Consider the following 1,051,155-nt stretch of genomic DNA (forward strand, 5'->3'; position numbering starts at 1 on the left):
GAAAATCCCTCCGCAGCCCCGTCTCAGGTCCTCCAGAATCTTCCCCACCCACTAAGAGATCTGTAAATAAGTATGCACAAAGCATCTTCACATAAAAATAAACTAATTGCCTACCTATGAGCTAAGTGGGCATGAAAGCCATTTTTGAAGGAAGTCTTGTTTGAACTTTACCTACCACCACGCCTCACCTCTGGGAAGGTAAAGGTTAAGACAGATGCGATATTTAGGGCCCCCAGGAAAGCAGAAATTCAGGAAATTGGCAGGATGAGCCAGAAAAGATCTGTGGGAGGGCAGATGCCATTCCCTCCTTCCCCAGGTCGTCTGAAGTGTTTTCTGCTGTGAAGATCGAGAGACTGAAGGAGAGGGCGGATGCTCAGCAAAGAACGGTTTATTCTCATGCCTTTGCATGAAAAGTTTCTTTTAAGGGATGGATGCACAGCTCACCTGCACCCTTGAGCACTTGCTGCAGCTGGTTAAAGTGGAAAAAGCCGAGATGCGCAAGAGTAGTCCCTCAATCCGGAAGCAGTTCTGCGCAGGCGCACTGCCTAGCTGCGACCCGCCTTAGAGTGCGGAGTGCACAGAGCTGAGTCCTCTCTGGAGCTGGTTCGTGCGTTGTAGAATCCTGGATCCCAAGTTCTTCTACTGTCCCCGGCCTGGGAGCGGGGTGCAGCTCTGGGCCAGCAGAGGCCAAGACCCTGGGAAGTGAAGTCGCTTCCCCGACCGGCAGTGTAGGCCTCGAGAGCGCAGGGTTGGAGTCTGCTTCCCCCTGCCGGCCGGGATGATGCTTGCAGAGGCACTCCTCGGCTTAGCTAGGATCCCCCTAAGTCATAAGAATTTTAGGAAGGTAAACAACACATACATAGTCTACAAATTGTTTCCACTTTCAGTGGAGGTGGGGACGTTCCAGAATGCGAAGGTCTCCAGAATCAGTGAAAGTTAACCTGATTTCAAGGCATGAATGCGGGTACACCTCACTACCTAGGTAGATAAGGGCATAGCCTCCTGATCCTGCTTTTACTCTGTGGGATCAAGGTATCCAGGTTTAGATGATCAGGAGGTGTGGCACATAACGCCACAGTTGGAAAGCATTTTGAGTCCTGCAAGGCCAGGGGAATCCGTTTCCAGAAAATATCCTTACACTGACATTAAATTGTGTCTCTTGGTAGATTCTCATGTGACTCCAGTTGGGCTTTCTAGGCTGGAAATAGTAATTAGGATGAACACTGTGCCCTCAGTTATACAACAGCAATCAAGGTATTCAGGAAAGCTCCAGAATTCTCGGAGGTGAGGAGTAATAGAATTCCCTCAAAGACATATACATTAATTATATACATTAAACAGGTGGCATTTGTTTGTTGATCCTACACACCACACCACACCACACCACACCACACCACACCACACCACACCACACCACACCACACCACACCACACACATTTGGAGAAGTAATGTGACTGCTTTTGAGAACTGGGAAATCTATACTGCTCCTAGAGAATTAATTAAACCCTGGAAGTGTCGCAGGGGCGCTGACATAGGGCTATGGAGTGACACGGGGCTATGGAGTTAGTCCCATCCTAAAGTTTGCTTTCAGGTTCTCCTGGTTCTTTCTCCTTCCCACATCCGGATTGTGCACACGTGGCCTAGCTATTTTTGTCTCTGTCTCTGTCTCTCTCAGTCTGTCTCCCCCAGCTCCTCCTCAGACTCAGAACTCTTTCCTACTCAAAGTCTAAAAATAATATGAAAACCCTCTTGGAAAGCTTTATTATTTCCATGGCATGCTTGGGTAAATGATGGCTCCTTTCATCTCAGAATGGATTTAGAGTTTGGTCTTTGTTGTTGTTCTGTTGGTCTGAAAGTTGGAACACAGTCTCTCTTGTGCAGTCTGTAGCACTTAAACACCCCTCACACACACACACACACAAACCTCCATCAGCCCCAGCAGCAGGTTAAGATATGGCTCAGAGTAGATACTCAGAGATTCTCCTACTAAAGTACCAGAAGATGGAAGCAGCCACAACACGCTCCTATTCAGTGATTCTAACTGAACCCCAGAGAACATCTCTCTGTAGGGAATTTGGGATTCCACACTGTCAGATATGTGGAACAGGACTGCTTTTAGCTAGAGGGAACTTGTCACCTGAGCTCAAGCCATCAGCTGCCACCTGCTCTAGTGGAAGCCAAGGGTGGAGCCCAGGATGAGGGTGCTGTGAAACCTTCGGCCTTTGCCAACCTGTAAGACTGTCTAGCTATGATCCTCAGCGACAGAGACACAATTCTGTGTGGCCTCAGCACCTCTGCCAACTTGTAAGACTGTGTGATAGTTTGAGTGAAAATGGCCCCTAAATACTCATAGCAGTGGCACTATTAGGAGGTGTCCCCTTGTTTCATGAAGTATGTCACCGGGAGTGGGCTTTTGGCCTTGAGATGCTCAAGCCAGGCCCAATGTCACTCTCTCTTCCTGATGTCTGTACTTCCTAATGTATAACCCTCAGATCCCCAGGTGTCTGCCTTCATGCCACTATTTTTCCTGACATGATGACGATAGGCTAAATCATGGAACCATAAGCCAGCCCCAATTAAACGTTTTTCTTTATAAGAGTTGCTGTGGTCATGTCTCATCGTGGCAATAAAAACCCTAACTAAGACAGACTTTCTGTTCATATTTCGTAGTAACAGAGATGCACAATTCAGTATGGCCTAGAGCCTTTGGCCTGCTGGAGAAATACATAAGATCTCAAAGGAATCTCGGTTAATAAATATCCTGAAGAGTAAATGTTCTTTAGTTGTGTCTATCAGCATAATTTCAGAATTGTGTCACATGTAAGTACTGTCTTAAACTGTCTGTAATGGGACTGTGTGTGGTCCCCCATGATAGGAGACACATAGTAGTGCTACTGTGGATTGATGTGTATGCCCTAATGCAAGCAGTGAGATTGAATTAGAGGTTAGTGGAAACAGAAAATTCTTTACTCTGCCTGACATTTGCATCTGCTTCCAATCCTTAGAGTTTTGAGAATTGCAGATCCCAGAGGAAAGCTGTTAGCTCTGTAGTAATGGGTGTTTCCATAGGTGGAGGACAGGAGGAAATGGTGGAAGGGAGAGGCAGGCCACCAGTCCATTTGTCCAGCTCACTGTCTAGTCAGTCAGGACTTTCTGAGTTATTCTCACTGGGTCCTAAGCCTGATACTCAAGAACCACTGAGAAAGTCAGTGTGTCTCGGGTCTTCCAAGTGTACACTGCAAAGAGTCTTCACTCTTTCCTTTCTGACCCATATGACAACTTTACTTATACTCCTCAGACAGAGGTGTTGAATAAGCATGTGTGCATACAGGATATAGAATATTAATATTTACTTAATGTTTGAGACAGAATCTCACTCTGTAACCCACATTGGTCTGGAATTCCCTATGTAGCCCAGGATGGACTCAAAACCACAGTGATCCTTTTAGCCTCAGCCTTCCAAGGGCTGAATTATAGATGTGAACCACCAAGTCTGAGTTATAACCTATTTTAAAATTACCATATGTTGCTCTGCTAACACTGTAAAGGTTAATGTACATGTGTACAATAAAATGGAATGTAAAGGGGGAGTACAAATAGTATAGGATTAATTAATAACCCCTTCCTATATTCAGTTGTTAAAAAGTGACACATTTCCATGACACAACAATCTTTTCATTTGGTGATGGTGGTGTACACCTTTAATCTCAGCACTTGAGAGACAAAGCCAGGTGGACCTGTGAATTTGAGACCAGCCTTGTCTACTGAGTGACTTCCAGTACAGAAAGGACTACACAAAACAACCCTGTCTCTTAAAACCAGAAGGAGAAAGAAAGGAGAGTGTTTTCATGCTCTTTTTTTCAGCGATACTTCTAACAAGTGCCTCTAACACTGAGGACATTCATTTTCAGAGGTATTAGAAGTGAGTAAGTCGAAGCCAGGCGTGGTGGCACACATCTTTAATCCCATATCTTTAATCCGGAGGCAGAGGCAGGCAGATTTCTGAGTTCCAGGCCAGCCTGGTCTACAAAGTGAGTTCCAGGACAGCCAGGGCTACACAGAGAAACCCTGTCTCAAAAAACAAAAACAAACAAACAAACAAAAAGTGATTAAGTCTCAGGTAGAATTCATTCTGCCCTGAAGCTCTGCTCTCCTCAAGCCAGTATTACACAAGTCCTCTGTCAGTACAGTGTGCTGGCATCAAGCTATTTATCCTGCCTACGAAAGCTTTTGAGCTAGAATACTCATGACCTTACCTCTGAGAAACGGCAAGGTTTTAGATTCCATTCCCCACACACACACCCTAACCTCATGCAGTGACCTACATTGAATCTGCAGGCTTGTCTGATAGACCGGCTGTGTGTCAGCCAGGTCATTTGCACCACTAAGCTTATCACAGAGGCTCTCCACTTCTCAAATGCCCTTCACTGTGAAACTCTCCCAAAGCCCACCAGATGTCACCTCTCATCATCTCTTAGAGGACTTGGTGACTGCCTCTGCTGAGTGAATCTTGACTTCGAGTGGGAAACAGAACAGTTGGCAGTTTGTTTGCTTGTTTGCTGCCTAGCTAAGCCGTCTTGGAGTTTAGTCTTAAATAGACACAATGATCTTCCAAGGGTGGTGCCCAGACCCATGTGAGCACCACTTGAGAGAGTATTAGAAGAGCAGCTTCTCAGGCCCTACTCCAAAGCCAGTAACCTGGAAGCCTGGAGGCTGGGCTCCGTGCTCGTGTGCCCAGCAGCTCTAGTGCAGGAAGCTTGAGACTCTGTGCTACACCTGATGCTACACCACAGACACATTTCAGGACTCTTCTTCCAAAGTTGCTTCTAAGACTCGGTGCAATCTCTAAACTATGAGCCCCAGTGATACAAGACAATGAAGTACAGCCTCCCAGTGTGTCACAGCACAGACTAAAGACTCTCATTACCAAAGAGAGGATCGAGGGTAGACAGCAAGGAGTGACAGGACCAAATCCACACTGAGAGCCAGCAGGGAAACGGCAACCCTGCCATCTCCATGTTTGGCATTGTCTGGGCTCCAATGAGCTTTGGCAGCCTTGACTTGTCAGCTCTTGCCACCCACAGCATGTCACCTCACACTTGGGCCAGCTTTGCTCGGTGCCTGACATGTCCCACGCCTTGAGGGCTTGCTGACCATCAGAGTTCATGCGGTTACCTCCAGGGACGTTCTGCAGAGATACGATCAGCCACACAGGGCCTGGCTTCAGCAGACTTTCTGATGATAGTGAGAGGGAACAAAAATCTATAAGACTGCATCTCAGTCTGAACTCAGGGGTTTAGGGTTGTGTAAGACGTCTCCAGAAAATACTATTCTCCACAGCTTGCAGGGTGGGGCATGTTCAGGAACTAAGTGAATAAATACCCCTCTGCTCAACCTATACTCTGTCCCTACTCCAGTCCTAAGTGGGGGCTCTTTAAATGCAGTGGCAGCTGTGGAACCTCGAAAGGAAAGCCCCTTAAGGCACAGACATTGCTCTGCCTCCAACATCAGAGGCCATTTGGACTCCAGAGCTGTTGTGTTTGCTGCCCCTTAAGTCGCAGTAAATCATTTCCCTATGGAGGACAGCAGGGAGAGTACAAGACAGCTCTTTAAAGTGGTGGTGTTTTTATCCTTTCCTCTTCCAGCAGGGGGCGCCAGCAGCATTGGCAGGGCTTATGGGTTGGCCATCACCTCCCATTACATGACCTAAGATCCCAGACCTTGAGTCTATGCCTGATGATAGAGGAAAACATAGAAACAACAGAAGGCAGAACAGTTGTGTCTGTCTGGCATGCCAGCCACAGTCATGTGTGATCACAGTCACTATGACCTAGTAAAGGGCTGTGTCTTGAGACCTAGTCTGTATTTGAAAGACTCTGAGAGGAGCCCCTCACTCAGGTCTGGGGACAATAGCAGACACCCAAGAACTTACAAGAGACCAAGCTTGATGCAAACCATATGAGGCTTTATTCGGGGAAAGCCAGTGTTCTGAAAGCCAGTGCTCTGGGGACGACTCATATCCCACACAGGGGTAGAGGAGTCAAATACGAGGGGAAAGGGGTCCCAGTTTTTATAGGCCCTCAGGAGGGAAAGGAGAAGGGGGAAGTAAGGGATTTCCAGATCTAAACAATGTCTATTCTCAAGAAATGGGTATGGGAGGGGCACAAGGAAAGACTCTGGTGCAGGTGTAGGAACTCCAGATTGGCCGGGCTGTGGTTGCTGGGGAGATTTTCCGACTCTTTCTCAGCAACCAATATCACAAACACCTGGCAGTGAGGTGCATCAGTGGGCACACACCTGGGTTCAAGGAACCGTCAAAACATTGGCAGACACACGGGTTCAAGGAGTGGCCAGAGCATTGTGCACCTCTATTTTTCTAAATGAGTGAAGCTACTTCTACTAACAGTGAAATCTATTTTGCCAATTTGAGGGCTTCTGTGACCTTTTACCTTCTGTCAGGATCTTTCATGTTCTTACAGCGGGCAGTCAGCTGCAGCCCTTCCAGGACACACAGGCAGCTAATTTTGATAAGCTTTACTTGCTCCATGGCTAGGCATTTCTAAACCTCCCTGCCGCTAGTGCATACTTCCCTCTGGGATTCCTGAGTTAACAGCTTTTAAAATCTACATTTCTTCTCTGCTACCCCAGACACAATCAGAGGAGTGGGATCGGGGAATCTGGGCTGCTTTCCCAGAGTCTTACATGTTGGTGGGCCTTCAGTCTGCTTTCTCTGCTTCCTCATCATGGCAATTCTGTCCTTCTTCCCCTTTGGTCCCTTGCCTTCACAGTCTAAAAGTCTCACCTCCATCTCTGTGTCAGGCATTGGCTGAATCGCAGTTCTATATTAACAGTCAAAGCCAGCTGGGGGCTGGGACCCTAAGTGTCTGGAAGCAGGGCTTTTGGGATCCGAATTAAGAGAAAGCAGTAGAACCAATTCTCAACATTTCCTGATCTTGAGTAATGCATAAACATCACCTAGTTTGTCCTGGTAGCTCACTGCTGTTTGTAAAGTTGGTAAGCTGATTTCTTGCATTGCAGAGGTCACCAAACACACATTGATGATGCCCCAGGTTCTGGGAATGCAGACCCCTGTGTCCTGGTCCTGAGTGCCCATCTCTGACAGAGCAATAAATCTTTGCATTCTGAATTTCTTTTTTTTTTTTTATGGTTTTTAGAGACAAAGTTTCTTTGTATAGCTCTGGCTGTCCTGGAACTCACTTTGTAGACCAGGCTGGCCTTGAACTCAGAAATCCACCTGCCTCTACCTCCGGAGTACTGGGATTAAAGGCGTGTGTCACCAAGCCCGGCTGCATTCTGAATTTCTTGTCCTCAACATTTCCCTCTCTAAAATGGAGATAACAATACCTGCTAAGTGGAAAAGGCACAGATTTCTCTGTTAACTTGAAAGCAAAGAACACGATAAAGAACCTTGCTCTGTTGATTATGAAGAACGAATGACTCTCTGTGTGTTAAGCTTGGCACAAGGAGCATTTAGCAAGTGTTCCATAAGCACTAATGCTTTTCTTACCACTGCATAGAAACAGACAGTGAGTCTTCCCAGGAAACCTGGCCTTCCGTTCTAGATCTGACAAAAACTCTTCTTGCCAGTTTCGGTTTCCTCATAGGTCTAACACAGACACACTGTAGGGCCTCTGGCTACTGAGTTGAGGAACCCTCATCAAATGGTAACTATGTGGCAGGTGTTGTAAAATATAAGGTAGTGTCAGGGGCTACCTAGAAGCCTATGCCAAGGGGTCCCCCTGAGAAGTCACACAATGTAACAGACCTGGCATAAAGGGGGAGGGGAGTGAGGTCCTCGGGAAGGGGTATAGGCAGGCAGACTGGAGTAGAGCCATGAGGGCAGAGAAGTGGGGGACAGAGAGGACAGAAGAAAGGACAGGAAGCAGGACAGAGAAGATGGTCAGGAATTTGAGGGAGGGTGGGGGGGAGAGAGACAGAGACAGAGACAGAGTGAATGCTCAAGCAGACCTTGTTTTTCTTTTTCTTTTTTAAATTATTCATTTAACATCTGGCTCACTGCCCCTCAGAGACTGAACCACCAACCAAAGGACATACACGGGCTGGACCGAGGCCGTCACACACATGTGTAGCAGATGTGCAGCTTGGTCTTCCGGTGGGTCCTGGACAACTGGAGCAGGGCCTGTCCCAAAACCTGTTGAATGCAGTCCTCTTAAACATGGGCCAGGTCACACGGGACAGGTCATGGTGGCAAGTCAAGGTGGCAGCTGGTAACATAAGCTGTTGCTACATCCCTGGTAGGAGCGGGAGATGGAATTGCCTGAACAGTAAGATTTTTTTTTTTTTTGTACTAAGTTATTTAACCTTTGCTTCATCCCTGTTTTGTGCAGGAGAGAACTGAAACACAGGGATCAGGGGTTAAATCACCTCAGAGAAGTGATTTGAGAATGTCACCTGGATGGATCATTGAGGAGTTAAGAGTTTACTCTTAAAAAATAATACTATGTTCTTGCCCTTGTTACTGTGAAGACAGTAATACAAAGATTCTGGTTGTGTGAGGAGACTAGGAGCAGTGCATTTACAAGACAGACTGTGACTCCTTCCTCAGCCTCTTGTCATTTGTTCTCCAGCATCTGGGGGACTGGCCTGGCATAGCAATAGAAGGTCCTTCCTCAGTGATGGGATCTTGAGTTAGAGGTGCTAGAGGAGGAGAAAGGTAGAAAGGATAAAAGCTGGGGGTGGGGGGAAGGTCTTGCTGAAGCATTATCTTATGCCTAGAACACTTATTAATGAGTACAGCACCATATTACTGTTTTCAGGGCAGAAATGGGACAGTCAGCAGACTCCATCATACAATGGGACAAAGTTGGAAGTGGGAGGCCAAGCAAGCCATGTTCCACAAAAGGAACCCAGGGTATCTCAAGAGCTGTTCTAGCACCCAGCAGCCTTGGCCTGAGAGCTTCAGTCTCTTCAGGGGCTGAATTAATTCCTTCAAGGCCCACACAGCTCAACTCCAGACTGCCCTTGCCAAGTCTGCTCCTGAGCAAGGACACAGAGCTAGGCTTTCCTCAGGGCCTCCAAGAAAGACTTGGGTGGGGCAGGATAAATGGATTTTGGTATTTATCCCATTTGAATTCTTTCCCCTCTTTCTGACCTCTCCGGAATCTTACTCAAACTTTTATTGCACTATAGCAAGATATTTTTAATAATTAATTTTGTTTCATTTCTTTGTTATTTAGAAAGTGTTTCACTGCATAGCCCTGGATGGCCTGGAATTCACTATGTAGAGCAGGCTAACCTTGAACTCACATTGTTTTGACAGCTTCTTCCTCCTGAGTGCAGGGATTAAAGGTGTGCACCACCACACCCAGCCTCAATTTCAGAGGACTTAAAAAATTAATTATAGGCAGATATAGTTTGCTTATGGAGTATTCTAGATATGACTGTGTGGACTATAGGAAAGAATATAGCTTGCATCTCTAGGACAGGAACTCTGAATTTATCTGTAAATCTATTTCATCATTGGTGAAGTTTAAGTCTGAAGTATCTTGGTTAGTGTGGAGGGCTGAATGATCCATCTAAAGATAAGGGTGCCATTAAAGACAACCACCGCGATTGTAGCCAGACCTACCTGGTCTTTTACAATAGCATAAATTTTTTATGCAACTGCTAACTCGAATTTTGGTATGTGTACATATTTATAATTGCTATGACTTCGCTATGTATTGTTCTCTTATTATAGTGGCCTTCTTTATAGCTTAAAATCTTTGTTTAAGGTTAATTATGTTCACTATCAAAGTCCTGTTCCAGTTTGCTTGGGGATCTGGTATGCAAGATAAATTACTACCAACATTTGACGACATTTTATGATGTCTTCACCAATGCAGTGTGTTCCTTTATTTTTTCCTTTTTCCTTTTTCTCATTTCTTTTTGAGACAGTTTCTCCTTGGAGTCTTAAATGCCCTGGGGCTCTCTGTGTAGAACCGGCTGGCCTCAGACTTTCAGAGATCCCCATGCCTCTGCCCTCTGAAGGCTGGGATTAGAGGATTACACCACCACTTGGCCTAGTTCTTCTACATTGGTGGTGTTGTTTGACTGATTGCGCTATTGACTATTCTTTTCTGTCATCCCTGATAGTATGAGGGTTGCTAGTGTGCTGTTGGAGTGATAGACTCTACCCTAGTTCTCCTGGGCTTACAGGGTTGGAGGAGACCACAAGAGGGAGATGGTGGGAGAGGAGGAAGCCACTATGGATTAGGTGAGGCATGGAAGCATGGTCATGTGGGTCGGCTACCTGGAGTTAAGAGCAGCCCAGAGGAAACATGGCAAATGACATAATGGGATTATTGGATTGGAAATAGACATAATCGCATGGAGGATAGATAGCTGCCTAGCACTTGTGCTGAATAAGGCTTATTGCAAGCTTATTGCAAGACACACAAGCAGTGGGTCTCTTATCCGGGACCTAAATGGTCAAAGGCAGGGTAGAAAATCCGGGTTGGGATTAAATGTTTCCAACAACAGAATCCTTCCTCTTTCTCCTTTATTCATCTCCTACCGTGAAGGTCACCTTTGCTGTGCCTTTGCAACTGAGGCACCTTCTTGCTCTATAATTGACAGATTCTGCCCCCCTCTCTAGACTGCCTCTGAAGATCACACCTGGTTACTGCCCCCCAGGACACAAGAAGGTAGAAAGGGACTCCTCTCTATTACTGTCTGTCTGAGTGAAGAATTAGTGTCCCACCAAAACCTTCAACTAACTGTGCTTGCGATTTGAGGACACTGGGCTTTTCCTGGGGCTGCCCAGCTTAGGCTCTGGGCGAGGCTTCTGTTTCCTTTCACTGCTCCTAGGGACCATGTGTCTAGAGTTGTATTAGCTTCTCAGTTCTTTTCAGTGTGTCTCCTGTCTTTACCTTTGCATCTTTGTGAGTTTTCAAAGCCCTTCCTTGTTCTCTATGGAATAGAGTCTATTTTTTCCCCTATTCTGACAGATTTCCTTTAGTCAGTCTCACAGAAGTGGCCTCTCTTGTCTGCCATCTTACCCAGGATATACTTATTTTGAGGTAAAGTTGGTAAAATATATAGTATCAAATGAAGTATAGAGAAAATATTTCTAATTCCTCCTGGAAGCTACCCTTATATGTTGAAAGCCACAAACATTACACCCTTTGGTACACATTTTTGTTTTCCAGAAATTATCCCCCAAAAAGAAGTACGCAAACCCTAAATGCTCACTATGGCTGTATTTCTAATAGAAAATTTGATACGCTGATAATAGAAAATATAATAAACTAAAACTACCTTGAAATTCACCAGAAAAGAAGTGTAAATATTTTATCTATCTAATACAATATTGAGCAGGCATTTGCATAAGTATATCATGCTTTAAAAGACATGGAAATTAATAAAGTCATAATAAAATACAAATCAGGATTAAAACACACCAAATACAGGTTGACCCAATGTTTAAAGATATGTACGGCAAAGAAAAAAAAAGGGACAGGTTAGAAATGCTTCAAGCCTCCTAAATAGTTTTATGATCTTTTGTTGATTATGAACTTTCTAGAGTGGCTCCGTTTTTATGTAGTGTGGTGATTTTTATTTGTGTGGAGGAGTGCCAAAGACAACTTTGCAGCTCTGTCCCTGACTTAAGGTGATTTTTGATACCAAGAAGGATCACAAGTAGTAACTAATGATGAAGATTGGAGCTTGAGTTACGTGTCATTTATTATTATAAACACCTGCCATGGGTGCAGGAACTGAACTCTGGTCCTCTGGAAGAGCAGCAAGCTCCTAACTGCTGAGCCAGCTCTCCAGCACCTTGACTAGGCCTTCCCCGTGGCTCATCTTCAGTAGCCTTTTGAAGTTGACCTTTCTTCCTGACCTATCTCCCTTAAGCCCTCATCTGACCCTTTCAGAAACAGAAGGTTTGGTTTCTCTCATCTATTCAGGGAATATTTTCAAGTTGCATCTGGGAAGTTGGAACACAGAAAAAATGAGTCCCCCTTGCTTCCTCTGAGAAGGGCTGTGACAGAGCCCTCAGAGCCCACAGCACAGGGACATGACAGGGCAGCACACAGCAGGCCTGTCCATCAGCGTGACTGTCCCTCTGTCTTCCTCTTCTTTTGACTCAGCCTCATGATGATCCTGAGACTTGTCCTGCTGTTGCTTTAGCATCTAGAGAAGCTGAGAGCCCAACTCCCAGCATGCTACTGTGCCTGGCATGGCAGGTTCTTTTTTTTTAACCCTAATATTAAAAATCTTTTTTTTAACTTAAAGCACAAATTTGAGATGTTTCTGTTTGCTGGTCCTGCTCTATGATGACATGGGACCTGCTCATTCGCTTTGTCTCAGGCTTACATGGGTCTTAGGGCTTGGTGCTTTCCAGTTTTGTCAATTCTAAACACTTATGACTCAAATAAGTTTAAAATAACTTGCAATCTGTCAGACAATGGGATTCCTGGCATGGGCCACAGGGAGTGTTAATGAATTATAAGTCACTTTGTACAGTACATTAGGGTTTTTTTTGTATTATTGGGGGTGGGGCAGTTTGCATAGAAGGAATTCTATTCTCAGCATATCAGCGTCCTGACAGAATGCACTCAGTGTTGAAATAAAATGCATCTTATTCTAAGCCTTCTCATTCATTTCTATGTCTTTTCTAGAAACTCAATCACTCAATCGTTTTGGCTTTAACATGTTCATTAGTAGTGAAAAGGATGTCAGGGAGGGTTGTTTACAATAGATCTCCATACTTCTCAGGAGCATCTCCCTGTCCCCCACGCCCCTGTGAGGCCACCATGCCATGTGAAGACCAGTTATAACTTTAATGTCCAAGGCAGTTTAGGGACCAGAAGAACCATCTGGAGACCCCTGCCTATTTTCAATGTCTGCTATGGTCTCTGGGAAACCTGACCCTCTCTGGGAGACTCAGTTTCTCATCCCTATGGGGGTGAATATTAATGGCTAGCTTGCCCTCCAAGGTACCAGGCTCACAGTTTCGGTCCTTCAGACTGTGTGTGGCCTTTGTTGACAAGGAAGGGGTGGAGAACTGCATCTGCTGGCCTGGTAGGCAGGAGCACTTACCCTCTTGTAAGTGCAAGTGGGATGCTAAGCTTTCAGCCAAGAGGAACTGAGGAGGGGGCAAGCAAAGGCATTAGTGAAATCAAGTAGGAAACCCATACAAACTTTGTTAGTGTGCTTTCAATGATGCCCTTCTAAAAAGCACAGACAAATCCCTCTGATTCCAGCAATGCTAATCACATGGCTTCCATAAGCTGGACTAGAAATGGCAGGTAACGGTTTGCTTCCTTGACAACAGGCAAGGTTGACTGGGCTCACTCTGTGATTGACACTGAAACCAGGGTGAGTTGTGCGGTTGGTTGTAGAAACACTTGCTGTATCTGGAAGATACCCCAGTGATGGAGACTTTTAGAAGCTGTTGGGCCGGGCGTGGTGGCGCACTCCTTTAATCCCTGCACTCGGGAGGCAGAGGCAGGCGGATTTCTGAGTTCGAGGCCAGCCTGGTCTACAAAGTGAGTGCCAGGACAGCCAGGGCTACACAGAGAAACCCTGTCCCGAAAAACCAAAAAAAAAAAAAAAAAAAAAAAAAAAAAGAAGCTGTTGGAAGCTATGCTGCATCCTGGACTTTCACCAAAAGGCAGTGAAAGTGAGTGATTGTGTGTGATTGTGTGTGTGTGTGTGTCTGATGAGTTTTGTTTTTTAGCCTTTGAGGGTGAGCAAGATGGTTCCGCCAGTGAGGTTGCTTGCTGCTAAACCTGATAACCTGAGTTCAATCCCCAGAGCTCACAGGGTATGAGGAGAGTTGTTCTCTGATCTCCACCCATGTACCACAGCAAACACAAGTGTACACACACACACACACACACACACACAAATGTAATAAAAAGTTCTTGACTTTCACTTGGTACATATAAGTTAATTCTAGGATCATACAGAAGGCCGAGGACTCCTTGGATTTTCTGTATTCAGTCTTGGCAGCCTGTCTTACTTCAAACAGGAGTTGGTTCTTGTAGTTTATTGATAAGTTTCTAATAGTTTTTCTCTTACACATTTAATATTTTCATTACTAACATTCTAACATTGCTAACATACTAAGATTCCTAACGTTTATTACTAACTTCCAGATATTTCTCTGGTCATTGATAGAAATGCAGTGCAAAGTTACCCCATATATTTAGTGAGTGTCTGTGTTATGAATGCAGTGTGAAGTTACTCAGTACACTTACTGAGTAACTCCAGCCTCTGTAGCTGCTAATACTCAGCTACTATATTGCTCATGCTTTTAAGAAACAGTCCTCGTTCAAATTTGAATATGTCCTTTGCAGTCCCAAGGGATTGCTCATCCAACGGAGGCTTCCTCTGGCTTCCAGGTTGGAGGAAGCTGTTAATTGTAGGGATTTGGCTGATTCTCACCTTGAAGTCCTACAATGTAAAAGACCATGATCCATTAAAAGAGAATGCAGCAAAATAAAGCGAAAGGAGGTATGTTGTTACAAATGAAAAACTGTGTAGAGATTTGTGTTCGCTGGAGATGTGGCTCAGTGGTTAAGAGAGCGTCCCATTCTTCCAGAGCACCTGAGTTTAGTTACCATCACCAGGTGACTCACAAGTCACTGTATCTCCTGCTCAGAAGGATGTGAGCCCTGTCCTGACCTCTTCCAGGACCTATACTCATGTGTGTGTGTGTGTGTGTGTGTGTGTAAGCTGTATATGAATGTGTGTATGTGTGAGCATGTTTATATGTGTATGTGGGTATATGAGTATTTGTGTGTATATGTGAGTGTCTGTGTGTATGAGAGTATATGTAAGTGTGTATGTGAGTGTGTGTGAGTGTGCAAACTTTAAGAGAAGCACATAATGAAATTTGAATTCTGCACTGTGAGAAAGAGGAAAGATAATGGTGCTAACGTTGTATGTTATTGCCAAGTGGTAGTAGGTTGGATGTTATTGACAAAACAAGTCACTGTAACCGTAAGCTGTAACCAGCTCATCTCATTACAAGAATCATATCCTAAGACCTTAAACGTGTAAAAGCCCATACCTGTCATGATGCTGTTGATGTACAAGTTATAAAAGCAAACCTCAGAGCATCACAGTAAGGTCCACAATAAGAGGAGTTTTCATTTTCTTAGGCCACTTAGGCCTATTTCTTAAGCTTATTTTCTTAGTGTTTTCCGTACGTGAATAACAGCTTTAGGGGCTGCGTACACTTCTACAGTGGAAGCTTCTTTGCTTGTGAAGTTATTTCTCAGGTGTCAGATGCTTCTGGCTTTCACTAATTAAAGGAAGCACAATAACCAACACGCGGTCAGGATTTTTTTTTTTTTTCAGAAATATACAATAGGCAACATTTTAAAAAACTGAAGTGATCCAGATAGCAATTCTAAAGAAGTTAATACAGGAATATAAACTGGAAAAAATGTGGCTTCAGAATTGGAATAAGTCTCAACTATTTTAAGTTTACTTTTGCAAAGATAAAGTTTGAGAGTTCGGCTGTGTAAATCAGATAAAGTTCGAGTCCCTGTCTTTGCACCACTCACGATGGAGAGTTTCCTAACTCCCTGAGGCCTGTTTTTGTGTTTGTTTTTGGTTTTGTTTTGTTTTTTGGAGACACAGTTTCTCTGTGTAGCCCTGGCTGTCCTGGAACTCACTCTGTAGAGCAGGCTGGCCTTGAACTCAGAAATCTGCCTGCCTCTGCCTCCCAAGTACTGGGATTAAAGGTGTGCACCACCACCGCCCTGCACGAGTCCTATCTCTTTACTTTGAGGATGAGCTGGTGAATGGGTGTGTTTGGTTCTTGGTGCTATGGGAGACATTCGGTTAGCTTCATCAATGGGCACTGTCGTTATTAAGTAAGGGGTATGCATGACAGTGTCTTAAGTGCCTGCCCCAAGAGAAGAAAGCAACTCTTTAGTCTGTTCTAGAAAAGGGGGGTTGGTCATCACTGGGAAGAGAGGCCCCTTGGTCTAGCAAACTTTATATGCCTCAGTACAGGGGAACGCCAGGGCCAAGAAGTGGGAGTGTGTGGGTAGGGGAGTGGGGGCGGGGGAGGGTATAGGGGACTTTTGGGATAGCATTTGAAAGGTAAATGAAGAAAATATCTAATAAAAAATATGGGAAAAATAAAGTATAATGTGCTGCACCTTTGTGAGGTGCACAATCTAAAAAAGAAAAGAAAAGAAAATTAGTTTCTAAGGGCCAAAGGAAAAAAAAAGGAAAAGAAAAAGAAAAAGAAAAAGAAAAGAAAAGAAAAGGGGGGTCCTGTTATATAGCCTGCACTGGCTTTAAACCAAGATCCTCCTGCCTCAGTGTCTACAGAGCTACAACTGCAGGTATGCACGTATGCACCACCGCATCATCAGGTGTGCACTGCCGCGTCAGCTTAGGAAGCGGCTTTATTAAGGTTCTGCTACATCTCAGACAAAGTCCTGAAGATTCAGTTCCACCAAGAAGCCTCATTCTGTTCCCTGAGAGCAGTCCGGATGGCACAACCTGCTTTCCCATATATATATTTTTTAATTTAATTTTTAGACATTTTCTTTTTTCTTTTTTTTTTTTTTTTAAGATTTATTTATTATATGTAAGTACACTGTAACTGTCTTCAGACACTCCAGAAGAGGGATTCAGATCTCATTACGGATGGTTGTGAGTCACCATGTGGTTGCTGGGATTTGAAATCTGGACCTTCGGAAGAGCAGTCGGGTGCTCTTACCCACTGAGCCATCTCACCAGCCCCAATATTTTCTTTATATACATTTCAAATGCAATTCTGAAAATTCCCTATATTCTCCCTCTGCCCTGTTCCCCTACATACCCACTCCTGCTTCTTGGCCCTGACATTCCTCTGTATTGGGGCATATAAAGTTTGCAATACCAAGGGGCCTCTCTTCCCAGTGATGACCAATTAGGCCATCTTCTGTTACATATACAGTTAGAGATATGATCTCTGGGGTACTGGTTAGTTCATATTGTTGTTCCACCTATAGAGTTGCAGACCCCTTCAGCTCCTTGGGTGCTTTCTCTAGGTTTCCCATGGGGGGGGGTCCTGTGTTCCATCTTATAGACGACTATGTTTTCCCATATTTTTAACTTAGCACAATTTATGCCTGTGTGACTGTTTTCTGGACTAGATGTGTTTAGTGGTGGCGTCTTTATATATTCTAGCACAGGTTGTGGCATTAAGATGAAAGTGACTTGTTAAATAATAAATATGACCGAGTGAAGGAATAAATAAATAGCACGTGCTCATTCTCTGAAGTCCACAGGAGCTGTTAGATAGGATTACCTGTAGCAGAGGGAAACCCGAGAGAACACTGGCTTTGCATTCTTCAGCCATTAAGATGACTTCAAGGAGCTGGACATCAGCCCAGCTCAGCCGATTGCCCACAAGAAAGTCTTGCCCATGGTCTCTTAGGGCCTGCGTGGTGGTTGGAATGGAGGAGGCAGAAGGTGAGGGTCATTTTCAACATATATAGTAAAGTGCTGTTCAGTAGAAAAATCTTTAAGAAGTTAGACCTTAGTTGTTGTTCTGTTCTTTGCCTCCAGCTAGTGTCCTGAGTTTAAGCCCTGTCCTGTGTGTCTTGGGCTTCCTACTTAGTTTAAACAATTGACTCAGCACAGGAAATCCTTGCACCTACCTTGTGAGTTAAGCAGCATCCTGTCTGGTGGCTGTTCTTGACTTGTAGCAATACTCTGTCCTCACCCCATGTGTGGACCTCAGGCATGCCCTCTTTAGAAAGTTCTCCGTGTATAAGGAGAGTGTCCTCAGAGGGACAGAAATCCATTTTTTCAGAAGGGTTTTCTAATACAGCTGTAAATTATATGTCAGGTTGCTTTAAAATTAATGAATGAAAAATGAAAAAAATGGAATAGACTAGCTAGAATAATATATATTCTGGCCCCAAAGTTTATGTTCTTTATTATAGACTTGGATGTGTGATCAATATTTGCAGATCTGAGAATGCAAGTGTTAACTCTTATCAGTTATATGCCATTGGCCAAGTTCTTCTAAGTTATGATTTCTCATCTATAAGTGGAATGATAATAGCACCACTTTCTTGGAATTAATGAGTCTTAAAAGACAGTGCTTGTAAAAATGGATACGGCCCCATCCATGGTCCTCAATATAGATGATTCTCATTGTTACTAATGTCGTTAGAAAATATTGATGTTGTTACTACTTTCAGCCATGAGAGAAGCCTCTGTGCTTCATGGTATTATAGGGGATGGGGAATTGAAATAGCAGTGTCCTAGGATATAGCATTGCCTGAATGAAGCCCTGGGTGTTACCCCCATCACTGCCACAAAAAGAAACACACACACACACACACACACACACACACACACACACACACAAAAGGGCTGTGGAAATATTGGTGTTAAACTATGCTATTGATACTATTTTTAAAATTAGAAAACAAAATACCTTAAATTATGCACTAATTAGAGATGAATATACTTTAAATACCTTTGAAAGAAATTTGTATGGAGACAGTCTGCAGTATATAGTATTTATAGTTCAATATCTTTTGAAACAAAAATGCCAAAAACTTCCTAAGTGTAACTAAGAAAGAAGATAATTTAAGAAGGTAGGGTCCCTGTAATTCATGATAAGTGCACAGTAACAAATACATGCTCACGGCCAATACAACTAATCTTTCAATTCTAAGATGTCCTATAGCACAGAAAAGATAACAAAGCCAGTATTGCAGGTGAGTTTGGGAAATGCAACTGGCTTTTTCTTCAAAGGATGAGTCACGTTTTCATCATCTTCCCCCTACCTCTGTACTTATGACAATGAATACGCCTGGGAGATCACATGTCACCAAAGAACCACCCAACCCCAGAGTCAGGGATATCATCTTTAAATGTGCGTTTACAGCACAGGATTTCCAGGAATCATTTTGCAGATGTGAAAAATTGGAAACAGTACACAGCATTACTTTTTAATTCATCACAGAACTCAGGAGTCCTGCTTCCTGAAGCTCTGGTGCTGTCCAAGGCTCTTGAGAGATAACTTTCATCCTATTACTCCAGTGTGGGAGGCCCTGGGTGTCTTAATTAGAAGGTATTATTTGACTTCAAACTTAAATAAGGTAACTGACTACACCAGGACCACGAATAGTACTGGAGTTACACTTAAAGTCCTTAAAAAGAAAATAGAATCCAGGAGAGTTCAGTAGGGAGGGGTGGAAAGATGGCTCAGAAGGCAAGAGTGCTTCCCCTTGATGACTGGAGATGGGATCTATTGTAGTAATTGTTAATTATAAATTTTTAATCCCAATCAGGGGTTTCTACCCCACCTTGATCATTTAGTTTCTGGAGAAAATACACACAAAATATATTATTTACAATAAACTTTAAACAGCACAAGGCAGATATCTACCTACTGTGTTGTTAGAACCTACTTTCCTATGGAACCATGAGTTATTACTTACTATGTTTCATCTGGGCTACTTTTAACTCCAACTGGCCAGCCCTCAGGGCCACATTTTCATGACTCACCTAACCCATGGTGGCTAATCTTCTCTATTCACCTTCTTCCTCTGGACTAGTGGTTCTCCTCCAACCCCAAATCCAGGAATCCTAAACTACACTTATATCTCTTCTGCCCAGCGATTGGCTGTCAACGTCTTTATTCAGCAATCAGAAAAATTTTAGGTGCAAGGTCACACAATGTCACTTGTGTCTATGTGAGCAACTGGGCCTTAAGGAACCAGTATTAGTGTTAGAATACAAGCAGCATCAGGCCAACTCACTACAGCGGTCCCAACACCTGTAAGCCCAACTTTGACATTGAAGCTTGCTGGATTCCAGCTTGACTGTGAAAGGAAGTCATCTACGTTCAGGGATGATGCCCTGCCTCAAAAGACTAAGCAGAGAGTGATAGAGGAGGATGCTTGTTGTCCTTGTCTGTGTGCATGCATACGTGAGCTCATACATGGACACATGTATGCGGGCGCGCGCGTGCGTGCGCACACACACACACACACACACACACGCACAAAAGAGAAGGAGAACTAAGAAAGGAAGGATAGAAAGAAAAAGGAAGGAAGGAAGGAAGGAAGGAAGGAAGAAAGAAAGGAGAGAAAGAACAGGATGAAGGAAGGAAAAAGAAAGGACAGAAGAGAAAAGGAAGAAATGTAGGAAGGAAAACAGAGAGAAAAAGAGAGGAAGGGAGGAAGAACTAAGGAAGGGAAAGGAGGGTGAAACCCCAGAGAAAGGAAGACAAGTAGGTTTGTTTCATACAAGTGAGGGAGAATGTTCAAGCTCTCACACTGTGTTTGCAATCTTTCATCCATCAAAGAATTTCTGCTCTCAGTTCCATTAGATGCTCTCTCTCTCTCTCTCTCTCTCTCTCTCTCTCTCTCTCTCTCTCTCTCTCTCTCTTTGATGAGAGCCATGCAACAGCCAAAGGTCTTTGCTCACCTTCTCATAAACGGGGAAGAATCTTGTGGTAGCTCGGTGGAGGATGTATTCAAGGTTCATTTCCTTCTCTTCCGGCAGAGAGAGTGGAAAGTACATTATCATGTCGCTCAGGTCTCTTAAGCCCTCTACATACATATCAATCCTAAAGAAAGGATGGCCATTTTAAAGAATCACTCAAGACAGGGAAGAACATTGCATGGACCAGTGACACATTTTACATAGTGCCTTCATCTCATCTGCCTGGTTATCGGGGTCCCCACAGGATATCCTCTTATGAACTCCACTCAAGTATTTATACCAGCAAACCATTCCTTGAGGGTGTTAACAAAGATCAACCTGAAACCTGGTGTGGTGATACAAGCCTGGAATAGCAGTCTTCAGAGGACTGAGTGCAGGGAGGGAAGATCCTGGGCTATGTAGCAAAACCTCGTCCCTCCCAGATTAAGAATTATCACATCAAGATGTGTGAGCAGTTACACGCATGTTTATATAAATTATGCAGCGCCACTATTAATAAAATGCAATATGCTCATACAGAGTCTTAAAGTAACAGTAAAGTAGTGCATAGTGTAAATGTGTTGTTTATGGTATTTGTTCAAAGACAGCACATCTCAGGTCCATGAGGGAGAAGAGGTATCTAGGGTCTTCAGTCCAGCCCAAAACCTCTCTGCAAGAGTTCAAGATTCTCAGCTACTCAGAACAGCATCTTAAAGCACATAGAGTTTGCTCCACAAGACCCCATTCGCTGACCCACAACTCTGACAGAATGAATGGAAAAACGGGCTCCAAGGCCCAGTGGAGAAACTCCTGAGCTTCCTCATGGTATGTCTCTAACCTGATCTAAAATGAATCTCTGATCTTTTCAGGCAACAGGTCCTGAAGATTCACCCTGAGGGAGCACCTAGTGTCCGGAGATGGTCTTGAATTCTTGTTGCTTCTGCCTCAGAAGAGATTTAGCACAGACTATGAAAGGTGGGTGCTTACAATGAATTCTTAAGCTAAAATCACTCTAAAAATTAGCTCTTTATCATTTTTTTGGACTTTTTTTTGTGGTTTTTTGAGACAGGGTTTCTCTGTTTAGCCTTGGCTGTCCTGGAACTCACTTTGTAGACCAGGTTGGCCTCTCGAGTGCTGGGATTAAAGGTGTGTGCCACCACGCCCAGCTTTTTTTTTTTTTTTTTTTTTTGGACATTTTTTAAAAAAATGCATTTTTAGATACAATGAAGCATTCAAATTCCACACAGGAATGTCCAGCTCAGAGTTGCTGCTTTAACTTTCAGGTAGGAGACAAGCATGGAGTTTAGAGGTAGGGCTGCCAATCATGCCAGGCCTAATACATGCTCAAAAGATTTAGATTTTCTCAGAGGCTGAGGTGGGCAGCTGGTTTAAGTAGAGACCTTTTTTGTATATGCTTGGCACTATTTGGAGGTGTGGCCTTGTTGGATGGAATAGGTGTGCCACTGTGGGTGTGGCCTTTAATGCCCTTGTCCTAGTTGCCTGGAAGTCAAGATTTCTCCTAGCAGCCTCCAGATGAAGATGTAGAACTCTCAGCTCCTCCTGCACCACGTCTACCTGGATGCTGCCATGCTCCTGCCTTGATGATAGTGAATGGAACCTCTGAACATGTAAGTCAGCCCCAATTAAATGCTGTCCTGATAAGAGTTCCCTAACTAAGACAGACATTGTGCACAGTTTCCTATAAAAACTACCAGCCTTGGGTTTAAAAGTGAGCCCCTTCCCCGAAATAGATATATGAGTCAACGTTCTTGTGACTTATTCTTGTCTACAATTCCCACCTGGCAGAGGCAAACATGGCATTGTGAGAAAACAGCTAACTCCCTCTACTAATGGAAAGCCAAAAATGCAACTACAAAAAAATAAAATAAAATAAAATAAAAAAACCTATAGTAGTTTCCCAAATGATTGATTGCTGAGGTAACGTTGTGGAATGGCTTCTATAACGATAGTCTTTCCCTCTAGCACTTGTTATAACAGATTCTTCCAGTCAAGAGCAAAGTATGCTTTGTATCAATCTATCAACAACTATACTAAGAATGTGGCCTCTAATGATGCTAAGTGTTAGTATTCTGGTTTGGGGCGGGATTCGTTCTGCTTTGGCTTTGGCTCTAAATAACAAAGTGCCCTTGTACCAGGCTTGTTCCTCCAGGTTCCTTCCATACAAGTCATATTTTGCAGCTACATATCTTAAGATGGCTCTGGTCTGCACCAAAGTCATTCCATCGATTTCCACCATGGGCACTTGCTCATACATCAGGGTTCCACCTTGAAATACACAAAAGTACATGAGATTATATGTTTGTCTTCAGAGAAGTAACTATAATTTCTTTCATTCTAAAGGCTCTAGAAAATAGGACCACATGGCTCATTTGTCTTTTAGATACAAACAGGAGAAATATGTATACATTTATCCACAAAATTTATACCGTATACAATATGATATTTGACACTTTGAATCAATTCTTTTGGATATTTTGGGACATTTTGGATACATGTGGACACATTTGGATACAAAGTGTTCCTTCTGAATAGTCTTTTCTCTTCTACTTCCTTACTGTCTTTCCCTATGGCTATGCCATTCATTCAGACACCCTTTGGCCTTTGAACTGTGATAGCACCCTCCACTGTAATCCGGAGTCCAGTTGGGCTTCTTACCTACCCCTCATCCCTCTGGTCTCTTCCTGAAGTCCTACACCACTGCCTATGTCTTTATATCTCTCACCATTGCTTGCCAGAGGGCACATAACTGGTGACTCTCACTCTGAATTCAAAGTCTCTCTTGAAATTTGCTTTTCATATACCTCTACAGGTGAGTTCTCCTCTGGTGAGTGTTATTTACTTTGGGCTTATTACTTCAGCTTTCCCAAGATGCTCTGTAGCAAAGCAAACCAACTAAGAAATCACATGGAGATAAGGAATGCAGGATGGCTATGATCATTTAATTAGAAAGAAATTTGTCTCTTTCTGTCTATCTCTCTCTGTCTCTGTTTCTTTCTCCCTTCCTCCCTCTCCTCACTCTTTCATGAAAGTGACAGTGAAACTTATCCTACACTTTTCCATTTATAACCTTTCAAGTTGGGTGAGTTAGGCTAGTCTGTCCTCATTCAGTATCTAACAGGGAAGCTGAACCACACAAGTGGCTTTAGCAGAGAGAGTTCAATATAAAGACATTAGCTGTGTATGGTAACATACAGGCATAATCCCAACATCCAGATGAAGGTAGGAAAAATGGGGGTTCAAGGTCATACTCAGCTACACAATGAGTAGTTCCTGTGGCCTAGGTTATGAAAGCTTGTATGTATATGTACACACACACACACACACACACACACACACACACATGGCAGTGCCATGAGGCAGCTGCAGAAAATATCACCTTAAATTAGGGGGAAAGTTGGGAATGGGCTCCGCCTACTTGCAAGATTCAAGTGCTGCCCTTCTTACATAGAACTAGGATCCTTGTAGTTACTGTCCAAGTGACTTCCACTGCCCTCTTGGAATACTAGAAAGAGAAGCAGAAGGGGGCTTCCGCAGTAGCAAATGACCATCTCAATTTGGTCTCCAGCAACACTGAGAGCGAACAGGGTTTTCTCTTACCTTGGATTAACTTGTCAAACTCTTCACGGGTTTCAAAAAGTTCTTCCTCAAACTAAACAAGGATACAAAGAACAAGGATGTGTTGCTTTTAGCAGGTCCATTGTCATTGCTGTTGAAGGCACGGGGAAGCTGAAGAGGATTAAGAGGCCTAAAAGCTTCATAGGCCGTGAGTTTATGGACACCGGGACATGACTCCTTGCTTCGCATTTCTGAGTACCTGGACTGTTAAACTGAAGTGTAAGGTCACCCTTATTTATATATTTACACTAGTTATAGAATACATTGTAGAAAACTATATCTTAAAATACTCACTGCTCCCTAAAGCAATGTGACTGGTTTAGATGATAAGTATTGCACTCACTCTATCTCCTATGTGTATGCCTTATGTAGTTTCATATTGTAAAGAACAAATCCACCAAAATGAGGTTTAAAAAGTATTGTCGAAGTGTTATTGACCCATCTGTTTCACATACAGACATACCCTCCATCTCTCTTTAACTATCTGCAACTCTATCCTTCTAGATCAGGTTGGGGAGACAGATAAAAGGCTGCTTTGACTGTACAGATTTATGCTCACTAGTGGTGGTCCAACTGCATGCAAAGGAATGTATATCCTATTACACAGACACTTCCATGTGCATACATGTGTTTCTTTATTGCCATAGAGTAAGAAGGGAGTAATGGGTCTCTTCATAGTAGCTAAGAAGTCAAGCCAACCTAATAACTGCCAACCTAATAACTGAGAAGTGGATAAGAAAGATGTGTTGCACACACACAATTGACTCTTACTCGGCTGAGGGGCAACAATATGAACTAACCAGTACCCCCAGAGCTCCCAGGGAATAAACCACCAACGAAAGAGTACACATGGAGGGACCCGTGGCTCCAGCCGCATATGTAGCAGAGGATGGCCTTGTTGGTTATTAATGGAAGGAGAGGCTCTTGGTTCTGCGAAGGCTTGATGGCCCAATGTAGGGGAATGCCAGGGCAGTGAGGTGAGTGGAATAGGGGGAGGGAGGATGAGATAGGGGGGGGGGGGTTTGGAGGGGAAACCAGGAAAGGGGATAACATTTGAAATGTAAATAATGAAAAAACTTTACCTAAAAAAAAAAAAAGAAAGAAAAGAAAAAAGAAAAAATGGAAGCCAAAGATAAAAAGAAAAAAGAAAAATGCGATTGTGAGATTTGTAAGTGGTCAAGAGCCATTTGCCTACTTCTTTGAAGCAGATGGAGAAAGAGAGCAAGAAAGCAAGTAAGAGGGAGGGAAAGAGGAGAGAGAGAGAGAGAGAAAGAGAGAGAGAGAGAGAGACTGCCTGCCTGCCAGGCACAGTCAAGGGAAGTCTGTGTCTGTTGGCAGATTTCCTAGCCTGCTAGATATGGAACAATAGGAAGTGGCTTGAAACTTGAGGCTCAAGGCAAGGGGTTGAAAGTTCTATTGATCTTGGTGGAAGGAAATTCCAACATAGACCCAGAAAGTATCCTCCAGGCTCTGCCCAGTACTGAGGAGCTATTGGCGACCAATAGCTGCAGGTGGAGGGAGAATCACTCTTTTTAGAAGCCTTCTGAGAAGGGGCAGATTTCCCCATACTTCAGTGTCTGACCCCACACCCATGCATGTATAAACAGTACTAATGGTGAGATACAAGGAGGGGAGAGGAAGGGGAAGAGAGGGAGGAGGAGGGGGAGGAGGAAGAGAGAGAAAAGTGGAGGGAAGAAAGAAGAGAACATGAAGTTGGGAGGGAGGTATGGTTAGGATGAGGATGTTGGAGGGAGGGTATGATCATTTTACATTGTGTACATGCATGAAATTCTGAATAATACAGGAAAATTATTAGTACTTTAAGAAAGAGAAAGATGGGCATTAGTTAGGGAAGCAGAAACCGGCCTGAGTAGGGCCACAGGCCTCATCCGGCCAGATCAGCACCAGGGGAGCTAGAGCACAGGGTCGGCTGACACCCGCCAGCTACCCACGACCCCCGCCACAGGATTTTGAGACTGCTGGTGAGTGGAACACAGCTTCTGCTCCAGTCCAATCACGCGGGACCTGAGACTGCTCTGGTTGGGGAGGCAGAAATCCGGCCTACATAGGGCCACAAGCCTCTTCCGGTCAGAAAAGCACCTGGGTAGCTAGGGCGCAGGGTCGGCTGACACTCGCCAGCTACCCACAACACCCGCCACAGGATCTTAAGACTTCTAGTGAGTGGAACACAGCTTCTGCTCCAATCCAATTGCGCGAGGGACCTGAGACTGCATTAGTTAGTGAAGCAGAAAACCGGCCTGAGTAGGACCACAGGCCTCTTCCGGCTGGACCAGCACCGGGGTACCGCCAGCTACCCACGACCCCCACCACAGGATTTTGAGACTGCTGGTGAGTGGAACACAGCTTCTGCTCCAATCTTTAAACAGTGACAATGACAACAACTAACCCCAGAGATTACCAGATGGCGAAAGGTAAACGTAATAGTCTTACTAACAGAAACCAAGACCACTCACCATCATCAGAATCCAGCACTCCCACTTCGCCCAGTCCAGGGCACCCCAACACACCAGAAAAGCTAGACATGGATCTAAAAGCATATCTCCTGATGATGGTAGAGGACTTCAAGAAGGACTTTAATAACACACTTAAAGAAATACAAAGGAACACTGGTAAACAGGTAGAGGACAGTAAAGAGGAAGCACAAAAATCCCTTAAAGAATTGCAGGAGAACACTGCTAAAGAGTTACAAATCCTTAAAGAAAAACAGGATAACCTAATCAAAGAGGTAGAAGTCCTTAATGAAAAACAGGAAAACACATCCAAACAGATGATGGAAATGAACAAAACTATACTAGACCTAAAAAGGGAAGTAGACACAATAAAGAAAACCCAAAATGAGGCAACACTGGAGATAGAAACCCTAGGAAAGAAATCTGGAACCATAGATACCAGCATCGGCAACAGAATACAAGAGATGGAAGAGAGAATCTCAGGTGCAGAAGATTCCATAGAGAACATCGGCACAACAATCAAGGAAAATGTAAAATGCAAAAAAATCCTAACTCAAAACATCCAAGAAATACAGGACACAATGAGAAGAGCAAACCTACGGATAATAGGAGTGGATGAGAATGAAGATTTTCAACTCAAAGGACCAGCAAACATCTTCAACAAAATTATAGAAGAAAACTTCCCAAATCTAAAGAAAGAGATGCCCATGAACATACAAGAAGCCTACAGAACTCCAAATAGACTGGACCAGAAAAGAAATACCTCCCGACACATAATAATCAGAACAACAAATGCTCTAAATAAAGATAGAATACTAAAAGCAGTAAGAGAAAAAGGCCAAGTAACATATAAAGGCAAGCCTATCAGAATTACACCAGATTTTTCACCAGAGACTATGAGAGCCAGAAGATCCTGGACGGATGTTATACAGACACTAAAAGAACACAAATTCCAGCCCAGGCTACTATACCCAGCCAAACTCTCAATTAACATAGATGGAGAAACCAAAGTATTCCAGGACAAAACCAAATTCACACATTATCTCTCCACGAATCCAGCCCTTCAAAGGATAATAACAGAAAAAAACCAATACAAGGACAGGAACCACGCCCTAGAAACAACAAGAAGGTAATCCCTCAACAAACCTAAAAGAAGATAGCCACAAGAACAGAATGCCAACTTTAACAACAAAAATAACAGGAAACAACAATTACTTTTCCTTAATATCTCTTAATATCAATGGACTCAACTCCCCGATAAAAAGACATAGACTAACAAACTGGCTACACAAACAAGACCCAACATTTTTCTGTTTACAGGAAACTCATCTCAGAGAAAAAGATAGACACTACCTCAGAATGAAAGGCTGGAAAACAATTTTCCAAGCAAATGGTATGAAGAAACAAGCTGGAGTAGCCATTCTAATATCTGATAAGATTGACTTCCAACCCAAAGTCATTAAAAAAGACAGGGAGGGACACTTCATACTCATCAAAGGTAAAATCCTCCAAGAGGAACTATCAATCCTGAATATCTATGCTTCAAATACAAAGGCAGCCACATTCATTAAAGAAACTTTAGTAAATCTCAAAGCACACATTGCACCTCATACAATAATAGTGGGAGACTTCAACACACCACTTTCACCAATGGACAGATCATGGAAACAGAAACTAAACAGGGACACAGAGAAACTAAGAGAAATTATGAATCAAATGGATCTGGCAGATATCTACAGAACATTCTATCCTAAAACAAAAGGATATACCTTCTTCTCAGCACCTCATGGTACCTTCTCCAAAATTGACCACATAATTGGTCACAAAGCAGGCCTCAACAGATATAAAAATATTGAAATTGTCCCATGCATCCTATCAGATCACCATGGCCTAAGGCTGATCTTCAATAACAAAATAAATAATAGAAAGCCAACCTTCATGTGGAAACTGAACAACACTCTTCTCAATGATACCTTGGTCAAGGAAGGAATAAAGAAAGAAATTAAGGACTTTTTAGAGTTCAATGAAAATGAAGCCACAACATACCCAAACTTATGGGACGCAATGAAAGCATTTCTAAGAGGAAAACTCATAGCTCTGAGTGCCTCCAAAAGGAAACTAGAGAGAGCACACATTAGCAGCTTGACAACACACCTAAAAGCACTAGAACAAAAGGAAGCAAATTCACCCAAGAGGAGTAGACGGCAGCAAATAATCAAACTCAGGGGTGAAATCAACCAAGTGGAAACAAGAAAAACTATTCAAAGAATCAACCAATCAAGGAGCTGGTTCTTTGAGAAAATCAACAAGATAGATAAACCCTTAGCCAGACTCACTAGAGGGCACAGGGAAAGCATCCTAATTAACAAAATCAGAAATGAAAAAGGAGACATAACAACAGATCCTGAAGACATCCAAAACACCATCAGATCCTTCTACCAAAGGCTATACTCAACAAAACTGGAGAACCTGGATGAAATGGAGAAGTTCCTAGACAGATACCAGGTACCAAAGTTGAATCAAGATCAGGTTAATGATCTAAACAGCCCTATATCCCCCAAAGAAATAGAAGCAGTCATTAATAGTCTCCCAACCAAAAAAAGCCCAGGACCAGATGGGTTTAGTGCAGAGTTCTATCAGACCTTCAAAGAAGATCTAATCCCAGTTCTTCACAAACTATTCCACAAAATAGAAACAGAAGGTACTCTACCCAACTCATTCTATGAAGCCACAATTACTCTGATACCTAAACCACAAAAAGACCCAACAAAGATAGAAAACTTCAGACCAATATCCCTTATGAATATTGATGCAAAAATCCTCAATAAAGTTCTTGCTAACCGAATCCAAGAACACATCAAAACAATCATCCATCCTGACCAAGTAGGTTTCATCCCAAGGATGCAGGGATGGTTCAATATACGGAAATCCATCAACGTAATCCAGTATATAAACAAACTCAAAGAAAAAACCACATGGTCATCTCGTTAGATGCGGAAAAAGCATTTGACAAGATCCAACACCCATTCATGATAAAAGTCTTGGAAAGATCAGGAATTCAAGGCCCATACCTAAACATGATAAAAGCAATCTACAGCAAACCAGTAGCCAACATCAAAGTAAATGGTGAGAAGCTTGAAGCAATCCCTCTAAAATCAGGGACTAGACAAGGCTGTCCACTTTCTCCATACCTATTCAACATTGTACTTGAAGTCCTAGCCAGAGCAATTCGACAACAAAAGGAGATCAAAGGGATACAAATTGGAAAAGATGAAGTCAAAATATCACTTTTTGCAGATGATATGATAGTATATATAAGTGACCCTAAAAATTCCACCAGAGAACTCCTAAGCCTGATAAACAGCTTCGGTGAAGTAGCTGGATATAAAATTAACTCAAACAAATCAATGGCCTTTCTCTACACAAAGAATAAACAGGCTGAGAAAGAAATTAGGGAAACAACACCCTTCTCAATAGTCACAAATAATATAAAATATCTTGGCGTGACTCTAACTAAGGAAGTGAAAGATCTGTATAATAAAAACTTCAAGTCTCTGAAGAAAGAAATTATAGAAGATCTCAGAAGATGGAAAGATCTCCCATGCTCATGGATTGGCAGGATCAACATTGTAAAAATGGCTATCTTGCCAAAAGCAATCTACAGATTCCATGCAATCCCCATCAAAATTCCAAATCAATTCTTCAACGAATTAGAAAGTGCAATCTGCAAATTCATCTGGAATAACAAAAAACCTAGGATAGCAAAAACTCTTCTCAAGGATAAAAGAACCTCTGGTGGAATCACCATGCCGGACCTAAAGCTCTACTACAGAGCAATTGTGATAAAAACTGCATGGTACTGGTATAGTGACAGACAAATAGACCAATGGAATAGAAATGAAGACCCAGAAATGAACCCACACACCTATGGTCACTTGATCTTCGACAAGGGAGCTAAAAACATCCAGTGGAAGAAAGACAGCATTTTCAACAAATGGTGCTGGCACAACTGGTTGTTAACATGTAGAAGAATGCGAATCGATCCATTCCTATCTCCTTGTACTAAGGTCAAGTCTAAGTGGATCAAGGAACTTCACATAAAACCAGAGACACTGAAACTTATAGAGGAGAAAGTGGGGAAAAGCCTTGAAGATATGGGCACAGGGGAAAAATTCCTGAATAGAACAGTAATGGCTTGTGCTGTAAGATCGAGAATTGACAAGTGGGACCTCATGAAACTACAAAGCTTCTGCAAGGCTAAAGACACCATCAATAAGACAAAAAAACCACCAACAGATTTGGAAAGGATCTTCACCTATCCTAAATCAGATAAGGGACTAATATCCAATATATATAAAGAACTCAAGAAGGTGGACTCCAGAAAGTCAAATAACCCCATTAAAAAATGGGGCTCAGAACTGAACAAAGAATTCTCACCTGAGGAATACCGAATGGCAGAGAAGCACCTGAAAAAATGTTCAACATCCTTAATCATCAGGGAAATGCAAATCAAAACAACCCTGAGATTCCACCTCACACCAGTCAGAATGGCTAAGATCAAAAATTCAGGTGACAGCAGATGCTGGCGAGGATGTGGAGAAAGAGGAACACTCCTCCATTGTTGGTGGGATTGCAAGCTTGTACAACCACTCTGGAAATCAGTTTGGCGGTTCCTCAGAAAATTGGACATAGTACTACCGGAGGATCCAGCAATACCTCTCCTGGGCATATATCCAGAAGATGTCCCAACCGGTAAAAAGGACACATGCTCCACTATGTTCATAGCAGCCCTATTTATAATAGCCAGAAGCTGGAAAGAACCCAGATGTCCCTCAACAGAGGAATGGATACAGAAATTATGGTACATTTACACAATGGAGTACTACTCAGCTATTAAAAAGAATGAATTTATGAAATTCATAGCCAAATGGATGGACCTGGAGGGCATCATCTTGAGTGAAGTAACACAATCACAAAAGAACTCACACAATATGTATTCACTGATAAGTGGATATTAGCCCAAAACTTAGGATACCCAAGATATAAGATACAATTTGCTAAACGCATGAAACTCAAGAAGAATGAAGACCAAAGTGTGGACACTGTGCACCTTCTTAGAATTGGGAACAAAGCACCCAGGGAAGGAGTTACAGAGACAAAGTTCGTAGCTGTGATGAAAGAATGGACCATTTAGAGACTGCCGTATCCAGGGATCCATCCCATAATCAGCTTCTAAACGCTGACACCATTGCATACACTAGCAAGATTTTGCTGAAAGGACCCAAATATAGCTGTCTCTTGTGAGACGATGCCGGGGCCTAGCAAACACAGGAGTGGATGTTCACAGTCAGCTATTGGATGTATCACAGGGCTCCCAATGGAGAAGCTAGAGAAAGTACCCAAGGAGCTAAAGGGATCTGCAACCCTATTGTTGGAACAACATGATGTACTAACCAGAACCCCGGAGCTCTTGTCTCTAGCTGCATATGTATCGAAAGATGGCCTAGTCGGCCATCAATGGAAAGAGAGGCCCATTGGACTTGCAAACTTTATATGCCCCAATATAGGGGAATGCCAGGGCCAAAAGAATGGGAATGGGTGGGTAGGGAAGTGGGGGGTGCTATGGGGGACTTTTGGGATAGCATTGGAAATGTAATTGAGGAAAATATGTAATAAACATATTAAAAATTATAAGAAAAATATAAAAAAGCCAAATATCAGTGAAGATGCAGATAGGCACTTGTTTACAAATCTGTCCTCTGCACAGCTGTAGCTATGAAGAGAAAACACAAAGATGGTCGTGGAGAACAGAAGGGAATGTTAACATTCCCCCAGAGACAAAAAAAAAAAAAAAAAAAAAAAAGAAAGAGAAAGATGAAGATCAGTCTGGATGACGTCATGACTTCCAAGGCAGTCTGAACTACATAGAGAAAAGCTGTTTCAAAAGAGAGAGAGAAAGGGGGGGGGGAGAGAGAGAGAGAGAGAGGAGAGAAAGAGGAGAGAGAGAGAGAGAGGAAAAAGAAACAAAATATGTGAAAACAAAATGTTTAGTAATTTTAAATTTCATTAAATTATTTGACAGTGACAATTTTAGTAGCAAATGATATGTTTTTATATCAGGCTGTTCTGTTTGCTTGGGTTTTTTTGTTTGTTGGTTTGGTTTTTGTTTTTGTTTGAGTCAAGTTCTTATGTAGGCTAGGTTGTCTTTGAACATGCAATGTAAGAGAGAAAGACCTAAAATCCCCCTTTCCCCTCCTACTAATTGTAGAGGTTACAGGTGTGTGCTGCTATACCTGGTTCCTATGAGATGTTCTGAGGCCAGCAAGGTGACTCAGTGGGGAAAGGTGCTTGCTTCCAAGGATCCACATGATGGAAGAAGGAAACAAAACTCTCAGAAGTTGTCATCTGACCTCCAGATATGTGTGTCACATGTCCCCCCATACATATACACAAATTATAATAAATATATAAAATAAGTATTTCTCTCTCTCTCTCTTTTGTTTTTTTGTGTTTTTTTGTTTGCTTTGTTTGTTTGTTTGTTTGTTGTTTGTTTGTTTGTTTGTTTTTAGACAGGGTTTCTCTGTGTAACCCTGGCTGCTCTGGAACTCACTCTGTAGACCAAGCTAGCCTCAAACTGAGAAATCCACCTGCCTCTGCCTCCCAAGTGCTGGGATTAAAGGCGTGTGCCACCACTGCACTGCAGTATTTGTCTCTTAATGCTCTTGAGGCAAATATAAGTAGATGATAGTCTCGCTAGGTTGATAAGAATTAGCTGAAACTATGAGTCAAAATGATCCCCCTTCCTTCTTTTCCTTTCTTCTTTCCTTCCCCTCCTTCTTATCTTTCTTTCTCTTATTAATTATTGTAACACACTGTCTACACTACCTTTAAATGAGCTTAATATCCATAACTGGTCCCCATAGAATTTGAGCACCCATTTTAAAAAAACTAACTCACCTGCAGCCCAATATTTAAGGAGTATTTTTCAAAAGCTTCATTTTGTTTGAAAAGAATAAAAAGTTTTCTATGATTTTTAGCCAAGTAAGTATTCAATGAATGACCTGGCCGTAACATAATAAACTAACAGGTCTATCAGGCATCTTACCTCTACTCCAGCTGCAGCCAGGAGCCACCGAATGGACTCCATTCTTCCTCTTCCATTGAAGTAATGAAGTACAGGCTTCCCAGTCATGCTGCAATATTCCTGACACAGAGAGTCTGAGACAGAGACAGAGACAGAGAAGCACAGAGAGACAGACACACAGACACACAGGAAGAGTCTCAGAGAATGTGTTTACAGGGTCTAAACACAAGGCTAAAAAAGCTTTGACTTGGAATTTGGTGATAACAGGAAGTTGGGATGGTGGTGTGTTTGAGAGGGGAAGCAGATGGAGTTGCAAGGAAGGAGGGAAGGAGAGAAGGAGTGGGGAGTGAGCATGGCCAAGATACTTGCACATAAAATGAAATTAAATGGTCATCACTGTCTAAAATGGTTTTAGTATTTAATTAGAGAGAGGTAGCAATAGATAAGGAAGTAGAAGAAAGAGAAGAAGTGGAGGGAGGTATTTGGTTCAAAGAAGGAGACTAGCAGAAGTGAGAGGGCAAGAAAGGGCAGCAAAATATATGGTCAAAGTATAGAGATGCTTAGTTGAAAGTATCTTAATGAACTCAGTTAAGTTCAATTGATTATACTCAATTTTTCTATAGCAGAAAAAATGGTTGTATATATTCATGTATGTTTATTGGCAGGGGGTAATTCTCTTAACAAGAGCCAACCACATGCAGTTGTGCTAGATTTGTAGTTATAATTGTCTAAAGGATTTAAAGGTCCGGTGACAGGTCTGGCATGCTTACTTTTATACAAGGAGTTTCCCCAAAAACTAGATTGTATGTGGTTATGAGGTCCATTGCACTGGTCTATCTCCTGATAAGACAGAATACAGTGAACAAAAAGGTCAATGATGAAGGCATGGGGTTTGACTGTAAACATAGCTCATAACATTAACCAAAATGTCAGGCAACAGAGGGGAGAACCTCTTCTCTTCCTCCTCTATTTAATTCTCTTCATTCTTGTGGCTTGCCTCAGCATCACAATTCACAATTGCACACTGGTTTCTTCTATTCTAAAAAGTAACTCTAGCGTAAGTCTCCTGGACTTGATTTGAGTTTGTCTAGGCTGTTTCCATCTTTCTTTTCTCCTTGTGAAGTTAGTTTGCCTCTGAGCATTCAATTCTTATAGCATACTTTTCTAAATCCTTCCTTTTTACATCTCTGCAACAATGTATCTAGCAGAAATAGAATCAATGATTCTTAGACTGTCCTTGAAGGACGTATACCAAGTCTGCATAACTGCATAATGTAAGCATAAAAGAGATGCTTGCTGTGCTAAAGTATCTTCTAGGTACTTAAGATGTGTGTGTGTGTGAGAGAGAGAGAGAGAGACACACAGAGAGAGAGACAGAGACAGAGACAGAGAGAGACAGAGACAGAGAGAGACAGAGAGACAGAGAGAGAAATAGAGAGACAGAGAGAGACATAGGAAAATTGATGATTCAGTAATTGATGTTAAAAAGCTGTTCCCTTTACGTTCCACAACACGCTAAGAGTTCCTGATATTTTTAAAGCTATTTATTCCACCTGAATAAGCCCTTAGTAGTTAAGAGGAGACAGTCCCGTAAAGGAAAAGTTGCTCCCACAGTGTCCAGAGGCCAGAAGTTTCTATGAGAGACTAGAAGAAAAATGCCAAGTCATGCCTGAGTTGATGAACAATTAGTTAATGTGTTTCATCTCCAGTGCTGCCAGCCCAAAGCTGGAAGTCTTTCATCAAATTTAACCCTTTGGGAGGCAGTGTAGATGGGATTTTCCAGGAAACTTCCTGTGAGGTTTCATGGGTGGCAGGCAAGGGCTAAGGAAAGTGGGGAGTCCCTGTCGACTAAGCTGGGAGATGCTACAAAGAGCATGTAGATGCCAGTAGGGAGAACTTCTGTTGCCTGGCCTCTGTGGGGAGGTGCTTATGCTAAAAAGAGATGTTTTCCTTGAACTTCACATTGACAAGGCTGCCCTGGATTTTACCTTCTCCCCAAAAGGCCTTTGCATGTGCTCTGTGTTCAGTTAGACTCCTCCACTCTCGGCTACTATTTCATTTTCTCAATTATTGTGTCTTGAATTATTTTCACTTGTGTTTTATTTTTTTTATATAACATGAACATGATATGTTCAATATGATTATTGGATTTTTTTATGTGTCAAGTCCCTGAAAACAAGCACAAAATATGCCCTTAGTACGTACTCAGTGAATTAAAGTACAATGTTTATAACAATTTTGACAGAAAGTGAAATAGTATTTAAAAAACCCAAATTATCCATTTCACTCATCAATTGCCACTTTTCATCAACTATACTGTAGAGTAAGTTATCATGTGTCCCTTTCAAAGTATATACTCATGTCCAAATCCCAGGATATTGTAAATATGAATTGAATTTGAAAGGGCTTTTTTGCAGATAGGTATATTTAATAGGTGATGAGTCAGTCTCTAATAATCTTCATAAAACTTTCAATCTGGTCGTAGGCATCTCCACAGAAGCAGAAGGAAGTATGAACAAGGTGAGCAGGTGGAGAAGAGAGAAAGAGCTCACTGCCATTTTCTACCAACATCTTCCCTGAATTCATTATACATAGGTGTTTTGTCTGAAGGCATCCTTGGTGCCCACATAAGCAAGAAGAGGTCATCAGATCCCCTTGGCCTGGCATTTTCGATGGCTGTGAACTGCCACATGGGTGGTGGGAATCAAACACTTACACTGAACCATCTCTCTAGTACCCACAAAGATACCTTAAAGACATTAATTTCCAATAACTCCTGTTTCTGTGTTATGACATTAGACTCTTATTTTTCTGAGTCATGGTCTCTCTGTGTAGCCCTGATCATCCTGGAATTAGCTCTGTGGACCAGGCTGGCCTTTCACTCACAGAGATTCACCTGCCTCTGCTTCCTGAGTGCTGGGATTAAAGGCATGCACCAACAACACTAAGTCTTAATATTTTGGTCTTATACCTTCTAAGGGATGATGGGGTGTGAGATGCCAATTCACAGGGATCTCTTAAGTAGATAAATAAGATGAAATCATGCACATGGACGTGAGGTAGGAATGCCTATAGCCTGACCATGGCCATCATGGCCAATTCCCACAGATAAAGCTGGGGAACTAAGGAGGGGAAGGCATGTGCATATAGGGTCTGCACAGAGAACAGCAGTGTGTCTCACAGTAACAGCCTGGGCTGAGAGATGGAGAGAGGACGGATACAGAGTTCAAGACCAAGGAAGATATGGGATGAAGGTGTGAGATACAGAAAGGATCTGTGCTCTCATCCACTCTCCTTCCCTTGTAATATAATAACCAAAAGGAAGTTCTTCCACATGAATATGTATATATCACACACATGTTACTCTTTCCATTCTTATAACACTGTTCAAAATTCCTTCCCTTTAATATGTGAAAGACATTAGATAGGGTCACTTTTAGGACTAACTTAAGCTGTCCCGACAGAGTCCACTTCTAAAGTAGATTCAGCCAAGCATGACCAGATGCACTTCATTCTGCCCTGCCAGTAGCAACAGTCCCCCGACTTGCTTACAACCAGGCAGCCACATGTCACAAGGCACGGTTAAGCAGTGCTGACTGTACTGAAGCACTCTGGGTCTTCTTTATGGTAGGTTCTCAGACATTTCTGGAATGTCTTCTTTGGTACAAACCTTTTAGTAGCCACTCTGAGATTTGAGCAAACAAGCCTCAGGCATCCCTGGGATGAGACATGGCTGTGCTTGGCAGGTTCTCAGGTGAGAGGTTGTAGTAATAACAGATATATGAGGATTAGTGTGATGAGAAAGAACTGAAGAAGCAATATTTATTTTAAAACTTGTAATGATGCCCCTCAATGCTAGTCTATGGCTTCTTGTATTTCTCATTAGTCTATGTAGAATGCTAGCGAGCCATTGGCATGCATCACTGAAGATGAAGACAACTGCTGAGAAGTTTTCCTTTTCTTCATCGTATAAACATCATGGAGTATACCTAAGCGGAGGCGGTCAGAGATTGCATAGGGCCTCTTGATATGAACAATGGAGATATAGTTAACTGAAGATGTCTGAGGCACCTGCTGGCAAACCCACTGTCTTAGTCAGGGTTTCTATTCCTGCACAAACATCAAGACAAAGAAACAAGTTGGGGAGGAAAGGGTTTATTCGGCTTACACTTCCATACTGCTGTTCATCACCAAGGAAGTCAGGACTGGAACTCAAGCAGGTCAGAAAGCAGGAGCTGAAGCAGAAGCCATGGAGGGATGTTCTTTACTGGCTTGCTTCCCCTGGTTTTCTCAGCCTCCTCTCTTATAAAACCAAAACTACAAGCCCAGAGATGGTCCCACCCACAAGGGGCCTTTCCCCCTTGATCACTAACTGAGAAAATGCCTTACAGTTGGATCTCATGGACGCATTTCCTCAACTAAAGCTCCTTTCTCTGTGATAGCTCCAGCTGTGTCAAGTTGACACAAAACTAGCCAATATACCCACCATAATCAGCCTTTATTTCTTTTTACAAGCAGAATGACACTTTTAATAATAGCAAACAGTATATTCTCACAAATATACAAACCAAAGTCAGTTGCTCACTGTCTTATCAAAAGTTAGGAATTGGGTCTAGAGACAAAGGTCAGCAGTTAGTTCAGAGCACATTCTATCCTTAGGACCTGAGTTTGGTTCCCAGCACCTACATACAGCAGCTTACAACCACCTGTGATTCCAGCTGCAGGAGCGTCTGACAGCTCAGGTCCCTGCAGGCTCCAGCACTCACATGTACATAACCACACACAATGATGCATAGGTAACATAATAAGACATAATAAAAACAACACAGTCTTTTGAGATTCATATGGAGGCTCAGCCATTAAGAACATTAGATGCTCTTTCAGAAGATACAGGTTCAGTGCCCAACACCTACATGGCAACTCATAACTTTATCACCAATTTCAGAGGCTTTGACATCTATTTCTGTCTTCTGTGAATACCAGAAACAAGGGTGGGATCCAAACACACAAGCAGGCAAAACACTCAAACACACATAAACTCAAAACAAATCTTAACGAGTAAGTGTTAAGGATTGTATATAACTGCATACTCTGTATCATTCTTGGTGCAACTGTTTATACTAAAATTACCACAAACCTGTGCCCAGTGTACTGTATTTTGATATACATTGGCTGTGCTGTATTATCTGATCAAAACTGTCCACCTCCACTCTAATCATACAGTACCACTATCAATCATGAGGCTTATCATGGGTTGATAGGGTGCATGGCCATATTTGTTGCTACCTCGATCTTACAGCTAATGGAACTATGTAAAGCGAGGCAAGAGTCAAAGTCTTCCCTTATAGGCCGGCTACTTATGGACATGAGAATTCACACCGAGTGTGCAGGAGTAAAACAAAGGCAGATTTGGGAGTCACAGAGGCTTGTCCCTGGGATCCAGAGGCTACCACTGATGGCAGAGATGAGGATGGGGGGACAGCATCCACTCTGTAGCTCCTTGGCTGTTAAGGCACATTGGAGTCAAAGTAGACCTCAGACTGGGTTCAATGCAGTTTAGAGTTTCACATTCTATGCCTAGCTGCTAATTTTCTGCTCATGCCAGAAATCTGTGTGCTGCCTGTGGAGGCTGTATTTTGCTTTGTGGTTTGGGAAAAGGGGGGGATGTTCTTGTATTCACTTCCTAGCAGTGCAGATGAATGGGATGAAGAAAACATTTGGTAGGTATCAGTCATACACTAGTCAAAGTCAGGAATTTGCCTTCAATTTACCCTAGAAGTATTAGTGAAAGTACTGACTTGCCTAACGCGTGAGCTGTGCTAGCAGCTCTAACCACAAGAGGAATCCAATGCCCAGGTAATGACTGTGCCTGCGGTTCTCACCCTGTAGGTCATGACCTCTTTGTAGTTGCCTATCAGATATTCACATTATATTTCATAACAGAAGCAAAATGACAGATAAGAAGTAGCAACAAAATAATTTTATGGTTAGGGGGTCACTTCATTTGAGGAGCTGTATTAAAGAGTCAAAGAATTAGCAAGTGTTGGAACACTGACCAAAGCAGAGCTTAGCATACAATATGCTGGGTCAGTAGGAAATGAGACAAGGAGTACCTGTAGGCAGGGGTCTCACCTATGTTCTTCATTCACAGTCAGTACTCAGGAGCGATTTTCTGAGGTGACTCTCCTCCCCACAAGGAAGGTGTCATGTGCATTCAATTGATTTGTTTGGCTTAATGAGTTCTCCACACTTAGAAAGCTGAAGATGACCTTGGTGTATAGTGAGATTGCAGCATACCCTGGAAGGCAACCTCCTGCCACTCAACTGCAAGAAAAAACGCACCTCCCTCATGATGGAAGGTCCTCTCTTGTCCTCTGCTTGCTCTGCGTGGCTTCCTTTCTCTGTTTAAAATACATACACACTGCTTGTGCCGAGGGCCAGAGCTTTATGACCTTTGTGCTTCAGACTGGTGTCTTACATACGCTACAATCAGAGGCAGGAAGACCTACAAACCTAGTTTTTAAAATAGTTTTATTCTATGTGTATGAGTCTCCTTTATGTAGGTCTGTGTACCATATGGGAGCCTGGTGCTCAAGGAACCCAGAAGAGGATATTGGGTCTCCCAGAACTGAACATACAGATTGTATCACATGGGGCTGCTGGGTCCTCTGGAAGGGCAGTCAGTGACCTTGCTGACCCATCTCTCAAGCCTTTAAAACACTGGTTTTGCTGGATATTTGCTGGTTTGTTTGTTTTGTTTTGGGGGTTTTTTGTTTGTTTGTTTGGTTTTTTGTTTTTACGAGACAGGGTTTCTCTGTATAGCCCTGGCTGTCCTGGAACTCACTTTGTAGACCAGGCTGGCCTCGAACTCAGAAATTCGCCTGTCTCTGCCTCCCGAGTGCTGGGATTAAAGGCGTGTGCCACCACGCCCGGCATATGGATTTTTTTTGTAAGCTGTACTTTAGTTTTATTTGTGTCATGCATGTAAGCGTGTGGGTGTGGACTGATGTGAAGGGCTTCGTGATGGATAGAAACATGTTCTTTAATATCAATCAAGGGAATCCGATCGGTGCTCTGTCTTCACAGTGGGGAAAGTGTGAACCTGACACAAAGAACCTGACAATGAAAACCAAAGGCTCTGGGATACTTGCAGCTTGAAGAGAAACACAAGGAGATAATTGGACTCAGCTACAAATGATTACATAATTTCCCACACTGTTACATAATGGCCCAAAGTACAGAGTGTGCTTAGAAAACATTCATAAATTGTCTTCAAAAGGGACATTGTGCAGAGCTCTAATTTTTTTTTTTTATAAATGCCCAAATTCCTTTTTTAAAAAAATCAAATTCATTCTTTCCTTTGGAGGCTCAATGCCCCAACTTAGGGCAATGCTAGGGCAATAAGGTGGGAGTGGGTGCATGGTTGGGTGAACACCCTCATAGGAGCAGAGGGGAGGGGGGATGGAATAGGGGGTTTGTAGAGGGGAAATCAGGAAGGGGATAACGTTAGAAATACAAATAAAGAAAAGAACCAGTAAAAGAAAAGAAAAAGAAAATTCCATACATGTGTATATAGCATTGTTTGCTCTCATTCCTACCCTTTAATAAAACCTCCCTCTCATCCCTATCATCCGCCCATCCTTCCTCCCTACAAGCCCATTTCCACACCCATGCTTTTTGTTTTGTTTTGGGACCCACCTATTTCTTCCAGGACCAGCAGTATGGCCATGGGTTTGGAGCTGTCCCTTGGAACCTGCTGTGCTCACCACTACAGCTTTTAAAGACAACTGAGGTCAATACAATCCCATCCTCAAGATTCGTCTGTTGCTACTAGTTCAGCCCCCTGAATCCCTTCATAATCCTTGATGTATGATTAGCCATTTACAGGCCCAGTTTTGTGCCAGATTTGTGCAGGTGCCGCAGACCCTCTGGGTCCCTGTGTCTGCGTGGAACGGGGCCTCTCGTCGCAGGTGGGCAAAGCATGGATGAGCGAGTGACAAACAGACACACACAGGAGAGTTTGTGTGTAGAATCTGAATGTAATTTTACAATTCGACCTTCAGACTTTTTATACAGAAGACAATAAAGAAGTTGGATGACATACCCGCAAGGTACAAATGAGGTAACCGGATGCTTAATGATTCTTACACAGAACAGAGGAATGAAAACACAAAGATCAGAAGGAACTGGGCAGTAAAATAACTGAGACAAAGTCAGCTCTATCTAAGGTCAGCTATAGTCATAGAAGCCAGGTGTGAGAACTTTTCACTCCTAGGGCAAGGGCTTTCACACCCAAGTCATGGTTCTAAGTAGGGAGTTCCATTCTAGCTAACCATCTCATGAATAATGCAATACTCTAAAACCACAGCCCGATCTGCTTCCTAAACCATAGTAAATTCCTGTAAATAGGTGTAACTCAGCTGTAATACTAAGCATCTATTCTGGTTTCCCCTACGGTCAGAAACTTCTTTCTTCCTAGGTGATGGTAGATTCCTGTGAAGGGCAGTGACCTAACTTTTAGTGTAATACCAGGGGCAGTACTGAAATCCAAGCCCAAGGTCTTGCTAAGGACGAACTAGGACTGTTGGAACACTGGTTTAGCTATGTCAGAATTCAATCTTAAAAGGCACTTATGATAGGAAAATATTGAAAGAGAGCACGTGGATCCATACACTAGACTAACTCGGGAATGGAACTCGGGAATGAAAAATTACTGTATGGGTAGGGAACGCTAGACTCCAGGAGGAGAGCTTCTTTGAAACTCTTTTGCTTCATGAGTGACTTTTAAGCCTCTCGGCTTGTCCAGTTGACTCGACCAGAGAGCGTAGCATGCAGGCAACTGCAACTGCTGTGAGACCATGCTTGCAAATGCAGTTTTTGATAAGATATATATCTGTATAACCAAAACAATTTCTAAAACCAAAGATGTGTCACCGTGTCATAAGTATCTGTATTTCTAGATCATGGACTCATAGTTTACTTTTTTTAAGAAGACATAGAGCAGTACACTTTGCTTGTTTATCTTGTAACTGGATATTCCGTACACAGTACTGGAGACCAGTCCACTGTTCTTTCTGGCCAAGGAGGTGGAAGAGGGCAAGACCGAGTGAAGTTGATTCTAACAGGCGAGGTGTGTGACTGTTAGGACTGAAACTGAAAGAACCTAGTGGGGAAACCCCCACTCAATTCCTGATTCGGGCGCACACCCAAGAATCACGAACAGATTCTTGATGTAAAAGCATGAGGTAGTTTAATGACGGAGCTCTGGGCCGACACATATCTCCCGCAGGAGACAGAGGTGTTGACCACATGGTGGAGCCATAATGGTGGAGCTCCGGTTCGAAAGGTATTTCACACAGGAGACAGTGGTTTCAACCCCGAGGCTTGGAAGCTAGGGACTTTTATAGAAAAGGGGTGGGGCCAGGGGAGGAATTGGCGCGGTTTCACATGATTGGTCCATTTAAACATCAACAGACTGTCAGAAGGCGGAAGATAGGGAGGCACCAGGCCAGTCAGGACGTGTAACAACGGGCCTGCCCGGGCATGTCCTGCTATGTTCTCAGCCCCAGGTTTTAAAGCTCACAAACAACTCTTTGGGCTATTTGACATAAATTACACGAATCACAGGTCTCAAGTTTTATTTCCTTTCAAAACTAGGACTACAGCAGCTTTCTGTTGTTAGTGACTAGGGGGCTATGTTACAAAGGATGTGAAATAACACCCACTCACATGATATTTTATTGCAAAGCTCTTCATTAGAAAGCACTTTCTCGTACTTATTATAAGAGGATTCCAAACCTGGGTCATGACTCGGGGAAAAACTGAGTATGGTTTCCAGGATCAATAGAAAATGAGACCAAGTGGGATTAATTGACAGTCTCACCCATGTTCCTCCTTCATGCTTAGTACACAGGAGTGGCTGTCCTCTCCATAACCACCATAAGAATTGGTCCTTGTATCCTCAGAGGGAACCCACTCACCCACACTCACACACTGAGTGTCAGGTATATGATTGTCCCTGGCTTCAGGTCAGCTCTCCAGTCCTCTACCAGCCTTTCTCATCTTGAAACCAGCTCCAGAATTTCCCCATCAGAAAACCTATACTTGCCCAAGCCGAGTACAGGTTGGAATGGAAGGGAATGGGAACATTCCATTCATCTTTATTCAGGTGTCCCTCTTTATTACTGTTATCTTAAACTTCATCTTGTTGGGACAGGATCTCACTAAGTAGTCCTGGCTGACTAGGGAATCACTACATAGGCCAGTGTGACCTTGAACTTAGAAAGATCCACTTAACTGCCTCTCCAATGTTGAGATTAAAGGGATATTCCACTATATCCGATACATTGGGGTCCTCTTTATGGGACTAACAGTTCGGGGATTTTTATGGGAATAGAAAATTAGTACACTTCAGCTTGGGTTTCCATTGTTAACCAACAAAGCTGATTGAATTGAGGGCATGTATCTATTTGATAAGATAATCGGATTGTTTTAAAATCATCATGAACTCAGTCAATTCTAACTGGAAGTTCAAAAAATTCCATTTTTGAAGTTATATTCAAAACTCCCAACTCTTAGCACAAAGAGCTGTGTGAAGTTGGAAAAGTTAAAGAAGTTCAGATCTCTATATCCTTTCTTGAAAACAAAGAGAAATAAGTTCTCATTGAAGGACTCCTGTGTAAGTGGACGAGATATCTAATAAGGGTCTCAACAAATGGACAGTCTCTGCTGCCCCAGGACCTGAGCCCAGTATTAAACCTACTTTTTACTCTTTTATGTCCCCTTTGAATTGTGAGGGTTCAGAGGGCAGATTTTCCAGGGTAAGCACAATATGTTGCACACAGTAACACTGATATTTTAAAAGTTAGACTAGCAGTGCAAAATTCAAACGAGGTCACACAGGAATATGGTTTTTGTTCTTGAGAATGAATACAAAGAAATGTTACATATAAATCCTATTTATCAGAGACTATTTTCAGTTTACATAGAATTAAAAAGATACCTTGACCCGTTCTAGTAAACAGACATTGAAACACTAGGCATAGAAATTTGGGGTTTGGGGGATTGGGAAAGAGTCTCTGCAACATCTAATGTGTATTTCAAAATGAAGCTTCCTGGACCAAATTTGAGAGCAGTACTAATCTGAAGCATAAAAATATTTAGAAGGTGTGATGGTTTGTATATACTTTGCCCAGTGAGTAGCACTATTAGGAGGTGTAGCCTTATTGTAGTAGGTGTGTCATTGTGGGAATAGACTTTAAGACCTTCATCCTAGTTGTCTGGAAGCCAGTCTTCTTCAATTGAACTTTTTTTGTTTGTTTGGGGTTTTTTTTGTTTTTTTGTTTTTGTTTTTGTTTTTGTTTTTGTTTGTTTGTTTGATTTGGTTTTTTTCGAGACAGGGATTCTCTGTATAGCCATGGATGTCCTGGAACTCACTCTGTAGACCAGGCTGGCCTTGAACTCAGAAATCCACCTGCCTCTGCCTCCCGAGTTCTGGGATTAAAGGTGTGTGCCACCATGTTTTTAATTTTTTTAAAAAAAGATTTATTTATTAATTATATGTAAGTACACTGTAGCTGTCTTCAGACACCCCAGAAGAGGGCACCATATCTCACTATGGATGGTTGTGGGCCACCATGTGGTTGCTGGGATTTGAACTCAGGATCTTCAGAAGAGCAGTAAATGCTCTTAACCGCTGAGCCATCTCTCCAGCCCCTCTATTGACCTTCAAATGAAGATGTAGAACTTTCATTTCCTCCTGCACCATGCCTGCCTGAATGATGCCATGCTCCTGCCTTGATGATAATGGACTGAACTTCAGAACCTTGAAGCCAGTCACAATTAAATATCGCCCTTATCAGAGTTGCCTTGGTCATGGTGCCTGTTCACAGCAGTAAAACCCTAACTAAAACAGAAGGTGCTTCATGACAACAAATTCATTTACCAAAACAGTAGTTTGCGTCACTAACACCTACGACCTCCACAGCCATGACAACCATTTTTCACAGTGGTCAGCCCTGAATTCACCCATTAGAGTGTGTCTCAAATGCCGTTGGTTATGCTTATAACAGTCATATCATTACTGATCAGTGAGTACAGCTTGCCTGGAACATCATATCAGTTGTGTAGCATGTGGGGGTACCAGCTGGTAAAGTCCTGTGGTGCCATTTGTCCTGCCCTGGTCTACTAGTACTTGCCAGCACTATGAAAGCTAACCAGAAAGGAGGAAGCATCTATCTAGCTTCCTTCCACCTTGATTGTTCTATGTCTTGCAGTCAAAGCATGAGATGTCTTGAGAAATGGTGCCTCAGCATCTAGTTCTAGTGGACAACAAAGAGTTGTGGCAATAGGATTTTTGCTTTGGGGGCCTCAGAAGCTTCCCTGAGCAAGAACTCCTAGGGAGGTATCCTACTTTGGGCATTGGGAATTACAATAACATCTGGCTTCTGGGACAAACATAATTCACCTGTGCGGGGAACCTCTATTTAAACTCCAGCTCTTTAAAATTTTTAGATTATTTATTTTTTGTTTTGTTTTGTTTTGTTTTTCGAGACAGGGTTTCTCTGTATAGCCCTGGCTGTCCTGGCACTCACTTTGTAGACCAGGCTGGCCTCAAACTCAGAAATCTGCCTGCCTCTGCCTCCCGAGTGCTGGGATTAAAGGCGTGCGCCACCACGCCCAGCAGATTATGTATTTTTAATCATTTTACAAAGCAGTCTGTTTCCATATAACTCCAGAACATTGTAAAGTGGGGTAGAGAATGAGAGAATCGGTGCTGAGCTTGTGAAAGGCTGTCTCCCTCTTGTGTCCACAGTTCAATAGGCTATTCTGATTGTTTTATAAAAAACATTGGCTCATTTAAATATCCATCAGCCAATAAAGGAGGCAGAACCCAATCAAAGAAATGCACAGATTTCAGGGGATGGTAAATGTTCATTCTACATTAAAAGACAGATGGCAGGTATTTTCATAAAGCAATGGGATTAAATATTCCTTCTCATAATTTCTGGTTGGATGTGTTTAAAAACTATAGGAGAATGGATTCTTGAAGAAATTTCCCATGGTGTTTATATGAGTTTTATGAGTGTGAAACCAGCTAGAGGAAACAGTATACAAGAAGTTGATGCTGCATCATAACATAAGGTTGTAACTTAGTTCTGTTGACCACTGCTGTGGTAAAATACCCTGACAAAAGCAACTTTAAGAGAATGTTGGTTCAGCTCACAATTCCATCACTGTGGAGGACATCAAGCAGGAGCTTGAAGCAGCTAGTCACATTCACAGTCAGGGGCAGAGACAGAAGGATTGATCCTATGTTTACTACATTTTCTCCACTCTTGAATACAGTCCAGAATCCAAACCTAGGGAAGGGCACCACCCACAGTGGTCTGGATCTTCTTACAGCATTAACATAGGCAAGACAAATCTACACAGACATGACCACTGGCTAACCTGATTTAGACAATCTCTCATTGAGACTCCCTTCTCAGGTGAATCTAGATTGTGTTGAGTTGATAATTAAAACTAAGAAAAAGAAAAGAAAAAAGAAAGAAAAAAAAAAACAAACAAAAAAGATAATCAAAGATAACCCTTGTGGCTGGAGAAATGGCTCAGTATTTAAGAGCATTTGTTGTTCTTGCAGAGGACCTGGGTTCAGTTCCCAGTATCCACATGGTAGCTCACAGCCATCTGTAGCTCTAAGTCTAGAGGATCTGATACCCTCTTCTGGCCTCTGAGTATCAGAGACAAACATGGTACATAAACATACATGTAGGTTTAACACTTACACACATAAGGTCAAAGTAAAGAAATTATAAACAAATATACAAATGAAAGCAAACTCTAACCATCTTAGATCACTAAATATTACTGAAGGTTTTCAGGGAAGTAGCTAATAAAAACTAAACTTTTTAAAATTCAAAATAAGTTGTCAGACCTTGTAGTGGTGCACAAGATTAATCCCACCTTACGAAGCAGAAGCAGGGGCAGACAGATCGCTGTGAGTTCCAGGCCAGCCTGGTCTACATGACATCCAGGGCTATATAGAGACCCTGTCTTGAAAAACAAAACAAAACATTACTAACAAAACAAACAAAACAAAAATGTTTTCTTGGCTAGGTATTATGGTGTACATCTTTAACTCCAGCACTCTAAAGGTAGAGATATGTTGGGGTACATTGTGTGAAGATGTGTTTCTATATATTTAATGGTTAACTCAATACTGCCAGAGAGTTAAATGCTGACAAGACCTTGGTATTGTTATTTCTATGGCCCATCATCGGCCTCATATTTTGTAAATATTCATCCTTCCTTACTAGCCTAGAGGCAATCTTGTATCTGATTGGCTGTAATAAAGAGGTGACAGCCAATAGCTGAGCATGAAGTGGAAGGCAGAATGTGTGTGTGTGTGTACAGTGTGTGTGTGTGTGTGTGTGTGAGAGAGAGAGAGAGAGAGAGAGATTGAGATTGAAAGAGAGAGGGGAGAGGAGAGGAGAGGGGGGAGAGGGAGAGAGAAGGGAGGGAGGGGAGTAGGGAGGGGGAAGGAAAGAAGGGAAGGGAGAGAGAGGGGGAGGAAGGGGGAGAGAGGAGAGGGAGAGAGTGGGAGAAATGAAACATGGGAGACTCCCCAGCAGACATGGGGTGAATGGACAGACAAAAGCAGAGCTGAGAGGTAGAGCTAGCCACATACAGACATAGTGCCAGATTTCGTCAGGTTAAGCTAGATAGCCAGCTGAGAGACTGCCGTAGGCAAAAGGCCCAAGCTTTAAAATATTAAAAACTTATGTGTCATTATTTATATCACTTGCAAGTCCAAGAAGGTCCCACTATAGAATTAGGTAGTTCTCTGTGAGTTTAAGGCCACCCTAGTGTACATAGAACACGCCTTTTCAAAGACAGGAACGTAACGATTTGTCGTCTTCGCTTTCATCAGTGCAGTATTTGCTTCTTTGTCCCCAGGTGGGTCAAAGGGTAGAGAATAAACATCTCATTCAAATCTGCCAACCCTTCCGAATACATACATATCCACCCCGAAAGACAACAACCACACAACTCTCAATGTAGCCTGCCTGACAGTTCTTAGTTTGAAAACCTTTGAGAATATCAGTAGATACCAGCCCTACCTCCTCCTGCTTCTTCCCCTAGTGAGGACCTGGTATGTGTTAGACATTATGCTAGGATTTCTATAGTTACATATTAATATTGATTTTTTTTTTGGGGGGGGGATCTGTAAGGTTAGAGTTGTTGAGAGTTTCTGGTGGCATGTTTTATCTTGTTTCTTCATGCTTCCAGTATCCCCATGTGGGGATTGATACATTTGATGGTTTGGTTACTTCTCCCACTTTTATGTTAAAAGTGGCTTCCATAAACACTTCCTGCAGGTTATCTTAAGGGTTGGTCGGATAGATAGCATTGGTTTTTAAATGTTTAGCAGGCACTTCCGTGTTCAGGTGTGCTGCCTAAATACTTCCAGGGATACAGATACCGCTTTTTAACTTTTTTTTTTTTTTTTGGGGGGGGGGGGGTTTCGAGGCAGGGTTTCTCTGTATAGCCCTGGCTGTCCTGGAACTCACTTTGTAGACCAGGCTGGCCTCGAACTCAGAAATCCGCCTGCCTCTGCCTCTCAAGTGTTGGGATTAAAGGCGTGCGCCACCACGCCCGGCGCTTTTTAACTTTTATTTTAGCTTTTTATGTAGAGAAGGAGGCAAGATGGTTCTTGCTAATACTGAATTTGACTGTTTGGGGAATTGCTAGTATTTTATACTAGATCTCACTTTAATGTTTTAGAGGGTTATATGTGTGTTTGCAGGGGTATAGTGGGTATACCTGTCCATATATGTGCACGTGGATGCCAGAGGTCAATGCTAGTTATATTCCAACATTCCCTTCCATCTTAAAAAGACAGACTCTTTAATAAACTTGGAGCTCAAATGTTTCTGCTAGCACTGGCTGCAAGCACCTAGAATCCCTGGATCTCTACCTCTCAGAACTGGGTTTACTGCTGCACCGAGCTTTGATGTGGGTGTTGGATATCACAACTCTAATGTGTATGCTTGGAAAGAAAGTACTTTACTGAATGAGCCACCACCCCCCTCCAGAGTTTACTAAGTTTCAATGGAGCAGTTCGACCACAACTGGGAGGCAACCTGCCAACTCTGCTGGTCCTGACTCAGTCTGACTGCTTTGATTCGACATGACATAAGCCAAGGGACTCTAGAATCTTAGGCACCTAGGTTTTATTAACCTGTAAGCATTGGACTAAATCTACATAATTAGCTAGTAGCTTAATTTCCTGGTCCTGAACATGATCATTTCTTAAAATTAAAAGATGGCAGACAAAATTCATCTATGGTCTCTCCTTCATTTCTAGACATTTCATGTTATCAAGCCTCTGTCCCTAGGTTGTGTCTGAGAACATCAATATCCTTGTCTGTCATTACAGTCACCAGGATTCCCACCCAAACCACTCATAGCTCACCTTCATAAGACTCTGCCATACTTGAATCCAATATAAATACCAAGACAGGCCTGGTGATCCTGACTCCTCCCACAGATCCGATCATTCATTGCAGAACTGAAATCCTCCCCATGATAACCACTGTACAGGGCTCTCTCCTTAGAGGTTGTGTTTACTGGAAAAATAGTTCATAATGGCTCTGGTCGGCACCAGCTTCACCCCATCAACCTCCACCATGGACACTTGCTGAAACCTCAGGACTCCATCTTTTGAAAAAAGAAAAAAAAATTATAGGATGAAAAGTGCTCAGATGACTAAAAATCTAAAGGAAATAAGATTATTGCCTGGTAACTTAACATTTGTAATTACATGCAGTTGCTTTGTTTTAAACCTCCCATACTTCTCCCTACCCCCTAGTCCTAATTAATTAGCTTGCTATGTTAGCTTCATTTCTGTCTTTTTTCCCCATCCAGATACATGTAAGGGAATTTCTTCATTTGTCTTCTGTTCATAGCCATATATAGGAAATTGAGAGAGAAAAGAACAAGGTGGCCATGTGACATCAAGGTTGGTTCAGAGAAGAATTTCTATCTAGGTTTGTGCCCTCTTCTAATTAGAGTACCACATAGTGGGTCCCAGGAAGGCTTCAGTTCCCTGGCCTTGTAGCTGGTATCCATTCCTGTTTCTTTACTTCTCCACACTCTAGTATGAACTTTCAATACTTTAGCACTATCACACAATAGATCCTTAAGTATTGCCAGGAATCATCTAGCCAAGTCATCAGACTGAAGAACTGAACAGGAGTGCTGGATTTCTTTCTCTTCTTTTACCTCATGCAGTGGGTAAATGGCATTGGATCCTGAGCTGTCTATTAGCTCAAGAAAACTGTACAAAGTACAGGAAAACGAGGGAAGTCACTGGGAATGTTTCATTAGCAAATACTCAGCAGCCTGGTCCTTGCAACATTAAATGAGTCTCAAGTGTGCTCAAAGAATCCTTGTCTTTTATATTTTAATTTCTCTATGCATCTCTAGCATCCTCATGAACCACAACACACACACACACACACACACACACACACACACAACTCAGGGTTTAACTCTTCTGGAAGACACTCCTATCAGGGGTCTTCAGATAATTGGGCTCACTACTTCTTAACTTCTCTAAGTCTTCATTAGTGTGTATAAACTTCTCTTCATACTAGAAAGAAGAAACAGCAAAGGAATTATTTTTCTTTAGTATTGTAGGTTTCTTAATTTGAATATATTCTCTTTGACACATGGTGTGAGTGAGGTAATACTTTGAAGTTTGATAATATATGCAACAACATACTTACAGCTGCTTGGAAATGTATATCTGACCTGTCAAGAAGAGAGTGCAACTCACAGCATGCAGCTGCTCATCCTAAATGTAACCTCATTCCCACCCTCTTCTCCACCAAGAACTATGGCAACTACACAGTTAAGGAGGGAATGCACAAAGAACGTCCTGCAATGTTTTCTAACTGTGAAGCTCTAAGATCTCAGGAGAGTCGGCATCTCCAGGAGAGATTGTTGGGTCTGCAGTACAAGGTATTACATGGACCAAAAGTCTCTGTTCTAGCTAGCTTTAACTGTCAACTTGGCACAGCCCATAGTTACCTCAAATAGGAGATCTCCTTGATCAGACTGCCCATGGACATGTTTCCTTGGCACTTTCTTCATTATTAATTCAGGTAGGAGGGCCCAGTCCACCAAGCGTAGTGCCATCCTTAGGCAGCTGGGCCTAGACTACAAAAAGAAGTGAGCTAAGAAAGCCAGGAAAGCAAGCCAGTAAGCAGCATTGCTCCATGGTCTCTACCTGAGTTCCTGTCTCAGTTCCCTTCAATTGTTGGCTGTGAGATGTAAGCTAAATAAACCCTTTACTTCCAAAACAAGTTTGGGGCATTGTTTTATTTTTAAATATATATTTAAAATGATGTAAATGACATGAGTCCTGGTGTCATATAGCATGGTTCAACTCTTCTTAGCTAGAATTTTCTCTTCTGGAATATATGGAAATTCATGGTCGAATTCTCAGTTGAAAGAAAAGTATATATATATATATATATATATATATATATATATATATATATATATTAGGTATATGGGTATTTTACCAGAATGTGTGCCTGGGTACACTTACATGCCTGGTGCTTTCAGAGACCAGAGCTGGTATTAGATTCTCTAGAACTGAAGATACAAATAGATGTAGAACACCATGTGGATGTTAGAAATCAGACATGGGTTCTCTGAAAGAGCAACAGGTCTTAACAATTGGATCATCTCTCCAGCCCCTATTCAATGTTTTGTCATAGAAACAGAAAGCAAACCAGGACAGCCTCATACTTTTACAATGTGGCTTCTGCTTAGTTTATAATTTACATCACTGCTGCAGATGACCTGAGTCCTGGATGTCATATAGCATAGTATCAATTCTTCTTAGCTAGAATTTCCTCTCCTGAAATATAGGGAACTTTATGGTAAAATTCTTCATTTAAGGAAAGGTTCATACTTCTCACAGTAAAATAATAACAAAAAGGATGACTATGATGTGTGATTTGTTGCATATTTCCACAAAATATTTAACTGAGGTCGACAAGATGGCTTAGTTGGTAAAGACATTTGCTGGCACTTCAGAAAAATATGAGTTTGATCCTTGTAGCACAGAAGGTAGCAGAGTACAATAAATTCCTGTAAGTTATCCTCTGGCATGTGCATCTATGTATGCATACACATGAAACACACACACAAAATAAAATTGTAAAAAGTATTAAGCAAAAAGTTAGGATTCTGAAAATTGGGAAAGTTCACTGAAACACTTTAATTTTTGTGTATTTATCTGACCTTTAAATCCTTGTTAATTCTCAGTTTCAATGTTCAAATCTATGTGTACAGTTATATTGACCTATGTTTTGCTTTGTTGCAAGAAATAATTCAATGAGCAATTCAAACCACTTAGAACTCTTCAGAGGTATGTGTGAGTGTGGTGGTGGTGGTGGTGGTGGTGGTGGTGGTGGTGGTGTGTGTGTGTGTGTGTCTATGAGAGAGAGAGAGAGAGAGAGAGAGAGAGAGAGAGAGAGAGAGAGAGAGAGAGAGAGAGAGAGAATTTTTCCAGACAGATGTTTCATAATTCTAATGGATTCCTTGCTATTTCATCACACTCTTTTTTTCATTCCCCTTTCCTTTAAAGCAGCTGAATACTGGTGATCATCCACTCTGCTCTTTAGCTGCCATTAGAGATTAAAGTTTATCCTGAGGGACATCACTTTGCTAAGATAGGCAGCTCAAGACAGGGCTGTCATGCCGGGCGTGGTGGCACACGCCTTTAATCCCAGCACTCGGGAGGCAGAGGCAGGTGGATTTCTGAGTTCGAGGCCAGCCTGGTCTACAAAGTGAGTTCCAGGACAGCCAGGGCTATACAGAGAAACCCTGTCTCGAAAAACCAAAAAAAAAAAAAACCAAGACAGGGCTGTCAGAAACTTATCTGATGCTCCAAACAGTTGCCAGTATTCGCTACAGAGGAAACAATCATATTAGCCAGATAGCCAGACATGGTGGCACTTGCCTATGCAATGGCAGCATTCTGGAAATGAAACAGGAGGATGACAAATTCATGGCTAGTCTGGAATGTACAGCAACAGTGGTATAAAAACCCTCTATTCAGGAGCTAGAGAAATGGCTCAGTGGTTTAGAAGACTGGCTGCACTCCCAGATGATCCTGGTCCAATGTATAGCACCAACATCATCATTCACAACTGTCTTTAACATTAGTTTCAGGGGATCTGATACCCACTTCTGACCTTCATGGGCACCAGGCATGTTTGTGGTTCAGACATACATGCAAGCAAAACATCCATGCACATAAAATAAAAAATTTAAAACCTCAAATCAGTTTTATAACATTTATTAAATCAATCATACTACAATTGATAGAATCCATTAAAATAAAGTCATTAGAAAAGAAAAAGTATTTCTGTATTTTGATGCTCATGTGATTTATGATCTATAGCTCATAAATGTGTGTCTATGACTTGAGCAAAGTCATTTAATATCTCACAGCATATCATCTCTCTCCCCATTTGTAATATGGAGAACATTTTTATTCATCTATTTTTTTTAATGTGAGACATAATGTTGCACAAGCTAGGCTCAAATAATTCTCCTTCAACTACAATCTACTGAGTAACTGGGGCTGTAAGCACACATGACTATACCCAGGCTGGTGAGCACTTCCTTAGAAAAATATGGAGTTTTCAAAATATAGAGTACAGGGCTTGGCCCACATAAAATTGGACAATAAGTAATAACTAGCTGTGGCGAATTATTAGAGTTCTAAGTAGTTACAGGAATATTTTCATTTCTGGCATGTTTGGTGAAATGCTCGGTTGTAGATATACACTATCACATTGCATTACACCATAGAGACAGTGAGGTGTTGCATGCCACCACTTAGCAAAGCATCGATTCAGAAAGCACATAGGGGATGAGCAGTTCTTGGGAGAGGGTCACCAAGGCTGCATGGGGTTGGTGAGTTTGATGGCTACAGTGGGGATGATGGGATGCATGGGCCTGTCATGATCACTCTTGGGGTACAAAAGACCAGGGAGATCTGAGCAAAGGTCTGAGGGCTCAGCTCCCTCTTGAGTCTCCCTCAAGGGTGGTCAAGAGGAAGCCTGGATATTGAGTCCATTGCTTCTACTCCACCCTTCTGTTTAGAACTCAATCTTCCAGAGGCTTAATCATAAGGTGGACATCTGCCTGATGGAAAAACATACTCTTGATAGAAAGAACACAAGTGGAAACTGCTCATTTGTATCTGTGTGCTGTTTTCTTTGAAACTGAAAAGGGTCAAGCTCAAGTTCCATGTATGTTAGCTGTATCAATGTAAGCACCGTTTCTAAAACTTTCAAAGCCCTGGTAATGTATTGACTATCAGTGTACAGATTAAAGGGACAGGTATCCATCTCATAAAATATAGCTACAACAGCTATCTAAGCTCTAGAACTTGATCTGAAGCTGAGGGAGTAAACATTTCTTTCTTTTTTCTTCTTCTTTTTTTTTTTTTTTGGTTTTTCGAGACAGGGTTTCTCCGTATAGCCCTGGCTGTTCTGGAACTCAATTTGTAGACCAGGCTGGCCTCGAACTCAGAAATCCACCTGCTCCTGCCTCCCAAGTGCTGGGATTAAAGGCCTGTGCCACCACCAACCGACTGAGTAAAAATTTTTTATGTTTTACCGTGAATCATATAAGCTACACTGCCGTTAGAGGATCAATCTGTAAAATTACCTGAAATCTGGGAATGGGTGTCTGCCTCATTATTTTAGGGAATTTTAATGCATGCATATTCATAAACTGCAATAGCTTATATTTAGGATAATGATTATCTATGACTCCAGCATATTGTGCAAAAGCAATGGCCCATGCAATCATATTTTGAAATAACCAATCAACTTGGTATTTTGTAAAAGGCACTCCAATCGATGAGGGCTCTGCTCCAAAATTTTTTTTTTTTTTTTTTTTTTTTTTGGTTTTTCAAGACAGGATTTCTCTGTATAGCCCTGGCTGTCCTAGAACCCACTTTGTAGACCAGACTGGCCTCGAACTCTGAAATCCGACTGCCTCAGCCTCCTGAGTGCTGGGATTAAAGGCGTGTGCCACCACGCCCAGCTTCCAAAATACTTTTTAAGATTCCTCTTGAGTCACCTGTACTAGACAAGCAGCAGCTTCATAGTAAGGCAGCAATACTCTAGCACGGGAAATGGGTAGATATAACCAAAGTAATGACATATTACTGCAGTAGGTGTACAGGGAGTAGCAAAAACATAAGCAGCCTATCCTTCTGCATAGTCTATATACTGCACACACTTTTACTCAATAGCTTGCTCTACCTTGTGTAGAGCCTCTCTACAAGCTGTTAATTCTCTTTCAGAAGTAGGATTAAGGTCACCCCACAAAATATCAAAGAGTTTTTAGCTCCCTTGTAGAAAATTTCAAGTAAGGTCTAAGCCAATTTATATCTCCCAGTAATTTTTGAAAATCACTTAACGTTTTCAATCCATCCTTCCTGATTTGGAATTTTTGAGGCATGAAAATGTTGGGATACAATTTATGTCCCAAATAAGAGTAAGGTGGTTCAGTCTGCACCTTTTCAGGTGCTGTTACCAAGCCCTGTTCTTTCAAGGCCTTTTGTAAATGAGCATAAGGTGCTAATAGCAATCCTTCTTGTTTATTGGCTAATAAAATATCATCCATATAATGAATTATACAGACTTCAGTATGTGCTTGTCTAGCTTTAATAACAGCTTGGTGATGTGGAAACTTAAGGGTTTTTTGGAAAGTCAGTTGTGTTAAATGGTGTTTTGCTGGGGCAAACACATGAAAGAATATTTTGCTGAAGCAGACACAGGTGAAAGGATGTTCTGCTAAAGCAAGTATGTGAAAGGACACATAATGAAGAATTCTTCATTAATGACACACATGTATTAGTTCACCTTACATTGCATAGTTGAGCTCCATTTGTTGAGACTCCATAGATAGAAATTCACTAAAAACTTCTGGTGGTGTGTTTCAGCTTCTTGCCACTTCTGTGGACTTGGGCTGATTGGCAGAGTGATGTCAGCCGAGACAGACCTATGTCGGACACATGATGCCTGGAGGGCATATAAATAGGACTCAATGAACTGAGAACAGCTTCAGGCTTCCTGATAGAGCTAGCTGTGCAACACTTGTTGGCCTCACATTTTTGCTGATCTTCGCTTTGGTGAGAGAGACACAGCCCAAGAACTTCTCCTGGTGTCCCTGCTGGTCTGAATCCCTCCTGCTGACTCCTACCAATGTGACTGAGGCATGGCTGTCTCTGCTAGGTCATGTGACTACGCTGATTTGTGTTTACTATTCTGACTCTGCTGAGCTGAACTGCTGGTATATTTGTGAAGTGTTTGAACTACCACTAACCTATAAACTGAACTGCTGATTTCCTGAAAAAGCAGATGGGATTTGTTCCAAAGAACCATTTCTAAACAGGTTCACTTCCCCTGCATCCTTTCTTTCTCACTACCTCTGGTGGGTGGTTGGCTAGAAGGGAGGTTAAAGCCTTTTAGAACCATCATTAAAAGTAGGTTTTGAAAAAAATTAAAGCTACAGCTTGGGCCACAAACTTTTGAAACACTTTGGGGTTGTTTGCCATGGCTTGGGGTAAAACCTTACAATGAAATCTTTTCATGGGTTCTTGAAAATGTATGGAGGGCATGCCAAAAGCAAATTTCTTACAATCCTTTGGAGCAAGAGATATAGTACAAAACAGTTGTTCAAATCGAATGTTAAAAGTATCTTTGGGTATGGCAGAAGGGGTAGGCAACCCTGGCTGTAGTGTTCCCATTAATTCCATAGTCTCATTAACTCTCTGGAGATCTTGCAACAGTCTTCATTTTCCTGATTACTTTTTAAATCACAAAAATGGGAGAATTCTAAGGGGAACTAGAATTCTATGTGTCTTCTATGAAGCTGTTCCTGTGCTGACTGTTTTGTGGCTTTTATTTATTTATTTTTTTCCTATGTAAGAGGCCAGTAAATCCACCCATATTACTCTTCCAAGCATGGAGCAGAGCTTGGCCAGTAACCTCTATCAAAAATACTCTAACCCAGCCCTATAAGGTCTTTCAGTAGGTATTACCAATTTCTGGACTCCCTGCCCCTTAATTCCCAAGCCTTGGTTTGGCAAAATTTCTTGATTCAACATCTGTCTTGTTACTTCTTTGTTAGGACTATAAAGTTAACCCCCATTTTGCTCATCACATCTTGTCCCCATAGATTAACTGGTAGGCCTTGTACAATGTATAGTTGGAAAATACCTTCATTGTCCTCCTCATCCTTCCAGAATAAAATATCAGTACTTTGTTCTGGACATTAACATTGACCAATTCCTTGTAGTAGTGTAACTGTGGGTTGTTTTAGCCAAGCCTGAAGCCATTGATCTGCTATGGACACTGAGACATCAGCCCTTGTGTCCAGTAGTCCCTGAAACTCTCTTCAATTAATTCTTAGCATGAACTCTAGGCTCTGAGCCCCTCTTGCTTGTACCCAATAAGCCTCTGAGGATCCAAAACCTGCATTTCCTCTTTTATCCTCTTTTAGAGTATTCTTAATTTGAACTTAAGGGAGCAATAATAACATGCCAAACGTTGGCCTGACTGAGTAACTGAAATCCCAATAGCGGAATGTGTTATAATTTTGATTTCTCCAGTATAATCATTATCAATAACACCTGGCTCCAACATAATACCCTTCATGGTAACACTACTTCTTCCAAGGAGCAGATCTATGGTACCTAGTGGTAAAGGACCATACACTCCTGTAGGTAGGGTTTGTAACACCATTTCAGGTATTAATGTTGGTGGAGAGACTGCTTTCTAATCCTGTGCTGCCTGGGGTTGCTCAGAAGAGGTCCTGAATAGATTTCTTTACTGAGAAAAGAAGTAGTGCCCCATAATATTGCTGCTTCGGGCCTGGTGCTGGCCCCTCCTCCAGTTACTCTGAGAGAGAGGATTTCCCCTATCATCTCTCTTGGACTTGCATTCATTAGCTCAATGTTTTCCTCTCTTACATCTAGGACATAAATCTGGCTGTTGGCCATCCTGGGAAAACCACTGAGGCCTAGTTCTGTTTTTATTGTGACACTATTTGACTTATGTCCTATTTGCCCACACCCATAACAACTTCCAGCAGGAACAACTACTCTACTTTTATTTGATTTTTCTGTGTTGAAACAATAGCTCCTTTACTATCTTTCCTTGCAGAGCAGCTGCCATAGCAACACCTTACGTGTATGATGGACCTATGTTAGAATACAATCTGATATAATCTGGCAAATTTTCCTTTTCCCTAAAAGGCTGTAAATACTGTCTGACATACAGTATTAATATTCTCATAGGCAAGCTGCTTCTCCAGTAATAAACTTGCCTCAGAATCCCCCATAAGTCTTCTTGCTGTCTGCAACAACCTGGCCACATCTTGGAACAACTCATCTGGACCCTGCCTAATTTTAGATAAATCCTCAGTCTGCCTCCCTGTAGAAGGTAGTTTATACCAGGCTTTCTTAGCTGCAGTATTAACCTAGGCATAAACAGCTGGATTAAAATTTAACTGTTGAGCAGTCACAGGGTATTTATTGCTCCTCTCCTGCTAGCGTCTCAAACATAATAGATATCTGCTGTGCTCAATTGATCAGAGTATTTTGAAGTTTCTCAGCAAATTCTGATTTCCATAATAATAATAAAAAATCTCCTCCTGACAAGCATGCCCTTGCCAATTGCTTCCAGTCTCCAGGAGGGAGGGGGGGTCTCTGTGGCCAATGATTTGAGCACAGCCTGAGTAAATAGGGCTGTCAGCCCATACTGTGAGCAAACAGTTTCTTTTATTCCTTTAACTGTTTAAATGGGAGAGGCTGATAATCTCTGACTATATTACCTTGAGGATCAATCTGCTCTGAAACTAGAAATGGAAAATGAAACCCCTGAACATCATGTCCTCTCTTGGTAGCCTCTTTCAATTTCACCTGTAAGGGGGATAAAAGCCTCTTTGGACCAGTCAAAGGCTGTGTCCCAGATGGTTTCTGTACTACTACTATGACTGGTGGCTCTGCTCCTGGAAGTGGATCCAGCTCAGCTATGAGGATTTAGATTTTACTAGCTCTCAGTCTTAGAAATCCACTCTGATGGTCCCAAGACCTCCTCTTGATCTGGCTGAGCCTACAGGCTACTGCATTGCATAGACAATGAAGTGCACTGGCTGTACTTCCTTTGTAACTCAACTATCCTTGGAAGGAATTTACGGTTCCACCAACGGTATGTGGTGAAGAATTCACCTCCTATGATATTTAGTGGCTTCCTTTTTCAGCTGCTAAGCATTTCCCACATCTAGGGTCTCTTCTTCTTTCTTATAAGGTGGCAGCTCAAAAACTGGATCAGTTATGCTTGATTGTAGGAGTAGATGGCTTAGTTTCACTTTTCCCCTCCATGGTTGAAGCATCCCCAGACAGGGGCTGCTTCTCCAAAACCTGCTTCTCCTCCTCATGTCTAGGATCTAATCCATTGCTAACCAAAGTCAAAAGTCTACAAGTATCTACAGGTACTTTACCTGGTCCATGCGCATCATAGTAGTCTTGAAGTCTTTCCCCAACCTTCTTCCAGGTAACTAAATTTACTGTACCTTCCTCAGGTAACCAAGGACAACGCTTCTCTACAAAAATCTTTAAAATTCTGTAATTGCTATTGCCTTACTTTAGCCCTGTGAGCATGAAGCATATTCTTTTTTTTAATGTTTTTTTTAAAATTAGGTATTTTCTTCATTTACATTTCCAATGCTATCCCAAAAGTCCCCCATGCCCTCCCCCCCACACTCCCCTACCCACCCACTCCCACTTCTTGGCCCTGGCATTCCCCTGTACTGAGGCATATAAAGTTTACAAGACCAATGAAAAAGCATGCGACTGTTTCCATTTCCGATTTTGTCTTTTTCTCCACCCTTACCTTTTCTGAGCTCACTTTTCCGAGGCATCCTTCACTTGATCCCTAATTCTCAGGTCCCTGTTGGGGTGACACCATACCCGAGCCTGCTGGCACAAGCTCAACAGTACCTCTGGGGGAAAGTGATGATTAAAAAAGACAGAGATCAGCCGGGCGTGGTGGCACACGCCTTTAATCCCAGCACTCGGGAGGCAGAGGCAGGCGGATTTCTGAGTTCGAGGCCAGCCTGGTCTACAAAGTGAGTTCCAGGACAGCCAGGGCTACACAGAGAAACCCTGTCTCGAAAAACCAAAAAAAAAAAAAAAAAAGACAGAGATCATTTTAGGAGGACTGTCAGTGTATACTGCAGCCCCAAGTTTACTGAGTATGGCCTTTTTATATCCCACAGAGCCAAGGGAAGCAAAACCAGAAACTAGCAGAAACAATTGGTGACATTTACACAGGATATCTGTTATTAACAGAGCCCTTCTGTTCTTTCCACCAAGGTATAGGTTCAGCTCCTTGTCTTGAGCCTCAAGTGGACCTCTTCCTAATGATCCATGCATCCATGGATCAGGAAATATGGCTGCCTGCAAAACATCCTGCTAGGCCAGCAGACCCTGACTGGCAGGCAGACTTCTACACTACTTCAGTGGCAGGCAAATGGCTCTGGATACTATAGCCAAAACCTAATTCATCCTGTCCCCTGCAGAAGGGGAACCATTTTGTTTGTTTTATTTGTTTTGTTTTTCGAGGCAGGGTTTCTCTGTATAGTTCTGACTGTCCTGGAACTCACTTTGTAGACCAGGCTGGCCTCGAACTCAGAAATATGCCTGCCTCTGCCTCTCTGCCTCTCTGCCTCTCTGCCTCTCTGCCTCTCTGCCCCTCTGCCCCTCTGCCTCCCAAGTGCTGGGATTAAAGGTGTGCGCCACCACGCCAGGCTTTTATTTACATTTCATATGTTATCCCCTTTCCTGGTTTCCCCTCCAAAACCCCTCTATCCCCTCCCCCTCCCTCTGCTCACCAACCCACCCACTCCCGCTTTCTGGCCCTGGCATGGCATTCTTGCTGAAAGCAATCTACAGATTCAATGCAATCCCCATTAAAATTCCAACTCAATTCTTAGTCACTGAGTTAGAAAGAGAAAGTTGCAAATTCTTCTGGAACAACCACAACAACAACAAAAACATCTAGGATACTTAAAACTGAAAGACCTCCTAAAGGAGACCCTCACTCAAGTCTTAGGATAGCTGCGGACCCTCGAGGACTCATGAGTGACCAAGCTTGATGCAAACCACACGAGGCTTTATTCGGGGAAAGCCAGAGCTCTGGGAATGACTTGTTTCCCATGAAGGGGTAGAGGAGTCAACCCAGAAGTGAAATCACAAGAAATGGGTATGGGAGGGGTAAAAGGAAGGAGTCATGCCCAGGTGCAGGGGTGATGCAACTCTATTGGCTATCGACTGATATGTGGGGCAACTCAGGATTGGCTCTATCTGAAGTTGCTGAGGAAATTTTCTGATTTCAGCCCAGCAACCAGATTACAATCACTTGGCAGAGGGCTACAGCAGTTGGCAAATACACGGGTTCAAAGTACGGTCAGAACATTGGCATACACACGAGTTCAAAGAATGGTCAGAACATTGTGCACAAACATTTTCTAAGTCAATGGAGCAAGTTAAACTTTTTTTTTTTGTATTTTGTTTTTGTTTTTGTTGTTTGAGACTGGATTTCTCTATGTAGCCCTGGATGTCCTGGAACTCACTTTGTAGACCAGGCTGGCCTGGAACTCAGAAATCTGCCTGCCTCTGCCTTCCAAGTGCTGGGATTAAAGGCATGTGCCACCACGCCCAGCTAAATTTTTACTTTCTTGTCAATAGTGAGGTCCATGTTGGATGCCAGTCTAGAGGCTTTCATGAATATTTTCATTCTGTCAGGTTCTTTCAAAACTAGTCTCAACAACAAAAGAACCTCTGGTAGAATCACCATCCCTGACCTCAAGCTGTACTACAGAGCAATTGTGATTAAAAACTGCATGGTATTGGTACAGTGACAGGCAGGTAGGTCAATGGAATAGAATTGAAGACCCAGAAATGAATCCACACACATATGGTCATTTGATCTTTGACAAAGGAACTAAAACCATCCAGTGGAAAAAAAGACAGCATTTTCAACAAATGGTGCTGGCTCAACTTGTGGTTAGCATGTAGAAGAATGCAAATTGATCCATTTTTATCTCCTTGTACAAAGCTCAAGTCCAAGTGACCTCCACATAAAACCAGATACACTGAAACTAATAGAAGAGAAAGTAGGGAAGAGCCTCGAGCATATGGGCACAGGGAAAAATTTCCAGAACAGAGAACACCAATAGCTTATGCTCTAAGATCAAGAATTGACAAAACAAACAAACAAACAAACAAAAATCCGGGCGTGGAGGCACACGCCTTTAATCCCAGCACTTGGGAGGCAGAAGCAGGTGGGTTTCTGAGTTCGAGGCCAGCCTGGTCTACAGAGTGAGTTCCAGGACAGCCAGGGCTACACAGAGAAACCCTGTCTAGAAAAAACAAAAACAAAAAACAAAAAAACTGAACAAACAAACAAACAAACAAAAAATGGTTGCCAAAGTAGGAAATCCAGGTCTTCTTGCTTCACTATCCTAAATTCTTTTACCTTTCCATTTTATTGCCCTTTTCAGACTTTAAACCCTGTTCATCTTTGGACTCCTCATTATTGAAGCAGCTGGGAATGGGAAGGAGGAGGAAGACATAGTAAGAGAAAAGAGAACCCAGGGAAGTAAACAAGTCCATCTGGAGGAGGAGGAGGAGGAGGAGGAGGAGGAGGAGGAGGAGGAGGAGGACATAAAAGTATAGGCATGAGAGATGGCTTAACTGGTATTTGCCCTGGAAGCCCAAAGACCAAAATTCCACCCTCAGATCCTATGGTGGTGTTAGTTAGACCTGAGGGAATGTCTGGTTAAAGCATGCTGTATTTCGAAGTGCACCAGGGACTGGACACAAGACTGCCTCCCCTAAGCTGGGCTTTCAGAGAGCAATCCCTCACTGGCCTTTGAGTTCCCTTTTATGGGGAAGAGTTAGGGTTGATAGAAAACAGTCTGATAGATAATTGGCTGATAGCTCCTGGATAGAAGAACAGGGAACTCAGGGTTCAAGGCTGCTTGAGATGTAGATAAGTACAAGGATATATAATGTGAAAGGAGTGTCATCACCAGCTACCCAGGACAAAGCAGTCCTCTAACCATGTATGTGAGGTGGCTCCTGGGAGCCTGCACTTACACACATCATAGGAAAAGCAGCATGTGTAGTAAACAACTGAACTGACTGCAGCCTAGTCCACAGATGAGCCAATTGATTGCAGCCTGGCTAGCTAATTGTTTATAAATAATCATTGTTGGGTTTTTAAGATGTAATTTAGTTTTTTACTTATTCGCTTCAAATTCCACTCATAGCTCCCCTCCCAGTCACCCCCCTTACAATCCTTCCTTCCCTTCTCTGAGCAGGTGAGGGGCTCCCAGGGTACCCTGACCCTCAACCCTGCACTTCAGGTCTCTGCTAGACTAGGTGCTTCCCCTCTCACTGAGGCCACATTGTTGTTTTTCTGGGAAGAAAATAAATTTCTACTTTGCCCAATCTTAAGGTAGCTAACCTGAACATTGAACATTTCATGTGAACGCAACATGAAGTCCGTATTAAGATTCTGCCTGGCAGATACACTTCAGGCCGAGAATGCACAGGATAAACTTGCATTTTCTGATAACTAGTGATCCTGTTCACTCTCATCAACTGTGATGGTTTGTGTATGTTCAGCCCAGGGAGGATGTGGCACTATTTGAAGGTGTGGCCCTGTTGGAGTAGATATGTCACTCTGGGTGTGAGCTATAAGACCCTCACCCTAGCTGCCTTGAAGCCGCCTTCAGATGAAGATATAGAACTCTCAGCTTGTCCTGCACCATGCCTGCATGGATGTTGCCATGCTCCTGTCTTGATGATAATGGACTGGACTTCTGAATCTGTAAGCCAGCCTCAGTTAAATGTTGTCCTTATAAGGGTTGCCTTGGTTGCAGTAAAACCCTAACTAAGGCATCAACCCATCAAATTTTCTGCTCCTGGTTTCTTGTTTTTCTTTAAAAACTAACAAAGGAAATCTAAAGTCACATGCACTCCACACAGGCTAATAAATACAATTAATTTTTTTTCAGATTTATTTTATTTTATATATATATGAGTACACTGTAGCTGTATAGATGGTTTTAAGCCACCATGTGGTTGTGGGAATTTGAACTCAGCACCTTCGGAAGAGCAGTTAGTACTCTTAACCACTGAGCCATCTCTCCAGCCCTACAATTACTCTTTAAAAAAAAAAAAAAACTAATAAAAAATGCACATGGGGAAGGCAGTGATTTGTGTGAAATGCTACACTTTTTTCTCATGATGAGACTAGATAAGTTAGGGTTTGAAGACAAAGGCTACACAGCTCCCCCAATTTCTTAAGCCATGAAGCAAACAAGCTGAGCTGAGGGGGTACCTGCTTTTAATCCTTAGCCCACGCAGACACAGGCTGATCTCTGTGAGTTCGAGGCCAGCCTAGTCTACAGAGTAAATTCTAGGACAGTTAGGACTACCCAGACCAACCCTGTCTCAAAAAACAACCCCCCTCAAAGGAATGCTAAAACCAAGGGCCTGTGAGCTATCTCAGTAGGTAAAGGTATTGGTTGCCAAGCCTCTTGAGGTTGAGCGTAGAGATTCACATTGTAGAAAGAGAGAACTAACTTCAGAGAGTGTCCTCTGACCAGCACACACCTCCTACATGCCACCCTCCTAATTAATTAATTAATTAATTAAAGTTTAAAAACAGACTCAGAAGGAAACTTAAGGGATCACTTCATTGGAGTCTGAGAAAAACAACAGGGCGGGCAATGTGGGACTCTGAGAAGCTGCAAGTGGAGGGAGATAAGAAAGAAGTCATGGTTTCAGAGTTAGGGGTCAGGAAGGTAGATAAGACTCAGAATGCAAGTCTCTCAGCATCGTTGGTGTGAGTTTGTGTGCAAGGGATGGGGATCGCTCCTCAGAACCAGAGAGAATGCCCAGAGGGAAGCAGGCATCGGGCTTGGGCAAGCATTCAAAGTGGGAGCTAGAAACTGGGAAGATGGCTGAAGAAGGTGCTTCATGCGCTCACATGTTAGAATTTGAGCGAAGATGTCTACAGGGGAGTATGGGCAAGGCTGGAGCTGGCGCATGGGTTTGGTGAGCTTTAAGAACATGGCTGTGGACTTCGTCTTGAAAAGAAAACCTTTACTGGATTCTTCTAGGAAGAATCTATACGAAATGAGATACAGGAAACTGGTAGGAATCTCACACATGACCCTGGCTCATGTGTACCCGAACTCAAACACATATACACATATTAGTAATAAAATAAAGAGGATTTAGCAGTTAGAGGCACTTGCTACTAAGCCCAATGACCTAAGTTCAATTCCCAGTATCCACAAAGTGGAGAGAGAGAACTCCTGCCCCTTATCCTCTGATTTTTCATGCATGTATGTCAGAGTGCTCTCCCCACCAACACCCCCATAGGCACACATACTCAAGAACTGTAGCTTTAAGAAAAGAGAAGACAGGGGATGGAGAGGTGGCACATTGCTTAAGAACACTGGCTGCTCAATTCCCAGCACATGTATGGCAGCTCACAACTGTCTATGAATCCAGGCCCAGAGGATCTGACACCCTCATTGAGTAGGCAAAAACACCAAAGCACATAAAATAAAAACTTGAAAAAACCTGTTACGTAAAAAAAGAAAGAAAAGCCGGGCAGTGGTGTTGAACGTCTTTAATCCCAGCACTTGGGAGGCAGAGACAGGTGGATTTCTGAGTTGGAGGCCAGCCTGGTCTACAGAGTGAGTTCCAGGATAGCCAGGGCTACACAGAGAAATCCTGTCTCAAAAAAGCCAAAAAACAAAAAACAAAAATAAACAAAAAAAAAAAAAAAAGAAAGAAAGAAAGAAAGAAAAGGAAGGAAGGGAGGGACAGAAAGGGAAGCAAGGAAAGAAGGAAGGGTGTATGTGTTATTTTTCTTTTTTTTTTTTAAAGATTTATTTATTATTATACATAAGTACACTGTAGCTGTCTTCAGACACTCCAGAAGAGGGCGTCTGATCTCATTACGGATGATTGTGAGCCACCATGTGGTTTCTGGGATTTGAACTCAGGACCTTCGGAAGAGCAATCCGTGCTCTTACCCGCTGAGCCATCTTGCCAGCCCCTGTGTTATTTTCCTGAAGTAGGACTGAAAAGGTGGAAAGGTTTACCAATAAGGAGACATGAACACCTGCATAGGTGATGGTGTTCTAGAGTCTATAAACAACACATCTCAGTAGGGGAGAGCCGTTGGTCTCTTAGCATGTCTTCAGGTGTTGTGGTAAATCTCCAACCCAAATAAACCCAGGCAATGAAAACACAACTCAATTAATATGAATACATGCTGTGTGCCTAGATTGGGCAGATCTACCACTACACTGCCATCTTCCCCATATAAGAGACCCCTTAGAACTTGCGGCTAGGTGCTTCTGCTCCACTTTCCTTCTGCCTCCTCTGTTATCCTCTCCCTCCCAACCCCCCTCCCTCCCAAAACCTTCAACTCTACCTTCCTCTCTTTCTCTGCCCAACCACCGGCTCTAGCCTTTATTTATAAATTAAGGCGGGAAGATTTACAGGAAATTACCTGAATGCTAACTCATTCCTCATTTTCAGCCCCTCACCGGAGAACAGAATTAACATCAAATACAATTAGCCCCAGGGCTATCCACAACAAGATAGGACTATCCTATCTCAGTAGGAGAGAGCTATTGGTTTCTTAGCATGTCTTCGGGTATATCGTACTTCTTGATATTCCCCCTCTTGGGTGATGTGATCCATTTGGCTAAATCTATTTTGTTTTGTTTTGAGACAGAGTTTATCTGTGTAGCCCTGGCTATTCTGGAACTCACTCTGTAGACCAGGCTGGCCTCCAACCCAGAGATCCGCCTGCTTCTGCATCCCGAATGCTGTGTGCTACCATCATCCAGACATGAATTTTCTAATATTAGCTCTCTGGTCCTGAGAGAGGCAGAACAACTGGATATATTTTTCTGGGTGACTGAATCTAGGGACTTACTTATACTAGGTCAAGGGTTGTGTCACTGAGCACCCTAGCCCTTACATATATATCTTAATTGAGTTCTTTTTTTGTTTTTGTTTTTGTTTTTTCTGAGCAAGTGTTTAGAAATTAAAATAATAAAAATTTACTTTTTTTTTCTTTCATGATGTTATACAATAAAATATTAGTTATCTACAGTTCATTCTTTTTTTCGAAAAAAGTTGGGGGCTGGAGAGATGGCTCAGCAGTTAAGGCCACAAGCTGCTCTCCTCAAGGACCCTGGTTTGATTCCCAGCACCCACGTCGCAGCTCACAAACATCTGTGACTCCAGCACCAGGAGACCCAATGCCCTCTTCTGGCTTCCTGGAGCACTGTAATATGGGGTAACAGACATACACTCAAGCAAAACACACATATGGATACTGTGGTATTAGTATTTTAATAAATCCCGGTGAGGGGTTACTACCCACCTCAATGATTAATGTTCCTGGATGAAAGACACACACACACACACACACAGCCTTTATTTTTAACATGCCTTAAGTTGCACAATAGCTAACCTCCAGTTGTTAGAATCTTCTTTCTACCCATAACCCATTGTTTCTTACTAATGTCTATGTTCCATCTTGGCTGCTTTTAACCCAATTAAGCAGCCTTCTGGGCCACGTTTTCTTGTCTCATAGCCCAGGGTGCTCTCCTTGCTTTTCTATCCCATGGCAGCTCTCGACTCTACCCTGCACACTCCTAAGGCAGGGCATCTCTCTCCTTCTCTCCTGCTTCCTAGCAGCCCCAAGATCCCAAGCCCAGGAACCCTAAGTCCTCGCTCTCTCTCCTCCCCAACTATTGGCAGCTGGTATCTTTATTTACCAATCAGAATTAACTGTGGGCAGGTTCGTAGAAGCTATGTGCAGACTCTCCCGTTGTAAACAATTTTGGGGTGGGGGTGGGGCGAAATTATCATCAAAATACAGGCAGCTACAGCATACAATACAAATAAATCTTAAGAAAATTAACAGTTTGGTAAAACTATGTCCCGACCCGCAGGACTTAGTTATTCCTTGGGGGGGGGGGGGGGGTTCCGAGGGGGACCATGCCTGAAAGAGAACCGGGCGAGAAAGAAGGAGCAAGACTAAGCATTGATTGTCAAGGTCTGTTTATTGTGAGCAAGGTTACAGAATAAAAGCGGTAAGAAGGAGGAAGTAAAGAGGGAGAAACTTGCGGGAGCCTCAGCCCCGGGGCGGGGGTGGTTCTGCATAACTGCCCCGGAGCACACTATCTACTCTTAGCTCAGGGAACATTCTGTGGTTTTTCTCGAAAGTTTGCAGAGACTATTATCTGATCTTGATGTTCTGTCAGCTGTCATTTCAAAAGGTCAGAAGTTTCTCAAGAAGGGAGGGGAACTTTGGCTCACAGTACAATATCTATCCCCAACAAAACTAGTTATAAAAATAAGAAGAAAGCCGGGCGTGGTGGCGCACGCCTTTAATCCCAGCACTTGGGAGGCAGAAGCAGGCGAATTTCTGAGTTCCAGGCTAGCCTGGTCTACAAAGTGAGTTCCGGGATAGCCAGGGCTACACAGAGAAACCCTGTCTGGAAAAAAAAAAAGTAAAAATAAGAAGTATGTAAAGGAGACAAAAATCAAGTGTGCTTAAACTTCAAGTACCAGGAAACCCTGGTCACACTAGGCATACAAGAGGTCCAGGCACAACTTGTCAAGGGCTCAAGTTCAATCTCTGTATGTCTCCTCCCTCTTCAGTCTGGTAACACAATTTGACTCGTGCTGCTGCCCAAATCATACTGGGTCCTAACCCCCAGGAGAAGAGTTGAGATTCGTTCCCGGTTCTCTTCTCAGAAGGGAGAAAAAACATTTTCTAGAAATGCCCAAAATCTCCTTAATTGTTAAACTGATGCCATTTCTTTAACCAATAACTGGCAAGAATGATGGGATTGTCTGTCAGTGTACACCAATCAGCTGGAGTCGTGTTAGCCAAGACCCACTAGGTTCTTGCCTTCTACAAGGTTCTTGCCTTCTGTAGTTGGAGGTCTTCTGGGTATTTTTAACTTCCAAATGTCAGTCAGTACCTGGCGACAGTGGTGTAGTTCTCCAATTGTTTATTTGTTAGGGAATAAGAGTCTGCAGACTCTAATGTAGAGTACAATAGAAACTATATTCTCATACAAATTGGCTTCCCTATTTTCTGGTAGCAGAAAATTACTGACACGTTTGGTCTCAGGTTGGTTGTTAAGAAATTGGCAATCACGCCAGGTGTGGTGGCGCACGCCTTTAATCCCAGCACTTGGAAGGCAGAAGCAGGCGGATTTCTGAGTTCAAGGGCAGCCTGGTCTACAGAGTGAGTTCCAGGATAGCCAGGGCTATACAAAGAAACCCTGTCTCGTAAAACCAAAAAGAAAAAAAGAACTGGGCAATCCAAAGTGTATCAGAGGTCCTTATACTTCCCATCCTTCTTGTGTGAGTACACACTCATGTGGGTAGCTTACATTAAAACAACCCTTGGCTCCATTTGTCTCATTTGCAGCCCTTACCTTTCCCAAAACACAAGGTAGCAAAAGCTGTGAGCTAGCATTAGCTACCACACTGCCTCCACTATCTTTGACCCTGTGTTTCTGAGCCTATTGTGGTACTCTCCATAATACTAGTACCATAACTACACACTGGTGTATTTGATTGTAGTCACTGAACCTGGTATGGGGGAATTTCTTCTAGCTTTAACACCAAAGTTAAATAGTTGCAATTTCCTCAAAGGGATAATACTTGAGAAAGAGATCATAAAGCTGTGTAGAGGGTTCGCTTTCTGAAAGGAGAAATTCACACCTCCTGGTCCTGCATATGTATGTGTGTGTGTGTGTGTGTGTGTGTGTGAGAGAGAGAGAGAGAGAGATGTATAAATGTTTTTGAAATTCTACTACCCCTCTTTCTAATATAAGGCCACACAAGGAAACTTAGAAAAGTATGAACTTTTATAGTTCCTGTTTTTACTCAAGAAACAAAGAAACACTCAAAATTCGGCTATTAACCTGATACCAAATAGCCCCACAGGATAAGAGGAAAGAGGAAGTCAGATGTTTGGCATTCAAAAGCAACAGCACTCAAGTAGTTCAAGGTGGGCTACATTGTTGGTTAAGTTTTGTCCATTTGAAAGAATGAGGTTGGAGATCAAGTCAAGCTTGGGGTTGCTGGCCATGTCTTGTCTTGTTTTGTTTTTGACAGTTGCTTTAATCCCACAAGGATGATCAGGAACTCCTGATCTTCATGTCTCTATATCCAAGGGCTGTGATGAGGCTTCTGCCACCATGATAGCTCTAGATTCCCTGTTTCTAAGAGTAGACAATGCCGATTGAAATGAGAGTGGAGGGATGGCTGTTGTTCTTGTCTGCTTTTTTTTTTTTTTTGGTTTTTCGAGACAGGGTTTCTCTGTATAGCCCTGGCTGTCCTGGAGCTCACTTTGTAGACCAGGCTGGCCTCGAACTCAGAAATCCGCCTGCCTCTGCCTCCCGAGTGCTGGGATTAAAGGTGTGTGCCACCACGCCCGGCTCTTGTCTGCTCTTGCAGGTCCTCTTCCAATCTTCTTCACTCCAAATTCTTCATGGACCAATTTCCCCAGAGGTTGTTTACTCTTTTGTTTCTAATCTCTTCTGTTCTCCTCCTAAGAGATGGGATTATAGGACTGAGCCATCACGCCTTGCATATGTGGTGCTGGGACTGGAACCAAGGATTTTTAGATATGCTGTGCACCCTTAATGGAGCTGCACCCCTGGCCCTGCCCATGTCTTTTGATCTTTTCCTTTTTCCAAGCAGTGGAAACAGTTAGATTGATACCTGGGAAACACCAAGGAAGGTTGTCTGTGAGCTGCTCCCAGAATTCTAGATAAAAGGGAGAGCATAAACCGGGCGTGGTTGCACACGCCTTTAATCCCAGCAGAGGTGGGCGGATTTCTGAGTTCGAGGCCAGCCTGGTCTACAAAGTGAGTTCCAGGACAGCCAGGGCTATACAGAGAAACCCTGTCTCAAAAAACCAAAAAAAAAAAAAAAAAAAAAAAAAAAGGGGGGGGGGAGAGCATAGCCAGAGGCAGGGACAATTGGGAGAGTCTTGAGTGAGCACGACCCTGAGCTGGGTCAGGTGAGGAGAGTTGGAGAAGTGAGTGGGGAACTAGACCAAGAGGCCAGGAAGGTAAAAGGTAGACCAAAGGAGCCAAAAGGACCATAATAATGAAATGGACTATACAAGGAAGGGCAGCTGGAGGAACTGGCAGCCTAGTGTCTTGTCTGGAGGAGTTTAGAGTAGGGGGTAGGGCATGTGAGTCAGGAGGGCCCTATAACTGATAGGGACTGAAGGATTCTGAGAGAACCTGGTGACCATGTCTACTTTGATATATTAATTGGCATCTTAGCCATTTGTCCCAGGTTTGAGAGCCTTTTTGTTGATAATACACTTCCCCCTCCCCTAATAATTAGCTCCCGTGTATCTGAACAATGCTATCTACTACCAAAGAGTCTTTATCTTGTCATAGGCTTCATTGTCTCATTTTGTATCAAAGGCCCATGAACAGACTATATTTTCTGAGTCCCCTTGTGGCTAATGAACTCTGACAGTAGGATGGTTCTGAGCATTGCAGATGGAAGTCCTAAGGGGTGATTTTATGTTCCTTTGTTCAAATAAAGAGTCTGAAAACTGAAAACTATGAGCTTTCATCTGGAACTTTCAGCTTTCACCAGACTGCCTTCTAATCTCCCTTAATAAACCTTTGTAAAGCTGGCCTGGTGCTGCATGCCTGAAATGCCAGCACTTGGTAGGCTGAGTCAGGAGGGTTACTTGAGTTTGTGACCATTCAGAGCTACAAAGTGAGTTCTGGTTCAGCATGTGTCAGAACAAAACAATGTGACAGAATCAGAAAATTACCCAACAAAATGGGACAACCCTGTCCTCAAGAAAACATATCAAATAATATAATAATTCATGAATAACAGCTCAGTGACCCAACATCATAGTAACGGAAGCAGATGTGGAAATGTCACTCAGAAACTATTTGAAACGAAATTGGCATAGGATGGCATTTGGCCTAAAGGGTTGGAAGGCAGTGGAGTGGTATGTTCTTTACCTAGTATGCACAAGGCACCAAATTAGAGCCCAAGCACCAGATGAACAAGCAGATAAAACAACAAAAAGTAAAGGAAGATAAATGTTGTAATTAAATACTGTGACCAAAAGCAACCTGAGAGAAACACTGTCTACACAGCTATCTCCTGACTCCTCCCACCCTAGTCCAGTCAGTAAACTCTTCCAGAATTCTTTGCCACTACAGAGTATGAAATTTTGGGTTCTACTGAAAGACTCCCTGAGAGGAGCCCCTCACTCAGGCCTCGGGGACAATAGTGGACACCCAAGAACTCTTGAGAGACCAAGCTTGATGCAAACCGCATGAGGCTTTATTCGAAGAAAGCCAGAGCTCTAGGGATGACTCATATCCCATGCAGGGGTAGAGGAGTCGACCTTGAGGGGAAAGGGATCCCAGTTTTTATAGGCCCTCAGGGGGGAAATTCACCCAAGAGGAGTATATGGCAGGAAATAATGAAACTCAGGGGCGAAATCAACCAAGTGGAAACAAGAACTATTCAAAGAATCAACCAAATGAAGAACTGGTTCTTTGAGAAAATCATCAAGATAGATAAACCCTTAGCCAGACTCACTAGAGGGCACAGGGAAAGCATCCTAATTAACAAAATCAGAAATGAAAAGAAAGACATAACAACAGATCCTGAAGAAATCCAAACACCATCAGATCCTTCTATAAAAGGCTATACTCAACAAAACTGGAAAATCAGGATAAAATGGACAATTTTCTAGACAGATACCAAATACCAAAGTTAAATCAGGATCAGATAATCCATCTAAATTTTCCCATAACTCCTAAAGAAATAGAAGCAGTCATTAAAAGTCTCCCAACCAAAAGGAGCCCAGGACCAGATGGTTTTAGTGTAGAATTCTATCAAACCTTCAAAGAAGACCTAAAGCCAGGCAGTAGTGGTACACACCTTTAATTCCAGAACTTGGGAGGCAGAAGCAGGTAGATCTCTGAGTTTGAGGCCAGCCTGGTCTACAGAGTGAGTTCCAGGACAGCCAGGGCTACATAGAGAAACCCTATCTCAAAAAAACAAAACAAAACAAAACAAAAACAAAAAACAAAAAATTCAAACCAAACAAAAAACAAAACAAACAACAAAAAACAAAACAAAACAAAACAAAGAAGACCTAATACCAATACTCCTCAAACTATTCCACAAAATAGAAACAGAAGGAACCCTATCCAATTTGTTTGATGAGGCCACAATTACACTCATACCTAAACCACACAAAGACCCAACAAAGGAAGAGAACTTCAGACCAATTTCCCTTATGAATATCAATGCAAAAATAGTCAAAAAAATTCTCCCAAATTGAATCCAAGAACACATCAAAATGATCATCCATCATGATTAAGAAGGCTTTATCGCAGGGATAGTTCAAAATATGGAAATCCATCAATGTAATCTACTATATAAACAAACTCAAAGGCAAAAACCACATGATCATTTCTCTAGATGCTCAGAAAGCATTTGACAAAATTCAGTACCCCTTCATGATAAAAGCCTTGGAAAGGTGAGGAATTCAAGGCCCATGCCTAAACATAGTAAAAGCAATATAGAGCAAATCAGTAGCCAACATCAAACTAAGTGGAGAGAAACTTGAAGCAATCCCACTAAAATCAAGGACTAGACAGGCTGCCCACTCTCTCCCTACCTATTCAATATAATACTCAGAAGTCCTAGCCAGAGAAATTAGATGACAAAGGAGGTCAAAAGGATACAAATTGGAAAGGAAGAAGTCAAAATATCACTATGTGCAGATGATATGATTGTATATTTAAGTGACCCCAAAAATTCCACCATAGAACTCCTAAAGCTGATAAACAACTTTAGCAAAGTGGCTGGATATAAAATTAACTCAAACAAATCAGTGGCCTTCCTCTACTCAAAGAACAAACAGGCTGAGAAAGAAATTAGGGAAATGACGTCTTTCACAATAGTCACAAATAATATAAAATACCTTGGTGTGCTTCTAACCAAGCAAGTGAAAGATCTGTATGACAAGAACTTCAAGACTCTGAAGAAAGAAGTGGAAGAAAATCTCAGAAGATGGAAAGATCTCCCATGCTAGTGGATTGGCAGGATTAATATTGTAAAAGTGGTCATTGTACCCAAGGTACAATTCACAGACCACATGAAGCTCAAGAAGAAGAAGAAGGAAGACCAAAGTGTGGGTGTTTTAGTCCTTCTTAGAAGGGGGAACAAAATACCCATGGGAGGACATACAGAGAAAAAGTGTGGAGCGGAGAAGGAAGAAAAGTGTGGAGCAGAGACTGCCCAACCTGGGATACATCCCATATACAGTTACCAAAGCCAGACACTATTGTGGATGCTAATAAGTGCTTGCTGAGAGGAGCCTAATATAACTGTCTCCTCAGAGGCTCTGTCAGAGCCTGACAAATACAGAGATGGATGCTCACAGCCAACCATTGGACTGAACACAGGGTCCCCAATACAGGAGTTAGAGAAAGGACTGAAGGAGCTGAAGAGATTTGCAGCCCCATAGGAGGGACTGCAATATCAACCAACCAGACCCTACAGAGCTCCCAGGGACTAAATCAACAACCAAAGAGTACACATGGAAAGACCCATGCCTCCTATCATATGTGGCAGAGGATGGCCTTTTTGGCCATCAATGGGAGGAGAGGCCCTTGGCCCTGTGAAGGCTGGATCCCCAGTGTAGGGGAATCCCAGGACAAAAAAGTGGGAGTAGGTGGGTGTGGGGAGGAACACCCTCATAGAAGCAGAGGGGTGGGTGGATGGGATAGGGGGGTTTTGGAGGGGAAACCAGGAAAGGGGATGATATTTGAAATGTAAGTAAAGAAAATATCTAATAAAAAATATTAAACATGGCCCTCAGGGCTGGCCAATTGGGGTTGAAAGAAGCCAGGCAAAACATTGTAATATTTATAAATATTAAATAGTAACTCAAGGTTATTGATAGTAAAGTAGATTCTAATAACAGATTCTACTAGATTCTAGTAGGTATTTGCCCAGTAGGTATATGTGTTGTTTAAGGCTTATTGTAAATATAAAGGCTGTGTGGCTCTTTTATGCGGGAACTAAAGGGTTAAAGGCAGGGTAGAAACCCCAGGTAGGGATTAAATACATTCTACAACACTCTGTGGCATTATTGAAAGCTGGAGGGTTGAGACAGTCCAGTGGTATTTGGACTGGACCCATCTTTGCATTGTGTCATGGCAGTTGTTTGGACTTGCCATGTTCTGAAGCAAGTAGGAGTTCCTACATCTCCATAGGAGATGGAAATGAGTGCCTCTCAGCAAGAAAGCATGATCATTGCCTGAAAAACTTAGTGTTGCCTGCTGTCCTATGTGGATGAAGACCACCAGGAGGAATATATACTTGGTGGAGATCCCTTGTCCTCATCTTTCTCTCTCATTTTACTTTCCAATCTTTTTCCTCTTCTGTCTGTCCCTACTGCCCTATAACCTCAAGGCTACCCATCTACCCAGCAAGTGCTGGTGGTCTACCTGTGTCCTCCCACCTCTTCTGTTCATGGGCCATAAAAGTACACACTTTAACTGCATCAAAGTGCAATGCCACACTTTCATTCAGTTGGAGAAGGGGTTCTCAGCTTTTGGCCATGTTGGGGGTGGGTCTGGTGGTGCTTGTACTCATATGATAAATTCTGTACCTCAAAGTCTGGTTGCCCCAATATGAGCAAGTTCTCATGTTCAACAGCCTTTGTTTTGCAGATCTCACCCCCCCCTCCCAATTTAAAACCAGAGAGAGAAAGAGAGAGGACAGAGAGAGGAGGTCTACATTAGTCAGGACCAGAGCACATGCCTCAATGAAATGCCTCTCTAGGACACTACACTGCTGGAGTAGAAATAACCCAGGAAGATTCAAAGTGTTTGGAGGAAATAGCCAGTCTAGTGTTAGAGAATTAGACTAGGGTTAATTCCTCAGTAATTACACAGTTAAGTCACTGTTGTGGTGACTACTTATGTATGTCAAGGCAGTGTGCTACCACCAGGACTTTTATCATTAGACTGGAAGTGCATTTAGGTTTCCTTGATTGACTTGTGAGGATTTGGTACTCAATATAGTGGAATCTTGTACCCACATACTCTTTGGAATTCATATGAAGAGGGGGAGCCTAAAATGATGGAGATTCTTTAAGATATTTATTTATTTATTTATTCATTCATTCATTCATTCATTCATTCAATGTAAGTACACTGTAGCTGTCTTCAGACACTCCAGAAGAGAGCATCAGATTTCGTTATGGATGGTTGTGAGCCACCATGTGGTTACTGGGATTTGAACTCGGGACCTTTGGAAGAGCAGTTGGTGCTCTTAACCACTGAGCCATCTCACCAGCCCCAATGGAGATTTTCTTATGGCATGAATTCACCAGGGAAGTAGAAAGGAAAAGGGAGAAATTTAGAGGTTGTGTTGGAGGATTTGAGCTGGAATGACCCTCTTTATCACAATGTCCCCATGAAGACACTCTTCCAGTGACATAATGTTGTACTCATCATGACCACACATCCCTCCGCAAGCCATGTGATGCTACAGTGGAAACAGAGCCAGCCCCGGACCAAGACCAACCTGGCCATCTTTATCAGGATGCAGTTAGAGGTCTGGACCTGTTCCTATGTAGATTAGGTTGGTCTGGGACTCATGGGAAGCCACCTGCCTCTGTCTTCCAAGTGCTGGAGTTAAAGGCATGAGCCACCATGCCCAATAAATTTCCTGAATTCTCATTCAGAATATTCTGCAATGCCAGATCTAAATTGATGTCTCTGCCCCAGATTACAGCAGGCTAAGCCCCTCCTGATGTGAACTTCCCCTCTTCATTGTCTACTGTGTGTTTCCCACAATGAAACCATTGTCCTATTGTAGGGATGAGACATGGCAATGGGGGCCAGTGTAGAATGTGTCAAGAAACAATTTTCAAAACACTCCCTCTTCTATTGTACAGACACAGACACTGTAAGTATCAAAAAGTTAGCTTTTCCTGGTGTGGGGGTAGAACTCAGAACTGACAGGTAGCAAGTGATGCCATTGTTGTTGAATAAGCTGTAGTGCTGATATGTAGTGCAGGCTGTGAAATTTGGTGTTGCTAGCTTCTTCATAGCCGGGAATCTGGACTGTGAGTTTCTTGGAAGAGATTAAGTCAGAGGCAAAACAAGCTTTGTTCATTAAGAAAGGAATTATTTGGAACCAGCAGATAAGGTATAATGATCACCCTGAATATAATGATATTTAGAACCCGACATTTTCAGATAAGGAAGCTGATGACTCTGAGCTTGGTCAAGAGACCAAGCAAGCAAGATTTTATAGCCTGTTCCCTATAAAACAGGGTGGCACTCCTTAGCATGCTTTGCTGCCCTCTAGAGGCCAACCAAAGTTTCAAGACGGGTTCAGAAATCTTCCTTCACCTTCCATAGCATTGCTCTGGTTTCCAAAGAAATGCAAACCTTTGCTATGTGCACCTGAAAGACCCACAACGTGAGGACTCCCCCACGTTCTGACTCAGGAGAGGCGACACCCCAAATCACTCATGAGAAACGGTCTTGCTGCAAACTGCAAGAGGACTTTTAATTCAAGAGCACTCTCAGGCCCGCGGTCATACACCACTCAGGGGTAGAGGACCGTGGAGCCCCGAATAGCTGGGTAAGGGGGTATTTAAAGGAAGAAACCACAACTCAAGGAAGTGGGGAGGGCCTTGTTGGAAAATAACAAAGATAGCAGTTAAGAGTCACAAGGAAGTGCAAAGTCACAAGAGTCACAAGGAATACCTGGTAATTGTTCAGGTTATCTCTCAAGACAGGTTCTAAGAACCCCTAACAATAGCACATTCTTTGAATGAACACTCTTTGAACCCAGGAAGCGGGTGGGTGGAGGAATGTTGCTATCTGTTTTATGATTAGCATACCTTAGAGCATTGAGTCACAGAGATTACATTCCCAAGCCTGGGCCTAAAGGCCTAGAATTTTGCTTTTATATTTTTTCACATGCAGCTACAGTTTTTCTTCATTTTTATTTTGTTTTGATACAGGATATTGCTTGTATTGTTCAGGTTGACACCCATATCATAATTTATCTTAGAAGAGCAATATTAAATGAATGTGGTTTGGATCTATAACACCCAAAATTAACCTGTAAGGCCCACCTGCCCAAGGACCAGGTAACTTTAGCTACTGGGGACTCTCTGAATGAACCATGCAGAGCTGGGATTGATGCAAAAGCAAGAGGAATTTATTGTTCCAGCTTGTTGGGGTTGTCCTGTACCCAAAGGAGAAGCTGCAACCTGGTTGTCCAGTTCAGCAACTTTTGTATACAGTTTCCAGGGGCAGAATAGAGCATCAGCAACTAGGCACAATATGATTATAGGAACAGTGTGCCCTTTAAACTGATTGGTAATGAGGTAGTAGGGGCTTACTCAGCCTCTCCCTTCCAGCCTATGTGCTCAGCCGACCTCTTCCCTCTGGGAGGAAAGGGGCCCAGTGGAATTGTCCAACAGTCTTTAGTTAGCTGACCTCTTCAGCTGGGAGTTGTAGTTTTTGGAAAATAGCAAAGCCTGGGGGGGGGGGGGAGAAAGAGTATTGTAGCTGATAAGTTTGTCCTTATAAATTCCTGCAACACATGGCTGGGACCATTCTACCTGGGAAATACAGGGAATGGCCTTGACCAAAGTCCATTTCTTGGTCAGTATTTAATATTTAATAAAGCTTGCATTAAATTTGACTCAAAATGGAGGAACCGTTCCTCCCCACCTCTCAATACCTGGTGAATCACAAGATTAACAATCCTATTGCCTCCGCCTCTGGAACACTGGGAACAGAGACACCTATTACTACGAGGGTGTATCCCCTCCCCTCCCCTCCCCTCCCCTCCCCTCCTCTCTTTCTCTCTCTTTTTCCTTTTCAAAAGCTATTGGCAGGTGATAGCTGCTGGGAGAGGACAATACTTTTATTCTAGATATGGCCACTGGTGGGCTGCCCTGCTCCAGTGAATGGCCCTCACATATGGATCAGAGAGACTAAGGAAGAAAAGAGAAAATATGAAATGGGAGAAGAAGGGGTAAGTGTGTGTTCAGGGGAAAAAGGAATGGGGAGATGAGAAATCAACAAGCTCAAAACACATTGTATATATATCTGAAGTTCACAAGGAATAAATAAAAATATTAAAATAAATAAGGGTCTTCTTAAATGAATAATCTTTGTACAAAGAAGTGGATGCCATAAAGACCTCAGTATATCAGGTGTGTATATAAAGTTGACCTCATTTATGTCCCCACTTACCCTCTCCTGTTGGCCTTCCCTTCTCATCCTGGTCATCTTTCTTGTTCTGAATTATCCCCATTCTGTGGACACATTTTGAGCTTGTGTGGATGATGCGTGTGTGTGTGTGTGTGTGTGTGTGTGTGTGTGTGTGTGTGTGATGGAGCATATGCTTGTATGTGTGCTTGAGAGTAAGTACTATTCAATCTTCCCATCCTCCAGTGCTGAGACCCAAGACTTGAACCAGGGTGACCTGCTATAGTGACAATTTTCTAAATAAAATCAAACCATGGGCAGTTTTCAATTGCCACATGATTTAATGAACACTGACTTAATAGCTGTTCATTTGAGACTTTTACATAGCAAATTGTCATACAGGAATTCTTACTGATACTTGTAGTTTCCTGAAGATTAATCTGTTACTACTTGTTCGAATGAAGATACAGGTGGGCACATGATTCTGAGCCTTGGTTTTGTACTCTAGACTCTGATCTCTTAGATTATTTATAGTACTAAGAATAAGTGTTTGTGGCAGGGCCTGGTACTCTATGACTCTAATTCCAGGACTGTGAAAGGTAAGAGAGCTTTGTGAGTTTCAGACAGTTCTGAGCTATACAATGAGATGTAGGCCAGCAAGGGACCACATGACACACAAGCAAAGGAAAAGTAGGTTTTTCAAATAATGAGCTGAATCATATTTAAGCACTGTCTCATATTGTCTGCAGTGACAGTCTCTCTAGATGCTTCATTATGTCCTTTGGAGTAAGAAGGTCTCTTGGACTCTGACTCTGAGTTGCTGCAGGTTTATCAATCTCCAAGAAACTTTGATCATTTGATTCTGACAGCGGTGTGTGTTTTAGTCAGGATTGTTTTCAGACTCCCAGGTAAGATGTGCTGAGGTGGATCTCAGGTGATCAGGTCCTGTCAGGATGCCAGCCTCTTGTGGCTACAGAAGATCCAGTGTGGTAAAGACGGAGAAGGAATCTCACAGAATTCCTTACATGCACAGAGGGGAGTAGTCTCAGAGTTTGGAGGAAACTAGTCGGAGTTTTGCAGATGAATAAGGGTCCAGAGAGGGCTTAGGGATGAGTTTGTTTTCAGACAAGGGTATCCCTATGCAATCCTGGTAATCCTTAAACTATAAAGACCTGGATGGCTTGTGAACTCAGAGATCTGTCAGCCTCTGCCCCCTGGGTGCTGGGATTAAAGCTATGAGCCACCACACTCACCCACTTTTAAAGTAGAAATTTAAAAGTCCCATTATTGAGCTGGCTAGATGGCTCAGTGGGTAAGAGCACTGACTGCTTTTCTAAAGGTCCTAAGTTCAAATCCCAGCAAACACATGGTGGCTCACAACCACTCCTAATGAGATTTGATGCCCTCTTCTAGTGCCTCTGAAGTCAGCTACAGTGTACTTATGTATATTGATGACTAAATCTTTGGGCCTGAGCAAGCAGGGACTGAGCAAGTTGAGTTGACAGGAGCCAGAGGGCTGACCACAGTGACCAGAGCGAGCAGAGGTCCTAAAAATTCAATTCCCAACAACCACATGAAGGCTCACAATTATCTGTACAGCTACAGTGTACTCACATAAATACATACATACATACATACATACATACATAAATAAATCTAAAAAAAAAGTCCTAAACTCCTCAGAACTTCTGTGGATCAAAACCATGCGCTTGTAAAGCCTGAGAGCTCACTGGACCCAAAAGGGAACTCTGAAGGAAAAGAAAAAGAAAAAATATTGAAAGAGAAGAAAGAAGGAAAAGAGACAGAGAAAGCAAAAAAACAAACAACAACGTGAACGAAGGCCAAAGGAATAAAATCCTAAGAGCTAACAGCTGTAGGCTGATAAGAAACCATTAATCTTTCCTCTTAAATGTAAATAACTCTTCAAAGACTGGGATAGTGGCCCACACCTTTAATCCCAGCACCAGGGAGGCAGAGGCAGGTGGATCTCTTAATTTGAAGCCAGCCTCATCTACTGAGTGAGGACCAGGACAGCCAGGGCTACACAGAGAAATCCTGCCTCCAATAAACAAACAAACAAAAAACAAAACCAATTTTCTTCTAAAGCAGGATGGAGAGGCACACATCTCTAATCCTAGTTCTCAGAAGACTGAGTCAGACATGAAGAAGGCAGCCCTAGTCTGTGCTATCTAAAGAGTTCTAGAGCAGCCTGAGCCATTAAGAACCCCACCTCCACACAATAAAACAAATGAACAAAGACCAACCAAGTCTCCTGTGACGTTTCTTAATCAGTCAAGATCATAAAAACTTTTCAAAATTAGTCATCGTGAAACAGATAATCCTAATGGCTGGGAAGTATTTTAGAATTAAAGGGTCTGGGCTCCAGACTGGTGCCAAACAAAACCATAACAAACAAGAACAACAAAAACCTCAAAACAACAAAAACCAAACCAAACCAAACCAAACCAACAAACCCAAAGAAGCTAATGTCATCTTGCTGCCATGGTGACAAGTTGACAATTAGCTGTACAGCCTCAGAAAGGAAGGTGACAAATTTGAGTACAGCCTGGCTATTTAGTGAAACCCAGATTAAAGAAAAATGAACAAACAAGCAAACAAAAGCCCCAAATAAATCAAGGGAATCTCTGAAATTACCAAAGGGAGCCTGAGGCAACTGTGTTCAGCTTGCCCAGGGCACTGCAATGATTCAATGAAGCCTGATTTCCTTGAGTATACTCTCTTGGCTCCTAGCTTTCTGTCAGCTCTTTTCAGGAAGTAGGAGTGTTTTTTTTGTTTTTGTTTTTTTGGGGGTGGGGGTGGGGTGGCACTCACCTTTCATCTCAGCACCTGGAGAGATCCAGCAGCCTGGTCTACTTAAGAGAGATTCTGGTCAACCACAGCTACATGAGGTCCTGTCTTAAGGTGGGAAAAACATGTAGAGATCTTCCTCCTCCAGCTTATTCATTCCTCACCAGCCTCCAACGACTCCTCTACTTCATGGTCTGTAGATCTGCTCCAGAATTTTTGATATTATAAAGAAGAAAATTTTAGGTGTTTGGACATTCAAGTGAAGACTAAACATATTATCTAAGAGTAATCACAGGGAGTTTCGAAGGGAGAAGCTAGAGGCATTTGAGTCTCCTCCCTAAGGTGGGTCAAAGCTTGCTCCTTGGGAGTGAGCATATATATATATAGCTCCTAAAGCCAGAATTGCCTTTCTACGGAGCAACCAGGTATCTGGAATTGCTTTGTTCTAAGGCAAGTAGGACCCTTCAGAAGACAGGAATGAGTGACCTCCGCAGGAAGGGATGGTGGAATGTGCCTGACTACTTCCACAGCCCACTGGTGTTTTACATGAAAGAGGACCAGGAAGATTACATATTTGGTAGGTGGCTGTCACTTTCATCTTAATTTCCTTCTATCACCTTAGATAGAATCTAAACTTCAAGGCCTCCTGTTTACCCACCCCCAACCCAGCGCTGCTGTTTGACCTGTGCTATTACCTCTTCTGTGAACAGGCCCTGATGATGAATACCTTCACACCCTGGAGGTCCACAGCAACACCCTCATCCAGCTGGAGAGATGGTTCACACCCGCAGGCCAAACCCGAGTCACTGTGGTGGGGCCACTTAAGGCAAGGCTGTGGGTGATGGACATGATCAGAAAAGTGGGGAGTAAGAACACTTTGGAGAAAATTAAAGGTAGGCATCCCTGACAGGATCTTGGTGGAGGCCTTGGTGCCTCTTTGTTTGAAGATTTACTTACTTTTTGTATATGAGTTCTCTATGTGCATGTACAGCTGCCTGCGAGTAGAGGGCATCTGATCTCATGAGCCACCAAGTAGTTGCTGGGAATTGAAATCTGGACTTTTGGAGGAAATCCAGTGCTTTGATGCCTCTTTAGGAGTAGCTGTAAAGCACCACACCTCCTGACAGGCCTCTGGGTCATCTGGTAAACCAGAGATAACACAGAGTGCAGTATCAACAGGGAAAGCATAAAGTCATAGGTTCATGGCATGATGTCAGCAAGGGTGTGGGAAGGCAGGATGGATTATATGGGGGGATTTGGGTGGGATGATACCCCCTCCCCACTGCAATGTCCTCCTGAATGTCTTGTTCCTCTTACATTCTCTTCTTAGGCAAGATGATGCTACTACAGATCCGGGATCATCCTCTGAGGGAGCGAGACCTGGAGCTTCATCCGGAATCAGGGAGAAGTCTTTGGATTACCACAATGAATGATATGACTTTTGTGGAAATTCCTCACTTCTCGAGGTTTCCGTTGACAGTCGCTTGGTTGTTTTGTGGTTTTGTTAGAATTCTTGGTATTCATAACTTTGCAGACCTCCAATGGTAAATGCTTTGGAAAAGCAGCAGTTTGGAAAAGCAGTGTTGTTGTTGGTGGTGGGTGGGTGGGGGACAGGTGTTTCATCGGCCTTTAAAAATTAATAAAAGATAGTCAAGGAACTTTGAATTGTGGACCATATTGGCAATCTCTAGCAATGTAAGGCATAAGATTACACACTTGCTGGTGTAAGATTCTGGCAAAGGTATCTGTGACAGGCAATACCTTTGATGTTGGTCTCTTTTGTCTACACTAATCCAACCTAGTGGTAGAATTTCTGGGCAAGGCAGATTCCAAGGTCTGGGAAGGATACAATTTCTCCCAAGAATTACAATCTGGGAGGTGGGCGTGGAAACAAGATGTAAATTGCTTCTCTCACATCAAAACACCTTAGGCTGTGTTACTGGGAGTGTCTGATTAAAGCAAATTGTATTTAAAAGTGCTGGAGGGCCTGGCTAGACTACTGCCAGGGTGACCTGCCATAGTTAGTTTTTAAATAAAACTGGTTCATGGTAGTATTTACTTGGCACCTAATTTTTTTTTTTCAAAGTCAACACATTTATTGTATGCACTTAACAAAGGGGGACAATCTTCTCATGGAAGGGTGCCCCTATTATCACACACTCAAACTACAATAGAACTACAGAAGAAAAGAGTGCTTGCCACTTTTTGCAGATGCAACATCCATTGCTCAGAGGAAGATCTTGCCTTCCAATGTGTCTCAGACATTTAGCTGCTTGACATATCCATTTTCCTATCAGCAATGGATATTGACTACGATTTTGTCCATCTCTAATACTCAATTTCATTTCTTTGTTCCACAATCAATCTTCCAGTGGTTCTCTCTGGTATAGGCAACGCTGGGTCTCCAGATCATAAATGTAGGACCCACAACAGTTTAAACATTTGGATGTAGCAAATGTGACTCTGTTGGGCTGCCTATTGGCCCAGATGATGTCCAGAAGACAGAATTTCAACTGACTCAGATTTAATAGGTGTTCATTTAAGTCCTTTACAGAGAAAGTTGTCTTCTAGGAATTCTTGCTGATACTTGTAGCTCCTGGAGATTAATCTGTTACTATTTGTTCTAATAAAGATGCAGGTGGGCACATGATACTGAGCCTTGGTTTTGTTTTCTAGACCCTGATCTCTTAGATTATTTATAGTACTAAGAATAAGTGTTTGTGGCAGGGCCTGGTGCACTATGACTCTAATTCCAGGCCTGTGAAAGGAAAGGGAGGGGGAGGTTTGTGAGTTTCAGACAGTTCTGAGCTATACAATGTGATGTAGGCCAGCAAGGGACCACATGACACACAAGCAAAGGAAAAGTAGGTTTTTTAAATAATGAGCTGAAGCCAGGTGTGGTGGCACACCCCTTTAATCCCAGCACTTGGGAGGCCCAGGCAAGGCAGACTTCTGAGTTCAAGGCCAGCCTGGTCTACAAAGTCCAGGACAGCCAGGATTATACAGAGAAACCCTGTCTCCAAAACAAAACAAGCAAACAAAACAAAACAAAATTCACCATTCAAATAATGAGCTGAATCACATTTAAGCACTGTCTCATATTGTCTGCAGTGACAATATGATGTCTTCATTATCTCTTTGGAGTAAGAAGGTCTCTTAGAACCTGACTCTGTGTTGCTGCAGGTATCAATCTCCAAGAACCTTTGATCATTTGATTCTGACAGCAGTGTGTGTTTTAAATAGTCAAGATCTTTTTTTTTTTTTTTTTTTTTTTTTTTAGGCTCCCAGGTAAGATGTGCTGATCTCAGGTGATCTTAGGTGATCTCAGGTGATCAGGGTTCCAGCCTGTTGCTGCAACCTTGATGAGGATTTAGCAGGAACCTCACAGAATTCCTTACAGGCATAGAGGTTAGTAGTCTCCTAGTTTAAAGGAAACTAGTCTGAGTTTAGCAGATGAATAAGGGAACCAGAAAGGATTTAGGCATGAATTTGTTTGTTTTCAAATAGGGTATCCCTATGCAATCCTGGTAATCCTTAAACTATAAAGACCTGGGTGGCTGTGAATTTACAGAGATCTGTCAGCCTCTGTCCTCTGGGTGCTGGGATTAAAGCTGTAAGCCACCTCACAAGGCCACTAAGGGAGGAATTTAAAAGTCCTATTATCATTCCAACTTTACCCAGACACTGTTTCACACTCTTGGGAACTTCTGTGATCTTACAGGGTGATTAATACCGTGTGCTTGACAAGCCTGATGGCTCACTGTGTATGCCAAGGATCCAAAAGGGAACTCTGAAGGAAAAGAGGAAGGAAGGAAGAGAGAGAGAAACAGAGAAGTGGGAACATCAAAAAAAGGTCAAAAGAAATAAAAATTAAAGAGCTAACAGCAGTTAGGTGGTTAAAACATTGATCATTCTTATTAAATATAAATATCTCTTCAAAGACAGGTGTGGTAGCCCACACCTTTAATCCCAGCACTAGGGAGGCAGAGGCAGGTGGATCTCCATGGTCTGAAGATCTCCAGAATTTTTGATATTATAAAGAAGAAAATTTTAGGTATTTACACATTCAAGTGAAGCCTAAATATATCATCTAATAGTAATCACAGAGAGTATTTAAATGGGTGTTGAAGGGAGAAGGTAGAGACATTAGTACCTCCTTCCTCAGGTCAGTCAAATTGGCCATTTGGGAGTGAGTATACATATATAACTCCTAAGACTAGAACTGCCTTTGTACTGAGCAACCACGTGTCTGGAATCGCTCTGTTCTAAAGCAAGTAGGAGTCTACAGGAGTGACCCACGCAGGAACACGCAGTGGAATGAGAAGGACTACTTCCCCGCCCACTGATGTTTGATGTGTAAGAGAACCAGGCAGACTACATATCTGGTAGGTGGCTTTCATCTTCATCTTTTGTTTGTTTGTTTGTTTATTTTTTATTTTATTTTATTTTTTTTTGGGTTTTCGAGACAGGGTTTCTCTGTATAGCCCTGGCTGTCCTGGAGCTCACTTTGTAGACCAGGCTGGCCTCGAACTCAGAAATCCACCTGCCTCTGCCTCCCGAGTAGTGGGATTAAAGGCGTGGGCCACCATGCTCGGCTCATCTTCATCTTAATTTTCTTCTATCATCTTAGGCATCAACCTTCAAGGACTCCTTAGGCATCAACCTTCAAGGACTCCTGTCAGAAAGTAGGAGTGTCTTGGGGGTTGGGGGAGGTTAGCACTCACCTTTAATCTCAGCACCTGGAGTGATCCAGCAGCCTGGTCTACTTAATGAGGTTCTGGGCAGCCATGGCTACATGAGGTCCTGTCTTAAGGAGGGAAAACCATGTAGAGATCTTCCTCCTCTGGCTCATTCATTCCTCACCAGCCTTCAATGATTTCTCTACTCCATGGTCTGTAGATCTGCTCCAGAATTTTTGATATTATAAAGAAGAAAATTTTAGGTGTTTGGACATTCAAGTGAAGACTAAACATACTATCTAAGAGTAATCACAGGGAGTTTTGAAGGGAGAAGCTAGAGACATTTGAGTCTCCTACCTAAGGTGGGTCAAAGCTCGCTCCTTGGGAGTGAGTATACATATATAGCTCCTAAGACTGGAACTCCCTTTGTGCCCAGCAACCAGCTGTCTGGAATCTCTGTTCTAAAGCAGGTAGGCATCTACAGGAGTCAGGAATGAGTGACCCCCACAGCAAGGAATGGTGGAATGTGCCTGACTACTTCCACAGCCCACTGGTGTTTTACATGAAAGAGGACCAGGAAGATTACATATTTGGTAGGTGGCTGTCATCTTCATCTTAATTTCCTTCTATCACCTTAGATAGAATCTAAACTTCAAGGCCTCCTGTTTACCCACCCCACCCCCAACCAAGTGCTGCTGTTTGACCTGTGCTATTACCTCTTCTGTGAACAGGCCCTGATGATGAATACCTTCACACCCTGGAGGTCCACAGCAACACCCTCATCCAGCTGGAGAGATGGTTCACACCCGCAGGCCAAACCCGAGTCACTGTGGTGGGGCCACTTAAGGCAAGGCTGTGGGTGATGGACATGATCAGAAAAGTGGGGAGTAAGAACACTTTGGAGAAAATTAAAGGTAGGCATCCCTGACAGGATCTTGGTGGAGGCCTTGGTGCCTGTTTATTTGAAGATTTATTTACTTTATGTATATGAGTCCTCTATCTGCATGTACAGCTACCTGCGAGTAGAGGGCATCTGATCTCATGAGCCACCAAGTGGTTGCTGGGAATTGAAATCTGGACTTCTGGAGGGAATCTAGTGCTTTGATGTCTCTTTAGGAGCAGCTGTAAAGCACCATACCTCCTGACAGGCCTCTGGGTCATCTGGTAAACCAGAGATAACACAGAGTGCAGTATCGATGGGGAAAGCATAAAGTCCTATAGGCTCATGGGATGAAGTCAGTGAGGTAATGGGAAGGCATGAATGGATTATGGGGTTTGGGGGACCTGGGTGGGATGATTTTTTCCCCTGCATTATCCTCCTGAAAGTCTTGTTCCTCTTACATTCTCTTCTCAGGCAAGATGATGCTACTCCATATCCGGACTTATCCTCTTTCGGCTCAAGACCTGCAGATTCATCTGATACCAGGGAGCCGTGGTTGGTTCCCTGCTTGAGTGATTGGACTTCTGTGGTAGTTCCTAGTTACTTGACGTTTCCTTTGACAGTTGTTTGGGGTTTCGGTTAGAATTTCTTTTATTCATAAGTTCACAGATCTTCTTTGGTAATTTGTGGGAAATCAGCCAGTGGGGTAGGGGAAGGTGGTTCTTTATTATCCTTTGAAAAAACAAGTGTAAGATAGGTAAGTTTGATTTGGAGGACCATAGTGGCAATTTCAGGCAGTGTAAGATTACACACTTCTAGGTGTAAGATTCTGGCAAAGGTATCTAATGAAACACATTGCTCTGACATGTAATGCCTTTGATGTTGGTCTCTTTTCTTTGTCTACACTAATCCAAAGGAGCAGTGGAATTTCTGGGCAAGGCAGTCTCCAAGGGCTGGGAAGTCTACATTGTCTCCCGAGAGTTATAATCAGGGAGGTTGGAGTGGAAACAAGATATAAATTGCTTCTCTCACATCAACAGCACCTTTTGCTATGTTAGACCAGTAGGGTCTGATTAAAGCAAATTGTATTAAAAGTGCAGGGGTGCCTAACTAGACTACTGACCCCCAACCTCCAGCCACTTTAGGGTTTTCAGAGAACAGTCTCTTACTGGTTTTGAGGTTTCTTATTGGAAAGGGTTAGGGTTGATAGAATACAGCTGTGGAGATTATTGGCTGTTAGCACCTGGGTAGAAGAGTGGGGGAATCTGGTCTCAAGGATGCCTGTGGGGTAGATAAGTGGAAAAAGAGTTATCACCTGTGTTTTGGAGTTTAGCAAGGCAAAGAGGAAGGTGTACATCAGTGGGCTACAAGTTTTGCATATTCTGGAAACTGTAATTTATATTATACATTAGGCTCTGGAAACAAACTTATTCTTGTAAGGTATCGAGATCTAATGACAATGAATGATATGTGGATCCTGATTTGGTCTCTCAACTGATCTGAGTGAAAACATTGGTTCTGCAGAGAACTTCTCAGGAGACTTAAGATTATCCTAGTCTTAAAACACTGACCAGTGAGAGGTGAGAGAAGATTCAGGGTCCTGTTGGAGACAAGTTTTAAGTGGGCAGGAAGGTCACCTGGTAAGCATGACCATGAGCCTCCAGCACTGTCCCTGAAGCCTGAAGTTGGGGGAGGGTTAAAACATGCTTTCTGAGATCTATAAGTTGACCGTCAAGGGTATTGGAATTCTTTAAACATGTTCTCTTCACAGGGCTCTTCAGCCACTTGTCTTACTAGGACACCATTTCCCTATTCTAGGAGAGGGAGCAGTGTCCTGAGCAGAGTATAACCACAGGGAGGTGTGCTGAGATGGTTGATATACACTGGCCTGAAGCTACCAACATAGTTACCTACTTTCCTTGATCAGTAATTAAATAATTTGATTGGTTTCAGAATAGCAACCGAACCTGACACACTCCATTGTTGTATGTTGATTGTTTGGTTTCTTTCTCTCTTTGGAACATTAAAGTTTGTTTTATTTATCCTTGCTTTATTTGCATTGGTGTTTTGCCTGCATGTATGTCTGTATGAGGATGTCAGATTCCCAGGAATTTGCTTTAATCAGACCCTACTGGTCTAACATAGCAAAAGGTGCTGTTGATGTGAGTTGTGAGCTATGTGTGGGTGCTAGGAATTGAACATGGATCCTGTGGAAAAGTAGCCAGTGTTCCTAAGGACTGAAACATCTCTACTGCTCCCCCCCCCCCTTTTTAAAAAGAGTCTCACCCTGAAACTGGGGCAATTCATGAATTCAGTATGTAGTCCTGGTTGGTCTGGAACCCCCAGAGATCAGCCTGCCTCTGTCTTTCACGTGCTGAAATTAAAGGCATGCATTACCACACACAAACTATCTTCCTAAGAATAGTGTTTGTAGGGTGGGTTTATGTGCCCTTCCCCCAGCCTCAAATAGGCTAAACAAACCTCTGATGGTTTTACAACCTGGCTGGATCTCTGTGCTTTGCCTTGCCACATTTGCATTTCCTGTGAAGCCTTGTGGCAGACTGCCTATTGAGCTTACTTTCCAACTCAATCCAGCTGAAACAAAGCAACAGAACCCAGCCAAAACAAAGGATGGGTCTGTGGGTTTTGCCTATATAAACACAGAGCTGAAAACTAAACTTTGAACCAGGATCAGAGAAACTTTTATCTTGTCTTCATTCTTCTCTTGCCTCATGTCCTATTTCATTCTCAGCCTCCCTTTCAGGTGTACCCAGTTCTCCATGGCTGGCTGCTGAACAGCTACAGGTCTAATCTACTATCCCAGATTCAGGCTTGAATGGGCATGATTTTGACCATTCTGATCACACACTGTGATATCAATACTTCAGGAATTGTGCATTTGACTTGCATTGGTTTAATGAAGTGTTGGAAAAATACATTTCTTCTGTATTTGGCAGAAGTGTTTCCTGTCCCCTTCCTGTGTCCCAGTGTAATTGAATGTGTTGATTCTCTCTGGCCACTGTCTTGTGGACAGTAAGGAGATACTGTGCACACTAAGCAGTGTGGTCTTGAAAGGGTCCCAGCAGAGTGTGACAGAGCCTGAGAGCTTGAGGATAGAGTCAAGGAGTTGATGCTTTCTCCGGGTCAAGAGACCATAGACCATCACCTTCTGCATGTAGAGGGAAAGGGCCTCAGAGTTCAGTCGATTAGTGAAGGCACTACATTGGCTATCAGTCAATAATTTAAGAAATTATATTCTCCCACCCTACCCTACCTTACCTGCTATGAGTTTAGGATAGAATATAAGGTGTGATTTGCTCCCTCCTTGGGGACAGCGTCTGTGTCTGGACACTGAATGCTGACCTCTTATGTCTCTGGTCCAAAGAAGCCTTAGCAGGATAAAAAAGGGAGCAGCACATGAAGATGAACAAGGGGAACAAAATCCCCACAGGGCTTTTCGTGCTTAAGCAAAACTCACAGGACAGGTGGCTTACTTAGCCTTTATCATAAACACACAGACTTTGCTTGAAGGGCTGAATGTTGAAGGAAGCACACCTTTAATCCTAGCACTCAGGAGGATCCCTGTGAGTCTCAGGACAGTCAGGGCTTCATAAAGATAACTGGTCTCAAATAAAACAAGAGGAAAGAGGAAGGAAAAGAAAATACAAACAAGCCTAAGGGAGTTTAAGACAAAGAGAAAAAAAAATGATCCTGGTCAAGGTGGTTACCAATACTAAATTGTACCTCATATGTCTATGCAATAAGAGAGAAATGATTTAGGGCTGGAGATTGGGTCAGTGTTTAAGAGCACTGGTAGGTCCATTCCATAGGACCCAGGTTCAATTCCCAGCAAACACATGGTTGTTCAAAACTCTCTGTAGCTCCAGTTCCAGGGGATCTGACACCTCCACACAATCATATTGCATTCAAAATACCAATAAATGTAAAATAAAAATAAAAACACATATACAATGAAAAAGAAAAGAAAGAAAAAGGAAGGAAGAAAGAAGTACCTTGCTAGAGATGACCAAGCATCAGGACACAGTACAGTATAAGCAGGCCATCTTTACATCGCTGCTTCAAACATCCGTGCACTAGGCACATAGAACACTCAGACTGGGATTCTGAGACCTGCACTGCAGCCTGGACAAGAATGTTGATTTGCTGATGGTTGCTGTGAAACGTCATTGGAGGAGAAAATACCCTTTCTGCGTTTTGGAACTCTCTAGGCTGGCCTCAATCTCAGAGACCTGCCTGCCTCTTCCTTCCCAGGGCTAGGATTAAAGGCATACACCACTAAGCCTGGCTTTATTTCTTTTACTTTTGAGATTATGATATAATTGCATCATTTAACTCTTTCCCTCCTCTCCAAAACCTCTCATATGCCCCTCCTTGATCTCTTTCAAATTCATGGCCTTTTGCCATTAATAATCCTTAAATGCATACACGTATATACATATATATTCCTAAAAAAATCAGTTCAGTCTGTTTTTCCTCTACCGCTTAAGCCCTAAAATATGAAACTATCAAGTAAATAATAAGTGCCACCAGCCTGTTGGAGCCTGGGATGCAGAGTAGACTGATCCACAAACACTGATCTCATAAGAAAGGCAGGGAGGGTGCTGGCTTGGTGGCACAGGCCTTTAATCCCAGCACTGGGGAGGTTGAAGAGGGTTGCTTTCTGAGCTGGAGGCCTGCCTGATTTACATAGGAAGTTCTAGGACAGCCAGAACCGTGTAGAGAGACCCCAAATCTAAAACAAAACAAAAGAAAATCCCCAAACAAGCAAGCAGATAGATGTAGGACCTAACCGGATGTTCCAGCTCCTGTGAATTTATTCATCCCTGGTCTACTTTTTTAGACCATGCTCAGTAGAGTTCCTCGAGAATCTTATGTGATTATTTAGAATCAAATTTGCATTTCTGGGCACTAAAGATTATCTAATTGCCATGGAAGACTAAGCCAACATCAGATTGGTTGGATTAACTGGGGAATCTCTGGACATGGGTCCCTTGCTGTAAGGTGTATCAAGGGCTGGGTTTTGGGTGTGAGTATATAAAGCAGGGCTTGGGCCCGCCTTCACACCATTCTGCAATCAGTTGCCTGAACTTTCCTTATTTTGAAGTCAAGGCAGTTTCTGAGCTGGGAATGGATGCGGCCAGAGAGAGTGCCTGGTGGATGATCCCTGCAAACTGTGAGGCCCCATTTGTTTCATTTATAGATGGGGACCAGCAGCAGTGCCTTTGCTTATACCTTCTCCCTCATGATTTCCAACCTTTTCCTTGTTCCCCTGTCTGTTCTAGGTTCCAAGTTGTTGTGTGACATTATTTCTGGGGAGGTATGAGCAAATAACAACTCACCCCGGATGGAGACTCCTCCCCCCACTCCAAAAACAAAACAAAACAAAACAAAACTCGAAAGGTCAAAACAAAACAAAGAAAAAGAGCCAAGTAAGGAATCCATGAAGTATCAGTAGAACTTGGTGGACCACTTAGGAATTTTTGGGCTTCTGAACTGTTAAGGATAGGAGTGAGGGGTAGGGAGAGGAAGGGAGCAGAAAAGACAGCTCCATCATTACAGTGCACTCTGAGTCTCAAAAGCTGGGGACTTAGAGCATACTGACCAAGCCTGCAGGCAGCTCAGTAGGTTGGAGGGTGTTCCTGCCCAGTGGCTTAGTTGGTCTGAGCCTCTTCAGGCAACTCAGTTGATCTTCGCTTTTCCATGATCCTGGGAACTGGGTTTCTTAGGAGCTCTGGCTGAGAGTGATTTCTGGCAGTCTTTACTGCTGACATACTTTTTGTTTTGTTTTGGTGTTTTAGATACTGTGTAGTGCTTCTGTGGATAGCCTTAGCTGTCCTGGCACTGGCTCTGTAACCAGACTGGCCCTAAAGTCACATCTTCCTGTCTCTGCCTCCTGTGTGCTGGCATTAAAGGCATGTGCCACCACTGCCCAGCTTGCTTACATAATCTTGGGGAGGTAAGAGTCTAGTGAATCCAGTTAGTTTTGAAGGATTTCTAGTAATTGTTTCCTTTTGTCTTAGGGACTTTCATGCAGGATGGATTGTTTAACTGCCCTTGTCTGTGAACCCCCCCCCCACGTTGTTGTTGTTTATTTTTTGGTTTATTTATTTATTTTGAGGTGGTGTCACTCTATGTAGCCCTGCCTGTTAAAGTTAAAAGGATTTGCCTGTCTCTGCTTGATTAATGCCGGGATTAAAAGAGGGCTCCACAATGACTGGCACTCTTCCTTAATGTCCTGTGTCATTATTTCTTCACTCCAAAAGGAACTTTTTTGTCTTGAAGAAAACCACTACACAGTACCACTCTCACTATTGATGCCTGATCATACAGCAAATGCTGGTGACTTATATATCCTGCTGCCATTTCTTCTGTGCACAGGTCATGGAGACATACACCTCCGAAGCATTGAGGAACACAGCAACACCCTCATTCAGCTGGAGGGATGGTTCTTACCCTCAGGTCAGCCTCGAGTCACTTTGATGGGAACATACAGAGCAAAGCTGAGGTTTATCCGTATTATTTTTAGTATGTATGACCTGGAAGCTTACCACCACCAGACCTGCGGTACGTGACCTTGGCCCCATTGCCATTGTTGGGGATTGACTAGCAGCCCGATAATAGTTGACTGGCTATAAATGCTCACTGAGCTCACAGGAGTATCAGGATCCAGATGTTCCTCAAAATCCATTCAAAGAGAAACAGCTTTAAGCTACAGCCCTTTTTATTGCACGAAGTCCTTAACGTCATGGGGAGTATGAATAGATTACCTGGCAAGGCCAGGATTTGGCTGATGTACCTCTCTACTGTGTTTCCAAGGGAGTCTTGGTTCCCTGTCTTGAGCCTCACTTTGCCATTGGTTTATGTTTTGCCCCCAGGCCAAGAGATGTTGGATCATGTTTGGAATCAGCATCTGACCAGAGCTGACTTGGATCCCTCTCTCTGAGTGCAGGCATACAGCTGAGGCCTGTCTCCTGCTGTCAGGATGAAAGGCACCACCTGGAACTGATCTCCCCTGGTAAACTAGGATGTGAGAGTTTTCACCAGGAACTTGACATGGTGCACTGTCTGTCACTAAGGTGTTCTGTCACATAAAGCAGTTCTGTGATGGCAAGCATCGAATAAAGCAAGTTACCTAATGTCAAATGCCTTGTATGTGGTAATCTGTCTCCTTGGGAGAAACTTATCCAATCCAGTATCTCTGTCAAGTGTTCCTAGGTTTGGGCTAATGATACTGTCTCCTAGGAGCCTAACAAGATACAAATGGCTTTTTTTTTTTTTTTTCATATGCTGAAAACACAGGTTCTGCAGACCACCAACCTCAGAAGGCTTGGGAGTCTCTTAACTCTCTTAACTTGAAAATACAGTAGAGAAGAGTTGGGTGTAGAGTACAGATGGAGAAGTATGTTTGGAAGTAGGCGGGGGGGGGGGGGGGTCAGTCAGTACATAGAGCCTGGTTAAAACCAAAACTAAAACAAACAAAAAAACAGGAGCAGCCTGTTATCCCTGACTGTCAATCATTTTGGGGGTGCTCCTGGAAAGTGAATTTGGGGATCCACAAATAAGTTAGTGACAAGAATTTCCTAGTTCTATTCAGAATAGCACTATCCTTCTATTGATCTCCACCCAAATGCAGGCCGAGCATTTTTTTTTTTTTTTTTTATTAATTGTAGGCATATTGCCCCACAGGAGCCTTTATCGTACAAGGACTCTACCGCTTTAAACTAGGAAAGAGGCTTCATGTCTTGGACCAGAATGCAATGGAAGAAATTTCAGAAAATGGTTGAACGTGGTACATCCTCTGGAGCTCATCACGTTGATTTTACACTGCCAACTGCTGAACAGAGATTAGATCAGTTTCATAGAAGATAGACACTTGGGAATCTGACAAGAAGAAAGCAACCTAGCTACTCTCAAAGGGGAACATCATTGATTTTTTTATTTGATAATTCCACATTTTAGGGGGTCCACGGATAAATTAGTGACAAAAGTTTCCGAATTCCGTTCAGAATCAGAAGTAGAGGGAAAACAGCTGGCTATTTAGGAGTGCCTGCGTGCGTGTGTAAGAACAGTCAATGAAACAAGAGGCCATAGATTTGAAAGAGATCATGGAGGGCTTTATAGGAGGGTTTGGAAAGAGGGAAGGGATAAAATAATATTATGTTAATTATATTATAATCTCAAAAGATAAAAGAAAAAACCAGGTAAAATAAAAATAAAAATAAAATAAAATAAAATAAAAATAAAAATAAAACCTTTAACCCTAGCTAGCAGAGAGAAAGCAAAGGCAGGCTGGTCTCAGAGTTTGAGGAGAGCCCAGAGATTTCCGGGCCAGGGCTACACAAAAGGCAAGTTAGAGTTAAAGGGATCTACCTGCCTCTGCTCCCGAGTGTAGGGATTAAAGAAGGGCTCTGCCATGACTAATACAACCTATTTTATCTCTTCCTTAACATTCTTTGTCTTTATGGCTTCGGTCCAAACAGAAGACCCCCACCCACATCCCAAAAGTATAAAAGCTATTTTTTTTTTTCTCAAATGAAGTTTCACACCAACCATTGCCAAATCAACATTTCCTTCAGGCTGCAAGGCAGGTTTCTAGTTCGAATTGTCTGTGCTGTGTCAGTGCCTACGTGCGTTAATCCCTGAGGCGACAAAGCCGAGACGGTCTGATAAGACTGCATCTTTTTCTGATGCTAGGACATCTCTGACAGATACTGAATTCTCAGTGAATAGGTTTTATGATCTCCAAAATAGCAGTGAGAATAGAAACAACCTTGGGCAGTTTAATTTTTTTTTCTTCTTTCTCTTTTACCTTTTTGTTGTTATTTTGAGACCGGGACTCTATGCAGCCCTGGCTGTCCTGGAACTCATACGGATCTGCCTGCCTCTCCCTTCTGAGTAGTGAGATTAAAAGCGAGCGGCACCACCCTGGCCCCCTTACTGCCTTTCTCTGGCTGGGTTTTCCCTACATCCCTAACTCTGTTGGTTGAGGCGTCAGCCAATCAGATTGCATAATCTGTGATGGCTGCCCTAGGAATTTACATTTGACTGGTGTTGGTTTCATTAGGTGCCAGGGAAGCATTTTTATTCATTTGGGAAGAGGAGATCGTGTCTCCTTCCTGTGTTAGAAGTAATTAAAGATACATGCAGCTGTCATGAGGACTGTAAGAGGAGGCACCAACAGTATCCAAGTGGGGAAAGGAGAGGCAGGAAGAGCGTGGGAGCCTGATGAGTGCGCAGAGGACACTTTGCCTTTATCGTTAGCTTTGTGCGATGGGCTTGGAAGTTTCTACATTTGATTGGTTTGCTGCTTTTGACTTTCTGTGACAGGGTTTCTTTGTGTGGCCCTGCCTATCCTGGAACTTACTCTGTTGACCAGGCTGGCCTCTAACTCAGAGACCCTCTTTCCGTTGCCTCCCAAGGACTGGGATTTAGAGGGTGTACCATCTCTCTTGGCTTCACTAGTGTTTTCCTAAACACTGTATCCCTGTTCTTCTTTCAGCAAAGGTGTTAATATATTTTACTCCAAATGTTCCATTACTTTTTGTAATATAGTTGATATAATATTGGGCAATTTTTTTGTTTTGTTTTTGTTTTTTGTTTTTTTTGAAATCGTATGTAAAATTTCACTATGAGCTTACAGTAGTGTTCCAGTTTGCCTTTTATTGCTTTCATAAGGACCATGACCGAAAGCAAAATACACATACCAAAAGAATAAGTTTTTCAAAAACACAATAGGGCTGGAGAGATGGCTCAGTGTTAAGAGTACCCTTTATTCTTCCAGAGATCCTGAGTTCAATTCCCAGCACCCATATGGTGGCTCACAACCATCTATACTGTGATCTGGTGCCCTCTTGTGGCATGCAGGTATACATGGAGAAAGAGCACTCATAAATAAATAAATAAAACAAAAACCAAAACCAAACAAAAAAACCACATAATTTAGAATTAGATGAGTTATAAGGGGAATTTTTTACAATTAATATAAAATTTAAAAATGTTCCAAGATGTACTTGTATCAGACTTGAAGCATTTGAAACCAGGGAAATAATACTGATACTTCAAGTCCAACACCCACCACCCCCATTTTTTTTTTATAATGTGGTTAAGACAGAATTATATATTTTTATTTTAAGTGGTAGGTTTGAGGTACTGTGAAAGTAGTTCCAGAAATGCATCTTTTAAATTTCTTTAGTTAAAAAAAAATGTGTATAGGTGTTTTGCCAGCATGCTCAGTGTGGGCCTAGTCCTCCTAGAGTCCAGAAGATGTTATCTGATCTCAGAATTGGGAGTTTCAGATGGTTGTGAATTGCCCTGAGCATGCTGGGAACCGAATCTGGATCCTCTTCAAGAACAGTCAGTGTTATGTATATATGCTTGTTTGTTTTAAGATGGGGTCTCATTGGCTGGCCTGGAGCTTGCTATGTAGACCCAGGTGGCCCAGAGATTTGCCTCACCAGTGCTGGGATTAAAGGTGTGCTATCACACCCAGTTAGTCAGTGCTCCTAACTGCTAGAGCCATCTCTCTAAGCCACTAGAAGCAGTCTTATCTCAAAAGATGACAGAGCAACCGTGGCCCTCACATGTGATGGTTAGTGTCCTCACTTTGATAAGAATCACCAATGAAGTCAAGCCTCTAGGTACATCAGTGAGAGATTATTTAATATTTGGACCTGTCTCTGAGGAATTATGTTGATTACCTTAATTGAGGCAAAAATATCTATCTATCTATATATATATATATAAAGGTGGGTTACACTGCTCCCTAGACTTGGGTCCTGGGCCAAATAAGAAAGATAAAGCAGGCTGAGTCACAGATTCCCTGCTCTCAACCTTCATGATTTTGTATGTGACTTGACTGGCCACTTCAGGCATCTGCCATCTTCAGTTCTCCACCATGGTCAACTCAAAGAACTGTCACCAACCCTTCAGTTTCATTGCTTGGCAGGCTGTAGAAGATCCTACACAGTTTTGGAAGTTTGCAGTTGAGAAAAGCCATGGGCCTTAGGACCTAGGTAAAATATTAAGGCCTAAATGGAATGTTAATAAGGCCTAGGTAACTGTTACCTACCTGGCTAGCCTGCCATTATGAGAAAACCTTCTCATATGTTTCTGCTGTTACTAGGAAGGTTTCTACTGTCAAGATTGATTACATATTCTGTTATGTTCTGTGCCCGTGGAAACCAATCGTGATAGAAGTCAGTAGAACTGTTTTGTACAGTTACGCACTATAAGCTTGGACCCAAACAAGCTACCCAACGGCACTTCTTGCACCTATGTATAAGCTTTTATGGTATGTGCCTCTATAAGCTGCCCCTGGGATGGATCCCCAACTGCACCAATAGAAGAAACTATTTGGAATAAGACTTCCATTTTGAGTAGTGGTCGAGAAACTTTTAAGTTCCCAAGACCTTTCTGGGAACATCCTACTCAGCAGAAAGAGATGTGTATGTGGGTAACTGACATCCTGGTTGGCAGGTTAAGATGTGAATGCTAGACAAGTCCCATCCTGGTAGATAAGTTAAAACATGAATATTAATTAACAAGGCAAGTCCCCTGCCACAGTTGAATACCCTAACCAATGGGAGCAGGATAAGTGTACAACACAGACATGTTCCTAAGGAAATCCTCCTGTCCCTAAGTCCTGATTGGTGAAGTAACTTGGCACAGATGTTTAAGAATCTTTATTCTTACCGATAGTTTTGTTGTAGTTGTTGGGTTTTTGTTTGCTTGTTTGTGTTTAGACCAAGAGTCTCACTATGTAGCTAGCTTCCACCTCTTGTCTTAATTCTTCAAATAGCTAGAACTGCAGGCATGACTACCATGGCTGACTTTTTATGTTTTTGGTTTTGTTTGTGGATTTTGGACTTAAAAACCCTGTAGAATCTTAACTCAGGGTTCAGTTCCTGAGTCTGGGTCATGGCCTCGGTCAAGTCTAAGGATGTATGCTCAATAACCTATCCCTGTCTGACTGAGATAGGTGTTTGTGTGGCCTGTGAGTCGATTCCTGGACCCTTACATAAGGATGCCTCCCTAAGGATTTTATGCCTCTGTATTTCGAAGTTGCAAGATTCTGATTTCCTTGAAAATAGTTGAACTAATAAACAGAGTTTCCAGTAGTTAAAAGTAATGGGAATCTTTACTCTTACCGATAGTTTTGTTGTAGTTGTTGGGTTTTTGTTTGCTTGTTTGTGTTTAGACCAAGAGTCTCACTATGTAGCTAGCTTCCACCTCTTGTCTTAATTCTTCAAATAGCTAGAACTGCAGGCATGACTACCATGGCTGACTTTTAATGTTTTTGGTTTTGTTTTGTTTTTTAAAAGATTTATTTGTTTTTAATTTTTTTTTGTTTTTGTTTTTTGTTTTTTGAGACAGGGTTTCTCTGTATAGCCCTGGCTGTCCTGGAACTCACTTTGTAGTCCAGGCTGGCCTTGAACTCAGAAATCTGCCTGCCTCTGCCTCCCGAGTGCTGGGATTAAAGGTGTGCACCACCATGCCTGGCTGTTCTTAAATTTTATGTGTATATTCCTCCCTGAGTTTATGTATGCCAAATGTGTGCAGTGCCCTTGGAGGCCAAAAGAATGTATCAGACTGTGGAACTAGGGATACAGCAAGTTGTGAGCCGCTTGCTCATTGGTGGGTTCTGGGGAATGATGTTGGGCTCTCTGTAGGAGCAGTAAGCACTCCCATTGCTCCAGCCTCTAATGGAGTACCTCCTGGAACAAAGCCTACTGTCTGTTTGAGGTAGAAACATTTTCCTGGTAAGGCCGAGCTGTGTGCATGCACCCATATAGTCCTGGATAACTATATGGCTTCCATTTCTTGGTGTCTCCTTTAGCAAACCCTTTTGTTATACTGGCTGAGTATCTATCTCAAAGGCTGAATCCCCAAAGGCTACCAAATCTAGAAGCTTTTTAATGTTGACATGATCACCATAAATAGAAAATTCCATAAAATGTTCTTCCATGGCACACATTATTAACAAATTATAAGTGTCTGGGGTGAGCTCCGTGGTCAAGTACTTGCCTAGCATTTGTAAGGTTTTAGATTTGAGTGTATGTGACATAGCAAATTTTGTGTGTAGACTTGGATCCCATCTCTAAAGTGTATTATGGCACACGCCTTTAATCCTAGCACTTGGGAGGCAGAGACAGGAGGATTTCTGAGTTCGAGGCCTGCCTGGTCTACAAAGTGAGTTCCAGGACAGCCAGGACTATACAGAGAAACATTGTCTCAAAGAAAACCAAAACCAAAACCAAACCAAACCAAACCAAACAAAAAAGTGTATTATGTATTTTCAAATATCCTAAAGTCAACATTAATCTGTAATCTATAAAACTTTTGCTTCAGGAAGTGTGGGTAAGGGCTATTCAGAATTGTACTCAACAGAAGAACCAATAACTCGGACTTATTGTGATGATCCATATCAAATTAGGTTTTGTTTGGTCTAGGGCTTACATGGCCAGGAACCTTAGTTGAATCCTCAGCAATCAAAAAAATTATAGTTTTCTTAATTTTATCCTTGAGAACATATGCAAATCTCTTCCATTCCCCAAACGCAACAGTTTTTTTACCACGACCACAGACATATATCTCTACAAAATCTGTACAGTTGAGTTACTTGGGTCAGTCAGCCAATTCCGGAGAAGTCTATCAACAGATCTCATCGCAGACATTTAAGACAGATCCAACCAGTTCATTCCAGATAAAAGCAGTCACACTAGCTGTTTATAGACATCTTTTTAATGTTTTAGTTTAAAACATATCATCTTGGTAAAAGAGCAAAGGAAATTACATTTTAATGATAGCTTGAAATGGGTGTGCTATTCCTGATTTAGTTGTTTTTCAGGAAACAGACAATTGCATTGTTTTCATACATGACTTTTGGAACTGCTCAGTTAAATGCACATAATTAAATTAAATTAAATTTTCCTTACAAAAACACAACCATGTCATTTAAGGCAAAAAAAAAAAAAATGGGTTCTGGGGAATTAGCATCTGTGATAGCATCTGACTGGATGATCTGTTTGCCTGGGTTTCATCATTCTTTATAGTTCTTCTCTGGAAATAGGTATGATATATACCTAGTGTGTGCCTCAACTCCTCTATTAGGCTTTTTTGATTTTCATATTAAGAACCTTCCAGAAAAAAACAAAATACTAAAAGGCTGAGCCAATGGCAGGTCAGAAAAGCACCTAAGAACCCAAATTAAGTACTTAGAAAACCCAATAAAGCTCTTAAATTAAATGAATTTGCCATCTACAGATATTAATTTGGCTCAACAAGATGCAATCATTTAGATTAGACGTGGCAAACATGATTTAGGTAACTTCCTGCATGGGATGATTGCTCTTCTATATGAGCTCCACCAACCCTGTGGTTTGCGAAGGGCAGATGGGTTTGGGCTGAGAAAGCACAGGGTTATTCAGTGTGCTCCCCTTCCATCACCCCTGCCACTCTTTGGGGTGGAGCAATGGGTCTCTGCTAAGTGTAAATGGGAGACCCCTCCTCCGTTCCCCCAGAGCATGACATAATAGACATACCTCTGAAATGTACACACCCAAAACCTACCAACATCCAGGTGGTTTTGTGCTAGAATAAAGCAGACACAAATGGCTTCAATGTGCAGACATCATTCTCAATGTCATTCTTCACATTTTTGCTGTGCTTAAGACCGTAGGGACACGTTTAGGCTTTGTCTCTGAATCTTCAGCTTTCAGCTATGTTAGATGAACTGTACTGTGTTTGAGGCCCGAGGATGCCTAAGAAGAAGGGGTCCCTGATACATTCACAATTCTTGCTGCCAGTGGGGTTCAACCTGAGACAGTATCAGTGCTGTCTGGAAGCTGTCAGCTCCCTTCTCTTCCTCAGCCAGTATTTGGAGTGAGCCTTGTTCAGTGCCAGGCAGGTATCTCTGGCTTTTGTTCAATGGTGAGGGATGTGTTGTGGGTATACACACATGTGTATAATGTCCTTTGGAGGGTACATCATTCAGGTTGGTTGGAGACATACGTAAATAAAGTCATATAATAATTTAGTAGCATTCTGTTTGTAAAATGAGAAGAATAGCTTGAAAGGCTGAAGAACATTCCAATTTCAATGGAGTGTAAAATTCAGACTTTAAAGATGTTCTCATAGGTCAGAAGATCCTGAATGCTACACTCTAAGAGACCATATTAAGAGTCCAAGAAAGTTTTTGTTTGTCTTTTTTCAGACACTTCCCCCCTGCCCCCCCCCCCAACTTTTTTTTGAGACAGGGTCTCTCTGTTACCCTGGCTGGCCTGGAACACACCTTGTAGACCAGACTGGCCTTGAACTCACAAAGATCCACCCAACTTTCCTCTCAAATCCTGGGATTAGAGGTGTGCGACCACACCCTGCATGCGTCCTTGGGGGGGAGGAGGGAGAGAGAGAGAGAGAGAGAGAGAGAGAGAGAGAGAGAGAGAGAGAGAGAGAGAGAGAGAGGAAGACTTTAAATGACAAAGTTACTTAAAGGTTGGGAAGAAACAAAGGAAGAGAGAATTGGTTTGCTTGAGGGTGGAGGCTGGCTGAAACCTGGTGAAGTTTTAAAGCAAAATTGTGGTGTAGAGTTACCAGTTAGGGGAAAGAAAAGTAAGGGCGATGGTTCAGGGACAGCATTCTGTTGTGGGAGAGGCTGGTGGGTTTATAGGCTTCCTTGCTTCCATCAACCACTTGACATCCCTAGATTCTGCCCAGCTAAAAAGGTTGAAAAGGCCCCTACTCTCCCAACCCAGAACCCCCAGTACAAAAAGAAAAAAAAATCTTCTTTCAGGAATCTTTTTTTTTTTTTTTTTTTGGTTTTTCGAGACAGGGTTTCTCTGTGTAGCCCTGGCTGTCCTGGCACTCACTTTGTAGACCAGGCTGGCCTCGAACTCAGAAATCTGCCTGCCTCTGCCTCCCGAGTGCTGGGATTAAAGGCGTGCGCCACCACGCCTGGCTTCAGGAATCTTTTAGTTAAAGCTTATATAATTTAAATGGCAGTTATAGATCTTTCGTTAGCACCCCTCTCCTCCACTCTCTTTACACAGTCTTGCTGTATGAGCCAGGCTAGCCTTGAACTCATGATCCTCTATCTTCAGTTCCCCATCTCTATGATTACAGGTATGGGGTTGAATTCTAACAAGCATCCAGCATTACTTGCCTTTTGGGAAATACATTTTTAATAAATATACTTTTTTATTTGTTTCTTTTCCATCATGATACATGACTAACGAGTTCTGATCTGCAGACCCATCCAGTGCTATCTGGTTTGCAGTTATAAATATTCATAACCTGGAAACTGAGCCGGTAGTTTCTTATTTGGGATAACTTTGTTGGGAAGAATAGAAAAATGTTCACTATAGTATAAAAGTAAAGGAAGTTTCATTTTAGCCTTTCATATGCAAAATGTGCTACTTAATAGCAAAAGACACTCAGGGCATATTAAAAATAAATAGCTTGCAAAATTCTCTGCTATATAAGAATAAGGGATGTTTAGGTAGTTGGATTTTCTAGCAATATTTATTTTTCTAAGAAAATCTAGTTATTTCAAATTTTGGGCTCCTCTCCTCCTTGCCCATGGGGGTGGGGTGGGGATGGGGATGGGGATGTACTTCCTTTAATGTCACCCACCTGTGGTAACTGTGGAGTCTTTCCAAGTTGTTTTCCCCCAACCTCAAGTAGGAAACCCCTTCCCCAGGCCCTATACCTCTATGTCCACTACATGGGAATTGCTAGTAACCCTGGCCATTTGAGGGGACAGGGTGGGCAATCCTGTGGTTGTATCCTCACAGAGAGACCAGCCCCGTTGCACAGGCTGTTAAATCCACCAGTACTTCATATGCTTGTAGAGAGGTTGACCATTTTCAGAGTTGACTCCTCCATTAGAGACTATGTTGTCACAAAGTGGAAGATGCCGTAGGAAGGGGAGTCTCCTCCCCCACTGGCCCTCAATAACATTATCTGGCCATATTCTAATTGGAAAACATTCGCAGCATAAAGGACAACATGAAAACAATGTGCGAAACTGCTTGCCACATCGCTAAGTCACCAGAAGCACACAGATTGACATTCAAATTACATTGATGAAATGACTTAGGAGGAACGGGTTGGCAAAGGTTTCTTGAAATAAGCAGCCATTTCGGTTATATTCCAAATTCTGCTTTACTTTTGTTATTAGCAGCTGTTGATAGCCATTGTGTCTAAACATACATTATGGCCTAATTTTGAAAATGTACTTTGTATCTAGTCATAAAGCAGAAATGCCTGAAATTTGAAGGCGTTTACTTTCACAATTTCAAAACACAGCGTCAACTCTTGCAATTGAACTAATATCCCGGCATCTTCACACACCCCATAGCATCAGCAGCGACTGTTGGCTTGGGATTTTAGACTCAAGGTACGTTATTAAATGCATGGATTAATGTCGATGTACCTTGGAATTTCTGCCACCCCTAAACATGCATTTTCATGCAATTAAAAGATAACAGGCTTATAAATGGCCTTTCGCGTTCTTCCTGACTCTTGTGCGATTTCAACTCTATAGACGGGCTTCCAGAGAACTTCATGCAGTGATATGTATGGCTAAAAGAACAGCTATGCTTAGAAAGGAAACAAAGAGCTTAGTTCAGTTTGACGTGAGGCAAACTGAGGGCGTCTGTACTGTCTCCTGTCTTACAAATGTTCTGAGATGACCGTGACCTTCCAGTCCTTAGAGAGTCTGATGAGAAAGCAGCTTCCCCCGCAGGCGGTGGGGTGCCGTCAAAAGTATCTGTCTCTGTCTCTTCGGCACCGACCTCCTCATCAGTTATAAACAATTTGGATTCTCTCCACTTGGGATAAAAATCTTGGCTGCCTCGAGAGCCACTTGACTCGCTGCCTGAAAACTGTAAGTTCAGTTCTTCTGTCGACCTGATCAGGTTTTGTACAGACAGAGATTTGCCCAAGTCCTTGGGCACCATGGGGCGGACAGACAACAGACTTTCTCCTCCCATGTCGAAACTTTTCCTCAGGGAACGGTCCTTGGTCAGGTTTGACTGTGCAAACTGAACACTTTCCTTGGAGGCAACAAGGCAGGTGGTGACATCAGAAATACTCTCTTGTAAGCCGGTGGGGTTTGAGAGCAGAGGTTCTGGCCTGGACAAGTGCTTGATGGCCGAGAGAGGAGGTGGGATCTGTAAAGTTGTTGGGGCTGCTGGCTTGGGTGCGGCGCTTATTTGGTTTGCAATGTTATTGGTGGCCACCACGGAGGAGCCGTCGTTTTGACTCATGGGCACCTGGGTAGCTTGGCTGTGCATAGTAGGGCTAAGCGCATAGAAAGTCTGAGCACTGAACTCATTTGGCGTTAGGATGAACTGCAGGCCTCTTGAGATGTTGGCACTGGCTGACCTCGTTAAACAGCCGCTGTTTTGTGCTGAGCCAGACAGGTCTTTGCTATCCACAGGACTTTGATAGTCAGAGGTCTGTTCACATTCAAAAGGCGGGATCTGAAAGGATGCCAGAGTGAGGGCGGAGGCAGAGCCTTTCCGGAGGACCTGTTGATAGATATCCAGCAGGCAGTCCAGCTTGGATTCGATGGACTGGACCTGGAAGCGGAGAGAATAGTTAGACACCAGTACACACTCTTATGAGGAACTGACTTGACTTTTTGGTGCTGAAAGGTGAAATAAAATTGGATTGACAGAGTAAAATAACTACTATGAAGGCCGCTCCAGTTGTAACTCTTACGGAGTGTCGTGCTCGCTGGTTGTGACAGTGCCACAGGAGGAAAAGGAGGGCGTTACTTTGGCATTTATGGGACCCTCTGTGCACCCTCCTCTCTTCTCTTTAAAACTTTAAATAGAGTTTTTACATTTATTTATTTATTTATTTATTTATTTATTTATTTATTAAATCAATTTAGTACCATTGAAATGCAACCTCAAGATGATTTTCAATCATCGAGACTTTCTTTGCGTTACTGCTTGCTTTCCTTTCTGGGATGCTAGTGAAGTTTAGTGAAACCTTAGACTATCATGAAATCAGGAAACTTAAGGATCAATCAAATTTAAAGTGAAAGCCAGACTTGGTGGTGCACATCCTTAATCCTAGCACTTGAGAGACAGGAGCAGGTGGGTAGCTAAGTGGTCAAGGCCTGCCTGATCTGTGTAGTGACTTCCAGCCAGAGGTGTATAGTGAGACCTTGTCCCCCCAAGCCCCGAAATAAAGAAAATAAATAAAATGAATTCCATTGAGAAGACTCTTTGAGAAGATACAGTATCAGGGTTAACAAATAACCAATGTTTGCCACAGTTATGGTGGAGATTTTAAAATCTTGTTTTAAATGAAGGAAACTAAAGGAGACACCATGAAAATAAAATATGGCTGACTTTTGCTTTTTTAACCTTTGAAATTCTTTAGTTGCTTTCAGATAAGTATTAACTGACAAGATAAAAGATTCTTTTTTTTCTTTTTCTCTTTCTTTCTTTCTTTCTTTCTTTCTTTCTTTCTTTCTTTCTTTCTTTCTTTCTTTCTTTCTTTCTTTCTTTCTTTCCTTCCTTCTTTTCGAGACAGTGTTTTTTATGTATAGCCCTGGCTGTCCTGGAACTCACTTTGTAGACCAGGCTGGCCTTGAACTCAGAAATCTGCCTGCCTCTGCCTCCCAAGCGCTGGGATTAAAGGCATGAGTCACTATCGCCCGGCTAAGATAAAAGTTTCTTTTGTTTTCTTTTTTTTAGAAACTTTGCTCCCTCTGGTCCACTCTGCTCACTCTGTCCCGAAGATTTATTTATTATTATACATAAGTACACTGTAGCTGAGTTCAGATGCACCAGAAGAGGGAGTCTAATCTCATTATGGGTGGTTGCTGTGATTTGAACTCAGGACCTTTGGAAGAGCAGTCAGTGCTCTTAACCGCTGAGCCATCTCGCCAGCCCAAGATAAAAGTGGCAATCCAAAGGTGTTTTAAAGAACACTGTCTATTCATAAGGCAATTAGATACTCTCCATTTCATTCTTAAAACATATACTGATCATTAGGAGGCCAGGCATGGTGACACAGGCCTTTAATACCAGCATTGGGGAGGCAGAGGCAGGCGAATCTCTGTTAGTTCAAGGCCAGCCTAGCCTAGAGTGAGTTCCAGGATAGCCAGAGCTCTGTAGAGAGACTCTGTCTCAAAAAACAAACAAGAATTAAGTTCAGGAGGTGGAGAGAGAGCTCAGGTTAAGGGCACTGATAAGGACCAGGAGTGTGATACCCAGCACCCACAGCTGGGCATGGCCGCTCACACCATTCACAACTCCAGTTCTAGGAGATCCAACAGCTTCTTCTGACCTTGGGCACTAAAGTTCAAGCACAGACATATATGCAGACCAAACACTCACACACATAAGATAAAATTTAAAACGATTAGCGTGAATATTAACACTGAAGTTGCATATACTCTGCTGTGATGAATGAATCCCAGCTGAAAGTGGGGCTGAGCCCTACCTGCTTTTCAACCTTCACAACCCGGGCGAGCATGCTGGGGTCATCTGTTGTCTCGTGTTCTGCTGTTATTTTCTCTCGGCTCTTCTTATCTGACGTCATTTGTCCTTTTCCAAGAATTTGATCAACACTGCCAGACAAAGAAGATTTCTGGTTATAGGCACTAAATGTGTGTGTGTGTGTGTGTGTGTGTGTATGTGTGTGTGTGTGTTTGTGTGTGTGTGTGTGTCTGCTACTTGTGTGCGGGTCCCTTTGGAGGAGTCAGATTCTCTGAGAGCTGGGGTTCCATGCAGTTGTGGACCACCTAACATTGGTGCTGGGATTTGAACTCAGGTCCTCTGGAAGAGCAGCAAGTGTTCTTAGCTAAGGCACCTCTCCAGCCCCTGATGGTTCTCTTAACACAGCATTACATATGATCACATATGAAGTCACGTAGGAAGGAGTGTCTAGAGGAAAACTGTCCAAACAAAATAACGTCTCCCTTGGACCAGTTAGTTCTGAGTTCTACCATAAAAGCCATGAAATCGTAATTCTGATTATTTTACACTGATAGAACAGGTTCAGTGAGGATTTGTTTGATACCTGATATGTGGATAATAAGCAGGTAAGGAAGCTATGTTTTTTTTGTAAAGTGTTCTACTGAGCTGCCGCGTTAGCCTATCATTAACATTGACTGATTAGCCAGTGCCAAGGATACTACGTGTTACAAACTATACTGACTAGTCAATAGTCAGGTCAACCCTACAAGGTACCACTAACATTCTCTCCATTTACGAAAAGAAGAATACAATCTATGTTAAAAGGCAACCATCCTGTGGCCTACCGAAAAAGAATCAGAACTACAGAATTGAAAGGTTTTGTGTATTGTAGGAAATACCAGATAGTTTCCATGCCCATTGCTTACCGTGTCTGAAGGCTTTTTATTCTACAAAGCATGTCCAGGTGACCAGCAGAGTATTGTTCAATGACATCTTTTACGTCATATGGGCGTAATGTTTCCTTAAACTTCCGCTTTGCAACATGAAACTTCATAATTCTGTATCAATACATATTGAATATTATTTCCCACAACTTTGTCAAAATAAGTTACTATACATTTGTCAGCAAACACAACAACAAAAATAAATCTCCTAGTGTACAGACCCACAATCCCACTTACTCTAGAGGCCAAGGCAGAAAGACTGCGAGCTCAGAACCTGCCTTGCTTACATGGCCAGCTTGGAAAACTTAGCAACATCCTGTCTCAGGATGAAAAAAGACCAAAGATACAACTCAGTGTTAGGAGATTTGCTTAGCATATGCAACGCTGCCCTAGGTTGTTAAATATATACACATATGAAACTCCTGGAAGCAAAAATCATGTATTAAATTATTTTATGCTCCTACAGTAATGCAGTACAAAAGCCAGAGTTTAAAGAGGGCATTATTAAGAATATTTCATGTGAGACACACAGCACAGCAACACACACTATGAAAGAAACTAAATATTAAGTGTTACATCTGTTTAATACCCATTGAAATCTCCAATTAAAACTATAGTCAAATGCAATTCTTTGTTGTGGCCTCCCTTCTCCCTTCTCCGCCCCTAAGAGCAAACAGGTGGTACTGCTAATCTCCCTCCCAAGGACATCCCAGCATGTGGCTTTTCAGTCTAAGATAAGATTTAGATTTACCAGGAGAGCTAGGGAAGTAGAAATTTCATATATATTTACAGAGATTAGTTCTTATTTTGATAGAGATGGGCTTAGTCCCTTAGCTGGCCTCTGGCTTTTCACCCTTGCTGTTACTGCAAGGTGTCCTTAGTTCCTCAGGCTACTGGGAATAACAGGTATGAAGAGGAAAGACCTTCAGCTCCTATTTTAACCAAAATTAATGGTGTTAATACTGACATAATTCTTGTCTAGGCCTTGCTAAATCTGAGGTTGACAAGTCTCATAGAGACCGCGCATAACTCAGAAATGCGCTACTGATTCATAATCATATGAATACAGTATGGGTACCGCTTGGCGCAGGAGATTACTGCGGAGGGAAGGTCCAGCTTGACCATTTCTGAGTTCCCTGTGCAACACACCTGATTTGAAAGAGGTTGGTATCTGACTCCAGCTAAAAACCAAAAATACTTAAGGCTCTGCCTCCCCTCCCCAAAAGATACCAAGAGCCACAGATGTGAGTTGTTATAATGCTCACGGGAGGAATCAGGTCAATGTCCACCCAAGTCAAGGTTAAAGGCCCACTCATCTATGGATGAAAAAAATCATTTGATCACCTCTGTTAAGCATTGCCTATTTAAACTTAATTAATAGGGGGGAGAGAGGTTGGAGACCTTGCTGTCGTAAGGGCAGGCCCTTCACTGCCTCCCACCCAAATAAAAAGCCAACTGGCCTTGTACTAAAGAGCTGGTCTTACCCCCTTCTCACTGTTTCCCCTGCCTGTCACCCAAAATTGCGGAGGATTATCAGCTCAGTGTTATTCTAAATTTGTTTAGTTAAACTCAGCCAGGGTTCCAACGCCCTACTTAAAATGCAAACAGGTAGCTACCTATTCAGCACTAATTAGCATTATAAAGTCAGAGCCTACAGCCCAGCGCTGCTATTCCGTCAGTGCTTTTAAGACAGTCTTAGCCAGATACAGTTTACCATTAGAAAAGTTAGGGAATCCCACGGAAACAGGTTTTTTCTTTAGCCCTAAGAACTCAGGCAGACCAGCACTCGGGAGGCAGAGGCAGGCGGATTTCTGAGTTCGAGGCCAGCCTGGTCTACAAAGTGAGCTCCAGGACAGCCAGGGCTATACAGAGAAACCCTGTCTCGAAAAACCAAAAAAAAAAAAAAAAAAAAAAAGAACTCAGGCAGAACTATTGAACATAGATAATTTTTCTGCCTCAGGCCACCCCCTTTTTTATTTTTGTTTTGTTAACTAATGGGAGGAAATGTGGCCTCCCTTCCCCCAGCCTGGAACCTGCTTGCTCAAGGGTGGAGCTACCGGCTCATTCGTCCTGCCACGCCCACTGCTGGAACCTGCCTTTGCTGCCTGGAGGCACACACGTGTTCGTCCTGCTACTGGACCCTGAGTTACTTGGCGGGATATTGGGTTCCCTCCCCCTTCCTTTATAACTGAGTGTCTGGAAATAGTAAAATTGAGCTTTGATCAGGATGTTGTCTTAGCTCCATTGTTTCTTCCGCCCCGTCTAGATTCCTCTCTTTTCAGCCTGAACTGCCATTCTCAGTTGAACCGTTCGTGTTGTGGACTGCGGGCAGGCCGCAACACTTTGTGACCATGGACATTCAAGATACGTTAAGATCAAAATATAAGATCTTAAAACTAGAGCATCCTGGAGAGATGATGCATTTATGAAAACTGTTTGCCATACAAGGATGAGAAAACCTGGGTTTGGATCTCTGGCATTCATGTAAAGATACTGGTTCTGGTGGTATACACCTGTAGTCTCAATGCTGGGGGAGTGGAGGCGGCTGGATTCCTGGGGCTGACTTACCGGCCAGCATAGCTAGATTGGCAAGAGTCAGGATTAGTGAGAGATTCTATCTCAAAAGATAGGGTGGAAGTTGAGGAAAGCATTTGATCTGAACTTTATGTGCACTCACATGCACATCTGTACACACACATACATGCCCACATAGGTACATACACACAGTGAGACAAACACACACACACACACACACACACACACACACACACACACACACCACTCTCAAGCAAGCCTTCCTCCATAAACAGAATAGTTGTCCAAGTGGTCTTTTATGAAATTACATCTTCCTTCCTCCCTTCCTTCTCTCCCTCCCTTCTTCCCTTCCTTCCCCCACTCTCTCCTTCTTTCTATTTTTCTTTCTTTCTGCATACATATATGCCACAATCACACGTGGAGTTAGAACACAACCTAAAGCAGTCCATTCTCTCTTCCAATCATGTGGATCCCAGGGGTCAAATTTAGGTTGTCAGGCTAGGTTGCAAGCATCTTTATCTGCTCCTTGTATGCATTATTGAGATGCAAGTATGTTTGCAAATCTCAAAATAATGCATACTAGTTTTGAATTTGTAAAAATTTCCGTAAACTATTTCTGCATACAGTTTTGGATTCCCTAGCCACTTTTTCTTTTTAAGCACAATTATCAATGAAACTTGGATGTAAACATTTTTTTAAGGGATATGAGTTCATTCATTACAAAGCTCAAATTAGCACGAGCCCCAGATTTTAAAGTAGTATTTCACCAGTCACTTTCATGATGCCATCAAGTAGCTCATTTGGTTTGGTAATTAGTGACTGCAATAGTGTCATAAAGCGCCTGCTAAAGGCAAAGGAGTGTGACATTTTAATTAATCTGTGCAGCCTCATAGGTGGTAAATGTTAAACCTGATGGTGTTTTTCAACTATTAAATAGCTCACTGATCTCTATTACAAAAGTCATGGATTCCAGACAGGGAACTGGGCTCTGTTCTAAAAACTAAAATTTATGATTCTTTGGTCAAAAGTGGAAAGATTAGAATTTAGAGAGAAAATATCTATTACCTATCTGAAGTGATAGGTTAGCTGACTGAATCCAATTTGTTTAGTAGTTTAAAAAAACCCCAACTCTATCTTCTAATTGTATCTTTAACCTCAAATTATTTATATCCTAATCACTCATCCACAACATCCCAGCTCTTTACCATATTTTTCAACATCAATATTCTTATTCAGAAAAGGGATTCTGTGTTTGTTTCTTTTCCTCCTCCTCCTCTTCCTTCCTTCTCCTCTGCTTCCACCTTTTATCTTTTTAAATTTTATTTATTTATTTATTTGCTTGTTTGTTTGTCTTTTCATAACACAACTTCTCTGTAAAAGCCCTGGGTGCCCTGGAACTCACTTTGAAAACCAGGCTGGTCTTGAACTCACAGAGATCAGCATGCCTTCAGCCTCCAGAGTGCTGGGATTAAAGGCGTGTGCTCTATCATACTCAGTAATCTGTTTGTTTGTTTATTTTCTTAAAACCATTTAGGCAAGATTTTTCAGTAAAAAGTAAAGAACGTCTGGCGCTGGGAAACCCTGGTTTTGAAGGTCTGAGTCTAGATGCCTAGTATTCACATACAAACTGAGGCACAGCTGGGGTTCCAGGTTCAGTGAGAGATCCTGCCTCAAAAAGCAAATCAGTAGAGGAAGCCATCAAATGTCAATCTCTGACCTCCACCTACACATACCCCTCTATGTAGCCACTCACATGAACATGTATACATACACGTGTATGCATAATGCATTCATTATGCCTTAGCTTCAACAGGATTGGAAGAGCTGGTCTGTATTTTGTGAAGCAGAAATACAAAGATCTTAGACTGACTTCCTCACCTCCCCCAAATAAGCAACCAGTACACAGCAAAGCACGATCCCACTCAGGTTTTCCTGGTTCCTGCCTTATACCTTAACCTCCCATGCTGACAGTGATGATCACTGGGGTGTTCCAAACTGTGTCTGTATCTCCATTGCAGTGACCTGGATGTGAGCATTCAATATGATCTCCTGGATGCTCAGCTGGATGGTAAGGGTACAAGGTTGAACAAGACATAGACAGCTCTTGCCCTCTTCGATGGCTCTCTAATAGTCCCACCTTTCTAGATGTCTCACAAGGCGCTAAGCAGTTTTATCTGCACCACACCACTTCAAAACTAACAACTCCCCACCTCGCTCTTGGAGTCAGGGGAGAGCTAGAGTTGGAGTAACCCAGTCCAAGGTCATTCACCTGTTAAGTGGTAAGTTATTGTGGATGCCAAGGCTCACGGTCTAGCAATCCAGAGAGCTCCCTCACAGGGAGGATCGGAGGCAAGCAGCTTCATAACTGCAACGCAGATAGTCAAGGCTAGTCATGTGACCTCTGACACTCACACAAGTGAATCTACAGCAACATCCACAGCTTCATCCATCTTCATCTCAAAAATTTCCTTCTTTCCCTAACCCTACTGATTGCAATATTTTCCTTTTAAACAAATGCAGGGGTTGCCCACTTATTTATATCTCCATTTTAGTATACACACAATATTCTTGATGTGGTCTGACATTTTACTTTTTACTTTGAAATGTATTATCTCCCAGAGAGCAGAGATTAGGCCATTTTCTGGTTACCTGGGGGATCAAATGAAGTTCAAGGCTTAATAATTTAAACCATAGGAAGAAATGAGATTGTTGAAAATTAAGGGAATAACTTTTTTTTTTTTTTTTTTTGGTGTTCCCTGGTAACCCTGCCTGTCCTGGAACTCACTCTGTAGAGCATGCTGACCTGGAACTCACAGAGATCTGCCTACCTTTGCCTCCTGAGTGCTGGGATTAAAGGCATGTGCCACCACATCTACCTTGAGGGAAATGTCTTAAGAAAAGCTATTCAACCAGCACTCGGGAGGCAGAGGCAGGCGGATTTCTGAGTTCGAGGCCAGCCTGGTCTACAAAGTGAGTGCCAGGACAGCCAGGGCTACACAGAGAAACCCTGTCTCGAAAAACCAAAAAAAAAAAAAAAAAAAAAGAAAAGCTATTCAATTATGAATTTGAGAGGTCTTTCCATTATTCACTGACTTGCCTTTCCAAGAGCATTGTATTTAAGATACGAAGATGACTTTTATCTGTCAGAATAAGAGAAGGAAGAGAGATCTGGAGTTTGTGAAGTTCTGGGTTGGTGGGTAGAGGGTGAAAGCTGATTTTGTGTCTGGGGCTAGCCTGCAAATTCTGTCTTAACTCTCTCTACATAGGTGGGTGTAAATACAGAGAAACTTAAAAACCCAGATAAAGGGCAAGAAGTAATTCTAGGTGAAAGGGTAGCAGGTGAAAGTCATGTGTCCTGCAGGTCCTATGGTTTCTGTCCGAAACACAAACTCCTGGAGAAAACAGACAGACATGCAGCTATGACCCAGTGACCCTGAATTTGCACCAAATGAACTTGGGGTTAGAGTTTTGACTTAGCTGTTGTTTCCCATCCCTGCTTTAGATAGGAACTATGAGGGATGGCCAAGAAACCAGGAATAAATGGACATCTATGAAATGGGTTGTCAAAGAGGTCAAAGACTTTGGGGGCCTCTTCCTTGTTTACCAAAAGAAGTGGTGATAGTTTGTGCATTATCTAGGGGTGGGGGAAATGTTTGGGGACATTGCCCCAGGGTAAAATTAGAGCCTTTAAAATATATTTAATAATTAGGGTGATGATAGTATTAGACTGTACTTCTTAATACACTCGGAGAGAGGTGTATAATTGTTTTGCAGATAAGGACCCGTAGTACAAAGAGAGGCCAAGTCGCTTGGCCCATACTTAAAGAACTATCAAGCATGGGATAGAAAATGAGTCAGCTTGACTCCAGAGTTAAGCCCTTAATTATTATAGTCTCCTACTGTCTTAATACTTTGGTACTTTGATGTACTAGGGCCTTTTTCAGTCACATAACAGGCTTAATAAACCTTTGCCAAGTGAATGGCCTATTCTTAATTGCAATTCCCGGCAGGCCTTTGGGGACAAAGAAAAGGCTGAGAAGTCAGTTATACTTAGTGGAGACTCTTCACACGGATGAGCTGTATCACAGGGCTAATGCAACACACCAGATTCCTCAGGTCAGTCTCTTTGGATGCTGTTGGTAATCAAAGGAGTGGAAAAATGATCCTGTTGAACAAAACTGATGTACTCCAGTACTACCACTAGAGGGTGCTGAAGATTCACATCAGATTCTGAATTGGCACCTCCTCCAGAAACTGGAGAAGCCTGCTCACACATTTTCTGAGAACTAAGGAACTACAGCAAAGTTAAACTCTGGGTAGAATATGTCTATAAATACACACAAACACATGTGTGCTTCTGAGGATCTAAGGAAATGTGGGTGCATTTGTTGTGTTGCCACAAGTTATAAAATCTCACAAGAGTCTCCTTCCAGTAGCTCTAAATCAGGGTGAAGATATGAATATGCAGCGAGAAGAATCCTGGGAAAACAGAAGCAGCAGTGACTATTGCTGCCACCAACAGATGGATGGCCCGGCCAGCAGCCAAACCGTGTGTGGGGCAGAGAGGGCCCAACTGACTGTGAACTGAAGAGGCGTTTGATTGACTGTGAAGAGAGCACTATTACCCAAGCTTGGCTGCTCTTCGGAATCACCCAGGGAGCTTGGGCTCTGACTCTAATTCTGATTTAATTGGTCTGGGATACGACCCAGAGATTTTTGAATCTTTCTCCTCTTATTTTGAGACAGAGTTTCACCATGTTGCCCATGCTGGATTTAAATTCTGAGACTCAAGTGGCCTGAGTACCTGGAAATACAGGCTGTGTAGCTGCCACACTAGACTAGGCATCAATACATACATATGCACACACACACACACACACACACACACACTTTACTTTGTAGTGCTATGGATTAAATCCAAGGATTTATGAATACCAGGAAATTGCTTTTTAGAGCTACACTCTAAGCCTCAGAGATTTCATGACAACCTTGGTCTTGTTTGCCTGCTGTTGTGATAAACACCTGCTTGGATAGGAAATGGATAATTTCACCTTCTAGTCCAGCACTGAAGGAAGCCAGTGTAAGACACAAGCCCCTTCAGCCACAGCACTTTCGGACTAGAAAGGCAGCTGGCAAGCAGACAGAAGGCGGTAGCTGGCAAGCAGACAGGAGGCAGCTGGGAGCACAGGTCAATATGAGAGTGCAGAGATGGAGTGTTGAGCTAGACTGCAGAAAACAGTAGCACATGGTTTCTGGAGGTAACAGCCTGTCACAGGGATCCTGTATGTCCACCTCTAAGGCATCTGATCATATATTCCACTGTCTCTAAAATACATGTGCGGTTCCTCTCTGGATATTCTTCCTAATTTGTCTTGGATTCCTGAGGTCCTATGCTCAGCTCTTTTGTATGTCACAGCCTTTCTTCTGAGTTCAGAAAACTCCATTTTCTGATGTTTCAGTTGCCATGAGAAATGCAGCCTCTAATAACTTTAAAATCAAGGATCCAGGGTGGTCGTGGCATATGCTTGTAGGCAAGCAGATCTCTGTGAGTTCAAGGTCATCCTGGTCTACAATGTTCCAGGATAGCCAGGCCTACACAATGAAACCCTGTCTCGATAATAAAATAAATACAAAGAAAGAAGTCGCAAGGACCCCATCCTGGTGTGGTGATGCTTAATCCTTGAGTGATAGAGACAATGGGTTGACAACCCAAGCCTACCCCAAGCTCTCAATCTTTAGACCTTAACTCAAGTTTGGTAGTATTCATGGAGCACACCGAATAGGCAACCAGGTCAGCATGATTTGGTAATTTTTGCTCTTCTTGTAAGCATATGTGTTGTTATTCATTATGGTATTTAGTGATATTGTTTTTCTGTTAATGTATAGACATAATCAACAATATATACTTGTATTTGTAGGCTAAGTATTTGATTTTTTTGAAGGTCCTGTAAAACAAATTATAGAAAGATTCCCCTAAGACTTCCCTACTCTTCTTTCATCTCAGGCTGGGGTTCTAGTTACTAGGGAAGGCTCAGAGACCTTAGATGGCCTGACTCAGTCTGTCTGCCTTTCTCTTTCTTTTTAGCTTTTGAAAAATATATTTAATGTATGTAAACATTTTGCCAGAATGTATGCATGTGTACTTTGTGTATGCCTGGGGCCTGTGGGAGGTTAGAAGAGGTTACCAGTCTCTCTGGAATTGGAGTTATGGGTAGTTATGAGCCACCACGTAGCTGCTGGATACTGAACATAAGTCTTCTGCAAAGAAGGCTCTTAGCCAACAAGTAATCTCTCGAGTCCCACTTTTTAGTAGAGATATACAAACTGGCTTCACTTGTATATAGTCTGTTTAGTGTTCTCAGTAGAGGGTGTAAGCAGGTTGTGGTGGTTCAAATATGCTTGGCCCATGGGAAGTGGCACTATTGGGAGGTGTGGCCTTGTTAGAGGATGTGTGTCACTGTGGGATTGGGACTTTGAGGTCTCATATAAGTGTGCAAGTCTAGCCAGTGGATCCAGAGTTTCCTTCTGGCTGACTACAGAAGACGGTCTCCTCCTGGCTGCCTGTGGATCAGGATGTAGAACTCTCCACTCCTCCAGTACCATGTCTGTCTGCACGCTGCCATTCTTTCTGCGATGATGATAATGGACTAAACCTTTGAAACTGTAAGTTAGCCCCAATTAATATTTGCCTCTCAGTAGGAGAGGATGCACCTAGCCCTGCAGAGACTTGATGTGGCAGGGTAGGAGCTATTCTCAGAGGAGAAGGGATGGGTAATGGAGGAAAGAATTGTACTGGGAGGGGGCCTAATGATGAAGATATAAAATGAATAAATAAATTAATGGAATGAAAGAATTGCCTTAGTCATGGTGTCTCTTAAAAGCAATGAAACCTTAACTAATGCACAAGTATACCAGTTGGCTGGCTTAGAACATGTTTCCATTTCTGTCAAAAGAGTCCTCCTTTGTTTTTTTTTTAGGGAGGGTATCTTTGTGTATCTCTTGACATCCTGGAACTCACTATGTAGACCAGGTTAGCCTTGAGCTCATAGAGATCTGCCTACCTCTATCTCCTGGGCACTGGGATTAAAGGCAAGTGCCACCATGCCTGGCCTAAATTATTATTGTTCTCTAGCTGAAAGTCTACAGAGAATGCTCTGAAGGCTTGGTGAATTTTCTTAAGAAAGGTAGTAAAACTCAAGAAAAATCTTGTAGATCTAATAGTTAACTTGCATTACAAGGTCTGCTTAACCTTGGTATGGTATCTAAATATGGGGACTTGTCTTTCTAGGAGAATACAATTCTGCATAAACTTTAAAACGTGAAAAGACTAAGTAAAAACGTGCTCACACACTCTATTGTCCTTAAATCACTTTGTTCCAGCAACAAAAAGAGGCTCAGTTTAAATTATAACCAAATAAAATGTTAAAAAAAATCTCTGCATGCTATCACACTGTGCCTCCATTAGGAGCAGTAGTTTAATTCGGCCTCAATAAAAATTTGGCCACAAGTAATTATCTTCAAAACAAAACCAAAGAATATCCTAGGGAATACATTAGCTGATTTTAAAAACATGTGCTAAATGATCCTTACAACATTCTTCTGGCAGCACCCTTTACTGGAGAATGGCTGTCAAGAATGTCTTAATAGAGACTGAGAAACAATGAGCCACTACCTCTGTTAAAATAACAGAGAAAAGAAAACATCAGCAAGATTAACAGCTCATGATGATTAAACAGCCTGTAGACTTACAAACAACATCAACAAGCACAAAGACAAGTAGAGCCTTTTCTCTGTGGAGTATTTGTATCTGAAATACAAAGTGCGACTTCAGAAGGACCCGCAGTCTAGATTGCATTAGAGGAAGGGGCATGTATGTCTCTTTGCACAGGTCGAGCAGAAAGAAGACTAGAAGACTGTCATGTCATCTAGGGTGACAGTGGGGTCTGATTTGCATATCCACTTCAGAAAGTTTGACAGGCCATCACAGGCCTTCAGTGGCTGCTCAGATGTGAGCTATTTTAGAGGAGCTGAGTCTTCGCTAGTCACAAAGAATTTCTTGACACCCTTGTTCATATTAGAGTCAGAGATTCCAATATTGTGTTTTAAGAAGTGCTTTGCTTGCTATCTGACTTCAAACCTTTTCCTCTATATTCCCCACTCCAGGGTCTTAACGCCGATGGACACTTTCCAAGGACCTTCTTCCTTCATCTTTCTGAGCTCATTTAGTGCATTTGACCTCTGTCTTCTGCTCAAGCTAGTTCCCCCAGGTCATCTTCGGCTACACCTCCATCTGTCTGTCAGTATCTGCCTGTCCACTTGGAGCTTTTCCCTTTTATTCTTTGAGGCTCCCTGAATGATTTCAAGCATTGGAATCTATGTAGACCATTTTATTTATTTTTTTACTTCCTGGGATAAGACATCAGTAAGACAGTTGTCACTCTGCTGATGGGTACCATGTTTGTCTCCATTCCTTTTGTTTTGTTTTGTTTTGTTTTGTTTTGTTTTGTTTTGTTTTGTTTTGCTTTGCTTTGCTTACTATTCCACAGATCCAGAGAGAGAGTCACTCTGCTCCTGAGCTCCACTGGCACTTTAAATTCAATAGTTGCTTCTCTTAAGCCAAGCATACTGTGATGTTTAATATGCTAGGCCCAGGGAATGGCACTATTAGAAGGTTTGGCCCTGTTAGTGTGGCTTTGTTGGAGTAGGTGTGGCACTGTGGGTGTGGGCTTTAAGACCCTCATCGGAGCTGCCTGGAAGCCAGTATTCTGCTAGCAGCCTTCAGATGAAGATGTAGAACTCTCAGTTCCTCCTGTACCATGCTTGCCTGGATGCTGCCATGTTCCTGCCTTGATGATACTGGACTGAAATTCTGAACCTGTAAGCCAGCCCCAATTAAATGTTGTCTTTCTAAGAGTTGCCTTGGTCATGGTGTCTGTTCACAGCAGTAAAACCCTGACTAAGACAGTCACCATTCTCCATTCTTCCTATTTCTCACCCATCCTTCCCTACATTCTGTAACTTATATTCTTTTTGTTTTTTTTTTTTTTTGTTTTGTTTGTTTGTTTGTTTGTTTTTGATTTTTTTTGAGACAGGGTTTCTCTGTATAGCCCTGGCTGTCCTGGAACTCACTTTGTAGACCAGGCTGGCCTCGAACTCAGAAATCTGCCTGCCTCTGCCTCCCAAGCTGGGATTAACGGCGTGCACCACCATGCCCGGCTTGTAACTTATATTCTTTTGTTTGGTTTTAATACACAGTTTGACTATCTAACCCTAACTGTCTCTGACCTGATTCTCTTGAGTGCTAGGATTTCCCAGCGTGTATATGATACTTGACAAGTACTAACACTCGCGTGCATGATTCATTGTGCATGTGTAAGGAAGCCAGAGGTTGGAGTTGGGGATGATCCTTGATCCTGCTACATTTTTATTGAGGCAAGGTCACTGCTTGAACTCAAGGTTCAGTGATCCAGTTGGTTTAATTAGCAGATGTGTCCTGAGTTGTGTCCCCTGTTTCTGCCTTTTGAGCATAAAGATTATAGGTGGCTTGACCCTCCTGCCTGGTTTTTAATATAGGTTCTTGGTTTTTAATGTGCTGTGATGTTAATGTATGTATATATAAAATAAAATATTATATTAATATAATATATATTATATATTAATAATAAATGTATGATTATATGTATGTATATGTATGTATATACATATGTGTATAAAAGCATTATAGGATCTTTTCAAACTTCAGAATAAAGCACCCATCAGATGAACTTGCTTCTGTATTTAAAAACTCCTCACATTTCCTACTCTTTAAAATAGTTCAGGCTCCATCTTCAGTTTTAATGAACTTTCCTGGTTTGCCCCCCTCTATTAACACATACCCTTTCTAATGCCGCTTCTGCATTTTCTCACAATTGCAGCTCACCAGTGTTCAATATCCTTCCCCTTAAATAACCTTGTACCTACAGATCATCTAGCTTTCTTTGTTGCACCCTTCTCTGATTGCCATAGCCTGTAGACTTGTAGATTTATGCAAGATCCAACTATCCTGCTCAACATCATGAGTGACTGCATTTTTCTTGTTGGACCTCATGACTGTAAGCAGGGATCTGTCTCCCTTGTTAATGTTTATCCCTGTGCCTGGGGCACAGTAGTAGCTCAGCTCATATTTTTAGAGTGTAAATACCAACTCCTTGGGAAGAAATACAAAGAGTCAGTAACTAGACCTCTGCAAAAGAGAGAGAAGCCACTGCTAATCCTTATCTCTGCTTCTTCTTTCTCTTCTCCCTCTCCTTCTTCTGCTCTTCTCCCCTCTCTTCTTTCTTCTTATTTTCCTCTTCCATATAATCCAGATCGACACTGAAACTGCTGTTTTTCTTCTTTAGCCTCCTGAATGCTGGAGTTGCAGGCCACTACACCTAACTTTATACTTCTTTTGTTGTTGTTGTTTTTAGATTTTTAAAAAGATGTATTAATTATATTTATATGAGTACATTGTAGCTGTTTTCATACACACCAGAAGAGGGCACCAGATCTCATTATGGGTGGTTGTGAGCCACCAAGTGGTTGCTGGGCATTGAACTCAGGACCTCTGGAAGAGCAGTCAGTGTTCTTAACCACTAAACCATCTCTCCAGCCCAACTTTATATTATATTTCTCTCTCTCTCTCTCTCTCTCTCTCTCTCTCTCTCTCTCTCTCTCTCTCTCTCTCTCTCTCTCTCTCTCCCTCTCTCCCTCTCTTTCTCTCTCTCTCTGTGATAAGGCTGGATATAGGCTGCCCTATCCCCTTAAATTTCTCTAGCAGCCAGCCTGGTAGGGCAATGATGTTGGATGGATGATCTATTATGCTGCCTGAATACAGTCAGCTAAAGAATTCTTTGAGGGGCTAGAGGTGTAGTTCAATGGTAGAGGGCTTGCTTGTCTGACTATGCACATGGCCTTGGGTTGCAGCCTGAGTATTGCAAAAGAATATACAAAAAGAGAGTTTTTTTCAGTTTCCCCTCTTGATTTGATTATTCCACTTGATTCTTTAAACAACTGGCTTGACTTGGGATATAGAAGGTTGCCTGTAGGGAAACCTAACAGGCACAGTAACTCTTGCATATAAATATTAGGAGAAATCAGGAACATAGTAAAATTTGTAGCTTCTCTTGCAGTTTTTCACAATAATGAGCATTTGGATTGGCTTTAATTATCTTTAGTAGGAAAAAATGTTGAACAGTAGTCTCATTCAGACTTTGCTTTGTGGTCCTGGGGATCAGTTCCAGGAGGTTCGAACATGTTAGGCGGGCACTCTGCCACTGAGATAATTATGTGAAAAGACACAAACTTTCTGCATATATAAAACCAGCTTATGCACGAACGATGGTCACTGAGGATCTCATTAAGAGCTACTCTCACGCTAGATGTAGTAATTCTATGACAAGCACAACAGTAAGAAGCATAAAAACACCACATTGCCTAGTGAGTAAAGCATGCTCCCAAATGCATGATTCTTCAAATAATACTGCACGTTGCCTTGGTGTGTATATCTGAGCAATAACCTAGTCTAGTGCAAGTGCACGCAAATAAGCTATACAACTTCTCCCCCCTGCCCAGGCTTTAGAGCTTTATTGTAGAAAGGCAGGGAGAAAGAGAGAAGGTAGAAAGAGAGAGAGGCCAGCCATCACCATGTGGAGAGAGAGAGAGAGAGAGAGAGAGAGAGAGAGAGAGAGAGAGAGAGAGAGAGAGAGAGAGAGGAGAGGAGAGACAGAGAAAGGAGAGAGAGAGAGACAGAGAGAGACAGAGAGAGAGAAAAAGGAGAGAGAGAGAGAAGGGAAAGAGAAAAGAGAGAGAGAAAGGAGAGGGGGGAGAGAGAGTGAGAGAGCTAGAGAGGAGAGTAAGAAAGGTGAGAGCTTAAAGAGTGCTATACAACTTCTTTTGCATCTTAATAGGTTATGACTCTGAGACTTTAAAATAAACATCTATTGCAGTGATAAAACTTTCAAACATTTGTTAAAACAAATATAAACCATCCATTCATTTTCTTGTGTGAATCTGCCAAATATTCATGACTTTTTAAAAAAATGAGTATTATTAGTCTCTGTGTGGATATGTACATGTGTGCTCATGGAGGCCACCGGAGGGCATTAGATCTCCTTGAGCTGACCTGATAATTAGTTGTGCACCACTTAATTTGGGTGTTCAAAGCTGAATGTGGGTCCTTCGTAAGAGCAGGAAGGCTCTTAACCACAGAGACATGTCACTGGGCCCTGATTCATACTTCTATAGTGATTGCAATACCAATACAAGCATGAGATATAACTGTAACTTGACTTAAGAAACTCCTGAATGGGCTGGAGAGATGGCTCAGCAGTTAACAGCACTGACTGCTCTTCTGAAGGTCCTGAGTTAAAATCCCAGCAACCACAAGGTGGCTCCCAACCATCCTTAGTGAGATCTGATGCCATCTTCTGGTGTGTCTGAAGACAGCTACAGTGTACTTACATATAATAAATAGATGAATCTCTTTTTTTAAAAAAAGAAACTCCTGAATGATCAGATTCTCTGCATGTTGGAAGACAATGTCAAGGGCATTTATTCACAGTTTTTTCCTTTTGTTTCATTAATAAATCAATCATAAAATAACTGGTTCCATTGAGACAGGGTTTCTCTGTGTAGCTCTGGCTGTCCTGGAACTCTCTACGTAGACCAGGCTGGCCTCAAACTTAGAGATCTGCCTAGCTCTAACTCCTGAGTGCTTAAAGATGTGTGCCACCACTGCCTGGCCTAAACTTGTCTTTTAGGAAAAACTAAGAGTTTCTGGGATACAAAAGAGTATTTATATTAAATATTCTAACATATAAGAATTTTTGATAAGGAAAATGTCAAGGCAACGTTGTTTAGAGATAGATAATGGTTGGCGCATGCTCAGAGTTAGTAGTAATAAACACATAAAACACCATTTCAGGTGAGTTGAAAGATGTGGGAATATTTGGCAGACTTCTTAGCCAGCTGATATTGAACTTATTTATGCAATTAATACTTCACCAGAAAAGTACCTTTGCATAAGATTTAGGGACAAAGATCTGCAAATTTCTTTTCAGAAATAGTAGTATTGAGTGGTCTTCAAATTATGTGTCTTACAAAAATAGTTTTATTTTAAACTGTGTGTGTGCACACACGTGCACCCTTGCATGTGCAGTGCCATGGAGTCCAGAGGAGAGTGTCAGACCCCTTGGAGCTAGAGTTATCGGCCATTGCAAGTCACCTGACGTGCTAGGAAATGAACCTGGCTTCTCTGTAAGAATAGTCTGTTCGCTCAACTGCTAAGCATTTCTTCAGCTCCTAAATCAAGTATCCTTAACTTACAGGCTTCATGGATGGATAATTTCATGTTAAACCTGTACTCTCCTCTCTCCCAGCCTGAAACCTGCTTGCTCAGGGGTGGAGCTTCCCGCTCAATCTTTCTGCCACGCCCACTGCTGGAACCTGCCGCTTTGCTGTTCCGAAGCCATCACGTGATCACCCTGCTACTGGACCCCAAGATTATTTAGCGGGAATTGGACCCCTCCCTCTTCCTTCATAACGGAGTGCCAAAATAGTAAAAATTGAACCTTGAGCAAAGACCTTTGTCTTGGTTCCTTCCTTATCTCGCGCAGCCCAGCCCCTCTTCTCTTCCAGGTTTCCAAAATGCCTTTCCAGGCTAAAACCCAGGTTGTAATCTATTGGCCAGACACAACAAAACCCTTCAGTGTCATGGCTTTTAACTTCTTATATTATTTAATTATTTTAAATGGAACTTAGGAATGATTTCAACAACTCTAGGCAGAATCAGAAAACAGGGAAGAAAAATATCCCCCATTTATCCTCACCAAGAGCCTCAAAATACACACACAGACACACAGACAGACAGACAGACAGACAGACACACAGTAGACACCTAAATCATGAAGTTCAGCTAAAAATAAGGGCTTAGCACAGAGGAGATGGTTCAGTAGGTAAGAATGGTTGCCCAAGCCGAGGACCAGAGTTCGGATCCCAGCAGCTACGCTGGGTGTTTCTGCAACAGCAGGAGGTAGGTTGAAGGTAAAGCCATGAGAACTGCTGGGGTCTGTTGACCAGATAGTCTAACAACAATGGGATGAGCTCCAGATTTAATAAGAGACCCTGTCTCAGCCGGGCGTGGTGGCGCACGCCTTTAATCCCAGCACCCGGGAGACAGAGGCAGGCGAATTTCTGAGTTTGAGGCCAGCCTGGTCTACAAAGTGAGTTTCAGGACAGCCAGGGTTATACAGAGACATGAAACTCTGTCGGAAAAAAAAAAAAAAAAAGAGAGAGAGAGAGACCCTGTCTCACGGTAGTGACAGAGCAGGACACATGACATCTTTCCCCTGGCTTTTGTACATGCGTACTGGTGTGCACAGATTCCGTCTTACGTCTTACAGTTACATACAAGCCACCCCCATGTACAAATAAGAACCAAGCTAGGTGTGGTGGCAAACACTTGAAATGTCAGACGTAGGGAGTTAGAAGCAGAAGGATCAGGCGTTTAAGACTAGCCTTGGCTACATAGTATGTTTGGCTTTGGGACCATCCTGAGCTACATGAGATCTTGTCCTACAAAAAACAAACAAAACCCAAACAAAAATACAAAATCCTAGGCTGGAGAGATGGGTCAGTGGTTAAGAACATTGGCTGCTCTTCCAGAGGTCCTGAGTTCAATTCTCAGCAACCACACAGTGACTGGCTCAAAACCATACATAATGGGAGCTGATGCCTGCTTGCAGCATGCAAGCATATAAGCAGATGGAAAATTCATATACATAAAAATACATAAGCAAATTAAAAAATATAAAACCCTGACCAAACAGTCAACAGAAAGAAAACAGGGAGTGGGAGCAGGGGGATGGGGAGAGACTGAGAAAGAGCTCTGAAAAACAACGGAATTCTGCAAAAGACTTTACGAACGTCAGCTGATTTCCGGAAAGGCAAAGTAAGTCTCAAACTTGCTAAACTGCTTAAGACAGCAGAATAGACCTATCTCGTTCCCATTCTTGCAGCCCACGATCCTTTTATTACAGGCTGTGAAGCAGACGGGGAGAGCTTCAGAAGGTCTGTGGAAATGCCGCAAACTGTATTAAGGATGACGGATCTGCCTCTACTAGATAAGATTTAATGCACGTGTTACAAGTCAGATGGATTTGTGGACTAACTCTCCTACCGTTATGTTAGGGCCTATGACGGAAATGCAAGTAAAGAATCTAAAGGTGGCTTACAGAGCAGTACTGTTCAGTTCAGCTTCCCGTGATGATAGAATGTTGCTGGCTCTTTTTTTTTTTTTGGTTTGAAGTTTGTATTGTGTAACTGAGCCAGCTGAGCAACCTGAATTTTAAATTGTCTTCTATATTTTAATTAATTCAAATTTAAATATTCTTTTAAAAACAAGTAGTTACAGTATTGGACAGTGGTGTGTTGTCTTATAGTCAAGGTTTGTGTGCTTGCGCAAAACATCATGACCAAGAAGCATGTTGGGGAGGGAAGGGTTTATTCAGCTTACACTTCCACTTTGCTGTTCACCACCAAAGGAAGTCAGTACTGGAACTCAAGCAGGTCAGAAAGCAGGAGCTGATGCAGAGACCATGGAGGGATGTTACTTACTGGCTTGCTTCCCCTGGCTTGCTCAGTTTTTTTTTTTTTTTTTTTTTCTTATAGAACCCAGGGCTACCAGCCCAGGCATGGCACTACCCACAATGGGCTGGGCCCTCCCACCCTTGATCACTAATTGAGAAAATGCCTTACAGCTGGATCTCATGGAGGCATTTCCTAAAGGGAGGCTCCTTCCTCTGTGATAACTCCAGCTTGTGTCAAGTTGACACACAAAACCAGCCAGTACATGTGTAGGTGCTTTGCCTGCGTGTTTTTCTGTGCTGTATATAAGTGCCTTGTGCCTGAGTGGAGAGGCTAGAAGATGGCATTGGACCCATTGTAACTGAAATTACAGTGAGCAGCTATGTGGGTACTGAGAATCAAATGGGTCCCCTGGAAGAGTAGCCAGTGTTTTTAACCTCAATGGGTAGCCCCTTTAATTGACTTAGATATATATGTAGGTCTCTCTCTCTCTCTCTCTCCCTCTCCTGCAGAGTTTTCCTATGTAGTCCAGGCTGATCTCAGATTCACAATCTCCCTAGATTGTCCATGGATATATGGTGACTATTTAACTGGTTGCTCAAACTGGTACCCACTGAGGAAGTCTGAAGGTACTTTCTACAGTTACAACATGATGTGAGGCATAACCTATGACCATCCAGGACCAATAGGAATCTCCCTTTTGTAGGGCAATTCACCTTTACTGCACTTAGTATCAACTGGGGATACATATCATTTAAGCATCTTCTGAAAGCACTTATATTTTCTTTTTTTTTTTTTTTTTTTTTTTTTTTTTTTTTTTTTTTTTTTTTTTTTTTTTTTTTTTTTTTTTTTTTTAATATTTTTATTACATAATTTCCTCAATTACATTTCCAATACTATCCCAAAAGTCCCCCATAGCGCCCCCCACTTCCCTACCCACCCATTCCCATTCTTTTGGCCCTGGCATTCCCCTATATTGGGGCATATAAAGTTTGCAAGTCCAATGGGCCTCTCTTTCCATTGATGGCCGACTAGACCATCTTTCGATACATATGCAGCTAGAGACAAGAGCTCCAGGGTTCCGGTTAGTACATCATGTTGTTCCAACAATAGGGTTGCAGATCCCTTTAGCTCCTTGGGTACTTTCTCTAGCTTCTCCATTGGGAGCCCTGTGATACATCCAATAGCTGACTGTGAACATCCACTCCTGTGTTTGCTAGGCCCCGGCATCGTCTCACAAGAGACAGCTATATTTGGGTCCTTTCAGCAAGATCTTGCTAGTGTATGCAATGGTGTCAGCGTTTCGAAGCTGATTATGGGACGGATCCCTGGATACAGCAGTCTCTAAATGGTCCATCCTTTCATCACAGCTACGAACTTTGTCTCTGTAGCTCCTTCCCTGGGTGTTTTGTTCCCAATTCTAAGAAGGTGCACAGTGTCCACACTTTGGTCTTCATTCTTCTTGAGTTTCATGCGTTTAGCAAATTGTATCTTATATCTTGGGTATCCTAAGTTTTGGGCTAATATCCACTTATCAATGAATACATATTGTGTGAGTTCTTTTGTGATTGTGTTACTTCACTCAAGATGATGCCCTCCAGGTCCATCCATTTGGCTAGGAATTTCATAAATTCATTCTTTTTAATAGCTGAGTAGTACTCCATTGTGTAAATGTACCATAATTTCTGTATCCATTCCTCTGTTGAGGGACATCTGGGTTCTTTCCAGCTTCTGGCTATTATAAATAGGGCTGCTATGAACATAGTGGAGCATGTGTCCTTTTTACCAGTTGGGACATCTTCTGGATATATGCCCAGGAGAGGTATTGCTGGATCCTCCGGTAGTACTATGTCCAATTTTCTGAGGAACCGCCAGACTGATTTCCAGAGTGGTTGTACAAGCTTGCAATCCCACCAACAATGGAGGAGTGTTCCTCTTTCTCCACATCCTCGCCAGCATCTGCTGTCACCTGAATTTTTGATCTTAGCCATTCTGACTGGTGTGAGGTGGAATCTCAGGGTTGTTTTGATTTGCATTTCCCTGATGATTAAGGATGTTGAACATTTTTTCAGGTGCTTCTCTGCCATTCGGTATTCCTCAGGTGAGAATTCTTTGTTCAGTTCTGAGCCCCATTTTTTAATGGGGTTATTTGACTTTCTGGAGTCCACCTTCTTGAGTTCTTTATATATATTGGATATTAGTCCCTTATCTGATTTAGGATAGGTGAAGATCCTTTCCCAATCTGTTGGTGGTTTTTTTGTCTTATTGATGGTGTCTTTAGCCTTGCAGAAGCTTTGTAGTTTCATGAGGTCCCACTTGTCAATTCTCGATCTTACAGCACAAGCCATTACTGTTCTATTCAGGAATTTTTCCCCTGTGCCCATATCTTCAAGGCTTTTCCCCACTTTCTCCTCTATAAGTTTCAGTGTCTCTGGTTTTATGTGAAGTTCCTTGATCCACTTAGACTTGACCTTAGTACAAGGAGATAGGAATGGATCGATTCGCATTCTTCTACATGTTAACAACCAGTTGTGCCAGCACCATTTGTTGAAAATGCTGTCTTTCTTCCACTGGATGTTTTTAGCTCCCTTGTCGAAGATCAAGTGACCATAGGTGTGTGGGTTCATTTCTGGGTCTTCAATTCTATTCCATTGGTCTATTTGTCTGTCACTATACCAGTACCATGCAGTTTTTATCACAATTGCTCTGTAGTAGAGCTTTAGGTCCGGCATGGTGATTCCACCAGAGGTTCTTTTATCCTTGAGAAGAGTTTTTGCTATCCTAGGTTTTTTGTTATTCCAGATGAATTTGCAGATTGCACTTTCTAATTCGTTGAAGAATTGATTTGGAATTTTGATGGGGATTGCATTGAATCTGTAGATTGCTTTTGGCAAGATAGCCATTTTTACAATGTTGATCCTGCCAATCCATGAGCATGGGAGATCTTTCCATCTTCTGAGATCTTCTATAATTTCTTTCTTCAGAGACTTGAAGTTTTTATTATACAGATCTTTCACTTCCTTAGTTAGAGTCACGCCAAGATATTTTATATTATTTGTGACTATTGAGAAGGGTGTTGTTTCCCTAATTTCTTTCTCAGCCTGTTTATTTTTTGTGTAGAGAAAGGCCATTGATTTGTTTGAGTTAATTTTATATCCAGCTACTTCACCGAAGCTGTTTATCAGGCTTAGGAGTTCTCTGGTGGAATTTTTAGGGTCACTTATATATACTATCATATCATCTGCAAAAAGTGATATTTTGACTTCATCTTTTCCAATTTGTATCCCTTTGATCTCCTTTTGTTGTCGAATTGCTCTGGCTAGGACTTCTAGTACAATGTTGAATAGGTATGGAGAAAGTGGACAGCCTTGTCTAGTCCCTGATTTTAGAGGGATTGCTTCAAGCTTCTCACCATTTACTTTGATGTTGGCTACTGGTTTGCTGTAGATTGCTTTTATCATGTTTAGGTATGGGCCTTGAATTCCTGATCTTTCCAAGACTTTTATCATGAATGGGTGTTGGATCTTGTCAAATGCTTTTTCCGCATCTAAGGAGATGACCATGTGGTTTTTATCTTTGAGTTTGTTTATATACTGGATTACGTTGATGGATTTCCGTATATTGAACCATCCCTGCATCCCTGGGATGAAACCTACTTGGTCAGGATGGATGATTGTTTTGATGTGTTCTTGGATTCGGTTAGCAAGAACTTTATTGAGGATTTTTGCATCAATATTCATAAGGGATATTGGTCTGAAGTTTTCTATCTTTGTTGGGTCTTTTTGTGGTTTAGGTATCAGAGTAATTGTGGCTTCATAGAATGAGTTGGGTAGAGTACCTTCTGTTTCTATTTTGTGGAATAGTTTGTGAAGAACTGGGATTAGATCTTCTTTGAAGGTCTGATAGAACTCTGCACTAAACCCATCTGGTCCTGGGCTTTTTTTAGTTGGGAGACTGTTAATGACTGCTTCTATTTCTTTGGGGGATATAGGGCTGTTTAGATCATTAACCTGATCTTGATTCAACTTTGGTACCTGGTATCTGTCTAGGAACTTGTCCATTTCATCCAGGTTCTCCAGTTTTGTTGAGTATAGCCTTTGGTAGAAGGATCTGATGGTGTTTTGGATGTCTTCAGGATCTGTTGTTATGTCTCCTTTTTCATTTCTGATTTTGTTAATTAGGATGCTTTCCCTGTGCCCTCTAGTGAGTCTGGCTAAGGGTTTATCTATCTTGTTGATTTTCTCAAAGAACCAGCTCCTTGATTGGTTGATTCTTTGAATAGTTTTTCTTGTTTCCACTTGGTTGATTTCACCCCTGAGTTTGATTATTTCCTGCCGTCTACTCCTCTTGGGTGAATTTGCTTCCTTTTGTTCTAGTGCTTTTAGGTGTGTTGTCAAGCTGCTAATGTGTGCTCTCTCTAGTTTCCTTTTGGAGGCACTCAGAGCTATGAGTTTTCCTCTTAAAAATGCTTTCATTGCGTCCCATAAGTTTGGGTATGTTGTGGCTTCATTTTCATTGAACTCTAAAAAGTCCTTAATTTCTTTCTTTATTCCTTCCTTGACCAAGGTATCATTGAGAAGAGTGTTGTTCAGTTTCCACGTGAAGGTTGGCTTTCTATTATTTATTTTGTTATTGAAGATCAGCCTTAGTCCATGGTGATCTGATAGGATGCATGGGACAATTTCAATATTTTTATATCTGTTGAGGCCTGTTTTGTGACCAATTATGTGGTCAATTTTGGAGAAGGTACCATGAGGTGCTGAGAAGAAGGTATATCCTTTTGTTTTAGGATAGAATGTTCTGTAGATATCTGCCAGATCCATTTGATTCATAATTTCTCTTAGTTTCACTGTGTCCCTGTTTAGTTTCTGTTTCCATGATCTGTCCATTGGTGAAAGTGGTGTGTTGAAGTCTCCCACTATTATTGTATGAGGTGCAATGTGTGCTTTGAGATTTACTAAAGTTTCTTTAATGAATGTGGCTGCCTTTGTATTTGGAGCATAGATATTCAGGATTGATAGTTCCTCTTGGAGGATTTTACCTTTGATGAGTATGAAGTGTCCCTCCCTGTCTTTTTTAATGACTTTGGGTTGGAAGTCAATCTTATCAGATATTAGAATGGCTACTCCAGCTTGTTTCTTCATGCCATTTGCTTGGAGAATTGTTTTCCAGCCTTTCATTCTGAGGTAGTGTCTATCCTTTTCTCTGAGATGAGTTTCCTGTAAGCAGCAAAATGTTGGGTCTTGTTTGTGTAGCCAGTTTGTTAGTCTATGTCTTTTTATCGGGGAGTTGAGTCCATTGATATTAAGAGATATTAAGGAAAAGAAATTGGTGTTTCCTGTTATTTTTGATGTTAAAGTTGGCATTTTGTTCTTGTGGCTGTCTTCTTTTAGGTTTGTTGAGGGATTACCTTCTTGTTGATTCTAGGGCGTGGTTCCTGTCCTTGTATTGGTTTTTTTCTGTTATTATCCTTTGAAGGGCTGGATTCGTGGAGAGATAATGTGTGAATTTGGTTTTGTCGTGGAATACTTTGGTTTCTCCATCTATGTTAATTGAGAGTTTGGCTGGGTATAGTAGCCTGGGCTGGAATTTGTGTTCTTTTAGTGTCTGTATAACATCTGTCCAGGATCTTCTGGCTTTCATAGTCTCTGGTGAAAAATCTGGTGTAATTCTGATAGGCTTGCCTTTATATGTTACTTGGCCTTTTTCTCTTACTGCTTTTAGTATTCTATCTTTATTTAGAGCATTTGTTGCTCTGATTATTATGTGTCGGGTGGTATTTCTTTTCTGATCCAGTCTATTTGGAGTTCTGTAGGCTTCTTGTATGTTCATGGGCATCTCTTTCTTTAGATTTGGGAAGTTTTCTTCTATAATTTTGTTGAAGATGTTTGCTGGTCCTTTGAGTTGAAAATCTTCATTCTCATCCACTCCTATTATCCGTAGGTTTGGTCTTCTCATTATGTCCTGTATTTCTTGGATGTTTTGAGTTAGGATCTTTTTGCATTTTCCATTTTCCTTGATTGTTGTGCCGATGTTCTCTATGGAATCTTCTGCACCTGAGATTCTCTCTTCCATCTCTTGTATTCTGTTGCTGATGCTTGCATCTATGGTTCCAGATTTCTTTCCAAGGGTTTCTATCTCCAGTGTTGCCTCATTTTGGGTTTTCTTTATTGTGTCTACTTCCCTTTTTAGGTCTAGTATGGTTTTGTTCATTTCCATCATCTGTTTGGATGTGTTTTCCTGTTTTTCTGTAAGGACTTCTACCTGTTTGATTATGTTATCATGTTTTTCTTTAAGGATTTGTAACTCTTTAGCAGTGTTCTCCTGCAATTCTTTAAGGGATTTTTGTGCTTCCTCTTTATTGTCTTCTTCCTTTTTAGCAGTGTTCTCCTGCATTTCTTTAAGTGTGTTATTAACGTCCTTCTTGAAGTCCTCTATCATCATCAGGAGATATGCTTTTAAATCCGTGTCTAGCTTTTCCGGTGTGTTGGGGTGCCCTGGACTGGGTGAAGTGGGGGTGCTGGGTTCTGATGATGGTGACTGGTCTTGGTTTCTGTTAGTAAGATTATTACGTTTACCTTTCGCCATCTGGTAATCTCTGGGGTTAGTTGTTATCGTTGTCACTATTTAAAGATTGGAGCAGAAGCTTTGTTCCACTCACCAGCAGTCCCAAAATCCTGCGGCGGGGGTCGTGGGTAGCTGGCAGGTGTCAGGCAACCCTGCGCTCCCGCTACCCTGGCGCTGATCCGGCCGGGTGAGGCCTGTGGCCCTACTCAGGCTGGTTTCTGCTTCCCTAACTAATGCAGTCTCAGGTCCCGCGCAATTGGATTGGAGCAGAAGCTGTGCTCCCCTCACCAGAAGTCTTAAGATCCTGTGGCGGGTGTTGTGGGCAGTTGGCGAGTGTCAGCAGACCCTGCGCCCCAGCTGCTCAGGTGCTTTTCTGACCGGAAGAGGCTTGTGGCCCTGTGTGGGCCGGATTTCTCTCTCCCCAACCAGAGCAGTCTCAGGTCCCGCGTGATTGGACTGGAGCAGAAGCTGTGTTCCACTCACCAGCAGTCCCAAAATCCTGCGGCGGGGGTCGTGGGTAGCTGGCGGGTGTCAGGCAACCCTGCGCTCCCGCTACCCTGGCGCTGATCCGGCCGGGTGAGGCCTGTGGCCCTACTCAGGCTGGTTTCTGCTTCCCTAACTAATGCAGTCTCAGGTCCCGCGCAATTGGATTGGAGCAGAAGCTGTGCTCCCCTCACCAGAAGTCTTAAGATCCTGTGGCGGGTGTTGTGGGCAGTTGGCGAGTGTCAGCAGACCCTGCGCCCCAGCTGCTCAGGTGCTTTTCTGACCGGAAGAGGCTTGTGGCCCTGTGTGGGCCGGATTTCTCTCTCCCCAACCAGAGCAGTCTCAGGTCCCGCGTGATTGGACTGGAGCAGAAGCTGTATTCCACTCACCAGCAGTCCCAAAATCCTGCGGCGGGGGTCGTGGGTAGCTGGCGGGTGTCAGGCAACCCTGCGCTCCCGCTACCCTGGCGCTGATCCGGCCGGGTGAGGCCTGTGGCCCTACTCAGGCTGGTTTCTGCTTCCCTAACTAATGCAGTCTCAGGTCCCGCGCAATTGGATTGGAGCAGAAGCTGTGCTCCCCTCACCAGAAGTCTTAAGATCCTGTGGCGGGTGTTGTGGGCAGTTGGCGAGTGTCAGCAGACCCTGCGCCCCAGCTGCTCAGGTGCTTTTCTGACCGGAAGAGGCTTGTGGCCCTGTGTGGGCCGGATTTCTCTCTCCCCAACCAGAGCAGTCTCAGGTCCCGCGTGATTGGACTGGAGCAGAAGCTGTATTCCACTCACCAGCAGTCCCAAAATCCTGCGGCGGGGGTCGTGGGTAGCTGGCGGGTGTCAGGCAACCCTGCGCTCCCGCTACCCTGGCGCTGATCCGGCCGGGTGAGGCCTGTGGCCCTACTCAGGCCGGTTTCTGCTTCCCTAACTAATGCAGTCTCAGGTCCCGCGCAATTGGATTCGCACTTATATTTTCATAACATTTTATGGTTTTCTTTATCACCGCAAGCATTTACTGGTAACTAATTTCTGCTTGCCCAATATTTCCCAATGAAATCACAAAGGCACATGCTAAATGACCAACTTAGACTATAAGCAAGCAATTAATGGCACTGATATGAGCTGGAGTTGTTAGGGGTTCTCTCTTAGCTCTTTGCCATTGCACGGGGACCAGATTAAGAGTCCCTGTGTATGAGCAATTACTTTTCAGAATGGGAAGAGTCACTGCACAGCACCTCAGGTTTCCCATAGTCAGAGCTCAGCCTTATTTCAAATAGCCTAGAGGGGTTTTCTTTTGGTACTAAATATGGAACATATATTATTGAATAAAAGGCATAAAATAATTAAGAAAAATATAGTTCTAGTTGCATCAATAAACCAAATGTCTCTAAAGCGACAAATATGACAGTACACTCACTCTTACGCAATTTCTCTGGTTGCTTAGCTTTTCAAATCCCACCTACCTTTTAACATATTTCATGTTGCATGCAGTACAGTTCCTTATGAAGAAAAAAATTACTTAGTGAGTTAAGAGGTGTGTGGGTGAACACACCAAGGGTGTGTTATTCCAGGAATCTTAGTTGGTTGGAAAAAAAAGAGAGAGAAAACCAAACAGCTCCACAGTAATTCAAAGAATCAGAGATAAGCCAGACGCACAGTTTTGTTCACAGGTTTTACCCACCTGATTGCTCGGATGACGGTTTTAAGTGGTGGGGTGAGGTCCTCCACAGACACATCACACTGGCATCCTTTCTCATCATACACATCATCAATGCCAAGGGCTGTGTCAGCTGCAAGAGACAAACACCACCAGCTTCTGGTTAGGACATACTGGGTTGTTTGTCTCACCCTGGAGAGGCGGGGGCACTTGCAGACTGAGCATTTAATCAGCTGATGAGGTAGAAACCCAGCCATTGATGTTGCCAAATCCTTCTACAAATTCATCCCTGTCCTTGATGATTTGACAGGAACATTTTCCCCGAGTTGTTCTCCACCTGGAGGATGGTGGTGACAAATTTGTGTTGATCTGCTTGTACTTTTTGCACTGGTCATTGAAAGCTAATAGGTGTTATTTAAATTGCAGTTGTTTAGAGTTGAGGAAACTGTCTTTGGATGCTTAAGTTCATTAGTCTGCCTGTACAGAGCTGAACTCCCACGACACTGACCTCATTAGCTCTGTTGCTGAACCAGTTACTTAAGCAGCAGACCAGAGAGGGCTGACTACTTATTGCTTGCTGGCCTGGCAATGGTGGGGTGGTGAGAGCGCTTGCTTAAGCAGATACAACCACAGCCAAGGGAAGAGCGGTTTGCATATGAAAATCAGTTCCATATAAACCAATTAGATTAAGTTTTGGGTTAATTGTAACATTTGGGAATGTGCGTCTATTATTACCCCTGGCTGTTCACAGTGTGGGAGTAAGGCACAGAAGGCTATGAAACTTTTCTAAGGACATATGAAGACTAAAGCGATAAATCCAGAGCTGTTCTTCGGACCTCTTCCCATGTGTCCCCTTTGCCTGCTCTCTTGGCCTCTGGCTTCCCTTCTGTAGTACTATTCCTTTCATATGACTATGTGCACAGACCGCATTGACATGAAGATTCAGCTTGGAGCAGTCTAGTTACCTTGACTGTGTGCTGCAGTACTTTATATCTTATAGGAGCTCTGGATGCGTATATATGAGGGAGCTTCTAGGAAGAGTATACAAGGGAAAGAGAAGACAGACAGGTAACACATATAAACTGACTGACTGACGGCTGAGACCAGCATCCTGTGAGCTGCACAGATACTAGCTCCTCAGAGGCAGTATCAGATCACACTCCTTAGGGCTTCCAGTATAGAATTTTTGGGAGCATTTGTTACTCTGCTTCAAAATTGAGGCATGTGACTGCTTTGTCTCATCTGAACTCTAGTGAGGGGTACTACGCTTCAGAAAACCATGGACATAGGAGAGGACATAGGGAGGGTAGCTATAACAATTTCCATATTGATGACCTCTTGAAAAGGTAGACCAGCTTTATATTAAACAGCATAGGTTGCAGGGTCATTTGTTTGTAAATAAAAATGCTATTATTTGAGAACATTTTTACAGACATTAGATGTGTTTTGGTCAAATATGATATTTCTTCTATCCTAATATCAAATATACTATTTCTTCTATCCCAATTTTTCCTTGATTCACTATTTTGCCACTCCCTGCCACCTTCCAACTGCATGTTGTTTTTCCCCATTGAGACCACTCAGTGATCCCAGAATATATGTGAGTAGAATAGGCCATCTCCTGGAGCCCCTTGGGGACTGCATTCTTGATTTCCCCCTCCTGGAACAGTACATGGGAATTGTCCCAGAACAGTGCATGGGGATTGTCACAGTTACCACAAAGTGCAGATAATGAAACCAGTGCTCACGGCTGACTCAAGATGGAACTGACACTCCATCAAGCAATCAAATGACAGTGATCTTTTGGGTTACTGCTGTACTTTCTCAACCCTAGCCTAGATATCAAGAAGATACATGGTCAAACTACCTTGGTGGGAAGAAGTCTAGACTGAAAAGAGAGTCAGACACCAACAGTGTTTATATTCAGGTGTGTCTTACTGGGCAGATTTATCATACCATTTTATAACTCAAAGATTCAGGTACAAATTCAACAATCATTTCTGCTTTGTAGATTACATTTATTTAGTGAGTGTCTGTGTGTACATGTATGTGCCACAACATGTATGTGAAGTCCAGAGGACAAACTGTGGGAGTTGATTCTTTCATTCTGTTATGAGGGTTTTGGGGATCAAACTCGGGTGATAAGTTTGGCAGTAAGCAATCTTTATTGGTGTAGCTACCTTATCAGCCCTCATTTCTGCTCTTTTGGTAGGTTTTGTTAGAGCAAATAAACACCCAACATATCTCTGCTGGTGAGTGTGGGGCTAGGGTGCTAACTAAGATGTTATTCTCATCCTTATTCCAAAGCCCCCCCAAATAAGAAAGACAACATTATTTTGCTTCATTCATATCTTGGGACATCAAGTTTCTTTCTAGTATTGTTAATAATTCATTATAACTCTTATGGTTCCCAACAACTTAGAACCCTCTATGACTATTGAGCAGCTGGGGATGGATGATCGTCAGTGGAGGCTGGATCTCTGCTCTCCCCTCACGGGCTAGGCTGTGAAATTTTGGTAGATTCATGAGATTCTCAAACATATCTGGACAAAGCCTAGCCATGGTATCCAAATGTCAGTCAAATAAGGTGCTCCAAGTGCCTCTTGCTTTGGACAATCTTCCCATCTTGTGCTGTTCATCTCTGGCACAGAAAAAGGAGTATAAAATACAACTGTTTTCATTTGTGCAATGCTTTTCTGTTTTTTTTTCTTTTCTCCTTAACATTCCTTCTCTTCTCTCCCTCCCTCCCTCCCTCCCTCCTGCCCTCCTGCCCTCCCTTTCTTTTTTGGTGTTCTGTGTTTTGTTATTGGTGGGCCAGGACCTTGATCATACCAGGTGGGCATTCTGTCTCTGAACTGTATCCTTAGTCCCATTTCTTATTAATTTGATAATTAGAATTGATATATTCTGAAGTTGTTACCCTCCATTTAGATTTAGAAAAACCTAGAATAAACATTTGGGGAAAAAAATCTCATAGGGCAGCGGTGGTGCATGCCTTTACTCTCAGCATCTGGGAGGCAGAGACAGGCCTCTGTGAGTTCCAGGTCAGCCTGGAGTACAGCGTGAGTTCCAGAACAGCCAGAAAAATGCTGCCTGGAAAAACCAAAATTCAATCCAAACCAAATCACTCATTAAAATTGTTACCTTTTATAGCATTTGGTAAGGATAACTTTTCTCTAGGTAATAAAGAAAGTAGATGGCATAGAAGGAATTCTGGAAACATCTAAAATCATTTTCCCCCTCTTATGAAAATCTAATACCAAGATGCAGGTGTTGATGAAAGGGCAGGCAGTTTCTATTTCTTTCTCTTAGTAAGCTGCCTTTTAAGATTCAGTCCCTCTTGGCGATTTTGAAGAGACACAGTTGGTTTCAGTCTTGGCTGCATTTTAGAACGTGTCAGAATCACCTGGAGAGTAGGAAAAAAACCCCAACTTCCAGGCTACACAAAGATCAACACTGGAACTGAAGGTAGAAGGCAGGCAGCAGAAATGGTACACGGGCTGGCCATAGAGCAGTTGCCCTAATTCTAATCTAGTACACCCAGACCACCACCACTAGAACCAGACATCAGAAAACACAGCTGCTTTTCAGATTGTAGAGAAATCCAAGTGCAGCTGGCTGCAAGAAGCACTGACCATGGCTGGGCTAACGACAGGGACTCTCTGAACCACAGCTGCTGAAGAGGGTGTTTTTAATGATTCTCTGTTCACTGTGCGTGGAGTCGTGCATGCATGCATGCATGCATGCATGCGTGTGTGTGTGTTTGCTGTGGATATGTCTTATGGAGTTACAATTTGAGACAATATAAGTGCTCACAAGACAGCAGGAAATGCTCACATTTAGAAAACACATCCTCAGATGAATCAGTGAGAAGGTTTTGTGCTACTACGAAATACTAATTATTGTGTAGTTCAGCCTGAAGGTGTCAGCCTTCAATGGAATTCCAGTTCCTATCTCCGGTCCCCAGTGCTGCCTAACCTGACTCCTGAAGAGTTCATATTATCCCTCATAAAGAAGCACCTGCTGTCTACACACAGGAAAGTTACATCTTCAGATGTAGAGACCAGCATCAGATGAAATCCTTGGAAACCTAGCAGAACACATTTATTTTCTTTCTGTGGCAGAAGAATTGTGTCAGCAGTTTGGGGAAATAGAAAATTATAATGGAGAGAGTCACAGCTTTGATCATGAAGACAGAAAGTAAGTAAATCATAATAACACCAGAAATGTTTGAATTGGAAAGCCTGAAAATTCAAGCAATATTTATGTATCTACTAGGCTTAGGGCATTTAATTGTGATATCCATATAAATGAGCAAATAATTTTTTCAACAGGTGACTTGGGCTGGGGATATAGTTTAGGTGCAGAGTGTGGCTAGCAAGCTCAAGGTTCTGAGTTTAATTCTCCAGCCTTCAAATGATATATAGAAGTACTAAAACTATTCAGTTACTACAAATAAAAATCCACAAATTAAAATCATAGACTTTAATCTATGTAATTTGTTCAAGTGATTAGTAATGACAAGATCAGATGGGTTTAGGACCCTTTAGCATTGGTAGTAAAAGCATAACTCGGAACAAGTTTTTATAGCTATTAAAACTTAAGATCAGGCCAGGGAAGATGGCAACAGCGTTGTGAGGAGCTGAGTGTGTATCTCGAGAACTCATACAGAATTCCAGTGCTCCCACTGAGAGGTAAGGGGTAGAGACAGGAGAATCCCTAGAAGTTACCATGCCAGATGGCCAGACACACAGTGTAATAGTACCCACACTGCTTGATTCGAAAAACCTGCAAAATACAAACAACATCTATATGTCTATCATACTTAGGACACTTAATTGTGTTATTCATATAAATGGGCAAAGAAAGTATTTAATAGAGGTGATTTGGGCTAGGGATATAGTTCAGTGGTGGAGAGTAGGGAGGTCCAAGAACAAGAGACTGTCTCGAACAAAGTTCAGGGTTGACCCCTGTGGCTGTCCTCTGACTTCTACATGCACCAGTACCACTTTTGGGTATGTGGATTCACTCTCTCTCTCTCTCTCTCTCTCTCTCTCTCACACACACACACACACACACACACACACACTTATCAGTTCCTTAAGAAATTAAAAGATGTTTTTTTTTTTCTTTTTGAGACAGGGTTTCTCTGGATAATCCTGGCTGTCCTGGAACTCACTATGTAGACCAGGCTGGCCTCGAACTCAGAAATCCGCCTGCCTCTGCCTCCCGAGTGCTGGGATTAAAGGCGTGCGCCACCACGCCCGGCTAAGATGTTTTTCCTAACTCCTAAAATTGACATTTTTTGGGGAAAGGAAAGTTAGAGAATGAACTAAAGTTTTGCTGGCCACTAATAACATATAGCTTTTGACATACAGAGCATTCAAAAAACAAAGGTGAGTTAGAATGAAGGAAATAATTTTTTTCAAAGATTCAAAATGTCAAAGCAACCAGGATTGTGGTACATTTGTTACAGTAAGAGTGTGAGAGATCCCAGTGCACATATAGAAAGGAAACATACAAAGCCATCTGTCATTGGGCCACAGGGAACACACATTGAAATAGCCACCATTAATGATAGTGACGACCAATTTGTTACATTCTGTCATGAGTCATGGTATATTCTCCAAAGGTTCCTTCCTTTGCTGTTTATTAGATTAAAGTTGCCCTGTCACCCACTAGCATCTCACAGCACCTTAAATATCTTCCTAAATTTAGAAGGTTCATGTTAGACATGTGCTAAGCCAAGGATAATTTCTTTGATCTGAGTAGAGTTCAGAGTGACATATTGGGCCCTGGAGCAGTAACATAATCCTATTTCTCTATGTCCTTGACTTGGCCCCTTTTTCAGTCCTGTGCTAGCTGCTTCGAAGTTACCAACAGATTGTCTGGGTCCCTTAGGCACAAACAAATAGCCAACCCAGGAAACAGATCATATAATGTTTGGCCTAGACTTATCTCTTTTCAAACACTATTTTTAACTCTACCTTTCTCCCATAATAACATTAACACATGCTTGTTAACATTTATCCTTTATCAATTTCATTCTTTGCCTGACCACATAATATTGGTATGCGTTAGGGAGGTACAACATGACGTTTTTGGTCTCCGTTATTGAGTCAACATCCTGTTATGTTGCATACCTACATGTGAGTTCTTGATCTTCCTGCCTCAACCATGCACACCACAGCCAGCATGATATGATTTTGTATTCATGTACATGATGGAACATGATCAAATCAGAGAATTCAGCATCATCACCTGAAGCTTTCTACCTCTTCTCTCTCTCTCTCTCTCTCTCTCTCTCTCTCTCTCTCTCTCTCTCTCTCTCTCTCTCTCTCTCTCCAGGTTTCTCTGTGTAGCCCTTGCTGTCTGTGAACTCAGAGATTTGCTACCACTGTCTAGCTTACATTTTTCCCCCAGAACTAATTTTTTTAAATCAACTACTGATGGCATACAAAAGAATAAAAGTACACCTAATTTAAATAATCAGTGCTTCGTGAAATGATAATATACACTACATCACAATGTTAAGCCTAACTGTCAAGATGCACCTCTTTGGTGTTTCAAAGAGAAGTTAGGGCACGATCAAAATTAGAGCTCACAGTTTGGGCTCATTTGGATGGTAAAAGATGATTTTGTAGTTATATCGGCAGGGTGTGATGATGAAAAATTCATCCATTAGACAGTATAGTGAATAGTAAAAAAAATATAACCAGAAGGGAAAGAATGGGGTGGATTTGATTAAAAAATTATACACATGTACAGAATTCTTAAATGACAAAAGTTAAGAAAAGACAGGTGTATATTTGAGTTAATGCCTGACAAGAAATGATGTCATGGGTTGGTGAGGTAGGCCAGTGGGTTAAGGTACTTGCTGCCAGGCTGGATGACCTGAGTTCCATTCCTGGAACCCACGTGGAAGAAAGAGAGAATGACTCTTACAAGTTGTCCTCTGACCTTTACACACACGTCATGGCATCTGTGCAATGTCCTCCATAAAACAAATACAAGAATAAATGTGGTGGAAATGTAAATAAATGTCTGAAAGTAAATGACATCCATCAAATTTCAAAACAAATCTTTCTTATTTTTCTCCCTCCCTCCCTCCCTCCCTCCCTCCCTCCCTCCCTCCCTCCCTCCCTCCCTCCCTTCCTTCCTTCCCCTTCTTTCCTTCTTTCCTTTTAATTTTTTTGAGAAAGGGTGTCTCTGTGTAACAGCCCTGGCTGTTCTGGAACTTGCTTTGCAGACCAGGTTGGCCTTAAAAGAGATTCATATGCCTAGACATGTGCCACTATGCCAAGTCTCGCAACAGATTTCATTGAGGACTAATTATTTATTTTTTTAATGTTAATTTTAATTTTTATTATATATTTTCTTTATTTATACTTCAAATGTTATCCCCTTTCCTGGTGTCCCCTCTGAAAGCCTTCTATCCTCCCCACCCCCACTCACTAACCCACCCACTCCCACTTCCTGGTCCTGGCATTCCCCTTCCGGGAGCATAGAGCCTTACAGGACCAAGGGCCTCTCCTCCTATTGATGACTGACAAGGGCATCCTTTGATACATATGCAGCTCGAGCCATGAGTCCCTCCATGTGTACTCTTTGGTTGGTGGTTTAGTCCCTGGGAGTTCTGGGGGTACTGGCTGGTTCATATTGTTGTTCCTCCTATGGGGCTGCAAACCCCTTCAGCTCCTTGGGACTTTTCTCTAGTTCCTCCATTGGGGACCCTGTGCTCAGTCCAATGGTTGGCTGAGAGCATCCACCTCTGTATTTGTCAGGCACTGGTAGAGCCCCTCAGAAGGCAGCTATATCAGGCTCCTCTCAGCAAGCACTTGCTGGCATCCTCAATAGTGTCTGGGTTTGGTGACTGTATATGTGATAGATCCCCAGATGGGGCAGTCTCTGGATGGCCTTTCTTTCAGTCTCTGCTCTACACTTTGTCTCTGTATCTCCTCACATGGGTATTTTGTTCCCCCTTCTAAGAAGGACCGAAGTATCCACACTTTTGTCTTCCTTCTTCTTGAGCTTCAGGTGGTCTGTGAATATTGGGTATTCTGAACTTTTTGGCTAATATCCACTTATCAGTGAGTGCACACCATGTGAGGACTAATTTTTTTAAAACACTGGTTCATGAAAACATTTCAAAACATTAAATTAAATGTTCATTGTGATGAGTAATTTGGAGACAGGCTAAGTTCTGTGCTCTGTACAAATTAAAGGCTTTATGCTTTATTACAGGCGAAGTTCAATATTCTAATTGTCTTAGAAAAAATATACACTTCACAATTTAAACAGAACTTACAGTACTACAGTTTGTAGACTATCTTTCCATCTTCCTTCCTTCCTCCTTCCCACTCCCTCCCTCCCATTTTCTTCCCTTTCTGTTCTTAGACTATGTTTCATATATTCCCCTATGTCCTTGAACTTGCTATTGTAGATGAATATGACCTTAACTTTCTCATCTCTTGCTTTTATCTCCCTAATGACTACTAGGATTAAAGGCATGAGCTACAGTATCTGGGTTATGTAGTGCTGGTGATAGAACCCAGGGTTTCCTGTGTGCTAAGAATGTACTGAGTGGACATCTCCAGCCTCCACAAACCTTTCTTGCAAAAAAAAGAGACAGATTTGGATGTTCAAAATGTAAAAAAAAAAATTGTTTTGTGCATCAAGTTGTAGCAATTGTTTTTGCTATCCAATAAAGAAAAAAGAAAGAAAAAAATAAGAAAGAAAGAAAGAAAGAAAGAAAAAGAGAGAGAGAGAGAGAGAGAGAGAGAGAGAGAGAGAGAGGGAGGGAGGGAGGGAGGGAGGGAGGGAGGGAGGGAGGAAGGAAGGAAGGAAGGAAGGAAGGAAGGAAGGAAGAAAGAAAGAAAGAAAGAAAGAAAGAAAGAAAGAAAGAAAGAAAGAAAGAAAGGAAGGAAGGAATAAAGAAAGGGCAGTAATTCAGCAAAACTACCCTGGAAGTAATTATTCTAGACTTTGAACAACAGAGATTACACTGTTAGTAAACACTGAAGAACAACCCATAACAAAGCACCCTGTGCAGCAGGAGTGACAGATGACAGAACAATCATGGCAGCTGTGGAATGTGGGTGTCGGAGTATGCCAGTCTATCTCAGCCATAGCTTGTCCATCACATGCTACAACAACTGCCGGCCTCAGACCCACGTCAATGTGTTCCCTCTTGAATACGCAGGTCACAGAGAATTATTTAAGAGCATTTCCCTCTTCCACCTCAGTAGTGCCCTGGGCATCACAGTAATCCTTAGAAAATGGGAAACCCAGATGCTCCAGATTTAGCTATAGCTCCCACTTAAATAGAATTTGAAGTCCATGTTTAAGCACTAAGTCAAATATAATTTTGCATGACAACAGGTAGATTTTATGTAAGACTTGCATTTAATGTTTATGTCCCATCCAGAAGAATATAATTCTTATTTTATTTATAATTTCTTGGTTATATAGGATATGTGAAGTAATGTCAACATCTAATTAGTAAGCAGTTCCAGCTTTGGTTTCTGTAGATGTGTCAAAAATATCCAACTTGATAGGGACTGACAGAGTATGTCCATTGATCATATAACATGAGCATACCTGTGTAAGAAGGAGTTCGTCTGGCCTATATCCTGGCTTCCAGTCGTTACACCAAATTTTGCTACACCTTATTTGCAGTAAGCCTCCAAGTTCATTGTCACATATTGTAGGCATGAATAAATATCAACTCTAATACTTCACAGTTCCATATACTTCCTCAACATTTTGTGGAGGCATATTCAACCCTATACAGAAGGTACAACAGGGTTAAGTTTCCAAATCACTGATGCTGCCCTTGTGCTCTGTACCAAGAGTTTCTCTCATGGTCCATCTGGAATTTCATGTAGGCATAATCTCCATCACAGCACTGGTTTTAACTATTTCCCTGTAATCCTTGGGTTACAGTGCCTTCATAGGAACCATATTCACTAGATCGAGCCCTGAATCACCAGAACTCATTCGTCCCATCTAGTGTTAGCACTCTACCTGTTAGACAATAACATCTTCCCAGTTTTCTTCCCTGCATTTTAAATTAAATCATAAAGTATAAGAAAAAATTTGGTCCAAAACCTTTGAGGCAAATCTTATTAAAATTTGGCATATTCCGCTCTAATCACATTTCTTCTGCATCAGCTGGTGCTTTCTGTCAAAGTCAATTTCTTAACAGATTGAAATTAAGCATCTCTGGTTGCCATGTAAGAGAAATTTATTCTGAGAGCTCTGGCTTTACCTTATTGTTTTATGGTCTTTCCATGCTATGCTCTAGATATACCAGATGACCCAGTTCCGCCAGGTGCTGTATAGACATCACCTATGGATACTCTTCGAGGTGTGCTATACACATACCCAATCCATCATCTCTTTTCTCCCCCTTTCTTACTTGGCTGGTGGTTTCTGCATGCTTCATTTCCAGTGGGAACTTTGTAAAGTGCAGAGAGTACCAACAAAGGCAGGGAATGCTCAAATGAGGTGAACCTCAGAAGAAGCAGAAGAAACTGTTTAAGGTTCAGCACACATGCAACTTGTGCCACTTGGAAAACTGTAATTGTGTTTTGCAATCTAGCAGTTATTTTTATTTTCAGTTGTCCTAAGCAAACAGCATGGGGTGTGGAGAGAATCTGCTGCAAGTTCAGAGCCTCAGATACAGATCTGCAGTGGCAAGCCCTTCAGGCACCTGCTACCCCTAGGAAATACACTGGGGATTCATGGAACGGCTTAACCACGTTCTTCCTTTACTGGCTACACATACTTCTTGCTGGGTGTTTTTTGTCTTTGCATTGTGTAGTTTCTGGGTGAACCAAGACCTAGCACATATCAGGTAAGTGCTCTACCATTGCAACTACACCCTTAGTGTAGTGATTGCTACATCGTATTATTTCTGGTTGTTTAGAAGTCCTTTTATTTAATACATAGTGAACTTCATGACAGCAGGACTTCTTATCCATTTAGCTGATTTCTTGATATTATTTTTATGGTTTCATCATCTATTGTGCTATCTCTATCTATCTATCTATCTATCTATCTATCTATCTATCTATCTATCTATCTATCTATCATCTATCTATCTATCTATCTATCTATCTATCTATCTATCTATCTATCTATCTATCTATCTATCATCTTCCTAAATACCTAACTACTTATCTACCATCAACCTATTTACATTCATGATTAAGTAAACCTCAAAACCCTGATATGAGAGTAAATAGCTTATATGCAGAGTTAGGAAACCATCTCATGAGTTTCTATAGAGTAAGACAGTGACAAGGAAGAATGTGCTGCAACTGGGACTATATATTCATAAAATGTAAAGACTGTAGGACTAAAAAATAATCCAATATTGAAAAAAATTGAAAAAGAAGAGAAATTATTTTATTTGAAAATAAGTCCAATTATTCTTATATACAGAATATATTACTTTCAAAATCAAATAACCTTTTGAGTTTTTAAAGAATAATTTTAATTAAAGCTCTGCCTTTAACATTTTGAACAGCATGTATGAACCTTTACATACATGCATATATAATGTCCAAAGCAGATACACCATACTTGGCAAATGTAAGCACAATAGAACACTACAGATTCATGGAGTTGGCATTACCTACAGTATGTGTTGCCTAGTTTATATTTTAGGGTTATAAACTTCTTTTTTTTTTTTTTTAAAGATTTATTTATTATATGTAAGTACACTGTAGCTGTCTTCAGACACTCCAGAAGAGGGCACCAGATCTCATTACTGATGGTTGTTAGCCACCATGTGGTTGCTGGGATTTGAACTCTGGACCTTTGGAAGAGCAGTCGGGTGCTCTTACCCACTGAGCCATCTCACCAGCCCGGGTTATAAACTTCTTAATGCAAATGAAAAACTTAGAACTCAGGATAAACAGTGCAGTACTGAAGACAATAAAATGAAGCAACACATCTAAACATAAGAGAAAATGCAGTTTACCTTTCTCCCCCTGCACCAAATCTAGAATTTTCTGTGAATGCCCCTCTCAATTCTACAAAGGAATTTTTAGATTAAGGAAAAATATGATTAGCAGCTGGCTAGACTTGTTTTTTTTTTTTTAAACTTGTTCTATAGTACTTTTCAGATTTTTTGAGTTCTATCCATACAAAGAAATGCATTTTATATTGTGATCTAACACACACACACACACACACACATACACACACAGAGAAAGAGAGAGAGAGAGAGAGAGAGAGAGAGAGAGAGAGAGAGATACACACACATTAGAGAGATAAGGTGACAGAATGAATATACATATCTAGCCCTGTTCCCTCTGAGAACTCACAAAGACACAGTGATGAGATAATTTTAAAAAGATAAACTATAAAAAGAGAGAATTTGAGAAAAGGCAGCAGAAACATAATTGTGGAGGTGGGAAGCAGATTGACAAGCTAGGTAACTAAGTCACTGACACCAGAAAGAGAACCCTGGATCAGCCCGCAACAGGAAAAATGGAGGGGCCAAGGTTTACACTTCAGAGAGCTCAAGGCTGTCAGGACTTGGCAGCACTGGGCTCTCCTAGATGCATGAACAAATGGGAACTTGTTAACACGAGAAAGACTGAATATAATCAGCACTACACTTGGCCTCACAGTCCTCTCTTACTCTGTGCTCGCCCATGGATAGGATCAGTTGTTTTAAGTTTCTACTTCTTTGACTTCGTGGCAGTGATGGGTGGGCTTTAATCTGGAACCCTGAGTTTAAATAAATCCCTGTCTACCCTACATTTCATGTGTCAGAACATTTTAAACATAGCTGCAGATGAAACTAAAATACTGTTGTAGTGATGACAGCACAGGCTATATCCATTGTGTAGGGGCTTGGAAAAGTAAGTGATCCCTGGCAAAACTAAGCTGAAGATACTAATATACTGAACATGCTAGGGGCTGGAGAGATGGCTCAGCGGTTAAGAGCACTGACTGCTCTTCCAAAGGTCCTGAGTTCAATTCCCAGCAACACATAATGGTTCACAACCATCTGTAATGGGATTGATCTGATGCCCTCTTCTGCTGTGTCTGAAGACAGTGACGGTATACTCACATAAAATAAATAAATCTAAAAAAAAAAAGAGAAAGATTAAAACAAGAACATGCTAAATTTTGACACATTAAAATGATTGTAATTTGTATTAGAAGCATGGGAGTGTCCCGAGAAGGGAACAAAGAACAAAAAACAGCTAAATTGTCATTGGCAAGAGGAAAATAACCCTCAGACTGATTGGGAAAACAGAGATGTAAATGTCATAAGAAACCTGTGGGTAGGATGCGACAGATAAGAAAGAATGCCATCATATTTCCTTGTGAAGGGTTCATAGCATTTGACTTTTTCTTTATCTTACTGGTTTATTTTACTTATTTCTAAGAATTTGAGAGATAACACTGTTGTGATTCATTGCTCACAACATAGTATTTTGGGGATATATCCACACTGTTGGGTGGTTAAGTCTGGCTAACTGGCAAATTGTTAGATCACTTGGGATAACTCTCTAGACAGGAGTGGCCACACCTTTCATCCTATCTGTTCCTAAGCTGCCAATCTCCTAGTTTGGAATCGTCCTAATCTAGGATACTACAATAAAGTTCTAAAATCACTGCCTGCATCTTATCTAGTGCCTTCACTAATCTATTAAGCTTTGAGACCCTTCCCCTCTAAGTTCAGAGGTCCCTTTCCTCCAAGGTCAGAACATGTAAGAATTTCCTTTAGTTCTGCAGCTTGCTGGTGGCTCTCTTATTCCATCGTCTCCTGTGTGTCACTAAAAATCAGATTGCCTAAAACCTAAGACCTGGAAAGAATCTTTGTCCATTAAAACACACGTATAATTATCATTCTGTATTGAGAGCACATGATGCCCAATTTCCCCATGGCTGGATACGTAGACTGTTTTGATAATTGGCTATTTTGAATAATATTGCAAAAAGCAGAGGAATCAGGTAACTTCTCACATACTGACTTCATTTCCCAGCCTTCTATTTTTAGTTAGAAATGTTGATTGATTGATTGATTGATTGATTGATTGTGCTAGAATGCTTGTCCTCTTGTGTGCACGTGCACCACCTCTATATCTGGTACTTGTGCAAAAGGGCATCAGACACTCTAGAACTGGACTGACAGATGGCCTGCAGCTGCCACATGGATGCTACAAACTGGACCTGGGTTCTCTGCAAGAACATCGAGTGCTTCTAACTGCTGAGCCATCTCCCTATCCGCTATTTTTAATTTTTAAAGTGATGTTCATACTGGTTTCCATAGTGGCCGTGATAATTTTCATTCTCACCACAGCACTGTTTGCTTTTTTTTTACTTTCTCATCGATACTTGCTATCTTTTGTCCTTTTGATACCAGCCAGGTAGACAGGAGAGAGGTGCTACCTGACAGTGGTTCTGATTTGCATTTCATTGATTAGTAGTGATGGTACTTCTTATTGTGTTTGTTCTCAGGCTGGCTAATTAGCAACATCCAGAATTACTAATTTACACTAATGAGTGTAAGAACTAATTTACACGGCCCTATTATGTAAGATGCTGCTGCATTTGAGCACTTTCTTTTAAAGATCAAAGATGCCATTGGTGAATAATTCATACGTCCTCAGCACCTTAAATTATGTTAATTATGATATGAGTTTCTCTAAAATCCTCTATTAAAGATTGTCAATTAACATTACTGGCTAGTAGAAATGCTGGCAAAATTTCATGGAATAGTTCTTGACACTTAATTAAAGGAGTCTTTTTGCTTTGAGTGATGATATGAAGCACTAGAGAGTTTTGAAAAACAATTAATATAGTCTGTACCACTAAACCTGCTGATCACAGCATGATAATAGCTTAGCCACTGCCAATGAGGGAAAAGGGAAAAACAGAAAAAGCATTTTCTTTAAAATTGTACTGTATTTTTTATTTATACTTTTTACACATCTTTAAAATTTATTTCAGGGGCTACAGAGATGGCTAAACAGTTAAACATTAGGAGTGCTTGTTGCTCTTCCAAAGGACCAGAGTTTGGGTTCCTTTATCCGCATTGGGTGGCTTAACCTACCTGTAACTCTAGCTCCAGAGCATCCAGTGTCCCTTTCTAGCCTCTTCAGGTATTAACTGCCTGTGCATGCATACACAAAAGAACAAATAGAAATTTTTTTTTTTTTTTTTTTTTTTTTTTTTTGGTTTTTCGAGACAGGGTTTCTCTGTGTAGCCCTGGCTGTCCTGGAGCTCACTTTGTAGACCAGGCTGGCCTCAAACTCAGAAATCTGTCTGCCTCTGCTTCCCGGGTGCTGGGATTAAAGGCGTGTGCCACCACGCCTGGTTACAAATATAAATCTTTAATAAAAGGAAAAACTATTGAAACTTAAACCAAGGCAGGAGTTCCATTAAGAAGTTGAAACCTCTCTGATCCCTATCTATTGCACCCAGTAATGACAGTTTTAGTTATAATACAGCCTTTGTTTCAGGGTATATTGCATTTGTCTGTGGTCCCCAAAGACAGTTTTTAATCAATAGGTTTAGTTAATTGGATCCAAAAGTAATACTGAATCAGTTACTTGTTCATAATCTGTTGACTACTCACTCATTTCAACTAAATATTTTCTTTCTGATTATATTTACTGAGTTATTATTTTTGAGACATCTCATAAAGCTTAGGCTCAGCTGGAACTCCATACGTATCAAAGGATGACATTGAATTTCTGTTTTCTTCTTCTTTTTCTTTTTTCTTTTTCTTTCCCTTTTTTGGTTTGATTTTTGGTGTCTGTTTTTTTTTTTTTTTGAGACACAGTTTCTCTGTGTAGCCTGGCTGTCCTAGAACTTACTTTGTAGACCAGGCTGGCCTCGAACTAAAAAATCTGCCTGCCTCTGCCTCCCAAGTGCTGGGATTAAAGGCATGTACCACCACTGCCTGGCTGACCTTGAACTTCTGATTCTCCTGCCTTTACCTCCTGAGTGCTAAGATTACAAGCATGCAACACCATACCTGGTTTATGCAATGCTGGGGAATTGAACCTGGGCTCATGCATGCTTGGTAAGTGTTCTACCAACTGAGCTGCATTCTCAGCCACCAAATAAATATTTCTAAGTAGCGTTATGTGTTATGTATTGTGTTGTCAAATTGTAAGGCAAGGCATCTCTCCCAAAGCAATTATCTATGCCATCTTTAATAAAGTTCCTGAGGTGTAGTCATAGCGTGAGATATAATAAGGACAATGCCATTCTTTCTGTCTTTCTATGAATTATTCAGTGTGAGGACCTTAAACTTTCCATTTCCCCTGACAGGAACTTCGTCAAGTACTGGAAGAAGGAAAAAGGAAGACATTCAAATTAATAATACTAAAACTTCAATTCTTCAACATCAATGTAGAAATTGGTACTAGGCAATTATTAAGTAATGACTATTCAATTTTTGAAGACTTATACTGTGCTAGGCATTGATCAGTAATTTTTCATATATTATATTTTATTAGTATTCATATGACCCTATTAAACTTGTATGATGCTTAGATCCTTGGAGCAAGAAAGAAAGATGGAGAGGAGAAAAAGGGTAGGGAGGGAAGGAGAGAGGGAAGGAGGAGGGAGAGACCGAGAAAGAGAGAGGGAGGGCGAGAGAATATGAATACAGAGTGTCTGTCAATTGTCTCATTTTATTTAATCTAGTTGGGGTACTAGGATTAAAGAAAATTTTATTTGGATCCAAAGACATGACCCTACACTGTATGAAATTAATTAAAATTTCATAAAAAATTTCTCAGAACCTACCTTCACCATCCTCTTCTCTATGTTGTTCCAATGAAAAGTAAAAGCACAGAATCTTCTAGCTCCTGAAACTTTTTTGTTCACATGTACAAAAATCATTTTTCACAGATTTTTTTAAATGGTCTTCTAGCAGATAAACAAGGAATTGGAAACAAAAGTGTGGCGAATTTCTAGAGTAGAAAGACTGTGCCCAATAGAATAAATACGGAGGCAATTCTAGCCAATCAAGTGACAAACTATATTCAGATCTCAGTCACTGCTCCACACTGGATAGCATCGACTCAGGTACCCCCCTCACAGGGCCACATAACCAAACAAGTTCATATTAGGAGAGGCACTATCCTTTTGTACATAAACATCCTGGAATGTGTCTGAGATAAAGGTGAGATGACTTAGAAGACCTTATTCCATCCCATCTCTAAAGGGATGTGATTTGTTTCCTTTGAACCATATTTAGGGATTTCCAACCTTAATAAAAGATTTGGGGCTTTATAATGGTTGAGCAAACTACAGATTGAAAATTATATTATTCTCTCATATCAAATACACTGGCAAACTGTAAACATGGACATACACGCAGTGATCACTTGAACGCAATCTTCTTCTTAAGAACTTCGTGTTACCAGGTGACCCAGCCCACCTAGTGGAAGGTGAGAGAGCCTGTGGGTCAGAGGGGAGTAATCTCAGTTGAGGCTGCTTCTCAGCCTGCAGCCAACCCAGCAGGATCTTTGCAGAGTATAAATCCAAGATCTGAAGAATTGCCTAACAGAATCACAGGCTAAATAAATGGCTGGTGTTTTCAAACACTGATCTGAGAGAGGTTACTTTTGCAATGGTAGACAACGGATGCAGAAGTAAGAAACTACCCATTCAGGACACTTGTCAACCCAAACACAAAATAGAGCAATACAAGTTTGAAATAATCTTGGCCATGAGAAGTCACCAAGTTCAGCAGAGTGGTATGGCACACCAGCTGCGGTTGGGCTGGATTAATAAGAGATGTAACTTTCTCTCTCTCTCTCTCTCTCTCTCTCTCTCTCTCTCTCTCTCTCTCTCTCTCTCTCTCTCTCTCTCTCTCTCTCTCTCTCTCTCTCTCTTTTGATTTTTGGAGACAGGGTTTCTCTGTATAACCCTGGCTGTCCTGGAACTCCCTTTGTAGACCAGGCTGGCCTCGAACTCAGAAATCCGCCTGCCTCTGCTTCCCGAGTGCTGGGATTAAAGGCGTGTGCCACCAGGCCCGGTGAGATGTAACTTTCTCATGAGTGGGGTTTTAAAGGTTTTGGGTGCAAATGGTGATCTGTAACTGGGGAACAATGATCTCCTGAGGCCTTGTAATCTTTGCAGTACATGAACAGTGGTTAGGCACAGTATATGCAATGGAGGAAAGCTCTGGAGGGAAGAAAGATTTGGGAAGGCTGGATGTTAAAAGTAAAATAAAGGGAATTTGTGGGGGGGATGTAAGAAAGTACCAGGCTGCCGCAGACCGCGGAAAGCAGGACCAAGTAGCTTGTCCCCTTCCTCTGCCAGCCGTCCTTGACAGAGAAAGAATCCTGGACTCTATCTAACCTTTTATTCTTTCCTTACCAAGTAGAACACACCATGAACACTATTAAATATAATTTTAAAATTGTGTCATGTTGGTTTCTTTTTGTTCAGCAGGCGACTAAGTATGCCTTTGAAGAAAATAATTGGGATAGATAGATGAAAAAAGGGGGGGGGGGGAAGAATCTCCATGAGCAGAAAAGTACTTCTCCTAAATACAGGCTAAATTCTGTGATTTGGGTCATGGTTAAGTTTGTGTTTATTTTGTGCAAATTTCAAGGGTGACAGAGGTTATTCTTTAAAAAGTAAGTTATCTTGAGAATGAAGGCGATGCTTTTGTTCATCCCTGTGCAAATCAGTACTAAACTGAGGAGGGGTGGTAGTAAAACTTACCAATGTCACCTGTTTTCATAGCCCCTCACTCTAAAACCCAAGACAACGTTAGCTCTGAGGAGCACCTCTCAAATACCTTTCTGGGATTGGAATCTATCAAGTGAGGGCTTATTTAAATTTTGTGATGCCCCACTGTGTGCAATATGTATTCTTCGCAGTGGTACATGGGGCTGATCAGATAATTCTCAGAACATGAAGAACCATCTCTGGTCCTGGAGGAAAATTGGAAACACTGTGACGGGAGAGAGATGGGGGTGAGTGTGAGGTCGTGGGGAGAAGTGTCAAAGGAACATGAAGCCCAGGCAATGATAATTTATCTCTAGCATCTTTGAGCCAATACTTCCTTCCCTCCTCTGTTGCTCAGTATGGCTAATGGGCAAGGATGTTACTTCCCATCAGGATAGCAGAGCAGGTTTTAGAAACTCAGGCTTAGAACGTTTCTTAAAGGATGTCTGATTGATCTCCTTTAGGGTCCAGATGTCCCCTGCTGCAGATCTTCCAAGCTTGGCTTTAATGTGTCCAATTGAGGAATCAACTCTATTGGTCTAGAATGTTTAAACAGCTGGGCTTAAGCTTTTATTATATTGAGCTAAAAATTGTATTTCTTATCTCTTTGCTCTGATTCTGCTCTTTGAAGTGACCAAGAATATGTTTGACATCTTGTGATAGGGTTGAAAAGGGGCTGGCTATACATTGTACAAGAAAGTGTGCTAGCCTGCATGTCAGAAACATTGGTTGGCAAATGACGACAAGCTGATTTACTTTCCACATTTTATTTTACTTATTGTTTGTTTCATTAATAGTATGATAAAGCTTTTGATAATACTGCTTTTGAAAAGTTGTGTTAAATAGAATATAATTCATTAGCTATATAATCAAGGAGTGATTTAATACACACATAAACCTATATATATATATATATATATATATATATATATATATATATATACCCTATATATATCATAGGAAGGGTATGATGAGACCCTTGATTATACTAAATGTCACAAACCCAAATACTCTCAAAGATAAGTAGGTAATGGAAATATTGTAATGTCAAAGAGAACTAGATAGTAAAGACATGACAAAGACAAAAGGTAATGGTAAAACTATGTAGCCTGAGACTAAATAGATGGCAAGAAATTCGTGACATCTAGCTTTTTATATAGTTACCAATAACCTTCAACTCCTGGTGTTTCTCTCTTGATTGGCCAGTGTAATCATTAGCATATTGCAGGAAAGATACCTATCATCTGAGGATAGTTATAAAACACTGTAGATTCTGACTAGCTATGATACTTTGTATATGCTTGGCTCAGGGAGTGGCACTATTCAGAGGTGTGTCCTTGTTGGAGTAGGTTTGTCACTGTGGGTGTGGGTTTTAATACTCTATTAATAGCTGACTGGAATCCAGTCTTCTCTAGGCGCCTTCAGATGAAGATGGAGAACCCTCAGTTCCTCCTGCACCATGCCTGCCTGGATGCTGCCATGTTCCCACCTTGATGATAATGGACTGAACCTCTAAACCTGTAAGCCAGCCCAATTAAATGTTGTCCTTATAAGAGTTGCCTTGGTCATGGTGTCTGTTCACAGCAGTAAAACCCTAACTAAGACAAGAGGCATATTATGTTTTGTGGACAGACATTCAATCTATGAATTGGACCATGTGGTACACACTTGAACGAACTTAGAATCTCTTATTTTCAGCCTTGAATTGACAAGCACTTCTTGTCAGGTACTAGATTGTAACCTCATTAGAGGATGAGCAATAACAGCCAGCTAGGATCCTCCTGGGTTAACAACCATAGAAAATGTGAACATCATGTGTATGCATGTCTTAAAGCACTGTGCTAGGAATTTGCTGCAGCAGGTAGGTGACATCCTTTCTCAGCATATAAATATCTATGAATATATAAACAATTAAAGAGATGGAGGTTAAGAATTTGAGAGAGTAAAGGAATGCATGTGAATGAAGGGTTGGAGGAAGAAAAGGGAAGGGACACAATGTCGTAATTATATTTTAATGAAAAGAAAGTGAGGCCTTTGGGAGGTGAATAGACCTTCAGAGCACAGTCCTCATGGGTGGAATTAAGGTTTTTATCAAACAGACCTAGGAGGTTGCTTGCCCTTCAGTGATGGGGAAGTGGGATCTCATCACCATGGAAACATGATGAATTTAGTCTTTTAGCCTCCCGAACAGTGAGGAATAAATATTTACTACCTATAAGCTCTCTAGTTCCTGGTGTGATGGTTATAGTATGCAAACTATTTAAGATACAACCATTCTCAGGATTAAGATGCTGTTACTTGGAGACACTAGACCAGAGAGACACTGGACTAGATCTTAGGAGGCAAAGGCAGTGTAGGAGACATAGAAGAAGAATAGGGAATATGCATGAATAAAGAACACAGGGAAGAAGAAGAAAAAAAGACACCTAAGGAACAAATATGAAACAATGTATCCAGGAACTAGTTTTGACTAATAATAGTAAAGGACTGAAAGTGTCTCTTAGAAGCCTGACTACTCTCTGTAGACTTCTTCATAGAATAACAGTTAAGCTGAATAGGAAACAGAAAGAAATGTGGAGTGTGAATTTCCAGGCTTTAGATCTGCTCACTCTAACCAAATCCTTTTGTTTTTGTTATTAATGTAAACCCCCAGGTATTGTTACAGAGTCTACAGGCATGCATAAAATTCTCAGTCAGAATCATAAGTTAGACATACATAACAACTAGCTATGTAGAAGTTCTACTAGAAGGTTTCCATAAAAATAATGATTTCAGAGATGGGTATGGTGGTCTATGCCATTAATCAGAGAGGCAGGCAGAGCTCTGTGAGTTCAGAGCCAGCCTGGTCTACATAATGAGCCCTAGGGCAGCCAGAGTTACATATTCACAGATGTTTTAAAGCATCAAGAAATAATTTTATCACAGGGCAGAGCTATAATCAGTTAATTTCACATAGTGCCAAGCAATACCATCTGCAGTAGAATATTATAGTCAAGGTCAGCACGAATTCATTATGTGGAAAGTCATGGGAAATGCAAGCTGCATTGAAGTAGTTGGCATTTTGTGGAAACACCAAAATGTCAGCGGGGAAGTCTGAGAAAAACACAAGCAAAAAGAAGGTGCCATTGGGAAACTAGTGTAAAAAGCAGAGTGACCTTGAAGGCCATGTGTATGAAACAGTCACAGGTAAAGTGATGAGACTGTGTGATTTCTACTGCTTGGAAGAAAATTTCCCCCTAGTTAAATAGGGGGAGTGCAGGTTGAGGATGTAGTAATTGTCACAATCATTGTGTCAAAAAGGCTTCAGGGTCCTCAGTCATTTCAAATCAGTGTTTCCCAGAAGGCTTATAGTTGACCAGTGAGTCCTGGACCCAGACTGAGGTTAAAGAAGAGATAAAGAGAATAAACTCCTTTCAGAAGGGTTTGAGGGTTTTGCCACTCACTTTGCATTGGGTTTTTCATTGCAAGGTCCTGTGTGTGCTCGGGAAGTGCTCACAACCGAGATATATTTCTGTACCTTTTAGGTGCAGTCCAGCCAATCATAATCTGTAATGTCACAAGGAAGAATTACTAAGGGAAGTAGCTTGAGGAGTGGCGTGTCCTGGGGTTGCTTATGGGGTGGAGAGGAAGTCAGCTGAGCCAGTTTCCCAGTGATGGGGGAGATAGTAAACATGCACTGGCTATATATGAGGAGGGGCACAGTTGACATTGTTATCATTTATTTAACTTATTTCTGGTGTTTTGAGATAGGTCCTTGCTATATATCTCATGCTGGTTTCTGATTGGCAATCTTCCTGCATGTCTGTCTCCAGTAGACAGATTACAAATGCACTCATGCCTCTCTTCAATCTTAGGTTGTTCTAGTCTCTCCCTTACCTACTTCGTCCCTTTCAAATTCAAGGAGATAGGAAAGTTTGGGTTTTCTGTCCCCTAGAAACCCCCTAACAGAAGAGAACAGAAGGGAAGCCCTCCCCAATTCTATATCTGGCTCTTGCATTAAACCAAAGCCAAAGTCAAGGGCAACACTAATTCATGACAGAGATGTCTTCACTGCTGCTTTATTTATGAGACAAAGGCAATAAAATTAGTTCACATTAATTGGTGAATGGATAGTAGAAACTCAGGACATATATACAGTGGTAGTTTATGTATGTATACAAAGAGTGAAATTGTAAAATTTGCAAAGGAATAGTGTGGTGGTTAGAATACTTGGCCTAGTGAGTGTCATTATTTGGAGGTGTGGCCTTGTTGAAGTAGGTGTGACCTTGTTGGGGTAGGTGTGGCCTTGTTGGGGTAGGTGTGGCCTTGTTGAAGTAGGTGTGACCTTGTTGGGGTAGGTGTGGCCTTGGAGGAAGTGTGTCACTGTGGGATGGGGCTCTGAGAGCTTCCTCCTAGCTGCCTGAGGATTGGAGTCTTCTCCTTGGGGCCTTCAGATGAAGATGTAGAACCTACATTCTCTAACACCATGCCTGCCTGGATGCTGTCATGTTCCCACCTTGATGATAATGGATTGAATCTCTGAACCTGTAAGCCAGCTCCAATACATGCTGTCGTTATAAGGTTGCCTTGGTCATGGTGTCTGTTCACAGCAGTAAAACCCTAAGACAAATTGTTAGAATTGGAAAAGATACTGAATGATATAATTCTGGCCCAGAGAGACAAACACCATTCTCCCTCATATGTGGGTTCTAGCTTCAGAGGTTTAGATTTCTGCATTTTAAGCTAAGGGACTGTTTGTGGAGGCAGAAAAGCAAGAAAGGAGTCAAGGGATGGGGGAAATAATTCAGAGGGAAAGATCATAAAAGACAAGGTCTATGAAAGTAGAGGGCAGGGAATGATGGTGTAAAAAACTGTAAATAAAGACAGATCTGGAGAATGGGGAAACGGTGGGAGTGGAACAGAGGGATAACAAGAACAAATAATGTATGAAGGGGCCATATGGAAGCCTCCTACTTTGTATGCTAACTAAAAAAGTAGCATGAAAAAAATGAGCTTTGAACAAAAGTACACTACATGTGTGGAAAATGTTGCTTCCAAAATTCATGACTTTTTAAACTAAAAGCTCACTGTCAAGTTAAGGACACCTTTTTATGAGTTGTTGGCTAGACATGTCCCAGAACCTCTCAAAACAATACAGGCTATTGCCAATGATTGCTCTTAACTGCCTTCCAGAATTAGATGGTAAGATACTACTGCTGAAGGCACCACCCACTTTGGTAAGAGGACAGAGAAATCAAGCTGGAAGCTGCTGTCTTGCTGGCTGGTGTTCCCAGTGCTAGCATCTGCTGTCTAGGCTACTGAAGGAGAAAGTTTATCATCAGTTTCCAGGCACGGGATACTTACAGGGGCCATCACTTTTTTTTTTTATGATAGTTGTGGCAAAAGCAGCAAGGGTTGTTGTTGGTAACTAATTGCTTTCTGACCAAAAGAAATTGTGTTGAAGCCTACTACTGTTGTTTTGACTAATGACGTTCTATAAAAATATCTTCTAAATATTTATGTTTATAACCTTAGACCAGAGCTTTTAACCTTGGGCAGAGATATTCTCTCATTTTTTTCTCTCTCTCTTTCTCTCTTCCTTTCTCTCTCAGCATAAAGGTTAATCCAGAGACTTACAAACTGGTCAATTTACTGACTGATACGAGGCTGATATGAGATCATATGTAAATGGGACATCCATATCATCTTCTCCAAGACCCAGGGAATGTTGCAGTGGAAGGACTGGGGAGAACCTAAGAGACAGATGATGGGGATGGAGCAATGCTAGGAAAACCACCACCAAGATGTGACAGAGCCATTGAACACAGAGCACCTATGCATATCCAAATAGGTTCTGTACTTGACTGGACTCTTCAACATTCTACCATGGACAGGGTCACCACCAAAGAGTCCCCATCCCTTTCTGAGGGATTACTGAAAATTAATGATTGCCATGGGGAAAGGGTGCCATTTTCTTCAGTTTTGTCCATCACTGAGTTGCCCAATCTCAAGCAAATTAACCCCTAGATATGCCATGCAAGCGGTTTTAAATGTATGTTATTGGCTCATATTTTTTATATTTATATGGCTCAAAATATATTTATATGGCTCAAAAAATCATGAAAGTAACAAAGGGACCAATGGAGCAGACGAAAGTGTTCAGAGGTAGTAGGAAGGGGGCTAAACAGTGTAATGGGAGGTACATGTACTTTTAACATATCTGTATGGCAAATCTAAAACTTAGGAGGACTAGTCATGGAGATGAACAAAATATACATGGTTAGAATACATAGGATAAAATCCTATTTCTCACCTGAAGTTAAAAACATTTTCTTGACAAAATCAGACATTGTCCTATGTTGCTTTTCCAATATCCAATCCTTAGACCCTAAGTTTCAAATCAAATCGATCCAGGTATCTCTCCTCCTAATTGATCGTATGTCTTAGGAAAGTCTGATCTCAATCAAGGTCCTGACTCATGCCTACCAATAATGATCCTACTCCCCCAAATATTAAACATTGTAAAAAAAAGAGATGTGAATGGATAAGTTACAGTACATCTGGAAGAAGTACAGATATAAGGTGGTCATTTGTGACTGTCTTTAGAAACCCTGAAAATTGCTTGGTTCTTCTTTGTCCATTTTGCTTCTACCCTGAAGAAGAAGTGAATGGTGAGGGCTAGGCATTGGTATTGCAACATATTCAGATGAAAGGAGTCAAAACTACGGCTTTGAAGTGTGCCATGGGTTGTAGCTCCACCCTCAGTAACAAAGAGCTGGATCCACCACTGAAGAAAACTGTGGAGTCTGAAATCTTGGATCAATAAAAACTTGTCTCTGGCTCACCTATTTGCTGTGGATTTACTTGTCTCTGGGACTGAGAACTCTAAAGCTCCATCTAAATACTTGGCGTCCAGAGTCTCGGCCTTCAAGTAGAGATTTCAATGCTGTACAGGCTTTGAAAGCATGGAGACAGATCTGCCTATATAGTTCTCAATGTTGTTGTTTGATTTGCCTTTATAAGAAAAATCACCAACCACTCAGGGTGTGTGAACTCAGGAGTCTTGAGAGCATAAAAAGAAGCTATAACTCAATAGAAAATCTCATCAACTGCTAAAAGAGCCCACAGGCTGCAAAGGTAAGTGCAGCCAGCAGAGGCTCCTGGTAGACAAGAAGGGAAGCTTCCAAAGGAAAGAGTTCTGGCAGACACATGACACTTGACTGTTGACTCAGCAGTGGTTTAAATAGACTGCCTCTGGGGACTTGCTTTTGGAAGTCAGCCCTGGATGTCAGCTTCATAGATCATTAAAATACATTGTATTAACAAAACAAACCCAAACAAGGACTTAGTCCTAACAGGAACATGAGAAGTATGAAAAATCAAGGCACTACAACTGACTCAAAACTCAGCAGTACTACTGTAATGGATTCCAAGTAGATAAAATCCCCCCAAATTCAAAAAGTGTGGTTATAATGCTGCTCAATCTAATCAAAAAGGATTTGAATAAACTCTTAAGTTAATTCAAAGATTGCATAAACAGTTGAATAAAATGGAAGATACTTTCTTTCACAAGAACGATTGAAGAAAGAGGTAGAAACACTGAAACAAAAACTTTTGGAGCAAATATCTCAGCACGCTGAACAACTCAGGAGAAATCCTCAACAGAGAAGATAAACAGAGACACAATGTGAAGATAAGGTAGATAAACAGAGACACAGTGTGAAGATAAGGTAGATGAACTAGGAAAGTCATGTACACTAAAGAAAGAAACAAAATGTGGGGAGCACAGGTAAGATTTTGGGACATCATTAAAAGTCAAGGCTTATCAAGCATGGAGCATGAAGAAGTATGTTAAAGGCATATAAAACATATTCAACAATACAGAAGAAATTGTCTCAAACTTTGCTAAAGAGATGGTTGTCCAGGTCCTAGAAGGCATTCAGAACATCAAACAGATGAAAGAAAGAAAAGATACTTCTCACACCATATTATATTTAAAACACTATGATATTTATATATTTTATATATTAAATATAATACTATATTCATACATTATATATCTTATATATTAAGTATATTTATCCATATGTTTATATATTTTATACATTAAATATAGTATATTATATATTAAATATAATATATTATATTTAAAGCACCAAATACACAGAGCAAAGAAACTGAAACTACAAGAGAAGTGTCTATTCATATAATATAAACACATCACATTAATAGCAGGTGTCTCAGTAGGAAGTCCAAAATCTGTGAGGGCATAGAATGGTGTATCAAGCCTTGAAAGAAAACAACTGCTAATCCAGATTATCATATCCAGCAAAACTGTTCTTAAAGGTAAAATAGCTTTCCAAAATGAACACAAACTATGGGAATTCATGGTCCACTAATGGCAGCATCACAGAAGGGAACACTCTATCAAGAGGATATAAAAACTAAAGCCATATATGCCTGGGCATTAGCATAACCAATTTTAAAAGCAAACACTACTGGGGCATAAAGGCACGAATCAACTTTGACAAATCCATAATGGATGACATGGATGTTGTAGTCTGATTCATAGGTAATTGGGATTTAAAATATCAACAAAGAGATTCTTCTCCATAAAAGAGTCCCAAATAGGTTATTCAATCCCAAGTGGTTAGCACTAAGTCCATACACATATGAACAATGCTAAATAGACTCAGCACTCAGCAGGTTGTATTTACACACACACACACACACACACACACACACACACACACACACACACCCCAATAATAAAGATGAAGGTCATGAGTTTTAGAGGGGATGGAGGATGTGCAGGGAGAGTTGGAGATGAAGAGGAAACCTGGCAAAGCATCATGTAATTGCAGCACTTATGCATTAAGTTATCAACAACAACAGCAGCAGCACTAATAATAACAACAAGTTAAATGACTCTATAGGTCACAGGGCATGCATAGAACACCTGCTCCTACAGAACAGTCTATATGAAAGAATAGACATTTTCTTAGCAGCTTCTAGAACCTTCACCAGTATAGACGACATGCTATCTTTCTTTGATTTAATGCCCAAAAGCAAGTTTTTTTTGTGCGTGTTGGATTCGTGAAAAATACTGGAATTACTGGTAATGGCAAAGTGTTATTGTGAATGAAATTAATGTAAAAAAGAATCACATACCTGAACATTGATAAAGTGGGTCATTTTATGTTATTTATCACTTATCATTATAAAAAATTCAAAATTAAAAAAATGTTTCTGCATTATTATGAACTAACCAGTACCCCAGAGCTCTTGACTCTAGCTGCATTTGTATCAAAAGATGGCCTAGTCGGCCATCACTGGAAAGAGAGGCCCATTGGACTTGCCAACTTTATATGCCCCAGTACAGGGGAATGCCAGGGCCAAGGGGGTGGGGGTGGGTGGGTGGGGGACTGGGAGGGGAGTGTATTGGGGACTTTTTGGATAGCATTGGAAATGTAATTGAGGAAAATACCTAATAAAAAAAAGGAAAAAAATGTTTCTGTAAGTGTTCAAAATCTGAATATAGATTGACAACATACATTCATTGAATTATATGTATAACATGAATTATGGCAGTTTGGGCACATTTGCTTGAATAAAAACTGAATTGTGTATTTTTAAAAAACATGTATAGGTTTCCCTTTTCAGCAATACTTGAAGAAAACAATATGGATTAGAAGATTGCAGCTAACTAAAGTCAAAATTTTAGGTTTTTAGTTGAATTTTCAGTATAATAGTTACTAATCCAAAGTACTAAATTTGAATGAAAATAAAACTCGATTTATTTATTTTATTTATATGAGTCCACTATAGCAGTCTTCAGACACACCAGAAGGCATCACAACCCTTACAGATGGTTGTGAGCCACCATGTGGTTGCTGGGAATTGAACTCAGGACGTCTGGAAGAGCAGTCAGTGCTCTTAACCCCTGACCCATCTCTCCAGCCTCCGAAAGCAAGTCTTACCAAACAATAAAATGAGTAACAAAAAATGTGTGTATTCTATTTCATCACAAGAGGAGATCTAGCAATTAGCTGCAAGGGAAAGAGCAGAAACTGGAAGTTAAAGATATTGAACAATGCATTGATATTTAGTAGGGCGCTGAATAAGTTAGGAGGGAAAACATAAAATCCTGGAATCAGATGAAAACAGAAACACAGCATTTCAGAATCTGTACAATGAAAATGGCCCCGAGTGGGAAAATTATAGCTTCAGGCATATTTAAAAAAATCAGAGAGATCTTAAACAGAGAACCTAGTACGTAACTCAAGGACGTTCAAAAACAACACCAAACTGAATTCCAGATTAGCAGAAAAAGAAGTAACAACAGTCAGGTCAGGCTGCACCTCCCTCTCCATCCTAACCACAGCAAACAGCAAGCAATGCTAAGGGTATTAAAAACATTGCATCCTTGAGACATAGCTGGAAGATAAAGTGTTTTCCAGGAAAGGTTACTACTGTCCATCCCATGGGATAAAACTGTCCATGGTGGAAAACAGAAGCTGAAAGCTCATCTGGGAAGAGGAAGTTCCCCAGGGAGCCTCACTGATTGCCTCAGTTTCCCTGTTTGCTTTTCTGTTGGTAAGCCCTGGATTTAATAAAGTTACATTTGGTTGTTCTCTCCGTCAGGCTACCCCAGTCATCTCTGCTCAGTGCTGTAAATTGATCTATATGAAAACATATACCATCTACTTACTATTCCTATCTACTACTTGTGGCTTGTCTCCCCCGCCCCCCTTTGTTTGCTAGGTAATAAACCCATCCATTTGAAACTGCAAGCACAGGTATTATAGATCAGTCTCCTACAGAACACAGTACATATTTTCTCTCATGTGCATAGTGTAGACTTAATGAGACAGATATATGAACCCAGAAGCAGAACTATTTGGGAAAATGGAGATTAGTGGTAGTTGAAGGTGATAGGGAATGTATAGAAGTTAAACAAATTGCATGCTATACTTGAATGGAAATTTCTTTCTTTGCTTTAAACAATTATTTATTTAGCTGGGTGTTGTAGCATATGCCTTTAATCCCAGCACAAAGGAAAACAGAGGCAGGTGTTTCTCTATGAGTTCAAGGCAAGCCTGGAACTTAGGCTTACACATAAGGAGTTCCAGGTAAGGTACACCATGAGATGGTGAGACTCTATCTCCAAATGTTAATTAATTAATTAACAAGACAATTAATAATTAAATGTTTGCGTGTCTAAGTATATGTGTATATACCTTATACATACAGTGCATGAAGCTTGAAGAGGGGCTCAGATCCTCTGGAACTAGAGTTAGAGATTGCTGTGAGCCACCATGTGGATACTGGGAGCAGAACCTGGGTCTTCTGCAAGTGCTTTTTACCAATAACCCTTTCCTCCAGGTCACATCTTCTTCCCTTCCTCCGTCTTTTGAGTTAGGGTCTCTGGATCTCATATAGTCCAGCCTGGTCTCTAACATACTGCATAGCTGAGGCTAGCCCAAAAACCTGACTGTCCTGCTTCCATCACAGAAAAGTACCCCCAGACCAGGAAATGAGAAATTCTTGCACAGTGCATCACTTGGTGAAACAGATTTACACAAAAGAAACACTTTTTAAAAAGAAAGGTAACCGTTTTCTTATTCCAAATCACATTATCTTTTAAGGTATTCTGATATGCTTGATTTGTGCCTACAAACAGATGTACATATGATGGTACCTTAACCAAGGAGAGAGAGGATCATGAAGAGAAGAGAGGAGAGATATCAGTTGTGGCAGGAACAAAGAGACAGTACTCAAGGAAATGCACCATTTAGAAGGCACTCAACATTTGACTCCACTTCCCTGCATCTTGAGAGTATCAGTCTTTCACAAACATCTGGTGATGGTCAAGTACCATCCCTGGCAGTCAGCAGTGTGCACAGCAGGATAGCATTTTGTATTTTCTCCTTAAGCAGGAGTGAAGCTGGGCATGTTGAAACCTGCGTGCTGGCCTCATGTTTGTGGCAGCTGGGACTCTGAGGAAGAGAGGATGAGACAGTGACAAGAAAATATGACTTGGTGGCAAGGGTAATCTGGCCTGGAGGAAAATAGATGAATGAAACCACGGGCCAGCTAAGAGTGGAAGCAGAAAGGGATGCAAGGTGCACAAGGAAGAATTAGCATCTCTACATGGAGCCCACCTCAGCTATGTGTGTACAAGAAAACTGTGAGCTTGGGTTGCCTGCTTGTGTGCTACAGTGCTGTGCCTTATACTTGTGAGATCGCAGGCTAGTTACTTGTTTTTAAGCCTCCATTTTCTCATTGAAGAAACGGCGACAATAATGTAAACCACTTCACAACACAGGGATTCTACCCATTTGTAAAGATAAAGCAGTTAGAACAATATATGTCACAGAAGATTTGACAGGAGTTACCTCTGTCATTGTAATTTTATGTTCTTTTAATGATAAAGATATCATTTCCATGGCTACCTGAGCTCTAAAATTATATGGAGGCACAAATGCTACTAAAGTATTAAACTGGGGGCACTTCTGCCAGTTATTGTAGGCATGCATAGATTAAAAGATAGCATTCAAGTCATCTTGATTAAAATATATGTACTGTGATAATATATAGTAAATATCCTTAGAATTGATTTTTCCCCCTCAGCCATTTGTACATTTCTAGCTTTAATATTTGCCAGCTGCTTGTCACTTCCTTTCCTTTCTTTTTCTTTTTCCTTTTGAGACAGGGTTTCTCTATGTAGCCTTGGCTGTCTTGGAAGTCCCTCTGTAGACCTGGCTGTCCTTGAACTCATATCTGCCTGGCTCTGTCTCCCAAGTGCTGGGATTAAAGGGGTGCACCACCACTACTACCTGGAGTGACTTTCTTAAGTATTACATATTAATCTTATGAAGACCATAACAAAGAAAACCAAGTGGATATTTAATAAGTTCGCATATGAGTCATTACACTATACCTGATTCAGAAGAAAATGTTCACACTTAGAGATTAACCACGAACTTTCTGTTTTTCATTTGTAGCCGATATTCAGAAAAGGCTGGTTTTTTTTTTTTGTTTTTTTTTTTTTGTTGTTGTTGTTTTTTCGAGACAGGGTTTCTCTGTATAGCCCTGGCTGTCCTGGAACTCACTTTGTAGACCAGGCTGGCCTCGAACTGAGAAATCCGCCTGCCTCTGCCTCCCAAGTGCTGGGATTAAAGGCGTGCGCCACCACGCCCGGCTTTTTTTTTTTTTTTTTTTTAATGTAGCTTTTAGTTATTAAGTCACAGGCATATCTGGATTCCTATTATTCTTCCTTCTTTTCATGCAGGCTCCTTGAGAATGCTGATGCGTAATGAAATGTAAAGGACCAGCTGACAAAGGCTCCAGAAGCAAACAAATGAGTGGACCAGGGATGACTGGGAGTCGGCTCTAGCGTTATTACACATTATATTCTACGGGCAATAAGTGGCATGCTCCTAACCTGGAGAGACACCGAAGATAATGTATACACCTAATTGAAGGCCACATTTACTTGATGGCTACTTTATTTTTTTTTTTCTGTAAAAAATGTAATTGAAAATTTCCAAGACCCAATTTCAAGTTAAATCATAAGTAAAGACCTTTGGCTATTGGATTGAATGAGAAGTCAGGAGCTACCATCTCCTGCCAGTGAGGAGCCCTCAGAGCTTCTTCAACAGGGCAGCAATCAGCCCTGTCCCCACTTGGGGAGTTCAGAATCGATTGAGAAGGGCCTCAGCCAGGGAAAAGCAATTCTTTTCTAAGCAAACAGAATTGCACTTGTATGAAATGATCTAGCATGTATGACCTTTCCAATCTGTGACTTGGTAAAACAGGATTTTTAATTTTTTTTTTTAATATCTGACTTCTGAGATACCTTTGGAGAAACAGAAAATGCTAGGCTAGGTAGAGGTGATTCTACTTAGTCTTTGGAATTTTCTTTCCTTCAGGCTAAACAGCACAATATAGAATTTATAATCTAGTATCTAGTATCTATGGATTTTATAATTAAACGTGCTCAGCCAACCAAAATGACCTCACAGCAAGGAGACAAACAAAAGTTTCAAATTTCATGTTATCACAATAAGGGTCCATAGCAATGTGTAATAATTGTAGACTTAGTATAGTGTGAACCCAGGGTCGAGGATGAAGCCAGGGACACCCTTCAACCAGCCAGGGAGCCTGTTTTAGAAGCAGAAGTCTTGCCAGCTGCTGAACTGGGTTTGCCTTTTCCAGTTCATGTGTTGCAATCCTTATGCCCAGAATCCCTCTAAATGCTACTGTATTTGAAGACAGAGTATTTAAGGAAGTGATTAGCTTAAAAACGAAGTTACTAAGGTATGTCTAAATCGAGTATGGTTCATGTTCCATACCCCCAAAAATCACACATACAGCTAGAGAAAAACAGACTATGTGAAGACAGAAGGACCATGAAGAAAGATGTCCTAGGTAGGCATCACCTATGCCAGCACCTTCAGCTGAGACTTTTCTTCCAAGACAGCGAGACAGTCAATTTCTGTTGCTTAAATTTTCCAGTGTGGGTCAGACTGTCCTTGAATCCATGATTTTCTGCCTCAGCTACCTAAGTATTCAGATTACAGGCATGCATCAGGCTATCTGGCCTGTGATCACTCCCCTTTCATATCAGTTAGAATCATTTTCAACATCTGATACTGTTTCTTATATCTGGAGATGGTGCTGTTACGTAATTGTGTCTAATTTTTGGCAAATGCTATGGCTTTGCTATCTATGTGCCAAACCATTTTACAGAAGGGATGTATCCATTTTTATTAGTGAGTCATTTTCAAGTGCACCGGATACTCTAGACTTAGCTGCCCCAAAGCTATCTGAGAATTTCCTTCTGGGGAATCAAAGTATAGAAACAGGACCCTGACAACCTGTGGTAGACTCAGGGCGCTGCAGATGCCTGGGTGAGGCGTACCCAACAATGGAGGACAAGGCGTTTCCCAGCTTAGCGGAGCAACAGGTGAAAGCAAAGCATAGCAGGATCAGTATGTCCCTGCCTCTGAGATGGGAGCCATCATCTCTGCCAGGTAGGGCCACATCAGGTCAGCATCTAGAAGTCTATTTGGAGATCTTGACACCAGGAGGGGCATGGAGAGTGAAGAAGTGTGAAGGACGGACTTGTATTGCTCACTTGAGAGTGGAAGGGAGGTCCCTGAGGCCCTCTGAGGAAGCTGGGAGGGGCTGTCAGCCTAAGGTTCCAGGGGTTCACCACAGGGACCCATGATCACTGCAGCCATGACCTCTGCTTGTTTGCCTTATCCCTGGAGCTTTGAGGGCCTGGGAAAACACAGGTTGTGCCAGGGAACGAGAGTATAAGGCCTAGTGGCCTTTACAGTTTGTATGCGTTAATGGAAGATGCTCGTTGATTCTGGTTTTTTGCCCAGTGTGAGGGATCCTGGGGGTGGGGCGGGATGGTGGCACACTTAAAAGGAAAACTACGCTAGTTTTTAAATGAAAAAAAAAAAAGAGAATTTCATAAACATGAAATTATGTGTCAGTCAATAAAAGGTTGGCAGGAAACCTTCTACCAGGTTTAGGTGGTAAAGAAAATAGGTTAATTCCTCTTGAGAAAGAGAGCTTTAACCATCTTTAGAAGACTGCTGAGCTTGGCATGGTTGAGCTCTATGACAAACAGCAGCCTCTGAGTGTGTGGGAGATGGATTGTGGGTGGGACAAGGGAGAAGACCATTTTCCTTTTGCCTAGAAGGATACCTGTCTCACATACATTTCAGGTTATTTTCAAGGAGCCTGCTAGTCTTTCTAGTTTGGGGCTTGGTTGGCCACCCACAGCACACATACCATCAAGGAGGTCACAGTGATCTTGAAATAAATGTAGATAAGAGGGAAGAATTAACAAAATGGTTCCCTCCCTCCCTCCCTCCCTCCCTCCCTCCCTCCCTCCCTCCCTCCCTCCCTCCCTCCCTCCCTCCCTCCCTTCCTTCCTGACTCTCTTTCTTTCTCTCTCTTTTTAAAATGTGCCACCAGTCATAAAGATCCAGGTCTTGCACATGCTAAGCCCTCACCTTATTCTGTATTTCCAGGCATTTGCCTTCACAGAGATAGAGATTTAGCTGCCCAAGTTGTTTCTCAAAACTAACACAGAGCAGCAAATAAATTTCCAATAAGAATAAACAATTTCTTTCCCTGGCATGCTACCTTCAATGGTGCAGTGGAGAACGAGTCATTTCCTAATCGTACAGCAGCCTAAAAATTGTCTCGAAAAATCAAAAAAAAAAAAAATTGTCACGAAGGCCAGACTTACCGTCTATCACTGGCTTTGGCTGGGAACTCTTGAGACGTAGTGAGGGCCTGAAGCGGGTTCGGTCGTTGAAGCTCCAGCTCTTCTGGACTTTGGTGGGGCTGCCCTCGGCAGTGATGTCAGTGCTTGGGGATCTCCTGTCACCTACTGATGCTTGTCTGCTCTTAATGCTCTGGCCCCTTGGGCTAGCCATGCGCACTCGCTCCTTAAAGCTCAGCTTCTGACTGTGGAAAACAGAGCCACTGTTATTCCATCGCAACAAGCATCTCTGATTCCACAGGGGCGAATGCTTGGATGAAACTATAAGGCCATTTACAGATCAATAGGCAAGAGCGTGTGCAGCAAGGAGGAGCCAGAAATAGATTTTTTTATTGAAAAAATAAAAAGAGCTACATTTAATCATGGTGTTTGTATTCATTTGAGGTCAGTCTCTCTCTTGTGAGTACATGCATGCTCCTTGGATTTATGTAGGAAAGAAAACGACCAGGTAGAACACTTTGTGCCCAATTTCACTGAAGATAACCAAAAATGAGTTTGGAATTCACTTTAAAAATCGTTGGGTGGTTGTAGCTTTCCCCTCCATTGTTATGTTCCTCTTGTTTGTTTGTTTGGGAGATCTTTCTTTGGAACTCCTAAGCATCGCTACAGGTAAACAGGGATGATGGTTGCATATGTACCTACATCCAGCATGCATTGTATACCCCAGGCAAGATTATGATATCCATACATTCATGCAATCTCAAAGCAATTGACAGCACTGCACACATATATTAAACACATGACACTTGACATTATGTTCTTCATTCTTGGGAAAAGAAACCAAACATGGGGTTTGGTTTGGAGGCAGCCTCGACATGTAATGAATGAGGTGATAGACAGAAAGAAATGCAATGTTCAGTTTTCTGCTATGAAAGCAAGCTACCAGGAAGATCACTTTTAATCTAAACATTCCATTCTGTGGTACTAGATGGGATCAAGCTGCCGTGGGATGATCAAGGATGTACTAGCAACAGAATCCAAAATGAATCTTTACCCTTCCATGGTTAAGATGTGTGTCTTTTGTGTTGTGCTAGGAGGAGCAGGTAGGAATTATGGAGACAGGTCTCTGACTCATGAGAAAACGGGAGTAACATAGCTATCTTTTTAAATATATACATATATATTTATAGGAATCAAATGAACTGTGGAAAGTATTCTATGCCCCAACATGGTTTTATTTCACTTATAAAGCGCTGTGCTATTCATTAGAAAGCAACAGACAGTTATCGATGCGAAGGGCCCAGTGCTCTTCAGAGACTGAAGTAATAATGGGGCAATGGGTCTGAGGGTGAGTCGCTTAGCACAGCTCTTGTGAGTCATGCTGCAGCCTTTGTGGGGGATGAAGGCAGCGTGCTCATGGATAAGAACTGTCTGAGACCAAGTGAAGGCCTTGTCTTTTCCACTTACCGCAGTGTCCACGGTCCCCAGCTGCAGCATGCCAACAGCAAATGTGTTTAGTGGGTGTGTGTCTGGCAGCTAACAAGAGATAGTAACATTTGTTTTTCCATGCCTAGCTGCTTAACCTCTGCGGGTCTAAAGAGGTACCATGTCTGATGTGAAGTTGTGTACATGGAAACAAATCATATCATGAACAATGGTGGTCTGACAGTCTGGTTAGCACTAAAGGAGTTGACCATGCAGCTGACACCTCCTGGCCCCAAATGCAGACACAGCCACTTCCAGCACAACTAGCTGAAGGCACATGCAGGCTGGGCAGTTTTGTGGTGAGGTCACGTGAGGTCAAGAGTTCTGTCCAACAGCCCTGTCGGTCACAGGCTTTATCTTGACAAATGTATGATTAAATGATAGATTACATCAAACGACAGCAACAGAAAACAGCTAACGAGCACTTTGTTTTATATTCAGTCTAGGTTCTCCATATCACCCCATCCCCTTAAATTACTAAGAGAAACCTGCCGAAGAGATAGATGAAAAATGTCTACTTTCCCTTAAAAAGATTTTAATTATAAAAATTTCCAATCTTTAAAAAAAAAATTCAGCTTGTCTGTACCACAACTTAAATTTTTGATGATGTAGTTCAGCAAACATATGTTCGTTTCTGCACCTTCATTTCGATAAATGGCTGACTCAAGTAGACACAGCTAAATGAGAACCCCAAGTGTTCTCACTGTGTTTGACCTTGTCTCTTACCTTTCTGGAATTAATGCTAATTGCATGGAAGGTTAAGATTAAATGCTGGAAAGCTACATCTCTTTCCTAATCCAACTGAATAAACAAGAAACAGGTAAAATATAATCACAAAGATATTAATATAAATTCTATTTTATTCTTTTTTTTTAAGAATTACAATTTTAAAAAAGCTTAAAATTTTTCCAAAATAAAACAGCTTCAGATATCCCATGATTTATTAATGATGACAAAATATTTGAGAATCACCCCTGTAACATATCATTACATCATTACCTCTACAAATTGATGAAACATATTTTAAATCTACACACATTAAAAATTGACATGTTAATTCTGGGTACCATTTCCTTTGCGGTTTTCTTTTAAATTTATTTTATTTTATTTTGCATGTGCAGGCATTCTGTCTGTCTGTCTGTCTGTCTGTCTGTCTGTCTGTCTGTGTGCCCTGTGCATGGCTGGTGGTCAGAGGCCAGTAAAAGACACCAGATCCCCTGGAAATAGAGCTATAAATAGTTGTGAGCCACCAGATGGGTATTAGGAATCCAACCTGGGTATTGAGGAAGAACAGCTAATGGTCTTAATTTGTGGGCCATCTCTAACGTCTAATATTAAAAAACAAAAACAAAAAACTAAGCTATGTATGGTAGGTAGCTCATGCCTTTAATCCCAGCACCTGGGAGGCAGAGACAGGCCGATCTCTGTGAGTTTAAGGCTAGCTCATTTACATAGCAAATGCCAACCCAACCAGGGTTGTAAAGGGTGATGTTGTCTCAAAGACAAAAGCCAAACTAGACCAAACCAAATCCAAACAGAAATTAAATTCAATAAATTACATGCTAAAATAGAGAAAATGTAATGCTTTCTTTTCTCTTTTGACACAAAAGTATGAAAGTTTAGAGTGGCATCTTAACACAGAATGAGTATTTCCAAAGAAAACGTTCTGTTTGTGTGCCCTCTAATGGAAAGTTTTCTTTCATTGGTTTGTCTACATCATCTCTCCTTTGGAAATCAACAGAATATCTTGATTAGATGTCTAGTAAACAGATTAGGTGGCTGTTATCGAAAGCACACATCAATTAAAATTATAGTCACTTCACTGGTACATAAAAGTTTCCATTACTTTCTTGGGTTTTTTTTTTTTTTTTTTTTTTGACATTTAAAAAAATGACTTTGAGGAAGATTTTTCTGTCACAGCATTTTTCAGAAAGCTTGCCAAGGATGATCCCCAGGAGAGCAAGTGAGTCTCGATCTGGAGAAAGCAACCAAAAGGTCACAGTGGTCATTGATTGGAGCCTCTCAGTACGCAATCCCATGTTCCCAGCTGAGCACCATGCTCCAGGGAGCCTGCGGAACTCTGCAAGGGGATTCATCGTTCTCTAGAAGCAGCTGTCCAAATCACTCTGATGGCCCGGCATGCACTCAACTGTTAGATGCTCCCTGCCAGGGAATCTTGCGGCTTCATAACTCCGCAGTAATCCACGAGGGCTTACACTGCTGCCGCTATTGTTATACATAATTAGTGTTTTAGCCCTTTATAGGATAAGCACCCTACAAACTGTCGCCTCAGGCACAATATGGCAACCCAGCCACTACCAAACCAGCGCGTGCAACAGCTTAGCAGTTGAGCAGCCACCAGGAGGCGCCAACAGGCTGACTGCCAGTACTATGCCTGCTTTTCATTTTATTTTATTTATTTATTTTTGTCCCAGTGATAAGAGTTTCGAAGCAGGCAACAGGCAACAAGGAAAATTACAAGCGCGCTGAGGACCTCATTCAAGAAGTCCCTAGGAGAGTGAGTCTAAAAAGAGGGCCCAGGTGTAGTGGCGGCGTAACCTGATCATGCACCTGAGGTTAGTTGGCATTCTCAAATCTCATGTCAACAGCTGGGATGCTGGGTACCTCTGCTTCCGTGAGGTGTACATTCTGAAGAACTTCTGCTTATTACTACAGAACTTACTAGGAGTGAGGGAGATAGAGCAGTGTATTATTAAGCATTTCTCCACCAGTGTAGAGCTGAAGGCTTTCTTTTTTCTAACGACAAGTGGTTTGACTTGACTTTATATGAGAAGACAATACATAAGCAGCGCGTGCTCTGCAAGTCAGTAGTGCTGCCTGAGATACAGCCAGTGCCCTTGTGGTTAGGCACTGGCAATTAGATTGGAAATAATAAGCACTATGAGCGATGAGAATATGTGTCAGGATCTGTTTCGTATGAAACGGGGAAAATAAACTCTAATAAATATCAATGAATAGAGTATAAGTAATGGTGAGCCAAATTTTTAGAAAATTTATGAATGAATATTTTTATAAATCAACAAAGTAGATAACAGTTGCTTTGAAGTTAAACACACACACACACACACACACACACACACACACACTTGATTTGTGTGGAACTAAAGTTATAGTTAGTATATAGGTAAATAGTTGTCAGGTTGAATACCTGTTTAAAAGTTAACAGAGAAAGGATTCTATATTAGTACTTTATAAAGATTAAAACAATCACATACTTATTAAGTCCTCGGCTGTTTATAAAAGAGTAAACCCCTCCCTTCTATAAATAATGTGAACAGATGGAAAGAGTCTTTTTAAACAATTTAATATTTGCCAGTAAGGGCCAGAGCTGATTATGTGGGGAGGAAAGTCAAGTCTGGTCTCACTGAATTTAGTTTAATGATACATGCAGATCATTCACTACACACAGAAGAAAAAAACAGTAGTAAAAAAATAAAAGCAGAAGAAACGGACAAACACAGTTTCTTCTATAAGCATTCTAGAGTTCTTTCCCAGGAGCCACAGAATTGGACCAGAACACACTGGAGTGGTTTGGACAAAGCACTTAATGGACCACAGAATGATGTCCTGAGATACCTGTGCCTTAACACACATGACATGCATTTTAAATCAGCCTCACTGATGCTTGCTAAAGCAATCTTAGATAGTCAGCTGTGTTAGAAGGCTGAGGCAGTGTTAGGGATGCTTGGTAGGTGGAAAAATAAGGCCCTGTAACTGAAGCAGGTACACAGTCAGCCATCGCTCACTCAGAAGACAGGAAGGAGGCAGTGAGATTCACAGTTAATCCCTTAGTCTCTGTGGATACCATCTGCTTTTGTTGGGATAAAAACTTAGGAAGAAATAGAACCTTATATCAGTGCAGTGCTTGCTGGCTGTTCTCTGATGACTTAGTCAAGGAGGAAGGGAGGAAAGATAGGAATTCCAGGTCAAAAGACTGTGGTAGGATGGCCAGATGGGTTCACACATAAACTCTTCTCTGAAAATGACAGTGTACTCCATTCCGAGAAGTACTGTCCCACTTAAAAATGAGCTGGAGATGTTACTTAAGGGAGACTTAATTAGAATGGAATTAATAAACACATCAACATGCATTTTCGATTAAAACTATCCCAATGGGAAGATAGGGCAAAAGAAGAGTAACAGAATAATAACACTAAGGAAGATGGAATTATGGTCTCAAAATAGCCAAGGAAACATTATTTCCAACATTATACACTTGAGCAGTAGCTATAAAAAAACTTCTCCATCTTTTAGTTTACAGTTTTAAATTAAAAAAAAAAGTATCAGTCCCAGTGTTTCTTAGCGTGGGGTGTGAGAAACTGTTTAAAGCACATCCCAACTTCATAGAAAGTAAGATCTCTTTTCTTAATGAGAACACCGCGAAATAGTGAACATAATTAATCAGGGGTGATGTATGCTTGCCCTCCATCCATTTACATTCTGTGGTGTCATCTGTGGACAGGGCTCTTATTCAGTGATGGGGCCAGCTGCCTGTGAGAAAGGTAATGCCTGCAGTGGTGCGCTGATCTGAGGGTTTTAACAGAAAGGCCAAGAGTTTCCAGACTCTGAGGTATCCAAAGGATTAAAAGAAAATCAGCTCTTGCTGGTGCTCACACTTGTCTGTTTTGTCTAAACCATATCAATAACCAAATGGCCAACCACGAGGTCAGCAGAAGGCTCTGCGATGGGGTAGTACCAATTAATTCACTCATTCGAAATGAGGTCAAACATTAATTAATATCATTCCTAACCTAGAATTGCTCCTCTCCAAGTGTATAAGCACGTTTTCTCTTGTGGATACTTTGCTTCAGTAAGGGCAGATTTATTACATTTTGTGATGCTGCTGTTGTTATTGTCTTTCTGCATTCATTATTGCAATATTATAAACTGTCTTGTCTACAGAGCACATTGGAGAATCTAAGGCAATAATACAAAGGGAGTTTCAATGCATATCAATTTTTAATAGCATGTTTCAATTTAAAAGAAAAAAAAGAAGAAGCAGCATCCAGCTTATTTCCTATGGTTCTTGCAGTGTCTTGTTTTCAATGATTTATTTTTGACTATGGATATATGTGTGTGCATGTGCCGGTGTGTAAACTACTTTAGTGCAGTGACTAAAGAGGCCAGAAAAGAATGTGGAGGATCCCTTGGGCTGCAGTTACAGGTGGGCGCTCCCTGACACGGGTGCCTGGGAATGAATGTGTGTCCTCTGCAAGAGGAGTGCATGCTCATGACTTCTGAGCACATCCATTTTGTTGGTTGTGTTTTCAAAAAGTACTTGGAGTCAGGGAAAATTTATTCTTCCAGTCAAGAATAATGTATTGAGCACATTTTCTGTTATCACCTTACATAGGAGATGTAGTAATAATTGGGGAGTGGGTCCCCAATAACAATAGGAGCAGGGACCGCCTCTGACTCTGTTGCTTGCTGTTGGATCCTCTTCACCTAGCTGGACTGACTGGTCTAGTCAGGCCTGAGTGGGAGAGGATGTGCTTAGTCCTGCTTAGACTTCATGTCCCAGGGCAGGTGGGTACCAAAGCAGGACTTACCCTTCTCTCAGAAGGAGAGGAGATAATGAGGGGAGGGACTTGTGAGTGTGGGGCTGGGAGGAGAGGGGAAGGGGGGGGTGGTACCAGGTATAAAATGAATAAGTAAATAAATTAAGAGGGGGGTGGAGGTAGAGAAACTGAGTGGTGATATAGGACTGGTTTCAAGGTTGTTCAATGTTCAATGCCTGCAGAGAAGCAAAGAATTTCACCATGTCATTCTTCAAGTCATGAACCTAGCTGGGTGGTTTTGCACACATTCAGATCTATAAGTGAACTAACTTTAACAACATTAGTCACAAGTCTGTTGAACAGATTTTAACATTTTAGACAGACGTGGTAAATTTTTTGATGTACTAACCTTAGGAAATGTGTCTTCTGTTGTTGTTACTACTGGCCCAAGGTGACTCCTGTCTCAGGATTGCTAAAGGGGCCATGTTTATTCAAGCACCTAGACATTACCTATAATTTCCTCTTCTCTTGTCAAAGTTTCATTTTGGAGGATGAAACTAAGACAGGTGACCCTCTCCACTAGTTCTGCAACCTGTGCTATTAGACCCTGGAGACAAATTACCCTCTGGATAAATTGTAGATAGGTCATTCTGAGACCAAGCCTCTGAAATATCACTAAAGAGTAAACACAACTCTGAGATGTCTATGCAAAGATGGTGCTTGACCCAAAGACTGAATTTCTCTTTTGTTAGGTCTTCTGAAAATAACAACTCATTGGTTAGCTAATACTTCCTGTAATCATTGCTCATGGACATCCAGCATCCTTTGCTTCAAGTCTTTTCCTTCTGACATAAGAGAGACTTCTGAATTCATTGGCTCATCTGCACAGAGGGAGAACTTGAGGCAGGGTCTCATACTGTATTCAGCACCTGCCAGCATAGACATCTTGGTCTGGAAAATTTTTTTTTAAGTATTAATGCAGAAATGGCTAACACAGCCTTGTCACTCCAGAGGAAGTTTCAGAACTAGTCAAGTAATATATAAATATTTTCCAGTTGATGTTACCATAAACTCTTACTAGAAGCTAGCTCAGGGCATGAGAACACCTTGCTTTCTCTTTACTGAAGCAAATGGCAATGAAAGGAAAAATACAGACATCTCCTGTTTCTTGTTGCTTCTGCCTGTTACTACTTGTATTTCATTGTGGGGCTCTACAGCCTTGCCTTTCAGGCTTTGCTCCCCCTTCCAGACCTTTCCTGAGACTTCTTACTTATGATGCTTGTCTGCTATTCCCTCGGGGTCTTTCTAGGAGGAGCAGCCATGAGGCATCTGGGGAAATTGTGGGAGGGGTCTTCTTCCTGAAGACCAGATCTTCTCTGTGAAACTCATAACCCAAGTCAACTTGATTGCTCCCTGGGCTGGAGATATCCCACACAGGTGGTTCTTGCCTCTCGTCTTTACTGTACCTCTAGCCAAATTAAAAAAAAAAAAAAAAGAAAAAATTCTTATCTCAAGAAATGCACTCTAATAGAGTAAAGACTATCCTAGACTACTGTGCATTCTTTCTCCTACTAGGCCATTAGATAACTCTATTTGAATACTTGGGAAGGACTTCTGTTTGGGACAGAGGGAGACAAGAATAATCTTGGACCATGATTATTTTGCCCCTGAACATTCCAGGCCTTACAGATTGTTAAAAGGCACTGAGTGGGTTAGGAAAAAAAAAATACTTCTATTCCCGAGGAGGGATTAAAAAAAAAAAAAAAAAGAATCGATCAAACCCAGTAAATGGTGCAGGCAATCTTGTGAAAGGTCACTTTTAATCATCTTGCATTTGTTGATCGATTTTACTCATGAGGCACATTTAAAACACTGGTTAGGCATCTGATTTATAAACAAACATGTAGCAGAAGAGAGCTCACAAACCTGCTTGATGCCTCCCCTTGTTCTTTCCTTCAGGTGCGTGCAGACAGAAGAGAAATGATATTAAGCCAGTGAGTACATTTATAGCATTTGATAATGGCCCAGATGGGAGATGGGGTAATCAGGTCCCTTTCAGTTACCCCCTTTAAAGTACTGTCCATAGAAGCAATGCTATTTATAATAACTGTGCACAGCTTTCAAACATATGTTATTTGTGGCAGATCTGAGACAGCACAACATTACTTGGCAAATCTAATCCTGCCCCCACACAGCAGAAAGCCACATACTGTTTGGTTAAGAAACTATGGTTCAGGTTGAAGAAGCTTTAGCAAAGGCTCCCGGAGTGTTGCTGATTCCAATATGGCTGTGGTCCCTGTGTCTTGGGCAGACTTTTGGGAACAAGCCCTGGAGGCATTAATCGATGACTGTTGTCTTGTTCTTCAGTCACTTACTGAGGTAGATCATTTTTCTCTTATATGAAGAATGAATTTTCTTGCAGTAAATAAAGTGCACAGAAAATCTATCTGAAAATCTCTCTTCTTGTGTGTCTCTGCGTTACAGCTAAATGGGAAGACATTATATCAGATAGTGTCTAAATTGTGACTTCTCTTTTATTTTATTTTAATTAGGTATTTTCTTCATTTACAGTTCCAATGCTATCCCAAAAGTACCCCATACCTTCCCCCCTCCCCACCCACTCCAATTTCTTGGCCCTGGCGTTCCTCTGTACTGAGGCATATAAAGTTTGCAAGACCAATGGGCCTCTCTTTCCACTGATGGCCGACTAGGCCATCTTCTGATACATACGCAGCTAGAGACACGAGCTCCTGGGGGGGTACTGGTTAGTTCATATTTTTGTTCCACCTATAGGGTTGCAGACCCATTTAGCTCCTTGGGTACTTTCTCTAGTTCCTCCATTGGGGGCCCTGTGATCCATCCAATAGCTGACTGTGAGCATCCACTTCTGTGTTTGCTAGGCCCCAGCATAGCCTCACAAGAGACAGCTATATCAGGGTCCTTTCAGCAAAATCTTGCTACTGTGTGCAATGGTGTCAGCGTTTGGAGGCAGATTATGACTTCTCAATGTAACCCATAACATCTCCTCAGCTTGATAATTGCCCACAACTTCTTAAAATATCCAAATCACCCTTTTAAAAAGCTTTGAAAGAGAGATAACTGATATTGTTCATGTAGAGTGTACATAAGAGGAAAGCCATGGCCTGGAAAGAGAAAGAAACATCTCCTTTATAACCTTGGCAGGTGTGAAGAGGGTTCAGGGGGCCAATTCTCTCTGCATCTCCAAGACTCAAAGAGTGGTTTCTTAGACCCATCTTTCACCCTACTCTTTGATATGAGAATGGGGAGTAAGATCAACTAAACACATCCCCAGATCAATGGGGGAACCAGGGCACATGTGTGCTGTTATTTAGCAACAATAATGTCATTGTTAGCAGTGCTGCTGGTAGAGCTGACAATGATAATTTCTTTAACCCTGATAAGCCCTAAGTTGCTTTCCTATCAACATTTCTCTTTAAAGCTTCTGTGCATTTCATAATATTTGCTTTTACTGTCTATTCTTGGCATCTTTGGGTGTCTAGTTCCTGAGCCATGAAACCAACTTACTCTGGTTTTCCCTGATTGCTTTCTGCTTAGCCTTGGAAACAAAACCTTGGGTACAATCAGTGTTTAATGAGCACTCACAGAATGGCTACACAGATGAATGGATGCACTCTCTCTCAGAATTACTGCAATATGAACACTAAGGAGAAACCTACCATGTAGATGTAAAGAAGTTTCAGTCTTTTGCATTGCATCAGCTTGCATTCAAAAACCTAGTTAGTTTTAAGTAAAGCCATTCTGTAGGTTATTGTAAATTATTCTTCTCATTAACAGAAACTTGACTGAAGTAGGTTTTCTTTCTAAAGCAAAGGTTCTAAACTTGGCTTCAGGGAATATAAGAGTGTATTAAATTTGTTGGCATAGTTCTGATTGTGTGTGTGTGTGTGTGTGTAGTGGATATTATCCTTGGTAAAAGGGCATGATTTCTGTCACATTTCATTGATTTATAAAAGAGCAACAATAATAACTGCAATGATTATGAACCTCAAGGACCATGAGGTGTCTCAGGGGTGGTTTGTGTTTGGTGCCCAGGTTCAATGCATGGTACCAGTGCCTGCTGAGTCCTTTGGCTGACTCACTGTTTTTCAGTAAGTGAGGCTGGAACAGAAGGTTGTGGGGAGAAGTGAGGGAAGGCATGGCTGATGGGCTCAAGGGAACAGGATGGGGGCAGTTGTTTGAATCAATCCTCTTTGCCTCTGCCCCCACTTAACGTGGGGAAGAGGAGTAGTATATGAACAACATTCTAAGGGAGGCACTTAGAGAAACTGACTCATTAGTACGTTTCTCCAGACCTCAGAATGACTTTTAATTCAAAACTGTAGTTAAGAGGGAAGGCAGATAATCACGTGTAGTAGACCACTGCCTTCTGCCACTAGAGACCCTTCAATAGTTTTCCAAATACTCTTCCTTCTTTACATAGATCCAGAAAATTTCCCAGAGATGAGAACTATGATGTATGTGTGTGCACGTGCGTGTATATGAGTGAGTTAGTGTGTGCATGCTTGTGCATGCGCATGTTTGTGTTTGTGTGTGTATTTTGTGTGTGTAGATTCCAAGCAATCTCCCTGTAAAATTAGGTGATGGGTCAAGTGATCTTTGTTTTTCAAGACCTGTTGCTTCATAAGAAGAGACATTAGAAAACTACCATATCTCTGTATAACTCATATTCTTTAAGACTTTGGTCATGGCCTATGGTTGTTAAGGAACGATGCCAATTCCATGTGGTTTTACGGTTGAGTTGCTGTTAAATAGTTTAAACTTCTTTAAAAACAACAGAGAGAATAAAACAAGTCCCAGAGTGAGACTTCTGTACACATATGGTTTGTTTAACAAACTAGAAAAGACTCAACTCCAGCACCAGCTGTCCCACTGATACCTACTTGGTAGGGCTGCAGGTGTGCAAGGCCTTCAGATGTGGCTTCCAGGTTGCAATGGAAACAGATTTTTCATCAGCTGCATAACTTCGCCAGACACACTGCATGCGGCACCCAGGAGCACAAGAAAGAGCAGGAAACAGAATAGAAAGAAAAGGACAATTATTTAGTTACTATAGGCTACGAATCTTTTCCCCCTTAAGTATAGCCCTGACACGTGTGCAGAGGAAGAAGCAGACACGCAGGTTACTTTGCCATTTTCAGTGGGTAGTTATACACGTCTGAATGTCTTTCAAAACAAAAGTGTTCGACAATGAGACAAGACAAATTTAGAAATGGTGAGGGGGAAAATGGTGTGTTATCTGATACAAAATCAGGGATGGTTAATTGGCAACATGCATACTAATGTTCTAGATACTGGTTCAACTGTCTGACCATAAATGTGCATTTCAGGGACTTCTGTTTAGTTGTCTTATTTGACAGGACAGAGGCAAAGAAATCACCATGAAAACCAGTGAACTAATAAACCAACAACATCTAGAAAGTGGTGGTGATTTAATTAATTTGCTTTCTTGTGCTCTTTCTTGTGTTCCTGTAAGTTGAATTACACAAGACTTCTAAGGTTTAACCTGCTCAGAGGAGAAAGGAAGGGGAGATGGCAGAAGGATTATGGGAGGGGGTGACCGGGAGGTAGGTAGTGCATGGGATGTAAAGTGAATAAGTAAAAAATAAAATAAATTTAAAAAGTGATATTGATCACAAAAAATTTCCCAAACAAGATACAGGGAAAAATATTCTCTCAGATTATAACTGAAAAAGTAAGCAAGGAGTTAATATTATCATCCAAAAAATGTTTCTATGCCTTTGATGTAAAACATAGGCTTGTCTACATTACATAATCATTCCTGGCATATAAAATGGTCCTTACAACCAAGGTGTGAATTCAGAGGCGTGTTTTGTAGATGAGACAAGGAGTGTCGGTAAAGAGCTTCAGTCTCGGTTGGGAAGGTTGAGATAGTGTCTTTAGTTGATAGACTCTTAGTCAGAACCCACACCATCCACTGGAGCTTGTTTTTTTCTGACTGCTTGACGGTTGGGCTTGGAGGAACTTCTGATTCGCATTGAGAAGTCACCTGCACTGCCTTTCCTATGCTGGGTATGGAAAATTTACTTATTCTGCATTGAGCCTGCAAATAACTCAAAATAAAAGGCTGAGCATTTGCTCCAATTTCTTTGGAGAAACCCTGTGTTGTGATGCGTTACTTAGAGCTTTCTGTCTGCTGAGGCAAACTCATCTGAATGGGGCCACATTCCTACTCTATAACCATCACATTTTGAAACACAGTGAAGAAAAAAAGCAATCTAACTACATTCTATTTTCTAAGAATATCATTGAGTTGAACGACAACAACAAAAAATTGGAAAACTGCCAGGTGATATGACCGAATTTAAAGGTATGAGTCCATTATGATATGGATAATCATCCTCAGGCAACCACAGTAGGTATGCTTAAATATGTTCACCAAAAGATATGCAATATATTTGGCTATTTAACTACAGCTGGAAATTCCCACACATCTACCAATAGTTGTGTAAGTAGAAACCTTGTAATAAGGTCACGTGGTACAATGTGTCTACATAGCAACAGTTCACTGTAACTATGTTCGACAGTATGGATGGATTTCCTATGAGTAATTTTATGTGCTATAAACAGGACACAGAGGAGCACTTTCTATAAAGTTGGGAAAATGAGAAAATACTCTATTCTGTTTAGAGGTAGCATGGCAGTTTCCCCTGGTGGGATAGCGATGGAGAGAGGGTATTCAAGAAGTTGTTTTCTGTCTCTCTGAGTGCGGGTTAATTGAGACTGCTCAGTTCTCTTAGGAAATGGACTCATTTTTATCTGCACATTATACTTCAGTGAAATATTCAGGAAGTGAGATGAAAAAGTAGAGACACAGTAGAACCTGAGATATGAAGTTTTCTTTTCATCTTTTCTTACATATTTTTTCAAGCAGGATTTTTTTTACCTGAATGCTTACCCACATGGCTTCTGTTGATTTAACCCATACATCTGCGGAAATTTGTGCTAAGCATCTTGACATCTTATAGACAGTAAGGCAACTGCCATCTTACTGTCCTGAAATTCTAGTGTTTGGAGTTGTTGACATAAAGTTTTTAGAATGACTAAAATAACCAACAAAAACACAGACATCTTGTTATTATTAGCAGTTTTGATTGTGGGAGACAAAGTTTCACCATTACACCACAAGCTGGTTTTGAATGTGTGGTGATTGCCAGCATCAACCTCTTAAGTGCTGCGGTTATAGGGTGGACTTACTAAAGTTGTGAGGTCCAGTGATCCTCAGCTGATGGCAAAGTATACTTGGCTATGCTAATTGAACAGTTTCCATAGAGGCATGGTGCATCTGTGAGATCAGATCTGAAAGTAAGACCTTTGTACAACTAGATATAATGGACACGCTGAGTCCATTCAACACTAGTGGGGAAAAAAAAACCTACAACAAAAATACACTAAAAGTGGGGGGGGGGGGGCAGGGAGGGGTCAGAGAGTACCTGTTAAACGTCATAAACCATTGAGGGAATGGAAAATTGAAGACTTGCTTTTACAATACGACTTAGTTTTTTGATCTTTTTCTATCAAATTGAGCTTAATGTCTGAGCTCTTGGTCCCATATTCTCTTGTAAAAGATGCCTTGTAAGTAAGACACAGAGAAGGGCCAGGGGACATCTGTTCCAGAACTGAGATTAGTTAATGATCAACACGGAGATAGAGAGGGTCAGTTGTACTACTGCCATGTTTGTTTTATTATGCCTTTAGTTTTAGGGATGATGATCACAGCATTTCCCCCTTTCCTTTCCTTTTTCTTTTCCTCTCTTCTCCTCTCTTCTCCTCTCTTCTCCTCTCGTCTCCTCTCGTCTCCTCTCGTCTCCTCTCGTCTCCTCTCTTCTCCTCTCTTCTCCTCTCTTCTCCTCTCTTCTCCTCTCTTCTCCTCTCTTCTCCTCTCCTCTCCTCTCCTCTCCTCTCCTCTCCTCTCCTCTCCTCTCCTCTCCTCTCCTCTCCTCTCCTCTCCTCTCCTCTCCTCTCCTCTCCTCTCCTCCCCTCCCCTCCCCTCCCCTCCCCTCCCCTCCCCTCCCCACCCCTCCTCTCCTCTCCTTTCATTTCCTTTTCCCTCCCCTCCTCTCTGCATATACATATATGTATATATAAAAATATGTATATATGTATATAAATAAATGCATATATGTGTATGTATGTATACATATGTATATATGCATTATATATGTATATACATAATGCATATATATGCATATGATATATATATATACATATATTTCCTTTTTATTAATCATTTTATTTGTTTAAATTTCAAGTGATATCTCCCTTCTCAGTTTCCCCTCCACAAATCCCCCATCTCTTCTCCCCTCCACTTGTATTTGCAGACACCAAACCCAGACAAGATTGTTGATGCCAAGTAGTGCTTGCTGACAGGAGTTGGTATGGCTGTCCCGAGAGGTTCTACCAGCACTTGACCAATACAGATGTGGATGCTCACAGTCAACCATTGGACTGAACATGGGGATCCCAGTGGGAGAGATAGGGAAAGGACTGAAGGAGCTGAAGGGGATGGCAACCCCATAGGAAGAACAACACATTTATTTCCTAAATAGAGCCTGCTCAGTCTGTTAATGTTACTTATATGTGTTTTCCACATAATCCTGTGCTCTCAATAACTTTCTCCTGCCCTTGACTTCCACTAATTGCTTCTAGCAATTGAAATTCAAGTCCCCATTCATATGACCAGTACCCGATGTTCCTGTATTTAAAGTCCAAATCATAGAGTATAAAATAAAATAGTCCCTTCCAGGGATCCCTGTGGATCTAAATTAACCAATTCACATAGCATATGTAACTGTGAAGGACAAGTTAATAGAGTGCAAATAAAAACCAAACTTACGATGTATTGGGCAATTGTGGTACCGTAGGCAGGCAAACAAATCTGAACTTTAGAGTACAAAACCTACAGAGTTCTCTGTGTGGGGGCTACTCCGTTTGTATTCTTTAGACCAGTACAAGTATAACTCCTTTGACTCTTTCTAAAAGTAGTCCAGAAAATTTCAGCTGACCATCCAAAGGTAGACTAATACTGAACTTACAGTTTTCAAAGTGCATGTTTTAAAATAGCAGTCCTGAAAGCAATCATTTCTCCATCCATGCTCTTTAATTCTTGCATAATTTCTATTTTAGTAATGGATGTACTGAATAAGACTTTGTGTTATGGCATCTTCATGTGTGCATGTGAAGTGCTTGGCTCCTGTTCAGCCTTCCAGGATGCTCTTTTGTTCCCTCTCGCCCATCCCATGACTCCCTGCTTCCCTTTAGTGGTCCTCTTTATTTCTTTACATTCATGATATACATATATTTATTGATTCATTTGTTTAAATATAGGCTCTGTTTGCAGTACAGCTTGTGCTTAGCTGGATGATTTCTAGACTCATCCCTTTTCCTACAAATGATATAATTTTGATTTCATAGCTGAACAAAACACTGTATATATGTGTCACATTTTTCTTATTCATTCATCTGTTGGTGGATACTAGATTGGCTTTGTATCTTGGTTACTGTAAATAGTGCTGCAACAAACATGGATGTGTGCAAACATCTCTGTGGTGTGTTGATTTAGGTTCCTTCTAATATATACTCATGGGTGGGTCACTGGATCATATGCTAATTCTCCTTTCCACCTTTAAGAATCCCTGCTTTTAAGATCTATGCTCCTATTTCAATGTTAGGTGGTATTAACCATTTTTCAATTAAGGAATACAAATAAATAGACTGCTCATGTCTCATGTTTGCTTTTGAATTTTTGATTTGCTATTATTAACTATTACAAAGTTATAGCATTCCCAGTCTTTCCAAAAGAATCAGAAAATCCCAGGGGTCAAAGGCATCATGGAATCTGTCCATTCCACTTCAATTGCTCTACCCTTTCAGTACTGTCTATGAGCCTGCTCAGCCCACGCTCATTCTGCTGACACCCCTCCCCCTCACTTGAGACGGGGCTCCATTAGATCACATGCAGACCAGTGTGCAGGGAATTTTCTTGACTAATGATTGCTATGAAGTGTTCAGCCCACTGTGGGAGATGCTATCCCTGGGCAGGTGGTCCTAGGAAGCATTATAAAGCAGGATGAGCAAGCTATGGGGAGAAATCTAGTAGTTGGCATTCCATCATGGCCTCTATTTCAGTTCTCAACTCCAGGTTCCTGTCCTGACTTCTCTAGATGGTGGACTGTGACAGGAACATATGGATAAAATAAAACCTTTCTTCTTCAAGTTGCTTTTGGTCATGATGTTCAATCACAGCAAAAGAAAGTAAACTAGGACAATAGGTAAATTTTGGGGCTCTTGAATGCTTTTAAACATCTTTGTATTGTTCTCATACTCCATGAATGGGTTGGCTTGATGTAGAATGCCAGGTTGCAAGTACTTTTTCTTCCTAATCAATTTGTTACCATGAGTTTTACGTGTTGGGTTTCTTGTGAAATATCCAGTGTCTGTTGATATTCACCCTTTGGATATGCTCAGTTCAGAAAGCATATAAGATGCCTGATTGATACAAGCATTCTGGTGTCTCTTTGTGATAATCTTGGTATACAGGCTTTGGTTTATTGTGCAGAAATTTTTGGGACATTTACAGTGGCTACTTCTGCCCCCCAGTTCTAGAAAATCATAGTATACTATTTCCATGCTGAAACCCTCTCCTTAGTTTTTCTATACTCTGGTTGAGATACCCGTGTTAGTTGGGTCTTAGAACTCAAGAAATGGTTCTTCTTTTGAATTATGTTCCTTCCTTCCTTCCTTCCTTCCTTCCTTCCTTCCTTCCTTCCTTCCTTCCTTCCTTCCTTCCTTCCTTCCTTCCTTCCTTCCCTCCCTCCCTCCCTCCCTCCCTCCCTCCCTCCCTCCCTCTCTCTCTCTCTCTCTCTTTCTTTCTTTCCTATCTTTCTATTTCACTTTCCGAGATGCTGTTACAACCTGGTGTTTCTTTTCTGCTCTCATACTTTTCTATCTATCCCATATCTGAATCTGCTCTCTGTGACTGAAGCATGAGACAAGGCATCAGCGTGAATAATCGGCATGGATAGACATCATGAATTGGACTCAGTGGGGTGTAGAAAAGCAAGTTGAGAGGTAGATGTGTTGGTGGGGGGCAGGGTGAGTAGAAAGAAAGTTGGGGTGAATCTGATCAAGGTACTTTGTATACAGTATGAAAATTTCTAAAATTGGATTTGAATTCAAAAGTCAGGATTTAGACCTAGCTCTGACTGGGCTGTCTTGATGATTAAGTGGAATAATGTGTTGGAAGCACTCTACAAACTAAAAAAATACTCAGTGAGTCTTAGGCATTATTAATAAAAGTTGTAACATTTGGGCAGGTATTCAGAATGTTACTGAGAGCTGATTTCTTTTCCCAGACTGCTCCACTTGAAAAGTTAATTTAAATGAATCCCACAAAGGTATTGACAGAGCTAAATTTGCTTCAAGCTTCTAGGATTTTAAACTTTTTTTTCCCTCTAAATCCCTGAGATGCTGGTTAATTTAGTTCTTTCACAACCAAATGACAAGGCAATTTGAACATCTCACTTGCTGGTGGCAAGAGTGTGGCTCAGACAAGACAAATGATATTGCCTTTGGTCTTTCTGCTTTATATATTCAGCCAGGTTTATGGAGTAAGCAATGAAAGGATCAGTGAATGAAGCTTGATTTCTACTCTGCTCTATCATTCAAAAATTCATATCTCAATTAAAAAATAGATTTCTACAATATCTAACTAAACCCCTGGATTCTGTTCAGGGAGATGCAATGATGAAATAAATATTACATTATTCTTATGCAGCTTAAATAAATCCATTTCATTAGAATGAGTGGGCAGCCACTTCCTAAAGCAGCAATTTCAATTCTTGAATCCTGAAACTAAATCACAGATTTTAAGGTATTCTTAAACATTTTAAGTCTTATAGTTTGTGCTCAAACGATGTGAACTTTAAGTAAAATTAATGATCCCCTTTATTATTACTTTCATTTTTACAAGTTCACTTCCTAATCACAAAATATGTTATATACTCAAGTTACCAACAGTGGAGCTCAAGGCCCCTGACCTAACTATTCCATTGAGATCCACACGTACATGGGTTGTCTTGCTTTGGCAATAGACATAAAAGTTCCACCTCTCTAAGGATTTGCTACAGGGAAAACAATTTGTTTTGAAGTGCAGTTGGAAACTGTTCCTCATGAGTCAGTAACTGATAAGGATGCAGTCATTGAGACAAGTCCCTGTTGTGGTTCTTGGAAATTCATCCTATGCACCATAGCAGCGAACAGCCATTTAAAGGTACTGAACACTTAATATCTGTTAGTCTCACCATAGAAGTCAGATTTTAAATCTTTAATTCACTTAGCTTTAAATGGTGATATGGAGATAATGGTTATTGTATTGACAGCTCAGCTCTGGGTTGTCACAGTTGATGTGCACAGGAGACTTTTGCATGGTTTTGCTTTCCAATAGAGCAGCTCACATTCTAGGAGATTAAATATCTGGGAGAGGTTTTTTTTATTTAAAAAAAAAGATTTATTTATTTTTTATTTATATGAGTACACTGCAGCTGTCTTCAGACACACACTAGAAGAGGGCATCAGATCCCATTACAGATGGTTGTGATCCACCATGTGGTTGCTGGGAATTGAACTCAGGACCTCTGGAAGGGCAATCAGTGTTCTTAACCACTGAGCCATGTCTTCAGCCCTCTAGGGCATGTTTTATTGGTTCTATACATTAATAGGGTTTGTTGCCCTATTACAAACAAAAAGATAACTACAAATCTGTAAGTATCCTGGAGATTTGACCAAGGGCCTTATACAGGTCACAGAAGCACTTGTTGATCCCTTGTCATTGAAATACATTTCTAGTTCCTGGCAAAAGAGCTTAAGCTTCTATTAACTTAGGGACTTTTTCTGCAAGAAAGCAGTTTTACTTACTCATTTGTGATCTTTTGTTTTGTTTTTTTGTTTTGGTTGGTTTTTCGAGACAGAGTTTCTCTGCGTAGCCCTGGCTGTCCTGAAACTTACTCTGTAGACCAGGCTGGCCTTGAACTCAGAAATCTGCCTGCTTCTGCCTCCCAAGTGCTGGGATTAAAGGCGTGCGCCACCACCGCCCGGCTATTTGTGATCTTTTAAGAACAGTTTTGTTTATTTATTTTCATGTGTATGAGTGTTTTGGTTGTATGTATATCTGTGTACCATGTGAGTGCCTGGTGCCTGCAGAGGCCAGAGGGAGCTAGAATTACAGATAGACATGAATCATCATGTGGGTGCTGGGAACTGAACCAGGATCCTCTGGAATAACAACCAGCAATTCTCTGCTCAGCCATATTCCAACCCTCATTTATTTATCTTCTGTCTTGGTTTTGTTATTTTCTGAGATAGGGTTTCTCCATGTAGCCCTAGCTGTCCTGGAACTAGATATTTAGATCAAGCTGGCCTTGGACTCACAGAGGTCTGCCTGCCCCTGTGTCCTGGGATTAAAGTCATGTACTACCACCAACTGGCCTTTATTTATTTTTTAAACCCTTGTAAAAATAGTGACTGTCAATGGTTTGCCTTGGAACTCATGTCCAATGGTCCATTGCTTATAAACAGCTTTAAAATAATGTTTAAAACTAGTGCCCTCATTTAGTCTTTAGACACAGATTTCCCTCAGGTTATGATTAAGCTACACAGTTTCCTCTCTAGCTTCGTTTCTGCTGGATGTACCGCATGCCAGAGACAGAGGCAAAAGCTAGTGGAACAGTTCACAGTGGTTGCAACTGAGTAGTTCAGTCACTCCAATCAGATCTAAATTAAAGCAATGTGCTTGGTATATCTCTATGGAAACAGCTCCCCTAGTGTCTCATATATGCATCCCAGCATCCTCAGGTGCAAACCCTCGAGGTTCAACTACTTGTCAGGCAGAGAGATAACCTTCGGTTGTAGGACTATTGTGCTCTTTGTACAATAATAACTTCATATCATTGATGTAGAAAAGAAGTACCTTGTTATTCTTAACCTAGTTCCATTCCCAAAAGACATGGGAGATAGCCATACCTCTACTGTATTGCTAGTGCAGATTCAAACCAAAACCAAAACTAAAACCCCCAAACAAAACAACCCCCAACAAACAAAACCATCAACCACCAAAACAAAGCAAAACCACAAGGAAACAAAACAAAACAAAACAAAGCAAACAAAAATGAATGGCAAAATAGAAATATTTTAGAAAAAATGTTAACACAAATCCCAAGTTGTTGAAAAAAATTGAAATGCTAACACAAAACTCATGTATTGTACACTAGCTTCAAACAATATGCTTATTATCTAATTCCCAAAAGACATGGGAGATAGCCATACCTCTATTGTACCGCTAGTGCAGACATTAATGCACTTCAGGACATCTTCCTGCATAGCATTAAAAGCAATTCTACAGACACCAAGCCTCAGCATTCTATACATGTCTATTCTTCACAACAGTAATATATAACAGGCTAGAGAAAGTCACAGGGTGCCAGGGTTGATACTGCACTCTGTTCCATCACTTAATGACCAATTTAGCTTCATACAGTGATTCATAAAATGCACTAGGTCCTTCCAAGAGTGACAGGACCGTGCTGGTGGTGCTGGTTAATGACTCAATAATGCATAGAACATTATCCGGGAACCATGCTCTGTGGCTTTTATTTGGGAAAGGGACAACACCTGCCCAAATTCAAGACAGTTCATTAAAGTTTGACTTTTTTTTTAAAAGGCCAAATAGGGAACAGCTCTAGGATGCAATGAAGCACGACAATTGGAAAATGACCCAAGAAGCAGTTCTGCAGGCAGATGTTGCCTTCTGCCTCCCACGCTGACATGGATGTACCTGGATGAGGTTGGCAGCTGGGTTCCTTCTTTTCTCAAAATGCTTCTGGCGGTGCTGTTCCTGTACTTTTAATGCAAAACCTGAGCCAAGAATGCCCTGGAACAAAATACAAAATAGTAGCATTTTAAAGAACTAATATCTTAAACACTTTTACAATGAATTGGAAAAAGAAAGAGAAACAACAGTATGTAATTCATTGATAATGTATTGCTTATTAAACCCCCCCCACTATTTATCTTCGTTACAATACTGCCAGGTAATGGCGAGCTGTTGGTTAATACTGCCCAAAGATAATGACCCTTGTTCTGTAGTAGATCAACTGGGAATTAATTATCATTAATCAATTTCAGGTATCAGAAAAAGCATCACACTTAGAGACAGAAATGATTATTAAATTCAAGCAAGTGGTCTTAAATGATAGAACTTAGGAGCATGAACTCTGCTTTGGACTGGGCTGGGTTTGAATATAGGAGATTTAAAGTCTTGCTCTTGTAGATATTGGGTTACTTTTAACACTGATGAGACTCGGGGATTGTACATCATCTGTCATGAACAAAATCTGGAAAAACTTGGAGGGGAGTGTGTGGGTTTAGATCTATCGCAGCTGTAGCCATTAAAGAGAGGCTGTCAGGTTTGGAGCTGAACATTTGGCTTGTCTGTATGAAAAATAAAAAACAACCCCCTAAAACAACAACAACAATACTACCATCACCACCACCAAGAGCATGACTCACTAACAAATCCATCCCTGTTTTCCTCACTTTTAACCCGGCCCTTTCAGCATGTTTTACCTATACTGGTTTTGGCTTGCCTATTTGGAATGTGGAGTTAAAAAGATTAATATATCCTCCTTCATTTACGTCATTTTTAAGTTTATTTTTTTTCTTTTATAGGTTTATTTTAGTTTAAATTATGTGCATATGTGTATGCATGTATGTGACCAGGGAAGAGGATTCCTGGGGATAGATAGATTCAGATCCCTGGGAACTGGAGATAAGGGCGATCGAATGCTGTTCAATGTGGGTGCTAGAAATTGAGCCCAGGCTTTCTTCTACAAGAGTGGGCATGCACTCAACTGCTGAGCCATCTCTAGTCCTGGATGCTTTGTTACTGCTGCTAGGTTGATTTCCTTTTGATTTATCATCTTGAACTGCAAAAAATCTGGTTCTTTGAGGCTTACCTCTCTTTTTAGTTTGTTTAGGGCTGGCGTCTGTGAAATCAAGATGCCTTTTGTCTCAACCTTGGGTTCACATTCAGAGCTTGCTAAATCCAGTCTCTGGGCTTTTCCTGTGTTCTTGACTTCATTAGTATGATGCTGGGAGCTCTAGTGCTTTCAAGTCTGTGGATTTCACTTGCTAGCTATAAATTATTTGCCTTTTATTAAACTTCAAGGAGTCTAACCCTTGGGTTAGAGTTGGGTATCTTCTTAGTTCTAAGTCAGTATCTTCTGCAGGCAAGAAATGCCCAACCATCTTTATCTCTTGGAGAAGTGGTGGGTTTAAAAAAAATATTTTATTTTATTTTATCGATAGAGGGTACTACGTCTCAGCTGTGTGACAACTTGACTAAGATATTTTTGGGCCCTAGATAATCCTTGACCTTCCATCTTACCTTGAGATTTCACAATTCTGAGCACTTTGGTAATAATAACCAAACAGCAGGTAGTGTGGTCATGTTTAAAATACGGAATTGTAAGATAATACCATTTCCTACTAGTATGCACTGCCCTCGCTACTATTAATTAGGATGAATGACTGTGCCCTGAAACGAGCAATTAAATCATGAGTTCTGCGTTCTCTCTCTTTCAGTGCAGGCCTCATACTGCCCAGTATCTGCACCTCATATGGGCTGTGATTACATAAGCTAAGCTTTGTAAAAGCTGCTTTGTATACTCTGGTTTGTAGATTTAAATAATATTTCTTCACTTGGAATCACAAATACACTCTCTCTACTCCAAATCCAGATCAACTCTAGTCGTTTGAAACTGTTGTGTTTGTTTGTTAAATGAGACTATTTGGGAAATAACAGCCGATTCTTCTCCTAACTTTATTTCCCATTAAGTATAAACATGTAGGAGAGAACACACAATAGCTTTATAACATATATCTTTACTTGAGTTTAATTTTGTATTATTTGCTCTGATCATAATTTAGACTTTTAAAATAAACATTGGGTTAAAAGCAATAGACATCATTTTGAGCATTAAATATATGCATAAGGGGCTTCAGAGTTAATCTCCCTTTGAAAACAGACAGAGGCCCTACATAGAATAATTTAGTATCTACTAAGCAACAGAAAATGACACAAAAAAAATCCCATGGTATTACTTTGAAGCATATTTTAGTAGCTGGCAACTGCTTACTACAAGTCCCCTGTGCCAGACCGCACATTACAGCAGTTATTAAGCAGGTCTGCTCCCTGTCTCATTATTCTCTATCTCAACTTTTCCCTGACTCTATTCACATACAGTCAGCATCTCTACACAGACGCCTGTTATGTTGTAAACACAGATGCAACATGGCTTCATCTCATATGTTTGCCATCTCTTCCAATCCTGGTAATAGAAGCAAATTCCTTCAGATTGATTTTCATTAATTTTCTAGGATAACAGACATTAAAATTTTAGGTTTTAAGATTTGATTCTAGGCCAATAAATGCCAAGTGGGAAGAAATACCTTGACAAAAATTTTAAATGTTTACCCCTTCCTTATCATTCAACTTCAAGGAGCCCAGTTCTCACCCTCAACATTGCAACCACCCATGTGCTGACTTTTAACTCTTGTTTAGATTTTAATCTATTATTATTATTATATTTGTTAATATTTTTTAATGATTGGAGATAGTATATAACATGTGTTTGTATAATAGTTAATATTTCAAATCAAACAGAACTACTTGTTGTCTTGAACTTTTAAGCCAGTTGGATATATAAAGGGATTCAATTTCTATAAATTCCAATTTCTTCATAATAAAAGCAACTTATAGCTAGGGGATGCAGCAGGAGGAGTGAGCAAGACTGGCTTGCAAGGCTACTGTAGGGAAGTCTGGTCAGCCTGCAGGAGCTCAGCAGCCTAGGTCTGAGGGGAACTGGAGGAGGTAGCCTACATTGGATTTTCTTTTGGCCTGTTGATCCTGTGAGGTGCAACAGAGGTCTTCTGCTGTCACAGTAAGATAGGACACCATGGCCATTGAGTTTCCTGGGTTGTGGGAACCCCAGAGAAGAGAGGTGCACAATCCTCTTCACCTTTCTGTGTTGATTTGAATAAGAATGGTCCCCATGGGCTTGTGTATTTGAATGCTTTTGTCATTAGGGAGTGACAGTATTTCAGAAAGATTAGGAGGTGTGGCCTTGTTGGAGGAAATGTATCATTGGGGTGAACTTTGAGCATTAAACTGCTCATGGCAGGCACAGATTCCTTCTCTGCTTGTGGATCAGGATGTAGCTCTTAGTGACGGATTCAGTGACACACTTGCCCCTGTGTCTCCTGCCACAATGATGATACTGGATTGACCCCTGAAACTGTAAGCAAACATCCCATTAAATGCTTTCTTTTATAAGAGTTGCCTTGGTCATAGTGTCACTTCAAAGCAATAGAACAGCGACTAAGACAGAAGTTGGTTCCTGAATAGTGAGGTATTTCTGTGATACGATTGTTCTGGGATTGTGCAAGGACTTTGAATCTTTGGGCTAGAAAAGCCATTGAGTGTTCATTAAGAGCTCAGTGAGCTGTTTTGCAGAGCTTGAAAGATAAGAATGTTGAGAGCAATGCAGAAGATGATAGAGGCCTGGCTTGTGAAGTTTCAGAGGGAAGCAAAGACAGTACCGGCTTTTTGTGTAAAGATCTGTGGTTTCTGGTCAGTTGGAGCTGTAGAACCAACTGTGATTTGAAGAGACCAGTATTACTGAGGTGAAGTCTTCTGGGAAATGTTTCCTCAGAGTCAGTGCCCAGGAGCTGTTTTCCAGAGGCAGCCAAGGTTGCACCTCCTGCTGGCAGCTGAGGTAGTACTGGTTTTGAAGGCATGAAGGGATCAAGGAGAACAGCTGAGGCTTGGTGCTGTGTGGCAAGGATGGAGTACCTAAAGATAGCCCAATTAAGGCTACTGATGGGTGAAAGTGCAGCCCAGTTGTGGCAAGGGACCTCAGCAGTATAGAGATGGCCAGTAATATGGGATGACCACCAGGAACAGCAGTAGCTGTGGAGTGGAGCCCTGGGAACCTAGAATACAAGCTGTGTGTGCTTCAGAGGGCAGAGTTAGAGAAGCGACCCATGTCCTTCGGAGAAGTCCTTTGGAGTTAGAGAAGTGACCCATGTCCTCCAAGAAGATCAGAAGCTCACGGATCCCAGACACTGGGTATTGAATTATTTACATAGTTGGAGTTTGGTTTAGCTTTGTTCTGATTGTGACTATGACCTGGTTCTTTTCTCTTGAAGTAAGAAAGAATTTAGTTTATTTTTGACTTTATAGGAGCCTTCAGTTGAGAGACTTTGGATTTTAGCAAAGACTTTGTTTTTGTTTTGTTTTTTGTTTTTTTGAGACTGAAGTTTTAAAGTGTTTGAATTTTCAAGACTGTGGAACTTTTAAGTTTGAAAATACTTTAAATTGTAATATCAATATTAATGTGCAATCTTTGGGATGAACCACAAAGGTAAAGTGGCTTAGCAGTGATTTGTTTGTGTGGCAAGGTGGCAAGAGGTCAACTGTGCTGAAGCGTTTTTTTGTCAACTTGACACAAGGAAGAAGGAACCTCAGTTAATTATGCTTCCATAACACGGGGTTGTAGGGAAGCCTGTATGGCATTTTCTTTCTTTTTTTTTTTTAATTTTTAATATTTTTATTACATATTTTCCTCAATTACATTTCCAATGCTATCCCAAAAGTCCCCCATAGCGCCCCCCACTTCCCTACCCACCCATTCCCATTCTTTTGGCCCTGGCATTCCCCTATATTGGGGCATATAAAGTTTGCAAGTCCAATGGGCCTCTCTTTCCATTGATGGCCGACTAGGCCATCTTTCCATACATATGCCGCTAGAGACAAGAGCTCCGGGGTTCTGGTTAGTACATCATGTTGTTCCAACATAGGGTTGCAGATCCCTTTAGCTCCTTGGGTACTTTCTCTAGCTTCTCCATTGGGAGCCCTGTGATACATCCAATAGCTGACTGTGAACATCCACTCCTGTGTTTGCTAGGCCCCGGCATCATCTCACAAGAGACAGCTATATTTGGGTCCTTTCAGCAAAATATTGCTAGTGTATGCAATGGTGTCAGCGTTTAGAAGCTGATTATGGGATGGATCCCTGGATACAGCAGTCTCTAAATGGTCCATCCTTTCATCACAGCTACGAACTTTGTCTCTGTAACTCCTTCCCTGGGTGTTTTGTTCCCAATTCTAAGAAGGTGCACAGTGTCCACACTTTGGTCTTCATTCTTCTTGAGTTTCATGCGTTTATCAAATTGTATCTTATATCTTGGGTATCCTAAGTTTTGGGCTAATATCCACTTATCAGTGAATACATATTGTGTGAGTTCTTTTGTGATTGTGTTACTTCACTCAAGATGATGCCCTCCAGGTCCATCCATTTGGCTAGGAATTTCATAAATTCATTCTTTTTAATAGCTGAGTAGTACTCCATTGTGTAAATGTACCATAATTTCTGTATCCATTCCTCTGTTGAGGGACATCTGGGTTCTTTCCAGCTTCTGGCTATTATAAATAGGGCTGCTATGAACATAGTGGAGCATGTGTCCTTTTTACCGGTTGGGACATCTTCTGGATATATGCCCAGGAGAGGTATTGCTGGATCCTCCGGTAGTACTATGTCCAATTTTCTGAGGAACCGCCAGACTGATTTCCAGAGTGGTTGTACAAGCTTGCAATCCCACCAACAATGGAGGAGTGTTCCTCTTTCTCCACATCCTCGCCAGCATCTGCTGTCACCTGAATTTTGATCTTAGCCATTCTGACTGGTGTGAGGTGGAATCTCAGGGTTGTTTTGATTTGCATTTCCCTGATGATTAAGGATGTTGAACATTTTTTCAGGTGTTTCTCTGCCATTCGGTATTCCTCAGGTGAGAATTCTTTGTTCAGTTCTGAGCCCCATTTTTTAATGGGGTTATTTGACTTTCTGGAGTCCACCTTCTTGAGTTCTTTATATATATTGGATATTAGTCCCTTATCTGATTTAGGATAGGTGAAGATCCTTTCCCAATCTGTTGGTGGTTTTTTTGTCTTATTGATGGTGTCTTTAGCCTTGCAGAAGCTTTGTAGTTTCATGAGGTCCCACTTGTCAATTCTCGATCTTACAGCACAAGCCATTACTGTTCTATTCAGGAATTTTTCCCCTGTGCCCATATCTTCAAGGCTTTTCCCCACTTTCTCCTCTATAAGTTTCAGTGTCTCTGGTTTTATGTGAAGATCCTTGATCCACTTAGACTTGACCTTAGTACAAGGAGATAGGAATGGATCGATTCGCATTCTTCTACATGTTAACAACCAGTTGTGCCAGCACCATTTGTTGAAAATGCTGTCTTTCTTCCACTGGATGTTTTTAGCTCCCTTGTCGAAGATCAAGTGACCGTAGGTGTGTGGGTTCATTTCTGGGTCTTCAATTCTATTCCATTGGTCTATTTGTCTGTCACTATACCAGTACCATGCAGTTTTTATCACAATTGCTCTGCAGTAGAGCTTTAGGTCCGGCATGGTGATTCCACCAGAGGTTCTTTTATCCTTGAGAAGAGTTTTTGCTATCCTAGGTTTTTTGTTATTCCAGATGAATTTGCAGATTGCACTTTCTAATTCGTTGAAGAATTGATTTGGAATTTTGATGGGGATTGCATTGAATCTGTAGATTGCTTTTGGCAAGATAGCCATTTTTACAATGTTGATCCTGCCAATCCATGAGCATGGGAGATCTTTCCATCTTCTGAGATCTTCTATAATTTCTTTCTTCAGAGACTTGAAGTTTTTATTATACAGATCTTTCACTTCCTTAGTTAGAGTCACGCCAAGATATTTTATATTATTTGTGACTATTGAGAAGGGTGTTGTTTCCCTAATTTCTTTCTCAGCCTGTTTATTCTTTGTGTAGAGAAAGGCCATTGATTTGTTTGAGTTAATTTTATATCCAGCTACTTCACCGAAGCTGTTTATCAGGCTTAGGAGTTCTCTGGTGGAATTTTTAGGGTCACTTATATATACTATCATATCATCTGCAAAAAGTGATATTTTGACTTCATCTTTTCCAATTTGTATCCCTTTGATCTCCTTTTGTTGTCGAATTGCTCTGGCTAGGACTTCAAGTACAATGTTGAATAGGTATGGAGAAAGTGGACAGCCTTGTCTAGTCCCTGATTTGAGAGGGATTGCTTCAAGCTTCTCACCATTTACTTTGATGTTGGCTACTGGTTTGCTGTAGATTGCTTTTATCATGTTTAGGTATGGGCCTTGAATTCCTGATCTTTCCAAGACTTTTATCATGAATGGGTGTTGGATCTTGTCAAATGCTTTTTCCGCATCTAAGGAGATGACCATGTGGTTTTTGTCTTTGAGTTTGTTTATATACTGGATTACGTTGATGGATTTCCGTATATTGAACCATCCCTGCATCCCTGGGATGAAACCTACTTGGTCAGGATGGATGATTGTTTTGATGTGTTCTTGGATTCGGTTAGCAAGAACTTTATTGAGGATTTTTGCATCAATATTCATAAGGGATATTGGTCTGAAGTTTTCTATCTTTGTTGGGTCTTTTTGTGGTTTAGGTATCAGAGTAATTGTGGCTTCATAGAATGAGTTGGGTAGAGTACCTTCTGTTTCTATTTTGTGGAATAGTTTGTGAAGAACTGGGATTAGATCTTCTTTGAAGGTCTGATAGAACTCTGCACTAAACCCATCTGGTCCTGGGCTTTTTTTAGTTGGGAGACTATTAATGACTGCTTCTATTTCTTTGGGGGATATAGGGCTGTTTAGATCATTAACCTGATCTTGATTCAACTTTGGTACCTGGTATCTGTCTAGGAACTTTTCCATTTCATCCAGGTTCTCCAGTTTTGTTGAGTATAGCCTTTGGTAGAAGGATCTGATGGTGTTTTGGATGTCTTCAGGATCTGTTGTTATGTCTCCTTTTTCATTTCTGATTTTGTTAATTAGGATGCTTTCCCTGTGCCCTCTATTGAGTCTGGCTAAGGGTTTATCTATCTTGTTGATTTTCTCAAAGAACCAGCTCCTTGATTGGTTGATTCTTTGAATAGTTTTTCTTGTTTCCACTTGGTTGATTTCACCCCTGAGTTTGATTATTTCCTGCCGTCTACTCCTCTTGGGTGAATTTGCTTCCTTTTGTTCTAGTGCTTTTAGGTGTGTTGTCAAGCTGCTAATGTGTGCTCTCTCTAGTTTCCTTTTGGAGGCACTCAGAGCTATGAGTTTTCCTCTTAGAAATGCTTTCATTGCGTCCCATAAGTTTGGGTATGTTGTGGCTTCATTTTCATTGAACTCTAAAAAGTCCTTAATTTCTTTCTTTATTCCTTCCTTGACCAAGGTATCATTGAGAAGAGTGTTGTTCAGTTTCCACGTGAAGGTTGGCTTTCTATTATTTATTTTGTTATTGAAGATCAGCCTTAGTCCATGGTGATCTGATAGGATGCATGGGACAATTTCAATATTTTTGTATCTGTTGAGGCCTGTTTTGTGACCAATTATGTGGTCAATTTTGGAGAAGGTACCATGAGGTGCTGAGAAGAAGGTATATCCTTTTGTTTTAGGATAGAATGTTCTGTAGATATCTGCCAGATCCATTTGATTCATAATTTCTGTTAGTTTCACTGTGTCCCTGTTTAGTTTCTGTTTCCATGATCTGTCCATTGGTGAAAGTGGTGTGTTGAAGTCTCCCACTATTATGGTATGAGGTGCAATGTGTGCTTTGAGATTTACTAAAGTTTCTTTAATAAATGTGGCTGCCTTTGTATTTGGAGCATAGATATTCAGGATTGATAGTTCCTCTTGGAGGATTTTACCTTTGATGAGTATGAAGTGTCCCTCCCTGTCTTTTTTAATGACTTTGGGTTGGAAGTCAATCTTATCAGATATTAGAATGGCTACTCCAGCTTGTTTCTTCATGCCATTTGCTTGGAAAATTGTTTTCCAGCCTTTCATTCTGAGGTAGTGTCTATCCTTTTCTCTCAGATGAGTTTCCTGTAAGCAGCAAAATGTTGGGTCTTGTTTGTGTAGCCAGTTTGTTAGTCTATGTCTTTTTATCGGGGAGTTGAGTCCATTGATATTAAGAGATATTAAGGAAAAGTAATTGTTGTTTCCTGTTATTATTGTTGTTAAAGTTGGCATTTTGTTCTTGTGGCTGTCTTCTTTTAGGTTTGTTGAGGGATTACCTTCTTGTTGTTTCTAGGGCGTGGTTCCTGTCCTTGTATTGGTTTTTTTCTGTTATTATCCTTTGAAGGGCTGGATTCGTGGAGAGATAATGTGTGAATTTGGTTTTGTCATGGAATACTTTGGTTTCTCCATCTATGTTAATTGAGAGTTTGGCTGGGTATAGTAGCCTGGGCTGGAATTTGTGTTCTTTTAGTGTCTGTATAACATCCGTCCAGGATCTTCTGGCTTTCATAGTCTCTGGTGAAAAATCTGGTGTAATTCTGATAGGCTTGCCTTTATATGTTACTTGGCCTTTTTCTCTTACTGCTTTTAGTATTCTATCTTTATTTAGAGCATTTGTTGTTCTGATTATAATGTGTCGGGAGGTATTTCTTTTCTGGTCCAGTCTATTTGGAGTTCTGTAGGCTTCTTGTATGTTCATGGGCATCTCTTTCTTTAGATTTGGGAAGTTTTCTTCTATAATTTTGTTGAAGATGTTTGCTGGTCCTTTGAGTTGAAAATCTTCATTCTCATCCACTCCTATTATCCGTAGGTTTGGTCTTCTCATTGCGTCCTGTATTTCTTGGATGTTTTGAGTTAGGATCTTTTTGCATTTTACATTTTCCTTGATTGTTGTGCCGATGTTCTCTATGGAATCTTCTGCACCTGAGATTCTCTCTTCCATCTCTTGTATTCTGTTGCTGATGCTCGTATCTATGGTTCCAGATTTCTTTCCTAGGGTTTCTATCTCCAGCGTTGCCTCATTTTGGGTTTTCTTTATTGTGTCTACTTCCCTTTTTAGGTCTAGTATGGTTTTGTTCATTTCCATCATCTGTTTGGATGTGTTTTCCTGTTTTTCTGTAAGGACTTCTACCTGTTTGATTATGTTATCCTGTTTTTCTTTAAGGATTTGTAACTCTTTAGCAGTGTTCTCCTGCAATTCTTTAAGGGATTTTTGTGCTTCCTCTTTATTGTCTTCTGCCTGTTTAGCAGTGTTCTCCTGCATTTCTTTAAGTGTGTTATTAAAGTCCTTCTTGAAGTCCTCTATCATCGTCAGGAGATATGCTTTTAAATCTGTGTCTAGCTTTTCCGGTGTGTTTGGGTGCTCTGGACTGGGCGAAGTGGGGGTGCTGGGTTCTGATGATGGTGAGTGGTCTTGGTTTCTGTTAGTAAGATTATTACGTTTACCTTTCGCCATCTGGTAATCTCTGGGGTTAGTTGTTATCGTTGTCACTGTTTAAAGATTGGAGCAGAAGCTGTGTTCCACTCACCAGCAGTCCCAAAATCCTGAGGCGGGGGTCCTGGGTAGCTGGCGGGTGTCAGGCAACCCTGCTCTCCCGCTACCCTGGCGCTGATCCGGCCGGATGAGGCCTGTGGCCCTACTCAGGCCGGTTTCTGCTTCCCTAACTAATGCAGTCTCAGGTCCCGAGCACTTGGATTGGAGCAGAAGCTGTGCTCCACTCACCAGAAGTCTTAAGATCCTGTGGCGGGTGTTGTGGGTAGCTGGCGAGTGTCAGCAGACCCTGCGCCCCAGCTGCCCTGGTGCTTTTCTTTGCATTTTCTTAATTAGTGATTGATGCGGAGGTCCCAGCACATTATAGGTGGTGCTATTCCCTGGCTAGTAGTCCCAGGTACAGTAAGAAGGCAGAGTGAGCAAGTCAGAGGGAGCAAGCAAGTAAGCAGCATCCCTTCACAGCCCATGCATCAACTCCTGCCTCTAGGTTCCTGCCTTGATTGAGTTCCTGCCCTCCACTGATTTTGAGGATGAACAAAGAATTGTGAATGAAATAAACCCTTTGCTCCCCAAGTTGCTTTTGGTCATGGTGTTCCATCACAGCAAGAGTAACCCTAAGATACTCTCCCAGCAAAATGCTGGCACATTCTCCAAAATTTCAATCAGGCAGTGCTGCTGCTGGCTGGCAGATGCAGAGGACAAAATGACAGCTCAGCACCTAAAGTGAGATCACAGTAAAAAATGCACAGGAGAGGCCTCTTCCCTTGGCATTGTTAGGAAATGGTATGATTAGCACAAGCATATTTTATGGATTTTTTACATAGGTTAATTTAATTTGTATATAAAATGGCAATCACTTTATTGGAAACATTTGCACGAATGACTACTTAGTCTCTGACCTGTAACCTAACGCAACAACATAGTTTAACTTCCCTGTAATGACTCAGAGTTTCATTTCAGGATCCTTGCCTTGTACTGTGGGATCCTGACAATTTATCTAACTGACCCTGAGTCTTCACATATTTGAACAATTATCTCTGCTTGCTTATTGCAGAATTTCATTTCCTGCCCTTGCTGCTACTGTGCAGTGCCTTTTCTGCTGGCCTCTACTGTATATTTTAACAGTCGATTCATCTCAGTGACCTCAGAGTAAACATAAACTTAAAACAGCAGGTATTTTGTGATACTGCTTTCTGGGGGTGGGGGGGAGGAGGAAGAAACTCAAGACTGAATTTTACTGTTTCCAAAGATGTCTTTTTCTTTGGGGAATCTGATGATTGAGTCTTTCTCTGTTCTTTTCCAAGTTGCTGAGACAACCATAAAAGCTGACTTTGGGCTGGATGTAGTGGCTCTGTAGCCTTGTCAAGACAGCCAGGATTACACAGACAACCCCTGTCTTAAAACAAAAAAGCAACCAAAAGAATTTACTTTTGACATGGGAGATTCTTCCCTGTCTGCCTTATATTACCATTTTGGATCTGGAAACATATATTTTTATATTCTTATAAATTAGGGAGAGTTTTTTTAGTTTTCCTCACAGTAATCACTTGATTTATATTACCATATTACTCACTCTAGTACTTATCTGGACTCAACCAGTCCTTATCGTAAGTCTTCTTTCACTATTTTAATGAAGAAATATAATAAAAAAATCACTGATCTGAATTGTGTCTCCCCAAATTCATATGCGACTTGTACTTCAGAATGTGAGTTATCTGAATACAGGGAGGGTCCTCACCAGGGGTAATCAAGTTAGGATGAGGTCATCAGAAGGGGACCTAATCATACAAATGATGTCCTTATAAGATAAATAAATCTGGATATAAATATTGTCAGGACATATAAAGGAATGGCCCTCTTTCAGCACCTCAAGAATGGAGGCTCAGACAGCGCGCTCCCTCTTAGAGCTCTTAGAGAGAACTTGCTCTGGTAATTCCTGGATGTCAATATCTAGACTCTAAGAGCCATGAGACTAATTTCTATTGTTGAGTCCCCCAAGGCTGTGATACCTAGTCAAAGTGGTCCTAGCACACTAATATCGTTACACAGTTAGGAAGAAATGGAAGTCAAATTGAGGCATAATATCCTGGTATGTACATAGTCTGTACAGTCTCCTGCCACGGTTTTGAGTGGTATGGGCCTGAACCAGCTGGCCAGTGGAAAGTTGGAACCTGAGTGTGGGAAGGGCAGGAGTGTCCTCTGAGGTCATTTACTGTCAAAGGACAAGAACTGTGATCTAATGTCTGTGGTACTGAATATCCCCATCTGACCTCAGTGCACTCAGCTTTCTCTGGCATGTGCTCTCAGGTTTCAGTTTGCCAGAGGTGGCACATGGGATGCCTGCTGCCTGGAAAAGGAGGAGATTATTTTTCTTCTGCACACCTGTTGTGGCTGACCCTCAGTTCTTACTGTCGCCTCCCTGATGCCCAGCTCCACCTCAGATGGAGAGGCCAAAAAAATGATGTCCGGAGGGAAGAGGCAAATGGTAACGTCATGTCCAACTGCCTTTAAAGAAACAAGAGGCTAAAATGACCAGAAAGTCAAGCCTCGTCCTTTGAAGAGAAACTAATCAGGAGCCCAGAGGGAGATAAATGTGTTCTTCATTCTGATAAAATGCAGAAACTGCTCATAAAGAAAAAAAGAATCAATGGCTGTGACACTTGTATAAATCATCTGACACATTTACAACTCTTATGCTTCTCATTCAAGTGTTTGGGAAGAAGAAAGAACTCCTGTGAACATCTGTCTTTCCACTTGTGTACATTATAAACCAAATTGCAGTAATTAGTTTAAATGAAGCTATCTTTAAATCTTTATAAACATTTAAGATGGATCAGTGGCATGTTGATGAAAACAATCTGAATTATTTGTTTATACAGATCTAGCCAGTATTGGAGATTCAGGATACTATTTTATACATCATCTACCTAGATGCACTTAGAACGAAAGCAACATTTATTAGAATAATAGTGTTGGTCAATGAAATAGATTCGTTCCTCAGAACACTAATGTGTGAGAACCCAGTTGAAGCAGCTTTGTTGTTGAGAGGATACTCACAGCAGGAAGTGCAAAGAAAGAAATGCCAAGGAGTGCGAAGCCTGCAGAGAGCAGTCTTCCCAGCCACGTTAGGGGTGTTTTGTCTCCATAGCCAATGGTTGTCAGTGTGATCTGGAAACAAAGTCAACAGAACATCCAGCTTAAGTACTTGAGAAGGAAGTTAGGACCTAGGAACGGGAGACAAAACAGTACCTCCACTAAATCATGATGCAAGAAGTCTTGCTGGCACATTCTCTTCCTGCACTTTAATTTTCCATGACGCATAACAGCACTTCTCTTTGTTTAAGGGAAGGAATAACCTGCATATTTTGTCCTCCCTTTTAATACAGTCTCCAGTTTGTCCATGTGTATTCAAAGGCAAGTTACTGGGGTAAGAAGATTATCTTCCCTGATATGGAAGAGATAGCTCTGGGGGTTTATAAGTTAATGCCCCAATCGATGATTTATTTAATAAGACTGTTTATTATTTTCTTAAAGCCTTAAGCATTCAATATACATTTTATGATTTGCAGTGGAACAAAAAGGATAGGAATATAGTTCTTGTCCTGAGATAATTATGACAGTAAGGGAGGCATGATATAGGCATCCAACTAAAACAGGAAGAGAGGCATAAAGGAATTTTAATGGTGTGTGTGTGTGTGTGTGTGTGCATGTCTTGTATGAGTGTGTGTGTGTATGAATGTGTATAATATGTAGATTTTCAGTCAAAATATTGTGTCATCAGCAAACAATAAGTCTTTTAATTCTTCCTTCCTGGTTTGAATGCCTCTTATTTCTTTTCTTGCCCAATTGTTCTGGACATGATTTCCCATACTATCTTTTTTTTTTAAATAAGTTTAAAAATATTTATTTTTAAATGTGTGTGAGCAGGTGGGTAGGAATGGGTATCTCATGCAAGCAGAGGTCAGGAGATAACTTGCTGAAGTTGGTTTTCTCCTTCCATCACACAGGTCACTGGAGTCAAACATATTGTTGTACTTGGTGGCAAGTGATTTTACTGGCTGAACAATTTCATTGGACTGGCATGCATTCCTAATTTTTTTCTTTTTTTAATTTTTAATATTTTTTTATTATGTATTTTCCTCAATTACATTTCCAATGCTATCCCAAAAGTCCCCCATACTTCTCCCCTTCCTACCCACCCATTCCCATTCTTTTGGCCCTGGCATTCCCATGTACTGGGGCATATAAAGTTTGCGTGTCCAATGGGCCTCTCTTTCCAGTGATGGATTCCTAATTTTTAAATAATAAAAAAGGATTCTATTTCAATTAGGTGTGTGTGTGTGTGTGTGTGTGTGTGTGCACATGTTTAGATATATGCTAGTAAATACAGCCCCAACACAGGTCAGAGGCTATGGTTCCCTTCCAAGCTGGAGTCCTGGGTGGTTATGAATCACCTGATATGGATGCTCTCCCTCTGGAAGAGCAACAAACTCTCTTACCCATTGAACCATCACTCCAACAATTTTCTGGATATAATGAGTTTATTTGAAATAAGCTGGGCATGGAAAGACAAATACCATAGTTGTTTTCCTTTTCAAAATTCTTTCTTTTAGTTTTGAGATTATAATAACACGATAACATCATTTCCCCTTCCCGTTTCTCCCTCCAAACTCTCCTACAAACTTTTCCTTGTTCTTTTTGAAACATATAGCCATCTTTATATTAATTTTTACTATATACATATGTTTATATGCTCATGTACGCACACACACATACAAACTCTTAAGTATTGCTCAGTCTGTATAAAGTTACTTGTTTGTTTCTAGGGCTGACCATTTGGTACTGGATAACCAATTGTGTGCTCTTCCCTGTGGAATTTAATTTCTCCTGACTCAGCATTCCTTAGTTTCCTGTAGTTCTTTCTATGGGATTGACACCTCCTGGGCTTTCTCTTACCATGTTGGCTATCTATTCTTGTTCTTGTTCAGCTCCTGTTTAGGTGGCCATGTTGGGGAGAGTTTATGGGTGTAGCTCCCAACATTCATAGGTTACACAATCTCACAGCAAACTCCTTGTTTCTCTGGCTCTTGCAGTCTTACTATGCCCTCTTCTCCAATGTTCCATGTGAAACCCCTGGTGTATTCCCTCTTATTGTACTCATGAACCCCATTATCCACTCAGTTGCTCAAAGCAGAAGCCTTAGGCTCATCCCAGTTTTTCCTCCTTATCTCTCCCTTCATTGGACCTATCAGCAAATCCCATTGATTCTGTGTAAGATGTTAGAAATCCCACCTGCTATCACGTTGGCCACCTGGCAAGCCAAGTTTGCATGAGTTTATGTTGTACCTGCTTATGTTTGCCTTTCCTCTGGTTCTTTCTCTATAGATCTAAAAGGAATGGCATTTTCTCATTCCCTTCTAAGAAAAAAATGTTTCAATGGTTTTCTATTTGATTTCCCAAACCACGGAAAATCATGGTTGTCCCATCAGTGAAATTCTTCTTTACCAAATCTTCCCAGGGCTCCTTACTAACTTTTAGATCTCTCAACTATTCTTTCATGGAGGAAGGTTTCTCTATTTTGTCTGCAATAGTCTCTTGTTACTGTATATATCCATAGCTAATTACTGCCTTCCTTCCTTCCTTCCTTCCTTCCTTCCTTCCTTCCTTCCTTCCTTCCTTCCTTCCTTCCTTCCTTCCTTCTGTCTTTCCTTCCTCAATTCTTTATTTTCTTCTACTTACTTTATCTTCTTCTTTCCTTCATTCTGTGACAGGGTCTTTTCCATAGTTATCCAGCTATCTTCAAATTTGCAATCTTTCTGCTTTTATGTCCCAAGTGATGAAATTACAGAGACACACCAAGACCATCTGTGCTCCTTGTTTTATGATAGCACTTGTAACAAGTTCTAGTAATGTGACAGCATTTATAACAAGTACTGGATCCATCCCAAAAGGAATAAAGATGACCTGTATTTTATTATCTTCCCAACATCTAGCATGGTGCTTGGTACCAATAATGGAGAACTCAGTTTTTAGAAAATAATTAAAGGACCCTTTCAAGATTATTGGCAAGAAATTGAGAAATATGGGACAGAAACTCCTATAAACCCCTAGCTGTAGGAAAGGCTTCCGATGATGGGCTTGTACATGGTTTACGAAGGGTGAAGCTGAAAAGGGAAAGGATAATGGCTTTATGATGGGGTAGGACATCCAAAGAGGCAGAAGAAAATGGAATGAAGAACATATCTTGCAGGTGTTAGCCTTGGCAGGATGAACAAACTTTCCTGTGGGAGATAATGTAGGCACAGTATGAATGGGGATGGGAATGGGGAAGGTGTTGACAATGTTGCTAATCACCCAGAAAAAGTTGGAGACTTTTGAGGGAAACCAGAGGCCTAGGGGAGGGGAAAATGCTTGGGACAGTGGGAGGGCATCAGGTGCAAGTCAGCAAGAGGCCTGTGGGTGGAAGAGCTCATCCAGGGCTGCAGAGAGGGAAAGTATGCTGACACCAGTAGTCAATGGAGTCTAACTGCAACAACATCAGTATGAGACTCTCAAATATACTTCTCAATACTACCAAAACCAAAGTTTTGTTTTAATTTTATTGTATTTTAAGCAACCATTGTTTTTCTGCCAAATCGCTTAATCTTTTTGCAATAATTTATTGATAATAGCCCACTGAAGGAACATTGCCTGGCTTTGCTATGGAGGAAAATGTGACATTTCATGGTTGCATTGTGTTTCTGTAACACAAAGTTATAGTTCAGGTTCTTAGAGAGTAGAATTCAATGCACTGCATCTAAATCTGTAGAATGGGACACAGCAAAGTGACTATATTATGTTTTATACTGGTAAATTTTTTTCTCTCCCAGGAATGGTAGTAACATAGAAACAGAATATTGTAGGTTCAGGGAAATTGGCTCAACTTCCCTTGGATTTTGGTGAAGAGTAGGGTTACCCGTCTGCCCTGTGATTTGGGCTTCTAAAATAACCACATCGACAGAACCTGGTGGAACTAGTAGCCAAATCTCATTTCTCAATAAATTATTCCTCTCTCAATTCAAAGAAACTCAGGAAGTTTTTGGTTTGATGCTTAGGGATGAATGTCCCAAAACCATGAGTCAAATCCTTCATCCCTTTAGCTTGTTCAGTTACAGACAAGTGAACTATAACTAGTATACTTCTTGGTTGTGGAAAGTTCATGCTGGGGTAGCCAGCTCACTGTTTACACAGGCGCCAAGAGATAGAAGCCCTCTTGATGCTTCCCATCCTAGGCTTATGATAAACCATGAAACATTTCTGCCGTCTAGAGACCTCCCATCTTTGTCTGGGCACAGAAATGATTCATTTCATGTAGGTTCAGTGTCATAGAAATGGAGGCCCTATAGATACCAGTTTTCAGTGTATTTAGAGAGAATCCTAGAGCTTATTTTGGAGATCCGAGATTGGCTGCATAGGGGATTGTCAGAGGCTGTAAGGAAGTTGCAATTGGACTTCAGAGTTGAACTGGGTGGCAGGGACAATTGACTTCTTTTCTGGAAAGACTTCCTATGTCTCTAAGATCCCAGCTGTATTCTGACGGTCTAGTGAGGTAAGATGACTTGTTTATTGTGCTGCATATCTTCCATATTGCAACCACTGTCACACACAGAGTATTTCAGCAACTCTCAGTCATAAGGGCAGTTGGTGACTCTTAATTATACTATACAATTAACAGTGATTTGAGATAGTTGGACTTTGAAAGAGCATTGATTTTTGGAGAAACTAAATCTAACGGTAGAGTGCTGCTATGGCAGAAACAATAAATAAGGCACCTCTTTTCCATGCCAGTCTCTGTAGAACAGGAATCCAACATCAGATAAATGACATAGTTCCTCCTCTGCAGATACCTCCATCAACCCCTGAGTTGTATAATTCCTTGTCGGCTCTTTATATGCATAGGACATTAGGGTGTAAGGGTTGAGCACAGTGGCAATGGAACTGGAATCAAATCCAATGTCTCTGCTCATCCCGGGTGAGTCATGAGGATGCCTCAGAGCTGCACACAGGCTGGGTGGGTGTGGATGACAGGGATTACTGGGTGGGTCCAGGATGATACAGAGCATTGATGTGTAGTTACTTAATGGCTTATGCTTGTACTAAGACATTTTGGATAATTCCTGAGTCAAAGCATTTTATTCTTTTCTATTTCATCCAATGTTAAAAGTGAATCATAATATATTAGAGTTTTGCTTTGCATACGAAACATAAAGGAATGAGTTGAACTTTGGTGCAGCATAGTCAGTGAAAAGTGAGTCTTATGAGGCAGCCCTGTTACTCTCTGTGTGGGAGATCATTTTCTAATACTATATTAATGCATGATAATACACACAACAGTTAAGGACTTTTCTTCCTTAACTGTGGAACAAATACAGGGACTTTCTCATATTGGCAAATACCCTTTCTCTGAGCTATCTTCTAAGTTTCAGAGAAGGCTTCTTAATAGAAAGTTCTATGACAGCTAGTTTTCTACTTAGAAGTTTCATAACAGCATATCATCTTAAAACTAAATTATATATATATATATATATATATATATAAAACATACACACACATATAATTTATAAAATGTATATAAAACTTTATTGCTCCCTAAAACACATAGAGGTACGCTCATTTCATAACATTCCTTGTGAAGAATAGGGAGTCTACTTCATATTTTTATATAATATTTTGCAGATACCCTCACCAAAATATATAATATTTTGTATAAACCTCACCCATAATGCATCAAATTTTGATGTTTTATAAGTTATGTTTTAAAAAAGATTTATTTTATACATGTAATTGTTTTGCCTGTATGTATGTATGTATGTATGTATGTATGTATGTATGTATATGCATTATATGTGTGCCTGGTGTCTACAGATACCAGAAGAAGATATCAGATTCCCTGGAACTGGATTTACAGAAGGTTATGAGTTACCATATAGATTCTGGGAATTAAACCAAGGTTCTCTGCAAAAACAAGTGCTCTAAATCGGTTATTGCACACAAGTTACATGTGTGTGTATGTTTAGCATGAACTCCAGTTTTATGAAATGATCTAAATACTATAAATCCCTAGATTTGTAGGATTTTCCCCTCAACAGAGTTGTGTGTTCACACTTGACTTTATAGTAATAATATTTCAGCATTTTGCATTTTGAGCTTCTAGAAAACATTATTTTCCATTTTCATAAACCATTCATCTCTCTGTACCATGCACTATCAGTGTGCTGGCTAGTTTTACATTAATTTGACACAAACTAGAGTTATCAGAGTGGAGGAAGCCTCAGTTGAGAAAATACGTGTATAAGAATGGGCTGCAGGTCAACCTGTAGAGTATTTTCTTAAGGGGAGAATCTGGTCTGTTTATATGTGATGCCACTCCTGGTCTTGTGGTCTTAAGTTCTATAAGAACGCAGGTTGAATTTCTGATCTCTCCAGGACTTTTAACAAGAAGGATTATGAGATTTTGTCAAAGGCTTTTTCAGCATATATTGAGATGCTCATGTGGTTTTATTTCCTTTGAATTTGTTTATATAGTGGATTGCATTGATTGACTTTTCATATATTGAACTGTTCCTGCATCCCTGGGATGAAACCTATTTGATCGTGGTGAATAGTAGTTTTAATGTGTTCTTGGTTTTAGTTTGGGAGTATTTTATTGAGTATTTTTGCATCAATATTCATAAGCAAAATTGGTCTGAAGTGCCCTTTCTTCGTTGGGTCTTTGTGTGGTTTAGGTATCAGCGTAACTGTGGCTTCATAGAATGAATTAGGTGGTGTTCCTTCTGTCTCTATTTTGTGGAATAGTTTGAGGAGTATTAGTATTAGCTCTTGTTTGAAGGTCAGGTAGAATTCTGCACTAAAACCTTCTGGCCCTTGGCTTTTGTTGTTGTTGTTTTGGGAAGTTCTTAATGACTGATTCTATTTCCTTGGAGTTTATGAGACTATTTAGGGTTTATCTATCCTGTTGATTTTTTCAAAGAACCAGTCCTTGGTTTTGTTGATTATTTGTATCATTTTATTTGTTTCTAATTGGTTGATTTCAGCCCCGATCCTCCCTGATTACTTCCTGCCGTTTACTCCTCTTTGGTGCGCTTGCTGCTTTTTTGTCTAGAGCTTTAAGACATGCTTTTCAGTTGCTGAATTGAGAACTTTCTAATTTCTTTATGGAGGCACTTAGTGCTATGATCTAGGTTAGAAGAGAGGTACGTGTGGGGTATGGAGGAGTAGGTGGAAGGGAAGATGTGGTTGGGATGCATTGTATGAGAAAAGAGAGGAGGAGTTGGCTTGGGAGGGTTCAGCCTGGTGGTACTAGTCTATAATCCTTGTACATAGGAGGTTAAGGTAGGAAGATTGTGAGCTGTAGGCTAGCCTGGGTTACCTAGTAAGACCCTGTCTCAGAAAAACCACAGGTTAGTGAGATGGCTTAGTGGATGACACAGCTTTCAGTGTAAATCTGATGACTTGAGTCTGATTCAAAGATGCTAAATTTAAAAGGCAGATGCACTGATACAGGTTTGTAATTCCAACATCCCTATGGAATGATGAAGGTTGAGATGGGAGAATCACCTGGAAGTTCATGAGTCTGCTAGTCTAGAGTACACAGTGGAGAGAACAAAATCGACCAAGTCTCAACAGAATGGACGAAGAGAACCCACTCCTGAAAACTGTCTTCTAACCACATATATGTGGCTGTGAATGCCTGCTTCTACAGACATGTGCCACACACAGACTTGGTAATAAGTTAGATGATAACTACAAAAGCAACAAATAAAAACCAACAAAACAAAACAAAGTAAAAACAACACAACATAAACAAAAATGGAAGCTGCTATTGTCACGTTTTCACACTGATTAGGTTAGAGATATTTTTCTCTCAAGTTGATTAATTCCATTATAAAAGTAGGAGGCTTTTTTTTTCTCTCTCTCTCTTTCCTTCAGGGAAGAAATCAACAAATGTTCTGTGGCACAATTATGAATGCATAACTAGCAATACTAGTTTTTTAACTAATGCATTCATGTGAACAAGTTAAAAATAGACTGTATTTAACAGCATGGCATAATTTCTCCATAAAGGGGGTCTTTGAAGAAGGACAATTCCACTGCAGTAGCAGTAATACAATTATTCCCTCTCCTCTCCTCTCCTCTCCTCCTCTCCTCTCCTCTCCTCTCCTCTCCTCTCCTCTCCTCTCCTCTCCTCTCCTCTCCTCTCCTCTCCTCTCCTCTCCTCTCCTCTCCTCTCCTCTCCTCTCCTCTCCCCTCTCTCCCCTCTCTCCCCTCTCTCCCCTCTCTCCCCTCTCCTCCCCTCTCCTCCCCTCTCCCCTCTCCCCTCTCCCCTCTCCCCTCTCCCCTCTCCCCTCTCCCCTCTCCCCTCTCCCCTCTCCCCTCTCCCCTCTCCCCTCTCCCCTCTCCCCTCTCCCCTCTCCCCTCTCCCCTCTCCCCTCTCCCCTCTCCCCTCTCCCCTCTCCTCTCCTCTCCTCTCCTCTCCTCTCCTCTCCTCTCCTCTCCCCTCCCCTCCCCTCCCCTCCCCTCCCCTCCCCTCCCCTCCCCTCCCCTCCCCTCCCCTCCCCCTTCCTTTTCCCCTCCCCTTCCTTCTTGCATAAACAGCTGATTTCAGAGAGTGTGTGGTCCTCTAATCTGACAGTCAACCTTGATATTTGCACTGTTGACTCAGAATGGTTTTCTCTGGTTCAAAGATCAGAGTGTCCTTCAGTGGGCGGCATCATAGAATCTGGATTCTTCCATGGCAGGTTCCTTTAGGATATTATCATTCATGGTGTTTTTTCAGGCTTGAGGTCAAATATATAATAATAGTAATGGCTGATATTTTCCTAGTGTTTGATAGACCATCTCCATGTCCCAATCTCATTCCATAATCATAGCATAGCTGTATTTTGTCAATATGACTACCTCTATTGTAATACAGGTAATGATTACTTAATACCAATCTCCATGGACTAGATAGATGGCTCAGTGGGTAAGAGAGACTGACACATAAGCACAAAGACCTGAGCTCAAACCCCAAGAACCTATGTGAATAGCTGAGTGCAGAGATATACACCTGTAGCCCCATCCATCACTGTAGAAGTGAGAGACAGGGGAATGACTGGGACTACCTGAACATTAGCCTACCTCTAGCTTCAGTGAGAGATCCTATCTATGTCAAAGAAATGAAATGGTGGGTGGAAGAACAGAACACTTGGAGTCCTCCTCTAGCTTCCACATAAATATGTGTTCCCATTCCAGTACACATGTCCAGTCACATATACCTGAGATGAAACCAATACTAATCCTTCAGCAAATCACAATGTTGTTTCTAGAACTCAGGTCTCTTGAGTGTGTTTCTTCTCTTTTAAAACAGCATGTGTCAATGCCTATAGAATAAAGCTATCAAAAACAAATGTCCAGACACAGGTACCAGCTGACACTGTTAAAGGATCAGAATTCCTAAAGAAATGGGAGAGCTGTGCACTTCATCAACGCATGCTGTTAAGGTAAATGTGAGACTCAGAGGTGCTTAGAGCAGGATTTGGGGTGGGTGGCTGGAGTGTGTGGGTGTTTGGTAGCTGTGAATGCTCATGAATCATTAGGAGCTGCTACGTTGATTCTCTTAGGCTAAATAAAGCTTTAGGTAAAGCATTGACAGTAAAAAAACAATCATTTACTTTAACTACATGCACTGGTACTAATTTAGAAAATGATGCTTTGTACAATAATGCAGAAAACACTTTTACCGGTGAATGCAAAGTAAGGAGGCCTGATTCTTTGAAGGACGACCGGTGCTATCAAGGACAATGGTATCCTTCTTCATTCCCCATGTATTTTACACACAGATTTGGGGTGTGAAACACATTGTGCACATGGTACACTATATTGCATATTGAAAGTTCATAAGATTTTTGGCATGAGTTCTGAGACTTTACTTGGCTGATATAAATTCTTCTGTATATCTGAAATAATCTCTTCAAGGACACAGTCTCAACTGGATTCTGTATTCAGATATCATCCTATCTGCTTTTAGATAGAGTCCTTCTCTCTGCTATTACACACATTAAAAAAAAAAACCATAGCACTAGCTTTATTACAAGAGAGAACAGTAAATAGAAAAAATGGTGGTCTTCTAGAGCAGGTCATTATCAGAAAAATTCTATATCAGCAAAACTAGATCTTAAATTATTTCAGAATAAATCTAAAGTAATTAAGAAGGTTAAAAAATAACAGGAAAGAGGGAGATAACAGAAAACAACTTTATAAAATCCTATTCTTAAATTATTTCTGAATAAATATGAGGTGATTGGACAAGAATAAAATAGTGCTAGGATGATTGAAGAAACAATAGCACCCAGACCCTGAACTCCAGAGCAAGGAACATATGGAATTAGCTTGTTCACCCCATCCATGGCCTACCATGACAACCCTGCTCCCAGTTACCACTATGAGGCCAGAAATCATTTCATGACAACTTCCAATTCCCAAGCCCCCACTCTGTTTAGACTGTGTGTTTGTAATAAAGAATACAGTTTTCCTTTCTTCTGATGTTTTGGCAGACACTTCTATTTAAAATCCTTAACATCAGTGTCTACACACCAAACAGCTACCATCTATGTCTCTGTGAACTTGCTGTGGTCTTGGTACCAAATCTTGAGTATCTGTTATCTCACACAGTAAGGAGGACACATTCCTTTGTTTCTCATCATGGAATTGTGTTCAGGACTGTACATTGGCAATCCCACCAACAATGGAGGAGTGTTCCTCTTTCTCCACATCCTCGCCAGCATCTGCTGTCACCTGAAGTTTTGATCTTAGCCATTCTGACTGGTGTGAGGTGGAATCTCAGGGTTGTTTTGATTTGCATTTCCCTGATGATTAAGGATGTTGAACATTTTTCCAGGTGCTTCTCAGCCATTCGGTATTCCTCAGGTGAGAATTCTTTGTTTAGCTGTGTACCCCATTTTTTAATGGGGTTATTTGATTTTCTGAAGTCCACCTTCTTGAGTTCTTTATATATATTGGATATTAGTCCCCTATCTGATTTAGGATTGGTAAAGATCCTTTCCCAATCTGTTGGTGGCCTTTTTGTCTTATTGATGGTGTCTTTTGCCTTACAGAAGCTTTGCAATTTTATGAGGTCCCATTTGTTGGTTCTTGATCTTACAGCACAAGCCATTGATGTTCTGGTACAACCACTCTGTCAATCAATCTGGTGGTTCCTCAGAAAATTGGACATAGTACTACTGGAGGATCCTGCAATACCTCTCCTGGGCAGAAGGTATCCAGAATATGTTATATCCAGAATATGAATATATCCAGAAGATGTTCCAACTGGTAATAAGGACATTTGCTCCACTATATTCATAGCAGCCTTATTTATAATAGCCAGAAGCTGGAAAGAACCCAGATGCCCCTCAACAGAGGAATGGATACAGAAAATGTGGTACATTTACACAATGGAGTACTACTCAGCTATTAAAAACAATGAATTTATGAAATTCCTAGGCAAATGGATGGACCTGGAGGGTATCATCCTGAGTGAGGTAACCCAATCATAAAAGAACTCACATGAGATGCACTCACTGACAAGTGGATATTAGCCCAGAAACTCAGAATACCCAAGATACAATTTCCAAAACACATGAAACTCAAGAAGAACAAAGACCAAAGTGTGGTCACTTTGCCCCTTCTTAGAATTGGGAACAAAACACCCATGGAAGGAATTACAGAGACAAAGTTTGGAGCTGAGATGAAAGGATGGACCATCTAGAGGCTGCTGCACCCAGGGATCCATCCCATAATCAGCCTCCAAACGCAGACATCATTGCATGCACCAGCAAGATTTTGCTGAAAGGGCCTTGATATAGCTGTCTCTTGTGAGGCTATGCCGGTGCCTGGCAAACACAGAAGTGGATGCTCACAGTCAGCTATTGGATGGAACACAGGGCCCCCAATGGAGGAACTAGAGAAAGTACCCAAGGAGCTGAAGGGATCTGCAACCCTATTGGTGGAACAACAATATGAACTAACCAGTACCCCCAGAGCTCATGTCTTTAGCTACATATGTAGCAGAAGATGGCCTAGTTGACCATCATTGGGAAGAGAGGCCCCTTGGTCTTGCGAACTTTATATGCCTCAGTACAGGGGAACACCAGGGCCAAGAAGTGGGAGTGAGTGGGTAGGGGAGTGGGGGTGGGTATGGGGGACTTTTGGAATAGCATTTGAAATGTAAAATAAGAAAATATCTAATTAAAAATACTGTACTTTGGCATTGATCACTGCTGACCACACTCCTGTATCTCCCTAAATATTGATGCTGGGGACAGCTCTTCCTATTTTAACTCAAGGATCTTTACTTTTAAAACTTGGAATTTAGTGGGGTACTGTATTTATAGATGGAACACAAATTGAATTCTGGTATCAAATGTTGGTACTTTGGACTCTTACTAAGTAGAATTGCCCTTTTCATAAAGCCTAGAACTAATAAACCTTCCAGTTTAGAGTGGTACACTTCAGTGTAGGGTGGTATACTCCAGGTTAGGGTGGTCTCATTTTCCCATTTAATCTAGATACTCCAGAGTTATTGAGGACCCCATCATATGCAACAGGGACAATTTCAATTAAAATGACATAAACAAGCTTTCCACAAAGGTCTTTAGTGACATATTATAAGTCAGTATCAATAATCTAAATTTCCTTAGCACTCAGATCTACTATATGCTATTTTTGTAATGAATAGAAATAATAATCTCTCTTATCTACACTTCATTTTTTAACCTTCAGACAACTCCATTAATGAGTCAGCCAATATAAACAAAACTGTTTCAGAGCCATAAGCCCTTATTTTCATTCCTAGAAGCTTGGTATGCTGAAAGATCTTTTTATTTACTTATTTTTACTTTGATAGCAAGCCTAGTGTTTTTTTTTTTTTGTTTTTTGTTTTTTTGTTTTTTTTTTTTTATGGAAACATAATTAGGCCATTCAGAAGCCTGTAAAGTACAGGTTAAACAGCAGTCAAAACAGTCTTCTTGAAGAGGAAATCATTGAAAATATGCTGCTTCTCCCTGCACATCGCAGAGATGACCTTTGAAAGCCTGCTTTGTTCGCGGCTCTGCCGAGAAGCTAGCTAGCTGGTGACTAAGCAAGAGTATATTAAGAGTTTCCCACACACAGTTTAACACACAACACAGCAATTTGTATTGGTAATAAAAAAAAAAGAGGAAGAATGGAAAGAGAGATAAAAAGCTGCCAGGCTTAATTTGCCAGCAACTGCATCTCAAAGGGGGAATAGGTGCCCCTGAATATCTCCATTAACTGAAATGTATTTGAATTATCCAAGAGGAGCAAACACCACACATGAATTCAGACTGCTGCAAAAAGGTTGGGCTCTGCATTGCCTTCCCCTAATCCCACGAAAACCCACCCACTTTCTCAGGTTACACCATATCGAACCACAGATAACAGGATTTCATTTAGTTTCTGTTTATTAGAGGTATTTCAAGAATGTCAAGTCTATTTCTGATCTCTATCCTTTGCCCAATGTTTCTTGTGTGTAGGGATGAAGAGTTGGAAATGAAACTTTTTTTTTTCTAAATTGACTTTGTGAGTTAACTCATAAAGCAATGAGTTTCATCATGACATTTTCTCTTATTATGTAGTACTTCTCATATGTGCATGCCATGATATTTTTTTCTCATGCATGCATGCATGCATGTCATTATATGATTTTGTTCTGAGTCATCCCTCTCCCAAATTCCTCTGGCATCCCAACTGTGTTGCTTTTTCTGATTATATTTCTCCCTACCTTTGTATTTTGCATGCATTTCATTACCTCTCTTCTCCCTACCACATGCATCAACCTCTTTCTCCTCTCCCACAGATCCAGCAGTGCCTCAATCACAGGTCAAGATGATGGGTTTCATGGGGCTAAGGGTGCAGTGTGTGTGTGTGTGTGTGTGTGTGTACACGTATGTATGTATAAACTAGTGTATGTGCATACACACAAACACACATCTATGTCTACACTTTCCACATTAGAGAAGGCATGCATTGTTAGTTTTTCTGCATCAGGATTATTTCACTGTGACAATGACGATCTCCATTTGCATCCACTTTCTTACAGATGTTATGGTTGCATTTTCCTTTGTGGCAGAAAAAAAAAAAAACCTCCACAATTGTCTATCTACTTTTATGGGACTATGGATGCATGTGAATGTGTGCACATACATGCACTCACATTTGTTCATATCTAGACTCATCTTAGAGAAAAACATGCACATCCAATCTGGTTCTATTGCCTAGGTACTATGAACAGTGCTACAGTAAACATCAGTGTGCTGTGTCTCATAGCATGCTGACTTAGAGTCCCTTGAGAATACACCCAGTAGTGATAGAGTCCTTTTTAGTTTGTTGAAGAAATTCCACAATGATTCCCACAGTGCTGTTCAGTACACATTCCCACCAACAGTGTATATGTTTTCCTTTTCTCCCTATCTTCACTAACATTTACTGTCATGCATTTCCTTGACAAGAGCCAGTCTGTCTGAGGTGGGAACGTTCCCAAACAGTTTTAATTTACATTTCCTCTATGGCTAAGTTTTGAATATATATATATATATATATATATATATATATATATATATATATATATATTCTTGAATCACTCTTGAATGCTAGCCATCTTTTTTGCCAATCTATGAACGAACGTGTCATCATCTTGACCTGTGATTGAGGCACTGCTGGATCTGTGTTTGCCTTTTGAGAAAGGCAAATATATATATATATATATATATATATATATATATATATATATATTTCAAGTACCTGTTTGCTATTTATTTTAGTTCTTTTGAGAACTGTCTGTCAAGTTCATTAGCTCATTTACTGACCTTATGGAATTTTTATGTTGAATTTTTACAGTTTATATATTTTAGATACTGATTTTTTGACTGATGTACACTCAGCAAAGATATTTTTCTCTTTCATTGTATAATCTGTTTTTTAAATAATAGACTACACTCTCACCAACAGCACAATCTTGAAGACATGCACTCAATGTTTTTAACAGCCTAAAATGTAGGAGAACATATCTCTAATTTTTCTTTGTGTAATGACTACTATATAATCAAAAATATATCAAATTCTGCTTGATTTAGTCCTGACAAATTTTCACTGTCTCTCACAGGAGTTCTAGCCACATAAATGAGCTTTGGATGATCAGTGGATTATTAGACAACACCAATTCAAGTCTGTGCTCCTCAAAAGGCAAACACAGATCCAGCAGTGCCTCAATCACAGGTCAAGATGATGACACGTTCGTTCATAGATTGGCAAAAAAGATGGCTAGCATTCAAGAGTGATTCATAAGTGAATTTTCCTCTGCAGAACAAAAGGAGTGGAAAAAATTTTACACAAATGGGAAAAGGGCTCTTGAGGGAGAAGGAGAGAGGAGAATACAGAAGAAACAGAGGAGGGTAAGGAGAACAGCAATATACAAGTGGTCTGAGAGAGGGAAGAAGAAAACTGAGGGATTCTTGGCGAGGCAGAAGGAAGGGGGTTGAATGCAGAAGAAGGAGGGAGGTGTGTAAAATACCAAAGGATTCTGAAACAGCAACAAGAAATCATACTAACTATCCATGTATAAAATAACCCCATAATACACCTAATTTCATATTTAAACATACATGCATAGTTTTAGCAAACTTTTCTCATCTGGGATGAGCATCTTCCCTCCAAGTGCCAAAGACCACATAATAAAAGTCTCAATACAGACATGAGAAAGATCTTCACTTGTTTTGTCTAAGAGCCTCCCAAAGCAAAGTCTATCACTGCTGCCCGTAGTCACCTCCCTAGGGGAGGAAGTTAGTTCCTTTTGCTGATGACACTATGAACTCTGTAAATCCAGAGCTGGGACTGCCTGTAATGTCCCCTCCCTGATGACTAGATTTCTTGGTATCAGAAGGCACCATTCAAGCTTCCACAAGAGGGAAGCAACCAAGTGTCCTATCCAACTCTGATTCCTATGAAGCACATCTACAGAACAATAACTCTGTTGGTACCGGAGTAGCCCACACACCTTAGTAGTAAGCAACAGCTCTCTAATTGGACTGACATTCTGTTAAACAAGAGGAAAAATCATTTCTGCTAGTGGAAACCTAGCCAACTATGCCCTGCTAATGAAGCCATGGTCACTGTAGGAGAATCTATAGTTAAAAATTTGGTAAACCAACCTATTCTCTAACAACAATATAAACTTAATTACGTATACCCACAGATTAGAATAGTCTTCACCTCTCATCAAGGTGACTTCTCTTTGCAACAGTGTTTACTACAGAAAACTACAACCAATCAAAATGAAGAACTCTAGAGCCTGGTCCCAGTGGATACATCTACAAAACACTCGTGCGTCCTAGACTCAGGGCATTGCAGAAAAGGTGGTAATAAGAGTGTCAGAATCAGAGAATCAGGAGTTTTCTGTGAGATTGTGTCTCCTAGTAATATCACAAGCTACACCCATAAATTGTCATTAACATGACTGGCCAAACGTGAGCTGAACAAGGACAACACCAATGGACAGAACAAAGTGGATGGAGAAAAGCCCAGGGAACCTCAACCCTAGACAATGAGCTGTAGGCAACTGAAGAAATCTGGGAATGGAAGAGGTGGTTTTCCCCACAGAAGAGCACACCAATTGGTTGTTTAGGGCCAAATGGTCAGCCCTGAAAATGTACATACAAGTAATGTTATATGTACTGTGTGGGTAATATTTAGGAATATACATATGTGTATATATATATACTAATAATTAGTAAGTAAAAGAAGTCATGAATTTGAAGGAGAATGGAGCAGGCTATAGGGGAGGGTTTGGAAGGCGAAATGGAAGGAAGCAATGTTGGAATTATAATCTCAAGAATAAAGTAGAAATATCTTTCACAATTATAAATGTTGTATGTTTCCATGTAACTCCCTTTTAAAACACCATAACCATATAAAATAAGAACTATAATTTTTATCTTGTATAAAGTATTCCCATGTACTATAAATTCTTTTTAGTGAGTGGGTTCCAAGTGACTGTTTTGTAAATTCTTCACAATGCAGGGAGAACTTTTGTCTGAAAGGAAAAAATGCATTATTCACAGTACACTCTTTCCAGACTATTGTGTTCTGCATCTTCATGACTTTTCTGAGCTATTTTGTAACTCTGTGAATTATAGATAACACATAGCAACAATAAATATTTGAAAAAATAATTTTTGCCATATATGTGTAAGTAAATTATATGTAGTGGATGTTCACTGATCTGCTTCCTATACCGTGAAAGCGGACAGATTTCCCTTTATTTATCCTATGTTTCAATATCCTGACATTTAGGAATTTTTCTGGGCTCTGCTCAGTATTATGAACTGACTGTCAAATGTGACTAATGAATTTTTAAAATGAATTAAATATAATAGGAAGCATGCATTTAATTTTTAATTCTCTGTCTCTGTCTCTGTCTCTGTCTCTGTCTCTGTCTCTGTCTCTGTCTCTGTCTCTGTCTCTCTCTCTCTAAGACAGGGTTTCTCTGTGTAGCCCTGGCTGTCCTAGAACTTTCTCTATAGACCAGGCTGGCTTTGATCTCACAGAGATCTACCTGTCTCTGCCTCCCTAGTGCTGGGATCAAAGGTGTGCGTCACATGCCCAGTTATTTTCATGCCCAGTTATTTTCTATTTGTATGACAAGTGTCATTCTTTGCTTTTACCTTCTTTGAACAATATTTGTAGCAGTATAAAGAAAAGGTGGACTTTTGAATGGGAAATATTATAATAAGGTACACATGATCTCTGATCTTCCAGCTCAGATGTGACCAGCATTCTCTTCTTGAGTGATTGATGCACTTAATTTTTCTCTCTTTGACTCAGCTGCTTTCCCATTTTTGTGTGTTTGTTATTTTTTGAAAGTGTTATGCTATGGAGCCCAGGCTGACTTTAAACTTGTGACCCTTCTGCCTTAGTATTCAGACTTCTGGGATTACAGGCCGGTACCACCATCTGCTTCTTCCTTTCTTTCTTTTGACAATTAAAACCCCTCTCTTTTCCTGGAGTGGTAAATCATGTCATTAATTGTCTATTTAAGTTAATAAAGTTAAAACAAATAATCCTAACATTTCATATTTTCAAAATGGTAATTTTTGCTTCAGAAACTGCTGAGCACTCAAAAAATATAAATGATAATTTATGTGTAAGTTTAATTTTGTTTGCCCCTAAAGGCACAGAAACTCCTCAGATCACTTAACAAATACCATACATTTCCATATTCATCCCTTTTGGAAGTTAATATTTTCATTGAGACCATTCATTGAAAACCACTATGTTATATTCAAGGGAGACATTCCATAATAGCTAATAGATAAAAACAGATTTTTTTATACTTACTGTGCCCCACCAGAGAGCATCCGCATATGTCGAAAACTCTTTATTGGCATCCTTTTCCACAAGATAGACAAGGAAGGATGAAAAAATAAGAACCAGAAATCCAATGTACCAGGCTGTGATTAGTTCCTAGGTATAAACGGAATGAAACATTTTAGAGGTGACAATATTTTTTGGAAATGGAAACATGAACTCTACATATGGTTCAATCATGTTCCTATTTCTAGGAAATATAACAAAGGCTTTAAAGTAATGCATTACGCATCAGGGCTTCAAATAGCTTGAAACACAATCTGGAGCAACTTCCTGTGTCAAGTTTATTAAACATTGCAATCAACAGAACATTTCAAAAATTTTCCTATACGGTGCAGAGAGCGCAGTTTTACCTTGCTGTGAGCATAAACCACAGAGCCGAGCAGCTTCCAGGTCCCTCCCCTTCTGTCCATGCGCACCATACGCAGGATCTGTAGGAACCGGAGACTTCTGAGCGCTGACGTGGCGAAAATATTACCCTGAGTTTTTGCAGAGACAACTGCTATTGAAGCGATGAGAACAATGGTATCTGCAAGAAACAGGTTGAGACAGCCATAAGTCACACAACTAACATATTTTATTTCTCAAAACTATTTCTGAAGCGTTCATGTGCATCGTTTTGAGTAAACAGAACTCTGCGCTCAGTTTCCCCTACCAGAACTTAGTAGGACTGCAGAGCTAAAAGGCCCAGAACACGGCTTACCTGTCACTTTAGCTCTGGTTCCTTGAACACTCTGCACTTTTACCTGCACAATTTTGAATCACATAAGCTTCAACAGATTGACAGCAGCCTCCAGAGAATTCAGTGTCTTGAGAAACTGCAGGGCTGGCTATGAAGTTTTCTTGCAAATAACTCTGTTTTTATTAACTCCCTCGTCTCAGCAAGAAGCTCCCATCTCAGCCCCCAACGCCGAGGTGGTTCTGGCTCCCTGGTTATTGGGATGGAGGAATCAGAGTCTATGCCCTGATGAAATGGCCTTGCTTGGTATAATACTGACTCTTGCTAGTGTTGCCAAACAATACCGCATTCTCTCCGATCCAACTGTTCTCTTCTGTTGTGGAGTCTGCAGTTTTGCCTACTGCTTAACAGAAGTCTCCAGTAATCTGAAAGCTCTAGGCTCTCAGTATGGTCTGTCAGCTTGGTGAAAGTTTTGTACACAAATCAAATATCACATCTGTTACAATACAGTATGCAATCATGCTCCATACACTTCATGTGGAAGCAGATAGTCGGGGTTTGATGTATTGGCATTGGTTTAAAAAATATCAGCTCTTTTTATAAAAGAGAAAGGACAACAAAATAAAAAAGAGAAATTGTAAAACAGAAAATACAAAGAGGACACAATCGCTAAAAACTAAATCTATATGTGATAGAAAGAGGGTTTTGAGGTCTTAGAAACAAAGGGACAAAGAATGGCACCTTTTGGCAACATTAGGGCTCACTTCTCTTCAATATGCTCCAGTCAAATTTCCTTCCTGCTTCAAGTAGGCTGTGCATGAGTGGGCTTCCACACTCCAAAGCTGAATTCTGCTCCAAGAGTGTAGGGTGTGGCACTTGACACGTTTCTGTGATTCTTTCTCAGGAATAACAGATGAATAAATGTACCTTCTTCGTTCAGATTTTCCTTCCCAGTGTGAACCTCCTTGTGTAAACTTATGCAGCATGTCCGCGTCACTCTGCTGGTGCCCCTCTTAGATCCTTGGTTTGTGAGAAAGGATCAGTGATTGGCAGCACAAGGACAAGACGGAGGATGTTTCTGGTCAGACCTGGACTCTAAGTTGTGTTGAGGCACCAGAGGGCCTCAAATGTATCTCTTTCTGCTGCTGAGAAGGTACTGAATGTGTTGCTGCAGACACCAACGACGTATTTTAAGCGAGTAGAATCTCAGTTAGCAAGCATATGCATCAATTAGTGTAGGCTAGAAAAGCATGTGAAAACTTGCATAGGTTATCACCATTAATTAGCTGTAGGGGGTAGGCAGTCAGGTGGTACTCGATACAGGAGATTTTTATTTTCCAAATTCTAAATTTTCACAGTGTCGGGGGTTTTATATATACAAATATAAATGGCTAGTAATGATACAGAATATCTAGCAAACAAAAATAGCTATCATGCCTTGTGTTCTCTATAATTTTTACACTGTATCTTTTAAAGATACTTTTATGTGTGTGTGCGTGTATCTGTGTGTCTATGTTTCTGTGTGAGTGTGTGCATGTGAGTACAGATGCCCACAGAGGTTAGCAGGTATTTGAGACCAAGGAGTAGGATTTACAGGCAGGTAAACCACCCACCTTGGCTGATGGGAACTATACCCTGGTTCTCTATGTAGTATGCTATCTTAACTGCAGCATAATCTCTCTAGATTCAGATTTATTTCTGAAAGTTTTTTGCTTGCATGTGTTCCTGGGTTCCACATGCGTGCTTGTTTTCCAGAAAGGCCAGGAGAAACCTTGAATCTGGAGTGACAGATGTTTGTGAGCCACCATGTATGCGGGTTCTGGGAACTGAGCCTGGGTTCTCTACAAGAGTAGAAAGTGCTTTTAGCCACTAAGCACTTCTCCAGCCATGTAAACTTATCTTGATTGTTAAGAAACTTATTAATTAGAACTTCTATGGATTTCATTTCCTAGATGAAGACATGAGATGTGGAATAAATGTATTGAATTGTCATTTTTTTTTTTAAAAAAATCAATTTGTCAATCTGTTAGACTAATACCTCAAGAATTATGCTATGAAGTTAGCACATTACGGAAAAACTAGAGAAAGTAAAAGGAACACTGCCAGTTTGAAGAAAATTTAAAATTAGTCACACAGTGATTCATAATCTAAATGTCTAAAGTCACGAAATGTGCAAAGGTAACTGCAGATTGGATTTAATACCGCCAGTGTAATTCTGATTGGAAGAGGAAACTAAAGTTTAGTAAAATGAGCAGTCAAATGACACAGAACACTTTTCCTTTCTTCCTTCCTTCCTTCCTTCCTTCCTTCCTTCCTTCCTTCCTTCCTTCCTTCCTTCCTTCCTTCCTTCCTTCCTCTTCTTTCTTTCTTTCTTTCTTTCTTTCTTTCTTTCTTTCTTTCTTTCTTTCTTTCTTTCTTTCTTTCTTTCTCTCTCTCTCTCTCTCTCTCTCTCTTTCACACACTTTCTTTTTCTTTCTCTTTTAATCAGCACCACCTATGGGATCTCCTAGGATACTATAGAAGTTCAGAGTAATTTTTTATTCACATATTTATTATGTGTCTTGTCAGTTAATTTAGTTTACAGAATGAAGGCTCCACAAACTTGAATCACTGGGTTTTTGGTTTTGTTTTCCTTCTTTTATGTAGCCTAAGAACTTAAAAAAATCTCCTGTTAAGGCCATCCAGAGACTGCTCCACCTAGGGATCCATCTCATCTTCAGATGCCACACCCAGACACCATTGCTGATGAAAGATGCACTTGCTGACAGGAGCCTGGTATAGCTGTTCCCTGAGAGGCTCTACCAGCACCTGACCAATACAGATGCAGACACTCACAGCCAATCATCAGACTGAGCCCAGGGACCCCACTGGAAAAGCTAGGGGAAGGACTGAAGCTGAAGGGGTTTGCAATCCCATAGGAAGAACAACAATATCAACCAACCAGACCCACCCCCCACCCTCGAGCTCCCAGAGACTAAACCACCAACCAAAGAGTACACATGGAGTGATCCATGGCTCCAGACACATATGTAGGAGAGGATGGCCGTGTCAGACATCAGTGGGAGGAGTGGCCCTTGGTCCTGTGGAGGCTTGATGCTCCAGTGTAGGGGGATACTAGAGCAGTGAGGCAGGAGTGGGGGAGGGGAGCACCCTCAGTGAGGTAAAAGGGAGGGGGAGAGGGGGAATGAGATGGGGGATTTGTGGAGGGGAAACAGGGAAGGGGATATCATTTGAAATGTAAAGGAATAAAGTGATTAATAATAATAGTTAAAAATCTCCTAAGTACTTCTAACAGTACACGCAGAGTGAAACTTACAGAAAAACATTAAGAATTAAGAAAAACTCATTAAGAATTACAGTGCAGGGCTGGTGAGTTGGCTCAGCAAGTAAAGGTAACTGCTGCCAAGCCTGATGATTTGAATTTGATTTCCACAACCCACATAGTGGGATAACTGACTACGACAAGTCGTCATCTGACATTAATACAGTGCCGTGGCAAGTCCTCCCAATAAATAATAAATAAAGCAATAAAAAAAAAACCCACCCATAGCTGTCTCCTGAGAGGCTCTGTCAGTGCCTGGAAAATAGAGAAGTGGATGCTCACCATCATCCATTGGACAGAGCACAGGATCCCCAATGAAGGAGCTAGAGAAAGAACCCAAGGAGCTGAAGGGGTCTGCATCCCTATAGGAGGAACAACAATATGAACTAACCAGTACCCCAAGAGTTCCCTGGGACTAAACCACCAATCAGAGAAATCACATGGTGGGACATGTGGCTCTAGCTGCATATGTAGCAGAGGATGGCCTAGTCAGTCATCAGTGGGAGGAGAGGTCCTTGGTCCTGTGAAGGTTCTATGCCCTAGTGTAGGGGAATGCCAGGACCAGGAAGCAGGAGTAGGTAGGTTGTGGAGCAGGGGGAGTGGGGGGGATAGGGGATTTTTGGAGAGGAAACTAGGAAAGGGGATAACATTTGAAATGTAAATAAAGAAAATATCTAATAAAAATAATATAAATATAAACCCCCACCCAAGTGAAACTTTACTACTGTGTAGGTTAATTAAAATATATAATTAAAAAAAAATTGGAGTTGAACACAGATGATGGGTCTGCAGAAGAATTGGGTTAGATGAAAATCTAGAGGCAGGATTGGGCTACATCCTTAGCTAGCAAGTTATTGGTTAGTGAATATGCGAAGGTCCCTGAGACAGCACAAGATATTGTCCTTGCTCTTGGCTGCTCATCACTGCTGGACGTTAAGACACTATTGCTCCTACACACCTATGGTTACTTGATCTTCGACAAGGGAGCTAAAACCATCCAGTGGAAAAAAAGAGAGCATTTTCAACAAATGGTGCTGGCACAACTGGTGGTTATCATGTAGAAGAATGCGAATTGATCCATTCCTATCTCCTTGTACTAAGGTCAAATCTAAGTGGATCAAGGAGCTCCACATAAAACCAGAGACTTACAGAGGATAAAGTGGAGAAAAGCCTGGAAGATATTGGCACAGGGGAAAAATTCCTGAATAGAACAGCAATGGTTTGTGCTGTAAGATCGAGAATCGACAAATGGGACCTCAGGAAACTACAAAGCTTCTGTAAGGCAAAAGACACCATCAAGTAAGACAAAAAAGGCCACCAACAGATTGGGAAAGGATCTTTACCTATCCTAAATCAGATAGGGGACTAATATCCAATATATATAAAGAACTCAAGAAGGTGGACTCCAGAAAATCAAATAACCCCATTAAAAAATGGGGTACAGAGCTAAACAAAGAATTCTCACCTGAGGAATACCGAATGGCTGAGAAGCACCTGGAAAAATGTTCACCATCCTTAATTATCAGGGAAATGCAAATCAAAACAACCCTGAGATTCCATCTCACACCAGTCAGAATGGCCAAGATCAAAAATTCAGGTGACAGCAGATGCTGGTGAGGATGTGGAGAAGGAGGAACACTCCTCTATTGTTGGTGGGATTGCAAGCTTGTACAACCACTCTGGAAATCAGTCTGGCGGTTCCTCAGAAAATTGGACATAGTACTACCGGAAGATCCTGCAATACCTCTCCTGGGCATATATCCAGAAGATGTCCCAACAGGTTAAGAAGGACACATGCTCCACTATGTTCATAGCAGCCTTATTTATAATAGCCAGAAGCTGGAAAGAACCCAGATGCCCGTCAACAGAGGAATGGATAAAAAAATGTGGTACATTTACACAATGGAGTACTACTCAGCTATTAAAAACAATGAATTTATGAAATTTCTAGGCAAATGGATGGACCTGGAGGGCATCATCCTTAGTGAGGCAACCCAATCACAAAAGAACTCAAATGATATGTACTCACTGATAAGCCCAGAAACTTAGAATACCCAAGATATAAGTTACAATTTGCAAAACACATGAAACTCAAGAAGAATGAAGACCAAAGTGTGGACACTTTGCCCCTTCTTAGAATTGGGAACAAAACACCCATGGAAGGAGTTACAGAGACAAAGTTTGGAGCTGAGACAAAAGGATGGACCATCTAGAGATTGCCATATCCAAGGATCCATCCCATTATCAGCCTCCAAATGCTGACACCATTGCATACACTAGCAAGATTTTGCTGAAAGGACCCAGATATAGCTGTCTCTTGTGAGATTATGCCGGGGCCTAGCAAACACAGAAGTGGATGCTCACACTCAGCTATTGGATGGATCACAGGGCCCCCAATGGAGGAGCTAGAGAAAGTACCCAAGGAGCTAAAGGGATCTGCAACCCTATAGGTGGAACAACATTATGAACTAACCAGTACCCCGGAGCTCTTGACTCTAGCTGCATATGTATCAAAAGATGGCCTAGTTGGCCATCACTGGAAAGAGAGGCCCATTGGACTTGCAAACTTTATATGCCCCAGTACAGGGGAATGCCAGGGCCAAAAAGTGCGAGTGGGTGGGTAGGGGAGTGGGGGGGAGGGTATGGGGGACTTTTGGGATAGCATTGGAAATGTAAATGAGGAAAATACCTAAAAAAAAAAAAAAGACACTATTGCTGAAGGCACAGTGAACTTTGGTGTCGGGACATGGAGAAATCAAATTGGAACTGACCCGGAAACTCCTTTACTAATGGCTGACTTGCACAGTGCTGGAACACGTTATGTGGGTCACTGGGAGAAAAGGGACATTAATAGCATGTGCCACCAGTGCTATAGTAGAACGAAGGGTGTGTAGTAACCAAATACTTGTCGATTGGATTTGAGGCTGGCTTGACAGGAAGGAATTTATGTCTGGTACCAGAAACTTACAGTTAAAAGCTTGAGAAGTCATAGATGGTAAAAAGGAACCTACCAGTGCTATTTTGGCAAATAGCATGCTATACAATTGTCTAAATACTTAAGTTTACATTCACAGATTGGTGGCTTCCCCACCCTTTTCTAGGGAAGATTCTCCTTTTGAGTCAGTATTTAATTCAGACATTCATAATTGGTCAGAGTGTCAGAATATGTGACTCTTAGTACTCAGCCCCCAAATGGGACACCTATAACAACAATGGTCAGAGAACAGCACAAAAGATGGGATAGAAAAAAAAATACATGAGCCAGAAGCTAGAAGGAGCACTGTGAAGTGCTGTGTTCTAGACAGGGCGTGGTTACTGTATTCACAACTGCTCTGCAGCTATGATTATCAGCTCAAGATCATTAACAAGAAGAACTAACTGGAATTAGTTATTTAGTAACTACAAGAAAAGGAGAGGACAAAGGGCCAGGGGTATATAACGAGGTGCCTAGGGAGAGTAGGAAAGCTGGGTACAGTGAAATGGGTTTGAGGATACAAATGGTCAAGATTCAGTTAAACATAAGGTACTCTGTTGTAAATATAAAGATATATTTTGAAGCATTGGAGTTTTGCATTTTGTGAAGATACCCCATTTTACTATAAGAAAAACCAACAGGCAGTTCCTGCAGCTGAGTGATTAATTGGACATAGAGTTATTAGCAAGTATTCAGATTTATTTGTGTGTTGATTTATGTATTCAACAAAATCTGAGGGTCAAGATTAAACCTATTTCCTCCCAGGGCTCATTTGTAGATTTTAAGATAAATATTTGATTGTCACAGACGGGAGGAAGTTGTTATTGATATCTAGTGGTTACAAGCAATATTTTTTAAAGACCACTTATTTTTTACTTATTTACTTTACACCCAGCTCTCTGCCCTCCTCCCACAATCCTTCCCACATTTTCCCTCCTCTTCTTCTCTGAACAGGTCGGGGAGCCCTGAGTATCCTACCCTGGCACTTCAAGTCTCTGTGAGTTTAGAGACTTCCTCTCCCACTGAGGCCAGACAAGCAGCTCAGCTAGAACCTATGCCATGTACAAGCCTACTAATTAGTAAAGTTTCACTTGTTTTTTTTTTAAATTGCTTTATTTATAACTTATTGGGATGATTCACCACAGCATATGTGTTAATGTCAGAGGACAATGTGTGATAGGCTCTTCCGCTATGTTACCTACTGCACATGTGGAGGCCAGAGGAAAACTTGTAGGAGTCAGTTCTGTACTACTATGTAGGTTCTGGAGAATCACAATCAGGCTGTCAGGAATGGAACCTTTACCTATTGAGATATCTCTTTAGCTAGGAACAGAGTATATTTTAAGTGCCATTTAGGTACCAATTGAAAATGACATTTTTGGGCATAAGAAGCAATATTTTTTGCTAAACATCCTCCAATACCTAATGTGTTCCAATGAACAAAGAATGACTTATCCCCAAATGTCAATAGTGTTGAGGTCAAGGAGCCTTGATTCTGTATGTGTGTGTGTGTGTGTGTGTGTGTGTGTGTGCGTGTGTATTGCTGTATTTAATCATTGAAACCACTCTATTAACAAATTGAGAAGCTGAAGACTGTAGCAGTCAATAACCAAGGCTCAACTTCTGTAAATGGCGTAGACAGTGCTGAAGCTGTGTGCCTAAGAGCTACATATAGTGTATCAGTCTTAGGCTGAGAAATTTAGGGCAGGATGGTGGTAGGGAAAAAAGAAGCGAAAGGTTACAAAAATCAGGTGTATAATTAAGCAAGAATAAATTGTTATCACATAAAGCATTGAGGGAAGAGTGCAGGAAGGGGAACAGAGAGACAAATGATGTTAAGAACAGAAGCTCTTTTTATGGGCATATCAAGGAAAAAATGGGGCTAGAGAAAGAAATAAAAAATCTAATAAATTAAGAGCTCAAGACTGCATGAGAAAAGAAAACCTGTCTAATGCTTACTTCTTCCCAAGGAAGTAGATCTGAATACCTTGGGACATGTTGAAAGATTATTTAGTGATTCTAAGTAGATGGGAGAAATATAAAATATAGACCAATACTGTATTATGTAGTATGCTCACAATGTACTTAGTGGAGAATTCAGGTTGGAGAGATGGCTCAGTAATTAAGAGCACTGTCTGCTCTTCCAGATGACTTTGGTTCAATTCCCAGCATGCACAACTGTCTTCAACTCCACTCCCTGGGGATGATCCAGCACTTATCCAGATATACAGGCAGGCATATATATAAAGGCTCATGAGGTACTGAGTCATTTAGAAAGATTTATCAATGATTTTTCTTTTTTTGAGATTTGGGGAAACGGCCATTGATTTGAACACAGTAAAATCCATAGTGATATTTAAGACACACTGGAGTTAATCAGATTCTTCTAACTTAGCTCCCGTATTGTGTAATCAGCAAAATCAATATGAATGGATCGTTATAGAAAGAGTCTAAAGGAGATTAGTCACCGCAAGCTCTTATCATAAGACAGATTCACATGCGAAGGTACTGGGTCGTGGACCCCACGCCTGGGTAAAAGCAAGGGTAGTTATGCGGCTGGACTTGACAGGCTTTGCTTTCTGCCACGATTGCCCTACATGACACATCTGTTAGGATTTAGCTCAATAGGAAGAACTGAATTATAAGACCTGAGAGAATCGTGGCTGGACACTTGAACACTAGTGCTTGTAAGAAGAGAGACATTTTAGAAGTAAAGGACAGTCATTGCTGGAGCCCTACACACTCTGAAGATGCTAGACTTTCTCAAAATTCTTTCTAGATTCTTAGATGATCTTCAGAAATTTTCAGAAAGCTTCTCCTAATACTATGCATTTCTTCTTTGTACTTAAAAATCTTTGCCTTTTATTATTTTTGAAAAAGACAATAACCCCAAATTTGAATGGTTTTAGTGAAATAAATATTTTAAAGTTTATATCTATCTATCTATCTATCTATCTATCTATCTATCTATCTATCTATCTATCTATATCTATCTATCTATCTATCTATCTATCTATCTATCTATCTACATACATACATACATACATGTGTGTGTGTGTGTGTGCGCGCGCTTGTATCTATGCATGCTTCCATCTCAGTGGTGATTGTCTTTGGGTGGACGTGTGTGAAACACTGAGGATGTGAATGTATCCAGTAGGATCTAGAGCAAGCACGTGTGTTCAGCTCTTGTACTGAAAAAAGTTATGGTTCAGGAAGGTTAGCACATTGAGCAAGGTAGTTTGTTGAGTCAGAGGCAAGAAAAGCAAAGGAAATGGGCAACATTTATTGAGTGCCTCTGATATATGAGCCTGTGAGGTGAGCTTAGTACACAGATTCTGTTTCATTACTTCTCCATAATTGTTCTTCAAGGAGGCTCAGAGGCTCTCAATGTGGAGTTCCTAGTTTGCTCCCTTGCTAGATGTATGGCCTCAGGTCTATTAATCTTGTGGAGTCTTAGAGTCCTGAAAATAAGGACTAGACTCACTTTTCTCATAAGGCTTATGGCAGGATTAAATGAGATAATACACACTAAGCCCTTTGTCTGCTTTAGTGTGCTTGACAGCATAATGACTTCTTAATCTTAAAGAATAAACATGTTAAATGTATGTCTGTATCCTTAACACTTTTGAAGGTCGTGGATTGATATTAAACAAGTTAAAGAATCACATCCAAGGTCATTTAGTTAGTTAGTGAAGGCAGGAATCAAACTCATGGCTGTCTCATCCCAGCTTGCATTTTACTCCAGGCTACCCCTTGGCAACTTACAGAAAGCAATAATGTCAGTAAACAGCCATGCAGGCAGTCACTAAGTCTTAAATGAATTCTGAAAGGTGTTAGTAGTAAGGAAGATATCAACTTAAAATGGTTGCCATTATGATAAAATTTTGTCAAAACTCTTAGATTTAATACACACATATTTTAGGTATGCCACTAGGATACCAAATATGACAGAGTTGTTAGCCTGTCTTATCTTCATGTGACCATTTCTGCATGAGTTTGCTATTTATTACTGCCATACATATAGCATGTAGCACAAATATTATTACTAACATAGCCAGGAAAGGAGAGATTGAAATTTTGTGGTTTTATTGTATTTGTCCATGCATACTAATTCTAATCTGTCTAAAGAAACAGCTATGCCTGGTGTAAAGCTTAATTCTGCTCTGTACTTAGGGCCCTTCTAATATCTCAGGGATGCCTTCCTATCATTAAGATGAGATGAATTAAACCAGAAACACTTAAGGATCCCAATTCCGAATTTCTAGAATTCTAAGGGATGATAGACATGGTTGAATTGTGAGACACCAGCACAAGTGTTTGAGAAATAATCTTTTCCTATTTTTTTTCTCATCCATTTGATTTATTGAGGACCAGTGGAAAGAGACACAGCTAATTTACTCAAGATGCTACTGTGTACAGTTTATATATTCGTTCAACAAATTCCTTTGCAGTTATGATGGAAGAGAACATCTTCTCTAGCCCTTCTAGAGCTTATGTTGAGCAGTGTGGGCCTGCCATTAAGCATATAAATAGCAAAGATGACTGGAGAAATCCAAAGAATATGGATGATGGATCCATAAAGGAACATGTGGCTATGGTCTGGAAGCTTGTTTTGGAGGAGGAGACCTTGGAGCAGAATGTGGGGTGGCTGTGACCTTGTTTAAAGAGAAAATGCTCTGAGTCAAAGACTGTAAAGACTAAGGCTGAAGCAGCTAGCACCTGTGTCTAAGGTTTGAGATAATGAGAAACAGTTGTTAATTGAGTGCAGTGAACACCAAGTTTGGATAGCATCTTCGGAAGACTTTTGAATATCATATCTGTATTTTATAAAGATTACTTTGTTGTTGTTGTTGTTGTCATCATTGAACCCAGTTTGGGCATAAGCTGAGTGGCCAGTTAAGGAGTCCTGAATGTTCTAGGAAAAGGGTGGGGTCAGCTTAACATGAGTGAAGGTGAAGTGGAGAGGCAAGCAAATGGAGCTGAGCTGAGGTGAGGATGGAGAAGCCCAGACTTGCTCAAGCTCTCACTGTGAGATAAACGAGGCCCAGGCTGCATTCTGGGTTCTGAGATGGACAGTTGGGTGAATGAGGTGTCACTTATTGAGAAATGCTGGGACTGGAGAGGAAGACAGGAGTGCTGTTTAAGGGGCCAAATTAGGAGACTCATTTGAACCTTGTTAAATCCGGCATGTCTACTAGGTAAGTGGTACACAGCAAATGAGGGTGGAGGGGAAGGGAGAAATCAGGGGTGAAGATACAAGCAAAATGTTGGTTTGTTTGGGTTTTGCCATAGGACTAATTTCCCTTACTATCAGCAATCAAAACTATTGCTTCAGGTTGGAGAGATGGCTCAGTAATTAAGAGCACTGTCTGCTCTTCCAGATGACTTTGGTTCAATTCCCAGCATGCACAACTGTCTTCAACTCCACTCCCTGGGGATGATCCAGCACTTATCCAGATATACAGGCAGGCAAAACTCTGGTGCACATAAAATAAAAATATTATTTGCAAAAAAACCCTCTTGCTTCAAAGTATGATCATACATGTTTAATTTCAGACATAGGTCATAGATTGGAGGATGCAAGCAAGCTGTGTTTCTTTGTTAACACAGCAGAGAAGGGTTTGTTCCCCCGAGAGTCATCATGAAGTAGGGGTGGAGGTGGACAAATTCTGTTTAAGCCACAGATTGAGTAGATTACCTGAGTGTATCTCCATCAGTATCCAATATCAATATGGTGAGAAATCACAAGTATCTTTGGGTGATTAAGAATGTGGTTTAGAGGTTCTGGTTGGTACCAGCCTGGGGCCACCTTGGGCAAGAACTCGGCAGATGGTCCCATGTTACCCAGAGGACTCTCCATGCCGTAGGTACCCTGGGATCCTAGGATCACTTCGTTAAGACAAAGCTTCTTAGAAAACCAAGAAGATGGAATTATAAGAATTGTTGCCTGGCATTTGAATGATGGTTGGAGTTGGATTCCTTTTTTTTTAAATTGTATTTTTTATTAGATATTTTCTTCATTTACATTTCAACTGCTATCCCCCAACCTCCCTATATAATCCCCCTGCCCTGTTCCCCAACCCACCCACTCCTGCTTCCTGGCCCTGGCATTCCCCTGTACTGGAGCATATGATCTTCACAATACCACCGGCCTCTCCTCCCATTGATGGCCAACTAGGCCATCCTCTGCTACATCTGCAACTAGAGACACAGCTCTGGGGAGTAGTGGTTAGTTCATATCATTGTTCCTCTAGGGTTGCAGACCCCTTTAGTTCCTTGGGTAATTTCTCTAGCGCCTTCATTAGGGGCCCTGTGTTCCATCTAATAGATGACTGTGAGCATCCACTTCTGTATTTGTCAGACATTGGCATAGACTCACAAGAAAGAGCTATGTCAGGGTTCTGTTAGCAAAATCTTTCTGGCATATGCAATAGTGTCTTGGTTTGGTGGTTGTATATGGGATGGATCCCTGGGTGGCAAATGGGACCTCATAAAATTGCAAAGTTTCTGTAAGGCAAAAGACACTGTCAATAGACAAAAAGGTCACTAACAGATTGGGAAAGGATCTTTACCAATCCTAAATCAGATAGGGGACTAATATCCAATATATATATATATATATAAATATATATATTATATATAAAATATTAAATATAAATATATTAAATATTAAATATTAAATATAAATATATATATCCAATATATATATATATAAATCTTTATATATATATATATATATATATATATATATATATATATATATATATAAAGAACTCAAGAAGATAAACTCCAGAGAATCAAATAATACTTTTAAATTGTTTTTGAGTCTGCGCACCTTCCCCATCAGAGGAGAGTAGGCCTCCAGGGAGGGCTCTAACCCTGGCATTCAGGTGAGATCACCATCTTGGATCCTAAGTCTTCAGGGACCAGTTCTCTCAGGAGAGCTCCTGGGCCACAGAAGCAACAGAGCTTCTTGGACAGGGTCCCTTCGAGCCTTCATCTTCAACTAGGAGGCAGATCTGAGCTCCAGACCTCTGTGCACCTTACCTGCAAGAGGAGAGCTTGCCTGCAGAGAGTGCTCTGACAACTGGGACTCAGGAGAGAGTTGGACTCCCAGGAGTGCTGACAGAGGCTAACAGAATCATAAGAGGAACAAGCTCCAGCCAGAGACAGCTAGAACATCTAACACCTGAGATTACCAGATGGCAAAAGGCAACATAAGAATCTTACTAACAGAAACCAAGACCACTTGGCACCATCAGAACCCAGTACTCCCACCACAGCAAGTCCTGGATACCCCAACATACTTGAAAAGCAAGATTCGGAGTTAAAAACCACATCTCATGATGCTGGTAGAGGATTTTTTTTTTCCAAAAAAATTTTTATTAGGTATTTTCTTCATTTACATTTCAAATACTATCCCGAAAGTCCCTGATGCCCTCCCCTCATTCCTGCCCTAGCTGGAAGCGGAATTTAAGAAGGGCATTGATACTCACTTAAAGAAATACAGGAGAAAACTGCTAAACAGGTAAAAGTTCTTAAAGAGGAAGCACAAAAATCCCTCAAAGAATTATAGGAAAATACTGCTAAACAGGTAGAAGTCCTTAAAGAGGAAACAAAGAATTACAGGAAAAGAATTACAGGAAAACACAACCAAACAGGTGATGGAATTGAACAAAACCATCTAAGATCTAAAAATGGAAGTAGAAACTATAAAGAAAACCCAAAGGGAGACAACTCTGGAAATAGAAATCCTAGGAAAGAAATCAGGAACCATAGATTTGAGCATCAGCAACAGAACACAAGTGATAGAAGAGAGAATCTCAGATGCAGAAGATTCCATAGAAAACATGGACACAACAATCAAAGAAAATGCAAAATGCAAAAAGATCCTGACTCAAAACATCCAGGAAATCCAGGACACAATGAGAAGACCACACCTAAGGATAATAGGAATAAATGAGAATGAAGATTTACAACGTAAAGGGCCAGTAATATCTTCCACAAAATTATAGACAAAAACTTCCATAAACTAAAGGAAGAGATGCTCATGAATATATAAGAAGCCTGCAGAACTGCAAATAAACAAGACCAGAAAAGGAATTTCTCCTGACATATAATAATCAGGACAACAAATGCACCAAATAAAGATGGAATATTAAAAGCAGTGAGGGAAAAAGGTCAAGTAACATATAAAGATAGACCTATTAGATTTACATCAGACTTCTCACCAGAGATTATGAAAGGCAGAAGATCCTGGGCAGATGTTATAGAGACTCTAAGGGAACACAAATGCCAGCCCAGGCTACTATACCCAACATAACTCTCAATTACCATAGATGGAGAAACCAAACTATTCCATGACAAAACCAAATACACACAATATCTTTCCATGAATCCAGCCCTTCAAAGGATAATAAAGGGAAAACTCCAACACAAGATGGGAAATTATGCCCTAGAAAAAGCAAGAAAGTAATCCTTCAACAAACCTAAAAGAAGATACCCACAAGAACAGAATATCAACTCTAACAACAAAAATAACAGGAAGCAACAAATACTTTTCCTTATTATCTCTCAATATCAATGAACTCAATCCCCCAATAAAAAGACATAAATTAATAGACTGGCTACATAAAAAGGACCCAACATTTTGCTGCATACAGGAAACCCACCTCAGGGACAAAGAAAGACCTCAGAGTAAAAGGCTAGAAAACAATTTTCCAAGCAAATGGTCCAAAGAAACAAGCTGTAGTAGCCATTCTAATATCAAAGAAAATCGACTTCCATCCCAAAGTTATCAAAAAAGACAAGGAGGGATACTTCATACTCATCAAAGGTAAAATCTTCCAAGATGAACTCTCAATTCTGAATATTTATGCCTCAAATGAAAGGGCATCCACATTATTCAGTAAAGTACAGTAAAGCTTAAAGCACACATTACACCTCACACAATAATAGTAGGTGACTTCAACACCCCACTATCATCAATAGACAGATCCTGGGAACAGAAACTAAACAGAGACACATTGAAACTAACAGAAGTTATGAAACGAATGGATTTTATAGATAGATACAGAACATTTTTATCCTAAAACAAAAAGATATACCCTCTCAGCACCTCATGGTACCTTCTCCAAAACTGACCATATAACAGGCCTCAACAGATACAAAAATATTGAAATTATCCCATGCATCCTATCAGATCACCACGGGCTAAGGCTGATTGTCAATAACAACAGAAATAATTCCAAGCCAACATTCACATCGAAGTTGAACAACACTCTACTAAATGATAACTTGGTCAAGGAGGAAATAACAAAAGAAATTAAAGACTTTTTAGAGTTTAATGAAAATGAAGCCACAAAATACCCAAACTTATGGGACACAATGAAAGCATTCCTAAGAGGAAAACTCATAGCTCTGAGGGCGGCCAAAAAGAAACTAGACAGAGCTTAACAGCACAACTAAAAGCTCTAGAACAAAAGGAAGCAAATTCAACCAAGAGGAGTAGAAGGCAGGAAATAATCAAACTCAGGGCTCAAATCAACCAAGTGGAAACAAAAAGAACTATTCAAAGAAACAACCAAGCCAGGAGCTGTTTTTTGTTTTTGAGAAAATCAAGAAGATAGATAAACCCTTAGCCAGACTAACTAGAGGGCACAGGGACATTATCCCAATTAACAAAATCAGAAATGAAAAGGGAGACATAACAACAGAACCTAAGGAAATCCAAAGCATCATCAGATCCTACTACAAAAAGTTATACTCAATGAAACTGGAAAACATGGATGAAATGGACAATTTTCTAGACAGATACCAGGTACCAAAGTGAAATCAGGATCAGATTAATGATCTAAACAGTCCCATATTGCCTAAAGAAATAGAAGCAGTCATTAATAGTCTCCCAAGCAAAAAAAGCCCAGGACCTGATGGGTTTAGTGCAGAATTCTATCAGACCTTCAAAGAAGACCTAATTCCAATTGTCCTCAAACTATTCCACAAAATAGAAACAGAAGCTACTCTATCCAATTCATTCTATGAAGCCACAATTACTTTGATGCCTAAACTACATAAAGACCCAAGAAAGAAAGAGAACTTCAGACCAATTTCCCTTATGAATATTGATGCAAAAATTGATGCATCCACCAAACCCAGACACTATTGCATATGCCAACAAGATTTGCTGACAGGACCCTGATAAAGCTGTCTCTTGTGAGGCTATGGCAGTGCCTGGCAAATACACATGTGGATGCTCACAGTCATTTGAATGGAACGTTGGATGGAACACAGGGTCCCCAATGAAGGAGCTTGAGAAAGTACCCAAGGGGCTAAAGGGGTCTGCAACCCTACAGGAGGAACAACTATATTTACTAACCAGTACCCCCTAGAGCTTTTGTCTCTAGTTGCATATGTAGCAGAGGATGGCCTAGTAGGCCTCAGTGGGAGGAGAGGCCCTTGGTCTTGTGAAGATTATATGCCCCAGTACAGAGGAATGCCAGTGCTGGGAAGCGGGAGTGGATTGGTTGGGGAGCAGGGTCGGGGGGAGGATATAGGGGACTTTTGCGATAGGATTTGAAATGTAAATGAAGAAAATATCTAAAAAAATGCTTTTTGAAAAAAAATGTTGGGTAGAGTTTTAATTATTTCATGTAGCTTTTAGAAGAAATGGTTTTACCTTGTTTACAATTTTCTTCTAGCACCTATTCTCATAAACACCAAAAGTCAACACTGGAGCCAGTTTCAGTTCTGGAACAGAGCCCCAAATAGTCTTTCACTACTGACGAGATCTTGCGAGTTGGATTCCTACCAACAAGAGATTAATGTTGAAACTTCTACTGGAAATCCCCGACCTTGAAGATGAAACTCAGTGCTCAGTGTCTCAGACTGGGTTATAACTCGAGTGAATGATTATTCAGCGACAGGTAACAACATCATTGCCATTTTAAATACAGTCTGCAAACACCAGAGCCTCCTTTCTCATACCGACATCCGGAGTACAGCAATTCTGAGTTCTGGCCCATGGTCATGTTTATCACTGTTGGGGTATATACTGTTCTTTTTTTTTTCTTTTTCTTTGAGAAACTTGATCCTTGTTTTCAGATGACCTGTGGTTAGGATTAGTCAACACCTACTACTAAAAGGTTTTGAAAGAATATCTTCAGGAAGCTCTTTGATGGACTGAGCTATTTGGCTTTTGCAATGGGGCTGCAATTTGAGCTTAAATGTCACCAAGGAAAGGAAACCTATTGGTGGGAATTTATTTTACATTTCATCTTGGGAAACTGAGAATTACCCGGATCACCTGCCTCTCAATCTTTTCCAATGCACGATTTCTTATTTTAGAAATACGAAATGGATAGTCTAGGCACTTGGCTAATCCCTGGAGATAAACACTGGGGTGTGGAAATGGAGTTTTCCTCCTGTGGAGAATCGAGGGAAAAGGCTTTAAAGAAACAAATTAGAGTAAATACAAGCCACAGATAAATGCCTGGCACTTATTGTTACCTTGAAAGCCCATTTCCTCCCATTTGGAGATAAACACAGGTTATATCTGTACACGTGTAGTTTTAGTGATGTTATTAACCAAACAAATTGTGCTTTATTATCTGTTAAAGCCCCATCTTTATAATTTTCCCCCAAACTTTGCCCTCTTTTAAAAAAAGTTTTAGAACTTCTAAAGTTTGTATTTGATTCTCTGTACCACTGTTTATGATCCACATAAATGTGTATTTTTTTCTGTGCTTAAAAAAGAATTCTGATCCCCAGAGGCTTGTACAAGCTGATATAATAAGTTATTTCTTAGAGACACGTAAAATTCATAGGTCCTCGAATCTGAAGCTGCACCTAGACTATAACACTATCATCAAAAATGCCAAAGCTATAGGCAGAACCCTGTTTGGGACACACTTTCTCTGGAGTATCAATGCCTTTCAGACCAGGAACTCTCTGTAAAGCTATACTTCTGTTTAAGTGTGTGAGTCTCTGTGTGTGTGATGGTGGGGAGTCCCTAAAGCTTATTGGAAACAGGTGACCCTACAATCTCGGGTTCCCTCGTAAGAGGCTGAAGACAACCTCACAGAGTTCCGACCACTCAGGAGCCACACATTCCTTGTAACCAGATATAGAAAAGCGTCATGGAGGAATATTTCAAAAATCGTTTCAGATGTGCACAGTTTAACAGAAAATAATCCAGGAAACCACAGAAATTCCATAGGAGAAGGAGTCTGAAGGCACAAGATGGCAAATGTCCTAAGGATTAGCTACAGCACTTTGATGTCCAAATTCCCAGCACAGATTTGGAGTCTGTAGTGGGGGCTAACAGCAAATATTTGAAATGTTTTGTAAAAGGCAGAAGTAAAAAAGGAGAAAAAAAAAGAGATAAATAAAGGCAAAAACCCAAAAAACAAAACCTGGACAGTATAGGATTAAGACTGCTAGTAGAAGAGTCTATAACTACACAGTATGTAAAGCAAGCTCTGGTAAACAGAATAATCACATTCACGTGGCCAAGCAAGAGAAAGTTCCAGGAGGTAGGCAAAGCTGTAACTTTTCGTCTTGCATTGCACAGTCACTTGCTATACTCTCCCTTCCATTTGTTCATGGCCAGGGGGTCAGTGGCACCATGCATATCAGAATGTCTTACCATGGTGGGCGGGGCTGATGTTCTTCAGTGGATGCCTTCTAGTGGCAGCTCCCTGGCATTTCAATTCAGTAAGTGCATCTTGAATTTGATTGAAACCTCTAGGACGTGGGTTTAGGGGTAGGTATGTAGATCGTTTAGGGTCAGTTTAGACAGCGACACATTGTCTATACTTACAAGGATGAAGAGAGTTGGTTGAAGAGACTACGGAATGTAAGGATAATTATGCTGAGGGATGCTACAAAGGAGAGTTGCCCAGGGAACCTTGCAGGGACAATTATCCTTGTTAAGACTCCCAGGTCCATGGAGGGCATCATCTTGAGTGAAGTAACACAATCACAAAAGAACTCACACAATATGTATTCATTGATAAGTGGATATTAGCCCAAAACTTAGGATACCCAAGATATAAGATACAATTTGCTAAACGCATGAAACTCAAGAAGAATGAAGACCAAAGTGTGGACACTGTGCACCTTCTTAGAATTGGGAACAAAACACCCAGGGAAGGAGCTACAGAGACAAAGTTCGTAGCTGTGATGAAAGGATGGACCATTTAGAGACTGCTGTATCCAGGGATCCGTCCCATAATCAGCTTCTAAACGCTGACACCATTGCATACACTAGCAAGATCTTGCTGAAAGGACCCAAATATAGCTGTCTCTTGTGAGACGATGCCGGGGCCTAGCAAACACAGGAGTGGATGTTCACAGTCAGCTATTGGATGTATCACAGGGCTCCCAATGGAGAAGCTAGAGAAAGTACCCAAGGAGCTAAAGGGATCTGCAACCCTATTGTTGGAACAACATGATGTACTAACCGGAACCCTGGAGCTCTTGTCTCTAGCTGCATATGTATCGAAAGATGGTCTAGTCGGCCATCAATGGAAAGAGAGGCCCATTGGACTTGCAAACTTTATATGCCCCAATATAGGGGAATGCCAGGGCCAAAAGAATGGGAATGGGTGGGTAGGGAAGTGGGGGGCGCTATGGGGGACTTTTGGGATAGTATTGGAAATGTAATTGAGGAAATTATGTAATAAAAATATAAAAAAAAAAAAAAAAAAAAAAAAGACTCCCAGGTCCAGTCAGGGTAAACTGTTATCCAACAACTAGTTTCAAAAGACACTCCAGCTAAAGCAAAATTCTTTAGCTACTGCACACTGTCCTTGAAGCAACTGACAGGATTCAAAATATAACTAGCTTCTTTCCTCCTCTCTCCCTTTCTTAAAGCAAAGCTTTATTTATTTATTTATTTATTTTGTTTTTTTTTTTTTTTTGAGACAGGGTTTCCCTGTATAGCCCTGGCTGTCCTGGAACTCACTTTGTAGACCAGGCTAGCCTCCAACTCAGAAATCTGCCTGCCTCTGCCTCTGCCACGCCCGTTGCAAAGTTTATTCTTAAAATACATGAACTCTCAAATCTAGGGCTACAGTATTGGTGAGAGTTTGCAGAGGAAATAAAACATGTTCCAACAGGTCTTACTGAACAGGCAATAGAAACTTTGTTCTATTTATGTTGACTGACCTGGAGCTGGTAGGAGGGTACTTTGAACCCACCATGCTCATAATTTATCAGGTCGGCTACTGCTTAGATGCCAGACATGCAACAACGCTCTTTATACCTGTCATCTGATTTTTTTTTTCCTTCAGCTTCTCCTGGAAGTTCTTTGAAAAGTCTGAAATTCCAAGTTTAAAATTCATTTAACATTATGGATGCTAAACTATAGCACATCACAAAACACCTTTTAGAATATGGTTTAAGTGTTAGAGGCACTATTATATGCTTCTTTAGCTTCAAAATGAGAGCACTTACATAGAAATCCTATGGTAAGTTATCCTTTGCATTGTCCATGGTAATGACAAAATGCCTACAATGGAAGAGTCTGTACCACCATGCTTTCTGTGGACCAATCTGCCCACTGCACTACTGCTGGGCATAGAAAATAACAGTTAGCATTTACAGCATTCTTGCTGCGAGCCAAAGAGCCATGCTTGTTATTCAGCCTGTGGATGCTATATATTTTTATATAATTTCAATGTCATTATGATGTAAAGAGGATGCATGATGAGAATTTTGCCTCTCCCAGTAAATCTTGGCTTGCACAATGTCTTCAGGTGAACATTTTTACTCTTCTTTACTTCGAGAGCTCTTTTCATTTTTTTTTTTATTCAGATACAGAGCAACATAAATACTCACATTATGCCTATGTTGTTTACATTTAATACAGCTTGGCAGTATAGACAGACATCAAGTGTGTTTTATCATGGGGACATTCCCTAGTTGATTTAGCTGAAGATTAGTGGTGAAAATATTATTAGGAAATTCAGCTCATGGGTAGAGAATAGATGCTTATGTGATTTAAACAATTATGGATGTTTTTCATAAGTGACACTACTTAGCAATCCTGTGGTGTGTGTATGCTTGATTGAGTCATGTGGAATAATCACAGGCCCACTGAAATATGTCTGGTGGAACCAAAGATTCCTGTCATTCTGGTAGCTAAGAGAATATGACATACACATTTCTTTCTCAGAAGTGTGACGGTGTGTCTAAGAGGCATACTTTTCTTTCAGCAGATTTGGGTCATCCCCTCCTTCTCAACCTTGATTTTGTACTGGGATGCCGGAATTTCCTCGACTTCTGTGTTCCTTCTATCTTAAGGAGATCAGTTTTTTTTGTCTTTGATAGGAGGTATACGTATTTTTCTTGGTGTTTCCTATAGTTGCTTTTATTTTTGCTTCATGTGTCATGCAACATTCTTTGTTGGTTTTGTCCCTATTTGTAATCATGATTAGAAAATGAATAAAAATAAATTATTATAAAGAGGAAGGCTTCTGAACTTTCAAGATCATAGAGATTTCTATATTTGCTTCCTACTTTTTATTTTCCCCGTTTGTTTTGCATCTTGACTTGGAATTTATCTTAAGTAAGACAGACATGGGTCTAACATGACCTTTTCCTACATGAGCAGCTGGTTGTTCCATCATGGAAAAGGTATCTCAGCAGTCAAAAATCCATGAATCTGATCACCCACTGATGTTTTACTGGGAAAAAATACTTTCTGATTTGTTATGATAAAAAAGCCACTGGAAAAAGTAAGGGGGGTTTTGAAGAAATGATAGTCTTTGGTATAAGACAGGGGGAATCCTATAAGAGAGGTTTTGGATTAAGGAGAACAAATAAACTTTCTATAAGTTACACAAGAAGTGTGATTACTAGGCCCAACTATCTATATGGAACATTGGTAGAAGTTTTAAATGTGTTAGTCTGAAGGAGCCATAAATGTCATTTATATCAGCCAAGATGTAATTTACATCCATGAATATATATCTTAAAAGGGATAACCACATTCTGAAAAACTTATTTTTTTTTCTGGTAAAGTTATAAAAAAACACTTACTACATACCCCAGTAATTTCTAGAGAAATAAAAGTTGATGTTCACATAAAAATTAATACAAGAATATTCATAAAAGCTTCATTGGTAATAGCTAAATAATAAACCAAATGAGTTCCTAAAGGGAAATGAATACACAAATTGTGGTTCAACCATCTCCCAGGATATATTATTCAATACTAGAAATGGGTGGATTACTGAAGGCTGGTGCCCTCACGTTGAGTGAAGGAAAGTGAGTTTCTAGGGCTTGCTATTGTGTATGAATAAAGTGCTGATTTCCAGGGATAGGAAAATGAAAGTGAGGGAGCTCTGACCTGTGGATCATAGAGGTTATGATCTGAGGGAAGGAGAGACTCTACAAGCTCAATGCTCGAGGTCACAGGCCATGTTTCTCTTGACTGTGTTAATAGTACATAACTCTGTCCATATGATAACAATCTATAGGGACATACATATACAAAGCCATGCATGTAAAAACTAGTGAAATCTGAATAAGGTCACTTAACAGTAGGCATTCATGTTGGTTTTCTGTTGGGGGAAGCCAGAGAGAGGGTACATTTTAACATGGAGATTTGTAAGAAGGACTCAAATTATTTCTATGTAGGTTGGGGATGGGGGAAAAGCCAGATTGTAGACTAAATGTTTAGAAAAAGAATTGTCTCTGTTCTGATACTTATAAGTATTTACTTTTTGACTTTATATAATGTCTTCAAGGAGGAGGAGGGGGAGGGAGATTTAGGGAAAAGACTCAAGCCTCAAAATACATTTTATTAATTTGGCCCCATGCTGCATATACATGGCATAAGGGATAATGAAGTGTCATCAAGTCAGGACTTAAGCAGATGCCCTGCCCCAGCTCTTTGGTATATGGTGTAGGAAAGCTCCTAACGCAAGTCCCAGCTCCGTATGCCATAACATTTGGATCGAATCCCTACCCACTTTAGTACAATTTTTTTGTAGGAATTACACAAAATAACTTTCATCTCTGATTTATGATTAAAACCATAAAGTTTTATCCCTGCTGATGTAATACCAGGCAGCTCAGTCACTGATCTTTTATTATGTTCAATTTCAATGGCAAATTTCTATTTAAATTAAACTCCTATGATACTGGCCCTTCTCTAATGTACAAGCAGGAAACACAAAACCAATAGACTAGTACTGTATTTACAGGGAAAAGGCCATCAGAAACAAACATGAGGAAGCTCACACTCATCATCTGAGAGCTGAGCACACATGCACTTTTCCTTTTATGGTGTGGAGAGTTTTGTAATGTTTTATTATTTTATTTTTAAATATTTATATATTTTTATTATTAATTTTATGTGTATGGGTGTTTTGCCTGCATGTGTGTCTATATACCACATGCATACTTGGTGCCTGTTGTGGCCAGATGAGGGAGGGGTTCAGATCTCTAGGAACTACATTTTCAGACAGCTGTGTGTTACCTTGTGTGTGTGCGCTGGGAATAGAATTTGGGTCCTCTGAAAGAGCAGCCAGTACTCCTGAGGCATCTTTTCAGGCCCTGCTTTCCTTTTTAAGTTCTCTCTCTCTCTCTCTCTCTCTCTCTCTCTCTCTCTCTCTCTCTCTCTCTCTGTGTGTGTCTGTGTCTCTCTCTCCTCTCTCTCTGTCTCTTCTGTCTCTCTCTGTATCTCTGTCTCTGTCTTTCTCTTTCTCTCTGTGTGTGTGTGTGTGTCTGTGTGAGTGAGTGTGTGTGTTTGTTTGCGTGTATGTGTTTGCATCAGATCCCTTGGATCTGGCATTATAGACAGTTGTGAGACAGCCCACATGAGTGGAACTTAGGTTTTCATCAGGAGCAGCAAATACTCTTACCACAGAGACATTTCTCTAGCACCCATGTTTGTGTTTCCTTGATGTACATTTATTTTTTTAAATAAAAATATGATTATACCATTTCCCCCTTTCCCTTTCCTTTCTCCAACTTCTCCCTTGAGTATACCACTCCCTGTTTTCTCGAAAACCCCAAGATCTGTGGCCTCCTTTTCTTTAATTGTAAATATGTGTATTTTTGTGTGAAACACACACACACAGACACACACACACAAACACACACACACAATTTTGTAAGTGTGGGTGTTTTGCCTGTATGCATGTTTATATACCACATGTTGCGCGCGCGTGTGTGTGTGTGTGTGTGTGTGTGTGTATGCATAGTCCATAAAAAGATACATGTAGCCACTTCATATTTGTAGCTGGAGGGATCTTGTCTAAAGAAGAACATTTCTCTCACTCTCAGCTCTCTGTGGTTGCCTATAGTTCGTTGTCTACGGTTGGAGCTCCGTGAGATTCCCTCTTTGCACTCAGCGTGTCTACTGGTGGTGTCTTTGCTCAGTGCTTGTTTAGGCAGCCATGCTGATGTGACTTCATGGGTATAGCTTCCTTGACTTTTCTTGGAGACTTATTCCTTTTGATCTCAGAGTCTTCCTTCCCAGCCCCAACCAACCCATTTATAACACAACTGCATGCTTATGTGTTTAATCATAGTCACAAAGAGGAGAATTCTGGGACATTTTCAAGCACAAACTTTGCTTATGTTTCAGTGTGAGAAAAACCAAGAAGTTCTTTCCCAGTGCTAACCAGTGGAGAATAAAACCAGTGGTTACTGTTGAACACCTTCTAGGACAAGCTGAAAACCTGGGGCCCCAAAGAAAGCCACTAATCTATGTAACATAATCTTCCACTAATCCATTAATAAATTCTTTTCCCTGCTCCTTCCTTATTCTTCCATGTGTAGATTAAACGGATTACACTGTAATTAAATTTGACTCTCACAAAAGGCAGTGTTTCAGAGCAGTGAGCTATCGGGAAGCCAGTTTTCTATTCCTAGTTTCAGTGATGACTTACAGCTGAGGACAAAGCACCCCCTCTTCAGGGTGTCTCATTTTTTCCACCTATAAAGTGAGATAAACAATGTCTCAGAGGGATACAGTTCTGCTTTTTCAGTGCCATATTCTAGCAGGGCTCCAGATTCCTTTGTAGAAGGGGTTCTCTTTGCAGAAGTAAAGGTATATTTATATTGTTGTGATTCTTAATAGTCACAAAGACTCAAAATCGAATTGTACATGCCTCCTACTAGATATTGCATTATCTACATTGGTAAAGACTGCAATCAGCTGTGCCCCAAGTCTCTCTGTGATATTTATTAAAAATTAAAGGAAACACATTGCAAAGACATACCGCGGAACATTTTCAAAGCCACGTGTAGCGGTCTAACTGCAGGACTTCCACTGAAGTTAATGGGACTCATACTGGTAAATTCTAAGCACCACTTTGAAAATTTACCCCATAGTGACAGTTTAATGCTTCTTATTGATTGTAACTTCCCAGATAACATCTTGAGGCAAAAGGGACTACTTCTCAAAGGAAAGAAATAATCTTTAATGAAATAAATCTGCATTGCAATCATGGTAATGAATGAGTCTGGGGGCACAGTCATCTGGAATGAAAGCTCCCAGGAACTGCTTGTTAGTGACAGATGCCAAGGCTGCTGTAACAAGTTTCCATCATGTCATAATTTCAGTGGCACACAGAAAACAACGCATTTCCTTTTTAAAGTAGAGATTACATGTTCACAAGGGCAGGGCCTTACATTCACGGAAAAGTCATGGATTGCTACTTTATAAATTATTCCCCCATCATATATATATATATATATATATATATATATATATATATATATATATATATATATGTGTGTGTGTGTATACATATATATCTGATACAAAGTTCTAGTAGGCATAGATGACTAAAAGACCCAGTCAAACTTCTAGACGTCTTTAACTCAGCTATTCATGTTAGTTCTGAAGTTCCCAAGTTCTCTGCATTTAAATATAGTTCCTCATGTCCTGGTGACCAGCAACCATAAAATTATTCCCTTGCTACTTCAGGATTGTAATGTTGCCACTGTTAGGTATTGTAACGTAAATCTATGATACACTGGCTATCTGCTACATGATCCCTGGGAGGGTTAAGACCCAGATGTTGAGAACTGCTGTTCTAAAGATTGTGACTTCTGCCCATCTCTGCCATCTTTTCTTCTAATTGTCTTTACTGGACTTGACTTACAGTCACAACACACAGTGCCTCCTGCCCAAGCCAAGCTCGTAAGATTTGAAGAAATTTTCAAATATTCTTCCTTGGACTGGAAAGGTATGTGCCCAAATATTTTCAAGACTGACTCCTTTTAGAAAAATATTATGATGGACTCAGTATTCTACTACTTGGAAAGATTTTCTTGGGATGCACAAATCTAAAATATCTCCCCTATGTTCTCTATGTTTCCATTCTCATCACCCAGAGCTCACCACCCATTTATGTATATATGTGTATATGTATGTATATATATATATATATTTTTTTCTGGATGATTAAATTTCAAAACTTAGGTGATCTTGGTGCCTTTGTCTTATAGAGTGAATCATGACAGTCCATGCCATTCTTTCCAGAACTCTTCAATGTTCTTTTGGCTTCCCCTTTCTTTTTTTTTTTTTTTTTTTTTTTTTTTGGTTTTTAAATATTTATTGATTTATTTTATGAGTGCTCTAACTGCATGTACACCTTCGTGCCAGAAGAGGGCATCAGACCCCAGTATAGATGTTTGTGAGCCACCAAGTGGTTGCTGGGAATTGAACTCATGACCCGTGGTAGAGCAGCCAGTGCTCTTAATCACTGAGCCATCTCTCCATCTCCACTGTGGTACAGTTTTTTTTTTTCTCCTAGCCTTAACATTTAAAAGCTATCCGTTTCTCCTATAACTCTCTATCACTCTTTGTATTTTCCTCTATTTTGGTTATTTTTTACCAAGAACTTCCACCCAGATTGATTGCTATTTGACAGAAGAATAACATAGAAGATGAAGAATCTAAAAAGAAATCCTGCCTGATGCTGTAAAAAGAAAGAAAGAAAGAAAGAAAGAAAGAAAGAAAGGAAAAGAAAAGAAAAGAAAAAGAAAAAAGAACAAAACAAACAAAAACTAAACACTTCTTTCTGAATAATTTTATGAGACTTTTTAAAAGCAAACGTGTAGGTTCAAAGAATTCTACAGGGCCTTTGATCTAGGACAATTCTAGAAAGTGCCTTCTCTAAGTTGTATGTATTTCTAGTATGTTATATTTGATGTCTTTATGTTCTCTTTTTTTTTTCCCCTTTCTAATGATATATAAGACTGAACTCTTACAACTAGGGACTATTTTTATGCACATTTGCATCTTTTGCACTTAGAGTGTGCCTGCCACATATCTTTGTTCTATCTTTGAATATTTTTTCTTATAGATCAGGAAATAGGAACAATAATAGTAAAACATATCACTGGGGTCTACTAAAGTTTATCGAAGAAATGAGGGACAGTCTTCAGTTCTTCATTTCTCTCTAAGAATAATTTTTGTATGGCCAAGTACAATAGCCTTTTACTCTCCCTTATCAGTCAGGTTTTCATACCACAGTGTTACCTAAACAATGACTGTTATTGAACAGTTGGAAGCATTCTTGGCAGGGAGATGACCTGCCCTAGAATTTGCAAAGTATTTTTCAAAGATTTATTTATTTATTTATTTTATATGAATACACTGTAGCTGTCTTCAGACACACCAGAAGAAGGCATGGAATTCCATTACAGATGGTTGTGAGCCACCATGTGGTTGCTGGGAAATGAACTCTGGGAAAGGACCTCTGGGAGAGCAGTCAGTGCTCTTAACTGCTGAGCCATCTCTCTAGCCTGAAAATTTTTTTTTACAAACAAACAAACAAACAAACAAACAAACAAACAAAAAAAGAACTACTTATTTCCAGTTCGCAAGTCCCAGCGACCCTCAGAATGACACTGCATAAGAGTGTAAAAAGAAGATACTAGGCACAGAAGTTTATTTATCCCCTAATTTCTCCTTCAAGTTAGAAAGTAGCAATAGATGTAGTTGTTAAAAATAAAACTAATGAGCCAGGTGGTGGTGGCGCACACCTTTAATCCCAGCACTCGGGAGGTAGAGGCAGGCGGATTTCTGAGTTCAAGGCAATCCTGGTCTACAAAGTGAGTTCCAGGACATCCAGAGCTATACAGAGAAACCCTGTCTCGAAACGCCTCTCCCCCCAAAAATAAAAATAAAATAAAATAAAATAAAACTAATGTTGTTATTAATGTTATCGTATAAACTCTGGGTTTTTGAATTTCCAATGCCAGAAGTCATTAGTTGGTGCCAATGGTCAAAGTTCAATAAAGTTTAATTTTAAATTGTCAGAGAACAATGAGCAAGGGATTTTTTTTTTCTGGAGTAAAATCATTGGAAAAAATCCCATGTTTATTTTTTTTTTCTGGCCATCTTTCTAACTTTTCACCAGTTTGCTAAGTGCTATCTGATTTCCTCATGTTTAGAATGGGGTGTTAGTGGCTGGGGAGACTGCTCAGTAGTTAAGAGCATCCAGGTTTGGTTTCTAGCACTCATGGTGGTGGCTCAGAACTATCTATAACTCCAGTTTCAGGGGATTCAATGCCCTTTTCTGGTCTCTGCAGGCATCAGACATGCATGTGGTGCACAGACATATAGACAGGCAAAATATCCATATACATAAAATAAGATAGTAATAAAAAATTTAAAAGTATATTATAATACTTGAGTAGGATTAGTAATTTAATACTTATAAGGTACTTGAGGTAGCATGTAGCAGTCCTCCGTAAATAATGCTACTAGAACGTGATAGTATGTGATTAACTAGGTTTCAACTGTCCCCAGTTGACCCTAAGGATAGAATGTGTGTGTCACAGAAGGGCATGAACGCTTAGTTGAGAGAAGTTGCAGAATGCATGACTGTTAGGCAATACCCTGTGAGAAAAGCTTCTACAAAAGGGGATTAAAAAGCTTTGAAGGTACTGAAAATGACTCAGGTCAAGAACAGGTCTATTCCAGTAAAAGGTGGGGAAGGCAGAGAATCAGAAAAAAAAAAACAAAAAACAAAAAAACCCCAAACCTTCAGTTTGCAAGCCAGTGACAGTTCAGAGTCTCTGTTCTAACTTGTTAACACATTAACAACTTAACTTGCCTTATAATATGAGGAAATCACAGATGTATCTTAATAGCCTTAGCCATGTGGTTGATCTAATAAAGTCTTTTATTTTTCTTTTAGCCAAGTAAGAAGCCAGCTATGTTTTCTAAAAGCAAACAAACCAAAACAAACTAAACCAAACCAAACCAACAACAACAACAACAACAACAACAAAACACTTGCTGGCACTCTCCCAAGGAGCTGTTATTGCAAGTGAAAGACAGACATGCTTAGTTTGCAAGAAACATCTGAGCTGTGGTTAACCCTCTTCAAATTCTCTGCTGGAAGTACCACAGGAAACTGTTAAAACAGTGATAGGAAGTCAATCTACATTTAACATCAAATATAGATCCAATATTATTAACAGGCTGGCATTTTCTGCTGCACTGAGACATATTTGAAGACTGAAAAAAAAAAATAGAGCCCTGTTCTGACTGGTTTTAAAAAGTAGTCACTCAGGAATCCAAAAATAGCCACCACTTGAAGTTGAGACTGCCTGACACATCAGGCTCATTACTGTGATCTAAGTACCAGCCTCTGGTACTATTTGCAATTCTCCAGTAGGCCATTAAGAGAAGCTGGATAACAATGAATGGCTGTGAGACCAGTCTTGGAGGTGATTCAAACTTCTCCTTACTCGTGCTATAGAAGGAGGCATTTATGATAAGATATAGGAAATTGGTAAGGAAGCCAACCCAGGTAGTTACTACAAATGTGCTTAACTCTCAGAAGCCGGACTGCAGGGATTGGACAAAGCTGGAGGAAGGTTATCACAGCAGAGTCTTAGGAATGGAGCTGGTTGAACATGTAGAGGAAAGGAAGGGTTTGCCATTCTAGATCTAATATTACCAAGTTTCAAAGGAAGCCATCAAAACTAAGCAAAATATTCAAAACAGCGATGAAAGGAAAGATTTGATTTTTAAAAAATGCACAAGTTGTTTTTCTTAGAATGTTAAATATTTACAATATGTTTTCCAAACACAAGTGTACAATGCCTATATAAATATAAAAATATAAATATAAATACCAGTCTCTGGAATCAGGACTTCTATCAAATGGTATTCCAATGGTAAATAAGAATTAGTACTACTCAAGGTCTCACCATGTTTGTAGCTTTTGTTTGCTTTCAATGGGAAATGTCCTCATTGCTGTGTGTTTTAGTTGGCTTTTAATTGCTCTGACAAACACTGACCAAACCACAAACAACTTGGAGATGAAAGGGTTTGCTTTGCATTATAACTCCCAGTTCACAATCCATCACTGAGGGAACTCAGGGCTTGAATTCAAAGCAGGCACAGAGGTAAGAATCATGGAAGAACTATATTTTCTAGCTTGCTCTCTTACAGGGCAGGTCCACCTGCCCAGAGGTAGTATTGCCCACAGTAGGCTGTGTCCCCCGTACCAAACATTGATCAAGATAATGTGCCACAGATTGCCATAGGCCAATCTGATTAAAGTGATTCCCAATAGATACTGTCAGATAACTGGCTGTGTCAAGTTAAAAGCTAAAGCTGAGTATGCCTAGAGAAAGCATTTCCAACTTGGAAGGCATAACAGGTGAGCTGTCAACCGCTTCACATTCTGTTCTTAAATGTTCAAGATATTCAAAAAATATTTGGCATATTTAGAGAACCCAACATTTCAAATACATGAAATATTAATAAATCTTGGTGTGTTTCAGACTCTTTCATGCTCAGAACCCACATCGCAGATAGGGAAGAAAAGTACAGTATCCCCTTTTGCATTTAGCAGTGTAGATTTGGTTGAACAAGGGAACCATTGACCTGATTTCATCATTTTTAGCAGTTTACACAGCATACTTATGGACTCCTACAGAGATCTAGGAAGGGTCTCAAGAATAATGGGGTATAGCCCTTGCCTTCAGTAGGTGAGATTTGATTCATGTGTGTGGGATAAATCCGGGGATCTAATATTAATAATCCACATTTGAATATATTCAGTATTATATCAATTATATTGAAACACAGATCCAACTGTCACATAAACATTAAATAGAATACTGAAAGCCATGCGTGATTACTTTTGCTGCAAGTCGATATTTATCTATGCTTTAATGGGAATTCATTATATATTTATCTATGTCAACTTACAGAGCATTTAGTTTTCTAGCTTTAAAATGCCCACTTAAACAGAAATTCCCCCAAAGTTAACAAGACCCAAATTATGCAGATATTAAATCTACAAGGTCACCATTGTACCCAGCAAGTAGGATGATGGAGAACAGAAGATTCCTTTCTGAGAAAGACCTTCAACTATCTGAAGCAGACAGATAAAGATTAAAAGGCTACTGTGTGTTGATGCATCCATGGCTGGAAAGAGTTATCACGAGGCAGCAGGCACTTGGGAAAGAACTTTTTTGCTAGCTTGAAGAACAGAAATACATGGGCATTGCCTTTGGAACTGGAATACAACCAACTTTTAATTGGTTTTAAAATCTGGATTGGAACATCCCTACAGTCATCCATGAACTGACCTTATACTGTAAAAGTTGAGGGAATCTTGGCCAACCACCTGCTGTGTGAGTTGTTCTGTTTGGGTTTTTCATGGAAGTCCTTGTTTGGCAAGTAGTTTTGCACCAAGTGATAATCTTCCCTAACCTTGTTTGAGTAGAGAATTCAGAATGAAAAAGACCCCTTCATGTGAGGCTGGGGTGGGGTCAAATGTTCAATGACTTGATCTATGGGATTGTGAGCTGCTGCCTACTTTTCTCCATACCTTAGCATGATGGTTTCCAAAAAGAAAAGAAGCATAATTTTGTAGATGAGAGAAGTTGGTGTTAGCAGCGCTTGCAGAGGGGGCAACTCTACCCCTGGAAAGTACTGGACTGCTCTCATCATAGGGAGCAGGGTTAAGGGGTGAGATCAAGGATCAACAATTCCTAACTCCCCAAACAAGAGGGTAAACTATCCTGTAAATTAAACCTGACTTTCTCAGCTTGGAAATAATTGGAGTAAACTTTACTCAAGAACTTCCAGCGTTTTGGATCTGAATGTTTGCCCAGCAAGTGAGAAGGGCAAAAGAGCAGGAAAGGCAAATTTAGCTGTCTAATAATAGCTTTGATATGCAGAGTTTTCAGTTTTATGATATGATTTTAAATAATCTTACTGAGAGGTGCCAGGTCTTAACTCCACAGGATTCTACAACATTTTCGTCAGGAGACATCATTTCAAATAGAGTCTTAACAGAATGGAGTCCATCCTGGAAGTACAGAAGCTAGGGGCAACAGGGAAATGCACTATTTGTTTTGGAACTGTGGGGTGAGGGTGGGAGAAATCCTATTTTAGCGTGTAAAGCTCAAGGTCAGATTTAAAATTTCCAGGGCAGAAGCCACACTTGTGCTGTCACTGTATGCTAGAGGGTAAGTGTTTGTAGGAATAATGTATTGATGCCCGTTTGAATCATTTGAATATAATCTGGTGGCATACTGCAGAGCTAATCAGCAGAGGCACACATGCATACATACATACAACACACACACACAGAGGAAGGGAGGAAGGGAAGGAGGGAGGGAGAGAGAGAGAGAGAGAGGGAGGGAGGGAGGGAGGAAGGGAGGGAGGGAGGGGCAGAGACAGAGAGACAGAGAGACACAGAGAGAGACAGAGACAGAGAGAGAGAGAGAGAGAGAGAGAGAGAGAGAGAGAGAGAGAGAGAGAGAGAGAGAGAGAGAGACAGAGAGAGACAGAGAGAGAGAGACAGAGAGAGAGACAGAGACAGAGAGAGACAGAGAGAGAGAAAACAGTACCATAAATTCTGGACTTTGAGGCTCACCTATTACACAGAAAGGCTTTCGAGCAAACCTCAGTCTTCCTTGCCATCCTCTATAACGACAACAGCAACCTGCAGACCAGATTCGAATGATGAACTCCAAGCCAAAGACAACGATCATCACGAACTCCTAAGATATCAAAACAGACATGTCAGCATTATAGAGTAACAACCAACTCTAAGATGCTGTGTGAATATTTCTGAACATTTAGGGCCTGTGCTTGGCACATCTGGTTGATATATAAAGAACATCTTTTCTCCACAAAACCAGTATGAAGATTACTGAAGCCTCCTATTTTCTGTATCTTTTTTAAAAAAATTTTTATTAGGTATTTTCCTCAATTACATTTCCAATGCTATCCCAAAAGTCCCCCAGACCCCCCCCCCCCCTACTCCCCTACCCACCCATTCCTACTTTTTGACCCTGGAGTTCCCCTGTACTGGGGCATATAAAGTTTGCATGTCCAATGGGCCTCTCTTTCCAGTGAGGGCTGACTAGGCCATCTTTTGATACATATGCAGCTAGAGTCAAGAACTCCGAGGTACTGGTTAGTTCATAATGTTGTTGCACCTATAGGGCTGCAGATCTCTTTAGCTCCTTGGATACTTTCTCTAGCTCCTCCATTGGGGCTATTTTCTGTATCTTGTCTCCTATTGTAGGATGTGTGCCTCCTCAAGTCTCCAACAGTGTGAAAGTGTCCATTTTAATAGGAAGCATGCAGGTTGAGTAGGAATGTTTTCTCACTAGGGATATGTAGTGTAGCTGGCTTTAGCTTCTTGGTTACATGAAATAAAAAATGAACCCAGAAATACAACGGCAAGCCCTAGAGACATAGAGCTTCATGGTGCTGCAAGGAATGGCATAATCTCTAAACCTTTAAGAGTTGGTCTCAGAGGATAAGAAGTAAGTTTTAGGAGTGTTCAGCCTTTTGTCACCGTGCCAGACTCCTCTTAAAATACAGGCAGTTTCAGAAGAGTAACTATGTGCGTGCGTGCATGCATGCCACATACACCCAATGTCTGTCAGAAGTGAGACCTAGAACCCTTCAGCTCTGAAGCTGGTTAATTATCATGCTGCCCTTTGGCAATGGCTGCCTGGAAAACAACACCTGCTTCAGCAAAATGACTTGGAGATTATTTAGGAAGAGCTGAGAGTTAACCCCAGGGAAAGGCCAGAGATAGCAGCTCTTAAACAGTCAGTCACAGAATGAAGAAGGCAGAGGGAATTTGCAAAAGAAAATAATCCTGGAGTAAGTCTTGCAAAGTCATTTGTCCCTATAGGGACAGATCCTCTGTTTATTAAAATTGCCTTGTTTTGAAAAGGGAACTACCTTTCTTGTTTGAAGACAAGGATTGTTCTTATTTATAATATTGATGATTGCATATTATTCAGCTTTATTATAAGGGATAGATTATAATATTAATGTACATTTTTTATATAAGCTGCCTAATATCGCAGATGTATAGATTGTAGAAATATCAACATTTCAATCCATTTTCCATTAAGGTAAATTTGTTACCAAATTCATGAAAACTAGATTTTTGTACAGGTGTTATGCAAACATGTCTTTAGAGCATGCTCTAGTATAAAATGCCCACTTAGCTAAACTTGTGCCCAACAACGTTTATTAGCAGACCCCACCATTACTCATTCCCAGGGATCCTACTTCTGTCGCGAATTTTGGAACTCCAGTTATGAGAGATTGTATTGTACAGGATACTCTCCCCACAAATCTTGATGTGTGGCCTCATCCTGCAAACACAGCTATATAATGATGCTATGTCTCAGGTAAACAGATAACACCAATAGATAAAAGAACATTGTTCTTAAGAGAAATGCTAAAGTCACTGCCCCATTTCTATGCCTCAGCGAGGCAGTATAACATATCTATAAGGTCTTTATTTAATTCCTGTTGTTCAGGAGTATGGCCATATGCTTTATGATTTTGTTTTGTTTTTAAAAGAGATTAGGAAAAAATGATAGCATGTTTTCCTTACAAAGCAAGAACTGGTAGAATTGAGAAGAGAACAAAGAAATACGTGATCATATTTGGGGGTATCACCAGCCCCTTTTCTCTGAAGCACTAGATCAGAACTCGTAGACACCAAGTCAGCAAGTCTAAAGAATATCTGAATAAGAACAGAAATGGGTTCTAGATAGAGGTTTGCATCTCCAATAACCACAAGAGAATATGATTTTTTATGTTAAAAACAGCTTGGTGTCATTCTTTACTTCATTTAAAAGTTCAAGATAGAGCATATTATAAGCTATCAACAAACTTCAGCATTGTAAAGAATAAAACTGACTCTGTTGTCCAATTATAAGGGAATTTGCTTATAAATCATTAGTAGAAAGACAAGCAAACTCTAAAAATGTAGAAAGGAATTAAAATATACTTTTATGCATTTTATTAGTTAAAATCTCAATGAAAATTACAAAAAAATAACTGAAAGAGAACGAAAATACAGCCTATCAAATTGTACAGGTAAACCACAGCAGTGAAGAGAACAGAAGAGTAAAATTGGCACAAATAATGCTATATATATATATATATACATACATACACACACACATATATACATATATATATGAAAGTAATAAAATAATAAAAAACTAAACAGAAATTTCATGAAATAAAAAGCTGATTTCTATGTAAAAAAAATCAATAAAATGGATAAATCTTTTGTAGGCTGATAGAGACAACCCATCTTAGAAATGTAATAGAGGACGTCACCTTAGACAGGGTGGCTGTGAAATACCAATATGGAGTCTTTATGGATGTAGGTTCTGAAGGTAATGGAATACAATCAATCCCACAGCAAACACCCTTATCCTTTGGCTCTTATAAGCTTCCCACCCCATCTTGTGCAGAGATGTTACCCAATCTTAGGTGTCGAAGTGTTTTGTATGTGTAGTATATCTGTACTGTATTTGTAATGTATATGTAAAACATGAGCCCCACAACTCTACATTTTGATTTGTTGTGGTGTTCTGCAGGGTTTCCATCTGTTGTAAAGAGACATTTTCGTGATGAGCATAAAGGTTACACTTCCCTGTAGGTATAAGGCAAACATTTAGAATCTAGTTAGGGGTTATGCTGGTTTAGTAAAGTGTTGGTTGTAAGTTCTCCTCCCAGATCCCTGACTTCATTAGTGAGAGGGATGAGACAGGCTGACTCCATGACAGGCTTCAAATCGACAGTCCAGGCAACTAGGCCTAAGAACTGGGCAAGTCCAGGTAAGCCCAGGCAAGTCTGTTTCTAGAAAAAACCCCAGCCTCCAGCCCCCACACCCTGGTAATGGTTCTGGAATGGCTAGAGATAAAGGTCGTTTACCCTGTAATTCCTCAGCAACAGTTTCTAGCCCCCAAGCCCTGGTAATAGAATGTCCCTAGAGATGGAGCAAGATATAGGTCACCTACCCCAGAATCCCCTAAAGTGCTTTAAATCAGGCCTGAGAGCTCACTTGGTTGTCTCATTATTCTGGTAATAGGAGACCCCAACATGCTAGACTTCTGCAGAATAAAACACTCTGCATTTACATACAATTTGAGTCTGGGGTTTCATTCTTGGGCAAATCAAGGACCCTTACACTAGAACTGAGTAGTTAGCTAGGTTTCCAGTACTGGACATGACTCCCTTCTTGTTGAGTGAGTCTTAAGTTCAATTAGAGAGCTGTTGGCTACTGCCAAGTTACATGGGCCACTACTGGATCCTTAGGGTTATTATGCTATGGTAGTCAATGTGTGGTTCATGGTTGCAGAAAGACTTAACAACACGTTTGGCTAAAAATGAACTGAAAAAGATAAGGAAAAGCATATAGGACTCAATGCTGCACAAGGAACTACAGGTAAGAAAGGGATGCTAAGAGTAGGAGGAATGCTCTTCCCCAGGAAGAGCATACCAACCTGTTTTCCAGTACGAAATGATCAACCCTGAAAACATGCATACAAGTAAGTCTGAGCATATTTAGAAATATATACACGTGTACATATATGCATGTAACAACAATTAATGAGGAAAGAGATCATGAATTTGAAAAAGGAGCAGATAGGGACATATGGGAGGGTTCAGAGAGGGGGAAGGAATGGAGAAAATCATGCATTTATATTATAATTTTAAAAAATAAAAGAAGCAATTAAAAATGATAAAGAAGAGCTAGGGGAAGGACTGAAGGAGCTGAACAGGATTGCAACCCCATAGGAAGAACAACAGTATCAAGTAACTGGACCCCTCAGAGCTCCAAGGGACTAAACAACCAATCAAAGAGTATACATGGAGGGAGCCAGGACTCCAGATACATAATGTAGCAGAGGAGGGCTTTATCTGACATCAATCAGAGCGGAGACCCTTGGTCCTGTGGAGGCTTGATGCCCCAGCATAGGGGGATGCTAGATTGGTGAGGCAGGAGTGGGTGGGTGGGTAGAAGATCAGCCTCATAGTGACAAATGGGAGGAGGGATGGAATGGGGAGGTTTGTGGATGGGAAACTGGGAAGGGGGATATTATTTGAAAATGTAAATGTATCAAATGATTAATAAAAAATTAGAATGATAAAGGGATGCTAGGAATAACGGTGTGTTGATAAATTTGACAATTCTGAAAATTAAACAGAAGTCATGAAAACACAACAAAGAATAATCTGAATAGTTCTACAATCTATAAAAGATTTAATCCATAATTTAAAAACTTTTGAAAAAACCATGCCTAGGTCAAACAGTTTCAATACTGAAACCAAACAAATAGCTACAGAAGAGTCATACTGGTTCCACATAACTTTTTATAGACTACAGAAAACAACAACAAAAATTCCATTTTCTCCCAATTTCACATAAATTTTTGCAGAAGATACAAAGCATTCCTAATTATTTTTTGCCTATTGAGACAAGTTCTTTGTGGATAAACTATGTTGGCTTGGAGCATATTGTGGCTCCCAGGCTGGCTTTAAATTTGTGACACCTGCTGTTCTACCTCCTGAATGCTGGGACTAGAGTTATGTGTCAACAGATTCCCTACACCTAATTCACTTTTTAAAGAAATGGCATCTTGCTATGGTATCCAGACTGGCCTTGAATTTCTGGGCTAAAACCATTTTCCTGCTGTATCTTTTGGGACAGCTTAGATTACAGGCATTCAAACTATGCATGGCTAAAGTTAATTGAAAAAATAAACTAAAATTATGAACAAATATCCCTCATTAGATTAGATGTAAAAATTCAATAAAAAATCAGCAAACCAAACTCATTAGTAAGTAAAAAAATGCTAAGCAGGATTTATTTAAGGTATCTAAAGTTGGTTCAGTGTTTGAAACCAACTTACAACCTGCATTATTATATCAGCAAACTAAAGAAGATAAAAAGTCACATAAATATATCAATTAATTCAGGAAAATCCTTTGGCATCTATTCCTTATAAAATCTTCAGCAATTTAGAGAGGGCGACAAATATCAAGTTGATAAATATGATATACAAACCCCCTGTAGTTAACATATTTAATGGTGAAAAACTGAATGCTATTATCTAAAATCAAAATGAAGCAAGATGTCTACATTCATCCTTCATTTTTTTATTAGATATTTTCTTTATTTACATTTCAAATGTTATCCTGAAAGTTCCCTATACCCTCCCCCTGCCCTGCTCCCCTACCCACACACTCCCACTTCTTGGCCCTGGCATTACCCTGTACTGGGGCATAGAAAGCTTGCAAGACCTAGGGGCCTTTCTTCCCAATGATGGCCAACTAGGCCATCTTCTGCTACATATGCAGCTAGAGACACGAGCTCTGGGGGTACTGGTTAGTTCATATTGTTGTTCCACCTATAGGGTTGCAGACTCCTTCAGCTCCTTGGGTACTTTCTCTAACTCCTCCTTTAGGGGCCCTGTGTTCCATCCAATAGATAGCTGTGAGCATCCACTTCTGTCTTTGCCAGGCACTGGCATAGCCTCACAGGAGGCAGCTATATCAGGGTCCCTTCAGCAAAACCTTGCTGGCATGTGCATCATCCTTCTAATTAAAGATTTTACTATACTTTGTAATGATTGGAATGAAGCAAATTAAGTAAATAAAAGATCCAGGTTAAGAAAGTCAAATAGACTTTGGTCCATACTATCATAGTATGGACCATAGACAAATGGTCCATACTATCTGAGTACATGATTGTCTACAACACATCAAGGCATCTCTGGATACAGTCTCTCGTTTTTAGTATAAAAAAATTCATTACATAAAAAGTCAATTACATTGCACAAAATCCTGGCACATACAATGAACATGTTGCAATCCAAATTCATAATATAATATTATTTACTGCCATTTCAAATAAAAATAACATTTAGACATGAAGGAAGTGGACACAAATTCTTACCCTAGCTTTTTTTTTTTTTTTTTTTTTTTTTTTTTTTTTTTTTGCAACTGATAGCTGATGAGAGAGGCAAAATCAGCTATCTTCAAGGGAGTGATACTGGGCATCTTAACCCTTCTCCAGGATAAGGCCCCATGCACAGGAGTAGCTGGCCAAAACAAGCCTGACTCCATATTTTGTTTCATTTCTGTTTGTCTTTAAGAGAGAAAGAACATGAAGCTGGATGAGTAAGGAGGTGGGGGAGGACCTGAGAGGAGTTGGGGAAGTGAACAGATTATGATCAAAATACATTGCATGAAATTGTTAAATAATACATAAACCAGAAGTATAATAGAAATTTTTATATGTTTGAACTAAGAAAACTATTATTAGACTTGACATTCAAAACATAAATATTAGGAACAAACTTATACTCTGTCAAAACTAAAACTTTGGTTGGATAAAGCTTAGGTCAGAACTTGAAAAGGTAAATTACAGACTAGAAGAAAATATTTTCAAGTCATGAATGTAATAAGGAACCAGTATTTGGAAGACATAAAAAATAAAAATATAAAAAATTAACATTTTTAATCAGAAATTTAATTAAAAACTTGGTTAAAGAAACCATTGAATCATTAAAATATTCAAAATATATATTGGATATACATATAGCATATATATATATATATATATATATATATATATATATATATATATATGTGTGTGTGTGTGTGTGTGTGTGTGCGCATGCATATACATATATGTGAGAAGAAACAGTTGACAAGGACACACTTGACATGATATTTGGCATCATTAACCACCAGGGAAATACAAATTAAAACCTCAATAAATCATTGTGTAACACTCAGTATTGTTAAAAAGAAATAGATATAACAATCAGCCCCAGCAGAAAATGTTGAGGAATCTGGGTCAGTGGAGTCACTCACACAGTGCAGCCAAGGGTGCAAGATAGGATCTCCAGAATGCAGATTGGTAGCTTCTTACTAAAGTTATACAGGGTTGATATACAGCAACTATTGCATTCTTGGTCTAAGAAAATAAAACCATGATTATACAAAAGCTCAGCCATGAATGATGACTGCAGTTTCATGCAGGACTGAAACTAAAGTTATACAGGGTTGATATACAGCAACTATTGCATTCTTGGTCTAAGAAAATAAAACCATGATTATACAAAAGCTCAGCCATGAATGATGACTGCAGTTTCATGCAGGACTGAAAACTAAGACAGCTCAGTTATCTTTCACTGTGAGGAATTAAAGAAGCTATAGATGCTATAGCCACATCAATGAATACTATTCAAGAATGAGCCAACTGATACACACAATTGGAAAAAAATCACTAGGGAGAGAGAGAGAGAGAGAGAGAGAGAGAGAGAGAGAGAGAGAGAGAGAGAGAGAGAGAGAGAGAGAGAGAGAGAGAGAGAAAGAGAGAGAGAGAGAGAGAGAGAGAGAGAGAGAGAGAGAGAGAGAGAGAGAGAGAGAGAGAGAGAGAGCCTAGAGATCCTTGATGATGGAAATGACTACAACCTAGACTGTTGCCATTAAGTATACAAGTCTCCAATCGTGATACATACAAAGTCAAACTAGAGAAACTTGAATAAGACCCAAGAATTCTATCAATACTTTTGTCTTAGTTGTGATATTATATGATAGTATTTCCCTTTGAGGAAATGGGGTAATGTGGACATGGAGTATGTCTACTGTTCCCTATAGCTACACAGAGCCTATGATTATCTACATGAAAATTTCAGTGAAAACAAGTCACTGTTAGTGATCACACTATGGGGTAGTCTTGCAAGAAGGAATGTGTTCTTCATGCCCAGTTGACTAGGATTCAGCATCACTATGTGCTGGCAATGCACTCTCTAGGTCAACTTCTATGTAAGGTCTTCCTATGTTATTTTCACATGACCTACAGCTCTATTCAGTTGAAATGATCCAAATGACTTCAAATGGTCACACAGAATAATCGAAGTTAGAGGCAATTCTTTAACAGCTGTGAGACAGGTCCTCCTGCCTTACTGTCTGATGTTAGATTAAATCAGTTTTCACTTGTTTGAACCATATAGTCCACCACTTATTTAAATGATACTTAAATGACTGTGTGTAGGTTTGGGGATAATATTCAAAGCACTCAATCCCCTTGAGAAAAGGTTCTGGTAAAATTGATGTTACTAATCCCGGAACCACCTTTCTCTACTGATACAACTAGCCGGTTGGCTTTGACAGTCTTCTACAGAGCCACAGACAATGCTAAATATTTTTATTATCCGTCTTGAAGGAGTTTTCCTGTTTCACCATTATTTGGCATATCCTTTTGGTAAACATAGGGCAGCTTTCTTAGTTTACTTAAATAGAAAGGACCAGTTAGAAGCTTCAGTAGATAAAGGCACTTGCTACCCAGCTAGACAATATGAGTTCAATCCATAGGACTTGGTGGAGGGAGAGAAATGACTATTGCTAGGTCTCAAATGATTTCCATTCATGTACCCTGGGCACAGATACCACCCATTCTTTTAATCTAATACCCACTCTTCTAATCTACCCCCATACAAATAACCAACCAGCTAACTTCATTTAAAAAAGAGCAAAGAAATGTGTATAAAAATCTAGACACCAAAGATGCATGAAGCAGCTAGTCTTGATTTCTGTCTAATGGTCTTTGAGACTACCTATCATTAACTCTCCTTCCCAGATAATAAGGAAGTCTAGCCATATGGTACCTTTTTATTGAACAAGATGACTTTTCAGAATATTTCTTGATATTTCCTGTCTATTCGTGAAGTTAGTCTGTTTACAAGTTACTCTTTAAAATAGTTTTAGGTGCAGATTTATTTATTTATTTTTGGTACAAATTCAGGATTCATAACAGCACATGTTGTAGTTGTTTTCTCATTAAGTAACAGCATTGTTAATTAAAACAGTGACCTATTTCTAATTTACAAGCTGTCTGCTGTGACTATTAGTTACTTCTTTCTTGTTTTTCTGCTGTCAAATAGCTCTCTCTCTCTCTCTCTCTCTCTCTCTCTCTCTCTCTCTCTCTCTGTGTGTGTGTGTGTGTGTGGTTTAACTGCCAATGTTTCAAACCTCTTGACATTTACACCAGTTCTTAAAGAGCTGTGGCTAATTAAACACACAAAATGTAACTATTACTTCTATTCAGAGTATTACCTCCATCAGTTCTCAGTCACTTCCGTTCAGTTTCTTGTGTGTGCATGTATTTAAAGCAGTGCAAAGCTATTAAGCCAACCTGCCTTGTCACCTGATTCCTGCTGGAAAATCATTCGTGACATAAATGGTAAAGGAAAGCATTAGTTGGAAGGATTACTGGTTATAGTCACTGTAACATGGAAAATTCTACCGGAATTATACATACTGAAAGGGTGACATGAAGATGTGGAAATGGCCCTTTGCTTAGGTTGAGTATGAAAATAAATAAACAAAAACATAGTAATTTCTTGGAATTCTGCCTCTCTGGAGAGTAGGAAAAATATTTTTAAAAGCATGTCTTCTAGGGCTGGAGAGGCAGTTCTGTAGTTAGAAATACATGCTACTTTTCCAAAGGACTTGGTTCAATTTCTAGCATACTTGTTAGAAGCATACATACTTAATTACAGGGGATCTGACCCACTCTTCTGGATTCTACAAGCACTGCACACACATGATCTGTTGACCTCTAAGCAGCCAGAACACCCCTACACATAAAATAATTAAGAAAAGAAAATATGCCTATGGAACACTTCGCAGAGCTCATCACATACTTTTACCAACTTAGTTTTTAAATGTCTCCTTATTTTGGAGACACAAAGTGTTATTTCAACTATTAGTGTGTTTGAGGAGAATTAGAGAAGCAAGGTTTTGCTGAATAGAACAATTCCTTCTGAGTAGAAGATGCTTTCAAATCAGGTCCGTGTGGTGGAGGTGGTGGTGAGCAGACAACGGAACTTTCCAAAAGTGCTTAGCCTGTGGGAGGTGGTGTGTGGATGAGGATACAGCAGTAGAGTGGGGTACAGATGGAGAAGGTAAAAAGAGGTGTGAAGGGACATCCATGCTTCCAGCCTTGGAAAACGAAAGCTTCAGAGTATTTAAACATGCAAATGAGCTGTCTCATTGGTCAAAAGGCATGGGAAACCACAGATAAACTCTCAAGTAGAGTCAGAAAACTACAGTATCTGTCAATCATCTCTCTTTGGGGTAATTAAGTTTGATATTTCTCTAAACATATTTTAGCTTTTCAATCTTTTCACTTTTTCAAATCTGTCCCCTCTGGAAAGGAAAACATGGAACCATATCTACAAGACAAATTTTACATCAGGTTCTTTAGAGGGAAAAGTGAGAGTCAGTTTTTTCTCCTTATGTTGAGCATATTTAAGGTATAGTTCCCTAATGTCTTGAGTTTTGAAGGAAACAGAAATTCAAGATGGCACTAGGGTAGTTCTTGAACGCCAAACAGAAGGAGCCTCTGTTTATTTTCATCTCACTGAAGGCCCAGGCTGTGCTACTGGACTGGAAAATTGAGAACTTTCAGTTGATGATATTGTAATGTGCTTGTTGGTAGGACATGGAAACAGTAGGCATAGGTCTTAGAGAACATGGCTTTCAGAGAGGAAAAAGACTATGTAGTGTTAGAGAAAGACAGAAATAACATACTATATACTGTCTTAGTTAGGGTTCATTGTACTGAAGAGAGAGACACCATAACCGCAACAAATCCTATAAGAGAAAAAATTTAATTGGCGCTAGCTTACACTTTTGGAGGTTTAGTCCATTACAGTCATGGTGGGAAACATGGTGGCAAGCAGGCAGACATGGCACTAGAGAAGGAGCTGAGAGGTCTACATCTTGATCTACAAGCAACATAAGTAGACTGTGTCCCACACTGGGCATAGCTTGAGCATATAAGATGTCAAAGACCACCTCCACAGTGACACACTTCCTCCAACAAGGCCATACTTATGCTAACAAGACCACACCTCCTAATAGTGTCACTTCCTATGGGCCAATCATCACATGATTCTATAAGAGCCATACCTATTCAAACCTCTGCAACAATATTTCTAAATCCCATGCTCTAGTATTCATTATAGAACTTCATTAAGTTACCAGGAGAAGAAATCTTCATGAATTCTCAAATCACCTGACCCTCCTTTTGTCTCTCTGTAAATTAGGAGCCATTTTGATTTAAAGCCTGTATTTTCTTCCCTTATCTTTTCTCATTGTTATTTTTCCATTATAAGCACCAAGCTGCATTTAATTACTTAGAATTACATCTGGCCCAAATCACTACAGCATGTAGTGCTGCTGTTAAGGAACTCCAGGCAAACGCTGTATCCCTTGGTAAATTTTAGAGGTAAGAAAACACACCCTTCTCTCTGTTCACATTACCTGTACACCTGTATGTACAAAAGCTCCAGAACTTGATGTTAGGAAACAGCCAGACTCATGCAGACAAACATAACAGGCAAAAATCGATGAATGCAAATCTAGAGGAAGAAAAGGGGCTGGGGGAAACAGCTCAATGTGTAAAATGATTGTGCAAGAATGAAGACTTGAGAATCAAGCTCCAGCAACGACATCAATAGTGGGGGCATCAGTGTTCATTTGCAACCCCACTGCTTAGGGGATTGTATATGCAGGCAGATCATAGAGGCTCACTGGCCAGACATTCTAGTGGAAGTGGTGATTTCTGGGTTTAGAGTGAGATGCGCTCAAAAATTAAGGTAAATAAATGGATGAAGCCATCCATTTATCATGGAGTGTTCCAACATCTCTCCCTCTTGACACAGTGTGCCATTGTGGGTCTCTGTGTTAGTTCACATATAATATAAGAGAAAGCACCTCTAATGATGGTTGAGAAACACACGTCACTATGGGTATAGCAGAATATCATTAGAAGTCATTTTATTGCCATGTTCATTTAGCAGAACAATAGTATTTAGTTTTTCCTTATGCCCATGACCTATCAAGTCTCAGGTTCTTGAACATTATGAGGCATGAGGTCCAACTCATGGACTGGGCCTTAGGTCCAATCAGAAAGGGTTTTTTTTTTTTTTTTAAACATACTTTCATGTTTGTACAACTATTGAATCAATGTATCATGTAAGCAGGTCACCATTGTAGATTATAGGGTTTGTAGCTGGGTTGGTTTTACCTTTCTCCTCTGGTAGCATACAGTACCATGAACAGTAATCAATAGGGTTGGTAGGTTCTAGTTAGGCACCAACTTGGTTTTTCTGTGTTCCATGAAATGAGTAAAAGCTCCTCCCCTGAGAGCTCAGGGAGCTATGATGAAGAAGAGACAAAAAGAACGTAAGAGCCAGAGAAGATGCACGACTCCAAGGAAAAAAAGCATCTTCCAAACATGACAGGGCTGAAAAACATGAATGCATAGAGACTGTGGCAGCAGGCACAGGGCCCACCAAGATTCCAGCCAGAGAGGGTCCCAGCACCGAGAGGGGAAAGTGGACATGTGCTCCCACCCCTACTCAAGAAGTTAGCTCCAATGATATCTGTTTGCAACGAAACAATTAGTTTTCTCTAATGGCGCCTCACTGGGTATGTTAACGATTGGGTGTATGAATTCAACAGTACCTTTGTAGACTTTTGTCTGAAAATATTTTGTTTGGACATTTTTGTCTTCCTGATCTTTTGCTTATGTATTAGTTTGCTTATGTATTAGGGTTTCTGATTCCGTGATTTTATGAAATTTTCTTGTGTGTGCTTATTTCTTGTGTTTTTTTCCTGAGTTTACATGCATGTGTGTGTGTGTGTGTGTTTGCTTGCTTGCCATTTTGTTAAAGAGAGAGAGAGAGAGAGAGAGAGAGAGAGAGAGAGAGAGAGAGAGAGAGAGAGGGCGAAAGGGCATCAAGTTGGTTGGGTGAGGAGGTGGAGAGAGGTGGAGAGAGTCTGGGAGGAGTTGAGGGAGGGGAAACCATGATCTGAATATAATATATACATTTTTTTCTCACGAAAACAAAAGTGAAGACAGACTAATGAAGACTTCTGAGGCTAACTTCTGACTTCCACACATATATGCATGCATGGATAAGTGTACCAACATACGAGATGAACACACATATATAACACAAACATTTTTTCTCTCTCTCTTTCTCTCACATAATTTAAAAATATTTTAAAAAGAAAACCCATCTCTACAGGGGTTCTACAAATCAAAAATACTCACAAATACAAAGTATATATTGGCTTTCATTGCAATTTTTGGTAGACATAAAAAACGTTAACTATTCTCAAAGTACATACATCAATGTCATGGTAACAATATTCCATTAATAACATTTCCTAAACTGAGGGAACATTTGAAATTTTCTACCATTTTGAACATCTAGATGACAAAGAAGTTTTCAATTTATGTACATTTATTTTCTTAGCTTAAATTCTATTATCTATGTAACTATTTATAGTATATCCTTTATGAAATCTGTCACTGTTCTGAGATATTTACTTATATTTCTAATTGTTTCAAGTCATCCATCAAAATCATTCAGGACCAGTCATGCTATAAATCAAGCTGACTCTTCAGTTGAGCACGAGAAATGCCTTGGTTGCAGATTCTCCTGAACTAATTTAATGTTTTCTTCTGCCCGTCATTTATCTGAACCACCACACAACAGATAGAAGGGTAAATGTCATTGTATTTACTGGCTTAGGAAAATGGAGATGATGACCGCAAGCAAGAACCTCTCTGGGAGTTTTCCAAGTGTTTTAGAACATCAACTTTTAGTATCCCTAAACATACCATCCCAAATGACAAACACATCAGCACTGCAAACCCTCTAGCATCACCATCAATTTCTTTCTGTTCTTTTTCACAAGTTCACTTTCTGTCCACCATTTGTCTCTCTACAGTTCCCTCCTTGAAGAGAAAGTGCCTAGTCTTGTCAGGTTTAGCCTTCATCTAGAGATGGCTTTTTCTACATAGACATCATCATTCTTCTTTGCCCATAAAAGTATTTGGAACCATGTTACTATCAAATCCCACATCACCAACATCTCTTTATTAACAAGCCACTGCTGCTCAAGCCACTCCTGATGGGTGACAGCCTCCATCCGTAGGATGAATTGTTATCATTTGGACAGATTTGGGAAAAAAACTCAGGGGAGGAGGCAACTGATATGTTGAAGAAAGTTGAAACCCTTCCCTCTTTCTCCTTTCTTTGGTTGTAGGTTTATTCCTACCTAGCAATGCGATGCTGGATTATATGCCAGGAGTGCCAGGAAGACTGATATACAATGCTAACCCATAAATCATCCTGAACACAATTAATGATCCCAGATATGAAACAGGCTTCTCCACTTGTAAGCTCTATGGGACTTTTAACAGGAAATAAGTTCTGGACAAGAAATAACTGTCTGCCCAAAAGTAAGGGTCTGCCCCAGAAAAGAATGCACTAGACAGAGAAGGCACAGTTCCTCATTCCCTAGGCAGTACAGAGTGCCTGAATAGATGTAAAGCAATACAGCAGTGTCAGGCTGACCTTTTGTAAAATCTAGACAAAAGGAATTCTGGAGCAATGCACATTGGAAATAAATTTACCATCTGGTTAAAGGGAATGGAGCAGGGACTGGGGTGAGGGGAGGCTGAGAGTAGTGTTCTGGAAGGAAAGGAAGAAGGAATGGATAACGCTGCTTTCTCCTCTTGAAGCAAGGATGGACAATTTCTGTGGCTGAGAAGGAAACAGTTCTCTCACTTCTCTTTTGCTTGAACCCTAGTTTTCATCCTTGTTTACCTTCTCAGGCTTGTTTATGAAACCTCTGTGGAGGAAACTATCTGGGCTTCCTATGGGCAACCTGCAGATGAGCTGGGTCCACCATAATGTCTTTTCATGACAGACACTTAAGAGTCTATGCAGCTGAGAGAAAGTGTGAGCTTCTGTATTGTTTGAACCTCTCAGTGCATCTCTCTTTTTTTCCCTCTTTTTCTTTCTTTCTTTTTTTAATTAGGTATTTTCCTCATTTACATTTCCAATGCTATCCCAAAAGTCCCCCATACCCTCCCCCCATCCCCCTACCCACCCACTCCCACTTTTTGGCCCTGGCGTTCCCCTGTAGTGGGGCATATAAAGTTTGCAAGTCCAATGGGCCTCTCTTTCCAGTGATGGCCAACTAGGCCATCTTTTGATACATATGCAGCTAGAGTCAAGAGCTCCAGGGTACTGGTTAGTTCATAATGTAGTTTCACCTATAGGGTTGCAGATCCCTTTAGCTCCTTGGGTATTTTCTCTAGCTCCTCCATTGGGAGCCCTGTGATCCATCCAATAGCTGACTGTGAGCGTCCACTTATGTGTTTGCTAGGCCCGGCGCAGCCCCCTCTCCTCCAGTCCTCCTTTAGAAGCCACTCCCCTTTTCCTCTGAGAAGAATGAGGTCCTGCCCTGGGTGTCAACTGACCCTGGCACATAGTGTCACTGCAGGACTAGGCACATCCTCTCCCTCTGAAGCTCCCAAGAAGAGCCAGTTAGGGGAAGGAGATCCAGAGGCATGTAACAAATTCAGGGACAGCTCCCACTCCTGTTGTTGGGGGACCCACAGAAAGACCAAGCTACATATCTGCTATGTATGTGTGGGAGATCCTAAGGGTTCAGGTTAGTTAACTCTGTAGGCTTTCTTGTAGAGTACCTATCCCCTTCAGGTCCCCCAATCCTTACCCTAATTCTTCCTCAAGACTCCCTGAGCTCCAACTAATGTTTGGCTGTGGGTCTCTACATCTGTTTCCATAGGTGCTAGGTGGAGCCTCTCAGGACAGTTATCCTAGGTTCCTGTCTGCAAGAATAGTAGAGTATCGTTAACCATGTCAGGGATTAGTTTTTCACCATGAGATGGATTTCAAGTTGGGCCAATCATTGGTTAGCTATTTCTTTTGTCTCTGCTCCATCTTTGTTCCTGCACATCTTGTATGCAGGACACATTTTGGGTCAAAGGTTTTGTGGGTGGGTTGCTATCCTTTTGCCTCCACTGGGAGTCTTGCCTGGCTCTAGGAGATGGCCACTTCAGGCTCCAATACCTCACTGCTATAAGTTTTAGCTAGAGTCACCCACATAGACTGACTCCCTAGGGCCTCCTCCCCCATCCTCCGTCTCTGACATGTCTTAGAGATGCATTCCCCTTCCTGTCTATTTCCATTTTCTTTCCCCTGCTTTCCCTGTACCTGAACCTCCCAACCCACACCCTATCTCACTCCCTATCTCCTCTCTTACCAGTTTCCCTCCCTTCTTCCACCTCTGATATCTATCTTATTTCCTCTTCTGAGAAAGGTTCAAGCATCCTCTCTTGGGCCCTCCTTCTTAATTTGGCTTCTTTGGGTCTGTTGACTATATCGTGGTTAGCTCATCTCTTCAAAGACAGGGAACAGTATTGTAAGCAAGCTGCATCCAAAAGAGGAAAGGTATCTAAGAGTTTCATATATACAAGATAGATCTCATTATAACATGCAAATGGATTTTGCATTGGAAAGTTCCCACTTAGATTTCTTTTGTTATATCACTCAGGTTTTATTTTTTGCATGGCAAACATGAGTTCAATGGAAACTTACATTTTTCAGGCACACAGATTTGACTCATTACTTCCATTCAGACCCCACTACTTCAGAATTGAACACCATAATTTGAAAAAAAACTTACTTTCAAACCATGAATAAAAAGACACTTTTGCCAGATAAATTTAGAAAGGTTATGAGAGGAAGGGGGGCTTAGCATATTTAAAAGGAACTGCTTTTCAAGATTCTAAATAGCATTTACTTTGATTTAAACAATTAATGGAATAATTGTAACCAAGCTGGCTTGTTAATTAAAGAAAACCCAGCAGGACATTTATTTGGCAACAGTTTGTTAGCTGAGATTTCCTAAGTATCAGTGCAGTGGGACTGGTAAGAGGTAGGCTTCCTCCCCCATTCAAATCATTTCCTCCAAACATCTTAAATGTTTCCCAAGCACTGAGGTTATTATTGTAGCAATATACAGCTATATGGGAAAAAGTGAATGGTAAATATTTAATGGTCTGTCCCATAGATGACTCTAAGAATCTTGTGATCTGTAGTGGCAGCTCCCAGCCTAGTGGAGCCATGACAACCTAGAGGAACAGGGAGGGGTCTACAGGTAAGCCAAAAGGTCTTGAGATCTATTTTCATAGCCCCATGCCATCTAGCTCCTTACTCTGAAATTGCATGGCCTCTCGTCCTTCTTTTCCTGCATCTATAAAGAGGCACAGACTTGCACAGGTATACATGCTTTCTTGCCTCCTTCTCCTTAATAATAACTGCTGTATACTTTGTAAGCTGTATGTTTCAAGAAGGTCAAAGGACAGTGCAATGACATCACTGAGCTATTGTCAAACAGATCATTAATTTGGCTAATATGTGGATCGATCAAAATGACAGGGAGATAATAATGATTTCACCACATTTTTGTATAGCTGAAATTAAGGTTTAGGGATGTGAGTGGCTTCCTCATTCTTAAAATACATACAGTTTAACCCAAGTCCCTTTCTCACACACAACTATCATAAAATTTAATTTAAATATTCCTGCATTTCAGTTTTGTTTTCTATAAAACAGGGATTGGGGAGGAAAGCCCTTCTTAAACAGAGATTGTCACTAGAGTTTGTTTATTTATTTATTTATTTTGGTTTTTCGAGACAGGGTTTCTCTGTATAGCCCTGGCTGTCCTGGAACTCACTTTGTAGACCAGGCTGGATTTGAACTCAGAAATCTGCCTGCCTCTGCCTCCCAAGTGTTGGGATTAAAGGCATGTGCAACCATGCCTGGCATCACTAGAGTTTAAATAGAGTTGTTATTAGAGATTGTTGCCAGTTTAATTAATTTAACATTTGTATCATGCTGAAAGCAATGTCTAACATGTAGAAATCACATTATACAGACTTAATAAGATACATTTAAAATGCATCCATTAAATATTTTTGAATGCTTTCTGTGTGCCAGGTTCTTTTCTAGACTTTGGGTACAGACAGGACTAGAAGAACCCCTGCTCAAGATGTATCCAGTCTACACCAATATGAACTAACCAGTACCCCAGGAGCTTGTGTCTCTAGCTGCATATGTAGCAGAAGATGGCCTAGTTGGCCATCATTGGGAAGAGAGGCCCCCTGGTCTTGCAAACTTTATATGCCCCAGTATAGGGGAAAGCCTGGGCCAAGAAGTGGGAGTGGGTGGGTAGGGGAGCAGGGCAGGGGGAGGGCATAGGGAACCTTCAGGATAGCATTTGAAAGGTAAATGAAGAAAATATCTAATAAAAATTGTTAATAAAAAAAAGAATAGAAAAAAAAGTTAAAAAAAAAAGATGTGTCCAGTCTTCCCAAAACTATTCTCAACAATAAAAGAACTTCTCGGGGAATCACTATCCTGGACTTTAAGCTGTATTATAGAGCAATAGTGATAAAAATCTGTATGGTATTGATACAGAGACAGGCAGGGAGATCAATGGAATAGAATTGAAGACCCAGAAATGAACCCCTACACATATGACCACTTGATATTTGACAAAGGAGCTAAAACCATTCAGTAAAGTCAGCATTTTTTTTTTTAGTAAGATATTTTCTTTATTTACATTTCAAATGTTATCTCCTTTCCTAGTTCCCCCTCCAAAAATCCCCTATCCCCACTTCCCTCTCCCTGCTCCCTAGCCCACCCACTCACGCTTCTTGCTGGCATATTACATTAGTGGTGCTCCATCTGACCCTGACCGTGCATTAATTTTTGGAAAATAGTTACCAGAGACACAGCTTGAGGCATACCTTTTCTTCTGGCCTTTAAAAACTCTGAGGTAGTTTCTTCTATTCCAGTATTCTTATGGAAACTCTCTCATTTGCACTGTTTGTCTTCCACGGGTAAAATGCCAATTCCCACCCCTTCCACACCTTTCTTTGACTATTCTTTGCAGAACTTTGATGCTGATGTATTTCTATACATTTCTGTCCTGTTTCAGTTACAATTCATCAATACATATTTGGAATCTGGGGTTTTTTGTTTGTTTGTTTGTTTTTTTGTTTTTTTGGTCAAGTAAGAAGGAAAAGTTCCACCGTTGAGTTTTAGAATATTTTTTCTTTTTTTTTTAATTTTTAATATTTTTATTACATATTTTCCTCAGTTACATTTCCAATGCTATCCCAAAAGTCCCCCATAGCGCCCCCCACTTTCCTACCCACCCATTCCCATTCTTTTGGCCCTGGCATTCCCCTATATTGGGGCATATAAAGTTTGCAAGTCCAATGGACCTCTCTTTCCAGTGATGGCCGACTAGGCCATCTTTCGATACATATGCAGCTAGAGACAAGAGCTCCGGGGTTCTGGTTAGTACATCATGTTGTTCCAACAATAGGGTTGCAGATCCCTTTAGCTCCTTGGGTACTTTCTCTAGCTTCTCCATTGGGAGCCCTGTGATACATCCAATAGCTGTAAAGTCAGCATTTTTAACAAATGGTGCTGATTCAACTGGCGGTCAGCATGTAAAAAGATGCAAATTGACCCATTCTCATCTCCTTGTACAAAGCTCAAGTCTAAATGGATCAAGGACCTCCACATAAAACAAGATACACTGAAACTTAGAGAGGAGAAAGTGGGAAAGAGCCTTGAACACATGGGCACAGTGGAAAAATTCCTCAACAGAACAGCATTGGCTTATGCTCTAAGATCACCAATAGACAAATGGGACCTCATAAAATTGCTAAGCTTCTGTAAGGCAAAGGCCACTGTCAATAGGAAAAAACAGCAACCAGTGGAATGGGAAAAGATCTTTACCAATCCTACATCTGATAGAGGGCTAATATCCAATATATGCATAGAACTCAAGAAGTTAGATTTCAGAAACTCAAATATCCCTATTAAAAATGGGGTACAGAGCTAGACAAAGAATTTTCAACTGAGGAATATCACATGGTCAAAAAGCAACTAAAGAAATGTTCAACATCCTTACTCATCAGGGAAATGCAAATCAAAATAGCCCTGAGAGTCCACCTCACACCAGTCAGAATGGCTAAAAGCAAAAACTCAGGTGACAGCAGATGCTGGCAAGGATGTGGAGAAAGAGGAAAACTCCTTCATTGCTGGTGGGATTGCAAGCTAGTACAACCACTCTGGAAATCAGTCTTGTGGTTCCTCAGAAAATTGAATCCAGCTATACCACTCCTGGACATACAGCCAGAAGATTCTACAATATATAACAAGGGCACATGCTCCACTATGTTCATAGCAGCCTTATTTATAATAGCCAGAAGCTGGAAAGAACCCAGATGTCCTTCAACAGAGCAATGGATACAGAAAATGTGGTACATTTACACAATGGAGTACTACTTGGTTATTAAAAATGATGGATTCATGAAATTCTTAGGCAAATGGATAGAACTAGAAAATATCATCCTGAGTGAGGTAACCCAGTTGCAAAAGATCACACATGGTTTGTACTCACTGATAAGTGGATATTAGCCCCAAAGCTCCCAATTATCAAGATTCAAGTCAAACCACAAGAAGAAGGAAGACCAAAGTGTTGGTGCTTCGATCCCTCTTAGAAGGAGAACAATATACTCACAGGAGCAAATATGGAGATAAAGTGTTGAGCAGAGACTGAAGGAAAGGCCATCCAGAGACTGTCCCACCTGGGGATTCATCCCATATACTGTTGCCAAATATAGACACTATTGTGGATGCCAAGAAGTGTATGCTGACAGGAGCCTTATATGGCTGTCTCCTGAGAGGCCTTGCCAGAGCCTTACAAATACAGAGGTGGATGCTCACAGCCAACTATTGGACTGATCACAGGGTCCCCAATAGAGGCGTGAGAGAAAGGACCAAAGGAGATGAAGGGATTTGCAACCCCACAGGTCAACAATATCAATCAACCAGTCCCCCAAGAGCTCCCAGGGATTAAGCCATCCACAAAGGAGTATGCATGGATCCAGATGCATAGGTTGTGGAGGATGGCTTTGTCATGTACCAGTGGGAGGAGAGGTCCTTGTTCCTATGAAGGCTTGAGAGATGCTTCAGTGTAGGGGAACTGAGGCGGGGAGTTGAAAGTGGGTGGGTGGGTGAGGGAGTACCCTCATAGAAGCAGGGGGAGGGAGGATGGGATAGGGGTTTCGGGGGGGGGAAGCTGGAAAGGGTATAACATTTGAAATATCCAATTAAAAAAAAAAGATCTGTCCAGTCAGGATAGCAGGTGATGGATATTAGGAGACAGGAGCTAAAGAGAAACATGAAATAGGGGAGAAGATTGTGAGGAGATGATGGGTTTTCAGCTTCAACTAGAAATTCAGAGTGGGTGTTTCCAAGCAGATACAAAGGTACCAGGGCACCTCACTGAGTGAAGAGGATGCTAGCCAGGGCTTAGCTCTGAGAGAGGAAGAGACAGGGGACTAGTCTGGAAGAAAGAGTCTAAGTGGAGGGCTCAGGTAGTTGGGAATGAGAAACAGCCGCTGTAGTTTCTTTTAGGTATCTGAACAGACTCTGACTTTTACTGAGGGGTATGACTAGTGGGTTTCCTGGTCGTGGCTGTCAGCAGTTTTGATGAAGATAGGAAGTCCCTCCAAGAAAAACCAGGTACCCACAGATGATCCAGTGAGCATCTAGTGGAATCTGGGACAGGTTTCATCTGCATATTTCTTTGGAGCAGGAGAATAAAAATGAGAATCTCAGCTGAGAATAGGCATTCCCTATACATTCTAAAACAAGAAAATATCATATCCTCATTAAATGCTTTCCCATAATTATCAGAACCTTCAGAATAGAACCCTGCTCTCTGCCAAGTGCCAACCCACAGATTGTCAGTCTCATTTTTTAATATAATCATAAACAAATGATTTCCCAAGGGTGGCTTTGATGGGCTGAGAAGCAATGTTAGACTTGACAGTGTTCTAATTAGCTTAACTCTTGTTATGATAGAACACTAGCCAAAAAAGCAACTTAGGTCAGAAAAGATCTTATTTGGTTTACAGGCTCCAGTCCACCATTGAGGAAGGCCAAGGCAGGTGCTCTATGCAGCAACCTGGAGGCAGGAACTGAGACAAGGGCCATGAGGAACCTTTCTTACTGGTTTACTGTTTTACACAATCTGGGGATCCCTTAACCAGGAGTGGCATCGCCTACAATGGGCTCTACTCTCCCACTTCAACAATTAGTCAAGAAAATACCCCCATGGACATGCCCATGGGCCAATCTGATGGAGGCAATTCTTCAAATGAAGCTCTGTCTTCCCAGATGACTCTGGTTTGTGTCAAGTTGACAAATAGTGTACATTGGAACTAAAGAAAGAAGAACTGGATTTGAAGAACAGTCTCTCACTTTGATCTTTATGTATGTCTAACATGAACTTAAATGGAAATTGAGAAATTTTGAAAAATTAAAAGAAATTAACAAACACTTGATTTGAAGCTTTACAATCTGTGTGTATTCTACACTGGCACCTTGATTCTTGAAGGAAGTCTACAGCATCCATCACGCCACAGCAGTTTCAGTAATGCTGCAAAGCTGGCTCAGAAGGTTTGAGAAACAACCCCTGGAGAGTGAGGGTTCAATTGCTTTTTCATTTTGATTAGCGACTGAACCAGATTTTAGGAGGATAAGGATGAGTTGTCTGACTTTTGGGGCCACATATAAAGAAGCAGCAATAAAATGAGATTATCAATAAGGAGATCAAGTAAAAATAGCTGTATCTCAGTGAAACATTTAAGCATTTTTCAAGGTATTAAGTGGCATATAATTAATATCATTGTTGAAATTGTTATTTGTTGAGGAAGGTTTCAAGAAAACTATGCTGTGGGAAAGGGCCCCATGAGCAGAGATACTGCATAGAGCATACTCACCACTCACCAGCTGGGACCTGATTCACATAAGCTCTTTGATTTGTTGGAAAGTAAATCCAAGTGAATAAAGTCCTATCTCATTTGAAATGCTGAGTGATGCTGAGTGGCTTATCACCACAGTGGTTAATTTCTTTTTTTTTGATACTTTCTAGAAAGTATCATCCTGAGTAAGGTAACTCAGTCACAAAAGAGCACACATGGTATGTACTCACTGATAAGTAGCCCAAAAGCTCGGAATACCCAAGATACAATTCACAGACTACATGAAGCTCAAGAAGAAGGAAGACCAAAGTGTAGATGCTTCAGTCCTTCTTAGAAGGGGAAACAAAATACTCAAGGGAGCAAATATGCAGACAAAGTATGGAGCAGAGACTGAAGGAAAGGCCATCCAGAGACTGTCCCACCTGGGGATCCATCCCATATACAGAAGCCAAGCCCAGACAATATTTTGGATGCCAAGAAGTGCTTGCTGACAGGAGCCTGATATAGCTGTCTCCTGAGAGGCTCTGCTAGAGCCTGACAAGTACAGAGGTGGATGCTCACAGCCAGCCATTAGACTGAGCACGGGGTCCCCAATGGAGGAACTGGAGAAAGGATTGAAGGAGCTGAAGGAGTGTGCAACCCCATAGGAATAACAATAATATTAACAGACCAGACCCCACAGAGCTCCCAGGAACTAAACCACCAACCTAAGAATACACATTGAGGGACCTATGGCTCCAGCTGCATATGTAGCAGATGATGGCCTTTTTGGGCATCAGAGTCCCTTGGTCCTGTGAAGGCTAGATGCCCTAGCGTAGGGAATGCCAGGCGGGGGTGGGAGTGGTAGATGGGTTGGGGAGAACCCTCATAGAAGCAGGGGAGGGGAGTATGGGGGATGGGATAGGGGGTTTCCGGATGGGAAACCAGGAAAGGGAATAACATTTGAAATGTAAATAAATAAAATATCCAATAAAATTTTTTTGATCATATAAGGTTTTGAAAGTTGGGTAGTTGATAGAGTTAAAAATGAATTCTGGTTCTGACTACAGTTAAATTACATGAAAAAGTTATTCATCCCTGTATTACTTGTTACTGAGTCAAGAGGGGTCAACTCCCTCATCTCAGAGATTTGTTTCTTCTTGGAGACTTTATAGAACCATGCTCTTTTGCCTTTCTGCCCTAGTCTGAAATCCCAAACCTTTATTTTTATCTCTAGCAATCAATCACCTCATGGCATTGCAAGGGGGTTCATAAGCATCGGATGAAGCAAGACCTTTCTTCCATTCACTTCTCTGATAACTGTTATCTGATCATTCTGTCTTCAGGAGGCAGTTTCTTGGGGCAATGACTGCATTACTGCAGTGGTATCAGTTGCGCAGGTAGATAGACCTAGTTTAACTAGTTCACAACAGCTTAGTTGAGTGGTTCTACAGAGGGCAGGATGTTACCCACTGTAGCTTAGAGTATTGTCAGAAGGAAAAATGACTCTTCTGAAGGTCAATGCTAGATTGCTGCAAAGCCTCCAATCCCACATGAGTTGCATATTTATGTAGATAAAGTGACTCAGCCTTTTGGGTTCCTTTTTCTGAATCATTCCATCTCTTGTTTCTGCAAGAAAATGGGTAGGCAGAAGTGCATGTAACTTCCTGTAAATTTTCATGGCTTTGGATCTTGACTTAGAGAAAACAAGTTTCACCAAGCTATACAAATTTGGTTTTAAAAATACTACTTTCAGTGAGTCTTCAGAAAAGGAACCAACCATAACTCCTTCAAAGGAAAAAGGGTCCATTCCCAACATTGTTTCTGCCACGCAGGACCGAGATTTTGGATGAGGGCTGTGTAGAAGCTGATATTCTAGAACATCCAGTGTCAGGAATAGTAAAGACAAAGTAGGTGTTAAATCATATTCTAGGTTTAAAATCTAATGTGTTAAGGCTATGTGTAATAGGAGAGATGTCAGAAAATGAGTTTCTGAACTTGCCCTATGCTCTCAATCTTATCAGGTTGTAAGGACTGAGATGCTCACTTCTGGCCTCTCATCTCAAAGACCTCACTTACTGGCTTGGCCTCAGAGCAGTCTGATGATTTTGCCCTTTCCCCTCTATTTTCTTTGCCTTACTTAAGATGCTTTGCACACAACCCTGGGCATTGAAGCAACCTTCTTACAAGTCTGCCTTCCTGAGGTCCTTTGCCATTTCATCTTTCCTCCAGAATAGAGTCAGAGTTATCACACTCAAAGTAAAATTTGATCAGCTTATGATACGACTTTAAGAGGTTCTGTGAAGGCTCTATGCCCCAGTATAGGGGAATGCCAGGACCAGGAATGGGAGTGGGTGGGTTGGGGAGCAGGAGGATGGGGGAGGGGATAGGGGATTTTCAGAGGGGAAACTAGGAAAGGGGATAACATTTTAAATGTAAATATCTATAAAAAAGTTAAAGACCTTTTCAGTTAAAAAAAAAAGAGCTCCTGTTGATGTCTGTCATTGCCAGTACAAACCCCAAAGTCTTCTCCAAGGGGAAGACCTTCTAAGTCTCCTAGGTGATGCCTAAAACTTCAGATAGCACCAAGTCTTCTGTAAACTAGGTTTTTGTATCCACAGCCCTAAGTTAAAGATAAATTTATAAATTAAACACAATAAAATTAAAAATTAATAAGAAATTATAACAATGTTCTGTGATAGTAGTTACAGAAATATGATTCGGTCTTCTACCCTCTTTAATTAAAAAACCATTATTTTATGTAAATGGATGTTGTGCCTACATGTCTGTGTGTGTACCATGTATTTTCATGGTACCTGCAGAGGCCAGAATATTGCACTGGATCACATGGAACAGGAGTTACAGACAGTTGTGAGCTGCCATGTGGGTACGGAGATCAAACCCAGGTTTGGAAGAGTAGCCAGTGCTCTTAACTGCTGGGCTATCCTCCAGCCCCAGCCTCCTTTTAAAAAATGTCTTATTCTGTAATTACTTTTCTCTCTACTTTCAGTGTGCGTTTCTATTTTCAGAAAGGATGAATTATAATGAATGGTATAATGAGCGCAACATATAATCTTTCTTTTCTTATTAAATTGGGAATGTTCACCCTTTCAGTTATGGGAAGTACTTCACAGTTTCTTCTTGACATATACTCATTTCCTGCAACATTATTCTTTTGTTTTAGGGACACAGTTATACAAAATAGGGGTTAACTGACTAAAAGTCCTATAATACCATGGTAATGGATCTTCACTAAAGAGGGATACAAAATTACCAATGAGAGGGTAGCACACCCAGAGCAGATACCTGTGGACAAGTGGGTGACTCATGGCCCAGATGGGTCAGTGGGACAGGGGGAGGTTTTATCATAAACGCAGAATGGTATGCGCTCTAAAAGGCAGGAAGCATATCCCACAGTTTCAGAACGCAATTGAGCACAAATAATAAAAGCCACAGAAAAAGAGGAACTACTCTACTTAAACAACTAAGTTCAAAGCCCCATTACAACATTCCTCTGAGGTTCTTTTGTTCAACCACCACTTCCCTAGAACTTCGTCAGCCTAACGACAACTTTTGTCTTGTCGGTCTAGTTTAAATGTCACCATCACCTGTGGACTTTTTTCCAATCCCCTAGTAGAGACTGAATAATTTCCTCTGTTTTAATCAGGTTCCCTTTTTATCCCATCATCTTTGTGAATCATGGAACTTCTAATTCCACTTACTTTTAGCTCTCTCATTTAATGAAATCAGTCCTGAATAAAATCAAGGGTGAAATAGAACACTGCATCTAGACTGGAGTAGAAACTCAAGAAAAGTCAAATGCATGCCTAAAAAGGTGTGTGTTAAACCCAATCAAATCGCCATGAGATCAGAGAGAGGAGCAGTAATGAACTTATCTTAGTTTCTTTAGGTTCTGTTGATCTCAAATGGTATTATAGGATGCTATTTGGGACTCTCTCCTTGCCCCTCCCCCAGATATCATTACTGAATGACTCTCATTGCTAAATGACTTTAAATTATATTAATATTTAATCTGAAACTATTCATTTTTACCGGTGGCTTCAGACACATATCATACCATTATTCTTCAGGGTTAATGAAGTTTTGATATTTGATGATACTAGTAGTGAAAATAATGTAAATACATGAGTACCTAAGATTCAGAAGTGACGTAGACCTCAAAAGAAAGTGAAAACTGAAAATGAGTTGAAAGGAGCAAAAATTAACAAAGAATCATTTTATTTTATATCTTGAAAGCTATACTCTATAATACTCAGTTATACTTATAATACTCAATTATTTTGCCTTTTTGTCCTTCCAAAATTAGTGAAAATCTGTTTTGGAATTTAATAGTGTTTACATTACAAGATTATTTGGAACCAGCATATTTTAATGTGTTCAGGAAGAACTGAGCTCGTATAGTAATTTATTTAAAAGCTTGACACTAGGACAGGAAAGCAAACCCTGGATCTAGTCATCCATTTCATGTAGTTGAAAGGTTTATCTCAAATTTCTTTTGTTCCAGCCATAGAGTACTTACTTTGTTCTGAACAAAGACTAAAGCTATAAATAAAACAAAGATACACTCTTGGGAAGCTTACACCCCAGATGTCAGAAATCAATATTGAGAAGCAATGACAAAATAGCAAGAAAAAAAGCAAACGGTGACAAATGCCATACAGACAAAGTAGAGGTACATACTGATTTGTTTTCAGATTGAATGGTCAGAACATTTCCTTTTCACACATTTACTGTGCACCCTCTACAAACAAGTCGCTGTGGTATATATACACTAGGGTATATATAGACTGTTACATAGAGTCCCTATTCTTACCTCGCTTGCAGGCTGAGTAGGAGCAAAGCATGCATGGGAGCAAACCACCCACTGTTGTAGGTCATCTATGGCTACGGACCACTCTGAACTATGCTGAGAAGCATAGCAACTCTTACAGAGTTGGAGAAATGTTTTGAGAAGAGAAGCTAGGAGTTAAGAATTTAGAAATGAACAGGAATTGCCCAGGTGGCAAAATATTGTGGTGAAACAGGGCTTTATATTGGGATATGGTCATTTAAAGGCACGTAGGCACGTAACATGCAAGGAAATGAATGACTTACTATTGCTGGATTAGCCTGAGAATGAGAATATGTTTGTTTGTGCTCATGTGTATAATAAACTAACCAGTACTACTTGGGCTTCCAGGGCAAAGTGGTACAGAATTAGCTCAGAGGAGTAGGAAAGGCATGGCCATTGGAAGACTGGATTTGGCAAGTGGAAGATTGAAGTCTTATAATTCTGGAGGTTATTTGGAATTTTACTTCAGGTTAAAAACAGGAGAAGACAAACTATCCTCTAAATAGATCTTAAGATACTCAGGGTTGAATTGTAAAAGAAGACTTAAGACCATTATATCAGTTTTATATATTTTTGAGATTTTGTTGAGTTTTTTTGTGTGTATGGGCATTACCTGAATGTTATGTCTGTGCACCATGTGTGTGTATAGTACCTGAAAAAGCCAGAAAAGGGCATCAGATTCTTCTCTTACTGATGGTTGTGAGCTGCCATGTGGGTACTGGGAAATAAACTCGAGTCCACTAGAAGAGGAATGATTCTTAACTTTTGAACCATGTCTCTAGCCCCTTAATATATTTCAAGTAAAAGGCATAATCTATTTGGATTATAATAAAGCTTTATATCTCCTTACTAACTTTGATAATGTATATATATTTTTAAAGATTGGGAATGATACCTCCTGTTTGTCATCGTGACCTCCAGAGTCTGGGATAAACAAATCTTTTGCCTTGGCCTTTTAAGTTGTTTGGATTACAGGTATAAGTCATGATGCCCACATATGTTTCTTTTTTAAAAATTACCAGCCAGGCAGTGGTGGCACACATTTTCAATCCCACCATTCAGAAGGCAGAGGCCAGTAGACCTGTGAGTTCAAGTCCACTTTGGTCTACATAGTGAGTTCCACGATTGGCAGGGCTATGCAGAGAAGCCCTGGCTGGAAGAAATAAAACAAAATAAAACTTTAAAACAAACAAAACTGCAAAAAATTATGCGATTCATGATGCCATCTTCACATGAATGTATTATGCACTGTGGTCACAACCACGCCCAGTATTTATTTTAGTTTCGCTCAATAGTCATCTTTCTACTCTTCATGTCTTTTATAATACCGAATGATAGAGTTATTGCTACAGTTCATCACATGCTATCTTCTGGTAAGACAGCAGTTAAACTGTCAGGGCAGATCTTTTGGGCATGAAGAATGAGAGACAAAGTATGATCCAAACAAACGGTATAAGAACATAATCATAGTAACACTTACACAAGAATAAGAGTATTACTTGTAGATACCCAGGATAGCATCTTGAGTCTTGACATGAAAGGAAAAAAAATGCAGAATTGTAAAGTTGGTTTAATTTATTGCTATTTTGCACATATCTTCTAGTCATATGAAAAGATAATGTTTGATAATGTATACAGTGTTTGTAACAGTGTAGAAAGATAAACTCTCATGTAGCATATATGTATGAAAACTATGTATCTAGATTCTGCTTATAAGAGGAAGCATGTGGCATATTATGTCTTAGTTTCTTATTTTGCTTGACATGATGATTTACAGTTCTATTCATTTTCCTCAAATGACATGATTATCTTTTATGACTGAATAAAATTATAACAAATGGGCATATAGAATTTTATTTACTGTGTAGTGTATTTTTAATCTAATTGTACAAATTTCCCCTTCATTAAAATTTAGACTAATTCAAAATACTAATTTTATTTTTAATACATTTTTGATGAGAACAAAATTACATCACTTTTTCTTTTCTCCCTCTAATCCCTCCCATGAATCCCTACTCTCAAATTGATAGCCTCTTTTCTTTGACTATTACTGTTACATACATACACACACACACACACACACACACACACACATATGTATATCAATTTTGATAAATTGGTTCATGTGAAAACTTAAGCACAGCCTGATGATAGGAAATGTACACAAATTTAATAAAGATTAATAGTAATTTAAAGCATGATCTCATCTCCTTTATATTTGACATAAGGATGGCATCACAATTTTTCATTGCTTTTTTTTTCATTATGAATAATCAAAATGAAGCAGGACCAATGTGTGTATGCGAATTAAGAAGAGTAACACACAGCTATATGCATAGTTGAAAAGCCTGGTAGGTAAAATTTTGCAGTCAAAAGAACAGGACGGTGATAAAAACAAAACCACAGTAAAGCATTCCAAATGGACCGAACTCTGAAGCCAGAACTCCAGCAAAAGGCACATGAACTTTTAAAAGCTATGTTTGGATTTGTACTCTATCGCCATCACATATCACATAAAATATGTAGTTATATATTTTATCCATGGCAAGAAAAGCACCAGGATATTTTTAAAGAAGATACATCTAAACTCTTACTTTCAAATGTGGCATCACTTAAGTCAAGATGAAGGGAGTTTAATGGAATTGCCCATCCGGAAGGAGGCAGGCTACCAAGTGATGGTGCTGCAGAGTCTTCCATCTTAAGTCACAAGTAGAAAGATGGGTATTTGATTGACACAAAGGTTGAATAATGCCAGTTTGTCTTTTAGTGTTCATGACTTCTGTACAGTGGCTATAGAGGGTCACATTATGAGGAACTTCCAGGATTGAGCAAGTATCCAAAATCAAGTAGTAGGTAAAAATAGCATTGCATTTGGGTAGGGCAGGTACTTTATGGTCAATTTATAATTTGAGAACAAAATCACCCCTAATTTCTGTGCTACATTGACACCATTTTCTTACTCACAACTGTTGTAAGATGGTATGGTGGTTTGAAAGAAAATTGGCCTTATGGGTTCATAGAGTAGCAATATTTGAAAGGATTAGGATTTGTGACTTTATTGGAGTAAGTAAAGGATTAGGATTTGTGACTTTATTGGAGTAAGTGTGGCTTTCTTGGTGGAGTGTATCACTGTAGGTGGGCTCTGACATATCTGGAGCTCAACCCAGGCCCAGTGGCTCATTCGCTTTTCCTGCTCCCTGCTGATCAGGACATAGAACTCTCTGTTACCTCTGCAGCACCATGTCTGCCTGTTTGCTGCCATGCTTCCTGCCAGGATGATAACGGACGAAACCTCTGAATTGTTAAGCCAACACCAATGAAATGTTTCCCTTTATAAGAGCTGCTATTTTCATGGTGTCTCTTCACAGCAACAGAACCTTGACAAAGACAGTTGATAGGTATACTATTTGCTAATATTGCAGACTCTCCACATGGTTTAACTAGGAAAATGGCTTTAAGAACTACCAAAGGTGGGGCAGGGGAGATAGATACCTCATGTGATAAAGTGCCTTGCTGTACAGCATGAGGACCTGAGTTCAAACCCCAAAATCCATGTTAAACAAGGAAAAAGCTAGGCATGGTAGTTCACATGTGTAATCTCAGAACTGAATCAGGAAGTTAGCTGGTTCTCCAGTGTTCGCTTGCTAGCTACACTAGCAAATTTGATGAGCTACAGGTTAGCTGAGAGACGCTGCCTCAAAAAAACCAAAACCCAACATGGTCCTGACAACAGTCATTTATCTCAGTGGAGCAGAATAGAAGACCCAGATCTAAGTCTGTGCAGCTATTGTCATCTGAGATTTGACAAAGATGCCAATAATTACTTATTGGAGAAAAAAAGACCATTTAAAACAAATTTGGGTAGAAGAAAAAAATTGAGATCTTTGTATCTCACTCTACACACACACACACACACACACAAATAGCAAGTGGATCAAATACCTCACCATAAGACTTGGAAGTTTGAACCTGATACAGGAAAAAGTTGGAAAAATAATTTATGATATGGACATACATAACAAATTATTGAATATGACTCCAGTCTTTCAGGAAATAATTTCCAAACTGATAGATAAGTTGTACTTCATGAAATTAAAAGCATCTGTACAACAAGGTAAGCAGTTAATTAAGTGACAACAGACTAGAGATTGGATTTTTCTTTTCCAGCTATCTATCTGAGAGAGCATTAATACATAAGAATACCCAAAGAACTAAAAAGAAACTAAACAGAAAGAAAGCAACCCAGTAAAAGTGGGCTGCAGAATGGAACAAATTGTTCTCAAGAGAAGAAATACAAGCAACTAATAAATAGTTTTAGGGGTGCTCAATCTCTTCATCCATCATGGAGATAAAAAAAAAAATTAAAACCGCGATAAGATCACACCTCAACCCATCAAAATGGATGTCACCAAGAAAATGTAGGATAACAAATACTGGCAGGGGAAAGAGGAACCCTTATTGACTGTAGGTGGTAGTATAAACTGGTGAACCTGCAATGAAAATCAATATGCAGGACTATCAAAAACCTGAAAAATGAACTACTGCATGACCACTTCTGGGCATGTACCCTGGAGACTCTATATCCTACTACAGTGATCCTTGCACATCTGTGTTTATTGCTGCTCTATGCACCATAGCTAGGAATTAGAATCAGCCTAGATGTCCAGATTATGATTGGATAATGAAAATGTGTCATATACTGTATGCATATATAACATACATACATGTTATTATTATGTATATGTGTGTACATATACATATACACATGCTATTAAAACTCATATATAAGAAGGGGACTCTTAGAAGTAGAACTTTTAAATGGAGACCCACTAGTTTATGTTAGAGTGCCTCTTTTGCTTAAGGTTACATTGGATGTTGATTTGTACTTGATTATAGCTTATTTTCAAATTATGTTTGGCAGAGCAGGTTTTGGGAATGAAAATCAGAGTGAGTCCTCCCTCCTACTTTGTAGCATTAGGGGTAGTGCTTATACTTTTCACCCCACAGTCTCTTCCAAAGGATGTCACCATCTAGAATTTCCAATTCTTTGCTAAGGCTCTTTTCCCAGGAGGGATATGCAAGTTTTCCCAGGTCATTGAGATGTTGCCATCCTGAATAGTCACAGGACAGTCAAGATTCGGGCTTGGGACATTCTTAGGGTATCTTTTTTTTTCTCCATTTTCCAGGAAGGCTTTCTGGTTTCACTGTGATTTACAAACGTAGAGGAAGTCAGGTCTGCACTGTTTTCATTGAATCTAGACTAATGTTGTTTGCCAAGATTTTTTTCTCTAATCTACTTTGCATCTGCTTGTTATGGCTCCTCACCTTCACTGAAATTCTGACATGGAGAAAGGTGAGATTTTGTTCATTAGATTGTTTACACTTTGATTTTATATAGCATCACACCAAAATCCAATATACTAGCATGGTTACTAATATTAGATTGAAAATGGTTTTCCATGGTTTCAGTGTGATCTTTTGAAGAGAAGATGATGAGACATAAATATTTCCTCATGTAGATTTGCATATAATGGGGATTTTAAAAGATAATCTCATTGCCTATATTTTATCATTTATTGTCTATAATTTTTTTCTGGAGCAAGAGTTACTGTGCATACTAACAAGATATGGATAGTAATTCTTTCACACTACTGCACTGTCTTAAATATATTTGGGATTTCTCAACCCAGCACAGAAGTTGGCATATAGGAGATGCTTAAAATATGTTAGAATTACAACATTAGTCAGTTAAGTTACAGGACCTGGAGAAGTTAGGAGGGAGATTAATAGGTAGGAACCAGGAAAATACACAACTATCTGTAGAAATCCACAGGATCAAAGGACACCTGGGAAATCTAAAGTCGGTTCCATAGAAAGATGGTAGGTCCAAACTAGAAAGCTAATAAGCAACGAACCACAGATAAATAAGCATTAGGCAGCAGACAAGCCACTGAAAGCTGTGTAGTAACCAAAGGGGTAGGATACCCCAGGTCTGAAGAAGAAATACGTTACAGACTTTATGGGGGAAAAAAAAGAGAACCAATTATACAAGACTTGGCATTTTATTGTGACATCTTCAGAGCACTCATTCCCTTGGGTCTACACTCTGCCATTGAGTTTAGGTCAACACTATTTTCCACTGAATGCCTTCAAAGGTTTTTAAAATAGTTTACATTCCATGACTCCCAGGCTCAGTTCATTCTTAGGCAAATCCTACATCTTGAGTCATATTCATGAAACTGTGATAATTTCAGCATACATTTAAAATTTGGTCATCTTTGACTAAATATCTACTGTAATTTGCATGCAAGTACCATAGTATTAAGTGTTCCCAACTCAGCTCTGCATTCAACTCTCAAGAAATGTACCGTTCCAGAAGGGACCAGGTACATCTTTGTCTCCACCTTGTTTTGTTCTCTTGTCTCAGTGAATGTACTCCTGCCTGGGTCCTTTATGCTTCAAACTCCCTCTGTCCAGAATGGTCTTTCTTCCAATATTGCTGTATAGCTTTCCACTTGCTCCATTTAACTCTCTGATAAAATGCTACATTCTCAGTAGAGCGCTCTAGACATAACATAAACAAACTATTGAAACATGTCTTTGTTTTCTTTATCATTTTTACACACATGTCATCTATTTATCATCTATCTATCTATCTACCATCTAGCTATCATCTAGCTATCATATCTATCTATCTATCTATCTATCTATCTATCTATCTATCTATCTATCATCTATCTACCTTTGTGGAGCTTAAACGGAGTTAACCATTTCCATGGATTAGTGGTTCTCAACCTTCCTAATTCTGTGACCCTTTAATACAGTATATCATGTTGTGGTGATCTTCAACCATAAAATCATTTTGTTGCTATTTCAAAACTATAATTTTGCCATTATAAGTCATAATGTTATCCCAAAGGGGTCACAGGTTGAGAAATGCTAGCATAGACTATCTATTATGGGAGCTCATTGATAATGCTAACAGTGTTTGCTGGGCTATAGATCAGATAAGTTCTGTAAAATGCCTAGGTATTTTAGCTAGATATTAATACTTCCATCAGCAATGTTGGAAGTTCTTTTTTAATAGTCTTCCAGGTATGGCCTCCTTTGCTTGAACTCAACAACTCTTCCTTCTAGTATCTGAAATGCCTTTCACAGGGAGGCTTACTTACTATATTATTATCTCTCAGTGATGGTTCAGTGTAGGTGTTTAACCACTCCTGCCTTTTCAGTCATCAGCAGATTGATGAGAGCCATTAGTTTCCATGAATCATTATCAGGCTTACTTTCAGTTTCCTCGATGAAAGGAAAGCTCAGGAAAATAATTGCAGTTTTCAGTGTTCATTGGGATATTCTGGGAGCGTTCTTCAGTAAATTACAGGGCGCAAGGAACCTCAGAAAGCATCAGTCATTTTTCATGTGCAGTTGCTTGGCATCTCATAGTCTGTCACTCTGTTAAAATGACATGATTTATACCCTTGAATGGATTCTCATCCTTACACTCTGTTATCTTCTCTTACAATGATTAGTACCAGAAGGTTTAATGCAAAGAATAATGGAATCTCATTCTACCTGAGATCCATACAATTTCACTTGCAAACCCTTTCACATTTCAAGACCTGGCTAATGTGTTTGTGGCTATCCTGTCACGTGGAAAATAGCCAAAGTCATCTCCAATTCTTCATTACTATGGTGCACAGTAGATAGTTACACCACAAGTAAAAAAGCATGTGCTCCCACAATTACAAAGGAAACAGATCACACTGATTAATTATGTTGTTAGCAGCTTTTCAAAGGGCTTCTTCTTTTTATAAAGACATTTGCTACAGATTTCCTTTAAATAGTAAGTGTTACTAGTGTGTTTAAGATATAATTAGATCTGCCAGATTTGGATTTTACACATTTCGGGAATTAAACCACTATGCAGAAAAAAAAAAAAAGAAGAAAAAAAGAAAAAACAACCAGAACCAAATCCATGCTAGCTTTGCTACATGAAGTGTAAACAGCAAATACACACAGCTTCTATCTATTAGAGGTTCATTAAGATGTTTGGGACAATCTGGACATTTGACCATTTATGTAGTATGCATCCAGATGGTTCACAGAGTCTATATAAATCAGCATGACTGTAACTGATAAAACACACCAAGATGGTCTCTGATATCTTAGTGAGACTGATACCAGCCTGGCATTCCCTCATTTCTCATTTCAGAAATGACCATTACCAGTTAAAAATGTGAGCATACCATATCACTTCTCTTCAGTTTAAGAGGTTGACTGTTTTAAATATGACGAGAAAGTGTTATTTACAAATGGATTAAAATTAATCTAGAATGGAGGACATTGCCCAAAAGGTTAGAAATTTTCAAATATTATTGTTCTCAAGAAGAGAGGAAATGGATGTTAAAGAGTGAAACCTCAGGCTAAGGAAATAAACAAAAGATGATGACTTCCACCGTAGTGTGACCTGAAGTTTTACTTCTACAGCCTAATAACATCTCTGAACAATGGGAGCTGTGGCTCAAAGCAGAAACAGTCTCCCTGATGACTCCATGGATCAGGTGATCAATGGTAAAACAGGCTTTTAGAATTCTTGTTACAAAGTGATGTAAACTGACTTAGCCATTTGTGATAGTTTTGTAAGTGGACATATTTATGAGAAAGCAAACTCCCCGAGGGAAGGGAAACGTTTGGTGAGTAGCACTTGATTTATGGCACCACAAGGAGACCTGGACATAAAGCTTCACTAGGTTGTGGCAAACGCATTGGTTAGTCTTGAAGAAGGGAGAAGAGGAGACTCAGTTGGGGATTTGAAGACGGCAGCCATATACTTGGTAACTTTTTTTTTTTTATTGTTAATTTTTTTTCTTTTTTTTTCTTTTTTTTTAAATTTTTAATATTTTTATTACATATTTTCCTCAATTACATTTCCAATGCTATCCCAAAAGTCCCCCATAGCGCCCCCCACTTCCCTACCCACCCATTCCCATTCTTTTGGCCCTGGCATTCCCCTATATTGGGGCATATAAAGTTTGCAAGTCCAATGGGCCTCTCTTTCCATTGATGGCCGACTAGACCATCTTTCGATACATATGCAGCTAGAGACAAGAGCTCCGGGGTTCTGGTTAGTACATCATGTTGTTCCAACAATAGGGTTGCAGATCCCTTTAGCTCCTTGGGTACTTTCTCTAGCTTCTCCATTGGGAGCCCTGTGATACATCCAATAGCTGACTGTGAACATCCACTCCTGTGTTTGCTAGGCCCCGGCATCGTCTCACAAGAGACAGCTATATTTGGGTCCTTTCAGCAAAATCTTGCTAGTGTATGCAATGGTGTCAGCGTTTAGAAGCTGCTTATGGGATGGATCCCTGGATACGGCAGTCTCTAAATGGTCCATCCTTTCATCACAGCTACGAACTTTGTCTCTGTAACTCCTTCCCTGGGTGTTTTGTTCCCAATTCTAAGAAGGGGCACAGTGTCCACACTTTGGTCTTCATTCTTCTTGAGTTTCATGCGTTTATCAAATTGTATCTCATATCTTGGGTATCCTAAGTTTTGGGCTAATATCCACTTATCAATGAATACATATTGTGTGAGTTCTTTTGTGATTGTGTTACTTCACTCAAGATGATGCCCTCCAGGTCCATCCATTTGGCTAGGAATTTCATAAATTCATTCTTTTTAATAGCTGAGTAGTACTCCATTGTGTAAATGTACCATAATTTCTGTATCCATTCCTCTGTTGAGGGACATCTGGGTTCTTTCCAGCTTCTGGCTATTATAAATAGGGCTGTTATGAACATAGTGGAGCATGTGTCCTTATTATATGTTGGAGCATCTTCTGGGCATATGCCCAGGAGTGGTATTGCTGCATCTTCTGGTAATACTATGTCCAATTTTCTGAGGAATCATCAGACTGATTTCCAGAGTGGTTGTACCAGCTTGCAATCCCACCAGCAATGGAGGAGTGTTCCTCTTTTTCCACATCCTTGCAAGCATCTGCTTCCTCTTTTCTGTCTGTTCTTATCTTGAGAGTGTCTCTAAGTACAGGTGCCTGACTTAACTTGCACAAAATTTCTTGCTTATCACTTTCTGCTATATGATAATTAGGGTTGTGTTATGACCAATCAGTCCTTTCTACCTGTAACTCCTCAAAAATGTCTAAGGAAAGTCATGTAGCCTGTGGTCATGTTACAGGTTTAGCTTTCTCTGAACCTACAGGTCAGGTTTCTGGAATTCCTCTTCATGTAAGTGAAACATTCCTAGGCCTCTACCCTAAACTGTAAGTTTGCTCACCCTAGAAATCACTATCCACTCTCCAAGATCTACATAGATCTTCTTCAACAAAAATAAAGTTGAGTTGGCTCACTGAAGCTGATGCCAGAAGTTAATCCATTGGTACTCATGGCTGTCCACACCCAACCCACTCTTTTCTGCTCCCTTTGTCCTTTCAGTTTGGTGAGCAACAACTCCAGAAAAGGGAGGACCTCAAACCCGTAGACAAGTTAAAAAGAAGACAGAGAGAGAATATCCAAATTAAGTAAATAGACATTAAACGGGGAATGGTGTACAAAAAGACACCGAGGAACTATAGAGAATCAAAATAACATTCTTAAATATCCCTATTCCACCAAATTGAAAAACCTAAAAGAAATGGATACATTTCTTAATATTTACCACCTGTTGAAATGCAATCAAGATAAGGTAAGCAATTTAAACAAACCTAGAACCTCTAAGGAAATAGAAGCAGTAATTAAAAGTTTCCAAACCATATAAAGCTCTGGGCCAGATGGATTCAGTGCAGAATTCTACCAGATTTTCAAAGAAGAATTAACACCAATATTCCACAAATTATTCTACAAAATAGAAACAGAAGGAACATTGCTGAATTCTTTTTACAAGGCTACAATTACCCTGATACCTAAACCACACAAAGACACAACAAAGAAAGAGAATTACAGAACATTTTCTCTTATGAATATGGATGCAAAAAATTAAAAAAAAACCTTGCAAATGGAATCAAAGAACACATCAAAAAGATCATCCACCATAATTAAGTAAGCTTTATCCCAGAGATGCAGGAACATTTCAACACATATAAAGTGATAAACGTAATCTGTCATATAAACAGACTGAAAGAAGAAGGAGAAGAAGGAGGAGGAGATGAAGGAGGAGGAGGAGGAGAAGGAGGAGGAGTAGAAGAAAAAGAAGACACATGATCATTTCATTAGATAAATAAAAGGCCTTTGACAAAATCCAACATCTCTTCATAATAAAAAGTTCTGGAAAGACTAGGGATAAAAGGGACATTCCTTGACATAATAAAGGCTATTTGTAGTAAGCTTACAGCCAACGTCAACCTAAATGGAGAGAAATGTATAGAAGCATTTCCACTAAACCCAGGAGCAAAACAAAGTTGTCCACTCTGTCTACACCTATTAAATATAATACTTGAAATCTTAATTAGAGCAGTAAGACTATTGAAGAAGACAATGGATGGAGAGCAAGGGGATATAAATAGGAAAGAAATCAATGTATATTTATTTGTAGATGGCTTGATTGTATACATAAATGACCCTACAAATGCTACAAAAATCTCTACAGCTGATAAATGTTTTCAGAAAAGTATCAGAATACAAAATTAACAAAAAATTAATGTACAAATGACAAATGAACTGAGAAAGAAATCATGGAATAATACCTTGCAAAGATACAGTCCACAAAATTCAAAAGACTCAACAAGCTGAAGTGCCCAAGTGAGGATGCCTCAGTGCTACTTGGGAGAGAGAAGGAATCAATCACAAGTGGGGAGGGAGGGAAGGTCTTGGGAGGGAAAATGGACTGGGTGGGGGAGCAGTGAGGGAGTAGAGGAGAACCTGATCTGATATTGGGTGAGGGAAAGAATGGAAACAGGCAACCTCAGGAATAGGTTGGGGGGAACCCCCAGAATGTACCAGAGACCTGGGAGGTGAGAGACTCCAAGGACTAATAGGGAGAGGCCTTTGAGGAAATGCCTGACAGTAGGGAGAGTTAAGTTATAGAGCCCACCACCAACAGGAAGACAGGACATCAAGTGAGGGATGGGGTTGCCATCCCACAGTCACTCCTCTGACCCATAATTATTCCTGTCTGAAAGAATTACAGGAATGGAAATGGATTGGAGCCTAAGGAAAAGAAGGTCCAGCAACAGGCCCAAAGTGGGATCCAGCTCAAGGGGAGGTCCCAAGGCCTGACAGTATTACTGAGGCTATGGAATGCTCACAAGGCTATGGATCTATCATGACTGTCCTCTGAAGGACCCAACAAGTAGCTGAAAAAGTCAACCAATGGACAGAAGCAACTGGCCCCTGTTGTTGAATTAGGGAAGGCAGAAAGAAGCTGAGGAGAAGGACTTCTGTAGGAGGACCAGCAGTCTTCATTAATCTGCACCCCAAGTTCTTTCAAACACTGACCAAATAGACAGCATACAACAGCTGATATGAGTCCCTTAGCACACATACAGTAGAGGACTTCCAGGTCTGTGTTCATTCAGAGATGAAGCATCTAACCCTCAAGAGACTGGAGTCCCTCTAAATGCCCCAGGGAGTTTAGAGGTCAGGTGGGGTGAGGGGTTGAGCCATCCACGTGGAGATGGGGTGGGGTGGGGAGAAGGTGTGGGATGTAGAGGAGTCAGAGGGTGGATGGCGAGGGGTGGGGAATGGAATATGGAGTGTAAAAAATGAATTACAAATAAAATAAAAAACAAAACAAAAAACCCTTCCATCATAGCCCGAAAAATATTTTGGGTAACTTTAATTAAGCAAGTAAAAACTTGTATAATAAAAAACATTAAGGACATTGAAGAATAAGACTGAAGAAAAATATTAGAAGATGGAAAGCTCTTCCATGCCTGGCTTGGTAGGATTAATATAGTAAAATTGGCCATCCTATTAAAAGCAGTCTACAGATTTAATACAATACCCATCAAAATTCTAACATCGTTTTTCAAAGAAATCTAAAGAACAATTTGAAACACAAATGGCTGAAAAACCAAAGAAATCTTCAGTATCCATAACCATGAGATAAATACAAGTTTAAACTACTCTGAAATTACATCTTATACCTTTCCTAATGGCTAAGATCAATCCAACAAGTGACAGCTCATGCTGTAGAGAATGTGGAGTACGGAGGACGCTCATCCATTGTTGGAGGGAGTGTAAAGTTGTACAGTCACTATGGAAGTCAGTGTGTTGGTTCCTTGAAAGCTACCACTAGATCTACTTCAAGATCCACCAATACTAGTCTGGGTCATATACCTAAAGGTTGTTATATCCTACTTCACAGACACTCATTCAATCATGTTTGTTGCTGCTCTTTTCAGATGAGAAATTGCCTAGATGTCTGTCAAAAGACACAGCGAAGCATCATGCAGTTGTTAAAAGGTGAAATCATGAAATTTGCAGGTCAGTAGATGGAGCTAGGAAAAAAAATCATCTTGAGTCATCAGACTGCCGAAGACAATATGGTAAGCATTCCTTTATATGTGGATGCTAGCTATCAAGTATTTGATAAGCAGGTTAAAATTCACATAACTTTGTTAGGCACAGAGTAACGGAATAGGGGGAAGGAACGATTTCTTAGGAAAGGCAAATAGAATTGATGGATATGACTGTATTGATAGTGGGGACTATGTTGGTGGTGGAGGATCAAATGAGGAGGGAGAGAGAAGGTGGTAAGGTGGGAATACAGAGAGAAATGCTAAAACCAAGGGACATTAGAAGGATCATATGGAAACCTACTGCAATAGAAGCCTCTCAAAATATATGCAAAAAAACCACATATGGAAGACATATAAATGGAATTACCAAATAATGGGGAGACAAAGCCCCAGTGAGATATCTTTAACTACCAAATAAAACTTTCAGTGGCAGGAATTGGTTACATGTAATTGATTTGTTGGTGAAAAGGGCACTATGGAAAACAACTCAGGCTATTGCCAAGGCTATTGGTTGCTCTCCACAAAATGTTGGCAAGGTCCTATTGCTGTAGACAACATTTACACAACTCACCAAAGATGAAGAAATTGAGCTGGTGCCTATCTAGAGCCCTCACCCCTACTGACTTGGGTTCACGATACTGAAAGGTACTCTGCACATTAGCAGGGGAGAAAGGTAAACACTAACCTAGCTACAAAACCTTCGATATACAATGGTGACCTGCCTGCAAGAGGCTCTAGTGTAACAGCGGCATAAAAGGTGTGGGAATAAGGCTTACTCCATGATATTGACCCCATGCCCAATACTGCTTGTATAGTGTAAAATCTGAAACTGGACCTAGAGGACAATCAAATATCATTGTTATGTTAAAGAGATGTAGTAATAAAATAACTCCAAATGTCTTGCTTAGTCATCCTCTGAGATGCTTTCTTTTGCAGTATATAGGACCAGATGGAGAGACCCACAGCTGGACAATGTGCAGAGACTAAGGGACCTTGGAGCACCCAGTTCTAAAGGAGATGTCACCATCAAATCCCTCCCCTTAGGGCACAGGGAACCATTAAAGAGGAAGTGGAGAGACTACAAGGATCAGAGGAAATGGAGGAATTTTCTAAGGAAACAAGGCTTTCTAATCAGGGTAGGACCTATGCACACACAAGTCCACAAAGACTATAGTAGCATGCACAGGCCTTTCCCTCATCTATGCCATATGAAGTCCCAGTTCTGAAAGAGGAAGTAGACACAATTCCCTATCAATTTCTCTGACTCAGAAATTATTTCTAATTTATAACTGTTTGCAAAAGGACAATGTGTTTTATACTGGGTGTATAAAATACACTGAAGGGCAGTCTCCATGCCTAGCAGTAGCTGGTCAGTAGAAATGAACTCAGTGCTAATGTAAAAAGAAAAGCTTAGACAAAAAGCATACTATCTGTGTTCAATAACTACTCCTGGACATGTGCTTGCCCTGGGATGTGGTTGGCATCTAGTGATTGATTCTCTCTTCCACAAATATCAGTTATAAGTATCTTCTTGGTTAGGATTGGGACTTTGTGTCTACTTGTCCTTCTGTGTGTGTGTGTGTGTGTGTGTGTGCATGTGTGTCTCTGTGTGTGTGTGCATGTGTGTGTGTATGCGTTTGCATGTGTTTAAGTGTCTCTCTGTGTGTGTCTGTGTGTGTCTACGTGTGTGTGTGTTTGTGTGTGTGTGTTTGTGTGGTGTGATGCTGTGTAGGTCTTGTTGTCACAGTCTCTGTGAGTGCATATTTGAATCAGTCCAGCTGTAAACAGACAGATATTGAGAGACAAATTCTCAAAGTTGTAAGCATGTCATCTGACACAGCGATAAAGGCTACACCGGTGCAGGTCACAAGCTGAGCACCACGTACCAGGAAGCTGCTTTTAGTTACGTGAATGCACTGTGCACAAATCTACAATAACTATCTGGGACATGTTCTAAAAATATTTGTTTTCTGTTTTATTTTCTATTTTAAAATTATGATCTTTTAAAAATGCAGTTTACAGTTCTCCTATACTCGTCTCCCTGTTAAATCTTCCTTATGGATGAAAGAAACCATGATTATGATAGTGGCCAACTTCCCAAGAATTTTCTCTATGCTGGATCCAGCTCTAAGCATTTTAATTTATCTAAAGTCCATAACAGTGTTATAAGATTAGAGTATATGCATAATATATATCTGCCATTTCTCAATTTTATTAAAATCCTTCCCTCCTCTTTTTATTTTAGCAAAGCATAAATAATAATGGCAGGCATGGTATCTTAAGTTTGAGAAAAGGTTTGGAAGTTTAAGAAAGCCTGGTCTACATAGCAAGCTCAAGGGTAGATTTGGATAAATAGTAAGACCTTGTTAAACAAGGTTTGTTAAATTTCCGATGTTTTCAAATACCAGAATTTTAATTTTTTCCCTCTCCGTTTCAAATATATGTTCTTATCTCCTTCACAGTTTGGGTTTAGTTTGTTCTTTTCTCTTCTTTTATAAACTATAAATTTTGATTACTGATGTAAGGTCTTTGTTGTTTCTAAATGTGTTTATAGATATATTTCATTCTTTTAAAATAATAACTTTCTACAACTACTAATTTACCTAATCAGCATAAGCACAAACAACAATCTATAAACATAAGCCTTTATATCCACAGAGAAGTGTAGTCTCACCTCTCATCAGGGAAACTTCTCTTTGCAACAGATGGAGACCACTACAGAAAAGTACAACCAATCAAAATGCAGTGTTGTGCAGACCAGTCCCAATGGATACATCTTCAAAACATGCTCACACTCAAGGCTCTGGGAACATTGCAGAAAATGGGTAAGACTGAAAAAGGATTAGGGAGTTTGCTCTAAAATTGTGTCTCCTGGTAATATCAGAGGCCACACCCATAAGGTCTCACCAACATGACCATGAAAACATGAGCTTAAAAAGGAGGACACCCATGAGCAGCCAAACTGGACAATGAAAAGCCCTTGAAGCCTCAACCATGCCATAGGCAACCAAGGCAAGCTGGGAGCAGGAGTGGTGGGTCTTCTCCAGGGAAGAGCACACCAACTCGGTGTCCAGTGTCAAATGGTGAGCCTTGAAAAAACATACATACAAGTCATATTATATGAACTTAACAGGTTATATTTATTAATATGTATATATTTATGAATGCATATATATTATTAACACACACATTATAGATACATAGATGTGCACATATACACACACATGCATGCAGTAGCAATTTGAAGGGGACTGGGGATAGTATATGGGAGGGTTTGGAGGGAGTAAAGGGAAGGACGAAATTTAATTAAATTATAATCTTAAAAAAAAAAAGAAAAGAAGGTAATTCTAGGTTGAATAAATGCAGCCTATATGTATGCCTGTATTTCAGACTATTTTCTTAAAATAAATCTCCTAGCATTGAAAAAATAATAATTATTTGAGAGTTTCATATAGTATGTTTTAATCATATCACCCACCCCAAATACAGAACTACCAGCAAACTATGCTCCCCGTCATTTTAAGCCACCAAGGCCAATTTATGCTGCCCAAATATTTTTGGGAGCTTGGGTGTATTGTCTTCTGATGGAGCATGGTCAAATTTACCAGGGCTAAAATGCTTAGAGAAAACCAACTCCCTCTTGCCCAGTAGCCGATGATTGTCCAAAGCTCTGCAGCTAGGGGTGGGATTTCATGCCCAACTCCCATCTCCATGCTCCTTGTACAGTTTTGTGTATGTTGTCATAACCACTGTGAGTTGCTATGCACAGTAACCCTGCTGTGTCCAAAGATACAGCTTCCCTGTAGACAGCCACCGTCTCAGGCTCTTTACCTTTTCCACCTTTTCTTTTATTTAATCTTTCATTTATCCAGTTATTTATTTATTTATTTATTTACATTCCAGATTTCATTCCCCTGCCATACTACTGGTTTTTCCACATCCCATACCTTGCCTCCAACCTCCACAAGCATGTCCTCACGCCCCATCCCCCCCCACCACACCAGACATCAAAACTCCCTAGGGCCTCCAGTATCTTGAAGGTCCACCCTTTCTAATACAATGATTCCCAAGACTTGGGGAGGAGGGAATGTGGAACATATATGCTCCTGCTTCTTAAACCTGCTTTCACTAAGTCCTGTGAATACTAAGAAGTTGTGTTTTATTTCATTCATCTCTATAATCTCTTCCTTACCCTACTCGTTTATTTTCCATCCGTGTGTAACCATTTGTGTTGCTTCCTATACTGTTTTAAAAATTCATTCCATCATGTTTTATGGACATCTTTTCTCCACTATGATATCTGTCTTTAAAAACATAATGAAACTTAATATATCAGTCATGAAAAATGTCCCGTATGTTCTTGAGAAAAATGTATATCTTTGTTCTTGAGTACAGCATTCTGTATATGTCTATTGTATCTAGTTGGGGTTTTTTGTTTTTGTTTTTTCTTCTTCTTTTTTTTTTTATTATCAGTGGAAGCACAAATTGCTACTGCTTTATTTTTTATAAACAATTTTTATTAGATATTTTCTTCATTTACATTTCAAATGCTATCCTGAAAGTCCCTTATACCCTCCCCCTGCCCTGCTCCCCAAGCCACCCACTCCTGCTTTCTGGCCCTGGCATTCCCCTGAACTGGGGCATATAATCTTTGCAAGACCAAGGGCCTCTCTTCCCAATGATGGCCGACTAGGCTATCCTCTGCTACATATGCAACTAGAGATACGAGCTCAGGGGATACTGTTTAGTTCATATTGCTGTTCCTCCTATAGGGTTACAGACCCTTTCAGCTTCTTGAGTACTTTCTCTAGCTCCTCCATTGGGGGCCCTGTGTTCCATCCAATAGATGACTGTGAGCATCCACTTCTGTTTTTGCCAGGCACTGGCAGAGCCTCACAAGAGACAGCTATATCAGGGTTCTGTCAGCAAACTCTTTCCAGCATATGCAATAGTGTCTGGGTTTGGTGGCTGATTATGGGATGGATCCCCAGGTGGGGCAGTCTCTGGATGGTCCTTCCTTCTGTCTCAGCTCCAAACTTTGTCTCTTTAACTCCTTTCATAGTTATTTTGTTCCCCATTCTTAGGAGGGATGAAGTATCCACACTTTGGTCTTTTTTCTTCTAGAGTTTCATGTGTTTTGCAAATTGTATCTTGGGTATTCTAAGTTTCTGAGCTAATATCCACTTATCAGTGGGTGCATATCATGTGAGTTCTTTTGCGATTGGGTTACCCCACCCAGGATGATATCCTCCAGATCCATCCATTTGCCTAAGAATTTCATAAATTCATTGTTTTTAACAGCTGAGTAGTATTCCATTGTGTAAATGTATCACATCTTCTGTATCCATTTCTCTGTTGAGGGGCATCTGGGTTCTTTCCAGCTTCTGCCTGTTATAAATAAGGCTGCTATGAACATAGTGGAGCATGTGTTCTTATTATATGTTGGAATATCTTCTGGGTATATGCCCAGGAGAGGTATTGCTGGATCCTCCAGTAGTACTATGTCCAATTTTCTGAGGAACCACCAGACTGATTTCCAGAGTGATTGTACAAACTTGCAATCCCACCAGCAATGGAAGAGTGTTCCTCTTTCTCTACATTCTTGCCAGCATCTGTTGTCACCTGAATTTTTGATCTTAGCCATTCTGACTGGTGTGAGGTGAAATCTCAGGGTTGTTTTGATTTGCATTTCCCTGATGATTAAGGATGTTGAACATTTTTTTTCAGGTGTTTCTCAGCCCTTTGGTATTCCTCAGTTGAGAATTCTTTGTTTAGCTCTGTGCCCCATTTTTTAATGGGGTTATTTGATTTTCTGAAGTCCAGCTTCTTGAGTTCTTTTTATATATTGGATATTAGTCCTCTATCTGATTTAGGATAGGTAAAGATACTTTCCCAATCTGTTGGTAGTTTTTTTGTCTTATTGATGGTGTCTTTTGCCTTACAGAAGCTTTGCAGTTTTATGAGGTCCCATGTGTTGATTCTCAATCTTACAGCACAAGCCATTACTGTTCAGTTAAGGAATTTTTCACCTGTGCCCATATCTTTGAGCTTTTCCCTACTTTCTCCTCTATAAGTTTCAGTGTCTCTGGTTTTATGTGGAGTTCCTTGATCCACTTAGAATTGAGTTTTGTACAAGGAGATAAGAATGAATCAATTTGCATTCTTCTACATGATAACCGCCAGTTAAGCCAGCACCATTTGTTGAAAATGCTGTCTTTTTTCCAGTGGTTTAATGTTTTTTTCTTTGTTTTTTTGTTTTTTTTTTCCCCAGTGGCTAAATGGTTTTAGCTCCTTTGTCAAAGATCAAGTGACCATAGGTGTGTGGGTTCATTTCTGGGTCTTCAATTCTATTCCACTGATATGTCTGTTGCTGTACCAGTACCATGACTTTTTTTGTTTTTTTTTTTTTTTTTTTTTTTCCACAATTGCTCTGTAGTACAGCTTGATTCCACCAGAGGTTCTTTTATTGTTGAGAATTGTTTTTCTATCCTGTGGGGAACTGCAGGCTGGTCACCAGTTGAGCTGAGGTCTGAACCCTGATGGTCATAATTCACCTACATGACACGGTAGGTGTTCCCTTATGCTCCTGGAACTCAGGCCCCTGCCTAAGATACCACCTCCCACAGCCCCCACAAGAGAAGCATGGTCAGCAATCATGTAAGCAATGGCCCAAATTTCTGACCTTTAGGCTAAACTCCTCCCCAGTTACCTAGCAACACTGAAGACCATAAAAAGGGGTGCTCAGCCCCCAGCTAGTTCTCTTACTCTTTTGTTCCTTTACCTCACTTCTCTCTCCTGTTCTCTTTCTCTTTGCCTTCTCCTCTCCTCTCTCTTTTTTCTCTCTTTCTAACCTCCCCCCTCTCTCCTACCTTCTCTCTTTCCCCTGCATTTCTATAGTAAAGCTCTTAAACCATAGTCTCTGCTTCTTCAAGTCCTGCTGTGCACTCTGGTCAGTGTTGGGAACCTCTTCCCCTATTCCCTCTCTCCTACAACCATGGTGGCTTTATCAAAGAGGTTCTGGAGGCATCTCTAGGCAGGGCTGACCCTTGGCCACCCCCTGAAGAGTGGGATAGAGGAATGCTCACCCAGGGTTGAGTAGATAGGGTAGGTAGCAGCCCTCTCATGCCTGACTGACCAGAGAATAGGGAAACCCTGGGTGGGGCATGTGCCTCTTTTCCCTTCCCCCACTTTTCCTCAGGGCCCTCAGGCCCCTCCCCCCTTTATTTTGTTCCCAACACTATCCTAGGTTTTTTGTTATTCCAGATGAATTTGTAAATTTCCCTTTCTAACTCAGTGAAGAATTGAGTTGGAAGTTTGATGCAGATTGCATTGAATTTGTTGATTGCTTTTGGCAAGATAGCCATTTTTACTATATTGATCCTGCCAATCCATGAGCATGAGAGATCTTTTCATCTGAGATGTTTGATTTCTTTCTTCAGAGACTTGAAGTTCTTATCATACAGATCTTTGACTTCTTTAGTTAGAGTCCAACCAAGGTATTTTATATTATTTGTGACTATTGTGAAGGGTCTTGTTTCCCTAATTTCTTTCTCAGCCTGTTTATCCTTTGTGTAGAGAAAGGCCACTGACTTGTTTGAGCGAATTTTATATCCAGCTACTACACTGAAGCTGTTTATCAGGATTAGGAGTTCTCTGGTGGAATGTTTAGGGTCACTTATGTATACTATCATATCATCTGCAAAGAGTGATATTTTGACTTCTTCCTTTGCAATTTGTATCCCCTTGATCTCCTTTTGTTGTCTAATTGCTCTGGCTAGGACTTTGAGGACTATATTTAACAGATAGGGAGAAAGTGGGCAGCTTTGTCTAGTCCCTGATTTTACAGGGATTGCTTCAAGTTTCTCTCCATTTAGTTTGATGTTGACTACTGGTTTGCTGTATATTGCTTTTATTATATTTAGGTATGGGCCTTGAATTCCTGATCTTTCCAAGACTTTATCATGAATGGGTGTTGGATTTTGTCAAAAGTTTTCTCAGCATCTAACGAGATGATCATGTGGTTTTTGTCTTTGACTTTGTTTATATAGTGGATTATGTTGATGGATTTCCATATATTAAACCATCCCTGGGATAAAGCCTACTTGATCATGATGGATGATCGTTTTGATGTGTTTCTGGATTCAGTTTGTGCAGATTTTATTGAATATTTTTGCATCAATATTCATAAAAGAAATTGGTCTGAAGTTCTCTTTCTTTGTTGGATCTTTGTGTGGTTTAGGTATCAGAGTAATTGTGGCTTCATAGAATGAGTTGGGTAGAGTACCTTCTGTTCCTATTTTTTGGAGTAGTTTGAGGACAATTGGAATTAGGTCTTCTTTGAAGGTCTGATAGAACTCTGCACTTAACCCACCTGATCCTGCGCTTTTTTTTTTGGTTGGGAGACTATTAATGACTGCTTCTATTTCTTTAGGAAATATGGGACTGTTTAGATTATTAATCTGATCCTGATTTAATTTTGGTACCTGGTATCTATCTAGGAAGTTGTCCATTTCATCCAGGTTTTCTAGTTTTGTTGAGTATAGACTTTTGTAGTAGTATCTGATGATGTTTTGGATTTCCTCAGGTTCTGTTGTTATGTCTCCTTTTTCATTTCTGATTTTGTTAATTATGATACTGTCCCTGTTCCCTCTAGTGAGTCTGGCTAAGGGTTTGTCTATCTTGTTGATTTTCTCAAAGAACCAGCTCCTGGTTTGGTTTATTCTTTGAATAGTTCTTTTCCTTTCCACTTGGTTGATTTCAGCCTTAAGTTTGATTATTTCCTGCTGTCTACTCCTCTTGGGTGAATTTGCTTCCTTTTGTTCTAGAACTTTTAGGTGTGCCGTCAGGCTGCTAGTGTATGCTCTCTCTAGTTTCTTTTTGGAGGCACTCAGAGCTATGAGTTTTCCTCTTAGGAATGCTTTCATCATGTCCTATAAGTTTGGGTATGTTGTGGCTTCATTTTTTTTTAAACTCTAAAATGTCTTTATTTTCTTTCTTTATTTCTTTCTTGACCAAGGTATCATTGAGTAGAGTGTTGTTCAGCTTCCACATGAATGTTGGCTTTCTATTTTGTTATTGAAGATCAGCCTTGGTCCGTGGTGATCTGATAGGATACACGAGATAATTTAAAATTTTTTGTATCTGTTGAGACCTGTTTTATTGTATGGCCAATTTTGGAGAAGGTACCATGAGGAGCTGAGAAGAAGGTATGTCCTTTTGTTTTAGGATAAAATATTCTGTAGATATCTGTTAAATCTATTTGTCTCATAACTTCTGTTAGTTTCAATGTGTCTCTGTTTAGCTTCTGTTTCCAGGATCTGTCCAATGATGAGAGTGGGGAGTTGAAGTCTCCCACTATTATTGAGTGAGGTGCAATGTGTGCTTTGAGCTATACTAAAGTTTCCTTAATGAATGTGGATGCCCTTACATTTGGAGCATAAATATTCAGAATTGAGAGTTCATCTTGGAAGATTTTACCTTTGATGAGTATGAAGTTCCCCTCCTTGTTTTTTTGATAACTTCCAGTTGGAAATAAATTTTATTTGATATTAGAATGGTTACTCTACCTTGTTTCTTCAGACTGTTTGCTTGGAAAATTTTTTCCAGCCTTGTACTCTGAGGTAGTGTCTGTCTTTGTCCCTGAGGTGGGTTTCCTGTATGCAGCAAAATGTTCAGTCTTGTTTACATAGGCAGTCTGTTAGTCTATGTCTTTTTATTGGGGAACTGAGTCCATTGATATTAACAGATATTAAGGAGAAGTAATTATTGCTTCCTGTTATTTTTGTTGTTAGAATTGGAGTTCTGTTCTTCAGGCTGTCTTCTTTTAGGTTTGTTGAAGGATTACTTTCTTGCTTTTCTAGTGTGTAATTTCTGTCCTTGTGTTGGAGTTTTCCATTTATTATCCTTTGAAGGGCTGGATTTGTGGAAAGATATTGTGTGAATTTGGTTTTGTGGCAGAATACCTTGGTTTCTCCATCTACGGTAATTGAGAGTTTTACTGGATATAGTAGCCTTCGCTGGCATTTGTGTCCTCTTTGGGTCTGTATAACATTGGTCCAGGATCTTCTGGCTTTCATAGTCTCTGGTGAGAAGTCTGGTGAAATTCTAATGGGTCTGCCTTTATATGTTACTCGATCTTTTCCCTTACTGCTTTTAATATTCTATCTTTATTAGTTCATTTGTTGTTCAGAGTATTATGTGTCAGCGGGAAATTTCTTTTCTGGTCCAATCTATTTGGAGTTCTGTTGGCTTCTTGTATGTTCATTGGCATCTCTTCCTTTAGGTAAAGAAAATTTTCTTCTATAATTTTGTTGAAGATATTTACTGACCCTTTAAGTTTAAAATCTTCATTCTTATCTACACCTATTATCCTTATGTTTGGTCTTCTCATTGTGTCTTGGATTTCCTGGATGTTTTGAGTTTGGATCTTTTTGCATTTTTCATTTTCTTTGATTATTGTGTCCATGTTTTCTATGGAATCTTCTGCACCTGATATTCTCTCTTTCGTATCTTGTATTCTGTTGCTGATGCTCGCATTTATGATTCCTGATTTATTTCCTAGGATTTCTATTTCCAGAGTTGTCTCCCTTTGGGTTTTCTTCATTGTTTCTACTTCCATTTCTGGATGGTTTTTTCAATTCAATCAACTGGTTGGTTGTGTTTTTCTGTAATTCTTTAAGGGATTTTTGTGTTTCCTCTTTAAGGACTTCTACCTGCTTAGCAGTGTTATTCTGTATTACTTTAAGTGAGTTATTAATGCCCTTCTTAAAAATCCTCTACCAGTATCATGAGATATGATTTCAAACTCCAGTCTTGGTTTTCAGGTGTGTTGCGGTACCCAGGATTTGCTGTTTGGGTGTACTGGGTTCTAATCATGCCCAGTGGTCTTTGTTTCTGTTGGTAAGATTCTTTTTTTTTTTTTTTAATTTTTATTAGGTATTTTCCTCATTTACATTTCCAATGCTATCCCAAAAGTCCCCCATACCCACCCCCCACTCCTCTACCCACCCACTCCCCCTTTTTGGCCCTGGTGTTCCCCTATATTGGGGCATATAAAGTTTGCATGTCCAATGGGCCTCTCTTTCCAGTGATGGCCGACTAGGCCATCTTTTGATACATATGCAGCTAGAGACAAGAGCTCCGGGATACTGGTTAGTTCATATTGTTGTTCCACCTATAGGGTTGCAGTTCCCTTTAGCTCCTTGGGTAATTTCTCTAGCTCCTCCATTGGGGGCCCTGTGATCCATCCAATAGCTGACTGTGAGCATCCACTTCTTTGTTTGCTAGGCCCCGGCATAGTCTCACAAGAGACAGCTATATCTGGGTCCTTTCAGCAAAATCTTGCTAGTGTATGCAATGGTGTCAGTGTTTGGAAGCTGATTATGGAATGGATCCCTGGATATGGCAATCACTAGATGGTCCATCCTTTTGTCACAGATCCAAATTTTGTCTCTGTAACTCCTTCCATGGGTGTCAATTCTAAGATTCTTAAGTTTGCCTTTTGCATGGTAATCTCTGGTGTTAGATGTTCTAGTTGTCTCTGGTTGGAGCTTGTTCCTCCTGTCATTCTGTTAGCCTCTGTCAGCACTCCTGGGAGTCCAACTCTCACCTGTGTCCCCGTGGTCAGAGCAGTCTCTGCAGGCAAGCTCTCCTCTTGCAGGGAAGGTGCCCAGAAGTCTGGAGCTCAGATCTACCTCCTAAGTCCCGGGGTCAGAGCCCTCCCTGGAGGCCGACTCTCCTCTGGCAAGGAAGGTGCCCAGGAGTCTCTGTCTTGGCTCTGCCTCCTGGCTGAGGATGAAGGCCCGAAGGGACCCTGTCCAAGGAGCTCTGTTGCTTCTGCCACCCACATGCTCTCCTGTGTAGACTGGTCTCAGTGATGCCAAGATCCTTGGTGTGCTGGTGCCTGCCCAGTTCTCATCCAAGATGGCACCCAATAAGGAATCCCAGCCTCTGTTCGGGCAGGGTTCCCTTGTCCCTGTTCCTTCTGGCATAAGACCCTTTAGAATTCTTTGGAACAGATGTTGTGTTCCACTCACCAGTAATCCTAAGATCCTGGGCTTTCTAGGGTGCTTACAGGATCTAGTTGGTTTATTGCTGCATCTCATGTTTCTATATTTCCCTTTTTCCTAGTTACTGAGAGTGAGATGTTTATTGCTTCCAACTCCTAATTTGTTTCTCCAATGCTACAATTTTTTTTTGGTTTACTTATTTTTTAATCAGTTATTAGCTACATGGTTTTCAATCTTACACTTTGTTTCTTTGGTATATTGAACCCTTTATATGATGAAAATTTATATTTTTATACTGGAACTTTGAACTTTTCTATACTGTCCTCTCTTAAAAGACAGTTCTATATTTTTTAACTCTATTTTGCTTTGAAGTATATTTTGTCTATTTTACTTAGTATCTTTATGTTCTCTTTCAGCTACTATTTGCATGTTATATTTTTGATTCTTTTAGTACTGAAATATTTATGTCTTTCATCTAAAGCAAGTCTCTTGTAGTTTGTACATGTTGAAGAAAACACTCTACTTCAAACCACTGCATTTTACCTAGAAACTTCGGCCCATTTATATTTAAACAAGTTAGTGATTGGTGAACATCTGCCTTTTCCACTCTATTCTTTACTTATGGCCTGCATTTCTTGGGTCCCCCCCCCCCGCCTTCCACATCATTTTCTCCTTCAGTGTTTCAATAGTTTTTCTTCAGTGTTGAAATGTTTAAACTCTTTTTGTATTTTCTTTTGTGTACATGTTATAGCTGTTCTTTTGGTTATCCAAGGAACACATATACATTGCCTAGTCTGAATTTGTAGCAACATGTCTTTGGTAATACATAAAACTCTGACCCTTCACAGCTCTGTTTCCTGTATCTTCTAGTTGCTGATGTCACAAGGTCACAATTATATTCATAAAGAATATGCTTCAAATCCAGAAAGAAAATAGCGCCAAAAGAACCTTTTCATTCCTCCATAAGTCACCTCAGCTGGGCAGATCGCCTTAATGGAACAAGATGTATCAGGCATAGCTGATACCTTTTCCCTCCTTAGCTCTGATCAGAAGCAGCAATTGGAAATCAGAACAAGATCTTTGATATTTGCAAGAGATCATTTTTGCACAAACTGGCTCCTGTAAACAGGGTGTAGTGTACTTCTAGAACATAGTCTTCAGTGGGCTGGGCTTAGTGGATACACAGCTCTCACTGTGCTAAAGACTGAAATTGAAATGAATTACAGCTGTTTTAAACTTCTCCTAGATTTTGTAAGCATTCAATAGATCCCAGATATTAAAAAGTAGTCACGCAAGACAATGCTTTTGTAGCCATTGGCATGGGATGGTGGCACAATTCTGGTGCTTCTTATTAATGCTTTCCAAATCTTATTTACTGAGAAAATGTAGGTGCAGAATTAATTTGCAAAATGACATGAATAAAAAAGAAGGAAAGAAAGAAAAAGAACAACAATAACAACAAAGATTGAAATAAAATTTCCCAAGTGGTGCCTGTTTGCAGACATTTACATAAAAATATTGACGGAAGCAGGCAAATATCATTTTGTCCAAATGAAAGAGTAAGAGAGCAAATGAACAAAGCGTCAATTCAGTTTGTAATGTAGGCAAGTTTACAGATCTTAGGTTTTTTTTTTCCAATTTTTTATTAGGTATTTTCTTCATTTACATTTCAAATGCTATCCCGAAAGTCCCCTATACTCTCCCCCCACCTCCTACCCACCCACTCCCACTTCTTGGCCCTGATGTTCCCCTGTACTGGGGCATATAAAGTTTGCAAGACCAGTGGGCCTCTCTTCCCAGTGATGGCTGACTAGGCCATCTTCTAATACATATGCAGCTAGAGTCATGAGCTTCGGGGTACTGGTTAGTTCATATCGTTGTTCCACCTATAGGGTTGCAGACCCCTTTAGCTCCTTGGGTGCTTTGTCAGTGCAAATGCAATTCTGGCTGACAGTGCTGGAATGGCCTCTTTGGTTTCATGAGGAACAGGAATCATCTTCATGGGGCCCTAGTCCACAAGCGAGACAGTATCCACATAATGACCTGAATGCACTACACTGGAGATCTCAATGGAGCAATGTGACAGAAAACAGAGCATCCAAGACACATCTCAGAGGTTTGTCTCCAGCCTAATTTGCCAGCAGTGTGTATTCTCTTTCTATATCTGTGGGAGTCTGTTATTTGCATGGGAGTTACAGAAAATACCTTACCATAATGAGCAATCTTTCAAGGAAATTGTAAATGAATAGTTATAACAAAATATACAAAGTGAAACATTATTTATATGTAATTATGAATATTCCTCTAGTATTGTGTTTGTATACCAACTGTGTACACCAAAAGTTTAGTCTCACATCATTTGGAGATGGTGGCATGGACATACATCTTGAGCTATGAGCAGTTTGAAGCAGGAGAATTGTTAGAGCCAGTACAAAGTTAGACCCTGTCAGATAAAGTGGGTAATTTATTGAAAACATTTGTTTATATTTTAACAGCCCTTCCTATTACTATTTGGATAATAAAATTTTAGGTATTCTCCATATTGGCAGCTAAAACCAAGCAACTAAGCAATAAAACTCCAGCCAGGCAGAACTGAGTTCTTTGAATTCTGTTTGATTATGTGTTCACAGGGCAGACAGTCTCTGAAATCTGATTAATCAGCTCAAACATACATGAAAAAGGATAGCAGGAGATTTCCCAAATCATTCAGTGTTCCATATTTTCCTAATAGTCTACAATTGGATGCCTATAATATCTATCTATCTATCTATCTATCTATCTGTCTGTCTGTCTGTCTGTCTGTCTCTCTATCTTTCTATCTATCTATCTATCTATCTATCTATCTATCTATCTATCTATCTATCTATCTATCATCTATCTTTCTAACTATCCTCTATCTCTATAATTGAATGCCTATGATATATGTATAATAAATATAATGTATATGTTGTGTTAACTCATTCTGAAAATATTAAAATATACATGTCTTTTCAACTTGTTAATTCCCAATCAAGAAAAAAAACATAATTGTTTTATTTTAATTGTTCTTTAAAGATAACATGAAGAATTTTGGAGACTGCACTGAATCTTAGGTTTACAGTATAGTCAACATATTTCTAGGCAGGTCTCTAGAACACTCTTTAGCTTTAAAATGGACACCCTGAAATGTAACTCTATAGCCCCCAAATAGGAAAATTAACAAATCCTTTCCCTCCCGAAAACCATATAACACTACTCTTCTGAAACATCTTCCTGCAGTACACGGTCACTGCTCAAAATAAAGGCTCACTTGCAGAAACAGTGTTTTGCTATGTTAAGCCTGAAGATGTTCAAGACTGACAAGTCCAGGGCTGGGAGCATAGCTAGTGGTAGAGCACCTGCCTAGCATGAATGATGCCTCAAGTGCATCCTTTAGCATCATGATCAACAATGACAGCTTCCTTATTTGCTACAGCATATCCTAGTTGCTAAATACCAGTTGCTCATGAGATAACATGCTTGAAAAGTCAGGATCCAAATTACTCTGGGTTTTACATGGATTTTCTTTTGTTTTTGACTTTTTTCTAAAACATGTCCACATTCATACAGTTGATCAGGGTCTTTTAAAATAATTTATTCTCAGGTCTGAAAGTCATATTTACATTTTCAAACTGCAATTCAGCTTCTGTGTGGACCTAATGTCAGTGGAGCCTTAGCTCATATGCTTCAAACATCATTTGTAATAAGCAGAGGGGTGGACCAAGCTAAAAGCCTACTTGCTCCCCAAATGGAAAGTGTGCAAATGGAACAACCCCCCAGAGTGCGTTTCCTTGCTCTCCTCTCTCCATTGGTTTGGAAATTGAAGTCATAACATTAGCAATATACCACTGAGCACAATGTGTATGGAGACAAATTGGAGTAGATTCCTTCCTGATTCAAACAGGAATCATCTGTAATGTAAGACTGAGAGACTTGGTTCTGCCTTAGCAACATCAAACAAAAATTAGCCATGTGGAAGCACAGGCCACAAAAGCATCTGCCTCCTCTCCTATTACATGAGTTGAGATCTTTCCTTTCCCACCTCAATGACACAGAATTTTTGCAAATTAGATGATTGTTATATACAATCAACCTCTGTGACTTTACAGAAACCATTTTACTTCATCTCCTTTCCACTCTGTAAACAGAGCTGAGTTCTTGCAGCTCATTCACACAGTTCTGAGACTGTCAAGTCTAATAATTTTGGACCAAGTAAGCCAGGTTAAAATGGACATAAATGAACCAAACTTTCAATCAGATGCGATAGGAGCCTACAGTGCTATGGGTTCATTGTAATAGAAACTACAAGACCTTAAAAGGCTCAGAATAACCCAGACTAAAATATCTTGGGGTCTTTTTCCATTTTAAAGAGAACTGGATAATTCTGTGTGGCTGAAGACTGACAGCCTAATGGAAAGAGAGAAATCTGCAGTTTCTCACCAGGTAACTGCATTAGCGACAAACCCATAATACTGCCTGTTAGTTGAAAGGAGCATAAAGATCCTTCTGTTTTCATATGAGGAACCACATTCATACAGCTTTTTACCCAATTACACTTAGCCACTGCTAAATTCAGTTATTGGAAAGTACTTTCTACTCTGTATTTAAAAAAAAAATAATGAGAAATCACATGGATGCTGACTTTTGTTGTAATTATGCTATATATATTAGCAAAAAGTAAAAAAAAAAAAGCTGTCTTCAATACAGCTCCCTCTCATTGCCTCCCTCTCATGAAATACCTATAGGATATGATATTGTTGTCTAATAGCATCCTGAATATTTCTGCATGGATTTCTCATGTTTTTCTATTAGTTACATTGGTGGCACAATGCTTGAGTGATCTGACAATTTTATGTTTCATAGTAACAATCATTTTGGATAAACAATAGTAAAAATGCATAGCATATTATACACAATTGGTGTATTACATGAACTCTTTGCACATCCATATACACATATGATATATAACTACATATTTTCACTTACCAGAATTAAGAGGCAACTTGAAGCCAATTTGGTGTGCTCAGGGATGGTAGAAAACACTGACAAAATCAAGCAACCAAACACAAGGAGAAAACTGCAAAATAACAGAAGAGAAGTTTGATGAGAACTGTGCAGAGCTGTCCCTAAAACAAATAAAGCACCAGATCCCCATGCACAGGTCTGACCTAAATAATTACGGAGTACTTTAAACATCAGTGTGCACTAGGGTATTTCATAGTAACGGGGCTCTTTTTGCAACTTAACTCATGAAGACATAGTTGTAGGTGTTGATTACTATGTGTGTTGTGGGGTGTGTGTGTGTGTGTATCTGTGTTTTGTGTGATACTGCATTTAAATGTTAACACCTAGGAATCTGTGAATTTCCCCATACAGCTCCTCTGCCAAAAGGAACCCTAAGCAAGACTGAATTGTGGTTTTGCTCTCCTATCTGAGAATGCAGACTCTCCTTTCAAGAAGCAGAAAAATCCCTGTTTGTCAAGTCTGCAAAATACCAGACATTGTACGTTATGATTGCTAAGTGCCCATTGTCATTGTATGACAGTGCTTATGGAGTCTAATTTATATATTTTATATTAGTAGGAAGAACAGGAAAACAGATGAATTTTCTCTACCACCCGTGGACTTTCCAGCTCTACAGTCAAAGCGATAGAGGAAAGGGCTTGAAGTTCTCTCTCCTCATATTTTAGTGACATATATTAGAAGTAATGAGCAAGGATTTTCTATTAATCACTGTAATGATGTTTCTGTAAATACGGGACTTCTAGGGTTGAGGAAGGAGTAGGGATGAGTGATGAGCTCTCAAGAAACATTTCAAATAAAAGGGAAGTCTGTTCAAACCTGAAGCTGAAATGCAAGCTATCAAAACAAATCAGAACCAAGACTAAATCTCACCATTACTGATGTCCAGCAAGCTCATTCTATAAGGCCTTCCTTATTACAGAGGAATTAAACTCCACTTCCTTGTGGCTTGTACCAAGACTCAGAAAGTCCATTTACCATGCTAGACTCACAGTTCCCAGCACTCTAGTCAAGGATTGGATAACTATGGCCTCAGCAAGGAGTCTGCTTCCTTATGCTTCTTTCAAAATTGTTGAGATTTTTACGTATAAGTATTTTTTATTGAAAGGAAATTGTTCTCTCATACAATACATCCCAACAACTGTTTTGCTTCCTTCCTCCTTCCAGCTCCCTCCCACCTCTCTTTCCCCCCAGATCCACTCTCACTTCACTTCCAAAAGAGCAGGCCTCCAGGAGACAACCAAATATTACTAATCAAGATATAATAAGAAAGCCAAAAGACCTCATACAAAGGCTGGACAAGGCAACCCAATTGGAGAAAGAAAGTCCTAAGAGCAAACAAAAGGGTAAGCGATATAGCCACTCCCACTGTTAGGAGCCCCGAAAAAGCTCCAAGCTATCAGTTGTAACATACACAGTGGGCCTGGTGCAGAACTTTCTGGCCAGGTGCATGCCATCTCAACCTCTGTGAACCCATGTGAAGCCTGCTTAGTTGATTCAGTGATCTGTGTTCTCCAGTGTCCTCCGACCCCTCTGAATTGTACATGTTTCCACCCCCCTTCCCTGGATTTCATCCTTTCAAATCCTCATTCTTCCCTTTTAATATCTCCTGTGTTAGCCTCAACCCCTCTCAAATCCATGGCCTTTCCTTCTGTAAATATATACGATACACACACACAAACACACACACACACACACACACACACACACACACACACACACTTGTGTGTGTGTATAAATATGTAACACACACTGCATCCATTTAAGTGTTGCTCATATGTATATCTGTTTAGGACAGATCACTTGGAATTGGATAACCTATCAGGTTAACCCTTAGAGAAATTGCATTTCCTCTCCCTCAGCAGCTGCTGACTGTCTATAGTTTTTCATATAGGGGCAGGACTTGTTATATGGTGACAAGTTGATTGGTGTTTCAAATTTTCATTCCATCACAGTGAAGCAAAACATATCAATTGCAGGTCAGTAAACATATTACCTAAGGAACCAGGTAGCAAATATTTCATCATGTTATTCTGACTGTCATAACTACATGGTTTTACACTTGTAATGTGAAAGCTGCTATAGACAACAGACCAGTGTCAATAAAACTTTATTAAAAATAATTGTTAGTGGCATATTTGTAGTAGAACCTTTATACCCAAGACTCTGGGGACATTGTGCAAGGGAAGACAGAAAGGCTGTAAAAGCTAGAGTGCTAGAACACCTATTTGCTGGATAGTGTATTCTAGATATGAGAGGCACACCGTATCCACGAAATCTTAACAACACAGTTCCCTAAACAATACCTGAAACCATGTCAGTCAACATTCCAGTGTTTCAGAAGGCCTACTCCTACGTGAAAACTATAGGCAGTCAGTGGCTGCTAAGGGAGGGAAAACCCATTTTCTTTAGGACTTAATTCTCTAATAGGAATAGGTTATCCAATTCAAAATGAAAATGAGGGCCAGCTGTTTAAAAGTATTTAATATTTAATGATGAAGAAAAGAGAGTATGAAACACAGTTGGACAGTCTTTTCAATGTGGGTCTCCAGGAGAACACAAAGGTTGCATGTCATGGGGCTGAACCTGAGGTTAAAGGAGCTTTCCTGGAGACAAAAACAACCCATCCATCCTGATGGTACAAATGGAGCTAGGGAGAAGAATTATGGGGGTAAAGGAATACTCTAGTGTGAGGACTGTATGAATCAGGATGAGACGCAAGTATGTGTCCAGTTTTCACTAATTCATCAGTAAGATGGAGTTAATGAATACCTGCAAGCTAGCTCATTTGAGATGAGGCAAGAGTCAAGGAGAGCAGTCCTATAAATCCATGTCTCTGTACAGCAGACATTTCAGTCCAGCAGAAAGTGTATATTGAGTATCTTAGTATTGAAGACCATATCAAGACTTTGAAGTTCACCGATCAACTGAAGGGTCTCTCCATAGAGGAGTTGGTACACACAGGGAAATGGACAAGGGATACACACAGGGTGGTAGTGAAAGGCAGAAGAAAATGTGCACTTCCTGTTTGAGATGATCTGCAAGAGGGATGTATTAGCATGAAACATTTACTAGAGGAATATATCCCAGAAGGAAGTACAACACAAGAAAGATTCAAGCCTGGAGAGGAGACGCTTCTAAGGTAGATTTTGTATTTAGTTTAGTAGTTATGAAAGATCTTGTAGATAGTATAGATGAACTTAGAGTTCCGAATAGCATGCACCTCACTACAGCACAGCTCCAGACTCTCAACCCAGTGCTTAGCCATATTCTGTTGTACAACTCCATCAATTTTTATTCCATGAAACAGAGGGAAAATAGTTTTCTCCACAGTATCTATTTGGAAGTTAAAAACAAGTAGGGGCAGTGGTGGGACACTGTCTGTCTGAGTGTCTTGATCCATGCCGATAGGCTTCTGAGGGTTCTATGCATGGAACTTAGGGCATTTTTGAAATGAGTAGGAAAAAGGCTGATTTTAGTTTTCACTATGATGAAATTACCAGTACTTCCCAATTGGTTATTCAAAAATTACAGATGTTGTCATATTACATTTTATACCATAAATAAAAAAATCATAATCATTTCATCTTGAATAGTGATTTTTGTAATCATTATTTCCAGATTATGGCAATAGTTAGACCCTGGCTAGGGGCTATTTTAAATGCATTAATAATAAAGCACTAATAATAATTAATAATATACATTAATAACATAATGTATCAATATAATATGACACAATATAACAACATAATAATATAATATAATATTATTAATAATGATTAATAATAAATTAATGTCTTGCCACATGACAAGCATGTTTGATACTTCAACCCTTGCATTTTGACATAATTTTATCTTTTCTAATTATTTATATTTAATGTATTTAAAAACATTCTGACAAATGGCTTATAGGTTTAATTAGTCTACTGATGTATTCATAATATACTTATACACAAAATTAAAATGGTAATTTTAATGGTGACAGGTTATGAAGGTAGGGTTGTGAACTGGACAATGGCCTTATTTGGTAGCTACTCACGACTTACCAAGGAAATCTCATTAGTGGTCAGCTTAAAGCTACTATGAGATAAATATATTCCTTCAAAATGACTCCATAGCAGCTTCTGTCCTTTATTTTATCTGAAGCATTTCTATTTTGTTTCAGATAAGATCCATGCTTATCCAAACATTTTTTTTTATCCCAAGCTTCTCATTTGGAAAGCACTGATTATTTTAAGATGAGAAGAGTATTTATGAGAAAGTAAATATTACCAGTCTCAAGGCTGCTCTGTGTAGCCAAGAAAAGTACCATCAACTTTTTATGTTAGCTAATTAAGAATCAATTTCTGGGATGTAATTTAGCAAGAAGGCTGAGCTGAGAAACCCAGGTTCTTGTTTGAACAAATGATGCCCTGATTCCAAGGCATGTGCTTTCAGAGCAGGTGCACTTAGCTGGAATTAAAACAGCATGCAAATATAGCACTCAGAAAAGCTTAGCTGATGCTCTGCCAAAGGAACCTTAGCAAATTACATTGTTATCATTCTTGCACACACACACACACACACACACACACACATGTATTTACACACACATGAACATATACACATGCACACACACATGTATCCATGCATGCACAGGCATGCACACACACACACACACACACACACACACACACACACACACACACACACACACCTAGTCATTCACAAACAACTGTGAATGTTGCAGTGAAGAAACTAGACACAGAATGAATATCTGACATGGAAATTTCACAGGGCTTCAGCAAGGAGGCTTTGCTGATATTGACACAAATATACATTTCTCCCCAGAATGCAATCTGCTGCAAGTATTTTGGTGGACTGTCAGTTTTATTGAGAAACCTTTGGAGGAGAGGAGATCATTAAATATTACATGATATAGGGTCATGGGATTAAAATAAAGCACTCTAATGAGAGACACAGAAATACTTAAGAAATATAGACCTTAGGAACCGTTTTCATAAAAACAATTAACCACAGTTACACTGCTTCATAAAATTTCAAGTATTGCCATGTTGAAGTGGGCATTTTAGTATATTGTATGGAAGACATAAATGTTGGTATGTGCATCAAAGATTATGATGTCTAAAGCATGTGTGCTGGTATTGGTTTTAGTGACTTTAGATGATCCTCTTGCAACATGCATTAGCATGTGAAATTGAAGCAGTCTAATGAGCACATTGGCAGGACTAAGGCTCAACATTTGGCTCTTGCATCCTAAATTTATCTGTCTTTATATAAATTTAGTGCTCTGTGAAATATCCTTGGTACATAATTTTTCCATGAAAGATGTCCAGTTTTCACCTGGAGTCTCTTCAAAGCACATCTCACCCTCCACTGCAAAGCAACAAAACCGTAGCGTGACGTTTTGGTGTTTTTCACAGTGAAACACTAAGGCCTATGTAGTAATACTCTAATACAATGATTACTATAAACTCTGTGAAGTTCTACCATGAATTCTGATATGTTACATATTGTATGTAGTATTAAAAAGCAATCGAGAGATTGGGGGACTAGTGCTTTTGACTTTGTTATTGTGTTTCTGAAGAAGGGTCTGGAAAATGTAAGCAAATTAGAACTTTGAAAATCTATAAGCAATTCAAAAAGCTTTCTATCAGAGCAGAGGCTACACTGTGTACATACAGTTTGGGACATGCTTTGGATGAAGCTTGCTTCAATGATCAATGAATCCTTGTGATCAGAAGGTTCTCAGATTGAGTCTCTCATTCCCCAAAGTGGTTATCTTTAAGCATCCCTGAAAGACATTTGTTCAGTTTCTCTTTGAGTCCTTCCAGGGTCCTGAACCTTTATGCCCACTCAGGCCTGCAAGGCACAGCTCTACTCTTGGAAAACTGCTTCCTCAGTGGGCTCAACTCCATAGAGAACCTTTGACATTGGTTCTTCAAGCTCACAACTACAGAAAGCATGCACTCCTACCTCCCCCAGAAAGCTCATCATACACTGAAGGATGGCTTTACTCTAGTTTCCCCAGAGGTTTTCTGACTGAATATACTGAGACTGTTTTTGTCTACTATTCATAGGAAACAATGTTCTGATCTCGTAACCCTCTCCTCACTGTGCCTTAAATATACCCACTGTGTTACTACATCCCTTGATGTTAGACTGACATTGTGAGACCCTCCAATGTAAGCAAAAGATCTGGCATTCAGTTACCAACATGAAATAGCTCCATCTCTTGCCAGGAAAATCAAGTTCAGATTTTCCACTCCCCAGATAATAGCAAAACTCTGGTTTCAAAATGCCCACCTAGCTTAAGGACACTTCAATTTCTGTCTCTTTGCTACCAATTCACAAAACCTGGAGTGAACCTGAACACTCTTGACCTGTATCCTGAGAGTACACCCACACTGGTCCCTAACGTAATTACTTTTTACTAAACTATGTTTGATTTTCTGCTCTTTCCTTGAAAAAGAATAATGAGCATTCAACCAACATGCTATGTTCTGAGAGTTTCTCAGTATTTTACATTGAATTGGTTCCTTGAGGCATCCCATAAGACATTCTTGCCAGTATTTTATTGCAAAAGATCTCAATATTGCGTCCGGAAAAAACAATGATGAGGTTTTGGTATGAGACAGCGATTTTTAAATATCATCGCCTTGACTGTTAGGATGTTTAGATATGAAACTAAATTTTATGCTAATAATGGCCTATTGAATTATGAACGAGGATGTGTATGATCATGGATGCCCTTTGTTTCTTATTTCTGTCTACTTTCCTATCGATACTTGATCCTCCCTGCAGTGTACCTGTCTCAAATATTTAGAGACTTTTTACCAGACTCTGTAGACTCAGACAGAGTTTGTACCCTCATAGAGTTTCTGTTTCAGTAGGAAGTTAAACCTTTTGTTGTTTTTACCCATTTACAGTGTGTGTGTGTGTGTGTGTCGTCTGTCTGTCTGCCTGTCTTGTCAATATTCTTAACTGTTTTCTCTATGAATTAGGCAAAGCTCAGCTGAATGACTAAGGGTGCAAGTAAAGAAGATGTAATTTCACCCGCCTCCACTCTTTGAAATGAGAGTGTTAGCGCAGCTTAGAGTTCCCTTCTTTGTTAGGTGTCAAGTACAACCCCCATCTCCAACTTGAATTAAATTCAAGTGAAAAGATTTTGCTCACTCAGATTCGAAAGTTTTCACTTCTGCTATTTTACATATCATTATGCTATGTTATGTTATCTCAATTCATTTATCCATTGGACGATCTGCCAACTCCCTTTACTCAGAATCTTTACATGCCTGATGCTGTCTTCTGGAATTTTCTCCCAATGCTGTGTTTGTCTCTGGGGAAGGGTCCTGTCATCCTGTTTAACTTTCTCTTTCTATTCCTTAAGCACATTATAAAGCCCATTTGATGGCTTTACTGAAATGGAGACATTTTCTCTCCTCTATTACTCTGCCACAGCGAGCTGCTAACCCTATCCAACTGAAAAATAAGCGTAATTTAATGTTCTTGCTCTTGGCAAATTTGTGTTACTTTCTAGAAATCACAGTTACCCTTCTGAATTTATTATAAATTAGAGCTTAATATTCTATCTGAAGCATTTCTAGGAATTGCTGTTGAACTTATCAGTATGCAGAGTAGAGCCCCACTTGCTTTTATTCTTTTTTGTTTCCTGATGATCAGAATTTCCTCCTATCTTTGATCACTTGGAGCCCATTACATTTTTACAGGATTATTAAAAATTATTAATTCAAGTAATTTATTATCATCTACAAATCTTCAAAACCTTACAGTAAAATAAAACTTGGGCCAGAACTACGAATGCACATGTAGCTGACATTTTAAACCATTTTATATTTTCATTGTATTGTAGTCACATTTAAATTGCTTAAGTTTGGAAAGTCATGATGTCATTGGTGGAAAATTAGGGCCAGGTTAGGATTTAAAGACCTTAATTTCTCTATGTGATCATAACCATGATGACAGCCAGTAGTAGAAATATTTTCTCCATTCTTATTATTTCCTTCCATAGAAAAGACCACATATGCTAATTTAAAGGGTTGTTTCTTTTGAAAAGTCTTCATTTTTAAAGCCCCCCTTATTTTGAATCTCTCTCCCTCTCCCTCTCCCTCTCCCTCTCCCTCTCCCTCTCCCTCTCCCTCTCCCTCTCCCTCTCCCTCTCCCTCTCCCTCTCCCTCTCCCTCTCCCTCTCCCTCTCCCTCTCCCTCTCCCTCTCCCTCTCCCTCTCCCTCTCCCTCTCCCCCTCCCCCTCCCCCTCCCCCTCTCCTCCCCCTCCCCCTCCCCCTCCCCCTCTCCCTCTCTCCTCTCCCCTCTCTCTCTCACTCTGTATCTGTATGTCTCTGTGTGAACATGTCCATTTTAGTAGAGATACCCTTGGAAGCTAGAGGCATCAGAGTCCACAATCTTAATCACTGATTTAATGTTACAGTCCCCCAAAGCTTTATTTTTGAGGGAGGTAGATGTCTGGCTTCTCTGGCTCATAGTTTATATGAAGTTACCATCCTGGAGAGATGACTTACATGGTTAAGATCCCATCCTGTTCTTCTAGAGGACCTGAGTTCAGTTCTCAGCACACACATCCATTGGACGACTTACCAGAACCTGTAGCTCCATATTTAGTACCTTCTCTCATGTTTCTTGGGCACCCTTCCCTCAACTTACACATAAATAATAATAAATCTTAAAAATTGAAACTATACTTATGATTATATATTTTTTTTTAAGTGAAAGAACTACTGTTCTTTCTGTATTTAAAAATGCAAGGTGGAACCAGGCTGGGTGGGACAAGTCTTTAGTCTTAGCATTCAGGGGGCAGAGGCAGGTGGATTTCTGAGTCTGAGGGAAGGGTAGTCTGCAGAACACATTCCATTCCAGCTAGGGTTACACAGAGAAACCCTATATTGAAAAAAAAAAAACAGAAAAAAACCCCAAAAAGCAAAAAAACAAAAACAACTTCTACCACTACCACCACCACCAGCCTCAGCATCACCAGCATCACCAGCATCACCAGCATCACCAGCAGCAGCAGCAGCAGCAGCAGCAGCAGCAGCAGCAGCAGCAGCAGCAGCAGCTGCACCACCACTACAGGCACAGCATAGTGGCTCAGCCTGGCAATCTCAGCTACTGGGAAAGCCAAAGAAGGTGGATTATGACTTTAAAGACTGCATATCCAGCCTGGGAAGGCTATCTCAAAATAATAATGATAATATTGAAATAAAGAGGTAAAGATATAGCTCTGCTGAGGGCACTTGCCAACAGAACTAGGGCCCTGGGCTTAATTCCCAGTACTGTAAAAAGCCAGAGCAAACAACGCAGCCTTGAGAAGTGATGACTCACGCTCACAATCCCAACCCTCTCGAGGATTAGGCAGGAGGAGAGAAACTGACATCCTGGATTACATAGTGAAATGCTTTCCTTAGGAAAAAAAAAAAGAAGAAGAAGAAGACGAAGAAGAAGGAAAGAAAAGCCAAGGAATGCCGATTGTGTGATTTTGGCTTCTTTCTGTATTCTTTCTTCCTTCGCTCTTTTACAGGTCTCTGTCCAGCTTTTCACACCACTTTTATTATGATCTAAAAATTGCTTCCCTCCGTTCCTATTCTATGTTCTAATTCTGTTGTCCTCCAGCCTGCTTATTAAAAGGGTCATGACCTCTGCAAGAGCAAGACCTTGATTGGAAACATGGAGACTGGCCTCAGTTTTTGCTCCATTTCTCAGTGAAATCTGAACCTGAAGATACTTAGTCTGATTGGATGGACTGAACAGATTTTGAGTCATTAAAATTAAATTGATTAGGGCTGCCAGGATGGCACAGCAGAAAAAGGTGCTTGCAACTCAACACCCCAAGCCTGCTGACCTGAGTTCAGTCTCTGGAACCTACATAAAGATAAAAGAGGGACTAGACTCCACAAGGCTGTCCTCTGCCCTCCAGCTACACACAAAGCATGGCATATGTGCATGTGCAAACACACACACAAACACACACACACTAATGAAAGTAAAAACTAAGCGGATAACATACCATATAAATACCACAAGACTCCCCGCTAACATGCATAATTTGCTTCTTTGTAATTGTTTTTGAGTTTAGATTAATGAAGAAAATACATATGTAAATTTATTTTATATGAAAGTCATATAAACTTATGTTGAAGATGTCATTTTTTGCCTCTTTTTAATTTTTAATAATGCATTTGATTATGGCATTTTCATACATACATGTCACACTTTATTCATGTCCCTGTCACTCACTACTAGTGCTCTGCTCTGTCCCAGCAAACAGTCCTGAAAGCTTTCATGATACATGCATTATTTCTTTCTCTCTTGCTCTATTGCTGTCTGTTATTTAAGTTCTCATTCTTCTCTACGGTTGTGTTCACAGTGACAGAAGACAGACAGACCACACAAACACACACACACACACACACACACACACACACACACACACACACAATCTGTATTCCTTAATCAAGATTAAATGTGGCGTTTGTCTTTCTGAGTCCGACTTATTTCACTTAACACCATGCCTCCTAGCTACATTCATTTTCCTGCAGGTGTGAAGATGTCAATTATGTTTTGGGATGGATAAATTCCACTGTGTTTATGTTCTACAATTTCTTTCTTACTTATCAGCCTGATGGATACCTAGACTGATTCCATTTCGTGTCTAAAGAGAACACCACAACAAAAAAACTAAATGATTCTGTGCACAGTGAGAGATGTGAATCTAGTTTCATTTTTAGGCATGTGGATATAGAGTTTTCCCAACACCATTAGTTAAAGAGGCTGTCTTCCCACCATTTTATGTTTTTCACCCTGTGATTAAAAATTGGGTGGCTATAGGTGTGTATTTATTTCTGGACCCTTTGTTGTAGGTCACTTGTCTGTTTGTCTGATTGTGTGCAAGTAAGTCCCATACTGTTTTTGTTACTGTGGCTAGGCAATATCATTTGAAATCATGAATTGTGTAATCCCTCCAAAATTGTTTTTTGTACTAAGGCACTTGTTCTTATTATAATATGTACATTAGATATCCTGCATTTCAGCTATTTACTTTATGATTCATGACAGTAGCAAAATTACACTTATGAAGTAATGACAAAAATTTTTATGGTTGGGGTCACCACAACATGAGGAACTCTATTAAAGGGTCTTAGCCTCAGGACAGTTTAGAACCACTGTTCTAAGGATTACTGGGGTCCTTTCGAATCCATAGGGATTTTCCTAGTTATGTGATAAAAAAAATATTGGTATTTGGATGGAGATCGCATTAAATCTATAATCTAAATCTATTCAGTAAGTTAGTCAATTTTTACAATATTAATCCTATAAATCCATCAGCACTGGGGAGAGAACTTTCCCTCTTCTATTGTCTTCTTTAACTGCTTCTGTCTCTTAAAAATTCCTTCCACATCCTTGTTCAGGTCTATCTGCAGGTGTTTTTTTACAGCTATTATGAGGAGGATGGGATATGACATTTTGATAGTTGTTTTTAAAAATTATTAATTTTTATGTGTATGGATATTTTGTCTGCAGGCATGCTTGTGCACCAAATATATGTCTAGTGTCTGTAGAGACCAGAAGATGGCATCTGATTCCCTGGAACTGAAGTTATAGACAGATGTGAACTACTATGGGTCCTAGGAATCAAACCGCTGTCCTGCAGAAAAACACCCAGTGATCTTAACTGCCCACCCATCTCTGTTCAGCCCAAGTAGCTGTTTGTTTTAAAAAGACACGTCCTCCTGGAATGTAATGGCTTCAGTGTAATGTCTGAATATAATTTCTGGCCATATTCTTGCTTAATAGAATAAGGTAACAATACTCTCTTAAAGGGCCTGAGGACTGCAATTTAGAAATACATCAACTAGGGTATTGTCTTTGCAAGCTGTTTCTGTGTCTTTTCTAGAAAAATTAATAGAGCTCAAAATTTAGAGTTTGTTGTTCTAAGATGAGGAATCTAAAATGAAAACATTCCTTCCTACTGTCATGTATTCAAAGCACGGAAGAAGACAGCCCCTAACCTGATGCTTGTGTTGTTATTAAGCTGTTGTATTTTTCTCTTCTCCACCTGGAAGTACACACCTGTTTGCTTGTTTTGGTGTCTCTGCTAGCCTGTAACCTCTGCAAGAATAGGAATCTTCTCTCCATTGTTTCTTTCTCTGTCTCAATGAAGAACAAGCTGTGGTACAGGTACTAATCAACTGATTTATTCATGTAAGTAGTATCTATTCATCAGGGGCTTATATGTATTCTGGATGTTCTCCATCTTAAAGCTATAGAGATGGTAGTGAATCAAGCCATCAAATTCTCTACCTTTATAGAACTTATATATTTGGAAAGTTGGGCAATAATTGACATAAACAAATAAGCTGTGTACTGTATCAGAAACTGACAGAAGACAGATGGCATAAGGAAGCAGGAGAGAAAATTTGAACAGAATGGTCTAGCGCATCTCACTAACAAGGTGCAATTTGTTAAATCTTGAAACATGAATTCTATGATCCATGGAGACAAAGAGGTCTTTGGAGGTCAGCATCCTCAGGCCTTCCAGAGCTTATTCCCAAAACAGACTCTGGATTTGTTGTTCTGTTTTTATGATAATACTCTGCTTTAAGATCTATGTTGGGAGAACAGCACCGGGGTAGCTAGGGCGCAGGGTCGGCTGACACTCACCAGCTACCCACGACACCCGCCACAGGATCTTAAGACTTCTGGTGAGTGGAACACAGCTTCTGCTCCAATCCAATTGCGCGCGGGACCTGAGACTGCATTAGTTAGGGAAGCAGAAAACCAGCCTGAGTAGAGCCACAGACCTCTTCCGGCCGGACCAGCACAGGGGTAGCTAGAGTGCAGGGTCAGCTGACACCCGCCAGCTACCCACAACACCCGGCACAGGATTTTGAGACTTCGGGTGAGTGGAACAGAGTCTGCTCCAATCTTTAAACAGTGACAACGATAACAACTAACCCCAGAGATTACCAGATGGCGAAAAGTAAACGTAATAATCTTACTAACAGAAACCAAGACCACTCACCATCATCAGAACCCAGCACTCCCACTTCGCCCAGTCCAGGGCACCCCAACACACAGGAAAAGCTAGACACGGATCTAAAAGCATATGTCATGATGATGGTAGAAGACATCAAGAAGGACTTTAATAACTCACTTAAAGAATTACAGGAGAACATGGCTAAAGAGCTACAAGTCCTTAAAGAAAAACAGGATAACACAATCAAACAGGTAGAAGTCCTTAAAGAAAAACAGGATAACACAATCAAACAGGTAGAAGTCCTTAAAGAAAAACAGGAAAACACATCCAAACAGATGATGGAAATGAACAAAACCATACTAGACCTAAAAAGGGAAGTAGACACAATAAAGAAAACCCAAAATGAGGTTTTCTGGAGATAGAAACCCTAGGAAAGAAATCTGGAACCATAGATACGAGCATCAGCAACAGAATACAAGAGATGGAAGAGAGAATCTCAGGTGCAGAAGATTCCATAGAGAACATCGGCACAACAATCAAGGAAAGTGTAAAACGAAAAAAGATCCTAACTCAAAACATCCAAGAAATACAGGACACAATGAGAAGACCAAACCTACGGATAATAGGAGTGGATGAGAATGAAGATTTTCAATTCAAAGGACCAGCAAACATCTTCAACAAAATTATAGAAGAAAACTTCCCAAACCTAAAGAAAGAGATGCCCATGAACATACAAGAAGCCTACAGAACTCCAAATAGACTGGACCAGAAAAGAAATACCTCCCGACTCATAATAATCAGAACAACAAATGCACTAAATAAAGATAGAATACTAAAAGCAGTAAGAGAAAAAGGCCAAGTAACATATAAAGGCAAGCCTATCAGAATTACACCAGATTTTTCACCAGAGACTATGAAAGCCAGAAGATCCTGGACGGATGTTATACAGACACTAAAAGAACACAAACTCCAGCCCAGGCTACTATACCCAGCCAAACTCTCAATTAACATAGATGGAGAAACCAAAGTATTCCACGACAAAACCAAATTCACACATTATCTCTCCACGAATCCAGCCCTTCAAAGGATAATAACAGAAAAAAACCAATACAATGACAGGAACCACGCCCTAGAAACAACAAGAAGGTAATCCCTCAACAAACCTAAAAGAAGACAGCCACAAGAACAGAATGCCAACTTTAACAACAAAAATAACAGGAAACAACAATTACTTTTCCTTAATATCTCTTAATATCAATGGATTCAACTCCCCCATAAAAAGACATAGACTAACAAACTGGCTACACAAACAAGACCCAACATTTTGCTGCTTACAGGAAACTTATCTCAGAGAAAAAGATAGACACTACCTCAGAATGAAAGGCTGGAAAACAATTTTCCAAGCAACTGGTATGAAGAAAAAAGCTGGAGTAGCCATTCTAATATCGGATAAGATTGACTTCCAACCCAAAGTCATCAAAAAAAACAGCTTTGGTGAAGTAGCTGGATATAAAATTAACTCAAACAAATCAATGGCCTTTCTCTACACAAAGAATAAACAGGCTGAGAAAGAAATTAGGGAAACAACACCCTTCTCAATAGTCACAAATAATATAAAATATCTTGGCGTGACTCTAACTAAGGAAGTGAAAGATCTGTATAATAAAAACTTCAAGTCTCTGAAGAAAGAAATTATAGAAGATCTCAGAAGATGGAAAGATCTCCCATGCTCATGGATTGGCAGGATCAACATTGTAAAAATGGCTATCTTGCCAAAAGCAATCTACAGATTCAATGTAATCCCCATCAAAATTCCAAATCAATTCTTCAACGAATTAGAAAGTGCAATCTGCAAATTCATCTGGAATAACAAAAAACCCAGGATAGCAAAAACTCTTCTCAAGGATAAAAGAACCTCTGGTGGAATCACCATGCCAGACCTAAAGCTTTACTGCAGAGCAATTGTGATAAAAACTGCGTGGTACTGGTATAGTGACAGACAAATAGACCAATGGAATAGAATTGAAGACCCAGAAATGAACCCACACACCTACGGTCACTTGATCTTCGACAAGGGAGCTAAAAACATCCAGTGGAAGAAAGACAGCATTTTCAACAAATGGTGCTGGCACAACTGGTGGTTAACATGTAGAAGAATGCAAATCGATCCATTCCTATCTCCTTGTACTAAGGTCAAGTCTAAGTGGATCAAGGAACTTCACATAAAACCAGAGACACTGAAACGTATAGAGGAGAAAGTGGGGAAAAGCCTTGAAGATATGGGCACAGGGGAAAAATTCTTGAATAGAACAGTAATGGCTTGTGCTGTAAGATCGAGAATTGACAAGTGGGACCTCATGAAACTGCAAAGCTTCTGCAAGGCAAAAGACACCATCAATAAGACAAAAAAACCACCAACAGATTTGGAAAGGATCTTTACCTATCCTAAATCAGATAAGGGACTAATATCCAATATATATAAAGAACTCAAGAAGGTGGACTCCAGAAAGTCAAATAACCCCATTAAAAATGGGGCTCAGAACTGAACAAAGAATTCTCACCTGAAGAATACCGAATGGCAGAGAAGCACCTGAAAAAATGTTCAACATCCTTAATCATCAGGGAAATGCAAATCAAAACAACCCTGAGATTCCACCTCACACCAGTCAGAATGGCTAAGATCAAAAATTAAGGTGACAGCAGATGCTGGCTAGGATGTGGAGAAAGAGGAACACTCCTCCATTGTTGGTGGGATTGCAAGCTTGTACAACCACTCTGGAAATCAGTCTGGCGGTTCCTCAGAAAATTGGACATAGTACTACCGGAGGATCCAGCAATACCTCTCCTGGGCATATATCCAGAAGATGTCCCAACCGGTAAGAAGGACACATGCTCCACTATGTTCATAGCAGCCCTATTTATAATAGCCAGAAGCTGGAAAGAACCCAGATGTCCCTCAACAGAGGAATGGATACAGAAATTATGGTACATTTACACAATGGAGTACTACTCAGCTATTAAAAAGAATGAATTTATGAAATTCCTAGCCAAATGGATGGACCTGGAGGGCATCATCTTGAGTGAGGTAACACAATCACAAAGGAACTCACACAATATGTATTCACTGATAAGTGGATATTAGCCCAAAACTTAGGATACCCAAGATATAAGATACAATTTGCTAAATGCATGAAACTCAAGAAGAATGAAGACCAAAATGTGGACACTGTGCCCCTTCTTAGAATTGGGAACAAAACACCCATGGAAGGAGTTACAGAGACAAAGTTTGGAGCTGTGATGAAAGGATGGACCATCTAGAGACTGCCGTATCCAGGGATCCATCCCATAATCAGCTTCTAAACTGCGGACACCATTGCATACACTAGCAAGATTTTGCTGAAAGGACCAAAATATAGTTGTCTCTTGTGAGACTATGCAGGGGCCTAGCAAACACAGGAGTGGATGCTCACAGTCAGCTATTGGATGTATCACAGGGCTCCCAATGGAGAAGCTAGAGAAAGTACCCAAGGAGCTAAAGGGATCTGCAACCCTATAGTTGGAACAACATGATGCACTAACCAGTACCCCGGAGCTCTTGTCTCTAGCTGCATATGTATCGAAAGATGGCCTAGTTGGCCATCACTGGAAAGAGAGGCCCATTGGACCCATTGCAAACTTTATATGCCCCAATATAGGGGAATGCCAGGGCCAAAAGAATGGGAATGGGTGTGTAGGGAAGTGGGGGGCGCTATGGGGGACTTTTGAGATAGCATTGGAAATGTAATTGAGGAAAATATGTAATAAAAATATTAAAAATTAAAAAAAAAGAAACAAAAAGCCTTATTATTGTCCTAAGGGCTACATTTACAGATGGTTTTGATTTAGTTAAATGGAAATGAAATGTTTAAAAGACTGAAGGCTTCAAGCTGAATGTTCAGTAACACTTAAAACAAATTCTTAATGGTGATTTAACAACTTATTAAATTTACTTTCATCATTTAAAAAAAAATCTATGTTGGATCGATGGAGATGGCTTAGTGAGCGATAACACTGCGGTTCAAGACACAAGGAGCTTGCTTGTGTCCTTAGCACTCACAAAGCTGAGTGTGGCTACACGAGTCTATAATTCTAGTTCTTGGAAGTAGAGCCTGATCATGGATCACCTAGTTTTCTGACCAGGAAGACTAGTTAGAAACAACAACAACAACAACAACAATTATCAAAGCCCAAACTGGGAGATCCAAGTTCAGTGCAAAACCATGACTAAGGAATAAGAGAGACACATTAGATGAGTGTTATTTTGAACTCTTACAGTCTCCACATGTGTGCATACACAGATAAATACTCAACACACACACACTTACACACATATACATAAACATATACTAACAAACACACACATATACTAACAAAACAATGAAACCAATGAGAACCTATGGTTCTCTCTCTTGCTACATCCATCCTTGTCCCTCCTTTGCTTCTAAGATCTGTACAAGAACAACCAGCTCTTCACTTTCTTCATTGCAGACCTTCTAGAAAGGCCCCCTCTCCTTTCTCTTCATTGTAAAAAACAGCATCCTGTAACATAATAGTGTATACATAAAGAGTCTTCGTGCTTCTGTATGACGCTTCACCCACCCACATGTCAGTAAATCTCATGTCAACTTATCCTCAATCCCCTCCACATATCCTCATTCCCTCTCCTAGAGAACTGGCTGAGAACAGGAAGTGAAGCTGCCAGAGGTCAAAGGGTACAATGAATAATTGAAAACAAAATGTAACAGCACATTTTATGCACAGTTGCATAAAAATGACATGAGGGAGTTCATTGCTTGGTATGCTGATCTGAAAATTAATAACAAAAAATAAAAATAAACGTATGTAGGAACACCAAGCTGATAATCTTTGCTGTTACATAAATGCCAAATTGAATTAAAGGCTCACATTGCCTTATAATTTCTACATGGGTCCACTAACATGGATGACAATTATGACAATGAATTAAATGAATTTTTTGCCATCTGAAATCTCTCTTTATAAAGTGAGATATTTAAGAGTGCAAAATATGACACAGTATAAAACAATGTGCAGCAAGATCTCAAGATTTCAAAATATTGAGCCCACTTGACGACTGATAATGTAAGAGTCGGGTTAGAATCATATGAAGAACTGTTCGATGTTGATTCATTACTGTGTACTCTCCATCGACATCATCTTTGATGAACTGGATTCCAGTGATCAGCCCTTGATGATGCCCATTCCTCTGAGACTGGGTTGTCTTAAATAAAGATACTGAAGCACTAAGAAATATGTTAGCTTCAGTTGATATTCAGGAATGAATCTTAGTGAAGTATATCAGGGATTTAAAATTATTTAAATGGCCACTAATGATCCTTGTGAACTAATCTATTGTATTAATTAGTAGACAATACACAATAAGGAAGGGACCAGCTAGAACAATGTACCAATTATTGTCATGGATGAAATAAAAGGTTTTTGCAAGGTCGTAAAGACCTTGGCAAAGTCCATGTGAATGTGCCCATTAAAGTTATATTCTTAAGATGTCAATGCCAATGGGAAAGCAATGTTGTAGAATGTAATCCAGTGTAGGAGTTCCAACTATACAAACTCATACAGATTCAAATTTCCATGTTTTGTTTTGAAGGATCTGTTCATGACTAAAAGTGAGGGATGGTACATGTTTAGACAGGTCTTCAAAGATATTTGTTTCACCATAGCTGTCTGGCTGGAATAATTTTCCCATAAAATTAAGTAATCAAAATCACTATCATTTCAAATAATATATTACCTAAAAACAAAAAGTAGAATTTATGAAGTATATTTATTCATTTATCTATTGCAGGAGATAAAAGTAAGAGGTAATAAAAGTACCTCTTGCAAACTTTATATGCCCCAATACAGGGGAATGCCAGGGCCAAAAGAATGGGAATGGGTGGGTAGGGAAGTGGGGGGGGTATGGGGGACTTTTGGGATAGCATTGGAAATGTAATTGAGGAAAATACGTAATAAAAAAAAGTAAGAGGTAATAAAAGTATATTTAATTTTTTTGGTCTGCAAACCAAAAGCTATTTTAAAGTACTAGTCTTAATAATAAGAATTATAAATTTGATTGTTTTCAACTGGGGAGAGCCATATATAGCACTTACTTTAAAATCATTTTTTTCTCTTGAAAGATTTTCTGAGAACATCTCTACTCCATGGGGAAAATCTCAGTGGGCTCTTTGTCACACATACATACAAGAAGATCTGTCTTGTGCAATGAGTGTCTTTTAAAGCTGTCAAAGAGTCAGGATTTGATACTGGATGGCCTGAGGCATGGAGACTTACTACTGCTTCCCTCTTACTTTCTTCAGTCTATATAAATAAAGTAATAAAGTGGCTAAAACAGAAGAAAATAGAATCTCGTTGAGTAAAGTAGTCTTGGCAGACTCCTTTATGATGTGGTACAGGATTAGGAAAAAATAAACCTAGCAGACAATTGTCTCCAGAGAGTAATAACCATAAACTCTGAATCTACTATGCATGTAAGCATCTGCCCATGGAATATGGAAGATAAACGATGCTCTTGGGGCCGACCTACACTGGCACTTCTTACTCTTGGTGACCAAAGGTGAATGGTAATTTCAGCATGTGTGGAGTCATTGATGTATTTTATAGATCAGAGAAGTTGGCAATCAGTGACAGACACAAGCAAGCACACACTTCCTCCCTCTAGAAATATATTTATAGTTTTAGAAACTGTATCCATTTTTCCAGGGACTGGTAACTAAGCAAAATGCTGTATTTTCTTTCTGATGCTGCTGTGTGGATAGACATGAAGTATACTCTCTCCCCACATATTTTGTATCATCAAAATATTAGAAGTGTTGTTATTATGTAGGTAGACATGCATTGCATGATCAAAAAGGAGACAGAACCTAGCCATCTCTGATGTTTTACCTGACACTGAGAGCTCGAGAGGTTTTTACTTAAGGTTTGTTTTTGTTTCTTATGGTGGATGTGGATGATGTAAAACACAAAGTTCAATGTGTATGGGTATTTGGCCTTAAAATATATTTTCATGGTCACTCATTTCTCTATTTTTTAAGATTTATTTTTAGTGTGTGTGTGTACAGGTGCCAGTTTGAGTTGAGAATAGGGCATTGGCTTTGTCTGGGGCTGGAGTTATGGTAGTGGTATGCAGCCTAACATGGGTACTGGGAGCCAATCTTGATCATTATTGGCTCCCTGAGTCATCATTTACACTCTATCTTTATATTTACATTTAAAAAATTATTTTTAAGATACCTTTTTAATGTTTATTCTATGTGTATATGAGTGAGTGCTCGTATGTGTGTATGTGTATCATGTGCCTTCCTGGTACCTTCCGGGATCAGAAGAGGGTGTTGGATCCCTCGGAACTGAGGTTATAGATGCTATGAACTAACCCTCAGTGCTCTGCACAGGAGGAAGCGCTCTTTGCCACTGAGATCTCTCTCTCTTCCCCTCCATTCCCCACTATCAGGAAATAAACCTTAAAAAACAAACTTCATTACTTAAAGATTTAGTTATTTTTGGATACTCTGTAGTCTTGCTTGCATTTTGACAGCCGGAACAAGAAAGCCCTGCTGTTGAAAAGCCACAGATAGTTTCCAATTCTGGGATCATTACAATGCACAAAGCTGTCAGGACCCCAGAAGTATCGCCGGCACAATCCAGGGGCAAGAAGCATTATTTTCTACTTTTTACTAGAGAAGGCAGGGTGTGCTTTTCTCACTACTTATTACTATTTGCAAGAAAGGAAGAGAAGGTAGATTTACAGCAAAGGAGAGAAGCATTTTTTTTTTCCTGTAAAGTTCCAGATAGTAAATATTTTAGGCACTGGAGTCAGGTGGACTCTCTTGCAGCCAACCAGTGCTACAACTGGAGTTCAAAAGTAACCACGGGCAGTCAATGAATGAAGTGTATTTTGATAAAACTTTATTTGCAAAAAAGGTACTGGGAAAGATTTAGCCCAAAAGCTATAGATTGTTGACTTTGGGTTTGGTCTGAATGTTATAAAGTTATACTCTTACCAGAGGAGCAATTGGTATGCTCTGGGACAGGGGAGTTCATGTTCTTTAAGGATGTGGCCCTTGATACATCCACTGTAGTCCAGTGGGAGGTCCTATGATTATATAGGCACAAACATACTCCATGGGTTTAAGATCAAAGGAGAGGACCTGAAGTTGGGCAGAGAGAGACTCGGAGAGTTGAGTTGGGAGTGAACCTGATCCAAATACATTGTATGAAATTCTCAAGTTTTTAAAATGTCAACAATGTGATTTCCACTCTGATCTGGCCACACAATGGCAATTCTGCTTCATAATTATTTCATTCCCCTTGCTTTCTCCTAAGTCCTTCAGAAGGAAAAAAAACCTTCATCTGGACACTTTCATAATGAAATGTAAAGATGTAAAGAATAGGGTGAAAATATAAGGAAATTTCTGAGTTCTCTGTCCCTGTAAATGTAAACATAACAGAAAGTAGATGTGAACAAGTGGAACTGAACGTTCTGAAATGTTTTTTTGAAATAGAAATTAGTTTTGAATTTTTTAATTAGTTCTTTGTGAGGTGTGTGGGTTTGTTTGTTTATTTGTTCTTGACAGGGTTTCTCTGTATAGCCCTGGCTGTCCTGGAACTCACTTTGTAGATCAGGCTGGCCTTGAACTCAGAAATCCACCCGCCTCTGTCTCCCAAGTGTTGGGGTTAGGGTTAAAGGCATACACTACCACTGCCCAACTTCTTTGTGAGTTTTACACAATGTATTTTGATAACATTCACCCCTTTGCCCCCAACTCTTCCCAAAGCCACCTTCCTTTCCTGGCCCATGCAACTTCCTGTCTTTTGTTTCTTCTTAATCCTTCAAGACAGTGTGTTCTGCCCCAATAGTCCTGTCTGCATGTCTTCCACTGGAGGATGTCAGCATTACCAGGTACTATACTTTTAGTGAAAACTCCCCTCTCCTCAGCCAGGGGCTGACAATTACCTATAGCTACACTGTTTGGGATGGGCTTATATGCTAAGCTCTTAATATTTTGCAACTGCAGGAACTGGGGAAAAGGTGGTTTGCTTTCTTCATTGCTCCTGCTTTGTCATGTGCATAAAATGAGCATCAGCCGATCAGAAGGGCATTTGATCTTTGTCTCCTCTGTTTAATGTTGCCTGGTGGAAACCATAATTGGAACAAAAAGCCATAGGAGATTAAGCAGGCACTATTATCTGTAATGGATGTCAGGCAATGTGGGTCTGACTGCAAAAGTCTAAGCTTAAGGAGTTCTCTAGAGCGTGTCTTTTTCACCATGAAGTTTTGGGAAATAAAATTAACTTTTTTCCTCCAGTTTCAGAGCACTTTCCCCTAAGTATTTGAGTCTTTTAAAAAGATTTTCACCAGCAGTGTGGAAGTGTAAGCTGAATAAACCCTTTCCTCCCCCCCCCAAAAAAAAAAGATTTTCACAAAAGTCTTAAACACAGTGAGAAAAAAGTAACAACCCATACACAAATTTTATATGTATTTAGATACATCAAGCTTTTTAAGCATCTCTGAGAACTCCCAGAAACATTGTCTTTGAGAATGATTCAGAGAATCTCTAAAAATGTATCCTAGACACAAAGGAGTTTTTTAAGATCTTATTTTCTTTAAAGGGGGTTGGTTTCCACAAAAAAGAAAAAAAAATGAGAAGAAGGTGCAGATTTCCCATGACCTCAAAGTTCAAATTTTTGTCTCATTGAGTATTATAAAAATTTAAGTTATAATTTTTTTTTACTAATTAGAGATTTATGTCCTTCAATATGACATGAATTTACAATGGTCAACAATAATGTATGACTGGGAAAAATATCAACTGGAGAACATATGTTGTGTGTGGTGCCCTATTTGGGCCATGGTGAATGAATGAATGAGCACATGAGTGGTTAGTTTGAGTTTTCAGATTACTTCTTCAGATTTACTTTGCAAGCTAAAGTTATTTGGTAGAACCAGCATTAGGTCAGGGATTAGAAGGCATGGAGTCTGCGTCAGCTTCACTGCTTCCTACCTTAGAACTCTTGGACAAGTGTTTTAGCCCCTTTCAACTTCAATTTCTTCATTAGTAAATATGAAGTCTTGTTCTTATAATGTACACAGGATTTGATTATGTATGGAAGGCAATGAAAGTACCATGTAAGTATGTCATTTCTGCCAGAGAATTACAAAGGTTTTGAGAGCAGGCTTGTATCTTACTCCTTCAAATTTAAGAAAATTTCTTTGATTATGTACCAGGTACATACATTCTCCACCATGGTTGTGAAAAATTATGTATCAGGTACATACATTCTTCACCATGGTTGAGAAAAGACATTTCTCAAAGATCATTTGATGACTTATATCAGCTAAATTTCAAATGGCAAATACTTATTCACCTGTTCCCCAGAAAACTTAAAATGCAAGTCATTGCAAGATTCTATTTCTTTTTTTTAAAGATTTATTTATTTATTATATGTAAGTACACTGTAGCTGTCTTCAGACACTCCAGAAGAGGGCGCCAGATCTCATTACGGATGGTTGTGAGCCACCATGTGGTTGCTGGGATTTGAACTCTGGACCTTTGGAAGAGCAGTCGGGTGCCCTTACCCACTGAGCCATCTCACCAGCCCAAGATTCTATTTCTACATTGTAGTTTTGAAAGGAAGACTATAAACTGGCTTTTATGCATGGTAGATTGCCTCTGACTGATGGAAATTTGCAAAGGTAGTGATAATGTTAGGGTTAGAGGCTTCTTTGCCAGTAGCCAGAAAAGCAGCAAAGCCATAGACACCAACAGAAAGTCAACAAGACTCTATTTATAGTAAGTCCTTAAAACTCATTAGATATACTTAGTGCCTGCTCCAACAGGTGATTCTCCTCTTTTGAGCAACTGGACTTAGCATTACTGAAAATCTACATCAAAAACTACTTTGCAATTTTCTGTGTCAGTGTGTATGCTCTGTACACATGTTAATATGTAATATACATGGGACAGTACAATGCTAAACAGTTACATGTGAAATTGTAGATCCCTAACTCATGAAGTTGATAGTTCTTTTGTCCTGCCTTCACTGTGTGCGTGTATGTATGCATGTATATATGTATGTAAATCTTATGATAACTAAGGAAACAAAAAATTGTAATTGTACAGGCTTGAATCATAGAGGAGTATTCAAACTAGTAATTCATGCAAGCTTAAAACTTCTGTCATATATTGATAATCAGAGGTTGTCATTGGGACACATTTACTATACAAACCTTAATTTCTTGGATTATTTAGATACTTTAAATAATGTTAATAAAAACAGAAATCAGGATAGGTATTAGGAAAAGGGTGACAGCAGTTAACATACTCTTATGTGTAGAATTGAACTCAACACATTGACTTCACTTGCCCTTTGAATTTTGGTGTCTGAGAGTTTGCCAACCAGAGAGTGGATAATTAAACATATGAATAGTCCGTCTGCTAATACCTAGAATGATAGACCAGAAGTATATATAAACAGAGGAGTCACAGAGGAAACTCTGGCTCACGTTTCAGTTGTGACAGGATTCTCCAAACAGAGGGCTCTTCACACACGGGAGGAGGTATAGTTTCCTATCTAAGGGCTAAATAAACTATCAGGTTCAGCTATACAAAACTACCACTACTGACAGCCTGAACCAATTGCATTTCAGCAGTTTCTCATGGTTCAACTTTACATGCTACATACGTGTTAGTGCTAAAACTTACTATACACAAATGACCAATGCTTATCTCCAGCCTAAATTCTACACACATCTTCCCAGGGTACAAAGAATGAAAAGGATGAAAAAGAGATACTTTTCAAGCTGTTGTTTTTAAAAAATATCTCTGTAGTCTAGAAAGCAATCAACTTGGTCACTTTCAAACCTGTTGATTTTGGTGCAGGAGAGATGGCTCAGCAGTTAAGAGCATTTGCTATTCTTGCAGAGCATCCAGTTTCAGTTCCTAGCACCTACATGGTGGTTCCCAAATATGTAACTCTAGTTACAAAAGTTCTGACAAGTGTGGCCTCTTCCCCTGACATTGGACACACACACACTACCACCACCACCACCACCACCAAAAATTATAAATCTTTTAAAAAACTTGTATCTTTCATTTTGGCACAAAAAGTTTAACAAATATCAAGGATAGTTAAAATATTGTTAAAAATAAGTCTTTCAAAACAAAGGTGAGAAAAGTAAACATAAACAATGATCCTTCTTACTGAAAGCAAAGAGCAGTTTGGAAACTCCAGGTGGCTATTTTCAGCTCCCACCTCAAAGCCTGCTGTTAGGTATGTCATCATCACATACCAACTGGGTGAGTAGCCAGAGGGAAACATCTCAGGGAGACCACATTGTTTATTCTCATTCCGGTGGACTGCTGTACTGGAGAAGGAATACAGAGCAGGTGCTGCTCAAGTTTACAGCGTGGGTTGATCTTGGTACTTCAATTTATTTTTGGCTAGTTTAGTACCTTTCATCATTTTTGCAAATATTTCACCCATATTTATGTGTGATTATAGAAGCCAATTTTTTTCTACAGATATCACGACTCAATCTTGAAGGTAAATACTAATGAATTCTGGGAAAATTTTACTGATTATCAGAATAGGCTCTGATGGTTCTCAAACAAGAATTCAACGTTAATAATACAGAGACTCACAACTTGGTCTGGGTCCCTAGAAATCACTGCTTGTAGTTTTACCTTGCCCATCTAATTAGTCAAGAACAGCAATTTAGGAGCTTATAATTACAGTCTCTTTTTCCTTATCCACTGTTCTGCTTACAGTTGGCTGTACTTCCAATTTTAAACCTTTGCCCTCCTTTGAATTTGTTTTTTTCTCATCAGCTAAGATCATAAACATCTTTCTGTTCTACATGCTCGGCAGAGAGAACTTACTCTCAAAGATTGAAAAACTGTCACGTATGACTCCTGATTTTGCATTTCCTAAACCCCCCTCCTATCCCACATAGAGGTTTAGTGTCCAATTGGCATGATTGCTCACTACAGTAAGTAATTTCACAGGAAGGATATGGGATGGATTATGAAATACTTGAAAACAGTTGAAGGTTGGGGCTGGCACTTCTGCTGAGCCTGATGACCTAAGTTTCTTTCCTGGGACCAGAAAGATGGAAATAACTGACTTTTGCAAGTTGTTTTCTGACCTCCATCACTCGAGTATGCATGCACGCATGCACAAACACACACACACACACACACACACACACACACGCACACACACAGAGAGAGAGAGAAAGAGAGAGAGAGAGAGAGAGAACACACACACTAAATAAATATGTTAAAAACAAAAAATGTTGAAGTAATTATTCACTAAAATCTTTATGGGGCAATGAATGTATCTGTCCTAGAGAAGGTTATGAAATTGAGAGGTGGTGCATAAAATCCTAAGAGCAGTGCCATTACATCTATAGCAGTTCATTTCCTTTGCATGAAGGGAGTCTAATGGAAAACTTCATAACTGCAGGCATCCTATTCTGTCATTTCTGACAGGAGTAATGTTAAATTTTTGCTCCATTTAATAAATTGTACAATAGGAGAACTGTCTTATCCTAGGCATATCTTTGGCCTTATGCACCTTCCTCTGAGTTCTGTAAGACAAAAACTAAAAATCATAAAGAAAGAAATCAGATCTCATTCACTCATTAATTAACTTCTCCAATTTCCTTCCAAAATAACAAGCTTCCAAGGCATAATGGAGGTTTTCTGTTGAAATCAGCTGTTGGTAGTCCCTGCTGTCACTCATGCCAGTTACTGAGTTTCACGGGGAGGTGCAGGGCTAATACAGCATGGAGAAGACTTTTCTCAAAGTATTCATCCATGGCTCATAGTGGCTTTATCTCAGTCTCCAAATCCAGTTAAGGGTTTCAAATTAAACTCAGTCAATTTTCTATTTTTCTAATGGAATTTTAGCTTAGTTATAAATATTTGAAGGTTGTCCAATATGTAAGGGAGAGAGGTACCTTTCAAAGTATTGGTCTTGGTTTCAAGATTAATAGGCAAAATAAAATTTCTGATTTTATGTTAATGTGGACTCTATGACTTCAGTTTATTAAGCCTGTCTGGTGTAACAAAGAAGGAAATAAATAATGTGTTTATGAGGCTATAGGAGACTTCAGTAGGTCTTAGGATGGGAAAGAACAGCAGAAGAAAATATGGAAACTTCTCCAGTTGGCTGAGTGAAAAAGTGATTCATTGCTGAACGGTGCCCTTCCCTCTCTGGTGAGCATGTGGTCCTAGGCAGACTCCTAATCTCCTTAGGACTGACACCTATTTTCTATAGAAGCAGCTGACCTGCAGAAGATCCAACCTACTTCTAGAAAAGTTTGAGTATGTGCATATTATTTCATGTGGTGTTATTTTTCCAGATAGACAAAACTGTCCACTACTATTTTACAAAACAGCAAGAACATGACATTAACCTGTTAGATTTTGAGTGTTGTGATTCAGTTTTGCTGAGCATAGCTATAACTATGAATCTTTTCTAAGCAATACTTAAACAGTGATTGTTCAACATACTAAATTAAACCTTAATAGCAGCCTGTTTGAGGAAATTGAAACACAAAGCATCTGAGCCTGTGCAGAGTGTGGGGTCGCTTTTCTCTTGTCAATGGGTGGAGGGGTGGTGTTGGTGGACAGTCCCACAATAAGATTATTTGCTGTCATATTCTCAAGCAGCCACAAAGGTTCATGATGAAATATTGTGAGAATAGCTTCTATGAAATTATCAAGTGGAAGAATATTAAGTTGCTTATCATTATGGGCAGTAGTTACCTTTTACATTTCTGTAAAGTAGTGAGTTACCAACTACATAATCGATGTTTCCAGGGAAAGCACAAAAATCCCACAAGATTTGGTTCAATTCATCAAGTGATCCATGCATGGCCTTCTTTTATCTGTACATCTGTGTAGTGAAATCCTGTTTAATGCACCTGCTGTTTCATGAATGCTGACATCATAGGCAACAGCAAGTGCCAATGACTCATGCATGAAAAGACTTTGTCTCTATGCACTTGCTTTCTTCGTGAAGCTCATCACAAGTGTGGGCTTTGGAACATTACACAGCACTTCAGCACTGCCGGTGGGGGACCACTTTAAACAGTGAAATGATCAACAAATGCTCAAGAGTGAGAAAAGCAAGCCAGAGAAGAGGTCCGGAAAGGGAGCTGAAGCAAAGGAGCAGAGTCCCCTTGCTTGAACTCAGCTGGGAACCAACACCCCCCCCCCAACCTCTCTTCCTGCCATATCTCACTAATTCTGTGATTTTTTTGTCTCACCAGTTAATTTCTCTGAGTTAACCCATTTGACTGCATGGAACCCAGAAATAACGAGGTGCTACTGTATTGTATTCATAGGATCAATATAAAACTCAACATAAATAAATGCTTATATATCACACCTTTATTTAGGAGGTAGATATTGGAATTACTGTTGTCCATTTATGGAAACCAGGAGCTTAAAATAATACCTCACTATAAACACAGAGTAATAAAAATCAATACTTATAATTCATATGTAAATAACTTCTTTCCATGCCTTAGAGCACATTATTGTTAGATAAAGGTTTACTTTAACATCGATAAATAAACAGGAGTGACAACATGGGGAACTATAAAAGCTGCAGGAACATGAGAGTAATGAAGCTTGTTCCTAATATTGACTGACATCAGTCTTTCGACCACATCTTTATTATATGCCACAGATAATTGCAAAGGTCACCGAGAGGAATAAAACGAGCAAATAATGATGCCATGATTCTTAATGTTTCATAGTTTACAGTTGAAAGCCTGTCAGTATGTAATGACAATCCCGGAGTCCACAGCACTCCCAGGCCAGGGTAACATCATTGTGACAAATTAATATGATCATTCACAAACAATGCAAAATTGTGGGAAATCAGGTGAAGCACTGAAACTTATCATAGCAGACTTGACAAGAGACACACTATCCTTCCCATCTGACTAATGAAGGATTTCTTTGACAGCCACACAAGTCTACATGAAGCTTTCCAATTCAGTCTTTAAAATGAATGTTTTCCATTAAGTAAGAGCTATTTGGTAAGACACCATTTCTTCCAGATTTTAGGCATTCTATATTAGAAATACAGGTTTCTTATGTACTTCACAAGAAAGGATATGAAATAAAATAATAATAAATTTAATTTAAAGTTTAAGTCTAAATTTTGTGGTGTGAAAATACAGACAAAATTAAACTATTTAAATCATATTTTTACCCATGCTTTAAACAGAGCTTCCATAAATCTAAGATCCTTATGTGATGCCCAAGTATTTCATTGGTCAATTAAAGAGCCATCTTCTTTCTCTATATCTACTGAATAACTTCAGGAAGACTAGCAATCAGAAGCTAAGGGCATCTCTAAATTATTTTCCTTCGATTTGAAAAAGGTTTAATGTTATACCGTTTCCACCAAGGGAAATTAACTCCAAAATATTTGCAAATATTTTCAGTCAAACTCAATCAGCTCCAGAATGTGTTTTTCTACACATTGTGAATATATGAATTAACCTAGATGCTTAGATGAGTCTCTCTCTCTCTCTCTCTCTCTCTCTCTCTCTCTCTCTCTCTCTCTCTCTTTAATAGTATTGTCTGCTCTCCACACCATTTGGTGATAAGATGAATCCACAAAAGCAATATAAAGGAGAAAGAAATTATTCTGATTTCCATGGCAAAGGCAAGGTGATAGGTCTTAAAGTCATATCACCTTCACAGTCTGGAAGTGATGCACATTGCCAATCATTCCCTTCTCTTTTTTCTTTTCATTTATACAATCTAGGATCCCACTCAGGAAATGACACCACCCAAGGCAGGCAGATCTTCCCACTTCACTTAACATAGTCAAGTTATACTCCCACAGATATAACCAGAAGTTCGTCTTTCAGATGATTCCAGAATTTATCAATTTGACTTGAGATTAAGAGTCACAGTGTCTTAGTTACTTTTCTGTTGCTATGATAAAATACCCTGACTCAAGCAACCTAAGTGAGGAGTTATAGCTCCTCAGAGAAATAGTCTGTCATGGAAGGAGGAACATGGCAACAGGAGGAAAAGGCAGCACCAGGAAGCCAGCTCGTCACACTGTACCCACACAGGGAACGGAGCATGAGCAGGAGGTTAGAACTAGCTAGAAAGCCTCAAGGTCCACCTCCATTGTCCGAGGTACACCACTGCGGCTCCACCTCCTAAAGTTTCTACCACCCTCGCACACAGTGGGATCATGCTCAAACACTTGAGCCTATGGGAGCCATCTCATGTTCAAAGTCCAACAAATAGCATGCAGAATAATTTGTAAAAGTTTCAACGTGTTGGACATATACATATACACATGTATTAGAAAGGGTAAAAGAAACCTCCTCTCTTTTTAGGGAAAAAGCACCAGTAACATCTTTAAAATGTGTCTCCATGAGGACTTTCAGGCAGCGAAGATTTTTGAATAGGGAACAGTGGAATGAGTGCCTTGCAAGAGGAACAGTGTACAATAACCCAAAGAGGCAGTTAAAATGTCTCCGCCCAGTCTGATTTCCAAAGTCATAGCATCAGATGCTGCAGGTGAATCTTGGTTAGTTCACTCAGCTTTCATTTTTCTCTCATCTCATAGTCTACACATTGCTTTCGAGTCCCTCCTTTCAGTTCATCTTTCTTACCTTACAAACCTCACTCACTACGGACTCAGAGTCTGACGGTTTCCTTGCCTTTCAGGCTCATGACCCACACATAACATGGAATTTCCATTTTCCTATGTCAACAGCCACTGTCTGCTCTCAGAGTTCTGTAACTTGGTCTCATTGAACCCAGCGGGTCATTTCTTGTTAAGACCCAGAACACTTTCCTTTCATGCAGGTCACCTGAAGTCTCACTAACTTTGCTGGTTCCACTTTGTCATCTCGCCAGACTCAGATGTAGTTGTAAGTGGGAGTTAGCTGCTTACCTAACTTTATTGGTAGTGTTCCTGCTTGCAACTAGATGGCATCATGTTTTTCTAGTCTAGTCTAAGGCTGCATTCTGGTTTTTACTTTCCAGGTTGCAAAATTACATTAGCTTCATAGGTTAAGTTTTCATTCAATACAGTAATTCTTTTTTTTTCAATACAGTAATTCTTAAACTTCATTATAATGACATTTTAAAAAATAAAGCAGATGGATACAAATACAGAGACCCACAGTGGACATGATGCAGGGAGAGGGAAGGAGCGAGGGAAGGAGGGAGGGAGGGAGGGAGGGAGGGAGGGAGGGAGGGAGGGAGGGAGGGAGAGACAGAGAGACAGAGAGAGAGAGAGAGACACAGAGAGAGACAGAGAGACACAGAGAGACAGAGAGACAGAGGGACAGAGAGACAGAGGGACAGAGAGAGAGAGACTCTAATGACATTTCTCCATCAAACCCTTCCCCTCAGAGCTCAAAGAACCTTGTGGCAAAGGAGGTGGAGAAAGTGTGGGAGCCAAAGGAGGAGATGTAGGACACCAGGGGAATCAGGTTCTCTAAATCACTGGAGTAAAGATCATGTGATCTCACAGAGAGTAAAGCAGTAAGTACAGGGCTGGACCAGGTCCTCTTCGTATGTCCTACACTTTTGGTTTGGTGTTTTTATGAGACTCCTGAATGTGTGAATGAGTAGGTCTGTGATTTTTGTACCTTCTTTTGACACTCTCTTTCTTCTCTTGGATTGCCTTATCCAACTTTGATGTAATGATATTTTATTTTGTTTTGTTGTTATCTTTTAGAAGATTTCTTTTTTAGAGAGACAGAAAGGGAGTGAATTTGGATAGAAGACGAAGTGTTGGGGGATTAGATGGAGTAGAGAGAGGAGAAAGAGTGTATAAGAAGAGAATCTATTTTTAGTAAAATGGAAGGAAGAAAACATAAATATATATTTTTATAAATGGCATCATTTGTAATATAAAGGACTTTTAAGTACTGCTAGATCTTGATTCTTGTGCTACTGATAATGCAGTTGAATGTCTGTATGGTCACTGGGATTCATTCACCCATACTCAGGCTCATGTTTCTCATCACCCAACAGACACAGATGTGGAGCCCATGCCAAGGAAAGCAACATGTGGTCAATTTTTACAGTGGTAACCCCAAGCAGTCTCAGATGGATCTCGGTGCACACAAAGTAGTCAAAGTAGTGGGTGTGAAACATTCTTCCCCATACAGATCCCTGCCAACATGTTTCTGAAGATCCTTAGCAGCCCCAAATCATTCTATGTATTTGTTTTAGAGTGTTAGAGGAAAAGAGTTCTTGCTGCAGGTTTAGTGAAAAATTAAACACACTCAGGATACTTTCAGTGCTTCTGTGCTCTGGGATGTCATTTCTGTAATTAGATTTGAATTGTACTATGAGTCCTTAGATCCTCAAGCTTATAAATAAACTTTTATCCACCAAAGCAACTTCAGTTTGAGTTTGCCCTGAAGCAACTTTAAAAAAAATTACAGGATCCATCATTTTGTATCATGAACTCTAAAATGAAAAGCTATGATTTATTCATATTTTCATTTACAGGGAAGAAGTTGTGTTTTCTTGAACATGTCTGGGATCCCAGCATATTGTATAACTAAAAGAATATTGCTCATTACTTATTAGATTCAGGTATGCTATACCAAACCATGAGTCCAAAACTATTCTCATGGAATCCCTAACTCATAGAACATGTTCTAGGCAGGAGGATGTAGGTTGAATTTCTCTCCAGAAAATTCATATATTATAAACAAACATTTATTAAAAGTCTGGAAACTCAAGACTTCAGACAGAAGCTGCCATCCTTCAAGAATTCCCTGGAGCTCTCTTGCTCCAGTAGCTGAAGTGGATCTCCCTTTTCTTGCCCAAACATGAAGGTGTTAATTTGCTGCATATAAAGAAAGCAGTGTATGCAATGGTGTCAGCGTTTAGAAGCTGCTTATGGGATGGATCCCTGGATACGGCAGTCTCTAAATGGTCCATCCTTTCATCACAGCTACAAACTTTGTCTCTGTAACTCCTTCCATGGGTGTTTTGTTCCCAATTCTAAGAAGGGGCACAGTGTCCACACTTTGGTCTTCATTCTTCTTGAGTTTCATGCGTTTAGCAAATTGTATCTCATATCTTGGGTATCCTAAGTTTTGGGCTAATATCCACTTATCAGTGAATACATATTGTGTGAGTTCTTTTGTGATTGTGTTACTTCACTCAAGATGATGCCCTCCAGGTCCATCCATTTGGCTAGGAATTTCATAAATTCATTCTTTTTAATAGCTGAGTAGTACTCCATTGTTGCATACACTAGCAAGATTTTGCTGAAAGGACCCAAATATAGCTGTCTCTTGTGAGACGATGCCGGGGCCTAGCAAACACAGGAGTGGATGTTCACAGTCAGCTATTGGATGTATCACAGGGCTCCCTATGGAGAAGCTAGAGAAAGTACCCAAGGAGCTAAAGGGATCTGCAACCCTATTGTTGGAACAACATGATGTACTAACCAGAACCCCGGAGCTCTTGTCTCTAGCTGCATATGTATCGAAAGATGGTCTAGTCGGCCATCAATGGAAAGAGAGGCCCATTGGACTTGCAAACTTTATATGCCCCAATATAGGGGAATGCCAGGGCCAAAAGAATGGGAATGGGTGGGTAGGGAAGTGGGGGGCGCTATGGGGGACTTTTGGGATAACATTGGAAATGTAATTGAGGAAAATATGTAATAAAAATATTAAAAATTAAAAAAAAGAAGAAATTAAAAAAAAAAAAGAAAGCAGTGAGTGACTAGGAAACAGCGAGAATGAGGGGCAGGGCAGGACAGCCATGAGCAAGTTCCCCAAGCAGAGCACTTCTATTCCTAGTTCTCATTTACAGAATCATTCTTGTCCAGGTCCAACCTGCGGGCTAGATATTATATTTTATTCTGCTGATGGGTACATGTTTTGCCTCATAGCAAGAATAGAGATTGATAAATTCATTTTCTCTTGTGAAGAAATGTGTGGCTTAATGTTTACATTTTTTCAAAACTATAGGTGAAGAATACTGGCTGGTGGGTACCACCTTTGAATTATATTAAAATATACTTCAAAATTATAGAGGAGAGAACCTCCTCTTTACTTAGCTGTAAATGAGTAGCTCATACATGGGATTCTGTGAAGGTTTTCTTTTGCTTTTGTTACTAATATGGGTCCTAGATGAGGAGGAATGGGAGTGAAAACACTTCTGTGTGATGTAGCAGTAATGGGCGGTTACCACATGTTTTCCTGTTTTCAGATAATGAATTGCACTTTGGGAAAGCAAGAGAGCTTGTTCTTGTGGGGCCAACTAGGGCAATTCTCCCATTAATGACACTGGCATTGTTACCTGATTCTTGACCCGAGTGTAAGGCCTGTGTAACATCAGTCAAACACATACTTATTGAGCTACTTGTGTATATGGGCACATATGGGCTTCATATTTTGTTGTACTTTAATATACCTCCTTAAAACACTCTCAATTCCTGACCATATTGTTCAATTATATTGGCAGTTTTTTGGCTTTAATTGATTATAGTCAGAATATTTCTAACAAGAACCTAGATAGTGAGTATGTTTTCCATACAGGAAATTATTGTTGTTGTTATTTTTATTTATAGATATGGTATAAGAAAGTATAGAATGGTTTTCTGGAGTCAGACTGGGAATATTAAAATTCACATAAAACTTGTTAAAGAGCATTTATATATCATACACAATAATTAGTTTATATGTCTACGAACTCAGTGCTATAAATCAGGTATTTCGGTTAATGCATGCCCTTGTTACCATTACTCAAGTCAAATACTCATCTGGCCAACTTGTACATTTGGGGCATGGGGAGGCTGTAGAATTGGCTATTTCTAGCAACTGTTTTCTATTATATCCAGCTGTTCTCTTGTAGTGGGTAATTTGAAACTCTGTTATAGAAATCTAGCTGTGTATCAGTATTCAGCTGTTGGGATTGCACTGACTAAGCTTGCTAACTTTTCACAAAAGCAAAATGTAAAAACCAAAACTACAACAAAAGTTGAGCATCTATCATGTGCCAGGTCCTCACTGTACTCAGATCCAAGGATTCATGAGTTCATGAGACAGAACTCATTCTAAGAAGTCTGCAATTATAAGGTTGCCATGCCTTAAGAAAAGACTCAGTAATTTAATTTTTTTCATAATTTGTATGACAGCATATTTAAGAGTGATAGCTGGAAAATAGTCATAAAAAGGAAGGTGAAAACAAGAGTAAAAATCTTTTCCTGGGAAGTCCCTTACATAGTCATCCTTTCCCTCAAGTATTCTGGGACTAAAGCCAGGTTTGTGACTAAATCCAGTCCATGAATAAGTGGACACCAATGAAAGAGACACTTAAAGAATGACCTTTAAGGCTGGGGAGATGACACAATACTTAAGAATACATGCTACTTTTGGAGATGACCTGAGTTTGGTTCACAGCACCTACAATAAATAACTCACAACTGCCTACAACTCCAGCTTCAGAGGACCTAACACCTTTGGTCCCCAGAGGCACACATATGCATATACCCATAGACATGCATAGACCCATACATAGCATTAAAATATAAATACAAAATTCAAAAATTTAAAAACAAATGATCTTCTTTAGCCTCTAGAGCTATGGGTAAGATGTGACAAGACCTTTAAGAATACCTTTATTAACATTCCAATGACCACATCAGCTTGGCATAAAAGGGCAGGAAAAGCCTCCAGACTAGCTGTTCTTCACTGGGGCTGAATAAAGTTAGCATCATTTGTGGGCTCAAACTTGGGCTTTAGCCAGGGAAGAAAGAAAGCTGCTCTCACTTTTAGGAGGGTCTAGTTTTGGATATTGTGGAAGAGCTTCAGACGTGTGTACAGGAAGGATGATAGCGTATGCAGTACATCACCCCTCCCATATCTAGACCATAGAAAATGGAGATTCACAAGGCTAAATGACACTCTCTTGCACATCAGAACTGAGCATTTAGTGAAAGTCTGTTTCAAAAACGCAATGGACCTTAATATCCAATTTTCTGAATACCTCCTTGTATGCTGACTTTTGAGGAACCTCTGTGAAGTCTACAGGAGTAACTCTTTTGGATATTGAGAATGTCTGATATAACTAGCTGTCATTTAAAATTTCTGACAAAGTTCATCTTGGTGGGAAGGGGCAATATGACAGTCTCAGGAGTGCTGTATGAAGTCCCAAGTCCATCCATGGGATTTTTTTATTTTTATAATTTGTACTATATTTCTTTTCTTTTTTAAATTTAGATATTTTCTTCATATACATTTCAAATATTATCCCCTTTCCTGGTTTCCCCTCCAAAAACTCCCTATCCCATTCCCCCTCCCCCTGCTCACCAACCCACCCACTCCAACTTCCTTGTCCTGGCATTCCCCTATGCTGGGGCATTGAGCCTCCTCAGAACCAAGAGCCTCTTCTCCAATTGATGTCCAACAAGGCCTCCTCTGCTACATATGTAGCTGGAGGCCCAACCATGGGAACTTGTGATATGTTGAACACACTGGTTTTGTATAAAAGACTCCAAGCCAAGGAAAGAGCCAAATAGACAAAAGTGATTAAGAAACTGTGACTGAAAGTTTGCCCTCAAATCTTGTATATAGCTGCTTTAGTTTTCATTTTTATGTTTTTAAAGCTATACCTACTACTTCTTGGTGAGAGGCATGGGGGTGGGCATTCAATCTAGAATACTGAGCATGCTCATTAAGCATAATACCACCATGTTGCTTCCTATCACTGAACTTCCAAGCTTTGAAAGGTTATTTACATATAAAGAATAATTAGGAGTTAGAGGTAATATAATATGAAGTTTCCGAAGAATTTTGGCTATGGTTTGATCATTTTCTAAAAACTGACACATTGTGTGGCATTGAGCAAACTTTATTTCAATATGTAGGATGAAGATGTTATCTACCAGGATCTCGCCAGGAATATAAGAAACGTAGATATAATAATAAAAAAGGATTTAGCCAATGTAAACGAATGGATGCATCCAGCCTGACACATGTGCTGACAACTCATTAGTTTCTAACTTCCTTTCAGCTGAAAGGAACAGAAGAGTTTTTGTTCAACAGTGACACAGGATTACAGGCTAAAGAATTTAGGTCTTAAAAAATTGGGCTTGCTCAATTTTGAGAACTATTTTTTGTATAGTACATTTGGAAAATCATAACCTCAGAAGACCTAATTCTATGTTATTGTAGTGCATCAAAATGCTTCCAAAGTACAAAGTTCAGCATAATTAAGCTTCAAGATTGTTAATCTATGACTTTTCCTGCCAGAGGAGAGATGTCTGCCCAGGAGGGCTCTGCCAGAGCAGGTGAAGGAGCCATCTTGGGTCCTGGGTCCCTCAAAGACTAGTTGGCGCAGGTGAGAGTGCAGACTACAGAAGCGAAACAGCTTCTGGGACAGGCAGGAGCAACACAGCTTCTGGGACAGACCCTGTTTTGGGCTCCAGACATCTGGGAACTTTCCCCGCCAGAGGAGAGGTGTCCACACAGGAGGGCTCTGCTGGAGCAGGTGAGGGAACCATCTTGGATCCCAGGTCCCTCAGAGACCAGTCTGCACAGGTCAGTTCACAGACTGCAAAGGGTGAGCAAGCCGAATGCAGAAGCAACACAGCTTCTGGGACAAACCCCATTTTGGGTTCCAGATATCAGGGCACTTTCCCCACCAGAGGAGATGTGTCCTACTGGGAGGGTGCATTTGGAGCAGGTGAGGGAGCCATTTTGGGTCCTGGGTCCCTCAGAGACTAATCTGTGCAGGAGAGAGTATGGACAACAGAAGCGACATGGCTTCTGGGACAGGCAGAAGCAACACACCTACTGGGAGAGACCTCTTTATGGGCTCCAGACATCCGGGCACCTTCCCCACCAGAGGAGAGTGTTTGCCCTGCAGGGCTCTGACCTCCAGAGCAGGTGAGAGAGCCATCTTGTGTCCCACTTCCCTTGGAGATCAGTCTGTGCAGGTGAGCATGCAGACTGCAGAGGCAACACATCTTCTGGAACAGGCCCTGTTACGGGCCTTCATCTTCATCCAGGAGGCAGGTCTGAACACCAGATATCTGTGCACCTACCCTGCAAGAGGACAGCTTGCCTTCAGAGAATACTCTGACCACTGAGACTCAGGAGAGAGCTAGACTCCCAGGCCTGCTGATAGAGGCTAACAGAATCACAGGAGGAACATGCTCCAACCAGAGACAACTATAAGAACTAACTCCAGAAATTACCAGATGGCGAAAGGCAAACGTAAGAATCTTACTAACAGAAACCAAGACCACTCAACATCATCAGAACCCAGCACTTCCACTTCAGCCAGACCTGGATACCCTAACACACCCGAAAAGCAAGACTCGGATTTAAAATCATATCTCATGATGCTGGTAGAGGACATCAAGAAGGGCATCAATAACTCACTTAAAGAAATACAGAAGACCACAGCTAAAGAGGTAGAAGTCCTTAAAGAATTACAGGAAAACACAAACAAACAGGTGATGGAATTGAACAAAAGCATCTAAGACCTAAAAAGGGAAGTAGGAACAATAAAGAAAACCCAAAGTGAGACAACGCTGGAGATAGAAACCCTAGGAAAGAAATCTCGAACAATAGTTGCAGGCATCAGCAACAGAATACAAGAGATGGAAGAGAGAATCTCAGGTGCAGAAGATTCCATAGAGAACATGGGCACAACAATCAAAGAAAATACAAAATGCAAAAAGATCCTAACTCAAAATATCCAGGAAATCCAGGACGCAATGAGAAGACCAAACCTACGGATAACAGGAGTAGATAAGAATGAAGATTTTTCAACTTAAAGGGCCAGCAAACAACTTCAACAAAATTATAGAAGAAAACTTCCAACTCTAAAGAAAAAGATGCCCATGAACATACAAGAAGCCTACAGAACTCCAAATAGACTGGACCAGAAAAGAAATTCCTCCTGACACATAAAAATCAGAACAACAAATGCACTAAATAAAGATAGAATATTAAAAGCAGTAAGGGAAAAAGGTCAAGCAACATATAAAGGCAGGCCTATCAGAATTACACCAGACTTTTCACCAGGGACTATGAAAGCCAGAAGATCCCGGACAGATGTTATACAGACCCTAAGAGAATACAAATGCCAGCCCAGCCTACTAGACCCGGCCAAACTCTCAATTACCATAGATGGAGAAACCAAAGTATTCCACAACAAAACCAAATTCACACAATATCTTTCCATGAATCCAGCCCTTCTAAGGATAACAAAGGGAAAACACCAACACAAGAATGGAAACTACACTCTAGAAAAAGCAAGAAAGTAATCCTTCAATAAACCTAAAAGAAGACAGCCACAAGAACAGAATCCCAATTTTAACAACAAAAATATCAGGAAGCAACAATTACTTTTCTTTAATTTCTCTTAACATCAATGGACTCAATTCCCCAATAAAAAGACAGAGACTAATAGACTGGCTATACAAACAGGACCCAACATTTTGTTGCTTACAGGAAACCCCCCTCACGGAAAAAGACAGACACTACTTCAGAGTGAAAGGCTGGCAAACAATTTTCCAAGCAAATGGTCCAAAGAAACAAGCTGGAGTAGGCATTCTAACATCAAATAAAATTGACTTCCAACCCAAAGTTATCAAAAAAGACAAGGAGGGGCACTTCATACTCATCAAAGGTAAAATCTACCAAGAGAACACTCAGTTCTGAATATCTATGCTCCAAATACAAAGGCCACCACATCATTAAAGAAAATTTAGTAAAGCTCAAAGCACACATTGCACCTCACACAATAAAATGGACCACCCCACTTTCATCAATGGACAGATCCTGGAAACAGAAACTAAATAGAGACACATGGATACTAACAGAAGTTATGAACAAATGGATTTAATAGATAGATACAGAATATTTTATCCTAAAACAAAAGGATATACATTCTTCTCAGCACTGCATGGTACGTCCTCCAAAATTGACCATATAATTGGTCACAAAACAGGCCTACACAAATACAAAAATATTGAAATTATTCCATGCATCCTATCTGACCACCACAGGCTAAGGCTGATCTTCAGTAACAACATAAATAATAGAAAGCCATCATTCACATGGAAACTGAACAACACTCTACTCAATGATTCCTTGGTCAAAGATGAAATAAGGAAAGAAATTAAAGACTTTTTAGAGTTTAATGAAAATGATGCCACAACATACCCAAACTAATGGGACACAATGAAGCCAGTTCTAAGAGGAAAACTCATAGCCCTGAGTGCCTCCAAAAAGAAACTAGAGAGAGCATACACTAGCCGCCTGGTAGCACACCTAGAAGCTCTAGAACTAAAGGAAGCAAATTCACCGAAGAGGAGTAGACACCAGGAAATTATCAAACTCAGGGCTGAAATAAACCAAGTGGAAATAAAAAGAACTATTCAAAGAATCAACCAAACCAGGAGCTGGTTCTTTGTGAAAATCAATGAGATAGATAAACCCTTAGCCAGACTAACTAGAGGGCACAGGAACAGTATACTAATTAACAAAATCAAAAATGAAAAAGGAGAGACATAACAACAGAACCTGAGGTAATCCAAAACATCATCAGATCCTACTACAAAAGGCTATACTCAACAAAACTAGAAAACCTGGTTGAAATGGAAAACTTCCTAGACAGGTACCAGGTACCAAAGTTAATCAGGATCAGATTAATGAGCTAAACAGTCCATTTCCCCTAAAGAAATAGAAGCAGTCATTAATAGTCTCCCAACCAAAAAAAGCCCAGGACCAGATGGGTTTAGTGCAGAGTTCTATCAGACCTTCAAAGAAGACCTAATTCCAACTCTTCTCAAACTATTCCACAAAATAGAAACAGAAGGTACTCTACCCAATTCATTCTATGAAGCCACAATTAGTCTGATACTTAAACCACACAAAGATCCAACAAAGAAAGAGAACTTCAGACCAATTTCCCTTATGAATATTTATGCAAATATACTCAATTAAATTCTAGCAAACCGAATCCAGGAATACATCAAAATGATCATCCATCATGACCAAGTAGGCTTCATCCCAGGGATGCAGGGATGGTTTAATATACGGAAATCCATCAACGTAATCCTCTATATAAAGAAACTCAAAGACAAAAACCACATGATAATCTCGTTAGATGGTGAGAAAGCATTTGAGAAACCTCAACACCCCTTCATGATAAAAGTCATGGAAAGATCAGGAATTCAAAGCCCATACTTGAGCATAATAAAAGCAATGTATGGCAAACCATTAGCCAGCATTAAACTAAATGGAGAGAAACTGGAAGCAATCCCACTAAAATCAGGGACTGGACAAGGCTGCTCACTTTCTCCCTACAATAATCAGCCATCAAACCCAGACACTATTGCATATGCCAGCAAGATTTTGCTGAAGGGACCCTGGTATATCTGTCTCATATGAGGCTATGCCAGTGACTAGAAAATACAGAAGTGGATGCTCACAGTCATCTATAGGATGGAACACAGGGCCCCCAATGGAGAAGCTAGAGAAAGCATCCAAGGAGCTGAAGGGGTCTGCAACCTTATAGGTGGAACAACAATATGAACTAACCAGTACCCCCAGAGCTCATGTCTCTAGCTGCATATGTAGCAGAAGAATGGCCTCATTGGCCATCCCTGGGAATAGAGGTCCCTTGGTACTGCAAACTTTATATGCCCCAGTACAGGGGAATGCCAGGGCCAAGAAGTGAGAGTGGGTGGGTAGGAGAGCAGGGTGTGGGGAGTGTATAGGGAAATTTTGGGATAGCATTTGAAATGTAAATAAAGAAAATATCAAAAAATATTGTTAATCTATAAAACAGAATTCAAGTTCAGGGTCTGAAGAGTTTCGAGGCCACCTGACACTTCTTAAGTAACACAACTAATTTAAGACAAATTAAATCAACCAAAGCACACATCTTACTTTTTAATACTAGAGTCATAAAGTTAGTCCTCACATTTAGTTAAAATAGATTAGCATGTACATCACCTTGACAGTACTCAAAGCAATTAAAAGTGATTTAAAAGGCAAAGGAACAAAATTAACAGAGTACAACAAAGTAATCCAGTTGTTCAATTTTTAAAATATAATCAAAGGTCTGTATTTGACTCTTTTGTATTATACTTAAGAAGAATAAACTGAGCAATTCAAAAAGAAGGCTTTTGGATGATTTATTCATGTTTTGTCATGTTTATGTATCCAATTTAAATTCAAATTTCATTGATTTGACTGCACAATGATAAGAAAGGACTTGCAGGTTCACTTTAGGAAGGACTGATGTGAGTGACTGTGCGAACTGTTAAAATAAGGGATAAATAATCATGGAACAACTGCCTTCAAAAATAATCTAAATTAATGTTTAATCTGCCTTAGTACTTTACTCTCTGCCAAATTTCCATGATGCTACCATCTTAACTGCCTTTGAAGAACTCTGCCAGGAGACATCTACTATCTAGATGAGAAAAACAAAGGGAGATCTTTTCCATGAGCTAAGAACAAATTTGAAATTAACAGAATCCTGATAAAAGAGCTAGTAGCAGCTAACAAGCCAGGTGAATGGTGCACTGAGCTGGCACATAGGCACAAAAGACTTTGCTCTCCCGATTCTGTCTCACTCAGTATTGAGGCTTGTCCTTTTCTTCTCAAGTATCACATCCTCATTTTAAACAGATGTCAGAACCAATTTTATCACACAGATAGCACAGGCCACTTAACTTCATTTACTAGTCAAGTTTGTATACTCAGAAGAGAACAATCTTGTGGCTCTATCCCTCTCTGCACTTAAATTCCTCCCATCCTTAAGGATCAGTTGATGTTTTTATAACTAATGAGAGATTACCGAGATGGACTTTTTCCAACACATTCATGTGTTTACACGCTTACACAAGTCTTGAGATACCTGAGAGTGAAAATAGAGAGTGAGTTAGTTCCTTAGCCACACAGTTCATGATCTTGGGTTATTTTCTGCCTTACTGTATATAACTCATAATGCCTCCTGTTAGACCACAGCAATAAAAAAGAGGCAGATTTTAAAACTCTCTGAAAACATGCTTTCTAAACATGCTTTTGCTGTTTTAAATAGTTTTAGGTTAGTGTGGTCACTTCCATAAGTCAAGAAATATCAGAAAATACATCTACTAAATCAATGCTGTATTATAAACCTACATCTATTTTGTAAGTTATTTCCTCCTTAACTCAGCTTCAGAAATGGAGGAGTTAATGTCAAGTCATGACATTAAATCTGTCCCTTTGATTAAAGCTACATCCTTCTCAGCTATAATTTGATATTATATATATATATATATATCCTATATTTAAGGTATAATCTCACATTCTTCCTATATCTTCTCTGATTAGCCAAGTTCTTGATGATTTTTCTTCCATCTATTCCCTCTTTTAGCACATTACCAAGAATCTTCGGAGGAGGAAAGGCTAGCCCCCTTTAAATAGTTCAGCTTTGCTGTTTTAAGTCAAAAGTCATAAATCTGATGCCATATCTAGAGTTTAAATTCCAGAAAGCAAGAATCTGCTTTCTTGCTGAATGGTATGCTATAAAGACACACTAGTGTGTTATAGAATGCAGTAGAGCCTCCTGGAGACCTCTCAGAGCCTACCACTTGATTTCTGCATCTCTCTATTCTCAATTCTCAGTGGACATTTCATACAGTGTTAGGCTCCAGATACATGAGTGACTGAAGAATGGATGGTCCATGGCCTAGTAGATCACATAGTCTAGAGGTGCTGCATAGTTAATGAGAATTTCCCCTGACACACCCTTAAGCCAACAAAAAATGCATATATTAGTATCAAAAAATCTGATATTTTCCCTAGTGGACTTCCAGCCTGGCTTGCTGCCAAATAGCACTAAACCAGGATTTTCTCCTTATGAATAACAATTTGACTTGGCAAACTGAGTCATAAGACCATTTCAGCCCTCAAAAGAAGAGCGAGAAATTCATTCTACGTGTTCAGGTGGAGGGGGTATGATTAACAATATGTATCCAAAATCATTCAGATGGAAGTCATGTACATTTTAGTTGCCACTTTTTTCATATTATAGTAAATGACACCAACAAATTGGAAAGTGTTTCAATACAAGTGAAATGCAGATATGCTTAAATCTGTGTAACTGAGCTACCTCTCTGCCTGGATCTTTAGAGACTGAGAAGTCCATTCTTAGGACAAGGTCCTACAACTCCAATCAAGTCCTTAAGTTTCTCTCTGCTTTTCTCTCTTGTAACTAAAACATGTTCACTGTTGGAATCTGGTTAATAAACATGAAGGAAACCCTCACCTTTTCAGGAGAAGTGTAGATTGTTTGGGTGAAATGAGACCTCAATACATACATGTTTTAACATGGTGATTGTTAAAGTTTGCACATATGTTGCCTATCCCAAACAAAAATCAAGACTCTTTCTCCATCTTCCTGTGTGTCCAAGCTGCTTGGGGTGATTTATGACTATCATCTTCTATCATCAAAGAACAGTAGCAAAACTGATTCAACAAAAGACTTTTGTCAGCTCTCCATCTCCCTGGCAATCTTTCAGTGGGTTTTCTGGTATATATCACAATACAACTAAGTGAAACTAGACATATGAAAATTCTTGGTTGGGTATTTCATCCAGCTTCTTAGGTGTCACAGTATAAGATTCACCCAGACAAGCCAAGGTCTACCTCTACCTACACCCCAATGCTACTGTCCTATGAATATGAGAACATCAATATGTCACATCCTAACCTGTATGGTTTCAGTTTGGTTAGAGAAAAAATGAGGCATAGTGGGGTGAAGACTGGGGTAGAGGGAGGAAGAGAAAGAGCCAGAGGCTTATTGAGATGGACATAAATGCAAATCAATGAGAAAAAATCACTACAAAACAATGTTGCAGAACAACACTTTGAAAGAGCTGAGAGTATTCACATGTTCCCACTTCCACTTAAGAGAGGTTTATTAATAATACAAAAATAATAATAATACAAAATAGATGTAGGTTTATAATTTAGTATAATTTATAATTATAATTTATAATTTAGTATAATTTATAATTTATAATTTAGTAGATGTATTTTCTGATATTTCTTGACTTATGGAAGTGACCACACTAACCTAAAACTATTTAAAACAGCAAAAGCATGTTTAGAAAGCATGTTTTCAGAGAGTTTTAAAATCTGCCTCTTTTTTATTGCTGTGGTCTAACAGGGAGGCATTATGAGCTATATACAGTAAGGCAGAAAATAACCCAAGATCATGAACTGCGTCTGGCATGTCTAGTAAAATGTATTTCCAGTGGAGTAAAGAGTGAGGCATACCCAAAAGGAAACCAGAGACATATGTTCAATAGAATGAAAAGTTGCTGACCCAAGAGCAGAGGGCGTATGCTGGTGTCTGTGCTAACTCTGTGTGTATGAGCAGAAGTAAGTCACTGAGCTATTGACTTATTTGTCTAGCACATCAATTATCTTTTATTAATTCAAAGACATCTTACTAATTTCACTGAATCTTTCTGTTCATAGTTCAGCCCACACTTTCAGCTTACAAACTTTGCATAACCAATCCCCCCATGTGGAGAAATCATCTTTAAGTAATAATTTCCTTGTGACAGGCACAAATTTAGTCCTTTCATATATAACTAGAATCTTAGAAAGCTAAATGACTCATTCTATTTGTTGCAATGTTAACTGCGCTTCCACACAGCTCCTTCTTTCTGCACTTAACAGACTTGGAAAGAAGTTGAAGTTTGAGAACAACAATCATTACAGGTGAAGATCAGCACTGAAATTTTCTAGGAATTAAACTTTGCTGTTTATTTTAGGTACATAGTATTGATTTCTAAATATATACTTTTAATCAAAATTTTTGGCTGTGGATTACAATCAAATATAAAAAAACACAGTATTTACTAAACAAAAGCAGAACGGAAAAAGGCATTCAAAACTGACAGACTACACATGTTAGGTGAGGGTTCATTAGTTGATTAACATGCTAAATTCAAATGCCTGTGTTCAGGGAGAAGATGATCTGGAAAGAATGAGAAACTTACAAATTCTGATGACTATGGTAATATTCACCATGTTCAGGCACTGACACTGTATGTAAAAACACTTAAGTTTCAGTGACAAACACTTAAGTTTTTAATTTTCTTTGAAGGGGCTATCAGAAATAATACTAAAAGCTTTTAGGCAACCAGTGAATATTCTCCGATCTCAGCAATAATGATACAAAAAGCTAGAGGAGGGGGTTCTACTGTCATAGGATCAGATAGGTAATCTAAATATTAATAGAAACCTGATTTCACAGAGTGCAGAATGGTCAATCCTATAGCATCACAATAGGCAAAAATGTTACTATTTGAGATTTCATCACTTTGTGGTAACAGCCCTCTTCCAAGTTCTGAAGACTTTCCTTTAGAGATCAAGACTGTCTAAAACAGATCAGCCGTGCTCTACTACCCAATCCTTGGTATTCACATCTACAGAACTGTGGCTTCACTATTCATATGGCAGCTGCAAACACTGTCCCAGAACAGGGTGTCTTAGGCATCCTCACCACCAGGTATAACAACAGAAAGCAAGGCAATACAAAGAGCTGGCTCATGCTACTCCAGGCAAGGAGACAGCAGAAGGGCTCAACTGAAGACTGGTTCCTGTGACTCATGAGTGGAGACTATACAGTTGGATTCTCACAACCCTGTTGAGTGGCCTTTCACCAGCTGACAGTCATCAGTGAAGACTTCCTGTCTGAGTTTCAGAAAGTTTAAACTTTCTACTCATTTCAAGCATTAGCAATATCAATTCCTTTCAGTGACTGACTTCAAACAGTGTCCCAACATTGAGCAAGTGAGTTAGATTAGACCACTGGTAACAGACTATCTCAATCAATGAATTAAAATTTTCCATAAGAAATGATAATGAATTTAAAAGAGGAATAAAAGTTTTAGTTGACCTTGAGAATAATGCTCTTAATTTTCTCATAGCTATTTTTGACTTTTAGTGGTGTGGTGTAGCAGGATCTTTGCTGAAAAAGTATTCAAGACATATTTTTGACACATTCATAACGAATTATGCTCCTGAAAGAACAAATGCAAATTTCTTGCATCTGTCTTGGGACTTTGAAAGGGGTAGAGAGTTTCTAATAAAAATAATTAAAGAAAACCCCAACCCCCCAAACGGTTGCTTGAGAGTTTTCGATAAAGAAAGGAAAAGTCTTGAAAGGCTGTGTGAGATTAAAAGAGAACCTTTGATCTTTCTTCATGATTAAATCTTGCAGTCAAATGATAACCAATAAAAATATAAATTTGGTTTTTATCAGAGGAATTGGAAAGACAGAAGTAGAAGAGAAGCATATTCCTATTGCTACTGATGATAGATGATGGAAAGAATATTTGCTTCCTTTTCGCAGATATGCTCATATTTCATGGCATAAAAATGTCAAAATTGAACAGGATAACATACTAATTTGTGACATATATGAAAATGAAGGCAATAAAAGGACTTTTGAGGTACTATCAATATTGTTAATGGGTTCCAAAAAGTTTATAATACTAAACATTATATGTGTGCAACAGATCTCTTACTCCTATAGATTTTCCAGTAGAGAATGTTGCTAACACTATTAATCATATATATCAAAATTTATTTCCACAATCAAGCTCATCCAGACTTTTTTGCATTTATTTAAAATAAAACAAATGGTTTTATTATTACTATCACCAGCTTATCTACTTCTAGGATAAACAATCTAAATACTGAAAAATCATAAGAAAAGAAATGAAAGCATGAGACACTCACTGGACTCAAGCACAGGCAGATAATATAAAATCAGGTTCTATTTGTTTTCTATATTTCTTTTTAAATATACACTTTGAGGGGAAAATTTATATCATCAGTCCTTTAAAACAAAAAGCAGAACTGTTCATTCCTTAAGATGAAGAAGCCAAACTCCAATAAAATCACTTATGTGTTAATCAGTAAAAATACTCCGTGCTCACTTTTCCGGGGAGTCAGCCAACAGGCTTGGAACAAGTTGTTCCCATGACGCTTAGCTGTGAAGTAGGGAATGACAGATGATTTGAGTCTGAAAGCCAGTGGGACCCAAAAAAGCTTATCTTCTGTGAAGCCAGTATGCTTGTTAATGTTGTTGTTGCTGTTTAAATGTCAGAAAAACAAGGAAGGGATTTTGTTTGTTTGTTTGTTTGGTTTGGTTTGTGTTTCTGTGACAGGGTCTCACTCTATAGTCCAGACAGGCCTTAAGCTAATGGCATTTCTCCTAAACCCCATGGGTCTTTATGCCTGGCAACTTCAAGGAACTTTTAAGCACTTTTGTCACATATTTGAGATAGTGTTAAAGTGCATTTCAGCAACTGTTTTAAAATTAAGTATTTGGCTACCATGAAATTTTACCCTAGGTTGGTTGGGAAAGTTGATAACTGCCTTTCAAAAGGGATGTGACACTGTGATCATTAAATTCTTTCCATGTTCTGGGAAAATCCCTACATAGTCATACAATGGGAAAACCCATTGGATGAGTAGACTTCTAAGACTTTTAAGTGTTCATATTTTCACTCTATTTAAGTTATTTAAAATCCAAAGTTCTGGTTACAGAATTCTATTATATGGCAAAGTGAACCACAACCTTTGTTTATGTCATTTGTCTGCATAATTTGAAAACAGATGGTGTATGCTCTTAGGCATCAATCATTCCATTATATACTTGTTAGAATAACTGTGGTTGCTGTTTATAATGCTGTATAGACTCTTGGGCTGAGGGGTATGGGTGCAGGCCAGGAGAACTAACATAAATCACCTTTTCTGTTTTCCACTGCTGTTGAAGCAGTACTGTCTCTAGATCTGTAATGGTTACTTACATATATTAGACTCTTATAGTAGACGTGAGAAACACCTAGCATTCCAGTTGCTCTTTTTAAATAATTCATCAATGACCTTTAGATATTCCAAGTTGGGAAATTAGAGCACGTTCCACGCCTCTCCTCTAGTTAAAGTGACCTATTGAGCAATCATGGAATCATGCTTACATTTCAAATCCACCAATTAAAGATTTCTCTTCTAGTAAGCATAGGTTGTAGTAAATAATTTTGCTTATGATATCTAAACTTCCTCTCACAAGGATTGCCTGGTCAGAAGTTTATTGTGTATAATAATGTTCTTTACGTGTGTGACACTTTTGAGAGACTACGTGCCAAATGAGACATGTGTATTCATTTCAACAAGAAAATTTGGAAAATTTTCTCCTATAGAAATTGTCGTTTGTGATTGGGTTACCTCACTCAGGATGATATCCTCCAGATCCATCCATTTGCCTAAGAATTTCATGAATTCATTGTTTTAATTGCTGAGTAATACTCTATTGTGTAAATGTACCACATTTTCTGTATCCATTCCTCTGTTGAGGGCCATCTGGGTTCTTTCCAGCTTGCACTCACTGATAAATGGATATCTGCCCAGAAACTTAGGATACCCAAGATACAATTTGCAAAACACATGAAACTCAAGAAGAAGTAAGACCAAAGTGTGGATACTTAGTTCCTTCTTAGAATGGGGAACAAAATACTCATGGAAGGAGTTACAGAGACAAAGTTTGGAGCTGAGACAGAAAGAAGGACCATCCAGAGACTGCTTCACCTGGGGATCCATACCATATACAACCACCAAACTCAGACATTGTTGCATATGCCAGAAAGGTTTTGCTGAAAGGACGCTGATATAGCTGTCTCCTGTGAGGCTACGCCAGTGCCTGGCAAATACAGAAGTGGATGCTCACTTTCATCTATAGGATGGAACACAGAGTACCCAATGGAGGAGCTAGAGAAATTAACCAAGGAGCTGAAGGGGTCTGCAACCCTAGAGGAGGATCAACAATATGAACTAACCAGTACCCTCCAGAGCTGTGTCTCTAGTTGGGTATGTATCAGAGGATGGCCTAGTCAGCCATCATTGGGAAGAGAGGCCCTTGGTCTTGCGAAGATTATATGCCCCAGTACAGGGGAATGCCTGGGCTAGGAAGCAGGAGTGGATGGGTTGGGGAGCATGGTGGGGGGAGAGTATAGGTGACTTTGGGGATAGCATTTAAAATGTAAATGAAGAAAATATCTAATAAAGAAAAAGAAATTGTCATTTAAGTGTATCAATGAGAACACATAGATGGTACTGCCATCTCACTAACAGAGTTGTGATTTCTGGATCAGTTCAATGGATACTATGATATTTGTCAGTCAAGAACATAAGTAAAGCAGGCCACCTTTAGATAGTGACAAAGCAAAGTCAAATAAGATCAGGGAAGCTCGCCCTTTGAGAAGACTGTTGGGCTCAAATTTGCGCAGGTCACAAAATGTATGTTCACATCCTTTCACAGTTACATGAGGGGGTTGGGAGCAGGGCATTTTCCATGTTCATATCTTAGTAAAAAGTATCTCTGAAAGACTTAATATTTTTACGAATGACTAATATTTCTGTGAACACGGTATTTTATAGTCAATATATAATTAACAATATGATCAAACATGACCAATAAATAAGTCCTTTACATCTTTCTCAATGAGACTTAAGAGATGATATGTAAAGAAGAAATAATGTACATCTGATTTCTTAGAAAAATAGATAAATTCATATTTGTACAGATTTTCACATACAGATATGTGCAATTGTATAGATTTGCACATACAGATATGCACAGTTGTACAGATTTGTAATACAGATATGTGCAGTTGTGCAAATTTGCAGACTCTGTCATTCTCTGCTTCTCTCAGTATTAAATGCAAAGACATTCCAATTTGTTTTGGAAATTATAGCGCTTGAATAATAGTTAATGGCTCATGACTTAGTAAATGAACAGTATGTGTTGCTTATAGCAGTTATATTTTCTAGTCCAAATCGTGATGTATTAGAAATTATACTGTGTAATAAATGTTATGTTTATGATGATGATGACTTTAAATTGTGTATAATGAAGTGAATGGGGAGAAGCACGATTCTCATCTATCCCAATTATTTTATTCTACTTACTAGGATCATTATGTACTTTGTAAAAAATGTAGCACTTTATCTGACAGGTGTAATTGATATTCATGTTGTTTCAAGAGGCTATTAATTCAATGTATTTTATGTATTTCATGAATATACAGAGATGCTTCCCCAGCAAATATTAATACGATATGTATATCAATAGGACACATAAAAGAACATTCACAGTTCTTGGGTAGCAACAGCCTCATTACCATCTCTATAACCTTTGCTGGTGTAGAATACTGACGTTTCCTGATAAGCATCACTGCACCAGTTTTGGCTCTGTTTGGCATCACTGGACCAGTTTTGGCTCTGTTGTCTCAGCAAACTTGGACCAGTTTCAGGGCTTTCCTAAATCTCTATTTTCATGTAGCTGAATGGGGGTTGAGTAAACTTAAAGTTGATATGGGAATTATATGAGATTGGACATATTGCATTCTCATATTTACAGATTAAAATAGGATAAATGTATATGTGATCAATTTATGTAAGTACCTTTATTCCTCGTATCTTTTGAGGACACCTAGGACAGCAGAATAAAGAAGGCTGGGTATTCTCTATTCTGTACTTAGGTCAGTATAATCATTCAACAATCTAAAAATACAAGTCACACTTCTCCTTATAAATATCTATAGAAATAGCACAGATCCATCAAAAAAATCAAATTAAACACAGACTTACATTTCCAAATTTTAGGGTGCAACATATTTTTGTAAACCCATTTTCCTTGAGATACTTAATGGTTGCTGAAGGAATGTCAAATACTGTTGTAATATCAAGCTGGTTGTCTTTCTAATCAGAGGAAGTAATCTGATACGAAAAACCTTTGTGAATAATTTTTCCACATGATCTTGGTAATAGCAGGACCTGGAACTGGTTTTGAAAAGGATGTATGTAAAGAAACAAGATGAAGAGTCAAATTACATTCCCAGAAGTGTGAACCCTCCACTTGTATTTTGTATCTTTCATGGTTTTTCTCCAAGCAGCAATGAGGACAATTGATTTGTGAAACACTCTCTTGTGTATCCCTGGAGGACAGCATACTGATACAACACATCCTTTCTTACAGGCTTTACTCATAGATGCAGATCTGAAAGGTCCTAGACTACCTTTGGCTTGTCTGTTGCCTGCTGGGCTGAGGGGACTGTCACAACAGGTAGAAAGGTTCTTCAGAGACCTTCAGTTTTCTTATGTGAGAAACAGCCAGTAACAGAGAAGACTGGCTCATGTAAAATATCTATATGGTAATAGCCCAAGTTTTATTAATGAAATAGTTTGGTTTCTAAATATAATTTTATTAATAATATATACTTTAATTATTAATAAACAACAAGAATTTTATATAAACAACCATTAATGAATATTAAAAATAAAAGAAAATAACAAAAATAAATAATAAAATACCTATTAATAACAATTATTAAATTATTATTAAATAATAATGTAACAGTAATAATTTAATTAAAAGTAAAACATTTATTTTTATTAGTTCCTTCATCTACTATTAATTAACTAATTAGTTAGTGTATTAATGTGTGTCTGTGTGGACACTCATCTGGTGGTGTGAAGTTGGTTTCTTCTTTCAGAATGTGGGTCTCAAGGATCAAGCTCAGGCCACAGGGCTTTGAAGCAAGCACCTTTACTTGCTGAGCCATCTCACTGATCAAATATTTTCATATTCATTTTGATACTATTTCCCCAGTCTTAAGATTAAAATATAAATGAAGTTAATGACCAAACGACTCCCTCTGCATTTGTGCTGTGATGGGCAGAACCCTGTTGATCTTCTCTGTTGAAGGTCCTAGAGAAAGTCTGGAAATAATACCAGGCTTGCAGAAAGTTCTTAGAAAGAAAATTAGATTGGAAAATTCCTAAGACAATAAAATTGAGCAAAAAATTTATATGATTTTATAAAGCACAAAGTAGTAAATGTTTATGGACTATTTAATGGACCCATACAATGGTCTAACAAGTATGTCCAATGTTTTGACTTTCCAATATGACAATTTTAACTACAAAGCTCATCCTTAACAACTACACAATTGAATTTTTATTTTATTTTATTTTTTAATTTTCTTGTTTTTTTTGAGACAGGGTTTCTCTGTATAGCCCTGGCTGTCCTGGAACTCACTCTGTAGACCAGGCTGGCCTCGAACTCAGAAATCCACCTGCCTCTGCCTCACAAATGCTGGGATTAAAGGCATGCGCCACCAATGCCCAGCTTGAATTATTTTTTAATTGAGGAAACCTTATAATTTTTAAGTAAGTTTGTGATTTTCTGTTTGGCCACATTCATACCCATTCTGGACACATGTGGCCTAGAGGTCACAGTTTTGAGATAATTGACTGTGATCTATAGAGTAAATCCCATTAAATGCCAGTTTTATATTGATGTGCACATTACGTACCATAGTATAGAGTTTGAGGACATGGAGGCTCTGATATTGAGATTCTCCTGGAGACATTGTTTCAATTCTTGTTTTTGTCATCGCCTTATCTGTAAAAGGACTGATGACATTCATTACCTAAACAGTTGCGGAAAGTAAACATGTGTTAAGATTGTTCCTAGTGATTATCAATCTGTTGCAATATGAAATCACCTGGGAGATGGGCCATGCCTGTGAGGAATAATCTTAATTAAAGTGGGAAGACCTACTTTATCAGCGGACTGTACTATTCCCTGTACTTGGGTCCTAGACTGAGAAAAAGGGAAAAAAGTTACCTGAGCAAAAGTAATCAACTTTCTCTGCTTCCTAACTGTGGAGACACCATATTCAGAAACCTAGAATACAGCTGCCAGAAACATGATGGAGTGTACCCTCAACTTGGAGCCATAAAACAAACCCTTTCTCCTATTAGAGTATTTTATCATAGCAACAAGCATAGTAGGATGCAAAGGGGTCCTAGAATAGTGCCAAGAATATCTATCAATTCTCTCTCTCTCTCCCTCTCCCTCTTTGTCTCTCTCTTACCTTCTCTTCCCCCTCTCTTTAAAAGAAATGTTGTCAAGAGATTAGCTTTCACAGAACAGACATAGACCACAGCCCAATGCAAAGTAGAAACTGTGAATGTTAACACTCACTATGTATGTATGGGTTTATATGTGTGTGTGTGTGTGTATGTATGCATGTATGTATGATCTATCACCTATTTACCTTTTTTTCTTTTCTTCTTCCTCCTCCTTCCTCCTCCTTCTTCCTTCTTCATCATCACTACCCTGACCATCATCTTCATTCTACACACGAGAAACTTGTTATGCAGAGAAGTAACTTTTTTTTTTTTTTTTAAGAGCACATGGCCACTTGTTATTAAAATAGAGCTTGGAATCTAGGTTGTCTAAATTTGAAAATTGTATTCTTAACCTTTAGGGTATTTAACTTTGAAATGTATGTGCTGGATTGTATTTAATTTACTCTCACAAATAAAGTGTTCGTACAATTTATTCAAGAATTTTCAAATGATAATTTGATACTCCTTCACTAGCATATCATTTTGAAGATTTCTGACGAATAAGTACAGGTGTTTCTGTGGTTTATTAATAAAAATATGCTATTATTAGCCTAGTTGTCTGATTAATTTTAAGAGCCAATGTGTTAGAAAATGATTGCTATTTTCTGTAATTTAGTCTTCCAAAAGTGTTAGTAACTAAAAATAAACCTCATTTCAGTGAGACCAAGTTTACAATTATCTGACACCAATCTATTCTTTATTCTCAGCTCTCTAGCTGATGGATCGTCAACAAGAGCTGCAATCTAGAATGAATTCATTCAAATTCTACAGTACACTGGCAAGGTCAATACCACCCTGTATCGTCTATGTCCTTTCAAAAGCAACAGGTCAGTACTTTTGAAAGATGGTTGAAACACATGTTTAATTTTAAAAAGCACCATGGGAAAAAAAAACCAAACACTAACAGTGTAGACTGTATTTCAATATTATGTTATGTTGATTTTAATGTAAATTTTTCTCATTAATCATTGGTATGAGTTTGTAAGAATAAAATGTTTTTCTGATCTACATATCTGCCCTCTGAGCAGCTCTATCTATGTGACCTGGGCTGGCTTTGAAACCATTGATCTGATGCTGGCTCAAACTTGTGATCCTTCTGCCTCAACTTTTTAAAAGTTAAGGAAAAAATATATATATACATACATACATATAGGCTTGTGCCTCACTCTTCTGAGCAGTTTAACTTTGGAAATTGAAGTAATCTCTAATAGTTACCTAATCAGTACATGAGGTAGGAAGTTACAGGTTGAATGTTCACAATGCTTATTTCCAATTATTCAACAATATATATTTTTTTATGATCAGCCAAATACGTCAGCACACTTGCAGGCAGCAGCCATTCCTTGACACCTAAGAATCTTATCAGCAGCAGGGTACTCACACAAGCTTAAAAGACCTGTATTTCTATTTGCAAAGCTCACTTATACTTTTGAGGCTTGAGCTTTGTAGTCGAACTTCTCCCAAGTAATTTGAAAAGTTAGAAAGCAATTATCAGTCTGAAAGAAAGACTTTCTCTGCAACTGAAATTATGGGTTCTTTAACTGTTTTATCTGTCAATCTTTTAAAAATATTTTTTATCTGGGAAATATATTTTTAAGCTTATTTCAGGTCTCTCTGACATCTACCGAGCTGAGGTGTCGCAAATGATTTGCTTTTGAGTTTTGAGACTAATCATAAAATACTTGAGGAACATCTCATTACACATGGAGGTAGTCATTGATATCCACATTAACACAATTTATAAAGAGTAACACCGATGGTTTTGATATTAATAATTTATGTCAACGAAAGGATAACTTTTATATTATTTTAAACTATGCAATACATTTAAATAGGAGAAAATACATCTGAATTTAAAACAAATCCTAAGATAATGGTTGGAATTGGCTGTCTCTATGACAAATTAAGTCTTTATTAGACACTAGTGAATTTTCTGCAATTTGCCAATTAAGAGATTCACCATATTTATTTGTATCCCTGACTATTTATCATGTCCTTATAATGTAGCTCTGCGGCCGGGTCCTGTGTGCAAGCTGTTGCTTTTGAGGTGAAGAACAAGCTCCCAGGAGCCCAGTGATAGTTCCTCCACATTCACTGTTTGAAGAGCCAGGTGTTTCAGACACAGTCCCTTTCAAACCAAGACTCTATTTACTCAGACTGTTTATCTTATGCTTGTGTTCATTAGTGAGGCCATCTGATAAACACGTCTCTTGTTCATTAGATTATAAGAGAGTTGGAGTCATATTTGCTTGTTCTCTGGTTTTATCCCTAAAGTTCAGAATACTTAACCCAGGCAAGGAAATTACTATCCATTTAATTTATATAGGAAAGAGAAGGCTGGGATTACAGTTTAATGGCAGAGCATCCTTAGCATACATAAGACTCAACTTGATACATATACACATATGTGTGCACACATTAACAAAACAAGTAGTGTGACACTGCCTTAGCCTAGGTGCTGTAAAAACATCTCATTTTGGTCTCATAGCAATCTTCTGAAACAAGAATTTTTAAAATTACTGATTATTAAGACGAGACCCAATGCCAATGCTTGTCAGAGTATTTTCTTGATTCATATAGATGTTATTTTTCATGGTGGCTTCTTTAATTTTCTCACCACCAGGAGGTTGAATGTACAAAAACTCACAGGTAACCAAACTATATCCTTTTGTTTTTTGGCCAAGACAAGTCATGGAGCTGGTAAGGGTGAAAGCCATGGTGCAAAACCTGATCTGTGCTGAACCATTACTTTATATTTCCTTTTCTTTTTTAAAAAAATTTTATTAGATATTTTCTTCATTTACATTTCAAATGCTATCCCAAATTCCCCCTATACCCTCCCCCTGCCTTGCTCCCCTACCCACCCACTCCCACTTCTTGGCCCTGGCATTCTCCTGTACTGTGGCATATAAAGTTTGCAAGACCAAGGGGCCTTTTTTCCCAATGATGGCCAACTAGGCCATCTTCTGCTACATATGCAGCTAGAGACACAAGCTCCGGGGGTACTTGTTAGTTCATATTATTGTTCCACCTATAGGGTTTCAGACACCTTCAGCTCCTTGAGTACTTTATCTAGCTCCTCCATTGGGGGCCCTGTGTTCCATTCTATAGATGACTGTGAGCATTCACTTCTGTCTTTGCCAGGCACTGGCATAGCCTCACAGGAGACAGCTATATCAGCGTCCTTTCAGCAAAATCTTGTTGGCATATGCAATAGTTTCTGGGTTTGGTGACTGATTATGGGATGGACTCCTGGGTGGGACAGTCTCAGGATGGTCCATCCTTTTGTCTTAGCTCCAAACTTTGTCTCTGCAATTCCTTCCATGGGTATTTTATTCTCTATTCTAGGGAGGAATGACGTATCCACACATTGGTCTTCCTTCTTCTTGATTTTCTTGTGTTTTGGAAATTGTATCTTGGGTATTCTAGGTTTCTGGGCTAATATCCACTTATCAGTTAGTGCATATCAAGTGACATCTTTTGTGATTGGGTTACCTCACTCAGGATGATATCCTGCAGATACATCCATTTGCCAAGGGCAAAAGATATTGTCAATAAGACAAAAAGGCCACCAACAGATTGGGAAAGGATTTTTACCAATCCTAAATCTGATAGGGGACTAATATCTAATATATACAAGAGCTCAAGAAGCTGAACTCCAGAAATTCAAATAACCCCATTAAAAATGGGGTACAGAGCTAAACAAAGAATTCTCAACCGAGGAATACCGAAGGGCAGAGAAGCATCTGAAAAAATGTTCAACATCCTTAATCATCAGGGAAATGCAAATCTAAACAACCCTGAGATTCCACCTCACACCTGTCAGAATGGCTAAGATCAAAAATTCAGGTGACAGCAGATGCTGGCAAGGATGTGGAGAAAGAGGAACACTCCTTCATTGCTGGTGGGATGGCAAACTTGTGCAACCTTCTGGAAATCAGTCTGGATGTTCCTCAGAAAACTGGACATAGTACAACTGGTAGATCCAGCAGTATCTCTCCTGGGCATATAGCCCGAAGATGTTCCAACTTGTAATAAGGTCATATGCTCCACTATGTTCATAGCAGCCTTATTTATAATAGCCAGAAGCTGGAAAGAATCCAGATGTCCCTCAACAGAGGAATGGATACAGAAAATGTGGTACATTTACACAATGGAGTACTACTCAGCTATATTTCCTTTTCTTAAAGCAGACAAATTACTGAGAAATGAAGTTAAGTGATTTGTGTAAATCATCTTTCCTATACTGACCCACACAGTTTTCTTGACACATTCACTAGTGCCTTCTCTATTATATGTGGGCATACTGACTGACAGTGGAATGTCTCCCAGTTTCCTGGTCACATCTACCCTGGCTTCCCAGTGGTCCAAGAATCATTCCAGTAGTAGCTGGGTATGATTTGTATCGCTTCCATTGGGGTGTAAGCTAGGGAGAAACACTGCAGTAAGATGATATCCAGGCAAGATTTGGTGACATTATCCTGTATATGAAAATTAATATCAGAGCTAGGGAAAAGTTTCCTGTTAAAAACCTTAATAATTTGACTAAAGTGATAATAACCATTTCAAAACTGCATAACCAATTTATATAGATAAAAAGGCTTCCTCTGCTTCAGAAGTCAAATTATTAAGAATTCTTTGGGGGAGAGGAGGAAGGAAGTGGTCAGATTGTTTCTACTATTTTTTTTTTTCTTCTGTTCAGCTCAGGGCTGAATTATGGGTAAGATTCAGAGTGTCAAAGAATGGTCAAGTTTACAGAGGCTTTGAAGGCAGTGAATTCAACACTCTCATGTTATGAAAGACAAAATTAGAGACCTAGAAGGCAGTTTAAAAAAATGAATATTCCCATCTAACCTTAAAATGACTCAGAATGATACCCCTGGAGGATAACAATTCTTCACGTCCCATTTTCCTATTTGGTCACAAACTTGAGAGAGCCAATAAATTACTGTTTCTGTTTATCTCCCTGCTCAGCCTCTATGGGAATAAATATAAAAAAAATGGCAGCTCCTCTCCTGGAGTGAGTGGCCTCTTGGATGCAGCAGATACAGGGAGGCTTAGCAGAATAGGCATGCATGCAATACATGCAGTTTTAGATCTGATTGTATAGGTATAGATAAGCTTCAAACAAACAGGGGCAGATGAGTATTTGTTGAGTGAGTGAGAGGATGTATAAAGAATTCACTGTGGAGGATGCATTGATCTCCTCATTTGAGTAGTAAGCATCAAGTTGTAAATGCATAATAATGAAGACATGTTCTGACATGTGGATACTTAGTGGAGAGAAGTCACTCCAAGGTGGACCCCATCTGCAGCTTGATTCAAATAGTTTAGGTGATTGAGTTAGGTAGGATTTAGAATAGGACTACTATTAAAATTTTGAGAATCTTTGGAAGAGCTGCACTCCTTCTTTGAACTCAGAGCCAAGGCATGATTTATATGTCCTCAGAGCAATGGTAGAGTGTATACCCCAGGGAGAAAGCTGAACTAGATTCACAGATGAGAAACACAGCTGATGGCTATGTGAATCTGAAGTCTTCCCCCTGTGGACTGCTTCTGTCTTGTTTGCTGTGATCTTCTGGGAGCCTGGCCAGTTGTGCCTCTGAGGGTCTGGGTTCTAATGGACTAAAGGGCCATGGATTAATCCTTCTTTCTCAGTCCAGATTTCACCTGCTTTTCAAACAGCACAGAGAGCTCCATGATGCTCAATAAACATCAAACTGATAATATTGGGTATATTTTCCAGACATGTCAAAGTTTTTACCCGAAAAAACAGACACAAATGCCGAGCTTTGTATAAGGATGCTAATGAGATTTTGGAGTTTTTAAATGTTATATGTATCTAGAAAGCACAAAATATGCTCTTGGTTCTAGAAACAGTATTACTAGTGCTAGCATGATTTTAACACTTATTTTTAAAACAATCATTTAACGTTTTGAACTATTAACCGACACCATTTATATTTATTCAGAATATTAAAGAAGGTTTTGCATTATCCGTTGACTTTCACTTATTCAACTACAGGCTTCTTAAGGGTAAGGTCAGTGCCTTACTTTTGTGTTTTACGGAAGCATAGTGTTGTCGTATAGCAATTTCCCCTGAGACGAAACTGTCCATATTGGAGCAAGTGTTAATAGTAAGGATGTTAAAAGGGAGGTGCTTTGACAGGATGTTCAAAGGAAGGTGAAGCATCCCATCTTCCTGGGAAGCTCTTTACGTTCAGAAGGACTCAATAGCTTTAGGAATTCCTTGTAACTGACCAGATTCACTAGGCTCTTTCCTCTCTGTGCATTTACAAACCGTCCCCAGCGTTCAGGAATGGTCACCCAGGCTGGGGTGGATTTGAGAGATGAAGCTCTCTTGAGTCATTTCTCCTCCTATAATGCATAAACTTATCTCTGTGAGTTACCCCAGTGAAATTCATTGGCCCATAAGTTGGATTTTGGTGATACTATTTGGTCTGTCATTGGTTCCTTGTCTTGAATGAGTCTGTTCAGACATTTCAGGAATAGTGTCACACAAGTATGAATATTATAAAATTTGTTTTTCTTACATATGTGATCCTCTGTTAGCTAATTTATGTTACTGTGCAACAACTACTATGATCTTAGTTGACATAATTTCTATCAAGCCAATCAGAAATCATATCATCTGCCTTCATGTAAATATTTATTTCAGCCTTATTTGATTTTGAATCCTTGCTGTCTCAGGAAATCCTTGGCAATGGGTGGGTATTCAAGATTTTATATAACTATAGTCTGAAAAATGTAATAATTGAAAATTAGAAATGCTGCATTTTCTGCTCCCGAACTTTGTTTACGTGGATTGCATGCTCTCACTCAGCATCATTGAATTTCACCAGGAAACCTGTGGAGGTCAGGCTAGCATATGCTTTCTGAAATGATAAGGTAGACCAGGACAGGATGAAATGCATGCACACACTTCCTGCTGACTTGTGAATAACAAATTTGTTCTGATGAACTGTAAATTCAGTTTAACTCAATTATAGTCAAATCAAGGTGATAAAATACAATGAAAGCATGAGATCTACACAAATATATGTAAAGAAATAATACAAAATCAAATAGAAAGGTATTTCATTGGGTGTATATGTGTGGTGGACATATGTGTGTAGGTTATGGAAATACTTGTGGAGGTCAGAGGTCGACCTTGGAGCCCTCTCAATTGCTTTCACCTTCTTTTGTGAGACAGGATCTCTGTGTGAACCCAGCTCTCACTGATTAGATGAGGCTGGCTGGTCAGAGAATTCTTAAGAATCCAACTGTGCTCTTTTCCCCAGAGCTGGGATTAAAGATGGACTTAAATTTACCTTTTTAAATAAGCACTGGAGATTTGAACTCCAGTCTTCATGCTTAGATGACAAGTGCATTACTATCTGAGCCATCTTGCCAACCACTTCTTATTGGAATTTTTATTTCTATAGAACACAAAATATTCTTATTTTAAAATGAGGTTCACAGGGGTGCTAGAGGGATGGCTCAGCAATTAAGAGCACTGGCTGCACCTATAGAGGACTTGGGCTAAGTTCCCAGCACACAACACAGTAGCTCACAACCTCTATAACTGTAGCTCCAGGGGTCAGATGCACAATTCTTGTCTCTGTGGTTACCAGGGATGCATATGGTATGCAGTCATGCAGGTAGGCAAAATATCTATACAGATATATTTTTGTAAATGAGGTTTATAGACAAGTTAATAACATAGTAACCACAAATCCATAGTTTTATAAATGAGAGTTTTTCCAAGTTGTTTGAGAAATTTGAAAACATTTAGCTTCCTAAGCACTCCATTGTGTGGTTGTCTGTCTGTCTGTCTGTCTGCCTGCCTCTCTGTCTGTTTAATCATACTTCCTTTGAAGCAAGGATGAAGGATATACTATTAGGTATAACAAAGTGATAGGAGGAAATGATTACTAAAACGAGGCACAAGAGAAAAAGCTTACTTTTTACTGAAACATTCTTTAACTTGTTATTTTTCATTTTGAAAATGTGTGATGCATTATGTGGACCTTTGGTTTGTTGGTAGAAATAGACATAGCTTCCTTTCAAAAAAGTGAGCTTAGTTTGCTCAGTCACATAACAGTTTCTTGCCCTGTCTCTGGGTGAATTCCAGCTGTGCATACAAAGAATGCCATAGTTTCTTTACTGGAATGAGCCTCGATTGGCAGCTGAAATTGTACTGCATTTACAGAACATCGCCCAGTACGCTTAAGTCCCTGTGTATGTCCCAAACTTGAGGGGAGAGTGATTGCTGAAGAATGTCAGAGTCTCCGTGTACCATAAGTGATAATTCTTCTTTATGTAGTATTATTTATAAACTACTGCAATGAAGCTTTACCCTATTTCTTTATAATCCTAGTATGCATGCACAAGTTATCAATGTGAATTGTTTTTATGAAGAAGCTGTTATTTTTGTGGCATCAACTCCCTTGGGACTGTTACAAACCTAGTTGCAGTTTCAGCTGCTGTTCTAACACAATTATGCAAAATACACAGATGAAACTACTTGGAAATTACAGACGCCAGCATCACGGAACAAGAGTATATTCATCTGATGCTAATGATGAGACTCAGACAGACGATTTAGAAATTAGAAATCATCAAGTTCAAAGATGAAGAAGATACAGTTGAAACAGTTAGAAAGGCACATGGGTAGTTAGGTAGCAAAAAGGGGGCTAGAAACTGTTGATAAGGGCCAGGAATTATTTGGTATAAAATTCATATTTTTTATGAGCTAAGGAGGTTTATCAATTAAAAATCAGATAAGAGGTATGGTTGTAGCTTGGTAATACATGCTTACTATACATTCTAGTTAGAGTTCTGTTTTTCTGGAAAGATACTCTGATCAAAAGCAGCTTGAGGAGGACAGAATTTTTTCATCTTACACTTCCAGGTTACAGTCCATTGTGAAGGATGTCAGGGCAGGAATGTAAACAGAGACTTAACAGAATCAATGGAGAAATCTTTTTGCTGGGTCATTCTCTGTTCCACTCCTATGCTAGTGCTTACATAAATTTCTTACACAGTTCAGGTTCATTTATTTATCTGGGGTCATATTGCAGACAGTGGTATAGGGTCTCTTACACTGATTAGCAATTAAGATTATGCCTAAAAGACAGCCCACTACCTAATGTGATCTAGACAATTCTTCTATTAAGGTTCTTTCTTCCTTGCTGACAGACTCTATGTTGTATCAACTACAACATATTAAAGCTATCATGAACAGTATTTTGTACAGACATGAATTCAACTCCCATTACCCTAAAAATGGGGCATGATAATGCATATACAATTTTCTAATTAATTATAAAATACCAAAATGTAATATTTTCTCATGATTGTAACTTCCATTGTAAGAGGTTGAAAATACAATCAATTTCTGACTAAGTTCAAGACCTTGCATGCAACTTATTTTTAACACAACATCTAATTTTGTTTCTTACTTTATTTTGGAAAACAGCTCATGTAAATTTGCGTTAAAGTTTATCCAACTTTTCATTAATCTTCTCAGGAAGTTTCCAATGAATACCCAAGATAAATCAGATGGGCTCTTTGGCCCCATGGGACCTATTGGTCACAATGACATGTTCAGTGAAACAAATGATATTGAGGACTTGGAAAAGAAGTTGCTAAGGGGGTCATTTTAGGGAAAACTTCTCATGATCAAGAATCTCCATAGCTACCTGACTGGAGAAGATGGAGCTAAGAAAAGCACAGTATGAAGGGACTTCCACATGATTAGTATGTGCCGAAGCTCAAGTTCAGGGCACATGAGGAGGAGAGAGATTAAGGAGGTTGGGGATTAGTGAGGTAGAGAGGCAAGTCTTGACAGAAAGGGAGGAAATGATATTGATGAGATAATGAATATTCACAGGACATGATCTTAATTAAGATCTAAGGAGCTTAGATCTTAAATTCAGAAGAAGGTCAAGCTAGATTAAGAAGAAACGGAGCCACAGTCTGACTTATGTTTCTAGAGTGACTTTGGATGTTGTTTGGAGAAAGAATGGTAAGGAGTGTTACAGTTTGGATATAGAGTTCTTCAAGATTTGTGTGTTTGAACACTTTGTCCCTAGATTGTTTGGGGAGGTTGTGACCACTTTGAGAGATAGAGACTAGCTGCAGGAAGAAATCTTGATCTTCATAGCTTACCATTCTTCGAATCCTGCCTCTACCTCCTGGTCTCCTGAGATGTGAGGAAGCCTTGCATGCAACTTATTTTTAACACAACATCTCATTTTGAATTTTGTTTCTTACTTTATTTTGGAAAACAACTCATGTAAATTTGTGTTAAAGTTTATCCATCACATGTTCCTGCCACCATTCCTTCCATGCTGTGTACTGTACTCCCAAAGCCTGAATGGAAACAGACCTTTCGTCCCTCTACTGCTTCTGGGAGGATATTTGAACACAGTGATAACCACTCCTAAATCTGATAGGGGACTAATATCCAATATATACAAAGAGCTCAAGAATCTGGACTCCAGAAATTCAAATAACACCATTAAAAATGGGGTTCAGAGCTAAACAAAGAATTCTCAACTGAGGAATACTGAATGGCTGAGAAGCACCTGTAAAAATGTTCAACATCCTTAATCATCCAGGAAATGCAAATCAAAACAACCCTGAGATTCCACCTCACACCAGTCAGAATGGCTAAGATCAAAAATTCAGGTGACAGCAGACGCTGGTGAGGATGTGGAGAAAGAGGAGCACTTCTCCACTACTGGTGGGATTGCAAGCTTGCACAACCATTCTTGAAGTCAGTCTGGAGGTTCCTCAGAGAATTGGACATAATACTACCAGAAGATCCAGCAATACCTCTCCTGGGCATATAGCCAGAAGATGTTCCAAGTGGTAATGTGCTCATAGCAGCCTTACTTATAATAGCCAGTAGCTGGAAAGAACCCAGATGTCCCTCAACAGAAGAATGGATACAGAAAATGTGGTACAGCAGCTAAAAACAATGGATTTATGAACTCCTTGGATAAATGGATGTATCTGGAGGATATCATCTTTAGTGAGGTAACCTAATCACAAAAGAAGTCATTAGATATGCACTCACTGATAAGTGGATGTTAGTCCAGAAACATAGAACACTCAAGATACAATTTGAAAAACACAAGAAAATCAAGAAGAGGGAAGACCAATGGGTAGATACTTCATTCCTCCTTAGATTGGGAACAAAATACCCATGAAAGGAGTTACAGAGACAAAGTTTGGAGCTAAGATGAAAGGATGGACTATCCAGAGACTACACCACCTGGGGCTCCATCCCATAATCAGCCACCAAACCCAGACACTATTGCACAATGCCAGAAAGATTTTGCTGAAGGGACCCTGTTATAGCTGTCACATATGAGGCTATGCCAGTGCCTGGCAAATACAGAAGTGGACGCTCACAATCATCTATAAGATGGAACACAGGGCCCCCAATGGAGGAGCTAGAGAAAGCACCCAAGGAGCTGAAGGGGTCTGCAACCCTATAGGTGGAACAACTATATGAACTAACCAGTACCCCCAGAGCTCGTGTCTCTAGCTGCATATGTAGCCGAGATGGCCTAGTCGGCCATCACTGGGAAGAGAGGCCTCTTGGTATTGCAAATTTTATATGCCCCAATACAGGGGTATGCCAGGGCCAAGAAGTGGGAGTGGGTGGGTAGGGGAGCAGAGCAGAGGGAGGGTATAAGGAACTTTCGGGATAGCATTTGAAATGTATATAAAAAAATATCTAATAAATAAATAAATAAAGAAGAAAGGTCACTAATACACAGGGCAAACTGAAGAAATCATATGCTATTCGTACAAGCCACATACAGACAAAGAGTGTGTGTAATAACTAGGGAAAGCAGTAAGATAATGACGTTAGAGAAACAAGCAGACTGAAACTATTTTAGAAGGAGATGACAGTATTTGCTGATGGAGTGGGAAAGATGGGAAATAAAGAGCTCCAAGGTTGCAATGACTGTATTCAGAATAAGCAACTGAGTGGAAAGAGCCAATTGTTGACTTGGGAATTTTGGAAAATGTGTATTTGAAATACATTAAGAGACATTTGGGCCAAGCTGTTTCAACAGCTCTTAGACAATTAACTGGAAATAACAAACCCTCTACTACCCAGAGCGATCAAGACCGTGAATATAAGCAGGGATATCTTCAGTACAAATGTGAGATGAGAAAGAGTCCAAGCAACAAGTGAGACAATTTAGGGGCAATGTGAAAATAAACCAGGTGTGGCATTCTGGGTCAATCTGAAGCATATAAGTTGGCTAGACAGAAGTGTACAAGGAGTCTGAGAAGCCTCCTCTCACCAGAGCAGAAAAGAACATGGAGCTTTTGAATACAAGACGGGAAGCATCAAGGAGAATGAAGGTGGGCATGGTGAGGCAAATATATAAGCCTGGCATTCAAGAGACTGAGGCAGAATCACAAATTTGAGGACAGGCTGGGCTACAAAACTTTGAGAGTATGAGCAGTGTAGTGGAGCTGCCACTGTACAGACTTCAAATTTGACCAAAGCAGCAACCAAGTTCAGTGAGGAGTAGTTAAGATAAGGAAGAGCAGCCCTTTGAGGAAGGGCTTATGAAGAAGCTAAGAGGACTAGGCACCAGCAGAATGGAGGTGGGGAGAGAATAGATTATTTGTCTTCAGTAAGGTCTACCAGACCAGGTTTGCCAAAACTGAGGAGAGTGGTATAGTCCCAAGCAAACAGCTACTTATGCAAAAATAAGACTCAATATAGCTACACCTATGTATTGGGAAATCTGCTTGCAGGGGAGCACTAAGAGTGATGGGCATGAATTTAATGACAGGCCAGCTAGCTTGGTTGTGAGAGTTCCTTGGATGGGACTTTAGTTTCTCAATCAAAAAATGGCCAATATAAGGGTTCACCCAGGACTGGGGTTTTGATGAAGCCAGGAGTGACAGACTGAAGAAAATGAGTACAGAAGGGAGGTGATAGGGAAAGTCTCAGAATCACTGGATTGGAGGCTCTACTGAGCTCAAGACTGTGAGACTGAGAGAATACCAAAGTACACATGGCAAGAGGGAAAATATGATTCTAAAAAATCAACTGTGTGAAGTTAATACTGTGGTTGGTTAATGGAGCAAAAGGAAAGCGTTGAGTCATAGAGATCATGAAAGCCAGACAGAAGGTTGTGATCAGGTGGAGTGCTAGGGTCCTTCTGCCGAGCATCAACTCCTGTAAGTGTTTATGATACATCTATGGGGGAGCTTTGACATAAGGTGGTTCCTGAAAAGGTATACTAGTGCTCTACAGGACACATCTCTGAAGAAAACTGACTCTCCTTTCCTAGCAGCCATCTTCCACCAAGAGTTCAATCCTTATTAGGAAGAAATGTATAAATGTCACTGCTTTAAAGAAAATAACAGGTTGAAATGAAGGGAAACCAATTTACTGGTACATCGTATTTTTGAAGTGTGGTAGTTATTTTTATAATCTCAAGACACCGGGAGACATAATGATCACCACATTAGAGCTAATTTGAAATAATCTAGTAGAATTAAGTCCCCCTGGTGGATGGCAGGAAATCATTAATTGGCACTCACAATATAGACTGATCTAACACAAGATGATCAGAAACAGTGAAGAAATATCCGGGAAGAAGAATGTTTCCTTCAACACCCGCTCTCTCCCCACCATTAGCAAGCTGTCTTGGCCACTCTGTAAGAATGACAGACAGAATTCTGCTAGAAGCAAAGGCATAAACCTTCACCAGCTGACTGAATCTGAGCTGACGCAGAGATAAAATACCCAGGGGAGTAACAGAGCATGCTGTGGCTTCCTTTGATGCTTGTCTTAGCCACTGTTCTATTGGTGAAGAGACATAATGGCCAAGGCAAGTCTTAGAAAAGAAATCATTTCGTTGGGAGCTAGTTATAGTTTCAGAATTTTAGTCGGTTATTATCACGGTGACATGCATGGGGGCATTCATAGTGCCGAAGCTGTAGCTGAGAGCTGCATACTTATCCACAGGCTTACGAGCAAGTTGGTGAATGAGCAGGGGAGAGAATCTAGTATGAGCCTTTGGAAATCTCAAAACCGACCAATAGTGACACATTTCCTCCAACAAGGCCATGCCTACTCTAACTAGGCCACACGTCCCAATCGTCCTATCTTCCTCCATTGTGTAAATGTACCACATTTTCTGTATCCACTCCTCTGTTAAAGGACATATGTGCTATTTCTAGCTTCTGGCTATTATAAATAAGGCTGCTATGAACATAGTAGAACATGTGTCCTTGTTATATGTTGGAGCATCTTCTGGGTATATGTATAGCTGGGTCCTCAGGTAGTACTATGTCAAATTTTCTGAGGAACCAACAGAGTGATTTCCAAAGTAGTTGTACCAGCTTGCAATCCCACCAACAATGGAGGAGTGTTCCTCTTTCTCCACATCCTGTGCAGCATCTGCTGTCACCTGAATTTTTGATCCTAGCCATTCTGACTGGTGTGAGGTGGAATAACAAATAACACTATTCCATTCTGACTAAGGATTCAAATATTTGAGTCTATTGTGGCCATCTTTATTCAAACCACCACAATGCTCAACTAAGTTTTTGTAAACCTCCAGGTAAAATACTAATTTCATGAAAACCTTTAAGTTAAAGTGATTACCATAATGATCAGTGTCCAGAATTCTTTCATATATGAGCATCTGCAAATCATTTTTATTATAAAAAAATGACATTGCATCATTAAAGCTGTAAGATTTCCTGCCTGCTGTTTACTCCTATAAAAAGTGGTGATATCAAATTTCTTCATGGTCAAATGTATTTAAAGCAATATGATTATTTTATGTTTTATATAAGTCATAGTCACATGAGACTTAAGATAATTTGTTTGGAGGACAAGGTTATCCATTAACTAGTTCATGGGAACTTTCAAAAAGCATTTCCAGGCATTTTCAAGGCAGTTTTGGAGTAAAAGGAAAAGCAGAAAAGTTGCTAATAATACAAATAAAACATAGAGACAGATTAGTTCTTTGAAGCAACTAAGTTTTGTAAACCTCCAGGTAAAATACTAATTTCATGAAATTAGTATTAGTTCTTTGAAGCAATTGTAACACAAATTTGACTTATAAGAAACCCTCCAACTTTATAATACATGTAATTTTTACTAACGTGGTATAGATATTCTTTAACAGGGATCAATATCATGTGGGAGAGGGCATACAAATACCATAAATGCCAGGGGTCTGAAAATTTAAAATGTCATTATCATAAGAATTTATATGCAAGTATTGCAAAAGACCAACTCTAAGATGTGAGTAAAAATCCAGATGTTTCTTACTGTATTTATATTTCTTTTACTTTTGAGATTATAATATAATTCTATCATTCTGACTTCACTCTCCTCACTCCTAACCCTCCTCTATACTTTCTTTTTCTCTTTCAAGTTCATTTTTTTCATCAATTGCTCTTTCATAGATATACACATATATTCCTAAATAATACTGACTTAGGCTATATGATGTTACCTATAAAGTGAGAACTACATATAATAAGCATTTATGTATAGTTTTATTCTCATTGTATGATACATGTGTATAACTTTTTTCTTTTTCTTTCTCCTTCTTTCTTTCCTTTTTCTTTCTTTTCTTGCTCCTAAGCCAAATGTTTCATTTAATTTAAATGCCATTCTAATTTAAATTCCACGTTTTTCCTACCTTTAACAGAGGTGCTCTCTTTCTGTCTCTGCCTCTCTCATTAGACAATAGACTTTGGAGAGAACTGTGTTCAGTGTTTTCATTACTAAGGCCATATAATCTCTCCTTGTAGCTGAGCCAAGTGCTGAGGATTGCAGAAGCTTGCAGAGAGATCTGTGCCTGGCTTTAGGGGCAGGAAACCTGCAAGGTTCTTTTTACAGTTTTACGATTTGCCTTTCTCCTATTAGCCTTATGTCTATAGAATCCAGCCTTGGTCTAGGATGTACAGATTGCCTAGAGCAGGCTCTAAGGGTCCAGAGGGCACAATCCTCTTTGTCAGTGTTTTGGTAGTCCAATTTGGGAGGGTTTAGCCAAGATGTCTTTTCTTTCTCCTCATCTGCCTGCATTCAGTCTGGCATACTTCATTATCACCTCACAGGGGACCACAGCCTGGAAAGTGTCATGATGGCTCTCTGTAGAGGGCACCTTCTATTTTATTAGCTTTTGGGAGGTCCAGGTACTTGGTTATGGAAAGTTTGGGATGGAAAATGAGGGAGTCTAACTGCCTCTTTAACAAATCTACATGAAACTTTCTGTTAGAACCTCCATTTACTTTCCCATCTGTGGCCACCAATTCTAAGTCTCTTGATGTGTAACATAAATCTGTTTGTCCCTGGCTTTCCTAGCTGCTGACTTAGGATTTAACTTTCCAGGCTTTGCTAAGTCAGTCACCATTTGTCCACATGCTTTCCAGGGCTGATGTTTTGTGTTCCCTTTTATTTCTTGTGTCCCGGTGATTTAAGATCTTAAAAATATTATCATCATTTTATTTGGTCTCAGATGGGGATCAGAGACTTAAGCAAGTGTTTCTACTGCCATATTTTTAACAAGAAACCATGAAGTTTTATTATTAACAAAAGTGACTCAAAGAGTATTTAAGAAAATATGTGTTTTCAGATAAGGTGAATATGAAAATTCAACAAATAGTAACTTATTATCATACTAAAACTATACTATAGACCAATGGATTGCAGACTAATATATTGCAGATAAATATACTCCAGATTCAGACTGACAAACTGGTATAATAAAAGTAAACTTTAGTAATCTTTATGTTAGTGTAGGAAGCAGGTGACGTTCCTAGTGTGTTGTTACCATGGGCACTGTCATGTCAAGGATCTCAATGATTCAGCCCCATGGGAGTGGCAGAACCTTCCCAAGTGAAGCTCAGATGGCTGGCAAAACTTTCTTCATGTACAAGTAGAACATTAATGTCATATGCTACACATGTCCACCATAGCTTTCTCCCACTGAATGTCAATAGATTGAAGATGATTCTTCTACAGAGATAGTTCCCACTGAGATTGCTAAACTTGTCCCCTTGATCCAGCTGTGTATAAGAGCCCTGCCTTCTTGTACATCTGTATGTAATAACCTCATCTTGTTCAGCTATATGGAAATAACCCTGGCTCTTTCTTCAACTGTATGTAATAAACATACCGAGCTTCTGGGGTGGGGTAGGGCCTCTCTACCCTAACATTTTTGCACATGCCTCTGTCTATTTGGTCTTTTGCATTCCCTTGCTCCCCCAGCTAGGCCAATCACAGAAACAATGCAGGATGCACAAGTTAGTCTACAAAGTCATGGTTTTCATCATAGCATTTACATATATATATGTTCTACTCTGACTTTGTCTCTCTTCCATGTCTTTCTCCATGGCTGTCTTTTCTCTGGTTTGTATCCTTTGTTACCTTAAATAGTCCTCCTTACTGTTTCATATAGCATGTATTCTATTAATCTTTCATAAAATAATTTTAAATATAAACTTTATTTTAATAGAGGATGAGTTCTGCTATTTTAAAAATGTTGTATGTCTATACAAACTATTTCCCCAGATAAAAATTTTAGAAGCTAATTAGTATGGACCAGAAAAAGCATTAAGATAGACAGTGGTTTTATTTCTATCTGATTATATGACAGCACAGGTCAATTAAACTACAAAATGCCACAGTCAACAACAACCTAACTGCCTACAGAGGGCACAGGCTAGCAAGCCAATATAAAATTAATGTATCTGTTACATATATCCATAAATGATAGGCAGAGCATGCTCAATGAATCCCACATGTCTTTTCTAACGTGCTAATGGCAATGCGATACAACAGGTTTAACTTCAACACACAATCCAAGGGTTTATTCATTCATTAATTTATTGCCTTCAATCACTTCCACAGCTGATGTGAATGTTTGTTAGGTTTCACATGAACAGAGGCCAAAGTATCCTGAATTAATTAACTTAGGAAGGCAATTAATGCAAGCAACATATGCAAGAATATGCAAGACTGTTATCATGTAATAGCACATATAGTTAATTAACATTCATCATAAATTAGATCTATTTAACCTTCTTGCAAGGTGCATTGTAAATTGTCCATATGTGTCAACTGAGGTGACTAGCTGCATTATATAAACATCTACTAAATCACCCAAAAGCCTTCTTGTTTATTACTTAACAGCAAGCATGCTTTACATGTTCTGTGTGTATTCAAAATGATTTACAAATCAAAATTGCCTACTGTGCCCAGAAGCCAAAGGAAGGTTCATAATGTATTTTATATTTGAAGCAAACTGCTTCCTGTTATTGTTTTCACATAACTCCCTCTCTGCCAGTTGTTCCTCATAGATGGCTTTGCTTTATGAACATATTTCAGCAAGTTTGTTGATGACATTTTCTTGTCATTCACTATGTTATAAAAGATCTCACCAGTAAATGTCAAATGTGGCAAGTATTTGTTAACCTTCCTTTTTACACAAGGAACTCTGATCAATTTGTTAACATTGATTTATACATTGTTTTTGAACATTACTTCTTTAAAAATGATTTAAAATATATTAAATTGATCATTCATAGAAAGAGATAAATATAAATGGGCCAGGCATCATGGCGCATGCCTTTAATTCCAGTGCTTAGGATGCAGAGTCAGAGGTAGAGGAGGCAGAGAGGCAGAGAGCAGAGAGAGAGGCAGAGGTAGAGAGGTGAAGAGGTAGTGAGGTGGAAAGGGAGAGAGGTGGTGGAGAGGTGGAGAGGTGGAGAGGCAGAGGGTAAAGGAAGAGTCAGAGGCAGGTTGATCTCTGTGAGTTACAGGCCAACAGAGCTACACAGTTTTACCCAATCTCAACAAACAAACAAAAAGCCAACCAAACAAGTAACAAAGAATGATAATATACCACAAAAGGAGGAGACCACAAATACTTACTGTTTACTATGACTCAATGTCCAATTTCACACAAAAATACTTTATAGTTGTAACCAAAAGAAAGCCAGTGACATTATATGCGTTTCAGATTAACAGAAAGTACACAGCATGTTCTTATCCTTGGCGTTTCCTGTCACAGGACTGTTTTCATATTATCATCTAACAATGTTATAATCATATCCATTGCTTATTGCTGCCAATGGTCATACTTAAAATTTATATTCCTCTTAAGTCATCTTGCATACGTGAGCATTGGGTATGTATGCTTTTAAGTTGTGTGTCTGTGTGTGTGTGTGTGTGTGTGTGCGTGTGCTGCAGTGAAATGACAACCTCTGATTCTCTGATGTTACTCCTCCCCTTCTACTTTATTAGAGATAGGGTCTTTATTTGCTACTGCATACAGCAGGTCACATGGCCTACAAGTTTCCCAAGCTTCTCTTGTCTTTCTCTCAGAGCATCAGGATTGCAGATATACTTCCGTACCAGGTTTTATGTAAGGTTTGGGATTCAATCTCAGGTTCCCACACTCGCATAGTAAACTCTTTTCCCACTGAATTATCTCCCAGCCAAAAAATACCGTTTTGAAAATTTTAGATATTTCATGATCTTATCTTTAGCTCATTTCCTCTATACTATTACATTTCTGGAATAACTTAATTTATTATATGATTCCAATTGATACATTAAACATATGTACAACTTTGCACTTTATAAAACCACATGAAACACATGGAATTTGTTTTGTAATTCCAAAATACATGGTTCTTCACTGATATATTTAGGCTTTTAGTGAGTACACGATTATGACCTTCCTGCCTAGAGGGTAAGAGTGTAGTTCTTGGTGTTCATACCTGTGTCTTGATGGGAGTGGTCAGAACAAAACCATTTGATCTCAGTCCATTTTATTTTATTGTTCGTTGGTCAAGTGTTGCATGATTTATTTCAAATACTTTCCTTAACAACATCAACTGTGATTTGCCACGCTGTTCATCCTAGTCAACCGTCCAGATACAGAAGGGTCCTTAGTTCCAACATTCCTCCATTCCTCCTTTACACATCAAACTCCTCAGTGCTTTGAGAGTGTGGGTGCTGCAGCCCCTGGTTGGGATCAGGGGGAAAGTCAGGGACGCTTCACAGCCTTAACAGTACAAGTGCCCATGTCCACTGGCACACCACATGACACAAAATAGAGGATCCTAGCAAAGTAGTGGGACCTCAGAATGGAGTGGTAACTGCTTCCTCTGTCTTTATGGAAGTCCCTTCAGGTGGTGGGAGACTAGCAGATCCCCATAATACCAGTAGGATAGTTGGCTATTCCAGAGCTCCTGTCAATTCCTTATTGTTTCAAAGGCTGTATAAAAATGCTTGGTGCTGTAGATCTGCACTCCAATGCTGGTCTCCAGAAAGTCTGTTTCCTGGACTCATGACTTCACCTCCCTCAGCCCCTTCTGGGTCTTGATTCCAACATGAGAACTTAGGAGGCTTGTATATAGCATTATGACCAGGACAAAAGCTTCCATTATGAGTAAGCACAAGTTTATATTTAGTTTATGGGACTGATTAGGCACAATTTCTTCATCATAATAGCCATTCTATATTCTAGGCTATGACTCAGAATGAGAACCTGACTTTAGGCTGCTGTGTCTTTGTCAGTCATTAAATACAAGTATCAGGATTCGCTTATCTTCACTACTCTAGTACATACCAAAATGTCAGTCACAGAATATTTAATTTGTATTGGATGACTGGGTAAAATATTAGTGAATGAAAAATTAAAAGCTTAATGCCATCCACAGATAAGGGAGCCATGTTGTGTATATAAGCAATTTATTCTAATATCTCTTGTCCACAGCAATTAGACTAAGTGTTTTTCATAGGTATACATACAACATAAAGTCTACTCTATGAATATTTATGTCTTTATATATCTTTCAGTTTGCTTAAATTGGGGTTGATTGAAAGTTAAGCTAATATTGTCCATGCCCTCATAAATATGAAAGTTCTGGGAACCCTCTGTTTATGGTTTCTCATATAATAATTAAAGGGGATTTTCTACTGAATTTTTATGAGATATGAGAGTGTTTAAAAGGCTAATTGAAAAATGTTTAGCTCTAAGATTCTTACGATGGAATGGTTTAAATACAAATGTAGCCCACAGGGCAATAAAGATGCACATAAAGAGGAATGTTCAAGCTGAGACTTCATCTCCATGATTCCTCGGTGATTTCTGCAGTGGCTTACTTCTATTGCCTACAGTCTTCATGTGTTGGAGTGCTGGGGCATGTTTTAAGAATATATTTTCTTTCTTTTCTTAATTTATTGAGCACCTAAAATATTTCTCTAATATAACTGGCTGAATTACAGAAAATTAAACTAAGGATAAGCATTAAAAACTTCAAATCAGTTGTATAGATGAGGAAACAATGAGATGAACATTAAGGTATCTAGTGAACTCACCCATTTTGTTCTTTGAGCTCCCCTCAAGCAGTAAATATTTTTAAAAAACACTTTTCCTACTTTTTCTTCTTTAACAAAATCTCTTTTACTTCTTGGACTAGCTTTTTCAAAGTCAAGTTATTTTCCTTCCTCTACTGCTTATATGCCTCAGGGATAGCTTTGGTACCAAGGAATTTTGTGCAACCATGAGGAATGCCTGGAGATCTAAGACTAGAAGAGTCAGTTGAGGGAACAACCATTTGGATTGGTCATGTAGAACAACTAAAAAGTAATACTAATATGCCTCCATAAAAACTGAGCAGCTCAATGCAATATTAGAGAAACTGACTAATGAAAACAGCTACACATACAACATTAAAGAAAAATACAGATTAGATTAGCTGAGCAGGCATCTGTCTACATCTGCCAGACTTTTTTTACCTGTTATATTTCAGTTTTCATGTCTGCAGACTAGAATCATTCTCTCTGAGACACTAAATTCATTGAAGCCATATTAGGTTCATACCATTAACTTTGAATTCTTTTCCTCATACAGATCTTTAGGACCTCCACGACAGAAGGACACGTGACAAAAATGAATCATCATAAAACCAATGACTTGCATCTCTGATCTGTAATATAAACACATTAGTTTCCCAAAGTGAGATCAGAGCAAGTCGTAGTTTCGGGGAAAAAAATACGAAAATTTTAAGTGTGTCATAGTTGAAATATTTGAGAAGCTCAGTGGGAATTAGTCCAGGGATATCTGCCGCATATTACAACTACAGAATTCTGGTTATAAAAGGTTTAGCATTTCCACATTGCTAATAAAGAACTACCAAGTACCACTAACACGACCATAAATCTTCCTCCTAGGGGACCTAAGCTAGTTAACTTTAAAAATACAATTCGTATGTCAATGTTTTGGGAGACTTCATTTTTTTTTTTAATTTTTAAAATTATTTTTTATTAGATATTTTCTTTATTTACATTTTAAATGCTATCCTGAAAGTTCCCTATACTCTCCGTCTGCCCTGCTCCCCTATCCACCCACTCCCACTTCTTGGCCCTGGCATTCCCCTGTACTGGGACATATAGAGTTTGCAAGACCAAGGGACCTCTCTTCCCAATGATGGCCGACTAGGCCATCTTCTGCTACATATGCAGCTAGAGACACAAGCTCTGGGGGTACTGGTTAGTTCATATTGTTGTTCCACCTATAGGGTTGAAGACCCCTTTAGCTCCTTGGGTACTTTTTCTAGCTCCTCCATTGGGGGCCCTGTGTTCCATCCTATAGATGACTGTGAGCATCCACTTCTGTATTTGCCAGGCACTACCATAGCCTCACTTGAGACAGCTATATCAGGGTCCTTTCAGCAAAATCTTGCTGCCATATGCAATAGTATCTGTGTTTGTTTGCTGATTATGGGATGAATCCCCAGGTGGGGTAGTCTCTGCATGGTCCTTCCTTTCGTCTTAGCTCCAAACTTTGTCTCTGTAACTCCTTCCATGGGTGTTTGATATCATCCTTAGTGAGGTAACCCAATCACAAAAGAAGTCAGTTGATATACACTCACTGATAAGTGGATATTAACCCAGAAACATAGAATACTCAAGATACAATTTGCAAATCATAAGAAAATCAAGAAGAACGAATTTTTTAAACAAAGCCTCAACTCTCCCCAAACTCTCTTGATTACATATATCAAGTTATAAGAATGATCTACTGAACCTAAAAGACAGGATGTCACCATAGTAACTAGAAACCTGGACTACCTCATGTCTTCCTATATATTTCTAATGAAAAAAGAAAAAAATCTTATCATTACCTTAAAATATTATATGGAGGAGATTTTGACCATTCAAAATTAGGGACTTTTACTCCCCACAAGGAATCAGATAGAAAGTTCTAAAGAACATTGAGATTGTTGTTATTTCTTAGTTATTGCTCAGAGTTTCCTCATATAAGTTGAGACCTCGGGAGCCATTATCTGTTATTGCTTACATTACCACCTACATGATCAGAAATAAGGATTACACAGCATATCACCTACTAGAAATAAGAGTCAAATACTTGAGAAAAAGAGAGACAAGTGGGAAGAAATGATGTGTCAGCAAAGACTGGGCAGATGTTTCCCATAAACAATATAAGTATGTTCTTTTTAATATACTGTAGCTTTTCATGAGCTGATAATTTCTTGCAGCTGTAATATTAATTCATCTTTTTTTCTAGTCAGTTCTATGTCCCAAACCAATAAAGTTCTGTGGGGCAGAGAAATTTATCATCGTCTCTGACAGTCAGTGAGATGAGGGGGGTGAACTCCTGAAGGCAAAGTAGTCTACTAGGAGAAAGTCTTTGCTCTCAACATCTACCTCCTCACACCCAGAGAATAATTCTGATACCCCACATTGCTTGGATATTGCCTCTTCCTTTTTTTTTTTTTTTTTGCTACTTAGTACATTTTCAGGGAATAAAAATAATTTAAAACAATAAAGGAGATAGACAGACAGATAAATAAATGCTGTCATGGATCCCGTGCTACATTTCTCCTTATTACCACTTACTTATATGACCTACCATCCTGGTTCTAGCAATGAGTTCCAGATTTAAGAAACCCCATGTGCTGAACACAAGCCAGAAGGACAGTTGCTCAGTCTTCACTGAGAGGTCACAAGTCTAAAGATTTGTGTACTGTTTTATGGATGTCAGGAGAAGAAGAGAAGAGATATGGCTTTGAAATATGAAAATGAGGCTCTGTCACTTGACAGATGGATGGATGACAAAATGGTGGTAAACTGATCAGATATGAGAAGATTCATAAGTCAACATATGAATGATTTCATTTAAGAAGACATATTTACTCAATACTTTAAAGTGAAGACACCCAAATGGAGTTTTGATGTCTATATTTGAGGTTTTTTTTTTCAAAAATGTACTGACTTGATAGTTATAATATTAACTTCTGTTCAGAAACAAATCTATTTCAGCTTCATAATTTCTCTTATTAGCTCAATATTTTATTTCAAAACTGTGCTTCAAGCTCAAAAAGTTAAAAATGCTATCATGAGTTTACTTCTCAGCAACATTGTATGTTATGAAAATGATTTGTGGAACTCAGATGAGCAAGTTATGAGGCATAATTAGTAGCAGAGGATGCGCTATAATAAGACTTTTTATATTAATGATTCTTTCAGATGAAGAAATTAGAGTGGAAAGCAGTGTAGAAAGCTCCCAAGTTAATTGTTAATCATGCTACTCATGAAGTATCAGAAAATGTTCTCTTTTAGCAAATTTAGTTCTCTTTCATCAGAAAATGTATAGCTAAAACACTGCAATGTCAAGAAAACAAATAACCCAATTTAAAATTGAAAAGGTGTCCAAACAGATGTTTCTCAAAAGATGACAAACTCTTCGAGAGGAAATGTAAATTGAAACCACAGTGACATAGGACCTCATTTCAGTTAGAATAGGTATTATAAAGAGATACTACATATTGAAGTGAAGACAAGTCAACATTCACTACCTGTTAATGAAAATATAAGCAAGGACATTTGGCTGGCATGGGAAATAGAATGAACATTTTGTCATAGAAGAACACAGAACCATCACATCCAGCAGTTGTAATTCTGAATTTACAACCAAACGTTTAGAATTCCATACATCAAAGGAATAATTTCATTCTAATGATCTCTGCAGTAGTATTCACAAGACTCGAGATATGGCGTCAATTTGAGTGTCCATCAATAAACTATCAGATGCAGAAAAGGAAAATATGCAGGCTAGGCAGCAAGCTTAGCAAAGTGTTTGCTCCACAAATACAGTTCTGGATTTAGTACTTAGCATTCCCATAAAATGCCAGACACTGAAGAGTTAGAGATAGCAAATCTCTGGGGCTCACTTGCCAAACAGTCTAGCCTAATTGGAGAGCTTCGGGTCAATGAGAAATCACATCTCAAAAAATAGTATGAATAGCATCTAAGGGACACCAACTGGGATTATCCTCTGGACCACAAGAATACATGTGCTCTTACACCCACATACACCAGATTCAGAAACACATTACATTTTTTTAAAACATGGAATAAGAAACTTAAACTTATAGATATATCAAATAGTATAGTGATGATTAGTGGCTTAGTAGAGAGGGTATTAGGAAGACACTGGTTAATGGTTAGCTTTGTAATTTGGAAGAATAACTTTCAGGAGAGCCACTGTACAGCATTGTGACAATAGTAACACTATAAAACATACTTGAAAATTATTCACTGTAGATATTTATTTATTTATTTACTTACTTACTTACTTAAGATGTTGGAAATGGAAGCCAAAGTCACTCAGTTACTAGACAAGTATTTCACCACTGAGCTATAAGCCCATCCCTAGGAGACTAGATCATTTCCACTCCTAGAAAATAATTGTGAGATCATTTCTGTGATATTTATCATAACGTATTCATTCCATCACTTTGGCATATGTCAAATGTCATAAGTCATATGCCATATAATACCATACATAACAAGCACATATAATTTTATTTTATCAATTAAAAATAATTAATGGCAGGGGGAAGGCTCAGTGGGTAAACAATTTGTTGTTCGTCCTTGACAATTCGGGTTTTAACACTAGAATTTAGGTAAAGATAGAAGGCAATAATTATCTCCACAAAATTTTTCTCTGAGCTTCACACATATGTGGTCATGTGAGAGCATGTACACATAGACCAAAAAACACCCATAATAAAAATAAATAAATAAATTAAAATAAATATTACATACATATAAGAATATTACATAGTTGGTCACTACTTTACTAAACATATATGAGGTTATAATAATTGAGGCACAAACCCAATATGAGGTTATAATAATTAATCCAGTAGAATTCACTGTTTGCAATAATATGCTTAGATTCTTTAAGAAGTTTATACATGACATGAATTCATGACCCATTTTTAACTTTTTGAGTTTAAAGCACAAATTTTGAAATAAAATATTCAGCTAATCAGAGGGCACCTATAGGAAATCAGACATAAGAGAGACCATGATAGCCTTTGAGTGAAGGATAAAAATTAGTAGTTCAGCACTCAGTACAAAAGTACAAGTACAGAGTAAATACAAGGGTTTTTGTAGCTATAATATTACCTTTGTTTTGTAAGATACCAGTATGTGGATTTGGCAAGAGCTGCCCACCCATTCCTGTTTGAAAGGACATTCTTATACTCATTAACAGCATCAAGAGAAGACACCACACACTAAAATCATAGATCATGAGAAAAGCAAACTGGAAGTGTCCTAGAAACTTCATCATCACTGGCTAGCTTTCGTAGTATTGGAAAGTAAAAAAAATGTCGTCACCAGTCCTTTCTACCTATGAACCATGCAGTCAAGTCATGGCTGGCCTGACAAGTTGTTCCAGTAGTGTGGTAATGGCCTGAATTCTATAAAGCTGATCCATAAGATAGACTTAATGCCTAGTACCTTTAATTGGACTAAAAACCCATGGTTGGCTAGGTCATAGATTCCAGGGGAAATACTAGTACTAGCATTTTGCTATGGGTACTCAGTAATGAACTCTCCCAATATCCTATCTTTATGCCAATAAATTAGTCATCTGTCAACTTTCACAAGAGCCTCTTTTGCAGTAGATTAACAGAGACCAAGAATTGATTGATATGCAGAATAAAGTACTATAGTGTGTTCAGTTCTAAGTGGAACATCTTTGTTACACTCCTTTTCCCCAAAGCTCAGGGATTGGTTCAGAAGAGAGGGCAGAAAGGTTGTGAAAACATGAGGGAGTGGATTCCTGTAGTGAAGCAGTGATTGGCAAACAGGACAGCATAGTTGCAGACATGAACTCACAATGGCCACAACTGCATGCAAAAGTTTGCACAAGATAAAGGCAATGAAATTCCCAACATGGGCAGGAGTGGAGATAATGAAGTCCAACCCCTAGATGAGGAGCTATTAGTAGTTGATAGCCACTAGGAAGACAGAATCACCTTTCTTCAGGGAGGCAGGCTCTGAGAGGTACCAAAGCTTTAGTATAATAAAATATAATAAATAGCTTTAGTAGATAATTCTACTCTCATGTACATATCATCAGCACCAAGTGAAGTTAGTATGTATCAAATGTAAAGAAATAGATAGATAGATAGATGATAGATGACATTAGATTCACAAATCCAACATAGACTTTGGTGGAGTAATTAAAAAAAATACCAGTTTTGATTTGATTCATTGAGAAAATTTCTATCAAATTGTCTTGACTCAGAAATCTCTAGGACAGAAGATAAGGCAAAGAATTCTGAGTCCTTAATAACGTCAACTGGTTTATCTCATTTAATTCTTACAACCCAGTGAAGTAGAAACCTATTAAAATATGAATTTAATATTTCTGGAGACTTTCCTACATGAGTATTTTCCCCTATTTTACATGGGAGGACCTTGATGTTCAGAGATCATTTTACACAGGTAAGAATATATATTTAGTTAGTAATAAAACAAGAAACATGGCTTTTCAAAGATACCCTGTCAGCATTTTCACACTTACCAATGCTTAGCTCCCTGGTGAACTTAATCTCATCATTCTAACTTTTGTGTGCATATCTTGGCCATTTATGCTTATTGTCCTACAGGGAAGGGTTTCTGGTCCATTTCTAATTAAATACTATTTCCTATCAGCTCAAATAACTTTGTTCCAGTGATCTCTCTCTCTTTCAACACACACACACACACACACACACACACACACACACACACACACACACACACATTGCTGTAACTATATGTATGTATATATACTATTTAATACACACACACATTGCTCTATATAAACGTGCATATCATCCCTGATGCTACATATCCTTTGTTTGTAACCTGGTTCTGTTTACTTGTACTTTTATCTTTTTTTTTTTGTCTTCCATCTTAAAACCAAAGTTAGCCTTTTGGTTAGGCTTGGTATCACCATAATCCTCTACCGTGACATCACTGTGTTTTTCCACGTTTCACATGTTCCAATAAACACTTATTCAACTGGCTTTAGATATAGACTTTAGGAAGATTATGTAAGGTGAAGCTTTTGATTGAATTAAAAATAGAGCTGACATGTACTTCTACTAAAGCCAGATAAAAGGTAGGCAGTAAGTAGAACCCAGAGTCTTGACTCACTAGTCAATAGAAATGGCAGATTAATCTAAATTTTAGTGCCTAGCAACACCCCCCAGTAGTAAGAACCATAATAAATACAAATATAAAAAAACTGGCTAAGACATTTTAAAAGAAAAAAAATAAGGAAATTGATTGCATGAGAAAGCAGAACCATTAGCCTTCTTCTAGGAGCAATTATAGAACACAGAGCAAGAAAAATGTGTCAACCATTTTCTCCCCTGAAATAAATGTCAGAAAAAATGTGAAAGGTTAGCATTTCCTAGCCCCAAAATAACATCGGAGTTGTGGAAGGATCCAGGAGTAGAGGAAGGATCCAGGAGTAGAATTATTGACCTCCCTTTAAAACATAAAGCACCTGTAGAGGAAAACAAGGGATCCGGATAATGCCTCTGACTGTACAGTCCAATACCCTTTTCAATGAATGATGCTTCCTTATCTGAATGCCATTTTTCCTTTGGCAGCTATTTTGTAGTGTCATTAAAATACATACAGTGCAAGAATCCCTAAGTAGTACATAGGGCCCCAGAGTTGTAGCTCTTTCCCACCCCCAGTACTGAAGATTACACTCAGTGCTCAGTACAGTGCTCAGTGCTCAGCTGCACTCTTAGCCAGGATCCCCACAGCTTCATTTAGCAGCTTTCTAGGGAGAGGACTCTCACTTGTCTCCTTCTCCCTCTATTGATTTCTGTGACTCAATGGGATTGTTTATGCTAGAGAAAGGAATGTGGGGTGGTCAGTGTGCTCAACCCTTTAAAGTTATGATTAGAGACTTTCCCAAACATTCCATTGTTTTTCTTCTCTGTAGCTAAGTTTCCTTCAAATCTATTAAACTCTGTGAAGAAGGAAATTTGCCTCATAAAAAGATTTTTCTTTCATGATCTTGAGACATGATCACAAAACAGTGTCCTTCCTGTTCAGCAATTTTGAACACACAGCAGAATAAAATATCAGTAAAAAAAAATTCCCTCTGCTCTAGGCTCTATGCTACTCAAAACCAAGCCAGAGAGTGTAAAAGCATAGAAAGTTGCATCAAACACTGAGATGTTCTTGAAAACAAGATCTTCATTTAAATTTGTCCACACCAGCAGAACCAAAGCTTTGTAGTAGAACTTCATGTGGTCATGTTTAGTTTAGATCTTTAAGAAAAAACTGTGACCATGTTCTCAATATGTGCTACCTCTTCACAGAGCACTGTGACACAGGACACATGGTTTGGAAGTTTTAATCTCTACCAGTGGTTCTAACTTGGGTATAAGCTGGTCTTCCATGGACACCTGGACCTTCTCCAAGAACATTCAACAATGACTGGAGACATTGTAGGTTGTTGGAATTCAGAAGTCAGTGTGTAGAGGATGCTACTAGTACTCCAAATGTGTAGTACAGGCCATACCAGGCCATACTCTGCTACATATGCAACTAGAGTCACAGCTCTGGGGTATGTGTGTGGGGTAGGAGTTAATTCATATTGTTGTTCCTCCTACAGGGTTGCAGACCCCTTTAGCTCCTTGGGTGCTTTTTCTAGCCCCTTCATTAGGGGCCCTACTGCATATGCCAGAAAGATTTTGCCAACAGGACCCTGATATAGCTCTCTCTTGGGAGGTTATGCCAGTGCCTGGCAAACACAGAAGTGGATGCTCACAGTCATCTATTGGATGAAACCCCCAGCTTTTTGCATCGATTCTGGCTCTGTGTGGTTCACTCAGAGGTCCCTCAGTATGCTAAGGCTCGCCAGAGTCTTACACACTCTTTCCCAGGTAAAACACGTTTTTTTTTTTTTTTTAAATATTTTTTTTATTATGTATTTTCCTCAATTACATTTCCAATGCTATCCCAAAAGTCCCCCAGACCCCCCTCCCCACTTCCCAACCCACCCATTCCCATTTTTTTGGCCCTGGCGTTCCCCTGTACTGGGGCATATAAAGTTTGCATGTCCAATGGGCCTATCTTTCCAGTGATGGCCGACTGGGTAAAACACGTTTTGAAAACAGAGTTTCCCAATCTCCCAGAATCTGTACCAGATTAAGTTCTCTCAAAGTCCTTGCTATCCCCAGTATAGCAGAACAGAACAGAACAGAACAGAACAGAACAGAACAGAACAGAACAGAACAGAGCAGATCAGAACTAAAAAGAAAAGCTTTATAAAAACTTCATTTACTCTCACTCTGGTCATTCATAGAAGAATATTTCAAATTTGCAACATAAAGCAAAAGGAAGGGTAAAAGACATAGTGGAATTTCCTCTAGCCTCATGCTTTCTCAAGGTATATCCAGTCTAAGTCAACTTCAAGGACTTGGTGAGAGACAGCAGCAGCAGGGGTACCCTGCTTTATAGGGAGATGCAATTGTAGGGCTGCCTGTCCCTGTCATTCTTCTCACCTGCATCAGCTCTTCAGTGTTCTACACTCCTTTATGGCTTCCTTTCTTCTCTTCTTCAAAGTCTGAATATCACCCATAGGTGAGATATGAAAATAAATTCATTTTCCACTTTAGTGGAAGTGAGAACAGGAAAAATGTCCCCTTTCTTTAGATTAGAGAAAACCTATTGTTAAGACTGATGGGCAGAATAATCACACTGCAGGCAAGCATGCCCTTGCTGTCTGGTGCTGTTTGGGAAGCAGGGCCTATATAAAACTATTAGTGAGAAGGAGTCACCTCATTGGAATTCTCCTCTTTATCATCAGTACAAACCCAGTTTCCAGCACATTTCTATTTTCTTTACATCTATTCTCCCACCCCCTGAAATGCCTAAGAGTATATGTGTTGATATCAGAGGCATCCCAAGGATTTTAAGACAGCGATGCTATCTGGTAGTTACTACAGTATAACTATGTAATATTCAGGGCAAAACCTGAATTATTTTTGCTTTGCTTGAGGAATTAATACTTGCTATTAATGCTGTGTAAACAATAACGTGGCTGGGGAAAACACATAAAAGGAGGACTTGCTACCATAGAAACCACCATAGAGTCTGCTCGGTCAGTGTTGTTCCTAGAGTTGTGTAAAAGAGCTCAGCTTTAATAATTTAACATTAAAAATGATTTTTCTCCAAAAGACCAATATATAGTGATGACTCAATTCCCTGAGATTGTCTACCTGGGATCAAAGCCAAAACCAGCTCATTTCCTCAGCCTAGGGAGGATTCAATTAGCAGATTCACATGGGGGCTCTGTTTGCTCTACAACCTCCCCGTGAATTTAGAGACAGTGTGAGCGCCTTGGTACAGAATATGCTCTTTTGCAGGGGTGATGTGTTTCATGGATCTTACATTTCAAGACAGATTTATTTTTATGTGTGAATATTCAAAGACAGGATCTTATATAAATTGTTATGTAAGGTTAGACGTGAAACACATGTTCAATAATGAACTTGTCATTTTTTTCTGGAAATAGATGCAGAGTTTTAAAACAATTATAGAAAAGATTTTTATTTTTTAATATTATTTTTTTTAAATTTTAAATTATTTGATCTACTTTTGAGGACTTCATATACATTTACATTATTTATTACTCTTTTCAACTTCTCTTGTATTCCCCAACCCCAGGCTTTCTCCAGCTGCTGCTATGAAACACCATGACCAAATGCAAATTGAAGATCAAGGGCTTATTTAGTTTATGTTTCCACATTGTAGTCCATCACTGAAGTCAAGACCAGAATTCAAACAGGACAGGAACCCAGAGTTAGGAGCTGATGCAGAGGCCATGAAGGAGTGCTGCTTACTGGCTTTCTCCTTGTGGCCTGCTCAGCCTGCTTTTTAAAAAATCTATTAGTTATGTTATTTATTTAAATTTCAAATGTTATTCCCCTTCCTTGTTTTCCCTCTGCAAACCTCCTGTGCCACCCCCTTGATTCTATGAGGGTGCTACCTCACCCACCCACCCACTCCCACGTCACTGTCCTAGTGGTCCCCTATACTGGGGCATTTAGGTTTCACAGAACCAAGGTTACCTCTTCCCATTGATGGCAGATAAGGCCATCCTCTGCTACGTATGCAGCTGGAGCCATGGGTCCATCCATGTGTACACTTTGGTTGGTGATTTAGTCCCTGGGAGTTCTCAGGGTATGGTTGGTTGATATTGTTGTGTTTTCTCATAGAACCTATGACTATCAACCCAGGAGTAGTCATACCCACAATGAGCTGTGGCTTCCCACATCAATTACTAATTTAAAAAAATGTCCTACCTCCAGTCTTGCCTACAGCCTAATTTTTTGGAGGTATTTTCTCAATTGGGGTTCCAACCATCAGATGGCTCTAGCCTATGTCAAGCTGCCATAAAGTTAGCCTACATGAAAACACGTGCCCTCCAAAGTACCTGGCTTGAGTCTAGACTGTGAGGATTCAAGATTGTGGTTTTTCCAGGGCTACTCACTCTTACCTGCAAAGCTCTACCACTTCCAATTAATTTAGCAAAATCAATTCCCAAGATTCTATTTGGGAAAGAATCTCAAATTTGTCTTGTTTCTTTAAGGCTTGATGGTTCTTTAGCATAGTTCAAAGGTTGGTCTTAAAATAGGGATGAGGGATAAAATATATCAGGAGGCATGTGGTCCTTCAGTGCATGAAAGGGACCCTGAAGAGGCTGTGATCATTGTTAAGGTCTGGACTGGATGGCCTCTATCGAACCTGAAAATGCACCCCTGACACACTCCTTCTAGGAACAACCAAATGATGCATTAAGGCTGAAAGTCATCTTGCTTCCTTTTCTATATGTGGTAACACAGCCAATGGAGCTATCCCAGCCTTTCCATAGTGGATCAATTATACTATTTTATCAAATTCCTTGTGATTTTCTTGCCTTTTTGCCTGGCTTGAAGAGAGACAGTAACTTTATCGAATTCCATCTGGATATGCCAGGATTTCCACTCCAAGTTGTTAAACCTAATGGGAAAACCTTCCGGTACCTGGCCTTCAAGTACAGGGACCCCACTGATGGGTTTAGAACAGTATCCTCCAAAATATAGCACATTGGCACCTATAAAACCAAAATGGCAGAAGACATCCTCAACTTGTTTTCCATAGTGTAACACATACCAGATCCTAGGAAGTCACACTCTACTACCATCTTTTCTGAAGCAACCATAAGACCCTATTCCCAGAGCTACTTTCGTCATACCAATGGGAAGAAGCATTTGTTGCACAAATCAGTTTGCTAAGGTCTCCTGGACATTACTTTGGATCATGCCCCTTCACCTTCTGATCACATTTTCCCATGACTTTTGCTTCTCTCTCAGGCAAAACGCATACATTCAGAAAAGTATATATGCTTCATTGTTTCCTTAAAATGGGCTTTAAACCATGGCAATTTAGATAAACTTGTCTGCTCACCCTTTCTTATATGTTTTATTACAACAGCATCTGCTATGAACCTAAGATAGGAAGAAAAGATATTTGTTTTTCCTTATATCACTTGAGATGTGGATGTGTTCTATGTGAGAACACAGAGATTATATAACTTTTGGTGAAGAAATCATGCAAAAAAAAAAAAAGATTCTACCAAAAATCAAGGAAAGACTTAAGAATGGTTTTTTTGCTGTTTTACAAGAATATCATCTGTAGGTGCTGGGGAAACAACACTTTCCACATATAAGATATCAAATCCATTATCTTTTCTAATTGCATCCTGTGTGGTTTTCTGTGGGCACAAATATCATGTGCAATAACTCAAAGTCTTCCCGAGATCCTCACGACATGGTGCAAATCCCCGAGGAAGATCTGCAATTTTGTGGTATGAAAGTCACTGTTAAAGGCCTAGGATGAGCTGCTTGCCTCGGAGGTTGACTTTCGTCTTCGTTTGTGCAATTTCTGTAGTGTTACAAGGAAAGATTATGAGTTTCCTAGGACTGATCAACATCAGTAATGCCACTGAGTAATACCTTACCAAATCCTATATGTGACAAGAAACCAGAAAATATCAAGATATGTCTGGAAGTACATATTGCACCTAATGCCCAAAAGATTACTAGTTTTTATTAAATTAGGCTTAACACATCATGAATAATAAAAACAGGAGTATGAGTGACTTTAAGTGATCATCTAATGAAGCCATTTAAGAAAGTTTTACCAGTGTGGTCTGTTCTGGGAGTTCTTGATTAAACACAGCAAGGATATTCTTTTTTTTTTTGAAAAAAATTATTTATTTTATTTATATAAGTACACTGTAGCTATTTTTAGACATACCAAAGGAGACCATCAGATCCCATTTTAGATGGTTATGAGCCACCATATGGTTGGTGGGAATTGAACTGAGGACCTCTGGAAGAACAGCTGGTACTCTTAACCACTGTGCCATCTCTCCAGCCTAGTAAGGATATTTTTAAGAAGCATTTTTGTTGGTGCAATGGTGCACATCCATCCTTCTTGTGTATCTTGCCCTCTGCTAGACTTTTAAATAATATAATCTAATTAAAATATGTGAGCGCTTCCTGGAGACTGGGATCATTACAAGAAATTATCTAGTTCAGAAAGCTGACAGCACTGCTCTCGTCTAATGGCAAGTTCAAGAGTCCTCAGCTCAAATGTAAACTGGTATCAGTATGGCAAAATTCCTTGACATTTTTCATTACATGAACCCTAAAAATCTCTCCCAAAAGTTTAGTAGAAAGCAAAGCAGTAAAGTGTTAATCCTGGGAAGTCACAAACATTTCTGAAACTAATTCAATAATATCTGGATTATTAAGGTAATGGAAAGTTCTCTTCATTAGTGCAAGTATGTATAAATATAATGCACTCATGATCATTATATAAATGTTGTAGATTAATGAACCTATTATGTCTTTTGCAATGCCACTGAATAATACCTTACCAAATCCTATATGTGATGAGAAAACAGAAACTATTAAGATAACTTAATAGGTATCTTGACAGCCCGCATGACTCCACTAAGTAATACAGTGGGGATTTAAGATCCTGTCAACATGTGGGATGAAGATGCTATTGACTATGGAATAGTGTGCTGGATAATTTTGTGTCAATTTGACACAAGCAAAGTCATCTGAGAAGAGGGAACTTCAACTGAGAAAATAGCTCCATAAGATTGGACTGTAGGCAGACTATGAGACATTTTCATAGTTAATTATTGATGGATGAAAAGGTCCCAGCCCATTGTGGATAGTACCACTCCCGGGATGGTAGTCCTAGGTTCTATAAGAAAGCAAGCAGGCTGAGCAAGTCATGATGAATGTCAGTAGAGCACTCCCCCATGGCCTCTGCATCCGCTCCTGTGTGGAGGTTCCAGCCCTGCTCAAGTTCCTGTTCTGACTTCCTTCAATGATGAGCAGTGATATAGAAGTGTAAGGGAAATAAATCATTTCATCCTCAACTTGTTCTTTTTTTTTTTTTTTTTTTTTTTTTTTTTTTTTTTTTTGGACATGGTGTTTCATAGCAGCAATAGAGACCCTAACTAAGATAGGCACACATGGCAGCAGCTCACCTATTATGGCGTTCCAACTTCTTCCTCTCTTGGTTGTTACCAATTAGAATGTTTACTTGTTTGAAGCTGACAGGGAAGATTGAAGGCAGACAAGCTCATTGCCAAGTGGGAGAATTGAAAAAGGAACATGCCAGCTTTCCCAGACACAAAAACCATCAGCAAAACTGCCGGCTCAGAAGTAATGGAATTATTGTTTTTAGATGATACAATATCTTTAAGGAAAGTGAGAAAAATGAACCATTCACTTGACGAGCAACACTGTAACTTTTTCTTTGCTCTGGATGCAGTGTACTGCATAAATACATGATACTCTTAGTTTCTTAGAACCTCACTAGACTCTTAATCCTAATTCCTTTTATTGGTGGCACACATTATACAGGCTCAACAATCTCTCTCCCTGAATTTCTTGAGTATCAAAATGTATTTCAGATATCAAACAACATTAGTATCTCTATCACTTCTTATTTGTCAGACACTTGTAAGCATTGGTCTTACTGACAATTTGGTCCATTGCTATTTGTTTAAGATAGTTCAGGTTACTGTAATAAAGTACTCATGGCTGAGCAGTTTACAAAAACAGAAATGTGTTTCTCAATTCTGAAGGCTTTGTGTCTGACATATTACTTCTGTGTTTTAGACTGCAGATTTCCAATTACAGTTTATCATGGCAAAATAGCAATAGCTATATTTAAGTCCCTGATTTATGCTAAAGACCCAAACTCATTAATAGAACCTCTATTAAAGTGTCTCAATCATGTTCTAGAAGCCCTTGCTCATATCACTATTATCTTTGTGAGTTAGAATAGTAAATTTTGCATGGTTACAATCATTCTGCCCACTGCACAGTTATCTCTCCAAATGTAAGTTTCATCTTGTCATTCACCTGCTTTAAAGGACCTATATGGAAGCCCATATTCCAGAGACAGAGACCTGGTTTTTGATAAACAGGTCAACAAAAACACATCAGACAAAAAGGTGTTGTCTTCAACAAATCCTGCTGGTTAAATTAGATAACAAAATTCATCTTCAAATATATCAAGGACCCAAACCCAAGAATGGATACACTGAGGCAAAAATAGGAAATAGTCTTGTGCTTAGAGGCACAAGAAAGGAATTTTTAAAAAGTACTCTGGTAAAGCAGAGAGTAATAAAAACAATAAATAAATGGGATTTCATGAAACCAAAATGCTTTGTACTGTAAAAAGACACCTCATTCCAATAAAAGCAAGGATACAGAATAGGAGGAGAAAAACCTTTATCAGCTACACATGAGACAGTGAGTTAGGATCTAGAATATATGTTCATCTTATGCCAGGTCTTATACTAGTCAAATGCCTACATTAAAAAAAAAAAAAAGACAAATCTCAATGGTATGAATATAGCGAAGGGAAATTCTTATGCACAGCTGATGGAAGTGTAAACTGGTATAGTCACTTTGGAAATCATTGTGGATGTCACTTAAAATTCTAAAAATAGATTGTCTAGCTACATCACTCTGGGCAGAAACTCCAAAGACTCTCCATTTTACTACCAAGATAGTTGGTCATCCAAGTTCATTGCTTATCTACCTATGATGGCCAGGAAACAGAAATATTCCAAATGTCTGTCAATGGATGAATGCATACTAAAAATGTGGTACCTTCATAAAATGGAATAATAGTTACAAGGAAATGGGGAGTCCCTATGGTGTCATTTTAAAAGGTTGTTGCTCCTGGTATGCTCAGCACACTCTACTGGATATCTATACCCCACACTCAAGAGTGTATAGGCATAATAATTGGACTCCATGGGTTTAAAGAATGGGAACACAAGGTAATGAGTTGGGATAGGTGTGGGTGGAGATGAAAGTGGAGATGAATATGCTCAAAAATAATGAATGAAATTCCGAACAACATAGAAATATTTCTAAAATTGCACATGGTTATCAGGTCTAATTTTTTTTAGTTGTTATCCATGTATTCATTTAGAAACCTTCCATGCATTTTTAGGTTATCTTTGCTTCAAAATTGGTATTCTAAACCGAGGAAGACAAGGGAATGCCAAAATGGGCAAGGAGATCCTCCTGGCTTATGTGTGGATATTAGTTCTCTCGGTCTTTAGGTTTGCATCAGAGTGGTTGAAACATGCCCTGGATATCCAGGCTGAGATGTCACACTGTCACTTTCCACAAGCCCCACCCACAAATGCAGACCCTTATTTTATTTCATAAAACCCACCATGGTGATTTTAGTTTTATTGTTTTTCCATTGAGAAAAAGCTTTGAGATTCTCTCTCTCTCTCTCTCTCTCTCTCTCTCTCTCTCTCTCTCTCTCTCTCTCTCTCTCGGTTTTTTCGAGACAGGGTTTCTCTGTGTAGCCCTGGCTGTCCTGGAACTCACTTTGTAGACCAGGCTGGCTTCAAACTCAGAAATCCACCTGCCTCTGCCTCCCAAGTGCTGGGATTAAAGGCGTGCACCACCACGCCCGGAGAGATCAACTCTCTTTAATTGTTGTATTCTTCCTCTGCCACTGCTATCTTTGTTATTACTTTTGTTTCTAAATCTCATTCCACTGCTCTTCCCTAAAGCTGCTTTCTTTACAGGATGCTATCTGTGTTTGTTGATTTCCTACAATGATGAAATGCTGTTACCTGTAACTTACTCCTCATGCCTACATTTTTTCAAGTGATTTAAAATTCAAATATATTTCTGTAGCTTACTTTTTAAGCTTAGTGTTTTTAAAAAATATCTTTGAAAAATCTGTACATGAGTACTAGATTCACATCATTTCAACCTTTCCTTCTACCATCTCCGATTCCACCCACATTACTCGTTCCATCATGGATTTGTAAACTATCCTTTTATAGTTGTTATTTTTACATATATATATATATATATATATATATATATATAAATATAAACATATATATATATATAAAATATAAACATATATATGTGTATATATAAACATATATATAAAATATAAACATATATATGTGTATATATACACATATATATGTATATATATATATATATATATATACACATAATGTGTATATAATATACTGAGTCCATTCAGTGTTGCATTTGTTTAGTGATGACACTTGGTATTTGATAACCTGTCAGAGGGGTTGAGAAAATCTATTCCTCTCTCAGTTATCATCGATTGCCTTTAGCTCTCCATCTAGCATTACTTTTTGTTTGAAAACATCTCTATTGAAATATTTCAAAGTTAAATCCACGTGAAAATTTAAACCATTACACAGATGGTCACAAAATAAGATCAGTTACAGAGTTTTCCTATTTTACATACCAAATTTTTACAGATGATCAACTTACATGTATACATTTCTAATTTTGGAGAATGGGGCAGGTTTGAGAAAATAGATGCATTTTTTCCTGACTTCTAAAAAGAGATTGCTGAATATTGGTGCAGAACCCAGGTGGTGTATTTAAATCAGTAGACATCTTTAATTTTTAAGAGGAAGACAGAAATACTTGTAAAAATTTCTTTAAATCATTTGACTTGGTTTCTGTCCACCAAATGAAATTATCCTCAATATTTCTCATATCATTTTATCATTTCATCTGTCTGTACAATATAAAATTGTTTTCTCTATTTTATAGCTCTGTTCCTCTTGAATTATTCACTGTGGCTTGGTGTCTCTTTAAGTTCCAAAAAGGTTTCTTTAATTTTAGAAAGTCCATATGTTTGGCTTATGTGGATAACTTTCTGAAGAGACAGTTTAAATGGATATGAAAAATCTGCATGTGGATAAAAATATAGTCTTTCTTATACTTTTAAATGTTTGGGGGATCATAGACATACAAACTGCAAATTCTTGATGGCAGAAATGTTGAACTAATGCTCGCACTTCACGAAGGCACTGTGGAACAAACTGTCTTTGCCTGTTAACACATTTCTATTAATACTACTTGTTCAGATTTTGCTGTGCAGTGCATGGAAATACACACAGATCTTGAATGGCAATGTACTCACCCAGACAATTAAGCATTAACTCAGAGTAATTAGAAAGTTGGGATGGTCAAGTTGACACAGTGCTGAGGTAAGATCAGGATTTTTGGACTCACATCTTGACTTAACCCCTGGTGGCTTTGTAAATTCTAACCTGTCCCTAAGTAGCACTATTTGCCTATGAAACTGAGGCCAGAACAGATGACCTCCTCTTCTCCAGTAAGATTCAAATTGCACTCAGGACAATTGTGCAGTAACTCCGTGGCAAAGAGTTTTCAAGGTATATGTCACTGGAAAATGAACGTCGAAAACAAGAGGCCCCTTGCTCTTGCAAACTTTATATGCCCCAGTACAGGGGAATGCCAGGGCCAAGAATTTGGATTGGGTGGGTAGGGGAGCAGGGTCGGGGGAGGCTATAGGGGACCTTCAGATAGCATTTAAAATGTAAATGAAGAAAATATCTAATAAAAAATTGAAAAACATTCAGGAGCTCTACCTACAAATGAACACTTTAGCAATGGTACTGTGTTTTATTTTTTATTGGTTATTTTATTTATTTACATTTCAAATGTTGACCCCATTCCATTCCTGGCCTACCCTCTGCAAATTCCCCATTCCATTCTCCCTCCCCTTTTGCTCTAAAAGGGTGCACTTCTACCCACCCAACTAAGCTCTAGCATCCCTCTATGCTGGGGCATCAAAGCCTTCACAGGACCAAGGGCCTCCCCTCCCATCGATGTAAGATAAGGTCATCCTCTGCTACATATATAGCTGGAGCCATAGACCCATCTATGTCCACTCTTAAAATGTCAAGGGTTGTGATGACTACTTGTCAGAGTGCCTTGTATGTACCAATCACTGAGGACAGAAAAGTCTATACCTCCACTGGTGTCACAGCATGGGACTGGTTCGACATGATTTACACAGAAAGGCCCCAATGAGCCTGTTTTCGTTTAATGTCATTTTGGAACACTGCATGTTTTAAATGACATTATTCTCTTTAAAAACCGAAAGCACATACAACTTCCTTTTATGAATGCTCATGACAGGATTGCTAAGAACCTTCAACCAACCTATTTAAAGATGAAGTTTGGTCACTAGTAAAACCATTCATCTTTATGTATTCTAAACTGTTTGAAAATTTATTTCAATCTAGTTACAGAACGATGATGCATAATTTCATGACAAAGATAAACCTATCAGAGGACAATGGAGGTGATCTAGAAGGAAGCCCACATGCATCATTGTACTTATAACTGAGAAATCCCATCATTGGTTGAAAATCAAAGAGTTAATAAATATTAGTAGCCTAAGGACGTAGATGGGTATAACAGAAAGGTAACCTGTATTCTTTATCTCAGAAATACAATGTGTGTTGATGCTAGGTATAAATTAAATCCATCTCAAAAATTCCAAAACACATGGGAAATCAGTTTGAGGATCGACGTATAGAAGCATACAAAAACAACAGAGGAAAAGCAATGAGGTAAAAAATTTCTATGTGACCCAAAGGAATGCACTAAAATCTAAAAGGTGTACCATTCCTTTGGACTGAATATCACAAGCCCAATAACATGAGGACAGTCACAGACTACACAACTTCAAATATGTGAGAAATGACAATATAATTAGAGATGTTATAAAGATGGGGTGATGATGCCTAAATATATTTGATCTGTCTAATAATCAGAACAAAGTAAATTAAGAAAGCTATAGTATTTTATTATTCAGACAGGAAAGCTTTGGATAAATAAAATTATAACAGGATACAGAAAGTGTCACAAGCAGGAAGGATACATCATGTCTTTCAGAATTGTATTAGTTAATCAGTGATTATACTATTACTAATCCAGTCTTAGGAGATGGTCCAAGGAAAGGAAACCCTGTGCCTAACAATATTTGATATAGAATCATTGGAAATGGAGGTAGCCTGAGTGAGGGTGTATTGTTATGAGCACAAACATGTCAGATCTCAGTGCTCCTAACCTAAGATTAATGGGAAGCTTTTCCCTGGGTTAGGCTCCAGTGTGTGTGTAGAGCAAAGCCTTCCTCTTGTATGAATGTGAATGCAACCTACATACAGAAACTATCAACCAGAGCTTCATCTTCCAGGATAACTACAATTTGAGACTGCTTCCCTAAAGAGACCTCCTATTGAACTTAGGCAAGCCTGTTTCTTTGGTCAGCTCTATGCTATAAATCCATCTACTTATTCTCTCTCTCTAGTAAACCCATCCTCCTAATTCAGATGTACAAATTAAGTATGCAGTTGGCAACATCCATTAGAAATCATGCAGCCCACCTGACCCCAGCTTTTCTGGATGTGTTCACTCCTCCATTACTCAGTTGAGTCAATTCTCTAAAGCAATTCACAGCATGGTAAAAAAAATATAATAATCTGATATGTAATGACAAGTAATGATAAGGGTATCTGGGAAACTATGATCCATATACCAATGAAAAGTTGCAAGAACATTAAAATAATTTTGAGAATATAGGATATAAGGACAAAAATGCTATGGCAAAAGGGGCAATATAAATCAGAACATTAGATTATCTACTCATTAATGTCTCAAAAATATTTATACATTTTCTTCATGGAAGTGTGCAGACATTTCTCTAATGTGCCTTTACCCATAAAATACAAAATATCCAGGGAGAATGTTCAACCCCTGTGCTCTGCTGTAGGGGTAGGACTCATAGTTTTGGTAGTGTCAACAGGGAAGACATAGTTTTATTTAGGAATGAAAAGTATTATCTACTGCATGATGAAAACATATTAAAGAAAGTTCAATTGCTCCTTCCCTGAGAGTCTAGGCTAAGTTAATAGAGGTATGAGAACCACCATTGTAACAGGATTTTAAATAAAAATCGAAGTGTTCAGTTGTCATGCTGTTTAGTAATCTCTCTTTGTGAAAGTTACTCTTCTCATGGCTGGGGCAAAATGCTTAAATGCTTGATAGAAACAACTTAGGGGCAGAGCAATTTATTCGAATTCATAGTTTCATGGCAGGGAGACAGGAAAATTACTGTGGGATAGAAGCATATAGCATGAACTGTTATAGCCTAGACCATCAGGAAACAGAGATAGGGCACTGGATCCAGAGACAGTTAAAACCTTGTTTAGCTGCATGCCTGTGGTCCTACCTCTGCCAGCAAGGCTCCATGTCCCAAAGGTCCTACAACCACTCAAATCATCATCAACAACTGGCAAACAAGTGTTCAATAATATAATCCTGTGGGGGAAAGATTTCACACTAAAAACCCTATTATATCCCCCAAATATTTAATAGTGGCCAGCATCACATTAGCTGGCTGGATAAGCAGTCACTATGGTGTGATTAAGGTACACTTTACAAATTAGAAAAAACTCTCTCCTCTCCTCGAGCCCTCTGAAATTTCCAGTAATGCTCTGTATTAAACCACCGATAGCCAATTTATAATTTGCTTTAAATACTATTAATTAATTATGAAGTAATTGTTCTGAGGTATTTGCTAGGGCAGGTACATGGCATTTCAATTATCTTGATACCTCATTTACAAACTCTCATTGGTTATGTTATCATAAATATAGATAATCTCATTATAATTTAAAAGCCTTGTATATAAACTATTAAATTTGAATTTGGAAATATTATTTTAAAACACAAATTTGTTTGTATGCAATATCCTCAAGTTTTGAATTTGTCCAAAATACCCAGGAATTATCTCATTGAATTTTCTAATGTAAGTTTGCTTGGTTTCTTCTTTACTTCTCTCTCTCTCTCTCTCTCTCTCTCTCTCTCTCTCTCTCTCTCTTTCTATTTTTTTTTTTTTTCCTTTGGAGGCAGTGTCTCACTATGTAGCAGTGGCCAGCCTTGATCTCACAGAGAGTCTCCTGTTCTGGTCTCTTGAGTGCTAGCATTTAAAGGGTGTGCCTTTATAACTAGCTATCACTAGATTTTTTTTTTTTTTTACAGAGTGTATGTGAGCAGTTTTGAAATGTAGCACTTTAAACACTCTTTGAGAATTACTACAATTTATTTTGGTTATAAGATAAAAGCACCTAAATCTCCTCTAATCTTTGAAAAGACTAACAGCTCCACCATACATAACTAATCATTAAGTAACTGCATTAAATGTTTTGTGGGTAGGTTATAAAAAAATCCTCAGTGGTTGAATAATATGTAAATTGAGATCATTATACAGTGCATGGTAATGAATAATTCAAAGTCTTAGTAATATTTCTTCTAACCCTGGTGCTTCTTGGTTGTAGATCCTTTTAAAGAATCCATGCAAGTATGAGGCATGGTTCAGAGGTAGAGCCTTTGTCTAGTAATCATAATGCCGTGGGTTGATCCCCAGTGCAAAATATTATCAACAATAAAAACAACCACACGTTTACCTACTGCATCTTTTCTCTTATAATGGTATATTGAATTTTGTCCTTCTTGCTGGTCCACTAAGCTGTAATCCATTTCACTATGCAACTTTGTTCAAAGCTCAAGTCTGTGGGATGGTGCCAAAGTCAAATGAACATTTAAACCAGCTATGGAGCTTTATGCAAATGAAGCTGCTATTGGATCAAAATTTAGGATAGTGGGACATTTCTAAGTATGTGTGCATGTGCTTACATTCCTGTATGCACACATGTGTGCATATGTGCACTTATGCATGTATGTGTGTGCATGTCTGTGTTCCTGTGTGTGCATGTCTGTGTTCCTGTGCTTGCATGTATGTGTGTGCAATGTGTGTATGCATGCTTGTGCTTGTATGTGTGTGTATTCTCTTCAGCATCTCCAGGCAACAACCTATGTTTACTATTCCTCTTCATTAAAAAGAAATCATGGGGCAAAACGATGGCTCAGTGGGTAAAGGCATTTTCCATCAAGGGTCACAACCTGACTACTATCACCCTGGACCCATAATTTACAAGGACATGATTGACTCCCACGACTTGCCCTCTGACCACATGTATGCTGTGGAACAGATATGTGCACATACACAAAAATATATTTTAAAATGTTACTTCTATTTGAAACGTGAAGGCCTCAACTAGATTTGTATCCTATTATTTTAGAGTATTGATTTTACTTTCTGGGGAAGATTTGAGGTAAATCCATGTCTGTCCACATCATAAATATATGGCAATTTTCTTTATTTTCTATGATAGCAATTGATTCTCTAAAGTATGGGAATTATCCTATAAGACTAAAAGTATTTAGATAATCAAATTGAGATAACCAAGGAAAATATCCTCATTTCCCTTTTTATTATCTAAAAGAGAAGAATCTATTTAAGCAATATCCTTTCTACCATTTTCTTTTTCTACTTTTTTCCACTCAATCAAACAATCCTAACAGTCTCCATGGGGAATTACAAACATATTCAACCCCATCCCAGAGGAATTGTCAATGAAGACAAAAGCTGGAGAGCAATTCATTTTCATCACCTTTTAATATCTGATTTATGAAGTAATTTGTCCTGCAGCCTTTCTTCCTCTTAGAATTAAAAAAAAAATTACAAGCTACAGCTACAACCTATTAGAAAAATACACACATCATTTCTAACAAAGATGTTATGACCTTCTGCCAAAGCTCAATGCCACTCACATGGCTGTACAAGAGCCAAATTTATGCAGAAGTAAAGGTGACAGCCATGGAGTTGAATACAATCAAAGAAGTAGAGAAGCTTCCAGGCACTAGAGAATGTTGTCTTTGTCTTCATGGTTGTTAAAACAGGACCTCACTAAGATGTAGCCTTGGCTGGTTGCCTAGCCTGGAAAGTGCTCTGTAGACCAGGAGGACCTCCAAGCCAAAGAGATTAGTTTGCCTCTGTTTCTGAGTGCTGAAATTAAAGGTGTGTTCCACCATGCCTTCCCCAGGCTACTGTGTTAAAAGGCCCCATGTGACAGGTAAAGTGAATATATTCTGCTTCCTGGCAAGCATTGAAGGTAAAAAAATTTAAGTGTCAGAATAATTGCTCTGACTCACATGAGTCAAGTAGAGCTGTGGATGTTAAAGGAGCCCATGATAGACATTGTTTGTAAAGGGACTATTACAGAATGTTTTCAGTTATACTGAGAATATGAGACTCCAAACAAAATTATTTTCAGCTTAACTTATATGACAAACGGACTTTTAAAATGTTTTTTTCCAAGCAAAAGTCATTCACAAAAATGCTCAATAATCATATGATTGGATCAGCAGAAAACATAATATTCTGCTTTAAGAGCTAAGTCCAGGATGAGATCAGCAGAGGCAAAAATCTGAAGGCAGCCAATTTATAGTTAAGAAAGCTGCATGCCTAGGGTTTTGGGGTGACATGTGAAGATGAAATCTCTTCAGCGCTTTCATTAGGGTTGGTGTAAAAGTGATATTTTTATTTGACTTTCCTAATCACTGTACCTGGAGAATAGTCAATGCCTAATTAAAAATGCATTAAAGAAGTAAACAACTGTGGAGTGTCCATTCACCTCACTGAGCTACCATGAAATGTCTAACTGGGTGAGGCAGGTAGAATAGAGAATAGCTTGACAACCTAGAAATCCGCTTGGCTTGGGTTATGTACACATCTCTCTTCTAACAGTGCTCTTGGCAACCTAGACTCTCACCTACATTTTCACTGAATTATGTACATATATACTTCTCTTATAAGAATTTAGAATGCCCACCCACTGCACAATATACTACACTCTGAATGATGAAATAACTTTCTTGCCCCCCCAGTAAACATCAATGAAAGTTTCTATTCAAATACATTCTCAGATCAATCCATATGTGGAAATGAGGGGACTGATCTGGTCTAGATTGACTTGGGGTATATGTGCAACATGACCAATTACGTCCTCTGAGTGAACTTTTCAGGAGAATTGCTCATTTGTTATTTTATACCTGTGTACAATTTGGTATACATATGATCAGATACATTGTAGAAAAGGCAACACAATGCAAATCCATGACTCAAAATAATAGTATGACCCTAAGTATATTCTCTTTCTTCTAAATCTCATAAATAAAGACCCTGAAACAGTCCTCAGGGCCCTGGGGACTCTTTCCCCAGCTACTCCACTGACTCTCTTGCCAACAAATCCCATCTGCACTCTTGCTTGGCTGGTGAGCAAAGTTTCCTTGGCATTTTGTAGTCTTTGTATACCTCCCAGCCCCAAACCCTTGAGGAATACACCAGAATCTAGAAAGCCTAGTCCAGACACTGACCACTGGTAATAGAAGCAAAAGCAGTGCAGATAAACATGTGAAGCCTATCATTATCATAGGAGAAAAATGACCCTCCAAATACACTCTTACCGAGGGTAGACAAGAAAAACAAATCACTACCCAGTACTTCCAGTGCTCCTTGGAACTAAACCACTAATCAAAGAAAACACATGATGGAACTTGTGGCTCTAGCTGTATATGTAGCAGAGGATGGCCTAGTCAGTCATCAATGGGAGGAGAGGCCCTTGGTCCTGTGAAGGCTCTATGCCTCAGTGTAGGGGAATGCCAGGACCAGGAATGGGACTGGGTGGGTTGGGGAGCTGGGGGAGGGGGAAGGGGGGAGGGGGAGGGGGGAGGGGAGTTTTGGAGGGGAAACTAGGAAAGGGGATAACATTTGAAATGTAAATAAAGAAAGTATCTAATAAAAACAAAAGAAAAAATTCACACAGGGGAGGGCACTGTTCTTATAAGACAGAGTGATTGTTTACCTAGAGAAGAAACAATGGCAGTGTTTAGCTTAATTAAATTTAATTTAAATTTAGGTTTCTAGGAAAGGGGATAGCATTTGAAATGTAAATGGAGAAAACATCTAATAAAAAATTAATAATAAAAAAATTAGGCTTCTAGCAGGGGCAGGGTAAATGCCAAGATTTTTTGTCAGGTTCTTTTACAAAATATGTCTTTTAAATGCTGGATGTTTCTTACTCTCTCCAGCCAGATTCCTAGCCAGTTCCTGATACCCGCTAACTTGATGCATTAGTCCCTCCTTCCCCCGTTCTGATAGATATACTTTACAATGGAGAAGAGTCTAGGTTTCTCACATTGTTAGGCACAGCATGCTGATACATCCACCTCAAATACAGCTGAGAGAGAGAAGTCTGCAGGAGTTTTATGTCTACTCTCCAATTCGTGCCCCAGATGCTTGGCCTTCCCAGAGTTCCTAACATTAAAAAGACTAATTATACCAGCGAACCCACTTTGACTGTTCTGTTTGCACGGTGCTGAGAGAATTCTTTTACATTCTTCATTGTTCAATTTTGGACATAAGCAAAAATAGCTAATTTTGTTCAATATGGAAAGTTGTGCTGTAGGTAAATGGGAAATGTGTAGGTCAGTGCCTGTCCTTTCCCCTGGTCGTGACGAATTTTCCCATTACAACATTTCAGGGACTGCATTCACATGGTTCCATTTCATAACACAATCATGACTGCCAATCAATTGAAGCTTTCCTAGGCACCAGGCTTTCTTCTTTTTAAACAGAGAAAGAATCCAACCTGAGTTATAATTCATAGTAGATAAAGGCTCAAAATCTAGACAAGCTACAATATAGGGTTCATGACTTTTTTTTTTCTCCTAAAGGTGGATACTACACAAAGTACAGTTCATTATAAAAATCTCTGTGGCCCAAGTGGAGTGCCAGTCTGCAAATTGCTTTTGAGTTGAAAAAAATTCTGGATTCATGTTGAACTATAGTTCCTCATCTATACTATGATTGGTAGAGGAAATCTTCCTGTCACAGAATATTAGAGTTTTGCTTTTTCAAATCTAGCTTAAATTTTCCAAATTTAAATTTATCAGAGTTACTTCTGGCTTTAGGCCAATCATCTAGTTGTCAGCTACAGGTGACTTGTCTGTGTGAACATTTATCACAGCTGAGAGTAAACAGTGCTTGTCTTCACACCAGAGAAGCTCTGTGTGTGTGGTGAAGGGATTTAATCTAAAGACTATGGAACAGTCAAGTTGAGAAACTGAAAACTACCTGGGGGAGCTTGATTTCCATTAGAGCTACTGGGCTGAAGCATCTAAAGCTAGTGGAGGACAGAAGCACCTGTGTTCTAGGCTTTCCAAAAGGTAACTTAGAGAAACACGAGCTTAAAACAGGAAGGGCTGAGATTTATCCCAGGAAACACAGGTTCTAGAAGATGGCTTACGACCTTCCTAATGGTCAATTCATTAATACAGTCCCTCTTGTTGTGGTGAACTCCAGCTATAATGTTATTCTTGTTGCTACTTCATAATTGTAATTTTGCTACTATATGAATCTTAATGTAAGTATCTGTGTTTCTGGATGTTCTTATGTGACCTCTCTTTTGACACTCAAGATGAAAATCACTGTTCTAAATTCTGTCCCCAGCATTAAAAAAACAAAAAAAAAAACAAAAAACCAAAACAAAACAAGGGTGACTTTCAAGTGTAGGTAAGTAATTATGCTGATGGTGGAGGTAAGATCCAACCTTTTAGAAAGATGTTCTGTTTAGGTTATGGATGTTAGAGACCTCAAGACTGTGTTCTTCACATTACTTTGCTTTCTTTGTTGGATGCAAATGTTACTCTATTACTACTTGATAGGACACATACAATATACTTGGAAGAAATGCTATGGTAGACTCTTACATGAAGATTGAGATGTGTAATATGAAAAGTGAAATATACACAATAAAAACAATGCTTCCTTTAAATTGATGATAAGCTACAGTACACATTATGTTGTGAGAAAAAATGATAATTACTACTGACCTGAGATCTTAATATATCTCAGTGTCTGAGAGTCTATTTGCAAATGTGTGAACATCCAATTATTTTCAAGTACAAAGGTGAGTGAACACTGACAGGCAGAAAATTCCAGAATGTTTTTGCTTTATGGCAGAAGTGGTAGTCTTCTGTTTTAAAATTAAGCCTTAGTTGCTAAATATGTTTCCTCATCACAGTAAGGGCTAAAGATTGTGGTGGGGCTACATCTTCTGTGGGCTCAGGGTGCTAAACTCAACTGTTAAGTCACACAGCTTTTGAAGTGGTAATTTCATAATTGTGGATTATATAGTCATGTTTCAGAATTTATGAGAAAGATAATTTTAGTTAACCTGTATTTTTGTCAACTATCTTCATTTGTCATACTTTAAAGTCATTTTATCCTGCATTATGGGGATGTCACTTTTCAGGTACCTGGAGTCTTGGGATACAGGTTCTGTGGGCATGAAGTTTCCTTTATATAAATAATCACACTCAAATTCTACAATTTTATACAATATCTCATTTGATGCTTTTGAATATGTTCATCCAACTGTTTAGACATGTCATGAACGATATCACTAAATAATCATACATGTTCTGCTGATTTTCAACCTTGCTTCACCAACTGCATTACTGAAATCAATTTACCTCTAACAGAATCTGGATTACAGTTCGCATAAACCCATTAAACAGGAGAATAAGCTATGTCTGGAATGATTTATTTTCCGTGAGTCCATATAGATCTGAAGGGTTCTGGCTTTGCATGTAGATTTATTAACTGGTCCTCTTATAATCATTGGTTTTTATCAAATGAATCTCACTCTATATTTAAATTCCCTAAAATAAAATCAGCCATCATATCTTTTACATTTTCTAAAACTCTTCTCCTTGCAAGAAAATAGTTTATTAAGACCATTAAGAGCTTTGAGGATTAAATTCATTCTATTCTAACTCATGGAATTCCCTTGGAAGAACTATGGATTCTCTCTCAAGGGCCAGATGTCTTGTCAATCTTAATGTTTATCAGCCTTTCTAGATTGTTTTCAAGTGATCTGAATTTTTTTTTAAAGCTTACCCTGGAACCCCTAGTTTACCTTTAGATAAGCTAGGATGGCTGCTTATCAGATAATTTCTGAAATACAGAGCTACTTACACCAAGGAGAACTAAGACAAGCAAGTTTTCATGATGCTATATGCCAGCAATCCATTCACGCAGCAGAAGGTACAAGTGATGTCACATTCCTGATCCCCGGCACAGCTACCCACAGGAGAAGCACCCACAATTCCCTGGGTTACAGGGATTTTTTTTTCTGATGACTCTTTCCATCATAACTAATAACCCCCAACACCCCCAATACCTACCAAAACATTTTTGCAAGACAAGGAATTGACATAAATGTGACCAATTCTATATACATTCTCAGTTACATAAAGCAAGTTTTAGTGATCAATGTATAGTACCAAGAGCCAGAAATATGATTATTTCCCAACTTAAAATAAGCGGAAAACACCCATCTAATTCTGAGTATTTTCTCAACAAAATAATAGCAAGAAAACAAAAAGAATGGAAGAAATATCTGAAAGGCAAACCATATTATAATAATGCCTTGACTGTGGTGATTTTATCATGGGATTAGACATATGCTCAAATTCACCAAAATGTATACATGTACACATCAGCAAGAGACAGTGTTGGTGTTCCAAGGCAGAGGGTGCACTGATTGTTGCCTGTTGGGAAGGAGGTTGTCTCTTGGAAGGGTGGGCACATTCCCTGTACCATACTAGGCAAATAGCATTACCAGGACCCTTTTATTCATTAATGTTTGCTTCTGTTTAGGATTTGTCATGAGCAAATCAACAAGAAGTCTTAGAGAACTTTGGAAGCAGTAAAACTGGAGTTCATGCACAGTAATTGGCATGTGTTAGATGTTTAATTACTATCGGTTTCTCTTTCTCACTATGACCTGGGCCTTTTCTTGATGAAAGTCCCTTATTTTGTACCTGCAGCTAGAGATGGAATGCTGACTGAGAGTTCAATGCACAAGTCTTTGCTTGAGCATATATCAGGTGTTTGCAGAAGATACTATACACATTTAAGTTACATTCTGGCATTTCTCTGCCTAGAGCCTTTCAACAGTTTCCAAAGCCCCAAAGTCCTATCTACTATGCTGTTCTCTAAGAATAGCTCTGACAGCTGCATCTGTCCCTCTGCCTCATTATCTTCCTGCCGCCGTGACATGCTTGGTGTTTCTTGAGACAGTAGGTCCTGTCACCGTCCAGTCTTGGTCCTCAATGCTGCTTCTTCCTAGAAACATGTTCTTTCAACACTTACATGTTCCATTTCACCACTACTTTAAGTTCAATTTCAAATACTTCTTTTGAAAGTTCTCCCTATCAACTATTTAATATACAATGGGCATTCTGCACTTCATTTATCATATTTTATTGTTTATATAATTTACCATTTTCTAATGTCTTATATGATTTACTTATATGTTGTCTTTATTGTGTACATTTTCTTTACATATTTAAAGTACAGGTAGACCAAATCTCTCTCTCTCTCTCTCTCTCTCTCTCTCTCTCTCTCTCTTACACATATACACATTCACAGAGATAGAGGAGAGAGAAAATAGAGATTCTATGAAGATGAAAAGCTTTTTTTTTTTTTAACTTTTGCTTACTGCTCTATCACCAACGTCAACAAAAGAATACTTACAAGTTGTATTTTTCTCAAAGCATATTAAATAAACACACAGAGGAAAGAATGTTAAACCACCCAGAAAGAAACATCAGATAAGTAAAACACTCCTATACTTAGCTAAATGATAGGTATGCACCAAGATGAACAGAGGTGCAGCTATGTTTCTGGACTCTCCAGAGCATTAAGACCTACATCATGAGGACTGAGTTGACTAGCTTTGCTAACTGCTGCCATCACATCCAAATGCTGAGACCAAAAACGTGAATGGTTCACCATAGGCACCATCTGTACTTCTAAGCTCCTGTGCTCAGCAGCAGTAACTGTGAGCTAAACACTGACTGTGCCTATCATCGGAGGACATGTCCATCAACCTCACAAGTTCCATATTTAATTTCGTCTAAATTAAAAAGTAAAAACATAGCAAAAACATTTTTCAGTGAATTTTTACTTCCTTAATAAAGTCTAACAAAACTTCTACTTCATTTTTAATAAAGTAATCATGCACTAATTTTCTCAGCCAATAGATACGCTCCAAGCAGGGCATAGTCTCAGACATTGTTAATCTCAGGATGTAATTCTCTGTGAGTTCGAAGGTAATCTGGTGTTCAGAATGTGTTTCAGGCAAGTTCAGATCATATGGTGAGATCATGGCATGCGCTAGCACACACACACACACACACACACACACACCTCCAATGTTTAGTCAGTATATACACTGCTCTACTGTGTAAGTTAGGGGTTCATATAAGGGTGGTCTAAACTGAAGTACTCTCTGCACATTTTAGAAACTGAAATTTTTAACTATTAAAATCCCATGGTTTCTTATCATTCTGCGTTGTATAGATGGCTTACTTGTTTTAACAAATGCTTTATTTTTTCACATGTTAATCTTCAAATCTACTCTATGCTAAGTAATAGTATACCATGTTAAAGATGATGAAACCGAGGCTGAGACAAGTGACTTCTCTGAGGCATGAGAAAAGTCTAATAGTGACGGTAAAGAGCTGGATAGGGCCTAATGTTTTAAAATATAAATGACTTCTTTGTAATGAACTGTTTAATGGGATCTTATTCTTCCACACATAATATACTGACAACCTGAGAGATTTCTTTGGCTACATCAAGTTAAAAGTAAGGAGGCACCCTTGAAGAAAGACCCAGTCATAGGGTCTAGGTTATATCCTGGATTGAAGGGTGACAGGTTTCAATCACAGTGCAGAAGCCTTTGAGTGAAAGAAGCTAGCCATCAACTGTATTAGATGCATCAGAGTGTGTGTGTGTGTGTGTGTGTGTGTGTGTGTGTGCGTGCACACGCGTGCATGTGTGTTTGTTTGCATATATGTACTATAAAGGGCAGGGGAAAACATTGTTTGAACCTCTCCCTGATCACCTTATTCCAATGGAGAGAGAACCTGACCCTCACTGAACCGAGAAGTAAGGTGGCAGCCATCAAGCTCCTGCGAGTTTGTCCTTAACTTTTAGAGCACTAGAGTTGCAGATACGTGTTTTTACTTGAATGTTGGGGATTTGATCTCAGGCCCTCATGATTGATAGATTATACCAGCTGAGTCACATCTCCAGCCCATGTATGCATCTCTTACTTGAGTTAAATTTTGACAAAGAAGGTATTATACTTGTCCTTAGGATATTGACCTCAATACACAGTGAGATATAAGAATATTAATCAGTATAGGATGCTTGATTTTGCTGAACACTGATACCTGTATTTTATTCACCTCATTGTGCTTCTGTGTCACTTTAAGCCACCTTTCATTTCTCTTCATCTGCCTCATCGTTGGTTCCAGGCATTTGCCTTTAAGATACCTCTACTTCCTCACCTTTTCCAGCAGCCAGGCAGCCTGGTCTTTCCTGCTCTTCTGCATTATCTGCTGCTTGCTGAGCTATAGCAAGAGACTCCCTGCAGACAGCAATGGGCACTTCTTTTGGAACCTCCAGCATCTGTGCACACATAGATCTCTCAATGATATGACCTTTTGCTTACTACCAATGCTATATTCTGATAGTTCTTGCTTGCAGAGTCAACTCCATTCAAAGTGTTAACTATTTCATAGCGTGTTCTCTCTTTCTCTCCCCATCTCCTACAGTTTCTGTTTCCCTTCCCTCACCTCCCTTCTATACCTCTTCTTTCTATTCTCAAAAGCTATAGAAGTTTGGTTTTGAATTTTCAAGAGGAGGCTATAAACTCAACAATGGATGTTTCAGGGACTTCTTAATAGAGCTGGAACCCAACAAAAAAGGTTTCTTATCAGGATTCTTCACCTTATAACTAACACTTTCTTTTACAAAGATAGTACACTGAGGAAAAACACTCTCTTTGGCCAAGAACAGGAAGCATCACCAGCTCTAGCAGAAATGGTACCATGAGAAAATGGGCAAAAACAATCAAAAGAGAAATTGTCTTGCTCAAAGTTTTGAGATGTTCAGAGCTGAGGTGCTGTTCCTACCATCAACAGTTCTCATCGGGGCCATGATGACTTGACACACCTGAAGGATGGAGAAGAAAGTTGGCTGAGGGTAAGACCTTCAACTGTGGGGAATATTCTAGAAGACAGGTTTCTTGATGAATCTTAGGCATATGATTAATTACAGAACAGCAGTTGCATGAGTCATAGCTCGTTAGTCACATGGAAACTCCATCTACATCCAGTGGAAAATAAAATGAGATACAGGTAGATCTGTTTCCCACATAAAAATAATATAATTTGCTTCTAATGCTAAAGAAAAATAAACTTCTACAGCAATAGCAATGCATGTACCGGTGTCTAGCCTGCCTTGATTCCATATTAAGATATTTCTCAAAGGAACCTCTACAAAGTGAAATGCAGAGAGAAGAGAGAAGGAGGGAGGAGAGGGAGGGGAAAGAGAGAGAGAGAGAGAGAGAGAGAGAGAGAGAGAGAGAGAGAGAGAGAGAGAGAGAGAGAGAGAGAAGCTATTCTTAAGAGTAGGTGGTATGCTCTAAGAAGACAATCACAGTATTTAGAAATGAGCACAATGACCCAAAAATTCTTTTCTGAATTAACATAGTGATGGTTAGAAGAACTGATGCCTGTTAAAGACAAGTAAAATAAATGGATCAGAAATTATAGTCTTTTATTTTAACTTTCTTGCTTTGCCCAGTGTTGGCGTCTTGCATTTTTCTTGAGTATGCTACCTACTAAAGGGTTCATGTATTTTATTCCGTTTTATTTGGGACCTTTTCTTTGCTTTTAAATGATAATGATGCAATTTTGAGTACCTTTTGAAATTAAGGGACAATAAATTGATATTCCCAGGAATATAAAATTTTTTTAATTTTATTTTAAATTATTATTTTAAACATATTTCTTACAATATCCATACTCTATTATTTGAATACCCAAAACTCCTGTTTAAAGACTAAAATAAACTCTTTTGTAATGCCTACAAAGAGCTACCACCTACAAAAATGTTCAAACAATGAGAAACATAGTTTAAAATTCAGATCTATAAGAATGGTGACAACAAGCCTTTACAAAATTACATAAGAACAACCATTTAAAGAGGTACTTTGCATTGGGAAATATCTAGTAAGAGAACATTCAAAGAACTTACACACGGTATACTTTATATGTGAACCTACTGTTATGAATGCTTTTTAATTACTCTTTTTGTTCTCTGCATTAAATGTTATATCCACATGTACATTTGCTTACATATACACATGCACACTACAGATATACATAAACACACACAGATACAGATATAGACGCACATATACATACACATTATACACATACACATATACACACACAGAGCCAGGATCTGTGTGCAATGGATAGTTCAATGCCATCTTCTGTATTTTTGGAACTTTACCTAAGACTAACTTCTCTTAGTTGTTAACTTTTTATTACTGCATTTTTATTATATTTTTATTAGATATTTTCTTTATTTACATTTCAAATGCTATCCTGAAAGTTCCCTATACCCTCCTCCCACCCTGCTCCCTTACCCACCTACTCCCACTTCTTGGCCCTAGCATTCCCCTACTGTACTGAGGTATACATATAAAGTTTGCAAGACCAATGGGCCTCTCTTCCCAATGGTGGCTGACTAGGCCATCTTCTGCTACATATGCAGCTAGAGACATGAGCTCTGGGGGTACTGGTTAGTTCATATTGTTGTTCCACCTAGAGGGTTGCAGACCCCTTCAGATTCTTGGGTACTTTCTCTAGCTACTCCATTGGGGACCCTGTGTTCTATCCTATAGATGACAGTGAGCATCCACTTCTGTATTTGCCAGGAAGGGCATAGTCTCACACGAGAGAGCATTTTTAAAATCATGTTTTTTTTTTTTTTCTCCTCGAGATTGAATCCAGGGCTTTGTACATGCAAAATTCAAGCTCTCTAGGACTTTGAAAGAGAGCATTTCTTGGACTAGAGAAATAGATCGGAAGTAAAAGACTTGTATACAACTCTGGTTCAGTTTCTTGCATTCCAGTGGCAGGTCCAGTTCTTCAGGATCAGATGTCCTCTTTTGGCTTCTGAGGGCTCTGAATATGCAAGTGGTCAGTATGTATATATGGAAACAAACTCTTAAGTGTGTGTGTGTGTATTCCAATTTCACAACCACACCCTATTCTGCATTACTAACATTTATGCAAATGACTCTTAGAAGTACTCACACTCACTTTTACCCATGATACTTTTCTGTATCAAGTCTACACTTGTGAGTTTCAATATATCTGTGATAACAGTGTCATTTTAAAATGCAACTTAGACTATTCAGTCTTGAGGTAGTAATTATGATTTATAAAAATATTATTTAGTGGTATATATATTTTTTTCTGGCTTGTTTTTTAAAAGTCAAGTACATGGGAAGCTGCCAGTGAAACATGTTCATATCTATCCTGTAAGTCTAACCATGCTTTCCCTGAGATACAAGACACTGTAGAAAATGATGTTATTTAGGCTGTGCCTTGGCCTGAGAGATTCTATTTTATAAGCAGTATTTGACTCCACTTTGAGGGAAAATGTAGAAGGTTTACTCTGTACTTTGATGGGCATATAAAGAGCACCCCAAAGCCACAGACCGATAAAGGAGCTATTACTGGCTATTACTGCAAATAAAAGGGGTGTTACTATATAAATTTATCAATGTAAACTGTGATCTTATGAGCACATGAATGTGTTAAAGTCACATCAGGGGAACAAGACCTGAGAATGTTTCCCAATATACCAGAAAGAGGAAAAAGTATAACTCTCTTATCTGGACTCAAATCACAGGACACCTAACACAACTTGGTGACTTCTGCTAATGTGTCATATGACCATACCATGTGTGTTAGTCATCATGTGACTAACAAGCAGACAACTCCTGAATGTCCTATGAGCTCCAGCCCAGCTTACCTCTTACCATAGACACAGCAGACTTGGTCCCCACTGCTGAAATAGGCTACTGAATTTGTCATCTGCCCAAGCACATGTAGACCTATAGGAACCTGGTCCTATCATTTACCTTTACAGCATCCATGATCCAGTGACTTGCTTCTGCAGTTTAACTCGGTGCTGAAGGTGGGCTTAACTCTGACCTTTGCAGCAGCAGCATCTCAGGTACAATGCCAGCAGGGTTATTTATCTTAACCTGTAGAGACTGTTTTTGCATCCATATTAGCTTCAAGCTTCTGGAGCTCAGGCCTCTTAAAAATGTGTAAACTCTGCTATGACATCTTTAATTCTTTGTAGCAAACAAGGCACAGACCATATTCAGCATAATGTGTAATATGTGATCTGAGGCTTAATATTAGTAGTTAAGACTGGAATAAAGGAACATGCATTTACCTCTATTGGGTATCAAGGGAATTGAGACTACTTAGCAAATTGCTGCCAAAGAAACTAATGTAACAGGTGATTTTATAATTATTCAACAAACTTTGGCATTGTAGAAGGACACAAATATATTTATGACTAACAGCAATCTCATAACACCATTATTTACTTTTTCTGTCAGAGATTACTCAAAAAATGTAAAAGTAAAGATTGACTTACAGAATGGCCAACTAGAAGGAATATAAGTAGGAAATCTACTTGCAGATACATATACTATTTTAAATATAGTTTTACCTACAACACTACTTTATTTGTAACTGAAATTATAGTTGGCCACATCCTTATTTATCTTCTTTAGCATTTGGAAACATCTTTGAAGAAATGTTGCCAGAGTCATCTATTGGATGGAACACAGGGCCCCCAATGAAGGAGCTAGAGAAAGTATCCAAGGTGCTGAAGGGGTCTGCAACCCTATAGGAGGAACTACAATATGAACTACCCAGTTCCCCCAGAGCTGTGTCTCTAGTTGCATATGTAGCAGAGGATGGCCTCGTCAGCCATCAATGGGAAGAGAGGTCCTTGGTCTTGTGAAGATTATATGCCCCAGTACAGGGGAAGGCCAGGGCCAGAAAGCGGGAGTGGGTGGGTTGGGGAGCAGAGCATGGGGAGGGTATAGGGGATTTTAGGGATAGCATTGGAAATGTAAATGAAGAAAGTATCTAATTAAAAAAAGAAATGTTGTTTCAGGTTTCACAGACTGTCCTCCCATATCTAGTATACCGATGATACTTAAGACATGAATAAACCCAAAGAACCACGGATTTCCATTCCATAAACAGAAAAATAATTAAGAAGGAAGTAAAAGGCACTTAAAATTATTTATGTTGCAGTTGGCATCCATTGTTTGCATTTTGTTATTGTCTTAAGTTGGGCACTGCTATCTGGTCCTGGTTGGCCCTCAGCTCTGGAGCACAGTGGTATGACCTCAGCATCCCGAAAACTAAAGTTACAGGTAAATACCAACGAACTCCCTTCAGTATCTCTATTTGGGTCAGAGGACCGAAAACATTTCTGTTGATGGTCTACTGTTGAGGATTTTAAGGAACACTACTGTGTTGGTTCTGAGATCTATCAGTCACCAGTTGTGTGACTATGACTAGGCTATGAGAATTCTACAAGGCTTACTTTAAAAAAAATCCCTAAAGTGGTGATAATAATGATGAACACCCTCATTTAATTTTCCCAGGCACAGTACCCAAATGAAGCACAACTGAAGAAATATTGGCTGTCATCATCATAACCACCACCAGTAGTGGCAGTGGCGGCAGTAGCATCTGATTAGATAGATCGTCAATCACTCTGTCCAATTGTAATCATATCAATGCATTAGTTGCTGTCTGCTCAATAAACTTGGATCAACCCAACTACTCATTTCCCCCCTGTTCTTACCATTTACCACTGCACTGGAGACTCAAATCTCAGAAGTAAGAAAAGAAATACAGTTTTGGAAAGGAGGAGGAATGTGCAGACAGATGTAATGGATTGACTTGCTATTCTACAGTCAATATCCAGCACAATGCAAGCTATTACCAAAATTCATGACAACATTTAGGAAGGCTGTGGGATTTCGGATAAAAAATATAAAACAGAATTATCTGTTTATGGTACCAACATCCAAATATAAATGAAATGAAATGAAATGAAATAAAATAAAATAAAATAAAGTAAAGTAAAATAAAATAAAAATGAAGAGATATAGCTTACAGTCTCAACAAAATCCTTAAGGTTCCTAGACATAAGTATAATACAGACTGACAAGTATTTATGATCTAGTTGCTGCTCACAGATAGCCAGACGAGTGGACAAATAGGATATATGTGATAACTGGATAGTACATAATAATGAACCCAGCACTCAAGTCAAGAGCTTGATCTCGAGGCCAAGCTAGGCTACATAGTAAGTTTCATGGGTATTTGAGAAAGTTTGAATGAAGGAGAAAGGGACATTATGTAGCTTCATTGTAATCTCTCTTTTTTTTTTTAACCCATGTAACTCCAGATAGAACCCATGTCACATGGGTCATAACCCATGTAACTCCAGACAGAACCCATGTCACATGGATCATAACCCATGTAACTCCAGACAGAACCCATGTCACATGGATCATAACCCATGTAACTCCAGGGTATTCACTGTCTTCTTCTGGCTTCTGTGGCCATGGCACTCACATGTGCACATTCACACACACACACACACACACACACACACACACACACACTTAAAATAAATCTTGAAAACATAATTAAAATCCAAGTATGGAGAAATTAAAAAAAAAGTTGATACTCAATAACATAACCAACATGTCTCAATTAAATTAAAAGAGTCCCCAAAATTCCAAGTATGGAGTTGTAATTATGCTTTGTAATTGTGTCAAGTTGTCAAAGTGACTTTTACAGATTCTAAAACCATCATTCCCTACCATGTATTTCTATCTTCTGTCTTCTGCAACCACGTGATGAATATCATTCTTACATCTTTGCAAGATGTAAGAGACAGCCCATTCTTTAACTTTGGATCCTTGAAATTACAACAGTGTTGAACAATTTCTCCTATTAACCACCGTTTGAAAAGTAGCACACTTCATACATTTATTTGTACAGTGTATTTTGATCATATCCATTTGCTCATTTCTTCATAAGCTTAGGAAAGTTTTAACATTTTCCCTGTCATTTTGGACTCTTTTGAGGCAATATGTCTTTGAAGAGATAATTGATTTCATCTACTGTTGGACATCTAGAGAAACATAAATATTGTTATGTGGGGTTAATGACCAGGTATTGTAAAACACCCTTAGAAGCAGGAGGCAGCCCCATTGGATGACTGTAACAGTGAATTTTAAGAAATATTTTATTTTATTTATTTTTTTTATTAGGTAATTTCCTCAATTACATTTCCAATGCTATCCAAAAAGTCCCCAATACACTCCTCCCCCCAGTCCCCCACCCACCCACCCCCACCCCTTGGCCCTGGCATTCCCCTGTACTGGGGCATATAAAGTTGGCAAGTCCAATGGGCCTCTCTTTCCAGTAATGGCCTACTAGGCCATCTTTTGATACAAATGCAGCTAGAGACAAGAGCTCTGGGGTACTGGTTAGTTCATAATAATGATCCACCTATGGGGTTGCAGTTCCCTTTAGCTCCTTGGGTACTTTCTCTAGCTCCTCCATTGGAGGCCCTGTGATCCGTCCAATAGCTGACTGTGAGCATCCACTTCTGTGTTTGCTAGGCCCTGGCATTGTCTCACAAGAGACAGCTATATCTGGGTCCTTTCAGCAAAATCTTGCTAGTGTATGCAATGGTGTCAGCGTTTGGAAGCTGATTATGGGATGGATCCCTGGATATGGCAGTCTTTAGATGGTCCATCCTTTCTTCACAGCTCCAAACTTTATCTCTGTAACTCTTTCCATGGGTGTTTTGTTCCCAATTCTAAGAAGGGGCACAGTGTCCACACTTTGGTCTTTGTTCTTCTTGAGTTTCATGCGTTTAGCAAATTGTATCTTATATCTTGGGTATCCTAAGTTTTTGGGCTAATATCCACTTATCAGTGAGTACATATTGTGTGAGTTCCTTTGTGAATATGTTACCTCACTCAGAATGATGCCCTCCAGATCCATCCATTTGCCTAGGAATTTCATAAATTCATTCCTTTTAATAGCTGAGTAGTACTCCATTGTGTAAATGTACCATATTTTCTGTATCCATTCCTCTGTTGAGGGGCATCTGGGTTCTTTCCAGCTTCTGGCTATTATAAATAGCCAAAAGAGACAAAAAAGAAAAGAGGAAGAAAAAAGGAAAAAGAAAGAAAGAAAGTGAGAGAGAAAGAAAGAGAGAAGGAAGGAAAGAAAAACTGAACAAGACAAAGTGTCAAACAGTAAATACTTTCTGCTATAGTTGGGATGCTTGCGCCCTTCCTTGCAGGACTCCTCTACTTGGGGAACTCCTAAGCCCCAACAGGTGGGGCTTTGGAAAATGATTAGGTAACTAGAGTGAAGTTGAATGAATGGGATTACTTTATAAAAGAAGTTTGAGCCTCTCAGGAGACAGCTATATCAGGCTCCTGTTAGCAAGCACTTCCTGCGTGGCTCTGCCAGTGCCTGGCAACTACAGAAGTGGATGCTCACATACATCCATTGGACAGAGTGCAAGGTCCCCAATGAAGGAGCAAGAGAAATACCCAGGGAGCTGAAGGGTACTGAAGCCCCATAGGAGGAACATCAATATGAATTAACCAGTACCCTCAGAGCTCCTTGGAACTATACCACCAATCAAAGAAAACACATGGTGGAACTTGTGGCTCTAGCATTATCTGTAGCAGAGGATGGCCTAGTCAGTCATCAATGGGAGGAGAGGTCCTTGGTCTATGAAGGCTCTATGCCTCAGTAAAGGGGAATGCCAGGACCAGGAATGGGAGTGGGTGGGTTGGGGAGCAAGGGGAGGAGGAGGGGATAGGGGTTTTTGGAGGGGAAACTAGAAAAGGGGATAACATTTGAAATGCAAATAAAGAAAATATCTAATAAAAAAAAGAAAAAAAATAAAAGAAGGCTGAGAGAGAATCCTTGCTTTCTCCAATAATTAACAGGAGAAGGAGAGGTGGAAGAAGCAAAGGAGGAGAAAGTAAGGGATTATTTGTTATCAGAAGTGACAAAACTCAAAATATTGTACAATATCAAGTGTTGCTAAGAATGAGAACATGAGATTTCATATGCTTCTTGTGGGAATGCAAGTTGCCAACCCATGTTGAAACATGATTTGTCAATATCCAGTATACAATGTATAACATAATAAATATTCTTCCAGATTTAGATCACAGAGAAATTCTAGCACCCAATGGCAGGACTGTCTCCAAAAGTCAAGGCATTAAAAAAAAAAGGACAAATCTTGAAAGTATATGGTTCATTAAGAATGATGGAAAATTAGGATACATTTGAAGAAAGAGGAGGTTCATGTGCAGCTGGGGCCCTTGCAAAGTCTAAGTGGAATGTAGCTTATTTTGCAAAAGTTAAGAAGATAATCACACCATTCAATATGACAGCTTAACGTGTCATATTCTGACTGGTAAAAGAATGTGAGAAAGGAGAAGAGATGAGAAAGATATTTTACATTATACTAAAAAATTTAACATACTTTTAATAGAAGGGGAGTTACAGGAAAAATGATAAGAAATGCATCTGGGACTTTCTAGTGTGCCCCCTCCCTTGTTCCTCATCCCCCACTGCTACATATTTCTACATTTTCCTGGCCCTCTGAATTTCTCTCCTGTCTCCCTCCATACCCAATCTTACCCCCTCCTTTTTTCCTCCCTTCCCTTCTCTCAACCAGGTCCTGCCTTCCCTCTGCCTCCCATGATTATTTTGTTCCCCCTTTTAAGTGACATTGAAGCATCCACACTTTGGCCTTCCTTCTTGTTAAGCTTGATATGGTCTGTGAGTTATATCATGGGTATTCTAAGCTTTTGGACTAGTATCCAATTATCAGTGAATACATACCATGAATGTCCTTTTGAGTCTGTGTTACTTCATATAGGAAGATATTTTCTAATTCTATCCATATGCCTGCAAAATTCATGAGGTCCTCATTTTTAATAGCTAAGTTGTATTCCATTGTATAAATGTACCATATTTCTGTGTCCATTCTTCAATTGAGAGACATCTGGGTTGTTTCCAGATTCTGGCTCTTATAAATAAGACTGTGATGAACACAAAAGTCCCAGATGCCAGAGATGTGATAAGTTCCCAGGACCCAATGAGGATGACATTTGCCAAAATACCCAACAGTGGGGAGATAGAAACTGAAGAGACCATCTCCAGTAAATGGCTCCCAGTGGAGAGATGGGCCACCAACCCATCTCAAAAATTTTAACCTAGAATTGTTCCTGTCTAAAAGAAAAGCACTGACAAAAAACAGAGCAGAGACTGAAGGAAATACCATCCAGAGACTGCACCACCTAGGGATACCAAACCCTGATACTATTGCTGATGCCAAGATGTGCTTGCAGACAGGACCCTGGTATGGCTGTCCTCTGAAAGGCTCTGCTAGCACCTGACTAAGAGATGCAGATACAGCCAACCACTGGACACAGCCTGGGGACTCCAATGGAAGAGTTAGGAGAAGGACTGAAGGAGCTGAAGGGGATTGCATCCACATAGGAAGAACAACAGTATTGACTTACTGTACACCTCAAAGACTAAACCACGCATGGCTCCAGCTGCAGAACATACACGAGCTGGTCCGTGGCTCCCACTGCATATGTAGCAGAGGACTGTCTTATCAGTGGGAGGAGATGCACTTAGTTCTATGTAGGCTTGATGCCCCAGAGAAGGGGGATGCTAGCGGAATGCGGTGGACATGAGTAGATGAGCAGGTGGGTAAAATCCCTCTTAGAAGCAAAGGGGAGGAAAAGTGGGGTGGGGGGTTTTGGGAGGGGAGACTGGGAAGTGGAACAACATTGAAATGTAAATAAATAAAATAATTAACAAAAATGTATTATATGGATTTCAAAAAGTGTCTCTCTCAGCTATGTAGAGTTATACAGAGAAATACCACCCTACCTAAGATTCTCTCAATTAACAATCAGATGTGTACCCTTCCTGTTTAGTTTTTTGACTCTGTATTCCAAGGATTCAATACTGTAGGGGAGAAATAAATTGTCTACCACGAGGCTGGAAAATAAGATTCTATTTGAAGGAATAGTTACCAGGAAGAAGAATGATGCCTTAGGACTGTGCTAGAACAGGGACTGCCTGAGGCAACATAAGCTTTCTGAGGTTATAACATAGCACCCCTAAAGAAAATAATGATCCCGTCAAAAGCATGAGTGTAGAAATGTTACTCAAAATAGATGCTCACAGCTACATGGAAACAATGGCATTTATGGAGTTTACTGGTGACTTCAGAAAAAATATATTATGAATTTAAAACTAAATATATTGTATTTTAATTACCATTGGTGGCACACACCTTTAATCCCAGCACTCAAGAGGCAGAGACAGGCAGATTTCTGAGTTCAAGGCCAGCCTGGACTACAAAGTGAGTTCAATTTCAAGAAGCGAAAGGCAAAGAGTGACAATTAAGACATATTCATAGGGGGCTGGAGAGATGACTCAGAGGTGAACAGCCTTTGTTACTCTGGCAGAGGACATGGGTTCAGTTCCCAGCATCCACACTGTGATCACAAGTATCTGTAACTACAATTCTGGAGGCTGAACTTCTTCACACTCTTTGAACTGCCATAAGCACCAGGTGCACATGTGTTATAATGCAAACATGCAGGCAAAGCATACACATGGAGGAAACCGTTTATACATAGTAAAAATATACATATACATACATGCATGCCTATGTATATACATTCATAGGAGATGAATTAGGAGAAGCCACAAGATAGGCCATGAGAACACTCCCAAAAGACCACGTGACACTGCAGCAGATTTACACATGCACACTCCCAACTCTGTGTCCTGCTATTCAAGAAAGTCAACTATGTGCCTTACTTTAGTCCAATCTCTGGATCACACTCTAACTCTATAATAACACGAATATCTTTTTAAAAACATTTTTATTAGGTATTTTCCTCATTTACATTTCCAATGCTATCCCAAAAGTCCCCCAAACCCTCCCCCACTCCCCTACCCACCCATTCCCACTTTTTGGCCCCGGCGTTCCCGTCAGCCATCACTGGAAAGAGAGGCCCATTGGACTTGCAAACTTTATATGCCCCAGTATAGGGTAACATGAATATCTTAATTGTGTAAAGTATAAGCTTTATTTGGATGTAGGATTGTCTGGTGGTCATTTGCTTAAGTAGCAAGCATTTTGACACTTGATGGAGTAAAAACAAGAGAGATAATAGATAGAGCCATGACATGGATGCTCACTGTTAAAGTGCCTGCATTCAGTGAGAGTTCAGGGATGATCTGTCTTTATCTCATCAATTTATGATTGTGCTGTTTTGAAAGAGAGACATTTAAAGGACTCTGACATTAATATGTTGCCTCAAAATACAAAGGAATATTTAATTTAACTATCAATTAATCAATTAATTAATTAATTAATTAATTTATAGACTCTAGTAGATGACTACGATATTTACATCATTACCCGCCTCCAGTCCTCTCTCTGTTCTCCCTCTGGCTCCTCTCCTGTCTTTCCCACTCCTTTTCTAACTCATGACCTCTTCTTTAATTATCATTACATAGATATATGTGTCTGTATGTCTATATAAACACAGCTGTCTGAGTCAGTTTGGTGTTGTACAAATGTCAATGTGTTTATAGCTGACCACTTGGCACTGGATAACTTATCAGGGGTCTCATTCCTGGGGAGTAATGACTCTTCGCAGCAGCTTTAACTGCCTGCAGCTCTTCATTACACAATGTAACTTTCAAATCAATGATAAAATGCTCAAGGCAACACAATTCATTAATGCTATTCATTTAGATTGGCTGTGCGGAAGATACATTTGAGAGCCAGGAAGATTTTGTTGTGCTTGTGTGAATTAGAAAGTCTGCCCCTAAGGTTTTTGAGATGTTAGAGTCAGCTATGTAAAAATTTTCAATTTTAAGAGAGATTGCTAAATTTTTAAAGTATTTTAAATCATGGATGACATTGATATACTAATACAAATATTATACAAGAAACATTAAAATTTGATTAGTTTACAAATTTTCTAGTTTTGAACAATAATGTTTTTGTTTGTTTGTTCTTGTATGTAAATTTACAGTATTTTTTAATTAGGTGTTTTCTTCATTTACATTTCCAATGCTTCCCCAAAAGTCCTCCATACCCTACTCCCCCACCCACCGACTCCCACTTCTTGGCCCTGGTGTTCCCCTGTACTGAGGCATATAGTGTTTGCAAGACCAAAGGGTCTCTCTTTCCACTGATGGCCGACTAGGCCATCATCTGATACATATGCAGCTAGAGACACGAGTCTGGGGGTACTGGTTAGTTCATATTGTTGTTGAACACTAATGTATTAGATTTATTTTGAAATAATTTGGAACACAGACTTTAAAATATAAGATTAATTGAATGTGACTCATATTTAAAGACCAATAGCTACCTACAGGTATTTTCTATACAAAACAATCATGCACCTTCTCAAGGCGTGAAGAAACTGAAACCGATAGATCACATGAAAGAGCAAGTCACAGAGAATAACTTATGCTGATTAGAGAAGAAGAATGTCAGGACAGATGATTCCTAAATATTTGTGTAATCATAGACATAGTATAAAGTTCAAAAGAAATATACAGAAGAGAAGTAAACATAAGACTTAACATTTCATCTGAGTTATTTCCCTTGTTAAAAAATTCTCAGTTGCACCAAAAAGTTGAAAATTGTTTGTGGCCAATAAGCACATAGATGACTATAATATTATCCATTATATTTTTTTTCCTAATCGATTAATCTCTCTCTCAAGAAACTACTTGAATAAATACTCTTGCAGAACCCAAGAGACCAATAGAAATAGTAAAGTGGACATAACTCCAGATATTCTCCATTTAGGTTAACCATGAATTTGATTGTTGACCAATTAAAATTATACAATCATAATTTTCCTTTAATAAAAAAAACCTGCGGATGGAGATACCATGATGCCTCACATATGAGCAACTTGACATTCATGGTAGTTCTTCTAGTGAAAGGAACAAAATGAAGTGGATGAACCATGCTGTTTCAAGAAAACGCAAAGCTAAACTGTAAAATTTGGGAGTGAAAACTACAATATGGACAAAAATCTTCCCCATGCAAACCAAAGTGAAAGGAGATCAATGATTTTATTCATGGAGAGAACAGGAACAAGTACTTAAGTACTTTAAGTACTTCAGCAAAAACTAGTATGGTCATTGTATTTTGCATGCAAGCATAGAAATACACCCCCCTTGCACAATTAATGTATGCTTGCAAACATAAAGGAAAAGTCATTATAAAGTGGAGGGTGTTCTTTTCTTGTCACATAGACTGGTACACTATTTGACAGTTACTGTGAGTACTGGCATAATTATAATCACAAAAAATGGTTGAGGAAAGGCAAGGTAAACCTTTAAAAAACAATACTAGGTTAAATTAATAGTGGTGGCAGAATCATAATATATGTGATATATATACATATACATGTATATCGCAAAACCAAGGCTGTATAGCCATTTCTGACTTTACAATGATTCTTTTGAAATGGGCTCTTCATGGAGTTTTGAGCTGTATCACTTTAAATAATTCACCCATAAAATATGGTTCTCAGTGTCTTTGGCAGAACTTATAAAGATGAAATTCAACTCTATCCAAGACTTTCTATCAGTGAAGATATTCTAAGAGATTCCCAGGGAATTCCAACACATGATTCCCTAAATATTTTTATTTTTGAAATAGAACCAAAAGAATTGTGCATAGCAGCATTTAAAGGTGGTTGTATAAGGTGTGCACAGCACTTCTTTTGTAGGAATTTGATTTTCTATTATATATTATGTATATAGTCAATTTACCTTTTCCAGTAATCTTTTAAATACAGATGCTTGAGAGGAGTGTGATGCATTATATGGGGGATTTTGCATCCTGCTCATTAGTGGGCTAGACTTAGGTTCTTCAGCACAGTGGAAAAAAGGAGGCTGACACACTGGAGCTCTGTGAAACAGAGGTGATGTGGCCACTCGGTAATGTTATTACTCAGCTGACCCAAGGCTGGCTGCTTCATTTCCTTCCCACGGAATTACTTCCTATTAGACTTGAGAATGAACAGACATTTCTGGTTTGATTCTGGTAATTTCATCTTTTGAGAAGAAAATCAGTTTCCTAGGAAAAGTATCATTTGTGCAATTATTAAATCACTCACAATTCATACTTAAGTTGATAGTCTACCAAGCTCATGAAAGTATTTCTTACTCTGCCTACAATTTTCTGCCCTTTTGACTCTAAGGTATTTGATATACTTTTATTCTTCTGCAGAGATAAGTGAGGTCACTTTATCAAATTTTCCTCAATAAATAAGTAACACAGTGTCTATCTACCTTTGCTAATAATTTGATAATAAGATTTATAATTTGTTCTCTATGAAAGAAAAACCATGATATTCCTCTTTTTTCTATGAATACAGTGAGGTAAATTATTTTTGGTATTATTAGAATATCTGTCCTTATGTATTATGTATTCTTATTTTAAATGATAAATTATGATTATAATGCTGAGAGTATTATATTAGTCAGAATTAATACATTAAATATACCATTTGAATTTAGGTTTATTTTCTATTAAGTAGCTTTCATCCCAAGACTGACTTTAAGGTCTATATATTTTTAAGCTCTACTCATTACCATGGTTATATTCTCTTTTATTAACTCTTAATATCAACAAAATAATAAATGATGTGTGTATACATATAAAAACATATGTACACAAACACATTTATACATATACACACAAATACATATGTACATATTCAGATATCATGCATATATATACACACATGCACACACCCATGCACCCACAGCTACATATATACATATACAGACATATATACATATATATACACACATGCACACACAGCTACATATACACGGGTTGGTTGAGAAAAATGTAAAAATGTGTGTATGTGTCTACTTAATTGCTCTTTTAATATGTGTCTCATCTGAAGGACCTGAGGTCATCCCATTACTTAGGAAGAAAAAAAGAATTTCTTGATTATTTTTAATGTAGTAAAACACTGTTCCTTTTGAGAGTCCTGTAAATGTAATTGAATGCTAAGAAAGCTACTAACATGATTAAGGAGAAAGGACGGGTAGGCTTTCCTAAGCAGTTAAAACCATGGTTCTGGCCACTCCACTCAGTAATAAATCACGTTTGCAATCTGGAAGCAGAAATACCCTGTAAGCATTTCTATCTTTTCCTGCTCATAAAAGCTTGGGGACTCGATCAGAGCAGGCTTTCTGATGAGAACAAATGCAGTCTCACTCAGACTGTACAGTTAACTTCGTAACTGGTTTGCCTAGCAGAATCTAAGGTTTGGGTTTGTTTTGTTGTGAATCTGGGGCAATGTTATGGCAGGTGCAACATAATTAATTCTAAATGATATTAATTATTATTTAATCCAAATAAAGAAAGAACATACCTTGCAAGCGCTGATAAGAGAATAGGACTAAATCTTTTAACTTGGTTACCACTGGAAATTGGTATGTGTTCATTTAGCTTGTATAATGTAAAAGCAGCAGAGAAAAGCATGAATAGGAAAATGATATGACTATAATCTGTTTATTGAGAATGAAAATTATATCTTCTCTACTGGAAAGAATGTGAGTGTACAGTGATTCTACAAAGGTAAGTATAGAGATACTTGAATCTGTAAGAATTCTGTGTGTTAGCCCCAGCTTGTCTTCAGCAACTCAGTCCCAGCTGCTATGTTATCATCAGTTGTCAAATGTGAAGCTTCTATGATTTAAAAGTTCCCTGCCATCATAGACTGCTCTCTTGCTCCTTTACTCTGCCTCTCTCAGTCTCTCTCTCATGTTCTTGCACCAAGGTGGGCTCCGTACACACGAATAAATCTCTTACATAAGGTGTATTGCATGGTGCAAGCTCTGAGTTTTACCTTGGCTCCACCCTGCCAAGATACTCTGCCACATTAATCTTTAGAGCATGAATTTCCATTTCTGGAAGCATTAAACACCAACGTCATCTATGTTTCTAAATTTGTTTGTTTCAGTATAGAGGCCCTCTTGTCAGATTATAGGGTATATGTAAGCACTATAATTCTTTTTTTATTCTTTTGTTTTTGTTTTTGAGACAGGGTCTCTCTGTGTAGCCTTGGCTGTCCTGGAATTAACTCTGTAGACCAGGCTGGCCTCGAACTCAGAAATCCTCCCATCTCTGCCTCCCAAGTGCTGGGATTAAAGGCGTGTGCCACCACTGCCCGGCTATAATTCTTAACTTTTCATGAAAATAATTCAACATAAAACATAGAGATCAATTTTCAGGCAGGTCACCTCAGTTTCATCATCATAGATTATATAAACTGAACACCGATGGAGGAAGTAATATTGAGGAAAAATTTGTTAGGGTTATTAGAGTATAGATTCCGCTCACGTTTACTAACAAATTAGAGGGAAAGGAATCTATTGTGAAGTAGCTGTACTGGCTTAGGTGAAAGTCTTGGATTTATTAATTGTCAGTTGTCTGACCACTTACCACATGCGACTCTGCAGAAAGGCAGAACATGAGTGTAGTAGAATTTTTAAGAAGATGGAATAGCATCATGCATAAGAAGATCTTTCTGGTATATATCAATCTTTCAAGCATCAGCTGTGATTATTACTTGAGGGCAGTCATTGCCATGTTTCTGTGAGACTGATAATGTCCATAAATGCAGTACATGCATTCCATCTATTTTTTACTTATAATTCACCCTGTGTGTTCTCTCCAGACAAATGTCATTTTGAAATGCAAATTATGGTGAGTGACATTAATATAGAAGTTGCCCATGAATCTGCTTCAACTTTAAATAAGAAGTAAATTTTAAAACATGAACACTTAACTTTAGAGACAGTTTAACTGCATATCACAGAAGGCATGATTCAGACATGTTCAGAAAAGATTTCTTTTAGAATTAGAAAGGAATGGTAAAAAGTATGTGGTAAAACAAAAGTTGTTGATTGAATAAATGTGACATTCAAATTCTTTCTAAATTTATTCATGTGTTTTCTGTCTATCTAGTCATCTAATCATCCATCTAGACCTATCTGCCTCTACACATCAAACGTCCTTTGAAAATTGTGAAGACCGAGGACATTTCCATGTGACTCTCCCCCTTCCTTGGAGGATGGCTTGTGGGTGTTCTGCTATCCTTTGAGTCTGTTTGATGGTTAAGAGTTTCTCACTCTGGCAATGGAAAGCCATCTAACTCCTACAGATGATGCATTCATCTCTTCAAAGCTCTAGTTATGTTACATACAGATTAATGTCTGGCCAATCCCAGATTCTGTCAGGTAAGGAATATTATCATACTTGGAGGAGTGAGAAAGGTGGAGAGAAGCCACTCAGAGAATTAGAGGAACCATGATAGTTTCTTTGGCTTCACCCTAGATTTCAATATTTGAATTTAGTGAACTAACAAAGTGCTTTTGAGCTTTCATTTGGGTTTTTTGGATGAACATGGCAAACAGAATTTATAATATTTTTGCACCATTTCCCTAGTTTCTACCATCAGAGATTTGTACTTAAATTTGTAATTAAAGATTAAAATTTTAATTAGATTAATTAAGATTTTAATTTGTAATTAAAGTTAAAATAAATCTTTAATTCCAATGAGTTGCTATTTCTTTACTAATTGATTCTAACCACATGTACTTATCAAATTGTAATCATGAGGGAATTGGCAGCCATATCATAACAGCATTTATGATAGAAATATGTACATACATTATAAGGAGTGGGACATTGCAGGAAGCATAGTTTAAATTAAGCATTTGAGAAAGTAGGGTTGTCAATCCCATGGGTCAATTTTCTTCAAAGGAAGTATATGAATGATGTTCACTTGGAATGCTGGAGTAAAATGGACAGTCTAGTGAGCTTTCATATTCTATTAGAGGGTAGCCTCTACCTGAACCCCCATAATAACATTCTGAGAATTGTTCAGGGCAATATTCAGAGCTGTGTTTCTCAGTGACTAGAACACATCCTTACAAGAAGCCCCTGGACTTTGGATCCTCCACCAATAGTCTATTCTTATGCTTATAACAGATCCCTCCACTAGACTCTAGCTCTGAGCTCTGTTTATCAGGAAATAGAATCCATTATTAATATAAAGATCACAGGTGTTTTGCTACTCTGCAAGGGAACTTCCGTACAGCTAACCCTGAAGCTTTGTGATGAGAATTGTTACATGTAGACTTTCCTCCCAAAAGTCTAATATCTTTAAATGTGTAAGTAAACCAGGAGGTCAGTTCTTGGATGGCAGGACAACTGCCTGCAAAGATGGCACTTTCCTGAGTTTCATTATTCACCTCTATTAGATTATATCTTACCACACCCTCCTCCCTGCTATCTGAGAAGCTTGCACAGGTCCCGTGACAGAAAATAACAGAAAACTTGGCTAGGAGGTGGTGGTACATGCCTTTAGTCACAGCACTCAGGAGACAGAGGCAGAGGCAGAGAGGCAGAGAGGCAGAGAGGCAGAGAGGCAGAGAGGCAGAGAGGCAGAGAGGCAGAGAGGCAGAGAGGCAGAGAGGCAGAGAGGCAGAGAGGCAGAGAGGCAGAGAGGCAGAGAGGCAGAGAGGCAGAGAGGCAGAGAGGCAGAGAGGCAGAGAGGCAGAGAGGCAGAGAGGCAGAGAGGCAGAGAGGCAGAGGCAGAGAGGCAGAGGCAGAGAGGCAGAGAGGCAGAGAGGCAGAGAGGCAGAGAGGCAGAGAGGCAGAGAGGCAGAGAGGCAGAGGCAGAGAGGCAGAGAGGCAGAGAGGCAGAGGCAGAGGCAGAGGCAGAGGCAGAGGCAGAGGCAGAGGCAGAGGCAGAGGCAGAGGCAGAGGCAGAGGCAGAGGCAGAGGCAGAGGCAGAGGCAGAGGCAGAGGCAGAGGCAGAGGCAGAGGCAGAGGCAGAGGCGACAGGTGAGTCTCTGTGATTTCGAGGCCAGCCTGGTCCACAAATTGAGTTCTAGGACAGCCAAAGCTACAGAAAAGAATCTTTTCTCAACCTCCATTCCTACCATGCACACAAAGAAATAACAGGAAGAAAAAAACAACAATTATCAATAGTGCATTTGTTCCCCAGAATCTATTACTGAGTTTTCAGAGTCAGAATGTGTTATATGATGAAATAAAAGTAGATTTTAAGTGAAAGATCTAACACAAATTTAAATGCTTCCTTCTTCCAAAATAAATTGTAAGTTAAGAAGCTAGCCCCCACTTGTTTCTATGGATTCCTTTCGACATAATGTAGATAACAGTCGTTTTGTGCCGATTGTGTGACGAGGACGGGTTTCACAATATTATTCATGCTAGGAAAGCAGTCTACCATCACAGAGCAATATTACTATTATTGTAGACAGGCTGTGGAGTCTTGTGATCTTTCTATACTTGCCTCTTGTGTTGGGTAAATGTATGTTGACTTGATACAGGCATCACTTGGAAAGAGGGTACACCAACTGAAAAAAAAATTGTCTCAACCAGATTACCCTGGGGGCAAGTCTGTGGTGCATTTTTTTTTTTAAATCAGCAATTGATGTGGGAGGGCCCAGCCCAGTGTGTGTGGTTCCAACCCTGGAAGGGTGGTCCTGAGTCCTACAAGAAAGCAGGCTGAGCAAGTCTTGAGGAGCAAACTAGTAAGTAGCACTCCTCCATGGCCTCTGTTTCAGTTCCTTCCTCCAGGTTCCTGCCTTGACTTCTTTCAGTGATTGTGTGTGACTTGAAAGTTGTAAGATGAAATAAACCCTTTCCTCCCCAAGTTGCTTTGAGTGGGGGGTTTTTAGTTACAGCAATCGCTTAGCTAATTCCAAAGTAGCTCTGAAAATATGTGTGAGAATCAATTTAGAGAATAGACGTTAGTTTTTGTTTTGGAAAAATCCTGCTGATGTTCAGGAGGAAGGCAAAAATGCCCAGGTTAGTAGAGAATGGATGCCTGTGAGAGGGAGATTAACTGCACAAAATCATACTCACTAATTCAAATTTGGGTCTCTATGCAGGTTATCAGTATAAAACATGATCTATTTATTATATGTATGTGTTGTTTGAGTGTGTATGCTGTGTGTGTGTGTGTGTGTGTGTGTGTGTGCGCGCGCATGCACGCGCACGTGCGTGTATGTTTGTGTTTGTGTGTGTGTGTCTGTGTGTATTTGTGTGTGTGTGTGTGTGTAAGTGTCTGAGGAGGTCAGAAAGACTTTGGATCCCCTGGAATTGGAACTAAGGGTAGTTGTCAGCGTCCACATGTGGTAGCTGGAAACTACACTCAGGTTTTCTTGAAGAGCATTAAGTGTCTAATTATTGATCCACCTCTCCAGTTCACCAACCCAGGCACAAAACCTTTGACCAATAATCTGTCCCATTTGCAAAATAGGTGGGGGGCAATGATGGCACAGCACTTGTAGGAATGGCCACTGCTGTCTGGTTTGACTTGAGGATCACTTCATGAAAGGGAGTTCATGCCTGACACTGCCTTGATGTCCAGGAAACAGAGATGGGGTAGCCCAGAGACCTAGGGTAGAGGCAAATAGAACCAATAAACCAAGCAAGGAAATGATTCCCTACGATATTCTGTTAGATTCTTAAATTGGTGCTTCATTAGGTTGTCATCAGAAAGACTTCCTCTGGAAGCTGATGGGAATGGATGCTAAGACCCTCAGCCAGATATTATGCAAAGAGGGAGTCTAAATTGGAGATCTCCATTGGGTTTCTTTCCTCAGAGCTCAGAGATTTCCACAGAAGAGGGAGTAATGGAGTCAGAGAAGATTAGCAAGACTCCTAAATCACCCTACTGAACCAACTAAGCAGGGAGAATATAGCCTCATGCAGACTGAGTGGATAAGCACAGGGTCTGCACAGGTCTGTACCAGGTCCTTCACATATATATTGTGGCTGTTAGTTAGCTTGGTATTTTTGTGTGACACTTAACTGTGAAAACACATGTGTCTCTTACTCCTTTGCCTGCTCTTGTGACTCTTTTACTCCCTTTGGGTTATCTTATGCAGCTTCCATGTGAGAGCTTTTGCCTTGCCTTATTGTGTTTTATTTTGTCATGTTTGATTGTTGTGCCATGGGGGGCGGGGTCTGTTCTTTTCTGAAGAAGAGAAAGAAATAGGGAAGATCTGGGGAGATGGAAGATTGGAAGGAACTGGGAGGAATGAAGGGAAGGGAACCTGTAGTTAGGATATATTGTATGAGAGAAGAATCTATTCTCAATTTTAAAAAGAGGGTTTTGTTTTGTTTTTGTTTTTGTTTTTAAAAGAAAACATGACTGTTGCAAAGACAGTGCCCTCAAGTGGCTAAAGCATAAAATCTGAACACAAAAAAACCCTGAAATATCAAGAAGCCATTATTGTGGTCTATTTATTTCCCTAAATCTCGATTTGGAAAAGTCTACATAAAACAAGCATGTCTAATAGTCATGATGATGGCATCAACAGGAAACTGTGTTTGTTCATTTTACAAAATTTGCTGTGAGCATAAAAATCTACCTGGCAATATATTATATTAAAAGGGCATTCAGTGAAGTAATACAATTTTCAGAGCACTAGGATTATGATAAATTAGTTTTTAAAAAGTGCTATTGTATTAACAATTTGGGTGAACTCTTTTCAGGGTAATGAATTTAATGAGGGTTTTTTTTTTCTTAGATAATACAAACTCTAGCTTGGAAACATGAAGACATGAAACAGTCACCCAAACTTTTGGATTATTTTTCCTGGTGTCATTTAAGCTACAAGCAATCTACAAGTTTCAAAGTACATCATGTAATGATTTTAACAAGACTTCATAGCTCAATGTATTAGAACCATCAAAATGAATTTTGATGCCAAAGCCAAAACTTTGGAAATAGTGTTGTCCTGTATAGGGGACCCCTTGGTAAGCACATTTTGATGGTGTGGACTTTTCAATGCCACAATTTTGGCAAAAGAACAGTTTGATATGCCCTGAGCATAAACCATTAGAGACTTCTGAAATACTAAGTATTTCACACAAAAGCCTCCTGTATTTTCTGCCTGACCTTTGGCTTCAACATTGATGAGAAGTTTCATTGCAACCATGTGCAGATTTGCTCTGACAAAGAGCCTTACTCATGGAGGAACAATACAACAGTACAGCTTTCCCTAGGGCTCCCAGTCAAAAGTACCACCCTCTAAAATAATTTTCTAAAAATTTTACATCTTGAAGTGACTAAATGTCAAAAAGACTGTGTCAAAATGTTCCATCTTTATAAATGTTATGCTTGTGAAAATGAGCCAAGGATCCTACAGAAGAAAAGCACTTCTGCACTTATCTGAAGTAAATAGCGAGAGGGGTTGTAGGGAATGGGGAGACTTGGAAAATCTATGTAAGTAAGAGTATAGAGTTAGGATATCTGTCACCCGAAAATATCTAAAGGGGCATTTTGTCAAAACATTGCCCTGTAATTTGAGAAATTCTCATACCACCTGGTTCCCTGTTGTCACAAAGCTGTTGTCTCTTCATGTGAGTCATAGATTCTTCACTGTGGCATCATTCTGGCCCAAGCTCAAGTGCCCAGACTGAAGATAGCAGCAATTCTGGTTTGACCTTGATCTAATCCTAGCCTGTTTTTTGCTGCTGCTGCCTCTTCTTCTCCTCCTTTCCCTTCTTCCCCTTCTTCTCCTTCTCCTTCTCTTTCTCCTCCTCCTCCTTCTCCTTCTTCTATTGGTGACTAAGTTCTGACCAGACATTGGCTGTCCCACGTTCCATCATGTTCCATATTAACAGCTCTTTCTGTAGCCTATTTAGGAAGTAGGTCTCTCTCTCTCCTCCAGATCCTTGGAGCTTCACTTTCTTAGGTGACCTCTCTGCCTCCAGGCGTTTTTCTCCGCTACACGTGGTCATTCATCTGACTGAATGTAGGCTCTGCCTGTTTCTTCATTTCCCAAGACTATGTTGCTTTACCTTGGCTTGATTCTTCCTGATGCCAGCTTCAATAGTGGGATTACCTGTTTCCTCTCAGAATATTCTCTAAATGCACTCCTTCACACTCCCATGTCTACCTCTAAAGCAAGGCCCACTGTTAATTTCAAGTGTTAGAATCCTAGCTCAGCCTCACCTACTGTGATAAAGTCTGTTTGGGAATGAAATTACTCTTAGAAGATAATCCATTCCTGAGGAGTCTGAAGTCCAGTAACACAATATGCTTTGAAAAAGTAATCTTATTATAGAAAAATGAGTGACAAATATTTTTTTATTATGTAAACTTGAAATCAAACAGTATGTAACATATATGATGCTTTTTACAAATTAGGAAAAGGAAACACCCTCAAAAAGAGCAATTTCTAAACACAACCCAACTCAAGTTGCAGAGTTGGACATAGAGGCATTATAAAATTCTAGCCCTTTTACCTACTTGGCTAAGTGTACTTGAGCAAGACATTGCTGTTAAGCTCAACTTCAGCCATAGACTCTATTTCCTTCCTGATTCTGCTTAGACTATTAAAGATGAGTTCTTCTACACAAGATTTTTTTAATTATTTGGTAACAATCATACTACAGTATTTTTACTTTGGCCTGAATATCAAGAGCCTTTTTAAATTCTTTTTACAAATTATTTCTAAATCCCTTACCTTCCAATTAATTGGAACATGCATTGATCTATCTGTTTTTCTGTCATCTGTTTATGTCTATCTATTCATATATAAAATTTGTCATATAAAGAATCTATAATCCATCTCTATTATCTATCATCCATTTCATCTATTTCCTATCAATTATCTATCTATCTATCTATCTATCTATCTATCTATCTATCTATCTATCTATCTCTATCATCTTAAGTCAACCAATTTTCCTTTTCTTCATCATCATCACCATCTTCAATCTCTTCAAACGTCTAAATGGAACATGGCATTAGTATCAGTTGGATAGCTTTACTGCAGTATTCTGAGCTCTCTTCAAAGTACCATTCATCTACAGACAACTGTCACACTGCCAAGAGACATTTTGACCTATAAGTATCAAGTGCTCTAGACCAAATTTCTATCACACAGAACAAATCCAAAGTTGTGATTTCTTCTTATGCTCTCTTTTTTAGGAGGAATATAAACAAAGTTGTAATTTTAGGAAGGGGAAAGCTAAGCTTTTTGTGTGAGAATTATTTAATTAAATTTTAGCAACTTGTATCCTGTTAGACAAATGTGTATCCACACATGCAATTTCAAATTAAATTCCTTTAAATCTATGTACACATCTGCATTTTTCATTCAGTTATTGAAGTTATATACAAATGCTCCCTGTGTTGCTGTCATGATATCAGAGCTTAATGAATTAGAATAATTTCATATAAGCCAGACTGAAAAAATCTACATATATTTTAGAAGCAAATAATTTGAGCTCATGTAGACATAGAGCTGGTAACAAAATCAGAAGCTTATGTTACTTTCTTATTAAGGAATTAAGGTTTTCTAATTATGTCTGGAGAGGTTATGATGATATTGACAGTAGGAGACATGAAATTCAGTATCCTTAAGTAGTGAACAGCATGGTGAAGCTCTAAGTTTGAACTGTTTCCTTGCTTTGAATTATAAACTGTTGACATGGCAAGGATGTCCTGAGTCAAAGACTTGAAAGTCTGATTTGGAGAAGACATATATATATATACAAAACACATCCGGATCTTCTGTTTGAGTGCTTTTCTTCTTTATTTTTCCTTCCTTTTATTTTAAATAATACTAAGATCTCACAGAGCAGCAATTAGAAGAAAATGCCTGAAGCTAAGGGTTAGAAAAACTAGAGTGATCATGGTAGGAAAAAATTTCAGAGAAGCATAAAAAACTTGGACATATCAAAACTTCAGAATCAGTTTCTTGACTGTCATCTTATATGATGTGACATCTGGCCAAGTTCTATAATTTCTTTCATTCTCAGTAGTAACATTTATAAAATGGCCTTAATAATAACTATTTTTAAATATTATAAGAATAATTGGGTTATATTACATAAAGCTTTCAGGAGATAATATATATTTCTGCTATTATTTTCATGCTAGAAAAGCTGATACAAATAATATGAGAGGTGAGCACAGGAATGAATATCTTGATAACTTGGCATGGTGGTGTAAATAAACATGGCTCCCATAGGGCCATAAAGAGTGGAAGTGTTCTAAGGTATGGCCTTGTTGGAGTAGATATGGCCTTATTGGAGGAAGTGTGTCACTGTAGGCAGGTTTTGAGGTCTCAGAAGCTCAACCCAGACCTAGTGGCTCAGATTGTCTTCCTGCTGCCTATGGATCCAGCTGTGGAACTCTCTGCTGCCTCTCTAGCACCATGACTGCCTGCATGTGACCATGCATTGATAGTGGCTGAAATCTCTGAACTATAAGTCAGCCCAATTAATGTTTTCCTTTAAAAGAGTTGCTGTGGTCAGATATCTCTCCAAAGTAATATAATCTTAAGGCAGAACTTGGGTTGGATTTGTTACTGTTTACAAATACTAGCTATTATTGTTTCACTTTAAGTTGAAATGCATTGCAATTTGCATTGACGCAAAGCATTGAATATAGTAACCCTTTACCGAAAAATATTATTACTATTATCCTTCCTTCCTTCAGAATTATAGGGACTCACTGGTGGAGTCTTTAGGAAATTCAATACACATACTCAAAAACATTTTTAGTAATCGCCAGTTGTTAGGTGAAAACCACGTAACCAAGAACTAAGTAAATGATACGTCCTGATTTCAACACATAGTTGGCCCCTGGGCTTGGGCTTTCATTCCATATCCCCAGCTGGCATCTGAGTAGCGCTGGGTTTTTGGATAGCAAAACATCCTGTTCAAGATCATTTATGATCAAAGGACTCATCATAGGGATTACTAGCCTGCCAAAGTGATAATACGCTCAATTTTACAGAGCCTAGTGGCAACAAGACCTTTATGCAACCCTGAGATAAGCTCAATATTGTGTAGGGGATTCCTAATTGTATTTAGTAGCTTTCATTGTGGTGAATGAAGGAGATTATATCATTGACGTACTTTACATATCAGCATTCTTTATTTGGCCAAAGCTGCTTTTCAACATTCTATGATGACTTTTAGATCTGCTTATAGTATATATATATATATATATATATATATATATATATATATATATATACTTGAATGACAATGGAACTATAAGTAAAACTCAGCAAATAGATAGGACATAATGGTGTGGAGAGAATTTGATATTCAGAGCAGGAGTATTTAGAATGTAGACTCCAATTTCTACAAATTTTGAGCACTGTGGAAAAGGTATTTCAGTATGTTTCCTTCTAGTTTCTTATCTGCGTACTCAAGGTTATGGTTATGCATTACTACAGCTCCAATGATATAGTAAGGATCAAAGAAAGAAGGGGGGGTCTTTTAACACAGGTTGTCAAAGTGAAAGGTTTGTAGCAAACTTATAATGGGCAAAGGACACAAACTATTTTTCATAGGGTAGTTCTCAAAATAGTAGACATATTATTTAGCTGTGAACAACAATGTTCCAATATTGACACAGAAGCAAAGAGCCCTGTATAACTGTTTGGATTTTATTTTTTTTTTTGTCTTGTAACACGTGACATGGAACACAGTAAATGTCTGAAACAATATTAGTCAAAGATTATTAAAGTAAATAAGTAAGTGCAAATAATTAAAAACTGTGCTGAGATTTGATGCTTGTTCTTGATCTGAAATTAAGGCCTATATTGATGTTACTATTAATAGAAACTAGCTTTCCAAATAATTCTGCATGCTTTCCAGAAATCAAATTCATCCAAGTTTTCAATACTGTCAAGATGTAACTATTTCCAAATGTTATTCTGTGAGACAATCAGTTTATTTTATAAGTGACCAAGCCAGTAGAGTAGAGAAAGATAGAAGGAAGGCATTAAGGATAGAAGGAACAAGAAAGAATAGAAATTCCAAAAGAAGAACAAGAACGTTAAGTAAGGTCATGCTGATCCAGATTATTGCAGAACATTAACATGGCTGATCAGTAAAGAGTTTGAGACTTTGGAGTTGACATTAAATTAGAACGATTACTAGCTAGCACTTAATGATGTGTGCTGTAGATAGTTCTGTGTCCTGAGTAATAATGATAGACCATTATTACTTTATGGGTTATAATTGGTAAAAAAACAGCTTAGAAGATGAGAAATTGCTGGAAGTAGTGACCTCAGGTCATATATTCAAGTCAATCATGAGTAGAAGTAGGAGTATAAAAGAATAGGCAAAGAAAAGGAAAGCAAGTCTATAAATAAGATGAAATCAGGAAAAAGAAAGGTTACGGTATGAAAATTTCTACAGAGGCAGAAGATCAAGGCACAGCTTTGATATTTGAACATTGAGTACCAGCAGAGAAGAGATGAAGGCTCTCTGCCAATGATGGAATGAAGAAGACAAACATGAGGAATAAATTCTTTCCATGAAGTGCCATTGTACCCCTAGTAGGATGCATGGATATTTAAACACTAGTTTATCCTCCTAATGTTCAATTTCTATACACACTACATATTTGTGTGATAACAATTTAAATATTCAGTATTTTCAGTTGTATCATTTTCTGTTAGTATTGCTAACCATAAAGATATCTTTGAAAGAACTGTAACAAGAATAATTTTTAAAATATATGTTTGCTACACAAATACATACATCTGGAGAGTAATGATGCTCTGTTTTATTTGATGGCAGGAAATTGCCCTTTCTTATTTGGATTCACTGATTCTCCCTTACCTACTATGAGCTATTTTCAAAAAGAATGGTTTTCATTATTTTTGAGAATGGCCATGGAGATGGTTTTCCTAGCAGCTAAATTTCCTTTTTCTCAGCCCTCTGGAATATTTTCAGTAAAATATATTATGTTTAATGAAAAAGAAGTATTATAAAAGCATATGCAAAAACAGAAATCTAAAAACAATAATTTTAGGAATACATTATTACAAAAAAAGGCAACTGAGTTAAAGAAATATTACCAAAGTTGATATAATCTTTTTTTGTCAGTTGGAATTTCTTACTTTCTGAGAAACCGGATTTCTTTGACTCACTTTGTATTCTGCTACATGCTCATAAGAACTAACATTATAGTGGTCTGGAAAGACTATCAACTCTCATTTTCTCATGGCTATACATTTAGACATATAAACAAGGAAATAAAAAAATGGATTTTTCTTAGATGCTTAGGCTCATTCGTGTCCTACCTTGCCATTAAACACACTCAAACACTGTTACTTACTAAGCTATGTATCATCTATCTCTTATAGACCTGTTCTATACAAACAACATCAACAGAGCCAATTAGTCTGTCCTAACCTGCTTCCAGGTGTGAGTCTATATTCACCAGAAAAACAATGTCATTTTTCTGTATTGTTGATGTTCCTATAAATAACTTAGCAAAGGTGTTTGGCTTAGGGAAAAACAGAGACAAATACTGTGGTTGAATATATAAAACACATTGCTCTGTTTTTCTTTTACGCTTGAGTCCAATGGGATACCAGCAAGTAGCTCTTGATTGTAAGGGTTATCAAACATCATAATGAGTTTTGGGAACTAATCTCAGAAATGTTTTCAAACCATTTGAAAGCCACTTTCTGAGAAATTTGAAAAGTAAGGGGGAAAGAAAAGGGGGGCGAGAAGGGAAGAGAAGGGAAGGAGAGAGAAGATAGAGGAGGAAAACCATGGTGATATAGTTTGAATAGGAATGGCCCCATATACTCAGCTCATATATTTGAATATTTAAGGAGTGGCATCAGGAAGTTTGGCATTATGGGATAGGTGTAGCCTTGTTAGAGTAGTTGTAGCCTTGCTGGAAGAACTGTGTCACTGGGGGTGGGCTTTAAGGTTTCAAGAGCTCAACGCAAGCCCATGATCTCACTGTCTTTCTGCTATTTGCAGACCCAGATGTAGAAATCTCATTTTTTTCTCAACCACCATGTCTGCCTGTGTGTCACCACACTCCCTGCTCTGATGACAATGGACTGAACCTATACTCAAACCACAGTGAAATGTTTTGTTTTTGAAGAATTACTGAGGTCATGGTGACTCTTCACAGCAATAGATCATTTACTAAGACAAATGGTTTCTTGGCCATATGAGAATCCTAACAAGACAAAAGCATCTTGCTATGATCTCTCTCCATTCATTACTATATCTTAAGTAAACAGAAAAGTTGAGTCAACTTCCTTCTTAAACACAGCAGCCGGGATTCTACTGACTTCCATCTGCCTCCCTCCTACTCCTCAACAGGGCAGTCCTTACACCTCCTTACTCACAGCTGACTGGATAAGAAGACAATTGATTCAGCTGAACTATCAAGTCTCTTTCCAAGGAATTCAGAATTGCAGAAAAGGATGAATCAATTACTCGTCTTTGGAAGGAAAAATTTTGAAGATAGACTTAGAGTCTGATGCAGACGTAGCATCCATTCTAGACAGAAATACATGCCAGCCAGAAACATATCAGGGCTATGAATCCAATAGTAGACAAACTATTTTCTGCAGAAGGAAGGGACCTGACAGTTGGTAAAGAGACTGGAAACAAAATGCAAGAGACCCCACTAAAGAAGAGTTTCTTCAGTGGAAGTAAAGGGGTTGCTCTACCTGAAAGCTGGGCATGGACTAGGAATGACTAGGTGTGGATGTGGAATCATGTTGAAAGCCTTACAGCATAGGTGAGGACTCTTATATTCTCCTATTCATTTTTGACAACCTTTTCACAATCAAATGGCTTCCTACAGACATACAGTGGTTGTCTAAGATTGCAGGAGGAATCTTAAATTGATTTGTAAGGAAGCCTTTTTTATAAAAGTGCTCTTTAATTAGGGATAATATGGACCATGGAAGAATTTCATAAAAGGAAATTCACTGAGAGACTGTCTGCTCATGGGACTTGGATTGCCACACAAGACCAGTTGGCTAAATTCATACACACCTCACTGGTTCTTCTATTTCAATTTGTTCTCAGCCATCTGGGACTTTATCTGTGTTGGAGAGTCTCCTCTAAGCAGTCCATGAAGTTTATTTTTTGGGTTTGGAATTTCAATGCTTGGCCTGAACAGCTACAGGCACCTGTTTTTGCCTTGAGTCATTATGAATCAAGAGGAAATTTCTGTGGGACTCATGCTGTTTCTTTCTCTGGCTGGATTTCTCCATTCTGGTCAAGTCTTTGAAGGGTGTCAAATAGCCTGACAGGGTGGCTTTAATCCCATCATTTTGGGAATGTAGGAGAATGAATTGTAAACCTCTAGCTTCTCTCTAAAGATGTGAGCTCTTCAATCCAATATCCACAGGGCTTTTCAAATAAAGCATCTAAGTATGTATCAATACAAATCTGTAGGACATGGACCAAAAATACAGCCAAAATACCATCAAAAGGAAAAACTATTCAAGGCAGTTCCCTCCCCCAACACACACACACACACACACACACACACACACACACACACACACACACACACAGAGAGAGAGAGAGAGAGAGAGAGAGAGAGAGACAGACAGACAGACAGACAGACAGACAGACAGACAGACAGAGATGGAGAGACAGAGACAGACAGACAGGAAGACAGAAAGACAGACAGACAAAATCGGGACAATGATGAGCCAGAAAAATAATACAAGGCAAAATAGAAATGTGGATCTCTAGAATTAAATTCATACCATTAAACATATGTTCTATAACATTTTGGAAAGGATCATTTTCCCAACACCAGCTAGGCTATCACATTGAAAATATTATTTAATTAAAGTTCTAATATTAGGAAGTACATAAATTGATTCTCTTAAAGTCATTGACCTTGGTCAGTTTAAAAGATCAAGTTTTGGGTGCTATACTATGTGCTTTCTGTGAACTAACGTATTTCTCCAAAGAGCCCCTCTGGTCTCTTTCTTTTGTTATCATTGCACCTGTGATTGTGCAGATGAGAAATCTTAAGCTTAGAAAAGGTTAAGCAAGAAAGGCAAACTTGCACTGTACAAACACTAAACTCAAGCCTCAGACTCTTGAAACCCAAATCTTTATGGGATTTTCTCTGAGAGAGCCCAAGTATTTAGCAAAAGTCTTATAGAAATAATGGCTTAGAGTCTCAGTTTAGAGTCCCAAGACTGAAGAGTTGACTCCCTTGTAGGTAAGATGTCAGGAGAAGACAAAATGAAAATGGGAGCAGGGTTGATGTCACTGGGATTGTGACAATGAGAATAAGGAGTCTCATAGCATTTGTATTTGTATCTCAATGCCTGCAGAAATCTCTTTACTGTGCATTCCTTCTTCTGAAGAGAGCATTCTCTCAGCTTTGAGATCTATATACCGTTCTACAACTCTTTTCTCTCTTTTTATTTAAAGAAATATTTTTATTAGATATATTCTTTATTTACATTTCATGTAATGTAATGTTATTCCCTTTCCTGGTTTCCCATCAGAAAACCCCTCCCTGTTCCCCTGCTCACCAATCCACCCACTCCTGCTTCCTGGTCCTGGCATTCCCCTACACTGCGGCATCAAGCCTTCATAGGACAAAGGGCCCCTCTTCTCCCTGATGACTGACAAGGCCATCCTATGCTACATATGTGGCTGGAGTTATGGGTCCCTTCATGTGTACTCTTTGGTTGGTGGTTTAGTTCCTGTGAGCTCTGGGGGTACAGGGTGGTTCTCATCGTTGTTCCTTCTATGGGACTACGAACCCCTTCAGCTCCTTGGGTCCTTTCTCTAGCTCCTCCAATGGGCGACCCTCTGCTCATTCCAATGGTTGGCTGAGAGCACCCACCCCTGTATTTTTCAGGCACTGGCAGAGCCTCTCAGGAGACAGCTATATCAGGCTCCTGCCAGCAAGCACTTGTTGGCATCCACAATAGTGTCTGGGTTTGGTGACTGTATCTGGGATGGATCCCCAGGTGGGGCAGTCTCTGAATGGCCTTTCCTTCAGTCTCTGCTCCACACTTTGTCTCTATATCTCCTTCCATTCATATTTTGCTCCCCCTTATAAGAAGGACTGAAGTATCCACACTTTGGTCTTCCTTCTTCTTGAGCTTCATGTGGAAACTAAACAAGCCTTCATGTATTGACAGCTAAAGCTCAGCACAGAGGAGCTGAGCGTTAGCTGCCAATCAATGATGATTATGTTCTAAGTGAGAGAGACACAATGTCCCTTGTAGGTAATCATCTCTCTGAAATCTTGAACAATTCAATCTTAAGAATTGGGAAATGTTATTTCCCAGTAGTCACTGTCATTCTAAGAGCTGGAGAAAGGTAAAGGCATTTTACCTTTATACTTCTACATTGCAATAGAAGTATAGCTTTATCCATATACCCCCACAAGTTATACTTTAAATGTAGTGCTTTAATTTTCTTACACAGGTAGACATAAAGTTACGTTTACTAATGGCTATGCTTGGGGCTTGTGGTTTTGCGCAATACATAAAGAATAAACTGTTTTATATTACATGAGAAGGTACTACTACATTGCAATAGAAGTATAGCTTTATCCATATACCCCCACAAGTTATACTTTAAATGCTATTTTTATTTAAGCAAAGTACCTCTACTTATTCTAAGACCTTTTATATAGAGAAAAATACCAATAATTTCATATTAAGGTCAGAGACACAAAAACTGGCAAAACTATTGTTTTTGATCACTAGGATTGAACAATTGTGTGGAAATAACAAGGAAAGGAAATTGGGGCATTGGTGTGGATAAGGTTCTATTTTGATAAGAAGTCTAGAGCACAAGAAATAAAAGAAAATATTAGATAAATTAGATGTCAAACTATCAAGGATTGCAAATAAATAAACCTACTTAGAGTAGCAGACTCAAGATACCTTCATCAGACAAAGGCTTGATATCCAAAATAATAAGGAACCCATAACTTCACTATGGGAAATGCAAGTATCATCAGTAAAGAAATGGGCAATAGATCTTTTTGGGTATTTCTCAGAGAAAACATACAAAGGGCCAAAAATGTATACATACATATTATTCAATAACACCACAAACCAAAACCACACTAGGACATCAGCCTGGCATTTATGAAACTGATGTTTAAATTTAAAAAAAATGAGAACAGGTGTTATAAAGTATGTCGAGGAAAGGTTATTCCATGTACTCTGTTGGTGGGAATCTGGATGATTACAGTGACTATAGATGACAGCAGAGAGGACATCGAAATATTAAATATGGAAGTAGCAAAGAGCCTAACCCTCTCTTAAATGGGTCCACTCTGAAAGAAGTAATGTGACCATGACAACAAGATGTTTGCGTTCCAAGCTCATTGGAACACTCTTCACAAAAGCATAGATATGGTAATGACCTAAGAGTCTGTAGATGAAGATATGGGACATATACACATTTAAATATCAGTGAGTCATATGAAGATCATGACCCTGTTATTTGTGGCAATGGGGAGTGGAACGGGAGATAATTATTTTAAATGAGAAAAAGCCATGGGTAGGTAATAAAGTTCCATATAATCTTATTCATGTGTGGCATCTACAAGCACTGGTCTCATGGAAGCTAGTAGTAGGATATTGTTTAGCACAAGTCGGAGAGGTTAGCTTGGATTGGGATTTGGAAAGTTAAGGAATCAGTATTAGGTTACAAAGAGTGAGAACAAGAGGTTCTGGGGTGTTGTATTTCAATAGAAAGCTAAATACAACAGTAGTGTGCATTATAATTCAGAAACCTTGAAGACTTTTGAGAGTCTCCAACATCAAATGTTGGTGAATAAAAAAAGGGATATGTTAACCAGCTTAAAACATTACACAGTGTTTTGAATAGACATATAGGTTAAAATAAATTTAGTGAACAGTAAACAAGTATCAGTAGTTAGTAAGAAAAAAATCCACTTAAGTTGATAAATACTAGAGAAATTATCTCTCATAAAAGGAGCATAAAGATAAGATTTTAGATTGAATATTGACAAATGATTGAATTAAAAGTTAAAAAATGGAGGAAAAAAATTAAACATTATTTTCAGTCACTTCTATGTATTAATGTAAGATTAATTAAAATTTTTCTTGTTCATATTTAAAAAACAGAATTCTTTCAATTAATAGAAACTTTTCATTACTTGACTGGCTATTTTTCTCATATTTCTCATTATAACATGTGAAGGAACACATATTCTTAAAAAGTTTATCCTTCATCACCATGGGAGTACTTTAATCCAATTTTATTATAGTGTAGGAGCCATGTGCTTTTAACAAGAGAACATGTATGTTCTTTGAATATACCATTCTACACAATCATAGGTATTGTTTATGCTTACATGTCACAAATAGGCCTAATCACATCTAAGATGAGGATGAAAAAAATTCTTCTATTTTGAGATTGTTACAGACACACAAAACTATTATGGAGACATCTGGCTGTCCCTCCCCCAGCCTTTCCCAGTGAGAACACTACAAAAAGCTATAATATTTTTCAGTACTAAGGAATCCTCATGGCACAATACTAGTGACTATAGATATTTCTCATATTTTATCACTTTAACACTCTTTCAATGTTTGAACATTATTTCAGAAACTTTTGTTATCTGTGTAGAATCATGTAACTACCATCAAATTCTGGATAGAGAACCAGAAGGCACTCCAAAGAGGAAGGGGTACTTGGGTAGTTGAGATAATCTAAGCAAGAAGGCTTTTCTAAGAGAGGCGAATAATTGGAACATAAAATCCAGGAGTTTTAAGAGGAAGCAATGGGGAAATATGTGGGAATGAAAGGCGGTGCAATAAAAGTACAAAAATAAATACTGGAGGGAGTATCAAAATGAAAAATTATCTTTGAAGCTAACAACCTTTATCATGCTAGGAGTAAATATGTAAATATATAAAAGTGGCACATTCTATACCAAGGGATGGGTCAAACTCTGGCTCCCAAATTTGCATGTCTGAGAAGCTGTCTTTCTTCTTGAAAGAACTTATGGCAGATTAGAGAGGCGGGAGCTCCATATTTCCTCTTGCAAATATACAAGGCTTCTGAAGGGACACTTCAGAAGAGAGATGGACACTTAGAGGGTAGATGGGGCTGGGAGTTGGGTCTAAGAGAAGTTAATGATGGGGATGACCATGCTCAATGTGCTTGATGAAACTCATCATTGAGTACATCTTATAAACTCAAAAAATGCTAGCAAAGGAAATTTAAATGAAGTCATATGAATATAGATGTGTAGACATTAAGAAAAAGGATACAAATAGCAGAAATAGCCATTACTCAGGTAGAAACACAGAGATGATATAGTCTTTACAGGGATGTAAAAACATCATACGTTTTTCATGATGGGAAAAATATTCATGTTTGTATTGGAGGCAGTTTCCACTTCCAATCTACTTGCTCTTCCCCCACAGAGCCCACCTCTTGTTGCAGAGGTTGAACTTGCTGTCACTATGTTCTGTGGTAGAGGAACATGCATGTGAAATCCTTTCCCCCATGATGGACCTTGAAGGGAATCATGACAAAAAGTCTTCCAAGAAGGAGGGCTGTATGACCTATTCTCCCCACTACTGATGCTTTGTGAGGACAACGATCTTGGATCTGCTGTGACCATTTTGTAACTATGAAGGAAGGCCAAGAGAAAACACAGTCACAGAACCAGAATTTTAACATTGAACTTACTGTTTATCCTGTTTCTGGGCTTCCAGTTATGATAAAAATAAATCCCATTTTAAATTCAATTTGTCATTATACTTTGTGACTTTGTAAACAAATGTCCTGACTGAGCCAGATAACAGTGACACAGGAATCTAGTAGTTATATACCTGATGTATTCCCAGCACTAGAAATAATAATAAAAAATCCAAGTATCTTTTATACATGAAGAGAGTGATCATAAGCAGAGAATAACCACAATATTTCAGTTTTACTGCAGAGATGGAAAAATATCTAAGGAAAAGATCTCAGTGTTGTTTAGGGCATTAAGTGTTCCAAGCTGGTTTTGAATGACCTTGACATCCTAATCCTTCTAACTCAGTCTCCCAAATGCTAGGATCACAGCCTTATGTTTCTGTGCCCACTGCATTCAATGCTGGAAATTGAACCCAGAACATTGCACATGCTAGGCAAGAACTGTATCATTTTCTCTATATATGTTTTTCAGTGAAAGAATATGTTAAAACTCCATATCATGAGAGATTTAGAATTCTTTGATTCTAGTATATTTTCTATACATTGTTCTTTTGTCTGTAACTCTGTTAAAATTCTGCTCTCATCAATGACTTCCCTCAACCCATTTAAGCTGTTTGTTTCTCTAATTCACATCTTGTTTCACAATTAACCGTCTTTCTGACTGCTGAGAATTCACTTCTGTGATGTAGAATTTTTGGAGCATTTGTTTTCTCATGTAGACCAAGAGTTTGCTGAAGAGGAATTCAGTGAATGCTTGCTGAATGAATGAGTAATATGTGCATCCTCCAGTTGTACTGAATACCCTTAGAGAGGGCACTCAGTGCAATTTACCTTTGTTTTTTGTCCTGCTTGTGTGTGGAACTACCAGGAAGTAGGAACTACCATATCCAATGATATACCACACAGTGAGCCAATGCCTTTGTTTCTGCTCACAAATCAGTGTTCTGGCTCAGGAAACCATCATTTCACACCTCTGACTTGTAAATGAACAATTTCGCTAGCACCAGGTTGTACACAGCTGAAGGCCCTCTAGATTTACTCTTAATCCTAAGGCCAGGTCTGTGTTAAAATATAGCACGAGCTTCATTCTGTAAACTTGCTGTGAATGCAAAGCAATCCTGCCAGTAGAAGATGCTTAGATGGAAGGATACTGGCATTCTTTGCTTTGGTTAAGAACTGCTAGTGCAACTAAGTCTTAAACCATGGAAACATGGACATGATCAATTATCAGTGGGAAAACATAAAAATTTTTAAAGGTCTTAGGATAAAATATATAAAATAATCTCATTGTTATTTATAAAAATGGAATGAAGAAAATCTGAATGTAATATTGCAACTTAAAACATTAAAAACTTTAGGAATCAAAGTGTCCTTTTCTTTTGATTCCACATATGAATTTCAGCCTCTTTTTGGCCTGGCTTATTTCATGTAACAGGATTTCCTGATTTGGTTCTAACACGATGTATATATTAACCTATATATCATATTAAACCCCAAAGGTATGCATAGTTATGAGTTGTTGAAAAATAACAAAATGAAAACAAACAAAAAAAAACAGAGAGAAGAGTTTCACTGAAACTTGGCTCCTTATGGTGACATAATTTACTGTTGGAAGGAGCATCTGTGCACAGCTTGTCCTGCACACTAAGAGTGGCTTTGGACACAGAGCATTTCCTTACTGGGCAATGAAGAGCCCTCGTAGTCTGTGCTGGGATTATTGCCTTATGAGGGAGTGTCTTCCCTTGTACCAAGCTTGATGCATATTGTTTGATTTACAGAAGCATGTGTATCTATGCCTCTCAGACCCACGATGAGTTTTCTGTACTTCAGATCCTTAAACGAGGGGGTCAGGGAGGGCTCACACTTCTTTTACTGTAGCATGAAGAATGGCATGTTTTGGTAAACAGGCACAGTCGGCTATCAAGTGTTTGAGTCTCATGGCTAAGCAACCATCATAAGTTTAGAGTCTGTGCCTTCTCTCTTCTTTCTTGCTGTGAGGACTACATTTGAGCCTGCTGCTATTTGTCTTCGTGAGTCACTCACTGATCTTCAGGAAGCAGGTTCTGCTTTCTGAACTTGGCCATACTGTCTGGCTACCCAGTGAACAAAGAAAGATGATATGGAGACTATGCTATGGCTGGGGAAGTTTGGAATAGCTTCCATATTTCTCCTGTGCCCTTTATGGCTTGAACTACCTCTAAGTGTTCTTTGAATGTGAGTGTGTGTGTGTGTGTGTGTGTGTGTGTGTTCATTATCTTCTTCAGTGTGGCTCTTTCCTGATATGTCCTGATTGGGTTCACTCACCAATTTCATTGTTCCACATTCCTAGCATCTCATAAATAGCAATATAATCACTCCTGCTGCCAGCTATTTTTCTCCATAAATCTACTTATGTTTCATTCAAATTTCATCTCCAATGGTATTATTTTTTGCTTAGTTGCATCATTTACATTTTGGTTGGATAAGCTGCTCTTTATTTCTTCTGACATCAATTTATATTTTAAAACTTTATAAAAAAAAGTGAACAACCACAATAAGCTATGTTGTGATTTTTATTCTTTAAATAATACCTGTAATGACTGCATGAAGTTGGAACTAATTTTCACAGAAGCATAAATGGAGACACATGGAGGTCAGTTGCTTCACCACAACTGTCTCTACAGTCACTGGGCAGCAGGACAGCACCTGCCGTTGGAGGTATGAAATATACTTCCTTCTTCATATTCCTTTGAAAGCCCTTATTAGAGTATCCAGCTTTCTAGTGTTATATGGTTTACCACTGGTAGACAAGGAGATATCAAACTACGTTTCCTGGCTGTTTGCATGGTAACTAAATAATTGATTAGCATCTCTATTAACCATATGGGAAAGTAATAAGCCAAAGGATATTGGTAATAGAACAGATGATGTCAATTTGTTGTCTATACTGTAGAGTGAACGTAAGAACTAGCTAACAAAGGCCTTTAGATAATCCATACTTTATAGAATTAGTCAAATCTAATACATTGCAGGAACAGGAATTTGAACCCATACTTTAGGGCCTCTTTTAACTGATTGGCAATTAAGATTATGAACATATATATAATATTCATATGAATATATAATATCAATATAATATATAATAAATAATATATTTATACATATAATATAATATATAATATATACTCTGTGACAATATATATTATAATATAATATATATAATATATATTATAATAATATAATATATATATTAGAGCTGTAGAAAGTAAGGCCTGCCTATTGTGTGGCATATTTATTTTAAAATTTCAGTGAGGGACTAGAGAGATGGCCCATCAGTTAAGAGCACTAATTGTTATTCTAGAAGATCTGGGTTAAGTTCTCAGCACTCAAGCAGTGGTTCATAAGCATGTATGATTCCAGTTCCATGGAATATAATACACTCTTCTGACCTCCTTGGGAAACAGGCATGCATGTGGTACACAGACATACATGTAGGCAAAACTCTCATACAGAACTTTTGGGATAGCATTGGAAATGTAAATGAAGAAAATACCTAATTAAAAAAAAAAGAAAATAAATAAATCTTCAAAAAAGAACTTCTTTGACAAATCTTTGGAAAGTCAGTTTATCAAAGCGAGAGATTGATTAGGAAGGAAAGAACATGACCCAGTCAGGTTTATTAGTTAACAGATATTTCTGTATCAGTGGTTGAGTATGAAATGTTATTTATTGATCATATATATATTTTGTTTGGTATCAGTGGGTGATGGATCGAGGACTCCCCTTCCCAATGAATACCCAAGCCTGCTGATGGTCAAGTGTCTTATAGAAAATGATGTGTTTGCATACAATCTACATACATCTTTTAACACTAGATTTGCTACATACATACTTTAATACTTTAAATCATCTATAGAATAAATAGAATACCCAATACAATGTGAAGGCCATATAAATACAGCAATGTGGTACTATTTAGAGATTAATGAGAAAAATCCACTCATGGTAAGCACAGGCACATTGTTTTAGCTCCTATGTGCAGTTGGTTGAATTCAAAGATGCAGAATTTATGAATATAGAGAGCAACTGCCCGTACTGAAAAATTTGAAGCAACATTTTTATTTAAGATATTTTAGAAAATGGGTTGTTAGCTAAAATCTAATTTGAAATCTCATCTGTACTGGAGGATAAAATCGGCATGGTGGATTTTATGTCTCAGCTGGTAGCACTCATTATTTCTATCACTTAATATGTTTCTGATTCATAAACTGCTCACATCCAAGCCCTCAGCTTTCATTATTATTCTTTCTCCCCCAAGTCTAACATTAGCAAAAATTTCATCAACTGCCTTTCCAAATGACATCAAGCCATGTGAACACTATTTTCTTTCCTTAATATAAGAAAATATTCTACCAAATTAAATAAAATGTTTGTATTTTAGACTTGTCGCCAATCACAATAGACTTTGTTGTATACAAGTAAGACTTATGTTAGCTTAAGTTCATTAATACACATTTATGTATACATAGTAGCAGAGACAGAAACATAGACTATCTTTCTTTCTTTCTTTCTTTCTTTCTTTCTTTCTTTCTTTCTTTCTTTCTTTCTTTCAGTATAGAATACAGTTTATTCAGGGCATGGTGAGGGGAGCTGAGAGGATAATAAAGACAGAGAAAGGCAAAGGGGGGAAGGAGGGAGGGATTGGAGAGGAGAGGAGAGGAGAGGAGAGGAGAGGAGAGGAGAGGAGAGGAGAGGAGAGGAGAAGAGAAGAGAAGAGAAGAGAAGAGAAGAGAAGAGAAGAGAAGAGAAGAGAAGAGAAGAGAAGAGAAGAGAAGAGAAGAGAAGAGAAGAGAAGAGAAGAGAGTGGAGGCCAGCCATGAGCATGTAGTGAGAGGGAGGGGGGAATGGGGAGAGCATGAAGGCAAGAGTGCAAGAGAGCCCTTTCTGCATTTCTATTACTATTATAACTCACCTTTAGTAAAATGGTTCACTGACAGTAATTGACTTACTAGACATTTTAAAGGAGCAGGTTAAATTAAATCAGATATTTCTTCATCTCTAAAATTAAAGCTTAAAAATAATTAGTTTTAATTCATCCTGCTTAAAACATTTGGATTGGTTACAAAGAAGACTGTGGTCTTCATTGGCATTGTTTTTTATCCTGCTTTTAAATGTATGAACTTAATTTGATAGTCTGGGAATGCTTAGTGAGAACATAATAAGTCTGTACTGGGTAAGGTTTGATGCTGTTTCTCTTCCAATGTGTGATAATTGATATGGAACAATGGCTATTGATGAATGAGTACTTTATAGCACTTCTTGTTCCTCTGAATGAGAGTAGAATATGATTATCTATGGCACAAAATGTCAATATCAAGAGCCATTTGCTCAGTGAGGCCAGGGACAGTGAACACAATAATTATCTTCGTCTACATGAGGCCATATAATTAGAATAGGAAAACTGAGAGTCCATAAATGCAATCTCTCAAGTGGCAGCATAGAAGTAATCCTTCTGCTCTAAGCAGTAATGTGCCACGGTGTGATATGTGTGTGCATATGTGTATGTGTCTGTGTGTGTGTGTGTGTGTGTGTGTGTGTGTGTGTGTGTGTGTGAGCATGTGTATATGGAGGCAGAGAAGGAGAGAGGAAGGAGGGAAAGAGGTAGAAGGGAGACAGGAAGGAAGGAGAGAGGAAGAAACAATTGCTACTTCTTAACAACCATTTAGGATGACCTAGTTCATGTTTTAACAACAACAACAAAAATCAAAAGAAAATACAGGCTCAAAATGTAAATATAGCAAAAGAGTCTTTTAACCCATGTTCATTCATCCTCTTTTTAAAGAATGAATGGTACATTTCTTTAGATGTTTTAATTGTGAAAAACAACTGTGAGAGAATTGAACAGTAATAAAGAAAATTTTTTTTACAAGTGAACACATATTAAATGCTATCTTTCCATCAATTAAAGCTATATAATTTCCAAACCATTTGCTAACCTACATAGTTCTATGGTTAGTCCATTTTAGAGCTGTCTGTGTAAAGAATGCATTTAAGCATTCTATGTATAATGCTCCTTTGAAAATCCAAAGGAAATGGATAATAGAGAAATAATTTCTTTACATTCTAATGCTCCATTTACTCTGTAACATTACTGAGGAAGCATGCTTGACTACAAAAGTAAAGACCAATTTCAGAGGTGCTGAAAGTCTACAAATATTAGGACAGTATAGGAGAGGGGAATCACACAGACCTTGGTTAGTTTAGAAAACATTCAGTACTTAAATAGTATTCTCACCTTGTGGATGCCTACAATCATTACATGTGAATACTCCTGCCCATACACTACAACAACAACAACAACAACAACAACACACACACACACACACACAACATCTAAAGAAAATGGGAACAAGTAGTAATTACAGAATCTCATATCACTTTTTATAGGCTGTAGACAAATGCAGAGTTGATTGGACTATAAAATATTTTTCTTTCTTTACTTTGACCCAAGTTTACCAGAAGTGGAAAGCTAAATTGATATAAACATTAAACAGAATTACATATTTGCATAATAGTTCAGCTAGAGCAAAAAAGTTTGTGTTGATAAATGTCTGATAATCAACTCTTAAGAAGAAATAGTCTTTTATGGAAGTTGTTGAAATCTTTGGTGCAAATACAACCTCTATGTCTGATACTGATCTCACAATGGGATGGATGCTCCGGAATGTGAAATGGAGGAGAGTTCCCTGATCTTTCACATCCCCACAATGTGATGTAACACATAACTTTGAAAATGTGAACAACAAATACTAGAAACTGATGGGCTTTAATTATTGTTTTGTTATTTATTTAACTGATTTCATGTAGTATATAGTTTTAAACGTATATGATTAACAACTGATCCACAAACCTAAAAATTCATCATTTGGCTCTGGTAGGCTGGTTGGAGCCACGTCTACCACACCACTCAAATATGTCAACTTTCATGCTTTATAAATATACAGACTACATCCTACTTATACATTCTTTAGTTATTGTTTGCATTCTCTTAATTTTAATATACATATATACATATGTATATATGTGTACACACACACACACACACACATATATATATATATATATATATTGCAGGAAATATTAAAAAAAATAACTATCTTGTTCCCACGGTAGTGCCAGCAGCGGCTGTTCTCGCCATGCTACTCTCTCCAGATAGCCCCTGCTGTATCTGATCGCTGTGTTCCCAGCTCCAGTTAGCTAGTACCTGGAGCTGCTAGTTCTTCCTCAGCCATAAACCTATGTGGTCAGCAATCCTACATTCCAGTAACTAAATGGAACTGCCAACCTCTCAGTTTCATATCACAATACCCAATAACCTGGTAAAATCAAGACTTTTAAAGCTTGTAGTTAACCAATCAGATTTAGGTATCAATAAAATCACAATTTACAAGGCACCAATACAATAATTTCAGAGCCAATTGATAAGGATAAAAGTTTTATCTCAATATTCTAATCTTTATAATATCATAACAACCTATGGTTGGTCAAAGTCATGCTGATCACTCTCCTGCCGTCTTCCTCCCTCTGCTACCCTGAGATGCTCTCTGTCTTTGCAACTCTTAGTTCCACCTCCCTTTTCCCTGTCCAACCACAGGCCTTGTATGCACCCTTGTATGCACTAATGTACAGGAAAAACCCTGTGACATATCACCATTTTGTTTAATTAAATAAAAAAACCCTTTCTCTCAAAATATAATTTGAGTACAACTATATCATTTTGTAATTTATATGCGATAAGATAGACCTAACACTCAGTCCAACATTTTTGGCAATAAAATTGAACACTGTCACCTCTCCTAAGTTAAAGGACTATAGTTCTGAACCTGGCTTATGCACCGGCTTCAGATAGGATGCCATCAGAAAACCATCCTCTCAGATCTGTTCTCTCAAAGTAAATAGCCTGGGTTTGCTATGTGATTATCAGTCTTCAACCCTGTTGGAAACCCAAGAACAACTGATGTTAACTGAAAATATATTGGAAGTTTAACACAGCTTCCAAAACTTAACCAATTTATAGAGACCACTGATCAGCTGGTCAGTCCCTTACTTCAAAACATTGGAACATTGGTTTTCAGCCTTCTGGCCCAGGATCATCTGACAGACATTAGAGAAAAAGGATATTAACGATTAGCCTATTCTGTCTTGGCTGAACTAAGCTGCCCTCACCTGTAATTGTGTCATTTCTTTGGATATTATTATGTCTGTAAATAAAATTAGACGATGCTTGCCTAGTGGCTCTCTCACCACAACTGGAGTAACTCATAGATTCTCAGTTTCTTCTTTGAATCTTTCCTGACAGGGAAAGCTGTCAGGAGCAGACTGGTCTCAACAACAAGTGAATAAATAACATTAAACGTCACATTCTGTAGACTTATGACATTTTTGAAAACCAACTATCGTTGTGAAGTAATATCGACTGTTGTCTGTTAGCTACTGTCAGTTATTTCTTTTTTTTTAATTTTATAATTTTTTATTAGATATTTTCTTTGTATACATTTCAAATGCTATCACGAAAGTTCCCTATACCCTCCCCCGCCCTGCTCCCCTACCCACCCACTCCCACTTCTTGGCCCTGGGGTTTCCCTATACTGAGGCATATAAAGTTTGCAATACCAAGGGGCCTCTCTTCCCAGTGATGGCCTAGTAGGCCATCTTCTGCTACATATGCTAATTAAAATCATGAAAACACCCTAACAATGAACTCAGAGCCATGAATTTGCTATTTGGCCCTAAACTTACAGGCTTAAACATCTCAGATCAGGTTAAAATAAAAGTTATAGAAGAACTAAGTATAATCCTTGTAGTTACAAAATTTTGTTTCAATAGAAGAAATTTATACCAATGAAACCCTTGACTTTGTATCAAAATAAGTTATGTAACATCTAAGCAATTATGACTTCAGCTTAGTAACAAAGAGATTTCTACCAAATGAGATTATGGCTATGCAATCAATTCTATTACATTTGTTAGAAGGTCCCAGATTTGTTAGAAAAAAAATAAGGAGAAATAGTCCATTATTTACTAATTTATTTGTATATACATGTAGTGAAATAAGTCCCTCTCTGTGTACCTATATTTGATCCATCTACCTAATATGGTGAAATACATCAACATTAATCAACATACCAGTAAAAGCATGTTCTAGAAAAATTTCTCTTAATTATGTTTTAGACAAACAATCCTATAAAACATAAGGATGTAGAGATAATTATGGTCTTTCTTGTTAATAAGAAGAATCACTTGAAGTATAACTGTGGTCCTAAAGTCTTGAAAGCATGACCCTGACTTTATGCAAAGGGTCAAAGATAAGCTGGTAGAAATCAAGTTAAATCTAATCAATCTGTATTTAATATATGTATTTTGTATGTATATGAACGATATATGATGAAATATCTTGGAATTTATGTCAGATAATATTTTCCATGTCATATGCAGGTTTTTCTTTCAGGAGGTAATCTTTGCAGTAAGTTTCAGGATCATAGAAATTTAGTATTTCAAATTTGGCATAGAACTTTGCCCAGACAGCATGAAATAATTTGCGGGGATCAACCAGTAGCCAGACATCTTGCTCACTGGCAGCTTTGTTAACTTGGTTCCAGATTATCAGTGGAGTTGGGATGAATGCTGTATGCCAATTAATAATGCTACCTGTCAGCAAACATTACAAAAGCTACAAAACTCTACTTTATAGAAAGTGCCATTGAGCTAATAATTACAGATATATGTTGACAAGTTTAATGGCAGAGGTTCTCATCAGGATCTTCAATGTGCCAACTAAAACTTCCTGGTGATTTGCTTTCTAATGAACTACATTTTGAAAAGCCTTTAACAATAGTGCCCTTAACCTGATAATACATTGTCTTAATGTAGTGGCTTGCTAAATTGTTTTGGAATTCAATAGGACTTTAGAAATTCTCCCCTTAAATTATTTATGAGACAGCTTCTAAGCAGTCAATCATTTTGTGGTTTTGAATATCTTTTGCATGATTTTTTTCCTGAGTACAAAGAGTATCTGTTAGGCAAAAAGCCAGGTTCTTTATTACATTTTCTGTAATGTATAATGTATCACAAGGATTTGAGCCCCCCCATTCAAAAGGACTGAAAGGGTTTAGGAGCCTTAGTCCATACTTTAGCAAAATATAATTTGATTTTCATATCCTTATCTTCCAGTGGGCCATGAGTATATATATTTTACTAAATTTATTAAATAAATATATATATATATTTAATAAAAGCAGTAGCACCTATTGATGAATAGTACAGCCTCGGGCTAATAGCACTCAACCAGGAAAACACGGATTGTTAGCAAAGCACTACTCTGCCTGCTGCCTGGAGTGCTTGCATTCTATGTTTATATAATACATCCATCTGAGAATTCCCCATACTTCACAAACACTCGCTTGTCAACTTTCACAGTATCTCCAGGAACTAGATAAGTGTGAAAATTATTATTCTCACAGGAGAATTGAGGGCAAGAGTCATACAAAGATGTTTTTGGTAGGACTCAAAATGAACTTGACAGAGTGGTTCTGCTGTACGTATAGAAGGTTCTCAATAAATAGCATTGAATGGACTGTAGTCAGAGCCTGAGGTAAAATCTCTCATTTCTGTCTCTCTTGTGCATAGAAAGCACCTGGAGCGACTCTGAACACATGTTATTGTAGGTCGTTCCAACTGAGCAAGTCATGGTGGAAATACAAACTACTCCAGTTCCAAGCAAAGGCCAGACTTTGACTCATTTCGTTTGGGGTGGACAGCAGCTCTGCCTGCCTGGGTTTGGCTGTCCTAACAGTACCTCAGACTTATATCCCTCACTTGAAAACAAACCTCTTCACACACCATCTCTATTTCTAAAAGAATATTTTCTTTCCTGGATTAAAAGCAGAGACTATCAAATCTCTCCCATTAAAATCATAAACTGATGACACATGGAAGGAGGCTATGAACATAAACAAAATCATAACAACTACAGTCAGTATGTAGAAACATCTTTGCGTAAAGAGTGCTGGCCCTTGAGCTGGAAACAAATATTGCAGTCCTTCCTTAAAGATTCAAGGATCTCAGTAAAAGGGGACAGATTGTAAGAGCTAGAGATTTTGGATAACTCCAAGGAGATAGCATCTTCCAGATACAAAAACATCTTACGCATGTATGAACTCATAGGCACTGTGACAGTATGTACAGGATCTGCACAGGTTCAAATCAGATGAAATCACAGCACTAAGAAGGGGAAGTTGACATAAATCCCATACTCAAGCAAACAGGTATTTCAATTGATAGCTGCTGGGAAAGGGAAATATCAGTTCTCTCTAAATGAGTGCCACTGGGTATATCAAGCACACTCCATGGTGGGTCCTAGGCCCTGGAGGAGTTAAAGAACACTGACTCTGTATTTTGGGGGATTTGTGGTGTGTGTGTGTGTGTGTGTGTGTGTGTGTGTGTGTGCGCGCGCATGCGCGCGCAGGCATATACGGAGGTTTGTTTTGTTTTCCATTTTAGAGGAAGAGCATGAAGTTGGGTGAGTAGGGAAGTAGAGGGGTTGGGAGGAGCTGGAGAGAGAAAATAATATGACCAAAGTATATTGTATGAAATTCTCAAAGGATAAATAAAAATATGAAAAATGAATATGGTTGATTAAGAAATATGCTTTTGGATTTTAGAATGGATTTTAGAATGCTCAATATTTGTTTCTTAATGTTTGATATAAAGTCTGAGATGTTGAAAATACAAGGGACATTTGTATTTTGCCGGGAAGAAATTCTTCCTGGAGTAGAATGAAGAGGTGAGTTTCTGAGTAGGGACTGAAAGTATGACGGGAACACATATTGAAAGATGTGAAGAGCATCCTTCTCCCTCCACACATGGATGAATACATGGGAAAAAGCACAAAAGCACCAAGTTCTGACTCACTTGGGCCTCCCAGTCCTCATGCCTTGTTCACACCCTCCACAGTTTGTATCCTGGGTGTGTGAGGTCTTGACACAAATCAGGGATTTTTTTGCATGCTAACACGAATCCTTATGATCCAAGTGTATGATTCCCTTGTATATTCAGATCCACTTAGGAATAATGCCATTGCAGAATTTGAAATGCCTGTTTTTATTTGCCTGTGAACTTTAATAACATTGACCTATGTTTTTGTCATTCTTTATTTATTTAAATTACTCATGATCACTTTGGAAACACTTAAGTGTAGCAGTTTAAATTTTAAATTATTTTCTATATCAGGTTAATTAAACTAATCTAGACCTGAATCAATCAATCAATCAATCTCTCTCTCTCTCTCTCTCTCTCTCTCTCTCTCTCTCTCTCTCTCTCTCAGCTGTTTTACATGTAAACATAATTAGACATTGTTTAACCTTTATTAAACGTTGGAAGGCTGAAATGTTTACTAGTAATTATTGATTAGGGCTAAATATAATTTAAAATTAAAGAATATTTGACATGCAAAGCCATGTCAGAATATCCAGTCTTTATTCTAAATTGTTCAAAAAAATCTTTAATTTTAATCTTATAAATTAAGTACATTTGTATTTATGAATCAGACATTGTCAATGTCAGTGTCTACAGACATTTAGTTTTGTCAATAGCAGCAGACCATATCAATATAGAAAGGCTGAACTGAGAGTTTATTATGAAGATACTGCATTAGTAACTCACAGCTGGCCTTTCATGAGCTCAGCAAATATCACATCTCTGGGATCCTCACCTCCTCTGGGACATGGATTTCACTACTTCAATACATTTCCTGTGGAAATGGATGGTTTTCATTGTAACTTGTTTGTACTGGCTTTTCTAGATGGAGATATAATTTCAGAATTCAAGGTTCTATTAAGCTATTCACAGCCTGGGGATGTTATTCCATAAGCAGGTATAATTTGAAACTCTACACTTGTTCCTACTCAAAGGAAATTCATGATACCCTTTCCAAGTTGCAGGCCTGGCTTAGAGGTGACATCTCCTTCTATTGGGTCCAATGCAGGGGTTTCTTTCTCCTTTTTCTGGTGAATGAAAGGTAATGGAGAGAAAGTAAGCTTTCCTATGTGTCAAAACCATTGAAATTTTCATTGTAAGGTGCATATATTAATGATTGGCCATAAGCGTACGGACCTCGTGCCTTTAGCTGGCAATTTCCAGAAAGCAAGCATAGAACAAGGAATTAATTCCTTGGGAAGTGGTGAGTTTGGGTTATCAGTTATTTAGAAAAAGAAACAGAAGCAGGATAAACATCTTCAAAGCTTTAGCTTTTAAGATTTGCTTAAGGACAGTATGCAAGGAAGCTCTTTCCTCTTCCTCTCCAGGAAACTGTTGTTGAACATCCTTTTCTCATCACCACAGCCACTAAAGATCCTGCAAAAACAAGGAATTACTTCCAAAGATTTTCATCTTATTCCATTTAGGATAATTTCAGTGGCCATATCCCTTACCATCTCTCTTTCCTCTCTATTTCCATCATCCACCGTCTCTATTTCCCAGCACAGAATATAGAGCAGGGCAAACATTTACAAAAATCAACTATAAAAGAAAAGAGTAAGGCCCAGTTAGGGTTCTCCTAGCCAGCCCATTTATCTGATTACTGAACTATGAATACAACTATGAATACAAACATTAATGCCTTCATTACTCAATGTCATTTTGAGATTATTCAATGTGAGTGGCAACTGCATCTTCTGAATTCAAACAGCTGACTCACTTTTGGCCTTTGGGAGTTGATTTTAATATTTTAATTGCCAAATGAAGTGTAGAGACAAATTGGAGGAAGAAGGTAAGTAATCAACTGTGGAGAGACTTCTTTTATGTTGCTGTTTTCAAAAGTATAGTAGGACTTTGAAGGCTGGAGCCTAGGTTTTACATATGACTGTGGTTCATAAAATCATTCTAAAATTAGTTCCCAAGAGTAGCTCCAGAACTGCTGTTGTAAAAATAGCAATGAACATGCAGACTCATTAAGAACGTCCCAAAGTGGCCTACTCTGAAACTGTGTATGCCTGAGACATTGTGATATAATGCTTAATGGGTAATCTCATGGCTTGATCATCACCTTCTCTGTGCATCATACACTACAGTCTGGTATTTTCCTCTTTTGTTCCTTTATTAAGAATTTATATCACGTGCTAGCAGGATCATGCAGTGGGTAAAGATGCTTGACTTTAAGAGTTTAGTTCTTGCAACACACATAATCATGGAAAGAAAGTTCTCTACATAAAAAAATGTGTACACACACAAACATAAATGAATGAATGAATGAATGAATGAATATCAAACAATTAAAAAGAGCCCAGCATGGAGGCTCATCCTTATAATCTAAACAGTCAGGTGAAGTAGAAGTAAATTGGAGGCTAGGCCTGGAGAGATGATGGCTGAGCCATTAAAGGTTGGACTCACAAACAAAATAAATCTAAGGCTGTCCTGGACTACACAATTATAAGACAATTCTGGGCTATAAAAAGGGGCCAACAAAAACAAACACACAGAAATAATTTTCCAAGTACAGTTACCAAACTATTTAATATAGTATTGATATTATCTGAAGGTCTCCAGTCATGATGGATGGGTAGAATGTAATTTATGATATTTTATATGGTTTTGTTCTCACAGGTTATCCCTGGTCTCCTCACCTAGATAGAATTGATTCAGAATTAGTGCTGGGAGACTTGGTGGGAAAATGTGTGTAATGATACTGGTACCAACAGTAAACAATTCAAAATTTCTGGCCATCAACAGGGTTTTCCTCATAGCATATTCTAGGACACTCATTCAGCCACCCATATTTCTGGGATGAGATTAAATGCAATAATAAGACAGCAACTAAAAAAAATTGATTAAGCTAGATAGTGATGGGGAAAATACCATTTTAATTTGAGGATGAAAAACTGCATGAACACAAAATCCTCTTTATATTTTCATAGTTTTGTCTTAGTAATTGCACGGGTGATCACATGACTTGTTATGCCAACTCAATGATTGTTTACTTAAATACATTTATGATACTTGCCTTGAACGTCTTCACTAACTCAACCAAAACTTGGACAAGAAAGTTGTTTACCTTTTAACTATAGAAAGCATATTTTCTTCATAGAACAGTAATTGGACACTAAGCTGAAAAGGGATATTTACTATAATATTATCTTAGCATTATATTAAAAATGTGACCCATTGATATTGAGCAGTTTTGAAATCAAGTTACAGGGATACAGTTTTTAAATGAGAGCCCTATTGGAATTTCTAACATGTGAATTCCATGGTGGGAATCCATATCTGACTTGAGGAGAAAGAACATTCTTGGAGCTCCCTAGGGTAAGACTCTGGAGGCTTCCTAACCCAGCATGAACAGAGCTTGTAGTTAACCCTTCCACTAGCTTATACTACACGTTGTGTGTATTTACTCGATGTGTGAAATGCACACCTGAATTCCTCATCATGTGGACACTATGAGAGGTAGCCTTTTGCGGATGCTGCTGCTGATATGTAATAAAGCCTCCCTGTGGGGTTTTCCAAGCAATAGTTTCAGTTCAAGATTGATTCCCACCAAAGGTCTGATTTCCCAGTTACTTTGGCATTTACAATTATAGTTTCTTGGTCTTAAATGCTTAATTAGGAGCCTTTGGAAAGTTTTGTGTCAAGCTAAAAATATTTCTAATGTACACTTTTGCTTACTCAAAGCTGCATGGAGCTGTAATTTACAAAAGAAACTTGCTTCTTTAATTGTTGTGTCAGTCAGCAAAAGCTCAAAGAGCGGGCACAGAATAATCCGCTTATATTTAGCTGCAACAGTGGCCATGAAATGTCACAACCTTCATGGAATTTAGGAGCAAGTTAGGGATGCTGTGTCTATGAAAGTGATTAGTGTATGATTTGATCTATTTTTAAAATTATGTTATTATACATGATTTTTTCTGTCCATTAGGACAGTTTTGTTTATATGCAAATTTAAAAGATAAACTCATGATTTAGTTAATCTCTTCATTTTTATTGTAGTCATTACATAGATTATTAGAAAATATAGATTAGCATATAGCTTAAGTTTATTTTCTCACAATGCTACTATTTTTATGCTGCCTTCAGTCACGGAAAAGTGTTTCTTTGCAGAACAGATCACAGAGAGAATAATCTTAAGCAAAGTGCACATTTTCGGATGACTCATGTATTTACCAAGTGTGATGAGAGGAAAGAGGGGGAATAAAGAAAAAGGAGAAAATTAGAGGGAACAATGTCTCTCCAGCGCTCTCTTGCTGGGACAGCTTTTCTACATCTATAATGTGGAAGCTTTGTCCATCCACTGCAGATGAACTCATGCTTCTCAGTAGCCTCCTGCCATGTAGCAGGTACAGATGCACGGTGGAGAGCTGGATATTTGTGTGCCATAACCACTCTCACCACATCTGTCAGGATGATGGTGGGTGGATATACTACTTAGTGTTTCTGAGCATTAGATCCCTGCTCTGGAAAATGAGAATCATGATAATTGTGTCACTAGTTGTGTGGTTGCACAAATGAGCCCAGTGCATGAACATCAGTTTTCCTGTTGTCACTGCTGCTGCTTGGCCTGATAGGGAGAGGGGATGCTCTCAAGCTACTAAGATGGAGCAACAGATGATGGACATAGGACACCTGACAATGAAAGAAAGTGTCTCTCCCTTCCTGGCAGTCCTTTCCACAAGTAAACTGTCAGTACGTTGGTGTAAAGAATAAAAGTCCACATCCCAACAACTTTCCAATGTTTTTACTCAGAACTAAAACTTTTCCACCAGAAAAACTCATATTCTGATCTCATGAATCATTGTCCTGTGGTGCAAAGCCCATGATAATTAATATTCATTCTATTCCTGAATTAATTTAACTCCATTTTAAAAAAACAATTTATGTGTATTAATTAAGAGACAATATGATACTATTCAGGGACACAATAACAACCAAGATCTACCAATAACAATCTAAAAGACATTTTACGTTATTATCTTTTCTGCTGTCTTTTTATGCTGAACTAGACTGGAATAACACCTCTTCAATGTCACATAGTAACTTCAGTGGTGTACAGAACAAACCTGCCACAGACAACTATTGAACTTGTGAGTTCAATATCTTTTAAGAAATAAGTACTGCCATGTGGTGGTGGTGCACATCTTTAATCCCAGCCCACAGGAAGCAGAGGTAATCTTGATCTCCAAGTTTGAGGCCAGCTTGGTCTACATAGTGAGTTAGTATAGTACAACAAGGATACACAGAAAAACCCTGTCTCTAAAACCAACAACCAACCAATACCCAAAAATCAAAAGAAAGAAGTACTAGAATGTAGTGTTCAGATTGAGTTATATTTAAATGACAAAAGGTTTACATTAATATACATATTAATATTAAAGAATAAGCAAGTATAATTTTGATGGCTATAATAAGTAGCTATTAGTTTCTATTAAGTATAGAAAGTTATGAGTTATGTGAAGTGAAGAAACACTGCAGGATAATTTTTGAAGTCAAATTAACTGATACATAAAACAAATATTATATTTCTATGTATATACACATACAATACATATATTATATACATACATACATATAGAATGATTAATGATATCTCAAAGTGCTCAATGTATATATCCAGTATATTATATTTTAAATTATTAAATCATGTTGAACTATCTCTCTCTTCAAATAGCCATCATCTGTAAGCTAAACACTTTCAAAACAAGCATGTATTACATATATGGAAACATAGTAAGCTATTGTTATCCGTATTTACTGTGTTATAAACTACTACATCTGAATTTCCTATTCCTCCTATTGATCAGTAGCTTAGTAACCATTTATTACAGCACTAACCATTGCTCATTTATCTAGCTTCTGATAATGACAGTTTTTTTTTTTTTTTTTTACATTCCACACGAGTAGGATCATGAACTTGTCTTTCAGAGCCTGGCTTACCTCACATAGGACAGGAAACCCCAGATACAATCATGTTGTATCTGTAATGAAATGTAATGTAAAGAATCTGTAATGACAGATTTTCATTCTTTTTATGGGCATTTCACTGTGCATACACAAACTATTCTTTCTTCATTTACAAGCAGATGGTCATTTAGGTTTTTTTCTATTGTAACTTGAACTGAAAACTTCAAAAATTGTAGATGGGGAAGAATAAACATAAAGAATGAATGTATAAATCTATAAGCATATCTTCCAACATGATTCACTTGGTAAAGGTCCTGATAGGTAGATAATTGGTTCCACTTATATGTGATGGAATAGGGGAGCGAGAACATTCATGAAATCATCACAAGGAAGCTGATAGTATGGGTAACAACCAGGTTCTGAAGTCTCTTTCTGGCTAGGTAGAAACTTTAACTGAGTAGGTGAGGTTATAATAGTAATATTGCTGGTTTTTGTTGAATGTTACAAGGAAAGAGTTTAAAGTCAAATTTATACATTATGGTCACATACACCTGTGTACACACATATATATGTGTGAGTATGAGTGTGTGTATATGTATATATGTATATACAAATATACATCAACATGTGTGAATGCATGCATATCTATGTGTGTATATATATGTGTGTGTGTGTGTGTGTGTATGCATGTGTGTATTTATGTATTCACATATATAAGGCAGAGAATTTCAAATGTTCTTACCTCAAATATAAGCATGTAAGGAGTCAGATATGTTACTATGTGTTGATTTTATAGCCTTTTTCTAGGATAGACATGTATCAAAATTCTACACTGTACTCTGTATATCAGTACACTTATAGTTTTTTGATAGAAATAAGCAAAAAAAAAAATGAACAAGGAAATAAAAGCAACATAAATGGTGATTTCAGTTGCCAAGAAGTATAGAAGAGATTAATGCAGTTTGGTGATAACAAAGTTAATTACCCATTACTGTCAAATCACAACATTATTTTAAGCAATATAATAGAAACCAGTCTCACAACATTCAGGAGATAATTCAAAATTTTTGACAGGAACCAAGGAAAACATGACCTATTTTCCAAGAAAAAAATCTGTAGCTGCCAGCATTAAAATGACCTAAATATTAAAAGTATAAGATAAAAGTTTCTAATCAATTCATAAGATACTCAGCATGATCTGGATAAATTTACTTACATTAAAGAAAACGTGTCATCTCAGCACAGAGAAAGGTATGTTAACACAGTTTTGCATCTGGAATAGAAATAACATCTGGAAGAAAAGTTTCCTTTACTGATTTGAAGAGAAGCACTGTAGGGTGCTGTCAGTCAATGCATATTTCTCTTGATTTTTTTTCCATATAGTACACCTTGATTATTTAAAAGTTACAAAGAAGCACATCAAAATAGTGATTATTCTTAAGATCACTAATACTTTGTTAAACATCTAGTAAAATGAGAGGGTAAGAAATGGTAGTGGGTGAGGATGTGCCAGTCTAGTTCTAAGACTTAAGATACTATGCAGTTGATTGGATGTTAATTAGCCATTACATATTGGGGGAAGTGATTGGTGAAGCACTAACTTATCTACAGGAAACTACTTCACACATTAGGTCCATCCAGATCCTTCCCCCTGCAGGGCCATCCTACTCTACTCTGTAAAACCCCAAAGTCATCTTGGATGCCCAAAATTCCCATCCTTTGGCACCCTGTTACCTCCTCATAGATTCTTCTTCCCCAAAGGTGCTGTGCAAGCTGAAAACACTATGCTCTCTGCTGCCAGAATTTATACTGTTCTGGCAACAGGATCCTGCATGAATCAGAAGTTGACAGCCATATTTTTTCTTTTATTGAAAATCAATTTTTAACATATTCTCATTATGCTTTCTCTTTCCCTCTATTCCTCTAATCCCTCCACTGCCTTTCTACCAGATCCACTGCATTTCTGTCTCTCATTAGAAAACAGGCAAGTTTCTAAGACATAGTAATATGTAATTAATAAAATATATGATATAATAATGATATAACTAGCCCATCAGAGCTGAAACAAACAAAAACAGAAGGAAAAGAGCCTAAGAGAGGGTACAAGAATCAGAGATGCACTGTTTCATATACTCAAGTATCCCATAAAAAACACTATACTGGAAGCTATACTATACATGCAGAGCACCTGGAGTAGACACCTGCAGGCCCTGAGCTTGCTGCCTCTGTCTCTGTGAGTTCATATGAGCTTTGATCATATTGATGTAGAGGGCCTTGTTTTCACCATGTCCTCTATCCCCTGTCTTTTACACTCTGTGCATCTTCTTTAGGGTTCCTTGAGCCCCAAGGTGAGAGATTTGATCAAAATTCCCCATTTGAGACTGTGTGTTCCAAGATCTCTCACACTCAGCATAATATCTGACGATAGGTCGTATTTGTTCCAATCTGCTGCAGGAGGATGCTTCTTTGATAATGGACATCCATATTTCAGTTCTCTAAGTTCAGCACAAGTACAGTCAATTTCTTCTCCCAATACAATGCAGATTCACTGACTACACAAATGAAGAAAGTGACAGTTCCACCATGCCTTCAGTAATTCCAGCAGTTCCTTAACCATCATGTTTATAACTACATGCAAACTTCCTAGCAGAGAGGGTGGACATAAAAGCACTGCGATATCAATCCTCTCTGTTTTTCTCTGTGTTTGTGTTTGTCTGTATCTACATTTCTTTCTCTCTCTTTGAAGAACCTAAGTCCCCCTGACATAAAGACAGAATAAGTGCTTGCAAGTTTGAGAGTAGGTAAAGGCATATGGATTCTTGCCACACACAATACAGACAGGATCCCAATTTGCAGCCATCTTTACAGCTAGGAATTTGCAGGCTAGTGGCTTTGGGAATTACACAGACTTTTAGAATTTAGTCTGCCAGGGCAGGTTCTAGACTTAACAGAAGAACCAACAAGAAGCTGTTAGTATGAAAATAGTATTTTTTACTGCTATTCCTGCCGAGGAGGCTCAGAGGGCAACCTATACCATCTCTCCTCCTCAGGCACTGTACATAATCTGCAGGCAAGGAGGAAATGTAGTCAACTCTAGCTTAAAGGGCCAAAGTCATCCTAGGCCCACAGTGGGCTTCCTTTTCAAGTGTGGACCCTGGATTTGAGAGAAATACCTGACAGTTGTAAAGATCCAGATGCTTATGTTATGGTTGTGCACTGTGGGAAGGTAGACCATGAGGATTTCCAAGCAAAAGCTAATGCCATCCATCCATACTTCAGCTCCTCAACTGTAGGATACAACATGTTATTTCTATCTAGAGTGCCATAGTCAGTATATAGTAAACTTAGTCCTGGGATGTTAAGCTATCCCTCTAAAATGTGGCCTCTGTCCTGTTTGCTTCTAAGACTGTGGCCTACCTCCCAAGTAGTTCAGTTAATCTGAGTATTGTCACTCTAATTGCTGAACCTTCAATACATAGTCTTGAAAACTACCTAAAAGTACTTGCTCTTGAAAGGTCATAGAATAATGTTAATTAGCTCAAGAAAAAAAATCCTTTTAAGTGTATAGATTCTTTCAAATGTAAATGTTGAACTAAGATATATTTGCAATCCCATGTGAGAAGAGAAATATGCATATCTCCCACATATTTCCATATTCCAAAAGGCTTCTAAGCAGACACAATATATAACAGCATTTATAAAGAGAACATCAGCTACATAGAATGATATGAACTTAAATTTTCTCACAAGTTTCTGGTATACATATTTTTTAATGCTCACATTTCTTCTAGGTTTATAATACAAGGCATATAAAATGATTGATGAAAATGAAAGCAATATAATTTATAAGAATTGCTATTAAGCTATTGTTATTTAGTTATGCAGTTCATGTACTGAATACAAAGAAAGTGAGTAAACGGGACTCAGTAATAATTTACAAATATTCCTTAACATCTTCTCTGTGACTAACACATAAACAATATAGCTAAATAACAATAGCTTAACAGCATCACCTATAATATTTTTATGGAATACAGAGAACAATTTTGTAAATTCCATTTTCTTCTTTGAATCAGACTCTCAAGAAAATTCAGAGCTTGCCAATAAGGTTAATCTCATTAGTCTGCTTGCTCCTGGGGGTGGTTCATCTCTACCTTTGGAGGCTGGTGTTCAATATGGGTTGCCAAACATATGTATCATTTATGTGAGTTGTAAGAATCCAAGCTCCATTCTTCATGCTTACCAGGCAAACAATTTAACGACTAAGCCATTTCCCCAGCCTTCATATTTATGTTTATCAAGGATGATAAGATATAGGTATTTTAATCATGAAAAGAAATGATAGGGCAAAGAAAATTCATATAAAAATTATTATTCATTTCCATATTCTATGTGACTTGTAGGAAATGTAATATATAATATTTATAAAAAGAAGGCTAAAATCACACCATATTTCAAATGAGTTTGTTATTTATTATTAGCTACAAATTTCAAAGTTTCATCCAAACAGAGGCAAAACACGGTGTGGAAACACAGCAGGGCAAAAGGCAAAGCTTGCATTGGAGCGATGGCTCAGTGATTAAGAGTTGCTCATTGTTTCAATAGGATCTGAGCTGGAGTTCCAGACCTCATGTGCGGTGGCTCCCATCTGTCTGTATTTGAACTCCAAAGGATCCAAAGCTTTATCCCCACCTATAGGGCAACCCATACATTTATGGCATACACTCACACAGACAGGCATGTATACAAAAGTAAGTATTAAAGATTCATTATCTGTATCTCCAAAGTCTCGGTGTTTCCCTTAGAAACTAAACAGATTATCAGGTAGAGGACCTTATCTCAGACAAGGTCAGCAGCTGGATACTATAAAATATCTAATCATGCTCATAAAGATGAATATTTATGGTACCAGCTTTGTAAGATTTCTCTAGTTTTGGGTAGTGTATATCAGTGTGCTCTGCTGGTAAATGTTTGACAATCAGATTAAAAAAAAAAAAAAAAACAAATACACTGATTCACAATATTTACCGATTTCTGGACATAAATTGACCCATCTACAGATGACTTCAAATTATCATTGAAGTCAACATGACTGGCCCTGAAATTGGGAGGATATTCTATTATAGAGAAGGCACAAGTAAACAATCTGAATAACTGTAGTAATAAAGGAGGGAAAAATTTTCAGGACATGATTGGGATTTAAATATTATCAACCTTGTACATAATTTTAGCTCTTAATTCAATAATTTCTAATAATAGACATGCTAAGGAAATAGCCCACTCAAATCTTCAATGCTCAGCATTTGACTCCTGTGAATTGATTACGAGCAGACCCACTCTGACTCTGGACACAGTATTACAGTGGAAACGTTTGTCCAATGAATTTGAAAATGGACAATGATATTCTTAGTAATGATTGGTCAAATTATTTTAGTGCACTGGGACCTAGTGTCATAATCTACATAATGATGTCTAATTAGTATAGTTCTTTCAATTAAGTATGAACTACATGTAATATGCTACATGTCTGAAATACAACATAATTCTTAATGAAAACTTACACCATCAATTTATGATAACAATTTACTCCGTGTTCCATTACAAATTGTCACTGCTACAACACAAAGCCAATAAAAATTGCTCCTATTTTGTGGCATAAGAACTATAACATTTTGGTCAAATTTGCCTCCCGGATTTCTGGAGTTAATGTATTACTAAAACTGAAAAGGAAAATGGTTTAAAGTCTTGACCAGTATAATAATAAAAAAAAAAAACCAACATTTAATTATGGGGATTATAAAGTGGAAGGGATTTCACACATCCTGGACTATATCTGTAGCAAGAATAAGCAAGGATTTTCCAGCTGTCTTTAGGCTACAAAGGGAAGAGTGAGTGAGAGTACTTGTATGTGTATATCATGTATGTATATATGTGTGTGTTTACATGTATGTATGTGTATATATGTGTGTGTTCATGTGTGTATGTGTGTGTTATGTATGTATGTGTTTATGTGTGTATGTATGTATATATGTATGTATGTGGATGTGGATGTATGTCCATATGTACGCATGTGTTTACACACACACACACACACACACACACACACACACACACATCCCCATCAATCAGATATTTATCATCATTTATCATTTTTTCATTTCTTATCTACCTAGTATCTTCTCACTCTCTCTCTCTCTCTCTCTCTCTCTCTCTCTCTCTCTCTCTCTCTCTCTCTCTCTTTCTCTCTCTCTCTTTCTCTCCCTCTCCCTCTCCCTCTCCTTCTCTCTCCATCTGTCATCTATTAGTGGTTGATACATTTTTCTAGGCTATAGTCACTATTATTAGAGTTGAAAAGTGATTATATACAATGAATACAGTTCATTAGGATTTGTTTACCTTGTATGAAGAAAATACTATATATACAATAAGCCTATAGACAACATTATACCATATGGGAACAAATAGAAAATTTCCACTAAAATCAAGAATTAGATAAGAATGTCATCTCTTACTTCTCTTTTTCAAAGCAGTGTGCAAAGTCATAGCTATAGCAATTAGACAAGGGAAAGACATACAAAGAATAAAAATTGGAAAGGAAGATAAACTATATGTGTTTATATGGCATTCTTTTACATTTAAAAGACCCAAGATAGTTTACTAGAAAATCATTTTATTAATAAACTCAGTAAAATTGCAGAACAGAAAATCATGTTTGAGAAAAAACCCCACAGCCTCTAAAATATATTAATACTAAACTTACATAAAAATAATTAGCAAAAAATATTTCATTTGTCATAACACCAGAAATGAAAGTAAAGTATTCAGTATGAAACATCATGGTAATACAATTTGCTGGTAGAGAATAGAAGAAAACATCACCATTTGAACACAGTCTTGAGTTTGAGAATGGCACACTTTGGAATACATAGTGATGAAATATGGTGGCTACTTGAAAACATATAATGTATGCTGCAAACCAGGCTAGAATACTAAACTTATTCATACAAGGGTGTGGGGGTCGGGGTGGATGGAAAATCATATAAAGTAACAAGAACTTGGAATCAAGGGGAAATTCTTCTTGGCTAGTTTCTTGTATTTCATTTTAGAGCTATACAAAAGCAATTTTGAATACTGTTAACAGAGATCATTTGTGGATATTAAGGAAAGACTGGACTTTTACATTCTTTTCTTCCAAGTGGCATAAAAATTCTTTTTCCACACATAAAGAACAAGAGCAGAAGGACCTCACAATAGAAGTCTAATTTTAGCATTCCCTTGAGTGACTTGGGCAGGATTTTTTTGTGCCTAGATCTTACCAGTAGGCCTCCACATAGTGCAAACTTTATTTTATGTAAGGCACATGGATAGAGCTGGAATTTCTCCATTCAGAGGGCTCAAGCCACAGACATTTCTTAGTAAGCATTTTCAGGAGTACAAGCAAGGTGCTCTGCTGAAAGTTTTATGACACACAAAAAGATTTCTCCCATGTAGGCCCAAACTTCAGAATCAAATGACTGTCCACATTATTCAACACTGAAGATCTTTCAGGAATTAGAATAAGAATTCCTTTTGAGCAGTACAGGCCTTGGCAAATCACCCTAATTTTAGAATGTTATGCAGTCTCTTAAATTCTTTTTTGCTCCAAGCCCCATTTAACAAAATGCTTTTCTTTTCCAAAAGCTTAATAAATACAAAGTGTAATATAACAAACACCCCAAACTCCAAACCCAATGTTCCTATTTCATGATTTTCCTTCTTATGCAGTCATTTTGTTTTCTAAAAGAACTACATGAGTTTTGATAAAGTTGAGGCTTTTTTCCCCTCCTCCCTAGACTATTCCTATAAACTCTCCATTGGAAGCAACTGCAATTCACAATCCATTTCTAGTATTGCATAATGTACTTTATCATACTTATATAAACAATATGATTTTACATATTTAATTTGTGCCTTGCTTTTGATTTCAATTTTGCTTTGCTATTTGTTGATGTTGACAAATGTAGATATATCATTCTTTAACATAGTAATGTAGTTTCTCTGTTATATAAGTATACCACAATATGTTTTCTGCTTTTCTGGGGATATTTAAATTCTCCTATATGAATGCTAAAATATGCAGTGATTATTTTTTAAAAATAGTTGCCAATTTCTAATAAAAATTAATTCCAATAAAATTCAGAGACAAACCAAACCCCTCCCAAGAATCCAATTTTATTATCTGCAACTTAAGTGAATATTTAAATTCTATCAATAATTTCAATATAAGGACACACACATACACCACACCTGGATATAGTTAAAAATAATGAAATAAAACCGTTTTAAAACACAAATGATTTCAAAGCTTTGAAGGATAAAAGAACATAATTTTTGTTGTTTTTGTTGGGTATTTACTATGTTCCAGATGCCATCTTTAGTTTTACAACTAGCTTGTTAATCATAGCTTGTACCATAAATATGGATGCTAAAGATAATCTCTGCATGGTTTCTCTACACTATAAAAGCCTCATGGTAACTTTGATGTGGGCACATTGCTTTACTCATTTGTAGTTTAAGAAGTTGAAAAAGGGATGCTATGTCCAATGACGAGTGTGTCTGACATGATAATCTGGACAGGATGGTCCAGACTCTTCTCTTTTGAGCTCTGGGCAGTAGTGCTCTCGGTTAGAGAAATGCAGGGACTTGTGGAAATGTTCATCAATGTTTTGACTCCTTACTCCTTTTTTTTTTTTAATTCCAAATGTGTTTTATTTGAGAATGTTAAAGTAATTTATGAATTCTTTTCTTTTTAATTTTTTAGATATTTTCTTCATTTATATTTCAAATGCTATCCCAAAAATCGTGTATACTATCCCCACCTCCCTGCTCCCCAAACCACCCACTCCCACTTCCTGGCCCTGGCATTCTCCTGTACTGGGGCATATGATCTTCACAATACCAAGGGCCTCTCTTACCAGTGATGGCTGACTAGGCCATCCTCTGCTACATATGCAACTAGAGACACAAGTTCTGGGGAGTACTGGTTAGTTCATATTGTTGTCCCTCCTATAGGGATGCAGACCCCTTTAGCTCCTTGGGTACTTTCTCTAGCTCCTCCATTGGAGGCCCTGTGTTCCATCCAATAGCTGACTGTGAGCATCCACTTATGTATTTGTCAGTCACTGGCATAGCCTCAAAAAAGACAGCTATGTCAGAGTCCTTTCAGCAAAATCTTGCTGGTGTATGCAATGGTGCCTGGGTTTGGTGGTTGTTTATGGGATGGATGCCCAGGCCAGGCAGTCTCTTGATGGTCTTTTCTTCCCTCTCAGCTACAAACTTTGTCTCTGTAACTCCTTCCATGGGTATTTTGCTCCCCATTCTAAGAAGGAAAGAAGTATCTACACTTTGGTCTTCCTTCTTCTTGGGTTTCATGTGTTTTGCAAATTGTATCTGTTAAAACCATTTGTTTCATAACTTCTGTTAGTTTCAATGTGTCTCTGTTTAGTTTCTGTTTCTAGGATCTGTCCATTGATGAGAGTAGGGTGTTGAAGTCTCCCACTGTTGTGTGCAGTGCAATGTGTGTGAGCTTCACTCTAGGTTCTGTTATTGTTGTTGTTTTTATGAATGTGGATGCCCTTGCATTTGGAGCATAGATATTCTGAACTGAGAGATCATCTTGAAAGATTTTACCTTTGATGAGTATGAAGTGCCACTCCTTGTGGTTTTTGATAACTTTGGGTTGGAAATAAATTTTATTCGATATTAGAATGGCTACTCCAGCTTGTTTCTTTGGACCATTTGCTTGGAAAATTGTTTTCCAGCCTTTTACTCCGAGGTAGTGTTTGTCTTTGTCCCTGAGATGGGAAGCAAAATGTTGGGTCCCGTTTCTGTAGCCAGTCTGTGAGTCTACGTCTTTTCATTTTGGAATTGAGTCCATTGATTTTGAGAGATTTAAGGAAAAGTAATTATTGCTTCCTGTTATTTTTGTTGTTAAGAGTTGGAATTCTGTTCTTGCAGCTATCTTCTTTTAGGTTTGTTGAAGGATTACTTTCTTGCTTTTTCTAGGGCATATTTTCCCTCCTTCTGATGGAGTTTTCTCTTTATTATCCTTTGAAGGGCTGGATTCATGGAAAGATATTGTGTGAATTTGGTTTTGTCATGTAATACTTTGGTTTCTCCATCTATGGTAATTGAGAGTTTTGCAGGGTATAGTAGCCTGGGCTGGAGTTTGTGTTTTCTTAGGGTCTGTATAACATCTGTCCAGGATCTTCTGGCTTTCATAGTCTCTGGTGAGAAGTCTGGTGTAATTCTAATACGCCTGCCTTTATATGTTACTTGATCTTTTGTCCTTACTGCTTTTAATATTCTGTCTTTACTTAGTGCATTTGTTGTTCTAATTATTATGTGTTGGGAGTAATTTCTTTTCTGATCCAGTCTATTTGGAGTTCTGTAGGCTTCTTGTATGTTCATGGGCATCTCTTTCTTTAGGTTAGGGAAGTTCTCCTCCATAATTTTGTTGAAGATATTTACTAGCCCTTTAAGTTGAAAATCTTCATTCTCATCTATACCTATCATCTTTAGGTTTGATCTTCTCACTGTGTCATTGATTTCCTGGATGTTTTGAGTTAGGATCTTTTTGCATTTTGCATTTCCTTTGATTGGTGTGCCCATGTTTTCTATGGAATCTTCTGTACCTGAGATTCTCTTTTCCATCTCTTGTATTCTGTTGCTGATGCTCACGTCTATGGTTCCTGATTTCTTTCCTAGGATTTCTATCTCCAGAGTTGTCTTCCTTTGGGTATTCTTCATTGTTTTTACTTCCATTTTTTAAATCTTGGATGGTTTTGTTCAATTCCATCACCTGTTTGGTTGTGCTTTCCTGTAATTCTTTAAGGGATATTTGTGTTTCCTTTTTAAGTTCTTCTACCTGTTTAGCAGTGTTTTCCTGTAATTCTTTAAGGGATTTTTGTGCTTCCTCTTTAAATACTTCTACCTGTTTTGCAGGGTTCTCCTGTATTTCTTTAAGTGAGTCATTATTGCCCTTCTTAAAATCTTCTACCAGCATCATGAGATATGAGTTTAAATCCAAATCTTGGTTTTCGGGTGTGCTGGGGTATCCAGGACTCGCTGTGGTGGGAGTACTGGGTTCCAATGATACCAAGTGGTCTTGGTAGGTTAGTAAGATTAGTAAGTAAGATTGTAGTAATCTTGTTAGTAAGATTCTTACATTTGCGTTTTACCATCTGGTAACCTCTGGCTGGAGCTTGCTCCTCTTGAGATTCTGTTAGCCTCTGTCAGCACTCCTGGGAGTCCAACTCTCTCCTGAGTCCCAGGGGTCAGAGCACTCTCTGCAGGCAAGCTCTCTTCTGGCAGGGAAGGTGCACAGAGGTCTGGAGCTCAGCTCTGCCTCCTGGCTGAAGATGAAGGCATGAAGGGATCCTGTCCAAGAAGCTCTGTTGCTTCTGCAGCCCACATGATCTCCTGAGCTGACTGGTCCATCTCAGACACCCGGGACCCAACATGGCAATCTCTCCTGAGTTCTGGGGTTAGAGCCCTCTCTGGAGGCCAACTCTACTCTTGCAGGGAAGGTGCCCAGAGGTCTGGGTCTTAGCTATGTCTCCTGGCTGAAAATGAAGGCACGAAGGGATCCTGTCCAAGAAGCTCTGTTGCTTCTGAGGCCCACAGGCTTTCCTGAATGGACTGGTCTCTGAGAGACCTGGAATACAAGATGGTGATCTCATCTTAGTCCCGGGCTCAGAGCCCTCCCTGGAGGCCGACTGACTCCTTACTCTTACTTACAGTTCCAATTTTATCATAATTGATGAAGCATCTCTTTCAAAAGGTCACAAAATAAAACCTAATTTTCAAGTAACAAGGCCTAGGAATTTGCAAAATGAAGCACAGTCAGATCCTTGCCCAGGTGGCTCAAAGCTGCAGTTGCTGAGAAAGCTCACAGGCAGGAAATGTTCTTGTATGGATATATGCTCACTATTTATCACAGACATTTGGGCTGTGGATACCTTTTTGGAGAAAAGCAAGTGCAAACTTGCTCTTACTTGAATCCCAATGACTTTTACTGTATATTATCTTGTCTGAAAAAGAAGATGAGGGCTTGGTTTGTAAAAAAAAAAACTTTCAATGTGTCATTCTTATTAAGATCGATGGGTTTTTGTGCATAGGAAAGTGTGAGAGAAGGTGTGTGTTTGTGTGTGTGTGTATGTGTGTATGTGCGTGTGCGCACTCGTGTGCGCAGAAAATGGGAAGAAAGAGTTAGAAAGTATCTTAGGAAAGCTTATTTGGTTTTGATAGTATTTTTACTTTTCAGTTCTTATAGAACACAGACACACTTGGGAGATGCTGTGTGTTAGATCAAACACAATGTTGGAGGGATTTCATCAGGCACTGCACACATTAGAGCACATCATTTCCAGTCATGGAGGGCTGCCTGTGCACAATGGGTGGTTTAGATGTCCCTGGCCTCACTCCACAGAATACCAGGGAACCACACATCCTCTCATATTTGTAACAGAAAACCCTTTGTTGACAGCTTCTCACATAGAGAATCATTCAAAACTGTGATACCTAAAAGGTAAGATTCTGTTCTTTTTATGCATTCATACACTACTAATCTGCAGCTAAAGCTCACTGATTCTTATTTCACTGCATAGCTCTTTTATTTACCCTTAAGCCCAGAATCTGTCCCAAGTCCTACATTGGTTACCTCCCAGATACATATTTATGGTCAACTTATTACCTGTAGGGTAGAGATTTCTCTTGTTTTCTCACTCCACAAAGGTACACAATGTCCTATTTAATTTTGGAATTGACCCTTGTGCTTGGCTATATTGGACACCTCTCTTCCTGTTATTCCCACCATCATCCTGTAGGTTCTATTAGTATTTCCTCATCCTTACGTTCCCTAAGTTTGGCCTCTACCATTTCATTAAACCTCATTTAGATCTTTATAATACAGGAAATCTGTCATCCAGCTCCTGTAGAGACATCACTAATGGCCTTCTTCCTTAGACGGGGAGGAGCTACACAGAGAGCTAAAGTCCCTCTGACTATACTTGCTATTATCTATGATGTTCAAGCACAATCTTCTTCTTCCTTGTTTGACATTACTGTTTTAGAGAAACTGTTCTTCATATGGACTTCAGATTTTGTCTATTTTCTAACATCTGCTTTCTTTGTTCCATACATGCTTTTATTTACCATGTTTCCCTGTTGTCTTTTCCTCTATGTACTGAAGCTATTCTTGCATTTACTCATCTCATTGTTAACTCAGATGCTACTTCCTTCCTACATGCACTATTGGTACTTTAATCCAAGAGCTTTCTTTCTTCGTGAACACCTCTTGTACCTACAGAACCGAAAAATCTATACAGCAGAGTGTATAGAGTTCATAAACTGCATGCAAATTGGCTTCCATAGTCCCTGTCACCTAGCACACATGGAATGCACTCAAGAAACATATGTTCAGTTAATAAAAGACATTACAGAGAAAAACATTTACTTTTGCAAAGCCAATGCCACACAGTATAAACCACAAAAAGGCCTATGCCAAAATTATCTCCTTAGTATATGTATTTCTATATGTGATTAGATTTTTAAAATCAAATGTCAAGACTATAGAGATAGCTCAGTGGTTAGCAGTACCAGTTGCTCTTGAAGAGGATCAGTGTTTCTTTTCTAGCACTCACCCAGAGGCTCACAGCTGTAACTGAGATTCCAGTGAATCCAATGACGTCTTCTGATGTCTATGAGCTCCTGCATGTATGTGGGATACCAAACTAACACAAACATTTTATCCATATATTTAAAAATAAAACAAATGTCATAAAGTTTACAATGTCTTTGATGTCTGGAGTTTTTCAGGTTGTAAAACTGTATTAACACAAACAATAGGGAGTTGAAAAGAGCCCCTCCTCCTCTGTGTATGTGTATGTTTATATACATATTATATATATGTCTTATCCTTGAGTGTCTTATGGTTTTTCTGCTGTGAAGAGACACCAGGACCAAGGCAAGTCTTATTAAAATAAAAAAAAAATTTACTTGGAGCTGGCTTATAGATACAGAGGTTCAGTCCATTACCATCAAGGTGGGAGCATGGCAGTATCCAGGCAGGCATGGCTCAGGCAGAGCTGAGAGTTCTATGTCTTCATCCAAAAGCTGCTAGTGGAAGACTGACTTTGAGGCACCTAGGATGAGAGTGTTAAGCCCACACCCACAGTGATACAACTATTCCAACCAGGTCACACCTATTCCAACAAGTTCACACCTCCAAATGGTGCCAATCCGTGGTCCAAGAATATACAAACCATCACATTCCACTCCTTGGCCCCCATAGACTTGTTCGAACACATGAATCTATGGGGGGGGGCATACTTAAACATAGCATAATGCAAAATGCATTTAGTCTAATTTTCAAAGTCCTCATAGTCTATAGCAATCTCAACAATGTTAAAAGTCCAAAATTCAAGGTCTCTTCTGAGATTCATCCAATCCCTGAACTGTAATCCCCAAAGACAGAAAACCAGCTGGGCAAACTCCAAACTCTGCATCTCCATGGCTGATGTCAAAGCAATCATTAGATCTCCACTCCTTTTTCATCTTTGTTGACTACAACAAACTGCTTTCTCCTGGGCTGGTTCCACTCCCTCTTAGCAGCTTTCCTTAACATGTATCCCATGGCTCTGGCACCTTTAACATCTGTGAGTCTCCAAGGCAATTTCAATGGTAACAGCTTCTTGTTTCAGTGTCTGGGATTCCACTTGATCTTTTGGACTCCTCCTAAGGGTTGGCATCACTTCTCCAGCTCTGCCCTCTTTCAACGTTACAGCTTCTTTGTGCTCCCAGAAAACACTTCCCAGAAGATTTCACCTCAGTGATGCTGGTCTCTTCTTAATCACTGCTAATTTCTTAGCTCCAGCTAACCAGCACCAATTGTCCCAATAGTTCCTTCCATTCTTAACTCTAGAGCCAGAGTCACATGGCTGAAGCTGCCAAGTTCTGCTGCTTGCAGGAACTAGAACATGACATGCTTGTACTACTACATTATCACTGGCTTTATGTTTTCCAAATCCTTCACTGCCTAAGCTTGGCTGTCCTGGATCTTGCTCTGTAGATTGACCTTGAATGCAGAGATCAGCATGACTATCTCCTAAGATTAAAGGTGTGTACCACCAAGCCTGGATCTAAATTTTGCTGGGTAGGATCTTGCCCCAAGGTCCCACTCCTTTAATCTGTTATCTCCTAGAACACAGGATTTTACTCCATTTCACTTTCTGGTACTCCTTTAATACTTGAACCATATATTTTATATTTTTCCTTTCTAACTTTGCTCTGCTTGTTCAAACTTCTCTTCATAAGACTTAACCAGAGAATAAAGTCTCTGCTGGGCTTTTTTGAAACTTCCTTTGTCAATGCAGTTAATCTGAGTCTCTTTACCTTAGTCTCGGGCAGACTTTTCATACAAGGGCAAAAAGTAGCGACATTCTTTACCAAAATACCATAAAACCAGTCTTTATGCCACACTCTGAAATTCTTCTCCTTTGAAATCTCTTGGGCCAGGTCAACACAGTTCAAATTACTCCCAGCAACAAAGTCTTCCATATTCCTACTAGGATGACTCATTAATCCCCATTTAAAGCATTCCACTGTGTTCCAAATCCAAAGTCCCAAAATCCACATTCTTTCAAATAAAAGCATGGTCATGCCTATCACAGAAAACCCCAGTCCCTGGTACCAACTTCTGTCTTAGTTAGGGTTTTACTGCTGTGAACAGACACCAAGACCAGGGCAAATCTTATTTAAAAAAAAAAAAAAAACCCAAACCATTTACTTGGGGCTGGCTTACAGGTTCAGAGGTTCAGTCCATTATCAGCAAGGTGGGAGCATGGCAGTATCCAGGCAGGCATGGCACAGGCAGAGCTGAGAGTTCTATGTCTTCATCCAAAGGCTGCTAGTGGAAGAAGACTGTGAGGCACCTAGGGTGAGAATGTTAAGCCTACACCCACAGTGACACACCTACTCCAACCAGGTCACACCTCCAAATAGTGCCAATCCCTGGTCCAAGAATATACAAACCATCACAGATACCATGAGTTAAGATTTCCTGTCATTTTTAGGAGACACCAATGTCTCAGGAGCAGACAAACTTTTTAATAACACAGATCTCAGAAAACAAACCTACAGTTAAGCAAGGTATGACTGTATATATATCTATCTACATATTACAAACACACACATACAAACACACATATGCATATATTTATACTTACAAGGATATGTCCAAACAATACATATTATATATATACACATATATACATATACATTAATATATATACATATATATATATATATATATATATATATATATATATAATATGTGTATTACTATGTTATTCAATGTATCCAGAATTATGTGTGCTACATAAATGCATTCATTGTTATGGACTTAATTAAAACCAAGGGCACTTTTTGAAAAAAGAATATGCTATCAAGAACACTAAGAAAATAGTACCTGGTGGTTATCATATAGAAGAATGCGAATTGATCCATTCCTATCTCCTTGTACTAAGGTCAAATCTAAGTGGATCAAGGAACTCCACATAAAACCGGAGAGAGTGAATCTTATAGAGGAGAACGTGGGGAAAAGCCTCCAAGATATGGGCACAGGGGGAAAAATTCCTGAATAGAACAGCAATGGCTTGTGCTGTAAGATCGAGAATCAACAAATGGGGCCTCATAAAATTACAAAGCTTCAGTAAGGCAAAAGACACCGTCAATAAGACAAAAAGGCCACCAACAGATTGGGAAAGGATCTTTACCTATCCTATATCAGATAGGGTACTAATATCCAATATATATATAAAACTCAAGAAGGTGGACTCCAGAAAATCAAATAACCCCATTAAAAATGGGGCTCAGAGCTAAACAAAGAATTCTGAACTGAGGAATGCCAAAGGGATGAGAAGCACCTGAAAAAAATGTTCAGCATCCTTAATCATCAGGGAAATGCAAATCAAAACAACCCTGAGATTCCACCTCACACCAGTCAGAATGGCTAAGATCAAAAATTCAGGTGACAGCAGATCCTGGCAAGGATGTGGAGAAAGAGGAATACTCCTCCATTGTTGGTGGGATTGCAAGCTTGTATAACCACTCTGGAAATCAGTCTGGCGGTTCCTCAGAAAATTGGACATAATACTACCGGAGGATCCTGCAATACCTTTCCTGGGCATATATCCAGAAGATGTTCCAACTGGTAAGAAGGACACATGCTCCACTATGTTCATAGCAGCCTTACTTATAATAGCCAGAAGCTGGAAAGAACCCAGATGTCTCTCAACAGAAGAATGGATACAGAAAATGTCGTACATTCACACAATGGAGTACTACTCAGCTATTAAAAAGAAAGAATTTATGAAATTCCCAGGCAAATGGATGGACCTGGAGGGCATCATCCTGAGTAAGGTAACCCAATCACAAAAGAAGTAACATGATATATACTCACTGATAAGTGGATATTAGCCCAGAAACATAGAATACCCAAGATTAAAGATACACTTTGCAAAACACATGAAATTCAAGAAGAAAGAAGACCGAACTGTGCACACTTTGCCCCTTCTTAGAATTGGGAACAAAACACCCACGGAAGGAGTTACAGAGACAGAGTTTGGAGCTGAGACAAAAGGATGGACCATCTAGAGACTGCCATACCTAGGGATCCATCCCATAATCAGCCTCCAAACGCTGACACCATTGCATACACCAGCAATATTTTGCTGAAAGGACCCTGATATAGCTTTCTCTTGTGAGGCTGTGCCGGGGCCTGGCAAACACAGAAGTGGATGCTCAAAGTCAGCTATTGGATGGAACATAGGGCCCCCAATGGAGGAGCTAGAAAAAGTACCCAAGGAGCTAAAGGGGTCTGCAACTCTATAGGTGGAACAACAATATGAACTCTCCAGTACCCCCAGAGGTCATGTCTCTAGCTGCATATGCATCATAAGATGGCCTAGTCGGCCATCATTGGGAAGAGTGGCCCCTTGGTCTTGCAAACTTTATATGCCTCGGTACAGGGGAGGGTCAAGAAGTGAGAGTGGGTGGGTAGGGGGTTGGGGGTGCATGAGGGACTTTTGGGATAGCATTTGAAATATAAATGAAGAAAATACCTAATTAAAATAAATAAATAAATAAATAAAAAGAAAATAGTACCAAATATAAACATGCTTTCCTTTAAATACAAATGGACGCAAAAGAAATAGCATTCTTTAGTGAGAAGTATAGCTTCTTGCATTCTATTCATCATTTCTTACAATTTTCTTAGGATTTCTGCTGTGCAAAGACTGATAGAGAGACACTGACTTTCACTATTTCCAATCTACAAAAATGACTGTCATTTCTAAATTTAGCTCATTATAATTATCTGGTTTTTCCCAAGGCATTAGCAAGGCTAATAAGGGGGTCTGATGACTAATCTCACAGGAAGAATAACTGATGACTAAAGTATTCCTAATGTTACATATGTGTACATGTGCCTTTTAATGGGGAGGGCAGAATAGGCTGACATCTTTCTCTTGCAAGCTTTTAGTTACACTTCATTTCATAAGTTGAAATTTTCCAGGGCTGAAGCATTTGTCATGGATTCCTGAGAGAAAGTGAAGGAAAGAAAGTGCCTCTGATTCAGAGTGACTTATCAGTTGTGAGAGTTCAAATCCTTCCTTGCAAAACACCTAAAGTTGGCCTCAACAAGATAGCACTGAGTAGACAACTCTGTTGCTCTTCTAGACTCCAAATAACTGTAGCTTGCTGACTTGCCTGGTCTAAGTTTTCATTGGAAACTAAAGCTTGAATACTAGTCAATATTAGACTACTCGTTTCATTCCTTTAATAATTATTCCTTAAAAATCACACTGTCTTTTATATATTAGAATGAGTAGATAAACATGATTGACCCTAATGTGTTCCAGGTTCGTAAGTGTAGACAAAGTACACTGCACCCTGGGTTATAAGAAATCAAGTAGCCACTCCCATGTTTAGCTTATTCAAGACCCTCCAGATTACACATGTTATAAAGTATTAATAACCAAGGTCAGAACTCTACTCTGAGTCAAGCTGTCAGGGTTTTGCATACCAGACTTTCCCCCTCACCCATAATAGTAGAGCATTCTCCAGTGACGACTCTCCAGCAACTCATCTTGCATTAGTAGTCTGTAGCCTAGGCTTCATCTTTGCATTTCTTCCTGCATTCTGCCAAGCTCATCCTTATAGCTGCTGGGGAGACTTCACAATCTTTATTCTCAAAGATCTTTCAATTTAGTGTACGGAGCTAGGAGACAACTGTATGAAATAGATACTAGATCTGAAAGTAGTAAGAGCTGTGGGGAATTAAAAAAACAGTCAAATGAGAGCTGAGATCCTGCAGATGGTAGGCAAGCATATATATATATATATATTTTCAGATTAAATTTTGAAAAGTGGGAGGCAGACTAAAAGGATGAAGTGTTTGAAGGAGGAGCATATGAAGTTAAGAGGTGGATTTATTTACTGAGGAGCAGAGTGAATGCACAGAAGGGTCAGCCATATCTAGGGTACGTGAGGCAAGCATGCATTATTCCTTTTAGGTTTTTCCCTAGCTCATGCCTATGGCAAAGGTCACCCGGCACCTATGGGCTTGGAAGGAACAGACAATATTACCTCAAAGACATTGAGGCTTGAAGGGTTCTCTGTCGAAAGAGAAAAATTGTGGGCTCTCTTGACTAATTAGAGGTATTGTAGAAATCAAGGGAAAAGTGGGTATGTAGTTGCTTTGAAAACCATGAAAGGTCTACATGCTGGGAAGGTGTTATTACTGCAGAGCTAGGGAAGAAAGAACTGAGAGGCTTTTCTCAAACATTATCAAATATGTTATAAAGAGAAGACAGTGGGGGAGGGCAAAGAGAAGACCTACAAGCATGTATCATATTTATCAAACTATTAGCTAATAACAACCAGATAAAGGGGCACCCTTTGATCTCTATCTAGATTGCTTGAAATGGCTTCAGTCTTCTGAGCATATGTTGCTCCATAGTATGAGATGACAATGTATACCATCAATTCCTGGTGGGAGGTAAAAAGATTGATTTTACCCAAAGAAGTCAATGTACACATTGAAAACTAGGTTAGTTTGTTCAGACTTGTAAACTACTTGAGAAAAATATCAGAAACTGCCAACCAAGGAGAGAGAGAGAGAGAGAGAGAGAGAGAGAGAGAGAGAGAGAGAGAGAGACCTATAAAAAGTATTTTTAGTGTTTTTAAATTTTGTTTTATTTTGACAATCATGTTTAGATGCTGAGAAGACAAACTATTATAAGATTTTCATTTTTCATTTTGACCTTTTGCTATTTACTTGTAGTTGAAAATATTTCTTAGGAATAAATATTAAACATGAAGTCTACTTAAAAGGTAAATTTATAACAGGTCTCATTATATTACCTAGCAAGTCTCAAACTTACAGACTCAAATGAGCATGTTGGAATCACAAGTGTATGCCAAAAATTGAGTGTTTGACTAAAAGAAGTAAAACTTAATTTTAAAATTAAGTTTAATTATTTTAAAAGGCAGATTAATTGTCTAAAAGCAATATGGAAGCCTAGGTATAGTTTTCAACTCAGTAGAATATAGTTATCCTAAATTAGACAAGAATTCTGTAAGAAAACAATAAAAATGGTAACTATTAATAAAAGTAATTTGGAGACATTAAAACAGAATTAACACACATTCATTAAATAATTTTTATGTTTGATTACTAAATTCTATGGTATTACATCAATGCAATGGATAAAATACATTAAAATGATTGCTTTTCTGCTTATCAGGCTTCACTGTGTGAAATGCATGCTCATGTGTTGCCCTCAGAACCTACAAGATCTACTCACTTATGTTTGGCTTATGCAGTTAATAAAGCACAGTTTCCATTCAAGCATTCATTATTTCTAGGTTGCAAGGCTGACATATAGTCCAGAATATAAAGTGTAACCTTAAGTGTATCATTGAAGCTAGGCTAGAGAAGTGTTATCCATCTGGTAGATGAGAAATGATCTGGGTCAAGGATTCCAAGAAAACTAGCACCTGCTTGCAACATGTAAGGCTTCCTTTACACTGTTACTGGCTCCTGCGGATCTTGAAAAAGTGTTTCTGTCCAAATACCAAGGAGAAAGAAAGAGAGAGAGAGAGAGAGAGAGAGAGAGAGAGAGAGAGAGAGAGAGAGAGAGAGAGAGAGAGAGAGAAGAAAGAAAGAAAGAAAGAAAGAAAGAAAGAAAGAAAGAAAGAAAGAAAGAAGATATTCTAAGAACTAAGAAGGGAAAATGTCACTGAGTAGAAGTTTTTAGAAATGTGACAATACTATATGTGACAATTCTGTATGTCACAATTCTGGTAGTCTCTTACAGGTATACATTGAATTAACTATGGAAAAATTTAGGTTTTGTTCATTTTAATCCTACAGTAATTATATAATTGTCAGCAACAGCAATCAGATACATAACCAGAATGGCACATTAAGAAAACTGGACAAACAGCCTGTATAATTTTTAAAAATATAACACTCCACTGGCCATGGTACTGGCTTTATTTGAGTTTAAAGTCATATTACTCTCAGCATTTGAGTTTGAGGCAATTTGTTTCCAGAACAAATTGGAAACTAAACCATAGGGCCTGTATATATGTTGTCTCAGGCTTCCCTAGTACTGTAAGCTTAGTAATAACAGAAAAATCAGCAAGTCTGTTCAAGGAAACAAAACAAAGTGAACTACCATAGTAAGAAGGCATGATTCAGAGAAGCATCCTGGAAATATCTCTCCCATTGCCAAATTAGTGCCAAGGTGTGGACCACCCTTGTGAACACACAGAGCAGGCATACGGGGAAAGGCGACTGTCAAAGATGGCCATGAAACAGATATACAGCACTCCCTGGTTTTTATTAGGACATGCATCTGAAGTGTTAATTACGCAAACCATTTGTTTCTAGTGACAAGCTCGTAGAAATGCAATCATTCAAATGGCCAAGCATATAAGCAGGATTCAACCAGGGCAATGACGGCATTCCACAGGTTTGACAGTAAAATAGTGATAGATACAGAGGCCTGGGTGTTGTATCCAGAGACAGTCATTACAGAGAGTTAAGAATCCCTAGCCAAGGAAGGGTATCTCCGAGAGAGATTTTTGAAAAATTTGAAAGAGAAACAAGGAGGATGGCATTTGACATGAAATGTCAAAGGGAAGGAGAGAACAACTTGGACAGTAACCACTCTTCCAAGAACAGCAAATCGGAGGCACAAAGGATGGGCTTATCATCAGGGACTGTAAATAGAGGTGAAACAAGACTGGGCCTCTTATTCCTGGTTTATTAAGTAGAGGAATGGAGCAAGGATGCTGAAGAGAAAAAACAAACCATAGGAATGACTCAATTAAAAGCCCCTCTCACACCCCTGTGGTGATATGACTATAACAAACATACTAGGCATAAAGCACCAGAGAGTGGGATCCCAAGAAACAGAAAAATGCTAGATGGTAAGAAATGATTATTGTCACTGAAAGATAATGTCACTGAAAGATATTCGCGCTATGAAGACTGTGGTTACATGGTCTGGAATTCATGACTCCTCTGCCTCAGCATCTCAAGGGCTAAAATACCAGGCTTGTGCTACTCTGGCAGGCTTTTGGAAACTGCTTTAAAAGCAATTGGAAAGGAAGTGTGGATTGAGAGAGGTGTGGGGATTTATCAGATGTGGAGAAAGCTCTAATATGTTTTCCAAACTCCTTTGAAACCTTCAGAGTGTCCACCCTGCGATAAACGCTATTCAACAGGAGAGATAAATGACGGTGGTATGTCTGTCAAGATAGAATATTTAGCTCACAGTGTCTTTCATAGTGACAGAACATAATATGTAAAACTCAATGAAAGGCAATTCTGGAGGCAGACAAGTAAATTTGTCTCTCATTTATATGCATGCTGCAGTTGAACACAGGGAAGAGGAGAATGTCTCTTAGTGTGGAAATGACTGAGAGAAGGGAGTCAGAACCCAGGGTGGCTTTCTCCAGACCTCCTTCAGAATGGCTTCAGCAGACAGATTCCAGTGCATAGAATTTGAAACCCAGGAGGAAGTAGCTCTGTTGACCACATTTCTAGCTACTTAGGAAACCACTAAAATTGGATTACAATGGGGAATATCAATACTTTTTATAAACTACTGCTATCATGTTAGGCATCACTTCTATGCTCAGTCTGTTCATCCCAGGCTACTCACATCTTTGGTCTTCCAATAGCCTGAGGCACTTGGTTTTTGAAGGTCTTGGACAGGTTTCACTCTCACCCTTTCCATTCCTGTCATCATACACGGCCATTATCTGTATATGAGCATTTCCTTCCTCTCAAGTCCAACTGAAAGTGCAGTATGAAGACTTATAAATGACGCGTGAAACAAACCAGTAAATGCAAGATGACCATATAAAACCCAATCTGGAAAACAACAATTCCAATAATGTTTCCATAAAACTTGAAATTCATAAACACTGCATCTAGTGTGGCCTGAGGCTCAATTGCAAAGCGAAGTGGGGACTCTTCAGAGAGAAAATGATAATTTTTATTGATATCTCAGGGGCTGCCTATCTATTTTCTGTGAGTCTGTTCTAGATTTGATACCAGAAAGACAGAAAATAATTTAGCTTGCCATTTTACCTGGCTTCCTACTGGGCTCCTGCTTCCCTGTTGTAAGTATATTTTATTCTCCAGATTATAGAGAGATGAAATATTTAACTGCATGCCTTATAAAAGACTATGCTAAATTTTTGTGTGCTAACTCAACCAATTTTTGTTATGCAAACTCAACGTACTTACAAAGTTACTAAAAGAAGGGCCTGGTTGGAATGTGGAGAAATGACTAGGATTCTCACATTACTTAACAATCCAGAGGACATGCATCTTCTTCAGCATGTCAAGGTAACTAACTTATGCTCTGTGTTTGCATCCTACGTCAACTCTCATAGACTAAAGGCCTGGTTTTGGGGTGATACAACCACTTTGTTCTTGTATTTGAACAAACAACCCCGTTGATTATAATACTGTCTGGTACTCAAATGGGAAAAATACTTTCTGCCTGGTCAATCTAGACTTCTATACACCATCTTATTGAGAGTTGGCAGGCATCCTCAAAGAAAAATACATATCAAGGGATGGTTATCATATCAGAAAGTAAAGGTACATGCCCCCAACTGGCATTTACTAGCACACAGTGATCCAAGGCCCCAAATGTAGAGAGAGAAACCCAGGGAAAAGGAGAAATAGAAAGAAGCCTTGACAAAGGGATCTGTAATTGGCAGAGGAACAAATGAAAGATATGAGAACAGAGACATCAGAGAAATGGTTCAAGTTCCCTTTCTTACCTACTCCTCCTTCTCTCAGTACAGGAAGGGCTGACAGACATAAACCAAGCATGAAACCATACTTGCAAGGTCAGAAATGGGGAGTTTGCCAGGGTTGGCAAGATGATGTAGCTTTGTTAGGTTGACCTGTCTTTCCAAGGATATGTTATCTTACATTTGTGTCAGCATTGTCTTGGTGACATCAGAGAAATGGTTCAAGTTCCCTTTCTTACCTACTCCTCCTTCTCTCAGTGCATAAAACAAGGAGTGAGAAGGAGGGATCCTAATACCTCCCTTTACCTACCTTTCACATTAGCCACAGGACCCAGGTACAAACATCTCACTGGCCTCAGAAATACAGAAAGATATTTCTGATATTATCCAGGCTCTACGTATTTAATCTCCAATGTCAGTTAAACTTAAAATAGTTTCTGTATTTTCATGTGCAAAAGGATATATATGAGACATCATCTTGGTAATAAAACCATATTCAAGTGCTGTAAAATAACATTATGATGATTATTATCAGAACTAGTAGATATGATGACAAGGTATCTTCTCGCTTACTTTCATCAAACTGAAAAGTGGTGCAGTAAGCATAAGCAGAAAGCATTGGCAGGTCCTTCTCCACCATGCAAACAGGAAGCTTAATTTGTCTCTTCAGAAGAGCTGAAGAGTCATCGGGCAGAAGACCAGAAGGCAAATGATGAGCGGCAAGAGGTTACTGTGGGGAGTGAAGTTAGTCAAGGGCAAAAGATGGTTTATCCTTCTGCATTTAGCTAGAGTCCTGCACCCTGGGTTAGATAAAAGCAGACAGAGGCCCTCTCTCTGGAGGACTGGGAGCCACCTCTGGTTCCAAAAGTTTAATTAACTATCCAGTCTACACATTCCTTCTTTAGGTTACTTCTGGAATCTAGGTTCATTTTTACTTTGAAATACTCTTGGAATAAATTCTAAAGAGTTTTGTTGTATGGCATTTGAATGCAATTTTATTTCCAAGATAAAAATCATATATATCTGTTCCTGTATGTGGAAATACAGATACTTTTCTTAAGCGTAACTGATATTGGTGATTAGATATACACATAAACACACTAGAAGAAACTGGACAATATCTGAACTGTTATTCTGTATCTGAGGCCCGTGAGATGTCTGTACCCAAATCCTATTGGTATTATGTAAGGGATGTTGTAGGAAGATTCGATTTCACTGCTCTCTGAATGCACTGTGAGAGTGTGGATTCTTTCTTAGCAGGAAGTCTTATAGAGACCATACTTGGTTCATTTCTCTGATATCACCAAGACAATGATGACAAATATAAGGTAATTTACCACTGGAAAGACAGGCCAACCTCACAAAGCTATATCATAAAAAGATTTACCACACCTGGGATTCTCCTGAAAACTGTTTCTGAGCTGTTTGGAGACCATGCAGATGGCTACAGTAGGCTGAATATGTCAAAGGTTTTATAGAGCTTGGACAATTTAATTATGTCCTTGCTATCATGTTTGCTTGTTTGCCTAGCAAGGTCATGCTTCTCACTCCTGTTTTTCAGCTTATTCCCTTGGCATGCACTACAACCTCTCTGGCCATTGCCAGGCGTGTTGAAGTGCCCCGGTTCTTACAGTGCTACCTAAAACCCACTGTTTTCTTAAGCTGCAAAGTGAAGTTGTTCACTTTTAAAAGAATTTTACAATTAAGATAATTCTTCTCATTCTTCTTGCTGCCCAACATGATGATTAAAATGTGCCCTGGCTGTCACTTTCCTTTGTTCACTCCATGTTCCCTCTGTAATCTATTACAGCAGGTCTTTGATTCTTGATCCTGTTCTGGTCTCAGCAAAGGTTACACATTTCATTTTAGCTTCCAAATTTGTCATTGCTCCTCAGGTTCCAAGTGTATTTGTGACATTGAAGGTTTTGTATAGTCTTTCCTTTTTAATAGTTTCTCTCCCCTCTCCCAATGCCGTACTTTGGCATATTCACTTCATCTCTGCCTGTTCACTGTGTGTTCTTGGTTTGTAAGGGAGAGTCATTTCAAGGAAATGACTTTAACCCTCAGTCATCAAAGACTTCCCCTTGCAGTGATTCCAAGGCTTTAGTCATCTCCTGTGTGTGAATGCTCTCTCCACCAAGAGGCTGTCACGAATTCTAATGCTGAAGATCCTGCCTGCACTTTCAACTTAACATGTCCCTAGTTAAACTCCACGTCTTCCTGTCAATCCAACCCTTTGCTCTTGGCCACCTGGCAGTGCTAATGATACCAGAATGAGGCATATCAATTTTGTTTCTCGCACTAGATTTCCAATTTCTCAGTTCATTGCCAAATGGTTCAACACTCCCATTAATAGCATCCATCATTAAATTTGCTGATCCATTTTAATTATTGTGTCCTCATGAAGCTTTACTCAAATGGCTGATCAGCTCTTCAGTGTCTTCTCACCACTTCCTTTTATCAATCTAAACTGCATGCAAAGTTTCCCACATTTCTTGAATAGTCCTACACCACAGCCTTTGCTTGAGTCTTCTCTGCCCACAAAGCCAAAGAAGCCTGAGACTGACTGTCTGCTTTTCCCCTTTTTTGTTGGCTCATCAAATTGCACATCTCTCCTGTGGTGTTTATGAAAATGTGCTTTTAATCTTTGTAGTATCTGTTCATTTTAATCTCTTCCAGGGAGACCAAAACATGCACATGCCAGGTGCATGGTAGACTGGCTTGGGGTTTAGAGTCCCACAAGCATGCCCTGTGTCACCTGACAGGGCCTGTATGCATCTTGGGAAACAAAAGCAGATCAAAGGCAGTTGAGATGGCTCAGTGGGCAAATGTGCTAGGCATGAAATCCAGACCACCTGAGTTTGAATCCTCGAGTTCCTGCAAAAGGTCAGATGCAGCAGTGTACACTTGTAATGCAAGGACTCCTAGCATGTGATGTGAGGCAGAGAAAGGAGAATCTCCTGACTCTTGGAGGCAGCTGAGTGGAGTATACAGACCTCCAAGAAAGACTCTGCCTCAAAACAAAATGGAAGGAAAGAACTGATCCATAAAAGTTATCATCTGACCTCTATAACCCATTTTGGCATGTGTATAAATTCATATGCACACTCACAAACACACTGTCACTGATGATGATGATGATGATGATGATGACGATGATGATGATTTAAACATTTGTCTAATTATGTTTTGTATTAGAACTCCAGACATTGCATGAGTTTTAAAATTCATGACACAAAATTGAATCCTTTACTTCTTCCCAATGGTCCACTTCTCCCCCTTTCCCTAAACACTTCCCTGACAGATATTTGATTTGTTTCCTGAATTCATTTGAAAAGACCCTGTGTGCAAGTTGATGTGAAATTATGAACAGCACACTAAATTGGTTCCTACTTAAAAACTCCAATTAAGGGTTCTATTCTGTCAAATTTCCTTCCACCTAAAACTCAAAAGTAAGAACATTCTTGAAAAGAACACACACAGAAACAAATGAGAAAAAGTTCCTCTCCTTATAGTGATCATGATTTGTAATGCTGAGGTTCCTATCCACCTTGTTAATTAATGAGAAGACAAAGGGCAGAGGTAACACCCAGATACTCCTGTGCCACACAACTGAACAACTAGGCTTAAAATAAAAATTGATCGAGAGAGAGGGAGAGAGAGAGAGAGAGAGAACTAATAAGGTTATGAAAATGAAAGCAGATACTAATTGTGGGTGAATGGAAGCAAGCTATACAAAAATTAAAATTTAATATCATGTCCCTGGTTCCAACATTGAACATGACACAAAAATACAACAATGTCCGGTATCAGGAATTGTTCCTTCCAGATGTGGGTTAGAGTACTTCATTAGGCAGGTAATCTTCAGAGGTACTTGTGAAGTGGATAATAGTGTGTAACCTGCATTTCACAGATGAAGAAATCAGAGCAGAGAGCTTGAGGGAGTTCCCTAAGGTGAGCGACTTAATTAGCAAGTAATGCAGTAAACACCTGCAAGTTGGCAAATGAGCCTCCACACTTCACTCAAACTCTGCCTTGAGCAGCAGCTGATGCAACCACTTCTCAGAAGGAACATGCTCCTCACTGGTGTCCTCTTCCTATGGTTGACAGGACTGCCACCTCCACGGATGATGTCTCTGTGTATCATGATTGGAAACTTGGTCCAATGTAGTTGGTCTAGCTGGTCTGTAACTGCAGAGCACTTTCTGTCCTGTGAACCCCATGCTTTGTTTCCTCTCTGTGTGTGCACATCAGCATGCTGGAGTCAACACCTGTGCTGGTCCTGGCCCTCTTCTGAGAAAACCTGGTCTGTTCACTTTCCTGCTCCTACTGTGACTAACTTTCCAGTTCTCCAGGTAACATTGGCACAGACTAGCACAGGGCAGTGAACAAACTCCAGTAACCCTCCCTAGCCCAGTGATTGCTCTGAAATGCCTGTACCAAGAACTACAGCAATTTAAATATAGACCTTTATTTTAAGAGGTAGTACAGGAGATAGACATGAGATGAGACAAAGTAGCATGCATTCATAGTGGGAAGCTAAAAAAGAGATTTAGTTGGAAAATTATAGATATTTTTTCTATCCCCAGCATGCCAATGAACTGAAATAAAACCGGGTATGCTGGGATGGCTGTCACCTTATCTATTATATCTGAGTGGGCTTCAAAACATTTTGTTTTTGTTTTTGTTTTTGTTTTTAGTTGGCCTCACATATTTTCAGGCTGTGACCTACTCACTGGTAGAATCATGGAAACAAGACTCTGGAAAGAAGCTATTTTGAAAGAAAGTCAATTTTGTTTAAGATACCCACTTCTTGGGATGTTCATTTTAGCACTAAGTACACAGTAAAAACACAAACAGTGGGCTGCAAAATAATGTGGCTGAAACACTATTTGTCCTTGCATGTTGATAAAATGCATCTCTTGGGATAAGATTAAAAATGCAAATATAAAAACCATCACTCAACAGGACTCCTAGGAACCACCCTAGGATTACTCTCAAAATAGTGTATGATATATTGTAACATAACATTAAACATACTTTCAATAGATTATAAATCACCTATGCAAATTCACCACTTATACCATTTAAACAAAAAATGATTTTGGTTTCAAAGATTCTTCTTTTTACCTGTAATTCTCATAAAAGTAGGTACCAGGTAACCTCAGCTTCCTGGTTACCATGTAATTTGTTCTCATTTGTTCCATAAGCCTTTAAAATCATCCTTATGCTTAGAAATACATCTTGGCTCATTCAATGTGTTACTTCCCTTGGATTTGAAGTATATCAAACCTTTGAAGCTGGTTCAATCATACTGGGTCTTCAGGAAATAAGTCCCTCTGTTACCATTCCTCAACATCTAAAAATAGAAGTAGAAAAAATGAAGAAAACCCAAAGGGAGACAACTCTAGAGATAGAAACCCTAGGATAGAAATCAGGAAACATAGATGTGAGCATCAGCAACAGAATACAAGAGATGGAAGAGAGAATCTCGGGTGCAGAAGATTCCATAGAAAACATGGAAACAACTATAAAAGAAAATGCAAAATGCAAAAAGATCCTAACCCAAAACACTCAGGAAATCCAGGACAGAATAAGAAGAACAAACCTAAGGATAATAGGTATAGATGAGATGGAAGATTATCAATTTAAAGGGCCAGCAAATATCTTCAACAAAATTATAGAAGAAAATATCCCTAATCTAAAGAAAGAGATGCGCATGAACATATAGGAAGCCTAGAGAACTCCAAATAGACTGGACCAGAAAAGAAATTCCTCCTGACACATTATAATCAGAATGACAAATGTACTAAATAAAGATAGAATATTAAAAGCAGTAAGGAAGAAAGGTCAACTAACATACAAAGGCAGACCTATTAGAATTACTTCAGACTTCTCACCAGAGACTATGAAAGCCAGAAGATCCTGGACAGATGTTAAACAGACCCTAAGAGAACAAAAATGCCAGCCCAGGCTACTATACCCAGCAAATCTCTCAATGATCATAGATGGAGAAAACAAAGTATTCCATGACAAAACCAAATTCACACAATATCTTTCCATGAATCCAGCCCTTCAAAGGATAACAAAGGGAAAACACCAACACAAGGACGGAAATTACGCCCTAGAAAAAGCAAGAAAGTAATCCTTCAACAAACCTAAAAGAACACAGCAGCAAGAACAGAATCCCAACTCTAACAACAAAAATAAGAGGAAGCAACAATTACTTTTCCTTAATATATCTTAATATCAATGGACTCAATTTCCAAATAAAAAGACATAGACTAACAGACTGGCTCCATAAACAAGACTCAACTTTTTGCTTACATGACACCATTGCATACACTAGCAAGATTTTGCTGAAAGGACCCAAAGATAGCTGTCTCTTGTGAGACTATGCAGGGGCCTAGCAAACACAGGAGTGGATGCTCACAGTCAGCTATTGGATGTATCACAGGGCTCCCAATGGAGAAGCTAGAGAAAGTACCCAAGGAGCTAAAGGGATCTGCAACCCTATAGTTGGAACAACAAGATGAACTAACCAGTACCCCGGAGCTCTTGTCTCTAGCTGCATATGTATCGAAAGATGGCCTAGTCGGCCATCACTGGAAAGAGAGGCCCATTGGACTTGCAAACTTTATATGCCCCAATATAGGGGAAAGCCAGGGCCAAAAGAATGGGAATGGGAGGGTAGGGAAGTGGGGGGCGGTATGGGGGACTTTTGGGATAGCATTGGAAATGTAATTGAGGAAAATATGTAAAAAAAAAAAAAAAAAAAAAAGAAACACACCTCAGGGCAAAAGACAGATACTACCTTAGAGTAAAAAGCTAGAAAACAATTTTCCAAGCAAAGGGTTCAAAGAAACAAGCTGGAGCAGCCATTCTAATAGCAAATAAAATTGTCTTCCAACAGAAACTTATCAAAAATGACAAGAAGGAGCACTTGATGCTCATCAAAGGAAAAATCTTCCAAGATGAAATCTCAATTCTGAATACCTATGCTCCAAATGCAAGGGCATCCACATTCATTAAAGAAACTACAGAAAAGCTCAAAGGACACATTGTACCTCACACATTAATAGTGGGAGACTTCAACAACCCACTCTCATCAATGGACAGATCTTGGAAACAGAAACTAAACAGAGACACATTGAAACTAAGAGAAGTTATGAAACAAGTGGATTTAACAGATATCTACAGAACATTTTATCCTAAAACAAAAGAATATACCTTCTTCTCAGCACCTCATGGCACCTTCTCCAAAATTGACCATTTAATTTGTCACAAATCAGGCCTCAACAGATACAAAAATATTGAAATTGTCCCCGGCATTCTATCAGATCACCATGGAGTAAGGCTGATCTTCAATAACAACATAAATAATAGAAAGCCAATATTCAAGTGGAAGTTGAATAATACTCTACTCAATGATATCTTGGTCAAGGAAGAAATAAAGAAAGCAATGGCTTGTGCTGTAATATCAAGAATCAACAAATGGGACCTCATAAAATTGCAAAGCTTTTGTAAGGCAAAGGATACCAACAGATTGGGAAAGGATTGTTACCAATCCTAAATCTGATAGGGGACTCATATCCAGTATATACAAAGAACTCAAGAAGCTGGACTCTAGAAAATATAATAACCCTATTAAAAATTGGGTACAGAGCTAAACAAAGAATTCTCAACTGAGGAATACTGAATGGCTGATAAGAACCTAAAAAAAAATGTTCAACATCCTTAATCAGCAGGGAAAAGCAAATCAAAACAATCCTGAGATTCCACCTCACACCAATCAGAATGGCTAAGACAAAATTCAGGTGACATCAGATGCTGGCTAGGATGTGGAGAAAGAGAAATACTCCTCCATTGTTGGTGGGATTGCAAGCTGGTAAAACCACTCTGGAAATCAGTCTGGTGTTTCCTCAGAAATTGGACATAGTACTATCAGAAGAACCAGCAATACCTCTCCTGGGCATATACACAGAAGATCTTCCAACTTGTAGCAAGTACACATGCTCCACTGTGTTCATAGCAGCCTTATTTATAATAGTCAGAAGCTGGAAAGAACCCTGATGTCCCTCAACAGAGGAATGGATACAGAAAATGTGGTACATTTATACAATGGAGTACTACTCAGCTATTAAAAAGAATGAATTCATGAAATTCCTAGGCAAAAGGATGTATCTGGAAGATATCATCCTGAGTGAGGTAACCCAATCACAAAAGAACACACATGATATGCTCTTACTGATAAGTGGATATTAGCCCATAAACTTAGAATATCCATGATACAATTTCCAAAACACATGAAATTCAAGAAGAAGGAACACCAAAGTGTGGATACTACTCTCCATCTTGGAATGGGGAACAAAATACCCATGGAAGGAGTTACAGAGACAAAGTTTGGAGCTTAGACAGAAGGAAGGACCATAGAGAGACTGCCCCACCCAGGTATCCATCCCACATACAACCACTAAACCCAGACACTATTTCATATGCCAGAAAGATTTTGCTGACAGGACTGTGATATATCTCTTTCTTGTGAGGCTATGCTAGTGCCTGGAAAATACAGAAGTGGATGCTCACAGTCAGCAATTGGTTGGAACATAGGGCCCCCAATGGAGGAGCTAGAAAAAGTACCCAAGGAGCTAAAGGGGTCTGCAACCCTATAGTAGGAACAACAATATGAACTAACCAGTACCCCCCAGATCTGTGTCTCTAGTAGCATATGCCTAGTCAGCCATCAGTGGGAGGAGAAGCCCTTGGCCTTGCAAAGATCATATGCCCTAGTACAGGGGAATGCCAGGGCCAGGAAGTAGGAGTGAGTGGGTAGTGGAGCAGGGCAGAAGTAGGTTATAGGGGGCCTTGGGGATAGCATTTGAAATGTAAATGAAGAATATATCTAATAAAAAGACTGAGATATCAGCTCTTCATAGTTGGAGTTGTGGAAGGTAGTTTGAACACTATACATCAAAATGAAAAACATGTTTATACTCCTGATAGCTTTACTGTTCCTTCTTCCATCTTAACCCCTCAGTTATGACTAAGCATGTCCAAAGAGGCACTTTATTTTTATAGCCATGCTTACAGAGAGCCAAAATGGCACCCAAAAGACTTTTTCCCCTCTAATTGCTTGCAGTCATAATTCGTGATGATGACATCATAGTTGCATGGGGGTATTTTCAAACCAAGCATTTCCTTTTTCATAGCCACACACCATAGAAGAAACAGAAGACTACTCTCTATAGACCCGCTGTCTGCTGTTTTGAAACTCTTGGTATAACACTGTAAGAGACAGACTTTGTTTGGGTGGGCGTCAGATACTAAGATTTACAATTTCTGGTTCAATCTCTAAAGGAAAACATTCCTGGCTGTGAGAGCAGAATGCAGTAGAATATGCATTCTTTATTTTTTTTCCTAGTCAATATAATCCATTTATTGGAAACTTACAACACTAATACCTATCACTACCTAAAGCTTGCATTTTTACTTTATTGATTTTTTTATTGGATATTTTATGTATTTACACTTCAAATGTTATCCCTTTTCCCAGTTTTCCCCTTTGGAAACACCCTATCCCATACCCCCTTCCCTGCTTCTATCCCTGCTTCCCCTTTCACCCACCCACTCCTGCCTTATCACCCTGGCAGTTCCCTACTGGAAAATCAAGCCTTCACAGGACCAAGGGCCACTCCTCCTATTGATGCCAGACAATGCCATCCTTTGCTACATATGCAGCTGGAGCCATGGGTCCCTCCATGTGTACGCGTTGGTTGGTGGTTTAGTCCCTGGGAGCTCTAGGGCATCTGGTTGGTTGATATTCTTGTTCTTCCTATGGGGTTGCAAACCCCTTCACCTCCTTTAGTCCTTCCTCTAGCTCCTCCATTGGGGTCCCTGTGCTCAGTCCAATGGTTGTCTGTGAGCATCCACTTCTGCATTTGTCAGACTCTTGCAGTGTCTCTCAGGAGACAGCTATAACCAGCTCCTGTTTATTTTCTTTAATTAGATACATACACAAGTGACTGTGTGTTGGTATGGTCATGTTAGTATAAGTGCTTGTGGAGACCAGAAGGTTCTGGATTCCTGAAGCTGAAATTACAGTCTATTGTGAGTGCCTGGGCAGGGGTCCTGAGAACTGAGCTCAGGTCCCCTGTAAAAGCAACATATGCTATTTACTTCTGAGCCATCTCAAAGACCCCCCCATATGGTATGCACTCTATATAACATGACGACTTTGTTTCTCCCCACTTCCTCCTTAAAAGGATTTCTTTCCTCAATAGGTTAGAGAAAATGAATGGAAACACGAACAGTATCCTACAGTGAATTGCAAACTTTACCAAATGATTCAGAAAGCTCACTGATGTTAAACATACTTAATCATCAGTGACATGCAAATAGTAACTACTTTGAAATTTGATTTTGTACCCATCATAATGACTAAGATCAATAAAACTGTGACAGTTTACTCCAGTGAAGATGTCAAGCAAAGAGAACACTCATCCATTGATTGTGGGAGTGCAAACGTGTACAGCCATTTTGGAAATCAATGTGGCTGTTCCTCAGGAAGATGGGAATCTATTCACATAAAGATCTAGATATACCTTGGACAACATATACTCAAAAGACACTTAATACCCCAGGGACACTGGATCAACTAGGTTAACTGTAGCTTTATTAATAATAGGCAACAACTAGAAACAACTTTGGTGTCCTCCACTAGAAGAATTGATAAAGGAAATGTAGCACAGTCTTTCTTTGGTTTACTATTAATGATGAAATACCATGATTAAAACCAAGATGTGGAGGAGAGCCTGTATTTGGCTTAGACTTTCACATCATAGTCCATCATTTGAATGAAGCCAGGACAAGGACTCAAACAGAGCAATATAATTGAGTCAGGAGCTGATGGAGAGGCATGGAGTGGGGGGTGGGTGTAGGTTTGTGTAGCTTTTTGGATTGCTCATCATGGCTTTCTCAGCTTACTTTCTTATAAAACCCAGGTTTACCACCCCAGTGGATTAAAGATGGATCTTCCTATCTCAAAAGATATGAATTAAACTTTATTTTCCCACCTCAAATATGGATTAGAAGTGAGTCTTCCCACTTCAAATGATTTAATTAGGAAAAAACTCTCACAGCTCAACCATTTGGGTTTTAATAATTCCAGATGTAGTGAAGTTGACAACCAAGAATAGCCACCACAGGTATATTTTCACAATGGGATATTACTCAGTCGTTAAAACAAATGAAATCATGCAATTACCAGGTAGATGAGTAGACCTAGGAAAAAATCATACCGAGATAACTCAGACCCAAAAAGAGATGTACGATATATTTTGTTTATAGGTAGATATTAGCTATTAAGTCAATGATAACCAAGTTTGATATAGAATAAGGGACTGAGGGTACCATGGAGGGGGGAACACACATAGATCTCCCTAGGAAAGAGAAATAGAATAGATGGTTATGGATGGATGGGGGAATGGTATCAGTGTTCAAATGGAGAAATAGAGGGGAGAAGGGGGTTAAGGCAGGGAAGAGAGGGACCAAGGAAGGAATACAGGGGCATACAGCTAAAATTAAGGGCCATTTGAGCGGTAGTGTAGAAATCTAATAAAGTAGAAGCTTCCTAAAATAAATACATACATGAAAATGATCTAAATGAAATCAACAACTTATGTGGCAGACACAGCTGCAACTGGACATCTCATCACCAAATGGATCTCCTAGTACTGCGAATGGTTATACATTACTGAGTTGTCCAAAGCTGCCCATTGAGAAACCCTCCAAAAACCCAGATAATTGCCATGACTATAAATTGTGGTCCACAAACCAACTGCAAGGCCACCCACACAACTCATTGAACATGGAGAAGTTGAGCTTGTAATTACAAAAAGCCTTTACCTCTACAATCTTAGTATCTTTGGTACAGGAAGGTACTCTGCATGCTGCCAAAGGAAGAATGTAAACGCTAACCCAACCACAAACACTTTGATCTAAAATGCTATTCTGCTTGAAAGATATGCTAATGCAATGGCACAAAGTTTGCAGGAGTGACCAACTATTATCTGATTTCACTGAAGGCCCATTTTATGTGATGGAACCAATACCTGACACTGTGTGGGTGATCAACAACCAGAGACTATATAGCCCAGGGACCTAGGTTAAAACCAAATATAACCATTCTAAAAACAAACAAACAATCCACCCAAACCAAGTAGGAACAACATGACTTCTAATGACATTCCTTTGTACACATAGATCAGTGCCTTGCTCAGTCATTATCAGAGAAGCTTCATCCTGTAGCAGATGGGAATAAATACAGAGACCCACAGCCAGATAATATGAAGAGATTGAGAGTCCTTGGCACACTCAATGAGATGTCTCCATGAAATTCTTTCCCCCAGGGCTCAGAGAATTTTGTAGAAGTGGAGGCCAAAATAGTATAAGAGCCAGATGGAATTGAAGACACCAAGAGAACAAGGTCCTCTAAATCAACATGATCAACACACATAAAAACTCACAGAAACTTAGGGGGAAATACACAGGGCCTGCATGGGACTGCACCAGTTCCCCAACTGGTCCTAGAGCTGAAAATATAGTGAGTACATGTTGCATTCCTAGCCCAAAGCCATCTCAAATTGATAACCACTTGAAAATGAAATTTTAGTATCCTTCCAGGGAGTCTGTGAGGAAACAAATTACTCTTAAGGTTAGGCTGTACGCTCAGCAGTTGATGGCCAACAGAAAACAAACTCAGTGGCATCTTTGGAAAACAACAATAACAAAAAAATATAAAGAATTTATTGTTAAGGGGTATTTATTTGTAGGAGTCTGGATAGGAACAATCTGCTCTTTCAGACACAGGGAAATGACAAATATTCAATAGAGTGGCAGCTATGGTCTGGGAGCTGATTTACCTGGAACAAAGTTTAATGACATGTTAGCTTGATCCTGATGTACAGTAAACATTTACTGCTCATGGTATATAGTGAAACAATTGGGTAAGCCCTTTTTTCAGAAGCTGTTTCCTAATTATTCAAAGTCATTAATGGTCACAACAGAGGCAAACAGGAATGGTGACATGTGCCTCTAAAAATACTGCTTATTGGCAAGTGCTTTCAGGGAGAAGTATTTTGTGTTCATTGGAACCATTAGCATGTGAGTGAAACTTTCCAGCAGTTCACAAAAATACCGGGAGCACATCAAGCAAACATCTGAGAAGTTTAGAAAAGCGAGAAGGAGTAGGAGACATGAGCCAGCAGCGCATCATGGTTCTCTGGTCAGAGTGGCTGTCACTAAATGCCTGTTGTCTTGACATAACTAGATTAAACTGCAGAGAAGACTGTGTGACATTTCCAATCAAATCTGGCCATCACCCAGCCTACTCAGATTATTGTTTTTACACATGTTCTTCTGTGTACAAGGTTTTGCCATGTCAACATGGCTATGACTCAGAAAATGTGGTGGCACTTTGACAGTCGTTCTTCACACACTACCTGGTTTGGGAAAGATTCCATGCAAATGCCAGGGCACCAGACACTTTAATAAAATAAAATAAAATAAAATAAAATAAAATAAAATAAAAATAAAAAATAAAAAGGGCCTTTTATTTTCTCCAACTTTAAATCAATTTATTTTAAATAGGTACAGTGAGGAAGCTATTAGGAGAAGAATCATGAAGAATGGGGGTAAATTTATGGATAATTAAAAGGTAATAGGCTTTGGCAATGGTATTGTTTCACATGGGAACTTGGACTCTTAAAAGTATGTTTTGATTTGGTTGGTGCAATGGATTGCTGTATACTACAGAAGGTAGACATCAACTTTAAGACGTTTCTTTCTATTTTTTTTTCTCCAAAGGACACCTAACTATGTTTGGAGTATGTACTTGGTCACCTGAAGTTGCATATTGAAAATTGGGCTCCAACACTTCTTCCTTACACATTGCTACATGCCTTTGAACTTGTTCCATCTCTCTTTACTTCCTCTGTTATTGAATGGCACTGACAAGATCTTTCAAATTCTACCCTGCCCCAGCCAACCCTCCCCTCTGCTGCCAGTAAGCACATGCATTGTTCCCTGTGTCTCCTGCCACATCTTCTGTGGGAATGTCAATATCCTCAGGATAAAGTCTGAATTATTTAATAGTTCGAGTATCCTTTTTCTGTCCTTCTACACATTCTGAATACCATATTCTCATCACTAGCCTCTGAGCCCTTATTCTCTTGGTCTGTAGATCTTAAACTTGAACTTGCCTTGCCTTGGAATATTTTGCAATCCCAACAGCCTACTGTCTAGAGCAGGTTTCCACTGTTCATCTATTCTCATCATAGGTATCATTTCTATAGGGTTAGTGTTGATAAAAACCACAGACAGCAAACAGCATTAGTTTGTCTCATCAACACATGTGAAAATATTAAGTAGCAGAGACTAGGAGACTCAATGATTTCTATGTTATGAAGCATCATCACTATATCAGCTCACCATTTCTGAGTTGGGCTGTGGCTGGACATCTACTTGACATGAACCCCCAGGCAAGTTGTGATGTTTTGCATACATCTGACCCCAGAATTGTGCTTCAAGGAAGACGAAGAAAGTCCATGAAAAGTTCAAAAGCCCTGTGAAGCCATTGGCTGACTTTACAAAAATCAGTCAACTACTTAGGGAGAGGAGACTCTTGGAGAGAGCTGCCTGCAAGTTGTATGCTGAGCTCCAGGGATGGGGCTTTAATGAGGTCCTATGGTGCTGTGATGGCCTTTTCAGTGATGTATCTGCTCCACTTACTGATGTTCTTGTAAGAAACATGGCTAGGCTTATTTATTCACTAAGCTAGACTTGAGGGAAATGAATTCAATTTTCTTTCTCAGGATTACACAGTTTTGTTTGAGTACAGTTTGTTTACATCCCTCCAGTAAGAGTCACACAAAGGTGATAAAGAAAGGTTTATTTTTTCCTACGAAAGTTCAAGACTCCACGTTATGTTGCTCCTGTACCTGTAGCTAAATAATCACAGGTGTATCCTGCACCTCCCACAATTTTGACTTGGCCTGTAACTTTAGTTCTCAGTTACTATTCCTGTTTCCCCAAATCAGTTTCATTTCTGGACTTTGCATGATGAGCCCTGAAGTAGAACTCACAAACTCTCCCTGGAAGTCCATCTGATTCATTTAGAAATAAGAGCAGCACATGAAAATGATTAATATTCATGAATGAAGACTACAGAAGGAAAAGGACACTCTTTGCCTTGCTCTGGAAGACTCTTAGAAAAGCCACTGATCATTAATATGAAGCAAAGAAACTAAGAACTAAAATGACAAGCAATAGCAATGCTGTTCGTCATCATGCCAGATCAGGTTTGTCTAGATTCTGAGTGCCTATATCCATCAACATAATCATGCAATTTGCTAATGATAATCATTGGTACTTAGCCATTAATTGATGCTTCTTTTAGTATCAGTGCTTCCACATTTAATACTAAATCACAGCTAAATTTTACCTTACAAAGGAATTCTTATCTGAATTTGTTCTTAGATAGTCTTCATTTATATTATTACTTGAAAACTTACATTCTCTATATTGGACAGATCTCATAGTTAAGACATTAGTCAAAGTGGTAACTGTGTAAATTTGATGCAAGTTGCAGCTAAACTTTGAATATTGCATTTTACAATATACAGGCAATTAGGTTTATGAGTCAGTAATTCTTCTTTGAAGTCTGTCCTAAGGAAATAATGTAATGTATATAAATGCATATATGATCACAGAGATTGATTTTAGCACAAAGGCACACAACATTTAAATATCTGTAATTGTGAAAAAACTAGAATGAATCAGAATGTTAGGTGTTAGTGAATTTCCACATGATGGATCATTACCAGTGATTAGGAGTAAGACTTGTCAAATGCATTCAATACGGAAGATAAATGATAATGTTTCAAAGTCAAGTGAGAATCAAGAAACCACATCATGACTAAATATGGGAAAACTGTTCACACATTAGACGTCACTGTGCTCATGGGAGCTAGGGGGAAGCTTATTATCCCATACCTGCCTTATTTTCTGAATGTTACTTAATAGTCCCATGGCTTTTATAGCCCAAAGGACATACAAGGAAGACAATGCATCTCCATGGGCATTGCTTAGAGTCTATGCCCAATGAGAGCTGAACGTTTCCTCATGGAATGCAGTTTGCAATTTTACCCATCTTATTTCCTGAGACAACTGGCTTTATGAATATTGCCTGGAATATGGCTCTATTTCCTTTAAGACCATAAGAGGTTTGTCTGTGTCATCCTAATAGATATATGTCATTATCCTTTGTTCTTCTCTCTCCTCCTTCCCCTCTGTTCTAGCACTACTCTTCACTCTTGATGATTCCTTCCATCTTTTCAACAGTCTTCCCCTTCTCTTTTGATGCCATGCATATAAACTTCTTCTCCATTCAAATTTCTGTTTCTTCTTTCTTTTTTTTATTTATTTATTTATTTATTTATTTTATTACATATTTTCCTCAATTACATTTCCAATACTATCCCAAAAGTCCCCCATAGCGCCCCCCACTTCCCTACCCACCCATTCCCATTCTTTTGGCCCTGGCATTCCCCTATATTGGGGCATATAAAGTTTGCAAGTCCAATGGGCCTCTCTTTCCATTGATGGCCGACTAGGCCATCTTTCGATACATATGCAGCTAGAGACAAGAGCTCCAGGGTTCTGGTTAGTACATTATGTTGTTCCAACAATAGGGTTGCAGATCCCTTTAGCTCCTTGGGTACTTTCTCTAGCTTCTCCATTGGGAGCCCTGTGATACATCCAATAGCTGACTGTGAACTTCCACTCCTGTATTTGCTAGGCCCCGGCATCATCTCACAAGAGACAGCTATATTTGGGTCCTTTCAGCAAAATCTTGCTAGTGTATGCAATGGTGTCAGCGTTTAGAAGCTGATTATGGGACGGATCCCTGGATACAGCAGTCTCTAAATGGTCCATCCTTTCATCACAGCTACGAACTTTGTCTCTGTAACTCCTTCCCTGGGTGTTTTGTTCCCAATTCTAAGAAGGTGCACAGTGTCCACACTTTGGTCTTCATTCTTCTTGAGTTTCATGCGTTTATCAAATTGTATCTTATATCTTGGGTATCCTAAGTTTTGGGCTAATATCCACTTATCAATGAATACATATTGTGTGAGTTCTTTTGTGATTGTGTTACTTCACTCAAGATGATGCCCTCCAGGTCCATCCATTTGGCTAGGAATTTCATAAATTCATTCTTTTTAATAGCTGAGTAGTACTCCATTGTGTAAATGTACCATAATTTCTGTATCCATTCCTCTGTTGAGGGACATCTGGGTTCTTTCCAGCTTCTGGCTATTATAAATAGGGCTGCTATGAACATAGTGGAGCATGTGTCCTTTTTACCGGTTGGGACATCTTCTGGATATATGCCCAGGAGAGGTATTGCTGGATCCTCCGGTAGTACTATGTCCAATTTTCTGAGGAACCGCCAGACTGATTTCCAGAGTGGTTGTACAAGCTTGCAATCCCACCAACAATGGAGGAGTGTTCCTCTTTCTCCACATCCTCGCCAGCATCTGCTGTCACCTGAATTTTTGATCTTAGCCATTCTGACTGGTGTGAGGTGGAATCTCAGGGTTGTTTTGATTTGCATTTCCCTGATGATTAAGGATGTTGAACATTTTTTCAGGTGCTTCTCTGCCATTCGGTATTCCTCAGGTGAGAATTCTTTGTTCAGTTCTGAGCCCCATTTTTTAATGGGGTTATTTGACTTTCTGGAGTCCACCTTCTTGAGTTCTTTATATATATTGGATATTAGTCCCTTATCTGATTTAGGATAGGTGAAGATCCTTTCCCAATCTGTTGGTGGTTTTTTTGTCTTATTGATGGTGTCTTTAGCCTTGCAGAAGCTTTGTAGTTTCATGAGGTCCCACTTGTCAATTCTCGATCTTACAGCACAAGCCATTACTGTTCTATTCAGGAATTTTTCCCCTGTGCCCATATCTTCAAGGCTTTTCCCCACTTTCTCCTCTATAAGTTTCAGTGTCTCTGGTTTTATGTGAAGTTCCTTGATCCACTTAGACTTGACCTTAGTACAAGGAGATAGGAATGGATCGATTCGCATTCTTCTACATGTTAACAACCAGTTGTGCCAGCACCATTTGTTGAAAATGCTGTCTTTCTTCCACTGGATGTTTTTAGCTCCCTTGTCGAAGATCAAGTGACCGTAGGTGTGTGGGTTCATTTCTGGGTCTTCAATTCTATTCCATTGGTCTATTTGTCTGTCACTATACCAGTACCATGCAGTTTTTATCACAATTGCTCTGTAGTAGAGCTTTAGGTCCGGCATGGTGATTCCACCAGAGGTTCTTTTATCCTTGAGAAGAGTTTTTGCTATCCTAGGTTTTTTGTTATTCCAGATGAATTTGCAGATTGCACTTTCTAATTCGTTGAAGAATTGATTTGGAATTTTGATGGGGATTGTATTGAATCTGTAGATTGCTTTTGGCAAGATAGCCATTTTTACAATGTTGATCCTGCCAATCCATGAGCATGGGAGATCTTTCCATCTTCTGAGATCTTCTATAATTTCTTTCTTCAGAGACTTGAAGTTTTTATTATACAGATCTTTCACTTCCTTAGTTAGAGTCACGCCAAGATATTTTATATTATTTGTGACTATTGAGAAGGGTGTTGTTTCCCTAATTTCTTTCTCAGCCTGTTTATTCTTTGTGTAGAGAAAGGCCATTGATTTGTTTGAGTTAATTTTATATCCAGCTACTTCACCGAAGCTGTTTATCAGGCTTAGGAGTTCTCTGGTGGAATTTTTAGGGTCCCTTATATATACTATCATATCATCTGCAAAAAGTGATATTTTGACTTCATCTTTTCCAATTTGTATCCCTTTGATCTCCTTTTGTTGTCGAATTGCTCTGGCTAGGACTTCAAGTACAATGTTGAATAGGTATGGAGAAAGTGGACAGCCTTGTCTAGTCCCTGATTTTAGAGGGATTGCTTCAAGCTTCTGACCATTTACTTTGATGTTGGCTACTGGTTTTCTGTAGATTGCTTTTATCATGTTTAGGTATGGGCCTTGAATTCCTGATCTTTCCAAGACTTTTATCATGAATGGGTGTTGGATCTTGTCAAATGCTTTTTCCGCATCTAAGGAGATGACCATGTGGTTTTTGTCCTTGAGTTTGTTTATATACTGGATTACGTTGATGGATTTCCGTATATTGAACCATCCCTGCATCCCTGGGATGAAACCTACTTGGTCAGGATGGATGATTGTTTTGATGTGTTCTTGGATTCGGTTAGCAAGAATTTTATTGAGGATTTTTGCATCAATATTCATAAGGGATATTGGTCTGAAGTTTTCTATCTTTGTTGGGTCTTTTTGTGGTTTAGGTATCAGAGTAATTGTGGCTTCATAGAATGAGTTGGGTAGAGTACCTTCTGTTTCTATTTTGTGGAATAGTTTGTGAAGAACTGGGATTAGATCTTCTTTGAAGGTCTGATAGAACTCTGCACTAAACCCATCTGGTCCTGGGCTTTTTTTAGTTGGGAGACTATTAATGACTGCTTCTATTTCTTTGGGGGATATAGGGCTGTTTAGATCATTAACCTGATCTTGATTCAACTTTGGTACCTGGTATCTGTCTAGGAACTTCTCCATTTCATCCAGGTTCTCCAGTTTTGTTGAGTATAGCCTTTGGTAGAAGGATCTGATGGTGTTTTGGATGTCTTCAGGATCTGTTGTTATGTCTCCTTTTTCATTTCTGATTTTGTTAATTAGGATGCTTTCCCTGTGCCCTCTAGTGAGTCTGGCTAAGGGTTTATCTATCTTGTTGATTTTCTCAAAGAACCAGCTCCTTGATTGGTTGATTCTTTGAATAGTTTTTCTTGTTTCCACTTGGTTGATTTCACCCCTGAGTTTGATTATTTCCTGCCGTCTACTCCTCTTGGGTGAATTTGCTTCCTTTTGTTCTAGTGCTTTTAGGTGTGTTGTCAAGCTGCTAATGTGTGCTCTCTCTAGTTTCCTTTTGGAGGCACTCAGAGCTATGAGTTTTCCTCTTAGAAATGCTTTCATTGCGTCCCATAAGTTTGGGTATGTTGTGGCTTCATTTTCATTGAACTCTAAAAAGTCCTTAATTTCTTTCTTTATTCCTTCCTTGACCAAGGTATCATTGAGAAGAGTGTTGTTCAGTTTCCACGTGAAGGTTGGCTTCCTATTATTTATTCTGTTATTGAAGATCAGCCTTAGTCCATGGTGATCTGATAGGATGCATGGGACAATTTCAATATTTTTATATCTGTTGAGGCCTGCTTTGTGACCAATTATGTGGTCAATTTTGGAGAAGGTACCATGAGGTGTTGAGAAGAAGGTATATCCTTTTGTTTTAGGATAGAATGTTCTGTAGATATCTGCCAGATCCATTTGATTCATAACTTGTGTTAGTTTCACTGTGTCCCTGTTTAGTTTCTGTTTCCATGATCTGTCCATTGGTGAAAGTGGTGTGTTGAAGTCTCCCACTATTATTGTATGAGGTGCAATGTGTGCTTTGAGCTTTACTAAAGTTTCTTTAATGAATGTGGCTGCCTTTGTATTTGGAGCATAGATATTCAGGATTGATAGTTCCTCTTGGAGGATTTTACCTTTGATGAGTATGAAGTGTCCCTCCCTGTCTTTTTTAATGACTTTGGGTTGGAAGTCAATCTTATCAGATATTAGAATGGCTACTCCAGCTTGTTTCTTCATGCCATTTGCTTGGAAAATTGTTTTCCATCCTTTCATTCTGAGGTAGTGTCTATCCTTTTCTCTGAGATGAGTTTCCTGTAAGCAGCAAAATGTTGGGTCTTGTTTGTGTAGCCAGTTTGTTAGTCTATGTCTTTTTATCGGGGAGTTGAGTCCATTGATATTAAGAGATATTAAGGAAAAGTAATTGTTGTTTCCTGTTATTTTTGTTGTTAAAGTTGGCATTTTGTTCTTGTGGCTGTCTTCTTTTAGGTTTGTTGAGGGATTACCTTCTTGTTGTTTCTAGGGCGTGGTTCCTGTCCTTGTATTGGTTTTTTTCTGTTATTATCCTTTGAAGGGCTGGATTCGTGGAGAGATAATGTGTGAATTTGGTTTTGTCGTGGAATACTTTGGTTTCTCCATCTATGTTAATTGAGAGTTTGGCTGGGTATAGTAGCCTGGGCTGGAATTTGTGTTCTTTTAGTGTCTGTATAACATCCGTCCAGGATCTTCTGGCTTTCATAGTCTCTGGTGAAAAATCTGGTGTAATTCTGATAGGCTTGCCTTTATATGTTACTTGGTCTTTTTCTCTTACTGCTTTTAGTATTCTATCTTTATTTAGAGCATTTGTTGCTCTGATTATAATGTGTCGGGAGGTATTTCTTTTCTGGTCCAGTCTATTTGGAGTTCTGTAGGCTTCTTGTATGTTCATGGGCATCTCTTTCTTTAGAATTGGGAAGTTTTCTTCTATAATTTTGTTGAAGATGTTTGCTGGTCCTTTGAGTTGAAAATCTTCATTCTCATCCACTCCTATTATCCGTAGGTTTGGTCTTCTCATTGCGTCCTGTATTTCTTGGATGTTTTGAGTTAGGATCTTTTTGCATTTTACATTTTCCTTGATTGTTGTGCCGATGTTCTCTATGGAATCTTCTGCACCTGAGATTCTCTCTTCCATCTCTTGTATTCTGTTGCTGATGCTCGTATCTATGGTTCCAGATTTCTTTCCTAGGGTTTCTATCTCCAGTGTTGCCTCATTTTGGGTTTTCTTTATTGTGTCTACTTCCCTTTTTAGGTCTAGTATGGTTTTGTTCATTTCCATCATCTGTTTGGATGTGTTTTCCTGTTTTTCTGTAAGGACTTCTACCTGTTTGATTATGTTATCGTGTTTTTCTTTAAGGATTTGTAACTCTTTAGCAGTGTTCTCCTGAAATTCTTTAAGGGATTTTTGTGCTTCCTCTTTATTGTCTTCTGCCTGTTTAGCAGTGTTCTCCTGCATTTCTTTAAGTGTGTTATTAACATCCTTCTTGAAGTCCTCTATCATCATCAGGAGATATGCTTTTAAATCCGTGTCTAACTTTTCCGGTGTGTTGGGGTGCCCTGGACTGGGCGAAGTGGGGGTGCTGGGTTCTGATGATGGTGGGTGGTCTTGGTTTCTGTTAGTAAGATTATTACGTTTACCTTTCGCCATCTGGTAATCTCTGGTGTTAGTTGTTATCGTTGTCACTGTTTAAAGATTGGAGCAGAAGCTGTGTTCCACTCACCAGCAGTCTCTAAATCCTGCGGCGGGGGTCGTGGGTAGCTAATGGTACCCCGGTGCTGGTCCAGCCGGAAGAGGCCTGTGGTCCTACTCAGGCCCTTTTTCTGCTTCCCTAACTAATGCAGTCTCTGGTCCCGCGTGCAATTGGATTGGAGCAGAAGCTGTGTTCCACTCTCCAGAAGTCTTAAGATCCTGTGGTGGGTGTTGTGGGTAGCTGGTGAGTGTCAGCCGACCCTGCGCCCCAGCTTCTGACCGGAAGAGGGTTGTGGCCCTATGTAGGCTGGATTTCTCTCTCCCCAACCAGAGCAGTCTCAGGTCCCGTGTGATTGGACTGGAGCAGAAGCTGTGTTCCACTCACCAGCAGTCTCAAAATCCTGCGGCGGGGGTCATGGGTAGCTGGCGGGTGTCAGGCAACCCTGTGCTCCCGCTACCCCGGCACTGATCCGGCTGGATGAGGCCTGTGGCCCTACTCAGGCCGGTTTCTGCTTCCCTAACTAATGCAGTCTCAGGTCCCGCACAATTGGATTGGAGCAGAAGCTGTGTTCCACTCACCAGCAGTCCCAAAATCCTGAGGCGGGGGTCGTGGGTAGCTGGCGGGTGTCAGGCAACCCTGCGCTCCCGCTACCCCGGCACTGATCTGGCCGGATGAGGCCTGTGGCCCTACTCAGGCCGGTTTCTGCTTCCCTAACTAATGCAGTCTCAGGTCCCGCGCAATTGGATTGGAGCAGAAGCTGTGTTCCACTCACCAGCAGTCCCAAAATCCTGCGGCGGGGGTCGTGGGTAGCTGGCGGGTGTCAGGCAACCCTGTGCTCCCGCTACCCTGGCGCTGATCCGGCTGGATGAGGCCTGTGGCCCTACTCAGGCCGGTTTCTGCTTCCCTAACTAATGCAGTCTCAGGTCCCGTGCAATTGGATTGGAGCAGAAGCTGTGTTCCACTCACCAGCAGTCCCAAAATCCTGTGGCGGGGGTCGTGGGTAGCTGGCGGGTGTCAGGCAACCCTGCGCTCCCGCTACCCTGGCGCTGATCCGGCTGGATGAGGCCTGTGGCCCTACTCAGGCCGGTTTCTGCTTCCCTAACTAATGCAGTCTCAGGTCCCGCACAATTGGATTGGAGCAGAAGCTGTGTTCCACTCACCAGCAGTCCCAAAATCCTGCGGCGGGGGTCGTGGGTAGCTGGCGGGTGTCAGGCAACCCTGTGCTCCCGCTACCCTGGCGCTGATCCGGCTGGATGAGGCCTGTGGCCCTACTCAGGCCGGTTTCTGCTTCCCTAACTAATGCAGTCTCAGGTCCCGCGCAATTGGATTGGAGCAGAAGCTGTGTTCCACTCACCAGCAGTCCCAAAATCCTGCGGCGGGGGTCGTGGGTAGCTGGCGGGTGTCAGGCAACCCTGTGCTCCCGCTACCCTGGCGCTGATCCGGCTGGATGAGGCCTGTGGCCCTACTCAGGCCGGTTTCTGCTTCCCTAACTAATGCAGTCTCAGGTCCCGCGCAATTGGATTGGAGCAGAAGCTGTGTTCCACTCACCAGCAGTCCCAAAATCCTGCGGCGGGGGTCGTGGGTAGCTGGCGGGTGTCAGGCAACCCTGTGCTCCCGCTACCCTGGCGCTGATCCGGCTGGATGAGGCCTGTGGCCCTACTCAGGCCGGTTTCTGCTTCCCTAACTAATGCAGTCTCAGGTCCCGCGCAATTGGATTGGAGCAGAAGCTGTGTTCCACTCACCAGCAGTCCCAAAATCCTGCGGCGGGGGTCGTGGGTAGCTGGCGGGTGTCAGGCAACCCTGTGCTCCCGCTACCCTGGCGCTGATCCGGCTGGATGAGGCCTGTGGCCCTACTCAGGCCGGTTTCTGCTTCCCTAACTAATGCAGTCTCAGGTCCCGCGCAATTGGATTGGAGCAGAAGCTGTGTTCCACTCACCAGCAGTCCCAAAATCCTGCGGCGGGGGTCGTGGGTAGCTGGCGGGTGTCAGGCAACCCTGTGCTCCCGCTACCCTGGCGCTGATCCGGCTGGATGAGGCCTGTGGCCCTACTCAGGCCGGTTTCTGCTTCCCTAACTAATGCAGTCTCAGGTCCCGCGCAATTGGATTGGAGCAGAAGCTGTGTTCCACTCACCAGCAGTCCCAAAATCCTGCGGCGGGGGTCGTGGGTAGCTGGCGGGTGTCAGGCAACCCTGTGCTCCCGCTACCCTGGCGCTGATCCGGCTGGATGAGGCCTGTGGCCCTACTCAGGCCGGTTTCTGCTTCCCTAACTAATGCAGTCTCAGGTCCCGCGCAATTGGATTGGAGCAGAAGCTGTGTTCCACTCACCAGCAGTCCCAAAATCCTGCGGCGGGGGTCGTGGGTAGCTGGCGGGTGTCAGGCAACCCTGTGCTCCTGCTACCCTGGCGCTGATCCGGCTGGATGAGGCCTGTGGCCCTACTCAGGCCGGTTTCTGCTTCCCTAACTAATGCAGTCTCAGGTCCCGCGCAATTCTGTTTCTTCTTTCATAGTCCTCTTTCTCCTGTGCTCCCTAGCCCCCACTCCCCCAAACCCATGTCAAGTGTCTACATATCAGAAAAAATATGTGTGTCATTCTAAGCCTGGATTATTGCACTTAACATCCAGTTGTATTCATTTTCCTTCATATATCTCAATTAAATTTTTATGTGTATTAATGAAACTTCATTGTGAACATATACTACATTTTTGATAACAACTTATTGGTTGATTGACATTTATGCTGATTCCGTTTTGTAGCTATTGTGCATGGTGCAGGAGTAAAAAGAAATGCTGCTATGTTTGTGATGGCAATTAAAATCCTGTATGTATGTAGTCAGGAGTGGTATAGCTTCATCATTCAGTACATCCCATTTTGGGTAATTCTATTTTCAGTGTTCTTGAGGAATATGCACATTGATATATGCAGTACAATTGCTATCCCATTTTCCCTTCACCAGCATTAAATACGGATGCTTTCCCCCATCCTCACCAGCATTTGTCCCACTTGTTTTCTTGTTGATACACATTTTGACTGGAATGAGAACAAATGCTGTTTTAGTTTCCATATCCCTGATGACAAACATGTTGGACCCATTTTCAAATGTTTGTTGGCCAAAAACATATTTCTTGTTTGGTGAAACATTATAAACATCAGTCAAAACGTTCTACTTCATCTTAATACATGTGATGAGTAATTAATGTCATATAATGGGGACCCCTATTGATATCAACTAAGGAAGAAGATCCTTACATAGAATAAATAAAGAGAGGGCTTGTTGACTGCTAAGGATATTAATGAGTGAAAACAGAAGTACACTAGCAAGAAATGGATAAAGTCAAAACCCAAGATGGCACTGGGCGGCACTTCCATTCCTGTTCTTCCTGTATGCTTCTGTCTCTGGGAGGAACTAACAGATATTTCTTCAAAAACAAGAAGAATAAGATCATGGAAATATGACTTAAAATAACTAGGCTTATACTTAGGAGACTAACTTTTCACATACTTCTTTTTCTTCTTCTCCTAAAACAAGCCTCAAATTGTTCACTGGATTTCTATCTCTCGCAAACCAAAACAACTGTAAGGATAAATAATCTTTCCCTCAAAGAGCTCTGAAGTGCTACTTCTGGAGAATCAAAATAGATGCAAATGCTCATTGCCTTAAACACTTAGTTGAAAAATTAACAAAGTGAAGCGTCCCTGATGGGTAACACACCCCAGTGATGATACTCTTTGAACACACTCTCAGAATCATGCTACATTTCCTTGAAAGTTTTCATAAAACTAAAGCATTTACTCTATGTTGGCTATTAAGAACTTAAAGGAGAAAATTTTATGAGACTAGTACATAGTACAAATCCAATGTCTTAAAGGAATATAGTGGTACTAGCACCTTGGAGAAGGCTCTCTGATAACAACTCTATGTTTAACACTTAGATCATTAATTATCCTGGCAAACACAGAAGTGGATGCTCACAGTCAGCTATTGGATGGAACACAGGGGCCCCAATGGAGGAGCTAGAGAAAGTACCCAAGGAGCTAAAGGGGTCTGCAACCGTATAGGTGGAACAACTATATGAACTAAACCAGTACCCCTGGAGCTTGTGTCTCTAGCTGCATATGTATCAGAAGATGGCCTAGTCGGCCATCACTGGGAAGAGAGGCCCCTTGGTCTTACAAACTTTATATGCCTCAGTAAGGGGAACACCAGGACCAAGAAGTGGGAGTGGGTGGGCAGGGCAGTGGGGGGGGGAGAGCATGTGGGGGACTTTTGGGGTAGCATTGGAAATGTAAATGAAGAAAATACCTAATTAAAAAATAAATTAAAAAATGATCACAGAAGTTAAGGCCTTAGAGGATATACCAGTGTATACTCTAGAGTATATATTCATCTACACTAGATTTTGGGAAGTATCACTTTTAGGACTTTGTAAGGAGGAAATATGGAAGCTTTCCCCAAGAATCTGTGGTTAGTTTAGATCTTTCCTGAATGTATCACATAGATTTTTATTAGCACAAGCTAAAACCATGAACTTGTTTGCTGAAATAAAAGGAGAACAAACACAAGCAAAATTTCTTAAAAGTGAAAATAGTGCTAAGAGACTGGGTTTCTCTTTCCTACACAAGGGACAGAACTGAGTCAAATAGCTAATTTTACCATCACATTAAGTTCAGGATTGTTTATTTCTTGGTAGAAAAATGTGTGGGTGAGATAAAAGTGCTGCCAGTATTTTGCTGCATAGGGGAAGACAGGTCAAATAATGCTTCATTAGGAAATACATCTTTACTCCTAGAAATGCAAACTGTAACTCACAACATAGGTGGGCGATAGGGTAGTTTTTCTCTAATAATTATTTATTAGTCTGGTCATTAAGAGCACAGGAAAAATGTACAGGCAAACTATTAATAACCAGCATAAACTGTGCCCTGCTTTATTCAAAATTTCAAAGCACCACAGAAATCCAGTAATTAGAACATCAAATGACATGAAATAAAATTAGACACCTACCTTTTAAAGAATACCTGTGTCTTAGGTATCATTTAGAAGAATACAACTCTATGTCTTTGGTCCCCCATCTGGAAAAATCTTATGAGGTTGCCAATACAAGAAAATGCATGCAGGACTCTTAGGTTGATTCATGGAACATACTCAGTGACTTTTGGTTATGTATTTCATTCAATAATAGGAATCTGGGGCAGTTTCCAAGTTAAGGAAGACTGTGCCAATAGCCATTTGTTGTTCCATTCTCATGTAAGCATCAAGCTATAGTTCCTATTCACCAGTCAAACAATCTATAGGTTGCTGTATGTGGTTAATGTTGGTCACCACAGCACTTTGAGTGAAGGAGGTTACCTTGATCATGAAGGTAGGCCTCACCCAAACAACAGCCCTAAAGACCAAAGCTGAGAGTTATCTCATACATTCTGAACCAACATTTTCTGCTGGAAAGTCTACAGCCTGCTACATTTTTCTGGGGATTCCAGAGTCATCTGTCTCCACATATGTGCATGCTGAGCCCCTAAAAATAATCTCACTCTCCCTTCCTTGATTGGTCTGTGGCTGACTGTTTGTTTATTTCTCTCTCTCCTCTTTCTAAGTATGATACATACCATATCAACCTCACATCTCTGGAGACCACTAGATGACAGAACTTTCTTTCCAACTTATATGATTATATGTCAATTTTAAAACATATCTCATATATTATATGGTATTTATATGGGTTTGTAAATAGGTTTGCATGCATGAAAGCTTAAAAATACAATATAAGATCCTATATTAAATATGCACCAAAGATGTGTGTGTGTAAACATGGTATTGAAAATAAGTTATATAGAATATAAATTGTTTTGAAAATTAACAATTAAAAGGAATGTTAGTGGAATAGTAGCATCAATGTATCCTGAATTGAGAGATTGAATAGTTTCTCATATGTAAATATTTGTTTTTATAAATTGTGTTATATATCTTATTGGGTCTAGGTGAAAGCACTCACTAAACTAAACTAAAACTAGCTGAAACTAAAGCACCAGCTTAAGAGACATTTCAAAGATGAAGTATAAGGCTGTCCAGGACAGTGTTTGGACACGCAGCTGGCGTACATACCAGTGAAGTCTCATACACACTCTTCTTTGGAAAGTATAGTCCTTTCTAAAGACTTATCTCAATTTTCATGATGATCCCATTTTTCAGAATGACTAGAGAATTTCATTTTCAAACCAATTACCAGCTCTCATGAAATATTTTATAATGGTCCTCATGATTTTAAGTATTTCATACCTTATGTCTGCTCTGGACTATTCATTTATACGGTATCTCTCCTCTGTGTGTGTGTGTGTGTGTGTGTATGTGTGTGTGTGTGTGTGTGTGTGTGTGTGTGTGTGAGAGAGAGAGAGAGAGAGAGAGAGAGAGAGAGAGAGAGAGAGAGAGAAAGAGAGAGAGAGAGAGAGGAAAAGAGAGAAATGAAAAGAGAGAGGAAGGGAGAGCCAGCGGGCTGTGAGTGTTATAAAGCACCAACTCAGTGCTTATACATAGGTGTACTGTCTTTCCCAGTTTTGTACATATGTATTGGGTATTTGAACTCAGTCAGATTCTCACACTTGCATGGCAAGGAAATTCTTGACTATATATTTTTTCAACTATCATTTTGGTTCAATAATTTTTTTCTGAGGCTAGATGTCTTTTTTATTTCTTAACTACCTAGCTTCTTACAAGATACGTATTGGAGACCATGGAACAGTATTTATAATCTATATCCATAGAGGATTATACTGTAGTTCCTAGCATCATCGATTGAGTCCTAGTCACTTATTTAACAATGGCAACATTCACGTATGCATGGGAAAGCACTAAGCTTCAGATAGGGTCTCTCTAGAAATGTCTCTAATTCCTGTAGCTTCTATGCAAGGGACACTGTTCTTGTGTCTACATCATGCCAAGTTTGTGTAGAACAAGCTATCTATGGGCCCAGCCCTTTTAGGAATGATCATTTCTCTTACAGCCGTTGCTTATCAGTTGGGAAATGAAACCTTAAAATCGAGATGCTCAGTGGTGGTTACCTTCATTTGTTTTACAGAGTGACTGGCTTTGGTGTCTACACATAACAATGGAAACCTTTCAGGCACTCAACTTTTGATTGGTGGAAACTAATACTAAAAATGGACATTCTAATTTTAATAATAAATAATCAGGAAGTTTTAAAAATGTGAATAGTATTTTGACTTAATATTATGAATATTTAAGGTCATATATTGAATTTTTCTTGTCCCAAATCTAACTCCCAAATCATTCCTCTGTAACTATAACAAGCACTTGAGATAATTAACTGATAGAAAGATAAGTTTAGTTCTGACTCTGTGTTTCAAATGTTCTAGTCAAGGACTTGGTAATCCCTCAGTTTTTGCCTTACCTATTGTAAGGTAAGGTATTAGGTAAGGGAGGGATATGTAGTCCCCATTTCTTTGTGGGCAAGAAGCTTAACAGAAAGAGAAAGGTAATCTACAATTCTCTTTAAAAGGATAATCCCCTGGGACCTAAGGACCTACCACAAGGCCTCAATGCCATCTATCTCCAACTTCTGCTGGCCTGGACACCAAACTTGTAATGCATGTACTTGACAACAGTCAATATCCAAACATGTATAACATGATACAAAATTTGAACCTCATTTTCTTGTTTTTCATTTATATCATAAATGCCCATTGCAGCTAATGTAAAAAGTCAACATGCTAGAAAAATAAAATCCAGCTTCCTAATGTGGAAGCGATCATATTCAGAGTTAAAAACACCATTGTGCTAAATGATATCAGTATAAAAACATCAGTTTAATTGGCTGTGCTCTGATAGCTTGTTAAAAAGGAATTATTTGGACGAAACTATATGGAATGCATAACTGCCTTTACTTTGGCTTCAGCTGTGCCACAGTCTGAATCAAATGCACTCAGGAGGGAAAATAAGATGCTCTAGACTTCAATTGCTAATGCAACTATAACAAATATCATTTTTAAGTAAGCTTTTGATTGGCCAGGCAGGGTGGCTCACATTTGGAGCAATAGTACTAGAGAGTGTTGAGACAGGGGTACTTAGGAGAGTTGTCTGAGGCTACCTACTGATGCCCAGACTAGTGTAGGCTACAGTGCAGGACCTTGAATTTAAATCATTACACACACACACACACAAGCACAAGCACACGCACACACACACTTTTAAAATGGTATAGTTTGTAATTGTTATAGGTTTTGACCTAATATTCTTTACTGACTACCATAATTAAAAAACAGATATATTAGAGATAAACTTCAGATTCATAAAACACTATTTTCCTGAATTTTTCTGAGACTATCATAATCATTTCTGCTTCCTTAAGGAAATCAGCATTACCATCTCTAGCAAACCAAAGAGGCCATGGGTTCATAGAAATTGCAAAGTAACATCTGCTTTCATGGTCTATGTTCTTCCTTAAGTTAAGCCTCATCTGCCAGGAAATAATCACATTATATTCAAGGAACAGATTCACTATTCTCTCTATTTGCCCTTTAATCCTATTACAGTAACTATTTGTAGTTCAATTTTTGACCTTTGGAAGTTTAAATATCAGTATTTCTTATAAAATTTAATAATATGGTCATAAATATGACTAAGACCTCTAGTTACCTTGAATCCTTAACTAAGCTTTCACAGGTGAGTGAAATCAATATCGTCCTGTAATTTCTAGTCGTGAGGCAAATGAAGAGTCTGGTCCCCAGCACAGGGCAGTGGACTCATGGGGTTGAGGAGCAATCTCCTTTATTTACACAGAGCCTGCAAGTCTTACTTGTCTCCGTGACAACTACACTGCCAAGGTCTCACTCTCAGATCCAGGCTGCTCAAGGGCATTTCCAGAGATCAAGCACCTACTTTTGGCTGCAGTGTCACCAGTTCTCATGAGCAGAAAGGAGGCTGTACACACGCGTGCGCACACACAAACACACATATACAAGTCTCTCTAGGTCTAAGATCTTATCTGACTTCTGGGATTACAGTCACATAATCTTCAAATGTGTGCCAAAATAGGGAATAATAAAGCCTCAAATACCTATCTGTGAGACCTCAGTAGTTACTTCAGAACACATTTAATAGTTTAAAACACCTTCCATACATTCTATTGAAAAGGAAAAGGAAATAAGTGCATGCAGTTATTTATGTGCCCTATGGTTAAGAAATGGCTCTTTTCTGGAAACAGGTTATATTTATCAGCAGTAATTATAACAAACCTTTTTCTTAGGTACAAAAGATTTAAAAAGAGAAAGCAGAATTAATTTTCAATACATACTTTAAGATAGAGGAATACAGAAAGGCAGAAATTTAATAAATGACAATATAGCTAGTAAAAAATGATAACGTTTGCTTTCTTAATTTTTTATGAACTTTTGATAATAATTTCTGTCATCCAAACTAAGGTGCAATTTCCAAAATACCTTTCAGATACATCATGAATGATTTTAATAAAATTTGGATTCATATTTCACACTCCTCTCCTCACATGGCTTAACTGGGGTAGCACAAGCAGCTCTTGCTGTCAGCAGTCTCAACTGAAAAGTGAGCTAACTCTCCAGAAATGCTGAAAGGGATATTTAACAACATGATTTACAAAGTCTCTTTTGTCCCTAAAGATCTGTCATGCTGAAATTATGCAGCCTTAAAGGGGAGTAGGATTATGACTTAGAGGCCTAGCCAACCACCATCAGAGAGGTTTCACTCTCTGTGCTGTGAGCACACACAAGACCTTAGGCAGAGCTTGGGAACCCTGCAGAAAAGGGAGAGGAAAGATTTTACGAGCCAGAGGGGTCAAGGAAACTAGGAGAACACAGCCCATAGGACCAACTAAGCGGGGCTCATCGGGGCTCCCAGGGACTGAAGAAAAAAAATGGACCCTGCATGGATCTCGTCTAGGTCCTCTGCATATCTTATGGTTCTGTAGCTTAGTCATCCCACAGTTGGGACTCCAAAGAGTGGGAATAGGGGCTTTCTCTGACTCTTTTGCCTGTACTTTGGACCCTTTCCATCTTACTGGAGTGCCTTGTCCAGCCTTGATATGAGGGTTTGTACTAGACTTATTGTAACTTGCTATGCCATGTTTAGTTGATTCCTCTGGGAGATCTGCTCTTTTCTGAAACGAGATGGAAGAGGAGCAGATCTGGGGAACGGAGGTGTAGTAAGTGAAAAAGGAGTGGAGAGAGGAGAAATTGCAAGCAGGAGTTCATGTATGAGAGAATAATAATAATTAAAAAACTGAAATGGGATTAGGTTGATGTGACTGTGATACAGTAAAACTTTCACAATATGATTAAAGCTGTCTCTTTATGTTTCTAAACTTACTACCAAGTTTTGCTATCAAGTGGCTTTATGATTCCAGTAATCCTCGATTTTATTGCAGTGACAGCAAAAAGGTTATCCTTTCAATTCATGCACCTTCTCCTCCAAACTTACACTCTCTTACGTGTTCAGATCTATCCTACCCCAATAAGACTCTGCCAAGTATACCGCAAAATGTCCACTCACACATTCCTCATCAAATACAAATCTCTAGCTGTACCTGGCCGTTCTCAAAGGAAGGCAGTCTATCACTTACCAAAATCCCAATGGTTTGAGGTTGTCAAGACTGAAATGTAATCGGAAAAATTAGCCTCAGTGCTTACAATTTCCAAGGCAATATTGATATATCAAAGGTCCTCTTTTGCCAGGTTTTAAAACCTTAACCAACTAATAATGCATTAGTTAGGAATAGTGGTATATTTTGTTTCACATGTACATCCTTTAAAAGACATTTTTGTAAATGTATTGTTGTACGTCAGTTTTTGCTTTTACTTCTTCTTGTCTCTAGTTTATCTGAGAAATTTTAATTTTGTGTCCTTTTCAAATGCCTGAAATTTGGCTCAGTGAAGATACCATGTTTTGAAACAACTCCATATCTAAAAGTGGGTATAAACATATGCATAGCATCTCGTCGTTCATTTATCACTTGCGAATGTGTCCCAAAAAGCTATAAATAGGAAGCACATGCACACCAATGTGCACTGAGACCCACATGCATATAAATTCCTATATACATCTACTGTGATTTTTTTCAGAGTTTATTACAATACATCTTTGTGAAATTTTCGTTAACTCCCCTAAATCGGGTACCAGCAGTGCCAAGAGATTCATCTGCTCATCTCCACTTTTCTCTCTCCTCACCAAGTTCCAAGCAGCAACTTGGAATGTGGCACTCCAGGGCCACAATATTCAAATGATTTCATAGTGACATGCACACAAATGAGGACATGCATTTGAAATGCTGGGCACAGGGTCTGGCACACAAGTGCCTGGAGTGAAGCTGATTCTCCCATTCCTTTCTCCTTCCCTTTGTCTAGAGTGTGTATACGTCCAACCATCCTCCTCTTTGGAGGCACGATAGATTTTAGAATCACAAAGTTCCTTATCACACAAAATTCTTCCTTTAAAAAATTCTCATTTTGTAGTTTCATTATGATATAGTAAAAATAAACCAAGAAACAAGAGAAGGCAGTTCATGTTCTTTTGTCTCAAACCATAATTTACCCCCTGGAACATAAAAGAAAAAATATGGGGAAAAATATTAGGAAAGCAATTCATAGTAATAATGTATTTCAGACAGTAAATGTTTGGACAGGGTACTCCTGTTGAGAAGATATAATTGAATTGTTGGGTGGAAGCACATAGACACAGACTCCTCTCAACTGCAGCTGCTGCAAATGTTTAATAATGTGGGCATGTTTTATTGGCAACTCAAATACCACAAGCTGTGCTGCCATCGACGGCATATTTTTTTTTAATGAAAAAACAACAACAACAACAAAAAAAAAAAAAACAAAAAAACCCTCTCAGTAAAGTTTTAAGCAGAAGAAACTATTATATTTGCTGAGATCTTGCAAAATTCATTACATATTTGAATTATATTTATTTGCAAAATGAAAATAAGTTTGAGTTCTGAACTCTACAAATTTATCTTTTAACTACATAAAATTTCAGTATTCTGCATGCATAGATAGCTGACCTCTACCCACGAATTACAGCTACTTGAAGAGCCCTAACCCACTTAAAAACATTCCATGAAGCAAAGAAGAAGCCCACATTCATTGAGACTTTTTTTTTTTTTTTTAAAGGAGGCATGGCTTATTTTGGCTTACATGTCACAGATCTAGTCCATCTTGGCATGGAAGCCAGGGTGGCAGGAGAGTGAAACAGCTGGTCCCATTGTACTCAGAGTTGAGTAGCAGAGGGATGGAATGTTTGCATTCAGCTCACACTGGCTTTGTCATTCAGTCTAGTACATCAGCCCATGCAATAAAACCACTTGTATTTAGCATGGGTCTTTCCATCTCAATACATTACTCATTTAGTTCCAAGCCACATACTTAGGCATGATAAAATGAGCTTGTCCTGGGTCAGCTTATTTTAACTTCAGAACTGACTTCAAATATCATTTTGCTACAAAGCAAAGTCTCCACGGGAGGAGCCAGTGTCACCCATTAGTGACTGTGTGGCACTCTCAGTTACTTTCTGAGATGAAAGACTGTTCTTTTTTTTTTTTTTTTTTTTTTCTCAGAATGTAAGAAGCTACTGTGATCTTATTTATCTCGCTGTTAGCTGTTTTCCGACAGCTTCCCTTCTACAATGGTAATGACAGAATGTATTATGCCTGTGCCTATCTTGCTTATCATTCTTACACTGGATTTGTAATATCCCTTTTCTGTCATAGAAGATGTTCAAGATTACGGCTCACTAAACAAGAGGAAAATTATGCCTAGTATTAGAAATTCAGCCAACTACGGAAAGTTAGTGAGGTCATGGGTCTCAGATTGGAACCTGTTAGTGCCAATTTACTAAACCAAACTAATTACTAAATGTATTCTATATATTTATCTTCATATCCATTGATAAGTATAATCCTGGTATCGCATTAAAGAAACTTCTCTTTTAGTGGCTGGAGAGATGGCTCAGAGTTTATGAAAGCTGGCTGTTCTTCCAAAAGTCCTGAGCTGGAACCCAGTGTCCACACGGCAGCTTACAGGTGTCTGTAATGAGAGTTTCAGTCCCTGTTCTGGCCTTCACAGGCCTACGTGCAGACAAAATGTTACACATAAGATCAAGAAATTTAAAAAAACTTCTCTTTCCCCAAGAAAAACACCATTACAGAAAACCACAACTTGTCAAAATCCAGAAAACAACTTTTCATGGAGATCCCAGCCCAAAATCATGCATCTATACCACAAATCTTGTACCTTGGGTTCATGGCGTATTGTGAACAGGGGGCAGAAAGACTGTCCAAGCAGAAGGCAAGGAAATCTCTGTAAGACTTCTAGAAATAACAGAGAATCTTCACTCTTGATACTTTCAAAAACATGGCTGCCTCAATAAGACATGAAGAAGTGCAATAGCAGTAGACATGCTAACGTGAAAGGGAGGGGTCACATGGAACTGTATACATAGGCAAAGAACAACAACAACTAAAGAATGATGAGTGGGAGAAACTGTATTCTCCAGGGAAGAGCACACTGATTGCTATCCAATAACATGTGGTCAGCCCAAATTTTATCTCCCAAAATTTATATGTACATTTAATAATAGATCATATACTTAAAAGAAAAGGATTTAGTGGACGAAATACCTTCACTCTAATTCCTTTCATGCAAAAATTTTATTCTTTGTCTTTATGTTTAGTGCTTTCAGCTCTATTAATTTTCTTTGCTTTCTAAATGATTGGGATTTTTCTAAATAGAAAACATTATGAAATTTATTTTCTATACTTAATCTGTGGTTCTACTTGATGTCTAACTGATTTAGTTATTAAGTTCATATGCATTGCATATGTCTCCCTTTCTCCTGTCCTCCAAACCTCCCATCCTTCTTTCTTCTCCTTAACTCTTCCTCCCTCCCTCCCTCCCTCCCTTCCCCCTTGGTGTTGAATTTAGTCTTCATTCCTAGAATCATACTCACTCTGAGCCCCAATTCCAATCTTTGTATTTTTTTTTTTATTCACTGAGAGAAACTTTCTTTTTTTGTGGAAGCTTATATTGTAGACCCGGCCATTCCACAGACTTCAGAAGACTAGATTTGAAGACATAACATAGAACAACTTCTGAGCACAGCTTTTAAAGTACCAACAGTATTTTTTAAAAATGTGTTATTGCTTAAATCAACATTTTAATGAAGTTGGGACTCATATGCAAGTTATGGCAAACAGCTATCTTGACAAGTTGGGTCTAGTGCTAATTCTATCTGGCCACTGCAGGATTCTCTCATCTCAGTACTATTCTATTTTCTTGACTTGGGTCTCATCCAAACCATTATAAAATGGTCCTTTGTGAAATGTAAGTTCATTCAGATCATCACTCCTATCCAAGGGATATTACCACTCAGCTTCCAAATAGCTTAACAAAATAAAGTGGCCCCTCCCTGTGCCTACCACTCACTGACTGTGTCTCAAAACAGTCCTTTAGCATCTTACTGAGATGCTCTGCATGATGGTTCACTACCAGGTTCAGCCTGTGATCATCCTAATTCAGGTTCAGGTTTCTATATAAATGAACAGTGCTAACTAAATCACTAAACAAAATAAATTGAGGCATGTACTTATTCAGAAAAAAATCACAAAAGGTAATAGATTTTAATAAATACGAGAATGTGATTTTAGGGCAGAAAATTATATCATTTTTGGATTATTTTCTGAGTGACTCTCATCAGCCATGTGAGATAATACAAGTTTATCTATCTCTCTGTACACCAATCTCTTCTACTATCTAAAAGGAAAATTAGGATATAGCTATTAAAAGAAAGATTGAACAGTGAGTCATTAATACAAGAAATGAGTACTGATAATTTTTAACAATTGGGAAATATTCTATGATATGCAATCATATATGAAGCTAAATTAAAGTGATCCATTATTATAGAAAAAAAAGAAATAGAAATATCTACTTCATCATACTTAATACATAAATATGTTCAATGAATTCAATTAAACTTAAACATATTTTAAATCTATCACTGATATTTTATTATGCTCATATATTCATTTAATGTAAGCAACATTAATTTACAGAAGTTTTGGATGAATCAACACCATATGTCTTAAATTTCTGGTCAGTTTTACCCTGGAACATTGACCCAGGTGGAGCAACGTGGGTTCTGGTTCCAGTTCATCTTAGGAGAATAGGACCAGTTCTATTGCTGCCAGGTTGACTTAGTGCAGATGCTGAGCACTAAGGGTGAGATGCACAAGTGACTCCCAGATTGACCACACATTAGTACACTCCAACAGACCCAAGCACATCATGCCTTGCCTCTGTGTTCAGAGATGGAGGCCTGGAGAGAATCAGAGCATCGATTTCTTAGAACCTTAGATAATTCTAGAGTGAAGCTAAGGTCAAAAAGTTCTGCTAGCTATGACTATTGACTATCCTGGAACTAACGAATAAGAGAATACAACATTGTTTTTAAGATGGCTCATGTTTTTTATAAGCATATAGATTTTGAAAACTCAGTTAACACGATGCAATTTCCTATGAGGAAACTTGAAAAAATTAGAAGAAAAAGATGAATTGCCGTTGTCTACTAAAAACGAACCCACCAAATCAGCGGATTCGTATGGCACTTCTGTTACAGAGAAAAATCAGTTAGCATCAAATTTTGTTCTAGAATTCTTTCAAAAATATGTACATAATGAATAGAAAATTATTTACCAATGTTTATTCATATGTTTTAGCTCTATAATTTAATAAGCAAGATAAAATATCTTTAGTTATAAACAATTATGACCAGTTAGGGGTGTCAAAATCTTTCCTAGACAGAAGAACAGCTTTTCCTAGCTGTTCACAAACTTTCAATTGTGAGTGAACCCACCCAACAAATACATAAGTGGCTGAGCGCATGGCAGGCTAGAGAACCAATGATAACCAAGGAAAGTAAAGATTAGGTTTTCTAAAGCAGAATCACTGCAGCAACCGACACATATTTGGGGCAACTGGAAAACAAAGAAGAAAGAAAGGAAAATCAGATTAGTCTTAAGAAAGTAAAAAGACAGTGGTGACTCAGGAAAAGAGCCAGGTTGGAGCCAGGTTATCAGCTAGGATTAACTGGTGACTGCAGAGGAAGACTGTGTCAATTCACACTGGAGCTGGCTATCTTTGGAAGTATAGGAAGACCAAGGTCACAGAGATAAACATAACCAGGACTGAGCTGACTAAGAATGGTATGCCTTGGCAAGTTGGCTTGTGGCCTCTGTGATGACAGGTTCAAATTGAGGATGGAGAATGCTTATTTTCTTCTTTCCATCAGGCCCTAGTGCATGCATTCCATATGAGCTCTGTTGACCTTGGTGTCCTGTATAGATTAGCTAAAATATTAGAATCTTCTTGTTATTAATCCTCATGTTTAAGTCTCAGCAAAGATGTATATTGTTACTTCAGTGCCGGCTGTGGATATTGTAATTCTCTAAAGCTCAAGTGACTTATAGAATATAAGACTGGCAAACAATTCAGAAATGTGCCACAGAAGCCAACACCTTGGGTTTAGAGGAATATATTGTGTGGATTACAACCCTACTTCTCTATTATGGTAAAAAAAAAAAAGCATTTATAGACCATACATAAATAAATACAATAAAACTTTATGGACAAGGACATTTTAATTTATTTCATATTTTCTCCATTACAAACTTATTTTCTTTTTATTTCATCTATTTAAACCATGAAAAATTAATCTCACCTTTTATTTCTACCAAAAAAAAAAAAAGTCAGGGAAGGTCAGGGCTTATCATATAGCAGAAAAAAAGTTAAACCTCTGTCTATGGAGATGCATCCAATGCACAATCCTGAGTCAACACAGAAGGAATGGAAATGCTATCTTTACACACAGAATTCCACCAGCAGGAGCTCTATCAACTGTAGGACTTTTAAAAAACCATTTATTTTTATTTTGTGTGTATGAGTGTTTTGCCTATGTATATGTCTTTGTACCGTAGGTATACCTGGTACCCATGGAAGTCAGAAGAGTCTGTTAGGTTCCCTGGAATTGGAGTTACACAGGACTCTAAATTGCTATGTTGGTTCTGGCAACTGCTCCCAGGTCCTCTCCAAGAGTAGCCAGTACAGTATAATGACTAGCCATTCTTCAGTCCTACCTTTGAATGAATCAAATTCTTCTATATCCAAGTGGCTAAGTTCTAGAGTCTGGAAAGGATGAAATCCCTAAGACTAAAGTTTCCCTTCTACTGAAGAACTGTCTAGGAAACAATGGTCTCTCCTCAGATCTAACAACACCCATCAGGCCCTCAAAGCATCAGCTTTCTTAATTGTACATGCGTTAGGCACAATCAACATGATTGTAAGCCTTCTAAGTTGGAGGGCATCCATCACATGTAACTAATGACTGCTCAAGATGTGTTGATCCAAAGCAAATGTGTAAATTTCACAAAGTATAAAGTATATTCAGCATGAACAAAATGTAAGAAACTTTACTAATAAGAGTAAAGTGGGAAATAATGTCAAAACCAATAATAATTTAGGTACAGTGGATCAAAGACATTATTAAAGGTGATTTTTAGAAAATAACCCATTTCTCTCTTTTTTTAAACTAACAAAAATAATTGATTTTTGACATTCATGTTTGTCATGTACTATACTCAGGCTGACTTTGAAAGAGCTCTCTTAGCTTAGCCTCCCAAGTACTGAGACTACAAGGATGAAACATTATGCCTGCCCTCTTTTGCCACTAGTATATATGAGAGGGAATGGGGGGGTTGTTGGGAAGGTGTTGTGTGTTTGGGTATGTGTTGGGGGAAACCGGAGTAAGCATGCATGACTCCAAATATAGAGATCAGACACTGATGTCTGCCACCACTTTTTGGCCTACATTTTGAGACAGAGTCTGTCACTGAACCTGGAGCACATTAATTTGATGGAGTGGTTTACACCAGTGAAGCCCAGGAATCCACATGTCTCTGCCTCTCCTGTGTTAGGGTTGGAGACGCATCACTACACCTTGCTTTTTCTATCTTTGCCTGGATGATAAAGATCTGAACTCCAGTCCTCAATTTTGCATGGAAAATACTTTGGGGACTGAGCTGATCACTGGCCATTCTTTTTTGCCACTTTTAAAAATAGAAAACTAAAAATTGCCCACAGGCCTCACATTCTATTTCTCTTGGCAACATGGCCATAGGAAGGCAGAGGTTGAAATGTTCTAAATGCAGGCTTACAGCAGGACTTAGGTCCTTGGTAACCACTGACATAGTGACTACTTTAGTAAAGGCTGTATAATTGTCATGTGTGCATACAAGAAGGGCGATACTCTTAAGACACAGACTTTAAGGATGTGTTGTGCTTATGCTTGAACTTAAAGATGCCAAAGAACAACAGACAAGGAAAAGAATTTCTGCTGTGTTCCTATTCTTTGCCAACAGTCCAGAAGTGTTTTCAGACATGACCTCAGCTCCACATTATAAGTCTTTGTTATGGAGGCATCCCAGCAGAGCAGAAACACTCAGGTAGATTTCTCCTTTTTAATTGTCCCACAGAACCAATATTACCTATATTAAATAAAATAGTCTTATTCTCTATGTTCTTTGTTACTGTAAGAGCATAAGACTTTTACAACCCAGAGAATGAAGTAAGAAAGTTTTGGTATTAGTCAATGCCTTTGATGGTAGTTTTCTTTTTTATTGTTGTTTTTTACTTTGTACATCTTTATGGGATGCATAATGGCAATTGAATGCAAGAACAAACTTTGTGTATTGGGAATGCACCCATTAACTAATACAATCATTCTTATAATTCATCTTGAACTGAATTAGAAGAAAAGCGAGAAGTTGACTCCTATCCCCTGTCCTTTTGGTGGCTATTAGTGAATTTCTTTCTGGACTACTCCAACTTGCTTTTCCTATCTTCAGTGGCTACTTCTCCACTCTGTCTTATAAGGTTGACCTTGCTCTTTCCACAAATGATTTTTTTTATCACTATTGGCTGATGCTGCTTGCTGCTTATGTAGCTCTTGACAATTTCGCTACTTAGCTTTGCTTTAGGGTTGCAATTTATTGTCTGTCTTTGATTTTTTATTTTTTATTTATTTATTTATTTATTTGGATAAAATGAATCCACTGTGATTTCCTCAAACAGCTATGAGCACCACTTGTTTTTGTTGTTTGAATCATCCTCTATTCAGAAGAGGGAAATACAGAAAAGAGTTCCAGTATGGCTCTTGTTGGGACATGTGCAGGACTCCAGGAAGAAAATATTTTCCTATAAAAGGATGAAGCTCTGCTATGAGCTCCTTGGTTGCTTTGTGACCTAAGTGGTATAGAGTTTAAGGTTGAAGATGAGAGGCTATATTGAAAGCATGAGAAAAAACAAAAACAAAAACAAGAAAGCAATGAGAACAATAGACTATGGCTGATGGGCCAGGCAGTGCTGCAGTCCTGAGTGTTACTTGGAGCCCTGACTTCCTCCACATTTCTTCTTACATAGAATATGTTCTGAATTTGTAAGGTCACTCTCAGCCTGCTTTTCTACCACCCGCAGTGAATGCAACCCTAACCAAAACAGTAACCATTTTTATGATAGAATTTTTTTTCTTTCTGCAAGGATTTCATAACTGGGTTTCTCTTACATCTTTCATTCAAATGTCTCTGTTCCTGTTATCTTTTCTCTTGCAAGTCACTGCTCATCAGATTCACAGCTGTCAGGCAAGATTGCACTCCTCTCTCTTTCCTCTGACAGTTTGTGCTCTTCTTTAAAGGAGGGTTGTCCACCAGGAAACACTACTAAGGGTGTTTCCTTCACCCAACTGGGGAAGACAAGACTGAGAATGGACACACCATAGCTGCTGAGCTCTGGCAGCAAGAGAGGGATACAGCAGTTACCTGTGCATTTGTTCCTCCCTCGCATAATATAGGACATACTTAGGTTCTCCGTGAGATACAGTTTATTGTGTTCCATGTAAACCCACACAAGCCTTGTAACAATTTGACATCACAAGCACAACTATCAGGTACTAGCAAGAAAAGCTTTCTCCCTAAAAGTTAGAGGAAGAAGCATCCAGTCTACAATCAGCCAAGGAAACAGAGGGATGCTGAAGATGCCCAGAGAACAGCACAGAAACATATGAACTCAGAAAAGGAAAATGCCTTTATTCCCTGCAGATGTTTATCCAGAACATTTTAATGTAACCAGGTGACACTGTGAAGTGTTGATACGGCTAATTCTCCACCCTTCTTTTAACACCTTGGTAATCTGTTTCTTTCAAGGTTTTATCTGGCAATAAACACATACCTAGGATATCTGGGGCAGCATGCACCACTCTTGTTTTCTATAATAAGTCATAAAGGATCACATGTGGACAGAACAGGCCAAGATGCATCTCATTGCCACATGACTGGACATTTGTTTGAATGTGCCTTGCATACTTCAATTTTGTAAAATGAGCTTTTTTTAAGTGTGGCCCTGCACTGCAGCATTGCTACACTATATTCTGATATTCACAGTATTCACAGAATCATAAATACAGGAGTTTAGACATGTATACCATGTTTCAAATGACTTACAGTGGTGCTTAGAGATTCAGAACATTTCTTTCCTGAGACTACTATTCACTTATAATGTTTTATTTTTATTTTTATGAGGTGTATAATATGCCTGCCCTCTCCCCTGACTTGTATGTGTGTGTAAATTGTATATACGTATGTGTACCCATGTGCATACATATGAAAGTCAGAAGAGATTATCTGATGTCTTCCATGACTCTGTTCCCAAACATTTGGAATACAGGTGTCTACCACCGTGATCTATGTTTACATATAGTGCAGAGGATTTGAACTCAGTTCTTTATCCTTGCACAGAAAATGCTATTCTCTACTAAGCCATTACACCATCTCCATTTGTATATCAATATATTAGAAATAAAATATAATTACATTTCCTCTTCTTCCCTTTCTTACCTCCAAACCCCCATTCATATCCCCCTACCTTGCTTTCCCTCAAATTTATCATGCACACACATACACACACACACACACAAACAAACACACACACAAACACACACAAACACACACACACACAAACACACACACACACACACACCACTTAAACTTGTAAATATAGCAGGTGTTGTAAATATAAGCTTCAGAAATGCTCAGTTTAAAGACACCTCTATCTCCACTCTCTATACAATACCTGGAGTGCACACACACCGTGGAGATGTGGTGTATCATCTCCCATCGGTAACTACACAGTGCCTGAGACACCTTTAACACTCTACCCTTTGACTGTGAACACTCTTTAAAATATTTCTTTAATTTTTTTATTTTATAAAATGAATACATAATCCCCCCTCCATATACACATAACCTGCTCAGTCTCTGCAATGTATTTTTTTTTTTTTGTCTTTCTGAAACATGACTAAACATGAGCTAAAAGGGACAAAGAAGCTAAACATATCAAAATGGATTGGAGGAAGATCATGAGACCTCAACCCTACACACAAAACTACAGGCAACTAGGAATGCTGAGCAGGGGAGTAATGGTCTTCCCCGGGGAAGAGCACACCAATAGATTACACAGATACAGATAAACGATATAAATGGTCAGCTCTGAAACTATGCATACAAGTAGCATTATACAAAGACTGACTATGCTGAAGGCAACTGCTCTACAACACTAGCCCGAATGCTACCCCTAGGTCCCCCCTGGTCTCTGCTGCTTCTTCTTTAACAAAGGAACCACTAACTACCTCTATGTTTTATTCATTGTTCCTTCATTTTAACACTTACTCCTTTTGGATCCTGGCTACACAGACTGCACCAACTGATTCATTCATTGACTGATCCTTTGATTAACCAAAGAGTACACATGGAGGGACTCATGACTCCAGCTGCATATGTAGCAGAGGGTGGCCTTGTCTAGCATCAGTGGGAGGAGAGGCCCTTGGTTCTGTGAAGGTTTGATTCCCCACTATAGGGTAAGGCCAGGGCAGTGAAGTGAGAGTGGGTAGGTGGGTGGGTGAGCACCCTCATAGAAGCAGGGGGAGGGGATGGGATAGGAAGGTTCTGGAGGGGAAACTGGGAAAGGGAATAACATTTGAAATGTAAATACATGAAATTTCCAATAAAATAAATAAAAACAACAGCTACAATGCCTGGCTTTGCAGTTACTGTAGTAATCAAGGCAAATGCATATCTATTGTCGAAGACAGATAATAGGCCAGTAAATACATAAAAGGAATATTAAATTCCAAGTAGTGCACTAACCTTAGATGGTTGAAAGAGGGACAGGAACCTTTCTGAAGAGGAGTCAATTCAGTAGAAATATGATTTCAAACCTCCTCCCCAGCCAGTCTAAAAGCCATAGCTGCTCATTTGTTAAGCAAAAACCAGGCCCTCGAAGGACTGAATTTTCAAAGGGAGTAGCTTGTGCTTTCTGGCCTCATGTTGGTTGTGTAGAAAAGGATGGCACTTCCTTCATATTCACTCTTGAAATGCACATAATGCAGGGCGTTTTAAGATCCTGGGGGAGCTGGTGTAGGAAGCCGCTCTTGGAAGAAGTCCTTAGTTCACTAGGCTGATGCTGTATTCTCTGGATGTACCTGGAAGACTGTGGCATGTGTGTGTATGTGCACACCAGTGTAAAGTAAGCTCTACGTATAGAGTTTGACTGAGCAGCTCTAGAAAAATCTCAAATATAACTTTATGATACTTCTCAGTGACAAACAATAAAGAGAATCATTTCAGGGGAACTTGAGGAGAAGGTACAAATGCAAGTGATTTGTCATCAGTTAGATGTTGGACAATAGAAATTCAAAAGGGTTAGAGTTTACTCCAGTCACCATTTTTTTTCTTGAAACTAAAAGGATTTTAGCTTCTGTTTTTCTTTTTTTCATATTAATTTCACATGGCTAGCTCTGAAATTGTACACTTCTATTCTTGTGAAGACGAAAGGTTTCAAAGATGTGCAGACTCACTCTGCTGGATGCCTTGCACAGCCTACCAATGTACTTCACGAGCAACTTCTAGTATTTCCAGTCTTGAGAGATTCTGCCAATTTGGGACTGGTGGAAAGACACATCTGAAGCAGGCTTGAGCATTTTCATACTGTTTGAAGAAAGTCTTAGATTCATGGTACTTCCAGACTGGTGTTTAAAGGTTACAATGCAAAAAACCAAAGTACTCAAAAGATTAAAATTGTGGACAAAAATATCAATATGCAATTGGAAGCAAGATATCCCCTGGGGAATCCAAATGAGATTTGTATACCAGGCAAAGGGGAAAAGAAGGGAATAAGTATAGAAAGAAACATGGGCTTATCAAATCATCAATACATCATCTTTATCTCAAATACTACATGCTTCTATTATGCAATTATAAATATATATGAATAGATTCTAATTGGAAAATGGCTTGAGTTTATATTTTTTTCTAGGTTGCTATAACAAATCTCTACAAAGTGAGCTTCCTAAAAAAATGGGTCCAGTGAAATTACTCAGTTGGTAAAATACATGTGCAAGCATGGGAGCTGAGTTTGAATCCCCAGAAATTCAAGCACAGTAGCATGCATGTATCATTCTTAGCACCCCTAAGGCAAGATGTGAGGGGGAGATTAAAAGTAGTATGAACAATTTAAGCTTAGCTCTGACTAGCTTACAAATAAATGAGACTCAAACCATGGTTATTTTATTTGGTGTTGACAATTACTGGGGGTTACCCCTAATGTATTCTAACAGCAGGCCTGACTACCTCTCCAGCTGTGTACCCCAGATACTTGCTGTTTTTCCAGGCTGTGTGCTCATGACTCCTCTCCCCTCATAGTGGTTTCCTCCCCCTCCCCTCCCCTCCCCTCCCCTCCCCTCCCCTCCCCTCCCCTCCCCTCCCCTCCCCTCCCCTCCCCTCCCCTCCCCTCCCCTCTCCTCCCCCTCCTTCTCCATTCTCTTTCCTCCCAGTCTCTCCTCATTTAACCAGGTCACTCCTAACTCACCTACCTCTAATCCCTCCAGTACTTGGCACATTTTATTTAACCAATAGTTTTAAATCAAGAAACAGGGGTTGCACAACAAACCTTGAGAAGTCACTCATAGGCACAGACCTTTGCATATAGAATTTAGCTTTATGCTACATAGCAATACACCAACTCTCAACAATATGGTCCAGCTCCTCTGGCTTATACAGCAAACAACAAAAGATATCTCTTCTCATACAAGGTGGAAGACAAAGTCCAAAGCCCAAGGTTGTTTATCAAAATTATACTCCCTCATAACATTTCTTCAGTGATTAAAATGCTGAAAGTATGAACACTACTTGTGTGTTGCCAGACTAAGAGTGACAAATTATAATCATTAGGTTCCTCGTTCTGAAATCCATCCTGCTAATTACTGACAAGGCCATATTTCAAAAACTCAATTCTGATGTCATTCTGTCCTTTGAGAACATACACTCCCCCAATTGGTTATTAGATAAAGTAAATTCTTCATAGATAAAATGCCTCTTAATTTTCTGATTCCATAGCCTGCCAGCTTCATTCCACTGTCACTGTGCCTCAGATGCCATTGGCCCAAGAAGCTTTGCCTCTCATGCTTCTTGGTCCTTCCATATATAGCATATACAATACTGAAATTGTCTGACTCCTGCTCATCTCATGGATATAAACTCAGTGGTGATCAGTGCTCAGCTGTCAGCTCAGTGGGAAGGAGTCTCAAAGCCTCAGTAACGGTGAGGAAATCCCAACTGTCCTGATTTTTGAACATGCTGCCATATATGTCTTGGTTGCATTAGAAGTTCCACAAAGGTAGGGAAACTGTCTTAGCAATGCTTAAAGTTCCAATTCCTTGAGAGAAAAACAAAATAAAACCAAACAAAACTATGTTTGTCTTATTTAGGCTTTCATTGCTGTGAAGAGACACCACAACCACAGCCACTCTTATAAAGGACAACATTTAATTTGGGCTGGCTTACAGGTTCACAGATTTAGTCCATTATTATCATGGCAGGAAGCATAGAAGCATCCTAACAGAAACAGTGCTGGAGAAAGAGCTGAGACTTTGACAACTTCATCAACAGGCAACAGAAAGAGACAGCCACACTGGACATAGCTTGAGCACAAGAGACCTCAAAATCTGCCTCCAGTGACACATTTTCCTTAACAAGGCCACACCTCCTAATGAAGCCATTACCCATGGGCCAACCATTCATACACATGAGTCTATGGGAGCCATTCCTCTTCAAATGACACAGTATTTAACAGTGTATGTTTTGGAGTTGGTCAGACCTGTCTTCTGCCTTTTGGCCAGTAGTACAACCTTGGAGAAACTACTTAACCCATACATTGAAATCACACAATTATCAACCTATTTTTTTAAAATTAAGCAGCAAGTCACAACTAAAAATGAAATCACCAAAGCCCAGCCCACTCATTTGGTCTGTGTGTTGTTTGCCTTCCTAATTCCTATCTCTATTTCCCTTAGTCTTCATCCAGATATTGCTTGATTCGGAGTATAATTCATCTGATTCCCATATTACTTTCCTTCCTACTAGAGTAAAATATGAATAGTAAAGTACTATCAAATAGAGGATGTAAACTCTCTACCAACAACTTGATGTTCTACTCCTCTGTAGAAAATGCAGAATCACAGCCTGTCTGCCTGTCTCTGCCTGCCTACCTGTCTGTCTGTCTTTGTGTCTGTCTGTCTCTACACTCAAGTAAACTGCCCACAAAACTTGACTTCATACTCAAGTGGCTGCAGCACTTCCTGGATTTGAAACAAATAAATTTCTCAACCTGTTGGATGGCCACCCACCCAGCTTGCACAGGTGTGTGACCTCAATTGCCTTTGTATCTTTTCCCAGGACTCTACCTACACTGCTCTGCTCACATATCAACATCCACTTTCCACCCAGGATTTTTCCCTGTAGTATGCTAAACAACTTATCTGGATCAAATTGCAAATTAGTCCCTTTTTCCTCTGTCTCTAGATATTTTCTTCCTTTGCTTTTTCAAATTCCTGCCAACCCTTCCAAGGAGAGTCTAGAAAAGCAGTGTCTACTTTTTGCTAAAATTTATCGCTCAACCCACCTCAGTGCAATTGAGAACAATTACTGCTGAAATAAGCCCCACTAAAGTCATCTGTGGCTTCTCCAATGTTTGGTTTAATATTTTAATGCCTCCTCCTCCTCCTCCTCCTCCTCTGTATGTTCTTTACTGATCACACAAATCATGTGAACTAAAAACTTTCTAAATTCCACTTTTTTAAAATTTTTTTCTGATAGATTTTTAAGGATTGGGCTGGCCTTTGTTTCTACTTTCCCCCCAATTTTGTAGAGGTTTGATTAACAAATGTAAATTATATGTATCTGTAACGTGTGGTGTGATATCTAGGAGCATACTGTACACATGATAACTAACCAGCGCTTATTTGTATGTCTGATGAACTTTAAGATCTACTTTCATCAAACTTTACAGGTACTCACACTGTCAAACCGAGTCTCCAATGTCCCCTCTTTCACAGGCAACAAAATCTTCCAGTTGTCAAAGCCTAACACAGGTGTTGGGGTAGAGGTCTGAGCCTTAGAGGGTATATTTAAATTTTAGGGTGAACTTTCTGGAGTCCAGAAGCAATGAAAAGTGCACGGGAAGTAATTTGTTTCAGCTCAGTCATGCAAATGATCTTTCTCAGTAATAAAGTGTATAGGGCCAGAGGTTATTTTGGTCAAAGAATAAGATAGAATAGCCATGAGAATTTTTGTTGTTTTCTGTAATCTTTTGTTGAACACTGCCTCACATGCTGCCAGCCAGAACCATAGGCTGGGTGGAGATTTTAAAATGTGTACATAAGCCCAAGGCTAATGTGCACTCCTAAATATCTGAAATTCTATGGAACTGTTAAACTTTTTGCCCACTGTATTTCCCACCTGCCCCAATAACTGTCATCCAATTAATTTTCATTTTTCATACCTACATCATGTATTAACTTCCTTTCCTCCATGTTTACCGCCATTCATCTTATCTACCACCTTAACATCCACCTCTTGAGTATGGTACTAATTTCTCTGATAACTTTTCCAAAATTAAAGCATAAAATTTCAGGGTGCTAAATGGTATACACCCAAGTCTCTGTAGAAATACACCATTTTCAGGTTCATATATCTGCTCTCCCTAGTCACACCATTCTGCAGAAAAACCAAAGAGCAGGGGACTTCCTAAAGAATACATTAGCAGTTTACCTCTTCCACCTTTGACCTGTGTGATCAACTTTGCTTGGAATATCCATGTGCCCCTTGTTTATTTAAATGTTTAAGTTCTATCCCCTTTCCACAGGATCTTAAGATGCCTTACAATGGATCATGTGGCCTATCAGTATCTTAATTTCTATGGTGCCCTGAACTGTTTTCTGGCTTGCTTCTCAACTTCACTTCATCCATCCCTGTCCTCTTCCTGCTCCCATGTCCCTTTGTAGAAGGATAAATTTTTATTCACTGTTACATGACTAGGACCCCTCCCACTTCTTGAAGTATTACAAATGCTTGCTCAACCAAATTTCATGAATTTATTCTGACCTTGGGCAAGTCCCAAACTTCCTGGCTCTCAGACAGCTTATAGAAAGTTAAGGAGCTGAACTAATCCCTTAAATGTCCCTTTCGGTTCCAACATTCCATGAGGTTTCTATTATATTTGTTGAAAGTGTGTAATGGAGTGTAAATTTATTTTTAATAGACCGTAATTACTAACAAAAAAATTCCTCGTTTTATCACTCAGCCCTTTGCATGAAGTGTGACATATAAAAAGTTGAATTTAAAATATTTGTAACAAATAACTCATACAGCTGCCATCTTACTGTGCTGGAGTAAACAGAGGTAATTGACTTTTATACTTTCATCGCCAAAGATCTGTTCAAAATTGCTGAGAAGGCAAATAATAAATCCAGCTTTACAAGGGGATATCTGGTTGTGAAAGCTAGTCATTGTGCCCAATCTTCAAATTAAAATCACAGATCAAATTTCTCAGGTAAGCATAAATGAGCACTTAATATGAGTGATAGTTTTAATTGTTACTTTTAGAGTAATTTTGCATTATGCCAAAAAAGTTACAAAGTTGTGACAAACTATTCAGTATTAACCTTGTCATAGGCTTCTACTATTTTTAATATTTTACATGGTACATGTGCCTTAATTAATGGCTAGTTTAAGTTCAGGCTTTGTCACAATTAGTGTATAATATTCTGGATAGATTTGTTAGATACAGTGATTATGTTTTATCTAAAACATTATAAAAAAAATCACAGCAGGGCGTGGTGGCGCACGCCTTTAATCCCAGCACTCGGGAGGCAGAGGCAGGCGGATTTCTGAGTTCGAGGCCAGCCTGGTCTACAAAGTGAGTGCCAGGACAGCCAGGGCTACACAGAGAAACCCTGTCTCGAAAAACCAAAAAAAAAAAAAATAATAAAATAAATAAATAAATAAAATAAATAAAAAAAAATCACAATGCACATGACATACCAGTTTATGGCTAAATTTGGTAGCACAATCTATCTTACAACATCAAGAACAAAGATATTGACTGAGCTGTTGAAAATCTTCATAATATATGCAGAAACAATTTCTTATTTTAAGGCACAAGACTTTAACTTCAGTGGTCTTATAAAACACTTTAGAATTTGATAAAAATTGTAGGATATCTTCCAAGAAAAATGAACACACAGATATTTTTGCAGGAAGTAGTTTAGGGTTCCTGAGAATACATAAATCCTCCTTCCAGAGATTCTACCATGAGCACAGAGGACCCTCTGTGTACTCTAACTCTGCTCAACTCACAGGAGTTATTTTATCAGTCCATTACAGAACTACATATCTAGTTGTATTGATGTCTGAAAACTGCTTTGCTGGCTGAAACAAATTTTCACTCTTTGCATTTATAGCACTCAACATGACTATAGTCAGGCAATATAACATACCTTTTATCTCATATAATGTGTGCGTGAGTGTGTGTGTGTGTATGTGTGTGTGTGTATGTGTGTGTGTGTGTGTGTGTGTGTGTGTAAGGCATCTAAATACCAAAACATCTGCATCATCATTAAGTATCAGAGAAGTGAAAGATAGTACAACTGTATGCTTGCATCTCGTACCAAAGGGGATGACAAGATTCTAACAGTTAAGAAATCACAACTGTGAATAAGAATGAGAACACTCTCTGCTAGCTGAGACTCCTAGCACAGGGGAAATATGGAGACTGAAGTGGTAACATCCTGTAGTCAGGCAGGAATTCTAGTGGGGAAAGGGGCACATGAACCCACCTACAAAAATCTTTGACCAAAAATTAATCCTACCTACAAGACACATGGGGATAAAACTGGAGCAGAGATTGAAGGAATAGCCAACTAATGACTGGCCAAACTTAAGACCCTTCCCATGGGAGAAAGGCAACCCCTAACTCTATTAATACTCTACTCTGCTTATAGTCAGGAGCCTAGAATAATTTTCCCCTGAGAGGCTTCATTCAGTGGCTGATGGAAACAGATGCAGACACCCACAGCCAAACATCTGGTAGAGGTCAAGGAGTCTTGTGAAGAGTAGGGATAGTATTAAGTGAGCCAGTGGGGTCAGGAACATCACAAGAAGATCTACAGAGTCAACAAACATGGGCCCATGGGAGCTCACAGAGACTGAGCCACCAACCAAAGAGTATGTGAGTATTGGTATCGACCTCCTACCAATTTGTAGCAGATTTGCAGCTTTGTCTTTAAGTGGGTCCTCTAAAACTTGGAATGGGAGCTGCTTCTGATTCCGTTGCCTGCCATTGGATCCCCTTCTCCTAGCTAGTCAGCCTGGTTGGGGCTCACTGGTAGAGAAGGCATGTAGTTCTGCTTAGACTTGATGTCCCAGGGCAGAATTGTACCCAAGGGGGTGTTTCCCCTGCTCTGAGGAGAGAGGGAGGGTTAATGGGACAGAGATTTGTGAGGGTGGGAGTGGAAGAAGAGGAGGTAAAGGGCTGTGACTAGGAGGTAAAGTGAATACATAAGTAAACTTAAAAAACAAAACAAAACAAAAAAAACCTCTAAGCTAAGTACAAGAAGGAGAAAAAAGAATAAGGTAATCTGTTCTTTAAGCTCTCTTACTCTCTAGCCTTTCATCTCTCTCTTCCCCCTTCTCTCCTTGTGGCCATGGCCAGTCTCTCTCTCTTTCTACCGTCTTCCTTTTCTCTGCCTTTCTACATTAAAGCTCTAAAACCATAAAAAAAAAGAATAAGGTAATCATCTTGGTGAGAATGTAGGAACCCTGGTGAATTGCTGAAATACAAAGGTTAAATATATATCCTCCTGTTTTCTAAGTCCAGCATCTATTTATTTATTTATTTAATTTTATTTATTTATCATTTAAAATTTTCAAACATGCCCGTGATGTATCTTGGTCATAGCATCCCTTACTCACTCCTTCCAGTTCTCTCCAGGATCCTTGATCACATCTCCCTCCCAACCTCATCTACTCCTTATTCATTTCTTTATTTAAACAAGTTCAACTAGTGCTACCTATATAAAAATAGGTTCATGGACACACATAAGAAGAAAGATATTTAATACCCTTAATAATTAAAGACAAACAAATACTATGTCTCTTTTGGATAAAGTTCTAAATCCACTTCCTCACTTTTTACACTGTTATTTTTTTCCCCTTCATTGTTTGAAAGTAAGAATTCTTTTTACATTTTGGACATTAAACCAATATCAGATACATAATTTGAAATTATTTTTTCCATTCATGGAAATCTTTTAAATGTCTTAATGCTTTATCTTGAAGTACATTTTCAAAATTTTAGTAAGAATTCATTTTATCTTTTTTTCTGTTATGCTTATGGTATCATACTTAATCTTTTTTTTTTTTTTACCATGTCTAGAGTCATTTTTATTTACCTATACTTTTTTTTTCCTGAGAACAGTTTAGTTTTAGTTCTAACATATAGTTTATGATTCACTTTAAAAACTTCCCCTTTAGATATATCTTTGTGGCATGATGTAAGTGTTGAACTTCACTCTTTTGCCTATGGCTATTGCTGTCCAGTTGTTGTAACACCAGTACCCCATGTCTTTCCCTATTGACTCTAAGTAACCATGACTGCAGATTGAAATGTACCTACACAAGCCAAAACAGAACCTTCCTGTTGCTCTTGTCCCTAGCCCCTCTCCCTTCTTTCCCAGATCAGTGACTGACATGAACTGATCACTCGGTAGTGAAGACATACATTTATCTTTGGTTGTCTTTGCTGGTCCATCAGCAGGTTATTTTTTCTGTGCCTTCAGATCCTATTCAAAATTCATTCTCATCCTCTCCTACTCTCTATCCACTTTATTTTCAGGAGATTGCAGTTGATTCTACACCTTGATTCCTATCTGTATCTTGCAATAATCCAAAATGAAAACTTTGGTTTCTTCTGCCTCTACAACTTCTAATAGATATTGCAGATTGCATCTCCAAAAGCTGATATTTGAGTCTTCCTTGCTATAGACTAGTCTACCATCTCTTAGATTCAGCCAATGTTTCTTTCAATTGTGCAGCTTCTCAGAATAAAAGTCTAGGAAATATTTTATCTCTTTATTGTTACACTAATACCCAAGCACCCCAGGCTCTGTCTCCATATCAAATTCAGTTCTTAGCACTTTCACAGCTAGTGATGTAGCCCAGACCCTACTGTCTCCCACTTGCCTTACTTAGAGGGTCTTCCAATGACTCCCTTTTATTATTTCATATGTATACTACACATGTACTGTCTTTTTTCACATAATATTCTTAAGACACGTCAGATGTAAGTCACTCTCTTAATTAAAATTCTTAATGTAGTTCCATAAAATTAACAACTTAATTCAAATTCCTCATCATGTACTTCTTAAGCCACAGTCTAGCCACTATCTGGTATTTAGAGTTTGACCTTTGTACCCTACTGAACTTTATTTCTGTCCTGAGGTCTTGTGGATATCCCTGTACCCAAGCTCTTATGGCTCCAACGAACTACTATGCTTATTCCTCACTGATAGTTAAATCAGAGATGTTCCCTGACCAGTCTATCTAAACATAGTTCTAGCACTTTTTGTTCCTCTAGATCAACTATGACTACCGCTGGGTAAAATCTACAGAGGGACATTTGATTCTTGATCCTTGATGAATGTCTAATATCAGTTTGGGTACATAGTAATTCATTAGGAAATACATATGAAGTGAAGTCATGAGGGACCAAATGCCTATATTACTACCAACCTATTTCAAGCCACTGTGGACTCTCGCCTAAACGAGTCAATTATCCTCTAAGTCATTCTAGTTAGCATTCTTGTCTCCTACAGTCAGACTAACTTCATGGAGCAGAAACTATGCTTCATATCCACTAATAGAAGTCATTTTTCTTTGTATCATTTCACAGGGGCAACTCAGTATGCTTATAGTATACATCCAAATCTTAAATGTGGTGTGGCAAAATATGTACCTCTTATGCTTCTGGCAATATCTTACCTTATCCTTTCTTCCTATAAGTGTACTTCTGCTGAACCTTCAGAATGCTATGTTCTCTCTTGTGCTAGGGTCTGATTTTTGTGGTGGCAGGGGCTTTTGTCTGGTCCTTCTCATGGAATATTATTATTGAAATATTCAGAGAATAGATTGTTTCTACTGAGATTCAATCTTAAGTATCAAGAGACTTTAAAGACCACTCAGTGTCAAGTACACAATGGCCATTTTGACAAATGGCTATTTTGGGTCCCTGCATAGCACATATCTTGATCTAAAGAATTTAATTATTTAAAATATTATGCACTGATCTTCACACTTGTCACATGGTCTCCAGTTATACTTTGACATATTTACATAAATTTAGGACATGTGCTGTCCATATTCCAAGTAGTACTTCTACTTGGTTCTTCTCATATCAGTTGACACTACTGGAAACTGTGTGTGTTACACCAAATGGTTATTATTTTTTCACCTTATGATCCAAGACATTATTTTATAACCAATATGCTAAAGAAATATATGCTGATAAAAAACCTCAGAGTTTTTCTTCATATAATTTTTTTCTTTTTGTCACTCCAAATGCATACGTTTTAAGTTGGGACTAATTTTCCAGATAAACCAGTAGAATGCTTCTTTATAATTAAAACTCACGTGTTGAAAACATTTCTTAGATTTCTGAGTATGACCTCGAAAAAGAAAGCCATGAAGCAGACTTGCTTAGGTTTCTTTCCTCTTTCTTAGGCAGTTATTACCAAAATAAAAAATAGAAGACTTTCCACCCACACAATTAGAGTTTACAATTATTTTATAAGAGAGCTCTGGGTTTTCTCAAAAATACTTGTTTTCATTAATCTGTTTATTGGGATAGAAACAAAAGTGAAAAGAGATTAAGTAATGTTCCCCGGGGATAAAAAATAAGGAAACTCTGGAGCCAGACCAGGGTTTTTATTTATTCATTTCTCTCACTTACCATACATATTCTGCTCATAATAGCACATGGTCCTTATGGCTAGGCTTGGGAAACATGGAACCTCAAAATACCCATCCATTCATGTTTCTCTTCATAGGCTTCCCTTTTCAGTAATTGCTCCAGCTTGATGAGAACAGATGAGAGATACAAGGAGGAGGAATAGAGAAAAGGCCATAGCTGGAGCTCTCCTCTATGACAGAGCCACTGACTTGTAGTGAGCACCTATCTACTCTACCCTAAGCAGGCTTTGTTTTGGGTCTAAAGCATCAGTACTGTAGGGGGTTTCATTCCAAACATTCGAATATGACACAAGACAGTAAAAGGCACCAAACATTGCTAACACATGACAGTTTGCACACTTATTTAAAGGAAAAAATGTATTATAAAGTAGAGATGGGCCATGTTGGGAAAGAATAGAAGAGATGAGTATATGTGTGGGAGAAAGAAGAAAAAATAGGTTCTTGAACCTACAATTTTACCTCCCACTCAGTTTCTTTCAAGTGTCTACATAGATAGCATTTATAATAACTCATCCCCTGAGGCCAACTGCCTGTGAGGCTATAAACTTCTTCAACAAATAATTAATATAGGGTCTGTTAGTCCTGCTCTATTTTCTGTGGAAGAGACACACTCAGGGACTAGGGCACTATGACTTCAGGGAAATACATATGATATGTATTTATGTGACCATGAATTGTTATGGCTATAATAGAAAAGGAAAATATTACATTGTTTATACTTACCAGTTGAGGAAAGTCTACTTCTTATTTTGCTTTAAAAAAAAAAGTATTCCCCTATAGCCTACTGAGCCTCAAGCTTGTAATACAACAAAGTGTTATTGGCCTTAGGCTTCTGATCTCCTCGCTCCTCCTCCCAAGTACTGTGAGCACAGGCATACCCTGATACACATGGCTGAAATCCTTCCATTTCAGGAACAGATTTTCCTTATGTTTTATGAAAACATTTCTCTTTCTGGATAATAACAATCGATTGTGTAGGCTTCTGTATGTGTTGTCACTGTGTTACTAAAGTGGTTCAGTGTTGCTCAATTTCCTGGCTATCTTGGGAACACGAGACTAAACATTTAGAAGAGATTCAAATAACAATGATAAGCCAGTTTAGCACAAAATGTAAAAGGGAAATTTAACTAAAATGCACAAAGGTAATTTAGTTAAATAATTTGAAAGACACAGCATTAAATTCTAGTTATTTAAACAGTAGCAATTGGCACATAGCATTATTCATTTAATCATGGCATGGGATCATCTACTTCTTACTTAGATTAATTTACTTACTTAGGCTGCATTTATTCTAATACTAAGGAAGCACTGTCCAGAAACATCAATTTGGCCATACAGTACAGTCTTTGGGTGCTGGTATTATTTTTCTGGTTTGAAAATATGTATGTATGTATGTATATATGTATGTATGTATGATTTATGTGTTTATGTGTTTATTTGTTTGTTTGTGTGGTTGTTTATTTCTATGTGTATGTTGGTTTTGCCTGCATGCATGAATGTCATACACATTCAGGACTCGTGCTCCTAATGGCATAAAAGGGCATCAAATCCACCGAGAGTGGAGTTAGGGACAGATGAGGCATCATGTAGGTTCTGGGAACCGAATGTAGGTCCTCTGAAAAGCTGCAAGTGCTGTTAACTTTTGTCTCATCTCTCCAGCCACTGCTGCTGATCTTTTTTAAAATGCTTCATTGCCAAGTTTTGTTGGACGCTGGGAACACCAAGGCATCAGTGAATTCATAACCAGTCTGATATCACATTTAGACTTGCATTGCTTCAGTCAAAAGTCTGATGGAACAATTTTGTAGTCCTGGCTCTCTGAAGCCAGAGTGAGAATTGCAGCTTGGAGGAGAGTCTTAGCTATGTAGTAAGGTCTTGTCTGCAAAAACAAACAAAAATAAGGCCAAGCAAACAAAGGAAAGGATTGCTTATGTGAATGCATGTGTGCTGGACCATACATGGAGGTGAGGTGATAATCCTGCTGGCATCCCTCAGCTGCTTTTCACCTTGTTTTACAAGGTAAGTTCTCTCTCTGGAATAAAGCTCACCAAGTAGTTTAGCCCTCCAGTGAGTGTTAGGGATCCACCTGTCTCTGTCTCCCTAGTGCTGGGATTATAACCAGGCACCATCCCTCCTGCTGTATTTTGTACATGGGTCCCAGAAATCAAACTTAGGTGTTCATCGTCATAACAAGCACATTTCCAACAGACCTCTTTCTCCAGCTATAAAAATATTCCTTCAAAGGAAATTTTAGGTCACCTGAATAGTCTGTGAACAAAGTAGATTTAAACTTGGGTCTGCCTACAATTAAGACCTGATGTTTTTAAACTGTTCCTCCCTGCCCCATCTCCTTTGTGTGAGTGTGTGTATGTGTGTGTGTGTGTGTGCACGCGTGCGTGAGCATGTATATTTTTGAGTGGGTACTACGTGCAAGTCAGAGGAAAACCTGGCCTTCTACCCTGTTAGTTTCTGATCTTCACAGCTGCATGAACAGGGCTAGCTGGCTTGTGACCCTCCGGAGATTTATCTTGCCTTTGCCTCCTGTCTTGCTGTATAAACACTGAAATTAAGGACTTGAACACTCATGCTGGCTTTTATGTAAACTGGGGATTCGAACTTGGGTCTGCCTGTTGTCACAGCAATTATTTTACCCCCTGAGCCATCTATTTTTAGATTTATAAGAACTAACAAGTAGAGTAAGGGATGCATTTCTTGGCTATTCCCCTAACAGCTGTAGCAGTGAGCCACATATGGGACCCATAACCTGTCCTCCATGGGCCTCACTGAGAAAACAAAGACTCAAACAAACAGAAATTTTAAAAAGAAAATTTAAAATACAATGTGGAAACATGGGGTTTTCTTACTCTAAGTTTGTTTCTGGCCATTAGTAACAACGGCTAGGAAAAAGCAGCACACAGGGATAGCTTTTTTTTTTTTTTGAGCTGTCACGTATTAGGGTTTTGCAACTCAATTTTATTTAAAGACGTAATTGCTATAAAATTAAAAAAAAAACATGTTGCAGTTGCTACTGAAAAATTATCTTTAGGAACTATGAGTAAAATAACTAACTGTGCAAGAAAATGAAAAAAAACTCATTATCCTTTAATTATAGAATTACAAAAGTATGACTACAACGTTCCAAGTTTGCTATGTATAGGGTGATTACATGTGACCCATATGGAAGACTTTGCAGGCTGTTAAAGAGCACATTGATAAGCTAATTATTATAATGTAGCTTAGAAAACACACTTCTAAGAAGAATACAAATGGGCAAAACAAATGGAAGAATTAACAATTTACTTTTAAAATTAGCATCATTAAATCAATTTAATTCCATACTAAAACTATTTACAAAACAATTTGCAATTTTATTCTATTCTTCAATTTTACAATTAAAAATGTTAAAATTTTTATTCCGGTATTTGTCAAATCACAATTATAAGATTCTCCAAGATATGAAATATACCACAGCGATTATTTTAGTTCTTAATTAAGTTTTTGAAATTTTACTTGTAATTTAGAGTAAGAAAAATTAGACTGCTCAAAAGTAAACATCACACAGTTAAATTCCATTTGGATCTTACAGCTTTTAATTCTCTTAGCTCCCAAGGACTTAATAAATACATCCAAAAGCGGTACTACCTTCAAAAAGATAAATGCAAAGAACTGTGATATGCATGGTAGACAAATACGCAGGGATAATATTATAAAAAGCAAAAATTTAGTTGTAGACTAGAGTTAACCACCAGCACAAACAAGCAACATGAAGCAAGGTGCCATGGGCTCCTCTTCCCATAAAACCTTTCTAGCAGCGCATTTGAAGCACACACAGACTGCTGATAAACACAGTGCCTTTGTGGTTTGCTCTATATGTTTCTACATTAGAAATATTGGGCAGAAGTCATTTGACCGATGGGAATTGGGAAAAAAATAACATCTGCCCTTTGTAGTCCTCAGGGTTTCCATGGGAATTCTGTCTATATTAGCTTTGGCAGAGGATGCTAGCTATTTTTAGAGGATCTGAAAGTAACTAAGAATGCCTTTCACTTTTATTTCAAAGCTGAGCTGTTGATTGGGCCCTCACCTCAAACACACTCATAGACATACTTCTGAGAACTGTATTTGGCTTTGCATGGATTCAGCTCAAAATAACAAGCTGAGTCACCAACTCTTTTCCCATATTGTTCGGGTGCTGATAGGACTGTCCTTTTAATTAGCTGTAATTGTTCTTAAGACTTTACCCACGAGGCCTTGCTCCGACATCTCTTAGACATAATTGTGGAATGCTAATGGATCTCTTCCCCTAGAGCCTTGCCCGGTACTTCATGAATTGGTGGACTTGGTTTATTAATGAAAGTTACCAACTAAAGGCAAAGCCCCAGCAGTACACATTGTCATCACTGAGAGAAAGCATGGCACTGGGAAAGCAGCTGCTTTCTCTGCTCATTTATGAACTCATTCACTCAAGAGTTCTGTGTTATGCTGGGGCTGAAGTGCTGAGTGCTTCTGTATGTTCTGTTCAGTAATATCTGTACCTTCTGTCCAATTTCTTCTCGTTTCTTCTCATATTATATGCCGTAGATTCTCCACCATAGAACAAGGAAAAGGAAGGCTAGAGAAGGTCTGTGTGCCTGTGTATGTGAAGTATTATTCCTTTGTCTCTGCTATAAGGAGCCAAGTATTCTACTAATATGAAGTAATCAGCTATTTTAGTTTGACTGAAATATTTAAGGGTTATATTTCACTGAATTTTAAATACTGTGTGTAGTTATGTCCAGTTATCTGGTTTCTCTTGTGGAGGGCATCCATCTCTTAAGCAGTAGATGAGTAACACAATAAGAATTATATTTTCATTTAAACCATGATATTTTGCAAATGCAGGAGAGATGGGCTGGGATTAAACCATGTAAACTGGAAAGCCTGACTATCTATACACTGATATAACACAGTCCTCTATGTATGCATTCATGTGATCTGGGAATGGATGCCTCTTCTAGAGACCAGTGTCCTGCAGTATTCTACATGATCCTTATTGGAATCTAAGTTTTTTTTAAAAAAAATTAAACAGGCAGATGTAGTATGAAGCTGAACTAATAATATATAATCCTCCTTAACCATAGCTGAACCCAACGCGAATTGAGCATTCCTTTTTCCACCAAAATAACCATTTAGTGATAATGTGAATGACAGAGAGACAGAGAGCAGAAAGAATAAAACTGATGTACTGAAATGTATGGACCATAGTCTGTGCAGCTAGACCTCGTACCTTTAGCTTTAAGGAAGAATGTCTGCACGGAGGTCATTTATCTCCAAAGTATTGGATTTCATGCAGCTAGAGGTGTTTCTCATTAATTAGTGTCTGGTTGGACAAACAAGGTTCTAATTTGAAATAGGAAAAACTGTGGTGTCTCTGTTTTACTTTGGTTTTAGGGTGTTTTGTCTAACATAGTTCTCGAAGGCCAAAGGTCTCTTCTCCTCACTTTCTAGCTTACATGACTGTGTTTATAATTATTCACTGAGATTTCTGTCTATTTCCTTGGTTTCAATTATTATATCTTATAACTGATAGTAAAGTCCGATAAAGCAAGTTAGAAGAATGCCAAGCTAGACATGACCCAGGCATGCCTTCTTAATAGACACCAGATTATTATATTTTTAAAACGATAAAACTATCTATAGATAAATAAAAATAAATAACATAATATATAACATAAATAAATGGGCAGTCAAAGGTTAGTACAGACACTTAATATAATAAAGAAGAACTGAAAATCAGGATCAGTAACAAAATTACTTATAAAAATAACAAATTGAATTAAATAAAATGTAAGATTATATAGTATTATCAAGTTGGCTCTTAAGTCTTAATGTAAAGAGTTTAACAGGTGGAAATATAGAAGCATAATATCGAAGCATGGAATATAATAAAGTGAAAACTCATGTGATTATCTTACTAAAGGCAGAGGAAGAACTTGGTAAAATTAAACACTGCTTTATGGTAGAAGTCTTGAAATTAAAGTACAGAAATACCATACAAGAGCATGAAAAAACCTTTGCATGCGAAACTGATAGCCAATAAAATTCAAAGTGAAATAAAACTTTAATGTTTACAAAAAGGAGAGAAATAATGTCTACTCTCACAACTCCTGTTCAGTATAATACGAATTTTAGCTCAGTCAGTTAGAGGGAAACTAATAAATGCATAGAGACAAATAAATCCAATTTATTCCCATTTACAGATTATAGGATTCTCTACGTAGAAAAACTAAAAGACTATTTAAACTGGTAGATAAATTAATCAAGGTAGCAGGAAACAAAATCAACACCTAAAAATCAATAGCTTTTCAGGGTTGTCTACTCTGCATTTGGACAACTCAGAACAACACACATCCTTGGGAGAGGCTAATTCTCCCAGAAGTCACTAGAAGCCATATTTTGGCTAGAGGTGGGATCCAGTGAAAATTCTATCTTCCATATGTCCACCATACCTGCATACATTCTCTGTCTGTCTGTCTGTCTCTCTCTCTCACTCACACGCACACACACACACACACGCACAGACACACACACTATATTTAGCAAAATTATAAGTAGCTTCTGCTTGTTCTTAGAAATATTAAATTAGGTGTTAGAACCCTTTGTGCAGCCTCCAATACCCCATCCCACACACAAACTCGCCCCCTCCTCTTCTAGGGTCTAACCAGCATTATTGATGTGCCACATGCCTTTAATCTCAGGATTCAGGGGCACAGGCAAATGGATCTTTGTGAGTTTCATGTCAAACAGAGCAACATAGTGACACCCTGTCTAAAAACATAAAGACATCTTTAAAAAAAAATAAAGTATTGTTTCCTTAGGTATTTAATTCCCTCATGAGAGAATACTCTACAAAGAAAATAATAAATGGATATACACAAAGGTGCATATATTTTTCTAAGATACCTTCAGTACACACTGATTGATGATATATGAAAGTGTTTTCCAAGGGTGCTTCTCTTGGAAAACTATATATTATTCTTCTCTGTTGTTACAACATGATGTGATTAAATTTTATTTACAGTGGCTGACTTGCAATCATGTCACATAAAATCTCAATTTCAATTCTTTATTTGGTCTCATCAAGTTACTTTTTATGTAAGTAGGAGAAATGTAATATATAGAAATATGTCGAGAATGTTAATTTATCAAATACTTGAAATTATTTGAAAAGTTCATTTTTGAAAAATAAACAGAAGACAAATACCATTAGTTTTGTAGAATTTAACTAAAAAATGATCTTGTAATTAGAAATGCCTTAATTCCCTTAATAAAAAATTTATTAGAATATAAGATCAATTAGTGGATATCTGGATTAGATGTGTTATCAATTTTACACATCTGGTATCTAAATTCAGATCGGCCCTTGGGGCACTGTCTTGATGATAGTTGGTTTAAGAAGGTCCAGCCCACTAGAAATAATGCCATCCTTGGTTAGGTGGTCCTAGGCCATATAAGAAGGGTAGCTGACCCTTATCCTAGAAACAGTAAACAGTAACTGGCAAGTGATATTCTTAAAGGTCCTGCCTTGGGTTCCTTGGCTTTGCTCCATAACTGGGCTATATAATCAAAAGCTAAAATCAATCCCTTCTCACCCAAGTTGCACCTGGTCAGTGTTTTATCACAGCAACAGAAAAGCACTGCATTAGTACAAAAGCACTACTTAATTCTATTATTTTTGACTAGGTACTAAGTTTTAAACGACTGCAAAACGTAGGAACTACCTTCACTTAATTTTTTCCTTGAATGTCTTCAGATATGAATTTCTAGTATAATGTGAGTTTTACAACATAAAATCTATTCTTGCCTAAATCATATAGCACACATTTCAAGTCTTCTCAAATACAACTTCAATTTATGGTTGGTTTATTTTCTAATATATTAGTTTTCTTGTTCTAGACCCAAATCATACCCAATGGTTCACTACCTAAACTCAATTTGTATTTAAAACAAAACAAAACAAAAAAAAAAACCAAAAACATAGGCCTTAGATTGTATGGTGCTTTCTCCCTGAAATTATCTTCTCTGAAAACCATTGCTTTTCTCCAAAATTCTGAATCAGAATCAAAGGCTATTTTTTAGCCCTCTCCCTCTCCCTCTCCCTCTCCCTCTCCCTCTCCCTCTCCCTCTCCCTCTCCCTCTCCCTCTCCCTCTCCCTCTCCCTCTCCCTCTCCCTCTCCCTCTCCCTCTCCCTCTCCCTCTCCCTCTCCCCCTCCCATATCACCCTTTTGAATAACCTTTATTAAAATAAAGCTAAGTTTAGACAATTTTTTCAATTCAGCAAATACAAGCTTCTTAATGTTAAGAACCATCATTTTGCCATATTTTTCACCCTACTACTAGTTCAACTTACACAAAAATCACAAAAATTATCTTGGGTCAACTGGCAGAATTAGATGATAATTTATTTTTAAGTTATCATGTAAAAGGATGGAACATACTAAATATGTATTGACGGGATGACATTAGAAGTCTTGGATGGGGGGTGAAGGAGTCGCTCAGCAGTTAAAGACATGTGTTCTTGCTTTTAACTTTTAACTTGCTTTTAAGGACACGTGTTCTATTCCCAGCCCCCATATCATTGCTCATCTGTAACCCCAGTTCCAAGGTACTGACACCCTCTTCTGACCTTCATTAGACATGCATATGATGCACACACACACACACACACACACACACACACACACACATACACAGGCAAAATACACCTACACATATTTTTAAAGTCTTAAATAATTAAAGTCAATTGAGCATGTGGAGCAACAGTCTGCAATGCCTATGGTGTTATATGTTATTAGTCCATTAAAGAAATGGACTTCTAAAGCACCGTATTTTGGCTATTATTATAAAATTAACTTACTTTTAAAAAGAGCTCACTATTAGAATGATCATCATTTTATACCACAGCCTTTTTCCACAATATACTCTCATTTGGTTTTATGGCTTAGTAAATTAATTCACTCTGAGAGCATTGATAAGTCACTAAGTGTTTTCTTGCCTAAGTGAACTTTTAAATAGCCCTGTGGCTCAAAATCTATCATTTGGAGTTATAATTGTTTCAAACTTAACATTACATCTCACAAATGATATTGCAGTTGCCTTCTAGGCACCCTTTATTATGATCTAATCCCACAGGTCATTTCTTCATGCTGGATAGACGTGGTAAACACATTTGGACTCAAACACTCCTAGAAAATGTCCCAAGTTTCCCATGTATTACACTGCTCCAGGTTATTAGCTTGTCTGTCATTTAAGTCTGCGAATTTACAAAAGGTATATAAAATTTATGATGTGTCATTTTAGAAGCCATTTGCACACCAAAATACACAAGCTAAAATTTTGTAAAATGTAAGGTTCATGCCATTTGCATCGAAAACCATAAGCAATAAAGTAACACTGAAGTTTTGTTTCTGGTTTTTGTTTTTGATGGTTTTGCTTCTATTTACCCCATTGTGAGGTCTTTTAATTGCAACATGGCCCATAGATGTCATGTAATTCCATGACAAGTTACATTGTTTATATTGCACTTTTCATTAGGTAATGCTATGAAAAAGAAAGACAGATACCGAAACATCATCTTAAAAGGCCAAGCCAAGTGATGGCATACATTGAAAAAAAAATTTTCTAGAATATTGTCAGTGAGTCCTCAAGGCATAAGTATTTCCCACGTGAACTATTTGTGCCTGTGTTTTCCATCCACCTACCTGTGGTTGGTTAGATCATTTCCCTGCATGTTTTCTCTGAATAAAGAGAGAGCACAGGGCATGTCAGGAAAAATAAAGCATAATGAAGTTCAAATCCTTCCTTTTGGCTACTTGAAAGTAACTGCAGGATAAAGCTTACGGTGGGATACAACTGCAGGTGTTACCTAAGTTGAAATATAATAAATATTATATTAGTTTGTGTAAATTATTCTATGATTGGGGCAGCTGAGGAGTAAGTAATTAATCAAAGGCTCCCAAAGCATAAGAGCATGATTCCTCCCCTCAACTAAAACCACCAACAGTTAGAAGTATTTCATAGCCAGGTGACTTTAAATACAAAATAAAAATCACTTTCTGATTGGTTGGATAAATTAATGTTCTATCTACACTTTTAACAGAACCTCAATCTAAATCCCAGAGAGGAAGACACTGTTCAATGATAATTCTTGGATCGGTGACACTTCCTTGTTTAGTTTATTGAAATGTCTCTCAATAGTAAGATCCTATAATCAATCGTAAGGAACAGTGAAGAGAAATATGGGAAAGAAGAAAGTAAATATGTAATTTAGAGTTTGTTCAGGATCCAAGAGTTAACTCCCTTTATTGAGGAAAGTTGAGTCATGGGCAAACCACAGGTGGTCAGGGAGTGGGTGAACCATGACACATCTGTTTCCCGTTAAGGCAGCCTAAGCCATTCTAAGCCTTTACTTTTTCTGAATGAAATACATTCATGTGTGAGCATGTCATAGCCAGTGCGGGAAAAAACACTCATTTGCCCTGGCACAGCATGTACTTATGATGGGTCTAAATGCAGGACAGGGCCTTCTTGCCTCATCTGAGGAGGAGTTCTCCTGGTAAGTACATGGGACTAACAGAGACTGGATTTTCTTATACTTGGTGCCCTCAGTAATGAAAAACAAAAACAAAAACAAAAACAAAAAATGGAAAAGCATTTTTTTACAAGCTTAAGGAACAACAGTCTGGTTTAATGAGATTTTTCACCCAAAGTCATTATTACATTTTATATACATTGTATGTATAACATACATACATATTACATACAGTTTAGTACCATCCTCCTTTCCCCTGAAGACAGAAAGCAGCAAGAATGTTCTTAATCAATAGGAAATAAGGTGTCAGCACTTAGATTCACCTCCCAGGATGACAGCTGTATTTCATATCATGGGTGCTTCTCAAATTCCAATACAATTTAGATCATTGAGTATTTTTGTGAAAATTCAGATGCTGATTCAGTAAGCCTGAGGTGTGGCTCAAGATACTTATTAATTCTTCAACGAATTAGAAAGGGCAATCAGCAGATTCATCTGGAATAACAAAAAAACCTAAGATAGCAAAAACTCTTCTCAAGGATAAAAGAACCTCTGGTGGAATCACCATGCCAGACCTACAGCTTTACTACAGAGCAATTGTGATAAAAACTGCATGGTATTGGTATAGTGACAGACAAGTAGACCAATGGAACAAAATTGAAGACCCAGAGATGAACCCACACACCTATGGTCACTTGATCTTTGACAAGGGAGCTAAAACCATCCAGTGGAAAAAAGACATCATTTTCAACAAATGGTGCTGGCACAACTGGCGTTATCATGTAGAAAAATGCGAATTGATCCATTTCTATTTCCTTGTACTAAGGTCAAATCTAAGTGGATTAAGGAACTCCACATAAAACCAGTGACACTGAAACTTATAGAGGAGAAAGTAGGGAAAAGCCTCGAAGATATGGGTACAGGGGAAAAATTCCTGAATAGAACAGCAATGGCTTGTGCTGTAAGATTGAGAATCGATAAATGGGACCTCATAAAATTGCAAAGCTTCTGCAAGGCAAAAGACACCGTCAGTAAGACAAAAAGGCCACCAACAGATTGGGAAAGGATCTTTACCTATCCCAAATCGAATAGGGGACTAATATCCAATATATAAAAAGAACTCAAGAAGGTGGACTCCAGAAAATCAAATAACCCCATTAAAAAATGGGGCTCAGAGCTGAACAAAGAATTCTCACCTGAGGAATACTGAATGGCTGAGAAGCACCTGAAAAAATGTTCAACATCCTTAATTATCAGGGAAATGCAAATCAAAACAACCCTGAGATTCCACTTCACTCCAGTCAGAATGGCTAAGATCAAAAATTCATGTGACAGCAGATGCTGGCAAGGATGTGGAGAAAGAGGAACACTCCTCCATTGTTGGTGGGATTGCAAGCTTGTACAACCACTCTGGAAATCAATCTGGCGGTTCCTCAGAAAATTGGACATAGTACTACCGGAGGATCCCGCAATACCTCTCCTGGGCATATATCCAAAAGATGTCCCAACCGGTAAGAAGGACACATGCTCCAATATGTTCATAGCAGCCTTATTTATAATAGCCAGAAGCTGGAAAGAACCCAGATGCCCCTCAATAGAGGAATGGATACAGAAAATGTGGTACATTTACACAATGGAGTACTACTCAGCTATTAAAAAAATGAATTTATGAAATTCCTAGGCAAATGGATGGACCTGGAGGGCATCATCCTGAGTGAGGTAACCCAATCACAAAGGAACTCGCACAATATATTCTCACTGATAAGTGGATATTAGCCCAGAAACTTAGGATACCCAAGATATAAGATACAATTTGCTAAATGCATGAAATTCAAGAAGAACGAAGACCAAAGTGTGGACACTTTGCCCCTTCTTAGAAATGGGAACAAAACACCCATGGAAGGAGTTACAGAGACAAAATTTGGAGCTGTGACGAAAGGATGGACCATCTACTGATTGCCATATGCAGGGATCCATCCCATAATCAGCTTCCAAACGCTGACACCATTGCATACACTAGCAAGATTTTGCTGAAAGGACCCAGATATAGCTGTCTCTTGTGAGACTATGCCGGGGCCTAGCAAACACAGAAGTGGATGATCACAGTCAGCTATTGGATGGATCACACGGCCCCCAATGGAGGAGCTAGAGAAATTAACCAAGGAGCTAAAGGGATCTGCAACCCTATAGGTGGAACAACATTATGAACTAACCAGTACCCCGGAGCTCTTGACTCTAGCTGCATATGTATCAAAAGATGGCCTAGTCGGCCATCACTGCAAAGAGAGGCCTATTGGACTTGCAAACTTTATATGCCCCAGTACAGGGGAACCCCAGGGCCAAAAAGGGGGAATGGGTGGGTAGGGGATTGGGGGGTGGGTATGGGGGACTTTTGGGATAGCATTGAAAATGTAAAGGAGGAAAATACCTAATAAAAAAATAAATTAAAAAAATAATTAACATTCAGAAGCCAAAAAAAAAAGATTCTTATTAAAATTTGACTTTTAAATAATTCCCAACAAACTGTTGTTATAAAAAGATGTCTGTGTGCTTCAAATAGAGGGTTCTAGGGCCTGGTCTTCCATAGGAAGGTCATTATAACCAACTCAATCTAAAGGCAGTTGGAGTTTATCTAAACTTGGTTCTCTCTCTCTCTCTCTCTCTCTCTCTCTCTCTATATATATATATATATATATATATATATATATATATATATATATATATATATATGTGTGTGTGTGTGTATGTGTACACATACTTTTTTATGAGAGAAGTGTTTGCTTTTAAGAACAGGTTGTGATTTAAAAAGAAACACTATATGTCAACCCAATCTCTATTCTTCATCGGAAACGAATTTCTCAGCCCTCTCTTTGTTCTTCTTCCATGTCCCCCAAGATTACCTACATCTCATGTGGTCAGCCCACATACTCCCACATCCCTTGCTTATTTAGTGTTCATACTATGACTTGGTTACTGTTCCATTGCTGTGAAGAGACACCATGAGCAAAGCAAATAGTATGAAGAAAAACATTTAATGGGAGGCTTGCTTACAATTTCAGAGGGTTAGTCCACATCATCATAGCAGGAAGCATGGTGACAGGCAGGCAGGCAGGCATGGCACTGGAAAGGTAGGTGGAACTTAGGTCCTCATCCTCAGGCGAGAGGCAGAGAGAGATTGGGCCTAGGCCTAGTATGGGCTTTTGAAATGTCAGAACCCACCTCCAGTGACACACCTCCACATCCAGCAATGCCCTAATCCTTCTCAGAACAGTCCAACAACTGTTAAATAACTTAAATATCTATCCAAACACTTAAATATCTATGGGGGCAGTTCTCATTCAATCCATCATAGGCTGTGTGCTGAAAAAGACAGAATTTTCTGAAGTAGTTATATTATTCAAAATAAATCTTGCTGTGATTGACAAAGTCTCACTGAACTCCAGCTTACAAGAGCTGATCCTTTTTCTTAATCTGTCTTTTACTTAAAGAATTTAAAAATCTGTGAAAATCATCCTTTACCGTTTGAAATACTCCGTAGATGATACCCAAAAGAGTTCTCATGTAAGACAGCTTTCCTGGAATTTTTCAAAGGCGGTTCACAGGTATAAGTAATTATTTTAAGAAGGATACAAATAATGAGAAGTAGTGTTCCATGTGGCTAATTAGGCTGTAACACCACTTCGTACCATAATATGGTGAGAGGATGTCACTCAATCTCGACTTAGCATCATCTGCTGCTTTTGAATTTCAATGCATTATCCTTAATGCCATTTTTCCCCTGTTTCTTATAGTCAAAATTATATTAAGGTTACTTTAAAGAAAAAGATGGTGCCTTGAAATCTGCCACAGACTTGAAAATAACAACCCTTTATCTATATATAACCCATGGGGCTGTTGAAAGGGAAAAAACCAAAACCAAAAAATCCAGTATCTCAGCTGTCTTGGCTAAACGTGATCCAGCCCTTGTTTTTTTTTTTTTATTTTTGTTTGTTTGTTTGTTTTGTTTCCTTCACCATAGCTTTAGGTTTAGTTCAGTGACAACAGCCATTAGTATCTGTCAGCAGATGCCTGACACAGGAGGGAGATAGTGACTCACCCTTGCTCACCAGCATGTCTGTTCTGGCACATTTGAACAGCCTCCAAAGCCTTGTGAACAAAGGTAATGCTTGACAAGTTTTGTTATGAAAATCATGAGAAAGGGCAAGGATAACATGGGAACCAAGTCTCAGGGCAAACAAACAACACTGTGGACTTACACATTCAACTGCAATTAGAAGTTCAGTGGAGAGTACAGAGAGATTATCTTTTATATTTGGGTGCTTACAGAGTGTTTCTGAGTGTTTTACAGAATCCTACCTATAGATGATAAAGAATTACAGAAAGTTAAACATACCATTACTAAGTATTGAACTATATCCCCTAAGAGGACATATGTTGAATTCCTAACTCCAGGTATCTGTGGATATGAACGTGTTTTGAAAATTGAAAAGAGACTCTTCTGGGCTTCAGTGGTCTCTAAATTCAGGAAGTGGTGTCCTTATAAGGAGAGAGGTATTTGCAGTTAGGAATGCAGGCACAGTTGGAAAGCAGCCTGATAAGAGGCAAATGAGAGTAACAAGGTAAAAAGAAAGTCACAAATTTCTAGGTATCACCAAAGGCTTGCCCACGTGCATGTGTATGTGCCTAGGTGTATGTGTGTATGTGCGTGCGAGTGTGTGTATGTGTGTGTGTGTACGTGCATGTGTGTGTATTTGTGTTTGTATATGAAAAAGAACATTCCTGTGGTCTCCAAAGGGAATATGATTTTGTGATTCATCTTGCTTTCAAATCTCTGTTCTCTAGGGTTAAGGAGGACAGTTGGTGATTGCTAGCTTCCCAGGGAAAGTCGCTTTTCTCTGGAGATAGGGTCTCTGGTAGGTTGTTGTTGTCCCAGCAGGTGATCCCACACTTATTTTTCTATAGTCAGCATTAACTGGACTCAGAATCAATTAAAAAACATTATATATGTGTATGGAATTCTCAAAAGCTGAAGAAAAATATAGAAAGAATGCACAATGCAGTGTAAGAATAGGGTGAACTGGGCAAAGTTACTAGAACTGCAGTAGAGGCCTTAGCCCTGACTGCTACCATTTATAAACAACAGTCCTGCATAAACTCAGGGGCTTCCTAGAAATACCAAGTACTATGAGATGAACACACTCACCTGATTTAAATATTTAGCATGTCATCAATCTGATAGTATAGCAATAGCTAATGCCAGAGAGCCCAATTCAAACAATTCATTAATTATGGACAATAAAAGAAGTATGAAGGAAGCAACAATTTCTTAATTGATATTTTTAATTTTAAAGTGAAGCTGCACACATAAAAACAGACATCGTTTCCAAAAAGTGCTTTTGTGGCTGGACTTCTAAATGGCAAGGCAGTAAGAAAAAGTATAGGAGGAACAGAAGAACAGGAAAGCTATGTCATTAGATTAGAAGGTCCTGATATTTTAGCAAAAACAACATAAATGTACTCATTATGAGATTCCATTGCGTACACTAGCAAGATTTTGCTGAAAGGACACAGATATAGCTGTCTCTTGTGAGGCTATGCCGGGGCCTAGCAAACACAGAAGTGGATGCTCACAGTCAGCTATTGGATGGATCATAGGGCCCCCAATGGAGGAGCTAGAGAATATACCCAAGGAGCTAAAGGGGTCTACAACCCTATAGATGGAACAACAATATGAACTAACCAGTAGCCCCCAGAGCTCGTGTCTCTAGCTGCATATGTATCAGAAGATGGCCTAGTTAGCCATCATTGGAAAGAGAGGCCCATTGATCTTCCAAACTTTATATGCCTTAGTACAGGGGAACGCCAGGGCCAAGAAGTGGGAGTGGGTGGGTAGGGGAGTGGGGGAGAGGGTATGAGGGACTTTTGGGATAGCATTGAAAATGTAAATGAAGAAAATATCTAATAAAATACTTAAAAAAATAAAATGAATAGCCTAGATCAGCCGGACGTGGTGACACACACCTTTAATCCCAGCAATTGAGAGGCAGAGGCAGGCTGATTTCTGAGTTCAAGACCAGCCTGGTCTACAAAGTGAGTTCCAGGACAGCCAGGACTACACAGAGAAACCCTGTCTTGAAAAACCAAAAAAAAAAAAAAGAAAGAAAGAAAGAAAGAAAGAAAGAAAGAAAGAAAGAAAGAAAAAAGAAAGAATAGCCTAGATCAAAACTTCTATGCTGAATTCTACTTTTCCATATAGAAGTTAGTCATTTCTTCTAGGTAAATCCATGTCCCTTTCATTCTTCAATAACATGCTTAGTTTATTTGGTTTTTTATTTGATTTTTTTAGAAAATTGATTTGCCTTTTCATATTTTGGGGCAAGGCATTATGTATCTCAGTGTGGTCTCAAATGCATTGCATTAAGTATCAAAAGATGCCTTTGAGACCTTGGTCCTCTTTCCTCCACCTCCCAGATGCTGAAATTACACACATGTATTTCCATTGTTGGCTTCCAATATGATCACTCACACACATTTTCCACAAACATTTTTCCCAGTCAGTTGGATTGGCTAAAAGTTTGGTGTCTCTCAGCCCTTCTCCTCTACCACCACCTCCTCCTCCTCCTCCCCCTCCTCCTCCACTCCCTCCTCCTCCTTCTTCTCTCTTCCTCCTTCTCCTCCTTTTCCTTCTCCTTATTTCCCTTTAAGCCAAGAGTTCTACATCATTTCTCTACTGTGCTTTCTCTAACTTTCACTCTCATTCACATTTTATGTTTAATGTTAAGAACATAATGGTGCATAGAAAGTTCTTTTGAAATGTAAATGAAGAAAATACCTAATTAAAAAATAAATTTAAAAAAGAAATGTAAATAAAGGAAATATATAATAAAAAACTGAAAAAAGAGAAAAAAAAGAGAAAGTTCTAACTTGGTTCTGATACCATCTTTTTAAATGGAAAACACATCATCTTCTCAAATCTTGGCTTCAAACCTCTTTCATTTATAGTAGACAGTTGTTAATCCTTCTCTCTGCCAATGCAAGGGAAAGATCATTTCCTCACTAAATTAACCTTGGGATGAGTGTATTAGCTCCCACTTAAATACTCGTGAGCATAAGAAACAGGTCAATTCTCCTCCCTTCCCAATCACTTGGCTGAGGGGCACTTCCTGAACTTAGCTGTAGCTGTAGTACTGACCTTGGGTAATGAACTGTGACTTCAGTGACAGCCACCATTTTTGCAAAACATGATTTAGTTACCAGCATATGATATCTCAGCACCACTCCTCAGCTTGGATGAACCAGAAGTACTTGCTAACATGGGATTTCTATGTGATGGTGTGCAGAGATCACCAAGGACATAGCTTCTGTAGGCATGAAGCATGAAAACGTGACAAGTTTCCTCACACAGGGGACGTTCCTAGCCAATAATACTGAGCTTTTGCTTCTTTGCCTGCAGAGAAACTAAAGCTGAATCTATTATGAAAGATTTAGTAATAAATATTCATGTCACATCCAATATTTATTTTTATGTCAGTTATTATGTGTCGTATACTAGGGACAGCTCACATTGAAATCATCAGCTCACCAAAGAGAGGGGAAGCTCAGTGGGAAAAGACTCACTCACCCCACCCCTGGGGAAGATGCCATATCAAAATCTGAGTCAGGGTCCAACACTGCATCTTTACTAGATTTTATATGACAGAAACAAAGTGAATTTGGGCCCTGGTAGCAAGTACAGTATAATAAGAACTTTTGTTTATTAGTCCATAAGATTGGTTGGCTATACTAATAACACTAATAAAACGAAGTTAGCAAATTGCCCTTACATTGGGGATCAATTAATTGTATTGTAAAATGAAAATAATTTGTATTTATCATGATTTCATTTTAAAATTAAAATTGTGAAGCTGCACAGTAGTGCTGCTTTAAATCAATGAAAGTTCTATTAAAATAATTAAATTAATTTTTTAAGATTAAGATATAAAAATATTTCATCAAGGTCATTATTTAAGCCATAAAATATTTTATTATTTAGGTCTAATAATATTTACACTCATTAATAGTATTGAAAAGTAGTGTAGTTATTTGTAATAATTTTACTTATAAGAATAAACTTTTATTCCTGCCCCAAACTTTGGTCTTTATATTGTCTAAGTATTTAATGACTACAGTCACATTGCCTAAGGGGCACATTGTAAATTAAGCTTCTTTTTAAGTGGCTAAAATGAATAAAGTATTTTGAAGAATGTTAGGCAAAATCTAAATCATTAAGATAGATCCTTTTAGGGCAAAAAGGATATTGGTTAATTTCACCTTTAAAGAGGATATTTTTACATACTTCATTTTTTTTATCTGATGTTTTCCAGATTTTTATGAGTCACAATATAGTGTAGATGAAAATAAGCAGATGTTCACACTCCTATGCCTGAAGATATCAGAACAGACATGGGGCAAACTCAACAGCTATATCCCATTGAGTTCATTATGCTCATGTCTGCATTTGTATGCTATTCCCAGGGAAAATTCCAACTCAAGGGCATAGCCTCAAAGACCACCACCGGTGTTCCTTTCCAAATGTACCTGCAGGAGTTTAACCCAACTCAGCTCACTAGGAACACTGGCATTGGAATGAAAATATCCTTGAGGTCAGGTGAATCTTTTATTGTACTTTATCTAAAATATATTAATGTGTTTGTATGAATAATATACATATATATATGTCTGTGTGTATATATATATATATATAATTTTGATTATATACAAATTATTTAAGCATCCTAATTATTTATATCAGACACTAAGATGAAAGCTTATCTCCTGTAGATTAGCTGCTATAAATAGCAATAGAGAGAGCAGCAGAGGAAGAAATGTTTGTATGTGTGAGCTGATTAGACAGCATTTTTTTTTGCCTTTAAGCTGTTTTATTATTATTATTATTATCATCATCATCATCAATCATATTTTCTTTTTTTTATTTTTAATATTTTTATTACATATTTTCCTCAATTACATTTCCAATGTTATCCCAAAAGTCCCCCATAGCGCCCCCCACTTCCCTACCCACCCATTCCCATTCTTTTGGCCCTGGCATTCCCCTATATTGGGGCATATAAAGTTTGCAAGTCCAATGGGCCTCTCTTTCCATTGATGGCCGACTAGACCATCTTTCGATACATATGCAGCTAGAGACAAGAGCTCCGGGGTTCTGGTTAATACATCATGTTGTTCCAACAATAGGGTTGCAGATCCCTTTAGCTCCTTGGGTACTTTCTCTAGCTTCTCCATTGGGAGCCCTGTGATACATCCAATAGCTGACTGTGAACATCCACTCCTGTGTTTGCTAGGCCCCGGCATCGTCTCACAAGAGACAGCTATATTTGGGTCCTTTCAGCAAAAACTTGCTAGTGTATGCAATGGTGTCAGCGTTTAGAAGCTGATTATGGGATGGATCCCTGGATACGGCAGTCTCTAAATGGTCCATCCTTTCATCACAGCTACGAACTTTGTCTCTGTAACTCCTTCCCTGGGTGTTTTGTTCCCAATTCTAAGAAGGGGCATAGTGTCCACACTTTGGTCTTCATTCTTCTTGAGTTTCATGCGTTTAGCAAATTGTATCTCATATCTTGGGTATCCTAAGTTTTGGGCTAATATCCACTTATCAGTGAATACATATTGTGTGAGTTCTTTTGTGATTGTGTTACTTCACTCAAGATGATGCCCTCCAGGTCCATCCATTTGCCTAGGAATTTCATAAATTCATTCTTTTTAATAGCTGAGTAGTACTCCATTGTGTAAATGTACCATAAATTCTGTATCCATTCCTCTGTTGAGGGACATCTGGGTTCTTTCCAGCTTCTGGCTATTATAAATAGGGCTGCTATGAACATAGTGGAGCATGTGACCTTTTTACCGGTTGGGACATCTTCTGGATATATGCCCAGGAGAGGTATTGCTGGATCCTCCGGTAGTACTATGTCCAATTTTCTGAGGAACCACCAAACTGATTTCCAGAGTGGTTGTACAAGCTTGCAATCCCACCAACAATGGAGGAGTGTTCCTCTTTCTCCACATCCTCGCCAGCATCTGCTGTCACATGAATTTTTGATCTTAGCCATTCTGACTGGTGTGAGGTGGAATCTCAGGGTTGTTTTGATTTGCATTTCCCTGATGATTAAGGATGTTGAACATTTTTTCAGGTGCTTCTCTGCCATTCGGTATTCCTCAGGTGAGAATTCTTTGTTCAGTTCTGAGCCCCATTTTTTAATGGGGTTAGTTGACTTTCTGGAGTCCACCTTCTTGAGTTCTTTATATATATTGGATATTAGTCCCTTATCTGATTTAGGATAGGTGAAGATCCTTTCCCAATCTGTTGGTGGTTTTTTTGTCTTATTGATGGTGTCTTTAGCCTTGCAGAAGCTTTGCAGTTTCATGAGGTCCCACTTTTCAATTCTCGATCTTACAGCACAAGCCATTACTGTTCTATTCAGGAATTTTTCCCCTGTGCCCATATCTTCAAGGCTTTTCCCCACTTTCTCCTCTATAAGTTTCAGTGTCTCTGGTTTTATGTGAAGTTCCTTGATCCTCTTACACTTGACCTTAGTACAAGGAGATAGGAATGGATCGATTCGCATTCTTCTACATGTTAACAACCAGTTGTGCCAGCACCATTTGTTGAAAATGCTGTCTTTCTTCCACTGGATGTTTTTAACTCCCTTGTGGAAGATCAAGTGACTGTAGGTGTGTGGGTTCATTTCTGGGTCTTCAATTCTATTCCATTGGTCTATTTGTCTGTCACTATACCAGTACCATGCAGTTTTTATCACAATTGCTCTGTAGTAAAGCTTTAGGTCCGGCATGGTGATTCCACCAGAGGTTCTTTTATCCTTGAGAAGAGTTTTTGCTATCCTAGGTTTTTTGTTATTCCAGATGAATTTGCAGATTGCACTTTCTAATTCGTTGAAGAATTGAGTTGGAATTTTGATGGGGATTGCATTGAATCTGTAGATTGCTTCTGGCAAGATAGCCATTTTTACAATGTTGATCCTGCCAATCCATGAGCATGGGAGATCTTTCCATCTTCTGAGATCTTCTAGAATTTCTTCCTTCAGAGACTTGAAGTTTTTATTATACAGATCTTTCACTTCCTTAGTTAGAGTCACGCCAAGATATTTTATATTATTTGTGACTATTGAGAAGGGTGTTGTTTTCCTAATTTCTTTCTCAGCCTGTTTATTCTTTGTGTAGAGAAAGGCCATTGATTTGTTTGAGTTAATTTTATATCCAGGTACTTCACCCGAAGCTGTTTATCAGGCTTAGGAGTTCTCTGGTGGAATTTTTAGGGTCACTTATATATACTATCATATCATCTGCAAAAAGTGATATTTTGACTTCATCTTTTCCAATTTGTATCCCTTTGATCTCCTTTTGTTGTCGAATTGCTCTGGCTAGGACTTCAAGTACAATGTTGAATAGGTATGGAGAAAGTGGACAGCCTTGTCTAGTCCCTGATTTTAGAGGGATTGCTTCAAGCTTCTGACCACTTACTTTGATGTTGGCTACTGGTTTGCTGTAGATTGCTTTTATCATGTTTAGGTATGGGCCTTGAATTCCTGATCTTTCCAAGACTTTTATCATGAATGGGTGTTGGATCTTGTCAAATGCTTTTTCCGCATCTAACGAGAATACCATGTGGTTTTTGTCTTTGAGTTTGTTTATATACTGGATTACGTTGATAGATTTCCATATATTGAACCATCCCTGCATCCCTGGGATGAAACCTACTTGATCAGGATGGATGATTGTTTTGATGTGTTCTTGGATTCGGTTAGCAAGAACTTTATTGAGGATTTTTGCATCAATATTCATAAGGGATATTGGTCTGAAGTTTTCTATCTTTGTTGGGTCTTTTTGTGGTTTAGGTATCAGAGTAATTGTGGCTTCATAGAATGAGTTGGGTAGAGTACCTTCTGTTTCTATTTTGTGGAATAGTTTGTGAAGAACTGGGATTAGATCTTCTTTGAAGGTCTGATAGAACTCTGCACTAAACCTCCTCGCCAGCATCTGCTGTCACATGAATTTTTGATCTTAGTTGGGAGACTATTAATGACTGCTTCTATTTCTTTGGGGGATATAGGGCTGTTTAGATCATTAACCTGATCTTGATTCAACTTTGGTACCTGGTATCTGTCTAGGAACTTCTCCATTTCATCCAGGTTCTCCAGTTTTGTTGAGTATAGCCTTTGGTAGAAGGATCTGATGGTGTTTTGGATGTCTTCAGGATCTGTTGTTATGTCTCCTTTTTCATTTCTGATTTTGTTAATTAGGATGCTTTCCCTGTGCCCTCTAGTGAGTCTGGCTAAGGGTTTATCTATCTTGTTGATTTTCTCAAAGAACCAGCTCCTTGATTGGTTGATTCTTTGAATAGTTCTTCTTGTTTCCACTTGGTTGATTTCGCCCCTGAGTTTGATTATTTCCTGCTGTCTACTCCTCTTGGGTGAATTTACTTTCTTTTGTTCTAGAGCTTTTAGGTATGTTGTCAAACTGCTGATGTGTGCTCTCTCTAGTTTCCTTTTGGAGGCACTCAGAGCTATGAGTTTTCCTCTTAGAAATGCTTTCATTGCGTCCCATAAGTTTGGGTATGTTGTGGCTTCATTTTCATTGAACTCTAAAAAGTCCTTAATTTCTTTCTTTATTCCTTCCTTGACCAAGGTATCATTGAGAAGAGTGTTGTTCAGTTTCCACGTGAAGGTTGGCTTTCTATTATTTATTTTGTTATTGAAGATCAGCCTTAGTCCATGGTGATCTGATAGGATGCATGGGACAATTTCAATATTTTTGTATCTGTTGAGGCCTGTTTTGTGACCAATTTTGGGGTCAATTTTGGAGAAAGTACCATGAGGTGCTGAGAAGAAGGTATATCCTTTTGTTTTAGGATAGAATGTTCTGTAGATATCTGCCAGATCCATTTGATTCATAACTTCTGTTACTTTCACTGTGTCCCTGTTTAGTTTCTGTTTCCACGATCTGTCCATTGGTGAAAGTGGTGTGTTGAAGTCTCCCACTATTATTGTATGAGGTGCAATGTGTGCTTTGAGATTTACTAAAGTTTCTTTAATGAATGTGGCTGCCTTTGTATTTGGAGCATAGATATTCAGGATTGATAGTTCCTCTTGGAGGATTTTACCTTTGATGAGTATGAAGTGTCCCTCCCGGTCTTTTTTAATGACTTTGGGTTGGAAGTCAATCTTATCAGGTATTAGAATGGCTACTCCAGCTTGTTTCTTCATACCATTTGCTTGGAAAATTGTTTTCCAGCCTTTCATTCTGAGGTAGTGTCTATCTTTTTCTCTGAGATGAGTTTCCTGTAAGCAGCAAAATGTTGGGTCTTGTTTGTGTAGCCAGTTTGTTAGTCTATGTGTTTTTATCGGGGAGTTGAGTCCATTGATATTAAGAGATATTAAGGAAAAGTAATTGTTGTTTCCTGTTATTTTTGTTGTTAAAGTTGGCATTCTGTTCTTGTGGCTGTCTTCTTTTAGGTTTGTTGAGGAATTACCTTCTTGTAGTTTCTAGGGCGTGGTTCCTGTCCTTGTATTGGTTTTTTTCTGTTATTATCCTTTGAAGGGCTGGATTCGTGGAGAGATAATGTGTGAATTTGGTTTTGTTGTGGAATACTTTGGTTTCTCCATCTATGTTAATTGAGAGTTTGGCTGGGTATAGTAGCCTGGGCTGGAATTTGTGTTCTTTTAGTGTCTGTATAACATCCGTCCAGGATCTTCTGGCTTTCATAGTCTCTGGTGAAAAATCTGGTGTAATTCTGATAGGCTTGCCTTTATATGTTACTTGGCCTTTTTCTCTTACTGCTTTTAGTATTCTATCTTTATTTAGAGCATTTGTTGTTCTGATTATTATGTGTTGGGAGGTATTTCTTTTCTGGTCCAGTCTATTTGGAGTTCTGTAAGCTTCTTGTATGTTCATGGGCATCTCTTTCTTTAGATTTGGGAAGTTTTCTTCTATAATTTTGTTGAAGATGTTTGCTGGTCCTTTGAGTTGAAAATCTTCATTCTCATCCTCTCCTATTATCCGTAGGTTTGGTCTTCTCATTGTGTCCTGTATTTCTTGGATGTTTTGAGTTAGGATCTTTTTGCATTTTACATTTTCCTTGATTGTTGTGCCGATGTTCTCTATGGAATCTTCTGCACCTGAGATTCTCTCTTCCATCTCTTGTATTCTGTTGCTGATGCTGGTATCTATGGTTCCAGATTTCTTTCCTAGGGTTTCTATCTCCAGTGTTGCCTCATTTTGGGTTTTCTTTATTGTGTCTACTTCCCTTTTTAGGTCTAGTATGGTTTTGTTCATTTCCATCATCTGTTTGGATGTGTTTTCCTGTTTTTCATTAAGGACTTCTACCTGTTTGATTAGGTTATCCTGTTTTTCTTTAAGGATTTGTAACTCTTTAGCAGTGTTCTCCTGCAATTCTTTAAGGGATTTTTGTGCTTCCTCTTTATTGTCTTCTACCTGTTTACCAGTGTTCCTTTGTATTTCTTTAAGTGTGTTATTAAAGTCCTTCTTGAAGTCCTCTACCATCATCATGAGATATGCTTTTAGATCCGTGTCTAGCTTTTCCGGTGTGTTGGGGTGCCCTGGACTGGGCGAAGTGGAAGTGCTGGGTTCTGATGATGGTGAGTGGTCTTGGTTTCTGTTAGTAAGATTATTACGTTTACCTTTCGCCATCTGGTAATCTCTGGGGTTAGTTGTTGTCGTTGTCACTGTTTAAAGATTGGAGCAGAAGCTGTGTTCCACTCACCAGCAGTCTCAAAATCCTGTGGAGGGGGTCGTGGGTAGCTGTCGGGTGTCAGCCGACCCTGCACTCTAGCTACACTGGTGCTGTTTTGGCAGGATGAGGCCTGTGGCCCTACTCAGGCCGGTTTCTGCTTCCCTAACTAATGCAGTCTCAGGTCCCTCGCGCAATTGGATTGGAGCAGATGCTGTGTTCCACTCACCAGAAGTCTTAAGATCCTGTGGCGGGTGTTGTGGGTAGCTGGCGAGTGTCAGCCGACTCTGCGCCCTAGCTACCCCGGTGCTTTTCTGACTGGAAGAGGCTTGTGGCCCTATGTAGGCCGGATTTCTGCCTCCCCAACCAGAGCATAGACAGCACTTTTACAACACTTATGAACTTTTCAACATTGATTCATGATAAAAAAAAAAATTCGTTTTGGCAATTTCAGAATTCCACAGCTTTAATATGCAAATTGCAATAAAGGAGCATCTCACAAGGCCTCCATTATAGCTTCATCCCCGGGAAGATTCTCTGTTCTTTTACCCTAAAACCACCATTCAAGAAGACTTAAAATGCAGGCATATGTATCAAAAAAAGGCCTAGTCAGCCATCACTGGAAAGAGAGGCCCATTGGACATGCAAACTTTATATGCCCCAGTACAGGGGAACACCAGGGCCAAAAAAATGGGAATGGGTGGGTAGGGAAGTGGGGGGGAGGGTATGGGAGACTTTTGGGATAGCATTGGAAATGTAATTGAAGAAAATACGTAATAAAAAAACATATTTAAAAATGCAGGCATAAAGCTCATCCCTATGTCAACCTGCATCTGCTTCCCTGGTGTACAAATATAAGAGAGAATCCGTGAAGGGGCAATATGGGAAATGAGGACGTTCAGAAAGGAAGGGATACAGGGATTGCTAATGCTAACTGACCCCTAGATATAACTCAGTGAAAGATCACTTACCTACCATGGGAGTGACCCTGGCTGCACCCAAAACAAAACCGACTGCTAATCTCCTAAGAGAAGATCACATCTTCCAGAGTTAGGTGGCAGTGAAATTGTTTTTCCTGTTCTACCCACTACGTATTTTCTGCTTTTCCGTAACACTTTCTTCTAGGAGGACAGAGAATAATCTTAGGCAAGTACAGTAGGTTTTTTATTATTCTTGGTGTGTGTCTCTGTGGTGGCAAGTACACAATAGTGGGGTTCTGGTGGAGACCAGAGGGATCCAATTCACCATGGCTCGAGTGGGTGCTGGGGAATCAAACTCAGAACCTCTGAGCTCTTATCCCTGAACTATTTCCCCAGCCCCATTCTCCCCCACAGAGAGCTATAAGTATTCCTAAAGAGTTCTATAACTCCTACTTTAACTGGAAGGCATGAATTGAAATTCTTATTTTGGGTTTGTTTTTTTTTTAGTCATCTAAGGCAGTGCTTCTTAGTCTTCCTAATGCTGTGACCCTTTAAATACAGTTCCTCATAGTGTGGTGACCCCTCCTCCAATCACAAAATTATTTCATTGCTACTTACTAACTATAATTTTGCTACTGTTATGAATAATGTAAATATTTGATATTGAGCCTGTGGGGAGTCATAACCCACAGGCTGAGAGACACTTATGTACAGTATATTTTTTTTTCTGTTCTAATACACTATTTATCTAAATCATTTGGGGTTTTAAAAATGCAGACTCCCATCCCTATAGTGTAGTATAAGAAAAAACACTTTCACAAATACCTAAGTCATGTAAGCCTTGAGAATTCCTGTTAGAACACACCTTTGTAAGCGTCTCATTTATTTGTAGATTTTCTTTCAGGCTGGCTACTGAGGGTAGTAGGATGTGAAGGGACATCAGTCAGTCAACTATAGCACAGTATTTCCCAGCTGTGCATTATTTTCAGTAAGGGCAGAGAAAATTAAACATTGTGTGATCAGATGTGACACTTTTAGACTTAACCATGGAACTTCTTCTAAGAGCAAATTTTGAAAGCAATGCAGCATGCAAACTTAACCCTGCTGAGTTTCTGTTCATTGTCTAGACAGATCTGTACTCTAGGATCAAGCTATTATATTACATGTACTGATTGGGAGATTCTTGGTTTTCTATTGTTGTTATTGTTTGGTTTTTTGAGACAGGCTTTCTCTGTGTAAACAGTGCTGAGTCCTGAGTCTTGTTCTGTAGATGATGCTGGCCTGAAACACACAAAGATCTGCCTGCCTCTACCTCTCCAGTGCTGAGATTAAAGGCATGTGCCACCACTGCCGAACTGACTGGAAATTTTTTAATAGACCAAATTCTTAAAACAATACACACATCACAAAAGTCTAGACTCACAACAATTATTCCTCCATACAGCAAAAAATAATGTGTCAGCAGGGAGCCAGAACCAAAACACCTAGCTTCCTCAGGCTTGGGGATGAAATGGAAAACAAGCCTGACATATTCATCAACCCAACTTTCTAGAATCTTTCCATTTATGTTCCTGATAATTCTGGAAGATGTCTTCAGTCACCTTCTGATCCTATGCTCAGAATTTTCTGTGCTCTGTGCTTGATGATACATCTTCTGTGTGAGTCTGTTTCTCTTAAGCATGTTACTCATCTGGCATCTCTCAGAGTAGTCTATAAATGTCAAAAATGGCCACATGTTCTTGATCCTTCCTTTAGAGTTTCATTTTAGCTTTACTGGTTTGTAGCTGCCATTACCAACTTGAGAGCCTCTGAAAACTGCTTCCTAAATCTTCCAACACCCCATAGTCAATCTATCATCTGCTGAGAATTTCCACTTACAAATAGGGAAGGCTCTCCCAACACACATTGATCTAGAAGCCACTTTAAGTTGCTTTCTTCTTCTCAAAAGGATTTAAGCATGGCATGGTATCTCAACACTTTCTTCCTGAAACAGCTTCAGGAGTCCATTACCCATCCCCTGAGATCATGTTCTTATAGTAACCTCTGGTTTCCTACATTGAAGTGGAAAATAACAGATGCTCATGCAACATTTTTCATCCTAAAGTTGTTGGAGAAACTTGAGCCACTATGAGTAGACATCATTATCCAGAGAAGAAAGTATTAAAGCCTACTAAAATGGCAATGGTATTGGTTAAAAATAATATGCCAGGGTGGGGGGCATGCTTTGCCACTACTTGATGTCAATCAAGTGAAACCATGAGGAAAAAAAAAAAAACCCAAATCTCATATAGATGCAAGATCTGCACACACTATGTGCTTGCTTGTTGCTACTAAATGATGTATTACTTAGCCATAGATAACTAATAGAATAGTCAACACTTAAAGCACTGTAAGTACTCTTAAATTATATAAGTTAATTTTATTTTCTCACATTACAGATGTGTGCTATATAAAGCAGAATCTGAATGATAACAGTTCTTAGGACCATAGAATAGCAAAAAAGTGCGGTGAGAATTAATAGTTCTCTGTTCTGGCTCCTTGGCTCACTGAGCATACAATCTGCAGCTCTGCTGACTTCTCTGATAGAGAAACAAATTATTCAGGGGAGCCACAGTCTCCTTTAAATGTTGTGTGTACAGGTGGCATCTGTATGCCACCTTTAAGGCAGATCGGGTTTAAAATAAAATGCAGAGAAGCAGCAAAAGACCAGAGCTCCCTTTGTGAAATGAAAGATTTTCAGAAGGCATATAAACAAAGCAAATGAGAGGTTAGTAAAAAGCCCTCGATAGAATTGCATGTGGCAAACATTAAGACACCCCTCCTCCTATCTTGACCCCTACAAAATGCGACAATCTATTCAGACACAAAAATCATGCACTAATACTGTTAGATTTCCACCACAGTTACTTCATGGAATTATACAATAAAGAAATTATCCCCATAAGCACAATAGTTACACTCTATTCATAATTTTCATATAAATCCTTAGTTCCTTTAAAATTATCTAAGATTGGCTGGGGAGATAGACCAATCAGTAAAGTGTTTGCTTCAAAAGTCTGAGGGCCAGTGTTAGATAGCTAGCACCCATGTTAAGCAGGGGTGGTTATTTGTAATCCCAGCTCTGGGGAAGCAGAGATCGACAGACTCCTGAGGCTCCTGGGGCAAGAGTTTAGTCTGTTTATCTAGATTCAGGCCAGTGAAAACACCAATCTGTAAATGGAAGGTAGATGACATCTAAATTTGATCTCTGGCTTTCACATAAATATATACTCACACACGCTTCCACTAACAAAAGTACAGAAATAAACACATAAAGTATCATTTAAAGATTAATATGCATTACTTGGGATAATTTGAGTTCACAACAAAGTTGAGAAGAAAGTCTAGAGTTTCTATGCACCTTGTGTTCCCATAAACACACTGCTTCTTCCAGTAAAAGGACAGTTCACTGAAAGGGAACATTAGATGTAATTGATGAACCTTCATTATTCTCCAGCATCCATAGTTTATATTATGGTTAAGTCTCCATGTAATAGAATATTGGTTTCCTAAATGTACAGTGACATGTCTACTTTGCACTGTTCTGAGCATGGTGCTCCCTCCCCAGATGCTGGAATCACTGCACTTTCTGTCTCTTTAGTTTTGCCATTTCCAAGATGCCACGTAGTTTGCATCCTAAAATAAGTAGCTTTCCAGATTACTTCCTTCATTTAGCAAGGTGCACTCAGGATTCCTCCATGTCCACTCTGAGATCAATAACTAATATTTGGGGGGTTAAATTTTTATCTGGGTATAGTATAGTCAAATAATTCTTTGTCTCCAATAAGTGTATGGTATTAATTCTTTTTAAAAATATTATACCACAATGCAAGTTCCTATTACAAAGGAAAGTAATCTAATAAATCAATACATGGTAGAAAAATAAGATAGTCCAAAGACTGTGGGAATGGAAAGGTTTACAAAGTTACCACACATTTTTGGAGTATGTTGAAAACCATTAATGTTGAATATCTACTTGAAAATTCAAAGTAGAATATGTTAAAATGTTTACAGCCATCTAAGGAATAAAGTTACTTTACACCCCCAATGATCTAGATTTGATAGGGAACTCCCTGAGAATTGACACCAGGGCTGGGACATCTTCAGATCAGCCCAGCCACAAAGATCTGGGGCTGTTTTGAATGTGAAGAACTGGTCAGCTTCTCAAGTGCATTCATGGTAACAAACTGTTTTTCCCTCTATGGTAGCCTTCTCCAACATGTTTCATCCAGACCACAAATCATACATTCCATATTCTGTATTTTATTTCTGTCTGTCTGACAGTCCACCTTTCCTTTCTCTTGGCTTACTCCTCTAAATAAAACGGAGAAGTGTTTCATGAAACAATTCTTAGCTATACTTACTGTAAATTTTTCAACTATAATAAAAAGTGCTAGTTCGTTTTAACTGGCAACTTGACACAGCCAAACCTCACTTGGTAAGGAAATATCTTTTTTATTTTATTTATTTTTAAGTTAAAATAAAATTACTTTATTTTCCTTTTACCTTCCTTCTAGTTTGTCTTATGTTCCTCTGACCCTTGCTCCCTCTCAAAATCATGGTCTTTTATTTTATTGTTTCACACACATACACATGTGCACATACACACACACACAGGAACACACTGACATGTATGTATATGTACATGTATGTTCAGGGATGCCCTCTTGCTACTGGACAAGCCATTAGGTAGCACATCACTGGTGAGGAGTTTCTCTCCTGCTCTCACTATCCCTCAGTTGACTAGTTCTGCTTTGTCCATGAGTAGGACCTTTTGAAATTTCCCCTTTCCATATTAACATGTCTATTGATGCTGTACTTCTTCAGGTCTTGCTGAGGCAGCCAGACTGTTCATGCATCATGAGTGAAACTTTTTTGTCATTTCTAGGAGATGAAATCTCCCAGATTTCCTGGTCTTCAGTGGTTACAATCTTTCTACCTTGTCTTATATAACCTTCCTTGAGCCTTAGTGCAGGAATTGTACTCTGATCAACAGTTCTCTGTATTTTGAGAAGATGTGGTTCTCTTCAGTGGTTCACTTTCTGTTGCAAAGTGAAGTTTCTTTGATGAAGGCTGAGGACTACACTTATCCAAATGATTCCTGACACAAGATGTGTAAGAGCTGGCTGACCTGAGAGGTTCTAGTGAAAGACCGTTAATCAGATTGGCCTTTGAGCATGTCTGCTGAGGACTGTCTGCTTAAGTGCTATAAGAATAACTAGACTATTGTGGGCAACACTATTCCCCAAGCATGGATTCCCCACAAAGTAAAGAAGTAATGAAGCCAGATAAGAGTAAGTAGGCAGTAAGGAAGAATGTCTTTATTCCCTCTTTGCTATTGGCTGTGATGTGATGTGACTTGAGTTCCTGTCTTGAGTTCCGAGGGATGATGAACCATATATGACTTTGAATTATTGAAAAAAATAAACATGTTTTCCACAAAAGTTGCCTTTTGTAGTGTTATTTCATCACAACAGTAGAAATGAAGCCGGAACATAGTGTCACTATGAAGGTGCTTTTCTGAGCATTTAAATATGTCATAAAAGGAAACATTCTGAAAGCTAAAGTATTTAAAAACAAACCAGCAAAAAGAAACAAATATCTATCTGCCAGGGCATCACATAGATGCCATTTCTCTAAATGAGGGGAAACTCACAACATAGAAAACATATCCCAAAGTTCACCCATGCCTTCCTTCTCCCTATGACAGGTTGCAGTTCTTCTTATGGAGAAAAAAAAAAAAAAGCCACCGGTATCTTCCATAAAGGAGTCACATAGCTGGTTTTGTGCCCTTTCACTGTCAGAGGTAGTGCTGTCCTTGATTTTAGACTACATCTATCATACTATCATTTGATTTCCTTGTTTTATATTGAAGATTTCATTAGTACCAAGTAATAGACATAAAAAGTACAGCCAGCAGAACCTTTACTAATGAGATAGTCTTTTCTTTAACACCCAGCACACACACCATCTTCAAAAGCTCTCTACTATACACATAGTTCTCATCACATCAACTGAAAATAATTTTTAAAAGGCTTAAACCAGTAATCCCAGTTATAAGAGGATCAAACGTTCAAGGCTTACTTGGGCTAGAATAAGTTCATGGTCAGCCTGTGTAACTTAGTAAGACCAGGAATCAAGATGAAAATAATTGCAAGTTTAAAGGATAATGAAGACAACTTCATGGTGGAGCATCTTGTTATCATATGTGAAACTGTGCATTCTGTATGAAGTACAGAGAAAAATACAAACAGGAAACAGAAACACTAACAGTTCTTTCAAATTTACATGTTGACTATTTAAGCAGTTCCTTTGAATCTGTACCTACACAAGAAATACAACTTATATCACCATAACTCTACAAATTTTTCTTAAATGCTACTTATAAGCAGAGTCGCAGAACCATTCTGAGAAATCACATTAATCATATATTTGCTAATATAATATTCCATTACTACTATAACTTATTGAAAAGTCCTTGCTATTGGACATTTAGATTGCTTCAGTGTTTAGTACTGTAACTAACTTTGTTAGTGTCATTTTTATAAGAAGGTCTTTTCTCTGTTTTTCAATTTTTTTATTGGGGTACATGCCTGGGAATAGAATTTAAACATCAAAAAGACTAGATATTTTCAGGATTTTATATGCATGGACAAAAAAATTAAGAATAAACCCTTAATGTCACAAATCTTACATTCAAATTGTCAACTAGCAAATGAATCATTTTATTGAATATGTATTAGTAAGCCTCAAACTATGACTTTCATGTTTTAAAAAATTGTTGAAGGAGAAAGAGCAGAAACATCAAAAGTTTTTGATGTTGCTACATGAAGTATATATACTCTGACATTAAAAGTGCATGCTGTTTTTAAATTACTTAGGTCAACTAGAAAATATTCTTCAGTATAAGTAATGTTTCTAAGTGTTATTTAGATGTCTACAAATAATGCAAAATTTCTACCTCCTTATTTTTCAAAGCATCCAAAATACTAGGTTAATAAAGTCCTTAAAAGAAAAATGATGTGATTTGCTTTATGAACATAGTCATTAGCAATAAACTGAATTCTAAAGGACTGACAAACTATGGCATGCTTAAAATTCACTAATTAATCATTTGGTGATAAATACATGTAAATTTACTTTTTAAAATTGTGCATGTGTGTGTGTGTGTGTGTGCGCGCGCGCATGCACACACATGCACGCAAATGCACATGCACAATCATGTCCACATAAGTGCATGTGCCACAGAGATACTATGGAGATGACTGGACAACTTGGGGTGGTTTTCTCTTTCTAACTTTTAGGTCTTAGGGATCAAGCTCAAGTTGTCAGACTTGGCTGCAACTTGCACAGACCTTTAATATACCTACAGAGTAACCTGAATGAAGGTTTTTGTTGGTTACCTAAAACTGCACGTGTGTGTGTGTGTGTGTGTGTGTGTGTGTGTGTGTGTGTAATTTTATTGATATGTACAAAGTATAAGTAGAATCTCATTCTCCACCAATAGCTTTTTAAGAGAAACACAGGAAAGCTTTTATTGTAACACTTTTTTAAGTTCCATTTTAGAAGTATTTATTTCTAAACAGTCACAGGGAACATGTTAATTTCAGTGCATTTCTTAAAATAAATGGTGATTGTTAGCCCAAATTCTTCCAAAATAAAATGCTTATCTTTATAGTCTCGGTCTCTGTGATGCCCCGCTCAGTAAGTCTGTTGGAACCATGGTACTGATAGGATTTATTTTCATAAGACTATAATACAGACTATAATACAGACTATAATACAATAGTTGGTCTCTTTGACAATAGCATTTTGATGGTCAGGCTATGGAAGAATGAGTCTTAGACTTTGGATTTTCTCCTGACTGCTCTTGGATATTTAGCTGCTCAACTGTGCATATGAAGCAACCTGACTTCCCTCTGATCAGTGCCCTTCCTCTTCTGTTGATACAGGAAGCACATACATTGAGTTATAGAATATTTAACTGTGTTAGCATTTTCGTGACATTAAAATAACCTAGAACATAAGACTGGTGTACCAAGCCATAGACTCAGAATTCGTTTAGATTCCAAAATATCTTGATTTTTATGGCTCAGAAAACTTGATCAGGAAATTATCAGCTGAAACTGGGTTTTAAATTAAATCTTAAAGTTTAAATCTTAAGTTTTAAATTAAAATTTTAAATAATCTGACACTGCCCAAAGTTATTAATAGCCAATAATGCTAAAAATGCAGCAATCCCTATTTATTTTGCTAGGCTCTATCACAGTAGCAGAACATATGCCTTTTAGGCAGAGTGTTAGCCCATAAACCAACACAACTAATCCTAATACCACTAGATAGCAAAATAGAGGTTGAATATCCAAGTCAAACAACAATTATCTAGAATTTTAATATTTGGTAAAAATTTGCATGTTAACCTACAACTGGTGGTACTTGCCTATAATACCAGCAGCTGGAAGGTTAAGCAGGGAGCTTGTGCATTTCAGGACAGTCTGACCTACACAAAATTCTGTCCCTACAAAATATGAATTAATGAAGGTAAGAGTAGAATTGTCAAGGGAGCAAGAGAGGAGGTGGTACAGAAGAAGAGGGTAAAGGTTGTGGGAGGAAAGACATTTGCATGAAAATTTCCTTTGTACACCATGTACTGAAAATATAAAAGTATATGTTTATATGTTAAGGTAATAGAAAATATTTTAAATATGAGTAAATTATGCTAATCTTTTGTTATATTCCTGCGATGTTAATCTATTGCAGAGCAGTCGGCAACAGCCCAGAATCACTTACAAGACCATTTCTCAGTCTCTAACTGGAGAGAAATCACTGTAATGTGAAAATCTGATGTCACCAACCCTCTGGCTCACTCTTCTCATTTTGATGACCAGTCATTTTTAATTATTAATTCTAACTTCCTTCCTGTTCCACAGGATAAAAATTTGCATGCTAACCTTGCCTTGCTTTCATCATTGGCCGTGTGCACCATTGTGTTTTCAGAACCAGCCATGTCCTTCCAGCTTCCCTTTACACCTGCTTAGGAAGAAAGGGAAACCTAATCCTGGAGAAATCTAACTGTTCCCTCCAACTCTCTATACCTGTCCTGCAGAACATTACTAGAGAAAACAACATGATCTCATGGGAAGAAGAACTTACACTGTATGGTTTCTAGTCTCATAGCCTGCAGAGCTGCCTCCCAATCTGTCCCTGCCAATTCTCCCCTGAGTTGCCCCTCATGGGACTGGCAGTCACTAACTTTCTAGATTTCTATGTGATTACTACACATAGACCCCTTGGTAATAGCCCTCCAGGGTTCCTTTCCTCCCTTATATAAAAAGCTCTGTTTCCCATGCTTCATGACAAATCTTACCCAGGTACTCTGATTATGCTTGTGGGTTTGCGTGAGGGGTGTGGCATGTTCCCTATTGCTGAAGTCACCATGTACTTTGTACATAAGACCCAAATCTAGATCTGATCTGAAAAGCTTCCTCTCTGATGACTAGATTTCATGGTACCAGACAGCGCCATGGAAGCTTCCAAGGAAGAAAAGCCACCAATCAATATTCCTGCCCAGCCATGATATTAACAACTAGCATAGCATAACTCCAAGACTACAATATGGTCATACACATTTTGGGAGGAACCAAGAGCTGTTGAATGGAATTATGCCCACTCAACAAGGGTGAAACAATCAATGGCTACAAGAAACCTAATGACCTCCCTCGAGCTTAGTGAAGTCATGGGATTTTAGAGGAGAATTTACTCATGTTGACTTGTCTGAAGCCTTTTTTTTTTCAATATTCTCTTTCTCTTCCATTGTTCCATCTGTAGCTCTTTCTTGTCAAAATTTAAACTTACCCAAGACCCTTGCATCTTTAAAAGGATGTATATGAAATCTCATGTTTCCCTAATCCAATAAGTACTACTGCTTTAAAGCATTTTATAGAGAAAATTAAAAAGAGAGAGAGATTTATATTTTAACTCAGTGTTAAATTTTGTTGTCAAAGCTAACTTGCAACTAGTTCCAACAGTTTTCTGGTTGCTAAGTTCAACAGGTATGTTGATTTTCACTCATATGCTATCTATAGTATTTACAATGTATAGTATTTAAAGTAGCACTAATAGTTATGAGTACTATGCTTACCTCATTTTATGCACATATTCCTGATTTCACCACACTCATCAAAAGTAGAATAGTTTATTGATATTTAATTCACTTCACCGTCCTGTTCCAGATCTCCTATGAAACCACAGATACCTTATCTTTGCTACCAAATCTCCTTGGGAAGCAATCCATTCTCCCAGCTGTCCAGGACAGAAGATAGGGCACCTCACTGCTTCACTTGCCCAGCTCCCTCACTTCTGAATTCAGTGAACCCAAGTCCTGCAGACTCTTCCTTTGTAAGAACTTGTCATCCCCAACTTGGTACAGTGTTAAAGACATCATCCTTTCTTATCTAGATTAGGTAAACTACCTTGACATCCCCTTTGTTTGGATCCTGTTTATCCATAACCTATTTTCATTTGCCCGTGGGATGATTCTCTGACATGCAAAGCTGAGCACATCCCTTCTTGTTTCTAGTTCTATAATCAGGGATAATATAAATTTTAATTAGTCTGGCACAGAGGCCCCCATGATCTAGCTTCATGCCCACTCTCATTTCTTCAGTCATTCCCAGTTGACAAAAATGTAAGAACTGGCAATGCTACACAATGAATGGTTCACTCTTTCATTTCCCAGGTTCAGATATGCCGTGTTCAGTGGGAAGGTTATTTACTTCCCATTAACTCTCCTTTACAGTCAACCAGATAAACAACCATATTTGTAGTGTATGTGATATATAGTGCATTTGTACGTGTGTGTGTGTAAATATACACGAATTGTGTGTGATTTATATACATGTGTGTGTTGAAATATGTATACCCATTTATATTGGGGACAGAGAAAGATGCCTAATGTCTTGTGGTATTAGTCTCCATCTTATTGCCTTGAAATTGGTTCTTTGCATTTCAGGAAAGCCAGAAAACCTTACTGGCCTCCCTCCCTTTCTGAGACCTCCACTGCTAGGATTACAGCAGAGCACACAGCTTTGCTAAACCTCCTTTGTGGATGATGGATGGGGACTGGAACACAGGCCCTCAGTCTTGGGGAGCACTCTTCCCCCACTGCGCAATCTTCCCAGCCCCCAACCACTCACTCCTACCTTACTCTGTAGCTGGACCTTGACAGCTCCACTCAGTTCTCACCTTGTATTTCCAATCTTCCACCTAGGCTTCCTCAAGTGCCTCTTGTATGTGTTTCGCCTCACCTCCTGCATAGCCCTGTGGAATCACCTCTCCTCCTATGCTACAAGTACTTCTTATCAGTTGGGCTCCCACGTTAGACTGCACACTACTCAAGGCAAGGATTAGGTCTTAATCCTCTTTGGGAGGTCTGTAAAATTGTTCACTTTGGGGATTATATTTTAAATGCTTGCTGAATTTCCTGGATCCTAAAGAAGAAAAGAGAGCATGTGATTCAATTACCCTAGAAAACTTCTTCCTTTTTTTTTTTTTTTAATTGAAAAACTTGAAGATCAAAGAACTGCTTTCTAGCTCAGGTTTGCCTGACTACTAGGCTTTCTTAGTTGATCCAATAATGTGAACTATAACTCAAATATGCTCAGTTAATTCACAATCTGGTTTCTCCCCCCACCCCCTGCCTACCCCATATCACTACACTCGGTAGAGAGAATGAGAACAAAGTTTAATTTCAGTGACAGGACAAGAAAGTTCTTTTCTTAAAGATCAGGAAATTCTTTATGCTTTATGAGCACTTTCTTGTATAGTTTGACATGGAATGAATGAAGAATGAGGCTTCTAAAAGTTTATTCACAGAGGTTGGCTTCACTAGGAGGCGCAGAGTGTCTTCTGTTCCTCTTTGTTTCCATGGCTGTTATATACATGTGGGTAAGAGATCACACAGCTCTCTTGCACCATGCAGTTAGGAAGTCGAAGAATGAAGTCATGCTAATAGTTAAGAGCAGAAAAAGAAATGAAAAGTAAGGAGCCAGTGTCACATGCCTTTATGAGACTTGTGTGCCATTGCTGATATGTTTATACCAAAAATTCCCTCATATGAGGAAAAAGCTAAAGCTTGATCACACTATGCATCCAGGCATAATGGATAATAATTTCAGATCGATTCTTTCTCTGTATAAGAATCATATTATTGTTTTTTTTTTCTGGAGTTAGAAATAAGGTTAACACAACTAGCAAATCTTTTTTTCTCTCTCTCTTTTATCATTGTATTGGAAAACACACTTAAGGAGGACTGTCCAAGAAGCATAAGAAAAAATATTTTTCAAATATTTAAGAAATATATACAAAACAACTCAAACAAATGTAATTGCGTACTACATTTTAGAGGTAAGGAAAATTACTATGAAGGCCTTAATCCTCTCATTACTAAACTGTAAGTACAATAGCTCCTCTAATCAAGGGATTTCAAAGTCAACAATAAACTGTCCTTTAATGTGAAAGCTTATTTAAGTAGATAATAATACAGACATTAAATAGAATATTACATATTTTTAAAAATAGTTACATCCATATGTCAATATAGTAAAAAAATAAAAACAAACAAATAACCTCTAATATGCACAGGAGAAAAACAGAACAAAGTTTAGTATTTATAGTATGTTATTTGTGTAAGTGGGAAAGAGAGAGAAGAAAAGTGAAATCTTTTTGGAGAGACAAATAGATTCTCAGCTCTTCAAAATAAGATTAATAGATTGAGAACTCATACAAATCACTAGGTATTGGAAATTGAATCTGGTTCTAGAAATTAATGATAATCCAAGCTTGGTTTTGGTAAGAATGTCACCTAAACTAAGGTATTTGAGCATGAAAGTTAAGCAAAAACCTGTGATATAGAGGGTTTGGCACAGATGACTAAACTCCAAAGCTATGCATGTGTGACCCGGAAGGACCTGTCATAGAAAGTGGAAGCAGATATTTCACCTTGGTCATCACAAACTTGCTCACAAGTCTTGCCTGGATAACTAAAAATTTATAGGATTAGAGTATTAAGTGTTTATCAAATTTGTTTTTAAGTCACTCCCCAAGCCAGCTAATTACTTTTTCTGAAATAGAGTTTCTCTATGCAACAGCCCTGGTTGTCCTGGAACCCAATCTGTAGACCAGGCTGTCCTCAAACTCAGAGAGATCTGCCTGACTCTGCCTCCTGAGTGCTGGGATTAAAGGCATGTACTGTGCATGCCTTGAGCCTGTGGAGGCCAAAAGAAGGCTTTGACTTCCTTTAAACAGGAGTTAGAGATGGTTGTGAGCCACCATGTGGTTGTTGGGAATAGGTACCAGGCCTTCTTACCTGCTGAGCCATCTCTCTAGCCCCAAAATGTTTTGATATGTACTTTCCAATGTATGTAGTTAATTCACCTTTCTACATTTGAGAAACATCTGTTCAGACATTTTGCCCATCTTTAAAAAGTGGATGATTTATCTTCTTCTTATTTATTTATTTATTTATTTATTTATTTATTTATTTATTTATTTATTTATGGAGACTCAGGATTACAGAGTTTTATTTATTTTTTGTTTGTTTTGTTTGTTTTTTGTTTTTTTAAATATTTTTTATTACATATTTTCCTCAATTACATTTCCAATGCTATCCCAAAACTCCCCCATATCCTCCATCCCACTCCCCTACCCACCCATTCCCACTTTTTGGCCCTGGCATTCCCCTGTACTTGAGCATATAAAGTTTGCATGTCCAATGGGCCTCTCTTTCCAGTGATGGCCGAGTTCTCTCTCCCTTACAGATATTTTTAAATTTAAGCCTTCTATCAGCTATAACATTTGCAAATATTTTCTTCCAATCTGTGAGATTTAATTGTTTCCTTTGCTTGACAGAATTATCTTGGAAATTCAAATGAAACCCACAAGGGGATATCACTTAATGCCTGTTGCCCTGATTGTTATCAAAAGGCTAAAGATGCTGGCAACAGTGTAGAGAAAGACAGTTAAGCACCATTTGTGGGAATGTTAAGAGTTACACTTATTTTGGAAACTACAGAGGCTTCGTAAAACGCTAAAAATAGAATCACTATATATTTCAATATCATTATTTGACATATATCTAAAGAAATTGTTGGGGAATTACCCATATTTCTATGTTTATATGACTATTATTTACCAAACCAAGATAGGAAAGCACACTAGATACTGCCATCAAGTGATAAAAGCATAAAGCACATGGTATACAGACACACTAGATACAAAATAGCCTTCAAAATGCTGTTATTTGTATCAGTGGGGCTAGGGCCGAAAGCAAATACTGCATAATCTCACTTCTGAACAGGATCTTAAAGTGTCAGTCTTGGAATCAGTGAGATGTCTCAGCACTGGTAGGTGCCTGAACTCATGACCTGAGTGAGTTCAGTGTCTGGAACACATATGATGGAAGGAGAGCCTCAGAACTCCATTCACACATGTTGAATGAATGGATGAATGGATGGGTGCATTAGTGACGGAAGGAAGGAAGGAAGGAAGGAAGGAAGGAAGGAAGGAAGGAAGGAAGGAAGGAAGGAAGGAAGAGAGGGAGGGAGGAAGGGAGGAAGGGAGGTTAAAATGAATAAAGAAAATTAAGTCAGTCTCAGAAGCAGAGACCTAGCTCATTAGCAGAAGATGAGAATCAGATGGAGATAGAGAGGATGTTGATCAAAGATTACAGAGTTACAGTTACATTGAAGAATACTTGTTAATGATCTGTTGCTATACATGGTCACCACAGTTTAAAAAACTGTATATTTCAAAATGGCTAAATACTTTTTTTTAAGTTTCCATCATAAAAAGTAAATGAATGAGGTGATCACCATTTGTTGGACCTTTCTAAAATACATATTGAGATCAGCATAACACACCAAATCTCATACACATCCATAATTACTGTTTGTCAATTAGAAATGCATTGATTTTTAGTTGCCCAGGGGAACTGTAATACTGAAACTTTTGCCATGAGGCCACTAGCTTTCATTTAGCCCATAGTCCAAGAGACAGATGAAAAGATGGTGCAATTGACTTGGCCCCATCTGTCATGGAAAAATCTTCAACTTTGCAATTTATAGCTACACCCAACAAATATGACTTAGACTAGCCACACCCCAACCAACTGCTAAACAGACAGATGCTTCCAGGAGGTCTACTAGGTTATCTAATCCACAATATTATTGTGGAGACAGCGACCTAATATAACAATCAAGGAACACAAAGAATTACTGAGGAATAAGTCTCCTGTAAGTAATAATCACAACTTAGTTCAGAGGAAGATGTTAGAATTCACACACACACACACACACACACACACACACACGTGCACGCGCGCGCGTGTGTGTGTGTGTGTGTGTGTGTGTGTGTGAGTCTATGATTTATTTATATGTATGCAAGTTTAAAGAACTCTAGAAAAAATTATGAGACCAGGTAACTGCCATTCAGAAAACAATGGGGAAGGGGGACTGGGTACATAAATACCACTATTGAACTTGATTGTGCAAAAAAAGTTTTATTCCAATAATGATAGATCAATAATATAAAGTAAACCTTGTGCACAAACTAGAAATCATTACCCTCACAGATGGGCTTGACATCTTCTGCACCTTTTATTTTCCCACAGATTGTGTTCAAGAGGACAAATAGAAATCTATAGCCTACAAGTTAAAAAAAATTTCTGGGCGCCAGGCATGGTGGCACACACCTTTAATTCCAGCACTTGGGAGGCAGAGGCAGAGGCAGGCAGATTTCTGAGTTTGAGGCCAGCCTGGTCTACAAAGTGAGTTCCAGGACAGTCAGAGTTATACAGAGAAACCCTGTCTCGAAAACAAAACAAAACAAAACAAAACAAAACGAAACAAAACAAATCTCTCGGCAAAGATTCTGTATAGGCATATACATGGGATCACAGAAGGACTTTCCTTACTGATTTGGTCAGAGCACATGCTGCATCAACTGAAAGATAAATATTAGATATATTCTATATTGAGGAAATAGCACTACATCTAAGGAGTCATTATTTTTGTTATAGTAGAAACAACTGTCATATATATCTGTGTGTGCCTGTGTGTATAGAGGCTCATATGCTATGTGGCACAGGGTGGAGGTCAACAGACACATTATGGTGTCGGCCCTATCTTTCTACCTTTGTTAGGCAGGGTCTTTTGTTTGCTATAGAATAGTTCAGAGCTAGTTAGCTGGGATTCCTCCCATTTTCCAACAGGTACTAATATGTCTGTCTTCATGTGGTTTGGGGGACTAAATCTCTAGACCTTAAAGTTGTACAGTAAGTGTGTTACCCACTGAGACCTCTCCTCTATGGCTCAAAGGACATGACTCTCCAGAGACATTTCATCATTCAAATGATCAACGTAAGTGTCACAAACATAACTTACAGGTTAAGATCTTAGTTTTCTTTTCTACTTTATTTTGCATCTTCTCTATCATGTTTCTTAACTACAGATTAGCATTGTAGGGAGCTTTAACTTTCAATAACATTCCATAATCTATGTTTCATCTAACATAAATTTCTACTATCTTATTTCTCCCTTAGCCACCCTTGAATTAACAGTCAACTTTGATGTGAATTTTGAAAGACGTGTCCTGGTTGTTTTGAACATTAAAATGACAAAAAAACCCCACCATTTTGCATGTGGCAATATTGACTAATACACTTTATTTATGTGATGTTATTTTTAAATAACCTTAAAGAATCATTTTTTACTGCTAAGTAGATTACTTTCACCAAATTTCAGCTTTTACTTAGGTTCTCCATCATGAACCTTTTTATGTGCAATGAATCTATTCATGGTGCATATAAATGACTTCAGGAGTAAAGCAACTTAGGAAACCGTGCTAACAACATTATAGCTGAAATACATTTGTTTTACCCATATAATGAACTGTCTAAGAGATGTATCATTGACTTTCTAGGCTATCATACTGTAAATTTCAGATAGCTTAATCCTAAAAGGAATCAATATGAAGAGTTTAAATACTAGGTTAGAGTTTGGTAGCAAATATAATGCTTTCTTTATAGTTTTATTTGACTAATGATTGAATATATTTATGCACTTAAGTATTTAATGCACTCACATTTCATAATGACTAAATAAAGAAAACTAACATAGCTATCACCTTAGATAATCATTTCTGGCTACACTGAAAATTTATTCTTTGAAGACTTTTAAAACATAATGTGTTATTTTTGTTATAGTAACTGCTCAATGAAGCAATGATTAAATAAAATCATTCATTGTGGCTTACAGTTTCAGAGGAAACTGTAATTATGTTAATGTCAACAATGGCAGAGGAAAGGCACGGTGGAACAGCTGAGAGCTCACATCTCAAACTCCAAAGGAGGCTGAGAGCATACTGGGAATAATCCAGGTGTTTCAAGGCTTTAAGCCTTGCTCCCATTGACACATCTCTTCCAAGGCCAAACACTGGATGTTTTCCCAAACTTTTCTACCAACTGGGGACCTTATCTTCAAACATATGAGCTTGGGGCCATTCCCATTTAAGCTAGCATTTTTTTCTTTGCTTTGCTTTGCTTTGCTTTAAGAACAAACAAACACACAAATGAATAGAGATCTACAGTATCAAATAACCTGGACCCCTGGGAGCTCCCAGAGACCAAGCCACCAACCAAAGAGCATACATGGGCTGGTCCGAGGTGCCCAACACATATGTAACAGAGGGCTGCCACATCTGGCCTCAGAGGATGAACCTAACCCTGAAGAGACTTGATGCACCAGGGTAGAGAGATTCTGAGGTGGGTGAGATGCTCTCTCAGAGACCAAGGGAAGCAAGGGAGGACCAGAAGGGGGGCAATGTTCAGGATGTAAACAAATTATAAAAAAGAAATATGGCAAGGGTTGGATTCTTAGGCATGTTTATATTATTTCCATGTCTTATAAATGTTATCTTGATTTTCCCTTTCATATTTCTAATGATAAAATGTAGTCCTTACCATTAATTTTTCTAATATTCTTGAATTATATTACATTGTTCACTTTAAGCTTTAAATAGAAGCGAATAATTCCACATACATCTAAACACGATGTAAAACAACAGAAAAAAAACCTGTAAACATCTATAGAGATGAAAGACTTGGTAATAAGCCTGAGTTTCTAAATAAGAAGGCATGTCAGAAGAAATTCGATTACATAAAAATTATATTACCATGCTAGTAGACAAAGGAAGTGCAAGGCTGTGGCAGCCCTTAATTTTAGCGTACAAGCTCATGAACTCTCATTTGAAAAATGAATTCAAATTAGCTGTGATAGGAATGCTCTCATCTGGACTAAAATAGCATGAAGGGTCGTAAGGAAAGGTAATGATTAATAGCAAAGTATTGAATCACAGAGGTTTTTTTCCCTTGAGAAAAAAGTTTCAATATATTTAAAACACCTAAAATACCAAACTATTCATGCTGCTGTCTGACATGAAATAGAAGAGGGAAAAGAAGGGGAGGGGAGGGGAGGGGAGGGGAGGGGAGGGGAGGGGAGGGGAGGGGAGGGGAGGGGAGGGGAGGGGAGGGGAGGGGAGGGGAGGGGAGGGGAGGGAAGGGAAGGGAAGGGAAGGGAAGGGAAGGGAAGGGAAGGGAAGGGAAGGGAAGGGAAGGGAAGGGAAGGGAAGGGAAGGGAAGGGAAGGGAAGGGAAGGGAAGGGAAGGGAAGGGAAGGGAAGGGAGGAGAATTTCAATAGTTTCTGCTTTTTACAGGTATTGTATAGTATGGACAGTGCTCTAATAACATACACAGAAAGCCTATAGGACTAATATTCCACAAAGATTGACATGTCTAACTTGTTTCTATTTCTCATATCATTTCCATATGCAAAGTAATAGGTTTATTACATAATTTACATATACAAGAAAAATAACTAGAAAAGCAAATGCCATGAATTATGTATGCTGAATTTATATGTGTTGAACATGTTGAAAATATTAAAATAGTAAAAGAAAAATATCAATTTTCTAATCTATCTCCAACCCACCCATATATCTACATATCATTTGTCTATCACTTGTCTGTCTATGTGCCTGTCTATATTGCAGACAATCCTAAGCCTTGTAATTGCTGGGAAAGTGAGTTACCAATGAGCTATGCTACTAGTCTAATCAATCCTATTTTAAAGATGAAGGAAGACACCCATTTTCTTCTCCTTTCGAGGGGCCAGTAAATTGGAAAGCTAGAATTGATGGTCTGCTTAAATATTAGTGTCTGTTCACTATTGCACTTGGCTGTTATTATTCTATCACTATTTCTGCTGTTAAAATAATGACTACACTTACTTTCACAAACTTAATATGGAATAAGAAACAAAAATACATTTTGAATATAAGCATCAGGTTTTGAGTGGCTTCTTAGAACAATATTCTCTTACACTGATAAATTATTCATTAAGGTATGGTCATGACTGTTTTTATGGTCACCATACTGATTTAATTGTGTGTGTGTGTACAGAACCTGTGTAAATTTCACAGCCCAAGAAGGTTAACACAGGGGAGGACAATATGTTAAGGCTGAGGAAATTTAAGAAGTTTTTCTAAAGCTCTAGTGCAAAATTTAAACCCAGGAATTCTGATTTCCAAGAGTTTTTTTTTTCTTTTTTCTTCATCCTCCTACTCATGGACAGAGCTATTAAGTTTTGAATCCCAAACCTGGTGTGCAGCACCTGATTGCCTTGGCACTTCAAAGGAAGGCAAATCACTGTTGTCTCTGATAGCCCAGGAAGGTTTTCAACAAAAAAGAAAAGAGGACTTACTGAAAAGTGTGCGCAATGAGTACAGAGGAGAATGAAAGGCAAGAAGATGCATTAGAAGGAAAGTCACCACAGCCCAGAGATGAGGACGTGTAAGACTGGCTCTAGGAAAATGCAGGAACCTCTCAGGACAGTGCAGAATGGTGAAGAGCATTTGCACCCTGCTATAACAAGTCATTGTGTAGTGGGTGGATTGAAGCAATACACAACTCTTACATCATAATTCTGAAGCCCAGAAGTCCAAATCAGTCTCACTGTGCAAAGTTAAATGTGCTGTAAGGGCCAGATCTTTTCAAGCCTTTATGGTTTCAAAGAGAGGATCTTTCCTTGCTTCTGCATCTGAATGTCAGGTGCTTTCCTTCATTCAGAACTCCTCTGTATCATTTCAATATCTTTGCAACAGTTCTCATCCTTTATCTCTCATCTATGAGTGCTTGTGAATGTGTCCACTGAGATAATTTGGGATAAAATGTAAGCAAGCATCTCTGCAATGTCCCTTTGTAATGAGATGCAGCACATTCGCTGATCTGGAGGACCAGGATTTGCAAATGGAATGAGGCACTTTCTTCTATCACCAGAGAAGACCCATCCATTCACACCATATCCTGAGAGATGGCCCTTTCCTTGGAGATTAAAGAAAGCTAGTGCAGGTTATTCATGCGGGGAAACACCGTAATTCAAATGATATATTACGTAAGCTGACCTGCTGTTTGATAAATGATTCCTCTAGAGCAATAGTTCTCATAATTAGCATCTATAAAAGTCACATTTGGGGTTTATTCTAAAATGAGCTCCCAAGATCATTTATTGCTGAAGATTCTCATTAGTGACTCCTTTAAAGAGCTCAGAAACCATCATTTTACCATAATTCCTACAGAAGAGGATCACTACTTGAGAAAGACTAGGATGGGATGTTTTTATGGACTAATGTATCTATAAGATGTATCACTAACCCATGATAATCACAGTGCAATAGGAGCTACTAGTCCAATCATAAAAACAAGTTATTATTTTTGATGAAGGAGAAAGAGAGATGTAACATCTGAGCATCCCAGTGCTGTCCTGAGTACGACAGAGTAGTAGTAGCTCATTAAGATTCCCAGTCGTAATAACCTTACATGTGGAGCATGCGTAACCAATTTTATGAATCAAAAGTTCAGAGGACTGAACAGATTTGCCCACACCATAAACCTAGAAAAAGTCAAAACTCATATTTGGTTATTGCCCTTCTGGTTTATAAATTCATACATTGTCTATCTTGTTTTTTCAAGAAGATGTTAGTCCACATGAAATTCGCTATTCCATTCATAAAATATCATTGTAAAATTAATAATTATTCAATAGCTACACCTGATAATATTTTTAAATTGTACTCAATTACTTTTATGTGTGCTATTATTTTACCTGCACGTATGTACCCTAAATAAGTGCATGGTGCCCACAGAGGCTAGGAGAGGGCATGAGGTTCACTAGGACTCGACAACATATAGATGCTGGGAATTGAACCTAGAAACACAGCCAGTGATATTAACCTCTGAGCCAGCTCTCCATCATCTACCCCTAATATTTTTAATAAGGAAGATTTAAAAGCGATACCCAATATCCAGGAAACAGTGTTGCTATCTCAGATTGTCTCTGGATCTTGAGCAGTTCCTTTAACCTCTGTGTTCTGTTTCCTCCCATCTCACCACAGAACAAATACACAAATTCCCAAACTCCTGTATCATACTGCATGAGTACAAATTTTTAAGGATCTATTTGTTTTTATGTGATGTGTATAGTCAGTTTGCCTAAATGCATCTCTGCCCTGTGTTCATGAAGGACAGGCAGAGGCCAGAGAAGATATCCAAACCCTCTAGGACTAGAGTTACAGATGTTTGTGAGTTGCCATGTGGGTGCTGGGAACTGAGCCCTGGTCCTCTGCAAAAGTAACAAGTACTTTTAACCACTGTATCATCTCTCCAGCCCACCAGGCTAGACATTTTATGAATACAGTAATTATGAATCACACCAAATAAGATCATCCCACACTAATAGAATCAAAGCTTCTCCATGAGAGGAATCCTGAATAGTGGCAGAAACTCTTTTGGTGGAAGAATAAGTAAAGTTAGTAAAGAAAGTCACACGTTCAAGCACTGTCCAGAATCTATGGGAATAGGACAAAAAGAAAATATCCTTACCCATGATTCATGGGGGTCAATGAGATAAATAACACAGTAGAGACAAGAGACAAAATAAGCAAAGGTTTTTTTTTTAAATGAATATAATAGATTTAGAAGCTTAAGTGAAGCTTCTACAAGTCTAACTTTTCTTTATGGGAAAATCTGGAAAACACAGTGAAATATGATAATACATTGTAAAGCAGCAAATACAGCAGACTGTAAGATCAGCTGTGAGCTCACAGAAATGCAAAGCATTGGTAAAGATAGTAAAGGTAAAGAAAAGAAGAAAGGAGTGGAGAGAGGAAGAAAGGGTGGGAAGGGGAGGGAGGGGAAGGGAGCGACGGAGAGGGGAAGGGATGGAGGGAAGGAGGAAGGGAGGAAGGAAGGGAGGAAGGGAGGGAAGGAGGGAGGGGGGAGGGAGGAAGGAAGGAAGGAACAAAGGGGGGAGGAAGGGAAGGAGGGAGGGAAGGAGGGGGAAGGGAGGGAGGAAGGAAGGGAGGAAGGGAGGGAGGGAGGGAAGGAGGGAGGGAGGGAGGGAGGGAGGGAGGAAGGGAGGGAGGGAGGGAGGGAGGGAGGAAGATGGATGAACAGAAGGACTTATAAAGCCACAGTGTCTGAAGCTCTCCATTAACAGACAATGGATCAAATAGGAAAGGTCACTCCTACCTTGAGCACTGTTAGATGGGCTTTGTACCACTTTTCTAACAATGACTCAACCTTAATAGAGTTAAAACCTGACTTCGATTTACATATCAGGTACTAGAAGGAGGAGAAGGAAAGGGAATATATGATTCTTACCAAGTCTTTCATTAGTCTAGACACACTGATAGCCTCTGGCTTTATGGTGTGGATCCAGGAGGCTCTGAGTTTAGAGTGGGTACTCAAGGGGAGATCAGAAGAAATGCTACTGACTCTTGAGTGTCTTGATGGAGTTGAGAGTGACACTGTGCCATACAACTCATGAAGAGCTCTTTGAAGAATGAAGGGAGTTATGAGGGAGGCACAGGAGGAATGAGTGAGGATTGTGCAGGGGACCATTGCAACATCACTGCCAAGAATAGATGCTAGGTATATAGAGAAGAATCCCTGAGCAGGAAAGCACCAAATTATTATTTTCAGAAGAGTGCAAGAGCAACCATGGCTCTGTGAACACATATTTTCTCCATCAGAACCAGGGCCTTGTAGATCTGCATTAAACACACTTCCACTTGCCTCCATTGCCAGCTCCTTTACACACTTCCACTTGCCTCCATTACCAGCTCTTTTAAACACTTCTGCTTGCCTCCATTGCCAGCTCTTTTACACACTTCTGCTTGCCTCCATTGCCAGCTCCTTTACACACTTCTGCTTGTCTCCATTGCCAGCTCTATTACTACTTATATTTTGAAGCAGAATATCAATAAGTGTTGCCCAGGCCATCCTTGATCTTCTGCAACCTAGGAAAGCCCTGAACTCATGAGCATCCCAGCTCCCCATGCACAAAGTTTCAGCCACCAGAAACAGGTAATGCTCAGGTTTTCACCAGCAAACCATCTCACTAGTTTGAATACTGGATGAAATAGTATAGCATATAGCTGAAATTGCACAAACTGAATTTCTGGTTTATCATTTATAACAAGTTCAGATAGTACGAGACGAATATATGACAGAAGGTATCTGAGTGGCATTGCCTTTGGAAAGGGCAGGTAGGGTGGTTGGGGTTTGTCTAATATTTAAATACAGCCCTATCTCCATCTTTTCCTGCCATGGACACTGATATTTTTCAAAATAGTTTTCATCATGAAGTCAGAAAAACTTTTCTACAAGAAACCCTGGCCAAGTAGGGGTCTTAAGATCTGGGCAGCAATTTAGATTTGTGCTAGGTCAGGGCAAAGTTTGGATTTCATTCAATCTAGACAGCATGCTCTATAAAAGTACAATTGGGTCCTTGTTTTTGTTATTGTTGTTGTTGCTTTACATATCTTAACAAGTATGAGATCTTCATTCAGTGGACAAATGCTGCCCACTGATCCCAATAGCATCTATAATTCCTCCATTTACAGCACTTTACGTTCATGTATGAACTATTTATTGAATTATTTTCAGGGAAAAAAAAGAGCTAGCATACTTGTATATTAGTATTCTAAAGGAGCAGCTGATACCACATCCGAAAAGGAAATGTAGATTGGGGATTGAGAAATGATTGATATTTTTAGTCTTCCCAATTCTAGGTCTTGCAAACAAGTGAAAGGATGCCTTGTAAGCCCGTAAGAGGCAACAGAAGGAAAGAGTCCTCAGGACCTGGCTTACCTCCCGAATCCACAAGTGAAGGCAAGATATAGAGAGCCCAGCTGCTCCTTAATGCCACCAACTGCTGATACAAACTGGCAGGCAGAGCATGGAGGCCAGCAAAGGACAAGACACATGCTTCTGACTTAATTAACTACTGTCATCTTCTCAGAGTTCTGCTCCAAATACACTCAGTGGATCAGGGTATCTAAAGTTATTTGGATGATGCAAGAGAGCATCAGCTAAACTCAAGGCATCCTCAGTTTCTCAGAAAAGCCATTCACGATCATTTTTTAAACAATACAAGATAAAAAAGAAAAGGTTCTTTGTGGTTTTTTTTCCAAAGTCATTTTGAAAAAATGAGGGTGCTTTGTGTATGCTATCCTGTGCATGCTTTAGGGTGATAGTATGGCATATATACATATGTTGAGTATATGTGCATAGAAAGTATATATTGAGAGTATTCCCATACTTAAACACACACACACACACACAGAGAGAGAGAGAGAGAGAGAGAGAGAGAGAGAGAGAGAGAGAGAGAGAGAGAGAGCAATAATTTGCAAATGACACTGGGTTTGGAATAGCCATGTGAATTCCTGCTGGAGAAGACTCCAAGGTAGGTTTGTAGATACTGTTGATACTAAAATTACTGAAAAACTTGAGTAAATATTATGTAAAACCACGACCTTTTAAAACAAAATAAGGGGCTGGATACATGGTTCAGTGATTGCACTGTCTTTCTTGCTGAGAACCGAGATTTGATTCCCAGCACTCACAGATGGGGACTTCGAGCCATCTGTAACTCTAGTCCCAGAGAATCCAAAACCCTCATCAAGTCTCTACAAGAATTCACTGCATATACAGTATGCACAGACGTAAACACACAGGCAAAATAAACCTAAAAATACATATGAAATAAATGAAAAGTATACTTAAAAGAGAAAATTTGAAAAAATTTCAAGTACCTTCTTAGTATTATGTTTTGTTTTTTCATTCCTTTATAGTCATTGATTCATGAGTACACAAACAATCATTCAATACTTTTTTATTTCTCTGGTATGGATGATTTACAAAAAAAAAAAAAAAAATCTGAAGGTAGATTCCTAGAGAGCAATTCTCAGCCAATGACTTCAATAATGTCTACTACATTTTAAGTGTAGTAGCTAAAACAAGAGCCAATTCTCCCTAAGTTTAGCCTGTGTTAAAGGTTATTTTCCCATTAAAGATTTCTCTACCATTACTAATGTATACTAGTTCGTAAAAGTGTTTAATGTCTGAAGACATTCCCTGTGATGTACTGTTTGGTGAGTCTGGCAACTTTGGTGATCTCTGTGTTCAGCTATTGCTTTCATGTTGGTTGTTTATATCTTTAGTAAAATAACTCTAGTATAACTGTTCTCTCCGATGCTCTACCCAGCAGTCAATGGAAACAGAAAACAGAGACCCACAGCCAAACATTAGATGGAGCTTGGCCAGTCTTGTGGAAGAGTTGGGGGACGGACTGCGGGACCTATAGAGAAAAGAGACTCCACAAGATCAACAGAGTCAAATAATCTGAACTCCTGAGGGCTCCCAGAGACAGAACTGCCAACCAAAAAGTGGGCATGGGCTGGACTGAGGCCTTCCACATACATGTAGCCAATGAGAAGCTTGATTTCACGCAGGTCCTCCAACAACTAGAGCATGGACTGTCCCCGACACTGCATGGCCTGTGCACCCCGTTTACCTAGCTGGGCTGTCTCGTTTGGCCTTAGTGGGAAAGGATATGCCTGGTCCTGCAGTGACTTGATATTCTGGGGGCTGGGGGTGGGGACACGGGACAACAAGGGGGGTCTCCCCTTTCTCAGAGGAGACAGGGATGGGAAATGGAGGGAAGATCTGTGTGAGGGGATACAGGGAAGAGAGGGGGGGCTGATACTGGGATGTAAAATGAATAAATAAATAAATTTTTAAAAGTTAAAGAAACAAGAGCATTTCTGTGTTCAGATTTTCATCTTCTTAGACGTGGTCAGCATGGATAAGCAATGCTCCTGTCTGTGTGTGGCATCTTCTGAAGTTCAACATATGCCACTATGGTTTCACTACACAGGGATCATTACTTACACATCAGTATTATAATGAGAACTGGCACTCACACTTCTAGTATCTGTGAAAACCACTGTCATGCCCCACCCCTTCCAAGGAAAATAAGAATTCCATGAGATGTTTGTTGCGTTTTAAGCTCCCTAGCACATACTCCTTGGTGGGTAGTAAATGTTTAATAAATACCACGGTGATCAAGTGTGTAAATGAACTTAAAATTCTGCTCTGATGTGGCAAAGAGGGAAGAATGGCTAAAGCAGATCAAGAGTCTCGGGTGTCAGCCTGTGAAGGGTCAGCCTCTCACTCTGTTTCCTGAGAGCTGATTTTTCTCAAAATGCGCTCTGTTACCTTGTCTCATCACAGCTGAGTACTGTTCTCCAGTGTTGGGAAATTTAGCCCTGTGACTGTCCAGCAGCTAAGACTCTCTCCATAGACAATTTTCTCTGTCACCCAGAGTATATACCAGGGAGGAAAGTAAACCTGATCCTACCCGTGGCACCACACCATGAAAATAAATGGAACCTGTGGCTACAGACAATGAAACTTTTGATGCCAGAATTGATTAACCAAAACCCAAGAAGTTTTAGTAATATTTTAGTAATTACACAGGAAAAAGAAAGCCCTATCGCACTGCTTTTATGGGACAACAAAAGCCAGTTAAATATTTCACTGAAACTCAAAAGTAAAAGGAAATATGCCTTTGATGCTAAAATGGCTTTATGTGCTGTTTTTGGAGAATATCCATAAGTATATGAATCACACAACCATACCTGTGACACCCTATACATCCAAATAATTGGTTTTCCTTGCGAAATAATGTGTTCCTTAAAAACTTTCTGAGGTTATACATTTTCTTGTAAATAGCTAATTAAGTACATATTAATCATGTTTTAATTTCCTTCACCATTACGCTGCTCTATTCTTCAAATTCAAAAGACAAATGTTATTTGGGAACCTGCAAGAAAATATGTAGAGCCTTTAAACAATACAAATCATCAAGGTAAGCAATAACTTGTGGACTGAAATGGAATGAAATATTTTGGGAATTCTTGTGTGGTTCATAATTTGTTTGAAAGAATACATCAAAATAAGAGCTCTAGACTATGCATATAAATATGCATATATGCACAAACATATAAATATTTAAATATACCCATCATGCATGTGTCTGGAGCTGAGGAAGAAACCTATGACCTCATGCATGCTAGACAAGTACCCCAACTGAGCTGCTTTCTAAGCCTAGAATACTTTTGAAAATAGCAGGATCACTGAAAACCCTGAGGAGTGTATTAGCAATACTAAGGTCAAGCTAAACATACACTATCTAAGTGTGCATGTTCTTCCATCTCAGTATCATATTTGCTTTTTAGGAAAACATACTAAAAGGACAATGCTATTTCATGAACATGCCATAGTGTAAAAATCACGATATCCCAAGGTAATCTTATGTACTCCTGGATGAAAGTTCTTAAAACCTATATATTTAGCTGGACAGTGGTGGCACACACCTATAATCTCAGCACTTGGGAGGCAGAGGCAGGAAGATTTCTGAGTTTGAGGTTAGCCTGGTCTACAGAGTGAGTTCCAAGATAGCCAGGGCTACACAGAGAAACCCTGTCTCAAAAAAAAAAAAAAAAAAAAAAAAAAAAGAAAAAGAAAAAAAACTATTTATTTGAAGAAAATCCAATTGCAATACTAAAGCTAAAACCCACCATCCAGAATAATATACTTAATAGTAAAATACAGTGGAAAAAACTCCCTTGTAGTATTTTCCTATAGAAAAGGAAAGCTGAATCTGATCTCTTGTTTTTCCATTCCATTTGGTCATTTTCCACACACACAGTTTTTTTCTATCATTCCCTTTGAGCACAAGGTCTCTTTTCCAAATAGATAAATGTAGACTGCTATTTAATTTATTTGTTGTCCAATCCCAGCTAGTATGTCTTCTTGATGTTTCAATAAAACTCGTGTTCCTTCAAAGTTCATTTCCTTTATTGGGTGACACTGAATGGATTATTGTTAAGTTATTGGAAACATGCTTCACACAGTCCTGAAACAGGTGCTCATCTGTTACATGCATACAGTCAAAGATCAGAAAAGATATGGTAAGTTTTGCAGCACTGGTCTCAAAGGGAAGAACGTCTGTTCCTTGTTACCTCTAATCTGTTACAAATCTTTTCCCACTGAAGAACTGCAACTTCTCTATATGAAAACTGTTTTCCTCCAAACATAAAAATAAAACAAATAAAAAAACCCCACAAACTTTACCCCAGGACTTCATCATGTTACATATAAATATCTTGTTCCTGGATACAAACTCTACCCTTATAGGAAAAAATAAAACTGTCTCATCATATCTATTATCTTTGGAACATGACTCGGCATCTTAATGTGTTCAAGGCCTGACACAACTACTGAATCTATGGAATGCTCACAAAAAGGGACCTATTATGACTGTCCTCTGAAAGACTCAACAAGCAGCTGAAAGAGTCAGATGCAGATATTTACACCCAACCAATGGACACAGAAGCTGCTAACCCTGTGGTTGAATTAAAGAAATGCTGGAAGAAGCTGAGGAGGAGGAAGACCCTATAGGAGGACCAGCAGTCTCATTTAACCTGGACCTCGAGATCTCTCAGATACTGGATCCAGGCAGCATACACCAGTTGATATGAGGCCCCCAACACATACACAACCGAGGACTTCTGGGTCTGGGTTCAGTCAGGGAAGGTGCACCTAACCTTCAAGAGACTTGAAGCAATAGGGAGTGGGGACAGGAAATCCTCGTAGAGACTGTGGTAGGGAAAAAAATTTAAATGAATAAATAAATAAAAAGCAAAATAAATAGGTGTTATTTGTATGTAACAACAGAATATTATACGAAAAGTATCCATCTTAAGCTTTTAGATTTCATAAGAAAATGACAAATGGCAAATAAAAATTATGATTATGCTAGGATATTCTGATTTTGTGACATAATTATCTTGCTTAAGAACCTAGTTAGGGACACTCGCCAGCTACCCACAACACCCGCCACAGGATCTTAAGACTTCTGGTGAGTGGAGCACAGCTTCTGCTCCAATCCAATTGCGCGGGACCTGAGACTGCATTAGTTAGGGAAGCAGAAACCGGCCTGAGTAGGACCACAGGCCTCATCCGGCTGGATCACCGCCGGGGTAGCGGGAGCGCAGGGTTGCCTGACACCCGCCAGCTACCCACGACCCCCGCCGCAGGATTTTGGGACTGCTGGTGAGTGAAACACAGCTTCTGCTCCAATCCAATTGCGCGGGACCTGAGACTGCATTAGTTAGGGAAGCAGAAACCGGCCTGAGTAGGGCCACAGGCCTCACCCAGCCGGATCAGCGCCAGGATAGCGGGAGCGCAGGGTTGCCTGACACCCGCCAGCTACCCACGACCCCCGCCTCAGGATTTTGGGACTGCTGGTGAGTGGAACACAGCTTCTGCTCCAATCCAATTGCGCGGGACCTGAGACTGCATTAGTTAGGGAAGCAGAAAACCGGCCTGAGTAGGACCACAGGCCTCATCCGGCTGGATCAGCGCCAGGGTAGCGGGAGCGCAGGGTTGCCTGACACCCGCCAGCTACCCACGACCCCCGCCGCAGGATTTTGGGACTGCTGGTGAGTGGAACACAGCTTCTGCTCCAGTCCAATCACGCGGGACCTGAGACTGCTCTGGTTGGGGAGAGAGAAATCCGGCCTACATAGGGCCACAACCCTCTTCCGGTCAGAAAAGCACCTGGGCAGCTGGGGCGCAGGGTCTGCTGACACTCGCCAGCTACCCACAACACCCGCCACAGGATCTTAAGACTTCTGGTGAGTGGAGCACAGCTTCTGCTCCAATCCAATTGCGCGGGACCTGAGACTGCATTAGTTAGGGAAGCAGAAACCGGCCTGAGTAGGACCACAGGCCTCACCCGGCCGGATCAGCGCCGGGGTAGCGGGAGCGCAGGGTTGCCTGACACCCGCCAGCTACCCACGACCCCCGCCGCAGGATTTTGGGACTGCTGGTGAGTGGAACACAGCTTCTGCTCCAGTCCAATCACGCGGGACCTGAGACTGCATTAGTTAGGGAAGCAGAAAACCGGCCTGAGTAGGACCACAGGCCTCATCCGGCCGGATCAGCTCCAGGGTAGTGGGAGCGCAGGGTTGCCTGACACCCGCCAGCTACCCACGACCCCCGCCGCAGGATTTTGGGACTGCTGGTGAGTGGAACACAGCTTCTGCTCCAGTCCAATCACGCGGGACCTGAGACTGCTCTGGTTGGGGAGAGAGAAATCCGGCCTACATAGGGCCACAACCCTCTTCCGGTCAGAAAAGCACCTGGGCAGCTGGGGCGCAGGGTCTGCTGACACTCGCCAGCTACCCACAACACCCACCACAGGATCTTAAGACTTCTGGTGAGTGGAGCACAGCTTCTGCTCCAATCCAATTGCGCGGGACCTGAGACTGCATTAGTTAGGGAAGCAGAAACCGGCCTGAGTAGGACCACAGGCCTCTTCTGGCTGGACCAGCACCAGGGTACCGTCAGCTACCCACGACCCCCGCCGCAGGATATAGAGACTGCTGGTGAGTGGAACACAGCTTCTGCTCCAATCTTTAAATAGTTACAACGATAACAACTAACCCCAGAGATTACCAGATGGCGAAAGGTAAACGTAATAATCTTACTAACAGAAACCAAGACCACTCACCATCATCAGAACCCAGCACCCTCACTTCGCCCAGTCCAGGGCACCCCAACACACCGGAAAAGCTAGACACGGATTTAAAAGCATATCTCCTGATGATGATAGAGGACTTCAAGAAGGACTTTAATAACACACTTAAAGAAATGCAGGAGAACACTGATAAAAAGGCAGAAGACAATAAAGAGGAAGCACAAAAATCCCTTAAAGAATTGCAGGAGAACACTGCTAAAGAGTTACAAATCCTTAAAGAAAAACATGATAACATAATCAAACAGGTAGAAGTCCTTACAGAAAAACAGGAAAACACATCCAAACAGATGATGGAAATGAACAAAACCATACTAGACCTAAAAAGGGAAGTAGACACAATAAAGAAAACCCAAAATGAGGCAACACTGGAGATAGAAACCCTAGGAAAGAAATCTGGAACCATAGATACGAGCATCAGCAACAGAATACAAGAGATGGAAGAGAGAATCTCAGGTGCAGAAGATTCCATAGAGAACATCGGCACAACAATCAAGGAAAATGTAAAATGCAAAAAGATCCTGACTCAAAACATCCAAAAAATACAGGACATAATGAGAAGACCAAACCTACGGATAATAGGAGTGGATGAGAATGAAGATTTTCAACTCAAAGGACCAGCAAACATCTTCAACAAAATTATAGAAGAAAACTTCCCAAATCTAAAGAAAGAGATGCCCATGAACATACAAGAAGCCTACAGAACTCCAAATAGGCTGGACCAGAAAAGAAATACCTCCCGACACATAATAATCAGAGCAACAAATGCTCTAAATAAAGATAGAATACTAAAAGCAGTAAGAGAAAAAGGCCAAGTAACATATAAAGGCAAGCCTATCAGAATTACACCAGACTTTTCACCAGAGACTATGAAAGCCAGAAGATCCTGGACAGATGTTATACAGACACTAAAAGAACACAAATTCCAGCCCAGGCTACTATACCCAGCCAAACTCTCAATTAACATAGATGGAGAAACCAAAGTATTCCACGACAAAACCAAATTCACACATTATCTCTCCACGAATCCAGCCCTTCAAAGGATAATAACAGAAAAAATCCAATACAAGGACAGGAACCACGCCCTAGAAACAACAAGAAGGTAATCCCTCAACAAACCTAAAAGAAGACAGCCACAAGAACAAAATGCCAACATTAACATCAAAAATAACAGGAAACAACAATTACTTTTCCTTAATATCTCTTAATATCAATGGACTCAACTCCCCGATAAAAAGACATAGACTAACAAACTGGCTACACAAACAAGACCCAACATTTTGCTGCTTACAGGAAACTCATCTCAGAGAAAAGGATAGACACTACCTCAGAATGAAAGGCTGGAAAACAATTTTCCAAGCAAATGGCATGAAGAAACAAGCTGGAGTAGCCATTCTAATATCTGATAAGATTGACTTCCAACCCAAAGTCATTAAAAAAGACAGGGAGGGACACTTCATACTCATCAAAGGTAAAATCCTCCAAGAGGAACTATCAATCCTGAATATCTATGCTCCAAATACAAAGGCAGCCACATTCATTAAAGAAACTTTAGTAAATCTCAAAGCACACATTGCACCTCATACAATAATAGTGGGAGACTTCAACACACCACTTTCACCAATGGACAGATCATGGAAACAGAAACTAAACAGGGACACAGTGAAACTAAGAGAAATTATGAATCAAATGGATCTGGCAGATATCTACAGAACATTCTATCCTAAAACAAAAGGATATACCTTCTTCTCAGCACCTCATGGTACCTTCTCCAAAATTGACCACATAATTGGTCACAAAACAGGCCTCAACAGATATAAAAATATAGAAATTGTCCCATGCATCCTATCAGATCACCATGGACTAAGGCTGATCTTCAATAACAAAATAAATAATAGAAAGCCAACCTTCACGTGGAAACTGAACAACACTCTTCTCAATGATACCTTGGTCAAGGAAGGAATAAAGAAAGAAATTAAGGACTTTTTAGAGTTCAATGAAAATGAAGCCACAACATACCCAAACTTATGGGACGCAATGAAAGCATTTTTAAGAGGAAAACTCATAGCTCTGAGTGCCTCCAAAAGGAAACTAGAGAGAGCACACATTAGCAGCTTGACAACACACCTAAAAGCACTAGAACAAAAGGAAGCAAATTCACCCAAGAGGAGTAGACGGCAGGAAATAATCAAACTCAGGGGTGAAATCAACCAAGTGGAAACAAGAAAAACTATTCAAAGAATCAACCAATCAAGGAGCTGGTTCTTTGAGAAAATCAACAAGATAGATAAACCCTTAGCCAGACTCACTAGAGGGCACAGGGAAAGCATCCTAATTAACAAAATCAGAAATGAAAAAGGAGATATAACAACAGATCCTGAAGACATCCAAAACACCATCAGATCCTTCTACCAAAGGCTATACTCAACAAAACTGGAGAACCTGGATGAAATGGAGAATTTCCTAGACAGATACCAGGTACCAAAGTTGAATCAAGATCAGGTTAATGATCTAAACAGCCCTATATCCCCCAAAGAAATAGAAGCAGTCATTAATAGTCTCCCAACCAAAAAAAGCCCAGGACCAGATGGGTTTAGTGCAGAGTTCTATCAGACCTTCAAAGAAGATCTAATCCCAGTTCTTCACAAACTATTCCACAAAATAGAAACAGAAGGTACTCTACCCAACTCATTCTATGAAGCCACAATTACTCTGATACCTAAACCACAAAAAGACCCAACAAAGATAGAAAACTTCAGACCAATATCCCTTATGAATATTGATGCAAAAATCCTCAATAAAGTTCTTGCTAACCGAATCCAAGAACACATCAAAACAATCATCCATCCTGACCAAGTAGGTTTCATCCCAGGGATGCAGGGATGGTTCAATATACGGAAATCCATCAACGTAATCCAGTATATAAACAAACTCAAAGACAAAAACCACATGGTCATCTCGTTAGATGCGGAAAAAGCATTTGACAAGATCCAACACCCATTCATGATAAAAGTCTTGGAAAGATCAGGAATTCAAGGCCCATACCTAAACATGATAAAAGCAATCTACAGCAAACCAGTAGCCAACATCAAAGTAAATGGTGAGAAGCTTGAAGCAATCCCTCTAAAATCAGGGACTAGACAAGGCTGTCCACTTTCTCCATACCTATTCAACATTGTACTTGAAGTCCTAGCCAGAGCAATTCGACAACAAAAGGAGATCAAAGGGATACAAATTGGAAAAGATGAAGTCAAAATATCACTTTTTGCAGATGATATGATAGTATATATAAGTGACCCTAAAAATTCCACCAGAGAACTCCTAAGCCTGATAAACAACTTCGGTGAAGTAGCTGGATATAAAATTAACTCAAACAAATCAATGGCCTTTCTCTACACAAAGAATAAACAGGCTGAGAAAGAAATTAGGGAAACAACACCCTTCTCAATAGTCACAAATAATATAAAATATCTTGGCGTGACTCTAACTAAGGAAGTGAAAGATCTGTATAATAAAAACTTCAAGTCTCTGAAGAAAGAAATTATAGAAGATCTCAGAAGATGGAAAGATCTCCCATGCTCATGGATTGGCAGGATCAACATTGTAAAAATGGCTATCTTGCCAAAAGCAATCTACAGATTCAATGCAATCCCCATCAAAATTCCAAATCAATTCTTCAACGAATTAGAAAGTGCAATCTGCAAATTCATCTGGAATAACAAAAAACCTAGGATAGCAAAAACTCTTCTCAAGGATAAAAGAACCTCTGGTGGAATCACCATGCCGGACCTAAAGCTCTACTACAGAGCAATTGTGATAAAAACTGCATGGTACTGGTATAGTGACAGACAAATAGACCAATGGAATAGAATTGAAGACCCAGAAATGAACCCACACACCTATGGTCACTTGATCTTCGACAAGGGAGCTAAAAACATCCAGTGGAAGAAAGACAGCATTTTCAACAAATGGTGCTGGCACAACTGGTTGTTAACATGTAGAAGAATGCGAATCGATCCATTCCTATCTCCTTGTACTAAGGTCAAGTCTAAGTGGATCAAGGAACTTCACATAAAACCAGAGACACTGAAACTTATAGAGGAGAAAGTGGGGAAAAGCCTTGAAGATATGGGCACAGGGGAAAAATTCCTGAATAGAACAGTAATGGCTTGTGCTGTAAGATCGAGAATTGACAAGTGGGACCTCATGAAACTACAAAGCTTCTGCAAGGCTAAAGACACCATCAATAAGACAAAAAAACCACCAACAGATTGGGAAAGGATCTTCACCTATCCTAAATCAGATAAGGGACTAATATCCAATATATATAAAGAACTCAGGAAGGTGGACTCCAGAAAGTCAAATAACCCCATTAAAAAATGGGGCTCAGAACTGAACAAAGAATTCTCACCTGAGGAATACCGAATGGCAGAGAAGCACCTGAAAAAATGTTCAACATCCTTAATCATCAGGGAAATGCAAATCAAAACAACCCTGAGATTCCACCTCACACCAGTCAGAATGGCTAAGATCAAAAATTCAGGTGACAGCAGATGCTGGCGAGGATGTGGAGAAAGAGGAACACTCCTCCATTGTTGGTGGGATTGCAAGCTTGTACAACCACTCTGGAAATCAGTCTGGCGGTTCCTAAGAAAATTGGACATAGTACTACCGGAGGATCCAGCAATACCTCTCCTGGGCATATATCCAGAAGATGTCCCAACCGGTAAAAAGGACACATGCTCCACTATGTTCATAGCAGCCCTATTTATAATAGCCAGAAGCTGGAAAGAACCCAGATGTCCCTCAACAGAGGAATGGATACAGAAATTATGGTACATTTACACAATGGAGTACTACTCAGCTATTAAAAAGAATGAATTTATGAAATTCCTAACCAAATGGATGGACCTGGAGGGCATCATCTTGAGTGAAGTAACACAATCACAAAAGAACTCACACAATATGTATTCATTGATAAGTGGATATTAGCCCAAAACTTAGGATACCCAAGATATAAGATACAATTTGATAAACGCATGAAACTCAAGAAGAATGAAGACCAAAGTGTGGACACTGTGCACCTTCTTAGAATAGGGAACAAAACACCCAGGGAAGGAGTTACAGAGACAAAGTTCGTAGCTGTGATGAAAGGATGGACCATTTAGAGACTGCTGTATCCAGGGATCCGTCCCATAATCAGCTTCTAAACGCTGACACCATTGCATACACTAGCAAGATCTTGCTGAAAGGACCCAAATATAGCTGTCTCTTGTGAGACGATGCCGGGTCTAGCAAACACAGGAGTGGATGTTCACAGTCAGCTATTGGATGTATCACAGGGCTCCCAATGGAGAAGCTAGAGAAAGTACCCAAGGAGCTAAAGGGATCTGCAACCCTATTGTTGGAACAACATGATGTACTAAACAGAACCCTGGAGCTCTTGTCTCTAGCTGCATATGTATCGAAAGATGGCCTAGTCGGCCATCAATGGAAAGAGAGGCCCATTGGACTTGCAAACTTTATATGCCCCAATATAGGGGAATGCCAGGGCCAAAAGAATGGGAATGGGTGGGTAGGGAAGTGGGGGGCGCTATGGGGGACTTTTGGGATAGTATTGGAAATGTAATTGAGGAAAATATGTAATAAAAATATTAAAAAAAAAATAAAAAATAAAAAAAAAATAAAAAAAAAATAAAAAAAAAAAAAAAAAAAAAGAACCTAGTTAGTATTTAAGCTAAGACCTATAATGTAGTCAATTACTGGTTAATATCTTTAAAATATCATAGAGTAAACTCAAAGTAAAGGGGTTTTATAAATTAAATGTCATCATTTTTATTTAAGTGAAGGCATATTTCAGAGTAAATTTTAAGTTCAACTTTGTTAAGTCTTAGTGGGGGATGGAAAATTCTCAGTATTATGCAGAGCTGGATCTGAGGGTAACAAAGTTTAGAGATTGCTCCTTCTAATTCCTCCACTTCACCCCATGCTTCAGCATGTTGTCCACATCTTCACATCATCTAGAAAAGGCTTTGTAATCATCAAGAAGCAAGTACTTTACTAAAAACTCACATAAGACTCCATAACTGCTCTTCAGGCACCATTTATAAGGTTAAAGCCATAAGCCCAAGGGATTCGTGAGGGTATTTGGGACAAGTCAGATCTTTAGTGAACTACTAAGACCCCCAAGCACATGGCCATTAAGTTTGTGACAAACAGTACTTGAATGTCTGCAGGCACCTTCAGTGTTCATCCTTCTGGCCCTATAATGACCTTCCGGAAATGGCTCCTATAGAGATAAATCAAATTTGTACTTACCTCAGAAATGGTCAGAGTAAATAATACTGTACATGCTTCACTGTGTAAGAACACACTTAAGTATCAAATTTACCCCCAAGGAAAAGACAACTACTTAAAAAAATAGGGGCAGATAATGTTGGGTAATTGTAAAACTCATCACAAACATCATCCCTGGTTTAAGAAAATCACTGCTGACAGAGAAAATCGTTTTTCTCTTTAAAACATTTTTATTTTTGTTTTCCTACTTCCGTATTATCTCCTGTTGGAAAACTGTTTCTAGCATTAATTTGTTTATTCTAAATTTGATGGCAAAAATCCATCAGTGTTATTGCCCAGACTCCCTGGTGCCCAAGAATATGACTGTGAGGATATTAAGGGGGGAGATCAAGTATTTACTATTTTTGAACTGCCTTGACATTAGCAGTTATCATTTAGAAACTGTTGGTAATTAGACAGTGTATGGAGTTCTGATATGCAGCAGCTGACAGTTAAGCTCAGAGTTGCATGGTCATTACTGACAGCACAGCTCCTCTCAAACAATGCCCAAGACAACCACTATCCACACTTCTGATGGGAAGATATTTCCGTGTCCTTTTGAATGCCACATGGTACTAAGCACGATGTATGCCAGCAATTGCTCCTGAGCTAAAAGCAGTAAAGAATGAGAACACAGAGTATTTAATGATATTACGGGAGAGATGCTCAGAAGACATTTGTCTCAGTTTGGTGAAGGGCTCGTTTCCATTTTGAGTTCTAATGAGGCTTTATTGATGTAAACTTATCCACTGGCTCTGCTCTTCTGTAAGAGAAGACACCCTCTGTAGGATCAAGATAGTTATTTCATAGGCCTGAAAGAGACACAGGAAGGAACTTGCTTGTGATCAATGAACACATCAATTAATTATCATCCCATGTGGACAAACCAAGGCTGACAATATGATATATTGCCTAGAGAAGAGATACATGAGGAGGAAAATGCTTACAGCCAAGCCTGATGACCCAAGTCGGATCCCTGGGGCTCACACAATAGGACAAAACTAGATCTATAAGTGGTCCTTTGATGTGGCATGGTCTTCTGCCCCACATGTGCCCAAAATAATTAAATAATTGTAATTAAAAAATAGATCAGAAAGGAAGGTATTATGGAAGAAAGATATAAAATACACCTGGAAGAGGAGAATTAATAGCATTTAGTGGATATATGAATAACATGTTTTGTACCTCTTATTTATTTGTTTGTTTGTTTGTTTAATGAGTATGCCTGCATGCCAGAAGAGGGCATCAGAATACATTATAGATCGTTGTGAGCCACCATGTGGTGCTGAGGATTGATATCAGGACCTCAGAAAGAGCACTCAGAGTAAGTGCCCCTAACTGCTTAGCCATCTCTCTGGCCCTCATGTTTTGAACCTTAAAAAAGAAAAAAAGAATAATTTGCCTTTCACACAGAACCTCCAGTGTGGATCTGAGACTCATGAGAAGTCAGCTCATGGTACAACCATGAAAGATGTTGGCTTGGATTTCAAATGTGTGTTCTTAGGAACTGAATCACCAACTAAATTGTAAATCTAACCAATATTTTTCACTCATTTCCTGCCATCAGACTTCAAATATCATTGAATTATTCATTCTATAAATATTACCGAACATTTACATGATACCAAACATGATTTGGTATCAACTGACACAGTGAACAGAAGAGACAGTGTTCCAGTTCTCAAGAAGCTGATTGCCCAAAAACAAATTGAACAAAGCCAAATAAGTCATAAACATATAATAGAATAACAAGTACGATAAGCATGCTGAAGCAAAATAAAGGAATGGGAAAGAGGAAAAGCTAGTCTTTAAACCAAATATTTATGTTATGATTGAGAATTAAACCAAGTACTAATTTAATGACTTTTCTCCAAGTCTTTCCACTGAAGATAATAAGAGCTAAAAGCCACGTGGGTTATCTGTTTCTAGGAAGAGTTCATTTAGATGCGATAAGCTGGTAGTACTTTGCAGTAAACATCTTTAATCTCTAGGTTGAGAGCTATGACCCCAATTTAGTTATAAGAGAGCCATGTTTCTATGTCTTCAGAGCAGTCCCCCAGTGGACTCACATGGGATCTGCTATAAGGCAGAGAATCTGTATGAGAATGATGAGGATTATTAACCACAATATTTAAAACTATTTAAGATCGTTACCTTAACTTGATTTTTAAAATGAGGTTAGCTTTTTGAAAGAAAAGTATGCAAGTAGTAAAATAAAAATAATTTTTACTATTGAGCAATATCTTACAATTTATCATGAGGTTCTGGGGGAAGTTAATAAAGCCTTTGAGAAAAATCTAGAGAAGCACAGAGTGATACAGTCTTACAATACTTTTTACCAAAGAATTCTTACAAAAACAAAATGGTAGTAATTTCACTCCAAAGGGACATGTTAAATATTTATCTTTTATTTGTTTGTTTCCATTTATGTATGTGCATGATATCTGTCACAGTGAAGGGCATCACACTGAAACTGAAGGTTTACCCAGTTGTGAGTTCCCATGTGGATGTTCACAAAAAAGGGACCCAGGTCTTCTTCAAGAGTAGGAAGTACTCTTAACTGTTGGGCTAGCTACCTCTCCACTATCCCAGAAAGGATATTTTAAATGAAGTTGTCAGGAAAGAATATTGATTGTCTAAATATAATCACATAGGATACATTTTTCAACTTTCACTGAAGTCATAATTTAATGCAAAGAATAATTGTGTAATTGTATATGTACTCAGGCTGGTGGTGGGCCAGAGTTCTGCTTTCAAATGTAGCTTCAACAAATTGTTATCTAAGGTAAGTATCAGAGAGAAAACAATTATAACTCACTTAACTAAAAGAATGACAACAGAAATGAACAGATTCACATATTTTAACACCCATCTTGCAGTAGAGATTCAGAACTATTCATTCATGTCATTGTCGGGATAATATACCAAGGACCATTTCACCTTTCTTGAATCTCTTTTTCCATGGGCTTCCAAATTTGAGACTACTCTGTCTTTTTTGTTATTAGATATTTTATTCATTTACATTTCAAATGTTATCCCAAAATTTCCCCATACCCTCCCTTCTGCCTGCTCCCCAACCCACCAATTCCTACTTCTTGGCCCTGTCATTCCCCTGTACTGGTGCATACGACCTTCGTAAGACAAAGGACCTCTCCTCCCATTGATGGCCAACTAGGCCATCCTCTGCTACATATGCAACTAGAGACACAAATCTGGGGGGGTACTAGTTAGTTCATATTGTTGTTCCTCCTATAGGATTGCAGACCCCTTTAGTACCTTGGATACTTTCTCTAGCTCCTTCATTAGGGGCCCTGTGTTCCAACCAATAAATGACTGTGAGCATCCACTTCTGTATTTGCCAGACACTGGCATGGCCTCACAAGAGATAGCTATATCAGGGTTCTGACAGCAAAATCTTGCTGGCATATGCAAAAGTGTCTGGGTTTGATGGTTATATATGGGATGGATATCCAGGTAGGGCAATCACTGGATGGTCCTTCGTTCCATCTCAGCTATGAACTTTGTCTCTGTAAATCTTTCCATGGGTATATTGTTCCCCATTCTAAGAAGGAATAAAGCATCCACACTTTGGTCTTCCTTCTTCTTGAGTTTCATGTGTTTTGTAAATTGTATCTTCAGTATTCTAAGTCTCTGGGCTAATATCCGCTTATCAGTGAGTGCATATCCTGTGTGTTCTTTTGTGACTGCGTTACCTCACTCAGGATAATGCCCTCCAGATCCATCCATTTGCCTAGGAATTTCATAAATTCATTGTTTTTAGTAGCTGAGTAGTACTCCATTGTGTAAATGTACCACAATTTCTTTATCCATTCCTCTGTTGAGGGACATCTGGGTTCTTTCCAGCTTCTGGCTATTATAAATAAGGCTGCTATGAACATAGTGGAGCATGTGTCCTTATTAGAAGTTGGAACATTTTCTAGGTATATGCCCAGGAGAGGTATTGCTGGATCTTCCGATATTACTATGTCCAATTTTCTGAGCAACCACCAGACTGATGTCCAGAGTGGTTGTAATAGCTTGCAATCCCACCAACAATGGAGGAGTGTTCTTCTTTCTCCACATCCTCGCCAGCATCTGCTGTCAACTGAATTTTTGATCTTAGCCATTCTGATTGGTATGAGGTGGAATCTCAGGGTTGTTTTGATTTGCATTTCCCTGATGATTAAGGATATTGAACATTTTTTCAGGTGCTTCTAAGCCATTTGATATTCATCAGTTGAGAATTCTTTGTTTAGCTCTGTACCCCATTTTTAACAGGGTTATTTGATTTTTCTGGAGTCCATCCTCTTGATTTCTTTATATATATATATATATATATATATATATATATATATATATATATATGATATTAGTCCCCTATTTGATTTAGGATTGGTAAAGATTCTTTCCCAATCTGTTGGTGGCCTTTTTGTCTTATTGAGAGTGTCTTTTGCCTTACAGAAGCTTTGCAATTTTATGAGGTCCCATTTGTCGATTCTCGATATTACAGCATAAGTCATTGCTGTTCTGTTCAGGAATTTTCCCCCTGTGCCCAAATCTTTAAGACTTTATTCCCACTCCTTTATAAGTTTCAGTGTCTCTGGTTTTATGTGGAGTTCCTTGATCCACTTAGACTTGAGCTTTGTACAAGGAGGTAAGAATGAATCAATTCACATTCTGCTACATGATATACAGCAAACCAGTAGCTAACATGAAACTAAATGGAGAGAAACTTGAAGCAATCCCACTAAACTCAGGGATTAGACAAGGCTACCCACTTTCTTCCGACCTATTTAATATAGTACTCAAAGTCCTAGCCAGAGCAATTAGACAACAAAAGGAGATCAGAAGAATACAAATTGAAAAGGACGAAGTAAAACTATCACTATTTGCAGATGATATGATAGTATATATAAGTGACCCTAAAAATTCCACCAGAGAACTCCTAAGCCTGATAAACAGCTTCGGTGAAATACCTGGATATAAAATTAACTCAAACAAGTCAATGACCTTTCTCTACACAAAGGATAAACAGGATGAAAAAGAAATTAGGGAAACAGCATCCTTCACAAAAGTCACGAATAATATAAAATACCTTGGTGTGACTCTAACTAAGGAAGTGAAAGATCTGTATGATAAGAACTTCAAGTCTCTGAAGAAAGAAATCAAAGATCTCAGAAGATGGAAAGATCTCCCATGCTCATGGATTGACAGGATCAATATAGTAAAAATGGCTATTTTGCTGAAAGCAATATACAGATTCAATGCAATCCCCATCAAAACTCCAACTCAATTCTTCATAGAGTTAGAAAGGGTAATTTGCAAATTCATCTGGAATAACAAAAATCCTAGGATAGCAAAAACTCTTCTCAAGGATAAAAGAACCTCTGGTGGAATCACCATGCCTGACCTCAAGCTGTACTACAGAGCAATTGTGATAAAAATCAAAACAAAACAAAACAAAAAACTGCATGGTACTGGTACAGCCACAGACAGGTAGAACAATGGAATAAAATTGAAGACCTAGAAATGAAGCCACACACCTATGGTCACTTGATCTTTGACAAGGGAGCTAAACCCATCCAGAGGAAAAGAAACTCCTCTGTCTTATTTCACTCTCTGATAATCTTTTTGCTGTTCCTCTGTGAGCTCATTTCCTTCCACAAAAGTAGTAAATATTGCCATTCTTCCAGAGTTCACTTTATATCAGTTTCTCTCTTCATGTTGAACTCTAATTTTTATTGGTTGTCCTCTTATTCATCCATCCATTCAGAGCTATACTGTGAACCTTCTCTATGTCAGCATTACTCTGTGGACTTGGAATACATCCTTGAACCAATAAGAAAACTTCTGCACACAAAGAACTTGCTGTATAGCAAGCTGACGTTGCCATTAACTTCTGGCCTCCATGTTTGTATGGCCTCCATTTGTCCTCTAACTCACCCACAGATTGTCTACTTCAATGCTTCAGAAGTATCTTAAATTTCACTTGTCTCAGAAGATACAGGTCGTGATGGAGGTAAGATTATAAACTCAGTGTTCTCCATTTTAAGAAAGGCATCAGATTTTCCCTGATAAAACCACAAATGTGCAAACAGTCCTCACCTTGTCAACTTCAACTATAAATACCAACCCACTTTGCTCCATTCCGCACCCACCAGCCTGTCTATATTGCCTTACCTTTGTTGGAACTCTAGAGGAGCTAATTCTGCGCCTAGTCTTTCCCTACCCCAATTGACCATAACTGGATGTTTTAAAAAGTAAATCTGATCACAGCAACCCTTTTACAACAATAACAGCATTTTGTGGGTTTGTAATTTTCTTGCATTTTAGTAATATCTATAGAACAAATAACAAATGAACAAATGAATCTTTAAGAGAGCCCTCCTGACATGGCACAGTGTGACCTTTGAGCACCTCTAGCACCTCTCCATAACCTATTCTAGTTTGCACTTTCATCAATAGGTTTTCTTTCAGATTCTCAAAAACAGAGTTCCAAACACACTAATCACCCAATATAGAGATTTGCAAAGGGCTCTGGCCTACTTCTCTAAATGAAGCTAACTTACATATCAACTTCAAAGATCACCTCCTTGGGAAGCCTAATTTTGGCCTGCTATTGATGTCTAACTGAAAATCACAGTTGCTGTGGCTGTAACTACACACATTTATGTCCTCCCATTTTGGAGGCCTGCAATTCCAGACCAAGATGTTAGCCAGAACTGGTTTCTTATGGAACCTCATTCTTTTACTTGGAGGTGGCTACCTCCTCATTGTATCCTCACATGACTTTTTCTCTGTGTCTATGCTGTTTCAGTCCTTTGAAACTCTTCTTTAACTTCACTCAACTTTTCCTCTGTAAAAAGCCTTATCTCCAAATACAGTAATACTAGAAAACAAATTAATTTTGAACTTTGGAGAACACAATTCTGTCTGTAAAGTAATCTTCACATTTGGGTTGGGCTCCCTGTCACCGACTTTCTTGAATACCTTATTTGCTGCAACACATTTTGTAATCCATGATAATGAGCAAAGCCTGGCCTAGTCCCCTCTTTCTGTTCTCAAGCATCCTATTCCTCTGGGTAAAACCCTAATGTGTCTGGCACTTTTGATCCTAGATTTCTCTCTCATGACAAGACATAACACCTCTCCACTCAATTTCTGTTTAAATACTAACTTATACAGAAGTACTTCTTCATCACTGGCTCTAAGCATATTGCCCTAAATCAAAACACTTTTGATGTCCCTTAGTGGTTTTGGATTACTCTTAGCACTAATTGCCATATCTAACCATGCTTTTTTGCTTACAATCTTATTTAACCACAAAATGTGTCATGGTTTCAGGCACTGCATGTCTAGTATAGGCTCAGAACTCAAAGCACTCAGTAGATATATTTGAAGAAAATAACAAGTATATTTAGTTGTGTTCTATAAGACATGAACAAATGTTTACTCACAACAGATAGGAATATAAGAACAGATCAATGTATGGATACCACCAAAGTCCAGAACTAGTGAATGTTGCATGGGTTACTTGTAGGAATATGTGTAAGTGGTTACTACAGGAGCAGAGGCTACTCAAAGACAGATGTATTATGAAAAAAGATAACCTACCATCCATAACAACAGCTCATGAATGTCAGAAATATGAGTTAACTCTGTTACCCGCATATAGCTGAGTAGGTTGAAGACTCTCCTTTCCAGATAACTAATTCACTTGAGCCTCTTCCTGGCAGCTTAGTTGGTTCCTACAGCTTCCAGTCAATTTAGAAGAAGCCCACATGCCTGGGTAGGGGGCCAGGGCAGAGGCTACTAAATCTGGTCAGTTTCAGTAAGTTCCTGAACCTATTGAGTTGTTTACTTCCTGCATTGAAGAGGCTTTTCTGGAGGGTGGAATGTTTTGTCTCTCTTTTGAAGACCTTTATCTCAGGGAGCTTCCTCCAAAGTGGAGATTTTTAAACCTTTAAATAAACTAATATACAAGAACTTGCATAGCTTTTTGATTCTTAGCTATTTGTTTCACCAGACTGTGTCCTCCAAGGTAGAGATGAATATCTTTTATGGTCACCAATAACCAACTCAGAGAGCAGTATGTGATTTATTCTTAGTAAATAAAAGCAGAATGATTTTATTAATGCAAAGATATTTTGAAATGATTTTTCTAATCATGAACAGGAGCTGTGCATTTCTCTCCCCTGGTATTTTTTTGTTTTGTTTTGTTTTTGTTTTTGTTTGTTTTGTCTTTTTTTCACAATTGATTTCAGTTAGCATGGCTACACTCTTCAGATTAAGCCTGCCTTTTCTGGGCTAAATCTCTTTTAGAGACCATAAAGCTGCCATCAGAATGAAAACGAAAATTATAGGAGAAAAAAAAATACAGCACATTCTTTCTTCAGCAACTTCCTCAAGTGTAATCTGAGATTCAATTCATTCAGATGGTACTTCAGTATGAATGAAGAGGGTAGCCAGAGTAAATTATCTTAATGTTTTATTCAGATTAAAATAGATGTGTTAAATGTAAGACAAAGATTACAGAGAACCAAGTATTATTGAGAAAGTGAGTATGTTTTCCCTGCCTATTTTATTTTAGATTCACTAAAAATAATTAAAATATATTTTCATGGTCTATTGTTTGGAAATGTATAAAAGGTTGATGTAATTTTATTAAAATTTTATATGTAATGTTTTAAAACTTTACATAATTGAGTTGGTTCTCTTCTAAAATATCACCATGATAAAAATATGGATACTTGTCTCGAAGTATGTGAGCCAAGGACTAACAATGTTTATTGTCTTTTATTTCCCCAACTAGAGAGTTTGGAAGAAAACTATTCAGTTATTAACAACAAATGTATTGTTTTCCTTTGCTGTGAAGGAAAATGCAAATTATTTAAGATCCTTAAGGATTATTTTAAAAGTCTCCCAAATATATGAAGGTGATTTAAATGAAATTGCCAAACAACAGGAAAGATGTAGCCCCCAGTGGCTATCTCTTGTCACCAAATGAAGCTTCCAGTAGTGGGTATAGAATAAATCTAATTGAGCTGTTGCGCAATGATAACCCATGGAAACCCCCAAACAATCCCAGATATTGCCAAGGCTATTGGTTACTCTCACAAACTGATAGGAAGCCCCTACTATTGAAAAAGGTGCTTACACAACTCACTGAACAGAGTTGAGTTGGTGCCAAACAAGAAAAGTAAGCACCAAATAAAAGTCAATAAATACATAACTAAATGAATTCCCCATTATGCATCACAATGATTTTGTTGCCAATTTTCCATATACTTCCTGACTCTTTCCAATTTCATATTTTAATACATGTAAAATATGTCTCCATATGAACAATTACTTGAAAAGAAACCAAATTCATTAAAATACTGTCATTTAGTTGTAATGAAAATGTAAGTATCAATAAGCATTAACAAACACTGGTAAACAAACAAAAAGAAAAGAGAAGGAAGCATTGTGACAGGACCTTGTATGCATAAGAGAGGCCAGCCAACCATCTGACAAAAGATACACAGCAGAGCTGGACATGAGCCTCAGTGGTTAGTTTCAAAGTGAAGACCTGTCAGTGGGGAGGAGAAACAAAAGCCAGGGCTGTGGGGGAGGTGATTGTCTTGAAAACTATGACTGGAACTTGCAAAGGTGTTCCATTTTTCGTCACAGAGAGTTTATGAGCCCCTAAATTAGCGGGTGGTAGGAATGTTTAAAGATCTCCAGATCTGGAGAGAGAGAGAGACAGAGACAGAGACAGAGACAGAGACAGAGACAGAGACACTGAGGGAGTCTCTTGAGACCTAAATTCAGTTAAAGGGCCAGGTCAGGGTCAGAATACCAAACATGAAGGATTTTACAAATGCCTCAATGTCAGCTGCAGGCCATGAACTCTTACTCCCTTCATCTGGGCAGCTAATGGAATCGAGATCTTTTTGACTCAATTTTTGTTAAGAAGACCTGTCTCTGCTAAACAATTAAACAAGTGAATATAAAAACTGAAATTGAGCTTGTATTCTGTCCTAAATTTACTATTACCAAGTTAATGTGTACATTTAAATTCCAAGAGAATCAAAATCATGACATAGACTGAACATTTATGCATTTTTATCTTAGTTCTAGTTTTCTCAAAAGGTATTCTTGGGTGGATTTTAGCATTTTTAATTTCAGTTAAGAGTTAAAATTTTATTTCACTTCCTACTGAATCTAAACTTAAAGTCTCACTATAACACTTAAAATATTCTGCCACAAATGGACAAACACAACAAAAATCTACAAGTTGAGGCCTGCAGGAAAGGAAGCAGTAGTCACAAGTAGAACACTTCTATTTCCAAGACACCCTGAAAGTGAATTATATTCATTTACTTAAGGCTTGACCATTCATTCATTCATCTATCCATCCACATCAGGTCTTGCTATACTATCCAGGCTAGCCTTGAACTTGCTGAGTAGCAAGACAAGTCTGGACTCATTATCTACCTGCCTCTGCCTCCCACATTCTAGGATTAAAGACGAGCATCACCATGCCTGGGATATTTAGAAGTTATCAATACTAGTTCTATAATGGAATAGAAAAATTTTTGTGAGATTCAAAATTTTTATACTTAGTCATGGGAAGCTAACAGGTAGGTCTATGAATATGCAAGCAAATGTAAAAAACTCTTTTATAATGTTGCTAATTGCCATTCTCAATGGGAAAACCTGATGAGTACTCATCTCAGTGGGAGCACACACACACACACACACACACACCTTTGTATGTCTACACTAATGTGCCTGATACAGAACACAAGAAACAATTCTGTTAAAGATGTGCTAGGGTAATGGTGGCTCAGAGTGTGTGACCATTTAATGAGTGCAGGCCCATACCACGAGACGGAGCTCATGCCTGCCACTGCCCTGATGGTCAGGAGTCAGAAGCTGGATGACCCAGAGACCTAGGGTAGATCCAAATACAACTGACCAAAAACAAAACAAGAGGTCAAATGAGATGATGCCTAATGATATTCTGCTATACTTGTAGCTCAGTGCCTACCCCAGTTGTCATCAGTAAGGCTTGTTCCAGCAGCGGATGGAGTCAATATAGAGTGCTAAAGCCAAAGATCAGACAGAGCTCTAGGAACCCCACAGAAGACAGGGAGGAAGGCTTGGAGGAGCCCCAGGATAGAAGACACCAGAAGAGCATAGTCCACAGAAACAAAGAACCAGGGATCAAAGAGGCTCTCAGAGAGGGAAGCAATCTGTGTTAGGTCTACATATACTTTGTGGTTGTTTAGCTTGGAGTTTCTTTTTTATTATTATTAGATATTTTCTTCATTTACATTTCAAATGCTATCCCCTTTCCTAGTTTCCTCTCTGAAAGTCCCCTATAATCTCCCCCTGTCCTGCTCTCCAACCCACCCACTCCTGCTTCCTGGCCCTGGCATTCCCTGTACTGGGGCATATGATCTTCCAAGACCAAGGGCCTCTCCTCCCATTGATGGCTGACTAGGCCATCCTCTTGTACATATGCAACTAGAGACACAAGCTCTCGGGGATACTGGTTAGTTCATATTGTTGTTCCTCCTATAGGGTTGCAGACCCCTTTAGTACCTTGGGTACTTTCTCTAGTTCCTTCATTTGGGGCCCTGTGTTCCAACCAATAAATGACTGTGAGCATCCAATTCTGTATTTGCCAGTGCCTGGCATAGCCTCCCAAGAGTTTCTATGAGACTCCTTAAAGTGGGAGTGGGGCATCTCTGATTCTTTTGCCTGCTTTCAGGACCCCTTTCCTCCTACTTGGTTGCCTTATCCAGCTTTGATATAAAGGTTTTTCTTTTTCTTTTTTTTTTTTTTTCCAGACAGGGTTTCTCTGTGTAGCCCTGGCTGTCCTGGAACTCACTCTGTAGACCAGGCTGGCCTCGAACTCAGAAATTCACTTTCTCTGCCTCCCAAGTTCTGGGATTAAAGGTGTGCACCACCACTGCCTGGCTGTTTGTACTCAGTCTTATGGCACCTTATTGTGATGTGTTTTGTTGATATCCTTTGGATGCCTGCTTTTTTCTGAAGGGAAATTGACAAGGAGCAGTGGATTTGAGGAAGAGCAGAGGTGTGGGTAGGCTAGGAGGAATGGAGGGAGAGGAGGCTGTGGTCCAGATGTATTGTATGAAAGATGAATATAAATAAAAATAAATTCCCTGATACTATGCTTTCTCATTTACTTAAATTTTAAAAAAATAATTCAAACAAGGGAAGAATAATGTAGAAATGGTTACAGACTTCAATCCATAAGTTGATTTTAAAAGTGTGAGTTACATGTAGTTACATATGTGCTTACATTGTTTTAAATTGTAAGTATAGGCATTCATATATGCCCATATTGTAACATATTTAATGAATCCTCTAGAAGCCCCCATAAGGCTAATAAGGCCACTGTCATAATAAGGCTACTATTCTCTCACACATTTTTATTTCCATTGCATTTATTCAGTGGCTGGTCTTTTTTCTCTCCAGACACTGCAGATAAAATTTAGTTAATTATTATTCAGCTCTCCATGCTAGGTGCACACCTCAGGATGTAAGCAAAAGAAAGCACAAGAAAAGTTTAAATAGGCTCTGCTATTAAAGTGGATAGATCTTTTAAATTTCAGTTACAGGGTGAGAAGAGAAATGGCTTAGTGGCTAAGAGCTACTGATCCAGCAGAGGAACTGGGTTCAATTCAAGTACCCAAATCAGATAGCTTACCACTGCCCATAACTCCAGTGCCAGGCAATCTGATGTTCTCTGGCCTCTGAAGCCACCTGCATACATATGGTGTACATTAATTTAAAGTAATAAAGTATTTTTTGATTTTACTTCCATGACTGAAATAGTTTTTAAAAGATCTTTCAAACCATTTCAACTGATACAAAAGTTTCATTTCAACCTCAAAATTTTGGTTCTAGGTGTATTTAGGCATCTGCTTTTATGAGATAGTAATGTCTACATTTGCAATGGTCTATGTGCTTCTGATTTGAAATATTCAGTGATGTTTTTGGTGGTGTTGGGTTTGAATACAGCGCCTCATGCTTACAAAAGAAAGCACTCTACCAACTGAGAAATATTCCTAGCCAAATAATTATTTTGAAAGCAGAAAACATAACTACACTATGAGTAACATTTTTAATTAAATTAAATTTTATAGTGCTTGATATTTCTGATTTCTGCTGCCTCATTAAAACAAAATTGCAAAGTTAATTATCCAAGCTTTTCATAGAGCAATAATTTCTGAAATACTAACTTAAAAAAATTATGTAAGCATAATTTCTTATTTTAATAGTTTTATATTTTATTTAGTTTTTACATATAATTTCATTTTTTAGTAAGACAGAAACACCTGAAAGAATTTTTAAAAAGGTTACATTATAAAAGACTTCGTATTTTATTTTAGAGAAATTGGGCCTGTCAAAAATTGTAACAATATAACAAATTACTTCCAAGATTGAAGCAATTAATGTACAAAATATGAAAGATCTTTTGTGTTAAAATTTAGATCTAATAATTGCTTTGAATTTGTTCCAGTCTTATATTTTAAAGTGAATACCAGATCTTATAGGAAATCACACTTTACAAATTTTATTTCTTATTGCCTATGTTTTATTTAAAAACATACTTTGACAGCAAAGCCTTCACATGAATTCTAAGAACAGTTAAGTTCCTTAATTTTCCTCTATTTAAACTTTCTAACTGCACAGAGAGAACAATGTCCACATGGGGAAGCAGAAGTGTTTCTTCTCCTCCATGGAGGCAATTGTACCATCTGTCCTGATCATACTTGATAAGCACCAAGAAAGGCAGTGCACAGTTTCCGTATGAAATTGATTGTTGACAGAAGCATGGTGCATTCTCCTGATTGAGATGTGTGTTGGCAAGGTTTAGCTTCTAGACAAGCATAAGTGGTTATCAGAGACCACCAGGGTACATCGAGAGCATCACTTCACTTCCCCATGTGTTTGAGGGGCTCTGTAAATGTGAATTGGACTAGAGAAAAAACAAACAAACAAAGAAACCTATACATTAGGTAGGAAAGACAGAGTGGCAATAAAAACAGAAACCAAAGGGAAACATGACTAGTTGAGCTCATTCTCAGAAAGACACCGAGAGAAGATCAAGCGCAAAAAAATCTAAAGGTAGACATAGGTAGTGTGGAGTCAGTGGATCTCCTTGATAGTTTCACACTGAGGGATTACACACATAATACAGCTTGAAACTGAAATATCCTTTCTAGAAATCACTTGTTCTGTAATGCAGCAGCATGGTAATCTTTTAAATGTAGTAACTGATGGGGAATTGGAAGACAAAGAGAGACAGCAGATTTTCTGTTTACCACCAAACCAAACAAAGGATCTAAGCAAAGAGGAAACATTATATTTAGTGTAATAGAAATAACACCTATTTTGCTGATAATTATTTTTCAGAGAAACTAAAATTACATTTTCAAAAGGAGTAAAAAGATGAATAGAAAATTTAAGCTCCCATGATTTCCTACTTTTATTAGGAAGGAGTTGATAATAAAGTGATTATTTGTGTATCAAAATTTGTATGTGATTTTGTTTTAGAAAAGCTGTGAATACACAATGTATGAATACAAGGAATCTATTAATACTAGAGAAAGTGAGAGAAGCAGTTCAGTTCATAAAGAACATGTATACTTTGAACACAGGTCTTAAAGACGTAAGTAATGAGCTTGAACATACTTTGGTATATATATGTTTGTAGAAAATATTTACTTTAATACTCTAGTATGACTTCATGAACATGGAAATATATATCTGAACATCTATAGTTGACCCTACAAAAACAAAACTTAAAAAGACCGTCTTAGTTACTTCCCTATTGCTATGATAAAACAGTGTGGCAATATATAGAAGGATTTGCTTTGGGCTATGGCTCCTGAGAGCTCAGTACATCACCATCACAGGGGCAAAACGTAGATGCATATTGACATAGTAGATGGAGGTGGAAGCTAAGAGCTGAGGGTTATTCCTAGAATCACACACAGGAAGCAGAGAGAGCTAACTGGGAATGACACGTGGCTTCTGAAATCTCAAAGTCCACCGCCAGTGACACATGTCTCCGCGTGGCCACACCTTCCCCAAACAGGACCACCAACTGAGCACCAAACGTTTAAATGCCACAGACTATGACAGACATTCATCATTCAGACTACCAAAATAACTTTCTGAACCACCAAATTATGATAATTAAACTATATGAGGTTATCAAGATCAGCTGAGGAATAAGAGCATAAAATAACTGCATTTTTTTTTTTTTTTTTTGGTTTTTCGAGACAGGGTTTCTCTGTATAGCCCTGGCTGTCCTGGAACTCACTTTGTAGACCAGGCTGGCCTCGAACTCAGAAATCCGCCTGCCTCTGCCTCCCAAGTGCTGGGATTAAAGGTGTGCGCCACCACGCCGGGCTAATAACTGCATTTTATGTATGTGTGTGTGCATGTATGTTCTGCCCCATGTGGGACAGTGAGGAGATGAGAGACCCACTTGCAAGAGTCAGTTCTTTCCTTCTAGAAAATGGATCCCAGAGACTGAACTTGGATTTTCAGGATCTGGAGCACATCCCATTAACTGCTAAGCAATCTCAGGAGAGTGATAAACATTTGTCTTCATGATTGGTAACCACATTTTTTTGAAGGGTCAGTTAAACCCTCTCTACTTAGTTGAAAAATAAAGCACAAACAGAATTGGATAAATGAAAAACACATTTTAAAATAAATAGTGTAAATAAATACTGCAAATCGAGGACTATCTGAAACTGCTGGCATGTGCTCCACCTAGATCACCCTGGTGTGCTGAGATGGATTGTTTGCAAAACCTCCTTCATAACAGTTTAAGTCTACCTAAGGCACATTGTTCTGGCCAAATAAAATAGTTTTAAAGAAATAGCTTAACAAGTTAATTTCAGCCTGGAGGGTTTTGTTGGATTGGGAAGACCCTGTTCTCAGTTCTAAAAACAAAACAAAAACAAAAAACAAACAAACAAACAAAAAGTATCCACTGAGAGAGGCAGATACTTAACATACAATTCCAGAATAATAAATGATCAAGGGAGCCCAAGAACATAAAATAGGGCTATCCGACTAACATCTACAGGAGATGGCATGGATGCTGACCTTACAAGAAGAAATGAGAATGTGAAGAGAAAAGTATGAGAAGATGTGAAAGGGGTGGGAGAATGGACCAGTTAGAGAGTGATGCCCACCCTTACCCCTGAGGGCTATAGTCTGCCCCAGTTAGAGGCTGCTTCTCTGTTGGTTGTAGGGAACCAGCTCATGACTCTAGCAAGAAGGACATAATAGCTCTGAATCTTAAGACGATTTGTGTAGTTGAGAGAAGGGTCAGATGAACTGAAGCAGTCCAGGAAGGAGGTGGTTTGTATAGAAGAAAAGTTAAAAGTGGTTTGACACTGGTCAGTAAAAAGGAAAAGAGGAAGATTGCTAAAATGCATTAAAATTGAGTTCAAGGTGCTGAGAGAGGACTGAATTTAGGACTATAATGGACATCACGGATCTCTCGTTCCCCAGATCCAAGAGATGAAACAAGGCTGCAACATCAAATGTGGAGGACATGGGAGAAAAACACCACTGCTTATCTGATGCTGGGCAGTCCTCAGGCAGCCTCCAAGAATTTCCAGAGTGGTTCCAAACAAGAGAAGTTTTGTTCCTTGAAATGTGAAAACATATCTTTCTGTACTTCAGCCAACGCTATTTATTGCATCATCTCAAGGTTTAAGGTTTTTTATCAGTTTTTTTAAATGCCCTTTCTTAAACCTTTCATGTGCTATTCAAGAAAAGGGGGGAGAGAAATACAAAAGAAAAAAAAAGAAAGAAAAAAAAAGGCACATTGTTTCTTTACCCTTGGCCAGTAACTCAAGAATGTCTACTTTTATTTCCCTCGAGCCACATGAATCTGCAATCATGCTTGGCTCCTACCTCTGATCTAGGCAACCCTTCATCGCTAAATAGATTTTAGAGCTTTATCTTCGTTCAGCTTCACTTTCATGGTGCATTTCTGTTGAAGTCATTTGTCTGTGAATGGTAACTTTCCTCTTAAGAAATATTCTAAGAGAATATATACAAACAAAGATCTTTAACACACACACACATTTGCCTAAAATTTGTCTTCAATAATCCTAATGCACTATCAAAAAATTAGGTGAATATTCTAAGAAATAATAATGATTCAGAGTTTATTTGCTATATTAAAAGCCATCCCGTAATATTTTGAATTGCTTTCTCTATTTTCACAAGCTTACGATAATTTCGAGCTGTAGAATTTATAGTGCTCTTTGCAAAACTATCAATATTACCAATAATTTGTTAGCAGTATTTTATTTCTAAAGGTAGTAATATTTTTCCTTCTTGTTTTTGAGAAACAAAAAGGAAGTGGTCTAAAGATTTATTTCAGAAATTAAGCTAAATGGACTAATTTCAGAAGGCCTGAAGTTAAGGTAAAAAGCACTGGAATTTATGTGATTTTTAGTTCAGCTACATTAAAAATTTGGCTCACAGTTTTGTTAAGTGTTGTTGGACGCTAGAGCTTTAATTAAAACTTCTTTTTACCTTAAGAGGTTATTTCACAAATAGTGTTTTCTACAAAGTATGCAAAATTATAATTTATTCTTCCCTTAGAGAGTCATTCGTATAATAAAGCTAGGAGAAATTCTCCTTCCTAGTGTCTTCATAAAAGTCCAGGATATATTGATATTATTGCTGCTTATTACAAATTAAATTAGCAAACAGTCATGTGGCCAGATCATGAGAGCTAAAAGAAAGTGCAATCTGTCTCTGGACTTATAAAATACCTAACAATTCTAGATTAGGCTTCACTTTTTACTCATCTGTTGATGGGGGGGTGGAAGAAATCCTGCTGGGGGTTAGCTATGGTGTGGCTTTGAAGACTTTGCTGACTCCTAAGCTGGTATCCATGATGGGCATCATGGACTTCCCCTTCTGGTCCTGAACCTAGGTCTTAACTACATTAGGACTCACTGGATGTCACTTGCTTCTCGAACAAGCCCCTGAGACACATGATAAGGGAGTAAAGCAGGATTAATTACAGTCAGACCATAAGCTGCGATGCTTGGTATTATGCATTGAGCCTGTACAGTACAGGCTCAATACATATTAACATTTGACTCACAGAAGTTTAATCCATCAGTGTAAGTAATGAATGGTGTTTCAAAATAAGGATACTTAAGCCTGATCTAGCAAATTTGATTAATTTTCAAATTAATCAAAGTTCAAATTAGTCATTTCATTTCGACATTAAAACAAATTAAGTGACCAAGAATAAAAATTGCCTTGTTAAAGGCTTCTTGCATGAACTAAAACTCCACCTCAGACAGTTGTAAATTCTGATTAGCAGAGCTGGTGTCACTTGGTTTCCAGTTGTGATGTTTACATACGCCACAGTGAAGTGAGAGATTTGGCAATCTTCTAATTAATGTGTTATCAGTAGCTAAGTAGAATGGCATAACGTTCACAGTTAGACAGTTGTTTGTATTTAATCAGTAATCTCTTGAAGTCAAGACAAGGGGAGAGAGAGACCAGATCTTCTCTAGTCAACATGAAGGCAGTTATTGTGTTAGTCCACACTGGTCCCAGAAGCAAGTCTTCTATCTCTACTAGTTTACCTTCAACCACCACTGATCTCATACCTAGTCATTATTCATTTGGACTTGAACTAAGGTTCAAAGGATAAATTAGTCTAGGGTTGAAGGAGAAATACTTTTGTATTCGATGTATATTTCCTATTAAGATTATGTTTGGAATTTTGAAGCAAAAGCGATGACTAATTAAAATTAAATAAGAGTCAAAAATTCTTAGGACAAATAGGATTCTCTTGCAGCTTCTTGAACTAATCTTCCTCTGTGCATGAGAGTACACATACACCTCTGGTGCGTGTGTGTTCATGTCTGTGTATCTGTGTTTGTTTTCATGTTTCAGACATATATGAGGAGACACATCTGCTCATGTGTGTGAATATTCAAAGATCAGAGAATAACTTCCCATGACATTCCTTGTGCATCATAAGTCTTGTTTCTGACAATCAGGAGCTTTTGAAGTTAGCTAGACTTGCTGGTCCAGAGGCCCCAGGGGATTCACTTCTTTCTGTTTCTTAGGCACTGAGATTACAAGTGTGTACCAACATACGGAGATGTCAGCCTTTTCAAAAACTGCGCTTTAGGAATTAAACTCAGATCCTCTACCAATTTCCCTTTCTTTGGTCTAAAATTTACCCCTTAAAAGTTATTTAAAGCTATCAATCCTCTCTTATTTGTAACCTTATTGGTAAGTCATCTCTGAGCATTCAGCTACCATCCATGTCATCTCTAGTTTTTCCAAGGCATCATCATTAACAAGTCTTAACCAAACATTGTTTAAAGGGATACGTCTGGAACTTTCACTAAAATGTCAATCAACTCTTCAATTTTTTCATCCTATTATTATTTAATTGGTCCTTTTAATCACAATAAATTGAAAAATAGCACGTCTATTTCAAAATTATCACCGAACACATATTCACTCTTTCCTATATACAGACTCATCTACATGTTCAGATGCTACCCTAAAGAACAATCTAATTGTGACTTATTGAAATTTTGGGCTTAGAAAAACAAAGGATTGAAAAGACTAACTTGATAACTTTTAAGTGGAAAATGATATACAAAGATCAAGGCACCGACCTGCCACAAGTGTTTAATTTTTGCCAAGATCCTTTTTATTATATATGATATCTATTTACAGGGTCCAACTTGCTGTCTTGATATAATGGAACACAGCTAAGCTGATTAACATCTCTACTTATAAATTATATTTCAGTAAAGCTCAAAGGAACCCTTCCTGTAAGACAACATAACAGATAAAAAGTCATGGACTAATAAAATGTTCAACCTAAACATCAGGGTAAGGCTGCTTTAACTATAGTCATGTTTCACACTCTTTAAGTGGATTTGTCTTTCTTCACCATTTTCTCCATGCATGTTTTACAGTCAAGCCTATGGAATTCTCTCTCTCTCTCTCTCTCTCTCTCTCTCTCTCTCTCTCTCTCTCTCTCTCTCTCTCCCTCCCTCTCTCTCCTAGTATTTTGGTTTTTTTTTTTGTTTTTGTTTTTTTAAAGATTTATTTATTTATTATATGTAAGTACACTGTAGCTGTCTTCAGACACTCCAGAAGAGGGCGCCAGATCTCGTTACGGATGGTTGTGAGCCACCATGTGGTTGCTGGGATTTGAACTCTGGACCTTCGGAAGAGCAGTCGGGTGCTCTTACCCACTGAGCCATCTCACCAGCCCTCTCCTAGTATTTTGAAACTGAAATTCATATTGTATTAATTTGACCACTTTCTCTTGAATTCTTGGATATTTTAACAGAAGCTACTTGAATAAAGATACGACTCATCCTTGGTTACTGAATTTTATGGAACATTGCTTACTCGCTCCTGCTTTCCATGTGGTCCTTTCCCAGTTCACTTGGTAGCCAGAACTACTGCAAATAAAAAACTGGTGAGATCTGTGGTACAGAAGGCAGTATGAAAGACCAGTTATGGCAACACTCTATAAAGAACTGCAGAATCACTACTCTCAGAGATGCCACTTCACAAGTAAAAGATTGTGTAATTAAATGTTCTTAGCAGGATTAAGTGATATAATGAAGGCCTAGTCAAGCATGGTAATGTGTAATCAGAATCACAGCCACAGGAAGGCTGAGAAAGAGCTGCTAAGCCCCTGAATTTGTGACTAGCCATGGTCATATAGCAAAATTCTGATAGAAACAAACAAAGCCCACAAAAGTAGAAACTCTTTCTTGGCATCAACAATCTATGTATAACTCATCAGACTTCATAGTGGTAAATAGTATCCAGGTATACTCACCACTAACAAAGCTTATAACCACTATTGGAAAGTGATATTGGGGCATTAGTCATTGGTAAATGCGTACCTTCCATCACCACATGGGGCTATCTTTTTTCCTGTAAAAGTATTCTTGAAATATTAAAGCAATTATTTCATATTTGGAGTCATAATTGAGATCCTGTGGGTATCCTTGGGGAAATCTACTTCTGGCATAATTCTAGTATTTTCCAAATTTAGAAAAATCCCCAGTCTATCCTATGTTTTTAAGTCAATGTTTTAATATGCCAGATTTTCCTAAAGCAGAGAACCTTTAGATAACACTACAGTAAGAAAAGGGCTTCTTTAATTGTGATCCTCTAAAAATAGCATAATGAGTTGTCACCCATTGTCAAAGAAAATGGAAAAAATACTGTGAAATGATCTTGCTAATTTGTCAGCTGTGCTTCTGTTGGAGAAATCTTCTATTACTTCTGTAGTTTTCTCATGTACTTGAAACAGAAATGAATTCTATGAAATGCATGGTGACTAAGGTTTAAGAAAACACACTTCTGTTTATAAATTACCCAACATTCAATTTTTACCGCACTTAGATTTTACCAAGTAGAGTTTGTAGTATTTTCACATTTCTTTTCTAATACTTACATCACTTAATTTCTACATTACCTATTTGGTTCAAGTGCTATTTCATCTGTTAATATGCCTAAACTGGTTATTTCAGTGATGATGGGCCATAGATTTTTTTCATGTTTTTCTATTAAATCAATTGTATTCCACAACTATGTATGCATCCTTTTGTCCAGGCCAAACCTTCTCAAAATTATACACGGAGATAAATTCCCATCTCTTCAAGTTTCCCTGATGTTTTCAGAATGCCGACTAAATAGTTGTATAAGGTTATCCCCTAGCAGCAATTTGAGAGATCATTTGTTCTTGTCAATGTAAAGTGAACTAAAACTGTATATATCAATAGATAAATGCCCCAAACATTTTAAAATAAAATTACTGTTTATATAAATACATATTACATTCCAGCTATGACAATTCCTCATATGAGAATAAAAATTCACATGTAGTTGAAGTTCAAAATGTATCATGAGGAGATATCAATTTCACAATTTCAACACTGTGATATTCAGAGGGGAAAAAATGGAAGAACTGAATAGGGAAGAGGTATGGTAGAAACACCTGTAAACAAGTTTTTGTTTTTTCTTTAAAGAAAATCTGAAGGAAATGTGATATTACCATTTCATTTTATGTAAGAAAAAAATACAAGAATATTATTTACTGTATTTCAGTTTTAAAAAGTACTACATGAAAATACCTTTGAATTTCTATGCAAATTAGTTTTGACTTATTGTGAAGGCTATATGGTAGATAAGTACAGTTCATAGTGATTGCAAGTGTGTTCCTCTCTCAGACTCATTTACTCTTTGACACAGGATGATGGGTTCTGATACTACTCTGATAACACACTTCCTCCCACAGGGAGCCCAGATACTGTGAATCTCACAACCATTTTTGAGGTAGTTCAGTCACACAACTCTCTATTTTAGAGATGTAAATTTAGACTCAGCAAGATTCATCCCCAGGGCAACCAGCAGTTGCAGAGTAGATAAGAGCCTAGTGAGCACTAGAATGCAAAGCTTCTTCCTCAGTCAGGGTTTTCCCTCTGAACATTTACCACTGAGTCTCTCTCCTCTCGGTCCTTTAGAGAAAGGATATACTCACGAAGAGGATGTGTGTCACTTTCTCAGGCCTCCATATCAAAACAACAGACACTGTCAGCCATTTAGCTACTGAATCTCCAAAAGTTCTGCCACATTGTGAAGTCTATCCCCAGCAGCCTGGATACTGGCTCACTGGGTACCACACCTCACAGGCACATATGTTACATTATTTCTGGTGTACCATGTCTCAGAAATGACAGGATACAAATTATCCAAGGAAGGACTCTCCAGGAAAAGCACCTGTGCTTTACACAATTTAAAAAAAAAATACTGTAATATTTTTACTAATCTTCAGCAACTTTTCTACTTAATGGACTGTGAGACAGAGTTGTCAGTGTTTTGGCTTGGTCAAAGGAAGCTATATAGTGGCCCAAGAAATAAACTAAGCCTAATGTTAATTTAATCTTTAATCAAAGTTCTTCCAAAATAAGTGAAAAGATGAGAGAGAGACAGAGACAGAGAGACAGAGACAGAGACACAGAGAGACACAGAAAGACACAGAGACAGAGAGACAGAGACAGAGACACAGAGACAGAGACACAGAGACACAGAGAGACACAGAAAGACACAGAGAGAAAAGATAGTTTCTGATATCATTAGGAAATACAGAATCTGCAGTTGTATTTATTCCTTTATTTCAGAAATTATTTTCAGAGAACCAGGGCCTTGGCAAAGTGCTTGGTACCTAAGCCTGAGTTTGGATTCTCAGTACCCATGTAAATGTGAGGTGGGAATGGTAGCCCATCTGTAAACTCAGTGCTTGGGAGGCTGAGATACAGAATACTTACTGCAACATGTCTATGCAGACTAGCTCAAAAAGTGAGTTCTAGATTCAGAGAAATAGCCTGCCTTAGTATATAAGATAGACAGTAATAAAGGAAGGCACCTTACTTCAACTCAGAACTTTCCATATGTATGGGTTTACACACATCCATGTATACCTCTCCCCCAAAACATGTGAACATGAACACATGCACACATGCCATACATATGTGCAAAAAATGAAAAATACTGAGATAAATATTGATTTGAGAAGGACAGAAAGAAACACCTTGGCAACAGTAAACCGAAATGATTCTCTCCAAGTTCAGTCAGTGAGATGCTAGTTTGAATACCTCTTCTTATTACCTCATAATTAGGATTCAGGATTGCAATAACAACGTTGAGCACTGCAGAATAACTTAGGTAGATTCTTGTTCTGCGGTGACATAACTTACACATAAGGTAACAGTTCTGTAAGTCTATGACAAGGGCTTCCTTTACAAAGATGTTGTGTTTTGTTTTGTTTTGATTTTTTTTCCTGGAATATTTCCCTCTTTTTCTCACGATCTTGGTTTTGTTGTTCCATTAGTTCCCCTCTCTTGTTTGCAAGGAAATCACTTACCCTAAAATTAACAGGGTCAATTTTCTCCATCAAACAACTAAGATCTCTCAAGTGAACTGAAGCAGCACAGACATTGGACTGGCCTGACTGATCCTTGTGCATCTTCAGTTCCCATCTGACTTCACCCATAGGCAACAGTTTTTGATCCTCAGACTCTTAGCTGTCTCCATTCCACAATTAGCCAGGCTATCCTGCTGTCTTCTGTCTCTCCAATGTCATGGTCAGGCACATTGCTGCTTCCCCATCTCATACACAAGCTTCTGAGGACCCCGTTGCTCTTCCCTTACTTGATGTGCTTTCATTAGATTTCATTGGACTCATGTCATCCATTCCTATGGACTGATTATTATTCGTAAGATTTTACTCCATATATTTATATCTCTAAATTCAATTTCCTTCTTTCTTTCCTCAAGTTTTATTTAACTGAAAATAAATTTCTTATACAATATATTCTGATTACAGTTTCCCTTCCAGGAATTCCTTCTACATTCTCCTCACCTCTTCTTCCATTCAAATCCACATCTTCCCACCACCTCCATGTTTTATTATTATTATTATTATTTCTAACCCAATCAGTATCTTTCTTTAAAAAAAAAGATTCAGACTCTTCTTTGATTGGAAATGTAGCAGTGGCTTTTTTTTTCTTTTCTTTTCTTTTTTACTTAGGAGATAATATCCAGACGAGTGTGGTGGTGCATGCCTTTAATCCCAGCACTCGGGAGGCAGAGGCAGGTGGATTTCTGAGTTCGAGGCCAGCCTGGTCTACAAAGTGAGTTCCAGGACAGCCAGGAATATACAGAGAAACCCTGTCTCGAAAAACCAGAAACCAGAAACCAAAAAGAGAGAGAGAGAGAGAGAGAGAGAGAATATCAGGCTCTCTTAGTGTTGCATACAAATAATTTCACACAAATTATATAGTTTCCCAATCTCATAAAATCCCACACTGTGTCACAATAACACCTCCCTAACCCTCCTCAATTCCCCTCTATCTGAAAATTTTGCCACATTGCCAGGATCAAGTATATCAAGACACAATGTTTGATAAGCACCTTGCACACTCTTGAGGGTAAAAGGATTCCTTTAAAGCTATGAATCCCCTGGTTAGCTGGGGCTGAAGAATCAGCTGTGATTAACAAGATACCAGAACTACTAAAGCGAACACTTTTCATTACTGAGACTATTGGTGCTGGTTAGCTGGAGCTAAGAAATTAGTGGTGATTAAGAAGAGACCAGATTCATAGGGGTGAAATCTTCTGGACAGTGTTTCCTGAAAGCACAAAGAGGCTTTATTCCAGAGATAGCCAAGGTTGTACTGCAGTGGGACTTGGTAATGTGTAAGAGTCACCCAGGTGGTACTGGTTTTGAAGGCATTAGGGGTCATGAAGAGCAGCTGAGGCTCGGCACTGTGAGAGGCCATGCAAGGTCATTGTTGAAGGTGCAGCCTCAGTTGCAATTGATGGCCCAGGACAGAAGGGGTCATGCAAAGGAGTTGAGGCTTGGCACCATGAAGAATGCCTATGAGAGGCTATTGGTGAAGCCTAGTTACAGCAAAAGACAGCAGTGTTTTGGAGATGCCAGTACCATGAGATAACCACCAAGAACAGCAGCAGCAGTGGAGTACAGGCAGCTAGAGCCTAGAAGACAAGGTATGTGCCACAAAGGGCAGGGCTGAAGAAGTGATACAAGCTGTTGGAGGAGTCCAGAAGATCATGAGTTGAATCCCAGACATTAGATGGTTGGAGTCTGATTTTGCTTTTGATTGTGACTGTGCCCTGATATATTTTCTCTCTTGAAGAAAGAAGGTATTTTATTTGAGTCCACAGTTAAGAGACTTTGAATTTTTAAAAGACTTTGAATTTTAAAAGATATTGAATATTTTAAAGGGATTGAACTTTTAATATATAAAGACTGTGGGAATTCTAAAGTTATTTAGATCTTGGGGATGAATAAGAATATACGAGTTGAGGCTTAATAGTGATGTGTTTGTCAAGTTGACAAGGGGTCAATGGTACTGGCTGGTTTTGTGTGTTAACTTGACACAGGCTGGAGTTACCACAGAGAAAGGAGCTTCAGTTGGGGAAGTGCCTCTATGAGATCCAGCTGTGGGCATTTTCTCAATTAGTGATCAAGGGGGAAAGGCCCCTTGTGGGTGGAACCATCTCTGGGCTGGTAGTCTTGGTTCTATAAGAGAACAGGCTGAGCAAGCCAGGGGAAGCAAGCCAGAAAATTTTACATCCCTCCATGGCCTCTGCATCAGCTCCTGCTTTCTGACCTGCTTGAGTTCCAGTCCTGACTTCCTTTGGTGATGAACACCAACATGGAAGTGTAAGCTGAATAAACCCTTTCCTCCCCAACATATTTCTTGGTCATGATGTTTGTGCGGGAATAGAAACCCTGACTAAGACAAAGTCTGGAACACAGTACTGATCCTTCCTGCAGAAGTCAATTGTGTCTACAGTTATGGAGGTCTCTGTTTTTATACAGGTGATGACGTTCTACAGTCTCCCCTGAAGCAGGAAGAGTGGTTCCCACATGAACTATTTTACCTCCCGACATTTTCATTGATACAGACTTTGGTAATAGCATTAGTGACATGACTTTATTCTTGTGATTTCCTTGCTTCCTGCAAATCCCAAATGACAATGCAAGTTCCACCAACTTAGTCCATGAACACATTTCATTTTTTATGTTCTCATAACATCTAGTTTCTAGATTTATGGCAGTTCCTGGTATTTATGTGTATGTAATTAGTTTTCATCTAACTTCCCAAACAGCTTATGAACTCCTTATAGACAAGAAGAGCACCATAAATACAGGAACTGACAATAAAGGAATCAAGACTGCACCCTACAGTAGCATCAATGCCCAGGATACAATGAATAAAGGGTTATTTGTTTTTAAATCCTGTAGTCATAGCAATGGCTATATTAAGATACTACAATTAGGCCAAAGAAATTATGAACTTTAACACAACTGATATGAACTTTCTCCTGAAACCAATACAATCAGAGAACAAACTGAATTTTGCTCAGAGATGGCCGAGTCTATCAAGTGGTGAATAAAACAGTTGTAACAGCACAGAGTATATCTGCTCGCAAATCCAAACTCCAAAATTTTTCCCTATGCAATTGTCTCGAAATTTTACTCCCATTACTTTTTCAAAATACTCTAAGAACTAAAGACATAAATTCATATTATAAGGCAAAAGACTTGCACACTAAACATTGTTAATCTTGTGGGTATGACACATGGAAGTATAGTGTGCCTCGGAGACTAGAACATTCGTGCAAAATGCCAGGTAGTTACCAAAAATGTGCAGCGAGTAATTTTTTTTACTTATATTCACATCTCTAATATTCTTGTTTCTGTTCCTTCCCAGATAGTTCCCATTTATATGCCTTACTTCTCTACAATTTAGCTCTTTATTTAGCTCACAAAGTAGGCATTATACTAAGGAGGTAGAGTATTCATCTTTTGGCATCAATGCAGTTGCCCATAGCAACTACCACTTGAAGGAAAATCTTATTTTCATCTGATAACTCAAAATAGGGCTAAAGGGTCAACTGTAGGGCAATTGTGTGAGGCAGGTCTTAAACTGGAAAATTGCTCAATATAAGAACTTCTTTTATTTGGATCATTCCAGTGACACTGGGAGTTTTGTTCACAAATATTTCATAAATCACAGGGTTTATAAATTGGTTTCTAAATGATACTCATAAAAATAGAACTATGCATCCCGACTTCGAATCTCATTGTTGAGGCTGTGAGGATGAGCTACAATTGACACACTCTGCAGTAAACAGAGAGACAGTTGAAGAGAATAATACTCCTTTGAAATGTATTATGCCAAGTACTCTGAAATTGGAGCTCCACTTGAATTTGCTGTTTTTCAAGGATATTTTGGTTTATTCTTGCGATTTCAAACTTTGATGCAATGAAATGATCCTATCTCCTTCCCCATTTCTCTCCTCCATCTTGCACTATATAGGCTACCACATGTTGCTCTGTGACCTGCCTGTCCTCTTTTCTTCTGTTTTTGATGAGCTACTAAATACAAGTCATGCTTTTCATGTGTGCATTGGTGTGGAGCAACCCATCAGACCCTAGAAAGCCACCAATGGGAACACCCTCAAAAATCTAATAATTCTCTTTCCTCACAGAAGCTATAAACTCCCAGTATCTCCACACTAAGGGGTGAGGCCTCCCCTATTTATATTGGGACTTTGGCAGGATTCATCTCGGACAGGTCACATATAGGTAATCTTAGCAGTTTTGAATTCAGTTGTCCCATGCTTGATCCTACCTGCCACAAGACCGATATGTCAAGCAAAATGTGCCTACTCGTGCAATAATGGCAAGACTGTTGTGGATATACACACAGTTCTCTGATTGGAATTAAAGCCTGCCTTGCAAGAGAGAGTTCCATGCCAGACACTATAATCCCAGTTCATGACTGGGAGTGTCACTATTCCTAGGGTAGGAACACTATTGCTATTTTGCTAAATTGCTGTCAGGTTAAATTGTCTTTGAAACATTTACGATAATACTCACAGGCCTGGGGTGTTCTCCACATTAGTTAGGAAGCTTCCTTTTAAAGTGAGTAGCCGTCATTGCGGAGATACACAACTAACCAAAGTACTACGAATAAGAATCTGCTGGGTTTTACTTTGAGTCCACGCTTCTAAGAACAGAAGCTATGCAGTGAGGTAAGAGTTCTATCCTGCGCTGGGAGATGTAACTCAATCAAATGACTAAGGATCTAAGGAAACTATCTATTTCTGGAAATCTGATAAATAATAATTATTAATAAAGATTAGTTCAAATAAAGGACATATGTCATTTTCATTATATACTATTTAAAGGCAACTTACATCTGCTCTACACAGTGTTCTGATTAATGTTTAATATGTATCACATATATTAGTGTGAATTTTGAGAAGAATGGAAGGACCTGACAATAATTACCTAAAGTCCTATAAATGCTGTGTCTTGAGATTTCCAAGACAGGATGCTGTCAGGATTTCTCAGCAACAGATTCCAGGATTTCAGAAACGTTGTGTTTGCTTGGGAAATAGATATGAACATCAAAGGCATGGTTTATATTGACACTCACAGTTTTGCTTCTTTCACTACAAAATAACTTTTTTATAGGAAGATGCTGCTAAGGTTGGAGTCTAGAATCTGGTTCATGTTTTTGGACACCTGTACTCCATCTGGTACTCCTATTTTTGGAGCTTGTGAAATCTTTCGGTTGCAGTGCCTAACTGATGGATGCAGTTCACAAGGGAGGCAGATCTTTGAAAGCATTATCTATCTCCAGACTTAGCATCCTCTTCTTCCTGGTCCACAGTGATGTGAGAATCCTTGATAGACATTCTTCCCACTATGTGTTCCTATCCATAGAGTAAATTCCTTCTGAAGACATAAGCTAATGATTCTTTCTCCTCTTAAGCTAATTATCTCAGGTACTATGAATGCAGCAATGTCAAAGCAACTAATACAGATAGCTACTAATTGGTAATTCCAACACTTTTCGTGTTTTAAGTCAATTCAATGATATGTGGCAAGAAACTTTATCACAGCTTTATTTATGATCAAACAGGGCTTCCTTTCAAACACACAAAATATAGTGAGGAAGAAAAGACAAACAGAAGAATGGAAATCCAATCTCATATAATCAGAGGCAGCTTCAAAATTCAAGTGAGGTTGATACAGTTGACTCATCATTGGCTGAGCACATAAGGTCACCCATTCTCAGCACTTTGACCAAGTATGAGTCCCTATATTGACTCCAGCCCTGTATAAAAAGAAGCTTCTCTGACCAAGTGACAGTAGCTCAAACATATGAGGGTACAAACATAAACATTTAGAATGAAGTTTGAAACAAGGGTATTTAGCAAAATGCCAGTAGGTATCCCCCTTAGAGCTAGAACCACCCAACCTACTCATGGTCTTTGATCAGGATTATTGCACTGGACATGGAATGCCCCCTGTGGAACAAATCTTGAGTCCAAGTCTCAGAGAACATCACAAAAGAAGGATAAGAAATAAGAGAAGAGCTACAGGGTGAATAAGAGCTGTGAACTGCTTTCTTCTGGATACAGCATGTCTGTGCACACTAGCCCACAGCAACTAGAGCTGAATGCACAAGACCTGTGTAAGATCAGGGCAGTCAATGGATCTGCATCACAGGCTGAGGAATTATTGGGAGTTGATGGCTGTGACTAAGGCAAGTCACTTTTCTTTGGGAATGTGGCTGCTTGTACCTTCCCCATGTCCCAGTGAATGCTGTCTTCAATTTTTATTTAAACCCCAATTCTTAAGTATCATAAAGTATCTCACTTCTGAAACTTTTTCCCAAAGGGTATTAAAAGCTCCTATGGGTCAGGATGTGGATAGTTTATCTTTGGCTAACATGCTGCTCTGGATCCTTCCCTCATCTTTTTTTGGTCACCTGACCTTCTGAGTTGATGACCCATCACCCACTTACCCCTTGGTCATGTCTGTGGGAGGTTAAATGGCTTGTGGAGATTGCCTGAGACTATGGAAGTCTTTTTGCTTTGTTTTGTTTTGGATACTTTGAGTTGTTTTTCCCATGCAAAGGCAAGCTCTGTCCAAAGGGAATTGGACTCGTGACTTAAGGTCTGTTAGTCACTGGCTCCAGTCACTGTTCTCACTCACTGTTCTGAGTGCTAACACATTTGGAGATGCAGAAGGAGCTTACAGCTTTACTCAAGTCAGTAGCTTTGGAGGGCCATAACTAAATGTTCTAAAAGAATAAATGTATATTTAGACAGATGATAAGTAAATAAAGCTCTCAACTGAAAGAACTTTTAATGGAAAAGATTGAGTAGTGACTTAAGGCAGCATTTTTATTGCTCAAAACCCTTTACTTTTAAAAGTATCTTTTTTCCCCTCTAAACCTTTATACTTCTGTATGTATTTTATTTCAGCATGAAGTATTTCTTTGGGAAATAGTTTTATTGATTTTGTAATTTAGAGCAATTTGATTACAATGTAAAAAAGGCTACTACAACCCACTACTGATTTAAACTAGTGTTTTATGATTATCAGTATTTTACAGTACTATAAAATTAAGGCAGGTTCATTAGATAAATATAATAAATATTATCTATAGATAACCACAATATATTCAATTTGTGAATAAAACACTAAATGTTCCCTGAAACCCTATTATATTGTTTTACATCACCATGTTCTGTCTATGGCTAAGTTATCCAGAAAGTTCATTTGGGTGTGGTGGCACATGCCTATTTCTAGGCTGTTAGGGAAGCTGAGGCAAAGGGACTGCAAAATTGAGGATAGTTTAGGCTGAATGATACAGAAACCTCGACATCAAATGTTCAACAACATTGCTGAAAAATAATTAGCTTTGGCAAACTTGATGACAACCACGGTTGGTTGTGTGTGCTCACCCACCAAAATTCATGGATATTTGTAAGATGGAATTCCATGCTAGCTCAGTTGGATACACTATTCTTTTCACAGAATTCTGACCAGCATCAGCATGCCACAATCCCCTAAAAAAATCATTGTAAGAAGCAGCAAGTGAGAAAGGATAAGACGGAAGTCAATATTTCAATCTAGTGTAGCCTAAGGCAGGGGAGAGAAAAAGAACTCCCAAGAGCTGATTTTCAGACAGGGTACATCTATATAGTACTGGCTATCCTAGAGTTTGGTATATAGAAAAGGCTGGCCTTAAACTAGCTATCCACCTGTTTCTGTTTCCCATTTACCAGCATTAAAAGTGTGTACCACCATTTCTAGCCTCAAGAGATTGATTTGATTTTTAAAACCACCTGGGTGGCCTTGGGCCAGCTTTAGTATGAGGGGATGTGTCAAGTCTTATTGCATAATGTTATGCCATGTTTGGTTGGCCAATGCTGGGAAGACCTTCTCTGAAAGGATATGGAGAAACAGTGGATCCGGGGGAGTGCAGAGGTGTGGAGTGGGGACTTTGGAGGCAGGGAGATGTGGTCAGGATGTAGTAAAAGAAGAATAAAGAAAAAACAAAGCAAAACAAAGTCATCTCACCGAGGAGGTCCTGAAGGAGTATGGTGTGCAAAAGAAGATGCCCTGAAGATTATTCCAAACAGACAATTAAAGTCCAAACTCCTTTGAAAATAGATGGATGACGAAAGCAAGGTAGCATGCATTCGCACCCTTTTAAAAATGGCCAATTAAAAAGTTAAGGTTTTGGTAATTCAAGTTTATATGGACTCTCAGGAGAGAACATTTTTCTTTTATTCTTCCAAGAAAAACACAAATAAAGTAAGCACTACTCCAACAACCTTAAGACATGGTGTTTACAAGATAAACAGAAATAAGATTCTGTTAATGATTTTCCTAAACCACTATCCATCCATAATTTGCCTAGCTAAATGGACAATGTCCTTCCATTTTATCTCCTCAAGACAGACATCCTTGCCAGTCCAAATTGGATGGCCTTCCTCTGAACTTCTGGAGATTCTAGGAATAGGGCTGTCACGTGTATTATCACTGTTAATGTTTCTGTCTGTGCCACTACTACACCCTATGCTCCTCAAATACAAGACATATATTTTCACATTTTGCTGCTCTTGATCCCAGGATTGTGCTTGGATATGGCAGACACTCATTAAGTGTTTTTTGAAGGAATCAAGTGGAAATATAAGGCATGGTCTCTCCCAAGGACTTCAGAGCTCTCCTGGGGGGAAGAGATGTTTTGTACAGTGGAAATAGCATAAGGAGGAAATAGATTTTTCCACTCAAAGCTTCCTGTCCAGGCAATAGATGCCAATATAGTCAGAACAGAGAGCAGTGTTGGTGAAGCTTCATAGACACTCAGTGTTGCAAGAAAAGCTTAATATCCCATCCTTTCCTGGCTGTTTGAGATAATTCATTTTGACTATTTAAGGGAATCTGTAGATCAAGCAAATTAAACAAAGAGCTAAATGAGTAACAGGACTAGAATATAGCTAGTTGTAGTAGTAGTAATTAATATATATATACATATATATATACATATATAACACATATATGTATATATAACACATATATGTATATATGCACATATACACAATCTGATCTTAATTACGCAAATGGTACTTACAATAAAAAAATATCAGTCTGTCATCATACAGAATCATGTTGTTTTAGCCTATTTTGATTTTATTTTAAGATGCTTGTTTTCTCTTATTTGATAGATTTGCCTTTTTTTCTGAAGATATTAACACAGGCCAACTGTGTAACAGACATTAAAAGGATAGAAAATCAATAAAATAAAAAACAATAGTAGATCATATATCAGAATGAATGTAATAATAATTTGAAAGTGCCAATGACTTTAAAACAAGAAAAAAAAATCCAAGAATACTAAAAAAAAAAAAAAAAGTGAGAGAAATATTTTGTAACCTTAGCCTGTAGACAATACTGAAGCAAATATTTTTAGCTTAACATAAAAATACATATTAACAAAATCAAAACATAAAAGATGAGCTTGGAAAGCTACTTAAAGTCTATGCAAAGGACTAGCTTTCATACATAAGCATCTCCAACGAAATATGAAAAATAAACCACCAGTCCAGATAGAATGTGAGGGAAGACAGTCATGACCACCTACCTATCTCCTGAGAAATAAACTGTTGACATCTACCAATCTGGAGAGTTAGTTGTCAACCTCATATGTTAATAATAAAAAAGGTAACTTCAGGAACTGGATATGATGTCTCAGTAGTTAAGAGAACTGACTACTGTACCAGGGTACCCAGGTTCAATTCCCAGCCCTCACTTGGTACCTCACAACTACCTCTACCACCAGTCCCAGGGGATGTGCCATGTTCTTCTAGACTCCACTCTCTGTCCTGTAGTACATAGCCATACATGGAGGTGAAAGTCCCATACACATTAAAATAAATACTTTTGAAAAGCTAATATTCAATGGTGAAGGGATATCCTAAAATTTGATAACTCACTTTGCTGACAAGGTTCATACCTTTATCCTTACATAGGAAATATTTATGACAAACTGGGATAATGTCAAATAAAAATTATACTCTGCTGACACAATAGACAAACTAAATGTTTGGAGGCCACTCCATGTTCATATGTTGAAGCATTTGATATTATAATATTAAGGAGTCAGGGCCTTGGGAAGCAGTTAGGTTTATTTATTGATTTTGTATGTGTTTTTGCTATATATGTGCTTGCATGTATCTGAAAAACATGTGCTCATATATATATATATATATATGTATGGAGGCCTGAAGTTTACCTTAGGTGTCTTCTTTAATAATTTTCCACTTTATTTACTGAGCAAGGTCTCTCACTGAGCCAGGAGCTCACAAGCCCATTGAATCTAGGTAGTTGCAGGCCCCTCTTTGTGCCTTCATATTGCTAGAGGTACAGGCACTACCACAGCTTCCCAGCTTTGATGGAACGTTGGAGAATTTGATTTCCCTTCCTTATGTAGAATGGGCCATTACCACTGAGCCATCTTATCAGTCTTTGATTAGGTTCAGTTGTAGTCATGAAGGCAGGGACCCTGCAGTAAGACTTCCCTTCCTTATGTAGAATGGGCTTTTACCACTGAGCCATCTCATCAGTCTTTGATTAGGTTCAGATATAGTCATGAAGGCAGGGACCCTGTAGTAAGACTTAGCATTTTTCAAGGAAGAGATACCAGGGCTCAATCTCTGAATACACATGGAGAAGAGACTGTGAATGTAAGTGAGCTGGTAGTCTTTCTGCGAGTAAGAAGAGAGCAACTACAGGACCAGCAACTTCATTTTGGACCGCTTTGTTGCTTGACCTATGAGAAATAAACACCTGCTTAACCTATCGAGTCCAATCAAAGATACACATAGAGTTATACTTTGCATCTATGTGCATACAGGGACAATGCCTACTATCTAAGCTTTTGTATTGAAATGTGAAGGGCAATAATGCAAATAATAAAAGGCTAGTTAAGTAAATCGATATACTGCAGTTTACCTGTAGACAATTCTGTAGGACATTTCCTTGATTACTGATTGGTGTAGGAGGGCCCAGTCCACCGTGGTGATGTCATCTGTGGACAGGTAGTCCAGGGTTCTATAAGAAAGGTGCCTGGTGCTTTTGTGTGACTCATAACAGAGGGAATGGGGACTGTTTTTGATGGTTTTGTCTGCTTTGGGGACCCTTGTCATCCTACTAGATTGTCTCGTCCACCCTTAATATGAAGGGAGGCACCTAATGTTACTACTATTTGATATTCCATGCTTGGTTGATATCCCTAGGAGGCTGCCCTTTTCTGAAAGAATTCCAAAGAGGAATGCATGGGAAAGGAAAAAGGAGGGATGGAAGAGGAAGCTGAGAGAAGAAGCTGCAGGGATATAATATATGAGAGAATAAATTAACAAAAAGAGAAAGAGAAAAAGAGAGAGGAAGAAAAAGGGAAGGGAGGGAGGAAGGAACAGAAGAAGGGAGGGAGGAGGAAGAGAGGAAGGGAGGGAGGGGAAGGGTGGAAGGGTAGAAGAGAGGAAGGGACGGAGGAGCATGATGAGCAAACTATAAGGAGAAACCTATCAATCAGTATTCCTCCCAGGTTGCTTCCTCAGTTCCTGCCTCTGGGCTCCCACCCTGACCTTCCTCCATGCTGGATTATAGACCATAAACTGAAATAAACCCTTTGTAACCCAGGTTGCTCTTGGTCTCAGTGCTCATCACTGCAAAGAGAAAGAAAACTAATAGTTCTTTTGCTTCCTTTGTAAAGATTATGATGAGTGAGTTCTTAGGATAAGGAACCACAAACCTTGGAAACACCGGGCTCAGGTCTTGACCATCAGTAACAACCTGACAGGACCCTTTATCACCCACTATGTAAACATATGGGTGTGTCTGTTAAGAAGGTTTTGGGTTGGGATGAAATGAGAAGCCTCTTAAATGTGGGCAGCAATTCTATTGGATAAGGCTGGATAAAGAAAGAAGCAGAGAGTGCGCGGAACAACAGTATTCATTACTTTTTACCTTCCAATTTTGGATATAATATGACCAACTGCCTCACGGTCTGGCTGTCATGCCCTGCGCCTTGCTTATGCTTAGATTGTGAGCTAAAAGTATCTCTCCATTCCTTCAGTTGCTTTCCTCGGTCATTTTTGCAACTGCAGTAAAAAGAAGTATCTAATTCGCTAGTATCGCTGGCATACATATCATTTTCCTAACTAAAAACTGACCTTCAACTTGGGCAATACATGCTTCAATTGATGAAACTATTTATGCTAAGAATGAACAACACACTTTGAGTCTCAGGCAGAAAACATTGTATGGGAACCCCATTCTTTGGATCTGCGCTTGAAATAAAGGTATTTTGATACAGGCTAAAGGCCTCATCTGAATGTTTCAGAACTGAATGCATTGTACAAAAGGCAAGACACATTTCCATATCTGCTCTGCTCAACTCAAATTTATTACCCATTTTTCTTTATGGTCTTTTGTGGTTATTGAATGTGTTTGCTTGCTTGGTGCCCAATGTATAAACAAATACTATATAAAGAAGGTCCGTGCTGTACTGTCAGGAAATGCAGCCCAGTCTAGAGAAGGAACAGAACAAATGCTTAGAAGGTTCTAGTTAAAGCTTGAATGTGAGAGGTACTGCTGTTTAAAAAGACAGTAATTCTTTTTTTTTTTTTTTTTTTTTTTTTTTTGGACATATCTGCTGCCTGTCATGATAAGATAGAATTTTCTAGGCAAAAGTTAAGTAACAAACTGGAAAGAAGCAGAAATGTTTTCCAGTAAAGCCCCAACTCTCCTAGCTAGACACACCTTGATGTCATTTAGGGTTTGTCCATCACTACTCATGGATGGTAGGGAAGTATGGGATGAGGTTGCCTATAGAGCAAACTAAAGTTCCAGTGTCTAAGGGGGTGTGGTGGTTTGAATGAAAATGGCCCAGGAGGCCCATAAGGGGTGGCATCATTAGGAAGTGTGGCCTTGTTGGAGTTGGTGCTGCTCTGTTGAAGAAAGTGCCACAAGGGGTGGGCTTTGAGGTCTCAAAGGCTCAACTGAAGTCCAGTGTCTCACTCTCTTCCTGCTGCCTGCTGATCCAGATTTAGAACTCTCAGCTACCTCTCCATCATTGTGTCTGCCCGAATGCCACCATGCTTCCCATCATGATGACACTGGATTAAATTTGAACTGTCAGACAACCTCAATTAAAATTTCCCTTATAAAACTTACCATGGTCATGGTGTCTCTTCTCAGCAATAGAAAACCTACCTAAGACAGAAGAAGGATTATCCACAATTAAGGACCATGGTTCCTGTGGCCAGTATAAACACACTTACTCACAAGAAGGAAAACCACAGTGTGCTTGTTAGCAGGCAAGGAAGCACACATATGGACAGATTACTGAAAGACCTGTATTCTGACTCTGATATGCAGGTAAGTAAACCCTAAATATCGGTTTCAATACTAGAAAAAAATCAAGGTACCAAAAACTGTCTAATAAGTAGGACTCTCCTTGAGAATAGAAAAAAAAATGATTGATATGGAAATGTAAAGGAAAGACTTGTGAACAGTGATACAATGAAGTTCCAAACATTGGGGCACAAGCATATCAGCTCCTGCACAGCTTCGTAAGTGGCATCAGAGAGAACAGCTAAACACATGCACTGATCATGTGCATCAAGAGTGTGCTGCCTGCTCCATTACATTACATTACATTACATTACATACCAAAGACCAGCAATGACAGAAGTTGAGTATAGATTTCTCACTTCTCTGATGACAAGAATCTGAAAACAGGAGATTCTAGGTGCCTCAGAAAGTCTGGAGGCCAAAGCAGTTTGGCTTCAGCATTCGATAACACTTTGAGGACTAGTTTTAACACTTCATTTCATTTATTTAATGAATGTGAATTAATTACCCTTAACTTTTACACTTATGATGCTGGGTAAAAAACATGTGGCGGAACAGATTATAGAATTAGAAGTAGACACACACACACACACACACACACACACACGGGGGGGGGGAGCAAATTAAGTAAGTACAGTATCTTACATCTGTTGCCTCTTGGTCAAGCTAAGTAATCAGTAATTCAAAGTGGTCCTGAGAGGAAAGTGTGATCTACAGAGCAGGAGGTAGGTCAAACAGTGATCATCTTCTCTTCTGCTTTCTATGAAGAAAGATGAAAAGCATCCTGGGCATGGGAGTTAGTGTTAAAAGCAGAAACACTACAGTTCACCCTCCACAAGGCCTTCATCATCACCACCATTGGGCTTTCACTGCATTGGACATTGGACTTTGGACAGCATAAGCATCTCCTCTTCCACCCAACCTTCCATACTGATGGTGAAACTTGAGTTAGGAGAACTCACCTGTGCACGGTGTGTACTTGAAGAATACTTTAAGAGCCAGGGCAATGTGAGATGGCTAGGCATATGAGGAACCATTACAGTGTAGCGAAGGACATAGAAAGCCAAGAGCACCCTGATGAGTGCATGTCTGCATATGGCAGAGAAAGGAAAAAGGAGTGGCTCAGGGCAAACAAGGAAATGACATGTAGTGGGACTTGGGGAAGCCAGGAATATCAGCTTTGATTAAAAGTTGAATGGGGTGAGGGATACGTGTCCTGTTATATGAAAGAAGAGATGAGAAGAAAGAAGTCTAGAAAATCCTCATGAACAGAAGGCTGTAGAGTAACTTGGCTTCAGGGACAGGCAACAGTAATCAGGTTAGAGATCATAAAATAGATTATATCTTAAGAATATATACAGAAAGATCAGTCCTAAAAAGCATTACCATTAAAACACATAACTATTATGCTAGATCAAATAACTATGATAGGAATTGCTAATGCTTTTTAAGGTTGCAGATGAGCAATATAGTTATATGGTGCATTTTTTATATAGGTAATGATACACTTGAAGTTCTTTCCTCATAGTCTTGAAAGCCAAGTGAATATAAAAGATCAAGATAAAGAAAGGCAGCTTGTATGCTCAATTATTTTTGTTTTCTTTATTTACATTCTAAATGTTGCCCCCTTCCCTGTCTTACCCCCCCCCAAGAATTCTTCACCCCACCCTGACTTTTGCCCACACCCCTGACCTCGCCTCCCTTCAGCATACCCCTTCCCTAGGGCATCAAGTCTCTTCAGGGTTAAGCGCATCCTCTCCAACTGAGGCCAGACAAGGTAGTCCTCTGCAACTTATATACCAGGGGCCACAGATTAGCCCATGTATGTTCTTTGGCTGGTGGCTTAGTCTCTGGAAACTCCCAGGGGTGTGATATTATTGGTCTTCCTATGGGGTGGCCATCCCCTTCAGCTCCTTCAGTCTTTCCCCTAATCTTCCATAGATGTCCCCATTCTCAGTCCAATGCTTGGCTGTGAGTATATGCATCTGTCTCAATCAGCTGCTGGTAGAACCTCTCAGAGGGCAGCCATGCTAGGCTCCTGTCTGCAAGCACAACATAGCATCAGTAAAAGTGTCAGGGTTTGGTGCTTGCCCATGGGATGGATCTCAAGTTGGGCCAGTCACTGGGTAACCTTTCCTCCAATCTCTGTGTGTTCAAATATTAAGGAACCCCAGGACTTTCTTCATTCTCCTTAGGAATGAATACTTTTTAAGGTTCAAAACAACCAAGAATCAAGATCAGGGACTATCTCAAAACTTCTCAAAGAAAAAAATAAAATGTAGAACAGTCCTAGATTCTACAAAATGAGGACTTAAAGTATGGAAAGCGGATGCTTATTAAGTTATTCCTTTTAAAATGCTATTAATTGGGGCTGAAGAGATGGATCAGTGGTTAAGAGTAATGGTTATTATTTCAAAGGACCTGAATTTGACTCCCAATACTCATATATACGATAGTTCAAAACCATCTCTAAAGCCAGTCCCAGAGGATTTGATGCCCTCTTCTATTTGCTGCAGATATTATACACATGTGGTACACAGACTCACAAACAAGCAAGACACCCATGCACACTTTTTTTTTTTTTTTTTTTTTTTTGGTTTTTTCGAGACAGGGTTTCTCTGTATAGCCCTGGCTGTCCTGGAACTCACTTTGTAGACCAGGCTGGCCTCGAACTCAGAAATCCGCCTGCCTCTGCCTCCCAAGTGCTGGGATTAAAGGTGTGCGCCACCACGCCCGGCTACCCATGCACACTTAAAAGAAATTAATATTATGTGTAAAGGATATAAGAAATGTGTAAAGAATGTGAAAATAAACCCTGATGATAAGCATGGAAAGGCAAATACATAACAAAAGGAGTGTTCATGTTTTGGGTGGACATTGGAGATCTATCATGTAGGCTGCTGTTTGAGTTCCAATTAGTTTTCTCACAAAGACAAAAACATTTCACTCCGTCGACATTTCCTGCCTGTTAAGTAATGACAATAAAACTTATGTTGAAGAATTATAAAATTAAATGTAAGCAAAAAGTGTCTAGCAAACAATATATACTGGCTGGTTTTGTGTGTCAAGTTGACACAAGTTAAAGTCATCAGAGAGGAAGGAGACTCAGTTGAGGAAATGCATCCATGAAAGGCTGTAAGGCATTTTTTCATTTAGTGGTCAGTGGGGGAGGGCCCATCCCATGGTGTGTCATGCCAACCCTGGGCTGTTGGTCCTGGGTTCTATAAGAAGGCAGAGCAAGCCATGGGAAGCAAGCCAGTATGAAGCACCCCTTCATGGCCTCTGCATTAGCTCTTGCCACCAGGTTCCAGTCCCACTTGAGTTCCTTTCCTGAGTTGCACCAGTGATGGATATGGAAGCTGAATAAACCCTTCCCTCCCCAACTAGCTCCTTGGTCATGGTGCTTTGTTAAAGCAATGGAAACCCTAACTAAGACACAGTAATTGCTCAATGAACAGCAGCTACAGTTAGCACGTCATCTTTGTTATCTCACAAAATTCTCTTAAGCATGAAGGACCGATGCCATTCCTACACATTAAACACACAGGTCACTAAACACATGATATGGGTCACAGAAGTGTGCTAAGAGGACAGAGGAGGTTTTCACACCCGTTCACCCTTTTCTATGTTCAAATGGAGTCAGTGATATGGTTCTGAGAGAGAAAATAGATTTGCAGTCTTGGTAGTATTCTCCAGTCCCTTTGTTGCTACTTGTTAAATACCTACATAGATCACAGAAATCATTGTAAACTTAAATGCGTACTTCTCTTTCTTAGAGCAGGAGTGATTCCACTAAAGACAATGGAAACCTCTGGGGTAATGTTCACTTTTGACTTCATAAAACTATATTGATTATTTTCAGATCTAATGTAGTAGTGTAAAGAGGTATTCCCTTTTATAGCTTTAGGAATGTAGGCTGGTTTTTTTGTGAGTGGGTATTCTACACAAGAAATTTTTATTACCAAATATTGGACAAACTTGCTGAGCCATTTTGCTGCGGAAAGAAGGCTCATACAATTCTGTTGCCTGAGCTACAGAGGTCAGGGTCTCTCCTGTCTAAAGGTGGGGTCCCCTCATAAGGAATGATTTTGTACAATATGAAGAAGGAATAAGGAGTCTTCAGTATTGCCACCCCACCTCCAGCTGGAAGCTAGAATGAATTACATTCTTGCTCCTAGTGATCACAATTTTATTATGAATCAAACAGACTGATTTAAACACTCATCACCTACTTAGTAGATACATAAACAGCAGCATATCCACACAATGAAATACCATTTAGCAGGAGAGTAGAGTTGGGCAGGCACATTCTGTGGCATAGATAACATTTAATATGAGAATACTAAGCAACATGAAAGAACAAAAATTGTACAGCAATTCCATTTCCGCTAACAGAGAGAATGGGGAAATATGCCTAGTGGGAAGGTACATTGGAAGTAACTTCCACTGTGGTATTTGAGGCTTGGGGGAGGAGGGGAGCAATGGGCACAGGCTTTTGGAGAAGGGTGATTAAAAATACTTTAGAATACATAATGGTAAGGGTTGTACTTTCAAGTAAAAACACAAAAATCCACTGAATTTGATATTTTTGTGTGTGTTTATACACATTTGTGTGGATAGGTAGACGTCTGCATTTTCCTCTATCATTCTATAACTTAAATTTTGAGACAGATTCTCTCTCTTTCTGACCCCTGAACCCTAGACTTGCATATATCGAAAGTACCTGGCTTCCCATGCTGGAGTTAGAGGGTGATGGACAGACAGGACCTAAGGTGTCCAGCTTCTCACATGGGTGCTGAGGACGCAGACTCGGGGACACACCATGTGTAACATTCCCTTTTCACAGGCTCTACTAGTTCTGCAGCTAAAAAAGATTGTGTGTGTGTGTGTGTGTGTGTGTGTGTGTGAGAGAGAGAGAGAGAGAGAGAGAGAGAGAGAGAGAGACGGAGACAGAGACAGAGACAGACAGAGACACAGAGAGACTGAGAGAGACACAGAGAGAAAATTATATCTCAAGTTTCTAACCTGGAAAACCCTTGCCTGTCATCAACAACATTTTCCCAAACAAATAGTCCCCTGGGGCTTGCTGTGTGTGGTTCAGTGACTTTCTAACTGACATCACATTAGCAAAACAAAGTTGGAAATCGTTATATGCAAATCTGTTTGGTTTTCAAAGTCTTATAAACAAAATTCCCTGCCAATTTTTAAGTCAAAAAAAAAAAAAAAAAAAAAGAAAGAAAAAGAAAATAAAAGAAAAGGAAAGGAAAGAAAATAAAAGAAAAGAAATGCTTTGGATAAGTCTGTATTAGCTCTTCCAAAGGGATCAAAGAAGTTCTTCATGGTTTCTGTTTTTCTCTTTGTTTTTAGAATAAAATGGGGTTCACTAAGAATGATAATGTATGACTTCTGGAAACAGCAGCAGCTCAAATGTGGAACACATCCAAAGTAGGAAATAAAGTGACTTAATTAAGCACATTAATTTAAAAAAATCTTGCAAATTAAATGTTGTCATGAAAACATCTTAACTACTTATTAGAACATTTTACACATTTGGTGAGAAAAGACCTATTTTATATTTCTGTCCTCTTGCAACTTTGTATAATGAAATTTTTCAGAAAGGAAAATAATCACATAATTAATAAAATACACATATGGACACTGTTAATTTGCTTTTTTTACTAGCATGCATTAATTATTAATTGTAATTTTGAATATTATAATAATTATAATAATGAAAGGGTTTATTTAGTAATCCTGAATAACATGTGTAACAATGTGGCAACTCAAAGACCAAGCCTTGATTCAAACTTATTGATCAGAGTCCTGATTTTTCCCACTTATGTTCTTTAAATATCTTCTTAATCTTTGAAGTCTTCAAATTCTGCATCTTTAAAATGAAGTTAACAATGTATGACATTTAAAATATTAACAGTGGCCACTTTGTTGAGCTGAACTATGGATATCATCACAATCACCATCATCATCACCATCCTCATCATCACCAACGCCGTCATCCCCATCATTATCACCTTTGACTTACTTACCCCTGTCATTGGATCATTTGCTACCCCAGTGACTTTCTCTACAGAGTCTACAGGTTTGAGACAGAAGCAAAGTCACAAAGCCAGTCAGAGCTAGAATGAGATACTGCTTTTTTTCTTTTCCCTATGAAAATTGAGATTCCAATAAACTATTCATCCTTTTTGCTAACATTTTTACTAACAAGCCTATAACCACAAACTTGTAATGCATCTTTTTTCCATAAACAAAGCCAAATATAATATCTCATTATAAGCAAAATAGCTGTTATCTGAGCTGTGCTGTATCACAAACAATAACAACTATAATTACAAGTCACCCAGAAAACAAGTCACCTATGGAATCCATGTGGCATCTATCAGTCTAATGAGATGTGCGAAGAAGCGGATGATTTTCCCATGTCACTCTCTACATTACAGTTCAGTAGCATTAGCTCTGTTCTAAAAGTAATTCCTACTTACAAAAGGTATTTGTCTCGTAGAATAAATTTATCACTCAACTCCCTCGTACTGTGCTGGCTGTCACAGATACAAACTAAAGCTACAGCATACCTCATCTAGATCTTTTTTTTTTTTCTTTCTGAGATATACTGTGTGTAGAATTAAAATCAGCAAGACGTCTTAACATAAGTGCAATGTTAATGCCAGAGTCAGTTATCCTCTGAGGCTGGAGGCACAGACCTCATCCAGATGTTGAAGTAGTCTACAAAAGTTCACAGCATAGAAAGCAAAGATGGAATGCGCAGCCATGATACTTCCCCCTCATGGAAAACACGTTCTAATGCAAGCTTTCCCATTTCTGAGGAGCAACAGCTTTCTGAGCTCTATCCCCAGCCATCACTGTTCCTCAAGACAATCTACTGGGGAAGGAGCTTCCAGATCATAGCTCTGGGAAGCATAGACTATACTGCCTCCATTTTGTAGCCAGACCACGATGCACATAGCAAGCAGGCTAGTGGTATCCTTGAGAACTGATGCAGCAGGCTATACATTTGATCAGGCCAAGCAACTGGGATAGACCTGTTGTTAGAGAGGCAAAATTAACTGGAATCCTGTTTTATGATGTAGTTTGATTTGCTGGACCAAGGAAATATCAAATGTGCTATAGAAACACAAACAGAGACAGACAGACAGAAAGACAGACAAAAAGAGAGACAGACAGACAGATATATACACATACACACTACTGATACAAAACAAAAACCAAAAAAACATGATAATACAAATACCATGTACAAAAGCAACTGAGCCCTAAATAAATATATATTCTCTGTTCTGTAAAAATACTACTTTGCATATAGGTAGTCAGATCTTTTAACCCTTGGCCCTACATTATTCTACAGCAGGCTTTTGAGAGAAAAGAAAATGTACAGTCTAGATGTATTAATCCCATTTCTATATAGAGTTTAAAGAACACAACCATTTCTATAAAGAATCAAAAGAAAATAGCGTGAGGATATACCCAGATTCTAAAGATAATGTCCAAATGCTAGAAAAAAAGCAAAGCTAAGATACAAATAAACATATATGACAATACTACTTTTAAGTTAGCTAGCTGCACTGAGAATGTAGATGTTTTTCCTAGCATTTGTGAGGCCATGAGTTCAATTCCCAGCACTGATATAAAGAAAAAAAAAGAATAAAATAAACTTTATTCAGATCACTTAATATCTATAACACTATATCTAAATGGAAAAGAGCTACACTATAAATCAATAAATTCGCTACTACCAGAGCATTATTTTCCATCAGTCTTGCACAGAAGTGTCTGTTATCCCTTAATTCATAGAGTTTCAGGTTATTTACTCCAAAATTCACTTAAAAACCAATTAGAGATAGTGAAGCTAGGTGTGATCATACACACACACGCACACACGCACACAGACACACACACACACACACACACACACACACACACACACACCTGTAGCCCCATCACTATGGAGGCTAGGGTAGGAGGAGCTGGAGTTCAAGACCCACCTGGGATACCTGTCTCAAAACTACCACCATAACCATCACAAGAGCCCCAGAGACATGGACAAAGACCAGCTTCTCAGTAGACTCTACAACATCAACTCATCGCCTTGCCCGTTAGCCATAGGCATATTCTGGCTGCATTCATGTTAGATCAAGGTGCTTTAGGATGGGACTATTCTTGGATTGCTTTATGACAGTGGAAGGGAGTATTTCAAAGATACCGTGAGAGATGAAGGATTAAAACTTTCTGTTCTTCTGCATGTTGATCACAGACTTCTAGGCTGGGTTCACATTCCAATTGTTGTCTTGCTTTCAAGATAAGACAAGAGACTAACCAGTTTCCTCTGATGGATGGAGATGACATGTTCAACAGATCCTGGGAGATTCATCACCTGATCCTTCAAAAGTCAAAAGGCCTTCATGCAAGTTAATAAAAGTAGATCCTATGACAATCTTGCCAAATGCACTTCTCTGAATTTACTCAGTTAGGAAGGAGTACTGCAGCTTTAATCAATAAGAGGCTAAGACATGATATACAGTAGAAACAACTAAAAAAGGATCCTAGGATACTAGGTAATATTTGGTGATTTACTCCCTTAAATCTAGAAAGGATCAATATTTCTAAGCCACTGCTCCTATCTGATGAAAGCCCCTAAAATTTCTTCAAAAGATTAATAGTGCAAAGCTGCAGGAGCATAAATCCCAAAGACTCAGCTATAAAGAACTTGGAGTGAACAAGGAAGGCAAATACCATAGAGCCATGGGTTCACGGGGGGTCATTCTGCAAAACGATGACACATCCTTTAGAAAGCTGGAATGAGAAGCACGTCAGGAGAGCTGAGTTATTATTACTGCCTGTTCTCTATCCCCTCCAGTCACTGGGCCTCAGCCTCCGATGGCTAGATGGCTAATCTCAAAAAGCTGACGTTTGTCAGAGTAATAAGCAAGACTCCAGACCTCAGAGCCAAAGTGAAAACTGGAAAACTATAACCCATTGACAAATATCAGGTCTCACAATAGAATTCAAAAATCACAGGGACTGAATTTAAATATCATTGTCATTCTAGAATAAATTAACACAGACTGCTTTTAAGATTTTCCCTGAGCCTCTCCTTTCAACAGATAACAATTTCATATTTTAAAAAAATCCCATGGATAAGAAATATAGTTACCCTGATGGTTTAATGTCAGACCATGAGTAAGCCTTATATAGTCTAAGACCGTTTTAGCCACACAATTTTCAAAATCAAGTAGTCCCTGAGTGCCAATATATAATGCCTCTGGAAACATGAACAGGGACTTTTAAAGATGTGTTTGTTTCGTTGTCTCATAAAAACATAAGCAAAGTAAAATGTCTGTCCCTCCACTGTTACATGTCATACACATTTACTCACTGAGTAACAAAGCTATTCTATGAAGTGAGCTCAGAATTAGCTGAGAGCAGAACCTTCCTGTAATATTAGAAGATGCATCTCAATACCCAAGCCCTAGCTGCCTCAGACTCTCCACTAAGCATCCTTTGAATCAAGTCCCAACTCCAATTACCTAAAGAGCTTAATTATAAGATTTGGGGAACTTGAAAAACAACTTTTTTCCTGTAAAGCCAAAACATTGGAAGATACAGAGATGAAGCCAGATAGATGAAAGATGAATAGACAAGTGGAAAGGCAGACGAAATAGTTTTCTTTGTTTAAGAATTAGTTGTATTATATTATTTAGAATATATTTTTCATCTTTAAATCTTAAAGTTAGAAATGTAGCTGATAAAGTCATACTGCCATGTAATAAAACAACAATGGGCCAGTGATTTAGTGCAGTCTACTGTACTACAACAGTCTGCAATTAATTCTAAGAATAAGCAGTTCATTCATTCTAACCTCACGCAGAAGATATTGTTGGAGACTGTTTAGTCCAATTTAACCCTAACAAAGCTGATTTGTTAGTATTATAATAGTCTAGAAAACAATATTTCCAGGGTCTACTCTGGGACTCCACTCAACTTACTGAGCCAAAGTGAAGGCATTTTAATGTAGTAGTTCTGAGCATAGAGAATGACCAACTAGCTAACCTTCTAATTTAAGAAATACTTTCACTTAGCCATTCTTACTGGGCTCAGATGAAATCTAAAAAAAAAAAAAAAAAAGTTTCAATTTTGCATTTTCTGAAGCTTGAAGTCTCAGATTTGGCTGAGAAGCCATTGGCAACTGATGGCCACTGGGTCAATTTGCTGCACAGAGGTGGCCTCTGAGAGTGATCCACGCTCCAGCTGATCATCCTATACCTATACCAATGCACACAGGCAGCCCTAAGTGATCTTAGCTTTTTTTTTTTTTTTTTGAGTGTAAGGAACTGGGAAGGAAAAGCAGAGGGAGAAACAGAAACGGCACTAGAGGGGCCAGACTGGGAAGTGGACTTGATCAAAACACATTATAAGCATTTATGATATTCTCAATATTTTTTTAAGAACCCAGATAAAGGATAATGCTATCTAGCTTCCAAAATCTAAAGGATCAGTCCTGTATACCCTTTACTAAAACAGAAATTACCTATACCTTGGTCTCCTCCCTCCTCTGACCTCTTTCCATCTTTCTCTGCTGCCTACGCATCCTCCACCCCGTTCAGAGTCTCTTCCCACAGGCTCAGTTGCTGCCTTGACTCTCTAAGTATCCTAACCTTCGTCCTTGATCTTTGTCCATCTAAATCATTTTAAATGACCTTGAAAAGATTATTCTATTTACTCTCCTCATTAAGTAATAGTGCTTTGAATATTTTAAAGTGATAATTAGAGGTTGGCAAGATGGCTCATTGGATCAAGGCACTTGCCACAAACCCTGGGGACTTGAGTTCAATCCCCAGGACCCACTTAGTGGAAGGAGAGACATATCTTTCACAAGTTGTCCCTTGTGCTCGCTTCGGCAGCACATACACAAGTTGTCCCTTAAAATATGCATGCTGTGGCATATACATACACACTCCTGCATGCAAGATGAATAAATAAATAAATGTAATTTTGAAAATTAAAATAATAGAGTGTTTTTCAAGTAAGGAAGCAGACATGCAGTCACCTATACTCAAGGTGTGGTTTTTCCATTGCTTGTTTTTTTTTCCACAAGTCCACAATAACAACCAGGAAAATAAATTTTCTTCCTTCCACTATGGTATCCTATATCCACAGTAGGCAATGCTGAGAGAGAGAGAGCCCTGCTTGTGTTCAGTGAGAGGCTTGAAGCCAGCAAACTAGCTTAATTGCTCCCAGACACAAGGGTATCTGCCACAGTCGGCTATTCTACAACTTCCCTAGAAGCAGATTCTACTTTGAAGTGCCTTTTGCTACTGGAAAGCTATTCTGTTTAATTAGCTTAGATCATCCATGCTGACCTTCCCCTTTCTATTCATCGTTAGTAACTCTCTCCAGTGCTAGAAGACAATTATCAGATTACCTATTGGCCATCTTTTCTTCATACATCATCACTACAGATTATTGCCTATACATTTTTATGTGCCACTTATATTTCTGAACTTATTACCCTTAATCATGAAACTTGAAACTAATAAATATTAGAAAATAATCATACTGTGGTGATGGCATAACTAGCAAAATAATTGTGATATTTTTTAAAAATCATTTTGGGGGCATTAGTTTTTATTCTGATAAACCTCTAAAATGAGTTTGAAAGGGATAAAACTATCTATCAGTTGTCTCAAATAAGAAAAATGAAGCCCCAAGGGTTTATTTTTCAAAGAACTACAGCTGGAGAGTGCTAAAGCCTAAACTTCAACTTCTTTCATAAGAACTCATATTTTTCTCTTTGTCTCAGTTTATGTGTATGAGTGTTTTGCTTGCAGCTGTATCTGTGTATCATGTGCATCCTGAAACTGGAGCTGTAGACAGTTGTGAGCCACCATGGGACACTTGGAAATAAACCTGACTCCTTTGCAAGAACAAGTGGTAACTACTGAGCCATCTCTCCAGCCTCAAAACTTTGAGACTTTCATTTCTAAACAGATTAGGCTGCCTATGGAGCCCTCTTTGGCTTATTCTGACTTCAGTTTTAAAAAAGATTTGATAATGTATGTACATGAATATGAAATTTCTGGCAGGGTTTGTACATCTCATCATAGACAAGTTATTCCTGCCAAAGATCTGCATGTTCATGTACTCTGCCTTCGTGAACTAGGTTATAATGGTAGTTGTTGTCATGGTTACTCTTTTTGTAGTTCTCATATACTTTATGTGTAAAGGTGAAATTACTACCTGTTTTATAATATCAATACTACATCTTGAATAATAATACAAAGCATAAGCCCAAGAGGCATCATAATTTTAAAGTGGCAAATAAAAATTACATTCACTGTCAACTGTTCTCAAAGTGAAAGCAAGACTCAAGTGCAAACAAACAGAAGGATGTGATTTTAGATGAAGTGGATGAAGTTGTTCAAAGCTAATTCCTAATTACTGAGGCATGATCTGAATGATGATGATGTGAGTGTGAAAAACCCTCCTGGAGATTCTGCCAAGTGCACATCAGAACTCGAGAAGCCCTCACTGCTGACTCCCTATAAAACGGTGAAGGGCCCTAGTTCCTCACTCCTTCATCAAAGAGTCACGTAACTTTCCCATATGGACTTAATGTTTGCATCTTTCTCAGATTGATAGATTGACTTCCTAAACCCAATGTGTCTGTATTTGGAGATAAATATGGGGATCTAAAGCCACAGAAATGAGTTCTTTATCCAAAGCAGAAATGAGATTGCATATGCTGTTTCCCTGCCATTTGAATATACAATGTGAAGTTGGCTGTCTACAAGCCAGGAAGACAGCCAGGCACTATATTGGCTGGCTAGCGTCTAAATTATACAAATTATACCATGATGGTGAAGCCCTGTTAAAATAGGATTCGTGTCTTCAGGAGATGAGATGATAGAAAGCTTATGTACACATTTGTGGCTATACAAGGATCCGGTCAGAAACTAGCAATTTATAGACATCTTCAAGAGGCCAGTTTACCCAGCACCTTAACCTGGGTGCCTCAAGACGGTGAGGAACAAGACATTAAATTATTGTGTTTAACTTGTTCTACCTATTGTGATATCTATAGTACCCTTAGCCAATTAAGATACCCATTAATAAATCATAGGGTATAATTAAGATACCTTTAGATTTCCAGTATCCTAAAGTCTTTGATTTTTCATATGTCAATATTTCTGATTGGAATGCCTCTTCTCCACAGGATTTCTATCTACTGGGACTGGAGAGAGAGCTCAGAGGGTAAGAACAGATACTACTCTTGCAGAAGACCTGGATTCAGCTGCTAGGAACCACATCAGATGTCTCAAAAGCTCTTTTAAGTCCAGCTCCAGATATATCTGACAGACATCTCTGGCCTCCACCAGCACTTACATGCACATCCCCACCCACAGATAGATAACTAAAAACAATAATAAACATCTGATAAAAGTTCTATCTACTCTTCAAATTTTGTCTCTTGTCATCCTTTTTTGGAGATAAGGTCTCTCTGTGTCTCTGTGTATCCTCACTATCCTGAAGCTCACGATGTAGAAGAGGCTAGGCTTAAACTCACAAATGTCTGCACACCTCTGCTTCCTAAGGGCTGAGATTAAAGGTATGTGCCACCACACCCAGCTTACAGAAAGCTTTTCTAAATCTACTATCCTACCTAGTTAAGAAACAGCTGTATTTATATATGCATGTGTGCGCGTACACACACACACACACACACACACACACACACACACACAGAGCAGGGGGGTAAGAGGGAGAGAGAGAGGGAGAGAGAAAGAGAGTCATGTCTACTTTTGAGCTGAATCTTTCATTGCTATCTAATTTATCTTATTTTCTCAGACAAGATCATAAGTGATTTGGACACAGAAGGTTTGTTCACTAATCACTAGTATCCTCTGCAGTACTCACAAATATTTCATGCTCAGTCATTATGTTTAGTTAATACAACTGAACTATATTGATGGGAACTGTCAACTTTTCTGCATAAAAGAACTTAGTTTTTAAAATAGTTCCCTTTGGCTTCATGTCTTCTATATTTGTGCTAACTCTCCAACAACTCTGTGGGACATATTTTGAACATATTTATCCTCCTCCCATAATTTCTTTAACTTAATGCTTTTAACTCAATCAAGAATTACAGAAAATGTATTTTTTAAAAAAAAATTACAGCATAAGCTGGAGTGCATAAGATTATTTCTTCATGGTTTCACCTAGCCATCTTAATGTCAATATCTAATAGGTCACATAGTATATATCAAGCCAATGGAAGTAGCTAGCCCTTAAATGGAGTTTTATTTGAACTTCACGGATAATCTGTTGAGGCCTCTTACATCTCCAGAATAAGCTCCCACATTGTGTTCTGCTGCGCCCACCTCATCCGGCAAGGAAAATGCAACACGGTCGGATTCTTCTCAACAGCTTTATTACAGGTACACCTCGATGCTACAGGAACCCCAGGAGCCCAGGGAGGACTCCTTATATACACCCCAGCACAGGGAAAAGCTTTGTGTCCTCTTGGGATTGGTCAGTCTGCTGGCACGTTAACTTGCATGCACCCACTCCGGAGGGGTTGGTGCCAGATTCGGGCTAGCGCCTGTGCAGTAGTGTTGTTTACAGCCACGGTGTACCAGAAACCGGCGCCATCTTTTAGGCATTGGCTGCCTACAGTGTTCCTTCCCCAGTGGGTGAGAGTCCACGTTCCAAATCTCCACCCATTAGTGCCTTTTGTTACCATAGTTGGGCATATTTTTCATGCCATATGTATATGCATGCTTCATGCATTAATATAAAGTCTAGCCACCACAAATTAAAATACGCAATATTATTCTTCCTATGTTTGGCTTAATAAGGTAATCCCACCGTTTCATACAGTTTTCTGCAAAAGACATAACTTTGTTCTTTATGCCAAAAAATAAAAGTCCAGCCACTATAACAATCCATATGAAGGTTTCTCAGAAGATGAAAAATAAGTTGACTATATTACCAACCTATACCACTGCTGCATATTCACCTATGTGGTATTTATATATAATATTTTAAGCAAAAAAAAGAACAAATATAATCTTGCTCACTTCTAAAAACATTTCATTTTGTGTTTTAAAGTATACGAAAGCCTCATCAAACATCTCAAGATTAAGGGCCTCTGCATGTGCACACAAAGTGCAAACACAGTCTGGGAAACTCCTCCCAATACACTTCCAAAGCTGATCCCATCTGTAGAACCTCCAGTTTAGGATTGGTTCTGTGTGGTTGGTTATAGAATCCCCAACAAAAGCATTAAATATCAAGAATAATTCATACAGCCAGTCACAGATTAGAGGTCATTTCAGTCATATTTAGTTGGCTAATGATTGAAAATCTAACATGTTCATAAAGCAATTCTGTGTAAAAATCCAACTTGGTTGAGGAAGTCCCTCTGTGATATAAACAGTGGTCTGACTCCCTGAGAAGAGTGCCCTCAGGATAACATCTTACATCTTTTCATGTATGTTGTAACCATATCACACAGGAAGCACTTGATGTATGCCAAACATTATAAACAAATAAAAATTTGAAAACATGAACTATCCATGAAAAAAATCTAATTACATAAAAAAATCTAATTACATAAAAAAAGAACAATAGAGATTGATAGTTTCAGGCGAAATTCACTTGCTTCTGATGACATCATATGCATCCCATTGTGGAAAGTGGTTTCTTACATACCTGTTAATCTGCTACTGGATAATTCACAAAGAGATGCTTACAGGTTTAAAGAGATAGTATTGACTCCCTTTCTACAAATCCTTGAAAAGTCTTTGGTGGCTACAAATATTGACAGTGAGAGATTTGGAGGTCAGTAGTTTTAAGACTTGCTTCTATGTATTTTGGTCCCAATCATAGCTTTAAAACAGCAACTTTTAATCATTGTAACAATCAATTCATACAAACACCATATTGTATACTGTAGAAAGAGGAATCATTTGTATTTATTGAGTGAGATTTGGTTGTATATTAACCAAGAATATATTGTTTTCTAAAAATAATAATAATGATGATTTTACTCTAAAGTATATTTCCTTAGTAGAGACTTGATGTGTGTGTGTGGGGGGGGGGCGATGACACAGTGGGTCCCACCCTCTCAGAAGAGAAGGGGAGGTCGGATGGGAAGGGGGTGCTGAGAGGGGCCAGTGTTTGGGATATAAATAAATAACTATAATTTTTAAAAGTATATTTACTTGTAGTAAATAATTTGACACCTATATAATGAGATACCTTGCTGCAAACCATGACTTATTTTCAGCTCTTTGGCAAGGAACACTTGTAGGATTACTGACCAACAGTTTTCCTTCAAATAAGGCATTGTACAAGTGGAAGCCATGAAACTTAAGATTCATTCACTTTACGATAAATTTTATCGGGCTTTTATATATACGCTCAAAAAACCTGCACATCATGTTATTTTCCTCCCACAGAAACTGTCTTCTTATCTGCAAATTCCACAGAGTCGTAAACAAGCCTGATGTGTTTACCTGTCTCCTGCCAGACACTGAGAGTGCCTTGAGAAGATAAATCTTAAGTTGCTTGCCATGTGTTATAAGGCTTCTTCTTCCTTTTTTAAAATATTTTTATTAGATATTTTCTTTATTTAGCATTTCAAATGTTATCTCCTTTCTTAGTTTCCCCTCTGAAAATCCCTTATCCCCTCCCCGTTCCCCTGCTCCTCAACCCAACCACTCCCATTCCCAGTCCTGGCATTCCCCTATACTGTGCATAGAACCTTCACAGGGCCTCTCCTCCCATTAATGACAGACTAGGTCATCCTCATCTACATATACAGCTAGAGTCACAAGTCCCACCATGTGTTTTCTTTGATTGGTGGTTTAATCCCAGGCAGCTCTGGGGTACTGGTTAGTTCATATTGATGTTCCTCCTATGGGGCTTCAGACCCCTTCAGCTCCTCTTGCAGGCCACGCACTATGCATTAAATCATGACTGCTATGCGAAACCTCCTTGTCACACAGCAACATGCTCAGTGGGGCTTTTGATGATTCCATCAATGCCCTCTTGGACCTTTGCAGCAATGATGGTTAATTTCAGTGTCTTTCTTTTTATTCCACTGCTGTGCTACTGTGAAATTATGTAAAGCAGAACTCATGAGGTTGCCTTGTTTTTGTGAACTCTAGGAGGTATCCCAAGAATGGATTTTAGACATGAGAACCCTCACTGAAATATGACATTAAAAAAAAAAAATCATTGCTGAGCCTTTTCATTATACTGGTTCTAAGTATTTTAGGAGAGTCTAGAAAAATCCTCATATCAAGCAGATTGGACAGAGTGGACTTAATCAGTAAGCAATGCTGTCTGAAGGTAGCAAGAACTCAAAAAACAAAACAAAAATGAAGCCTAATTAGTATACAATACTGTTTATGAATTAGGTTCCTTATCCTTACAAAAACATGTAAAACATGTACAAAACATGTACAAAACATGTACAAAAACAGTGTGCTTATCTCTAAGTGTTAAGACAAGAAAAACTTTTACTCAGCTTTATAAAAAAAAAAAAAGAATGCTCCTAGTCTTCTATGTCTGGAGGAGCCACTACTGGGGTCACAATCACAGGAAGGAAGAGTAGAGAGTCTTAGATGGGAAATGGAGATTCAGAGAAATAAATATGGTTTTAGCACACAGTATCCTCATTTATATTCAGTATATAAAGTATTTTACAGCTAATGACCCAAAGGGACATCTTTTGAGAAGGGAATTATGCTAAATATCAAGTGTGTTTACAATTACAATATACCATGCCTCAGATGCTTGATAAAGTTTAATGAATGGAACTTTAAGCCCCTCAGAAACACGAACATTTTAATGAGCAGACGCCTGCTATCCATACTTGAAGCTTCCTGGGGACCTTTAAAATATTTCTTCTTAGACGCTTTTTAAAAGAGCAACACAGGACTCAGTGCTATTACTCCCTATGCCTTTATAACATTCAGAAATAGTTAAGATAATCGAAGTTGATCATAACATTTTCAAGTTTCGGCTGTCAAAAGCAACTCTCCTCATTTCTCTTCTACCAATAACTAGGGTGCTTTGCATAAACATGAAAAATGGCAGGACAAGCACAAAGCAATCCTTAGAAAGATGAGGAGGGAGCCAAAACTTCAGATACCTGCTGCATTTGCTGAATGACAGACATCAGGACTTCACTTTAAAGATAATAGAACAGTTTACCTTTGCATAAACAAGATATGTTCTGTATTCAAGTTTTTAATAACTTAGATGTGTCTGTTGGATTATTTGAGAATGTCAGTGAACAGTTAATTTCTCTCTTTTCTTCATTAGCACAAAATAAAGTCTGTCTATTAGCTGCTCCAGTTAATGGAACCATTCCAGAGGTATCATTTATGTCAGCACACCACAGCCACACCATTGAGAAACTAAATAAAAACACGTGGGATTAAAAACAACTATGTGGGCTTGAGAGATGGCTTAGCAGTTATGAGTACCAGCTCTTCTTTCGGAGGACTCAAGTTCAATTCCCAACACCCATTATAGAAAGTTAAACCCATCTGTAACTTCAGTGTGGGGAGGCAAGAATCCAAGATCCTCTCATGGCTTACATGTACACTATAGACACATAGTACACAGACATGCATACAACACCCATAACACAGTAAATAATAAAGTATTTTTTTAAAGATTTGTAGATATCATATTGTATATAATATGTTCAAATTCTGTTACTTTTCTTTTATTGAGTGAATAAATTACTACTTTTATGCATCACACATTAATCACTAAAATACTAACCATTATACTCACCTGATAGGAAAATTTATGATTCTCAGGTGAGCCAAAAAGCAGGCTATAAACATTCTGAGAAGGAGGGAAAGAACACTGATTCCTAAAAGAGCAGACAACAGTGCTTGAGGAGAGAAATCAGAATGATCTTACTGAACAGAGACTCCCAAGACAGAACAGAAGAATAAACACTAAATGAGGAAAGATGAAATCCCAGGAACATGGTGGCTATTATAAGGCAGATACTTTGAATATGACAACCCCTTGTGTGTTAGGTTCTGTCATGCCTAAAACTCAAAAATAACTTGAAGGCAATACAGTTCTCTGTCTCAAAGAGATTCTGCCCCATAATAGAATTGTATAAACCCAAGAAAATAATATATTCAGTGCAAAGCAGTTCACTGAACATTTTACACAAACAAAACCATGAGATATCTATAAGAAGACATGAAAAAAAAATTCCCCAAAAGAAAAACCAACAAAATTAAGTCAAAGATCACTTAATAAATTCAAATGCTTATGTTTTCAAAGCACATCTAATTATAACACTTTTAGAGGCCCTCAGTGCTCTGTACATTATTCAAAATACTAATCAACATTTTAATAGGACTTGATCTAAGTCAGTATGAAAAAGTGAAGTTGAATAAATTAAAAGCATGTGTAAAGAAACCAACTTCTAAGGAAGAAAAAAAAAAAACCCAAAATGTGTGCCTTTAATAGTGTTGGAGTAATTTGATAAAAGTATGGGAAGAAAGTTTTACTCAGTCTGTTTCTAAGAGCAAATCCAAGATTAGGAATAATATTCCTAGCCTAACATACTTTGTATTATTTTAATAATCTAATTCTGCAACAGTTACTCTGTAACTAATTAGATATATCTTCAGAGATTGACAAAAAAAATCAAGTTTAGGCAGGCTATAATAAAGTCATGTCATTTTTGTATTGTAATTTATTCAGCAATGTTACATTACTAAGTTTATAATTTAAATAATAATAGTAACAAATTATAGAGTAACAGTAATAGTAACAAATTATAAATAGAGTCCTAATTTTTAGCAGCAGGTTAAATCTCACCATATATAATGATAACCTGCAAAATAACTGTTTAGACACAACAAACAAGAACACTTGAAAAAGAAGTGTATTAGAACTTGTTAGTGGGTGAAATTTATATTCATTTAAATTCATGAAAAATTTACACGTATACTTAAATACCCATTGACTCACAAAAACTCTTCTATATAATTTCATTAGCACTTTTTATTATATGCTGATATTTAGGTGATGGTAACTTTGATTACAGAGTTTAATTAGGTAATATGTCATAACAGTTCTCATCTGAACAAAATCTTTACCAATTACATTCATTTTAACTCTTGCTAATTTTCATGAAGAGTAGGATTTATGAGTGTAATTTTCTGGAATCAACATTTATCACAAATATGTGTTTCTCGATTGAATGAACAATAACTTCACACACAGTTATGATTTAAAAGTCAAAATAAAGCACTGATAGTAGAATTTTATTCAGAGCCCATGTATAAGATGAACACTAAATCTGAAGCACTGGCAGCTCCTGGAGTCTAAGGTACTTCTGATGCCATCAATGTCAAAAGAATCACATGGCTGTTACTGAGACGCTAACTACTTACATTGTAGGATGCTAAGAAATGTCATCTCAAAGTAACACTCAAAATGCAGTACATGCCAAAAAAATCAACACATGAGTCAATAAATCAATGTGTCTACAGCCAGTGATCTTCATTGAAGAAATACGTACATTACAGACAGGAATATCTCTTTAGTGAACAGAGCCTGGAAAATTGTATATACACAAACAGGGGAAATAAAACAGGTCCTTACTTTGACATATTAATAAGTCAACTCAAAATGAATCAAAGACCTAAGTATAAAACCTTAAACCCTTGTAGAAGAAAACACTTCATGACATTGGTATAGACAATAAACGTTTTGACTAGATATCTCTCTCCCCAAATATTAAGAATAAAAAATTAAAAGTTTACAAATAGGAATTACACTAACATCGTAAGCATTGCACTGTAAGTGAAATATTTAACAGAAAAGAATGGCCTCTAGAACAGGAGAAAATTCGTGCAAACTACTCATTGGACAAAAGATAAACATATGTACTACATAAGAAACAATTAGACTTAAAAATCAAAATCAAAACCAAACAAAACTCTACATGATATGTCTTAGTTACTTCTCTACTGTTGTGGGGGAAAACACCACATACTTTATATTGAAAAGAAAAGTGCTTAATTGAGCTTATAGTTTCAAGGGGTTAGAATCCATAATGTCGGTACAAAGGCTCTGTGGTAGGAAGAGCTAAGAGCTCATAACTTGATCCATAAAGGAAAATTTTAAAACATGCCAAATATTTGCATGGATATTTCTCAAAAAGTCATATTTTTAACTAAATATTTTAATTAAAAAATTTTCTATAAGTGGAAAGATTTAAATAACAGTAAACTATATAATAAGCAAACAGACCCATAACAGTTTAATATGTTTTCTGCCTAATCATTTTTTATAGTTGAATCTTTATACACAGAGTGAGCTCTTCAGACAACCATGGTGGACAATGGCTATGAAACAAATCTGACAGAGAATTTTGGTTTTTTTTTTGTGATTAAAATGTTATTTAAAACAGGGAAAAAAAAAACATGACTGGCCAATAGCTTGTAAAATTCACTAGTCATAAGTAGTAAAAACTACAGTAAGCATTCAAGTCACACTAACTATAATGGATATTATAAAGAACATAATAAATAACAAATGTTGATAAGGATATAGAGAAAGAAGTGCTCTTTTACACTATTTATAGGAGAGTAGATCAGAACAACCATTAGGAAAGCAATCAAAGTATTGGAGTTCCTTCACGGTAACTAACAATGCAACACATGACATAAATATCACATAACCTAGTGCATAGTTATAGGAAATAAAATTTCAAAATTATATTACACATTAAATGTTATCACAAAAAGATTCCTGAACTCTCAAATCAATTTAAACACTGTTTACAATAGCCACGTGCTCATCGATGGATGAACGGAAAAGGAAACTGAGGGTCATACCTGAAATGCAATATTAATAAGCCATAAAAGTGAAATATTATTTGCAGCATCAGTAATGGACATGGTGGACCAAGACATTATTCTGATAAGGAAAATATGCTTATGAAAGAAAGACAACTACTATATCATTATTCATTCGTGAAAACTAAAAAAATAGATTTCACAGAAGTAGCAAGCAAAGAGTAAGATTTAGATCAGCATAGAGAACTCACCAATAATGCATGAGGCATTGAGTTCAATCACCAGTACTGCCTCCGCACACGTGTACACACACACATACACATGCATATACTCCAGTCCCCAACACTGCTGTTCTTTCTATATATGCACACACACACACACGGGGAAGGTGATAATCATAACTAGCTACTAGGAAGGGTGCTAGGTATCAGGTACCAAAATCTATCTCAATAGAAGGAATGTGTTCTGGCATTGCAAAGCACAGATACATCACTAAAGCTTATAACAACTTATCATATGTCATATCAATACCTAGAAAGGCAGTTGCAAAGCTCCAAAGACTAAGAAATGATATATTTTTAAGGAGGAGGAAATGCTAACAACCCACCCTGATTAGAATATAATACTGTAAAAATATATAAATGGTCACACTGTATCCAGCGCCACATGCAGTTACTAGATGGCCATTATTAAAAATTCAAGTATCATATATCCATTTTTTGATTCATTTACAAAATGAGGAATAAAATAGACTTAGTTTATGAGAATGTGCCATATTATGTGGATTAATAATTGCAAAGAGGAGCAAAGGCCTCTCTATGCTACCCTGCCATTTGAGATACTGTAATAAAGCTCTTTTTTTTTTTCTGCTATTGAACTTTTTTTTTTGAATTTTTTTTTATTACGTATTTTCCTCAATTACATTTCCAATGCTATACCAAAAGTCCCCCATACCCTCCCCCCCACTTCCCTACCCACCCATTCCCACTTTTTGGCCCTGGCGTTCCCCTGTACTGGGGCATATAAAGTTTGCATGTCCAATGGGCCTCTCTTTCCAGTGATGGCCTACTAGGCCATCTTTTGATACATATGCAGCTAGAGTCAAGAGCTCTGGGGTACTGGTTAGTTCATAATGTTGCTGCACCTACAGGGTTGCAGATCTCTTTAGCTCCTTGGATACTTTCTCTAACTCCTCCATTGGGGGCCCTGTGATCCATCCAATAGCTGACTGTGAGCATTCACTTCTGTGTTTGCTAGGCCCCGGCATAGTCTCACAAGAGACAGCTATATCAGAGTCCTTTCAGCAAAATCTTGCTAGTGTATGCAATGGTGTCATCGATTGGAGGCTAACTATGGGATGGATCCCTGGATATGCTGTTCCTCATTTCTCTCATGTATAAGACAAGAATATTGCGAGATTGCAGTGAGGATAAGTGAGAATAGTGTGATGAGAATTTTTGGTTACTGTAATGGGTTCTTTTTCCTTGTACCCTTCTGCACCCCAATCCCTCACAACCCCCAACACTAGGTGGGAGAGAAAGAGAGTTAAAGGGGAAAAGGGAGTGTTGATCTCTTCAGACTACTTTCTGCTGACTAGGGGTGTTGAGTTTCCTAGAGCAAGTCCCATTAGGATATCTCCAATCAGTAATCCAGCAATCCAGCAATCCAGGAATCCAGCAATCCAGCAATCCAGAAATCCAGCAATCCAGCAATCCAGAAATCCAGAAATCATCCAGAAATCCAGCAATCATCCAGCAATCCAGCAATCCAGCAATCATCCAGCAATCCAGCAATCCAGCAATCATCCAGCAATCCAGCAATCCAGCAATCCAGCAATCCAGCAATCCAGCAATCTAGCAATCCAGCAACCCGAGCAGAGACAGCAGTAGGGGAAGAAGCAGGGGCTCTGGTATCTATATTCCCTCTGAAGAGTCCCCAGAATATGTGCAACTGGCAAAATCATGCCCCCACCAGAGCATGAGACAAATCACAGTCAGTTGCTGTGTATAATCAGGCAAAATAGGGAGTTCACAAAGAGAAGATGAGGTATATGTGTTGACGGGACACGGAATGTTTTTGTCAGAAAGGAGCTTGATAATTCACGATCAAACTTTCTCACAGTGGGTGTTTGAATTTTAGCTCTAAAATTCTTATGTTGACAATTACCAATACAGTCCTATTGACAGAAGTGGGGGTCTAGGGGGTTATTATGTCTTAGTGAGTATCCCTTAGGAATGGGATTACCACTGGAGATCCAGCCCAGCAGTAGAACACTTGATCAGTATGTTTGGAGTCCTGTGCAATTATCACCACCTAAAAGGAAATGATGTCAATGTCCATGGAGAAGAGGCTAACAGAGGGCTCCCTAGTCCTTGTGTGACTCCTTGTTTATCTCAGTGTGAGGACAAAGTATCTGTCCCCTCAAGAACACCACTTTAGACACAGACAGAAGTCAACACAAGAGCTGTTGGCACCTGGATCTTAGCCTCCCTAAATATCAGAATGTGCGGGAAATACTTCTATATTTATAAACTGTCCAGCTTACGGTATTGTGTTATAGTGGTAGGAATAAACTAAGACAGGAGAACTTGTTGCCTGTTTTCTTCCCTTGCTAATTTTATGGTTGTGAGTGCTAGGGAGGGTGAAGTTTAGATTTGGCAAGATACTTAGCAGGGAGCCCATTATATATGTACAAATTTGAACTATAGAAAGCAGTTTGGTTCATACACATTCAAAAAGAGAATAGTCAAGAATCCTTGGAGGTAGGGTATGGGAGTGCATACCTTTAATGCCAGCACTGGGGGGTAACGTCAGGCAGATATCAATGAGCTCATTCCAGCTTAGTCTACAATAGTGAGTTCCAGAAATGTCAGGGCTGCACAGAGAGACATTTTACCAAAATAGCAAGAACATTCTTGAAGATTTTAAAAAAGTCATTGGATAAACAGGAGGAGAGTTGTCATTGAGAATTAAAAGAAGAGCTGCTATTGATTAAATTATATTGTATGAATGAGTGTGAGTTGTCTACTTTAAAGGACACAACTTAAAATGCACATGTGGCCTTAAGATTAACTCTCCCCCAAATGGGTTTTCTCAAATCTTAAACTATCTGTACAAATACTAACCATATAGCATACATAGAAGTATATATTTATTCCAGTCAGTGAAGCCACAGACTACTATAAATACTCATGCTGTAAGAATTGTCTATTAAATGTGATATATATCTGTAATAAAGGAAGTTGCCCATACTCTGGAAGGAGAGCCAGTTTAGTTCACAGATCTCAACTGTTGATCCAGGACACACTATTGTTGCCTGAGTCAAGCATGAAAATACTAACTAACTAACTAACTCTCTCTCTCTCTCTCTCTCTCTCTTTCTCTCTCCCTCCCTCCCTCCCTCCCTCCCTCCCTCGCCCCCTCTCTTTCTCTTGATTTTTCAAGACACTGTTTCTCTGTGTAGCCTTAGCCCTAGCTGTCCTGGAACTCACTTTGTAGACCAGGCTGGCCTTGAACTCAGAAATCCGCCTGCCTCTGCCTCCCAAGTGCTGGGATTAAAGGCATGCGCCACCCCTGGCCTAACTCTCTTAATATTTCAAATCAGCATATAGCTGGTTGTACTCTCTACCAACAGCCTTTACTTATTCATTAATGAACTAGACATTTGATACTAGGAAAATGAATGAGTGAACAGTACCTGGAGAGATGGGCCAAAGGTTAAGAGCAATGCTGCTCTTTTAGAGGACCCTGGAAGTTCAAGTCACAGCATCCAAACTCATAACTGTCTGTAACTGTTGTCTCAGGGGATATGTTTGCCTCTCCTGACATATGCAGGTACTGCATGTGGGCAATACACAGACACCTGCAGGCAAAATACCCATACACATAAAAGAAGAATAATCAATGATTTAAAAAAATTCTGAGCCTGGAGAAATAAGCAGAAAGAGACAAAACTGTAAAGGGGGAAATACCCACAGGTTCTACTATAAATCTCCCCAGGCACTGAGGAAGTAAAAAATCCCACAAACACTGAGTGTGTGAATTGCCTGAATGGATTTTGGAACAGAGGAGGTGTCTTTCTGATGGAAGGTATCTAACAACTCACTCGAATGAGACTGTGGAATATACACAGCCTGCTAGAAGAGGCAGAATACAGTAGCATCCCCTTGTGAATGGTGTTTGCTCCCAATCTTCAGCCCTCAAGTCTGTCCTACATATTCTTATTTGAAAAACAGACCTGTCTTCGACTTCAGAACTTACCATTTAAGTTGACAAAAGAGAATGCACCTTAACTTTGGAACAAACTTTATTTTCAAAGGACCATTCATGGGCACTTGTTCTTTCCAAACAGACTTTTAGAAATTTTTCTTTTAACACCGTCATTTCTGAGCAAAAAGGAAAGGATTTTAAGGTTTCTAAAAACAGCTTCCTACTGTCTACCCAACATTCAGGTTTGTGGAAGCCCAGAGTATAGAAAGCAGCTGTGATTCATTCGAATCTAAGTTATTGATGAAAACGTAAACACTGGGAAAAGTTTGGTGACCAGTTACACTTTGATGTGATGGACTTGTATTAAACTAGGAGTAAATTTCCTAAACAAGAAGCTGAGGGTGCAATAATAACTGAATGGGAGTAGATACGGGCACATTAACAAGCTTGCACTGTTTTATAGGCTGCAGTAAAGTAGTAATAGTGTCAGAAGTATACAGAATTGACTACAGAAAAATGGAATCTTAGAGAAGCATCTCCTAGACTTAAGCTATGCATTGCAAGCTTTAGTGTGAAGAATTTTTACAGTCCTGGAACATCTTGAACTTCTACTGAATTTTCTGGGTGTCTCCCAGGAACCACTGAAGCCAACCAGACTTGTTTCTTCCCTTAGGCCTGAACGGTCCATGGGGAAAATACTAAAAATTTCAGAAGTAATAAAAATAACACATTTAGTATGAGAAAACACTGTCATGCTCAATCAACTTCATTGAAAAACAGATAGATCTCACTTATTAACTGAGTGAGTTAATCAGGGAGTTGATTTTTTTAAAAGAGATTTAGCAAAAACTGTACAATATATTATTCCCTTAAACATTATCAACCCTAAGCACACCTGGTAGCATACTCATGTTTACCCGAATGCATTGGTAGGGAGTGGGAAAGATGAGATTCAAACCAAACTGTGTAAGAGTCAGAGATATGAGATCTAAAGTGCATCTGCATTTGTGTGCTGGAGAAAGCTTCCTGAAATATAATCTAAGGAAGTTGAATTTATGGATATTTACTAGATCCATACACATAGAATTCTAAATCTACTTTTAGTTAGACCAAAGGAAGGAAAAACCAAGGCTGGAAATTTCAATTGACCATTCTTATTTCATGATTCTTGAGTTTATTATAGCTAAGAGCATTTGATATTAAAATATGGTCATAGATTAATAGGACACCGACGGTAGTTGTAATGTTTTCTGTCCAGAGAGCCTTTTTGTTTAAAGAGTGAGAGTCATCCTCATGGAGAGCTCTCAGAAATACCTGTTGCTCCTGAAAGAACACCAAGAAGTGATACACTTGAGGCCTGAACCCAGAGAGTAACAATGCAATGTGTACGGTGCAATGACTGAGGGCAGGGCTGTCTTCCTAAAACAATTAAGATGCCTCTTAAATGGCTATGGTAGCCAGTTCATAGTACATACTGTCATGTGTGATCCTCTATCTCCAGTGACTTTTGGCTGTTTATGTCTCCAAGATCGGAATCAAATGCTCAGCCATTCTGGTGGCCTGACAAATCTGAGCAGACACTATGAATACACAACAAATGTAGAGCTCTACCGTTGAGCATGCCAGTGCCAAATCACTCTGCAGCTCGATCTGCCAATTACAGATAGGCAAAATATGGAAATGTGATATGCAGACATGAGCCCTGGGTAGATGAAAAGTTCCCCAGACATTTGCATTTTTGGAAGACATGTAGATAGATTCTTTCCTTGTCATTCCATCTTGATTCATACTTTGTTAAACTACTGGCTAGAACGGTAGGTTCCCAGCCAGTTTCTGCAAGTAAAATTTGTCTTCATTCTAGAAGATACCACATATGGGTGCCGTCTCACTATTCTAAATTAATGTCCCCCTACCCAAAGACTACTCATCCTTCTTCATTTTCCTCTAAAGAAATCAGAAGTTTCTCAGCATACAACACACAGGGCAGGCATCCATGCTTTACTTCTGGCTCTACTGTCTTGATAGAACCTCCAGTCAAGAGAATAACTACTTACTAACAGCACGAACTAAGCTTTTATCTGCTCACAGTTCACTCTTCCTGCTGCTCAGGAAGATGACCTCATTCTCCCATGCTCCCACTCCTCACTCCCCTGATTCTACTTTCTCCACAAGCATTTCCTTGCCCTATCAATCTCCTCTCTCCCTGTCCCTGTCCCTGTCCCTGTCCCTGTCCCTGTCCCTGTCCCTGTCCCTGTCCCTGTCCCTGTCCCTGTACCTGTACCTGTACCTGTACCTGTACCTGTACCTGTTCCTTTCTCTTTCTCCAGAATCTTCACACATCTTTGGAATTATCTCATGGTGATAACATACCAGTGCTGCTGTTTACATAATTTCATCCATGCATTTGGAGATTTTAAATGTGGTTTGCAGAATCAAACATGTGAGAAAGTAAAAAATAAATAAATAAATAAAAATAAAAAGTAAAAGTAAAAGAGACAGGCAAGACCTAAAGAACTAACCGTATATTTGAACTAAATCTGGTGGTATATGAGGTACCTGTGGGAGGCTGGGTTTTGAGTGGTAATGTTTGAAAGCACATTGCTGCTTATGTGTAGGCATTTCTTCCATATTTTCCATTTTGGTCAAAGAGAACCAACAAAGAAAGAACCCAGTTTTCATTTCCTTAAAATTAAAACAGATTCTGTCTACTAAATATAACAAGAATCCAAACTTCTTACATTTGCTAAAATTATGACAAAAAACCTACAGATCTAGTTTAATACTTTAGCATGTTCAATTAATATGTAGGGAAAATTATGTTTATGTTATTTATAGAATCACTACTTCTATACCTTTCATATAACATACTAGGAAAAAAATAACATACTAGGAAAGTAGGCTTATGTAATGATTTTGATGCAGAGCTGTAATAAATAAATAGAGGGAGCAAATAATCTGCTGTTACCTTCGCTACCTGGAGGATTCTAATCTCTAAATCACACATTTAGTTCCTATAAAGGTATTTTTTTTTTCTCAACACCTACAATTATTTGACATGTCCTTTTTGCCTAATGCAGTATGCTCTTGATATTCCTTAAGCCTCCTGTGCTGCTGCCTTGATTTCTTTTCGTAATTCTTCATGCCTCATGCAAGAGACAGGCATATGATTTATTTAAAGCCTCTGTATGTTTCTTCACTGTATCTGTAACATAGTTGGTTACAATGAAAATGAACATGGGGATTCTATTTCAATGCACAAGAGAGCCTTAGCACATCTCCACTGCAATGACTCTGTCACTTCAAATTCAAGGTAACCCAAACAGCTCCGACCTCTCCCAGTAACCTGAACCCCAACTTCCCTTCACTTCTTTTCTTACATCGCATGATCTCAAATACCATTATGTTATCCCCAGTTATTTCCTTTCTGTTTACACCTATCTAAATATTAGTTGTTCTTGGGGCCAAAGAAATGGCCATGGGTTAAGAAGATTCGCTGCTCTTACAGAGGACCCACATGGCAACTCACAACTGCCTGTATCTCCAGTCTCTTGGAACTCAGCCCCTCTTCTGGCCCATGTGAGCTCCTGTGTGCACATGGGACACATCAATTCAGCAGGCACACACATAGATTTAATTATTTAAATATCAATTATTTTTTTTTTCATGAGAGCCTCATTCTAAACTATGCTTATATCATGTACTAGACATAATAGTGATCACTGGGTGCTTGTCATATGCCAGAAATTGCACTAAATTCTATATGAATTATTTGTGTTGAGTTTCAAAGTGTCTCAGTATGAAGATGATTTAATTATTTTAACTTTATGAAGCAAGAAGAGTCTTCCAAATATTTATTGACTATATGGATAAAGAAATGTATATGAAATAATCTAATGTTCAAATTTACATTTTTAACCACAGAATTAAGTATATAATACTTTGATTTTATCCTATAATAATTTCTGTAAGGTATATGTAGAAATAGCTGCTTTGGGAAACAACTAAAATACAAATATCTTACTTTGACATCAGATGTCTATCAAGAGAACACACTCTTTTGTGTTCACATTAAGTGATGTGAGTGTTATTTTTTTATATTTATACTTTGAAAATAAAATACTCTTTTAGCAAGCACAGTATTTAGGGACTGACCCCAATGAAATAACTTAAAATAATTATTTTTACTAAACTAACAGTCACAACTATAAAATAATATAGTTGCTAAAATGTCACCAAATTATGCTTTAAAAAATTAGAAAGGGTCACTCCCTAGTATCTCCTTTTGGATGTCATCCTCTAGCCCCTCCTCGCTGAGTAGTAATGAGAGAAAAGTCACCTTTAAGCCATAAATTTCACATTTAGAATTGAAGGTACATTTCCAGCGGTGAAGATAATAGATGGTGAAGAAAAATCTATTTGCAAAAGAAGGATCCTTACAGGAAAAATGAGTAAGAATAAAGTAGAAGGGGTGAGGAAAACTTTGCAGCGTTTCTAAGACAAGCAGAAAATGGCTTGCTTCACTGATTCTGACAGCCCGCAGGTTGGTTATGAAACATCACACCCAGGCTAAGACATGGAAGATTCAGAAATTGTGGCAGCTGAAAGCCAGAGATGAAAGCCCAAGGGACACATCTCTCTTTTTACAGGAAGATAGAGCCACTGTTGTGGAATAGACAAACTACTGTAAGCCACTGCTGCTGTGATGCCCATCTCGATGGATACATGAGCTTGATTGTGAATAAAAACAGCAGTTGAAATTGAGAACATATCTGACGTGTTGTGGACCACATGAGGGGAAGAAAGTACAACAGGACCCACAGAATCCTCAGTCCACTTAAATAAGGAAACTAAGACAGGTTTTTCTTCCTTCTTAAGAATTTTTTAATTGTGTGTGCTAGAACCGAAGCCAACGGTCTGAGCAACAAACACCTTTGCCAGCTGGGGCTTCTTGTCAGTGCCCATGCTCAGAATTCATGAGGCTAAACTGAATCCTTTTTTTTTTTTCAGATTGAACATTCTCCTCTGGAGCAGCATTATCTCTGTCTTCAGGGTTAACCTCACATAGGAACGCAGTACATTTGACATTAGCAAATGTGGTTGCCACCTTCAGGGTCTCTGGCAGTGGCCAGGCTAAGAGGAGAGGTGGAGAGCAATGATGTATCATTAAGTCTAAAAGAGCCAGGAAAGCTCAAGTTGGATAAGATAAGGGATTAAGACAAAGGATGAATTGTGTCTACTGGAAGACTTCTCTACTTTAGGTGATTACCATCACAATAGTGGCTTTCTGTGAAAGGCAAGGCATGAAAGTGAGGGGGAGGAGCAGAGGAGACAGGAGGAAGGCGAGGCAGAGCTAGGGAAAGAAAGGAGATAAGAGTGGGACTCGAAGTTGGAGAGAATGAGTCAGAGGAATTAATCTCCCACTTGTCTAAAGAAGCACATAATGAAAACTTCACCTTCAGAAACGCATAACTAAAAAAGACACAAGGCTACAGAGCTCCCCCACACTGCTTCTGTGTCAAGGACTTTCAAAGTTACCTGCGAATTACAGAAACTCGGGTTTCCTTCTAATGTTCCAGAGATTAATGTTTGTCTTAATGCACATATCATACGGTTTTGTTTGTACATGGGATCTTATGAAAAATTAAAAAAAAATACAGATTTGACTATGAGTATATACATTGAGGCAAAGGAGGAGGGACTTAGGGTGATGGAACAAACTTGTAAAATGTTGTTTATCCTATCCACCCCATAAGAAAAGAAATGTGCAATTCATGTAATTCATGAATAAAATATAATTGGAGTTTTACATCAGCACTATAAATGTTCTTATTGAGTGTAAGTTTTTAAAATGTTATTGCATTATAAAATTTAATGGAAATATTTTTTCGTTCCCTTAAAAATAAACTCAAATGCCACAGACATTTCCCCAAAATTCCAGCTGTCTGCTCAGTCAGCTTGAGTCTCCAGAATGGTTTTATTTTTCCTCCGCTGGAAGTTTGAAGATGTACTTTTTGATATGTAACACCATTTTAAAGGGGTTAACCAAACTTGGACTTTTTTCCAGTGGACTAAGCAGTTTATTTTCACATAATCGAGATACACATTGCAAAATTAACATTTTAATTAGAAGGTTTTCATTACTAGTTATAAACTGTCATCTTAATAAAAATTAGTCTTCTAAACTTACTGAGTACAACAATTTAATAGATATATTAATGTGTGCATGAGTGTGAAGTTTTGGAAAGTCTACACATAGGTGGAAATCATTTCAAGTTTGTAATAAAGTCCAAGTGTATTTCTAGTAAAAATATTTTTACATTCAACCACACCCTGTATATTATATTTTTCTTACTATGTTGGTTTTTCCACTGAAGCAGACAGAGACCAAGTGCATGACTTTCTAAACACAGAGATCCATCACTCTGGGCTATCTGTTCAAGTATTTCTCCATCTCTCGTTGCATCCATTCATCCTTCCATTTATTCTGTTCAACTAAATGAACATTAATTTTGTACCCACCAGCTGTTTGGGCTTGTGTTATGTGCTAGAGCAGAGAGGAATGGGTTATCTCCTTGTTTGGAGATTTTACAGTACAGATTAAAAGGTAATGGAGTAATTACAGTACATTAGGTAGCAGCTACATCAAATAGATGGACAGATGTGATAATAAGATTAAGAAAGCAGAAATCAACCCACCTTCTTCACCTTCATACAGAAAGTAAAAATTACAACTCCCCAGTGCATTTCATGTTTTTCTCACCTCACATGCTCTCAAACTGGCTGTCTTTGTCTTCCCCAATGTCCCATAGGGCTAATTTCCATACCCTTCATTTTCATGGCATCCCTAAGGCCATGGTACACTGTGTACATGCCAAAGTTTCTCCCTTGTGACCAAAGCTACTTGAAGGCAAGAAGTAGTGGTTTCATGTTCATATCACTAATTGTCAGCATGTATCTGTATGGTAAGTTTTTAGGAGGGAAAAGAATACATAGCTTGTCCTCCATTTGTAGTTTCCACATGTGTGATGGATTCAAGTATTGAAATGTTTGAAAAGAAATAATGGCTGTACTAAATATATAGTCTCTTAATGATCATTAGTCTTTATATACTACAGCTGAACAACTATTTATACAATGTTAGCATTCTGCTGATATTATAAATAAACTAATCTTGGTTTATATTGAAGAATGTGTGTAGGTTAAATACAAATACTATGGAATATAGCAACCAAGTCTGGAACTAACTTCTCATAGACACAGAGAGGCAACAAGACTTATAAACGAACACTCTTCACTGATCCATTTGGCTGTGGTCTCTGGAACACAGGGATCTGCTCCCCCAATTTCTAAGATGTTGCTCCTTCTTCTTCCATTTTACAAAGGTAAGAATTTTAAGTATGTCTTCTTTAAAGTGGCTTTTTCCCCAGAGGTAACTGCAGTATTTAGCCTCCTGGCAGAGAAAAACAATAAACTGTCAAAATGCTTAAGCCAGTTTGAGAATATTCTGGAATTTCTGGTTTCCTTTACTCACATTTTGCACAGCTATATAAATATGGGCCTAATCTGAAAGTCAGCTTGAAAACATATTTCACAGGGACTTACAGTACTTTTTTGTTTTTGTTTTATTTGTTTTGTTTTGCATTTCACTTGCCTAGGCAAGTGTTTTAATATTGTGTTAACATTACACCTATTTATATTGATCCTTTCAAAATGAATATCCATGAGTTGCCATTTTTATATATGTAATCTAGTCAGCCAGAGAAGAAAAGATCTGATAAAAATTATTAGACTGTCAATTATATGTTGAATGATATAATGCAGAATACATGATAAAAGAGAAGTCAAGAAAAAAAATAGCTTTTATTTTATGTTGTATATTTTCATTGCCCGATTAGACCAAAAAGCTGTATATGTACATATATGTATGACAGATTATTGAAAGTGAATGAAATTTAATATTTTGATCACTTACACACACACACACACATACACACACACACACTCACATACACACACACACACACAAAAGAGAGAGAAAAGCACAGCATTTGCAGTGAGGCTGTATTAATTGTACCTGGTTGCCAGCCAATGCAGTATTGACTCATTCAGTGAAGCAACCTCCTGAGATCTCATGCCCACTTGCCCTTTTTTAAGTGACAAGTATGGAGTTCACAGTGTATGTGACCTTACACTAAACTTCACTCTTTACTTATAGTCTACACTGGCAATCAGTACTCAACGCCAAGAACTTACTTGTCATCTGACTGAGTTTCTTTTTCTCACACAAACTGCGTCAGGAAAGTCACATCAACCTAAATAGCTGCACACAGGTAACAGAACTGGTTGATGGATTTTTTCTATATCCAAAGTTTTATTCCTTAAATATGAAGGAAGCATTGGGTGGAAAAATACAAACCAAGCAAGTGCTGACTGTATAGTTTGCTCCAAGATTAATGTTTGTTTGTTAACATTATGTAAATCAATAAATGTATAAAGACCCCTTGAGTCACACAAGCACTTCACTGGGTCTGCAGCACTCATGGCTGAGTATATTCACAGGCATACTCAAGTAACTGTCTGCACTGGGGGATTTAACCAACTTCCTGTAAGGCAATATGTTTATTCCTGAGGTCCTCAACTAGTGATTGTTTGACCTCATGCTATATAAACCCTTAGAAAGGTATACCACCATGTGTATGTGCATAAGTGAGCATGTGTGTTTAAGGGCATGACTCGTAGTTTTGTTTTACTTTGTGTATATTCTGTAAAAGGCTACAAGCAAAATTGTTTGCAGATCTAGCCCCTAATCCACTCTTAAGTATTCATGACCAACATGCCACTCATTTGGAGCATTGCCCAGCCACTGCCCATCTGTAAGCAGAACAAGGTCTGTGCTCAGTCACAGACATCTCTAAACATCACTCATTTGTCTGGCCAAAGGAAACTATGATTTGATTATACCAAAAACTTATTTTGCTCAAAGAAATTCCTGTCTTGAATCTATTTAAAAAACCTCATTTTTCCTCAGGTGACTAATATGCTTCAGCACACACACACACACACACACAAAATGGGAAGTTCAGAAATAAAACTGAGTCTTAATATCTCTAGATTGGAAGGTTAACTCAGCAAATCCTCTTTTGGGGGTATTGTCTCCATACAAGCATACTTTGCCATTTCTTTTTTGTCTCTTCAGAAATGTTTCAAACATAAGGGACTGAGAATAATAAAATGAATGCCCACATTTGCCCCTACACATTTAAACACTCATTTTGTTTTATTTCCTCAGTCTTGGGTCAATTTTTTTATCTCTAAATAATTATTACATTTAGATTCAGTTGAAATAACTACATATGTATTCCCAATTCTATCCCCCAAAGGTATCCTTGTAGATACCAATTATCAAACTAAATATTAAAAATTTTACAAATATACACATGCTGCATATATTTTTCCAATTCCTTCCTCCAGTGCTACCCTTGTAGATACCAATTATTAATTCTCATACTGAAAGATATTTTACAAATATATACATATCCATAATACCAATATCAGGATATCTATGAGTATCAATTTGCACATTTTGAATATTGTATAGTCTTTCCTACACTGTAAAATGTCATTCACCTATTTTGTTGTTGGAGGCAAGATGTTCATTGTTATAAAGTCCAGACTGGTACTAAACTTTGTCTTGCCTCGGCTTCCTGAGAGCTGAGATTATGACCATGTATTGGACATGCATATGTGCCTGTGCTCATTTAGTTTTGATTCAATATTAAGCATCACAGGTATTAATATTGGTTAAATAGCTCTAATTTATCCCTTTCTACTACCATATGGCATTTATTGTAGGACACTGTCTAGGTTTACCTGTTATTTCCTCTGTGAGCTTCCTTCTAAGAACAATGGTGTTGCAGTGAACACTCTAAGTAAGTAGGTCTCATGTGTCACCTCTTGAAGTCCCATAACCACATGCCCCTGCCAACAGTGATGAGAGGTAACCTTCTGTTCTCCTCATAAATAGTCCTATAGCTTTTCCAGTACCAAAACCTGAGCTTCTACAAAACTGTGTCCATGATGGCTGCTATGATGCTTACATCACACCTGTTGTCACTATCCATTAAATTTGTCACAGTTTTTTTCCTAGGTGATAGTTGTTGTACCTGTCTTGAGTTCCTTATGATGTCATTTATGCACCCTGAAGGAGATTTTATCATATATACATTCACAGGTTTTATATATTGAATGGGTCTTTAATATTCATTGGGTGAACAAATAAAATAAAGTTCCAGTGACAAGTAATCACATAAAGTGTGATGTAACTGTAACCAATACTCCATTTAAGGTTTCTGTTAGTACTGTTCTTTTCTACTATATTGAATGCTATTTTTAAAAAATCCCTATTTGTATGTTAGTGCTTACTACCAATACTGACATCTGGTGCCAAAGAGGTACTCCCATGGGAACTTAAAAATAAAAAGACGATAAATTGGCCACATTATGGGCACATAAGCATCTATGTGTCTGCAAGTGGACTATTCAAATATGTATTTATTTGCATTCTTTCTTTTGATCACAAAGAAGAGCTTCTTGGTTCCTATAGACAGAGAGGGGTGCTTGTAAGCACACCTGTGGGATACATAGATGTCAGCAAACCAGAAAGCTCAATAAGAACACTGTTGGATTTCTGAGCCCCAGAGTCTGCCCCAACACTCTGTCTCTGTCTCTGTCTCTGTCTCTGTCTCTGTCTCTGTCTCTGTCTCTCTCTGTCTCTCTCTCTCTCTCTCTCTCTCTCTCTCTCTCTCTCTCTCTCTCTCTCTCTCTCTCTCTCTCTGTGTGTGTGTGTGTGTGTGTGTTGCTCACCTTAAGGCATTGTTCTCTTTTAACTCTAGGTCAGTTATATGTTCCTATTGTCTCTTGAGTTCCTTTTCTTCTTGACTGGTACTCTCTTGTTCCTTATAACTCACCTCACACTTGCACATGCTTTAAACAGCAACATCCTTTCTACTTCACCCACAGCACCAGCTAACTCACCAAACATGTCTCCATGTTCCTCTGTCCACAGGACAAGGACACACACTAGAAAGCACTAGGTACCCAGTACACAGTTTCAGCACTTTGGACTTGAGATCACTGTTGGAATCATTCAACTATGTGCTTGTAGTATGAGGACATCATGGACAATACAAAAGGAGATGTGAATTACTAGTGTTCCAGTAAAAATTATTTGCAGTACCCTCCTGATCTACAAGACTTGATTGACTTCTGCCCCGTTGCCCTGTGTGTATCTTTACTAAGACACCCTCTGCTGGTAGCTTTATTTTGCTTCTAGTTCTTCCTACTGGATAAAAAACAAGGTCATTAGAGCTTTGATGATTCTAACTAATTTGAGGGTTTTATGTGTCTAGTAAATAAGATGAACCCCTACCAATGTGATAAAGAGAAGAGTATCTTCTACCTCATTACTCACAGATATGTCTGAATAATGGTGTATAATGGGGACAACATGCCTTGACTGGGCACTTGTTTTCGAACAATAATGCTGCCTTATAAAGGAGCAGCTAACATTTAAAAAGTCTTTGATAACTCTGTTTTTGTTAGAAGACATCCTACATTCCGGCAACCCTAGGTTGGTAGAGTATATGCCATCTGTGCACAGCTTCCCATCAGAAAAGGTCGCTTTAGCCTGCCTGGATAATCTGTGTATAGAAACAGCAGTGAAATACCTATATATACCAAGGGATATGCACATGCCTTTAAAAATCCCTGTGGTTCTTCAGACATGAGATCACCAGTAACTACAAGCTGTTCCACTTGAACACAACTGTCATATTTAGTGAGGAAAAAAAATAGAACTTTTACTATTTTTATTTTTAGAGGTACATATATTTATGAAACTTATTCTTAAAATAAACTCACCATTTGTTGCTGAAGTTATTCCTACAATCCTTGTTTGTGTTTTTAAAAGAAGGGGTGTTTTCACACATTTTGATTGTATATGTGTACATGCATACAAACATATGTATAAGACAGTGTTTTCTATATTAAAGAAAAAACTAGAAGGATGCATTTCTGTTAGAAATTCAAGTATACAACATGCTAAACTCATTTTTCCAATCTCTAATCAAATATTGGCCTGTCTTATATGCTTTTTATTTCCATTCATTGTCAACTTTCTTTTAGCAAAAGTGCACCACATCACAGAAGTTAACTGGAGGAAAATGGAGATCTCTACATTCATTGGGGTAGGGTATGTGTGAGCATTTTAGGGAAGCAAGAAATACTTTCTCTTCAGGCTTTCTTTCAATAAAAGAAAATAGCAATGCAATATATGCAGGAAGGAAATATGATACAAAAGTGAAAGTTTTCCTCTGTTTGCTGAAATAACATGTTAAAAATAGCAAAATTTCAAAAATATTCTAAGAAACCAATCATGCTGATCCAGAAATGGATGCTTTTCATTATGAATATCCTGGGGAAGATGGTAGCCAACAGCTCTTAGTGGGACCAATCATGAAGTCAGTGGAAACTAGGCTGAAACACTAACCACTACTCTGCTAATATGAGGGAAAGGCAGCAAGCCCAGATGCTGGAGGTCTGTCTATCTGAAGAGAATCTCCACACCACAATTCATGCTTTGTAGTTATACAGTGTCAGTGACACTGCTTGTTTCCTAGTTACTGTTTTTAATTCTGACAACCTGGTAGAAGAGCTTAAACAAAAGTATTATAGGGCTGAAGTCCCCTCAGTTCATGGACCCTTGAGTTCTAGAAGACAAGAGAACATGATATCGTAGGAATTACTTACTCTAAGAACTCATGTTCTCAGAGTCATGGTGCTGATCATTCTAGAACACTCTTCATCGGTAAAAGTATACAAACGAAGTTTCCAAAAATTCCAATGGGGAAATCATGTGGTCAGTTTGGTTCAATTACAACTTTGTCCCTAGTGCCTCCAAGAAAATGCAGGGCTTCCTCTAAGAATGGGTAAGGGAGATGGTGGGAGAAAGAAAGACAGGAGACTGAGAACAAGAAGGTATTTGTGACATCCACATTCTTTCTAAGTATAGTAGTATAGAAACACACACAGTATATGCATGCATTGCTAATCCTCACTATTCATAGGTTTCATATTCATTTATACACCACAAAATCAATAAGGTACTTTTTAGAAGTCATCTATGTGTAGGTGTGTGAGAAACAACAGTTCACAATTTAGATCTCTTGTTGCATGTGTTTCCAGTTCATGATGAACAAGGCTAAAAGATGACCAAGTGTTCCTAAACTCAAGAGACAGGTGTGTGTGTGTGTGTGTGTGTGTGTGTGTGTGTGTGGGTAGAGAGAGAGAGACAGAGGCAGAGACAGACAGAGAGAGACAGTCAGACAGAGAAAGATAAAGAGAGGGAGAGACACAGAATTATTCCTTACCCAGGGATTTCTTGTCATATCTTACAACACTATTATCCCATTTTTCCTTTTTCTTTTAAATTTGTTTTAATTTTTTACTTACACTAAACATGTATTAATCCTAATTTCAATTCTCTCTTTTTCTGCCACCTTTATCATTTCAATTATTCTAATTTCCCTTTTTAGGGTGGACTTTCCATACACTTTGTGCATTTGGACAGACTTAGCACTGCTTAGAGAATTTCAAGATTTAGCTTTACACAGCTGTTTCCTAATATGCCATTCTCCTTCTCTCTTCACCCATTTCATTGAGTTGTTGGTTTCACAGCCTGATTTGTCTCCTCATTCTCATTCCTACAGCAATGTCTGGTGCCCTATCTCAAGCTCCTTAGCACTGCTAGACACTTATCAGCTTCTTCTCTCTGACGGGGAATTTCTCTTTCCACCAGATTTTCCTTCTGATGCAGTTCTGCATTGCTCTTGTCCCTGAGGTCTGCATTCTAGTTATGCTTCATACTTCAGGAGACAGCACGCTCATGGGTGTCTTTGGAATATCAGGTGTCTTTGGAAATGCTGATTTCTGTGTTTATTCACAGCCTCCTGACTCTGTTGTTTTCATCTCCTTTGTCCAGGACATTGAGTGTGTTCCCTGGGAGACTGGTTGAAGATGCTACAGGCTCCTAGAAGTCTGACTTTTCTACTGGTCTCTGGCCCTGCCTCAGTTATCCCCAGCTTACCACTTCACTGCCTCTTTTTACGTGTTTACAGGCACAATGTTATCTTTCTTCTGTGTAATACTTCACCACAGCCATGTCCTTATGTGAGTCTTGCCCTCCTATGAATACTGCATGGCTATAGTTCTATGGTTTTATTTTGTTATGTTTTCCCCTATCTTATCATCTCCCCAAATGCTGGCTTTCTCTCCCTGTACCCATTACTATCTCTTCATTTGACATGTCTACACTGCAGAGCTTAAATAAGCCCCCTGTACACACCATCTCTCTGTTCCAATGAACAAGTGATTGTCAGCTGGGATGGTCACGGTCAATGAACCACTTGGATGATTTCAATCATTTTCCTCACAAGCAAAGAGATCTCTCTGTCCTCCCCTTCTTCATATCCACACATACAGCACTCCAGTGAACCCCCGATTGTGCTGTGTGGCTTCCCCATGGTCAGATGCTCATTCTGGTGAAACTAGCTTTGTGGCTTTACATGTGGCCTCTGAAGCAAATGTAACAAGACACAATAGATGACTCTTAAATATCCAATGACATGGTTTGGAAATCTATATTAAGTCTATAGCATTGAAAGGGAATTGGAACCAACAAGAAACCAGAAGAGGAAAAAAAAAAGAGTTGAGTATTTGTTTCATTCTTTTTTTTTTAAACAAAAAAATGTCATTTATTTCTAGTACACACATAAGCTTTAAATTTAATATCAACACTGAATGTTTGATTACATTGTGTTACCTATCATTTGATTAAAAGGACATTCTGTGATCTTCAGCATAGTGGGATAGTTTCTTGACTACTCTTGTTTATAGTTGTCTTGGTCACATCAACTAATGTCAACTATAAATGTATTTTGATTATCTTCTTTCAGCTCCAAAGCCTAGAATAAAACTACACACCCAGGAGCTCTGGAAAACAGTTCTCAGCAGCATGACCCAACTTGTTTAAAAACAGGAATTTGTGAAGTAACTCATCAAGATCAATACCGGATACAAAACTCTGGGGAACCATGTAAGGAGATTTTTCTTGGTAGAGATGCAATTCTGTTCTCAGTGGAGTGTCTTTCAACATTCACCAAAGAGAGATCATGGTCACACCAAACAGGTGGCCTGAATCCCTTTTGAAGTCAACGGGAACAACATAAGCACAGCAACTGAATGCTTCTCACCTAGTATAGATGCTGTTTGACATTTAGGTCTACAGGGTCACCTCAGAGTAAAAACAAAATGGTACCATATTACTTACAGTAGCTGAGTTCACTGTGAGGACTAAAATATTTCTCATTGTTCTGACCCCATGCTGGGATTGAATCTAAAGATGTAGCCTAGCTTTCTTTTAAGGACCTCAACTTTCATTTGATGTCCATTACTGGTCAAACTGCAGCCTGTGAACAAAGTTGCATATATTTTTTTACTTGTCAACTTGTACATCAATAAGAATAGTAACCCCCGAGCTCAGGAACACATCCTGAAGGAACTAATGGGCTCAATGAGAGTCATTGTTATGACTGTTCTACTTCTGTGTCCTATGCATTTGGTGAACTGAAATAGAACTACATAAAGCTATTACTCTACCTCAGAGGCTCTCCTATGATAAACAAGCATTTCTGAGGTGTGTGCTATCCTCCCAGTTATAAGGAAAGTACAGACTTCTGGAACCAGATTACAGATATTCTTGGATGCACACACGCCTTATGACTACAACTGAGTATGCAGTGGATATTTTTAAGTTAAACACTACTTGTCCACGTGTAGTCTGTTTCCCCACACCATGCTCTTACTCCACTCCATTCTCCATTTCTTCTTCTCTTAATGACTGGAATTTTCCAGCTATCCATCATGACCTACTAACTTTATCTTAACTGACTTCCTTGTGATTTTTATCTCCAGTATTTTAAAGCATCATTCACATGAGACTGTAAACACGCTATCAGAAATTCCATCAGCACTAAAAGCTCTGTATCTCTAAAGTTAAACTCATGTTTATCTTTCCCTACATACCCCTTAACCTGTTTTGTCACCTGAAGTCCTGTTTCAGTTAATGGCCCCACTATCTATATAATGGCCCAACTCAATTACCAGAAATAGTAAGTCCATCTCCATCTTCTCCATTTGATAATCCTAAATACAACTCCACACTAGTGTTACATTTTTCCTCTTTTCTTACATTATTTCCTCAGACTGCATCCTAATTCAATGCCAGTCTCAAAGCCAATCATCTCTGCTCTTGATCTCCTTCAAATCATCAGCCATAGAGGGGAACACCGTAAATGAGAGCCAGTGATGGCTTCATGTGATAATCAGACTTGGAACCCAGAGCTTGTGATGCTGAAGCAAATGGACTACAACTGTAAGCCAGCCTGGTCTTCACAGAGAAGTAGAGGCCAACCTGGACTACATTAGGAAATTCCATTAGGACAGACAGACAGATGGATAGAAAGAATGGAGGAAGGAAAGAGGGAAGACAGGCAGGGAGGGAAGGAAGGAAGGAAAGAAGGAAGGAAAGAAAAAAAGAAAAGACAAAATAGGATGTCATTATTGCGTGCCTTAGTTCAATCTGTTTAAAAGATTACCCAATAGGTATAGATAAAATCCTAAAATTTTAGAATGGAACGAAAACCTTCTACCATATTATTCCTAATCTTATTTACAGTTTTAAAGGCAGTCACCACACTAAGTGTAAGTATACATATTTTAAATATCATACAGATACACACAGCTCTCACATACAACGCTAATGCTGTATTTTGATATATCCTGTGCTATTACACAGATTAAGTAAACTGGCACTGAACTTACTCATAGCCATCAAATCAGTAGGAGTAAGCTGAAGTTGAATTTGAACCTAATCATATTCTCCTATGAGATATCTTTAAGACCATATTATCTGCTTTGTGAAATGACTAGCATTGAGCACATCACCTTCTATACATCGTGGCTTTTAGTTAGATGAGAAACTGGATCCAGGGCTACAGACAAGGAAATGTGAACTGTAACATTACAGTAATCAAAGATCTCCCTGCCTTGGGTAAAAAGGAACAGTCTAGAATGGCCTCATAACTATTACAACGAGAATAATGCCCAATATGTTTGCAAATCAGGGTTAAAATCAGTTACAATACAGTTAAAATCAATTAGCTGTAAAATTATCAGCCAATCTTAACATAACTGAATGAATTTAAGGTTTTTCTGGATGATGGACACATTATCCAATATTACCGGGCTTGGCTAGTCAATGTTTGGACTTCCAGTGGTCTTGCACACTGGGCTAGGGTAAAACATGCCCTGTTGGCATTTTCATCTGCCAAAATAGCCATTTGCAATTAAAAATTAATATTGGCATTACTTCTCTGCAAGCAATTATCAAAAGGTTTCTGGCCATCTTCTTTGTTTATAGTGTTTCTTGCACCCTGACTTTATTTTGTTTTGAAGTACTGTTCTCAATTTTTCTGTTTCTTTTATGCCATACTAGTCCTGATAATGATATAGCAACAATTTTAACATTTTTTCAATTGGATTATGGACCTCAAGTATAAAAAATATTTATTATATTTATAAAATAGGCTGACTAGCCATGCTATATTTTACATTACTATATTAGCTGAATATAAAGCAGCATAAGTTGAGCCTCACTGCACATAAGGCAAATACCTAATTTTTAATGAATGTATCGGTTTCTATCGATACAGACTTTTAATTTGGAACAGAATTCTTACATAAATAATAAACAATTATTTTGGTCTAATGGCATCAGATACAGAACATAATTAGTACCATATAGTTCCATTTTCAAAAAGGGAACTACTATAGTCTGGACATTTGGAATATTGATAAATGAACTAAGATGCACGAACAGACCACAGCTGTGCAACGCCCAGGATTCTGGGTGTTAATGACTCAGGACAAGGGTTGTAATTTTAAGGGCTGAGTGCACATGGAGTGGAGAGAGGCCATGAACAGGTTTCTTCTCCAATGAGAGGCCAGAAGTGTTAAATTTTGGAAAGGTGACTTCTGCTATGCTGTGGCACTTAAGGAGAAGGGTGTGAAGTTACAGCCATGAATTAGGAGACAATTATCCAGCTCAGACACAAGAAGGGGGGGCGTGATTAAGATGCCAGATAACTTAGTATTCCAAGTATTTTGTTCCTTCTGGGATGGTATTTTAGACTCATTCAATTCTATCACCTCATTGAGTCATAGACACTGTGATGCCCAAGCACAGATGAGTAGTCAGAGGCACAAAGGGTCAACTGACTGCTTCACATCAGCTATTTAGTAAAAATGCTGCAGGTCACACAGCCACCTTCTGGGATACTTATAGCATCTTTAAGAGAATTGCAAAGATGTGGCATTTCTTTCATCTTTGGCTTACCTGAGGTGTCTGCATGGGGAACTTCCTCACTCATTGAGTTGGCATTTAACAAGGCACTATTATATACACAAATTAAATTAAAATTTAGAATTATGTAGACCTCCTGTATGGGAAGTTTTCCCTCATACTGAAGGGCTGGGGCAAGGTGGCACCATGACCACCAAGATGGATGAAGTATCATTGTAATGGCACTCACAGAATGTGATAAATCTAAGACAAATGGTTCCTACCTCATCCTTGCTAACTGCCTAGGAGTGTGCCAGAGAAGCCACATTTGTACTGTAGTTTGAAGAAACAGTGAAAGTCGGAAATATGTGTTAAAAAGTCATGGTACACTTAGTGGGAAATATTCAACAGCATAGCATAGGAGCAAAGATATAGCCACAAGACACAGGACAGAGCAACCCAGCAAGGCCTGTCATCAGAGGGATGGAGTTTTGGGGAGGTAGCTGTAATTAGTTCAGAGAGATGACATGAAAGTCTTCTGATCTGTTCCAGGGGAACTGGAGCCTAATTTTTATTACTCTTACTTCATACATCCATATAGTAAGATCATACAAACCTGTGTCATTCCACATGGGTTTCAGTAACAGAGGTCTTACTCTTAAGGAACATCATTCAAAAATAATTCAATGAAGCCTCATCCAATTCTCTAGTCTTTGAGGTGTTCTATTATGGCATTCTGGGTCTTCCTTCAAAGTCCCACTCTTTGGTTTTCTTGCTGGTGTTCCTAGCTCCTTTCACCACTTTTTAAAGCATTGATTGAATTACCACAAACTGATAAGGGTTTCAAAATCAAGGTGTAGGGTTGAGACATTTATATTACCCTCAAGATTTCTAAATGAATTTATTCTTTCAACATATTTTCTCATGGGGCCTTCTATGTTCTTGAAACTGTTGGTATTGCTGACCTGAAGTCCATGGAACCATAAGGGCCCCACGATCCTATTTCTTACAATCCCCACACAGCTGACTAAGAACATCGGCTTCTACTTGAGCAAGTCTGGATTGTTTTGCATTTCTGTGAACTTGGGTCATATATTACCATCATATATAGGCCATATACTTGCATTGTATCTTACAAAATGACAATTCTACCTCCAAAACCACAGATGGGAATCATCCCCACAGACCCACCAGACGGGTGAAAACATCTAACCAATTCTGTATCTTTAATATTGTTTTTAAATAAAGGATTATGGAGTACTCACCCCTAAATGGGACATTCATCTCACACCTCTCCCCTTACCCACCAAAGCTCTGGAACATCAAGTAACAGGGTTCACAGAGAGCATAAGGGCCACAGATCAGGAGGAAGTACTACAAAACAGTATCTTCTAGACATGACATGAACTCATATCTGGTGTGACTGCCTGCGCAGGATCAGATCAGTTTACATCCCCATAGATGGACTAACAATACCTCTCTCCCAACTGCAGGGTTATCCTCAGCTGATGACTTGCAGGGGAGGAAAAGTCTTCTTTAGGGGTGTGGCCCCCATCTTTGGGACTGTAAATACTCCAGTGGGTAGCCCTACAGCCATGCAGAGGGTTATTAAAACAACAAGATATGAATGTAGGGGAGGGAAGCAGAAGGAGTTGAGGAGGAGTTGGAGGGGAAATGATCTAAATACACTGTACAAAAGTCTCTAAGAATGAATTCTGGGAGAAAAAGGAACATTTCTGATTAAACCTCTCCTTTTATCCCCACCTTCACTCCCTTGGCTCCTTGGGCAATCATCTCCCACTTTTTCCAGAACAATATAGAGAACCAAAAGACATTTGCAGGGTGAACTTAAAGATAAAAAAAAATGCTCAGAATAAATGGAAAAGTTGAAATACTCTTTCCACCTAATTACACACCGCACTGTCTCCATTTTAAATCCCCTCTCGAATTTACTTTCCAAGTTAAGATGTGTTTTCTTGATTTTTGCCATTCATTCAGCTCTATGTCATACAGGGTAAAGAGTAAAGACAGACTCAGCCTACAATTCCATGACCATCTCCATCATCAAAGCTACAAGAAAGCTGTGAGCCCCCTACTCCTTTCCTTGAAGATGGCTTTATCCTGCAATGAGTTTAAAGTACTACACACTTGGGACCCCACGCTTTCACTAAAGCTGTTTTCTCTTTCAAGATGGCTCATTCACACCCCCCACACCCCCGTTCTGCTCCTCTGAAAATGGGCTACTTGACCATCCAAACTCAGCCCAGGCCTCACTTCCACTTTGAATGTTGTTTGCTGGCTTCTCTGTCCAGAGTGGCATTGCTGTCTCTTTTGCATTGTTCTATTTTGTAACTTGTTTTCTCTGCCACACATCCCTGAGAGTATCATCTCACACTTGTTGAAATGCTTAAAATCACATGGGTGCTCGTCCTCCTTGAAATCAGAGGCCTCATTAATTTAGAAATCAGCATGTACCACAGACACTCAGATATGTGTAGATGGATAAACCTATATATGATGTAATCGTATTTGGCCATTATTAATAAAACTTGTGTCAGAATAGCAGCTATGGGGTTGTAAATAGAAGAAAAACGGCCAGGAAGCAGAGAAGAGATTCTGAGAAGCAGAGAGGCACTGAGGAAGCAGCAAAGGACAGAAAGAGATATAACTGTAGAAAGAGTTCACAGCAAATGAATGAAATTTAATGGTCATTTGTATGGTCAGTAGTAGCTAGCATAATAGTAATAATAATAATAATAACTGTCTATTATTATTATCATTATTATTATTATTATTATTATACTCCAGGCTCCCTAGTTTGGGGGGGGTTGGAATATTCTAGTTTAAAGTAGTTATGAATTCTCACCCACAGTACTAAAAGGGACAGGATGCTTTGGGCAATGGGATGGGTTAGCTGGATGTATCTGCATTGATACATCTCACAGGCATGGGTGTTCCCGTGAGTCCTCAGGACTGATCGTATTTGCTACACTAACACAAATTTACATTAGGAATCCTTTCATGAACTCCTCTACCACTACCATAATTCTTCTAAATCTTCCCCAAAGAAGGGCAATTTAAACGGAACAACCAACTCAGAGAAATCATCTCCTATTTTAAGAGCTCATCTGGTTAATTGTATCACAGCTTAAGACAGAACACACTGCTTCTCGGGGACTCCAGAAAAGCAGGAAATGCCTGGATCTCCTAGGGCCCACAAACTCACAGGAAGAAATCACGTGAAGCAGACCATCTCCGTTCTTGCCAGAATTCTTACCAGTAGGCTGGGGTATACACTCATCAGATCACATTTTAGACCATTAAAATGTCATTATAATAATAATTATTTTGCATATTTTAGCAGAATATTCTCTTTACCTGAAGCATAATGTTAAGCATACTTCTCTGGTTTCTTGGCTGTGGAAATCCTGGGCTAACCAAGTAAATTCATCCCTGAACTGCCTCATTAATCACAGTGTGCTTGTTCTTGGCAAGGAGCTTAATACCCTACAAAAACTGTTATTAAAGTAAGATTTGAGGATTCCCAGGCTGGCAGAGCATTAGTTAGTTACACCTCTATAGAAATTATTTTCTTACCGTTTCCTGGAATGGTCTTATTAGACCTGCAGCTCAAAGTAACCTTGCTTTATTAATGTAATGTGTTAATTCCGGCTATTCAAAACCTCATTTAAAATCATAAGTAGTGATGATCCTCCACCCCCTCCATCTCCCCACAGCCCCACTGTCCTTCCCCCAGCCTCAGACTCTGTCCATTCTGACTCTGTGCTATGTATCTTCAACTGCTCCCTGCCTACAGACCTCAAGGCTCTTTGCTACATTATGAAGAACTTTACATAAGCAATACTGTGCTGACAAGCACACAACTCATGTTCTATCCCTCACTGAATTCACTGATAAAACTAGTTAGCAAGAAAATACTTAAACTAGAAACAAGCAAACAAACAAAAATTATCAAAGTGTTAAAAACAAAAACAAAAACAAAACAAACAAACAGAAACACTGCCTTAACCACCAGGCATCAAAAAGAAAATGCTGCATTTTGAGAAATTTCACTCCTGTGTGTAAACAATGCTTAGGAGACATCCATATGTGCAACAGTGTCAAGCTTCCTCTGAACCCATACTGTGTACTTTACCCAAATAAAAGATACTGTATTACATCATATTTAAAACTCAAAGCCATGAACATTTTGAGCATGTCTAAAAATATCATCATCCATACTGTGCATATTTACAGCACATTAAGCCTCAGCATTCCTTTTGAAAAATGTACATTATAGTCTGACAGTCAAAATAATTTATTAGGTCATTAAATACTAAATTAATTGTATATCAACCCAAGGAGATGAGCTTAACAAGTGTCATGGGTGTCTATCATTAATTACATTCAAATATTTATGACTCTTTCATCAGCAAAGAATAGACCTTATATTTTGAATGTAACGATGCTAGACAGAATACAACATTCCCTATGTGTGCCTTGCAAACATATGAAGCTGGCTGGAATAGTTCACCTAAGCTTACATGCTCACAACAATCTGGAACTGTAAAAATTTCCAGACACCGGGGCCCCAGAGTGCAGACTCCACCAGTTTCCTGAGTTCTACCTGGTCACATTTCAGGTTCACCTATTTATAAAAGCAGCTCCTTCTCTCCTGATATTATGATTTTTTTTTTTTGAGTTTCCTGGGTTTGTGCCAATTCTTCATTCCACATAAGGGAGAAGTATAGGACGGCATGCCTCATTTCTGAAAGGTCTTTTTGGTCTGCTCCAAACATATCTTAACTAAGTAAGAAACAAGGAATCAATCAGTATGTGCCTGCAACTTTCTCTGGAGGTCGTCTAAGGCTAATATGTTTGTATTTCATCGAAACATAAAGAAGGAGGGGGCAGAGAGGGGGCAAGAAGAAGCGGGGCTTCCTTTAAAAAGATTAGACAGGGTGTAATAGGCATAAAAACAACCTTAAGTTGTCGTTCAGATACACCTAACTCTAACAGGAGATTGAATGAATGGACGTCGGGCAAAACAGTAGTAAACTTTAGAGCCACCGAAAGCTTTCTAATGCCTAAGGGAAAAATAAACATTTGCTTCCAACCATTTTCTCATTTTCATTCTCGAATACTCTGCTAGATGGTGAGGTTTTAGTCAACACACACACACACACACTCACACACACACACACACACACATTCACACACACACACTTTATCTCGATGCCATAAGTGTCAACTAAACACACTGCTTGCTCCAGGTCACAGCTGGCCCCTGTTCATTTCCTCTACAGCACCTCTGGCCATGTTCCTGAACCCCAGTTCTCCACTTTCAGCTAGCACTGCCTGCAGCAGAGCTTGGGTAGCCCGCTAGACTCTGACCACCTCTATGTGGCAATGACTACTACGTGCACTGACAGATTTTCCGTTGATGACAGCTGTGATGGTGGCCAGGCGTGTTTCCGGGCGCGCTTACAACCTAGTCTCTCTCTCTCTCCACCACGTAGCAGCTTCCTCTGCTTGACCCCAGAGCGGACTGTGGACCCACTCTTAACCTTCTCCTCTCCACTCCATCCCACCCCGTCATGCCCTCCCAGTCTCTCCAGTCTCAGGTTGGTGCACAACCTCCCGGAGCTATCCCCAGCTCCTGGGCGCCCCACTCAGTTAACTTTCCGCATATCAGGACCTAATCGCTCCCGATTATCTGAGTCGCCTAAGTCCAGCTTCTGCCTTCAATCACCCAGGTACCTGGAACTGACCGGTAGTCCCTTGGGTGCTTTGGGGCAAAAGGGCTCTATCTGAACCAGAGCGAGAGGTGGGACCAGAGAGAATGAGGGCTCCAGAGGGCCGATGGCAAACACGTGCAAAGAAATAAAAACCACCACGTGTGTGTAGCTCTGCGTGTGAGCGCGCACGCGTTTCCGCGCCTAGGGCCAGGGCGCGGGCGCCAAGTGCGCCCCGGGGCTCCCCAACAGAGGGCATGGCTAGGGGCACACGGGTTCGGGGCTGGGGGCGCGGGTACTCACACGAACGCGTGGTAGACGAACGCCCAGCCGCGGGGTCTCTCCAGCACGTTGTACAGATAGTTCTGCACCCGCCGGTACTTGACGTTGCGCCGACAGCTCTGGCTGCTGGTGTAGGAGAGCGGCTTCCCCAGCAGGCTCATTCGGGCCCCCTGCTTGCCCCGGCGGCTCTCTCTCAAGCCGCCGCCGCCTCCGCCGAGCGCCGCCGCGCGGGTGCCGAGCAACAGCAGGCCGTCGCCCCTGGCGGCCGCCGAGTTCAGCAGCACCCTGCCGCGGCCGGACTCCACATCCTTCATGCCGCTGCCCGGGCGCCCCCCACCCGCGCCTGCCGCCGCCGCCGCGCCGCTCCTCACCCAGAGCCCGGCGGCACCGCCCTCCTCTCCTCCCGCGTGGTGGCGGGGCATGGCATCACCACGGGCACCGCGAGGGGGGCGCTGGCGCCTGCGGCGGGGGCAGCGGCTTCATGTGCGCGGACAGGTCTGCAGGAGGAAACCCGCAGCCGACGGGGCGCCCCGGGGGGGCGGACTTGTCGAGAGTCGGGGCTCCGGGCGGGGGCGGCGGGGTGTGCGGAGCAGGCCCGGGGAGGTCCGGATTTCTGCCGCTTCCAGTACCAAATCCGGACCTGTTGGGGGCGTCACTTTGTGAGGTGTCCCTCGCTTTCCTTCAGTCTGGTGGCTGCCACTCCCTCCTCCCCGAGGAGTGTCGGCACACGGGACTGAGGGTGTGCGGGATGCCCGGAGGCACGCTCGCACGCGTGCACACCCAGCAGGGTTCGAGTCTGTCTGTCCCCTGCACCCCGGCAGAATACCGGCTTGGCCCTAAGTCGGTCTCCCAGGATGAGTTTGGTTCGGTTCTTCCTGGGACTCGGAGCTGTCCGGAGGGCGAAGTCCGCTCGATGCCTCGTGAATAAACTGGACGAGCGGGTCTCTGGGCTTCTCCCGCTGCTATGCCGCGCCTGGTCCTGCCATCCTCGGGTGATGGGTGTGGGCAGGAAAGGTTCTGTCCTACCCTCCAGGTTTTGGCTAGCCTAGGAGCGAGCCAGCCGGGGCTAAGCTTCTGGCAGTGGCGCTTGGGTTCCCGCGCTGGGGACCAGCCCACCACAATTCAATGGACACACCCGGAGAGCGCCAGGCAGGGACCCAGCAGCTTCCCGCGACTCAATCCGGCCTGCAGGCTGTGACTTTCCATCCTAGCTTCAGACAACAAGCCTGCGAGTCGCAGAACATCCTTCCCATCCCCAGGGGTGGGGTGTGGGGAGGGCATAAAACTCCAAAGTAGCTCCTTTGTGGTGAGGGAGCTCCTCCTGACAGAGAAGCCTGGGAAAAGGAGCCCACTTCCCTCCTTCCAGAAATTTCCATGTAAGTGGGAGAAAGTCATAAAACTGCTTAAATCTCCGCCGCGACTGTGGCGTCCCCAGTGAGTTCAAGAGGGATCATGGAGGATAGTGAGCCCAGGACCTGCCTCTCAAGACAGGATGCAGTAACTTACAATGTTAGAGAAAAGGGAACCACTGACTGTGTCCCCTACCACCTCTGGAAAATGGGCGCCCCAAAGCCCATCTCTTCTCTTGGACGAGAGTGAGATTATGGTGCTGCTGGCTCAGAACTCTGCCTTTCAAAAATATTGTTAGCAATTAAACAACAGATTCAGCGATGGGGAAACTGAGAGGACGCCAGGATTGGGAACTACTTCTAATAGAGCAGCCTTCCTCCCAATTATTAAAAAAAAAAAAAAGTAATAATCGCCAAGTTCAACTGAACTATGCTTTCAACACAAAGTCATGGTAGCCAGTAGCAAAGTGGCCATCCCTGAGCCTTTTTTACGTCCATGAATATCAGCCAACACTAAGGCAAAAATCTTATCTTGGTTGTCTCACCCATAGCAGATAATACTCTACCAACACACCCACACATACACCCCGTGCATACACCCACGCCCACAGACAGCTGCTTTCTACAGTCAGAACGTCAGCTAAGAGTTTTACTTTTATTTTTATCGTTATTGTTTTGTGAAGACCTCTTCCTGGTTCTTACTCAGCAAGACCTTGCTTCCCTTCAAGCCTCTGGGCAGTAGGCACTACTAACCGAGCGCTGTGCAGCTGGCAGCAGTACCACGTGTGAGCCAAGCATCAACACCCAGAGTCACTCCTGCTTTCCCCTAATACACTTCACACCCACACACCGTGGAGGTGCTAGAGAGGTTGCTCCGTGCCCTGCTATTCAAGGCAGATGCAAAGAGAATGTCCTGGAATAAGCTCTCCAAGCCTAGAGCTGCGTGGAGACCCCTGGCTGAAGGTGGGGGTTGGGGGGTAGTTCGGTGCAGCTATATTTAGACTCCCCATGGAGTTTCTGTGCAGGGACTTTCAGGGTGAAAGATGTAGACACTTAAAATGACTCGTGCACACGCTGTCGACATGAAAAAAAAAAAATCCTAGCTTTGCTGAAAATAAGAAAACGAAAAGGCCACTTCCCCTTTAAAGGAAGCTGTTTTCTTTGCTGCAAACTTCAACTGAGATTAGATCACCTTTGCCTCACTCTGGGGCCTGGCCCCACATGCAGGCAGGAAATCTTTTTAAGGCAGGACTCAAGAGCATGTTTCCCCTCCAGAAAGGCCCAGGAACTCAGCTGCTTAATGTCCAAATGAAGGTTTCCTAGGATGCAGGGATCATACCAGGGAAGCTATGATGTCTATTTCGAAAATGTCAATAAACCCGGGTGGGAAGGTGGCAAGGGCAGCTGCAATTAATAAGGGTTATAGACGTCTCAGACATTTGTAACTATCTTTTTTGAGTGCCATCCACTTAATCACAAACCCAGAAAAGGGGGCTTGTCTGTGTATCCAAGGCAGGATCCTGACTCCCAGTTGGAGTACCCATTCTGCTGTAGGTGCAAACCCTAAGGGATCATCCTGCTTGTTCAATCCCAGAAAGGAAAGACCAAGAGACTCTGTTCACACCTGTTCCTAGGTCTTGGTCTGGGCCATGTTTTCCTTGTAACCCAGTGACTTCTCTAGATAGGCAAAAGTCAACTTTGAGGAAAAGAAAGTGTTTGTAATTAAGCTTTTATTGTTGTTGCTGCTCCTTTGAATACAGGTGTTGCTAGGAAACTGCCTTTTATTTCTTGCTGAAATATCAGTAGGCATAGTGAGCCATGCATGAGATAATGCAGCATTATTTCACGAGTAACAATTACACTAAAATGTTATGAAAGGGTGATAGTAAAAGTACATGACAATTCCGCTTATTTATTTATTTTGGTTTTGTGCAACAGGATCCCACTCTGTAGCCCAGGCTGTCCTGAGGTTACATATTTAGCCGAGGCTGGCCTCTAACTTGTGATTATCTCTCTGCTTGTATCTTGAATGTTGTGATTTCAAGAATCAAAAGACCTATGCAAAGAATCACTCTAAAAACTACCAGTGTTTATGGCTAGTGTAGAACATGTGAGTTGATTGACAGACCTCATTCCTTAAGATGGTTTTGCTTTAGCCTGGCAAAGGTGGTCCATGCCTTTACTTCCACCACTCAGCAGGCAGAAGCAGGCTATTCTCTGTGAGTTTGAGGCCAGCCTGATCTACAGAGCAAGTTCCAGGCCAGCTAGGGTTACATAGAGAAACCCTGTCTCAAAAAAGAGGGTAAGGGTGCTTTCAACTACTCCTTTGTGGTGCCTGCCTGCAATTTATGGTCTTGGAAACTAAATTCCCTAAAGTCTATAGAAGTGATTTTACTTGAATATACTTACTAGAAAATAATTGATTTCAATGCCTTTTCTGTCCTGTTATATTTTCTTACTGAACAGTACTCTGAGATAGCATCATTAGAAATGCCACCTATAGGCTAGAGACAAAGACATATTGTAGCACCTACAAAGGGAAGTTAAATAAAGCATCACCATTACATTCTTCCTTTTCTTGTTCAATCAAACTCATGTGCACTGTTCTGATGAGCTTGTGTGATGTCAGAGATACTATACAGAGATACGGATACATTTTGCTCCAGTGTGAGATGCCTGAGCTAATCAGAGTAGAATAACAATACAAGTTGAAAACTTAGAACAGTAAGAATATTTACTAATGTAAAATGATGGAACTCCTTGCTTGCTCAGTGACTTGCACCAAGCCTAGTCATAACAATAGGCTTGAAGTCAGGGCAGAGGCCCCCGACTTCCTGAAAGAATGCCCTTTAAACTATACCATCCATGTCTGTAGCTTTTATTCCCTCTGTGGTAATCCATAATCGAGTCAATAAGCATAGCAGCTGTACTGCATTTCATAGGTATCTCTCATTATAATCAATGGTCATATTAAAAATAGCAGTGTGGTGTGGCAAAGTACTCTTTTTTAATGCAGAATAATAATTCCTAAGAGATATGACACAAACCTCTTAAGGTGTTTATCCAACAAGCTAAGGCCAGGGAACTCAGCACAATATCAGAGACCATCTGAGGCTGGCCAGACTGCTAGAGGTTCTGATAATTGGAATCTGAGGCCTGCGTTACTTTGTCAATGAGAAATGGTTCACTTGAAAACAGCCTGGCCCGAGGGCTCAGAAAGAATGTAGGAGATGTAAACTGAAGTTCTGAGAAAGAGACCACACCTGTGCTAAACATTCGACAAGGCCGATAGACTGGAACCTCTCTGATTATAGAGAACTGGGATGGTGTGGATATACTGATCTGTCTTCAGCATCTCCATTGTCATTTCTGGCCCACCTCTGTGTTTGACTAACTTCTATTTGACTAGCTGGTAAAATCTCTTTTAGCTTCCACCAACCCAAAGGCAAAGAATGCCAGCAGATGATACATGAAGCCTGCAGCAGAGCTGCTCATGCTTTACTGATATCCACGCAGATGTAGTTCTTAAATGCTTTCATTTATAGCTTTTTCTGTTCCACACCTATAAAAACCCATTCCTAAAGCTATTACTACATTGGATCTTGGAATTCAGGAGTCAACAGAATCAGTGTTCTCATGACATGGTCTCTCATATTTGGCCCCAGGATACACTATGCCTCATTCCCTTTGAGGTGAGCACTGTGGTTATGCTTCAACCATGTGTATGTGGCTGTCACAAGTGGGTTGGTAAGGGACTGGACACAGAGCTTCAATAGATCTCCCTTTTCCCAGGCCAGCAGCTACCTTTTTTCCTAAAACTTCCCAAATATGTCCTGATCAGCACTACCAAAGTAAAATAATTATACTTACTATGTGTTCAGTGTGTGCTAACACTGGTTTAAGTCATTATTTCACTTGGTTTAAACAGTAACCTCATAAATATGTGTTTTTAAACCAGAATTCAGGTTATATTTAAAATGAAGAAATAGATTCAGTGGTCATCTTTAGTTTTCTGTGAAAATAAAGAGTCTTCTTATGTAGGTATTTTTATTAAAATTTAAAGCAGACCCAAGTCTTGTGGTATTGTTTTGACATTGGATGTATATTTTGATCCTTTCTTAACACTAACTTCAGTTTAATTCATGAAGGCCTACTTACGTAGCCTACTCTAGCAGATTACTTTGCCAGTCTTATCTTTTAGATACTGTTTGAAAGCTCCTTCTGAGGCACAACTTAAATGGAATTGTTAGATTCTTCCATGATCCATATAGCTAGAAATAGTCAAGTTGATACAGAAGTGAAAAATCTCCTGTGAGCTAGTGTATTAGAAAATTCTGTTATAATTCTATGCCCCCTAGTGGTACTGACATTTTGCCATTATTCTTCAATGAGGAATTATAAGGATGCATTCTTTATGAAGCTCCTATCATGCATCTATTCTTTCTATATGCAATCATCAATCAACAAGTGCATTAGATAAAAATAGAAATAGTCCTGGTTCTTAGCATGTTCAAATCAGATGAGAAAGAGGCATAAATTAAGTCAGTATGACATAGTGTTGAGTTCAGAAAAGGTTACACAGAATGCCATGCAAATTACAGAGAGTTTCCTGGAGGATGCCATAAATGGGAAGGTATTGAAGAAGAAGCAGATTGCACTGAGGACATGAGGGCAGCATCTTCAAAGAGAAAACATTGGTGGAAACATGCTTTTAGAATGACAAGTAGTTAGGTTGCACTCCAGCTCAGCTGCTTTGGAAGACAAAGCTATATGCAGGAGGCAGAAGAACTGCCACAGGAACTCCACTGCATAGGGACTAAGGCAAGACTAGTTTTGTATCCTGAAGAATGGAGAGCTACCTGAGACTATTGAGCAAGAAATCTTTTCCTATTTCCACTTCCAGAACAGTGCTCACTCGGTACAAACTGAGAACCTACCCAGAGATGCTCATTGTTCCAAGTCAGAGGAATCAAAGATGATGACCTAGAAAAACACGTACACATTTTACTGTACTCAGAGATTAGTGCCTTATTCAGTCATCACGAGAGAAGCTTCTTCCTGGAGCAGACAGAGACAGATGCAGAGACCCTCAGCCAGAGATTGCACACAGAGTGAGTCCTTGACATCTTACCATTATTCCTCAATGAGGAATTAAAAACTCATTTTTATGAAGCTCCTACCATGCATTTATTCCCTGTGCATGCAATCATCAATAAACTACTAGTGTCTTACTAGTTGGAGTAGTATAAAAATGAAAATGCAAATAGTCCTGGTTTCTTAACATGTCCAAATCAAATAGGAAAGATGGATAAATAAGTTCTATTGGATGGATTAAAAAAGGTTGTAAGGAGGATGTCTCCATTACTTACCTCCCCTCAGAGCTCAGGGAACCCTGTGGAAGAGGAAGGTGAAAGAGTTTAAGACTGTAAGAGCCAAAGGGGATGGAAGACACCCAGAGAACATGGTCCTCCGAATCAGCTAAGCAAAGTTCCTATGAACTTAGAGAGATTGAAGCAGAGAAAGCACAGGGGTGACACAGGGCTGCACCAGGTCCTCTGCGTACAAGTTACATCTTTCAGCTTAGTATTTTATGGGACCCCTGAGTGTGTGAACGAGCAGGTCTCTGATTCTTGTGCCTGCCCTTGGGATTCGTTTCCTTTTGTTGGGTTGGTTTGCCCAGCCTTGAGGTGATAGTTTTTATTTTATCTTTGTCATAGATTTTTTTTATCATTTTTGTCGTATTTGGTTGTTATCTCTTAGAAGCCTGCTATTTTTTAATGAGAGTGACAGAAAAAGATTGGTTGGAGATGGGAGGGGAGGTGGGGAGGAACTAGGAGACACACAGGTAGGGGAAACTGTAATCAGCATATATTATATGAGAAAAAGAATCTGTTTTCAATAAAAGGAGAAAAGTCAAAATTAAAGAAAGGAAGAGAGAGATAGAGAAAGAGAGAGCAATGGTTTGAATAGGTTTGGGCTAGGGAGTTGCACTATTAGAAAGTGTGGCCTTGTTGGAGAAGGTGTGTCAATCCGGGTGTGGGCTTTAATAGTGGAGTTCAAGTTGCCTGGAAGTGAGTCTTCTCTTAGAGGCCTGCAGATGAAGATGTAGACCTCTCAGCTCCTCCTGCACCATGCCTACCTGGCTGCTGCCATGTTCCCACCTTGATGATATGGGACTGAATCTCAATTACGTGTTGTCCTTATAAGAGTTGCTTTGGTCATGGTATCTGTTCACAGCAATAAAATTCTAAGACAGAAGGAAAAAAACGAGAAACAGAGGGAGAGGGAAACACACACACACACACACACACACACACACACACACACACACTAAACCAGAAAAGAAAAAAAAGCCTGAAAAACAAGAGCAATTAGGATGAGCAGAAGGAACAGAAATTAAACCAAAACTAAGCAACTACTGAGGAGTCCTCCACTGTGAATACCAGAAGAGGAAAATAACAGAAAAAAGATTAGACACAGTAGACATTTTCAGTTTAGCATCATTTCATTTTCTTGAAGAATTATATAAAGAAGTAGGAGGTATTTGAAGATGTAGGAATGAAAACATTTTTTCTGAAGATGATGGAGAACCAACAAGCAGAGGATTTGAGTTAAATGATGGTTCTAGAGAAAACACCATGTTGGCTAATCTAGGACTTGAGTGTTCCTGGTCCTCATGCTATATATATATATATATATATATATATATATATATATATATATGTGTGTGTGTGTGTGTGTATATATATATATATATATAGGCATTTGTCAACTGACCTGAGCTTTTAACTGACACTGTTTTACTGTTAACTGGGATATCCATGACATCTTTGATACATTACATTGATTTTATTTAGTAAAATGTGCCATATTTGATGACCAAACTTGAAAAAAAATCCATGTAATGATATATAGCTTCTGCTTAATTTTATTACTCAGAAGTACATAATAAATAAACCATATTATTCTATTAAATAATATTAAACCATTTATTTGGTTTTGTTTGTAATACAAACTGAGCGACTATTCAGATTGTTCAGGAGAAAATAAATTTATATGAAGAAAGTGACATGGCTGATCTGATCCTTGTGAATTCCACACTAAGACTATTGAAAGCTAGCGAAGAAAGTGAGGCAGGTTTGAATTTGGTAGAATAAAGGACATTCAAGTTCCTGGAGTGTCAATCAAAAGTATGTTTTATCATTTATATGTGTTGAAGTGTTGAAATTTTAGTAACAGAAAGTCTGTTTAAATTATGTTTGAACATTACCAAAATAAAAAAAATAACCCTGTTCGTTGGGGTTCTGAATTTTGTATAAATAACCCTGTCTTTTATACTCATGGATCAGATACAAAATGACCAAAATGACCCATTAGTGTCAAAAAGAAGAAACTAATGGGGGGCATGTGGGCATGGCTACCCTGAGATCCTTAGTTCTTTGGCTTAGATATTCCAGATTGTGTCAAGGGTTAGGATGAAAATCCAAGGAAGAGACCCTGAACTTTGTTGGAATCTTGTTACTCAAAATAGTTCATTGGAATAAGAAGCAATTGTCCTGAAAAAGTGCAGGAAAATGGGATAACAAACAAGCTGCGTTTCCCACCCTGGAGGAAAATTTGATGAGCCATAATATGGGGACGGTAAGCTAGAGTATCACTGCACAGATCTGAAAGATTTTTTATTTTGCTTCTGTGTGCTGTTTTGTGTGAGTCTGAGGGCTAATAAGGGAAAAGAGGGGGAAGACTATAATTGTTCAAAGGAAAAAGATATTTTTGTTGTCATTCTGCATAACTCTGGAGGATGGTCTACAACAGTCATGCTTTGGTCATGGAATAACTGAGTTTCTTTAGTATATAATGTCTTGTTAGTTTTATGTTGTTGGCATAATATTATAACACAAATCAACATGGTGAGGAAGATTTTATTTTAGCCTGTTATAGCCTTTCATGAGGAAAACCAATGTGAGACAGAAACCTGGAGGCAGAAACTAAAGCAGAGATCATGCAGGAATATTGCTTACTGCCTTGCCTTACTGGCTTGCTCAGCTAGGTTTTTTCATACACTCAGGGTCACCTGCCACAGTATAATATGATCCATGGTGGGCTGTGACATCTTCTATCCATTAGTAGTTTTTTTTTTTTTTTTTTTTGGTTTTTCGAGACAGGGTTTCTCTGTGTAGCCCTGGCTGTCCTGGCACTCACTTTGTAGACCAGGCTGGCCTCGAACTCAGAAATCCGCCTGCCTCTGCCTCCCGAGTGCTGGGATTAAAGGCGTGCGCCACCACGCCCGGCTATCCATTAGTAGTTATGAAAACGCCCACAGACAAGGCCATAGGCCAATCTGATCCAGGCAACTCTTCAGTTGAGGCTCCCTTATGTCAAGTGACACTAGGTTTCTCTTAGGATGGAAACTGAAACTATCTATGACATACAGCAAGCCAAAGTTAAAGAATAAGTAGCAGGCAGCAGGCAGGTAGATAGGTAGGTGGAAGGATGGCTAAATAGATGATAGATGATAGATAGATAGATAGATAGATAGATAGATAGATAGATAGATAGATGATACATAGATATACATAGGTATTAGATAGGTAAGTAGATACATACATAGAGATAATATGGATAGATTAGATAGGTAGATGCAAATAGATATTAGATATATAAGTATATATACATAAAAAGATAATATAGATAGATTAGAAAGATGATAGATAGATTGATAGATAGATAGATAGATAGATAGATAGATAGATAGATAGATAGATAGATCACAAAGTATCAAATTGGGTGCTCAAAATATCCATCAGACATCAACTGGGACCTGCTCTTAAGGCAGTTAGTTTCTTCCTGATATAGAGACTCCAGGGCAGAGCAGATCATTCTTTCAGGTGATGCTTCCACATAAGAGAACAAATAGCAACGAGCAGAAATAACATCAAATTCAGCTTAACATAGAGCAGCAACTGACTAGGGTAGCTGTGGCAGGCAGCTGGAGTTGTTAGTTGAGCTTTCTCTCCAGAGACCAGCTTCCCTTGAGCTTTTCTGCCGCACAGTAGGCATTTTTGAGTCATGGGATAAAAACAAGAAACCTCTCTTACAGATGGTTCACCTTCTCAGTGATATGGTGGGTTTTGTTAGTTTGTTTTCTTTTGTTGTTGTTGTTCACTATTGAGAAGATTTGCTCTCTTCCCTTTGTGCTATACTATTAAGGGACACCTCATCTCCAAACAAGGGGTCCCAAAGGACATAACAACATAAACAGACTAAGTGAGAGATGGAAAAAGTCCTCATCTAGAGTAGGCTTCTCAGTGATCTCAAACTGCTCATGGTAATTTATCAGGAAATGGACATCAAACATGTTATAGAAAAATAAATAAATAAATAAGCAGAGAGGAAGCTGGAAGATGCAACACCCAATATTATTTTAATATTATTTGACAGAATGAGAACTGAAGGGAAATGAATGACAAAAATACACCAATATACTCAGAAACTGAAGAAGGATATATATATATATATATATATATATACATGTATATATACATATATATATGTATATATACACACACACACAAACAAACACACACACATATATATATATATTATATAAAATGTATATAGCATCCTCAACTGTTAATCTCAGTTCTTTCATGTATGAAATGTGGATGATTTAAATATTACTGAATCTGTGTGGAAGATGAATCCATTTTCATTAAACCAGCAGTAAAATTCTGACTTGCAGCAATGTTCAATAAATGTTATCTACAACTCCCAATACTCACGAGTATCTAAAACCTTAAGTTCAATTCGTGCTGTATTCTTTAATGTGGGTAGCTGGTGCTTATTTTCAGAAAAAAAAAAAAGCCTCATATACTTGTTAGTATTTGGCTTGAATTGAGCAGTAACTGAAGGTTAGAAACATAAACCTATCAATTGCAACGTTATGGTCAAACTGATGAAACTTTAAGTTTCACAGATGATTGATGAATTTCAGATTAGCAGCAGGTTGTGAAGTTTAACAGCAAATGACAGCAGCTACATCTGATAATATACCCTGTTGTGCATTCACAGAAGCATAATTTATTGAAGGTCACCGGAGAGAGCAGAATGAACCTTGATTGTATACATACTTCGGACAGCAACGTTCAATTGATAACCCTTTTACTAAAAATGTATGTAAAATTGTAGATGTGTTTGTGGTAGGTGTTGAATTTACTACTCTGGGATGCCTCAACTTCTGCTTCTAAAGTTTTCTGGGGTTACACATGTGAGGAGCGGGTGTGGCAGCAGTCCCAAGATGGCGCCTGGGACTGCAGCCAAGCCTTATGACTTGCACCTGACTTCCTCATACACCTGAAAATAAGCCACATCCATCGTGAGAACTGCGCAGGTGTACCATGATGCAAGATCGGACCATATGACAAGTGATGATTCTGGCCAATGGACTGCTGTTACATGGACTGGGCTGATGGGGCGTGGTTGAGAGGATATATAAGGGATTGCGATTGGGGGCGGGTGGTTGTTGATTTTTCCTGGAGAGATTGACTTCTGTAGAGAGATTCATGCATGATATTGAAAGGTTCCTGAATAAACTGCTTTGAGAAGAACGAAGTGTTATTGCTCTTTTCTGCTGGTCGGAATAGGAGGTGACATGCACAGGTTTGGGAGTTTCCTGAAAGCCTCAGGAAAGTGATTTTAGGAATACTAATAAATTTGCATGTAATTTCTGAGGTTCACAGACTCTTGGGAACAATTAATAAAGTCAGGGTTTAAGGATCATAGATAGAGCTTAGCTCCACAGTAGTGACCTGCATACCTCACATGCACCAGCTCAGGGTTCACACACACACACACACACACACACACACTCACACAAACACACACGCTCAAGCACACCCACACATGTGTGCGTGCACATGCCATGCATGGATACAGAGATGCGCACACATACACTTTATTTTCACTGATATGTAAAAACACAAAATTGTATCACTTAATTTTGGGACCATGTGATAGTAAGATTTGTACATAATAGTATACATTCTGTAATCAAGTTAAACATATCTGTCCCTAAAGCCATCTATCTTTTCTATTTAATTCTTTTTATTGTTTGAGAATTGTATACATGCATATACTGTGTATTAATCAAACCCACCCCTTAATCTTTCCCCCACAATCTCTTCCCTATTTCCTTCCCCATTTTCTTTGTGTTTTGCTTTTAACCCCACGGAATCCACTCAGGGCTGCTTGTGTACTTATGGTTGTAGGAAACCTGGCTGGAACATCATCATGATCCCTGCATCTACCAGCCTGGCATCGTGGCTGAGTTGATCGTGTACAGGTCCTAAGCATGCAGCACAGCTTCTGAGAGTTGAACACCACCATGACAAGCAAATTATTTTATTGCAGATGTCTAGTACGTCTGGCCCTTACAGTCTTTCCATCTCCTCATCTGCAATGATTTTCTTTTATAACAGAGTCAACCCCTTTTTCTATTGCTTGTTAAAATGTATTGAACCAAATCTCTACTTACATTCAAACATACATAGTCATCTATACTGGAATGTACCTTCCTTCTGCAGCCTAACCAAGTTAGTATTCATTTATTAACATTTTAACCAACTGTCAGGTAATATGTATATTCCTCTTATCTGTCGTGTATCATTTTTATAATCCACATATGAGCGAAACTGTGTAATAGTTGTCATATCTTCAGCAATCAGTGATGATGTGACATCTTTTCCATGTAGATTTTGTTTCTCTTGCCTCATATGATTTAATGTTAGTTGATACACAATATGGCTTTATTTCACCCAGTATAATGATCTCCACTTTCTATCATGTTGTCACAAATAACATAATCTCATTTGTTCTTAGGATGGATGGCTTATATGTACCACAGGTTTGTTTTAGTTTAAATCCACTCACAAGCTAAAGGGCATGTAGTTGTTTTAATGAATTGACCAAAGCCAGTAGTAGTTTAATGAACATGATGATTCAACTATCTCTTCAAAGTATACCTATCCCATAACTGGTAGCAATATGGGGTGAAAAGGGAGTTTGTACCTGCAGTTCTAGGTTGGTCTAGAGGCTCCAGTTTGAGTGGTAGTTCTGGGGTAGTTTGGCTACTTAGGGCTAGTGGTTAGCATACACCTTTAATTCCAGGACTGGGGAGGAAAAAGAAAGTTGATTTTTTCAAGAAGGACTACATAGTGAGACCGTGTCTGAGTGGAAAGAGAGAGAGAGAGAGGAGAGAAGAAGGAGAGAGAGAGAAGAGAGAGAGAAGAGAGAGAGACTAGCTAACCCTAAAATTCTGTGAGGCTAGACCCCAGTTAACCAGTGAATGGAAAAAGACACAGTCCCCATCTTTGTTAGAATAACACCCAAGTGTGCTTACTCTTCTATTTAGTGAGTATCATAACCTCATGATCAAGAGTGGGTTTTTGCCTTGATAAGAGTCTTTCACTAGAGTAGTTCTCTCTTTCTTTGTAAACAGACTTTGATTCTAACATAGTGAAGCCAGAGGCTTCTTTTTTCCTGGATCTCTCTGATCACACAGATGTAGACAACATCTATCTATCTATCTATCTATCTATCTATCTATCTATCTATCTATCTATCTATCATCTATCTGTGCATTTGTATGTTTAATGGATGTTGCCTGCATGTATGTATGTGTATGATGGGTATGACTGTCACCCATTGAAGGAATAAAAGGGCATTAAATTTCCTGGAAGTGGAGTTACAGATGGCTGTGTGCTGCCATTGCTTGAAATCGAACCAAGGCTCTTTGGAAGAGTAGCCAGTGTTCTTAACCCATATTTTGACCCATATCTCCAGCCCCAGCTGTGTACCATAGTTGGAATACTAAGGTAGTGTGACTGGTAATTGTAAGCAAGCCTGGGGAACACAGTAAGTTCCAAACTAGGCTAGTCTGACTTATAGAGGGAGACTCTTTTTAAAAGTAAAAACAGGAGATTAAAAATACACATTATTCATATCTTAACATATTATTGATAATTTAGGAGTTTTATACAGTGAGTCCTGATCATACTCACTTCCCATTTCCCCCAGGCTCACTCTATCACTCTTGTGCCCTCCACAAAGAAAAGGGAAAAAAATACACAAGTCCAATTTGTGTTACCCATATACTCACTGGAGCATAGCCAAACTCTCAGTGGCCTGTCCCTTAAAGATAATTGAGTCCTTCCTCACCACCCGACCCCTGACAGAAGCCATCAACTGTGAAGAGCATCTATTTCACAATTTTTAAGGACTCTCTTTAATAGTTTCCTGTCTAGACAGTTTCCTTTTGGGGAGTGGGAGTAGGTGGAGGGCTCTCATTCTCAATTATGAGCCTGTAGTCATCAATAGCACTGCAAAAAAAAAAAAAAAAGCATACAGCAAGAAGCAGCACTGACCGTGGACTTCCACATGGCCTCTGGTAGTAGCACAGGCCATAGGCATACACATGTCCTCCAGTGGTCATACATATCAGGAATATCAACATGGCCTGCAGTGGTAGCCATTTTATCCACATTTAATGTAGCTTTTAGTTTATTATAATTGTTGAAAAGCTTTTAAGTATTTTAGATCAAATTTAAATATGTAACATGAAATGATAAAAAAGATTGTTTAAATTGTGACAACCTAAAACCAATCTGTATGTTTAAAAAAAAATCATTCATTCACAGCTAGTTGCCATACTAGTGCTGATCTGGGACACTGGAAGATATTGTAATGTCAAAGAGTTGCCTGTTCACTTCTTCAACAGAGGTATTATGTGAGACTCAAGAACAAACAGTGATTGGAGTATTATTTTGATGCCAATTTAAGGAACATTATCTTTCATAGATACATAATAGAAACCTCCATTCCTATGATATAGGTAACAAGAGTTTTATTAAGCTGACAATAATGGTGGTTTATTTAAGTTGTCAACACATTACAGTATAGAACAATGTTCTTCATGCCAGTCGTCATCCTTTGCCTTGGAACATAAAATCAAATAGGAAAACAGCAAAAGCCACTTAGTAACTTTTTACTGAATAAATATTCCTACTGCCATCACACAGCTCGTTTTTAAGCTGTCTTTGCTTAATCATAGATATGTTTTGCATAGGTGACTATTTTAATGCACATTCATGCTTGACTTCCAGACATATGTGTTCATCTAAAACCTCTAAAATATATTTTCTATTACTTTCCCTTAAGCCTCTTTATTCTTGATGTTTCTCCTATAATGTAAGGATTCCTAGTCCCTTAGTATAATGAACACTGTCTGAATTTTTTTCAAAAAAAAATTAGACCTGTGGTGTTTTGCTTTCTTTTAACAATTCTACTGGAAAATCCAGAGGCTTTTACATGGTTAGCTTTAAATTCCAACAATTCTACTCAAAATGAGAGCAGGACTGGACACATTGTTTAACTTCCATTTTTTAATTTGGGAGACAACGAACAGTTACTAGTAGATGAACTAAATTAAATAGTACAATAGTGTTTTGGACTACGGAGGCATTCTATAAATGTTATGAAACATTTAAAGATGCCTTTCCAGTTTTGTTTGGGGAAATATTATAGCAGCAAAATTAAGAAACACAATTACCTGAAATGATTGTCTATATGTTAATTTTTCTTATAAGTGATAAGAATTAATGAAAAAATTCAGTATTATAAAGTCAGATCATTTATCAGGTTCATTGTATCCCTAAAACTAAAGTAAATACTAAAGTGAATTTGCACAAACATTTATAAATACAGTTGTAAATAAACTCAGTCTCTTTATTAGATATTATGTTTTTAACTTTCTGCTCTGAGAACTTCCCTGCTGCTAATACCCAACCTCCATCTCTTTATCTGACTGTTCAATGTTAAAGTTAGGATAGAGATTAGATCACTTTCAACTAAAGGAGAAATTCTAAAGCATACCTTCAGTCTTAGGAAAACTGAATCATAAACTCTGATACACTTTCTTTAGTTTTCTTTTAAGTACATCAGGTGAACAGTTGTATACCTCCTGTTTTTTTTTCTTTTTTAATTTTTTGCTTTATTCCCAATTTTCCCTCCACAAACCCTCTATCCCCTGCCCCCTCCTGCTGCCTTTATGAGGGTGCTCCCCCCCACACCCACCCAATCCTGCCTCAGTGCTTTAGCATTCCCCTACCCTGGGTCATTGAGCCTCCACTGGTATGAGGGGCTTCTCTCCTAGTGAAGCCTGATAAAGCAATCCTCTGCTACTTATCCAGCTACAGCCATGGGTCTCCCCATGTATACTCTTTGGTTGGTGGTTTACTCCCGGTCCCCTGAGAGTTTCTGCCCGAGCTCAACCAATACAGAAGCAGATGCTCACAGCCAAACATCGAACTGAGCACAGGGTCCCCACTGGAGAAGTTAGGGGAAGGACTGAAGGAGCTGAAGACTTTGCAACCCCATAGAAAGAACAACAATATCAACCAACCATAGCACCCAGAGCTCTCAGGGACTACACCTCCCGTCTTAAGGCATGAAAATAAAGCTAGAATTGTGAAGTGATTGTTCTTTCTTATGCAATCAGTAACGGGAAAACAGGGGCAAGAACGGTAGTCCACTTAAAGGGTGCTGCTCTTCACCATGAATGCATAATGTCCTCTCAAATTGGAAAAGCGCTTGGAGCAGTGGGTTATCTGCTAAGGATATTTTACTAAAAACCACATGGAAGAGGGCAAAAAAGAGAACATAATAGAAAAATCTCATAAATACTCTGGCTTATTCTGGCTATGAAACAGGAAGATAAACAAACACACTCCAATTTCAACATGAGCATGCTATAGAATCTCAGGATGGAAGCTACTGTTTTGTCTAATTAATGTATGTAATAAGTTGTAAAAAAAGAGAGAAAAAGGAAGACAGTATCAATTCTTCTTAAACATAGAGCTGATATCGCTGATTTCTGGGTCCAATATGTATATAGATGCCTTCACTCTAAAGATTGTGAGAATGAATAGATCTGTTAAGAATGCATTGGGGTTGGAGAGAAGACCCAGCAGTTTAGCACATTTTCTGATCTTGCAGAGAACAAAACTTACACAGCGTCTCTGCACCTGCAAGGCAACTCATAACTACAGGGCTAGTAGATTTGCCTCCTCTTCTAACCTCAATTAGAATCAGTGCACGCATGGTGTGCAAACATACATGCAAGCAAAATTTCCATACATAGAAATAAAACTTAGAATTAAGAAAACCCATAATGTGTTTATTTACAAAGATCCCTTTGTAAGCCCCATTTGTTGTAAACAAAGAGGTCAAGTCAGGCAGGCAAGCTTGAAGATCTGAGAAGCTATAAAGACGTCCCATTTTCTGTTTACACATCTATATTCTAAACAGCTGTCATTGATATACATGCTCATAATTTGGCTGTTGTAGCTCCAGCACTATGTTTGGTTTCTAGACAGTGTCACCATCATGCCAGGGCTAAGAAAGGTACTCTAGAGACACTTGTTCCCTTTCCTTGGGTTATGAGAGTATGGAGACAATGACCCTCAAGAAGTTGGAGTTTCCTCAGAAATCTCATGCTGTGAGAAGGAAAAGATTGAGTCTTTAATCCTAGCCAGAGGGGAAGTTTAGGTCTTGAAATAAATTTCATATGCTCCTGACAGCTTGTCAGACTCCTCTAGAGAAGATATCAGAGCCCAAGTGATAATGCGCTTTGATTGGACTACTTAGCTAGGTATATCTCATGTTTTACTCTTATCTAAATCCAAACCTCATGTCAAGACACAGAAATAGACATGGGAGTTTTACTGCACTTTGTTCCTCTTTCCAATGTAACTACGCTGGATAAATATCTTTTTTCCCTTTCACTTGTATATTTAAATGGTCTGTTGAAGGCAGGAAGCCAAGCCTAGTCTGTTCAGTTGCCAGGGTCAAGACTCTGACCCTAAGAATTCTGGTAACAGTGAAAATAATAGAAAAATGTACTTTTTCCTTTATTTAGAAAAAGTGTCTTCTCAAGGGATTCCTACCTAATGTCCATTTGGCTGAGCTGTCACATGGTCAACCCTAAATGCATATAAGGTAAGAATAGTGAACCATTTTAGTATGACACACTGGGAAATAATTGAAATCTATTTTTATTAAAGGAAATAAGGAATAAAAAATTAACAATGTCTACCATAGTTCATCCATTTGACATTTCAACATCTGTACAACTCTCTAAATATACAGAGAAGACAGAATCCTCTGTTAATGCTATGAATATACTTAACACTCCAGCGGGAGAATTTCTGGATAGTGGTCATTGTTCTTCATTGGCTCTAAATGTGAGTCATGAGCAGACCAGTAACTTTAAAATTAATGTGCTGGGCTTCAGAGATATCTTAGTGGCTAAGAGTCTATGCTTTTTTTGATCAGGATACAAGTTCAGCTCCCAGAAGCTACATGAGGCTGCTCACAACCACCTTTAACTCCAACTCAATGGGGAGTCATTGTTTCTGGCCTCTGAGGACAACTACACTTACAGTCCCATACCCCACAACTAGACATACACGCATCCAGAAATGTTACACACTTAAGACAACAGACTGCTACAGGGTGACTTCATTTGTGTAGGCCAGTTACTCTTGATGCAAACATGGAAGCTCAAAAGTTGTGTTGTTAGCCACAATTACTGTGGAAAGTCTATTAGTTTCTAGTGAATTCAGTGTGCTAGACACCACAGGAAGAAACTCTGTTTATAGCATTAGTCCTTAGGACAAAAGGCATGCCACATTTCTATCAACTCTCCAGCTCTCTGGCTATACTTTGATCAATATTTTGAGGTAATACCCAATAATGAATATTCTTACTGTGATATTTGCCAGTGGGCAACCTGCGTTTTTGACTGAGAATTCCTGTTATAATTGCTTCAGAAAAGCACAGTGAGTTTGATCTATATTCATAGAAATATTAACTGATAACTGATTATTTTATCAGGTTCTATTTCAGCCTCCAATGATGATGGCTTCCTTAATATTCAAGGCCATCATCACAGACCTCTCCCCCAGTGCTATGTTATAGCTCCCTTTAAGGAGCAGTAAGAGGAACAGGGGGGTTATTGTGAGATTGTGTGTCCTAGAAATGTCAGAGAAGTTATACTCATGAAGTCTCATCAACACGACTGCCTAAACTAGATCTGAACAGCTATGACACCAATGACTATGCTAACCACAGACCAAAAAAAAAAAAAAAAAAAAGTAAATAAGGAGCTCTGAAAGCAGGAGATAAGTATGCCAATTGGATATCCAATACCAAGTGGTTGTCCTTGAGGTCATATACATACTGGTAACCTTATATGAATATATATGTATCCATACACACACACACACACACACACACACACACACACACACACACACACACATAATTATAATTGTGGGTGAGAGTTAAAGGGAAGGGTCATGAATTTGAAAGACAGCAGACTTGGTGCATGGGAGAGACTGGAGGAGAAAATGATGTAATTAAATTATAATTTCAAAAAAAATTCTATTTTTTTAAAAAAGAAACACTACTTTCTCTCATTTTGATATAGACTAGCTAACCCTGGTTTAACCTAAGATTTCTTTGTTTTATGAATTTTGTAAGTAATAATAGGTTTTCTATCCCCATCTAGCTTCAACTGAATGAGACTGAGACTATGATTTATTTAGTTAGTTTTGTGCAGTTACTGTGGTATTACCAGTCTTCTAATTTCTTATGGCTAGAATGGCTACTTCTCCAACTGTGCTACCCAAATACTTGCTGTAGATGTACCAAGGAGGAGCAGTAAAAAATACCTGTGCATCAACCATCTAGTCCACTTATCTGCCATTTTTGGTGTGTTGTCAACTTTGGATTATAGAACATTTGTTTGCTTGAAATATTTCCCCACAGACAGACATCTGGAAACTGATTATTCATATTTAAATAATGGCAGGATTCCGTTTGTTAAAGGCTAATGTGTATATGGAATTTCGAGTAAGTGCCTGACTCTCAAAATCTGAAATTTTATTGTCACTATGATATATTTTAAAATATAATAAAAAGAATTGAATTTTGGCTCAGCCTAAAGAAGACAGGCAGTGGAATGACAGAAAATTATAGAACATTTAATGGCTCTGCAGTAGCTCATGGATACCACTGTATTCTAATACTGTATGGAACAATAATAATACTAATCTGTCATTATCCAAGTATAACTCCATTAATAAACCTTATTTATTCATATACCTGTTATTTCTCTCTCTCTCTCTCTCTCTCTCTCTCTCTCTCTCTCTCTCTCTCTCTCTCTCTCTCTTTATTTTTGTTTTTTGTCTTTTTTTTTTTTTTTTGAGACAGGGTTTCGGTTTAGCCCTGGCTGTCCTGGAACTCACTTTGTAGACCAGGCTGGCCTCAAACTCAGAAATCTGCCTGTCTCTGCCTCCCAGGTGCTGGGATTGAAGGCGTGCACTACCACTGCCCAGCCCCTGTTATTTTTCTTTAATCATTTTAGTGTGATTCCAAAAGACTACTTATATTGGGTGTGATTCTGCTTTGAGATTTTTGAGATGTGTGTGTGTGTGTGTGCATGTGTGGTATGCACATGTGTGTATGTTGTGAATGTGAGTGTGAGCACACACACTGCTTGTGTGCAGATGCTCACAGAGACCTGAAGGAGGCAATGGAGGCTCTATTGTAGGTAATCCTAGTGATCCAATAAGCATTCTGGGATCCTGCCCTGACACCTCAGAATCCACAATGTGTAGACCTTGAAGTCTTACAGTCTACTTCTATCTGTAAAGGATGTTGATGATGTAGCCTGACTCATCTTTTGAGAGTTTGAAGAATTTTCTGCTGTATCACTGTGGGATCATCCAGATAAAGACAATCCCAAAATTAAGCAAATGAAAGACTCAAGAAGTGGTTGCTTTATGCAGTCTCTATATTCCAACTTTCCCTTTATCTCTTTTCTGGAAGTGGTGAAACATTACATGGAACTGTTAGAAGGTTACAGATTTCAGGTAGGTTGTTTTCTTAAAGGGCTTCTATTGAGTCAGAAACAGCAACACAGACAGAAAAGAGAAGAGCATCCCAAAATACTGTTAAAGAATATGAGATTCACATTATCCTCAGGCACAGTTATTATGTTAAACTTAGAAAATTATTTATTTTTAATGATGAGGGGTGCACCGTCTACATACTGGGCATTGTTTATAATCTGTGGGGCTCTGGCACAGACAGAGTGGCAAAAGAACTCTCTGAGGGGAAGCAAAGTGGGCTTCCAGCCCTCTGCCATGGCGAATGCTGGCCCAGAGGTGGTGGCAGGTGGTGGAAAAGCTTTGGGAAAAAATACTCTTCCCTGGAGTGTTATAGCTCCATAAGACAGGCACTCACAGATGACCTTTGGTGAAGTAACTCATGCATTTTATTCCTTGTGGATAGGACCTTATAAACATTTGGGTGTGGGTGTGGGGTCTAGAGGCAGATGCTATCTGCTCTGAGATGTTACAGATGCTTCATTTGCATATGGAAGGATTTCAGGTGTTGTTGGTACATGACTGATTGTCACAGTCCTCTCAATGGGGTGTTGTGGTCCTATATTCCGGTACAGAATTTTTAGGCTTCCTAAATCTGCTCAACCTTACCAGGTTTTCTGTGGTGGCGTGGTCCACTACTCCATAGAAGGGTTCATATATGTTTTTATTCACCGATGCCCATGTGACTGTAGACACACACACCAACTACCTTAACAGGGAAACATTAATGCACAATCAGCACTCTCATTCAGGTACTTTGGAAAATAACATAGTCCAATCCAGCCTACGTAGAAGAAAAAAACAAATGAAATTGATGAGTACAATGGGTACTCCACTATCACTTAAAATATACTTACTAATGTGGAGATGAACAAAAAGTTCATTTTCTACAGTGAGTTGAGTCTGAGTATAGACAATAGGAAGAAACAACGTTAGTCAAGGTGGGACCTAATAAGTGATTGTGCCTACCTAGGACCTCAAATGGATGAAATCTAAATTAAAGAACTAGTTAGAAAAAGATTGAAAGAACAATTGCATGCCTTATAATGTGGTGCTAGATTTATGGGAAAGGGTGTGTGTACTAATAATTTTTAATAGGTCTGGAAATAAGGATTTGCAGACTGCCGGGGAGTGGTGGCACATGTCTTTAATCTTAGCACTTGGGAGGCAGAGGCAGGAAAATTTCTGAGGTCAAGACCAGCGTGGTCTACAGTGAGTTCCAAGACAGCCATGGCTAAAAAATAATTTGCAGACTGAATTCATATCAAGTGGGTAATTTAAAAACCACTATCTGTAGTCTTTTAGCCTAGAGGTGTCCCATGTTGGTTGTGTTCTCAAGAAGTCAGAAGACACACATGTTAGCAGGCTATCCAAAGCTCATTCATCCCTTGAGGAACACTTGCAAGGTAAGCTTCTAATGAAGGGAAGCTCATTGTCAAAACTGCAAACAACCAAGGCAGTAGGGAAAATCTGAACAAAGCACATACATGATCTACTCCAATGGAAGTGTCACTATCAGTTCACACAACAAATATACAATAACACAAATTTTCAAAAGAAAAATGCTACACACAAGATTTGTTGGATTTTCAAATGGCTACCCTTAATATTTCAAGAAATTTGCCTTTTAGAAAGAAAGGAAGGATGATAATATAGCGAAGGTGCTAAGACTACCAAATAAGCTGGAAAGTCAATAAAATAGAAATTTCAGGAGTAGAAACAGGGAAATAAAATTAATGGTTATAACAAATATCAAGGCACTGGTCACTCAGTAAGGTGAGGCAGCAGAGACCAAGTACTGACTGAGTTACAGGTTAAGTTGAAGGTCAGTAGAAGCAACTTAGTGGAACTGTGTTTCAGAATGTAAAAAACAAGTACTTGGGCTACATGACTCAGTGGTAGACTGTATGTCTGCACAGCAAGTGAGAAGCCCTAGGCTCAGTTGTTAGTAACATAGAATAGGACACATGTGCACACACACATGCACACAGATGGAGAGGAGAGAGAGAGAGAGAGAGAGAGAGAGAGAGAGAGAGAGAGAGAGAGAGAGAGAGAGAGAGAAACAAAAAGAGAAAAAGGGTGTAATTTTAGAACTAGCATGAAGTTTGGTGAACTGAAGGATCTGTAAAGTGTACCAAGAAGATATCACAGTATTGTAAAGAGAAAATATGAGAAGAAAGAGCTAAGCAGAAATGGGTCAAATTGAAATAGAGCTCTAGAAATGAGAACAAACTACATGTAAGAGTTATTTCTTTATTGCTATAATTCATAGTTTCAAGGTAGAGTTCATCCTGCCTGGGAATCATGGAAGAGTTTATGGTTGCAGGAGCATGTTATCAGGACTCTCCTATCACAGAATGAGAAAGCAAAAGAAAAAAGACTATCGGGACCGGACTCCAGTCCACAAGAGATGTAATTCCTAAGGCATGCAGAAGATCTGCATATGCTCAAGTCAGATAAAATCCTAGCATGGAGAAGAGAAGTGGGCATGGAGTTCCACCCCTAGCTAAGGAGATATTAATAACTGATAGCTGCTTAGTTCATATTGATGTTCCTCCTATGGGCCTGCAAACCCCTTCAGATCCTTGGGTACTTTCTCTAGCTCCTTCATTGGAGATCCCGTGCTCCATCCAATTGATGGCTGTGAGCATCCACTTCTGTATTTGTCAGGGTTCCCCCAGAGATTCCTGGGACTAAGCCACCAACCAAAGGAAACACATGGTGGGACTCATGGCTCTAGTTGCATATGTAGCAGAGGATGGTGTAGTCAGTCATCAGTGTAAGGAGAGGCCCTTGGTCCTTTGAAGGCTCTATGCCCCAGTATAGGGGAGTGCCAGGACCAGGAAGCAGAATGGGTGGGTTGGTGAGCTGGGGGAGGGGGAAGGGGATAGGGGATCTTTGGAGGGGAAACCAAGAAAGGGCATAACATTTGAAATGTAAATAAAGAAAATATCTAATAAAATTGATAGCTGCTAAGAAGATAATCAGTTTTCCTTAAGGGTGTCACTTCTGGTACATTAACTATGCAGCAGAGAAGACCAAACATCCAAAAGTACAACACAACACAAAATGCATCTGGTGGATTAAAAGTAATGACAACATAAACTCAGCTTATTGAAAGGGACAGGAGATGGGAAGAGCTTGGAATGAATCTGGTCAAAAAACATTATGTATAATTCTCAAAGAACCAATTAAAGAGTGAGGAAACAAAACCAAACAGAAAAACTACTTGAGAGAAAGCAACTGTATTTAGAATGACTGTTGATTTCTCAACAACATCAGTTAAAGCTAGAAAAAAAGATGCAGTGCTTTTGTCATGATGAGAGGAAACAACTGTCAATCTAGAATTACATACATAGCCCTGAGAATAACCTTGAAGAATAAAAAAGAAACACATGTTTTGATGAGGAACAAAATAGAGTTGCAATTAGTTCCAACCAAGGACGCTCCCTAAAAAAAATTAAAAAGAAGTACTCCATCTAACATATACAACCTATTACACATGAAGGATAAAGAAAAGATAGAAGTGGTAAATGTGTCAATAAATATTCATAACATTCCACTGTAAAAGAACCAATATGTTGATTAGGGGTTAAAACAATGTAGCTGAACAAGTAGTGAAGGAAGGATTAGTGATACAAAGAAAGTTTGAAAAGGCCACTTTTATAAACTTTATACACATTTAAAACTATACAAGGGAGGCCAGTTGGATCTAACCTACCCAGGGAATAATGCTTATACCAGAAGTCATAGGTTTTAAAATAAAAAGCTCAGTGTCAGTTATAGAATACCTGTCCTCAAGGTGTTGGTCATGGGTACACTGGAGACACATAAAGTAATACAGGCTATTTACATTACTCTTTGTGGTCTACTTGAACCTGTTGGTAAGATCCTACACACTTTGTTCACAGGACATGGAGAAATCAAGATTAGAGCATTTCTTTCTGGCATCTATATTTCTTAGGACTAGAAGGTGTTCTATGTAAGTTTCTAAGAAGAGAAGGGCTATCAATTGCCTTGCTCAGTTGTGAAGCCTGTTTGCTACAGTGATAAGATATGCCAAAGGGCACAACAGTAGAATGGATGCTATGGAAGAATACAATCATTTTCTAATTAGATTTTGGCCCAGTCCACAAAAGGAAATGCATTCACAGTACTGTAAATCTATCTACATGGCTGAGAACCCTACAGGGCTCAGGAATGAACCTATTCCTGTTACTTCACTAAATGAACATAGCATCAAACTGCTCTTTAAATTTCTTTCTTTCTTCCTATAGATTAATGAAGTATTCTACCCTCATCAGATACACTTCTGCAGTTGACAGTGGTTAACACAGAATCTCAGAAGTATCAAACATACAGAAAAATTTATGTCTGGATTGTTCAACCCTAAATGGGACATCTACCATACTACCATTATCCCCCATGAAGGGATAGACAGACTATAACAGCAAGAAGTCTGGAAAGTACTAGAAGGAAACAGTATCTCCTGGACATGAGAGGCCACTGAACTCATGATCTCACACAAGCATTACCTGACTGCACAAGGCCTGAAAAAGATCAAGCCATCAACATGATAGCATGCAATGCCAATAGTTGAGGAACCATTGACAATTGATAACTACTGAGAAAGAAAGAGCTATTTGTTTAGGAATGTAACCCCGTATAGGTCAGCCACAGTCCATTGAATGGCTTTACACCATGGATATATGAAACACAAATTGGCCTTAATAAATTATTAACAAGAAAAAGGGAAACAAAAGTTAGGATGTGGGTAGAAGGTGGGGTTGCATCTAGGAGAATTTGGGGGAGGAATGTGTTGAGAATATGATGAAAATAGTTTGTAAGTATGTATGAAATTCTCCAAGAATTAATAGTGATATTATATTGAAAAGTATATGACAATAATACCCAATAATTACATTAAATCAATGATCACACTTAAATGTTTTCAGTAAGACAATTCGTTTTTACCAGAACAGCATGGAAAGTTATGGGAATAAGAGAAGTTTGGGGAAATGTTTTTGTGCCCTGTGTATTCAGATGGTGATAGCCATGCCTAGCGATCTGGTTGCAATCCTAATGTTGACATTAGGTCTCAATGATGTGTAAAAATTCATTTCCACAACCTCTGATTGGTTAGTAAAGAGCTGATTCCACCTATGGCTGGGCAGAAGAGAATAGGGTAGGATTTCCCATCCCAGTGACAGGGTCACACAATGGAGTACTACTCAGCTATCAAAAACAATGAATTTATGAAATTCTTAGGCAAATGGATGGATCTGTAGGATATCATCCTGAGTGAGGTAACCCAAGCACAAAAGAACATCCATGATATGCACTTACTGATAGGTGGATATTAGCCCAGAAACTTAGAATACACAAGATACAATATGCAAAATTGAAACTCAAGAAGAAGGAAGACCAAAGTATGGATACTTCGTTCCTTCTTAGATTGGGGAACAAAATATCTATGGAAGGAGTTACAGAGACAAAGTTCAGAGATGAGATGGAAGGAAGGACCATCCAGAGACTGCCCCACTCGGGATTCCATCCCATAATCAACCACCAAAACCAGACACTATTGCATATGCCAGCAAGATTTTGCAGACAGGACCCTGGTATAGCTGTCTCTTGTGAGGCTATGCCAGTGCCTGCCAAATACAGAAGTGGATACTCACAGTCATCTATTGGATGGACCACAAGGCCCACAATGAAGGAGCTAGAGAAAGTACCCAAAGAGCTAAAGGGGTCTGCAACCCTATAGGAGGAACAACAATATGAACTAACCAGTACCCCCAGAGCTTGTGTCTCTAGTTGAATATGTAGCAGAGAATGGCCTAGTCGGCCATCAATGAAAGGAGAGGCCCTTGGTCTTACAAAGATTATATGCCCCAGGGGAATTCCAGGGCCTAGAAGCAGGAGTGGGTGGGTTGGGGAGCAGGGCAGGGGAGTGTATATAGAGGGATAGCATTTGGAATGTAAATGAAGAAAATATCTAATAATAAAAAAAGAGAAATACTTAAAGAAATGTTCAACATCCAAAAGAGAGAGATAGAGAGAGAGAGAGGAGAGAGAGAGAGAGAGAGAGAGAGAGAGAGAGAGAGAGAGAGAGAGAGAGAGAGAGAGAGAGGAAGAAGAAGAAGAAGAAGAAGAAGAAGAAGAGGAGGAGGAGGAGGAGGAGGAGGAGGAGGAGGAGGAGGAGGAGAGATGGACCAGTAGAGATGTAGCAGGAGGATTTGCCATGAAATTCAGAGAGCAGTCACAGGGACACACATGGAAAACAGTGAACCAGGGCAAGATTCAGATGCAGGTAAATGACCATGTAGCTGGGGAATATACAGACACTGAGGGTTAGAATAGATGAGTATAGCATAATGCCTGCAGCAAATTTTATATATATATACACAAACCACATATATACATATGTGTATATATATATACACAAACCACATATATACATATGTATGTATATATATACACATATACACACATTATATATACAGGAATGGAACTGGTCCCCGTGTTCGGTGGCTTATCTGAGCTGTGGGAAGTGCACCCAGAACTCGGTTCTAAAAAAAAACCAAAGAAAACCCACACCCACACCCACACATTAGGCCTCTATGTCTTTTTTTTTTTTTTTCAGGATCTAAAATGGACTAGATCATGTAGAAATGACTTTCATTATCTCAGAACTGGGTGAGGGTGGGGTGGATAAGAAAGCCCCAAGAATTACATCTACAGGAAAGGGAGAGGAGCCCCTTACCACACAATTCTATTTGAAGCCTCTCACTAGCCAGAAAAGAATCAGATTCCAACAGCGTTAACATTCACTTATGACTGTTCTTTCTTTCCAGTTATAAAACTGGTTTTTGTAGGGATCTCTGTAAGCATATTTTTTCAGCACATATTTTAATAAGGCTTCCATCTCTTCTCTAGCCCACCTTCTACCAAAGGTAGTAGAAAAGAAAGATTATTAAGATATGTGGAAAATGAACCTGTTTAGAAAGAGTTCTTTGGGGCAGTTCCAATCTTTGTTGTTTTCAGTCCAATCCACTAGCAAACACCAAACATGAATCAGCAGCTACAGTCCAGTCCACTCAGCAGTATCACACATGAATCAGCTAGGATAGTTCAATCCAGAAGAAACCTTGAGTCTCACCAATTGGCCTGGGTCCACCAAGAAGCTATAGCAGCAAGAAGCTGTAGGAATCTCACAAAAAGTTGTTTGGTAAGATTCTCTCTATGAAGTTATCACAAGCCAAGCTCAGCAATGCACTGTAAGGTGAACCAATGTGTGAATGTTGTCGGCATTGACTAGTAAGGCAGAGTAAAGTGAACCAGTGCTCCAGCTCCCACTGTCTGCGGGGTCATACTTATATTCTTTCTAAACAGCATGCATCTTTTCACATGTTTGCTCTATAGCAAAACATCCTTTCACCTGTGTCTGCTTCAGAAAAAAATGTTCTTTTACCTGTCTGCCCCAGCAAGGCATCATTATAACCTAACTGAACCTCCAAAGAAACCAGAAATTCCCACTTTACATCTCAACAGAAATTTTACTTACAAAAATAAGAAATGCCCTAACCTCCTTACACAATCCCTGTGGTTTCTTGTTTCATTTGAACAGATTATCACTCCACCCAAGGCACCAATGCAGCCACTCTAAAGAGAATGTTTATATATATATATATATATATATATATATATATATATATATATATATGGCACCTAAGGACATATCATGAGAAGCCCATGTGCTCTTGGCTGTGCTTTATTCTTCCCCTAAGAAACCTCCTATTTTGAACTAACAGAGTTCTGTTTCATACAGGAACATTTTTTTTTTCACAGCATGTCCAAGGCACTGGTTTCAGCTGAGTAGAGGCCCATGTGAAAGAACTCCTCAGGCTATCATAGATGTTGTAGCCTTGTCTCTGCCACTGTTAATATTCTTTTTGAACTCATCTGGGTTCCATCAAAAACACTATTTATGACTATCCCTGACTTAGCACTTAGCTATTCTTTTCTACTTTTTTACTTAATGTGGAATAATTTTAATTCAGCAATATGACTAGCCTAGCAAGGAATCATATCCAAAGATCTTCTAGGTCAATATGATCCAGTGGAATGCAGACATACCCTGGAATACAGCATGATCTGGCTGGAATACAGGCAGGCCTTTAGCATACACCTTTAATCCCTAACAATGAAAGTATGGTTAGTTTGTAGAAGGAAGCAGCCCATTTGAAAAATGACATCTAATTCAGGGGAAGACAAAGTGATGAATCAGAAAAAGATTTGACAGAATGATTCATGACTTTGAGATAGGATATGCCCAACTCTCATGAGAACATCACAGGAAAGAGAGGCTACTTAAGAGCAGAGGAGAGAGAGAGACAGAGAGAGAGACAGAGAGAGACACAGAGAGAGACACAGAGAGAGAGACAGAGAGAGAGAGACAGAGAGAGGCAGAGAGAGATACACAGAGAGAGAAAGATAGAGAGAGAGAGAGAGAGACAGAGACACACAGAAACACACATACACACACACACAGATGTCGTGTATGTGTGTGTGTGTGTGTGTGTGTGTGTGTGTGTGTGTGTGTGTGGCAGTTTTACCAAAACAGTTTTACAGAGACAGGGTGCAGAGAGAACAGTCTAGGTATAGGTGAATACAGATGAGCCAGAGCATTGAGGAGCCATAAGATTAAAACCTATTGTCAAAGTTACTACAGGCCATGCAGCGCAATTTAGTCAGAAGCTAAGAGAAGCTGCATTGAATCAGCCAGTAAGAAGATTAGATTGTACAGAGGACAGAAGCTACCTGGCCTAAGCCTAGGAATATTAGAACAGAAAAATAAGTGCTCTGGGCTCAGCCCAAGCTGTGTATTTGCACAGCTTGGGTACAGCTCTCACTCCATCCCTTCATCTGAAGAAATGAAAGCAAAACTTAGACTTGATATGCTACAGTGTTAATGAGTGCTTCATGCACCAAACTAGAAATCCCCTTAAATATATCTATAATTGAAGGAGGATATCACTAGAAAGACTGATGTACCAAGATACTCCAAGATACTTTAGGTACTCCAACAGAGCAGCCCAAGCAATGGCACTCTTGCCAGGGGTGAGAACACAAGCATCTGCTCCCTAAGTAGCTCACTCTACATTTAAAAACACATTACGACTGCCTGGTTCTGTAATTTCTCAATATCCTGAAGTCTTAAAGGCAGTCCAGTGTTTTCCAACATGCCCTAGAGGTGTCTGATGCTGCTCCTACAATACCTGTTTTCTGTGAAGCTATAGCCTTAAACAACTGGAAACCCTACCCCCTTCCAAGGGCTCCTTCACAGACCACCCTTTGCAGCATCAAGCTTTTCTACTCATAAGACAGCTTTCCTATCTGAAACATGTTTTAGATATATCTCTTTTAATTTTATGTATATGTGTGCTTTCTCTGTAAGACTGCACACTACATCTGTGCCCCATGTCTGCAAGGCCATTAGAGGATGCTGAATTCACCTGGGACTGGCATTATCTGGGACTGGTCATGATCCACTATGTGGGTCCTAAGAATTAAATCCAGGTCCTCTGAAAGAACAGTAAATCCTCCCCAACTACTCAGTCATCTGAGCTAAATTTCCCATTTTTAGTTCTGACTATGTAATGGTTTGAGGACAGGGCATCCACAACTTTCCAAGACCCAACATTCTGAATTTAGACTACATGCATACTGGTCTCACCAGAGTTAAACCCCAGTTGTTCTTTGTGAGTTTTGATTGTTTGTTTTACTTTGTTTTTTGATTTTTGACTTTTTTCTTGTTGTTGTTGTTGTTGTTGTTGTTGTACTTGCTACAGTCAAGAGATGCAAGGGGGCATAATCAGGTCTCTAAGAATGTCTCAGGATGAAAAGGAGCCTCCGGGACTGTGGGGATGCCCAATGTCTAATTAATGGGGCAGACTGGTGTAGTCTGATCCTAGTGGGGAACTCAGCATCAGTCACCCAGTTAAACTGGTTGTACTTATAGTGTCCCTAACAGAAGTAGAAAAGTCAGCAGTGTAGTGAATATCACAGGGTCTATTCTATGACTCTTGGTTTAAAATAAAAATCATCTCTTGGTGAATAAATATCTTTCCTTTTCTTCTTATTTTAGTTACAAAAGCAAGCACATAAAATACAGCTGAGCCTATAAATTATAAAGTAAACATTCTTTGGCCTAAAATGATAACAAGAGAGATATTTTCATCTATGATCACATCTCTTTCTCTGCTATGGATCTCCTAAAATAAGAGTTTTATCAGGGTCTTCATAACTATCTTCACATTTGACCTTTTAAAATTTTACCTGGTGTGTATTTGCTCCTCATTAATAATTAGGTTAGGATCAATGTCTTTGAGTGTTAGACTTATTGTGTTGTTTCTGAGAAAAATAGTTTATTTTCAGAAGAACAAATTTAGAATTTTTTTTTAGTGTTGTGGAAAATAATCAGATTGATAATCTACCTAAAATTTCAAGGGACATAATTAACTTAAATTATATTTTTAAAATCTCTGTGTGTGTATGTATGTAAATGCATGTATTACCTACATATATCTCTTTAAATTGCTTGCAATACTAAATTGACTTATGAGTGGTTTTCATACAGAGTAAATCTGTTAAACTTTCACCGATTCCTTTTAGATTATAGGATAATTAGAGTTTTAAGAAAGCTTCAGCTTTAGACACTCCATCAGTCTAACTCTGTCACCTATTGTCAAATGCAGTGAAATGGACACGATGGTGACAAGTGTCAAAGAGAAGGACTTAATCTCTCTAGTCAGTCTGGAGGAGCAAATAAAGAGGTCTGGTAGTCGCAGATCTACCTTCAGTAGTAATGACATGAACTTAAATATAAATAGAGAAACATTAAAATAGAGGGCAAAAAGCATGTAATTGACTGGACATTATTACTCAGATGTTATTGGTTAAATAACTGCCTCAATTCGTGTTTTACAAAGCAAGCTGTGTTGCCTGGTCAGATGAGCTGGCTCTATGAAGAATGCTCATAACCATCCCATAATTAGCCTCCAAACGATGACACCATTGCATACACTAGCAAGCGTTTGCTGAAAGGACCCTGATATAGTTGTCTCTTGTGAAACTAGGCCAGGGCCTAGCAAACACAGAAGTGGATGCTCACAGTCAGGTATTGGGTGGATCACAGGGCCCCCAATGGAGGAGCTAGAGAAAGTATCCAAGGAGCTAAAGAGATCTGCAACCCTGTAGGTGCAACAACATTATGAACTAACCAGTACCCCGGAGCTCTTGACTCTAGCTGCATATGTATCAAAAGATGGCCTAGTCGGCCATCACTAGAAAGAGAGGCCCATTGGACATGCAAACTTTATATGCCCCAGTACAGGGGAACGCCAGGGCCAAAAAATCGGAATGGGTGGGTAGGGAAGTAGGGGGGAGGGTATGGGGGACTTTTGGGATAGCATTGGAAATGTAATTGAGGAAAATACGTAATAAAAAAAATTAAAAAAAAAACAAAACAAAAAGAATGCTCATACCCATACTATAAAGTGAAGTCTCGGACTTGTGGATGAAAATTTCCTTCTTCTTGCTATGGTCCTGCTAAGCTCTGCTGGTCCATAAATCCAAGGACTGGAAGGAAGATTTATTTCTCTGCTTTCAACTTTCTTTGAGTAGTTAATGTGCTTTCTTAAAAGGTTTTCAGGGAACTTGAAAGGAAGGAGATAGCCACTAAGTAAAGATAGAGATGCCAGGCTTTTATCTTGCCATTTGGTGTGCTTGAATGAGAAACATATTTAAAAAAAAAAAAGAATAATTAGTTTCTGAGTGCTTGTTAAATTAGAACTTAAATCTCTAACAAATTGGTTAATTAGGATTTGTTAGTAAGGAAACAAACTGTCTCAAAGACTGGTAACATGTTTGGCCCATATTTCAAATTCACCTTCTTGCATTTCACTAAAATATTAAGTAGATTTACCCTTTAGGATAACATTTTTAGCACAGAAAGTAATCATCAGGTTAAAAAAAATTACATATAAATGTATAGATAAGGGATAGATTTTTGGTAAAGCATATGAAACAACAGAGGGTATTTTTAGATGCTAAGTGATGGTAATTTTTTCCAAGACAGTTGAAAGTTTGAAAATAGAATCAAGGATAGAATTTAAAAAACCTTAAGCATGTCTCAGGATGTATATGTCAACACACATTCTGAAAATGGTTATAACTGGTAATAACCTAAGAAAGATGGTACACATATACTGAAGCTTACTATAACAAGTATTAAAAATATACTCAGGTCAGCCATTGTTAAGTTTTTATCACCTCAAGACCTTAAGAGTAAGCTGCAAAAAGAGACATTAGGACCACTGATACTAGTCATTACCTTCAATTTGCCTTGTGGGGTTCTCAACAACAGACTCCAAAGTGAAGGAGTAAAAGCCATTGTTGACTCAAAAACAAACTCAACTGATAACTTCAGCCTTCCATAGACAAGTAATTACCTACCACTCAGAGACCATTCAGATGGGGGAAAATACTATTGTAAGAGGCAAGTTTGCTACAGCTGTGTGCCCAGGGGAGTGAAAATAACTGCATGCAACAGGGTTCTAGGAAATTGGGCTTCACATCTTCCCCAAGGAAAGACACTTCCCTAAGAGATGATTCCATTCTCTTGGAAGGAAGAATGAACATGTGGCTACCAATAAAGATCTTGCTAGTATATCCCTGATAGAAGCCCTACTTGAATGGCTTCAAAGAACTACCATGTATGTTGGTTGACTCTTGATGTAGCAGGTAAAATATAGCAATTTTCTTTCTTTCTCTCTTTTTCTTTTTTTTTTATTGAATATTTTATTTATTTACATTTAAAATGTTAACTCCTTTCATGATCCCACCACACACAACTCCCTATCTCATCCTCCCTCCCCTTACTTCTCTGAGGGCCTTCCCCTACCCAACCACCCACTCCTACATCCCTGCCCTTACATTCCCTTATGTGGGACCAAGGGTCTCTTCTCCCATTGATGCCTGACATGGCTATCCTCTGCTACATATGCGGCTGGAGCCATGGGTCCCTCCATGTGTACTCTTTGGTTGGTGGTTTAGTCCCTGGGAGCTCTGGGGGTGGAGTCTGGTTGGTTGATAGTTTTGTTCTTCCTATGGGGTTGCAACCCCTTTATCTCTTTCAGTCTTTTCTCTAATTCCTCCATTGGGAACCCTGTGCTCAGTTCAATGGTGGGCTGAGAGCATCCACCTCTGTATTTGTCAGGCTTTAGCAGAGCCTCTCAGGTGACAGCTATATCAGGCTCCTGTTAGCAAGCATGTCTTGGCATCCACAATAGTGTCTGGGTTTGGTGACTGTTTATGGGATGAATTCCCAGATGGGGCAGTCTCTGTATGGCCTTTCCTTCAGTCTCTACTCCACACTTTGTCTCTATATTTCTTCCCATGAGTATTTTGTTCCCCCTTCTAAGAGGGACTGAAGTATTCACACTTTGGTCTTCCTCTTCTTGAGCTTCATGTGGTCTGTGAATTGTATCTTGGGTATTCCAAGGTTTTAGGCTAATATCCAATTATCAGTGAGTGCATACCATGTGTTTTCTTTTGTGACTGGGTTACCTCACTCAGGATGATATTTTCTAGTTTCATCCATTTGCCTAAGAACTTCATAAAGTCATTGTTTTTAATAGCTGAGTAGTACTCCATTGTGTAATTTCTTTTCAATATGTGTTTTGCTTCTAATTAATAACCCAGAACAAATTTTAGAACAAACTTTGTAATGACCAGAATATAGTCAAATGCCTAAAGTCAAGAGCTGTTACTGGTTACCTTAGGCTTGTAAATTCCTGATTTAGGGGGAAAAACATTTGGTTTTGTATGTAATAGAGTCCAGGCATAACATCTGGAGTCCTAGATAGATTGTTGAACTCAGAAAGCTAGGATACACAGGCTGTTAGATCTTTAATAATGCTTGGGGCCACAGTTATCATCCTAAAATCTCTTTCCTAAATAAAAGTCAAGCTCATGTTATACTGGCAATATGGCTAATTCACTAAGTTTTTGTCTGTTTAGACAGATAAAAGAACTATTATAGAACTTAATGACATAGCACATGAAAAGAGAAACATTAACTATTCCAGTCACTTGTGCCCTTGGGAATATAAAATGACTGTGAAGTCTGCAATGCAAATGTGACTGTGACTTAGCTTACATATCTGTAATGATATAATGTAAGAAGTAAACTAAGCCACCACTTTTTCTTAAACCAGTACAAAGAACAGACACTTTCTTCAAAAGAAAGTTTGACAGATTTTACTCAAATACTTCCCAATCAAGTACATAAATATTATTTTGTATTGACTGAAATGTCCTCAGATAGGATAGAAGTCTGTCATATGTAGGTACTAAAAAAAAAAAAAATTAACAAGTTATTTCTACAAGACAATAAATGCCCTTTGAGTCTTTAGTGACTCAAAGCATCCTGAGGATAAGGTTGCCTAAACCTGTTACATGCTAACAAGGATATATTTTTTATTGTTTTTTTTATTTATTTACATTGCAAATGTTGTCCCCCTTCCCAGTCTCTGCTCCCCTTCATCCCTAAGAGGGTGCTCCTGCATCTACCCACTCACTCCTGCTTCACTACTCTTATCATCTCCCTACACAGGGGCATTAAGCCTCCACAGAACCAAGGGCCACACCTTCCATTGATATAGGTAAAGTTATCCTCTGCTACATATGTAGCTGGAGTCATGGACCCATCCATGTATACTCTTTGGTTGGTGGTTTAGTCCCTGGGAGCTCTGGACTATCCTATTAGTTGATATTGTTATTCTTCCTGTGGGGTTGCAATCTGCTTCAGTTCCTTCAGTCCTTCCCCTAATTCTTCCATTGGGTTTCTGGGCTCAATCCTATGGTTGGCTGTGAGTATCTGCATCTGTATTAGTCAGTTGGTGGCAGAGCTTCTTGGAGGACAACTATACCAGGCTCCTGTTACATAAACAAGCAGTTCTTGGCATCAGCAATATTGTCTGGTTTTGTTGTCTGCAGATGGGATGAATCCCTAGGTGGGGCTGTCTCTGGATGGCCTTACCTTTAGTCTCTGCTCCATTTTTTGTCCCTGAGTTTCCTTTAGTCAGGAACAATTCTGGGTTAAAATTTTTGAGATGAGTGGGTGACCCCATCCCTCAGCTGGTCTCTACAGGTTCTATCCTTCCTTTGTTGTTGTCAGCAAATGCACACACACACACACACACACACACACACACACACATATACATACACACACACACACACACACACACACACACACACACACACACACATATATATATATATATATATATATATATATATATATATATATATTGTCAAGAGACATCTAGGAAAGACTAAAGGCATGCAAGTAAATTTTCTGGAGAAGACTTACTGGCTTGTATGCTCTAAGTTTCAGTGCCTTCAGAGATTTTTATCCCAGGATTGCTTCTTACGGCTGATATGCTTTTCGGTCACTATTTCATATTCTAATAATTTGTGGGCATTAGTTAACATATTGGGCAGATTTTGTACATTTTAACAAAGATGTACTGTAATGTACCAATGCTGTGTAAAAACTTGATAATTTCAAAATTCCTAATAATTATTTTATAAAATTCTAAAATTTATACAACTACCAGCCCCTCTGAAAAGCTACAAATAAGGCTCTGTAAATCCTCATGTGTCACAGGCTGATTGTACTAGGATAAGAAAGCAGGCTTGGAACATGTTTATGATCTGGAAAAGCATCCCTTTTAGGATAGCTATGAGACCACTATCTGGTAACTAATGGTCATAAATTGGGAATGGAAAATTTATTGTAGCTACAAGCAAAAAAAAAAATACAATATTGACTCGTTTATCTATATAAAACTTCAAAACTAATGAGAAACAAGACAGATGATTTGTTTCTTGGTAAAACCATGTTAACTTATGACATAATAATTAGTGTTTTAAACTTTTTTATTAGATATTTTCTTCATTTACATTTCAAATGCTATCCCGAAAGTCCCCTATACCCTCGCCCTGCCCTGCTCCCCAACCCACCTGTACTGGCTAGTTTTGTGTCAACTTGACACAGGCTGGAGTTATCACAGAGAAAGGAGCTTCAGTTGAGGAAATGCCTTCATGAGATACAACTGTACAGATACAACTGTAAGACATTTTCTCAATTAGTGATCAAGGGGGAAAGGCCCCTTGTGAGTGGGACCATCTCTGGGCTGGTAGTCTTGGTTCTGTAAGAGAGCAGGCTGAGCAAGCCAGGGGAAGCAAGCCAGTAAAAAAATCCCTCCATGGCCTCTGTATCAGCTCCTGCTTCCTGACCTGCTTGAGTTTCCAGTCCTGACTTCCTTTGGTGATGAACAGCAGTGTGGAAGTGTAAACTGAATAAACCCTTTCCTCCCCAACTCGCTTCTTGGTCATGATGTTTGTGCAGGAATAGAAACCCTGACTAAGACACCACTCATTCCTACTTCCTGGCCCTTGCATTCCCCTGTACTGGGGCATATGATCTTTGCAAGACCAAGGGCCTCTTCTCCCAATGATGGCCGATTAAGCCTATGGGAACAACAATATGAACTCACCAGTACCCCAAGAACTGTGTCTCTAGCTGCATAGGTTTTAAACTTTTAATGAACTTATGGAGCTAGTAACAAATAACAAATATTTAATCAGGTACTAGCCTTAATGGAAACACATGTGAACATTTCAGCTGTAACTCCTTATTAATTTATGACTTTAATTGGCATCTTAAACTTGTTATGAACTTATGGAATGTAAAGATGCTTGGAAGATCATGTGATCATTTCCCCTGAGAAAGTATAAGACCTAAGAATGACAATAAGGGAGGAGCTTTTTCTTGCTTCCAGTAATAAAAATTCAGAAGCTTTCCCCACTCTGAGTAATATAGGCTGTTGTAACTGCTGTTTTCATCCAGAATGAGTGAGGGTTTTTTTTTTTCCTGCCTTGGTGCTTGCTCTTATTCATTGGAACTTGCTCATGGGAGATTTTGCTCCATCCACCAAATGTATATATCCATATGTAAATATAGGTATGTGTATATAACTATGCACGGACACTTGTGAAGTTGATGAGACATGTGGTCGGGACAGACCAGTGTGTGAGTGTGTGTGTGTGTGTGTGTGTGTGTGTATGAGTGTATGTGCCTGTGCAATCTGCCTGTGTAAAAGGATCTCTTTCTGTGCGTGTGACTTTCTTTTCCTTTCTCTTTGGTTCACAAAGAGTTAATGAAATCCAAGATTTTCACTTATAGGTGAGGGGCTTTCCAATAAAAAAGCAAAGAATCAGAAAAATTGACTTATTATTATTATTATCTAATTCCCACTGCTGGTATAGGGCCAGCAGTATCTGGTCTTAGAATAGCAAAGAGTTAAGAAAGGTAAATATTACTGAAGGTAAGCAACTTTTGCCCTCACAAAACCAAGTTTTGTCCCTGAAAACCCACTGACACTACCCATTGCTCCTTTCCTCAGTATGTGGTGCTGTGTTGGTCTCTGGCATTTATAATATCATTTTACACATACCTGACAACACTGCATTCTCACTAATAATTTTAAATGCTAAATTCTCTGTCAGACTCTGCCATTCTTTAAGGGACTAACATCATGGATATCAGGTTGCTCATGACAAAATAATGTTTTCAATTGGGGGGGACTGTAATCCTAGTCATCATGACCTACTACATGTTTTATTATTTATTGGTTTGAATTTCTGCTTCCACATTCCCATCAAATCCTGAATCTCTGATCTAGAATCTTCTAATGTCCATCTTTTTTTTTTTTTAAAATATTTTTTATTTTTTTATTTTTATTAGATTTTTTTATTTACATTTCAAATGTTATACTCTTTCCTAGTTTCCTCCATGAAGGTAAGCAACTTTTGCCCTCACAAAACCAAGTTTTGTCCCTGAAAACCCTATCCCCTCCCCACTTGCCCTGCTCCCCAACCTACCCACTCCTGCTTCTTGGCCCTGGCATTCCCCTATATTGGGGCATAGAACCTTCATAGGACCAAGGGCCTCTCCTCACATTGATGACCGACTAGGCCATCCTCTGCTACATATGCAGCTAGAGGCACGAGACCCACCATGTGTTTTCTTTGATTGGTGGTTTAGTCCCAGGGAGCTCTGGGGTTATTGGTTAGTTCATATTGTTGTTCCTCCTATAGAGCTGCAAACTCATCCTGATCAGACAGGACAAGAAATTTGGTCCTTTGACTGAAGAAGTAACAGAAAACTGACTTCTGGGCTGGAGAGATTGCTCAGCGGTTAAGAGCACTGATTGCTTTTCCAAAGGTCCCGAGTTCAATTCCTAGCAACCACATGGTGACTCACAACCATCTATAAAGGGATCTGATGCCCTTTTCTGGTGTTTTTGGAAACAGCTGCAGTTTACTCATATAAAACAAATAAATTTTTAAAAAGAATAAAAGAAATAAGAAAATAGACTTCCCCAGTCTTTGTTAGTCAAAGTTTGATTCTGAGGGGAAAACTAAGGCCAGTTAGAAATTATGAGGGCGTGGCTACAGAGAGAAACCACTTACTTTAGAGTCTGATTGTCTATAACTCTGTCATATTTAACATTCATTTTCTTTGCGGTTAACAAATGCATCTATTTTGTTATTAATATCAATTCAGGAAATGTTGCATCTAATACAGAACACACCCTTCAGACTGAGCTTCAGACTGTTAATTATTGATATTTGGGGAAATTGATCTGAGATTCGTTATGATTTTTATTGCATTTTCTGATTTTACTTGCAACAACAGAACCAGTAACTAAAGATCTGTTTATAAGATGGGGCTTTTATGCTTCAATTGAAATTGAAAAACAAACAAATAGACAACATCTGTCAATCCTTGTGGCATAGGTTTATAATCCCAGCTATTCAGGAATCTAGCAAGTGTCCCAAAGTAAAAAGAAATCTTCTTCAAACCTTGGCATTAAGTATGGAAATAAAAAGTAGAACATAAATATAATAGACAAATTATAGTAAAATATGGTATAATTACATAAGCACAGAAGTTACCTTAAATCAAATATTATAGAAAAATGATAAGCACAAAGTGGAAAATGGTTTCAATTTACCACAAAGATTATCCTGGATATATATATATATATATATATATATATATATATATGCATACATATGATAGGTGCATGTATATATGTGTAAGTATGTATGTATGTATAAATGAAATGAAAAAAAGACAAAGGAAGCAGAAACTACAGAAGTGGGACATTTAAACACTTTTGTGTGTTATGAAGCAGTGGTGTCAATATGATATGCTCTATGATTACAGTGAAATAGTTAGATGCAATTACAAAAATGTACACCAAACACACATTTAAAAGGTACATATTTCTTATAAAAGTCATTCAACCATCTGTAAGCTTCTGTGTATCCTATCTTCTGTCACAGTTTGTAAGATTCTCACATGCTCTCATACAGTTTATTTTCTCTGTTTTATGCTTGCTTCAAGGATAAAAATTGTTGCTTTAAAACAACCAGAATCTTATCATAAAATATTTTCACTGGGGCCCTTTTAAAGGGAAAAATTAATCATCAAAAGAACCCAGAAGGATTTTATGCTTAGTTTCTAGAACTGGAACAATGCATGTTATTTTGTTGTTGTGGTGGTGGTGGTGGTGGTGATGGTGGTGGTGGTGGTGATGATGGTGGTGGTGGTGGTGGTGGTGGTGCTGGTGGTGATGGTGGTGGTGGTGGTGGTGGTGATGGTGGTGATGGTGGTGGTGGTAGCTGTGTTTGTTTCCCCTCTTTTAACTTGCTGATTGAGTATTATTAAGATTCTGTGTTTTCTTGCATGTACCTAACTTCCTTTTCTTCTTTTTATTCTTCTCTTATATGATAACTTCTGCACTACAGTTTACCCTCCCTCTATGCCTCCTAGTTTCTCCTCACCTCTCCTGTACCCCAGATTCACATCTCGTCCATTTCCCTTCAGAAAAGAATAGATCTCCCAGGGATATCAAATGAAGACCTAAGATCCAACAATACTAGGTACATATCAAGGCTGGATGAGGCAACCTAGAAGGAGGTAATGAATCCTAAGAACAAGCAAAAGAGTCAGAAACATCCCCACTTCCACTGCTAGGAGTCTCACAAAAACCCCAGGCTAAACAACCATAACAAATATGCAAAGGACCTAGCATAGACCCATGCAGGGTCCCTGGTTGTCACCTGAGCCCTCATGAGCCCTGTTTCATCCATTCTAGGAGCTCTGTTGTCCTGATGTCCTCAACCCCTCTAGCTTCCACAACCCTTTCTTTCCTTCTTTCCTGGCATTTCTGGAGCTCTGCCTATTGTTTGGTTGTCAGTCTTTGCAACTGTTCCCATCAGCTGCTGGAGGAAGCCTCTCTGATGACATTTGAGATAGGCACCAATCTAAGACAGTCATTCAGTGACCTTTTTTTTTTTTTTTTTTTTTTTCCAAATAGCATTTGGTTCTATGCTAGGTCTCTGAGCTATCCAGCTTCAGCTTTCTGGCCATCAAGGTAGTGTCACACCTGGGCTCTCTCTAGTGGCTTTGGTATCAAGTTAGACTAGTCCTTGGTTGGCCACTTCCACCAGTACTGAGTCACCATAGATCAAAGGTTTTGTGGCTGGGTTGGTGTTCTAGTTCCACTATTGGAATCCTTGCCTGGTTACAGAAGATGGACAGTTCAGACGCCGTAATCTCCACTACTAACGGTCTTCACTATAGTCACTCTATTGATTGCAGGAATTACCACTGCATTAGGTTTCCACATTGCTCCCTCCCCTCTAAAGCTCCTCAATTCTATTCATCCCTTCCCTTACTCTCTCTCCCTCCATCCCTTTCTCTGTCACCTGATTTGCCTGTCTTCCCATCCCTACCTGTCTCCAGTCTACCAACAAAATCTATTTGATTTTTCCTTCCAAGGGAGATCCATGTATTCTCCCTAGAACCTTCCTTAATACCTAGCTACTCTGGGTTTGTGGGTTATCATATGCTTATCCTTTAATAAACAGATAATAGCTACTTATAAGTGAGTTTGTACCACTTTCTGGGTCTGGGTCATCTCACTCAGGATGGTTTTTTCTTCCTAGTTCCATCCATTTGCCTGCAAAATTCATGGTCAAATTTTTTCCAACTTACAGCTTGAATAATAGTCCATTCTGTAGATGTACCACATCTTTATCCATTTTTCAGTTGAGGGACATCTAGGTTGTTCCCAGTTTCTAACTATTATGAATAAAGCTTCTATGAACATAGTTGAGCAAGTGTCCTTGTGGTACAATAGAGCATCTTTTGGGTTCCCAAGTATGCTACAACTGGTCTTGAGATAAATAGATTCCCAATTTTCTGAGGAACATATTAATCTCCAAAGTAGTCATATAACTTTCCACTCCCACCAGAAAAGTAAGAGTGTTCCTGCTCCATATCCTTGCCAACATGAGCTGTCACTGGTGTTAGTGACCTTAGCCATTCTGAGAAGTGCAAGATAGAATTGCAAATTCATGTTGACGTGAACTTCTCAGGTGGCTAAGGATGCTGAACATTTCTATAAGTGTATATCAGACATTTGAGATACCTCTATTGAAAATTCTCTATTTCAACCTGTATGTGATGTTTAAATTGGATTAGTTTCTTGAATTATTTATTGTTTATTAGCCTTCTAGTTGATGTGGAGTTGTGAAAATCTTTTCTCATTCTGTAGGCTGCCATTTTGTCCTATTGGCTGTTTCCTATGCCTTACAGAAGCTTTTCAATTTCATGATGTCCCATTTATTAATTGTCAATTTTAGCACCTGAGCTATTGTTATTTTGTTCAGGAAGTCTTCGGTGCTACTGCACTCAAGGCTATTCTCTACTTTCTGTTCTATCTGGTTCAGTGTACCTAGGTTTATATTGAAGTCTTTGATCTATCTGGAGTTAAGTTTCTTGCAGGGGGATAAATATGGATCTATGTACATTCTTCTACATGTAGCCATCCAGTTTGACTAGCACCATTTGTTGAAGATGCTGTCATTTCCCAGTGTGTATTTCTGGCTTCTTTACAAAATATCAGGTGTCTATAGGTGTGTAGATTTATGTCTGGGCCTTTGATTTGATTCTATTGATCATTTTGTCTCTTTTTATATTAATACTGTGATGCCTAAGGGTGTGAAATTTTCTTTAAGTTTTGGAATTTTGAAGGTAATTGTAGTGATTCTGTAGACTTCTTTTGGTAGGTTGGTTATTTTTACTATGTTAATGTTATTGGTGCATGAGCAGGGAGATCTTTTCATCTTCTGATATCTTCTTCAACTTCTATTTCCAAAGACTCAAAGAAATTTTTGTCATATGAGTCTGTCACTTATTTAGAATGAACTCCAAGGTGTTACATATTGTTTGTGGCTATTGTGAAGGGTGTTGTTTCCCTTATTTCATTCTCAGCTCAGTTGTCATTATATACAGGAGAACTGCTGATTTGTTGTTGTTGTTTTTGTTAGTTTTGTATCTGGGCACATTGCTGAAACCATTAATCAGCTGTAGATGTTTCCTGGTGGAAATTTTGTGGGCACTTAAGTATACTATCACATCACCTGCCAATGGTGATATTTTGATCTCTTCATTTCAAATTTATATCTCCTTGATCTGCTTCAGTTGTCTTATTGCCCTCATCAGAAATTCAAGCACTAGATTTAGTAGATAAGGAGAGAACAGACAGCTGTGTCTTGTTACTGATTTTAGTATACTTGCTTTGAGTTTTTCCTCCATTTAATTTTCTGTTGGCTATAGGATTACTGTAAATTGATTTTATTATATTTAGGTATGTTCCTTAGGTCACTAAATATCTCTAAAACTTTTATCTTTATGGGGTATTGAATTTTTCCATAGGGTTTCTTGCATCTAATAATATGATCATGTGGCTGTTTTCTTTTAGTTTGTTTATATGGTGGCTTACATTGACTGATTTTCAATGTCCAACCATCCCTGTATCTCTGGAATAAAGCCCACTAACTTATGGTGGATGATCTTCAGATCTATTCTTGGATTTGGTTTGCAAATATTTTGTTGAGTATTTTGGGATCTGTGTTCACATGGGGAACTGGTGTGATTCTCCTTCTTTGTCAAATCTTTGTGTAGTTTGGGTATTAGGGTAACTGTGGCCTCATAAAATGAACTAGGCAATGTCCATTCTATTTCTACTTTGTGTAATAGTTTGAGAAGTATTGGTATTAGCTCTTCCTTGAAAGTCTGGTAGAATATTGCCCTAAAACCTCCTGCCCTGGGCTTTCCATTTGATTGGGAGACTTTTAATGACTGCTTCTATTTCTTAGGGGTTATAAGTGTATATGAGTTGTTTGAACTTGATTTAACTTTTGGAAGTCGTACCTTTTGAGAAAATGAACTATTTATTTTAGAATTTCCAATTTTGTGGAGTGCAGGTTTTTAAAGTATGCTCTAATAATGCTTTGGATTTCCTCGGTGTCTTTTGTATGCCCCTTTTCATTTCTTATTTTTTAATTTGAATATTTTCTCTTCCTCTTTCAGTTATTTGGATAAGAGTTTATCTAGAGTTTGTTGATTTTCCCAAGGAACCAACTTTTTGTGTTATTGATTCTTTGTTTCTATCTTATTGATTTTAGCCCTCAGTTTGATTATTACTGTTGTTTACTCTTTGTCTTAGTCAGGGTTTCTATTCCTGCACAAACATCATGACCAAGAAGCAAGTTGGGGAGGAAAGGGTTTATTCAGCTTACACTTCCATACTGCTGTTCATCACCAAAGGAAGTCAGGACTGGAACTCAGGCAGGTCAGGGAGCAGGAGCTGATGCAGAGGCCATGGAGGGATGTTCTTTACTGGCTTGCCTCCCCTGGCTTGCTCAGCCTACTCTCTTATAGAACCCAAGACTACCAGCCCAGGGATGGTCCCACCCACAAGGGGCCTTTCCCCCTTGATCACTAATTGAGAAAATGCCTTACAGTTGGATCTCATGGAGGCATTTCCTCAACTGAAGCTCCTTTCTCTGTGATAACTCCAGCTGTGTCAAGTTGACACAAAAATAGCCAGTACACTCTTCATGGGTTTGCTTGTTTCTTTTTGTTTTAGAGCTTTCAGGTATGCTCTTAAGTTGCTAATATGAGATCTCTCCAATTTTATTTTTTAATGCAGGCTCCTAGTGCTATGACCACCCCTCTTAGTTCCTCTAGAGGGACAGGTGACATTCATTGTGTCTCATAATTTGGAGTATGTTTTGCATTCATTTTCATTGAATTCTAGGAAGTCTTTCATTTCTTTATTTCTGTCTTGATCGTGGATGACTATTAAGTGGGAAGGGGAAGGAGGATGGAGTGAAGAACTCTAGGAGGGGGTGCCAGGATAGAGGGCAACATTTGGGTTGTAAATAAATAAAATAACTAAGTTTTAAAAAAGAGACTTGGAAAAGACGTTTTAAGCTAATGAACCTAAGAAGCAAGCTTGTGTAGCTATTCTAATATATAACAAAATAAACCAAAATTAATTAGGAGACAGGTGTATTTGTTTGAGTCTATTGATACTGAGAGATATCAATGACCGATGACTGTTGATTCCTGTTATTTTATTGTGGTGGTTGGTGGTTGCAGTGGTTGTGGTGGTGGGTGGTAGTGGTTGTAGTGGTGGTGGTCATTATGTGTGTGTGTGTGTGTGTGTGCACTTCCCTTCTTTTTGTTTTGCTGGTGTGAGATTATTTATTTCTTATGTTTTCATGAGTGTACTTAATTTCCTTGGGTTGGAGACTTCTTTTATAGGACTGGATTAATGGATAGGTCCTGTTCAAATTTTACTTTATCATGGAACATCTTGGGTTTTTTTTTCCATCTATGATGATTGAATTTTTTTCTGGATGTTATCTGAGCTGGCATCTATGGTCTCTTAGACTCTGCAGGGCATCTGCCAAAGTGTTTCTGGCTTTCAGAGTCTCCACTAAAAATTCAGGTGTGTTTCTATTATGTCTGGTTTTTTGTTGCTTGCTCCTTTTCCCTTGAAGCTCTTAATATTATTTCTTTGTTATGTATGTTTAGTGTTTTGATTATTATGTGACAAAAGTATTTCTTTTCTTGTCCAATCTATTATGTGTTCTGTAAGCTTCTTATATCTTTACAGGTATCTCCTTCTTAACTTTAGAAAAGTTTTCTTCTACTGTTTTGTTGAAATTATTTTCTGGGGTTTTGAAGTGGGATTCTTTTCCTTCTTCCACTCTTACTGTTCTTAGGTTTGGGCTTTTCATAGTGTTCCAGATTTCCTGAATGTTTTGTGTCAGGAACTTTTTATGTTTAACACTTTCATTGACTAATGTATCTAATTCTTAGGATTTCTATCATATTTGCAGAAAGTTATCTTAAGGTCTTTTTCTTGAATTTTAACTATGATAGGGTTGCTAGGCTCTAATGGAAACATATTGCTCTAGATGTTATTGTTTATGTTTTTACACTAGTGTCTAGGCTTCTGGGTTTGGAAAGATAATACTTTCGGATTCTTCTATCTCATCTTGTCTTTGTTTGGTGAGTGTTTTTTTTTTTCTTGGTTTCTGTTGCCCTTTCTGGTTCTTAGGAGAGTGGGGTGAATATGTGTTGCCTAGCATGTACATTTTCTTGGATTCTGATAGATGTGGCCACTGGGGATTCTAGATAAAATGTGTTTCTAGTTTGGGAGCTGACTTGTAGAAATGGGAATGAGTTAATAAGGAGCTGCTGAAGGAGTACACAAGAGGGAAGAAATCAGGGTGTTCCAGCAGGATTGGCTTAGTTCCCTAGAAATGGGCAAAGAAATAAAGATGTGGCCACAGCAGAAGGTCTTCTAAAGAGCTGGGATAAGAATGGGGGGCTGGACTTTGGGTACACACAGACAGGTAACAATCTGCAGTTAGCCCACCTGCTTCCATGGATGGAGTAGCCTGTCAGTTCCCTGGTGAGTGTTGGCTGGAGTTGAGATTAGGGTCAAACAATGAGTTGAAGAAGGGATGTTAGCTGGGAATATCTGTGTGGTCCACAAAATATGAGCATAGGGGGAGAGACCTGAAACAGTAGTCTGCTGCAGAGCTGGAGATGCTACTTTATTTGGAGGAGCTGAGGGAGAGGTGAAGCTCTGTCTTTAGCCTACCTACTTCCCTTGCTGGAGTCCAAAACTTTATTTTTCACAGATGGTATGATTTCTTAAATTATAAACACTGTTAAAGAATGATTGACTAATTTATCAAAACTGTTAGACATATGGATCAACTCAAAGCTTCAATTTTTTTTGAATTTGTTTCAGAGAATTTTCAAATGGAACCAACAAATAGGAGTTTTATCATGACATTGAAATTAATGAATTTAATAGTCTCAAAGATATAAATGGAAAATGGTACATACATCATCAGTAATTAAGATCTAATCAAGTTAGTTACACATGACAGTGTTTGTTGATTAGATCACTGAGTGCTTTTTAAAAATTAATTGGTAATTTCAATACCATTCTAGTGAAAGGCAATTCTGACAAAGTTTCTTGTTTGTTTTTAATTCAGTTACATTATATGATAAACTGTATAATTTAAACAGTACTGTATCAAAGAATGAAAGGAAGATGAAATTTCAAGACCTGTAAGTCATATAACTTACTCAGAAATTGCTGGTTGTTTGTGAGCCTAGAGGTTGCCTGGGGCTGGGAACAAAGAAAAACAAACCAGAGCATTCCTGGGTACAGCTTGACTATAAAGATAAAGAGGAATGTAAAGGCATAACAGGGCTATCTGAACTGAGTCAACAACTCACAGAACTCTGACACCCTGATCTACACGTATTCTTTTGCTGATGTTTGAATAAGCCAATAGTGTGTCACTATGCTGAATTCCCCACTCCTAAGCCCTTTACCCCATAAAATCCCCTAGATTTCAAGCCTTGGGGTTGAATCCACTGTCTCCTGTGTGAGATATGTTTCCACCCGGAGCTCTGTCATTAAACTGCCTCATGTGCTTATAGCAAGAAGGATTCTCATGTTTCTTTGGGTGCTCTCTCTCTACTGAGACTAGAGTGGCAGTCCCTGAAAGGGGGTCTTACAAGATAAAAAAAAAATCCCCCAATTGCAATGACATTCCTGAAAAGAATAGCTACCCCTTGATCGATCATAAGAATTAATCAGAAAAATTAAATGATTGCATTCAATAAACCAAAAAAAAAAAAAAAAAAGACACTCTAGGATACAAAGAAAATATACACTTGGTTGAAAAGGAGTTGGTTGAGATTTCCTATTAATGCTGATTTGATTTTTAAAAAGTATGTAAGAAAAGATACTGAGACAGCTATGGGAAAACGATACAGAAAGTGACTTCTCATTAGTGTGATGGGGGAAGGATCTCTCTGTCCATGTATAAAGAATCCTTTCTAAAACAAGGCACTCTCAAGATGTACTGAGTCTATTAAAATAAGAACTTCTGCTAAAAATATTGATAAAGTAAATAAAAGTAAAACCTTAGAAGAGGGATTTACCATACTAATTAATGTTTGTATATGTATGCTATGTGTTTATATATTTTTATATACTTGATAAATATTTGGACTATAGAGTACAAGAAATATTTGAAATGTCTACAAGGAAAAGACAAATGACTCAATATAAGAAAAAGGGGGGCAGAGTCACTGGCCTGGAGTCATTTCTCTTGAGAGAGAAGGAAAGCTGTAGATGAACAACTTGTTAGGTCTCATTAGGAACCACAAGAATGAAAATTAAGACAATGATGAAAAGCTCATCTATACTCACTAGAAATTGTCCTAAAAATCTGAGCACTGCCTTCAATCCCAGCACTTGGAGGGCAGAGGCAGGCAGATCTTTGTGAGTTCTAGGCCATCCTAGCATAGAGAGTGAGTTCCATGACAACCAGAGCTACACAGAGAAACCCTGTCTCAAACAAACAAACAAACAAACAAACAAACAAAACAGAACCAAACAAAAAACAACAGCAACAACAACAATAACAAAACCGAGAGAGATTCATAATCGGCCACATCTATGAAGCCATCACTAGGCAGTGGGGTTATATATAACCTGAAATTTTCATCTAAAAGTATTTGGGTTTCCCAATTGAACCAAATATCCAGAAGCCCTGTGACCTAATATTTCCAGTTTTCCCTGTATTTCTGAGAACTCTACGCTTGTGGATACCTAGAAATATGTACAAAAATGTTCTTAGAAGAGTACTGTTTGCTACTAGGTGCTAGAAGGGGGGACTAGATACAATCCAATAGTAACCTAAGTACACACACTGGAAAATCCCTAGGGAACAGTAAATTCAGTGAAATGAATAAATCGCAAACCCATACAACATCAATGAATCTCAGAAGCAAAAAAATTAAGATTTTGGTTATATTTGAGAATTCCATTGGTATTCAGTGCTAGACCATACAAAAGTAAATAATATAGTTTGTGTAAATAGTTTTGCTATTTCTACTTGAAAGCATTCAGTGACAAAATGACATGTAGGTTCTGATGATGTTTATTTGGGGTTCTCAGAATGGCCAGGGAATGGGATGGGATTGAAAGCTACTATTAATGAGACTATAAAATAAGGATAATACATTTTTTTCTTAATCTGCCCTTAATTGAGGGTAATCTTGTTTGGTAGAGTATTGCCTTGATATTTCTGTGCTTTATATATTTTTATATGAATTTTTAATATATGGTTCTGTATTTTGTGAACATAATCAAGAAGTAATCTTCAATGAGCACTAAAGAGAAAACTCAAATTCATAATATGGGTATCCCAAAATATTAGAAAATTCCTAATCTACACTAGCATCTTTGTACAATCAGTATAGACCTGATTTTGAATAAGTGATTTTGAATAAGTCAACCCTAATGTTTTTTTTAAATCAATTTATTTTTTACACTCCATATTCCATTCCCAACCCTCCCCCGATCCACCCTCTAACTGCTCCACATCCCAAACCCCCTCCCCACCACACCCCTTCTCCACATGAATGCACCCACCCTCCACCCAACCTGCCCTCTAAACTCTCTGAGGTCTCCAGTCTCTTGAGGGTTAGGACCTGGATGTCCTCTACTGTATGTGTGTTGAGGGCTTCATATCAGCTGGTATATGCTGTCTGGTGATCTAGTGTTTGAGAGATCTCAGGGGAACAGATTAATTGAGACTGCTGGTCCTTCTACAAGATCACCCTTCTCCTCAGCTTTTTTCAGCCTTCCTAACTCAACAACAGGGGTCAGCTGCTCTGTCCATGGGTGGGAGAGGGGAAAGTCAGGGGACCCTGGAACCTGATCTGGTATTGGGAGAGGTAAAAGAACTGAAGCCCTGAGGGCCAGCAGAAAGAATGGAAACAGCCAATCTCAGGAATTAGGAGGTTAGGGGTGACCCTCCAGAATGCACCAGAGACCTGGGAGGTAAGAAACTCTTAGGAATCAAAGGGAGGGACCATAGATGAAATGTCCAACACTATGGAGAGAGAACTTATAAAGCCTACCTTCGGCAGTAAGACAGGCCATCAAGTGAGGGATGGGGTTGCCATCCCACAGTCACATCTCTGATCCATAATTGTTCCTGTCTGAAAGAACTGCAGGGATGGAAATGGAGAGGAGCCTGAGGAAAAGAAGGTCCAGGGACAGTTCCAAAGTGGGATCCAGATCAAGGGGAGGTCCCAAGGCCTGACACTATTACTGAGGCTGTGGAGCGCTCACAAAATGGACCTATCATGACTGCTCTCCAGAAGACCCAACAAGCAGCTGAAAGAGTCAGATGCAGATATTTGAACCCTAATGTTTCTTAATTCTTTAAAGTTTACAGACCTTTGGCCTTACCATATCTTTCTCTGTAGAGGCAAAAGAAAACAAAGAATGTGGCAATGATGCACATTTGTATGTACAAATCCTTTCTCTCCTGGATAATCTTCATCCTAAATGGCTGTTGAAGACACTACATTCAATTTGCTTCAATTTACTTATGGACATCTCTCACATGACCCCTTTTCTTAGTTTATATTATCTTTTTTTTGTTGTTGTTGTTGTTGTTGTTCGTTTTTTAAAACACCTTACTGGTTTTCACTGGGCATTATAACCACCTAACATGAATGGTTTACCTTACAGAGTCTACACGAGTATTGTCAAGGACAAATTCTTGAGCTTCACCCTTTTATTTTTGTTCCTATCTAAAAGGGGCTTCGATTTTCTAATTCCCTGCTTAATCAAGGAGTGATAATTGAGGTCCACTTATTTGACATATCTGGATATTACTGTTGCCTTGTGGTTCTCTGTCTGAAATTTGCTGAAGAGGCAGGCACAGGCTTCCCTTGTCAGGACTGCCCTCTTGCTTACTTGTCTTCCCAAGCTCCATTTCATAACTTTCCAAAACACAGCAGGCTTCTAAAGACGCATTAGATGGAATAGCCACAGTTACTGACCTCCCTTGTAGGTAATTCAAAGGCTTCAATTTTAAAACTAAAGGAAAAATACAAAAAAAAAACCAAACAAACAGAAAACAGTTGTTAAATTATTCTAAATTCTATTGCCTTGGACTTTCAGTAGTAAATGAACTTATGGGCTTAATATGGCAAACAAATCTGGTCTCCCTCACCCCCATGTTCCATTCTGTGTTTTACTTGTACTCATGCCAAGAAGTTTTGGCAATCTGTTCATCATTTTTTTTAACCTCAAAAGTAAATAAATAAACAGAGTTTCTGTAGTTGTGTGGTTGATCTCACAGACTATTATGGCTATCATATGACTATGATTTGATCTGATAATATCCTCCCAAATTTTCCTATTCATTTACAAGTGAGTCTTTAGAAGCATCCCACAAAGTAGAGGGTGTGTGTGTGAGTGTGTGAGTGCATGCATGTATGTGTGCATGCACTATTTACTGGCATCATACTCTCAAAGATCACAAATTCTACTGAGTAGGTCTTCAGCACCCTAAAATCACAATGGAAATGGAAAACAAAATGTTTAAAATTATTCTGAAAGGCACAAGGGAACTAACTAGATAGTGAACTTCTGCCTGACCAAAACATAAGATAAACTGAACATTCAGAAGGTTGAGGCCAGTTTACCTAGAGGATGCTTGTCTCCCCAAAGAGACATGTAAAGATGCTGAAGTTTTTGGTGTGGTTATGGGAGGCACCTGGGCCAAGGTGACAGATTTTGAAAATCATTTTTGAAGCTAACTATGTGGATTAGTGAAAGAACTAATGCTTAGCTCACACAATGTTTTGAGCTGAATCCTCAGCCTTGCAAAAATAACAAAACCAAGGATTTGTATCTAACTGCAGCTGGGCAAGAGGTAAACTCTCACATTAGGGATGAACCAGAAACAAAAGAGTAATGCTAAAAAATAACTAATAGATGAAATCCATAGATTTCAAAATGAAACAGTTTGAATATTGTAATGTATACTCATAAGCCAAACATATTTTAAAAGTAAGTTTGAGAATTAGAAACATAAAAAAATTACTTGTTTTAAAAATAGAAACTATGTTTTTATCGTAAAACTGTAATATTATGGGCTCATTGGCAAGATTTAAGAGCAGCAAGGAAATAGCTAAGAAGCAAATTTGTGAGCTGTAAGATTCCAGGTTAAAATAAAGGTTTCGGAATTACATAACATGGCAAAACTGGGAACTGCTTAGAGTGTGGGATGCAACCTTAACCAATATTGGAAAGAATTAAGTTTCTATCTGTCCTGGTATATCAAGGAGTTTGCAGAAGAGTTAGGAGTGTGTGTACAGGGAAACTGTCAGCACTATTCTCCTTGATTGGACTATATTGCTTGTCATAACTACACATGAATGAATGTATCACAAAATTTGAGCTAAAAATTATTCAGACATACAATTGTGAAAATGTTGACGATCTAAAGTGAAGAAGAAAATCTATATAAGATTGATAAATAATTGTGTATTGCCCTGCAAGGAAGTAGTAGATTGCTCAGTAGCCAACTTTGTAACAGCCACCAGGAATGCCAGAAATTATTAGAACATTGATACTTTCAGTTTCAAACAGAAATCTGGTGGTGATATCTTCTGAAATAGTTGGATTCATGAAAACTACACTAAAAATAAATGCTAAAGGATTTATATAAGCATCAAAATAATAGGTGGATAATCCACAAAAAAATGTTGTACATGATGGTAGTGTGAGAAATATTGAGAGGTAACATGGATTTGTACTTGCCATGAATAATTTGTATGACTATAGAGTAATTAAGACAGCTCAAAGGAACAGATAGATATATTAGATAGGCAAGGTAATGAGATGGCTCAGTAGGTAAAGGAGTCTGCTTCATCAGAGAAATGTTATCTAAAAGTTGGTGTTTTTTGCTTATTTGTTTTGGTAGCTGAGGTATTAATGTTAGAATTTATCCAATCATTGTCTGTTAGCTGGACAAAGTATGAATTTATAAAACACAATGATAAGAAAAATATACCTTAATTTTCAAGTGAACAGAATATTTAGTAGATAATTTGTAAAATGTTATCACACACCAAATAAAGATAGGGAAAGGTACAAAATAATACTAGCATTAACGTATCACAAAGTAAGCCTATAAAAATTATAGCCATACATCTATTTTTATTTTATTTTATTTTACTTTATTTACTTTTCACAACAAGATTTCATTATGTATTTCTGTCCAGCCTAGAACTGACTGTGTAGACCAGGCTGGCATAAAATTCATAGACATCCTCCTGCATCTCGCACCCAAGTACTAGTATTAAAGACATGTTTTAATGACTAAGATTTAAAAGATCTAGCACAGATGCGTGGCTTTGGTGCCCTGAGCCCCATTGTCTAGCTCTGGTTTTGCTTCTCAGTTCAGAGGAGCGTATGGGACACCAAGAATATCCCGCCTTCCTATGGCAACCTCTGGGGTCCAAAAACTAACCAGCTTGGAACCCTGCTAGACCAATCTGATCCTAGTTGGATCTGCCCTTATTTGGTCTACTAGCAACAGCATGTAGGGGTGAGTTGTATGTGATCCTCCAAGCCCCATTTTCTAGCTCTGGGTTTGCTCTTCTGTAAGGAGGGTACTTGAGGGGTCCCAAGAGCAGCCTGCTTCCCTGTGGAAACCTTGGCAGATTCCAAGACTAACCAGCTCAGAACCTTGCTACACCAATCCTACCCTATTCAGCTGCACCAGCCATTCCAGTTGGGTCCAACTGGGGCATAGTCTGAAGAATAGGAACCACCAGGAACACAACATTCAGAGTGGGGTCTGTCTGAGGCACAGGCAGCAGAGTCTTGTACCTTGACTTCTATTGCTTGGCCCATGGCTTCTCCCAACTTCATGAGAAGTCCTGCTGCCATCCAGCCAACACCAGGGAAAACCAGATGCTTAAAGGGCAACATTAGAACACAATCAAAAAGACCCAAAACAATATGGCACCACCAGAGCCCAGGTATCCTAAAAGAACAAACCTTGCATGCTAATGAAGCTGAAGCACAAGAAGCAGTTCCTAAATCCAATCTTATAATGATGATAGAGGCCTTTAAGAGGACATTAGTAAATCCCTTAATGAAATACAGAAAACTACATTCAAACAGGTAGCGGCATTAACAGAGGAAGCAAATAAATATAGAGAAATACAGGAAAATACAGTCAAACAGGTGAAGGACATGAATAAAATTGTCTAAGACCTGAAAAGGTAAATAGAAGCAATGAAGAAAACACAAACTGAGGCAATCCCAGAGATGGAAAACCTAGGAAAGAGAACAGGAACTACAGATATAAGCACCACCAACTACAAGGAGCTCTGGGCCAGATGGTTTTGGTGTAGAATCCTACCAAACTTTCAAAGAGGAGCTAATACCAATAATAATGCCAATACTCCTCAAACTATTTCACTAAAGAGAAACAGAAGGAATATTGCCAAACTCTTCTCTGAAGCCACCATCACTGATACCTAAAATATGCAAACATGCTACAAAGAAGAGAATTTGATTATTTTTTTTAAATATTTTTATTACATATTTTCCTCAATTACATTTCCAATGCTATCCCAAAAGTCCCCCATAGCGCCCCCCACTTCCCTACCCACCCATTCCCACTCTTTTGGCCCTGGCATTCCCCTATATTGGGGCATATAAAGTTTGCAAGTCCAGTGGGCCTCTCTTTACATTGATGGCCGACTAGGTCATCTTTCGATACATATGCAGCTAGAGACAAAAGTTCCGGGGTTCTGGTTAGTACATCATGTTGTTCCAACAATAGGGTTGCAGATCCCTTTAGCTCCTTGGGTACTTTCTCTAGCTTCTCCATTGGGAGCCCTGTGATACATCCAATAGCTGACTGTGAACATCTACTCCTGTGTTTGCTAGGCCCCGGCATCGTCTCACAAGAGACAGCTATATTTGGGTCCTTTCAGCAAAATCTTGCTAGTGTATGCAATGGTGTCAGCGTTTAGAAGCTGATTATGGGATGGATCCCTGGATACAGCAGTCTCTAAATGGTCCATCCTTTCATCACAGTTACAAACTTTGTCTCTGTAACTCCTTCCCTGGGTGTTTTGTTCCTAATTCTAAGAAGGTGCACAGTGTCCACACTTTGGTCTTCATTCTTCTTGAGTTTCATGCGTTTAGCAAATTGTATCTTATATCTTGGGTATCCTAAGTTTTGGGCTAATATCCACTTATCAGTGACTACATATTGTGTGAGTTCTTTTGTGATTGTGTTACTTCACTCAAGATGATGCCCTCCAGGTCCATCCATTTGGCTAGGAATTTCATAAATTCATTCTTTTTAATAGCTGAGTAGTACTTCATTGTGTAAATGTACCATAATTTCTGTATCCATTCCTCTGTTGAGGGACATCTGGGTTCTTTCCAGCTTCTGGCTATTATAAATAGGGCTGCTATGAACATAGTGGAGCATGTGTCCTTTTTACCGGTTGGGACATCTTCTGGATATATGCCCAGGAGAGGTATTGCTGGATGCTCCGGTAGTACTATGTCCAATTTTCTGAGGAACCGCCAGACTGATTTCCAGAGTGGTTGTACAAGCTTGCAATCCCACCAACAATGGAGGAGCGTTCCTCTTTCTAAACATCCTCGCCAGCATCTGCTGTCACCTGAATTTTTGATCTTAGCCATTCTGACTGGTGTGAGGTGGAATCTCAGGGTTGTTTTGATTTGCATTTCCCTGATGATTAAGGATGTTGAACATTTTTTCAGGTGCTTCTCTGCCATTTGGTATTCCTCAGGTGAGAATTCTTTGTTCAGTTCTGAGCCCCATTTTTTAATGGGGTTATTTGACTTTCTGGAGTCCACCTTCTTGAGTTCTTTATATATATTGGATATTAGTCCCTTATCTGATTTAGGATAGGTGAAGATCCTTTCCCAATCTGTTGGTGGTTTTTTCGTCTTATTGACGGTGTCTTTAGCCTTGCAGAAGCTTTGTAGTTTCATGAGGTCCCACTTGTCAATTCTCGATCTTACAGCACAAGCCATTACTGTTCTATTCAGGAATTTTTCCCCTGTGCCCATATCTTCAAGGCTTTTCCCCACTTTCTCCTCTATAAGTTTCAGTGTCTCTGGTTTTATGTGAAGTTCCTTGATCCACTTACACTTGACCTTACTACAAGGAGATAGGAATGGATCGATTCGCATTCTTCTACATGTTAACAACCAGTTGTGCCAGCACCATTTGTTGAAAATGCTGTCTTTCTTCCACTGGATATTTTTAGCTCCCTTGTCGAAGATCAAGTGACCGTAGGTGTGTGGGTTCATTTCTGGGTCTTCAATTCTATTCCATTGGTCTATTTGTCTGTCACTATACCAGTACCATGCAGTTTTTATCACAATTGCTCTGTAGTAGAGCTTTAGGTCCGGCATGGTGATTCCACCAGAGGTTCTTTTATCCTTGAGAAGAGTTTTTGCTATCCTAGGTTTTTTGTTATTCCAGATGAATTTGCAGATTGCACTTTCTAATTCGTTGAAGAATTGATTTGGAATTTTGATGGGGATTGCATTGAATCTGTAGATTGCTTTTGGCAAGATAGCCATTTTTACAATGTTGATCCTGCCAATCCATGAGCATGGGAGATCTTTCCATCTTCTGAGATCTTCTATAATTTCTTTCTTCAGAGACTTGAAGTTCTTATTATACAGATCTTTCACTTCCTTAGTTAGAGTCACTCCAAGATATTTAATATTATTTGTGACTATTGAGAAGGGTGTTGTTTCCCTAATTTCTTTCTCAGCCTGTTTATTCTTTGTGTAGAGAAAGGCCATTGATTTGTTTGAGTTAATTTTATATCCAGCTACTTCACCGAAGCTGTTTATCAGGCTTAGGAGTTCTCTGGTGGAATTTTTAGGGTCACTTATATATACTATCATATCATCTGCAAAGAGTGATATTTTGACTTCATCTTTTCCAATTTGTATCCCTTTGATCTCCTTTTGTTGTCAAATTGCTCTGGCTAGGACTTCAAGTACAATGTTGAATAGGTATGGAGAAAGTGGACAGCCTTGTCTAGTCCCTGATTTTAGAGGGATTGCTTCAAGCTTCTCACCATTTACTTTGATGTTGGCTACTGGTTTGCTGTAGATTGCTTTTATCATGTTTAGGTATGGGCCTTGAATTCCTGATCTTTCCAAGACTTTTATCATAAATGGGTGTTGGATCTTGTCAAATGCTTTCTCCGCATCTAACGAGATGACCATGTGGTTTTTGTCTTTGAGTTTGTTTATATAGTGGATTACGTTGATTGATTTCCGTATATTGAACCATCCCTGCATCCCTGGGATGAAACCTACTTGGTCAGGATGGATGATTGTTTTGATGTGTTCTTGGATTCGGTTAGCAAGAAATTTATTGAGGATTTTTGCATCAATATTCATAAGGGATATTGGTCTGAAGTTTTCTATCTTTGTTGGGTCTTTTTGTGGTTTAGGTATCAGAGTAATTGTGGCTTCATAGAAGGAGTTGGGTAGAGTACCTTCTGTTTCTATTTTGTGGAATAGTTTGTGAAGAACTGGGATTAGATCTTCTTTGAAGGTCTGATAGAACTCTGCACTAAACCCATCTGGTCCTGGGCTTTTTTTAGTTGGGAGACTATTAATGACTGCTTCTATTTCTTTGGGGGATATAGGGCTGTTAGATCATTAACCTGATCTTGATTCAACTTTGGTACCTGGTATCTGTCTAGGAACTTCTCCATTTCATCCAGGTTCTCCAGTTTTGTTGAGTATAGCCTTTGGTAGAAGGATCTGATGGTGTTTTGGATGTCTTCAGGATCTGTTGTTATGTCTCCTTTTTCATTTCTGATTTTGTTAATTAGGATGCTTTCCCTGTGCCCTCTAGTGAGTCTGGCTAAGGGTTTATCTATCTTGTTGATTTTCTCAAAGAACCAGCTCCTTGATTGGTTGATTCTTTGAATAGTTCTTCTTGTTTCCACTTGGTTGATTTCGCCCCTGAGTTTGATTATTTCCTGCCGTCTACTCCTCTTGGGTGAATTTGCTTCCTTTTGTTCTAGTGCTTTTAGGTGTGTTGTCAAGCTGCTAATGTGTGCTCTCTCTAGTTTCCTTTTTGAGGCACTCAGAGCTATGAGTTTTCCTCTTAGAAATGCTTTCATTGCGTCCCATAAGTTTGGGTATGTTGTGGCTTCATTTTCATTGAACTCTAAAAAGTCCTTAATTTCATTCTTTATTCCTTCCTTGACCAAGGTATCATTGAGAAGAGTGTTGTTCAGTTTCCACGTGAAGGTTGGCTTTCTATTATTTATTTTGTTATTGAAGATCAGCCTTAGTCCATGGTGATCTGATAGGATGCATGGGACAATTTCAATATTTTTGTATCTGTTGAGGCCTGTTTTGTGACCAATTATGTGGTCAATTTTGGAGAAGGTACCATGAGGTGCTGAGAAGAAGGTAAATCCTTTTGTTTTAGGATAGAATGTTCTGTAGATATCTGCCAGATCCATTTGATTCATAATTTCTCTTAGTTTCTCTGTGTCCCTGTTTAGTTTCTGTTTCCATGATCTGTCCATTGGTGAAAGTGGTGTGTTGAAGTCTCCCACTATTATTGTATGAGGTGCAATGTGTGCTTTGAGATTTACTAAAGTTTCTTTAATGAATGTGGCTGCCTTTGTATTTGGAGCATAGATATTCAGGATTGATAGTTCCTCTTGGAGGATTTTACCTTTGATGAGTATGAAGTGTCCCTCCCTGTCTTTTTTAATGACTTTGGGTTGGAAGTCAATCTTATCAGATATTAGAATGGCTACTCCAGCTTGTTTCTTCATACCATTTGCTTGGAAAATTGTTTTCCAGCCTTTCATTCTGAGGTAGTGTCTATCTTTTTCTCTGAGATGAGTTTCCTGTAAGCAGCAAAATGTTGGGTCTTGTTTGTGTAGCCAGTTTGTTAGTCTATGTCTTTTTATCGGGGAGTTGAGTCCATTGATATTAAGAGATATTAAGGAAAAGTAATTGTTGTTTCCTGTTATTTTTGTTGTTAAAGTTGGCATTCTGTTCTTGTGGCTGTCTTCTTTTAGGTTTGTTGAGGGATTACCTTCTTGTTGTTTCTAGGGCGTGGTTCCTGTTCTTGTATTGGTTTTTTTCTGTTATTATCCTTTGAAGGGCTGGATTCCTGGAGAGATAATGTGTGAATTTGGTTTTGTCGTGGAATACTTTGGTTTCTCCATCTATGTTAATTGAGAGTTTGGCTCGGTATAGTAGCCTGGGCTGGAGTTTGTGTTCTTTTAGTGTCTGTATAACATCCGTCCAGGATCTTCTGGCTTTCATAGTCTTTGGTGAAAAATCTGGTGTAATTCTGATAGGCTTGCCTTTATATGTTACTTGGCCTTTTTCTCTTACTGCTTTTAGTATTCTATCTTTATTTAGAGCATTTATTGTTCTGATTATTATGTGTCGGGAGGTATTTCTTTTCTGGTCCAGTCTATTTGGAGTTCTATAGGCTTCTTGTATGTTCATGGGCATCTCTTTCTTTAGATTTGGGAAGTTTTCTTCTATAATTTTGTTGAAGATGTTTGCTGGTCCTTTGAGTTGAAAATCTTCATTCTCATCCACTCCTATTATCCGTAGGTTTGGTCTTCTCATTGTGTCCTGTATTTCTTGGATGTTTTGAGTTAGGATCTTTTTGCATTTTACATTTTCCTTGATTGTTGTGCCGATGTTCTCTATGGAATCTTCTGCACCTGAGATTCTCTCTTCCATCTCTTGTATTCTGTTGCTGATGCTGGTATCTATGGTTCCAGATTTCTTTCCTAGGGTTTCTATCTCCAGTGTTGCCTCATTTTTGGTTTTCTTTATTGTGTCTACTTCCCTTTTTAGGTCTAGTATGGTTTTGTTCATTTCCATCATCTGTTTGGATGTGTTTTCCTGTTTTTCTGTAAGGACTTCTACCTGTTTGATTATGTTATCCTGTTTTTCTTTAAGGATTTGTAACTCTTTAGCAGTGTTCTCCTGCAATTCTTTAAGGGATTTTTGTGCTTCCTCTTTACTGTCTTCTACCTGTTTACCAGTGTTCCTTTGTATTTCTTTAAGTGTGTTATTAAAGTCCTTCTTGAAATCCTCTACCATCATCAGGAGATATGCTTTTAGATCCGTGTCTATCTTTTCCGGTGTGTTGGGGTGCCCTGGACTGGGCGAAGTGGCTGGGTTCTGATGATGGTGAGTGGTCTTGGTTTCTGTTAGTAAGATTATTATGTTTACCTTTCGCCATCTGGTAATCTCTGAGGTTAGTTGTTGTCGTTGTCACTGTTTAAAGATTGGAGCAGAAGCTGTGTTCCACTCACCAGAAGTCTCAAAATCCTGTGGCGGGGGTCGTGGGTTGCTGGCAGTACCCCGGTGCTGGCCCAGCCAGAAGAGGCCTGTGGTCCTACTCAGGCCGGTTTCTGCTTCCCTAACTAATGCAGTCTCAGGTCCCGTGCACAACTGGATTGGAGCAGAAGCTGTGTTCCACTCTCCAGAATCTTAAGATCCTGTGGCGGGTGTTGTGGGTAGCTGGCGAGTGTCAGCCGACCCTACGCCCTCGCTACCCAGGTGCTTTTCTGACCGGAAGAGGCTTGTGGCCCTATGTAGGCCGGATTTCTCTCTCCCCAACCAGAACAGTCTCAGGTCCCGCGTGATTGGACTGGAGCAGAAGCTGTGTTCCACTCACCAGCAGTCTCAAAATCCTGTGGCGGGGGTCGTGGGTAGCTGGCAGGTGTCAGCCGACCCTGCGCTCTAGCTACCCAGGTGCTGATCCGGCCGGATGAGGCCTGGGCCCTACTCAGGCCGGTTTCTGCTTCCCTAACTAGTGCAGTCTCAGGTCCCGCGCGCAATTGGATTGGAGCAGAAGCTGTGTTCCACTCACCAGAAGTCTTAAGATCCTGTGGCGGGTGTTGTGGGTAGCTGGCGAGTGTCAGCCGACCCTGGGCCCTCACTACCCAGGTGCTTTTCTGACCGGAAGAGGCTTGTGGCCCTATGTAGGCCGGATTTCCGAATTTGATTAATTTTAAACATTGATGCAAATATACTCAATAAAATACAAACTGAATCCAAAACACTTCTAAGGCATCATCAACCATGATCAAATAGGCTTCATCCCAGGGATGAAGGGGTAGTTTAGAATGCAAAAAATCCATCAAATTAATCCATCATAGACACAAACTGAAAGAAAAGGACACACAAAATCATATCAGTTGAAACTGAAAACTGTTTGATAAAATCCAGCACTCCTTCATGATAAGCTTGGAGAGATCAAGGATACAAGGCTAATAAGCATACACAATGAAGGCAATAAACAGTGAGCCAATGGCCAACATCAAATTAAATGGAGACAACCATAAAGCATTTACACTAAAATTGGGGATGAGATAAGAATGAGTATTCTCCCCCTATCTCTTCAATATAGTACTTTAATTCTAGCTAGAGCCTTAAGACAACTAAAGGATATCAAATGGATATAAATTGGAAAGGAAGAAAACAAAGTATTTCTATTCATAGATAATATGATAGTATACATAAGAAATCCCAAAAATTCTACCAGAGAACCACACCTGATAAACAATACAATAACTTCTACAGGTATCTCTTTTCTTGACTTCAACTGTACTACAAAGCAATAGTAATAAAAACTGCATGGTATTGGCAGAGAAACAGAGTGGCAGATCAGTGGAATCAAATGGAATCAACTCGAAGACCAAGAAATAAATCCACATCCCTATGGACACTTGGATTTTGACAAAGAAGCCCAAACCATACAATGGAAAAGGGTTAGGGTTAGGGTTCACATAGTAGAAGGCAAATAGATCCATATTTATTACTCTGCACAAAATTCAAGTGCAAATGGATGAAAAATCTCAGTGTAAACCAGATACACTAAATCTAACAAAACAGAAAATGGGGAATGGCTTTGAACTTTTCAGTACAAGAGACAACTTCCAGAACAGAACACCAATGGCTCAGTCACTGAGGTCAAGAATTAATAAATGGGAATCCATGAAACTGAAAAGCTTGTGTAAGGCAAAGGACACTATCATTGGTACAAAAAAGGAAGCCTACAGATTAGGAAAAGATCTTCACTAACTCTGCATTTTACAGAGGGTTAATATCCAAAATATATAAAGAACACAAGAAGTTAGACACCAAAAATCTAAAAAACACAATAAAAATGGGGTACAGAACTAAGGCAGAGAATTCTCAACAGAGGAATCTAGAATGGCCAAGAAGCACCTAGAGAAATATTCAAAGATCTTAGTCATCATGGAAATGCAAATCAAAACAACTCTGTACACCAATGAGAATGGCTAAGATCCAAAACTCAAAGGACAGTACATGTTGGCAAGGTGGTAGAGCAAGAGGAACACTCCTCCACTGTAGTGGGAGTGCAAGCTTGTACAACCATTCTGGAAATAAGTGTGGTAGTTTCTCAGAAGATTGGGAATACTTCTACCTCAAAATGCAGCTATAGCAATCCTGGGTATATACCCAAAAGATGCCACAAATGACACGTGCTCAACTATGTTCATAGCAGTTTGATTGGTAATAGCCAAAACCTGGCAATATCCTATATGTCCCTTGCCTAAAGAATGTATAAAGAAAATCTGGTTCATTTCCACATTGGGATATTAACCAGACATTAAAAATAAAGACATCATGATTTTTGCAAGCAAATGTATGGAACTAGAAAATATCATCCTTGGTGAGGTAACCAGACCCAAAGGACATACATACATACATACATAGTATGTACACACTTATAAGTGGATATTAGCCACAAATTGCAGGATTACTACGCTATAATCAGCAGACCCAGAGAAGCCAAGTAACAAGGAGACTTCCAAGGGAGGATGACTGAATGTTTCTCAGAAGGAAAAACAAGATAGATATAAGGAGGTCAAAGGAAGGTGGGAACTGTGGGAAGGGGCAAGTGGAGAGGAGCAGAGCAAGGAAGGGAGAAATAGTATGTAGGAAAAGCAGGGGTTAGAAAAGGGAGGAGCAACCCCTAGGATGTGCCAGAGATCTGAAATGGGGGGAGGCCCCAGAGGGCCTATGGTGACGACTCTAGCTGAGACTCTTAGCATTTGGGAATATAGAAAATGAAATGACCACTCCCTGTAGCCAGGTAAGGACTCCCAGTGGAGGGAAATGGCCAGAAATTCACCCACAAAACCTTCCATGCAAAAGATGTGCAAGGACAAATATAGAGCAGAGACTGAGGGAATGCCCAATGACTGTCCCAAATTCAGACTCATTCCATGGGTCAGAACCAATCTGGCACTGTTTTTTTTCCTTTCTTTTCTTTTATTGGATATTTTATTTTTTTTTACATTTCAAATGTTATCCCCTTTCCTGGTTTTCCCCACGGAACCCCCTATGCCATCATCCTCCCCCTGCTTCTGTTAGGGTGTTCCCCCATCCACCCACCTAGCCACTCCTGCCTCCTCACCCTCACATTCCCCTACAATGGGGCATCAAGCCTTCATAGGACCAAGAGCCTCTCCTTCCATTGATACCTGACAAGGCCAGCCTCTGCTACTTGTGTGGCTGGAGCCATGGGTTCCTCCATATGTACTCTTTGCTTGGTGGTTTAGTCTCTGGAAGATCTGTGGAGTCTGGTTGGTTATTATTGTTTTTCCTAAGGGTTGCACACCCCATCACTTCCTTCAGTCCTTTCTCTAATTCCTCCATTGGGGACTCCGTGCGCAGTCTAGTAGCTGGCTTTGAGCATCTGCCTCTGTACTTGTCAGGCTCTGTCAGAGCCTCTCAGGAGACAGCTATATCAGGCTCCTGTCAGCATGCACTTCTTGGCATCCACAATAGTGTCTGGGTTTGGGATGGATCCCCATGTGGGGCAGTCTCTGGATGGCCTTTCTTTCAGTCTCTGCTCCATACTTTGTCTTCATATTTCCTCTCATGAGTATTTTTGTTCCTCTGTCAAAAAAGGACCCACACTTTGGTCTTCCTTTTTCTTGAGCTTCATGTAGTCTGTTGTAATACCCAAGATCCTCTGTTAGGCTCACAGACAGAGGAACCAATGGAAAGAGATGAAAGTTCCACACAAGAACCAATAGAAAGAGATGTAGAGACTTATGTTGGAGCTCAAGGAGTCTTAAGGAAGAGTCAGGAGAACTATGGAACTGAAGAGGACAGGGAATCTACAGGAAGACCAACAGAGTCAACTCTCCTGGATCCTTCGAGACTTCCAGAGATTGAATTTCCAAGCAAACAGTGAGTACAGGCTGGACATATGTAGCTGAGGAGCAGCTTGGTCTTCATGCAGGTTCAACAAGTGGAGCAGGAGCTGTCCCTGAGCCTCTTGTCTCCCTGCCTGTGGATCCTGTGACCCACCTTGTCTGGCCTCAGTGAAATAGGATGGGCCTAGTACTGCAGTGACTTGAAGTGCCCGGACAAGCCATCTGGGGATGGCTTGAGGCGGTTAGGGTGTTGGTGGGATTTATGTCACCCAGAGAGAGGCTTCGTCTTCTCAAAAGTGAAATGGGGAACTTCTTTGAGGGGTGACTGGGAGAAGAGGTAGAGTTAATATTGGGTTGTAAAGTGAATAAATAAATAAATGAATAAATAAATATATAACTATTTAAAAGACCCAGTATTGGTGAGTTGTAGAGGTACTAGAATTTTTATTTCCTACTGACAAGAGTCTGCAATGTTTAAATTTTACATTTTAGGTAGCCTTACATGTGTTTTGAATCTGAACTATAACTGCTAGTTTCCCTAAGCATTTAGATTTTAAGTGTTGTGTTTCTATTCTTCTGTTCTTGCTGTTTTCGTACATTTTCTGTCAAAAGGAAAAACTGGTTTTATAACCCCAAATTATTCCTTCCTCATTTTTTAAAAGATTTATTTTTATTACTTTTTATTATGGGTATGTGGTGGGGGGATGCTATTTGTATGCTATGCCAGTGCCCACAGAGGACAAAGGTGTAGGATCCCCTGTGGCTGTCATTACAAGTGATTGTGAACCATGGACATGGGTGCCAAGGACCTAATTCAGGTCCTCTGCAAGAGCAGTCTATCCTCCTAACAACTGAGCCATTTCTCTAGCTTGTTCTCTCATTTTAGGCAAAATGCTGATTATGGATGACTTCTTTTTTTTTTTCTTTTTAAAACTTTATTGGCCGGGCATGGTGGCACACACCTTTAATCCCAGCACTTGGGAGGCAGAGGCAGGCGGATTTCTTGAGTTCAAGGCCAGCCTTCTCTACAGAGTGAGTTCCAGGACAGCCAGGGCTACAAGAGAAACCCTGTCTCGAAAAACCAAAAAAAAAAAAAAAAAAAAAAAGAATATATATATATTGTTTTTTGTTTTGTTTTGTTTTTAAAAAGAATTGTTTATATACTGAATCTGGGGCATATTAGATACACAACCAATTTTAAATTTACATCTTTTAATTCAATTCTGAAGTGTTTCACAAACACACACACTCGCACACATACACAATTGTCATGCAACAGCTGCCCTAGGTGAAAGAGTCACCTTACCAACAAACTGTTGCAAGGATATCATCGAAGGTTGAAAAATTATTTGTCCTGAACATGAAAGCCTGTAACAAATTTAAATTAAATTTATAAAACTTGTTACTTGTAGTTTTCCCCTTGCAAGATCCAAAAAGAAAAATAAAATATCCAGATAACTAGCAGACATTAGTCACCACATAACCCTGGACCGCCCACCCCCACAGCAGAGTGCCTGTCAGTAACCCATCATCAGAGAGACAGTCTCTTCATTTTATATAAACAAAACTGTCATGTGCCAAAAAAGACCCCACAGAGGACAAACACACCCTAGTGCTGACACTGAAAACCAGGGCCCAAAGGGCACTGACCAAAAAGACACCAGTGGCCGCCTATCACTGCAAGCAACCCCAGAGGCTTAACCCTTCTTCCGCTTGAGATTTTAGGGGGAAGAGTTTCGAGGAGTCTTTAAATCAAGCTCAAGAGAAAGTATGAGTGCCCACCCTGGTAACAGGCCCCATCAGGACTCTCCGCCTTGAGGCGGGGCCACAAGGGTCAAGACTCAGATTACTGTTGCTGTTACAACAAAATGAGCCTCTGATGATGAACCGCAGCCAAGGGACTACTAGAATGCAGTCAGTTAACAAGTAGTGTCAGGTTGTGGGTTACTTCCTGGATGAACTGCATTTTATTATGAAAACCAAAGGTAAAAACATAATAAAGACCATAATCCCATATACCATTAACAACCTCTGGATTCTTGGAAGGACCTGTATAATGGGGCCGCTTTCAAGTAAGAATTATAGGCCAATCAAACGTCAAATTTTCACTCTCTCAAACAGGTTTCCCCAACACCTACTATTCACAAAGAAACATAAGTCATGAACATTCAGAAAATAAAAATGTATGAACTAATGACATTATTATGACCAAGGTGTTTGGTAGACAAGTAAATCATGACCTTGGGATCAACAGGAAAAGGCCTTTTAAACAACCCCCCGGATTTCAAAAAAATCTCTTCAGGTGGTAAATCTGTCCCGTTGTCATGGCAACTAGAACAAGAGCTTTGAAGAAGGACCAAAGGACCATTCTGCTTGGCTCAGTGTATTCTCTCCTGGACTTCCATGTTCGTGCTTTACAGCTGTCATTGCCACTGCCAGCTCATTAATCATTTCTTCTAGCTTGTTCTGATGAGCTTCTGTCTCCATGTCTTGTCCCTTGGGAGCCTCTGCAATGTCAATGGTGAACATTACAATCTTTACAATCATAGTCTAAAGCTATTACTAAAGCCGGACTTGTATGTCCCAACCATGTGGGCTGCAAACGTGTACTTCCCGCTGGACTCTCGATCTCCTTTAGATGCCTTTTTTATCTGGCCCTGTGATCTCCACGTCGATGTCCAAGAAGCCGCCCTCTGCCTCCTCGAAGATGAGGCCCATCTTGGTGCTGGAGGTGATCCATTCGAAGAAGCACTCGAAGTGCGTGACCCTGGTGACAAAGTAGCCTGAGGCCGTGGCCAGCAGCGCAGCCAGAAGCACCAGCAGTTCTGCAAGCATCATCATGGTGCAGTAGGGGACGAAGCCCAGAGCCGCCACCGCTGCCGCCTCAGCCACCACCGCCACCGCCACCGCCACCTCAGCTTAAAAATTTATTGTTACTTTATTTATTTTCATTTCAAATGATATCTCCCTATCTAGCTTCACCTCTGCAACCACCATCCCTTCCCCCTGCTTCTATGAGGGTGCTTCTCAACCCACTCACCCACTCCCATTCCATCCTCATGGCTCTAGCATCCCCCTACGCTGGGTCATAGAGCCTCCACAGGACCAAGAGCCTCTCCTTCCAATGAATCCCACAAGGCCATCCTCTGCTACATATGTGTCTGGAGCCATGGGTCCCTCCATGTGTACTCTTTGGTTGGTGGTTTAGTTCCTGGAAGCTCTGGGGGGTCCAGTTGAGTGATATTGCTGTTTATGCTATGGGGTTGTAAACCCCATCAGCTCCTTCAATCCTTTCTCTAACTCCGCCATTGGGGTTATCTGTGCTCATCTCAATGGTGGGCTGTGTGCATCCAATCTGTATTGGTCAGACTCTGGCAGATCATCTCTATGGGTAACTTTTTAATACTAAACATAAAATAGTTATATTAGATGGTGCTAGATTGCAGCAAAGCAGAAGGTATATTTTCTTTTAATACTGGCTCCTTTATGCAAATTAATTAGGTAGATATCAGCAAACATTGCAATCAGATAAATGAGTCATAAAGGAAATCAAAGTAGCTGTGATCGTCTCGATAGTATGCTACATTGACTAGACCAAGAAATATGCAAATGGGTTTGGGGAGATGGATCAGTGGTTAACAGAACTTGCTGCTCTTCCAGATAGCCTGAGTCCCAGCTCCCACCTGCAGGTTCACAAACCTCTGCATCTCTTTCAGGGGACACAGAGCCTTCTGTCTCTCACTGCCGCCGAGCATGCCAATGGCCTACGTACATATGTACAGGCAAAACATTAACTTGCATAAAATGAAAATAAGTACATGTTTTAAATAAGACATGCAAATGGTCCACTTCACTCTTGGTGCTGGGCATCCTTGAATTAGTTCAGAGACAAAGTTTATCTTGCCACAGATTCACATTTTTGAGAAACCCACCTTCTGTCTGAGGACTAGAAAGTCAAACTAGCAAATGCTTGAGGGTAGAATGGAGAGTCTGCTTTTGTGAGATCAAACTCCAGTTTAAATTGGAAGGGTTGGACAAAGAATGAATCTAATACTAGCACTCTCCTGACTGCCTTTTTACCTCTCTGCTGATAGACTCCTTTTTTCTGCGGACAGATACTTATATTTTATGTTTGATAAAACACTAAAAAGGCTCCCCAAAGCAGTTTGTTCCCCTGATCACTGTGGTTTTTTACCAAGGTCTTTTGGTTTTGTTGGATGACTATAGGCTAGGAAATAGTCAATCCATTCTTTACTCACAGCAAATTCCCAAACCTATTTCTGCTTGATACTAACTTGTTCCTTGAAAATTTATCTGCATTCACCTCACTGGATGAATTTGGTTTTTTTTCTTTTTCTTTTCTTTCTTTCCTTTTTTTTTTTTTTCCTTTTCCACTTGGAAGGCTTTTAGGACACCCTGCCCCAGCTTCTGAAATAAGGTAGAGGATTTTGAGAAGGACATTGACAGAGGCTGTGGAGGTGGAGGGTGTCTGAGGGGAGGGAGGTAGAGGGGAGGGCAGGAAGAAAAGAGTAAAGGAAGTGTTAAGAGAGAATTTAGAAATAAATTATGAAAATGTTTGTGGGTATAGTACATAAGGATTTAGACAAGATATTAAGTATGTCACCATAAAGGCAGTTGAGGATAGTTTAAAGAATTAGGGTAAAGGGCAGGAAGAAAACTAAGCCTAAGCACCAGGGGATGTTTTACTCATGACCACGACTTTAACACAGTAGGGCATGTTCACCTTGAGAACTGCTGCAGTGTTCTGGTCTGATACTCATTTGTAAAGAAGTCATCGTATATAAAAGCCATGAGTTACACATTCTGGAGGATTGAATCTTTCATCAGTTTCACTATCACTTTCTCATGGACAATGGTATGTTGAATCATGTCCAGTGAACAACCTGAATAAGAAATATGTACAAGAAAATAGCAATGATAAGCTAGCAAGCCTGTTGCACAGCCGTGGTTAAGTTGGCCTTCTGAAAGTGGACAAAGGCATTGCTCCATGCATATGACTAATTCTTATAGTTTTGTGCTAGAAGAAATATTCAATTATCAGATGATCTGGGTGTGGAAGAGTGACCAGAAATGCATTGATCCTTGGACACTGCGAAGAACTTGAAAGAAAAGAGATTTAGGACAAGAATACAGTAATTTTCTGTTTCTTTTAAGCGTTTATTTTATTTTTACATGTGTGACTGTGAGCATGCATCTCTGCGTGTATGCTGTGTGTGTGTGTGTGTGTGTGTGTGTGTGTGTGTATGTGTGTGTATCACAGTGGGAGCCAGAAGAAGATGTCAGATCCCCTGGAGCTAAAGTTATAGGAGATGGTAAGCTGCATGATGTGGCTATTCCAGCCAGTCTTAGTTCTCTACAAGAGCATCTGCTTTTCACTGAAGAGCCACTTCTGCAACTTATTCTTAATCATTTTATTTTAGTAGCCCTAACTATGGAATCTTAGAAAGAGCCCAGAATTGTTACTGTTTAAAGGAAATGCAGGGACAAAAAAATGGAGCAGAGACTGGAGGAAAGGCTATCCAGAGATCGCCCCACCTAGGGATCCATCCCATCTGCATACACAAAACCTAGACACTACTGCTGCTGCCAAGAAGTGCTTGAGCACAGGAGCCTGGCATAGCTGTCCCCTGAGAGGCTCTGCCAGATCCTGACCAATACAGATGCGGATGCTCACAGCCAAACATGGGTCTGACTGTGGGGACCTCAATGGAAGAGTTAAGGGAAGGAATGAAGGAGCTAAAGGGTTAAGCAACCCCACAGGAAGAACAACCATATCAACCAACCAGACCCCCTAGAGCTCCCAGGTACTAAACCACCAATCAGAGTACACATGGGTGGGTTCATGGCTACCACTACATGTGTAACAAAGGACTGCATTATCTGGCATCATTGTGAGGCGAGGCCCAGGACAGGAAAGGGAGATGCTAGAACCATGAGGTAGGAGTGGGTAGGTGGGTCTTAGATGCAAAGGGGAGAGGGGATGATATGGGGAGTTGTAGAGGGTAGACTAGGAAGGGGACAACATTTGAAATGTAAATAAATAAAATAGCCAATAAAAAAAAGAAAGAGAGGAGAAAGAGAAAGAGAAAGAAAGAAAGAAAGAAAGAAAGAAAGAAAGAAAGAAAAAGAAAGAGGATTTCAGAATATTCTAGAAGAAATACTCTTTTCCTAATAGTCTTAAAGTAGGTGACAAAATTCGTAGGAAGGAATGTACTTAACACTTGAATTACATATTGTGAATTTCTATGTTGAGCATATATTAATATGTATTCTTAGTGTATATATATATATATATATATATATATATATATATGCTAAGGCATAGCAAGATGGCTTCATAGGTAAGCTGCCTACTGTCAAGCTTGGTGACCTGAATTCAATTCCTGGGATCCACATGGTGAAAGGAGGGAACTAACTTCTATAAGTTGCTTTGTGACACACACACACGCACACACAAAATCAAAATAAATAGAGTGTAATTGTTAAAAGATAAATCTAATCATTATTTTCATAGAAATTATTTTAAATATGACTGATTTTTTTCCTTTGTTGACTATTTATTGAAAGTAGAATCCTTTCTCATACAGTACATCCCAACCCCAGTCTTCCCTCTCATTATTCCTCCCAGCTGTCCATAACCTCCCTTCTCCCCAACAACCACACCCCCTCTGTTTCCTCTTCTGCAAAGAACAGGCCTCCAAGAAGCAACAGCCAGTCAAGAAGAAACAAGATACTCTAAGATAAGGTGAAAGCCCTTAACTCAAGGCTCAGCAAGGCAACCCAACGACTGAATCTTAGGATCATTTTGATTAAGTGTCTTGTACAATGTGCTTCCTGCTTGTGAGTACATTAACCCTTGCTGTTCTCACCACTTGCACACTTCTAATTTCCTTTGATTTTGGAACTTCGATTTGTTTTATACATAATTAAACACCTTTTGTATTATTTCACAGTCTGCTTCATTTCCAATATCGAGCAAATGGCTTATATACTTTTTAGAGAGCCAACATTTTAAGACACTCTAGGGAACAGAATTGTTCAATATTGCAGTTATCTAGTAGATGAGAGTGTTGTCTAGTGAAGGTGAAGGAAAGGCAATGATCTTGAAGATCATGGAGAAGAGCCAGTTTACAGTGCCTGCAGTTTGTGCTCATCTAGGAGATTTGGATGGGGCAATCCTCTTCAGTTATCTGGTACATGGCGATTTCATATTATTTTTTAAACATACATTCTATTTATTGTGCACGTGTGCATATGTATATATATGTGCAGCTGCTGTGGCTAGTATGAGGGAGTCCCAGGACAACAACTTGATGGACTTTGTTCTCTCCTCTTACCATGTGGGTCTTGGGGATCCAAAGTCAGATGGCTGGGCTGGGTGGCAACAGCTTTTACTCACTGCATCATTTCTCAAATGTCTAACACCCACATGTCCTAGACAATAAACCAGACTGTTAAGGATCAAAGTGAACTTACCTAAAGAGAACACATCTACTCGTGTTTGCCACAGCAAGGCAACATCTTATTGAGCTCGCCAAGCCCTTTGCTTGCAGTCTGAGGTACTAGGAAGGTGCAACAATACCAACACTAGAGAAGTGTCTGCTGAACAAGGACACTGCTTGATGCCCACTCTCCCAAATCTTAAGGAAAAGTAATGACTCTCAGAGTGAGAGCAAGGGGACAGATTAGAACCAGAATAGACACAAGAGCCTCATCATAATGGGCAGCTAACCTAGTACACACCAGATCTCCCAGCAGTGGGTGTTATATAATCAAGGTAATGAAGTAATTGTCAGGATAGATAGATAGATAGATAGATAGATAGATAGATAGATAGATGATAGATAGATACGTAAGAGTTAAAGACCACATCTCTGAGTATAGTTGACTGGGGTGTCAGTGCCATGCCAAAACCCAAGGTTTCTGGTTCTTCAGAGCAACCCAGGTATAATCAGCATTTTCTCTCCATCGACAGTAGCTGCCTACCAATGTGTATCTTGGGAAATGCTCCTCTGAGTAATGGGTTCATCTGCACTGTAATGCTTTCCTATAACTGTACCATGTCTTTTTTTTAATGAAAAGAGATTCTTTAATTAATTAAGCTATGTGATTATCCCTCAATGAAATCCATTAAGAGTTCCACTGAGTTATTTTTGGTACAGCCAAAACCAAGGGGTTAATTGCTTATTTAAACAACTTTCAATGTAGAAGAGATGAAGGTAACACTAAATCACCCATAAGATGAATTGCTTACACACAGACACATTCTAAATGCAGAGTAAATGAAGATCATTAGAAACATACTTTAATGTTAAAAATATCACTGAGCTACTCATAACTACAATACCTTTAAAGACTTGTCAGAATTTATTGTGATGTGATTCTTTTTTACATATAGATTGTAAATTAATAGCTACAGGGTCAGCTCTGAGTTTCATAAACATTTGTAGAGCTGGAATGCTTCCGGACTGTAGCCAGAAGCATGCAGTGGATAGCGTTAAGAACAAGGAAGTCCATTCTGAAATGCTCCACAGAGTCAGAGGCCACCTGAAAACCGATGCACTGTATGAATAGAACCTCTCCCAACAAATGGCATGATGCAAACTGCAAGTTTCCCATGGTGAGCTTTCCACTTGGAAGACTTTGCAAGCTTTAAAGGAAACGGGTTCACAGGATGTGAAGTAAACCTGTGGATAGCTCCAGGTGCTGCCTTTTCCAGTAGTCAGTGTCAGGAAATCCTTTGAGACCCGAGCTGCTATACCTACATGTTTGTCTGTCTTCCAGTAAATTGGTTCAGTTGTCTTACGTTTTGAGCATACATAACACAGTGTGTGTTGTTCAAGGAAAAGGAAGCAAGCTCACATGCCTGCTCTTTCCTCACTCCGTGTAACTGCCTTCCCTGTGATACTTCAAAGTGCTTCTAGAGACGTTCTAGACAGCCGTGTTCTTAATGCTCACATGGTGATTTATTTCCTTTAGCAATATGCTAGCTGCTGCAGCATTGGATTAATTAAACTATGATATCTTTAAGCAACCATAACGTAACAATAAACCACAGAAAAAGGCAAAACACGTCTAACTTTTGGATTAGAAAATAAAGCTGGGTGTGGTGACACACAGCTTTAATCTCAGCACTCAGGAGGCAGAAGCAGGCAGATTTCTGAGTTCTAGGCCAGCCTAGTCTACAGAGTGAGTTTCAGGACAGCCAGAGCTACACAGAGAAACCCTGTCTAGAAAAACATAAATAAATAAATAAGTAAATAAATAAATATCAACCACATTTCTAAGTTGCTGCTCCTTTATGTACCCACAGTGTAATTTTACATTGATTTTGTTATTGTTGCTGTTGTTCATGGATAGGTTTATATACTTCTATATCAATAACCAATTATATGAAAATCATACACTCTACTAGGTATTGGCATGTATTTTACAATTGGAAAAGTTTTATGCTTTTCTTGTTTTAGTAATTGAAACTTTACAATAACGAAGACATTTATATGTTGGAGCATTTGGATATTCAGAGCATGGAATGCTTTGATGGCTGCATCCAATAGATGCAAGCATTGACCATTTGCTCCTATTGCACCCTGGGAAGATTTCACAGTGGTTTTCATTATGTATGGATGGCCCATGGTCACACTCCTGTTTTCTACTCCACTTGTGTCGTGAAGGCTCTTGTCTGTACATTCGAATGAGTATAATAAGTATTGTATCTTTTTTTCTGCTGTTTTGAATGTTTTAATTGATTTTAATTATGTGTACAGATATCACCTGTGTATGTTTATATATGCACTGACTGGCTGCTGGTGTTTATGGAAGTCAAAGGTATCAGATTGTTTGAACTTGCAGGTGGTTAGAAGCAGTGGGTGCTGGAAAACAAGCATGGGCCCTCTGAAAAAGCAGTTTGTGCTCCTAACCACTGAGCCATTTATCCAGCCCTATCATTTTAACATTTAATCAAACTAATTGTTTTGTATAACCCAGATAAAAATAAATCTGTGTGCTGATATAAGGTAAAGGTGGGCCAAAATTCTTGCTTATTTTTATGTATTTTTTAAGGATAATTTTATAGCGGGAGGAGGAAAGTCATTCTGGGAGGTCAATCCGCCCAACTGCAGCACAAATAGAGCGAGCTATAAATGTCATTTCTTGAATATACTCCATGTTAAGAAAAGGTCAAATAATTTATTCCAATCCTATCTTGCTTACTACACATGCACACATAATTGTGACAATCGGCTTTTGAAACAAATAACATGCCTTACTTAATGACAAACTTCAGTTTCTGTGTATGCTTGTGTGTCTGTGTGAGGATGTGCCGTGCATGTGCGGATGCCCACGGTGGACAGAAGAGAGCCTGAGATTCTCTGGAGCTGGAATTCCTGGTGATTGAGATTCTCTCACCAAGGCTGCTGGGAACCAAATGCAACTCCTGCCAGAGCAGTGTGCACTCTTCACTACCGAGGAGACTCTCCTGCCGCTATAGTTTGTATTGTTGCAAACAAAGTTTAGGGAGAAAACAGTGGCACTGTGACTTAGAAAACGTCACTGTTGACATTTTTGTCTCCATCTGCAATTTTAAAACAAGGTACATCTGTTTTTCTTGGGGTCTGCTAATAGAACATTCTTTCATTCTGAAGGAATTTTCTTCTAGTGCACAGCCTCCCAAATCTTATTCTATATAATTCTATAGGTGGTTGTTCTATAAAGATTCTATAGAATATATATGTTCTAAAGAATATGTGCTTATATATAACACATGCAAATATGTATATATGCATACACATATATACACATACTCATGCATATGTTTATGAAACATAACTTTAAGAAAAGTTCCTGGTTCTTGGGGATTTAAAGCACTTGCTACTCTCGCAAAGAGCCTACCTGTGTTCAATAATGAGTGACACCCAAGTGACAACTAACAACCATCTGTAACTCCAGTTCTAAGGTGTCTATTTCCACCTGCTGGTCTCCATGGGCACTGCATGCATGTGGTACCACATACACACAGGCAGGTAAAATACTCACACACATAAGTTGATCTCCAGGGAAACAGAGAAGGAATGGATCTCCAGGATGTGGGAGGTTGGGGGAGCTGGGAGGAACACTATTGGGATGCATTGTATGACAGAAGAATCTATTTTCAATTAAAAATTTAAAACGTAAATAAACCCTTAAAAAAATCCCAAGGATTTTCTAAGGAATGGAATTTTCTAGGGACAAAAAAGCAAAAGGACCTGCCTTGTGCCAGTTTGAGAAAGCACAGCAGTCATTCCCAGGTACTGGCAAAATGGCATTGAGCATCAAGTCATGTTTCATCCACTGGTTTTATGACTTCAACACACAGTAGTGTCGAAGTAATATATTCAATACTTAAAGCTTGTTAAACATTGATAAATTAATGAATTTCTGTTGGGGCTCTGTTTATCTATTTATAGTCTTTTTAAATTTTCCTTTATGAATTACATTAATTGTATACAACTTCAGACATCAATTTTACAGTTGTGAATGGCCCATGCATAGTCCGCCAACTATTTAAAGAATAAGAACATGATTGTGCATTTTGATAGCTTGCCTGGTAAACATAACATTTGCATACATATATTAAGCCCATCCCTTTCAATCTTGTTGCCTTTAGTTTACAGGTCTACATAAAGTATGAAGCACTCATTAATAGACTTCTTTCTTTGTTCCTTAGAGGACCTGAGGCTCACGAGCATGTAAGGGAAGTTACAGAGAGGTTTTCTGTAGATGCTGTCTCCAGACATTAACTCTGTCTCCTCCTCAATGGGTCCACATCACAACATTCAGTGAACGTATACAGGCCCAAAGCCCATCATATATGCTAAAGTGTGTTGTTAGTATTCTACATTCTTTGTGTTTGGAAAAGCATGTATCATGATCTATCCACCACTTTAATATCACATAAAACAGCTCTAAGTCCTAATATCGTATACTCATACTTTCCTCTAAATAATCTGTAGCAACCATTCAGTTTTTTACTACTATTTTGCCCTCCCTTGAATATTATATAACTGGGCCACACAGTATGTATCTCTTTAGGTGGAATTATTTTCCATTAACGGTATGCATTTAGATTTCATGCACATCGTTTTCTTTTTCTTGCTTATTGCTCTATGATACTCCTTTGTCTGGAAGTAGCGCAGTTGACTTATCAGTTACCTACAGATTGACATATCAGACATTTTCACACATGAAAAATATGAATAAACTCACCACAAACATCATGCATAGATGGTGTAGAAATGTGTTTCTGACTTACTGGATAGGAATTAATGGGTTTTTGCTTTGGTCCTTTAATGTAGAAAGTTAGAAAGCCTTACTGACCTATATTAAAACACCTGGCTTACTTAAGGTAAATGCCATTTATTTGTGCTGTATAATTATTTTAGGAGATTTGGGATCTATTTTGCTAATTGCTGAGGATTTTTTGAATAGAGACTTGGGTATAAGTGTCGTTTTCTTGTAAATTTTTTTTCCTGAAATTGTTCTAGGGCTGTTTAGTAAAGGAAGCTGAGAAGGTTGCTCTCCATTTCTTTCTTCTAGAAGAGACTGTGGTAAATTGATGTAATTTCTCCTTTAGATTCTTATGAGAATTCACTGCTAAGGCATGTGGGTACAATGCTTTATGTTTGGTCCAGCTCTTGTACTTTCATTTCATCTACTTACGAGGTGCAGATCTATTTATGTTGCGGGTTTTTTTTTTTCCTTGTGTGAGTTTGACAAGAAGATGCTCGGCTTAATCTAGGTTATAAAATCATGAGCACAGATTTGGTTGCAGCTGTCTTTTATGAACACCTAGTTTATAATCTTCCTCATTTTCGTTTTTTCCTGATTGATTGCTGTCTTGAGTTCTCTGTCTTGCTAGAGGCGTATCCACTTTGTGGAACTTGAGAAATAACTGGCTTTGGGTTTAGTTTATTTCTTCTCTTTGTTGCTTCGCTTCTGCCTACCTGGGCTTGGATTTACTTGTTCTTTCCTAGTTTCCTCAGGGGAAGAATAGATTATTGATTTAGTCCTTTTTGTCTTTTCTAAATTACATGTTCAATGCTTGGAACTTTTGCCTAAGCGTTATGTTTGGTGCATCCCACACAACTTAACGTATTGTGCTTACATGTTCATATATTTTTAAATAATTTGAAGCTTCTTCTGAGATTTCCCCTATGGCCCATATGTTATTTGGAAGTGTGCTTTCAAGGACACTTTCTATTGTTGATTTACTGTTAAATTAGAGGCACTAAGATGACTGTAAAGGCCATTTTAATGGATTTTACTTAACGCACTTTGCTGTTCTTTTTTAGGTGCACAGACCTTAGAGAATGTTGTGTAGTATTTGAAATATTGACTTTATCACTGCATAATGCTCTTTGTCCCTAGTACCTTTCCACACTCTGGAATCTGTTCTCTCTGGAGCTAATATAGTTAGGTTGTTTGTTTGTTTGTTGTTTGTTTTGCTTTGTTGTTGTTTGATTAGTGTTAGCCTCACATAACTATTTTTGCCTTTGTTTTTAGTTCATATGTGCTTTCATATAAAAAGGGGTTTCTTGTCCTCAACCATTTTGTTGGGTCTTCCTTTTGGCTTACACTGGGAAATTCTATCCTATAGTGGGTAAATGAGAGCAATGGCATTTAAAATATTATTAATATAAGTTGTTGACCATATTTGAGGTTTACACTTTTGTTTCCTTTATCCTTTGTTCTTAAAATGAAAAAATATCAAATATCCCATTTCCTATACTGCTATGCTTTTTGAGTATTGTCAGAAAGCAATAGTCATGAGGGTTTATTTTGCTTTAATAATTTTAGATGCCATGGGAAACTTTGGGCTTAATATCTTTTTAACTTTCCAAAGCCAATATTTGTTTTTAGAAAACATAAATGTATACTCATCATAATAATTTAAAAATAATTAGAGATATGGGAATTGAATGTAAGAGTAATTATCTGGAATGAAAATCAATTTTCTTTCCAGATATTTCAATCAGTAAAATAGTCTGGAATCCTTTAGGAAAAAAAATAGTTACTTTATAAGTTTCATACTTTAGCAGCTATCTTAAGGGTCAGAAGTAAAATATAATCATGTCCTTTGAATATGAGGCATGATAAGATTATTTCTAAGCACAGTGAATTTTATGGTAATTTAATTCCAGAAATTTTATTCCCATTAAAATTTATCAGAAACCTTCATCTCCTATAAGTCATTAATTTTCAGAATGAGTGTGGTTCATTTTGTTTCATTCCTGCTAAGGACTTGGCATTAGGGTTTATTTTTCTTGAAGTTAAAAGCCAGTTTTATTTATAGTATGCCTTGTATGTTCATTTAGCCTGTGATGTGAATATTGCTTTTAGAGGAACTAAAGAGTTAGTCACTTCCCTACTTTCTAGTCAGCCATTACTCTGTTCTAAAAGGATGACTGCATTCATATGGAGATTCTTGAAATGATTGTTTGCCTTTCTCAAAAGGATTTTTCCCATAATATTTTCCCCAAAAGATCACACTTACATAAGCAACATGCATTCATAACTTGGCTATCTCCCAAGTTGTATTTTCAAACTAACTTTCTCAAAGCATGAAGTTTGTATGTTCTCATGTCAGCAATTATGAATTAATATTCAAGGGTCTGTCACATGCCATTAACCATACTGGAAAAATAACTGTTTTAAAGATCACTACTATTTATTTATCTTTCTTATATTTTAGAAATATAAGTTACATTTTCAGTGATCTCATTTTTTGAATCTTGAGAATTCAGAAGTGGGATCAAAATACAACATTATCATGAGAGTTTTGATTAGTGGATTATCTTTAATGACTACAAGTATTTTTCTCTTATTGGAGGAAGAAAAAAAGATAGGGATTAAAAAGACCATTTACTGATGTTTAATAATTTGATATGAACGGACTTTGAAAAAAATATCTGAATCAAATATGTGTTCTAGAACAGCCCTCAGTAGCTGTAACTGCTGCTGGAGAGAATGATGCTTGGGGCTTCCTCATGCTGCTATGCTTTACTGCTGAAATCCACAGAAAATCAAACAGCATGCTAGTCTATTCTTATTCTTCCCTTTCCTCAATGTCTCTCCTAATACAACTGATGTCATTGGCCAGAAAGATTCTCAGTATTTGTTTGCCCAAAGCCTGTGTTTTAAAGCTTCCTCTCTCCTGATCTAATAAAGCAAGTAAGCCAGACTCTCATCCCTCAAGGAGCTCACAGGCTATCAAAGGAGAGAGATTCACGTACAAATGACCAGATATCATAAAAGGTACACCGTGTTGTTTGCAAGAACACTGGGGAGGAAGCTAATAATTCTGAAAAGGGTAAGGGGGGACTCTCCAGAGGAAGTGTGGTTAAAGTTTTCCTTTGACCATTGAATATATTCCAGGAGAGAAATGCCAGAGGGAGATGGACAGAAATCAAAGAGGCAACTTCATGAAACCTTTGAACTAACAAAATTCAAACAGGAGAAACATCTTAATAAGGTTCTTAGAAGTGAAGACTATAGTACTCGCAGAAAGGAAGTTATAATTTACAATATTAAGATAAAGTGGCTCACTCTCTACTCTCCTAACAATATTACTTTCCAAAGAAAATAAAATCATTAAAGAATATAAAAATGTTTGCTATTTCACAACTATGTGACTATTTGCTGTAAATAAGACATAGAGCTAATTTCTTTGCATATGACAGCTCAATAAATTCTGTCAGTGTTTGTGGTTTTATATCCCCCATTTTCACGTTATAACTGAAAATAAAAAACCTAGGAATATTAAAGGTGACATTAATTCCTAAATTATCTTGACAGATAGGTATTAAAAATTTACGTTGTTTATCCACTCTGTCACGTGAAATCCATTGTTCAAGAAATATGCTGTGAAGAACATCAAGAAACTCAGAGGCTCTTGATCTCTAATTTCTAAGTTGATGTTACCAGGATGCAGGCTTAGTACAGAGACAATATATAGACTTTCACTCACTTAGTATTTCTTCAGTTAACAGTGGTCTCTTAATATCCCTCTTCTCTCAGAGGTCACCATAGCTTTACCCATGCCAGCATTCTGTTTCCTAAAGTATGACTATAGAACTTCATAGCTCTGTTTTGTTGGAGCCATTGAATAGCTGATGTTTGATTTCCATAGCACACAATTATGAAATTCTTGTGTATAAATACACAGGGACTCCCATTCTTGGTCTGTACACTTAGAGACAATGACTTATTATTGACTTAAGTTTTATGCTGATTTAAATTATTCTGTTGCTAGTTTTTGGTCTCATAATTATATAAAACCACAATTTCTTCAATATTAATAACTAGATATTACAGATGAGGACATATAAAAAAAGGAATGAACATAGGAGAAATATTAATTTCACTAGAATAACATTCCTAGATAATCAAAGTAAAATTTTGTAATGGTGGTTTCAGGCCTCTGTATCTCTATTTGCATTTCCATAGCCAAAGGGGTAGTGGGAGATAAAAGTATTATAATATTAGAATAAAGTCAGTATATAATAGAAGTCTTAGAAGGAACTAGCCAAATGCCAAACCTGTGACATTAACCAGAGCTAGTCTGTGATACATAATATTAGTTCTCTCTTATAGCTGTTACTCACAAGTGCAACAGAAGACTATTAGTGATTGGCATTTCTCCTGAATCTTTTCAGTTTATAGATCAGACAATGTTTCCTCCTTAGGGTCATGCACGGTCCATTCTTAATTCACCAACTGCACTTCTGGTTCAATACATCAACAATATCCCTAGTGGTGAATTGTCCTTGAAAAGCACTTATTCTTACTAATTACCAATGAGAAAGATGAATATTGAGATAGGTAATGTATTTCAATTCTTGACTTTGGTTTTCAATCATAAATTGGATCACAAATCATCGTACATGCTGCTTTCAGTTTAGAGTTTAGATTGAGATTAAAGGTGGAAAAAAGAAAGATAAAAATTCATGGTATCAGAGAATTCTAGTGTTCAGAGGCAAGTTTCTGCAAGCCTTACATAGCACACAGAGAAAACAATATTTTGTATTGAATTTGTGAAGCAAACAGACAGAAGTCTACTGAACATCATTGTATCTGCAATCCCCACTATGCACAGGATGAATATTAATTTGTAAACAAAAATAAATGACACAAATTGATTTTAAAATCGAACACTGGGGAGATGATTTTTAATATGGCAAAGTTAATATATTCAGTAATGGAATGATTATTTCCTAATTTGATTTTTCAGCTGAAAATAAATTGCAAAGAATTTGTGCTTTATTATAAATGAAATGGTGTATCCATTCACATAATTGTTTACTTAATATTGAGAAAAAACTCCTGGGCTTTAGTTATAAAGTCATCTTCTATACCTCATGTGTCTTCAAATTATTACTTCTTCATGACTAGTGAAAACAAATATGGGATTCTACAACATTCTTTTGTTCTGACCTAGTGGATCGTGGTGCTTTAGAATGGTTCCTTCAGGCTCATATATGTGAATACTTGCTCCCTAGTGGGTGTATCTATTTGGGAAGGATTAAAAGATATGTCTTTGTTGGATGACCAGTCACTGGAGGAAGGCTTCGGGGTTGCAAAAGCCAACAGCATTCCCAATTAGACCTTTGTCTGTTTTGTTCTTGTGAATCTGATAAAAGCTATCAGCTATCATTATCATGCCAGCCTGCCCCATGTTATGCGTCCAGCCATGGACCTCATGCAATCCATCCCTCTGGAACTATAAGACCCCAATACATTCTTTCTTTTGTAAGTGGATTTGGTGATGGTTTCAGTGGTGGCTCATAAGGAGTGGCACTATTAGGAGATGTGACTTCATTGGAGTGGGTGTGGTCTTGTTGGAAAAAACCATGTCACTGGGGGTGGTCTTTGTGATTTCATATGCTTAAGCCAGGCCCAGTGTCTCTTTCTACTGCATGCTGATCCATGACTTCTCAGCTCCTTCTTCAGTGCCATGTCTGCCTGCATGTCTCCGTGATTCATGCTTCATGCCTCTGAACTGTAAGAAAGTCCCGATTAAATGTTTTCCTTTATAAGAATTGCCAGGCATAGTCATACTTCTTTGCAACCTACTTTTAATAGGGGTTCAAACTCTCCTCTTGCCCACCAACCACCAGAGGTAGTGAGAGAGAAAAGTTATGGGGATATGAAGGAAGTGGACCTGTTCAGCAACAGATCTTTGGGAGTGAGCTTGATTTTGTTTCTCAGCAGTTTAGTCCTGTAGCAAACACCGAATATGACTCAGCAGCTGCAGACCAGTCATCTAGGCAGTTAGATGTAACCTCCCCCAAGCCTGAAGCTGGATGAGCCAGACCTCGACTTTGCTGCCACTAAGGAGACTACCTAGGGTGGAGCCTGCCTTCCTAAATCACTCTATTGTTCAGCCACTGTCGCTGTGCCATTCCTCTTCAAGATACTGCTACCTGCTGGGAAGCCGCAGAGAGATTCCTGAGACTACACCCTATCCTGCAAGTGGTCACCTGCACCTGGGCTCCAAGGATGAATTTGCAGGAATGCGCTTCCCCCCTCCTTTATAAGTGCATTCGCCATTAAACATTTGAGCCTTGATCAGAACCTTGTCTTGGCTCCATTTCTCTCTCCTCCACCTAGTTTCCCTCTCTTTTCAGCTCCGGTTTGCCTCCCAGGTGAAACCCAGTTCATGTTAGCCTCGGCCCAGTTTCCAACAGTTAGACATCAGGCACAAACCAGCAGCTATAGTTCAATTCTGAAGAAACTACCAGGTTCTCCAACAGACCTGAGGAGAGTCCTTGGAAGTGGCAAGCTGCAGAAGCCTCACGAGCAGTTCTTAGGTGAGTTTCTCTCAATAGTGGTGTTACCACAAGTTGAGCTCAGCAATGCAATGAAAGGCAAGCCAATACATGTGGGTTGTTAGCAAAGAATAATGAGGTGGCACAAACCAAACCAATGCTCAGTGCTTGTCTCCCACTGTCTGTGGTATCATATTTATACCCCTTCATCACAGGTCCTTTCACATGTTTGCTATATTGAAACATCCTTTTCCCTGAGTCTGCTTCAGCAAAACATCCTTTCACTTGTGTCTGCTTTAGGAAAACATTCTTACATGTGTCTGCTTTAGCAAGACAGCCTTTCAACTGTGTACTTAGACAAAACATCATTTGATATAACTAAATTTCAAAGAAACTAGAAGTTTCCACTTCAGCCATGTTTATGGTGTCCTTTCACAGCAGTAGAACTTTGACTAAGACAGAAATTGCCACCAGGGACTGGGATACTGCTGTGATAGGCCTTGCCATGTTTTTGTTTGTAGGAATGTAGAATTTGAAACTTTGCATTAGGAAAGCAGTTGGACACTTCAACTAGTGGGCCACACTAGTAGAAGCATAAAAGACAGTGGTGCTGAGGGTGAACTGAACTGTGTGGGCCTGGCTCAAGAGAACAGTGTAGGTGGGTGCCATCGCACACATGGACGTCAGAGGACACCTAGCAAACACCAGTTCTTTCCTCCCACCAGGAGGATTCCTGGGAGGAAGGTCAAGGTGTCAATCATGGCAGCAAGCATCTTTACTTTCTGAGCCACCTTACTAGTCTCACATAGATAGTTAAAATAGGAAAAAAAATTCTCTACGACATTTAGTATCATCACAAAAAATGCAGTTGAGATCAGCAGCCAATCAGCCATGGCTATAACAATTGTACTGTCCATCTGTGTTTTGCAAGTTAATAGTATACAGAGAAACTAGAAGCAGGCAAAATACTTGAATAACATTGCTCCTCTGATTTCTATTTACCTAGCATTCCATTAAAATAACATTCTAAGAAATCATTTGATCTCATGCTCTGGGGCTTAGGAGATAAGCTTCAAAGGCATGCTGAGTTCTTGTCACCCTCAGGAGCTAAAGAGGTCATTATCCTTAGCTCTGCCTCCTACATATTGAATAGAGCAAGTCCTATATTGAACATAACACTGGCTCCTGGGCAAGAATACCTCTAAGGTCCAGGTATCCTTGATTTGTCATAAACAGATGGTTGTATCTCAAATGGGGCACCTCCATGAAGTGTAAACTTCGTTTCTTTGGAAAGTTAGTTATGTCAAATGATGTTTGCCTGGGGACACACGCTTTTTAGTACTCCCAAAAGCCACTGGTCATCCAACTGCAGCACTATTGCCCTTGATGTAAAGAAATAACAATAATTGAGTAATTCTACCCCCTGATTGAATTTGCACCTACATGTTGGAAATGAGGTCAAGGATAACAATTGGGCTGGCAGTGTAAGGGTGGAGTAAGGGTAGTGTTAGCAAGTCTTAGGGAGGAAGAGGATATTGTGAGAGATGGATTGATATAAACACAGTACTGCAAGAAACTGCACAAGGGGAGGTGAAGAGGGAGCTCTGAGAGGGAGGCTGAAGTAACAAAAGTGAATCAAGGAAAAAAGTCGAATGCAAAATTCAGTGAAATTCAATAGATAGCATGTCCTATTAAAAGACATGGGCATGGATTCTAGAATTGGATTCTTTTACCCATGTCTAATGATGCAGGGCAGTAGAGTATTTAAGAACTGGATCTATCAGATAGGAGCTACTGGATAGATTTACCCTGTTTCAATTTCAATGGTTGGCAAATTCTGAAGTCAGATTGCTATTTTTCTGAGGTGAATTAGAGGTTAGGAAGTGGCAAGGAGCCAGCTCTGTCTCCTCAGATTGATTTATGCTATTATTGAAGCCATAGAGAGGATAGGCTGAGAAATAGAATATCTTCCTGCAACAGTTGCCACATAACAATCGTGTTGAATAGGTTTAATTTGATTTGATTTGATTTTTTTACTTTTGAAAAATGCTAGCTCATAAGCCTTACGCAGATACTGATGTTTTGAAATAACTCTTAAAGCAACTCTAATGTTGTGCTAGAACTGAAGACCACTGAGGTTAATCAGACAAGCATATGGCTTTTTAAAACAGCTTTAGTTTAAATGTCAGATACACCTTCTGCTGGCTGTTTGGTCCCTTTTGAAGCTAAATTTCCTTATCAGACAAGGGGAGTTAATAATATCACCAATTTTAAAAGCACTAAGTGTCTTAAGGCATCTGAGACACTGAGCATACCACTCCCACCCCAACCCCCACCCACACTTTTTCTACCCCCACCCCCATCCTCACCCCCACCTCCACCCAGGGTAACAACATTTTCATCAAGAGGTAAGCATAGTAAAAATCTGTGATACTTTCCATCACTCATGGTCCATGTCACCTCTTGGACATCTCTGTTCATATGCTCCTACTTTTGCTGTCATGTTCTGAAAACTGGCTCTTGCCCCTATGTCAACTCTTTCAAAAGCATTTTGTCCTACTCAGAGCTACTGTAGTTTTGTATATGCTTCTTGGACCATTGATTTTTATACCCAAGAAACTCACTATTTTCCATTAAACACCTTTAAAGCCATTTCTAATTTTTAACCCTGCACTGAAATAATTTGTGGCAACGCCTTGTGTTACCACAAGACTGCAAATGTTATGCCCCTTGCCAATAGGCACTTAGAAATGCCAGTTTGCTGACATTATTGGCACACACCTTCATTTCTTGTTCAAAGAGCTTCCAGATCTTTGCCTTTATGCAGGCATCCTTGTCTAAGAAAAACTGAACTCTAGAAAAACAGAAAAACGGGTAAGAAAGGTTTCAATTCAAGGCTATTGCAATATCAAGAATAGCCTTGGTTTGAAGTACAGTTTGCTAAACGCAAAAGACAAAGGAAGTTTAGGATTGAAGCAAGCTGGAGGAGAACTTCTAGAGGATACAAGTGAACAGGCTGACCAATGAGATGTGGTGAGCACGGGAGCTATTTACTTTTTAATTTGAAAAAGTCCTTTGATGATTAAGCTGTCTGGGTTAGTTATCAGTGCCTCTAAGTATGTTAGGATTCTTTGTCTCTACAAGATTTCCTTGTTTGGTGGTTACTTTTCGAAGGATCCTTTCCAAATCATTTGGAAAGACCTTAGAGACTAAAGGGCAGTGAGAAACTATCTACAGCCCTTTTCAAAGGTGAAAGGGGAGAATTTACAAATGAAAGTTTCCTTGAGAAGAAGCCATCAAAAATAGAGAAGGGGGAACTTGTTTCAAATACTTCCCATTTGAGAAGCATTTGAGGGTCTTCTTAATTAACAGCATAGTTTGGTCTTTCTCTATGGGCCATTTTCTCTATATTCAATCTCTCTGTTTTTATTTTTATTTATATATTTATTTATTTATTTATTTGAGGAGTCAAATATGAGGTAACTGAAAAACCTGCAGCTGTATTTTGATAACTGTGTCTCCTCATGGTCAGAATGTTCTTTGTGGCTATATTTTCTCAAATAAGCTAATATTACTAGAAACTAAGGCATATTCCCCAACACAGGTACTACTAGCAAGATGTTTGCATCCTCAAAAGAACTGTTCTGAGTGAAGGTCTCTCTACATAGCTCAGGCTGTCCTGAAACTCACTATGTAGACCAAAATAGTCTTGAAATCACAGAGATTCATCTACCCTCTCTTCAAAGTTTTGAGGTTAAAGGTGTGCACGCCCACACTAGCTCCAAGCACAATAGTTTAAAAAGATTTTTAATTAACATTTAATAATTGTACATGTTTGTTAGTTCAGTGATATAAGGTATTTCAACACACATAAACACACACACACACACACACACAAACCATAGGTGTGGATCATATCAATGTAATTGCCATTACCACATTATCATTCTTTATATTTGGTTACTTTAAACTTATTTCTTTTAGGTCTTCATAAGCTATCGGTTCAAAAAGTCTTTGTAACTATTGTCATAATTATAACTCCAAATACAATTTAAAGACTTCAAAATTGCAGTTAATGTTTTTATTAGGTATTTTCTTTATTTACATTTCCAGTGCTATCCCAAAAGTCCCCCATACCCTCCCCCACCCACTCCCCTACCCACCCACTCCCACTTCTTGGCCCTGCCGTTCCCCTATACTGAGGCATATAAAGTTGGCATGACCAATGGGCCTCTCTTTCCACTGATGGCCGACTAGGCCATCTTCTGATTCATATGCAGCTAGAGACACAAGATCTGGGGGTACTGGTTAGTTCATATTGTTGTTCAACCTATAGGATTGCGGATCCCTTTAGCTCCTTGGGTACGTTCTCTAGCTTGTATCTTCAATCTATGATAGAATTTTATAAGTTAAAATTGTGATATAAAATTATTTAAGAAAATAATAAAATATATCCCTTTCAATAAATAATGTCTATAGTTTTTCTGAAGAAAATTAGTTATGCATAATTCTTAGAAAAAGTAAACTTTTCATTCATTCATTCATTCATTCATGAACTACCGGGAAGCAGAAATACTTGATGTCCTCTGTCTGATTTTCTAAGCATACTGATTTTTTTTTTAAAACATCAACTGAAACATTTTAAGGCACATATTTTCTTTGCTAGTCTTCCCCATATAACTTCTGTTAAAATGAGAAGTTTTGTGATTCTTGGATGATTTCTTAATTTGCATTCTATTTGGCTTCATGAAAAATAAAATTTTGGATGATGTAAACGTTTTAATATTTAAGTGGTATACATAAAAACCATGAAAGATACATGTTGTATGACTTCTCCTGGGGAGATATGAACAGACAGCTGTTTCTCCAGTGGCAGACTGAAGAAGTGGATTCACTGCTGTGCAGCTTAGTGATCCACTGGGTGCTCCTGTGCAACCCGAGAAGGATGCATCAGGAGATATGTACAGGAACATGGACAGCTCAAAGGTAGCATCATGAAAAGTCTACCCAACATGGATCGTGACTTCTGAACTCAGCACACCTGGAGCTCCCTGCTCAACCTGCAGACAACTGCATTGAATGAGTTCCTTGCTCTTCTCAGGGATTGTGCATTATTCATCAACGAGGGATTGAACTCACGGATCGTATAAACTTTCTGGTCTTCCTGAGTCTTATGAGAGTTTGGAATTTTCTGCAGCATGTAAGTTTTATTAGCTTCCTGACTAATGAACCTCTTGCCTCCTCCTTCTAGAAGGAAATGCTTCAATTCACAGGAAATAGCTACATCACCATATAAGTGGTGATTAATAATAAAATACACATCCATCAGTCAGTTTCAGAGCTGGAACATAGCAAGTACTATTCCGTTTTCCTCAGTGCATTCTACCACCTTTATTCTGATAAGTAATCTTATCCTGACTTTTATGTCAATTACCCCTTTAAAAATGCACATCAGTATCCCTAACAGTACACGAAATTGTGTTTGCTTGGGAAACTCATTTCTTTTAATGGAATGTAGACATTGGGAATGCTTAGCTAGTACTCAGATAATGACAGAGGGCCAGTGAGTTGGCTGATCTCATAGACATATCTGTTGTCAATCCTGGTGACCTCAATTTAAGAACCATATACTTGAAGGGGAGAAATGCAAATGCAATAAATTCTGAAATGACAATACATAATCATGAGAGTAAAAAATGAAGATTTATGTGGTTCATTTTGCCACATAATTTTGCCCCAGCCACCTTCACACTTGGCAATCAGCTTCTGTTTGGATCAACTATTAGATTAAAAAATAACTTTAAGAATATATTAAGGACCACTTATCCTGTACTACTAATTTGACAAATTATTTATTTTTGCTTTTTGAAAACCACTGCTCAGGCGCTAACCCCGAATCTGGCGCCACCCCTCCCGAGCAGGTGCATGCAAATTAAGGTGCAGGCAGACTGACCAATCCCAGGAGAACACATAGCCCTCCCCAGTGCTGGGGTGTATATAAGGAGTCCTTCCTGGCTGCCTGGGGTTCCCGTAGCATCGAGGCGTTCCTGCAATAAAGCTGTTGAGAAGAATCGACCGTGTTGCATTTTTCTTGCCGGACGAAGTGGGTGCAACATTTATAGATTAATAGTATTGCATACTGTTTATGGAATGCTATGTTTTTATCAACTTGTCATTTACTGAAGGACATTTGGATTGTTTCTACTTCTCAACTCTTGTGCATAGAAGAGCAATTAATATGGCTGAGCAAGTGCTTGTGGAGTAGGATGTCAAGTCTTTTGAGCACATGTCAAAGAGTGGTATGCTTGGGTCATATGATAGCTTTACTTTTAACTTTTTTGAGGGTTCACCACGTTGATGTGCAGAGTGGCTGCATCAGTTTGCACTCAACAACAGTAAAGAGATTTTCTCTCTCTCCACATCTTCCCTAGTGTTTCTTGTCAGTTTTGTTGATCTTTACCATTCTGACTGGGGTGAGATCAACCTCAGAGTTGTTTTAATTTACATTCTCATAATTGCAAGGGTGATGATAATTTTTTGAAACATTTCTTAGCTGCGTTATTTCCTTTATTGAGAACACTCTGTTCTGGTTGTTATCCCATTGATAATTGGGTCATTTGTCTTCTAGACTGGTTTTTAAGTACTTTGTATATTCTGGATGTTAATTCTTTGTCAGATGTATAGCTGAAAAAGATTTCTCCCCACTCTGTGAGTTTTTTCTTTACTTTCTTGGTTATTTACTTAGCTCTACAGAAACTTTTCCTAGTTTTAGGAGGTTCCATTTGTTGTCCTTAGTTCCTGGGCAAAGTTTTCTTATTCAGAAAGTCCTTTCCACACCTATATTTTTAGAGTTAGTCTAGCAGCTTTAGCATTTTAGGTTTTAAATCAAGGTCTTTGATCCACTTGAAGTTCATTTTTCTAATGGGTGATAGATAAAGATTCTAGTTTTATTGTCTTGCATATGTGTATGTAGCTGCCCAGTACATAATGTTGTTGAAGATGCTATCTTTTTTCCAGTGTATATATGTTTTTGGCATCTTTGTTTAATATTAGCTTTCTGTGTTATGTGTGTGCACTGCCACTGGTACAAACAATGCTCCCAGAAACACAATAAACCTCTGAGTTGTTGGTCAGAGACTTTCAAAACAGGAAGATATTACCATTGTCATTGGTTACCTTTCAGAAGTTGATGATAAATCCCTATTGCTGAAAATAACACATTCTTAGGATGCGTGCCTCAGAAGATTCAAGCTACATTTTACCAGAAAGCTTCTTTCCTGTCTTCTAGCTCTCATAGCCCCAGAAAGAAATAGTAGCATCTATAAGCCTATCCAGCTGGGATGCTTATAAAACACAGCAATGACCAGCATGACATGATATCCCTGAGACTGCATTAGTAACACTTATCTGTTGGTAGTAACCACCAGTTGCCCATTGGATGTAAGAGCCACTCAACAGGAGGACCATGCATGAAATCCTACAGTCTGGGGTTAATGGTGTTCTCTTAGAGGATCACCTTCTACCATCACTTTACTAACCACCAAATTTCTTAACTGTACTTCAAAACTTATCCTTCTGCCCACGAATAACTTATCTCTCACCCTCATTTAAAAAAGTCTTTGCAGAAAATGAGTACCATCACAGAAGACCACAACTAGTCCAAATTCAGACACGAATGGATCATATATGCTTGTGTTGGGGAGTAGTCCCCAGTTGTGCTGGCTTCTTTTGTGTATCAACTTTAAACAAGCTAGAGTCAACAGAGATGAAGGAGCTTTGCTTAAGAAAATGCCTCCATGGTATTCATTTGAAAGGCATTTACCCAATTAGTGATCAGTAAGGGAGGGCCCAGAATGGTAGGTGGTGTCACCCCGGAGGTGCTGTCCTGAGTTCTATAAGAAGGCAGGCTGAGCAAGTCATATGAAGCAAGTCAGTAAATAGTACCCTTCTGTGGCCTCTCCATTAACTCCTGCTTCCAGGTTTCTGCCATTTTGAGTTCCTGTCCTGACTTCCTTAAATATTATACAGCATGTGGAAGTGGAAGTTGAATAAATGCATTTTCCCCCAGTTTGCTTTTTGGTCATGGTGTTTCATCACAGCCATAGAAACCCTAAGATGCCAGTGGAGGCATCAACAAGACAACTCCTGTACCTAGAACTCAGAGAACAGAAGGCAGAATGATTGTAAGAGCCAGTAGACCAAGGGGACTGCTGTAAGACTATCTTCTAAAATGGCTTCTTAAAACAAGACCTGATCAATGACAATAGGAATAAATATGATAATGTAGATAAGGGAATTCTTACTGGTTACCACCCTTAAACAAAGAACTACTGCCAATGACTTAATACTAAGAGAGAGAAAGAGAATTAGCTACTTCCATGGATCAGACACCTAACTGATTATCCAATAAGGAGTAGTCATCCCTGATACCATATGTATATGCAAACAAATGAAAATGGACTCAACAGTTTATGTGTATATATTTATGTTATACACACACAAGGGTAGTTCTGTGTGTGTGTGTGTGTGTGTGTGTGTGTATGTGTGTATGTGTGTTACAATAATAAGAAGAGACTATCAGTTTGAAAAGGGTTGAGAGGAAGGTCGTGGGAGAGGGTTAGAAAGAGGAATGCAAAGAGAAGGGAATGATATAATTATACTTTAATTAAAAATATACTTGGAAGGTTAGGACTCTGGCACAAGTTGGTACTTAAACTTATTCACTTGGCTAAACAGTAAGCTTTCAGGGGAGGTGATTTTTGAGACAGCTCAGAATTAGGTGAAAGGATAAATCTATCAGATTTATCACTTCCTGTTTGCATGGTCCTCCGCATCAAACATAGAACTGAGCTCTAGGGTGGATTTTTGATTTGTTGTTTTCACTCATCCATGAGCTTTGCCTTGCACTAAAGCATACTGCAAGCACAGCAGTTTCTGGGTGCCCCAGCATGTCTGGTTCCAGGTGAGATTTTTCCATGCCACTGATTTCTCAAGGGATGTGAGAAGAACTGGGGCTCCCAGGGAATTCATAATTCTACAAAGATGAAATGTTTTCAAAATGTGGTTATCGCCAATATGTGCTTTCTCTAGCACGATGAGATTGTCAGTGACTGCTTAGCTCAGTTTCCCTAGAGAAATGCTTGTAGGCATTGGGAGACTGCTGAGAGGCAGATCTGAGAATCTTCCAATGCAAGAAAAAAACAATCATCATAGAAATTTTATTTACTGTGTCTTACACATTTATGTGTTTAATTTCATCCTGGGCTCTTGGTAAGATGCAGATACTAGGGCCTTCAAAGACACTGAGACAGTGAGGGTCTGTCTACCTTCCAAGCTTCAGATGACAGCCCGATGATTTTGAGGACCATAACTAGGGAAGAGCTTCTGGAGGTTTTCTCATGAGAGGGAGGGAGGGAGGGAAGGAGGGAAGGAGGATACGCTTGCCATGCAGAATAGGGCAGTTCATCTACAGGATCCAGGTGCAAACATGAGTTAAAGATGGCTACCTTATTATCTTGTGCAGTTAATGACCGATCTTTAATATACAACATTCTTTAACGTGTGTGTGTGTGTGTGTGTGTGTGTGTGTGTGTGTGTGTGAACAGGACTTGGGTGCCTTTGTGAGGGAGCTTTCAGTAAACTATCTACTTCTCTCTTTGTCTCTTTGCTTCTTTTTCCCTCTGCTCATAATCATTGTTTATCCTTTCCAGGTCCTGTGTTCGTCTATATAAAATCAAAGATGTGAACAGTAGCACTTTCCACCACACTGTTGTAAAACTTATATCAATGCCCTCAGCACAGTGCCTCACTCAACTTAGTCAGGGAAGAAATAAATAAAGAATTTAAAGCCTTCCTGGAATTTAATGAAAATATTGATGCACCATACCCAAATTTATGGTACACAATGAAAGCAGTGCTAAGAGGAAAATTCATACCATTAAGTGCCCTGGTAAAGAAACTGGAGATATCTTACATCAACAACTTAACAGCACACCTGAGAGCTCTAGAACAAAAAGAAGCAAACTCACCCAAGAGGAGTAGACAGCAGAAAATAGTCAAACTCAGTGCTGAAATCAATCAACTAGAAACAAAGAGAACAATACAAAGAAAAGCCAAAAGCTGATAGAATCAACAAGATAGATAAACCACTTGCCAAACTAATTAAAGGGCCTAGAGGCAGTATCCAAATTAACAAAATCAGAAATGAAAAGAGAGACATAACAGCAGAAATGGAGGAAATTCCTATACTCAACAAAACTAGAAAATCTAGATGAAACAGATAGTTTTCTAGACAGATATCACATACCAAAATTAAATCAATAGCAGGTAAACTATCTAAACAGGCCCATATCGCACAAGGAAATAGAAGTCATTAAAAAAAATCCCAACCAAAAAAAGCCCAGGGCTTTAGTGCAGAATTCTACAAGGCCTTCAAAGAAGACTTGATACCAATATTCCTCAAACTATTCCATAAAACAGAAACAGAAGGAGCACTACTTAACTCATTCTATGAAGCCACAATTACTCTGATACCTAAACCACATAAGAACCCAACAAAAAAAAAGAGAACTTCAGGCCATTCTTACTTATGAATATTGGTGCAATATTCATAAGTTCTTGCAAAACGAATCCAAGAATACATCAAAACCATCACTCACCATGATCAAGTGGGTTTCATTCCAGGGATGCAAGGTTGGTTGAATATATGAAAATCCATTAACGTAATTCAATATAAACAAACACAAAGAAAAAAAATCATATGATCATATCCTTAGATGCAGAAAAAGCATTTGACAAAATACAACACACCTTCATGTTAAAAGATGAGAAATTCAAGGCCTATACCTAAATATAATAAACGCAATATACAGCAAACCAACAGCCAATATCAAATTAAATGGAGAGATACTTGAAGCAATCCTACTAAAATTGGGGACAAGACAAGAATGTGCACTATCCCTATATCTATTTTTTTATAGTACTCGAATTGCTAGCTAGAACAATAAGACAACAAAAATAGATCAATGGGATACAAATTGTTAAGGAGAAATAAAGTTATCACTATTTGCAGGTGATATGCTGGTATACATAAACGACCCCAAAAGTTCTACCAGAGAACTTCTCCAGCTGATAAACAACTTCAGCAAAGTGGCCAGATATAAAGTTAACTCAAATAAATCAATAGCCTTCCATTATACAAATGATAAACAGGCTGAGAAAGAAATTAGGGAAACAACTCCCTTCACAATATCCACAAATAATATAAAATATCTTGAAGTAACTCTAAGCAAACAAGTAAAAGTCCTATATGACAATAACTTCAAGTCTCTCAAGAAAGAAATTGATGATGACCTCAGAAAATGGAGAGATCTCCCATGCTCATGGACTCGCAGAATTAATATCGTGTAAATGGCCATCCTATTAAAGAAAATCTACAGATTTAATGCAATCCCATCAAAATTCCACGGCAATTCTTCAAAGACATGGAAAGAGCAATTCTCAAATTCATTTGGAAAGGCAAAAACAAACAAACAAACAAAAAACCAAAACAGAATAGCCAAAACAAGTATTAACAGTAAAAGAATGGCTAGGTGGAATCACCATCCCTGACCTCAAGCTTTACTACAGAGCAATAGTGATAAAAACTTCATGATATTGATATAGAGACAGACATGTTTATCAATGGAATAGAATTGAAGATCCAGAAGTAAAACCACACACTTTCAGGCACTTGATCTTTGACAAAGACATGAAAAATATACAATGGAAAAAAGAAAGCATCTTCAATAAATGGTACTGATCTATCTGGCTATTTGTATGTAGAAAAATGAAAATATGTCCATATTTGTTATCCTGCACAAAGCTCAAGTCCAAGTGAGTCAAGGACCTCAACATAAAACTAGATACACTGAATCTAAAAGAAGAGAAAGTGGAAAAGAGCCTTGAATTTATTGGCCAGGGGAGAATTTCATGAAACTGGAAAGCTTCTGTAAGGCAAAGGACATAGTCAATAAGACAAATTGGCAACATAGAGATTGGGAAAAAATCTTCACTAACCCCACGTTCCATAGAGGGCTAATATCTAAAATATATAAAGAACTCAAGAAGCTAACCAACAAAAAAACCAAGCAACCCAATCAAATGTGGGGTATAGAACTAAACTGAGATTTCACAACAGAGGAATTTTGAATGGCTGAGAAGAAGCTCCTAAAGAAATGTTTAAAGTCCTTAGTGATCAGAGAAATGCAAATCAAAACGACCCTGAGATTCCACCCTACACCAATCAGAATGGTTAAGATCAAAACCTCAGGTGACAACACCTGTTGGTTAGGATGTGGAGAAAGAGGAGCACTCCTCCATTGCTGGTGAGATTGCAAATTGGTTTCTAGAGTGGTTTCTACAACCACTCTAGAAATCAGTCTGGAGGTTCCTCAGAAAAATGGAAATAGGTCTACCTGAAGATTCAGCAATACCATTCTTGCCAATATACTCAAGAGATGCCCTACTACGCTACAGAGGCACATGTTGCGCTGTGTTCATAATGGCCTTTTTTGTTATAGCCAGAAGCTGGAAACAACCCAGATGTCCTATGACAGAAGAATGAATATAGAAAACATGGTTCATTTACACAATGGAATACTACTCAGCTATTAAGGATGAGGACATTCTGAGTTTTACAGGCAAATGGATAGAACTGGAAAAATAACATCCTGAGTGAGGTAGCTCAGACCCAAAGAACATGCATGATAGTACTCACTAATAAGTGGATATTAGCCAAAAAAAAAAAGTGCAGAATACCCAAAATACAGTCCACAGAACTCAAAAAGATCAACAAACTGAAGGGCCCAAGTGAGGATGCCTTAGTCCCACTTGGGAAAAAGAAGAAACCAATCACAATTGGGAAGGGAGGGAGGGGCCTGGGAGGGAAAGTGGACAGGGGTGGGGGGTAGGGGGGAGAGGGGAACCTGATCTGGTATTGGGTGAGGGAAAAGTCTGAAGCCCTAAAGGTCAGCAGAAAGAATGGAAATAGGCAACCTCGGGAGGTAGGAGGTTGAGGGGACCCTCCAGAATGCACCAGAGACCTCGGAGGTGAGAGACTCTAAGGTCTCAAATGGAGGGACCTTAGATGGTATGTTTGACAGTAGGGAGAGGGAACTTATAGAACCCATCTCCAGCAGGAAGTCAGGGCATCAAGTGAGGGATAGGTTTGCTATCCCATAGTCCAAAATCTCACCCATAATTGTTCCTGTCTGAAAGAACTGCAGGGATGAAAATGGAGAGGAGCCTGAGGAAAAGAATGTCCAGCAACAGGCCCAAAGTGGGATCAAGCTCAAGGGGAGGCTCCAAGGCCTGGCACTATTACTGAGGCTATGGAGCCCTCACAAAAGGGACCCAGCATGACCATACTCTGGAAGACCCAACAAGCAGCTGAAAGAATCAGATGCTGATATTTGCACCCAACCAATTGACAGAAGCAGCTGACCCCTGTGGTTGAATTGGGGAAAAGCTGAAAGAAGCTGAGGAGGAGGGTGACCCTGTAGGAGGACCAGCAGTCTCAATTAATCTGGACCCCTGAGATTTCTCAAACACTGGACCACCAAACAGGCAGCGTACACTAGCTGATATGGGGCCCCCAACACATATACAGGAGAAGACTGCCCGGTCTGTGTTCATTCAGAGATGATGCACCTAACCTTCAAAAGATTGAAGGCCCCAGGGAGTTTAGAGGTCAGGTCGGGTGGGAGTTGGGTGGTGGGGACATCCTCATGGAGACAGGGGGTGTGGAGTAGGTATGGAATGTGGAACAGTCAGAGGGTAGACAGGGAGGGGAATAAAATATGAAGTGTAAAATTAAATAAATAAATAAATAAATACTCAGCAGATTTTATGGATTTTGTCTCCAAAGATATTTTTTCCTTTGAGCATGTGCAGTAACTTCATTTGAATAGAGACTTTTTAATACATTTCAGTGTGGCAAATGCCAAAATAAATTACACAGGAGGTGGAGATGTTTTTAAGTTATTTTGATCACAGTATGTAAATTCTTCTGGGAGAGAGTTTAGTTATCATTTTTGTGATGATAACCAGTCAGTAGCTAAACATATCTTGGAGTATTGCTCCTGTCTTAATTACTTTTCTATTGCTGTGGTCAAACACCATGACCATGGCAATTTATGAAAAAAAAAACAAAAACAAAAAACAAAACTAATTTGGGGCTTACAGTTGCAGACTGTTAGAGCCCATGATGTCAAAACAAAGGCAGGGCTGCAGGAGCAGCTGTGAGCTTATATCTCCATCTATAAATGAGAGAGAGAGAGAGAGAGAGAGAGAGAGAGAGACAGAGACAGAGACAGAGACAGAGACAGAGACAGAGAGACAGAGAGAGACAGAGAGACAGAGACAGAGACAGAGAAACAGAGAAAGAGGAGAGAGGGAGGGAAGGGGATGGGGAGAGGGAGGGAGGGGGAGGGGGAGAGGGAGGGGGAGAGCTCACTAGGAATGTCATGGGCTTTAGAAATCTCAAAGCTCACCTTCAGTGACACACCTCTTCCCACAAGGACACACTGCTTAATCCTTCCCAAACAGTCCCACCAAATGAGTACCAAGGGTTCAAGCACATGAGCCTATGGGAGGCATTTCCATTCAAGCAACCATGGCTTTTAAATTTGTATTCTAACTTGGGGAGAACCTTAACTTACCAATATTGCAATTGTACCTACATGAGACTATTGGTCATTCCCAAAGTCTGACTCTTCAGTTTCCAACAGCTCCTCACTGTGCTCTCAGAACACACTTTGCTTTAGTTCAGCATTGGTTCTTTATTTCCAGGCTTTTGTGTATGTAGTCTATGCCTATTGCCATGGGGATATTTAATGACAGACACTGCTTTCCTTCATTTCAGTCAGCTCCACAGATAGTATTGTATCGGGCTTATTCTGGCTTTAAAGCCGATGAAAAGGGAAGAAAGAAGTGTACTTAATAAATTAATTTTTCCACTCAATTTGCTTTTGCTTCTCTCTATCTGTCTCAAATTTAGCCTTTGTTTCAACGATGAAAAAAAACATCATTGGCTGTCACATGCATGGTTGATTTTAAATGTATGCCTGCATCCTTCCTCACAAACAAAACCCTGGGGACAGCAAACTACACTTACTGTAAAAAAATGCCTTCTCTGTCATCATCAGGTACATGCACGGTTTTGGCCTTAACCTTCTTATTGTAAACAAGTAGCTGCTGGCGGGTGATCATATACACAACTAATCTCTCTGCTTCTATTTTCCACCCATCCTGCCAAAGAGCCAGACACCACTCCATTTATTTCCTTCTTTGTCCTTGGCTCTATTTGTCCTTCCTCTTGTGGGCCGTATCCACTTTCCCTGTATCCGCTTTGAAACAGCTCTGATCCCGTACTGCTGCTCAGCAGTGAGTCATGGAAAGGACTTGCCTCCTCACTCTTGATTCTTCCAGCCATATCCTGTTCTCAGGCTGCCTTTCAGCTGCCCTTGTGTAACAACATGCCGTTCCCTCCTCTCCTTCAATCTTGTTTCTCCTGTTTAAAATTTCCACCTTTGGATTGCCAGCCCCTATTTCACATTTTACTTCCTAATGCTGTGACCCTTTAATACAGTTCCTCATGTTGTGTTGACCCCAAACATAAAATTATTGGTTGCTACTTCATAACTATAATTTTTCTACTGTTAAGAATCATAATGTAAATATCGGATACACAGAATATCTGATATTTGACCTCTGTGAAAGGGTTGTTTGACCCCCAAGGGGTCAGGACCTACAGGCTGAGGACCACTACCCTGCAACAATCTTGTTATTTTGACAAATTTCAGGGATATAGGTGTTTCCTATGGGTTAGATTTCATTTTTGAGCAAGATAAAATTAATGTCATAGGACCATGATTTAGGTCCAATTCAACTGTAGTACTTACTGGTCAGAGACTGTAGCCTGTAGCCCAAATCTAGCCAAACACTTCTTTTTGTAAACGATGCATTATTGGAACATAGCCATACCCATTTCTTGCTTCAAAGGACGAGTAGAAGCTATTAGGAATTCTGTGGGTTACAAGGTATAAAGTGTTTGGTAGCAGACTTCTTTAAAATGTTTGCTTACTGGTAGCCTACCCAGTACACTAAACATGGCAAATGTCCATGCCAGTTCCTGAGGTAATGTTTACAGGATGTTCAGTGACTGGACTCTTTTCTTCAACTGTATGAAAACTTTATATTGAGGAATAAGAAAGACCATATTATTTCCAGAGAGAGCTTCTAGGCATTTGTGCATAAGTAGTCTGGCATATACAAAGGTAATGCTGGCCTAAATTCTAGGAAAACAATTAAAAAAAATGTTTAGCTTAAGTGTGTTGGTAACATGGGACATTCCATACTTCTGTTTGCCACATCTGGAACCCCAAGCTTAATAACATTAAAGGGGAGAAAGACTGAAGAGAAGCCTGAGAAGTAACATCTGTAAGGCAGTCAGCGGGACTGGAGTGAATCAGCATCTGAGTGTATTGGATGAGATGATATTCCACAGGCTTCCCATTTCTAGTTAGCTTTTGAATCAATAGTATAAGGCTCCACTCTTCACGCTCAGGTGTTTGCTGCACAGATGGCCTGCTTTCCAGCCTAGGAATCCATGCTGTTTATTAGCAGTTTGGATTTTTAATTGCATGTTGGGCTGCAGGAGGAAGAGCACTTTCCAATGCAAGATGGAAGAGAATCACGCAGCAGGACATTGCAGGTTTGATTTAGTCACAGGAGGAGGGTAGAGAATAAAAAGTTTACAAATGAATGATGGGGAAATTGGCAAAAGCCATTTCTGGTAATATTGCCCTATCTATAAGGAGCAGCATTAAGAATTTAATTGTAATTAGAAAGCACTGGGTGATGCTGGTGGTTAAAAGAAAGCAAGATTTTGCAAGCAGAGAAATAAACTATAGCGCTTCTACATTACACACAGACTCTTGCTTAGGTGTATCTTAAATATTTCATGAACCCCTGGAAGGCTACTTCACCAATGTGCATTTTACTTTTCTATTTTGATTGCATATAAGGATGTGTGTCTGTGTGTCTCTCTCTGTTCATTAGCACACATGTTCCACTTGAAATCATTACTAAATCTGGATGGCTTTAAGTCAGTAAATTCATGCTGTGTTTGTTAGAACCTCATCTAAAGAAAACAAAATTAGAATATTGAAAATATCCTTTGTGCTTCTGAAACTCTATGCCTCTGACATTCTTTTTTTTTTTTTATTTTTATTACATATTTTCCTCAATTACATTTCCAGTACTATCCCAAAAGTCCCCCATAGCGCCCCCCACTTCCCTACCCACCCATTCCCATTCTTTTGGCCCTGGCATTCCCCTATATTGGGGCATATAAAGTTTGCAAGTCCAATGGGCCTCTCTTTCCATTGATGGCTGACTAGGCCATCTTTCGATACATATGCAGCTAGAGACAAGAGCTCCGGGGTTCTAGTTTGTACATCATGTTCCAACAATAGGGTTGCAGATCCCTTTAGCTCCTTGGGTACTTACTCTAGCTTCTCCATTGGGAGCCCTGTGATACATCCAATAGCTGACTGTGAACATCCACTCCTGTGTTTGCTAGGCCCCAGCATCGTCTCACAAGAGACAGCTATATTTGGGTCCTTTCAGCAAAATCTTGCTAGTGTATGCAATGGTGTCAGCGTTTAGAAGTTGATTATGGGATGGATCCCTGGATACGGCAGTCTCTAAATGGTCCATCCTTTCATCACCGCTACGAACTTTGTCTCTGTAACTCCTTCCCTGGGTGTTTTGTTCCCAATTCTGAGAAGGTGCACAGTGTCCACACTTTGGTCTTCATTCTTCTTGAGTTTCATGCGTTTAGCAAATTGTATCTTATATCTTGGGTATCCTAAGTTTTGGGCTAATATCCACTTATCAGTGAATACATATTGTGTGAGTTCTTTTGTGATTGTGTTACTTCACTCAAGATGATGCCCTCCAGGTCCATCCATTTGGCTAGGAATTTCATAAATTCATTCTTTTTAATAGCTGAGTAGTACTCCATTGTGTAAATGTACCATAATTTCTGTATCCATTCCTCTGTTGAGGGACATCTGGGTTCTTTCCAGCTTCTGGCTATTATAAATAGGGCTGCTATGAACATAGTGGAGCATGTGTCCTTTTTACCGGTTGGGACATCTTCTGGATATATGCCCAGGAGAGGTATTGCTGGATCCTCCGGTAGTACTATGTCCAATTTTCTGAGGAACCGCCAGACTGATTTCCAGAGTGGTTGTACAAGCTTGCAATCCCACCAACAATGGAGGAGTGTTCCTCTTTCTCCACATCCTCGCCAGCAACTGCTGTCACCTGAATTTTTGATGTTAGCCATTCTGACTGGTGTGAGGTGGAATCTCAGGGTTGTTTTGATTTGCATTTCCCTGATGATTAAGGATGTTGAACATTTTTTCAGGTGTTTCTCTGCCATTCGGTATTCCTCAGGCGAGAATTCTTTGTTCAGTTCTGAGCCCCATTTTTTAATGGGGTTATTTGACTTTCTGGGCCTCTGACATTCTTATGCATTTTAAATTGGCTTGTGAGGACTCAGACCCATGGCAATTAAAATGCATCCTACTAAAGAATATAGTGAGAGAATTATATTAATAAAATTTTCTGTTCTTATTCTTTTCCCCACATTTTATAGTAGCAATATTGAAATTATCAGATATAAAAGTATACACAATTTGGTAACTACAGCAGGCAACATCATAAGTTGAAGCTGGGTTCTGTCAAGTTTTTACAGATCCAATTAAGTTAAATGGATCACTGGCTTAATAGTGTAGATTTTGTCTACTTCTAGCATATTTGTGAAATATTTGTATGTCTGATACTATGCTCCTTCAAAAAGATTTTAATTTTCTGATGACTTATAAATCTTTCAGAGGAAACTTTAGTTGACAGTAATTGCTGCACTATAGGATGCCTTGTTTGGTAGTAGATGTCATAGAAAGAAATTCTGTTTCTGTGGCCTTTGTAATGTGGCAATACAGAAAAAAGTTACACATGAAGTTGGGACGTTAAAGATCTCATTCTTAAACTTTTATTAACCACAAAATGTACCTGGCTACATTGTAAGATGATACCAGACGCTTTAGAAGATTATATCATACTCCTTGTCATAAACAAATTTGAAAATACTTGAGAAAAACAAAAGGACATGAAACACTGATTATAAGTGAATATTTTGTTGATTTAACTAGGACAAACTTCAAACTAAGTTTAGCTTCTTTTGTCTCCAACATCACCGTCTCTGTGTGTCCCAAAGGCGCTGCTCTTTATAACCCTTCACTCACTCGAGGCTTCTGTTTTTAGGTCTTTGTAGTCTGTGACTCTGACTTTTATGTGAAGGTGAGCTTTAATCACTCGGCTGCTCTATTGAGTTGATGACTGAACAAACTGTAGACATCTTAGCTCGCCATCCTGATCCTGTACCAGTGGCATTGCATCTGTTGTTCCTGAAACGCTCTTGGTGCCTTTAAATCTCCCTCCTCAGCCAGACTTGCTGCTACTTCCCACATTCGATGGTCACCAGGTGAAGACACGGCATCAGCCAGAGCAAGATCAACAGAGTGCTCACAAAAAGGGACCTATCATGAATACCCTCCAAAAGACCCAACAAGCAGCTGAAAGAACCAGATGCAGATATCTGTACCCAACCAATGGACAGAAGCAGCTGACCCCTGTTGTTGAATTAGTCAATGCAGAAAGAAGCTGAGGAGAAGGGCAATCCTGTAGGAGAACCAACAGTCTCAATTAATCTGGACCCCGAGATCAATCAAACATTGGACCACCAAACAGGCAGCGTTGCCTGTTGCGTGTTCATATGAGGCCCTGGAAGTAGAGGACTTCCAGGTCTGTGTTCATCCAGAGATGATGGCACCTAACTCTCAAGAGACTGGAACTCCCAAGGAATTTAGAGGTCAGGTGAGGTAGGGGGTGGGGACATCCTCATGGCAACAGGGGTGGAGAGGAGGTATGGGATATGGAACAGTCAGAGGGTGGATGTGTGTGGGGGAAAAATAAAATATGGAGTGTAAAATAATTAATTAATTAATTAATAATAAAAACTTTATCAGGAGATGATTTAAAAGTAATGCAGACATAGGTGGGAAAGATACACCTTCTGAGACACAGCATCCTTAATAACTACTAGAAACATCACTGGAAGAGACACTCTTAAACTCACTGAGTTTAACCAGGATCACCTCTGTGACCTGGGCTTTGGGAGTGTTCATTGGAATCCGAGAAAGAGGAAGTTGAAAGGGAGGTATCCAGCATGTCTGGATGTTGCTGTTCCTGCCAACAGGGTTACTAAAACAAAAACTCCAGGGCTAAAAGTCAGATACCTTCTTATGAATTATCCTCAGGGAGGCTCCCGAGGCTCCCAAAATACACACAAGCTCTTTGTTTTTTACCATTCAGTACATCAGTGTACTATCATGGGACCATTTCTATGAAAATCTTCAAGAAGCTAAATAATCAGTTTGCTTTAGAATTCTCTTCACCGAGTGTACTGGCTGGTTCTCTTTATCATCTTCACACAAGATAGAATCACCAGAGAGAAAGGATCCTCCGTTGAGGAAATGCCTCCGTGAGATCCAGCTGTAAGGCATTTTCTCAACTAGTGATCAACGAGGGAGAGCCTAGCCATTGTAGGTGATGGCATTCCTGGACTAGTGGTCTTGAGTTCTATAATAAAGCTGACTGAGCAAACCATGGGAAGCAATCCAGTAAATAGCAGCATCCCTCCTGATAACATCAGCATTAGCTCCTATCCCAGGATCCTGTGCTCTTTGAGTTCAAGTCCTGACTTCCTTCAATAATGAACACCAATATGGAAATGTAAGTTTTTAGTCATGATGTTTCATTGCAACAATGGAAACTCTAACTAAGACATCAATGTTAAGTCTACCTTCTAAATTTGGAATATAGCTTCTTTGAAGCTGTATAATTTAAGGACCACTCTCTTGTCAATAACTGGGTGATACTTTTCAGTACAGATTCATATGTAAAGTATAATAATATGTTGTACAAACTATTACAAAGCTCAGAATCACACACAAAAATTGAATTTGAGACAGAGCCAATTGGGAAGGGAATTTATCGATATTTTCCATATGCTATTAAGAGACTTGTTGCCAAATAAGAATTCATAATATTTGCTTTTCTTTTAAGTACAAGATGCTCAAAATAATGTATATGTTTCTGTATGTAACAGAAACTCAGTAATCTCTCTTTGGAAATTTAACAGCAATACATTAATTTTGTCATAGAAATGCAGGAGAACATGGAAAAACTATGCCAACCAACATTATTGGAATACTGATTCCAATTTAATTTTAATTTGGATTAAGAAAAGGACAACTGTTAATTGAAGTCTTTTTGTCATTTTACATCTCCACTGACTTAGCTTCCCTTTCTCTGGTTCAGTAATCTTGACTGTGACAGCTCACAACCCATGTGTGAATTTGTCATTTGGAAGAGCAGACCAGATACTTGTAGGTATCCGTTTGTCATCTCCCTGAAACCCAGCACAAAGGACTCAGCACAATTTATTTAATACAGAACTCTTTCAGAGTGGAAAAGCAGTCGTGTGACTGTACACATAGCAGTGACTGAGATATCTAAAGGAAATAATCCACATGATGCTCCTCACACAGGTTCTATTAACAGAGGAAAGATCCTGGAAGAAAAGGCAGACGAATGAATCTAAAACTACAAAATCCATAGATAAAAACAAAGAGGCAAACCTTCACAATGACCTTGAATTTGGATTTGCTTATTGTAATGCAAAAGCACGAAGAAAAAACAAAGGATAAATTAGAGTTCAATACAATTTAAATATTTTGTGCATCACAGGAACTACCAGAAGACATATTGCAGTTAGGGAAGAAAATATCTGGAAATCATGTATCTGTTAAAAGCCTCATGACTACATAAAGACTTACAAATATCAACCATTATAAAAACAATAGCAAAAACAAACAAACAAACAAATCCTACCTCACTACAATTTTAAATCCCTCAAGAAAGACACAAGGGTAATCAATAAGCACAAGATATTCAGAGAGTGACATTTGTCATTAAAAGAATACAAACACAAGCCACAATTATGTATCCCTTTACAGCCTCCAAGATGACTATATTTTGTAAAGGAAAATAACTATTGATGAATATATAAAGGTGTTGGACACTTTGTGGATTGCCACTCACTTTGTAAATAGTGTAACTGTTGTGAAAAAAGATTGGTAAGTCCTCAAAAAGTTATGTTAAATGACGATTTCCATATGGCTCATAATTTTACTCTTAGATTACATCCAGAGAAAATAAAAAACAGGTGGCCATGATGGTGAGCAAAAATATTTTAAAGTAATATTTATGCTCCAAAATGGATATAGTCCAAATTTCCATTAGCTAATGAAGTGGTAAAAATGAGGCATATCCCTATTATGGAATATTAAAAGTCACAAAAGAAATGTACTGATATAGACCTAACGTGGATGAGCCTTGAAGATATGTGCTAGAATAAGTCAGACACAAAAGACCCAAAACTTCATGACTGTATTCCTATGAAATATTCAGAAAAATACAAATAGAGAGATCAAGCAAATAAATGATAGCCAGGAAATGGAGAGGTGAGAGAAGAAAGGCTGTTAACCAGTTTCTGGTCAGCATGATAGGACATGTCCTGTAGTACTGCAGAGATGGCCCAGTGGGTTAAGATACCTCAGCACATGCCTGAGGACTTGAGTTCAAATCCCAGCACCTGCATAAAAATTTGCTGTGGCTGCACACATCTGCAAGCCCAGAATTGTCATGGCCACAGACAGCAGAGTCACTGGGGTGTGTTGGCTCCTAGCCTAGCTCCAGGTTCTGTGAGAGCTCCTGTCTCAAGTAAGTAAGACAGAGAATGATAGAGGAAGAGTCCCAAAGACCCTCTTCTGGTTTCTGCTCAGACACATGGCTGGACGTGCCTATGCACAGTCTTGTACATACACTACACTCACACCTTGCACAGAGAAACTAAAGTTGCTAAAACTCATTGTAGAACTGTGTAATGTTAATGCTTACACAACTTTGTAAATGCCAGTGCCTTATACGTTTGGATGGCTAAAATGGTGAAATACAAGTTTGATGTACTATAGTACAAAAAAGGAAGATAACATGATTTAGAAAAAAATCCACAGATGGATGCCTATTAACTCTTAGTCTCTACAACCTAACCTCTGATATTCTATTTATCCATTATTATTGCTATTGACTCTGAGACTGTATTAGAAGCCCTTTAGTTGATTGTCAACACTTAATAGTGTTTATATGCCTATAAAGGAGCCAAGGGAAAAAAAAGGCTACAGCAACATCAGGGTATATCCTAGCATACCACTGTACTTCAAATTGATAATTATAAATATATTTCCTCAGACTGAATGGGATGTTAACAAAAGCTCAGCATGAATGAAGCCTAGACTTGGAGGATTTTTCACAGAAAAACCACTAATATTGAAGGATAAGACTATTCGGATGAGGGAACATTACCAATTGATGACTTTGAGGAGAAGGAGAGTCAGTTTTTCTCATGAATGCTGCCTCTTGAGAAGTTACCCATTATTCAGCAGGTAGCCCTACTCACTCGCCACTGTCACATAGCATTGGTAGGACATAGTGGTGTGGGTGATGGGGCAAGAATTAAAGGGGAGGGAATGTGGGCAGACTTGATCATGACACATTATATGCATATATGAAACTATCAATCAATAAAAAATTAGGATCACCCCAAAATACTTATTTGTGAAAGGAGTGAAAAGAATAAGGATTAAGTTTCCCCTTAGAGAATAAACTACAGATTTAACACATGGAATGAAGTATTACCTTGAATACAATAACCAGAAGAAGTAAAAGAAATCTGCAATGTTTAAGAGCATGGAGAAAATGCTGCACTCTTATGACATCTTAATTTTTTTCTTTAGTCATAGTTTAGTAAACTGCTTTTAAATGGGAAGTTCAGGTGTAGTAGCCTGATAGTTTGCCAAAGTAACTGCAGCAAAAGGCAAATGAACTATGTCATCTTATCTCATATACATATACATATATATATATATATATATATGATTATTGTCAGTATCAAAAATATGCTTGCAGGCTCTCTGTGGTGTGTCTCTTTAGGTGGTGAAGATCATAGCAGAGGAGACTATAATACCATAAATAAGGCTGCGTCAGGTCGACTCCAACTATCTTAGAAAAATCACTAGAGGTGACAGGTTTTACAGCAATATATTTTAGAATATTGTTCTCTTTGGAAACTTTTGTATTGATCACATTCTCCTGTATAGAAGTGATGGGGGGGGGCAGGGAGGTTATTTCATTTGAGAGAATTGACTGGATTTGATGGGTACTTGAGTCTTTTTCATTTTTTGTGAAGTGCTTAAATCATTTTCTTCTGGTCTTAACTCCCCGAATCCACAAATTTCCAGAAATAGAAGTGCTCCCGAAATAGATATAATTCTATTCTTTAGCAGCCTTACTTAATTTTAGCTATTTTTTATACATTGGTGGAAACATCTTATCATTGCATGGAAACTGACAATACTGTCATAGATGAGCAACACACTTGATCACTTCAGACGAGAATGTAACATCCAGCCTCTGCCTGGGAAATAATAAAAAATGCATTCCCAATACCGTGGAATGTCTGTCATATAAAATACACATGCCAGTGGACTTATAAAAACCTAACGATCCTTTCGGTCTAGTACAATAAATAGTTCTTTCCTGTTATTTAGCTAACACCTAAATGTAAATATAAGTAAAGAACTCAAAAATAACAGTTCTAAAAACGAAAAGAAATACCCTTTCTAATACTATATATTAGTACCTCAGGGGAGTTTTCATATCAAATACTTAAAGCTCTGGCTGAAAACACTTCTTAAGCAATCGATTGCATTAGCTTGAATGTAAGGGAAATTTTTAAAAGATTATAAAGCAGCAATGTAGCTGTACTGGCTAGTTTTATACCAACTCAACAGAAGCTAGAGTCATCAGAGAGGAGGAAACCCCAAGTGAGGAAATACTGCTATGTCAGGCTGTGGGCAGAAAAGCCTGTTGGGCATTTCCATAATTAGTGATTGATGGGGAAGATCCATTATAGGAGGGGATACTTATGAACTGGTGGTTGTGGACAATATAAGAAAGCAGGATAAGAAAGACCTGAAGATGGCCTTTCCTTCAGTCTCTGTTCTACTCTTTTCCCCTGTATTTCCTTTAGATAGGAGAAATTCTGGATTAAAATTTTGAGAAGGGTGGGTATGGGTAGACCCATCCCTCAACCAGGGGCTGTGCCTAAACTCTGGATATGATCTCTATAGGTTCTCTCTCCCCTTTGTTGGGTATTTCAGCTAATGTGATGCCCATTAGGTCCTGGAAGCCTCTTGCTTTCCTGGCACCTGGAACTTTCTGTTGGCTACTCCACCTCACATGAAGCCACCAAACCCAGAGACTATTGCTGATGCCAAGAAGTTCTTGCTTACAGTAGCCTGATATGGATGTCTTCTGAGAGGCTCGGCCAGAGCCTTAAAGATACAGATGCAGATGCTTGCCACCAAGCATCAACAATCAGACTGAGCAGAGGACCTCAATGGAGGAATTAAAGGACTGAAGGAGCTGAAGGGATTTGCAACTCCATAGGAAGAACAACAATATCAAACAAACAGACAGCCCCCACCCTCCAGAGCTCCCAGGGACTAAGCCAACAAGCAAAGAGTACACATGATGGGACTCATGGCTACAGCAGCATATGTAGCTGAGGACAGCCTTGTTGGAGATCAAAGGGAGGGGAGGCCCTTGATCCTATGAAGGCTTGATGCTCCAGTGTAGCGGGATGTTAGGGTGGTGGAGCAGGAGTGGACATGTGGGTAGGGGAGCACCCTTGTGGAGGCAGGGGGGGAGGAGGGGTGGGATGGGGGGGGTTCCTGGAGAGGAAACTGGGAAGGGGGATAACATTTGAAATGTAAATAAATAAAGTAACCAATAAAAATATTTTTAAAAAGGAAGACATGAAGAGCAAGTCATTAAACAGCATCCCTCCATGGCCTCTGCATTAGCTCCTGCCTTTGGGTTCCTGTCTGGATTGAGATCCTTCCTAGCCGCCCCCCCCCCCTCCGTGGACTATGGTTCAGAATATATATGTGAAATAAGCTGTTTCATCATCAAGTTGCTTTTGGTCATGGTGTTCCATCACAGCAGCAGTAACCCATTTGTAACTTTAAAGTAGTAGTAAGGTAAACAATCACTGAAGTTAGAATTGCTATGAAAATCTTTCAATATTTAATTTTTTAGGAATAAATTTCACACATTGTGCTAGAAATGGGAAAAGAATACTGCAGAACATAAATGTATAGCATCCTTATTTAAAAGGAATGTTGTCCAGACTCCCTGTTATAAAAGCAAAACCCTTGAAGAGAAATAGTGTACATTTTCCTCACACAGATTTTTTTTTTTTTTTTGCTCTACATGGAGAGTAAAACCTATGCAATTGGATTATTGGATTACATGTCAGTATTCTTACTACATTGTTCTTCCAGAAAAATGAGAGTTTATTTTAAAGCAAATATAAGTGGGAAGATTTTATGCTTATCAAAAACACTTCCAAAGTTGAAAAATGTTAAAATGCATTCAAGTGGCAAAGTATTAAAAAAATTATATTGTCCCACAAAATAGTGGTAAAGTGGCCAAGAACCTGAGATTTGATGGGTCATGGGCCTCTGGTAAACCTACTATCATTAGTCTGCTAAAGTAACATAGTTATAAAATGACGTATATGTTATATTCACAGAGCAGAACATCATTTAACTCTAGTCAGAGGGTTCTTTCAGTAGATGGGTACTGACAGAGACCCACAACTAGACAATGTACAAAGAATGAGAGACTTTGGATCACTCATCTCTCAATGGGATGTTGTTTCTAAATCCCTTTGCTTGAGACTTTAGGACCTATGAGGAAGAGGAGGCTGGAAGAGTCTAAGAACTAGAGATGGTGGATAACTCCAAAGAAGACATTACAAGTGCCTTCCAGGATAACAAGACCAATGCATATGTGAACTCACAGAAACTGTGGCAGCATACACAAACCTGTACAGGTTCAAACCAGGCAGAATCCCAGCACTGAGACGGGGAGTGAACACAAAGTCACTCTTAACCAATAAGCTAATTTCAATTGATACCTGATTGAAAAGAGAAAATCAGTTATCTCCAATGGAACATCATCACTGGGAATATCAACAACACTCAGGGGCAGGACTAATACCTGCCCAACAGAAACTGGACTCCAACCTCTGCCTTCCTTCCTTCCTTCCTTCCTTCCTTCCTTCCTTCCTTCCTTCCTTCATCCCTCCCTCCCTTCTCCTTTCTTTCTTTCTTTCTTTCTTTCTTTCTTTCTTTCTTTCTTTCTTTCTTTCTTTCTTTCTTTCTTTCTTTCTTCTTTTTTTTCCCATCTATATTGTTTTGTTTTGACTTATTTTTGACTTATTGACTTTCAGGGTTTTTTAAGTTTATATATGCTTCATTTTTGTTTTGTTATGGTCCTCTGGTGGGTTGTTTGTTTGTTTGTTTGTTTGTTTTTTGAGATGGAGAGAAAAAGGAGGGAGATAATAAGAGTGAATGTATAGAGAAGTGAGGAGGATCTCAGAATAGTTGGTGATGGTAAAATGTTGCAGGATTTTCCCTGTACAATTACATTAGGGCAAAGGGAGGCCTGTGGTTGGACAGGGAAAGGGGAGGCAGAGCTAAGAGTGGCAGAGACAGAGAGCTTCTCAGGATAGGAGGAGAAGGAAGATGGCTGCTGATGTGTGTCCGCAAAATGCCACAAGTAGCTATGATTTCACAAGGTTTGAAATATTGGGATAAAGCTTTTATCATTATCAATTGGCTCTGAAATTATTGTATTGGTATCTTGAAAGCTGTGATATTATTGATACATGAATCTGATTGATTAATTAAGCTTTAAGAGTCTTGATTCTACCGGGTTCCTAGGTCTTGTAATGTGCAACCTCATGGTTGGCTGTTCCACTTAGTTACAGGAATGTGGGAGCGCCAACTACATGGGCTTATGGATGAGGAAGAACGACTGGCTCTCAGGACAAGTGAGCCAGGTACTGCAGGGGCTAGCTCCAAAGAGTTGGTGGCGGCAGGAGCAGGGGAGCATGGTGTGACCCTGCGGAGATTTGGCAGGCTCCATTTTTAATATTTCCCGTAAGAGTAAAATATGAACAAAATATTTCATATGAAAAATTAAATTAAATACCTATCTATAGCCCCGGCCCACCTTGGGCACGAACTCCGCAGACAGTCCCATGGTGCCAGAGGACTCTCCATGCTACAGGTGCCCTAGCACACCCAGGATCTTGGGATCACTGAGGAGAGTCGGCCTCCAGAGAGGGCTCTGACCCTGGAACTCAGGTGTTAGCAACATTTTATATGCAGGGTTTCTAAGAGACCAGTCCACACAGGAGAGCACATGGGCCACAGAAGCAACAGAGCTTATTGGACAGGGTCCCTTCTGGCCTTCATCTTAGGCCAGGAGGCAGATCTGAGCTCCACACCTCTGTGCACCTTCCCTGTAAGAGGAGAGCTTGCCTGCAGAGAGTGCTCTGACCACTGGGACTCAGGAGAGATTTGAACTCCCAGGAGTGCTGACAGAGGCTAACAGAATCACAGGAGGAACAAGCTCCAGCCAGAGACAGCTAGAACATTTAACACCAGAGATTACCAGATGGCAAAAGATAATGTAAGAATCTTACTAACAGAAACCAAGACCACTCAGCATCATCAGAACCCAGTACTCCCACCACAGCAAGTCCTGGATACCCCAACATACCCAAAAAGCAAGATTAAGATTTAAAATCATATCTCATGATGCTGGTAGAGGATTTTACGAAGGGCATTAATAACTCATTTAAAGAAATGCAGGAAAATACTGCTAAACACATAGAAGTCCTTAAAGAGGAAGAACAAAATTCCCTCAAAGAATTACAGGAAAACACTGCTAAACAAGTAAAAATCCTTAAAGAGGAAACACAAAAGTCCCTTAAAGAGTTACAGAAAAACACAACAAAACAGGTGATGGAATTGAACAAAACCATCCAGGAATGGAAGTACAAAAAATAAAGAAAACCCAAAGGAAGACAACTCTGGAGATAGAAAACCTAGGAAAGAAATCAGGAACCATAGATGCGAGCCTCAGCAACAGAACACAAGAAATGGAAGAGAGAATCTCAGGTACACAAGATTCCATAGAAAACATGGACACAATAATCAATGAAAATGCAAAATGCAAAAAGATCCTGACTCAAAACATCCAGGATATCTAGGACACAATGAGAAGACCAAACCTAAGGTATAGATGAGAATGAAAATTTTCAACTTAAAGAGCCAGTAAATATCTTCAACAAAATTATAGAAGAAAACTTCACTAACCTAAAGAAAGAGATGCCCTAAAAAAAAATATACACTCCAATCCAATTGCGCGGGACCTGAGACTGCATTAGTTAGGGAAGCAGAAACCTGCCTGAGTAGGGCCACAGGCCTCATCGGGCCGGATCAGCGCCGGGGTAGCGGGAGAGCAGGGTTGCCTGACACCCGCCAGCTACCCACGACCCCCGCCACAGGATTTTGGAACTGCTGGTGAGTGGAAAACAGCTTCTGCTCCAATCTTTAAACAGTGACAACGATAACAACTAACCCCAGAGATTACCAGATGGCGAAAGGTAAACATAATAATCTTACTAACAGAAACCAAGACCACTCACCATCATCAGAACCCAGCACCCCCACTTCGCCCAGTCCAGGGCACCCCAACACACCGGAAAAGCTAGACACGGATCTAAAAGCATATCTCCTGATGATGATAGAGGACTTCAAGAAGGACTTTAATAACACACTTAAAGAAATGCAGGAGAACACTGATAAACAGGCAGAAGACAATAAAGAGGAAGCACAAAAATCCCTTAAAGAATTGCAGGAGAACACTGCTAAAGAGTTACAAATCCTTAAAGAAAAACAGGATAACATAATCAAACAGGTAGAAGTCCTTACAGAAAAACAGGAAAACACATCCAAACAGATGATGGAAATGAACAAAACCATACTAGACCTAAAAAGGGAAGTAGACACAATAAAGAAAACCCAAAATGAGGCAACACTGGAGATAGAAACCCTAGGAAAGAAATCTGGAACCATAGATACGAGCATCAGCAACAGAATACAAGAGATGGAAGAGAGAATCTCAGGTGCAGAAGATTCCATAGAGAACATCGGCACAACAATCAAGGAAAATGTAAAATGCAAAAAGATCCTAACTCAAAACATCCAAGAAATACAGGACACAATGAGAAGACCAAACCTACGGATAATAGGAGTGGATGAGAATGAAGATTTTCAACTCAAAGGACCAGCAAACATCTTCAACAAAATTATAGAAGAAAACTTCCCAAATCTAAAGAAAGAGATGCCCATGAACATACAAGAAGCCTACAGAACTCCAAATAGACTGGACCAGAAAAGAAATACCTCCCGACACATTATAATCAGAACAACAAATGCTCTAAATAAAGATAGAATACTAAAAGCAGTAAGAGAAAAAGGCCAAGTAACATATAAAGGCAAGCCTATCAGAATTACACCAGATTTTTCACCAGAGACTATGAAAGCCAGAAGATCCTGGACGGATGTTATACAGACACTAAAAGAACACAAATTCCAGCCCAGGCTACTATACCCAGCCAAACTCTCAATTAACATAGATGGAGAAACCAAAGTATTCCACGACAAAACCAAATTCACACATTATCTCTCCACGAATCCAGCCCTTCAAAGGATAATAACAGAAAAAAAACCAATACAAGGACAGGAACCACGCCCTAGAAACAACAAGAAGGTAATCCCTCAACAAACCTAAAAGAAGACAGCCACAAGAACAAAATGCCAACTTTAACAACAATAATAACAGGAAACAACAATTACTTTTCCTTAATATCTCTTAATATCAATGGACTCAACTCCCTGATAAAAAGACATAGACTAACAAACTGGCTACACAAACAAGACCCAACATTTTGCTGCTTACAGGAAACTCATCTCAGAGAAAAGGATAGACACTACCTCAGAATGAAAGGCTGGAAAACAATTTTCCAAGCAAATGGCATGAAGAAACAAGCTGGAGTAGCCATTCTAATATCTGATAAGATTGACTTCCAACCCAAAGTCATTAAAAAAGACAGGGAGGGACACTTCATACTCATCAAAGGTAAAATCCTCCAAGAGGAACTATCAATCCTGAATATCTATGCTCCAAATACAAAGGCAGCCACATTCATTAAAGAAACTTTAGTAAATCTCAAAGCACACATTGCACCTCATACAATAATAGTGGGAGACTTCAATACACCACTTTCACCAATGGACAGATCATGGAAACAGAAACTAAACAGGGACACAGTGAAACTAAGAGAAATTATGAATCAAATGGATCTGGCAGATATCTACAGAACATTCTATCCTAAAACAAAAGGATATACCTTCTTCTCAGCACCTCATAGTACCTTCTCCAAAATTGACCACATAATTGGTCACAAAGCAGGCCTCAACAGATACAAAAATATTGAAATTGTCCCATGCATCCTATCAGATCACCATGGACTAAGGCTGATCTTCAATAACAAAATAAATAATAGAAAGCCAACCTTCACGTGGAAACTGAACAACACTCTTCTCAATGATACCTTGGTCAAGGAAGGAATAAAGAAAGAAATTAAGGACTTTTTAGAGTTCAATGAAAATGAAGCCACAACATACCCAAACTTATGGGACGCAATGAAAGCATTTCTAAGAGGAAAACTCATAGCTCTGAGTGCCTCCAAAAGGAAACTAGAGAGAGCACACATTAGCAGCTTGACAACACACCTAAAAGCACTAGAACAAAAGGAAGCAAATTCACCCAAGAGGAGTAGACGGCAGGAAATAATCAAACTCAGGGGTGAAATCAACCAAGTGGAAACAAGAAAAACTATTCAAAGAATCAACCAATCAAGGAGCTGGTTCTTTGAGAAAATCAACAAGATAGATAAACCCTTAGCCGGACTCACTAGAGGGCACAGGGAAAGCATCCTAATTAACAAAATCAGAAATGAAAAAGGAGACATAACAACAGATCCTGAAGACATCCAAAACACCATCAGATCCTTCTACCAAAGGCTATACTCAACAAAACTGGAGAACCTGGATGAAATGGAGAAGTTCCTAGACAGATACCAGGTACCAAAGTTGAATCAAGATCAGGTTAATGATCTAAACAGCCCTATATCCCCCAAAGAAATAGAAGCAGTCATTAATAGTCTCCCAACTAAAAAAAGCCCAGGACCAGATGGGTTTAGTGCAGAGTTCTATCAGACCTTCAAAGAAGATCTAATCCCAGTTCTTCACAAACTATTCCACAAAATAGAAACAGAAGGTACTCTACCCAACTCATTCTATGAAGCCACAATTACTCTGATACCTAAACCACAAAAAGACCCAACAAAGATAGAAAACTTCAGACCAATATCCCTTATGAATATTGATGCAAAAATCCTCAATAAAGTTCTTGCTAACCAAATCCAAGAACACATCAAAACAATCATCCATCCTGACCAAGTAGGCTTCATCCCAGGGATGCAGGGATGGTTCAATATACGGAAATCCATCAACGTAATCCAGTATATAAACAAACTCAAAGACAAAAACCACATGGTCATCTCGTTAGATGCGGAAAAAGCATTTGACAAGATCCAACACCCATTCATGATAAAAGTCTTGGAAAGATCAGGAATTCAAGGCCCATACCTAAACATGATAAAAGCAATCTACAGCAAACCAGTAGCCAACATCAAAGTAAATGGTCAGAAGCTTGAAGCAATCCCTCTAAAATCAGGGACTAGACAAGGCTGTCCACTTTCTCCATACCTATTCAACATTGTACTTGAAGTCCTAGCCAGAGCAATTCGACAACAAAAGGAGATCAAAGGGATACAAATTGGAAAAGATGAAGTCAAAATATCACTTTTTGCAGATGATATGATAGTATATATAAGTGACCCTAAAAATTCCACCAGAGAACTCCTAAGCCTGATAAACAGCTTCGGTGAAGTAGCTGGATATAAAATTAACTCAAGCAAATCAATGGCCTTTCTCTACACAAAGAATAAACAGGCTGAGAAAGAAATTAGGGAAACAACACCCTTCTCAATAGTCACAAATAATATAAAAGATCTTGGTGTGACTCTAACTAAGGAAGTGAAAGATCTGTATAATAAAAACTTCAAGTCTCTGAAGAAAGAAATTATAGAAGATCTCAGAAGATGGAAAGATCTTCCATGCTCATGGATTGGCAGGATCAACATTGTAAAAATGGCTATCTTGCCAAAAGCAATATACAGATTCAATGCAATCCCCATCAAAATTCCAAATCAATTCTTCAACGAATTAGAAAGTGCAATCTGCAAATTTATCTGGAATAACAAAAAACCTAGGATAGCAAAAACTCTTCTCAAGGATAAAATAACCTCTGGTGGAAGCACCATGCCGGACCTAAAGCTCTACTACAGAGCAATTGTGATAAAAACTGCATGGTACTGGTATAGTGACAGACAAATAGACCAATGGAATAGAATTGAAGACCCAGAAATGAACCCACACACCTATGGTCACTTGATCTTCGACAAGGGAGCTAAAAACATCCAGTGGAAGAAAGACAGCATTTTCAACAAATAGTGCTGGCACAACTGGTTGTTAACATGTAGAAGAATGCGAATCGATCCATTCCTATCTCCTTGTACTAAGGTCAAGTCTAAGTGGATCAAGGAACTTCACATAAAACCAGAGACACTGAAACATATAGAGGAGAAAGTGGGGAAAAGCCTTGAAGATATGGGCACAGGGGAAAAATTCCTGAATAGAACAGTAATGGCTTGTGCTGTATGATCGAGAATTGACAAGTGGGACCTCATGAAACTACAAAGCTTTTGCAAGGCTAAAGACACCATCAATAAGACAAAAAAACCACCAACAGATTGGGAAAGGATCTTCACCTATCCTAAATATGATAAGGGACTAATATCCAATATATATAAAGAACTCAAGAAGGTGGACTCCAGAAAGTCAAATAACCCCATTAAAAAATGGGGCTCAGAACTGAACAAAGAATTCTCACCTGAGGAATACCGAATGGCAGAGAAACACCTGAAAAAATGTTCAACATCCTTAATCATCAGGGAAATGCAAATCAAAACAACCCTGAGATTCCACCTCACACCAGTCAGAATGGCTAAGATCAAAAATTCAGGTGACAGCAGATGCTGGCGAGGATGTGGAGAAAGAGGAACACTCCTCCATTGTTGGTGGGATTGCAAGCTTGTACAACCACTCTGGAAATCAGTTTGGCGGTTCCTCAGAAAATTGGACATAGTACTACCGGAGGATCCAGCAATACCTCTCCTGGGCATATATCCAGAAGATATCCCAACCGGTAAAAAGGACACATGCTCCACTATGTTCATAGCAGCCCTATTTATAATAGCCAGAAGCTGGAAAGAACCCAGATGTCCCTCAACAGAGGAATGGATACAGAAATTATGGTACATTTACACAATGGAGTACTACTCAGCTATTAAAAAGAATGAATTTATGAAATTCCTAGCCAAATGGATGGACCTGGAGGGCATCATCTTGAGTGAGGTAACACAATCACAAAGGAACTCACACAATATGTATTCACTGATAAGTGGATATTAGCCCAAAACTTAGGATACCCAAGATATAAGATACAATTTGCTAAACGCATGAAACTCAAGACCAATGAAGACCAAAGTGTGGACACTGTGCCCCTTCTTAGAATTGGGAACAAAACACCCATGGAAGGAGTTACAGAGACAAAGTTTGGAGCTGTGATGAAAGGATGGACCATCTAGAGACTGCCGTATCCAGGGATCCATCCCATAATCAGCTTCTAAACGCTGACACCATTGCATACACTAGCAAGATTTTGCTGAAAGGACCCAAATATAGCTGTCTCTTGTGAGACGATGCCGGGGCCTAGCAAACACAGGAGTGCATGTTCACAGTCAGCTATTGGATGTATCACAGGCCTCCCAATGGAGAAGCTAGAGAAAGTACCCAAGGAGCTAAAGGGATCTGCAACCCTATTGTTGGAACAACATGATGTACTAACCAGAACCCCGGAGCTCTTGTCTCTAGCTGCATATGTATGGAAAGATGGCCTAGTCGGCCATCAATGGAAAGAGAGGCCCATTGGACTTGCAAACTTTATATGCCCCAATATAGGGGAATGCCAGGGCCAAAAGAATGGGAATGGGTGGGTAGGGAAGTGGGGGGCGCTATGGGGGACATTTGGGATAGCATTGGAAATGTAATTGAGGAAAATATGTAATAAAAATATTAAAAATCAAAAAAAACCAAAAAAACAAAAAAAACAAAAAAACAAACAAACAAAAATCTGTGAGTTAGTTTCATTCTAAAGGAAAAATAAATTGTGCAAACCACAAAAAAAAAAAAAAAAAAAAAAAGTATACACGATGCCTACAGAACTCCAAATAGACTGGACCAGAAAAGAAATTCCTGCCAACACATAATAATCACAACAGCAAGTACACTAAATAAAGGCAGAATATTAAAAGCAGTAAGGGAAAAAGGTCAAGTAACATATACAGGTAAACTTATTAGAATTACAGAAGACTTTTCACAAGAGACTATGAAAGCCAGAAGGTCCTGGTCAGATGTCATATAGACCCTAAGAGAACACAAATGCCAGCTCAGGCTAGTATACCCCCCCCCCAAAAAAAAACCTCTCAATTAACATAGATGGAGAAATCAAACTATTCCATGACACAACCAAAGTTACACAATATCTTTCCTTGAATCCAGTCCTTAGAAGGATAATAAAGGGAAAACTCCAACACAAGGAGGGAAATTATGCCATAGAAAGAACAAGAATGTAATCCTTCAACAAACCTAAAAGAAGACAGCCACAAGAACAGAATCCCAACTATAACAACAACAAAAAAAGGAAGCAAAAATTACTTTTCCTTAATACCTCTTAATATCAATGGACTCAATTCCCCAACAAAAAGACATAGACTAACAGACTGGCTTCATAAACAGGACCCAACATTTTGCTACATACAGGAAACCCACCTCACGGACAAAGACAGACACTACCTCAGAGTAAAAGGCTGGAAAACAATTTTGCAAGCAAACGGTCCAAAGAAGCAAGCTGGAGTAGCCATTCTTATATCGAATTAAATTGACTTCCAACCCAAAGTCATCAAAAAAGACAAGGAGGGGCACATCATATACTCATCAAAGGTAAAATCTTCCAAGATGAACTCTCAATTCTGAATATCTATGCTCCAAATGCAAGGGCAGCCACATTCATTAAGGAATCTTAGTAAAGCTCAAAGCATACATTGCACCTCACACAATAATAGTGGGAGATTTCAACACACCAGTTTCATCAATGGACAGATCGTGGAAACAGAAACTAAACAGAGACACAGTGAAACTAACAGAAGTTATGAGAGAAATGGATCTAACAGATATCTACAGAACATTTTATCCTAAAACAAAAGGATATACCTTCTTCTCAGCACCTCATGGTACCTTCTCCAAAATTGAACATATAATTGGTCACAAAACAGACTTCAACAGATACAAAAATGTTGAAATTTTCCCATGCATTCTATCACATCACTACGGACAAAGGCTGATCTTCAATAACATAAATAATAGAAAGCTGACATTCACTTGGAAACTGAACAACATTCTACTCAATGATAAATTGGTCAAGGAAAAAATAAAGAAAGAGATTACAGACTTTTTAGAGTTTAATGAAAATGAAGCCACAACATATGCAAACTTATGGGACACAATGAAAGCAATGCTAAAAGGAAAACTCATAGCGCTGAGTGCCTCCAAAAAAGAAAATAGAGAGAGCACACACTAGCACCTTGACAGCACAACCAAAAGCTCAAGAACAAACAAAAGCAAATTCTCCCAAGAGGAGTAGATGGCAGGAAATAATCAAACTCACGGCTGAAATTAAACAAGTGGAAACAAAAAGAACTATTCAAAGAATCAACCGAACCAGGAGCTGGTCCTTTGAGAAAATCAATAAGATAGACAAACCCTTAGCCAGACTAACTAGAGGGCACAGAGACAGTATCCTAATTAACAAAATCTAGAAATGAAAAGGGAGACAACAACAGGACCTAAGGAAATGCAAAATATCATCAGATCCTTATACAAAAGTCTATACTCAACAAAACTGGAAAACCCAGATGAAATGGACAAATTTTCTAGACAGATACCAGGTACCAAAGTTAAATCAGGACCAGATTAACAATCTAAACAGTCTCATATCCCCTAGAGAAATAGACACTTTTATTGATAGTCCCCCAATCAAAGAAAGCCCAGGACCAGATGGGTTTAGTGCAGAGTTCTATCAGACCTTCAAAGAAAACCTAATTCCAATTCTCCTCAAACTATTCCACAAAATAGAAACAGAAAGTACTCTACCAAATTCATTCTATGAAGTCACAATTACTCTGATACCTAAAGCACATAAAGACCCAACAAAGAAAAAGAACTTCAGACCAATTTCCCTTATGAATATAGATGCAAAAATACTCAATAAAATTCTTGAAAACTGAATCCAAGAACAGTGAAATCCAGGAACACATCAAAACCTTCATCCATCATGATCTAGTAGGCTTCATCCCATGGATGCAGGGATGGTTTAATATATGGAAATCCATCAACATAATTCACTATATAAACAAACTCAAATCCAAAAACCACCTGATAGATGCTGAGAAAGCATTTGACAACATCCAACACCCATTCATGATAAAAGTCTTGGAAGGATCAATAATTCAAGGCCCATATGTAAACATAATAAAAACAATATACAGCAAACCAGTAGCCAACATCAAACTAAATGGAGAGAAACTTGAAGAAATCCCACTAAAATCAGGGACTACTCTCTACATATTCAATATAGTACTTGAAGTCCTAGCTAGAGAAATTAGACAACAAAATGAGATCAAGGGGATACAAATTGGAAAGGAAGAAGTCATAGGTAGTATATATAACTGACCCTAAAGATTCCACCAGAGAACACCTAATCCTGATAAACAGCTTCAGTGCAGTAGCTGGATATAAAATTAACTCAAACAAATCAGTGGCCACAAAGGGTAAACAGGCTGAGAAAGAAATTAGGGAAACAACACCCTTCTCAATAGTCACAAATAATATAAAAGATCTTGGCGTGACTCTAACTAAGGAAGTGAAAGATCTGTATAATAAAAACTTCAAGTCTCTGAAGAAAGAAATTATAGAAGATCTCAGAAGATGGAAAGATCTCCCATGCTCATGGATTGGCAGGATCAACATTGTAAAAATGGCTATCTTGCCAAAAGCAATCTACAGATTCAATGCAATCCCCAACAAAATTCCAACTCAATTCTTCAACGAATTAGAAAGTGCAATCTGCAAATTCATCTGGAATAACAAAAAACCTAGGATAGCAAAAACTCTTCTCAAAATAAGAACCTCTGGTGGAATCACCATGCCGGACCTCAAGCAATTGTGATAACAACTGCATGGTACTGGTACAGTGACAGACACATAGATCAATGGAATAGAACTGAAGACCCAGAAATCAACCCACACACCTACGGTCACTTGATCTTTGACAAAGGAGCTAAAACCATCCAGTGGAAAAAATACAGCATTTTCAAAAAACAAACAAAAAAACCCAACAAAACAACAAGAACAACAACAAAAAAACGGTGCTCGCTCAACTGGCTACTATCATGTAGAAGAATGAGAATTGATCCATTCTTATCTCCTTGTAGAAAGCTCAAGTATAACTGGATCAAGGAACTCCACATAAAATCAGAGACACTGCAACTTATAGAGGAGAAAGTGGGGGAAAACCTTGAAGATACAGGCATCGGGGAAAAAAAAATCCTGAACAGAATAGCAATGGCTTGTGCTGTAAGATCAACAAATGGGACCTCATAAAATTGCAAAGCTTCTGTAAGACAAAAGACACTGTCAATAAGACAAAAAGACCACCAACAGATTGGGAAAGGATCTTTACCAATCCTAAATCAGACAGGGGACGAATATCATATATGTATACACACACACACACACACACACACACACACACATATATATATATATATATGTATATATATATATATATATATATCAAGAAGATGGACTCCAGAAAATCAAATAACCCCATTAAAAATGGGATACAGAGCTGAACAAAGAATTTTCAACTGAGGAATACTGAAAGGCTGAGAAGCACCTGAAAAAATGTTCAACATGCTTAATCATCAGGGGAATGCAAATAAAAACAACCCTGAGATTCCATCTCACTCCAGTCAGAATGGCTAAGATCAAAAATTCAGGTGACAACAGATGCTGGTGTGGATGTGGAGAAAGAGGAACACTCCTCCATTGTTGGTGGAATTATAAGCTTGTACAACCACTCTGGAAATCAGTCTGGCTATTCATCAGAAAATTGGGCATAGTGCTACTGGAGGATCCAGCAATACCTCTCCTGGACATATACCCAGAAGATGTTCCAACTTGTAAGAAGGACACATGCTCCACTATGTTCATAGCAGCTTTATTTATAATAGCCAGAAGCTGGAAAGAACCTAGATGCCCCTCAACAGAGGAATGGATACAGAAAATGTGGTATATTTACACAATGGAGTACTATTCAGCAATTAAAACGAATGAATTTATGAAATTCTTAGGCAAATGGATGGATCTGGAGGATATCATCCTGAGTGATGTAACCCATCATAAAGGAACACACATGATATGCACTCACTGATAAGTGGATATTAGCCCAGAAACTTAGGATACCCAAGATACAATTTGCAAAACACATGAAACTCATGAAGAAGGAAGACCAAAGTGTGGATATTTCACTCCTTCTTAGAATGGGGAACAAAATACCCATGGAAGGAGTTACAGAGACAAAGTTCAAAGCTGAGATGGAAGGAAGGACCATCCAAAGACTGCCCTACCCGTGGATCCATCCAATAAACAACCACAGAACCCAAACACTATTACATATGCCAGCAAGATTTTGCTGACAGGACCCTGATATAGCTATCTCTTGTGAGGCTACGCCAGTTCTTGGCGAATACAGAGTAGATTTTCACAGTCATCTATTGGATGGAACACAGTGCCCCCAATGGAGAAGCTAGAAAAAATACCCAAGGAGCTAAAGGGGTCTGCACCCCTATAGGAGGAACAACAATATGAACTAACCATTACCCCCCACCCACCCACCCAGAGCTGTGTCTCTAGTTGTATATGTTGCAGAGGATGGCCTAGTCGGCCATCAATGGGAGGAGAAGCTCTTGGTCTTGAGAAAATTATATGCCCCAGTACAGGTAATGAATACCAGGGCTAGGAAGTGGGAGTGGGTGGATTGGGGAGCAGGGCAGGGGGGGCGGATATAAGAGACTTTTAGGATAGCATTTGAAATGTAAATGTAGAAAATATCTAATATATATATATATATATATATATATATATGCCAATATGAACCACAAATATCCAAAAACTCTAAATAGTTTAAATTTCCAAAATTAGAAGAATAATCAACTATCCCGGTAAAATATCAATCTTTTTTTTTGGCTTCATTTAAAAAATAAAGGGCAAAAGTTCACCTTTAGTAAGGGCAGAGACACTGCCAGCACTAGTGAATTGGCTGGATTTGTGTTGCTTAAGTTGAAAACTGGAGCCTTGAAAGCGGAGGGTATTAATACAACAAGAAGTTACTGGAAAAGAAAATAACTGAACTATCCAATGCTCTGAGAGTATAAGTTAGCATACTTCTAAAAGTTCAGTGAACCTCAAGAATTAGACATGCCAAGAAAACGGCTCTTATATAACGACAGAAAATCAACATTAAAGACATAAAGGTGTCCACAATTAGTAGCATATACCACACAATGTAGCAGAGATTAAATAATGAGAAAATAATCAGAAACAATTTCATACTTAAGGAAAGCAGACACATCCGTAAAAATATGTCAAAATATATTTCTACACTCAGTAAAAATGTCCCTAGTAATGAGACAATCTAAATATATTTTTAGATAAATGACCTTTTAGTAATAGGCTTCTTTCTTTGCAAAGGAAAGAATTCTCAACATTAACATTTCTGTACATCCTCTATATTCTTTGCTCATAAAGTTGTAAATATTTTGTGGATAATGGGAACCTTGTTTAGCAGTACTAGACAATATTTTATAAATCTAAAAAATAAAAGCACTAGGAGGTATCAGGTGATTGGATTAGAGTGACAGTGATTACCATGGACTCACTGAACACACACACACACAAGCACCCATGCACACATGCATGCATGTACATGCACAGGCACAACACAGACACACACAGATGCATACATACACACATGCACAACACAGACACACACACACACACACACACACACACACACATATGTTCTAAGCATTAAGCTCAGGTCTGTAAGAGCAACACATTCTCAAACCAAACTGGCCCTCCTATATATTCAGATAATCTTAAAGGCAATCCAGACTTTCCATATATTTACACCCTATTTCTTTTATTGATATCATACAAAAGAGTCAGCATTGTTATAATTTGGTAAGAGTGATTCATTATCATTACTGAGAATTTATACTTGATTTGCTTTTCTTACTTGATACCTAATGTTGCTATTGTGAGAAATCATATTTATTTTGTCATCATGTGTCCCATATCATCTTGTAAAGGAGGAAGCTCAATAAGATAGGGCATTCTAGAGCAATGGTTCTCACACTATGACCTTTTGATGGTCATATCACCCTTTTACAGAGGTCACCTAACACTATTGAAAAACACAACTATTTAAATTATGACTCATAGTAGCAGAAAATTATAGTTACAAAGTGTCAACATAAATAATTTTATGTTTGGAAGTTAACACAACACGAGGGACTGTATTAAAGGGCCACAGCATTAGGGATGTTGAGAGCCACTTATCTAAAGGATTATGAAACATTCCAACCTGTAGGGAAAACACTTAAATTCAGGAAGTAAACAACTCAATGGCTTCAAGAAGTCCTTGGAACTTACTAGAATCACTAGCAGTAATCAGTAACCAGAGATCAACCAAGCCACCTGAAAGAGAAAAACACTAGGCAAACAGCCTAGATGACTCTTAGACAACGGAGATGTTTCAAATACTCAGAAGAGGTGAGCTGCCTGGAAGAAGCAGATGCTGGACAAGATGCCTGGAAGATGCTTAGAGCAACTGAGTCCCTGGCCAGAACATGATGCAGTCTGTTGAAGTTGTGTACTACATTCCTCGTTTCCAGCTTTCACGAGTAGCCACTTGCTCTGGGATGAGCTTTGGTGATGCAGCTGTCTTTGAGATATTTCTTTTTCTGAAAGTTACCCAAATCTTCAAAACAAGGAAATGTTGAGACATTGGGATATTGTTTGAGTCTTAAGTCAATGGGATATCACTGTTAAGTATATCACATTCCTACCATTGTTGAACTGGAGAGAGTAGCATATTCTTTCTTTCAAAGAATGTCTCAGCCCCAGCCTAGGTTGATTATGAACTCACAAATTTGAACCTTGGCTTTCAAATTTTAGGTTACAAGTGTCTGCCAACACATCTAAAACTTTAGGCACATTTTCCCAATACTCTAGTATCAACTTTTATATTTACTGTTCCAGATCCAGAGGGGTCCCCTAGGGTCTATTTTATCAACAATTGGTAACTGAATCAAGATTACCAGTCCTCAGTACAGGGGAACGCCAGGGCCAAGAAGTGGGAGTGGGTGGGTAGGGGTTTGGGTGGGGGAGCATGTGGGGGACTTTTGGGATAGCATTGGAAATGCAATTGAAATAAATACCCAATAAAAAATATGGAAAAAAAAGATTACCAGTCCCCAATTAAGGTTACTGGAATGATATTTTTTAAGCTCTTAAATTCTGACTTTACATATATTTATACTCATAAAAACATTTTATATTTTTGTATAAACTTATATATTTCAGTGTATAACCATATTACAGTTGGCTTTACTGTAACTGAACACAAATTCAAAGCACCTGAGTAAGGAGCTGCACCTGAAGCACTGTTCTAATCATCTTGACTGATGTGGGAATGTTCATCCCAGTTGTAGCTGGTACCTTTTGGTAGGAGGCCAGATACAAAAGAGTATTTTAGAAACCAGTTTGTCTTGACATTTGCTTGCTTATAGTTCCCTCTTTCAACTGAGTTTATTTGTTTCTTGGTTGTTGCTGCTACTGATTCCTTCACTGATGGTAGAATCAAACTTTCCAAGCTTTTGTCCTGGAAAAGGAACCAGTAGATCTCCCAGGTGCCACACTAGAACTACCAAGAATCTGCTTTGTAAATGGAGTGACTGCTGATCCTTGCCACCCCCATTCTCCAGTGAGGGACAGCTATTCTGGAACTCCTCTGATTCATGAGTCACCAACTAGCCTCTATGGTCCAGCACTGGTGTTTCAGTACTCAGTGCTTAGTGTTTGGGGTATAATTTGGTTATTGTTAATATTTTAAAGCTCACTTAATAAGTCTCCCTGGTTTTCCTCTAGAAAACCATTTAATGTATATTGTAGAAATCAATTCTTATTCATGAACCCCTAACTCTAATCCACTACAACAGACCACTCTCATTTCCACACATACTCAAACAATGAGAAACCTGTTTCCCATTACATACCACCTAAGTCTTAACTGTTCAATTGATCAGTATTAGTATAGGGATCACATATTTATTGACTTGTATTTTCATAGAAAATAAAACTTTCAATTTAACTATTGTATCTTTGTACAGACTCATTTATCTTACATGTGGAGATGCCACTTATTTATGAAAGTACTAAATGTTGCAAAGCTATTAGCTTCTAATTGAAAGATTCCTTCTACAGGGGAGAAGGCGGCTCACAGGACTTACAGGATTCAGGAAGCTTAGGAACCTCTTGAAAATTACAGGATACAGGAAGCTCAGAAAGATACAATTGTCCTGATGCTTTTGTCTCTGGTTATATGGGTAGTAAGCAAGACAGTATCTGAGAGAGCTCAGTGAGTAAGAGTTCTTATAAAACAAACATGGGACTATAAGTGCAAATCCCTACCACCTACCTACATAAAAGGCTTGCCTTGATCTTGTGCATGCCTGAAACACAACAAGTGTGGAAGTCAGAGCTGAGACAAGAAGCTCACTGAGACAGCAGCCTATGTCCAGGTTCAGAGAGAGACCCAATCTCAAGTGTATAAGGAAATATATTAGTTATGTTTTTGTTGCTTTGCCAAAATACAGTGACAAAAAGCAACTTAAGGAAGAAAAGTTTTATTTTAGCTTTGGACTCTATGGGGGGGGGTGTTGGAATCCATAATGGTGGGGAAGGGTATGGCAGAAGTAATAGAAAACAAACAAAGATCACATTCTTATGCATACAGGAAGCAGAATGGCCAAACAGGAAGTAGGGAGAGGCTATAAACCCTTAAAACCCACCTCAGTGTCATACTTCCTGTAGCAATGTTCCACATCTTAAAGGCTCCATAGCCTCCTCAGATGGCACTACCAACAGAACTAAATGTTTAAAAACATGAGCTACTGGGGGTAATTTTCCTTCAAACCATAGCACTGTCTCAAGGAGAATTATGACCTTGTTATTGTTTTCATTTGGAAATTATTACATGACGTAAGGAGATGCGATTAGATATTAAGATGACAAAGGTTGGACTTGCTATGGTAAATCTTGGTTGTTAGTTTGCCTGGATCTGCAATAAACTAAAGCATAAGCCACTGCACATTCCATGAGGAGTCTTCTTGCTCCAAGTTTTTGAAGTAGGTATCCTCACTCTAGATGATGGTGGTCCAGATAAAAAGGAAATTTTGATTGTTGTATGCACTATTTATGGAAAGTTCATCTACTCTGTTCCAGTGGCATTTCTTTGATTATGGTAGAACCATATTCTTTGAGTTTTCATTTTAGACTGAAGACCAGTAGCTTTCCAGGAATGTTTCATGTGTGCTGATTCTTATTGAGATAGGGAGACATTCAGCACTGTGGACTGAGTAATTACCAGAGTCTCTGTTTACCCAGTGTGAGACAGCCATTGTTGGACTACCAGAACATATTGTATAAACCAATCTAATAAAGCCTCTCTTAATGTATATATTAATAATAACAGTTCTCTCCTTTAGAGAACCCTGGATAATGCAGGTAGAGTGGGTGGTAAAGTAGTGTCTCAGACTGGCCTCAATGTGGGGCCCTCCATCCACAGGAGAATCAGAATCCAAGTACAGGTGGGCAGGGAGTCGGTGAAAAGTGACAAACAAGTGTGGATCTCAAGGGAGTGTTGTATCTGAATGTCTTTTCTCAAAGCAAGCATCAGACTTATAAATGACTTTTACACAAAACAGAGGAATGCATACAAAAAGCTAATAGGAACCAATTGGGATAAAAATCAATGTTAACAACTGGAATCAAAAGCAGCCCCACCTAAGGTCAGCTTAATCTTAGAAGCCAGGGGCAAGGGCTTCATACCCTTGCCATAGTTCCAATTCTAGTCTATTGTATAGTCTACCTTCCCTCTAATCCACTGTAAATTCCTATGTATGGGAGTGACTCTGCTGTTGTTCTAAGTATACTATGTAGACTAGCCCTGAGATTACTAGCTCTATTCAAGTAAATTGTAATGCCTGATTTCTTTCACTGTCTCTCTTACAATACTAGAGTAATTCTGAATGTTATTGAATAGGTAACATTCTTACTAAATTCCAAGCCCAGGGTCAGCTCAAGGACTGTCTAGGACATTGGAACACTGGTGGAGGCTAATCTAACTTAGCTATATGTCAAAATCAATCCTTTGAGGCATTTACAATAAAGCAATATTGAAGGAAAGCACACAGATCCATTCACCGACTAAAGCAAGGACAGATTTGAAGCATTCGTTTTACAGGATGCCACAGTTCCAGGAGACTAAGTTTCCATGAACTTTTCGCCTCCAAACTTCGTCCAAGCTTTTGGGCTTGTCACGTGAGTCACTACTAAAGTGGGTGTGGCAGAGTAGGACATCCAAAGTCCTTTTCTGGACTCTATGAACTCGTGGGTATACATGTCCACACACAATGAACATATCACACACACACACACACACAAACACACACACACACACACACACACACACACACAGAAAGAGAGAGAGAGAGAGAGAGAAACAGGAAAAATAGCTTCTGAATAAAGTTGCTGTTTTGTTCATTTTATTCTGCTCTAACAAAGTAGCAGAAATCTGGAAAATAAACTTTCAATTTGGTTCTGGAAGCTGGGATCTCAAAGAACAGGACACTACAGATGATGAAGGCCTTTATGTTGCATCACAGCATGGAAGAGGAGCAAGCATCATGTACAAGATGGAGAAAGAGCACTAAAGTCTCATATCATCCATCCTGGTGGATAATAGTGTAATTACACTCATGAGAGCAGAGCCTAATCACTTCATAAGTATCCTTCCTTCTAATACTGTCACATTAATGATGAAGTTCCAGCATGACTTTTTTTTTTGCATGAAAACAACGTTTATTTCTTTTTCTTTAATTTTTAATATTTTTATTACATATTTTCCTCAATTACATTTCCAATGCTATCCCAAAAGTCCCCCATAGCGCCCCCCATTTCCCTACCCACCCATTCCCATTCTTTTGGCCCTGGCATTCTTCTATATTGGGGCATATGAAGTTTGCAAGTCCAATGGGCCTCTCTTTCCATTGATGGCCGACTAGGCCATCTTTCGATACATATGCAGCTAGAGACAAGAGCTCCGGGGTTCTGGTTAGTACATCATGTTGTTCCAACAATAGGGTTGCAGATCCCTTTAGCTCCTTGGGTACTTTCTCTAGCTTCTCCATTGGGAGCCCTGTGATACATCCAATAGCTGAACATCCACTCCTGTGAACATCCACTCCTGTGTTTGCTAGGTCCCGGCATCATCTCACAAGAGACAGCTATATTTGGGTCCTTTCAGCAAAATCTTGCTAGTGTATGCAATGGTGTCAGCGTTTAGAAGCTGCTTATGGGATGGATCCCTGGATACGGCAGTCTCTAAATGGTCCATCCTTTCATCACAGCTACGAACTTTGTCTCTGTAACTTCTTCCCTGGGTGTTTTGTTCCCAATTCTAAGAAGGGGCAGAGTGTCCACACTTTGGTCTTCATTCTTCTTGAGTTTCATGCATTTAGCAAATTGTATCTTATATCTTGGGTATCCTAAGTTTTGGGCTAATATCCACTTATCAGTGAATACATATTGTGTGAGTTCTTTTGTGATTGTGTTACTTCACTCAAGATGATGCCCTCCAGGTCCATCCATTTGGCTAGGAATTTCATAAATTCATTCTTTTTAATAGCTGAGTAGTACTCCATTGTGTAAATGTACCATAATTTCTGTATCCATTCCTCTGTTGAGGGACATCTGGGTTCTTTCCAGCTTCTGGCTATTATAAATAGGGCTGCTATGAACATAGTGGAGCATGTGTCCTTTTTACCAGTTGGGACATCTTCTGGATATATGCCCAGGAGAGGTATTGCTGGATCCTCCAGTAGTACTATGTCCAATTTTCTGAGGAACCGCCAGACTGATTTCCAGAGTGGTTGTACAAGCTTGCAATCCCACCAACAATGGAGGAGTGTTCCTCTTTCTCCACATCCTCGCCAGCATCTGCTGTCACCTGAATTTTTGATCTTAGCCATTCTGAGTGGTGTGAGGTGGAATCTCAGGTTTGTTTTGATTTGCATTTCCCTGATGATTAAGGATGTTGAACATTTTTTCAGGTGCTTCTCTGCCATTCGGTATTCCTCAGGTGAGAATTCTTTGTTCAGTTCTGAGCCCCATTTTTAATGGGGTTATTTGACTTTCTGGAGTCCACCTTCTTGAGTTCTTTATATATATTGGATATTAGTCCCTTATCTGATTTAGGATAGGTGAAGATCCTTTCCCAATCTGTTGGTGGTTTTTTTGTCTTATTGATGGTGTCATTAGCCTTGCAGAAGCTTTGCAGTTTCATGAGGTCCCACTTGTCAATTCTCAATCTTACAGCACAAGCCATTACTGTTCTATTCAGGAATTTTTCCCCTGTGCCCATATCTTCAAGGCTTTTCCCCACTTTCTCCTCTATAAGTTTCAGTGTCTCTGGTTTTATGTGTAGTTCCTTGATCCACATAGACTTGACCTTAGTACAAGGAGATAGGAATGGATCGATTCGTATTCTTCTACATGTTAACAACCAGTTGTGCCAGCACCATTTGTTGAAAATGCTGTCTTTCTTCCACTGGAGGTTTTAGCTCCCTTGTCGAAGATCAAGTGACCATAGGTGTGTGGGTTCATTTCTGGGTCTTCAATTCTATTCCATTGGTCTATTTGTCTGTCACTATACCAGTACCATGCAGTTTTTATCACAATTGCTCTGTAGTAAAGCTTTAGGTCCGGCATGGTGATTCCACCAGAGGTTCATTTATCCTTGAGAAGAGTTTTTGCTATCCTAGGTTTTTTGTTATTCCAGATGAATTTGCAGATTGCACTTTCTAATTCGTTGAAGAATTGATTTGGAATTTTGATGGGGATTGCATTGAATCTGTAGATTGCTTTTGGCAAGATAGTCATTTTTACAATGTTGATCCTGCCAATCCATGAGCATGGGAGATCTTTCCATCTTCTGAGATCTTCTATAATTTCTTTCTTCAGAGACTTGAAGTTTTTATTATACAGATCTTTCACTTCCTTAGTTAGAGTCATGACAAGATCTTTTATATTATTTGTGACTATTGAGAAGGGTGTTGTTTCCCTAATTTCTTTCTCAGCCTGTTTATTCTTTGTGTAGAGAAAGGCCATTGATTTGTTTGAGTTAATTTTATATCCAGTTACTTCACCGAAGCTGTTTATCAGGCTTAGGAGTTCTCTGGTGGAATTTCTAGGGTCACTTATATATACTATAATATCATCTGCAAAAAGTGATATTTTGACTTCATCTTTTCCAATTTGTATCCCTTTGATATCCTTTTGTTGTCGAATTGCTCTGGCTAGGACTTCAAGTACAATGTTGAATAAGTATGGAGAAAGTGGACAGCCTTGTCTAGTCCCTGATTTTAGAGGGATTGCTTCAAGCTTCTCACCATTTACTTTGATGTTGGCTACTGGTTTGCTGTAGATTGCTTTTATCATGTTTAGGTATGGGCCTTGAATTCCTGATCTTTCCAAGACTTTTATCATGAATGGGTGTTGGATCTTGTCAAATGCTTTTTCTGCATCTAACGAGATGACCATGTGGTTTTTGTCTTTGAGTTTGTTTATATACTGGATTACGTTGATGGATTTCCGTATATTGAACCATCCCTGCATCCCTGGGATGAAACCTACTTGGTCAGGATGGATGATTGTTTTGATGTGTTCTTGGATTCGGTTAGCAAGAACTTTATTGAGGATTTTTGCATCAATATTCATAAGGGATATTGGTCTGAAGTTTTCTATCTTTGTTGGGTCTTTTTGTGGTTTAGGTATCAGAGTAACTGTTGCTTCATAAATGAGTTGGGTAGAGTACCTTCTGTTTCTATTTTGTGGAATAGTTTGTGAAGAACTGGGATTAGATCTTCTTTGAAGGTCTGATAGAACTCTGCACTAAACTCATCTGGTCCTGGGCTTTTTTTAGTTGGGAGACTATTAATGACTGCTTCTATTTCTTTGGGGGATATAGGGCTGTTTAGATCATTAACCTGATCTTGATTCAACTTTGGTACCTGGTATCTGTCTAGGAACTTCTCCATTTCATCCAGGTTCTCCAGTTTTGTTGAGTATAGCCTTTGGTAGAAGGATCTGATGGTGTTTTGGATGTCTTCAGGATCTGTTGTTATGTCTCCTTTTTCATTTCTGATTTTGTTAATTAGGATACTTTCCCTGTGCCCTCTAGTGAGTCTGGCTAAGGGTTTATCTATCTTGTTGATTTTCTCAAAGAACCAGCTCCTTGATTGGTTGATTCTTTGAATAGTTCTTCTTTTTTCCACTTGGTTGATTTCGCCCCTGAGTTTGATTATTTCCTGCAGTCTACTCCTCTTGGGTGAATTTGCTTCCTTTTGTTCTAGTGCTTTTAGGTATGTTGTCAAGCTGCTAATGTGTGCTCTCTCTAGTTTCCTTTTGGAGGCACTCATAGCTATGAGTTTTCCTCTTAGAAATGCTTTCATTGCGTCCCATAAGTTTGGGTATGTTGTGGCTTCATTTTCATTGAACTCTAAAAAGTCCTTAATTTCTTTCTTTATTCCTTCCTTGACCAAGGTATCATTGAGAAGAATGTTGTTCAGTTTCCACGTGAGTGTTGGCTTTCTATTATTTATTTTGTTATTGAAGATCAGCCTTAGTCCATGGTGATCTGATAGGATGCATGGGACAATTTCAATATTTTTGTATCTTTTGAGGCCTGTTTTGTGACCAATTATGTGGTCAATTTTGGAGAAGGTACCATGAGGTGCTGAGAAGAAGGTATATCCTTTTGTTTTAGGATAGAATGTTCTGTAGATATCTGCCAGATCCATTTGATTCATAACTTCTGTTAGTTTCACTGTGTCCCTGTTTAGTTTCTGTTTCCATGATCTGTCCATTGGTGAAAGTGGTGTGTTGAAGTCTCCCACTATTATTGTATGAGGTGCAATGTGTGCTTTGAGATTTACTAAAGTTTCTTTAATGAATGTGGCTGCCTTTGTATTTGGAGCATAGATATTCAGGATTGATAGTTCCTCTTGGAGGATTTTACCTTTGATGAGTATGAAGTGTCCCTCCCTGTCTTTTTTAATGACTTTGGGTTGGAAGTCAATCTTATCAGATATTAGAATGGCTACTCCAGCTTGTTTCTTCATACCATTTGCTTGGAAAATTGTTTTCCAGCCTTTCATTCTGAGGTAGTGTCTATCTTTTTCTCTGAGATGAGTTTCCTGTAAGCAGCAAAATGTTGGGTCTTGTTTGTGTAGCCAGTTTGTTAGTCTATGTCTTTATATGGGGGAGTTGAGTCCATTGATATTAAGAGATATTAAGGAAAAGTAATTGTTGTTTCCTGTTATTTTTGTTGTTAAAGTTGTCATTCTGTTCTTGTGGCTGTCTTCTTTTAGGTTTGTTGAGGAATTACCTTCTTGTTGTTTCTAGGGCGTGGTTCCTGTCCTTGTATTGTTTTTTTTTTCTGTTATTATCCTTTGAAGGGCTGGATTCGTGGAGAGATAATGTGTGAATTTGGTTTTGTCGTGGAATACTTTGGTTTCTCCATGTATGTTAATTGAGAGTTTGGCTGGGTATAGTAGCCTGGGCTGGAATTTGTGTTCTTTTAGTGTGTGTATAACATCCGTCCAGGATCTTCTGGCTTTCATAGTCTCTGGTGAAAAATCTGGTGTAATTCTGATAGGCTTGCCTTTATATGTTACTTGGCCTTTTTCTCTTACTGCTTTTAGTATTCTATCTTTATTTAGAGCATTTGTTGTTCTGATTATTATGTGTTGGGAGGTATTTCTTTTCTGGTCCAGTCTATTTGGAGTTCTGTAGGCTTCTTGTATGTTCATGGGCATCTCTTTCTTTAGATTTGGGAAGTTTTCTTCTATAATTTTGTTGAAGATGTTTGCTGGTCCTTTGAGTTGAAAATCTTCATTCTCATCCACTCCTATTATCCGTAGGTTTGGTCTTCTCATTGTGTCCTGTATTTCTTGGATGTTTTGAGTTAGGATCTTTTTGCATTTTACATTTTCCTTGATTGTTGTGCCGATGTTCTCTATGGAATCTTCTGCACCTGAGATTCTCTCTTCCATCTCTTGTATTCTGTTGCTGATGCTGGTATCTATGGTTCCAGATTTCTTTCCTAGGGTTTCTATCTCCAGTGTTGCCTCATTTTGGGTTTTCTTTATTGTGTCTACTTCCCTTTTTAGGTCTAGTATGGTTTTGTTCATTTCTATCATCTGTTTGGATGTGTTTTCCTGTTTTTCATTAAGGACTTCTACCTGTTTGATTAGGTTATCCTGTTTTTCTTTAAGGATTTGTAACTCTTTAGCAGTGTTCTCCTGCAATTCTTTAAGGGATTTTTGTGCTTCCTCTTTAATGTCTTCTACCTGTTTAGCAGTGTTCTCCTGTATTTCTTTAAGTGTGTTATTAAAGTCCTTCTTGAAGTCCTCTACCATCATCAGGAGATATGCTTTTAGATCCGTGTCTAGCTTTTCCAGTGTGTTGGGGTGCCCTGGACTGGGCGAAGTGGGAGTGCTGGGTTCTGATGATGGTGAGTGGTCTTGGTTTCTGTTAGTAAGATTATTATGTTTACCTTTCGCCATCTGGTAATCTCTGGGGTTAGTTGTTGTCGTTTTCACTGTTTAAAGATTGGAGCAGAAGCTGTGTTCCACTCACCAGCAGTCTCAAAATCCTGTGGCGGGTGTTGTGGGTAGCTGGTGAGTGTCAGCTGACCCTGCGCCCTAGCTACGCTGGTGCTTTTCTGACCAGAAGAGGCTTGTGGCCCTATGTAGGCTGGATTTCTGCCTCCCCAACCAAAGCAGTCTCAGGTCCCGCGTGATTGGACTGGAGCAGAAGCTGTGTTCCACTCACCAGCAGTCTCAAAATCCTGTGGCGGGGGTCGTGGGTAGCTGGCGGGTGTCAGCCAACCCTGCGCCCTAGCTACCCTGTGCTTTTCTGTCCGGAAGAGCCCAGCATGACTTTTAAGGCAACATCAAAGTCAGAAATTCCAATGACCAGTTACATCACATAATTCACCTATGGAAAGATATCATGGATGTTTCCAATGTTAGATAACTGTGAATAAATCTTTAATATGTATTCATATCACAGGTTTTAAGACAATAGGTGAACACTAAGGAATAAGGTTGTCATATTATTTTGGAAAACTGGCTCTGAAAGGAATCTCCAAACTTTCTTGCAAAGTGGCTCTGTATTTTTCTTTTTAATTTACTTTTTTTCTATGTGCATTGGTGCTTTGCCTTTCCCTGCATGTATGGCTACATAAGAGTATCAGATCTTGGAGTTACAAAACAGTTGTGAGCTGCAATCTGGGTGCTGGAATTTGAACCTGGGTCTATCTGGACTGGCAGTCAATGCCCTTAATTACTGAGCCATTTCTCCAGCCTGGTTCTGTTTTTTGTTTTTTGTTTGTTTGTTTGGTTGGTTGGTTTTTGGTTTTTGGGTTTTGGGTTTTGGGTTTTGGTTTTTATGAGATAGGGTTTCTCTGTATAGCCCTGGCTGTCCTGGAAGTCACTCTGTAGACCAGACTGGCCTCGAACTCAGAAATTCGTTGGCCTCTGCCTCCCAAGCGCTGGGATTAAAGGTGTGTGCCACCACTGTTAACGTAGGAGAGTTTTGCCATTCTGTATGCTGTGAGCAAATGTTGATGTCAGACTTTGGTTTCACCTACATGGGTAAAAATGCAGTCATGCCTTCCTGTTGTTTTAATTATCACTTCTCTAAAAATGAATGATTTTTTTTTTATAAATGACTAGTAGAATAAAAGAAACATGAGACACAGAAAAGAAGCATATCAAATGTAAATTCTCTAATGCAGAGGAAGAAACTCACCAAATGGTTTTATAAAAATTCAGAGTTGAGGTGTAACTAAATAGAAAAATATATGCTTTTACAAAACCTGAGGTACAATTACCAGGTACCCTCCCCCCAGATGTTATTTAACTATATGCTATAAATATAATAAGGTGCAAATGAATTGAAAGTTGAAGAATGAAAAAGCATGCAAACAATGTTTGCTTCTCCAACTAGCCTTGCTGAGAAATGTGAAAATACATGTTCTTATGGTATAGACTTAATAAGTTAATAGATGTATATACTGTAAAATATCCTGGTATATAATATGTATTATTGTGGCTTTTGTGGTTCTTGAAACTGACCCGTAGGATTATTGCTCGTCACTGGAACCTGTAACTATTAAAACTTTGATTGGAGGCAAATATGTCACAGAGAAAGCACAAGTACAAGTTTATCAAGATTAGTCGGGATGAGAAATTTGTATAAAAGTGATAGGTATAAACTCCAAAGTGAACATGATGTCTCAGCTCCTCTTTATCAAGGCCTGACCTGGGTTGCCATCAGCATACATTTTAGATCTTGTCACTGAGCAAAGACGCCTTAACCACAAAAAGAGCATAACTCTGAAAACATAAATTATTGAAATCAATGTCCTATTTACAAACAGACTGGTAGTGATGAAATCTCATTGTCAAGGGCAGCCTTTATGCAGCCTCCAGAAAAAAACCTAATAACATCCTCAGAAGCAGAGAAGTTCTCAAAAGGCATCAACATGTACTTTAATTGGACATTAGAAATGAGGATGATGCGTCAAATCTGCCACCCTGGAGCACAGTGCTTTGTCCTAGTTACTGATGTTCAAATGTGTAGGTCTTAAAGGGGAAATGATCAATTCAGAAGCATTGCCTGAGGCAAGTGTTTTCAAGTCTCTTAGATGATACACTGACATCGATACATATTCTGTGGGGCATATGATTGTACTGATATGCAAATTTAACTCAAGACAGAGAAGGAAGGGAAAAAAGAAAACAAATAACAAAAGCAAGCTCACTCACCAGATTGCATTTGAACTGAGCCACCCACCAGGAAAAAATCCAATGCCACAGAAGGTCACATGCTGAGATCGAAAGCCCTATTAAAGATGCATATTAATGTAATCCCAGTGGGAGAAATAGTAGAATGTTATAGACACTATGCAAGATAACACCCAGGTAAGAAAAACTGCAGTGTGTTCCGGCAGAATTTTGTAAGACCAACAGAGTCAACTAACCTGAATCCCTAATGCTCTGAGAGACTGAGCCACCAAGTAAAGAGCATATGAGAGCTAGACGGAGGCCCAAGGCACAGACGTAGATGAGCTCAGGCTTCATGGGAATCTCCCAACAACAGGAGCAGGGTATGTCTCTAAAGCTGTTGCTTATCTGTGGAATCTGATCCCCAAAGGTGTGAGAGGTGCCTAACACTGCAGAGATTTGATACACTACAGTGTAGGGATACCTAGAAGGGGCATCCATCCTGTTGGAGGAAAACAGGAGGGGGGAATGGAAAGAAAGACTCTGGGAGGAGAGTTGGGGGTGGGGGAGGAGGCAGCGACTGGTATGTAAAATGAAAAATAAATAAATTAATAGAGGAAAAGAATCTAGGTCAAAAGAATTAAGGATCTGTAGCTTCTCTTACACTTGCTGATGTGCACTGGTGATGTGCGTGCAGTGCTCGAATTCCTTATCATCATACTCGGCCACTTGGGCACACAGGCTATTGGCCTGAGGGGTCAGTGTGCCTTTCTTTTCTCACTTTCTCCCATTCTGCACCAACTAATCTCAATGATACCGAGGTCAGGCATATTGGTTCTTATTGGGATAAAAATTCTCAATCCAGCTTAGTTTTTATACTTTTGCTACAAATGTGGGTTTGTATTTTATTCAATATATACTCCCTTTCCTGACTTCTCTGAGAAGGACCTAAAGATACCTTACTAGGTTTTTTGAAATTATGTCATTGAAAACATAATGAGATTAGGGAAAGTGAGATAGAACTGAGGGAAAAGAAGAAAAGTAGAACATTGCAAAAGTTAAGGATAGGGTTAAGAATGGGAAATAGAGTATCACAGGAGATTTGGGGCATGCCCAGAGACAGAACAACAACAGAGCCTGGGGTGAGGGAACAGGGAAAGAGATAAGAGAGAGTGTTGTCTTCATCATCTTCCTAATTATAGGAAAGGAAGCCAAACCCTTCCCAGTAGGAGCTGGGGACAAACCTCAGCAGTTAGACATACTAGCTAACCTTACTAAGGACTGGGGTTTGGTTTTAGCACCAAAATGACTCCTATTCACCTGAAACTATAGGATACTCTCTTGTGGCCTCACCTCTCTCTCTCTCTCTCTCTCTCTCTCTCTCTCTCTCTCTCTCTCTCTCTCACACACACACACACACACACACACACATATGTACTCATACACATAAACACACGAGCACACACACACAAATAAAAATAAGTAAAAAGACCTTGAGTAAAAATTAAAGACATCTTTGCTTATCATTTTGAGAATTCTTTGATGTCAGTCAGACGAGAATTTGAATTTTGTTAGTGACCCACTAAACTCGCACTCTAACTTAGTCTCTCAGTTAATTTCACTCCTAGATGTGACCTCAGTATTTTTTTCTTTCTTTTAAATTTCCAGAGCCTCCTTTTTCTTTTCTTAAATTTACATACCTTTTCTCTAGGATGTAGAATGCTGAAAACAATCTTTCATTCATTTTCATTCTGTCCATTTACCCTTTGTCAGTCTGTCTTTTTTTTTTTTACACCTTAATGTCCAGACCTTTTTACTTGGCACATGAGTGCCCCTGCAGGTGAGCCGTGAACACTGCATTAGCTGATGCCCTGCACTCTGACTGCCACAACAGATCTCTTGGGACAGACTGCATGTAGAGCTCAAAGTGAAGACTCTTTCTTCTCTACCCACACAAACGCACATATTAAGCTTTATGGCTCAGGGTTCCAGAGTTTATAATGACACCCTCAAACTACATGAAGGTATAGTTTAGCACCTTGAAAATACATGAAAGACAGGCTTGTATCCTGGAGCATTTTGTTTTCGAGGTAGTTATTACAAATTTTCCTCACTGTAAATATATATAAAGAAAGAGACAAAAAAAATAAGATACTATAAAGTTCTGTCACTCACTCACTCATCTGTTGACAGATATTGAAAGCATCCAAGGTGTGAGACAGTAGGTCATGTTTTTTGCATGCTACCAGTACAGCTATGAATATGAAATAGGCCATGTCTTCAAAAAATACACAGGTAGTGACTTGGTCTGATCTGATAAATAGATAAGATGCTGCATTGTGCACAATATACTGTAGCCACAAGATTCAAACACTGAAAAGACCAAGTACCAACAATACCACTGAGACCATGATGGTGTGCTTAATAGGTCTAAACCTCAGAATGAAGAGAGATAATGGGATGCATTCTGACCAAAATTAGCATGATAATCAGGTATTACCTGTGCATATGAATTTGTAGTCATATCTTGGCATACTATATTATTGATGTCAAATTTATAATGTATTTTCTAGACACACATAACTTTCTCTCCTACATAATGGGTTTCTTTCATTTGATATTTAATGCCACTCTCCTAACATACAAGTAATCCTATTGAGAAAGAAGCAAGAGTGTTTTTCAAAGGATATGCATAATTTTTAGGGAGGGCTCCAAAACATGTCAATAAATGAAGTCTGAAAAGTACAGTACAATAGAAAATGCTAAAGGATCATTAAGCCTAGCATAACTTTATTTATCGAATGGTCTCCAGGCTTGAATTTTTAGGCACAATAAAGGCAAAGCGTATTTTTGAACCATAAACAAAACTGTCCAGGTTCTATTTGGAGCCTTCTGCACTATGAAAAAGAGTAGTTTCAACCCACTTTAAGATGCAAAAGGAGACGTGCTGCAGATACTGCTTTAGAGAAATTTTGAGAAAGAAGAGAAGAGAAGAGAAGAGAAGAGAAGAGAAGAGAAGAGAAGAGAAGAGAAGAGAAGAGAAGAGAAGAGAAGAGAAGTGAGGTCTGACATGCATTGGCACTAATCTATTTGTTAGGGGATTTTCATAGTTAACTCTAAGGAAAGCATTACTGGATGATCTACCTGTTTCCCTCTGTTCTGCTTATCTGCTAATATTATAGCCCTGGAGGGCTGAATAAGTTTCATGCCCCTTCATGCTCTTCTTGGTGATTTCAAGAATGAATCCTTCAATGGACGCAAAGAACAGTTAGAATTACGATGCTTGTAAGCTGCAGGGGATCACAAAATGTTGGAAAATGAACAAAAGATAGATAAGAAACAAAAGGAAAATCATGCGCATCAGGCTCTAAGGTCAATTTTGAAGAGCCTCCTCCATCTCCAGTTCTCTTAAAGAGAGAAGATTCACACTTTGTAGGACATGAGTGGAAGATGGTGTAAATTTTGCAGCATGCAAATTCTACTTGGAGCAATACAAAGAAGCACCTTCTTCTTTTTTTTTTTCTTAAAGAAATGTCTCTATATAATTTTTATTCTCTTTTTATTAGATATTTTCTTCATTTACATTTCAAATGCTATCCCCAAAGCCCCCTATACCCTCCCCCTGCCCTGCTCCCCAACCCACTCACTCCCGCTTCCTGGCCCTGGCATTCCCCTGAACTAGGGCATATGATTTTCACAATACTAAGGGCCTCTCCTTCCATTGATGGCTGACTAGGCCATCCTCTGCTACATATGCAACTAGAGACACAGCTCTGGAGGGTACTGGTTAATTCATATCATTGTTCCTCCTATAGAGTTGCAGACCCCTTTAGCTCCTTGGGTATTTCTCTAGCTACTTCATTAGGGGCCCTGTGTTACATCCAATAGATAACAGTGAGCATCCACTTCTGTATTTGCCAGGCATTGGCATAGACTCACAAGAGAGAGCTATGTCAGGGTCCTGTCAGCAAATCTTTCTGGCATATGCAATAGTGTCTGGGTTTGGTGGCTGTATATGGAATGGATCCCGGGGTAGAGCAGTCTCTGGATGGTCTTTGCTTCTGTCTTAGCTCTGAACTTTGTCTCTGTAACTCCTTCCATGAGTATTTTGTTCCCTATTCTAAGAAGGAATGAAGTATCCACACATTGATCTTCCTTCTTCTTAATTTTCTTGTGTTTTGAAAATTGTATCTTGGATATTCTAAGTTTCTGGGCTAATATCCACTTATCAGTGAGTGCATATCTAGTGACTTCTTTTGTGATTGGTTACCTCACTCACGATGATATCCTCCAGATGCACCCATTTGCCTAAGAATTTCATGAATTCATTGTTTTTAATTGCTGAGTAGTACTCCATTGTGTAAATGTACCATATTTTCTGTATCCATTCCTGTGTTGAGGGACATCTGGGTTCTTTCCAGCTTCTGGTTATTATAAATTAGGCTGCTATGAATATAGTGGAGCATGTGTCCTTATTACAAGTTGGAACATCTTCTGGGAGAGGAATTGCTGGATCTTCCTGTAGTACTATGTCCAATTTTCTGAGGAAGTGCCAGACTGATTTCCAGAGTGGTTGTACCAACTTGCAATCCCACCAACAATGGAGGAGTGTTCCTCTTTCTCCACATCCTCGCCAGCACCTGCTGCTACCTGAGTTTTTGATCTTAGCCATTCTGACTGGTGTGAGATGGAATCTCAGGATTGTTTTGATTTGCATTTCCCTGATGATTAAGGATGTTGAACTTTTTTTTTTTTTTTTTTGAGGAAGAAGCACCTTCTTAATGCTGTAGATCTTAGGATGGGGCTCAGATGTTACTTCAGTCTAGTGGCCTTGAGGGTGAGCGTAGAATGAGCTGACTTTTACCCCCATGAAGGATGCCATTCATGGAATCAGAGGCCAGCAATGTGCCTGTGGAAATGGGAGAGGGAGAGCCACAGAAGACTGACAGTCTGGGGACACAGGATGGATCTCTCATACCTTGGCAAGTATGGCAGACAGGGATGGTGCTGGAAGAGAGAAAGGAAGCTACAAAATGAAAATCGGAGGAGCAGAATTTTCCTAGCTTGTGATTGTGGAACTAGAGGTCAAGAGGATCCATGGCAAGGTTCCATGGCAAGCCAGCACTCAGGCTTCAGCTGAGAGAGAGATGTCACACTGGTGTGGGCTTTTGGTGTGATTGTACTCCTGTATTGGTCAGGGTTCTCTAGAGTCACAGATCTTATGGATAGTCTCTATATAGCAAAGGACTTTATTGATGACTTACAGTCTGCAGTCCAATTCCCAACAATGGTTCAGTAGTAGCTATGAATGAAAGTCCAAGGATCTAGCAGTTACTCAGTCCCACACAGCAAGCAGGTGAAAGAGCAAGAGCAAGATTCCCTTCTTCCAATGTCCTTATATGGTCTCCAGCAGAAGGTGTAACCCAGATTAAAGGTGTGTTCCCTTTAATCAGAAGTTTCAGATCAGAAACTTCTATCTCCCAGTCTTCAGATTAGGATCACTGGTGAGCCTTCCAATTCAGGATTGTAGTTCATTCCAGATATAGTCAAGTTGACAACCAGGAATAGCCACTACAACTGCCAACCCTTGTTTCATGGCTGTAACCTGGGCCACACTGTTTATCCATATTCAAATGACAAGTGCTAACAGCTGGAGAATTCAAACTTCCCTCACTAAATCTTTTGTGAACTTCTTTGATTTTGAGGTTGTTGTTGGTAGTGGTTTCATTTGTGCTGTGTGAGTATGAAAAGATGTTCATATGGATGCGACTGCATGTAGATGCCCATGATTGCCATGTACAGAATTTTCTTTAAGGGGCTTTTCCATTGCATTCATAAGGCAGGGTCTGTCAGGCCTAAAGCAAGTCAATGTTGCCAGACTCCTAGCCTTTTGAGCAAACTTGCACTAAGATGCTCTGTCTTCATTTTCTGAGGCTGGAATTACAGCCCAACTGTCACACCCACCCAGCATTTCAGGTCCTCATGCTCATGTGGCAAGTGTTTAGCCACTGACCACCTACCTCCTAGGTCCATCTTCTAGAATATTTCATTCATTGATGTTATGGTGGCATTCACAAACCTGGGCATATGCCCTCCCCCTCCCTCTCCATCTGGTATCAACAGATTTCTAGATGTCTTCAACTTGTGAAAAGGAAAGATTCAAAAAGGTTTTTAAATGATTAATTGGTTTAATGCAGCAGCTTGAAAAGTAGCCACATATCCTATCAAAATAATTGCAGTTTATTTGTTAAAGGGTAACATTCTGGGAAAATGCACACAGCTTAAAAATCAAGCAAGAGTCACCCCATATGGTGCTGCCAAGGAATGAAGGTTTTCTAAAAATACCTGGACATAAAGCAACTTTTCATATGGTAATATATTTCAGAGATGAACTTGCTGATGGTGTGTATTTATGCTCAGATTTTAAAACTAAACTTGTGGGCAGCTGGTAAAGTGAAGACATTTAAGAGAGGCACATTCCCTATGGCAGCCATGTTCTGTGAAGTAAAGATGGGTACATGCCCACTTCCCCTGTCCCAACACCAGGCCCAAATGCCTCACAAACCTTTGCTTTTGTATCTTGTTCTTCTGAGACTGATACAACAGCACTTCCTGTTATTTTGCAAAATTGCTCAGTGTAAATAGGATATGGGAATTAGCATCAGGCCTTAACAGGAGGGTTTTTTCTGAGGTTGGACACAATCACTTATTCCTCCTTCCATTCTTAGTGGTAAGAAAATATTTGTAGTTTCTTCTATGATTGAACAAGACCATCTTTATAGATTTTTAATAGTCTGTTACTGAACATTAACTCTGCCTCATTAGTTCTTCTCTGAACAGATTCTTCAGATTTAACACAAATTGAATAATTAGCCCATACACATAAAATACACATATGTGCAATCACACACAAACACACTCATATACATATACATACACACACCACACATATACACAGACATATACACGCAGACACACACTACACACATATACACAAGTTCACACAAAGATACACATGTGTACACACATGCACACATATACACACACACAGCAGACACACATAAACACACATGAGCACACACTTATACACACATGTACACACAAACACACATATATACACACATGTCTTAATAAAGTGATGGGCAAAGTTACTCCTCACACTACAGATGCTTCCCTCTTGCCTTGCTTTTGGAAATGCACCAAGTATTAATAAATATACTTGTCAATGCTCTTACATGTCTCTAAGACACTCTGACTTTACACCAAACCCATCCTTACTTGGTTTATGGGGGCATTATATAGACAACTATTGTGTAGTTAAAATTTTCTGACGGAGACATAGCACTATAAGCACAGATTGCTGAAGGTACCAGAGCAAAAAAATAAATGATTTTCATGGTTTGCACTCAGACAAGTAAATTGAAAGGCATACAGCCAAATCATGGTTATTTAGGAAATTCACAGTCTTCGCCAAGATACTATAGCAGTATAGGATGCTGACTAAAGCGAGGTTGTTTCTGGATAATTGGTAAATTGTCAGCCTCATCCAAATGATCAGCAGTAAGGGAGATTTTATTAGAAGCAATCTAGGAGGTGCTAAAAGCTTTGACTAGCATACAAATCAAACCCTTTTCTTCTTTTAGGGAGCTGAAATGATTTGCAACTATCAAACCTTTTCAATGAAAATCAATTTTAAAATCCAAATGTATAGCTTGGGGAAATGGTTTGGTTGGCAATGTGTTTGGTGTGTAAGCCTTACTCTTATTCTCAGCCCTTATGAAAAGAACAAAACAACAAACAAGAACAAGCAAACAAACAAACAACCAGGCATGGCAGCACGTAGCTAAAGTCGTACTGCTCTAAGGTGTGGACAAGAGGGTCCCCAGGCTCCCTTGGCAAGCTAATCTTACCATATTGGTGAACTCCAGGTTCAGTGAGAGATCTTGTTTCAACAGATAATATTGAGTAGAAAACATAATCTCTAGTGGTGTGTTAATTGTGTGTGTCCCCACAAACCTATTTGCATACACATGAACACGTGCACCCCACAACGCACACACACGTGCCCAAAAATAATTTTAAAGAAAATTGGTAATATTTCTTTAAAAACTAAAAGTCTTTCCTACATGCATACCAGATTCCTCGGAGAAATGTAATGAGCCCATTTCACTCAGCTAAGTCAACCACTAAAGAACACCATAGAAACTAAAGTCTGTCTCTGGGAAAATCATTCGTAGTGAGAAGTGAAGTTTCAAACTTTGAAGCTGGAAACAGGATTTGCAGACCTGAGCAGGAGACCAGAGAATCTCATTCCTTTGCTCAGTGATCTGGGTAGACAAATCACTTTTCACCCCCAAGGTCAGGGATCACGTGCCCAGGTTTATCTGAGGTATGCATGGTAGTGAAGAACAGTAAAAGAATACATTGTGGAACATTATAGCTTGTCTCCCATGTGGTTGATGAACTGGCAGCAAGACCCTTGAACCAGTTAACCAGGCCATGTTAGTGCTTGATTGATGCTGCTGATTTACTTGTTAGCTTAAGGGTTCTTCAGTGATGCTTAACCTATTTTATCTCGCATCCTTCTTCATTTCTATGTTGTGTACCATGGAAACATCATATTATATAGAAAGGCATGAAGTCAGCCTCCTTGCTTAGGAAGGAAAATAAGAACAATATGAAAGCAAAAAAACAAACAAAGAAACAAAGAAACAAAAACACTCCACATTATCGATCTAATGATGAATAGTGCTGGTGAGGATGAATAATAAACTTTCCATAGTACTTAGATACACTCAGGATTGTCTAGCTCTCATTCATCATACTATGATGAAATGTATAGTGTTTGTTATGCCAGCCTAATAATTCTCTCCATTTAGCTAATGAGGAGACAGAAATCTGAAAGTTTAAGTGACGTGGGAAGTTAAACTATTATAAACCACTGATGATTTAGTTTGAATTCATACCACATGCTCCAGAGGTTTTCTTCTGACCCCGCATGCAAGCTGTAGCAGCAAGGTGTCCTCTGACATGCTCACATGCTACAGCATACATACTCCCTTTGTACCAGCCACTAAGTGCTTTTCCTTTTAAAGTTGTGAAAACCCAGTTTTCCTATTTCTCTTTGGTATCCCTACTGAATGTGAATTTAAGAAGATGATAGGTCTAATGACCCAGTGTCCAGCTGGAGAAATGACTCAGTTTAAAAAAAAAAAAAAAGAAAGAAAGAAAGAAAGAAAGAAAGAAAGAAAGAAAGAAAGAAAGAAAGAAAGAAAAGAGCACTGTCTGCTCTTCTAGATGTCCTGAGTTCAACTCCCAGCAACCATGTGGTGGATCAGAACCATCTGTATTGGGATTCGATGCCCTCTTCTGATGTCTGAAGAGAGCGACAGTGTGCTCATATACATAACTAAGGTCCTTCAAGTACCTCATAATGCATTAGTTAAAATTCTTTCTATGGGTTCCAGAATCACCAAACACAAATTTTACTGAATAAGAACTACAAGTTCTGTTCCTTCAGAAAGGGGTTAACTTATTTTTGTTATTGATTATGTGTTTGTGTGTCTGTGTGGGGGTATGCATATATGCTTACAGTTTCTCATGGACGGTATCAGTTCTTCTAGAACTACAGTTCCATGTGTCTGTGAGATGCCTAGTATGGGTACTGAGAATCAAACTCAGATCCACTGGAAGAACAGCAAGTACTTTTAACCACTGAGCCATCTCTTCTCTGCCACCAATAATAGGAGACACTTTTTTTTTTTTTTTTTTTGGTTTTTCGAGACAGGGTTTCTCTGTGTAGCTCTGGCTGTCCTGGCACTCACTTTGTAGACCAGGCTGGCCTCGAACTCAGAAATCCGCCTGCCTCTGCCTCCCGAGTGCTGGGATTAAAGGCGTGCGCCACCACGCCCAGCTGGGAGACACTTTTTTTTAAAGCTTGAATAGTTAGTAATACAGAGTTTGGAAACTCTGGTTTATGAAAACTGCCCTCTGAGGCTCCATGACAATGAATGGCTTCCTCTCTTTTTTAATTTACCACTGTCTTCGGTGGGCATATAGAGTTGAGTCTAGGATGGCTTTTCAAAATCCTTACCATAATGCAGCACTATACATTTGAAAAATCACATTTTAAACAAATCATTTGATGCAAAACCTTGAATCTTTCCTTGTTACATTTGCTAGGATTGTTCTAAGGTTCTACAAAATAAGGTTCTTATTAAAATTTCTTGTAAGCAACTCCATATAGATGATAGATAGATAAATAGATAGACAGATAATAGATAGATAGATAGATAGATAGATAGATAGATAGATAGATGACAGATAGGTAGAGATAGAGATATTAGATATAGATACATAAATATAGATTAGATATAGATATGACATGATTTAGTTTCAATTACATTGGATGGAAAGCATCATAAACACCCCAGCTCTGACATATTATTACTTCAGAACAGATGTTTCCATGACAAGTTTTAAAAACTTGATTACATTTTAATTTGGTGACAAGATGTGGCAATGAGCTATAATGAAAGCTGGCATTCATGGCTTTATTACTACAATGCTTGGTGATGTTGGTGATGTTATTATTGTTCCTGTAGAGAATTGCATCTTGACTTTTGCTTTTGAAATCTTTGTGGCATTTGTTTTCAATTAAAATGTTTTAAGTAAACGGAAACCAAGCTTTGTGTGTCCTTTACTAAAACAGTCAGATTTTAAACTAAAGCTAACTTTTAAAATTCTTACTAGAAAGGACTAAAAGCATTTATTGTTAGTACACTGTAGCAGGTATAGGCAATAGTTAATTTCTCACTGAACAACTTCCTTTCACAGAATCCAGTCTCATTGAGGTGGCTCTGATTTCTGTGTTGGTTGTACACGACAGTACAAGAACTTGGCTATTTCCTTGATAAGATGTAAAGGATACTAAAATATCAGACATCAGTGTTTATTCCTTCAGTTTAGGGAGCGAACAGCCTTTGTTAACATGAGGTTTTAATTTGCATTTAATTAGTAACATTAATATCTTAAATGAAATGACTATATACAATTAATTCAGTAAAATGCTTATGCATGCTGTAGTGTAAAAATGCAAGGCTTTTCTATTCCCTCCTGTCTTAGTCAGGGTTTCTATTCCTGCACAAACATCATGACCAAGAAGCAAGTTGGGGAGGAAAGGGTTTATTCGGCTTACACTTCCATATTGCTGTTCATCACCAAAGGAAGTCAGGACTGGAACTCGAGCAGGTCAGAAAGCAGGAGCTGATGCAGAAGGCCATGGAGGGATGTTTCTTACTGGCTTGCCTTCCCTGGCTTGCTCAGCCTGCTCTCTTATAGAATCCCAGACTACCAGCCCAGAGATGGTCCCGCCCACAAGGGGCCTTTCCCCCTTGATCACTAATTGAGAAAATGCCTTACAGTTGAATCTCATGGAGGCATTTCCTCAACTGAAGCTCCTTTCTCTGTGATAACTCCAGCTGTGTCAAGTTGACACAAAACTAGCCAGTACACCTCCCTGGTACCAGAATACTGACACAGAGACCTATAATATTTATTATTAAACTTCAACTACTATAGCTGAAGAGAGATGCATCTATTCTTAGCCAACTATGCTGCCTACTACCCAGCCATGTGCCCTGTTACCTGCCATTTTAGTCTTGCCCAGGCCTCATACTTCATCTGTCCTCATGGGGACATCAACATGGTCACAACCCCATGGTCACTCTTTCACAATCTCTGGATTCACTTTACCCGGGACCCCCTCATTGGAATTGGAAGTCTCGTCTTAATTCTTCTCCCTAGCTATAGAAAGATCAGGTTTTTCTTAACCAATTAGAAGTGATGGAGAACAATGTTTCACAAAATACCTAATCAGGAAATGGTTCTTTATAATGATGATACCAAAATTTAAACTGTACCCAGATCTCTGGGTACAAAAATGAGCATTCAAATACACAGTATACAAAAATATCCCCAACATCATAGATTTGTTGTTGTTGTTGTTGCTGTTGCCTGCTGCTGCTGCTGCTGTTAGACAAGATCTTAATTTGTTTTTGTTTTTTTTTCTTTCTTTCTTTATTTTTTGTTTTACAAAAATGTTTTAAGTGATCACCATTTGGAGCAAACCCTGTACTGAAAACATAAGCTATTACCTTAAACTCGTTTTTGTTCATTTTATTCACAAAATGCCCTCATCTTTAGCCACGGAGACTACTGATCAGTCTTGAAGTCATTCAGTACTTCTCAGTTCTTGGGTCCAGTCCAGACAGTGGCCAAGACTTGCCTCCTTCTTACATATAAACCAACAGACTATTTGAATCTTAAAGGGCCAGATAGTGGTCTTCTGTGTTCTTACCTTGTCACCGGCCCATTTCATGATCGCGGCATCTTTATCTGCCATGCATAATGCTTCTAAACAATATTGGCCACAAAACTTTACCACCTCCTTCTATGTCTTCACCCAGTTGCCGATGATGTCCCCATGGGATAAGGTCCTTAAATGGATTGGAAAGTTCCAAGATCTTACTTTGTAACCTGGACATATTTTCAGCATTCTGTGTAACCAAGGCTGCCTTCCATATCAAATTGATCCTCCTGTTCAATCTTCCCAGTGAACTTCTTCACTTAGCCACTATGGTCTGATGAAAATTTCATCATTTAAGAGTAACAAATATGGTTTCAAAATATATTGGCTTCTGTTGCTTATGATCTTGGGCTTGCTTCTCACTATATGGTTATCTCTGGGGTTAGCTATCCTGGGTGTCTCTATCTGGGGCTTGGCTCCTATTTCATCGGGTTGCAGCAGATCTCCAATATACTTTGACACCATCAGAACTCAGCTCTTCCACCACAGCAAGCTCTGGATACCCCCGAGACACCTGAAAAGCATGTTGCTGACCTAAACTCCCATCTCATGAAGATAATAGAGATCTTTAAGGAGGATATACAGGTTCATTTTTCTTTTCTGAAATAGCGTGGTGACACTTTTTTCTTTAATTATGTCTTGCTCTGTAACCCAGACTGGCCTCACACTCATGATGCTGCTTCAGCTTCCTGCCCAAGTCCTGGGGTTACAAGCATGCAAAACCATGCTCATTGTGACATGTGGCCTTTAAGCATTAATAGCTACACACTAGGGCCTAGAGGTATGGTTCAGTGATTAAGAGAACTGCTGCCCTTCCGGAGATCTGAGTTCAATTTCCAGGAATCATCTAGTTGCTCACCATCTGCAATGGGATCCCATGCCCTCTTTTGGTGTGTCAGAAGACAGTATCAGTAAACTCATATACATAAAACAAAGAAATAAATCTTAAACAAAAACAAAAAAACACTAACAGCTTGAATCATTACAACATTAGCAATATATTTATTTCTTTATTCATTCGCTCATTTTGGTGTTGATGGGGAACAAATTCAGTGCTTTAGGCATGTGTTCCACCATAAGGCTATATCTCCAGCCTCCCAGTGTCTTTCATATGTATTATAAATCTTGACTCCATTCAGGGTTCTATCCTCATAAGATCTGGGATTGTTCCTCACAGTTAGCCAGAATACTTTCCCTTAAAATTGAACTTATTGATTTTAACATTAATCCCTTATGTCACACAGAATTTATCTCATAGTCAAACACCATTATTTTCCTCCTTATAAGAATAGAGAGTAGGAAGGAAGGTATATGTACAAAATATGCTATGGAAAAAAACTGCACTAAGACGGGATACATAAGTGCAATCATGCTGCCATATATAAAATAATATTAATTTTGTTTTTGCAAAAATGTACTAAGCATTGGTGTGTGTGTGTGTGTGTGTGTGTGTGTGTGTGTGTGTGTGTGTTTGTGTATGAAAGGCAGAAGGCATGCATATTCCATTACTTTTGTGTGGAGGTCAGAGAACATGTTTGTGGAGTCAGCTTGCTCTCTCTTTTAACCTTCATTTGAATTCCAGGAATTAAACTCAGGTTGCCAAGTTTGCTGGGCACTGAGCCTTTATCCACTGAGCCAACTTGCTGGTGCAAAACCATCATTGTGTTAATCTGCCTGGCTTTGTTTACCTGGGTAAAGTGATGATATGTCTGTTTAAAAACACAGTAAAACATTGAAAGTGTTTTCCATTTCTTCCCACGTTAAAGGAAACTGCTAAAAGCACTGGTTACTTATGAAGTTAGGCTGTAGCAGTTGGGCTACACTGGTAGTACTCAGAGGGGAAAAGGAAAGACTGATGAATTGAAGTCAGGATGAGGGGATTCATGTAGAGCCATGTCTAAAGACTGCCCTACTCAACAGCATCAGCAAACAGGAAACCATCAGTGGCAGATCAGTGAAACACAATGACTTATTTTTACATTAGGAGAAGATGATTTCTATGTTGGGTAACAAAGCAGAAATCATATCTGAGTGCTGTAGTACAAAGCTGTACTCTCAGATTATCTAAAGGCTGTAGGCAACAGCATATGTCTATGGGTTCAAGACCAGCCTGGGAAACATAATTAGACACTGACCAGAACAAAACAAAACAGAAAGAAGCCAGAATGTTACGATAAAGATATGAGAAAATGTAAGAGGTCTGAATTCACAGTTGTATGTTTGAGTTTAAGAGTTACATTGTACAACTCTTGCGTACAGTTATTTGGTTAAGTTGTCATGAGTTCAGTGAGTAGGGAGCAGACAGATCTGCCAAGAGAACTCCTGTGGCTTAGGCTGGGTTTACAGAGAGAGAGTCCAAGTGGTCAAATGGAATTTTCTATTGATTAGAATCCACCAGGTGTCTTTTGTTTTATAGTATTTAAAGGATTCTGGAAAGCCTTTTGGAAGGTGTTTGACATAACTAGTGATCTAGAAAACATATTATACTCTGTGTGACGGAGGGGTATGGAGTGTTTCAATAGAGAGCGAAGACTGAGAAGGAGTCAGAGTGAGTGGCTTCTCTGTGCTGTTTCATACAGAAGGTGGATTTTAGTTACAGTGATCTGTTTCAGAAGAACCATCCTGACTCACTGTGAGGAATGGTTACTGGAAGTGTACAGGCATCCTCGAGGAGGGACACGGTGGATTTACATAGTTATAATTAAGGGAAGGCAGAAACCCAAGGAGGAGCATAATCGGGGGGTGTTATCTAAACATTACTTGACTTTGTGTAACCAAGCTTGGCTAGGAGTAGAGATTTTGAAAAGTGTATTATAAGAATAAAGCTAGCTTTGCAGAGTAAGGAGATGGCTTCTAAGGATGAGAATCATTGTTGGATCCTCAAAAGTCAAATGAATGGCAGGTATATGTGGGTGCCCACTTGTAATTCCAGCCTTGGAAGCTGGAGGCAGGATCCCCAGAGCACGCTGTCTCTCCAGACCTGTCTGCATTTGATTAAGAGATATGCCTTAGTAACTAGGAAAGAAAAAAGATCAAGAATGATTCTCCAAATCAAACTAGGGCTTCCATGTACAAGTCCACCTATGTGCAAGCATGTACTAGCACACACACAAACACACACAAACACACACACCAGGGTGGAGAGAATGCACACACACATGAGTCAATGCTATATTCACAGAAATGGAATAAAAATGAAGATAACATTATGTGATGAAAAGCTACATAGGATTATAGGATATATATTTACCAGGGCTTGAATTCTTTTTCTTTTTTTTAATAAACCCTCATGTAGCCAGGCTTGACTTGAACATGCTATGCTTCGTAGTTCAAGCTGGCGTCAAACTCCTGATCCGGAACTTCCTTCCTCCACCTCCCAAGTGACAGGATTAGAAGTGCCACATCCAGTTTAGGAAGTGACAGTAATGAAATTTGAGTTGGGACCTTGTGGATTGTAGGCAAGTGTTCCACCAATTAAGGTATGCCTCCAACCTTAATGGCTTAACTTTTATGAACTGCAGTTCACTGTAATTTGAGACGACCTTGCCACCAAGTGCAAAGAAAAGATTTTAGAGTTCTCTACCCCTGCAGGAAAGAAAGCAGTAACTGTGTAAATGACACTTCTGCCTGACAAGGGCTGAAGAACTGGAAACTGAAGAAAAAAAAAATAACACACCCCTTGGGAATTAAGAGAAAGTGATAAGTGAGGGATCCTTGGTAAAGAACAAAATGGAATAATGAGAAATTGTTCCAAGCCTCGAAAACACTTAGTCTGGGAGACAGAGCTTTCTCCTCCTAGCCTTTCATATTCCCCTTGCAGGAGGAAAACACTTTGAGTCCTCAGCCTGTCTGATTCTTTTGAAGTAGCATTGCTTACATGAACAAAGTGATTGTAAGATCTCTTCCATGTAAAGTGGAAGAGAAACTTCCTTTTTAGAAGTAACATCTGAAATGCACTGAAAGTTGTTCTAACTTCAAGGCGATTAGTAATCAATTCTCCTAAGGAGCCATATTTCAATCTGTTGTCTTTAAATATCCTGCTTGCTAATAGCTTCCTCTTTATAATCACAATTATATCCTTCCCAAGAGGCTCAGGGGAATGCAAGGGGAAAGTTATGTGGGAACTTGAAATTCTTCTTCTTAAATATTTCCTAGCTACTATCAGTCACTGTCACATCTACTGAAACAAACTCTAATCTGTTCTTTGCCAAACAACTCCCACAATGAAGTTTTGGTGCCTGACTGTTAGGAAGATAAACTCCTATTTTTGAGGCAATGTGTTCACGTTCATCATTTTGCCTTAATACACAGTCATTAACTCAGTTCATCAACAGAAAAAAGTGCAGACAAAATAAAAGTAATTGCTAGGAACACTGATTTTTTTTTCTGCTGTCTTAGCCTGGCTCTCAGTGCTGAACTTGAAGTGGTAACATAGGGAGGGGTTTCTTTTCTTGACCCAGGTAGACTGACTGTGTCTCCTTGGAGACAGGCAAATTCACTGAAGAGAAAAAGTAGTGGGGAAGCAGAAGGATTCTTTTGGTTTTGTAGGCTTGTTACCATTTAGGGAACCAGGCACAAATGGGGGATAGACAGCTGATATCATTGGAAAGACTGCTTTTGGGGTCTTGGGCTCAGTTCACAGAGTAGAAGCCAATTGTTCAAGCTGGGGAGATAGTGACCTTCTATGGGGGTGATTGATGTGTTGTATATAGAGTTAAGAAAACATGTGAGAAGAACAGCACACCATTGTCTTAACTCCATGTATATTTCTTGTGTGAAATGAAAATCAGTGTTCAAAAAATATTTTGACTGATATGAACAGATTTTTTTCCTTGCCAGATAGCACATGTGGTAAGGGAATAACTGCTACATCTTTTTTTAAAAGGTTTGAAATTATAAATGCCTTAGTCACTTTATTTTCTACACCATGCTTTTTCAGGATACTTGCCAAGGTTCTTGGGTTCTTGAGCCTAACCATGGTATATAGCTCTGGTTCTTCTATATTTCTCTATGCACTTCTAAGATAGAACAATCCTAGCCAGTATAGAATGCCTCATCTCTATATGCTGAATAGTTTTAGTTCTTATCACATGCTAAAGTCATTTTGGGAGAGAGATGCTCAATTTAGGAAATTCCCTCATGAGACTGGCATGTGGGCAAGCCTATAGGTGTATTTTCTTGATTGATGATTGATGTTCAAGGGCCCTACTCACTGTGGCAATGCCAGCCCTGGGCTGATGGCCCTGTATTCTGTAAAAAGGAGGCATAGTGAACCAGGAGCGACAAGCCAGTAAGCAGCGTTCTCCCAGGGCTGCTGCATCAGTTCTTCCCTCAAGATTCCTGTCTTGCTTGAGTTCCTATTCTGACTTCTTTCAATGATGAACTGTGATATACAAGTTTAAGTGAAATAAATCCTCATGGTGTGTGGGAACAAAAGGGGGTCTGGGGAAAGAGGGGAGAAGGGCGGATAGCCCACGTCCGGTCAGAATTCCTCCTATGCTCTGGGCAGGCAGATATGGGAGGGTTGACAGAAGCTTTCCACTCAGCCCTGGGTGAGCATCTAAGCCACTGACCCCACTCGACATGGGGTGGACAAGGGGCAGCCCCCAAAACCAAGGGGCTTCAGGGTTATGGGAGCGAGGGAGAGAGGTTCCCAATCAGGCCAGAGTAAGTGCAGATGAACAGAGACAGTCTATGGTTTTAGAGCTTTATTATAGAAAGGCAGGGAGAAAGAGAGAAGGTGAAAAGAGAGAAACAGGCCATGGCCAAGAGGACAGAAAGGGGAAAAGGAGGGCAAGAAGAAAGGCTAAAGAGTAAGAGGGAGAGAGATGAAGAGAATGAGAGGAGAGGAGAGAAGTGTGAAAGGGAAGTAAGAGCAAGAGAGCAAGAGAAGAGAGAGAAAAAGGAGGGGCCAAACAGCCCCTCTTAAAGTATGCTGCTATCTTTTCTGTTGTTAGGTAGCTGGGGAGTAGTTTAGCCTGAAGGTCAGAAGCTTAGGACATTGCCTACGTGAGTACTAACCATGCTTCTCTTGTGGGGGCTGAGGGCATGATAACTTTGACAGGAGCCTTGAGTTCCAGGAGACATGAGAGGACTCCTTCTGTCCCATGTTGGTGAATTATCACCACCAGGTCCCAGGGTTCAGACTTCAACTCGGCTGGAAACCAGACTGTCTGTGCATAGCCCAATGCCCCACAATGGTGTCTTATTACACTATAACTTTGGCAGTAGACAGTAGTTCTACAGTTCTATAATTGGGCTCAAGACCAGTTCAACAAGTGGAAAATCATGCCTACTTCTGGAAAGCTAGCAATCTACCCAATGTAGGGAGTGGACCATGCCAGGGCTGAGGACAATGAGCCTGGGGCTGGGGAAAGGTTGAAACTAACTCCAGCTTAGATCATCAGCAATACAGGAGTGCCGAGGGGCCTTCTGCAGAAGATTTAGACAATGAACCTTCCCATGGTGGTTCACGATAAAAGAGAGAAACCATGCTTATCCATACAGTTTATTGACTGTTCATCATGGAAAGTGAGTTCATACGACTTCCTCAGGGTGCACCAGAGATTAAATACCTCTTGCAGGAAGGAATGTCTGGGAAGGGAAGCTAATTGGCTAAAGTCTCAGGGCCCATCTAGATCCCTCATTAGCATGGAGAGCTCTGTTCTGATCTACACAACTGACCATTAGTCACGATCCTATGTGGGGAGTGTGGTTACATGTTCCAGGCCAAGAACTTGGTAGGGAATAGAGAAACACCTAGCATCCTCAGATGGGTGCCTGGATGACAAGGTCTTTGAATCCACTCACCTTACCAAGTTTCCCAGCAAGGTTCTCTGCATATGCATGAGCTGAATAAGTACAATATAATAGACAAGCTAATGTGGCTGGGAAAGCCCAGGAGACCTATACTCCTCCACAGAGTACTACAGTCAACTAAGGGATGCTGAGAGTGAGAGAGATAATCTTTCCCAAGGGAGAGTACAGAATTTGGTTATCCAATGTGTACCAAATGGTCAGCCCTGAAAACATACATACAGGTAACATACAGGTTGTTCTTCATGTGGGTCCCCCAATAACTGGAATGGATGTCAGGGATGTGGTTGTACCCAATTCCGTTGCCTGCCTGTGAATTCAGTTCCCCTAACTGGGATGCCTTTTCTTGTGTCAGTGGGAGAGGATATGTATAGTCCTGTAGTGACTTGATGTGCCCTGGTGGGTTGGTTCCAGTGGGAGGGGGCTCTCCTTTCTCAGAGGAGAAGAGGAAGGATGACTGGGGGAGGGGCTGGGGGGGCTGGGAGGAGGGGTAACTGTAATAAATCAGATGTAAAATAAATAAATAAGCTAATAGAAATTTTAAATATGTGACAACAATTGAAAGAAAAAGAGGTTATTAATTTTAAATAGAGAAAGGAGTAGTATATGCAGAAGGATTTGGAAGGAGGAATAGAAGGGAGAAATGTTGTAATTATGTTTTAATCTCAAGAAATAAGAAGAAATATTTTTTTAAAAAATCTTCAAAGTATTTAAACTGTGAAATATGTCACTATATACTTACTTACCAAAGTGTACAGAAATTATAGCATTAAAAGTGAACTGTAATGTAAGCCACAAAAATCGCCCATAATGATGGGTCGTGTATTACTGTGATATCATTTTAGCGATTGGTAAGAGGTTTGGGAAATGGCAGTAGGAAAGAGAACGTAAGGGGGAAATAAATAACTAAATACCTGGACACAATTATTTATTTGATTTGATTCATATTAATTTTGTTGAGTTGGACTCAGCTTCATTGCAATTCTCCATCCAAATAGACTCTTTACCTGGACCACACACATATACCCTTGAGGACAGGTTATATAGAGAGAGCATGCTTCTGGTGTCTGCAGTCTATCCTAATAATCCTGGCTATTGTATTTTGGTGCTCTCATCCACCTTCAGTTGGACCATAATTACTAAAGGGACTCTTCATTCACTTTATTGATAAATTTTATACCAAGGAAAGGAGAAGTGGCCCTGATCTGAGCTTCCCAAGTGACCTACAGGCATTTAGGTCAGTGCAAGCATTGGAATAAGCAGTGGTTTTATAGCTGAAAGCAAAAAGAAATTGCAGGGTCTATTCAAGATTGAAATTTTGAAATGAATTGATCTGTAACTGATGTGCAAAGATGTCACTGGGAATGGTAAAATGGGAACAAAAATCCATGTATCTGCAAGGTAGTGTGAGTCTCCAGCTTGAGGTGTATATGTGCATGTGTATATTAACATATGCATTGATTAAGAAAAAGAACAGGTAGCTTCCCTTGAAATTCCGATGACAGTGGAGATGCCAGTAGTAAGAAAAAGTGGTCATTTGGAAGGTCTGTGTGTAACTAGGATCATAGGACAACAACCTTTACAATATGCATATGATAACTAGAATAATTAGATGGGTGCTTTTCCCTCCAGGATGGTCAAGCCCATGCTAAGAATCAGTCTAACTCCTGACTGATGGGTAGAGTCTTGGTAGGCACCCTCCAGAGTCCCAGGAAAGAAGCAAGGGAAGAGAACTTTAATTCTTTTCTTCTATCTGCTGCCTGACTCCAGAGTATTTCCATTCACTTTCTCTAGAGAAGAAAACATTGCAATCAATTCAGTTTTATTTTCTCCTTATACAATATGAGACATTTGAAAGGTCACAATTACCTTACTTTAATAGGAACTGACAAAACTGGACTGGCAAGGGGCCTATTCACCTGGGTATAGACCCTGAACAGACAAGCAGCTGCCTGCTCTATTGCCTAGCATGAGAATTCTCTTTAAATTGTAGAATAATGAGAACTGCTTGTTTTTTTTCCCTATCGTCGCAAAGTATGTTTAAAATATAAGTTAATGTTACTTGTTTCTTTCAAGTGTTAAAGATAGCTACTGGAAGTTCTATTATTCCATAACCAAATACCTCCAAAGTGACCTACCTACTTATGAGTAAGAATTCTGTATTAAATAATACATTCATTAACTTATTCACTCATGATTGCAGTAGCTAAAAGGAGCCTTATTCAATTATTGATCATTCCGTAGTTGAATGAGGTCCCATAGTCTGTCATAAACTACACAGTGAATGGTCAGGTAACACATTAAAAAATTAGATATTTGTATGATCAATTGTTTAGTAGCATAATTACTTGCCTCACAGAAAAAAGCTTATGGCATCTTACAAATGCTAGTCTCTGCTTTTGCTCCTTAGTTTTATCAATTTGACCCAAGTTAGAGCAATTCAGTAAACATCCCTCCTGGGATAGAGGAGGTTCCCAGGAGTGAATGCAGGTGACCTTAGCTGAGATGCCTAAGAGTAGAAACATTTGACCTATGGAGGCCACCTCCTGTAGCCAGGCAGGACCCCCAATGGAAGGATAGGGATATCAACCCACCCATTAAACTTTCAACCCCAAATTTGTTCTGTCTAAAAGAAATGCAGGGAAAGAGACCGAAGGAAAGGCCAACCAATAACCAGCCCAACTTGAAACCTGTCCCATGGGCATACACTAGTCCTTGACATTATAAATGATACTTTGTTATCCTTGCACACAGGAGCCTAGTATAACTTGATCTGAGTAACTATAACCAGTAGTTAATGGAAATAGAAGCAGATACCCACAGCTAAACAATAGACAAAGGATGGGGATACTTATGGAAGAGTTTGGGGTGGGATCAAAGGCCAGTTGATGGAAACTCCAGAGTTAGGCCAAGATAGTCAACAAACCTGGTCCCCTGTGATTTTTCAGAGTCTGAGCCACCAACCAAAGAATAAACACAAGCACATATGTAGCAGACAGCTCAATATTCATGGCTGCCCTGTCTGTCTTCAGTAGGAAAGGATATGCCTAATCTGGCAGAGACTTGATGTGCCAGGGTGTTGATAGAGGGATATTCCCTCTCAGAGGAGAAGGGGAGAGGGAATAGGGGGAAAGGGAGAGTCGGTGAGGGAAAGTCTGGGAGGCAGAGCAGCATTTGGGGGGAAAAAAGAGAAAGAAAAACTTTTTATGAGACAAGACTTCAGATAAGTCTGTGAGACAATTTTTAAAAATATTCATTAATGATTGATGTAGAAAAGGTCAGTCAACTCTTTGTGACACCAAACCATGGAAGGTGGTCCTAAAAGGTGTAAGAACGCATATGAGTAGGCCCAGTGGAGCAAGTCAGTAAACAGCACTCCTCCATAGCTCCCATTTTAATTCCTGCCTCCAGGTTCCTGCCTTGAGTCACTATACTGACTTGCCTTATTGTTGGACTGAGATAGACAGGTTAGTGTAAGACAAATAAACCCTTTCCTTACCCAAGGTACCTTTGTTCTTGGTGTTTAGTTAAGGCAACAGACAAGGAAACTAATCAACTGGTAGATTGTTAAAGCATCACAGAGAAGCAACTGGAAGACATTACACCCTTCTCAGGATTTTCTTACCCTTTAGAGAGTAGTTCACCAAACTTCTGAGATTTTTTTCCCACCCCAATTCAAAGAGCTCTGCCACAGAAAGCTCAAATATTCACTTTGTCAGAGAGCTCTGCCCAAGGAAGCTCAGAGACCCTGTTTCCCAGTGACCCCTGATTCATAAAAAGGCAGTGGCCCCTGCTTCTCTGGAACTCTGCCTCGTGAGGGTCACTTCACACAGCAGCATCTCTCCTAAATGAGAACCAGTCCTTAGCCTTTTGAGAAACATCTCCTCATGAGACAGCTTAAAGAAGAGAAAATCTTTAGAGTTAAATTTAATGAAAAATAGATTGGATGTGTATTAAGAAAAGTATAATACATTGCTCAAAATAAGGAAAAGAAAGTTGAATCAGTTGAGTAGCCTACCTAGTTCTGGTGAGGTGTACAGAATATCTTCAAAGAAGAAAATCACTAAACTAATTCGTATCTTAAAATTCTAACTAGTTAGTGCTCCCAGCTGGGTTAAATGTTGTTAATTCTCTGAAAAAAAATCTTATTGGACAGGTAATTTTTTTAAAAAAATTACAAGTGCATTAATAATAAGTGTTAAAATATGCTTAACAGTAAACCTTTGCATAAAATACAAAATCATTTGCATAACTTTTAAAATGCTAAAATGAAAAAAGTTTGTTTTTAAAGAAGTTTATGAGCAACTGCTAATTAAATTAGGAAAAATATTAAATTAGGAAAAATAGGTCCATAGTATCTCACAACACATCATATTAAATCAAGACAAGTTGAAAATATGACTACCAAGATTTCCCTCCACACTGAAGTGTAGGGATTAAAGAAGACAAATATTTTAGATTTATTTCTTATGAAACATATGAAGAGAAAAAGCATCCTCAGTTTAATGAATGAAATAAGAAAAGAAAATCAACACATTATATATATATATATATATATATATATATATATGCATACATACATACATACACACACACACAGAGTTTTAAACTCACATCTCATCTGGTTGATAAGAACAATAAAAGCACATAGAAGAATAATTTAGATTTGAGTCTCTGTTCACCTCTGCAGAACTTCATAGTACATGATGAAAACCTGTATGTGTGAGCCTGATTAAAACTTTAATATGAAATTGGGATAATCATTCTTTTCCTTTCAATAAATATTTATCATTTGTTTGTGTCAGGGAACTTTATTTTTAAACTTGTTTTTATTATTTTTTCAATTACATGTGTGTGTGAAGGTGAGCTTGTGAGTTCTGCTATCTGCAGAGGCCAGAGGCACTGAGTCCCTGGGAAATGGAGGAGCAGATGGTTGTGAGATGCTAAATGTGGGTAAAGAGAACAAATCCCAGGATCTATGAAAGAATACCAGAAACTCCTGTTTTCTCTAATGGCAGTCCTAATTCAGATTTCTACCCACTGTGTGCAAATGTTCTCTTTCTCACTCTTTTACCGATAGTTGCTATGCTCAGTGTTTTTCATAATAATCATTCTTAATGGTGTGTGGTAATGTTTCACTGTGATTTGTGGCTTATATTTCCTTGATGTTGAACATTTCTGATGCACTAGATGATCATTTGTACATCTTCTTTTAAGAAAACTCAGTTTAGATTTATTCCTTATTTGACATGATAATTTTTCTTCTTTGCTAGTCATTTTTTTTTTTTAGATTTTCTCTTTCTTTAAATTTTTATTAGATATTTTCTTCATTTACATTTCAAATGCTATCCCGAAAGTCCCCTATACCCTCCCCTGCCCTGCTCCCCTACCCACTCACTCCCACTTCTTGGCCCTGGCATTCCCCTGTACTGGGGTGTTGCCCGCCGCTTTTGTGTGTCCCCCTGGTAAGAACACGCTCAGGGCAACCGGAATCTTCTGCAGTACAAACTTTATTGCTTACCCCATCAGGAGCCAGTGGAGAAAGGAGCCAGAGAGAGAGCGAGAGATGGCGGAGCCCCCTCCCTTTTATGGAGGACTGTCCTCCGCCTCGGAGTGTCACTCCCTGATTGGCTGCAGCCCATCAGCCAGAGTTGTCATCACGGGAAAGGCAGAGCACATGGGGTGGGAAACTACCCCAGCGCATGTGCAGATGGTTTGTTTACTACTTAGAACACAGGTGTCAGTGCCATCTTATAATGGCGAATGTGAGGACGGCTCCTTACATCTCCCCCTTTTCTTTTATTTAAGAGCAATAGGCCACCCATAATAATGAGAGTGGAGATAGAGGTCAAATCCCCAGTGTGCAGGTAAAGGAGCCGTACACAAAACCTCCTCCCAGGCTCATCACCCGGAGGGGTCCTGGTCTGGTCCCGTGTCGTTTTTCCTGGGGGAAGGACACTTGGACACTCAACCTTCTTGAAAGATGACATGTCTCCCTAGAATAGGCTCATAAATGCCACAGAGCCCTTCTACTGCAGTGCTTAGCCGTGCAACTCTCTCGGGCTGCTGAAGCACACTCACTCTATCCCGTGCAATGAGACTAGCCTCGTGGGGTGCAAGAGCTGAGTGGCCAGCGACCTATTGCTTAAGCATAGATAACCATATATCAGGGGAAGCACCATGTTCTAGTGCTGCAAGCGCCTGGGAAATAACCACCATGTCTCTCCTAATTTGGGCCTTAAGCTTACAGACCAATCAAAGAAGCAACACTAATCCACGGCAAAGAACAGCTCCAAATAATTCCACCCCCACCCATTCTTTAAAGAAGGAAAATGTTGAAAAGATAGTCCTTAGGTCAGGGACAGGTCCAAGTGCATGGGGCAAGTCTTAATTTTCAAAGGGTCTGTTCAAATTTAGCCGTCCAATTCTGTATCTCCCAACGCTGCTTTCCCTTTGTTGTTGTCGCACTGGACATCACCAAGACGAGGGACATCAGTATTCCCTTGGTCAGTCTGGATTTTTCGGGTGAGTCTTTCTGGTATCCAAAATGGGTTGTCTTCATTCTGTGGAAAAACACAAACAGCTCCCCTGGATCTTATCAAAATAGGATCCGGGCCTTTCCATTTGTTATTTAAAACATCTTTCCATTTAACCATCTCTTTGGGCCTATCTGGCTCTGAACAATGTCGTTCAGCCGCGGTATGGCCATGAGAATCAAGATTTAAAAAATTGAGTGTAAAGAGTGCTGTGGACACAGACACTCTTGGTACTCGGGGTAGAGCCTCCTCGACTCCCCCTTTCTGTTTTATTAGATAGGATTTGAGGGTGCGGTGCACCCGCTCAATAATACCCTGTCCTTGGGGGTTGTATGGAAGTCCAGTCAGGTGGGTTACGTCCATCTGACGGCAGAACTGTTGGAATTTTTGAGATGTATAAGCTGGTCCATTATCAGTCTTAAGGAGTTTGGGTTTTCCCCAAGCACTCCATGCCTCAAGACAATGTTGAATCACATGTGAGGCCTTTTCTCCAGTTAAAGGAGAGGCAAACATGATGCCAGAGTATGTGTCAATGGACACATGGAGATATTGAAGTTTTCCAAAGGAAGAAACATGTGTAACATCCATTTGCCAGACCTGTAGAGGTCGAATACCGCGTGGGTTAATTCCCACATGAGGAACTGGCAAGAACTCACAGCAGCTTTGACATTGAGTAACAATGTCACGGGCTTCTTTTCTCGTCAAGGAGAAACGGCGGCGTAATGTTTCAGCCGTCACATGAAAATTGTTATGAAAATTTCTTGCAGCCTCTATCGGGGATGTTAGGGCAGCAGCCACCACTTTAGTGGCTTTATCTGCCAGATCATTCCCCAGAGCCATGGGGCCAGGTAGGCCTGAATGGGCTCTAACATGAGTAATATAAACAGGAAATCTTCTAGATAACAAAACTAATTGTATCTGCTGAAAAATATTGGCAACTTTACTGGAAGGCTTAATCACTCCAGCCACTTCTAAAAGATTTACAGCATTAACCATATAACAGGAATCTGACACAATATTAAGGGGTTCTAAAAAGGTTTTTAAAACTTCTAAAACCACTAAACACTCTACCACTTGAGGTGAATTTTCATTATATTGTTTGGATACTACTTTACCATTAGCCACATAGGCACCTATGCCAGTTTTTGATCCATCAGTATATACCACAACCCCATTTTTAAGTGGGTTTCTTACTGTTATTTGTGGAAACACAACAGATTGATTTTGGGCGAACTGTAAAATTGGATGTTTTGGATAATGGTTATCTATTTGTCCTGAAAAGGAGGTAACTAAAACTGCCCAATCATTAGATGTGGCTGCCAAGGTCTGAACCTGTGCAGCGGTATAAGGTACAATTAAAAGATAGGGATTTCGTCCAAAATGGGTGATCGCTGCTTTTAGGCCTTTAAGGGCGAGCTGTGCAATTGCATCAGGATACCAATTTATTATTTTAGCTGGAGATACATTTGGATGGATCCACAACAATGGCCCATTCTGCCACAAAACTGCGGTTGGCAATTGTGCTGTCTTAAAGACACATAAACTAAAAGGCTGCGAATCCTCAATACGTTGTAATTGTGCATTCTGTAATGCATCTTCCACCTTTTGTAAGGCCTGGCTAGCAGCTAGAGTAAGAGCCCTAGGGGAGGAGATATGAGAATCTCCTTCTAAAATATCAAACAAAGGCCTTAACTCAGCGGAAGGAATCTTCAAAAAAGGTCTGAGCCAGTTAATATCCCCTAACAGCTTCTGAAAGTCATTTAAGGTATGGAGGTGATCTCTTCTTATCTCTACCTTTTGGGGCACAATTTTATTTGGGGACACCACAGAGCCTAAAAATTGTCCTGTATCAGAAATTTGGACCTTTTCTGTGGCTATCTGTAAACCCCACTGACTTAAAGTCTTAAGTAGAAAAGGATATGCCTTTTGTAGTATGGTAAGGTTTTTATGGCATAGAAGGATGTCATCCATGTAAAGAAGCAAAATTAAAGAGGGGAATTGTTCCCTCACTGGCAAAAGAGCTTCCTGCACATAAAGTTGGCACATTGTAGGACTATTGGACATTCCCTGTGGTAAGACCTTCCATTGATACCTCTTATCAGGTTCCATGTGATTAATAGAGGGGATGGTAAAGGCAAATCTGGGCCTATCCCTTGGACACAAAGGTATAGAAAAGAAACAATCTTTAATATCTATAATAATTAAATTCCAGCCACGTGGTAAGGCGGAAAGTACAGGGAGACCTCTCTGTACGGGGCCAAATAAGTTCATTTGCTCATTAATGGCTCTGAGGTCATGGAGCAGTCTCCACTTTCCTGACTTTTTCTTAATTACAAAAATTGGAGTATTCCAAGGTGAGGTAGATGGTTCAATATGGCCCAGTTCTAATTGTTCATTTACCAGTTGAGTCACAGCTTCCAGTTTTTCAGAGGATAGGGGCCACTGAGGAACCCATATTGGATCCCCTGCTTTCCATGGTATGGGTCGTGCTGCCCCAATGGCTCCTAGAAAAAACCCAGACCCTGTCTATCTTGGTTTCCAGTGGGTGAGATGGGCTCTGTCCTTCCTTGCTCTTGACGTCCTAACCCTTTTCCCTCTTTATAACCCATCTTTGCCATGATATTTCTTACTTTAACCGAACACCCTCCCGACGGGGCATTCTTATTGGACAAAACAAGGCCCAAATGCTGCATAATATCCCTCCCCCAGAGGTTAACCGGGAGTGGGAGCACATAAGGTATGAATTTCCCTCGCTGCCCCTCGGAGGATTCCCATGTCAAGGCAACAGAGCTTATAGTGGGACATGATTGATATCCTAGGCCCTGTAATGAATGAAATGACTCTGTGGTGGGCCATGCTTTGGGCCACCAATGTGTAGAGATTATACTTTTATCTGCTCCGGTATCAAGGATGCCTTCAAACTCTTTTCCGCTGATCTTAAGGCGGAGCTTAGGTCTATCATTCAAAGATACAACCAAATAGGCAGAATCATTTCCAGGGGAGCCCATTTTCTTTGTCTCAGGTCCTGCAGATTTCTCCCTGGTATTATCAGGGAGGAGCAGCAGCTGAGCTATCCTATCTCCTTTACTAATAGAAAAAACGCCCTTAGGGCTTGAACACAGGACCTGTATTTCAGGGGAATGTTGACAATCCATAACTCCAGGGTGGACTACTAAGCCCTGCAAGGTGAGTGAACCCCGGCCGAGAATAAGGCCCATGGTTCCAGGGGGCAAAGATGGTATAGGCTCCACCGGCACCGGCTGAATACTCATTTGAGGCATTAGTAGGAAATCGGAGGTGGCGTGCAGGTCCACCCTTGTGGGTCTTCCTGGGTCGCCTCTCTGACTGCTTCCTGGGTCCTGACAAACCGGTTCCCATATCTTTGAGGGCCCTGGGACCGAGGGCCCGATAGCCCGTTTTTTGACACATCAGCTGATTGGTTATCAGGTGGGGGAAGGAATCTGCCCTTTATATCCCTCACAGAGCAACACTGGTCGGCTCTATGATAGCCCTTGCCACACTTAGAGCAAAGAGTGAGGGTCCCCCCCTTTTTGTCTGGAGCTCTACAATCTTTCTTAAAATGCCCAGGCCTCCCACAGTTAAAACATGTCCTCCAATCATTTCTGCCTATGAAGCGTTTTTGGGATTGGAGGATGGCAGCCGCTAAGCCTGCATTGGTGAGAGGTCCCCCGAGCTCTCGACAAACCCTGAGCCAATCCTGTAAGCCTTTATTCTTTCTTGGGGCTATGGCCGTTCGACACTCCTGTGTGGCTTGCTCATAAATGAGCTGTTCTATCAGAGGTGCGGCTTGCTCTGAATCTCCAAAAATACGCTCTGCTGCCTCTGTCATTCTGGCCACAAAGTCTGAGAAGGACTCCTGGGGTCCCTGGATGATCTTGGTTAATTGTCCAGTGGCTTCACCTGTTCGGGAGAGCGCCTTCCAGGCCTTAATAGCCGCGGAGGAAATTTGGGCATAAGCTCCCCAGTGATAATTTGTTTGATCAGCGGTATAAGCTCCCTGACCCGTTAACAGGTCAAAGGTCCAATCTCTCTGCTCTGGAGTCAAAGCGGCAGCATTTGCTCGGGCCTGAGTTTGTGCAGCCTCTTGCCATAGTGCTCTCCATTCCATATATTTGCCCATACTGGGGAGAGCGGCTTTTGCAATCATTTGCCAGTCGGCAGGAGTTAGTGCCATGCCAGCAAGCCTGTCTAACTGCACCAAGGTAAAATTAGCATTGGTTCCATATTTGCGGACCGATTCAGCAAGCTCTTTAATCTGTGTATAATCTACCGGAGCGTGAACACGCCCACCCTCGGCTCCTTCAAAGACCGGAAATGCCTGTTGCATCTTCCTTTGTTCCTCTCTTGGAATGAACGAGTCTGCGCACTGCCTCTCTGCGCAGGGCTGACGCACTACGCAGGGCGGGGGCTCCGCATAGGGCGGAGGTGCACTATGACCCTGAAGCTGACTGCCCTGAGGCCAAGCAGCAAGCTGGCCTTTGCCAGTCGCTTTTGGCTTTTTTCTTGACCTATAAGCTCGCATTTCTCTCTCATAACAAGCTGCTTCCTCCTCCAAGTCTGTTTCCTCAGAAGGGCTAATTTCTTCATCTGATTCACAGCTATTAAGAACTGGCTCCTTAAACTCATCTCTTTTCCCCTCTTTCCTTCCAATCTCTCCCCAGGTATTCTTCCCTGACATTAACTTTTCCTCGGGTTCAAGACCCGTGGAAAGGCCTGTATACTTATTTGGCGCACCATGTTTCCTCTTTTTTTCTGCTCTCTCTCCCCGCTTTACTTCTGATAGACTGTCTTGAATTTCGTTCAGAATTCTCCACCCCATCTTAACTGCTTGTTGACATATGAAAAGAAACAAAAAGGCTTTTAACACTAGAGAAAGTTCAAGACCAGACATACCTTGTAAAGTTGTAACGCGCCGTCCCCCAGCTGATGAGTTCTGAACCTACACCGGGTCCTTCTCAACAGTCTGTTTCCGGGAACACTTCATTAACCACAGTTCCCCAGCTGATGAGTTCTGAACCTACACCGGGTCCTTCTCAACAGTCTGTTTCCGGGAACACTTCATTAACCGCTCCTTCTCCGTGATGCAGTAGCTCCCGGGTTTCGGCACCATTTGTTGCCCGCCGCTTTTGTGTGTCCCCCTGGTAAGAACACGCTCAGGGCAACCGGAATCTTCTGCAGTACAAACTTTATTGCTTACCCCATCAGGAGCCAGTGGAGAAAGGAGCCAGAGAGAGAGCGAGAGATGGCGGAGCCCCCTCCCTTTTATGGAGGACTGTCCTCCGCCTCGGAGTGTCACTCCCTGATTGGCTGCAGCCCATCAGCCAGAGTTGTCATCACGGGAAAGGCAGAGCACATGGGGTGGGAAACTACCCCAGCGCATGTGCAGATGGTTTGTTTACTACTTAGAACACAGGTGTCAGTGCCATCTTATAATGGCGAATGTGAGGACGGCTCCTTACACTGGGGCATATAAAGTTTGCTAGACCAAGGGGCCTCTCTTCCCAATAATGGCCAGCTAGGTCATCTTCTGCTACATATGCAGCTAGAGACACGAGCTCTGGGGGTACTGGCTAGTTCATATCGTTGTTCCACCTATAGGGTTGCAGAACCCTTCAGCTCCTTGGGTACTTTCTCTAGCTCCTCCATTGGGGGCCCTGTGTTCCATCCTATAGATGACTGTGAACATCCACTTCTATATTTGCCAGGCACTGGCATAGCCTCACATGAGACAGCTATATCAGAGTCCTTTCAGCAAACTCTTGCTGGCATATGCAATAGTGTCTGGGTTTGGTGGCTGATTATGGAATGGATCCCCGGGTGGGGTAGTCTCTGGAAGGTCCATCCTTTCGTCTTAGCTCCAAACTTTGTAACTCCTTCCATGGGTATTTTTATATATTCTAAAACATTACATATGATTTGAAGACCAGAAAAACAGAAGTTAGGAGGCATCACTGATTTGAAAAGATTAAATAGATTGGCAGGGAGATTCTGCCTCAGTTGTTAGCTGATGAGACAAAAAGATGGAGTGAGGACAGAAGACTGTATTGGAATCAAGGCCAGTCTTAACAGATACAAGAAAGTTGAAATGGCACCCTGCATCCTATCTAACCAAGAATTAAAGTTGGACATCAACAACAGAAACAACAGTAAGCTTACAAACTCTTAAAAACTGAATAACACACCACTGAATGAAGAAAGGGTAAAGAAAAAAACTAAGCAAGAAATTTTAACTTTCAGAATTGAATGAAAGTGAAAACACTTGGGACACAATAAAGTCAGTTCTAAAAGGAAAGTCCATGGCACTATGTATCTACATTAAAAAAATGGGGATATTTCATATGAGTTACTTAACAGCAAACTTGAAATCGCTAGAACAAAAAGAAGAAATAACACCCACAAGAATTAGATGGTGAACAATAATAAAACTCAGGGCTCTTAAAAACCAATGAAATAAAAACAAACAACAAACACTACAAAGAGTCAATGAAACAGAGCTTGCTCTTTGAGAAAATCAATAAGATTGACAAGCCCTTATTCAGATGAATTGAAAGCAGTAGGATAACATCCAAATTAACCTAATTAGAGACAAACAGGGCATATAACAACAGACACTGAGAAAATCCAGGGAATCATATGGGCATACTTTACAAACCTATTCTCCACCAAATTGGAAAAATATAACAGTGTATATATTTATATATACATATATATTTGTTTGAAATATATATTTAAAATATATATTTATATATATATATTTCACTTACAGATGTTAAATCAAGTTCAGATAAGCAATTTAAACAGACCTATAACCTCTAGTGCTCTTATTGCAACTATAAGTCTCTTAACCAAAACCAGCCCAGAGTTAGATGGTTTCAGTACAGAATTCTACCAAACTTTCAAAGAATGAGTGACAATACTCCTCAAATTAGTCCATAAAATAGAAACAAAAGGAACACTGCCAGACTCCTTCTCCAAGAAAATTACCCTGATACTTATACCACATAAAAAAAATGAACAAAGAAAGAGAATTACAGACCAATTTCCCTTATGAACATAGATTCAAAATTTGTTAATAAAATGTTTGCAAACTAAATCCAAGAACACATGAAAAAGATCATTTACCATGATCAAGTAGGCTTCATCCCAAAGAAACAGGGATGAAAGCAATTCACCATATAAAGAAGCTAAAGGACAAAATCCAGCTGATCATCTCATTAGATGCAGAAATGCCTTTGAAAAACTGCAACATCCCTTCATGATTAAAGTCCTGTATACAAGATGCATACTTCAATATAATAAAGGCAAATAACATCAAGTCCATAGCCAACATCAACCTAAATGCAAAGAGACACAATGTATTCCCACTAAGATAAGGAACAAGACAAGGTTTGCCAGTCTCTCTATACTCAATCAATACAAGACTTGAAGTCAGATAGAGCAATAAAACAACTGTGGAAGATCAAAGAGACACAAATAGGAAGGGAAGTAGTCAAAGTATATGTTTCCACATGATATGATTATATACATAAGTGACCTTAAATTTTCCAGCAGGGAACTCCTATCTCTGACAAATACTTTCAGCAAATTAGCAGGATCCAACATTAATACACAAAAATCAGTATCCTTCCTCTATACAAATGACAAATGGACTGAAAAAAATCAGTAAAACAATCTTTTTCACACTAGCCTCAAAAATAATATCAAAATATCATGGGGTGACTCTAAACAAGTAAAAGACATGTATAATAAAAACCTTAAGACACTGAGAAAAGAAATTGAAGAAGGCAGAGGAAAATGGAAAGATCTCTCATGTTCATGGATTAGTAGCATTAACACAGTACAAAATAGTTGAACAAACTGGACCAGAAAAAGACTTCCTTTTGAACAGAACACCATTAGCAAAGGCAGTAAGATCAACAATCAATAAATGGAACCTCATAGAACTGAAAAGCTTCTATAAGGCAAAGGACTCATCATTCAGACAGAGTAGCAGCCAACCAGTGGAGAAAGTTTTACTAATGAGACATCCCATAGTGGGTTAGTATCTAAAATATATTAATGCTTAAAAAATTGCATGTCAAGAAAACAAATAGCCCAGTGCAATACAGATCTTAACAGAGTATTCTCAATAGGGAAAACACAAATGACTGAGAAACACTTAAAGAAGTATTTCACATCCTTAGCCATCAGGGAAATGCAAATCAAAAGCACTTTGAGATTTCATCTTAGACCAGTCAGAACAGCCAGACCAATAAAATGAACAGCAGCTCATGCTGGTGACAAAGTAGGATGAGAGGAACACTCATCCATTGTTAATGGAAGTACAGATTTGCAGACCACTATGGAAATCAGTGTAGTGGTTCTTTAGGAATTTGGGAATAGATCTACTTCAAGATTCAGTGGCACCATTCTTAGGCATACACCCAAAGAACATTAGATTCTACTACAGAGACACTTACTCAACCATATTCATAGCTGCTTTATTCATAATTCCCAGAAATTAGAAACAAACTAGATGTCTTTCAGTGGACAAATCAATGAAAAGTAAATGTAGTACATTTACACAGTGGAATATTACTCAGTTATTATGTAAAATGAAATTGTGAAATCTAGAGATAAATGAATGGAGCTAGGAAATAAATCATTTAGTGTGACATGGTCCAGACTTAAAAGGACAAATGTGGTATGTATTCATTTATATGTGGGTGTTAGGTGTTAATTCTTCAGTAAGCAGACTACGTTCTGCTACACTCACATGTCAATATCTTACTCATCCATCATCAGAGTAGCTTCCTCCTGCAGGAAGTGGAAATAAATACAGAGATCTGCAGCTGAGCAATATGCAATTGAGAGGCCTTACAACACTCAGTCCTAAAATGGTATGTCTCCATCAATTCCCTCCCCTTGTGGCTCACAGAACCTTGTGGAATGGGAGCCAGAGAGGATAGGAAAAGCCAAGGAAGTCAGGCCTTCCAGTCGCAGCAGAATTGATGCATATATGAACTCACAGAGACCTTGGCACTTTGTTCAGGAATTGCACAAGTCTGGGTCACATGGGGTCCCGGTGCTGAGAGAAGTTGAGACAAGCCCCCTTCCCTAATCCAGAAGCTATCTTAACACTTGCAAAAACAAACAAACAAACACACACAAAAACAAGTACTTTTCTCCAATGCGGTATAGAAACCACTCTTAAGGCCAGCCCCCATGTCCAGAAGCAGATAGGCTAAACAAAACAAACTCAGGAGGATTTGTGGCAATTTTTTTTCTCATAGTGCTTTAACTGGACATGTATTTTCTTACTCTTCATGTCGTTTGCTTATATATTATGGTTTCCACTTTTGTGCTTTTTATGGGACATTATGTTTGCTAGTATGTGTCTCTGTGTCTATATGGGTTTCTTGTTCTATTTTGTTTCCCTCCCCTTCAGCTATTTTGTTGTTCTTATTTGGGCTTTTTTTTGTTTTGTTTTTTGTTTTTTTGTTTTTTTGTTTTTTTGTTTTTTTGTTTTTTGCTATTTTCCTCTATTTGTTTTATCCTATTCGGGTGTGGGTTTTGTGTTTTCCTTTCTTCAACTTTATTATTTTTAGATGCCTGTTTGTTTTCTTAGAGAGTGAAGACGATTGTGGGTTTGTGTGGAGAGAACTGGTGCGGGGAGATCTTGGAGGAGTGAGGGGAGGAGAATGATAATAAGAATTTTTATTAAAAACAATATATTTTCAATTTAAAAAGAAAATATTGTATAAATAACTTGCATTTGAACTTTTGTAATATTATTTCTTGTTAAAGATTAATGATTTAATGGTTTTCATTTTATTCCATTTTATCGTTTAAGTGGCATCCAAAGTAACAGGTACCTTATGACAGTTTCATATGTACTTGGTTTTGGTTGCCCCTTCCCTGACCTTTGCTCCTCTCCATCACCTTCCTTCTCCTGTTTGTGGTACTTGCTGCCTCCTGTATTCCCTTTCCCCTTTCACATCACATCCTTTTCCATTACACTTCTCATATCCAACCCCATAAAGCCTCTTTCACCTCTCATGGACCCCTTTTTAATTTCCTGTGCTTTATCACACTTAGTTCCACATAATAACCACCGTACTAAAATTACAAACTCAGATCTGCATACGAGAAAGAAAACGTGGTGTTCATCTATCTGAGCCTGGTTTACCTCATTTAAAACAAAGTATATTCAAGTTTCATCTATTTTCCTGCACATTTCATGATTTCATTTTCCTTTACACTGAATAAAATGTTATTGCATATATAAGCCGTGTGTTTATTATTAATTCATCTGTTGAAAGACATTTGGGCTTATTCTATTTCTTTGCTAGTGTGAAGCATAGAAATAAACACAAAGTACAAATGTCTCTGAGGTGTGATATAGAATCTTTTGGGTATATGCCCAAGAGGAATAGAGCCAGGTCATGTGGTGATTCAGTCTTAGTTTTTGGGAAAGGTGCTTTATGAAGTAACTGCACCAGTTTAGAGCCCATCAACAGTAAAGGGTGGGGATCCCCTCCCCACACTTACCGCCTTATGAGCACTTACTGTCATTTCCTTTCGTGCTGTTAGCCATTGTGACTGGGATCACATTGAATTCCAAAGTAGTTTTGTTTGCATATCCCTCCTGGCGATAAATGTTAGATGCATTATTAACCATTTATATTTATAGTTATTATTTTAAGAAGGTTCCAGTTGACTGTCCCATGTATTGAATGGGAAGTAGGTTTTTGTATTTAATTTTACCTTTATCTAAAATATAGATGCTGAAGACTTCCTTCATATCTGTTGGTTCTTCTGAGATATTCTCACAAAGTAATAAAGAATGGTGGTGATAGTCATCACCATCATCACCATCATCACCATCATCACCATCATCATCATCATCACCACCATCATCATCATCATCATCCAAAGTGCAATTTTTAAGGAATTAAGTAAAATACGAGCGTGGAGACTTGATTTTTGTTTGAAGGGGTATGGGAGACGCCATCTGTTGGAAACCAGTGACATCACTACATACAACCAGGCAAAAGTGTATGCCAGGCACTCTACTCTGCAATTGAGAATTCTTTACATAATTTTCAAATTAACAAGATAGGTAGATTTTTTTTCTTTCAGGTCAGGATGGAAAAGTGGATGTCATATTAAATCCATTTCCCATGGCTCCATGAATAAGGCAATACCATGGCCCACCCAAAAGCAAAGGTCTTGGGGAGCTTCACAGGACAGGAGGAACCTTGCCTCCTTCTGTGAATGTAGCATTAGCTTATCATTTGTTGCTTACACTTTTGAAGGCATCAGCAATATAGACCTTCAGTTTATGACTACAAATGTATCTGATCACATGACTAAAGGGGCAGACACCATAGAGAGAAGGAAAATTTATGCTATCACTGGGGACACACATATTGAGTCTATTTTATAATTTTGCTCAATAATGTTCTCATCTAATATAAAGATGAAGAGTTCTTGAATAGGAACCTTGCATACTGGAAAATTTTCTCCTGTAACTGGCCTTTATTTTGATGTTTAAAATTGAAGTGCAGGAAATTTGATCAAAATCAAACTTAGTAGGAAACAAACAGATTAAAAGGTCCGATCGATTTTCCTACATTCAATCAATACTTTCTTCATTCCCAATTCAGCATGTAGCCTTCTTTCAAACAACCATGTTAGCCAAGAATGACTAAAAACTGCATTTGATTTTTACCACATACTGTTAGGTGAAAATTAACTACAGGGAAGCAGAAGTTAGAAGATTCAATAGCAAATGCATTCTCTCTTTCATATGAAAGCTTCTCTGTGTAGAGCATGTTAATGAAAAGCATCCTGTAATGCAGATGTGGAAGAACACATGTACACTATCGTTTGATTCTTAAACTGTCATATGTTTTTGACAATACTTGTCTTCTAGGGTTGGTGATCTTGTGATTGAATTTTAATAATCAATAGTTCTTTAATTAATCATTAATAAATTAAACCAGATGTAGCACTTTACTTTCTAGTATTAGAATGCTAACTTTTAAAAATCCTATAGTGAAGCTTTGAGTTTTCACACTGTTAAATTTTGCAATAAATTTCAAATTCAGATATTAAGAAAAAGTCTTTGCTTCATTTCTGAAAAAAAATCTGCCCATTCTCTTAACTGTATTATTACACAGCTTTTATGTTAAATGCCAAGTTACTTATCAAGTTGTAGTATATTGTTATCACAGGACCTCGGCATTTCTTTTTGCCCTAAATCAGCATGCTTGTCCTATCTAATGGGAATAACAAATACAGGTCCTACTGTGAAGTTGCCACCACATGGTAAAAGAAACTTACAAACAAAATCATAAATTTGATAGCTCAAGCTACTACGGATAGAATCTGATCTATTCCACCAGGTGTGTGTATATGAACACTTGATTCCCAGACAATGGAGTTGTTTTCAGAATTTGTGAAGCCTTGGTAGGAAGATATGAGTTAGAAAGGGAAGCCTTTGATGTCTGTGACTTAGTCGTGTCTTGTCTCTGCTTCCAGATGGGCTGCTACCCGGTAACAGCTCCCTACACTCTTGCACAAAAGTGGTGCACCCCTCCTGCTGCTGTGCTTTTCCCACATGATGCACTGAAATACTTTGAAATTCTGAGCTCCAATAAGCTCTTCCTTCCTTAAATTGCTTTTCTTTGCTGTTGTCAGAGCAATGAGAAAATTCAGAAGCCTGCTTTGAAGAGATACAGCTGGCGTCAAAAAGATGTGTAAGGGGAGCTAAGTGGGAGTGGAAGGCATACGAGGCACTTTGCTTAGCTGGTCTATTCTAGAATTTATGGGAAATCATATAGTGAATATAGGAGTCAGTGCGAAAATGTTGAGTCTATACTGAATAGAGGGATAAAAGCAGAGTATTTAATGAGATTTTTACAAAGGGCTATAATGAAATGTGATTATTTGAGATATGTTCTTTGTGGGCTCGAGTACTTGAACACTTACTTTCCAGTTGTTGGCATTGATTGAGGAGGTTTAGATGGTACAGACTTGCTGGAGGGAATATGTCACTAGGGGCAGGCTCCAACCTACTTCCAGGTTACATTCTCTGCTTTGTACTTACAGTTGAGGATGTGAACTCTCAGATTTCTTCTCAGGCCACCATAGCTTCTGCTTGTTGCTTTGCTTCCATAACCTAAAGAAAGAATGGTTATAAACATCCAAGAAGCTTACAGAACACCAAATAGATTGGACAAGAAGAGGAAATCTTCCTGCTACATAACAGTCAAAACACTAAATTTACAGAACAAAGAAAGAATATTAAGATAAACACTACCTCAGAGTAAAGGGCTGGACAAAGGTTTTCCAAGCAAATGAACCCAAGAAATAAGTTGGAGGAGCCATTCTAATATGAATAGACTTTCAACCAAAGCAATCAAAAGCAATGGGGAAAGAGACTTCATTCTCATCAAAGGAAATATCCATTAAGAGGACATTGCAATTCTGAATTTCTATGGCCCAAATGCATGGGCATCCACATTCATTAAAGAAACATTACTGAAGCTTAAATCACAGCTCTATCCCCATACATTCATAGTGGGAAACTTCAACACACCACTCTCACCAATGGACAAGTCACTGAGAAAGAAACTAAACAGAAAGATAACAAAACTAACAGTGATTACGACTCAAATGGACCTAACAGCTATCTATAGAACATTTCACCCAAACACAAAAGTATATATCTTCTTGACAACTCACAGACTCTTCTCCAAAACTGACCATATACTTGGTCACAAAGCAAGCCTCAACAGATATAAGATGATGGAAATAACTCCAATCATCTTATCAGATCACCAAGCACTAAAGCTGCACTTCAACAACAACAGATACCACACAAACCTACATATTCATGAAAGATGAACAACTCTCTACTCACTGATCACTGGGGTGGGGGTGTCAGGGAAGAGAGAAAGAAAGGAAGAAAGAAAGAGAGAGAGGGGGGGAGGGAGGGAGGAAGGAAGGAAGGAAGAAAAAGGAAAGGAGGAAAGAAAGGATGAAACAAGAAAGAAAGGCTTTTTCCTAGAACTCAATGAAAATGAGGGCTTAATATACCAAACTTATGGGACACAATGAATGCCCCGCTAAGAGAAAAGTTCATAGCACTAAGTGCCCTCATAAAGATATCAGAGAGTTCTCATAATAAGGAATTAAAAGTACATCTGAAGGTTGAAGATGAGAAGGAAGCAAACGTACCCAGGAGGAGTACACAGCCAGAAATATTCAAACTTAGGGCAGAAATCAATCAATTAGAAACAAAGAGAACAAGACAAGGGATCAAAAATCCAAGGGCTGGTTCCTCGAGAAAATCAACATGATGAAAAAGCCCTTAGCTAAACTAGCTAAAAGGCACAGAGACAGTCCACAAATTAACAAAATCAGAAACAAAAAGGTATACATAAAAACAGATATCAAGATATTCAAAAAATCACCAGGTCTTCAAAAGGATGTACTCCACAAAACTGGAAAATCTAAATGAAACAGATGTGTTATTAGACAGATATCACTTACCAAAGTTAAATCAAGATCAGGGAGCCCTTAAGAAAGAAGAAGCACACATTAAAAGTTCCCAAGATGGGAGGGGGTGCGGGGGGGGGGAAGCTCAGATGGTTTTAGTTCAGAATTTTACCAGACTTTCAAAGAAGAGCAAATACCAATACTCCTCAAATTATTCCATAAACTATACACAGAAAGAACACTACCTAATTCATTGTATAAGGACACAGTCACTTTGATACCTAAATCACACAAAGTCTCAACAAAAACAAGAAAATATATCAGTTTCACTTATGAACATTAATGCAAAAATACTCAGTAAAATTCTCACAATCTAAATCTAAGAATACATCAAAAACATCATTTACGATGATCAAGTAAGCTTCATCCCAGGGGTGCAGAAATGGTTTACTATAAAAAAAAATCCACTAATATAATCAACTATATAAACAAATTGAAAGAAAAATATCACATAATTATCTCATTAGATGCTGGAGAAGCCTTTGAAAGATCCAACACCCCTTCATATTAAAAATATTAAAGAGGTCAGGGATTTAAGAACATATATAAAGATAATAATGACAATATGCAACAAGCCAATAGCCAACATCTAATTAAATGGAAACAAACATAAACCAATTCCCACTAAAATCGGGGACAAGAAAAGGCTACCCATTCTCTCCCTATCTAGTTAATATAGTACTTGAAGTTCTAGGTAGAGCAATAAGACAAAAAGGGAGATCAAGGTGATATAAATTGGAAAGGAACGTGTAAAGGTACCACTATTTGTGGATAGTATACATAAGCGATGCCCAAAATGTCAGGAAAGTGGTTGGATATAAAATTAACTCAAAGAAATCAGTAAGCTTCTTTTATACAAATAATAAACATTCAGAGGAAAAAAATCATGGAAACAACACCCTTCACAATAGCCACAAATAATATAAAAGTGAAAGATCTGTATAACAACTTCAAGTGCCTGAAGAAAGAAGTTAAAAAAAATATCAGAAGATGAAAGATCTCCCATGCTCATGTTTGGTAAGATTAATGTAGTGAAAATGGGCATGTTACCAAAAGCAATCTACAGATTCAAAGCAATTTCCATCAAAACAAAATTGTTTACAGACCTTAAAAGAGCAAGACTTCATATGAAAAAAAAAACAGAAAATCCAGGATAATTAAAGCAATGCTTAATAGTAAAAGTTCTGGTGGTATCAACATCCCTAATCTCAAGCTATACTACAAAGCAATACTGATTTTAAAAACTGCATGGTATTGGTATAAAAACAATGGGTTGATCAATGGTATCAAATCCAAGACCCAGAAATAAACCCATACTCCTATGGACATTTGAATTTTGACAAAGAAGTCAAAAGCATACAATGGAGAAAAGAAAGCATCTTCAACAAATGGTGCTGGCCTAACTGGATATCCACATGTAGAAGAATGCAAATTATTCCATATTTATCACCCTGCACAAAACTCAAGTTGAAGTGGATCAAAGACCTCCATTATTAAAACCAGATACACTAAATCTAATAGAACAGAAAAGGGGAAATAGCCTTGAACTCATTAGTACAGGAGACAATTTCCTGAACAAAACACCAATAGCTCAGGCTATAAGATTAACAATTGATAAATGTAACCTCATGACTCTGAAAAGTTTGTGTAAGGCAAAGGACACTACCAATAGGACAAAAAGGCAGCCTACTTATTGGGAAAAGATCTTCACTAACCCTATAACTGACAGAGGACTGATATCCAAAATATATAAAGAACTCAAGAAGTTAGACTCCAACAAACCAATTAAGCCAATTTAAAAACTGGGTGTAGACCTACTCTCAACAGAGGAATCTTGAATGTCCAAGAAGCACTTAAGCACTTAAAGGAATATTCAAAATCTTTAGTCATCAGAGAAATTTAAATCATAAGGACCCTGAGATTCTACCCTATGACAATCAGAATGGGTAAGTTCAAAAACTCAAGTGACAGCACTTGTTGATGAGGTTGTAGAGAAAGAGGAACACTCCTCCATTGCTGGTGGGATTTCAAACTTGTACAACCACTCTAGAAATTGACCTCATGGTTTCTCAAAAAATCAAAAATACCTCTACCTAAAAGCCCAGCTATATTACTCCTGGGCATATACCCAAAAGATACCCACCATACCACAAGGATACATGCTGCACTTTTTTCTTAGCAGCTTTATTTGTAATAGCCAGAAACTGGAAACAACCCAGATGTCCCTCAACTGAAGAATGGATACAGAAAATGTGGTTCATTTACACAATAGGATACTATATAACTATTAAATACAAGGACATCATGAATTTTGCAGGCAAATGGATGGAACTAGAAGATATCATGCTGAATGAGGTAGCCCAGACACAAAAGGACAATCATGGTATGTACCCACCTATAAATAGATATTAGCCAAAAAGTACCAGATACCCATGGTACAGCCCACACACCCAAAGAAGTTAAGCAAAGAGGACAGCCAAAGTGAGGGTGCTTGCATTCCACTTAGGAGGGGAAACAAAACAATAATACGAAGCAGATGGAGGGAGGGAACTGAGTGGAACAGATGAGAAGGGAATGGAGGGTCAGTATCAGGTGTAGGGAGAGACACAAGATTGGACCAGAGGGACAAGAGGATGAATGGAAATCTACAGCAGAAGGCAGGAGAGTGGAGGTAATCTCTAGGAAGCCTCAGGGATGTAGGATATTGGAGGTTCCCAGGAGTCAATGTAGGTAACCTTAGCCAAGAAGCATAGAGTGGGGACGAAAAACAGACCACCTCCTGTAGCCAGCCAGGAACCCTCAATGGAGAGACAAGGACGCCAACCCATCCACAAAACTTTTGGCCCAAAATTTGTCCTGTTTAAAAGCAATGCAGGAATGAAGATGGAGCAGCGACTAAAAGAATGGCCAGTCAATAATCAGCTCAACTTGAGACCCATCCCATGTGCAAGCACCAATTCCTAACACTATTAATCATACTCTGTTATGCTTGCAGACAAGACCCTCACATAACTGTCCTTTGAGAGGCTCCATACAGCAGTGGACTGAAACAGATGCACAAACTCACAGCCAACCATTGAACAGAGTTCAGGAACTCTTATGGAAGAGTAAGAGAAAGGATTGAAGACCCTGAAGGAGATAGAAACTCCACAAGAAAACCAACAGAGTCAACTACCTTGGACCCTTGGCAGCTCTCAGAGTCTGAAACGGGCTGAACTAAGGTCCCAGCTCATAGGACTGCCTTGTCTGCCCACAATGGGAGAGGCTATAACTAACCCTGCATAAACTTGATATACCAGGGCTTGAGTTTACGGGTGCAGAAGGTGTGGCACTCTATCAGAGAAAAAGGGAATGGGGGATGGAAGGAAGAAAGGACTTTGTGAGAGAAGAGTGGGATAGTATGGAAACAAATAAATGAAAGTCATTGTATAATTATGAGAGGCATGAAAGATTTATTGAAAAATTAGTACAAAAGCCGATAGACATGCTGATTTGGAGCTAATGTAAGTGAAGTACGAATGATGTTGTTATACCATTGTGTTATATAATAAATTAGAGGAGAAAATCCACAAAAGTGAAAGAAAAAAGTCTAAGGAGTTATGTCTGTGTGGAGGTAAGGAAGGAGTCAGTCAAGCTGTTTGTGGCTGGTGGGATGTGGCATTAAGTTTGCAAGACAAAAAGAGAAAGCTGAGCAGAAGTGTAGCTACCACATTCAATACCATATATAGATGACCATTCAGTTTATAGGAGTGTATAGCATCTTCCAGAAAAAGAGTGTGGAGAATAACTGGAACTCAAGTTACTTTCAACGCTAGCACCACAGAAAACGGGGGAAAGCCTAGCAACGAAGATAGCTACAGAAAGGTCAGAAGCAAATGAGGAGAAACAGTGTCACAGAAATCAAGGGAAAGAGAATTTAAAGACTAGGGGAATGTTTAATAATATTAAATCACATGAGGAGAATAAATATTAATGAGTTATGTGCTGACTTTGGCTACTAAAGAGACATTTGGTGAATGGTAAATTTTAGGAAGAACTCCAGATAGAAAGAACAGGCAGAGGTCTAAAAGACATGAGAAGATCAAAAGATATAGGTAACACATGAAGGCTTTGGGGGAGCAAACAATAAAAGCACTTCCAGGAAATCAACATCCCTGATATCAAGCTATACTATAGAACAACAGAAATAAAACTGCATGTTATTGGTAGAGAAACAAGTTGATCAATGGAATAGAATCAAAGACCTAGATGTAAACCCATATATCTATGAGCACTTGATCTTTGCCATAGAAGCCAAAAATTTAGTGGGAAAGGAAACCATCTTCAATATATGGTGCTGGTCTACCTGGCAGTCTATATGTAAGAGAATGAAAATAGATCCATATTTATCACCCTGCTCAAAGCACAAGTCCAAGTAGATCAAGGACCTCAACATAAAATCAGATCAGCTGAATCTAATAGAAGAGAAATTGGGGGGTTGCTTTTATTGTTGAGAGTTGTTTTGGCTATTTTGGGATTTTGTTTTTCCTTGTGATATTAGAATTGGTCTTTCCATGTTTGTGAAGAATGTGTTGGAACTTTGATGGGGATGGCACTGAATCTGTAGATTGCTTTTGGTAAGATGTTCATTTTCACAGTTAATTCTATCAATCCATGAGCATAGCAGATCTCTCCATCTTCTGAGTTCTTCTTTGAATTCTTTTCTTCAGGAATTTGAAGTTCTTGTCATACAGATCTTTCATTTGTTTGGTAATGGTTACACCAAGATATTTTATACTATTTGTAGGCTATTGTGTATGGTATTGTTTTCCTAATTTCTTTCTCAGACTGATTATCATTTGTGTAAAGGAAGGTTACTGATTTATCTTAGTTAATGTTATATCCTGCCACTTTCCTGAAGATGTTTATCAGCTGTAGGAGTTCTCTGGTGGAATTTTGGAGTTTGATTATGTATGCTATCATATCATCTTCAAATAGTGATACTTTGACTTCTTCCTTTCCAATTTGTATCCTCTTGATCTCCTTTTGCTTTCTAATTGCTCTGGCTAGAAATTCAAATGATGTATTGAATAGATAGGGAGAGAGTGGACTACCTTTCCTTGTCCCAGATTTTAGTGGGATTTCTTCTAGTTTCTCTTCATTTAATTTGATGTTGGCTATTGGTTTGTTACATATTGCTTTTATTATGTTTAGATATGTACCATGAATTCCTGATCTCTCTAAGATTTTTATAATTAAAGAGTGTTGTATTTTGTTAAAGGCTTTTTCACCATCTAATGAGATGATCATGTGGCTTTTTTCTTGAGTTTGTTTATATGCTGTATTACTTTGATAGATTTTTGTATATTGAACCATCCCTGCATCACTTGGTTGAAGCCTACTTGATCACGGTGAATAATGGTTTTTATGTGTTCTTGGACTTGCTTTGCAAGAATTTTATTGAGTATTTTTGCATTGATATTGGCAAGTGAGATTGGTCTGAAGTTCTCTTTCTTTATTAGATCTTTGTGTGGTTTAGGTATCAGAGTAACTGTGGCTTCATAGAATGCATTAGGTAGTGTTCCTTTTGTTTCAATTTCATGGAATAGTTTGAGGAGTATTGCTACTAGTACTTCTTTGAAGGACTAAAACCAACTGGCTTTTTTGGTTGGGAGATTTTTGATGACTACTTTTATTTCCTAAGGATTTGGGGGACTGTTTAATTTACCTAATCTTAATTTAACTTTGGAACATGGTATCTGTCTACAAAATCATCCGTTTCATTTAGATTTTCCTGTTTTAAAGGCTTTTGTAGTAGATTATGATGACTTTTTAAATTTCCTTAGTTTCTGTTGTTATGTCTCCATTTTCGTTTATGATTTGCCCTTTAGTTAGTTAGGCTAAAGGTGTTGATTTTCTCAAAGAGCAAGCTCTTGGTTTTGTTGATTCTTTATATGTGCTCTGTTTCTAGTTGGTTGATTTCAGCATTGAGTTTGACTATTTTCTGCTGTCTACTCCTCTTGGATATGTTTGCTTTTTTTCTGTTCTAGAACTTTCAGGTGGACTGTTAATTTGTCTTTATGGTATCTCTCCAATTTCTTTACGAATGCACTTAGTGCTATGAATTTTCCTCTTAACACTGATTTCATTTTGTCGCATAAGTTTGGATCTGATGTGTCTTCATTATCATTGAATTCTCTAAAGTCCTTGATTTCTTTGTATATTTCTTCTTTGAGCAAGTTATCATTGAGCAGAGAGTTGTTTAGCTTCAATGAGTATGTTGTCTTTCTGTTGTTTTTGTTGTTATTGAAATCTAGCCTTAGTTCATGGTGATCTGATAGAATGCATAGGATTATGTCAATCTTCTTGTATCGGTTGAAGCTTGTTTTATGTCTAATTATATACTCAGTTTTGGAGAAGATTCCACGAGGTGCTGAAAATAAGGTATATTCTCTTGTTGTGGGGTGAAATGCCATTTGGTTCAGAACTTCTGTTAGCTTCACTGTGCCTCTGTTGAGTTTCTGTTTCAGTGATCTGTCCATTGATGAGACTGGTCTGCTGAAGTCTCCCACTACTATTGTGTAAGTTTCTATGTGTTTTTGAGCTTTAGTAAAATTTCTTTTATAAATGTGGGTGATCTTGCATTTGGGGAATAGATGTTCAGAATTGAGACCTTCCATTAGTGGATTTTTTTCCTATGATGAATATGAAGTTCTCATGTCCTTTGGTAAGTTTTAGTTAAAAGTCTATTTAACTGCATATTAGAATGGCAACTCCCATTTGCTTCTTGTGATCGTTTGCTTGAAAATTTTTTCCCAGCCTTTTACTCTAAGGTAGTGTTGATTTTTGTCCTTGAGATATGTTTCTTATATGCAGCAAAATCCTGGATCCTGTTTATGTATCCAGTCTGTTAGCCTGTGTCTTTTTATTGTGGAATTGAATCCATTGATGTTGAGAGATATTAAAGACAGATTAATGTTAGTTTCTCATTTGTTGTTGTTGCTACTGCTGAGGTGGTATTATATGTATATGATTCTCTCCTTTAGGGTTTGTTATGAAATGTTTAATTTCTTGTGTTTTCTTGGGTGTAGTTACCCTTTTTGTATTGGAAATTTATTTCCAGTATCCTTTGTAGGGCTGGATTAATAGAAAGATGTTGTTTAAATTTGGTTTGTTGTGGAATATCTTGGTTTTTCCATCTATGGTAATTAAGAGTTTTGATAGGTATAGTATCCTGGCCTGACATTTGTGTTCTGTTAGAGTCTTCATGACATCTGTCTAGGATCTTCTGGCTTTTAGAGTATCTGTTGAGAAATCTGGTGTAATGCTGATAGGTCTGCCTTTATGTGATACTTGCCATTTTTCCCTTATAGCTTTTAATATTCTTTGTTTGTTCTGTCCTTAGTGTTTTGGTTATTTTGTGACAAGATGATTTTCTTTTCTGGTCAAATCTATTTGGTGTTCTGTAGGCTTCTTGTATTTTTATGGCCATATTTTTCTTTAAGTTAGGGAAATGTTCTTCTATGATTTTGTTGAAGTTGTTTTCTTGCCCTTTGATCTGGGATTCTTCACCCTCTTCTATTCCTATTATTCTTATTATTCTTATTAAGGTTGATCTTTAGTTGTGTCTTGAATTTCCTGGATATTTTGGACTATGAGTTTTTTACACTTTGTATTTATTTGAGTTAATATTTTCTATGGTATCTTCTATGCCTGAGATTCTCTTTTCTATTTCTTGTATTCTGTTGGTGATGCTTGTATCTGTAGCTTCTGATCTCCTTCCTAAGTGGTCCATCTCCAGGGTTGCCTCTTTTTGTATTTTCTTTATTGTTTCTGTTTCCACTTTTAGTTATTGAGTTGTTTTGTTCTACTCCTTTACCTGCTCAATTGTATTTTCCTGTATTTCTTTAAGGGATTGTTTCTTCTTTAAGGGCTTATATCTTTTTACCTGTGTTTTCCTGTATTTCTTTAAGGAGGTTCTTTATGTCTTCCTTAAGGGCTTCTATCATCTTCATGAGATGGGTCATTATCTTGCTTTTCAGGCATGTTTAGGTATCCAGGGCTTACTATGGTAGGAGAACTGGGTTCTGGTGGTGCTAGATAGCATTTGTGTTCTGTAGTGTATGATTTTGTGCTTGCATCTGGCTATCTGGTTATCTCTGGTGTTAACTGGGCTGGGTATCTCTCACTATAGACAGCCTTTTTGGACACAGGTGAAGCCAGTCTTCTTGGAGGCATGTAGTGCTGTTTCTGCTTAGAGTTGCCTGCTTGTGTCTCTTGTTAAAACAGGACTTCTATGTACCTGATTATTGCAGACCTCCTGGGAGGCAGGTAGGCTTTGGAATGTGGGAAGGTATGGGGCCTGTGGGTCAGAAGAATAGTGAAGCTCAAGGGGATGGACCTGGGGAGTTGAGTCATGAGTCAGCTAGGCCCTGTGGTTAGAGTGGGAATTTGGATGAGATTTTCACCCATGCCTTTGATTACTGAGGATCTCCTCAGAAGCATGTAGGCTGTAGGTGTGGGTGTGTCTCCTCTCTCTTGTTTTTATAAGCTTTTCTATGGATTTAAATCATCAAAATTTCAGAATTAAGGAATTCATATAAAATCTATCATTATGAAGCATTCTATATAATCATTAATTTCTCTTAATTTGGAGATTTTGTTCCTTCTAGTTTTAAGTATGTTTATCGTTTAAAAAATAAACTCAGAGAAGGTAGGCTTATTTCTTTTTTTTTAATTTTTAATATTTTTATTACATATTTTCCTCAGTTACATTTCCAATGCTATCCCAAAAGTCCCCCATAGCGCCCCCCACTTCCCTACCCACCCATTCCCATTCTTTTGGCCCTGGCATTCCCCTATATTGGGGCATATAAAGTTTGCAAGTCCAATTGGCCTCTCTTTCCAATGATGGCCGACTAGGCCATCTTTCGATACATATGCAGCTAGAGACAAGAGCTCCGGGGTTCTGGTTAGTACATCATGTTGTTCCGACAATAGGGTTGCAGATCCCTTTAGCTCCTTGGGTACTTTCTCTAGCTTCTCCATTGGGAGCCCTGTGATACATCCAATAGCTGACTGTGAACATCCACTCCTGTGTTTGCTAGGCCCCGGCATCATCTCACAAGAGACAGCTGTATTTGGGTCCTTTCAGCAAAATCTTGCTAGTGTATGCAATGGTGTCAGCGTTTAGAAGCTGCTTATGGGATGGATCCCTGGATATGGCAGTCTCTAAATGGTCCATCCTTTCATCACAGCTACGAACTTTGTCTCTGTAACTCCTTCCCTGGGTTTTTGTTCCCAATTCTAAGAAGGGGCACAGTGTCCACACTTTGGTCTTCATTCTTCTTAAGTTTCATGCGTTTAGCAAATTGTATCTTATATCTTGGGTATCCTAAGTTTTGGGCTAATATCCACTTATCAGTGAATACATATTGTGTGAATTCTTTTGTGATTGTGTTACTTCACTCAAGATGATGCCCTCCAGGTCCATCCATTTGGCTAGGAATTTCATAAACTCATTCTTTTTAATAGCTGAGTAGTACTCCATTGTGTAAATGTACCATAATTTCTGTATCCATTCCTCTGTTGAGGGACATCTGGGTTCTTTCCAGCTTCTGGCTATTATAAATAGGGCTGCTATGAACATAGTGGAGCATGTGTCCTTTTTACCGGTTGGGACATCTTCTGGATATATGCCCAGGAGAGGTATTGCTGGATCCTCCGGTAGTACTATGTCCAATTTTCTGAGGAACCGCCAGACTGATTTCCAGAGTGGTTGTACAAGCTTGCAATCCCACCAACAATGGAGGAGTGTTCCTCTTTCTCCACATCCTTGCCAGCATCTGCTGTCACCTGAATTTTTGATCTTAGCCATTCTGACTGGTGTGAGGTGGAATCTCAGGGTTGTTTTGATTTGCATTTCCCTGATGATTAAGGATGTTGAACATTTTTTCAGGTGCTTCTCTGCCATTCGGAATTCCTCAGGTGAGAATTCTTTGTTCAGTTCTGAGCCCCATTTTTTAATGGGGTTATTTGACTTTCTGGAGTCCACCTTCTTGAGTTCTTTATATATATTGGATATTAGTCCCTTATCTGATTTAGGATAGGTGAAGATCCTTTCCCAATCTGTTGGTGGTTTTTTTGTCTTATTGATGGTGTCCTTAGCCTTGCAGAAGCTTTGCAGTTTCATGAGGTCCCACTTGTCAATTCTCGATCTTACAGCACAAGCCATTACTGTTCTATTCAAGAATTTTTCCCCTGTGCCCATATCTTCAAGGCTTTTCCCCACTTTCTCCTCTATAAGTTTCAGTGTCTCTGGTTTTATGTGAAGTTCCTTGATCCACTTACACTTGACCTTAGTACAAGGAGATAGGAATGGATCGATTCGCATTCTTCTACATGTTAACAACCAGTTGTGCCAGCACCATTTGTTGAAAATGCTGTCTTTCTTCCACTGGATGTTTTCAGCTCCCTTGTCGAAGATCAAGTGACCGTAGGTGTGTGGGTTCATTTCTGGGTCTTCAATTCTATTCCATTGGTCTATTTGTTTGTCACTATACCAGTACCATGCAGTTTTTATCACTATTGCTCTGTAGTAAAGCTTTAGGTCTGGCATGGTGATTCCACCAGAGGTTCTTTTATCCTTGAGAAGAGTTTTTGCTATCCTAGGTTTTTTGTTATTCCAGATGAATTTGCAGATTGCACTTTCTAATTCGTTGAAGAATTGAGTTGAAATTTTGATGGGGATTGCATTGAATCTGTAGATTGCTTTTGGCAAGATAGCCATTTTTACAATGTTGATCCTGCCAATCCATGTGCATGGGAGATCTTTCCATCTTCTGAGATCTTCTATAATTTCTTTCTTCAGAGACTTGAAGTTTTTATTATACAGATCTTTCACTTCCTTAGTTAGAGTCACGCCAAGATATTTTATATTATTTGTGACTATTGAGAAGGGTGTTGTTTCCCTAATTTCTTTCTCAGCCTGTTTATTCTTTGTGTAGAGAAAGGCCATTGATTTGTGTGAGTTAATTTTATATCAAGCTACTTCACCGAAGCTGTTTATCAGGCTTAGGAGTTCTCTGGTGGAATTTTTAGGGTCACTTATATATACTATCATATCATCTGCAAAGAGTGATATTTTTACTTCATCTTTTCCAATTTGTATCCCTTTGATCTCCTTTTGTTGTCGAATTGCTCTGGCTAGGACTTCAAGTACAATGTTGAATAGGTATGGAGAAAGTGGACAGCCTTGTCTAGTCCCTGATTTTAGAGGGATTGCTTCAAGCTTCTCACCATTTACTTTGATGTTGGCTACTGGTTTGCTGTAGATTGCTTTTATCATGTTTAGGTATGGGCCTTGAATTCCTGATCTTTCCAAGACTTTTATCATGAATGGGTGTTGGATCTTGTCAAATGCTTTTTCCACATCTAACGAGATGACCATGTGGTTTTTGTCTTTGAGTTTGTTTATATACTGGATTACGTTGATGGATTTCCGTATATTGAACCATCCCTGCATCCCTGGGATGAAACCTACTTGGTCAGGATGGATGATTGTTTTGATGTGTTCTTGGATTCGGTTAGCAAGAACTTTATTGAGGATTTTTGCATCAATATTCATAAGGGATATTGGTCTGAAGTTTTCTATCTTTGTTGGGTCTTTTTGTGGTTTAGGTATCAGAGTAATTGTGGCTTCATAGAATGAGTTGGGTAGAGTACCTTCTGTTTCTATTTTGTGGAATAGTTTGTGAAGAACTGGGATTAGATCTTCTTTGAAGGTCTGATAGAACTCTGCACTAAACCCATCTGGTCCTGGGCTTTTTTTAGTTGGGAGACTATTAATGACTGCTTCTATTTCTTTGGGGGATATAGGGCTGTTTAGATCATTAACCTGATCTTGATTCAACTGTGGTATCTGGTATCTGTCTAGGAACTTCTCCATTTCATCCAGGTTCTCCAGTTTTGTTGAGTATAGCCTTTGGTAGAAGGATCTGATGGTGTTTTGGATGTCTTCAGGATCTGTTGTTATGTCTCCTTTTTCATTTCTGATTTTGTTAATTAGGATGCTTTCCCTGTGCCCTCTAGTGAGTCTGGCTAAGGGTTTATCTATCTTGTTGATTTTCTCAAAGAACCAGCTCCTTGATTGGTTGATTCTTTGAATAGTTTTTCTTGTTTCCACTTGGTTGATTTTGCCCCTGAGTTTGATTATTTCCTGCCGTCTACTCCTCTTGGGTGAATTTGCTTCCTTTTGTTCTAGTGCTTTTAGGTATGTTGTCAAGCTGCTAATGTGTGCTCTCTCTAGTTTCCTTTTGGAGGCACTCAGAGCTATGAGTTTTCCTCTTAGAAATGCTTTCATTGCGTCCCATAAGTTTGGGTATGTTGTGGCTTCATTTTCATTGAACTCTAAAAAGTCCTTAATTTCTTTCTTTATTCCTTCCTTGACCAAGGTATCATTGAGAAGAGTGTTGTTCAGTTTCCACGTGAAGGTTGGCTTTCTATTATTTATTTTGTTATTGAAGATCAGCCTTAGTCCATGGTGATCTGATAGGATGCATGGGACAATTTCAATATTTTTGTATCTGTTGAGCCCTGTTTTGTGACCAACTATGTGGTCAATTTTGGAGAAGGTACCATGAGGTGCTGAAAAGAAGGTATATCCTTTTGTTTTAGGATAGAATGTTCTGTAGATATCTGCCAGATCCATTTGATTCATAATTTCTGTTAGTTTCACTATGTCCCTGTTTAGTTTCTGTTTCCATGATCTGTCCATTGGTGAAAGTGGTGTGTTGAAGTCTCCCACTATTATTGTATGAGGTGCAATGTGTGCTTTGAGATTTACTAAAGTTTCTTTAGTGAATGTGGCTGCCTTTGTATTTGGAGCATAGATATTCAGGATTGATAGTTCCTCTTGGAGGATTTTACCTTTGATGAGTATGAAGTGTCCCTCCCTGTCTTTTTTAATGACTTTGGGTTGGAAGTCAATCTTATCAGATATTAGAATGGCTACTCCAGCTTGTTTCTTCATACCATTTGCTTGGAAAATTGTTTTCCAGCCTTTCATTCTGAGGTAGTGTCTATCTTTTTCTCTGAGATGAGTTTCCTGTAAGCAGCAAAATGTTGGGTCTTGTTTGTGTAGCCAGTTTGTTAGTCTATGTCTTTTTATCGGGGAGTTGATTCCATTGATATTAAGAGATATTAAGGAAAAGTAATTGTTGTTTCCTGTTATTTTTGTTGTTAAAGTTGGCATTCTGTTCTTGTGGCTGTCTTCCTTTAGGTTTGTTGAGGTATTACCTTCTTGTTGTTTCTAGGGCGTGGTTCCTGTCCTTGTATTGTTTTTTTTCTGTTATTATCCTTTGAAGGGCTGGATTCGTGGAGAGATAATGTGTGAATTTGGTTTTGTCGTGGAATACTTTGGTTTCTCCATCTATGTTAATTGATAGTTTGGCTGGGTATAGTAGCCTGGGCTGGAGTTTGTGTTCTTTTAGTGTCTGTATAACATCCGTCCAGGATCTTCTGGCTTTCATAGTCTCTGGTGAGAAATCTGGTGTAATTCTGATAGGCTTGCCTTTATATGTTACTTGGTCTTTTTCTCTTACTGCTTTTAGTATTCTGTCTTTATTTAGAGCATTTGTTGTTCTGATTATTATGTGTTGGGAGGTATTTCTTTTCTGGTCCAGTCTATTTGGAGTTCTGTAGGCTTCTTGTATGTTCATGGGCATCTCTTTCTTTAGATTTGGGAAGTTTTCTTCTATAATTTTGTTGAAGATGTTTGCTGGTCCTTTGAGTTGAAAATCTTCATTCTCATCCACTCCTATTATCCGTAGGTTTGGTCTTCTCATTGTGTCCTGTATTTCTTGGATGTTTTGAGTTAGGATCTTTTTGCATTTTACATTTTCCTTGATTGTTGTGCCGATGTTCTCTATGGAATCTTCTGCACCTGAGATTCTCTCTTCCATCTCTTGTATTCTGTTGCTGATGCTGGTATCTATGGTTCCAGATTTCTTTCCTAGGGTTTCTATCTCCAGTGTTGCCTCATTTTGAGTTTTCTTTATTGTGTCTACTTCCCTTTTTAGGTCTAGTATGGTTTTGTTCAATTCCATCATCTGTTTGGATGTGTTTTCCTGTTTTTCATTAAGGACTTCTACCTGTTTGACTATGTTATCCTGTTTTTCTTTAAGGATTTGTAACTCTTTAGCAGTGTTATCCTGTAATTCTTTAAGGGATTTTTGTGCTTCCTCTTTATTGTCTTCTACCTGTTTACCAGTGTTCCTTTGTATTTCTTTAAGTGTGTTATTAAAGTCCTTCTTGAAGTCCTCTACCATCATCATGAGATATGCTTTTAGATCTGTGTCTAGCTTTTCCGGTGTGTTGGGGTGCCCTGGACTGGGCGTAGTGGAAGTGCTGGGTTCTGATGATGGTGAGTGGTCTTGGTTTCTGTTTAAGTTTATTACGTTTACCCTTCGCCATCTGGTAATCTCTGGGGTTAGTTGTTGTCCTTGTCACTGTTTAAAGATTGGAGCAGAAGCTGTGTTCCACTCACCAGCAGTCTCAAAATCCTGTGGTGGGGGTCCTGGGTAGCTGGCAGGTGTCAGCTGACCCTGTGCTCTAGCTACCCCGGTGCTGGTCAGGCCGGAAGAGGCCTGTGGTCCAACTCAGGCTGGTTTTCTGCTTCCATAACTAATGCAGTCTCAAGTCCCGCGCGCAATTGGATTGGAGCAGAAGCTGTGTTCCACTCACCAGAAGTCTTAAGATCCTGTGGAGGGTGTTGTGGGTAGCTGGCGAGTGTCAGCCGACCCGGCGCCCTAGCTACCCAGATGCTTTTCTTGGTAGGCTTATTTCTATCTCCACTGACAATGCTGATAGCAAGCACTTCCTTTGCATAACTAATAGCAGAGAGGCAGAGAGCATCATACATTCAAGAATCTTGCCCTGGAGAAACTTTAAATAGTTATGTACTCTGGGAATTTTCAAGCTACTTAAAGAAATTTCATCATTTCTCATACACAGATCATTTTTTTGGTTAAGAATATTTCTCTTGGAGAAAGTAAAATATACATACATAGGGTCAGTCAGCTCTTCCAAATATAGGCTTTCTATTTTTTTTTTCTCCTTTTCTTAGTCCTCTGTCTAACTTTCCTTGGGTACTAGATTCACAACACAGTTTAGATATATTATTTTGTACATATTGTAGGCTGTAGATTCCCTCTAAAGTAATTCACCAGATCCTACTTCTCCATCTCCTTAATGATTCTCTGAGCTTACCAAAATCTCTTCATTTGTTCATGGCCTTTTCTATTTCTTATTTGTTTGGTTGTTTTTGTTGTTGTTGTTGTTTGGTTGGTTGGATATTTTTTGGTATTGTTGCTTGACTTTCTTTTCTTCTTTCTTTCTTTTTTTTCTTTCTTTCTTCATTTCCTTTTGTTTTTCAAGATAGGATTTCACTGTGTAACAAAACTGATTGTCCTGGAACTTATTTTTTATACAAGGTTTGCCTTGACCTCAGAGTTCTACCTGCCTCTGAGTGCTGAGATCACAAGTGCAACCATGCCTTGCTGACTTTTTCCTTTTCTAAACATCGAACTTATATAAATTTAATGGATTTTTTTGTTAAAGAGGAGTTATAATGCACCACTGGCCAAATATTTCTTTAAGATAATTTCATCTCTTGTATTTATTATTTCTATGAATGTATGAATTGTGACTACTTTCACCTACAGTACATTTCTGTAATACCTTATGGTGTAGATGCTGAAGGACAAATAAGAATTTCTGAAAAACATCACAAGGGGATATTAAAATACAAATATAAACCAATAATTTTATTTATTTATTTATTTATTTTATTATATATTTTCTTTATATACATTACAAGTGTTATCCTGAAAGTTCCCTATACCCTCCCTCCGCTCTGTTCCCCTACCCACCCACTCCTGCTTCTTGGCCCTGGAATTCCCCTGTATTGAGGCATATAAAGTTTGTAATACTAAGGGGCCTCTCTTCCCAATGATGGCCAACTAGGCCATCTTCTGCTACATATGCAGCTAGAGATAAGAGCTCTGGGGGTACTGGTTAGTTCATATTGTTGTTCCACCTATAGGATAAACCAATAAATTTTATTCCACTTGGATCAAACTTCAAAACATTAAAGAAAGATATAGTCTGCCTTGTAGAACTTAGCATAATTGATCTGTGTTAGTTTAGACTTCATCTTAGCTAATTATTCTTCAACAACCATAAGAATGATGTTGAGTTCACAGAAGACAACAGCAAATAGCACTGCCTAATAAGGAACTAGCTATGCTTTAATTTACTGTTATTATGTGCACACATGTACATATAAATGGTAACATGCCATTGTAATTCTATAAGAAATACCTTTTGCATTAATTTTATATAACTACTAGGCTTCGAACTTATTAATTGTGACTTTTACCAATAAGAATACATAAGTGAATTGATGGTAAATATTGGCAAGTAGAGATATGAGGATTTCCCAGATTTCATTTGGGTTCTCTGTCTGATCCTCAAGTAATCACATAAGAAAAGGTATATTAGCAATTCAACTAACTAAACTCTGGCTGTGAGATTCTGGATACCCAGTCCCTACAGCTTATTCTCATTTGCTTATTCATATATATTACACATTTATAAAACATTTGCTTATAAAGTTAAGCAAAGCAAATGATGTAGTATTTGGGCTGAATTGTCTAAATAAACTGCTGTATAAAAATCACATAAGCAAATCAGAATGTAATTTCATAATGGACAGTACAGTATGAACAAGCAATCTAGCACTAGAATAATAAATGGGACATGAGGAGAAGAGTCATGGCTTCAGGATACACGAAGACCTCTTTCTTGAGAGCATAGGTTGGGTGAAGACCCACAATTGAGACTCCCAAGAAGAAACACTCTTCTCTGGGGAAGAGCACACCACTTGCTTATCTAATACCTAATGGTCAATCCTAAAAACATGCATAGGAGTCACATTATACAAACTGAGCAGGAGGTGAATTTGAAAGAGAACAAGGAGCAATATATCAGTGGAGTTGGAAAGAGAAAATGAAGTGGGAAATTATACAATTATACTGTAATTGCAAAGCTAAACTAAAATAAAACTACAGAACCGAGTAGGTCTCCAAAGCAGAAGTCAATTGTTACAACCACAGTGCTACCATAAGACAACAATGAATCTCTTAACTGAGGAAGAATTGTACTTGAACTTAGTTAAAACAATCTTAAGCATTAAAAAAACTGGAATATCTTACCCTTCCTTATCTGACGTTGTACTGTGAATCTATAGTAATATAAGCAGCATGGTTTTAGCACAAAACAGACACACTGATCAATAGGATCGAATTGAAGATCTGTACATAAATTATACACCTATGAGTGCATGATCTTTTATATGTCTTTTATATGACTGCATAAAATAAATGCAAATATATCCATATCTATCACCCTGCACAAAACTCAACTCCAGATGGATGAAAGTCATTGTCACAGGAGAACACTTTCGGAAAGGACCACTGTTTGCACAGGCACTAAGATCAGCAATTAATAAATAGACCTTATAAAACTAAAAGACTTCTTCATGGCCAAAGGCACTGGCATTTGAACAAAGCAGCAGCCTAAAGAATGAGAGAACTCAGTATCTGTTAATATCCATAACATATATATTAAAATTTCAAGAATCTTGACTTCAAAAACAAATAATCCAAAGAAAAATGGGATACAGATCAAAATAGACTTTCAATAGTACAAATTCAAATGGCAGAGAAAAAATGTTCAATATACTTGGCCATCAGGGAAATGAAAATAAAAACAACTTTGAGGGTCCATGTTACACCTGTCAGAATAGCTAAGATCAATAACACAAGTGACAGCTTATGATGGTAAGGATATGGGAACAGGCAAACATTTTTTAATTGCTGATGGAAGTGCAAACTTACGTAGCAACTATGGAAATCAGAATAGCAGTTCCTCAGAAAGATGGAAGTCTACCTCAAGACCCAGCTGCACCATTCTTGGGCACATACCTAAAGGATAGTTCATCCTACACCAGGATGCTTGCTCACAATAGTCAGAAATTAGATGTCCCTCAAGAAGAGATAGAGAACACGTGGTAAATTTACATAATAGAGTGTAAATCAAATGTATAAAATGACATCAAAAATATTCAGGAACATGGATGGAACTAAATTAAATTATTCTGAATGAGGCAGAGCAGACACAGAGGTGCTATATATTAGCTTATAGGTGGATATTAACTGTTAAATAAATGAAAACCAAGATACAATTTGTAAACTCAGAGAGGATAGTCATAGAGCAAGAGACTAGGGGGACAAGTGGATCTCCTAGGAAGGGGAATTAGAATTATTTTTATGGGTGAAATGGAGTTGGGAGTGTGGATAACAAGAATGGGAGAACTGGGTGGGAGGGGGAATGGGGTTGGGGGAGCGAATGTGCATAGAGACACCTAGGGCATATTAGGCACAGTAATTGGACAACAAAAGGAGGTCAAAGGGATACAAATTGGAAAGGAAGAAGTCAATATATCTCTATTTGCAGATGATATGATAGTATATATAAGTGACCAAAAAGTCATACCAGAGAATTCCTAAATCTAACGAACAACTTCAGCAAAGTGGCTGGATATAAAATTAACTCAAACAACTCAGTGGCCTTCCTGTGTACAAAAGGTAAACAGGCTGAGAAAGAAATTAGGGAAGCAACACCCTTCACAATTGTCACAATTAATATAAAATACCTTGCTGTGATTCTAACTAAGGAAGTGAAAGATCTGTATGATAAGAACTTCAAGTCTCTGAAGAAAGAAATTGAAGAAGATCTCAGAATATGGAAAGATCTCCCATGCTCATGGTTTGGCAGGATTAATATAGTAAAAATGGCAATCTTGCCCAAAGCAATCTACAGATTCAGTGCAATCCCCATCAAAATTCCAACTCAATTCTTCATAAAGTTAGAAAGAGAAATTCTCAAATTCATTTGAAATAACAAAAACTCAGGATAGCAGAATCTATTCTCAACAATAAAAGAACTTTTGTTTGAAACACCATCCCTGCTCTTCCGGTCAGAAAAGCACCGGGGTAGCAAGGGCACAGGGTCGGCTGACACTCGCCAGCTACCCACAACACCCGCCACAGGATCTTAAGACTTCTGGTGAGTGGAACACAGCTTCTGCTCCAGTCCAATCACGCGGGACCTGAGACTGCTTTGGTTGGGGAGGGAGAAATCCGGCCTACATAGGGCCACAAGCCTCTTCCAGTCAGAAAAGCACCGGGGTAGCGAGGGCGCAGGGTCGGCTGACACTAGCCAGCTACCCACAACACCTGCCACAGGATCTTAAGACTTCTGGTGAGTGGAACACAGCTTCTGCTCCAATCCAATTGCACGTGGGACCTGAGACTGCATTAGTTAGGGAAGCAGAAACCGGCCTGAGTAGGGCCACAGGCCTCATCCGGCTGGAACAGCACCGGGGTACTGCCAGCTACCCACGACCCCTGCCACAGGATTTTGAGACTGCTGGTGAGTGGAACACAGCTTCTGCTCCAATCTTTAAACAGTGACAACGACAACAACTAACCTCAGAGATTACCAGATGGCGAAAGGTAAACGTAATAATCTTACTAACAGAAACCAAGACCACTCACCATCATCAGAACCCAGCACTCCCACTTCACCCAGTCCAGGGCACCCCAACACACCGGAAAAGCTAGACACGGATATAAAAGCATATCTCATGATGATGGTAGAGGACTTCAAGAAGGACTTTAATAACACACTTAAAGAAATACAAAGGAACACTGGTAAACAGGTAGAAGACAATAAAGAGGAAGCACAAAAATCCCTTAAAGAATTGCAGGAGAACACTGCAAAGAGTTACAAATCCTTAAAGAAAAACAGGATAACCTAATCAAACAGGTAGAAGTCCTTAATGAAAAACAGGAAAACACATCCAAACAGATGATGGAAATGAACAAAACCATACTAGACCTAAAAAGGGAAGTAGACACAATAAAGAAAACTCAAAATGAGGCAACACTGGAGATAGAAACCCTAGGAAAGAAATCTGGAACCATAGATACCAGCATCAGCAACAGAATACAAGAGATGGAAGAGAGAATCTCAGGTGCAGAAGATTCCATAGAGAACATCGGCACAACAATCAAGGAAAATGTAAAATGCAAAAAGATCCTAACTCAAAACATCCAAGAAATACAGGACACAATGAGAAGACCAAACCTACGGATAATAGGAGTGGATGAGAATGAAGATTTTCAACTCAAAGGACCAGCAAACATCTTCAACAAAATTATAGAAGAAAACTTCCCAAATCTAAAGAAAGAGATGCCCATGAACATACAAGAAGCCTACAGAACTCCAAATAGACTGGACCAGAAAAGAAATACCTCCCAACACATAATAATCAGAACAACCAATGCTCTAAATAAAGATAGAATACTAAAAGCAGTAAGAGAAAAAGGCCAAGTAACATATAAAGGCAAGCCTATCAGAATTACACCAGATTTTTCACCAGAGACTATGAAAGCCAGAAGATCCTGGACGGATGTTATACAGACACTAAAAGAACACAAATTCCAGCCCAGGCTACTATACCCAGCCAAACTATCAATTAACATAGATGGAGAAACCAAAGTATTCCACGACAAAACCAAATTCACACATTATCTCTCAACGAATCCAGCCCTTCACAGGATAATAACAGAAAAAAAAAACAATACAAGGACAGGAACCACGCCCTAGAAACAACAAGAAGGTAATCCCTCAACAAACCTAAAAGAAGACAGCCACAAGAACAGAATGCCAACTTTAACAACAAAAATAACAGGAAACAACAATTACTTTTCCTTAATATCTCTTAATATCAATGGAATCAACTCCCCGATAAAAAGACATAGACTAACAAACTGGCTACACAAACAAGACCCAACATTTTGCTGCTTACAGGAAACTCATCTCAGAGAAAAAGATAGACACTACCTCAGAATGAAAGGCTGGAAAACAATTTTCCAAGCAAATGGTATGAAGAAACAAGCTGAAGTAGCCATTCTAATATCTGATAAGATTGACTTCCAACCCAAAGTCATTAAAAAAGACAGGGAGGGACACTTCGTACTCATCAAAGGTAAAATCCTCCAAGAGGAACTATCAATCCTGAATATCTATGCTCCAAATACAAAGGCAGCCACATTAATTAAAGAAACTTTAGTAAATCTCAAAGCACACATTGCACCTCATACAATAATAGTGGGAGACTTCAACACACCACTTTCACCAATGGACAGATCATGGAAAAAGAAACTAAACAGGGACACAGAGAAACTAAGAGAAATTATGAATCAAATGGATCTGGCAGATATCTACAGAACATTCTATCCTAAAACAAAAGGATATACCTTCTTCTCAGCACCTCATGGTACCTTCTCCAAAATTGACCACATAGTTGGTCACAAAACAGGGCTCAACAGATACAAAAATATTGAAATTGTCCCATGCATCCTATCAGATCACCATGGACTAAGGCTGATCTTCAATAACAAAATAAATAATAGAAAGCCAACCTTCACGTGGAAACTGAACAAAACTCTTCTCAATGATACCTTGGTCAAGGAAGGAATAAAGAAAGAAATCAAGGACTTTTTAGAGTTCAATGAAAATGAAGCCACAACATACCCAAACTTATGGGACGCAATGAAAGCATTTCTAAGAGGAAAACTCATAGCTCTGAGTGCCTCCAAAAGGAAACTAGAGAGAGCACACATTAGCAGCTTGACAACATACCTAAAAGCACTAGAACAAAAGGAAGCAAATTCACCCAAGAGGAGTAGACGGCAGAAAATAATCAAACTCAGGGGCAAAATCAACCAAGTGGAAACAAGAAAAACTATTCAAAGAATCAACCAATCAAGGAGCTGGTTCTTTGAGAAAATCAACAAGATAGATAAACCCTTAGCCAGACTCACTAGAGGGCACAGGGAAAGCATCCTAATTAACAAAATCAGAAATGAAAAAGGAGACATAACAACAGATCCTGAAGACATCCAAAACACCATCAGATCCTTCTACCAAAGGCTATACTCAACAAAACTGGAGAACCTGGATGAAATGGAGAAGTTCCTAGACAGATACCAGGTACCAAAGTTGAATCAAGATCAGGTTAATGATCTAAACAGCCCTATATCCCCCAAAGAAATAGAAGCAGTCATTAATAGTCTCCCAACTAAAAAAAGCCCAGGACCAGATGGGTTTAGTGCAGAGTTCTATCAGACCTTCAAAGAAGATCTAATCCCAGTTCTTCACAAACTATTCCACAAAATAGAAACAGAAGGTACTCTACCCAACTCATTCTATGAAGCCACAATTACTCTGATACCTAAACCACAAAAAGACCCAACAAAGATAGAAAACTTCAGACCAATATCCCTTATGAATATTGATGCAAAAATCCTCAATAAAGTTCTTGCTAACTGAATCCAAGAACACATCAAAACAACCATCCATCCTGACCAAGTAGGTTTCATCCCAGGGATGCAGGGATGGTTCAATATACGGAAATCCATCAACGTAATCCAGTATATAAACAAACTCAAAGACAAAAACCACATGGTCATCTCCTTAGATGCAGAAAAAGCATTTGACAAGATCCAACACCCATTCATGATAAAAGTCTTGGAAAGATCAGGAATTCAAGGCCCATACCTAAACATGATAAAAGCAATCTACAGCAAACCAGTAGCCAACATCAAAGTAAATGGTGAGAAGCTTGAAGCAATCCCTCTAAAATCAGGGACTAGACAAGGCTGTCCACTTTCTCCATACCTATTCAACATTGTACTTGAAGTCCTAGCCAGAGCAATTCGACAACAAAAGGAGATCAAAGGGATACAAATTGGAAAAGATGAAGTCAAAATATCACTCTTTGCAGATGATATGATAGTATATATAAGTGACCCTAAAAATTCCACCAGAGAACTCCTAAGCCTGATAAACAGCTTCGGTGAAGTAGCTGGATATAAAATTAACTCACACAAATCAATGGCCTTTCTCTACACAAAGAATAAACAGGCTGAGAAAGAAATTAGGGATACAACACCCTTCTCAATAGTCACAAATAATATAAAATATCTTGGTGTGACTCTAACTAAGGAAGTGAAAGATCTGTATAATAAAAACTTCAAGTCTCTGAAGAAAGAAATTATAGAAGATCTCAGAAGATGGAAAGATCTCCCATGCTCATGGATTGGCAGGATCAACATTGTAAAAATGGCTATCTTGCCAAAAGCAATCTACAGATTAAATGCAATCCCCATCAAAATTCCAAATCAATTCTTCAACGAATTAGAAAGTGCAATCTGCAAATTCATCTGGAATAACAAAAAACCTAGGATAGCAAAAACTCTTCTCAAGGATAAAAGAACCTCTGGTGGAATCACCATGCAGGACCTAAAGCTCTACTACAGAGCAATTGTGATAAAAACTGCATGGTACTGGTATAGTGACAGACAAATAGACCAATGGAATAGAATTGAAGACCCAGAAATGAACCCACACACCTACAGTCACTTGATCTTCGACAAGGGAGCTAAAAACATCCAGTGGAAGAAATACAGCATTTTCAACAAATGGTGCTGGCACAACTGGTTGTTAACATGTAGAAGAATGCGAATCGATCCATTCCTATCTCCTTGTACTAAGGTCAAGTGTAAGTGGATCAAGGAACTTCACATAAAACCAGAGACACTGAAACTTATAGAGGAGAAAGTGGGGAAAAGCCTTGAAGATATGGGCACAGGGGAAAAATTCTTGAATAGAACAGTAATGGCTTGTGCTGTAAGATCGAGAATTGACAAGTGGGACCTCATGAAACTACAAAGCTTCTGCAAGGCTAAAGACACCATCAATAAGACAAAAAAACCACCAACAGATTGGGAAAGGATCTTCACCTATCCTAAATCAGATAAGGGACTAATATCCAATATATATAAAGAACTCAAGAAGGTGGACTCCAGAAAGTCAAATAACCCCATTAAAAAATGGGGCTCAGAACTGAACAAAGAATTCTCACCTGAGGAATACCGAATGGCAGAGAAGCACCTGAAAAAATGTTCAACATCCTTAATCATCAGGGAAATGCAAATCAAAACAACCCTGAGATTCCACCTCACACCAGTCAGAATGGCTCAGATCAAAAATTCAGGTGACAGCAGATGCTGGCGAGGATGTGGAGAAAGAGGAACACTCCTCCATTGTTGGTGGGATTGCAAGCTTGTACAACCACTCTGGAAATCAGTCTGGCGGTTCCTCAGAAAATTGGACATAGTACTACCGGAGGATCCAGCAATACCTCTCCTGGGCATATATCCAGAAGATGTCCCAACCGGTAAAAAGGACACATGCTCCACTATGTTCATAGCAGCCCTATTTATAATAGCCAGAAGCTGGAAAGAACCCAGATGTCCCTCAACAGAGGAATGGATACAGAAATTATGGTACATTTACACAATGGAGTACTACTCAGCTATTAAAAAGAATGAGTTTATGAAATTCCTAGCCAAATGGATGGACCTGGAGGGCATCATCTTGAGTGAAGTAACACAATCACAAAAGAATTCACACAATATGTATTCACTGATAAGTGGATATTAGCCCAAAACTTAGGATACCCAAGATATAAGATACAATTTGCTAAACGCATGAAACTCAAGAAGAATGAAGACCAAAGTGTGGACACTGTGCCCCTTCTTAGAATTGGGAACAAAACACCCAGGGAAGGAGTTACAGAGACAAAGTTCGTAGCTGTGATGAAAGGATGGACCATTTAGAGACTGCCATATCCAGGGATCCATCCCATAAGCAGCTTCTAAACGCTGACACCATTGCATACACTAGCAAGATTTTGCTGAAAGGACCCAATATAGCTGTCTCTTGTGAGACGATGCCGGGGCCTAGCAAACACAGGAGTGGATGTTCACAGTCAGCTATTGGATGTATCACAGGGCTCCCAATGGAGAAGCTAGAGAAAGTACCCAAGGAGCTAAAGGGATCTGCAACCCTATTGTTGGAACAACATGATGTACTAACCATAACCCCGGAGCTCTTGTCTCTAGCTGCATATGTATCGAAAGATGACCTAGTCGGCCATCAATGGAAAGAGAGGCCCATTGGACTTGCAAACTTTATATGCCCCAATATAGGGGAATGCCAGGGCCAAAAGAATGGGAATGGGTGGGTAGGGAAGTGGGGGGCGCTATGGGGGACTTTTGGGATAGCATTGGAAATGTAATTGAGGAAAATATGTAATAAAAATATTAAAAATTAAAAATAAATAAATAAAAAAAGAAACACCATCCCTGACCTCAAGCTGTACTACAGACCAATAGTGAGAAAAAAAAAACTGTATAGTATTAGTACAGAGACAGGTAGGAAGATCAATGGAATAGGATTGAATATCTAGAAATGAACCCACACACCTATGGTCATTTGATATTTGAAAAGGAGCTAAAACCATCCAGTGGAAAAAAGAAAGCTTTTTCAAAAAATGATGCTGGGTCAACTGGAGGTTATCATGTAGAAGAATGCAAATTGATCCATTCTTATCTCCTTGTACAAAGCTCAAGTCTAAATGGATCAAGGAGCTCCACATAAAACAAGATACACTGACAGTTATAGAGGAGAAAATGGGGAAGAGCCTTGAACACATGGGCACAGGGAAGTTTTCTGAACAGGACACCAATGGCTTATGCTCTAAGATGAGAAATCAACAAATGGCACTTCATAAAATTGTAAAACCTCTCTAAGGCAAAGGACACTGTCAATAGAACAAAATGGCAACCAACAAGATTGGGAAAAGATCTTTACCAATTCTGCATCTGATAGAGTGCTAATACCTAATATATTCAAAGAACTCAAGAAGTTAGACTCCAGAGAATCAAATAATTCTATTAAAAATGGGGTACAGAGCTAAACAAAAAGTTCTCAACTGAGGAATAGCAAACAGCCTAGAAGCAGCATAAAGAAATGTTCAATATCCTTATTCATCAGGGAAATGCAAATCAAAACAACCTTGAGATTCCACCTCACACCAGTCAGAATGGCTAAGATCCAAAATTCAGGTGTGAGCAGATGCTGGCGAGGATGTGGAGAAAGAGGAACACTTTGTCTCCCTTTTCATTTCTGATTTTGTTAAATCCCATTGTTGGTGGGATTACAAGCTTGTACAACCACTCTGGAAATCATTTTGAAGATTCATCAGAAAATTGGGCATAGTACTATCTGAGGACCCAGCTATACCACTCCTGGGCATATACCCAGATTATGCTCCATATGACAAGGACACATGCTCCAATATGTTCATAGTAGCCTTACTTATAATATCTAGAAGCTGGAAAGAACCCAGATGTCCTTCAACAGAAGAATGGATAAAGAAAACGTGGTACATTTTCACAATGGAGTACTACTCAGCTATTAAAAACAGTAAATTCATGAAATTCTTAGGCAAGTGGATGGAACTAGAAAATATCATCCTGAGTGAGGTGCCCTAATCACAAAAGAACATAGAAGGTATGCACTCACTGATAAGTGGATATTAACCCAATAGCTCTGAATACCCAAAATACAATTCACAGACTACATGAAGAAGGAAGATGAAAGAGTGGGTGCTTTGATCCTTCTTAGAAGGAGTAACAAAGTGGGAGACTTCAACACCCTACTCTCACCAATGGGCAAATCCTGGAAACAGAAACCAAGCAGAGACACATGTACGCTAACAGAAGTTATGAAACAAGTGGATTTAATAGATATCTACAGAACATTTTATCCTAAAACAAAAGGATATACCTCTTCTCAGCACCACATGGTACCTCCTCCAAAACTGACCATATAATTGGCCACAAAACAGGCCTACACAGCTACAAAAATATTGAGATTGTCCCATGAATCCTATATGATCACCACAGATTAAGGCTGATCTTCAATAACAATATAAATAATAGAAAGCCAACATTCATGTAAAAACTGAACAACACTCTACTCAAAGATTCCTTGGTCAAGGATGAAATAAAGAAATTAAGGACTTTTTAGAAGTTAATGAAAATGAAGCCACAACATATCCAAACTTATGGAACACAATGAAGGCACTCCTAAGAGGAAAACTCATGGCCCTGAGTGCCTCTAAAAAGAAACTAGACAATATACATTAGCAGCCTGACAGCACACCTAGAAGATCTAGAACTAAAGGAAGCAAATTCATCCAAGAGGAGTAGAAGGCAGGAAATAATCAAACTCAGGGCTGAAATCAACCAGGTGGAAACAAAAAGAACTATTCAAAGAATCAACCAAACCAGGAGCTGGTTCTTTGAGAAAATCAACAAGATAGGTAAACCCCTAGCCAGACTAACTAGAGGGCACAGGGACAGTATATTAATTAACAAAATCAGATACATAACAACGGAACCTGAGGAAATCCAAAACATCATCAGATCCTACTACCAAAGGCTATACTCAACAAAACTGGAAAACCTGGATGAAATAGAAAACTTCCTAGACAGATACCAGGTACCAAAGTTAAATCAGGATCAGATTAACGATCTTAACAGTCCCATTTCCCCTAAAGAAATAAAAGCAGCCATCAATAGTCTCCAAACCAAAAAAAGCCCAGGACCATATGGGTTTAGTGCAGAGTTCTATCAGATCTTCAAAGAAGACCTAATTCCAACTCTCCTCAAACTATTCCACAAAATAGAAACAGAAGGTACTCTACCCAATTCATTCTATGAAGCCACAATTACTCTGATACCTAAACCACACAAAGATCCAACATAGAAAGAGTACTTCAGACCAATTTCTCTTATAAATATAGATGCAAAAATACTCAATAAAATCCTTGCAAAACGAATCCAGAACACATCAAAATGATCATCCATCGTGATCAAGTAGGTTTCATTCCAGGGATGCAGGGATGGTTTAATATATGGAAATCCATCAACATAATCCGCTATATAAACAAACTAAAAGACAAAAACCACATGATCATGTCGTGAGATGCTGAGAAAGCATTTGACAAAATCCAACACCACTTCATGATAAAAAGTCTTGGAAAGATCAGGAATTCAAGGCCCATACATAAACATGATAAAAGCAATCTACAGCAAACCAGTAACCAACATCATAGTAAATGGTGAGAAGCTGGAAGCAATCCCACTAAAATCAGGGACTAGACAAGGCTGCCCACTTTCTTCCTACCTATTCAATATAGTCCTTAAAGTCCTAGCCAAAGCAATTAGACAACAAAAGGAGATCAAGGGGATACAAACTGAAAAGGAAGAAGTAAAACTATCACTATTTGCAGATGATATGATAGTAGATATAAGTGACCCTAAAAATTCCACCAGAGAACTCCTAAACCTGATAAACAGCTTCAGTGCAATAGCTGGATATAAAATTAACTCAAACAAGTCAATGGCCTTCCTGTACATGAAGGATAAACAGGCTGGGAAAGAAATTAGGGAAACAACACCCTTTACAATAGTCACAATTAATATAAAATACCTTGGTGTGACTCTAACTAAGGAAGTGAAAGTTCTGTATAAGAACTTCAAGTCTCTGAAGAAAGAAATTGAAGAAGATCTCAGAACATGGAAAGATCTCCAGTGCTCATGGATTGGCAGGATTAATATAGTAAAAATGGCTATCCTCCCGAAAGCCAATCTGCAGATTCAATGCAATCCCCATCAAAATTCCAACTCACTTCTTCACTGTGTCAGAAAGGACAATTTTCAAATTCATCTGGAATAATAAAAAACCTAGGATAGCAAAAACTATTCTCAACAAGAAAACAACCTCTGGTGGAATCACCATGCCTGGTAGTAAGCTGTACTACAGAGCAATTGTGATAAAAACTGTGTGGTACTGGTACAGCAACAGACAGGTAGATCAATGGAATAGAATTGAAGACCCAGAAAGGAATCCACACACCTATTATCACTTGATCTTTGACAAGGGAGATAAAACCATCCAGTGGAAAAATGACAGCATTTTCAACAAATGGTGCTGGCACATCTGGCTGTTAACATATAGAAGAATGTGAATTGATCCATCCTTAACTCCTTGTGTAAAGCTCAAGTCTAACTGGATCAAAGAACTCCACATAAAGCCAGAGACACTGAAATTTACAGAGGAGAAAGTGGGGAAAGCCTCGAAGATATGAGCACAGAAGGAAAATTCCTAAACAGAACAGCAATGACTTGTGCTTTAAGATCAAGAATTGACAAATGGGACCTCTTAAAATTGCAAAGCTTCTGTAAGGCAAAAGACACTGTCAATAAGACAAAAAGACCAACAACAGATTGCAAAAGGATTTTTACCAATCCTAAATTTGATATGGGACTAATATCCACTATATACAAAGAGCTCAAGAGCTGGACTCCAGAAATTCAAATAACGCCATTAAAAATGGGGTACAGACCTAAACAAAAAATTCTCACCTGAGGAATACCGAATGGCTGAGAAGCACCTAAAAAAGAAATGTTCAGCATCCTTAATCATCAGGGAAATGCAAATCAAAACAACCTTGAGATTCCACCTCACACCACTCAGAATGGCTAAGATAAAAAATTCAGGTGACAGCAGATGCTGCAAAACACAAGAAAATCAAGAAGAAGGAAGACCAACGTGTGGATACTTCATTCCTCCTTAGAATGGGGAACAAAATACCCATGAAAGGAATTACGAGACAAAGTTTGGAGCTAAGATGAAAGGATGGACCATCCAAAGACTACCACATCCCGGGATCCATCCCATAATCAGCCACCAAACACAGACACTATTGCATATGCCAGCAAGATTTTGCTGAAGGAACCCTAATATAGCTGTCTCATATGAGGCTATGTCAGTGCCTGGCAAATACAGAAGTGGATGCTCACAGTCATTCATAAGATGGGTCACAGGGTCCCAAATGGAGGAGCTAGAGAAAGTATCCAAGGAGCTAAAGGGATCTGCAACGCTATAGGTGGAACAATATGAACTAACCTGTACCCCCAGAGCTTGTGTCTCTAGCTGCATATGTAGCAGAAGATGGCCTAGTCAGCCATCATTGAGAAGAGAGGCCCCTAGGTCTTCCAAACTTTATATGCCCTAGTACAGGGGGATGCCAGGGCCAAGAATTTGGAGTGGGTGGGTTGGGAAGCAGGGTGGGGGGTGGAGGGTATAGGGAACTTTCAGGATAGCATTTGAAATGTAAATAAAGAAAATATCTAATAAAATAAATAAATAATAAAAAGAAAGGTGAAAAAAAGAAGCGTTAACAAAATACTTATGGGAGCAAATATAAAAGCAAAGTGTGGAGCAGAGTCTGATGGAAAGGCCATCCAGAGACTGTGTCATCTTGGGATCCATCCTATATATAGTCATCAATCCCAGTCTCTATTGTGGTCGCCAAAAAATGCATGCTGACAGAAGCCTGATTTGGCTGTCTCCTGAGAGGCCCTGCCAGAGCCTGACAAATACAGAGGTGGATGCTTGCATCCACCCATTGTACTGAGCACTGGGTCCCCAATGGAGGAGTTAGAGAAAGGTCTGAAGGAGCTGAAGGGGATTGCAACCCCTTAGGAAGAACAATATTATTAACCAACCAGACCCCCCCCCCAGAGCTCCCAGACACTAAACCACTAACCATGGAATATACATGGAGGGACCTATGGCTCCAGGCACACCTGTAGCAGAGAATGGCCTTGTCAGGCATCAATGGGAGAAGAGGTCCTTGGTCCTGTGAAAGCATGATGCCCTAGTAAAGGGGAATTTGAGGGCAGGGAGAGGGGAGTGGGTGGGTAGGTATGGGAACACCCTCACAGAAGCATGGGGGATGGGATGGGGGTTCTGGGTGGCAGCTGGACCAGGAAAGGAGATAACATTTAGATTGTAAATAAAGAAAATATCCAATTAAATAAAGAAGCAAAACAACAAAACAAAACAAAAACAAAAACAAAAGAAAATTATAGAATGCTCAATCTTGAAAAGAAGGAAACCTGGAGGAGTGGAAATCAACAATAAAATGACTCTAATGAACTTCTACCATACTAATAAGACACCAGTGCCTTATTCAGCCATCATTTAATAGGCTCCCTCCTACAGCAGATGGGAACAAGTACAGAGACCACAACCTGGCATTATGCAAGGAGAGACTTTGGAACACAATACTAAAGGAGATGTTGCCATCAAGTCCCTCCCCTCAGAGCTCAGGAAATCAGAGGTAGCAGAGGCAGAATGAATAGGGATGATGGAGGGGACAAGGACACCAGAAGAATGAGGTCCCTCTACAACAACTGAACCAGGCTCATATGAACTCATGGAGACTGAAGCAGCAAGAACAGGGCCTACACATGTCCAGCAGCAGGTCCTCTGAATATATACTATAGCCTTCAGCTTAGTACTTTTATGGGACTCCTGAGTGTAAGAACAAGTGTATCTCTGATTTTTGAGCCTGTTCTTGGGACTCTTTTATTTTTATGTTGGCTTAGTTTGTCCAACTTTGATATAATGATTTTTTGTTTTATGTAGTTTTACCTTTTTTTTTAATGTTTTGCTGTTGTCTCTTAAAAGCCTGTTCTTTTCTAATGAGGACAGAAAGGGAGCAGATCCATATGGGAGAGAAGGCAGAGAGGAACTTGGAGGAGCAGAGGGAGGGGATACTATGCTTATATTGTATGAGAAAATAAAATATGTTTAATTAAAGGGGGAGAAAATGAACCCACAAGAAAATTGCAATTATGATGACTTATTATTATTATTTCTGCTGTTGGGGATTCCCTTCTGAAGTTTTGTGCCCAACTCACCAGAGAAATGCTCCCCGATTAGAATAACTTTAAGCATTGCTTATGTTCACTAGAGAAATTCACTTACATTCCTGTGAGCAGTGAGGAATGGCTTGCTCTCAGAAAGAACAAACCCTAAGAAAGCAACCAACTATAGGTTCTATATAAGGTGACATGTACTAGTTTAAAGGCAAGTGAGAAAAAAAATGGGGCACAACCCTTAAAGGCCTTTATTCCCAATGTTTTCAAATGCCTCAGTCCTGTTTTGAGACTCCAAGATTGAGTACCTTCCTAACAGCTTTATCTTGGGCTTCCCACATCCATGATCCTAGCTCTCAGTATATTAAAATACCTTTTAGGTTCCCTCTTACTCTCAGCTTTATTCTTACACCATACCAACCTGTGCGCCAAGATAAGCAGTAGAGAACTGCCAAGAACACGCATGACTGCACATGGCATCTTTGCTCTGAATCAAAAAATACTTGTCTTTACATGTCTCCCTCATCTTGCTTTTTGTTCTGTGAATTCAGTAGAAAAAAACATCCATTTCTCGTGGCTTATCTCAGGATAGAGAACATAGTCAAGCAAGATGCATATGACATGAAGTTGGCATGGATAGAGAATAGACTACATGCCAGCACCAAGATTTTAAGAGATCTTGACAGGCTGAAATGATGGGCCAAATATAATAAGTTGAAACTTAACAGTGATAAATCTCTGTACTTTGGACAAAATTCCAACAAAATAAATCAGACTTAGGGATGCAGTTGAAAGAGATTTTTTTTTTTTTTTTGGAGCGGCTAAAATGTTTCATCCGAAATGGCTTCAACGAGTTAACTGTGCAGATATTTCACATAGCTAAAAGCAATTTGGGGCTTTGTTGACAGAAATCAATCTTGTAAAATGAGGGACATGACAGCAGTCTTCTAACAATCAGAGTTGCTTCCCAGCAAAAGAAGAGGATAACCATTTTTCTTCTTTTAAGAAAAATCTATTAGCATTTCCCTTATGAGTAAGATGTGTGCACTTGTGTGGGAAGATTATGCTATAAGATAATAAACATTTTCTGATTCAGAATATGGAGAGAAATGGCTATAGTAGGATATTATTTGCTAGAGAAAATCTGTGAGCTTTCAGGGTTTTCTTAAATGTATTTATTTGCTTTACATCTGGATCCTGGCTTCACCTTTTCTTCTCCCAGTCCCCCCTCGTATTCTTGGCTCCTCTCCCCCCAACACCCTTCTTTCTTCTCAGAAAAGGGGAGGCCTCTCATAGTTCCCAACCCACCTTGGCATATCAAGTTGCAATAGGAGTAGGCACATCTTCTCCTATTGAGCCTAGACAAGGCAGCCTAGTCAGGGGAAATGGGTCCAAAGACAGAAACAGAGTCAGAGGTAGCCCTTGTTCCTACTCTTAGGGGTCTCACATAAAGACCAAAATGCATATCTGTTACATATGTGTTGTTCAGTCCCATGTATGCTTTTTGATTGGTGGTCCAGTCTCTGTGAACCCCTATAGACCCAGGTTAGTTGAATCTGTAGGTTTTCTTATAAGTGAATACATACTTTGTCTTCCTGAGTCTGGGCTACTCATTCAGGATGATATTTTCTAGTTTCATCCATTTCCTGAAAATTTCATGATGTCCTTATTTTTATGGTTGAGTAATATTCCTTTGTGTAGATGACCCACATTTTCTTTATCCATTATTCAATTTGAGAAACATGTAGGTTGTTTTCCAGTTTCTGGCTATTATGAACAACACTTTTGTGAACATAGTTGAGCAGGTGTCCTTATGGTATGGTGGGACATCTTTTGGGTATGTTCCTAGGAGTGGTATAGCTGTCTCTTAAAGTAGAACTATTCCCAATTTACTGAGAAACCACTAGATTGATTTCCAAAGTGGTTGTACAGTATTGTACTCCCAGCAAGAACAGAGGAGTGTTCCCCTTGCTCTGCATCCTTGCCAGCATGAGCTGCCCTTGAGTTTTTGATCTTAGCCATTCTGATGGGTATACGATGGAATCTCAGAGTCATTTTGATTTGTAATTCCCTGATGACTAAGGATGTTGAATATTTCTTTAAATGCTTTTCAACCATTAAAGATTCCTCTGTCATGAATTCTCTGTTTAGCTCTGTACCCCATTTTTAATTGGGTTATTTGATTTGTAGGTGCCTAATTTCTTGTTTTTTAAAATATATTTTAGATATTAGCACTCTGTCAGATGTAGGGTTGGTTAAGATGTTTTCCCATTCTGTAAGCTGCTGTTTTATCCTATTGATGGTGCCCTTTGCTTTAAAAGAGACTTTCAGTTTTGTGAGGTTCCATTTATTTAATTTTTGATCTTTGTGCCTAATTTGTTGGTCTTCTGTTCAGAAAGTTGTTTCCTTTTTCTATGCATTCAAGGATAGTCCCACTTTCTTTCTATCAGATTTTTGGTATCCAGTTTTATATTGAGGTCTTTGATCTACTTGGACTTGAGTTTTATGCAGGGTGATAAATGTGGATCTATTTTAATTGTTGTATATGCAGACATACAGTTAGACTAACACCACTTGTTGAAGATGCTTTCTTTTTTCCATTGTATCATTTTTGACTTCTTTATTAAAAATCAATTTGTCTATAGGGACAGGGACTTATTTGACTTATTTGTCCTTATAGACAAATTATAGAATATTTAGAATAGACAAAATATAGAATAGGGATCAGGTCTTCTGATCAATTCAATTGATCAACCTGTTTGTTTTAGTGCCAATACCATTTTATTACTCGAGCTCTGCAGTGCAGTTTGAAATCAGGGATGGTGATTTATCCAAAAGTTCTTTTACTGTAGAGGATTTCTTTAGCTATCCTGGGTTTTTTTGTGTTTTGTTGTTGTTGTTGTTGTTTTGTTTTGTTTTGTTTTGCCATTTATTTATTTATTCATTTTTGCTTTTCAATATGCAGCTGTATATTGCTCTTTCAAGGTCTGTAAAGAATTGGTTTGGAATTTTGATGCATATTCCGTTGAATATGTAAGCTTTTGTGATAAAATGGCCACCTTCACTATGTAAATCCTACCTATCTATGAACATGGGAGATCTTTTCCTCTTCTGAGGTCTTCAATTTCTTTCTTCAGAGACATGGAGGTCTTGTCATTCAGGTCTTTTACTTTCTTGGTTATAGTTACCCCAAGATATTTTATATTCTTTGTGACTACTCTAAAGGGTTATGTTTCCCTAATTTCTTTCTCAACCCATTTATCATTTGTATAAAAGAGGGCTACTGATTTTTTTAAAGTTAATTTTGCATCCAGATACTTTGCCAAAGGTATTTATCAGCTGTAGGATTCCTCTGGTAGAATTTTTGGGGTCACTTATTTATCCTCCATACCAACCATTAATAGTGATACTTTGACTTCTTCCTTTTGAATTTGTATCCCTTTGATCTCTGTCAGTTTTCTTATTGCTCTAGCTAGAACTTCACACACTATATTGACTATCTATGGAGAGAGTGGGTGTTGGAGTTGGTCTTTGTGCTGCTTTATGTTTAAATGCTAAATTCTTTACCTCCAAAATATAGTTTCTCCAAGATAAGTGAATTTTCATGTGCACCAGTTTGTTGTACAAAACTCTCTACAAGTTAATTGGTCGGGAAAAGACTACAACCTGTGGTTAGACTGTAGAGACAGGAAGGCAATACTTCATAGGAAGGAGAAAGAAACTTTGGGAAGAAGAAAGAGAAAGGAGTGGTTGAAGGAGCTGGGTGTGATTACAGGTGCAGCTACTTACATGGATATATGAGGCTAGGTGGTTGGGTTAACTTAAATGAGCTAGGAGAGTGTCTGGCCAGCTAAGGCCTAACCTTTCAAATATTATCAGATCTCTATGTGTTTCATTGGGGGAACTAACTGGTTAAGAAACAACTGAACATTACCACCACATTGTTTTCCAGCATTTATTAATATTTACAGATCATTAATAATTATTTTTTACAAGTGGTCAGCCTTGTCTTATCCTGATTTTAATGGAATTGTTTTAAGTTTCTCTCCATTTAATTTGATGTTAGCCATCAACTTGCCGTATATTATATTTAGTTTGTTTGGGTATGGACCTTGTATCCCTGTTCTCTCTTCTTTCAGTTTGTTTATATGATGGATTACATTGATGGATTTTCATACATTGAATAGTCCCTCCATCCTTGGGATAAAGACTACTTGGTCATGGTAGATGATGTTTTGGGTGTGATCTTGGATTCAGTTTGCAAGTGTTTTATTGAGTGAGTATTGATACATTAACATTCATAATGGAAATTTGTCTGAAATTCTCTTTCTTTGTTGAGTCTTCATGTGGTTTAGTTATCAGGGTTACTGTGGCCTCATCGAATGAGCTTAGCAATCTTCCTTCTCTTTCTACTTTGTGGAATAGTTTGAGGAGTGTTGGTATTAGCTCTTCTTTGAAAATCTGGTAGAATTTTGCCCTAAAACCATGTATGGCCCTGGGACTTTTGATTAAGAGACTTTTAGCTACTACTTTTATTTCCTTAGCTATTTATTTAGCTACTACTTTTATTTACTGATCTTGATTTAATTTTGTTAAGTGATGTCTATCAAGAAAATCATCCATTTCATCTTCCAGTTATGTGGAGTACAGAATTTTGAAGTAAGATCTAACAATTTTTTGGATCTCATTGTTATCTGTTGTCATGTCCCTCTTTCATTTCTGATTTTGTTAATTTGGATATTCTTTCTGCCTTCTAGTTTGTTTGTCTATAGGTTTCTCTATCTTATTGATTTTCTCAAAGAACCCACTCTTGGTTTAGTTGATTCTTTGTATTAATTTCTTTGATTCTAATGTATTGATTTCAGCACTGATTTTAATTATTTCTTGCTTATCTACTCCTCTTGGATGTGTTTGCTTGTATTCTAGAGCTTATAGTTGTGATGTTAAGTTGCTAGTATAAGATGTCTCCAATTTCTTTATGAAGGCAGGATGTGCTATGAACTTTCCTCTTATTATTTATTTCATTGTGTTATGTAAGTTTGGGTAACTTGTGCCTTCATTTTCATTGAATTCTCTGAAATCTTTAATTTCTTTACTTCTTCCCTGATCCAGTAGTCATTGAGTAGAGAGTTGTTTGGGTTCCATGAGTTTGTACTTTGTCATATTTCTGTTTTTGCTTAAGTTCAGCTTTAATCCATGGTTGAATGCTAAGATACAAGGGGTTGCTTCATTTTTCTTGTATCTTCTGAGGCTTGCTTTGTGACCAATTATATGGTCACTTTTGGAGAACGTTCTGTGAGGTGCTGAAAAGAAGGTTGTGTGTGTGTGTGTGTTTGTGTTTGTGTGTTTGTGTGTGTTTGGTTGATATGCTACATAGATATCTGCTGGGTATAAATATAACCTTAATTCCCCTATTGTAAATGTGTCTCTGAGGTTTACTGCCTCTGTCTGCTAATCTTGGTTTGCTCCTAGAAACTTCTAGCCTCTGTACAATCTAGAATCTTTTCAGCCTCTGAGACTTAACTGCTGAGTAAGCTCACCCTTTCTTGTTCTTACTGATCTCTGGGTAGCTGATTCAACTTGGCTGCTCTGGCTCAAACTCCTCTCCTAGCTGATTTATTCAACCTGGCCTCTCTCTCAGCCTCTGACTTTTTGATCTGCTTGGCATCATACTAACTTTGGCAATGTGTGCAAATCTTCTGGCTCCTTCTCATTCTCTGGGTCATTCTGTCATCACCTGTGTTTAGCTTGTTCCCTCTTCAACCTGTCTCTAAAACTCTCCTAATAAAACTGCATTCTCTCCCTCCCTCCCTCTCTCTCTCTCTCTCTCTCTCTCTCTCTCTCTCTCTCTCTCTCTCTCTCTCTCTCTCTCTCTCTCTCCTATTATGTCTTAAGTTCCCTCTCTTTTCTCTCTGTTCTTGTGAGAGTTTGGTATATCCTATTCTGTCAATCTATCTCTGATTTGTCACTTTGCTAATAAATTAGACATCACTTTCAAACATGGGTCTTCCTTCTACACACTAAATTTACCTTAATTTTTTGGCATTGAAGGTATTTACTAAGAGCATGTTTCTATACCAGCCAGAGGGATTAAAGGTGTGAGCTAAGAGTTGAGCCACACCACAAGTACAAACAGGTTTTTTTCAATAAATAATACAATCTCAGAGTTCACAGTTTGAATAAAGATCATTGAAACAGTTAGGTCCATTTAATTCAAAACCTCTATTATTTTCCTTATTCCTCTCTTTAGTATCTGTCTTGATGACCTGTCCTTTAGTGAGAATGAAGTGTTAAGTATCCCACTATTAATATGTAGGGTTTGATGTGTGATGTAAGCTCTAGTAACATTATCTTTTACAAATGTGAGTACCTTTGAATTCAAGACATAGCTGTTTAGAACTGGGACATCATCTTGATTGTTTTCTTTTTTTTTTTTCCTTTGATGAGAAATATATGAGTTCAATTATGCTGTCTTTCCCTCTCTTTTCTCTCTGTTCTTGTGAGAGTTTGGTATATCCTATTCTGTCAATCTATCTCTGATTTGTCACTTTGCTAATAAATTAGACATCACTTTCAAACATGGGTCTTCCTTCTACACACTAAATTTACCTTAATTTTTTGGCATTGGCATTTCTTTTGAGTAATTTTGGCTGAAAGTCTATTTTATTCAATATTAGAATTGCTAATCCAGTTTGCTTCTTGGGTACATTTGCTTGGAAATACTTTTTCTAGCACTTTTATCTGAGGTAATGCCTTTCTTTGTTGCTGAGGTGTATTATAGTAAATATTTCATTTCAATTGAGGGTTTCTCCCCTACCTTTGATAATTAAGTTCCCAGATATAGGACACAAAACATTTATATTTAAGAGCCTTTAAATCATTAGAGCTAGTCAGATATCTACCCTATATGCTATTATATCTATTTCTCTGCCAATAACCCCAAGATATGGCTTCCATATTCCTCCTGGACTGTTCTTTACTTCTATTGGATATCCCTCATGGCCTTGTTTCCATAATTCGTCTACTGCATGAAATTATGACATTTTCTCCTCTCTCCACTTCTCTTCTTTCTTTGTGGTTTCTCCTTCAGATCCTAATCCCCAGAAACCAAAACTTTGCCTACCTCTTTTCTGACTGGATATAAGATATAAACATTTTTATTCAACCAATAGTTTAAATGAAGGAGCAAGGTTACCTAACATCATTTGCTGATGATCTCATTCCTGGGAGCAACCAGATTTGGAGGTCTGTGTTTAGCAGTACAGTACACAGCAACAGACCAAACCTTAACAGAAGTGTATTTCTTTTATGTAGCAGAAAAAAGGGATCTTTTTTTCACATCCATTCTGTTATACTGTGTCTTTTCATTGGGGGAATTGAGTCCATTGATGTTGAGAGATATTAATGAACAATAAATGTTAGTTCCTGTTATTTTGATATTTTGATGTTGGTAATGTGTGTGTGTGTGTGTGTTCCCTGCTTTTAGTTTTGCTAGTGTTATTTATTTACTGTTTCTTTTGGGGGGATGTAATTAACCTCTTTGGGTTGTAGTTTTCCTTCTAGTATCTTCTGTCATCATATCTTCTATGCCCGAGATGCTGTCTTCCATCTCTTGTATTCTATTGGTGATGCATGAGTCTATATTTACTGTTTTCCTCCCTAGGTTTTCTATCTCCAGGATTTCCTCAGTTTGTGTTTTCTTTATTGCTTCTATTTCCATTTTTAGGTCTTGAATGGTTTTTATTCATTCTTTTCACCTCTTTGATTGTATGTTCCTGTATTTCTTTAAGGGATTTATTCATTACCACTTTAAAGGCCCCTCTCATCTTTACAATATTGGATTTAAGGTCATTTTCTTGTCCTTTGGCTGTATTAGGATATCCAGGGCTTGCTGTAGTAGGATAGCTAGTGGTGCCTATGTCCCTGGCTCTTGTTGATTATATTCTTACACTGGCCTTTAGCCATCTGTTTGTCTATGGTGCTGACAGGACACCCACCAGGGATGCAGGCACTGTTGCAGGCTGTAAAATGGAGTACAGGGAGCTGATATAACTCTGATTAACTCTGTTGGGTGTGTTTTAGGGGACTTTGAAGACAGAGGATTGGTGGAGGTGGGTTTTTATCTGGTAGACCCTGGTTCCAGCAAGCCTGTGGGAATGTAGACAAAGTTCTGAGCTGGAAATAGAGTGAAGAGGACAAGGCATGAGCATCTGCTTCAGGGTATGCCTAAGGGGACCTGACCAGTAAGGGACCTGGGACTGAGTCATAACTCTATTCCCAGATGTTATCAGGCGTCCAAGAATTCAGGTAGAACTATGGGCCCAGGAAATGGAGCTCAAGGGACAGGGTATAATTCACTGCTGGGAAGGTTCCAGTAGGACCCAACAGGCTCAGGATTGAGAAGAAGATGCCTCACCTGGTTGCCCCTGGTACCAGTATGCCTCTGGGAATGCAAGCAGAGTTGTGGCCTTGACAATAGAGCTCAGGGGACAGTGGGAAGCTCACTTCTGCTGATTGTGCTCCAGTTGACCCAGCAGATAGGGAATTGGGAAGGGGGAGCTGGTAGGCCTCAGGGGATGCTGGCAACATTTTAGGCTAGAAATGGAGTGCAGAGGACAGGGAAGTTTGAAGCTGCCAGGTGTGCCTAAGGGGACCTGGTGGGCAATGGGCCTGTGGCAGAATCCTACCTGGTTTTCCCAGATGTTGGCAGGCCTGGTTGTCCCTAATGCAGGTATGCTTCCAAGAATGAAGACAGAGCTAAGGCTGGAAAATCCACATTTTTAAATAAAAATGCTAGATCATTTTCTGTTTTGAAATATGATTTCTTCTAAATAAGAACTCTCTAATGCATGCCATTTACCGGTAATGAGGTTAATTTGCTAGAAAATAGGAAGAAATTTTTTTTGTGTATGGCAAAGTAAATAACAGGAAGGGATCAAGAATGAAGCTTGCTGAAAGAATTAAAACAAATAACTTAGGGCACTACTCAAACCCATTCCCACTGAACTCTTACTGGTATTAGGAAAGGCCCTAGATTCTATTTTTCGTTGAAATTATTTGATATTATCATGGTAAAAGTGGGTTTCTGTAACATTTGGCAATCTGATAAAAAATGATTGGAATTTTATGTTTGAGATCTTTCAAGAAGAATCTAAATTGAACCTATAACACAGTGCTTCAGACATAGAAATAACCTAATAACCATCTTTTTGGTGAATGAGTAAAGTTAAAATCTTTGCTATATCAAAGGTGATACAAAACAAACAGAAAAATAAGATTGTGTTTGTCCTTCTAAAGGTGGTAAACTTTTGTTTAGTTTTATTTATCCAACAAACATTTACTGGGTTACTTTCTCTGGAACTAGTATCAAATAAAGAAAAATCAGATAAAGATAATATCTTCTGAGTAGATTACATGGATTTAAAAAGATTAATTAATAATTAAGAGGACTATCCAACAGTGATGACCACTAATGTGGAGACTACCAAGAGATAGGGGAACTACAGTATACTGTAGGTGATCACAAAATCCTTTTGGTGAGATAATATTTAACATTAGATATGAATGACAGGAATGTTCTGGCCACATAGCCAGGCTTGGCTGTTGATCTACAAGTCGAACACATTGTGTCTGATGGCCAGTGTCTTAGTTAGGGTTTTACTGCTGTGAACAGACACCATGACCAGGACAACTCTTAAATAAAACAACATTTAATGGGGCTGGTTTACTGGTTCAGAGATTCAGTCCATTATCATTAAGGAAGAAACATGGCAGCATCAGGCAGTCATGGTTCAGGAGGAGCTTGAGAGCTCTACATCTTTATCTGAAGGTTGCTAGCAGAATGCTGACTTCCAGGCAGCTACTATGAGGGTCTTAAAACCCAAACCCACAGTGCCACACCTACCCCAACAAGGCCACACCTATTCCAACAGGGCTACTCATTCTAATAGTGCCACTTCCTGGGCCAAGCATATACAAACCAGGAAGGTTGCTACAGTTAGGAAGCCTGGTGGGGATGGAGAGGGATAGAAGGCAAGATAGGAGATTTAGAGTGGGTTGATGTAACCTAGAGTTTTTGAGTCAGCATTAAAAAGTAAATCTTATTGTGAGAGTTGGGGGGAAGTGTTGGACAGTTTTAAATTTAATTGTAATCATGACAATGGAGGTATAAAGCAAAACAATATAAAACTCACTCTCGGGAACAATTAGTACCCCTAAAATTCTGAGAGGACAGCATTAAGTGAGGAAAGAGGATAAATGGAACTAGACCTATCTCCCAGTCTTTAAAAAGCATAGCATTGGCAGAGAACTTCAAGGAATTTGATCCTAAGAGTAAACAAGATGAGATAAAATGTAGTGGGAAGTGGTGATAGGATAATTATTTCCTTAATGTATGTATTACTTTGATAAAACACTATGACCAAAGTCAACTTGGACAGTGGAGGGTTTATTTCATCAAACAATTTTTGGGTCATGCTTCATCACTATGGGGAGTCAGGGCAAGAACTCATGCTAAGAGCTGGAAGGAATTGAAGGAGAGGCCTTGAATAAATCCTACTCACTGACATGTGTCTCATGGACTGCTCAGCCTGCTTTCTTGTATAACTCAGGCTCATCTGGCAAGGGTGGCACCACCCACAGTAAGACTGGGACCTTCTATATCAGTTATTAATTTTAAAATGCCCCAAGGGTTTGCCTACAAGTGGAGCTTGAGGAAGTATTTTCTTAATTGAGATTCTTTCTTCCCAAATGACTCTAGCATGTCCCAATGACAAAAAATTAACCAAGAAAATTCACTTGTTAACTGACACACAAATACACCACTATTAAACCAAATGCTTTGCTGTCTTGTTAATAGCACTATCTCAATATAAACCACAATCTGGCTTTTAAGTGTCTCATAGTATTTAAAAATTCAAACAGGTATAAAGTTCAATCCCTCTAAACCATCGAATGTCTCTTTCAATATTCAATATCTCTCTAAATATCAAAAAGTCTCCCTGAAATTTCAAAGTCTCTTAACCAGAGGTTCCTGTAAAATCAAAATTAAGTTCTTCTCACTTTCAAAATTAAGAGCCTGGCCATGGTTATTTAGACTAATGCAAAACATAGATGGAACAAGGTAAAATCTCAGCGTTAGATATCTGTATTCACTCATAATCTGGACTCCAAAGGGCCTAAGTAGTTCTATCTTTCTGATTTGCCATCCACAGAAAAGCAACCATAGCTTGTACCATAGGCTCATTCCAGCCCCACTTCACACTTTCAGCTTTTCTTGGTGTTTTTGCCATGGATCTTGTACTGGGATCTTCAAAATACTTAAATACTTGGGTCTCCACTACAATTGCTTGCCCCTTGGGCTCTCATTTGGAACTCTGACTCTGACACACCATAGCAAGTCTCAAGTTATCACTATGACTCCCATCATCCTGAGGTTCTACTACAACTGAGGCTGTACCTTCACCAAAGGCCTGATCTGGTCTCTCACAGTGCTAAGCCTTAGCTGCTCTCCATGACCCCTTCATGCCTCCAAAACCAGTATCATCTGGGAGACTTAAATACTACTAAATTTGGGTGCTACGACAAGGTTCAGCCATGGCATCCTCTGGACCACCACAGCTTTTGTGTTCTGACCCTGAGTAGACACTTTTCTGAAGATTTTTCCTCAATACTGCTGATCTCTTCTTGATCATATCATACCTAGTTCTTTATTCCCAGCTTTCCAGTGCCAATTATAAAAGCAAAGCAAAGATTTTTGCTTTAATGGTTTATCTCTCTTGTTAATCACAATTGATTTTTCAGCTACAGTTACCAAGAACCACAGATTCTTAATACAAAATATTGAATGGGCCCAAGAGAATTTTAGGGGATTCTCAAATGTACATCTGAAATGTTATAGGCCACACCTCCATAATCACTATTGCTCTTGGCATTGTCTTCTATCTTCCCACAACAGTGTATTAATATCTTCATATGCAATGGATTTTCTAGCCCAAAGCTTTAAATTCCTCTTATTGACCTTTAAAAACATGATCAGGTATGTCAAAACACTATCCCATGGACTTGGTAACAAGTTCTGTCTTAGATTTGCTATTTTTGTGAGAAAACACCATGTGCAAAAGAAACGTGGGGAGGAAAGGTTGATTTCATCTTACAACTCTCACGTCATACTAACTACATCACTAAAGGAAGTCAGGGCAGGAACTTGAGGCAAGAATTGAAGGAGAAGCCATGGAGGACCTCTGCTTACTGGTTTATGCAGCCTGCTTTCTTATATAAGTCAGAACCTTCTGCTCACGTATGATACTGCTTCCTCATCATGGGCCTATGAGCATCAATCTTTAATCAAGAAAATACCCCCACATATGTGCTATAGGCAATCTGATAGGGTCCTTTTCTCAACTGGGGTTCCTCTTCTCAAATAACTCTGGCTTGTGCCAAGTTGGCAAAACAAACTAACAAACAAAGATCTAGCAACCAGGACAGTTATATATCATGTGTCTTTGTTTTGTGTTTCCTAGACAATAGGCACTTTAAGTCTGTGCACAAGAAAGGCAACTATCTACAATGTAGATGTAAAGCCATCTGTTTATGGTTGATGACCAAGAAGTCAAAGAGATGATGCAAGAAAAGTATAGACTGGGGTCCTGGTTAGATCTGTAGTTCAAACCAGAAGATATTTGTATTTTAGAGGCTATTAGCAGGGAAAAGTCTAAGAGAACCATTAAGAGGAGGTCCAGGAGGAGGAGGAGGCGTGTGAGCAAATCTTGGTATGGAGTCAAGTAAAATATGAGTTTCCAGGCAGCAGTGCCCAGGAGTATATAAGTTTCAGAGATAATAACTAAGGACTGGGTGTACTTTACGTTAATAGCTATAAAACAGATAGGTGAGAAGAACCCTTAAGGCAGTTTTATGGATGCTGCAGAGCAGGCATGTTTACCATATAGGGACAGTCCTTAAAACAGAGACTTGCCCAATGTCGAAATATGGGATGCTCTCCCTGTGACTACAGATATTCAAGTCCCACGACTTGGTTAGGTTTTCTTGAATAATAAAAATTTAAAACCTCATACACAGTACTTTATAGGATAAAGGCTATAGTAGAAACTTGCATTTCACACTTGTGTGAATAGACAGTAGACTGATGTTTCTAATTAGCAGAGCATTAAAAAAGTTAAGTGTATGTAAGCAATTTTGAATATAGAGAAAAGTTGTAAAAACAGAACAAAGGTCTTTTTCTCATGTATATGAGAATAAAAGGGTCACTCCACGTACACAAATTAATGTTTATTAAAAAATGAAGACAGTGCCTTATATTACCAAAATCCAAGAATATCAGAAAATGATCACAAATTTATTATTTTCATGTAATTGTACAGATCGTGTGTGTGAATCAATTATTTAAATAATCTTTAGAGCAAAAAGATCCAGTTCCAAGTCAAATGTTGGAATAAGTTGCTCCATCTGTTTGTGCTCCTCTCATGTCTCTAAGTTCTCCTTGAAACCATTGTCCCGATCCTGTTGAAGATGCAGATCCTGTATTTTTGAGAACGTCCTCTGAATGAGTACAGCTTATCTTACTCATGGTGCATTTGCTTCTCTCTTGAAGAGCCAGAGAAGTGATAATGTGTTTATCCTCTTGAAGTCTAATAGGCCAACACACGATTCCATTTGTCTTATTATTACTGGGACCTCTAACCACTTGCTTACGACAGTGTCTGCCAGAATTCTCCTTTAGAGGTTATAACTTTTCCTCCTGTAATTGTTACATTCTCAGTGAGAACATACTGTCAATGAATTCATTAACTTTCATGGATGTAACTCACTGGTCGGTTCTTATTTTATTTGCTGTTATAATCTGTCACGTTTGCTATTTGTTCTAGATTTGGCTAATAGGAGCCTCTGATCTTGTTTAGTGTCTTGTTGACATCTTCCCGACCCTCTGCTCTTCTCATCTAACACTCTCTCAGCCTACCCTAAATTAAGACATTCTTCAGTGATATCTAGTTTGTTTGTTTTTTATCATTTTATTGATCCTTTGTGAATTTCACTTCATGCACCCCAATCCCACCCATCTCTCTGTCCCTCTGCCTCTGCAACTCCCCACCACAAAGAAAACAAGAACAAAGTCATGCTAGGAAACTGCAGTATGTCACACATTATACCCTTTCTCTAAACAGCTTTATTTGCAAATGTTCATTGCAACAAGACTTATGCCTTTGGATTCTGTTCTATTGCCAATATTGGATTCTCACTGGGACTCCTCTCGGATAGTCTGTTGTTGTTCTGTGTCACTGAGATTCTGCAGCTTTGATGTTGCAGGACTGACCCCTTCATGGACTATAATAGTTCATAGATAGGCTAAATGTTGGGATAGGCTGACTCAAAGCACAAGATGTGGGCCTGGGTAGTGGCTGAGTTGTTCAGCTTGCCAGCTCTCCTCTGCCCACACCTCCAGGGCAAGCTCCCCTGTTTTTCTCAGCCAAGGGGCGGGACCATCTCTCCTGCACTCACACCATCTGAGCCAGATTTCTTGTATCCAGGCCATCAGGACCAGCTCTACTGTGCTGCCCAGGCAAGCCAGTAGTACCCTGATCCCTGCAGTACTGCAGCCAGCAGAGTGTGAAGGCAGCTCACCTATTCTTATGCCCTAGGGGCCAGAACTCACAGTGACCATGGGGTAAGAGGTATGTTTGGCCTTTGCCCCTGAGAGTCACAGGAGGTGAGGAGTGGAACTGGTTCTGTGGAGCCCTCCAACATCAATATGGCTCCAGGCATCAGCCCAGACCAGGGACATCTGCAATGCCTTTGATGGTAACATGAGTCACAGACATCAACACAGAACCCTGCTGCTCCAGGGCAGACATGACCTGACATGATTCAGACATGACCCTTCATGGTAGCATGAGCTGGGATATCACCATGACCTCACATGGTAGCTAAGGCTACTCACATGAGGCTGTTCTTCACCAGCCTTAAGTCGCCATTTCACCTCTCTTCACAGAGTCCAGACTGTTCTGCTCCTCTTTTATCCCCATTTCTCTACTGCATACTTCCTCATCATAGTGGTGCCCATCCAACTATGTCATAGCAGAAGGAAGGCCTCTGGGTGTCTTCTTAGGATCCCTAATTTTAAAGTACAACAATATACAGTGATGAAGATCTAGGTCTTCGGTGTTTTAGATGTGTATACTCCAATGTTTGCATTGGGGTTGTGAATTTCATAGCCATGTAATGAAGGGAGGAGCTCCCTGTTAGGTGCTTGAGTGTGACTGTACAAGAGCCCATGAGGGTGTTTCCTGATGAAAATAAGCATTGACAATGAGACTGAAGAAAGCATAATGCCTTAATTGACAACTAGCTTAATGCTTCAGTAGGACAAAAATATTGGCCCTACGATAGGTACAGAGGAGGGATCTCCTTTTGCTTGTCTTTAAGTTTATATGTTTAAGCTGTTTCTGTTTTTACATTTTCCAGCCTTCAACCTGTAACCAAGCTGTTGGCTTTTCTTGTATTGGAAGCTTCAGACCTTCATACTAAAACTACATCATTGATCTTCCCATGATCTGATCAGCTAATGAGATTGTCTGATTATGTTTCTATGGAGAATGCTTTGAAATGCACACACCTCTGCATTTGTAGCTCAGAATCACATCTGAATAGTTGCAGAATTCATTGTGGTTTACTATCCTTTCCTGGCCATTCCTCCTTCTCTAATAATAAAATACCCTGACACCCACTCCCAATAATTCACTTCTTTCTTTCTTATCTTTTTTCGTTTTTATGTTTTCAGGTTCCATCTACCTAACTTGCCATGTCTCTGCCACACTTCATTGATGTTCTTCTTATTCTATTCATACTCTGGTATAGGTTGTAAGGCCATTCTCACTCTTACTCTCAGCACAGCTTCCGACAGTGTCATTGTAGCTACCATCTTCCTGCCATCCTTGCTTCAGGCACCCATACCTGAGTCGGGCAGTAGTATTGAAAATAAACGCCCTGCTTTCACTAGGAGAACACTCCATGGCCCCTTCATATCACTGTCAGTCATGTAAGAGGGTCTCCTTATGCAAAAACATCTCCATGTCCATCAACCAGTATGAAAAAGTATACTTATTTCATAGCATCTTCTACACACCATTCTTAACTTTTCATTTTTAGCAAAAATACTAAATGTAGGAAGGGAATTTATGGCCTTGAAACGTGCCAAGAGACCCCCATATTCTACTTATAGAGCGGCATTCTATGCCCCACTTATAAAAGTTGTATGTTCAAATTTAGTCTTCATGGCATCTGTGCCACTAAACTTAGCAGGAGGATAGAGATAGAATTTTAATTTTGACAAATATCTCAACACAGCTAAATCTTATTTTGAAAAATGAATAAATTAAGTGCAACACACTTATTTACATAAGTGTACTTTTAAAAAATCATGATTTAAGGTGTTGGCAACCTTAGCTGTGAAGACATGCATCGTGATAAATTTGTCCATTTTGGTGTAGTTCCTATAACATGCTTTTATAGAAAGAATTAATGTTGTTTAGAGGACAGTGACAAATCTCTTCATGTTTATGAGTATTTTGACATTCAAAATCATCTTTCACTTAGAAAAATAGTGTACAACTTTCATTTATGGGTCACTTATATTGACACATGAATTATAATATTTTTATGAAAGAACACTGAAGTTGACAGATATGTGCTCATTGATCTTGCTAAAACTTTTGGTAATCCTTTCTACACATCATGGCTATTGGAAAGAGATTTGCAATTTAGCCACATTAATAGAATTTTCTAGAAGTGAGAAGAAAGGATTAATGTTCTGGACTGATTTATGTGTGTATTATAAATTGATTTTTATTATAAATTGGTTTCTATTATTAGTTTTATTTTAGGAAAATTATTCTTAAGGCCAGCAAGATAACTCACAGGCATGCAGTGGTCACACATGCCGTTAATCCCAGCACTTGGGAGGCAGAAGCAGGATGATTTCTGAGTTCAAGACCAACCTGGTCTACCGAATGAGTTCCAGGACAGCCAGGGATACACAAAGAAACTCTGTCTCAAAAAAAAAAAAAAAAAAAAAAAAAAAGAGGGGGAGAGGAGAGAGAGAGAGAGAGAGGAAGGAAGGAAGGAAGGAAGGAAGGAAGGAAGGAAGGAAGGAAGGAAGGAAGGAAGGAAGGAAGGAAGATGGAAAGAAAGAAAGAAAGAAAGAAAGAAAGAAAGAAAGAAAGAAAGAAAGAAAGAAAGAAAGAAAGAAAGAAAGAAAGAAAGAAAGAAAGAAAGAAAGAAAGACAACATGGAAATTATTGCTAGATAAACTATAGTTATCTGGGAAGAGAGAACCTGAGTTAAAGAGCTAGTCCCATCACATTGACCTGCAGGCATATCTGTAGTTTAATGATTTATGTGGTGGTCCCAGTCCACTGTGGAAAGTGTCACCATTGAACAAGTGGTCCTTTGATATGAAGCAAAGCAGGCTGAGCAACCAGTATGGAGCAAACCTATGAGCAAATTTTCCCAATGGCTAGCAAGATAGCTCAGAAGGTAAAGGTGTTTGCTCCCAAGCCCTGTGGATTATGTTTAAACCCCAAGACCTGCATGGTGAATATAGAGAGGACCAAAGCCTGAAAGTTATGTTTTGATCTCCACATGCACGCTATAGCATATATGCACACATATAGAGACACACAGGCACACACACACACACACACACACATACACACACACACACACACACACACACACACACACACACATGACTACAGGGTAGATAAACAAAAGCAAATCATTTGGAAAAATCAAAATTGTCCTCCTAATTGAATTTTGTATTTTTATTGTAAAGTAAATAAAGAAACTGCACTTGATAGACATAAAACATCGTCATAAAACTGGCTTATTTAGACCAGGCCATAAGGCTTTGGTTCAGCATTTAGAAGACATGGAAGACTGCACTGGAAATCACCCTTCAGAACTGTGATTTCTGCTTCAGGTTGTTCAGCAGCTCTCTAAGATTTCATTGTGAGTGGATCCTAATAAACTATGTACTATTGATAAAATACAGTGATGCTGTTGTCCATAAGGATCACATATTTAAGCAATTAACATGCCTCTAAATATGCAAAATGCTTATTTATTTTAAAGTATACTTAATTATTAATCAAACATGGTTGAGTGCAGACAAACATAAAACAAGATGGTAAAAATACCAAAGCAAAGGTTGCGCAAATGAATAACAGTCAGTCAGTGATTTTCAGATTTTGCTGTTGTGTAATAAAACGTTGACCAAAACAAATGTAGGGTAGAAAGGAATTATTTGATTCAGACATCCTGATCAAAATCTAGCCCTGAGGGAAGTCAAGGCAAGAACTGACTCTAGCAGGAGCAGAGGCAGAGACCATTGGGAAAATTTGCTCATAGGTTTGCTCCATACTGGTTGCTCAGCCTGCTTTGCTTCATATCAAAGGACCACTTGTTCAATGGTGACACTTCCCACATTGGACTGGGACCACCACATAAATCATTAAACTACAGATATGCCTGCAGGTCAATGTGATGGGTGTAGCTCCTCACCTCAGGTTCTCTCTTCCCAGATAACTATAGTTTGTGTCAAGTTGACAAAAACTGATCAGCCCAAGCCAATATTTTAAAAATAAAATTATTGTAGAAAAATATCAAAAGGCATCATGCAAGAGTTAGAAATTCTCCTGTGGAATATCCCTTCCATTCCGTATGCTTGGTTGTGTCTGGTTGTTTTGTGTAGTATCTTCTTACTTTTGGTCAAATAAAACAGTGATACTTGAAAACTAGTATGTCTGCAGGGTGGCTACTCAGTTGTTTAATTTCAACTTGCATTTTTTTCGCTCAGGGTTTTTACAGACTATCATTTAATATCTTTCTGTCTGTTTGTCTATCTATCAATCATTTAGCTATATATCTATCTGTCATTTACCATCTTTCTTTTACTTAACCTTTTGCTTCCATTTGAAGACATCATCTTTTTGTTAACTGTTTCTCTCTAAGAGAACCCCCCACCATATCATCAACTCTTGGGTGCCCTATCAATTAGCCTATTCATTCTCTCATCTTTAATATAAGCAAGCCTGTATGTCCACTTAATGTACATCTTAGCATGTCACCTTGTCCAACCTTTACTAAAGCCTATTCGTGTGTGTGTGTGTGTGTGTGTGTGTGTGTATGAATAAGATGTTCACTTTATTGTCAGCCAGTATACCCAAGGATAATGAATTGACTCACACCCAAGATTCAGCCTTTTTTTTAACTAATTAATTATGTTATTTAGTTACATCCCAAATGTTTTCCAACTCCTGATACACCCTCACAGAGTTTGTCCTCCCATCCCCTTCCCCTTTCCCTTCCCCTTCCCCTTCACTTCTGAGAGGTTGCCTCCTCTGTCCCCCAGAGTCCACCTTCCTTAGGGCATCAAGTCTGTACAGGATTAGGGCTAATGTACTCCAACTGAGGCCAGACAAGGCAGTCCTCTGCTAAGTATGTGCAGGGGGCCTTGGATCAATCAATGGCTAAGTTTCTGGTAGCTCCCAGAGATCCAGGTTAGTTGACACTATTAGTCTTCTTATGGGGTTGCCATCCCCTTCAGCATCTTCAATTCTTCCCCTAACTCTTCCATAGGATACCCCGACCTCAGTCCAATGCTTGATTGTAAGTATTTGTGCCCCTTTCAGTCAGCTGCCAGTAGTGCCTCTCAGAGGATTCAGGCTCCTGTCTGAAAACACAACATAGCATCACTAACAGTGGATTTGGTGCACACCCATGGGATAAATCCCATGTTGAGCTGGTCACTGGTCAGCCATTCATTCAGTCTCTTTTTTGTCCCCTGCATTTCTTTTAGACAGAAACATATACAGACCCTAAGAAATTAAACAAGAATGATGGTCCAAGTGATGATGCTTTAATCCCATTTAGAATAAGGATCAACATAATTATGGGAGGCAGAGGTAGCAAGGGACCTGAGTAAGCGAGGGGAGGGGAAGAGGAAAGGAGATCAGGTATGGATAGAGACAGGAGAGAAGCAAAGAAGTCCAGGAGAATGAATGGAAATATGCAGCTGCCAGCAGGGGTGTGTGGGTGGGTGGGTGGATGGAATCTCTATAAAGTCCCAGAGATCTAGGATGGCTCCTAGGACTCAATGTGGTGACCTTAGCCAAAATGCCCAACAATGGGGATGTGGAACCTGAAATGGCCACCTCCAGTTGTTAGATAGGGCCCTCAGTGGAGGGATGGGGGCACCAACTCATTTCAAAACCTAAAGCCTATTGTAAGATAAATTCTAGAATAAACTATAAAGATGGAATTCCTTATAGGCTATGATTCCCTGCATGGCCCATCCATAATAGCTCCTTTATTGTGTTCTTTCTGCTCCAGGAGAGGGATTATCTGTTTCCAAAGCAAGTGATACAGCCCACCCTTCCCTTCCTTTACACTCAGCTCAAAAGCAATGTCCCAGAAAGTCTAGAGCAGGCTCTCAGACAATGTAACAGGAACATTAGAAATTTCCTCTTAAAAATACACTTACTTTTGTTCTGTAGTGAAGTATACTTAAGTACAATAAGTATAGTTGTAGAATAACAAGGCCAATGCCCATGTTACTGATTGGATTGAAAGCACTGTGAAATTACAGTAACTCACATCTTGCTCTTTATTGAATCCTAGCACTTAGGGCAAGGAATAAAGAGAAGTTCAGTGGTCCTTAGGATAAAAAAGGTACCATGAAAAATCTACCTGAGGTGAGGTGCACTTGTATATGTTTGTATGAGCAGAGAGTCCTTAAATTTGTCATTCATAAATATATGCTAATGTTAATATTTCTGATAGCCTTATTTGATGGAGAAAATATTGACAGTATATTGATAATTTCACAATTAAATGATCTCTATAGACCTTTAAATTCATGGAAATTTAGCACTTATCTTGCATGATATTTTATGTACTATTTGAAATGCTTATATCTAGAACCGTGCTTCTGTTCCAGCATCTTATATTTTTAAGTCGGTATTCTAGTTATTTATCTTCAGATAGAATCAAAATTAGCATTATATAATATTTTGATTGAAGGAGTAAAGAGTGTCATGACTTTACTTATACAAGTGCAATTATAAATTAGCCTAATACAAGCATCTGCATAAATTGATTAAATAAGATGGAATTCTGAATTTAAGCTACATGTATTTATATTCTTCTATATGGGTGAAAGTGCTTAAGAAATGCTAAAACTTGCGAACAGTGAAGTCAACAATCTTGCTAATAGTTTGTTGTGTTCGAGAGTGTGGTTTATTACATCTATAAAGTTGCACCTACATGTGTGACCTTTAATTATCTTTGACATGTAAGAAATTATACAAGATTAGGTTGTATATGATATGCTGGTGGTAAGACTCCCAAGAAGGTAGAATGGTTTCTATTCCCAGACACTGGAAAATGATCTTAGAGTTTCACTTCTATTCAGTCTGGGTGAAGTTGCAATCTGAGCTTTCAAGGTGGAATAATGGTAAAATCTAAACCTAAGAGGATACTATATTCTTGTATTCATCTTAATTGTGATTGAGTGAAGGTTAGACAGATGATATCATTCCAACTGCTCTGATATAATGAAGCTCCCAGATGATGATGTTCATTTTGAAATGATAAGAAAATGAAATATAGGCAACTTTCTTCATCAAAGAGCCCACCCACATACGGAATGAAACTGGAGGCAGGGCTAATGATGATCCTGAGTGTCTTCTGCACCAAACCACTTTTAAAACCATTTCTTTTACTTTTAATCATGTGATCTGTTATATTGGTTTCTGTGGTAGATTTGATTTAATGCTTGTACTACATTAACTGGGTTCCCAAAAAAATTACACAAGAATCCTGCAAGTAAGGTGCTGCAGGTCTCTGTCCCCAGCTGGTTCTAATTGGTAAATAAAGTTGTTGTGGCCAATGGCTGGGCAAGGAGACAGAGGCAGGACTTGAAATTTCCCATGCAAGGGAACCAAGGAAAAAGCAGGATCTAGTATCTCCATGGAGCAAAGCAGAAGGAACAGGCTTGAGAGCTGCAGAAGAAAGCATGCAATCATGTAAGATCTGGGAGAAAGCAGCCCTAGGGAAGGCCCCAATTGGACCCAGAGTAGCAAAGATGAAGTGTAGATTTTAGTAAGTAATAAGTATCAGAGGGGATGTGTTAACAATAGGTTTCATTTATTCTTTTTTTTTTTAAGTGTTTTTTTTTAAGTGTTACCTGAGTTTGTCCTTTGTAACCATGAGTTCAGAATGCCATTACAGATGTTTTCATAAGTCTCTAGAGGAGTGAAATCTGTATATGAAATTATTTACTTCAAGGAGACTCAGTGTTTGAGCTTCTTTCTTTCACATTCTCCATGCAATGTCTCTTTGATACTCATTTTTCCAAGCAGTGAACTTTTAATCACTCCATCAGAATTACTGGGTTATACTAGGAAGAGTCAATTTCATGGGAAGAAATCTCTGTCTCCGTGCATTCAACAAGACAAAATAAGTTGTTCCCTGAAGGTGGAATGATACAGTATGATCCAGTACTGTGTTAAAATTCCGTGAATATGCATGGTTGTTTGAACGCATCAAAAAAAAAATCTTAATACTCTAATGCTTCAGAGAATTAGAAATAGTTTGAGTCTTACTTGTTTATACTCTATGAAAGACATGTAAACATGATCGATCTTGAGGGACATTATGTGTAGTCGAATCCATGAGTAAACATGTTAGATTTTTTTCAAGTATAAGCATAAGTTGAGAGAGCAATGAGCCATATCTTACTGCTTAATCTCTAAGATAAACTGCTGAAATTAGTTTATCTCTGTAGGTATTGGCATCTCATGGTGAGTCTGGCTGCAATGTTGAAACAATGTGAAAGTGTTACAAGGAAAAGATGGCTTTCAGTTGTCCTTTCAAAATGAGAAATAATGACGAATGCTTTGGAAATGCTTACTCTGAAGGAAATTATATTTAAGTAAACAAAGTCCTCTGGAGTAATTTCAAGTAAGATTTAAGTCTTGTCTCCTACAGGGAGTCTAACCTTGTAGATGTCCACTGTTTATTAGCTGATAGGGCTTGCCAACAACTCCAAACACGTCGACAGAAACCATGCTTATTCTCAAAACAGCCAATCAGCATTTCCTCACCTTGCAATATTTTATTTCCATACAGTAAAAATTTCCACTGAAGGTCAAAAGCAAGGGATAATTCTAGGAGTTTAAAGTGTATACTGTTTTACAAGCAGTGTTCTTTTGTATGGTTATGGCAGCATCAATATTTTCACATTAGTGAGAGCAGCACAGCAGACTCGAAGGACAATCTGTCCTGCACAGAATCATTTTTGCTTCAGCTCACACCGACTCTCAGCCTCAGTGGAGTGCAGATGCCAAGACCTATTCCAGGAGTTCGTTTGAATCTCACCTTTCCCCAGTGCCAAAACACTATTTACACAAGGTCTCTCAAGTACATGATTTATTGACTGACCCATGGGTGGGTGCAAGTAGAGACCTCATGAATCATCTAATTAAGACCTTCATTAAATTGATCATTTTCCTTGCTATATTTGTTTCACTTTGGTTTTTATTTTACTTTTTTCAATTTAACTTTCTTCCTAAATGTCAGAGAGGAAAAACAGATGAAACTCTACAAACGACATTAAGTGCTGATTGATTCATAAATTTTCCAAATCTATTTTGGTGATTAGTATATGTTTTCTATTTTGTCCCCTCCGCATTCAGTCAAATTTCCATTTCATCTTTCTCCAGAGTATAAATATTTAGACTCCAATATTTTCAATATTAGCAGTAATGAAAATACTGTCATTTATATTTTTGTTTTGAATAAGAAAATACCGTCAGGATCCCATTTAGCTATTTTCCATAGCAGTTCTCTGAGGGGTGAGTGAGAAATCCCTCTGCAGAGTCTTGACTATGTGAGTCAATGGCTCTTTTGGTTTTTATTTCAATTTGAAATATTCACTTATAAAATTGAGTTGTGTATATATTTTTTAAAAGCCTCTTCTAATCAAGGAAAATTTCTTCAGATGAAGAGAACATAAGTGCACTCATATGTATATTCAGAGAGGCTGATAATTACTTTTTTAAACAGAAAGAATTGCATATTTTGAGTTATGAAACTTAACTATTAAGTTTTTGAAGAGGAATATTAATTTGTTTGAGAATGGAAAACAGTCAGGTAGAGATACTTTTCATTATTAAATTCATGCTTTATCTAATTTTCTTATTCATATTTAATCAACTAAGCCTTTAGATCCTCTTTCTATTACATACTTAATGTTTTATAAATAATGCTAACAAAGATGCAGCATAGAAGGAACCTTAGGGTCTGTTTGCAATTTGAGAAATCCTGTAGAATAATGGTAGTGTCTAATTTATTTGTGTGCAGATAAGATATTCAAATATGAATGAGAACTGTTCTGTTTAATAATTTAGAAATATTGTTCCTGAAAGAGAAAGCACACCTCTAGAAAAAAATGTCATTATCTACTTATCCATCTGTATTAGTCAGGGTTTCTGTTTCTGCACAAACATCATGACCAAGAAGCAGTTGGGGAGGAAAGGGTTTATTCAGCTTACACTTCCCACATTGCTATTAATCACCAAAGGATGTGAGGATTGGAACTCAACCAAGCAGGTCAGGAAGCAGGAGCTGATACAGAGGCCATGGAGGGATGTTCCTTACTGGCTTGCTTCCCCTGGCTTGCTCAGCCTGCTCTCTTATAGAACCCAAGACTACCAGCCCAGAGATGGCACCACCCATAAGGGAACCTCCCCCCTTGATCACTAATTGAGAAAATGCCTTACAGCTGAATCTCATAGAGGCATTTCCCCAACTGAAGTCCTTTCTCTGTGATAATTACAGCCTGTGTCAAGTTGACGCACAAAATCAGCCAGTACACCATCTTAGGGTAGAAATAAAGTATATCTAGAAATGTATATGTATTTATATACAACTATTCATATATATATATGAGATATATATATATCATGTGCCAGTGTAACATACACCAGCCCCTCTACCTCATAAAATTACATACCTATATGTAAATATGTAATGTTAAAAGTGGCAGGTGTATGTTACTAGCACAGTCCCCATATTCTTAGAATACATATCATTTTTAATATTAGCTTTTTCTCTCTCATCCCTTCTTAGGTATAATTGATATCTACATATTCATTGATTAAAGTAACATATGCCACTTATGATTAATTCATGGCATGAAAAAGCATTTTACATTGATCATTGCAGCATTTTCAGCACATGTGTGAAAGCCAATGCCAGTGGGTTGTGAAAGAAGCAATATGAAGTTATTTGTTTGCAAATAAAAGTCACACTCAAAACCCACTAAGAACAATAAGCTACAGGCAAGGGACCCTTACTGAAATGGAACATTTATGCAATCCTCTAGCATATAATTTAGAACAAATCTAAATTAAGATATTCAAAGGAGAAACAGTATAAATTCATATAAAGATAAGTGTAAACTCTACGATGTCTTTTATATTTCTAAGAACATTTGCCTTAGATTGTCAGATTCCCAGAAAATCTACGTATCTTTTCCCTTAATATCATGAGTCTCATGGAATATTATCATGAGTAGAGAGTTGTTCTTTGAACTGCTAATGACTGATTTGGGACAGCCAGGAATGGAGAAGGAAGATAGGAATAAGAAAAGATGAGGCATAGGGAAGAAGCAACAGTAAGACAGTATTCATACCATTTTTCCCTTAGTGTTCCTGATTCATCATTTTATAGTCATTGATTTGGAGCTCACAGAAGGATGAGCATCTTCCAATGGCTCACCTAGCATGTGGGTTTAATTGTTAGGAGAAAGGAAATGAGATATGCCCATTTATATACTCAGCTTTTGTCACTCTAACAAAACTATTCAATTGAGGCTACTTATGAAGAAAAGAGGTTTATTTAGTTCATGGTTTCAGAGAGTGAATGTCAAAGAGGTATAGTGCAGGATCCATGAATATTGCCTTTTAGCTCTCACACTTTCTGCTATAGATAACAACAATAGGGTATTCGCAGGAGCCATGAGGTGATTGTCCCTTGAACCAGGAGCAAAGTGAAGGCACAGGATACCAGGCTTGTTCCTTCACTGACACCCTTCTTGAACATCATGAGGAGAACTGCCTCACATTACAGCCAGAGACTTCCCCTCACCTTTTTTTTTTTTTGACTTCTTGAAAATACAACAATAATTTGTAGTGCCATCAAACTCATACCAACCCTCCAATGAACTGAGTGTTCTGGAAATCACAGTGAAATCACACCCAACTGAAATACCACCTAAACATAGTCTCCTAACTTAGCTTTTGCATTCTCCATTCATTGTCACCTTACCATGTCACATTTTCTTTACAGAAATCAATATATATTAAATGGATACACAAATAGGTTGAAAGTGATTTTTTTTTTGCATGCACACAATGCTATTGCTTCTGAAATATTCTATAAAACAGTTAATGACCTAGCCACCTTTCCAAAATACAAACAATGTGCATTTTAACTTTTCCTCCTGGAATATTTTCACACAAGACATATGAAAAAAATGTCAGGTAGACATAAATATTAATTCTTACTCTAGCATTTATTAGCTTGTTAACTTTTATAAGTTTCAGTTCTTCACTACACAATTATATGTATATGCAGATTATTTGGAAATTAAATAAGATGACTAATACAAGTTGTTGGGATATTATACATTCATAAGTATTCTCTTTATTATAATTATTATAATAATAATAATAATTATTATTATTATTATTATTATTATTATTATACAAGTCTCTTTTGGCAGTTATAGCTAAAAGAAGAGGAGCATTTTTCCATTTCTAGAGATGAGAAACATTCCAAGAGCATAGTTGTACCATTACTGATGAAAAAAGATACTTGAAATCTATAAAGCACATTGAAGACATTCATATTATAACTACTGTGTGTCTCACCACCATTTAGACTTTGATGTGCCGAAAGTGTTCTTGTCAATTTTTTAATGATACTTCTCTACAGATGAAATACTTTATTTTAAATCCAACTTCTGTGGGAAAAGGAGCACCTCTTCTAGCCAATATTACTTTTCTAAGGTGCACAAAACATTTAAAGTTAAATTAATATTTTGAACTTCAACACAGAATTGAAGGCTAGATCACATCAGAAGTCTTTAACCTACATGTAATGTTTGGAGGATTTACATCTGTTAAGATTTTGAAATTAAAATACATAAATTATACAATTCTTCTCAGGGTACTTGTTGACAGAGATCATGCAAAATATAGAACTGCTCTTTGATCTCTCACTACTGTTCACATACACAAGGAAGAAGCAAAGTCAGTGTACAGTAGAGGTACCTAGTATCTGCCTTTATAATGGCATGTTTCTCAATGGCCACATTATGGAACCAACCTGTGTGGTCACCAGCAGTTGAGTGGATAAAGAAAATACAGTATTTATACATAATGGAGTGGTAGGGTGTCACAAGAAAAAGAAAACTATGTTGTAATAAATTAAGCTGAAGAGCATCATGGGAAATGAAAGAACCAAGACTCAAACAGGCAAACATTACACATTTTCTTCATACACAGAATCTAAATAAAAATAAATATACAAAGAAATAATTTTCAAAAATTCGGAGAGAGGCAAGAGATAATGGATGGTAATGGTAGGGTTGAATATACAAAGTATATTACACAGATGGTAAAAATTCCATAATTTTGTGTGATAACAAAATAATAAAATTCTGAGAATTACAAATTAGTATTGTAATTATTTATCACACAACCAAATTCATCATATATATATATATGTATATATATACACATACACACACACACACACATGTAAGTACCATGCAGAAGCTGTAAACACCTACTGTATTAACATCTACTGGGTCATTATTTGTTAGCTAGACACTATGATAAATATCTATAATAGAAAAATGAGAAAGCTGTCTATTTAGCTAAAAGGAATCAGTGAGTTGTGTGATTGCAATATACTTTCAGGGCTCTTTTTCTCTATCCTCCACTTCATCGTCTCTTGGTAAACTTGCCTCATTATCTTAAGCTTTAGTAAACAGGGACCATTAAGTCATATTCTCAGAGCATCTGACCCAAGATGAAAGAAAGGGTTCCTTTAAAAAAGATAAAACAGAAATAAAATAAGGGTTTAAGAACCCTAATGGTAGAACTGATCAAGAAACCTCAAAGTTCTCACTTGAAAGGGTAATTAACATGGCCAGCTCTCTAGCTTAGCACATGAAGGGAGAAAGGAAGAAAATCAATTGAACATTAAGAATGCAAAATATTAAACAACTAACCAGATCAAATGCAGATAAAACTTTTAGGAACACTGAATATGCAAATCCTGGCTAGTAAAAATAAAGACATCAATAACATAGAAAATGTTCCTAGGAAAATTTGCTTTCCCAGGAGAATCAGAATGGACTAGGTTAAAAAACCACAAAGGAATAGAAAAGTTGTGATTTTTCTTCCTCATTTAGGTTCCAACAAAAGCTTTATAGTTGATTTTGATTCAAAGTAAAAACAATTTCTATAGAATTTGATTCGTTCCTTAAAAGAAGTAGAGGGGATTTTTGCTATATGTACATCAAAGTAATAAACACTTCATGTTAAAAAGTGATCACAGAAAGTTAATTTAAACATGTATTTTAATTTGTAAACATACAGAGAGCCATTGTTTAAAAAGTAGATTATTTTAGGATTTACTTGCCCAATAGACATAGGAAGTGCAGTGCCTAGCATACACCAGGTTTTTAGGATCCCCTGAAATATTTTTCTTTTATACGTAGAAGAGGAGCAGAGAGTATGACTTAAACAGTAAAGTACTTTCCATGCCAGAAGGAAGACCTGAATTTAACCCCAGAAGCATGCTAGGCATGGTGGCATGCACTGCAGTAAAGCAGGAGAGATGCAAAAGGCCACAGGTCTGTCTTCTCGGTCAAGTTGATGAATTTCAAGTTCAGTGAGTTTTTCCAATAAATAAAATGAAACAGAAGTAATACTAAGGTGATGAGCCATCGAAGTAGACTCGTGATGTTAGTGTTTGGTGTACCTGCACACACTCACAGGTACACATAAATATACATGAACAAAAGTATCGGAAGAGAATAAACATTTAGTGAAAATAAAGGTTTACACTGCATAATTTCAATATGCTCATCTTTATACCAACTCAGTATATATACTCTCTCTCTCTCTCTCTCTCTCTCTCTATATATATATATATATATATATATATATATATATATATATATACAATATATATATATACAATTTATACATACATAATATAGAAAGGATGACCAAAGTCTTAAGAAAGACCCTATTTAAAAATGGTAAGTATAGCGGGATGCATTTTTGTTTGTTCTGCTTTGCTGATGTTGCTGTTGTTGTTGTTGATGATGACGATGATGTTTTACAATATCCTATATCCTACTATGTTATTCAAAATTGTAGGCTCAAGTGGTCTTCCTATGTCAATTCCTAAATAGCTGGAACTACAGGTCATTGCCACCATGCTGGTTTCCAAGACAGTTTCTGAGAGATAATTAACATACAGGCTAATGTTTACTTTGGTATCTTCAAGACTACAGATAGAAGGGTGGCATGTGTGTATTAAGCAGAAAGTAAGAGGTGCCCTGTAGGCAGAGAAGTAATAACAAGGCAAGCCTTTCAGGTTTATCACGTAAATTTGGGAGAATGTCCAAGGAACCTTAATCAGAAGCTGTGATGTGTAGCAGATGTTCAGGGTTATGAATACTATCAACAGTGTTTCCATCAAAAAAAAGTCACATTATGCAGGCATCTCATGTTTATATTGATCTCATTTTCAAACCTTGATATAATTTCCACAAACTCTTCGAAACCAATTTTTATATGTGTTCTTCGAAGATTAAAGAGAAAGAATGATTATGGAAATTTAAGTGACTTGTCCACAGTCTTACAGACCCTATCATCCTGTGCTGGCTAGTTTTATGTCAACCTGATCAGCTAGAGTCATCAAAGAGGAGGGGGCTTCAGTTGAGAAGATGCTTCCAAAAATCAGGCATGTAGGAATTTTTCTTTACTGATGTGGGCAGGCCTAGGTTATTGTGGGTGGTACCATCCCTTGACAGGTTGACCTGGGTTCTGTAAGAGAGCAGGCTGAGTGAGCCAAAGGGAGCAAGGCAGTAGGCAGCAGTATCCATGGCCTTTCCATCAGCCCCTGTGTCCAGGCTCCTGGCCTGTTTGAGTTCCTCTCCTTCCTTCTCCTGATGTGGAAGCCTAAGCCAAATTAACCCTTTTCTCTCCAGATTTCTTTGCTTATCATAGTGTTTCATCACAGTAATTGTAACCCTGACTAAGATATTCCTTATTCTCTTTTTGCTTTCAAGATGACTGACAGTTTTGAAATGGCTCCTTACTGTGCTTCCCTTTGTATTGCATAATAGTTACCAGTTGACCACTCATATCATCTGTCACATTTTAGTAGGTTACTTAATGATAAGTTTTCTAATATCTTTATTATGGTAGCTTATATTTTGCTTTTCCAAAAGCATTATTCTTTTTTCCCCCATCAAAACAGTGCTATGCAGTTCACAAAAAAACAGATTCTAGGCAAATGGTTATTCGAGAGATTTCAGCGTATGAGGCTGAAGCTAAGCTTTTATTCTCTGCATACTGGACTGTGGGGAGCCACCCTCACATTCGCCATTACAAGATGGCGCTTACACCCTGTGTTCTAAGTAGTAAGCAAGCAAGCTGCGCATGTGCCCGGGTAGTTTTCCACTCCATGTGCTCTGCCTTCCCCTTGACGACAACTTGGCCGATGGGCTGCAGCCCATCAGGAAGCAACATGTCCGAGGCGGAGAACAATCCTCCATAAAAGGGACGGGGTTTCGCCATTCTCTCTCTCTTCTCCTCTGCCTCCTGAAGAAGTAAGCAATAAAGCTTTTGCCGCAGAAGATTCCGGTTGTCCTGAGTGTGTTCTTGCCGGTGAGACAAAAGCTCGGGATACTGGACTTACAACTGAGCATTACTGATGGACACAAATAATGATCTGAGCACTTCTGATTGATTGCTGACTTCTAGCACTTATTTTGTCCCCCAATTATTGCTACTCTTCTTAGGTTCATTACAGTTCTGGTGGTGATATTCCATTTTCTGACATTTCAAAGGAAAGTTAGTAGATCACGCAGTGAAATGGGAGCTTTAAGAGATGGCTCTGACTAGGCACAGGAGTGGAAAATGGAGTTTTTGAAAGGCTGCTCATGAGGAAAAGTTAACCAACGGCTCAAAGCAAATTGCTAAATTCCAGGATGCTGGTTATCCAGTTACTAGAAACTCCTGTGTAGACCAGAACAAGGCCTCAGAACGATGCCTGACTCAGCTCAAGGCAGAAACAGATGTGAATCTTAGGCTATCAGCATAAACCAATACAGACAACGAAGGACAATAAATGTGTGTGTGTATATATATATATGTGTGTGTATATATATATGTGTGTGTGTGTATATATATATACATATATATGTATATATATGTATATATATTCATATATATTCATATATTCATATATATATGAATGATGAGAGATACCAAGATAAAACTAAGTATATATCCTTGTGGTTGATCACATGCAATAAGCTGAAGTATTGTGTTATGACAATCAAATCCAAACCAAGAGGAGCCACAAAGCTATGACAGTTAATTGGTCATGCCTGGGTTAGGAAAGCAGTGTTTTTTTTCTTTTTTTTATTAGGTATTTATTTCATTTACATTTCCAATGCTATCCCAAAAGTCCCCCGCACGCTCCCCCACCCACTCCTCCACGCACCCACTCCTATTTCTTGGCCCTGGCATTCCCCTGTACTGAGGCAGATAAAGTTCTAAGCAGCATGTTCTGGTGCAGTCATTTTTTAGACATCTGGAGTTCCTAGTCCTTTGACTTAGAGAGGAAACAATAAATCCTAGAGGTATATTTTAAAATATGCTAACATTGGCACAACCACAGGGTTACAGAAACCCCCGGAAGTCTACGTGTCCTGCTGGAGAACAGTGAATGAGTGCCTCCCTCTGAGCTCGGCAGCTCTTTGCACAGAAGCAGTGGTTTTATTTGCTCATTTGATTTGTACTGTGATGCCAATAAAGACTGCAAGCTTTCCCTGAAGCCTAAAGCCATTTAGACTGGCTCAACTTCTTTGGATCAGTAGAGAACAGAAACCTTGAAGGTTGCTTCTCTCTCCCCTTCTGACCATAAAGTCATCGGATGGAAATGTCTGAGATCTGTCAGAAAAAAGGTCTCAAAAAACAAACTGCAAAACTAGTCACATGTGTCAAAATAAACTCAGGGTACTTCTTGTTTAATACAAGATAGATAGAGATAGAGATAGAGATAGAGATAGAGATAGAGATAGAGATAGAGATAGAGATAGAGATAGAGATAGAGATAGAGATAGAGATAGATACACACACACACACACACACCCATATATATATATATATATATATATATATATATATACTATGTTAATTCCACACATGTATGTATAAGGTATATATTGATCATATTCATCTCCCCAGCTATCCCTCTTCCACTCCTCATTGATCCCATTCTACTTTGATGTGCTAGGGGTGACAATGGCCCCCACAGACTCATATCTATGACTATTTGATACCCAGTTTGTGGTACTGTTTGGAAAGAATCAGAAGTGTGTCACTGGGGACAAGTCTTTGAGGTTTCCAAAGACTATTTATTTCCTGTGTGCTCTCTGCCTCCTGCTTGCGGTTTGACAAATGAGCTTTGCGATGGTCCTGCTCCCATGCCTTTGTTTGGACATCATGGACTCTATCCATCCGAAAGTATAAGCTCGATTAAATGCTTTCTTTATAACTTGTCATGGCTATGGTTTTTTATCACAGCAACAGAAAAGAAATATATACAACCCCCTCTCACAGTTCATACCTTTTATTTAAAAGTTGTCATCTACTGGGTTCAAACGATGCTGTCCATATTCACTTGGGTATGAGTACTTCTTCGAGAGTGAAACAGTGAACATTTAGGAGCTGTGCCCCAAAAGTCACATGAAGGTCCCAGGAATACCTTCAATTCAACCTTTTGCCATTCAGGGCAATGCCATGCCTTCCCACATTTAAAGTATGTTTCACGTTCTTCTTGCTAAAGTATTCTCTATCCTATGTCACTTAAGCTTGCCTTTTCTGACCTGACCCCTAACAAGAATGGTTCCCAGTATCCTCAAAGGTGGTTCTTCAGCTAACAAGTATTTGCCCGTTGCCTGCCTCACTATAAATAGTTCAGTTTTATGTGTCTGCCAGGAAAAAATGCAAACAGGCATGCACACTGTAACTCAGTATTTCCTCAAGCCTGGCAGTGATCTCAGACCCACACTGTGTCCTTTCATCTATTATTTTGCTTACCCATATTTTCAGCGTAATTCAAAAATCACATACTTTTGGGTACCAATGTGAGAGTTTTGGCATTGCTATTGTAACACGCAAAATCCTGCTAAAGAAAACTTTGGTGTTGCTCCCAATAGTTAAACAAGTATAAATTCTAAAAATCTTTTGGCCTAAAAATATTGACTCTTGATTTCCAGTTTCAAGCAGAATTATAAATTGCTTAGCAACTAAAAAAAAAAAAAAAAAAAAAAAAACAGAGTAAATACGTTTGCCTCTGTAGGTCATTGTTCCAATTATTCCTCTCTACTGTTATTAGCTCATAAAAAAGGCACATGTATGAACGGGGTTGGTTATTTTCTAATAATAACTTAATATAGATTCTAGCATATGACTTTCTAATTATTTTCACTTTTCACAAAATATTATTCTTCTTTTGATTTTTTTCCTACCATTGAAAATGTCTAAAAACTATTTTTGCTTTTCCTTTTCCCTTCATGAATATGTGGCAGGCCAGATTTGGTTCATGGGCTTGGAGTTCCCTGACCACTACTGTGAGGTTAAGTACCATCAACTAGACAAAGCCTGTGCTATGCACAGCACTAGCAATACAGTACAGTCACTATATGGAGAATGTGCTCAACTATGAGAGCCACAGGATTGCCAGTGATTTCCCAAGGACAAGCAGCAGGATATTAAGAAACTGCTTTGGATATTTTCAACAACTTGAGATATTTGAAGACTGAGTGTGGCTTACTTGCATTAGCCATTACACTACAAACAGTTTGGTGTTATAACCACTGACTTTATAATGATGAGGAGGTTTGTGATCTGGCCCCTAATGAAGGAGCTAGAGAAAGTACCCAAGGAGCTAAAGGAGTCTGCAACCCTATAGGAGGATCAACAATATGAACTAACCAGTACCCCCAGAGCTCTTGTCTCTAGCTGCATATGTAGCAGGTGATAGCCTAGTCTGCCATCAATGGGAGGAGAGGCCCTTGGTCTTGCAAAGATTATATGCCCCAGTACAGGGGAATGCCAGGGTTAGGAAGAGGGAGTATGTGGGTTGGGGAGCAAGGCGGGGGGAGAGTATAGGGGACTTTTGGGATAGAATTTGAAATGTAAATGAAGAAAATACTTAATAAAACAAAATAAAATATCTTTAAAGTTGTACACTGCCTTGTCAACTGAGTAAAGATAGGAACATTTCTGTGAATAAATCTGCTATTCCCACCTATATAAATGCCCATTCACATTTGTTTTGGCATTCAGAACAGGGACCCGTTTTATATTTTATCATTGATGTGTGTATGTGCTAAGCATGTGCTCCAGAGCATGTTTGTGTGCTGTGAATATAAGTGTGTGTGATATATGTGTGTGTACACATACACAATATGTATATGTGTATGTGTATATGTAGTGCATTATATAAATATCATGTGCTATATATACATATATGGGTATACATTATGTACATTATCAATATCATGTGCTATATATGCATATATACATATGTATATATTTGCATATATATATATATATATATATATATATATATATATAGTCCACATGTATGTGTGTGCATTGTGCATACATATGCACATTTGAAGTTCAGAGGTCAGCTTGAGTATATCTTCCTCTGTTTCTTTCCACCTTAATATTTGAATGCCATCTCTCCTTGATTAGCTAGGCTGTTTTGCCAGTAACAGTTCAAGCAATAGGTAACAAGTAGATGCTGTTACTGCACTTGGCTTTCTAGAAGGGTTCTAGGGATCCAAACTGAAGTCCTCATGATTACACATCAATCATTTCATCCACTGAGCCATCTCCCCAGTCCTTCTTTGGGGCAAGGATTTTAGTGATGGCAATTTTGTTTTGATGTGGCGTTGCAATAACATCACTGGGGCAGTATGGAGCTTGGTATGAGGTGGAACTTGATCACAGCCTGCTTATCATAGTTATTCTTCTAAATAATATGCATTTTATTTGTGATTTTTCAGCTGGTCTCATAGCTCATGGGCAAGTGGCAATTTCATAAATTTCAAGTGAAAACATCTTTGAAAATATTCCTAGACTGCTGCAATATGGTGAAAAAAAATGTGTCTAAAAACATGTTCACCCTGAATCATGCAAGCAAACCCATGACTGTTATTATACCAACAATGTGACCATTTGAAGAAAACAGACTTCACCAAAATACGACAGTCTGTTTCTGAATGGGCTTTATTTAACCTTAGGTAATTCACACAGCACAATATTCATCTTTGCTCTATTCTCACGAAACAAATACATTGACATTTGAATTTGAGCTAAGCAAGAATATGCACACATTTTCTAGTAAGTGCCTTCAATATTGGCTACATGTGGTAAACCCAGATGGGCTATGTGACTGGACAATGTGTCACTTGCTTTTAGCACAGGACAAACTATTAAACATTTCTCCCTTCTCCTTCTCTACTTCAAATGGACTTAGGATGTTGAAGCTTCTAAGTCTGATGCTGTTCTTCTAACCTAAGCTTGATCATTTGGCCTGAAAATTCAATACTCAATTACTTAAATGAAGACAAACTATTGAAGACAACATGCTATCGACTTGCTCGGTCTCTCAGCAATTTAATTTCACAATAAATAAACTTGAATTTTCATAATATTCCTTCTCCTCATATTTTGCAATCAGTCATTCACTATGCAGCCCACTATCTCTGTGCATTTGAGCTACCATGTTACCTGACTGGACCTTCCCTTCATCATTCGAGGCTCAAGAAAAAATACAACTCATCCAAGGATTCTCCTTAGAACTCCATTATTTTATTCTCCTTTCAGATAACCATGATTACAGAGTACCTTAGGGATGAATTATTTATACGTGAATCTCTATCTTCTACACCATAAGCTCTTGTAGGATAGATATCTCCATTTTATGATGCTTCACAAACATTCATCTAAAGAAGTCTGATTTCCTAAGTGTACAAAGAGCCATCATTTTGGAATCCCTGCTACCAATGAAAGATTGTAGACCTTCACTTAATGCTATGTCATTCGGAGTCTAAAGAGAGGGGAACAGAATGGTGTCTAGGCATCCTTTTAATTAGGTCAACTAACTATGAGATTCCTGGTAGAAACTGGGGCAATGTGTAATTTCAAGTATACTAACTATTTTCTTTTCCTTTTCCTTATACAATTGCATTTGGTTTTCATGATTTTTATTGTCTGTTCTTTGGCAGTTTCATATAACTGTATAACACATTCTGATCATACTTTTCTAACATCCTTATCAACACCTCTCCTCCCTAAAAGCTCCCATCCCAATTTCTTATCTTCTTGTTTTGTGATTGAATTGAACCATGGTTGTCCATGTAAATGTAGGTAGAGAGCTATCTGCTTGAGAACATAGAGATTCCCCAGTGGCAACATCAAAGATGACAATGAGCCTCCAGCATTCATTGATACCTAACACTTCTCATAAGCACTGGTAAGCCTCAAGAGCCCCTTTCTTATTTTTGAATGAATGATGATAGCCTCAGTCTTTTTAAAACTTCTTTAAATTTTTCATATATGTGGACAGTGTATTGTAATCCTATTCCCTCACTGCCCACTGTCGCCATTTTTGTGGCTCCCTCCCAAGTTCATTTCTTCTCTTGCTTTTTAAAATAACCCATTGACTACAGATAGTTCTCCACATACATGGGTGGGGAGGCCATCCCTGGGGCATGAGTAACTTTCCAGTGAGGATACCCCAAACAAAAGTGACTCTCCCTCCAATGGCAGCCATCAACTGTTAACTTATTTGTTGCCTCAGCAGTCCCTCCCCATCTGTGCTGGGATTTTAACTGGCTTGTTCTTATTCAGGTAATTACTGCTGGTGGGCATTCATGCTATGTGGTAGTCTTGAAATCTCTTTTGTTTGTGGGCATTTCCCTTTAAATAAAATAATGGAGCTCTCTTCCTCTTACCTTCCTGCTCCCTCTCTGTGCCCAATCCCTTCCCTCTTCTCTCTCTTCATGTGCTCATGCTGGCCTCCTCTCCTCTCCTCTCCTCTCCTCTCCTCTCCTCTCCTCTCCTCTCCTCTCCTCTCCTCTCCTCTCCTCTCCTCTCCTCTCCTCTCCTCTCCTCTCCTCTCCTCTCCTCTCCTCTCCTCTCCTCTCCTCTCTCTTTCTCTTCCTCCTCCTTCTTCTTTCTTTCTTTCTTTCTTTCTTTCTTTCTTTCTTTCTTTCTTTCTTTCTTCTTCTTCTTCTTCTTCTTCTTCTTCTTCTTCTTCTTCTTCTTCTTCTTCTTCTTCTTCTTCTTCTTCTTCTTCTTCTCTCCTCTCTCTCTCTCTCTCTCTCTCTCTCTCTCTTTCTCTCTCTCTCTTTCTCTCTCCCCCCTCTCTCTGTGCCTCCACTACCCTCTTAACTCCCCACCCCATGCCCTAAATAAACTCTATTCTATACTTTTTTTAAAAAATTGAAAATCTATTGTGGTTTTGTGCAATGGGTGCAGGATAGAATTGGTTTTCCTAGGTTTGTAAAGTTCACAACCAAAATGAAGATGGTAATGCCATTCTGACTTTGAGGAAAAAGAACGACAAATGCTGTTTTTTATTGCAGGGGAAGTAGCTCAACTGAGGAGATACTGTTTTCAAGGGAACTAAGATGGAGTTGACGGGAAAGTTAGGCTAGACTGGGGGTTGGGGAGAGGATTTAGTTCTCCAAAGATCTTCAGAGAAGTCAGATTCTAGTGACATCCCATTTACTAGCAGTTTTTGAAACTGTAAGAGATGCCATTTTGCATTAACCAATGGTCAGTCAACAGTGTCTATGAATCATCATGGAAGTACACAGCCAAAGAGGACAAGAAGGAATCATGTCTGGAGAAGCAGATATGTCTTGAGTAAGGATGTCTGTCATTAAATGGCTTCCATTCTCAGGTCTTAGTACTCCGAAGAGGCTGACTTCATGCTACCATGAAAGAAGACACTAGGATTTTAAAAGCTGATCTGAAATTGATTTATAGACAATCAACAATCACACAAGATGAAGTGTGCTATTGTTTGTCAGTGTTTATTTGTTCTAATATTGTCAGATTTAACTTTAATTATGAGTGACCAGACTTCTTTTATTCCTCACATGAGTTCTGTCTATCATACTAAGACAGACTATTGAGACATCTATTAGTTTCAAGTCTTGTATTCCTTTTTCTTTCATTTTTCTTTAAAGATTAGAAACAGAAGCACAGAAACCTGTCCAAGATTACAAACTTGGACAAATTTGATATTTGAAAAGTAAATATTATATCCTTCTTAATTATGAATTTTGTCCAAGGTGTTCTCCCTGCTAGGGAGAGAAGCGCTGTAATAACTATTTGTGAAGTATGAATTTGTACTCTATCACACAGCACTTGTACAAATAAAGGTTGTGTGTGTGCCTGAGTCTGGGAGTAAGTGTGTGTTTAGCCGACAGTAAAGCAGACCGGTCATCCATCGGTTACCTCAAGCCCAAGTCTACAGTCGAGATGAACAAAGCAGCTATTTAGTAGACAGCCTTGCCTAGGCAAGGTGGGCTGCACAGTAGATGTTTAACCATGGGAACACTGCCAGGGTGTCTAGAGGTTGCCAGCAGCTCAATTCCATATTTGTTTTCTGAAACTCTGATCCCATCAGATGCATTAGAATTGCATTTCGATTTTGAATATTTTAAAGCTCTTCCCCACACCTCCCACTGAGCAAACCTATTGACAATGTAGCGTATTGTTTAAAATGAGGAGAGACATCCCAGAGGCCTCTAATTCTCAAGGCTCCTAATTGCCTTTTAAAATTCTCACTTCCTTGCCACTACACAGCAAATGATACGCTAAAAAAACCCATCAGCCAGATCTATTAGCATTTTCCAGGATGCTTTGATTTGAGTTTTAATTAGAGTAAGTGTGTGCTGTGATATGCATTTCTTTCTGATTTGCTTTCCCATTTTTATCTTAACTATGCTTAGGCAAATCATATGCCCCTTTCTTTTTGACAGAATATTCTCACATTACTTCTGTTACTTTGAAGGGTAAATTTTTTTGTTTTATGTTTTCTTCCTTTTTTCAAGGCAGGGTTTCTCTGTATAGCCCTGGCTGTCCTGGGACTCACTTTGTAGACCAGGCTGGCCTCGAACTCAAAAATCCTCCTGCCTCTGCCTCCCAAGTGCTGGGATTAAAGGCCTGTGCCACCACCACCTGGCTGAAGGGTAATTTTTTTAAATCCAATTATGTCTATGTATTCTCATTGGACATTAAAGAAGAATAATTATCAGGAGGAGGTAAAAAAAATACACAGAAATAAAGCCCGGCATGGTGGCTCATGCCTTTAATTCCAGCACTCAGGAGGCAGAGGCAGGTGAATTTCTGAGTTCGAGGCCAGCCTGGTCTACAGAGTGAGTTCCAGGACTGCCAGGACTACACAGAGAAACCCTGTCTCGAAAAGCAAAACAAAATAAAACAAAAAAATACACAGAAATAGCAATGCTGAGTTTTATAATTTTTTTCAGGTTTGTTTTATAGTATTAAAGTGATAGTTGTGCTAAAAAGACAATGTTGAAGGTAACTCTTTTCCCTAATGGGCTGTTCAGTAACTGTTCTTTTCTAAAAAAAGGAATCAGCTTTACAATGATGGTAATGCCTAAGGACATCTGAGTTCCCTTCTTCTGCAGAGATGCTCTTCAGGGCCTGGCTGCTGAGCTATTACCACACTGTTTCTGGCATATTGCTAGGATCCGGCAGCTACAAGGCTTCTCCTCCTCCCATCCTTGGCCACACATTACTGGATGATATCACGCAGTAAACAGGATTAGGGAACACCAGCAGAGTCCATCTACTTTCCAAATGTTAATCTGGATGACAGGCTGTGATGAACACAGTGACATTTCCAGTGTGGGTCACCTTTGTCCCCTAAATCACAAGCTGCCTTTGGAAACACTGTGCTACAAGGCATGGTGACACATAAGAGATTGGAAAGAAATGCCAGCAAAGCCTTTCTTTCTCAGGAGCTTGCGCTGTGGTTGTTCAAGGGAAGACTTCATCACCTTCTTTCTCATTGTCTTCTTCTGGTTCTCCATTGGCGAATCTGGTCTTGATCAGTCTCTTCCCAAGACCCAGGTCTAGAGAGCTTCTCAGCTCCCCACAAGTCAGTTTGAAGGTATAATTAAGACTCTCACTCTGGATCTCTCAAAAGACAATAAGGAAGGGAGACAATATTCCCCCAGTATTTACTTAATATGTGTCAGTACAGGTACCGGCCGCTGGAGACATAGGTGTAAGCAGACACATTCGCAGATGATTTGACTTAGCATTAAAACATAGGATGAAATATAGAAATGAAGGGAGAAAATAACTTTTTATTGTGTAAAAGATGGAGGGAGTTCATACTGATCTCAAAGCCAGAAATTGCAAAGTACCAAACTGAATTGTGGGAGTGTACAGAAACCATTGTGCTGGAAATGGTTAGGGAAAGGGAATAGAGTTTAGAGCAAAGCTCTGTGATGATGCAGGAAGATGTGACTGATGTCCCTAGCATCAGAAGTGACGTGGAAAGAGAATTTGCCTTGTTTCACTGAGTGTTTGAGTTCCAGACTGAAAAAATAATAATAAACTACTACTGAGTGGCATTCATGACTAAGGTCAAACCACTGCTTGATCAACCTCTACTGAACATAGTCTTAGAAAGTTCTAGTAGATGTTGGGAAGATTGGAGTCTTATGTTCATCTATGAATCCACCAGGTTTATGTTCAGTTGTGAATGCCCTGAACACTAACCAGGACTTTCCCAAGGTCGTTTCATGCTCCTGATAGAAATCAGCCATTTCCCTGCATCCTGTTACTACTGATCATGTTTGGTAGAAAGATGTTATCAACCAGCTTATTGGGAACACATTGTCAAAACAGGGTTATTATTTTCATGGGGAAACTTTGGAGGCATGATGGATTATTCTAGGATAAAAAAAGAGAGGAAAATAATATGTATCATTTGGATAAAGTCAACTCTAAATGGAAACGTGATCCTTTCATTTTATTGGGGAAGAGGAAGCATGTGATAGGAATTTGACTTATGTTTTTTTGTGGGATTCAGAAAAGTGTAAAATACAAGTGTCTGTATTCTGCAGAGCAATTATCTGTTAGTACTGATAATGTTATTTATGTAATAGAAATACAGTTTCAGACATGAAAATATGAAAGACTTAATTCACAAATATGAGCTATTTTTAAAGTGTTTTATTACATTTATTTATTGATATGTGCATGCCCACACCTGTGTGTATGTGTGTGTGTGTGTGTGTGTGTATACATATGTGAGCCACTGTGTACATGTGAAGGTCAGAGGACAAATTGTGGAAGGAAATTTTCTCCTTCCACCTAATGGGTACACATTAGAAAGAGGTCCTGCCTGGTGAGCCATCTCACTGGCCTAAGAATATTAGTTCTTTAATAGGAGGTGTGGACAGTTTTACTCTACTAAGCACAGGGACATTGCCTGACATTTAGGTTGAAAAAGCAAGGAGAGAAGCAGTACAGACTTCCTGGGGGCTACAGTTAGACCCATTCATAAAAATGGGGGACACAGTTTATGGATTAGAATGTTCTCTCTCCCTCTTCCTTTTCAATTCCTGCATCAAGCTTAAAAGAAGTGACTAGGGAGGATTAGGACAAATGGGCAATATAAAGATCTATGCATTTTGTTAGACCTCCTTGATGATGCTATGCATGGTTTGAAACAAAAGGAGATAGAACATGGTGTCTAAACTTAAAAGTTTATCCTTTGATCACTTTGAATAGTAAGTGTTTGGTTATATAACTAGTTGTGTTAGGTTAATTTTTAAAAAAAAGACATATCTTACAACATAACCCTGTCTAAATTGAGAGCTATATTTTCACCTCCCCTACTCCTAGCCTCAGCTCTTTCACTCTCTTATTTACCTGAGTAGTTCATTGTAGCTGAAGGATGAAAAGGATTCAATGTAATCTCTTAGGATAGATCACATAGGACAGTTTTGCTTCTACCTCTATTTTGAGATAGTTGCCTGGGGGGAAGTCACCACACTGGGGTAAACCCAAGGCATCTCGGAGAAGCCACATATAGGTATCCCATCTGGCATCCTAGGCTGAGGTTCTACTGAAGAGCCATGTGTTTGAGAAAAGCTGAACGATGATTCAGCAGTCACCTCTGTCTGGGGAAGCAGCATGGAAACCCAGAGCAAGACTTTCACAGTGAGTTTACCTTCTCTGCCAAACGAGATGAGAGCAAACCATCAGAGTTATTTTTAAATTAGCCGGACTGTGAGGTAGGTTACATGGAGCAACGAGCAACTGGGACATTCTTCCTGAAGACAAGAAAAAGTTATACTCTCCATTAAAAGGAAAAGTAAATATATATATATATATATATATGTATATATATATATATATATTTAGTATTTCACCACACCAATATAAGCTGACTTTAAAGAAAATAGGGCCTATTAAAAGAGCTCATAATTTTAAACAAGAGTATAAAGTGAGATTCAACACTATTTTCTATGATTAAAATAGGATATTATGTTATATAGATTATGTTATGTAGATGTTGTTGCGTACACATCTTTGTATTTGCTTTAAAAAGCAGCAAGGTGACCTCGTGCTTCATTTCCACCTTCAGCTCTGTCATCCTGTCTCCTTTGTGTGGGTGTTCAGTTTGAGGAAAAAGCCAGATTTTAGAACAGCTTTTATTCCGAAATGATGTTTTTAAAGTTAAGAAGAAGAAGAAGAATCTTGCACACTGCAGAAGTGGCAGCTATAAAAATAGATGTAAAAATAAATTGAAAATTCATAACAATTGTGCTGTAAAAGATGTGCTGGAAACGAATTACAAAGTAAAATGAACAAAGTGGGCTTTTGATTAAATGAGTAAGCGAGAGTATTTACAGTATGAAAATATGTTGGAAATGACTAAGGTAGTATAAAATAAATGAAGAAATTATTGAGTATGGAAGTCTAGGCTGGAGCTAGCATAAAGGAAGACTTTCAGAAAGTATATACATTTTTAATATGGCAGGGATCAGACAACTGTCTTATTTTCTGATTCTTAACATAAAGAAGAGTAAGTAAATCCTGTGCTTAGAAATACAGAAAATTGGGAAGGAAAAAGTTGTGAATCAGTGGAAAGATACTAAGGTAGAAAACCAAGAGATTTGAACAGAGTTTCTGCAAGCTGAAAGTACATTGTTCCCTCTTGCTGCCTCCCACCCCCGCTGTCCTCAGACCAGAAGCATCAACACCATCCGCTTTGAGAAAGTAGAAGTGACTCCGTGTCCTCACATGCATCTGCACAGTTGGCAGCAATAAGTCACCATCACTGGCTAAGTAGAAATTGAAGACTTTAGCTGGGACCAGATTCAGCAACTCAAAGTATTTGTTGCAGTCCTTTGCTTCTTTGTTGCTGATATTGTTCACTTACAATCCGCTCCTCCTAATAAAGGCTTACATATGGTTATTACCCAAATGAGGAGGTAGACAATATTTTTAAACATTGAGAAAGAGACAAACATTAAGTAAATTATTGAGTCCTGGAAAAGTCCAGGCAGAGGCAATGTAAATTATACAATGGGTACTGAGTTTGAAATATTGGTAAGAATTGAACTGAGAAGAAGGTGTGCTTGACCAGCTTCCTGGTATACAGTGAACACTCAAGAATCATTAAAGAAGTTGAGTAAGCAATGTAGACTATTAGAAAAAGAATTTGAAAACCATGGTAGAGAAGAGTGAGTCCACCTGGAGATTGGAGAATCACGTTGGATGTCAGGGTAACCAGATCAAGAAAGCCTGGAAGGCAAGTGTGTGGAAGGGAAGTTCATCTTCTGTGGGAGAAAAAAAAATAGAAATCAATAAAGTTGGCTGGTGCTCAAGAGAGATTGCTCTGACTAAACAATGTAAGGTAGAACAGACAGGAAAGCAACAGATGTAGCATCAATCTCGATTCCCCTTGGCTGAAGCAAGATTCTATTTGAATGTTTGTGCTTTGCATGCAGCTAAGCAAAATGACCTCAAGAAAGAAGTGTTCTGTTATAGAGGGAAATTGCTAAGAATATCAGGAGCCACAGCTGTAATTAGTATGGTGGCGAGTCTATGCAGGTGAAGAATGCCAAGATATGGGCCATTCTCCTTGAATCAAGACTTTGGGGAATAAAAGTTCACAAGAAGGAATAGAAAATACAGACTTGGATTCACAAAATGGACCACACTGAAAATATTATTGTCTCTTTAGGTCAGGATGACACCAAAGAAGCTTGTTTTCTTGTCAAGAGATGATGGTGATGCTGTCTAACAAATTTCCTCTGAGTTGAGGAGGAAGCAGGGGAGGCTCATGGGACCCCTGAGGTTTCTTAAATTAAGGAGATCCACCAGGCCCCTTCACAAGGTTACTGTGAACTGCTAGGGAAGGAGCCTCTCCTATTCCACAAGCTACCTGCAGCTGCCTTGCAGAGCTCTGCTGGGGTGAGATTCTCAGGTCATCATCCCAGCAGGTGGCGATCCTTTCCATGACACAACTGCCTCTGAGACATCCCTGATCCTCAATAGTAGATTAAGGATCAGGTATCTATAACCCTGAAGTAACTAAACTCTGTTTCATCAATCTGGAATGATCTAGAGTTTGTCACTTTGGTCTGTAATGAGTTGTCTATGTGAGGTGAATAGTCGTTTATGTCACAACCCCAAAAAGAGTGTCTTAAAATAGTTAGCCACACATATATCTTTGCCAAAGACAAGAAGAATAAAAAGCAGGCAAAATTTCTAGTAGAGTTGGGCCCTGAAAGATATCCAGCTCTGCTGATATACTAAAATGTGTTGTGAGTGAGAGGTTTCACCTGCCAAGTTACTGGGAGGCATCAAGGTTGAGTACAGACTATTTGAATTTGAATAGAACTCTGTACTTGGTGACTTCAGTTATGTTATTTAAAGGTTCTATGCCTCCATGTCAAGTGGCATATTTACTTGCTCAGTAAATATCAGCCACTGTTATTATATTGACTTTGTCTTTTCTAACCCTCCTGACTGAAGGCAGATTGCTTGTTGCTATTGCATTTTCTGTGTTAGAAAATCAGAGAGCAGGCAGTGGCTTGTCTTAAGAGACACAGTGAATTCTTTGGTGTCATTTAGAAACTATTCTCTCCTCAGGTCCTCTTGGTAAGGGAGACCAGGCTTTTATTTTTTCCAGTAGAAAGCTAAAGCATGCGCTTACTGAATTGGACAGAACAGAATCATAAATAAATTAGTGGCATTCTGCTTTTCCTATCCGAGAAACCTGAAATATAATTTTCCTTCCAGTCTAAAAGGACATCTAAAAAGTTCCAGACCACACATTGGCAGCATTATGTCTGTATCAGAGTAGAATAAATCGCTGGGGGAAAGGACAATGCCTGACAGGAAGCTGGGGATATTGTTTTGAATTTCCAGTTATCCTCTGTGTAAAAGCCACTAGTGTCTTGAAGTGGACCTTGTCATTTGAAAACCTCTCCATCTTGTACATCGCTTTTGGGAAATAATCATAAAGAGAGTTGGCTGTGTTTAAAAGCTCTGATCCATTGTTTCCCAAAGTTTGTTAAGTCCTCCCCACAAGCTAATCACAAGCTTGCATTCCCTGAGAATAAATAATAATAGGAATTAAAATCACCAAATCTCCAATTGTTATATGCATGTGACAAAGCAAGGGTATTAAATAGTTACTTATTATACATATACTTAGAGTTTTGTTATTTATATTATGTATATTATGCACATATGTTATTATGTATGTTATACATACAATTACATTATTATATATACATATTATAAATACAAGTATGTAAAATACTTACCTGTCTGTAACATAGCAAACATGAAAGGTAGATGTGATAGGGGTCCCTAATGCAGCAGATGTTTTGAAAACCTGAGCTTACAAGGTTTCAGTGCCTAGTTCTAAGTCTCAGACACTAAATGAAAAAATAGGAATACACATTCCATTAACCTCTTTTATTTCTACTTTTCCATCAAAACCTCTACCCTTGGTAGATGTTCTTCAAGGCCTTTCCTTCAAAATAATAGAAAATGTAATAAAAATGTAATGACAGCCTTAAGGAATCCCTACCTGAATGTAAGCCGCTAAAAAAGATCAAAGGTGACTCATTCTGTTACCATACATTGAGTTGCCTGGACACCAATCAGGATCCTGTGTTTTATACACATCTAGTTTCATAATATCATTGGGAACTCAGTATTTTTGTGTGGGATGTCCCAATTTCTTGGTTTTCCTTTGATGTGGTGTTCCCTCTGTTTTGACACCACTGTGTTCTTGGTACATTATTGGTATAAAATGAAATGTCATGCCTGTGAAAGATTCTAAGAACATTATACGGCAAGAAAAGCCAGTGCTGTTTATAATAGTGTTAAAGGCAAAGTAAGTGGCTGGGGGCAAACACAAATAGTGATCCTGGATATAAGCCTTTCTGAGAAACAGCAGCAAATTTATAGAAATTCACTTTAGCTAAATTTGTGTGTGACGCTAACAAGAAATTTCGTTCCTAAATGCATTGTTTATTTACCCATGTTTGGAGCTATAAAAAGAAACTCAATTGAGCCATGGGAAAAATATTTTGAAATGAACATAGCCTCATGGTTTTTTTTAAATATTTTTATTAGGTATTTTCCTCATTTACATTTCCAATGCTATCCCAAAATTCCCCCATACCCTCTGACCAACTCCCCTAAACACCCACTCACACTTTTTGGCCCTGGCGTTCCCCTGTACTGGGGCATATAAAGTTTACATGACCAATGGGCCTCTCTTTCCAGTGACGGCCAACTAGGCCATCTTTTGATACATATGCAGCTAGAGTCAAGAGCTCCGGGGTACTGGTTAGTTCATATTGTTGTTCCACCTATAGAGTTGCAGTTCCCGTTAGCTACTTGGGTACTATCTCTAGCTCCTCCATGGGGGGCCCTATGATCCATCCAATAACTGAATGTGAGCATCCACTTCTGTGTTTGCTAGGCCCCGGCATAGTCTCACAATAGACAGCTATATCAGGGTCCTTTCAGCAAAATCTTGCTAGTGTATGAAATTGTGTCAGCCTTTGGAGGCTGATTATGGGATGGATACCTGGATATAACAGTCTCTAGATGGTTGATCCTTTTTTCTCAGCTCCAAACTTTGTCTCTGTAACTCCTTCCGTGGGTGTTTTGTTCTTAATTCTAAGTAGGGGCAAAGTGTCCACACTTTGGTCTTCTTTCTTCATGAGTTCCATGTGTTTTGCAAATTGTAACTTATATCTTGGGTATTCTAAGTTTCTGGGCTAATATCCACTTATCAGTGAGTACATATCATTTGAGTTCTTTTGTGATTGGGTTACCTCACTCAGGATGATGCCCTCCAGGTCCATCCATTTGCCTAGGAATTTCATAAATTCATTCTTTTTAATAGCTGAGTAGTACTCCATTGTGTAAATGTACCACATGTTTTGTATCCATTCCTCTGTTGAGGGGCATCTGGGTTCCTTCCAGCTTCTGGCTATTATAAATAAGGCTGCTATGAACATACTGGAGCATGCATCTTTCTTACCAGTTGGAACATTTTCTGGATATATGCCCAGGAGAGGTATTGCAGGATCCTCTGGTAGTACTGTGTCCAATTCTGAGGAACCTCCAGACTGATTTCCAGAGTGGTTGTACAAGCTTACAATCCCACCAACAATGGAGGAGTGTTCTTCTTTCTCCACATCCTCACCAGCATCTGCTGTCACCTGAAGTTTTGATCTTAGCCATTCTGAATGGTGTGAGATGGAATCTCAGGGTTGTTTTGATTTGCATTTCCCTGATGATTAAGGATGCTGAACATTTTTTCAGGTGCTTCTCAGCCATGCGGTATTCCTCAGGTGAGAATTCATTGTTCAGCTCTGAGCCCCATTTTTAATGGGGTTATTTGACTTTCTGGAGTACACCTTCTTGAGTTCTGTATATATATTGGATATTAGTCCCCTATCTGATTTAGGATAGGTAAAGATCCTTTCCCAATCTGTTGGTGGCCTTTTTGTCTTATTGACGGTGTCTTTTGCCTTACAGAACCTTTGCAGTTTTATGAGGTCCCATTTGTCAATTTTCAATCTTACAGCACAAGACATTGCTGATCTATTCAGGAATTTTTCACCTGTGCCCATATCTTCGAGGCTTTTCTTCACTTTCTCCTCTATAAGTTTCAGTGTTTCTGGTTTTATGTGGAGTTCCTTGATCCACTTAGATTTGACCTTAGTACAAGGAGATAGGAATGGAGCAATTAGCATTCTTCTACATGATAACCACCAGTTGTGCTAGAACCATTTGTTGAAAATGCTGTCTTTTTTCTACTGGATGGTTTTAGCTCCCTTGTCAAAGATCAAGTGACCATAGGTATGTGGGTTCATTTCTGGGTCTTCAATTCTATTCCATTGATCTACTTGTCTGTTGCAAACCAGTACCATGCAGTTTTTATCACAATTGCTCTGTAGTACAGCTTTAGGTCAGGCATGGTGATTCCACCAGAGGTTCTTTTATCCTTGAGAAGAGTTTTTGCTATCCTAGGTTTTTTGTTATTCCAGATGAATTTGCAGATTGCTCTTTCTAATTCGTTGAAGAATTGAGTTGGAATTTTGATGGGGATTTCATTGAATCTGTAGATTGCTTTTGGCAAGATAGCCATTTTTACAATTTGATCCCGTCATCCGTGAGCATGGGAGATCTTTCCATTTTCTGAGATCTTCTTTAATTTCTTTGTTTAGAGACTTGAAGTTCTTATCATACAGATCTTGCACTTCCTTAGTTAGAGTCACAGCAAGGTATTTTATATTATTTGTGACTATTAGGAAGGGTGTTGTTACCCTAATTTCTTTCTCAGCCTGTTTATCCTTTGTATAGAGAAAGGCCATTGACTTGTTTGAGTTAATTTTATATCCCACTACTTCACCAAAGCTGTTTATCAGGTTTAGGAGTTTCCCGGTGGAATTTTTAGGGTCACTTATATATACTATCATATCATCTGCAAAAAGTGATATTTTGACTTCTTCCTTTCCAATTTGTATCCCCTTGATCTCCTTTAGTTGTCTAATTGCTCTGGCTAGGACTTCAAGTACACTGTTGAATAGGTAGGGAGAAAGTGGTCAGCCTTGTCTAGTCCCTGATTTTAGAGGGATTGCTTCAAGCTTGTGACCATTTACTTTGATGTTGGCTACTGGTTTGCTGTAGATTGCTTTTATCATGTTTAGGTATGGGCCTTGAATTCCTGATCTTTCCAAGACTTTTATCATGAATGGATGTTGGAATTTGTCAAATGCTTTCTCCAACTATAAAGAGATGATCATGTGGTATTTGTCTTGAGTTTGTTTATATAATGGATTACATTGATGGATTTCCCTATATTAAACCACTCTTCATCCCTGGAATGAAACCTACTTGGTCAGGATGGATGATTGTTTTGATGTGTTCTTGGATTCAGTTAGCGAGAATTTTATTGAGTATTTTTGCATCGATATTCATAAGGGAAATTGGTCTGAAGTTCTCTATCTTTTTTGGATCTTTCTGTGATTTAGGTATCAGAGTGATTGTGGCTTCATAGAAGGAGTTGGATAGAGTACCTTCTACTTCTATTTTGTGGAACAGTTTGTGCAGAACTGGAATTAGATCTTCTTTGAAGGTCTGATAGAACTCTGGACTAAACCAATCTGGTCCTGGGCTTTTTTTGGTTGGGAGACTATTAATGACTGCTTCTATTTCTTTAGGGGATATGGGACTGTTAAGATAATTAACCTGATGCTGATTTAATTTTGGTACCTGATTATTTCCTGCCATCTCTTCCTCTTGGATGAATTTGCTTCCATTTTTTCTAGAGCTTTTAGGTGTGTTGTAAAGCTGCTAGTGTGTGCTCTCTCTAGTTTCTTTTGGGAGGCACTCAGAGCTATGAGATTTCCTCTTAGAAATGCTTTCATTGTGTCCCATAAGTTTGGGTACGTTGTGGCTTCATTTTCATTAAACTCTAAAAAGTCTTTAATTTCATTCTTTATTCCTTCCTTGACCAAGGTATCATTGAGAAGAGTGTTGTTCAGTTTCCACGTGAATGTTGGCTTTCCATTATTAATGTTGTTATTGAAGATCAGCCTTAGTCCATGGTGGTCTGATAGGATGCATGGGACAATTTCAATATTTTTGTATCTGTTGAGGCTTGGTTTGTGACAAATCACATGGTCAGTTTCGGAGAAGGTACCAAGAGGTGCTGAGAAGAAGGTATATCCTTTTGTTTTAGGATAAAATGTTCTGTAGATATCTGTTAAGTCCATTTGTTTCATAACTTCTGTTAGTTTCACTGTGTCCTTGTTTAGTTTCTGTTTCTCTGATGTCCATTAATGAAAGTGGGGTGTTGAAGTCTCCCACTATTATTGTGTGAGGTGCAATGTGTGCTTTGAGCTTTACTAAAGTGTCTTTAATGAATGTGGCTGCCCTTGCATTTGGAGCATAGATATTCAGAGTTGAGAGTTCCTCTTGGAGGATTTTACCTTTGATGAGTATGAAGTGTCCCTCCTTGTCTTTTTCGATAACTTTGGGGTGGAATTCAACTTTATTAGATATTAGAATGGCTACTCCAGCTTGGTTCTTCAGACCATTTGCTTGGAAAAATGATTTCCAGCCTTTCACTCTGAGGTAGTGTCTGTCTTTTTCCCTGAGATGGATTTCCTGTAAGCAGCAAAATGTTGGGTCCTGTTTGTGTAGCCAATCTGTTAGGCTATGTCTTTTTATTGGGGAATTGAGTCCATTGATAGTAAGACATATTAAGGAAAAGTAATTGTTTCTTTTCTGGTCCAGTCTATTTGGAGTTCTGTAGGCTTCTTGTATGTTCATGGGCATGTCTTTCTTTAGGTTTGGGAAGTTTTCTTCTATAATTTTGTTGAAGATATTTGCTGGCCCTTTAAGTTGAAAATCTTCATTCTCATCTACTCCTATTATACGTAGGTTTGGTCTTCTCATTGTGTCCTGGATTTCCTGGATGTTTTGAGCTAGGATCTTTTTGCATTTTGTATTTTCTTTGATTGTTGTGCAGATGTTCTCTATGGAATCTTCTGCACCTGAGATTCTCTCTTCCATCTCTTGTATTCTGTTCCTGATGCTTGCATCTATAGTTCCATATTTCTTTCCTAGGGTTTCTATCTCCAGCATTGCCTCACTTTGGGTTTTCTTTATTGTGTCTACTTCCCTTTTTAGGTCTTAGATGGTTTTATTCAATTCCATCACCTGTTTGGTCGTGTTTTCCTGCAATTCTTTAAGGGATTTTTGTGCTTCCTCTTTAATGTCTTCTACCTGTTTAGCAGTGTTCTCCTGTATTTCTTTAAGTGAGTTATTAAAGTCCTTCTTGATATCCTCTACCATCATCATGAGATATGCTTTTAAATCCATGTCTATCTTTTCGAGTGTGTTGAGGTGCCCAGGACTGGCTGCGGTAGGAGTGTTGCTTTCTGATGATGGTGAGTGGTCTTGGTGTCTGTTAGTAAGATTCTTACCTTTGCCTTTTGCCATCTGGTAATCTCTGGAGTTAGTTGTTATAGTTGTCTCTGGTTAGAGCTTGTTCTTCCTGTGATTATGTTAGCCTCTATCAGCAGATCTGGGAGACTAGCTCTCTCCTGAGTTTCAGTGGTCAGAGTACTCTCTGCAGGCAAGCTCTCCTCTTGCAGGGAAGGTGCCCAGATATCTGGTGTTTGAACCTGCCTCCTGGCAGATGTTGTGTTCTACTCATCAGAGGTCCTAAGATCCTGTGGAGAGTCCTCTGGGGACCTTGAGGGTGTCCACAGACTCTGCTCCCAAGGTGCCCCGGTGCTGGTGCTGGTGCTTGTGACCCTGGTCAGGCCGGGTTTTCTGCTTCCCAACTTAATGCTGTCTCAAGTCCCACGCGATTGGATTGGATCAGCAGTTGTGTCCCACTTACCAGAGGTCCTAAGATTCTCTTGGAGAGTCCTATGGGGACCTTGGAGGTCCGCAGACTCCATGCCCAAGGTACATCAGTGCTGGTGCCGACTGGAAGGGACTTGTGACCCTGGTCAGGCCGGGTTTTCTCAGCTACATGGTTTTGAACTTCTCTGCAGGGTACAGTTGGGAAAAAAATGATACAAGACATAATTGGCTCTTGTCTCTCATCTTATCAGCCTAAGCTTTAAATGACAGAATAAGAAAGATGTGAGACTTCCAATAGTTTGAGCAACTTGTTGTTTTCAGTTTCCATAGTGTTATGTGACATAAGTATAGTCAATATAGTTAAGTAAATTTAATTAGCACGTGTACTAACTGACATTTGTCTGTGTGTGTGTGTGTGTGTGTGTGTGTGTGTGTGTGTGTGTGTGTGGTGAAGACACTTAATACTCCTGGTGATTTTCAAGAGTAAAATAGATTAGGTAAGTGACTGCCATCCTCATTCATTCTACTGCCCTTTTTGAGTTGAACATTTTAGCTTTTATATATGTATCACTCAATCACTAAAGATTTGTCTTGCAGTGCCTAGCTTACATCACTTCTCCTTTAGGTTCATCTGTGTGTGCTCTCATTAAGCAAGGGGATTTCCTTCATTTTTAAACACAAATAGTATTCCATTTATCCTTCTAGTTGTCTGTATAAGATGATTTTATATCTTGGCTATTGTTTTGCAGAATCTAACTTTGGAGTACATATATCTCTCTTCAACATGTTAATTTTATTGCCCCTCATTATATACCCAGCAATGGGAATTCTGGATCATTTGATAATTTTGTCTTTGAAAGAATGATGTAAACCCCATTTGTCTCCATTTAAGGACCAGAACTGATTTCACAAAAGAGGGCATAAAATATTAGCTCCAGGAGCAGAATATAAAATCCAGAAACAAGGTCATTAACAGTGCCCCCCAAAGAATAGCCTGTAGATAACCACAAGAATAGATAAGTATCTTATTTCAGAATGGGCCGTCTGTGCTGGGCAGCCCTATCTCACCCTATAGTTAAACATTCATGACATAGGAATGAAAACCACTGACAACCTGTGACCCCCTAGAATCCACCAATGAAATTTTAGATTATGTAATCCTTCTAGAGAGTTCCCCTGGTTCCCTATAAGAAGACGTGTACATCTTTGTCTGAGGTCGCCATTTCAAAAGTGGTTGACCCCTGTATGCTGGTTGTTTCTGCAGAATAAGCACTTTTTGTACTTGCATACTATCTGAGTCTGGGATCATCCTTCAGTAATTTTCAGTCCCTTACAGTTTTGATCGATTAAAGACATCTCTATGTGTTTTCCTGTAATGAATGCTTCATATTTTCATCACTGTATATGAGTTTTCTTTGTATCACATCCTCACAAACATCTTTTTTCTCTTATGTTATCCATTCTGTCATTTATGAGCTGTGTGATAGTTAATATTCATTGCCAACTTGGCAAGATCTATAACAATTTATGGGGCAAGCCTCTGGGCAGGAATGTGAGGTATTATCTAGATTAGGTTAATTGTGGTAGGTAAACCCATCTTAATAGTTGAGAATATACGCCATGGGCTGGAGTGGCTAGCACGGGGATGGGGAGGAGCTAGCATCCCCCTTATCACTTGTTCCTTTCTATTACCTGCAGATGCAATGTGACCAGCTGCCTACTGTTCCTGGTGCCATGCCTTCACTGCCCGCTTGGGATTTATCATTGCAGATTATAAGCCATAATAAACTATTCCTTCCTCAAATTGCTCCTAGTCCGGGATTCTGCTACAGAGTGGGAAAAACAGCCAATACAAAATGGCATGGGAATTGTTAATTTTCCCTTCTCTAATATGGACCAAAGAGCCTAAAATGGTCCTATCAAAGGTTTGCTGTAACTTGCCAAAAGTGGCACAAGTAATTATAATCTGAATAATTCCTACACAAATATTTTTAAATCAGCAAGAAAAAAAAACTCCAGTTAACTAAAGCTCCCAAACAGAATGTTTTCACCAGTAAATTTGCCTGCACATACATTCTCAGGAGTTTGTTGGGTTTTTTTTATTTTTGTTTTGTTTGTTTGTTTTTTGATCACTTTACAAAGTCCTCCCCAAGGACCTAGCAAAGGCCATCACCTGCCCCCACCTGCCACCCCATCTCTCTCTCTCTCTCTCTCTCTCTCTCTCTCTCTCTCTCTCTCTCTCTCTCTCTCTCTGTTCCTATGTGTTCCCAGTCTTTCTAGCTCTCTTTCCCCCTTTCTGTCCTCTGTCCCCTACTTCTTTGCACTCATGGCCCTGCTCCAGTCTGCCTGCCTCTACCCCTACTCCCTTCCTTTCCCCCAAATGAACCCCCTTTATGCCTAAAAAATCTTTTAAAAAGTAATGGTATATTAATTCTATAATGAAATAGACATAATTTAACAAACAAATTTTGGATGGAAACAGTCCTTAAAAAATAGAACTATGACTATATAAAAGAATTAATACGTATAATTAAATTGTGTTACTATGAAGAATTAATGAAAACCATTCAGTATAATATTCCATATTAAAACATTAGAAGATGGAAATTATATCGTGGCAACAGATATAGGAAAACATTTGTCAACATTCAGCTGTTCATAATCATAGCTTTAGAAATAAGAGAAAAATGTTCTTCAAGTTACAGGATTTACCAGTGTCATGTTTTGAGATAAAACTCAAAATCTCACTATCACCAAAATTTTTTTTTTTCATCTTGGAAACAAGACTGCTATAAAAACTACCATGAAAAGCAAAACTAAAAATAAATTGGCATAAAAGCACATATACATGTCTATATTATAAGAATCAGAAGGGCCAGATAGTGGCACCACAGGTCTTTAATCCCAGCACTTGGGAGGCAAAGACAGGTGGATTTCTGAGTTCAAGATTAGCCTGGTCTACAGAGTGAGTTCCAGGATATCCAGGGCTATACAGAGAAACCCTGCCTCGAAAAACAAACAAACAAACAAACAAACAAAAGAATCAGAAGGGAAAAGCTATTTTAAAATACATATATACTATTTTAAAATAAACTTTTGAGAGACATCCAGGCACCTTCCCTGCCAGAGGAGAGGTGTCCACCCCACCTGGGAAGGCAGTGCCGGAGCATCTGCAGGAGCCATCTTCTTTCCCGGATCCCACCAAGACTAGTCTGCACAGGTGAGAGTGTGGACTACAGAAGCTAAGAGCTTCTAGGACAGGCCCTGTTTCAGGCCTTCATCTTCTGCCAGGAGGAAAGTCTGAACAACAGATATCTGTGGACCTTCTCTGCAAGAGGAGAGCTTGCCTGCAGAGAGTGCTCTAACCACTGAAACTCAGGAGAGAGCTAGTCTCCCAGGTCTGCTGGTAGAGATTAACAGAATCATGAAAGGAACAAGCTCTAACCAAAGACAACTATAACAACTAACTCCAGAGATTACCAGATGGCAAAAGGCAGACATAAGAATCATACTAACAGAAACCAAGACCACTCACCATCATCAGAACCCAGCACTTCCACCTCAGCCAGTCCTGAGTACCCCAACACACCAGAAAAGCTAGACCTGGATTTGAAGGCATATCTCATGATGAGGTAGATGACATCAAGAAGGACTTTAATAACTCACTTAAAGATATACAGCAGAACACTGCTAAAGAGTTAAAAGTCCTTAAATAAAAACAGGAAAACACATACAAACAGGTAATGGAAATGAACAAAACCATACTAGAAATAAAAAGGGAAGAGGACACAATAAAGTAAACCCAAACCCAGGCAACGCTGGAGGTAGAAACCCTAGGAATGAAATCTGGAACCATAAATTCGAGAGCATCAGGAACAGAATACAAGAGATGGAAGAGAGAATCTCAGGTGCAGAAGATTCCATAGAGAACATCTGCACAACAATCAAAGAAAATACAAAATGCAAAAAGTTCCTAACTCAAAACATCCAGGAAATCCAGAACACAATGAGAAGACCAAACCTACAGATAATAGGAGTAGATGAGAATGAAGATTTTCAACTTAAAGGGCCAGCAAATATCTTCAACAAAATTATGGAAGAAAACTTCCCAAACCTAAAGAAAGACATGCCCATGAACATACAAGAAGCCTACAGAACTCCAAATAGACTAGACCAGAAAAGAAATTCCTCCCGACACATAATGATCAGAACAACAAATGCACTAAATAAAGATAGAATATTAAAAGCAGTGAGGGAAAAAGGTCAAGTAACATATAAAGGCAGGCCTATCAGAATTACACCAGATTTTTCACCAGAGACTATGAAAGCCAGAAGAGCCAGAACAGATCTTATACAGACACTAAGAGAACACCAAGGCCAGCCCAATCTACTATACCCAGCCAAACTTTCAATTTCCACAGATGGAGAAACCAAAGTATTCCATGACAAAACCAAATTCACACATTGTCTTTTCACAAATCCAGCCCTTCAAAGGATAATAACAGGAAAATGCCAATACAAGGACGGAAACCAAACCCTAGAAAAAGCAAGAAAGTAATTCTTCAACAAACCAAAAAGAAGATAGCCAAAAGAACAGAATGCCAACTCTAACAACAAAAATAATAGGAAGAAACAATTACTTTTCCTTAGTATCTCTTAATATCAATGTACTCAATTCCCCAATAAAAAGACAGAGACTAGCAGACTGGCTACACAAACAGGACCCAACATTTTGCTGCTTACAGGAAACCCATGTCAGGGAAAAAGACAGACACTACTTCAGAATGAAAGGCTGGAAATCATTTTTCCAAGCAAATGGTCTGAAGAACCAAGCTGGAGTAGCCATTGTAATATCTAATATAATTGAATTCCAACCCAAAGTTATCAAAAAAGACAAGGAGGGGCACTTCATACTCATCAAAGGTAAAATCTTCCAAGAGGAATTCTCAATTCTGAATATCTATGCTCCAAATAAAAAGGCAGACACATTCACTAAAGAAACTTTAGTAAAGCTCAAAGCACACATTGCACCTCACACAATAATAGTGGGAGACTTCAATACACCACTTTCATCAATGGATAGATCATGGAAACAGAAACTAAACAAGGACACAGTGAAACTAACAGAAGTTATGAAACAAATGGACTTAACAGATATCTACAGAACATTTTATCCTGAAACAAAAGGATATACCTTCTTCTCAACACCTCATGGTAATTTTCCAAAATTAACCATATAATTGCTCACAAAACAGGCTTATGCAGATACAAAAATATTGAAATTGTCCCATGCATCCTATCAGATCACCATGGACTAAGGCTGATCTTCAATAAAAACATAAATAATAGAAAGCCACCCTTCATGTGGAAACTGAACAATACTCTTCTCAATGATACCTTGGTCAAGGAAGGAATAAAGAAAGAAATTAAGGACCTTTTAGAGTTTAATGAAAATGAAGCCACAACATACCCAAACTTATGGGACACAATGAAAGCATTTCTAAGAGGAAAACTCATAGCTCTGAATGCCTCCAAAAAGAAACTAGAGAGAGCATACACTAGCAGCTTGACAACACACCTAAAATTTCTAGAACAAAAGAAAGCAAATTCACCCAAGAGGAGTAGACAGCAGGAAATAATCAAACTCAAGGGTGAAATCAACCAAGTGGAAACAAGAAGAACTATTCAAAGAATCAACCAAACGTGGAGCTGGTTCTTTGAGAAAATCAACAAGATAGATAAACCCTTAGCCAGACTCACTAAAGGGCACAGGGACAGCATCCTAATAAACAAAATCAGAAATAAAAAGGGAGACATAACAACAGATCCTGAAGAAATCCAAAACACCATCAGATCCTTCTAAAAAAGGCTATACTCATCAAAACTGGAGAACCTGGATGAAATGGACAAATTTATAGAAAGATACCAGGTACCAAAGTTAAATCAGGATCATGTTAATAATCTAAACAGTCCTATATCCCCTAAAGTAATATAAGCAGTCATTAATTGTCTCCCAACCCAAAAAAGCCCAGGACCAGATGGGTTTAGTCCAGAGTTCTATCAGACCTTCAAAGAAGATCTAATTCCAGTTCTTCACAAACTATTCCACAAAATAGTAGCAGAATGTACTCTACTCAACTCATTCTATGAAGCCATAATTACTCTGATACCTAAACCACTGAAAGACCCAACAAAGATAGAGAACTTCAGACCAATTTCCCTTATGAAAATCGATGCAAAAATATTCAATAAAATTCTTGCTAACAGAATCCAAGAACACATCAAAACAATCATCCATCCTGACCAAGTAGGTTTCATTCCAGGGATGCAGGGATGGTTTAATATACAGAAATCCATCAACATATTCCATTATCAACAAACTCAAAGACAAAAACCACATGATCATCTCATTAGATGCTGAGAAAACATTTGAAAAAATACAACACCCATTCATGATAAAAGTCTTCAAAGATCAGGAATTCAAGGCCCATACCTAAACATGATAAAAGCAGTCTACAGCAAACCAGTAGCCAACATCAAAGTAAATAGTGAGAAGCTGGAAGCAATCCCAGTAAAATCAGGGACTAGACAAGGCTGACCACTTTCTCCCTACCTATTCAACATTGTACTTGAAGTCCTAGCCAGAACAATTCGACAACAAAAGGAGATCAAAGGGACACAAATTGGAAAGGAAGAAGTCAAAATATCACTTTTTGCACATGATGTGATAGTATATATAAGTGACCCTAAAAATTCCACCAGAGAACTCCTAAACCTGATAAACAGCTTTGGTGAAGTAGCTGGATATAAAATTAACTCAAACAAGTCAATGGCCTTTCTCTACACAAAGAATAAACAGGCTGAGAAAGAAATTAGGGAAATGACACCCTTCTCAATAGTCACAAATAATATAAAATACCTTGCCGTGACTCTAACTAAGGAAGTGCAAGATCTGTATGATAAGAACTTCAAGTCTCTAAACAAAGAAATTAAAGAAGATCTCAGAAGATGGAAAGATCTCCCATGCTCATGGATTGGCAGGATCAATATATTAAAAATGCCTACCTTGCCAAAAGCAATCTACAGATTCAATGCAATCCCCATCAAAATTCCAACTCAATTCTTCAACGAATTGGAAAGGGCAATCTCCAAATTCATCTGGAATAACAAAAAACCTAGGATAGCAAAAACTCTTCTCAAGGATAAAAGAACCTCTGGTGGAATCACCATGCCTGACCTAAAGCTGTACCACAGAGCATTGTGATAAAAACTGCATGGTACTGATATAGTGACAGACAAGTAGACCAATGGACTAGAATTGAAGTCCCAGAAATGAACCCACACACCTATGGTCACTTGATCTTTGACAAGGGAGCTAAAACCATCCAGAGGAAAAAAGACAGCATTTTCAACAATTGGTGCTGGCACAACTGACAGTTATCATGCAGAAGAATGCAAATTGATCCATTCCTATCTCCTTGTACTAAGGTCAAATCTAAGTGGATTAAGGAACTCTCCATAAAACCAGAGACACTGAAACTTATAGAAGAGAAAGTGGGGATAAGCCTCCAAGATATGGGCACAAGGGGGAAATTCCTGAATAGAACAGCAATGGCTTGTGCTGTAAGATTGAAAATCGACAAATGGGACCTCATAAAATTGCTAAGCTTCTGTAAGGCCAAAGACACCGTCAATAAGACAAAAAGACCACCAACAGATTGGGAAAGGATCTTTACCTATCCTAAATCAGATAGGGGACTAATATCCAATATATATAAAGAACTTAAGAAGTGGACTCCAGAAAATCAAATAACCCCATTTAAAATTGGGGCTCAAAGCTAAACAAAGAATTCTCACCTGAGGAATACCGCATGGCTGAGAAGCACCTGAAAAAATGTTCAGCATCCTTAATCATCAGGGAAATGCAAATCAAAACAACCCTGAGATTCCATCTCACACCAGTCAGAATGGCTAAGATCAAAAAATTCAGGTGACAGCAGATGCTGCCGAGGATGTGGAGAAAGAGGAACATTTCTCCATTGTTGATGGGATTGCAAGCTTGTACAACCACTCTGGAAATCAGTCTGATGGTTCCTCAAAAAAGTGGGCATAGTACTACCAGAGGTACCTGCAATACCTCTCCTGGGCATATATCCAGAAGATATTGCATCCGTTAAGAAGAACACATGCTCCAGTATGTTCATAGCAGCCTTATTTATAATAGCCAGAAGCTGGAAGGAACCCAGATGCCCCTCAACAGAGGAATGGATAAAAAAAAATGTGGTACATTTACACAATGGAGTACAGCTATTAAAAAGAATGAATTTATGAAATTCCTAGGCAAATTGATGGACCTGGAGGGCATCATCCTGAGTGAGGTAACTCAATTAAAAAAGAACTCACATTATATGTACTCACTGATAAGTGGATATTAGCCCAGAAACTTATAATACCCAAGATATAAGATACAATTTGCGAAACACATGAAGCTCGGGAAGAATGAAGCCCAACGTGTGGATACTTTGCCCCTTCTTGGAATTGGGAACAAGGCACCCATGGAAGGAGCTACAGAGACAGAGTTTTGAGCTGAGACAAAAGGATGGACCATCTAGAGGCTGCCATACCCAGAGATCCATCCCATAATCAGCCTCATAATGCTGACATCATTGCATACACTAGCAAGATTTTGTTGAAAGGACCCTGATATAGCTGTCTCTTGTGAGACTATGCCGATGCCTAGCAAACACAGAAGTGGATGCTCACAGTCAGCTATTGGATGAATCACAGGGTCCCCAATGGAGGAGCTGGAGAAAGTACCCAGGGAACTGGGGTGATCTGCAACGCTATAGGTGGAACAACAATATGAACTAACCAGTACCCCCCAGTGCTCGTGTCTCTAGCTGCATATGTATCAGAAGATGGCCTGTTCAGCCATGAGTGGAAAGAGAGGCCCATTGGTTGTGCAGACCTTATATGCCTCAGTAAAGGGGAACGCCAGGGCCAAGAGGTGGGAATGGTTGGGTGGGGGAGTGGGTGTGGGAGAGTGTGGGGGAATTTGGGGATAGCATTGGAAATGTAAATGAAATAAATACCTAATTAAAATAAAGACAAAAAATAAACTTTTGATTATATTTATATACACATCTCATTTTCAATAATCATTAGGGAAATTATTAAGTGAGCATTATATAACATTTAACAACAAATATTGGGTAATTACAGTTCTTAAATATTTCGTCTATCAATGAAAGTATACAGAACTACTAATAAAATTATGAATAGATACCGCAGAGCAGAAAAGAGGACTCCGGATTAGGTGTACTTGCTGCTCTTGCAAAGAATCCAGATTCAGTTCCCAACATACGTATTAGGTTTCTTACAACTGAATTCTGGTTCCAGGCAATCTAGCACTGTTTCATAGCACTGTGGGCACTAGGAATGTGCATACATATACCTGCAAGCAAAACACTTATACACATAAAATAATTAGATCTTTAAAAGGAAAAGGAAAGGTGATCAATGCCGTTTGATTGGGGTTCCTATACAGCTAGGAGAGGAATTTTTACATTTTATGGTATGTGGAGATATAACAAGCATATGAAGTACAAGACCTCATACTGTAAAAGGACCAGCTCATTGGACCTAATATTGATTCATAGATTCTGCATAATCTCTGTTCCAACCCCTTCACATATCTACGTGCAACAAGGGAAGGAGATCTAATTTTATATTGAAATGTAGGCTGTAATTCATAGCATAGCCAATGAAGAACAACAAACTGTGAACACAGGATATCTTATTATAAAAATGTATCTATAAAAAAGTTGGTAGGATCCTTAAAGACCTCCTAATACCGAGTTTGCAAAAATGTGTCAAGTGAGATCACTTAGTCATCTTCAGTTAAAATTCATATGTTGCTAAATTTAATTCCATCATTTAGCCACTCTACTGGCAGACGACAGAAGAGCTGAGGACATCTGAGGGATTCTAGAGAGGAGAAGTTGAGTTGAGGTGACATTTTTTTGTTAGTTCCTGGATGCACCCATATGAATCCTAGTCATTTTTAAATTTAGTGATTGCTAGCCTTCAGTTGTAAGAATGGCTTCCAGGAATATTTCTGAGCCAACTGTGATGATTCACCCAAGGCTATGGTTTGAACAAGTGGGAGCAGAGATTACATTGTTACCTGGCAAGAAAGAGATGTAGGCAATGAAGAAAGAAAAAGTGTGAAAAGAGATGACAAAGTTTGCTCTGTGAAGCAAAGGAATACTAGTCCTTCCTAGGGAAGAGCATAGCAGTTGGTTATTCAATACCAAATAACCAGTCATGAAAATATACATACAAGTAACATACTATATTTATATTTATTATTTTATTTAGTAATATATTTAGGTTATATTTAAGAATGTATATGTGTATATATATGTGTGAAAACAATTAACAAAAAAATGCCATAAATTTGAATGAAATCAAGGAGGTGTATATGGGAGTATTTTGAGGGAGGAAAGGGACTAATGATGTGATCATATTATAATCTCAAAAAAACATTTAATAATTCCATTCTTGATGAAATGAGTCTGTTTCTAGATTTCCTTTTCTTTTAAATGGATGTAATCATAAAAATTGTTCTGTGGGAAATTTCCAATTATTACACATGTAAAATATATCAAGAAGAGAGTGCATTGTTCTGATGCTTAAGTTAAAATGGTTGTACTCGTGTCTTAGAAATATACCTGATCCACCAGCACTCAGGGCACCCTGTGGAAAGGAAGACAAAAAGAGTGTCCAAGCCAGCGGGGATGGAGGACACCAGTAGAACAAGTCCCTCTAAATCAACAGAGCAAGGCTCAAATGAGCTCACAGAGAAAACAGCAAACACGGAGTTTACACGGGTCAGCACCAGGTCCTCTGAATATCTATTAGAGCTTCCAGCTTAGTGTTTTAATGGGACTCCAGAGTGTGTAAGTGAGTGGGTGTTTAAGTTTTCTGCCTTCGCTTGGACTATTTTTCTTCTATTGGTTAGCCTTGTCCAATTTTGATGTGAGAGCCTTTAATTATTTTTTTATTATATTTTATTTTGTTATGTTTTGTTGTTATCTCTTTGAAGCCTGTTCTTTTCTAAGAAACAGAAAGTGACTGGATCCTAAGGGGAGAAGAGGTGGGGAGGACTGGGAGTAGGGAAGGAGGGTTATCATCGACGTATATTGAAAGACAAAGGAATATTTTCAATAAAGCAGGAGAATTTTAAAGAAAAAATTACACATGACAATGAAGTGCTCACAATAACATCACTATTAATTTGTATTAGGAACCATACAAAGGAGAAATTATTAGAATTCTTATGGTTTCAATGCATAGATTTGTAACAATATACAAATGGTGAGTATGTAAATACCTCATTTATAAAATACTTGGTTGGATTTTCTTCCTAATTTCATAGATATTCTAAATTATTCACATTCTTAGCAATGAAAAAATAGAAAATCTGATCAAAACCCTTTGTAAATGCTCAGCCTTTTTTTTGTAAAAGTTCAATTTTATGTTTCTTTACCTCACACCATTTTCAGTATAGTAAATAGATATGCCACAGATTAAAATGTGAAAAATCAAAATTAAAGATTTAAATCATAACATAGAAAATATCATTGTTTTAGAGTTGAGAATAATTTTAAACACATAAGAACTGCATTAGTTGTGAGGTGCATAGAAATGAACAGTACATGGAGATACCAGTCACATTTAGCATACTGACAAAATTTAAGAAGGCCCTAAGGGTTACTCCTAAGGGTCGCTGAGAATTCAGCAATTAGGAATACTTTGCCAATGCTTGTGGAAGCTGGTGAGAATGCAAACCAGCATAACAATTAGGGAAACCCATAGGAAGGTTCCTCAGAAAATTAAAAATAGCACTATGATATGATCTGACAACCTCAGAACTGGGTCTATATTTTAAAGAAATGACATCAGTATATTGAGATAAAGAGTGAGGTAGCCCCATGGGTAAAGGTACTTGCTTCTAAGACTGATAACCCAATTCCAATCCTTAGACCCTACATAGTGGAGAGAACAGAGTCCTGTAAGGTGTGTTCTGACCTACATAACTGTATCATAGCACGCATATATCCCAACCATATACACATATGCATGGAGAATATATACAATATAAATATACATATGCAATTTAAATTTGTATTGTTATATTAATGTAGTATTTTATTAATTTCTTGAGAATTTCATACATTTGTTAGTATATTTTAATCATATTCACTCCCACTCCTCCCTCTATCTAACTCTCTCTCTCCATATATGTGTGTGTGTGTGTCTATGTGTGTGTGTGTATCCTGCTTTCAACCACCTGCAAACTTTATGTCCTCTTAAAAAACAATACAAAACCCTCTTCCGGTCAGAAAAGCACCGGGGCAGCTGGGGCGCAGGGTCTGCTGACACTCGCCAGCTACCCACAACACCCGCCACAGGATCTTAAGACTTCTGGAGAGTGGAACACAGCTTCTGCTCCAATCCAATTGCGCGGGACCTGAGACTGCATTAGTTAGGGAAGCAGAAACCGGCCTGAGTAGGGCCACAGGCCTCATCCGGCCGGATCAGCGCCTGGGTAGTGGGAGCACAGGGTTGCCTGACACCCGCCAGCTACCCACGACCCCCGCCGCAGGATTTTGGGACTGCTGGTGAGTGGAACGCAGCTTCTGCTCCAGTCCAATCACGCGGGACCTGAGACTGCTCTGGTTGGGGAGAGAGAAATCCGGCCTACATAGGGCCACAACCCTCTTCCGGTCAGAAGAGCACCGGGGCAGCTGGGGCGCAGGGTCGGCTGACACTCACAAGCTACCCACAACACCCGCCACAGGATCTTAAGACTTCTGGTGAGTGGAGCACAGCTTCTGCTCCAATCCAATTGCGCGGGACCTGAGACTGCATTAGTTAGGGAAGCAGAAACCGGCCTGAGTAGGACCACAGGCCTCATCCAGCTGGATCAGCACCAGGGTAGCGGGAGCACAGGGTTGCCTGACACCCGCCAGCTACCCACGACCCCCGCAGCAGGATTTTGGGACTGCTGGTGAGTGGAACACAGCTTCTGCTCCAATCAAATTGCGCGGGTCCTGAGACTGCATTAGTTAGGGAAGCAGAAACCGGCCTGAGTAGGGCCACAGGCCTCATCTGGCCGGATCAGCTCTGGGGTAGCAGGAGCGCAGGGTTGCCTGACACCCGCCAGCTACCCACGACCCCAGCCGCAGGACTTAGAGACTGCTGGTGAGTGGAACACAGCTTCTGCTCCAATCTTTAAACAGTGACAACGATAACAACTAACCCCAGAGATTACCAGATGGCGAAAGGTAAACGTAATAATCTTACTAACAGAAACCAAGACCACTCACCATCATCAGAACCCAGCACCCCCACTTCGCCCAGTCCAGGGCACCCCAACACACCGGAAAAGCTAGACACGGATTTAAAAGCATATCTCCTGATGATGATAGAGGACTTCAAGAAGGACTTTAATAACACACTTAAAGAAATGCAGGAGAACACTGCTAAACAGGCAGAAGACAATAAAGAGGAAGCACAAAAATCCCTTAAAGAATTGCAGGAGAACACTGCTAAAGAGTTACAAATCCTTAAAGAAAAACAGGATAACATAATCAAACAGGTAGAAGTCCTTACAGAAAAACAGGAAAACACATCCAAACAGATGATGGAAATGAACAAAACCATACTAGACCTAAAAAGGGAAGTAGACACAACAAAGAAAACCCAAAATGAGGCAACACTGGAGATAGAAACCCTAGGAAAGAAATCTGGAACCATAGATACGAGCATCAGCAACAGAATACAAGAGATGGAAGAGAGAATCTCAGGTGCAGAAGATTCCATAGAGAACATCGGCACAACAATCAAGGAAAATGTAAAATGCAAAAAGATCCTAACTCAAAACATCCAAGAAATACAGGACACAATGAGAAGACCAAACCTACGGATAATAGGAGTGGATGAGAATGAAGATTTTCAACTCAAAGGACCAGCAAACATCTTCAACAAAATTATAGAAGAAAACTTCCCAAATCTAAAGAAAGAGATGCCCATGAACATACAAGAAGCCTACAGAACTCCAAATAGACTGGACCAGAAAAGAAATACCTCCCGACACATAATAATCAGAGCAACAAATGCTCTAAATAAAGATAGAATACTAAAAGCAGTAAGAGAAAAAGGCCAAGTAACATATAAAGGCAAGCCTATCAGAATTACACCAGATTTTTCACCAGAGACTATGAAAGCCAGAAGATCCTGGACGGATGTTATACAGACACTAAAAGAACACAAATTCCAGCCCAGGCTACTATACCCAGCCAAACTCTCAATTAACATAGATGGAGAAACCAAAGTATTCCACGACAAAACCAAATTCACACATTATCTCTCCACGAATCCAGCCCTTCAAAGGATAATAACAGAAAAAAACCAATACAAGGACAGGAACCACGCCCTAGAAACAACAAGAAGGTAATCCCTCAACAAACCTAAAAGAAGACAGCCACAAGAACAAAATGCCAACTTTAACAACAAAAATAACAGGAAACAACAATTACTTTTCCTTAATATCTCTTAATATCAATGGACTCAACTCCCCGATAAAAAGACATAGACTAACAAACTGGCTACACAAACAAGACCCAACATTTTGCTGCTTACAGGAAACTCATCTCAGAGAAAAGGATAGACACTACCTCAGAATGAAAGGCTGGAAAACAATTTTCCAAGCAAATGGCATGAAGAAACAAGCTGGAGTAGCCATTCTAATATCTGATAAGATTGACTTCCAACCCAAAGTCATTAAAAAAGACAGGGAGGGACACTTCATACTCATCAAAGGTAAAATCCTCCAAGAGGAACTATCAATCCTGAATATCTATGCTCCAAATACAAAGGCAGCCACATTCATTAAAGAAACTTTAATAAAGCTCAAAGCACACATTGCACCTCATACAATAATAGTGGGAGACTTCAACACACCACTTTCACCAATGGACAGATCATGGAAACAGAAACTAAACAGGGACACAGTGAAACTAAGAGAAATTATGAATCAAATGGATCTGGCAGATATCTACAGAACATTCTATCCTAAAACAAAAGGATATACCTTCTTCTCAGCACCTCATGGTACCTTCTCCAAAATTGACCACATAATTGGTCACAAAGCAGGCCTCAACAGATATAAAAATATTGAAATTGTCCCATGCATCCTATCAGATCACCATGGCCTAAGGCTGATCTTCAATAACAAAATAAATAATAGAAAGCCAACCTTCACGTGGAAACTGAAAAACACTCTACTCAATGATACCTTGGTCAAGGAAGGAATAAAGAAAGAAATTAAGGACTTTTTAGAGTTCAATGAAAATGAAGCCACAACATACCCAAACTTATGGGACGCAATGAAAGCATTTCTAAGAGGAAAACTCATAGCTCTCAGTGCCTCCAAAAGGAAACTAGAGAGAGCACACATTAGCAGCTTGACAACACACCTAAAAGCACTAGAACAAAAGGAAGCAAATTCACCCAAGAGGAGTAGACGGCAGGAAATAATCAAACTCAGGGGTGAAATCAACCAAGTGGAAACAAGAAAAACTATTCAAAGAATCAACCAATCAAGGAGCTGGTTCTTTGAGAAAATCAACAAGATAGATAAACCCTTAGCCAGACTCACTAGAGGGCACAGGGAAAGCATCCTAATTAACAAAATCAGAAATGAAAAAGGAGACATAACAACAGATCCTGAAGACATCCAAAACACCATCAGATCCTTCTACCAAAGGCTATACTCAACAAAACTGGAGAACCTGGATGAAATGGAGAAGTTCCTAGACAGATACCAGGTACCAAAGTTGAATCAAGATCAGGTTAATGATCTAAACAGCCCTATATCTCCCAAAGAAATAGAAGCAGTCATTAATAGTCTCCCAACTAAAAAAAGCCCAGGACCAGATGGGTTTAGTGTAGAGTTCTATCAGACCTTCAAAGAAGATCTAATCCCAGTTCTTCACAAACTATTCCACAAAATAGAAACAGAAGGTACTCTACCCAACTCATTCTATGAAGCCACAATTACTCTGATACCTAAACCACAAAAAGACCCAACAAAGATAGAAAACTTCAGACCAATATCCCTTATGAATATTGATGCAAAAATCCTCAATAAAGTTCTTGCTAACCGAATCCAAGAACACATCAAAACAATCATCCATCCTGACCAAGTAGGTTTCATCCCAGGGATGCAGGGATGGTTCAATATACGGAAATCCATCAACATAATCCAGTATATAAACAAACTCAAAGACAAAAACCACATGGTCATCTCCTTAGATGCGGAAAAAGCATTTGACAAGATCCAACACCCATTCATGATAAAAGTCTTGGAAAGATCATGAATTCAAGGCCCATACCTAAACATGATAAAAGCAATCTACAGCAAACCAGTAGCCAACATCAAAGTAAATGGTGAGAAGCTTGAAGCAATCCCTCTAAAATCAGGGACTAGACAAGGCTGTCCACTTTCTCCATACCTATTCAACATTATACTTGAAGTCCTAGCCAGAGCAATTCGACAACAAAAGGAGATCAAAGGGATACAAATTGGAAAAGATGAAGTCAAAATATCACTTTTTGCAGATGATATGATAGTATATAGAAGTGACCCTAAAAATTCCACCAGAGAACTCCTAAGCCTGATAAAGAGCTTCGGTGAAGTAGCTGGATATAAAATTAACTCAAACAAATCAATGGCCTTTCTCTACACAAAGAATAAACAGGCTGAGAAAGAAATTAGGGAAACAACACCCTTCTCAATAGTCACAAATAATATAAAATATCTTGGCGTGACTCTAACTAAGGAAGTGAAAGATCTGTATAATAAAAACTTCAAGTCTCTGAAGAAAGAAATTATAGAAGATCTCAGAAGATGGAAAGATCTCCCATGCTCATGGATTGGCAGGATCAACATTGTAAAAATGGCTATCTTGCCAAAAGCAATCTACAGATTCAATGCAATCCCCATCAAAATTCCAAATCAATTCTTCAACGAATTAGAAAGTGCAATCTGCAAATTCATCTGGAATAACAAAAAACCTAGGATAGCAAAAACTCTTCTCAAAGATAAAAGAACCTCTGGTGGAATCACCATGCCGGACCTAAAGCTCTACTACAGAGCAATTGTGATAAAAACTGCATGGTACTGGTATAGTGACAGACAAATAGACCAATGGAATAGAATTGAAGACCCAGAAATGAACCCACACACCTATGGTCACTTGATATTCGACAAGGGAGCTAAAAACATCCAGTGGAAGAAAGACAGCATTTTCAACAAATGGTGCTGGCACAACTGGTTGTTAACATGTAGAAGAATGCGAATCGATCCATTCCTATCTCCTTGTACTAAGGTCAAGTCTAAGTGGATCAAGGAACTTCACATAAAACCAGAGACACTGAAACTTATAGAGGAGAACGTGGGGAAAAGCCTTGAAGATATGGGCACAGGGGAAAAATTCCTGAATAGAACAGTAATGGCTTGTGCTGTAAGATCGAGAATTGACAAGTGGGACCTCATGAAACTGCAAAGCTTCTGCAAGGCTAAAGACACCATCAATAAGACAAAAAAACCACCAACAGATTGGGAAAGGATCTTCACCTATCCTAAATCAGATAAGGGACTAATATCCAATATATATAAAGAACTCAAGAAGGTGGACTCCAGAAAGTCAAATAACCCCATTAAAAAATGGGGCTCAGAACTGAACAAAGAATTCTCACCTGAGGAATACCGAATGGCAGAGAAGCACCTGAAAAAATGTTCAACATCCTTAATCATCAGGGAAATGCAAATCAAAACAACCCTGAGATTCCACCTCACACCAGTCAGAATGGCTAAGATTCAAAATTCAGGTGACAGCAGATGCTGGCGAGGATGTGGAGAAAGAGGAACACTCCTCCATTGTTGGTGGGATTGCAAGCTTGTACAACCACTCTGGAAATCAGTCTGGCGGTTCCTCAGAAAATTGGACATAGTACTACCGGAGGATCCAGCAATACCTCTCCTGGGCATATATCCAGAAGATGTTCCAACCGGTAAAAAGGACACATGCTCCACTATGTTCATAGCAGCCCTATTTATAATAGCCAGAAGCTGGAAAGAACCCAGATGTCCCTCAACAGAGGAATGGATACAGAAATTATGGTACATTTACACAATGGAGTACTACTCAGCTATTAAAAAGAATGAATTTATGAAATTCCTAGCCAAATGGATGGACCTGGAGGGCATCATCTTAAGTGAAGTAACACAATCACAAAAGAACTCACACAATATGTATTCATTGATAAGTGGATATTAGCCCAAAACTTAGGATACCCAAGATATAAGATACAATTTGATAAACGCATGAAACTCAAGAAGAATGAAGACCAAAGTGTGGACACTGTGCACCTTCTTAGAATTGGGAACAAAACACCCAGGGAAGGAGTTACAGAGACAAAGTTCGTAGCTGTGATGAAAGGATGGACCATTTAGAGACATTTAGAGACCATTTAGTATCCAGGGATCTGTCCCATAATCAGCTTCTAAACGCTGACACCATTGCATACACTAGCAAGATTTTGCTGAAAGGACCCAAATATAGCTGTCTCTTGTGAGACGATGCAGGGGCCTAGCAAACACAGGAGTGGATGTTCACAGTCAGCTATTGGATGTATCACAGGGCTCCCAATGGAGAAGCTAGAGAAAGTACCCAAGGAGCTAAAGGGATCTGCAACCCTATTGTTGGAACAACATGATGTACTAACCAGAACCCTGGAGCTCTTGTCTCTAGCTGCATATGTATCGAAAGATGGCCTAGTCGGCCATCACTGGAAAGAGAGGCCCATTGGACTTGCAAACTTTATATGCCCCAATATAGGGGAATGCCAGGGCCAAAAGAATGGGAATGGGTGGGTAGGGAAGTGGGGGGCGCTATGGGGGACTTTTGGGATAGTATTGGAAATGTAATTGAGGAAAATATGTAGTAAAAATATTAAAAAAAAAAATACAAAACACAAGAAATCCAGTTTGTGCCTCTCATTCACTTTTGGATGTGGAGCCATTCATTGGATTCAACGTAACGGGGTCACGTCCTTGGAGAAAACTGCCTGCCTTCCCTCAGAAACCACATAGCTTTTCAGCTTAGGGGTGATGGTTACTGAGCGCCTCTTCTCTACTGGAATATAACTGATTCAGTCTTGTAGAGGCAACCCCAGATGATGGGAATTCATGAGTATAGTTGACCTGTCATGCCTAGATCTAATTCTTCCTGACCTCTGTTCTGGCTCTTATACTCTTTAAACTTCTTCTTCTTCTTCTTCTTCTTCTTCTTCTTCTTCTTCTTCTTCTTCTTCTTCTTCTTCTTCTTCTTCTTCTTCTTCTTCTTCTTCTTCTTCTTCTTCTTCTTCTTCTTTTCTCTGGTACATGAGTCTTTGAGTGTGTGTGTGTGTGTGTGTGTGCGTGTGTGTGTGTGATATAGATGTCCTATATGTGGTTGAACTCTTCCCTAGAGTAGTCTCTGCACACTTACCAGTTGCAAATTTCTGTATTAAGCACTATCCACTGTGCATTGTATTATATGCACACAAATATAGGTTTAGAAGTAGTCTGGGGCTCTATAAGAGCAGTTACCTTAACTTCCAGGTTCTATGGGCTCCTCAACCATTGATTCTTGACAGATTTACAATACTGATATGCAGAATAGATCCTCTTATGGATCTGCCCTTAAATAGAATCAAAATGGTCAGTTGCCATTATAATATCCATGCCACTATTACCCATGTGCCCATTTGTCCTTGCTAGTCATTATTGGCTCACAGGGGTCAGGGCTGGGTAGGGCTATTGATGCCTTCCTTCTGTCTCTCAGCAGTCTACATAGCCTCTTCCAACACTATGTATGCCAATCAGCAAGCATCACCATAGTTTCTCCACGACTTATGACTACCATGTGTACTGTCTTCAGCAATAGAGTCTTTTGTTATCAAGTTCTTGTGGAATTCTAATAATAATGAGGATAATATTTCTCCCTGGAGTTAGGAAGGACAGGGAAAGGACAAAGGAGTTTCTAGAATGCTGATAATAACATGTATTCTTTTATATAAGTAAAGAGAGATTTGTGTTTGTTACCATTCCATAGGTTGTTAATACTTAAGTATTCTTAATTACGCTTATTCTGTATCTCTATAAAATTTACCTTCTAAGTAAAATTAAACTTAATCACAAATAAATTCTGATTATGAGAACAATGCCAGGCAAAATGAAAGATGTTTCTCCTTGTGAATTTTTAATAGGACTTTGCACTTTACAAAGTACTGCTTAGTTTCTCATGGGCAAAAATAAATGTATTTGATCATCTATTAGTTCAGCATTTCAGACTGTCTCTGCCTTGATAATGGACTGCCCATCTCTGCAACACAAGTAAATAGAGCAAAATATTCTTTAAGGGAATCCAAATTCTATTGTGTTCAGTTAAGTTCCTTCACTTAGAGCTTAGGCAAATATTTAAGAAAAAAAGAGAAAGAAAGAAAAAAACGGAAAGCTAAATACTAATTAATAAAACAAGACATTTTAAATAATAAAGATAACTTCTAAATATTCATTACATTTGCTTAATAATTCAGAATTACATAAAATATGAATCACTTTAGCTATATTCTAATTCTTCCTGAATCTATAATAAATGTCAATGAAATAGAATAAATGGCACACAGCCTTAATTCTAGCACTTGAAAGGCAGACGCAGGTGGGACTCTAGGAGGCTAGCCTAGTCTACATAGTGAGTTCCAGATCAGCCTGTCTCGAGTAAACAAATATATAAACAAAGTTGAACAAATGATTTTTCACTAGTAGAAGTCGCTGACCCAGGTGCTCACTCACTCACTGTGCCTCGAGTGACTTTTATGCATCCTTTACTCTTCTAAATGTAGAGTTAAAGGAATGGATGGGATGGTTAAAATCAGAGAGGTGCGGAAAGAGGAAAAATAGAGGAAAAGGTGTCCCTTTCTTTTGTGTCCCCCATATTTAGACAACAAGTAATGAGTGGAAAACACAATAGGAGAATGATGGCTGCTATGGGGATAACAAAAACAGAAAGGAGAGCAGACAGAGTGCAAAGTCACGTGGGACAGAATACTGGTCTTCAAGTGCTCAGGCTTCTGGGTTGCCAGAATAAATTCCTTCAAAGGCAGGTGCATTTCTGTTCATTGAAGGGTAGAAGACATGGCAATCTTCCACCTTTAGAATAGCTACCAACCCACATACATGGAAGCTTTTTAATAAAATGAAAATATTCTTACATCATTTCCCCATTCCCCTTCCTTCCCCCAGCCCCTTGCCTTGCCCTCCTTACTCCTTCTTAAATCCACTGGCTCTTTTTCTTTATTGTTATTGTTTTACACGCGTGTGCACACACACACACACAACCTACTGAGTCCCATTTGTGCTGCTTGTATGTATATGATTTTAGGGCTGACAAAGAGGTGTTGGATAACAATGAGGGGTTAGTCTCTGGGAGAAACTACTTCAAACACAGGATGTTAGGTGCCTGCAGTTCTTTGTCTAGGCTTGCCATGAGATTCTGCCTTTCACATTAGCATGCCCATTGGTGGTGTCCTTGTTAGGTCTTGTTTAGCAGCCACATTGCTTCTGTACCATGGGTGTGACTTCCCTGAAGTTTGTAATCATTTATAAATGGGTTTCAAATTTGCATCTTCTCAAAAGATTTTATTTTAAAGGGTAGGTAGATTTAAAAGTCACTTAGGTATTTAATAAATAATGCTCCCTACTCAGAGTCTTTTTTTAATTTATTTTATTTTTAATTTATTTTTTACACTACATATTCCATTTCCTGCCCTCCATTCACCCTCCGACTGCTCCACATCCCACGCCTCCTCCCCACCCCATCCTGTCTCCACATGGATGTCCCCACCACCCACCCCACCTGACCTCTAAACTCCCTGGGGCCTCCAGTCTCTTGAGGGTTAGGTGCATCATCTCTGAATGAACACAGACCCAGAAGTCACCTACTGTATGTGTGTTGGGGCCTCATACCAGCTGTACATGTAGGCATGTGCTTTCCTTCTTTCTGCCTGGGAAAGCACCAGGATGATTGCTTGTTCTGTGGGTGTCTGAGACTTTCCTATCCTGTAAGATCATTTCCTAAGCAGCACTCAGTGATCTTTAACCGTCCACTACAGGGCATCATCCTAATGCATGCCAGTCTTGCAGCTTCCTCTAAAAGGCATCAGTAGCACTTCTTTCATGATGAACTCTTTTCCCAAAACTGTAATGTAGAAAAAATTTAAAATATAAATAAAACAATGTAGGCATTTTTCAAAACTTTCATCCACTTACTTTGTTTTTCTGTCTGTTTGTTTGCTTGCTTGTTTTTTAGACTGTTTCTCACTCTGTGGCTCAGGGTGGCACAGAATGGACTATGCCAGGATGGTCTCAAATTCCAGACCACCCTCTTGCCTCAGCTTCCCCAGTTCCATAATTACAGATAGGAGCTGCATGACTAGCCTTGACAAATTGACAGAATCCAGTTAAGCAATGATCGCTTATCGCCTAAGGCTGACTCCCTGATGGGAACCTGGAGGCAATACATGCGCACATTTAGAAACTTTTAAATTTCATTTGCTTCTCTTTGTCCTCTTTGAGAATTCATAGCTTGACAGGAAGTGTAAGCTCATTTAAATTCTTCAAGATGAAATTTAAATCTGGAGTTAACACTCATGCATTCTAGTGCTTAATGATGACGATTTGTTTGGCGAAAGAAATGAAAGCAGTGACACTAACTGACTAGATTTTCAAATTAACTTGATTAATCTTTACCTTCATAGTTACATCTTCAAAACCATCATCAATTGTTCTCTTTTGCTTTCTTGGCTTCTGAGATGAGTTTTTATACAAGAGAGTACAGTTCAAAAAGGGAAGCGAGTCTTCTTTCCGGATACTGTTGTTGTTTTGTTGTGTTTTGTTTTGTTTTGTTTTGTTTCAGTGATTTAATAAGAAAGATATGAAAGTTTCTTTAGAGTCAAGATTTTGAACATTTGTTTGCCTTCAGGTAATGTTGGGATTGACCAAAATGATAAGTGAAGGCCAAAAAAGAGCTCTCTTATTTGTCATTTTACAGAAAGCATTCCACAGAGCAGCTGTGCACAGTTATACCTGCTGTACCTTTTATATTATTAGGGGCTGTTAACGTAGAAATGGTTGCTTGGTTTCTTCAGACATCTTAGGTCCAGCCGGAGGCAGTTGGAAGAGAAAAGAACCAAGTAGCTGCACTCCTCTGCCTCAGGACATATTTCTCAATAATGGAGATAGTCCCTTGAACATAGAAGGCTGCATTTACTATAGATCCAGGGAGGCAACAGAGCCTGTTCCTACAAAGTAGTTCCATTTAAGCCCAGGTGAGCAGGGACTTTCTTCATTAACTCTTAGCCTTGGCATGGCCAAGGTTCCACTTAGGTTCCACTGAGAAGGGTCTCTATGGGGCCATCTGTAAGGAGCCGCCCTCACATTCGCCATTACAACATGGCGCTGACACCCATGTCCTAAGCAGTAAACAAGCAAGTTGCGCATGTGCCAGGGTAGCTTTCCACGCCATGTGCTCTGCTTCCCCGTGACGACAACTCCGGCCGATGGGCTGCAGCCAATCAGGGAACCACACGTCCGAGGCGGAGGACAGTCCTCCATAAAAGGGATAGGGCTCCGCCATTTTCTCTCTCTCTCTCTCTGGCTCTCTTCTCCACTGGCTCCTGAAGGGGTAAGCAATAAAGCTTGTGCCGCAGAAGATTCTGGTTGCCCTGAGCGTGTTCTTACCAGGGGGGACAAAAGCGCGGGCAATAGCCATCCCCTCCAATTTCAATACCTCAGAAAAATTCCTTAGTCTTTGAAGAAATGCCAACACTGGAGAATAAATCTTCCCTCAGAGTTGTTGCCAACAGACTGGAAGGTGAGCAATTGTGACTGAGCAGAATAATTTGTAACGAATTTGATATTTCATCAGCAAAACATTCAAGACTGCACTGTGAATCGAATTGAAGTCTTCCATTCTGCTCACACCTACAAATTAAAACTTTCAAGTAAGGCATGTAAGATAGATGGGAACAAAAATCATCTGAAGAGAAACAAATGCTTCCTCAGCCTTGGCATTTGACATGCCATAACACTTTGACACAACTCTTGCTTTAAAAATATCCTAGAGTCAGAAAAGGCACCACTAGTGTTCTAAAGCCTGGGGAATATATAAATGTTTTTTCAGCTAAAAATATTCATAAACTGATGATCCACAATAATGGAGCCTATGAATAATAGTTCATAGGTCTGAAGTGGTCTGTAAAAGAAACTTGAGTTTATCTATGTGAAAACTGATGCTTAAAGCAATTACTCAAGTCTATCTATGTGAAAACTGATGTTTAAGCCAATTTATTGTCAACCAATTAAAACCTTTGTGCACATTCTTAGTCTTTTGGGTCAAGGGTTGAAAAGATACTTTTATCAAGAACAAAGCATTCACTCACAAGACAAAGAAAAATGTTGAACTAGAACAGATGATATCACAAGATAGTCAAATAGTCTCATTTTTTTTTTCAAATTTAAAATGGCAGCAACCCCACTGCCAGGAATTAACAGGACAGCAGGACTAAGAAAATGCCTTTGTTGTTTAGCATGCAGCTGGGAGAAGGGACTTGAAGCCCAGATCTGAAGCAGTTTTGGCCTAATGCTGCTTGTGTTATAATGTTAATTTTGGTCCCCCAAAATGCTTACATGTAAACCATTGAGGGACCCTGCCCCCAATTGGCTCCAATTGGTAAATAAAGATGCCAGCAGCCAATGGCTGCGCAGGATAGACAGAAGCAGGACATTGTGGGTCCCTGGGCTTAGGAAGGAGAGAGGAGGAAGAGGAGAATTGTCATGAAAGGGGTGTCAAATGGACCAGCCATGTAAGAATTCCGGTAAGTGGCCCTATTGGTCACTTCCCTGATTAGGTCTGGAGTAGCAGAGATGAAATATAGATTTTAAGGATGTTACCTTGGTATACCAGAGGGGAGAGTTTGCTAGCCACAAGAAGGATAAGAAGTACCCAACCTTTGAGCTAGCCAAAACATATAAAAATTAACTGGCGTGTATGTGTGTGTGTGTGTGTGTGTGTGTGTGTTTGAATAGTTGGGAACACAGGGCAGGTTAACTACTGCAACAGATTAGGATCTCTGAAAATCACTAAGAATGTCCAATCAAAATATGTTGGTTACTTTAAATACATTAAAGTAAAAGAACAAATTACTATGAAGCACATTATCTAAACATTTATTGGTAAATTGCCAGCTATGAGTTTAAATAGGCCTGGCAGCCATCTTTCAGTAATTCACCAAAATGACAAACACAAACGGAACCTGGGATGCGGGTGCATTCACAAGGAAGCTGGGCTGTGGGATGTGGGATGTGGGTGCATTCACAAGGAAGCTGGGATGTGGGATGTGGGTACATTCATATTATATTCTCTAGGCCTTTTAGGAAACATGGACTAGTTCCTTTGGCCTTATACATGGTAATCTGCAAGAGGGGTGAGACTGTAGACATCAAGAAAATTCACACTCTTCCAAAAGGAATACCACAGCAAAACCAGAAGTGTCTACAATGTCCCCCAGCATGCCATGGGCATCACTGTAAACTATCAGCTTAAGGTCAAGATTCTTGGCAAGATAATTAATGTATGGATTGAGCACACCAGGCACTCTAAGATCAAAGAAAGCTTCCTGAAACTTGTGAAGGAAGCCCCAGAGAAGGGCACCTGGGTTCAGCTGGAGGACCAGTCTGCTCCATCCGGAAAGGCCCATGTTATGAGGACTAATGGGAAGGAAACTGAGCTGCTAGATCCCATTCTATGTGAATTCATGGCTAATGTGCAAAAAGAAATAAAGGAACTATACTGTTAAAAAAAAAAAAAAGTCTATCACACAGGGCAATAGCATACAGAAGGCCAGAGATCTAGGAAGTCTTCCTTTGGAGGAAAAAAAATGTTTAGAAATTGAGATTCTTGTCACTTGGAATAAAATTGAGAGACACAGAGAATTTTCTTATTATTAATTAATGTATTTACTTTACATCTAGTTTCCATTCCCTCCTCTCTTCCCAGTCCTGCCCCCATCCCCCATCTTATCTCCCTCCCTATCCACTCCTCTGTTTCTCTTCAGAAAAGGGGAGGCCTCCCATGGATATCCACCAGCCCTGGCATATCAGGTTGCAGTAAACCTGGACTCATCCTCTCCTAGTGAGGTCACAGGAAGTAGCCTAATAGGAAGACCCCAGTAGTTATCTATGGATAACTCTGAGTTACTACTTACGAATTTCTATGTCCCATCTGGGCTGCTCTTGACTCAGTTTAGCAATCCCCGGGCCATGTTCTCTTAGCCCTTAGCACATGGCGGCACTCATTCTCTTCTAGCCTTGCCCACAGCTTCTTTTAATCTCCCTTCCTCATGGTTCCTAGCCCAGGAAACCTAAACTCTGCTTATATCTCTTCTCTCCAGCTATTGGCTGCTGACATCTTTATTTACCAATCAGAATTAACTGAGGCCTTGGTCCCTCAGGCTGAGTGTTGGCCTCCAAATCTTGGAGGCCAGCACTTAGCATTATAATAAACAGTAAAAGACAAAGCCTCAACAAGTTAAGATCTTTGTGGAGGGGGAGAAAAAAATTGAAATTAGGACATCTAAGCCAGTGGTTTCCACCATGTGGGTCACCTAACACCCTTGGAAAACATTATGACTCATAATAGAATCAAAACTACAGTTATAAAGTAGCAAAAAATATTTTTATTGTTGGGGTCATCATAACATTGGGAACTATATCAAAAGGTTGTAGCATTAGGAAGGTTGAGAACCACTAATCTATGGGATACAAAAACATGTCCAAAGTTAATCTCACTTTGTTCATGTGAGCACTCATTTCTACTCCTCTCTATGGGAAACCTTCATTCTCTCCTCTGTTCCCTTTTCTGTTCTATGTGCAATGCAAATGATTAACACTGTGCCTTGCCTACCTTTATAGCAAAAGATAGGCAAGTGAAAAGTAAGATAGGAAATATCTTATTTTTATCCCTGTAAGTTGTTTAGGTTTTCAGGATTACTAAGGCAATGAGAAAAGTTGAGATCATAGAATTTAAACAAATAATTCAGGGTTCACCCACTTGTCCAGTGAACTTTTCTCACAGTAGATTACAGCATCAATTTAAAAGTGTGTTTACCACGATCACAGGCTAACTTCCTGAATCATGTGAACTCTAACAGCATTGCCTCAGTTTCTCAAGTTAACCATAGTGTAGAAATGTTATTATTAAGTCTCCATTCATAGCTGGTTAACAAGATTTTCCATGTGTATATACGACACGACATTTAATGTTTAGTTTAATTCTTGTCATAGTAATCCTCCTTTGAGAATACATTGCACATCTATTGCTTTACAGGTTAGTACTAAGTGAATATCTAAATTTCCCTGACAGAGATAAACAAATGACCATCTTCACTTCTATAGAGTGAAGTTTTTTGTTGGACAAAACCAAACATATAAACCCTGCTAAGTATCTGTAGATGTTCTCCACAGGTGAGGGTGCGCTCTTCTGCTTTTCACACAGTAACAACTTTATGTCTTCCTGCTAAAGATGACTTGTGCCAGAGAAGCTCCCTGAAGAGCTGTAGATAACATGGGTATAAATTTCTACCCAAGAAAGTAAGTATCCCCTTATATCACTAAAATGTACATTTTTCCTCAAATCAAAAAAAAAAAAAAAAAAAAAACACTTGGTAAAAGTACACTTGGGAAAAGTAAGAATTTATCATATTAAATTATAAATCAGTGTTTTTTACAAGACATAGTCTGAAAACTCCAGGAGAATGGTATGATAGGCAGTGAGGAATACGATGCTTGCCCTAGAAAGCAAACCAGCTTTCCTACCATGGGCAGTTTACTTCAGCTGATACTGCGTTCTTCAGGGAAGACTAATGGAGAACCTATCTAATTTGTGAGTTTGTGTTCTGACACATAAAGCTCAGTTTGTACAGATCAGTTCTTCAAATAACCCTGGTATTAATGACATGTTAGAACTGTCCCTGAAGGCAGGTCTATTTTATTTCTTACACCAAAGTAGCATATAGGCTTACTAAATATAAAACAACAAAAGTTCAGGAAAGAAGCATGGTATGAAAAGAAAAAAAATCCCTTTTCCACATTTCATATTCCAATCAAGACCCAAGTTAACTGTTGTAAGACATTTCCTCTACTTCTCATTATAAGATATCATGAGCATCCCTTTATATATGACTATATACTTTTAAAGTATATAAAAATACAACTAGGGTGCACCTCAGGCTTGGATTTTCCAATCAATAATGTCTCTTAGAAAATTATATCTTTAACAGATATCTAACTCATTTCATTCTATGACTCTGCACATTTTTCTTAATGTCTCTGGAGGTAGCCCTCAGAGCAAATGGGCTGTATACGGCTTGAATGTTTTAGAACCAGTGAGATGTTTAGTGTGTTGTGGTCCACTGTGACTTACCCTTCCATCTTCACATGAGACTTTCAGCCTTGCTTCAGGAAACCTCAGATTGCTGAGACAATCTCTGCTAAACATAAACTCCCTCATTTGATTCTCCCTGAGAAAACCATATAATTACTCATTTCACGCTGGTCCTCGAAGTCAAGCATCATCTGCATTCTGTATAATATCCTTTCTTACAGAAATAGTCTCTTTTCTCATGTGTGTGTGTGAGAGAGAGAGAGAGAGAGAGAGAGTGTGTGTGTGTGTGTGTGTGTGTGAGAGAGAGAGAGAGAGAGAGAGAGAGAGAGAGAGAGAGAGAGAGAGACAGGCCCTTACCCATGTGAGTCATTGTGGCAACTAGAAACTAGACATTAAGGTGTCTTCTCAATGGCTTCACACTTTAACTTGTGAGACAGGTAAGGTGTCTCTGAATCTGTTTTGCCAAGAAGAGAACCCCCAAGATTTGACAGTCCCCACTTTACCACCCCGACCACCTCACCCCCACATATTCCTCAGTACTGGGACTAGAGTTTTGCATTGCCATGCCCAGCATTTTATGTGAAAATTCAGAATCTGAACTCACTTTCTCATGCCCATGCTTGCTCAGCAAGCAATTTCCCACTGTGCCATCTCCCTAGATTCCATTTAATATTTTTGAATATCTCCTTCTCCTTGCCCTGTTTAATGAGTTTCTCCTTAACCTCTCTACTCAATTCATGTGCAACCTTCTCTGAGAACTTCTGCTTGTCTCATCTTGACTCTCATATATACTATGCCTGATTAGAGTTAGGCTTTCTTCTCTTCCTCCATTTATATGCTACCCCCAAAGTGTCAGCCCTACACAACTCTGTACTCTCAAGCAGAGATTTTCTGCTTCAAAGACTGAAACTCACAGCTGCCCATAATAAACACTCAATGGTGTTTACAGAATGAATGGACAGATGGGCTTATAATATGAGGAACGAGACATTTAGTTTGGTAATTGGAGGACTGGGGAAGAAGTCGGGCTATTACTCAGTATGTAAGATCTGGCCTTCACTTTGGAAATTTCAATAAAATCAATAACCAGAAACAAAAATTAAAAAATCTCCCAGCCTGCTTAAAAGAGAAATTCTTTCTTCAAGTTAATTACTTGCTGTGATATTTTACAGAACACCCTGCTAGGTGTCAAGTGGGCTTTGGATCATGGCGTCCCTACCTTCTGCCTCTCAGATCCAATAGAAAAAAGTATACACTGAATGGCAATCAATGGCACAGATACAGAAAAAAATTCTAACTGGCAAGCTTTCCTTAAGCCCCTGAATGTATTCGCATGTCCACAGGAAAACTGTGTTAACCTGAGCAGATGTCTTAGTTGGAGTTCCCATTGCTATGAAGAGACAACCATGACCAAGGTAACTCTTATAAAGTACAACATTTAATTTGTACTGGCTTACTATTTTAGAGAATCAGTTTATTATGATTATGGTGGGAAGCATGACAGTATCCAGGCAGACATGGTGCTGGAGGAGCTGAGAGATCTACATCTTGATCCAAAGGCAGGCAGAAGACTGGTATCCTCAGGCAGCTAGAAGAAAGCTCTCTTCCACAATGGGTAGACCCTGAGCATAGGAGGAGATCTTCAAAGCCCATTCTCACACTGACATACATCCTTCAACAAGGCCACCCCTTCTCCAACATTGACATACCTAATAGTGCCTGAGCAAGCATATTCAAACCACCACAGCAGATTTAGTTAGAGCCTCATGGAGTCCAAAGGCAGCAGTGGACTTCACAGTCCCTTGCTTCTTGTGACCTGGGATAGTTGTTAAACTGCAGAGGGTGAGCCCTGATTGTTAATCTTCATTTCCAATCCAACCAGGTTTAGAATCACCATGAAAATCATTAGATGTGTCTGTAAGGATGTTTTCTAGAAAGCTTAACTGATCCACTAGGACTCACCCTGAGAGTAGACAGCACTATCCACTGGGAATGCGGTTCTGGACTTAATGAAGGAGACAATGAGTTGAGCATCAGCATTAAACATTCAGGCTTTTCCAGCCATGATGACCTCTAAGTCCTTGAATGAGGCCAGATTAATTCCTTCCCTCCTTAAGTTGCTCTTGGCAGCTGATTTTGATCTGAGTAACAAGAAAACTGACTAATATAGGGGTCTTTGTCACATCTACAAAGTCAGAATATCTATATCTGGAAATGGGTCAGTGAGTCTGATTTTTAACAAGTTTCTCTGTTGTTTCTTGGAGGACTAATTTATCCCAGTGCTTCTTGGAGTAGAGGTGGTGAGGAAGGTTTGGATATGAACTTGACTGTATCTATCAGATTATAAAAACACTTAATACTATCAGATAAAGAAGTTCTATGACCCTTCTTTGGTTTAATTTTTACAAGTCACCTAAAGGCAACATAATTTTTTTATATAGAATTGCTTTGTTTTCTTTTAGACATTTCTCACTGAAAATTAACTAATTATCATGGTTGTCTTATTTATTAATAATATCATCTAAAGAATTATTTCTGTAAACTAAAGTTCTCTAGCCTGCTCTTTTGTTTAGTAATTACTTTAAACATTTGAATTTTTAGACATGTTGGTCTGAAGGTGGTAGACCTTCAAGTATCATCATGTTTATATTTTTTAAAGGAATAGCCTGGTCTCCTTTTCCAATTCCTTCTTCACCAAGGTTTAACTCAGCATGAGGGTTGTCAATTAAGGCAGGATTGAGAGTGGTGCTAATTCAATAATGACTCTGAGTTGGTAGTTGATGCAGCTGTCAATTCAAGTACTGTCTTTGCCCAAGGATTCTCACCATTCCTCCTTCCTCTCCTTTCTTCCTTTTTATTTTTTTGCCTTCTCGCCTCTCATCTTTCACCTTTTCCTCTCCATTCTTTGTCTTCTTCCTTTTGCTAATTCTTTTTCCTTCTTCCAACCAGACAGCCTGAACCAAGTATATTTTTTTACTAAACTTACACCATTAATGCTTTGATCATTATTAATAATTATTTTAGAAATCCTCTAAATTTACATGAATTTCATGAATCCCTGACCATTAATTCTAATCTCTGCTTCCTCAAAACAGAAACTAAACACAAAGCAAAAGCGTATTTCCTTATAGTTTTACACAGCCTGCTCTTTGTTGGAACCTGGGCACAACTCTTGCGGTTTCCTGGTACAGAAGAGAGCAGTTTCTAGTAACTATTTTCATGTAAGAACAGACATGTGACAGATAAATAGGGTTAAAATGGATTTTTACAAAGGTATAAAAGGCCTGCAAGTAAAGCACAAGCTCTCTCTAATATCTCTCCAAGCATTGCCATCTCCAACCCCTCAGGTAGCTAGCAAAATGAAGGATCAAAGTATCAACATTCATATGTTTGCACATCATCTTTTAATTCTCTAATCTTTGTTTCCTCATCCTTGCAATTCCATAGCCTCATGTACTCTCCTAAATTATGTATAAGCCTTTCTCCTATAAAATCAATATATCTATTATTTGCTTGTATTTCATAGACTTCTTTTTCTAACCATGCCTTTTTTTTTCTTGAGACCATTTTATCTCTATCCTTGATGTCACCAAGTTCACCCTGGCTGATAAATACATCCGATATTGGACTGGAGGGTACATGTGTCGCTTCACGATTCCATATTCAAGGCCAAGTCTGGCAATGAACTATTTCTACAATGGACCAGTAGGTTTTTATGACCTCTGTGGTTATGTTGTCTAAATCCTTTCCCACAACCCTAACAGCCAAGCAGAAGATCTTTTCCACATCCTCCACTACCTCATGACAATTTCCATTCCACATTCCTGAGAAACACTTTTGTTTCATTTATCATAGCATGATTAGCTCTGAGTAATGGGGAAAGTGTATTCTCCCCAAAAGAGAGACTGGAAGTAAAGTAGTAAAGACAGCAGATTAGCTTTAGGGTCCCATGGGGATCATGGAGATCAATAACCTGCCAATGGTCCAGGGATAGGACTTGTGTCGCACCTCCCCTTGCACAGCTATGTTGGACCCAGCATTTCTCTCCTCATCCTCACTAGTCTAATCACTCTAAAACACTTTCAACAAGCCTAGTCAAGAAGGGCTCTTATTGACATGACTTTAAGAAACTGGTAGATCCTAATTTCTGAACTTCCCTAATGGAGTAAGGGCAAACTCTGATAGAGTAATTTTCAACAGTGAATGGTGTTGACCACAGGAGACATATAAATGCTTGGCATTAATTACTTTTGTTTTTGCAGTGATAAAATACTCTGACAAAGGGAACTTAAAGCAGAAAGAGCTTAATTTGGTCCATGGTTCAAGGGCACATGCCATCATGGCAGTTGGTCCCAAGGCTTTGGAAGTGTGCATCCTGAGAAGGAGAATGATGACTGCTAGTGTTCAGTTTGCTTTGTCCTTTGTACTCTGTTCAGGATCCAAGCCACAGGATGCTATTGCCTGCATCCAAGTGAACCTTCACACCTCCTTTAACCGAGATAATTTCACACATGTGTGCTCAGAAGCCTGTCCACATTCTATCAAGTTGACAGCTAAGACCCCAATATCATAACTACCAAGGTTAAAAAAAAATCATTGATTATTTTCTACATCTGAATATAATTTCAACTTTTAGGCTAATAATAGAGACAGCTGGAGCTTAAAATAATGGGGTTTTGTTGGTTTTGTTTTGTGTGTACACTTCAAAAATAAGTTCAAATGTGCATCTAATTCATTCTTCAATTCAAGAGATGATCTTACAGTTGAGAAGCATATGCCCCATGACATCACCCTTAAGATGAAGCCATTTAGTTACAGCACAGATATAAACCAGACTGAGGTGAGAACTGAATTAAACACACACACACACACACACTTATGTCAGCAGAGAGACAAACTAAATTAGAAGTAAGAGATGAGAAGCATGGTCTTGGAATTGGCTATGATGAATGACCTACTTAAGGTGGAGGGGGTTCATTTTTGATTTGCAAAAACTGTGTTTCCCTCTGCACAGGAGTCTTCTTTCCCCACACATCTTGCAGGCCAGATGGTGCTCTTCTGGGATGACTTTCATTTGATTTTCTCCTTTCTTTAGAAATATTCCTTTCCTCTTCATGATGTCAGAAAGTGGTGATGTTCTTGGGGACCATTTTCTCCAAATGCTCTTCTACCTAGTGGTAACTCTGGGAGGGCTCTTATCAGAATAGTGTAGACTCTGGAGAAAAGAGAAGTGCAGTCGTGTTTGGTAAAGATTTTTAAAACTGATTTGAAGAAATGGAAAAAGCAAATTCCATTCTTCATTCAGGATCAGGATGTACATAGTTAATTTTATAGGAAAAGTTACTTGTTCTGGAGCAATGTATAATAAGGAAAAAAAAATGGGCCAGAGATATGACTTGAGGGTGAGGGGTGGGAGAATACAAGTGCCACTTCCTGCAAGGGTGTGACACACTACCTTGGCAGGTTGTGAACACAAGCTTGGCAAAGGTGTCTAACAGTGTCCACTGTGACTTCAGAAGCACAAACATCAGAAGGAGGAGAGAAAATGGGTACTCTCTGCTTCTAAAGACATAGCCAAACAAGGGTAGGATTAGTTATCTGTTGATATCAAAAGATGCCAACAGGACAGCAGGAGTGAGTCAAGATTAATTAAATATCAATACGGAGTGGAACTCACTGTACCAAAGCAGAGACTGGTCATTTCCCCCAAATCTGGAACTTCCTATGAGTGTTTCCCTCTGAATTTTCCTCAGGTTCAGTGTATCTACCATTCATCCACTAATGAAGCCTGTAGAAAGCTCTCTACTTACTCTCCACATGGAGTGCCTCCACTACAGATTACCTGTTTTAGTTCTCTATAAAATGTTCATGATTCCATTTGAAGCCACCTCAGAAGGAACTGTGTTGGAGAGTTGCTTCTAGGTAAAAGCACAGCCATTGTCCTTACCTATGGGATGGCTTTTCTAAAGTTTAGTGTGTTCAGTTGATGGAAGAGCTTTTCCCCCAAGATGTGGCCAGCAGCCTGTAAGACAGTCTCAGTATGCTGTTACAGAGAAAGACAGATTGGAAATCCAGGAATATCAAAAAGCAATTTAGCATACTACTCCAATGGCTCACTGTAGTGCCATACCATATTTGTACCACACAGAAAGAAACTCCCAAGCCTCTTTTCCCATCTTTTTCCCATTTATCTAATCAGACACACAAGCTGTTGGTGGATTTCTCTTCTCTAGTCTCCAACACTTTATCTAAACTCAGTCTACATTAGGCCAAGTATCTGTTATCATCTTCCTTAAACTCTTCATCAAATACTTTTTCTCCTTGTAAATTTGGATGCATTAAGACTTTCAGTTTTACTTTAATTTCCCTTTATATCTTTGATGTGAATAAACCAAGTCAAATGTCTAAGCAACCAAAAACTTGTTACTCTTTAAAGCTGTTTTAAAGATAAAGGTGCAATAAACTCACATTCCCCTTTACCAAATTGCATGCATGTCCACATGGTAACATGGAAGAAGAAGGAGGAAGAAGGGGAGGAAAAGAAGTAGAAGAAGGAAAAGGAGGAGGAGGAGAAGGAGGAGGAGAAAGAAAAGAGGGAGCAGGAAGAGGAGGAGGAGGAGGAGGAAGAGAGGAGGAAGAGGAGGAAGGGAGGAGGAGGAAGAGAGGAGGAGGAGGAGGAAGGGAGGAGGAGGAAGAGGAGGTAATCTCAAATATGTTAAGGATTGTTAAATCTATTTTTAGCAAGGGTTCATATTTTAGTGACCAGAGTGAGACAAAGCATTTTGTTATATCCCTTTGTTGCAGAAAATGTCTTCTGAGCAACATCACTGCAATGTTCATTATATCCATTTTATCTGGTTAGAAAAGGCCATCTGAACGTCTTGATTATTGGCATTCCCTCATATAGTAGGTTATGAAGAACATTATTAGTCTCTCATCTGAGATTTCACAGGCTCCTACCCACCTTTTTATTTTTTTAATTCTGCCCTTATGCTCTAGGTTTGTAGAAGTGCCACAGTATATAAAGTGAGGGACATTAATTGAAGGCCTGCTTGTGGTAATTTAAATAAAACGTACTTCATAAATCTCAGATGTTTGAAAACTTGGTCACTAGTTGGTGGCTGTGTGGGGATTATTATGAAGTGTGGCCTTGTTGGAAGTGGTATGTTACAGGGTGAGGTAATTGAGATTTCCTAAGCCCATGTCATTAGTAGTTAGTTCTCTCTTCCAGATTGACATGTAAGCTCTCAGCTAGGGCTCCAGTGCCATGCCTGCCCACCTGGGGCCATGCTTCCTGCCACGATTGTCATGGACACTCCCTCTGAAACTGTAAGCCCACACATAAATACTTTCTTTATAAATTTCCTTAATTACAGTGTTTTATCACAGCAATTGAAAAATAAATGAGATAATCTTACATTTAAAATCACTCATCCCAGGGATGCAGGGATGGTTCAATATACGGAAATCCATCAACGTACTCCAGTATATAAACAAATTCAAAGACAAAAACCACATGATCATCTCATTAGATGCAAAGAAAGCATTTGACAAAATCCAACACCCATTCATGATAAAAGTCTTGGAAAGATCAGGAATTCAAGGCCCGTACCTAAACATGATAAAAGCAATCTACAGCAAACCAGTAGCCAACATCAAAGTAAATGGTGAGAAGCTGGAAGCAATCTCACTAAAATCAGGGACTAGACAAGGCTGTCCACTCTCTCCCTACCTATTCAACATTGTACTTGAAGTCCTAGCCAGAGCAATTTGACAACAAAAGGAGATCAAGGGGATACAAATTGGAAAGGAAGAAGTCAAAATATCACTTTTTGCACATGATATGATAGTTTATATAAGTGACCCTAAAAATTCCACCAGAGAACTCCTAAGCCTGATAAACAGCTTCAATCAAGTAGCTGGATATAAAATTATCTCAAAAAGTCAATGGCCTTTCTGTACACAAAGGATAAACAGGCTGAGAAAGAAATTAGGGAAACAACAACCTTCTCAATAGTCACAAATAATATAAAATACCTTGGCGTGACTCTAACTAAGGAAGTGAAAGATCTGTATGATAAGAACTTCAAGTCTCTAAACAAAGAAATTAAAGAAGATCTCAGAAGATGGAAAGATCTCCCATGCTCATGGATTGGGAGGATCAATATAGTAAAAATGCCTACCTTGCCAAAAGCAATCTACACATTCAATGCAATCCCCATCAAAATTCCAACTCAATTCTTTAACGAATTAGAAAAGGCAATCTGCAAATTCATCTGGAATAACAAAAAACCTAGGATAGCAAAAACTCTTCTCAAGGATAAAAGAACCTCTGGTGGAATCACCATGCCTGACCTAAAGCTCTACTACAGAGCAATTGTGATAAAAACTGCATGGTACTGGAATAGTGACAGACAAGTAGACCAGTGGAACAGAATTGAAGACCCAGAGATGAACCCACACACCTATGGTCACATGATCTTTGACAAGGGAGCTAAAACCATCCAGTGGAAAAAAGACAGCATTTTCAACAAATGGTGGTGGCACAACTGGTTGTTATCATGTAGAAGAATGCAAATTGATCCATTCCTATCTCCTTGTACTAAGGTCAAATCTAAGTGGATTAAGGAACTCCACATATAACCAGAGTCACTGAAACTTATAGAGGAGAAAGTAGGGAAAAGCCTCGAAGATATGGGTACAGGGGGAAAATTCCTGAATAGAACAGCAATGGCTTGCGCTGTAAGATCGAGAATCGATAAATGGGACCTCACAAAATTGCAAAGCTTCTGCAAGGCAAAAGACACTGTCAATAAGACAAAAAGACCACCAACAGATTGGGAAAGGATCTTTACCTATCCTAAATCAGATAGGGGACTAATATCCAATATATATAAAGAACTCAAGAAGGTGGACTCCAGAAAATCAAATAACCCCATTAAAAAATGGGGCTCAGAGCTGAACAAAGAATTCTCACCTGAGGAATACCGAATGGCAGAGAAGCACCTGAAAAAATGTTCAACATCCTTAATCATCAGGGAAATGCAAATCAAAACAACCCTGAGATTCCACCTCACACCAGTCAGAATGGCTAAGATCAAAAATTCAGGTGACAGCAGATGCTGGCGAGGATGTGGAGAAAGAGGAACACTCCTCCATTGTTGGTGGGATTGGAAGCTTGTACAACCACTCTGGAAATCAGTCTGTCGGTTCCTAAGAAAATTGGACTTAGTACTACCGGAGGATCCCGAAATACCCCTCCTGGGCTTAGATTCAGAAGATGTGCCAACTGGTAAGAAGGACACATGCTCCACTATGTTCATAGCAGCCTTATTTATAATAGCCAGAAGCTGGAAAGAACCCAGATGCCCCTCAACAGAGGAATGGATACAGAAAATGTGGTACATCTACACAATGGAGTACTACTCAGCTATAAAAAAATGAATTTATGAAATTCCTAGGCAAATATTTGGACCTGGAGGGCATCATCCTGAGTGAGGTAACCCAATCACAAAGGAACTTGCACAATATGTACTCACTGATAAGTGGATATTAGCCCAGAAACTTAGGATACACATGATATAAGATACAATTTGCTAAACGCATGAAACTCAAGAAGAATGAAGACCAAAGTGTGGACACTTTGCCCCTTCCTAGAAATGGGAACAAAACACCCATGGAAGGAGTTACAGAGACAAAATTTGGAGCTGTGACGAAAGGATAGACCATCTAGTGATTGCCATATCCAGGGATCCATCCCATAATCAGCTTCCAAACGCTGACACCATTGCATACACTAGCAAGATTTTGCTGTAAGGACCCAGATATAGCTGTCTCTTGTGAGACTATGCCGGGGGCCTAGCAAACACAGAAGTGGATGCTCATAGTCAGCTATTGGATGGGTCACACAGCCCCCAATGGAGGAGCTAGAGAAAGTACCCAAGGGGCTAAAGGGAACTGCAACCCTATAGGTGGAACAACAATATGAACTAACCAGTACCCCGGAGCTCTTGTCTCTAGCTGCATATGTATCAAAAGATGGCCTCGTCAGCCATCACTGGAAAGAGAGGCCCTTTGGACTTGCAAACTTTATATGCCCCAGTACAGGGGAACGCCAGGGACAAAAATGGGGAGTGGGTGGATAGGGTATTGGGGGGGTTGGTATGTGGGACTTTTGGGATAGCATTGGAAATGTAAACTAGGAAAATACCTAATTAAATAAATAAATAAATAAATAATTAAAATTACTTAAGTACTAAATTATGTGATATATTTAAAATTCATTGTAGTTTAAGTAACCCAGAGATACAAGCAAACATAGTTTTAAAGAAAAGAGAGACAATTGGCTCTTGCTTAATGAAAACAAAATATCTAACCATGAACTATTCTTTACACATTTTTCTTTTAATTTTTAAATTTGAAATTTGTGTGTGCCTGCTGAGCATTAAAGTCACTGATCCACCATACCAGGCCATTTTTTTTTTCATTATTTGATCGTTATTCTTTTTTGCTGTAAACATTCTTCAAAAAATTACATTAGACTTTGTTTAAAATAACAACAGCAACAACATAACTGATAAATCTACAGTTTGTTGTGCTTCCTTAAATTGTTATTGTCAATGCAATTTTCATGTTAGTGAAGTTTTAGTGTGTAGTATTTTTAACTTATGATGGCTCTATTGAGTTGTAATCACATTAAAAGTGAGGCATGGGTGACCTTCACACAGCATCAAAACTGTTAATCACCCACCAAGAAAAGTGAAGGAGTGAATGGCCTTTGGAAATTATTTCCAGATGTTTATTGTAGAGAATCCATGAGCTACTTGTATAAATGTCTGCAACCACTTCTGTCACCATTTTGGTGTGTTGCTTCTTGAAATAAAAATGTACCACTAGGTTGATGCCATTTTTAGGAAATTATTTAGTATTTTGAGTGTTTTATTATGAAACAACCATACATACAATAAACACAAGTTAATCCTGTTCAGAATTGAATCACATGCCAGACATTCTTTTTTACTGAATGGAGAATATTCTGCAAATGTGTCCTTTACTATCCTGGGATTATATCTCTCCACCAGTCCCAAGCCCATCTTCTAAACACTGCAAAGGAATGGGTAAGGGCTGGCTAGAAGTCAGCAGCCCCGTGCTTTCAAGAGTCCTGCTTTGCTCCTCTCCTTCACACAGCCTCTTCTTCCTTTCTCCAAGGATCCTGCAGTTTTAAAAATACCCCATATTGACTTTAATTTCATTGCAATGAGTAGAAATCTGATCAATATTAGTAACCAGATAATTCTTTTGCCAATATACAATACACTTGGTTAAGCATGCTTTCTCACAAGAATTCCTTTTGCCTCACACTTAAATTGAAGGATTTACACTACTTACTTGGTAATGTTCTTCTATACTACATGCTGAGTATGACTTTCAGAATGTGACATGAAATTATATAAATGAGTGTACTTGAATCGCTATATTGGTTAATAGGGCATTTTAATTTAACAGTGCTCTTCTTGCCTGACCTCTACATAATTAAAATCTTCTGAAGGCATTCATGTTATTTTCCGCTTAGATTTTGGGATCACTGTGTGTCCTTACTTCGATAAATATCAGGGATTGAATCTGTAGTCAGCACATGTCGCTCTCCCACCCTCTGGTTGTAAAGAATATGATCATGCATAAGTCTTTGTGCTGTTGATGCTCAAATTTTGAGGATTTTAATATCTGGTTTACTCTTCATATCTCCCACAATTCTGGTCATAAACCTGAAGAAATTTAATTTCCAAAGGAAAATAAACTGTTTCCTGGACGAAGCTGAGCTTCCTGATCATTTTTAATCAAATTAGTTTTATACTGTTATTATTAAGTATTGTTTTCTCTTAAATGTTAAATTAAAAACAATGAGTTTGACATTGTCTCCTGCAACTGCCCCTTCTTCTTCCACTGTTTCTCACCTACTCTCTTTTGCCATTAAACATGACCTTTAATTAACAGAGGTTTCTAGAACCTTGTGCTCTTTAAGGTGATCAATTAAAAGACCATTGTTTTCTTTCTCTTTTATGGCTTGAGTATTTCGGTGAAACCTCTTTAATTGTCTTTCCTAACGACTCAAAATCTGGTGTCCACCTTGTGAAGCACACACATTTCTGCATCATGAATTACTATGCCTTTCTTCTCCTGCATAGACAGTTGGGAACTGGTTAAGAAGATTTTTTTTTCAAGTCTCAAAACTTCTCATATTGAAGTTTCTACGGATGTATTCTTGATGACAGATGAGTCTTTATTTTGCTTTGGATTACCTGCTGTTGGGAAGAGCATGTTTCCTAACCCCTACCATTCTCCTCACTCAGTCTTTTACCTCATCACTCTTTGCAGACATGGCTCACCTCCTACTTTTTGAGTGAAAGGAAACTACCAAATTTCTTTATTCCTTTCTTCCTGATTATTACATTAAAAAAAATAGTTTGTCTTTTCAAAAGTAGTCCTGTATTAACCCTAACATTTCCCAAAGATTCATCTTCAATTATCTTCTCTTTCAGTATTGTATATATATTTCTTTCTTATATTTTTTCACACCCACATTTTCCTATAAAAATTTTAGTCCATAATTTTAGGTTTTCTACAGTTTTGAACACTTTGCATTGCTTTTGTAACCAGATACAAACAAATATATCCAATACCTTTTTCTCTCTATCAATAAAATTCCCAAGCAAATAAGGCCATTTTATATTTACCAGTTTTGCTTTTATGCTTCTGATGTGTTACTCAGTCCTCAATGCCATCTCTTAACAGAATCTAGTATTCCTTGGATCACATGGTCACTAATACCTTTCTAAGTAACAATAAGGCAACACCTTTCTCTGCCTTTTTAAACAATTTCTACTCATGATGTTATGAATCACTGTTTATAGCACAGTGTTAAATCACCCTTTTTAATGATCTTCTTTGGTGATGGCACTTATGCCATGATAGCATTCATGCCATTGACTTCTAGGGATGTAGTTACATTAAAGACATCCTTGATTTTTCTCCTGAGTTCCCAAATCATGTCTCAATATTGCTGGTTGTGTCACATAGGCATTTAGCATCCCATGCTAGAAGTTTGATTAGGGAACCAATATTCTGCCTTTTCAAACACCTTCCTTTTCTATCCTAATAACTTGTAATGTTGAGTCATTATAGTTCTCTTTAAATGCAACGAAGACTGGTCAATAGACTTAGACAGTCTTAGTATTGATAAAGGGACCCTATAATCCCTTGATAGGATAAGATCCTATAATCTGACAGAAGTGATCAGCAGAACTAACAACTCTGAGACCAGTCCCAGGTTCATGTCTCAAGTTCAACGAACAATTGGGAATACCTGTGAAATCATGGAGCACCATGCCGACTGCCATGCCCTTGTCCTAGCTTCTCACCTTGTAGGGTTATTGTAGTTTGTTTACATTCCACATTCAAATGCCATTGCTCCTAGTAACTATATCTACAACATGTTCTGTGAATGTGCTCCCTTTCCTCTACCCTTCCATACATATGTTGACTCATTTCTATCTAACTCTCTTAAGTGCCTGCTGAGCCTATGGCAAGACACAAATGGCTCCAGTATACACAGCTTTAATGGTAAGTATCTATTCTTACAGTGGGAGGACAGAGGGAGAATATTTTGGTGAAACTGGTATATGAAGTCACATTAGGCTCATGGACCAGAATTTGTGTAGCTATCATGGTTCTGTCCCCACCTTCAATTGTTTAACAATTTCTTTTATGAAATGATGTAATTCAACACTTTGCAATAAATTCCTCTAATTTTACTTGGCTTTTGTTGATTGTTTTCTGTTACTGGAAACCAAATATTAATAAATGAATCTTTCAACCCTGGCTTTAGAGTTATCTTTCTGAAATATAAGAATATTTTTATTTCTCTTTTAAATTATTCCAGAGTCCTTTTTTGGTCTGCCATTTATAACTCTAATACCACATTTAAGCATAATAGAACTGGTGGAATCTGAGTTTTTCTTCCTCCCTGCTGCTATTCCCTAATTCTTTCCTATGTACAGTAAGAATGGCAGCTTTATCACTTGCTCTTAAAGAATCTTCCAGGCCTAGGTTTTATCTCTCCCATCCAGTTGCCAGATAGCAGAAGTTCTCAGAGATCTGATTTAAAGGCTGTGAGCCTCTCTAGACAACACTGAGAGGTGAAGAATGATGGAAGGCAGGGAAATCTTAGAAAGATTAAGTTTCCCATGCAGCTTCCATGGGAAAATATATACTGACTAAAGAAAATGTCATGACATGTTAAACTATGGTAAAATCAAAGGATGGAGGCACACCATTAGAGATGTTAGAAGCTGAACATGCCGTTCTGCCCATTTGGAGTTACTGGGTCAATAGCAGAGAGGGAAAAACATCAACATGGAGATGCCAGGAATTCACATTTGCCTGTGACCATGAACAAGACTGAGCTGTGAGACACATCCCAGCCATTGCTAAATAGAGGGAAATGGGCTTTTGGAGTTGACTCCCACTGATTAACTTCGGGACAGCAGAAGCACTGTGCTTCTCCTGGGTTTTGATTGCAACAACTGTCAAGGTGGCTAAAGACAAGATCTAAGCAAGTGGTTAGGAGCAATAAAAGCTGTTTGGAGTCAGCATCTGTATTGCTTAAGAGCTGTGAGAGTCAGGACTTGGTGCACAGGAATGTGAATGTGTGACTAAGAAGCCAGAGAACAAAACATGTTAATTAAAATATAAATTTGGCAAGCATGAAAAGTTTGGACAGCTTTAAAACTTTTAAAATGTTTCCACTATAATCTGCCCTTTGGTTCCTTTCTGACTTCCTTAATTGCCATCTGTTAAGTGAACAGTGATAAAAGCTAGCATTGCATTTCCCCCAAAATTTTGGTATTAAATCTGCTTTAAAAAAATCCCCTCCCGGGGGCTGGTGAGATGGCTCAGCGGGTAAGAGCACCCGATTGCTCTTCCGAAGGTCCGGAGTTCAAATCCCAGCAACCACATGGTGGCTTACAACCATCCATAAGGAGATCTGACTCTCTCTTCTGGAGTGTCTGAAGACAGCTACAGTGTACTTACACATAATAAATAATAATAATAAAAAAATCCCCTCCCTTTTGGGGGTTTATTTCTACTTAATCTCATTGAATTTTGGGGCACTGATTTGTCCAAGACCATTCACTATATTCTCTGGGTGTAGCTAATATTCTGAGCCCCACTGTGGTGACTTTGTCATTGTTCCAATGGCAAATGGAAATCTGAAATCACTCTCACTTTGTGGATACCATGTGCTAGAAATGATGGAAGAGAAGGGTGCTTTTAAGAGCCTGCTGTGGATGTCTGGTATTCTTTGCCATCTAAATCTCTGGCAGCCCTGGTTTGGGTTTTGGCAAGATATAGATTCACCTTTGTGATATTTCTCTAGTGGTTAGAAGTTACATGATTTGACATTATTACATCCACTATTGCAGTTATTAAGACCAAATATTCTAAAAACAAAGCGATCAGAATATTGATCAAAAATCCAAGAGTACAGTTTCTATAGCATGTAGTTTTTGCAGCCCTCCATTTAGCTCCTGGTGGATCAAGCTACCAGCCCCACCCAGGTAGATCCACTGATGAAAGACACATACAACACATTAGCTTATTTTTCAACCCACCTTATCAGCTCAATTGCTGGGCACTTCTAATCTGCAGCTAGCATACCTTTCCCAATACTATTAGCTCAGCACCCTAAATCTGCCCCCAACTTTAGTTGCTCAGTTACTTCCTCTTTTGTTCAGCAATCCAAAACTGCCCTCAGCTTAGTGGCATTTCTAATCTCCAGCCTGGGGAAGTGAACAGCCTGTGACTGCTTTGTTCCAGATCTCACATGGCTGGTCACATTTTCTCCCTCTGAAGGATGGTGACAATCCTCCTCTTTCTCTTCCCTGCATTTGCTAGCTTGCCTGCAGGAACCCGGAAGTCCTGCCTATTCCACCCAGCTCATTGGCCGCTAGCATCTTTATTGATAGATCAAGAACCAATTGGGGAACAGGACCTTAGCATCAGAACTAATCCCTACAGGTTTCTACTTATTTTCCCACATCCTGATCTGGATGCAGTATATATGAAAATGTAGGTTCATTTTCCCCATAGCCATTTCCTCAAGCACATTTCTAAACTTCATTTTTTTTTTTTTGTACTGAAAACTGGCACCTAGCACGAAGCAAAAGGTTTGGGATGCTGTCAGATCACACTTGATTAAGTGCATGGAATTCATAAGAAAAATTGAGAGTTAAGGATTCAGTCTAAAATAACCACACAGTGCTCACCCTAAGACTAGATTTAAATAGGTAACACTTGAATGGGTAGCAATTAGGGTTAGGGGAGAGACTAAAGAGTAAGGTATGTGGTATCAGTCACAAATAATTTTGTACAGAACGTCATTGATTCTGTTACTTCCCCTATGTGAGCTGCTCTGATTCTATGATTTATAAGCAATAATATGCTCACTGCTATAGAAGGCACAGCTCCTGACAGCTGCCTACTAGTGCATTGGGTTTTCTATCTGCTTCTGCTTTTTGTTCTTTTTGGCTAAAGAAAATAATTGTTATAGTCTCTGATTCCTGTGACTGTTATTGTTACCATTCATCTCTCCAATGAGTTTTACAGACAGGCATAAATCTACCTCTAATGCCAGACAAGAGAGCCATTCAAAGAAGTATGTAGACACTTAAATGAAAAGTGATACAACTTCAAGCTGAGTTATATTATTTTGATAAAAACAAATTTATGTTTCGGTCTCTTAAGATAAGGAATACAGCAGTTAGTATATATCATAGCTAAATTAAAGTTTCAAATATAGAAATATATATCGTGGTGGGCATATTTAAAGACTGTGTGGTCAAACATGTATGCACATAAAAGATGGCTGTTGGGCATTATTTGAAAATATACAGTAACAGAGCCTGAAACAGCAAGCTGTCACATATGGGTATAACAGCCCCTGTTTGCCATTCTTGATCTGGCCTCTTCTCTTCCAGCTTGTGTGAGTGGTAAGTAGACTCTTGCTCAAAAAAAAAAAAAAAAAATGAACATATAGTTTCTGATCAGAAAACCAGAGAGTTTCATACTTAGTGAAGGTTCTGGTAGTCAAATGATTAGAAAGTGGTCATGCCAGAATTCTGATTCACAGCACAAGCCATTAAATGAGATTCTGCCCTGTCTCCTATGGCATCTTCAATCTGAAATCATGAAGTTATATCACAATGCATAATTCATTCTCACATGGAAAGAATACAGAAACAAGCCAAATGAGAGCTAATTTTAAAAAGAAGAAAATAGGAGCTGTGAGATATCTCTGTCTCTAAAATACTTGCAGAGAAACCATGAAGACCTCATTTCAGTCCTCACAACCTGTATAAAAAGGGCCCACAAGAGGGTTTGAAATTCCAGAACAAGGGAAACAGAGGCAGGTGGATTTGTGGGGCTCGATAACCAGCCTGCCTACTCTACATGAGAAGTTTCAGGTGAATAAATGACACTGTCTCATAAAACAATTGTGGATGATACTCAAAGAAGATACCTGAGATTTTCCTCAAGTGCTTCTGGGCACACATGAACACTCACGTGTGCACACACATTCCTGAAGAAACCAAGACCATAAACTCATTCCATTTTATAAGTTGTCTATTGTGATATTTATGCAAATTCTTCAATGTTTTATTTATTTACCTCCTCTTTCCATCTTCAGGAAAGATGGTGTTCTGGTAAGATTTTAATGACTGACTCTCTACGGGAAAAATTTAAAACTCTGATATCCAGGTCTTGACAATTTCTGATGTACACACACACACACACACACACACACACACACACACACACACACACAAAATGATTCCTGGCTCCATGCTTCTCAAGTAGAGTAGAGTGGGCAATACCCACCCATGTTCATGAGGTACAAAAAAGCCTAAGTAAGATCAATTCAAAGAATAAACACAACAAAATCATAACCAAACTCTCCCTAAGGTTCAAGGGACTCCCAAGAGCAGCAAGAGTCAGGAACCTTCACATGGGAGGGAAACTGCATAAGAGTATCAGTAGATTTGACCACAGAAATAGAGGGAGGAACACTGATAGATTCAAAACTGTTCACACTTAGAATTCTCAAAGAAGACTGTACCTGCCAAAGCTGTACTTCAGAAATGAAAGAGAGATAAAGACATTTATAGATGAATAAAAGTGGAGCGAATCCATCCCCTCTGTCATTAGGAGAAACGCTAAAGGAATACCTTCAAATCCAAACAAAGGGGATTTAATTATCAAACAACCTAAAAAACCGTGAAAATGCAAATCCCAATGGTAAATGCAGAGTCAATTACAGAGCACTCCGACATTGTAATCGTGGTAAATAGGTCACTTTTATTTCTTGTGTTACAATACAAAACTAATAAAAATAGCTTTCATCACTGTGGTTGGTTAAAGAACACATAATGTTTAAGAAATGTAAATTTTGGGCCAGCAATATGGTTTGGCAAGTAAAGGTGCCTGCCCTCAAGTTTGATAGCCTGACTTTGATCCCCAGGATCCACAAAGTGAATAACCAAATTTTGGATGTTTTCTTCTGATATCTACATTCATGCTGCAGTGTGGGAATCCTAGTGGTGCTGGTGCACGAAATATATTTGCAGGAAATCACCCAAAATCATAAAATAAATAAAGACAAGGTAATACAATGGGGAGTAGGCAAGTGTGTACTTGATAGAAGCTAATTTGTTATCTTTTTTTTTAATTTTTAATATTTTTATTACATATTTTCCTCAATTACATTTCCAATGCTATCCCAAAAGTCCCCCATAGCGCCCCCCACTTCCCTACCCACCCATTCCCATTCTTTTGGCCCTGGCATTCCCCTATATTGGGGCATATAAAGTTTGCAAGTCCAATGGGCCTCTCTTTCCATTGATGGCCGACTAGGCCATCTTTCGATACATATGCAGCTAGAGACAAGAGCTCCGGGGTTCTGGTTAGTACATCATGTTGTTCCAACAATAGGGTTGCAGATCCCTTTAGCTCCTTGGGTACTTTCTCTAGCTTCTCCATTGGGAGCCCTGTGATACATCCAATAGCTGACTGTGAACATCCACTCCTGTGTTTGCTAGGCCCCGGCATCGTCTCACAAGAGACAGCTATATTTGGGTCCTTTCAGCAAAATCTTGCTAGTGTATGCAATGGTGTTATCTTTTTAAAGCAAGCCATTAAACTATAAACTACTTGTTCTTTGTGACAGGGAACGGTGAGCACCACAGCTTCTCCCAAGTTGGACCAAGACTATAACTGTTTATGTCCTGTTGGAGTGGGGACAGACTTCTAAGATGTGATACATTCTAGAATGAGAGATGTAGGGGATGTGTTTTATAAAACCAAGGATATGATTTTATAGAGTGTGGTATGGTGGGGATAAGAAGGGGTTATCTCAGTGGGTTCATACTGAGGCATCCTTCCCACCTAGTGTACCAGCCATATGATGGGTCTAGTATGAAACAGAATTTATTTGGGGACATGGGAAGGGGGATTGTGAAGGGAGAAGAGGCAGAAAAAGAGAGGGGACAAAGAATGACAGAGAGAGAGAGAGAAAGAAAGAGAAGAGGTCTCCCAGAACACATGGGGAGAGAGGGGAGGAGTGGCAAGAGGGAGAAAGAGAACAGAGAGAGAAAAGGTGTGTGTGTGTGTGTGTGTGTGTGTGTGTGTGTGTGTGTGTGTGTATGTTGGGCAAGGAAGAGGAAAGGAGAGGAGAGGAGAGGAGAGGAGAGGAGAGGAGAGGAGAGGAGAGGAGAGGAGAGGAGAGGAGAGGAGAGGAGAGGAGAGGAGAGGAGAGGAGAGGAGAGGAGAGGAGAGGAGAGGAGGGGGGAAGGGGGAGGGGGAGGAGGAGGGGAGGGGAGGGGAGGGGGGAGAGAGAGAGAGAGAGAGAGAGAGAGAGAGAGAGAGAGAGAGAGAGAGAGAGAGAGAGAGAGAGAGAGAGAGGCCTAGAAAGAATGCTAAGGTGCTAACAATAGGCTCCATGGTATTTTGAATTCTTTAGGTTCATTCATGGAAGAAAAATAAAACAAACTAAAGTTATCCCCTTCCCCGATAGATTTTAGGAATTCCATTCAAAACCTAGTAGGACTTCAATAGTCCCTCTGGTGTTTAGCTGATTTATTCTAAATTTTTGAATGAGTGTGTCTTTGGCTGAATGCTGAGACACCAAGGGAAGATCTTCAACACTGCTAAGGAATGAGTTGCTTTACCATCTATTCCTAAGAAGGAACACATAATAGAAGCAGAGAACAAAAATATTCCTAGAAACTCGTCTGTGAAGAGCTATAATTTATGGCGTCTATTCAGCATCCTCAGTGAGAAGTGATACTGGGAAGAATGCCACACCACTCTTGGCCACACTTGGCCTCTGCCTTCTGGAACCGTACTGTTGGCCAAGTGGAATGGCTATGGACAACAACTTTTGTCTTTCTGTTTACAGACTGCTTGAGGAGTTAGTCAGGGGTATATGTAGGTATAGGGTGTAGAGACAACCCAGGGGGATGTGTACTAGTGGTTTATACAGCAAGCAGCATGAAACCCACCCAAACCCCACCTTCTAAGTGCAACAAAGCCCCAAGTCATTTGATTCGCAGATGATTCAAGTCATTGCAGAGGGACTTGGATGCATGCACTGTTCTTTCCATTAAGTTCTGTTATGTGCACCATCTGTCTGGTGCACAGATGTCATCATTCCTCCGAACACACAAACTGATCTGCACACACACACACACACACACACACACACAAGGGAGGTCTTTGTTATTAGCTTTTGGACAGAACAAAGGGAAGAAGACTCCTTCCTGTGATACCTGGAGGTTGGTGGTATTAAGACACCAGACTGGAATTTTACAGTTAGAAATTATGATAGCAGTAGGGAGTCTTGCTTCAACTTAATATGGAGAAGAATATAAAAAGGGTAAATATAAATAGATGGCAGTCATTGGTACTGGATGATGAGGCCATGGAAGTTCGTTAAGCCATTATACTATCCTATTTGGGCATGTCTGACATTGCCCATATGCAATGTGCCCATTTGAAATGTGTAGCTGAGTCTAATTGCAAGACTCTAACCTCTCACCCAGCTATGCATCTAATTAGCGGCCAGTGTCAGCTTGGTTCAGGAAATAAACTTAGAGGATGGAAATCGGATCAGATGATCAGTTTTAGTTCTATCTCCACTGTTTCTGAAGTCCTTCTCCCTCCCTTTCGTTTTAGCTTCTCCAGAGCTGTATTAAGAGCCAGGAAGAAGAGAAAGAGAGAAAGAAGGCTGGCCATTGTGTAACTGTCCTAGACTACAGTGTCAGGTTTAAACTGAGTCCTTGTGTGTTCATTTTCATAGACAGTCTTGTCTCTTGGGATCTCAATAGTCTCAATTCTCAAATCAAGCTGTGTAGTCCACAACTGGTCATTTTCATCCTCTTCAACCCTACCTAAATCCACCCTAACTGGATATTTCTAAGCCTTTTCTGTCAATGCTATTTAACTCTTGCCAGGAAGCCTACTAAGAGCAGAGTCCTTGCAGATATTATCCAAAACCAGTTTTTGTTTTGTTTTGTTTATTTGTTTTAATGTAGCTTTCTGCTAGAGGGACACCCACTGCCGGAATGATACCTTAGGTCTATAGCATCTTCTGTTCTTCTGGCCTTGAGTCAATCTAAACACTGCCTGCATCTTTTGGACTCTTCCAGCTGAGAGTCAGGTATATTCCAGCTGGCTGTGTGGTTGTCTGTAAAAATGGTGGGACCAGAGGTGCTCACAGTATTCTACAGTTTGCAAATATCGATAGATATTGTGCAATTGATCTTCCCCGTTCAAGCAAGTGCATTTCCATTCATGGGGCATTTTGTTGTTGTTGATGGTGTTTTTTTGTTTGGTTTCTCTGTATAGCTCTGGCTGTCCTGGAACTCACTTTGTAGACCAGGCTGGCCTCAAACTCAGAAATCTGCCTGCCTCTGCCTCCCGAGTGCTGGTATTAAAGGCATGCTCCACCATGCCCGGCTCATGGGGCATTTTCTAGACGTTCCAATAATGTAACTTCTGGGAAACTGCCCTCTTCTTTCTCTGTGAGCATGATAGTCTATACCTTGGCAACAATCTCATGAAGAAAGCTGCACTCTAAACTATTTTATGGTTAATCTCTGCCTGCAGTTGCCACAGCTGAAGAGTACTGGGATAAACATGCACACTCCACTTTGTATTACCTCTTAGCAAATTATGCCTGCATGTTCTGGTATCTCTTTTTAGAATGAACAGATATTTAACACCCTTTCTTAGCAGCTTTGGAGCCTCAGCCAAAAATCCAAAACAACAGGGATTTCACAAGTACCAATTCTTATATTTGCAGTCACTTTAAGGAGATGTTACCCATGACATCTGAGGGGGAAAATGCAAGCATAGTACACAGAGGTGCTGTGGGTTGCTTTGTAAAGCCTCATAGGAATCAATAAAAACCACATGTTATAGATGAACAGTGCTGACAGAAATACATACATAGGCTCTTCTAGAACATGACTTTATTTATATAGAACCGTAATCTCAAGTAATCTGAAGTGCAGAATGCCCAAGAAGTCAATGGACTGAAAAACATAAAAATAAAAATAAAAAAGACTTCATCCATGTGAAATCATGATACAGAATATTGGCATTCCTTCTAGGCTCTGCCCAATAGTTACCTGGCAACAGCCAGGTAGGCCTGGCTTGCTATAAAAGGGGCTATTTGGCCCTCCTTTCTCTCCTCTCCCCTCTCTCCCCTCTCTCCCCTCTCCCCTCTCCCCTCTCCCCTCTCCCCTCTCCCCTCACCCCTCTCTCCCCTCTCCCCTCTCTCCCCTCTCCTCCTCCCCTCTCCCCTCTCCCCTCTCCCCTCTCCCCTCTCTCCCCTCTCCCCTCTCTCCCCTCTCCCTTCTCCACCTCCCCCTCTCCCTTTCTCCTCACTCACTCCCTCCCTTCCCCTCTCTCATCCTTCCCTGACCCATTTCTCCCTCTCGCCCCTTCTCCCCCTCCACTCTCTCTCCACGTGTTCCTGACCCTAATGTTTTCCATCTAGATAAGGAAAATGAGGTGGGAAAAGATCAACAGGGGTAGGCCTATGCCTAGCAACTAATGTTCTTGTCTAAACAGTGCCGGGCATAGTGAAAGCCCAGGTCGTTTTAGTAGTAAGAGATGGAATTGAGAAACATATTCGATGTTATTTTTATTCATAAAAAGAATTTAAGTCAATTTACTCTAGCATATATTTTGCATTTAAGAGATTTTTTTTTTTTGTCAAATGGTTATTTAGAAATTTCAAGACTTATAGGGCCGGGCAGTGGTGGCACACGCCTTTGATCCCAGCACTTGGGAGGCAGAGGCAGGCAGATTTCTGAGTTTGAGGCCAGCCTGGTCTACAAAGTGAGTTCCAGGACAGCCAGGGCTACACAGAGAAACCCTGTCTCGAAACAAACAAACAAACAAACAAAAACAAACAAAAAAAACCCAACAACAACAACAAAAAAACCTTATAGGGCTATTACAAAACTCCTTTATGACCTGGCCAGAAAGCTCTATCAATAAAGTGTTTGCTGGTCAAGTAGGAGGATCTGAGTTTGACCACGTAGAGTTCATGTACAAAGCCAGGTGTGGATAAACTTACCTGTTTCCCCAGTGCTGAGAAGGCAGAGGAAGATTCTTGTGGTTTATTCAGTGAGGACCCATATCATCTTCAGGTGCAAAACTTCAAAAATGGTTCAAACATTAAAGAGGAGAACAATTGAAGAAGACCCCAGACATCAATGGCATATGCACATAGACATAAGTACATACCAGACTCCATTTTAAGTTCTACCTATTAGCTCTGAGTCTTACACCACTGAAAGCATTCATCTGCTGGGTTGGCACAGGGTATTTTTAGTGCCATCTGGATGGCAATGCTCACTTTGACTCTGGAGATCAGAGGCTGTGATGAGCCATCTGACTCTCTCCCCCTCCTGGTGATACATCAGAAGGTACCTGGCACATAGGACAGACAGACGGACATGGACCCTCAGAGAGGAACAGAGGAACAGAGACCCTCAGAGACCAGCAATTTGCTTGCAGTCTTGCTCAATAGATTACGCACTATATATTTCAGGGATAGGAATGGGGAGGGCCTGCGACAGAAGGGCTTTCACCCACCCAACCTTAAAGTCACGCCATTACACACAGGTTACACTTTTGGTTTCTATAAAACAAAGACTTGTACTCCAGCATCTGGTCACCATCATCATACTGGCAACTGTGATTGTGTTTAATAACACTGACATGACCCAAACGCCCATGACCTAGGTCAAGGGAGGGATGTCCAGGGGAGTTAATGACTCACTCAAGACTGTGGCAGAAAGGAATCCAGACTTCCTAAGCACTGTTAGTCCCGGGCATGCGCAGTACTGCTACTGGACTCCCTGTTTGAATCCTGCTCTTTCACCCTTTCTGTGCTAAAGGAACCCACAGGAGCTGCAGCTCTGAGTTGAGCAGGCTTCTGTGTTAGTCATTGCTCTTCCTTTCTGTCTTAATCCCTTTGAATGTCAGCAGAAGCTAGGCACTAGGAAGAAAATCAAGAGTTTCTTCCCAAACAAATCACTCTTGTGTGATGTCTTTTTTTTTTCTCCCCATCTTGTTTCCTTTGTATAGCTGTAACTGAATAATTCTCACTGAGCCTGCTCATGTCACCCTGGATGCCTGAGCATCTGTCAAGAACTGACAAGACAGCAAAGCTACCTTATGCACACAGAGCTGTGACTCCTGGCATTTTGACATGTCCTGAATGCATCCAAATTGATATCTTTTCAGGGGGCAGGGGGGCAGGGAAGCAGTGAACTCCAGTGGCAGAGGAGGTGGAATCCTAAGGTTCCCACTTAATTTAATAGATTGTTACAAAGGAATCAATACAGCGTGTGTGCAAATCAAGTGAGATAATGTCTGTGGACAGAACTGTTCATGTAAAGCATGCATCCAAAAGAAGAAGCTGATTAGACTCCAGGTGGAATTGTCCTGAACTTCATAAGCAAGCACTGGTCCTGGTTCTTCTACTAACCAGGTGGTAAAGGGTCTCTTACCTTCCTAGGGCTGGTTATTGCTGTAAAATCAACAACCCCTTCAATATTACCATTGATTCAATGTTAACATAAGATTCAATCACATTTAGAGAGTTTGGCATCATTTCTAGCACTGCTATTCTGAGCTGATTTTGACCCAAGCATATGCAATGCTAAATATAATACTTTAACTACATTTCTGTATTTCTGTTTCTGGTTGTGCTCTCTCTCTCTCTCTCTCTCTCTCTCTCTCTCTCTCTCTCTCTCTCTCTCTTTCTCTCTCTCTCTCTCTCTCTCTCTCCCCCTCTCTCTCCTCTTTTTCATTCTTTCCTTAATGAAGCTGAGATGCAGATGAGCCCATTTGATTCAAAAGTGTGCTGAACACAGGCTGTGCAGCCTGTGACTGAAATCCTTCTGGAATTATCTATGAAAACAACCTGGGACTCTCAAGTAAAGCTATAATTTTGACAATGGACTAACTTCAAAGTCAAGGCCAGTATTTACTGAGTGAAATGCATCAAGCTTTATGGTACTTCTTTACAGATCACATCCTCTGAACAACACTGTGGTACAAACAGCAAAGATGCTTGCAGAAGAGTGGTCTCTGAAACAGAGGAAGCCAAGATGATGTCAGGAGACCACCACCTGAGTAGAGGATCAAATTGGGTTACATTAATGTTCCCAATGAGCCTAAGTAAGTGCATGTGTAGCGCCAAACAGAGCTTGGGTAGCTGCCTTGTGCCCGTTTACCCCAAAGGACCACCAAGGAGCCAACTCCGATGCTATTGCACTAGGGTCTCTTTATTACAAGGTTAAGCTTGGACCTATTCACCATTGTCCCTGACACAGCAGGACTGGTTGGTAAGACAGCCCTGAGCTCTTTTCAGGACAGGGTTTTATAGAAAATGGCAAGCAAGCAAAGGGGTTTCTAGCCTGGCACACTTCTGAATAGGGGGCCATTACAAAATTTTGTTGCCCTTTAACATAATTGTCTGGTGCTGGGAGCTAAACCAGAAACTTAACTTCTACTTTCCTCCTGACTGGCGGTTGTTAGGAAGTGAAGTGCCAGGGGCAAGCTTGTTAGAGAGAATAACCGGGAAACTGGTCTTGTTTGGGAGTAGCCTGGGAACTGGTGCTAGATGCTGGCTTGTTAGTTAACTCTGTTCATCCTTAGGTCAGGTTCTCTAAGATGGAGCCTAAACCCAAGATCTGGTCTCTCAGCTGGAATAGATTTGATTTCTGGTTGGTGGCCATAATGCTTGTGCTGAGCTGCTCAAGGGAAGTGGAAGTAGAGACTTGGTGGCAAATTTTACATCCTGGCAATTAAGTTCATGGTTCACTAGCTCATTGGCCACGCCCTCTAGAAACTAGTGATTATGGGAGGATCAACAAAGTGTATTCCTGGGATGTTGAATTTCTTGTGGGTGATTTCTCCAGCTAAATAAAGTCTACTTAGGAAGCCATAGATGAATGGATGACAATGAATTTACAGAATAAGGAAAGCCACCAAGAAAGAGCAAGCCAGGTCCTTAACAAGCTTTTATTCAGACATATGTTCCATGGAAAGAATTTCAGATACTCCAGCAACACAGTGGAGCAGTAGGAAGGAGAATTTCTAGTCAATCCACATTCAATAGAGGAAAAATAATACAGGTTCTGTACATTTTAACTAACTAACAAGATGTGTAAAGTGTAAAGATGTGTAATTTGCAAAGTAAAATCATACATTTTACTTTGCAAATTAGTTTTTCCAGAAATTCAGTTTTTCTCTTACTATCTTCTTTTAAAAACATGGAAAAGATTTCACCCAAATGATTTGTGAAAACCTCACAATGAGTAACTGACTCCCTAAAATAACAATATCGACTGACTAAATAAAAATCCACTCTCTTTCCTCAAGTGGCACCATTTTTGTGTTCATTAATATGAGAAAGAAGCAAAGATTTTGAAGTAATATGTAAGGGATGCTTAAATTTGAAAAGCTATTTCCAGGCATTGTGGCTCATACTTGTAATCCCAGTCCTTGTAAAGTTGGGACCAGAGGATTGTAGCAAGAGAAAACCATTTGGACTACACAGCAAGACCCTGTTACAAATATCTTTTTAAAAATTAAAAAGCTCCTTAAAACATTCCTCAGAACTGGGCATATATATCTCAGTGGAAGAGCACTTGTTTAGCATGGGTAAGCCCTTGACTAGATCTCCATCCCCTAAGGGAATCAAACAGAATTTCCAAACTACCATTTTTACAACAATAGCATCCATACTTAATGGTAATGGTATTGGTAGTAAAAGTGATAACAGTGCCCTAAGCACTTATCGTACACTGGGAATTTTGCTAAGCACATTTTCATATATTGTCTAATCACATTTTTTTAAATCATCTAATTCACCTGAGTTAGAGATAAAGTTTATAAACCACTTGAAAATTCCTCCAGTGCTAGTCAACACTGGAACTTGTTTCACCCCTACCATATCTTGTCTATTCTATTCTGTTGGCATCCTTTTGCACACACATTACTGGGCCCCGCTTGTATTCCAAAGAATGTGGGATCTAACTTCATTTCCTCTCATCAAGGATGGTTTAATCACCATGAGAGGTCTGTGTCCTTCTTATCCTGAGAATACTATATACAAGACTCTACAACATCTATCACATGTCTCTAGAACACTGACACACTGACAGAGTTATGTGGGGAAATCTGACTGGCTCGGTCTGGACATCTCCTGGACCTACTTATCCTTTCTTGGATTGAGTTTTTTCCTCCATGTGAATAGCACCACCTGTCTTCTAGGGATAGAAGAAACATTAAAGCTTGGTGCATTAACTATATAAATGACTTGCAACTAGGCAAAGTCTTCAAGGAGACGATTACAATGTCCTTTCCTAGAGGTAGTTCAGGCTATGTCTTCCTCAATTCCCTCAGCCTTTATCTCAAGAGAACAGATTACTCAAATAATTATTGAAAACCCTCCTTGTCCAGCACTGTGCTGGCCACTTTCAAAAGCTAAAATAAACATAATCCTTGATGTCAAGAAAATTATTTGGCCAGCAAAAACAATAGGCGTGAACAAAAATAATAGGCATTCCCCAAATAATAACAATAGAATGTGATAATAAAAGTCGTGGATGCCATCCCAGGGAGCGGAGAGGAAGAACTCCATCCAGGAGCAGTCAAGACAAGTTTACAGATGTGCAGTCAACAACAACAACAACAACAACAACAAAAAGTAAAATTCCTGAATCCTCCACATACATTCCCCTAGTGGAGAAGATGGCAAGGCAGTCCTACTTCTGGTTCTTAATGAACAAAGCAAGCAGAGGCAGGAAACTTCTGAATATCACCTACTCACTGCACTTTCACATTTGCTTGCAGGAAGTCTAGAAAGACTTCTGTGACCAACTAAGGAAGGCAACGGTTCCTTGTGGGGCAAACGTGTTCTTGCTCATGGTTTATAAGCCCCGTTTATTGATCCAGAGAAGGCAACAACTTTCTGGACTAGGAACTGACAACCAGATGAGCTCTGAGGGAGAAGAGAGTCATGATCCCTTCTTGTAACGATCATTTGCCTTTGCTCCGGTCACTAAAAGTGTGTCTTGCATGCGGTATTCGGCTTTAAGCTTCACCAATCAAACAAGAATCTACAGTCCCAGTCGTTCGTTCCTGATGCAGTTTCCTTGGAAACCATGGCTCTGCCAGAAAGCTCACCAACCCACAGTGGGACTGTGTAAAGCCCTGCAACTCTGTCAGGAACTCTCAGCTTTTAAATAATAGGAGACCACACTGAGATTCTTTTTTGCTCAAACGCCAACCTGGATGCCATCATTTTGTATTTGTGGTGTGCCTTTCATCTGGGCAGTTCAAAGAAGGACAGGGTCGGACCTTATGGAGATGAATGTTATAGTTAGTCACACGTTCTGGAAAGGAACCAGAAACGAGGTGTGAGGGAAATCAAAGGACTCTGTAGCCGAGTGCTGACTTCGCCCCTTCCTTTCTTTTGCTCTCTCCCTTCCTTTTATGTCTTCCTTATGTTCGTCCCCATTTCCTTTACTCCTATTATATATTTCTTAAGTGATATCCCTGGCACTCCCTTGCAGTCAGTCTTTACAGTTGCCTCTAGAAAGACCAAACTCGAAGGCTGGACTTGAGATCGTCCACTCCGTAGGTTCCTCCATTGAGTTTCCTGTCACCTGAGCTAAACATGACTAGTGTCCATTCAGATCATCTGAGTCACTCTTTTCTTTCCTTGCATCAACTGATGATCTTTGAGGGAGTCCCTAACAAGACCTCAATATCAGAGAAGACAAGAAGAGTCTCCATACAAAAATTAAAACGTTCAAACAAAATCACTTAGGGCAGAGTTCTCCCAAGCTTAGTGTCCAGATACCTCCCCAGGGATGACATTATAAGATGCCTTTCATTTAGTTTTGGATGGAATCTGAGGTTCTGTATCTCCAACAAGCTCTCAAGTCATACTGCTCGTAGTGGTTGGGTTAGAAGACCAGCCGTTGAGGAAGGAAGGGCTCTGGCTCTGTATCTGCATCTATACTGTTTCTCTGTGGGCTGGTTGGATGAGAGTGGGAAACGCAGGTCCCGTTCTTATACCGTTTTGTATAATCAAGAACGTTTCATGTATTCCTTTGAGACATGCAAGGTAGTATTATTATGTCTGTGTTTTCTGTTCAATATCAGAAAATAGTGATATTTCACAACCAGTTGTTTATACCCGTCACAAAAATATTAATTTAGGAGTTGAGAGATACTAGCATCTTATAGAGGACCTTTAAGTGCCACATCAGATGGCTCATGATCACATGTCATTCCAACTCCAGAGTATCTCATGACCTCTTCTGGCCTCTTGGGCACTCACGTGCATGTCACCAAACACAGACATGCATGTATATAGGTAGTGTTAAAATGAATAATACATTTTTTAAAAAAGATAAACCCAACTTGAAAGTTTTGTTGTTATTGTAAAAGTATAAATTGTTGTAGTGGCTGTTAAAACGCATCTAGCAAGTTGTTTCAAGGACTCACAAAAAGGTTTTCAGAGACATTTTGAAGGTTTTGTTGTTGTTATTTCTTGGCTTCCTTTTGCTTTTTTGTTGTTGTTCATTTGTTGGTGGGAAGCTCCCAGATTAATAGTTAATGGAACTTTACCGATTCAGTTTCTACGGTCTGGCTTCTTTTCAGACTGACTTAGTTACTCGTGGTAGTGAGACTGGGGAGATACCAGACGCAAATCTGCTTCCACCTGAACCTGAGTGCATAACCTCACTTAAGTGAACCACAGGCATGCCCAGAACTTGAGAATGTACCTGTGTTTGGAACTCTTTGCAATAGGTAATATCCTTAGAAGAGGTCTTCCTGATTAGGTCACACCCAAACTCCAATGACAGTCTCAGGGATCTAGGGTAGAAGGGCAAGGGAATATGGTGACAGAGACTGGAGCTACTGCCACCTTCCAAAGGCCACCTGGAGCTTCAGAAACCAGAAAGGCTATGAAAAGATTCTTCCTATATTCTGAGGTTACTCAATCCCTCTGAGTTACCATGGCTTTGTGTTTCTGACCTCTCGGGGCTTACACACAACAACTATTGTTATTTTATGTCACCCACTTTGTAGTAATTTGTTGTGGTAGACCTAGGAGCCTTCAAGATTTCCCAACGTTTAACATAGTCTGGTTTTGTATGTCCCCCCCCCCCCCCCGTGTCTCTTCAAGCTTCCCGATGTTTAACCCAGTCTGGCTTTGAATGTTTTCCCGTGTGCCTCAGCGCTCCTGATGGCTAGCTTCTGTTGTCTGGTCTGGGCACTTAGGGGTTGCTTGTAACATGGTCCCGAGGATCGACCAACTCCGTATTGAATAAGTGATTCTCCGGCCAGACTCATTAAGGAAAATCACACGAACTTACAGCAATTTGAAAGCTTTAAGAGTAAAACTCTGTATTACAAAAGAAGGCATCGTACGTAATTCTTTAATGAGAAAGAATGATAAGGATGTGGACATTTTTGAAATTTTAAGACAGTTAAAGTTCCAAAGCAGATATGTTTATGTAATGGTAAAGACAGTTTCCGAGGTTTGGCCTCAAACTTTCAAGTTTGGTCCTTTCTGCTGTAATTCCTCTTGAGATTTCTATGGCAATGGTACTGTGGAGGGTATCCAAGCTGCATGAAGCGCTGCTGTCATCTTGTGGCTGAAATGTTCCACTACATTTGTTTTCTACTTGGGCAAGACAGAGTTCAGAGTGGAAGCCAGGTTTTAATATTGAACTTGTGTCCTTCAGCTGGTGTGGCAGAATGAGACAACACATGCTCTCTTTTCTTTTTTTATTCGATGAGGGAGGAGAACAATAAAATACAACTGCCAATAATCAGTGGCAATTTGCAAATAGCACTCTCTCCGAAGATGAGAGCACACTGAGAATTTCAATTTGATTTGTAGTCCCTGCTCAGTCTGTGTGTGTGTGTGGTCTTCAAAATGCGGGGTTCTGGAGAGGAAAGATGAGAAGGTCACAGTGTTAAGAGGCCAGCTACTACCCACTCTGTATTTGAGGTTTCCTCTAGTTTTTCTGCCGTGAGGCCATCTACCCACTCTCTGGAGAGTCTTTTGTTCGTTCGTTTGCTTAATTTTCTGTCATCTAGCGTTTTGATTGCCTAGTTTTCTAGGAAAAAGAATTTTAAAACCTCTGAGTCATGTTTGATATACAGTTGCCATATATTAAAATTATTGTTCTTAGGAACCAGCTTCCTTTTTCCCTTAGTATATATTCCTGAGTGATATTCACCAGCATCTCCACTCCCTAAACCACAATCAAATTGCCAGGCACACTAATGCTCAGAATCATAATCTGAGGTCTTAAGAGTGGATGTTCTAGGACCTACCTCTACCATCACCACTACAAATGTGTGAGGAGAATACCTCATAACTCTTTAAGATATTATTTGAAAGCCTCACTCCAAGAATGTCTCAAGAACATAAATGAAGCCCTAAAACATTGTTCTCAGGTATGAAATTAGTAATTTTTATCAAATGTAAGAGTTATAAATGGCTAGGGAAATGAATTTGGCTTTACCTCAATGCAGTTTTGAGCAGCTAGTCCCTCAGAGTGAAGGCAGAACTCAGGTTGATCAGTTTCTTTAATATATGTGTTCATTTGTTACTCTATTCCTTGTTACTATGTTTATTGTTTATTATTAATACTACATTTAATGGTTGTTTTGTTCATTGATGTGACAAAATAGTCAGAAGCAACTTGAGACAGAGTGGTCCTTAGTGGTGAAGGCAGGAATGTGAAGCCAGCCTCATTGCATCCATGGCCAGGAAGGAGGGATGAAAGCCAGCATTCTGCTCAGTGTCTCTTTTACCTCTTGACTCACTCTGGGTCTCCAGCCAATGGGATGGAGCTGTTAATCCAACAGATATGAGGAGAAAGACCACTGATGCGATTCATGGCCAAACTAATTAAGGCAAGCTTTGTTATTTGTTGTTTTGCTGTGGCACTAATTTTGGGGGAAATCTAAGTCACATACTGGTGACTCCAAGGTTTCCTTCAACCTGGTAGTAATTAGTGTGCATCTGCTCAGCTTTGCTGAGTGTTAGCCAGCACAAAGGAAACTTGTACTTTGAGCTACTAGACATTTTGACTCTTATTTCCATTAGCAGTTACCTGCCTCCTGCTAAAGAAATATTGAACACCATGTTAAAGATAGGAAACTGCCGCTTAGAGACTGCCGTATCCAGGGATCCATCCCATAATCAGCTTCTAAACACTGACACCATTGCATACACTAGCAAGATTTTGCTGAAAGGACCCAAATATAGCTGTCTCTTGTGAGACGATGCCGGGGCCTAGCAAACACAGGAGTGGATGTTCACAGTCAGCTATTGGATGTATCACAGGGCTCCCAATGGAGAAGCTAGAGAAAGTACCCAAGGAGCTAAAGGGATCTGCAACCCTATTGTTGGAACAACATGATGTACTAACCAGAACCCCGGAGCTCTTGTCTCTAGCTGCATATGTATCGAAAGATGGCCTAGTCGGCCATCAATGGAAAGAGAGGCCCATTGGACTTGCAAACTTTATATGCCCCAATATAGGGGAATGCCAGGGCCAAAAGAATGGGAATGGGTGGGTAGGGAAGTGGGGGGCACTATGGGGGACTTTTGGGATAGCATTGGAAATGTAATTGAGGAAAATATGTAATAAAAATATTAAAAAAAAATAAAATAAAATAAAAAAAAAAAAAGGAAACTGCCGCAGACCCTTTGGGCCCCTTTGTCTGTGTGGAACGGGTCTCTAGGCTCCGGTGGGCAAAGCGTCGGATGGATGACAGACAGATGCACACAGGAAAGGTTGTGTAGAATCTGAATGTCATTTTTCAAATTGAGCATCAACCTTTTTATACAGAAGACAATAAGGAAGTTGGGTGACACACCAGCAAGATACAAAGAGGTTACTGGATTCTTACAAAAAACGGAGGAATGCAAACACAGAAGGTCTAAGGGGAACCACCTGGGATAGAATTCATTGTTAACAACTGGGATCAACAAGGGCTTCACCTAAGATTCACTTAATCTTAGAAGCCAGGGTCAAGGGCTTCATGCCCTTGCCATAGTTCCTATTTTAGTCTATTGTATAGTCCACCTTCCCCTTAGGCCATTTTAAATACGTGTGTATTGTATGGGTGTAACTCAGCTATAGTTCTAAGTATCTATTCTGGTTTCTCCTTCGGTCTGAAACTTTCTTCTTCCTTGGTGATGGTAAATTCCTGTGTAGGGAAGTGACTTAGCTTTTATTCAAAGTGATAGTGTAGTACCAGAGGCTATTTTGAATGTCACTGAATAACAACATTCTTACTGAATTTCAAGCCCATGGTCTTGCTCAAGGATGTTTTAGGACTGTTGGAACACTGGTGAAGGCTTTAGCTATGTCAGAATTCAATCTTAAAAGGCACTTATAATAGGATAATACTAAAAGAGAGCACGTGGATCCATACACTAGACTAGCTCGGGAATGGAAAATTAATGAATGGGTTAGAGAGAACGCCAGACTCCAGGAGTGAGTTTCTGTGAAACTCTTTTGCCTCGTGAATAGCTTCCAAGTCTCAGCCTGTCAAGCTGACTCAACCAGAGAGTGTGACAGGAAACCCTCAGATTTTTTAAGAGGTTAGAAGCAACACTGTATGACCATGCCCCACCTGCTTCTTTACCTTGGTATTTGAAACCTAGTGACCTCATTTCAGTTTTTAGTGTTCCACTGACCTCTTTCCTGTTGTTAGCACAGATTGCATTCTGATGTGAGGTTTGCCCTGTGATATGGTTCTCATCAGATATTTTATTTCGTTAGGAGAGCCTTCTTGTATGATTGCGCTTCTGTCGGACATCAGGCATAATCATGGGTTCATTGAAGTCCTGGTTATGAAAGCTTTTCTTTTCCTTTATATACATGATTATTTGGTGATTTACTAACCTAAAGCACTCAAAAGATTTGGGTGAACAAATAAAGTATGAATGAAAGTACCCTTCTCCAATTCCTTATGGATTTCTGTGAGGGCCAAGGTCCAGTGCCTAGGGTTAGGAGGGAGGTCACTGGAGGCCAAGAGGTTGAAGAGATTGTGGGAAGTCACAAGCAGATAAGACATTATTTATTTGTGGTAAGGAACACCACACAGACCAACAACTTCTGGCAGACTCATGATATGTACTAGCACATGTAAGCCAAAGACAGGCAAGCATAGCATACAAACAAAACAGCACACAGGTTGTAGGCATGCAGTTCTACAGAAGTCAAAAGCACCCAGTACAATAACTGATCCTGACCTCAAAGCCAGATTTATGTGACACTCACATATTTATGTCACAAATAGTTAGATAACAAATTACTTCACTGTTTACTTTGGGGTTCTCTGGACATTCGGTGTCAGTCAGAATACCCAACTCCAGTATTTAGAATCTGCGATCTTGGACCATGCTGTCTAAACATTGCAGGCTATTATGGCCCTCTATTCCTTACGATTTCTTTAATCTCTCAAAGGCTTCATCATCATTTTCAAGAATAAATCAAACATATGTGACTCAATGATCAAGATTGTGCAATTACAAATGAGACAGAACACAAGAACCTAAGTGATGGATTTAATCCATAGCTTGCTAGTTGGTCCTATATGCAGTCATATATGCAGTCCACGGTTCACAAAAATACTGTTATGTGGCCCATAATTATATTTTGAAACTTGGAGAGTGAAGGAGCATGACCAAATACAATGGCTTTGGGTTTATATGATTAGTAGTTTTCTAACTCTGATTTGAGGAGCTGGACCACTGGACCAGGTGCTGTAGGTTTGGTTTGGAGCTTAGACTTCTTAGAAAGATAGAGACAGTAAAGATAACATAGACACAGAGCAAAACAAACCAGAAATATGTCAGAAACACGGGGAGTGGACAAAGTAACAGAATGGTCCAGATGTGTCTCCTTCTACTTTGTACCCAACTCAATAGTTATACACGGAGGATGCTGATGAAAAGGACCTGGCAGTCAGTAATTCTGACAAACCCTTTTACCTTGTGTTATGTTAGCAGTCAGGGTCAAGCCCACTCCAAGTATCTCTTGTTCAAGGACAAGGCTCTCTTGATAGGCAATAGGGGCCAAAGTACAGAGTCCCTGAAGCAGGGCTGTGGACCCTGCTTGTTCTAGACATTGTGGTGACAGTAGGGACTTCAGTTTGATTCAGCATGGAGATTTCAGAACAAAATTCAGTTTTACTCAAAGTTAGAGAATGACAACCATCAGGCAAAGCCTATCTCAGAGGAGGAATTTCACATTCATAGTCAAAGCTGCTTAAAAAATTGGATGTAAGTTTGGGAGGTTAGGAAGAATTGTTGAGAATATTTCAACAAAATACTGGGAAATATGAATCAGGTGAAGATATGGGTACAGTTGCCAAAGTTAGCAAATAAAAAACATGTGATTCTCAATTGCATTTTAATTTCAGATAAGCAAGTAATTTTAAAAAGCCTTCACATAACTTTAATCATGTGCTGTTTATTTGCCTCATATTTAATTGGAAATCATGAGTTTGATCTGGAAACCCTAAATTGGAGAAGTCAGTGAGCGAGGAGGGGTGAGAGCTGGATGCAGGGGGAGAAAGGCCACTTCTGAAGAGTTTGGAGATGAGAGGACAAGAGGGATAAACTGGAGTTCTCTTCCCAGCAGAGACCTGATCCACTGGACTAGAGTTCATCACTCCTCTGTCTATCTATGTATGAGATTGCCCACACTGGAGTAACTGACAGATAATTAGCTATAATCAGAAACAAATACATATGACATGTATTTGAAACACAACCCAAAAAAACAAAATTCTTAAACCTGAAGACCCCACCCATACTGTGAAATTAGTATAACCTGAATAAGGTCAACTCATGAGAACATTACACATACACTAATATTTACTACATGTCATTACATTATTCTATAACAACATAATTAAGTTATCACTACTCATAATAATTACTATAATACTATATTATGACATTACTACTTGTGATGGTTTTTATGTCCTTGGACCAGGGAGTGGCACCATCTGAAGGTGTGGCCTTGTTGGAATAGGTGTGACCTGGTTGGAATGGGTGTGTCACTGTGGGTGTGGGTATAAGACCCTCACCCTAGTTGCCTGGAAGTCAGTCTTCCACTAGCAGCCTTTGGATGAAGACAGAACTCTCAGCTCCTCCTGTGACATGCCTGCCTGGATACTGCCATGCTCCCACCTTGATGATAATGGACTGAACCTCTGAACCTGTAAGCCAGCCCCAATTAAATGTTGTTTTTTATAAGACTTGCCTTGGTCATGGTGTCTGTTCACAGCAGTAAAACCCTAACTAAGACACTACTACTTACTATTATTATTACTAACAATATAGATATATTACCTTTTATAAAAATTGTCACAATTTTTTTTTTTGGTATTTGAATAAGATGTCAGATTTATTTGGCATTTGAGTGCATTTCCTCTTAACATTATATTTCAGTCTGTTAGAGAAGATTATGCTTACTCAATGTACTTCAATAAATATACCTTAAAGAGATATAATTATTAAAGAATAATTATAGTCTTTTTTTTAGGAATTCTTTTTTTAATTTTTTTATTACGTATTTTCCTCAATTATATTTCCAATGCTATCCCAAAAGTCCCCCATACCCTTCCCCCCACTCCCCTACCCACCCATTCCCACTTTTTGGCCCTGGTGTTCCCCTGTACTGGGGCATATAAAGTTTGCATGTCAAATGGGCCTCTCTTTCCAGTGATGGCCGACTAGGCCATCTTTTGATACATATGCAGCTAGAGACAAGAGTGCTGGGGTACTGGTTAGTTCATAATGTTGTTGCACCTACAGGGTTGCAGATCTCTTTAGCTCCTTGGATACTTTCTCTAGCTCCTCCATTGGGGGCCCTGTGATCCATCCAATAGCTGACTGTGAGCATCCACTTATGTGTTTGCTAGACCCCGGCCTAGTCTCACAAGAGACAGCTATATCAGGGTCCTTTCAGCAAACTCTTGCTAGTGTATGCAATGGTGTCATAGTTTGGAGGCTGATTACGGGATGGATCCCTGGATATGGCAGTCTCTAGATGGTCCATCCTTTTGTCTCAGATCCAAACTTTGTCTCTGTAACTCCTTCCATGGGTGATTGTTCCCAGTTCTAAGAAGGGACAAAGTGTCCACACTTTGGTCTTTGTTCTTCTTCAGTTTCATGTGTTTTGCAAATTGTATCTTATATCTCGGGTATACTAAGTTTCTGGGTTAATATCCACTTATCAGTGAGTACATATCATTTGAGTTCTTTTGTGATTGTGTTACCTCACTCAGGATGATGCCCTCCAGGTCCATCCATTTGCCTAGGAATTTCATAAATTCATTTCTTTTAATAGCTGAGTAGTACTCCATTGTGTAAATGTACCACATTTTTTTGTATCCATTCCTCTGTTGAGGGGCACCCTGAGATTCCATCTCACACCAGTCAGAATGGCTAAGATCAAAAATTCAGGTGACAGCAGATGCTGGCGAGGATGTGGAGAAAGAGGAACACTCCTCCATTGTTGGTGGGATTGCAAGCTTGTACAACCACTCTGGAAATCAGTCTGGCGGTTCCTCAGAAAATTGGACATAGTACTACCGGAGGATCCCGCAATACCTCTTCTGGGCATATATCCAGAAGATGCTCCAATTGGTAAGAAGGACACATGCTCCACTATGTTCATAGCAGCCTTATTTATAAATTGTCACAATTTTATTACAACTATTTGCAATGTACTGTGGTCATATTCTCTCCTATTATCCTCTCTTACTTACTTTGCCCTCCTACGAAATACTTTCTCCTTCTCAACAAATGCCCATCCTATTGTCATGCCTTCTACATTTGTGGTTCACTGCACACACTTATTGCTGCTATCTGCATTTGGTTTACTTGAACGAGGGCAACTTTCCAGTTGCTCTCAGTGAGGAATATGACTTTTGTACCCTGCCTAAATGTCCTAACCATTAGCTCTTTAGAGCCCCATCCTCCTTGATCGAATGTTGATAAGCACAGGGTTGAGCAGGGAGCCATTGCTTCTGTGAGTTCAAGGATGCAGCAGCTATTCTGTAATCAGAAGACAGCTCTGCAGCTTGTCACATGACTCATTTCCACACTCCAGCACATAGATTCTTTCCACTCTTCTTCTGTAATGCGTTCCTCCATCCTTAGCCTCTCAAGGCTTTTATCATGAAGTTAAAGTAGATTTTGTCAAAGGCTTTTCCTGCATCTATGAACATAATCATGTGAATTTTTCTTGAGTACATTTATATCATAAATATATTTATTGGTGAATGTATGTTGAACCATTTCTGCATCTCTGGAATAAAATCAGTTTGATCCCGGTAGTCTTCCTGATATGTTTTTGTATTTAGTTTGCAAGTGCTTTATATAGAACATTTTATATTCTTTGGGAAGATGAGTATAAAACATTTTCTGTGTGTTGTGTCCTTATCTGATTTTGGTATGAGGATAATACCTGTTTCAGAAAAAAAGAGAGTTCAGAAGATTTTCTTCCTTTTGTATTTTATAGGGTAATTTGCGAAGTTAGCTCTGATTTAAAGGTTAGGAGAATTCTGCAGTGAATTCATTCATTTTTTAAAAATTTATTTTCAGTTTTTTGACAAAGTGATTCATGTAAACATCTTCTGATCACATCTTACCCCCTCTACTCCCACATACCCCATACTTCTATCTTCTATCTCCACGTCGCCTCCTTCCTCCTCCTCTTCCTCCTCCTCTTCTTCTTTCCCTTTCATAATACACTAAATTCAATTATTCCTGCTTCCATGCACACAGGTATAGAGCTCTCACCCAGAACAAGGGCAACCTATCAGTGGTCACACCCTCTGCCCAGTAGCTGGCAACTGCCAGCATTCTTTAGGTGGGATCAAGTCTCATGATTCGCTCTTCCATCCATGCTGGAATCCTGACTGGTTCGATTTTGTGCAGGTCTTGTGCAGGCATAGTAACCATAGTAACCATAGTTGCTTTAGTTCATGATTATGTCATGTGTAGAAGGAAGCATTTCACAGCATTCCTCCTATGCCCTAGCTCCTGTGTTCTTTCAGTCACTTCCTTCCTGGTGTCCCCTGAGTCTTCAGCAGGTGTGACAGTAATGTCCCATTTAGTGCTGAGACTCAACATTCACTGTGGTGAATGGACCCCCATGTGAAGAAGCTTCTTTGATCAAAGTTGAAAGATGCATTGATCTATGGACCTTTTGCTAGGTTTAGTACCATGTGTGAATACCTTCCTTTTGAGCAGGCCACATATTCAATTGGAATTAGATTGGTTTCCTAGCAACAGCTATGCCACAATTGCACCAGAAGGGACATCTTGCCTGGCAGAAGACCTGGCCTTTTGCTTTTTTAGCTAGTAAGTTTAGTTTTCCTGATAACTGCTTAAAGGTCATTGTTTGCTGTAGATCTGCTTAAATTTTATCTTTTTTATTTTTGAATTTGAAATGTAACTACATCATTCTCAATTGCCTTTCTTTCCTCCAGTCCTTCCCATGTATCACAACTCCTTGATCTCTCTAGATTCATTCATGGCCTCTATTTCTTCAGTTCACACACACACACACACACAGAGAGAGAGAGAGAGAGAGAGAGAGAGAGAGAGAGAGAGAGAGAGAGATACTTACCTAAGTTAAGCAGTACATCTTGATTAGTTTGTTTGATGGTTTTGTATATATGTGTATTTGTATCATGTATGACTTTAGGGCTGAGCACTTGATATTGGATAACAAACTGAGGGATTCTTCCCTAGAAAAGGCAATTTCTCTTTCTCTCAGCAAAACTTACTTGCCTGTAGCTCTTTGTCTAGGGTTGATGCCTCCTAAGATTTCCTCTTTCCATATCTGCATGTCTATGGATGTATTTTGGTCAAGTTTGACTTTGGTTAAAAGTTATATTGAGATTGTCTGCTTTGCCAGCCTCCATTAGGCTTGCCTAAAATGGAACAACAAGATGAGATTCTCTCTCCCCACCACCATTGTCACCCTAAGGCATGCCAAACTGCCCTGAACTAACTGCAGGCTGTTCATTCCTTGCCTAACTCCATTGTGTGACCACTGCTCTGTCTGCCTCGATCAGGCCTGCCAAATAAGGAAAAGCAAGGCCAACTACACCAAGAATATCCAGTCCAAGGCTGCCCACAGAAGGCCAAGTTTACAGGGAAAACCAGATAGCTAAAGTTCCCCATAAGAATACAACAATAAGAGCCAGGGCAGTATGGCAACTTCAGAGCAAAGCTATCCCACTACCATAGGAAGCCCTCAATATCCTAGCACAACTGAAGCTCAAGAAAGTGACCTTAAGTCCAACCATATAATGATGACAGAGGCCTTCAAAAAGGAAACAAGACAAGACAGACAAGACAAGAAAAATAAAATTAAACAGGTAAAATAAAGGAATAAAACTTCAAGACCTGAAAATAAACATAGAAACAATAAAGAAAACACAATCTGAGGAAATTCTGAGATGGAAAAACTAGGGAAGAGAACAGGAATAACACACAAGCATCACTAGCAGGATACAAGAGATGGAAGAGAGTAAAAGATACAATAGAAGAGACTGATATATCATTCAAAGAAAGGGTCAAATCTAAAAAACCCTGACATAAAATATCCAGGCAATTTGGGATACTATGAGAAGACCTAACCTAAGAATAATAGGAATAGAAGAAGGTGAAGAATCCCAGCTCCAAGGACTGGAAAACAATTTCCACAAAGTCATAGAAGAAAATTTCCCCAACCTAAAGAAAGAGATGCCTATAAACATACAGCAATCTTACATAAAACCAAATAGATAAGACCAGAAAATAAAATCCTCCGGCCACATAATAATCAAAACACTAAATAGACAGAAAAAGAAAGAATATTAAAAGCTGCAAGTGGAAAAAGCCAAGTAACACACGAAGGCAGACATATCAGTTTTACACAAGACTTATCATCAGAAATTCTAAAAGCTAGAAGGGCTTGGGCAGATGTCTTACAGCTTCTAAGAAACCACAGATGCCAACCCAGCCTAGACCATTAAAACTATTAAAACTCTCAGTTACTTCAGATGGGTAAAACATGATATCCCAAGATAAAACCAAATTTAAACAATATCTATTCACAAATAAAATCCTACAGAAAATACTTGAAGAAAAACTATAGCCAAAGTAGGAAAAATACACACAAGGAAACACAGAAAATAAATAAGGGAAGCATACACACTCATATACTACACACAGACACAGACACTAACACCAACAACCTCAAAATAACAGGAATTAGCAATTGTTTGTTAGTGATATATTGCCACATCTTTGAACTTGATTCAACAATAAAAAGACAATAACAAAAATTACAATAACAAACCCAATATAGCAAACAAACAAACGAACAAAAAACCTGTACAATTAAAGAACGTCTGGAGGTATTACCTTCCCTGATTTCAAGCTATACTGTAGAACAATAGGAATAAAAACTGAATGGTATTGGCATAAACTCAGAAATGTTGATCAATGGAATTGAATCAAAGACCCAGAAATAAACCCACCCTCCTATGAACACTTGTTGTTTGACAAAGAAGCCAAAACCATAAAATGGAAAAAGAAAAGCATCTTCAACAAATGGTGATGACCTAACTGTATATCTGGATGTAGGAGAATGCATATGAATCCACATCTATCACCCTGAACAAAACTCAAGTCTAAGTAGATCTAGGACCTCAACATAAAACCCACACACTAAGTCTATAGAAGAGAAAGCAAGGAACTGGCTTGAACTGATTAACATGGGAGACAAATTCCTGAAAAGAACACCAAGTGCTCAGACACTGAGATCAACAATTAATAAATGGGACCTCATGAAACTGAAAAGCTTCTACAAGGCTAAAGACAGCATCAATAAAGCAAAATGGCAGACTACAAAATGGGAAAAATATACACCAACCCTACATCTGACAAAGGGCTGATATCCAAAATATATAAAGAACTCAAGAAGTTAGACATCAACAAACCAAACAACCCAATCAAAAATGGGGTATAGAGCTAAAGAGAGAATTCCTCACAGAGGAATCCTGAATGACTGAGGATAACTATAAAAATGTTCAAAATCCTTAGTCATCAGGAAAAGGCAAATCAAAATGACTCTGATATTCCATCTTATTCCTGTCAGAATGACTAAGATCAAAAACCCAGTTGATAACACATGCTGATGATGGTGCAGAGCAAGGGGAACACTCCTCTATTCTTGGTGGAAGTACAAGCTTGTACTACTTTGGAAATCAGTATGGTGTTTTTTCAAAAAATTGGGACTAGTTCTACCCCAAGACTCGGCTATACTACTCCTGGGAATATACCCACAAAATGTCCCACTGTATCACAGGGATGCTTGCTCAACTTTGTTTATAGCACCTTTGTTTGAAATAGCCGGAAACTGGAAACAGTCTAGGTGTCCCTCAACTGAAGAATAGATAAAGAAAATGTGATAAAGACAAAAGTGTCATGAAATTTGAAGGCAAACTGATGGAAGTTGAGGTTATCATACTGAGTGAGGTAAAGCAGACCCAAAAGGACAAGAATGGTATGTACTCACTTGTGATTGGACATTAGCCATAAAGTGTAGGATTGCCATGCTGCAATACACAGACCCAAAGAAACTGAGTAATAGGATAGGCCCAGGGGTATATGTGTGACTCTCACTCAGAAAAGGAAAGAAAATAAATATTCAGAGGTGAATGGAGAGATGGAAGTGGACGGGAGGAGGGGTGAGGAGTGGTTTGGGGATGTTAATCAGTTGTGGAGACAGGGTGTGAGGGAGGGGAGCAGGGGAGGGCTGGGAGTGAGAATGGAAATCAGTGGGAGGCATCTCTGGGACTAGCTGGAGACCTGGGATGGGGGAGGCTATAGGAATGACCCTTCCTGAGATTCCTACCAGCAGGGGATATAGAGACTAAGTGGCCACCTCCTCCTATCCTTGGCAAGACTTCCAGTGGAAGGGGAGGGGACATCAACCCACCTACAAAACCTTCAACCTAAAATTCATCTTGTTTTCAGGATCTGCAGGGATAAAAATGGACCTGAGACTGAGGAAACAGCCAACCAATGACTGGCCCAACTTGAGACCCATCCCAAGGGAAAGAGTCCCCCCTCCCCCACCAGTCAATAAATGACACTCTGTTAAGCTTGCAGACAGGAACCTAGCATAACTGTCACCTGAGTGGCTTCATCCTGCAGCAGATGGAAACAGATGCAGAGACCCACAGTCAAACATCAGGCAGAACTCAGGGAGTCTTGTGGAAGGGAGGGTGGGGGGAAAGATTGAGCAAGCCAGAATGGTCAAGAACACCACAAAGAAACCTACAAAGTCAACTAACCTGACCCATTGGGTCTCACAGAGATGGAACCATCAACCAAAGCACATGCAAGGGGTGAACCTAGACCCCTCCCTGCCACATTTGTAGCAGATATGCAGTTTGGTCTCCATGTCGGTCCCCTAACTATCAGAGTGCAGGCTGTCTCTGATTCTTGCCTGCCATTTGATCTGCTTCCCCTACTTGGATGGCCTGGTTGGACCTCAGTTGGAGAAGAGGTGCTTAGCCCTGCTGGTATTAGATGTCCCAGGGTTCAATAGTACCCTAGGGGGGCTTCCTCTTCTTTGAGGAGAAGTGGAGGTAGCAGTGTGGAGAGAGATTTTTAAGGGTGTGACTGGGAGGAAAAGAGGAAGTAGAGGCTGAGATTGAGATGCAATGTGGAAAAAAATTATGAAAAAAAAGTTCTATTAGCCTAGAAATGTATTTACTCCTTTTCTCCCGTTTAGTATTTTAGGACCTACAGATTTTTTTGAATTTCATTGATACCAGTCACAATGCCTCCCTGTTGATCTCTAATTTCATTAATTTTGCTCTTTTTTATTTTTTCTGGTTACTTAGCTATGGGTTAATCAATAATGTTAGTATTTTAAATAACATTTCCTTTCATTTGTTATTTTTGTTTTAATTTTTTATTTCATAAATTTCTGCGATAATCTTAATTACTTCTCTCTGTCTGCCACTTTTGGGTTTGCTTTTTTGTTGCTTTGCCCAGGCCTTAAGCTATATCCATGAGTTATTTGAGATGTCACTGATCTTTCATCTGTGTATTCAGAGCTATGAACTTCCCTCACACACTACCTTCATTGTACCTTATATGTTTTAGTATGTCATGTTGTGTTTATAAAAAGATAAAGGGGGGAGAGTATGTTCTATGGAGGTGTGGTCAGGTATAGGGGAAGGGAGTGCCTCCACAGGCCCATGCTAAGGCATCCCTTCCCCTGAGGGACCAGCCACACTATGGTATAGTATAGAATAGAGTTTGTTAAGGGCATGGGGAAGAGAGTTAAGAGGGTAGTAGAGACAGAGAAAGGGAGAGAGAGAGAAAGAGAGGGGGGAGGGGAGAGGAGGGGAAGGGAGGGGAGGGGAGGGGAGGGAAGGGGAGGGGAGGGGAGGGAAGGGGAGGGGAGGGGAGGGGAGGGGAGGGGAGGGGAGGGGAGGGGAGGGGAGGGGAGGGGAGGGGAGGGGAGGGGAGGGGAGGGGAAAGAGGAAGAGGAAGAAAGGAGAGGGACAGGGAGGGGGAGGGGGAGAGGAAGAGGGGGAGAGAGAGGGAAAAGAGGAGAGAGAGGAGAGGGGAGGGAGAGGGGAGAGAGGAGAGGGGAGGGAGGAGAGAGGGAAGGAGAGGGGGAGAGGAGAGGGGGGAGAGGGGAGAGAAGGGGAGAGAAGGGGAGAGAAGAAGAAGTAGAGGCCAGCCATAAGCACAGGGAGAGAAAGGGGAGAAGGGAATGGGGAGAGATGCAGGAAGGGAAAGCAAGAGCAAGAGAAAGCAAGAGAGCAAGGAGCAGGCAAGCAGCCCCCTTTAGGCCCAGAAGTCAGGCCTACCTGACTGTTGCCAGGTAACTGTGCTTAAACAGAATGCTACCACCTTGTATTTTAACTTTCACTCACCTCTGAGAATTTTTATTTCTAGCTTTATTTCTATCACGGACACATTCATGATTGAATAACATAGTTTAAGCACCGTGACTTTAAGTCTTTTCTGTAGCTTCTCTCACGGTTGCTTTCTACCTTTGTCCCACTGTAGTCAAATAAAGTCCAGGGATTATTTCTGTTTTTCTATATCTTTTGAGGCTTGCTTTCCATCTCAATAGTCATCAGTTTTGGAGAAGGCTCCATGAGCTGCTGAGAAGAACGTGCACTCTGCAGAATGCGTCTGGTTAGAACAGTCTGTAAATATCCATCTGTTCATGGTGCCTTTCAATTCCAATCTTTTGTTTATTTAATTTACTTATTTTCTATTTATTTTCTGGGTGATCTGTCAAATGGTAAAATGGGCTATTAAAGCCACCAAGTTTTGCTCTGTTGTGGTTAATCTGTGACTTTATATCTAGTAATATCTAGTAAAATATATATATATATATTATTAAACTAGGCCCAATAAATAGATCAAGCATGACTTTTTAGAAGTGAAAATGTTTTTGTTTCCTTTGAGTGGCTCCACTCAGGATGGGAGCACCATATAAAGAATAGGTGCTTCTCAGGACCAAGGGCCACTCCTCCCATTGATATTCAACAAGGCCATCCTCTTGGGATAGTGAGTTTTCAGAGGGGAAACCAGGAAAGGAGGTAACATTTGAAATGTAAATAAAGAAAATATCTGATAAAAATATTTATTAACTCTGTCATAGGTATCAGATATTAAAAAGAAAAGAGAAAAAAAGAAAAAAGAATAGGTGCTGTAAGAGGCACTGATGACATCTAGCCTAAGGAGATGGTGCCCTGTAAACAGATGTCATTGTTCAGGAAAGAAATAACTTACATTTTAAGTCCAGCGAAGCACCTTGAAAGTCTACAGGTCCGAGGTTCTATTCAGCTCCTTCATGTAGATTTATGGCTGGTGCAGAATCGAGGGATCATTGCTGGATTACAGGCAAGTCAAGTAAGGGTAATTCAAAACCAATTGAAGTTCAAGACCCACGATAATCTGGGACCTAGCTAGGGGAAGCTTTGGTTTGTCACTATCACTTATACTGCTCCTGAGAGCCATAGGTGATTCATGTACTTATGAAGTTGCAAAATGCCATTGCTGACCAATCATAGGAGGATAGTTGAGAAAAGCCTTTAAAAGCTGCTGCTTCTCCTATTGTCTATCCTGCATAGTAACTGCACTCACTGAAGTAACATGTAGGAGACCAAGATGGGCAGGAATTGCATTAAAAAAGAATGGCCTGGCTTTAGGTTCTTCCCATAAGGGAAAATGCAAATCCAGGTCAAGTGCAGTCAGTGTCAGACACTAATTAATTTGCCCTATCTACAAGAAATGCAGGGACAAACATGGAGCAGAGACTAAGGTAATG

The 1,051,155-nt window shown here is 39.3% G+C and overlaps 4 protein-coding genes and 2 pseudogenes across 6 annotated transcripts in view; 2 read left to right on the forward strand and 4 right to left on the reverse strand.

The window, feature by feature from the left end:
• Tmem14a (transmembrane protein 14A) overlaps nt 1-752 on the reverse strand; it is an 11,792-nt gene extending 11,040 nt beyond the window's left edge. The window contains exon 1 of the mRNA XM_021171626.2: nt 445-752. The gene's annotated coding sequence lies outside the window, so the exon portion shown is untranslated. The remainder of the gene's footprint in view (nt 1-444) is intronic.
• Nucleotides 753-14,182: 13,430 nt separating this feature from the next.
• LOC147006016 (glutathione S-transferase-like) lies at nt 14,183-33,727 on the reverse strand. Its single transcript, XM_085835241.1, has 6 exons — nt 33,641-33,727; nt 24,047-24,098; nt 22,582-22,714; nt 20,432-20,573; nt 17,289-17,420; nt 14,183-14,425 (listed from the first exon to the last, which is right to left on the reverse strand). Exons 1-6 carry the CDS (start codon nt 33,725-33,727, stop codon nt 14,255-14,257), a joined length of 717 nt encoding a protein of 238 aa, XP_085691367.1. The 3' UTR covers nt 14,183-14,254.
• A 49,677-nt stretch (nt 33,728-83,404) lies between these two features.
• LOC110300174 (KH homology domain-containing protein 1C) lies at nt 83,405-84,475 on the forward strand. The gene is made up of 3 exons (XM_021170246.2): nt 83,405-83,504; nt 83,638-83,820; nt 84,258-84,475. Exons 1-3 carry the CDS (start codon nt 83,405-83,407, stop codon nt 84,473-84,475), a joined length of 501 nt encoding a protein of 166 aa, XP_021025905.1.
• A 3,624-nt stretch (nt 84,476-88,099) lies between these two features.
• On the forward strand, nt 88,100-89,129 carry LOC110284592 (KH homology domain-containing protein 1B-like; annotated as a pseudogene).
• Nucleotides 89,130-102,241: 13,112 nt separating this feature from the next.
• Nucleotides 102,242-713,560, reverse strand: Kcnq5 (potassium voltage-gated channel subfamily Q member 5). 3 transcript variants are annotated; one of them, XM_085835922.1, is made up of 14 exons: nt 712,332-713,560; nt 317,962-318,052; nt 259,479-259,605; nt 225,978-226,153; nt 225,595-225,720; nt 207,220-207,330; nt 193,569-193,664; nt 183,601-183,695; nt 180,605-180,631; nt 171,699-171,919; nt 136,745-136,853; nt 109,872-110,003; nt 108,971-109,097; nt 102,242-107,088 (listed from the first exon to the last, which is right to left on the reverse strand). In XM_085835922.1, exons 1-14 carry the CDS (start codon nt 712,730-712,732, stop codon nt 106,126-106,128), a joined length of 2,802 nt encoding a protein of 933 aa, XP_085692048.1. In that variant the 5' UTR covers nt 712,733-713,560; the 3' UTR covers nt 102,242-106,125. The 3 variants fall into 3 exon arrangements, with proteins under 3 accessions (XP_085692048.1, XP_085692066.1, XP_085692059.1); XM_085835940.1 differs by lacking the exons at nt 317,962-318,052; nt 712,332-713,560 and adding an exon at nt 288,953-289,001; XM_085835933.1 differs by lacking the exons at nt 317,962-318,052; nt 712,332-713,560 and adding an exon at nt 266,762-266,855.
• Nucleotides 713,561-779,626: 66,066 nt separating this feature from the next.
• Nucleotides 779,627-780,202, reverse strand: LOC110304941 (transmembrane emp24 domain-containing protein 2 pseudogene; annotated as a pseudogene).
• Nucleotides 780,203-1,051,155: the final 270,953 nt, after the last annotated feature.

The sequence above is a fragment of the Mus caroli genome, unplaced genomic scaffold (assembly GCF_978045245.1).
Source record: "Mus caroli unplaced genomic scaffold, Mus_caroli_1 scaffold_1, whole genome shotgun sequence".
In the NCBI taxonomy this organism is placed as follows: Eukaryota; Metazoa; Chordata; class Mammalia; order Rodentia; family Muridae; genus Mus; species Mus caroli.

Coding starts and splice junctions, on each gene's coding strand:
- Kcnq5 (XM_085835922.1), bottom strand. CDS start 712,732: ATGCCCCGCCACCACGCGGGAGGAGAGGAGGGCGGTGCCGCCGGGCTC. Junction 226,154..259,478: donor AAAGCCTTTCTGTGTAATAG/GTGAGCCTCAAA, acceptor TGTTTCTTGCAG/ATACCATTGTTCTCATCGCT. Junction 183,696..193,568: donor CAGCTGCCAACCTCATCCAG/GTACATCCATGT, acceptor TGCCGCATGCAG/TGTGTCTGGCGAAGTTATGC.
- LOC110300174 (XM_021170246.2), top strand. CDS start 83,405: ATGAGTGACCTCCGCAGGAAGGGATGGTGGAATGTGCCTGACTACTTC. Junction 83,505..83,637: donor CCAGGAAGATTACATATTTG/GTAGGTGGCTGT, acceptor TTCTGTGAACAG/GCCCTGATGATGAATACCTT. Junction 83,821..84,257: donor CACTTTGGAGAAAATTAAAG/GTAGGCATCCCT, acceptor TTCTCTTCTTAG/GCAAGATGATGCTACTACAG.
- LOC147006016 (XM_085835241.1), bottom strand. CDS start 33,727: ATGACTGGGAAGCCTGTACTTCATTACTTCAATGGAAGAGGAAGAATG. Junction 24,099..33,640: donor TGGCTGCAGCTGGAGTAGAG/GTAAGATGCCTG, acceptor ATCCTTGTTTAG/TTTGAGGAAGAACTTTTTGA. Junction 14,426..17,288: donor CGGGTTTCCCTCTGCTACAG/GTAATCCTATCT, acceptor TTTACATTGTAG/GACTTCAAGGTGAGAATCAG.